Source organism: Schistocerca nitens, chromosome 7, assembly GCF_023898315.1.
Source record: "Schistocerca nitens isolate TAMUIC-IGC-003100 chromosome 7, iqSchNite1.1, whole genome shotgun sequence".
Lineage (NCBI taxonomy): Eukaryota > Metazoa > Arthropoda > Insecta > Orthoptera > Acrididae > Schistocerca > Schistocerca nitens.
Window position 1 is genome coordinate 622,315,232 of NC_064620.1, and position 1,153,433 is coordinate 623,468,664.

Here is a 1,153,433-nt window from a genome sequence, read left to right on the forward strand (position 1 = left end):
TGTAAAAGAGCCCCATCGAGAGAGAAAAATAAATCACATCCCGAGAAGACTGTGTTTAAATACATTCCATTGTACGTCACCACACATCGTCGCCAATATTTGGCGAAATGGTGTGTTACACATAGTTGTCTGCTGAACTATGTGATGAGAGAGAATCTTTTATGAATGAAAACGACTTTCATTTTTCCATAGAAACTTAAGAAACAATCATACAGATGTATAAATGCTGTGATTGTGACATTTGCAAGATGCCAAGACAATTACTGCTGTCCCTATTTCTACTGTGAGTAGCATTCTAGCCCATATGTCAACAAATGTAAAGTAATAAAAGTTCCCGTGTGCGCCTAATAATCCCTTCCTGGAAATTTTCCTTTGCCTTTGCTCTTCATTCCTTTTACGAAAATATTAATAAATACAATGTGTTGAATACTGTTTCGATTTATTTACAATGTGTGTAAGCAAAAATAAAAATTTATGCATACCAGGGACTCGACCTGTCCACTCTAGGATTACATTCTGCACTCCTTCCGCTGCACCAACCGCTGCCTTGCAAGTACACCAAAAATGTTATTTTTTCGATTCCGTACCTCGAAACGAAACACAAACAGGATCGCTTTCTTGTCGTCTGTCTGTCTGTTAAAAACCATTTTTTCTGGGACGGGTAGACATACGGAGTTGAAATTTATGTCACATACTACGATATTTGGTCCCTCGCCCACGTAAAACTCTTCCGCTTCCAAGTCAATGCAATCAAACAATTCGATATTCGTATCACATATTTTGATTCTCGCAAACTCATTCACCAAAACCTATGGTGTGCTTCCCATTGAGCTAGAATCATGAAAGATGGTAGGCTGCAAGGTTTAACAGTACAAGAAAAGGGAAACATCCGAAAATTGATAAATTGTAATTACACTGCCTGGAAAAAAATCACAACACTAAGATGCAGTTGTGTGTCAAACACAAGTCGGTAGGCGTGTTTCTACACCTGAAAGCTGAGTCTATTCAGAGTTCATGCCAGTTGCATAAAAGTGGTGCTAGTAGCACCACTATGGGGATTCAGATGAGGTTTGCTGTAACGGTGGTGAGTTTGAGTTACCTTTGAGACTGGGCAAGGTGAGTGATGTTAATTGTGGTGTCACTTCCAGACAACACACTTGCTTGGTGGTAGCCTTTAAATCGGCCACGGTCCGTTAGTATACTTCGGACCCGCGTGTCGCCACTATCAGTGATTGCAGACCAAGCAAAGCCACACGGCAGGTCTAGTCTAGAGACTCCCTAGCAATCGCCCCAGTTGTACAGCCGACTTTGCTAGCGATGGTTCACTGACTACATACGCTCTCATTTGCAGAGACGACAGTTTAGCATAGCCTTCAGCTACGTCAATTGCTACGACCTAGCAAGGCGCCATATTCAGTTACTACAAACCTCATGTCAGTATAGTTCTTCCCTCCTCACGCCAGCCTGTGTGAGCTAAAATGCGTGAATTTCAGCCTCCACTAGTAACACGGTGTTGGCTTTTCTGCCAACAGAAAAAGCGACAAGGAGTAAAAACGGTGTTCTTCACTGTACCGACATATGTTGTTGAGACTCCCCTGATTTCGTAGTGTAATGGCTTTCAATCTCCAGATGTACTGTCCGAATTTTATCGCTTACAGTATCAGCAGAGGCAGGCATTACTGGATGCCCTTGGACAGCTCGTACAGGGTCAACGTGCAATGCAAAACGATGTGGCAGCCGCCGCTCCACCGCTAACGCAGCCACAACACGCTATTGCACCAACGTTTCGACCTTTTGATGCTGCACTGGAAAGCTGGACGGAGTGGTCACGCCAATTTGGATTCCATCTCGCCGCCTACAGAATTCAAGGTAACGAGCGACAGCCTTTTTTGTTATCATCAGTCGGGGTGAACACGTACCGTGTGACAGTCAAATTATTTCCCCGCCGCGACGTAGCAACTCTGTCCTACAGAGAAATTTTGTCTGCATTACATGCATATTTCAAACAATCAGTCAATATTGTTGCAAAACGGTATACCTTCTTTCGTACAAAACGTATGGCAGGTCAGACTAATCGGGAGTGGGTTGCAACCTTTCAAGGTCTTACTAGGGATTGTGCTTTTGAGTGTCAATATGGACTCCCATATTCAGATACTATGGTACATGATGCAATTACACAGAACGTTTCTGATGTTCGTATAAGGGAACAGATTTTGAAACTAGTCAATCCATCCCTTCAACAAGTGATGGACATATTGGATCGGCAGGACACACTTGACTTTGCTCAGGAAAAATTTGAAACTTCACCAGCCGTGTGTCAGGTTAACTGGCCCACCGGGCGAGCTGCACAGAGCAGTAAACAGCCCTCGTACCCGGCCGCGCCGCTGCCACCAGGCTCTCAGCCACGTGTGCCGTGCAGGCAAGCAAATGCAGCACTCAAATCATGCCCGCGGTGCGCTACTAGACATTAGCATGAGAATTGCCCATCACGCCAAGCTATTTGCTTTTACTGCAGTAAAAAAGGACATGTTCAGAGTGTGTACCAGAAAAAGCTCAGATCGGACACTCAACACCATTCCAGGCCCTTTGCTTTGCGCTGGAATCGGAATCGAACCAAAGATACTCAGGCTCGCAACACTTCGCCCATGGAAATTCATGTCGTTCATTCCACTCTGACCAGTGCCACTCTCTCTAACAGTGACTGTGTTCATCCCACAAATACTGTGCGTCAACATCGCCAGAACTCCCGTCAAGTCGCAAGTGATTTTGTACCAGTGTCAGTTCACGTTGCACAAGACAGTTGCTCTTGTCGTCAGCAGGACAATAAACGTTTTGTAGACTTGGATATTAACGGCAAGGTGATACCATTCCAGCACAATATCAGAGCTGCAGTTTCATTGATCAATAAAGACACGTACAAACAGCTGGGCACACCTCCGTTGCGTGCCGCAAATGTTACGCTAACTACATATTCAGGTCAGAATATCCCTGTGTTAGGACAGTGCAGCCTTCTTGCCACATACAATGGACAAACAAAACTTGTGTCTTTTTACGTACTTCGTTCTTCTTCTGCAGTGAACTTGTTTGGTTTAGATTTATTTCAGTTGTTTAACTTGTCAATAGTCAATCAGGTCCTCTCAGTGAACCAGACTGTGCCTTCAGTGTTTCTCGTCTGTGTGAAGAATTTGTAGACATTTTTGCACCGAGCCTTGGTTGCGCTAAGAACTATGAAGCACATTTGGAACTGAAAGTCAATGCGCAACCGACATTTTGCAGAGCGCGCAATGTTTCCCACACATTGCCTGATAAGGTTACAAAAACATTACACGATTTGGAATCACAAGGTGTAATTGAACGTGTGCAGGCTTCTCTCTGGGCATCACCCTTAGTAATTTTGCCGAAGCCTTCCGGAAAACTGAGACTTTGTGTGGACTTCAAGGCAACAGTGAATCCACAACTAGTGATTGCAACTTTTCCTTTACCCCGCCCAGAAGATCTTTTTGACAAACTGTGCCCGGGCAAATATTTTTCGAAGTTGGACCTAGCAGATGCGTACTTGCAAATAACGTTGGACGAAGAATCCCAGCGTGTTTTGGTGGTTAACACGCATCTTGGTTTGTATCTATTCAAATTACTGCCATTCGGGTGTGCATCCGCCCTTGAATTGTTTCAGCAATATCTACAAACTGTTTGTGCGTCGGTCCCTACTGCAGCAAACTATCTGGACGATATTGTGATCTCCGGAAAGATGGAAGAAGAAGATTTAGCCAATCTCAGAACATTATTTCAGGTCTTGCGACATAATTGTCTTCGCTTACGGAAGGATAAATGTGTGTTTTTTGCTCGTGACTTACCCTATCTGGGACATGTAATCAATGCCCAAGGCATACATCACAGTCCCACGCACCGTGCCATACAAGACTTGCCTTCGGCGCAGAATTTGAAGCAGCTACAGAGTGTGCTGGGAAAAATCAACTATTATCACAGATATGTGCTGCATGCCTCTTCCATTTCAGCTCCGCTTCATCGCTTACGCCGTAAAGGTGTGCCGTTCGTCTGGATGACGGAACGCGAATGCGCTTTTCGCCAGTTGAAATCGGCATTGCTTTCCAATACTTGCCTTACACCATTCGATGCATTGGATTTCGGGATTGGTGCTGTGCTTGCGAACAAAGATGGCTCGCATGATCCCCCTATTGCCTTTGTGTCCACATTGCTCTCGTCTGCACAAAGAAATTATTCACAGATCGAGAAAGAAGCATTGGCTCTCGTATTTGGTGTTACAAAGTTTCATGACTTCTTGTATGGTCGTCACTTTACTATAATCACAGTCCACAAAGCTTTGACATTGCTTTTTCATCCGAAGAAGCCAGTACCTCCACATACAGCGCAGAAATTCATTCGCTGGTCTATTTTCCTCTCGCAGTACCGCTACGATTTCGTGTATCGGTCCACTGCTAAGCACGGAAACGCCGATGCGTTGTCCCGTTTGCCTGTTGCTGACGATAGAGCTTTCGATTCCTCCGAACTTGCTTGCATGTTCACTGATTCGGAAACCGATGGCGTGGTCGAATCGTTTCCGATTGATTTTCGTCGTGTAGCTACGGCCACAGCTGCCGATCCTGTCCTTGCTACCGTTCTGCGTTTTGTTGCTACGCAATGGCCCTTGTCAAAGTCACGGATCGAGGATCCGTTGGTTCGCCGATTTTTTTCTCACAAGGAGAGACTTTTTGTTTGACGTGGTGTTTTGCTGTTGCGTTCTGATAATGATCAGTCCAGGGTCGTGGTACCACGTTCGTTACAGTCCTCTGTCTTCAAGCATCTCCACCAAGGACATTGGGGTATAGTGAGAACGAAACAACTTGCTCATCAGCACTGTACTTGGTTCGGAATCGATGCCGCGACTACGACTATGTGCTCTTCTTGCATGGTGTGTGCCGAACAACAATCAGCACCACCGCCGGAATTCTTTGCATGACCAAAAGCCACTTTCCCTTGGCAACGCTTACACATCGATTTTGCTGGTCCATTCTGGAATGCTCGATGATTGGTTATGATAGATTCATTCAGTAATTTTCCTTTTGTTGTCCAGATGTCTTCCACGACATCTTCTGCCACCATCCAAGCGTTATCTGCTATCTTTTGCATTGAAGGTCTTCCACAGACAATTGCTTCCGACAATGTCCCACAATTCATGTCCGCAGAATTTCAGTCATTCTGCAAGGCCAATGGTATTCAACATCTGACGTCCGCGCCGTTTTCGCCGCAGTCGAACGGTGCCGCTGAACGACTGGTCAGGACTTTCAAGTCACAGATGTTGAGATTGAAAGAGTCGCGTTCTCGGGAGGACACGTTATTGCTCTTTTTGTCCTCGTGTCGCTCTCAGCGCCGAGAGGGTCGCTCGCCAGCTGAGTTGCTCCACGGTCACCAACATCGAACCTTGATGCCTTTGCTACATTCGCCGCATCAGGTTCCTGTGCAGCGGCAGACACCTGCTTTTGCCCCAGGCGACGTTGCCTACTACCGCCACTACCGAGGTTCACGGCGTTGGCTCGTAGGGCGCATTCTTCGCTGCCTCGGACGCGCTATGTATCTGGTTTTGGTGACCTCCGGTGAGGTGCGCCGGCAATTCAATCAGCTGCGCCTCTGTCGTCGCATGGGATCTGCCGCTCGCCGTCTGCTTTCAGCGACAGTGCCGTCCGGCCAGTGCCCCGGGGACCCATCTACTGGCTCACCTAAGCCCCGGGTGTTACTGACGCTGCCTTCCATTTTGCCCCATGGCGACGCGCCGCCGCCGGTTCTCCCGCGGGCGACGCCCGCAGTGGACGCGTCGCTGCAGATGCCGGGCGCCCCCCTGCGTCACGCGCCGCCGATCGCTTCCCGTGACCAGTTGTCCTCCGACATGGAACTCTTGCCTGCTCCGGACCATATGTCGTCTTCGCCCGTCAGGTGCCCCGGCCCGTTGGAGGTCGACCCTTCGGCCCCTCCTGTCTCTCTACGGGTGCATACACCGCATGTTGGCGTGCACCCTGGAGCAGGTTTTCAGGCGTTCCCTAGCTCCCTGTGGTCCGAATGGCAGGGTGCGGGTGGCACAGCCTCGCCTGTTGTTAGGCTCCCCACCTCATCGCATACGTCAACATGGGGTCCTCCCCACGGTGGGCGGAGGCCTTATACCACAACCGTCCGCCGATTTGCGGGGGAGGAATGTGGTGTCACCGCCAGACACCACACTTGCTAGGTGGTAGCCTTTAAATCGGCCGCGGTCCGTTAGTATACGTCGGGCCCGCATGTCGCCACTATCAGTGATTGCAGACCGAGCGCCACCACACGGCAGGTCTAGTCTAGAGACTCTCTAGCACTCGCCCCAGTTGTACAGCCGACTTTGCTAGCGATGGTTCACTGTCTACATACGCTCTCGTTTGCAGAGACGACAGTTTAGCATTGCCTTCAGCTATGTCATTTGCTACGACCTAGCAAGGCGCCATATTGAGTTACTACAAACCTCACATCAGTATTGTTCTTCCCTCCTCACGCCAGCCTGCGTGAGCTAAAACGCGTGCATTTTGGCCTCCACTAGTAACACGGTGTTGGCTCTTCTGCCAACACAAAATTATTTAAGGATGTCTTTAAGGCAATGAGGACACCGTCGTCAACAGCTTACCGAGTGAACGAGGTCGTGTAATTGGGCAACGAGAAGCCGGATGTTCCTTCTGCAAACGACTCGGCACGAATGTAGCCACCATACACGACTGCTCGGAATGGTGCCCAAAACAATGTACGGTTGCAAGAATATCGGGAAGACCACGGTGTTCGGCGAATGACTCTGGCATATTGTACAGCAGCATCTGCTGCAGCAATTTGAGCAGTAGTTGTCAGTACAATGATACAATGAACTGTTACAAATCGGTAACTTCGAGTACAGCTCTATGCCAGATGCCCTGTACCGTGCATTCCACTGACTCCAAGCCGTCGCCATTTGCGACTAGAGTGGTGTCAAGTGAGACCTCACTGGAGGCCAGGGATGAGGTCTGTTACGTTTTCTGTTGGAAGATGATTCTGCCTCGGTGCCAATGATGGCCGTGTGTTGGTTAGGAGGAGGCCAGTTGAAGGTCTGCAACCAACCTGTCTGCATGCCGAACACACTGGGTGTGCACTTGAAGTTATTGCCTGGAGTGCCATTTCATAAGACAGCAGGAGCACTTTTGTGGTAAAAATGTAAGTGTCGTGTGACTAGGGCCTCCCGTCGGGTATACCGTTCGCCAGGTGCGAGTCTTTCGATTTGATGCTATTTCGGTGACATGCGTGTTACTGGGGATGAAATGATGACGATTAGAACAACAGGCCACCAGTACCTGAGCGGAGAAAATCTCCAACCCAGCCGGGAATAGAACCCGGGCCCTTAGGATAGACATTCTGTCGTGCTGACCACTCAGCTACTGGGGGCGGATACTTTTGTGGTTATCCTATGCATCCTGCCTAGAAATTTGTGCGTCACTCTAGTGATTCAACCTGTTGTGCTGCCATTGACGAACAGCATTCCGGAGGGTGATTACCGAGAGGATATCGCTCACCCGCGCAACGCTGCTGCAGCTCTGCACGTCCTACAGTGTGTCGACACGTAGCCTAGGCCTGCTTGATCACTAGATCCGTCTCCAATTGAGCACGTATGGGCTGTCACTGTAGGTGTGATCCGTATACAGCATTAACCGTCCTCATGTCGATCGACCAAATGCGACGAGCGTGAAAATCCGATCCACAAACTGACATTGCTTTGAGCAAATGTACTGCACAAGAATGATAGTAAAACTGAAGCTATTGTATTCAGTCTGAATGCTCCCAGTCGTGATAACAAAACAGTAAAATTCTTAGGATTGCATATAGGCAAAAGGTCAGCTGGGATACCCACAGGGGAAGTTACGTGGCAAATTGGCACGTGTCGTCTATCTGCTGTACAAGTTGAGGAAAAGCGTCAGTAAAGAACGCCTGTTCTATGCATATTTTGCATTCTTCCATTACCACTTGACTTATGGAATACTATTACGGGGCAATTCTGTAGGCTCACAATTAGTGTTTAAATGGCAAAAGAAGGCCATAAGGTGCATAGCAGGACTCCGCCCATATTAATGACGTACAGATTATGTTAAGAAACCAAATATAATGACAGTGCCTGGCCTGTATATTTACAACTGCCTTGTCTCCGTTAAAGAGAATCTGAGTAAATTTGACTTAAGGAGGACGTTTCATGACCATAACATAAGAAGTGGACATACAATTAATATGCCATATGTTGGGCTTGCAAAGACACATAACAGTTAGAAATATCTTGGTTCTGTCTGCTTCAACAAATTATCTGAAAATGCTTACACAGCATCAGTAAATAAATTTAAAACTAGTCTTTTGAGGTGGATGAAACGTAAAGTAATTTACTTTGCTCAAGAGTTCCTCGAGTATGTGACAAATGACATACTTTCCTTATGGGAATTAAGAATAAATTAACTGCAAACTATACATGTAACACTGTGCAACTATCTGATTATGGTATCATGGTGTTATTGTTAATTATCAGTTTGATTTTGTATTTGTCATTCGCTGAACAATGCAGTTCATTTATCTTGTAATTGACCTGTTAGGAAACTTTTTGTTGTTATTGGCATTTGCATAAATATGTATCATATCCATCTTGGATTATTATATTGTAGTTAATGACATTTGTCCAAGTTTATATTATTATTATTATTATTATTATTATTATTATTATTATTGTGTTAACACTGATGACACCAACTGCATGTAAACATTCTCAGAGGTGTAATAAAACATTTGTATTTGTATCTGCCACCCGTACAACACAATGCATGGGAGTTTGCATTATGGCGGTTACAGTGGTTATTAATGTACAAGTGTTTCAAATTTTCAATGGTTTATCTCACACTTACGTTAATCTGTGATCTAGCAATCTTAATCACTTAAATAGGCCTAGACAAATGTATTCCCAAAATTTTATTACTCTACATTGATTACTTTTTGGTGTCGTGATTTGTTTTCCCTTCAGTATATATCACCGTAAATATTTTCTTCCTGCCATTAAAAACTTACATATAATTCATAATCTGTAAAAAATCTCAGGGAACTACTGTAGTGATTTTGATCTCATTTCCAGCAATAGGCAAAATGATTGACAAGGAAAGTTTGCGTGTATCACTTACAAATATTTTGTGTAATTGCCTGAGCTAAGATGAAACGAATCCCCTCACTGCTGTGAAATTGATACCTTTGCCATCTAGCGACAATAGATGTAAGGCCTACTACTGCTCTGACAGTCTACGCCTACGACACATACAGTACCTGTAATGTTTCTGAGCATAGTAGTACTGGTAATTGATGCAGGAATGCACTTCAGTTGTTTGACACAAGTTCCAGTATCTCTAAAAATATTCACAGAACAATTCAATGGTTGTATGACAAACAGCTGTACCATTTTCTGCCCCAGGGACTCCCATCAGATCTTACCAGTAATCGCAATAGGGACAAGAGCAAATGAAGTCATTGCATGTGCAATTGCTAGTTGGCATGGCATGTTAAAATAACTCAAAAAAATTAATAACATAAATTAGAAATTACAATAGCAAATGCAAAATTACAAAAAAAATTTAAATTTAACACAAAAGCATTCTTAAAAGTCTTCAAATTCTCATCTAAATCCATCCATCCATCCAGATATTTTTCCCTAAACAGCTGGCCATCTGGAGCTCCCACTTCTGTCACTCTCAGTTTTAGCAAAACCCAGCAGCAAACATGGGCAAAATCAGTGGTGACGGGTAGGCACAGACCCTCGTGAACTCAGATGACTGGATGACAGCTGCCGGCGCATCATTCTGTTGCTTCAACTCTGGGCCAGAGGTTATCGGTCACTACGTCTGGCAATCTGTGTCACGACAACTCGTGACCGAATGTTTCTAGTGGGTGACGGATAAGGAGAACTTGCTGGCCAGAGTAACAGTCCAGCACCCTCTGTACAGAGGTGTGTTGGTCTGACCTGTGGGAGAGTGTCACAGAGAAGTTAAAAGAACTGAACTGGCAGATGCACGAATACAGATGTAAAGTGGCCCGAGAAAGCCAACTGATGAAGTTTCAAAAATGAGCTTTAGTGACAACTCTAGGAATACACTAGAACCCCCTGTGTACAGCTCTCATTGGGATTATAGGTATGAGGTCAGACTAATTACAGCACATGCACACAGGCATTTGAACAATCATTCTTCCAGCAGACCAAATGCTAATGGAATGGAAAGAAGCACGTGCAGCATAAAATCAAAGTAAGGAGAAAATCAATATTATGAATAAATCATTGTACAAAAGAAACAAAACCACTGTGGTAACAAAATACATGGGGCCCACTATTGAGCCATTTTTCTTTTCTTTTAACTGACAGGACTGTGACAGTAAAACTGGCACCATATTTCCAAAAAAGTATTATATATTCACTGAGCAAAATACCAACCAAAATACACAAAAGTCATGAGCAGTGGCTTTAGGAGTTTGGATATCCCGAAAAATTCAGTGTAATTATTGGGTTCCATCTTCAGCCACTCTTAATTGAAGACACCAAATCATCATCAAGTATTGAACACTGCTGACAATAATTTGCACACATCACATGTGCTAGAGTGTGATATGGTCTACAGCATAACCGAGTGCAATTACATCACTGATAGAACTGTGACTGAACTGTTGAGGTGTGAGAGGGAAATATATTTAACTGTCTCACCTCTTCTGTGTGCTGGTACTTCCAAAATAATACTGGTCAATTCTGCATTTGTGTGTGCACGATATCTGTATGTGTTATGTATGCAATTACTTAAATGAATTTTTTCATTACAATACAGACTTTCATGTCATTCAGTTAAAACATTGTCAACGATAGGCTTTCCTCCACTGTTCCGTGCTTACATCGGGGAATGACGTGTACACATATGGCTGACTAGAATTTTCCCCCTTTTGCACTAGTATGTGAAGAACAAGTAAAAAATTATGAGACCATACAAAGAAACATAACAAGGAAGACAATGATGTTTGGACAAATACACCTGATAATCCAGATCTTGTTCCCACGAATGGAGGACCAGTGGTGATGCCAAAGTGATGCAACCTGCCGAGAGGTGGCAACGCAGAGATCGCAGGGAATGCAAGAACTAGTGGGCTGAGGTACGAGGACTGCAGCCATGCCAGCAGCCTCATTTCCTGGCAAACCGACGTGACCGGAAACCCACATATACGTGATGGTGGCTCCATCAGGAGTGAGCAAGTGACAGCTTTCGTGAATCTGTTGCACTAAAGGATGGACAGTCTGCACCACACAGAGGCTATGAAGGGCACTGAGAGAATCTGAGCAGATGATGCAATTGGAAAGCCTGTGTCGCTGGATGTACTTTGAGGTCTGATACAGGGCGAAGAGCTATGCTGTAGATATTGAGCTGTGATCCAGAAGCTGATACCGAAAAAAGTTGGTGCAAATGACAAAGGCACACCTAACACCACGGTCATTCTGAGAGCGATCAGTGTACACAGAGGTACTATCGCGATGTTCCGTGCAAAGGTCGTGAAACTGAAGGTGATAGAGTGAGACTGGAGTAGTGTCCTTACGAGGCAAATGAAGGCCGAGGTGAACGTCGACTGCCACACAAAACCAAAGTGGTGAAGGGTTAATAGTCATCCAGAAAGTGGCAGGTAGCATGAAGTTAAGTTGCAGGAGCTAGAGCCAAAAGCAAACTCCAGCAGGTAACAGAAAAGAGGGACACGCCCCATACCGGCGATCAAGGGAGGGTGGTCAGGCATGGCAGACAAGCGGCATATGTGTGTACTGAGGAGAAAGACACGGCAGTAGGACAATGGTACTTCACCAGCTTTTGCATTCAGACTCTCAGACAGGCTAGTGTAAAAGATGCCAGAGGCCAAACGGATGCCACAATGGTGGATAGTATTGAGATGGCGTAAGAGGGAAGGATGTGCAGATGCATAAACAAAACACCCATAGTCTAGTTTCTAATGGACAAGGGACTGGTAAAAACAGAGGAGGTGTTCCGAAAGCTCCCCAGGAAGTACCACAGAGGACACGTAGGATATTGAGGGACTGCATACAGTGGGCAGCCAGGTATGACACGTGAAAGGACCAAGAAATTTTTCTATTGAGCACGTGTGCCAGAAATTTCGTAGTTTTGACAAACCGAAGAGCAACAGGTCCAAGATGTAAAGACGATAGAAGAAACCAATTGCAATGGCAGAAATTCGTGCAACCTGTTTTGTCAGTGGAAAAACTAAAGCCATTGTTGATGCTCCACGAGTAAAGACATTGGAGATATCGCTGAAGGTGCCACTTGTGGAGACAAGTCTGTGGAGAATTGCAATAGATGGCAAAATTGTCAACAAATAGGGAGCCAGAGATGCCAGTGTTAATGGCAATAGCAAAGAGGATGACGCTCAGGACAGAACCCTGAGGCACACCGTTTTCCTGGATAAAGTTGTTGGACAAGGCAGAACCCACACGTACCTTGAAAACTAAGTCTTTTAAAAATTCCTGAAGCAAAAGGGGCATGCAACTATGGAAGACCCACATGTAGAGAGTATGGAGGATACCAGTCCTCCAGCAGGTGTAGCAGACTTTATCCAAATCAAAGAAAACACTCACAGTCTGGGATTCCTGCAGGAAAATATTCATGACACAGATGGATAGAGAGACGACACGGTCAACTGTGGAATGGCGTGCTCGATAGCCATAGAATGCAGCGGTTAATAAATTGTGACACTCGAGCCACTATACCGTCACCTTGCAAACCCTTGGTCCCAGAGAGCGATTGGATGTTGGCCCACACAATGGATGAGGAAGTAGAACCGTTAAAAGAACTACCAAAGAAAAACCAGCTAGCTTTTTTGCTATCTTGAAGAACGCAACTACACACTGCACACAACTGTTTATAAGGAATGCAGTTTGTCATCGTAGGATGAGGTTAAAATACGGAGAGCATGTCTCCGTGCACGAATAGTGTCGCAGCACGCCTCAGTCCACCACGGGACTGGGACATGGCGTGGTAAAGAGGAAGTGTGAGGAATGGAATGTTTTGTGGCAGTAATGATAACATTTGTAAGATATTCTACCTGGTCATCACAGCTGAGGAAATGGTGTTCATCAAAGGTAGCCATGGTGGAGTAGAGCCTCCAATCGACCTTAGTACGCTGCCATTTGGGTGTGCATGTAGGTGGAGTAGGAGTCAGCAAACAGAAAATGGTTGCTTGAGGATGTGTCAGATAGAACGGACCACTCTAGACGATGGGCAAGCTGGGCAGTGCAGAAGGAGAGGCACAAATGGGAATTGGTGTGTGTGGAGTCTGAAAAGAATGTGGGTGCTCCCATGTTAAAGGAGATTATGTTAAGTTGATTGAGAAGGTTAACCAAGAGGGCTCCTCTTGGAAAGGTTCTAGGAGAACCCAATGGGGACAATGTGCATTAAAGTCACCGAGCAGCAGAAAGGGGTGAGGCAGCTGCCCAATAACCTGGAGGAAGTCTGTCCTGGTGACATCGAATGTGGAGGGATGTAAACAGTACAAAGGGAGAAGATCAGGTGAGGGAGAAAAATATGGACTGTAACAGCTTGAAAACAGGTAGCAGAGATGGGTTGACTACGAACGTCTTCCTGGATGAGCAGCACGATTCCCCCATGAGATGGAATGCCCTCCTTGGAGGGGAAAGTCAGAGTGGATCGGGAAGAAATGTGAAAGCTCAAAGTGGTTGTGAAGATTCACTTTTGTTCCTGGAGACAGAGAACAAGCTGACACTGCAGTTCTATGAGCAGCCGTAGGTCCTCTTTGTCAGATCGAAGGCTGCGAAAGTTCCATTGGAGGAGTCACTATGGGGAAAGGGGAGGAAGGAGAATGCGAAGTTGGGTGTCTCCTCAGCAACTTCCGAGTGACATCTTCCGATGAGGACAGACACCGGAGGATCCTGCTCCACGAGATAAACAGAGGTGTCCGCATTCTCCTTCTGGCGTTCTACACAGTCCAGGGCAGAAAAATGATCGGTGGTGCACACAGGCAACAAGGAGGCCGACACCGTCTAAGAGGATCTACGAGTTGGCAAAGGAGAAGACCGTTTGCCTCTGTTTTGACTTCAGGGAGGCTTTGTGGTCGGCAGAGGAAGACTTGGACATGTGTCGCCCGGAGGGAAGTAGAAAGTCTTTCCGGGAGTATATCTTCTGTCCTCCTCGTCCTACCGGTCGCCCTGGCTGTCACGCCTTCCTGGGCCTGGTCTGTACCAGGGCGTACGTGCAAACCCTACCTGTCACCCTGGGGCTGGGAATTATGTGTTACCCAGTCACACGTTATGCGTCAGACGTGTGGGTCGGCCTTTAGGAGCGCACAGGGAGGAAGAAGAGAAAGAGGAACCTCAAACGCTGAAGCAGAGGACGGACAGGAGAAGGTGAACAAAGAAAGGAAAAAAGGGACAAAACAGTGGTGAGACAGTTCAGGTGTCAGCTCCTCAAAATGCAGATTACATTCCAAATAACACCCCAGACATGATCCCTAAGGGAGAGGAAAAGGAACAGCAAGAAGGTAGTCATCCAGCATGGAAGGGAGAAGATGTTGCAAAGGCTGGGGCCACGTGATAGCCAAGCACGAACTTGCCAAAGAGCTGTGAGCCCCCTCTGAGGAGGGGGGAGCGAGGGCCATTGTGCGTGAACCACATTTGTATTTGTTGCTGTGATGGCACAGCCTCCAGAAGGCAGGCAATACATTAATGAGAAAGTCCAGATAATGTGCTCCAGTTAACCTTTGTGGTAGCACTTATGACCCCATTAATCTATTGCTGAGCACATCTGCCCATAACTCGATTGAGAATTGGTGCTGATGCCCTCTTTCCTGAATTCCTTAAGGATTCACACCTGCCCATAGATGCTGGTTATGGAATTTCACAACACCATCTATGGTGAACCATGCCTCATCTGTAAATAAAATCTCTGATGTGAACAGTACATCTGCGGCGCACTTCTGCAACAGCCGATGACAGAACCGCCATCTGTCATGATGATCCTGTGGCCATAGGGCCCGAATGTGCTGTAGACGATATGGGTAAAGCAATTGTTCATGAAGTACTCCCCAGATAAGAGAGTGAGACACCCCTTCTTCTGCAGCTAATCATCGCAACTAGTCCCAGCATTTCTTCCACCAAACATAGCACAAGCTCCTTCTTGTCAGGTATTCACACTCTGTGGGGCCTTCCACTGTCAGTCTTCCGAGGCACAAGGGTACCTGTGTTCCTCAGGCACTGGAAAAGTCTGTCAAACAGCTTATCAGAAGCCATTCTGCACTGTGAATGCATTTCAGCATTGAGAGCAGGAGCTCAGAGGCTACGTCCATTTGCTAAATCGTAGCAGAATATCATGTTGGCCATTTCACTTGTTGAGTAGTAGGCTTCCGTTGCTAACAAGTGGTGAAAGTGAGAAAATATAAATGTACTACACCATTTGTACATACAAACAGTGCAATAACAGTAAATACATAAGTGAATCTGCATTTGGAAGAAGATAAAACACCGTGATACATTCCCAGGGTTGATTGTATTGACAATAAGGCACACGAACATTATGAAAACTAATGCAGCCTATAACACAACTCTAACCACACAACTGACTTCAGATCACCTAATGGTGAGACATCACAATTCCCTGCTGACACATTTGACAGGGCACCAAAGCAATGACAGTGCTAATATCCACAACCATGCATCGCGCAGCCATTCCTATAAACACGTGTATCTCAGAAAATATGCGTTAGTGGACCTGTGTTTACTGGACTTATTTTTCTTGTTTTGATGAGTACTACCACCTCTCAAAGCATTTGTAACATTTTTAAACACCCTATATATATTTTGTAACAAACTTTTATCTTTAATTGTCTGCGCAGCTTAGTAGTCCGGGTGTTAATCATTACAGCGTAGTACACCAGAGAACAGAGTTACTTTTTGTTAACTACATGACTGGTACACGAGAGGAAGTTTACCTCAGTGACAGAATTAAGCACCGCAATCTCGTCTTTAAGTATACAAACTAATTGCGAAATTGCTTGGCTAAGATATCCAGATTTACTGATTATGCTTTGTGTATTGTAAAACAACAGTGGTGCACTTCTTTGAATATGTTTTATTTATATTTTTTGCTAGGAAAATATGAGTTGTTAAATCTGCATTTTCATTTGGATGCCTACTCACTAGATTCCAATTCCATTTTGTTTGCAAATACACTCCTGGAAATTGAAATCAGAACACCGTGAATTCATTGTCCCAGGAAGGGGAAACTTTATTGACACATTCCTGGGGTCAGATACATCACATGATCACACTGACAGAACCACAGGCACATAGACACAGGCAACAGAACATGCACAATGTCGGCACTAGTACAGTGTATATCCACCTTTCGCAGCAATGCAGGCTGCTATTCTCCCATGGAGACGATCGTAGAGATGCTGGATGTAGTCCTGTGGAACGGCTTGCCATGCCATTTCCACCTGGCGCCTCAGTTGGACCAGCGTTCGTGCTGGACGTGCAGACCGCGTGAGACGACGCTTCATCCAGTCCCAAACATGCTCAATGGGGGACAGATCTGGAGATCTTGCTGGCCAGGGTAGTTGACTTACACCTTCTAGAGCACGTTGGGTGGCACGGGATACATGCGGACGTGCATTGTCCTGTTGGAACAGCAAGTTCCCTTGCCGGTCTAGGAATGGTAGAATGATGGGTTCGATGACGGTTTGGATGTACCGTGCACTATTCAGTGTCCCCTCGACGATCACCAGTGGTGTACAGCCAGTGTAGGAGATCGCTCCCCACACCATGATGACGGGTGTTGGCCCTGTGTGCCTCGGTCATATGCAGTCCTGATTGTGGCACTCACCTGCACGGCGCCAAACACGCATACGACCATCATTGGCACCAAGGCAGAAGCGACTCTCATCGCTGAAGACGACACGTCTCCATTCGTCCCTCCATTCACGCCTGTCGCGACACCACTGGAGGCGATGTTGGGGCGTGAGCGGAAGACGGCCTAACGGTGTGCGGGACCGTAGCCCAGCTTCATGGAGACGGTTGCGAATGGTCCTCGCCGATACCCCAGGAGCAACAGTGTCCCTAATTTGCTGGGAAGTGGCGGTGCGATCCCCTACGGCACTGCGTAGGATCCTACGGTCTTGGCGTGCATCCGTGCGTCGCTGCGGTCCGGTCCAAGGTCGACGGGCACGTGCACCTTCCGCCGACCACTGGCGACAACATCGATGTACTGTGGAGACCTCACGCCCCACGTGTTGAGCAATTCGGCGGTACATCCACCCGGCCTCCCGCATGCCCACTATATGCCCTCGCTCAAAGTCCGTCAACTGCACATACGGTTCACGTCCACGCTGTCGCGGCATGCTACCAGTGTTAAAGACTGCGATGGAGCTCCGTATGCCACGGCAAACTGGCTGACACTGACGGCGGCGGTGCACAAATGCTGCGCAGCTAGTGCCATTCGACGGCCAACACCGCGGTTCCTGGTGTGTCCGCTGTGCCGTGCGTGTGATCATTGCTTGTACAGCCCTCTCGCAGTGTCCGGAGCAAGTATGGTGGGTCTGACACACCGGTGTCAATGTATTCTTTTTTCCATTTCCAGGAGTGTAAAACTGCCCAGAAAACAGTCAAGTCTTTCTGATTACACCAGAATGGCTAATAGACTGAGGTCTATGCCGTGTAAGGAATCCAATAAAGATCAAGAGGCAGGACTTGCTTCGGATCGAGAACATTAGGTTTTGACTCGCTCTTTCGAAGCTTCTTTCAAGAATGAGGCGCAACACAGCTCCGATCGGGAATGCTGCACATCTTCTCACTCCTCAGACCTCTTCACTCACACAGGCTTTAAGTTACTTCTCTCCAACATAACATCATACAAACAGAAAATTTGGTGGGAATCAGCACAAATGAGGGACTTCTTACACCAAAAATCCCACTTATTCTTATCAGTTTATCACTTCCCTTTAAACGTGTGCAATTGACAGTTATGCAACACAATGCCAGATGATGTGTGTTGCAGGTGTGGATCTTAGAGTCAGTTGCTTTTTGCATGGGCAGCTTTATGTGGCTCTCTCCTGTGTTAGTGAAGCAAACAGTCTCTTTGTGCATGTCACCAATCACACTGCTTTAGACATTGTATACACAAAAGTCTTATAAGTAAAAAATAACATGTGGGCAACACCAAGCTTTTCATCTAGTAAAATAATGAAAACAAACAAAGAAAACAACACATATATAATCAGTAAATAAGATACCTTGATTTCCACAGAGCAGTTATCAGTGTAAATCAAGTACAATACTTACAAGTAATATGTTGAACCTCTTCCTAGATAAACTTCCCATTACATTGACAACATTATGATTTTTCATGTAATATGAAACTATTTTACTGCAGATTTTAAGAGAACAATCAATAAATAGAATCCGAAGAAATACTAAATTGGTAACAACATGGACAGAAGAAAGGAAGAGACTTCATGTGGAGAAAATGAGGGAATACTGGAAAAATAGGAAACAACAACAGAGGAAGAAGAGGAACTGAAGTTGTTAACATGTTCCTAGTTGGTGAATATGATTGTAAAAAATAAAATAAAAAAAAAAAATAGAATCCAGAATGGAATGTAGCAAATATTATGCCAAGAATAGTTGCGACTCACGGTATAGCAGAGATGCTAGGGCGCAGATAGGCACAACAAAAAGACTACCAGAAAGTGAAAAGTGAGCTATGGGCCAACAAGGCGTGCGCGCACACACACATACACACACACACACACACACACACACACACACACACACACACACACACACACACACACACACACACACACACAAAGAAAGAAAGCACACACGCAACTCATACACACATGACCCACATGACCACAGTCTCTGGCTGTGGCCTTGTGCGAGCAAGCTGCATTTGCAATCGCGTGTGTGTGTGTGTGTGTGTGTGTGTGCGTGCATTTTATCTCTGATGAGGGCCTTGTTGGCTGAAAGCTCACTTTCCGATAGTCTTTTTGTTGTGTCTATCGAACCTCAGAATCTCCACTATACGGTGAGTAGCAACTATCCTTTTCATAACATTGTTGCGATCAATAAAGAGGGTGACAGATGATTTCTGCACATCTCAGAACCAATTTCACAACATAAACTAAATTAAATTACTATCAAATTTACCTTCATTAACAGTTTTTCCATCAAAAAATCTGCTGTAAATGGAACTACAGTAACACACCTCCTCTAAATCGTACGCTGCATCTTGACCTCAAATACGCTGCCCGACAACTGAAGTATCCAGAAGACATGGCTGGATGACAGTGTAACATGGACACTTACACGCCACTGGCAGTTTTGTAAATAATTAGAGTCACGGTTCTCTGTGACAGACAGAATAGCCACCAGAGAGCATCAGTCTTCTTTGTATTTTGTGTTATCAGCCTGGAAGGATATGTGAGGGGCGTGAACTGTGTGAGGTGTTAAGTAATCTCTGAGGAGGACACAGATCCTGTGAGGCAGCGATGTCAGCACCTGACAAAGTCTGAAAGAAACCACGTCTGGCTGGCCAGTCGAGTCGTGCAATATCGAGATTTGCTAGTCAGTCACGTGCGATGTCCGAGTGTGTGGGAATGTGGGGCAGACATACTAGACAAGTTCCTGGCCAACCACATCCAAGGTTGCCACAAGTTTCCCCAAGTGAAATTCCCTGGTCTTTTCCTGATTTCTAGACAAATTTTAGCATTTGTCCCTGACAAATTTTGAGATCTCAAGGGTAAGTTAAAATGTAAGTTGACAACCTGTCTTTGCCGCAATGGTACAAGAAACAATAGTGTGAATGAGGAAATTTCTAAAAAAAGCTTGCAAGCAGATGGCATTTCCTGATGTCAGCAAAAATCTTCTATCTATATCCGAATCCCGCTCCAGCTACTGCCGGGTCTGGGTGCTGACGAGTCCTCTCCATCTGGCTCGGTCCTCCCACCACTTTTCTTCCTCCACTTGCTGCCAGGTTACACTTCTCCTTTCTACAGATATTCTCACTCCCATTTTCCACCGTGTTCTTGGGCGCCCTCTAGGTATTTTCCCATCCATCTTTAGTTCTTCCATAATTTTGGGGAGTCACTGCCCATGCATCCTCTTAACATGCCCATACCATCTTAATCTCTTTCTTTCAATTTCTTCTCTCATACTTTCTTGTTTAAGGTCCTTTCTAATCTCTACATTCCTTACTCTTTCCAAAAATCTTAAGTACTAAAATTAACATCTTTTACATGAATTGTTTTTAGATGGAGAAAGCAAGCCACATGGTATGTGTGTTTTATTAAGACCACAAATATTATTTCATTTCAATGAAATGAAACACATTTGGTGACAAAAATATGCATTTCCTTGGTGTTGCAAGTCAGATTTAAAATACCTTCACTGACTTTGGAAATAATCTCAGAAAAAAGTAGGCCTCTTGAAAGAAATGTATAAGAAGAGGAAGAATTTTGTAAATCAGCACTGTAGGTGACCACCAGTAAAATGTCAGTTCTACTAAGTTTGTTATTGTCTATTATTACCCACTGCATACATCTATTATTTTACAGATATTTCAAGAAATATACAAGTACGTGGCGTACAAACCACCAGTGACAGACGCAATTTTTTTCTTCTCCTCATTGTCCGTTTGGAGTTTGTATAGGGGGTCAGACAGTGGAGTGTATAAGATCTGCAGACAGCATGGTGGTGATGGCAGAGATGGCAAGAGGATGGAACAAATGTTAGATGATCTTAACACAAATTCAGAAGAATATGGAATGCAGATTAACAAGAAGAAAACAAAAAGCAAAATTCCGTATGAAAATAGGGGAAGAGGAAATTGAGCAAGTGAATAACTTCAATTATTTGGGAAGTGTAATAATGGATGATATGTATTGCTCAACAGAAATTAGGAATGCTGTGATTTTTATCTTAATTTTATTGTAACTTTATGTGAATGTAATAACACACATACATTGACACAAAGTAAGAAAAAAAGCACTATACACACTTGATATGTTGCTACGTCAACCTACCTTACAGATGTACTTTATTTTTATATAAACTCTGAGATGTTAAGCACTATTTTTAACAAAAAAAAAGACACACAGTAAACATTGTATTTTACTTGCTCCGCACCTTCTTTCAAAATCCCCTCCTTAAAATACAATGTTTCTTTTTAATAACTCTAAATCACAAGCTTCACAAACTTAGTTATCACACAGCCATGGTAATTGTTTCATAATAGCATTTCTAAATTTCTCAAACTTTTATCTTTTTAGAGATTTGGTCAGTATGTCTGCTAATTGTTCTTCTGTATTACAATATTTTATCTCGAACAAACCTTCTCTGTATTGAAACTTCTTGGCAGATTAAAACTGTGTGCCCGACTGAGACTCAAACTCGGGACCTTTGCCTTTCTGCAAGGTTCGCAGGAGAGCTTCTGTAAAGTTCGGAAGGTAGGAGATGAGATACTGGCAGAAGTTAAGCTGTGAGGACCGGGCGTGAGTCGTGCTTCAGTAGCTCAGATGGTAGAGCACTTGCCCGCGAAAGGTAAAGGTCCCGAGTTCGAGTCTCGGTCAGGCACACAGTTTTAATCTGCCAGGAAGTTTCATATCAGCGCACACTCCGCTGCAGAGTGAAAATCTCATTCTGGAATCCTTCTCTGTATTGTTTGCTAACATATTGAAATTTTACATCTGCACTAGTGGCCATTAAAATTGCTGCACCACGAAGATGACGTGCTACAGATGCGAAATTTAGCCGACAGGAAGAAGATGCTGTCATATGCAAATGATTAGCTTTTCAGAGCATTTACACAAGGCTGGTGCCGGTGGTGACACCTACAACGTGCTGGCATGAGGAAAGTTTCCAACCAATTTCTCATACACAAACAGCAGTTGACTGGCGTTGCCTGGTGAAACGTTGTTGTAATGCCTCATGTAAGGAGGAAAAATGCGTACCATCACGGTTCCGACTTTGATAAATGTCGGATTGTAGCCTATTGTGATTGCGGTTTATCATATCATGACATTGCCGCTCGCGTTGGTCGAGATCCAATGACTGTTAGCAGAATATGGAATCGGTGGATTCAGGAGGGTAATATAGATGCCGTGCTGGATCCCAACGGCCTCGTATCACTAGCAGTTGAGATGACAGTTATCTTATCCACATGGCTGTAACGGATTGTGCAGCCACGTCTCGATCCCTGAGTCAACAGATTGGGACATCTGCAAGACAACAACCATCTGCACGAACACTTCAACGATGTTTGCAGTAACATGGACTATCAGCTCGGAGACCATGGCTGCGTTTACCATTGACACTGCATCACAGACAGGAGCGCCTGCGATGGTGTACTCAACGACTAACCTGGGTGCACGAATGGCAAAACGTCATTTTTTCGGGTGAATCCAGGTTCTGGTTACAGCACCATGATGGTCGCATCCGTGTTTGGCGACATCACGGTGAACGCACATTGGAAGCGTGTATTTGTCATTGCCATACTGGCGTATCACCTGGCGTGATGGTATAGGGTGCCATTGGTTACATGTCTTGGTCACCTCTTGTTCGCATTGACGGCACTTTGAACAGTAGATGCTACATTTCAGATGTGTTACGACCCGTGGCTCTACCCTTCATTCGATCCCCACGAAACCCTACATTTCAGCAGAATAATGCACAACCGCATGTTGCAAGTCCTGTACGGACCTTTCTGGATACAGAAAATGTTCGACTGCTGCCCTGGCCAGCACATTCTCCAGATCTCTCACCAATTGAAAACGTCTGGTCAATGGTGGCCGAGCAACTGGCTCGTCACAATACGCCAGTCACTATTCTTGATGAACTGTGGTATCGTGTTGAAGCTGCATGGGCAGCTGTACCTGTACACACCATGAAAGCTCTGTTTGACTCAATGCCCAGGCATATCAAGGCCGTTATTACAGCCAGAGGTGGTTGTTCTGGGTACTGATTTCTCAGGATCTATGCACCCAAATTGCGTGAAAATGTAATGACGTGTCAGTTCTAGTATAATATATTTGTCCAATGAATACCCGTTTGTCATCTGCATTTCTTCTTGGTGTAGCAATTTTAATGGCCAGTAGTGTATATGTTTGCTTCGTCTAACCAACTGTCCTGACTTAGTCATTTGGATAGCACTTTGATTGTCTACATGAAGAATGATTTTCACTTTTCTTCTAGTTAACTCTTGTATTAGGGTATTGATGTGTTTTATTTCTTTGGTGCATTCTGCTGCTGAAATGTATTCTGCTTCAGTTGATGAAGTAGCTGTCACACTTTGCTTCTTTGAACACCAACTAATGTAGTAGTAGTAGTAGTAGTAGTAGTAGTAGTAGTAGTAGTAGTGGAGGGTTTTTTGGGCGCACAACAGCAAGGTCTTCAGCACCCGCTCAATAACATAGTGAGACAGGTGTCAAGAAGAGACTCATAACAGGAAGATAAAACAGAACATAAAACACAGGTAACAAGGTTTGAAAAACACATGCATATCCCCACCGAAGCGTGGGACGAAGAACGTCGTCAGCAGTAAAACATGGACAACATAGGAAGTAAGTGGGAGAGGGAGCTAAAACAATATAGCAGATGGAAGTGGCTGGCTGACCGCAAGGAAAAAAGGGAGGAGTCAGCCACTCTGCAATACACTAAAACCTCCAGCCTAAAAGTTTAGGCCAGAGTCCAGACAGATCACAAAACTTCAAACCCTAGACACACACATCTCATCATTCACTAAAACCCAAGATATATCCCCATCAACTAGTGCTTCTGCCCTTGCATCACGGTATAAAATGCAGTATGTTAAAATGTGGTGGACAGAGATGTGCACACCACAGGCATCACAAAACGGAGGATCCTCCCATCGTAGTAAAAAGCTATGTGTGAGAGGACAGTGCCCAATGTGCCGGACTGAGATGTGCACACCACAAGCATCACAAAACGGGGGATCCTCCCGCCATAATAGAAAGCTATGTGTGTGAGGACAGTGCCCAATCCGAAGACGCGTGAGGGCCACCTCTTCCCGCCTCAGCAACCGGCAGGAGGAACGCCACGGCCGATTTGTTGACTTCATCAGTCGCAGTTTATTGGCCGTCACCGCCAGCCATTCTTCCTCCCACAACTCCATGCACTTCCTGTGGAGTGCAGAGATGACAGACTTCAAGGGAATAGGACACTGAACTACACCCTGTTCTCTGCAGGCCTCCTTGGCAGCCCGATTGACCTGTTCATTGCACCATATTCCCACATGACCAGGCACCCAGCAGAAGGACACCTCCTTACCCCACCGTTGGAGCAAGTATGGTTGGTCATATCAGCTGGACCATCTCTTCAGTTGGGTACAAATTCTGCAGTGATTGTAAGGCACTAAGAGAATTGGAAAAGAGAAGAAATCGATTGCCCCGAACACGATGCATCTGCTCCAGTGCCTTCAGGATTGCATGGAGCTCCGCTGCGAAAATGGTATATTCATCAGGGAGGCGAATCCGAGTAACATGATCAGGGAGCACTACAGAACAACCAAGGGAAGTCTGTTTGGAGCCATCATTGTAAACGACGGTGAAACCGTGATGCACATCTAAAATGTTAAAAAACAGAGATTGGAATGTAAAATCTGGTGTGCTATCTCTCTTAAAATTAGTCAAATCTAAAATAAGTCTGGGTCTCTGGAGGAGCCAAGGTGGAAATCTGCTCCAACTGCGACGTAAAACATGAAGACCAGCTATAGACATCGCAGAGACGCAATCCTGTGTGCGAATCCCATAGGGCTGCGTCGCACATTGCTGGTTATGAAATAGCTGTGCCAGAGGAGGCTGAGCAATGGTATGGTATGCAGGTGTGTATGGTGTGGACAAAGTTTTATAGGCCTGGCGCATAGTAAGTAGCCGTTGCCGCATATGAAGTGGCGGTTCACCAGCCTCTGCACAGAGGCTTGGTATGGGGCTAGTTCTGAATGCCCCAGTGGCCAACCGAAGCCCTTCGTGGTGCACAGCATCCAACATCTTTAAGTAAGAAGGCCTCGCAGACCCATACACCGTGCACCCATAATCGAGCCGAGATCGCACAAATGCCCTGTAAAACTGGAGCAGACAAGTCCTGTCAGCTCCCCATGTACTGTGGCTAAGACATTTTAAAATACTTAAAGCCTTAAGTGACTGTCATTTCAGGTCTTTAACATGAGGTAACCACGTAAGTTTCAAGTCAAAAATGAGCCCCAGAAATCTCACCATGTCTTTAAAAGTAAGGATAGTGTCCCTCATCCGCAACTCAGGAAAGATTAAAATTGAACGAGAACAGTGAAAAAGAACACATACAGACTTCTCGGTGGAAAACTTAAAACCACTCTTCTTTTTCCAGTCATCCAAACGTCTAAGAGTAAGTAGCAACTGACACGTTGTCGTTGCAAGGCTTGAAGAAGAGCAAAACAAAGAGAAACCATCCACAAACAAGGAACACTGGACAGGACTTTTCACTATGGAGGTAATGCTATTAATAGCAATGGCAAAGAGAGTCACACTTAAAACACTACCCTGAGGGACACCGTTCTCCTGTTCAAATTGATCAGACAGGACGTCACCAATTCGGTATCTAAAATATCATGGCGAGAGGAAAGACTGAATAAAAAGAGGAAGACAACCACGAAAACCCCAATTTGTGAAGCTGCTCCAGGTTGAGACACCTACAAGTGGTATCATAGGCCTCCTTGATGTCAAAAAATACACCTAGAAGGTGATGATGGTGTAGGAAAGCTTGTTTTAAAGCCACCTCCAGGAGGGCAAGGTTATCAAAGGTGGAACAAAACCTCCTGAACCCACACTGAAAGTGACTAAGGAGTTGACGGGATTCTAACATCCAGATAAGGGGGCGGTTGACCATCTGCTCCAAGGTCTTTCCCATGCAACTAGTGAGGGCAACACTACGGTAGCTACTCGGGCTCGTGCGGTCTTTCCCAGGTTTTAAAAAATGAATTAAAACTGCCTCACGCCACGAGTCAGGAAAGTGACCTGACGTCCAACTGGCATTAAAAAGTGTGAGGAGGATTTCTCTGTTGTGCCATGTGAGGTGCCATACCATGCTGTAATGGATCCTGTCGCGACCAGGGGATGTGTCACAAGCTGCAGACAATGCAGAATCCAGCTCCCACATAGATAACGGGCAGTTGTAAACTTCATGAGAGGTGGACTGGAAGTCCAGACTACACCTCTCAGCAACCGCTCTATGGTGCTGGAAACCTGGATCCTGACTGGTTGTTGCAGTAACCGTGGCAAAATACACTGCCATAGTCTGGGCAATGTCTCGCGGATCCGTGTAGAGAGTGTGGTTAGCCATTACAGCAGCCATGGGGCACCTCCCTCCTCTGCCAGAAATTCTCCTGATGGTCTCCCACACAATGGAACTTTTGGAGGAATGATTAATGGTGTTCAGAAACTGTTGCCACGACCTCTTCTTGCTCTCTCGAATAATGCGGCAACATCCTGCCCTCGCCACCCGAAAGGCTGCTAGATTCTCAGCAGTCGGCCGACACTCGAACCGACGCAGAGCCGCACGCTTGGTCCTGATTGCAGAGCGGCATTCGGCACTCCACCGAGGGACAGGTTGCCTCTTCTGGTGGCCTGTGGACTGTGGAATGGATGCTGCAGCGGCGTGGTGGACCGTTTTGGTAATATGATCCCCCCACGCCTCAACATCCGCACAGTGTTCAAACTGGGCCAACTGGCTATAAAGTGTCCAGTCGGCTCCACTGAGCACCCATCTTGGTGGTCTCCTTTCGGGGACCATGCCATCTGGCAGGTGAATCCAGATTGGGAAATGATCACTGCCGTGCACCAACTAATGGGAGCACCATTATAAAGAACTATGTATGCACTTCTACTTTTCCTGTCTCAAATCATGTGCATAATCGGCATCGCAATAAACATTTAGATGAATACTGTCATCTTCTTCACTTTCTTTTTTCTTATAGAAAAGACCATAATTCTTGGAACCATGTAGATATCTAAGAGTTCTTTTTACATTTTTTGTAATCCCTTTTCTTGGGGTCTTCTGTAAAGTGGTTCTCATAATTTACTGTTAATCCAAGATCTGGTCTGGTTTTACATGACAAATAAAGAAGGCTTTCAATGGCTTCATTATATGAAAATTCAATGTGTTGATTTTCTTGATTTTCTTCATTTGTCTTTCCCTCTGGAATTAATGGAGTCTTCATGGCTTTACAGTCAGTCATACTGAATTTTTTCTAGTACTTTCTTGCATACTGTTCTTGGTGTAAAAATATTTCATCCTCTGTCGTCATTATTTAAACACAGATTTTTCCAGCTTCTTTGTATCCTTTGAGTATCTTCATAAAAATTTCTTCATCCAGTTTCCCATAGAGAAATGCTGTTCTGACATCAAACACTCTCATATGGAAATTTTTCTCTGCTGCCAGCACAAACAACAGTCTCAATGAACATATATCTATTACTAGGCTGAATAATTCCTTGAAATCTATATCCTTTTCTTGTTGACAACCCCTGATAACTAGTCTGGCCTTATATCATCCATCATCTTTGACTTTAAAGATCCATTTGCTTGTTAAGATTTCTTTCCCTTTTGCTTCCTCTGGACTAACCAACTTCCATGTTTCATTCTGTTGAAGAGATCTCTTTTCTTCTTCACTTGCTTTTAACCAATTTTCTTTGTCTGGACCACTTGTACATTCTTCATAGGTAAGTGACGCTGTTTCATAATCATTATATTTTACAGGTTTTTTCAAACTAGTTCTTTTCCTAAGGTTGTAGTTTCTTGTGCCTTCATTGCATGTTATTACTTCTTGATTTTCTTCTCCTTGATTTTCATGGTCTTCTATTTCATTTTCTTGATTGCTAGTATCATTTGATAGTTCACCAATAACAAGATTTTTCTGTACAGTTTCTTTTGTCACTTTCTGCTCAAATTCAACATCTCCTGACACAACAATATTTCTTCTTTCTGCATCAAACAGTCTGTAGCCATTTGGTGCATAACCAACAAAAAAGTATGCATTACTTCTTACATCTAGTTTCTTCAAATCACTTCTCTGCAGGTGTAGCACTTTGATTGATAGTTGGGCTTCTACTGATTAAGTATGTAGCTGTGAGCACTGCCTCTCCCCATAGCTCTTTCTTTAGTTTGCTATTGAATATCATAGCTCTTGCCTTGTTCATTATTGGCAGATTTAGTCTCTCTGCTTTCCCACTGAGCTGAGGGCTATAAGGAATACTACAGTCTAGCACAATTCTTTTTCCTTCCCAATAATTCTTAAACCCACCATCTTATTTTTGACACTTTTGTATTGAACTTATTTTCACTTTCTAACACATATTTTCTTATGAATCTTTCAGCCTCTGACTTATATATTAACAAGTAGGTTACACAGAAATGAGTGAAATCAACTAACACTGTCATGTAGTACCTACGGTACCATTTGAACAACAAAATGGCCAACAGAGAACTACAAGTCTATCTAGACAAAAAATTACTAAATCACAACAAACACCCAAAGTACCTTGGGGTTACCCTAGATAGGACACTAACATTCAAAGAACACTTGACGAAAAATGCAGCGAAACTTAAAAAACACAACAACATATTGCAGAAGCTCTGTGGCACCACTTGGGGCTTCACAGCATCTACCTTAAGAATATCCGCACTTGGCTTGGTGTATCCAGTGGCAGAATACTGTGCCCCAGTGTGGCTCAACAGCGAACACACACACATGGTAGATAGCCAACTTAATGCAACAATGCGTATTATATCAGGCACAATCAGGCCAACTCCTACAGTGTGGCTGCCTGTTCTCAGTAACATAGCCCCTCCTAACCTGCGCCGTAAACACACTCTGGTTAGAGAATTTCAAAAAATCATGGCCAACCCTCAATTACAAATCCATGAAGATACTCACAACATCCAAGGAAACCGACTCCGGTCTAGGCATCCTCCACTAAAGACCGCACAGGCTCTGCACCAAACCAACTTTAAAATAAATTACCAATGGAAAGAGGAATGGGAGAGCAGAACAGCAGTAAACTGCCACAGTATGCCATGCATCTTTAGTAAACCAAAAGGATTTGATTGCCCTTGCAAAGTTTGGTCAATTCTTAATTGCATCAGAACCAACTGTGGGAGATGCGCCGACTCCTTACACAGATGGGGTAAACTTCCTTCGGCCACTTGCGACTGTGGTGCTGACAGACAGATGGTCAAACACATCGTGCAGGAATGCCCACTAAGGGCATACGAGGGTGACCCACAGGATTTCTTAATGGCGACTCAAGAGGCAATCGACTATTTATTATCTAAGCTGGACGTCTGCTTGTGAATGCTCTTCTGTGAGTGTAAATTTACAATTGGCTGTGTCGTTATATACAAACTGTTATTTATTGCTCTGTTTATACATATGTGACTTTTTTTTTAAATCGTGTTGTTTCTGTAATTTTTACTGTGATGTTATGAGCCATACGCTAAATAAAATAAATAAATAAATGTAGTACCTATATCCATTAAATGTTTGGAGTTCTATCTCTCTACAGATATCAGTATGTACGATTTCAAGAGGTCTTGTTGCTCTTTCTCTCACTGTAGAAAATGGTTTTCTTGTTAATTTAGCTCTCACACATGTTTCACAAAATTGTTCTGCTAAGCATAAACTATTAGCAACACTCTTGTTCTTTGTCCTTCAAAACAGGAATTTCACCTCTATAGATTTGAACAGAATGTTTAGTAAATATAAGTGTATAATCATTTTCAGTGATTGCATTTACAGACATCAGATTTCTGCTCAGTTCAGGAACATACATAACATCTTTTAGAACACAGTTATCTCCTACAAAGTTTCCTGTTGCAACTATGTTCATTGATCCAGCTTGTTTGGCAACTTTTACAATACTATCATAATGTCTCACATTTGTTAACTTACCCACTTCATTACACAAATGTCCTGTACATGCACTATGATTCCTTTGTTACATTCATATGCAATATGTGCAGTGTCTTCCATCTTCTTTTCTTCATCAATGTCTTATTTCTTGTTTTTTTTTGCGTGACTAGATCTTCTTCTATGTTTTCAAAAGTACAAAATGATATTCTTTCGCTGTCTTCATTCTTAAAATAACAATCTTCTTCTTTGTGGTTAGTCTTTTTGCTATGCGGACAGGGCTTGAAAGATCTCAATTTTGGTTCTTGTATTTTATTTTTATTTTTAAAGTAATACTCCTCATCTTTGTGATTATTCCTCTTGCATATAGAATAGCATTTTTTCTGCTTAGGCTTCTTGCATTCTCTTGCAAAATGTCCACGACCACCACAATTTTTACAAATTATATCTTTTATTTTATTTTTGTTAAACCCAACATCAAAGGCAATACTCTCTTCTTGATTATTGTTTTTCAGTTGTTCCTCTTCTCTTATAAGCCTTGCAATTAAATTTTCCATAGTCTTCTCACCACTGGGTGACGAATTCCATACTGGAGAAAAGTGTTTGTATTCTTCTCGAAAAATAGACAATATCTTGGGTATGATCATAATATCTGTCATCTTTTTGGACTGGAGACCATTCAGTTCAAATACTATATTCTGTAGTGCACTTATATTACTACCTATGTCTCTAGTTTTATTGTACTTGAAACAATAAAATTCTTGAAGCAACTGCTGAGTTCTTTGAGACACATCTCTTTTATAAATTGCTTTAAGTTTGTCATACATTGCCTTGGAAGTTTCACAGCACAATACATGTGGCTTTACCATTTTTCAATTGTTCTCATTATAAAATATTTTGCCTTGCTGTCCATTTTCTGCCATTTTTTCTGTTTTTCTAAAGTTTTGCAATTTTCCAGTGTTTCAGTTCCATCCACAATATCACACAGGTCTTGCGTATTAAATAATATTCTAATTTCAACATCCCACAGATTGAATGTACTACTATCTTTAAGCACTTGAATATCATGAAATTCTTCATTTTTTTAAACATCTTTAACTGTTTTTGTTCCTTATTCATACCTCCTATTTTCAGCTTTTCTATTTTCTTATTGCTCTGGGCCCACAACCTGCTGTGATTTTTATCTTAATTTTATTGTAACTTTATGTGAATGTAATAACACACATACATAGACCAAAAAAACGCTATACACACTTGATATGTTGCTATGTCAACCTACCTTACAGATATAAACTCTTAGATGTTAAGCACTCAAAAGAAGCACACACAGTAAACATTGTATTTTACTTGTTCCGCACCTTTCAACAAGGAAAAGAATTGCATTGGCAAAAGAAGGATTCAAGAGGAAACAGAAATTACTTTGCAGACCACTAAACAAAAGAGGAAAAGACTTGCCAAATGTTACATCTGGAGCGTTGCAGTGTATGGTGTGGAGACCTGGACATTGAGGAAGGAAGATTAAAGAAGATTGGAGGCACTAGAGATGTGGATATGGAGAAGAATGGAAAAAGTGAAATGGGAAGATTCAAATGGTTCAAATGGCTCTGAGCACTATGGGACTCAACTGCTGTGGTCATAAGTCCCCTAGAACTTAGAACTACTTAAACCTAACTAACCTAAGGACAGCACACAACACCCAGCCATCACGAGGCAGAGAAAATCCCTGACCCCGCCGGGAATCGAACCCGGGAACCCGGGCGTGGGAAGCGAGAACGCTACCGCACGACCACGAGATGCGGGCAAATGGGAAGACCGAGTAAGGAATGAAGAAGTATTAACAAGAGTTAGAGAAGAAAGAACCATGCTGGAAGTCATCAGAAAGAGAAAAGGAAACTGGACTGGGCATTGTTTGAGGAGGGACTGCTTACTGAAGATAGGAATAGAAGGAATGGTGGAGGAAAAAAGGGGAAGAGGAAAAATAAGATATCAAATGCTGGACAATATCAAAGGAGACAAATATTCAGAAATTAAAAGACTGGCTATGGACAGACAAATGTGGAAGAAACTTAAGCCATGACAAGACCTGCAAGGCAGAATACCATACTACTACTACTACTACAACAACTGCTCCTGCTTCTAACAATAACAGTTTTCACCTCTGGAAATGGGGGTACTCTTTACATGCACTAGTTTAAAATCTTTGATCCAACCAATTTCACTTTACCACTTACTTATCTTCATTCCCGACAGTGGCATAACAGCCGAAAACGAGTTCGTGTAACAGATAAATACTGTACAATATTACACCAGTGCTGTGTGGTTCATTCATAAAGTACAGTTTGTCGTGTATTTTTAATCGCAAGGTGGGTTCCTCCGAGTGAAATTTAATATTTAAAAATGGTAACTAGTAGTATCCTGATAAATATAATTAAAATTTAAAATAACAGGGTATCAGTGCTCTTTATTATTGTTTCACAGGTTCATAATGACACAGAAGTTTTTAAATTTGACTTACAGAAAAAAAAAAAAAAAAAAAAAAAAAAGTCAGTGCTGTTTACGAATTGCTACCTGATCTGTGTTGCCATTTTGTCATTGCAAATCCATTGTTGTTACAACAAGAATCAAACATTACTGTAGATTATTACAGCAGGTATTCGAACAACATTACAGTTTCTTCTATACATTTTCAAAATAATTTGTTATATACCTTCAAAACAGTTTCTGCTTATGTTGACAAGGCATTTAGTCAGTACTGACAATTCCTCATCACTTTTATACACACAGGTACACTGCTCTCACCCCCTCTCACTGTCATTGCCGCCGATGATACTATCACTGTCGCTGTCTTCGTCACTCTCCGAACGTTTGTCTGCGTTGACTGTGTTGTCTTTAGGTGCCTCAAATTGGAAATGCTGTAGCTCAGCATGCACGGTGCCATGAATTACGAGACTGGGCATCTGCTGGGTCAGCCTGTCTCTGGCTCTGGGGTCAACTCGCACCCTTGGACACTCGGCTCCCTGTGACAGGAACAGGAGCACTGCTGTTACTGTGCCAATGTGACCAACAAACTGAGATTCCTCTATGCTGTAAATGTTTGTACAACAGTATTGAAGGCTTTAAGTTATATCTCCACTCCTTGAAACCTCATCAAGTTTTGACACTGTCTTTTTACCGAGCAGCAAGTCTCTCCACGAAATCGGGAGATGCTTGCTGTTTCGTAAAAAGGCAAAGTCAGACCTCGATGAGATTTTAAGTTGTAGAGTTGTAACTTTAGCAACAAAGATATGTACTGTAAGGGCTACAGTCTCTCCAGTTGTGACGTATGGATGTGAGACCTGGAACATTAGAAATGTGGAAAAAACAGCGAAGAATAGTCTCCTTTGAATTGTGGTGTTGGAGGAAACTTCTTAGAGCCCCGTGGACTTCAAAGAGAATGAATAGGTTAATATTAGAGCAAATAAAACCAGAGTGCTCCCTGGAGGGTCTGATGCTAAAACAAAAGCTGACCTTCTTTGGAAACATCATGATATGTTTCACTGGAAAAAAACTCCAATGCTGGGGAAGATCGAAGGCACTAGAAAAAGAGGATGTCAGAGGATGAACTGAAGCAATGGCATCACAGAAATAATGTGCTCCAACCTGGAAAGCCTACAGGAGTAAGTGCAGGACAAAAGAAATTGGCATGCTTTGGTTCATGGGATCACAGAGAGTTGGAACTGACTACACAAATAGAGAGAGAGAGAGAGAGAGAGAGAGAGAGAGAGAGAGAGAGAGATTGCTACAAAATTCTAATAACGTACATGAAAATTCATATTTACTCAGAGAAAAAAAAATCTTGAGGAAAGTGAAAAACGAGGTGTGGCAGGAGCAGCAGTGCACGGAGAGGGAGAGGGGTGGGGGGTGCCAGCATGGTGGGGTGGGGTAGGTAGGGAGAGTGGTGGCATGGGAGGGAAATTGATGGGGGAGGGGGTTAGAGAGGGGCAGTGGCAATGATTTGGAAAGATGTAAAGCCTCTGGAATAAGTTGTTCTTAATTTCAAACCTTGGATTGTATAAATAACATGGAGAAAGTACTTAATTCTAGGAATTTTGGAAAATGTTCTCAAGTTCACACAAATAAAGAAAGTAAGTATGTATTTCACCAGAGAGTGTTCTCAGTTGAGTAAAAGGGTGGGGAACCTTGCTCAACGTGATGAACATTCTCCGATTTCATATGAATAAACACAGCGAAGTTTCTAACGAGCAGAGAAAATTCTCTCCTTTTTGACATGAGCTCTGTAACATACTTAAAGCTGAGTAAATTCTGTACACGTTAAGTCTTACGGCATTTTTTTTAGTAAATTTAATAAATTTATGTTTCTCAGAAGGAAAAAAAAGATATACGTAGCCCGAAGAAATACTGAAGAGTGAAACTGTAAAAGTTTATACAGGTTTAACAGTAAAAACATTATTAAGCTGGTGAACTTTCTTCCCAAAAATCATAAAGCAAAAATGAAAACATTTTTGTACTATTTACCAGACCCAAGGTTTCTGACTGGTGTGTGGGAAGACTAGGTTCACACCAGAGAAATGTGTCACTGACCTTTTCAGATGTTTATCATATTTTCACACAGCACAGACATTCCATTTTTCTATGCTAGAAATAAGTAGGTGACTCAGAAAAATTAACAACTGGTTTATTACAAACCTAGTGAACTGTTCCTCATAGCAGAACCACAAGATGACCACTTAAGTACTTGAAATGCCAACAGAATATTATGAGCCATTTAATTGAGATTATCACGTGTTAGAAAACTCTCGAGTTACAGTCTAGAGTAAATGATAATGTGACGTATCCTTAAAATTTCATTTGCATAATCTGTTCACCTAACATCAATAACAAAAAAGTTCCCTGCATGTTAAAAATTTGTTAAGATTGTCAGAAAACGTATTTTCATAAATGGTTCGTAATCTTCTTAATAATCTGTTGCCACACAGAAAAGTGAAAACAAAATGAAATGTTATGCAACTCTTCCAAAACACAGTGATACTACAGTAGTTCCATATTTGTACATTGAATAGTTTGCATATTTGAGCAAGCTGAATGAAATGCTAGATGAAGAGTACGTTCTGTGCCTGGTGCGGCAGACAACACACGCTGAGAACAGTCTCGAGCAGGATGTGAGATAGCGAGAATGAACTCCCTCATCAGAAAATATGCTCTGAACTATTTGTTCACATGATATAAAGTACTTTCTCAGAGCATGTTCTTTCACTCCGCAAATCTTCTCTTTTTTTTATCTGTACGACCTCTTTTGTGTGCACCCTTATTCACTTTCTACAAAGCCAACAACTTCTTCTCTCCACTTCAGAATCACATGTGCTAAGCATCCTTGAGACTCTCTTCCTCTCACTCCATTAAAGTTGACTCAATAGGCTTCAGTCCACACTGCCATCGACAGGCCGATTGCATCACACAGGCCGAAAGGCTATCGGAATTGGTCCCTCACACTGTGTACGGCAAGAAGATTGGTGATGGGGAATGTGGAACAGGTAAAAAGAAGCAGAAGCCATCCAAAGAGCCCAACACTAATTTGGTGGTCTTGTCCAGGCCAGACTAGTTGCAGGAGGGACTGTGAGAGGAAGAAATACTTGAAGGAACTGCAAAAGAAACCAGCAGAACTACAGCAACAGCACACTTCAGGGAAACAATGACACAAGGGGGAGCACAACTGTGAGGTGCATCAGAACTGATACGGATACTGGGACAGGATCGCACCGTGCGGGGCCTAGCAAGTGATAGGATTCGGACAACTATACAAAGCCAGGGTGAATAAATTAGGTTAGGTGCCACAGCAGAAGAGGCATTGTGAGAGGAAAGTGACCTATTCCCCATGAAAAAAAAGGATCTATTCCCAAGAGTGAAGGAAGTCTAAACTCTAAGTAATACAGAGGGAAGATGATGATATTGTGTGCAGATGGGTCACACGGCTGGAGACTGTCGAAAGCCAAAGAGGAACATGAGGGTAGACGGGTAGCGACACACGTGTAGGCAGAAGAAGCAAAAGGCTCTCAGACATTTTGTTACCACAATTCAATGAGAAATTAGGGGCTGTACCCACAAGTAAACTGGAAAACTAAGCGTGTGCTAGACGAAGAATACACATCTTAGCGTGACAAAATGCCCAAATGTTAAGAGTCACAGATTTTGAAGCAAGAAACGAAATTGCAGTGGAATATTGCTATGAATTAGGAAGGCAGTTACAGTTACCAATAGATATCAGGGCACATTCAAAGTCGGTTTGATAAGTCAAGTAAAAAAGCAAGAAAACATTTTTTTTTCGTAAACAACTCAACTTTCTTCTCAACATATTCTGCTTTGAGGGATATACACTTGGTCCAGTGATCCACCAACTTTTTCATCCCACTGCAAAATACTTGTTGATTGCAACTATCACTTCCTCATTTGATGAAAATTTCTTCCCAGCAAGCCAAAGGGTCAAGTAAGGGAACAAGGTGAAGCCACTTGGGACTAAGTCTGGTGAATAGGGTGGATGAGGAACCAATTCAAAGTCCAATTCATGCATTTTCACCATTGTTATTGCTGATGGGTGGTATGAAAGGACCCTTCTTTGTGTCCAAACTTTGGTCTTTTCTCAGTCAACACAAGTTTCAGATGATGCACCAATGAAGCATTAACAGGTCCAGCTATGGTTCTGCCTTTTTCCGAGTAATCCAGTTAATCCTTGGGAATCCCAAAAAAAAAGTGACCATCACCTCACCCTCTGACAAAATGGTCTACATTCTTCAGTGCACTGTTACCAGCCTTTTGTCAACTGTTTTGTCTGCCATTTTGACTCTGGTGTGTAATGATGGATCCAGCTTTCATCAATAATCGCAAATCTGGGAAAAACTCTTGCAGATTGTAACTAAACATAGCCAGACACTGTATCATAATAATTTGCCAGACGTGCCTTCGGTTGACAGAGCAATCGCGGCACCCACCTCGCACACAGCTTCTTTGTAGCAAATTCTCTGTACAGGATATTACGCATTCACTCAGTTGAGATACTTACAATCTCAGCAATCTCACAAATTTTTATTTGGCCATCTTGCATTACTGTATCATGGATTTTGTCAATGGTTTCCCTTGTGGTTACCACAATCGGATGACTGGAGCACTCTTTGTCTTCAGTGCTTGCCTGACCACATTAAAATTCATAAATCCAAACGTAAGTGGTCTTTAATGATGGTGCAGAGTTATGTGAACTTCATACAATTCTGTTTTGATCTGTGCAGCAGTCCAACTCTTCAAATGAAAATGAAAACTCTGTTTTCTCCATTTTCAATTGCAGTCAAGACACTGACCAATTGAGACAGCTGGCAACATTGAACTGTACACTGTACATTTGCTGAAGCCATGCAGAATGGCTACATGGTTAGAGGTGTAATGTCACTGATTGCGCGGCATCTCCTGCCAGAGCTTCAAGTCCTCCCTCGGGCTTTTGTGTGTGTGTGTGTGTGTGTGTGTGTGTGTGTGTGTGTGTGTGTGTGTGTGTGTGGTGTTGTTAGCATAGGTTAGTTTAAGTAGTGTGTAAGACTAGGGACCGATGACCTCAGCAGTTTGTCCCCTTAGGAATTCACACACATTTGAACATTTGACCATTGCTGAAATTCTTTATTTGATCCTTGGAATAATCAACATGAAGGTGCAACAAAAATATTTCCATGCTGGATATTTACCAGAATTATCAAACCACATTTGTAATGGCCTTACACAACAAGAGATGCTCACAAGGAAAGCAGTAATTAGCAGGGAAGACATCCATATACTGAAGGGAGTAATGCAAGGTACAAGAGGTAAATTGGAAACCATCGATTGCAATTACTAACAGGAAAAATGACAGTGAAGCACGAGTTCCATATCTTAGGAGCAGGAATGGATATTCCTTATGAAGGTCTAGTAGGGAGACACTACCTGAGAAATCAAACAAAAAGTTATTATTAAGTGTGGTGAGATCAACATTGAAATACAGTTTGAAATATTCCAGTACTGACAATAACCAAGACTGAAGCAATGCCACAAGTCAGACTGTAAAGAATGTGGAAATGAACAGGAACAGTAGATGGCAAAAAGGATCTATGAATAGGAGGGTAAGCTCCACATGACAGAGATAAGATGAAAAAGTGTACATCACACGATGGTGAAGGAAAAAGTACAATACGCAAATCAAAGGCAAGCTGTGAGATGAAATGTTATGAGTTACCTATAAGGGAAACTAGTGGGGCATCAGAAAGTGATGTGAAAATAGCTCATAGCAAAGAAAAACTTAAGAATGTGTGTAGAAACAGGGTTGAACCCGAGTAATGAAAAAGAAAGGATTATTCAAAAACAAGAAGAAATGTCAAGTGTGCATATAGCCAAATTTATGGTACTAATAGAACAAGGGAAATACATTCTCAGTGTGCTGATTACAAGTGATGCCAAGTGGAATCTGAGTACAATGAAAGTCTTAGGCGAACTGATAGAGAAAGTGACACCTATATGAGCCACACAGGAAGCAACGAATGACATGAGCACATAAGGAAATAAGTTAGAGAAATGATCATAGTAGTCATTTGGATAAAGAAGACTGATACGAATTGCACAGTATATGGTGAGGTATTTTATCTAAAAGGTGACAATTTGGCATGCACAGAAACAGTATGGCATGCACAAGCTATATTGCCAAAAAAACAAAGGAAAGGTACCTCCATACAGAATACTGCAAGCACAGAAGGTGGTACTACAGTAGCAAATTGAGAAAATGGTTAATGGGTATATAATCGTTCATAGTCCCTGAAAAGTACCCATGGACACCTGTGGGATAGGCATACAACAAAATCTCAGTGGGGGAAGCCTTCCCCATCCCCAACATAAGTGAGATACTGGATAAACTGGGGAAAGCCAAGTATTTCTCCACTTTAAATTTGGCTAGCAGATATTATTAGATTTTAATAAATTCAGCAGACAGTGGAAAACACAGCATTTACTACAAATTATCAGCACTATGAGTCCAAACGGATACCAATGGGGATAAAGAATGCATCAAATATATTTCAGAGACTAATGAACATTGCTTTAGCAAGATTTCAAGGGACAAAGTGTTTGAATTTACTTGGATGACATAATTTGCTAAGGTAGTTCAGTAAATGATGTAATGTGAAAAGGTGGAGAACAATTCTGAAATCCATGACAGGGTTTAAATGATATTTAGGGGTGGCTCGATATTAAAACTGTGAATCCATTATATAAATCACTGAAAGTGCCACACGAACTGAGAGATCTGCCACAAGCAGCATTTGAGGAACTGAGAGATTAGTAAATCCTCCCATACTGAGCTACCCAGATTTCAAGAAGCCATAACACTGGTGCTATGGATACCAGTGCAGAACTGTTTGGAGCAGTTCAGTCACAAGGGAAGATAGGTGCAGATTTGCCAGCCAACTGTACTCCACGGTTGTTGAATAAGACTGAAACTAGAGTGCTTAGCAATTGTATGGACACAAAGCAGTGCAGACCATACATCTAGTACAATTTTACCATAGTAACAGATCACTAGCCACTGACACAGACACAGACTTTCGGTGTTGAAGACCTGTCCTGAGGTTACTGAAATGGTGGTTGGAACTAGAGGAATATTCTTAAGACATTGTGTATAAACCAGAAATCTCAATGCACATGCTGATGCATCAGTGGTGGCTGGTTGTATCTGAAGCTGGCTGTTGCACCAAAGTTTCAATGTTGCATTTTTATATGAGATGGTTACAAGGAAGAAAATTCTTTTATCGGTGCCTCGCCTCCTGACATTCATTATGATTTAAACACTGACAATTCATGCCATATGAAGGCCAGAAAATTCAATTTTTAAAATCCAGGTTATGACCCTGCAAAAAGTGAGAAATATATCTGACAAAATCTGTAGCAAAAAGCATGCTATGATTAATCAAATATCTAGAAAAACTATTGAATGAGCTACATTCCTAGTAGAACTGAAACACATTCATCATTTAAAGGACTTGTCTTACTTGTATTGAAACTTTACCCTTCTGTTTTTCACTGACAAACTTGTCAGTCACACGCTGATTGGAGTCAGTAATCTGCATCGTGAGGGCTCTTTCAGAGGAAAGTCTTTGTCCTCAAGCCTTTGACACATTTTGATGTCAGCACACATTTGTGAGTGCATTGCGTTTTGTTGTAAATGGTGCATTTTATTTGCAGCTTAAGTTTTGTTTTGGTGTTATTCTCTGGTTTATGTTTTATTGCTGCAGTATTATTCTGCAGGAATGGGCTAAAGTAAAATTATTTGTTAGAGTATCAGTTCTTATCAGTCAAAATTACAAAAATTGAACTGAAAAGTTTCCAAAATTCTAAAAAATTGCTGGACTTTTCCCAGATGAAAAAGTTCCCCCATTTTTTCTAGATTTCCTGGGGCTCATATACCAAGTACAAGAATAGCGTCTTGGGAACGAGCACGTAACTCCACAGAATACAGACTGCCACAGAACTGGGATACCCCTTGGGGATACCAAATAAGAGAACAGCAGCAGTTGCAATTCAGAGAAGTAGCAGTAATTCTGACTGATATTCCATAGAATGGTCACTCTGTGTGCAGGAACTGGAGGAGTACGTCATCAACACTTGCCACACTTTGGGATGGTACCGTATCTATCAATATCTACAGCAACATAAATGGTTGCACTAGTGCGTCATGTGCAATTTCCTATGCAGACACAAATGACTTTCTCAGCACCCTTTCAACAAATCTAAGCCTCCCATGCACCTTTCTTAATAATGTTTTTGCCTGATCACCATATTTCATATCACTTATTACTATTACCCATTAATGCATATACAATGTGATACACTAAAGACATTTGCTACTAATCTTGTAATCAGATAGTACACAATTCTCTCTCTCTCTCTCTCTCTCTCTCTCTCTCTCTCACACACACACACACACACACACACACACACACACACACAGTCATTATCTTACATTTATCCATATTTAACATGGGTACAGATCTGCAAGAGAAGTTATTCATTTTCCCCACATGCTATATGAGAACGGCACATAGAGAAAGCATGACTGCTTCTACATTTCTGAACCCTTCGCCAAGCAAATGTGAACTGCAGAAAAAGGATAGATTACTATTCACCATAAATATGACATGTTGGTTTGCAGACAGGCACAACTAGAAGACTGTTACATGTCAAAGCTTTCGGACAAAGCCTTCTTTGGCAAAGTAAAGACACACACACACACACACACACACACACACACACACACACACACACACACACACAGGCTAGCACACCTCATGCACACATGACTACTATCACTGGTAGCTCACGCCTTGAAATGTGGGACATCCTACCCGAGATCCTTCACACTCCTCTTAAAGTGGTGTATGGTGTCCCCCCCACCTCCACAACACCTTAGTCTGTTCTTATGCCACTCCCCATCCCAGGCCCTAGCTACTGGGATTGTATCACTGTGGAGGACCCTGGTGCAAGATCAGCCCAATCCACCACCCAGCACTGCCAATCCCAGTTCTGTCACAGCCTTGTCCTAGCCCATCAGAGGCCAGGGCATCTGAGAAAGCAGCCATGTCATCTACCAGCTCTGCTGCAATCACTGCACAGCTTTCTATACTGGTACGAGTACAAACCAGCTATACACCAGGACGAACGGGCACCGCCAAACTGGGGTCGAGAGAAAAGTAGAGCACCACGTGGTACAACATGCAGCTGAACATAATGTGCTGGGTTCTGAAGGGTGCTTCACTACTCGAGCCATCTGGATCCTACCCTCCACCGCCAGCTTTTCTGAACTGCAAAAATGAGAATTATCCTTACTAGACATTCTCCACTCCCGAAATTATCCCGGCCTGAACATACCGTAACCAATTGTCCCTCCACCCTCCACCCTGCGCAGTTTCCATCCCCTCTGTCCTATCATCCCCTCCCTTTTCATGTCCTCTCACCCTCATTGTGTGCTGCACTCTGCCAATGCACCTGACCATCCTTTCCCCTTGCCTTCTCTTTTTCACTCTTCCCCCCTTCTCCCTCCCCTCCACCTCCCGACACTGGCAGTATTGCTGTACCTCCATCTATGTGTGTGTGTGTGTGTGTGTGTTTTTGCTGAAGAAGGCTTTGGTCCAACACTATAGTCCTTCTGTCGTGCCTGTCTGCAACTCGACAGGTCATCTTTGTCATGAGTAAGAATCTATCCTTTTCCTCATACTATTCATAATCCAACCTGCAGTTTCCAATGCTTGATTCTGCAAAGTAAACATGTAGACACAGATCTTTCCTTACCTGAGACTGACGAGATTCTCTGGAAACTTATCAAAAGGCACTCCAGTAACATTCGAACAATCGAATGTCAGACAGCGCAAACCTGACAATTTGAGAATGCTGCTCACACCTGGATGCAACGCTGTAAAAACTGTGGTACCAAAATACGTGGTACCAAAATACATGTCACCCACTCGTAATGTGTGAAGTCGCGGTAGCCCAACGAGGCGGGGGAATAGGGCTCTGCCGAGTTTGCTGCAACCTGTCACATCTAGTCTGGAACAAAACATGAGTATGCTACCATTTACACGGGAACAAGTTGGCAGATATAAATGTGATGAATTTTACTCCTAGCTGTCACCTTTTAGACAGAGCATTTTTCATGTAAATCAAATGTTACAAGATAAAATTGATGTACAGAATATATAAAACTAGCATTGATGAAAACTTTAAAGGGCACTACAGAAAATATAAAAGAATGTATGCTAAAGTAATGCAAGCAGCCAAACGACTAGAAACAAAAAATTACATAAATGGTGCTGCTAATAAAGGCAAGGCTTGTTGGTTTGTTATAAATACAAATCACAAACCCTCCAACTCACAGGAAAACGGCATACTACAGTTCATGATCATCAAAAAAACTGTAACTGAACAGAATAAAATCATAGATCTCTTCAATGACTATTTTGTCACAGTAGGCCAAATACTAAAAGAAGAAAAAAATAATAAAAAACACAATAACACCTGAAAAACATTTATTAATCCCCAGGGAAAAACAATGGTACTTTTCCCAGTGACAGAGGAAAAAATGCTAAAGATAATAAAAAACCTAAAACAAACAAAGTCATGTAGAACTGATGGAATATCAAGTACAGGAATTAAACACTGTATGCAGGAACTCAAGAAACCTCTTACACAACTAATCAATTCATCATTCCTGGAAGGAACTTTTCCAAAGTGCTTAAAGAAAAGACTGATAAAACCAATACATAAAAAGGGGCATGAAAACGATCCAGAAAATTATAGGTCTATAGCTCTTTTACCAGTCATATCAAAAATATTTGAATGAGCTTATGCACAGAGACTCATTGCTTTTCTGGTGAAATATGAAATAATCAACAAGAATCAGTTTGGCTTCCAGAAAGATAAATTTACCATAGATGCAGTAACAGATCTCATTGAAAATGTCATAACAAACTTGGACTCTAAAAATAAATGTGTAGGTGTATTTATGGATCTAACAAAGGCATTTGACTGTGTAGACCACAAAATTTTAGTAGAAATATTAGGAATATATGGCATAAGAGGAAATGCAGGGGACTGGATTCTCTCATACCTGACAAATAGGAGCCAATATACTGAAATTACAAAAACTACTGGAGAAAAAATAAAATCTAAAGCAAGAATTTTACACTTCTCTGTGCCACAAGGCTCCTTTCTTGGCCCAGTACTCTTCATTATATACACAAATCACATCCCAAATATGATTAGGTATGGTAGTATAGTTACCTATGCAGATGACACAACTCTTCTGTTCATGGATAAAGACATAGAAAAGCTAGAAATAAAAGCCATTATATAAATAGATGAAGTAAATAATGCCACCCAAAGATTTACGGAATTAAGCCTGCACAACAGTATTACTAAAACACTTTGTGTAAACTTCAGACTTCGAAATTTTCACAGTGAAGATATCAATGTATGCATAGATGAGTTCATAGCAGAGAATGCCAAATATACAAAATTCCTTGGGATAATTATTGATGAAAATGTAAACTGGGATAAGCATGTAGAATATATAATGGGGAAACTCTGCGCAAGTCTATATGTGCTGCACAAACTCAGCTACCTAAAAGATACAGGCATTATGAAAACAATTTACTACACATTAATTCATACGACATTAAGTTACGGCATAATTTTGTGGGGAGGTACCTCAAAAACATACATTAATAAAGTATTTAAATTACAAAAAAGAGCTACAAGAATGATAGCCAACCTTAAATGGAAAGACTCCTGTAAACCAGCATTTATAGCTCTCAAAATACTAACATTACCCAGTATATACCTATACGAACTCCTCTGTTGGACAAAATTCAAATATTCTGCCGATACTAGAGATAACAACACACAACACAACCATGACACACGAAAACAGAACCTCTTCCATGAGCTTACACATGACACATCATATGCTGGACCAAAAGCCCTTGAAAAGCTCCATTCATTCTTGAGAGAAATAAACAATAAAATATTTTCAAAAAATGTTTCAAAAATTTTCTAATAGAAAACTGTTATTACAGTGTTAATGAATTTATGTGCACTACAGTTCAAAACAATTGCAATACCATTATTGTATCAAAAGAAAAATTGTAAAAAATCTAATTTAATATGAAATAGTCCTAGAATAATTTTGTAATAAATTATATTTTTGTTAAACAGTAGACAGTAAAAACTATGTACCTGTCGGTGCATGAAATGAAAATATATCTTGATCCATACAATGTACTTTGTCAAAGGATAAATAAATAAATAAAAATAAAACAATGAACATCTTCACTACGAGACGTCTACACCAAATCCTGACGCTAAACCGCCAACCATCAACGAAATAGTAGAAATTATCAAGACTCTGAAAAACAATAGAGCCCCAGGAGAAGATGGAATTATTGCAGAACTATGGAAACTAAATGACGAAAGATTAACAGGAAAAATTCACAAAATCATATTAAACATTTGGGAAACAGAACAGATCCCTTCTGAATGGAAATGCGCACTCATCCATCCACTCCACAAAAAAGGGGACAAAACTGAACCAAATAATTACAGGGGTATCTCACTCGTACCGGTCACATATAAAATCCTATCAAAAGTTCTCATGAATAGATTAGAAGAACAAGCTGACCCACAAATAGGAGAATACCAGGCTGGTTTTCGCAAGGGACGATCATGCATAGAGCAGATCTGGAATCTGAAAATGATTCTCCAGATGAGAAACACCCGAAACACAGTGGTTACTTTTGTAGATTGTAAAAAGGCCTACGACTCAATAGACAGAGTAGCGCTCTGCAAGACGCTGGAAGAATTCAGCATTGACAGAAAGACAAGAGCAATCATTCGGGAAACATTAACTGACACAATCTCCAAGGTTAAATTTATGGGGGATATCTCGGAACCATTTGAAATCCAAACTGGAGTGCGACAGGGTGACGGACTTTCACCATTACTCTTTAATATCATTCTTGAAAAAATTATCAGGACATGGGAAAAAGAAGTCAAAGGAATCCAAATTGGCATTAGAAAAGATAATAGATTCAATGTGAAGTGTTTAGCTTTTGCAGATGACCTTGCAATCCTCACAAATAATAGAAAAGAAGCTACTAACGCCATAGAGAAATTACACGAAATTGCACAAAGAACCGGCCTGCAAATCTCATATGAGAAAACCCAGTACATAGAAAGAGTGCCACAAGACAAATTGCCTATTGTGACAACCCATGGGAAAATTGTACAAGTACCACATTTTAAGTACCTGGGAGAAATCATCCAGCCATCAGGGATCAACCTAAAGGCCAATGAGGAAAGAATAAAAAAACTACAGAAAGCATATAAACTCACGTGGAACTATTATAACAAAAAGTCCATATCCATTAACGCAAAATTGAGGCACTACAACACCGTCGTACTTCCGGAGGCACTGTATGCATCTGAAACAACACAAATAGGTGGGCAAACTAAAATCAAAGAAATAGAGAAACAAGAAAGGAAAATTCTCAGGAAAATTTTTGGCCCGATACAAGAGCAAGGAATCTGGAAGAAGAGACCAACATCAGAATTATATAAATACACAGACAAGATTACAGATACAATAAGGAAAAGAAGAATGCAGTTCTACGGACATATCCACAGGATGAATGAAAACAGAATTTCAAAGCGAATTCTTAAAGTCATCAACTCAGGCAGGGGAAAAACAAAATGGATAAAAGAAGTTGAAGAGGACCTCAGACAAGCACACATAACAGTAAATTATGCAGAAAATAGAACTGAATTCAGGAACATCATCAAAAAACATAAATTTGACACCACAACACAGAAGAGAACAGGATGCAAATGGACAGCGGAGCGAAAGAAACAACACAGTGAACACATGAAGAAAATTTGGGCTCAGAAAAAACATAAACAATCATCATAAAGGAATTCAAGTTCAAACGCTCTCTTAAATGGGAATAATCAAAAATAATAATAATGAACATCTTCAAGTAAAATTGTCACAGAATTAAACTTAAATCTAAGGTGAGGGGGATGACAAAGATACCTACAAAGTGGTACGACTGTCACAAAGGAAAAGTCATGAAAACAATACCTTACACAAGTTCTGAAGCAAAGAATTGCAGCATCGATGATAATATCCTACTCGTTGAGAAAGCCTAAATATCAGGTTTATAATCCGTAAGCCATTGATAACACAGTGGAAAATAGCAAAATATTACATTCACCACTATCTCACAATGATAAATTGTAGGGTTATGTATGGACAAGAAAAAATTTTCTGGATTTCTTTAACAAAAACACACTTTTTCCCAAGAGAAAATACACTATACCCTGGGTGAAAGTACATTTTTTCCATGTTAAGTGACAATATACTTTCCCACTGAGCTATAAAATTTATCAGTCCTGGGAACTACACAGGTTTTATGCTCCAGCGTAGAACCATATGGTATGTGCGGATGGATGTGTGTGTGTGTGTGTGCGCGAGTGTATACCTGTCCTTTTTTCCCCCAAGGTAAGTCTTTCCGCTCCCGGAATTGGAATGACTCCTTACCCTCTCCCTTAAAAACCCACATCCTTTCGTCTTTCCCTCTCCTTCCCTCTTTCCTGATGAAGCAACAGTTTGTTGCGAAAGCTTGAATTTTGTGTGTATGTTTGCGTTTGTTTGTGTGTCTATCGACCTGCCAGCACTTTCGTTCGGTAAGTCACATCATCTAATAGAAGGAAACATTCCACGTGGGAAAAAATATATCTAAAAACAAAGATGATGTGACTTACCAAACGAAAGTGCTGACACGTCGATAGACACACAAACAAACACAAACATACACACAAAATTCTAGCTTTCACAACCAACGGTTGCCTCGTCAGGAAAGAGGGAAGGAGAGGGAAAGACGAAAGGATTTGGGTTTTAAGGGAGAGGGTAAGGAGTCATTCCAATCCCGGGAGCGGAAAGACTTACCTTAGGGGGAAAAAAGGATGGGTATACACTCGCACACACACACACACATATCCATCCGCACATACACAGACACAAGCAGACATTTGTAAAGGTCTGCTTGTGTCTGTGTATGTGCGGATGGATATGTGTGTGTGTGTGTGCGAGTGTATACCTGTCCTTTTTTCCCCCTAAGGTAAGTCTTTCCACTCCCGGGATTGGAATGACTCCTTACCCTCTCCCTTAAAACCCACATCCCTTCGTCTTTCCCTCTCCTTCCCTCTTTCCTGATGAAGCAACCATTGGTTGCAAAAGCTAGAATACACATACACACGAAATTCTAGCTCTAGAAGAGTCACTCACCCAAGCGAGTGCCCTGCCCAGCCACCTCAGACAACAGCTGCCCTTCACTCAGTCACACTGTGTTCAAAGGTAAGAAGTAGCCACTGTTGCACCTGTGGCCATATTTAAAATAAACAACAGAGGAGGAGAATAAAGTTGTCCGGTCACCATGATATTGTCACTAGACTGTACAGGATGTAGAGGAATAAAAGATTTAATACAATGATACATCTGCACATTTAGTGTTTTGCCGGTCAACGGCACTCCGAAGTATTCGAATTCATGAAGCACAAATTTAAAATTTTTTGGTGAACTAGTATGTTAAGCATATTTTTCGAATTTTTTCCTCAAAAAACAAAAGACACCTAATTAATCAGACAAACAAAAGATTACAGATTCCTACGTGGCTGTCTCGAAGTTATGCAGATAGTTGTCTCACACAATAGATTGTCGACACTGCAACTAGTGATCAGCCTAGAAGTACAGTCCACTAGCTAAATAATGCTTAGTATCTACTCTTCTCCCATCTGCAATGCAAACATAACAGTTACAAATTACTCATTTTACTTCATATTCACTTCTCTTATTTTTATGAAGAATCATTCTACCGAATGTTTTTCTTGGAATGAACACTTCCTCTTTGGTGTTTCAATTTCACCTGAAACAAACACTTTCATAACAAATTAACCACAATATGACTTAGACAGAGAAACAGAGAACCACATTTCTGCAAAGCTTAAACTGAACCGAGATAAGGGACAATAATGGAAAATCAACAGTACTATCATGCAATAATGCTCCCTTTGGGTCTCAGTCACTTGCAGTAGCAAAAACATTCATTATTTAGCTTAACAGCTGGAGTTGAAATATAGATCTGTGCCAGATTTTGGAAAAAATAGAGGGTATAAGACTGTCTCACTGAAACTGGAAATCCATAACAAACTGCCATCCCAAAAGTATTTCTCGGGACATTGATTTCTGCAATCTGTAACCAGGACTGTCCTAGAAAACTGAGCCATCTGGCAACCCTACTGATGACACAAATGTTAAGGGACACACTTAATATCACAGACTACTTTTTAAGGTTGTTATACTTCATTATTTCAAAAACTGGTAATGCAAATCTTAGTATAACAAACAAACAATTCAGACCTCCTAAATATGCATATTTGAGAGGTTTCACAGTAATGTTTTGCTAACTCTCCCAGCAAGTAAACAGTGGTAAGTCAACACTAATCCTTATTAAGTGCACTCTGTTTGAAAGCAGACAATGTGAAATACCCACAGACAAATTTTTAAGAATACATTTTGGATAGAATTAACAATTTTGTAAATATGTCATTACTCCAAAAATATTTGGAGACAATGACTTATCTGATAAAGAAATAACAACAATGTATTTGAAATAGCTTATTTATGATCTCAAATTCTCATGTCAACATTATTTTTATGCCAACCTGTAGCTGAGTGTGGGCAAAAGAAAGTAATACTTAAGCCATATGTACATGAAACGGGGTTCTCATAAATTGTTTCTGAAATCAGTTATTCTGTGTCTAACCTACTGGCAGTTGTTTAAATTGTCAGCAATGGAGTGCAAGCAGAAATTATTCATTTTTCTTTTTCATAAGTGAAGTGCTTGGGATGAAATGTATTACAGGCAACCATTTGTGTATACACATTCTGAAAAACATAACATTAGTCCATCTCCTCCTCCCAATCCATCCAAGTTCTCCTTTCCCCCTCTCAGTCCTCCTCCGTTGTCAGTATGTCAATTTTCTCCTCCCCCTGCCTGTCCATCTCCTCCTCTGCCCCCTCTGTTCATCCCCTCCTCCCACCTTCTCTCACCACATTACCACTCACACACCAATAGGAGGCTGGTGGTTCTTACCCTCGCAGTATTTCTTTCCAGAACACAACTAATATTTGTACCAAATTTGGTTGAAATCATTCCAAGCATTTAGGATGAACTTTTTAGCTATGGCCATGCCCGTGTACACACATTCAAATATATTTTACATATATTTACTTGTAACATATTTCACAGATACCTGTATCTCTGGTGAATTTCACTCAGGTCAATGTTTATGACAATGTGTCTTCTAAACTATTTGTCGTACAATGGTATAATTTTGCAGGTATGTCCAGTAGTACATGTGGCTACTGTCTGCATCTACACCTACATCTAACGTCTACATGGTTACTCCGCAATTCACATGTAAGTGCTTGGCAGAGGGTTCATTGAACCATTTGCATACTACTTTTCTACCAATCCACTCTCGAATGGCGTGTGGGAAAAAGCAACACCTAAATCATTCTGTTCAAGCTCTGACTTCTCTTATTGTATTATGATGATCATTTCTTCCTACATAGGTGGGTTTCAACAAAATATTTTCATATTCGGAAGAGAAAGTTGGTGATTGAAATTTTGTAAATCGATCTTACCACAAAGAACACCGCCTTTGTTTCCATGACTGCCACCCCAACTCGCGTATCGTATCAGTGACACTCTCACCCCTATTGCGCAATAACACAAAATGAACCACCCTTCTTTGCACTTTCCATCAATCCTACCAGGTAAGGATCCCACATCATACAGCAGTATTCCAGCAGAGGACGGACAAGTGTAATGTAGGCAGTCTCTTTAGTGGATTTGTCGCATCTTCTAAGTGTTCTGCCAACAAAGCGCAGTCTTTGTTTCACCTTCCCCAATAATATTATCTACGTGGTCTTTCCAATTTAAGTTGCTCATAACTATAATTCCTAGGTATTTAGTTCAAATGGACAGCCCTAAGGTTTGTGCAATTTATTGTATACCCAAAATTTATCAGATTTCTCTTAGAACCCATGTGGATGACCTCACACTTTTCTTTGTTTCATGTCAATTGCCACTTTTTTGCACCATACAGAAATTCTATCTAGATCATTTTGTTATTGGAAGTGATCGTCTGATGATTTTATTAGACAGTAAATTACAGTGTCATCTGAAGACAATCTAAAGGGGCTGCTCAGATTATCACCTAGATTATTTATGTAAATCAGGAACAGCAGCGGGCCTATGACACTACCTTGTGGAATGCTAGATATCACTTCTGTTCTACTCAATGATTTACCATCTATCACTACGAACTGTGACCTCTCTGCGAGGAAATCACGAATCCAGTCACACAACTGAAGTGCGTTGTGAATACAATTAGTAGTAAAGAAGCAGTAAATTAAAATGTCATGCACAATGCAGCACTCATCTCAGTATTTGACTCGATACCTCTTGAAATAACTTCTGTATATCAATATATTTTTGGATATATAAAAAATCTACTCACTGAGTGGTGGCGGAACACACACATAAAAGAGGGTTTTATTTAGGCACGCTTGAGCAACCAATAGCTCCTCCTTTAGGCAGAATGGTTGAAGGGAGATACATTTTGGGAAAGTCACCCAGAACTGCGGTTCAGGGAAGACTTACTGCACAGGATGAGATAGATGGAAAGACAGACTGTTGGGGACTGCACTGGGTGAGATTTGAAAACCGAGAGCTTAAAGATGGAAGATGGGGGTAATATCCAAGACAGAGAACATTGTGCATGAGTTAATAAGAGTGAAAAGATAAGTGCATTGTACGTAACAGAGGTGGGATGGGGCAGTGAAAAGTAGACGGGTAAGAAAATGAAACACGTAGAAAACTAAAACGGACAAGAAAAGAGCAGTTACTGTGAAGAAATGCTGAGATGGAAGACATTAAATTAAGGCCAGGTGGGTGGTGAGAGCTCTCTGGTGCCATGTGAAGGGAAGCTGCAACAGTTGTCGCTGTGCCGACAGCCCTTGATGCTCCCGATGTCGTCAGACGGTCCATGTCGTATACTTGTCTTGCTGCAAACAACCTGTTTCCTGACTATGAATGTAACATGGCTATACAATCCTGCACGGCTGAGGGAACAACATGTCTGTCCACTCAGGTGACAGGCTCTGTTGAGATCCTGCATCGACTCAAGTACAGATCTCCAAAACTGTCTATTTTGTATTCACACTACAGTTGTGGGATCCCAACTGATGTGAGCTGTAATATTGCTGAATGACACACTACAGTCTGTACAAGCCATGAGCCTGCTGCGGTTGTATTGTGACACATCCCAGTTGACATTTCTCCATCTTACTAGAGGCATAATGTGGTCTTTTTGCAAATGACATTTAATGTGATTTGTCAATGAGAAACCCACAGTGTAATATTTCCTTATATAAAGAATGTAGCTAGAGTTATTGCTAAGAATTTTGCATGATCGCACTGAAACACCGATTATCTGCATATACAAACATTTACTGTATTTACTTGATTATAAGATGAGGCTTTTCCTAAACTCATCATTCCTAAACTGCAGCATCATCTCATCTCATATTCGTACATGAAGCTATTGCTGCTGCAGTCAACATTTTCACATTGTTTAGTAGACCATATAAAGGTCATAACACATTTAGAAATGAAGCTTTGTCTCTGAGGTCACATGCAGATCAGTTTTGAAGAATTTGGAAGGGTAAGGGAAAGGGGGAGAGGGGATGACAGATGTGTTCTCAGGTCGCACCAAAACCTTCGAAATTGCAATGTATTCTGAATAAACAGACAAATAATTGTGATGGCAAATATATAAATTTCACAGTTGTACTATTAGGATGATGATTAAAAATGGTGGTACCACAGAAAACAGGGTTAGAGCAGAAGAGGTAGAAAAGAAAATGGTCCACATGTTAATGAAAACCATATCTTTTCGTTTATTTTAACTCCTTATCATAAAACTCTGAGTTACCTCAGTTTTATTAATTCTGACACATACTTAAAATCACTAGTGTACTTGGGCAGCTTCAAAATAGACCTCTGAAAGAATGAAACTCCATTTATGTCTGTTTCAGCACTGATAATTAAGTGTTCAGCCACTACAGGGCACATGGTATTGCGTTTGTACCTGGCCGTCACGTTTTGTTTGAGGTGGTTGCCACTAGGTATTGTCTTTACTGTGTGCAGCTTTAGATGCTCAACAATGAAACATGTGCTTCTCAGCCTTTCTCCTATATTGTTGTTTAGGCAATGCTTCGAAAAAGGATTACTACAGTGATCCTGAGTTTGACAATGAATTTAAGCAGCTTAGAAAGTGAAGAAGAATGTGACGTTACTTCGTTAGAGACTGAAAGTGATGACAGTTCACCAGTCGAGCGACAAGTACTTGCTGGTGGTACGAGATAAATATGTCAAATGTGCTCTGGCCTGCTCCTACAAGATTTCTGCTCACAGGAAACCCTTGTGAAATACGTGCTTAGAATTGACAGCTACACAGAAACTAAAAAATGACTTCAAGTTTAAGATATTTTAGTCAAAGTTTAGTGCACGAGTATGCTCGGGATTGTATTATTGGTGATTTTCAAAATTTTGTTACTTATAGTTTTGAGCTCTAAAAGCCATCTTTATATTTCAGTATGTAATGTCCTTCAATATATAATGTTTTTCATTAATAAAAAATTATTATTTTTTGGAACATAATTTGAAAAAAAAGTTGTATTATCAAAATGTAGACAGTCACAAATGGAATAAGTTTAGAATAGGTACAATGTTAACATTTAGACAGATACATTATGTCAATAAAACAGTTTATTACTCTGATTAGTCAGGGAATGTTAAAATAAATGTTTCTAAAGAAGCCTCACGGGTGGGCAGGGTGCGAGGGGTGGGGAGATCATCTCATGTTCGGCATCGTCTTATACATGGGTAAACACAGTAGTAAACTTTGTGCAGATTTGAAAACAGTTGCACTCCACCTCTGTGATATTGCAGTTTTAATAGCCAGCAGCATTTTATTGGTAATGTCTCGACTTATGATTCTTTTTCAGCTCAATTTCAGTCACGACATTCTCACATGATTCTCAACTACTTCACCAGTTATGGTTTCATTACTCAGACAATTACTCTGTTTGCACTACACTGCAAAGCCAGCAACATCGCTTACATTTCGAGATGTTCCAGACGGTCAGTCTCCGAGAAGGCAGCAGACGACAGCTTCCTAGCATAAGTGATGGAGAGCTGCCGCAAACTGGGACACCCGCGGCTGATGGCAATTACTGTGTTATCTTCCACGCCATATCCATGTGGCAGACCCAGCACTTTCAGTTCTGGCAATCCTCCATTCCTTAAAAACACATTCGAGTACATAGTTTATGTTGGGCCACATTATTTTGTCTTTATAATGAAAATAATAATAATAATAATAATAAGAGACAGAAATCTGACACATTCTGCTTACAATGATGGGACACACCCTGCTTACCAATTTTGATAACTTTAGGATGCTAATCAGGTGCCACAAGAAAGTAACTCTTGCGAAAGGATATAGGTCACAACACTACATTTTTTGGAAATATCCAAGTCAAATGACCCAAGGCGCTATGTGATTTGGAGCAAGTACAATTTTAGAACACTAAAAAATAAGGAAATTGTAACTATATTAATTTTCCAGATATCAAAATCCTGATTTCCATCTGTTTCAGATATGGTCGACTGATCACAAACTGTGGGGACATTCAGATATTGAGGTGATCATTATATAGGGTGGGAAAATAAAACTGGCCAGAACACGAGATCAGAGCAACATAGGCAACCTCGATTTGAGCAAAATTTCCTAGAGAACCACAGGTCAGAAATGCACCGTCAGGAAGCTCCCGCTGTAGAACAGCAGCCGATCAGCTACAAGCACACAGAAGTGTGTCTGATACAAGGATGTGTCTAGTAGTGTAATTTTGTCAGAATACAGTGCTACTGAACTTTTTAGTATAAAAGTTAATTCAGGCTATCTCTACATTAGAAAAAGAACATATAGCCTTTACATTTCAGTATTAACAACACTGAATTTTACAGTACTTCATGTCAACTATCTTAGTGCAGTGCTGTTTCTCCAGTATCAATTAGTATCTTAATGACATTACAGTACTATTAACATAACTGGATTTAATAGTCTACCATTACCCAGTAAACATAACAGAAAATTCACGTGTCAGGTAACTAGCCATGAATATGGAATTCAAGTTTTACCAAGTTTGACAGATCAGCTGAAACTACCATCTGCAGCTAATTTAAACAATATTTGTGCTCTTTAATGTAAAAGGTAATTATGCTGCAGAAAGGTAGTTCAAATGCACACACTTTTCTGTGCCCTCATCACCAATCAGCTGTAGTTCCACAACGATGCAGTTGCGACCTACAGTTATTCAGAAAATTTTTCTCAGTTCTATGTCCTCTTCTGTGCTTCGAATTGATCAGTCAGGTTGTTTTTCTCTGTCTTACATATGACCAAAACTTCTCAGTCATTTATGTCATACAACTGAGATTGTGAAAATAAAAGTTTCTTAAAATGTATACATCTGTGGTATGTGTCAAGCTGAAGTATCACCCATTACCACTGATATGCTTTGTGATGAAAGCCTTGCCGACTGGCACGAGACCTGTGTTCACATTATTAGGTTACTAGTCAACTTATATGTGCACAGTTTATAATTTATATTCTGGCAGTGCTTTGTACTGTTCAGAAAGAGAAAAGTTATCACAAAATTGTTGTTTTAAACTTTCAAAAAATTACTGTTAACAAGGATAAAACTTTATCGATTTAGAGATTACAAACTTCAACAATTCATCTTGGATCCTTGGTCCAGAGTCTGCTTTCGGTACTTTTTCTGCTTTTTACTGGCAACAGAGTGTTTTACAATTCCTATTGCAGTCTTGTAGGACTTGTAGAGGGGACTTAGTATACAAGTTTTTCATAATGAGCTCATGTCTCTTTGGATGTAAAATAAGTCTGAAGGTCAGAAAACTTTCGAATCCTCCACTTCACGGCGCACACAGCTACTGAGAAGAGTGTGCTGTTGTCACATGCTGTTGTAATAATGACATCACGTACCATTTTCCTCTGACTACAACAACGGTTGCAAGAAACTGGTACATTCACAACTATAGCGATCTTCTGTGGTGCTTCACAGACCGGCCAAACTCTCGACTTTGAAGAGAATGTCCTTCACCACATAGAATAGAACCTTAGGATGAGTTCTCTAAATACTGACTGTAATGCGTACTCCTACAGCATACAGTTCAGAGCTCATTACCTCCACTGTGTGCATGCCTGCATATAGTGAAGTGGAAGACACAAAAGTGATCCGACCTTCAAACTTCTGTTGCGTCCAAATGGTAAATTTGCAGCTGTGGGTTCCTTATCAGATTTTATCTGCCAAGTCACTGTCACAACCCTTAGGAACCTGTAACATGAATTGTGAAAATCTATATTTAAGCATTTTTTGGAGACATGAACATAAAAAGCAAAAATGTTACACACTCATACACTATATTCCTCAAAGACTTATGAAGACAGTAGTCCAGGTGACTAATTTTGTCATGTACCCAACCTACATACACAGTGTCAGCTAGATAGACGATGTGTGTCCAGCCTACACAATATAGGCACAGGTGTCTCTCTGTCTCTCTCTCTCTCTCTCTGTGTGTGTGTGTGTGTGTGTGTGTGTGTGTGTGTGTGTGTGTGTGTGTGTGCGTGTGCGCATGCGCATGTGTTTTCTCTAGCTTGCTAAAGGGTTTCTTCTGAAAATTCTACACTTCTGCTAGCTGGTGCAGTGAGAGGCCTCCTTTACTTTATAACATTTACATTATAACTGCCAGATCTTTGGTTCGTTGGTCCATTTGAAGCCACCAAACTTGAGTAGCCATGACGGCTGAGAGACCTAACTCCTGCTGGCTCAGTACATGTTTCTAGTAACAAACAGCCCACCATACTATATTTACGCGAGGGTAAGATGATCCTGATTTTACGATGAGCCCCCTTTTATTCAAGTGGCTTCTTAAGAAAAAAAATTTTTAACGTATTCTTGACCAATCAAAATTACAAACTATTTTATTGACAAAATATCTGCCTAAAATGTTAACATTATACTTGTTCTAAATTTATGCCATTTTAATTGAATTAACTGTGGGTTCTTATTGAAACATTGTAAATTAACTAAACAAACACTGTTTTTAGCCTTGTTTCACAATTTATTATTAATGTTATTGCACAACCTAGGTTTCGGGTTATAAGCCCATTTACACATTCACCAATTATACTACAATAACTGGACTTAAGTTATGATCAGCTAAGACATTTTTAACTACGATGGACTGGGGCCCAAAGTTTTGCTTCCATCCTGGGGTTGTGATCTCAACTATTCACCTCTTTTGGATGAGATCACAACCCCAGGATGGAAGCAAAACTTTGGGCCTCAGTCCATCATCATTAAAAATGTCTTAGCTGATGCATAACATTAGTCTGGTCATTGTAGTATGTAGTGAATGTGTAATAATAGATGTAATTTGTTTTAAAAAATGGTCATTGATGTAGGTGTACATTAAGCTATGGATCGATACCCAGGATGTTGAGATTATCTTTGCCTCATCATCACGTTTATCAATGTATTATCATCTTTGGGAACTAGTAATGTACTGGAAAATGGGTTTATAACCCGAAAACTAAGTTGTGAAATAACATTAATAATAAATTGTGAGACAAGGCTAACAACAGTGTTTGTTTGGTTAATTTATGCATTTATTGATTGACTACATCTTGACAATGCGAGGAGAAATAAGCAAACTAAAAGAAATGGTTTCCATTAACTTGCCGTCTGTTTTCTTTTCTAGATTTTTCACTTACTAATCTGTCATCTGCAGTATCAGTACTTTTAATCATCATCGTGCTAATAACACAAGCACAACGTTTATATCTACGTTCCCACAAATATGTCACTGTTTCCTCCATATATGTTGCAATTTCTGATGTGATTCCCGTGGGATCTCAGAATACAGCTGTTTTCATCCAAATACATGTAGGATTCTGCTTTTGTACAGATGTGAGGTTTTTGCAGTGTCTCTCACTTACAAACACATCATTTGCCCACCACTCTCTCATTGGCTACACAGAACAGACAGCTGACACACATCCTTTCATGCCCGTTATACATCACAGTGAGCATCAATAACCCTACAGCGTGAAACACACAACTACGCCACTGACCCCTACACAGACTTACTATCTGCTGCAGAAATGAATACAACTGTTGTATGTTTGTCCAGTTTTAAAGTCAGTTCAATTCCGAATACAACTGGATTCAGGCAAACTGCATTTTAAACATGCTAGATGTGCATAAAATGACAGAGTACATGGTACAGATTACCACGGTTGGCAACACAACATAACTTCACACCTGGTCACTACTCCACTCCCCACACTCATCCTAGTTCTCCACCAAGCTGTTCCCCCACTGAGCCTCGCGTAAAACTCTGCTTGATATACTATGAAACATGGACTACAATATCTCCCAGAGTGCAAGTCAGATGTAACAACAACAACCACAACCGATACATAAACATAGTTTTCAATCACGATTCGGTCCTATTCTTAAACTATCGCTCATCCCACGACCTATTGATGTCTGTCAGCAGTATCTCCTGATGAGTCTTGCCACTGTAATTTATTCTTACGATAACAATTACAGTGAATATAATATGATTTATTTTGTTAATTAGAAATCTAATTCTCGATTAATTTTCCTCTTTTTTCATCTGAATGTCACCATGTTCTAAAGCTGATTAAAAGCTGGTAATGTTTTTACCCATTCTTCTAATACATGAACAGCAACCAAATTTCTCACTTTCAATGCACTTAATAAATCATTTCAGTCTCTCACAATCAAATAAAATATTGGTCTGGGGTCAGAATCAAGCAATGTTTTTTGAACGACAACATTTCCGCTTACTTATAAATTAGTATTAATGTTTCTATCAGGAAATCTCGAGACTCTTTCGATGCAAATATCATTTGCCCAGCCCTGCTCTTCCGAATTAGTCAAAATAAAACTGCACATGACCTCAGCTGGCAAAGTTTCATCTCTAAATATAAGATGCCCCCTACGTACTCTGTTAAGCAATGTTAAAATGTTAATCTCAGCAGCAACAGTTTAATCTGTGAATATAAGACGATCTTGTATGTTTTGAATGGCAAATTTGGGAAGAAACCTCATCTTACAATCAGGTAAATATAGTAGTTACCTACTCCGTGGGTCACTCTGCGCTTTTTTTTATTTTTTTAAAAAAAAGGTTCATGCCACCTGAATTCTTCCCACCAACATCCACTTTCCTCAGTTCTGCAGGTGGGGATTCTGCTTGCAATATACACTCCTGGAAATGGAAAAAAGAACACATTGACACCGGTGTGTCAGACCCACCATACTTGCTCCGGACACTGCGAGAGGGCTGCACAAGCAATGATCACACGCACGGCACAGCGGACACACCAGGAACCGCGGTGTTGGCCGTCGAATGGCGCTAGCTGCGCAGCATTTGTGCACCGCCGCCGTCAGTGTCAGCCAGTTTGCCGTGGCATACGGAGCTCCATCGCAGTCTTTAACACTGGTAGCATGCCGCGACAGCGTGGACGTGAACCGTATGTGCAGTTGACAGACTTTGAGCGAGGGTGTATAGTGGGCATGCGGGAGGCCGGGTGGACGTACCGCCGAATTGCTCAACATGTGGGGCGTGAGGTCTCCACAGTACATCGATGTTGTCGCCAGTGGTCGGCGGAAGGTGCACGTGCCCGTCGACCTGGGACCGGACCGCAGCGACGCACGGATGCACGCCAAGACCGTAGGATCCTACGCAGTGCCGTAGGGGACTGCACCGCCACTTCCCAGCAAATTAGGGACACTGTTGCTCCTGGGGTATCGGCGAGGACCATTCGCAACCGTCTCCATGAAGCTGAGCTACGGTCCCGCACACCGTTAGGCCGTCTTCCGCTCACGCCCCAACATCGTGCAGCCCGCCTCCAGTGGTGTCGCGACAGGCGTGAATGGAGGGACGAATGGAGACGTGTCGTCTTCAGCGATGAGAGTCGCTTCTGCCTTGGTGCCAATGATGGTCGTATGCGTGTTTGGCGCCGTGCAGGTGAGCGCCACAATCAGGACTGCATACGACCGAGGCACACAGGGCCAACACCCGGCATCATGGTGTGGGGAGCGATCTCCTACACTGGCCGTACACCACTGGTGATCATCGAGGGGACACTGAATAGTGCACGGTACATCCAAACCGTCATCGAACCCATCGTTCTACCATTCCTAGACCGGCAAGGGAACTTGCTGTTCCAACAGGACAATGCACGTCCGCATGTATCCCGTGCCACCCAACGTGCTCTAGAAGGTGTAAGTCAACTACCCTGGCCAGCAAGATCTCTGGATCTGTCCCCCATTGAGCATGTTTGGGACTGGATGAAGCGTCGTCTCACGCGGTCTGCACGTCCAGCACGAACGCTGGTCCAACTGAGGCGCCAGGTGGAAATGGCATGGCAAGCCGTTCCACAGGACTACATCCAGCATCTCTACGATCGTCTCCATGGGAGAATAGCAGCCTGCATTGCTGCGAAAGGTGGATATACACTGTACTAGTGCCGACATTGTGCATGCTCTGTTGCCTGTGTCTATGTGCCTGTGGTTCTGTCAGTGTGATCATGTGATGTATCTGACCCCAGGAATGTGTCAATAAAGTTTCGCCTTCCTGGGACAATGAATTCATGGTGTTCTTATTTCAATTTCCAGGAGTGTATTCTTTGTTCCTGTAAGTCCCCTGGTCCCTCCCTCAGTCAGCCTCTATTCCCTCCAATGCTCTCGCTCCAGCCTCACACGTGCTTCTTATCTGCCCAGAGCACCTGCATAGCCGTTTTCCTTCTCTGCTTCTCTCACCTCCTCTTTAAACTGCATCTCCAACACAATACTGCATACATTCATAAGAACTCAACATGTTCAACACACGACTTACGTAAAAGCCAGAGCAGCTGTTCTGGGAGGTACTCGATCGGGTACGGACATCCAGAGTTCCTGCAAGTTTTTAAGCTTCCGACGGTAGTGAACGGCTCCCTGGCTAAGTCGCGGACTATGTCGTACTCATAAAGTTCCAGACGTTCCAAGCTGTCAGCATATCCTGGCAGCAATGATAAGAGGCACCTGTGTAGCAACAGAAATGGGACTTGTGAGAATTATTCATCCTCTGTCACATTTCAGAAGACCAAACAAACAGTCTACCCTATATTCAATCTCCAAATTAATGGTTCTTATCCTGTATTTGTAACACTTCCATGTTCAACTGTCATATTTACATCACTTGCCTCTGAAATATGACATCATTAATATTATCAGCGCATTAATTTGCATCAAAAGTATACCCGTGAGTGACAAATTGTATTGCTATACATCAGACACAATAATGAGTGTCAGGGTACTAGGTATTAGCAATTCTGTTGGGTACAAAACAGTGTTTTCAGTGGACAGCTTTTAATGCTCCTAAGGCTTCAACATAAATAGAACTTTTTTGACTTTACAAAGTGAGCATTCAATATTTATGACTTATATGCAACACCTGACAAGTTTGTGCTGCCATCTGTTGACTGCTCCTGCAACTCAGTACCAACTTAAATTATTCTCGAAGTATATAGGCAAACGGTCATGAGAATATACTGCCAAAATGAAAATCTTTGTATAAAATATCTTCGTTTACAATACATACAGACCACACAACATAGGTTTTCACAGCCAGTGTTTAGAAGAGAGAACCAATAGAGGTAGTCAAAGTACCCTCCGCCACACACCGTCGGGTGGCTTGTGGAGTATGGATGTAGATGTAGATGTACCTAAGTCGAAACTTCAACTCCGAAAGGCTGTGCCCGACATGTAAAACTATTGTTTGACATTTTGTTTCCAACTGTGGGAGGTATCTTCAGAGGTAAATCTGTCATTGGTAGGTTGTCTTTCACCTCAAAAGTTTTAACTGAAGAAACACATACTTAATTTTTTAAAATCTGCTCCTTATTTTTGAATAACTATTTCTCACAAACTACAAACAGTAAAAGCACAATTTCAATGTTCCTGAGACAGGAAAAGGTTTAGATTTCAATGTTCCAACAGTTATGCACTCATTCTATGTGAGCACCATTTGTTACATCAAAATGAAGGCTCATTTCTGCCCACAGAGCTGGTCTCTATCGAATTCTAACCATCAACAGTTTCACATCTTAGAGAGTAGTAGGCATATCTAGGACGAAAACACTGTCTTGTGTAGACCAATGCATAAAAATTGCAGGGCCATAAGGTCTGGTGACCCAAGAAGGCTGCTGATAAACTGATCATCCACTCATCGTCCTACAACCAGCATCCTAGAGTGGTGCTATTCAGTGACATTGAACACAGTTGGAGAAGAAGCATGTGCCACCTTATGGGAGGACAACTTTACATGAATCACTTTCAAGTTGAGGAAACAGCCAGTTTTCTATTATATCTGGATACAAGATTCCTACAACGGTGTTCAATTTTATTAAAAAAAAGACTTTCACTTTTGGTGAGTCATTTGTGCTGAACAACTACCACAGGATTTTCACACTCCCAAAACCTAAATCTAGCATTATGCCAAATAACTGTACCAGAAAGATGAAAAGTGGATTCATACTAAAAATATAATTGTTCAGATAAAAATGTAATCTTCCATTTCCTCTAGAATTCCTGTGCAAAATTCGTATCTTTTGGTGTGGTCATCAGAATGGAATGTTTGCAACAATTCCAGTGGATACAATTTCTGATGCAGACAGTTTCCAAGCTCATCATATCTCTAGTTGAAGGGTTTTAAGTTTACTGCTCGCTCATCTCACAGATTTACTAGGGTGCCTTTTGTAAGTTGCACAGATACCTTTGACATCTTCACTCTGTGTGCAAGGATGACCCACACTTTTCCATTTGCAGTTGCACCCATTTTCTGTGATTTTCAATGGCACTTGTACATTTGTTTACCAGCAGGCAGCTCTCTGTCAAATTGTTATCAAAATACATGTTTCACACAAACAATGTGTAGTGCTTAAAGTATTTTAGTGTAAATTCTAGAACCACTCGGCCTTCCACCAACTCGAACACAAGATATTTTAGATGTGAGTAGGGAGAAAGGAACCCCATATATTGTGCGTCACCTGTCTGTGTGAGCAGGTCTGAAGTTTATCGTGAGAGGACTGTAGACATGGCTGTCGAATGACACCGGCAAGTACTTGTCGGTCAGTACATTGAAGTCATAATGAAAGCACACGGCAGCCCCAAGGAACTTCTGTGTTATTCTGTGCTGTTTTTAACTGTGACTATTGTTAGTGACGAAAGAACAATTGAGTGGAAAAAGATTTTTAGTAACTTTTAACACAGACTTGCTAGAGGCAAGACAAGTTTATGATTTCTGTGGTTGTTAAACCAACTCTGTAGTACATGTGTCTTAATTGTGTCTAATTTAAGATGACAGGGGTGACTTACAAGAAGTCTAATGTTTATATTGAATGTTTGAATTTGTTCTTGCACGTGGAGTCCAAATATACTGACGGTGTTGCTGAAAGAGCACAGTCTTAGAAGAGAAGGCCTATTAAAAAAGTTGTCACAAAATGTTAGAACATGGCGACCAGTGAAAAAGGACACAAAAAACAGGAATTTTAAGACCAAAAAGGAGAAAAGTGGATGTTGTATGTTGCCATAGCAATAAACCAAACCCGATAAAGGATTTGCTCTGAGACTTTGGGGCATGCTTGAGTATTCAAAAGAGAAAAAATTTGAATTGAGAAATAGTGAAGTTCCAGTGTGTTTCTCTAAGAAGAAATACACTGAGATCACTTTGACTAAGAAGATCTGGTGCAGGGAGTGGATAGCTCTCACACACATCAAGGGCACGCAGATGCGGAAACCAACAACCGACACCACTGGCATCAGTTGCTGTTCACTGGGGCTGATTATACATCCGCTCATTGACGCAGCCCAAATTCTACACCGGGTGAGTGTAAAACAGAACTTTATTGTTTTAATACAATGTGGTATGAACTGTTGAATGAACGTTATTAGTATTAGTATAATGAAAGTTAATTTTTAGATGCTCCAAGCTCATCATATCTCTAGTTGAAGGGTTTTAAGTTTACTGCTCGCTCATCTCACAGATTTACTAGGGTGCCTTTTGTAAGTTGAATGCCAAAGTCAATGCACAGAGCAAAGAATTTAGTAATCTATGCGAAGGCATGGATGTTTTAAAGACTGAATTTGACACCTTGAATAGTAAAGTAGAGGATTTGAAATTAGACCTAAAGAAAGAATTAACCAATTCCTTGGACATTCATGTAAATCAACTGTTCACTGACTTTAGTCAGAAAGAGAATGATCAATGACAAGATTTAGCAAAAAAGTTAGAATTTGATATCGCTCAAAAATGTAATACTGTAGAATCAGAAATCAATGAAAAGTTAGGATAATTTAAAATGTATGCAATGCTAAGTTTAATGCTGTAAAGCAGGGATGGTATACTTTGAAGGAGAGCATTGATAAGCATAGCGAATTAAAGCTTGTCATTCAATCGCAAATTACAGGTGTAGGTACACGAGTAGACAGTGTAGAACGAAGCTTCAAAGAGAAGATAGCAAGCTCTGATATCATAAATGTAAGTAGTCTGGAGGAACAGGTAGAAGAAATTATAGATTGGAAACTCACTGAGAGAATAACATTTGGGAATGCATCGCCTATGGCTTCTTCTGAAATTTCTGATACCAGGAAGGGCATAGACGAACTCTGGAGAGATGACAAAATATTCCTGGGAGAAGTAGAAAAACGAGGAACTTCACCCATTGTTGTGTTGACTAGTGAAGTGGTGACTGATTTGCAGTGGGGAGACTTTCAAAATAAGTTTAAAGAGAAATACTGGTCTGCCAGTGCACAAGAAAAGTTAATGTCAGATTGATGGAACCCGGACGGTGTCATATGTCCCCTAGGGATGTTAACATTCTGAGTTGATGGGCGGAGTGACGACTGTCAGATCCTGAGTTATTTTCGATGTTTCTTCCAAAATTGTTTTCCCACACTGAATTCCCTTCAAATCTAAAAAATATGGTCATCTACCCTTAAAATTTAAAATTATCCTACAATCTTATTACCTAGAAAACTGGATATGACTACAACTTAGGAGAATCACGGGATACAAAAGAAAGTGATCTCTAGACATGAAATGAAGGTGGGAATGTCCGTTCTGTAGGAGACGATTAAACACCAAACCTCCTCTGATGTCTCACTCAAGTACCTGAGGGGTAGGGATCCTGGGGAGGGGAGGTGGTAAGGGTTTCCTGTCTCTGGGGCTTTCTTCTTTCTCTTCTCCAATCTTAGCAACCATTTCTATTTATTTCCTTTCTTACTTCTCATTTGAGGACCTATCTAATTTTTCCATTTCCTTATTCATCTACTTCTATCACAGAAGTCCTTCCTGGTTCCCATGGTTTCCAATAAGCTTATCTGCAGATAAGAAGGCCGAAGAATCAGACTACATGAACACACATCTACATACATGCAAAATTACATTTATACACAAACATTAAAATTACAGACTAGAAACCTGTCGCGATGTGAGAACTGCCATGTGTTGTAGAGGAAAGAATGTGTGTACATAGGGAAACATACACATATAGGTATATAAACACTACTATGATTCCATATCGTGCAATTAACTATGGTGATTCTACATCGAGTGTACATAAGAAGGAGGCATGAGTAATGAAAGAGAACACAAGCAAGATTGGAGTTAATCATGATGCTTATTTAAGAAAAGTCAGTGTCTCAAATACTCTGCTAAATTGATGAATAGTAGGATAATGAGACTTGAATTATAGGTATACACAGTATATAATAAGGATATAGGAGTTGAGAGGTAGAGGAGGAATCCAGGGATTAAATGATGTATTATAAAAGTGAATGTGAAGTGTAAAATAGATTTATAGCTTTACCAGAAAATACTTAATTATAGTATACATAGAAATGTATACTAGGGTAATGAACCATTAGGCCTACTCAGAAAGGATAAGGGGGGCATACCCGGCATTTTCAAAGTATACACGACAGGTGTGCCTATATGGAGATAGGACGACCTGTGGCCTGAAAAATAGGAATGTTTTATAACGGGGCATACCTACCAGAATGGAAAGAGGAAGTGCTCTCGAAGGTCAACCCACATGCAATGTATAGGTACTGATCCTAGGAGAAGGGGACAGTATCATGACAGAAGTCACACATTTTATAGGGATTATTCTGGTAAGTTTGAATTCTATGCACAACTAGCATTATTACATTTTATGGAAGTATATGAGTGTCAAAAGAACACTTTTATTTTGCCCAGAGTTCCTCCAAACTACACAAAAGTATGACAATTAGTACATACTTAGGAAAGGTAGTACAAAAGGTGATAACATAAAGTAGGTTACTCATGTGTCATGAACACCTGGAGTTTACAATTGGAAATACAGTAGAAAAAAAAAAGGAAAAAAAATTTATAGTCCTCATGATTATTAAAAGAAAAAAAAATGGATACTGTTGAAATGTGAATTGTTATTATGTGTGACATTGATGTACATAACGATTGAATAAAATATCACATGTTCGTTCGATCTGAGGGGGGCGATTTGTAGTACATCGAGAATTTTGGCGTATTTTATAGAACCTCTAGTCCTTCCACCAACTAGAACACAAGATATTTTAGATGTGGGTGGAGAGAAAGGAAACCTATCAACTGTGCGCCACCTGTCTGTGTGTGCAAGTCTGAAGTTTATCGTGAGAGGACTGTAGACACGGTGGTCGAACGACACCGGCAAGTACTTGTTGGTCGGTACACGGAAGTCGTAATGAAAGCACACAGCAGCACCAAAGAACTTCTGTGCTGTTTTGTAACCGTAACTATTGTTAGTTACGAAAGAACAATTGAGTGGAAAAAGATTTTTAGTAACTTTTAACACAGACTTGCTATAGGCAAGATATGTTTATGATTTTTGTGGTTGTTAAACCAACTCTGTAGTAAATGTGTCTTAATTGTGTCTAATGAGAGGCATCTCAGGCGACTTACAAGAAGTCAAATATTTATGTGAGAAATGACAATTTGTTCTTTATGAAAGTTGAAATATACCGACAGTGAACTAAAAGCATTCTTCGAGTACCTAATTATTTCGCAAGTAGAGAGAGAGAGTCTTTAAGGTTCCTGTAATCAGCATCATTCTTTGGAGAAGAAGTTTATAGAGATTCCAGAAGCCAGTTGTCCAGAGAAGAAGATCGGCTGTGCATTCCCAAGTAAGTCGACTTGTGTAAGAGAAGTGGGGAGTTTTCACATACACTTCACACACTCTTAGTCATCAAAAACATTAGAAATGGACTCTAATTTTGCTAACTGCAGCACACAAAATGAATGCCCCCATGGTGCCTCCATTTTCCTACAAACGGGCAACAGCAGCACTGCACCTCCACTTGATCTTCTGTGTGAACTGATCAAAAGTTTCCACTTTTCTCTGTCTAGGAACACTGGAGTTGCATTTCTATCCTTTATAGTTTGTGAAAGATTAATCCCAGAAATATGCTACTCCTTTTTGAATAACCCTGTATTTTGGCAAGTGGCAGCTGCCCACTGTAGTCCTCAAAAATGACTGTCCTGTACGAGGCAAGGACTGACACGCCACAGTGGAAGAGATGCTCTGCACTAGCTTTGAATACAAGTGGGTGTGCGATCAAGCACCGGGCACTTGTCGACAGGCGGTACCAAGATGATAACCTGGGCACTTAAAATGCCCACACTAGTACTGGAGAATTTGTAAGACAAAACTGGAAGCATGGGCAGCTTCTCCTGCGACACGGCAACTGTGCTAACGTTTAACTGATTTCTGTAGTTCTGTTAGGGCCTGATGAGCTTGAGAGTTCACCACTATGCAGCTTTACAAATCTTAATCTGAGAATGCAGTGTTTGCAGTAACTTTGTGTTTCAGTGTGAAGCTTGTACCTCTGCCTGATATATGTTCCTCACTGCTGGATAATAGCCAAGACCACGAGTCATTGCTGCTGCTGCTGCTGCTACTATCTAAATAATTTAATTACATTTTTGTGATTTCAATGTGTCATTGCAAGATATAAAACATGCATTTGTGCTGATGTGAATCCGTGAACAAAAGGTGAAAGGTGTATATGGTTTTCTTCTCCTTCTCTCTCTCTCTCTCTCTCTCTCTCTCTCTCTCTCTCTCTCTCTCTCTCTCTCTCTCTCTTTCTCTCTCTCCTGAGTGTAAGGTTTATTTTTGTTAAGATATTGTTGCCCCAAGTGTCAGTGTTATCAACCATCACTGCAAATACATGTGCTCACTGGACACTATCTACAGAAAATTCTTTACTGAATTTATTTTTTTATTCTGTGTGCATATTCTACAGGGAGTTATTTTATATAGTTTTGTGTCTTTTTGTGTGTGCATAACAATGAAACAACGGCAGTCCAGGCCACAGTGATCCTGACAATGCTTAATTGTGGGCAATAGTTAATGTATCAGAGACAAAGAGACTCTGAAGTGTGTAACTCAACTGTAGTAAACTGAATTTTTACACCCAACTGGTGGGGCCAGCTCTTGACATAGAGTTAAACCCCTGCTTACACTTTTCAGTGGAATGACACAAAAAAAGTGTAAGATGCTGGAAAGTGCGAAATACAGGAAAGCACTGCAAAAAAACAACAAATTGTTGTTGTCGTTGTGGTCTTCAGTCCTGAGACTGGTTTGATGTAGCTCTCCATGCTACTCTATCCTGTGCAAGCTTCTTCATCTCCCAGTACCTACTGCAACCTACATCTGTCTAAATCTGCTTAGTGTATTCATCTCTTGGTCTCCCTCTATGTTTTTTAGCCTCTACGCTGCCCTCCAATACCTAAATTGGTGATCCCTTGATGCCTCAGAACATGTCCTACCAACCGATCCCTTCTTCTAGTCAAGTTGTGCCACAAACTTCGTTCTCCCCAATCCTATTCAACACTTCCTTATTAGTTAGGTGACATACCCATCTAATCTTCAGCATTCTTCTGTAGCACCACATTTCGAAAGCTTCTATTCTCTTCTTGTCCAAACTATTTATCGTCCATGTTTCACTTCCATACATGGCTACACTCCATACAAATACTTTCAGAAACGACTTCCTGACACTTAAATCTATACTCGATGTTAACAAATTTCTCTTCATCAGAAATGCTTTCCTTGCCATTGCCAGTCTACATTTCATATCCTCTCTACTTCGACCATCATCAGTTATTTTGCTCCCCAAATAGCAAAACTCCTTTACTACTTTAAGTGTCTCATTTCCTAATCTAATTCCCTCAGCATCACCCGACTTAATTCGACTACATTCCATTATACTTGTTTTGCTTTTGTTGATGTTCATCTTACATCCTCCTTTCAAGACACTATCCATTCCATTCAACTGTTCTTCCAAGTCCTTTGCTGTCTCTGACAGAATTACAATGTCATCGGTGAACCTCAAAGTTTTTATCTCTTCTGCATGGATTTTTACTGACTCTGAATTTTTCTTTTGTTTCCTTCACTGCTTGCTCAATATAGAGATTGAATAACATTGGGGAGAGGCTACAACCCTGTCTCACTCCCTTCCCAACCACTGCTTCCCTTTCATGTCCCTCGATTCTTATAACTGCCATCTGGTTTCTGTACAAATTGTAAATAGCTTTTCTCTCCCTGTATTTTACCCTTGCCACCTTCAGAATTTGAAAGAAAGTATTCCAGTCAACATTGTCAAAAGCTTTCTCTAAGTCTACAAATGCTAGAAACGTAGGTTTGCCTTTCCTTAATCTAGCTTCTAAGATAAGGCGTAGGGTCAGTATTGCCTCACATGTTCCGATATTTCTACGGAATCCAAACTGATCTTCCCCAAGGTCGGCTTCTACCAGTTTTTCCATTCGTCTGTAAAGAATTCGTGTCAGTATTTTGCAGCCATGACGTATTAAACTGATAGTTCTGTAATTTTCACATTTGTCAACACCTGCTTTCTTTGGGATTGGAATTATTATTTTCTTCTTGAAGTCTGAGGGTATTTCGCCTGTCGCATACATCTTGCTCACCAGATGGTAGAGTTTTGTCAGGGCTGGCTCTCCCAAGGCCGTCAGTAGTTCTAATGGAATGTTGTCTACTCCCGGGGCCTTGTTTCAACTCAGGTCTTTCTGTGCTCTGTCAGACTCTTCATGCAGTATCGTATCTACCATTTCATCTTCATCAACATCCTCTTCCATTTCCATAATATTGTCCTCAAGTACATCGCCCTTGTATAGACCCTCTATATACTCCTTCCACCTTTCTGCTTTCCCTTCTTTGCTTAGAACTGAGTATCCATCTGAGCTCTTGATATTCATACAAGTGGTTCTCTTTTCTCCAAAAGTCTCTTTAATTTTCCTGTAGGCAGTATCTATCTTACCCCTCATGAGATAAGCCTCTACATCCTTACATTTGTCCTCTAGCCATCCCTGCTTAGCCATTTTGCACTTCCTGTCGATCTCATTTTTGAGATGTTTGTATTCCTTTGTGCCTGCTTCATTTACTGCATTTTTATATTTTCTCCTTTCATCAATTAAATTCAATATTTCTTCTGTTACCCAAGGATTTCTACTAGCCCTCGTTTTTTTACCTACTTAATCCTCTGCTGCCTTCACTACTTCATCCCTCAGAGTTACCCATTCTTCTTCTACTGTATTTCTTTCCCCCATTCTTGTCAATTCTTCCCTTATGCTCTCCCTGAAACTCTGTACCTGGTTTAGTCAGTTTATCCTGGTCCCATCTCCTTAAATTACCACCTTTTTATAGTTTCTTCAGTTTTAATCTACAGTTCATAACCAATAGATTGTGGTCAGAGTCCACATCTGCCCCTGGAAATGTCATGCAATTTCAAACCTGGTTCCTAAATCTCTGTCTTACCATTATATAATCTGTCTGAAACCTGTCAGTATCTCCAGGCTTCTTCCATGTATACAACCTTCTTTCATGATTCTTGAACCAAGTGTTAGCTATGATTAAGTTGTGCTCTGGGCAAAATTCTACCAGGCGGCTTCCTCTTTCATTTCTTACCCCCAGTCCATATTCACCTACTACGTTTCCTTCTCTCCCTTTTCCTACTGACGAATTCCAGTCTCCCTTCACTACCTGAATAATTTCTTTTATCTCATCATACATTTCATCAATTTCTTCATCATCTCCCTTCACTACCTGAATAATTTCTTTTATTTCTTCATACATTTCTTCAATTTCTTCGTCATCTGCAGAGCTAGTTGGCATATAAACTTGTACTACTGTAGTAGGCATGGGCTTCATGTCTATCTTGGCCACAATAATGCGTTCACTATGGTGTTTGTAGTAGCTTACCCGCATTCCTATTTTCCTATTCATTATTAAACCTACTCCTGCATTACCTCTATTTCATTTTGTATTTATAACCCTGTATTCACCTGACCAGAAGTCTTGTTCCTCCTGCCACCGAACTTCACTAATTCCCACTATATCTAACTTTAACCTATCCATTTCCCTTTTTAAATTTTCTAACCTACCTGCCCGATTAAGGGATCTGACATTCCACGCTCCGATCCATAGAACACTAGTTTTCTTTCTCCTGATAATGACATCCTCTTGAGTACAGAAAAAATGAATAAATGTATCTCACTTTCACTCTCTTTATATTGTTCAAAATAAGAAATTATAACAATTTAAAATTTGCGTATTAAAAAAAAAACTGAAATAATTGTTTTTGTTTCTTTCTAACAGCAATTTGCTGTACTCTTTCATGAAACCACATATAAAAAGCATTCACATTCTAGTGTGAGACTTATTACTGGTAATCATTATACAACTATGGTAAATAAAACTTGTAACACAATATTGGTTGAAACACTAATGTTGGGAGTCTTTCATAAATGGAGAACAACAGACACAAAATCTACAGCTTGTTGTTGACAAGGAGGTCACACGGTTCAGGCACATCCTGGGTGAGGAAGAGGATGGAAATTGTAATGTTATGGAACATCTTGAGGAGGAATATTTATGTCTGATGTGAAGTCGTACTGACATAAGACTGCGTGCCTAGTACGGATTAGTGTATTTTACACTGAAGAAACAACAATTTGTGAAAACTCATTATAGAGTCTTCATAAGTGAAGTTACAGTTAAATCAATAACATTAGCTGCTTACCGGCGTTGATACACAGCAACAGGGACAGTTGAAAATGTGTGCCCCAACCGCGACTCAAACCCGGGATCTCCTGCTTACATGGCAGACGCTCTATCCATCTGAGCCACCGAGGGCACAGAGGGTAGTGCGACTGCAGGAATTTATTGCTGGCATGCTCCCTGTGAGACCCACAGTCTCAACTTAAAGCCCACACACTACATTTGTAGTGCCCCTGCCATTATACCCACTACTCGCGACAGACAGTCCACCGAGTCCCGTAAGAGTTCAGGCAAATTGTGTGCATTCGCACTGAAGGAGGTCATCAACCAGTTAGCCTTAAACGATATGAAGATGGCATTTGTTCTATCAGATATGTCTGAAAGAATTGATTCCATCTTCATATCATCTTCAAAAGTGGTGTCTTGTTTGTATAAATGACTGAAATTAAATCAAAGCTGTAGAAATACAAGACAACGTGCAGAAGCAAGCATGCTATTATTGTCAGATCATGATAACCATCCAGGAAGTGCCTCAGCATACTCTCCCACCCTTCCAAACACGGCGAACCTATAATACAGGTGGCTGTGACCCAACATGATGACAATGAAAATCTTGCTTACTATGCTAACACTGTGTTACATGATTATTAACTTTGTGTATAGTCTGCATTTTCTGCTTTGTTCCAAAGTTGACTTTGAGCAGGAATACAATGCACTTTTTGCAGACATCTGTATGAAAAACAATGTTAAAGGTTGTGATAATGTCAAAGAAAACTTAAAATGTGGGAAATGTTGTAACACAAAATCGTTAACAACAGGAAAGTACTGAATTGAGAGAACATGACTCCTGGTGGTACTGACAAAAATGAACATAAAAAGCATGAAAATGTAAAATGTCAGAATGTGAAAACAAGGTTTTACTGTATTTATTTTCGTGAGTATAGTATCTGAATAAGGGAGTCCACAGTCACATTCAAATGCACAGTCCCTAGTAAGTCCTTGCAAAGTTGCAACCCACTCCCTATTAGTCTGACCGGCCATACGTTTTGTACGAAAAAACGTATACCGTTTTGCAACGACATTGACTGTTTCCTTGAAATAGGCATCTAAAGCTGACAAAATTTCTTCGTAGGACAGAGTTGCAACGTCGCGTCGGGGAAACAATTTCACTATCACACGGTAGGTGGACACACCTACACACGAAAGCAAAAACGGCTGCCGCTCATTACCTTGAATTCTGTAGGCGGCGAGATGAAATCCAAATTGTCGCGACCATTCGGTCCACGTTTCTTGGGTTGAATCAAAATGATGGAAGGACGGTGCAACTGCATTTTGTGGCTGCGGTAGCGATGAAGCGGCAGCGGCCGCATCGGTTTGCAGCGCACGTTGACCCTGGACGAGCTGTCCAAGGGCATCCAATAACGCCTGCGTCTGCTGATTGTGCAAGCGATAAAATTCGGACAGTACATCTGAAGAATGTGGCTAAGCCATGACACAAGCAAATTAGTGCAATACGAACGCTAAAGTCCCTTTTGAGACTCGTCGCCAATGTAGTGGACTGTTAAGGCTATTCTAACTGTCTCTCGGCAAATGAGAGAAAGGCTTCGTCAGTGTAGTCGCTAGCAAAGTCGTCGTACAACTGGGGCGAGTGCTAGTACGTCTCTTGAGACCTGCCGTGTGGTGGCGCTCGGTCTGCGATCACTGCCAGTGGCAACACGCGCGTCCGACATGTACTAATGGACTGCGGCCGATTTAAGCTACCACCTAGCAAGTGTGGTGTCTGGCGGTGACACCACACAATCGACAGTGGCTTTTGTTAAATTATAAGTGCCCATTCTGAAATGAATCATTCTGCCCATTAATTTCACTACAAAACCCCATCTACAGACTAATGTGGGAAAAAGAGAGAGAGAGAGAGAGAGAGAGAGAGAGAGAGAGAGAGAGAGAGATAGAGATAGAGAGTGAGAGAGAGAAACCTAAAATGTGCGAGTGAGACAGTTCTGCCAGGTACTGCTGAATTGCACAGAACTGAATTGGGCACAACCTTTAAATACAATGGCACTATTAGCTATGAGTGGAAGTAATTCCATAAAAAACATGACAGAAGATGTTTGAAGACATAGATATGTTTACTGAACTACACCTATCTTAAAAGCACTGTAGCAATAATTATATGTCTTCTTAACCTTTTGTATCTCGTGTCCCAATGCATATGTGAGGGTGGAATAAGCCAAATGTCTATTATGAAGTGTGAAAATATTGAACATACAATCGTATGAGGAGAAACAATAGCACTCACCTCGTTCCATCCATTGTCCACTTTATTCGTAAGGACTTGAGGGTGTTCTTCTTGGCATTCAGAAAGTACTTCAGATCATCCATATTGACAGACATACGACCAAAGTCAATCTCTACTAGTCGGGGGCACCCATCACCCAAAGACCGCAGAACAAAGGGGCGCACAACATGAGTATTTAACACGTCTCTCTCTTGCAGACACAGCACGCGGAGGTGCTGTAGACAAGACACTGCCACTGAAAATCTCTTGGTATTCAGCAGTCCGTCAGATGCCATCAGCGTCTGTATTCTGGAGCACTGCTCGACCAAATTCTTCACAGTCTGCAACCGCACAGTTCCTGTAGTATAGTAACACTTATGAGCTAAGTAGTGGGATACACTGAAACAAAAGAAGCACTATTAATGGTTGTTTAAACAGATGCTTCCTGTCTCTTCTGAAGCACCTAACCAATTTCCAGCAACAGAAGTTGCACAGCAACAAAATAGACAGCCACAAAGGAAGTCAGTAACCATGATGAATAAAAGGAAAGCACTCCTATCATCCACATTCACCAGACTGACTTCTTGCCAGCTAACAGAAGGCTGCTATTCACTACAAACAGGTTTCCTCCCTTCTGATGACTCCCGAGTTGGTTCGTATTGTCAATGTCACAGCTGCTAGCACCACCGTGTGTCTTTTTGGATCCCAGAAAACACACTGAATGGCCTACATTTCAGAACAACTCAACTCTACTCTTTTTTCCTCATTGTTAATTGACTATGTGCCACCCCAGTAATCATATATACGTTGAGACAAAGTAGTTACTGGGAAAAAGCTCAATGGATTAAAATGGAAATACATTAGTGGAATTTCCTCCATTTAGAAGGAGTCTTTTGTAACGACAGTGATAACTGGAATAAATGCTTACTATCAAAAAGGTTCATTTTGGTCCATTTTGGTTTATTTAATGGTTTTTATTGAGTTGTTTTAAGCTAGGACAGTATGGCGACGCACATAGGTGTGGTAGTAAATCGGTCCATAAATTGCGAGTATTTAGCGTCAATAAGGTGCAAGTTATGCGACAAAATCGTATCGAGTGGCATTAGAATTTGTTCAGTGTTGCATATTTGGTATCATTCGCAGTGCTTCGCAAAAATAAATCATGAAAACATCTCGTGTACGTGTGGAACAAAGTGTAACGGACGTCTGGCAGCGAGTGAAATGTGCCGCGCAAATCGTGAAATCATAGTACTCGAATCACTGCAGAAAGAACTGAAAGCCACAAGAGAACATGCTCTGTTGTTGGAAAATATTATTAAAAGTCTATCCGACCCATCACATAAAGAACTCGGTCAACTTCAAGAGTACAGTGTACCAAAGAAATGTGCAAAACCTAAATTTGTTTCCAGTGCGTTAAAAGTTCCATTAAGAAATCGATTTCAACATCTTATTACAGATTGTGAACGTAAAAATGTTGAAACAAGCAACTCACACCAAGACTATGAATCGGAATCGGCGGACAGGAAATTTATAAAGCGCAATAAGTCAGAAAAACGTAACTGTCTCGATGTTGCAAACAAAGTGCCTCCTAAAAACTTTAGTAGGCCTACAGTTTTGCTTGCTGACAGCCACGGAAGAGGAATTGCAGGAATTCTTTGTTTCCAGCGGGATCTCAATGTGACAAGTGTTGTGAAACATGGAGCAGGCCTAAAAGAAGTTTTGAAAAACTATAAAAACAATAATCACGTGACACAAAGTGAATGCATTGTAATATTGGGCGGTGCAAACGATGTATATAAGAATGAACTAACAGTAGCAAACAGAGTGCTAAGAGATGTGCTACGTACAACAGAGGATCAAAAAGTTATTGTTGTAGGCATTCCACACAGACATGACCTTACTGAATCTTCTTGTGTGAACAGAGAAATCCAAAAAGCAAACAGGATGTATGAAAAGATCTGCAAGACCACTTCAAACGCTTTTTTCCTCAGTATTGACGATCTTGAAAGACAGCACTTCACAACACATGGTATGCATTTAAATAAATGGGGCAAATCGCTGCTCAGTCAAAAGATCAAAATGGTAGTGGATATTGTTTCTCCTAGATGTAAGAAAAGTGATCCTATTCCACTACCACTGGTGAAGGACGCCTGCAAAGTATCTTCCCTACCATGTATTCCAGTTGCAGCAGTAACACAACTTCAGGTATCACTGATTACAAAAGAATGTGCTAGGAGAGACGAAGCTGTAACTACAGTTACAACAGGTAGAACACCTCATTCAGGAACTAAGATAACAGAAACAGCAAAAGTGGCAGCATATTCAGCAACAAGTGTACCAACAGGTGATCCAGCTGTCCATTCTGCAGCAACATTTGAACTACCTACAGTGGGAACCCAGCCACTTAGATCATGCCATGAACAAGAAGACGCGAAGAGACCTCCAAGAGTAGAAGCAGTATCAAGTGTAGTGGGCAAACGGAAAACTGTACCTCCATTACGTCTAAATGATTTTTTAGTAGAAGGCAGCAAGGGGAAGAAGCCCATAAGATAAATAGTGCCAGAGATTTAATAGCCTCTCAGCAAAATAGTGCATCTGTAAAGAAAGACAGGTTTGATTTTATAATCTGTTATCTTAACACTGAAGGAGTAAGGGATAAAGAATTTATTGTCAATGACTTTGGATTAGAAAATAAGTTTGATATCTTTTGTTTAAGTGAACACTGGGCTAGTGAGAGTGAACTTACATTTATTAAATTTGATGATTATATTCTTGCCAGTAGCTACTGCAGAAAATTGCATTTAAGAGGTGGTGTGGCAATATATGTTAACAAGTCATTTAGCGGTACATTCAATAGATTAGATCTAGATTTTCTGTGTGATGAACAGAACTTTGAAGCTGCTGGTATAGTAATAGACAGTTTTAAGTTAGTTGTAATTTCCCTGTACAGGTCACCTAAGGGTATAACCAATGTATTTTTAGAAAAACTGGACCTGCTGTTACATGTACTTACAGATACTAGATGGATACATTATGATATTGTGATAGGTGGAGATGTGAATGCTGAATTCGATGTAACAACACAAAAACGTACTGTCACTGAACTCCAAAACCTACTAAGACAGTGCAACTTACATTCAGTCAATAACAAACCTACAAGAGAACATGCATGTCTTGACAATATATTTGTAAATTTTAAAACAACAGAAGAATCATGTTTTGTGACAGTATTTCCATATTCTGATCATGATTCAGTATCTTTAAATTATACAAGTAGGTTCCCTCTTGATAAGAGTTATGTAAATAAGTTTGTCCCAGAAGTTGTGGTCACTAGACCAGTCACAGATGAGAAAATTGACAGGTTTCGTACGTCCCTTTCTAACAGAGATTGGTTTGGCCTGTGTTATGATGAGACACATTATACTCTAAGCAATTATCTGCCAGCAAAGGTACTATTTGATAGGTTTCTCAAAGCATTTCTGGGACACTTTAATGACTGCATACCAATAAAGAAATGCAAAGTAACTGACAGAGTCCTAAAAGCAAAAGTTCCAAATAGACAAAATACATGGTACACAAAACAGCTGTCTACTATGAAAACTCAAGTTATGTTGTTGTACAATATTTATAAAAATCTGAAAACCAACCATGCTAAACTAGCCTATGTTAGATCTAGGAATGAGTACAAAAAAGCAATTGTGGAAGCCAAACAAGCACACAATCTCAGAAGTATTGAGAAATCCACCAATAAGTGCAAAGCAGCATGGACTCTAATAAATAGTGTCGCCAAAGATAAAAGAAGTGACAAAATTAGTATCTCTCCTCAGGAATTTAATGACTTTTTTATTAAATCAGTTGAGGAAGTAGGAAGTGCTATAATTAAACCTGAAATCAGCTCATCACAGTTACTGTCAAAAAATATTGCTAGGTCATCAACAAACACAAGTACCTTCAATTTTTTTGAGGTCTCACCTGGTTTTGTGTTAAGAATAGTGAAGCAGTTAAAATCATCAGACAGTGTAGACATATATGACCTGTCTTGTAACGTGCTTAAGAAAGTAATAGACTGTATAGTGTACCCCCTAACATATTGTATAAACAAGTGTATACTGGAGGGTTTTTTCCCTGATGAGCTTAAACTGTCTAGGGTAGTTCCAGTACATAAAAAAGGAGAAAAAAATTCTGTCTCAAGTTACAGGCCAATATCCATAGTCCCAGTTTTCTCAAAAGTTCTAGAATGCATAATTTACCAACAATTATCTGTTTACTTTGATAACATAGGATTAATAAGTGGATCACAGTATGGCTTTAGGAAAAACCTGTCAACCATTGATGCCATAGACAATGTTGTTAAATACATCCATCAAGTATTTGAAGATAAATGCTTTGCCCAAGTGACTTTTTGTGACCTAAGCAAAGCCTTTGACTGTGTAGAACATACACTACTACTCGAAAAAATGGACTTTTATGGTGTTAAAGGTAACAGCCTTAAGCTATTAAGATCATATTTACAAAACCGTAAGCAAGCCGTCTGTGTTGGGAAAGAAATGTCCAGTATAGAACAAGTTGAGGTAGGTGTTCCGCAGGGATCTGTGCTGGGCCCTTTCCTTTTCCTAATACTGATAAATGACCTGCCATCATTTATCAAATCCAGAACAGTATTCTATGCTGATGATACAACATTTCTGAACAGCAGTAATGATCTTAATAGCCTTAAAACATGTGTTACAGAGACAATTGAGCAAGCTTCACTCTGGTTTAAAGCAAATGGGTTCTTGCTTAATGAAAGCAAAACCCAGCAGATCGTATTTAGTTTAAAAGACAAGTTTCCATCAGATGATCCTAGTTGTGTTAAATTTTTGGGGGTATATTTGGATGATAAACTTTCTTGGAATCCACATATTAAGTATATTAGCGGTAAATTGTCTAGGGTAATCTATTTGTTAAGGCGATTAATGCACTGTGTACCTAAAAATTATGTTAGAGTATCTTACTACTCATTTTTCCAAAGCATCATATCCTATGGCATTATTTTATGGGGAAACTCCACTTGTGTGCATGATATACTATTGCTGCAAAAGAAAGCTATTAGGATAATTACAGGCTCACCATACAAGGCTCATTGTAAACCTTTGTTTACTCAACAAAAAATCATGACAGTAATAAACCTATATATTTATTATGTTTTAATCTACACAAAAAAGAACTTACCTAAAGTAAAACGCAGGGCAAATATACATTGTTACAGCACTAGGACAAACAGCTCTATCTATACGCCCTACCACAGACTGTCAAAATCAGTTAACAGTTATGAACTTATGGGCCACAAATTATTTAACAAACTTCCACAAGGTATACAAAATTTACCAGAGCAACAATACAAACAAACACTTTATGACTGGTTAGTTGTAAACCCATTCTACAATGTAAAGGATTTCATGACCTGTGATATTAAACTGTAAAGTTCTTAACAATTCTGTCCTTTTATAGCATGTACTGTACTTTATTGTATATATGTATGACTTTGTCTATTGCTGTAATGGCTTAAAGACAATAAAATTATTATTATTATTATTATTATTATTATTGTAATATGACACCAATGCAACACCCGACCTCCACTATTTTAAGAAACAAAGTATCATGTATAAAAACAGCATCAAATGTCTGATCACATATGAGTTAATGTGTTAAATATGTAATGTTCAGCAGGTAAACAAGAAAAAGTTTAGAAAAGGTTTGAAATTATGTTTGAAGTATGCTGAAAGTCACTGACTGTTCTAATTATCAAACACTGGAGGAGTACTGTTTGGACAACTTTTTTCCGTTTTAAGCAAAAGGCAGTTCTTCACATATCTCAGTGCTTATGATTAAATATCTCTCTGGATATCACAAGATACACTCCTGGAAATTGAAATAAGAACACCGTGAATTCATTGTCCCAGGAAGGGGAAACTTTATTGACACATTCCTGGGGTCAGATACATCACATGATCAAACTGACAGAACCACAGGCACATAGACACAGGCAACAGAGCATGCACAATGTCGGCACTAGTACAGTGTATATCCACCTTTCGCAGCAATGCAGGCTGCTATTCTCCCATGGAGACGAGAGACGATCGTAGAGATGCTGGATGTAGTCCTGTGGAACGGCTTGCCATGCCATTTCCACCTGGCGCCTCAGTTGGACCAGCGTTCGTGCTGGACGTGCAGACCGCATGAGACGACGCTTCATCCAGTCCCAAACATGCTCAATGGGGGACAGATCCGGAGATCTTGCTGGCCAGGGTAGTTGACTTACACCTTCTAGAGCACGTTGGGTGGCACGGGATACATGCGGACGTGCATTGTCCTGTTGGAACAGCAAGTTCCCTTGCCGGTCTAGGAATGGTAGAACGATGGGTTCGATGATGGTTTGGATGTACAGTGCACTATTCAGTGTCCCCTCGACGATCACCAGTGGTGTACGGCCAGTATTGGAGATCGCTCCCCACACCATGATGCCGGGTGTTGGCCCTGTGTGCCTCGGTCGTATGCAGTCCTGATTGTGGTGCTCACCTGCACGGCGCCAAACACGCATACGACCATCATTGGCACCAAGGCAGAAGCGACTCTCATCGCTGAAGACGACACGTCTCCATTCGTCCCTCCATTCACGCCTGTCGCGACACCACTGGAGGCGGGCTGCACGATGTTGGGGCGTGAGCGGAAGACGGCCTAACGGTGTGCGGGACCGTAGCCCAGCTTCATGGAGACGGTTGCGAATGGTCCTCGCCGTTACCCCAGGAGCAACAGTGTCCCTAATTTGCTGGGAAGTGGCGGTGCGGTCACCTACGGCACTGCGTAGGATCCTACGGTCTTGGCGTGCATCCGTGCGTCGCTGCGGTCCGGTCCCAGGTCTACGGGCACGTGCACCTTCCGCCGACCACTGGCGACAACATCGATGTACTGTGGAGACCTCACGCCCCACGTGTTGAGCAATTCGGCGGTACGTCCACCCGGCCTCCCGCATGCCCACTATACACCCTCGCTCAAAGTCCGTCAACTGCACATACGGTTCACGTCCACGCTGTCACGGCATGCTACCAGTGTCAAAGACTGCGATGGAGCTCCGTATGCCACGGCAAACTGTCTGACACTGACGGCGGCGGTGCACAAATGCTGCGCAGCTAGCGCCATTCGACGGCCAACACCGCGGTTCCTGGTGTGTCCGCTGTGCCGTGCGTGTGATCATTGCTTGTACAGCCCTCTCGCAGTGTCCGGAGCAAGTATGGTGGGTCTGACACACCGGTGTCAACGTGTCCTTTTTTCCATTTCCAGGAGTGTATGTTTAATTCAGTTGACAAAAGGAGAAAATATAAAAATCCGGCAAATGAAGCAGCTGAAGAGGTAGCACAAACATCTAAAAAATGAGATTAACAGAAAATCCAAAACGGCTAAGCAGGAATTGTTTGAAGACAAATGCAAGGATACAGAAGTATATAAAACTCAGCGAAAGATAGATACCACCTGAAGGAAAGTTAGAAAGACATTTTCAGAAAAGGAAAGCATCTGTACAAATAACAAGAGGTCAGATGGAAAACCAGTCCTAAGCAAAAAGGGAAAGGTGAATGGTGGAAGGAGTATGCAAAAGGTCTACACAAGGGAAATGAACTTGAAGGCGATATTATGGTAAAGCAGAGGATACAGATGAAGATGAGATGGGAGATAACATGTGATACTGTGAGAAGAATTTGACAGAGCATTGAAAGACTTAAGTGGAAACAAGGGCCCTAGAATAGACAACATTCCCTCTGAACTAATGATATCCTAGGGAGAGCCAGCTATAACAAAACTATTCCACCTAGTATGTAAGATATATGTGACAGGTAAAGTACCCTCAGACTCCAAGACAAATATAATAATTTCAATTTGAAAGAAATCAAATGCTGACAAGTCTGAATATTACCAAGCTATCAGTTTCATAAGTTGTGGTTCCAAAATACTAACACGAATTCTTTTCAGATGAATGGAAAAACTGGTAGAACTCAACCTCAGAGAACATATTTTTGGATTCCAGAGAAATGTAGGGATGCCCAATGCAATACTGACCCTATGAATTACCTTAGAAAATAGATTAAGGAAACGCAAGCTTACACTTATAGCTTTTGTAGATTTGCAGACAGCTTTCGACAATGTTAACTGGGATACATTCTTTGAAGTTCTGGAGGTAGCAGGTGTGACATATCAGGAGCAAAAGGTTGTATACAACTTTTACAGACACCAGGTGGCAGTTATGAATTGAGAGGCATGAAAAGGAAGCAGTGGTTGAGAAGAGAGTGAGACAGGGTTTTTGCCTATCCCCGATGTTGTTCAGTCTCTACACTGAACAATCAGTGAAGAAAACCACAGAAAAAATTGGAGTAGGAATTTAAGTTCAGGGAGAAGAAATAAAAACTTTGAGGCTTGTCGATGACACTGTAATTCTTTCAGGTAACAAAGAACTTGGAAGAGTAGTTGAACTGAGTGGATAGTGTCTTATAAAGAGAAGATAGGATAAAAAGTGAAACAAAGGTAATGGAATGTAGTCCAATTAAATCAGGGGATGCCGAGGGAATTAGATTAGGAAATGAGACACTGAAAGTAAAAGATGAATTTTGCTGATGAGGACTTAAGTAGAGGATATAAACTGTAGACTGGTAATTGCATGAACAGAGTTTCTTAAGAAGATACATTTGTTGACATGAAAAATGTATTTAGGTGTCAGGAAGTTGACATGTGGTGCTACAGAAGATTGCTGAAGATTAGATTGATAGATCATATAACTAATGAAAAGGTACTGAACAGAACTAGGGAAAAAAAGAAATGTGCGGCATAACTTGACTAAAAGAGCTCACTGGTTGACAGGACACATTCTGAAAAACCAAGCAATCACCATTTTAGTACTGGAGGGAACTATTGGGGGTAAAATCATAATAAAATAAGAGAAAGCAGATCTCACACAGAAAGATTTATGTATTTGTTATTCCTGCACACTGTTTGAGAGTGGAATGGTAGAGAAGTAGCTTAAGTGTGGTTCTATGACCCCTCTCCCAGGCACTTAATTGTGAATTTTAGAGTAATCGTGTAGATGTAGATGTCAAACTGATGTGCAGGGTGTACATAAAGTCCAGGAACACTTTCAATTATTTATTGCATAAGAACTAAACATTGTACAGATGTCATACATATTGCATTTTGAAGAGAAACTATGAAAGTCTGTTTTTTCTTTTTTTTTTTTTTTTACAAACATTCAATGTGCGAACCATGAGTGGTCCAGCAGACATCAATAGGGTAATCAAATTCTTGCCATACTCGTCCCAACACAGCACCATTTACTGCGGCAGTCCAAAAATGGTTCAAATGGCTCTGAGCACTATGGGACTCAACTACTGAGGTCATTAGTCCCCTAGAACTTAGAACTAGTTAAACCTAACTAACCTAAGGACATCACAAACATCCATGCCCGAGGCAGGATTCGAACCTGCGACCGTAGCGGTCTTGCGCTGTGGCAGTCGCTTCCCATATTCTCTCCCGGAGATCTGCTACATCACGTGGTAGAAGCGGTACATACACCACATCTTTAACGTGTCCCCATACAAAAAAAGTCACACAGAGTGAGATCTGGCGATTGGGGAGGCCATTTCGTGAAACAGCTGTCCCCTTCTATAGCATGGCCGATCCATTGATGCGACAGCTCCGTGTTCAGGTACCCACGAACTTCACAATGAAAATGGGATGGAGCACTATCCTGCTGAAAGATGAATGGAGAGTCCGATTGCATTTGAGGCATCAGCCATTGCTGCAACATGTCCAAGAAGGAATATCCAATGACAGTGCTCTTGCCCAAGAGGAATGCCCCGTACACTTTTTGATGTGACAAGGCACAAAAAACATTTACCTTTGGGGAATCATGCTCAAATTCAATGCATTCGTGTGTATGCTTTGGATCCCAGATTTGACAATCAAGCTTTTTCACTTTCCCATTAATGTGAAAAGTGGCTTTGTCGCTAAAAATTAAGCAATCAACAATGCCATCCCCATCCTCATTCAATTGTTTGCAACTGCAAACAAAACTCAAAACACTTGTTTTTGTCATCGTCATTGAGCTTCTGCACTAGTTCCAATTTGAATGGTTTCATAAACAGCTTCTGTTGTATGACTTTCCACACTGTCATTGGAACCATTTCGAGTTCACAGGATGCACAACATACCAATTTCTTTGGACTCATAACAAATGTCTCTTGTACTCCTTTCGCACACATTCACTTCACTCACACTGGGATGTCCACTTCTCTTCGCCAGGCCAAGTAACCCGCCATAATGAATTGGTTGTGCCAGTGGTAAATGGCCTTCCTTGTTGGTGGTTTCTTACCATACTTAGTTCTATGAACAGCTGTAGCACACTTGTTTCTGTCAAACTTCCACACACAGAAAGCTCACTCTGCACCTGAATTCGCCATGTTTGCGACTAGTGCTGACTATCGGCAAATTACCAAACTATGCTGTGGTAGTGTACATGAAAAGAAACTTTCAGGGTTTCTCTTCAAAATGACATATGTATGATATCTGTACAATGTTTGATTCTTGTACAATAAATAATTGAAACTGTTCCCAGACTTTATGTACACCCTGAATTTTGCAGTTATTTGGAGATGATGAGGCCTGCACAGGATAGAATACCTGTAGTATGAAGAGCTGCATCAAACCAGTCTTCAGTCTGAAGACATCAACAACAATATCTCCTAATATATCTGTGGTAGAATGATATAATTTTGCAGGTAAATTCTGTGTTATATGTGGATACTGTCTGCAAAACGTGTTGAAAATAGAGTTTGTAGTGAAGAAGTAATAAATTAAAAAGCCGTGCCTTATGTGGATGTTTTACTGCAGAACAGTGAAAATGCGATAAGTGATGAACTTTTTTCCTTTTGTTATTTTTTGTGTGTGTGTGTGTGTGTGTGTGTGTGTGTGTGTGTGTGTGTGGGTGTGGGTGTGGGTGTGGGTGCACGCGCGCGCGAGCACACGCATGTATTGGTTGTTCTGTTAAAAATGGAGACGGGGGGGGGGGCAAGGCAGGGGGGACCAAACTGCGAGGTCATTGGTCGCTTGGTCGCTTGTTCCCGAAGGACAACCAACATTACTATGGACAAAACATGAAAAGAAAACTACAGACAGAAGCAGGAAGCAGGTAGAAGGCGTAAAAACAAGAGAGCAGATGACCACGGCTGGCCGATCACGAGAATAAAAAGGAAAAGCCAGCCACTCTGCGACACATTAAAATATCCACCCTAAAAGCATTAGAGTGGAGAACACAAAGTGACAAAGTACATGCACGAAAACATATACAGAATGATAAAACATTAAATGAAATTAGCCGATGACGTGTTGTCAGCTAAAATAAATGGCAACGAGTCTGTTAACTGAAGAGTCCATTGCAGGGCACCCAAAGAAGGACAGCTCACCAAGATATGGGCCACTGTCAGACGGGTGCCGCACCGACACTGAGGTTTGGTCATCACGGTGCAGAAGGTAACCGTGTGTCACCCAAGCGTGGTCAATGGAGAGCAGGTAGAGAACCACAGAGTCCCTGTGAGAGGCCTGTGTGGAGGACTTCCACACATTCTTAGTCTCCTTAATGGCACACAGTTTGTTGTGCATACTGAAGTTATGCCATTCTGTCTCCCAAAGCCACAATACCTTGCGGCACAGCACTGAACGCAGGTCAGTTGCAGAGAAGCCGATCTCCGTAAGCAGTTTCCGCGTAGCCTGTTTGGCCGGCCTGTCGGCAAGTTCATTGCCTGGGATTCCGACTCGACCGGGAGTTCAGACAAACACAACTGAACGACTGGACAAGGGTAGCACTGGTCGACAGCTTGTAGGCTGTTCAAGGAGTCAGTACACAGAAGAAACAACTCCCCGTGGCATGAACGGATGTGCACAAGAGCATGAGATAAAGCCGCCAGCTCACCAGTGAAAACACTGCAACCATCGGGCAAGGAATGATGTTCAATATGTCCTCCACAGACATACGCAAAGTCGACACGATCGTCAGCCATCGAGCCGTCGGTGTAAACCACTTCGTGGCCTCGGTATGTGTCAAGAATCAAGAGGAAGTGGCAGCAGAGAGCCACAGGATTAACTGAGACCTTAGGGCCTAGTGAAAGGTCCAGACAAAGCCACAGCTTAGGTGTACGCCATGGAGGTGTGTGTGAATGGACCTCACGTATAGGTGGTGAAGGCAAGGAATCCAGTTTGGAATGAAGGGCTCGGACACAAACTGCAATTGTAAGCCCTGACCTGAACTGCAAATGCGGGAGATGAACTGCCATGGGTGGGAAAAGGAGATGGTAATTTGGACGTGCAGGAGAAGTACGAATTTGTGCAACATAACTGGCTGGTCACCGGACTCGTCCTAAAACCTCCTGTCACTAGGCAAATGCCACAGTGGTGAACTGGGTCAAGTAAACACAATGCTGATGACACTGCTGAAACATAAACCAGATTCCCATTGTCAAGGCAGGATTGAACAAGGGCTCTGTAGAGCTGCAGCAGTGTAGAGAGATATGCACCCCAGTTGGTGTTGTTCAGGCAGTGGAAGGCATTGAGGTGCTGCCAGCACTTCTGCTTAAGCTGACGAAGACGAGGGAGCCAAGACAATCGAGCATCGAAAACCAGTCCTAAGAATCGATATGCCTCCACTACAGTGAGTGGATTGTCATGAAGGTAAAGTTCTGGACGCCGACAGAAGTGCATAACACACGAGTTTGCGGGTGAAATCTAGAAACCGTGGGCAAGAACCCATCACTGCACCTTGTGGATGGCTCCCTGTAGGAGCTGCTCCACAACAAAAGTACTGGTGGAGCAGTACGATATGCAGAAGTCTTCTGCATGCAGAGGAGGTGAGACGGACAGCCCTACAGCTGCTGCTAGACCATTAACAGCCACTAAAAATAGAGATACACTCAATACAGAGCCCTGTGGGACCCCATTCTCCTGTATATGGGGGGAGGGGGGGGGGGAACTATGGGAGGCACCAACTTGGATATGGAAAGTACAAAATGACAGGAAATTTTGCATAAAAATCGAGAGCGGGGGCACGGAGATCCAATTCGTATAATGTGGCAAGGATATGATGTCACCAGGTCATGTCGTACGTTTTTTGTAAATCAAAAAAGACAGCAACCAGGTGTTGGCATTGGGAAAATGCTGTTCAGATGGCAGACTCAAGGGACACAAGATTATCAGTGGTAGAGTGACCCTGGTGGAAGCTGTCCTGACACAGAGCCAGTAGACCACGTGACTGCAGGACCCAACCCAACCGCTGACACACCTTATGTTCCAGCAGCTTACAAAGAACGTTGGTGAGGCTGATGGGCCGATAGCTATCCACATCAAGCAGGGTTTCACCAGCTTTGAGCATCGGAATGATGATGCTCTCCTGCCATTGTGATGGAAAGACGCCTTTGCACCAGAACTGGTACAAGATGACAAGGAGATGTCACTTGTAGTCAGATGAGAGATGTTTAATCATCTGACTGTGGATCTGATCTGGCCAAGGAGCAGTGTTGGGGCAATGTGCAAAGGTAATGAGGAGCTCCCACTCTGTAAATGGGGCATTACACAATTCACTGTGGCGTGTAGCAAACGAGAGGACTTTCCATTCCAGCCACCACTTGAGAGTGTGAAAGGCTGGCGGGTAATTCTCTGATGGAGAGGCTCGAGCATAGTGCTCAGCAAAGTGCTCGGCAATTGCGATTGCATCAGCAGATAACACGCCATTAATGTTAACACCGGCAACACCTGTTGGGGTCTGGTACCCGTGTGTGTGTATGTGTGTGTGCGTGTGTGTGTGTGTGTGTGTGTGTGTGTGTGTGTGTGTGTGTATGTGGTGTTATGCAGCCTCAAGAAGTGCACAATTTTGAACTGTAATACTTGTTTTATTATCTTTGACTTAGGATTATACCTCTCAATGAGTATATTATGACAGCATTTTGTTTTAAGTTTGGACAGCAATTACATGTAGTACTGAAAATCAAATGTCCTTTGCCCCTGTAAGCTGTTAGGCAGCCAATCTGCAATGGGGACCACTGCCATGTGAGATCTGACAGCAGAGGCCCAACTTTGGCATACATTACTACAAGCTTTGTGGCCATATAACGCACTAACATTTTTGAATTAAAGCAAGAAAAAACAATGCCACAGATATCTGTAATAAGCCAACCATAAATTATGTTTCATCCACAAAACAAAACAGCAACCTATTAATGCATAAGAAAGGCAAAGCTGGCTACTTTGGCTCCTAATATCCAACATCGGTATTTGCAAGTAGAGGAAAAGTGGCAGAAAGGTGAAGAGAAAGCTAACAGTCTCTGCAAACAAGACTTAGTGGCACCCAGTTCACTGACAACACCTCTCGCCCCCTCGACCCCCCCCCCCCCAAAAAAAAAAAAAAAAAAAAAAAAAAAAAAAAAAAAAAAAAAAAAAATGCATCGCTAAACACTGTATGTTTTAAACAGCAGTCTGTTTTACTACTTTCCAACATGATAATGCCCAGGCACATGTGTACAGCAGTCGCTTTCTGTTGAGAGAAAGTCCAATTTCCTAAAGAGCTGATTTGTTGACCCACAATTTCTTCATGCATCCCCGTTCATGTTTTTCTGGACCATGTTTCGATGAAGATGTGAAGTAAGTCATTACTAACTGATTTTATCACAGGTGACAAATTTGTATGTCTGTTTGCAAAACTGTCCCCCACAACATGGGCCTCCAAAGTGGGTCACAAATGTACAAAACTAGCAGAAGCTACTTATTAAGGTGACCTGAAAAATTTTCGGCTTGATCCTTATATCGCAGCACTAGGTGCACAATTCTTGCCCTCTGGAGATTGGCAGAACTTAAGAAATTCTGCGTGAAACTACAAAGCATCTCAGTCCAGTAATTGGCTGTAGACAGCTGTCTGAACTAGTTCTGGTGAGTGAATTCTCAGTAATAAAGAAAGTCAGGTATCGTGAAGTGCTACAGTTATTTTGCTAAAGAAGGCTCGAAACCAACAAAATTCATTTCACCAAAGTGTACAGTGACTCGCCTGCCAAATTTAAATGAGGCCGGGAGAGTCTCCAAGATAATCCAGTAGACGGACACCCAAAATCTGCAAATACACCAGAAACTGTTTAAGAACGACACGATACGATCTCGGTAGATCAGTGTACTGAGAGGTGTAAAATTGCTAAGTTGTAAGTATTGCAGAAGAAAGTGTCAGCTACATTTTTTCAGATGAATTCTGCATGAGAATACTTTGCGTAAGACTGTTGCTCAACCTGTTAACAGTGATTCACAAATGAATTCACATGACAATTTCTGAACATTCATAAAATAATAATAAAGTGACTTTGTATGTTAGTGTGTGAAATGGATGAAACGTATCTTCACCACTGTACACCAGAATCACAATAGTAAACAGAAACAACAGAAGGCAGTTCTTCAGTTCCAAAGAAGGGGAAGATGATGTCATCAACAGAAAGGGCATAGCATCAGTTAATCAACTATTGTTAAAAAGATAAAACAATAACTGTGCAGTAATATTCTAACTTTCAAATGGATCTGGATGCAAACATCTGAGAAAAGGGAGCTGGTTTTCCTTAAGACATTCATGTGTGCAGTAAAGTATCTCTGCAGCAGAAAACAGTCATCTGCACCATGGACTCTTGCAATGCCCACCCTGTTCCCACACTTGGCTCCCTCAGAACTCCATCTCTTCCCATAACATCAAGTTCTCTCCGCTGCTTAGTATATTTTGTCCAACTGAGAAGCAAATGCAGCTGTATTAGTATTTTACATTAGTTCGAGAGGAACACCCACAGATGCCATACTGTCACTGAAACACTACTGGTTAAAGTGTATTAATGTCAAAGGGGATTATGTTGAAATGCAAAAGTTTTTGAAGATATAAATTCTCATTTTCACTATCAGGCTGAGAACTTCTTTTCTTTTTTTGTGGAGGCAATAGTGTAGTGTGGGAGAATTTAGACACAATTTTTGGCATAATGATTTGTATCCAGCTATGTCATACAGTGACTCAGGAACTTAAATTCTCTGCCAATTACCAATTTCAAAAGTGAATACGTTTAAAGCTTCACCAGCAGAAATTCTGAAGTATCCCATACTGAAACCATAACCATTGGAGACAACTGTGTCCACTGCTTGTCTCTTTCTGCAGCTGACACAATTATAAGCAGAAGACTATTGCTCTAATGAAGTCCAGGAAGAAAGTTTTATATCTCCTTAGAAGTCAATGGTTCCACTGTGTAACCATTGGTTGGCTTACTTGCTTGCAGATATTTATAAAACAGAAGGGTAACTAGAGAGATAATCACCAGCACAAAGTGAAGACTTTAATATAAAGAATGACAATATTTTGAAAAGGATAGACTTCTACTCAGCATATACTGGAGATGAGTTGCAGATGGGCACAACAAAAAGGCTGCTAAACAAGTGAGAAACTGTCGGTCAAAAGGCCTCCTTCTGAAGTAGACACCCACTCTCCCACACTCATCCATCCCACCCACCCACAAGCAACTCACTCGCACACGACCGCCGTCTCGAGCTGCTCGGGCCAGGCTGCAAGCTACTGCTGCACGAGATGGGAGAAAATCTGAGTGGTGGGAGCGAGGAGGAAGCTGGGGGCAGGAATGGGAGGGATGGCAGGATAGGAGTGGGGGGACATAAAGTGCTGCTTGTGGGAGCATACAGGGACGAGGTGGGGAGAGGGTAAGGCAGCTAGGTGCAGTCGGGAGAGTAGAGATGGGCCAGGGGATGAGGGAGAGGATGGGGAAGGAGAGTAGAAAAGGAAGAAGTAAAAAGACTGTGGGTGTGTCAGTGGAATAGATGACTGTGTAGTGCTGAGAGATAACGAGCAAGGAGATAGGTGGGTGAAGGACAATGGACAATGGCTAACAAAGCTTGAGGCTGGGATTGTTATTGGTACGTAGGATGTATTGCAGGGAGAGTTACCACCTGCAAAATTCAGAAAAGTTGGTGTTGTTAGGAAGGACCCATGTTAGGGAGTATCCAGATGGCACAAGCAGTGAAACAGTAATTAAAATGAAGAATGTCCTCATGAGCAGCCTGCTCAGCAACTGGGGGGTCCAGCTGTTTCTCTGTCACAGTTTGTCAGTAATCGTTCATGCAGACAGACAGCTTGATAGTTGTCATGCCCACTTAGAAAGCAGCACAGTGGTTGCAGCTTGGCTTGTAAATCACAAGATCAGTTTCACAGGTAGCCCTGCCTTCGATAGGGGAGGTGATGCTTGGGACCAGAATGTAGGTGGTGATGGGAGAATGTATGGAACAGGTCTCGCATCTCGGTTTTTTTTACGCAGATATGGGCTAGAGGCATAGGGTAGGGAGCAGAGGACGTCTAGGAACAGACTAGGATATTGTGTAGGCTCAGTGGACTGTGGGAGGGGTGGAAAGGGTAGTGGGCAGGACATTCCTTATTTCAGGGCAAGGCGAGACATAGCCAAAACCCTGGCAGAGAATGTGATTCAGTTGCTCCAGGCCTGGGTGGTACTAGTCACAAAAGGAATGCTCCTCTGTGTTTGGACAGTGGGACTTTGGAAGATGGTGGGTGACTGGAGAAGTAAGACACGGGATATCTGTTTCTGTGCAAGGTCGGTCCGTGAAGGCGTCAGCGAGACCCTCGGAATATTTTGAGAGGCACTGATTGTCACTACAGATGTGATGGCCAGGAGTGGCTAGGCTGTACAAAAGGGAGTTCTCAGTATGGACTAGGTGGCAGCTGCCTATGTGGAGGTAAGTTTCGTGTGGACAGAGATGCTGATGTAGCTGTGTTTGAGGTGGAGGACAACATCGAGGAAGGTGGCTTGCTGGGTTGAGGAGTACCAGATGAAAGTTGGTCAGGGTGACCAGGAAGGAGGTTGAAGAGGTTGTAGGTCTGGAATCTGTCAAGTGTTGGGAATAGCAGGGTTCACTATTGGCTACACTGTGGACATCAGGAATGTTATTGTAACGGGAGGCGGCACCAATAGTGACGAGTAGGCACCATGCAGTAAACTGTGGAGAGTCGGAGGAGGAAATGGTTGGTGTCTTTAATATAGGAGTGTAGGTTGTAAGTAATAGGCTGAAGGTCTTGGTCTACGAGAGCAGAGATTCTCTCAGTGGGGCCATAGTAACCGACCACAACGGGGTGTCCTGTGTGGTTAGGTTTATGTACTTTAGGAAGCGTGTAGAAGGTAGGAGTGCAGTGACTGGAGAGTGGTGGCGGGGGTGAGGGGTGAGGAGGAAGGGGGGAGGGGGGAGGGAGAGATGATGATGGTGATGATGATGATGATGATGATGATAGGTTTGTGGGGCGCTCAACAGTGCGTTTATCAGTGCCCATACAAATGCCCAACCTTTGCTCAGTCCAAGCTCACCACTTTCATGAATGATGATGAAATGAGGAGGACAACACAAACATCCAGTGATCTTGAGGCAGGTGAACATCCCTGACCCCGCCAGAAATCGAACCCGGGATCCCATGCTCAGGAAGCGAGAACACGACCATGAGACCACGAGCTGTGGACGGGGGAGGGAGGGATGGAGGGAGGGAGGGAGGGGGGTGAGAGAGAGAGGTTCTGCAATGGTCCTGAAGATTTCAGGAGTGTCTGGAGATCCTGCTGGATTTCTAGAATGGGGTCAATGTGGTATAGTTTGTAGGTCGACAAATCAGACAGCTGGTGGAGTCCTTCTGCCTGCTTCAAAGCCACAGTGGTGGAGCCTTTATCAGCAGGTAGGCTTACAAGGTCAGGATCAGTTTTTACATGGCGGATTGTGTTCTTTCTCTGGATGATGAGTTAGTTTACACATTGAGGTATTTGGGGAATGGTGGTGAGGCAAAGTTCGAGCTTAAGGAATTCTGGAAAGTTAACAGAGGGTGATTTGGGGGCAATGGGGGTGGATCACGGTCGAATGAAGGAGTGAACCAAATCAGCCAGGTCTGACATCAATCTTCGGTCGAATCCAGTCAGTAGGGTCGGTGGGAAATGAATTTTTCCACTGTAGGGACCAGGAGGAGAGAAGTTCTTTAAAAAGTCGAGCAAGACTGAATTTGGGAGTCAGGCAAGAGGCAAGGTCTTTAGAAAGGACTGATACTTTCTACGGCTAAGGCTTTCAGAGGAAGATTACGACTGTGTTTCGGGTCTATTTAGGTTCAATTCTGGATGGTGGTGGTAGGGAGTTTTTGAGGGTGGGGTAAAAGAAGCAGGTCAGTACGGTAGGGTTTACCAGCTATGAGGGGATGCGTGGGAGGTTTGGAGGCTTTTGTAGAATCGTTGCCCAACACTACACTCTCCACTTTAATGGCTGCTTCACAGCCTGTGCCACCTGGTTTCTTCCCACCACCACCAGCTTTTCCTGAACTGCACAGCTGGGAACTCTTGCAATATATCCCACGTTCTCGTCTCCTCGCCACAACCCTTGTTAATAATTGTCATTAACTCCAGCGCTACACAGCTTTCTATTCCACCAATACACACAGTCTCTCCTTTTCTGCACCCCGCTCTCCCCAACTCTCCGCTCTCCATCTAACCTCCCAGCTGCATCTAGCTGCCTTACCCTCTCCCCTCCTCATCCCTATATATTCCCACAAGCAGCATTTTACTGTCCCCCACCCCTACCTGCTACCCGTCCCCCTCCCCTCCCAGTCTCACCCTCATCCCCTCTACCCAGATTGTTTCTCCCATTACGTGCAGTTGCCCGCAGTCTGGCCTCGGAAGCCCGAGACAGTGGGCATGTATGTGAGAGTTTTTTTATATATATATAAACAAAGATGCTGTAACTTACCAAATGAGAAAGCGTTGGTACGTTGATAGTGACAATAAAAAACACACAAACACACACACAAATTTCAAGCTTTCGCAACCCAAAGTTGCTTCATCAGGAACGAGGGAAGGAGAGGGAAAGATGAAAGGATGTGGGTAAGGAGTCATTCCAATCCCGGGAGCGGAAAGACTTACCTTAGGGGGAAAGGACAGGTAAACACTCACGTGCACACACACACATATCCAGACGCAGGCAGACATATGTAAATGCAGTGTCTGGATGTGTGTGTGTGTGTGTGTGTGTGTGTGTGTGTTTAATCCAGAAGGAGGCATGTCAGCCATAACTTTACTTGTTTAGCACTCTTCCTGTCCTATCTGACACTCAGCATCATCTCCATTGTACGGTGAGTAGTGATCTATCCCTTGCATAATATTGTCACTACCCCAGCCTGAAGTACCCATTGTTTAATATAAAGAATGTAACACTTAGTGAGTAGCTGAGCTTCTGGGCGGTGTGCAGGCGGAGATCTGTGAGTCTCTGGCATTTGTTGCAGAGCACATAGATGACACGGGGGTCGACAGTGCGCCAAATGTGTACTTTACGCAGGTTTCGGGCCCTGCGAAAGATCCGTATTGCCTCCCACTCAGTCCTGCCACTCTTACAGTTCTTTGAGTTGCAATGCCTCGAGACCCTGTGAAATAGCAATATGTTGACAGTTCACTCCTGAATAGTATATCCAACAGGCAGGAGAGAGAATTTGTCAACTCTGTAGAAGCCTATTTTAGCGCCCACAATTGAAGTACTGTCCCAGGTGAAACCAGAAGTTAACAGATAGGAAAACCAAACAATGACAAACATAGGCACAAAAAGTGAGAGGGGGCGGGGCAGATCAGCACCAATGTTAACTTTCAGAACGATTGGTTCTTATGTTGATCAGAAGGAAGGATGATTGAAAGTAGTAATTTCAACTTTATAGGGCATTTATGAGGTCTGTATCCTTGGCTGAGGATCTCCCTCGGTATTTGTCAGGATTATTGTGGGCATTGGGTCCATGAAGTACAGAAATATGTGAACTACAAATTATTAGCCATCACCACTTTATTTCTATGAAATTTATAATAACATGCTTGCTACACACTCGTACACACACATGGCAGCTGCGTCCAGTCCTGTGACCCTTACACCTTGTTATATTTGTGCTATGGGTCTGTTGTTTTGAAGGTGGTGATGGATACCACTGCAGAGGACTGATGTGTATCCCCACATCATTTTGCAGACAAATGATACTTGCAACTGAAAATTATGTCATCGATGAGAGAACAGATACTGTGTGAGGTTGTTATTTTTATTTGCATACAGTGAACACTATTAAAGGGAGACACACATCTTTGACACCAAATGGTGATCGCAGCAGCTTCACAAGAGGAAATATCTGCTCAGATGTGGGAATAAAAGTTCCTTAGCAATGCGCTGAAATCCAAAGTGTAGGTGGAAACAACTGAAGGTTGTTACAAAAGTAGACATTATTATAATTTCCATCTTTTTTAGAGAGTCATTTTGGATATGACATATTGAAGCAAGTAGGTTTGACTTAACAAGTTTACGAAAGTTTTGTGAAGAAAATATACATTAATGCAACTGATATCTCACAAGTTATCCAGTACAGATTACAAATTTTGTGTAACAATTCTTAATAGCAATGCTAAAACAGATGGATTGGAAGTCCAACAAGCACAAAAAGGCACAACTGTCAAGTATAAAAGGTAAGGAAAAGCTAAATCATATTAAATGTTGATACCACTTAAGATACTAAGCCTTCCAAAATTACACTGTATAATGACAAGCATTATAATGAATAGTAACAATTACTGCTGGAACACTAGTAGTAGTAGTAGTAGTAGTATTCGTAGTCAAACAAAAGAATCAAGGGAGATTACTGTTTCTCCTGTCGACAATGAGGTCACTAGAGATGGAGCTGAAATTCAAATACATGTGGGCACAGTTTTTATTTTCCTTTGTGCATAGCACAAATGTTTGGAGACTGTCCACTAAAGTTTTTTCTTTCATTTTTGTACTTCTTTTACAAGACCCTTCTACAAAGTCAATTATGTGTAACAGGGACGAACAACATCAGCTATAAATTTTATACTTTTAGTTTTAAGCAAAATTCAGTGGGTTTGTTATTGACAATCTCCTGTGATTCATGTGTATGTCAGATGCGGCATCTGCCACTTGTCCACTTTGAACTAATTCCAGAGGTGATACGGTTGTCATGACAAGACAAAGATCACCTGCAGCAATAATTGTTTATGTATCTGCATACTAAGAATGGACCAATTTCACTGTCAATTTAGCCATATGTATCTGCTTTTTTTAACACTGAGAAATTTTACATAGGAGACATGATCTACCCTTCTCATTATTGCTCTTAGAGTTAACATGTATCACTATCTCTTATTAAAAATACATAAATGAATTTTATTTTAAAAATTAGGTATAAAGGAGCCTTTCTACATAATTAATTATTCTGTGACTGTTTAATGAAAACGTGTTGGTCTGTTACTGTGGTTTTATGTAATTTGGTATTTAAGTACTGTTGCTGCTGAGAAAGTTTCAGTGAGACCAAAAATGTGCTTTTAATTTAATGTCATTTGCTATTTTTTTTCTTTTTTCAGTTCATGTGGTTCTGTTACTCTGAATGAATTTTCACCCTCAAGCACAGTGTGCACCAATTTGAAATTCCATGGGAGATTAAAAGCACACGGCTGACCAAGACTCAAACCTGCCAGGAAGCTACTTATCAGTTTACATTCCACAGTAGAGTCAAAATTCATTCTGGAAACTATGTTTTAGGCTGTTTGTATTTAATTTTGAGAGTGAACAATATATTTAGTAAGTTTAATGCTTTGAGTTACAACAGTAAACATGAGAATTGAGGAGGTTATTTGTATAAAAACTGAATTCTCAAGTACATTACAAGCATTTTAGTCACAATGCATACAAGTGGCTAAGAGGTCTGTCGAGATCACAGCACAGGACTGTCGACATTATTGGGCGATTATAACACAAACTGTTAATCTTCTTTACTTTTGTTGTTGCAGTGAAGGCAGTACTATTTGGGTGCAACTGACACTTTGCAAAGTGCACATATGTTTTTCTGATTTCACCGAATGCTGTTTTCTGGGTACTATTGCTGCCGAGTGAGTGTCGTTCGATGTGCAACTAACTGGAAACACTTTAGCACAGAAAAACAGAGTGATACTAAATCTGCTACAGGGAAAGAGTAGATCGCATGAATATTCAAATTTATGCTCGAGTGTTTACATCGTGCGCTGACAATTAATGCTCCACAATGTCACTGTCCACTGCACATAGTACTACCAAATTTATAGAATTCAGGACTACATATTTGTTCTCAGATGTTAGGTTTAATATCTAATATCCTGGCAACTATCAGCTTTTTTGTGATCTTCATTACTTGCATTTGCACAGTTGAAAATGTGGAGAAGTTACAATTACAGAAGCAGGACACCGCAAAAAAACATGTTGGTTGGTCAGTGATGATTGAGGGACTAATGGTGAGGTATCAGACCGGGGTTGCCACAAGTTTCCCCAAGTGAAATTCTCTGATTTTCAGACAAGTTTTAGCATTTTTCCCTGACAAATTTTGAGATTTCAAGGGTGTAAGTTAAGATGTAAGTTGACAATCTCTCTTTGCAGCTTAAGTACAAGAAACAATAGTGTAAACGAGGAAATACCTAAAAAAAAAAAAAAAAAAAAAAAAAAAAAAAAAAAACTTGCAAGCACATGGCGCTTTCTGATGTAAACAAAAATCTTAGGTACTAACATCAACATCTTTTGTAATGAACTGTTTATAGATGGAGAAAGCAAGCCAAATCGTATGTGTGTTTCATTAAAATCACTGATATTATTTTATTAAAATAAAACATTTTTGGTGACAAAAATATGCATTTCCTTGAAGTCGCAAGACACATTTAAAATACCTTCACCGAATTCAGAAATAACCTCAGAAGAAAGTAGTCCTCTTGAAAGAAGTGTATAAGATGTGGACAAATTGTGTAAAACACCACTGCAGGTGACTGTCAATAAAAGGTTGGTTCTACTATATGTGAGTACATAGCACACAAACTGCCAACAACTGACACAATTTTCTTCTTCTTATCATCCGTACTTTCTGATGTATAAATGTACTACAAGGGTAATCCCAAAAGTAAGGTCTCCTATTTTTTATAAGTACATAGACCTGTTTATTTCTGCAATGGTTTACATCAGTTTACAGTTTGAACATTTAGCTATTTTTTGACATAATCACCATTTCTGTTGATGCATTTTTGTTGACACTGTGGCAGTTCTTGTTTGCCCATGTTATACCAGCTCGCTGCCATGCTGTTCAGAAAGTTATGAACCTCTTCTTTCACCTCGTCATTGGAGCAGAGGAGTGGAATTGCATTCTTTTAACTTAGGGAACAGGTGATAGTCACTGGGCGCCACTGAAACTGATGCAAGAGAGCAACGGTTTGCTGAGTGGTGTGTGGGCGAGCATTGTCATGGAGAATGTGTATTCCCTTGCTCAACATTCCTCTTCTCCAGTTCTGAATTGCCTGTTTGAGTTTTTTCAGTCTCACAGTACCTGTCAGCATTAACTGTGGTCCCATTGGGCATAAAGTCAACCAACAACAACTCTTTCTGATCCCAAAAAACGGTTGTCATGACTTTACCGGCAGACTGTGTTTGTCTGAATTTCCCCGGCTTTGGCGAAGAAGGATGCCCCCACTGGTGTGACTGTTGCTTGGTGTCAGGTGTAAAGTTGTATGCCTAGGTTTCGTCACTTGTGACAATTCAATCCAGAAAGTTGTCCTGTTTGGCTGCAAGGTGGTGAAGAAATGCACAGGAAGCATCAACTCGTTGCCATATGTGGTCCTCAGTCAGCATGCGTGGCACCCATCTTGCACACACCTTCCAGTAGTTCAATGTTTCCCTTAAAATTCTGTGAGCGGTGGTTCAGGAAACCTCAGGAACCAATGTGCAGAGATCATCCGCCGATCTTCACACATGCTTTGCTCAATCATCAACACTGTCTCCTCAGAAATTGACAGTCTCCCACTCCTTTGTTCGTCGTGAATTTCGGTCCGACCAGCTGCAAACTCTCTATACCACTTACGAACATTTTTGGCATCCATGCACGACTCACCATACACTTCCATCAATTGGCGATGGATTTCAATCGGCACAGTGCCCTTTGCATTCAAAGACCAAATAACTGCACGCAATTCGCACTCGGCCGTAACATCCAATGGGAGCTCCAATCTCAATGGCTGCCAAGCCAAGACTGAGCGCCTCAGCGCAGCGTGTGCTTGTTTACACACAGCGTGTGAAGCACTCTTCATAACAGTGTGATCAACCACCACACAAACAGAGTTCTGTACCTATAAAAAAATAGAAGACATTACTTTTGGGATTACTCTCATAGGACAAATAAAATGTCTACAAAATGTCACAATGTGGTGAGACAGTCATAATTCCTGAAATCGATCGCCCATGGCCTCTGGCATGCTGAGGAGCACCACAGTCCTGAGTCCATGGATAAACCATGAAAATCCGCTGCATTATGCCTCACAAAAAAAAGATCCAGCCTGCAAGCAGATCAGTGAGACTAGATCCAATGGGCAGGGGCTGCATATTAGTGGAAACTGAAGGACTTCACATTGGCAGGCCTGACACATTTGAGATGCCCACAGAAAAGGCCTGCAGTTTTAGCTTGTTGTGGAAATCCACTCGTGTGGCCAGCTATTCAGAGTCACAGACAGCATGTCAATGCAATGAGACCTCGGTGATCAATCTGTGCAAGAGATAACTTGTGCGAATGCTCTGAGAATCAATAATAATGAGGACAGGTAGCAACTCATCATAAAGATTATCACTGAGCCGCAGACAGGCACGTAGAAAGGACAATCACAACTAAATTTTCAGCCACAGCCAAACAAGAGCACACACACCTTCACACAATCATTCAGACACAACTGATGTAAACATGGCTGCTGTCTCCGGCCACTGCGTCTACAATCTCTGAGAATCAGATCCAAAAAAAAAACCAGTCGTCACGCCTTCCTGCCTCTCCTTGGCAGCTGCTAGGTTAGCAGCAAGAATTGGTGGCAGCACTGACTGCAAGCTGAGGGTAGTGGTAGGAGGGGGAGAAGCAGTGGGAATGACGGAGTAGTGAAGCAGCGCACGTACTCAGCTGCACCCAGCCAGTGACGATGTATGACACCTCAGTAAACAAACCATTTCATCTAATGAGACAAACACAAGATTTTTCCAGTGTTTTCTTCATATTTCCCTGATATTTCGCTGATTTCCCTGACATGTTTGAAATTCCCTGATTTCTAGAACCTGTGGCAACCCTACAGACATTCTGTCACTTAGATGAGAATTAATTTAAAGAGAGGTAAATGACTATAGGTTGGGCTGATACACAAATCTAAGAGCATATGAGGGCTCTCTCAACACCACTCTGTTGAGGCAGATACTTCACACCTATCTGATCCCCACCAACCACATAAAGGGCTGAACAAGTTATAGAGGAAGAAGATGAGCTAGCCAGGACATTCAAAATAGTAAACATCCGAAAGCTAAAAACGTAATGAACATCAGATGGGCTGCCAAAAATAAAATACGGTGAGAGTAACAGTCAGGTCAGCAGGTGGATGGGCACAGGCGAGTGTCGCTCGGGGCTCCACGTGTGATGGAAGTCTCCCCTCCCACAGTTGTCCCACTCCAGAGAGTCAAAGTCTTAAAGAGAGGACCAGCACCCACTATCCTGGAGGAAGCACGAAAACCTATTAAGCAGTTATCCTGTCAACAGCTTGTATGAAGGGTAAGGAATGCTGAAGGTCTTCACTACACTGGAGTGTTACCCCTAAAACATAAAACAGGGTATGGCAGAAAAAAGGGAAAACCACACCTGAAAGTGATTAAAACAGAGTAGCAGAGGTATGATCTTGGCAGCTGGTAGAGAAGGTGGTGATGACAATCCCACAGAACCAGCCAAACCATCCTGCACCACCACAAAAGCAGTTTAAAACCACATGGACTGACCGTACACTGTCCACCAAAAATTAGAGGTGAACAATATGGAAGACCGTGCTTAGCGTGGAGGGCCATATAAACGTAGAATTTTGCCAGGATGTGGGGCTCGGCAGCCACAATGTGGTGGTGGCTCATTACATCAGACAAAACTGCGGATTAATTGCCATGACCGATGGACATGCTATGTGGGATAAGGGATTCATCACAGCAGCAGTCTCCTCGATAGTGCAGAGTTAGTTTGAGGGGACAGTAGCTCGCCAGATGTTCCATTTCTGAGTGAGTAGAGGTCTTATTTGCGCACCTGTACTATCAATGTGAATGTTGGGTGGGTAACAGCTTCTCTAGTCAAACAGGCAGCCAGTTCATTCCCTGGGATACCACCAGGACTTGGGACCCAGAGAAAGACAACTGGGCAGGCAGTGCGACTGAGGTCATGGAGAAGATCATAAATAGTACATACCACACGGTGACAAAAGTAACATCAGCCAGTAGCCTGGAGACTGCTCACTGAGTGACTACAAATTAATACATGGTCAACAAAAGTCTGTTTGACAAAACTTAGAGCTCTGTTAATGACTACCAGCTCTGCAGATGTTCCTGGCAGCATTTTTATTTTTTTTATCTTTTATTTTGAGGTTAGCAGGAGGCGTAAAGCGTATCCTGCCCTACTCACGGTTTTAGAACTGCTAACATCCTGATAATCCTGACAAACTGAGAAAAATGGACACTTAAAGTCAACAGGGGTGACAAACTTTGGGTCTTTGAAGCAGGCCAGTCCTAATTCACGGTATGCGTGCCAACGAAGGGGGGGGGGGGGGGGGGGGGGGAGAACATGATGTGCACATTATATGGAGGTTAGGTGGGGGATCTTGAGGAGCATTCTGACTGGTAATCACTCCCAAGGGTGGGTGGAATGATGCCCCTTGCATCTAAGAAGAATCTGATAAGTTGGACAATTTGAGTGTGATTGCGTAAGTGAGCTGGAGTTTGTACTGTGAGAAATGGAGAGGTAAGGTCTTACTTCAGTGAAGACTTTAAGCAGAACTGACCTGCTTCTTCTAGTTCTTTCCTCAGTAGCATCACTCTTTATCACTGTGAAGTCGAAAGTCTAAATGAGTGAGGGATGGCGTTTACTCAAAAATGTACATGATATCATCTAGATTTCATTAACACACAAACATGCATTCTTCACTAAGTTCAGCTATTAAGAATGGAGACCAGGTTATCAATTACATAAACTTACTAGCCCACAGAACCAGACTGACATCTACAGCGACAGTGGTGAAGTTAATTGTTTGATTGTGGTGCAAAACACAGTCCATATATAGATGAAAAAGTCACAGTTTCTATTTAAGACTGCACTGTAGTAATTTATTACAGAAAACTTTCCACTTTGGTAGTTCAATTCAATCCATAATGAGCTTCAGCATGCAACAATCAGCAGTTTTGATGACAATAAGATTTCACAGCATTTTTTAATCACAACACAGTTTAGTAAAAGACGTTCATTAATTTAGGTTACACAAATCACTCAAAAATTATAAACGATCTAAGTCCTCAGCTTTGCTGCTGTTGGTGCACAAATTTTTGCTTGCTAAGGACTCACAGTAGTGGCACGATTCAACACTGGGAGTGCTCCCGACATAGGTCTTACTCGCAAGCTTTCAAATGACTAACTGCCAATTTCAGGTGACGTCTGACTCTTTATAGATGGGCGTAAGAACAAACTTATTTTGAGAGCTACATAATGGTTTAAAAATGGCTAGATTGGATTTTTCCGATTTTCCTGTATTACAAGAACTAATATGATTTTGGCTCATAGACCATGTTCCTGGACAGAAATTCAGATTCTTCTTAGATGCAAGGGGCATCATTCCACCCACCCTTGGGAGTGATTACCAGTCAGAATGCTCCTCAAGATCCCCCACCTAACCTCCATGGAATGTGCACATCATGTTCTCCCCCCCTTCGTTGGCACGCATACCGTGAATTAGGACTGGCCTGCTTCAAAGACCCATAGTTTGTCACCCCTGTTGACTTTCAGTGTCCATTTTTCTCAGTTTGTCAGGAGTATCAGGATGTTAGCAGTTCTAAAACCGTGAGTAGGGCAGGATACGCGTTACGCCTCCTGCTAACCTAAAAAAAAAAAAAAAAAAAAAAAAAAAAAAAAAAAAAAAAAAAAAAAAAAAAAAAAATTTAAATGCTGCCAGGAACATCTGCAGAGCTGATAGTCATTAACAGAGCTCTAAGTTTTGTCAAACAGACTTTTGTTGACCATGTATTAATTTGTAGTCACCCAGTGAGCAGTCTCCAGGCTACTGGCTGATGTTACTTTTGTCACCGTGTGTTATGTACTATTTATGATCTTCTCCATGACCTCAGTCGCACTGCCTGCCCAGTTGTCTTTCTCTGGGTCCCAAGTCCTGGTGGTATCCCAGGGAATGAACTGGCTGCCTGTTTGGCTAGAGAAGCGGTCACCCACCCAACATTCACATTGACAGTAGCAGGTGCGCAAATAAGACCTCTACTGACTCAGAAATGGAACATCTGGCGAGCTGCTGTCCCCTCAAACTAACTCTGCACTATTGAGGAGACTGCTGCTGTAATGAATCCCTTATCCCACATAGCATGTCCATCGGTCGTGGCAATTAATCCGCAGTTTTGTCTGATGTAATGAGCCACCACCACATTGTGGCTGGCGAGCTCCACATCCTGGCTAAATGCTACGTTTAGAAAAATACATGAGTGCTATTATGCTTACACACTATAAATCCTCTATTTACATGTTTCAGGGCAAATAATATGAAATTATTAGTTATTAAGTTAATTAATCAATACTGCATTTCATTTAACACACAAAACGTAAAGCAACAGAAATAAGTAGTCAAAAGTCAGAATCTAACAGTAGCTACATAGAATTTTGCAATGGAAGATGGGGCTGCTTATGTATTTGAAAGTGAACTCTCTCTTCAGTTAATCAGTTTTTGGTAATTTAGAGTACTTTAGAGGAAAGTCAGAATGCTTAGCATTCTATCAGTGTGGGTCACTAAATGCAATTATGTTAATTAGCTCACCTAATTTTACACATATCGAACAATGACATTAAGCCCAATTGACTGTAATACCTAACACTTTCTATAGCCAAAGCAATGCCATCATTGCAATCAGCATAATGAGAAGAATAAACTGAACAACAAATCTAAATGCAGAAAGCACAATTACACCTCTGAGAAAGCAATACATATGCCATATATCACTTACAAAACAGAAATATGGCAAAAACTTATAGGAAAGAAAAAAAATTAACTATCAGCAGATGTCAAAAACTTAGCAGATGGGAGAGGAGAACCACGCTATATCAGTGACTGTCAAAGAAAGTGGTTCGAATGGCACCAGTGATCGACTTATTCCATGATGATGGATTGGGTGCAGTCATTTCAAGGCGCCACTGAATCATAAACCTGGTAATCACAGTCCAGTTTGGTCGAAACTGGGGCCAGTACGTACGGAGTCAAATAGCACGATCTGCTCCCTGAAAGGTGTGGACGAGGAAGTGAAGAGGGTTAAGCTTAGGCATGCAACTGGTCTTCAGTTGACAAATATGGGACAGCTGTGTCAGCTTTTTATCACAGAGGAGTCCCACAAATTGGGACTGTGTAACAACGTCCAGCACTGAGAACGTAAGTTGATACGGAGTCAAATAGCACGATCTGCTCCCTGAGAGGTGTGGACGAGGAAGTGAAGAGGGTTAAGCTTAGGCATGCAACTGGTCTTCAGTTGACAAATATGGGACAGCTGTGTCAGCTTTTTATCACAGAGGAGTCCCACAAATTGGGACTGTGTAACAACGTCCAGCACTGAGAACGTAAGTTGAGTTCTGCGTCCAGAAGGACTGCAGCATGACAACACAAATGCATGTCTCCAGTTTTTGTCAAAGAGAATTGGAAGTCGTAGGAAAGGGTCCCAGAAGAGGCCTTTCGGATAGCACCTCGAAAGTGGTGTTTAGTCGAGCCTACTGACTGGGAGCTGTTACAGAAGCAAAAGCTGTCACAGCGTGAGTGTGACGTAAGGTACGACAGGTAACTAGCCCGCTTATGGTGGTGGTGATGTGTGAAATCCATGGAGCCCTGCTGTGCTTTTGGACCCATGCAGGGCTAAGCAGTGTACCAACTGTAACACAAAACAATCAGTGCAGGAAAAGCTGAAAAATAAAAACCTGCAGAGCATCTCTAAAGCCTCCGTCATTTAGGGTAAGTAAAATGTGCTCACGCCGAGCAGTGTTGTATGCCTCATGGAGATAAAAAAGGCTTCAATGAGACTTCACCATTTACAAACACCCTATCAGATTGCTGTTTCCAATGTAACCACATCGTCAATTGAGGATTGTTCCTCCTGGAAACAGGGGAACAAAAGGTCCAGTGATTCGAGAAACCACAACAACATTGGGCTACCATCTTTGCGAGCAGTTTTCGGAGCACATTGATGAAGCTAATTGGTCAGTAGCTGTCAATGGATGTCTGGATTTTGTCTGACATAAAGATTGGAATACTATCTCGACACTGTAAAGGGAAAATACTTTCTGGCCAAATAAGATTGCAGCCACTGAGTAGATGAGAGTGTTTGAGTAACATTCAAATGTTGGATCATCTGATGATGAACTGAACCAGGGCCTGGGGCCACACTGTGTGACTAGTCCAGAGCCTGAAGGAGTTCCCCATCAGAGAAAAGTTCATTGTATAATTCATCATGACAAGCAGGAGGAGGAGGAGGAGGAGGAGGATAGAGAGATGTCTTCAACTTGTCTTATGTATTTTTTTAAAGAGAAAGAGAGAGAGAGAGAACTATATTGCTATGTGCTAGGGAATTCATGGCGTAGTATATGAATGGTTCAAATCTTATCTCCCTAACAGGTACCAAATGATAGAGATACATGAAAAATTTACTCATCAGCATACCAAAAAGTTTGATACGGAGTGTCACAGGACACCCTACAGGGACCACTGGTGCTCTTAAAATTTATAAATGGCATGCCATCTATATATCAGCAGCAGATACAGTATTGTTTGCCAATGACACCAGTCTGTCTGTTAAAGCTATGAATGAAGCTGATCTTCAGGAGACAGTCACAGTAGCTGCAGAAGAAGCAAACATATTGTTTAGGGGTAACATTTCAATTGTGAATGACAAAAGGAGAGTTTCGATCATTTATTTTATTTATAATTATGGTTTTAGGGCGCAAAACTGCTATGGTCATAAGCGCCCATTCATTGTCTTACTGAAGGGTAAAAAACCGAATTTTAAATCGGCAGCAATCGGACCAAAACTCTCGAAGGAGGGAAACTAAAAATGAAAGGAAATCCAAGAGAACTGCAATTGAAGGGGGGTTGTTTTCCCCAAAAAAGAGCTTCAAATGACTGACACTGACAAAACTCAAGGACGTGATTGGCCGAGCAGATGTCATCTGCTAAATGGGAAGATAGATCAGATGACGATGATGATGATGAGTTGGGTTGAGGGGGCAGCTCGACGTCACGGTCATCAGCACCCTGACGAAAAGCCAACATGAAATCTCATGGGTGGGGACAAAGGCTGTCCCCACATGCAGAGCAGTTTATAACGTACTTAAGTCTGCCGCCCTTCCCCACCAGTTTAGGGATGAAGCCTGACAGTTCACAAAATTTCACCACTGTTAACACTGGTATCGGTATCTGTGAGGACGTTGGGCAGATCTCCCGTGAGACCAAGGACTGCCCTAGTATCAGTATACAGGATACATGTAGCCACAGTATGCTGAACTGAAAGTGGCACGCCACAAACTTCACAGAAAGGTGGATCCCCCCCAGAGGAGGAAGCCATGTGTGAAAGGGCTACGCCCGATGCACAGTCTGGTAAGCAAAACCTCCTTCCAGCGGCGAGGCTGACATGAAGTCCGCCAAGCTTTAGTGGTTGGTTTGAGCGACCGCAGTTTGTTGTCCGACACCTGCAACCATTCAGTCTCCCACTGACGCATGATGCATCTGTCAGAAAACGAGATAATGGCATGCACAGGATGGGACATTGATGGAAAGCACCATCCCAACATGCTTCCTTGGCAGCTTTATCAGCCATGTCATTGCCCTGTATCCCAATGTGGCCTGGTACCCAGCAGAATATCACCTCTTTGCCACGGCGTTGTGTTCTGGAAGATGTACTTTAAAACCCCTATCAGGGAAAACCACAGAACAACCGAGAGCAATTCCCCTGCTGGGATCCATCTGCATAAATAATGATAAAACTATGACACATACTTAAAATAGACGAAAACAAAGTTGTAAAAACCGTATCTGGAGTACAATTTTTCGGGCACTGCATCAAGCTTAAAATCACTTTGGGCCTCCAAAGACACCAAGGTGGCAGTGCGTTCCATCCCTGGGTGTGTATTTTCGTGCCCAAGAGATCCAAATCCTTGACGCAGTCTGTAGCACATATACCAAATGGCTGGGTCGCTTGGGGCCGATACCTGAACAGTCGTTCCAAGGTGGGTTGGATCACTGAACTAAATGCCAATGACTGGGGTGACACTGAGATTTTCAGCGCCTGTCGAGCCAAAAGGATACGTCACCGAATCCAGAATGGTGGTTCACCAGCCTCTGCACACAGGGCTGGTCCGAAAGGCTCCAGTCAATGTCCGAATGCCTGCACCATGGACCGCATCTAACATCTGGAGGTAGGAAGGACGGGCCGATCCATAGACCACGCTGCCATATTCTAAGCGTGATCGAACAAATACCCTATAAAACTGTAGGAGGCGGGACCTGTCAGCTCCCCATGTTTTTCTACCAAGGAATTTCAAAATGTTCAACAAACGGAAGCCCTTTGTTCGTAGGTCTTTCACGTGTGGGAGCCATGTTAATTTCGAGTCAAATAATAAACTCAAAAAGCGCACCGTGTCTTGAAAAAGTAAAATACGGTCCCCCATTGTAAGCTCTGGTTGGTTAAAACTCCGACGAGCACGATTAAAACTGACACAGTCTTCCAGGTGAGAACTGAAAACAAGTTGTCTGGGCCCAGGTTTCCAGCCTCCTAATGGTCAGTTGTAGCTGTCTCATCGTCGTCGTAAGATCAGAGGATGAGTAAAAGATTGCAAAGTCATCCACAAAGAAAGAGCATTTGACAGGGCTCCTGACTGCGGAGGAAATGCCATTGATAGCGATGGCAAACAATGTGACACTGAGGACACTGACCTGGGGCACACCATTCTCCTTAACATTGCAATCAGACATGGCATCGCCAATGAGATAACGGAAACGCAGGTCCTCGAGAAAGGATTTGATCAGAAGCGGCAGGCGTCCATGTAATTCCCATTCGTGAAATTGGCGAAGGATGTTTTACCTCCAAGTAGTGTCATATGCTTTTTCGAGGTCAAAAAACACATAAACTAAATGGTTTTGGCGTCAGAAGGACTCCTGTATCGCCGTCTCCAGTAGAATTAAGTTGTCAAGAGTGGAACGGTAGCGCCTGAATCCACACTGGGAGCAGCTCAGGTAACCTCGGGACTCGAGCAGCCAGACGAGGCGGCAGTTGACCACACGTTCAAGAGTATACAACTAGTAAGGGCGACACTCTGATAACTGTTAGGGGTGCTACGGTCCTTACCCGGTTTCCAGAATGGAATTAACATTGCCTCCTTCCAAGTCGTGGGGTACTGTCCATCAAACCAAATCGGATTGAAACAAGAGAGGAGCTGACCTTTCGCTTCAGGGCACAGATGATGAAGTATGGTATAATGGATCTCATCAGGTCCTGGGGCAGTGTCTCTGGCTGCAGATAAAGCTAATTCCAGTTCCCACATGGAGAATGGAAGGTTGTAGACTTCTTCATTACGCAAGAAAAAACTGAGCTTTTCATCTCTGCAGTCCGACGGAATACCTGAACAGCAGGAGCTTGTCTGGATGATTTAGTAACAGTAAAGAAGTGTTCAGCTAAAATGTGAGCCATCTCTTCTGGCGTGTCGACTAAGACCCCATTATCTGACAAGGCTGTAAGGGGATGCCTGAAATCCGTCTTATTAAGTCCCAAACGTGTGCAGCGGAAGTAGACGTATTAATGGAAGTCACGAATTCCCTCCAGGAAGCCGTCTTCCGTTCTTTGATCACTCGCCTTGCATGTGCTCTCGCAGACCTTAAGACGTGAAGACTGTCTGTAGTTGGACACCGTTTGAAGTTCCGCAGAGCTGTCCGTCTGACTCCAATTGCCAATCGACAGTCGTCATTCCACCATGGTACAGGCCGTCGTCCAAGGTGGTTACTAGACCTGGGGATGGACTCTGTGGCAGCCCTTTGGATCTCATGATGATATGGACCACCGCCTCCTGTGCACAATCCTTTTGTTCAAAAATAGCCCATCGACTGCACTGTAACCAGTTTGTCCTTTGTATCATCCACCTTCATGGTCTCCTGCTGGTCACTGTCCTAGGCGGCAGACGAATCCACACTGCGAAGTGGTCACTAGAATGTAAATCTGGAGCCACTTCCCACTGAACTGAATCTGCAATAGCCGGGGAACAGAAGCAAAGATCAACAGCTGAAAAAGACCCTGTAGCTGTGGAAAAGTGAGCCTTCTGACCGCATTCAGAAGGCAGTTATCCTCAGAATGGACGAGTCGCTCGATCAGCTGACCCCCGGAGCAAGTAGTAACCGAGCCCCACAGCACATTGTGGGTATTGAAGTCCACCACAAGAAGGAATGGGCACGGGAGTGCCTGGAAGAGGTCTGCCAGTGCGTCCGCATCCAAAGCGTTATGGGGGGGAGGGGGGGGCAGGTACAAAGAACACACTGTGATAGTAAACGGTGAGAGAACTCTCACAGCAATTGCTTGGGTGGTCGTGGTAAGGGGGACAGGAGAGGAGTGGTATCTGTCATCAAGAAAAATAGCCACGCCACCTTTAGTCCTGCCTACAGTAGTACCGTCTATCCTGTATAAGTGGTAGCCCCGTAATGTAGGTGTGTCAGTGACTTTAAGATGCGTTTCTTGTAAGCAGATGCAGAAAGGTTTATCCTGGACCAGCAGCTGCAGAAAGGTTTATCCTGGACCAGCAGCTGCAATTCTTCCAAATGTGAGCGGTATCCATTCAAAATCCACTGCAACACAGAAGTTCCTATGGAAGCCATCGGTTAGCGATGGTGGTTCTTTCCTTTCTTTCTGGGAGGCAGTGATTTACCGGGGCAGTCAGCCGGTTTCGCGTTCTCTGGTTCCTCCAATTGGAATTCCGTATCTTCGAGAGTATAGTCACCATCAGAAAGGGAGAGCGCTCGTCAATCCGAAGGCTTACCTACCGCTTTCTTGGACTCAGAATTACTTTTAGAAGGACGTTTTTCTTTACTGACAGGAGGAGGAGGCTGCCTGGGTTGCTGGGATCGCTTGGGTGGCTTCTGAAGTTGGGGAGTGGTATGTGGACCAGGTGGTAAGTCCACTGCTGACGGCTTCCGAGCGACATCAGTGGCAAGTGGAGCGTTCCCCCCACTGGTGCAGCGGCAAGTGCATGTGCTCGTACTTGAATCTGTGGTCTGAGTTTGTGTGAAGGCATCACACTCAGCTATTGGTGTTTTAAGGGCTGATGCAAAAGAAGTTGCAAAACCCGGTGGTTGCATGGCTTTGTAAGCCTGTTTAGCTTCACCATAGAGTATGCGTCTCTGTACTTTCAACTCTCGAATTTTCTTTTCCTCGTTGTAAACCCCACACTTTCAGCTCCACACTGGGTGATCCCCAGAGCAGTTAACACATTTCGGAGGAGGTGTACAAGAAGTCCCTGACTGTTGAGCAGAGCCTCCACAACTGCCACACGTAGCCTTCCTCTTACATCCCATAGTGGTGTGGCCAAATCTTTGACATTTACAGCATCGCATGGGGTTAGGAACAAACGGGCGAACCTTAAAGCGGATATAGCCGGCAAGGATATGTTCCGGTAATTCGTGAGTACTAATTGTTAGAATAAACGTTGTCGATTTTTCCAATTTGCCATAGACTCTCCTCATATAATTCTGCACCTCTGTGACGCCCACATCCTTCCACTCTTCACGCAACTCTGCGGGGTCCATCTCCATTATATCGGAGCAGGTAACCACGCCCTTACTATAGTTAAGGTTGTTATGCAATTCAGCCTCGATTGGGTAGTCACCTCTAGGATGAGAAAATGTCACGAAAATCAAAAGCGACCATGTAGCACACCTATTTTGTACCAGTCCTAATATGTGATTTAGAAATATGTACCCTATTAAACAGGGACCTCAGTAGAATTCAGGCAACAGAAATGAGACTCATTAGATATATGAATCAAACAACTTACTAGAAAGGACAAGCTCAGGATTGAGGAACAGAAAAGTTGCTGGTATTGAGGTTTCTGTTACCAGCGTCATAAAGTAACGCAGACTTCAGTGGTATGGGCATATAATGAGAATGAACAGCAAAAGATCTGCCAAAAGGTATGTCAACCTGAGCCTCATGGGAAGAAGACCACGGGGAAGACCAGGAAAACACTGAATAGAGACTGTTACATCAGATGAGGAGGAGAACGGACACAAATGGGAAGCTGTCCTGGAACAGAAGAAGTATGAAGACAGAAGGAGACTGCGAGTGCTTGTACACCACACCCAGGAAACTGAAGTTGGAAAATGATGACGACGATGACGATTGTCATTATCATTGTTATTATTATTTTTATTATTATTATTTGACTTACTCAGTACGCTCATGCAGATTGATCGCATAGCAACACAGAGCAGAGAAATATTTCACTGCGTTTTGGAATATATCACATGTTGCGGCACTGCCCTCGGTTTGCTGATGTTTAAAGAGCTTGGACTCAAAAATGGAGCAATTAAATTTATAATCCTCATTTATAGCAATGCTTCACCCTTTCTTCCAATGTGTTACTTCGAAACACGTCGTCTGCCTGCTGCTTTCTCTCTGGATGTGTAACACAAACAGCTGACACACGTTCTCTTGTTCTCATCACACCTCACGCCAAGCGCTAACAACTGTGCCGCACGAAACACGTAAGTACACCAATGGCCATATTCTAGACTTTTACCCTGGGGCACAGCAGGAACTGTAGGTGGGCAGAAACAAATTTAACCAGCAGAGACAGTCACTGATCATTGGAATTTTTTGAAACTCCATCAGGGTAAAAATGAGGGTACATTCTCACATACAGAAATGAAGGGGTATAAAAGAAAGGTAAAAATATGGCATATACCCTGGTTCACAAACAGGTGCAAGACTAACGAAGAAGTAAAAGACTTTTTATTAACAGCGTCTATGCACCAAATGCCACTATCAAATTTACCTAACAGATACACAAATCTCAAAATAGGTCTTAGCTCCTTTACAGGATTCTAGAAGTGGAACACATTTTGAATACAAAACCAGAATACTCCAATGATCTAAGCTGAGCCGACAGTGTGCTCGCATCCAAAGTTTCCCACATCAATGTTATGTATCAGCAGGTTTCTTACCCGACATGGTATTCCTTATAAGCCCACAACTTCGAATCTCGTGACAGCTTTCTCCAACGACGGCACACTTTCCGTACCGCGTCCACTAGCTCACTGAAAGACAAGTGAGAGAAGAAGTTTATCAGCATCTCGTCAGGCAAGTGGTCAATGCTCGTACGCCGCACTGCAGTGTCTTCACCAGCTGCGTGGCATACACCACTGTGCTCAGATTCTGAAGCCGTTACACCGTCGAGCCTGCAGACTGACCACTGTGAGGCGAAAGGTGCTGGGAAAGGAGTCGTCAAGCGGACGTCTGTCAGATATGCTTGCAAGCACTGAAAAGTAGACAAAAAACAGCATTATAAGCCTGCAGTTTCACAGTTACATGGATATTTAGATTTCAGCTAATTCCCACTGTGCTAATGAAATGAATAACAGCAACAGCATGCCAACAGTATCTGACAGCTGTCTTTGAAATAATTTATTATGAATGAAAATATTTCAGAACAAGTTAACAGTGTGATACCGAGCCAACAGACCACTGATGTCATTAATGTGGTAGAGATACATGCCTTAAGAAATAATCGACAGCAGACATAATAAAAACAAAAACATTGCAAAATAAATTCAGATGAAGTCACAGGTCTCCACTGGCACTGAGAGTCAGGAATGCTGTAATTTCTAACGCCATCCGACATACTAAAAGTTTTAAAATGTCACCGCTGTAAGAAAATAGTGCTCTGCATCAGCGACATAAATTTAACTCTGGAATGCACAGTACAGTATATAAAAACAAAGCCATTACATTTATTGGCTTTGCCAACTCCCAATCAGACTACCATCTTCCAGTCTAACCGAGGCCTCCGGTTACACTACTGGTCAGTCTGTCACCACGAATTTCATTTAACAGAAACAGAATTTTCTTGCGGGACATTCAATGGGTTCGCTAACTCAGCCGAACACTTGGCTTCCAACCAAACCCAAAGCTCTGCCACATTGCAGCACAGTTCATCACGGCAACCTCGTCCACGAGATCATTCCTCCCAACGGATTGTCACCTCCACTATTCCTACAACACTTACGAGTCAAAACATTACGACCACTGTCCACCACGACATTGGATGCTGCCTGCGGAGCATACACGTACGGGGGATCACCATAGTGAAGATATGGGCTGCAAGTGGGGAAAACCATTGAGATAAGTGACTCTGTCGAAGGATAGAGTACTATACTGTGAAAGAGTGTCTCAAAAACGGCGGAGCTGATCAAAGGTTCGTGCCACTGTCTTGAGCATAATCAGAAAGCGGTAGGAAGACAGTCAAATTAGCACTAGGCACTAAATGGGTGGACGTCCACGACTCTTCACGGAACATGGGGTTCTGAGGCTGCTACTGTATAAAGTAGGACAGACGGTGACTTGTGCACCAGAAGAGCACAATGCCGGTGCACACACAAGCGTTTCAGAGCACACCGTTCATCGTACATTATCGAACACGAAGTTACGCAGCAGACCACCCCTACGTGTTCACACGTTAACCCGACGACATCATCAATTACATTTGCAGTGGCCACAGAACCGTCGGGATTCGACTGTCGAACGATGAAATGTGTCAGCTCTTCAATCTGTCACCGCAACCAGATTTTTGCTGCCAATTCAGGCTGTGTTCATATGTGCCAGCCTAACAGCAGCACAGGAAATCGCGGGAAATTCGGAAGAACACTGCCAAAAAGAGCTTAGTCATGCTCCTGGAAATCGTGACATATTCGTAGAACAGCCAACTACTTGTAACAACAAAAAATATAAAACTCACAGCTTCACTCCCAGTAATTTAACCCAAGATCACTTAACTCCCCTAGAATTTGTGATTGCAGTTGGCATCACTTTGAGCAGTACGATCGTCAGTATACGGTGGTAAACAGGACATTTTGTACTTATTTTGTATGTGACATACCGTTGGAGACCTTGTAATTGTAATAAATTAGTGCATAAACTATAAATTATGAGCTCCTTTGAATAAAATAAGGGTAGTAAAATTTAAGATGGTCAGTAGTAATGTCAGTGTCGTCGTCATCGTCCGCCCCCCTCCCCCCCCCTCCTTTAATGTCATACGATTAAGTTCTGTTATTACGTCCAAGCTGTAACACACCCTCGGAAATCGCGAAATCGAAATCACGATTACATTTTTGGTGAACTATGTCAACGGTCATCTCAACAAATGCCGTCATCGAGGTGAACGGTGGCTCAAAATGTGCAGCGCATGACAGATGCGGGCTGGCAGGAACAGTGTTATGCTCTCGGAGACATTCTCCTGCATTTGCTTAGGACCTGTGGCAGTAATCAAAGACACGCTGACAAATGCAAACCACCCGCATCCCTTCACGCTCCACGTCTTCCCCACTGACGCTGTTATCTTTCTACAGCATAACTGTCCGTGTCTCGGAACGAGAACCGTGCGACAGTAATTTAAGGAGCATTATAGCTCACGTTAATGTCTGGTGACCAAATTCGCCTCGTGTAAATCTTATGAAACCCATACGGGTCACTATTAGGCACCAGCACCGCGCACACAAGTCGGCAGCCCATTATTTGCGCGAATCACGTGACCTGTGCATAAACATCTAGAGCCACTTACTTCCACAAACCTCCCAATAAACTGTCGGACCCTGGTACGCATAATCAGTGATGCATTACATTCAAAAGACAGACGAACAAGCTGTTAAGCAGGTGGTCATAGTGTTTGGGATCGTCAGTCTAGGTCTACAGCTGCTAAGTGCTCGGCTCAGATGCTTCGCGCATCTACTTCGGGTAGTCACTTAATGCGTTTTGCATAGCTCTCCACGGCAATGACGCCACAGCTCTTTAGTGCATTATTGTCTCATCTGCACCCGTTCGCACTCCACAGCTGAAAGCTGCCGACAGCACTGCCAGCTGTTGGGGATCTTTTGGTGACCCTACCATACCAATCTGGGCCACCACCCACAAGAAATGAACAGCACAAGGAAAGCGGGAGAAGGAACTAAAGCTCCGGAGGCAAGCCGTGATCACGCTCACATAGCTCAGCCAGCTTGCAAAAAGCGAAGGTCCCAGGTTGCAGTCACCGTTTGGCCCACAGTTTAAATCTGCCAGGGAGTATCGGTGACAACATATTATAAACAAAACATGCAACTAACAGCTAGAACTGAAACATACACACAAAAACACCCTAGACAATCTACTGGTTTTAACCATCACTTTGCCAGTCGATTTTTTTCGTTCAGTCGGTTTTTTCAGTCGAGTGCAAGAACAGAATGAAACTAGTCTCAGTGGCTAAGGCCCCCATAAACGATCAAATGTGTTTGACAAAATCGTTATCTGACCACGGATCTGCCAAGCAAGCCCGTATATGTACAAACAAGGTCTGTCATTTTAACCCCATTTTAGAAGCAGGCGCTGTTCGTGAGTATTTTGACGGTTAAATTTTTATATGTCGTTATCGGATTTTGAAGCGTTATCGCACAATAAGCCGAAAAGACAACGATGTCTCTCGGATAGATCTTCAAAGCGCTGCACCACTGAAGCTGCATATTTGCGCGATGAGCAAGTGTAAATACGAAATCCATCAAATATGGCACAATATCTTCGCAAACCGTGACATACAGATTGCGCTGTGCGTTATGGCTTTGTGGACGCAATCTGAGCACAGGACATGTGATCCAGTTGTCCAATCACAGCGAACACAGCAGACGTGATGCGATCAGCCAACGGAAAAGTGACTGTTTCGTCTCGCGCGTACACACAAACTAATATACATACAGTAGCAAAAGAATTAACTCAAGCTGTGGCTTCATATCTAATTTTGGTTCTGCTTTTTTTCCCGTCAGATATGTGGTTAGGCTGAGACGCAAGACGTCATGTTAAACTCATACCAATGAAGCAATCACATTGCTACTCTTGTTTGGAGAAATATAAGGCTTTTTCATCCCGAATATATCGTCATTTCGATTTCGCAATTTCCGAGGGTGTGTTACTGCTTGGACGTAATAACAGAACTTAATCCCAGAACATTAAAGGGGGGGGGGGGGACGACACTGTCATTACTACTAACCATCTTATCCTTATTTTATTCAAAGGAATTCATAATTTATAGTATATGCACTAATTAATTATAATTACAAGGCCTCCAACAGTATGTCACATACAAAATGTCCTGTTTACCACCGTATACTGACGATCGTACTGCTCAAATTGATGCCAACTGCAATTGTAAATTCTAGGAGAGTTAAGTGATCTTTGGTTAAATTACTGAGAGTGAAGCTGTGAGTTTTATAGTTTTTGTTGTTACAAGTACTTGGCTGTTCTCCGAATAGGTCGCGATTTCCAGGAGCGTGACTAAGCTCTTTTTGGCTGTATTGTTCCGAATTTCTCGTGATTTCCTGTGCTGCTATTAGGCTGGCACAGCCTGAATTGGCACCAAAAATCTGGTTGTGGTGACAGACTGATCTGTAGCGTATAGCCAGAGGTGTAGGTACGGTTGGAATACAACAGTTTGGTTGTGAGTTGGCGAAGCGAAATTTCGGAAAAAGAAACTCAACAATGACCGTGAAATCTTACGAAACTGGGTGTTCGGTGGAATTCAGGGAGGGCTGAACTAAAAAACGCTTCCTTGAGCCCACTGAATTTCGAATGAAGGAAGTGTTGTTCAGAATAATAAAAGCAAAGATCCCCTCTGGAACGATGATTGTTTGTACTGCTTCAGTTAATACAACACACTAGTAGGTACTGTAGGTTTTCAGTAGGTTAGAGTGAAACATAGTCTGAACATACGAAAGAGCGTTCCGTCCACACACAAAACGTGGAGAGAATGAAATGTGACGTCAGAGGTGCCATCCCGCAATATGGCAGAAAGGCCAAACATTTCGAGGGCTACCTAGCTGAGTGTATGTTCCGTCGAGTACATAACCAGAAATAAATATTACATCACTCTCTCGCTGAAGCGGGTAAAGTTTACCCTACCAGTGGAATTAAGATACAGCAAGTCTTTTGAAGAATGCTTCAAGCGCGAGTCGCGGTTACAATTCTGCGCCTTTTTGGGGAAACTGACGCCTTCAACTTTCTCGACATTACAGGTTTGTTACAGCAGCATTTTGTTTGGTACTGTACGATTTGTACAGTACATCGAAATATCCACTTAATTTGTGTTTTAACAATTTTTGCGTGGATTGTGTGTTCGCGCATTGGAAATGTGATGATATGTATGGCTGATTACATAACGTGTAATGTTCTCTCATTCTATGTTCTGATTGGCTAAAGATTTACGTGTCCTGTGCCCAAATTGTAGAACAAAAGCACACCTTACAGCGCAATCTCGCTTTCACATTTTCCGAAGTTATCGTGCCGCATACACCAGATATATCATGCTATATTTGGTGGATTTCGTATTCATACATGCTTATCATGCAAATTTGCAGTTTCAGTACTACGGCGCGTTATAGATATATGCTAGATAGCCCTGCTTTTCTCGGTTTGTTGAGCTACAGTACCTGAATGTGCGATACCGATACACGAGGTATGTTCAAAAAGTAAGGTGGCTTTATATTTTAATGAAAAAACATTTATTTATTCATCAATATTCATGGTGTCCCCTTCAAAGTAATCCCTCTCAGATAGAATACACTTGTGCCAACACTTATTCCAATCCTCGAAGCACTTCTCATAAGCACTTTTTGGTATAGTCTTCAGTACTTCCAGCGATGCAGTTTTTATTTCCTCAATCGTTGAAAATCTTGAGGCAATAATTGACGATGCACTACGCAACTGTAATTGAAGAAAAAAAAAAAAAACAGTGAGCAAAACTTTGACATTTGATCGAACTTGGCGTGCTTTCTTCGGTCTTGGCTCTCAGGGATGTTTCCATTGGGACGATTGGGCTTTGGTTTCGACGACATAACCATAAACCTATGTTTCGTCACCAGTTATGACCCATTTGAGCAAATCAGGATCATCACTGACGTAATTCAAGAGCTCCTGAGCGATGCTCATGCGACGGATCTTCTGATCAAAATTGAGAAGTTTTGAAACAAACTTCGCTGACACATGTCTCATGCCTAAAACAAACAAAACAAAAAAAATGCATGACACGAGCCGACCGATATGCCAAGATCCTCAGCAACTTCTCGTACGATAATTCGATTATTTTCCAAAGCAATTTTCTTCACAGCTTCGACGTCATCATCTGTTGTTGATGTGCTGAGGCGTCCAGAGCGAGGTGGGAAGCCTAACACACACATCATTGTGGTCCAGAACCACTCGGAAATGAAGTCAAAATGACGTATACGCAAACGCGCTGCACACTTATCGACTGATCGAGATCTGTGGTCGAATCGAGTGAGCGGGAAAAGCGTCTACTTTGTTCTTCACTGCTATACTGATCGACCTTGTATCTTGGGTGGTTGCGTTTTAGCTATCGAACAAAATGTGTCAGGTGTGTGAAAACATCTTTCGCGACGCTCTGAAAGATTTCAGAGTTTCGGAGGATGGCCTGATTTCAGGCTACTGTAATTCGTTGGAGGAGGTAATAATAATTTCATGTTAGAATTGACTGGCAAAAATATGCACCTGCAGAGACATGAGGAACTCTAGAAAATGACTTTTTTCTGCTGCCAGTTCAGATTTCATTTTCATAAGTTTTATATGTCGCTTTCCGCGATCTGATTCCAATTTTTAAGTGAGTTTTTTTATGTATTATGGAGTTTTTTTTTCATAGTTTTCGATGTGAGGTGCTGCATTGTTCCATTGTTAAGTTACCTTTACTGTAACACACACACGTGGAATATTGTAATTAATGATCGCTGTTTAGGAGGTTAATGACAACTTTGTTTCAAAAATTCGTCGTTTGTGAGTTCGTCATCTATGTATTACAGTAAAAGAAACTGAACATTGCAGCAGCTTACGCGCAAACGTCGTCTCGAGTAAATGGCATAATTTAGAAGACACACGCATGAAAATGGGACTCAGGGTCCGGGAACCGTCGTGCTAAAGGAAAATAAAAAAGCTGTATATTTGCAGTTAATGTCATTGCCATTCAACATAAATGTATCCTGTATTTTCCCAGGAATTTTACGTAGTTCTTTCTAATTGCAGTATCAGCTCCAGTGCATAATTGCACAAATCCATTACTGTTGTTTTCTTTGTGCTAACTTTCATTGGGGTACTGAATTCAGAGATTATCTAGAAAACTGTCTATGCAGGGATATGGAGCTCTGTAATTCAAATGACTGTATGATCCTTAGTTTCTCATCTATAGTTTCAGCAAGGTCAATGACATCAACTATGAAACAACTTACATCACTAGCACTGATAATGAATGCGACTTTCTGCAAATGTTGCAACATGACAACGTTTGGCCTCCGTACTGAATTCTGAGCAAAGATGGTTAATGGATGCTGAGTGAGAGCTTTTTGTTCAGGATACCATTGCACAGTAATAACTGTCCGGTTAATTAATACATGTTATGATGTTTCAATTATTACCACTGCTTAGGAGGCTGCTTAAATGTGTGTGGATGATGTTGGAACTGTATTGGAATTGCTGTATCATGTTGATAGACAAAGTCTGTCAGAATCTAAAATTTTCTCGGAACCACACTGAAATTTTGATGATAATGTAAGTTGTCTTAATCTTTAGAAATGCTCGTTGGTGAATATGGGTCCTCATAGGGTATAGAACCTTAAGACACTTTGAAGCCCTCAAAGTTAAACTTCTCTTACAGGTCTTCTTTCACATCTACACTCTTTTCTTATTGCCCTGCAAGATTTTATTTTAATTTCTTCTATTAATCTGGCTTTTACTTGAGATGATGATGATGGGAGTGTGTAATTAAATTATTGATTTATTTTTCTTAGTTTTTCCTCTCACAACATAGGACTTGGAATGAGGCAAAATGGCTTCTGGAGATATATTATCTCAGTTCTTCTACTGGATGGTGTTGACTTCTCGAGGAGGAGAAATGTTGAGGTCTGCATCTGTAACCTTGTCAGGAACACCAATAGTAGGCCTAGAAATAGATGGCAAATTATCTTTAAGTTTGAAGTGTGTAAGTCAAATAAGCCTTGTTTGTCATTTATCCATTTTCACAGCCATACACTCAGCAATTTTTACACACGTACATTTGATAATAATCTGATTAAAATTATTTGTTGGTTGACATTTCCTGTTGGAGCTGTTTTCCTCCAATCAGAGTGCTCAATGTGTCATGTCCAAACTATCTCTGTTCACCATTTCCAGACTGTCACAACAGCTGATCAATCCACTTCTATTTTCTTGTCTGACTTTCTTTCTTGATGTGTTTGAATGCCATGCAATCATTTGCTGCCAACCGGATCAGCCTTACACAACATTTTAAGACAGTAGGCATAGCTACGTAGCCTTACAATATCTTTATGGTGCTAGAGCTAGCTTTAGCATCGTAACATATTGTGAAAGGCTGATCTGGTTGAAGGCAGCACATGATCATTGAGACCAAATAATCTTACATGAGTGTAAAGTAAAGTGGTGGCATAGTGTAACAGATAAGAAACATTGCTGATGGATATAAAGTTGTGGATTTGAGTCTTGTCAGATATTTTTTATACCAAAATATTTTTATTCAGTTAATAGGTTTCGATGCAGTTTTATTTCTAACACACTGCTGTGTCATTTTCGACATTGTATTTACTTTTTAATTCCTTATATTTCTTCTTCATATCATTCTCATTTCATTTGGAATCAGCTTGTCACGTGTAACCGATTGCAAACCAGGACTGCTCATCAGTTGGTAACTTGGCAGTTCATGCAGCATGTGTGAGGACAGTTCCAGGTGCCATAATTAATGAAAGGAAGAAATTAGCTTGCTTTTAGCACTGAAACAGATTTTTTTTTTCCTTGAGTTTGCTTATAGAGAATAGCTTCAGCTAGTTTCCTGCCGCATGCTTAGTGTTGGATGTTTCACCGTCAAGCCAAGCCAAGCCGGGCCAGGCAACGGCATTAGGTGTGCGAGACTGCTGCGACTGCCCGTGGTCACATGGCATTAAATGTATTAATTGTTGTGAACTAAGTACGATTAACAGTTCTTCTGTAGAATGCTGACAGCCATTTTCTAGGACATATTGCACATCATGCTATGGTTAGGTTATAAAATGAGTTTAAATTCTGGGCTATAAAATGTCATATCTGCCATTGGTCGCTCCAAAACCAGTTGCCAGCAGAGCATGTCATAGTCGTGTCATTTCATAATGGCCACTTCCAACACTGCACGGAGTTACATGTATACGTCTCCCATCCTTTTGTAATCCCAACTTGTGCTCTTGCTCTGCCTCTACTGAGCTAAACCTACTTTTCTTCAACATGAAAATTAAATTGAACAGCATTTGCTGAGTGACCTAACCTGTTTGTTGCCTATAATAAACAGCAGCCGGTGTGCTAACACTGTAGCAACAAGTGACAGATGCCAACTAACAAATAATTTTAATGAAGCTATACCGCTGTGTTCATGTTGGAATGGTTTTCGATAATTGTGGTGTTGATGTGTAAAACAGTAGTCAGCTCATTGAACCTATTGGCAGACACGTTTGGCTTAATTGTCTTCCTAGTTAAGTTTATTTTTTGTAAATCCACATTTACAGCAATTAGATTTTTCTACATAAGTGTTCTTCACATCTCCTTTGTTTACAAAGAATATTAATTCCACATTTATTGGAATCACAATAAACCACTTCACTTGCCCGAAAGCAGTATGGTATCCTCATTGCACATGGCAGACAGTTCCATTTCTTTGCTAGATACAATAGGTGTGACATTCAGTAAAATTTTTCTCCAGCACTATGTAAAGTATACAGACAATCTGCTTCCATCAGTTCAGAACTTTGACAATACCTTTGAAGTGAATGAAATGTTTCCTCACATTGTATTAAGTTAATTAACAATAACATATGTCAATTATTTAACAATAACAATATTTGTGTTTTTGTCTGTGAGAAATATATTAACTGTTTCAGGTAAAACGAAGCATTTCTTTAAGCAAATGCAGGGACATGTCCCTATCCCCTTTTTTGGTTGTGCATTTGCAGTTGAGTGTTTGTGGTCGAGGCACTGTGTTTTGGGGTCAAAATATTATAAAAGTAAAGAGTCTGGTGTACCAGAGCACTTGGTAATATCATGCTGTGTTAAGATAGACTTACTTTCCATAAAACATGTTTGTTACAGGGAAAGTTTATTAAATAAATTTTATAGTAGTTCTTTACCCTCTTTAGGAAGACCATGTGACTCCTTGTAAGAGATTGAGGATCATGGATACAAGAAATCATGGATACAAGAAAATGCAACTGCCCAGCTACTTTAAATATGAAGTGTATAAGGATGTATCCTGACTAAATCTTAAAACATGAGCATATAAGTTGTACAATGTAATAAACTTTTCATATTAATTTCCTCGGCTAGTCAGTTCACTGAAACTACAGTCTTTAAAGCAAGAAATCTTTAGTTATTAATTAAAATCGCGGCCCACACACGCGCGAGAGTATTTTTCTTACCTCCGTTAACCATTGTATTGTAGTCAGAGTCCTGGCTCTGGGTCTCGGCTATGGTACTGAAAATAAGAATCTTAATGCTAAGTATTTTCTGCAACGTCGGGCGGCTGTGGAGAAAAATTAATATTATGTTAATAGCGGGCGAGTATTTCGCTTCCGCTAATTTTTCATAAGTTAATATCGCCATGTAATGGCGTCGTTGGCTGCATCGGCCGCTGCGATTGTTGAACTGTAAATTACCTGAATGCAGGTTAATTCAAGGAAGGCGGACATGAAATCGGGATCACCTCTTACAAATTAAAAGTGCACAATAATATTAAATCAGTATATTATATGCCTCATACAAATATGCTTACATTTGCCAGCACTCGCAAGATGTCCCTCTATACACATTCAAGACAAAAGAGGTAGATAAAACGACTAAAAAATTAACAAAAGAGCGTATCTTGTCGTCTCTTTAGATCATTTTGTCATAAATTATTTCTTTGCATTTGAAACTTGGACAGAGAGATTATTACTTTACGGCTACATGATAAAAATATATTATTCAATTTATAAATACTGTTTTTTAAGTCTTTTCGTAATATAGCACTGGGGACGCTATATTGCCCCCCGAAATGTTTATGTCATAAAAAATGTTCGTGTTTTTTGACATAAATATTTCCTCTTTCATGTCCACAGTGTCCACACGCAGATTTTTCTTTCACAGTTTACATATGTCACATCGTATGTTGTAATTACTGAGGTGTGTTGCACACAAAGTGTAATACAGATGAAGTTATCTACATAACAATATAATATACAATTGTTTACGTATACAGTCATGTACAAAAGGACATACAATAGAATTAATTTCATTTTGGCTGTTTCTTTTTAGGGTTGCAATTTTTGCAGTGTTCAAAGGTATACAAGCACGAGTTAGTCCGGAATATTTGAAGTCCCAGGGGGGGCAACTGTTCGCTCCCCATTTGGCGCGGCCGTAGGGAAACCTGGGGAAAACCTCGGCGAAGCGACAGACTAACTGCTTTGGTTACTTTCACTTAAATGTTTCTGGAATGTCATTGGAGTACAAGCTGTGCCTACATTACAAATAATTTTTTGTTGCACTATGCAAAGAAATGAGGTCATTATAACAATTGATTGCGGTGTCGTTGATGATCTACGCCGCGGCGTTTAGCTCGCGACGGCGTCGGTTGGTGTGTTCGGTGCTCGGCGGTCGCGGCGGCTGCGGAGAGGTCAACGCCCGCTCGACGCCAGCGTGTCTCTCGCCGTCGCGGAACGTCAGAATCAGCTGATCGGCTGCACCGTTGGCGATGCGCTTCTGTCTCGCCCGGGCGTGGCGGCTGTGGGATGATATTCTCTTTGTTGGCAGGAGTCAGCTCTGCTACGCATCTCCGACGTAGTACATGAAACATACACACAACCAACGTAATATTTGTTTCCCGCTGCAGATGGTTACGCTAGTGGGAAAGACGCATTTATTAGTGCGGCAGTTGTTGCTAAGTTTTCGCCAGTTTCCGAGTGTCAAGCTAGCACTGTTTTGCAGAATACATGACATGGATCTTCTCCCGTGAATGCAGTTTTGATGCGCCACTGTTTCCATTACATGTCAGTTTTTGTCTTGATACAATTATTTATGTTTTAGCCGCACTCGCAGGCACTGGTGAGTGTCCCAGTACGAGCTTAGCACAAACATTCGCCGTTTCTGCGGTCGCTGTTTTGCAACAGTCCATGCATCGCATTCCAATCTCGCATTATTGTGCTCACTGAAACTACAGTCTGTCCCAAAAATATTGACTGTGGGTTCACTTCACGTTAACAGTTCACATTTATAAGCAAATTCAGTTTTCCGTGCGTAATATTGGCGTTTGGCGTCCTTACCGCTGTTGAACGTTCAATACTAGCACTTCACTGTCCATCTCACAGTTTCACCTTCACAGTTTTTCACACTGCTTAAAGTAACTGTTTCGATTAGTTCACAAACACTAATGTATTTCATTCAGTCTGAACTGGATTTTGGCTCGTGCTGGATTTTACCAGTCTCTCGCACTAATTATCTCTTTTCATTTTCCACTTAGAGTGGTACTTGCCTTCAGATTTTTTGACTATACAATTGTATTTCCGTCTCATCTGAGGTAAGTCCCCATGTCATGTCTGCCCACTCATTGCGTACTTGCCCTCCAGAGCCAGACTCGACTTTACAAAACTTTGTCTCTCGCATTATTGTAGACATTTTATAATCTAGGCCTAGTGTGCAAGTTCCTAGATTAGTGTTACATTTGTGACTTTTGTTTACACTACAAATTCGTGAAAATCTCTGCCTTAGCAGATGGCAATATATTTTAACAGTGCTTAGCGGTAGTCGCGTTTACTGATTTGCTTTGTACCTTGTCCACAACACATGAGGTACCTTGGGTGATGTACACCCTGCACTCATGTTGTTTAGTAAATTATGATTGAGCATATTTCAAGATCGGTATAGACATAAATACATGGAACAACATATACACTATAATATTGAATTTCATAAGTTTCATTACTACTACAGTTCAAAAATATTCGTGACACACTAATGAAAAATTCTTTCATCATTAAATGCTGTTGAATTTTTTTTAAATATTTTTAAAGCAATTTTAAACATGACATTTGTAAAATATTCTTAAACCTACGTTCATTTTTTTTTCAAAATGCAATTGCTTAAAAATAAATTATTCCTTAACATCTACAAAATTGAATCGCACTAATCTTGTGTGCCTCATTGTCTTTAAATGTTACACTAAAATCTGAACATTTACTCACAAAAAAATACACTATAAACTTAACCTACTACTCATATATGTAAACGTTGCTCTACTGAGCAAACTTCTTTAAGTCTTTGTAAGTATTTTTCTTGTTTCCTTCGTATCTGCCTCCTTCTTTGACCACGGAATGGTGTAGTTTGCGTGACAGAAGGTAACGTGAGGTACCACTTCGATGTTATAGGTGTAGCCCTCGATAACATCGGGTTTTTCCGAAAACACATTTTCATAATCTGTAAGTAGCTGAGTCAATTCGTTTTGTTGTGCTTCAGTCAAATGTTCCGACTCCCTGACTTTCATGGCTATCAGTTTCCTTTTTTCCTCTCTGTCTTCAGTAATAAACTCTTTATAACATGCTTGTCTTGTACTTAAGTCAGAATATAAATTCATTACCTGTATTCCTTCGAATCTAGACTGAAAGCTCCGGCAATATTTACCGTGCACTTCCCGTGTCCTCAACAACGGCAAAATTACACGTCTACCCTCATTCGTAAGGCCTACTTCGCCGCACAAGAGGTCGATTTTTGCGTCCCTCTGGCGTAAAAATTCCATCCCCAGGATGCAAGCAACACCTAATCCTTTAACTACTAGGAACGAGCTTTTTATTGCTTCATTTCTTACCGTAAACTCGACTTGCACCTGGTGCTTTATGATATGAGATTGTGCACCTATTGCACCTGTTACACGACAATTCTTCACTGGCAATACTGGTATTCTATTATTTTGACTCAAATACTTATAAAAATTTGCACTCATGACATTGGTTGAAGCGCCGGTATCGACTATTATCTGTATTGGTGCTCCGTACATATCTGCTTGCAATATAGCCTGCACAACACTTTTGTCGGTTCGGTTACATTTCTGCGGTATGTCTACAAGTTCCTTTTCTATTTTTATTCCCTCATTGTATCTCAACATACAAAGTTTATGGCTGCCATCTGTGAATGTGCCCTCACTACACCATCCTGCAGCCAACAACGGAGAGCGTATTGCGGCTGTCTTTAGTTTAACGGATGAGCATTAGTGGGTTGACAGTTGTCTGTCACTTCCACTAACCTCACATTGTGGTTCTGGTTGTTGTTGTTGCTACTGTTGGGTTGGCCATCCTGCCTCCCCGATGGTGTAATTTGATATTGTGTATGGCTCTGGTTTTGCGGTGGTCGGTTGTAACTCCCTGACATGTTCTGTGACGGACCTGGGTTGGCGTTCCATTGTGGCGCTGTGTTTTGTTGCCACTGTGGTGTTGGTTCATTACAACCACGCCACTGGTTTCGGTTTTTCCGCCATTTCGGATTGTCGTTACCATTATATCCATTACTCATGCGTCCATCATGATGTCTCTTTCGATTTTGACGATTATAACCGTTGCCGTTATGACCATTGTCATTGTTTGTGCCTCGATTCTGTTGCTGGTGCTCTTGCTTATTCCCGTTGTTACTACCGTTACTGTGGCTGCTATTGTAATCGGCTTTTTGTTGATTACAGCCTGCATGGTTCAACTTGTTTTCGGTTTTCATATCTTCGATCAATAAGGCAACAGAATCCACTATTTCCATGAATTGTTCTATATCGTATTCTGGCACATTGATGAAATATCTTTTAATTTCACTGGGCAACTTCATTTTTATCAATCTGATTATGTCACGATCGGACATTGGCTCGTCCCAGAACTTGGTTTGTTTATATACTTTTCGAAATATTTGCGTAACGTTCCCATCTTAGGATTGTACATTTCTGGACTGTACAACTCCTTTCGTAGTCTTTCTTGGACGCTATCGGACCAGAATTTTTGCGAGAAAGCACCTTCAAACTGTTGCATCGTTAGACATTTTTCGGACACGTCGGTGGCCCACAGTGCCGCGTCACCTTGAATAAAGGAGACCACGAACTGTATTCTTTGTCTTTCCGTCCATGTCCTGGGAAACACATTCCTGAAGCTCTTAATAAATACAACAGGGTGGACATTTGGTTTTTCGCTATTGAAGGGTTGGAATGTCCTGTGTTTTATTACATTGTCCTCTTTTTTGCATATCTGATTGCTACATTCTGGGACATTCATTACTTCGTGATGTGCGCTGCACGGTATCGCATGTTGTTCGTGCTCATAATTCGCATTAGGTTGCGGTTGCGCACTCGCACCCTGCATACCGTCAGCGTTATTACAGTAATCAGTACGCGGAGTCGGATTCATGATCTGTCCGTCACTGTTTACATTGCTTTCCAACGCAGACAGTCTCCGCGCGACCTCCTGTTGCCAATTTGGCAACTCCGCTGTCACACGGGATTTGATCTGTGTTAATTCGGCGTGCAGTGCAGCAGCGCTAGCGTCAATATTTACACTCGCGGCCGCAGTCGCTTGTTCTACAGCTGTTTTTACGTCGCTTTCCATCTTTGCAGATATCTCGCGATCCTTTACTTCTAGCCATTCATTTAATTCTTTTTCTAATTTTTGAGCTTGCACTTCCAAATATGCGTCAATACTTTTCCGTGCATCTATCTCCACATTATCCACGCGGTTGGTTAAAGTCCGGACATTGTCTTCAAGCCTAGCCTGCGATATCTGTAATTTTTGCATCTCGACGGCTAAGCTTTGCACAAGATCGGGGATTTCTTTGCAAGCGTCCCGCATCTCGGCAAGTTCGCTTTGGATCCTATCTAGTTTCGCTTCATTGCGCTGCTCTTGCTCACGTAGCATCTGAGCCAGTTTTTCGTCTCTTTCCCTCTCTCTTTCTTCGAGCCTACGCAGAAATTCAGCAAAAGGGTCTGCAATCGGTGAGCATACTGGTGCCCCGCTTAATCTAGCACTCGATTGGCCCCCCTGCCCAGGCAGTGGAGTTGTTACTCTATTCCCATTCTGCTGTGGAGTGTCATTCACCGTCCACAGATCCTCGCCCCCCACTCCGGAAATTATGTTACCCGAGGCGTCGGCTTGGGATTCGTTTGCGTATTGCAAATGACCCTCACTTTCCATATTAACAAAATTTTGTTCGTCTGGTACGGATGCTTTAGCTTGTCCTATCTTACCCATAATAAATTCACTTTAAGCCACTGACGAATCTTTAACACTGATACACACACGATTAATTATCCCCTCCAAAAATAAACATATAAATAAACAAAACGAATAATTATACCCTCCAAAAATAAACACATAAATACACAAAACACCGAAGGTATCTCATGTGCACATGGGTTCGATATTCCGCAGAGAGCTACACAGGATGCTTGCACAATAGGCGTTACCTTACTTATTTTTCTTTCTCGCAATCCTTTTTCTTTTCTACACTGTTTCCTCTCCAGATCTCCTCAGGGTGTGGTTTTGTTGTTGTACATGTAAAAGAATTCATACAAGAATTAACATTTTACAACAATTAGACACATACATAATTACATTCATTACAATAAGAGTCAGATTTCGTAAATTTCGTATTTTCTTTAATCGGGCCCCAAAGTTGCGGCGCCAATCTCGCGTCCGTCGGCCGTCGTAATTTAATATATATATTGTTATGGTTATTATTATTTTTTGATTGTTGCCGACTTACGTGGTGGGCCTTAATAAAAATGATATTTCATTTAATTTTGATTTTACGATTAAATGCTTTCCTGAAGTTCTCCATTTTAGCAATATTAATCTTAAATTATTTGTTACGTTAATGAATGTTAGACTCGCTGAATCTTAAAACATGAGCATATAAGTTGTACAATGTAATAAACTTTTCATATTAATTTCCTCGGCTAGTCAGTTCACTTTAAAGCAAGAAATCTTTAGTTATTAATTAAAATTGCGGCCCACACACGCGCGAGAGTATTTTTCTTACCTCCGTTAACCATTGTATTGTAGTCAGAGTCCTGGCTCTGGGTCTCGGCTATGGTACTGAAAATAAGAATCTTAAAGCTAAGTATTTTCTGCAACGTCGGGCGGCTGTGGAGAAAAATTAATATTATGTTAATAGCGGGCGAGTATTTCGCTTCCGCTAATTTTTCATAAGTTAATATCGCCATGTAATGGCGTCGTTGGCTGCATCGGCCGCTGCGATTGTTGAACTGTAAATTACCTGAATGCAGGTTAATTCAAGGAAGGCGGACATGAAATCGGGATCACCTCTTACAAATTAAAAGTGCACAATAATATTAAATCAGTATATTATATGCCTCATACAAATATGCTTACATTTGCCAGCACTCGCAAGATGTCCCTCTATACACATTCAAGACAAAAGAGGTAGATAAAACGACTAAAAAATTAACAAAAGAGCGTATCTTGTCGTCTCTTTAGATCATTTTGTCATAAATTATTTCTTTGCATTTGAAACTTGGACAGAGAGATTATTACTTTACGGCTACATGATAAAAATATATTATTCAATTTATAAATACTGTTTTTTAAGTCTTTTCGTAATATAGCACTGGGGACGCTATATTGCCCCCCGAAATGTTTATGTCATAAAAAATGTTCGTGTTTTTTGACATAAATATTTCCTCTTTCATGTCCACAGTGTCCACACGCAGATTTTTCTTTCACAGTTTACATATGTCACATCGCATGTTGTAATTACTGAGGTGTGTTGCACACAAAGTGTAATACAGATGAAGTTATCTACATAACAATATAATATACAATTGTTTACGTATACAGTCATGTACAAAAGGACATACAATAGAATTAATTTCATTTTGGCTGTTTCTTTTTAGGGTTGCAATTTTTGCAGTGTTCAAAGGTATACAAGCACGAGTTAGTCCGGAATATTTGAAGTCCCAGGGGGGGCAACTGTTCGCTCCCCATTTGGCGTGGCCGTAGGGAAACCTGGGGAAAACCTCGGCGAAGCGACAGACTAACTGCTTTGGTCACTTTCACTTAAATGTTTCTGGAATGTCATTGGAGTACAAGCTGTGCATACATTACAAATAATTTTCTGTTGCACTATGCAAAGAAATGAGGTCATTATAACAATTGATTGCGGTGTCGTTGATGATCTACGCCGCGGCGTTTAGCTCGCGACGGCGTCGGTTGGTGTGTTCGGTGCTCGGCGGTCGCGGCGGCTGTGTATGTGCTTTCTCGTGCTATGGATTGCTGAAGAAAAAATATAGGAGTTCAATTTAAAAAAACATAAGTTTGTGTTAAAAAACACATATGCTTTCGTTTTAGAATGTTTCCAAATATGTACATTCATGGGCCCCAGCCCTACATTGATATAGGTGAAAGTCGTTTTCCAATAGCTGTTATTGTTCCAGAGATATTTTGGGTGGACAAGATAGCTGGGACACCCTGTATACAGGGCTATTACCAATGATTGAAGCGATTTCATAAATTCACTGTAGCTCCATTCATTGACATATGGTCACGACACACTACAGATACGTAGAAAAACTCATAAAGTTTAGTTCGGCTGAAGCCGCACTTCAGGTTTCTGCCTCCAGAGCGCTCGAGAGCGCAGTGAGACAAAATGGCGACAGGAGTCGAGAAAGTGTATGTCGTGCTTGAAATGCACTCACATCAGTCAGTCATAAGAGTGCAACGACACTTCAGGACGAAGTTCAACAAAGATCCACCAACTGCTAACTCCATTCGGCGATGGTATGCGCAGTTTAAAGCTTCTGGATGCCTCTGTAAGGGGAAATCAACAGGTCGGCCTGCAGTGAGCGAAGAAACGGTTGAACGCGTGCGGGCAAGTTTCACGCGTAGCCCGCGGAAGTCGAACGAATAAAGCAAGCAGGGAGCTAAACATACGACAACCGACAGTTTGGAAAATCTTAAGGAAAAGGCTAAAGCAGAAGCCTTACCGTTTACAATTGCTACAAGCCCTGACACCCGATGACAAAGTCAAACGCTTTGAATTTTCGGCGCGGTTACAACAGCTCATGGAAGAGGATGCGTTCAGTGCAAAACTTGTTTTCAGTGATGAAGCAACGTTTTTTCTTAATGGTGAAGTGAACAGACACAATGTGCGAATCTGGGCGGTAGAGAATCCTCACGCATTCGTGCAGCAAATTCGCAATTCACCAAAAGTTAACGTGGTTTGTGCAGTCTCACGGTTTAAAGTTTACGGCTCCTTTTTCTTCTGCGAAAAAAACGTTACAGGACACGTGTATCTGGACATGCTTGAAAATTGGCTCATGCCACAACTGGAGACCGATAGCGCCGACTTCATCTTTCAACAGGATGTTGCTCCACCGCACTTCCATCATGATGTTCGGCATTTCTTAAACAGGAGATTGGAAAACCGATGGATGGGTCGTGGTGGAGATCATGATCAGCAATTCATGTCATGGCCTCCACGCTCTCCCGACTTAACCCCATGCGATTTCTTTCTGTGGGGTTATGTGAAAGATTCAGTGTTTAAACCCCTTCTACCAAGAAACGTGCCAGAACTGCGAGCTCACATCAACGATGCTTTCGAACTCATTGATGAGGACATGCTGCGCCGAGTGTGGGAGGAACTTGATTATCGGCTTGATGTCTGCCGAATCACTAAAGGGGCACATATCGAACATTTGTGAATGCCTAAAAAAACTTTTTGAGTTTTTGTATGTGTGTGCAAAGCACTGTGAAAATATCTCAAATAATAAAGTTATTGTAGAGCTGTGAAATCGCTTCAGTCATTTGTAATAACCCTGTATACCCGGAGCTGTGTCCGGGGGCGGATCCACCACCCGCAGCATCCGCGATAGGCTTCGCGGGTGGACCAAGCACGCATTACGTCCGGACAAGTATTCTACGCTCGAAGTTTGGTCCACCAGCCGATGGGATCGGGTCCTGGGAGATACGTCAACCTAGTTTCCTTATCTTGAATGAGATATGACGATTGTTACGACCACATCACTGTCGATGACCAAGGACGGGTTTGGCCGCGTCGTGAACGGCCGTCTTTCGGATATAAAGTCCAATAAGTCAAGAACGGAGTGAGGTACCCTTCTGCATTCAATTTTAAACAAAATCTCGATATCTTATCCACAAATTCAGTTCTTTATCGAGTAAAGACATCAGACTGAAATACATGCAAAAATCATTTTTTTCCACCTAATGGTTTTGGAAAATTCGGATGATAAGTATTTCATATCGGCCGGAACAAAATCTCTCAGCACAGGAACCAGCATCTGACGAGCAGTCCAGTCATAACAAAAGCCGCTCCAGTGCGGAATACCAAGAGAACGTCTGTAGCGGCCAAAGGATATAAAAATGACGCCCCTATTTTGTTCGATTTCTTTAATAGAAGTCTTATCCTAGGAGGTGATTTTAACTGTTTGGTAAGTTTTTATCACAAAATTAAAAACACAAACAAAGCCTATAAGCTCGAACATCTTGTCCAAGGCAAAAGCTTCACGGTGATAGTTCGGCTTATTGCTATGCGAATAGATGTTCCGCACATTGAATAGACAGAGTTTAGGTCTCTCAAGGCCTCCACAGGCATGTAATGACCAATGATATGTCTCCGATCTCTGCGTTTCATCACACCTACACAACACTCCAACGTGCAAACTTCTAGCGCAGTGGAGGCCTTTTGAAGCTAAACGGTAGTTGCTAGATCGGGAAATAGCGTGAGCCTGGAATCAGGTTTTGAGATGCAAACGCTGCTACAATAGCGTTCAGCAATGGTGCACATGCATAGCTGAGCCTGAGTAACAAATGCAGTCAAACAATACGCAAAGCAAAAAGCATTCTGACAGAAGGAAGCAACAGTTTTATTGTAAACTTGGATTCACACAGTATCGTCCTGCACGATGTCATCTTTAAGGACACAAAAATGTATAAAGCCAAAACAATGACTCTTCAGTGGCGAAAAGCTGAGGTCAATTTAGTGGCATAGCAGCCAAAACATGTAGCTTTTAAAGAAACCATCTTCTGCGAGCTCTCAGACGCCATAATGCGACTTTTTTGGGCGCGGTCACCAACGAAGGAGGAAACAAGCTGCTAAATCAACGTGGAGTCATAAGCCACGTCCAACAATGCTACAGCAGCCTCTTCAGCAGAGAAGTTGTGGTGTCACCGCCAGACACCTCACTTGCTAGGTGACAGCATTTAAATCGGCCGCGGTCCGTTAGTATACGTCGGACCCGCTATCAGTGATTGCAGACCGAGCGCCGCCACACGGCGGGTCTAGTCTAGAGAGACTCCCTAGCACTCGCCCCGGTTGTACAGCCGACTTTGCTAGCGATGGTTCACTGTCTGCATACGCTCTCATTTGCCGAGACGACAGTTTAGCATAGCCTTCAGCTACGTCATTTGCTACGACCTAGCAAGGCGCCATATTCAGTTACTATTCTGAAGAGATAATATTGTGAATCATGTACAGTCAAGAGCGACGTTCATCATAAACGGATTAAAGTTAAGTATCAAACTAATTACGTCCGCTATCTGAATTCTAATTTCTTGTCATGTTCCAGACCCCACGTCAGTATAGTCCTTCCCTCCTCACGCCAGCCTGCGTGAGCTAAAACGCGGGCATTTCGACCTCCTTTCATAACACGGTGTTTGCTCTTCTGCCAACACGACAGAAGTGTTTAACGAATATCTGGGTGTCAGGGTGAATTACAAGATTGTCGGCCGAATCACATGGTATGAAACAGTGAACTTTGAGATAGCCTGACAGTCCTTGAGATATCCAAGATAATATGTGAACAAAGCCGCAAAAGGGAAATCACAAAGACCGAATGGGCTCCCTGCAAAATTTTGCACACTCAGTTGGGATTGTTTGGGACTCATACCACTGTTCATGCCAAATGAGTAACGAGATGTCGAAAATACACCACCCACTGTTAAAAATATACATTTAGGTTTCGCTTTTTAATAAAATGATCGGAATCTCTCTTTTAAGTGCTGACTACAAGATCATGGGCAGGGCTGTTAATCTGGGGACGCAACTGGTTTTAAATGAGATCTTAGGCGGATATCAGTAGAGTGACATATCCGACCGAAGTGTCATTTCTGCTGCCTGTGACCTCCACGACGTAAACACTGTAGTGCTTTTCCACAGACCGTGGGTTGCGGTACCGATTTATTTTTGGACACTGTGAAGGCATATGATCTCATCGGTCATGAATACCTGCACACAACCATGTAGAAAGCCGACATGTTTCATGAAACTGATTAAATGGCTCTCTGCTGACACATCATCACGGGTCCTGATCATTGGATATATGAGCACACCTCTTAAAATTGAGTTTTCAGTCGGAACAAGGTTTTCCACTCCCGATGGCTCTGTGTGCCATCGTTGCAGAGACCTTCTTCAGTAACATCATGGCCGCACCGTAAACGTCAGGAAATGTTGCACAGCATGCGCCAATGACACATGTACTGCCTTATCATCGCCGGGATATCTCGTTTTGGTGGACCGTACTGATTTTAGTGTTGCAACGGGTGCTCAGCTAAATGTCAGAAAAACCTACCTACTGCACAACGGCAGCACCTTCGGTGCGACGGAACCTTATGACTGGTATCAACCAAGTGCTTGTCACAAACCTCTTCGTACACAACTGGAAGCAATACCGGACGACAATAAGACATGCTAACAACAATTAGAGGCAACATTAAAGTGTACTGTGACAGACAGCTGAACTTGTTACAAACATTAAAAATGTCGGTATTAACCCATTGACTGCTGGGGACGTGTTAACTCGTCATGTCTCGACGTTCCCCTGGCGCACCCGACGTGTTTAAGCTCGGCCCTTGGGTTTTCCCTACAGCGCTAAGAACGTGTTGACACGTCCCGTGTCACCAGCCTTTTCACTGCTTAGGGACGAGTTTAGGCGCACCGAGTGACACTACCTGAGCGCGGCAGACGTGTAAACACGCAGGGCTGTCTTTCCACCCTGCTCTTCCAGTAGCTGTTCAGTGGTCTGACTGTATAATTGATAGTGCGTATATGTTTGTTGCTGTGTTCCCTCTTTGCACAATTCAACTTCGCTTCCCGTGTTTTCCCGGTTCCTGTCAGATCACCAAAGTTAAGCGCTGTCGGGCTGGGCTAACACTTGGATGGGGTGACCATGCGGTCTGCCGAGCGCTGTTGGCAAGCGGGGTACACTCAGCCCTTGTGAGGCAAACTGAAGAGCTACTTGTTTGAGAAGTAGCGGCTCCGGTCTCGGAAACTGACGTACGGCCGGGAGAGCGGTGTGCTGACCACATGCCCCTCCATATCTACATCCGGGGTGACGCCTACGAGCTGACGATGATACGGCGGCCGGTCGGTACCGTTGGGCCTTGATGGCCTGTTCGGGAGGAGTTTAGTTTTAGTTTGTTTTCCCGTGTTTTCGTCAGTTTTCTTGTTTTCTACGGGATAAATGTCTCGTCGCCATGGTTCCACAGATAAAGAGATCCTGGGTATGCTGAGTGAATTATCTGATATTGCTAGCAGTGATGAGTCTTCAACAGAATCTCGAAGCTGTAGTTAAAAAAGGGTTCGAATAGCTCTAAGCACTATGGGACACCTGAGGTCATCAGTTCCTCTGAATCCGAGGAATCAGAACGTGACAGTTAAAAGTTCGGAAAAGAGCGCGCTTAGGTGAGGCGTTTGACTGTAAAGAAACCGACTTCCAGCCGTTAAACTATTACTTTGATGTCTAGAGGTCAGGACACAAATGTCAACTAGATACTGACCCAAGCATTCTTTCATTTTTTGTGATATTTATGTCTGAAGAATTGTTGCAATTTATTGCAGACGAAACAAATCGTTTGTACGGTTACACCAGAGAAATACTGCAGAATCTTTGAATTCTCGACTGTCAAAGTATAAAGACAGTGGATTTGAGGAAATGTATCGTTTTGTTGCTATTTGCCTTCTAGTGGCGCACGTTAAGAAGTTACAAGTAAATGAGTTTTGGTCCAGAGATACACTTCTGAACGCACCAGCTTTCAAGAAGTTATGTCCCAAAACCATTTTTGTATCCTTTTCAGAATGCTACACTTCACCGATAACTTTGTCAGCACTGGAAGCGACAGTGTACTAAAAATCAGGACGATTGTTGGCAAAGTTCGTAAGACTTTTTCTAATTCATTTCGTCCACATCACAAGCTTTCTGTAGATGAGACTCTTGCTGTTGAAGGGACGATTATCTTTTAAGCAATTTATTCCAACCAAGTAAAGTAGATTCGGAATAAAGACATTTGTACTATGTGACTGTCAGAGTGGGTTTATTTTGGATTTTATTGTACATACAGGCTCAACAACAGAGTTTGGGTTCCACAAGTTAGGGAAAAGTGGCAACGTAGAGGCAACTCTTATGGGACCGTATTTGGAACAGGGTCATATTCCCTATGTCGATAACTGGTACTCCAGCCCAGACCTGTTCCTCTGGCTTCACAACCATGGAACAGCCGCATATGGCACTGTTCGTAAGAATAGGCGCAACATGCCAAAACTACAGAAGAAATTAAAACGAGGAGAAACTGAGTTTAAGTCCACTGACAAGATCCATGCTATCAAGTGGTGCAATAAGAGAGAGGTGTGCATGTCGACCACAAGTCACACAAGACAAATGGTTGAAACAGACAAGACTGACAGAAATACTGTCGAAAAACTAAAGAAAACGCAGTGTATCGTAGATTACAAAATAAAAAAAAAATGGCTCTGAGCACTATGGGACTTAACTGCTGAGGTCATCAGTCCCCTACAACTAATCGTAGATTACAGTCCGACTATGGGTGCAGATGACCATTGTGACTTGTTACTGAACTTACAAGGGAACCTCCCCATCGCACCCCCGTCAGGTTTAGTTATAAGTTGGCACAGTGGATAGGCCTTGAAAAACTGAACACAGATCAATCGAGAAAACAGGAAGAAGTTGTGTGGAACAATGAAAAAAATAAGCAAAATATACAAACTGAGCAGTCCGTGCGCAACATAGGCAACATCAAGGATAGGGTGAACTCAGGAGTGCCGTGGTCCCGTGGTTAGCGTGAGGGAGAGGTTCTTTGTTCAAGTCTTACCTCGAGTGACAACTTTAATTTTTATTTTCAGACAATTATTATCTGTCCGTCCGACCGTCCGAAAATTCCAGGACATATTCAGATTTGCTTGGACATATGCAGGATTTGACGGTCTACACACTGAAAAATTTGAAAACGTTAAAAACATATGTTTTGACAGAGCACAGGGAAAACTGTGCGACTGTGAAACTGTTGCATTCATTTGTTGCAGTTTATGTGACAAACTCTTATGTTTTCATCACTTTTTTGGGAGTGAATATCACATCCACAAGAAAACCTAAATCGGGCAAGGTAGAAGAATCTTTTTAACCATTCGCCAAGTGTACAAGTTAGGTGGGTCGACAGCATATTCCTCTCATGTGACGCACATGCCGCCACCAGTGTCGTATAGAATGTATCAGACGCGTTTTCCTGTGGAGGAATCGGTTGACCTATGACTTTGCGATCAAATGTTTTCGGTTCTCATTGCCGAGGCACGTCCTTTCGTCCACTAATCGCACGGTTTTGCGGTGCGGTCGCAAAACACAGACACTAAACTTATTACAGTGAACAGAGACGTCAATGAACGAACGGACAGATCATAACTTTGCGAAAATAAAGAAAGTAAATTTTTCACTCGAGGGAACGCTTGAACCAAGGACCTCGCATTCCGCAGCTGCTCACGCTAACCAAGGGACCACGACGCTCCTGAGTTCACGCTCTCCTTGATGTTGCCTATCTTGCGCATGGACTACTCAGTTTGTATATTTTGCTTATTTTTTTCATAGTTCCACACAACTTCTTCCTGTTTTCTCGATTGATCTGTGTTCAGTTTTTCAAGGCCTATCCACTGTGCCAACTTATAACAAAATCTGAGGGGGGTGCGATGGGGAGGTTCCCTCGTCAGTGGGTTCAATGCATAAGACTGTGAAAGGGTGCAAGAAATATTTTTTTCACATTCTGGATTTGAGCATTCTAAATGCTCATGTCCTCCACCTGTCGGTAACAGTGCGAAAAATGGCACTCGCAGAGTTTCACCTTTCTCTCGTAAGGGAGATTGTAGAAAAATACGCTCCACAACGGAAAAAGCTGGTAGGGCAGGCGGTACGATGATGAGAATCCTTTGCCATTCACAGGGAGACGTTTTCCGGCTGTTATTGTGAGTGAATACCCGCAGAAAAGTACGATAATGCACATATGCGTGGATTGCACCAAACAGAAAGTGCGCTGCGAAACTAGACACCAATGCAAAACTCGCAACGTTCCATTATGTGTTGTACCCTTCTTTGAGACAGAACATACAAAGAATCACAACGAATCATTGGGTCCGTCGGAGGTTCGAGTCCTCCCTCCGGCGAGGGGGTGTGTGTTGTCCTTACCGTAAGTTAGTTTAAGTAGTGTGTAGGCCTAGGGGTACCCGTGGTCTAGGGGTAGCGTCTTTGATTCATAATCAAAAACGTCTTCGGTCCCGGGTTCGATCCCCGCCATTGCCTAAATTTTGATAAATAATAAGCATTGGCGGCCGAAGACTTCCAGGATAAGAAGTCAGCCTCATTCTGCCAACGGCCTTGTCAAAGAGGGCGGAGGAGCGGATAGAGGTTCAGGGCACTCTCTTGTCCTAGGGGTGGGAAATTGCCCCTAAAGGCGGAAGAATCAGCAATGATCAACGACATGAGGATGCAGAAGGCAATGGAAACCACTGCATTAAAGACACGTAACGTGTATCCACAGGACATGTGGCCTGTAATTGAAGAAGTGTCATGATGATCTCTCCATTGGCAAAAGATTCCGGAATAGTCCCCCATTCGGATCTCCGGGAGGGTACTGCCAAGGGGGAGGTTACCATGAGAAAAAGATTGAATAATCAACGAAAGGATAACGTTCTACGAGTCGGGGCGTGGAATGTCAGAAGATTGAACGTGGTAGGGAAACTAGAAAATCTGAAAAGGGAAATGCAAAGGCTCAATCTGGATATAGTAGGGGTAAGTGAAGTGAAGTGGAAAGAAGAGAAGCATTTCTGGTCAGATGAGTATCGGGTAATATCAACAGCAGCAGAAAATGGTATAACAGGTGTAGGATTTGTTATGAATAGGAAGGTGTGTTACTGTGAACAGTTCAGTGACCGGGTTGTTCTAATCAGAATCGACAGCAGACCAACACCGACAACGATAGTTCAGGTATACATGCCGACGTCGCAAGCTGAAGATGAACAGATAGAGAAAGTGTATGAGGATATTGAGAGGTTAACGCAGTATGTAAAGGGGGACGAAAATCTAATAGTTATGGGCGACTGGAATGCAGTTGTAGAGGAAGGGGTAGAAGAAAAGGTTAAAGGAGAATATGGGCTTGGGACAAGGAATGAAAGAGGAGAAAGACTAATTGAGTTCTGTAACAAGTTTCAGCTAGTAATAGCGAATACCCTGTTCAAGAATCACAAGAGGAGGAGGTATACTTGGAAAAGGCTGGTAGATACGGGAAGATTTCAATTAGATTACATCATGGTCAGACAGAGATTCCGAAATCAGATACTGGATTGTAAGGCGTACCCAGGAGCAGATATAGACTCAGATCACAATATAGTAGTGATGAAGAGTAGGCTGAAGTTCAAGACATTAGTCAGGAAGAATCAATACGCAAAGAAGTGGGATACCGAAGTACTAAGGAATGACGAGATACGTTTGAAGTTCTCTAACGCTATAGATGCAGCAATACGGAATAGCGCAGTAGGCAGTACAGTTGAAGAGGAATGGACATCTCTAAAAAGGGCCATCACAGAAGTTGGGAAGGAAAACATAGGTACAAAGAAGGTAGCTGCGAAGAAACCATAGGTAACAGAAGAAATACTTCAGTTGATTGATGAAAGGAGGAAGTACAAACATGTTCCGGGAAAATCAGGAATACAGAAATACAAGTCGCTGAGGAATGAAATAAATAGGAAGTGCAGGGAAGCTAAGACGAAATGGCTGCAGGAAAAATGTGAAGACATCGAAAAAGATATGATTGTCGGAAGGACAGACTCAGCATACAGGAAAGTCAAAACAACCTTTGGTGACATTAAAAGCAACGGTGGTAACATTAAGAGTGCAACGGGAATTCCACTGTTAAATGTAGAGGAGAGAGCAGATAGGTGGAAAGAACACACTGAAAGCCTCTATGAGGGTGAAGATTTGTCTGATGTGATGGAAGAAGAAACAGGAGTCGATTTAGAAGAGATAGGGGATCCAGTATTAGAATTGGAATTTAAAAGAGCTTTGGAGGACTTACGGTCAAATAAGGCAGAAGGGATAGATAACATTCCATCAGAATTTCTAAAATCATTGGGCGAAGTGGCAACAAATCGACTATTCACGTTGGTGTGTAGAATATATGAGTCTGGCGACATACCATCTGACTTTCGGAAAAGCATCATCCACACAATTCCGAAGACGGCAAGAGCTGACAAGTGCGAGAATTATCGCACAATCAGCTTAACAGCTCATGCATCGAAGCTGCTTACAAGAATAATATACAGAAGAATGGAAAAGAAAATTGAGAATGCGCTAGGTGACGATCAGTTTGGCTTTAGGAAAAGTAAAGGGACGAGAGAGGCAATTCTGACGTTACGGCTAGTAATGGAAGCAAGGCTAAAGAAAAATCAAGACACTTTCATAGGATTTGTCGACCTGGAAAAAGCGTTCGACAATATAAAATGGTGCAAACTGTTCGAGATTCTGAAAAAAGTAGGGGTAAACTATAGGGAGAGACGGGTCATATACAATATATACAACAACCAAGAGGGAATAATAAGAGTGGACGATCAAGAAAGAGGTGCTCGTATTAAGAAGGGTGTAAGACAAGGCTGTAGCCTTTCGCCCCTACTCTTCAATCTGTACATCGAGGAAGCAATGATGGAAATAAAAGAAAGGTTCAGGAGTGGAATTAAAATACAAGGTGAAAGAATATCAATGATACGATTCGCTGATGACATTGCTATCCTGAGTGAAAGTGAATCCTACCTGGTAAGGATCCCACACCGCGCAGCAATATTCCAGCGGAGGACGGACAAGTGTAATGTGGGCTGTCTCCTTAGTGGGTTTGTCGCATCTTCTAAGTGTTCTGCCAACAAAGCGCAGTCTTTGTTTCGCCTTCCCCACAATATTATCTATGTGGTCTTTCCAATTTAAGTTGCTCGTAATTGTACTTCCTAGGTATTTAGTCAAATTGAAAGCCCTTAGATTTGTGCGATTTATCGGATACCCAAAATTTATCGGGTTTCTTTTAGTACCCATGTGGATGACCTCACACTTTTCTTTGTTTAGTGCCAATTGCCACTTTTCGCACCATACAGAAATTATCTCTAGATCATTTTGTAATTGGAGGTGATCGTCTGATGATTTTACTAGACTGTAAATTACAGCATCATCTGCAAACAATCTAAGGGGTCTGCTCAGATTATCACCTAGATCACTTATGTAAATCAGGAAAAGCAGAGGGCCAGATATCACTTTTGTTCTACTCGATGATTTACCGTCTATCACTACAAACTGTGACCTCTCTGAGAGGAAATCATGAATCCAGTCCATATGCACGCAATTTGATTAATAGTCGTTTGTGGGGAACGGTATCAAAAGCCTTCCGGAAATCTAGGAATATGGAATCGATCTGAAATCCCTTGTCGACAGCACTCATTACTTCATGGGAATAAAGAGCTAGCTGTGTTGAACAAGAAAGATATTTTCTGAATCCGTGATGGTTACGTATAAATAAGTCATTTTCTTCAAGGTGATTCACAATGTTCGACACAGTATATGCTCCAAAATCCTACTGTAAATTGAGGTCAGTGATATGAATGTTGGTGTGACCTGTCCTACTTTCCAGTCTTTAGGAACAGACCTTTCTTCAAGTGAGCGGTTGTACATGATTGCTAAGAAAGGCATGTTGTGTCTGCATACTCTGAAATGAACCTGACTGATATACCATCTGGACCGGAAGACTTGCCTTTATTAAGTGATCTGAGTTGTTTCGCAACACCTAAGATATTTACTTTTATGTCACTCATGCTAACAGCTGTTCTGGTTTCGAATTCTGGAATATTTACTTCGTCTTCTTTCGTGAAGAAAAAAATGGTTCAAATGGCTCTGAGCACTATGGGACTTAACTTCTGTGGTCATCAGTCCCCTAGAGCTTAGAACTACTTAAACCTAACTAACCTAAGGAGATCACACACATCCATGCCCGAGGCAGGATTCGAACCTGCGACCGTAGCAGTTGCGCTGTTCCTGACTGAGCGCCGAGAACCGCGAGACGACCGCGGCCGGCTTTCGTGAAGAAATTACGGAAAACTGTATTTAGTAACTCCGCTTTAGTGGCACCATCATCGGTAACATTTCCATTGCTATCGCGCAGTGACGGTATTGACTGTTTTTTGCCACTGGTGTACTCTACATACGACTCCAGTGGCACTGTATACGGGCAGTGGTGGTTCTTTTAGAAGCTACTGGATTCCTGAGCGAGGTATTGGTCTCTTGGAGAAAAGTCGGCAAACAGCCTGTAGTAAGAAGTCGCGAAACAATTTCTGCATCGCGTCTTCAGTGTGAGGGTGAGAGGATTCTTGTAAACGGGCAGCGGTGAATCGTTTACAAGGTACTAGAGTCCTGACGGCGCTATTAGTTTCTTGGAGATTCTGTGGGCCGGCAGCCTGTAGTGTACAATGGCAAGGGAATTTTTGTGTCGCATCGTCAGTATTAGGTTGCGAGGACTACAGTAAATGGGCAGTGGTGAATGTTTACAAGCTACTAGAGTCCTGAGGTCAGTATTAAGCTCTTGGAGATACGTCGTCAGGGACCCTGTAGTATGCAATCCTTAAGCAACATCTGTATCAGATCGCAAGTGTGAAACACGTATGTATTCAGTAGCAGCGATGGCGAGGCATGACAGAATCTCTGACCAGAGAGTTATTTATCGTTGCTAGTCTGCGCTTGACCGCGCGAGTGTTCTGTTGGAGAGCAGTAGCGCGTGCGAGATGACACAGTTGCGAGGCAGTTGTTGTACGTAGCGACTCGCGAGAGCATGTGGTCAGTCCGTGCTAGTAGCGCGCGAGAGGCAGTCGGAGTTGTGTGTGAGGAGTCGGCGGACGTCGACATGGGCCTCTGGTCAAGGTTCAGGACGAGGTATATTTTTTAAATAAGGTAATGAAGCAGCATTGCGCACATGAACTGCGCACATGAACTGTAATTAATTTGTTCAAGAAATGCCCCAATAATAATTTTGTTTTCAAAGCTATCATTTTTTTAGGAAAAGAATCATTACAATTGAAACAACATTTCCTTTGCTTTTCCTCCCAGAATCAATTTAGCGGGTTGATCTTAACGTTAATTTTGCAGGGGCTTAACATTATTGCACAGGGCTGAAGGTTAGCGCAGCTACCCTTATAAAACTTAGCAGGTTGATCTTAACGTTAATTTTGTAGCGACTTAACATTTTTCACATTTTTATTATCATTGAGTTTTATTACTGTGGGAAGCTAACATTTGGTTCTATTTGCAATTCTTAATCAATTCTTTTCATTTTCATATTTTTGTGGGAAGGTTACATTTAGCACGATGAATATTCTCATTTAAATTCTTTTCATTTTCTATTTTGTGGGAAGGTTGCACTTAGCTCTATGGCCATTTACATTTAAAATATTTTTCAAAATTCTCCGGGGAGGTTTCAAGTGTAAGGATGCTAGTATTACAGTAACGAGCAGCAGTGCATCGGTTACAAGCTCCTGGAGTACTGAGGGTGGCGTTAGTCTCTTGGAGAGACGTCAGCAGAGAGCCTGCAGTCTGCAAAGGCGAAGCAATTTCTGTGTCGTATCGTCAGTGTGCGGGTGCGACGATTGTAGTGAATGGGGAGCGGTGATTCGGTTACAAGCTACTAGATTTCTGAGGGCAGTAGTAGTCCCTTGGAGTGACCTCGGCAGAGAGCCTGTAGCAAGCAATCACGATGCAATTTCTGTGTCGCATCGTCAATGTGAAGGTGCGAGGATTACAGTAAACATGCAGTGGTGCGTCGGTTACAAGCGAGTAGAGTCCAAAGGGCGGCATTACGCTCTTGGAGATACGTCGCCAGGAAGCCTGTAGTATGGAATCGCAAAGCATTTTCTGCTTTGCATCGTCAGTGCGAGGGTGCGAGGATTACAGTAAAATGGCAGCGGTGCATTGGTTACAAGCTAGTTCACTCCTCCTGAGGGCGGCATTAGTCTCATGGAGCGACGTAGGCAGCGTATATGTACCATGCAATCGCTAAGACATTTCTGTGTCGCATCGTCGGTGTGAGGGTGTGCGGATACAGTAAAAAGGCAGGAGTGCATCAGTTACAAGCTACTAGAGTGCTGAGCTCTTCTAAATACGTCGGAACACAGCTTTAGTATGCAATCGCAAAGAAATTTCTGTGTAGCATCGTTAGTGTGAGGGTGGTAGAATTGCAGTAAATAGGCTGCAGTGCCTCGGTTAGAAGCTGCAAGTGCCCTGATAGCGGTATTAGTCTCATGGAGAGACGTCGGAAGGGAGTCTGTAGTGTGCAATCACGAAGCTATTTCTGTGTCGCATCGTCAGTGTGAGGGTGCGAGAATTACAGTAAACGGGCAGTAATGCATCGGTGGCAAGCTACTAGAGTCCTTAGGGCGGTGATAGTTGGAGATACGTCAGCAGTGAGCGTGTAGTATGCAATTGGGGTACAATTTCTGCGTCGCATCGTCAGTGCGAGGGTGCGAGAATTACCGGAAACAGGCATTTGTGCACCCGTGACAAGCTAGTAGAGTCCTGAGGGCAGCATTAGTCTCTTGGAGAGACGTCGTCAAACTACAGTCACGAAGCAATTTCTGTGTCGCATCGTTAGTGTGACTGTGCGAGGATTAGGGTAAACAGGCAGTGGTGCATCGGTGGCAAGCTACTAGAGTCCTTAGGGGGGTGATAGTTGGAGATACGTCAGCAGGGACTCTGTAGTATGCAATCCCAAAGTCATTTCCGTATCGCATAGCAAGTGTGAGGGTGTGAGGATTACATTAGACAGCTGTGATTCGGTTACAAGCTATTAGAGTCCTGAGGACATTATTAGTCTCTTGGAGATACGTCGATAGGAAGCCTATAGGATGCAATCGCAAAGCAACTTCTGTGACGCATCGTCAGATTGATGGCACGAGGTTTACAGTAAACGGGACACGGTGCGTCAGATACACGTCCTCGGGGCATAGGGGTATTATTCTCTTGGAGATACGTCGACTGGGTGCCTGTAGAATGCAGTCGCAAAGCAATTTCTCTGTCGCATTGTCATTGTGACTGGGCACGGGTTAAAGTAAACACGCAGCTGTGCATCGGTTACAAGTTACTAGAATCCTGAGGTCGGTATTAGTTTCTTGGAGAGATGTCTTCAGGGCGCCTGTATTATGCTACAGCGAACGAACTTCCGTGTCGCATTGTCAGTATGAGGGATGCGAGGATTACAGTAAAGGGGCAGAGGTGCGTCTATTACAAGTGACTAGAGTCCTGATGGTGCTATTAGTCTCTAGGAGATACGTCAGCAGGGAGCATTTAGTTTGCATTCGCGAAGTAACGTCTGCGTGGCATCGTCAGTGTGAGGGTGCGACAGTTACAGTAGATGGACAGCGGTGCATCGGTCGCAAGATACTACCGTTCTGAGGCTGGCGTTAGTTTTTCGGAGAGACGTCGGCAGGGAGCCCATAGTATGCAACCGTGAAGCAATTTCTGGATCGCATCGTCAGTGTGACGGTGCGAGGATCACAGTAAACGGGCACTGTGCATCCGTTGCAAGCTATACACTCCTGAGCGCGGCGTCGGTCTCTTGGAGAGACGTTGGTAGATAGCCAGAAGTGTGCAATCGCGAAGCAATTTCTGTGTCGCATCATCAGTGTGAGAGTGCAAGGAGTATCACAGGCCAACGATGGAAAAACTTTTTTGCTGAAAATACCTTATTCTTATGTTTTTTTAGGGTGGGAAATCCTAATATGATACCTAAAACCAGCATCTCCCACAATTTCTTCACATTTTGCAGTTAAATTTATTAAATTAGGCGATTTTTTAAAGAATTTTATAGCTTTTATATAGTTAAAATAATTTAAAAAGGGGGTGTTATGAATGTAGATGACGTTGGTAGCACTGCTGAAAAAAGGTTCGATTCTGTTTTTGTGTTAACAGATGGTGTTTTGTTTACTATCAACGTAACCTCACATTCCCGTTTTCTATACATCTGCTCAGTACAATGTGTAATCGTGGTTGTAAAAAATCTGACAGTTTTTGTTATATTTTTGGTGAATTTGTGATTTAAAAACACCTAAGAAACATTACAGACTTTGTGAAAAAGGTTTATCATACTTTGTATCTAAACTTTGTGATAAAGATAAATCTTGGGCGTCGCATAAGGTATGATATGTATGTGTTGAAGATCTAAGAAAACGGCCAAAATAGGAAAAGAAAGCCTTTAGATTTTCTGTTCCTATGATGTGGAGGGAGTCAAGAAATCATTCTTATGATAGCTACTTTTGCAGTGTTGATATTACTGATCATAATTCGAAAAACAAGAAGATAATAAGCTGCCCTAACCTTCTGTCCGCCACCCGACCAGTAGGGCATGGTGTAGATTTTCCGGTTCCAGAACCACTAGATGATTTAAATTCTATTCCAACAGAAGTATTTTCTGTTGTACAATCTGATTTAGATGAATCAGATGATGATGAATTCCATTGTAATACAGGAAGTCTAGAGCCCAAATTGTTTACTCAGACCGAGATTAACGATTCGGCTGTGGATCTGGGCTTAACGAAAGAAAAAGTTGAATTGCTTGGCTCTAGATTAAAAGAAAATAGCTTATTGGCACTTGGAACTAGCCTATACATGTATAGAAAGAGAGAGCAGCAATTTTCTAAGTTTTTTGAGCAAGGAGGTGATTTAGTGTGCTGCTCAGACATTACCGGTCTGATGAATGAGTTTGGTACTGAATACAAAAAGAAAGACTGGATGCTGTTTATTGATTCATCCAAATCTAGTTTAAAGGCTGTTTTATCACACAATAGTAACATGTATACATCTATGGACATTCTGCACATATGAAAGAAAGCTATGAAAACCTAGCAATAGTGCTAAATAAAATAGGCTATTCTGCTCATGGTTGGATGATATGTGGTGATAAAAAATTACATTCATGCTTCTTGGTCAGCAAGGTGGCTTCACCAAATTTCCATGTTTCTTGTGTGAATGGGACAGTAGGGTTAGGGATCAACACTGGTGCAGAAAGAACTGGCCTGAGAGGGAGCCTGTGAGGGAGTCTCTGGTGACAAGAACACTGGACAATAAAACCTTGTAGATCCAAAAATACGTACTCCTACCACCTGTACATATAAAGTTAGGCTTAATGAAACAGTCTGTAAAGGCTTTGCCTAAAGATGGACCATGTTTTAAGTATCTCTGCCAAAAGTTTCCACACCTTTCAGAAGCTAAACTAAAAGAAGGCTTCTTTGTCGGACCTGAATTAGAAAATTGGTGTTAGATGTTAATTTTGAATCCACAATGACCTTAAATGAGAAAGAGGCATGGATATCATTCAAGCAAGTCAGCACAAAGTTCTTAGGACCTTAAAAAGACCAGAATATGTTTCTATTATAGCTACAATGTTAAAGAAATTTAAAACATTAGGATGTTAAATGAGCCTGGAAGTTCACTTTTGGAACTGTCACCTTGATCACTTCTCGGACAATATGGGAGTTGTTAGTGAGGAGCAAGGAGAGCGTTTCCACCAGGACATTAAAGTGATGGATAAACGCTACCAAGGCCGCTGGAACACCAACATGATGAGTGGACTACCGTTGGTCTCTTCACCGAGAAGTTAAGCAAGCGACTCTTTGTAGAAAAAGCTACACAAGAAGCTTAAAGACAAAAGAGAAAGGAAATACAAACCATTTCCAGCTGACAAGTGAAACCTCTATTAACACATATCATTGTTTTAAGTAGCTTATTGTAAATACAAACCATGCTTCTGTTCTAACAAAGTGTTTCGTTGATTTCCCCATTTATCGTATAGCATAAGATTTTTATATTATACAGGGTGAAAAGTATTTAAACCGACATACTCTGGGAGGTTGTAGGGGACATAAAAACAAATATTTTACCCTAATGTCATTTTTTCCTATGAGGATTATTTAAACCGGTGGAGGCCTATTACGCTCTTCATTTGTTAGAGGGCGTATTACGCTCTTCAGTTGTAGGCAACTGCTGTCCACCAATGTAGTAGTGCATTGTCTCTGTTTACTAATGGAGCGATACGCATCGGGTGAGTACACTGATATGGTTGGTGCGTACTACGTAGCGCACCACAACGGATGAGCTGCACAGCGGGTTTATCAATTACAATATCATAATCGCCGTATCCCGCATCATACGATCTTTGCTGCTGTGTACCAATGTCTGCGTGAGACCGGGTCATTTAGCAGATTACCTGGACAGGGGCGCCGTCGCACGGTAAGAACGCTGCAATTTGAGGAAGCTGTCTTGCAGCATGTGGAGCGGGATCCTTCAATCAGCACTCGTACAATTGCACGTAACATGGGAACGAATGAGATGAATGTAAGAACAGTCCTTCGAGAGCAGTTGCTACTTCCGTTTCGCTTACAGCGTGTCCACAACCTGGAACCAGTTAATTATACACCCAAAGCACAGTTTTCGCAGTGGTGCCTGGAACAGTGTGAAATGCATCCTACATTTCCATTCTCTGTGTTGTCTACCGATGAAACAATGGTCGGGCGTGATGGAGTCTTCAACATGCACAATTCGCATGTTTGGAGTGAGGATAACCCACATACCACAGTTATTAGCCCTCATCGTGCGGTTCTTCGTTAATGTGTGGGTCGGTGTTTTTGGGGACTGTTTAATTGGGCCGTATCTGCTACCTAGGCCATTAAATGGCAGGTAATTTTACAATTTTCTCGCCAGAGCATTGCCAGAATTGCTGGAAGACGTCCCGCTCCCTACAAGACAACGCATGTGGTTCCAACATGATGGGGTGCCGGCACATTTCAGTCGTCGTGTGCGTCGATTCCTGAACCGACGGTTCCCAGAAACGTGGATTGGCAGAGGTGGTCCTGTACCATGGCCTGCTCGATCCCCAGATATGTCCCCTCTGGACTTTTTTGTGTGTGGAGAGTTGCGCAACCTTGTTTACGCAACACCTGTTGCATCAGAAGAGGATCTTGTTGCCCGGATAGTAGCAGCAGCAGGAATAATTCAGGATACTCCTGGGGTTTTTGAACGTGTCAGACAGAACATGATCCGACAGTGTAACCTTTCATTATGTGTCAATGGAGGCATTTTTGAAAATCTACTGTAATTGAAATTGGGTTGTGTTAATGTTGTCTCTTGGTCATAAAAAAATGGAAAAGTGTTTGTTGGTTTAATTAATTTGCCGCCAGAGAAATCTTCCTCTACTGGTTTAAATACTCCTCATAGTAAAAAATATTAGGGAAAGATACTTGTTTTGATGTCCCCTACAACCTCCCAGAGTTTGTCGGTTTAAATACTTTTCACCCTGTATAGTAAGAAGCATATTGCTCGAAAACTATGAGTGATACAGAAAAACTAAGGCTATATTTGGATTCAGCTCATTAAAATCTGTAAGGATCAGCAATCAAAGTCAAAAACGTTTTTCAAAAACATTTTTCGTTGCCCTGTGTTACAGTACTCGGGCAGCGGTGCATCTGTTTAGAGTCCTGAGGGTGGCATTAGTCTCTTGGAGAGACATCAGCAGGGAGCATGTGGTACAAAGTCGGGAAGCAATTTCTGTGTCGTATCGTCAGTGTGAGGGTGCGAGGATTACAGTATATGGGCTGCGGTGCATCGATTCCTAGCTACTAGAGTCCTCAGGGAGGCATTAGTCTCTTGGGAGATGTCGGCAGGGAGCCTGAAGAATGCATTCGCATAGCAATTTCAGTGTGGCATTATCAGTGTGAGGGTGCGTCGGCTCCTTTAAACCACCAGCGGTGCATCGGTTGCAGGCTACTAGTCCCTCGAGGTCGGTATTAGTCTTTGGAGATAAGTCAGTAGCGAGCCTGTAGTATGCAATCGCAAAGCAACTTCTGTGCTGTATCGTCAGTGTGAGGATGCGAAGTTTACAGTAAACGGGCAGCGGTGTTTCGGTTACAAGCTGCTGAAGTCCTCAGGGCGGCATTAGTCTCTTGGAGAGACGTCAGCAGGGAACGTGTGGTATCCAATGGCAAAGCAATTTTTGTGTCGAATCGTGTGTGTGAGGGGGCGAGGATTACAGTACGTGGGCAGCATTGCATCGGTTACAGGCTACGAAATTTCTAAAGGGGGCATTAGTTTCTTGGAGAGACGTCGGCTGGGAGCCTTCAGTATGCGAACCTGAAGTAGTATGTAACCAAGACACTGTTGCCCGTTTATTGTAATCCCAGCACCCTCACAAAGAGGATGCGACAGAAAATTTTTTGCGATTACATACTACATACTCCCTGTCGACATCTCTCCAAGAAAGCAATGCCGCCATCAGGACTCTAGTAGCTTGTAATCGATCTACCGCAGTCCATTTACTGTAATCCTTGTACCCACTCACTGACGATGCTCCACAGAAATTCCGTAGCGATTACATACTACAGTTCCCTGCTAACGTAAAAGACTAATACCGACTCTGCGGATCCTAGTAGATTGAAACCGAAGTAAAGCTGCCTCTTTATGGTAATCCTCGCACACTCAAATTGCGAAACAGAAATTGCTTCGCGATTGCATACTGCAGTCTCCCTGCCGACGTAACACAAAGAGATTAACACCACACATGTAACTCATGCACTGCTGCCACTTTAGTGTAATAGCCGCATCCTCATACTGACGATGAGGCAACGGCCTTGCCGCAGTGGATACACCGGTTCCCGTGAGATCACCGAAGTTAAACACTGTCGGGCGTGGCCGGCGCTTGGATGGGTGACCATCCAGCCGCCATGCGCTGTTGCCATTTTTCGGGGTGCACTCAGCCTCGTGATGCCAATTGAGGAGCTACTCGACCGAATAGTAGCGGCTCCGGTCAAAGAAAACCATCATAACGACCAGGAGAGCGGTGTGCTGACCAACCGCCCCTCCTACCCGCATCCTCACCTGAGGATGACACGGCGGTCGAATGGTCCCGATGAGCCACTTGTGGCCCGAAGACGGAGTGCAGATTGACGATGCGACACAGAAATTGCTCCGTGATGGCATACTACTGGCTCCCTGCCGACGTATTTCCAACTGACTATTACCAGCCTCAGTTCTATAGTAGCTTGTAACCGATGCACGTCTGAAACTTTGTTGCAGTCCCCGCACCCACCCACTGACTACGCGACACAGAAAGTGCATCGGATTGCATTCAACAGGTTCCCTGCCGAAGAATGGTTCAAATGGCTCTGAGCACTATGGGACTCAACTTCTAAGGTCATCAGTCTCCTAGAACGTAGAACTACTTAAACCTAACTAACCTAAGGACATCACACACATCCATGCCCGAGGCAGGATTCGAACATGCGACCGTAGCGGTCGCGCGGTTACAGACGGTAGCGCGTAGAACCGCTCGGCCACCCCGGCCGGCCCTGTCGAAGAATCTCCGAAAGGCTAATACTGTCCTCAGGTCACAAGAAGCTTGTAACTGATGCACCGCTGCCACTTTACTGTAGTTTCCGCACCCTCACACTGACGACGCGATGCAGAAACTGCTTCGCGGTCTCATGCTACAGGCTCCCTGCCAACGATTATCCAAGAGAATAATACCGTCCTCAGGTCTCTAGTGGCCTGTAAATGATAAACCGCTGCCACTTTTCTGTAGTCCCAGTATTCCCACAGTGATGATGCGACACAGAAAATGCTTCGTGGTTGGATAATACAGGCACGCTACCGACGTATTTCCGAGAAACTAATAGCGACCCCAAGTCTCTGCTAGCTTGTAACAGATGCACCGCTGCCACTTTACGGTAGTCCTCGCACAGAAATTCCTTCGCGATTGCGTACAACAGGCTCCCTGCCGACCAATCTCCAAAAGATTGTTACCACCCTCGGATCTCTAGTAGCTTGTAACTTTTGCACTGCCGCCACTTTAGTGTAGTCTTGGCACCCTCACACTGACGGTGTGACACAGAAATTACTTCTCGATTGTACACTACAGGCTCCCTTCCGAAGTATCTCCGATAGACTGGTTCCACCCTCAAATTTTTAGTAGCTTGTAACTGATGCACCGCTACCACTTTACCGTTGTCCCCGAACCGTCAACCTGACGATGCGACACAGAATTTGGTTCACGATTGCATACAACAGGCTCCCTGCCGACGTATCTCCAAGAGACTGGTTCCACATTCAAGACTCTAGTAGCTTGTAACAAATGTACAGCTGCCACTTTACTATAGTCTCCGCTCCCTCCCACTGACGATGCGACTCAGAAACTGCTTTGCGATTGCAAACTGCAGGCTCCCTGCGGACGTATCTCCAAGAGGATAATATGGCCCTCAGGTCTCTACAGGCTTCAAACTGATTCACTGCTGCCACTTCACTGTAGTCCTCGCACCCTCACACTGACGATGCGACTCAGATATTGCTTCGCGATTGCGTATAATAGGCTCCCTGTCCAGGAAGCTCGAAGAGACTATTACCATCTTCAACTTTTGTAGTCCTATCTTCCTCAGTTGCGTGTAACTTTACGGTATATTGATAATTTTTACGTTATGGACAATCACACAGCAACTGAATGAAACACAATTTTATTGCCATACGCATTTCGCCTTTATTTTCTGCAAGACATCTTCAGTGGCCTGGAATATAGGACTGACAAGAGAACCAGTAAAAGAAGAAATAAAAGGCATAACAAAACAAACACTGCAGCCACACAATAAGAACAACCAAACAGAAGCAACCACTATGAAAAGGATAAAACATAAGCTAATAAATAATAACATATTAATAACAAGAGCAGACAAGTGAAATGTAACAGTACTCATGGATAAAGAGCATTACATCACAAAAAACAAGGAATATTTAAACACCAACGCCATAACAAAACTGAAGTCTGATCCAACTATACGATTCCAGGCTAATGTGAAACGAACACTGGAAAACATTGAAAACACACTCACAGACAAACAGAAATACTACATAACACAGAAAAAACCACAAACATCAACATTCCGCAGTCAACCAAAAGTACATAGAGACGGAATGCCAATGAGAGCGGTTATCAGCTTCAAGAAAGACCCAACATACCACCTAGCCAAACACCTCCAAAAGTTAGTTACAAAACACTCTAAAGCAGAAAACAACAGAACAGTGATAAACACAGGAAACCTAATAGAAGGTATACAGAACATACAGGTAACACACACAGCATCACTGACTTCATTCGACATAGAAAGTATGTATACCTCCATCCCTATCACAGAAACAATAGAAATCATAGAACAAAATCCCTCATCCCACAGCAACCGCACCACAGAAGCAATAAAAAAAATAACAAACATGCTCAGACTGACAACTGAACAAAACTACTTGCAGTCTGAGAATCAATATTATCTACAAAGTGATGGATTGTCCATGGGATCCCCAATGTCAGGAACATTAGCAAACATTTTCATTAGTCATCTAGAAAATCAGATATCTGAAAAGATATCCACTAATGAAAGTTTCAAAATCATATATTGGTACAGATATTTAGATGACATCATTTGTCTGGTAGAAGAGCCAAGTGAAAAAATAGATAAACTCCATTCAGAAATCAACAATGCTCATCAGAACATAATTCACACTTGAAAAAGAAAAATAATACCAAATAAATTTTCTTGACATTGCAATAAAAAAGAAAATGGCAAACATACATTTAACACCTTTAGAAAATCAACAGCCACAGACACAATAATACATTCCACATCTAACCATCCCCAAAGCCAGAAGCTTGCAGCAGTAAGACATATGTTACATAGATTAAACAGAACAACGAGAGAAGCTATGAAAATAAAATGAGTACAATAATACAAATAGCTAGGAACAATGGGTATGACACACATGTAGTACACAGGCTCAATCAAATAATAGAAACACAAATAAAAACAAACAAAACACTTCCAGAATACAAGAGAACTCAAAAGCTGATAACTTGCAAACACACTCAACACACACACACACAATGACAACACCACGAGAAAAGAACCAGATTGTACAAAATGACTTACACACATAAATTAACAAATTGCAAATATCAAAAAGAGAAAGGGCTTCCAATTAGAATATAAGTCTGGGCAAATCCTCCAGTCACACCTAAGCCAACCAGCTACCAAGAGGGACGAATTCCAACAATCATGAATATATAAACTTGAATGTCGAAGTTGTGTTGCAGTACACGTAGGCATGACATGCAGGAATTTTAAAACACGATACAATGGACATATCAGGTGATGGAAGTACGGAACAAACCATTCCACATTTTCGGAATATTTAAAACACCATAACCACCATCATACAAAATTGCAACAAGATATGAACATAACGAGAATAAGCAACCATGACAAACATCTCATACAAATGTAAGAAAACTTCCACATTCAGAAAGCCATTGCTGAAAACAAACATGTGATAAATGAACAAACACACGTCAGCACAGGCGCCCTATTACATTTAATAATGGAAATGATAAGATAAAATATCGTCCCTCTCACAAAAAAAAAAATCTATTCGCTCCCTCGCCTTCGGAACACACACACTCTCTCTCACACACACACACTCTCTCACACACCACTCACCGAATGTATGCTTTCCTTGAAATCAAGAAGCTCATTTCAGTGCACCACAACCCGTTTACTGTAACCCGTGAACTCTCACACTGACGATGCAACAAGAAATTACGACGAAATTGAAAACTACAGGCCCCATACAGACTTCTCTCCAAGAGGCTAGCATGGCTACGTTCATAGCACGTATGCTCTCCTTGGATTCCTGTGGTTTGTTTCCGATGCACTAAAACCTGTTTACTGTAACCCTCAAACTCTCACAGTGACGATGCCACACCGAAATTCCGTCCAGATTGAATACTACAGGCTCCATTCTGACTTCTCTCCGAGAGACTAACGTGACTACGGTCATCGAACGTATACTCTTCTGGGAGTTCAGTAACTTGTTTCTGATGCATCACAAAGCATTCACTGTAAACCTCGCACCCTGACAGTGACGATACAACACAGAAATTCTGTCGTGATTGAATACTACAGGCTCCATACCGGCTTCTCTCCGACAGGCTAACGTGCCTACGGTCGTAGCATGTATGCTCTCCTGGGAGTCCAGTTCCTTGTTTACGATTCATCACAACCCGTTTACTGTAACCCTCGCACCCTCACAGTGACGTTGCAACACAGAAATTGCGTCGCGACTGAATACTTTTGGCTCCATACCGACTTCTGTCTGAGAGACTAACGTGGCTACCGTCATCCAATGTATGCTCTTCTGGGAGTTGAGTACCTTGTTTCCGATGCCGCACAACACATTTTCTGTAACCCAGGCACCCTCACAGTGAAGAAGCAACACAGAAATTGCGCCGCGATTGAATGTTACAGGCTCCATACCGACAACTCTCCGAGAGACCAACATGGTTACGGTCACGAATGTTTTGCTCTACTATGAGTCCAGTAGCTTGTTTCCGTTGCCCCTCAACCCAATTACTGTAACCCTCGCACCCTCACAGTGAGGTTGCAACACAGAAATTGCGTCGGAATTGAATGTTACAGGTTACATACCAACGACTATCTGAGATACTAACATGGCTACGGCCACCGAATGTATCCTCTTCTATGAATCCAGTAGTTTGTTTTTGATGCACCTCAACCCGTTTACTGTAACTCTTGCATCATCACAGTGACGATGTAACAAAGAAATTGCGTTGCGATTGAATACTACAGGCTCCATTTAGACTTCTCTTCGGGAATCTGACGTGGCAACAGTCACGGAATATATCACCGCCTTAGAGTCCAGTAGCTTGTTTCTGATGCACCACACCCCATTTACAGTAACATTGGCACTATCACGATGACGTTGCACATTGTAATTGCATCGTGATTGAATGCTACAGACTCCGTACCGACTTATCTCAGAGAGACTAGCATGGGTACGGTCAACGAATGTATCCTCCCCTGGGAGTCCAGTACCATTTTTCTGGTGCACCACAACCCCTTTTCTGTTACCTCCGCACCCTCACAGTTATGACGCATCATAGAGAGTGCGTCGCGATTCAATAATACAGACTCCATTAGGACTTTTCTCCGAGAAGTTAACGTGGCGACGGTCACCGAATGTATGCTCTTCTGGGAGACCAGTAGCTTGTTCCTGATGAACAACAACCCATTTACTGTAAACGTCCCACCTACACAGTGACGACTTAAACCAGAAATTACGGCCCAGTTCAGTACTTCAGATTCCATACCGACTTCTCTCTAAGACACTAACGTGTCAACCGTCACCGAATGTATGCTCTCCTTCTAGTCCAGTAGTTTGTTTCCAGTGCACCACAACCTGTTTATTGCAACCCTCTCACCCTCACAGTGACGATGCAGCACAGAAATTGCGTCTCGATGGGATTCTAAAGGTCCCATAATGGCTTCTCTCCGGGAGACTAACATTTCTTCGGTCACCAAATGTAAGCTCCCCTGGAATCCAGTAGCTTGTTTCAGATGCACCACAACCCATCCACGGTAAACCTTGCACCCTACCACTGACGACGCAACACAAAAATTGTATTGCGGTTGAGTGCTACAGACTCCATACCGACTTCTGTCAGAGAGAATAACGTGGCTATGGTCACCATATGTGTGCTGCCCTCGGAGTCCAGTAGCTTGCTTCCAATACAACACAACTCATTTACTGTAACCCTCACACTGACTATGCAACACAGAAATAGCGCCACGATTGAATACTGCAGACTCCAGACCGACCTATCTCCAAGAGACTAACGTGGCGATGGTCAGCGAATGTATCCTCTCCAGGGAGTGCAGTAGCTGGTTTACGATGCACCACAACCAATTTACTGTAAACCCCGTACCTTCACAGTTACTGTGCAACACAGAAATTGCGACGCGATTGAATACTACAGACTCAATATAAAGTTATCTCCGAGAGGCTCAAATGGTTCAAATGACTCTGAGCACTATGGGACTTAATTTCTAAGGTCATCAGTCCCCTAGAACTTAAAACCTAACTAACCTAAGGACATCACACACGTCCATGCCCGAGGCAGGATTCGAACCTGCGACCGTAGCGGTCGCGCGGTTCCAGACTGTAGCGCCTAGAACCGCTTGGCCACCCCGGCCGGCTATCTCCAAGAGACTAACGTGGCTACGACCACCGAATATAAGTTCTGCTGGGAATGTAGGAGCTTTTTTCTGATGCACCACACCCCATTTACAGTAACCCTGGCACTCTCACGGTGACGATCCATCTCAGTAATCGCGTCGTGATTGAGTATTACTTTCTCAATACCAACGTCTCCCTGAGAGCCTGATATGGCTTCGGTCACCTAGTGTATGCTCTCCTGGGAGTCCAGCAGCTTGTTTCTGATGCACCACAACCTGTCTACTGTAAACCTCGCACACTCCCATCGACGATGCAACACAGAAATAGCATCGCGCTTGCACGCTACAGACTCATTCCGACTTGTCTCCGAGAGACTAACGTGGCTAAGGTCACAATATGTACTTTGTCCTGGGGGTCGAGTAGAATGTTTGCAATGCACCACAACGCGTTTACTGTAACATTCGCACCCTCGCAATGACTGTGCAACACAGAAATAGGGCCACGATTGAATACTGCAGACTCCATACCAACTTCTCTCCGAGAGACTAACGTGGCTACTGTCATCGAATATACGCTCTTCTGGGAGTCCATTAGCTTTTGCGATGATCACAACCATTTTACTGTAGCCCTCGGACTCTCACAATGTTAATGCAACACAAAAATTGATTCACGAATGAATGTTACAGAATCCGTACCGACTAGTCTCTGAGAGACTAACGTGGCTACGTAACCGAATGTATGGTGTCCTTGGAGTCCTGTAGCTAGTTTCCAATGCATCACAACCCCGTTTACTGTAACTCTTGCACCCTCACACTGACGATGCAACACAGAAATTGTGTCGTCATTGAGCACTACAGGGTCTATACTGACGTCTCTGAGACAATAACGTGGCAACGGTCACTGAATGTGTTCTCTCCTGGGAGTCCAGTAGCTTGTTTTCGAAGCACCACAACCCATTTACTGTAACCCTTGCATCCTCACAGTGACAATGCAACACAGAAATTGCGTCGCGATTGAATACTACTGACTCCATACCGACTTCTCTCCGAGTGGCTAACCTGGCTACGGTCACGAGTGTATGCTCTCCTGGGAGTTCAGTTCCTTGTTTACGACGCATCACAACCAGTTTACTGTAATCCTCGCACCCTCACAGTGACGTTGCAACACAGAAACTGTGTTGCGTCTGAATATTACTGACTCCATACCGACTTCTCTCCAAGAGATGAACGTGGCTATTGTCACCATATGTATGCTTTCCTTGGAGTCCAGGAGCTTGTTTCTGATGCACCATAACCCATTTACTGTAACCCTCGCACCTTCACGGTGATGATGGAGCGAAATGACTGCGTCACGACTGAATACTACAGGCTCCATACCCACCTTTCTACCAGATACTAACGTGGCTACAGTCCCAAATGTATGCTCCCCTGGAATATAGTGGCTTGTTTCTGATGCACCAGAACCCGTTTACTATAACATAAGCGCACTCACTGTGACTATGTAACACAGAAACTGTGTCGCGATTGAATACCACAGACTCCATACCGACTTCTCTCCGAGACATTAACGTTGCAACGATCACCGAATGTATTGCCTCGTGGGAGTCAAGTAGCTTATTTCTGATGCACCACAACCCATTTCCTGCGACCCTCTCACCGTCACAGTGGCGATGCAACACGAAAAGTCGTCGCGATTGAATACTACAGGCTCCCTACCGACTTCTCACAGAGAGACTAACGTGGCTATGGCCACCATATGTATGCTGCCCTGGGAGTCCAGTAACTTGTTTCCAGTGCACCACATCCCGTTTAGTGTAACCCTCGCACCACGATACTGACGATGCGACACAGAAATAGCACCGCGATTGAATACTACAGACTCCACACAGACTTCTCACCGAGAGACTAATGTGGTGACGGTCACCGAATTTGTCCTCTCCTGGGAGTCCATTAGCTTGTTTCTGATGCTCACAATCCTTTTACTGTAGCCCTCGCAACTCTCACATTGATGATGCAATACAGAAATTGCGTCGCGACTGAATGCCAAAGACTCCATACCGACTACTCTCTGAGAGTCTAACGTGGCTACGAGATCGTAGGCTAGAGTCGCCATTGCGAATGGTACCTGTCGTCTTTTACTACTGCAAGATACTGTTAATATCAGCTACGCGAAATATCTCTTTACTGTTTCTCTAACTCCCAAGAATGACTCCGGAAGTAGGGACTTCGTTTGCTTGGTGCAACAAATACGAAATTTCTTATTAGTGCATCAAATATATTTAAATATTGATTAATTAAACTGACAAGATGGCGCCAACTTACAGAGCATTTGATGATGTAATAAAGGATCAATCCATATATTGTATATAAAATAATCAGGATACATTTCATTGAAGCATTACTAAGAGGAGGTGCACACTGATTAACTGTATGGATCCCGATTGTCGAGTGGAATGGCATTCTGAGATGTAATAGCAAAGAATTTATCAATAATTCACATTAATTTCTCGGTAATAGTAACATACACACAGAAGTTAAAATACAGTAACATGGGATGCTAGCGCATGTATCGACACATGGCACATTATGCAGTACAGCATCTGGACCAACACATGTGGCGCAAGACTGTTAAATCACTGGATGCTATTTATCAAGATCACACACACCACGTTCACATTGGTCATTCACACAACGAAAGATAGAAAAAGAAAAAAAAGCTTTCCTAATCCACATTTAAGCTCACTGGTTCATAGTGCGACTGTCTTTAACAGTCAATTTCTGAGAATAAAGTCCACTTCTAAATTCCGTACAACTCAGTAATTTTGTAAATAAGTTTACCAAACAAGAACACATCTTCTCCGTCATGAAGCTAAGGCTTCAGTTCGAACACGGGAGGTGTTTACGTCGAACTGGAGCCTCACGCTGTACAAAGAAACACACGTCGTGCACCAGAGCACGCGCTACTAAGTCTGTGAGAATGAAATAGAAATTGGACGGTAAATTAAATAAAATTTAGCACAAGCATTCCACAAAGCACACAACACACTCATACATGATACGCTAAACTGACTACAGCTGTACAAAATGTGGTGGCACCGCTCATCAACGACAAGTTACATTTGCACGAAGATCACATCGAATAAACGGAATATTACTGAAATTAACACCGTTCCCTGATTGAATTAGTTGGTGCGGTTTGACTATCAACGCCACGCACTGGAGTGAGTACCGGAAACTCAAACAAAGGTCTCACACGTTTCAACTCAGCAGATAGAGATGTTACTCAGAGCGTCCGTACACACAGGCGTCCAAGGGATGAGTAACCTAATCGTCTCTTCTGTCCAGGATCCACACATGGTGGTCGGAAGGGTCCAGAGGGCGTAAGCGGTTTCTACATGCACCAACCTCAAAACGGGTGCTGACCAGTGGCCACTAATGGCTCTCTCACCCAACGTAGCCGTATTCAAAGTCTACACATTGGTTGGCTACACTGCTCTTAACACTCATAGAACCACATGGAGCCATTACAATGTATCAAATGTGCAGAGGAAAAATAAAAAAAAATGTAAGTATAACGACAATGGGAGAAGGTTTTCAGAACTTCGACAACTGATGAAGTAAATAAAGCCATAGAAAAAAAATATAAAATTTTAGATATTTGTGAAGTGTGGAACAGAGAAAAAACAGAACATGTTGTTTAAAAATTATGTGAAAGACTGTATGAAAAAAAATTAGAAACTTGTAACCATAACTTTAAAAAAGATGTGTGTAAAAATTATGTGAAAGAAAAATTGAATGATGAGTTAGAACTTAATAAGATGAAAGGAAATGCTGGAAAACGTGCCACTGCTCAAGTATGACTAATTCATTATGGGGAAAATTTAAACAACGTCAAAATATGAGTAAAACAGAGAATGTTATAGATTTAAAAGAATTTTACGAAATACTGTTGGATTAGATAATATATATATATAAATTTTGTCAATGAAAATATTGTGAAGGTGAAATACTGTTTCAAAGATTATGTGGAAACTAAGACAGCCACAAATTTTTTAGTAACAGTATTCACTGCATCAAATGCAAGATTCAGATTATGTGATATGTTAGACAAACTAGGAGAGACTGTTGTATATTTTTATTCAGACAGTACAGTATATATTGATAATAGCGAAATTACAGTGGAAACCAGTTGTATGTGGGGTGAATGGACTGATTAATTAAGATTATAATAAATGGATTCCAAATTAGACTTAAACTGAACCAAAACGTTATTATTATTAGAAAAATGATTGAAAAACAGATCTGAAGGTAAATGGGTTCACTTTAAACTATAAAAATATTCAAAAATTGAACGATGAATTTATGATACGGTTAATTAATGATAAGTAAAGAATAAAATAGAACTTGAATACAACAAAATAACTAGTGATGTAAATGCTAAAAATTTAGTCAACAAGCAAACTAAAAAGGAATTCTCATTTCAGTATGATATATGATTTATTATAGAAAATCATGATACAATGTTATGCAGTCTTTAAAATTGTTAAAAAAAATTTATTCTGTATAAATGGAAGCCTTTTTGGAGAAGCTCAATAAGATAAGCAATACTAATGTGTTTAAAAAGCCTTGTGAGCTACAAATAAACTTTTTATATAGCATCACTGGCTTTGAATACTTTCATATTAGACATGGAGATAAAATATGTTTAGAAGTCGATAGTGAATTTAAAATTATTTTCTCAGACATGTATTCGAAACTAGTTAGTAATTGGGATTTTCAGTTTTTTGAAGAAGGGAATATTAAACTGAGATATAGAGAAATGGAGAAACTTAAAGGAAATGATAATGAACTTCATGACCTAGAATTTGTACTCTGATGTTTTCACGGTAATCTAATGTTGAATGACCATCCAACACTGAATAAAATGTAAAATATTATTTAATAATCTTGTGGGCGATGACCGTTCTTCACAAGACTTTGATGCACCAAATAAATATTTTAAATTAATTCTAGTGTGCAGCTGCAGTTCTAAGCCAGCTCCAGCTGGCGCTCAAAATGCCCAATATGGATCTATAATGATATAGATTTTTGTCATCATAAAATTTATTGGATTTTATACTAATTCTACTGCGCTCAACGTTCCCAGTAAAAACTGATACAGAGTAGTAAGTGCGTAAGCTGGGCGCAGTCTGAGTGTTTTAAATGCACACACTTTTCACATTTTTCGTGATACAGTTGTATCACGTGGAAAATAATTGTTTCACGAAAAGCGCGTGCATTAAAAACACTCAGACTACACTCAATGTACCCACTTACTACTCATACACATCAATTTGGGCACCCTTAGTGACACGGATAATGTCTAGTATGAATTGCATTTCTCTCCATGTACGATTCGAGATCTCTACAATGACATGTCCAAATGCATTAAGAATGTGAACCTTCGAGTCGTGTAGGTCTCTAAAGTTGTTTCAGTGCACCAGATCCTTGAAAAAGTCTAGTGATGTGAGGTCAGGGGATGGAGGCGGCCATCAAACTGGACCACATCATCCAGTCCATATATCTGGAAACATTTATGTGAGATGTCAACCGCAAAGAATACGGCACAACACTCGTGTATCTGCATCTCTTCAAAAAAGCAAGGTCATTCAGCAGTTTACATCTTTTTAAACGCAGTGCTTCTAACTTCTTGATGTTTCCGTGGATTTCCTGCCCATACAGGTTGATTAAATGTAAGCGTAGGCTTCCGCGGCCGTTGTCTTCTTCAATAAAATTCTTCAGGGTATCAGACCGCATCGTCATAATTTTTTCAAGAAGCCCGCGTCCTGGCGAAACAGCCTCTCATTTTCAAAAGAAAGATTAGAGAGGCGATAGAAATAGCCAAAAGACCCGCCAACATGAATAGAGAGGACGGGTACAAGCTTCCGAGGTCTTGGCTGCCTGCAATAGCAGGGCTACGGAGCGGCAGCAGAGCCGTGACGGCCCATGAAGACACGCGGAGAGCCGCAGTAGTGGTCGCGAGCACACAAAGCAATGGCACGCCGCAGCCGGCTTCTGGACAGCATGGAAACAGTGTGACGTCACAGCCATCACCTGTTTGCTATTCGTCCGTCTCCTCCAATGGGGTGGATTAATATAAAGACCAATAGAAAACAGCTATTTCAGCCAATGACAGATAATAAAGGAAACACCAATAAAGCATACCTTTCACCCCTCCTCCTCCTCCTTTTACAGCCAATCAAGTAACGACACGGTTTTCTCGTGCAGCTATTTAAGGAACCAAGTGTGTTCATTTAGCAGTTAACGTAAGGCCCTGATGAAGGCTAGCTGCAACGCTGGCCGAAACGTTGGCGCATTTTAAATTATGACGATGCGGTCTGATACCCTGAAGAATTTTATTGAAGAAGACAACGGCCGCGGAAGCCTACGCTTACATTTAATCAACCTGTATGGGCAGGAAATCCACAGAAACATCAAGAAGTTAGAAGCACTGCGTTTAAAAAGATGTAAACTGCTGAATGACCTTGCTTTTTTGAAGAGATGCAGAGACACGAGTGTTGTGCCGTATTCTTTGCGGTTGACGTCTCACATAAAAACGAACAAGGCGAGGAATATCTGTGTTAAAGCCAGTAAAGCATTGCTACGGGAAAGGATCCGCCACATCCGCATATGTCTCGATGCTCACAACAGGAATTTGTGTGATCTGCACCTATTTCTGGCCGGAAAACTTCAGATGGAAGACTGGGATAAAGTCGACAGGTTAACCTTTCAGCAAGCATCAAGGACCAGCAATAGTATCACTAACCGTCAGATGAGAAAGTACGACAAACTACAACAGAAAGCCACGGACGAAACATTGACGCTGGACAGGCGAAGGACAGTGGTCAACCTCTCCAGCCACACCTTGAGCGAAGCAACCACAGCAATTCTGGCCAAGGGGATGAATTTCGCAGTCGCACCTAAGCGAGTTCCAAAAGAAGATATCATAGAATCCGTAGAGGCTTCGGTACGTCATCTGCCACAGGCCGAGGCGGAGAAGATCCGGCAGGAAACGGTCAGAGTTCCGAATAAAGCAAAGCCCCCGAAGCAAAACATCAACGCTGAGGAATACCATGCCATCAAGGAACTCAGGGACAACCCCCACTTAGTAGTGGTACAGGCAGATAAGGGCAACGCCACTGTAGTCTTGGACACAACTGATTACAACAAACGAATGGAAGATATTCTCGCAGAACCTATCTACAAGAAACTTCGGGGAGATCCGACGACCAAGGTAATCAAAACGACGCAGGCACTGCTCAAGCACTCTAGAATCAACTTCGACAAGGCCAGAAGATTCATCCCGCAAGTGACACAGGCACCAAGGATATATGGTGTACCGAAGGTACACAAAACCGACTTCCCCTTAAGGCCCATAGTAAACAGTATAAATTCGCCGACCTACTACCTAGCGAAAGAACTGGCACCTAGGCTCCGACACCTAGTGCATCAAACCGAGTCCTACGTTAAGGATTCCACTCACTTCGTGTCTCTCCTAAAGGAAATGCGTGTTACGGACCAAGATCTGATGGTTAGTTTCGACGTCAAATCCCTATTCACGAATGTCCCAGTGTCAGATACTGTGAACATCCTAGAAGAACGCGTGGCACCTGATATATGTGAGCTTGTGCGCCACTGTCTGACGACCACCTATTTCAAGTGGAGAGGTCAATTTTATGAACAAACTGACGGTGTAGCTATGGGCTCACCCCTATCGCCTATCGAAGCAGAAATTTTCATGGAGGCATTTGAGGAAACAGCCCTCCAGTCCGCACCATTACGTCCAAATTGTTGGCTTCGCTATGTCGATGATACTTTCGTCATCTGGCCCCACGGAGAAGAGGAGTTACAGAACTTCCACAAGCACCTTAACCAACAGCATAGGAAAATTCAGTTTACAATGGAAACAGAGAAGAATGGGGTGCTGCCTTTTCTCGACGTGGAAGTTTATCGAAAACCTGATGGTAAACTTGGCCACAAAGTGTACAGGAAACCAACCAATACGGACAGGTACCTTCACGCCTCCTCCCACCATCACCCCATGCAGAAGAAGTCCGCCCTGCACACGCTAACGAAGAGAGCGTACAGGATAAGCGACGAAGAACATCTGAAGACAGAACTTGAACACCTCAGGTCCATCTTCGGAACTAATGGCTATGGGAAGCAGATGATAGACAGCACCATGTCGACAAGGGAGAAGACTAATAGGGAAGAGGAGAAAGAGGCACAGAGCATTGCTGTGTTACCATATGTACAAGGGGTCACCGAACGTATTGGCAAAATTCTACGAAAAGCCGACATCAAACCAATTTTCCGAAGCAGAAACAAAATATCAGACATGCTCGGTTCTACCAAGGATGCAGTTGACAAACTACACACAGCTGGCGTGTATGAAATTGGTTGTGCGTGTGGATTAGTCTACATAGGTGAGACGGGACGTCCGATTAGCACAAGGCTCTCGGAACATGAAAGATATATCCGCCTGAAACAACACACTAAGTCAGCAGTGGCGGAACACCGAGACGAGTGCGGGAAACCAATATTTTTTCAAGAAGCCCGCGTCCTGGCGAAACAGCCTCTCACTTTCAAAAGAAAGATTAGAGAGGCGATAGAAATAGCCAAAAGACCCGCCAACATGAATAGAGAGGACGGGTACAAGCTTCCGAGGTCTTGGCTGCCTGCAATAGCAGGGCTACGGAGCGGCAGCAGAGCCGTGGCGGCCCATGCAGACACGCGGAGAGCCGCAGTAGTGGTCGCGAGCACACAAAGCAATGGCACGCCGCAGCCGGCTTCTGGACAGCATGGAAACAGTGTGACGTCACAGCCATCACCTGTTCGCTATTCGTCCGTCTCCTCCAATGGGGTGGATTAATATAAAGACCAATAGAAAACAGCTATTTCAGCCAATGACAGATAATAAAGGAAACACCAATAAAGCATACCTTTCACCCCTCCTCCTCCTCCTTTTACAGCCAATCAAGTAACGACACGGTTTTCTCGTGCAGCTATTTAAGGAACCAAGTGTGTTCATTTAGCAGTTAACGTAAGGCCCTGATGAAGGCTAGCTGCAACGCTGGCCGAAACGTTGGCGCATTTTAAATTATGACGATGCGGTCTGATACCCTGAAGAATTTTATTGAAAAAGTACTCTATATTTGATGGTCATCTACCTTAAACATTCTGTTCCAGGTATCTTATCACTGTCGCGCGAAAAATGACTGTCTCTCTGGGTCGTGGTGTTTCATGTCAACTTCCTCTCGCTGCCACATACTCGCTACACGGTACAAGGCACGCAAATACTCCCTCACTGCTCTAATTTCCTTGCATTTTGGCGTATTTTCTCTCAATTTATACACGTTTTCCGTCATTTTCATAATTTCATCGAGTTTATGTCACTGCTGCCCATGTGATGATGACATCACGTCTAGCCATGTTTTCTAAAACTCCTTGTAAATGTAGTACAGTTGTCAACACTTTTTCTGGTCGGATGGTGTAGTATAGCACTAGAATGGAGTGCATCCAGTCACTTCCAACCACATATTCTATTGTTGCAATTTAATATGTGGTACACGCAAAACAGTTGAGGGATGGTTTAGCATTGGTACAGAGATTGGGAAGCTTGTTGTCATGTCATTGGTCGGCGTTGAAATTACGAAAAAACTGATAAAATTCCTAAAATTGATCGCACTGTCAACTGTGGTGTTTATTATAGTACACTATGTGATCAAAAGTATCTGGACACCTGGCTGAAAATGACGTACAAGTTCGTGGCGCCCTGCATCGGTAGTGCAGGAATTCAGTATGATGTTGGCCCACCCTTAGCCTTGATGACAGCTTCCACTCTCGCAGGCATACGCTCAATCAGATGCTGGAAGGTTTCTTGGGGAATGGCAGCCCATTCTTCACGGCGTGCTGCACTCAGGAGAGTTATCGATGTCGGTCGGTGAGGCCTGCCACGAAGTCGGCGTTCCGAAACATCCCAAAGATGTTCTGTAGGATTCAGGTCAGGATTATGTGCAGGTCAGTCCATTACAGGGATGTTATTGTAGTGTAACCACTCCGCTACAGGCAGTACATTATGAACAGGTGCTCGATCGTGTTGAATGATGCAATAGTCATCGCCGAATTACCCTTCAGCAGTATGTGGGAAGCAAGAAGGAGCTTAAAACATCAATGTAGGCCAGTGCTGTGATAGTGCCACGCAAAACAACAAGGGATGCCAGCCTCCTCCATGTAAAGCACTACCACCATAACACCACCGCCTCCGAATTTTACTGCTGGCAGATGACGTTCACCGGGCATTCGCCGTACCCACACCCTGCCATCGGATCGCCACATTGTGTACCGTGATTCGTCACTCCACACAACGTTTTTCCACTGTTCAATCGTCCAATGTTTACACTCCTTACACCAAGAAAGGCGTCGTTTTTCGTTTACGGACATGATGTGTAGCTTATGAGCAGCTGCTTGACCATTAAATCCGAGTTTTCTCACCTCTATCCTAACTATCATAGTACTTGCAGTTGATGCTGATGCAGTTTCTAATTCCCGTGTGATGGTCTGGATGGATGTCTACCTATTGTACATTACGACCCTCTTCAACTGTCGGCGGTCTCTGTCAGTCAAGAGACGAGGTCAACCTATACGCTTTTGTGCTGTACGTGTCCCTTCACGTTTCCTCTTCACTATCACTTCGGAAACAGTGGACCTAGGGATATTTACGAGTGTGGAAATCACACGTACAGACGTATGACACAAGTAACACCCAATCCCCTGACCATTTTCAAAGTCCGTGAGTTCCGCGGAGCACCCATTCTGCTCTCTCACGATATCTAATGACTACTGAGGTCGCTGACATAGAGTACCTGGCAGTAGGTGGCAGCACAATGTTCCTAATATGAAAAACGTAGGTTTTTGGGGATGTCTGGATACTTTTGATCACATAGTGTACATTGTCCCACATCCACGGTGTCTTTTCCATCCCATCCATCCACTGGTACAACGTTGATTACCGTATAATAATTGACTGATACCACTTGTATGAGATGGAGACAGTTTTGGTGGAGAAACACTTTCCAGGGTGGCAAGCACTGAAAGAGTGGTCGCCAAGATGGCTGCAGTAAGAGGAATCAATGCTCTTGGTCTCTTCGAAACCGAGCGCCTAGACATCTGCTGCCCTGTCACTGTGGAAATCAGATTGACTGTAGAGGTCATCATCTTTGAGCAGTTGTTGCGATGTCTTCCATATTTTTGTCAATAAGAAACGCCACCTCTGCCTTTTATTTCAGACATCCTTTGTGTTGTGTGAGCAGCATAGTTTACACCATGTGATGTCAAGATTTTTCTCAGAGCCAATGAATCGAAACGTGTTAATGTCGGTTTAGCAGTTTACATGGACCTCGAAGTCGTGGTGGAAAAACAAAATGTGTGGCTGTGTATACACCTTCAGTCATATACTGCTTGGATATGTTATAGCAGGTAAAACAACATATCACACTGATATAAGAACATAGGCTTCCGCGGCCGGTGTCATAGTGATTAAAATTCTTCTGGGTATTATGCCGCGTCATTGCTGAAAACTAACAACTATAATAAACTAAAACCGAAGTTTCGGCCGAATTGCAACGACCTTCCTCAGGGCAGGAGTGACCCGACGGCGAGGATAGGCAGAAATACGAAGGCCCTCGTAAAGGTCTCGAGAATTGAACCTGACACAGACAAGAGACTAATCACCAAGGTGCCTGCTCCTCCTAGAATCTACGGAGTACCTAAGCTCCATAAGGAGGGTTATCCACTGAGGCCCATAGTGAACGGAATACATTTACCTACGTATTATGTTGCGAAACATATGGCACCTAAGTTATGCCGTCTTGTGGGACAAACAGACTCCTACGTGAAAGACTCTTCCCACTTCATATAACTGATTAGGGAACAGCGAGTAAAGCCATCAGACGTTATGGTCAGTTTTGACACCAGGTCTCTCTTCACTAACGAACCTATTGAGGAGACTATGCGCATTCTACAGGGTCGGATCCCGCCAGATATCTGCGATCTGGTGCGCTTATGCCTGTCATCTACGTGCTTCACGTTGCGGGCAAAATATTAGGAATAGTTAGAAGAGCACAACATAATCATAGCTAACACTTGGTTTAAGAATCATGAAAGAAGGTGGTATACATGGAAGAACCCTGGAGATACTAAAAGGTATCAGATAGATTATACACTCCTGGAAATTGAAATAAGAACACCGTGAATTCATTGTCCCAGGAAGGGGAAACTTTATTGACACATTCCTGGGGTCAGATACATCACATGATCACACTGACAGAACCACAGGCACATAGACACAGGCAACAGAGCATGCACAATGTCGGCACTAGTACAGTGTATATCCACCTTTCGCAGCAATGCAGGCTGCTATTCTCCCATGGAGACGATCGTAGAGATGCTGGATGTAGTCCTGTGGAACGGCTTGCCATGCCATTTCCACCTGGCGCCTCAGTTGGACCAGCGTTCGTGCTGGACGTGCAGACCGCGTGAGACGACGCTTCATCCAGTCCCAAACATGCTCAATGGGGGACAGATCCGGAGATCTTGCTGGCCAGGGTAGTTGACTTACACCTTCTAGAGCACGTTGGGTGGCACGGGATACATGCGGACGTGCATTGTCCTGTTGGAACAGCAAGTTCCCTTGCCGGTCTAGGAATGGTAGAACGATGGGTTCGATGACGGTTTGGATGTACCGTGCACTATTCAGTGTCCCCTCGACGATCACCAGTGGTGTACGGCCAGTGTAGGAGATCGCTCCCCACACCATGATGCCGGGTGTTGGCCCTGTGTGCCTCGGTCGTATGCAGTCCTGATTGTGGCGCTCACCTGCACGGCGCCAAACACGCATACGACCATCATTGGCACCAAGGCAGAAGCGACTCTCATCGCTGAAGACGACACGTCTCCATTCGTCCCTCCATTCACGCCTGTCGCGACACCACTGGAGGCGGGCTGCACGATGTTGGGGCGTGAGCGGAAGACGGCCTAACGGTGTGCGGGACCGTAACCCAGCTTCATGGAGACGGTTGCGAATGGTCGTCGCCGATACCCCAGGAGCAACAGTGTCCCTAATTTGCTGGGATGTGGCGGTGCGGTCCCCTACGGCACTGCGTAGGATCCTACGGTCTTGGCGTGCATCCGTGCGTCGCTGCGGTCCGGTCCCAGGTCGACGGGCACGTGCACCTTCCGCCGACCACTGGCGACAACATCGATGTACTGTGGAGACCTCACGCCCCACGTGTTGAGCAATTCGGCGGTACGTCCACCCGGCCTCCCGCATGCCCACTATACGCCCTCACGCAAAGTCCGTCAACTGCACATACGGTTCACGTCCACGCTGTCGCGGCATGCTACCAGTGTTAAAGACTGCGATGGAGCTCCGTATGCCACGGCAAACTGGCTGACACTGACGACGGCGGTGCACAAATGCTGCGCAGCTAGCGCCATTCGACGGCCAACACCGCGGTTCCTGGTGTGTCCGCTGTGCCGTGCGTGTGATCATTGCTTGTACAGCCCTCTCGCAGTGTCCGGAGCAAGTATGGTGGGTCTGACACACCGGTGTCAATGTGTTCTTTTTTCCATTTCCAGGAGTGTATAATGGTACGACAGAGATTTAGGAACCAGGTTTTAAATTGTAAGTCATTTCCAGGGGCAGATGTGGACTCTGACCACAATCTATTGGTTATGACCTGTAGATTAAAACTGAAGAAACTGCAAAAAGGTGGGAATTTAAGAAGATGGGACCTGGATAAACTGCAAGATCCAGAGGTTGTACAGAGTTTCAGGGAGAGCATAAGGGAACAATTGACAGGAATGGGGGAAATAAATACAGTAGAAGAAGAATGGGTAGCTTTGAGGGATGAAGTAGCGAAGGCAGCAGAGGATCAAGTAGGTAAAAAGACGAGGGCTGCTAGAAATCCTTGGGTAACAGAAGAAATATTGAATTTAATTGATGAAAGGAGAAAATATAAAAATGCAGTAAATGAAGCAGGTAAAAAGGAATACAAACATCTCAAAAATGAGATCGACAGGAAGTGCAAAATGGCTAAGCAGGCATGCCTAGAAGACAAATGTAAGGATGTAGAGGCCTATCTCACTAGGGGTAAGATAGATACTGCCTACAGGAAAATTAAAGAGACCTTTGGAGATAAGAGAACGGCTTGTATGAATATCAAGAGCTCAGATGGAAATCCAGTTCTAAGCAAAGAAGGGAAAGCAGAAAGGTGGAAGGAGTATATGGAGGGTCTATACAAGGGCGATGTACTGGAGGACAATATTATGGAAATGGAAGAGGATGTAGATGAAGATGAAATGGGAGATATGATACTGCGTGGTTTGACAAAGCACTGAAAGACCTGAGTCGTAACAAGGCCCCGGGAGTAGACAACTCCCATTGGAACTACTGACGGCCTTGGGAGAGCCAGTCCTGACAAAACTCTACCATCTGGTGAGCAAGATGTATGAAACAGGCGAAATACCCTCAGACTTCAAGAAGAATATAATAATTCCAATCCCAAAGAAAGCAGGTGTTGACAGATGTGAAAATTACCGAACTATCAGTTTAATAAGTCACAGCTGCAAAATACTAACGCGAATTCTTTACAGACGAATGGAAAAACTGGTAGAAGCGGACCTTGGGGAAGATCAGTTTGGATTCCATAGAAATGTTGGAACACGTGAGGCAATACTGACCCTACGACTTATCTTAGAAGCTAGATTAAGGAAAGGCAATCCTACGTTTCTAGCATTTGTAGACTTAGAGAAAGCTTTTGACAATGTTGACTGGAATATTCTCTTTCAAATTGTGAAGGTGGCAGGGGTAAAATAGAGGGAGCGAATGGCTATTTACCTTTTGTACAGAAACCAGATGGGAGTTATAAGAGTCGAGGGGCATGAATGGGAAACAGTGGTTGGGAAGGGAGTGAGACAAGGTTGTAGCCTCTCCCCGATGTTATTCAATCTGTATATTGAGCAAGCAGTGAAGGCAACAAAAGAAAAATTCGGAGTAGGTATTAAAATTCATGGAGAAGAAATAAAAACTTTGAGGTTCGCCGATGACATTGAAATTCTATCAGAGACAGCAAAGGACTTAGAAGAGCAGTTAAATGGATTGGATAGCGTCTTGAAAGGAGGATATAAGATGAACATCAACAAAAGCAAAACAAGGATAATGGAATGTAGTCTAATTAAGTCGGGTGATGCTGAGGGAATTAGATTAGGAAATCAGACACTTAAAGTAGTAAAGGAGTTTTGTTATTTGGGGAGCAAAATAACTGATGATGGTCGAAGTAGAGAGGATATAAAATGTAGACTGACAATGGCAAGGAAAGCGTTTCTGAAGAAGAGAAATTTGTTAACATCGAGTATAGATTTAAGTGTCAGGAAGTCATTTCTGAAAGTATTTGTATGGATTGTAGCCATGTATCGAAGTGAAACATGGACGATAAATAGTTTGGACAAGAAGAGAATAGAAGCTTTAGAAATGTGGTGCTACAGAAGAATGCTGAAGATTAGATGGGTAGATCACATAACTAATGAGGAAGTATTGAATAGGATTGGGGAGAAGAGAAGTTTGTGGCACAACTTGACCAGAAGAAGGGATCGGTTGGTAGGACATGTTCTGAGGCATCAAGGGATCAGCAATTTAGTATTGGAGGGCAGCGTGGAGGGTAAAAATCGTAGAGGGAGACCAAGAGATGAATACACTCAGCAGATTCAGAAGGATGTAGGTTGCAGTAGGTACTGGGAGATGAAAAAGCTTGCACAGGATAGAGTAGCATGGAGAGGTGCATCAAACCAGTCTCAGGACTGAAGACCACAACAACAACAACAACAACAGTTAGAAGAAGTGGCAATGGGTTCCCCGCTCTCCCCTGTGGCTGCGGACATCTTCATGGAAGCCTTCAAGCAAACGGCCCTAGCTTCTGCTCCGTTACGTCCCAGTTGTTGGCTACAATATGTGGACGACACATTCGTTATCTGGCCTCACGGTGAAGCGGAACTGGGAAACTTCCTCCAGCACTTAAACAGCCTGCACAAAAATATCAAGTTCACACATGAGACTGAAAACAACGTTACCTTGCCATTTCTGGATGTGAAAGTATACAGAGCTGCCGAAGGTAAACTGGGACACAAAGTGTACCGGAAACCAACGCACACTAATCGGTACCTGCACGCGGAGAGCCACCACCACCCAGCTCAAAACTCAAAAGTATTCTGTTCTGCATACGTTAACTGCCCGAGCCTAACGGATAAGCGATGAAAATAACATCAAAGAAGAATTAAAGAAGCTACAACACACGTTTCGTGCCAACGGCTATGATGACAACATCATAAGAAAGGTAGCTAAAAGCAAAGGGTGCAGAACACGAGAAGAAGGCAAAGAAGAGAAGCTTCCACTGGTACACTTAACATATGTAAAAGGAGTCAGTGAACGGCTAGGCAACGTCCTCTGCCGACGAGGTTTCAAACCGAATCAGTCACAGGATCTACGAAATGATGGGTTCCACCAAGGATGTAGTCAACAATCTTAACACTGCAGGTGTTTACGAACTACGGTGTGAGTGCGGAGCTGCCTACATAGGAGAAACAGGGAGACCTGTCAGCTTACGAGTAGCAGAACACGAACGCTATGTACGATTACAACAACATAATAAATCGGCCATAGCGGGACACCATCGTGACTGTGGACAACCTGTCAGGATCCAGAGGTTCCAGGAAGCCAGAGTACTGGCGAAAGAGCCGTGGATGCGAGAAGCAAAATACGGGAGGCGATCGAAATTACTAAGCAGCCTGACAACATCAACAGAGAAGATGGCTACAAACTACCGGCGCCCTGGCTGCCGGCCATCCCAGTACAACGAGCCGCGAGCGGTCGCGGGGCCGAAGCTACACGGGACACGGACGTATCTGCACAAACAGCTGTAGACCAACTGTCAGTCCACGCACACCAGGAAAAAACCTTGCCGACCAGAAGCCGAACGCTGATTGGCGGACAGCTACCAATCGTTGCCTACATGGACATCCACGAATAGCCTCTTTCTTTCCATCTTCCCTTACGTCATGACTAGCCAGTCACATTAGAGGGCCAATCAAAGTTTTACAACAGTGACGTCAGACATCGATAGTCTGTAATAAATAGAAGCACCTACCCCCATGCAAAACCAGTCGTGCCCTGAGGAAGGCCGTTGCAGTTCGGCCGAAACGCCAGTTTTAGTTTATTATTATTGTTGTTAGTTTTTAGCAATGACGTGGCATAATACCCAGAAGAATTTTAATCACTACAACATATCACAGTGCTTATGAGAGAACGACACAGGGGCCCTTTCTTGCGAAAAGTTCAGTTTGTAGGATATGATCCCCCTGCAGTACGAGACTTTATACTGGTCTGTGCAAGCGACTTCGATCACTGACCACCTGCTCCACTCGAAGAATACTTGTATATTTAATAGCAGCACCAAATATGCTCATTGTCAACATGTAGACGGTATTTGTTTCCGATATCTCTGAAGAGAGGAACACAGTAATATATTATCGAGTTCTCTTTGGGTGGTGTTAGCGGAGTATTTATTGTTTATAATTTTTTCTTTGTTGGATGGTACATGACAACGAGGATTGAGAGAATGTTTGGGTGACAGAGATAAAAGCACCCTGAAGGCCACAGATCTCCTTCGGTGCAGTACCTGTATGTAGTTCGGAGACGCACCGCAATGCAGTAGCAAAATCCTCGTTTTCCTTCTAGTTCCCATATGATGTGGAGTCCTCCTAATTTTAAAACACCTTTGTAACTGCTCGTACTATCTTTTCTACTACCCCGTGTTTCAGGAGAAAGCTTCGTTTGGCGCTGGCATTTCACAGTGTATATGGTTGGCGGAGCTATCACAACTTGTTCTCATTTCTGCAGAGTGGTCAAAAAACGGTCCTGTCGCATTAGCTCAGCTCACCCTGTTTCTCCATGGGGTGCAGAAGGTAGTAGATATAGCGCTCTCTGACTTCCGATCAGTACCGACTTAAATTGGAACGATCACACGGACAAAGCTGCAGGGAGGGTTGGACAGAGGCTGAAGAACTGTTACAAGATGTCTAAAACGACTCTGGAGTTTTGCTGTATGGGGTCCTTAGCATATAGGTTGGAAAAAGGGGACTCGTTTCGAGATATGAGAGTGCCACAAATATGATTCACCAGTGGCTGTAATCATTAAAAGACATCACACAGGATCCAACGTAAGTATCTGGTTGAATGGAGAGACGTGATTCCAGATCGCAGACAGCATTTCTACCAGAAAGCGTAACACTATCGATCTGAAATGCCAGTGTATTGGTCATAGAATTATGCACATTTGATAGTCGATGTGGTCTTCATCCAGTAAAGACAACAAAACTTTACACAGGTCCGTGGAAGCGAATTCGATGACTGGTCACCTGCTCCAGTGGATATATTCGATGGAATCACAACATGTGGTTCATGCCCACACGCAGTCGGTATTTTTTTCCGGTATATCGGGAGAGAGAACAGCGGTAAAATCTTATTGGGTACTCTATTAGGTGACGTTAGCGAAGTTTCTAAAGTTTGTAGTTTTATTCCGTTGTGTGTTACAAAAATAACGAGGAGAGGGTCACTGTGCTGTCAGCGAAGACTGACGTAATTATGCCGTCGTATTTCTACTTGTTGTAGCCATTCGATATCTATGAATTGGAGGTGTCAAGTTTCTGAGTTTATTTTTGTAGTCCATGTATATTCTGCACGGTTACGAATTTCGTCCCGTACGTTAGTGAGCTATTTTTCTCGTAGTGATAGCTCTCTACCTGTCAGCCTTCTAGCTGATGTAGCAGTGCTGTCTGAATGTGATGGGATTTCAGAGCATTAGGTGGGGCTTGTAACTTGGCTGGACATATCACTTAGTAGTCGAAATCAGGTGGATTCAAATATATCGGAGACTGGAAGATTCTTGAGAATACGGCAGGTAAGCGATATTGTGACGAAACGGGACGTAAAGTGTGAGCTCTATACCATTTCTTCTAAGTATTGTAAGCAAACATATTACAGCTTCTCACATACGTCTTGGAAAGTGGCTGCAGTGAGAAAATTAGGGGCTAATGGGAAGGTTTCTGCAGAGAGACAAACAGCGGTAGAAGTTCCGCCTTTTCTTTTCCAATAAATAAGAGACAACATTCTTCCATAAGTTTTGTGTGCCTGTAAGTGGATGGACCGACATATTAATAGGTTGACTAAATTTACGTCTTTATGCTAACTTCGCAAGCCAGCGTACGATGCGTGGTGGAGGGTACTCTGTACAACAATCAGTCATTCCTTTTCCTGTTCCACTCGCAAATACAGAGAGGGCAAAAGACAAAAATGTCTCCCAATGAGCGCTAATTTCTCCTACCTTATCTTCCTGGTTCTTATGCTAAATGTACGCTGGCGGCATTACAATCCTTCTGCGGTCAGCTTCAAATGTCGGTTCTGAATAGAGTTCCTCAGAAAGAAAATCGTCTTTCCTCCAGGAACTTCGTTCGAGTTCTCGAATCTTCTGCCCACTAATTTGGCGGGAGGCAATAGGAACTATTGTATAGGGCTGTATTCTCGGGGCAACCTAGGTCTGCAGACTCGCACACTTTTGGGATGTAGCAGTCAGTATACAGGTATTTTGTTATTGCTCACGGTGTCGCTTTCCTGTGATCTTTCAAAAACACGTCTCAGAACGTTACGGTTTGCAAGTGGGATGCGGAGGGGAGAGGAAGTGTTTACCTAGCCTCCAGAGACGTCACAGAAGCATCTCTAACGTTCACCTGGCGAGCGTAATCCGACTGCAGGAAGAAAAATTACTCATCATAGAAAGTGTCTCTCACGATGAAATTAATTATTTAACCTAGCAATTTGATATTAGTGACGTGCCGCCAGATGGGTGAGAGCGAGGGTGAGAGTGCGGCGGATATGATTCGAGGTTGGAGCGTTAATCACGCGTTGTTTCGCTACAGTGAGACCTTCCAACGGAAATGTAACACTGTGATATGATCATCATAATGAAATCAGCTATATTATCATATTTATAAGCCACACATAATATAAACCTGATACTTATAACTCCTCTGTGCTGTTGCCTTTGGAGACTTCGTGTGCGACGAGTCATTTGTTTCCTTGAAGAGAGAGTTCGAAAGTGAGGAGGCATCCTGTGTAGAGCATGCTCTTAGCATCCTGTCACGAGTCGAAAATGAGTTTAATATTCTAGTCCTGTGATGGAGAATCTGGAAGATAACATCACATTGTTCTACCTGATGAGAGAATACTTAGAGGAAATATAGCCTAGGCTATAGGATTTTAACAACAAGTCACGATACTTAAACTATGTGAAAATGCGTTAATTGTCCGATTTCTTCTATCTTCGAAAATAACTCGTATCAACGGGAGGAATGTACACTTCACATGAGAAATTAGAGATGTATTGATAAAACGAGATCTCCGTTCCAGATTTTTTCAAACTGGTGAGTCTGCATCAGGGATGAGGCTGCAGTTAGCCAGAGTCGGGTTGGCGGCAGGAGGGCTCGTGTGGCAGGCAGAGGTCGCGCACCAGCCGGCGCTCCGTCAACAAGCAGTAACTGGCTCCTCAGGCACCCGGTAGATGGCGCTCGACCTGACTGGAGGTGGCTGATCAGTTTTCTTCTCTATCTTGAGTCACCGTGTTCAGGTAAGATAATGATCGCTACATTTGTAAAAATTGTTGTACAATATACCGGCTGATCAAAAAGTCAGTATAAATTTGAAAACTTAATAAACCACGGAATAATGTAGATAGAGAGGTAAAAATTGACACACATGCTTGGAATGACATGGCGTTTTAGTAGGACAAAAAAACAAAGTTCACGAAATGTCCGACAGATGGCGCTGGACAGCAAAACGTCAGTGACTGCGCATGTCAATCGTGTATAAAAGGAGCTGTAATGAGAGAGAGAATCAGATGCGCCAGCATTTGCGGTGTGGGCGTTTCAAAAGATGGCGGAAGATGGCGATTGGTTAAGTAACGTGTTGTGGACCGACGAAGCTCATTTCACGCTCCGAGGGTCTGTCAACGCCCACAACTGCAGAATTTTGGCTACCGAAAATCCTAGAACCGTCGTGGAAACTCCATTGTAGGACGAGAAAGTCACGGTGTGGGTTGGATTTACCACATCTACCGTTATCGGGCCTTTTTTCTTCGAGGAAATGCGTGATTCTGGCTTTGCAACTGCTACCGTGACGGGTGAGAGGTACGCCGATACGTTACAGAATCGCATCATCCCCAGCCTGGCTGATAAACACCTGCTGCAACGTACGATGTTTATGCAGGATGGCGCTCCACCCGGTATTGCTAGACGCGTGGAAGATCTCTTGCGCGCGTCGTTTGGTGATGATCGTGTGCTCAGCCGCCACTTTCGTCATGCTTGGCCTCCCAGGTCCGAGACCTCAGTCCGTGCGATTATTGGCTTTGGGGTTACCTGAAGTCGCAAGTGTATCGTGATCGACCGACATCTCTAGGAATGATGAAATACAATATCCGACGCCAATGCCTCACCATAACTCTGGACATGCTTTACAGTCCTGTTCGAAACATTATTCCTCGACTACAGCTATTGTTGAGGAATGATGGTGGACATATTGAGCATTACCTGTAAAGAATATCATCATTGCATTGCCTTACTTTGTTACGCTAATTATTGCTATTCTGATCAGATGAAGCGCCATCTGTCAGACATTTTTTGAACTTTTGTATTTGTTTGGTTCTAATAAAACCCCATGTCATTCCAAGCATGTGTGTCAATTTGTTCCTCTCTATCTACATTATTCCGTGATTTATTCAGTTTTTAAATTTGTACTGACTTTTTGATCACCCGGTATTTCCCATGTTTCTGTTGGCTAGGATGCGACTTGTGACTCGTAAATAGATATAAGTGCATTGAGTTCTCAAAATAATTATGTAGCTACAGGCGTCCTCTATAGGGGGAAGGCTGTTACGGATTTATTGTGTCGCTGTTCTAATATTACTTTTACCCATCCTTACGTTTCTCCTACCAGCAGTTATTCACTTTTAGCTCGTTAGGAGGCTATTCCTCTGTAATTCGGTGATAGACTGGTGTCTTATCATTGTGCTTCCCATATAGGGCTATTGGCTGGAGCAAGTCTCCAGTATTAGACAAATAGCGAAAATATCCACACCACATCTAGCAGTTACTGACGGAAGTTGGTGGAGCTACTGTCTAGTGATGATCAATGGCAACTCAGTTTGTTTAAATAAACACTATACTGACTTACATCTGTCCTGTCCAGCAGTCCAACAGAGACGGAGTCTTTTTCTCGACAACTTCCAGATCGGGGATGGACTGGGTGGGGTGGGAATGGAAGGAGAGGAAGGGGGGGGGGGGGGCGTGAACTACGTCAGCTGGACTCCAAACGTCTAGATGAACACATGAAATTTGATATTTCCGCCAATAAATTAGAATTTCCGTCATTTTTGAGTTTGCGGCCAAAATTTCAATTTCCCACCATTTGCAAGGGTGGGAGGGGAGGGGATAAAGGCGCGTAGGAGAGGGGAGGGTGAAGGGACACTAACTTTCTGGGGAAAACCCATGACTTTTTTGGTGTGGCCGTAGCTAATTAAGCATTTAATTACTTTGGATAATTAATGTGGTATCAGTTTGATATCAAAAGTGTCGCAGGAGCCCTAATACCCCAATATACTCGCACCTCTGACGTCCTGCCGCATTCAGTCCATTTTCTGTGTGTGAGCAGAACGATATTCCGCATCTACTGTAAGACCTATACCGATTAGAAGTAGGTTTATATTATGTAACTTTGCGTGCGCCTGTAGTTATTAAATGTTTATTCCTTCTTAGTTAATGACATTGGTTTGTGACAGAAAATTTAAAGTTTGTAATATATATATGGAAAAAGATAAATAATTGTTTAAAATAATGAAATTTTATAGTATGTGTAAGTTTATAGAATAAACAATGTATATTGGAAGCTGGTTCATGCTTAGGGCATTTGTATTGTAATATGTAAAAGGTGTAGGGAAGTCCCTCCGCAACGGTCTAAGTGGGCAGTTCCTTGGTGGGAACAGTATGCAGTCAGTGGCTAGCCGTTGCACGATAGACATCGACGGTACCAAGGGAGGCAATTGGAAGCCGCATTGCAAGGAATTTTGCCTCGGGTGTGGATTTGGCTGTTGCTTGGTACTGTCGGCAATATGGAATGCCTCTAATACGTTAAAAATCCGTCGCCAAGAAGAAACTTTATTGAGCATTCAAACGTCAAGAGCCGTGAGTACAGTTAGCCACCATGTCGCTTGCCACCACAACTACGCTACTGCTCCATTCATACATACAGATATGTATCAGAGCATGGAACAGTTAATTTGTGTGTGTGTGTGTGTCTTTAATAATAATCCAAATGCTATAAATCAGTGGACAAAGTTCAAAACCATCGTACAATATGCGTTAGATGAGTATGTGCCAAGCAAGATCGTAAGAGATGGAAAAGAGCCACCATGGTACAACAACCGAGTTAGAAAACTGCTGTGGAAGCAAAGGGAACTTCACAGCAAACATAAACATAGCCAAAGCCTTGCAGACAAACAAAAATTACGCGAAGCGAAATGTACTGTGAGGAGGGCTATGCGAGAGGCGTTCAATGAATTCGAAAGTAAAGTTCTATGTACTGACATGGCAGAAAATCCTAAGAAATTTTGGTCTTATGTCAATGCGGTAGGTGGATCAAAACAAAATGTCCAGACACTCTGTGACCAAAATGGTACTGAAACAAAGGATGACAGACTAAAGGCCGAAATACTAAATGTCTTTTCCCAAAGCTGTTTCACAGAGGAAGACTGCACTGTACTTCCTTCTCTAGATTGTCGCACAGATGACAAAATGGTAGATATCGAAATAGACGACAGAGGGATAGAGAAACAATTAAAATCGCTCAAAAGAGGAAAGGCCGCTGGACCTGATGGGATACCAGTTCGATTTTACACAGAGTACGCGAAGGAACTTGCCCACCTTCTTGCAGCGGTGTACCGTAGGTCTCTAGAAGAGCGAAGCGTTCCAAAGGATTAGATGTGCAGAACTATAGACCTATATCTCTAACGTCGATCAGTTGTAGAATTTTGGAACACGTATTATGTTCGAGTATAATGACTTTTCTGGAGACTAGAAATCTACTCTGTAGGAATCAGCATGGATTTAGAAAACGACGGTCGTGTGAAACCCAGCTCACGCTATTCGTCCACGAGACTCAGAGGGCCATAGACACGGGTTCACAGGTAGATGCCGTGTTTCTTGACTTCCGCAAGGCGTTCGATACAGTTCCCCACAGTCGTTTAATGAACAAAGTAAGAGCATATGGACTGTCAGACCAATTGTGTGATTGGATTGAAGAGTTCCTAGATAACAGAACGCTGCATGTCATTCTCAATGGAGAGAAGTCTTCCGAAGTAAGAGTGATTTCAGGTGTGCCGCAGGGGAGTGTCATAGGACCGTTGCTATTCACATTATACATAAATGACCTTGTGGATGACATCAGAAGTTCACTGAGGCTTTTTGCAGATGATGCTGTGGTGTATCGAGAGGTTGTAACAATGGAAAATTGTACTGAAATGCAGGAGGATCTGCAGCGAATTGACGCATGCTGCAGGGAATGGCAATTGAATCTCAATGTAGACAAGTGTAATGTGCTGCGAATACATAGAAAGAAAGATCCCTTATCATTTAACTACAAAATAGCAGGTCAGCAACTGGAAGCACTTAATTCCATAAATTATCTGGGAGTACGCATTAGGAGGGATTTAAAATGAAATGATCATATAAAGTTGATCGTCGGTAAAGCAGATGCCAGACTGAGATTCATTAGAAGAATCCTAAGGAAATGAAATCCGAAAACAAAGGAAGTAGATTACAGTACGCTTGTTCACCCACTGCTTGAATACTGCTGAACAGTGTGGGATCCGTACCAGATAGGGTTGATAAAAGAGATAGAGAAGATCCAACGGAGAGCAGCGCGCTTCGTTACAGGATCATTTAGTAATCGCGAAAGCGTTACGGAGATGATAGATAAACTCCAGTGGAAGACTCTGCAGGAGAGACGCTCAGTAGCTCGGTACGGGCTTTTGTTAAAGTTTCGAGAACATACCTTCACCGAAGAGTCAAGCAGTATATTGCTCCCTCCTACGTATATCTCGCGAAGAGACCACGAGGATAAAATCAGAGAGATTAGAGCCCACGCAGAAGCATACCGACAATCCTTATTTCCACGAACAATACGAGACTGGAATAGAAGGGAGGACCGATAGAGGTACTCAAGGTACCCTCTGCCACACACCTTCAGGTGGCTTGCGGAGTATGGATGTAGATGTAGATCTAGATGTAGAAATCTGTGATTGGAAAGTATATTCTATCCTGATCATGAACCTATGCAGGGTCCCTCCTAAGTGTTTATACAGCCGAGTATCCTGTTTCAAATGAACTAGTGATTTATTTATATATGTGAGATGTGCAAGGATTAGCAAAAGTGAAGTTAGTTAGAATTTTGCTAAAGTACTCTCAGCTTACTGCAAAGTGCTGTGCTACATTGTATATATGTTACTGTCTAAAATACCTGCTTGACAGGTGATGAAAAAGGCAAATAAGTGAAATTCGTTTGAAATATAATTTAGCCTTGATTACTATCATGAATGATTTTGAAGTTAATTGAGCTCAGTGTTGAATAATTTGCCTTGGAAAGTGGAATATTTACTATCCCAAGTGAAGTTAAGATGCAACTTTGTTTAAATTAATTTTTGCTTCTGAAATAATCATAGAGTTGGACAAGTGATACTATACCAGTTCATGGGTCCCCACCACATTCTTCTCTTAGTAGTAAGGTAATGGGCAATTACTACTAAGGGAAACATATTGAAGCAGGGAGACATGAACAGTATAAATATTATATTATTTATCTTTATTGGTGGTTTATACATGCCTCAGGGCCATCTATAATTCTGCGCTTCTTGCATTAACATTTCAGTACTGTTTCAAGTAAAAATCTTGAGTGTAGCCCTTACTAGTGCGATCTCGGTACAGTTTTGCTTTCTATGATTACTGATTTGTGCGTTAGTATTAACTACTGCTACACACAGCTCTGAGTGCCCTGTGTACGTTTGTATCCAGTTTGCTATTCAAAGGGAAATATTGATGAAAGTAACGTCAATAACAAATATGCAAATTTCTTTAACATATATTTCCAAATTAATGTGCCTAATAGTGTCGGCGACCGTCCGATTTTTCATTCGTATATGAATTTTACTACTTTCACTGACCCCAAAGTTAAAGCCTGTTTAGTTTTTTTCTGTTGATTGCACTGTATTGAAAATTACAGTCCGATACCTATACGCATTAGATACACACGCAGTCAAAATTTCCTCTTCACAGATTTCGCTTCGCCAACTCACAACCAAACTGTTGGATTCCAACTTAACCTAGACCTCTGGCTGCGCTGCAGATCAAACTGAGACCACAGTCAGATTTTTTCTGTCGACTGAAGCTGTGCTGTTAAGTCCCAGACTAACAACACCATAGGAAATCGCGAGATATTCGGAAAATACAGCCAAAAGCAGCTTAACCACACTCCTGGCAATCGCAATCTATTCGTAGAACAACAGCCAAGTATTTGTAACAACAAAGAATATAAAAGTCACTGCTTCACTCCCAGCAATATAGCCCTGGATCACTAAACCCTCTTAGAATTTATGAACCAATCAGTGGTTCCCACCAGTATTTTGAGCTGTACAATTGTCGGTATGGGGTATAAAACACAACATTTTGAGCTTACTGTGTATGTGATATAGCACTGGAGACCTCGTGATTGTTATTAACTAGTGCATAAACCGCAAATTTTGACTTCATTTGAATAAAATGTGGAGTAGTAAAATTTATGATGGTTTAGTCACAATGTTACATTGTCCACCTCTTTAATGTCCTAGGGTTAAGTTCTGTTGTTACGTACATGCCGTACCATACTTTCGGAAATCACAATACGGTAACCACAACATATTCGGAATGAAAGAGTGATATATTTCTGGCAAACAATGTGGCAGTGCCACTGCTTCATTCGTATAAACTTAAGATGTCTTACATCCTGGCTTAACCACATTTCTAACCAAAAAACATCAGAACCAAAATTATATATGAAGCCAAAGGCTCTGTTATTTCTATACTGTATGCATGTTAATTTGTGTCTTCGAGCAACGAAACAGTCTGGTTGCCATAGGCTGAATAGATCACGCCTCCTATGCTCACTGTAATTGGCTAACTAAATGACGCGTACTGCGCTCGGATTGCGTAACAAAAGCACATCGTACAGCTCCGTCCCAATTTCACATTTCCTGAAGCTATCGTGCTGCAGGCCTATTTCTACATCTACATCCATACTCCGCAAGCCACCTGACTGTGTGTGGCCGAGGGTACCTTGAGTACCTCTATCGGTTAATTGCACTGTATTCAAAGTTATAGTCCCTTACCTATACCCATTAGATTTCGTATTTATAATTGCTTACTGCCCAAATATGGAGTTTCAGTATGACAGCACATCAAAGCTCTATCCAAGAGATGTCCTATCCTTCTTGGTTTGTTGTGCTACAGTGCGTGAAAGTCCGATATCGATATGTAAAAATGTAACCACTCTTAAGTGTCGAGGTAGAAGGTGTGTTTATGAGGGCACTCATGTTCTCTTCAGATAATATCTAATAATCAGTCATCATTTCTTTACTTCATTACTACTTATTCATTAGTGATTAGCTAGTATTAGTAGGCGTGAATATTAGTTTTTAAGTTCTATACTCAAAAGAATGGTCACTTAACCTTGATTTGATTGAAAATAAGATGAGCCCAAGAACATCAGTAACAGTGAAATGTAAATACACTCCTGGAAATGGAAAAAAGAACACATTGACACCGGTGTGTCAGACCCACCATACTTGCTCCGGACACTGCGAGAGGGCTGTACAAGCAATGATCACACGCACGGCACAGCGGACACACCAGGAACCGCGGTGTTGGCCGTCGAATGGCGCTAGCTGCGCAGCATTTGTGCACCGCCGCCGTCAGTGTCAGCCAGTTTGCCGTGGCATACGGAGCTCCATCGCAGTCTTTAACACTGGTAGCATGCCGCGACAGCGTGGACGTGAACCGTATGTGCAGTTGACGGACTTTGAGCGAGGGCGTATAGTGGGCATGCGGGAGGCCGGGTGGACGTACCGCCGAATTGCTCAACACGTGGGGCGTGAGGTCTCCACAGTACATCGATGTTGTCGCCAGTGGTCGGCGGAAGGTGCACGTGCCCGTCGACCTGGGACCGGACCGCAGCGACGCACGGATGCACGCCAAGACCGTAGGATCCTACGCAGTGCCGTAGGGGACCGCACCGCCACTTCCCAGCAAATTAGGGACACTGTTGCTCCTGGGGTATCGGCGACGACCATTCGCAACCGTCTCCATGAAGCTGGGCTACGGTCCCGCACACCGTTAGGCCGTCTTCCGCTCACGCCCCAACATCGTGCAGCCCGCCTCCAGTGGTGTCGCGACAGGCGTGAATGGAGGGACGAATGGAGACGTGTCGTCTTCAGCGATGAGAGTCGCTTCTGCCTTAGTGCCAATGATGGTCGTATGCGTGTTTGGCGCCGTGCAGGTGAGCGCCACAATCAGGACTGCATACGACCGAGGCACACAGGGCCAACACCCGGCATCACGGTGTGGGGAGCGATCTCCTACACTGGCCGTACACCACTGGTGATCGTCGAGGGGACACTGAATAGTGCACGGTACATCCAAACCGTCATCGAACCCATCGTTCTACCATTCCTAGACCGGCAAGGGAACTTGCTGTTCCAACAGGACAATGCACGTCCGCATGTATCCCGTGCCACCCAACGTGCTCTAGAAGGTGTAAGTCAACTACCCTGGCCAGCAAGATCTCCGGATCTGTCCCCCATTGAGCATGTTTGGGACTGGATGAAGCGTCGTCTCACGCGGTCTGCACGTCCAGCACGAACGCTGGTCCAACTGAGGCGCCAGGTGGAAATGGCATGGCAAGCCGTTCCACAGGACTACATCCAGCATCTCTACGATCGTCTCCATGGGAGAATAGCAGCCTGCATTGCTGCGAAAGGTGGATATACACTGTACTAGTGCCGACATTGTGCATGCTCTGTTGCCTGTGTCTATGTGCCTGTGGTTCTGTCAGTGTGATCATGTGATGTATCTGACCCCAGGAATGTGTCAATAAAGTTTCCCCTTCCTGGGACAATGAATTCACGGTGTTCTTATTTCAATTTCCAGGAGTGTATTTCTGCTGGAATAGATATCTTAAGGGGTAGATGCGCTATTGCCAGAATCTATATTTAAAAAATGAAACCATTGACCTTTGTTTAGGTACTGATTCACTAGCTTTAAAGCCGGCCGAAGTGGCCGTGCGGTTAAAGGCGCTGCAGTCTGGAACCGCAAGACCGCTACGGTCGCAGGTTCGAATCCTGCCTCGGGCATGGATGTTTGTGATGTCTTTAGGCTAGTTAGGTTTAACTAGTTCTAAGTTCTAGGGGACTAATGACCTCAGCAGTTGAGTCCCATAGTGCTCAGAGCCATTTGAACCATTTTTGAACTAGCTTTAAGTGTGAAAGTAGCTGTAAATAATGAGGGATGGACGAATATTTCAATATGAAGTTCTACGTGTGCTAATATGTAATGCTCTTTAGTTTGAGCTGTTCTCTATTTTGCATTTACTTCACGTGCTGTTCCGCACGTATGCGTGTCTTTGTTCTGCTACTTGTAGACGTTTCTAAATCAATGACGTTTCTAAATCATCGTACAGGGATTACCTGTTGCCGAAACCGTAAATGGTCATGAACCCGCGTAGTAGAAAACTTTAAAGTAAAATCGACGTTACCACACCTGAACATTTCCTAATAATAATAATGTCGTGTGACGAGGGCCTCCCGTCGGGTAGACCGCTCGCCTGGTGTGAGTCTTTCTATTTCACGCCACTTCGGCGACTTGCGCGTCGATGGGGATCGCTCATTAATCTGGAAGTCCAATGTAAATATTCTTGTACAAGACAAGGAGAAGACTGAGCAATAATTTAAATACACCGAACAGCCAAAGAAACTGGTACACCTGCCTAACATCGCGTAGGGCGCCCGGGAGTACGCAGAAGTGCAACAACACGTGGCATAGGCTCGAGTAATGTCTGAAGTAGTGCTTGAGGCAACTGACGCCATGAATTTTGCAGGGCTGTCGATAAATCCGTAAGAGTACGAGAGGGTGGAGACCTCTTCTGAACAACACGTTCCATGGCATCCCGGATATGTCAGGGGAGTTTGGTGGCCAGCGGAAGTGTTTAAACTCAGAAGAGTGTTCCTGGAGCCACCCTGTAACAATTCTGGACGTGTGAGTTGTCGCACTGTCCTGCTGAAATTGCCCAAGTACGTCGGAATGCCCATTGACCATGAACGGATGTAGGTGATCAGACGGGATGATTAGTACGCGTCACATGTCACAGTCGTATCTAGACGTATCAGGGGTTCCTTACCACTCCAACCGCACACGTCCCATACCATTACAGAGCCTCCTCCATCTTTAACAGTCCCCTGTTCACACGCAGGGTCCATGAATTCGTGAAGTTGTCTATACACTCGTACACGTCGATCCGCTAAAATTTGAAACGAGACTCGTTCGACCAAGCAACATATTTCCAGTCACCAACAGTCCAACGTCGGTGTTGACGGGCCCAGGCGAGGCTTAAAGCCTTGTGTCGTGCAGTCATGAAGGGTACACAAGTGGGCCTTCGGCTCCGAAAGCCCATATCGATGATGTTTCTCCTAACGGTTGGCACGCTGACACTTGTTGATGGCTCAGCATGGAAATCTGTACCAATTTGTGGAACAGTTGCACTTCTGTCACGTTGAACGAGTCTCTTCAGTCGCCGCTAGTTCTTTTCTTACACGATCTTTTTCCGGTCGCAGAGATGCCGGGGTTTTGATGTTTTACAGGATTCGCGATATTCACGGTACACTCGTGAAATGGTCATACGGGAAAAACCCCACTTCATTGCTACCTCGGAGATGCTGCGTCCCAGCGCTCGTGCGCCGACTAGAAAGCCACCTTCAGACTCACTTCCATCTTTATAATCTGCCATTATAGCAGCAATAACCGACCGAACAGCTGCGTCAGACCCTCGTGTTATATAGGTGCTGCCGACCGCAGCGGCGTATTCTGCCTGTTTACATATCTCTGTATATATGCATGCCTATACCACTTTATCTGGTGCTTCAGTGTGTATCTTATTGTTGTTTCAGAAATGGAAACGTGTATTTCATCACAACAGTCCTGTGTTGTGCAAAAGCATCCATGATTTGTCGAACAATTGTTTAATGATTCCGGCCTATGTGGAAGATTTCCGACTACCAGAACGACCTCGCGGTCGGGTTGCGACATCCATGAAAAGTACGGACCTGAATCCCAATCTCCTAGGAGGGACACTCTGCAACCTCCGTCATCTGACTTCCCTGGGCATGTGGACTACCCCGACACCGATCAGTGAGAAAACAAACTGTCAGTTATACTTAAAATTATACTTAAATACTGAAACGTAATGAGACACGAGAAACTATCTATTCAAAAGAAAGAAAACGACTTCCCATCTATGTGAACAATTTATATACTATGTAAATCTAATAAGTAAAATTGTTGATCCTCTGTGTCACAAAATGTGCTGAGTGTTATATGAGGTCAAGAACGAAGGGGAAGAATAGATATCTATGGTAATTTGTTGAATCGCTTTGTTAAATTCATTGTGAAGTATTGTGCCAACGCCTTTCGAATGGGCTGTGTAACACCAGATTTAAATGTCACAGCTCCCCGAGCTCAGAGATGTTCTGTGATTTACTCACTATATGACTTTGTATTATAAAAAATGCTAGTGTCTCAGTACTCTTGTACTCTTCTTCCGTTGTAGCCTTCTTAGTGGACGGACGTAATGAAAGGTTGTGCCTTACCTCGTTAATTTATATAATCTTAATTGGAACAGTATGAACATTTACTTTTTCGATTTGTTTTATTTAATTTACCCCTTGTCCTCATCTAATAACTTTTAATGTTTTTCAGCAAATACTCGTTGCTGGTCGTCTCAAAACGACAATGCAATGGATCAGCCGCCATTGTAGCAGCCCAAGTGTTCACAGCATGTTCCAGAAAACAAATCTATCTTCATTCAGTTACATGATGATGTCCGATGCCGATGTGTAATCGTCATTTTATTGCGAATTCAAACGCACAAAACATCTTCCCACAGTCAAGCATCTCCTTGTTAAAGATAGGCCTACAACAGAGGGTTGACCGATTTTCGTCATTCATCTCATCGTCGTAATCGCCCTTTCTCCCTTCTGAATTTTAAATTCACTACATTAAATATTAACAGCTTATTAAGGGGAAAGAGCGATTATAAGTCTAGCAATTGCGGACGTAGCTCAATAGAATCAGGAAGTACGGACCCGCTGCCGTGGCCTGGTCGATTTTCCAGTGATCTTATGGAAACCGGTGCGGCGCTTCTGAGTTCTGTGTATCAGTGTCGTATCAGAAAGCTTCTGATGCCTTCAAGTCCGCATGCGGTCCCACGGGAAGACGCGAGAGCGTGTTTGCTTTGCCATACTTGCATGTGGGCATGTACAGTACATTATCTCGTACTGGCACTGCGATAAGATGAGGGCCCCGTGTTGCAATTTCTGCGCAGCGCGATTCGCAACGGGCGTGGCCGGGCGGAAAAGTGACTGCAAAGGCTTGTCATTGGTGACCGAGTACCGCATTTTAGACACTTTAAGACACCTCAGAGTATAAGGCGCACCCTAATTTTTGAATAGTTTTTTTAAAACCCAACATTTTTATTATTGTGAAGTAAGTCCTTGCGGGGTAACAGGAAGCTCTGTACTTCCCTGTCTCAGTTTCTCTTTCACAGAAATTTAAAATGGCTACTAGACTGATCTAGCACAAGAAGAGAACTTTCCTTCAATAAATCATCCTTCTCTCCCATACTCTGTTAATCCATAATTTCATACCCGACTCGTCCATCCAATCCTTGTCATGTATGTGAAGAACAACAGCTGGCGCTATTCCAGAAGGTTTTGGTATTGTTTGGCGCTTGAAAGTGATCCTTGGGTGAAGTTTAGTACCGCAAGCACAACATGAGAGTTATAACAATGTATTTACTTTTGTGCGTTAACATACAGCTATAATTGGCGGTGGAAATATATTTGCAGAGAAAAGCACATAATGATATATATTGTATTTTAGGCCAATACACATAACTAGTTATTGTAGTGGTTTTGAATACCTTTACTGGTCAGGGCTAAATGACTATTGAAAATATAATTGTTTTTGGATAGCTCAACATGAATTTCCTAAGGGACCGAAGTTTATCATGCATTTACCAGTAGAATAAGGTGCGGAGAAACTATTTCGCCGTATGCAACTTCCGTCCGATTTCGACGAAACAATTCGTGAATCTTTTAACATTTCCAGGTACACGTCGCACAATATAGCTTCTTACATGAATCTACTGCTATGCAGTATGGGACTTTCACATTACACTAAAATAATGTTTTTTAAACAATAATAATACGGTGGCAAGTCATGCGTGTCCGACACCAATTACGAGAGACAGAAGAATGAGTAACTGTTCATCGATAATATCTCGTACATCAAAAGAATGAAAAAACTGTTCTTCTTTTGTCCGCCTTTCGCGCAGCGGCTTTCACAGTCAATAGCTCACTGCATCTCTGACGGCGTTTCCACAATAAACACGTCACGTCACACGACGTTATTTGCTAACTGTAGCTGTTGCCGACCGACTGCTCGGTTAGTGAATGATTTAAAATGTTAGGGCAATATCATTATGTTACATTGCCTTCCATGGGAATCTTGGAAGTCAAGGAGATTACCAAGATTCACATGTCGCCGTTAACATTATGGGATTGAGTACCTTACGGATTTACATGGATCAAACATAATATTTCTGTCATTTGACAGTTAGGATTACACAAATAAGGTGGTCTCTCATTCTGAGACAAAAGACAAGTTTTAAGGTAAATATACACAGAAGAAATTTAAAAACTAAAACAGTAAATCTAGAAAGTTTACAATGGAGATTATACATTATGCTCAATATATTCCTTTTACAGAGTTCACAAGGACCATCTTTGTGGCCTCAAGTTATTGTCTAGAGCTCATAGGCTCTTTGCACCTGAAAGAAAACACACAGAAATGGATCTTTCTATACACATATAATTCTCATATATGGTATTTCTGACACGTGTCCATCTTCCATTGCTCACTAGTTGTCATGATTTTTACGCTTTCATTATTTGTGTATTTGGCAGGTAAGTTAAAACTGATTCTTCTCCAGATGAAGCTTATCCCTTGCGAAGTTGGATCTCTACTTTGCGTTCACCAAGAAGAAAACTTTTCATCATCTCTGGTGGGCGAGTCTCGCTCGCACGTTAGGTACACACGTTACATGTAACAAAAAAATATAAATACCTATTAGTCCAAGAACTAAGCTTAAATCTAATTTTAGGGCTTGGGATTCATAGGAATCTGACTTTGTCACTATTCACGTGAGGTTTGGCTGTTCGCATTTCATTCACGGGATTACATTTTTTTATGTTGTGAACCCATGTAAGAGTCTTTTATTTTGCGAGCGGCTTCCAAGAAAAGTCCGTTACGTTGAACTACAGCGGGAGTGCTGTGCTGGTACATCACTTTAAATTTAACGCGTTTGTTGCGTCGATGGGTGTTGGCACAGGCTGATTGTTAGTACTGAATCGTAACTCCAGGCGCTCACTAGCCGCCACGCGGTATTTCAGCTTTCCTGTGCACGGTTCAGTGAACACGCTGCGTCGGTGGCGTTGTGGTATTTTGTCTCTTGCTGAGCTGCTGCGGAGGGACGACGATTACCAGGACAGAGACTCAGTTTTCCATCCCTGCCTTCACATTTTCCAGCCGATTTTGAAGATCTTAAGGTAGGCTAGCGCTCATACTTTCCAAAGCAGCTAACACTTACACTTGGTGTTCGATGCACTGCACTTAATCACATCACCGCCTTCGGTTACACAACCGGAGTATCACCGTCCGTCGGCATATCTGCACGTTTAACACTTATTATTTTCATCGTGAATGAAATTATCACTTATTTATAACACTGCCCTATTGCTTCATGTCTGTGGCAGACTTCCACAGCATTTTAAGCCTTCACTTATACACTACTCTGTACACAAATTTTTTTTACAGTTTATAATCAAATAGTTTGTCTCACTTTGAAGCTTGCTAATTGAGAGCTTCGATTATCGAGTTCATTTCAATTTCTGCTGATTTGTTGGTAACCACCGTAACATTTCGCTTTACATCAATCATCATCTTTCTCTAAGACTTATTACGCTTTCGATTCACAGTCACAATACATTAGTTTCTCCGATTTGTTAGCAATTACTTTTTTTATTCATTGCAATCGTTCTTTCTATTCATTGGATTCATTTAGTTATCACTGTCATTCCGACAAAAATTTCATTTTTACTAGATGTGAGGATCAATCAGTCACACTTGATCGCCCTCTCACATGAGAACAAAACACCATTCAAGAAAATATTCAAATTCCTTATCGCGATCGCAGTTCGCGTCTCGGATTGACTTTAAAAGAAAAAGTAAAGACTTTTCAAAACTAGCTTTTCCCGGTTTCGTACACTCGTTTCCTTTTGAAAATCGTTTGCCAAACCAGTCTTCCACGTCAACCGAATTTCTCAATCTGTGACGTCAAGTCTACTGGGCGGGTTTAGGCGGGTTTGGATATTTACACAAATTCAGAGTAAAGACATAGATATGATAGTACACAGAAGAAGAAATATAGCAAACAAATCCTTGTTCCTTATGACTTAGAAATTAATTTTTCTTTCCGTCGTACGTCTGCTTACGCGCTGTAATTAAGAACTACCTGCTTTGTTTTACTGGCGGTTTCTTTGTCATTTTATTCACGCTTTGACGTCGGCTTGCGTTCCGCTGCATTGATCTCTATATATGACCTTACGTCATCATTGCCTTCTCCTTGTCACTTACGCTCTTACGCTTGGTATTTTATTTCAGTTATGGCTTTAAATGTATCTGACCTGCGTATTGCAATTACAGTTAATGCTTCTCTGTTTATCTAGCTGAAGGGATAGCGCTTTCGTTGTCATATTGATACTTACAAGTAACTCACATGCTTCGTAAGCATTACGTTATTTTAATGCAGAGATGAGCTTGTTCCAGATTTCTATGTACATTAGAACTTAATCTAGACATCGCTGACTTAGAAACTAGTTACTTATTTTCCTTTTCAGTGGCATCATGAACCATTAATTGTCAAGCGACCCTTGTCCTTGACGAAAATAAATTTCCTTTTTCGGTCATTGCTCCTTGAAATTAAAAATTTCTTACTACTACGTTTTACTTTCATTTCTTTACCATTTCATATCGCAGAAGCCGGCTTGTTAGGCACATCCTTCGATTTATATTTCATTTTTCTCTCATAAATATTATATGCTTAAAACTAAATCTTAAAACTAGAGTTCTCGGAGTCGATCACTTTTTTTGTTAAACAAAAATATTTCATCAGCTTGTCTGTACATAAATTATGGCTCAAGATAACATATTTTAAATTCTCTGCTGTATAGCAAGACAGGCTCACTATCGTGTAGTTTATCCTAAGCATTTTTTAACGAAGTTAGACCAGTTTTCACTTAGTTACTAGCGGCTAACCTTCTCTTGTTATTAGGCCTATAAAGCTTTCTCTTGACTTATTTTGTAGTATGATACTTTTTAAGATCAGAGTGATGGTATAATTCTTTTATTTTTCTATTTGCGGGATAAGAAATCAGATAACAACCTGTGTGCGGTATACGAAGGATCTCGTAAGGTCCCTCAAAAAGACTTTGCCATTTTCGATTTTTAAATGAGAGCAATGATGGTTTAAGGTGCGTTTTTAGTAAGACCCTTTCGTCTACTTTATAAGATAGCACCTTATTAATATGTTTGTCATACGCCTTCTTGCGTAAATTGGCTTGGGTGATCAATGTTGTTAGAGCTTGTCTTATTCTGGAGTCTAAACTAGCGCTTGTGTTCTTACACTTAGGGATTGAATTGACCCTTTCATTTTTTTCTTGGTCACAAGACATCAGCTCACTCAGTGTGAAACCAGTAGACAGGTGCGGTAGATTATTCACAATTTCCTAGAAAGGTGACACAAAGTCAACCCAGCGAGTCTGCTGATTTGGTACATACGTACGAATGAAACGATTAAACTCCTTGAAGACTCGTTTAGTCAGGTTCGACTGGGGCCTGAAGTTAGAGATAAGGATTTGCCTAATTTGATGACGAGCAAGGAAAAGACTCTATCTTTTGCAAACAAAGTTAGACCCATTGCCTGAGAGAATAGATTCAGGCCTTCCAAATCTAGGAAAGTAGTCACGTTCTAAACGATTGATGATTGGTTGAGTGTTTGCAGATTTCATAGCGTACAATCTCAAATGTTTGGTAAGTAGATCGATGACAGCTACAAGGTACCTTAGTCCTCCACGACCTCGTGGGAGTGATCCTGCCAAATCTATGACTAGGATTTGTCTGGGTTTCTATGTGATGATTGGATTCAAAGGCAGTATATTCGAAAGATTAAAAGGTTTTGCCTTTTGACAAATGACACAGTGTTTCAAGAGCTTGTGAATTCTGCTATGAAGGTTAGTGATGTAGCACTACTTTGCAATTTTACGCTTACACTTTTCTGGACTAAAGTGTTCGCATGAAATATGTGTATACCAGATTAAGTGTTCTACATATTCCTGCGGAATGCATACTAGCCAATTTTCTGATGACAATGATGCTAGGTGGAAAAGAAATTGATTATGCAATTTATAATATTTGCACATGCAATGGATAGCATTAGTTTCGAGGAACTTCCTCACACCTGTCCATTTTGGATAAGTTTCCTGCAATTGAAGAATCTGCTAACAAAGATCAAGAAAATATTTGCGATGTACTTGATCCTTCATCAAAAGAATTCTGTAATTTGACATTTGTTCCAAAAGTTCAGTACTGTCGGAAGAGCCTTCAGGCATGCGGGATAGAGCATCTGCAATAATGCTATCTTTGCCTTTTATATAGATTATTTCGAAATCATATTCCTGCAAGAAAAGACACCACCTCGTTAAGCGAGGATGTAGAAGTTTACACGTCAGAAGAAAACTAAGAGCCTGATGGTCAGAATAAACTTTGATTTTCTTGCCATTGATGTAGTAGTTGAATCTCTTGAAAGCTCAAATTACTGCAAGAGCTTCCAATTCGGTAATACAGTAGGATCGTTCAGTTTCTGTAAGAACCCTACTAGCAAAAATAATTACTCTGATTTCTGGTTTTCCATTGGCTTCATGGATCTGGAAGAGACATGCGCCTAATGCCTCAAAACTTGCGTCAGATGACACGCAAAATTCCTTTTCCATATCTGGATGATGAAGAATGTTGCTATTTAGCAAAGCTTCTTTGATATCGAGGAATGCCTTTTGACAGTCGTCAGTCCGATTCCACTGAGTATTTTTCTTTAACAATTTCAATAAATGAGGGTTGTTCATCCCTTGCTTTGGTGAGAATCTTCTGAAGAACGAAGTGAATCCCAGATAACCGTTAAGTCGTTGTTTAGAAGGTTGGAAGGCAAATTTTTAATTGCGCTTAGCTTAGCCGCATCAGGACGGACTCCGTCAGATGAAATGACGTGTCCTAACAATTTGATTTCAGCTCGGCCAAAGTGTGACTTTTACAAGTTGGCAGTGACTCCGTATTCCAGGAATCGCTGAAACACTTTCTGTATTAGTTCAACGTGGCTTTCCCAGGCTTTAGTAGCAATTAAAAGATCATCAACGTAGAGAGTGACTTCATCAAGAAGATCTGGACCAAGAACATGCTCTAGGGCAGAGATGAATGCTCTAGAACTAACATTCAATCCAAAAGGCATGACTCGAAATTGATAAGATCTGCCGGCGAAGATAAATGCCGCATACTTTCGTGAGTTAGGGTTAGTCTCACTTGTCAATATGACATCTTCAAATCAATGCTACTCAAATATTTAATTCCATAAAATCTCTGCAGGTGTTCTTCAGTCGCTTCAGGTCTCGTTCGTACAGGTACAGTAATTTTATTTGTGTTTCGCGCGTCAAGTACGAGTCGTACTGTGTTATCCTGTTTCAAAATCGTCAACAAGGGGCTACTATAGGGCGAATTAGAATACTCTTTGACCTTCCAGCTCAGCATCTTCTTAATTTCATTGCGAACTGCTTCCCTTCTTGCATACGGTATGGGATATGTCGTCCGACAGAAAGTTTGGTGCGGCACCACTTCCATAGTATATTCTTAGTCCTTTATAATACCAGGTCTTTTGGAAAACACTTCGATATATTGTGACAACAAATTGAATAATTCCTGTCCCTGAGGTTCGGATAACTCTGTTGATTCTGAGGTCTTATTGGTTATTTCCTGCGGAGCGGGTAAACAATGTTCAAATGTGTGTGAAATCTTATGGGACTTAACTGCTAAGGTCATCAGTCCCTAAGTTTACACACTACTTAACCTAAATTATCCTAAGGACAAATACACACACCCATGCCCGAGGGAGGACTTGAACCTCTGCCGGGACCAGCAGCACAGTCCATGACTGCAGCGCCTAAGACCGCACGGCTAATCCCGCTCGGCGGAGAGGGTAAGTCACTTATTGTATCATTAAATGTATCACAGTTACCATAGAACAAAGTGAAATGATTACGACAAGGAGGCCTTCTGCCTATCCTTTGTAATCTAATGCTATTACAAGTGCCGAAGTTTTTTTACACTTTCTTTCACTCACTTCAGTTCTACTTACGTCTGCTGTACTAACAGTGTGCAAATGCCAGTATAAAGGTCTATTAGGGCTCTATAGCGTCTTATAAAATCCATTTCCAAGAGACATGGCACTGCCAAATTCTTGACAACGAGGAAAATACATTTGATGGGTACTGATTGAATCTCCAGTGATACCCAAGTTCGTATACTGACCTTTTGTGTCTGGGAGCCAATGGCTCCTGTTTTTGAACATCCTTGACGGGTAATGTTGGGGTTTTAATTAATGTACTAATTTGCTTATACACTCCTGGAAATGGAAAAAAGAACACATTGACACCGGTGTGTCAGACCCACCATACTTGCTCCGGACACTGCGAGAGGGCTGTACAAGCAATGATCACACGCACGGCACAGCGGACACACCAGGAACCGCGGTGTTGGCCGTCGAATGGCGCTAGCTGCGCAGCATTTGTGCACCGCCGCCGTCAGTGTCAGCCAGTTTGCCGTGGCATACGGAGCTCCATCGCAGTCTTTAACACTGGTAGCATGCCGCGACAGCGTGGACGTGAACCGTATGTGCAATTGACGGACTTTGAGCGAGGGCGTATAGTGGGCATGCGGGAGGCCGGGTGGACGTACCGCCGAATTGCTCAACACGTGGGGCGTGAGGTCTCCACAGTACATCGATGTTGTCGCCAGTGGTCGGCGGAAGGTGCACGTGCCCGTCGACCTGGGACCGGACCGCAGCGACGCACGGATGCACGCCAAGACCGTAGGATCCTACGCAGTGCCGTAGGGGACCGCACCGCCACTTCCCAGCAAATTAGGGACACTGTTGCTCCTGGGGTATCGGCGAGGACCATTCGCAACCGTCTCCATGAAGCTGGGCTACGGTCCCGCACACCGTTAGGCCGTCTTCCGCTCACGCCCCAACATCGTGCAGCCCGCCTCCAGTGGTGTCGCGACAGGCGTGAATGGAGGGACGAATGGAGACGTGTCGTCTTCAGCGATGAGAGTCGCTTCTGCCTTGGTGCCAATGATGGTCGTATGCGTGTTTGGCGCCGTGCAGGTGAGCGCCACAATCAGGACTGCATACGACCGAGGCACACAGGGCCAACACCCGGCATCATGGTGTGGGGAGCGATCTCCTACACTGGCCGTACACCACTGGTGATCGTCGAGGGGACACTGAATAGTGCACGGTACATCCAAACCGTCATCGAACCCATCGTTCTACCATTCCTAGAGCGGCAAGGGAACTTGCTGTTCCAACAGGACAATGCACGTCCGCATGTATCCCGTGCCACCCAACGTGCTCTAGAAGGTGTAAGTCAACTACCCTGGCCAGCAAGATCTCCGGATCTGTCCCCCATTGAGCATGTTTGGGACTGGATGAAGCGTCGTCTCACGCGGTCTGCACGTCCAGCACGAACGCTGGTCCAACTGAGGCGCCAGGTGGAAATGGCATGGCAAGCCGTTCCACAGGACTACATCCAGCATCTCTACGATCGTCTCCATGGGAGAATAGCAGCCTGCATTGCTGCGAAAGGTGGATATACACTGTACTAGTGCCGACATTGTGCATGCTCTTTTGCCTGTGTCTATGTGCCTGTGGTTCTGTCAGTGTGATCATGTGATGTATCTGACCCCAGGAATGTGTCAATAAAGTTTCCCCTTCCTGGGACAATGAATTCACGGTGTTCTTATTTCAATTTCCAGGAGTGTAGAAACATAAGGACACAGCATTAATATTTGCACCTGTATCTAAGATTACAGTCGTCAAAATTCCTGCTATAATTAGTTTTGTCACAGGTTGCACTTAGTCATGTATCGATTCGTCACATTCAGTCGTGTCTTCCTCTTGTAATAATTCTCCTCTCATGTCAGTTCCGTCATTGTATCTCAATACAAGTACGTCATGGTTAGGCTCTTTGTCGAAGTGGTCGCCCCCATTCTGTCTCACAGCATCCATTAGGGAGCTTTCAGATGCTGAAGTTAGTTTTCCTGTTTGCGTGGTTTTGGTTGGCCTTCACCATTAGGAAGTTCGACCAATCTAACATTACGAGAACATTGAGGAACAAAATTACTGTTATATACAAACCTCGTGTCAAAGTGTTGTTGCGTTTGTTCTGGTGTCCAATATGTGTTACTGTCTTCCGCGTTGGCGAAAAATGCAGGGGGATTGTACTGCCTTCGCGGGGTCTGATGATTTTTATTACCATTATGATTTCCGGAATTGTTACGGTGAAATCCACCTTCACACTGTGGCTTGCCGTTGAACTGTGTGTTTCTATACATTTCCTGCGCTTGATTTTTACTAGGCCGCCGAGTTGTGTTGGTGTGAGTGGTCGTTATGAGCTGTTTGTTGCTGCCCATAATCTGAATGTTGGCCGTGCGAGTACGGTGCATTCCATTGTGATCCGCTCTGCTGTTGCCAACCCTTTTGACTGAAACCATTTCCAAACTTCTGCTTGTACGGTTGATTGCCGTGCTGGTTAGCAGTCGTGTTATACACGGGATTGAATCGGTTGTGTTGATTATGTCTATTCCCTTTGTACGGATACCAATTGCCTTGATTTTCGTTTTGCCAATAGTTACTATTTTTGTAACCGTTCCGTAGCTTTTCATAGCCGTTACTCTCGTAAGGTTGTGGCCAAGAATTGTGTGGAGTGTTCCGCGGTTTGTTAGCTCTTATGTCCACGTAGATCAGGTCTAGGGAATCTAATATCGACAGAAAGGTATCTGGATCATTATCTGGTATGGTTATCAGCTTTTCACGAATTGATATGGGTAATTTAGACGTGAGGATCATAATTACATCTTTATTATTAATAGGGGTATCCCAATACCGGATTTTGCCAAGATATTTTTTGAAGTACTTTCTCAGACTACTATTCCTGGGGTCAAATTGTTCTGCGTTATAAACTTCTTTACGAAGGCGCTTCTGAACACCTTCGCTCCAAAATTTGCTGAGGAAACAATGCTCAAACTCCTCATATGTTCGACACTTATCAACCATTTCGGTTCCCCATATTGCCGATTCGCCACCTATATATCCGGTAATAAATGGATACGCTGTCTATCGGTCCACGAATTTGGAAAAATGCCAGAGAATCCACAAAGAAAACAATTGGGTGTATATTTCGTTTCTCCGGGTTAAAGGTTTGAAAAACACGATGTTTTATCATGCTTTCTTCCTTCATCATTTGTACTACTGAGTCAGATTCTTGGTTTCTGTGACTAACTTGTGACTAACTTAAGTGGTGGCGAAGTGCGCTCATTAGATACAACAGGTATTGGGACCTGCCGAAATAATTATTCTTCTTCCTCTGAGGCTAAAGAGGTAGAATAATTCGGTCTCTGTACTCGGGAACTACTACTCACTTGTGCCTTAAAGTTATTTAGTTGTTCCGTTACCACTTGCTTCCAGTTTGATATTTCTTGCTGAAAGCTACGCCTACTGCTACCGAGTTCAGACATTACAGAATCTCCGGAGCTTCCAGGAGCTGCCAAGATAGAGTGGTTACTTTCACAGTCTCTACTAGGCCTTTGTTAATTTTATTTTCGACAAATTTGTCCTTTCCAGCAATCCAGTTCTCATAATTTTCTCTAAATTCTCTCTCATGACTATCTAGCCTCTCTTTTACTTTTATTTCAGTCTCCTGAGTCAAATCTGACATTCCGTCCGTTAGTTTTTATACCTGCGTAGTTACTCTGTCTAATCACTGATTAACTGTGGTTACAGAGGAGTGAAGATTCTTGGTTAAGTCTCGGATGTCAGCTGTCTCCCTTTGCATGCTAGCGAAAGCGTCATTCAGTCCGAAAATTATTCCACTTCGCATTTGAGAAACTGCATCCTTCGTTGACTACGTCTTCGATAACAGTTTTTATTCCTTCGCTTACGTGGAAAGTTTATCTTCAAGCGAGCCTAACATTTGTCTATTCTCCTCCATCAAATCTTTCATTTGGCGATTTCCTTTCTGCATCATTTGACTTATTTGATTCAGTAGATGTTTGAATACATCGTCTGTCACTACCCCTGGGTTACTTTCACCTGCCTCCCTTGTAACCCGTATATGGCTACGAGTGCTAGTGGCAGAGACTGTGGTGACATTGTGTAGTTCAGTAACATTATGGTGTGAGGCACCAAAGTGCATCATATTTCCTACTTCACTATCTACACAGTTATTTCGATTGGTGTCTCAGCCCTACTAATTATTCTGTGGGACCGTAAGGGTCGCGACACTTCACTCGTTTCATTCACCTCATTTGAATCTAGAGATGACATTTTATCGTCTGCCATAGCTCACTTATTTACAAACAGTAAGTCAATGAAGTTCGTTTGAGTTACACCCGTCAGCTGTCGAAGAGATGTAATTTATTGTTAGCGAGTCGGTTGTCACTGCTACGTCACAAGATCGGAATGTCGGGAGTTGGACGTCACGAGAACTAGTGACTATTATGGGCTGTAAAGGAAGTATCGCTGCACACGGATCAAAATAAATGAAAACTAATATCGGTCAGCCCCGTCAAACGGCAGCGGACATTTAAAAACAACTGATATACAATACAAAACAACGGAATTTAAGCAATCGTTAAAGAAATGCCCAAACTACTGAGCAAATTTTCTACTGCAACTACTAAAGGCCGTCACAAATTGATTAATGGCGGCTGAAACTAAGGAAGCTTGGCTACGGCTGACAAAATTTTAACTTACGTGGCTGATGACTGCCTTCGGCGATGCAACAAGATTTTGGCACAAATTACGTTCCGTAAATTTCTGTGATTGCCTTATCTCGTTTGTTCGCTCGATGGAAAATTTATTGGATGGTGTTTGATGCATGTAACAAATCAAAAGCACAAAATTAGCTACAATTCTTTATGAAAATTTCTACAATGCTTATTTTACTAAAAAAAAATATTTTTTTCCACAGTACACAAGTTTAATTCGTGTCCCTGTTCAGAGGCGCCAATTATAACAATATACACTCCTGGAAATTGAAATAAGAACACCGTGAATTCATTGTCCCAGGAAGGGGAAACTTTATTGACACATTCCTGGGGTCAGATACATCACATGATCACACTGACAGAACCACAGGCACATAGACACAGGCAAAAGAGCATGCACAATGTCGGCACTAGTACAGTGTATATCCACCTTTCGCAGCAATGCAGGCTGCTATTCTCCCATGGAGACGACCGTAGAGATGCTGGATGTAGTCCTGTGGAACGGCTTGCCATGCCATTTCCACCTGGCGCCTCAGTTGGACCAGCGTTCGTGCTGGACGTGCAGACCGCGTGAGACGACGCTTCATCCAGTCCCAAACATGCTCAATGGGGGACAGATCCGGAGATCTTGCTGGCCAGGGTAGTTGACTTACACCTTCTAGAGCACGTTGGGTGGCACGGGATACATGCGGACGTGCATTGTCCTGTTGGAACAGCAAGTTCCCTTGCCGGTCTAGGAATGGTAGAACGATGGGTTCGATGACGGTTTGGATGTACCGTGCACTATTCAGTGTCCCCTCGACGATCACCAGTGGTGTACGGCCAGTGTAGGAGATCGCTCCCCACACCATGATGCCGGGTGTTGGCCCTGTGTGCCTCGGTCGTATGCAGTCCTGATTGTGGCGCTCACCTGCACGGCGCCAAACACGCATACGACCATCATTGGCACCAAGGCAGAAGCGACTCTCATCGCTGAAGACGACACGTCTCCATTCGTCCCTCCATTCACGCCTGTCGCGACACCACTGGAGGCGGGCTGCACGATGTTGGGGCGTGAGCGGAAGACGGCCTAACGGTGTGCGGGACCGTAGCCCAGCTTCATGGAGACGGTTGCGAATGGTCCTCGCCGATACCCCAGGAGCAACAGTGTCCCTAATTTGCTGGGAAGTGGCGGTGCGGTCCCCTACGGCACTGCGTAGGATCCTACGGTCTTGGCGTGCATCCGTGCGTCGCTGCGGTCCGGTCCCAGGTCGACGGGCACGTGCACCTTCCGCCGACCACTGGCGACAACATCGATGTACTGTGGAGACCTCACGCCCCACGTGTTGAGCAATTCGGCGGTACGTCCACCCGGCCTCCCGCATGCCCACTATACGCCCTCGCTCAAAGTCCGTCAACTGCACATACGGTTCACGTCCACGCTGTCGCGGCATGCTACCAGTGTTAAAGACTGCGATGGAGCTCCGTATGCCACGGCAAACTGGCTGACACTGACGGCGGCGGTGCACAAATGCTGCGCAGCTAGCGCCATTCGACGGCCAACACCGCGGTTCCTGGTGTGTCCGCTGTGCCGTGCGTGTGATCATTGCTTGTACAGCCCTCTCGCAGTGTCCGGAGCAAGTATGGTGGGTCTGACACACCGGTGTCAATGTGTTCTTTTTTCCATTTCCAGGAGTGTATTTACTTTTGTGCGTTAACATACAGCTATAATTGGCGGTGGAAATATATTTGCAGAGAAAAGCGCATAATGATATATATAGTATTTTAGGCCAATAGACATAACTAGTTATTATAGTGGTTTTGAATAGCTTTCAAATGGTTCAAATGGCTCTGAGCACTATGGGACTTAACATCTAGGGTCATCAGTCCCCTAGAACTTAGAACTACTTAAACCTAACGAACCTAAGGACAGCACACAACACCCAGCCATCACGAGGCAGAGAAAATCCCTGACCCCGCCGGGAATCGAACCCGGGAACCCGGGCGTGGGAAGCGAGAACGCTACCGCACGACTACGAGATGCGGGCTGAATAGCTTTACTGGTCAGGGCTAAATGACTATTGAAAATATAATTGTTTTTGGTTAGTTCAACATGAATTTCCTAAGGGACCGAAGTTTATCATGCATTTACCGGTAATTTCCAAGAATGATTGCCTATCGAAGTTGCGGTGTCCAAACGATACATATCGCACGTGAGATCGGAAATCGATTATGCGATTGTGGTGGCGGGCATTGTAATCAATTGTGATTGTCATTTTTATCTGTTTTCCGTCGTTCCCTTACATGCTCTAAATTACATACCTCCGCGAATTATTTGTGAGTTGTTAGGGAATCCCAGACAATTTATGTCGTTAGTGAGTGAGATGTCTGCTGTTCTTGAGGATTCTTCGACGGATTCTCTCACATGGTAAAGTCTAATTTCATGTTTATCCAGCGTAGAAAATTGTTCGACTTTTCGTCGCAAATATGGATTATTACTGGATGACGAAAGAAGGGACTGTGTAGACTGTGATGGTGGGAAGTGTGTAAAACTCCGTAAGAACAGTTTCGATGCTGAAATACCGTTTACAATAATTTCATTGCGGACAGTGTGGGAAACGAACGAGTAGCATGAAAAATACATGGTTCTTCCAGCGTATCCATCCAGACCACTGTAATGGACCCTCACATGATGACAACACCGACGACGAGTAAGGTAAGTCGTCTCCTTTTCAATTACAAGTATTTTTTTAACGCTCTTCTTTTGTCGTTGCTGTAGCGACCACCCTAAGCTAACTCATTACGCCTGCCGCCAGAGTCGCATGATCGATTTATTATCGCACGTTCGATATGTATCGTTTGGACACCAGAACTTCGATAGGCAATCATTCTTGGAAATTACCCATTTACCAGTAGAATAAGGTGCGGAGAAACTATTACGCCGTATGCAACTTCCGTCTGATTTCGACGAAACAATTTGTGAATCTTTTAATATTTCCAGATACGCGTCGCACAATATAGCTTCTCACATGAATCTACTGCTATGCAGTGTGGCACTTTCACATTACACTAAAATAATATTTTTTAAACAATAATAATACGGTGGCAAGACATGCGTGTCCGACTCCAATTACGAGAGACAGAAGAATGAGTAACTGTTCATCGATAATATCTCGTACATCAAAAGAGTGAGTAAAAATGTTCTTCTTTTGTCCGCCTTCCGCGCAGCGGCTTTCGAAGACAGTAGCTCACGGCATCTCTAACGCCGCTTCCACAATAAACACGTCACGTCACAGGACGTTATTTGCTAACTGTAGCTGTTGCCGAGCGACTGCTCGGTTAGTGAATGATTTAAAATTGTAGGGCAATCAGATAATGTTACAGAGAACAACAGTGAAGTGCATTTATTCCTTTTACAACCTGTCTTATACAGTTACAGTTTAGCACCTTTCATACCAAAGATTCTGTTACTCGGCCCATCAAATATCAGAGGAGTTTCGTCCATATTTGCTACTTGGCTCAGTTCCACACTAGTTGTCTTTCTATGTCAAACAATAGAGCGATCGAAAGATGATATTCGTTGCACCGAGCACATCTAATGACACTCTTGTCTCTTCATACTCTTGTAGCATTTTCTGAGAGATTTTGGTTTTGCTCCTCATGCTAAGTTCATGACGCCTCATAAACCTGTAGCACCAACCAACTCCAGCTCTACAATCCACTGGGGAACTAGCTTATGAGAGTGTATTTGATTCATTCTTGTACTAATTCCAATGCCATTTTGGCGGTGTCTTTGAATCCATTTGAGAATGTCGTCTTCTAGTTTTGGCCATTTTGCATTCAGTCTATTTGCTCATTTAGTCTTTATCATTTTTCAGCTCTTTTTCACTAATTAGCCAATTGCGAATGATTTCTTTTCTTTTGGTCGATGCCCGAAATGCCGCTCAGCTGCTCTGTCTCCACGTTCTTCTGATGGTACGCTATTAATTCCAATTTATAACCCGCATCATACGAATACCTTTTATTTTCTTCCATTACGAAACTAGCTACTAACAAAAATATTTTCCTGTTACAGATAACAGAAAAGATTTTCAATTCAAGTTCACTGGCACCGTACACTGCCACGACGCATCGCAGGCTAGACAGCGTTCTGGGTTTGTGATGGCGGGCCGATAGCGACACAGTGTTGGCGAGATTGCGATCCCCACAAGTCATGTTCGTCGCATCGGCGCAGTACTGCTGCCAGTCTAATCCAGAGTAGGGAGATAGAGACAGGTTTCCCGCGACACCGAACATACGGCCCTTATTGAGACAGCGCGATTTTTAAATCAAACACTGCAATTTTTTATATTAATTTCGAGTTTAAGACGCACCTAAATTTTGGAGTCAATTTTTCGAGGAAAAAACTGCGTGTTATAGTCCGTAAAATACGGTAGAACTTTCTTCCGTACAAATGCTGATGAAATTTAATCACTCTGTACATGATGGCAAGAGCCTCGTTCTCTGTTTGCGACTACATCAGTTGATCTGAGATTTTTTAAGCAATTTGGAGGCGAAGGCTACTGGTCTGCCAGCAGCATCAATAATGTGCCAGAGCACGGCGCCAATGCCGTACGAAGAGCAATCCACGGCCAAGAGCACAGGTTTAGAAGGATCAAAGCAAACTAGGCAACGGTCACTGCGAAAAGCGTCGCTCGAGTCGTCGAAAATAATGTCACAGACCTGGTACAAAACGGAAGGTACACTTGACAGCAAAAATGTGCGCCACTGCTGAATGCAACCAAAATAACGTTGCTGCGTCGCAGCTACCCTACACACCGAAACCCTCTGAGATACAGTCGTTCGGCTCTACACAACGGTTGCAAAAGGCCACTACAGAACACTGCTCTTCGTGGCAGTCAGTCGGCATGTAAACAAATACCATGTACGGGTGAAAACAAGTTGCTAGAGATGAGACAGTCCCTTACGCTTGTAAATTAAACTTCATTGTAATAAGCGGCACTGCAGAAGTCTTATCACACCCATTGACTTTTGTGGTGCTGTCCATTTTTTCCATGGGGAGAAATGTCGTAGCGGTCCCTTATTGTTAGAGGGACTGCAGAACCAACTCGTAATATGGATTGCCGAGCCCTTTTCAGGAGCGTGGTGAGAAACATCGCCAGCGGACAGAAACAAAACAGACTTTCCAAATAAACACGGAACTACTTCGCTAGACAACATGTGACAGTGTTCCGCCAATCGTAACTCAGATGACTGATGTAGCATGAGGCGCCCTGCTGAACCCCCAGGACAGGACTAGTAGTAGGAATCGTGGAAGGGGGCCCGAATGAGCGGCTGTCAGTTACACTGCACAGATAACACTTCATTTAGTTGTCCAAACATTACAGCGCAACTTCTAAGCTTCACTATCGACAGAAAACGTCATTAACTCTAAAACGGCTGAAGACCCATGAATTAAGTACAACTGCCTCTAGGCTTTAACCTTAAATAATATTTAAGGCCAAGTGATGTAAGGCTTGATTAGTCAGATAGATTAAGTTTTTTTAAAGTGGCTGAAGGCCGATAAATTTAAAACATCACAATAACCTTTCAAGAGCCAGAAGGCCCAAGCTTTATGACCAACAAGAAACCTCACTCCAAAACGGCTGAAGGCCTTTGTTTAAAAAAAAAAAAAAAAAAAAAAACTGCAACCAATTTTCCAAGGCAGAAGGCTCAAAGCTTTTACCTTAAATAGTATTTAAGCCCAACTGATGTAAGACTTGATAAGTAAAAATGCAAAATTTGAAAGCGGCTGAAGGCCCATCATTTTAAGAACAATATAATTACAATAAATTTTCAACAGGCAGAAAGCCCACAGCTATATATTGCAAATGGTATTACTTGGTAAGTAAGATCCTTAAAACTTGAAGCGGCTGAAGTCCGATGCTTTTAAAAAACAATACAATACATTTTGAATAGGCAGAAAGCCTTTGATATTAACAACACAATTACAAGCATACGAATTCCACCCATCAGCTATGAGCCATTAAAACTACGCAAACTCCAACAAGAAATGCAGTATAGGCAATGGCGCTCAGAAGTTTCCAGGGGGTTCGGTCTGCCCTTGAAATCTTAACGTTCGCTTGGGCGAAACAAGAAGTCGGCCCAACTATACTTGACCCGCCGGCAACACAACCAAGAGATACTCAGGGACCCACCGAGAAGACGACTTGCTAACCACCGACCAGTATAGGAGAATTCCAAAGCCAAAACGCTAGTCATAGCCGCTTACAACCAAAAATATATTAATCTGTCAAAAACTACACACCATGTTGGACGGCAACAACAGGTGAGGAAAGGACACTGCGTGAATTTAAGTCAGCGACCAAGGCAGGGCCGGCCGGAGTGGCCGAGCGCTTGTAGGCGCTACGGTCTGGAACCGCGCGACCGCTACGGTCGCAGGTTCGAATCCTGCCTCGGGCATGGATGTGTGTGATGTCCTTGGGTTAGTTAGGTTTGAGTAGTTCTAAGTTCTAGGGGACTGATGACCTCAGAAGTTAAGTCCCATAGTGCTCAGACCCATTTGAACCATTTGAAGACTTGAACGACACTCAGCAGTGGCTGTGCAATGACGAAGACAAATCGGGAGTCGATACACACACACAGCCAACCCATGAGCGATCGGCAAGCCAATTCACGTCATCCAGTAGGACGACCGACCGACTGATGCAAGAAGACCATCCCCGGCTCAAGTTATGAGTGGCGGCAACGGTCGGGCGAGCCATGGACAACCCCACTGAACTAGTGCCGCGTTCGAACTTCACAACTGGCAGGTCTGAACTGCCCTCCTGGCACATTCCAACTCACTCCACGACAGACGACCCACGGAAGTAATAGCTAGGGTGACCAGATGCAGTTGTTTAAAAAGGAGGACAAACAGCACCAAAAAGGAGGAGAAAGGAAGAAAAAAGAGGGAACACATCAAACGGGTCAACTGCAGATTAGGATACCTCCCGTCAGCTTTGGACAAGTCACGTGACTGATGGTCATGTGGTGGCTAACTGAGCAATATAAAAAAAAATTAAAAAACATTGATTGTTGTGACAGTGTGGCGTCAATTGTTTTGTTATGTCAACAACACGGAATTGTTTACAAAGCGATAAACGTAAGATCATTCACCTCCCTTCATTCGACGCACCGCTACCAACATCTACAATTCAAGAAGCAGTTGACGACAAGTAAACTGTACTTTAACCTTCCGAATACTAATAAATTGAATGGCTATGAAACAATGAAATAAAACCATGACAGTTAATCTGTCGAGTTATTTCTTACTTTTATTGGCCATTGAGACGTACGTTCCAGCTCCACATATCTTACATCCCGCTTCAAATTCATTTCTCCCTTCTTGAAAACCGGGTAATTCCTGGAAAGGACATTAGAAAATGTACACTTTCGTTTATACATAGCCAAATATTTTACGTAACTCACTCGATTAGAAATTACACTCACAAATCACACGTGCACTACAGGAAGCCAACCCAATACAAAGCGAAGATACGAAACGAAAATTTTAAATAATCGATATTTGCATTCGCTTATCGGTCGATCAACGATAACATCGACGATCCTAGTGCCACATACTAACACCGCCTTCATGCGTGTTTATCACGAAGGCTGTGCCAATAATTAAAGTATTTAAAAAAAGAGCAATAGAACGGGACGAATTGTAAATTTAACTGTATTACGCTAAACTTTGGGAAAAAGCTGGACACTGTACAAATCCGCTCGGACCCCGGACAAAGAGCTAAAAAGGAGGACATGTCCGGATTAATCCGGACATCTGGTCACCCTAGTAATAGCAGCAGAGCAAAGATAACCGTGAGGGCTATATCGATAGGCGCTGCTGCTGCCGCTGACGGGCAGACAAAGCAGCAACTCATTGACAACAGAAATTGAAACTAACATAACGAGGTGGCAACACGAAAAAACCAGGATGTAAAATAAGAGATGGCAGGAGCGCGAGCCACGCACGGCTCATAGCACCCCGCCGGCGTGGCTTTATAAGCACGCTTAGGCCGTCAGACCGGCAGTTTTTTACCAGCCGCTAGGAACTGCTCCGTCCAGTACTTACGCCGGCCCTAGCCCTGAATTCACTCGCCGTAGTCTTGTAGTAGCACGTTGTATTTTGTAGAGTAGTTTTGGTCAGCATTATCTTCCACTGTCTGATCTCCTTATCTGTTTGCCACCACAGAGTTGTGGATCTTTTTCCTGTTTGTTCTGCGTTTAAAACATTGTGTATGCCAAGAAGGCGTCTTTTCTTTAATTGTAATGAAGTGTGTTCAAATTGACAGTTAGTTCTTTCCTGTCGACCGTAGGACACTACAAAGCTCTGTAGGCTTCGCCGCGCTTTGCTTCCGTGCGAGATTGGTAAACAGGGCATTGGGCAAAAGCGGTCAGCGGCGACGTGGACTCCGTTGCAGTGCTAACACTCAGCACCTCTGGGACGTGGGCTGCCCCGGCACTGCCCTGCCCTGCCAGATCAAATGGAAATGTCCGAGGCAGTTGCGGCGTTGCAAAATTGACAGCACGCACGCTTAAACAGGGCATGGCATACAGCACATGTACGAATTGTAGAAGTATGAAACCGGAAGTTCCCTGTAGGTGCTGCTGGCCGTCAGTTTAGAGCCCCTGAGACCGCATCTGCAGAGCCATCTGCTTCCTGTAACGGCTGACGACGAATGCCAACACACAGCAACCCAAGTTACATACATCGGTATCTGTTTGAAACCTGAGAACTACCATTTGCTGACAGCATTGGTTTTCTGTTATCATTTGAAGATGACTGCTGCTGAATCACATCGAATGCTTTTCGAAGCTTTCGGCGAATATGCTCTTCGGAAAACACAGTATTTCGAGTGGTTAAAAAATTCAAAAGTGGCGACTTTGAGGTGAAGAACGACGAGCGCGGGAAACCACCAGATAAGTTTGAAGATAACGAACTGCAGGCCTTATTGGATAAAGATGATACTCAAACTCAACAGGAACTCCCGGAATAATTGAATGTGACGCACAAAGCCGTTTCTCTTCGGTTGAACACCATGGGAAAAGTGCAGAAAGTGGGAAATGGATTTCACATGAACTGAATGAAAGACAGCAAGCAAATCGCAAGATGACTTGTGAAATGCTGTTGCCATATATAAAAGAAAGTCGTTTCTTCATCGAATAGTGACAGGTGATGAAAAATGGATTAATTTTCAGAATCCTGAGCGTCGTAAATCATGGGTGAATCCAAGCAAACCATCGACATCCACTGCAAGGCCAAATCGCTTTGGCAAGAAGACAATGGTTTGTGTTTGGTAGGATCAGAAAGGTGTCATCTATTAAAGCTGGTAAAACCTGGTGAAACCGTTAACACTGATCGCTACAAACAGCAAATGACCGATTTAAATCGATCGTTACGTGAAAAACGAACGGAATATGCAAAAAGGCAATACAGAGTCATATTGCTCCATGATAACGCCCCATCACACACAGCAAAACGGGTCAGGGAAACGATCGAGGCGTTCAGTTGGGAAACACTAGGGCAGACTTGGCTCCGTCCGATTATCATCTATTTACATCACTGGAACATGCTCTCGCTGAACACCGCTTCAGTTCGCATAAAAATGTACGGAAATGGCTCGCTCTCTGGATCGCTTCAAAAGAAGAACTGTTTTTTCGGCGTGGCATTCATAGCCTGCCTGAGAGGTGGGAGGAAAGTATAAACAGCAATGGAGGTTATTTTGGAAAAAAATATTCTTCATCAGTTTGAAACACAGACGTCTAAATACTGCAACCAAATTACGGTTTAATACTTCTACACTGGGCAAGTTGCTGAGATTTAAATGTTACAACACAGTTCGGCTTGGGGAGCAGCTACTTCCGTCTCTCCATTTTATGTCATTTTCTTTCTGAACCTTCCGAAGTCAGTCACTAAAAATTCCGACTTTATTTCTGCAAGGATAACGCAATATTAACATCACCGAATACTCTCAATCTGTTTGTTAGGAAATCAGGCATGTAAGGCTCCATATTTTTCTGTGGAAAAACATCGAGGAACCGTAACCTATTTGCGGACTGCCCAGTTTTGGTTTCAGTTTTATATTTGTTTCTACGACTAACTGAGATATTAACAGTTTTACGTCTTAAGTGGTTTCTGTAAACAAGATTCTTCCAAGGACCATCGGATGTAACTTTCCTACATTACCATTTTCTCCCTCTACAAAGACGCATAGGTACACTCGTCCGTTGGTTGTAAGATGTTACCTTTACTAGCGTATTTTCTGCTGCTAGTAAACGTGTTACCTCCTGTAGGAGGAACCGCTGTGGTCACTGACTTGTCCACGTGTTTTAGACTAGAAGACATTTTGGACGTAGGCTGCCCATTATCATTCCTTAGTGCATTTACCCTCACGTTACTTTCTGCGCCTATAACCTTTACAGCGTATGCAACGTTATCAGTATGTACAAGATTTTCATCCACTGAGAGACATCTCACAGCGCCTAGTCTTAACACTGGTTGCCAACGATTTGTCGGTTAAGTATCCAGGAGATTCCCTGAGAGCTCTAACCTGACGGCAGTTCGGCGAGACGCCTGCTGGCAACGCCGATCACGGCTGCGTGGCTCAGCTACAAGCGACCAGGCTGACGTTAACCGCCACGGCGAGCCGTTTTCTCACTGCAGCCACACAGTTTCAAAGTCGAACAGTTAATAATGAAGCCGTCTTCCTCAGTATCCTTTGGGGCGATCGGAAAAACAGCGTTATTTCGTTGCTAAGTCAGATAGCAACATATTATGCACAACTGCACACCAGACAACTAGTCAGCGATATTAGTCAATATTCCATTTTATGTGCTACGATTCTGAGTGGATTGTATATATCATTCAACTACAAGAGCGAACTTATGGTACTTTAGAGTATATGTCTAAAACAGTTGAGAAAACGTGTTTCTGAGGTCTGTTTTTTCACCGAGTCGATATTGAAAGCTCTATAAATATCAGTTTCCTCTAGAACGTTCATTTATCTTTCTCTGACCTGTGTAATACCTTTAAAACTTCCTTGATGCTGTTGGTGTTATGATTATAGTTTCGTAGATGTAGACTAAATGAAGATTGACAGTTCTCGATCGTGTTTGTGTATTCTCTGAATCTCGCAGAGAAACGCCTAATTGTTTGCTCTGCACAGGAATTTTAATATTCACGACATTTGATTTTAAAAATCCGCGATTGAATAAATGGTTTTGTTTTGTGCGTTCTGTCTGATTAACATCCATACGTTATTGTTATTGAGGAATCCGATTCGTACATTAGTTTTCGGAAAATCGTCAGCTGTTTTGTCTGATATGACAAGACAGAGCAAGTTACTAGGGGAACTCAAAAAGTAAAAGAGATTCCAGCAGTTTCTCGCCGTAGGGCCTGGTAACACTGCTAGTATCCAGGGCTGCTGAAGTATTGTCGCATGCAACAATTCTGTAGTACGTGTCAGTTCAATTTCAGCGTTGGGCGCTGTATTGTAGCAGACCGTAAAACGTGGCAGCTCTATTGTCGATCTGCACCAAACAGAAGTGAGGTTAGTGAAACGCTTTTTGTTTGCGGACGGAGCTGTTCATCGTCAAGCAAGGCCCACGAATCGACTGATCGCTTCAGACAGGGAAGAACATGTCTATGCGACGAGGAAAGATCGGGAAGGCCACCGACGTCAACAACTGAGGACAATCCGGAAGTCGATAAGCGTATGGTGATGGAAATCAGACGAATTACAGTGGACGAAATCGCAATTACTTTACATATTAGTCGCGGTTCAGCATATTCCGTCTTACACGACAGGCTTAACTTTCGGGAAGTGACTGCAAGGTGGGTACCGAAAGAATTGTCAGCTTAAGGCGCGAAGGAACAAATGCAAGGATGGCTGACATAGTGTTTAGTGTATCTGGGATTGTAAAACGGTTAACATCCTTAGACGCCAGGAGGGCATCTGGGCCGGACGGTATCCCCGTAAGATTTTATGCTGACTATGCTACAAATATAGCACAATTTTTATCCATCATCTATCAGAGATCATTGGAAGGGCGGAAAGTTCCACGGGACTGGAAGAAGGCCCAGGTCATAGCAATTTGTAAAAAGGGGAGAAAATCGGATGCACATAATTACTGTCCAATTTCACTGACATCGATTTGTTGTAGAATCATGGAACATATTTTGTGTTCAGACATAATGACCTTTCTAGACTCTGAGAAGCTCATCTGCAGAAACCAACACGGTTTCAGGAAACAGCGGTCGTGCGAGACACAGCTGGCCCTCTTTGTGCATGATATAAAACAGGCTGTAGATACCGTCTCCCACGTTGATGCCATATTTCTGGATTTTCGAAAGGCGTTCGACTCAGTTCCGCACTGTCGCTTGCTCCAAAAAGTGCGCGCTTACGGTATATCCCATGACATATGCGGTTGGATAGACAATTTTCTAGCAGACGGAGAGCAGTATGTCGTCCTGAATGGGGAGACTTCAACAGAAACAAGAATAACATCAAGTGTGACCCAGGGCAGCGTAATAGATCCGCCGCTTTTTACGATTTACGTAAACGATCCGGTTGATGGTATTTACAGCGGCATTAGACTGTTTTCCGATGATGCTGTAGTCTACAGAAAAGTAGTATCACACGAAACTTGTGAACAAATCAATGATTATTGGCAGAAAATAAATGCGTGGTGTAATGACTGGCAGTTACCTCTCAATATTTGTAAGTGTAACCCACTGCGTATAACAAAGCGAAAATCCCCACTAATGTACGAGTACAAAATAAATGCCCAGTCTTTGAAAGCGATAACGTCCGTCAAGTACCTGGGTGTGACTATTCGTAATGATCTCAAATGGAACTATCAGATTACACAAGTAACGGGTAAGGCGAACTCTAGATTGCGATTTATTGATAGAATCCTGAAGCGATGCAGTCCTTCAACAAAGGAAATAGCTTACAATTGTTTAGTTCGTCCAGTCTTAGAGTATTGTTCGTCTGTATGGGACCATTGCCAGTTAGGTCTGACTCAAGAGATTGAGAAGGTCTAAAGAAGAGCGGCAAGATTCGTGACTGGTACAAATTTCATAGAAAGTTTGAAGTGGGACACACTTGCATATAGACGAGGGACTAAACGGAAAGGGCTGCTTACTAAATTCCAAAACCCGATCTTCCCCGAGGATGTAGAGCATATATTATTACCACCAACTTTCATACCGCGCAATGATGTCCATTCAAAGATAAGGGAATTTAGAGCTCGTACTGAGGCGTTGAGACAGTCGTTTTTATCTCGCGCGATGCGCGAGTGGAACAGTGGGAGGGGAGTGGAGGGAGATATGACTTTGTCGCGAAAAGTGCCCTCCGCCGCACACTTCTTGGTGACTAGCGGAGTATGCCGGCCGGGGTGGCCAAGCGGTTAAAGGCGCGACAGTCTGGAACCGCGCGACCGCTACGGTCGCAGGCTCGACTCCTGCCTCGGGCATGGATGTGTGTGATGTCCTTAGGTTAGTTAGGTTTAAGTAGTTCTAAGTTCTAGGGGACTGATGACCTTAGAAGTTAAGTCCCATAGTGCTCAGAGCCATTTGAACCATTTTGAACTAGCGGAGTATATATGTAGATGGACAACTCTTGTAAACATCTGGCCCATTATCATCGCGAGGAAGATGGACTTTCACAGCAAATCGTTGCTGTAGACGAAACGTGGGTGCATCATCACGAACCGAAAAGTAAGGTTGCGAGCGTGATTTGGAAACATCCATCACCACCAGAGGTTAAGAAACATAAACATCAACCCTCAGTTGGTAAGATTATACCAACACCACCCTGGGGCTTGGCAAGCGTGGTAACCATTCATTTCAGCCCATGAGGCGAAACAGTGGACGGTGAGAACTATTGTGGTGTGTTGCGAACCAAACTGAAACCGGCAATCAGATCCAAATGTCGCGGAAAACTGCGAAAAGGTGTCATCCTGCAGCAAGACAACGTTCGGCCACATTCCGTTAAACGGATGGCTGAAACAATAAAGGAGTTGAGATTCGAATTGCTGGAACAAACGCCGTACCGTGCACACCTGTCTCCAAGCGATTTCCGTATGTTTCGACCGTCGGAGGAAGTACTTCCGGGAAGGAGATTTGCAGCGGATGCAGAAGTCATTGATGAAGTGGAAAATAGGTTACAGGTGCAACCGAAAAGCTTTCTTCCGACGGAATCAAAAAAATTGTGAAACGTTGGACAAAGTGCGTTGAAGCGCAGGGAGATCTTGTACAAACATAATGTATGTTTCAGTATTCTGTCATTAGAATAAGTATCCTGTTTTTCAAAAGTCCCTTTACTTTTTGACTTCCTCTCGTATTTTGTTTTCTTATTGTTCTGTATCTCTTGTTAATGTTATTTCTTTATCTATATAGCTGCTTTTGTTATGTTATTTGGTAATACATGTTTTGTGTATCGTATTAACATTGTAGCCGTTATTTATTGCTACATGTTTTAGTACCGACAGCTCTTCAGTAATTTCCTTCTGTTCTAATGGGAGGTTATGATTCTCTTGGTCACGCAGTGAAAAGATGCTTTATTATGTATTTCTGCATGGCATAAGCTGTTCTGGATTATGCTGTCAGTGCAAGTTGGTTACGAAAATATTCCGAATTTGTGGACACGTAGGTCTCTCGTTCCTGTAGTTTCTTAATAAAAACGACTTCTGGATGTATACTGTTAAGTTGTAACAGCGTACTTTCGATTTTAGCAATGTTTTTATGGTTTCTAGACGCCGAAATTTCAGTTGCTAAATAAAATTCTAGCACCTGAAAGCACGGTGAAATCCTTTAAAAAATTTCTGGAAGCCGTGCACGCATTCTACAAGAAAATAGTCCCAATACAGTAAGTAGCTGAGCTCAAACGTTTCATTAATCAGCAATGTGTTTGTTCCAATTCGATCTCTCGCCGATGCACACACCCAGAAATTTGAAACAATCTGCCTCGGCAACAGACTTCTGTTCAACGTCTAGTCTTATTATTGGTGTTACTGCATTTGCTGTACAGAACTGCGTATACCGTGTTTTATTAAAATTCAGCGATAGTCCATTTGCAGAGAATAGCTTAATAATTTTCTGAAAGACGTCATTTACAATTCCCTCAGATAATTCTTGTTTTTTGAGTGTGATTAATATACCTGTGTCATCAGCAAAAAGAACTAGTTTTGCATGTTCGTGAATATAAAGTGGCAAGTCATTAACGTATATTAAGAACAATATAGGATCCAAGACAGAAACCTGTGGGATCCCATTCTTGATAACTTCCCAGTTTGATGAATCTGCTGATTTTTCCTCATTATGTAAACTTCGACACTCTTTCATTTGGATATGAATTAAACTATTTGTGTACTGTCACACTCATACCATAATACTTAAGCTTATCTAGAAGAATTCTGTGATTTAAACAATCAAAAGCGTTTGTGAGAGCTCAAGAAACCCCAATGGGCGATGTTCAGTTATTCTTATAGAGTCAAGTTTCCTGCATTATGTGTATTAAGTTAGTAGCGGAAGGCAACACTCGGTTTCGTGTAGGCTACACGACACGCGTGGTGGTCAGTGGTTTTTTTTCTCATTATTACAAGGCCCCTGAGACTCCCTAATCTGCTGATTTGGAAGACTTCGTGAAGTACCACCAACTAAAACCTCTGCTCGAGTGGGGGCATTTTGGCGATATTGAATCGAATCAGAGGGATGCGACGGCGATTCTGCCCAGCGTTCCAGTGGAAGTTAGTGCGGTCGTGTTCCAGAGTCTCTACATCGGTACATGTGTCTGAAGAAAAAGAAAGAGTTTGGAAAGCTTGCTCACATCACTTCTTGTTTTATTCCGGAATAGTCTGGCAGTTTATTGAAACTGTTGATTGCATACAGGTAAAAGGACGAAACACGTATTAAACATCTCACATGGGGAAGGCCTCAGACACGGCCAACCGATTTGGCTCAAATTTGGCAGATCGCTTGGGTACAACCTAAAACGAAGGACTCTTAAGATATTTTGGGTCAACACCCCCGCAATTTTGAGAAAATCACCCCTAAAGGTTGTGACGAGCAATCGACTCAAAATTGGCGGGATCGATAGATAATTGTAAATATAGCATTTTTCATCATCAGGTATGGTGTCCGCAAGCGCAAACTTTTCCAGAAATCAAGGAAAGAAACTTTTACAACTGCCGCTTCTGTACCCACATGGTAAACGCTTTTCGCCGATAGCGGCGATAGCGCAACGGCCAAGGTAACTGGCTGGGACTCGGAAAACACGAGTTATAATCTCGAAGAAACCTACCGGGTGTTATTCTATTCGTTTGTATTTTTCCATATCTCAATTTATAGGGATAGGAGGATTAATAAGGTAAGTAAATCAATAAGGAATGATAATAATAAGGTAGGCAAACTAATTTCACAAACGCCGTGAGTTGTAAAGTATTAAACTTTTAAGCCTTGTCACATTAAAACAAGTTCGAGTAAGAGTGCTGCGAATCCTTCACGAGGGATCACAGATAGCCAACCGTGCGACGCTTGTTTACAGCGAGGCACGGGACGGAATGCACGCGGGGAGAGTTATGTTGTTCCGGTAGCCTCTTCGTCATATCATAGTTGTGAACCTGGAAGAGTGAAGGTGTCCAGCACGAGCCTTATAGAAGTCAATCGGAAAGAGTCGTTTTCCGTCATTAGGTTGCCGCAAACCTCGCGGATACATGTTGTGATTCTTCCATCGTTAATGCGCCGAATGAAATACGTTTCGTGAATGAATACAGTGTTCTTCCGTAAGTAACATGTGGTTTGTAGTAATTAGCTCGTCTGCTTATGCCGTAGTAACTAGTTATTGTTTGCTGTGTCATATCTTTCAGGTGCATAATCTGAATAATGGAGGATGTACATCCTTCGACTAGCGCTGTAATATATAGTTGGGAGCCTGTCACAGACGACGGCAAGCGGGAAGTTACCGATGCTCTGTTTTAGTTTGTAAAAGTGTTGCAAGACTGATGCACTATCAATGCACTACCGGAAGCAGGCAGCTCTGTTTCTCGGCGTTCCAGGTTGATAGGAGCGGCTATCGTCGAGCGATTTTTGGAACTGACGAACGAAATGACTTTTGTTGATACTGAAGTACTATACCATAAAGACGAAGCAGAAGGTGATGCAGTGGAAGATATCCCGACTAGTGAATCGCAAAATGGTCATAACACTTTGGAAATCTCCACGTCACTGGGAAAATGTGCTTCACCTGTTCACGATGAGTATTACGAACCGGTTACTAAACGATTGAACTACGGCGCTATACCCCTTGAAGTAAAAGTAAAGGCGGTAACATTAGCCAGGAATCATCAAACACTGCAAAAGAAAGGAGCAACAACAACCCTGAAAAGGAAGAAGGACTTGAAATTGTGGGAAAGTGATATCGTTAAAAGAGAGGCAAGATACGACAAGTACCAGGCGATAAATAAGTGGACATACGACCGATTCGTCGAATCTCGTTGTCGTAACGAGAACGTAACAATGAGAATACTTCAGGAGTGGGCTGCAGGTGCAACGCTTCAATATATGGCCAACAAGGATTTTACGTTTGCAGCATCATTATCCTGGGCAAGAAATTTCAAATCGGAGCATTAAATTGGTCAACGGCACGTCACTAAATACGTCTCATAAGGAGGTACAAAATATAGAAGATATACAGGAAGTGACGGCTCTTTTCAGCACGCAAACGGCATTACTTATGAGGGGTTTTAATCGTGATTAAGTGATCAACACCGATCAAACAGGATCCGAGTATCGGGTGAACATTCGACGCACGTTATCGCATAAGGGAGAAAAACGAACCCTTCTCGCAGTTGGTAGTACGTTGGTTGTAAAAACAAACTAACACATTCGTACACGGCGCAATATGCCATCACAGCCTCTGGAAAAGTGTTGCCTAAGGTTTTCCTGTGTTTACAAGGGCTGTTACATTTGGTCCTCGGGTTATAGAAAAGGTCAATCGTTTAACCGACTCGTTGAAAAATGTTTGCATTACCTGCTCCAAATCCGGGAAACTGACGAATGCGATTTCTTGAGAATGTTTTAAAACCATACGTTTCTGATAACAAGTTTTGTCTAATATTGGATTCCTGGAGTGGAAAAATTAATACTACAATATATGACACAATGTTTATAGATGGCGAGGGCCAGATGACGTGCACAGTAAGAGTAACACCGCCAAACTGCACACCTGTGTGCCAGCCGAGTGATGTTTATTTCTATCGTCAGGTTAAAAACTTTATTTCCAGGCTTCAGAATTGCAGTGTGCTTCTGGGAACCCAGCGGGAATTGCACAACCACACGGGTGCAATAACTATTCACAGCATAATTCATAACCAACTTTCAGCACCGATTTTCCAGGCAATGATATCGTATGCGTGGTACGCATCAGAATTAATTCCCGAAAAAGACATATTTTTAAATGTAAACCAAGTTTGTTTTGCGCAGACTCTTCAGAAGGAACAGTGTAGCTGTCGAAACATTGCATTCATTAGATAGATGTTCTTGGTGCCGTGAATATATTTGTTTCGAATGTTTATATGACAAGTACCATCCATCTAGTTGCTCGAACAAAAGTGAGGACACGTAACAATGACTGGAAGAGACACTGTAAAGTGACCTGGAGTAACATTTTAGTTGTTTACTATTCCAAGAGGTTTGAGAAATTTATTTGCCTACCTTATTATGATTTCTTATTGATTTACCTTGTTAACCCTCCTATACCTATCATTTGAGATGTGGAAAAATACAAACGAAAAGAAGAACATCCGCTAGGTTTCTACGAGATTCGAACCCGGGTTCTCCGATTACCCAGTCAGTTACCTTGACCGTTGCGCTATTTTTTTTCTTCATTAAAACAATCATATAAGCGCATAAGCATAAAAAGAAAGTAATGAAGTACTGGAACTGTTTCAACACGAATTGTATCCTACAATAGACTGAAGAACACATTTCAATATAGTGCCATTTGTGAGCTTACAAAACAGAACAAAAATACACTCCTGGAAATTGAAATAAGAACACCGTGAATTCATTGTCCCACGAAGGGGAAACTTTATTGACACATTCCTGGGGTCAGATACATCACATTATCACACTGACAGAACCACAGGCACATAGACACAGGCAACAGTGCATGCACAATGTCGGCACTAGTACAGTGTATATCCACCTTTCGCAGCAATGCAGGCTGCTATTCTCCCATGGAGACGATCGTAGAGATGCTGGATGTAGTCCTGTGGAACGGCTTGCCATGCCATTTCCACCTGGCGCCTCAGTTGGACCAGCGTTCGTGCTGGACGTGCAGACCGCGTGAGACGACGCTTCATCCAGTCCCAAACATGCTCAATGGGGGACAGATCCGGAGATCTTGCTGGCCAGGGTAGTTGACTTACACCTTCTAGAGCACGTTGGGTGGCACGGGATACATGCGGACGTGCATTGTCCTGTTGGAACAGCAAGTTCCCTTGCCGGTCTAGGAATGGTAGAACGATGGGTTCGATGACGGTTTGGATGTGCCATGCACTATTCAGTGTCCCCTCGACGATCACCAGTGGTGTACGGCCAGTGTAGGAGATCGCTCCCCACACCATGATGCCGGGTGTTGGCCCTGTGTGCCTCGGTCGTATGCAGTCCTGATTGTGGCGCTCACCTGCACGGCGCCAAACACGCATACGACCATCATTGGCACCAAGGCAGAAGCGACTCTCATCGCTGAAGACGACACGTCTCCATTCGTCCCTCCATTCACGCCTGTCGCGACACCACTGGAGGCGGGCTGCACGATGTTGGGGCGTGAGCGGAAGACGGCCTAACGGTGTGCGGGACCGTAGCCCAGCTTCATGGAGACGGTTGCGAATGGTCCTCGCCGATACCCCAGGAGCAACAGTGTCCCTAATTTGCTGGGAAGTGGCGGTGCGGTCCCCTACGGCACTGCGTAGGATCCTACGGTCTTGGCGTGCATCCGTGCGTCGCTGCGGTCCGGTCCCAGGTCGACGGGCACGTGCACCTTCCGCCGACCACTGGCGACAACATCGATGTACTGTGGAGACCTCACGCCCCACGTGTTGAGCAATTCGGCGGTACGTCCACCCGGCCTCCCGCATGCCCACTATACGCCCTCGCTCAAAGTCCGTCAACTGCACGTACGGTTCACGTCCACGCTGTCGCGGCATGCTACCAGTGTTAAAGACTGCGATGGAGCTCCGTATGCCACGGCAAACTGGCTGACACTGACGGCGGCGGTGCACAAATGCTGCGCAGCTAGCGCCATTCGACGGCCAACACCGCGGTTCCTGGTGTGTCCGCTGTGCCGTGCGTGTGATCATTGCTTATACAGTCCTCTCGCAGTGTCCGGAGCAAGTATGGTGGGTCTGACACACCGGTGTCAATGTGTTCTTTTTTCCATTTCCAGGAGTGTATTAAACTGACAATAGCATCTTCAGTCCAGACAGAGACAGAACCAAAACGCAAACGCTATCGGTGCTATCGGCGAAAAGCGTTTACCATGTGGGTAGAGAAGCGGAAGTTATAAAAGTTTCTTACCTCGAATCCTGGAAAAGTATGCGTTTGCGGACGCCATAGCTGATGATGAAAAATGCTCTATTTACAGTTATCTATCGATCCCGCCAATTTTGAGTCGATTGCTCGTCATAATCTTTAGGGGTGATTTCCTCAAAAACGAGGGGGTGTTGACACAAAATACCTTAGATTCCTTCGTTTTAGGTTGTACACAAGCGACCTGCCAAATCTGAGCCGAATCAGTTGGCCGTGTCTGAAGCTCAAAAATGGCTCTGAGTACTATGCGACTTAACTTCTGAGGTCATCAGTCGCCTACAACTTAGAACTAATTAAACCTAACTAACCTAAGGACATCACACACATCCATGCCCGAGGCAGGATTCGAACCTGCGACCGTAGCGGTCGCTCGGCTCCAGACTGTAGCGCCTAGAACCGCGCGGCCACACCGGCCGGCCCGTGTCTGAGGCCTTCCCCTTGTCAGACTCGAAATCCATTATAAGTATTCCCTGGTACATTGACATAAAAATAAACCTAGAGGAAAAGGGAATGCAACCGGAAAGATTGTACACAGAACCGAAGCACCTTAAGAAAACCTGTAATGAAGTCAGGGGCCGTAGAAGCTGAGAAACGGACAAGTAATGACAAACAGTCGACCGAGCACCATAACAGACGCAGTCTACTGATGAGAAACTCCTGGTTAAAACAAAAAAGCCACAAATAAATAGCAAAAATAGTCCAGACAGTTCTTTAACTTTTTCATTTAAAAATGTATTCTCGGAATTTCTTACCACCGCACAGACTCAAAAGCAGACATGTACATATGAGTAGTACCTGTACTGAATAACATTTATGGCTACTTAAAAACAACGAGGTACTACATCGAGTAAACGGCGCAATCAGCTCCTTCCTAGTTCACATTTAAGGAGAATATCTCGCGGCGCTAGTGGTCCCGTGTTTACAAGAAGAGTGTTAGCTGGGAACGTCCATCTGTTGAAGGAGCAGCCGGCCGCGGTGATCGAGCGGTTCTAGGCGCTTCAGTCCGGAACCGCGCGACTGCTACGGTCGCAGGTTCGAATCCTGCCTCGGGCATGGATGTGTGTGATGTCCTTAGTTTAGTTAGATTTAAGTAGTTCTAAGTTCTAGGGGACTGATGACCTCAGATGTTAAGTCCCATAGTGCTCAGAGCCATTTGAACCATTTTGTTGAAGGAGCCTGGAATGTACTATGAGCGACAACGTTGTGGAGTTCCTGCTGGAAAACAAGTTCCTCTCAGACACTCTGCACGGAATGAGGAAAAGCCACGCGTGTGGAACACCACATGTTCCAAATAGCAGGCGCAGCTAAACAAGAAGGTCCCGTCTTCCTAGATTTCCGAAAGCTTGCTGACACTACAATACTTTGTCGACTACTAACCAAGATACAGAAATATTTCACTAAATGAACCCAGATGCAGTAATATGGAGTAACTGGCTCGAGAAATATTTCAGAGACTGAACCGAGTTCGCTATATTGGATGGGGAATGTTCGATAGGAATGATACTAACATAGGGGAATGATACTAACACAGGTTGTGAGTCAAGGCAGCATAGTAGGGTCTGTAATGTTTTCAATTTACTGTTTACAGTTTCAGTTTCGGTTTATCAGACAGTATCAGTAGCACTCTAGGGTTGTTCGCAGACGATGCTCTTTTGTGCGGGAAATTATCGTAATTTGACGATCGTAAGGAACTGCATAACCAGTGTCACTTTCTGTATCGAATTACACATATCTTTCAATGCTGATAAGTGTAAGGTAATGTCGGTACAAATAAGAAAATGTGTAACATTTAATTGTATCTGACTGCAAGATTAGTTGTATGACTCAACATGTGGTATAAGAATTAAGGTTAATACTGAAAAGAGAATTGAAATAGGGCGATTATATAAAATCAGTATCAGCGAAGACGAATCAAAGACACAAATTTGCTGGAAGAGTTTTGAAAAAATGGAACACATCTGTAGAGGAAACGGCATACAAGGCGCTAGTACGATCAATTCCGGAATACTGTTCCTGTTTTCGGAGTCTTTAGGGAGCAAGCGTGATAACAGACTTGGAACGAATTCAAAGGTGCACTGCTAACATCTTATGACGTCGGTATACCTAAAGCAAAAGTGTAACAGAAGTGCTCGATGAACTTAAATGCGAGTCCTTGCAAGAAAGACGACGCAGTTATCGTGAAACACTGTTAGGTAAATTTGTAAAGCATGTATTGGGAAAAGACTGTGCAAGTAATGCGCTGCCACAGACGTGTGTCTGATGTGAGGATCACGAAAATACGACGGTTTGGGGAGCATACAAAGGCCTGTAGACGTAATTTTCCTCTCGTTCAATACGTGACTGAAGTACGAAAGATAATCGATAATACTGGCGCGAAATATTCTACACAGAGTATATGTAGATGTCGAAGTAAACGCTTGTAAGCTTAGACACCGGCAGAATGCGATCGGAATCACTCGCCAGCCTCCATGATACTGATTTTCCGAAGACGCCTGGAGCAAGTGCTGAGATGCTTTTGTTGAATACCGCATGCCCCTTTTCCCTTGCCTACAAGTTGTATCCAGTATCTGGTGACCTCGACGCCATGCGCGAGATAAGCCCCGCACCAGGCTGCTGTTGCAGTCCTGATTGTGGCGCTCACCTGCACGGCGCCAAACACGCATACGACCATCATTGGCACCAAGGCAGAAGCGACTCTCATCGCTGAAGACGACACGTCTCCATTCGTCCCTCCATTCACGCCTGTCGCGACACCACTGGAGGCGGGCTGCACGATGTTGGGGCGTGAGCGGAAGACGGCCTAACGGTGTGCGGGACCGTAGCCCAGCTTCATGGAGACGGTTGCGAATGGTCTTCGCCGATACCCCAGGAGCAACAGTGTCCCTAATTTGCTGGGAAGTGGCGGTGCGGTCCCCTACGGCACTGCGTAGGATCCTACGGTCTTGGCGTGCATCCGTGCGTCGCTGCGGTCCGGTCCCAGGTCGACGGGCACGTGCACCTTCCGCCGACCACTGGCGACAACATCGATGTACTGTGGAGACCTCACGCCCCACGTGTTGAGCAATTCGGCGGTACGTCCACCCGGCCTCCTGCATGCCCACTATACGCCCTCGCTCAGAGTCCGTCAACTGCACATACGGTTCACGTCCACGCTGTCGCGGCATGCTACCAGTGTTAAAGACTGCGATGGAGCTCCGTATGCCACGGCAAACTGGCTGACACTGACGGCGGCGGTGCACAAATGCTGCGCAGCTAGCGCCATTCGACGGCCAACACCGCGGTTCCTGGTGTGTCCGCTGTGCCGTGCGTGTGATCATTGCTTGTACAGCCCTCTCGCAGTGTCCGGAGCAAGTATGGTGGGTCTGACACACCGGTGTCAATGTGTTCTTTTTTCCATTTCCAGGAGTGTAGTTCTGCACATCTGTTCGACGTCCCTTCTTGAAAACGGGATGACCTGTGCCCTTTTCCAATCCTTTGGAACGCTACACTTTTCTAGAGACCTACGGTATACCGCTACAAGAAGGGGGGAAAGTTCCTTCGCGTACTCTGTGTAAAATCGAACTGGTATCCCATCAGGTCCAGCGGCCTTTCCTCTTTTGAGCGATTTTAATTGTTTCTCTATCCCTCTGTCGTCTATTTCGATATCTACCATTTTGTCATCTGTGCGACAGTCTAGAGAAGGATCTGCAGTGGAGTCTTCCTCTGTGAAACAGCTTTGGAAAAAGGCATTTAGTATTTCGGCCTTTAGTCTGTCATCCTCTGTTTCAGTACCATTTTGGTCACAGAGTGTCTGGACATTTTGTTTTGATCCACCTACCGCTTTGACATAAGACCAAACTTTCTTAGGGTTTTCTGCCAAGTCAGTACATAGAACTTTACTTTCGAATTCGTTGAACGCCTCTCGCATAGCCCTCCTCACGCCAAATTTCGCTTCGTGTAATTTTTGTTTGTCTGCAAGGCTTTGGCTATGTTTATGCTTGCTGTGAAGTTCCCTTTGCTTCCGCAGCAGTTTTCTAACTCGGTTTTTGTACCACGGTGGCTCTTTTCCATCTCTTACGATCTTGCTTGGCACATACTCATCTAACGCATATTGTACGATGGTTTTCAACTTTGTCCACTGATCCTCAACACTGTCTGTACCTTTTTTAATGTTTCTATTTACGGCTGAAATCATCGATGCAGTAACTGCTTTATGATCGCTGATTCCTTGTTCTGCGTTAACTGTTTCAAATAGTTCGGGTCTGTTTGTCGCGAGGTCTAATATGTTATCGCCAAGAGTCGGTTCTCTGTTTAACTGCTCAAGGTAGTTTTCAGATAATGCACTTTAAAAAATGTCATTAGGTTCTTTGTCCCTGGCACCCGTTATAAATGTTTCAGTCTCCCAGTCTATATCCGGCAAATTAATATCTCCACCCAGAACTATAACGTGGTCGGGAAATCTACACGAAATATTTTCCAAATTTTCCTTCAGGTGCTCTGCCACAACAGCTGCTCAGCCAGGGGGCCTATAGATACATAAAATTACCATGTTTGAGCCTGCTTTAACCGCGACCTTCACCCAAATTATTTCACATTTCGGATCTCCGTCAATTTCCTTCGATACTATTGCACTTTTTATCGCTATAAACACGCCTCGCCCTTCACTGTCCAGCCTGTCTCTGCGGTATACATTCCAATCTTAGTTCTGAATTTCATTACTGTTTCAACCATCTTTCTGTCCTTAGTACTATGTGGGCATTGTGACCGTTCATTAATGAGAGCAGTTCTTCGACCTCTACTACTACCTTGTCGCGACTCAAGAGGCGTCTTGTCGGGCCTAGGGAGGGAATTCTGTAAAATAAAAAAAAACCCGCATGTCCACTCCACACGTACTCCGCTACCCTTGTAGCCGCTTCCTGCGTGTAGTGCACGCCTGACCTATTCAGGGGGACCCTACATTTCTCCACCCGATAGCGGAGATCGAGTAATTTGCACCCCAGATCTCCGAAGAATCGTCTCAGCCTCTGGTTTAAGGCTTCCATTCGGCTCCAAACCAGAGGACCGCGATCGGTTCTGGGAACGGTACTACAGACAGTTGGCTCAGATTCCACACCGCGAGCGAGGCTTTCCGCCTTCACCAACTCCGCCAACCGCCTGTATGAACTGAGGATGACCTCTGAACCCAGACGGCAGGAGTAATTGGTGCCGACATGAGCAACAATTTTGCAGTCGGGTGCACAAAGTGCTCTCTATCTCCGCCAGCAGGGCCTCCTCCAAATCTCGGATGAGACCCCCCCCCCCCCCCCCCCGGCAAGCAGACTGAGTGAAAACTGGCCTTCTTCCCCCGACATTTGGAGCTCCCAATCACTAATAAACCCCTCCCCCCGTGTGCCTGCTCGGACCTTGCTGAAGGAGCGGCCACATGTCCACTCACAGGCAGAGCGGTCGATGCCATACGGCCAGCTTCCACATTGACCCTCCGCCTCGTGCGCCGCGTACGCCGCTGAACCCGCCACTCCCCTTGGGGAGAGGGTGGCCCAACTGCGACCGGTACCCGCGAAGATGTCTCGACAGCAGGGACTGTGGGTGAAGCATGTAACACCTGGGGTGTACCATGCGACGCACCAGACTCCACACTGCCGCTACACTCCGAGGCAGCAGCCTGAAGACGGCTGACCACCGCCATCAACACGTTCAGCTGTTTGCGAACAGTGGCCAGCTCCTCCTGTGTCCGTACACAGCAATCACACATCCTAATCATCCTAGGAAATCAACAATTTACTGTAGATAGTTAATAAACTTTTAACTAGACTTCTAATTCATTAAAGGCATCTGATAGGTGACTTAACTGTGGTTCTAGACACTTCTTGTTGAAAACAACGAAAATAAGCACTTCCGGTCTCTGGACTGTATTCAAAACAAACAGGAAAGCTATGGAACACTATTACTAGGACTCGAAAATTAAAGCTTCCTAAAAGCAAAAACACACGGAAAAAGAAGTGACAAGTAAGAAAAACACAGTTAATACTTAAATTAGCGTAGCTCGTTGCACAGCAGATGTGAAGCAGGCGGCAGTTACGACGACACTGCTTCTGCTTACTCTATAAAAAATATCGAAAAGTTCCTCATTCGTTCTTGTCAAGTACCTCCATTCTGTCGTAGATTTTCTTCGTCAGCAAATTCATGCACAGGGAAATAATTGGCAAGAATGAATGAGGAATTTTTGAACATTTTCCAACGACAGGATGCAGTATGCAGCAAGCAGCGTGAATCGGAACAAGAGAGACAGCATGACTCACAGGAATATGCAGAACAAACTCGACTGCTGCACTGAGCGACAAAAGAAAAAGTTTGCAAGACGCGGGAAGCGAATTGACAATACGATTCTCGACATGTCACGAACAGTGGTCAGCCTCATGAGCGACAAGTGACCAAAGAGGAACGGTCTGTCCATCAATAAGGGGAGAATTTTACTATCATCCCGAGAGATATACTTATGCACTAGATCATTACTAATACCAAAGCAGCCATTCAGACTCTTCCTTGTTTCCATTTGTGTCGGAAAGTAACCCGATTTTGAGACATATTAAAAGTTTCTAAACAGGAAGGAATTATTTAGTTTCACCTGAGTGATTTAGAAGTTCAGCTTTTAAATCTCTGCGTATTAATTTAATTTATGAGACAAAGTTCTTGCATTTTCCTCCGTGTCTACAGTAGAGTTCCGTAGCACGTGTCAATTGTCGATTTGTTTTTCCGTATAGTGCAGTTTTCCACTCTCTTTAGTATGGATAGAGACTGTGATTGCTGTGTGCGGATGTGGTTACACTTCGCTCTCAGCTCCAGGCTGTGATGGCTTCAGTTACACAGCTTCAATCTGCAGCAGATGGGCATCACTGTTGTGGGCTGGCCATGGGTATTGAATGTACGTCCAGCACGTCTGAGTCGGCCGATCGGTCCTCACCGGTGGCCAGCCCAGTTACTGCTCACACTGAGGTTGACCCCTCACCTGTTGTGGTCAAGTGGGAGGTGACCTTGAGTCGTGGCAGGCGGCGGAAGGCTTCCCCGAGGGCCGCACGTAGTCTCACAAACAGAATCCAGGTGTTCTCTGTGGCTGACACTGTCCCTTATGCAGATGCAGTTGCTTGTCCTGTTTCAGAGGAAAGCTCTCAGATTGCAAGATCCAGGCAATCACAGAGGGTGGGATTATTGGTAGCTGGGAGCTTCAGCATTATAGGTCCCCTTAGGAACATGGCTGCTAAGGAGGGGAAGAAAGTCAATGTGCCCTCTGTGTGCATACTGGATGGAGTCAATCCAGACGTGGAATGGGTCCTTCTGGAAGGCATCAAGAGCGAAGGCTGCAGCCAACCAGAGGTTGAGGCTCATGCTGGTACCAGCGATGTGTGTCGCTTTATATTGGATGAAATCGTCTCTAGTTTCTAGTTGCATCAGAAATTGTAAAGACAGTCAGTCTCGCTTGCGAGATGAAAGCAGAGCTCACCATTTGCAGCATAGTCGACAGGACCGATTGCAGACCTCTGGTACACAGCCGACTGGACGGTCAGAATCAGAGGTTCAGACAGTTCTGCGATCGTGTAGGCTGCAGATTTCTCGACATGCGCCTCAGCGCTGTTGTGTTTCGGGTTCCGTTGAATAGGACTCCACTATACGCAAGCGGCAGCTACACGGGTAGCAGGGGCTGTGTGGCGTGGACTGGTCAGTTTTTTAGGTCAGAGGGTCTCGGGAAAACACAAAAAGGGTTTCAGTCACAAAGGGTGCAGGTTGAACACAGGAAGAACGTAGATTCAGGAACCATCAGTAAAACAGTTGTAAATTGTCGTAGCTGTGTTGGAAAAGTACCAGAGCTCCAAGCGCTAATAGAAAGCACTGATGCTCAAATCGTTATAGGCACTGAAAGCTGGCTGAAGCGCAGCGGAAATTTTTGAGAAGAACCTAACAGTGTTCCGAAAGGATAGGCTAAACACAGTTGGCGGTGGCATGTTTGTTGCTGTTAGAAGTAGTTTAGCTTGCCACGAAACTGAAGTAGATGGTTCCTGTGAGTTAGTATGGGCACCGGTTATTCTTGGCAACCGGAATATAATAATAATTGGATCCTTTTACCTACCTCTCAATGCAGATGATGCAATTGCTGAAGAAGTTGAAGAAAACTTGAATTTGATTTCAAACACGTACCTGACTCATACAATTACAGTTAGTGGTGACTTTAACTTACCCTCGATGTGTTGGCGAAAATTCGAGCAGTTAGTTCACTAGCCCATGAGAATAGTAAACGGTTGTGAAAACGCACTTAACCTCTTATCAACAAGTAATCCTGAGCTAATAACGAACATCACAACGGATAACTGGGATTAGTGAACACAGGGTTGTCGTAGCGGGACTGAATATGGTAACTCCCAAATATTCCAAAAATAAATGGAAAATACACCTATTCAACAAAACAGATAAAAAATCACTTGACGGCTTCCTGAGAGAGAATCTCAACTGCTTCCAAATTAAGAATGTAAGTGTAGACCAGATGTGGCTTAAATTTAAAGAAATAGTATGGGCAGCAATTGAGAGATTTATACCAAATAAATTAACAAACGATCGAGCTGATCCTCCTTGGTACGGGTCAGAACACTGTTGCAGAAACAACTAAAAAAACATGCCAAATTTAAACGAACGCAAAATATCCAAGATAGGCGATCTTTTACAGAAGCTCGAAATTTAGCGCGGACTTCAGTGTGAGATGCTTACAGTAGTTTCTACAACGAAACCATGTCTCCATACCTGGCAGAGAGATTCTCGTCGTATGTAAAGTATGCTAGCGGTAAGACACAATCGATGCCTTCTCTGGCAATGGAAATACTATCGACGACAGTGCTGCTAAAACAGAGTTACTAAACAGAGCCTTCCGAAATCCATTCGTGAAAGAAGACCAAGTAAATATTCCAGAATTAGAATCAATAACAGCTGCAAACATGGCTAACTCGAAGTAGATATCCTCGGAGTAGTTGGGTTGGGTTGTTTGGGGGAGGAGACCAGACAGCGTGGTCATCGGTCTCATCGGATTAGGGAAGGACGGGGAAGGAACTCAGCCGTGCCCTTTGAAAGGAACCACCCCGGAATTTGCCTGGAGCGATTTAGGGAAATCACGGAAAACCTAAATCAGGATGGCCGGACGCGGGATTGAACCGTCGTCCTCCCGAATGCGAGTCCAGTGTCTAACCACTGCGCCACCTCGCTCCGTCCTCGGAGTAGTGAAGCAACTTAAATCACTTAATAAATGCAAATCTTCCAGTCCATACTGTATACCAGTTAGGTTCTTTTCAAAGCATGGTCCATACTCACATATCCCCATCGCACCCCCCTCAGATTTAGTTATAAGTTGGCACAGTGGATAGGCCTTGAAAAACTGAACACAGATCAATTGCGAAAACAGGAAGAAGTTGTGTGGAACTGTGAAAAAATAAGCAAAATATACAAACTGAGTAGTTCAAGGGAAGATAGGCAACATTAAGGACGATGGGAACGCAGGGGCGTCGTGGTCTCGTGGTAAGGTGAGCAACTGCGGAACGAAAGGTCCATGGTTCGAATCTTCCATCGAGTGAAAAGTTTAATTTTTTATTTTTAGTTTACGTGACAAACTCTTATGTTTTCATCACTTTTTTGGGAGTGATTATCACATCCACAAGAAAACCTAAATCGGGCAAGGTAGAAGAATCTTTTTACCCATTCGCCAAGTGTACAAGTTAGGTGGGTCGACAACATATTCCTGTCATGTGACGCACATGCCGTCACCAGTGTCGTATAGAATATATCAGATGTGTTTTCCTGTGGAGGAATCGGTTGACCTATGACCTTGCGATCAAATTTTTTCTGTTCCCATTGGAGAGGCACGTCCTTTCGTCTACTATTCGCACGGTTTTGCGATGCGGTCGCAAAACACAGACACTAAACTTATTATAGTGAACAGAGATGTCAATGAACGAACGGACAGATAATAACTATGCAAAAATAAAGAAAGTAAAATTTTTGAGTCGAGGGAAGACTTGAACGAAGGACCTCTCGTTCAGCAGCTGCTCACGTTACCACGGGACCACGGCGCTCCTAAACAAACATTGTCCGTTATGTTGCTTATGTGACCCATGGACTACTCAGTTTGTATATTTTGCTTATTTTTTCACAGTTCCACACAACTTCTTCCTGTTTTCTCAATTGATCTGTGTTCAGTTTATCAAGGCCTATCCACTGTGCCAACTTACAACTAAATCTGAGGGGGGTGCGATTGGGAGGTTCTCTTGTCAGTAGCTCCATAATTAACAACAGTTCCGTACTTAACAATTACATACAACCGCTCGCTAGACGAAAGATCCGTACCCATGGACTGGAAAGTTGCACAGATCACACCAGTATTAAAAAAAATCAGTAGGAGTAACGCACTATACTACAGGCCCATATCATTAACGTCGATATGCAGCAGAATTTTTGAACATGTATTGTGTTTGACATTACGAATTACCTCGAAGAGAACGGTCTATTAACACACAGTCAACACGGATTTAGAAAACATCGTTCTCGTGAAACACAAAAAGCTCTTACTCACACGATGCATTGAGTGCTATTGGCAAGTGATTTCAAACTGATTCCGTATTTCTAGATTTTCAGTAGGCTTTTGACACTGTGGCACACAAGCAGCTTGTAGTGGAATTGCGTGCTTATGGAATATAGTCTCAGTTATGTGACTGAATTCGTTATTTCCTGTCAGAGACGCCACAGCTCGTAGTAATTGATGGAACGTCATCGAGTAAAACAGAAGTGACTTTTTGGCCCCCAAGGTAGTGTTCTAGGTCTTTGCTGTTCCGAATCTATGTAAACGATTTAGGAGACAATCTGAGCAACTGTCTTAAGTTGTTTGCAGATGAAGCTGTCATTTATCGCCTAGTAAAGTCATCAGAAGATGAAAAGATGTTGCAAATCGATTTAGAAAAATTAGAAATGGTGCGAAAATTGATAATTGACCCTAAATAATGAAAAGTGTCAGGTCATCCCCGGGAGTGTTAAAAGGAATGCGTTAAACTTCAGACATACTATAAATCAATCAGATGTAAATGCCGTAACTTCAACTAGTTAACTAGGAATTAGAATTACTAACAGCTTAAACTAGAAAGAGCACGTAAAAAATGTTGTGGGGAAGGCAAACCAAAGACTGCGTTCTATTGGTAGAACATTTAGAAAATGTAAGATATCTGCTAAAGAGACTGCCCACACTACGCTTGCCCATCCTCTTTTGGATTACTGCTTCGCAGCGTGGGATCCTTACCAGATAGGATAAACGGAGAACATCGAAAAAGTGCAAAGAAGAGCAACACGTTTGGTATTATCCCGAAATAGGGGACGGAGTGTCACGGACATGATAGAGGGTTTGGGGTGGGCATCATTAAAACAAAGACGTTTTCCGTTGCGGAGGAATCTTATCGCGAAATTTCAATCACCAGCTTGATGCGAAAATATTTTGAGACGCCGACATAGATAGGGAGAAAATATCTTCATACTAAAATAAGGGACATCAGAACTCGGACGGAAAGAAATAGGTGTTCGTTTCTTCCACGCTTTTTTCGAGACAGGAATAATAGAGAATTATTGTGAAGGTGGTTCGATGAACCCTCTGCCAGGCACTTAAGTGTGATTTTCCTGAGTATCCATGTCGATGTAGATTTACGTGTAGATGAAAGAGCTGACGAAATGTGCACTAAAATCGTCAGGATACTGCGTCGAGCAAAACCAGATGCTGTCAATGTGAAGAAAGAAGAGTTACAAGATATCAAGAGTATTAACTCTGACAAAACTAATCTCTGTCGATCCATCGAGGAAGTAGGACAGCGGTCAGTCAAACAGGTAAGAAAGAAAACCGCCAGACAGCGGTGTATTTCTTGGCGTTATTTTACTTTACTTTCACAACCAGTTTCGCCAATTCAGTATGCCATTTTCAGGCCCAACTTCGTGTATAGATTTTTAAACGTATCGTTGTTAGCACACTGGAGCCATCAGCATCTGATGTCATGAATTCGTATCCCAAGTACTTGCTCTGTAGAATTGACAACACCTGAGCACACCTGCAATCGTTCTCAGTTGTTGTCAAGTACTTGGAATACGATGGCGCTACATCCAGATACTGATGGCTCTGGCATACCAATGACGACACGTTTTATATCTATACATGAGGTGCATAGGGGGCTTGAAGATGGCATGTTGAATTGTGGAAATTTGTTGTGAAGCTAAAATATAACAAAATAACGTCTCGAATTACACTGCTGTTCGGCGATTTTCCTTGTTAAGTGTCTGGCAAGTGTATGTTGGTGTTGCCTGCCGATAAGTCATACGAGACTGTCGTAGTGAAGACCAAAGATCACGAGCAGAAGATTTGGGACCTGTTAGTTCCGAATGCGTAGCGAAAAGTTAGCGCAGTCCCGACGCAGAGGATCACACCGAATACGAGTCAGTTAATCAAGGTGTGTTTTCCTTTGGCCGTCATACAGAGGAATCTGCGCAACACAGAAGTCCTACCACCTCCGATGTATATATTACCGACGATCCATGAGAACAATATCCCATTAAGAGTGACTGTTAGCGCTTCTGCTTTTAGCTCAGGCTCCTTCACGTATGTCTCACCACGAGCTATTTTACGTGGAATAGCAACTTCCACCAACTTCTACGAATAGCTGGAAGGCGCGTTGCCACAGGTATTCCACATAATCACAGGTGGCCAACTTCTTAGTGAAATACTGTGAAGCCCATGCACTGATTTTGGCACCTTGTGAACATAAGGTGTGGTACAGACATGTCGGTGATATCTTCGTTCTGTGGAGCCGTGATGAGGAAGAGCTCTTCTAAGACACCTATACAGTCCTCATGCCAACATAAAATTTACTGTAGATATAGCAAAGGACCAGCAGCTACTCTTCCTAGATGTACTGGAAGCGAGGGACAGTAAAAACCTGCATCAAAAACAGACAGGCACTTGCCGATACTCACACAAGTAATCAAATCATCACCTGAGCCAGGAAAGAGGCACAAGTAACACGCTCGTAACGCGAGCGAGACGAATATGTGAGCAGCAGAACCTCAGACGCGAGATGCAGCACCTGGAAAGCATTCTGAGAAGTAGTGGGTATTCCAGTCAAACACTCAGTGAAGAGACGCATCAGAAAAACAAATGTCGACTACGATCGTGTATTGTTCAAACACTGCGTAAAGGTTATTTATAAACAGACAAAGATGACAAAAGAGTGTCTCATCTCGGCAAAGCAGAAAAGGGACCCACTTACAGTGTCCTGAATATATCGAAGCCACGCACATGTTGAAAAGTGTTTGTTGGAATGACTGGATGGTCAGTCATCACCAGGAGCGCCGAACATAAGCGTCACTGCAGGCTGGGCCAGGCGGAGTGATCGACCGTGGCATGAGGCCGGCCGTGTAGTGAAAGCCACCAACACCCAAGTTCTTGCGGAGAAAAGAGCTATTACTTCCGCATGTTCAGGGGAGCTATAGAAATAAACAGACATAGCGACATCTTCAAAAACTAAGAAGAAAATTTCAGGTTGAACAAATCCTGGATTCCTGTGCTTTAGAGAACCACAGTTGTAGGTAGCAAGAGGAGAACCACAGCGATAATGACCACAGAAAAGCACTTTGTCTGTGAAGTTTGCATATATTCAGGGACAAACTTGATTGATTTATGACTCCTCCACTTAACGTATTGTTATGCTAATTGATTTATGACCTCCTGGGGATAATTCGCCCTTTGACAGCCCAGCACCAACCACCCATCCCTTTCCAACTCCCCAACCCCTCTGTGAAATCGTACATCCATCCTCCCCTCTCCCTCGCCAATACAAGCAGACTTTTGATACCCAGTTAATTGACTAATTAGTTAAATCGTTCAATTAATAAACCCCTCCCATTCTGAGAAATCCCTTAACCTTCCCCTACCCTACCTTTCCCCCCTCCCAACCCAAAAATTGGTGGTCCAATTTTTGGGTCAGTCTGCTAGAGAGGAAGGATCTCACAACATGAATATCAAATCAATGACAATTACATTACAAAGGATATACTGTTTATTTATAGAATTCATTTTGTGGGAGTTCGATCTCTCTTTTGTTTTACTGCTACGTTTGGAACACAAACACACTCCTCCACAAGTTGCCCATAACCTGTGCAGTCACGAAGGTAGCCAAATGTATCCTCAACAGTAGTACACTACTCACCCAGTGGGCGCCTTGAGAGTCGCCACCTGGACAGTCCAACGACCCAACAGGAGAAGTCGGCGTCCTTTTGATATTTGATAGCTGGGAAACCATCTCTGCTCTCTCTCAACTCTCTCTCAAGTCGCACCTTCCTGTTTGTGCCTGAACCAACGTGTCCAAACATGCAGATGGACGTTTTCATCCATCCTCAGAATACTGCATTTCTGTTGTCTAATGCTGAATCAGTGAAGGAATATAAACCATTCCTCCTCCACACCAGTCCTCATTGTGCTATCGTCCACAGTGGGCCAGCTCTATTGTCTTGTCCTCAGGAGCTGCCTGAGTGGGTGGAGGAGATGGAGAGGGAGCTATGTCCCCATGAGGAGATGCCAGATGACACGAGGGATATGTCACAAGACCAGAGAGATACAGGTAATTTATACATATATTCATTCTGCTTATGAATAACCAGTGGCCACGCGGAGTGGCCGCACGGTTAGAGGCGCCATGTCACTGATTGCGCTGCCTCTCCCGCCGGAGGTTCGAGTCCTCCCTCGGGCATGGGTGTGTGTGTCGTTCTTAGCATAAGTTAGTTTAAGTACTGTGTAAGTCTAGGGACCGATGACCCCAGCAGTTTGCTCCCATAGGAGTTCAGACACATTTGAATTACCAGTGTACTTTCTTTTCTTGCTGCAGCAGGTGATGTCTGGAACAATGTACTTATTTCTCGTTAATTTTTCTCTACCGCACCGCAGTCCGCACAGTTTACAATGGCGGAGGTACCGGGGGCGGTGAAATAACTGTCTACATGAGATCAGGTGCCTCGCGGCCCGCTGTGTAAGATGGACCCCATTGCTGCACAAGAAGCCGCCGCAGTGCAAGCAGTCTCAGCCCTAGCCGCCACCCCCACCCCTGCACCGTTCTGGCTTCCACGGGCCACCCTCCCTCTGGCAACTGGTTCAGCTACGTGGCAGCAACCGTCCCCACAGCCGCAACCGCAGCCAGGTTGCTCACACAGGGGCAACCCACAGTCTCCCGCACTCTAGCCCAAAACACAGGGTACGTTCACCTCCTTGCTGCTCCACACAACAGTCATCAGCAGCAGCGTCGCCGACAACTACTTTTAGTTACAGTAACAGTAGTAGTACCCCTGTGACTAGAGGCAGTTCCATTCTTTTAGTGAAGGACATCGTAATACTAACACCTTAACACAATCAGAATAATCGGTGATAGTGGATGCCTTTGAGGAGTAAATATAGTGTTATTTTGATAGGGGATCCAGCGGGAGGGTACCATGACACTATGGGGTTTCTGAAGGCGTGCCTTCCTATTCTGGAAATGGAGCCCCTCAAGGTTGTTAATAATCGCCGGTATCCTGCCTTTGAATGCAGCACTGTGCTGCCTATCGAACTGTCACAGCCCCACTAATATGCCTCCTGCCTTGAAGAGACGAGTCTTACTGTCTTTGGGGGGGGAAAACGGTGAGATAAAGCGGAGCACATCAATCGCCGAGGGGTTTCGTGAGTCTAGAGTGCTATACTGGACCAATTTTCCGAGATGGAAGCTAGAGGGTCAGCTAAAGCACTCAGCTGTATACTATACCTCGATATCCGTACCTATGTCTATGACCTTGTAAATGGAGGGCCCAGTTATATCAAGCTTCCTAAAGATATAACTGATAAGAAAGTGTGTATTAATGTCGAAATGAACTCAGCAATGCTTGTTTTGCAAGGACAATTCCGGATTGCGAAAGCAATTAGAATAATTGGGATCACTCACAGTGGGCATCTCGATATGGTAAATACCTTGACATTCATGTAGGAAAGTAACGAGAGTTGCTCGGGTTCAGATACCTAGTTTCAACCACTTTTCATGGTCATTCAGCTACACACACCGAGTGGGATGGTGCAGTGGCTAGCACACTGGACTCGCATTCGGACGGGCGATGATTCAAACCCGTGTCTGCCCATCCTTGTTTAGGTTTTCCATGAATTCCCTAAATCGTTTCAGGCAAATGCTGGGATGGTTCCTTTGAAAGGGCATGGCTGACCTCACTGTATGGTCCCGTCTGCCAAAGCAAGCAACCAACCAACGAACTACCCACACGCCCATACACGCAGATCATCACTAGCACTCTTTTTTTGATATTTTTAGCAACTTGGAGACAATCTGGAAACAAATATTCTTGTATAAAATTTTTATTAGAGTCTAACTATAGACAGGAAACAACTTTTTCTTCGTGTTTGCTTGGTGTGATTTTAATGAGATACACCTTAAGTTTTATCTTATAGTTTAAATATACATTGGACTCTTCCATTTCTTTCTCCAGCCACCAATTTGACAGGTGAAAAGAAGGCACGTTTTTCCTATAAACTATAGCTTTTATGGCTTTAACAATTAGCTCTGTTCCTTCCAGCAGTTCTTCTACATGAGAGCATTCGGTAATTTTAATCTTGTCTCTTATTTCTATTGTTATAATACTCGACGTCTTCCTAGACGAACGCTACCAGCTCTTCTGCCGCACATCGTTGTGGAATTTCCGTATATAACTTTATGTCTACAACTTCCGCAAATGAGTGGTCATTAAATGTCGTCATACCATCGGTTTTAAACTCTGCAAACGGTTGTTCTGTTGCTAAATGCACAACATCCAGTCCAGCACACTTACATACAATGTACCCATCCTTTTTATGCAGATGCAGGTTGGAACAGACCTTTATACACTGCTTTTCCGTGTATCCTTTAACTTCGTAGAAATCCTCCAATCCATCCCTTTCGGCTAGGACTCTAACATATAGCCACTTACGATTGCTATTAACAGTAAATGCAGATATTTTAGATTCCTCTGTGGTAGGCAGATTTGGTCGCACACTGTGTTTAAAGCAATATGTGAGCCTTCCCTGTACATTTGCAGTAGCTTCTTACTTTTCCAATTGCAGTTTATAGTCTTCCTTTATGGCGGTTGTCTTCACTGTATACTCCACTTTTGGTTTTTGGGCTTCGAACTCGTCCATTTCCACTTTTGTTTTTCGTACGCACTGCACATTAAATGGTTCAAATGGCTCTGAGCACTATGGGTCTTAACTTCTGAGGTCATCAGTCCCCTAGAACTTAGAACTACTTAAACCTAACTAACCTAAGGACATCACACACATCCATGCCCGAGGCAGCATTCGAACCTGCGACCGTAGCGGTCGACACAGCACGTTAATTGCACCTAAAGACGCAATTTATTTAATGGGAAATAGCTTTGTTCAACACATAGTTTATTCTCCTCAACTCATGTGGCATAACATTGTTTGTGGGTGCCAGTCGTAATTCGGCGATATGTATATTTAACAGTATTGCGGACAACAATGTCCTAGATTGAGAGAAACATGTATCTCCTGCTTTAATATAGTTCTTCTGTCTAATACTTTTATTGCTTTTTGGAGTCAGTGCTAAGAATCTCCAAGTAGTCTACAGACAGGTAATTAAAACTGTATGCAAACAGCGGATAACTTATAAGTTTTCCTCGGTCTTGAAAGTCCGTCAGACTTACTTGCATACGAGTCAATTTTCGGGTATTCTTATTACTCCAGAAGACAAACTGCAGAACGATGTTAGACACCACACAGCAATCTTTCTGTAACTTACTAGTTAACTGAATCCACATGGATGTGACACACAGAGTACCGCTTAGCACATTGCGAACAGTGTTTGTTAGAGTTTAATACTCTTAAACAGCTTTGCACAGAATCAAACACAGTTGTATGGTGTTCGATACAATATCGCCTACACTATTTATTGTGTTCCAGTCATCGGGATTACGTATTATTCTGGTGATGTCATTGTCATTCTGTATAGGTCTCACCTGCGCTAGCGTGTTGCACAGCAGTGTGACATGTTCTGGTGTCCCAGTTTCTCCACATACGCTACTTCATCGTTAGTTAGTCCAATACGGTTTTAATGTACCGGACACAGCCCGTGTCCTGTCAGGAAATGGACCATCCCCTGACTTGTGTCGACATGTTTCAGATGTAGTCTTTTGTGTACATCAGGAAAGAAAGAGTGTACTCGGCGACCCTTATCGAATGCATCCCACTATCTCTGCAATGTTTGAATCCGCCATTGTTTCATTTGTGTTTTCTTCATAATGTTGGTTCCCGTAATTTCGGTCACTCTATCGAATCTGCCCCTCTTATGCCAGTAAAGTGCATCTCTGTAACGTATCGTTATGTCTATAGGGCAGGTCCCCATCACAACGCAAAGTGCCTCTAGTGACGTCGTGTTGGAGGCTCCGCTCATTCTCAGGAGTTCACTACGTTGACCCCGTCTTGCAATTGTCTTGTTAGTCTGTGTGTTCAGTCTGTGAGCCCAAGCACTTGTGGCGAAGCATGCGATGGATTCAAATATCAGAATGTGGTAGGTCCTTATCGTCTTAATAGGTAATTTGTACTGAGTTGTGTTTAGTATTGCTAGTTTGTGCATAATTTTGGAGGCTTTGTCAATTTTCAATTTTGTATGGTGGTTGAAAGTCTGTTTTTCGTCTAGATGCAGTCCGAGATAACGTGTCGCTTGCTTCGTCTATATCCTTGTATTGTCTAATTTTAGGATTCCTCTGTAGTGTCCCTCTGAGCAGTAAATATACAGTTTTGTTGGGAGCTATTTTTAATTTATTTTCTTTTCACCAACTGTTAATTTTCTGAAGCAGTTGTGTGGCTTTTGTCGCTAGTGCTGCTCTGCACACCACTATGAACAGGTCATTTGCGTAAGCCACCACACCTCTTACCCTGTCGTCACTGTCCAGGGTGTTCAGCAGGGGCTCGATTGCGATACCCCAGAATATCGGTCCGCAGATCGAGCCTTGTGGATATCCCTTCGTTATTCTCTTGAAAACCCGCCGCGTACCAGCCCTCCACTCCGCCACTCTGCCTCTGCACTAATCGAGGAGGTTATTATAGAGGCAAGCTGATAGCCTCATTTTCCTTAACCTGGCGAAGAGGGTCGGCCACCACAAGTTGTCAAAAGGCCGGCTATGTCGATTAGAATGGCGGCCGCGTATTTGTCGCTGATGCTATTTGTAACTGTCAGTGCTTGGTTGGCGGCGTCTTCTTTTGATCTACCTTCCCTGAAGCCGAAATGATGGGGCGTTAAGCCGAGGAGACGCCTGTGCGATTGTAAACGGTCACACAGGAGCCTTTCCTGTACCTTGCCGAGAGTGTTTAAGAGACAGATCGGTCGGTACGTTTTGGGGTCTGTTGGCTCTTTGTCTTGTGATTTCCTGATTATTACTACATTAGCAGTTTTCCAGAGGTTTGGAATTCTGCCTGTTAGTAGTGCGTTGTTGAACATGTTAGTAAGAAAAGGTGTGATTTGTGTTTTTGTTTTAATCTTTCTGAAATCATTTTGTCTGGGCCGGGTGCTTTTCGGTTTTCAAGCCTGGTGATTGCCGTCGCGACTTCTTGCGCGAATGCCATGGTTACACTGTCACTGATGTATGGTTGCCTCAGGCTTTCTCTTAGGTCTGCGTGGTGTCCCTCGACTTCTGTGAGGTCGTCATCCGGGGGGAGCCTGTTCAGAAGATATTCTGCTGTGCTTCTCCATCCTCTGATCATTGTGCCGTCAGCTTGTTTTAGTGTTGACAGAACTGTCGGTGTCTTAACTCGTTCTGTTTCTATCTTGAATGGTTGTCCCCAGATGTCATTCTGTTGCTGGGTTTTGACGAAATTGGTCCTGTAGTCTTGCCTTGTTGTCTTCAGTTGTTTCTGGTATTTCTTTTAGCGTCACAATACAGGTCAAGTCTTATCTGTCTTTCAGGAGCTGGTTTTGCTTGTTGGTAATACTTTCTTTTGTCCCGTGAATCGTTCCTTAATCTTGCCAGTTCTGTCGACCACGATTGTTTCTGTCCCCACACAGTTTTTTCCCGTGGTATAGCTGCTTCCTGTGCTCTTTGTAGGACCTCTGTCAGTATATGCGTTTTGTAATCTATACTGACTTGAACTGTGTGTAGTGACGACGCCTCAACAATATCTCTAACTTTTTTCCAGTCGCCTATTCCTGTGAGTAAATGTTGCTGTTCGTGGTCCATGTTACGTGTAATGACATATCTGTGCTTATGGTGATTGCGTTGTGGTCGCTGTGTGTGGCTCTATCCCATACCCTCCATGGAGAGATTTTGCGTTCCCTAGGGAAAAGTCTATGTTACTTACACCACCGGCGTCTCCGCGGTAGCTAGGTGGCTGACCCTCCCTATTCAGAATGAACAGGTTGCATTCATTTACCACGTCAAGCGCTAGTTGTCCTTTGTCGTCAGTTCTATCTGATTTCCACAAGAGGGATTTTGCGTTGATATCAGTTACAATGAGCAGCCTTTTTCTTTCTGAGTGTCGTGCAATGTCTTTATTTTATCTAAGAAAAGTTCTATATCATACGAGTACTGAGCGTAAATAGACGACATGAGTCACTCATACATCCGGTCCGTCTGTTATTTCTGCTGTGGCAATGTGTTCAGAGCAAAATTGGGTGATCTGTGTTACTGTGAGGTTTTTATTAACTACTATTATTACGGCTTTCGCGTTTGGTGTTCCAGCTATTGTGATGTAATGTGAAGGGAGCCCTGAAAATTTTACGCCTCGCAGAAAAAGTTCCTGAACGCTGGCGATGTCTGCTTTTGTTTCTTGTAAGAGCCTACCTAGTTCCATGTTTACTAGAGTACTGCCCTGGCAATTTAGTTGTATTACCTTCAGAAGGGATATCTACTGAAGGAAAAAACTTGGGTGTGGTTTCTTTACCGCGCGGGATTAGCCTAGCGGTCTTAGGCACTGCAGTCATGGACTGTGCGGCTGGTCCTGGCGGAGGTTCGAGTCCTCCCTCGGGCATGGGTGTGTGTGTGTTTGTCCTTAGGATAATTTAGATTAAGTAGTGTGTAAGCTTAGGGACTGATGACCTTAGTAGTTAAGTCCCATAAGATTTCACACACATTTGAACATTTTTTTGTGGTTTCTTTAAAATCCAGAAACACACGTCCATGTGCTCTCACGAAGTCCTTGTATACCTTCTCTAGGTTTAGGCCCTCTCCCTTCGCGCACATGCCTCCACTAGAAGCTTACACAGCTCTTTGGGGTTCGTTGGGAGATTTTCAACTCCCTGATAGTGACTTGTTGTTTCTGATCTCTACCGGGAACTTGTTCGTAAAATGTGACTGTTGTATGTCCGTTTCTGTGTTGTTTGTGTCTGTTGTTGTGCCGGTGCAGGATTTGTCTTTCTGTTCAGCTACGCCGGCCGGAGTGGTCGTGCGGTTCTAGGCGCTACAGTCTGGAACCGAGCGACCGCTACGGTCGCAGGTTCGAATCCTGCCTCGGGCATGGATGTGTGTGATGTCCTTAGGTTAGTTAGGTTCAATTAGTTCTAAGTTGTAGGCGACTGATGACCTCAGAAGTTAAGTCGCATAGTGCTCAGAGCCATTTGAACCATTTGTTCAGCTACATTACTCTTTTGTTTTTCGTAGTGACTGGGTACGCTACCCCGTAGACAAAACGAACTGGTGTAATATAGGGTCTACATTTGACTGTATCATATTCTACTTGTTCCGCGGGTAGTGTGCAATTGTCTTTGCTTGTGTTTGCCTGTAACTCAGAGACATCTTCATTCTCAGGATGTTCAAGGACGTCGTTGTATTTCTCTGTACTATCTCGCAGTATTTCGTCTTCCAGTTCGTCAACTCGTAAAAGGAGACCAGCCGGGAAGATGGCCCAATCAAACATGTGATGTTTCAGGTGCCTGGCAACCTCATATTCTATTGAACCCTGCATGCACAGATCGTCTATATAGTCGGTATGCTAAAGTACCTGCACTGTATTGTCTACCAGCACTGAGGCATTACATTAGTACCGGTATCTGCAATTGGGGGCTGTAATATCCCTATGTGTTGCCGCCAGGCAACGGCTCGCCGCCAGCCTCTCATACTAGGCAACGGCGATTTGTACCTTTGCCTGATTGTGTTATTAGTTACGTCTGCTCCTGCTTGTGTTAGGAGGGTGGGTTTCTGACAGTTACGGTAGCACTCCTTATTAATGGACGTTGTCCAGGACATCGTATTCGGTGCGCTCTATTTGTCTTTCGTAGAGCTGTTTATATGTAGGACAGTCTGCCCCCCCCCCCCCCCTCCCTGCCTTATCGCATGTTCTTTGTTTGCATGGTATACAGCCCACAGGATTCTCCTGCCTGCATTCTGACTTCTTGTGTCCCGGTTTTGCACATCTTCCACATACTGGATCTTTGTTGCAACGCTTCGATGGGTGACCGAAGCCCCAAAAATTAAAACATTTCTGTACAGCAACAAAGTCGTTGATGTACAAAGATTCGAATTGAATAAAAACACTTTCTTTTTGAAGCAGCAGTAATCGTACCCTTGGCGACACTTCTATAATATTGTTTACTGTCCTTTTGCCCTTTGGTCCTGTTTTAAATTTTATTTTAACCTCGTTATCGAACTCGTGTTCACTCAGGTTTATTTCGTAGAGCTCTTCTAAGAATTCCTGGTCAGTTAAATACGCTCCTGGAAATTGAAATAAGAACACCGTGAATTCATTGTCCCAGGAAGGGGAAACTTTATTGACACATTCCTGGGCTCAGATACATCACATGATCACACTGACAGAACCACAGGCACATAGACACAGGCAACAGAGCATGCACAATGTCGGCACTAGTACAGTGTATATCCACCTTTCGCAGCAATGCAGGCTGCTATTCTCCCATGGAGACGATCGTAGAGATGCTGGATGTAGTCCTGTGGAACGGCTTGCCATGCCATTTCCACCTGGCGCCTCAGTTGGACCAGCGTTCGTGCTGGACGTGCAGACCGCGTGAGACGACGCTTCATCCAGTCCCAAACATGCTCAATGGGGGACAGATCCGGAGATCTTGCTGGCCAGGGTAGTTGACTTACACCTTCTAGAGCACGTTGGGTGGCACGGGATACATGCGGACGTGCATTGTCCTGTTGGAACAGCAAGTTCCCTTGCCGGTCTAGGAATGGTAGAACGATGGGTTCGATGACAGTTTGGATGTACCGTGCACTATTCAGTGTCCCCTCGACGATCACCAGTAGTGTACGGCCAGTGTAGGAGATCGCTCCCCACACCATGATGCCGGGTGTTGGCCCTGTGTGCCTCGGTCGTATGCAGTCCTGATTGTGGCGCTCACCTGCACGGCGCCAAACACGCATACGACCATCATTGGCACCAAGGCAGAAGCGACTCTCGTCGCTGAAGACGACACGTCTCCATTCGTCCCTCCATTCACGCCTGTCGCGACACCACTGGAGGCGGGCTGCACGATGTTGGGGCGTGAGCGGAAGACGGCCTAACGGTGTGCGTGACCGTAGCCCAGCTTCATGGAGACGGTTGCGAATGGTCCTCGCCGATACCCCAGGAGCAACAGTGTCCCTAATTTGCTGGGAAGTGGCGGTGCGGTCCCCTACGGCACTGCGTAGGATCCTACGGTCTTGGCGTGCATCCGTGCGTCGCTGCGGTCCGGTCCCAGGTCGACGGGCACGTGCACCTTCCGCCGACCACTGGCGACAACATCGATGTACTGTGGAGACCTCACGCCCCACGTGTTGAGCAATTCGGCGGTACGTCCACCCGGCCTCCCGCATGCCCACTATACGCCCTCGCTCAAAGTCCGTCAACTGCACATACGGTTCACGTCCACGCTGTCGCGGCATGCTACCAGTGTTAAAGACTGCGATGGAGCTCCGTATGCCACGGCAAACTGGCTGACACTGACGGCGGCGGTGCACAAATGCTGCGCAGCTAGCGCCATTCGACGGCCAACACCGCGGTTCCTGGTGTGTCCGCTGTGCCGTGCATGTGATCATTGCTTGTACAGCCCTCTCGCAGTGTCCGGAGCAAGTATGGTGGGTCTGACACACCGGTGTCAATGTGTTCTTTTTTCCATTTCCAGGAGTGTATGTTGAGACATGGTGCACTGGCAGCAGGGGTCTTAACTTCTTGGGTTCTTCACACCTAACGTCCTTAAGCTGTGCTGCTTTTTCTATTATCTTTTTCTTGTCTAGTTGTGAGTCTGTTTGAATTATTACGGTGTTTGCTGTTGTCCTGATTGATTTTATTTTTAATTTGACTTGCTTTGGGTTATTTTAGTGATGGTTTCTCTAATGGTTCTCGCATCTTGGTTGGTTTCTGATTTAAGGAAAAGTGTGCTGGAGTGTTTAGCTTTTGTTTGTCGAATGCGTTCCTGTACTTTGCTTTTAGGTTTTGCAATCGGATCGGCAGCCGCAACCGCTGCAAATGGGAGTGGGAGGAGTTTATTTTCTGACTTTAATATCTGATTTTCGGATTTGAGTTCCGCTATTTCTTGTTCCAGGCCCTGAATGCGTCCCTGAGCATCTGGTGCGTTTGCAACCGCTAATTCTTTTCTGAGTCTGGCGTTTTCAGTTCTGAGCTCTTCATTTTGTCCATAAAGCCTCGCTTGACCTAGTGCGAGTGCCCAAATTTTGTCTCTAACCTGCGACGTAATTGTGGTTGACGCCATTTTTTGTTTTAGTTCATTCTGGAACTCTGCTAGGACCTCATCTACAGCGCTTATCATTTTAGTTTGCATTTTCGTTCTTTTGGGAATTAACTCTTCACTAGGTACCACTCGTCTCATTGCCCCCGTGCTCCTGCCCGTCCGAGTCGCATCACTGTTTCGACGTCCTCCGACTGATGTGTAGCTCACATCGATTCCGGGAGCGCGTTCGCCATTTTCCAAAGTAGCAGCGGCTGCCGCCAGCGTGGGCCAGGTTGTATGCTCCGGTGCCCGCGTATACTCGCGGACGTGGAGCTTAACTTAGTCAAATGCTTCACAGAGTTAGCCAAAGAGAGCGCACACCGGACTAAATTCGCTGTACGGCAGCCGATTCCCAAATTCTGGATCCGTTGCGCATGTAGTTTGTCTCTAAACCCATTGCAACCAGTTCCGTTAAGCGCAGTACGATTTGTGACTTGTTCCACAGTTTGCCGCGCTGTTACCCGGTAACGCCAGGAAATAAGAGCCACACGCCAGTTGACAGTACCTGCGGCCAGTTTTCCGTAGACGGCGTCCTCTGAGTCGGCCGCTGCTGTCTGGCACGCCTGACGCAACCAACAGCCGCGGCTCGCGCAGTCAGCCCGCCGCAACGCGCGCCTCAGCGCCGCCTACGTCCGACGCCACTGCAACCCGCTGCACTCCACGCCGTCAGCAGAAAGCGCAGCGCGTCGGAGCCCACAGACACGACACGCAGGAATACATTCACTATCACGGAAAAGAAAGACCTCTCACGGTCAAACTACCGTCTCCTAACTAGACTTTAACACGTAGGGTGACTAGGATGACCAGATGCAATTGTTTAAAAGGGAGGACAAGCAGCTTCAAAAAGGAGGACAAAGGATGAAAAAAGAGGACACATCAAAGGGGTCAACTGCAGATGAGGATACCACCCGTCAGCTTTGGACAAGTCACGTGACTGCCGTGAATTACCGGTAAAACGAGTAGTTGATTGGTAGTGGTAGTCAGCTGGTGATTCCCAGACCAATATTTTTTATTTTAAATTAAAAAACATTGATTGTGGTGACAGAGTGGCATCAGTTGTTTTTATATTTACGCGTAGTTTTAAGATTTAACGATAAACGCCACTCCTGATTGGCTACTTTCACGTGACTTGTCCAAAGCTGACGGGTGGTATCCTCATTTGCAGTATTCCCCATCAAATATTCCCTATAAAACATACGTTCAATTTTAATAAATGAGTTTATTATTTATAGACATAACATACATACATTCTTTGGCGTACAATCCATTGATCTGTAGCTAAAATGATGCCTAACATTATGGAATGATAATGCTGCTTCTCCAGCAAGAACTCTGTGGCTTATAGCAGAAGTAGATTGTCGTTGCTGAAATAATGTCTCTACCATAGACATTGAACTGAAAGCCTGTAGGTTTTTTTTATGCTTCTGAGTGGCAATGTGATGTTCAAGATCTTGCCCAACTATGCAACAAATTTAACATTTCAGTGACAAAGCAACATGCATTTCGTTTTATAGCGTTCAGGCAGCCAATAAGATTGCGTGTTTCTGCCGGGAATTAAAGCTAGTTGTCAATTGTGTGGTAGTTAACTGAGCAATGTAAAAAAATTAAAAACATTGAGTGTGGTGACGGTGTGGCGTCAATTGTTTTTTTATGTCAGCAACACGGAATTGTTTACAAAGGGAAAAACGTAAGACCATTCACCTCCCTTCATTCGACGCACCGGTACCAACATCTACAATTCAGCAGCAGCTGACAACATGTAAACTGCACTTTAACCTTCCGAATACAAATAAATTTAATGACTATGAAACAATGAAATAAAACGATGACAGTTAATCTGTCGAATTGTTTCTTACCTTTATTGGCCACTGAGACGTACGTTCCAGCTCCAAATATCTTACATTCCGCTTCAAATTCATTTCTCCCTTTCTTGAAAGCCGGATATTTGCAGGAAAGGACATCAGAAAATGCACACTTTCGTTTAGGCATAGCCAAATATTTTACGTAACTCACTCGGTTAAAAATTACACTCACAAATCAAACGTGCACTACAGGAAGCCAAGCCAATACAAAGCGAAGAAACGAAACGAAAATTTTAAATAATCGACATTTGCATTCGCTTATAGGTCGATCAACGATAACATCGACGATCCTGGTGCCACCTACTAACACCGCCTTCGTGCGTGTTTATCACGAAGGCTGTGCCAGTAGTTGAAGTATTTAAGAAAAGAGCAATAGAACGGGACGAATTGTGAATTTAACTGTATTACGCTCAACTTTGCGAAAAAGCCGGACACTGTAAAAATCCGCCCGGACCCCGGACAGAGAGCTAAAAAGGAGGTCATGTCCGGATTAATCCGGACGTCTGGTCACCCTAAACGTGACAGATTACGCCTTTAGCTATCCACGTTGAAACTTGCACTGCACCACCTTTTTCCACCACAAACGCGAAAACAAGCGGAGCGTTCGCCGAACACGTCCGCACGCCACGCCACACCTCAGAGAAATATTTATAGATTATGTTCTTTATATTATTTAAAAAAAAGCGTTAACAACTGTATACCAATAAGACTGTAACAATGAGAAGTCTTTGCTATTAGATTCAGAAGCATACGACCCACCTTACATTTTGAGGGGATGGCTACGCTGTACTGTTAATGAAATAAATAGTGAAATAGTGGTGTAAGAGAAAGAATAACGAGAAATAAATACATTGTTGCAGACGTCACCCGCTGCGCCAAGGAAAGAAAGTAAGCTGGTTATTCATAAGCAGGATGGGTATATGTATAAATTATCTATATCGCTCTGGCCTGTGACGTATCCTCAGGTCATCTGGCATCTCCTCCACCCACTCAGGCATCTCCTCCCCTGTACCAGCGCGGATCAGGTGACTGAGGTCTCCTCAATCACCTACAGCAACAACGTAGCTATCTAATACAAAAAACACATACACACATAAAATAAATACATAACATAAATAAATACATAAAATTATTTGACGAACGAATATGTACTTACATGATAGCTGTGATGTGGTCAGCATAAGAAGCTCTTGCTTCCCTGCTCTTGCTCCTACAGCAACAACAAAAGATATGCAACATATTTTATGTATACGATAAAATTTTTGGCTAACAGCAACATATGACATATACGCACAGTACTATGAAGAAGGAAATATATGCTACTTAAAATGCTACGCTGCTGTTGTTGGCTTTCAGCAGCCAGGTCATCAATGATCCACTGGGCATATACTAAAACATAAGATGACATGTATTCAGTACTATGAATTTCTCAGTGAAAAAGTTACAGTTAACGATTTTGATGTACAAGAGCAAAGACTCGACGACCACTAAATAACAGCAGCATATTATGTACATGAAAAGGAATACATATACTACTTACAATGCTGTCTCCACTGCTGCTGCCAGTGTAATGTCTCTGTTTCCAAGTCATCTGTGGCTTGATGGATGAATGCTGAAAAACAAGAAGAAAAAAAGGTAACGCATAAATGTGAAGACATGCTACAATACTTTCTTCAACTTTCAAATCTTAATACACAAGGATTTGATGCCACAAAACTTTTTAACGTTAATATACATCGCAATCTGAACACACACTGATATGATAGTAGGATATTTTTTTACAAAGATATACCCTATGAAATCCGACCTCATGCTATAAGGTGAAATACGTGCTTACCTTGTGATTCCCATTCCCGCCACAATCTTGGGATTTTGTCGCCACTGGCACTGCCACAGGTGCTGCTTGATAAATGCTTCACATTGCAAGCAATCTAACGATTAATGCATGCACGTTTAAGGACAAGACAACAGAGATGACCCACTGCAGACGACAGCAGAATAAGGCCTGGGGTGGAGGTGGTACGGTGTATATACCTTCATTGATTCATCAGTACCCAATAGGAATGAAGTATTCTCAGGATGGACGATAACCTTGCTATGCATGTTTGGACTTTTTGGTTCACTCAGAATCAGGAAGTAGCCACTTGAAAGAGAGTGGAGGTGATTTCCCAGATATCAAAATGACACCGAATTCTGCTCTGGGGTGTGTGGACTGCCAAGTCGCGACCCTCAAGGTTCCCCCTGGGCGAGTGAGTAGTGATATACTGCTCCTCGGTATGCGCTTGGTTGCCTTCGTGGCCGTGTGGGTTACAGGTTACTTATGGAGGAGTGTGCTTGTGTTCTCAAATGCCGCAGTAAGGGAGCTATGTTTCTAGCACTGTACATTTGCACGGAGCTATTAGCAGGTGCCTGCTTTATAGAGTCTATTTGCAGTATACATGTTATTTGGGGGGGGGGGGGTCGCGATCTTTGTGGAATGTTTACGTCTTTATTAGCAATGTTTTTTGTGATGCGCTATTCCTCGCTGCCAATCTCAAGTACTGTAAACAGAGCAGGACATGATGTACGATGTTTTGGGCAGCGGGAAGCTAGCGCTTCCTACCACCGCTTACCTGTCAGAAGAGGGTAGCCATCACGTGACCCTTTGTTCGTGCAGCTTCCAGTTTGCGTGCCGCATCAGCCGCCCCTGTGTGCCAGCCTCTCTCCTCGCATTTTTACCACTGAGGGGTGTTTATGTTGACGTAGATTTCGTAATGGTATTCCCTGTATGGTCGGAAAAAAATGATCTATTTAATTTCTGCTTTTTGGAGTATTTTACATGATCTTCATCTTCCAAAACAGCAGAGAGGTCCAACCCCCATCAATTAAATTTTACTAACCACACGACTGCTACGGTCACAGGTTCGAATCCTGCCTCAAGCATGGTTGTGTGTGATGTACTTAGGTTTAAGTAGTTCTAAGTGTAGGGCACTGATGACCTGAGATGTTAAGGGGGGTAGGACGTCAAACGGGCCGACTTGGAGCAGGAGAGGCACCACAGGACATTTTAATTTCCACTGTCTATACTTTTACAAATAAATTCATAAAACTTTGTCAGCATGACCAGGAAGGATTCACACTCGTAGCAGCGGAAGTTCAAAAACATAGCAAAATAAGTTTTTTTACATGTGATATTTCATTATTTTTTTCACTTACTATTGGCTGCATTTGTTGCTATAGGTACACTTTTCTTCATAAGTAAAGGAAACTCTTCGATGAATTTTACACAGCATACAAACCATACGTACAGGTGTCTGAAACTCTAGAATCTATTTAATTTATGAAAAAATGAATGAGCTGTTACGTTTTAAACTTTGTGTTTAGAAAAAAATCTAATTTTGTAGTTAATTATCTCAATTTTTACCACAGTTTTTAATAGAGTTGGAAAATTCTAGAGTCTCATACACCTTTAAGTATGGTTCGTGTGCTGTGCAAAATTCATCAAAGAATCTCTCTTACTTGTGAAGAAAAATGTACCTATAGCAACAAATGCAGCCAATAGTAAGCGAAAAATGATGAAATTTCACATGTAACAAAATTATTTTGTTATGTTTTTGAACTTCGACTGCTATGAATGTGAATCCCGAATCCTTCTTGGTTATGCAAAGTTTTATGAATTTATTTGTAAAAGTATAGACCGTAGAAAATAAAATGTCCTGTGGTGCCTCTCTTGCTCCAAGTCAGCCAGTTTGACGTCCTACCCCCTTAAGTCCCATAGTGCTCAGAGCCATTTGAACCAATTAAATTTATTAATAAACAGTATATCCTTTGCTACATATTTGACATGGATGTGAATTTCGTGCCATGAGGTCCTTCCTCTCCGGCGCTGACTGAGTCTTTTTCTTGGCAGTTTCCAAGTGGGGGAGGGGAGGGGAAGAGCAGCGCGATGGGCGAGGGATTTCCCAGAGGAGGAGGGGTTAACGAACCGATCAATGTAATTAATTAATTAATCAATTAATTTCATATTAAAAGTGTGCTTACATTGGCGAGGGAGGAGGAGAGTGTTGGGGGATTGCACAGAGGGGTTGCCATGGTTGGGGTATAGGGGTAGGGGTGACGGAGGTTCTCAGAAGGACAGATTATCTCCAGGGAGTCATAAATCAATTAGCTTAACAATAGGTTCAGGGGCAAGTGAGAGGTCACAAGCCAATCAACTTGGCCTCCAAATGTATGCAGCCTGCACACAGAAAATCGCGTACAACCCGTGTTACACTTCTACTACTGAGGAGCAATCCAACAGAGTAGTAACGGCTCCACTGTCTGGAAAGTCTGCATAACGTCTGGGAGAGCTGCGTGCCGACCGTACTCCCCTCCGTAGAACCTCTGCACGACGCCTCGAGTCAGACGATGACACGGCAGCTGATAGATATCCGTTGGGCCTTTGTGGCCTGGATGAGCAGCTCGCTTTTACGTTCCATTACTCTTGTTTTTGTTTTGCTGATGTTCGTCTTACAATCCCACTTCAAGACACCTCCCATTTCGTTCAGCCACTCTTCCTAGTTCTTGACTGTCTGTGATAGCATTAAAATGTCATCGACAAACCTAAAAGTTTCTATTGCTTCTCCCTGACGTTTAATTCTTTCTTAAAATTTTTCTTCCATTTGCTTTATTACTCCCTGAAGGTACAGAATGAATAACAATGGCGGTAGGTTACAAACTTTCCTGACTCTGTTCTCAGCCACTGCTTCCCTTTCATGTCCTTCGACTTTCACAAGTGCTGTCTGGTGCTGTATATAACATTCTGGCCGGCCGGTGTGGGCGAGCGGTTCTAGGCGCTTCAGTCCGGAACCGCGACACTGCTACGGTTGCAGGTTCAAATCCTGTCTCGGGCACGGAAGTGTGTGATGTCCTTAGGTTAGTTAGGTTTAAGTAGCTCTAAGTCTAAGGGGCTGATGACCTCAGATGTTAAGTCCCATAGTGCTTAGAGCCATTTCAACCATAACATTCTGTTACCAGAATTCTGCAGTTGTTACCTTCAGGATTTCGAAATGTGTGTTTCAGTCTACACTGTCGAAAGCTTTCTCTGAGTCTAAAATGCTTTTCTTTTCTTTAACCTATTCTCTTAGGTAATTTGGAAGATCACTATTTTCTTGAGTGTTCCTACATTCCTCCAGAACGCAAACTGATATTCCCTGACGTCTACTTTTTCCATTATTCTGTAAATAATTCGTCTCAGTATTTTGCAGCCATGACTTATGAAACTGACATTTCGGTGATACGCACAGCTATCGGCACTTACTTGCCTTGAAATTATTTCATTGTTATGGAAGTCTGAGTGTAATTCCTGTGTCTCATACATCTTGCCCGCCAGATGGAATAGTTCTGTTACGATTGGCCTTCACAGTGATATTAGCGGTACGGAGGGAATGTGTTCTACTCCAGATCCCTTGTTTCGATTTTATTCATTCAGTGGCCTGTCAAATTCTTCCTGCAGTATCGTACCCACCGTCTCATCTTCATATACGTCCTCTTCCCATTGTATAATACTGCCTTCAATTTCATTTCGCTTTTATAAGCCTTATGTAACATGTTGACCTGCAGTTGTATCTAAGTAAAAGCAATAAACCTGAAGACAGCTATCTAAAGTCTCAACGCCGACCTGCGTGCGCTGTCAAAATGGGCGCAGGATGTAGACTTAAAACTCATACCATCCAGAACTCAAACGGTACTGGTTGATAATTCGTGGCTAATTATTCGGAAATTTCGGGAGTCAATGCTATCTTTAATGGTAAATGGTACAAATATCAACTTCGCTCCCTCGGAAAAGATCTTGGAAGTAATAATGGATGAAAATCTGAATTGGACTGAGCACGTAACTGCAGTGTGCAAGAAGCCATCAGTGTCTCCTTATGCCCGGCGACAGCATAAAAATCTCTTCCCTCTTGGCCTATACTTGCAGTTATTGATTACAGTGGTGCGAGCCTCCAAGGTCTTTCAAGTGCAGAGCTGTCCATATCCTCTGCCTTTTCTACTATCTCATCAACGTACACCAACCGTCATATCCGTCGCTGACCTTAACGCTCTTGTGTGAACAACAGCAACATCCCTTCCCGTAAGGGCAGAGTCCTTTCTGCGCCGCTCCAACGTTCACCACTTTCTCCAAGTCCTGGCACATTATATTAGAGGACTTAATAACATCCCCAGCTTCACAAGACTGAAGCAACAATAAAGATTACCATTATCTTTGTACGCACTCGTTACCCCTGTACCTCAGTCTTTTGAAGCAGCTCCTCCTCATTTCCCACTATTTTAGCTGGTCTACTCTCTTTAAATTTCCTTTCCCCACAACTCACTACATCGGAAAACATCTATTTTGTACACCTGTAAATCCTTTTATTATTTTCCACTATTATTACTGTTATTATTATTATTATTATTAGTGGCAGCAGCAGTAGCAGTAGAAGTACTTAAGGTATTAACTTTATTAGTTCATCGTCAGTATTATTTACCCACATTGTGACTATAGACACTCAAATAACTTTAATACTAACTGTTATATTACTATTTATTAGGTAACTGTAATGTAAAAAAAAGTAGTGTATGTGTGAAACCCTGGTGCGGTGTAAGAAAGTGCCCGGTGACCCTAACCAGATCTGGTAAAATAAACAAATGAAACAAATAAATACGTTACTTCCAGGTCTGAGCTCCCCTCGTTTGTATAGTGCTGGCGTTCCAACTGAACTCTCGAAATTCATGCGGCTGCTTCTCTCGTCTCCAAAGGTCTCTTTATTTTATTATTGGCGTTGTCTATCTTTCACCGAGTTATGCATGCTGACGACATGCATTTGTCCTGTAGCGAATACTCCTTAGCCACTTTGCACTCTCAGTTAGTTAAATTTTTTAGACGTTTGTATTCCCTCTCGCCTGCCCCATTTGCCGTACTTTCACATTTCGTTCTTTCCTCAACTAAATTCGCTACCTCCTGCGATACCCGAGGATTTCTGCGAGGCCCTGTCTTTTTAAGTAAGCGATCCTCCGCTGCCGTCACTATTCTGTCTCCCTCAAAGCTACCCACTAGTCTTCTACCGTGTTCCATTCACCTTCGCAAAGAAAACGAGAAAAATATTCGACTTTAAAAAGGCCAGGAATAAGCTGATTGTAGAAATGGATACAGGGCAATGGAGCATTAGCAAGTTCCCGAGGTAATTGTGGAGCAAAGGAATGACTGTGAACTAACGTCTTTTTTCTTTGCTTTCATAAATTAGACTCGGTTTCAAGAAAGCCTGCTCTCACTACTGCCGGGGAAGGAGGACTTGACTCAGCCTGCGCCGTGTACCCCGTATTCGAACATATCAGTGCCGCAGTTCGCATTTCATTTCATCAGGACGGTGAGAAACGCAGAGCTAGAAAGCGTAGACATGAGAGGAGAGGGCCACACCGACAGAACTGTAGTCGGCAGCCGTGCTGGAAGCTGTGAGGTCGCTATAATGCGAAGACGAATAAGTAAGTGATGCCTGTAATTGAAACACACTTAAACGACCTGCATTCCGCTTGTCTCCATCGAACTTCAGCAACGAGCGCTAACACTTTTAGAGTAAACTTGAAAGCTGGTCTTGCAGTTGGATATAAATAATGTTTAATGAACAAATCGAAAAGTTTTTAACACTAAACGAAAAATGATATGGTACAACCAGCTTCTACAATGACTTTCGAATTATGGCACTGAGCGACGGAATTTTCATTTGTAACCCGTTTGAAAAAGAATGTTATTCAGGAATCAACGAAGAGATGCAGGTCGGGAAATACTCGGGAAGCCACCAAACCAGACAAATGTATCTGAGAACATGTGCAAGTGGAAGGCGGCACCACATCTGCACTGAGGATGTAATGGAGGTGGAATGAACACGTAGATAAGTGAACAGATGACACACAAGTAAAGGAATACAGGAGGACTATATTACAGAAAGGGGGCTGTATATAGAAAGACAAGAGGAAGTAAGAGAAGACGAGATGGGAGGTCTGATATTGCGAGAAGAACTTGATGCAGCAGTGGAAGACCAAAGTGATCACAAAGTCTGTGGTGTTGGCTATACTCCCTCAGAATTATTGCGATATTTATAAGGGACAGACATGACAAAACTATGCCACATAATGTGCAAGGGGTGTGAGACAGGTGAAATACCGTCAGACTTCAAGAAGACGTAATAATTTTAATTCCAAAGAGGTTGTTGGTGACATTTTAATAAGGCATTTCTCTAACATTCTGACACGAATTACAGTAGAACGAGAAAAAGGGTAGAAGCTGAATCCGGGGGGGGGGGGTCAGTTTAGGGACAGGAACAATGTAACAACGGACGAGGCAATATTGTCCCTATGACGTATCCTTGAAGATAGCTCGTAAAAAGGCTAGACTACATATATTATAACATTTGCACACATCAAAAACATTTTGACAACGTTGAATAATCTACACTTTTTGAAGTTTTGACGGCATCAAGGACAAATTACAGCAATTGCAAGGCTATTTACGATGTGTACAGGAACCAGACGGCACTTGTAAGAGTCGAAGTATGTGAAAGGGAAGCAGCAATTCAGATGGCAGTGTTATTTAATCTGTACATGGAGCAAGCAGTAAACGAAACGATAGAAAAACTTGAAGAAGGAATTAAAATTCGGGGAGAAGAAGCAAATAATTTGATGTTTGCCGATGACATTCTAATAGTGTCACAAACGGCAAAGGGTTCGGAAGAGCAATTGAGCAAAATGGATAGTGCCTTGAAACAAGGCTAAGGTAATTGGAATAGGAAATGAAACACTAAAGGCTCTACATAAGTTTTGCTATTTGGGCAGCTTAGTAAGTAATGATAGCCAAATAAAAAAGATATAAAATACAGAATGGGAGTAACAAGAAAAGCACTCCAGAAAAAGATTTTTTTTAACATCCAATATCAATGTAAGTTTTAGGAAGCCTTGTCTGAAGTTATTTGTGTGGAGTGTAACCTTGTGCGGAAGTGAAACTCAGTGACAAAGTTCATGCGAGAAGAGAGGAGAAGGTTTTCAAACGCAGTGCTAGTGAAGAACGGTGCAGATTAAATGGGTAGGTCGGATAACTAATTAAGACGTCCTGAATCAAGTCGGGCAGCGGCGAAAGTTATGACACAACTAGACTAAAAGAAGAGATCAGCTGACAGGATGAACGATGAGGCATCACATAAGCGTCAGTCTGGTAGTAGAGACCGAAGCCCGACTATTGTTAGCTGGTCCAAATGGATGTAGGCAGCAGGAGTTATTCAGGGGTGAAGAGGCTCGCACAACGTAAACTAGGACGGAGAGTTGCAAGGAACCAAGCTTACGGCTGAACACCGCATCGACGACAATGAACGGAAGCTCTGTGAGGCTTCTAGGATGTAATAAAAGATTGGACGGTAAACTGATGGCCTCCTGGATGACACAGTGGAATTTATGGTCCTCAATTCTCCCCATGCTGATATGTTTGGTACCGTTAGAGAGTGCAGAACGGTTACCGTGCTGCCACGTCTACGTAAGTGATGGTGGTGATATGGTGTGTAGACGAAAGTAGCTTGCATGGAATCAGGGCAGTGAGATAGGTCGACGCGGAGACGTGATAAACTGACAGAAAGGTGTTATCATCTCTGGAAGTGCCGCCGAGCACGCCTCGAAACCAGTCACCCGAAATCTACGTGTGTCAACACTCATTGTCCCGCGTGTCTACAGGGAATGCAGCGACGTGTGGACACTGGTCGTAAAAGGGTCGTAACCGACAGGTACCGAGGACCAGCACTACACCTTGTCGACGACAGTGGGTTTCAAACCCAGCAGGAACTGCTGCTGTCACTCGACACGTAACCATTCCAATAAGTTTACGAGTGAACGCTGGGAAGGGAACAGCATGTAATAGATGCTTGGAGTCGGATACCTCGCAGAATGCCATTTTTCAAAGCAGCGAGCCAAACTAGACAGAAACTGGACGGTAAGCTTGTAGTTTGGTCCAACGAGTCGCAGTTCTCCATCTCCAGGCGTCGAGTATGGCGATGGCGCCACCAGTCATTCTTCTGATTACGTGTTCACGCCGGAGCTGGTTTTGTGACGTTCTCGGCACGTTTTCCGAGGCATTACTTGGGCCTGTTCGTTCGAGGATACCTCGAACACGAACCACGAGGTTTATTTAATCATCCTCGTTGTCCAGATGTTTCCCTTCCTTGTGCATCTTCGTGACCAGTGGACACTCTCGTCTTCCAAGACGAGGACAGCCGCGTTAACAGCACTGCACGGACACCGTCGCGGCTCGACCAGCACTCGAGCACACAGTCGCAATTCGACTGACCCGCTAAATCGATCGACCTGAATCCAACGAGTAACGTCTGGAACTATTTGAGACCATGTGTGAAGGCAGCAATCGAGATCTTCGCAATTTCGTCGCTCTACACTCACCAGTTATATGGCGTACCTCGAGAAACCCGTGGACTGCCTTCGTTGCCGAACCGGGACCACCGCGAAGACTAGAGGCGGTATGTGTGCGACGTCTCGAGAGGGTGCCTAGTTTTTCGTACGGTGTGCGTATCTCAGAGGAGGGGATGGGAAAGGCGACGGAATGAACAGCTCGCGGTGGGCAAGCGCGTGGCCAGCGTAATATCGAGTAGTAGAGGTGGCAAAAAAACAACGTAACTGATAGGAATAACCAGTTACTGAGAAGTAACGGTTACTGTGATAACCACTCGTCTCATACTGGCCCTTATTTCAATAACTGCCAACAGTACCTTGTGCCAACTCATCGGAGATCTGACTACGAAGGAGACGGATATACCATTTGGAGGGCGTTCTATAGGTCGTGGAAATAACTGTGAGTCTGCGCGCCATCTGTTGATAGAACTGTGTACTAGTGCGCCTTCGCTACTTTCAGCACAAACAATTAAATAAAGTTAATGTCATAACGGTGGCTGATAGCAGCTGCAGTACAGGCATTGACACGTACGGTCGTTCCCTTGAGCCACCGCCTTATTTGTCAATTTAGTTTAGGCGGGTAGTACCAAAAGAGTTACCATTAGAAATTCGAGCGACTATGGAAATAACTGTCAGATGGCGGCAGTTATTGTTATTCGGTCACAGTTCACGTACTCCAGCAGATAATGGGCTGTCACTACAGGTAATCTGGAAGTTGGTAAGTGAGTAACTGTGTTCATGAGTCCAGTTCAAGGTTGCAGACTCAGGTGATACTTCCAGAAAGGATAGTTACTGGAGTGAACAAATATTTTCGTACTGCTACGGAAATAGCCGCTGGCTATTGGGAAGGGCGGCGGGGTGACGACGACGACGACGACGACGACAAATAACATGTCAGAAAGTATAACGTAAAACATTTGAATATAATACTTACTATCCTCATCATTTGTCAGGAGATTGTCAAAATATGTGAATATATTACAGTAAACTGGAGCTGCTAATATTTACAGAATGAATACACTATAAGAATAAAACATAGTTATGCACTTTAAATAAATTTATCATACACAGAATACCTCATCTTCACTGTTGTGTCCAAGTGCTGTCAAAACTGAAATATAGCAGAATTTTTACTTAAGCTGATCCAGCTGTCCCTGCTAAGATATTCATCAAAGAAGTAGAAGGAGTTGCCTATGAAGAAGTCTTTCAAAGTCTGTAAACCGAGCTTTATCTGAAACCAAGTTTCTACTGGTTGATGGTAATTTACTGAAAATGTGTGTTACCGAATATTGGACGCCTTTTTGGACCAAGGTAATTGATTTTAGATCGTTACGTATGTTGTTGTTCTTATTCCTAGTATTGATATTATGTATCGAGGGATTGGTTGGAAATACTGGCAACAAATTTCATTAAGGAATAAATATTCTAGGAATCAGTGGTTAGAATGAGAAGTTCTGTGAAGATGTTTCTACATGATCTTGAATTTATACCACAAATGATTATTACACGCTTTTACATGCTAAAAACTTTTGCTCGTGTTGATGGCTTGTCGTGTCCTGACATAGGTGGGAGAGGGAAAAAGGGGTTGCTGGTCAGTCTGCGCTCTGTAGAGCGGAAGGCAGAAGGACAATTCACAGTGAAGGCATTTAACTGTTTTCTTCTATCTGAGCCAACACTAGTACAGGCATTTACTAGAAATGCAGGTGGTGAGACTCGGTAGGGAATTCGTTGTGGAGACTATCGGACAAACAGGGTTTTGAAATAGTTTGAAACGTCCCCTTAGAAACATTAATGAATTACTATGCAGATAAACCTCTTACATTATTTGATTTTCAAACAGCTGAGCGGAACTGGAGGTACTCAGACATTTCGCTCTTTACCTATTCTGATCAACACTAAACTGACACACAATATTTTTAGCGCAACGCAATCTGACTTTCAATAATCCCTACAAATAATGGCCCTGACTAACATTAACCTATACCTTTCACATATCATTTACCTCACAAAAATCTTCCTTACTTAAAGGCGCTGCAGTCTGGAACCGCAAGACCGCTACGGTCGCAGGTTCGAATCCTGCCTCGGGCATGGATGTTTGTGATGTCCTTAGGTTAGTTAGGTTTAACTAGTTCTAAGTTCTAGGGGACTAATGACCTCAGCAGTTGAGTCCCATAGTGCTCAGAGCCATTTGAACCATTTTTTTCTTCCTTACTCGAACTACTGCAATACAGCGAGCGCCACTACTGCCAGCTAAATAAAAGATTCAAACTACTGAAGTCACTAACTACTGATAGGCATAGTTAGGAAATGAAAGATTTTGATAAAGAACAAACAATGTATTTACCTTAATAGTGTTCAAAAGTAATAATATATATAGCAGTTCATGACATCCAGTCTTAAAAATTTACTGTCTCTGATGGACATTGCATGCAACCGGTGGTGGAGTGTTCGTCGCTGTTAGTAGTAGTTTATCCTGTAGTGAAGTAGAAGTGGATAGTTCCTGTGAATTATTATGGGTGGAGGTTACACTCAACAACCGAGGTAGGTTAATAATTGGCTCCTTTTACCGACCTCCCGACTCAGCAGCATTAGTGGCAGAACAAGTGAGAGAAAATTTGGAAAACATTTCACATAAATTATATGTCTTAGGTGGAGATTTCAATTTACCAGATATAGACTAGGACACTCAGATGTTTAGGACGGGTGGTAGGGACAGAGCATCGAGTGACATTATACTGAGTGCACTATCCGAAAATTACCTCGGGCAACTAAACAGAGAACCGACTCGTGGAGATAACATCTTGGACCTACTGATAACAAACAGACCCGAACTTTTCGACTCTGTATGTGCAGAACAGGGAATCAGTGATCATAAGGTCGTTGCAGCATCCCTGAATATGGAAGTTAATAGGAATATAAAAAAGGGAGGAAGGTTTATCTGTTTAGCAAGAGTAATAGAAGGCAGATTTCAGACTACATAACAGATCAAAACGAAAATTTCTGTTCCGACACTTACAATGTTGAGTGTTTATGGAAAAAGTTCAAGGCAATCGTAAAATGCGTTTTAGACAGGTACGTGCCGCGTAAAACTGTGAGGTACGGGAAAAACCCACTGTGGTACAACAACAAAGTTAGGAAACTACTGCGAAAGCAAAGAGAGCTTCACTCCAAGTTTAAACGCAGCCAAAACCTCTCAAACAGAAGCTAAACGATGTCAAAGTTAGCGTAAGGAGGGCTATGCGTGAAGCGTTCAGTGAATTCGAAAGTAAAATTCTATGTACCGACTTGACAGAAAATCCTAGGAAGTTCTGGTCTTACGTTAAATCAGTAAGTGGCTCGAAACAGCATATCCATACACTCCGGGATGATGAAGGCATTGAAACAGAGGATGACACGCATAAAGCTGAAATACTAAACACCTTTTTCCAAAGCTGTTTCACAGAGGAAGACCGCACTGCAGTTCCTTCTCTAAATCCTCGCACAAACGAAAAAATGGCTGACATCGAAATAAGTGTCCAAGGAATAGAAAAGCAACTGGAATCACTCAACAGAGGAAAGTCCACTGGACCTGACGGGATACCAATTCGATTCTACACAGAGTACGCGAAAGAACTTGCCCCCCTTCTAACAGCCGTGTACCGCAAGTCGCTAGAGGAACGGAAGGTTCCAAATGCTTGGAAAAGAGCACAGGTAGTCCCAGTCTTCAAGAAGGGTCGTCGAGCAGATGCGCAAAACTATAGACCTATATCTCTGACGTCGATCTGTTGTAGAATTTTAGAACATGTTTTTCGCTCGAGTATCATGCCGTTTTTGGAAACCCAGAATCTACTATGTAGGAATCAACATGGATTCCGGAAACAGCGATCGTGTGAGACCCAACTCGCTTTATTTGTTCATGTGACCCAGAAAATATTAGATACAGGCTCCCAGGTAGATGCTATTTTTCTTGACTTCCGGAAAGCGTTCGATACAGTTCCGCACTGTCGCCTGATAAACAAAGTAAGAGCCTACGGAATACCAGACCAGCTGTGTGACTGGATTGAAGAGTTTTTAGCAAACAGAACACAGCATGTTGTTATCAATGGAGAGACGTCTACAGACGTTAAAGTAACCTCCGGCGTGCCACAGGGGAGTGTTATGGGACCACTGCTTTTCACAATATATATATAAATGACCTAGTAGATAGTGTCGGAAGTTCCATGCGGCTTTTCGCGGATGATGCTGTAGTATACAGAGAAGTTGCAGCATTAGAAAATTGTAGCGAAATGCAGGAAGATGTGCAGCGGATAGGCACTTGGTGCAGGGAGTGGCAACTGACCCTTAACATAGACAAATGTAATGTATTGCGAATACATAGAAAGAAGGATCCTTTATTGTATGATTATATGATAGCGGAACAAACACTAGTAGCAGTTACTTCTGTAAAATATCTGGGAGTATGCGTACGGAACGATTTGAAGTGGAATGATTGTATAAAATTGTTGGTAAGGCGGGTGCCAGGTTGAGATTCATGGGGAGAGTCCCTAGAAAATGTAGTCTATCAACAAAGGAGGTGGCTTACAAAACACACGTTCGACCTATACTTGAGTATTGCTCATCAGTGTGGGATCCGTATCAGGTCGGGTTGACGGAGGAGAGAGAAGATCCATAGAAGAGCGGCGCTTTTCGTCACAGGGTTATTTGGTAAGCGTGATAGCGTTACGGAGATGTTTAACAAACTCGAGTGGCAGACTCTGCAAGAGAGGCGCTCTGCATCGCGGTGTAGCTTGCTCGCCAGGTTTCGAGAGGGTGCGTTTCTGGATGAGGTATCGAATATATTGCTTCCCCCTACTTATACCTCCCGAGGAGATCACGAATGTAAAATTAGAGAGATTAGAGCGCACACGGAGGCTTTCAGACAGTCAAAAAAAAATGGTTCAAATGGCTCTGAGCACTATGGGACTCAACTTCTGAGGTCATTAGTCCCCTAGAACTTAGAACTAGTTAAACCTAACTAACCTAAGGACATCACAAACATCCATGCCCGAGGCAGGATTCGAACCTGCGACCGTAGCGGTCCTGCGGTTCCAGACTGCAGCGCCTTTAACCGCACGGCCACTTCGGCCGGCTTCAGACAGTCGTTCTTCCCACGAACCATACGCGACTGGAACAGGAAAGGGAGGTAATGACAGTGGCACGTAAAGTGCCCTCCGCCACACACCGTTGGGTGGCTTGCGGAGTATAAATGTAGATGTAGTAGATGTAGACACACGTAGAGATCATCCGCTCTCAAAACTCCGCCATTTCACTCCCCACATCCACCACTGCTGGCGGCTCACCTCCAACTGTGCAACGCTACGCGCTGTTAACAGCCAACTGCTCAACACTACAATAGCAAACAACAATGAAAACCAGCCACAGACTGCACACAGCACAGCCAGTGATTTTCATACAGAGCGCCACCAATAAAAAAAACCTATACAGCCTACTTACAAGTTGTTTATTCCAGACGGGACTAACTAATACACTGGAGGCTAGTTCTAGTGTTAGAATAAGCATCAATAACACCGTCACAACAGAAGCCAGTGCAGATGTCCCAGGAGTGGATGCTAGCCACAGTAGCAAATAATACCAGCATCTTGAGGCAACAACTTAGTGGCAGAGCAAAACATAATGAATGTGACACTGTTCACTGAGGCACTCCAAGTGAGAGAGCAGGCTTACGCGGAGCTGGACCGAGGCTGGAGTCGACGGACGCGGATTCGGCGCCCAGATCGTCTGACTGAGAACTCCGCCAAAATGCGGAATCTTGGGGTTTTAAAGAGTCGCGTTGGGGCACTGTTTTCCCCACTTAAAGCCATCCAGCCAATCCCGTAGGTCTCTTGCAGGCGCCTGCAAATCACGGTTTAGTTAGGTCCCCTCTACTGCTCCTAAGGCGGGGATGTTAATGCAGTTGCACTAACTAAGTCCGTATTTGGTATCAACATTGTTCAGCTGAAAGCTAAACGTAACTGCTCTGCCAAATAAGGCTTTCAACATTATTGTTATACGTCATTTAGGCCCGGCCCTCGGGACCCCCGGAGTAGGGACTGCTGGGTCAACAGTTTTTGGCGTTTTCGCTCTCTTTCTAACCCTTGTGAGTCTACTCACTCAGGGCTGGTATCAAGCTGGCTTTATACACTAGTACGCACCTATTGGTTACAACGTTCTACGGTGACAACCTACTATAGCGTCTAGACGACATATGAAGTTACATGTTAATTCCTTGAAGAGTAACTAACGCCCTTGGACCGCATCTGGGGGCGTCTCCATTTTCGCAAGGCTCTCCCCTTACGGTTTACTTCACGTAACATTATAGCTCCTAGTTTCGTCTGCCCTCAGCATCGTCTCTGCTTCCGAGGCTTTGGAACGCCTGTCCTCCTTCCTCACAGCTGCAAGATAATACTGCAGTAGCAAGAAATAATCAATATATTACACCTCCCCTCGTGGGAGAAATTTGTTGACAATCAATTGACAACAAATTCGTAAACTGGCCTCTGTTGTGCTTAAAATATCTTATCACTAGGAATGATATTAATTATATTCACTTTTTGCTAAATACTTAAGTCTATGAATAGTCCTTTTGTGTCTTGTGACCTAAAACACTTTTCACTGCACACATAGATCATCACTATAAACTGGTTCTCTTTTACATGAAAACATCGTTGTCACATATTGTTTCACAAAATGTTCGTTTTACAAGTACATCACATATACATGTACATCCAAAATTTAATACATTTACTTACTTAATTGCTATCCTTGGTTAATTGTTTTTATTTGTTCCATAACTTTTCTTTTCATCACAGATACACAACAATACAAAAGTTGTATGTTCCATTTAATATAAACAATATCAAAAGAGTATACATGTTTACATTATTCAGTTTATATAGAGTGACATGAATTACAAAATTGGTTTCGTATGTACTAAGGGGGTTTTCTGCAGTGTCTTGTTTTATAGCACATATTCGGCCACAACAGTCATCTCCAATGCCTTTCCACACAATCTCGGAAACATTTGCAGTATCGGTACAAACAACATATAAACAAAATAGTTAGTATTACAACTCATAGGTAAGACCAGAACGAATGATGATACCAAGAGATGTCCGAGAAACTGTGCTGTTCTTGGTATGCTATCTCTTCCTCTGTTTCGGCTAATTTATGACCAGCGACCTTGAGGTCTTCTAAATGCTGTACTACATGCTCTGACGGCATGTCTAACTTCAGCTCCGATATGTTTCTTTGTTCTTTGTTAATTATACAACAATCAATCTGCATGTTTAGAGCGGCCACTATATCCTCACTGGTCACGTTAGTTCTTATGATTTGTTCAGACTATATAAACACTTGTGTTCCTTATCCCTTGCACCTGCAGTAAATGGTCAGTTTTCCTGCACCGTTTACCAGTACACCTGTGGGCTTGTTATCGTTACGCAAAGCTGTCAACCCTTCATCTTTCGGGGCAACTAACAACCATTGATTTTGACTCAAGGGAGTCCATATACTATCATTCAATTTTACAAACTTTTTAATACAATCGCTAGGAATTTCCCTTATGGGTTGTAACATTCTAGCTTTACACGTTTCATGATTGTGCGTGGACATTAAAACAAACTTTTGTTTACAAATTTTTCGAACACGATCTATTTCCTTACACGATAGTTGTTCGCTACTCAGTTTGACATAGTGCCGCTTGATGACGATGATGAGTCCCATACTCCTTGACAGAGCGTAGGGGAACGACGCGGGAGACCCGCACCGCCGTACCAGGCAAGGTCCTAGCGGAGGTGGTTTGCCATTGCCTTCCTCCGACCGTAATGGGGATGAATGATGATGATGAAGACGACACAACAACACCCAGTCATCTCGAGGCAGGAAAAATCCCTGACCCCGCCGGGAATCGAACCCGGGACCCCGTGCTCGGGAAGCGAGAACGCTACCGCGAGACCACGCACTTAGCTTCGTCATTTAACAAATAATATTTCTCGGGCTGTATGTACATGAATACATTATGATTTCCATCAACTTCTGAAGGTAAAGGTAACACTTTTTATAAATTGAACAACTCATTTTCCACTAATGGAACATTTAGTACATAACTTAGTATACTGCCTGACAAGAAAGCACCAACATCAATTATGCGTAGCAGCTGGTACCCACTCTGTTCTGTGAGCGCAATGGGGAACTTCTTATCTTTAATGTCGTCACGAATTAATTGTAAGTATTTAACTATTTGAACTGGATTAATTGTATGAGATTCCAGTATTCCTTTTTGTGCGTTTACGATTGCAGCAATTAACAACTCCTATTCTCGTTCTAATTCCATAAATATTGATACCAACTGTATCAGTTGTTCATTAACAGTAGTAAGAACAACTAAGTGTTGTATTTTTTGATATGTGCTATTAGCATATTCATTCATGTATCTATTAAGTTTCTCCATGTTCTTGACAATAATTTCTTCGTTACGTGCAAGGCTAGACACTGTGTGATTAAAACTTGTCAAAGTGGCTTTGACTACGGTAACTTGCTCTTTTGTCAGCTTAAGCAACTGCCTATGTTCGCTTTCAATTAAATCAATCTTTGACTTGAAAAACGAGGCATCCTGTTCCTCTAAGGTTCCAAACAGAATTTTATTGACTTCTCCTACAAAATTCGAGACACCTCTTTTTCTACGTGTCTCATGCCTTGTTAATTGCCCAATTAGACCTTGTGCAGTTCGTATCTTTCGGACACGCCAGTCTAAAGCCTGTTCCACTGCTGTGCATTCTCGATCACCAATTCCCAGACTGGTAAATTTATGTTTACAATAACTTATAGATAAATGTGCAAATTTCTCTGTTTCATTAGCTTTAGCTTGGAGTTCTCCTAAATGAATGTAACTTACGTTTTTCCACGTCACACTGTAGATCTGTACCTTGCCATTGCTGTCATAATACAAGCCTGGGGAGGAAGGAAATTTTTCCACACTAAAATCTTGATAGTGTCCGAGGGTGTACACAGCAGAGACTGCTCACCAGATACAACACTTCCGTCAGTTTCCTCATCTGTAATTTTACTACATTCGGTCCTTTTGTCGTGACTACAGTGAAGGGAGCACGCCACTGGGTCTCTAGCTTACGACTTGTACCTCTTCGTACAACAGAACCCGATCACCTGTTTTGAAGTCCTTTGGGTTCTTCGTTCTGTCGTAGTATTCCTTATTTTTCTGTTTACACTGTTTGTTATGATCCCTTGCGCACTGGTGCATTTGCCTCATTTTCTCTTTTAATTCAAGAACATAATCATCGCAATTATACGTAACACCGGTGGGATCTCTTTGCAAGGTTCCAGGTATGTTGCATTCTCCCGAAAAACAACTCATGGGATGAGGTGTGGTATTGAACACGAAAACAGCGAATTGAAGCCAGTCGTCCCAGTCTCTTTGCTGTCTGTTGATATGGTGTCTTAGGAATTCCGTTATGGTCCGGTGCGACCTTTCCAATGCGCCGTTCGACTGCGGATGGTAACAAGAAGTTTTTACTCTGTCAATCCCTAACATTTTGCACACTCTCTTTAGCGTGTCACTTAAGAAGTTGCTGCCATTATCACTGAGTATTACCGAAGGCATTCCAAACTTCAAAAATTATTTTCCACGAGGACGCGAGCCACAGTGTCTGCGTCCTGTTTTTCTATGGGTTCGGCCGCAATGAACTTCGTTAGCACGTCTTGAAATGTCAGTATATACCTGTTGTTAATGGGTCGACAATGTCAAAATCACACCGATCAAATACGCCTCGCGGCGTTGGTGTTATAACCAAAGGCATTTTTGTCTTATTCTGTTTTGTTTTTCTGACAACTGGGGCATTTTCTAATATAGCCCTCAATGTCCTTCTTCATACCGGGCCAAGTTCGGTATCTTCGTATACGATCCTAGGTTATCACGATCCCTTGATGGCCACCTATGGGTGCGTCATGGAATTCTCGCAAAATTTTCGCCTTTTCTGCATCAGTTATTTCCTGTCGTTCTTCCACCTGACCTACCGGTGTTTCCTCACCTCCTTGTGAGTCCGGCACCTGCCCTACGGCTGCCTCTTCGGCCTCGCCCTCACCCACGCTACTGTCGCCGTCCGGGCGGTTATCAGACGCCCTGAACTCTCTCACTCTCGAGAGCGCGTCAGCAACCAGATTATTTTTCCCCTTTTTATACACAATTTCGTAATCGTATTCTTCTAATTTCAGTCTCATCTTCATTAAACGTGAGGACGGATCGCTAATATTTCCGATCCACTGTAATGGCTTTTGTTCAGTACAGATGGTGAACTTGCGACCAAACACATACGGTCTGAAATGTTTGACGGTCCAAACCACGGCCAATAATTCCCGTTCAATTGTACTATAATTTCGCTCTGCCTTGTTTAGGGTTCTGGTTGCAAAGGCCACGGGGATGTCTTTGCCTGCTTCTCCTTGTGATAGAACAGATGCTATCGCAAATGAACTCGCGTCAGTTGCAATGATAAACTTTTTTGAAAAATCTAGATACTGTAATATTGGTGGGTTAAGTAGCTTCTCCTTTAGTATTCGGAACGCATTTTCTTGCTCTGCGCCTCATTCATACTTAACACCCTTTTCTAATAACTCATGGAGTGGTTTTGCCACCTTGCTGAAGTCACTCAAGAAACCTATTAATCGAATAAAAGATTTCAATTCTTTTGTTGTATGTGGCTGTGGAAACTCCGCCACTGCTTTCAACTTGTTGGGATGCGGTTTTAACCCATCTGCAGTCAAAACATGCCCCATATATGTTACTTCCTTCCTTAAGAATTTGCATTTATCAACCTGCAACTTCAAATTATGTTGTCTTAGTCTCTCGAATTCTTCACCCAATCGGGTGTTGTGCTCTTCCAGAGAGAGACCAAAAACTACGTCACCTAAACAAATAAATATCTTGTCACCCTGCAACCCAGTTAATACAGCATTCATAAATTTTTGGAAGGTGGAAGGTGCTGAACGAAGTCCCATGGGCATAAAAAAAATCGTTCAAATGGCTCTGAGCACTATGGGACTCAACTGCTGTGGTTATCAGTCCCCTAGAACTTAGAACCACTTAAACCGAACTAACCTACGGACACCACACACATCCATGCCCGAGGCAGGATTCGAACCTGCGACCGCAGCAGTCGCACGGCTCCGGACTGCGCGCCTAGAACCGCGAGACCACCGCGGCCGGCCCATGGGCATCCTTTTATACATATAATGAGAATATGGTGTACTAAAAACTGTAAATTCTCTATCTTTTTCTTCTAATAACACCTGATAATATCCTTTTGCCAAATCAAGTGTTGAAAAATATTTCGCTTTGCCTAAGTCATCCAGAATTTCATCAATTCGCGCAAGTGGAAAGATTGTGTTGAGAATAATGTCATTTAGCTTCCTGAAGTGCGCAACTACTCGCCATTTCTTTTTACTTGATGCATCCATCTTTTTTGGACTCATAATTAAAGGAAAGTTGAAAGGACTGGTGGAAGGAACGATGATATCGTCCTCTAACATTTGATTCACCTCTTGTTGCAACGCTTCTTTCTGCGCTTCCGGGATGTAGTATGGGCCTCAGGAATCAATAGTATCCTATGTCGAAGCGTCTCTGTGTATGTCAACTTGTCTCCAGGCAGATGGAAAATGTCATTATACGCAGAACACACCTCTATTATGGACTGTTTTTCTACATCATTTAAGTGATCCAATTGTAAATTCTCCTTAAGTAAACTGATTCTAGACTTTTTATTGCTCGAGACGTCTACCTTACGCACGGTCTGCTGCGGTCTAGTGCTGAACTGTGGAACTCCCTCCACTTTAATCCGAGGCATCTCGAGAGACATCGCCTCCTCTCGTGTATTTAACACACTAATTAAGCAAGAGCCCTTTCTTATTCTCACCAACGCTTCTGGGAGGTACACACCTTCTTGCAATTCTTGCTTTCCCACAATGCCTTCCTCTAGGCTAGTATCTGCTACATCTATCCTCAAAATCCTCTCCTCGCGAGGACCTAACTCTATTTTTGCCACCTGGCCTATCCTAGGCTCGGTAGCGACTTTTTCTTGTCGGCGACACGACTGTGTACTGCGTTCTCTCTCTGCGGTTTCATATTGCATCGGCGGCCCCGTAAGCCCCGGCTCTTGTGTACGTGGGCTCGGTGTCTCCATCCCCGTACACAGTTAAACGGATCCGCCCTAATCCACAATGTTCCTTTTGCGTAGTCAATCACAACGCCATACTTCGTAAAGAAGTCTCTTCCAATTAAACCAGCATAGGGAATATCCAATTCACCTCCTAACAGATGAAACTTAAGTTTCACGCTCAACTCGCGATTTATTTCAAGATCTAAGACAGCTGTCCCACACGTGTGCGTGGCTGGGTTCGCAATACCTCTAATCTTTATACTGTCGTCAGGTCTATACCCGACCTGGTCTTGCAGATACTTCATATTTAATAAACTAATCTGAGCTCCATTATGTTCAAGCAATTTTAACGGACTTTCTGTACACTGGGGGCACCTCGATTGTACAAACTCATTTTCACTCTCACAGTCGACTTTAAATACCTTCCCTAGTTCAGCATAAGGCGACTGTAATCTTATGCTTTCAGGTCGTTTCCCAGCTTCTTACTTTTCACAGGTGACCCTGAGTTCTCAGTACATTCTCTAGCCATGCGTCCTGGCCTATGACACGCAAAACACACAACTGATTTTGCTTTCTTGCAGGGGCCTCGATGTCCCAATAAGTTGCAACTTTCACATCTAACTGTTTTTGACCTCTCTGATTCTCGACACGCTTGCACCGATTCCACTTTGGGAATCAGTTTCTCAAGTCGGCAGTCTCGCGTTAAGTGGCCTAATTTCCCACAAGTCTTGCACCTGATATTACTCCTGCAGTCCTTTCAGGTGTGTCCTACGCGACCACAGGTAAAACACTTGAGAGTAGTTTTCCCCATTTTGCCCTGCTGACTCATCATCATCATTAAGACTTATTATGCCTTTCAGCGTTCAGTCTGGAGCATAGTCCCCCTTATAAAATTCCTCCATGATCCCCTATTCAGTGCTTTCATTGGTGCCTCTTCTGATGTTAAGCCTATTGCTTCAAAATCATTCTTAACCGATTCCAGGTACCTACTCCTTGGTCTATCCCGACTCCTCCTACCCTCTACTGCTGAACCCATGAGTCTCGTGGGTAACCTTGCTTCTCCCATGCGTGTAACATGACCCCACCATCTAAGCCTGTTCACCCTGACTGCTACATCTATAGAGTTCATTCCCAGTTTTTCTTTGATTTCCTCATTGTGGACACCCTCCTGCCATTGTTCCCATCTACTAGTACCTGCAATCATCCTAGCTACTTTCATATCCGTAACCTCAACCTTATTGATAAGGTAACCTGAATCCACCCAGCTTTCGCTCCCATACAACATAGTTGGTCGAAAGATTGAACGGTGCACAGATAACTTAGTCTTAGTACTGACTTCCTTCTTGCAGAAGAGAGTAGATCGTAGCTGAGCGCTCACTGCATTAGCATTGCTACACCTCGCTTCCAGTTCTTTCACTATGTTGCCATCCTGTGAGAATATGCATCCTAAGTACTTGAAACCGTCCACCTGTTCTAACTTTGTTCCTCCTATTTGGCACTCAATTCGTTTATATCTCTTTCCCACTGACATTACTTTCGTTTTGGAGATCGAATCTGCCAACACAACTAAGTCATCCGCATATGCGAGACTGGTTATTTTGTGTTCACCTATCTTCATTTCACCAAGCCAGTCTATTGTTTTCAACATATGATCCATAAATAATATGAACAACAGTGGAGACAGGTTGCAGCCTTGTCTTACCCCGAAACTACTCTGAACCATGAACTCAATTTACCGTCAACTCTAACTGCTGCCTGCCTATCTATGTAAAGACCTTTAATTGCTCGAAAAAGTTTTCCTCCTATTCCATAATCTCGTAGAACAGACAATAACTTCCTCCTAGGTTCAAAAATGGTTCAAATGGCTGTGAGCTCTATGGGACTTAACTTCTGAGGTCATCAGTTCCCTAGAACTTAGAACTACTTAAACCTAACTAACCTAAGGACATCACACACATCCATGCCCGAGGCAGGATTCGAATCTGCGGCCGAAGCGGTCGCGCGTTTCCAGACTGTAGTGACTAGAACCGTTCGGCGACTCCGGCCGGCTTCCTCCTAGGAACCCGGTCATATGCCTTTTCTAGATCTATAAAGCATAGATACAATTCCCTGTTCCACTCATAACAGTTCTCCATTATTTGCCGTAAGCTAAAGATCTGGTCCTGACAACCTCTAAGAGGCCTAAACCCACACTGATTTTCATCCAATTTGTCCTCAACTAATACTCGTACTTTCCTTTCAACAATACCTGAGAAGATTTTACCCACAACGCTGATTAAAGAGATACCTCTGTAGTTGTTACCACCTTTTCTGTTTCCATGTTTAAAGATTGGTGTGATTACTGCTTTCGTCCAGTCTGATGTAACCTGTACCGACTCCCACGCCATTTCAATTATCCTGTGTAGCCTTTTAAGATCTGACATTCCACTGTATTTGATGAGTTCCGACTTAATTTCATCCACCCAAGCCGCTTTATTGCGCTGCAACTTATTGACAATTTTCTCCACTTCCTCAAATGTGATCCTATTTTCATCATCATTCCTATCCCATTGTACATCGAAATCTGAAATTTCACCTACATTGAGCAACCTTTCAAAATATTCCCTCCATCTGCCCAAGGCATCAACAGGATTCACCAACAGTTTTCCTGACCTGTCCAAAATACTTATCATTTCCTTCTTACCTCCCTTTCGAAGACTGCTAATTACACTCCAGAATGGTTTTCTAGTAGCTTGACCCAAAGTCTCCAACCTGTTTCCAAAGTCTTCCCAAGATTTCTTCTTGGATGCTGCAATTAGCTGTTTGGCTTTGTTTCTTTCTTCAACATAACTTTCTCTGTCTACCTGAGTTCTAGTATGTAGCCCTGCTGACTTCTGTCATCAAATCGTTTTTCCTTGGTGGACATAATTGCTGACTTTTCCGTCAAAGCGACCTCGACCGCTTCAGTCAGAGTAATGTTTTCGCTCCTTGCACGCGCAGTTGTCTGTACACGCTCATCATAGATCCCCTGAATGAATACTGCTCTGCTTATCTTTCCTACTAACGCCACGGATCCCGTCAGTTCTGACGCTGGCATGGCACCGTGTACAGCTTCACGAAATTGATGTTGAAGCGAATCTACTTTCCTAGCCCAATCTGCAGTTCATTCTCCCTTTGACTGCCTACTCGAAAACATAGAACAGGCACAAAAATCTAACGTGCGCTTGGACGCGTAATTTTCTAACAAAATGGCTCTTACTACCGCCTATGTGGAAGGTAGTTCGCGTACGAGCGATTTGCTTCGTGCAGGACCCTAGATTCCTGTTTTGACAAATTTTAAAAGGATAGGATGATCTGTTTCACGTACTAGTTCAAAGGCTATGTCCACATTATTTATAAATTCATTTAATTGATTGGCGACTCCATGGAGTGTTTTGTGCACCACGACCAGATAATGGATATAATTGGAAGGAGAAACAACATTGGTCGTATTTTTTTGTTTTATTATCCGCAAAATCGGTTTTCGGTCACTTAGTGTTAGAAGTTAAAAATTTCACATAACGATTAGAGAGAATAAAACAGAAAAAAACAACAGAAAAGTGACACAAAGTGATGTGAATCGGTTTTCACTTTGACGTAACTATTTTTAATGTATGTTAACAATTCCTTTTCTGTTTGACTAAGTGCTGGATATCGTGCACAGCCTATTTTTAATTTCTCTAAAGTACGATGTATATTTCTGGTAAAAGTGGCACTATTACCTGTCCGTCCTCATGATGGTTTCTCGATGTATGATATATACTACTTGTTCGCACCTTGTATTTTACATTTATTTCAATAACATAATTAGAATTATAGGTACTTCTTAAGTCTGCATTTGTTTCATATGGGTGCCACTGCTACTATAAGTTATGTAAAATCAAATTATTTTTATTAGTATTCAAAAGCGGTTGCTTGGCAGTTTTATTACTGTTTTATGAACCTGTGAATGTATGTATGGGTTGTGACCCAGTACTTATGTGGAAGCGTACAACCAGTGTTAAAAAATAATTAAAAAAAGATAGCCTGTCAAAATGGGACGAACGATATGTACATTATCACGTCGTTAAATATGATAACAAAATTGTTAACCCTCAAACCTTTTTTGTTGTTGTAATCAATATTGTTTAATGACATTTGAATTGTTACTTAGTGGCATTTTCGTACTATTACTATTTTTATATATTTGACTTCTCAGTTTTAACGTAATACACTCCCGGAAATGGAAAAAAGAACACATTGACACCGGTGTGTCAGACCCACCATACTTGCTCCATACACTGCGAGAGAGCTGTACAAGCAATGATCACACGCACGGCACAGCGGACACACCAGGAACCGCGGTGTTGGCCGTCGAATGGCGCTAGCTGCGCAGCATTTGTGCACCGCCGCCGTCAGTGTCAGCCAGTTTGCCGTGGCATACGGAGCTCCATCGCAGTCTTTAACACTGGTAGCATGCCGCGACAGCGTGGACGTGAACCGTATGTGCAGTTGACGGACTTTGAGCGAGGGCGTATAGTGGGCATGCGGGAGGCCGGGTGGACGTACCGCCGAATTGCTCAACACGTGGGGCGTGAGGTCTCCACAGTACATCGATGTTGTCGCCAGTGGTCGGCGGAAGGTGCACGTGCCCGTCGACCTGGGACCGGACCGCAGCGACGCACGGATGCACGCCAAGACCGTAGGATCCTACGCAGTGCCGTAGGGGACCGCACCGCCACTTCCCAGCAAATTAGGGACACTGTTGCTCCTGGGGTATCGGCGAGGACCATTCGCAACCGTCTCCATGAAGCTGGGCTACGGTCCCGCACCCCGTTAGGCCGTCTTCCGCTCACGCCCCAACATCGTGCAGCCCGCCTCCAGTGGTGTCGCGACAGGCGTGAATGGAGGGACGAATGGAGACGTGTCGTCTTCAGCGATGAGAGTCGCTTCTGCCTTGGTGCCAATGATGGTCGTATGCGTGTTTGGCGCCGTGCAGGTGAGCGCCACAATCAGGACTGCATACGACCGAGCACACAGGGCCAACACCCGGCATCATGGTGTGGGGAGCGATCTCCTACACTGGCCGTACACCACTGGTGATCGTCGAGGGGACACTGAATAGTGCACGGTACATCCAAACCGTCATCGAACCCATCGTTCTACCATTCCTAGACCGGCAAGGGAACTTGCTGTTCCAACAGGACAATGCACGTCCGCATGTATCCCGTGCTACCCAACGTGCTCTAGAAGGTGTAAGTCAACTACCCTGGCCAGCAAGATCTCCGGATCTGTCCCCCATTGAGCATGTTTGGGACTGGATGAAGCGTCGTCTCACGCGGTCTGCACGTCCAGCACGAACGCTGGTCCAACTGAGGCGCCAGGTGGAAATGGCATGGCAAGCCGTTCCACAGGACTACATCCAGCATCTCTACGATCGTCTCCATGGGAGAATAGCAGCCTGCATTGCTGCGAAAGGTGGATATACACTGTACTAGTGCCGACATTGTGCATGCTCTGTTGCCTGTGTCTATGTGCCTGTGGTTCTGTCAGTGTGATAATGTGATGTATCTGACCCCAGGAATGTGTCAATAAAGTTTCCCCTTCCTGGGACAATGAATTCACGGTGTTCTTATTTCAATTTCCAGGAGTGTATTTACGTAAATCAAGAACGATATACTTCTGACTTCCTACGCCGAATGGTGGGTGCTATGTTTTACAGTAAGCAACCGTGTATATTTGATGTCATGTATGTATGGGTTCTGACCCAGTGCTTATGGGGAAGTGTATAACCACTGTTACAATAATGCTGGCTTGTCCAAAGGGACAAATGAGATGTATATCATCATGTCGGTTAAATATGATAACAAAATTGTTTATCCACATCTACAAATTTTTTGTGATGAACATTGTGTTTCACGGCATTTTAATTATTACGTAATGGCAGTTTCGTACTATTACTATTTTTATATATTTGACTCTTTAGTCTTAACGTAACATTTTACGTAAATCACTAACGTTGTACTTCTAACTTCCCACCCCAGATGGTGGGTAGTATTTTTTTTCAAAACCTATGTTATACCTCATTTCATGTTATTCATATAATATTCTTTCTCATTGTCTTTTTCTCTTTCACCTGTCCTGCACTCTGACAACTTATTATCGATCTTTTTTATGTTTTGTAAGTTTGTTTTAAACAATACGCCAACGTATTTTAGATGTTTCCTTCCCCTTTGGTCTGCTATGTGTTTTACGTACGTTTTAAATTTGAATTACTTCATGATTCACAAATGCACAAGAGTTATTTTGTGTTAATATCTTGCAAAACCAGTAATATTAAGTCTTCACGTGACACATGTCACATAGAGGGCGTTTCAAGCCCTGTCACACCGAGGTCTGCTGAACAGGTGCAGCCGGCCGGTGTGGCCGTGCGGTTCTAGGCGCTTCAGTTTGGAACCGCGTAACCGCTATGGTCGCAGGTTCGAATCCTGCCTCGGGCATGGATGTTTGTGATGTCCTTAGGTTAGTTAGGTTTAAGTAGTTCTAAGTTCTAGGGGACTGATGACCTCAGAAGTTGAGTCCCATAGTGTTCAGAGCCATTTGAACCATGTTTGAACAGGTGCATGTAAACAGCGGCCTCAGTTTATGTGATCGCTCTAAGCTTGTTGATACCAGTGCCTACCAATTTTAATTGTATATTACAGGTATGTTCCTAACAACTGTTATGTTCATACGCAGGTGTCGTTGTGATTTTCTGTTTTATACTCTCTGATCGTTATGTGAAATTTTTAACTTGTAGCACTGAGGGTGGTCACTAAGTGACCGAAAATCGATTTGCGGATAATAATAATAATAATAAAAAAAAATACGACCAATGCTGTTTCTCCTTCCAATTCATTTAATGTTGACTTAGTACCATCAAAGGCCTGAGGGATCAACTTTAACGCGTCGCTTATTGAAATACTAGCCGTAGCGAGTCCGCTCTCAGTATCGGCAGAGTTAAGGGTCGCCATGACTCACTGTGCTTATGATGCGACTTGTTGATTAGAGATGAGCTGGCGCTGCGCTGTTCTGGTACGTGCAGATGCGTGCCCACGCGCTGTCCTCGGAGCCGAGTTGCTGTCGCCTGTGCGGCGCTCCAGCTATCTCGGGCCGGGAGTGGTGTCGCGTAGCCCCGCAGCCGCCGAAGCCGCTGCCGCTGCTGAAAGCGCCTGCAGACGCCTGGAGGACGGGTCTCCGGGCTGCCCTGGCGCGGTGTCGTGGGTGCGATGCCCTGGCGGTCCTCCCAGGACCACGACAAGGCCCCGTGTCGTTAGCGCTCCGCCGCCCCCGCGACGTCCGCGGTAGTCGTGAAGACAGGCAGCGCTGGCCCCGTCTTCCGGCGTCCGGCTTCGATGCCCGGCCTCTTCTTCTGCCGTCTGCTCTCATTGGAGTGCCAATGCTGCGTGTAACAGAGTCTCAAAGCCATCAGTGCAGTCAAGACCTCGGGCTGAGCAGGAACGAAGTGTCTACGTATCTCAAAATCCGTTCCACCGAAAGCAACCCCACACCTGGCACCAAAATATTGTTCCTATGTCGTGTCCTGACATAGGTGGGAGAGGGAAAAACGGGTTGGTGCTCAGTCTGCGCTCCCGAGCGGTACAGAGCAGAAGGCCAATTCACAGTGAAGGCATTTAATTGTTTTCTTCTATCTGAGCCAACACTAGTACAGGCATTTACTAGAAATGCAAGTGGTGAGACTCGGTAGGGAATTCGTTGTGGAGACTCTCGGACAAACAGGGTTTTGAAATAGTTGTTTATTTCAGGCGGGACTAACTAATACACTGGAGGCTGGTTCTAGGGTTAGAAAAGGCAGGAACAACACCGTCACAACAGAAGCCAGTGCATAAGTCCCTGGAGTGGATGCTAGCCACAGTAGCAAATAATACCAGCATCTTGAGGCAACAACTTAGTTGCAGAGCAAAACCTAATGAATGTGACACTGTTCACTGAGGCACTCCACTTGAGATAGAGCAGGCTTACGCGGAGCTGGACCGAGGCTGGAGTCGACGGACGCGGATTCGGCGCCCAGATCGTCTGACTGAGAACTCTACCAAAATGCGTAATCTTGGGGTTTTAAAGAGTCGCGTGGGGGCACTGTTTTCCCCACTTAAAGCCATCCAGCCAATCCCGTAGGTCTCTTGCAGGCGTCTGCCAATCACGGTTTAGTTAGGTTCCCTCTACTGCTCCTAATGCAGTTGCACTAAGTTCGTATTTGGTACCAACATTGTTCAGCTGAAAGCTAAACATAACTGCTCTGCCAAATAAGGCTTGCAACATTGTTCTACGTCATTTAGCCCTGCCCCTCGGTCTCCCCGGAGTAGGGACTGCTAGGTCAACATTTTTTTGGCGTTTTCGCTCTCTTTCTAACCCTTGTGAGCCTACTGACGTTGTTGTTCTCAGGGCTGGTATGAAGCTGGCTTTATGCGCTAGGACGTACCTGTTGGTTACAAAGTTTGCATGGTGGCTTAATTAAAATAATTGCAAATAATTTTGATTTTTGCTTTAGTAGCTGTTTGTCCGATTACGAAGTCTCGTAAACGGTTGGCCCTGACTAGTATTATTACGCAATCTGACTGCATAGAACAACAACAAAGAATGAAATGGAAGTTTTCATTAATACAATTAATTAATTAAGTCCCCCAGCAACTATAAAACCTACGAAACCAAAGCGCAAGTATAACTGTTCTGTGTGTGGAAGTATGACTCAACGTACGCATCTGGCACGGTTCTTCTTCAATAGCACAAGAAATTTTAAATATCATTTATACTGAATTAATTAAAGAAAATAGAAATACCATAATTACGCAAGAAAACTAGAATTACTCTCTAATACAAGAACACAAGCCAGATGCTTTGTTGACTGAACCTGTAATGACGCATTATTCCGGACATTGAAATAATGAGAAAAAAAAGAAAAAGAATATTTTTACCTTCATTTATATTGACGAAAAGCACTCTGATCACTACAATATTTCTATTCGAATAACATCTGCTGTCTAGCCCATCAAACAACTGCATAAAGCATGGAACAAGCACTCCTTACTACAACATCTAGACAAGCACACTCCACCACGACCTCTCGACAGGAACTGACTACTACGAGTCCTCGACAAGCACTGCCCACTACGACATCTCAATAATCACTGCCAGTGGAGGCGGCTGAACAATACTCTCTAGCGCGATCTCTGGCGCTGTGGCTCAGTGTAGCCACCTTTCAAGTTCTACGGCCGCAATCTACTACAGCGTCTAGACGACATATGAAGTTACATGTTAACTCCCTGAAGAGTCTGGGGGCGTCTGCATTTTCGCAAGGCTTTCTCCTTACGGTTTACTTCGTGTAACAATATCTCTCGTAGTTTCGTCTGCCCTCAGCATCGTCTCTGCTTCCGCGCCTTGGAACGCCTGTGCTCCTTTCTCACAGCTTCAAGATAACACTACAGTAGCAAGGAATAATAAATATATTACAGAGTTACCCCCCAATATCATTCCTTATGACATAATAGAATGTAAGTATGTAAGCTCTTTTATATTTATATCTCCTATGTCTCACATCATTCTCACGACAAATACAGACTTGTTTAGGCGCTTCAGCTGTACTATGGTATGCCCTTCCCAACTGAATTTACTAACGAGTTGTAATCCCAGAAATGTAACACTGTGAACGTTTTAGATATACTTACCTTCAGATGTTACACCCAAGCTGTAGCTTGGGGAATCGAGCAGTTTTCCAAATCTCAAATAAAACTTGGATTAGCGTACTCACACTTTCCCCACTACGACTATCGTGTACAGGAGTAAACGAATCTATCACATTACGTATATATTTGTATTGTATTACAAGGCCGTACACTTATTCTATTACTGTGCGGCTGGTCCCGGCGGAAGTTCGAGTCCTCCCTCGGGCATGGGTGTATGTGTTTGTCCTTAGGATAATTTAAGTTATGTGTAAGCTTAGGGACTCATGACCTTGGCAGTTAAGCCCCATAAGATTTCACACACACTTATTCTATGAAGTGAGAAGCACAAGAAATTAAGCTTCGAATTTAACCTACAGTATACAGCTTACAAATTACTTCATACTTAAAAACGCACGTTGTTAACATTTTACTTAAACAGGGCTGTGGCGAAGTTCCGGTTACTTTCTGTTTCAGCTGCGAGGATAATACACTACTGGCCATTAAAATTGCTACACCACGAACATGACGTTCTACAGACGCGGAATTTAACCGACAAGAAGAAGACGTTGTGATATACAAATGATTAGCTTTTCAGAGCATTCAAACAAGGTTGCCGGGGGTGGCGGCACCTACAACGTGCTGACATGAGGAAAGTTTCCAACCGACTTCTCATACACAAACAGCAGTTGACCGGCGTTGCCTGGTGAAAAGTTGTTGTGATGCCTCGTGTAAGGGGGGAGAAATGCGTACCATCACGTTGATAAAGGTCGGATTGTAGCCTATCGCGATTGCGGTTTGTCGTATCGCGACATTGCTGTTCGCGTCGGTCGAGATGCAATGACTGTTAGCAGAATACGGAATCGGTGGGTTCAGGAGGGTAATACGGGACGCCGTGCTGGATCCCAACGGCCTCGTATCGCTAGCAGTCGAGATGACAGGCATCTTATCCGCATGGCTGTAACGGATCGTGCAGCCACGTCTCGATCCCTGAGTCAGCAGATGGGGACGGTTGCAAGACAACAACCATCTGCACGAACAGTTCGACGAAGTTTGCTGGTTGCTATTGGTTACACGTCTCGGTCACCTCTTGTTCGCATTGACGGCACTTTGAACAGTGGACGTTACATTTCAGATGTGTTACGACCCGTGGCTCTACCCTTCATTCGATCCCTGTGAAACCCTACATTTCAGCAGGATAATGTGCGACCGCATGTTCCAGGTCCTGTAGGGGCCGTTGTGGACAGAGAAAATGTTCGACTGCTGCCCTGGCCAGCACATTCTCCAGATCTGTCACCAGTTGAAAACGTCTGGTCAATGGTGGCCGAGCAATTGGCTCGTCACAATACGCCAGTCACTACTCTTGATGAACTGTGGTATCGTGTTGAAGCTGCATGGGCAGCTGTACCTGTACACGCCATCCAAGCTCTGTTTGAGTGAATGCCCAGGCGTATCAAGGCCGTTATTACGGCCAGAGGTGGGTGTTGTGGGTACTGATTTCTCAGGATCTATGCACCCAAATTACGTGAAAATGTAATCACATGTCAGTTCTAGTATAATATATTTGTGCAATGAATACCCGTTTATCATCTGTATTTCTTCTTGGTGTTGCAATTTTAATGGCCAGTAGTGTATTTGTAATAGCGACCGATAACTTACATATAACATTAAACACTAATAATCGTTCAAACATCAACTGAAAAGTACCGCGGTTAATTAGCTAAGGTTATGGCACGATTCATACTACACTCCTGCCATTTCGCACTACTCGCAGTTATACTGATAACTAAACTGATGGATTCCACCTACGTCGTTATTTAACTGTAACCCCGTCGGAATATTCGGTATTCCGTAGTGAAAAACAACTTGACACTTATTTATAACCGTTAAAAGTAACGGTTATAAATAAACAACTGCAACCGTGATAACGGTTACTCCAGACTAACCGTCCGGCCCATCTGTATCAAGGAGGCAGAGGTCGCGAGCTGGGGAGCGGCAGCAGTTATCGCGTGTCCTCGGCGCCTCTGGTGTGGAGCTGTGGGTCCAGTGCAGATAGCATTCACAGAGGGGGCAGGCTGCGGGGAGCCGGGACTCGCTGGCACTGCACGGGCGACGGCGGCGCCGAGCGCAACCAACCCGACGTCTTTCGTGAGTCTCCTCGTATTTATTTCGTCACCAAGTATCTATTTTCTTTGTTTTTCAACCATGTTCCACGACCCGTAGCGCAAAAACTTTTTCGGTGCATTCCTGAAATCGATACAGTAGTTTCAGTGTCGTCTAATCCAGCTCTCTAAACAATTTTCTATGCATATCTAAAATTACTTGAACCATGCATTTGCAGTGAACTGCTGTGTCCGTTAACTATCTTCTGTTCCATGTATCGTAAAATTGGTTTTCTAAAAAAACAAAAAAAAATCGTCGTATCTCGAGGACCTAAAATAGATATTTCTAGTACTAAATTAGTTTATTTATAAATGATCTTTGTAAGTATTTCAGCTGCGCTGTGCCGTAAAATTGTTATGAGCGTATTCGGTTTTCTCCGTATTATAATAATTGAGTTGCGCACTTCTTTCCTGCTACCTGGATCGTTATTGACTTACTTGATTCTTATACGCTAAGCTGCTGCTTTTTGCCTGCTGCGTTTCAAAGGTGGTCTCATAAAATTTGTTGTCACACACTCCGTATGCATAACATAACATTTACCTCATTAGAGTAAGCGACCTTAATCAATTTTTGTTTACCTACGAGCAATCATTCTGGTCTGAATGATCATTTTAATTTATTTTATTCAAGAGGAGAGAGCTTTGCTATACTTAAAACTAGTAGCAGGTGGCACTTAGCACGTCCCTACTATAATATTTATTTGTCAGCTCTTTCGGCTGTGGCCGTTCATGGCTCAATTAACTTAAAACTAACTTACATCTAAGGCAAATCTTGCTCTCCTACAATGAATGTGTTTTACTTCAGGTGCTCACATAAATTACTTATCTTGTTGTGGCAGGTCGACAGGGTGTTAGTCCTGTGCATTACTCTTACATACGTTGGTACTTCACACATAGTATGACAACTTATAGTGTGTATATTTTATTTTAGCAGCTTAACTTAACAGATATTTTCAATGGTTGACTCGGTATTTCTTCAAGTTTGCGTGATGAAACACTCCTTTTATTCGTCCAGATACAGGGTCAGCTAATAGATAGCAACCAATGTGCGGCTTTCTTAATATAATATATGGTCCTTTATACAAGTGCTGCCACTTGCGATTCTTATGATGAATCAAAGATGGTTTGAAGTGGGTCTTTAATAGCACTCGTTCATTTATACGATACGATAAGACTTTGCTGATGTGATTGTCATGCGCCTTTTTTTCTTAGGTCGGCATGAGTGATTAAAGATATGAAAGCTTGTCTTAACTTGTCGTCTAAGGTTACTTTAGGGTGTTGTAATTTCGTTCCGCAGCTTCCCTGTGGAGTCATAAAGAAGCTGCTAATGGTTTTCCGACTGGGGTGGAGCTGAAATGTCAGTTATTTTTACTTGACTAGTATTTTGCGACCTACCAGGTCGAAAATTTGCGTTCGCATCCCATACGACTTGTGCATCTCTTGATTGCGTGTTATTTTACATCGTGTTTGGTCCTTGGTTCGCCAGTGTGTATAAAATGGTTGGATTTCCTTGGCTATTATGACCGGCGGTGTCAGGAAAAGCATGCGACGAATTGTCCTATTGTTCCTGAACTGTTGGTTGGGTTGGTGAGAAAATGTCGCATTTTTCGGCTGTGAAAAATTCATTTGGTGAGAGGGAGTGAAGTGACTCGGCTGACTGTACTGTTGTGGTCTGTTATAATTGTTCCATTTCTTTCCCTTGTGACGATTTCCATTATTCGTCTTGTTGTTCTGGTACTGGTAATTGCCGTTGTGATTTATCGGTGAATTACCGTACTGTTGCTATGTGTTTTGATAAATCGGATTGTATCTATTCAGGTGTGGATATTTGTTATATTGTTTTCCATTAAGGCGGTTGAAACTGTTATGATTTCCGTAAGGCTGAGCGTTTGGTTGTCCCGTGTTATGTTGGTACGACATTCCATTGACGCAATTTGTTATGTGCTGCTGCCGAGCGGGCGGTCCATTATTATAATTATTCCGCGCGCTCGCACGCACATCCTCATAGATCATATCCAAATTGTCAAGAACAGAAAGAAAGGCTTCTAGGTCTTCTTCACTCACATTAACTAGTTTTTCTCTTATTGACACAGGAAGTTTTAAGATCATGACTACATCTTTGGTTGAAATGGGCGTGTCCCAATACTGAATTTTAAGTAGATATTTTTCAAAATAACGTCTCAAACCTCCTCCTTTGGTGTTGAAAGGTTTGGCCTTGTAAACCTCCTTTCGGAGTCCTTGTTGTATACCTGAACTCCAGAATTTATTCAAAAAATGCTTTTTAAAATTTGCATAGGTGTGACATTTGTCTATTATTTCTGTACTCAAAATTGATCCTTCACCGTGTACATAGCCTAAGATGAACTGTATCCGCTGCCTGTCGTTCCATGATTCTGGAAAAGCACCTGTGAACGGTTTTAGAAATACCATGGGATGTATATTTCGTTTGTCAGGTATAAGAGGCTGAAAAACTCTGTGTTTTAGCACACTCTCGTCTCGCATTAGTTCAACGAGTGTTAGTTGATCGGCATGACTACGTGACGTAGAAGTTTCGTCACGCGTATTTTTTACTGTTGGTGAGAATTGTACCTGACACTCGGGATATTGACGATTATCGTGTTCTGCGGTAGCGAATACTCACTTTGATTGTCACCTTGCAATTCCGTAACTTGTCGTTTCAGTTGATCTATATCATTGCTTAGCTGACGTTTCCATTCCGGAAGATCATTAAAGTGTCACCAGAAGTACCGGGAGCGGTTAAGATTTCTGCTGTAGAAGATTTAACCGTACCCTTTAGTTCAGCGTGTACCTTGCTGACAATGTACTGATCTTTGGATTGCATCCACTCTTCAAATTCCCTATTAAGTGTATTGCTTATACCGGTGTTGACATCTGCGATCTTTTTGTCAATATTGACATCGGATATTTGCTGAGCAAGGTCTTCAACTCGCTCGCCAACGTGGTTGACACCTTCTGACAATTGGCTTACTCTCTTTGAAACATCACTGTAATGTTTCAAAGAGTCACTCGCAATTGATTTACACACATCTATTTGGGCCTGCATATCTGTGAACTTGCTACCAATATTGGTCTCGGCGGATTCCACCATCGAAAGAACACTATCAATTTTTGTGTGTACGCTTGCGTTTAGCTCGCTTGCGTAAGCAGTGGTAATGCCTTTAATTTTTTCCTCCATGCTGTCATTCGAATTTTTGATTTGTGCTTGGATGTCGGTAATAACAGAATTTATATTGTTCGTTCGCACTTGAGTGTCCTCTATCCTTGATTCTAAACTGTTGAACCTGCTGTCACTTTGATTTGCTAACTGACTGATTTGCGTTTCAAGATTGCCCATGTGAGCTTCAATGTTATCAGTCTTGTTTGTAAGCTGTGCCATGTTTGCTTCAAAACTGGTTTTCATATCAGCAAACAATTTTAGTATATCTGACATCGAGCATTCACGTGACTGCGACGCGGTCTGTGGCGCCGACAGCTCACGTGTCGCTTCGTCGTCTGTTGTTCCCTCACTACGAGATTCAGGTTTGTTACACCAGCCCGCGGTCTAAGTTGCCTTGGTTGCTCATCAGCCATCGTAAATTTAAAGTAGTTACACTGATTTCGCATCCTGATTTCTCAGATATTGCTTGCGCGTTATAAACAATTGAAACTCTGACACACGAAAATGCCAATATGGCAACGGGAGTGATAAAATAAATGAAAAACACTTATAGAGCACTGAAACTGGCACAGATAGCGGCCATTGTGATTCACTGAAATGCACAACAATGGAAATTCTTGCTAACTATTTCTAACTATTGTAAGCGAAATGATGAGATAGAGGCGGATCTAATAGCAAAAGGAAACAAATTTGGAAATTAAATTGCTTGAGGAAAAGGAAAAAAGCGTAGAGTGTGAATGTCACGAGCCGACTGAATGCTCGGTACGCAAAGCTTCAAACGTAATGAAAAATTGTACTCACATTAGTTGTCTTGCGCGCTGCTATTTATTGCTGTTGTGGATTCTTACTGCGATTTTCTGCATATGCGTCCTTTTTTTTATCACTGGTTTTGGCTTCCAATTTTCTCCAGATGGTAGCATGAAAATAAAAAGAACAAATTAGTTTTTTAGTCGAGTCCCTGTTCGGGCGCCACATCCAGCGTTAAAAGGTTTTTTTGCTTTTCACATTTAACCAAATATAACATTGATGATGATAATTTATTTCAGTGTTTGCCGACAAGATAAAGAATGCAACCTTTAACACTAGACTGCGTAGTCACGGCAGTTCTCCTTGGCTGTTTTTTTGGTACGACTTGGAAAGAGAGAAAAATTAATGAATGATCGCCGATGCGTCGGTTCTCGATTGTGTTCAGGAGACGTACAGATTGATTGCGCGAAAATAGTTTCTCAAATGACCTCTTAACCCGGATTGCTTTCACGCAATCAGACTCTTCAATGAAATTACCTAAGGGACCTATTTTAATAATGAAAAAAAATTGGAAATGAATGCAAAACAGTGAAATTTTGTAAAAAAAGTTGTCAGATCGGAAATTGAACACATTAATGGTCTCCCAAATACAATCGAGACACCGCGATTTTAAGAGCGAACCTGTAACAAAGTTCATTTAAACATAAACATTATTTGTGGTTAATTTAAAGAGAAGAATAAGCATAGATTTTCTGTACAGTGAAGCATCAATATATTCTCAAAGAACAAAGGCGTTAAACTATAAACATTAACAAATTTACAATGAATACAGAACTTACATTTTTATGTTTTTCTCCTACATGGAGCAGTCCAACAATCGCTGCTTTTGTATGTGTGGTATTTTGTAAAAATTAAATGTCCTGGCGTGCGCGTAAGTATTTTTTATCGTCACAAGGTTTACAAAAGCGTTTCTTTTTTCTTGGTGATAAAGTGGTTTTTCACACTAAATGAAATATAACTTGTAGCGGTGCTACACAACACGTCTTAACAAGTCGGAGACCAAACATCAAAGGTAATGAAGTACATGTTAACATATCGGCGACCAGAAGTACAACTAACTATAAAGACTCTAGAATTTTCCTAACAAATGATAAATTGTTCTTTCTTCTGTTTTGCAGCTTCTTGATATCAAGCGCTGCGGCAATGATTTTAAATATCTGCGCCCAGCAAGTCATAGTGTTTAAAAGTACCTTTTAAACGCTGGCCGCGCGTCTTGGTATAGGCGCACGTTATAAACAGATTTCGTTTCTTTACTCTCGCGTTGTCATGCTTAGTATCATTACAAACTACAGCTCGATGGCTGTCCTTTTCTCATATGCAAAATGTCTGAAATCCAATAATATCACATCTACACTTATATTATTAATTTGGAATGAGTGGAGATTGTCTCTCAGGAAGCGTCAAGTGAATCTTTATCTGTTTTTTTTTGAACAGGTATATTTTTCGCTTATTTTTGGAGGGTTTGGGGATTACAATACACAGTCTCGCTACGACAACCCTGTGTTCACTAATCCCTGTATCGGTTTTGATGCTCGTTATTAACTCAGGATTATTTGTTGCTAAGAGGTCATGCGTGTTTTCACAACCGTTTATTATTCTCATGGGCTCATGAACTAACTGCTCGAAATAATTTTCAGAGAATGCGTTTAGCACAATTTCGGATGATATTTTATGCGTACCTCCGAAATTAAACATGTATTTCCGACAACATATCGAGGGTAAATTAAAGTCACCACCAACTATTATCGTATGAGTCAGGTACGTGTTTGAATTGAAACTCAAGTTTTCTTTGAACCTTTCAGCAACTGTGTCATCTGAATTGGGAGGTCGGTAAATGGATCCAATTATTATTTTATTCCGGTTGCCAACAATGACCTCTGCCCATACTAACTCACAGGAAGTATCGACTTCAATTTCGCGACAAACTGCTTCTGACAGCAACAAACACGCCACCGCCAACCGTGTTTAGCCTGTCATTTCGGAACACCGTTAGGTTTTTCGCAAAAATTTCGACTGAGGTTGTGTCTGGCTTTAGCCAGCTTTCAGTGCCTATAACGATTTGAGCATCAGTGCTTTCTATTAGCACTTGGAGCTCTGGTACTTTCCCAACACAGCTACGACAGTTTACAACTGTTATGCCAATGGTTCCTTTATCTACGTTCTTCCTGCGTTCGGCCTGCACCCTTTGTGACTGAAGCCCATCTGGTATTTTCCCGAGACCCTCTAACCTAAAAAACCGCCCAGTCCACGCCACACAGACCCTGCTACACGTGTAGCCGCTTCCTGTGTGTTGTGGACACCTGACCTACTCAGCGGAACCCGAAACCCAACCACCCTTTGGCGCAAGTCGAGGAGTCTGCAGCCTACACGGTCGCAGAACCATCTGAGCCTCTGATTCAGACCCTCCACTCGGCTCTGTACCAGAGGCCCACAATCGGTCCTGTCGACTATGCTGCAAATGGTCAGATCTGTTTTCATCTTGCAAGCAAGACTGGCAGCCTTTACCACTTCTGTTAGCTGCTCGAAACCAGAGAGAATCTCTTCTGATCCAAAGTGACACACATCATTGGTACCGACGTGAGCCACCACCTGCAGTTGGCTGCACCCTGTGCTCTTCATGGCATCTGGGAGGGCCCTTTCCACATCTGGAATGACTCCACCCAGTATGCACACGGAGTGCACATTGATTTTCTTACCCTTCTTGTCGGCGAAGTCCCTAAGGGGCCCCATAATGCGCCTAACGTTGGAGCTCCCAACTACCAGTAATCCCACCCTCTGCGATTGCCCAGATCTTGCAGGCTGAGTGATTTCCTCTGAAACACGACAGCTGACAGCATCTGGCTCAGCGACAGTGTCAGCCACAGACAGCACCTGGAACCCGTTTGTCAGACAAACCGGGGAGGCCCTATGTGCGGCCGCCTGGGAAGTCTTTCGCTGCCTGCTTCGCCCTGGGACGACCTCCATTACAAAAACACGTGAGGGGTCAGCCTCAGTGCGAGCAGTAACTGGGTTAACCACCGGTGAGGACCGATCGGAGGACTCTGACGTGCTGGACGTCCGTTGGATCCCCACGGCCGACCCACAACAATGGTGCCCATCCACTGCAGCCTCAAGCGGTGTAACCGAAGCCATCGCAGCCTGAAGCTGAGAGCGAAGTGTCACCAACTCGACTCGCATCCGCACACAACAATCGCAGTCCCTGTCCACACTAAAGGCCGTGGAAAACTAAACTATGCAGATAAACGGACTATCGACTAGCGCTACAGAAATCTACCGTAGAACCTGACGAAAACGCACGAACTGTGTCATAGTAGTACGCAGATATTCCAAAACCTAGCTACCGAAGCACACAGGTGAAACTAAATAATTAGCCCCTGATAAGGAACTTGTAATATGTCACAAAATTGGTTTATTTTCTGACGCAGACGAAAACGCGAGAACTGTGGCTATAAGATTTTAAGTTTACACGCAGATACTCAAGAAACTAAACTATTAAAGCACACAGATATAATAAAACTGAACCCGGTTAGGAACTCGTAAATGTCACAAAAGCGGTTTACTTATCTGTAGATGCGTCTGTCGCGGTCGGCTACTACTGCCTGACTTTAACTGCAAAGGGTACTTTTCCGTAGTTCTACCATGTAATTTCTAGCTCGTAGTTCTCTTCCAGAACCCACTACGACTTCAAGGTTCCCGAACTGCCACTGACGACTGTAGTCCACAAGTTTCGACGTATTCCATTTCATCACTTTCAGCTTCGTGATACAATTCTTCAATACTGCCATCATTCTGCAGCTCCAAACACCACTCGAGCATAGCCGCTCGAACCAATTTGAAACGCTGACAACCGGAACAGCCAAGTGTGGGTAGCGCATTGTGATGAGTCTGTCTTGTGATTCCTACAGCGGCAGGCCTTCAAATTCTCGTTTCAGTGCTGGTCGAAGGCATCGCGTCTTCCATTACCACGATTATTTTGCAACTCCTAAATTATGGTAAACACTATGACATTACTACATAATGCAACATGTGACTTACTGCAAATTTCTTACTGTACAAGTCGCATCACGTATATTATTTATGTACGGTCACTGTATTGTTTCACAAAAAATATTGTATTCCGTGGGATGCAACATCAGTTCACTGCAAGAACGTAGGGGCTTGCGACAGACTTACCACGGAAAGCAAATCTTTCCTGGGGGAAATAATCACTCTTTGAAATTTGACTGCTCACAATCAGTGACAAACAGGAAACAAGGGCAGCACATGCGTGTTCTTGTACAAGAGCTGTTTGGAATGTAAGGTCCGATGGATCGCGAAAGGAAAACCACAGTGAAAATAAAAAAAATTTATTCTCCAAGTTACCCACACCTTCCCGCTACCTCTCTAAATAGACGCCACTCTGACTTAGACATTTGTCGTGACGTTGTACAAACCTTCCAGTACACTCGTCACAGAAAGCAGCCGCCTTTGTTGTCCGCCAATTTTCTACGCTGGTCTGCCTTTCATTGTGTGAGCCAAAATGTTGTCTTCGTCGCCAGCAGTTAACGTGAGCAGAGGTGAACAACGAATGGAGCCAGTTAAGGGCTTATTGTGGGTGATCAAACACTTCCCATCGAAAACGCTGCTAGTGTGTCCTCATTGCCCCTGCACAATGTCTCGAAGACAGATATGCATGACACTAGTGCCATGTGGGCTGCATAGCTTCAGGCGAAATCTCTTACAAAATCCACATACTTGGCGGGAGACACTGTTGTTTTAGGCATTTCTATGTGATCACTTAGCTCTCTGAACTGAAACGAGCGACGTGAAGCGATCGACAGTCACACATCCGTGCAAAGTTCCATCGAATTTTCACACTGGTTTCCATTTCGCGCCTACTCGGACCTTACTTTCCGAATACGCCTCTTATCTGTGCACACTCGGTGCCACGCCTCGGTTTAAACAAAACGTCCTGTGGTCAGCTGCTGATGCTCTTCCTGAAGATTCCACAGCAGTTCTTTTTGGACCTGTTTTCGTACAGCAAGGCATAAAAGGTTACTTCTACGCTACTGAAACTGCTTGAGGTAATTGATTCACCTGCCTTGTCATTATTCCCTATTGATTTACATGCTTTATGAGCGGTCCAATTTCAGTCAGTTCCAAAATTGAGAAAGTTACACATAAAAAAAGAAAAATGTTGTATTATCCGTGTAGGAATGGAACACAGAATCTCCGCTCACGAACCAGGTGTCTTGGTCACTCGGCTACTGCCGCTTTCGCTGAAGCATGTTTACCTTTATGCTCATATAAACGACAATGTTGTAAGTTTCTTTTCCAGATTTCTCGGAAAATACGCGATTTTAGATAACATTCACGACGACGAGAAATGCCCAGTTTACAATTATTTATCAATCTATTTAATTTTGAGTCGATTTAGTGTCACGAACTTTAAGGGCGATTTTCTCAGAATCTGGTAGGTAGTGAGTGAAAATATCTTGCAGTCCTTAACTTTTGTTCATACACAAACTATCTGTCACAAATGAACCGACTGGTTGACTGTTATATCGTCTCTCTCCCTCTCTATCTCTATCTCTTCTTTACCAAAGGGTATCTGTCTGTTACGTTTGCAAACGTAGATAAAAATATTTAGAAGCCGTGACGTCGCGTACCTTTCGCACATTAAAATGTACGCTAACGATCATCAGTGATACTACGTAAGCAAATAATTCTGAATAAAGGTAGCCAACACACACGACTAACTCAAAAATACATTCGATTGTTTAAAATTGTAGTAGTTAATGTCCGATAAATAAATATTGTTCCAGAGAGAGACACGATATAATCATCTACGTACCTGGATTATTATTCCCAATGTTATGTAAATTCTTACTTAAACAGTGTCCTTTTGTGCTGTCAATTATGAATCGAATAATATTTACGGCAGTGAAAACAAGATTTATACCAGTCAGCGATTTACTCATAAGCATGTCTGAGCCTCGTACTTTTATTTATTGTCTTTGGGTTCGACGTAGCCTATATATTTAATGAAAACTTTTCTGCGAAAAATATTTTCTTTTCCTGATAGCAAAAATATGTTAGGTATTTTTCCCTGTTATTTTGTGTGTGAAGCCCGAAAATCGTGTGATTAATTACATTTCACGAAATGGGTGCCATTGCGCCATTACGACAAAGAATGTTAAATGGCTAGTGATAAAAGTTGAATTCTAGCGTTAGTGAATTATTTCCACTTAATTATATTCACATGGAGGGAGAGATATGAAATGAGGTTACCAGGACAAATACTAATTATACATGTATTCTGAAGAAACTTATGTACAATTAACGGAATCGTGCGTTCAGAGGCAACATCGTACAAAAGCGGCTAGTTGGTTCGAGAGCCGACACCAGAGTGATCATTTTATTCGTCCAAGTCTTTATCAAAAAATTGTGTAGAAATTCCATGACCGAATATACTCATAGTCTTTCTTATTCTTAGTCTTTGTTACACAGAAATATATTTATTGTTAACGTTTCTATGATCAAAACAAGTAAATGTGGAGAGTTTTACTACTTCAAATATGACATTCAATTATTGATAGGACATTTATACATTTTAGCACGCAGAGTTTTGTTCGTTGATGACACAGTTCACTCGTGGTTATATTAAACTTTCCTACCGTTTCTTAAAGCCTTTCCAGGAGACGGTATGCTGTGTGTGTGTGTGTGTGTGTGTGTGTGTGTGTGTGTTTGTGTGCGTGAGGTCCGCTCCTTCCCTTGTCGGACTAGTTGTACGGATTTATTCAGCGGATGTGATCCGTAGATTCCGTCAGGAAGGAGAACGTTCAGGGATGTGGGATGATTCGTGGCATATAATAATGAACGACAGGGAAAGCACAGAAACCTAATGTGTGCACTGTACTAACGACAGACTGTCACGCTTTTGCTTAATGATCTCACGCTAACCTACTAAATTAGAAAGAAGGCTGTACTTTGAAAAGCCGGCTGCCTCGTCGTTTACACATTCGATTGTTTAAAATTGTAGTAGTTAATGTCCGATAAGTAAATATTGTTCCAGAGAGAGACACGATATAATCATCTACGTAGCTGGATTATTATTCCCAATGTTATGTAAATTCTTACTTAAACAGTGTCCTTTTGTGCTGTCAATTATGATTCGAATAATATTTACGGCAGTGTTTACCTGCTGTTGGTAACTTCATATTTACTGCACTACAATGTCTATTTTCTCGAAGAAAATACTTGCCAGCATGGAAAATACTGAATCCTTTGTACGGCACACACACTTGTGACGTAGCTTTAAAACGCACGCCGCTCCTACTCGTATGGCCAACACAACTACCGATATATGTAGGAAGGGTGTCCTATGAAGAATGTTTCTAATTTAGTTTTAAGCTCGTAGTGGTTCCCAACGTTCTGCTTCGTGTTAGGCGGAAGCTTGTTGAGTACTTTACCACCAGTGTACGTAATCCCATTATCAACCCTGCACAAGGAGCCAAATTCCAGGTGAACACTGCTATTGGGTTTTGCATTGCGATTGCGTTAATCAGACTTCATCTGAGCTGGTTTTTAGTGCCATTAAGAAGTAGGGAAAGTCCGGCTGAAACGACATATCATTTTGTTTTTAGATCATTTTGCTTCATAAATCGTGAGGTTAAATAACATTCATATCAGGACCATTCCTGATTCACTTTTAGCTTTCGTTATCTCGCTGCAATGTTTTTAAATTAATATAAACCATACGTTTTTGACATTCTTTTAAGAAGTGCGTTGTAGCCTATGTCATGTTGGACTGATGTCAGGGTAAAACGACATAGGAATATGAAAAAGTAATAAACTGAGATAAACATTAGATATTTGCTATATTTGATAGATTTGTACTTAAGAACAAATAAAATACAATTTCTGAAACAATTACCGAGCGAGGTGGCGCAGTGGTTAGCACACTGGACTCGCATTCGGGAGGACGACGGTTCAATCCCGCGTCCGGCCATCCAGATTTAGGTTTTCCGTGATATCCCTAAATCGCTTCAGGAAAATGCCGGGATGGTTCCATTGAAAGGGCACGGCCGACTTCCTTCCCCGTCCTTCCCTAATCGGATGAGACCGATGACCACGCTGTTTGGTCTCTTCCCCCCCCCCCCCCCCCCAAACAATCCAATCCAAATCCTGAAACAATTCTTGAACAGTATCATTTAAGGTTTCCCAGTTCATTCGTATGAAAAATGAAGGCTCAAAGTAGAATTACAAACGTTAATTCATGAAACAAGAATATTAGCTCCGTTTTTGTTTAATTTCACCAATCGCATCAATCTGAAGACTTTACAAATAAAGTTTTTTGTTCTGTGGCTTACTCCAGCACATTCAGCGTGTGCCCACAACTTACACTGCTGACACGTTAACCAATGTTCTCCGCGTTTTGAATGCGAGTAAAGTTCCAAGAAGTAAAAGCAGTGAAAACCTTCGGAAACATCATTGTTGTCGCCAAAAAGGTCTTTCTCGTACAATATTCCTTTTCCGAAATTAACTTTCTGTGGTGTCACCGCCAGACACCACCCTTGCTAGGTGGTAGCCTTTAAATCGGCCGCGGACCGTTAGTATATGTCAGTGATTGCAGACCGAGCGCCACCACACGGCAGGTCTAGAGAGACGTACTAGCACTCGCCGCAGCTGTACAGCCGACTTTGCTAGCGATGCTACACTGACGAAGACTCTCTCAGTTGCCGAGACGAAAGTTGGCATTGCCTTCAGCTAAATTGCTACGACCTAGCAAGGCGCCGTATTCAATTGATATTTATTATATGAAGCAAGTATCATCAAGAGCGATGTTCACCAATTGTGGATTAAAGTTAAGTATTCCAGAAGCTACGTACTTTTCTTTATAGCATTCATTACGTATCCTGTTTCAGACCTCACGCCAGCCTGCGTGAGTTTAAGCGCGTGCCTTTCGGCTTCCTCTCATTGTGTCTAGACTGTCTTGTCTAGACAGAACACTTTCATCTTTGCTTCTTTTCCATGCAGCACATTTTTTTTCTCGCGTTTCTCTTCGTGTCTCTGTTGAAGTTGTTTCACGTTTCCTTGGAGATTCACAAACTGGAATATCTATAGTCGCTGCTGGAGCAGAGAGGAGTTCTGGAAACAGTCGCGGTCACGAGGGCGGGGTGCAGTGTGTTGTAGCGGGGGTTGCTGCTTCTCCAGAGGTTTTAGCAAATAGAGGACACATTTCATACTGGGAAACTGTTCTTCCTGGATTACACTCGAGGCACTTTGTTACTTCGTGATGAAAATAAATTTGTAGTGGGCCAAATAAATGACCTTGTGGATGACATTGGAAGTTCACTGAGGCTTTTGCGGATGATGCTGTGGTGTATCGAGAGGTTGTAACAATGGAAAACTGTACTGAAATGCAGGAGGATCTGCAGCGAATTGACGCATGGTGCTGGGAATGGGCCGGCCGAAGTGGCCGTGCGGTTAAAGGCGCTGCAGTCTGGAACCGCAAGACCGCTACGGTCGCAGGTTCGAATCCTGCCTCGGGCATGGGTGTTTGTGATGTCCTTAGGTTAGTTAGGTTTAACTAGTTCTAAGTTCTAGGGGACTAATGACCTCAGCAGTTGAGTGCCATAGTTCTCAGAGCCATTTTTTATTTTGCAGGGAATGGCAATTGAATCTCAATGTAGACAACTGTAATGTGCTGCGAATACATAGAAAGATAGTTCCCTTATCATTTAGCTACAAAATAGCAGGTCAGCAACTGGAAGCAGTTAATTCCATAAATTATCTGGGAGTACGCATTAGGAGTGATTTAAAATGGAATGATCATATAAAGTTGATCGTCGGTAAAGCAGATGCCAGACTGAGATTCATTGGAAGAATCCTAAGGAAATGCAAGCCGAAAACAAACGAAGTAGGTTACAGTACGCTTGTTCGCCCACTGCTTGAATACTGCTCAACAGTGTGGGATCCGTACCAGATAGGGTTGATAAAAGAGATAGAGAAGATCCAACGGACAGCAGCGCTCTTCGTTACAGGGTCATTTAGTAATCGCGAAAGCGTTACGGAGATGATAGATAAACTCCAGTGGAAGACTTTGCTGGAGAGACGCTCAGTAGCTCGCTACGGGCTTTTGTTGAAGTTTCGAGAACATACCTTCACCGAGGAGTCAAGCAGTATATTGATTGCTCCCTCCTATGTATATCTCGCGAGGAGACCATGAGGATAAAATCAGAGAGATTATAGCCCACACAGAAGCATACCGACAATCCTTCTTTCCACGAAAATACGAGACTGGAATGGAAGGGAGAACAGATAGAGGCACTCAAGGTACCCTCCGCCGCACACCGTCAGGTGGCTTGCGGAGTATGGATGTAGATGTAGATGTAGAAACATGACACCTAATGGCTGAGCCGGCTGGGGTGGCCGAGCAGTTCTAAGCGCTATCATTGTGCTCTGTTTTCCTGCTCACCGCACTAATTGGCTCCAGCCATTAGGTTCAAAATGGTTCAAATGGCTCTGAGCACTATGGGACTTGACTTCTGAGGTCATCAGTCCCCTAGAACTTAGAACTACTTAAACCTAACTAACCTAAGGACATCTCAAACATCCATGCCCGAGACAGGATTCGAACCTGCGACCATAGCAGTTGCGCGGTTCTGGACTGAAGCGCCTAGAACCGCTCGGCCACAACGGCCGGCTACTATAGTAACATTAGCACTTCTTTCAGCACTCGTTATCGCGCGTACCTGCTTTTTTCCTCTCGGTCAAATACTTTCAAAGGTTTCTGTATACTACGCAGAGCAGATTTATCAATATTATAAATGTTACATGGCGAAATACCTTCACTGCCCTTTACTTCTTCAAAACTGGAACAGAATTTTAAGACAAGGGGTTTGTTTGAAGCCTAGCCGCGTATGTTGCCTCAGGTACACGTACGATGATGTCTGTATTTCGCTTTAAGAAGCCAGCTATCCAGTCCCACAAAGTGGTTATCGCAAAAAAATTCTATATCTTATAAAACTAATAATTTGTAGAATTAAAATAACTTTGTGGCACTAATTTAATCACTCTACTATATTGCAGTTAGTTAGCAAACAATGGTCACTGTGTCATTATACTGAAACTACAATTATTTATGTGATTGTTACCCTTATGGGGTTCCTCACCATAAATATGCCCCATGCAAAGGCTAATCGATCACAGTCCAATGAGCATGAATAGCTATCTGACTGATAAATGAAGCAATGCCACAGGAATGAATTTACGAAGCAAAATGTCACAAATCTAATACAACACACAAAAACAAACATTGAGAAATAAAACATCTCTGAAAGTACAGTAGTCAACGTCTAAAAAAAAAACAATAAATAAAACACCTGCAAAATACAAGAGTCAGTCTAATAAAAAAACCACCAATAAATCGAACCCCTGCAAAATACACGATCAAAGTTTCTCAGAAAGAACACACGTATATACATTGGACTAAGAACCGTATAATCGCTGTTCACTGGCACACTCAGTAGTTCCACTGTCCGAGGCACAATATAAGAGGGGGGAAGGGGGGGGTGTTCGTCGCCGCAGCTGTCAGTAGGGTTTTTTGTCCATCTGTTGCGTGCAATCCCGCCGTCTCTGCCCTCTCATGAAGTTTCTCTTGGTGGCCCGTGTCATGTACATCTCGATTTGGTTCCATGTTTGTGTTGTCAAATTCATGCGGTATCCTCGTTTGACACGCCAGGTTGATATTCCTGGGCAAGGATGACACTTAATGGCTCTTCTTTGTGTCACCCTTAGCTACCAGAGAACATCGAACTATGATTTGCTGTCGCTTGACAGTGGGCATCCGCCAGGAAATGTTGATAGGCGTCGTTGAAGTCTGCCAGTTTCTCTGGACAGTACGTGTCAAAAGGCTCCACGACCCTTGTGTTGTTACATTCTTGAGTTATCCTCAATTGGCTCGCCGGTTTGATATTCCTGGGCAAGGATGACACTTAGTGCCTCTTCTTTGCGCCACCCTTAGCAACCAGAGAACATCGAACCATGATTTACTGTCGCTTGACAATGGGCTTCCGCCAAGAAATGTTGATAGTCGTCGTTGACGCCTGCAAGTTTCTCTGGACAGTACCTGTCAAAAGGCTCCACGCCCCTTTATCCCCTGTCTTCTGTCGTTTCACCGCGGCCGTCTCGTCATGGTCGCGTGCGTGTGGTGCGTTGCCAGCAGATGGATTTCCGCGCGGTGGGCCGCTCGGCCATCTCAGGTCATCGCCTCCACGCAGGGTCACACTGGTGTGGCCGGCCATTGGCTCCAGGTGCAAGGGAAAGTGTTTGTCCTGTACCCTTCTTTTGTTGTCGACCGCGCTTCCGAAGTGGCCTGGTTGACAGTGTGTCCTGATGGGAAACCCGCCTGTTTACAACTAGTCCTCCTCCTCGCTGCTCCCGCTCTCTCGTAAGAGTTTAGCCGGTTCGCTTTCACGTTCTCAACTGCATTCACAGAAATTGTTCATCATAGTTATGTGATTACAAAATGTCATACATAATACCACTTAGTATTGTCTTTCACGATTTTTAAGAACAAAAGTGAGACTTAATTTTTTTTAATAAAAAAGTTAGATGAATCGACAATATAAAAATAAAAGTTAAATGACGTGACAATATAAAAAATTAAAGTGAAATGACTTGACAGTATAAAAATAAAAATCAAATGAACTGACAATATAATATCTAAACCCACATCACTAATGTGGTTTCAGTTGCGTTTTAATAAATCATATGCTACTTATTAATTCACTAAAATACACTCCTGGAAATGGAAAAAAGAACACATTGACACCGGTGTGTCAGACCCACCATACTTGCTCCGGACACTGCGAGAGGGCTGTACAAGCAATGATCACACGCACGGCACAGCGGACACACTAGGAACCGCGGTGTTGGCCGTCGAATGGCGCTAGCTGCGCAGCATTTGTGCACCGCCGCCGTCAGTGTTAGCCAGTTTGCCGTGGCATACGGAGCTCCATCGCAGTCTTTAACACTGGTAGCATGCCGCGACAGCGTGGACGTGAACCGTATGTGCAGTTGACGGACTTTGAGCGAGGGCGTATAGTGGGCATGCGGGACGCCGGGTGGACGTACCGCCGAATTGCTCAACACGTGGGGCGTGAGGTCTCCACAGTACATCGATGTTGTTGCCAGTGGTCGGCGGAAGGTGCACGTGCCCGTCGACCTGGGACCGGACCGCAGCGACGCACGGATGCACGCCAAGACCGTAGGATCCTACGCAGTGCCGTAGGGGACCGCACCGCCACTTCCCAGCAAATTAGGGACACTGTTGCTCCTGGGGTATCGGCGAGGACCATTCGCAACCGTCTCCATGAAGCTGGGCTACGGTCCCACACACCGTTAGGCCGTCTTCCGCTCACGCCCCAACATCGTGCAGCCCGCCTCCAGTGGTGTCGCGACAGGCGTGAATGGAGGGACGAATGGAGACGTGTCGTCTTCAGCGATGAGAGTCGCTTCTGCCTTGGTGCCAATGATGGTCGTATGCGTGTTTGGCGCCGTGCAGGTGAGCGCCACAATCAGGACTGCATACGACCGAGGCACACAGGGCCAACACCCGGCATCATGGTGTGGGGAGCGATCTCCTACACTGGCCGTACACCACTGGTGATCGTCGAGGGGACACTGAATAGTGCACGGTACATCCAAACCGTCATCGAACCCATCGTTCTACCATTCCTAGACCGGCAAGGGAACTTGCTGTTCCAACAGGACAATGCACGTCCGCATGTATCCCGTGCCACCCAACGTGCTCTAGAAGGTGTAAGTCAACTACCCTGGCCAGCAAGATCTCCGGATCTGTCCCCCATTGAGCATGTTTGGGACTGGATGAAGCGTCGTCTCACGCGGTCTGCACGTCCAGCACGAACGCTGGTCCAACTGAGGCGCCAGGTGGAAATGGCATGGCAAGCCGTTCCACAGGACTACATCCAGCATCTCTACGATCGTCTCCATGGGAGAATAGCAGCCTGCATTGCTGCGAAAGGTGGATATACACTGTACTAGTGCCGACATTGTGCATGCTCTGTTGCCTGTGTCTATGTGTTGTGGTTCTGTCAGTGTGATCATGTGATGTATCTGACCCCAGGAATATGTCAATAAAGTTTCCCCTTCCTGGGACAATGAATTCACGGTGTTCTTATTTCAATTTCCAGGAGTGTAAATAGGATTATGCCTTGTGCAAGTATAGGTCAGGACAGCATAGGGTTCACATGTTATTTACACACACACATGCACACCTGTTGTCTATTCTACAAACTAACTACCCATAAACATGAATTACTCAAAATTTTACTTCAGTCCACTACTAGTTAATCCAACAAGCTACTTCAATGCTACTTCAACACAGTGCTTATACCACTATAACATTGTTCTAATTCGTCCTCTTCCTGGCGCTCGTGGCATATGTCTTGTCACATGATAAATATGGAGAAACTTTCCTTAAACATACACAGTAAATAGAACAATGGTTATTCACACGCCAAAACATTTATACCAGTTGACACACCTGATAAGAGACTGGCAATTATACATTTATCATACTCATATGTTCATTCATAAAACAGTAAGACAATTTCATTTAAGATTACGTTATAACAAGAATTAATCACACAGATGGCTCTGAGAAGGGTAAAATATTTTCATCATAGAGGTTATACTACATTTTCTTACCCATTTTGCTCCAATTTCGTTCCTTCTTTAAGTTACCTTTTGCTTCCAGATCAGTTATTTCGCCTGTGGTGGTTATTCTGGATTCATTTCTCATGAATGGCAAAATTGTGGTCTCCTCTATTCTGTAAAACAGTTTCATCTTAACATCCAATTGAACTTACAACTGACACAAAAGATCCGAATCCTCCTGTAGTTTAAATGACAAATGTTTTGTTTCATCCTTATTACATTAAACCAAGCTTTCCTTTGGTCCCATAATCAAAATTATTTAATCTTCCTCTACCTTCAAGAGGGAAATTTCTTCAGTTCAACTCATATAGGCTGCAGTGCATCCTGCACCAGCGAAAACAGTAAGCTGTAATGCTTACAGCATCAGCAAAACACATAAAGATCGCTTTTCTAGGGCAAGTATTAACGCAGAAGAATTTTTTAGGCTCTGGCTCAACATCAATCAAGACTACAGAAAGGATCCATATTTCTGTTCCATTCTCCATTTGCTGAAAAACTGCACGTATTTGACTACCTCGATAATATTTCAGGGCCACGTAAATTACACAAATCACAATTCTTCTTTCACCTTGGAGGGAATCAATCTACTTACGAACTCCACAGACAGCACTTTACGTACTCAGCTATAAAGAACAAAAAAGATACATCATCAATATTAACATATTAGCGCATATTGGGAAGCCATTGGTTAAACAATCGTGTTATCGCATCCTGTTTTCAAGATTCCAAACTTACTCATTCCTTTCTCAGAGTTCTCCTATCTTAAAATATTCATACAGCACGCATACTATAGTAAGAGATCCTCATTTATACTGACAGATATAGAATAGTAATAGATAGATAGTAGGACTGAAAGCAGAAAATCGGAAACAAGGCTACTAACGGCTGGGGACCTGGGTTTGCCAGACCCATTATACCCACAGATCGGATATTCCCCTGAGTTTTGCATTAATTCAACACAGATCTTGCTTCTCTCAGGAGAGACTCTTTTCAATTTACACAAAAAAAACCATAAACAGCATTTCACTCGTTCACAAAGAAACCTTTTATCCTCACATGTGAACTAACCTAAATCCTAACTGCACAAGGAAAGATAAAAGAAACTAAAAACATCACTTCAGTCAATCACATAGAAACATCTTTATCATTATTTTTACCAAAATGTTATTCAAAATGCATTTATCACAAATGTAAACTAATCAATTGTTTCTCTTCGCCGTCCTCTCTACTCCTCACTGTCCTTTCTACTCAATGTATGGTTTTACGTTTGACACATGGTGTAGCCCTTTTGATTTCTTCGATCGAAGAGTTTCAACTTCTATGGCGTTTTCATGGGGAATCTTCCTTATCCGATACGGGCCGTTAAAGAAATTAAAAAATTTCTTGCAGACACCTGACCGTTTCTGAGACAGCTTGTGTGATCTGATAAGAACTTTTTGTCCTACATGAAACACTGTTTTTCTCACGTTTTTCTTATAAGCCTTGACTCTGGCTTCTGCTGCACGCTTGATGTTGAGTAAAGCTAACAAGGGGAGGCCGCCAATTGTGAAATTCAGATTCTATTCATACTGCGCATAATAAAAGCTCATGACCAGAGGTGTAATGTGGCAAAGCACCAAGATGCACTTCTCTGCCGTTGTCGAGAAAATCGACAGTTAAAAGAAACCGTTGCGGTGAAATAGTCTCTACGATTAATACTTTTCCTCAGCGTCGTGGCGCAGCGGTAAGCGCTCGGGTTCGTAATCCAAAGGTCGCTGGATCGAAACTCGCACCATGCAACTTTTTTTTTTTAGTATTTGTTTTTTGTAATTCAAATGTGTACACACACACACACACACACAAAATTCCCGGCAATCAGTTGCAACAATTATGCATATAATAAGTTGTTGAAAGTCGTTCGTCGTGGAAAAACTGGCGACTTCGATCATCATTATGTTTTCCGCAAACAAAGTTGTATTTCACAAATGTTATTAATCGTCTTCATAATGTTAACCACTTATAGTTAACGGAAGACGTAGAAACGATATTCCGAAACGAATACGTATAGCGTAAGTCAAACGTTCGAATTGGAATAGAGACCCCACGAACACCAATTCGCTGTGGCAGGTATGAAATATGAACTCCGTTACTCGCTCGTTACACTGGAAGGACAGATGTTGCATGGGCCGAAACGAGCCGCCGCATAACAGCGTAGTTGCCTGCTAACTTTGAAAGAAGGTAGATGCGGTCCCTAAGCGCAACTTATAACATCGTCGAAAATCAGTGCGGACGGGAGAGCTTTGGTACACCCTGTTAAAAAAACGGAAAAATGGAGGCGGTACAATAGGAGAGCGATCCGCCTTTACCAACATGCATAAGCAATTCATTAATAGTTTATATATATATATATATATATATATATATATATATATATATATATATTTGAATTACAAAAGATCAATAAAAAAATGCATTGCGCGAGATTCGATCCGGCGACCTTTGGATTACGAACCCGAGAGCTTACCGCTGGGCCACGACGCTGTGGAAAATTATTAATCGTAGAGAGTATTTCACCGCAACGGTTTCTTTTAACTGTCGATTTCCCCGACAACGGCTGGGAAGTGCATCTTGGTGCTTTGCCACATTACACCTCTGGCCATGAGCTTTTATTATGCGCAGTATGAATCGAATCTGAATTTCACAATTGGCGGCCTCCCCTTGTAAGTCAACAATTGCGTTCCGGCGTAGTCTCGGCTCTAGTGGCCGAGGCACCACCTCTTTGACTTTGCTCGGGGGCTCCTTGTTTTTTAGCACAGTGATTGGCGGAATCTTTGTTGACGTATTAGGCAACTCATTAATTATGTCCTGAAATCCTTTTAGGTGTATGTCCCACGATCGGTGATCACGACTGCAGTATAACCTACATAATTTTCCTAATTCACGCATAACAGGGTCACTGGGGCTCGAGCTGGGGTGATTATATATATATATATATATATATATATATATATATATATATATATATATATATATATATATACTCCTGGAAATGGAAAAAAGAACACATTGACACCGGTGTGTCAGACCCACCATACTTGCTCCGGACACTGCGAGAGGGCTGTACAAGCAATGATCACACGCACGGCACAGCGGACACACTAGGAACCGCGGTGTTGGCCGTCGAATGGCGCTAGCTGCACAGCATTGGTGCACCGCCGCCGTCAGTGTTAGCCAGTTTGCCGTGGCATACGGAGCTCCATCGCAGTCTTTAACACTGGTAGCATGCCGCGACAGCGTGGACGTGAACCGTATGTGCAGTTGACGGACTTTGAGCGAGGGCGTATAGTGGGCATGCGGGAGGCCGGGTGGACGTACCGCCGAATTGCTCAACACGTGGGGCGTGAGGTCTCCACAGTACATCGATGTTGTCGCCAGTGGTCGGCGGAAGGTGCACGTGCCCGTCGACCTGGGACCGGACCGCAGCGACGCACGGATGCACGCCAAGACCGTAGGATCCTACGCAGTGCCGTAGGGGACCGCACCGCCACTTCCCAGCAAATTAGGGACACTGTTGCTCCTGGGGTATCGGCGAGGACCATTCGCAACCGTCTCCATGAAGCTGGGCTACGGTCCCGCACACCGTTAGGCCGTCTTCCGCTCACGCCCCAACATCGTGCAGCCCGCCTCCAGTGGTGTCGCGACAGGCGTGAATGGAGGGACGAATGGAGACGTGTCGTCTTCAGCGATGAGAGTCGCTTCTGCCTTGGTGCCAATGATGGTCATATGCGTGTTTGGCGCCGTGCAGGTGAGCGCCACAATCAGGACTGCATACGACCGTGGCACACAGGGCCAACACCCGGCATCATGGTGTGGGGAGCGATCTCCTACACTGGCCGTACACCACTGGTGATCGTCGAGGGGACACTGAATAGTGCACGGTACATCCAAACCGTCATCGAACCCATCGTTCTACCATTCCTAGACCGGCAAGGGAACTTGCTGTTCCAACAGGACAATGCACGTCCGCATGTATCCCGTGCCACCCAACGTGCTCTAGAAGGTGTAAGTCAACTACCCTGGCCAGCAAGATCTCCGGATCTGTCCCCCATTGAGCATGTTTGGGACTGGATGAAGCGTCGTCTCACGCGGTCTGCACGTCCAGCACGAACGCTGGTCCAACTGAGGCGCCAGGTGGAAATGGCATGGCAAGCCGTTCCACAGGACTACATCCAGCATCTCTACGATCGTCTCCATGGGAGAATAGCAGCCTGCATTGCTGCGAAAGGTGGATATACACTGTACTAGTGCCGACATTGTGCATGCTCTGTTGCCTGTGTCTATGTGCCTGTGGTTCTGTCAGTGTGATCATGTGATGTATCTGACCCCAGGAATGTGTCAATAAAGTTTCCCCTTCCTGGGACAATGAATTCACGGTGTTCTTATTTCAATTTCCAGGAGTGTATATTTATATAGGTTTAATTCTTCTCCTTCGAAGCATCCGCTGCCAGTATTGCGATCTAAATTGTGGTCCATTATCCGAGATAACCCTTTTCACACGCCCAACTTCATGCAGGAACTGCTTTGCAAATGCAGTTGCCACTGCCCCTCCTGTGGCTCGCCTCAACGGAGTCAGACACACAAACTTGGAGGTTAGCTCCACCGCTACGAAAACATATGCAAAACCTGCTTTAGATCGTATTAGTGGCCCAAATAGATCCACGGCCGCGAGGTCACAAAGTTTGCTTGGTATTATCGGGTGCAATGATGCGGCATACGTCACTGTGGTCGCCTTTGCTCGCTGACAAGGTCCGTACACTCTAAGTACACAACGAATACGCCGTAGCATGTTATTAAAATAGCATGTCTCCTTCAGTTTTTTACAACATTTCTGTGCTCCGAAGTGACCATAACTCAAATGTATGTACTATATAATTTTGTTTACGAGTTCCTCCGGAATCACCAACACCCATCTGGAGTCGTCCGGGGCTCGTTTCTTGAATAGTATTCTATTGCGCACTAAGTAGTACTGGCGTGTTCCTACATTCTCCTTGTCCTCCCACTTCTTCTTTATATCTTTCAATACTGCGTCCTTGTCCTGTTCGTCCGCTGTACTCCCTAAAAAGGTGGTAACAATGTTCTCGAACGCTACATTCTGTAAGTATAAGATGCTAAAATTATTTTCGCCGAGTTCCCCTTCTTCTGTGTGAACCAAACCTATAGGAATGCGCGATAAAGCGTCAGCAATTACATTTTCTGTCCCGGAATGTATTCTACAGTGAAATTATATTCCTGTAGGTATAGTGCCCAGCGTCCCAGTCTCCCATGCGTGATTTTTGTGCTCATAAGAAATTGGAGTGCACGATGGTCAGTGTACACCCTGGTGGTCCTCCCAAATAAGAAACACCTAAATTTTGAGAATGCCCAAACTATCGCGAGTGCTTCGAGTTCTGTCACGGAATAATTTTTTTTTCACATCGAGAGAGCACCCTGCTCCCAAGCAAGATTGTTTTCCAAGTTGTAATATCATCATTTCCTTCCGTTTGAAACAGTACCGCATCTAATCCTGACAAGGAACTGTCCGTCATTAAACAGAATTCTTGTGTCAGGTCGGGATGCACGAGGATGGGAGCCTCTACCAAAGCCTTTTTCAGTTTATAAAATTCAACCTGTGCCTCTTGATCCCAGACCCACAAAGCGTTCTTCCCTGGTAGTCCACATAGACGGGGTGTACCAAGTACACTAAAATTTATAAATCGCTTATAAAAATTACACAGGCCTAAGAATGCTCGCAACTGTTTTTTATTTGTCGGCATTGCACACTCCGCTATCGCCGCAATTTTCTCCGGGTCAGGTTGTATTCCATCTGCTGAGACAATATGGCCTAAGAATTTTATGTTCTCTCGTCCGAACTGTGACTTATCTAAGTTGACTGTTATACTTGCCTTCTCAAAAACATCCAGTAGACTGTTCAGAACGTCATTATGGTCCTCCCACGACTTTTCCGCAATTAATATGTCATCTACGTAAATTGTCACTCGCTGTTTCAAATCATCAGGCAAAATGCTATTTAATCCCCTTATAAAAGCAGCTGATGAGACTTTTAGTCCGAACGGGAGACGCCGGAATTGGAAACAATTTCCATAACACAGGAACGCTGTATACAATCTGCAAGATGGGTGTAGCACGATTTGCCAAAAACTTGAACGGAGGTCGACAGATGATAGTACCTTTACCCCGTGGGAACGTTGTAAGAGTTCCTCAAGGCTCTCAGGCCTGTCCGTTTCCGACATAATAATTGTGTTTATCTGTCTCGAGTCTAGTTTGTCGCGTTTTGGTACGACAAGCAAGGGTGAGTTGTACGAGCTTACTGCCCGCTCAATTATTCCTTGTTCTAACATCTTGTTTATTTCCTTCTCCACCTGGGCTTTATACGCCACGGGAATAGGGTATGGTCTAACAGAAAACTTCTGATGGTCACGTACCCTGAATTGGTAAGTAAAACCCTTAATCGCCCCCGGAGTCTCAGAAAATACCCGTTCATGATTCCTAAGTAGGCAATACAATTTCTCCTTTTCCCTGTCCGTGGTTCTGACACCCGCGATGCTCTTTCTCAGTGCATCAGCAAAAACAACATCTTTCCCCTGCTCACCAGACGTAGAGCACGACTCACTTACATAGTTCACGAGTAGCTCCAGTCTGGGTTACGACTCGGTTTGAGCTTGAAATTTTAGGCAACTAATTTCTGACTCGGCACGTAATATGCATTCATCAAATACTAAATCAATTGTTTGATCCCTAACTTGAACTGTCATCACTCCTCCACCCATGTCAATTACTGCATGGTGGGCATTCATGAAGTCATTTCCTAAAATCATTGCCACATTCAGCATTGGGAGCACAAAGAAGTTGTACTCAAACTCTCTTCCCTGGCAGGTAAAATTAATCCGAGTCTGCCTTCGGATTTCTACGCTCTTACCGTAGATTGCGTCCTTTCCCTTTATTCCTCGCACTTGAAAACCAGGCCAAGTCCCAGACCCTTCGCATTTTTGAAATGCTGCCTCGCTTACTATGGAGAAAGGGCTTCCAGTGTCAATGACACACTTAAAACATATATCGTCTACCGCATCTGTCACGACTGGATTTATTCCAGAAATTTTAGCACTCGTAGTTTCTTGCATCCCCCCCCCCCCCCCATGAACCATGGACCTTGCCGTTGGTGGGGAGGCTTGCGTGCCTCAGCGATACAGATAGCCGTACCGTAGGTGCAACCACAACGGAGGGGTATCTGTTGAGAGGCCAGACAAACATGTGGTTCCTGAAGAGGGGCAGCAGCCTTTTCAGTAATTGCAAGGGCAACAGTCTGGATGATTGACTGATCTGGCCTTGTAACAATAACCAAAACGGCCTTGCTGTGCTGGTACTGCGAACGGCTGAAAGCAAGGGGAAACTACGGCCGTAATTTTTCTCGAGGGCATGCAGCTTTACTGTATGATTAAATGATGATGGAGTCCTCTTGGGTAAAATATTACGGAGGTAAAATAGTCCCCCATTCGGATCTCCGGGCGGGGACTACTCAAGAGGACGTCGTTGTCAGGAGAAAGAAAACTGGCGTTCTACGGATCGGAGCGTGGAATGTCAGATCCCTTAATCGGACAGGTAGGTTAGAAAATTTAAAAAGGGAAATGGATAGGTTAAAGTTAGATATAGTGGGAATTAGTGAAGTTCGGTGGCAGACGGAACAAGACTTCTGGTCAGGTGACTACAGGGTTGTAAACACAAAGTCAAATAGGGGTAATGCTGGAGTAGGTTTAATAATGAATAGGAAAATAGGAATGCGGGTAAGCTACTACAAACAGCATAGTGAACCCATTAGTGTGGCCAAGATAGATACGAAGCCCATGCCTACTACAGTAGTACAAGTTTATATGCCAACTAGCTCTGCAGATGACGAAGAAATTGAAGAAATGTATGATTAAAATAAAGAAATTATTCAGATAGTGAAGGGAGACGAAAATTTAATAGTCATGGGTGATTGGAATTCGAGAGTAGGAAGAGGGAGAGAAGGAAACATAGTAGGTGAATATGGATTGTGGGGAAGAAATGAAAGAGGAAGCCGCCTGGTAGAATTTTGCACAGAGCACAACTTAATCATAGCTAACACTTGGTTTAAGAATCATGATAGAAGGTTGAATACATGGAAGAACCCTGGAGATACTAAAAGGTATCAGATAGATTATATATTGGTAAGACAGAGATTTAGGAACCACGTTTTAAATTGTAAGACATTTCCAGGGGCAGATGTGGATTCTGACCACAATCTATTGGTTATGATCTGCAGATTGAAACTGAAGAAACTGCAAAAAGGTGGGAATTTAAGGAGATGGGACCTGGATAAACTGAGAGAACCAGAGGTTGTACAGAGTTTCAGGGAGAGCATAATGGAACAATTGACAGGAACGGGGGAAACAAATACAGTAGAAGAAGGGATGAAGTAGTGAAGGCAGCAGAGGATCAAGTAGGTAAAAAGACGAGGGCTAGTAGAAATCCTTGGGTAACAGAAGAAATATTGAATTCAATTGATGAAAGGAGAAAATATAAAAATGCAGTAAATGAAGCAGGCAAAAAGGAATACAAACGTCTCAAAAATGAGATCGACAGGAAGTGCAAAATGGCTAAGCAGGGATGGCTGGAGGACAAATGTAAGGATGTAGAGGCTTTTCTCACTAGGGGTAAGATAGATACTGCCTACAGGAAAATTAAAGAGACCTTTGGAGATAAGAGAACCACTTGTATGAACATCAAGAGTTCAGATGGAAACCCAGTTCTAAGCAAAGAAGGGAAAGTAGAAAGGTGGAAGGAGTATATAGAGGCGATAGGGGCGATGTACTTGAGGACAATATTATGGAAATGGAAGAGGATGTAGATTAAGATGAAATGGGAGATACGATACTGCGAGAAGAGTTTGACAGAGCACTGAAAGACCTGAGTCGAAACAAGGCCCCCGGAGTAGACAACATTCCATTGGAACTACTGACGGCCTTGGGAGAGCCAGTCCTGACAAAACTCTACCATCTGGTGAGCAAGATGTATGAAACAGGCGAAATACCCTCAGACTTCAAGAAAAATATAATAATTCCAATCCCAAAGGAAGCAGGTGTTGACAGATGTGAAAATTAACGAACAATCAGTTTAATAAGCCACAGCTGCAAAATACTAACACGAATTCTTTACAGACGAATGGAAAAACTAGTAGAAGCCGACCTGGGGGAAGATCAGTTTGGATTCCGTAGAAATGTTGGAACACGTGAGGCAATACTGACCTTACGACTTATCTTAGAATAAAGATTAAGGAAAGGCAAACCTACGTTTCCAGCATTTGTAGACTTGGAGAAAGCTTTTGACAATATTGACTGGAATATTCTCTTTCAAATTCTGAAGGTGGCAGGGGTAAAATACAGGGAGCGAAAGGCTATTTACAATTTGTACAGAAACCAGACGGCAGTTATAAGAGTCGAGGGACATGAAAGGGAAGCAGTGGTTGGGAAGGGAGTAAGACAGGGCTGTAGCCACTCCCCGATGTTATTAAATCTGTATATTGAGCAAGCAGTAAAGGAAACAATAGAAAAATTCGGAGTAGGTATTAAAATCCATGGAGAAGAAACAACAACTTTGAGGTTCGCCGATGACATCGTAATTCTGTCAGAGACAGCAAAGGACTTGGAAGAGCAGTTGAGCGGAATGGATGGTGTCTTGAAGGGAGGATGTAAGATGAACATCAACAAAAGCAAATCGAAGATAATGGAATGTAGTCGAATTAAGTCGGGTGATGTTGAGGGTATTAGATTAGGAAATGAGACACTTAAAGTAGTAAAGGAGTTTTGCTATTTGGGGAGCAAAATAACTGATGATGGTCGAAGTAGAGAGGATATAAAATGTAGACTGGCAATGGCAAGGAAAGCGTTTCTGAAGAAGAAAAATTTGTTAACATCGAGTATAGATTTAAGTGTCAGGAAGTCATTTCTGAAAGTATTTGTATGGAGTGTAGCCATGTATGGAAGTGAAACATGGACGGTAAATAGTTTGGACAAGAAGAGAATAGAAGCTTTCGAAATGTGGTGCTACAGAAGAATACTGAAGATTAGATGGGTAGATCACGTAACTAGTGAGGAGGTATTGAATAGGATTGGGGAGAAGAGACGTTTTTGGCACAGCTTGACCAGAAAAAGGGATAGGTTGGTAGGACATGTTCTGAGGCATCAAGGGATCACCAATTTAGTATTGGAGGGCAGCGTGGAGGGTAAAAATCGTAGGGGGAGACCAAGAGATGAATACACTAAGCAGATTCAGATGGATGTAGGTTGCAGTAGGTACTGGGAGATGAAGAAGCTTGCACAGGATAGAGTAGCATGGAGAGCTGCATGAAACCAGTCTCAGGACTGAAGACCACAACAACAACAACAACAACAACAGTTTGTTGCAACAAATCCTCTCTAATATCTTCCCTCTCTATATACCGTATGCACTCATTTGCCATGTCGCTCATTTGTTCCGATTGGGCGCCTTCTGCGCTGATCGTTTGTCATTGCCGATTTTGTTCATTTCCATTTGCTGGATTATGTCTAGGGTTAGCCGGCCAAATTTCAACATCATGAGGTGCTCCGCATACAGTCCTATTTCCACCGTGTTCACCGTAGTATCGATTCTGGTTGCCGTAACTGTTGCGTTCACGATCCTGTCCACGTCCTCGATCATTTCCGTTGTTCCACCTGTGTTCGCGACTGTTACCCCAGTTTCTATACGGCTAGTCCCGATTTTTGTTCCGTTCGCGTCGCGACGACCAGTCACGCCGTTGATTAGTACTACGGCCACGACTGCGGTCGCGCTGCTGTGCCCCGTAATAACTTTGTGCCTGATTAGGCGGGCATTCTGCTGTATTATACTCCAACTCTTGGAGAAGTGTCTTTAACGTTTCCACGTCCTCTTTGCATCGTACCGCAAGAATGACGTGGCGCAAGTGCATCGGCAATTTGGTGATGCATATCCTAATTAGTTCTGCAGGCGAGTATGGGTCGTATAAAAATTGATTTACCTGCAGCATGTGGTCGAATAGGCGTGCTGGGCTGCCGAAACCAGACTGGTTCAAATTTGGCAGCATAATTATGCCATGCTTGACCCTATCTTGTGACGCTTCCGCCCAATGGGCGGACAGAAAGGCTTGTCGAAACTCCCGAGTGGAGTTGCAGTGACACGCTGCCGACCTCATGCGAATCGCCGGTTCGCCTTCCAAATAGCCACACATATATTCTATCTTATGTGAACTTGCCCAGTCGGGGGGAAGACAGAACTCAAATTGCTCGAGCCATGCTCGCGAATGTATTCCTTTTTGCGAATTTCGAAATATCTCAAACTTTATCACCATGGACCTTGCCGTTGGTGGGGAGGCTTGCGTGCCTCAGCGATACAGATGGCCGTACCGTAGGTGCAACCACAACGGAGGGGTATCTGTTGAGAGGCCAGACAAACATGTGGTTCCTGAAGAGGGGCAGCAGCCTTTTCAGTAGTTGCAGGGACAACAGTCTGGATGATTGACTGATCTGGCCTTGTAACAATAACCAAAACGGCCTTGCTGTGCTGGTACTGCGAACGGCTGAAAGCAAGGGGAAACTACAGCCGTAATTTTTCCCGAGGACATGCAGCTTTACTGTATGATTAAATGATGATGGAGTCCTCTTGGGTAAAATATTCCGGAGGTAAAATAGTGCCCCATTCGGATCTCCGGGCGGGGACTACTCAAGAGGACGTCGTTGTCAGGAGAAAGAAAACTGGCGTTCTACGGATCGGAGCGTGGAATGTCAGATCCCTTAATCGGGCAGGTAGGTTAGAAAATTTAAAAAGGGAAATGGATAGGTTAAAGTTAGATATAGTGGGAATTAGTGAAGTTCGGTGGCAGGAGGAACAAGACTTTTGGTCAGGTGATTACAGGGTTATAAATACAAAATCAAGTAGGGGTAATGCAGGAGTAGGTTTAATAATGAATAAAAAAATAGGAGTGCGGGTTAGCTACTACAAACAACACAGTGAACGCATTATTGTGGCCAAGATAGACACAAAGCCCATGCCTACTACAGTAGTACAAGTTTATATGCCAACTAGCTCTGCAGATGACGAAGAAATTGAAGAAATGTATGATAAAAGAAAAGAAATTATTCAGATAGTGAAGGGAGACGAAAATTTAATAGTCATGGGTGATTGGAATTCGAGAGTAGGAAAAGGGAGAGAAGGAAACATAGTAGGTGAATATGGATTGGGGGGAAGAAATGAAAGAGGAAGCCGCCTTGTAGAATTTTGCACAGAGTATAACCTAATCATAGCTAACACTTGGTTCAAGAATCATAAAAGAAGGTTGTATACCTGGAAGAATCCTGGAGATACTAAAAGGTATCAGATAGATTATATAATGGTAAGACAGAGATTTAGGAACCAGGTTTTAAATTGTAAGACATTTCCAGGGGCAGATATGGATTCTGACCACAATCTATTGGTTATGATCTGCAGATTGAAACTGAAGAAACTACAAAAACGTGGAAATTTAAGGATATGGGACCTGGATAAACTGAAAGAACGAGAGGGTGTACAGAGTTTCAGGGAGAGCATAAGAGAACAATTGACAGGAATGGGGGAAAGAAATACAGTAGAAGAAGAATGGGTAGCTCTGAGGGATGAAGTAGTGAAGGCAGCAGACGATCAAGTAGGTAAAAAGACGAGGGCTAATAGAAATCCTTGGGTAACAGAAGAAATATTGCATTTAATTGATGAAAGGAGAAAATATAAAAATGCAGTAAATGAAGCAGGCAAGAAGGAATACAAACGTCTCAAAAATGAAATCGACAGGAAGTGCAAAATGGCTAAGCAGGGATGGCTAGAGGACAAATGTAAGGATGTAGAGGCTTGTCTCACTAGGGGTAAGATAGATACTGCCCACAGGAAAATTAAAGAGACCTTTGGAGATAAGAGAACCACTTGTATGAATATCAAGAGCTCAGATGGCAACCCCGTTCTAAGCAAAGAAGGGAAGGCAGAAAGGTGGAGGAGTACATAGAGGGTTTATACAAGGGCGAAGTACGTGAGGACAATATTATGGAAATGGAAGAGGATGTAGATGAAGACGAAATGGGAGATAAGATACTGCGTGATGAGTTTGACAGAGCACTGAAAGAACTGAGTCGAAACAAGGCCCCGGGAGTAGACAACATTCCATTAGAACTACTGATGGCCTTGGGAGAGCCAGTCATGACAAAACTCTAGCATGTGGTGAGCAAGATGTATGAGACAGGCGAAATACCCTCAGACTTCAAGAAGAATATAATAATTCCAATCCAAAAGAAAGCAGGTGTTGACAGATGTGAAAATTACAGAACTATCAGTTTAATAAGTCGCAGCTGCAAAATACTAACGCGAATTCTTTACAGACGAATGGATAAACTGGTAGAAGCAGACAAGGGGTGGATCAGTTTGGATTCCGTAGAAATGTTGGAACAGGTGAGGCAATACTAACCTTACGACTTATCTTAGAAGAAAGATTAAGAAAAGGCAAACCTACGTTTCTAGCATTTGTAGACTTAGAGAAAGCTTTTGACAATGTTGACTGGAATACTCTCTTTCAAATTCTGAAGGTGGCACGGGTAAAATACAGGGAGCGAAAGGCTATTTACAATTTGTACAGAAACCAGATGGCAGTTGTAAGAGTCGAGGGGCATGAAATGGAAGCAGTGGTTGGGAAAGGAGTGAGACAGGGCTGTAGCCTCTCCCCGATGTTATTCAATCTTTATATTGAGCAAGCAGTAAAGGAAACAAAAGAAAAATTCGGAGTAGGCATTAAAATTCATGGAGAAGAAGTAAAAACTTTGAGGTTCGCCGATGACATTGTAATTCTGTCAGAGACAGCAAAAGACTTGGAAGAGCAGTTGAACGGAATGGACAGTGTCTTGAAAGGAGGATATAAGATGAACATCAACAAAAGCAAAACGAGGATAATGGAATGTAGTCAACTTAAATCGGGTGATGCTGAGGGAATTAGATTAGGAAATGAGACACTTAAATTAGTAAAGGAGTTTTGCTATTTAGGGAGTAAAATAACTGATGATGGTAGAAGTAGAGAGGATATAAAATGTAGACTGGCAATGGCAAGGAAAGCGTTTCTGAAGAAGAGAAATTTGTTAACATCAAGTATAGATTTAAGTGTCAGGAAGTCGTTTCTGAAAGTATTTGTTTGGAGTGTAGCCATGTATGGAAGTGAAACATGGACTATAACTAGTGTGGACAAGAAGAGAATAGAAGCTTTCGAAATGTGGTGCTACAGACGAATGCTGAAGATAAGGTGGGTAGATCACGTAACTAGTGAGGAGGTATTGAATAGGATTGGGGAGAAGAGAAGTTTGTGGCACAACTTGACTAGAAGAAGGGATCGGTTGGTAGGACATGTTTTGAGGCATCAAGGGATCACAAATTTAGCATTGGAGGGCAGCGTGGAGGGTAAAAATCGTAGAGGGAGACCAAGAGATGAATACACTAAGCAGATTCAGAAGGATGTAGGTTGCAGTAGGTACTGGGATATGAAGAAGCTTGCACAGGATAGAGTAGCATGGAGAGCTGCATCAAACCAGTCTCAGGACTGAAGACCACAACAACAACATCACCGAAAGGAAATGTTTGAAATCAAATCCCCGCATTTCCTCCCGGCGAGGCCCTTGAATGTTTCTATTTTTCTCATGTCTGCCCCTCAAAATACATTCTTGTCTGTCGTCAAAATCTCCCTCGTGGCCGGAGTCCCTCTCTGCACTGTTCGTACAGCTATTTTTAGTGCTATTGGCGAGTTCGGAATCACACCCCATGCGGCTTTCCAGATGCGCCACGCGTTCTTGTAATTCTTCTGTTACAGCTTTGTGCCGCCTGTTCACTTCGAACTGTCCCTTCTGAAATCTAAAAAGCGAACGCACTTCTTCGGTCTCTACGACCGCTACCGGTGTAGTATTGTTATCACTCTCCGTCACCTTCATCGTGCCTACGATGACCGCTAATGCCTCAATCTTATCATGTATTTGTCTGTTGTCCTCCGCCCCAGTCTGCTTCAATTGTTCTACTTGCTGTTCGAGTGCATGAATCGCTTGACTGTTGTCCGCTACTGTGTTGCTAATGGACGCGGGACAATGCGTTTCCGCCTCCTGGACCCTGGAGAGTATCTGCTGGTGTTCTCTTTGGCATTCTTCTCTCAGCGCTTGGAAATTCCTAAGTAGCTGTTCCTCGCTCTCTTTCGACTCTGCATCGCGACTCCGCTTGCCCTGTTCTAAAGCTTGCAGACGATCATCTATTTGTTCAAATGTACGGCCTAATTCTTTCATAATATCACTTTTTATTTCTCTTGCCAGATTGGTTATTCTTTGCGATATATCATCGGACACTCTCTGCATCGGCTTGTTGACTTTTTTGTCTGCTGGATTAGTTTTTCGTCTATTTGTTCGCCTAGCTCTCGGATCGATTTTTCAATTTCTCTGCATTTTCTTTATTTCGTTGCAATAAGGCTTTCATGAGTTTTGCCAAATCAAATTGGTTAGTTGGAGTCAAATTAATTTCTGGCTCTGATGTGAGCCCGTTCGTCCTGTTTTGCATTTCCTCTGAAGTATTCCCCAATGCATTTTCGGAACCGTCCGACACGTTAATATTCGAAATCAAATTATCCCCTTGGTCCATGTTGCTTAAGTTGTTGGACCGCCTACTTTTAGCTTGGTTAGTGTCTGCACTAGTTCAATTTATACCCGGTATGCAACACACTAATCAGAATAAATGTATCCCCCAAAAATTACGACAGTCACACGAAAGGTACCCAACCTAGTACACACTTCTTCACACACAAAACAAATTTATATCTTTGATCGAAGTCAGTGCAATTTACAAGCGAGAAAAAAAGAACACATACATATAAAACACACAAATATAGAAAACAAAACAAGACAAACAACACCACGCCGCTCAACAACGCTGTGAATCTTTTGAAAGTCTGCTCAGAAACAATGCAGAAGTTGTTTGAGCGCTGCAGGGGAAAAAATATTAAGATTATACAACGCTCGCAATCTAACGTTTCAGAGATTGCAGAATCTAGCGGAATCACAGAACAAGGTCGCCAAAAAGTTGGTTAAAAGCTGTGAGCTACCTGAGGAAGTTAACCTTGCATTACTGCGCAACTGTTTCACGAGGTATCCAGTCTAGCTTACCAAATTCTTTTAGTACTCATCTTACGATAACCGGGGATATATATATATATATATATATATATATATATATATATAAAGACAATTTAAATAAAAAGAAATAAACCGGTTTATATTTGGACATTTATGTTAACATTGATCATTGTTCCGTTAAAATTTCAGCATATCAAACTTTATTCATAACTAAACTGGTGCCTTATTTAGGATCGTGTAAATGTGAGTTTGTAATCTTACGGAACACATCAAATAGGGAGCCAAGATTGGGAGACTACATAAAACACTGCATTCATAAAATAACACAAAAAACGTTGAAACATATGCAAGAGGAAATTAACCACAACCAACTGATTCAATTTTCACCCAAAGAAGTTACGTTCGTAGCGCAATCCTGTCCGTCATGAAATTACCACACACTGGTATACTAAATTCATACTAACTCTCTGTGAAATCTTCCCGAAAAGAATAGCTGAGAGCTGCTTTGATGGTTACACCACCTGCTTCACGTGGTTAACATGGTTTACACAAAGAGTGTAACTCCACAATAATTTTGATAATTAAAATAAATTACATCGAAACGCAATTTACTAAAGAAAAACCTCGAACTGGTTACTATCGTCTTACTATTAACCTGATGGGTCAAACAATTGTATGAGCACGTGGTACTGCCTCACAAAGTAAACCCCATGTGGGTTGAACATAAAGAAAAGTTGCCATATTGAAAAATATTGTCAAGACGAGACGTTATAATCTCACACACATTCGCATTTAAGATTGATGATCTTAGGTAGAGTTACTGATCAACACGTGGTTCCACTTTACTCACAAAGTAGTGACAAAGCAACTACTGGAAGATATTCTAAACTTCACACTCTAATTACACTGCATTGCAATTTAAGATAACATCACATATTTTAGGGCTAAACCTGAAATAAAGGTGATTAAATTTTCAGTTAGGCTGAACTTAAGAAATCCATTGTCCTATGGACTTAGCAGAAACGCGCTTAGCCGGAGATCTTACCACTTCAGATGCTCGCCACTGACAGACTGACCTAGGCCCCTACCGAGTGTGCTTAACAGATACAAACGGAAGTGACCAGAGAGGCAGCTTCCTATACCAACATGGCAAGGGACGGACAGGACCATACTAAGAATAGAAACCTCTCTGCCTTTAGAAAGCGTAGCTACCTGTTCCGACGTTGGTCCTACTATTCTCTAGCACGCAGGCTTGTCTGCTACCATCAAGCATGCAACTAGAAATACATTTGCTTATTCATCCTCTCACACAGAAGGGAAGGAGGATGACAGTATCTTATCATATACAGTATATAAATGAAATCGGATGTAGGTTCCGTATGAGACTGTGAGACATGAATTACATACAAACTGTGTTTTAAAGTGTAGTAGTGTGACAGATCGTTCTTGTTTATATGTAAAAGTAACACGTTCCACTGCTCAGTCTCCTCCCAGATAGTCAGAAACACCACAGTAAATTTAGAAGAGGAATTTATGCCGTAAATGACAACATATTTAAGAAATTAACATGAAAGAAATCCAACAGAGACCTTTCAACTGAAAAAAAAAATGTCTCCAGCGATCCAGCCTGTTTTCCGGGCAATTCCAACAATTCGTAAAGGAGATCTGTCGATTTATTCTTTTTACAGTTTTTTCCATGGTAAATAAGCACTGGTGGGACAAAGCCAGGTTGTCTCACGGACCATACTACAGTAACAAAGAACAAAAAAAAAAAAAAAACTGGTTCAAATGGCTCTGAGCACTATGGGACTTAACATCTGAGGTCATCAGTCCCCTAGCACTTAGAACTACTTAAACCTAACTAACCTAAGGGCATCTCACACATCCATGCCCGAGATAGGATTCGAACCTGCGACCATAGCAATTGCGCGGTTCTGGACTGAAGCGCCTAGAACCGCTCGGCCACAACGGCCGGCTACTATAGTAACATTAGCACTTCTTTCAGCACTCGTTATCGCGCGTACCTGCTTTTTTCCTCTCGGTCAAATACTTTCAAAGGTTTCTGTATACTACGCAGAGCAGATTTATCTATATTATAAATGTTACATGGCGAAATACCTTCACTGCCCTTTACTTCTTCAAAACTGGAACAGAATTTTAAGACAAGGGGTTTGTTTGAAGCCTAGCCGCGTATGTTGCCTCAGGTACACGTACGATGATGTCTGTATTTCGCTTTCCAGTCCGACCCAGCCATCTTCTTTTCCTTGTCGAACCTGTGCTCAATACAATGTCTTAAGATTATCGGGAATCCAAGTTGTGTCACCTTCGTAGTCATATCAAACACGCGCGCTGTCAGTAGTTTGAGGTGTTGTGCCAGTTCACCCTGGAATGCTGTGCTGAAAGTTGGCTGGAATCTACCCACTTCTTTCTGAACACCACTGAAGATACTGTTCATATTCCTAGCTCAGCTTGTAAGTGTAGCCGGGGGAACGGCGAATGCTTTCGATGCCCACAGACATCCCATGTCGCCTCTGGTAACAGCATGCGTAGCCTGCTGCATCTCCACCGCATCCCAAGGCTGTCTTGACGATTTCCTTCCTTTATTGTCTGCGATCAGAAAGGAAAAATTCCCATATATTTGACCCACGTAAATTCATTTGATTTGTGTATTATTGGACATTTATCAATTCATGTTTAACGTTTTGTTTAATTTATTTTATTGTGGAGTGACCCACTGCTATTGTTGTTAAATTTAAACAGATGCGCAAAATAAACAGATTAATTAATATCAAAGATCACACAGAATATAACGAGAAACCAAATTGGGGTAAAATGACACACTGTTTCGCCTGGTATGTAATTGTAGCCTGAACTGCTTTCTTTGATTCATTCGAAAAACGTTCAGCACTGTGTGCTGTAGCAGAATCTATTACCTTTCAACACATAGCTAAAATTATGGTTTAAAAAATAACTTACACTTTTCTCAAACATGTAATTACGTGCAATACTAATGAATGAATATATATGGAAAAAAGTAGAAAGTTGGAAGCTTAGCTATACGTTTTTTTCGTTCGCAGCACCAAGACGGAAGCCATTCACGTAGGAACAGGTTTGCCAGTCCACCCCCACCCCCCCTCCCCACCCCACCCCCCTACACGGCCCGGTGCAGGTACCACCACTCAGCTGGGTTCGTCCACAGCTCTGCCGCGTGTGTCGTGACGATCTGACTGCCCCTAAGTCTGTCGGGAGCTGAGTGCGAGATCCGGGATCCCACAAGAATATCTGCTTCACACAGTATTCTTAGTGCCCGCTTCTACTGAGCACACAGCGCCGGCTGTGAACCGCTTGTAGCCCTGTCCAGCTGTCACCTGACCTCGTCTTGTGAGGCTGAGTATTCGTGCACTGGCGCCACGGCTGAGCATTAGAGTCTCTAAAGTGACTGCAAGGTCGTGCAAGTTGACTGACAACAAGAGTGTGCCCACCAGCGTCCTTTTTGTATCTCACACGTCATTTTCTCCCCCCCCCCCCCCTCCCCTTCTGAGGTTAGTGTCATGCCTGTGACACACTTCGATTTCTGTTATGAAGACGTATGCAACTAGTGCATCAGTCATTGGTGTTCCGAGCAGAATTTTGTGATCCGCGCCGTCAAAGACATTAACAAGGTCTGTCACAAAACGCTGTATACCAATCGGATAATATATCTCACTTGGCTCCGGTACCGATTACTTTCCGACGACTTTTACTGTTTTTTCCGTGCAGACGTCTACGAAAGCCCGTGAGGCAGTTAACAAGTTCTGCTCAGTTACATGAGTCCGTACTCTATTACAACCAGTTTCTCGTACACTTTCGAAAATACTGAAAGGAGTAAAATAGGTTTCCAATTACAGGCGTTTAGCCTGTCTCCAGTTTCATACATCGCTGTTCCAAAATGAAGTTGAAGTCGGTCAGGAAATTGTCTCAAGACATTAAGTACGTAGATAACTTAAGGGTAATCCTTGAAGCCAGAATAAGATTTAAATATTTTACTACGAATATCCTCGTAGCCCACAAATTTACAGCTTATTGACGGCAACGATGAAAGCTAAAGAAATTATTTAAAATCTGTACCGGAGCTAGGACTCGAACGAGGCTCCCTTTGCTTTCTGAGCAGAAATGCTGACCATTACACTACTGCAGCACTGTGAATAAAGTTGCTGCAGATACTACCCACTTCCAAAGATGAGAGTTAAATGTCTCGGGGAAAATTTAAGACCACTTGAGGTGCAGGACTTCCCCATTACGTCCAATGCTGAGGTGATATTCCAATGGCGGAGAGCCCCAGCATTAGTGACAATGTAGGGGCAAAATAAGCTGACGATACGAACTTTGTGTTAGGGAGGGCACTGGAGTCGGGTAGCCTCTAGTGCTGTGGTGGTGTAACGGTCGGCGTTTCCGCTCAAAAATCAAGGAAACCCCGGTTCGATTCCTCGCTGTGGCATAGATTTTAATTCCTTTCTTAAATTTCTCGGGGAAAATTTAATTATAGGATCTATAAGATCAATTTACAGCTTCTTAGTGAACTGTTGAATATTGTAGTTTTCTTTTCTTCTCGAGTCATCTGTCATCTGACCGGTTTGATGCAGCCTGCCACCCATTCATCTCCTGCGACAACTTCTTCACCTGAGAGCTCTACTAGCGCCTTGAGTCCCCAGTTATTTACTGGATGTATTCCCGTTCCTGTCTTCCCCTACAGTTTTTACCGTCTAGTTCGTGGAAGTCAGATGCTGATACCTTCATACATGTCCTATCATCCTTTCTGTTCTTCTCGTCAGTGTTTCCATATGTTCCTTTTTTCGGTGACTTTGTGGACAATCTCCTCATTCCTTGGCTTATCATCCTACCTGATTTCCAACATTCTTCAGCCGCATCACATCCCAGATGTTTCGAATCTCTTCAGTTACAGTTTTCCCATTGTGTATGATTCATTGCCATGCGATGCTGTGCTCCAAACGCACATTCTCACAAATTTATTCCTAAAATCGAAGCCTTTGTTTGACACAACAGACTTCTCTTTATGTCCTCCTTGCTTCGTCCGTCATGGGATATTTTGCTTCCGAGGAAGCAGAATTTCTTAACTTTGTCTTCTTCTTGACCGCCTTTCGTTGTAAGTTTCTCGCTATTTTCATTTCTGGCGATTCTCATTTGTTTTCGGTTTACTCACGTTTCAGATTCTGTACTCATTACACCGTTCAGCAGATGCCGGTATGCTTCTTCACTTTAACTGTGGACAGCAATGTCATCAACGAATCGTGTCATTGATATACTTTCACCCTACATTTTAATCTCACTCCTGAACCTTTCTTTTATTTCCATCATTGCTCCTTCCTTCGGTACATGGGGTGAACATTAATGAAACTGACAAATCGCAGAGACGGATTCCTGATTGGAAATGGAGGACAAATGGTCCTATGAACATGCGTCCGGTAAGGAATCGTTGCCCCGGTAGATGGCACTATCGAATAACAGTTCCTCTGACCACGTGCCGTGTGTTTTTTGTGCGTCGCAGGCTGTGTGACTGATGCAGCTACTGTAGGCAGCAGAATGGTCCGGGAACAACCCGAGATGATGCTGGTGTACGGCCAAGCAGATGGAAACCGTAGTGGAGAGGCAGTACGGCTGTCCCAAAACAAGTACCCTCACAGACACCAACCACATCACGCAACATTTCGAGCCGTCTTTGGGCGTTTGAGTAATTTTGGATAATTTGCAACATCGAAACGTGCAGGGAAGCGGCGGACTGTACGTACACCAGATTTGGGGACCGGGCTCTACAGGATACCGAGACGAACCCTAATACAAGTTCCAGGCAGGTGGCTCTCCAACATGGCGTAAGCCGAAGTACGACTATGTGTATCCCGTATGACAACCGTCACTATTCCTGTAACGTGCAACTAGTGCAAGGATTATCATCAGCGGATTTGCCTCTACGGGTCGCATGTTGACGGTTTTTGTACCAGATCATCACAAATATGGAATTTTTATCAACAGTCCTCTTAACATGCGAAGCAACCTTAACCGTAACTGGCCTCATCAGTGCGCATACTCATCTGTGGGCTACAGACACGGCACGTGGTCAGAGGAACCTTCATTCGTGAGCGCCATCTACCCTGGCAACGATGCGTTTCCGAACACTTGTTCATAGGACCTGTTTTCCTCCACCTTCAGTCACGTTTTATTAAGGTTTAGCCTGTACAGATGGGACAGTGGTGGCATCCCCTTCTCAATACGAGCACTTTGTTCTTGGCCTTCAATCCTCAACGTTTCCTCTTGGTTACTGTTCATTTTCTATATCACCTGTCTTTCCCTGAAGCTCACTCTCACATTTCTCAGAATTTCTGTCAGCTTGCACCTTTTCGCATCGTCGAAAGCTTTTCTACGTTGAATGAGCGTATTTTGATTTTTCTGTGGTCTTGCTTCCATTATAAAGCGCAGAGTCAGAACTGCCTCTCTGGTGCCTTTGCCTTCCCAAACTGATTGCCACTTAACGGATCCTCAGTTTCCTTTCCCATTCCGCTGTACATTATCTCTGCCAGCAACTTGGATGCATGAGATATGAAGCTGACTGTACGATAGCTTTCCCAACTATCTGCCCTTGCTATTTCCGGAATTGTGTGGCCTATATTTTTCCCAAAGTCTGACTGTACGTCACCAGTCTCAGATTTTACACGCTACGTTGAATAGTAGTTTTGTTGCCGTTTCCCCCAATGATTTTAGAAATTACGGGTGGAATGTTATCCATCGATTTTGCTTTACTTGATCTCTGTCTTCCACATCTCTTTCAAATTCCTTCAGTTTCTTCTGCCATCAAGCCATCACACCCCACCTCGAAGAAACCTTCAGTGTGCTGTTTCCACCTATCCCCTCTTTCCACCAAGCCGCCATTTCCATCTATCCGCTCTTTCCACCTATCCGCTCTTTCCTCTGCGGTTTATAGGGGAATTCCCATTACACTCTTAATGTTATCACACTTACCGTTAATTTCACTGAAAGATGTTTTCATTTTTCCACAGTCCGACTCAGGACTTAAGAAGATCACTTCTTTTCGATTTATTCGCATTTTTCCTGCAGGCATTCCTTCTTGGCTGTCCTGCACTTCCTATTTACTTCATTCCCAAGTGATTCCTATTGCCTCATTGTTATCTTTCCTTGACGATTTTTGTACTTCCTTCATTCATCGATCGATTGAGGTACGTCTTCAGTTACCTTCGTTGTACCTATATCTAACTGTTCAACATCTGTGATTGCTCTTTTCTGGAGGGTGTTTGATATGCACTCCTCTTCAGTATAACTGCCTGCTTGGATATTCCTTACTGCGGTATCCACATTTTTGGCCAAATTTACAAGCTTCTCATCATTCCTCAGTATGCAGTTGTATCCCACTTCCTTCGACACTTATTCCTGCGTACAATTCTCTTAAAGTTCAGTCTACTGTTCATCATTAGTAAATTGCGATCTGAGTCTATATCTGCTCCTAGGTACGCCTCACAATCCAATATCTGATTTCGGAATCTCTGTCCATGATGTAACCCAGCTGGAATTTTCTTGGTTTTCTGGGTCTTTTCCAAGCATACCACTGTTCTTGTGATTCTTCAAAAGCGTGTTCGCTATAAGCATCTGCCATTTATTGAAGAACTAATTAGTCTCATTCCTACTACCAAGTCCATATTCTCCAGTAACCCTTTCTTCTGCTCCCTCCGTCCCCCCCCCCCCCCCCCTTCAACCGTCTCATTCCCCTTTGTATAATGAATTACCCGTTCAGTATCTTTATATGTTTTCTCTATCTCTTCATCTTCTTCTTCAGACGTTGGCATGCATCGCTGAATTATCGTTGTCGGCATTGATCTGTTGTCGAACTTAATGAGAATAACCCCGTCACTGAACTGTTGACAGTAACTCGCTCTCTGCCCTTATTTCCTGTTCATAACGAATCATAATTCCGTTGTACAATTTTGTGCTGCTGTTTATGTTAGCGTATACTCGTCTGACCACAAATCGCTGTCTTCCTTCTATTTTACTTCACTACATCTAGATCGAACAACAGGATTTGCCTTTTCAGGCATTCCTAGCTTTCCTACTTCTGACATTCCATGCTCCGACTTACAGACGGTTATCCTTTCGTAGATTATTCAATCTTTTTCTCATGGTAACCTCCCCCTTGGCAGTCCCCTCCCGGAGATCCGAATGGGGGACTATTCCGGAATCTTTTGCCAATGGAGAGATCATCATGACACTTATTCAATTACAGGCCACATGTATTGTGCATACACGTTACGTGTCTTTAATGGAGTGGTTTCCACTGCCTTCCCATCCTCGTGCCGTAGATCATTGCTGATTCTTCCGGCTTCTTGGGCAGTTTCCCACCCCAAAGCCGAGCGGTTGCCCTAATTTTCTCTTCGCTCCTCCGGAGCCTTTAATAAGGCCTTGGGCAGAACGAGGGTGTCTTCTTACGCGTAATTGCTTAAAAAAAATTTTCAAAGCTTGAGAAGAGTGAGTATTCATCGGACGTGAGGGTATCATCTGGAGTGTCCCAGGGAAGTGTCGTAGGTCCGCTGTTGTTTTCTATCTACATAAATGATCTTTTGGATAGGGTGGATAGCAATGTGCGGCTGTTTTCTGATGACGCTGTGATGTACGGGAAGGTGTCGTCGTTGAGTGACTGTACGAGGATACAAGATGACTTGGACAGGATTTGTGATTGGTGTAAAGAATGGCAGCTAACTCTAAATATAGATAAATGTAAATTAATGTAGATCAATAGGAAAAAAAATCCTGTAATGTTTGAATACTCCATTAGTAGTGTACCGCTTGACACAGTCACGTCCATTAAATATTTGGGCGTAACATTGCAGAGCGATATGAAGCGGGACAAGCATGTAATGGCAGTTGTGAGGAAGGCGGATAGTGGTCTTCGGTTCATTGGTAGAATTTTGGGAAGATACGATCATCTGTAAAGGACACCGCTTATAAAACACTAATACGACCTATTCTTGAGTACTGCTCGAGCGTTTGGGATCGCTATCAGGTCGGATTGAGGGAGGACGTAGAAGCAATTCGGAGGCGGGCTGCTAGATTTGTTACTGGTAGGTTTCATCATCACGCGAGTGTTACGGAAATGCTTCAGGAACTCGTGTGGGAGTCTCTAGAGGAAATGAGGGGTTCTTTTCGTGAATCGCTACTGAGGAAATTTAGAGAACCAGCATTTGAGGCTGACTGCAGTACAATTTTACTGCCGCCAACTTACATTTCGCGGAAAGACCACAAAGAAAAGTTAAGAGAGGCATATAGGCAGTCATTTTTCCTTCGTTCTGTTTGAGAGTGGAACAGGGAGAGAAGATGCTAGTTGTGGTACGAGGTACTCTCCGCGGATTGCGGAGTATGTATGTAGATGTAGATGTAGAAGAGGTTGGGGGTTCGAATCCGGGATCCACGACATTCTGATCACTATGAAGACGCTACCCGTGCACCACGGTTAACCGCCCTACTCAGTATAGTTTTGAAACTAACATCGCTTGGTGTCCCACATATTATCTGCACAGAAAAATGTAATGCAAGGCTTTTGGGTTTGTTGCCAGTGTCAGAATGTAACGAGTGTCCCCATACGGGAAAAGATGGCACGGCAGCAGGGTGGGGTAGCACGGCAAAATCACAGTTATTTGTTTTAGCGTTAACTGAAACAAAAGAGGTGTAGCATGTCCGGAAACTGGTAAAAAGTTTTTAAAATTTTTGAGTTTTACGTTGTAAGCAATTGTCCTTCGTTCTTGCGACACGTTATCCATCCACTACATTAACAGGAGTTGCGTGTTACGGCCGGTGCCCCGGTTCGCCTGGCTCGGATGCTGGGTGTGCCCGGGGTAGCCGGCATGGTGCACGGAGGCGACACAGACTGGCTCGCTATTTACAGGAGACGAGAAGTGAATGCTGACGAACTAAGGCGCTGGTCTGATGCAGCTCACGACGGTAATCCACACCGAGTAAGGCTGCTCATCCCTGCTGAGCTGCTGGTGCTGCAGTCTACGTCGCCTTGAGCTTGCTACCAGTAGTCGAAACCTGGTGGAGACCAAATTTTATACCCCTCGCAGCCGGCTGTTACCAGCCTGACGATTCCTTGATGACCCAGGACTTTTCCTATAAACCAAAATGTCCTTTTACACAAGTTGTGCCACAAATTTCTTTCTCCTGAAGTTCAGTTCAGTACCTCTTCATTATTTGCTAGATTCATATGCCTAATCGTCAACGTTCGTTGTTGTTGTTGTTGTTGTTGTTGTTGTCGTCTTCAGTCCTGAGACTGGTTTGATGCAGCTCTCCATGCATAAAGTAAAGCTGAATGCCCTCGGAAAAAATTACGGCTGTAGTTTCCCCTTGCTTTCAGCCGTTCACAGTACCACAACAGCAAGGCCGTTTTGGTTAGTGTTACAGGGCCAGATCAGTTAATCATCCAGACTGTTGCCCCTGCAACTACGGAAAAGGCTGCTGCCCCTCTTCAGGAACACACGTTTGTCTGGCCTCTCAAGAGATACCCCTTCGTTGTGGTTGCACCTACGGTACGGCTATATGTATCGTTGAGGCACGCAAGCCTCCCCACCAACGGAACTAAACGAGCAGCGATAGAATTACACCGTTTGTTGCAATATGCTTGGGACAACAGTACATTTTCAGGCAGACAAACTTTCGAAATTACAGTAGTTACAATTGTCAACAACAGATGGCGCTGCGGTCTGGGAAACTCTATAGTACGATATTTTCCACATATCCACCATGCGTAGCAATAATATGGCGTAGTCTCTGAATGAAATTACCCGAAACCTTTGACAACGTGTCTGGCGGAATGGCTTCACATGCAGATGAGATGTACTGCTTCAGCTGTTCAATTGTTTCTGGATTCTGGCGGTACAGCTGGTCTTTCAAGTGTCCCCACAGAAAGAAGTCACAGGGGTTCATGTCTGGCGAACAGGGAGGCCAATCCACGCCGCCTCCTGTATGTTTCGGATAGCCCAAAGCAATCACATGATCATCGAAATATTCATTCAGGAAATTAAAGACGTCGGCCGTGCGATGTGGCCGGGCACCATCTTGCATAAACCACGAGGTGTTCGCAGTGTCGTCTAAGGCAGTTTGTACTGCCACAAATTCACGAAAAATGTCCAGATAGCGTGATGCAGTAATCGTTTCGGATCTGAAAAATGGGCCAATGATTCCTTTGGAAGAAATGGCGGCCCAGACCAGTACTTTTTGAGGATGCAGGAACGATGGGACTGCAACATGGGGCTTTTCGGTTCCCCATATGCGCCAGTTCTGTTTATTGACGAAGCCGTCCAGGTAAAAATAAGCTTCGTCAGTAAACCAAATGCTGCCCACATGCATATCGCCATCATCAATCCTGTGCACTATATCGTTAGCGAATGTCTCTCGTGCAGCAATGGTAGCGCGATGAGGGGTTGCCGCGTTTGAATTTTGTATGGATAGAGGTGTAAACTCTGGCGCATGAGACGATACGTGGACGTTGGCGTCATTTGGACCGCAGCTGCAACAACGGCGAACGGAAAGCCGAGGCCGCTGTTGGATCACCTGCTGCACTAGCTGCGCGTTGCCCTCTGTGGTTGCCGTACGCGGTCGCCCTACCTTTCCAGCACGTTCATCTGTCACGTTCCCAGTCCGTTGAAATTTTTCAAACAGATCCTTTATTGTATCGCTTTTCGGTCCTTTGGTTGCATTAAACCTCCGTTGAAAACTTCGTCTTGTTGCAACAACACTGTGTTCTAGGCGGTGGAATTCCAACACCAGAAAAATCCGCTGTTCTAAGGAATAAACCATGTTGTCCACAGCACACTTGCACGTTGTGAACAGCACACGCTTACAGCAGTCAGACGACGTACAGAATGGCGCACCCACAGACTGCGTTGTCGTCTATATCTTTCACATCACCTGCAGCGCCATCTGTTGTTGAAAATTGTAACTACTGTAATTTCGAAAGTTTGTCCGCCTGAAAATATACTGTTGTCCCAAGCATATTGCAACAAACGGTGTATTTCTATCGCTGCTCGTTTAGTTTTTATTGCCGTTTCAAATATACCGGTCATTTTTTAAACACCCTGTATATATACACTCCTGGAAATGGAAAAAAGAACACATTGACACCGGTGTGTCAGACCCACCATACTTGCTCCGGACACTGCGAGAGGGCTGTACAAGCAATGCTCACACGCACGGCACAGCGGACACACCAGGAACCGCGGTGTTGGCCGTCGAATGGCGCTAGCTGCGCAGCATTTGTGCACCGCCGCCGTCAGTGTCAGCCAGTTTGCCGTGGCATACGGAGCTCCATCGCAGTCTTTAACACTGGTAGCACGCCGCGACAGCGTGGACGTGAACCGTATGTGCAGTTGACGGACTTTGAGCGAGGGCGTATAGTGGGCATGCGGGAGGCCGGGTGGACGTACCGCCGAATTGCTCAACTCGTGGGGCGTGAGGTCTCCACAGTACATCGATGTTGTCGCCAGTGGTCGGCGGAAGGTGCACGTGCCCGTTGACCTGGGACCGGACCGCAGCGACGCACGGATGCACGCCAAGACCGTAGGATCCTACGCAGTGCCGTAGGGGACCGCACCGCCACTTCCCAGCAAATTAGCGACACTGTTGCTCCTGGGGTATCGGCGAGGACCATTCTCAACCGTCTCCATGAAGCTGGGCTACGGTCCCGCACACCGTTAGGCTGTCTTCCGCTCACGCCCCAACATCGTGCAGCCCGCCTCCAGTGGTGTCGCGACAGGCGTGAATGGAGGGACGAATGGAGACGTGTCGTCTTCAGCGATGAGAGTCGCTTCTGCCTTGGTGCCAATGATGGTCGTATGCGTGTTTGGCGCCGTGCAGGTGAGCGCCACAATCAGGACTGCAGACGACCGAGGCACACAGGGCCAACACCCGGCATCATGGTGTGGGGAGCGATCTCTTACACTGGCCGTACACCACTGGTGATCGTCGAGGGGACACTGAATAGTGCACGGTACATCCAAACCGTCATCGAACCCATCGTTCTACCATTCCTAGACCGGCAAAGGAACTTGCTGTTCCAACAGGACAATGCACGTCCGCATGTATCCCGTGCCACCCAACGTGCTCTAGAAGGTGTAAGTCAACTACCCTGGCCAGCAAGATCTCCGGATCTGTCCCCCATTGAGCATGTTTGGGACTGGATGAAGCGTCGTCTCACGCGGTCAGCACGTCCAGCACGAACGCTGGTCCAACTGAGGCGCCAGGTGGAAATGGCATGGCAAGCCGTTCCACAGGACTACATCCAGCATCTCTACGATCGTCTCCATTGGAGAATAGCAGCCTGCATTGCTGCGAAAGGTGGATATACACTGTACTAGTGCCGACATTGTGCATGCTCTGTTGCCTGTGTCTATGTGCCTGTGGTTCTGTCAGTGTGATCATGTGATGTATCTGACCCCAGGAATGTGTCAATAAAGTTTCCCCTTCCTGGGACAATGAATTCACGGTTTTCTTATTTCAATTTCCAGGAATATATATATATATATATATATATATATATATATATATATATATATATATATAAAATACTATTCGGTTCTTCTCTGAACTAGTTATCGTCTGCGTTTCACTGCCATACATCGATATCTAGAAATATCTTTAGAAATAGACATCATAAAACATAAATTTACATTCGATATTTAAAAAATTCTCTTTTCCACAGATACTTTGCTTGACACTTGCAGTCTGCTTTTTATGTGCTTCGTCGAGCATCGTCAGTAATTTTGGTGCCCAAATACTGAAATTTTATTTTTTGCGTTTAATGTCTCATTCCCTAACATAACTCTAAGCATCGCTTGATTTAACTCGACTATATTCCGTTATTGTTTTAGTTTTCTTGATGTTCATCTTAGACTGAAGCGACACAGAAAATGGCATAGGCACGCGTATTCAGATACAAAGATATGTAAACAGGCAATATAAAGCGCTGCGGCTGGCAACGCCTCTATAAGACAAAAAATATACGGCACACTTGTTAGATCGATTATTGCTGCTACAATGGCAGGATATAAAGATTTAAGTGGGTTGAACGTGGTGTTATAGTCAACGCACGAGCGATGGGACACAGCATCTCTGAGAAAGCTATGAAGTGGGGATTTTCCCGTACGACCGATTCACTACTGTCCCGTGAATATTAGGGATCTGGTAAAACATCAATTCTCCGACATCACTGTTGCCGGAAAGAGATCCTACAAGATCGGGACCAACGATGACTGAAGGAAATCGTTCAACGTGACAAAAGTGTAAACCTTCGCAGATTGGTGCAGAATTCGATGCTAGGCCATCAACAACTGTCAGCCTGCCAACTATTCGACGAAATATCATTGATATGGTCTTTCGGAGTCGAAGGCCCAATCGTATACCCTTGATGACTCCACGACACGAAGTTTTATGCGTCACCTGGACCCGTCAGCACCGACATTGGACTGCTGATGACTGGAAACATGTTGCCCTTTTCGACGAGTCTCGTTTCAAATTTTATCTAGCGGACGGACGTGTATGGCTATAGAGACAACCTCATGAATCCATGGACTCTGTATGTCAGCAGGGGACTGTTCTAGCTGGTGGAGGCTCTGTATGGTGTGGGTACTGTGTAGTTGGAGTGATATGGGAACCCTGATACGTTTAGATACGACTCTGAGAGGTGATACGAATGTAAGCATCCTGTCTGATCAGCTGCATCCATTCATGCCCATTGGGCATTCCGACGGACTTGGGCTATTCCAGCAGTACAATGCGACAGCCCACACGTCCAGAATTGCTACAGAGTGGCTCCAGGAACACTCCTCTGACTCCGCTGAGTACCAAACTCCCCAGGCATGAATAGTATTGACGGTATGTGAGATGCCTTGCAACGTGCTGTTTAGAAGAGATCTCCACCCCCTCGTGCTCTTACGGATTTGTGGACAGCACTCCATGATTCATGGTCTCAGTTCCCTGCAGCACTAATTCTGACATTAGCCGAGTCCGCGCCATGTCGTGCTGTGGCACTTCTGCGTGCTCCTGGGGCCCTACACGATATTAGGCAGGTGTACCAGTTTCTTTGGCTCTTCAGTGTATTACCTCTTTTGAAGACTGTATCAGTTCCATTAAATTAATCTTCAAAGTCCTTTGCTGTCTCTGACATTATTAAAATATCATCCTCAATCCGCAAACTTTCTACTTTTGTCCGTGGACTCTTATTCCGTTTCCAAATTTTTACTTCTTTCCTTCATAGCTTACTTAACGTATGGATTGAATAACATCTGTTATATGCTTCAGCCCTGTGGCATTTCCGTCTCAACTGGTAGTTCCGTTTCACACCCTTCGACACTTATAACTGCAGTTATACATAACCCTGTGCTTTTTTCAATCTCTAATACTATCATAATTTTAGAAAGCTTGTTCCGATCACTAGGAAAGCTGAGCTGTGCGGATGATCTACGGTAAACCGCTGCTAGAAGAGTTCATTCGAATGATCTATATACTATCGTACCGGTATCATGTCCGGTGTCTGTTGAGAGATTTCAGTTGCTTATCCATCCCCTGGTCACTTACTTCGTTATCTGTCATGTAGACGTTCGTGCGATGATCGTTTTGGCTTTGTCTCTGTAATCCTACATTTCGATACCTTTAAGGTCACAAAGGGTCTGGACGGTTGACTTCGATCTCTTACTGATGTAACGTGAAAACCAAACCCCCTTAGGCTTTCTGCCAGGTCAGAAGATAAAATTTTACTTTTGGATTTGTTGAATTCGTCGAGTCATACACCTCACTCTCTATTGTCCACAGGTCTCTTACAGAACTAGAATATGTGATTTCTTTCGATTAACGAAAGAATTTGTTTTTTCAGACTATTGAACTTTATGCAGACAAAATAGAACATTTCGTTTTTCCTTGTTATCGAATGAAGTAACGGATTTACGAGTAAGAACGCAGCCGGTTGGGTTATCAAAAGAGGCAAATCCTGATCTATCAACATTATCTGCGAAGGAACCGCCGCCCTTCCGCTGGGAATGCTCTCTGGACGTAGCGGGACATCAACATCAGAGAAGTCGTTGCCAAACACACCACCTGCATTGCACTGTCTGGCTCGCCTACGTGTGTCAAGACGTTAGTGGAACACCAGTGCTGTAATGCAGCAAGCAAAATAAATTAAACGTGACTTTGTACGGTGTATAATGACACCTTTAACTTGGCTCACCAGCTATGACATCTCATATTGTCTGTTAATTATCAGTGTTATATTCACCGGTTCCCGTCAGATCACCCTAGTTCAGCACTGTCGGGCTTGGCTAGCACTTGGATGGGTGACCATCCGGTCTTCCGAGCTCTGTTACAAGTGGGGTGCCTTGTGAGGCAAATTGAGGAGCTACTTGATGGAGAAGTAGCGGCTCCGGTCACAAAAACTGAGAACGGCCGGGATAGCGGTGTGCTGACCACATGCCCCTCCTGTTGGCAGATGATGACATGGCGGTCGGTCAGTACCGTTGGGCCTTCCGAGGCCTCTTCGGACGGAGTTTTTATCAATGTTATATTGCCTACTATACGTGAGACGCCCTGCTAAATCCGCAGGACAGGTAGTTTAAGTTGTGGAAAAGGCCAAAATAAGCGGCTGTCAGTTACACTCGAACATACAACCTTTTATTTGATCAAACATTTCAAGAGCCAAGAAAAATTAAAAAAAAAAAAATAACACAGCTTAAGTTCAAAATGTGTGTGAAATCTTAACGGAGTTAACTGCTAAGGTCATCAGTCCCTAAGCTTACACACTAATTAACCTAAATTATCCTAAGAACAAACACACACACCCATCCCCGAGGGAGGACTCGAACCTCAGCCGGGACCAGCCGCTCAGTCCAGGACTGCAGCGCCCTAGACCGCTCGGCTAATCCCGCGCGGCACACAGCTTTAGTTCTGGAACTTAATTAGCAGCTGTGCAATCTCATGCCTTAAGGACAAGACCACTTCAATTTAAAAACGGCTGAAAGCCAATAACTTGAAGCTCAACCAAAATCAGAAATTTAAAAGCCAAAGCCTTTTCTTAAAACAGTCCCTTAATTAAGCTGAAGGCCCAAAGAATCTGACACTTCAAGAGCAAACAACATAAATTCAAAATCGGCTGAAGGCCCAACACTTAAGTCTCGATAACATTAATTTTAAAAATGCGAAAGGCTTTACGTAAAACGGTTCTTAAATTGGGCTGAAGGCCCAAACCATCTGACAGTTTAAGAGCAAAAAACCTTAATCTAAAAATCAGCTAGAAGCCATACAAATACAAACGACAAAAACAAACAAGAAAAGGCAGTACACCCAAGGGCGCTCAGAAGTTCGGAGGGTCGGCCTGGAATCCAAACACTAACGCTCGCTTCGGTGATACAGGCAGTTGGCCCAACCGTTGTCGATCCGACGACAACCCAACCGCCAGACAGTCAACGGACCCACCGACAAGACAACCTCCGCTTCACCCGACCAGAACGCAAGAGGGAGTTGAATGCAACAACGTAGAAGGTATTGGCGCCTACAAGCTTTTATACATTGAGCTGTCAAACTACACACCGTGCTGGACAGCGACAACACGATGAGAAAAATACACTGCCTGAATTTACGTCAACGGCCAGGGCAGGTAACCGGAACGTTAACAGCCACAAGGCAGAAGATTCCGCTGGTGCACTTCAATTCAAATAACCAAGTACAGTTAAACTCCACCGGAGGGTGGCTAAAATTTGCCAACTTGAAAACACACGTTCTTGCTCGCGGGAATATCCCAGCAGCCGACAACGAACTCCAAACGACACAATGTGAACAGTCGTGACTAGCTGGCAGATTAAGTCAAAACTCAACTTTCGTGTCCACGATCGGTGAGCCACGAACCTCGTAGCAATGGGGACAGCCCCACACACTCCGACACCGCACAGAGGCCGCCAGCGGGCCCGGCCAAACTCTGCGCCGTGGAGATTTCCTCGCTGCTCCACGCCAACCGACCATCTACCCAGGCCCGGAAACGGTGAAACGACCAAATATACTTCGGCCGATGAGACGAGCAACCGAACGACCAACCAACGGTCGTCCCTCTCCAATCTCCCTCTGTCGGACGGTTCATGTGAGTCACCAGTGGTCGGCGAGCACTGGCTGTCGGCGCCTCACCGGCGCTCCGTCCCCGACTTCACTGCTGCTGCGTCCCGACTGCACTGCTGGTCCGTCCCGAACTGACTGCCAGACACACGACGACCCGGAAATACTATCGGTCGCTCCAGAGATGGTACGACAGTGCGCTTATCGATACGCGCTGCTGCTGCCGCTCACGGGCAAGTAAGGCAGGAAGTTAGTGACGCCAGTAAATGGAACAAGAAAACAAGGCGGCAGTACCGTAATAGAAGGTGAGAAACAGTAAATGGTGAACCATGATTTATTTTCAAAGAATATTCTTAAATCATCATCATCATCATCATCATCATCATTTAAGACTGATTATGCCTTTCAGCGTTCAGTCTGGAGCATAGTCCCCCTTATAAAATTCCTCCATGATCCCCTATTCAGTGCTAACATTGGTGCCTCTTCTGATGTTAAGCCTGTTACTTCAAAATCATTCTTAACCGAATCCAGGTACCTTCTCCTTGGTCTACCCCGACCCCTCCTACCCTCTACTGCTGAACCCATGAATCTTTTGGGTAACCTTGCTTCTCCCATGCGTGTAACATGACCCTGTCATCTAAGCCTGTTCGCCCTGACTGCTACATCTATAGAGTTCATTCCCAGTTTTTCTTTGATTTCCTCATTGTGGACACCCTCCTGCCATTGTTCCCATCTACTAGTACCTGCAATCATCCTAGCTACTTTCATATCCGTAACCTCAACCTTATTGATAAGGTAACCTGAATCCACCCAGCTTTCCTCCCATACAACATAGTTGGTCGAAAGATTGAACGGTGCACAGATAACTTAGTCTTGGTACTGACTTCCTTCTTGCAGAAGAGAGTAGATCGTAGCTGAGCGCTCACTGCATTAGCTTTGCTAAACCTCGCTTCCAGTTCTTTCACTATGTTGCCATCCTGTGAGAATATGCATCCTAAGTACTTGAAACCGTCCACCTGTTCCAATTTTTTTCCTCCTATTTGGCACTCATTCCGTTTATATCTCTTTCACACTGACATTACTTTTGTTTTGGAGATGCTAATCTTCATACCATAGTCCTTACATTTCTGATCTAGCTCTGAAGTATTACAGGGTGATTCAAAAAGAATACCACAACTTTAAAAATGTGTATTTAATGAAAGAAACATAATATAACCTTCTGTTATACATGATTACAAAGAGTATTTAAAAAGGTTTTTTTTCACTCAAAAACAAGTTCAGAGATGTTCAATATGGCCCCCTCCAGACACTCGAGGAATATCAACCTGATACTCCAACTCGTTCCACACTCTCTGTAGCATATCAGGCGTAACAGTTTGGATAGCTGCTGTTATTTCTCGTTTCAAATCATCAATGGTGGCTGGGAGAGGTGGCCGAAACACCATATCCTTAACATACCCCCATAAGTAAAAATCGCAGGGGGTAAGATCACGGCTTCTTGGAGGCCAGTGATGAAGTGCTCTGTCACAGGCTGCCTGGCGGCCGATCCATCGCCTCGGGTAGTTGACGATAAGGTTTCATAACTAACCTTTTTCGTAGGACTCTCCATACAGTTGATTGTGGAATTTGCAGCTCTCTGCTAGCTCTGCGAGTCGATTTTCCTGGGCTGCGAACAAATGCTTGCTGGATGCGTGCTACATTTTCATCACTCGTTCTCGGCCGTCCAGAACTTTTCCCTTTGCACAAACACCCATTCTCTGTAAACTGTTTATACCAACGTTTAATACACCACCTATCAGGAGGTTTAACACCATACTTCGTTCGAAATGCACGCTGAACAACTGTCGTCGATTCACTTCTGCCGTACTCAATAACACAAAAAGCTATCTGTTGAGCGGTCGCCATCTTAGCATCAACTGACGCTGACGCCTAGTCAACAGCACCTCAAGCGAACAAATGTACAACTAAATGAAACTTTATAGCTCCCTTAATTCGCCGACAGATAGTGCTTGCTCTGCCTTTTGTCGTTGCAGAGTTTTAAATTCCTAAAGTTGTGGTATTCTTTTTGAATCACCCTGTCCTTTGCAAACTTTCAATAGAATCTGCCACCACAACTAAGTCATCCGCATATGCGAGACTGCTTATTTTGTGTTCACCTATCTTCATTTCACCAAGCCAGTCTATTGTTTTCAACATATGATCCATAAATAATATGAACAACAGTGGAGACAGGTTGCAGCCTTGTCTTACCCCTGAAACTACTCTGAACCATGAACTCAATTTACTGTCAACTCTAACTGCTGCCTGACTATCTATGTAAAGACCTTTAACTGCTTGCAAAAGTTTGCCTCCTATTCCATAATCACGTAGAACAGACAATAACTTCCTCCTAGGAACCCGGTCATATGCCTTTTCTAGATCTATAAAACATAGATACAATTCCCTGTTCCACTCGTAACACTTCTCCATTATTTGCTGTAAGCTAAAGATCTGGTCCTAACAACCTCTAAGAGGCCTAAACCCACACTGATTTTCATCCAATTTGTCCTCAACTAATACTCGCACTTTCCTTTCAACAATACCTGAGAAGATTTTACCCACAACGCTGATCAAAGAGATACCTCTGTAGTTGTTACAATCCTTTCTGTTTCCATGTTTAAAGATTGGTGTGATTACTGCTTTCTTCCAGTCTGATGGAACCTGTCCCAACTCCCACGCCATTTCAATTATACTGTGTAGCCATTTAAGACCTGACATTCCACTGCATTTGATGAGTTCCGACTTAATTTCATCCACCCCAGCCGCTTTATTGCACTGCAATCTATTGACCATTTTCTCCACTTCCTCAAATGTGATCCTATTTCCATCATCATTCCTGTCGCATTGTACATCGAAATCTGAAACATTACTGATCGTATTTTCACCTACATTTTCCAGTGACTGCAATTGACTACATTCAACTAACTGGTACCTTTCTGAGATCATTGTTATGTACTTGTGTCTGATTTCCTTATCCTGAAGTTTCTCCACTCTTATCCTCCTACACATGGACCTGACCTTCTGCAAATTCGGCCTCACAATACCAATTTCACTGCAGATTAAATAATGATCAGTGTCATCAAAGAATCCCCTGAATACACGTGTGTCCCTAACAGCCTTCCTGAATTCCTGATCTGTTATTATATAGTCAATGACAAATCTGGTTCCCCTGCATTCCCAAGTATACCGGTGAATGTTCTTATGTTTAAAAAAGGAGTTTGTGATTACTAAGCCCATACTGGCACAGAAACCCAAGAGTTGTTTACCGTTCCTGTTGGCCTCCATATCCTCTCCAAATTTACCCATAACCTTTTCATACCCTTCTTTTCGATTTCCAATCCTGGCATTAAAATCACCCATGAGCAGAACACTGTCCATGTCCTTTACTCTAATAACTATATCACTGAGTGCGTCATAAAAACTATCCATCTTATCTTGATCTGTCCCTTCACAATGCGAATATACTGACACAATCCTAATTTTCTTGCTAGACACTGTCAAATCTATCCACATCAGTCGTTCGTTTACATACCTTACTGCAACTACGCTGGGTTCCATTTCTTTCCTGATGAAAAACCCTACACCTCATTGTGCTATTCCTGCTTTGACTCCTGACAGGTGGACCTTGTATTCTCCCACTTCCTCTTCTTTCTCGCCCCTTACCCGAATGTCACTAACAGTTAAAACGTCTAGCCCCATCTTACTTGCAGCCTCTGCCAGCTCTACCTTCTTCCCAGAGTAGCCCCCATTGATATTAATAGCACCCCATCTCGTTACCATTCGTCTGTCGAGTCGTATCTTAGGAGTCCCTGGTTTGTCAATTAGAGGTGGGACTCCGTCACCTCCAAAGGTCCGAGGCATTTTGCTCTGATTGTTGCCAGCATCATATTTATAGTACCAGGGAACGCTCACAACAACCTCTGAAAGACTACACTGGTGCAAATCTGCAACACACCAGATTAAACTAAAAGTTTTAACAATTCACACAATCACACAACTATGCACCCCGTAGGAGGGATGGAAATGGTACAAAACACTAAAATTAAAAGATTAACTTGCCACCGAAGGTGCAACGATTTTAACTTCTAAGAAAAGTCTTACGGTGGAAGGATGGCAACTTTATATACTAAAATGACCATTTAAATAAAAGCCCATGAAATGCAGTCTTCAGTCTTACATAAAATTATACAAGGTTGGCCAAACGAGTTAACATGCTCTACAGTACACATATACCGCCTCTCAAGATGATAGGCAAGATAAAAACATATTTCAGGAATTAGGCCGTTACACTCCAAGCAATGAATTCGTTAACGCACCGAATCCGACAAACATGACAGAGGCAGCTACTAACGTACGGTAATTTGATAGGGAGATTACCGAACAACTCGAACCGCAGTTTGCTCTAACCCGCCCCTACTCCACAAGGGAAAAACGGACCACCCAATTCATATATAACCGCCTTCCCGCTGGTGGGCAAACGGAGAAGAATAGTGGAACGACGCCAAAACAAAGTGGCTGGTGACCTCACCAAGAAAACAGAATTTAACATGTAAATGGAACATCATATCACCAATCACTTAACCTCTAATAAACTGAGATTTCTGGAGAAGACCTGGCGCAGCACCCCCAAATCGCTCTCCTGAACCGTCCGCTGCCAGCCGCTTCAACGGACGTAGGAAGGCGCGCCTATCTCCCGGCTCACAGCGTCGCAGCTCGCACCAGATAGACCGATGTCGTGTGTTGACTCGTGTTGCTCTCGTGTCGGCCGCGAAGCCACTACCCCTCGCTATACGGCGCGGCCTACTGGACTCACGTGGCGATTTCACATGCGCCGACGCTCAAAGCGGACAAGTGATCTTGTGTCTCAGTGCGCGACCGACCAACCGATCGATCCAACCACCAATGACCATTGCCTGAGCAAACTCGAGCAGACTGGCGGCCTAACGCGCAGACTCAGATGCAGGAACTAAGCTACGACCGGGCGACCACTCGCTGAGTTCTCTTACTGGCGGAGTGGAAAGACTCTCATTTTGCCGGCTTTAAAGTTTGATCCGAACGACAGACATACCAGCACTCCGAACGACAGACAGACACTAACTGATACTAAAATGTAGACTTTCACGATCGGAAATATCATGTCCATTATAATTAACAGCAGAGATAATTACAATGGACAAGACACTAACTGCCTAACAAATGCGGACGAGAGACAGACTAGCAAGCTGGGGACGAGAGACTGACCCAGACTGACCGAATGGCGAGCTCATAGCGCCCCTTAAATTCACGTGAACAGGCAACCTTTCCCCTTTTCCACCAGAGGGAGACACCAAAGCTGCGATTGCCACAGCGGCGACACCACCAAAAACGGAGGGCGACTGCTTCACGCTACGCGCTGCGGCGCGTTCTTCAAAACAGCAATTTGTACCACGGTGCAAATGGCATGAAGACGAGCCTTGCACGGCTCAATAGAATTCTTGAAATCACATTCATAACTGTTGTAATAGTTATCGTAAAATAACGATAGATATTGCTATGAGGACTTCTGATAATTTTGATCTGTGTGGTGTATCTAGTTCATTGAAGCGTGTGCAGGAGACCTGTATTCAAGTCAGCACCCGAAAGCCACCATTATATTCCTAACACCTTCGTTTCTTCTACCACCACACTGGGAAATACCTGTTGGCCTTGTCTTAACAACTACAACAGAACTTTACTGAAGAAATTTCTTTCAACACGTCAATGGCCTGTGAAATGTGAAAAAATGAAAGCGCAACATATTTTTGTTGCTATCCTTTCATTTCGAATACGAATGTCTTAAAATCCATCAAATATCTCGATAATGTGCTTTCATCTTGACGAGTGGTCGGATGGATTCTACAAGTCACAAGTGTGTTCTACGTAATAATACTGTCCCAATGAGAATAACTGTTCTGGACCCATAAACGAGTAGAGTCCTTTCCGGGGAAAAAAAGAGAAAAAAGCGCTAATGCCTGAATCCCTATGAAATAGTGCCGTTGATTATTAAGTGAAGGGAGTAATAGATAAGCATTACATTGCACCACAGTGGTACGCGGGAAGTCGAAACGAATAGACGGGACGCTTGCCATCTGCCATGTTGTTGTGGTCTTGGTCCTGAGACTGGTTTGATGCAGCTCTCCATGCTACTCTATCCTGCGCAAGCTTCTTCATCTCCCAGTACCTACTGCAGCCTACATCCCTCTGAATCTGCTTAGTGTATTCATCTCTTGGTCCCCCTCTACGATTTTTACCTTCCACGCTGCCCTCCAATACTAAATTGGTGATCCCTCGATGTCTCAGAACATGTCCTACCAACCGATCCCTTCTTCTAGTCAAGTTGTGCCACAAGCTCCTCTTCTCCTCAATTCTATCCAATACCTCCTAATTAGTTATGTGATCTACCCATCTAATCTTCAGCATTCTTCTGTAGCACCACATTTCGAAAGCTTCTATTCTCTTCTTGTCCAAACTATACAAATACTTTCAGAAACAACTTCCTAACACTTAAAACTACACTGTATGTTAACAAATTTTTCTTCTTCGGAAATGCTTTCCTTGCCATTGCCAGTCTACATTTTATATCCTCTCTACTTCGACCATCATCAGTTATTTTGCTCCCAAAATAGCAAAACTCCTTTATTACTTTAAGTGTCTCATTTCCTAATCTAATTCCCTCAGCATCACCTGACTTAGTTCTACTAAATTCCATTATCTTCGTTTTGCTTTTGTTGATATTCATCTTATACCCTCCTTTCAAGACACTGTCCATTCCGTTCAACTGCTCTTCCAAGTCCTTTGCTGTCTCTGACAGAATTACAATGTCACCGGCGAACCTCAAAGTTTTTACTTCTTCTCCATGAATTTTAATACCAACTCCGAATTTTTCTTTTCTTTCCTTTATTGCTTGCTAAATATACAGATTGAATAACATCGGGGATAGGCTACAACCCTCTCTCACTCCCTTCCCAACCACTGCTTCCCTTTCATACCCCTCGACTCTCATAACTTCGATCTGCTTTCTGTACAAATTGTAAATAGCCTTTCGCTCCCTGTATTTTACCCCTGCCACCTTCAGAATTTGAAAGAGAGTATTCCAATCAACATTGTCAAAAGCTTTCTCTAAGTCTACAAATGCTAGAAACGTAGGTTTGCCTTTCCTTAATCTTTCTTCTAAGATAAGGCATATGGTCAGTATTGCCTCATGTGTTGCAACATTTCTACCGAATCCAAACTGATCTTCCCCGATGTCGACGTCTACCAGTTTTTCCACTTGTCTATAAAGAATTCGCATTAGTATTTTGCAGCTGTGACTTATTAAACTGATAGTTCGTTAATTTTCAAATCTGTCAACACCTGCTTTCTTTGGGATTGGAATTATTATATTCTTCTTGAAGTCTGAGGGTATTTCACCTGTCTCATACATCTTGCTCACCAAATGGTAGAGTTTTGTCATGACTGGCTCTCCCAAGGCTGTCAGTAGTTCTAATGGTATGTTGTCTACTCCCAGGGCCTTGTTTCAACTCAGGTCTTTCAGCACTCTGTCAAACTCTTCAAGCAGTATCGTATCTCCCATTTCATCTTCACCTACATCCTCTTCCATTTCCATAATATTGTCCTCAAGTACATCGCCCTTGTATAGACCCTCTATATACTCCTTCCACCTTTCTGCTTTCCCTTCATAGCTTAGAACTGGGTTTCCATCAAAGCTCTTGGTATTCATGCAAGTGGTTCTCCTTTCTCCAAAGGTCTCTTTAATTTTCGTGTAGGCACTATCTATCTTACCCCTAGTGAGATAAGCCTCTACATCCTTACATTTGTCCTCTAGCCATCCCTGCTTAGCCATTTTGCACTTCCTCTCGATCTCATTTTTGAGACGTTTATATTCCTTTTTGCTTGCTTCATTTACTGCATTTTTATATTTTCTCCTTTCATCAATTAAATTCAATATTTCTTCTGTTACCCAAGGGTTTCTACTAGCCCTCGTCTTTTTACCTATTTGATCCTCTGCTGCCTTCACTATTTCATCCCTCAAAGTTACCCATTCTTCTTCTACTGTATTTCTTTCCCCCATTCCTGTCAATTGTTCCCTTATGCTCTCCCTGAAACTCTGTACAACCTCTGGTTCTTTCAGTTTATCCAGGTCCCATCTCCTTAAATTCCCACCTTTTTGCAGTTTCTTCAGTTTTAATCTACAGTTCATAACCAGTAGATTGTGGTCAGAGTCCACATCTGCCCCTGGAAATGTATTACAATCTAAAACCTGGTTCCTAAATCTCTGTCGTACCATTATATAATCTGTCTGATACCTTTTAGTATCTCCAGGGTCCTTCCATGTATACAACCTTCTTTCATGATTCTTAAAGCATGTGTTAGCTATGATTAAGTTATGCTCTGCGCAAAATTCTACCAGGCGGCTTCCTCTTTCATTTCTTCCCCCCAGTCCATATTCACCTTCTATGTTTCCTTGTCTCCCTTTTCTTACGCTTGAATTCCAGTCTCCCATGACTATTAAATTTTCGTCTCCCTTCACTACCTGAATAATTTCTTTTATCTCATCATACATTTCATCAATTTCTTCGTCATCTGCAGAGCTAGTTGTCATATAAACTTGTACTTCTGTAGCAGGCGTGGGCTTCGTGTGTATCTTGGCCACAATAATGCGTTCACTATGCTGTTTGTAGTAGCTTACCCGCACTCCTATTTTTGTATTCATTATTAAACCTACTCCTGCGTTACCCTTATTTAATTTTGTATTTATAACCCCGTATTCACCTGACCAAAAGTCCTGTTCCTCCTGCCACCGAACTTCACTAATTCCCACTATATCTAACTTTAACCTATCCATTTCCTTTTTTAAATTTTCTAACCTACCTGCCCGATTAAGGGATCTGACATTCCACGCTCCGATCCGTAGAACGCCAGTTTTATTTCTCCTGATAACAACGTCCTCTTGAATAGTCCCCGCCCGGAGATCCGAATGGGGGACTATTTTACTTCCGGAATCATTATTTAACCATACTGTAAAGCTGCATGCCCTCAGGAAAAATTACGGCTGTAGTTTCCCCTTGCTTTCAGCTGTTCGCAGTACCAGAACAGCAAGGCTATTTTGGTTAGTGATACAAGGCCAGATCAGTCAATCATCCAGACTGTTGCCCCTGCAAGTAGTGAAAAGTCTGCTGCCCCTCTTCAGGAACCACACGTTTGTCTGGCCTCTCAACAGATACCCCTCCGTTGTGGTTGTACCTACGGTACGGCTATCTGTATCGCTGAGGCACGCAAGCCTCCCCACAAACGCCAAGGTCCGTTGTTCATGGGGGGAGACGATCTGCCATACCGGGAGATAACCTCAAACTGGCCTACGAGAGCCACCAGAGAAACATCGCTCGCGCAGTGTAAGTTATTCAGAATCCTCTCACTCTGTCACACCAACAGCCCAGTTGGCTATTTCATTAAGATTAGTAACTTAAACTATCCCGTGAAGGTAATGAGTACTCTAGTGAAAACAAGTAACATCGGACGGCGATGGCGCTTTCGGGTAGGAAGACGACAATAAAATTAGCGGTCCGTGGCTTTGAGCACTAAGGGACTTAACTTCTGTGGTCATCAGTCCCCTAGAACTTAGAACTACTTAAACCTAACTAACCTAAGGACATCACACACACCCATGCCAGAGGTGGGATTCGACCCTGCGATCGTAGTGGTCGCGCGGTTCCAGACTGTAGCGCCTAGAACCGCTCGGCCACCCCGGCCGGCTTAGCGGTCCGCGCCCAGTGCACACGTCCTGTCTGAAGTAATGCACGTCGGTCGACAGGGGGTCCGAGCACGGGGCTCACAACCCGAACCACACGCCACTGTTAAGCAGTAATGAAGGACTGTGTCCCGTACTTCGATTGCACATAATTCATTAAGGCGAATCCAACACATTTATTTCAAATAACATATATGAAGTTACATTTGAATCTGTCTCACATTAAACAGGAATAAAAAAAAACTATTTCAATATCAGCTGATTTAGTGCGTGAAGCGCGAGTTAAGCCAATAACCAGATAAAAGTAAAGAATTCAGCGTAATTCAAAAGAAAGAGAAAAACAAAAATTGAATCAATACACCCCACTGACAAATATCCAAAAAACCTTACAATACTACTCAAAAGAATACACTGAAGTGGGGAGCAGAACACTTCAAAATGAGATCCATAACACAGCTGCGTGCCCCAGAAAACAGCAAGACATTAAATACACTTCATTTAACGAATAACGAATGATTATTAACATTACGCCACTCCTGTTTGAAATCCAGTGAAAAAAAAAAGGCGCTTTTATCTGTTTAAATTACAGCATTAAGGAGTTCCAAACGATGTCCAATACAAATCTTTCCCCTTTCAAGGCGGAGGCTGAGCCAGCTACACAGAATGCCACAAAAACACAGTTTTGCTGTGAAATCTTACAGGACACTCGGAAGCAGTAACAGACGAGGGGTCGGCACCCACATATAACAGAGGCTGAGAGTCAGGCTGGGAGCACATCCTACACTATGCTCACCACAAACTGTAGACATTCCGGCCGAACATCCGCTTGCGGTGGCTGCCAGAAGGACGAAGCAACCGACAGGCCCACGCCGTGCTTCTCACACAGGCACCTCAATTTGTACAAACATCTAGGCCAACACCAACTCCGGACTCCCCTCTCACTGCGAGGCTTTGCACAGTCTATATGAAATGCCTTCCAGGCCACCAGTAACCTCCGCACGAGTTTCACAATCAGCGAACAGCCCCAGCGTAACAGACATCACACGTGTGCTTACGCCCGAGCCACAACTCCGCCAGTCTCACCGGCCGCCCCAAACCGACCGCCTCTCGCCGTCCGGCGCGCCCCAGCCGAAAACGCAAAGATGCTCATGCCCGGGGACGCGCCAAAGATAACAAGCCGATAGCTGATGATCGACCAGCGATCTGGCTCGACATGAACTGCTCGAAATACATCTTTCGATGTTCTGCGACACAGTTTACGTGAAATTTGTCGACGAAGCAGCGTGCGATAGGCATACTCGCCGTTCCACCGACCGACATCGTTCCCGCCACTCGGACGGCAACGTGAGAGAAGTGACTGTCGACGGTGCAGGACTCGGGGTTCGGAACGTACGGATCTTCACGCTGCCCTTTGAAGTTCCTGCCACGCTCCTCGTTGACTCGCTGCGGCCTAGCGGGGAAGTACTAACTGGCACACGCTCGGGACGTATCCTGTTCTGAACGGACTGCTTCAGGTGCGAATAGAACTGTGCAGACACAGCCAGTCGTAAGTGACCGTTGCAGGCTGTCGAGCGATCGTCATTTACGACTGTGAACAGCGGACTTGTTCGGGGTGCGGGCAGGAAGGGCACGTTCTCTCCGAGTGCGTGCAGAGGCGCCTTGTCCAGGTACCTCGTCCAGATAATTCGAGCTGATACGACGCCTACGTCGCAACCGACGACACTGTCTGTTTGCTACCTGTACTGAGACACCGAGGGTGGTGACGGACGCGGCGACCACGACGGCACTCCAGCCGTGTGGGGAAGGAGCGCACCTGAAGAGCGATTCGAGCTCGGACACGCAGACGCGAGAGGACCCTACTTTCTTGCGAACCATGGATGAAGGGTATCCGACGGATGTCATATTCCTAGACTTCCGGAAAGCGTTTGACTCGGTGCCCCACTGCAGACTCCTAACTAATGCAGGAGCATATGTGATTGGTTCGCAAATATATGAGTGACTCGAAGACTTCTTAAGTAATAGAATCCAGTACGTTGTCCTCGATGGTGAGTGTTCATCGGAGGTGAGGGTATCATCTGGATTGCCCCAGGGAAGTGTGGTAGATCCGCTGTTGTTTTCTATCTACATAAATGATCTTTTGGATAGGGTGGATAGCAATGTGCGGCTGTTTGCTGACGATGCTGTGGTGTACGGGAAGGTGTCGTCGTTGAGTGACTGTAGGAGGATACAAGATGACTTGGACAGGATTTGTGATTGGTGTAAAGAATGGCAGCTGACTCTAAATACAGATAAAGGTAAATTAATGTAGATGAATAGGAAAAAGAATCCCGTAATGCTTGGATACTCCATTATTAGTGTAGCGCTTGACACAGTCACGTCGATTAAATATTTGGGAGTAACACTGCAGAGCGATATGAAGTGGGACAAACGTGTAATGGCAATTGTGGGGAAGGCGGATAGTCGTCTTCGGTTCATTGGTAGAATTTTGGAAAGATGTGGTTTATCTGTAAAGGAGACCGCTTATAAAACACTAATACGACTTATTCTTGAGTAGTGCTCGAGCGTTTGGGATCCCTATCATGTCGGATTGAGTGAGCACATAGAAGCAATTCAGGGGCGGGCTGCTAGATTTGTTACTGGTAGGTTTGACCATCACGGGAGTGTCACGGAAATGCTTCAGGAACTCGGGTGTGAGTCTCTAGAAGAAAGCAGGCGTTCTTTTCGTGAGTCACTACTGAGGAAATTTAGAGAACCAGCATCTGAGGCTGCCTGCAGTACAATTTCACAGCTACCAACTTATATTTCGCGGAAAGACCACAAGGATAAGATAAGAGAGATTAGGGCGCGTACAGAGGCATATAGGCAGTCATTTTTCCCTCGTTCTGTTTGGGAGTGGAACAGGGAGAAAAGATGCTAGTTGTGGTACGAGATACTCTCCGCCACGCACCGTATAGAGGATTACGGAGTATGTATGTAGATGTAGATGTACTTTTCGTAGTGATCCACAGGATGCAGACACGGGTTACCGCAAACACAAGTCACCCAAACGGCGAAAGGAGAGGAGGCTATGCGCGGGAAACGCTTTTCGAGACGGTGACACGTTTCACGCTCTTGGGCACAACCCCTCTCCCTCTGTGGACCCCACTCCCACGGTTCACGCTTCGCTGTTGGCAACGTCTGCCCGAGGACACACACAGCTTCACGGTGCCCGACCCACTGACTAGCCTCATAGCGATGTTGCGGCTCCTAACGTACCACGCGTCCAGCCTGGCGACTGGGCGTCCGACAAGGAGACGGAAACAATGATGTCAGACCCGAGCGACCACCTGACGCCCGCGGCCGGCGGATCGTTGCAGGATACGTCATCGTAGTATCCGATTTCCCAGGTGTATGGATAGGTACACTCAACGTCAACGGTATTAGTTCGACGACCAAAACCCGGCTGTTGAACGACGTGATTCGGGTGGCGGACATTTATATGGTGCTTCTGCTCCTGGATGTTTACGGATACCTGCGTTACGTCTGTACAACTACGGAGGTGCCGAGAGTCGAGAGCAAACAGTCTATTACTCTACTGAGATATCTCCAATGTTTCAACGCACTACAGAGCACCTAGTGGTGGGTGGTCTGGTACCGCGCGCCGTGGAATTTGAATCCCCGCCAGACGTCATGGACGTCGAAGACCCCTAGAGGTCTCTGCACCATCGCGCCGTTAGCTGTGGCGGCGCGCGCCACCTGGCCCGCTTGGGCTAGGCGCAAATTGAGACGCGTATAGCGCGTGTGGCGCGACGCAGCGCAGCGCGTGTTTTTGTAACATCACAGGTTCAAATGGGACCGCGCAAATTGCGACGCGACGTGACTGGGACGCGACACGCGCCTGCGTCAGGTCGCGCGGCGTTGTGGTTGAGGCACAGTTTCTCGCGCCGCGCGTAGCGCTTGCCTCGCTAGCACCGTGGGAAATTTGAGGCGGGGAGCGGAAAAGTAGTCCGGCCATATGCTCACATCGGAACGGCGCATATCAGCAGTGGTAGTATTGCCAATACGATAAATTTTTCCTTACTGTCTACTGAATTTTATTGCCTTTTGGCAGTGTTTCGTTTTTCACCATTTATACCTTCCAGCTTTCTTCGTTAGCACGTTATACTTTTCTGTTATTTATATCTGCATAGTTTTGTTTTGTTTTTCTTCTGTCAAGAAAATGTATACTTTAGTAACTGATGAGCCATTGGCCGCTGGAATTGCGCCATAGGCCTCCGCGATGTTTTCAGATCGCAAGAAGGGACAGAGGGTTGAATAAGGAAGCAAGGAATATTATAAAATCATATGATTAAGAATCAAGGCAGGGAAGTAAGGCAACGTTATATTCTCGCTGCCTAGTAAGCTAGCGTATCTGTACGATCTGTTACAAAAATTTAGAAAGGGATTATCTCCACAGGTGTGATCTCTTTGTGCTTGTGGTAAAAAGAGTCCAAGATCAGAAGTATAGAAGTTTCACTGTGATTACTCTGATATGGATGTAATAATGTAATACGACACACTGTACTACATGCATGTGAACAACATATTTCCACTGCAAGCTAGAAACAGTCGAAAAGCAGTCACAAACAACAATGTTTTAATTGGTTCGTCTTGATGAGAAAAAGCATTTCAATTGTTGCATGGACATTATCAGCATTAATAAACTAATTATACAACAGGCTACACAAATGAAGAAAATGGTCGGTATTATTACGAAAGTAGGAATATCCTAAAAGAGTGTTACGATTAGATATATTTAATTTGTTGAAATGTGCTGCTGACAAAGGCAGGTCTACTTTCATGGCAATGTTTTTCGAACTCCATCTCACAAGGCACACATGGCTAGCTTGTGCATTCCTGTTGGGCGCATTATCCTTCGCTGCTGACAATACACTGACCATTGTGTTGTGCGACAGACCAATTGTTTATTTTTCTCAATAACAACTATTTTATTCGCGATCACGCATTGTCAGTTTGGCAAGCCCTAGGTGAGTAAACAGTATCTGGCATGTGCCTATCATTCCGCCTGAAGGAACGCTCGTCATTATTTTAATACTGCTCATATCAAGAGAAGGAATAAAACCCTTTGGTAAATTTCCATTCCAGTCGCTCAGTGTTAAAAACACGATGGGTTACGGGGATTCCACCAAAATTCCAACAGAATTGCCAATCTGTTTTTGTGTGAGTTGTAAACCTTTTCTCATTCCAAGAAGCATTACCATTTACGAGTAAAAGACACATTTCGCTTGGTGACTGGTTTAATTGTACTTCCTTTGTCACAATGTAATATGCCCAACTCATCTCACAGCAGCTATTGAGACAGAATTCCGAAACGAAGGGCCTCATTAAACAAGTAATTGGCAATCACAAAGTTCAATAGCTTACGAAAAACCTCATAGTATCGGTCTGCAGTAACATAAAAGAAGAAATTTCATGTTTATTTTCATACTAGGAAGCTCTTGTTTCGCTAGCTGTCGATAACTCTTAAAAAATTAGTCACTGGAGTGAAATAAATAAAAAAAGAAGTATAAGTAGTGATATATCGCCATAGATAAGAAAGTTCCGTGTGTTTAATAATTGGCAAAACACTCTCCTCCTTGTGTGCTATCATTCGCCAAACTTTCGTTCCGATGTCTCGAGCGGTTTAGGAGATACGAGAGATGTTGCGAGTATTTCATTCTCGCGGGCGTGAGATCGGAAGTGAGCGCGCTACATGGGATCCATTTTCTCGAGATCGGAGGCAGATAGAGATCTCCTCCCAAGTCTAAACAAAAATTCAGAATGTTAGCTAAATTTCATACGCAGCAACATATGGTGTAATACGCACCAAACGCAAAATCATAGCGACCCCTAATTTTCGTTGCAAACTTTTTGAGTTTTGCGTAGTGTCTTACTAAAATGTGTACATCACAATAAGAATGGTCATTAGCGAGGTGATCAGCACTTCGTCACGAAGCTGACATATAACGCTAAAAGTAAGGCAAAATTCATATATTTTCAGAGAATAGTTTCTGTAAAATCGTTTGAGAAAGATAAGAGGTTGCGCGCGCTTCGGTTCAGTCAGCGCAGAGCGTCGCCAGTCGGCGCGTGTGAAGTATGGTGTACGTGTCGCAATATGCGCTGGAACCGCGCGACCCGTGCGGCACGTGGGTGTCGCGCTGTAGTGTCTTGTCATGTCACACGTGCTATACGCTTCTCAATTTGCGCCTAGCCTTAGGTGCAAATTGAGAAGCGTATAGCAAGTGTGACGTGACACGACACTACAGCGCTACACGCACACGCACGTGCCGCACGAGTCGCGCGGGTCCAGCGCATATTGCGACGCGTACACCATACTTCGCACGCGCCGTCTGGCGACGCTCTGCGCTGACAGAACCGAAGCACGTGCAACCTGTTATCTTTCTCAAACGATTTTACAGAAACTATTCACTGAAAATGTATGATTTTTGCCTTACTTGTAGCGTTATATGTCAGCTTCGTGGCGAAGTGCCCATCACCTCGCTAATGACCATTCCTATTGTGATGTACACATTTTAGTAAGACACTACGCAAAATTCAAAAAGTTTGCAACGAAACTTAGGGGTCGCTATGATTTTGCGTTTGGTGCGTATTACACCATATGTTGCTGCGTATGAAATTTAGCTAACATGCTGAATTTATGTTTAGACTTGGGAGGAGGTCTCCATCTGCCTCCGATCTCGAGAAAATGGATCCCATGTAGCGCGCTCACTTCCGATTTCACGCCCGCGTGAACGAAAAACTCGCAACATCTCTCATATCTCCTGAACCGCTCGAGACATCGAAACGAAAGCTTGGCTAATGATAGCGCACAAGGAGGAGAGTGTTTTGCCAATTTTTAAACACACGGAACTTTCGTATCTATGGCGATATTTCAGTACTTCCCTTATTATGTATTTCACTCCAGTGACTGTAATTTTTTAAGAGTTATCGACAGCTAGCGAAACAAGATCTTCCTAGTATGAAAATAAACATGAAATTTCTTCTTTTATGTTACTGCAGACGGACACTGACGTTTTTCCTAAGGTACTGGGCTCTGTGATTACCAATTACTTGTTTAATGAGGCACTCCGTTTCGGAATTCTGTCTCAATAGCTGAGATGAGTTTCCCAAATTACACTGTGACAGTACAATTAAACCAGTCACCAAGAGAAATGTGGCCGTTGCTGACAAACGGTGATGCTTCTCCGAATGAGAAAAGAATAATAACTCACACAAAAATAGATTAGCAATTCTGTTGGAATTTTGGTGGAACCCCATAACCCATCGTATTTTTAGCACTGAGCGACTGGAATGGAAACTTACCAAAGGATTCCTTCTCATGATCTGAGTGACGAGTGTTCCTTCAGGCGGAATGATAGGCACACGCCAGATACTGTTTACTCATACTACGGCTTGCCAAACTGACAATGTGTGATCGCGAATAAAATAGTTGTTATTGAGAAAAATAAACAAGAGATCGGTCGAACAACACAATGGCCAGTGTATTGGCAGCAGCGGAGGATAATGCGCGCGACAGGAATGCACAAGCTAGCCATGTGTGCCTTGTGAGATGGAGTTCGGAAAACATTGTCATGTAAGTAGATCTGCCTTTGTCAGCAGCACATCATAACACTCTTTTAGGATAATTCCTACTTTCCTAATAATACCGACCATTTTCTTCATTTGTGTAGCCTGTTGTTGTATAATTAGTTTATTAATGCTGATAATGTCCATGCAACAATTGAAATGCTTTTTCTCATCATGGTGAACCAATTAAAACATTGTTATTTGTGACTGCTTTTCGACTGTTTCTAACTTGCAGTGGAAATGTGATGTCGATATGCATGTAGTACAGTGTGTCGTATTGCATTATTACATCCATATCAGAGTAATCACAGCGAAACTTCTATACTTCAAATTGTGGACGCTTTTTACCAGGAGCACAAAGGGATCACACCTATGGAGACTATCCCTTTCTAAATTTTTGTAACAGATCGCACAGATACGCTAGCTTACTATGCAGCAAGAAGATAACCTTGCTTTACTTTCCTGCCTTGATTCTTAATCACATGATTTTATAATATTCCTTGCTTCCTTATTCACTACCTTCTGTCCCTTCTTGCGATCTGAAAACATCACGAAGGCATACGATACAATTCCAGTGGGCAACGGTTCATCACTTACCGAAGTATGCATTTTTCTTGACAGAAGAAAAACAAAACAAAACTATGCAGATATAAATAACAGAAAAGTATAACGTGCTAACGAAGAAAGCTGGAGCGTTTAAATGGCGAAAAACGAAACACTACCCAAAGGCAATAAAATTTAGTACACAGTAAGCCAAAATTTATCGTATTGGCAATACTATCACTGCTCATATGCGCCGTTCCGATGTGAGCATATGGCCGGGCTACTTTTCCGCTCCCTCCTCAAATTTCCCACGGTGCTAGCGAGGTAAGCGCGACGCGCGGCGCGAGAAACTCTGCCTCAACCACAACGCCGCGCGACCTGGCGCAGGCGCGTGTCGCGTCCCAGTCGCGTCGCGTCGCAATTTGCGCGGTCCCATTTGAACCTGTAATGTTACAAAAACGCACCTAGGCTAGGCGCAAATTGAGACGCGTATAGCGCGTGTGGCGCGACGCAGCGCAGCGCGTGTTTTTGTAACATCACAGGTTCAAATGGGAGCGCGCAAATTGCGACGCGACGCGACTGGGACGCGACACGCGCCTGCGCCAGGTCGCGTGGCGTTGTGGTTGAGACACAGTTTCTCGCGCCGCGCGTCGCGCTTGCCTCGCTAGCACCGTGGGAAATTTGAGGCGGGGAGCGGAAAAGTAGTCCGGCCATATGCTCACATCGGAACGACGCATATCAGCAGTGGTAGTATTGCCAATACGATAAATTTCGCCTTACTGTGTACTGAATTTTATTGCCTTTGGGTAGTGTTTCTTTTTTCGCCATTTAATCGCTCCAGCTTTCTTCGTTAGCACGATATACTTTTCTGTTATTTATATCTGTATAGTTTTGTTTTGTTTTTCTTCTGTCAAGAAAAATGTATACTTCAGTAACTCATGAGCCATTGGCCGCTGGAATCGCACCATATGCCTCCGCGATGTTTTCAGATCGCAAGAAGGGACAGAGGGTAGTGAATAAGGAAGCAAGGAATATTATATAATCATGTGATTAAGAATCAAGGCAGGAAAGTAAAGCAAGGTTATATTCTCGCTGCCTAGTAAGCTAGCGTATCTGTGCGATCTGTTACAAAAATAAGAAATGGATAATCTCCACAGGTGTGATCCCTTTGTGCTTGTGGTAAAAAGCGTACAAGATCTGAAGTATAGAAGTTTCACTGTGATTACTCTGATATGGATGTAACAATGTAATACGACACACTGCACTACATGCATGTGAACAACATATTTCCACTGCAAGTTAGAAACAGTCGAAAAGCAGTCACAAACAACAATGTTTTAATTGGTTCACCATGATGAGAAAAAGCATTTCAATTGTTGCATGGACATTATCAGCATTAATAAACTAATTATACAACAACAGGCTACACAAATGAAGAAAATGGTCGGTATTATTGGGAAAGTAGTAATTATCCTAAAAGAGTGTTATGATTTGATATAATTAATTTGTTAAAATGTGCTGCTGACAAAGGCAGATCTACTTACATGACAATGTTTTTCGAACTCCATCTCACAAGGCACACATGGCTAGCTTGTGCATTCCTGTCGCGTGCATTATCCTTTGCTGCTGACAATACACTGACCTTTGTGTTGTGCGACAGATCAATTGTTTATTTTTCTCAATAACAGCTATTTTATTCGCGATCACGCATTGTCAGTTTGGCCAGCCCTAGGTGAGTAAACAGTATTTGGCATGTGCCTATCATTCCGCCTAAAGGAACACTTGTCATGATTTTAATACTGCTCAGATCAAGAGAAGGAATAAAATCCTTTGGTAAGTTTCCATTCCAGTCGCTCAGTGTTAAAAATACGATGGGTTACGGGGATTCCACCAAAATTCCAACAGAATTGCCAATCTGTTTTTGTGTGAGTTGTAAACCTTTTCTCATTCCAAGAAGCATTACCATTTACGAGTAAAAGACACATTTCGCTTGGTGACTGGTTTAATTGTACTTCCTTTGTCACAATGTAATTTGCCAAACTCATCTCACAGCAGCTATTAGGACAGAATTCCGAAACGGAGGGCCTCATTAAACAAGTAATTGGCAATCACAGAGCTCAATAGCTTACGAAAAACCACATAGTATCGGTTTGCAGTAACATAAAAGAAGAAATTTCATGTTTATTTTCATACTAGGAAACTGTTGTTTCGCTAGGTGAAGATAACTATTAAAAAATTACAGTCACTGGAATGAAATAAATAAAAAAAGAAATATAAGTAGTGATATATCGCCATAGGTAAGAAAGTTCCGTGTGTTTAATAATTGGCAAAACACTCTCCTCTTTGTGTGCTATCATTCGCCAAATTTTGGTTCGATGTCTCGAGCAGTTTAGGAGATACGAGAGATGATGCCAGTATTTCGTTCTCGCGGGCGTGAAATCGGAAGTGAGCGCGCTACATGGTATCCATTTTCTCGAGATCGGAGGCAGATAGAGTCCTCCCCCCAAGTCTAATCAAAAATTCAGCAAGTTAGCTAAATTTCATACGCAGCAACATATGGTGTAATACGCACCAAACGCAAAATCATAGCGACCCCTAATTTTCGTTGCAAACTTTTTGAGTTTTGCGTAGTGTCTTACTAAAATGTGTACATCACAATAAGAATGGTCATTAGCGAGGTGATCAGCACTTCGTCACGAAGCTGACATATAACGCTAAAAGTAAGGCAAAATTCATATATTTTCAGAGAATAGTTTCTGTAAAATCGTTTGAGAAAGATAAGAGGTTGCGCGCGCTTCGGTTCAGTCAGCGCAGAGCGTCGCCAGTCGGCGCGTGCGAAGTATGGTGTACGCGTCGCAATATGCGCTGGACCCGCGCGACTCGTGCGGCACGTGCGTGTAGCGCTGTAGTGTCGTGTCACGTCACACGTGCTATACACGTCTCAATTGGCGCCTATCCTTTAGTGTGGGGGCGCCACAGTAGATCACGTTGTCCCAGCGGCCAACAGTGGCGCCCCCGAGAGCGTACTTAAGCGCCGGCCATTCGCTCATCCACAGCTCTTTTCTCCGCACTCGCGACCGGGATACACTTACCCGTCACTGGCAATTACAACGACACATCCGCAACCTGCTTACAGTGAGAAACGCCGTGCCTGGCGCCAGACATGTACTCAACTCAACACCACGCTCCCCATAAACTCTTCCAAGTACTGGTCTGCTTTCCACCTTCTTACTGGGACCCGCCCCATCCTCCAGTACCCTCTCCTCCTTAATGACCGTCCCTTTCCTGACAACCTCAGTAAGGCCAACCACTTTGCCTCTCACCTCTCCGATGTTTTTTCCGTTCCAGATGATCCCCACTTTGATTATTCCTTTTTCCCTGACGTCATGGACCGTACGAATACCTCTGTTCCTCCCCTTGCTGCTAGCTTCCAGTACTTGGGTCACACCCCACCATCTGCACTTAACACTCCCATCACTGCACAGGACATCAGCCTCACACTCCGCACTAAACGCAACACTGCTCCCGGCCAAGACTGCATTACCTACCGCCACCTCAAACACTGCCCTCCCTCCTTCCTTTCAATCCTTGCCACCCTCTACAATGTCATCCTTGCCACTGGCTTCTTTCCCGACCTGTGGAAAACCTCCCTTATCCTGATGTTCTCCAAACCCAACAAGCCTCCATCTGGTGCCTCTTCCTATCGTCCTATCTGTCTCACATCGGTGTTCAGCAAGCTCTTGGAATCCATTCTTTCCTGGCGCATCCATCACCACCTCCTCCAACACCACCTCCTCCCCAACACCCAATGTGGCTTTCGACCTTCCTTCTCTGCTGATGACCAACTCCTCCGCCTCACTCATCTCCTCTCCCTCCAGCTTAACTCCCGTCGCTCCGCCATTTTTGTCTCCCTTGAACTCGAAAACGCCTACGACTGTGTCTGGCATCCCGGTCTCCTGTTTAAACTCCAAACCTACGCCCTTCCTATCAACTACATCCGTCTGATGGCCTCCTTCCTTTCCCACCGCCCCTTCTATGTTACCATCCATAATGCCAATTCCCACACCTTCTACCCCTCTGCGGGTGTGCCCCAGGGCTCTGTCCTCTCCCCTCTCCTCTACCTCCTGTACATGGCAGATATGCCCCAATCCCCCCCCCCTCCAGTACACCTCTTGCAATATGCTGATGACACTGCATACCTCGCCCTCGCTCCTACCCTCCAACAGTCCCAACGCCTTCTCCAGAATCACCTTGACCTTTTTGCTGCATGGTGTAACCAGTGGCTCCTGAAAATCAATCCTTCCAAGACCCAGGCAATCATCGTAGGTCATACCACTCGCTCCTTCCGGCTCCTGGATTTCTCCCTTACTGTCTGCGCCCGTCCTGTCTGCCTCACCCCCACCCTCACCTACCTTGGCCTTACCATTAACCGTCACCTCACCTGGATCCCACATCTCCGCTCCATCCAATCCAAAGCCCACAACCGCCTCCGACTCCTCAAACTCCTCTCTGGCCGGACATGGGGGTTGCACCCCTCTACCATCCTCCACACCTATAAATCCTTAATCCGTCCCATCCTCTGTTATGCCAGTCCTGCCTGGATATCTGCCCCCCCCCCCCCCCCCAAATTCTATAAGTCCCTCCAGAACCTTGAGCGTCATGCACTCTGCCTCGCCTTCCGTATACGCCTCCTGTCCCCCACGCGGATCCTCTATGATCTCATTCCTTTCCCCCATCTGCTCCTCTTCCTCGAACATATCCGCATCCTCTACACCTCCCGCCGCCTTGCACCCCCTCACCCCCTGGTTGCTCCTCTCCTCTCCCATCCCTGCCCCCTGCCACGTCTTCACTGTTGTATCCCCCTACCCTCCATCTCTACACCCTACATCTCCTTTCCCAAGGTGGCTTCCATCAACTCCCCCTCCCAGATGGTGCCCTCTCTCCCTCCATTTATCCCTCCTATCAACTCTGATCCTCACCCCCCTCTTTTCCTCCGTCCTTTCCCTGGGCTCCCTCTTCCTCCCCCCTTCCATCCTGTGTTTTCTCCCCACCTACCCTCTCCCTATCTCCTTTCTCCCCCCCCCCCCCCGAGTCCTTTTGTACTCCCCTCCTCTGCCTTTCCCACTCCCTGGCACGTCTGCTCAGCACCCCCCACCCCTCTCCTTCCCCCCTTTTTTTTCCGTCATCTGACCAGTTTCCCCCCACCTGCTCTCGGGTGTGCGTATGTCATATTTGTGCCAACTTTTTAGTGCAGTGTTTAAGTGAGTGTTCAGTGTTGTGCGTCTTTCCACAGTGTTGCGAACAGAAATCATGCTGTCGCTGGGTGTGCTTTTTATATCTCTTGCGAACAGAACCCAGACTGTCGCCATGTTTTTTAATTGTCTGTCTATTATTTTTCTGCTTCCTGTGTATTTTATTAGCATCATCAACCCTGTGTTTTATGTTTTAAACACCAGAATTTTCTGCCATTTTACCTTTAAGTCACCGATTTTATCGCCAACTTATTATTTTTTTTATTATCTTCATCTTTTTAAAACGAATTCTGTAGGCTGAAGAGAGGCGTAGTAAGCTGCTGCCAGCCCGCCCCCTTAGGGGGAATCGAAACTCAATAAAGGAAAAAAAAAGCTCATCCAGTCAGTCTAATCTCGCTTACGTCGGTTTACACCTCGCTTTCGCTATACTGCTTTCTTCCTCGTTCGTATACGAGTTTGTTTCCTTGTGACTCTGTTGCTCGGTCTTGTCGTATTCGTTCCGTCCTACATTGGTCGTGTCCGTCCTTCTCCGTTGTGTTGTTGTTCGCGGGCCCCTCCGCGCCTTCCGTCGGTGCTACCCCGCGACCGTCCTGGTCCAAGTTGCAACAGGTGGGAGCAGCGTCTTACGCCCTGAGGATCGGATCACTCACCACATACCGTGTCCAGCCCTTTGTGCGATGACTACGGAACTCGTTTTGCTAATAATACACTGTGACCGACGCGGACATACACACTTCGCCAGCCACTCGGCCAGCAGGTTCTGCAGGATTTACGTTTCCTAGGTCTTGGGGCAGCGAGTGTCAGTGCCAGGCTGTGGCCCACGGCATTCAGTGAGCGTCAGGCCATCGTCTGCCCCTGACCCTGCCACTGCAACACGTGAGCGGTACTAGAGGACAGTGGACTCTCAATGTAGACATTCTCCAGGAAGAGGCTTGCCGTCTAGCTGTCGCTGATAGGTGCAACAAATGTGAACTAGGACGTCGTACCTAGGATTCCGTGAAAAGGTGGTGGATACACTGCACCAAACCAGCTATTTGCTGCACGTTCGTGGTGGATGGACAGGCAGGGCGCTTTGGCAACGATAGATCTCTGAGTTTTAGTACAAAGTCTTGCAGGAACTAGCGTCGCAGTAACCTCCGCCACAGCGCCAAACGGCCAATCTCCGGACACAGACACAGCTCCTGCAGATCACGGCTACCAGATTGGGAGGCACGCGAGTTCGATCGAGACTGCGAGATTCCATTCCAGAGGTTCGTGCTTCTCTTCATCACGTCGTCATAGAATCGTAACAGGCGACTTATCATTGCAGTTGTTGCGGCGGACGGACAACATTAAGAGACAAACACCCCAATCTCCCGTGTCCTCACAGGTTATTACCGCACTCTCTGTCAGACGAGACATTCTTGGAGGCCGTCACAATGGAAGAAATGGGCATGGCCCCGTCGCGGGGCGCGAGAAACTAATCCCCTGGACTTGATGGTCTTCCGCTTGAATATTATGGCATCTTTTCTGACCTGATGGGGAACGTTCGGCGACAGATGTACTCCGAACCCCTGGATCCAAAATTTCGCCCCCCCCCCCCACGCGAATTTTGGTTCAAAATGGTTCAAATGGCTCTGAGCACTATGAGACTCAACTTCTGAGGTCATCAGTCCCCTATAACTTACAACTATTTAAACCTAACTAACCTAAGGACATGACACACATCCATGATCGAGGCAGGCTTCAAACCTGCGACCGTAGCGGTCGCGAGGTTCCACACTGTAGCGCCTAGAAGCGCTCGGCCACCCCGACCGGCGCGAATTTCGGGAGGATGTGGTAATCCCCGTGACAAAACCCAACAGGGAGGTGTAGACCGCAAGACTTCCACCTGTTGACATGTCAGTTCCGATTGCAAGCTGTTCGCGTGCATACTTCGTGCTCACCTCCTCGCTACTGTCATAGATACCATTCACGTCGACCAAGCCTGCCTGGGAGGTGGCACTAATATATTTACATATGGCGTTAAACTCTTATAGACATGTCGTGGCGCTGATGTCGGCATGTGGCTTAGAAGGCGCCCTCGTGGCTGCTGACCCAGACCACGCGTTTAACCGAGTTGAGCAGGCTTAGAGAAGACGTGTCTGTCCCCAGTATCGGCTGGTGCGGTTCTCTGTCTCAGCCGCGTGGCCCCTTGCAATGGCCTGGTCAACGGCTACCGCGCGCCGCAGTTCAATGTTGACAGCTCAGTGTGACAAGAGTGCTTGCTGTCGGCCTTTCTCCTCGCCGTCGCTCTCGAGCCTGCACTTCAGGGTCCACGTCAGTGTGCGCGGGGCATTCGCCTCCGCAATGCGCGTTTTACATGTGGTGTCTGCGCCGACGATGTAGCTTTCTTGGCGAGGTCGGCAGAAGATCCATGTACGGCCGTCGCGTGGCTTTAGTGCTGCGGCGAGGTGGTCGGGAGCCGTGTCAACCTGCGGAAGTCGCGCTGAGTGGATGTGGGCAAAGAACTAAATATCAGTACGCTGCTGCCCAGTACCGAGATCCTGGTGATGGAATGTTTGGGAGTGACCTTCCGTGGGAACGTGCCCCGCACAGTAGCAGCTATGTATCGCAGAGTACATAATACGATCGACGCGGATGTTCGTTTCCATACATTTCGAACACTTGACTCGATTATGCAGGTGCCTTTTGTCAACATCTACGTCGCCCCGAAACTTAATCATTACACACATAAGTTCTCCCAACGCCTGCTACGGTGGCTGCTAAGTTACAGGTGGCCTTTGGTCATTTCGGCAGCGATGGTAGGGTATTCGAGACTATTCGAGACCCGTTACGAGACACTGACGTTGCCCACACACGCAGACGGCACTTGAATGATAAACGTGCAAAACAGGGCACGCGCTCTCATTTGCGGACGATGCATCGCCTACGTGCTTTGCAAGCACACGCGCACCGTTACACCGATTCAAGAGGTGGCGCCTCAGTCCCTCCGGGCGCCTGTTCTTCTCGGACATATCGCGCCACCACTGTGTCACATCCGCACTTACATAGTCGACACGAGTTATGTGTTGGATGTTCTACGGACTACATGAGTTCCTAGGGCTTCCATCACTACTTTCAGCGGACACTGCCTGCTTACGTGATTGAACATCGACGTCGGGTGATTGGATGGAGGAGGGTATGAGGTAACATACACTCGCCTTTCCTTCTCACCGCGGTGAGTGCGCTGTGGTACGTGCAGACGACTGGACATTTTCCCACCCGACGACGCTTATACACTACACATCTTGCCAGGGGCCGTGTCTGTCCCAGATGAACCGCTGTCGACACGCTCATGCACCGTTTCGTGTATGGTGCGGCTGCCGACTGCTGGCTCCTCACACGGCGCGTGTTGGCATCGTTGCCGCGACGGTCGCCTGAGTCCGTAGAGCCCACCGAAGTGATCCACCGCGAAGTCACTTGCTACCCTGCCACTCGTCATGGCGCCGCGTTGTCATACTCTTTTAGGCAGGGCTTTTCAGAGTTCTTAGATTTTTGCTACTATTTAAGGAGCAACTACACGGTTTTATGGCGCAAGGCGTCGTATGGTTCGCTCTTTGCGAATTACTTGGGATCGTTGTTTACGAACCCTCCAGAGTATTGGATTGTAACGAGAGTGAGAAGAGATTGAAGATATAGCACAGGATGGACTGACGAGATATCAACGATAATTATAGGGTGCTGCACCCTCGCTGAACGAGAAGACGACTAGGACATCCCGCCGTCTGGCTGCTGTGGACAGCCCTAAAAGAAGCTTAAACAAAAATAGGAAATAAAACAAATGAAAGATAATAAAAATATCGTCCCCTTGTTTTATCTGATTATAAAGACAATCAGAGTTGTTCGTGGGCGGAGTCTGAAGTGGAGGCAAACATCCGTCCTAGTTAGCTTAGGGTGAAAGTGGCGGTGGCACTAGATATTGTTCTGTTTGTAGATTAGATAGGTTTTTTGGGGTAGCAGGAGTGTTATGTGCCAATGCCTGAAGTGGAAGAGGTCTAGGGCAACAAAAAAGTAAAAAAAAGAACAAAAAGTACGAAATAAAAGTAAGCAGAAGGCCTACGTTTGAATTGTGATCTGGCGCAGATTTTCAGCTTGCACCAGTGGTATAAATCAATGTCCACTGGTAGACAACGTCTTTAATTCCTCTGTGTCATGTGTTGTGTACATAGTTCCATGTAGTCAGCACGTACACAACTTTCCCACTAGAGCGTGCCCCGCTAAGCACAACAGCGCAGGCGCAGCGCTCGTCCGTCTCCGCACTGCGAGATGGCGCTGCCATAGAGACGGACCAACTTCTGCTTCCGCCGATCCGCGTATTAATATGTAACGCAGCCAATGAGATTGCTGCTAACGTAGAACCTTTTCTCCTCGTGGATCACACTCGTGCAGTGATACATGAACACGCGAGGTATTATAACGAGTGTACAGACCTCCGATTAGTCAGTCTGCATTTGTCTGCACCCGTCTGTACCAGTCTGCATTAGTCTGTACCAGTCTGTACGAGTTCTACATTTTTCTGTACCAGTCTATAGTCAAGTTTCAATCTGCACCTAATAGGATTACCATATTCCTGTACATAGCCATGAAAATAAATGTGTAGACACTTTTGTCAAGTATCAGAGATATATGTGAGAATAACATTAACGTACCAATACTAAAGGAACTTCAGATTGTCAATTGTAAATAGCATCCAGAACAATGTTAAGTAATTTTTATGCTTGTTATTATTTTAATAAATGTGTGTGAAAATTAATCAAGTTCTGTTTAAAGTTGGTCAGTGTCAATCTGCTACTCTAAGCATGCAAGTGGCATTTCTATCATCTGACCTAACGGCAGAAGATAAACATGCCACGACAAGACCACGAGACATATTGCTGACACTCGCCTACTTTGTTAGAGTGACAAGTCAAATAATCTGATAGTCTGTGTACTGAAGGTCTTACAGTATGCACACCACCTCATGCAACACTAATTATATTATACTCGTAAGACAGTAGTTTCTTGCAAAAAGGACAGACAAACAAAACGATTCAATTGTTAATTTTATGCTGTTATGATTTACAATATTTTGATGCAAAATTTGCTCAAGCATTAACTTCCAAATTCTTAAGCACCAGAACAAGGTGTTTAAAAAAAAAATTCGGGGACAGCCTTAGCCAAAATAACTTATGGGATCCTTCCGCTGAGGTTTAGGGGCTCATAGTCCAATCTGAGGCTGTTTCTTGACCAGAAGTGTCTCGTATAAAACTACAAATTTGCTCTTCTCGACTTCACCTACATCACTGTCGTAGGCTGTAAACATCCCCCCCCCCTCTCCATATGGTGCGTGGCGGAGGGTACCTCGTACCACAACTAGCATCTTCTCTCCCAGTTCCACTCCCAAACAGAACGAGGGAAAAATGAGTGCCTATACGCCTCTGTACGAGCCCTAATCTCTCTTATCTTATCTTTGTGGTCATTCTGCGAAATGTAAGTTGGCGGCAGTAAAACTGAACTGCAGTCAGCCTCAAATGCTGGTTCTCTGAATTTCCTCAGTAGCGATTCACGAAAAGAACGCCTCCTTTCCTCCAGAGACTTCCACCCGAGTTCCTGCAGCATTTCCGTAACACTCGCGTGATGATCAAACCTACCAGTAACAAATCTAGCAGCCCGCCTCTGAATTGCTTCTGTGTCCTCCCTCAATCCGACCTGATAGCGATCCCAAACGCTCGAGCAGTACTCAAGAATAGGTCGTATTAGTGTTTTATAAGCGGTCTCCTTTACAGATGAACCACATTTTCCCAAAATTCTACCAATGAACTGAAGACGACTATCCGCCTTCCCCACAACTGCCATTACATGCTTGTCCCACTTCATATCCCTCTGCAGTGTTACGCCCAAATATTTAATCGACGTGACTGCGTCATGCGCTACACTACTAATGGAGTATTCAAACATTACGGGATTCTTTTTCCTATTCATCTGCATCAATTTACATTTATCTATATTTAGAGTTAGCTGCCATTCTTTACACCAATCACAAATCCTGTCGAAGTCATCTTGCATCCTCCTACAGTCACTCAACGACGACACCTTCCCGTAACAATAAAAACGACATACCACGAAGGGTTTATCCGAATGGGACAAAAATCGGTAGCTGTGATGTACATGTACAGACAAACAAATCACTAAAATTTCAGAAAAACTGGACGATTTATTCAAGAGACTGGGTACGTCAATAACGCTTTGGTCCACGTCTGTCCTTGTGGAAGTAGTTATTCGGCTGGGCATTGATTGATAGAGTTGGTGGAGGTCCTCCTGAGTGGTGTCCTGCCAAATTCTATCCAACTGGCGCGTCCGATCGTCAAAATCCCGAACTAACTGGAGGGCCCTGCCGATAGCGTTCCAAACGTTCTCAATTGGAAAGAGATCCGATGGCCGAGGTAGGATTTGGCGAGCACAAAGCAAGCAGTAGAAACGCTCGGCGTGGGCGGGCGGACATTTTCTCGCTGAAATGTAAGGCCAGGAGGACTTGGCACGAAGAAAACCAAAACGAGGCGTAAAATGTCGTCGACGTACCGCTGCGCTCTAAGTGTGTCCTCCTACGGCATCCCAGACCATCACTCCTGACTGTCAGGCCGAATGCAGGCGACAGTCATGTTGGTATCCCACCGCACCACTGTCCGGGACGTCGGGGCTCAGTCTGAAAGGGAACTCATCACTGAAGACAATTCTGCTCCAGCCAATGAGAGGCCAGGCCGAACCTGTCCATCACCACTGCAGAGGGGCTTGTGGTGTACATAGGCCAACGGCAGTCACCGCAAAAGACGCTGTGAGATCAGCCCTCTTCATGTGAACCTCCTACAAATGGTACTTGTGGTCACTGGAGCACCGATCCGTGATAGCAATGATGCCGGGTCTCTGAGTGCCCCTGCGACGATTGCTCGTCCCTCTCTTTCTGTCGCCTCTGCAGATGAACCGCTTCCTTGATGCGCCGTGTTCGGCCACGGTTCACCCAGTCCTGCCGCCATCATCGAATGGTGGCATCGCTCCTATTCAAACGTCGAGCGATTCGCTGATTACTAAAACCGGATTGTGTGAGCCCAACTGCACGTTCTCTCTCAAATGCGGACGTCTTCGTATTCTGTTCACGAGCTTGTCTACGAGGCGTAGTTATTGTCCAGCTGAGTCATGGATTCGGCAAGTTCCTTATTCACCGGACTTGCCAGGCACGTAGTGAAACTTACTGGAACGTCACACATGCATCCATCGGCCGTCAAAGTTTACATTTTTCGATTTCCGTCGATACCTACATGAATATCAAATTGTGACCAATATGTATAACTCCTTCGTTGTTTTTTTTGTGTTAGAATACATATCAGGCGGACACGTTCAGAACTTTACTCTGATGAGGATATGGCCAGAGTCATGGCGTACAGTTCGGCGTGAATTGTTTAATATTCCTAAGATCAGTGATGTGTATAGTGAAAATGCTTTGATAAGTTTTCCTTCAAGGTGTTCTTTTCGAAGAATGAGCTAGGTTACTGGATTCCAGCGAAACAGCAACAGAAGTGATGAACTGTTCTGGTCTGGCGTTTCAACCTTTTTTTCCGAATTTCATTTGTATTTCTGTTGTACCATGTTCAGCTTTGCTCTTTTACCAAAGCACAGTACGTTTTACATGACTTAACTTGTTTAATATGCTAATGTAGTTGTAATTGCGATAGTTTGCTAGTCAGAGTCTATTACTGAACAAAATAAACTAAGGACAAGGCGCGTGAGGAAACTTGTCGCTGGTGACCTCGGTGTTGAGCGCCCGTAAGCTCCTTTCAGGAAACTTGTGGAATATCATAGTTACTGTGAGTATATTACATTTTTTCAGTTTTGTTTTTGCAAGCCCGCACAATTTCTCTTTCATCAGCTGTAACTGGATTGTGGCACTGAAAAAACCTGTAGTCACTTCTGTCAGCTGGCCGGAGTGGCCGTGCGGTTCTTGGCGCTTCAGTCTGGAACCGCGTGACCGCTACGGTCGCACGTTCGAATCCTCCCTCGGGCATGGATGTGTGTGATGTCCTTAGGTTAGTTAGGTTTAATTAGTTCTAAGTTCTAGGCGACTGATGACCTCAGAAGTTAAGTCGCATAGTGCTCATAGCCATTTGAACCATTTGAACTTCTGTCTATATTTAAAACAGTGTTCTATTTGCGTATTATAATTTTCCATACACTCGTTTCGATATTTTGAACTATACATGAAATGTAATAAATTTTTAAAAATAAATCACTTTTACTGTAATGGAGTGCGCCTAGGTGAAAATGTTTGCATTTTCTCTAGATTCGAGATAGATATAGACCTCCTCCGAAATCCAAAGCCAAAGACAGTCTGTACATTTACGTTTATATACATATTCCGAAAGCCACCGTGTGGCGAAATGTACCACCACATCCGACGGCTAGTCGTTTCCTTTCGTGGTCCACTTGCGAATACGTCGAGGGAAGCAGGGCTGTCTACAGCCCCCTCCCTCCCCTCCCCCGTACGACCCTTAATCTCCCTTGTATTATCTCCGCGGTCCGTAGACAAAATGTGCGTTGGGGGCAGTAGAATCGTTCTGCAGTTGGCCTCTAATGCCCGTTGTCTAAATTTCGTCATGGTGCTCCACGAAAACAACGTCCTCTTCCCTCCAGTGATTGTCATTTAACTTGCGCGCTCACTCTGCGCTCCGATATTCGTCAGTGGGACACCGTGTCAAGCGCTTTTCGGAATCTAGGGATAAGAAATCTTTCTGGTGCCCTCCAGTCAGAGTTTGTACGAGGTGTCGTGTGAGAAAGGGGCAAGCAGAGCTTCGCACGAGCGATGCTTTATAAATCCGTGCAGTCTGTGGACAGAAGCTTTTCTGTCTCAAGAAAATTTGTTATATTCAGAGTCAATTACGCAGGTCTGTAATTGGTCTGTAATTACGCAGGTCCATTGTTTTACCCCTCTTATGTGCAGGAGTCACCTGTACTTATTTCCAGACTTTCCAGACGCTATGGGCTTTTCGCTGGGCGGGAGTATCACGATGAATGCGTTTCAAGTAAGGGGCCAGTGACGTAGAGCACTCTCTGTAAAACGTAATTGTTGGACCTTGCCAACTATACGTTTGCAACTCTCCGAGTCGTTTATCTAGGCCACGGATGCCTATTTTTATCTCCTCCATGCGGGAGGTGTACGACAGTCAAACGACGGTGTGTTTGCACGATCCTCCTGCGTGAGTGGTTTCTTAAACGTAAAGTTTAAAACTTCAGCTTTCCTCTTGCGAGTAGACAGAGAGTGACTTTACCTGTGTCCAGAATTTTCTTGGCTTCTCGCCGAGATCTTTCACTGAGGTCTGACGGTGGAAGTTGTATGTACCTGTCATCATCGGCGCGTTATTTTCCGAGACAATAGTGCAACAATCTCTGGTTTCTCAGGATTTTCCAGATCTGACTATTAAGCAACGGAGGGTCATTACCTTTGCTATCCACGTACTTGGCACGAACGTCTCCAGAGTGCGAATTTCAATTTATATTTTTCGCAAAATTGCTCTACGTCAGTCATATTGCAGCTAAATGATGTGCATCCGTTGTCTAAGTGGGATGCTAACGACTGCATCTTTTTCTAGCATGGAATACTCTCCTAACCAACTTGACTGTTTTATTAACTCGATGTGGCCGAGCGGTTCTAGGCGCTTCAGTCCGGAACCACGCTGCTGCTACGATCGCAGGTTCGAATCCTGCCTCAGGCTTGTGTCAAGACCGCCTACCTGTACCAGTTGCAGTTAATCCATAGACGCCCCAGTCCATTCTCGGTAGATTTAAGTCAACACCAACTGCACATTTTTGGTATTTCCGCGCTACTGAGTACAGACTTTTCTTGAATGATTCCACAACGACCTCAACTGAAACAACCTGCCTTTGCGATGTACGTTCCATGTTTACGTACACATGTTTCATACTCAGCAATGTATGAACCGATGTGCAACGAACGCAGTCTCACGGTGTCTTCTATTTTTCATTGCGAATTTCATGCTGCATGTTACTTAATTAGGAACTATTACAGTAATTATAGCCATTAATGATAAGATGGGCAGTTCACAATGAAGCTAACATGTCAGAATCGAAAATATTTTACCGAATACTTCACGTAAAACTGTTTGATAAACAACGCAGAGCACCTGGCGTTCGTGCGACGCCCTGCTGTTGCTGGGACTGCTGGGAACTGCCCGCTGGCCCTCCGCCCCCACACCGACGCTCATCCGGCCCCTGGCGATGTTGTCGCTGCACGCTTTGGCCGCTGCTGCTGTTGACAAGACACCCCCCCCCCCCCCAGCTATCTTTTCCTTTGCACGAAACATCAGCTCCTACTGCCACTACACTTCGTTTCCTGCTTACTTTCTGCAAACTGATCTGATGTATCCAGAATGAGATTTTCACTCTGCAGCGGAGTGTGCGCTGATATGAAACTTCCTGGCAGATTAAAACTGTGTGCCCGACCGAGACTCGAACTCGGGACCTATGCCTTTCGCGGGCAAGTGCTCTACCATCGAGTCTCTGTCGGGCACACAGTTTTAATCTGCCAGGAAGTTTCATGATCTGATGTAAATAGAATTACGAAATCTTAAATGACTTCGGAAATATTTAAGGTAAATAGCGTTGTTGAGTTATTAAGTATGTATTGCGCAGAACTAAGTAATATGAAGCTTATCAAATAACACAGCCCGAGCTATGTTGAAGATAATTTTTTGTACACTTTGTTGAGCATAAAATAGTTTTGTAACTATATTTGAATAAATATGAATTTTATATGAATTTACAGGTTTTTTCGACAGCGTGCAAATGTCATGAAGATATTTTGATGGAATAGATCTTTTCTTGGGCCGACATCTTTGTCTTTGCATAATGTTTCGCAGAAGCGTTATTTTGCTCATCTGCATCTTTGTGGCAGTAATCGCAACTACTGACCACAGTGCTCCAGATTCCATTACAGGTAAAAAATTTACGTTTTTGTCTGGGCATAGTAATATCATGGCAAGCAATGAAATACATGTTCAATTTTCTCATCTATTTGCTTGCCTTTTTTTTTTAGGATCTGATTCTGAAGTTACAATCTATCGTCTAAGAACCGAAAAAACAGGTTAGTATTTGTTTTCGGCATTTCTACTAACGTTTCACGGTTCAGGAAATTAATTTGGTGCTGACTTCGTCTTTTAATAAGTGCTTTGAGTCACAGTGTAATGACTTTTAGTGTAGCATTGCATTTGATATTATAGACTAATGAATTTTAGTGTATCATCGCTTTTGATATTATAGAGTATACTAGTTCGAATGTTAATCACTTATATGTTGCATACATGTTACATAGATCCTTATTAGCAATAGTCGTACCTGACTGTTGGACGTGTCAGTACCATTTACACACGAATATCTGAAAAATGTTTACTAACATTTACGTATATCATTCGACATCCGCTGCTTCCTATGTGTCCGAATAAAATGTGTCGAGAAACATTGGGTATTTTCGTAAGTTGTGCGCCGCAAAAACCGTATTTTGTAGCACAGCATCAGTTGCAATGACTTTGCATTCTTAATTTTTATCTGAGATATCCTCGCTCAAAGAATCATTCTCCTCGAGTTTTATTGTATAACTACGTGCATGAACGCATACTTTCGTAAATTTACGGAAGTTGCAAGTATTGTACGTAACAAATTTCGTAGTAAAAAGGCGTTTGTGTCTTTCTGGCTGTAGTATAAGTGAATTTTATCTTCAACTGGAGTACATGTTATCTGCATTTATCGTAAATTAACACTATTTTCGAGTTTGTTAGAGGCTGTAACCTCCAAAAATGTTTCGGGAAATTACTAGCTCTGAAACGAAATTTTTCTGTTGCTTAAATAAGAGTGGCAGTTTGCGAAATAATTTCTTCAGTCTTCAGTGGAAGGAGTTTCACCTTTTGCGTAACACATCCAGAAATTAAAGGACAAGCAGTAACATTATTTTGAAGTTACACTGAAGCGCCAAAGAAACTAGTATAGGCATGCGTATTCAAATACAGAGATATGTAAACACGGAGAATGGCAGGTTATCAAGATTTAAGTGAGTTTGAAAGTGGTGTTATAGTCAGCACACGAGCGATAGGACACAGTATCTCCGAGGTAGCGATGAAGTGGGGATTTTCGCTTTCGACCTGTTTCACGAGTGTACCACCAATGTCAGTAATCCAGTAAAACATCAAGTCTCCGACATTGCTGTGGTCTTAAAAAGATCTTGCAAGAAAGGCGACTGAAGAGATTCGTTCAACGTGACAGAAGTGCGGCCCCTTCCGCAAATTGCTGCAGATTTCAATGCTGGGCCATCAGCAAGTGTCAGCCTGCGAACCATTCAACTAAACGTCTTCGATATGAGCTTTCGGAGCCGAAGGTCCCATCGTCTACCCTTGATTACTACACGACACAAAGCTTTGCGCCTCGTCTGGGCCCTTCAACACCGACACTGGACTTTTGATGAGTGGAAACATGTTGCCTGGTCGGACGAGTCTCGTTCCACATTATATCGAGTGTATGAACATGTACGTATATGAGGACCACTGGTGGAGGCGCCGTAATGGTGTGGGCGTGTGCATTTGGAGTGATATGGAAACCTGATACGTCTAAATACGACACTGACAGGTGACACGTTCCAAAGCATCCTGTCTGATCACCTGCATCCATTTATGTCCATTGTACATTCCGACGGACTTGGGCAATTCCAGCAGTACAATGCGACACCCCACACGTCCAGAATTACTACAGAGTGGCTCCAGAATCACTCTTCTGAGTTTAAACACTTCCGCTGGCCACCAAACTCCCCAGACATGAAGATGATTGCGCATATCTTGGATGCCTTGCAACGTGCTATTCAGGAGAGATCTCCACCCACTGGTACTGTTGCTGACTGTATAATGGTTAGACAGAGATTTCAGAACCAGATTTTAAATTGTAAGACATTTCAAAGGGTGGATGTAAACTTCGACTGCAATTTTTTGGTTACGAGCTTCAGATTAAAAATGAAGAAATTGCAAAAAGGTAGGAAATTAAGGAAATGGGACCGGGATAAGTTGAAAGAACTAGAGATTGTTGAGAGTTTCAGAGGGAGCATTAGGCAACGGTTGACTAGAACAGCGAAAAGTAATACAACAGAAGAAGAATAGGTAGCTTTAACAAAGAAATTAGTGAAGGCAGCAGTGGATCGAATAGGTAAAAAGAAAAGGCCTAGTAGAAATCCTTCGATAACACCAGAAATATTTAACTTATGGAAGGAGAAAATATAAAAATGCAGCTAATCAAGCAAGTGAAAGGGAATAGAAACGTCTAACAATGAGACTGATAGGAAGAGCAAAACGGCTAAGTTGGAATGGCTACAGGACAAATGTAAGGATTTAAAAGTAAATATCACCAGAGGAAAGATAGATAGTGCCTACGGGATACTTAAAGAAACATTTCGAGAAAAGAGAAGGATCTGTATGAATATCAGGAGAGCTCACGTAGGAAACCAGTCCTAAGCAAAGAAGGGGAAGCAGAAAGGTGGAAGGAGTACAGTGGCGTGGCAAAAGTGGGGGATACGATATGCATGTATACAGATGGCGGTGGTATCGAGTGCACAAGGTACAAAAGGGCAGTTCATTAGTGGATCTAATACTACTCTGGAGTTTCATGTGAAAAGGTTTCCGACTTGATTATAATCACACGACGGAAATGAACATACTTTGAACGCGGAAAACGGTAGTTGGAGCTAGACGCATAGGACGTCCATTTCGGAAATCGTTAGGGAATTCAGTGTTCCGATATCCACAGTGTCAAGTGTGTGCCCCGAAAACCACATTTCAGGCATTACTTCTCACCATAGATTACACAGTGCTTGACGGCCTTCACGTAACGACCAAGAGCAGCGGCGTTTGCGTAGAATCGTCGTTAACAGGCAAGCAACATTACGTGAAGTAACCGCAGAAATCAGTGTCGAACGTACGACGAACGCATTCATTAGGATAGTGCGGCGAAATTTGATGTTTACGGGCCGCGGCAGCAGTTGACCGAAAGAAAATATTCATATGGCTCTAAGCACTACGGGACTTAACATCTGAGGTCATCAGTCCCCTAGAATTAGAACTACTTAAACCTAACTAACCTAAAGACGTCACAGACATCCATGCCCGAGGCAGGATTCGAACCTGCGACCTTAGCAGCAGCGCGGTTCCGGACTGAAGCGCCTAGAACCTGTCGGTCACAGAGGCCGGCAGTCGATCGATGCTAGTGCATTTACTAACTGCACGACGTCGCCTGCAGCGCCTCTCTGGGCTGGTGACCATATCGACTGGACCCTGGACGAATGATGAACCATGGGCTGATGAGATGAGTCCCCATTTCATTTGATTAGACCTGATGGTAGGGTCAGAATGTGGTGCAAACCTCTCGAAGCCATGTATCCAAGTTGTCGACGAAGCACTGTGCAAGCTGGTGGTGGTTCCATAATGGTGTCGGCTGTGTTGACATGGAATGTCTGGAACCTGGTTATGTCCGGCTGCTTGGAGAACTTTTGCAGCTATTCGTGGACTTTATGTTTCCAGACAATAATGGAATATTTATGTATGACAATGTGCCCACGTCATGACGCTACAATTGTTCGCAATTGGTCTGAAGAACATTCTGGACAATTTCAGTGAATTATCTGGCCGCCAAGGTCGCCCGACATGAATCCCATCGAACATTTATGGGAGATAATCAAGAGGTCTGTTTGTGCACAAAATCCTGCACTGGCAACAACTTCGGAAGTATGGACGGCTATTGAGGCACCATGGCTCAGTATTTCTCCAGGAATTTCCAACGACTTGTTGATTCCACGCCATGTCCAGTTACTGCAGTACGCCAGGCAAAAGGAGTTCAGACACTTAGGAGCAGCCCAAGACTTCTGTAACCCCAGTGTGCATGGAGGAGCAGTACAAGGGAGATTAAAGGACTGGGAGGGAACTCAGATGGAAGTAAGATGGCAGATATGATATTGCGAGAAGAGTTGTTCCCAAAGCTGCTATTTCCACATAAATTCCTGACTTCGCTTCAAATGAAATTCTTTTATACCATAGAACTAGTTAAATCTTAGATTTACATAATTCACCGCACATTGAGCACTCACAACAAAATTAGATCCACATATTAATAAATTTAGGCCAATAGTAAAAACATAGGAAAAAATCAAAACTGTACCCTGTTTTCCATAAGTAAAATAAGACTCAGAAAATGTGACATACCGATAAAAAACTGCGCCTGGACAAGAAATCGGAAGAATCTTTTTTTCTCTTTGCAGCTGATGAAGATATAGAAGCCACATGTGTTTCACACACACACAGGGAGGAAAAATTAAAACAAAAGCTTAAAGATATATAAAGATGATTAAGAGTTTACATTATGTAACTTGTTGAAAACCAATATGCATATCGTTTTCAAACTTTTATGTACTAAGTACTGATTAATAATCCAGTTTCAGAGAATACCATATATTTTTTAACTCATAAAATATCTTGTATGATATTGCAGTTTAATTTCAGGGGAAATTTCTCTAATTTCAGGACAAATGTTCCGAGATGATCATGTAGCAAAACTAGCAGCTAATCTTGAAGAAATAATAATGGAACGTGACTATGGTAAGTTAAACATATTGACTTATCAGCAGCTAAGCATGGTACATAGTAGGGAATTACAGCCTAGTAGCTTTCACTCTTTATGTCAGTAACAGTATGCAGATCAAGTGTTATATGAATAAGGAGCAAGAGTTGTGAATTTTGCTTAATTTCAGAAGCCGGGTTTTTGACATTTGGAGTGCTCCATAATGAAATAAAATGTGAGCGTCCTCAGTTAAAAAGAAATGTAATGTGATAGAAATAAAGATGATACATGAATAAGTCTGTGAAACAACGTATAAACACAAAGAAATGAATACAACAACAAAAAAATAAGAATAAAGATAATGGTGGCAATGACAATAGACGATTGCTGTTTTTGGTGTCCTGCAAAATATATATATATATATATAATATATATAAATAAAACAATCAGGAGTAAACAGTTTCCCACTGCATCGCTTAGCTGCTTTCTCAGAGTCCTTTCCAGTAGTTTTGCGTTGACTCTGGAATGACCTCCCTTGTTATATCAGGGAACCGTGTAATGGCTCCAGCTTCAAAAGACAGTTTACGACATATGTGCTCTAGCAACAATAATTTCTGCTTTTGTTCCTGTTCACACTCGCTACTATATAATAACTTAGTATCGGTCTTTCCAACCACATCTTCCTAATTTCTACATCTACATCTACATACATACTCCGCAATCCACCATACGGTGCGTGGCGAAGGGTACCTCGTACCACAACTAGCATCTTCTCTCCCTGTTCCACTCCCAAACAGAACGAGGGAAAAATGACAGCCTATATGTCTCTGTACGAGCCCTAGTCTCTCTTATCTTATCTTTGTGGTCTTTCCGCGAAATATAAGTTGGCGGCAGTGAAATGTACTGCAGTCAGCCTCAAATGCTGGTTCTCTAAATTTCCTCAGTAGCGATTCACGAAAATAACCCCTCCTTTCGCCAGCCGTTGTGGCCACGCGGCTAAAGGCGCTTCAGTCTGGCACCGCGCGACCGCTACGGTCGCAGGTTCGAATCCTGCCTCGGGCATGGATGTGTGTGATGTCCTTAGGTTAGTTAGGTTTAAGTAGGGGACTGATGACCTAAGATGTTAAGTCCCATAGTGCTCAGAGCCATTTGAACCATTTGAACCCCTCCTTTCCTCTAGAGACTCCCACCCGAGTTCCTGAAGCATTTCCGTAACACTCGCGTGATGATCAAACCTACCAGTAACAAATCTAGCAGCCCGCCTCTGAATTGCTTCTGTGTCCTCCCTCAATCCGACCTGATAGCGATCCCAAACGCTCGAGCAGTACTCAAGAATAGGTCGTATTAATGTTTTATAAGCGGTCTCCTTTACAGATGAACCACATCTTCCCAAAATTCTACCAATGAACCGAACACGACTATCCGCCTTCTCCACAACTGCCATTACATGCTTGTCCCACTTCATATCGCTCTGCAATGTTACGCCCAAATATTTAATCGACGTGACTGTGTCAAGCGCTACACTACTAATGGAGTATTAAAACATTACGGGATTCTTTTTCCTATTCATCTGCATTAATTTACATTTATCTATATTTAGAGTTAGCTGCCATTTCTTACACCAATCACAAATCCTGTCCAACTAATTTTGCATCATCCTACAGTCACTCAACGGCGACACCTTCCCATACACCACAGCATCATCAGCAAACTGCTGCTATCCACCCTATCCAAAAGATCATTTATGTAGATAGAAAACAACAGCGGACCTACCACAGTTCCCTGGGGCACTCCAGATGATACCCTCACCTCCGATGAACACTCGCCATCGAGGACAACGTACTGGGTTCTATTACTTAAGAAGTCTTCGAGTCACTCACATATTTGGGAACCAATCCCATATGCTCGTACCTTAGTTAGGAGTCTGCAGTGGGGACCGAGTCAATCGCTGTCCGGAAGTCGTCAAAGGATATGGCATCCGTCTGATACCCTTCATCCATGGTTCCCAAGATATCATGTGAAAAAAGGGCGAGTTGCGTTTCGCAGGAGCGATTCTTTCTAAAGCCGTGCTGATGCATGGACAGTAACTTCTCTGTCTCAAGGAAATTCATTATATTCGAACTGAGAATATGTTCAAGAATCCTGCAACAAATCGATGTTAAGTATATTGGTCTGTAATTTTGAGGATCCGTTCTTCTACGCTTCTTATATACAGGCGTCACCTGCGCTTTTTTCCAGTCGCTCGGGACTTTACGTTGGGCAAGAGATTCACGATAACTGCAAGCTAAGTAAGGAGCCAATGCAGTAGAGTACTCTGTAAAACCGAACAGGAATCCCATCAGGACCTGGCGATTTATTTACTTTCATCCCATTCAGCTGCTTCACAACCCCAGGGATGTCTATCACTATGTCCCCCATACGGGAATCTGTACGAGACTCAAACGGCGGTATGTTTGTACGATCCTCCTGCGTGAAAGATTTCTCAAATGCTAAATTTAAAATTTCAGCTTTCGTTTTGCTGTCTTCCGTTGCCAGGCCAGACTGGTCAGTGAGTGACTAGATGGAAGCCTTCGACCCGTTTACCGATTTTACGTAAGACCAGAATTTCCTTGGGATTTCAGCAAGATCTTTTGCTAAGGTATGACGGTGGTGGTGGTTGTATGCTTCGCGCATCGCTCTTTTTACAACAGCACGAATCTCTACTAACTTTTGCCTGTCCTCATTCTCCCGATCTTTCTTGTACCGCGAGTGCAACTGTCTTTGCTTCCTGAGCATTCTCCGAATTGCGCTGTTAAACCACGGTGGGTCTTTTCCGTCCGTAACCCACTTTTTCGGCACATACTTGTTCAATGCGTGACTTACAATGTGTTTAAAATTTGCCCATAATTCTTCCACGTCCATCGTACCGGAAGTAAATGAAGTCCATTCATTTACTAAGTGGGATGCTAACAACAGCTTATCTGCTCTTTCTAGTAAGAATACTCTCCTAGCCTTCTTGACCGACTTTTTAACTTTCGTAACCATAGTCGTAATGACAACATCATGATCACTAATCCCTGTCTCAACACTGACACCGTCGATGAGGTCTGGTCTGTACGTGGCTACCAGATCTAAAATATTTCCATTACGCGTTGGCTGTCGATTTAGCTGCTCAAGACAGTTTTCGGATAATGTGTTCAAAAGTAATTCACACGACGGCTTGTCTGTATCACCTTTAATGAATCCATAGACATCCCAGTCTATACTAGGTAGGTTGAAGTCGCCTCCAACTAATATAGCATGATCCGGGTACTTCTGCGATACAGAATGTAGACTCCCTTTGAATGATTCTAGAACTGTCACGGTGGAACCTGGTGGCCGGTAATAACACCCCACAATTAACTTTATTTCCCCTAGCCCTGTTAAACGTGTGCAGATAACTTCACAATCACGCTCTACTTCGACCTCAGTAGACACAATATTTTTGTCAACTGCAGTGAAGACACCACCTCCTACGGTGGTCTTTCCGATACATGTTCAAACCCTCACTAAATATTTCAGGACATCCAATCTCAGGGTTCAGCCAGGTCTCAGTCCAGAGAATAATTTGCGCGCCACACGCTTCCTGGAGGGCAGTAAACTCAGGAACTTTATTCCGAACACTGGAAATTTACTGCAAATATCTTGATATCTGAAGTGTCTTTACACTGAGCGCGTCCCGATTTCTCTGCCTCCACGTCGACTGGTGAATGTTCATCAGGGCACCTCGCACTACTGCCTAGCCTAAAAAAACCCCATGTGCACGCCACAAGTACTCTGCTACCCGAGTAGCCGCTTCCTTTGCTCAAAGCTCTTACTCGGTTCGGTCTACCTACATTTGTCTGCCTGAAATATCTGCCACTAACGTTATTATTAATGTTATTAGTATCAGTGGAACTAGAATTAACGTCGTTAATTCCATGTCAGCACTGAACCACATTACAAATACTTCCCACATTACAGTTACTGTCATTTAATAAGTAACTAAAACGTGAAATATATACTGCACATGTTCGATGCAGGAGAGGGCTTGTAGGCCTTCACCTGATCAGATTAAATAAATAAACAAGTTTTCCTGTTATTGACTTTTGCCAAAGAAAACAAAACTGCACGCTCTATATGAACATTTTCTTTGCTTGAGGTACTGCGACTGTGAATTTCAAAGTTCATCTGGGTTTAACTTTTATCGTTAACTGAACATGCCATTAGTGAGCAAACGTTTTGGTGCGTGTGTCTAAGAATCCCGTGGTCACTGATGACGGTTCTGCGAGATGCACCCTTATCAACTATAGATAATTGTTTTATTGTTCGTTTATGTAGCAGAAGGCTTTTTTAATTCAGATGCATTGCTCTAGAAGATTATACGACAGGACAGTATTGAGTGAAAATACGGAAAGGGGGGCACCAATAGTATGTGCAAGGCAAGTATGGAAGAGCGATTCACTCTAGTATACACCTGATCACCTCATCCAGTATATTACCATTAGCCTTTTCTTCGGGCAATTGCAAGTCGTTTCAATTTGAGTGTAACCGCAAAACACCAGTTTCTGTTAGGTCAAATGTTAAGTTGTTTGCCGTAAATCAGTTCCAAACATTTTCCATTATTATCCTGGTCGTCTCTCGAGTGGCTGTGTTTGTGTTGTTCATCAGAGTACATATCTTGAAGAGTGCTACAACGTTCATGTTGAAACATTAAATGAAGGTCAACAAAAGTTCTGCTATAAGTGCAAATTTTGCAGGACACCATATTTCAAGTTACCACTCATAATTTTGTTATATTGTGGTGGCATCATTTGTTAACGTAACCTTCCATTGTCTGTTGCCAACATAATACACAAAAAATTGCAAGTGGATTGCATTTCACGCCAGACCAATTAATTTACCTTGCAGAATTTTATGATCCGTTTAATCTAAGGCGTTGGCAAGAACAGAGAAAATGTAACCTGGAAACTGTTTAGTTGTAACAGATATGTGTTTGTGACTGCATACATTGCTTTCTTTGTAGAGGATCTTTTGTAAAAGTCAAATTAAACTATTGAAAAAAGATTTTTGTTAAAATGGAGGTAAACTTATATGTAAGAAGTTAACATCGCAAAAATATTTGGAATCCTACGAAGACGTAGTTGGATTTATAATAAGGCATTACTTCTTATCTTCAGTTTTATAAATCGATGATACTACTGCATATTTCAGTCTTTCACCTAATATACTTGGATTTATTGACTGATTGCAAAGGTAACATATAGCAGTATGTTCCTCCCTTAGTTTTTAAAAATGTAATAAAATACTGTTTATTAATTTGTAGGATATTACACCCGTAGTGGAACACAATGAGAGAATAAATATTTAATGTTTATTGCTCAGCTGAGAGTATTCTGTGCAGTGACATATCGTTCATCGAAAACATCTGTAAATATTGCTAATTAATAATGATATGACACAGTTTTTATATCAGGGTAGTCAACATAGATGAGAATTTAAGTTCAATTAATCAGACATATCGGCAGAGTGTGGTTAACCGTAGGATCAGATGGGCTTAATAATAAAATTATTTTTTCCTCACACAACATATTTTTCTGACAGAACAAGTAGGGCGTCTTCCTCCTGTTTGTAATTATGGACTCAGAACTGAGGCAGCACTTCCGCTTTCCACATTAATGACGAAATTAATAATATGACTTAAGTGTCATCCAGTTATGATCATAATTTACCTAATGATATAGATATTCACAACTATTCTTACAGCTAGGTCTCTATACTAGTGCATGCTGTTGTATGTAACACACTTTTTATTACATAGATTTTCAGACTTGATTAATAAAATATGGTAATAAGCGATAGCCTCCTGCAAGTGAAAGAAACAGTTGAAAATTTCAAGTGAGTGTCTCTGTAAGTTGGTGTGTCATGACAAATCTGGAAAATTCTCCTTGTCATTTACATCTGCATCTTGAGGGTCTAGGCTTACGAGTGACTTAGTCACTCTTATAAATGACGTCATCAGTCTTATCAGTTATGTCATCATCCTTACCTGTTATAATCAGGACCTCTTTCCCACTCTCCTCCCTACTGCCACTCCCCAACAATTGCTGTCAAGCAATCACAGTGTAGTATTAAAAATGAAACAACCAATCAAAATTATAGTTGGGGGAACTAACACAACAGAGTTATTGGGGAACTAAAAACCTACACTCCCTCGCCTCCCCCTCCCCCTACCCAGTCGAAATCCAAGCTGGTGGAATTAGCTGAATAATATTAGTGGGTCTGTACTCTTGCCAATCATTACCTAGTGTTAAAATAAAATATCCAATCAAAATTTCCAAGGTCGCTGCACTAGGTCATTTGTGCTCTAGCAAAATATTAAAATGGGGCAATGGTGCATGCAATGACGATAGTTTTAACAAATAAATAGAAAAGAAACCCCAAGATGATAGTAGTAGTTCAATTGCTATATATACCCTAACACCCCTGCTCCTGTCCTACAGCCAACAAAGCCTAAAAAAAGACCACCAGCTGCATCTCTTCTGTGGTGTTCATGTAAAATAGTGGAAAAACACACACACACACACACACACACACACACACACACACACACACACACACACACACACACACACACACACACAGACCAGTATTGGAACAAAGCCTTCTCTGGTCCACTGTGCATTGTTGGCAGGTGTATGCAAGATGGCGGCAATGGCGTCATCCAAAATGGTGGCCTATAGACTTGGCAATAGCGCATGACATCATCCAAGATGGTGGCCAAGACGTCATTCAAGATGTCGGATTTTGGCGGGAAGTTTGAATTTTGTTGGGAAAGTACCACGCCCTACTCCCCCTGAAAAATGGCGGTAAGCTCAAATTCCAACAGAATAATGCATTACACCATGGTTATATCTCTTCTAAGCAAAGAAAATCGCAGGAAGATAAGCCACTTGGGCTACCTCCACTAACATAAGTCACCCGACCGCCACCTCTTCCTAGGGATTCGTGGGAAATGGAATCAGCCTGCAATGGGCTGCTGGAGAGAGTAAGGAGTGTACTTTATTTATTTTCGAACAAATTAATTATCAATGGAGTATATTTATCACAGTGATACAGAACACGGGCTCTGACTTTCTACACAGCATACAGACCTGCAAACTACTTCTAAATAACTCATCTACAATGCTCTACACACGTGCCTGCTAATTCTAAAATGTCAAAATAATGCATTGCATAGTCTACCACTCGTAAATAATGCAATACATTTGCTTCAAGAGAGCCATACAACTACTAAATTGTCAAAATAATAATCCATCCAAAACACTCTTCAAATATTCTCGCTAATTGTCAACTATCGAAATCAGGTACCAATCTTTATTTAAACAATTATAGATAGCACCACCATCCAGTGTGTTTGCCAGGAGGTCTGGACTCCAACTGACTTAGTACACACTACCACCAGCAGAGGGTACTTTCGTCTATGATGTCATCTGATGAGGCGACTACCATTATTCAAGATGGCGGCATACATTGTATTCACCACGAAGCCTAGTACATGTTGACACCAACAGAGAGCGCTACTGTGGACTTGGAATGAATTTTCGCCAATGCCACGCCCACATGGACTTGGAAGGAAATAGTTAAAATCTCCGTTACGATCGTCAACCGACCGCCACGTCCCCTTACTAATCCATGTTGTCAGGCTAACGTGCACTAACGTGTACTAACGTGTACTGAAGTGTACTAACATGCACAAACGTTTACTAACAAATGGCTCAAATGGCTCTGAGCACTATGGGACTTAACATCTATGGTCATCAGTCCCCTAGAACTTAGAACTAATTAAACCTAACTAACCTAAGGACATCACACACATCCATGCATGAGGCAGGATTCGAACCTGCGACTGTAGCGGTCACGCGGTTCCAGACTGAAGCGCCTAGAACCGCACGGCTACACCGGCTGGCGTTTACTAACATGCACAGGGCATGATGTAACCCAAAATGGTGGGGGTAAATGGCGGGGAAAGACTCCGCCTGTGCTGATCATGAGTTTTTATTTTGCAGGCAGTGTCTCCATCACCAGATCTAGGCTCCAACTGACCTAGTACCCAGTACCAGCACCAGAGGGCCCTGTCGACCCTGATATCATCTGTTTGACCGCTTTCTCTACATTGCCATTCTAACGGGACACTTCCGATGGGCGCTATTGGCATCACAGTGTCAAGCCCGCGCTCTCATACTGACGTTACAGATCATGCAATAGAAATCCGCCGACGATTCAAATGGAACACGTGGGCGCCGCTGTCCCCTGGTCCTGAACCCACCCCGGCTGCAGCTAGGCACTCCCCGCGAAGTGATGTGGCCGTCAGCTGTGAAACGACACACAGATGTCTGTTTGGAACCGCACGCATGAGGCAGCGGCATTCCCATCATACTTGACACACCTGAGAAATTCCTCTCCAAATATGTGGTCATCTAGGTGCTTTTGATGATGCGATCATACGGGAGCGAAGACCTATTTTCAAAGTGCAGATGCTCTTAGGTGGCATGCTTAATCATAACGCCATTTTCCTTGTTTAGAAATAGATCACTGTCTAAGCACAGACGGGGAGATTGTCCCAAGCACATTTAACAACATTCTCAACCTTATAGTGATGTCACATGACTATGTAAAAATAATAACCAAGTCGACCTCACGGAAATTGTATATTGCCCTTGAAACAGTTAACACCCGCTTTCTTGGTGTCTCAGCTTGTATGCACGGAAATTCTTGCCCTAACAGAATCTGTTTACTGAAACAGCGCAGAATAACGTCGAATGCAGTCTTCCTCGAGGACCTAACGAGGTACCCTCTCCATCAAGTGTTACCCCTCCTGCTTTCAACTCAGACAAACGTCCCCTCCGCTGTGTAGAGATCCCTGTATCCCAGCACCAAGGATATGAATGAATCGAGCATTATGATTGGCTCTTGTCGAATTTACCCGCCGAATTACTGATGCCGCCGGTATCGGAGCACCATCCATCTTTTCTTTCTTTCTGCAAACAGGACTTACAGCAGTAAAGTTATTTTGCACAGATCGCTAAATTGCACTCACATTAAACCCGCAAAGTTGTCTACACATCATCAAATACATACCAGACTCACATGAATATTGCAATCCAAGAACATATTCACCAGTCTAACTACAATTAAATATTATTACTACTTCCGTAACAGTCTGATACTGATCTACGTACACGTAATTTATGCTCTTCATGGTTGTGCTTCTGGAATGAATCACAGTATCTATAGCGCACATAATTTCCCACTTACAAAATCTCTCGCTGGTATCTATGTGCTGAATCTATTCATCCCTCACGATAGGACACACAGTCATCCTCTCTAGTCATGCGACAACATAAAGCATAGTACCTTTACAATGCAATATATACACATTTTACACAAGTCCAATTATCTTTTATATCTGTACAACACCCAAAAAAATTAACTTATGCCTACACTCACACCGACTATATGTCACAATGCTCCTCAGTCCAAGGGAAGCACCATCTGCCTTTTCTTTCTTTCTTCAGACGTGACATTCAGCGGCAAAGAAAACTATTTTACACTGATCGCCATATTGGACTGACAACTAAACCTCGCAAAGTGCCATACATATCAACAAATACTGAAAGACTTTTACTCAGTTACACTGCTCTCCCACTGAGGACAGAAGCTTGAATATTAGAGCATGAAACTGATATCCAACACAGCAATATATCACTGCGGTCCATGTCAAAGTAGTAAACATACAATTCATATCTTGTACCAAACAAAATCATCTCTTTTACATCATTCGTACATATACTGTGAAGATAGGCAATACTGTATATACTCCTCACAGTACTAGATATTTTCCCGCAGCTGACGATCACACTTCATCCCCCCCCCCCCCTCCAACGCATGACAGGCCACACTCAGCCAACCGAAGTCGCTCTCAGAACTGTTCTGCAAATTCGGGATCGTTTCCCCTTGGCACAAATGCGTTACTGTTTCTTCTCTGAACCTGCTTCCTTGCTTGCTCGCTTTTCTATGCACATCTCCAGGCTCAGAGATTACAAGAACACATGTATTTTCGCCATAATATTAGACCATTTTCGCGGTACTTCTCGATATCAAGCACTAGGCAACATCCTACCGATCGCTAGCGCAACATAATTCCCAACATATAGACTGGAAATTATTTCTCTACAAACCCCAAACTTTACCGATACGCAGCGTGCTGTAAACCACTGGGTAACTAGAAACAAATATAGGAAACTGATATTTCCATGCTGGTAATGTAACATGTTCCAAATCATCCCTATAATTTACAAGCCAACTAAGGTCTTTCCCATGTCTAGAGAACCGGTAAACCTGTCTTCCACATGCTAGATGCACACACCACAATCGATCTTCTCTCAACTAAATAAAGGCGCGAATTGTGCAGAAGCAGCCAATCAAACAATTTACATGGGAGGGAATAATGGTCCAGCGCAACCGCATCTGCATATAAAATCTTCTCAAATTTCCACTTGATCACTAAAGCAGTCCTACACATACTAAGTATAAGTTCGCTATTCGGACGTCTGGACGACGGCCAAGTTAACTCAGATACGTTCCTACATTCCAACAGGCCTCTGCATTCGGACGGCTGCTGCCATTAACAGGAAACGTGAATCATTCCCACCACAGGCCATGCATACACGGAATCATTCCAGAAAACTGGTCAAATATTATAATTTTATCATTACACTTACAATTAAATGTTACGATCGTAGTCTCAATTGAAGGGCATTAGACAATGAGCCGAGTATCGGAAATACACCATGCTGTCGGCAATGGCTCTGGAAATAGAAATATCACTACCTTTCTTATGACTTGACATACTCTTCCGTTTGCTATAACAGTACTCCAAGTCAAATCCATACCCTTCTTACAACTGGACATAGTCATGATAAACGATCTTCCTTTGTATGCATTCGCAGCACATTACACTTGATTACATTGAGATTCAGTTGCCATTCCCTGCACCATCGTCAATTCGTTGTAGATCCTCCTGCATTTCAGGACAATTTTTCATTGTTACAACCTCTCGATATACTACAGCATCATCCGCAAAAAGCCTCAGTGAACTTCCGCTGTTATCCCCAAGGTCATTTATGTATATTGTGAATAGCAATGGTCTACGACACTTCCCTGCGGCACACCTGAAATCACTCTTACTTCGGAACACTTCTCTCCATTGAGAATGACATGCTGCGTTCTGTTATCTAGGAACTCTTCAATCCAATCACACAACTGGTCTGATAGTCCATATGCTCTTACTTTGTTCGTCAAACGACTGTGGGGAACTGTATCAAACGCCTTGCGGAAGTCAAGAAACACGGCATCTACCTGGGAACCCGTGTCTATGGCCCTCAGTCTCGCGGACGAATAGCGCGAGCTGGGTTTCACACGATCGTCTTTTTCGAAACCCATGCTGATTCCTACAGAGAAGATTTCTAGTCTCCAGAAAAGTCATTATACTCGAACATAATACGTGTTCCAAAATTCTACAACTGATCGACGTTAGTGATATAGTTCTATAGTTCTGCACTTCTATTCGACGTCCCTTCTTGAAAACAGGGATGACCTGTGCCCTTTTCCAATCCTTTGGAACGCTACGCTCTTCTAGAGACCTACGGTACACCGCTGCAAGAAGGGGGGCAAGTTCCTTCGCGTACTCTGTGTAAAATCGAACTGGTATCCCATCAGGTCCAGCAGCCTTTCCTCTTTTGAGAGATTTTAATTGTTTCTCTATCCCTCTGTCGTCTATTTCGATAGCTGCCATTTTATCATCTGTGCGACGCTCTAGAGAAGGAACTACAGTGCAGTCTGCCTCTGTGAAACCGCTTTGGAAAAAGACATTTAGTATTTCGGCCTTTAGTCTGTCACCCTCTGTTTGAGTACCATTTTGGTCACACAGTATCTGGACATTTTGTTTTGGTCCACCTACCGTTTTGACATAAGACCAAAATTTCTTACGGTTTTCTGCCAAGTCAGTACATAGAACTTTACTTAATTCGTTGAACGCCTCTCGCATAGCGCTCTTCACACTACATTTCGCTTCGTGTAATTTTTGTTTGTCTGCAAGGCTTTGGCTGTGAAGTTCCCTTTGCTTCCGCAGCAGTTTTCTAACTCGGTTGTTGTACCACGGTGGCTCTTTTCCATCTCTTACAATCTTGCTTGGCTCATGCTCATCTAATGCATATTGTACGATGGTTTTTGAACTTTGTCCACTGATCCTCAACACTATCTGTACCTGAGATAATTTTGTGTTGAGCTGACAAGTACTCTGAATGCTTTTTGTCACTTTCGCTAAACAGAAAATTATTCCTACCTTTTTTAATATTTCTATTTAAGGCTGAAATTACCGATGCTGTAACCGCTTTATGATCGCTGACTCCCTGTTCTGCGTTAATTGTTTCAAATAGTTCGGGTCTGCTTGTCACCAGAAGGTCTAATATATTTTCGCCACGAGTCGGTTCTCTGTTTAACTGCTCAATGTAGTTTTCAGATAATGCACCAGACAGCGCTCCACATATATCTAACACCTCTAGCATAGTTATTAATTTACAATCTATCTCTATGCGTATGGGAGTCACAGAGCATTCTCGCTGTCTTAGGGTAAAATACTTTCCCGCATTGTTACTGGCCAGCCCACCCTACAGCACCGCTACCGATTTACTCTGCATCCGAGCAGAAATAGACCGCTGCACTCCACGTCTCGCGAATGAATGGAGCCCACCGAGTCCTCACCTGTCCAAGTGCATGAGATTTCTCGAGCTGCGTCCATATCGAGGAGCTTAGCACTCCTCATTGACGTATAGTGACAGATTTCAAAGTGCCGTGATGTTATAGCAGACAGTTAAGAAGAATAAGAAAAGAATGATTTTTACGAGCAATGGAGCTCCAGGGGTATGGAGTTCGACGCATTTTTACGTAAATCAGGCAAGCTATCAACTCTAAAGTATTGTTCTGGAGTCTAGGATCGGTACCTGGAAGGTATTAGTAAGAGAGAGAACATAAACACACGCACTACTAAGGCTACTACGTTCTGCACTTAAAACGGGCTATAATGTTAGATCGCGTGCGTTTCCGACCTGTCACTGGTATGGAATGTAGCGTTGTTAATATTCCATAGTGAGAAATATATTTCAAGCGCATGACATACATCCTTCTTCCCGGTTTCTCTACGGAAAACTATGTTATCGAACGGTAAAACAAAAAACAAACTACTTCCGTAAAACACTTGCCCTGTGTGATACGAGCACAATATAGCTTTGCGGAGACGTATAGCGTCCACTGTTCACGCCCGATCAAGGTTCAGAAATTATACGACGCCTACATTAGGTCTATATAAAATGATCGTCAGTAGCGGGGGATACATCCTGCAAGGAAACAGATAAACGCATAGCAGCAGCGTCCGACATGTGAAAATTACAAATCATTCCGTCACTATCTCTGTAAACAGCACATCTGACAGGCAAATGTGTACACGGGGATTGCAGCGCCTCACCAGCTCCTATCGCTAACTTAATTATGACGCTGAATTCTCGATTTTACACCCAAGATGCGACAGGGGGATCGCATAAATCAAAGTTCGTTTAGAGGAATGCCTCAAGTTTCATCATACATGAGATGGAAGTCCTCTGATGACCGACAGGTATACCGTTAACGATCGCAAGTAGACAGTGCTTTAAACCACACACAGAACACGTGGCTGTATACGAGTAGAACGCAGACTAAGTCACGCGACTGATGCATCCGGACAGAACACTGGAAAAAAACTGACCTGCAGCAACTTCTCCTTCTCTAGAATGCATCCGTCAACCATTAAATCGTACCTCGTTACAGCTCTGTCTCAATCGATCACCCCGTCCACTTTCTCTGTTATCCCTTAACACAGATGCAAGTAAGTTTAGAGGTGAATGGTTCTCTGTCCTCCTGAAAAGCACCAAATACCAGGTGTACCGGTATGAAATGAGCGTTAAGATACAAATGTGTCGATAGGGAACATTTGTTGTGAACGAGCCTTAATTTTTTTTGTTTGGTTGGTATGACATCTGTCAACGATATTTAGTATACATCAAGTCGTGAAACAAACAACATCATATGTTTTCATCGTGTTAATGGCGAATTTTGTACCAGAACGTGATGATTTGCGGAAAGCATTAATTTTTTGTTTTCATTTGAAAAAAAGAGCTGCAGAGTCGCATTGAATGCTTGAGAGACATATGGTGATCATGCTCTATCAGACGCAACATGCGAAAGATGGTTTCAACGGTTCAGAAATAATGATTTTGATGTACGAAATGAAGAACGTGGAAGACCACCAAAAATGTTCGAAGACGCCGAATTGCAAGCAATATGGGATGAAGATGATACTTTGAGTCAGAAGCAAATGACAGCAATGCTAAATGTTGCACAACAAACAATTTCTGACCGTTTGAAAGCTATGGGAATGATCCAAAAGTGTGGAAAATGGGTGCCACATGAATTGAATGAAAGACAGATGGAAAACCGAAAAACCATTTATCAAATTTTGCTTAAAAGACACGAAAGAAAATCAATTTTACATCGAATTGTTACTGGCGATGAAAACCTGATTTATTTTAAGAATCCTAAACGGGAAAAATCATGGGCTAATCCCGGACAACCATCAACATCGACTGCAAAACCAGATCGATTCGGCAAGAAGACAATGCTCTGTGTTTGGTGGGATCAGAAAGGTGTGGTGTATCATGAGCTTCTAAAACCCGGTGACACTGTGAATACTAATCGCTACAGACAACAAATGATCTATTTTAACGATGCTTTGATCGAAAAAAGACCAGAATGGGCCAGAAGACGTGGAAAAGTAATTTTTTTACACGACAATGCACCTGCACACAAAGCAAAACTGGTTCAGGATACAATCAAAACACTTGGCTGGGAGCTGCTACCTCACCCGCCGTATTCACCAGACTTGGTCCCTTCCGACTACCATTTGTTTTGATCAATGGGACACGCATTGGCTGAGTAACACTTCGATTCCTACGAAGAAGTCGAAAATTGGGTGTCTGATTGGTTTGCTTCAAAAGACGAACATTTCTATTGGCGTGGTGTCCACAAATTTCCAGAAAGGTGGTCAATACGTATAGAAAGCAGTGGTCAGTACTTTGAATAAAATGTTTTTACTTTTCAACTCAAAAATAGTGTTTCATTTTCACAAAAAAAAAAACGCTCATTTCATACCGGTGCACCTAGTACAGTAGTCAACTCACGTGTATCACTGGTACCTCAACAGACATACAGTATAATGCTGTCTCGACGGAACAAAATTGATTGCCTCCCATGTCGACGCTGACGTCACACGTCCGACCCAACTGCACTAGTGCGGCACCACAACCCTCCGACTGGCAGGTCCGGACTGCGCTGCAGACGCGTTCCAACTGACTGGCAGACCCGAACTCACGACCCGGCTGTCTCACGACAGACAACGACTGGGAAGTGAGTATATCGATACGCGGTGCTCGCGCCTCTCACGGTCAGGCGAAGCAGCAACTCAGTGACACCTGTAATTTAAATTAACGAAGTGAGGTGGAAGTACGTTAAAAACCGGGTGTTAAATACATGGTGGCGGGAGCAGGAGCCCCGCATAGCTCACACGTGTTGGCCTACTATTCAAATTCAAGCTCGGATCGTGATTACTGTTCCCTTCTTTCACGATACACCAATTCCCAGAACGTATAGCAATTTCACAAAACATGGAAACACATTGCCGGCCGAAGTGGCCGTGCAGTTCTAGGCGCTGCAGTCTGGAACCGCGAGACCGCTACGGTCGCAGGTTCGAATCCTGCCTCGGGCATGGATTTGTGTGATGTCCTTAGGTTAGTTCGGTTTAACTAGTTCTAAGTTCTAGGGGACTAATGACCTCAGAAGTTGAGTCCCATAGTGCTCAGAGCCATTTGAACCATTTTTTTGGAAACACATTACACACACCTTGTCCTCGCCACTGGGCCCTCGTGCACAATGAATCTGTAAGTCACACATGCTATTCTATTCTATTTCAAAACACGAATGATATCTCACACCCACATCTTAATTTAACATACATCCTGACCTTAAGCTTTACCAGCTGTTCTTAGCATTTCATCGTGCTCTTGTGCAACACGACTCACAGATTTACCATTACAAATCTTCACACGATATCTTAAAATATTAAAAAGATTTTTAAAATTTCACACACCTATCTTAATTTAAAACCTGTCCTGATTTCCTAACGCTGAAATAAAAGAGTATCGTTGTCGCTCACTTAAGGTGAACTCACCAACCATACCACACCTTCTTAGCGGAGCTACCCAACACGTCCACTCACCATGACGTCCGCTGCCAGAGTGCTTTAGAACAGCGCATCACCCAGCATTCTTTGTCCCCCCCCCCCACAAGTCCTCCAAAGTATCTTAAAAGAAGCTCCCCTCATACTGCTAACGTGCGGCTGGTCCCGGCGGAGGTTCGAGTCCTCCCTCGGGCATGGGTGTGTGTGTTTGTCCTTAGGATACTTTAGGTTAAGCAGTGTATAAGCTTAGGGACTGATGACCTTAGCAGTTAACTCCCATAAGATTTCACACACACTTTGTTGTGGATTGGCAAGACAGCCAACCCACTATGAGAGGAAGCCGAAATGCACGCGTTTTAGCTCACGCAGGCTGGCGTGAGGTCTGCAACAGGTCAAGGAAATGAGATTGGCAAAAAACGTACGTAGCTGCTGGAATACTTAACTTTAATCCATGATTGGTGAACATCGCTCTTGGCGGTACATGTTCTACAGCATCAATAGTAACTGGTAATGACGCCTTGCTAGGTCGTAGCAAATGACGTAGCTGAAGGCTATGCTAACTATCCTCTCGGAAAATGAGAGCGTAATTTGTCAGTGAACCATCGCTAGCAAAGTCGGCTGTACAACTGGGGCGAGTGCTAGGAAGTCTCTCTAGACCTGCCGTGTGGCGGCGCTCGGTCTGCAATCACTGATAGTGGCGACACGCGGGTCCGACGTATACTAACGGACCGCGGCCGATTTAAAGGCTACCACCTAGCAAGTGTGGTGTCTGGCAGTGACACCACACATTTGAACATTTTGCTAACGTTACTCATCTCTGCTTGACCAAGACCTGAAGTTTCGACTAGTTGTTGCTCTCTTTGGGGCACTCTTCCATCTGTCCAGCAGACGCTAGCGATTGCTGCAATACTTAAAGTGTACAAATATCTTTCTGTCTCTCTCTCTCTCTCTCTCTCTCTCTCTCTCTCTCACACACACACACACACACACACACACACACACACACACACACACACACACACACACACACACACACACACCACACGCCACACACACCACATGGGATATTGATTAAGGGAACTACACAGGAAATGTTGGCTTTACAAGGTGAAACATTAATAAATGACCATTGGTTTTGGCTTCCTTGAGTTTGCTATTACATTTACTGTTCTGACTGAGTTTACTTTTATGATTGTCATTACATTGTCTACTTAAACTTATTTCTATGAGAGGGTATAAGCAGGGACCTCTCAATGTATTCAGACAGTTCCTCTCAAACGCTTTTCCAACTACCCTGTCAAGCAGACAGTGAAAGGACCCAGCATAATGTTGATCGAGTAAAATGGGAAAAACAAATCGTCACAGCGTAAGCGAGATCTGTCTCATGTCTGCATGAAATCAAAACATTTAAAAGAACGTTTTAATCCACAATACAAGAAAAATTCCTAATAAGGTCTTTATTCCAGCCCTTTACTACTGTGGTGTAGTGCAGTGATGTAGTGTGACACGCCAGAAGTGGTGAAACCTGCTGAAGGTCTGAGGTAACGATGCGCAGTTGCGTAAGATATGTACAGGTGCCGAGACGGAAAAATAATTCCGTCGGAGCACGAAAGAAGCGAATATGCTCCCGTTTATTTAACAGACTCTGACTGAAAAGTGGGGTACCAGTTGCTTCATTCCATCTTTCTCAGCACCTTTGAAAGATTTCCCATTTTGGTATGCGAGCATATTTAACAAGCACGTCACTTCTCACTAACAGAAGCCCATCGCTGTGGGTCGCTCGTACCCACCCACTTCCAGTTGTACATTCCCTCCCACTCATTCGACCCACCTCATTGCCACTGTCTCGCTGTGCCACTGTCTCTGTTTCACAGCCACAGTATCCTCCCTTCCGTCGTACTACTATGTGTCCTCATCTCCCATTGGTCTCTCCTACTGCCTTACCTCGTTCATTCCCGCCCAGTGCTGCTGTGCCTTCTCTCTCCCCCCCCCCCCCCCCGTTGTCATTTTCATAGACTGTGTTCCTCATTGTCACTGGCTCTCACCCACTTCCGCTTTCTCTTTCTCTTTCTCTTTATTCAGTGCCCCGCCGGCACTGTCTGCTTCACAGTCAACTACGTTCCGGTGCCACTGCGTCCCCGTCTTTCTCCCATACTGCCATTGTCTCCCTCTGCCTTTCTATACCACAAACACTGTCTACTATTGTCCACCTTTTAATACTTTTCCGTCTGTTTCCCATTCTCACTGCCTCCTTCTCTCTCAAGATAAAATAGTGCAAATATGTTCACATGTCAAAGTCTTTGGGAACATTTTAAAGGTGCTGGGTAAGGTAGATTGAGGCAACTGGTTCCTCACCTTTCGGTTTACGCCGCGTTCCCTCTCTAATAGGAGCGTTTTTCCTCTGCTTCCGTTCTTTTCCCTTCCACAATGTATCAGAAGAAGTTTGTGAGCCAGTAAAATTTTTATAGGTTATTTATGTGACTTTGAAATAACGCAAAACTAATTTTACACGTCAGACCGCATTTTATGTGCACAAAATTTTTGCATGTGCTTCAATACTGCAATTTCGGGTTTCCAGAACCCTTCCGCTGATGACGGAGACATTTTACAGCATATTTTTTCCGTGCTTCTTCATTTAATAAACCATGTTTTCGCCTGATACCGGATTTTACGTGTAGATGTTGGGTAACTTTCAATCTCTGCATCTCGATAACGGATGAAGACACCGATAATATTTTCAAGGTTGTTCGAGATCGGGATGTTACAAATATGTTGCAAAAATTACACACGTTTGCTGTATATAGCCGTCTTGGAATATGCGACTCGGTTCTGGTATCCAAAAGCCATGATTTTTTTATGTTTTTCTCGCTCACGAATGAAGATTTTTGACAGCTAGAACTTGTTCTTCTAGATAAATGCCTAGACTATATAACATTAAAATTTGGGCAATTTTATGCGATTATTTGTTAGTTAGATTTCGCCTTGCACCGGATTTTACGTGCGTCATTTTTACGTCCGTATGTAGGGCATTTTTGAACCTCTGTTTGCATGACACTTGCTCTCCGAAAAGCCTTGGCAGGAATCCTCAATTTGAAAATGGCGCCTGTCTTTTGTGGAAGACGCCTACGACCGTTTGCGTGAGCAAACATCACTACACGAAATTTCTGCTTATTGATTAATTGGTTCAAATGGTTCAAATGGCTCTGAGCACTATGGGACTTAACATCTATGGTCATCAGTCCCCTAGAACTTAGAACTACTTAAACCTAACTAACCTGAGGACATCCCACAACACCCAGCCATCACGAGGCAGAGAAAATCCCTCACCCCGCCGGGAATCGAACCCGGGAACCCGGGCGTGGGAAGCGAGAACGCTACCGCACGACCACGAGATGCGGGCAATTGATTAATTTTAAGTTGAAAGTTTGAATAACTTAATTCGAATGGTAACGGAAATGTGCGTCGCTGTGAGAAACCAAGTTACAAATTTTCTATAACAACAACATTTATTTCCTAAAATTCATGAAAATACTTCTTAATCACTCACTTTACTTAATAGTACGATTCTATGGAGTTCTGCCCTGTTGTGTCGATTCCCTAAGGTCTCGACACAATGAGTGGCTAGGTGCACGCGAAACTAACGCAGACGGGCGTAAATTCTGAAACAGGAGACTGGATGAAAACTATAAAGAAAAGAAGAGAGATTTTAATATACTTAACTTTAATGTAGTCTTGTTCTTGTTGAAATACATCTCTTGCATAGTAGTAAGCAATTAGCAATGATACACATGGCGCCTTGCTAGGTAGTAGCGATGGACTAGCTGAAGGCTATTTAATCTGTCTCTCGGCAAATGAGAGGAATACTTGGTAGGTCTAGTCGCAAGCTATGTCGTCCGTACAACTGGGGCGAGGTCAAGTCCGTGTCTTGTGACCTGCCATGTGGTGGCGCTAGGATTGCGATTACACAGTGGCGACACGCGGGTCCGACATGTACTACAGGACCGCGGCCGATTTAAGTTACCACCTAGCAAGTGTGGTGTCTAGCAGTGACACCACATGCCCCATCATCAGACAGTGGTTGGCTAAACTTCATCTCCACATTCACACAACCCCCAGCAGACAACCCACGCATACGTCAGCCGATGACCCGCACTCAAACTTGCAGAGTCTCCGTGAGTGATAATATAACACAATTCCGAATGATTAATCTTTATTGATCTTCCCTGAGTGTGGGAAGGGCACCCAGGTGTGTTTTGAGTATGTGACTGTTCTCTCAAGCCATGCAGCGGCTCACGTGGAGCCGTCACGCGTATCGCGGAAACGGATAAAGATATCAAGAAGACTTTCCTGGCTGTTCGAGATCGTCACCTGAGAAATATACCCTAAAAATTTTAGCCAATTACTGTGCGTAGCGGTTTTCGAATCTGCGGTTCGGTTTTGATGCGAAGAAATGAAATAAGAAGTTTTTCTGAGTTTTTAAGCCCCGTAAGGCCTACCGCAGGCTACATCAAATACGAAAAGAATGAAACCGCCTGCTCCAGGAAGTGCGTAATATTCATACTTTGACCTTGTGCTGTAGCATAGCGACACCAAGGCAATCCTCCTGTTGTTTATGAGAATGGTCTCTTGGCCAAGGGCTATCCAAAACAGTTTACCCTACGTATATATCACCAACAGAGCCACATCTATGTGTTGTGTTGGCAGAAGAGCCAACACAGTCTTACTAGAGGAGGTCGAAATGCACGCGTTTTAGCTCACGCAGGCTGGCGTGAGAATGGAAGAACTATACTGACGTGAGCTCTGGAACATGACAAAGAATTAGAATTCAGAAAGCGGACGTAATTAGTTTGATACTTAACTTTAATCCATTAATGATGAACGTCGTTCTTGACGGTACATGATTCACAATATTATCTGTATACATTCTTGAAGATAGTAATTATAGTAACTGAATATAGCGCCTTGCTAGGTCGTAGCAAATGACGTAGCTGAAGGCTCTGCAAATGAAAGCGTATGCAGAGTGAACGAGCGCTAGCAAAGTCAACTGTACAACTGGGGCGAGTGCTAGGGATTCTCTCTCGACTAGACCTGCCGTGTGGTGGCGCTCGGTCTGCAATCACTGATAGTAGCGACACGCGAATCCGACGTATACTAACGGACCGCGGCCGATTTAAAGGCTACCACCTAGCAAGTGTGGTGTCTGGCAGTGACACCACACTATGTACACTCTTTGACATAAAACTTGACCGGCGGCCGGCCGCTGCAGAGGCTAAGTCCGCGCCGATCGCGACATGGGACAAATAAACTGACCAACTCGCTAATTCTCTAAGTCCGCCTATCTGCACAATCTGGCAACACTGTAGACTGCGGCACTTCCTGGAGGAAGTCTTGTGCCATGCTACAGAAATTGTAGACTGTACACGCCCATGGTCTAGTGGTAGCATGCGTTCTTTCCGTCTACACTATCTGTGGATCGAAACCAGCTGGTACAAAAGACTTTTATAGCCTCTTCTGTTTGAATGCTGAAGACGTGATTTTAATGGTAGCGCAGATTCAATCTATTTCACTTTCTGACACACCAATAGTAAAATTTTATCCAGTAACCATTTCTCGCAGACTGTCCTCCTCTGGACGGCGTATGCGGTAAAGCTCCGCGATCCACTTGCCGTGGCGACAGCAGCGGCGCTGCACTCCCCCGTTCTTTATCGAAAGCGCCTGCTACCACTCATCGCCTTTGATAATTTAAAATGCTTTATTATTATTAAATGTTGCTGCACAGAAAATTTCTACTATTTCCATTCACGCTCGAAAGCAACGGAGATTACTGCATTACATTAATCGCTAAGTGCTGAGTATGCCCGAAATTAATTTTATAGACTGGGACGAAATTAAACCACCTCCCTACATTCGATGAATTTATAAATGCTTCATACCTCATTTCTTTTTCTTTCAAAGTCAGTTATTTGTGTAACTTTTGGCCAATATTCGGATGTTTTCGTCAAGGGAGAGTGAGCGTCTGTGGTGTAATGTGTATTACAGTTTTTGTTACATTCCTTGTGGTACGTCTATGCGATAAGTTGTGTGAATACCTTGCAATACATGCTCTGCAGCAGTGCAGGAACACTGCACATTTGGAGTTCCATGTATGGATTCATGTAGTATTTAACGTTGGTCGGAAGTGATAGTTAAGGTCATCAGATTTAAACCAGAAAAAGTTATCGATTTTGAGGCTCCATAGAATGGAAAGGAATTGCTAACGCCGGTGTCAGAAAACCTCTACAGTTGAATGCTATTGCAAAAATTTAGAGGAGAGGAAGTATATTAATCAACATGTTCACTTCATAAACAACCTCAACGACATATTAGACCTATATGACGAACAAAGCTCAAATTCGTATCGTTGACAGTCGGTTTGAATCTTTTCAGAAACTAGTTTACAGGGAAGCACCTTGGCAGTTGGAAAGCAGTCATCCGTGATATTAACGAAAACTTACTAATTCGAAATTGCAAGAAAATTTGTGTGTAAAGGCGTTCTTCAGCTTTCGTATAAGGAATTTTTACTAACAGTTTGAAACTCCATTATTAAAATGTGAAATAAAAGGTTGTGTTCTGCGGCTTTCACCGAGATTGGAACTGCTACCTGATATAGCACTAGCATCGCGACACGTAAGGGAACCAATGAGCTAACGACACACTAGCGGTAAAAGGCGGCCAATAGTCATTGAGATATTGGCTGAGCCTCAAAACGCAAGATTAAAAACACAAAGAGGTGTTACTTATGTGAAAAACGCCGTTCTTGGAGTCCAGAAATGAAATATACTCTCTAAGTGTCTCATCTTACAGTGGATTATATAGTACGAGTCTTCGATGTGAAAAACGAATGCCAAGTGAATTTAGCGAGGTAATGCCGGGCTACACCCGGAAGTAAATGCACTATCACAGTGTTGACAAATACTTGCTACGACGCTGCCAATCTCAGCTCTATTACGAGGTAGCTCTTCAGCGAAATGCTTGTCGTGATTGTCCGATACTTTTCTTCAGACGGGAGACGCCCGCGAACGTTTCGTTTTAATGCGGCGTTCTCCCCTGATAGTTTCTGACGTCGCCTTGTGGGCTATGTATACATGTGACGCATTCAATAATCATTAATCCAGAATGATACAAGTTTCAGCTTCCGGCGGGAAAGAAAACTGTTGACGCCCACATTATATCATTTAAAAGTAGGGAAATCCAAACGGATGATTCAGTGTTTCTCATTCAGCATAAACCATGTGAAATAACTTTCCGTAAAGTTCACAATCATCTCAAAATACAGACGAAGTAAAGATACATCGAAAGCTTATTTGAACTGAATATAATGTAAGGTATCAAACGCTTTGCACCTCGATGTCGAATGTGTCCACGTGCAATCTTTTGCAGCACACATATAGAATGTCACGATTACCACGAGAATGAAGAAATATGTCGGTAGGGATGGAAGCAAGAAGAGACACTGTCAACAAATATTCGATTCCTCATGGCATTCATTTCATTTGAGATTTAAGAAGAGGTAAAGGAGGATATTACTTTCGTTGACACGAAAGATGTGCCGCACATATGGATAACGAGGAAGTCTGCGTCTTCATACGTTTAATCGTTGAAATCTGTATGTTCTATTATATACTAAGTAGCCTGAACATTGTTTCCATAATGTTATCCTCATGTTTGGCCCCTACACGATCAATAGATTCCAAATGCATTTCTCTGAATGAAAGTAGTTGTTCGAATCCTTCCTGCGTTGTTTCTTGTGCTTTTTTGCTTGGAATTCATGAAACAGACACCCCCCCCCCCCCCTCCCTCCCTCTCGTGGGTTAGGTCTCGAAACTAAACCATTTTTTATCCACTGGCATAATTTATTCAGACAGAATCAGCACAAGGCTATCAAACAAAGCCTTCCATTTACAGTGGCAACACACTGACCAGCAGCTGACCCAAGGGTAATTCACGGTCATGGTCCGAAATTAGCAGCTCTCTACTACTGTGGAAAAGTCCGTACTACATTTTCGATCCTGCAGCACCATTTTATTTGGTAACACTGTGTTAAATCAACAGGAGTAGTTTCAGAATTGTGCCCGTGTATCTGTCCTCCCATTGTCAACTTTATGTATCTCATTTCTCCTTTAGCGTTGATCACGAGGTGCTCAAAGGAGTGTATTCTGCATGACGTAACATTCAGTATTCCCTTCTTCCATAGCTACTCTTCATGTGCATCGATACCAAATAGGGATGTGAAAACTCTTGCGAGTGAGAGAATGACAATAATAATCGTAATAAGAACATTGCAAATAATGACTGAAGTTTATTGCAATGCAGAACGAGAATGATTGTGAAAATAAAAATCTATAAAAATAGGTTGACCGTTGAGTTGGTGCAATGCAAATATCTTCTTATCATTTTATTACTGAATTTAGTTCTGGATGTTTGCAGAGAAAAAGGAAAATTCGGTACTTCTCGCTAGTGTAATATAATGTGAACCAGCAACTACCCTTTGCATAGAACACGACTCAAGCAGGTTCCCAAGTACCTACCAAGGCATTGCTGCATTCTGTTCCCTGACATTGCTCTGATGTCGGTTAATGCTGATAGTTCCGATTATGAAATACAAAACGTATTGCAGGTTAGTTCCTAGGATCGTAATATTGAATTTGCTATGTGAAGACTATCCAGATTACTCGTCAATATAAAAATTATGGAAATTTAGCATGGTCCCTCGGCCACTTCGTCTTTTCCACTCGTTATAGCCTATTTGCTGGTATTCTTTCCACAACGTCTAGCTGTTCTTGCCGGTACTCCACAGTTTTCTCCAGCTTCTGATGCCGAGTAGTTGCCATGCTCAATCATTGCAACCACACGCACCCTACTCCCTGGATTCCACTGCGACTGCATTGCGACTGCCGACCTTGTGACGTTACCATGCGTTTTATAAAGAGCGTCATTTACTTGTCAGTGGAGAAACGAAGACTGACAAAATTTTTTCAGGTATCTGACACACAAAAATATAAACTTCGTTAAAGTGCTTTGTCAAGAATCACTATTAAGAAACAAACGACAATCATTAGGCAAGATATTAAACGATGCTGTTGTTCATTTTAGTCAGACCACAAATAAGCAAGAAAATGGAAATTAAGCTTTCTGTCCCACTTACAATATTCATGTAATCCATTTGACTTACTACTTGAGCAGCATGTTGAAAAAACACTGCGCCCTCTTGACACCGCCACTCGCAGCATGTGACGTGACGAGCGGCGTGACCAGTCACGTGGTGTTTGTGTTGACGAAACAGGAATTCTGCGGCAGCCACTGTGATGTAGAAATAGCAGTCGGTCTTGACCATCATCACATCACTCGACTACCCAAAAACTGACTCCCGTTCTCAAATCCAACGAAACGAGTGAAATCTGTGTGTACCCAACTTTTTATCATCACGAAAGCACCCTTCCCATACGCTACCAGACCCGAAAGCATTCGTGAAATGAGTTTTTCGAAAAGCATATAAATCATTTTTGCATCTTGTGACGTAAAACATGGACATTGTTACTCCCCACAGTGTTGTATTCCAGGACTTGCTGCCAGCAGTCCCTTCTTCAGAAGTGGCCTTTTGTATTTTCGAACCACTGCTCAAATGATTTGATGCTCTACATCAAGTCAGAGCTTTATCGTTGTCTAACTTACGGTGTGACTAACACACGATATAACGCTTTAAGAAATCTCTAAGGTAGGAATCAATGGGAAAAGTTCGAAAACATTTCAGTGTGTCATCAAGGAAACGACTGAAATTAAAATTAGTGGTGGCCGCAAGCGAAACGCTACCTAACGTGAGCAGGTATTCTATCAATTACACGTTGGAAGTAGTTCTCATATGAGTACACTGATGCTTTTGTCTCAAGATCGCATTTTGGTCTATCAGGAACTAAGTTCGACGGAAACTGGTCTAACATCACGGCACTACATCAAACCCTCCCCACGCTGCCTATGGTCAACTTGCTCGTCTTAATATTATTTTCTTTCATTCGGTCTGGAGTGTGCTGCAAATTGAAAGGCTCGTTGAGCCGTTCTGAGCGCTTTTATAAGCACCATTTCCTGTTTGCATCACGGTAAACACTGCATGTAGATGTTATTTCTCTTTCCTTGGTGTATACCTTTAATAAAAGGGTAATGAGCAGTAGTAAAATTAAGTAAGGCTATGCAGAGGAAATGAGACGATGGTAGTCGTAGGCGTGGTTTCCCATGTGGACAGCAAAATAACTGCTGCAGCAGAAGTAAGAAGGATATGTAATGTTGTCTGGAAATAGAAACAATAGCTTTATTGAAAAAGAAAACGTACTACATCCGAAAATTAATTCAAATATCAAGGCGTCTACTCCGAAAGTATTTCTCTCCTTTCCTGCTGTTATTTGATGACGTAGGTAACAGTCGGTAAGCGTGAACAGTGGTATAAATGGACTTTAATCATGATACGAGTCACAGACGTGGGAATGTTACTCAAAGGGTTAACAATTAGGTTTTCTGCTCTTTTTAGACATGTAGGCATACAGCCATATCTGTCATTCGGATTGCATTGTATCCCCATCCGTTCGTGAAGAATTCCTGCTACGAAAACGGAATCTTCTTACCACTAACGTAGTCAAGAACTCACAACGTTGTACGCCTTATTTGGCATCTCTGTTGGTATGAGAATGATTTGCGGCTGTGGGACTGTGTTTTATCTGCTACATCCATTTAATATTTTCTTGTCATGTCGATCAAATATTGTGAATAATTACCACAGAAAGAGTGGTTTTGAGTTAGAAAACGTATTTCAGTTCAAAATGGTCGCTTGATGCAAGAGGTGGCCGTACTCTCATGTTTCACGTTGCGAGCTGTATAAGTCAGCTACGATTACGGTAAGGGCAGTATTTACTACTGTGAGAGCGAGGCACTGCTACAATGAAGTGCTCAGTTTACGTAACTGTAGATGTTTTTTTCATTAGTTCCAGTTTCTCTGCAAAAGCAGAGCAATCTTATCAATTCCTTCCGCAACTGCTCTTTTTTTAAGTTCTAATGCGGGAATCGATCGGGTCGGCGCGCACCCTTCCTAAGGTGCACAGTCGTTCCTGCAGTTTGTTGTTGTTGTTGTTGTTGTGTATGAATTCCTAGGGGACCAAACTGCTGAGGTCATCGGTCCCTAGACTTACACACTACTTAAACTAACATTTGATAAGAACAACACACACACCCATGCCCGAGGGAGGACTCGAACCTCCAGCGGGAAGGGCCGCGCAATCCGTGACATGGCGCCTCACACCGCACGGCCATTCCGCGCGGCCACTAACGTTTGTACGTCGGCCTACGCCACGAGCGCTGTTATTGTCGTTCTTATTTTTAGGATGAATATTATGCAAATGATCAATTACTCATTAAATACTGATAATTTGGACAGTGCTAATAAAGGTATTGTTAGAATTACGTGAGAATAAAAAAAAGCACCAGCAGCGAGATTCGATCCAGAGACCTTGCGCTCACGAAACGCAGCATTTAACCGACCACTCGGCTGCGGGTTGCTGGCCAGACACGTTAGTACATATTGTTATAACTTTCAAACTCGATCTTTCTCGAAAACGGTTGAGAGTTGCGCCTTCCTCTTTACATAAGTTGAATTCATAGCCATGCCGTACACACCCTGTCAACATGAAAAATCGGTGACGGCAAGTATGTACGTTCCCCCTGTCAGTGGAGAATATATTCAACAGTTCCTTTCCAGGGTAAGTACACAGAAGGTCTGCTGTGAGAAAGGTCCGGTTATCGGTATGTCAAAAACACAGATTAATTTCCTACCAGAAAATCGCTAGCGTTAGTCTGAATTTCACGTTAATGCAAAATGAATATGTAATGAAAGACAAAGGGGCTTGCGTAGCAGAGTACTATTAAGTACTACACTGCACAACCATTGGTTACTTTTATGATTTAAGGAGCCACTGTCGTAGTGCTTCGTGCAGCACCTCCTCACTTCCAAAGGTGATTGATGTAGTACAGATGTATTACAGTGTAAGCCTTTGTAAAGTACACTATTGGCTGCATAATAGATACAGCTCTACACAGAGGCAATACCAAACGAATTAAGCTGGATGGTGTAAGAGTAAAAGCAAAGGTTTCTCTCTTCATTGAAGCTGCTCTCTCTCCTTTCATAAAATTGTCAGTGTGAGTAAGAGAGCGATAGCTGTAACCGGTCGCTGATATTACTTTACAGACGACGCTGCAGTTCCTGCTGCTGCCAGTTAGTGATTACCTTGACCCATTCAACACTCCCGACTTCTGTCCTTTATAATGGCACTTTCAGATCACGGTGTATTAATGAATGGAGAAATGAATTGGGCATGTGTGTGTGTGTGTTTCTTTCTTCGAGGGAAAGAGGTGAAATGGTTTTGTGTGTAGTGTCACCAAACAAGAAAAAGTCAGAGGAATTCTGGTTACTCTGAAATATGGAGGACAGTTTTGTAATACTACAGACACATTCTTTTATGTACCTGACTTTCAATCAGACATACATGACATCTGATATATCCAATCAAGTTTAGCTCATGATCCACTGTTCCACTTGCTTTTCCCCAGTGTTCAGTAGTTTTACGGTTTGCTCACGCAAATATGGAGGAAAAGCAAAGATGACGTCAATGTAATTGAATATTTCTCTGTTGTTGCAGAGCGGGAATTTCTTAAGAACAAGGAGACGTATAATTTCCAGGAAAAACTTGCCACTGTACCTTACGATGGTAAGTATATACATTTTCCTTCCTTTATCGAGAGATGATGTGCTTTTTGCACTTATCTAATAACCTATTATAATAATGATTATTATTATTATTATTATTATTATTATTATTATTATTATTCTTTCCTTTCTCAGACGTTATGTCTGGTTAAAAATGGAAAGTGACGTGGACCTTGATCAAGCGTGACTTCCTTTTAACAGTACGGTATATGTTACATTGCATTTAGGAACTTTCGGGTAATTGAACATGTATCAATAATTACAGATTTCTGTAGTTGTATATACAGGCTGTTACAAAGAGGTACGGCCAAACTTTCAGGAAACATTCCTCACACACAAATAAAGAAAAGATGTTATGTGGACATGTGTCCGGAAACGCTTAATTTCCATGTTAGAGCTCATTTTAGTTTCGTCAGTATTTACTGTACTTCCTCGATTCACTGCCACTTGGCCAAATTGAAGGAAGGTAATGTTGACTTCGGTGCTTGTGTTGACATGCGGCTCATTGCTCTACAGTACTAGCATCGAGCACATCAGTACGTAGCATAAACAGGTTAGTGTTCATCACGAACGTGGTTTTGCAGTCAGTGCAATGTTTCCAAATGCGGAGTTGGCAGATGCCCATTTGATGTATGGATTAGCACGGGGCAATAGCCGTGGCGCGGTACGTTTGTATCGAGACAGATTTCCAGAACGAAGGTGTCCCGACAGGAAGACGTTCGAAGCAATTGATCGGCGTCTTAGAGAGCACGAAACATTCCAGCCTATGACTCGCGACTGGGGAAGACCTAGAACGACGAGGACACCTGCAATGGACGAGGCAATTCTTCGTGCAGTTGACGATAACCCTAATGTCAGCGTCAGAGAAGTTGCTGCTTTACAAGGTAACGTTGACCACGTCACTGTATGGAGAGTGCTACGGGAGAACCAGTTGTTTCCGTACCATGTACAGCGTGTGCAGGCACTATCAGCAGCTGATTGTCCTCCACGGATACACTTCTGCGAATGGTTCATCCAACAATGTGTCAATCCTCATTTCAGTGCAAATGTTCTCTTTACGGATGAGGCTTCATTCCAACGTGATCAAATTGTAAATTTTCATAATCAACATATGTGGGCTGACGAGAATCGGCATGCAATTGTGCAATCACGTCATCAACACTGATTTTCTGTGAACGTTTGGGCAGGCATTGTTGGCGATGTCTTGACTGGGCCCCATGTTCTTCCACCTACGCTCAATGGAGCACGTTATCAGGATTTCATACGGGATTCTCTACCTGTGCTGCTAGAACATGTGCCTTTACAAGTAGGACACAACATGTGGTTCATGCACGATGGAGCTCCTGCACATTTCAGTCGAAGTGTTCGTACGCTTCTCAACAACCTCTTGCCCACGCAACCACGGTACCAAACGTAGAGACTCTTCGTGCTCGTATTGTGGACGGCTGTGATACAATACGCCATTCTTCAGGGCTGCATCAGCGCATCAGGGATTCCATGCGACGGAGGGTGGATGCACGTATCCTCGCTAACGGAGGACATTTTGAACATTTCCTGTAACAAAGTGTTTGAAGTCACGCTGGCACGTTCTGTTGCTCTGTGTTTCCATTCCATGATTAATGTGATTTGAAGAGAAGTAATGAAATGAGCTAATGTCTGTATTTGTGTCTTTGTATTCTATATATGTCAGCTGAAATTTTTCTTCTATATCTAACATGTGTGTTACTTCGAGTTCTATTTGTGCTTGTTCTGGTGGCTGTCTTAAGATTTCGTTTTCCTCTGATTGTTTAATTGATGCGTGTTGTTCTTTGTTTATTTGCTCTGGGATGTTTGAGTCCATTACTGTATTTTCTTCTTCTTCTGATTCCACATTATTTTGTTCCAGTATTTGTTGTACTTGTTGTTTGATGTTTTCTAATTCTGACTGGGGTATCCTGTTATTTTTGATTATTACACGGATCTGATCAGCTAGTCGTTGTTCTGTTAAAAATTTTAATTCTGCGTATCTGATAATAAATGTTGTGTATACTTGTGATCTGTATCCAGTTGTGTTGGTTCCTAGGTTTGTTGCTTGGTGATAACAGAACATGAGGTGTCGATTAACTTCATCTGACCATCTCATCCTCTGTCTTTGTTTTCTTTCTCGGGTGATTGCAGGAAGCATATCCTGCAAAACACCTCTATTTGGATTTAAATCATTTTCCAGTTGGCTGGCAGTGTCGTTACCATTGTGGGCGGGCATAGGGTTCAAACATCGTCCCCGACCATGACGGCTTCTTTAGTTCTGTCCTGAACCAACTAATCACACAAAAAGGGAGGTTAGCCCTATTAGTGGTTTGTTCTTTTCGTCGCCTTTTACGATTGGCAGAACATACCAGAGGCCTATTCTTTTCCCGGGCCTCCACGGGGTTTATTATTATGCCTCCACGGGGTTTATTATTATTATTATTATTATTATTACTATTATTACAGATAGGGTCATGAACAACTAAAAGTTACCTAACAAATCATGTGAATGATTTGATACGAATAACTTCATTATGGAAGTGTACCATCTGTTCAAGTTTGCGCACATTACTGCTGTTTGAAATGTTATGATTTCTTCATAATTACCTTAATATTTCATTATTAACTAGCCGACTACCCAACATAGCACGCTTATGTATTTATTTCAATTCATCTCTTCCTTCTCCCTCTCTGTCCAACCCCTCCCTCTCTTCTCTCTGTTACTCTAATGCTCTCACTTCTCTTTCTCAATCTATTCCTTCCCACTCTCTCCATCCTCTCCTGCCCATCACTCGTCCCTCTGCTATTCCCTTCTCACTTTGTCCATCTCCTACTTACCCCTCACTCTGACCATCCCCAACCGCCTCTCACTCTTTCCCTGTGCTATCCTCTCTTTCTCCATCTTTTCCTCCCCCCTCTCTATCTGGCCACCCCTCTCGCCTTTTTCTCTGTCCCTCTGCTGTTCCCTCCCATCATTGTCTATCTCTTTCTTCCCCTCTCTCTGTCCATCCCCTCGCACCCCTCTCCCTAGCCCTGTGCTATTCCCTCCTCTATTTGTCCATCTCATCCTTCTCTCACTCTTTTCCATCCCCCATATTCTGCTCTCTCTCTCTCTCTCTCTCTCTCTCTCTCTCTCGCCCTGCTACTTCCTCTTGTCAATGTTCATCTCTAACTTCCCTCTCTCTCCTTCAATCTCCTCCCACCCCTTTCTCTCTCTGTGCCGCTGCTACTCCCTCCTCTCTTTGTTTGCCTCATCTCTCTCTCTGTACATTTCTTCCTTCCTTTCTATGTCCATCGCTTTTCCCCTCTCACCCTTTCTGTCTCCCTAGCCACCCTTTCTCTTTCAGTCTCCTCCTTTCCTCTCCATATGAATAATGTTGTAGATACACTCAGCGGTATAAGTGGATGCTGTCTTGCACATGTGTTGAGAATAGAGTACGTAACAAAGAAGTAATAAATTTAAACATCATGAATTCATGCCTGATGTACCAGTTTCACTGCACGAACAGCGAAAATGTAGTAAGTGATACACAGTTTTCCTTTCATCATTCTGTGGGTTGTCACAGAGGAAAATTTTGTGAAGCTTTGAAATTACGTAAAACGTTTATTGCAAGTTACTAAGTGCTCTCATTGTCAGATACCTGGCAGTGTGCAAAGTAGTAGCTATACACTATGCTACATGCACATTATGCCAGAAATAGTGTGCAAGTATCGACTGAAATACACTGAAGATTCATTACTATGAATTGTACTACGCAGAACATATCGACTAAAAAAAGCATTTTCACAAATATGACAAAGTTGAAAAGTCAAAGAGTAAATAGCTTCTTTAACGAGTAAATGTTTCCTAATTCACGTAAAAGTATTCAAATCACTAAATAACATCTAGTAGAAACTTTCTAAAGTAGCCTGAAATCTTCCTAAGAGCTCGAGCCATTTCGTTACCAAATTTGATCAGAATCGTGCCAGCGGATTTGTAATAACAAATTTAAACGTCACGCACCGTGTGGTCGTTTTTAACGTGTCTCAGTGTTTAGGACGCCATGTCCCCGGCCCTATGTCAGGCAGGCGGTCCTTACCCCCACAGCGATTATTGCCTGATAGTGAAGGATATGTTCCCTAGTTTGGTTGAAATTGGTGCAGTGGTTTATGAGGAGGTGCGGAATACACAAATACACACACATCTATTTTTGTAATGTGTATAGTTTAAATTAGGCAGTCCCTGGTCCACTGTAATTATTGATATCCGTCAATGATCTCCCACTAAATGTGGGACATCATTAAAACTATGAAACTATTTGAAGATAACACAGATATCATTGAAAGAGATGTGGAGTGTGATGTAAATTATATACCGAATAGCATATCGAGCAAAACAACCCTGAAGTTTGTGAAGAACAGCCGCTGTCAACAGCGATGTCACGCAGAGGGTAGACTTCTTTCTGAGGATTTTTATAAGCAAAATATTTTTATCATAAAGGAGTAAGAAGACGACTGAAGAAATTGACGAGTTTTCTTTAATGCTCAACTATCACGATCTTATACAGGAACTGAATACTACTGAATCCCCTACAAGTACATTTTTATTTATACAGAAGTGTGAGAGGTTTAGTGCTTCTCCTGTTTCGTCTCTACTATTTCATATAGAATAGTGTTTTAGGGTTGAGTGCACGTTCACAGAGAAATTCTTATTCCACAAAAATTGATCAGAATTATATGTTGTACGCCTTCACAAATTTATGTAGGCTACTGTTTGCATAACTCGGAACTATAACTAATATATTCCTATATCCTACTTACACTGATGAGCCGAAACACTACGACCACTGCCCACCACGAGGTTGAATGTCGGTGGATGACGTTTGCGGGGACGTGACGCAGTAAGGAAAGTATGTACACTACTGACCATTAAAACTGGTACACTAAGAAGAAATGCAGATGGTAAACGGGTATTCATTGTACAAATATATTATTCTAGAACTGACATGTGATTACATTTTCACGCAATTTGGGTGCATAGATCCTGAGAAATCAGTACCCAGAACAACCACCTCCGGCCGTAATAACGGCCTTGATACGTCAGGGCATTGAGTCAAACAGAGCTTCGATGGCGTTTACAAGTATAGCTGCCCATGCAGCTTCAACACGATAACACAGTTCATCAAGAGTAGTGACTGGCGTATTGTGACGAGCCAGTTGCTCGGCCACCATTGATCAGACGTTTCCAATTGGTGAGAGATCCGGAGCATGTGCTGGCCAGTGCAGCAGTCGAACATCTTTTGTATCCAGAAAGGCTCTTACAGGACCTGCAACATGCGGTCGTCCATTATCCTGCTGAAATGTAGGGTTTCGCAGAGATCGAATGAAGGGTAGAGCCACGGGTCATAACACATCTGAAATGTAACGTCCACTGTTCAAAGTGCCGTCATGCGAACAAGAGGTGACGGAGACGTGTAACCAATGGCACCCCATACCACCACGCTGGGTGATACGCCAGTATGGCGATGACGAATACACGCTTCCAATGTGCGTTCACCGCGATGTCGCCAAACACGGATGCGAGCATCATGATGCTGTAAACAGAACCTGGATTCATCCGAAAAAATGACGTTTTGCCATTCGTGCACCCAGGTTCGTCGTTGAGTACACCATCGCAGGCGCTCCTGTCTGTGATACAGTGTGAAAGGTAACCGCAGCCATGGTCTCCGAGCTGATAGTCCATGCTGCTGCAAACGTTGTCGAACTGTTCGTGCAGATGGTTGTTGTCTTGCAAACGTCCCCATCTGTTGACTCAGGGATCGAGACGTGGCTGCACGATCCGTTACAGCCATGCGGTTAAGATGCCTGTCATCTCGACTGCTAGTGATACGAGGCCGTTGGGATCCAGCACGGCGTTCCGTATTACCCTCCTGAACTTCCTTATTCTGCTAACAGTCATTGGATCTCGAGCAACGCGAGCAGCAATATCGCGCTCGGCTACAATCCGATTTTTATCAAAGTCGGAAAGGTGATGGTACGCGTTTCTCCTCCTTCCACGAGGCATCACAATAACGTTTCACCAGGCAACGCCGGTCAACTGCTGTTTGTGTATGAGAAGTCGGTTGGAAACTTTCCTCATGTCAGCACGTTGTAGGTGTCGCCACTGGCGCCAACCTTGTGTGAATGCTCTGAAAAGGTAATCATTTGCATATCACAGTATCTTCTTCCTGTCGGTTAGATTTCGCGTCTGTAGCACGTGATCTTCGTGGTGTAGCAATTTTAATGGCCAGTAGTGTATATAAGTGGATCAAAGATGGATGGAGTATCATTCTAGCGACGACACGGACCGCAAATGGGGAAATCGACCGACACAAGCGACTTTGACAAAGGTAATACTGCTATTACGCAGATCCTGTGAAATAGTAACTCGAAAACGCCATATCTGATCGAAAGTGCTCGTGCTACTGCCGTGAACAATTATGGAACATCTACAGAACTAGAGTGAAACCACCACTGGGCGCTAAGTGGTTGGCCGCTCACGACTCTTGCCAGGACGTGGTATTTTTAGGCTTGATGCTCCGTAAAGCGGGACAGGTAGCGGTCTGTGGCGTCTCTAGCGAAGGAGCACCACGCTGGTGCAGGCGCGAGTGTTTCGCAGCTCACCGTTCGTCGTACGTTGTTGGACGCGGTTGTTCGCAGCAGGCGACGCCTACGTGATGACATGTCGGTCCAACGACATCGTCAGTTAGGATTGCGGTGGTCATGGGATATTCGAGATTGGGCAGTGGATCAATGGAAATGTGTCGCCTCGTCGGGAGTATCAGGTTTTTGTTACACCAGGTCGACGATCGTGTCCACATAAGCCGTCATCGGTACTGGCAGAGGCTCAAAACGTGCGGCACGCCTATGACGCAGGCTCGTGGGAGCAGTATTGTGCTACGGGAGACGTCCTCCTGCGCTCGCATGGGACCTGTGGCCGTAATCGAAAACACGCTGACAGCTGCGGACCATCTGCACCCTTTCGTGCGTTATGTCCTCACCGGCGACGGCATCATCCAGCAGGACAATTGTCGGTGTCTGGAACCCAGACGGTGCTACAGTTGTTTAAGGAGCGTGATAGTGTACTCACGTCGATGTGTTCACCATGAAATGTGCTTGACGTGAATCCAATGGAACTCGTGGGTCGCTATCGTGCACTGCCACCGAGTACACAGACCAGCGACCCGCTGCTTAAGGACTTGTGTGCGGACACCTGGTGTGACATACGCCGACAAATCTACCCACAAACTGTAGATTCCATGATACGCAGAATTGCTAATGTATTTCGTTCCCAAGATGGACCAACAAGTTATTAACCAGGTGCTCATAATATTTTGGCGAGCCGGTGTAGATGTCTTCATGGTATAAAGCGAGCAATAGTACGGCCTTACGAAACAGGAACTTCACCACTTAGTGAACGGTCGACAATACAGAAATTATCCGTATAGGATATGGAAACGATGTCCTTCTTTATAACAGAAGGTGGGTGTTTCATGATTTGAGCCACAAATGACAAAGAAAATGTTTTATGACTTGTTACAAATAAGAATATAAACTCGTCTTTGGCTCCTCTCGAACGTTGGCTGCTTTGTTCGATTATGAGGAACACCCACTCATATGAAAAGCAAACCTGTGGCAGGAGAAAAAGGTGTTTGGTAATGACAACAAAAATATTTCAGATTTTCGACCGTAACTTGAATGGATGCTGGAAATTACATCTGTTGTTAATGGCGATTCGCGAAGGCCAATTGTATATTTTGAAAAATCTATCCATTGGGGAATTTACAGAGGCTCCAGTGGGGATTCCTTTACCTTGATCCAGTCACTCACAAATTGGTCTTTAAGGCCATCAGCACAACCAGGTCTCTTCTTACCTGCTGCAGATGTCACGCAGCTTTACTTGTTGGTTGGTGACACTCAACACCTGCAGCAATGAATTTTTTGACAGTATTCCAGGTACGACTGTGTACTTCATATTATTCGTGAAGGTCATTAAAATCACGACTATTGGAACTCCTGCCGGCTTCGGCAGTTTGAGTGAGTTCTGATTCATCTCTTCGACTCAGTTTGCTCTTCGTCTATATCCTCCTAGTCGAAGAGAATAATAATGTCTGACTTTGCGGCTTACTCATTTTTGTGAAATTTATAGACTTTTAACTATTTTACTGTCTGTGAATACTGCTTTACGCGTAGTAAGACGTTTGCAACACTAGGAGTTCTAGCTGAAAGATAACTTCTTTTGCCCATAACATTAAAGTATGCGAGAAAACAAGAGTCCTTAAAATGCTAATACGTATACCAAATACTAATAAAACTGTTTTAAAGTTGCTGTTTAAATATGCAACACTTTTAAAACTTACCTAGATTACCTTTTTAATAAACTAAATTGATGTAAGTAGTTTTTGAGACGGTATCAAAATCAAACGACGAACAATTATATACCTTATGCTGCGTTAACAACCGTAGACAGAGATGACTTTAGTATTCCTAATTTTTGTTATCACAACGCCTTATCTACTACCATTGAAAGTCAACACAATCAAAAAATTGACTTGAAGTACAAGTTTTGAAATTTCCTTAGAATTACGTCTAGACTATATTTCTGTTAATAATTTATATCGTGCATTGTGTTACCGCAACAGACAATGGAAGTATAGTATTTAGTTTCGAAATCCTTGAAAACTATTTGAGATACACATATCTAGCATTTACACTTCAGAACAATACAATGATCATAATTAAACGCCTCAGCTTAAGGACGTGGGAAACTATTAGATCCTGTAGTTTAAAGTCCACTGAAATATCTACTTCAGCCAGTCTTGACAACAAGTGCACAATTTACGTAACAGCAAGAAAACCTGATTTGAAGAAATGACACATGATTCTGCGTCTACATCAACACTCGCGAACCAAGGTTAAAGACGTCGCATACGGTTCTTTCGTTTGTACCACGTATTAGCTTTCTTTCCCATTTCAGTCGCATTTGGAGCGGTGGGAGAATGACTGATTAAATTCTTCTGTGTACGCCTTAATTAGTGTAATCTTTCACCCTTTCTTCAGACCTATGCAAGTTAAAATTGTTTGTTGTTTCCGTGATACTCTGCCGTAAATCAATCAATCCTGTGGCCATTTGCCACTTTTGCCCTCGTTAAGACAATAAGTCTGGCCCCGTGTGCTACGTAATCGCCGCCTAACACCAGCTTGTGCAGTGGCGACGGTGAGCTGGGTCACATTATTCAACGGTTTCTCAGGGTGTAGAACATTTTCTAGTTACGTTTCTTGTTGAACTCCGCCAGTTTCGCCGATACTGAAGCACCATTATGTGAATCAAGATTTGCTAAATCTATGACATCTACAAAATCTCTAGGCTTTCAAGCAACATTACCTTATATTATTACGGTCAACATGACGGCTAAAGATCAATACTGAAGGTGACTGCCGGCATGGCCGCTAACTCACAAAAGATAAAAAATCTTACTTGGTTGACCATGTTTAATAATCTCACAAAGCAATATTGTGATTTAACTGTAATGTGTACAAATGGATCTAAGCCGAGGAACATTTTGTAGTGTTCTATACTATTCCAACTGTCTTTATGGTTCAGAGTTAAAAGCGAACTAGAGGTTCGTGGAGAACATTGTCACAATAGAGAGAAGTGATATTTCATATGTAGAACTATATTTAAGATACTGCCATCCTTTCAAGGGAAATTGCAAAATACTTGGATAGAAAAGGCGAATAAGAAGCGGAAGTCAACAACCCAATAATGGGAAACTTCTTTACAGTTAATAAGTAATCACTAAATAGTAAAATGGATAAAACATAATTCAGATGTGTGTTGTTAGTTCCGTAGTGATTACACAGCTGCACTCATTTGGCTTTCTGTTTCCAACTAGATTAAAGAGCATAAAGCATTCAGAAGAGCAATGTGCTTTATAACTTGTGTCAATCTGTATTTCAGATAAAACTGTAACTATTAACATACCATATAGCGGTGTTCTTCTTATGTCTGTTGAATATATCAGGGAACTGTGTACTAAATACAATAAAAAGTAACTGGTATTCAGTGTTACTCTAAATTCTTCCGTTTAGGATGCATGTGTGTTATGAGAGCTGTATGTTTCCATGAATGGTGTCAGTGTCCACAATTATTATATCTAATATGTAATTTGATTCTTCTTCTTATGCCTGTTTTGTTAGTGGCAAGGCTGTGGACACAAGTAAATACCAGGATGGTCGTCTCAAGATGGTGTAAGCAGGAGGAAGGGTTTTTTAATAGTGTGAGGGTTGTGGACAGTAGGAAAATCCAGGATGGTCAACTTAGGTCGGCATGAGGAGGAGGATCTGTTGTGTACTCCCAGCTCTCCGGCAGTTGTGGAATAAGAAGAGCTCAGTTAACAACATTCTCTATGGAGTAAGACAATCATACAGAGATCGATGCCGGCGAGCAGATGGTGTGCGTATGTCCTCCAGGCCGCAGTTGCTACCTCACAAAAGCAGGCGGCGGCATGATGGCTCATGGCAGTGCGAGCATGCTAAGGAGGTCAGCGTTCCTTCAGCGAAGTCCTAGCGCTTGGTGCGGCCTCCCAGATGGAAGACTGACGTCATGTGCTGCCAGGTGAGAGGTGCGTGTGATGGATATCTGGCCATTCCCAGCTGTCGGCCAGGTGTGTGTCGACCTGGTGTGCAGGCACCGAAACCAGGACCCATTGCAGATGGACAGAAGAAAAAAAAATATTAGGATTTAGTGTCCTGTCGATATCGAGGTTACTGGATACAGAACACAAGCTCAGATTGGTTCAGCGATAGTGAAGGGAATCAGTGATGCCCTTCCAAAGGCAACCATACCATAATAGCCCGGTCAGCTTAAGGAAACACAGGAAACCTAAATGTGGATGGACTGATATGGATTTCAATCGACGTCCTCCTGAATGCTAACAACTGTACCATCTCACTCGCTCAAATGCTCAGAGTCACGCTAGAGGTGGTAACCTCTTTGTACACTACTGACCATTAAAACTGCTACACCACAAAGATGACGTGCTACAGACGCGAAATTTAACCGACAGGAAGAAGATGCTGTGATATGCAAATGATTAGCTTTTCATAGCATTCACACAAGGTTGGCGTCGGTGGCGACACCTACAACTGTGCGGCTGGTCCCGGCGGAGGTTCGAGTCCTCCCTCGGGCATGGGTGTGTGTGTGTTTGTCCTTAGGATAATTTAGGTTAAGTAGTGTGTAAGCTTAGGGACTGATGACCTTAGCAGTTGAGTCCCATAAGATTTCACACACATTTGATTTGAACACCTACAACGTGCTGACATGATGAAAGTTTCCAACCGATTTCTCATACACAAACAGCAGTGTGAAACGCTGTTGTGATGCCACCATGCGTACCATCACGTTTCCGACTTTTATAAAGGTCGGATTGTAGCCTATCGCGTTGATCGAGATCCAATGACTGTTAGCAGAATATGGAATCGATGGGTTCAGGAGGGTAATACGGAACGCCGTGTTGGATCCCAACGGCCTCGTATCACTAGCAGTCGAGATGACAGGCATCTTATCTGCATGGCTGTAACGGATCGTGCTGCCACGTCTCGATCCCTGAGTCAACAGATGGGGACGTTTGCAAGACAACAACAATCTGCACGAAGAGTTCGACGACGTTTGCAGCAGCATGGACTATCAGCTCGGAGACCGTGGCTGCGGTTACCCTTGACGCTGGATCACAGACAGAAGCGCCTGCGATGGTGTACTCAACGGCGAACCTGGGTGCACGAATGGCAAAACGTCATTTTTTCGGATGAATCCAGATTCTGTTTACAGCATCATGATGGTCGTATCCGTGTTTGGCGACATCGCGGTGAACGCATATAGGAAGCGTGTATTCGTCATCGCCATACTGCCGTATCACCCGGCGTGATGGTATGGGGTGCCATTGGTTACACGTCTTGGTCACCTCTTGTTCGCATTGACGCCACTTTGAACAGTGGACGTTACATTTCAGATGTGTTACGACCCGTGGCTCTAACCTTCACTCGATGCCTGCGAAACCCTACATTTCAGCAGGATAATGCACGACCGCATGTTGCATGTCCTGTACGGGCCTTTCTGGATACAGAAAATGTTCGACTGCTGCTCTGGCCACCACATTCTCCAGATCTCTCACCAACTGAAAACGCCTGGTTAATGGTGGCCGAGCAACTGGCTCGTCACAATACGCCAGTCACTACTCTTGATGAACTGTGGTATCGTGGTGAAGCTGCATGGGCAGCTGTACCTGTACTCGCCATCCAAGCTCTGTCTGACTCAATGCCCAGGCGTATCAAGGCCGTTATTACGGGCAGAGGTGGTTGTTCTGGGTACTAATTTCTCAGGATCTATGCACCCAAATTGCGTCAAAATGTAATCAGATGTCAGTACTAATATAATGTATTTGGCCAATGAATACCCGTTTATCATCTGCATTTCTTCTTGGTGTAGCAATTTTAATGGCCAGTAGTGTATTTCGAGCTCCACTACCATCCGTTCTAGCACTGGCTTGTAGACCAGCGGCTAGTGGATCAACAGGCTAGGTGTAGTCGAAGCTGACTAATCCACTTGGAACCTATGGCTAGCACAGAGTATGTTTCTTTAGGCATCGGCAGTAGTCAAAAACAGGGCACTGATAGGGCATGAGCAGCATGTACCTATAATTTCCGCAGCCAGCTTTGTTGTGGGAGGTGCCCACATTTGATCACGTATGTGACCAAGGCTGCACATAGTTGGGCCACAGCGTGAGGAAATTCAGTTCGCCACAGTGACAGACTGGGGTCTTGCTCCACGCTGTGCCACCAATATTCGTAGCCATTTCGCTCGTGTGCCTCTCAACAGGTTGTGAAGTGTGGCTGGAGGCACGTTATCACAATACTCCTCTCCAATCAAGAATATTTACTGTACCAAATCCCAGGCTGCCCACTTGTGTAGGGGGTGGCCTGCATAGAAGACTGCAATGCAGAGACCCAGATTCAATCCCCAGCACCACCAGGGAGAAGACTCAGATGGGGTAAACTCAGCCTCAGGAAGCCAGTTGGGGTTGGGGTTGGGTTGTCTGGGGGAAGAGACCAAACAGTGAGGTCCTCAGTCTCATCGGATTAGGGAAGGATGGGGAAGGAAGTCGGCCGTGCCCTTTCAAAGGAACAATCCCGGAATTTGCCTGGAGGTATTTAGGGAAATCACAGAAAACCTAAATCAGGATTGCCGGACGCGGGATTGAACCGTCGTCCTCCCGAATGCGAGTCCAGTGGGAGGCCAGTTGAGAGGCAACATGAAGTGGCCGTGCGGTTAAAGGCGCTGCAGTCTGGAACCGCAAGACCGCTACGGTTGCAGGTTCGAATCCTGCCTCGGGCATGGATGTTGGTGATGTCCTTAGGGTAGTTAGGTTTAACTAGTTCTAAGTTCTAGGGGACTAATGACCTCAGCAGTTGAGTCCCATAGTGCTCAGAGCCATTTGAGAGGCAACATGATTGATAAGTAATGGCTTCAGGCCAAGAAAACAGACAACTGCGGGGAGAGCGGTGTGCTGAACTGTGCCCCTCCATACCACACCCAGTGGCACCACTGGCATCGGATGACATGGCGGCTGGTCGGTACTTGTGGGCCTGCCAGTGTTACTGGATGGAGTTTATGTTTGCTCACCATTGGTTGCTGCTAAACCTGTGAAATACTTGAAGTAAGATAGTATTATTTTCACTCCATTACACCATGCACAATTTACACACTGTCTTTTCTTCGTTTTCACTCCATCACACGGTTCATGTAGACCGGTACACTTACAACTGCTCGGACTTAAGGGGTGGACTGGAAGTACGGGGTGCAGATCGTTCTCTTCTGTTGATAGACATACAATATGCCAGCGTGAATTGGGACTAACATGGCACCCGAAAACGAAATCCGTTTAACATATCCTCCACTGGTACTTGGTGCGGTGCTGCTGAACGCTTTGGACATCTCTTCCGCGCTAATGCACCTCTTCTGCGGGGTTATAAACTCGTCGAGAGAACTGAATATGGTGGGCTACAAGATAATAGTCAGGTATGTCTGGTGCCTACCTAGCAGGATCCATAGAGGATTACTGTGCAAAAACATAAGTACATACATTAGCTTAGAGCTGCAGCGCCTATTACTGTTGCCAGTAGCCGAAAAGGCGGCCCCAATATGTGGCACATTATACCCTTCAGTAAGATCCTGCAGTTCAAAGCGTTCTGTTCCCCTTGAGAGTCCCTGTTCATAGCATCGCGTATAAACTACAATTAGGTCATATACTGAGTGTACCTGGTGAGGCCCTGTCTTCTGTAAACATTGTTGGGCTTCGAAAACGTCCCACGGGCAACCTCCTGCACCAGTCCCCCGAGAAACAGCTCTGCCTCAGACGTCTCCGTGACAGGTTGGGCTGCCCAAGAGGAGGCAGCACGGTCTGTTCTCTTCAGCACTGCCACTGCTCGTCTGCTGGCATGAACGTGTGCTTCTTCCCACCTTTTGTAACCCGCAACACTTTTGTTGTCCCAGTATATACAACTCTTTGCAAGGTCCCCCATCATGCAGAATACAAGTAAATCACGTACCATTCATATCTGCTGGTGGTGCCCATTACTTGTTAATTAGCTGGCACGTGAATTGCTTCTTCCTCCAAAGTTCCATCTGAATCCAAAACATGAAAATACTCATCACCCTCTTTTTTTTGTGCCAGCAGTTTTCTGCTTGTTTTGATGCGGCCCGCCACGAATTCCTTCCCAGTGCCAACTTCATCTCAGTGTAGCACTTGCAACCTACGACTTCAATTATATGCTTGATGTATTCCAATCTCTGTCTTCCTCTACAGTTTGTCCCTCTACAGCCGCCTCTAGTACCACGGAAGTCATTTCCTGATGTCTTAACCGATGTCTTATCATCCTGTTCCTTCTCTTTATCAGTGTTTTCCACATATTCCTCTCGATTCTGCGGAGAACCTTCTCATTCCTCAGCTTATCAGTCCATCTAATTTTCACCATTCGCCTGTAGCACCACATCTTCGAATCTGTTTCCCACCGTCCATGTTTCACAACCATACAATGTTGTACTCCAGATTTACATTCTCAGAAATTTCTTCCTCAAATTAAGGACCATGTTTGATACTAGTAGTCTTCTCTTGGTCAGGAATGCCCCTTTTGCCATTCCTGGTATGATTTTGATGTCCTCCTTGCTCTGTCCGTCATTAGTTATTTTACTGCCTAAGTAGGAGAATTTCTTAGCTTCATCTACTTCGTGGCCATCGATCCTGATGTTAAGTTTCTCGCTGTTCTCAATTCTGCTGCTTCTCATTACTTTCTTCTTTCTTCGATATACTCTCAATCCATATTCTGTACTCATTAGATTGTTCATTCTATTCAGCAGATCATGTGATTCTTCTTCGCTTTCACTCCAGAAAGCAATGTTATCGGCGAATCCCATAATTGACACCCTTTCACCTTGAATTTTAATTCCACTCCTGAACCTTTCTTGTGTTTCCATCATTGCTTCTTCGATGTACAGATTTAACAGTAGGGTCGAAGACTGCATCCCTGTCCTAACCCTTTTTAATCCAAGCACTTCGTGAATTTTATACATAGTGGATGCTGCTGAGCTCCGTGACTGTTCCTTTATACGGAGTAGAAAAATTTCCGCTACCAGTCACAATAAAAGATTATTTATTCGTCACACTACCGGTTTCGGGCTTGTGCCCATGCTCAGGTGTTTATACATTCATGTACATGCACATTGCTGAAGATAAATAAAGGTGAAGCATCATTATTATAATTACGCTATGGAGACAGTTATTCCACATAGTTGCAATTCTGTTATCATTTTCACGTCCATATTTCGGTCTTATAAAGTTTAGCTGCGTATTTCACTATTACGATGTGCACTCGTGAAATACACTGCGTTTATATACAGACATGTAGGCTATACATTTTACATTGTCGAACACTTTTTTCCAGGTCGACAAATCGTATGAGCGTGTGTTGATTTTTCTGTTGTCCTGCTTCCATTATCAACCGGAACGTCAGTAGTGCCTCTCTCGTGCCTTTACTTTTTGTTAAGCCAAACTGATCGTCACCTAGCACATCCTCGTTTTCTTTTCCATTCTTCCGTATGTTATTTTTGTCAGCACCTTGGATGCAAGAGCTGTTAAGCTGTGCGATAATTCTCGCACTTGTCAGCTCTTGCAGTCTTCGGAATTGTGTGGATGATATTTTTCCGAAAGTCAGATGGTATCTCGCCAGATTCATACATTCTACACACCAGCGTGAATAGTCGTTTTATTGCCACTTCCTCCAATGATTTTAGAAACTCAGGTGGAATGTCATCTATCCCTTCTGCCTTATTTGATCTTAAGTCCTCAAAAGCTCTATCACCGAAGATTGCCTTGACTTTCCTGTATACTTTTATTTCTGTATTCCGGAGTTTCCCGGACCATTTTTATACTTGCTCCTTTCATCGATCAACTGAAGTATTTCTTTTGTTATCCATGGTTTCTTCGTAGTTACCTTCTTTGTACCAATGTTTTTCGTTACAACTTCAATGGTGGCCGTTTTTAGAGATGTCCGTTCCTCTTCAGCTGTACCGCCTACTGAGCTATTCCTTATTGCTGTATCTATAACCTTAGAGAACTTTAACGTATCTCGTCATTCCTTAGTAGTACCGCATCACACTTCTTTGCGGATTGATTCTCCCTGACTAAGTCTTAAACTTCAGCCTACTCTTCATAACTATTACATTGTGATCTGAATCTGCTCGTGTATCTGCTCCTCGGTACGACTTACAGTCCAGCACTTGATTTCGAAATCTCTGTCTGACCATGATGTAATCTAACTGAAATCTTCCCGTATCACCCGGTCTTTCTTCCAAGTATACCTCCTCCTCTTGTGATCCTTGAACACAGTATTCGCTATTACTAGCTGAAATTTGTTACAGAACTCAATTAGTCTTACTCCTCTCTAATTCCCGGTCTCAAAGCCAATATTCTCCTGTAACCTTGTACTCCTTCCCCTACCACTGCTTTCCAGTCCCCCGTGACTACTAATTTTTCATATTTCCATTCTGGATGTATGTTCCCATTAACATCACCCACTGTCCTACATAACTTTCAGGTAACTTCGTATTCCAACGGCCTATCCATTCCTGATATTTGAGGTGCTTTGTATTGGCTTTTTGTACCAGACACCATATCTTTCATAAAGTTATTGCAGAATTCTGTACAGTCTCTCCATTGTTCTCCATTATTACCTCTAATAGTGATGGGAGTCTATGGCCATATGCTGTGTATATGGTGATGAGCACAAACTTCCGTGAACTTTACATATGGTAACCATGAATACAAATCGTTACAATGACTATTTACACAATGACGTAACATCTTCCCTATTGTTTAACAACATCTCTCTGTTCTCCTATTCACATATGGATGTAATGCACTTGTCGTTAAAGTATAGAAATGTAACAAAAGACAAAACTATTTCACTTACTCTGACATGAAATTGATGAACTCATCCATAATCAATGTCTCTGGAACTCTGAACTTCAACAACCAATTATTTACCATGGTCTGAGACTCTTTGTCCACTTGCTAATTTGGGATAGCTACCATGACCTCACATAGTGCACAAAATGACTTTGCCAGATTTTGGCCCAAAAAGCCTACGGTATCCACGTCATTAATTTGAAATGGCCTACTAACCTCGTATGTACTTTCAGTAGAATGCGCTGAAGACTTACGTCAGTGACAGTGTGCTTGGTACGCTGTTATTCACATATAATTCCACATGCTGTTTCTGTGTATGCCACCATTACTGTTCAACGACATGTCATTATGTGGTTCACTAATAAGTGGTCGTGTGTCTGTCTCAGTACTTCCACTCGCAGCATGGCTGGAACTACAACATGTGTTCCAAGATTTGTTATCTTGTGTAACACTGAACACTGTCACACATAATGAGCTGTGGCTGTGTTGCAAATAGCTTACAGTGCTTGGCAGCTGCTTGTGCTTTATGGCACTCTACATTGGTGTGAATTTCTCTTCATAAAACACCACCTATTCTACTGGAGTTATCTGCATGCCAATGAATCTTACTAGGTTGATGGATTTCTTTAAAATCGAACTTGCTAAGGTTCTGTACACAACGCGTTAACGTGCTTCATGGATGTGTCAACATAAATAGCCACTGGAAAGCTGTGTGCTCCATTATTACTTTCAGTTTGCTACCACTTAAGTAACACTGGAAGTGTAGTATGCCATATGTGAAACTCAGCATTTCCTTCTCCACAGCGAAATAGCTCCTTTCTGTTTTGTTTTTTTTTTTTTTTTTTTTTTTAGCTGATATGAGGCATAGAGTGTCGTTGTGCTATAAATGCAAGTTTTGGTGGAAACTTTCTGTAACAAATTACTAAACAGAAAAAAATGCTGTAACTCCTCCTCCATACTAGGTGGTGTAAATATTTTTTTGTCTCTACTGATCTAAGCTCTATCCGTAATCCATATTGACCAATGACATAGTATAAATTTCATCCCATCTGCAGTGTGAAATGACATTTCTCCATATTGACAGTGAGTGGTAGGTGTGCTGCAAATAACCTCTGATACACTACCTCTAGCTGTAGAATATGTTATACACTGCCTTGATATTAAACCTGGAAGACGTCTATATAAGGAACAATGAAATGTAGCTAGTTGCATTCTTTAACCCCGTCAGCATAAAACGATATTGGTAATATCGCAAAGGAACCGTAAACGCCAGTGCTGCTTCTAGATGATAATTACAACTCAGCAGATATATGGTGCAAAAGTATTCGTACTGCCCCAAATTGTCCAAAATTTCAATTATATTTTGAATAAGATAAGCGTCTGTAGTCTTACCACTACCAAGATATGTTTAGCCACCGCGAGAAAGATAAGATTTGATTCCATTACTCTTCTGGAACAATCATCACCACAAGGGCTCATACTTTCCTCATTAATACTGTCCCATAACCATTGACTAATAGAGTCCTCCATCACTGATTGTAGGTGATGAGGTATGTGGTGTTGCTTATGATACACAAGCAGCCCATTCCTACTTAGAGTTCTGTACTTTGTCAGCAGTGTTGAGGGCAAAGACCCACGAGTATATGCGATTGCAGTCTTTCTCGGCGTATTCCAATCATGAATTCTTCTCGGGTTATCAGCCGAGTGGTGGCGTCGTATTGTCGCAACGTTCCGATGAGTTTCGTACCCATTATCTTCTGGCGAAGTGTCGGGATAAAGCTGCTGCTCTCATCTTTTACTTCCCCCTATTTGAGGAAGTGTGAGGGGAAGTTTGTAGCCTTTCGGCATTTACTCCCCTGTGTACGTGTGTGAGTGATTATTTCTGTAGTTTTTTGGTGTCTGTGGTATGTGATGACTGTTCTGTTTGTGTCTGGTATTTGCCTGAGGTTGGCGAGATGTTTGGTGTTATATGGGAAGGAGCAGGATTTGGGACTTAATCGTCGAAGATCGTCATGGGGCGCTTGTGTTTGTCGCGAGACACGTCATACCGAACTAGGGAGTGGATGAGGGCGTTTCCTGATCTGGAAGAACCCTCATAGAAGGCCCTTGCCAGATCTTGGAAACACTCTCTCCGGAGTGGGATTTCGGCTGTGGCGTGCAGATCATCTATGGGGAATCCAAGAGGTAAATGCAATGCCCTCCTGAGGGCGCGGTTCTGCAGCCTTTGGAGTTTGTCCAGCTGCTGCTTTGCCACGTATCCCCAGACAGGGCACGCATATTCCATTAGTGGCCGGATCAGGGCCTGGTACACATTAACTGCTACTGGGCATGGAAGGGAGCTGGTTGAGTTCAGGATTGGGTGGACATTCTGGCGCAGACCTTCCTGTGGACCTCGTCTATGTGGGGTTTCCATGTAAGACGAGAGTCCAAGGTTACGCCAAGGTACTTGGCGGTTCTGCGGCAGGGGAGTTGGGTTCTGTTTAGGTGAAGGTGGAGGGGGGGGGGGGACGTTGAGGCGGTTCGCGCCTTCCGAGCCTGCGGGTAATCAGCATAGCCTGCGTCTTTTCAGAGTTGATGGTGATGCGCCAGCGACGGGCCCAGGTTTCTGTGTCGTCTAAAACGCGAAGTGTCGGGATGCTGTGTTCTGCATATCTATATAGATGCTTGGCCGTCGTCCGCTTCCGTAGGCCGGCCAGTCACGTTGCTCCGGAAAGGGGTACCGCGACGGCGGTGGTGGCAGGCCGCGGAGCATCCTGCCGTCCAGACCCGGTGGCTGTCCAATCTAGTCCGCTATCGCTGTTTAGCAAATTGTTGTGCAGATGTATTTCCACTGCCTCTTTGAAGATCGAGTCCCAGAAACCGTTGGCGCTGCACAGCTTCTTCCTTTTTTCGAATTCGAAGGTGCGTCCCTCCTCAGCTACGGCGCACTTGTTTGTATGTCCTAGTCGTAAGTCCTGATGTATTCAGTACAGCTCTGAGACACACACCGCTGTGTCTGTCCGACATATTCCATCCCGCATTCGCACTCAATACTGTAAATGCCCGGCGTCTGCAGCCCCGGCTGGTCTTGGATGACCCAAGTACATCTTTAACTATATCTTTAACTTTTTGCGGTGCGCGAAAGATGGTCGTTATTTCGTGCTTCTTTAGTATTCTTGCAATCTTGGCTGTCGGCGGTCCATCAAACGGCAGAAACGCCACACGTTTTGTTTTGTCTTCCCCTGGTTTCTCCTCGAGCCTCTTGTCTGCACGCAAAGCGCGTCTTATTTGTGTCTCGGTGCAGCCGTTCTTTCAGAAGGCCCCCACAGATGTGGTCGCTCACGCGGCAAACTCTCGCTGTCGCAGATCGACCTGGCTCTTTGCACTAAGGTGTTTAGTACTGCTTGCTCGACGTCGAGCAAGCCATACGTGGACTCCCGCCGAGAGCAGCCGATGAAGTGAGGAGGGAGACCAGCAGGGTACTCGAGAAAGCAAGAATGCCGAGGAACAACGTTATGGCAGAAGAGCGCAAGCACTGTTGAGCCTTCGCGATGAGAAGAATATACTGGTCTTAGCAGCAGACAAAGGGAATGCGACAGTCCCACTGAAGTCAGAAGATTACTGGCAGAAGATCGACACCTTACTACAAGATCCAGCATACAAAGAAGTGGGGAAAGATACGACTGCTTCTGTTACGCACAAGACTATCGACCTTCTCATCAGCTCAGGACTTGACAGAATCACCATCAGGAAGCTTTCCCCTCGGGCACCGGCTCCAGCGCGACTGTATGGCATCGGGAAGATCCATGAGGGACCTCCCCAGACGGCTCTCGGCCCAGGCAGTCAAGACAGACATGGCAGCGCAGGGATTTGTAGTCAAAACAGCAGAGCAGATGGGTAAAAATGGGGCAGAGAGTAAGTGCCCACTATTCCAGGTTACTCTGCCAGACATACCGCAGAACAGGCGAAAGCTGTTCTGGCAGTCCCCGTCACCATGGAGCCGCTCCTCCGCAAGAACAAGGTGGTGCAGTGCTCCAGGTGTCAGGCACTGGATCCACATTGCCGCCCACTGCCAGATGCAAGTGCCCTGTAGAAAATGCGCGAACACCACGACACTAGGACTTGCACAGTAAAACACATGGACCCGCAGTTAAGGTGCGCGCTGTGTGGGAAAAACAACACGGCAGGGTATCGAGGCTGCGAGGTCCACAAAACCCACACAGAAGGCAAAGGATGCGAAGGCCCCCCCCCCCCCCCACACACACACACGAAAACAAGACACAGCCGCCCCATTGGACCACACAGAGAGACAAAACACGAGAACACACACAGACAAAACTTGGGTAAAACCAATGCCTGACACTCCAAGGGCAACACAGGCAGAAGTGGTCTCCCCACCAAAGAGCCACGGAAACGTCGAAAAATCGGCGCAGGCCCTGTCACTGCAACACCAGATACACACACAAGAACCGGCAAAAACACAACAACGACCAGGTCCACCAAGACAGAGGAAGCTCTAGGGAACCCCACACACACTCCAGCCCCTCAGATCAATTGTTAGGCATTATCGTCCAGACCATGAACCTTGTCATGGAAATGATGAAGGAATTCAGGGAGGCCCAGAGCCAGAACACTCAGATCCTCGTTGCCCTTCAAGCAACAGTCCAGCAGTCGCCCCCCTCTGCGACTTCCTCAGCAGACACAATACCCCATCATGGATAGACGACCAAATATCCAAAGCCTGACAATGTCCTTCTGTAATGCAGACGGCATTGTTAATCAAGAGGTCGAGTTCAGAGAACTCATGAAGGAGTTCTTCATCAACATATGCATAATGGGGGAAACCCATCTAAAACAGGGAATAAAAGCGACAGTTTCCAACTATGTTAGCTACTGTAAAGACAGGAAAACCCAAGGTGGAGGAGTAGCCATATACATTAAAACAGGGATCCCCCACTACCAGGTATTCTTACCAGCTACCAATAAAATCGAAGCAGTGGCGGCGGAAGTAACCACTGCTACCTGAACCCTAACAATCGTTGCAATCTACCGAACCCCCCCAGATAGACGAGGGAGACATAGCTGCTCTAGGGCAAATAGAAGGCAAACTAGTAATAGGTGGCGACTTCAATACCAAACACCCAGGATGGAACTCTGGATTAACCTCCAGAGCAGGAGCCAAACTGCAACGACTAACGCGCGACCACCATTTCGAAACATGGGATCCGGTCCAGCCCACACAGTTTCCAAAAAATCGAGGTAGGTGAGACGTGTTAGACATAGTCCTCACTAGGACGATCGTGGGGTTTGTGGCCGCAAGGACAGCCAAATGAATGTCCTCCGACCACAACCCAGTGATTCTAGAGAGAATGAGTAGCACTCCTACGGTACCAGACACCCTACAAACGTACTGACTGGGAGCGATACCGAGAAACTATCGCCTCTGATATCGCTCGCGCTCCGCCACCTACTGCCGAAACAGTAGAACAGGCGCTATAAGACCTAACCATCTTGCAGGCAGCGGAAGGTGCCACTCCCCCACAAACGAATGACCGCCCCCACAAGTACAACTCCCGGAACATCTACTAGCCCAAATCCGTCACAAGAACAGAGTGACAAAAGAGTGAAAGATCAACAAATATCAGGCCACCAGGAGGCTGTTCAACCATCTACAGAGAGAGCTGAAGGTAGCGCTCAATGAGCACCGAAACCAGCAATGGCAAAACCGCCTCACAGCCCTCAGAATAGACTATCACACACTATGGCAAGCAACCAAACAATTTGCCAAAAGACGCGCTAGGCTGCTAGAGGGGTCTGGCCTACAGCCATGCTGAATAGGCCAACGCCCCCACCGACACCTTCGAGAAGCAGTTTCAAGCGGCAGAACCTCAGGATGAAGAACAACGCTGAGGTGGACCCAGAGGACGAACCCCCACTTTTCGCCTCCTCCCCAAAGACGTGGCAAAAGCAATTAGGTCCCTCCCCACAAAAAAGGCGCCAGGACACGACAGTGTCACCAGTCAGCTAGTTAAAAACCTCCCACCCTCAGCTATCGAACACCTTGCGAACGTCTTCAATGAGATTACTCGTACCTGCGAGTTCTCAGCATACTGGAATCACGCGGAAGTGGTCGCGATATACAAACCAGGGAAAGACCCTTTATTCCCGCTGCACTATAGGCCGATTAGCCTCTTGCCAACTCTCAGCAAGATCTATGAGCGCCTCCTGCTTATTCCCATACGAGACCACATCACCAACGAGCTACTATTGCCGGATTTCCAATTCGGGTTCCTACAGAAGCGCTCCGCCCCACAACAGATTATGAGACTAGTGGAAGCAGCCACAGAAGGCTTCAACCACAGAGACTACTGCGGGATAGTGCTACTTGATGTAGCCAGTGCCTTCGACTCAGTATGGCATAAAGGGTTACTATACAAGTTATACACACAAGGGTTCTCCAGGAGCATAGTCAGGTTAATCCGAAGCTACCTCACGAATAGAACCTTCTCTGTCAAGGTAGAAACAGCCACCTCCACCAAAAGGCGTATTCGTGCTGGGATGCCACAGGGATCGGTCCTGGGGCCAATTTTGTACACTTTGTACACTGCAGACACTCCAACGGCCCCCCCTGGTGCACACTGCACAGTTCGTTGATGATACCGCTTTTTACACTCGTAATGCGAATAAGGAGCTGGTCATTCGTAGGTTACAAAGGGTTTTAGATAACACAGAAACCTGGGTCAGTCGCTACCGCATCACCACCAATCCTGAAAAGACACAGTCTATGTTGATCGCCCGGAGACTCGGAGGCACGGACCCCCTCAGCGCCCCCCCCCCCCTTTCACCTGCTCCTACATGGATCCCAACTCCCCTGGCGCAGATCCGCCAAGTATCTCGACGTAACCTTGAAGTCTAGAGTAACATGGAAACCCCATACTGACGAGATCCACTAAGGTTTGCTCCAGAATGTCCATCCTATACCCAATCCTCAACACAACCAGTTCCCTTCCTGCCCTGTAGGACTAAACGTCTATCAGGCCCTCACACGGCCAGTAATTGAGCATGCGTGCCCTGTCTGGGGATACGCGCCAAAGCAGCTACTGGACAAATTCCAGAGGCTGCAGAAGGGCACTGCACCTACCCATGGGATTCCCACTGACGATCAGCACAGAGCTGCTTAAATCCCACTCTTCAAAGAATGATTCCAGGATCTGGCAAGGGCTTTCTATGAGATCTCTTCCAGATCTGGAAATAACCTTATCCAATCCCTAGGTCAGTATGACATGTCCCGTGACAAGCACAAACGCCCCATGACGATCTTCGACGACTAAGTCGAAGAGAAAATCCCAAAAATCCCCAAATCCTGACCCAAGTCCTTAATCCTTAAAACACCAAACATCTCGCCAACCTCAGGCAAGAACTAGAGATCACCAGGACACCAACATAACACACAGACAGCCAAAACAGTCAAAGACAATCACACACTCAAAATGCACACTACACACATTGCGGAGTAAAAGCCAACAGGCTATAAACTCCTCCATACACTTCCCCACGGAGGGGAAAGTAAAACGTGAGAGAGAGAGCAGCATCCCGACACTTCGCCAGAAGATGATGGGTACGAAACTCATCCAAACGTTGCGACTAGACGACGCCACCACTGGGCTGATAACCCGAGAAGAATCCATCAGATGACCCACGAAGGTTAAACTGAAACTCTAGCAACAACACCTATGAAACTTCCTGGCAGAGTAGTACTGCGTGACAGACGAAGACTGGAATTCCGTACCTTTGCCTTTCGCAGGCAAGTCAGTAGAGCACTTGCCCGCAAAAAATAAAGGTCCTGAGTTCGAGTCTCGGTCTGATACACTGTTTTAATCTGCCAGGAAGTTTCATATCAGCGCACACTCTACTGAAGAGTGAAGGTGTTATTCTGTAACATCTCCTACATTGCTAATTTTTCCGTTCCTTCCAAGTTTTTAGCTTTCTCTTGTAATACAGTTAAACTCGTGGCTCGCTTAAGGTTAGGGTCCGAATTTAGCATACCCATACCATTTCCTCCCAAATCTCCAGACTGGTGATCATCAAATCTTTCGACATGTCCATGTCTCTTTCCTCACGTTTATTTATTCCAGTGGGCACTGGCTGCTCACTGTCTACCTCCTCTTCATGTACAACACTCCTCCGTGGATAACACCACGCTTTATCCCATTCATCATACTCTTTCAGTGGCAAAACTACTTATAACATGTGTTACCCAACAAATCAGCCCCTATGCTTTCCCACAATAGTTTTCCAGTATCTTGCAGTACTTCACTACACAAACTAATCCTTAGTTGCCTTCCATACTGCGTAGTTGGTATATCTTTAGCGATGCACGGACCTTCCAGTAGTATGACACTGAAAATTGTTTCCCCTACATGACGTGCTGTCCCTTCAACATTCACTATACGTTGTCCAAGGTCAATTTCAGTACGGTGTTCATTTACGCAACCAAACCCTGCAGTATCGCATTAACCATCGTGTATATGGGTCCAAGCATCCCTGGTAACGCTTTTCCCCTACCTGAAAATCCAATATCGCCAAAGCGAATCCAAGCCTCTATCAACATCTCGACGTAACTTGCATCATGGTGGTTCAAATGGTTCAAATGGCTCTAAGCACGATGGGACTTAACATCTGAGGTCATCAGGTCCCTGGACCTAGAACTACTTAAGCCTAGCTAACCTAAGGACATCACACACATCCATGCCCGAGGCAGGATTCGAACGTGCGACCGTAGCAGCAGCGCGGTTCCGGACTGAAGCGCCTAGAACCACTCGGCCACAGCGGCCGGCCATCATGGTGGACTTAACCGCTTCTTTTCTATGAATTCCAAACTTCCCAGACATATGTTCAATAACTTCTATTTGATCCACTAATTCAGTTAAGGCAGGTTCCAGTTATGCACACGTTTTAGTTGTGCTGAAATGCACTGGAGGCGCTGCTTGGCGGTCCTGGAGTTCCCATTGTCATGTAACAGCAGTTTCCCATTCCATTCCGTGCCTTTGTATCACGCCCCCTACTCTGACTACAAACTCGTCCCCAGTGCCCCAGTCTTCCACATTTCCTACACTGCAGCTGTCGGCAACCACGCTGTACGAGGCTTGACTCTCCGTATTTAGAACATCTGACGTCAGCGGTAATCGCGCACTTAGCTCACTGGAGGAGAAACTGCAGTAACAGTACGGGCAGCTAGGACGGTGCTGGTTCAAATGGTTCAAATGGCTCTGAGCGCTATGGGACTCAACTGCTGTGGTCATCAGTCCCCTAGAACTTAGAACTACTTAAACCTAACTAACCTAAGGACATCACACACATCCATGCCCGAGGCAGGATTCGAACCTGCGACCGTAGCGGTCCCACGGTTCCGGACTGCGCGCCTAGAACTAGGACGGTGCTGCCATAATCCATGAAGACGTCTCCTCTCTTAATGCATCAAACTCATCATGCAAGTCCCTTTTAACTGGCAGCATTTGTGTCATACGCCCTAGCAAAGGCTTAAATGCTTCCATGGTGGTAACCCTCCATATGTCTGGTTTGATAATCGTAAATACGACAGGAAGAGGACGTAACAGCAATAACAATGTTCCATCCTTCATTATAAAACTTCTGGTCCTTACTCCCGAGCGTTAACCACATGCGTGCCTTACATTCCGTGACTTAATGCCCTGGCCTTCAGATTACCACCGAAGATTGGCTTCATGGAGCAATTTAGTCCAACTAGTTACACTTCCCACACCTAACTTGGCAAAAACCAAGGTCAGTTTCTTTATCTTCACCATAAAGTCACCTAAGTCACTGACTGGGTACACCTTCACAAGTAACACCTCACAATCAACGGTCCAATCCATGTTATTAGACAATGTCCACAGAATAGCATGGGAAAAAGTCAAAAATACTTGGTTCTCACAGATCACGTTGAGATGACGATGCTGGTTGCTGTTCAGCAATGGTGCATGTCGTCACTGGCGTTCTTCTGCCACCAAGTGTAAGAAAGTCAGGGATGCAGTTACTGTTTGTCTCAGTGTGGCACTGTGTACTTCCGGCTCCTTTGTGGTCACGAAATCAGGAGGGCTCAGTTAGCAATAACATTCTTCATTTGGTAAGACGCCGATGCAGAGATTGATGGCAGCGACTCACTGGTGTGCGTAGATCTCCGAGCAGCAGTTGCTACCTGGGCAAGGTCGGGCCAGTTGGAAGTGTGAGTATGCGCGGGGGCTGGGTGCTGCCCGAGCGAAGTGGCAGCGGTACAGGACTGACGTCACGTGTACAGCGGACAGCAGCTGCATGTGCTGGGAAGCTGGTCTCTCCCAGTTGTCAGCGAGGCGCGTGACGGAGGAAGAGCAGAGTTTGACCATGGCATAAGGAAATTGATGTGACCACTGTGGTGCACTGGGGTGCTGCACAACGCTGTGCCAGGAAGCCCACTTACCCACCTCTACACAGGCTGTGAAATGGGCGTGGAAGTGTGCTGCTGGAACACTGTCTACAGCCAACGTAGCTTAACTATTATTACGTGGCTATGGAGGACCTCTGTTAGCGTAGACGCGGACTGCAGAATAATGATTTCAGATTTCTGGCTTCCATGTCATGTGACGTCCTTATGATGTCTGGACTGATTACCATGCAGCTCACCTATTGCATGTCCACTCAACAGTGCTCCTTCTTTACTTTTCTATAATCTTATAATTACAATCACCCCTCCAAATGAATCAAATTCTCCTTTGTTATTCAAGGATATTGTAAGACTTCTTCTAATAAGCAAAATACATATATTCTTCCACAACGTTGTAGGATTTTAGATTCCCTGGATTAATGCCCAGCCTTTCTACATTTAAAACATATCACCGCTGAAGATTGAGCTCACAGAGCACTATCGCCCAACCAGTTACACTGCCCACACTTAAATGGGCACATACCCCCATTAGTTGTCCGGCCGGAGTGGCCGTGCGGTTCTAGGCGCTACAGTCTGGAATCGAGCGACCGCTACGGTCGCAGGTTCGAATCCTGCCTCGGACATGGATGTGTGTGATGTCCTTAGGTTAGTTAGGTTTAATTGGTTCTAAGTTCTAGGCGACTGATGACCTCAGAAGTTAAGTCGCATAGTACTCAGAGCCATTTGAACCACCATTAGTTTGTGTTTCCCATAAAGTCACACGATATACTGTCTTATACACAGATTCACTACTGTTGACTATCTGACTGATTATACTAATCTTGCAGATTTGATTAGACCAACATCCTGCCTACTTCATTTCGCTTGCAGTCTTCGACAGTCATCTGCTCAATACAGTAGCCGATGTGTGAATTTCTTTGCTCTTCTCTCTCTCTGTCCCCTTTCTTATTACGCTCCCTGGTATTTCATGCCCCAGGTGAAAGGAAATACAACATTTCAGCCTGTTTTGCTCATAGATACTGCAGAGCAGATGAACTTCAAGCAAAGTTAATACTTTCTAATCCACAAGCGACTTTCTTAATGAAATTACATATATATGCTGACGTAAAAGAAGTCTTGTACTCTTACATATTATACTGGTGGACCTTAGAGAGTTTATCACTTTTCTTGTTTTGGAATTGATTAGCTTTTCTGTACTGGATTTCCTTTTATGAAGCATTTTCTTGCGGTGTTGAAGTAGTTATAAGACTACCCCTGTGTCATTTTATTTATTAAATATTTGAAACGAAGAATTGAACAGAAGAAATATTTGAAACGTTGCGACAAGTGACCTGAAATACGTTTGGAAGGTACCCCGTTTTTTAGGTGTGTCAAAGTTAATTTTAACAATTTGATTTGTAATTGTTTAGAGAAATGTACGTTTCCGCAGGTGATAATTATCATATAGGTTTAGAAATATTGTAATACATTTTAAGAAATATTTTATTAATACTCGCTATTTATAACACTGGTAAATGTTTATAGCTTACATGAAATATTAGGTACAACACTAGTCTCATACAGCATGTTTCCAGTTCAACAACTTCCAGGAAACTGAGTATCCGCTATTCATCTGAGTTTCGTGGCCGAGTATGTCTGTGTTGTTTCAGAATGACTGTCTCCTGTTTCAGAAATACCCCAGGAAGACCGTTGCGTGGTAAATAATGGCAACTGCTCACAGATATGCGAAACTGTTGGATATGAAACTGTCTGCTCCTGTCGTGAAGGATACACACTCACGAGCGCCACTGGCTGCACTGCAGTGTCAGCGTGTGACATTGTTCTGTCCGGTACTTCAGGAGAGTTTACTATTGGTAGTAAGCCTTGCCAGTGGCTCATAAAAGCACCAAGACGTCATATCATAGTCATTGTAAGTAGTAAAATGTACTTGTATCTTTAAAATATTACAATACTAGGATAAAAATTGTCTTCTACATGCTGTAAAGTTTTGTTGAATTATAACAGCTCAGTAATTGTGATGTAAACCAATTAAACGAGTCACTATTGGATTCAAATCTATAAGTGACTCAATAGTTTATTATTCTCTTTGTGTAAAACCAATATTAAGGTTATGTTACAAGTATTCTAAATTCACAAATATAGTCTGTGCTTCTGGGCAATAGATAATCGCATAATTTTTTAAATTTTTAATTTATTACACTCACACTCTGGTCAGTTTTCTCCTTGATAATGCTTGCGCCTCATGATCAAAATTAAGTTCCACATGAACTGTGACCACTTTAACTTAAAGAGAAAAGTAAAAAGTGTTTTATTCGCTGTACGAGCTGAAAGTATGGCTCGATGGCTAAGTAAGTGTCTGACTTGGGCCCCATACGGTGCACGTTGTACCACTGGTAGTCACTCGCTCTCGTGTTTCACTCGCGGATGGAGCGAGGGAAAAACGACTACTGATATGCGTCCAGGCGTCCACTAATTAAGCTTATATTGCCTTCGACGTCTCTAAACTTCCTCAATAGTGTTTCGCGCAAAGAACGTCGTTTTGCCTCTAGGGATACGTATTTTGAGTTCGTGGAGTATTTCTTTAATTCTCGCTTGGTGATCGAACCTACCGGTAATGTTTCCTGAAAGTTTGGCCTTACCTTTTTGTAACACCCTGTATACCCAGACGCTGTTATGGGTGGCTGTGTGTAAACCCTTTTTTAAAATGTCCGAGACTGAAATCTAATTAAAGTAACGACAGGTACGATGATGAGGGTCATCCAGTTAATATCCCCTATTTATAATTTATAGCTGTTGGGTTGGCATAAACTCATATAGTTATTTATGTCGTATTTCAAGCAGGTCTCAATTTCGCAGCTGTTTTGCGCTGCTTGTTTGAAGCACAACTTTCGTTCCTGGCTTGCTACCCGGCACAAGAAACACATCGACCGTGGAAACGTATTCGTTCCCGGTGCGAGGATGTCAGGGACTTGGCAGCATTGCAGAACATGTCTGGAAGCTCTGCCATAGCGCAGTTGCTTCTTGGAGTGGCAGAGGATTGTGCTGATAAGTTCGCTTGATATTTTTTCGGTTTTTGAATTAAATACTCAGAATAATTTTCACTCATGTTTTGTCATGTAAATCTCAAATGTATGTTTTTAGTCTAGGAAGATCATTCCACGCAGAATCGACGAGCAATTTTGCGTTTTTCATCGCAAACTATCTGTTGTACTCATCCCTAGGACAATGAGAGAGCAATACGCGCCGCTGTTCGGCCGCTAACTGTCGAAAGGACGCGTCGCCGTACGGCGAAGGCTGCAGTCCAGCGGGAGAGCAGCGTCTTAACCTGACCCACGAGACAGGTGCAACCGTTGGGGTTCCTGAAAGTGGCGAATTCTTCACATCAAAGCGGTTTCTTTAATAGCGCTCAACCCTTAGGCCGTGTCCTACGTGAGCGACAGAAGCGAACGACTTCTGGATATGCAACACTCCAGCGACAAGCAGCATCTTCGGGCGAAAACCTTGGGTGTCCTGCGTGAGAGCGACCATGGGCGCTACAAGATGGCTGCTTAGAGCCAACCAGATGTTTCTATAAATCGGCGTCTTTAACCTGTAGAATACTGTAGCTCGAGAGTAAGGCTACAGAATTAGGTTTACTTAAGAAAATAAAGCGAAAAGGAAAGCTGGCATGAAATTTACAAAGGGAGGAATCCCCATGGAGAATTTCGTAAGTATCGTCAACTACGAAGATCACCAGACAAGTTCTTCGAATACACGTGAATGAGCAGAGGAGCATTCGACTATCTCATCAATAAATTAAATACAAATGTTTGTTTTTTTACATGATCAAGAACTTTTAACAGCCAATAAATGCGGAGGAGTGACTATTACATGACTAACTACGCTAAATACAAACATAAGGACACAGATTGGTAACACCGAGCAATAGCTAGCTGTGGTGTAGGGGTAGCTTATACAGTTCATGAAGACGTGTGCGTCAAAGTACCTGGGTTCGATACCCCTTTGTTCTTATATTTTTACTGACTCAGTTACGACACTGTATATTAAGTTTCATACATACTGTTTACACTGCATCACTAAGTATATTTTTAAGGTCTTGCCAAAGAACTTGATCTTCACACCTATCCCACTATATCACCCACATTTAATTCCTAATAAAATACAATGGACCATGAAATTTTACAGATATTTGATGTTGCGAACGTAATTCATCAGCAGTCAGTGCTATGGCCAAGCGTTTCAATTAGTCTAAATAGATTGTAAAAGTAAAGCTTACAAAATTTTTGAAAAGAAAGTCTAACGTTTTGTGTAATAATTTGTCTAAAAGTATGAAATAAAAAATATTGGGGAAACGTTTGGTGCACCTCATTTTATGTTCAGGATTTCAACCATCATTCAAAGACAGGTAGAAAGTTTCTCTGATCTACTAATTTCTTTTACACAAATCATTTCATAAAATATTTGACTAATTTCTTCCATTTTTGAATTTCAAGTTTAATTCAGAAAGCATGATCTTACTGACTCCTCGTTTGCCTTCCTAAAGTAATTCATTCGAAGGAAGCCATGAACAGATGAAATTTTTGACACTTTATTTACAGCAGCTTTCCGTCAAATATTCCAATTTTCCTTCAGCTTCTTAATTAAGTTTTCGTTAATTACCTTGATTACTTTTAAGCAGTTAAATATTTTCATGCAAAACTACACCTCATGCTGGTCACTTTGATACCTCGTTTACCTGTTTCCCTCCCTTTGTTTGGTTATGAAAATTTGGACAAAACGTCAGGGTGTAAGTTACAGGAAGTCTTGTTTTCGCTCTGCTCACGTGTTTACAAAAACGTATCGAGTGTTAATCATATGATAAAGTAGTCCTTTCTGCGTCCTGACATTTCCAAAATTCGTCGTTTCGATATCTTGAACCTTTTGTGAGATACGACGATTTTTACGACCACTTGATACCCGAAGCGAAGGAAAGGTTCGGACGCGCCGCGAGCGACCTGTCCGCGGATATAACAACCAATATCTCAAGAATGAAAAGAGACATAATTCCGGTCTCAACTTTAAATACAATTTAGTTATATTGGTTACAGTTGATATGCAATAATGTATGCCCTTAAATGAACTACACGGGAAGTCTAAACAATGCGATTTGCAAATTCTTAAGAATTTCGTGCAGCCACGTACTCAGTTTCGTGCAGCACAGTAACTATGGCGAATAACAAAAATAAATCAGACCTTTATCGTTTAAAGATATGATGCTATAGATTGCGGAACAATCAAATTTTTTCACGGAATAATTTTCTTAAAATCGGATGTTAAGTAATTCATAGCTGCCGTCACGTCCGCTCCACTGCTTTGCCGAGGAGACACGTTGTAAGAGGTCCACGGCTAAGGAATTTGTTGCTAGCGCACTCGAGCAGATGTAATTTCGATGGATTGCTCACGCGCTGCCTGCGACATGTAAACTATAAGAGATTCTCAGACCAGAGAGCAGTGTTGCATGCAGTAGGAGCAGTGTGGCAGTAGTAGTAAGTAGTAGCTAGCAGTCGTGTGTGTGGAGTTGGCTGGGCCGGTCGTGGGGATCGATGGCAGAGCCTGAGCGTTGTAGTATTAGGTTAAAGCAGCCTCGTGCATATTTACTATTGTTATGTCAAGCCCCATGTAAATGTTTTTAAAAAATCTCTTAATAATAATCTTCCTTATAAAAAATTAACTTTTGATAATCATTCATCTCAATTTAACGAACTTACTAATTTCTCCAATCCATGGTCATCCCGATTATTGTAAAGAAAAATCAGTTGTTTCTTTTTATACACGACAAATGGCATGAGCACTATGGTCATCAGTCCCCCTAGAACTTAGAATTACTTAAACCTAACTAACCTAAGGACATCACACAACACCCAGTCATGACGAGGCAGAGAAAATCCCTGACCCCGCCGGGAATCGAACCCGGTAACTCGGGCGTGGGAAGCGAGAACGCTACCCCACGACCACGAGCTGCGGACTACAGGACAAATCTATCGGGGAGCATTGCACAGGGATGTACCAGAAAATTTCTTATGGGAGCAGGTATATATGCGTTATCCGACGACCTTATTGAGGTAAGAATTTTCAATTTATTTAGAATGATCATTCAGGGCTATGACGCAGCACTGCTGACGTCCAAAATTTAGCAGTTTAAATTCACAGTTAATTACTGAATGGTTATAAGTGAAGCACAACTTTATTGAGAGATTAGTCACATTGTATTATTGGTAGGTTACGGAATTTATCTGTTGGGAGCTTATACTGAATGTGAATGATATAAATAATTATATTTGTTACTATTGGGAGGTAACGGAATTTTTCTGTTGGGAGATTACACTAAATGTAAATGCCATATACATATTTTTATCTCTGGGAGGATACGCTGAATGTGAATTATATACCTATATTTTTTTACTGTTGGGAGGTTTCGGAAGTTTTCTGTTGGGAGGTTACAACGTGGCTGTCGGTATGTGTCGCGCGTGCTGCAGCGGCAAGACTCAAATACATTTGAATTCAAACGTCGCCAGTGGCAGCGGGAGACGCGCAGCGACACAGACGTCGCTCACTTAGTGTGGTGTGCATACTGTAAGACCTTCAGTACACACACCATCAGATTATTTGACTTGTCGCTCTAACGAAGTAGGCGAGTGTCAGCAATATGTCTCGTGGTCTTACCGTGTCGTGTTTATCTTCTGACGTTAGGTCAGACGATAGAAATGCCACTTGCTCGCTTAGAGTAGCAGATTGACAGTGACCAACTTTAAACAGAACTTGATTAATTTTCACACACATTTATTAAAATAATAACAAGCATAAAAATTACTTAACTTTGTTCTGGATGCTATTTACAGTTGACAATCTGAAGTTCCTTTGGTATTGGTACGTTAATTTTATTCTCACATATATTTCTGATACTTGACTAAAGTGTCTATACATTTATCTTCATGGCTATGTACAGGAATATGGTAATCTTATTAGGCGCAGACTATAGACTAGTACAGACTAATGCAGACTGGTACCGACTGGTGCAGACAAATGCAAACTGGTACAGACAAATTCAGACTGACTAATCGGAGGTCTGTACACTCGTTATAATACCTCGCGCGTTCATGTATCACTGCGCGAGTGTGATCCGCGAGGAGAAAAGGTTCTACGTTAGCAGAAATCTCATTGGCTGTGTTACATATTAATACGCGGATCGGCGGAAGCAGAATATGGTCCGTCTCTATGGCAGCGCCATCTCGTAGTGCGGAGACGGACGAATGCTGCGCCTGCTGTTGTTGTGCTTAGCGGAGCGCGCTCTAGTGGGAAAGTTGTGTATGCGCTGACTATGCGGAACTATGTACACAACACTTAGGACACTTCCATAACTACGCCTGCGGTTGTGTTTTGTCGCCTGAAGCTGTCGCGCACTGTTGCTCGCTTCTGTCGCTCACATAGGACACGGCCTTAGTCAGTGCAAATGTTCGAACTTCAGCGACTACCTTCACCGCTCCATTAAATCCAAAGAGCACAAAATGGTACAGATTTTCACTTTTTTTCCGTTTAACGCTATGTTTTCTAACTCATAAACAAAGTTGCTCATAACCTTCAGATTGCATAGTTGAAGATGTCGTCATATGCACAATACTAGGAACTCAAATAAAACTGTTATAAATACACTTATAGGAACTTGTGTACCAACGCGCCGAACATAATCGCCACGACTTACACACCAACCTATTTTTCTCTGGTAAATTTTGCCTCCAGTGGTTTATTACATATTTAGCATTCCTCATGTCGTGTGCTGCATGTGCGCTGGTTACTACATTGTTGTTACTGCACGATGTACACTCGTTTTATAGAATATATTTCGCATGAGAAGCCAACTACAATGTTAAACAATCTTATGTTAGCCAGAGAGACTGCAGAAACATCTCCTGTAGATCGCTATTGGCGATAAACTTAAAACCCAATGCATCGAGATCACCTAGGCTGCAGGTGTTTTATCTAAGGAGTTGAGCTATGGCTGTTTTGAAGGAAATTGTTTTGCTACAGCTCTGCACACCAGCCTCCCCTGCGCAAGACTCTTCTTCTCTGAACAACAAACAACCACAACCATTTATGTGTGCTCTAGCGTTGGTCTCACTCTACAGCCCTCCCCCCCCCCCCCCCAATCTCTGGACCATTTTTAAATTAAGTACTACCTGGCGCCTCGGAATGCACGATATTAACATTTTTTATTCAGTTAGTGCCATAAATATTTTCTTTCCCTGACACAGTTCACCACATCTTTATTAGTTGTCTGATCTAGTCATCTAACCTCCATCATCCTTCTATGTCGCCATACTGTGAAACGTCTGTTCTCTTTTTATATCTAATGATGTCTGCTGTCCACATTTCGCTTTCCATATGACAGCACGTGGGGTAAATACTGTCCGACAATGCGTTCCTAAATCATAACACATTAAAAACAATATAAAAATGATTATTATATTTATCAAAGTGAGTAGAATATCAGCAGTTGCAACTAATTTTTAGCATTCTTCACGGACTTAGGAAGCAATCGCAGCTTCTACCTGTTAATGAGTGACTTAGATTGTTACAAAACATTGAGAGCCATTGTTCTTGAGAGAATTTAATGGACACAGTGAGTTAATCAGTTGTTCGTATTTGTGGCAGAATATCCAGGAGAATTACCTATTTAGAAATTGGAATATAGATTATGTTAATCTGTTTGTTGCGTGATTGTTACAATTTGAACCCATAAATGGAAGGATGTGCAGACTCAGACTAAGAGGGAAATTTAAAAATACATCAATAGCGAATGCACATGCACCAACAGAGGAAAAAGTGAATATAATTAAAGAACAGTTCTTCGAAGACTTGGAAAAAGTAGGGCGCGCAGTACCTAAATATGACCTGATGCTAGTAACAGCAGATTTTAATGCAAAGATAGGGGGGAATGAATATCTATATGGAGTTTCTGGAAAATATTAACTACATGAAGAAAACAATGAGAATGGAGACTTACTGCGCCAATTCGCAGCAAGAAATAATATGATTATTAAAAGTACCTGCTTCCCACTCAAAAGGATCCATCTGGGTACTTGGAAGTCTGCAGTCAATGGAGTAGTCGATAAGAATGACCACTATTTTGGTGATTGCGCTCCACTACACGTCAGTTGTTGATCTACGGAGCTGCAGAGGACCAAATTGTGACTCATACCGCTTTGAGATAAAATCGGTCTGTCACTAAAAACGGGAAAGATGATGAAATGGAATACTGACATACTGAAAATCCCTGATGAACTAAAAAAATACCAAGTAACACTAAGCAGAAAGTTGAGCAATGCATAGACTGCTCAAATGGCTCTGAGCACTATGGGACTTAACATCTGTGGTCATCAGTCCCCTAGAACTTAGAACTACTTAAACCTAACTAACCTAAGGACATCACACGCATCCATGCCCGAGGCAGGATTCGAACCTGCGACCGTAGCAGTCGCGCGGTTCCGGACTGAGCGCCTTAACCGCGAGACCACCGCGGCCGGCATAGACTGCAGTAGGAGTAGACGAAAGATGGAGCAGGATTGAAAAAGCCATTAAAGATGCTGCAAAAGAAACAATAGGCTTAAGAAGGAACAGAAGAACCGAGGAATGGTTTCACGAAAATTGCAGGTCAGCAGTAGAGGAAAAGAACAGGGCAAGAAGAAAAGCGCTACAGAGAGAAACCAGAAATAGTGTTTGAACAATATAGAGAATTAAGGAGAAGAGCTAACAGACTGTGGAAGAGAAAGAAAAGAGAGTGGACTAAGAGGAAATTTCAAGAAGTAGAGGAGTTAAACGAAGAGAGTGAAATAAGAAAGTTCTATCATGTTGCAAGCAAAATAAAGAACAGATTCCAGCCAGAGATAATGGTATGTTCCTGTAAAAATGGGAAACTGACAAGGGAGGAAGAAAAGATGGTGGGAAGATGGGCAGAGTATTTCAAAGGTACACTAAGCGTCAGCCTAGAAGATGAAGAGACAGCTGCATGGGAGGAAAGGGTGGAGCTGGAAGTAGACAGTGATACCAATGAGGCAAGAAAGCCAACACTACAAGCGGTCTCCCAGGCTGTGCACAAGTCAAAAAACAATCGAGCCCCTGGGGAAGACAGCATAATCCCTGAAATAATAAAACCTGGCGGTGAGGCTGTAGTAAAGGAATTGCACACATTAATATCAGATATATGGGAAAGAGAAACTATGCCAGATAATTGGAAAACTGGAATAATAATCCTCATTTATAAGAAAGGTGACAGAAGAGCATGTGAAAACTATAAAGGTATAATACTCCGAAGCACAGCTTATAAGATCATCACAATTATATGAAACGAATGGGTAGAGAAGTGTGCCGAAGACATAGTACGGGAACAATAGTATAGCCTTCGACCGGACAAAGGAACAACTGATCAAATATTTGTGATAGGACAAATGATGGAAAAGTTCTATGAATATAATATCCACCTGCATATTCTACTTATCAACTTCAAACAAGCCTTTGGCAGCGAACCGGCAAGAACTGTACAGAGTGCTGTAAGAAGTTGGTATATGAGCTAAACTAATAAGACTAATCAGAATGACAATGACAGAGACAAGAGCAAAAGCATAGGTCCTAAGCAGAACAAGTGGAAGCATAGACTTTAATAAAGAAGTGAAGCAAATTGATAGTCTCTCCACTACCCTATTCAATATAGTGCTACACAGTGTAGTAAATAAAGTCAACAAAGGAGGTACCATGTTCATGAAAACTAGCCAGATATGTGCATAACCTCATGGCATTACTATAGTAGGAAGAAATATCAATACACTCTAAGAAACATACCGGGCAATGGAAACAGAAGCCTTAAAAATTGGCCTCATAGTAAATGAAAAGAAAACAAAGTATGTAGTAATGTCACAATAAGAGGCCAGAAGAACCTCTAAAGACCTAAACAGCAATGGGAAAGGTTTCAAACGACTGTTCTCTTTTAACTTCTTGAGGGCTCTAATAACAAAAGATATCAGTATTGGAAAGGCTATGAAGGAAAGAGTACAAGGAGGAAACAGAGCTTACTTCGCAAATATGAAACTTCTCAGAAATAGCCTTGTTACAAGGAAAACAAAACCGGTAATATATAACTCACTAGTCCGCCCAGTTATCACTTACAGGTCGGAGGTATGGACGTTGACACAACATGAGAAAAATGCACTGAGAACCTTTGAGCGGAAAATACTACACAAAATCTATGTTCCGGTAAGGGAGGAAGAAGACCTGAGAATACGCTACAACGCAGAGTTACAAGTGTTAATACAAGGTAGGGACATAGTAAAATCTGTGAAATCACAGTGAATACGATGGTTAGGGCAAGTAGAGAGAATGGCAGAGGATAGAATTTCAAAGAAAATGATGAAAGGTGTTGAGAGGCACCCACTTGCCTTGCTCATACTGTGGCATCAAGCAGTCAGGCCTGCAAGATGAGTGGTCTGCCAAGCGAGTGGATTCATTCTTATTTATCGAGTAACATGAACTCTCGTACTCACAATTAAGTTACAAATTATCCTCCTGTATGAATAATACGCAACGGAAACACACATCTGACTATCAGTAATGTACAGAACTCTGACTGTTCACTACGCACTGGCAATACCACATTTTCTTTCCTTTTTATTTAACGGCTTTTATCAACACGCGGCCATCGCACTGAATATGAGTGGCGCACACATTATAAATTCTGGATATCATGACAACATACAATTCGAAGGAAAAGGCCACCAATCTTTTTCTTTTCACTATCACATTTATTCCGATAAATTCTATAACCTAAACACACAAATTCTATAACCTACAACAATAACACATGAGAAATTCCGCCCAGTGGGCATGGCTTAACATTGGTGATTCTCTAACTTATGGTCTCGTAATTATTTAACGCTACAGTGCACTTTCTGGATAGGATGGTGGATCTTTTATTATTTCTCACACTTCGACTCTCACAATCATCATCACGAAACTTTCCTCCAGACCGAGCAGTACAAAAGGAACACGCATAACCCACTAATCTTTTGAAACTACCTCGCTACTCTCCCATGCAAACCACACATACCCCAATTACATGACATACACCACACTACAATATGAAATACTACACAGGGAATAGTCACAACGTTATCACTTTCAGCTTTCCCACTTCAATTAATATTTATCCCAGTTTCACACGACACTGCCCCACTTCGTAATTCTACTTTCCTACTATGAACTCTGGAGATATATGCACGTCTTCCTGTGCAATGCAAGCCAAGTGGCGTTGCTGGATAGACGGCCGACTCACCTTACTTCTCTCTCAGAGTTTGAATCTAGCGTCACACGGAATCATATCACGCAAAGTAATATTAAGAACGTATTCATCACACACGCGAGTCCTCAACTGATACCATGGACGAGTACTTCTCTTTATCTTTTGTCACATACACAGTTTGAGACTCACACAGTACTCACCACGTGGAAGTACTCGTCTCTAATTTCAAGTCCTGCACACGCCATTTCTTAAATATTTCAACTTATGGTACACAAGCTATTTCTTAAATATTTCAACTTATTGTACACACGCTAGTAATTCAGCTTAACTTAAGCACACGGAAGTATTTCAACTTATTGCTACACGTGGTTTCATTGTGACCGTTGGTCACTTCCGAAGATTACTACAATCCCATTAATATTACCTGCCTGACATTTAATTCTCACCACAAAAGTTCCTGAAATAGAGAAATTTTTATTTCAAACTACTCTTAAATATTCCACATGCATACCATGTCTCCACTCTTTTGTTTTTACGGAGCACAACTAAGACAGGTCTTAACAGCACAAGATCCAGCGGCAGAGTGCTGAAACATGGCCGGTCTTCGGGTCATCTTGCACCTCTGTCGAGGTGGGGGAAGACCATGCTACCGTATTGGTCAGCCACATTTCAGGCGCTCAAAGCTCCGGTAAGTTTCATCTCTTTGGTTCCACCAAAAGTGGCCAAAGGATCATCTCAAAGATGATCATATATTCACATTCACTATCTGCGGTTAGCAGACAACCATACATTCATTCATTTCACAGATCTCACCAAACTGGATGTAGGGATTTATTTTGTGGGAGTGCACATGTGATCACTTAAATAAATAAATTGTCATTCTTTCCCACACTGGTATCCGGCTTCACTGTATTAATTGAAACTGAGTTATTATTAGAAAAAATATGTTGTTCAGACAAGAATAATGAAGTATGTTGTACCTATTTTCAATGTCGGGCGGTACTGTACCCTTTCACTACCGGCTACCCATGCAGAAAAAAATGGCACGGTACTATCCTTGCAATGCGAGGCTAGTTCCGAACATTTTTTTTAAAGAAAACTGTATTAGAACAAATGTAGCAAGTCATCATAATAACCAGGAGGAGACCTTAGCCCCTGGTGACCTCAAATAGACGACCAAATGATGTTACTTTACCAAATTATTGACACAGTTGTTGCATTATTGTACTCTCCACAATCCGGAGTAACGCACACATACAAATTTACAACAACCCAAATGACAAATAAAACATCACATCATAGAAATAAAAAATAATGGTGAGATAAAAATTGGCTTAGTTACCGGGATCTCCGTTATTTTTAGGAGTAATCCAAACTTCAATAATTCTAAAACAAATAAAAATATAATAATTGTAGTCATGAAATTTTAAATATCTCATCATCCAAACACAGAGCAAGTAATCTGACATTCATAAATTGCGGGGTAAAAACCTTTACACAGCAAAGTATAAATACAAAACAAAATCAACAAAAGAAAAAATTGTGTACACTAGTTACATGTAGAATATCAGGCTCCATACCATTACTCTAAAATGTACATCAAACCTACAGAGAAATTAAACTGAGAAAAAAAAAACAACGAAATATACCACAAGTTACATACTGGTTACGTAATATAGTCAGTCTAAGACATCATGTCATACCTCATTAACTATCATCACTTAAGCAATTGCCACCACTACTCGACTGTGAGTTTAACCTTATCCTTGTCCACCAGTACAAATACCTGCTGCTGAGCTAGTCAGTCCATCAACTTTGATCAATACATGCAGTAAATAGTTAGCAATAAGTGCTTGAATCCACCAGTAGCTCTCGTATCTTACTCTACTGCTCATTTCTCTGTTGTTACACATTTAGACGACAAGAGCTTGCATTTCGACTAGCCTTCATTACAATTTAATGTGAAATATCACCACTGTGATAATGCAAATAAGTGGCTTCAGTCAACACACCAACAAGATCATTATTGTCCACGACCTCAAAATGCATCAGTTAATTCTGATATTTGTTGTGCCATGCAAACTTTTGTCCCCTGTGACAACCTTACTGACCAATGCAACAAGAGCCGCTACGTTAGTATTACGCCACTGGCTAATAATTAAAGCATCGTTGCACCAAATATTCTAATAAACATGTTACGTGAACTGGTAGCCCAGAACAAAAAAAAAAAAAAAAACACTAACTATTCTAAACACAAATGTTAATGAGATACAATTACACTTGCTGTCCCTTCAGGAATGAAACACATAAAAAAAAACATTTACACAATTACAAATACATTATTCCCTGTCTTGCGAGTCACACGGAAACATTTCATTCTGTGATTTTCTTGGGGTCAAAAAGTTGCTGATAGTTTTCCTAGAACCACTGTCTCGGTGTCAAAGCTCTCCCATGGTTACCCGGACGAAAGTCTTTGAGTCACTCAATTCGGCATTTTGAACACGCACTGAACAGTACACTGTATCTCTCATTAAACACAAATGTCATAGTCACTCTCAGAGTAACATCCACACGAATCTGTTCGTCCAAAAAATGGCCCTACAACTACTATTACCCACGGTTCTGTCCTTTCAGTTCATGGTGTAATTAAAAGTCGTAAGTTTCAACAAACAGCACTTATTCCCGCACCAATTCAAGAAATGTCTCCTACTACAGACGCAAATGTCAATGTCCCACTCTAGTTTCTTGCCTTCAAATTTTCAAATGGTTCAAATGGCTCTGAGCACTATGGGACTCAACTGCTGTGGTCATAAGTCCCCTAGAACTTAGAACTACTTAAACCTAACTAACCTAAGGACAGCACACAACACCCAGCCATCACGAGGCAGAGAAAATCCCTGACCCCGCCGGGAATCGAACCCGGGAACCCGGGCGTGGGAAGCGAGAACGCTACCGCACGACCACGAGATGCGGGCTTCTTGCCTTCATACAATAATTGTTCACCAAACGACAACTGTCCTCTAAGTATACCAAGTGTCCCACATGCAATTCACAAAGCACACTTAACAAGTCACTGGCAAAAGTTTATGGATCCCACCGTTCAGTGGTCAAGACAAAACAAAACGATCGTCCTGTCTGCTAAAGACAAAATCTTTTCCACCACTCACAACGTGGAAACACCAGTCCTTCACTTTCCACCTTATGGAGACGCAACGAACAGTCATCTTGTTTCACGGCTCCACAGTCCAGTACTAGTTAATAGTTGCTGGTAACAAATGCCCGCCGGACTCTGCCCCGCGTCGTTCATTCTGCCGTGGCGCCGCCGCGCGCGCCGTTGAGCAGAAGAAACCACCCGCTGTTGCCTCCGCGGGATACTTTCCCCAGTCGTAAGGGTGGCGGAAATTATGAATGGCCAGTGGTACGTGCGTGTCGCTCCAGGCTGTTGACCTGCTGTAGCGGGGGCGTGGAGTGTACCCCGACCAGCAGTGGAGTGGGGAGCGCACCGGCTCTGTTGCCGACGTCTGCTTGGGTATGTGGTACGGGCGCGTTCGGTGTAGCCACTCAGCGCTACGACACCCAATCAGTGAGACCCTTCCGTGCATCTCGCAACATTACAGACAAAAGGATATTCTTACAGTATTTAAATACTCATTGATTACATGTATGACCTATTAGATACATTGGTAATAAAAGAATCTTTGTTCTAGAAAACATAAAATCATACACCCTAGTTTTCTACACACACAACATCAACATTTATCCCTTTTCTATATACAGCCCACACTTGTGCTATTGATTGTACCTGTCGTCCCTCATACAAAACATGAAAGTGTAAAAAAAAAAAAAACAAATGGAATAATAAGCAATCTATACAGCTCATAATTACAATATCAAATAGTAGGCTACTCTAACATCCTATCACAGTGAAAATATTAGAAACTGTTTATTCTAAAACTACAATATTCAGTGAACCTTTGTGCTTGTGACAGACTGAAATTGATTCCCCTTGAAAGTTTCTAACAAAAAAAATAAGAAATAACCTACACAGCTCTCAATTACCTACCACATGATATTAAATAGTAAACTACTTTAACATCCTAACACAATAAACATTTTAGAATCTGATGACTCTAAATCTACAACATACAATGCACCTTTGTGCTTGTGACAGACTGAAATTAGTGTCTCTTTATATATTTTACCTTTTTATTATATATATCAACATTTCTAGGACAAGTATGTACCATCCACATGATGTCAGATCCTGACCTGCCATCGAGGTTCATCCAAATCAAACAATAACACAATACTGTTTTAGTTATGGATCGGTAGCATCCCCTTTACAGGAGTGTGGGCATTGATCACACTACTCTACGACTCTCACTCACCAGACATCACATTTTCCTTCTCATTCAATCCATTAATACACTAACAGAATAGGTCTAGAAGTCAGCTAACGTTAACACCACCACACTCACGACAACATACCATACCTTTGCTCCCTTATACTCAACCACATAACACATGAAGCTGTTTCGTAGATAGCTTTCCAGTCTCCGAATTCGTCCTTTCACTCTGGCACCTCTCTCCATCGGCTTACCTCTGCATTCACTTTAACGATTATTCATCCTCCTAAATATCAACTTAGAATTGCGACATTTCATCTAAGAACAAAAAATACACAAATTATTCATCCTGCAAAATAACTGTACACATTCTTGGTACCGTTTTGTTTAGTTATACTGGTACCAGGCTTCAACAACAACAATAACAAAAATAATTTTTTCATATAGCAAATGTTATGGTAACAATTAGATCTACACTTATATTACATCTTATGTCAGTATTCCACAAAGTTCAGCATCTGGATCTCATACTCCCTTTATGTCCTTTCACGTTGTGCAGTTGTCCTCATTTCTTCATTCGTATTTCGGCTCTCCGTCCGTCGATTACTCCATCATTTCCTGGTCTTCCTTCGCCATTGGCATCAATCTCTATTGCAGCATACACAGGCCTCTCTGTAACATACATCTAAGACATCTTCACATTATTAATTCTACTCACCTTTATTTACCACTGTTTCATCACGTCGAATCTCTGTTTATTAATCACACTGATTCACGTCGCTTCTCTCCTTAAATATCACCTTTATCCACTACTATTTATCACGTCGCTTCTCTATCTACCATCTTTATCCACTCATTAATCATCACGTCGTTTCTGCTTGATCCTTATTCATATGACAAAAAATACGTACATACACCACTCTGTCGACTCCTGTTCGTGACTCATTCTACCAGTCTATTCCATCATACTTCCTGACATCCCCCCTGAAAATTCTTATGTTCGATTTCACCCTGCACAACGTTACACACCGCAAATAAATACATTGAATATCTACCATAAATTGGCTACTTTCGATCTATCCTTAACTTTTCCATAATTTGATGTTAGAAATGTGATGAAGCCCACGAGATTGTTTTCCCTTGATCGTCTCAATCAGTACAGCATTTTCATGGACAATCCGCCTCACTCTGAATGGCCCACTATACACAGTAAAGAATTTGCTAGTTAGGAATCTGTGCTTCTTTGATAATCGATGAGTTTTAATTAGAACCTTGTCTCCTACTGCCAATTCGATCTTACGGATCTTTCCTTTCTGCTTCTCCTGCCTATCCTTAGCTGCTTTCTTAATACGCTCTATCGCAACCTTGACAATTTCTGTGTGCCTCTGCTTTCCTGATCGCGGAAAATCTACCAGCTCCCTGACTCGATCTGGTGGTGGTTCATTCTTTAGTACCGTAGTTGGTGATAAACCAGTTGCTCCATGTGGTAGCTCATTGAGGATGTCCTGAAAATCTTTGAGAAAAATACTCCAATTTCTATGTTGCCTATGGCAATAGATCTTACAAAACTTTCCCAGTTCTTTTACCACTCTTTCACTGGAGTTACTTGCAGCATGGTATCGGGATATGAACACCGGTTTTATCCTTCTTCTCTTCAGTGTGGTTAGCCATTGTCTGGATCTATATTGTGGTCCATTGTCAGCTATGAACTTTTCTACAGTTCCTACTTCTCGCAAAAAGTTTTTAACGATCGCTGCTGCCACTGTCCTTCCCGTCGCACGTTTCAATGCGGTAAAAGTCACATACTTTGACACCAATTCCACTGCTACTAAAACATATCTATATCCCTGCACTGACTTAGGTAGCGGGCCAAACAAATCTGTTGCTCCGAAGTCCCTCAATCTACCTGGCACTATCGGAAAAAGCGGTGCTTTGTAGGAGATAGTTAACGATTTTTCCTTCTGGCACAATTTGCAACTACCAAGCACGTTCTTGATCCTCCTCTCCATGCTAATGAAATAAACTGATTCACTTAACTTCTTACAGCATTTCCTTGCCCCGTAATGCCCGTAACTTAGGTGCGTGTACCAGATCAACTTGTTGACTATTTCATTTGGTATACACAACACCCAGTCCTGTGTGTTCGGATTTCTACGGTAGAAAAGGACCCCGTTCTGAATTGTATAAAAGCGCGCTATATTGGCATCTAAGTTCGCTCTAACTCTGTCCTTCACCATTCTCCATGACGCGTCTTTATCCTGCTCTTTCGCGATATTTGTAAGTACTGCCCCTATGTATTTCTCGAACGGCACGCCCTGCATATCCAATATATCATATCTGTTCTCGTTTACCTCCTCATCAAAGCTTTGACCATGACCTACTGGGTTCCTTGACAACGCATCTGCCACTATATTCTGTGGCCCTGGAATATACGTGACCAAAAACTGAAACTCCTGTAAATAGAGTGCCCACCTAGCGAGTCGTCTATGGTTAAGTTTGGCCGACATCAGAAACTGTAGTGACTTATGGTCAGTATAGATTTTAGTATGCCTCCCATACAAATAGTATCTAAACTTACTAAAACCCCATACTATTGCCAAAGCTTCAAGCTCAGTTACCGTGTAATTTCTCTCAGCTTTGCTAAGCACTCGGCTCGCAAATGCAATAGGTTGTTGTATTACTTCTCCTCCTTGCTCTTGGAACAGTGTTACCCCAAGTCCACTACGGGAACTGTCCGTGGCCATACAAAACTCTTTCCCTAGGTCTGGATGCCCGAGAAGAGGTGCCGATAGCAGTTCCTTCTTTAACGCCTGATATTCTTCCTGCGCGACAGGATCCCAATTCCATACCGTTTTCTTTCCAGTCAGCTGACATAGTCTGGGTGTCGCTGCACCCCCAATCTTAATGAACCTCCTGTAAAAATTGATTAATCCTAAATAACCCCGTAGCTGACGTTTTGTTCTTGGCACCGGAAAATCTCTGATTGCTTCGAGTTTGTCTGGATTTGGTCTTATTCCCTCTGGTGTCACAACGTGTCCTAGAAACTCGATTTCTTTTCGTCCAAATTCTGACTTTCCCAAATTCACGGTTACCCCATGTCTCTCCAGTGCACCGAGCAATATGCTTAACGTTCTATTGTGGTCTTCCTAGTTTCTTTCGGCTATCAGGACATCATCCACGTACTGTGTTACCTTATCTTTTATTTCATTAGGAATGACTGTATTTAGCGCCCTGATAAATGCCGCGGATGATACATTTAACCCAAATGGTATTTTTCCGGAATTGATACGATTTCCCGTAGCACAAGAAAGCAGTGTATTTTCTACACCCCCTATCTAACTCCACCTGCCAGAAACTCATTCTCAAATCAACTGAGCTGAGAACTCTGATCCCGTGGAACTTTTGTAGCAATTCGTCAAGTGTCAGCGGCCGATCTGTCTCTGGCTCTATTATCTTATTAATCCTTCTTGTGTCCGAAACTAATCTAATTCAAATGGTTCAAATGACTCTGAGCACTATGGGACTTAACATCTATGGTCATCAGTCCCCTAGAACTTAGAACTACTTAAACCTAACTAACCTAAGGACAGCACACAACACCCAGTCTTCACGAGGCAGAGAAAATCCCTGACCCCGCCGGGAATCGAACCCGAGAACTCGGGCGTGGGAAGCGAGAACGCTACCGCACGACCACGAGATGTGGACCTAATCTAATTGACCCATCCTTTTTTTCAACACAAACTAAAGGGCTGTTGTACGGACTGGATGCTGGTTCGATAATCCCTTGTTGTAGCGTGCTTTCGATCTCAGCTTCCACTCTTTCTTTGTACACAACAGGTATCGGGTACACTTGGGCCCTAAACTGTTTATGCTACCGTATTGGTCAGCCACATTTCAGGCGCTCAAAGCTCCGGTAAGTTTCATCTCTTTGGTTCCACCAAAGGTGGCCAAAGGATCGTCTCAAAGATGATCATATATTCACATTCACTATCTTCGGTTAGCAGACGACCATACATTCATTCATTTCACAGATCTCACCAAACTGGATGTAGGGATTTATTTTGTGGGAGTGCACATGTGATCAATTAAATAAATAAATTGTCATTCTTTCCCACACTGGTATCCGGCTTCGCTGTATTAATTGAAACTGAGTTACTATTAGAAAAAATATGTTGTTCAGACAAGAAAAATGAAGTATGTTGTACCTATTTTCAATGTCGGGCGGTACTGTACCCTTTCAGTGTGATCCATTCAGGTAGGCGAAAAGGGAGACCTAGAAGGAGACGGATTGACGACGTAGTAGTGGATCTCATCAGTATGGGAGACCGGGGGAGAAGAGAGCATCAAACAACCGGGAAATGTGGACGATGATCTGTGAAGAGACCAAGGCTCACCAATGGCTGTAGCGCTACAGAGGAAGAAGAAGAGGACTGTTTCACAAATTTAAATGAAATTTGCACACAGAGATCCTGTGTGGTGTTATACATAGATCGCGCTGCTACACCAAAGTCGGCAATGTGAATCGATGCGGCGGACATTAGGTCGCTCAGCGCAGCGCCCTCACACCAGAGGTCGGTATAGTGTCGGGCTAGCAAGAGCTCTGCCCCAGTTTGCGATCTCGCCTGGAGGAGTTGACGCGGTAGCATGGGACTGACGTCGTAGCTAGATAAAGTCTCCGATGGACGTGTTCATTTGAATGTCGAACACTGTATTGCATGAGAACAGTTCGATAATCTGTGCACCAAGCGGTGCTTCAACAGTCAGTAACAGTTGCACTTATCAGGCTGACTCAAAGATCTCTGTCAGAGTTACATAAATATTTTGTTCATTTATGTAATAAAGTTGACTGATGTTTCATGTGTTATAGTGTGATGAGGCATTTACCAGAGCAATCAAGGAACTCGCGGTTGTGGCCGAACGGAAGTAATTTCACCTGGTCACAACACCCATTGTCGCCATCTTCACATGACGGGTGCACTGACTGCTTGGTTCTCTGGACGTGCTTGTAGTTACCTCGCGGCGTAAGTGTGCCTCCTGGTAGCGTTACTCGTGTGGCCTACAGTATTTGTCTGCCTCTCATACACTTGTTTACCTGATTCTAATTTACTACCTGTTGGTCGCTTTTATCAGTGTCGGTCGCCATTCCTTTTCGGCTTTTCGATGTTCTGATACCATAGATATTCGTAGCGGACGTCCCGATCCGTTGCATTGCCTCCTGCTCTTCTGCAACTTGGTGCAGATATTTGGCCGGGAATCGGGCTGGGACGTGCAACATCCTCTTGCCGCGTTACTTTGCTTTGTCCGAAGCTTCTTAATAAGTCATGTCGGCGCGTAATTATTACTGGACGTATGAAGTGCCTCTGGATATTAAGACCACTTTCAACGGACAATTCCGAGTTTTGATTAATGAGAGGGTAGAGAGGCACGTTTAAGGCATCCCAGATGTGCTCCAGAACGTTCAAGTCTGGGGAGTTTGGTGGCCAGCTGTAGTGTTTAAACTAAGAAGACTGTTCCTGGAGACACTCTGTAGGAATTATGGACGTGTGGGGTGTCGCATTGTCCTGCTGAAATTCTCGGAGTCCGTCGGAATAGACTGTCGACATGAATGAATGAAGGTGATCAGACAGGATGCTTACGTACGTCTCACCTGTCAGAGTCGTATCTAGACTTATCAGGGCTCCCATATCACTTCACCTCCACACGCCCCACACCATTACAGAGCCTCCACCAGGTTGAACAGTCCCCTGCTCACATGCAGGGTCTGTGGATTCCTGAGGTTGTCTCCATACCCGAACACGTCCATCCGCTCGATACAATTCGAAACGAGACTCGTCACACCAGGCAACATGTGTCCAGTCATCAACAGTCAATTGTCGGTGTCGACTGGCCTTGCTGAGGCGTAAAGCTTTGTGTCGTGCAGTCATCGTGGGTACACCAGTGCGTCTTCGGCTCCGAAAGCCCATATCGATGATGTTTCGTTGAATGGTTCGCACGCTGACACTTGTTGATGGCCCGGCATTGAAACCTCCAGCAATTTGCGGATGGGTTGCACTTCTGTAACACTGAATGATTCTCTTCAGACGTCGTTGGTCCCGTCCTTGCAGGATCTGTTTCCCGCCGCAGCAATGTCGGAGATTTCATGTTTTACCGGATTCCTGATATTCACAGTACACTCGTGAAATGGTCATACGGGAAAATCCCCACTTTATCGCTACCTCGGAGATGCTGTGTTCCAACGCTCGTGCGCCGACTATAACACCACGTTGAACCTCACTTTAATCTTGATAGCCTGCCATTGCAGAAGCAGTAAACGATCTAACAACCGCGCCAGACACTTGTTGATTTATATAAGCGTTGCTGACTGCAGCGCCATATTCTGCCCGTTTCCATTTGTATTTGAATACGCATGCGTATACCAGTTTCTTTGGCGCTACGGTGTATAAGCCAGATTCGTCGTCACAAATTGCTGTGGGGACACACTGTGTTCCCAGGAAGTGAGACGTGTCCACACAGTACAGAATCCGATCCGTGGCAGAATCGTGTGGGAGCCCTGCTTGTTGTCTTCCGGTTGTGGTAGTTGCTTCGTCTGCTGTGGCAACGACGGTGCAATTCTGCAGGTAAGACGCCAAGAGAAGCACATAGGAGCCCTCTGAGTCTAGGTCGGGCACCTGTCACTGACTGTACACAGTCTATAGAATGCGCCGATGACGTGCAGAAAGATGGCACCGCATGATCGTCCTTACCGAACGCCTGCTAATCTGAAGATTAGCGGGGTTGTCACTGCCTAAACCCAAACTGCTAACGGCGAAAAAGTCTTCTTAAGAACTTGTGTAGCAGAGTTTTTTCGAACACTTACTGTGTGTTGCAATGTGACACGCCTGTAATCTACATCTATACATCTACATCTGCATTTTTACTCCGCAAGCCACCCAACGGTGTGTGGCGGAGGGCGCTTTACGTGCCACTGTCATTACCTCCCTTTCCTGTTCCAGTCGCGTATGGTTCGCGGGAAGAACGACTGCCGGAAAGCCTGCGTGCGCGCTCGAATCTCTCTAATTTTACGTTCGTGATCTCCTCGGGAGGTATAAGTAGGGGGAAGCAATATATTCTATCCCTGATCCAGAAACGCACCCTCTCGAAACCTGGACAGCAAGCTACATCGCGATGCAGAGCGCCTCTCTTGCAGAGTCTGCCACTTGAGTTTATTAAACATCTCCGTAACGCTATCACGGTTACCAAATAACCCTGTGACGAAACGCGCCGCTCTTCTTTGCATCTTCTCTGTCTCCTCTGTCAACCCGACCTGGTACGGATCCCACACTGATTAGCAATACTCAAGTATAGGTCGAACGAGTGTTTTGTAAGCCACCTCCTTTGTTGATGGACTACATTTTCTAAGCACTCTCCCAATGAATCTCAACCTGGCACCCGCCTTTCCAACAATTAATTTTATATGATCATTCGACTTCAAATCGTTCCGCACGCATACTCGGAGATATTTTACAGAAGTAACTGCTACCAGTGTTTGTTCCGCTATCATATAATCATACAATAAAGGATCCTTCATTCTATGTATTCGCAATACATTACATTTGTCTATGTTGAGGGCCAGTTGCCACTCCCTGCACCAAGTGCCTATCCGCTGCAAATCTTCCTGCATTTCGCTGCAATTTTCTAATGCTGCAACTTCTCTGTATACTACAGCATCATCCGCGGAAAGCCGCATGGATCTTCCGACACTATCTATTAGGTCATTTATATATATTGTGTACAGCAATGGTCCCATAACACTCCCCTGTGGTACGTCAGAGGTTACTTTAACGCCTGTTGGGAGGCTCGGCTATACAGTCTCCACAGGGATGATAATGCCGCGCTTCCAGATCTCCGGAAAAGTCGGTGTCAGAATGGCTTTGTCGAATTGTGGCCTAAGCGCGTTGTTGGTACTCTCTGTGCAGTTCGTTCAGTGTCCTTCCCTAGATTTAGTGACACCCAGATGCCTCGTCGTGGGGCGGTCCCCGTACTGCGGCTACCACGCGCACGTGTCGTTCTGAGTCGGCGGTGCCTGCTACTGGGAAGGCGGCCGCCGGTCTCGAGCCGCCTGTGTCGCTGTCCGTCCTGTGGATCTTCCGTCGCCCGGCAGTAGTTCTCCGTAACTCGTACCTCGGCGGGCGCCTGTTGTGGGGGCACAGCGTCTCGCCACTTTGTGCTCCGCCTCCACCTGCCGCCATAGCAGCCAGACCGGCCGGTTGCTGCGCGTTCCCCGAGCGAGTGGCCAGTCCCTGCGCAGGCGACTCCTCTCCCTGACGAGCTCAAAATTTAAGGGTGCAACGACAGTGGTGGGTGACGATGTTGTTGCAGATGCTGTCGAAATACACTGATCAGCCAGAACATTATCACCACCGACATACTGTCGATACAAACCCGGCCAGGCGACAGCAGCGTCACCTGGCGAGGAATGCCTGCTACTCAGACACACGCTCGGGGCAGTGGGCGTGCTGTCAGTCTGTGGAATGGGGAAGGCGGCGACCCGTCCTTTTGATCGAGGGCAGTTTCTAATGGCCCCGAGGCTCTGGAAGATCTTGCCGGGTCTTCGAGGAAACCGACGTGAAACCGCGTCCACATGTCGCGGGGTTGGGGGGGCGTTACTCATTACAAATGAGGGACGTCGTACGCTGGGGAGACTGGTAATACAGGACAGGCGGCGGAGTGCGGCATAACCGACATCGGAGTTTAATGCTAGACAGAGTGCGGGTGTGTCTGAACACACATTGCTCCTAACCGTGGGCGTCCACAGCCGACGACCCACTGATGAGCCAATCCTGAAACCGTGACATCGGCAACTGGAATTGAAACGGGCACGTGACGATCGGCACTGGACGTTGGCGCAGTGGGAGAGCGTTGTATGGTCTTGTGAATGCCGATACCTTCTTCGTAATGCCGATAGGAGGGCGCAAATCCACCGTCTGCCAGCCGAACACCTCCTTGACAAGCTGCCGATGGGTGCGATAGTACTTTGGGGCATCCGAGGGTCCAGTGGAGCTCAGGCAAGGTACCATTCTAACATTCTGCGTGGTGTCTGTTTGTTCTAAGTCGTGTACCCTTACCACTTTCGCGCAACGACGCTCTGAGCGTGTTTTTTAGGGAATTGGCTAGTTTGAACCTGGGACCTGTTGCTGGTAAGGAGACGCCAGACCAAACATGACATGTAGAGTTCAGAAGAGTTCAGTGACACTAGGGATGATATAACCAAATACTTAATGATTTCAGGGTCAGCTCCACTGCACTCCCTGTAAAAGAATCTTAATACTAACTAAATTTAGTGGAAGGGGTTCAAGGCTTTCCTATTTTTAGTTAGCTGGTAAAGTAACGTCGAAAAAGCAGTTAAGTTTACCATTGGAATTTTTTATCTACTCACAAAACATTGTTTATAAATTGCGCTATTGATGAAAGGAAATATTTTAATACAGGATGATAAAAACCAACTACGTTCAACAAAAATGTGAACGAATATTCCCTGTTTGGGTTTCCAACTTCTACAATGGATCGAAGGATGACCTATGCATTATCACATCTATAATGTAGTGTTAAATCAAGTTTCATAAAAGAGGAAACTATCAAAAATGGTCTACAGTGAGCCTCAATTATCTTTAACTACTTATTTAACTTGTCGTAAATTACAGTGGCTTATGTGGCTTCTCAATAATTATATAACAGAAAAATCATCGCGTTCAAGATTTTAACTTCTAGTAGCAAATGTGAACACCATGAGATTTAATTGACGATCGAGACTAGTATTACATAAAAAGGGGATGTAACAGATGAGACTTCTGCAGTTCGAAGTGAAGCCTTATGCGCTCAAAGAAGCGGCATCGCGTGCGTTCATTACCTTGTCAGTGTTTAGGCAGCGTCAGGGCGGCACAGCTCCACGCACCTCGCCGTCTCGGAAGCAACTCTCTCCTAACTTCTCCTTACTACAATTTACCGAAGTTGGTTTAAAAAAAAAAACTATCTGGCTGTGTTTTCATCTGACCAGTCAGGGTCTCAATGTTAACCTTAAGCTCCGCCTACAAAAATTCTGTCTATCCAATGAGAAACTTTGTACTTTTCATGGTGTTTGCTACATAACAGAGACGCATATAGTCTCACGCTAAAACTTGCAGCTGATGTGGCCCTTTTAGTGTTATTGTAGGATCTATACTGGTCTTCTGGAGGGCTTTATCTTTTAACATGGGCTGGGGGCTGCTCCTAGAGATCGGCCGGCGATGTGGGTGTCCGACCCTTATCGTAGGGCCTTCTAGCTTACTCGACTCTGCTCTCGGCTTCTGCTCTCGCTTCTCCCCTCGGAACTGCGTCTGTTTCACGGTGGGAAGATATGACATGCATTTAGGCGTTCTTGTGTTAGTCTGTGGGATTCCATTTGCTCCCTCGTTGATCTATTACTTTGCTTAATTTCATGTCCTGATTTATTCGGAGCTATGTGACATACTGCCGGATTTGCTATTATGTCAGGGTTTTCATGGAAGGTGTTGGATTTGCCTGACACCTTACACCATGACGGCCAAGGAGTACCGCACACTAGTTGCAGACCACGTACACCTCTCCGTGACGATCATGTTTCACGACGACAGTGGCATTTTGCGGCAAGATAACACGCTATATCACAAGGTGAGGAGTGTGATGCAGTGGACAGAGGAACACGGTGGCGAGTTCCAGTTGATGTGCTGCCTGCCCACCTCGCGAGACGTGCACCCGATTGAATTACCTCTGCGGTCTGGTGGCAGGGCTCATCTCCACACTCCCCGGACTTTACGGGAATCAGGTGGGTCGTGTCTGCAGATCGGGTGCCAGCTCCCTCCAGCGACCACCGAGGCCTCACTGCTTCCCTGCCATGACGCGTCGCTGGTGTTATCTGTGACGAAGGTGGACACACCGGCTATTAGGTTTGGTGGTCATGATGTTGTGGCTGATCTCTCAATTTGTCTCCTTGGTGTTGAACCGATGAGTGTCATGAACTGTCTCAGTAATTTGTGGAAGACTACGTCCAGGTGATCGTATGTTAAGACGTTCATAACATCTACCGCTGCAAAGTCCTGAAGGCCCTTGGTGATGGCAATGATCGAGGTATCTAGTGATTCGTGAATTCCGTGCAATATGTTTTGCGTTAAGATTGCGTGCCCTGAATTGAAGCCAGCTTCTTACGTCTTGAGTGTCTAGGAGCCCTTTAGGTGCGCGGTAGGCAGCAAGCAACGTCACGACACCCCGAATGGTTTCCACCACCACCGCCTTGGGTTTGATAGTTGGCAGCGCCGGTCTCAGCACTTCTTAGCGGCGGAGTGAGAGTCGGTTCTGTCACGTGTCCAGTTGCATGTCGCCCGTTTCGGTGGCAAACGTAGGTAGCTTCGTTCGCTCAGGTGAGTTTCGTTTACAAGACAGATGTCGATATGAAGACGACGACGTAGATATTTCATACCACGTCCACTTTTACAAGCATGGTTAGTGACAAGCTTGTTGAGGCTTGGGCTGGCTGTTCAGAACTTCCCATTGCTGCTTGGGTTGCTGTTGTTGTTGTTGGCGCTGTTATGTAGCCTCGAACGATGTCTGATGTTAACAGGTCAGAGCTAATTCTTGTAGCGCGTTCGCCATGAGCGGTCGTTTCTGCATTTCCCGTGTTGCGAGACTTGTTTTGCTGTATTCCTCTGTGTTCTACATGCAGAGCATTCCATTTGTCTAATTAAAAGTGTATGACACTAATTCCATTGTTGATAATCAGTTATTCTAATTTTTGCAACATATCTCGACAGTATCAAAGGATGGCACCCAGTTTCTGCACGTCATCTTGGAGACAAATTGCAATGTTAACTATAGGAATTATATCTTGATGATTGTTTAACGCATTCCCGTTCACCATCCCAGAGATACTTCGCATTTCTAACCATAGGCATTATATCTAGATGATTGTTTAATCCATTATACATTGCGAAACTGATTTCTGAAACCATTTCTCTAGTGCAGACATTTCTGGAAGTCAAACTGTAGAGACAAAAATTATGTCTGTTCTACAAATGCATAAGAGCACTTCCATACTTGAGTAAACTAACGAAAACAAGACTCTTACGTGAAATAAAGAGACTGACATTCTTAAACATGCTACGAGTTAATACTTGCATGTCGTATTGTTTTGTTTCATTCTGTATAGAAAAGAAATTGATGATTGAAGATGTCATTAATGCTATAGCATTTGATTGCTCTAGAGACAGACAAAACTGAAATACATCTTTCTAGTACAAAATCATGGTGGAACTTCGGAAAGACGATCACAGTGTTATGACTTATGGACTTCGAAGTCGTTCATTTCTATAAATATAGAATGTTATCCTCAGTGAAAAACAAAACATGTATGTCATGACGAATCATGGATACGCCTGTGAGTCGCCGGCCGCGGTGGTCTCGCGGTTCTAGGCGCTCAGTCCGGAACCGCGTGACTGCTACTGTCGCAGGTTCGAATCCTGCCTCGGGCATGGGTGTGTGTGATGTCCTTAGGTTAGTTGGGTTTAAGTAGTTCTAAGTTCTAGGGGACTGATGACCTTAGAAGTTAAGTCCCATAGTGCTCAGAGCCATTTGAACCATTTGAACCAGCCTGTGAGTCACATTTGTAATTCTGCAATCGCTGAGATTAATTTTTAATAGGAGAAAGTGAATGGGAAAATCAAATATCTTGACCACGCCACTGAACCGAGAATCAGCCATACTCAATCTTCTAAAATAGTACAATGAAGGGTATGGGAGGTAACTAAACAAAACAAGTTGTTGACCTCGTCTCACTGATTTTGCTATTGCTCTATGACCTACGTTTCGGATTATAAGAACATTTTCTAGTACTAAACTGATCCCAAGAATGAGAAAAAAGAGAAGATAAAACGCCAACTTTTTAAATATATCGATTCTTGACTTAAACTGTAAAAGCTATCTCTGCTGACAATTTTGACAAATTACATACGAATTTACAAAATTCTGTAGGACAGCATTTACAAATTCATTAGTAAATTTACAGTAACTATGACTAAACATTCCGTGGAGTACAGCTATATAAAAAATGGTTCAAATGGCTCTAAGCACTACGGGACATAACATCTGAAGTCATCAGTCCACTAGACTTAGAACTACTTAAACCTAACTAATCTAAGGACATCACACACATCCATGCCCGAGGCAGGATTCGATCCTGCGACCGTAGCAGCAGCGTGGTTCCGGACTGAAGAGCCTAGAACAGCTCGGTCACTGCGGTCGGCAGAGCTACACATAGGAATGGAGTTTTTGCTATGTAAATGAAGGCACAAAGATTCTTCTTCTTTGTAATAGTTTCAATATTGTCTGACAGGAGTGAATAACTGAATTGAGTTTGTTCATCCAGCAATAAATGTGGTGATACATACATCTGTTTCTTAATTTATAAAATTTCTAACCGAGAGAACTTTGAACGCTTTCCTTGTATGTTTTGGACTTTTATTTATTATGCAAATGTGGTTTTGATTTATACAATGTTTTGGAAAAGGATGGATCTGGCTTCTTTAATCTCGAACGTCCATGTTGCTGTCTGGGTCTGGTGACGTCTGACCTCCCAATCTGTCAAATATATTATAAATGATGTCTGAAACTGTGCCTCTAACTGGAATGTGTTGTACCACGAAGAACCAGTCAATGTTCGTCAAAATTTGCGGAAATGTTCTCACACCATTAGTATTCAATGATCAAACTTTCATTCCGTTTGGAAGTGATGTCCACTATCAATATTAGTATGAGGTGTGACCCCCAAAGGCTCGAAAAATCCTGTGTTGAATCATAAAGCCCTCAGATGTCATCTTGAGGGATTTACTCCCACACGTCAAGATCATGCTTTGTGATGTCATGAAGACTGCTGAAGAAAGGCCGATTCAAGGATTATTCTTACGTATATATCCTTATCCAGTACTTCAGGGACTGTGGGAAGCAATGAACTGTACCAGTAACTAATACGAGGGCTATCCGCAAAGTACATTACGTTTTCGTTTGTGTCGGTTAGGGGCGGGGCTAGTGCGGCCATCTTGGTGTCGTGGCATTCCGCCGCTCAGTCGGCATCCTGCCGTGCTAGTGAGAGGTTCGTGCTGTACTCCGTCGAGTTACTGTGACAGTTTGAAATGTCAGCGTTAATTGAAAATGCCGCGAAGTGTGAAGTGCGTGCTGTAATAAGGTCTCTGACTGCAAAAAACTGTACACCGATAGAAATCTATCGGCAGCTTTGTGAAGTGTATGGGGACAACTTAATCACTGAAGGTGGAGTGCGTCAATGGATCATAAAATTTAAAAATGGCCAAACTAACGTTCACGACGTAGAGCGAAGTGGAAGATCCAGCATAGTGACGGCCGAAGTTGTCGAAAAAGTCGATGCCGCAGTCTGTGAAAACCGTAATTTCACAATAACGGAACTCTCTATGAGTTTTCCACAAATTTCACGAAGTTTGTTGCATGAAATCATTACCGAAAAGCTTGGTTACCACAAGTTTTGTGCAAGATGGATACCAAAAATCTTGACAGAGATTCACAAAAATCAGTGAATGGCTGCAGCGTTAACGTTTTTGGACGCTTACGAGAAAGATGGCGACTCATTGCTCGATCGCATCGTTACTGGTGACGAAACATGGGTTAAGCATGTAAACTGCGAGACAAAATTGCAGTCAATGCAGTGGGGGCACACAAATTCCCCCCAAAAACCCAAGAAATGCATGCAGACAATGTCGGCAAGGAAGGTGATGGCGACTTTTCGGACAGAAAAGGTGTGATTTTTGTGGATTTCCTGGAAAGAGGCACTACAATAAACTCAAAGGTATTGTCAAACTCTCCACAGCCTCAGAAGAGCAATACAAAACAAGCGCAGGGGAAAGTTGGGCTCAAAGATCTTGCTGATTCACGACAACGCCCGGGCCCACACGGCAAATGCCACTCGTGAAGTTCTCAAATCTTTTAAGTGGGAGTTGTTTCCTCATCCACCGTACAGTCCCGACCTGGCACCGAGCGACTTCCACTTATTCCCAGCAATGCAGAAATGGTTGGCTATGCAGCGTTTTGATGACGACGCACAGCTTCAAGAAGAGGTAACCACATGGTTGAAGGCGCAGGCGGCCGAATTTTACGACGAAGGAATTTCCAAGCTCGTCCATCGCTACGATAAGTGCCTTAATTTAAATGGTAACTATGTAGAAAAGTAGTATATAAGTGTGGCTTTCATCTGTATATAATAAAAAAAATTTCCAATACTTTATTTATTTTTAATTCCAAAACGTAATGTACTTTGTGGATAGCCCTCATAGTAATTTCGAGGTGGCGCAGTGGTTAGACACTGGACTCGCATTCGGGAGGACGACGGTTCAATCCCGCGTCCGGCCGTCCTGATTTAGGTTTTCCCTGATTTCCCTAAATCACTCCAGGCAAATGCCGGGATGGTTCCTCTGAAAGGGCACGGCCGACTTCCTTCCCCAACCTTCCCTAATCCGATGAGACCGATTACCACGCTGTCTGGTCTCCTTCCCCAAAACCAACCAACCAACCATAGTAATTTGGTTTAATGTATGAACTGTAATGGGACCTACGAAATACAGGGTGTTTCAGAAGTGATGGTCAATATCCAAAAGTATGACAGGAATGATCATTCCAAACAAAAAAACTCAAATAAACATGGGCTCTAAAACTCACATCTTAAGAGCTATGAGCAATTTTTGACCTTCGATACTGTGAGACAAATCTCTTCTACTGAAAGCGTTTTGCTTTCCGTATTTTGGGAAGTGGTAGTATGGACAAAAATAAGAAAAAAATATCCAGTAAACATGTGTTCTGAAATGTGTACTTTAAAAGTTATGAGCACTTGTTCATTAGAAGAGTTGTTTCAGAGTAGCAAAGATAAAAAAGTGTTCGTAGCTCTTGAAGCATGCGTTTCAGAACACACGTTGCTTGACCTTTTTGCTTGGAATGATCGTACCTGTCATACTCCTGAATATTAACCATGACATGTGGAGATATAGCGTGTCACTGTCTGAGCTTCGGATCCCTACCGTATTGCAATAAGAAACTGATGTGCATAGAGAAGTTCAAAATACAGGGTGTTACAAAAAGGTATGGCCAAACTTTCAGGAAACATTCCTCACACACAAATAAAGAAAAGATGTTATGTGGACATGTGTCCAGAAACGCTTAATTTCCATGTTAGAGCTCATTTTAGTTTCGTCAGTATGTACTGTACTTCCTCGATTCACCGCCAGTTGGCCCAATTGAAGGAAGGTAATGTTGACTTCGGTGCTTGTGTTGACATGCGACTCATTGCTCTACAGTACTAGCATCAAGCATATCAGTACGTAGCATCAACAGGTTAGTGTTCATCACGAACGTGGTTTTGCAGTCAGTGCAATGTTTCCAAATGCGGAGTTGGCAGATGCCCATTTGATGTATGGATTAGCACGGGGCAATAGCCGTGGCGCGGTACGTTTGTATCGAGACAGATTTCCAGAACGAAGGTGTCCCAACAGGAAGACGTTCGAAGCAATTGATCGGCGTCTTAGGGAGCACGGAACATTCCAGCCTATGACTCGCGACTGGGGAAGACCTAGAACGGCGAGGACACCTGCAATGGACGAGGCAATTCTTCGTGCAGTTGACGATAACCCTAATGTCAGCGTCAGAGAAGTTGCTGCTTTACAAGGTAACGTTGACCACGTCACTGTATGGAGAGTGCTACGGGAGAACCAGTTGTTTCCGTACCATGTACAGCGAGTGCAGGCACTATCAGCAGCTGATTGTCCTCCACGGGTACACTTCTGCGAATGGTTCATCCAACAATGTGTCAATCCTCATTTCAGTGCAAATGTTCTCTTTACGGATGAGGCTTCATTCCACTGTGATTAAATTGTAAATTTTCACACTCAACATATGTGGGCTGACGAGAATCCGCATGCAATTGTGCAATCACGTCATCAACACAGATTTTCTGTGACCGTTTGGGCAGGCATTGTTGGTGATGTCTTGATTGGGCCCCATGTTCTTCCACCTACGCTCAATGGAGCACGTTATCATGATTTCATACGGGATACTCTACCTGTGCTGCTAGAACATGTGCCTTTACAAGTACGACACAACATGTGGTTCATGCACGATGGAGCTCCTGCACATTTCAGTCGAAGTGTTCGTAAGCTTCTCAACAACGGATTCAGTGACCGATGGATTGGTAGAGGCGGACCAATTCCATGGCCACCACGCTCTCCTGACCTCAACCCTCTTGACTTTCATTTATGGGGCATTGGAAAGCTCTTGTCTACGCAACCCCGGTACCAAATGTAGAGACTCTTCGTGCTCGTATTGTGGACGGCTGTGATACAATACGCCATTCTCCAGAGCTGCATCAGCGCATCAGGTATTCCATGCGATGGAGGGTGGATGCATGTATCCTCGCTAACGGAGGACATTTTGAGCATTTACTGTAACAAAGTGTTTGAAGTCACGCTGGTACGTTCTTTTGCTGTGTGTTTCCATTCCATGATTAATGTGATTTGAAGAGAAGTAATAAAATGAGCTATAACATGGTAAGTAAGCGTTTCCGGACACATGTCCACATAACATATTTTCTTTCTTCGTATGTGAGGAATGTTTCCTGAAAGTTTGGCCGTACCTTTTTGTAACACCCTGTATACACTGAAGCGCCAAAGAAATTGGTGTAGGCATGGGTATTCAAATACAGACATACATGAACAGGCATAATGCGCTGGGGTCGGCAACGCCTATTGGAGACACCAAGAGCCTGGCGCAGTTGTCAAATCGGTTACAGCAACTGCAACGGAAGGTTATCAAGATTTAAGTGGGGTTGAAGATTGTGTTGTAGGCTGCGCGCAAGAGGTGGGACACAGCATCTCCGAGGTAGCGATGAAGTGGGGATTTTCCCATACGACCATTTCACGAGTGTTCCATGGATATCAGGAATCCGGTAAAACATCAAATCCTGGACATCGCTGCGGTTGGAAAAAGATCCTGCAAGAACGGGACCAACGAGATCTGAAGAGAATCGTTCAACGTGACAGAAGTGCAACCCAGCGCTGATTGCTGCAGATTTCAATGTTGGGCCATCGACGAATGTCAGCGTGTCAACCATTCGACGAAACATCATCGATATGGGCTTTAGGAGCCGAAGGCCCACTCGTGTATCCTTGATGACTGCACGACAGAAAGCTATATACCTCGCCAGGGCCCGTCAACACCGACATTGGGCTGTTAATGACTGGCAACATTTTGCGTGGTCTGACGAGCCTCGTTTCAAATTGTATCGAGCGGATTGACGTGTACGGGTATGGAGACAACCTCATGAATCCACGTACCCTGCATGTCATCGGGGGACTGTTCAAGCTGATGGAGGCCCTGTAATGGTGTGGGGCGTGCGCAACTGCAGTGATATGGGACCAGTTAGAGGTCTAGGCATAACTCTGGCCGTCTGATCACCTGCATCCATTCGTGTCCATTGTGCAATCCGACGGACTTGGGGGATTCCAGCAGGACAGTGCGACACCCGACACGTCCAGAATTGTACAGAGTGGCTCGAGGAACACTCTTCTGACTTTAAACACTTTCGCTGGCCACTAAACTCCCCAAACATGATTATTTATTGAGCATCTGTGGGATGCATTGCAACGTGCTGTTCAGAAGAGAGCTCCACCCCCTGGTACTCTTACAGATTTATGGACAGCCCTGCAGGATTCACGGTGTCAGTTCCCTCCAGCGCTACTTCAGACGTTAGTCGAGTCCATGCCACATAGTGTTGCAGCATTTCTGCGTGCCCGCATGGGCCCTAAACGATATTAGGCAGGTGTACCAATTTCTTTGGTTCTTCAGTGTATGTTATCAGTATCACCCAAAATTAAAAAACCCACATTACTAATTTTCTTGATGAGAATACATCATCTCGGTATACATTATTTTGACCTTAGCGCTGATACAAAGTCCGTGCATTCATTTGCAGTTGTAGACGCAGAACGAGAACTTCTTTACTGCAAGGACGCAGAAGATTTGCGGCTACTCGTGCACATAAACCCCTGAGACCGGTATGCCGATATCAGGTTAACACTTGGTTCATTCTCAGAGTCAGAGAGCCAGTAACGTGGCGAGCGCTCACGGACTGGGGCACAAGGCCCAGCCTGGCCCCCGCCGCTGGGCAGCGCCCTGTGTGACGGCAGGCGGCCGCTCCTCCAGGCCAGCCGCCTCCCGAGGCTCGGCGCACTCCGGTCCAGTCCCAGGCTGGAGAGGGCATCGAACCCCGGCCCTTCCGCACCAAAGGCAGCGACGTCAGCCGTTCGGCTACGGACACGGCCAGCGCTAATGCCACCCGCCGGTAGAAAAGAATGCTAAATAGCATCGAAAAAGAGATGTCTTGTGCTACGCTATATCATTTATAGGTACATGGAGGCTATAGACCTAAACCTCGGTGTAGGTAAACGCTTCATTAACATTTACTTAGTCATTAAAATGTGGAAGCTTCTTTATTACACTGTTAGTACCTCATCTTTTCCCATCTTCCGTCTTAAAATGAGACATTTCTTCCTTTTACGTCTCTTTGTGCCATTTAAGGTGATGTCTGTGTGTTTTAGCGCGTATTTGTTTTTTTCAGACACTTCATAGAACGATTAATTACTACAACTATTACATTGACGCGAGCAGACGTTTTGGGGAAATCTACGACGGAAATTCTACTGAAGGAAATGTAATTACTCGTATCCGCCCCGATACGACAGAAACTGTTCTGAGAAGCTCTAGTCCATATGTGCTCATCAAAAGCCGTGAGGAATGGGCTCGCTATCCGGGCCTCAAAAAACGTGTTTCATATGTGACAGGTATGTCGACTACCGCATCAACGCGATTGCAGCACGCTTTGGTATAATACCTTCACAGTGAAATATTCACTCACTTTCAGTCTGCTTTTTTGCAAAGTTTAACGAGGAATGTGAATGTATTTAGTGTTAATAATCAAATGTAGGCATATATCTTTAATGAGAGAAAGTAATCTACTAGTTAAAAAAATTATAAAAATGGAATTATGTCTTCATGGTATGGTATGTTTTTATAAATTAAACAGGATGAATTTCTGTTCTAATCGTAAGTTTTCTACCTATCTGTCTTCCTGAATGTTATAAAAAACACATTGTAATATAAAGTTGAGCATTCTTTCACAATAAATGAAGGACTGTCTTTAGCTGAAGCCAAGAGACACCACTTGCAGGAAAAGAAACGTAAGTCAGAGCTATAAAGTTACAACAACAATGGAAAAATACTTGCGCACATTGCTGTAGATAATATGCTTCATCAATCAGGATCAAATACTATTCCAGCAGCAGTAATACAGGACAGTTAGAACTACCCAAACGTAACAGATATCGCTATGCCAATGTGTCGTAGATTAATTTCTTTTCATGTCTAGGAAAAAAAAAATGTTGCGAATATCGTGTGCATCTTGTCCAATTCGTTTAGTTATTTTATGTCCGTAGCTCGTGGTAGCGTTCTCGCTTCCGGCGCACGGGGTCCCGGGTTCGATTCCCGGCGGGGTCAGGGATTTTCTCTGCCTTGTGATGACTGGGTGTTGTGTGTCCTTCATCATCATTGACTCGCAAGTCACCGAAGTGGCGTCAACTAAAAAGGACTTGCAATACGGCGGCCGAACTTCCCCGCATGGGGACTCCCGGCCAACAATGCCATACGGTCATTTCATTTTCAGTTATTTCATCTTCTCAAAATTTAGGTTGCTGCCCTTACGAAAATGCTACTGAATCTTAATTGTATGTAAGTGACAAGTGTGACGACACAACTCACTGCCCTGAATTACTTTTCGGCACTGCTTTGACACACACTTGGTGGCCGGCCTGCGCCATGGCAAGCACGGTACACCGGAGCGGCACACTTCCCAGCTGCCGTGCCGCTCCTCTTCAAACACAGTGCTCTACTGTTCTCACATTTGATGTACAGGTGACAGATAGTTGTCCACTGATTAACATGTATACTGATCGTGGTAGATGACAATATTCCAAGTACAGCTTTCTATCACTCAACTTCAAAAACTATGCTGTATGTTTTACATAATAATTTTGGTTATCCTGCACAGTACACATGTACAGTCGTACTCAGATGTATCCGAACGACCTGAATTGCATTTCACCTGATTCGCATGCAACCCACATAACGCAGCTGTCTAGCAGGTCCTCTAATCGCTCCTTGGTACAGTCGTTTGACTATTGAAACAGGCTCCAGCAAGTCACCACTAGAAAACTCGGCTCTGTACCGCAATAACTCAAGATGTAAAGTAATACCACCATACTACAAATATCAGGGAACACCTATCACAGATGCCGGCCGCGGTGGTCTAGTGGTTCTAGGCAAGCAGTCCGGAACCGCGGGACTGCTACGGTCGCAGGTTCGAATCCTGCCTCGGGCATGGACGTGTGTGATGTCCTTAGCTTAGTTAGGTTTAAGTAGTTCTAAGTTCTAGGGGACTGATGACCACAGAAGTTAAGTCCCATAGTGCTCAGAGCCATTTGAACCATTTGAACCTATCACAGATAAGACTGTCCTTAAAGCTTGTAAGCTCACATTTATTGCAATAAATGACATACCTGAAATGTTACCACTCTCATTATTACGTCAGATAGGTAATGCACGTAGTAAGTTCGTCGTATTCATGATCTTGTCTTCAAAGTAACATACCGTACTTGTTATTTAACTCAAAATGATATTAAAACTTTAATTTGTTCACCAGCAGCTAGTTGAGAATATGAATGAACTTCAAATGACACGACGAACCGTCTCGTTCTGCATTTGGATTCAAACCCAAGTCGTGCACACTAAGATTTCGTGACTAACGGAAACTAACAATCATTCCTGACTAGGCCTACAGAGAGTGATATACCTCGATTTTAGACAGTATCAGTTAGCAAATAACAACTTTAAATTACATAACGTAAACATTTTTAACGGACGCGAATTCCTACCCATAATCTACTGTCCCTGTTAACGAACTACGAGAGATGTTAAATATTGCTTTTTCACATGTGACTTACTTGAAATGCCGTGATTTAAAGCTTTGTGTTGGATAGGGATTCGAACCCAGAACCTAATCTGATTGTTATCGAAGCACAATCAACTGTGACATATCGGATTTTCTCGGCAGTAGCTGGATGTTTTAACTGAAATGACGAGACGAAACATTAATTTTTTCCTTCCAAGGACTCCAATCCGACACCTATCGGTGTTATTTATTAGAGAAAACGAACGTTAAATATGGGTTTGTTACATCACCAGCGACATGTGAGCATGTTTGAACTAGAAATAATATGACGAAGTGTTCAATGCTGACTGGGAATCGAACCCCACAAATACCGTTGTTGACTACACACAAAGAGACGTCAGCTACAGAATTTTTCTCCACCGGCAGCTCGGAATAACATCCTTGAACTTAGAGTTATCTCTCAAATAGTTCTGTGTCTCACTGGGAGTCAAAAACGTCAGATATCGTTAGTGTTGACAACGAATGAAAAGGCATTAAAAATCAAAATTATTATCCATCAGCAGATAGGTGTTCTCATGCTAGAGCTTGATAATACATAATGAAAACTTTAGTGCCGGGCCAGCATTCGAACCCATTCACGCCCAATATGTGGAGATGTTGAGGAATGTGCAGTTTTGAACAAACAATAAGTTGTAGTCAAGCTGTATTGTCACGAAGGGATCAAATTCCGCGTTAAGGGCGGTCTGAGTTGCATTCCAAGTTCAGAACCAATTTTATCGACATACAGAAGCTCAAATAGAAGATGGAATAAGGGTCTTGTGACCCTACATAGCGTTTGTTTCGTCACTATAAATAAATAACTAGTATAAGAAATGTTACTGGTGACAGAGTTCCCACATTTCGCCACTCCTGACTTTATTGTGGTGCAACCTAATGACTACTTGGTAGAAAAGGAATATAATGTTTAATGTGAATTTCAGACCACAATACCATTATACCTTCTTCACTTGGCGTAGCCAAAAGAGAATAGAATCTGTCTCTCCCTATTAAAAATCATGGGCAGAATTTGGAATCGAACCCAGACCATTATCATAGGAACCTATCATGAATCGAACTTTTTTTTTTATCTTTCTCGGCCCGGCTTCTCCGCCTTTAAAGAGAGAATGTAACTTGATGATGTGGAAACGCGCTTCTTCTGAACGACAAACTAAGTATGCCCCTTCTGTTGCCCTTTTTTGCAACATGGCTTGAATAAAAATAAATGTAAATTCCATTAAGAAGGCTTTCACATAATTGTTATGGAAATGTAAGTGCATCTATAACTTTCTTTCTCCGTGCGTGGAAAAACGGAAAGAAGCAAACTCATTATTGGTGATAAGTAAAATTCCCTTCTTCAGAAAGGTAATGAATTAAAGTAGGCTTCTGCTCCTTGATTTTACTCATAAATAACATAAATATGTCTTCCTGTGAAAAGAAGGAATGAAAGAAACTAAATAAAGGGTAGATACCAGTTTCATCACTGTGTCGTATGCTTCTCTCAAAACAAAGTAATATATACATATAGGCTTAACTGGTTTATATTTATGATCTTCTCTGATTACTTGCTGTTAGATATCCTCCTCTTGTTACGTGATGTGCAACCATGTACCACAAAGCATTCGTCTAATATACGAAATGCTTCAATAGATGATGTAAATTACACACTTCTATTGGTTACAGTATTGTTTTATTTAAAAAATTTGCGTAGTTTTCTTTGTACTTTTAGTACACATCAACTTTTGGTGCTCAGTCGTAAGGTGTACCCAGAAGTCCTCCCTATTGCTTGATTCTTTTGTTAGTATGTAATGCATCATTTGGCCTTTCAACCAGTTGATTGCGTTTCGTTTTGTTTTAGGGTAAGGTATGCTGTCAGGGTTTAAAAATTCAGCAGGCGTAACGTCGTTGGGCGTAGTTCTGCTGCCGCTCGCTGTCTTATGTAGAGCCATATGTCTTTTACCTTGTCACACAACAATCTATGCTCTTCGGTATCTGGTATATTACATAATGTACACAGCGGTGACTCGGCCAATCGAATAGAGTGAAGTTTAGAGTTCATTTTAATTTTCCTGTTTGCAGCATAGTACCAACCAGGTCGATCTGACATACGTTGGCAGGTTCCGGCAGTGATTATTTTGCCATATTGTTTCCCAGTTATAACAAGGATACTTTTGTTCTACGTCGTTTCTGGGTTTGTCTTTCATCAAGTTATTGTAAAGTTCTTTCACTTTCATGATGTCTTTTTCAGGGATCCTTGCCTGTGTGTAGCTGTATTCCACTAAAAAGTATTTCAAGTGGTACAGTCCGTTGGGTATGTGTTGGACATTTATAGGTGCACTGACGTCAGCAGGAGCTATTTCATTTAACAAATGTGCAGCAAGGGTGCCACGTGGTTCCTTCCATTGTTTGTATGTGGTCGAAAGGTATAAGGCTTGCGCTTTTTTGCTGATATCGGTGAGATTTAACCCACCACATTTCGTAGGGAGCATCAGAATGTCATATTTGACTTTGAAAATATGTCCGCGGCTGACAAAATGTCGTAGTGCAGATGCGATACTTTTCGACAAAGGCGCAGGTGGTGGCAGAACTTGTGCTACGCAATTAACTTTGGATGTGATATATACATTTGCCACTATTACTTTCTGAAGTTCATCGAGTTTCCTAATACTATGTGCTTGTACAGAGGCGCGTATGCTGTTAAGTAATTTTCGATAATTCGCAGCAATAGTGTGCTTGATATTTCTTTTAAAATCTATGCCGACACATTTCATGGCTACAAGCTCTCGTAACAGACCCGGCGTTTGCGTCCCAATTCCACGGCCGATGTTGAATATCCCCGACTTTGTTCTATTAAGTTTTGCACCAGATGCCTGTCCATATTTTGTTACTATTTGTAGTGCGCTCTCTACTTCAGTGCCATTCACGACTAGGAAGCCAACATCATCAGTGTACGCCTTGCACACGATCTTTCCTCCATGTATTTGTAGCCCTTGTAGATGTTTCATAAGGGAGGCAAGCAGGGGCTCGATGGCGATGGCGACGAGTGCCATTGACATTGGACACCCTTGCCTAATGGAGCTGGTGACGTCAATCGGGCGGCTAATGTGCTCATTGATGACAAATCTGGCTGAGTTGTTTGTTAATGTATTTCTTACTACTGCAATGAATATAGGAGGGAAGCCCATTGCGCCCATGGTCCGAAGGAGAAAACGATGATTTACCCTGTCGAATGCTTTATCAAAGTCGAGTGAGATGAGCGCACATTTTATTTTGCAGACGTCGGCCGTTGCGATTAGGTCCCTGTAATCACAAAGGGTCTGGAGAATTCTCCTTTCTTTGCCCTTATCAATAAGGGCAAGTGACGCTGGTCATTGTGGTTTTCAGCCTGCGAGCGAGGATGCGGCCAAAGATTTCGTAATCGCTGTTTAAAAGCGTAATTGGCCTCAGAGCGCTGACAGTTTTCGAGTTGGCGGTTTTTGGCACTAACACTACGAGTCCCTCACGAAATTCTTTCGGGATGTCATTTTCAGGGTTTAGGAGTTCGTTGCAGATGAGAATTAACTTGGCTTTTACGAGGTCACTAAATTTGCGATAAAATTCTGCCGGAATTAGGTCTGCTCCTGGAGCCTTATTTTTCGTGCTTCCATATATAGCTTCTTCCACATCTTCTTCAGTCACTTCCGAGATGAGAGTTTGTGCTTCCGCGTGGCATACTTTGCCCTGGAGGTTGATCGTTAACTCGTCTTGAAGCTGTCCGTCAACTGGTTGACTGGACATTAAGGATTCAAAATGGTGTACGATTGCCTCTTTAATCTCTCTTTGCTTCGTCAGCTTCCTTCCATCATCAGTTGTTATTTCAGAGAATATCTTGCGAGACGCCCTTTTGCTTTCGCGAATGACATGATAAATGGAAGTGACCTCGTGCTGTGCTATATTCTGGGCACGCGACCGTATTTGGTAGCCTTCCAGTTGTTTACGCCGAAGAGCCAAAATTTTTGCTTTAATTTTGTTAATTCTTTCGTAGTTTTCCACAACTGTTGCATCGGACTTGTACAAATCCCTTAGACACTGAAAGTAGAAGTCTATAGTTGATTTGTACCAAACGTTTTTGTCTTTTGAGTATTTTAGATTTGGCATGTTTCAGCCACCAGTCAGTGCCAGAGTTGTACGAGCTAAATTTGCTTTCACACTCTCTCCATAACTTGTAAAATGCCTCCTGACAAGCTTGGTCTTCCGGATGTGACACGTTGAGCTTCCATGTGCCTCTACCTCGGTAGGTGCCTTGTTTTATCAGATTGATTGTGCATATGTATGCAGCATGATCGGAAAAAACGGTAGGCCATACTTCGGACTGCAAAATGAGGTGTTTCAAATTGTGCGTGACATATATCCTGTCTAGACGGCTCCCCGAGTGACTTGAGTGGGTGAAGCCAGGGGCTGCACCGTGCCTATGCTCCCATGAGTCTATTAGTCTTAGGTCATTAACTATACGTTCCAGTTCAGTACACTTGTTGAAATTGGGAGTTTGGTCTTTAGCATGCAAAACACAGTTAAAATCTCCTCCCAGGATAAGGTATTCATATCGAGTTCCAAAGAGTGGGACAACTTCTTCTTTAAAGAACTCCGCTCTGCGGTGCCTGTTGCTGGATCCTGAAGGGGCATATACGTTAATGACTCGTATTTTGTTTATTGTGGCCGCTATGGCTTTACTGTTTGGTAGTGTTACCACATCTTGGACTACTATGCCCTCCTTTGCGAGCAGAGCTGTGCCCATTTCCGTTCCATGCCCTGGGTTTATAATGGCGTTGAAGCCAGGTACGTTACCGAGCTCAATGTCTGTCACTTCTTGTAAAAGGATATTGTCACTGTCAGAAGCATATATAAAGTCTTTTAAGTTCCGTAATTTAAAGGAACTATGAATCTTATTAAGGTTTACTGTAGCGATCTCGTATGCTTGTATGTCAGACATTGGTCGTTCTACTTGATCAAACTATAAACAACATTCTTCCGTTTTGTCTCGTAAGCGTCAGCTTTAAAACTCATTTTAATAATATTCACCGGTAGCAAATGTTTCAGTGGTGTTTCCTTGTTCTTTAGATAGTTCGTTCACGGAGACGTCTTCGTTGAAGAAATCAGCCATCTTTGGGGCTGGAGTACAGTCCGTTTTAGTCTCTGAAACTTCTGTCATTTCTTCATCCGCATTGTCATGATCGCTTTCGTCTGCCCAGCCGGTTGACGTTGTCGTGAGTGGGACGAGTGAATATTCAGGAGAGTGATTCGCTTCTTGAGGGTGGGTGGATGCTTTCTTTGTTAGTTTTCCTTGGACCTCCCGTTTTTCCAGCGCAGAAGGGGAACGCTCCTCAGAAACTGGTGTCGCTTTCGTGTTGCCAGCCAGCCATCTGTTGGTTTAAGGTACTAAGCACTAGAATTGCCTCTCGACGGACTTTCTTCAGTATCCAAGTTAGTTTAGCTATCCTGCAAGGTGTGTCGGTCTTCAACTTCCGGCGGATCTGCTGCCTTAACAGTTGCAGGTGCCGGTTTCGGTGGTCTCGTAGGTTGGTGGGACTCTTGCAGGTCGTCAGCTATGACGGCACTGACATCCATCGGAATTTCAGTGTCTGGAGAATTTGTATTTGCACACGATTCAGGGGCTGAGGAAGCAGTCGGCCGTTCGCGTGCCACGGCGGCGTAAGTTACCGGCAGTGTTTACAGATGGGGGATCCGCTCCTGAACTGTTTTATAGAGTTGAATCTTTCAAAGGAGTGAACAATCAGCGATTCAGAAAAAAAGAACGGTAGCTCCAAACGTTTCACACAGCAGAGAGAGAGAGAGAGAGAGAGAGAGAGAGAGAGAGAGAGAGAGTCGGAGCAGGTCAGCGGGGCCTCTGCTGGTCAGAGCACACTGCACGCCACACAACACAGCCAGCGCCGGCCTGTGCCCTGCTTCTACCTTGGCTGCCTGCATTGTGCAGTGCCCCATTGGATTTTGTGTTTCACATATGCCGTGCCGTCTCTGTGCTTCCTCTGCCGCGTGCAGTGTCTGGCGCACCTTAGCACCGCACTCCGTCGGCGATCGTTTCAGTCGCACGTCCTGCCCTCTGGGCAGTTGATGAGAGCAACAGGACAGAGAGCCTCCTAGCGGAGAACATAAGAACTACTTGCAACAACCTGTTCGCAAGAGAACGGACGATTTGTCTAGGACGGGTGAGTGGTGGCCGTTCACCGCTCTCCCCACCCTCGGAACTCGCCCGCTCAACGATCACCCCACCGTTCTCGACTCTAGCCAGAGCGTTGAGCAAAGCAACTCATGTGTCACTCTGGTCTCTGCGGTCTTAGCTCACGCAGCAATACAGCTCGCGGCTCGACCAGCTTGACTCAGTGCCTCTGCATTGGAGTTCGTCTATTCTGGATATTGTTCTTCGTACTAATACCGATATGTATATTACATAATTATGTTATGTATACGTAATTTGTTTTTATTTTATTTTTATTTGTTTAAACTGATCAGATGAGGTTCCTGACGACTCCTCTTACTATAGGATTTTTTTTATTATGGACACTCGAATTTACACTTTAATTACGAGCGAACCAATAAACGTATCGCAAAATGTGATACACCAATATTTTCCTTGTTTTCTTCTGCATAAGGCTATATGCAGCACTTTGGTCTTACAGTCAAATTTATATATTTTTTCTAATTATAGTACGGATTTTGCGATTTTGGGCGTCTTCGGAAGGAAATGTTCACTTTAAAAATATATGGCTTGGGACGTATTTGTACGAGATTAATGAAATTTTAATACATTATAGCCAAATACATTGTTAATGTAAATCTCAAGTTACAACATTTTCCGATCACCCAAAAAACCACGATAGTGCAAAATAAATCGATAGTAAAAAACTTTGTCATATCGTGGAAATTTCAATAAACAATACAAAATTCTTACTCATTATCTGTGTTACTTCAAAATAGGATCAAATAAGATCAAAATACAGGTATAGTACTGGAATAAACCAAGTTTAAAGGGCAATGTGCCTTCCATTTATTTTCTATTGTGAATGAGTGGTGAGTCATGAAAAAGACCTAGTTCATTTCAGGGAGTGAAGAGTTCGGATCCGATCGCTGAAAAGAACAGTTTTGCCCATCTCTAGCACTGCTGTCATCGCCGGTGACCGGCGGCCTCGCCGGCCGGCAGCTGTGCAACACGCCGCTGTATACATTCTGCACGAACGTGCCCAGGCTTGTTACAGGCGTCACAGGTTCGCGGTTGATTCTCATAAATTACAATCCCTCTATATCCGCAGACATTGATGTACGACGGGATGCGCTTTTGTAACTCCACTCGAAGCTGTCGTCCTCCATTTAGTACTGGGAATTTATGCGTGCTTGACCATTTCTCGGCAAAGTTGCTGAGCACTTTCCCGAAGCGTGAAATTACGGCATTAATTTGGTCTGTTGTAATCTCAAAAGGCGACTCGAAGATTCGAACTGTGCGAATGCCAAAACCAGCATGTGCAACGGTGACTTCACCAACGTTTCCATCTGAGTGCTTAAATTTCATGACACCTCCGGAGGACTCAACTATTTTCTCGCACAACTCAGAACTACGCATTTTAACAAACACGAGACAAGCTACAATCGACAGGTGGATCCCGATTATATCATTAAAGGAGAGCTTCACATCTTCTAACCAATTCTCTACTTCAAACGACTTGGGTCTGGCATATCGAGGATCAAATGTAAGTTTCAACGTATCTTTTCGACTTGGTTGAGCCATCACTGCATGCTACTCATTACTTCTCGAAGTGTTCGACAAACAGAGCATTAAGCTGCAGCAAGCGCGAGACTTACCATGCAGAAGCACAGACGGCGCAGCGCACACCACATTACGTCCTACCTCCACGCCGTCCGCCGGCCAACTGAGACCAACGGACCACCAAATCATCTGCTGTATCACTCATTTTTCTTTCATAACACCGTTGCGGCACACTCGATGAGAATTCTGACACACAGGCTCGCTGTAGTGGTTTGCAGCATGTTCAGTAGATTCATTTACTTGATTGACCGAATCGCCATGAACTAGCTGCATCGGCTACCCAGTGCATACATTCGACTTTATTTTGTAATCACCGAAATAACATCATGTAACTGCCACGTACACAGAACTGCCAACAGTGTAGGATGCAGAAATTTAAAGAGGAAGTGTTCCTTTCCATTTGAGCTACTCTATTGCGCTATCTGTTTGTTGAAAACGTCGTGCAGTGCAAAAGAAAAGCTGTAACTGTCTGTCCCTCAGAAATCTAGATCCGGCCATATGCATTATCTCACAGCACTGGAGGAACTATTGTTGACTTGTGGAGGTGTTGTAGGTAGATGACAGTTAGCAGGGTCATGGTAAGTGTCGCTCACCGTAGATAACGTGTCGCGAGTTCCATTTCATTCGGTGCTACATTTTTTACAACGCAGTTCTGCTGTCTGCTGAGGTTACCAATTTAATGGAACTTTGAACATAATTACATTCACTTCTCAACACAAAATAGCCGCATGTGGAAAAAGGGCTAACTTCTGCGACGTTATGATCTTTTCAGGTTTAATGGACGGCCAGGCAGCAGATGCACCTCGAACCTTTTGTATTATATATGGGGAGAGCGCATCGTGCCAAAATAGTCAGAAAAGTATTTTCTACATTACCTGTCGTCTGGTAGTGGCATTTTATTCTTCTTCAAACCTTGTTTTACAGCTTTAACTCAGAACAAGTTTTCTACATGCATGTAAGCAATGAACTGCATGTGCAATGTCAGACTGTTATACATCACATAAGAGAATTCGCATATATCGTTGATGGTTAATTTCTCTCTCATGTTTAGTATTGTTTTAACAACACTAAAAGAAACCTTACGAAAATTGTGCACTGTATTAAAAGAAGTGAAATAAAACTACCCACGATAACCTTACGACGAAAGTCTGTTTTGATAAAACTGAGTACCTGTACACTAGCGTGCCACTAACGGCACGAATTATTAAAATACTACTCACTTAGATTTCGATTGGGTCTGTGTTTAATTGGTATGCTGTGTCATACTCAACAGGTATGCAAATGTGGCATTTCATAAATAAAGTTATGTATTCCTAGAGACCCAAAATTTGCTTGTCATCAGCGGAACGAGGCGTTAGCTGTTGTGCAGCATTGTAAGTTTTTCACCATTGCACTATGAGCTGAAAGTATTTTCTTGTGACTTCGTTATCGATGTTTGATCTGACTGCTTGTAGCTCTTTCACAGAAGGGATAAAAACGGTATTGTCAGCGAGACTGGAACCGCGAACCATAACAGACGCATTTTCACAGCTCAGCACGTTACCACAGAGCTGGCGAAGAGGTATGGGTCTGAGCTTCCTCTTACTAGGTTAATAGTGCCTAGAACTCGTAAACCAATATTTAAAGGTCGAGATTAGTTGCGATTTCCACCTGCAACGACTTTCCTGGGCTGAAATCCGTAAATTCACAATCTTTTGTAACACCTCAAGCAATAATAACTCAGATTAATCAATGGAAATGACAGGAAAAATCAAGTGAACTTTGAGGCTTAATTCCGTGCACACCAGGAAGTAACTCGTCGATCACAGAGTTCCCAAATACACCTTCCCTTGTTGCGAAATCTCAGTTACAGTACAAGCAGGAAGAAGACGAAGCGATGTGATCCTACAGAGGGCTGGAAAGTGACCACAGCTGGCCTTTCAAAGACGCGGCTGCGACGGCCTGGAATACGTAATGCGTCTGATTCGCATTTCTGTAACCAGGTTTAGGGACTGGAGCGTAGTTGCTAATAATACTCAGAACTGACTGCAAACTAAGAATCATCAATCAGTAACTCTCATAGTTGTTTTTATATTTCTTTCGTAACTGTACTCAAACCTAAGAAACTCATTCACGGACGTTTTCGTGCCTCGCCGATAGTCGAGCACACCAAACAAATAAAAATAAAAAAAAGAAGTGTGTGTTTGTGTGTGTGAGAGAGAGAGAGAGAGAAAGAGAGAGAGAGAGAGCGAGAGAGAAATAAAGATAAAGAAGAATGAGAGAGAGGGTAAAAAATTGTTGTAAAGAAATTGAATACCATGTAAAGAAATCTAATGTAGCGAAGACTGTTTCCCAGGTCTCTTTCTCATCGGAAAATATGCTATTCACTCATTGGGCTCCATTAGTACACTGTAACAGTAATTTCTGTGTGTATGCAATGCATACGGATTGTAGAGTTCAGTGGTGCTCTCTCTTCCACTTCTGTATACAATATGACTGACCTAAACGTGCCCTTTATCATTACAGGGCCTGGGCGGTGCAACATCATACTGTCGACGGTAATGTGATTATACTGACCACCTCACTGTTCGTTTTACCTGATTTTGTAAACATTTAAATAAAACAACATGACCTTCCAGTGGGAGACATTGCGTCCCCCTTTTGCTCGTGTGAAATTTGTCAGTAAGCTTTTTGCCTTCCAACCAGCGAAATGCGGCAGATTACGGCCGGTAAACACAAACCACGATCTAGTGCCGTTAAGACGATTTCTTTAAACATTGTCGTAGCTGAAGGAATTTAGTTTCTTCTTAAATCATCTTATGCAGCAACGTTCACAGATATCTCAAATAGGAAAAGCTCTTTATCCAGCCACGAAGGTTGTAATACAAACTTCCCACAGCTTGTGTCAGGTTGATCTTTTCGTCTAACAGCAATGCGTAAGTGTTTTGTCTAAGAGGTATCACAAGTAGTGTTCCTGTAGCTGTGGGAATCATTGGCTGAAAACGAGTTTAACACCAATGGCTACAGTACTGCTAAATATTAAAAATGATTATCAACTTAAGTATGAGTTCATCCACAAACTGTGGGGTATTCATAATATTGAAGCTAGACTGTGTATCCTTGTCTTCCTGAGTGTGCATTGCGAGGCGTTTACACACACGTATACAATACAATGATGGCTTGCAGAAAATAAAGTCGAAACGCTTATGACACTAAAATTGTGTTTTATTCAGTTGCTGTCAGACGCTCCATAGGTAAAAATTATCAATATACCGTACTACAACTTACTGTGTCTAGCTACCAAGAGAATTTGATGTGTAAAAGTTTTCTCCTGATTTCGTTACAGAATTTTTCCGGAAATTCGCAGCCCGATAAAATAAATCAGAAAAAAAGCTTGCACACGCTGGCCCGTACCAAAGTTAGAACTGACGACTTATTGAGCCGTTGCGACGCGAGACACGGGCGGTACCAAGGGGCTACTGACACTGCTACCAGCACGCCACTCTCATCATGGTACTGGTCGCTCAGCCTCATAACGCATCGTGAAAGATAATAAAAGTTGTCACTTATGTGAAGAACAGTATTTCTTTAGCGAAAAAATTGAATTTTCTGACTCAGTATCTTAGATTACATGAGGATTATATAGCACGAGTCATTCAAATGGATAGGTGAGTCAATTCAGTACCATACGCGGAAGTGATTGCACTGTCACAGTGTTGCCAAATGTTTGTGATGATGTTTCCAGTTCTCAGCTGTGCTAGGAACAGCTCTGTAGTGTTATGGGGGGAGAATCCCGTGCTCATAATATGGGAGGATACAGAGAGGAGGCGCGGGGTTTGGTTAATCTGCATCGTTTTCTCCTACCAGTTGTGTCAAACATTCAGGTGTGTAATCTTCCATCACGATTACAATTTCCCACAAAATATATACGAATAAAACACTTACCTTGTTACTTTGTGACAAAAGATTATTTCAGTACAATAAAATGTCTTTGGAAATCAACTTTGCCCACCTTTCACGAAAAGTAAGATAACAAACACTTTGCACCTCGAAATTGATTGCATCTATGTGCAGTCCTGTCATCATACAAGTCGAATTTCATTAATTGCACGAGAATGTAGAAAAATGTTGGTGCAAACGGAAGCTGTAAGAAACACAGTTAACTAATTATTTTGGACCACGTAATAACCAATTCATTTGAAAATTCAGAAGAGAATAAACTATGCCCATTAAGACAGAAACTAAAGTGCAGATTCGAGCACTGTGCAGATCTGCACTTTTTCATCTTCAGATCTATACAAATAATGTATACTAACCAGGGTATTCATTGCTTTCGTAATGTTTCCCCCTTGTTTAGTCTTCTAATGACGAACTGGATCCTCACCCATGGGTCTGATAGTTTCTTTGTATCCTTCCATCTACTATCTTTGTGTGTTATTGTTCGGTGTTCAAAAAGCAAAATATTATGCCTGCTCCCACGAGGTATTAAAACGAGGTCGCAAGAAGGCTAACGAAGTATAATCAAAATACAGTGAGACGCCAATTTGTCTGTCGTCATGGTGTTAAGTCGACAGAAAAAGTTGGGTATTATTGCCTGCGTCACCGGCATCCCGTTGTCGTCTTCTCTTACTGAGACTTTCATATTACCCTGAACACAAGACGCCGGGATAAATGTGTATATTCTCCGTGACGAAACATCCCACATTCCATTCATCCTGATCCATTCGTTACGTGCATCGCCAGCAATGAGTGATAGGGAAGCTGTTGTGAGGTGACGAATAACAATAACAATGGTAGTAATAACAAATCAGTAATCAAGGATGTTACTGCATTACAGACGATTAACAAAATAACCATGAAAATCTGAGTGTTTAGTTGGCGCACTGCATAGGAGTTCTTACCACTTTCTTACTAAATTATGTTCTGGTTGTTTGCAGAGAGAAAACAAAGATCCCTGTAGCCATACATATCGCTAGTACAACGAGATATTACCTATCAACTATCCTTGCTCTACATCACGAGACGAACATGGCGTCACCGAGCTGATATTTGAAATACATTTCTGTCTTCTCTCTCTGTCTCTCTTTTCTTATTTTTGTTTTTATTTTTTGAGGAAATCATCGAGAAGCGCGAATAATAAGCAAGTAGGCATATAACCTGTTTACTGTTATTTTCACTGGGATACGTAATGCAAAAATACAACTTTTAAGTGTATTATTGCGTAATTCCAGTTATTGACAGTCTATTCGTGAACTCCTCGCATTCAGTTGGGTGAAACCTATCACAGAAGCAAGCAAAACAAATATATCTTGCACCATGCGCATCACACAAACGAAACCTCGCTGCACTGACGTGTTGTCCGATATATTGCACGGAAACGTATCTGATTCATGTTGATAGACACAGCTCTATTAGATATCAATTTGGATTCGTACCAAGTGTATAAAAGTATATCTTGAAATACGCAGAAAGTCACATGGAGGTATTCGACTGAAACATAGCGATGACCAAGACTGTAACTGGGGTCGACTGCATCGTCGTCTTCCACCTTAACAACTCGAACGGTGACAGTGCTCGGCCGGTTACTTACGTTTGCTGGTATCAAAGCTACAGCATGAAAGCACAAAAATGCCAAGATCATTAACTTTGGAACCCATAGTAAAGTAAAGCAGTCATCAGTCGGAAGAGTGGTTTGAACACCACAGTGCTTTAATACACTCCTGGAAATGGAAATAAGAACACATTGACACCGGTGTGTCAGACCCACCATACTTGCTCCGGACACTGCGAGAGGCTGTACAAGCAATGATCACACGCACGGCACAGCGGACACACCAGGAACCGCGGTGTTGGCCGTCGAATGGCGCTAGCTGCGCAGCATTTGTGCACCGTCGCCGTCAGTGTCAGCCAGTTTGCCGTGGCATACGGAGCTCCATCGCAGTCTTTAACACTGGAAGCATGCCGCGACAGCGTGGACGTGAACCGTATGTGCAGTTGACGGACTTTGAGCGAGGGCGTATAGTGGACATGCGGGAGGCCGGGTGGACGTACCGCCGAATTGCTCAACACGTGGGGTGTGAGGTCTCCACAGTACATCGATGTTGTCGCCAGTGGTCGGCGGAAGGTGCACGTACCCGTCGACCTGGGACCGGACCGCAGCGACGCACGGATGCACGCCAAGACCTAGGATCCTACGCAGTGCCGTAGGGGACCGCACCGCCACTTCCCAGCAAATTAGGGACACTGTTGCTCCTGGGGTATCGGCGAGGACCATTCGCAACCGTCTCCATGAAGCTGGGCTACGGTCCCGCACACCGTTAGGCCGTCTTCCGCTCACGCCCCAACATCGTGCAGCCCGCCTCCAGTGGTGTCGCGACAGGCGTGAATGGAGGGACGAATGGAGACGTGTCGTCTTCAGCGATGAGAGTCGCTTCTGCCTTGGTGCCAATGATGGTCGTATGCGTGGTTGGCGCCGTGCAGGTGAGCGCCACAATCAGGACTGCATACGACCGAGGCACACAGGGCCAACACCCGGCATCATGGTGTGGGGAGCGATCTCCTACACTGGCCGTACACCACTGGTGATCGTCGAGGGGACACTGAATAGTGCACGGTACATCCAAACCGTCATCGAACCCATCGTTCTACCATTCCTAGACCGGCAAGGGAACTTGCTGTTCCAACAGGACAATGCACGTCCGCATGTATCCCGTGCCACCCAACGTGCTCTAGAAGTTGTAAGTCAACTACCCTGGCCAGCAAGATCTCCGGATCTGTCCCCCATTGAGCATGTTTGGGACTGGATGAAGCGTCGTCTCACGCGGTCTGCACGTCCAGCACGAACGCTGGTCCAACTGAGGCGCCAGGTGGAAATGGCATGGCAAGCCGTTCCACAGGACTACATCCAGCATCTCTACGATCGTCTCCATGGGAGAATAGCAGCCTGCATTGCTGCGAAAGGTGGATATACACTGTACTAGTGCCGACATTGTGCATGCTCTGTTGCCTGTGTCTATGTGCCTGTGGTTCTGTCAGTCTGATCATGTGATGTATCTGACCCCAGGAATGTGTCAATAAAGTTTCCCCTTCCTGGGACAATGAATTCACGGTGTTCTTATTTCAATTTCCAGGAGTGTAAGCACGGTCTTGCTGGAGGTGAGTTGACTTACCTAGCCAGTTAGTAAGGGAACCTACAGCTTAACGTGCCTTTCGGACCACAGTGCAACTCGGCATTTTTCACATCAACAAACACTGCCTGTCGGGAAATAAGTGTAAAATGGCACATAAAATTCATGGGCCTAACGACGGATTGAACCTGAGACCTTCGTACCCGTTCTCTTGTTCTTTACCACTTTGTCACTATGCAAGTACTACTGTGGTTTTTGCTTAGCATTAAAATTAAGGATCTCTAGTTAGTGCCTGCGTTGGCACATACGAGTCCCTTAGGAGTCCTTACTTTTGGGATTACCCTCGTATACGTGTGTGTAAACGCCTTCCAATGCCCACTCAAGGAAGACAAGGATACACAGTCTAGCTTCAACATTATAAATACGCCTCAGTTTGTGGATGAACTCATACTTAGGTTACTAATCATTTTGAATATTTAACAGTACTGTAGGCATTGGCGTTAAACTCGTTTTCAACCAATGATTCCCACAGCTACAGGAACACTACTTGTGATGTCTCTTAGACAAAATACTAATGCAGTGCTATCAGACGTAAAGATGAACCTTACACAAACTGTGCGAAGTTTGTTTTACAACCTTTGTACCTGGATAAAGAGCTTTTTCTATTTGAGATATCTGTGGATGTTGCTGCATAAGACGATTTAAGAAATTCAATTCCTTTAGCTGCCACAATGTTTACAGAAATCGTCTAATCGGCACTAAATCGTGGTTTGTGAATCGTTTACCAGCCGTACTGTGCCGCATTTTGCTGGTTGGAAGGCAAAAAACATACTGACAAATTTCACAGAAGGAAAAGGGGGACGAAACGTCTCCCACTGGAAGGTCATGTTGTTTTATTTAAATGTTTACAAAATCAGGTAAAACGAACAGTGAGGTGGTCAGTATAAGCACATTACCGTGGTCAGTATGATGTTGCACCGCCCAGGGCCTGTAATGATAAAGGGCCCGTTTAGGTCAGTCATATTGTATACAGAAGTGGAAGAGAGAGCACCACTGAACTCTACAATCCGTATGCATTGCATACACACAGAAATTACTCTTACAGTGTACTAATGGAGCCCAGTGAGTGAATTGCATATTTTGCGATGAGAAATAGAACTGGGAAACAGTCTTCGCTACATTAGGTTACTTAAACTGGTGTCACTCTGAGCTAGAATTTATGGTCAGCGACTAAGTGTAAGGACAATGAGTCGGATGCGAGTTTTGCAACTGTGAAATACTTTGCTACATTATAGAAGCGAATATTAAATTTGAACTAATGTTCCGAGAATTTTGAACTTGGATAGCTTAGAATGTAAATCTTTCTGTTTATTGCAACGTCGACCAAATCATATGGAAGAACTGACAGTGACGTATTTCGGACGGCAGTAAGATCCCTTGGCTTTTGGTTTGGCAGTATTCGACAGCCATTTCTAGCCGCAAGTAAATGATTGTTATCAAGTAACGTCTTCATCAATTACTTTAGCTTTAATGTAATCTACGAGTAATTGCTGATGTTCGATATTAACATGAAAAGGATTCTGTAGACAGGGAAAGAACCTGTTCTTGGGCAACTACTTCCATAATGACCAAAAGGCATTAAATGATCTTCAAGCACATGTGTTGCAGCAGCAGTATGAAGCAAATGATAGTAATAAGTACGGTAATGATTGAATTATCCGGTAACTTCAAACTTCATAGTGGATTTTCTCGAACTAAGATATTTCCTGAATATTTCAAAATGGCTTCACATCGAGGCTATGATGCCTAGAAGAGTCTTTACATAGTGTTGACGTGAGAATGGCATAATCTCCGCGTCAGAAGCTTCCTTCTACTTAACCATTTAATAGACTCTCATTTTTTCCGCCGTGACTAATTTTGTAAGCTAAGCACATCACCAGTTACAGCACACTCCTGGGGCTGGGAAATGTGGTCTGGTGGAACAAGTGCAATGCGTGGGTACAAGCATTTACTTTTAAGAGGCACAAACAGATTTACTCTACCTCTGGTAACCTCAAGAGAAAGACGTTATAATCCAGAATCCGCATTAAACATCACGTTCCTTCATTACCAACTGGGCAGAACCGGTTTATGTTGGGAAATGACATTGGCGGAGGTCATGGTAAACAGAAATACTGTCGCCAGTAAACTTACTTACATTACAAAATTTTATTTTATTTGATGAACCTATAGCCATTTAAAGGAATAGGGCTCTTATTTTACTTGTACTTGATTGAACTAGAGACGTTGAAAAATTTTGTGCTGGACTATGATTCGAATTCGTATCTCCTCTTTCGAGGATCTGAATCTCTCGGAACAGGATAGTTCAATGATTTCGTTCCTTTTTCCAAGACTGCAGTCTTCTCTAGGTCACCTCCAAAGGTAAGTATGTGGGTCCGATTCCTGATCCAGTACAAAAATATTCATAATTTCATTTCAAGCCCTATCACGTGCACACCGACCTGCTAGTGAAAATTAACGTGTATTTTTAATGTCTGTTCATGTGTTGGCAACAATTTCTGGTCAAACACGCACACGTACTACTGTTGGTGAGTAAGCAATTGATACTTAAGCTATATTCGTGGACTATAAAGAAGAACGATAGGAGTGGAGTTCGATTGTCGCTCAGGCACAAAAATTTGTATCCGTATTTTAGATTCAAACACCTCGCAGCTGGTAAGACAAACCGATACGTAACATTTGATTTTACTTAGTTAACAATCCGATTACGTGTTGGGTTCGTACCTCCGTCACAGAACTTCACATCATGCACTTCATCTTTAAATGCATACACACTTTGTTACTTCTGAATGGAGGTATATCAGACATCTTTCGTGGATAGTTAACAGGGATGAAAGGGTCTTGATAGGAGTCCCGGTTTATTACAAAAACTGTTGTCTTTTATTTTCAAGTTTATATTTGGTTACTGATATTGGCGAAAATTTCGGTAATTCATAACTCTTCACAGCTAGTCAGCAATATGATTGATTAGATTAGATTGGATTAATACTTGTTTCATAGATCATGAATACGACACTTCGTAATGATGTGGAACATGTTATTTTAATGAAATATTTCTTTACATGGTATTCAATTTCTTTACAACAATTTTTTACCCTCTCTCTCATTCTTCTTTATCTTTGTTTCTCTCTCGCTCTCTCTCTCTCTCTCTCTCTTTCTCTCTCTCTCTCTCACACACACACAAACACACACATTCTTTTTTTATTTTTATTTGTTTCGTGTGCTCGACTATCGGCGAGGCACGAAAACGTCCGTGAATGAGTTTCTTAGGTTTGAGTACAGTTACGAAAGAAATATAAAAACAACTATGAGAGTTACTGTTCGATGATTCTTAGTTTGCAGTCAGTTCTGAGATTTATTAGCAACTACGCTCCAGTCCCTAAACCTGGTTACAGAAATGCGAATCAGACGCATTACGTATTCCAGGCCGTCGCAGCCGCGTCTTTGAAAGGCCAGCTGTGGTCACTTTCCAGCCCTCTGTAGGATCACATCGCTTCGTCTTCTTCCTGCTTGTACTGTAACTGAGATTTCGCAACAAGGGAAGGTGTATTTGGGAACTCTGTGATCGACGAGTTACTTCCTGGTGTGCACGGAATTAAGCCTCAAAGTTCACTTGATTTTTCCTGTCATTTCCATTGATTAATCTGAGTTATTATTGCTTGAGGTGTTACAAAAGATTGTGAATTTACGGATTTCAGCCCAGGAAAGTCGTTGCAGGTGGAAATCGCAACTAATCTCGACCTTTAAATATTGGTTTACGAGTTCTAGGCACTATTAACCTAGTAAGAGGAAGCTCAGACCCATACCTCTTCGCCAGCTCTGTGGTAACGTGCTGAGCTGTGAAAATGCGTCTGTTATGGTTCGCGGTTCCAGTCTCGCTGACAATACCGTTTTTATCCCTTCTGTGAAAGAGCTACAAGCAGTCAGATCAAACATCGATAACGAAGTCACAAGAAAATACTTTCAGCTCATAGTGCAATGGTGAAAAACTTACAATGCTGCACAACAGCTAACGCCTCGTTCCGCTGATGACAAGCAAATTTTGGGTCTCTAGGAATACATAACTTTATTTATGAAATGCCACATTTGCATACCTGTTGAGTATGACACAGCATACCAATTAAACACAGACCCAATCGAAATCTAAGTGAGTAGTATTTTAATAATTCGTGCCGTTAGTGGCACGCTAGTGTACAGGTACTCAGTTTTATCAAAACAGACTTTCGTCGTAAGGTTATCGTGGGTAGTTTTATTTCACTTCTTTTAATACAGTGCACAATTTTCGTAAGGTTTCTTTTAGTGTTGTTAAAACAATACTAAACATGAGAGAGAAATTAACCATCAACGATATATGCGAATTCTCTTATGTGATGTATAACAGTCTGACATTGCACATGCAGTTCATTGCTTACATGCATGTAGAAAACTTGTTCTGAGTTAAAGCTGTAAAACAAGGTTTGAAGAAGAATAAAATGCCACTACCAGACGACAGGTAATGTAGAAAATACTTTTCTGACTATTTTGGCACGATGCGCTCTCCCCATATATAATACAAAAGGTTCGAGGTGCATCTGCTGCCTGGCCGTCCATTAAACCTGAAAAGATCATAACGTCGCAGAAGTTAGCCCTTTTTCCACATGCGGCTATTTTGTGTTGAGAAGTGAATGTAATTATGTTCAAAGTTCCATTAAATTGGTAACCTCAGCAGACAGCAGAACTGCGTTGTAAAAAATGTAGCACCGAATGAAATGGAACTCGCGACACGTTATCTACGGTGAGCGACACTTACCATGACCCTGCTAACTGTCATCTACCTACAACACCTCCACAAGTCAACAATAGTTCCTCCAGTGCTGTGAGATAATGCATATGGCCGGATCTAGATTTCTGAGGGACAGACAGTTACAGCTTTTCTTTTGCACTGCACGACGTTTTCAACAAACAGATAGCGCAATAGAGTAGCTCAAATGGAAAGGAACACTTCCTCTTTAAATTTCTGCATCCTACACTGTTGGCAGTTCTGTGTACGTGGCAGTTACATGATGTTATTTCGGTGATTACAAAATAAAGTCGAATGTATGCACTGGGTAGCCGATGCAGCTAGTTCATGGCGATTCGGTCAATCAAGTAAATGAATGTACTGAACATGCTGCAAACCACTACAGCGAGCCTGTGTGTCAGAATTCTCATCGAGTGTGCCGCAACGGTGTTATGAAAGAAAAATGAGTGATACAGCAGATGATTTGGTGGTCCGTTGGTCTCAGTTGGCCGGCGGACGGCGTGGAGGTAGGACGTAATGTGGTGTGCGCTGCGCCGTCTGTGCTTCTGCATGGTAAGTCTCGCGCTTGCTGCAGCTTAATGCTCTGTTTGTCGAACACTTCGAGAAGTAATGAGTAGCATGCAGTGATGGCTCAACCAAGTCGAAAAGATACGTTGAAACTTACATTTGATCCTCGATATGCCAGACCCAAGTCGTTTGAAGTAGAGAATTGGTTAGAAGATGTGAAGCTCTCCTTTAATGATATAATCGGGATCCACCTGTCGATTGTAGCTTGTCTCGTGTTTGTTAAAATGCGTAGTTCTGAGTTGTGCGAGAAAATAGTTGAGTCCTCCGGAGGTGTCATGAAATTTAAGCACTCAGATGGAAACGTTGGTGAAGTCACCGTTGCACATGCTGGTTTTGGCATTCGCACAGTTCGAATCTTCGAGTCGCCTTTTGAGATTACAACAGACCAAATTAATGCCGTAATTTCACGCTTCGGGAAAGTGCTCAGCAACTTTGCCGAGAAATGGTCAAGCACGCATAAATTCCCAGTACTAAATGGAGGACGACAGCTTCGAGTGGAGTTACAAAAGCGCATCCCGTCGTACATCAATGTCTGCGGATATAGAGGGATTGTAATTTATGAGAATCAACCGCGAACCTGTGACGCCTGTAACAAGCCTGGGCACGTTCGTGCAGAATGTATACAGCGGCGTGTTGCACAGCTGCCGGCCGGCGAGGCCGCCGGTCACCGGCGATGACAGCAGTGCTAGAGATGGGCAAAACTGTTCTTTTCAGCGATCGGATCCGAACTCTTCACTCCCTGAAATGAACTAGGTCTTTTTCATGACTCACCACTCATTCACAATAGAAAATAAATGGAAGGCACATTGCCCTTTAAACTTGGTTTATTCCAGTACTATACCTGTATTTTGATCTTATTTGATCCTATTTTGAAGTAACACAGATAATGAGTAAGAATTTTGTATTGTTTATTGAAATTTCCACGATATGACAAAGTTTTTTACTATCGATTTATTTTGCACTATCGTGGTTTTTTGGGTGATCGGAAAATGTTGTAACTTGAGATTTACATTAACAATGTATTTGGCTATAATGTATTAAAATTTCATTAATCTCGTACAAATACGTCCCAAGCCATATATTTTTAAAGTGAACATTTCCTTCCGAAGACGCCCAAAATCGCAAAATCCGTACTATAATTAGAAAAAATATATAAATTTGACTGTAAGACCAAAGTGCTGCATATAGCCTTATGCAGAAGAAAACAAGGAAAATATTGGTGTATCACATTTTGCGATACGTTTATTGGTTCGCTCGTAATTAAAGTGTAAATTCGAGTGTCCATAATAAAAAAAATCCTATAGTAAGAGGAGTCGTCAGGAACCTCATCTGATCAGTTTAAACAAATAAAAATAAAATAAAAACAAATTACGTATACATAACATAATTATGTAATATACATATCGGTATTAGTACGAAGAACAATATCCAGAATAGACGAACTCCAATGCAGAGGCACTGAGTCAAGCTGGTCGAGCCGCGAGCTGTATTGCTGCGTGAGCTAAGACCGCAGAGACCAGAGTGACACATGAGTTGCTTTGCTCAACGCTCTGGCTAGAGTCGAGAACGGTGGGGTGATCGTTGAGCGGGCGAGTTCCGAGGGTGGGGAGAGCGGTGAACGGCCACCACTCACCCGTCCTAGACAAATCGTCCGTTCTCTTGCGAACAGGTTGTTGCAAGTAGTTCTTATGTTCTCCGCTAGGAGGCTCTCTGTCCTGTTGCTCTCATCAACTGCCCAGAGGGCAGGACGTGCGACTGAAACGATCGCCGACGGAGTGCGGTGCTAAGGTGCGCCAGACACTGCACGCGGCAGAGGAAGCACAGAGACGGCACGGCATATGTGAAACACAAAATCCAATGGGGCACTGCACAATGCAGGCAGCCAAGGTAGAAGCAGGGCACAGGCCGGCGCTGGCTGTGTTGTGTGGCGTGCAGTGTGCTCTGACCAGCAGAGGCCCCGCTGACCTGCTCCGACTCTCTCTCTCTCTCTCTCTCTCTCTCTCTCTCTCTCTCTCTGCTGTGTGAAACGTTTGGAGCTACCGTTCTTTTTTTCTGAATCGCTGATTGTTCACTCCTTTGAAAGATTCAACTCTATAAAACAGTTCAGGAGCGGATCCCCCATCTGTAAACACTGCCGGTAACTTACGCCGCCGTGGCACGCGAACGGCCGACTGCTTCCTCAGCCCCTGAATCGTGTGCAAATACAAATTCTCCAGACACTGAAATTCCGATGGATGTCAGCGCCGTCATAGCTGACGACCTGCAAGAGTCCCACCAATCTACGAGACCACCGAAACCGGCACCTGCAACTGTTAAGGCAGCAGATCCGCCGGAAGTTGAAGACCGACACACCTTGCAGGATAGCGAAACTAACTAGGATACTGAAGAAAGTCCGTCGAGAGGCAATTCTAGTGCTTAGTACCTTAAACCAACAGATGGCTGGCAACACGAAAGCGACACCAGTTTCTGAGGAGCGTTCCCCTTCTGCGCTGGAAAACTACAGGGAGCCTGTGTGTCAGAATTCTCATCGAGTGTGCCGCAACGGTGTTATGAAATAAAAATGAGTCATACAGCAGATGATTTGGTGGTCTGTTGGATTGATGACAGGTTCCTATGATGATGGTCTAGGTTCGATTCAAAATTCTGCCCATGATTTTTGATAGGGAAAGACAGATTCTATTCTCTTCCGGCTACGCCAAGTGAGGAAGGTATAATGGTATTGTTGTCTGAAATTCACATTAAACATGATATTCCTTCTCTACCAAGTAGTCATTAGGTTGCACCACAATAAAGTCAGGAGTGGCGAAATGTGGGAACTCTGTCACCAGTAACCTTTCTTATACTAGTTATTTATTTATAGTGACGAAACAAACGCTATGTAGGGTCACAAGACCCTTATTCCATCTTCTATGTGAACTTCTGCATGTCGATAAAATTGGTTCTGAACTTGGAATGCAACTCAGACCGCCCTTAACGCGGAATTTGATCCCTTCGTGACAATACAGCTTGACTACAATTTGTTGTTTGTTCAAAACTGCACATTCCTCAACATCTCCACATATTGGGCGTGAATGGGTTCGAATGCTGGCCCGGCACTAAAGTTTTCATTATGTATTATCAAGCTCTAGCATGAGAACACCTATCTGCTGATGGATAATAATTTTGATTTTTAATGCCTTTTCATTCGTTGTCAACACTAACGATATCTGACGTTTTTGACTCCCAGTGAGACACAGAACTATTTGAGAGATAACTCTAAGTTCAAGGATGTTATTCCGAGCTGCCGGTGGAGAAAAATTCTGTAGCTGACGTCTCTTTGTGTGTAGTCAACAACGGTATTTGTGGGGTTCGATTCCCAGTCAGCATTGAACACTTCGTCATATTATTTCTAGTTCAAACATGCTCACATGTCGCTGCTGATGTAACAAACCCATATTTAACGTTCGTTTTCTCTAATAAATAACAGCGATAGGTTCCGGGTTGGAGTCCTTGGAAGGAAAAAATTAATGTTTCGTCTCGTCATTTCAGTTAAAACATCCAGATACTGCCGAGAAAATCCGATATGTCACAGTTGATTGTGCTTCGATAACAATCAGATTAGGTTCTGGGTTCGAATCCCTATCCAACACAAAGCTTTAAATCACGGCATTTCAAGTAAGTTACTTGTGAAGAAACAATATTTAACATCTCTCGTAGTTCGTTAACAGGGACAGTAGATTATGGGTAGGAATTCGCGTCCGTTAAAAATGTTTACGTTATGTAATTTAAAGTTGTTATTTGCTAACTGATACTGTCTAAAATCGAGGTGTATCACTCTCTGTAGGCCTAGTCAGGAATGATTGTTAGTTTCCGTTAGTCACGAAATCTTAGTCTGCACGACCTGGGTTTGAATCCAAATGCAGAACGAGACGGTTCGTCGTGTCATTTGAAGTTCATTCATATTCTCAACTAAATTAAACTCAATTCAAGTTTTAATGTCATTTTTAGTTAAACAACAAGTACGGTATGTTACTTTGAAGAGGAAATCATGAATACGACGAACTTACTACGTGCATTACCTATCTGACGTAATAATGAGAGTGGTAACATTTCAGGTATGTCATTTATTGCAATAAATGTGAGCTTACAAGCTTTAAGGACAGTATTATCTGTGATAAGGTGTTCCCTGATATTTGTAGTATGGTGGTATTACTTTACATCTTGAGTTATTGCGATACAGAGCCGAGTTGTCTAGTGGTGACTTGTTGGAGCCTGTTTCAATAGTCAAGCGACTGTACCAAGGAGCGATTAGTGGACCTGCTAGACAGCTGCGTTATGTGGGTTGCATGCGAATCAGGCGAAATGCAATTCAGGTCGTTCGGATACTTTTGAGCACGACTGTACATGCCAGTACCTTAAATTGTGCTACACATGCGCACGTATACAAGAATTTTCTTGTGTAATAGTTAACTAACACAAAATCTTAGTAAATGAGATTTGTATGAATATTCGTGTTATGCTATAATTTTTGTTGTAGTGATCTTCGGCCCAGAGACTTGTTTGATGCAGATCTCCATGCTACCCTATCCTGTGCAAGCTTCTTCATCTCCCAGTACCTATTGCAGCCTACATCCTTCTGAATCTGCTTAGTGTATTCATCTCTTGTTATTTTTTTACGGAAATGGGAACTCTCTAACCTTATTGCTTCAGTAGAGGTCTCCTTATCTTGTATGATACGTTCCCCAGAAATGACATAGAAATAAAGTTATTACGCTCACTCTTTATCGCCCTGTTATCTCCTAAGGTTGAACATTTTACAGCTGTTTTTTCCTAACAATTTGGTCATTTAACATAGGGTCATATCCATTGTTAATAGCTACGGATTTTTCTAAAGATATTTGTTTTTCTAAAGAATTCTGTTGTAAAGGTGTGTTCACGGCACGATGAACTGCAGAGTAAAAGAAGGCAATTTTGTGAGATTGTGGATGACAAGAATCTGCTGGGATATTAATATCAGAAAAAGTATTTTTACGAAAAATTCAGATGTTTTAAATGGTTCTGATATGTTCTATTTATTAAGACAGAGGGTCTGAATTAGCACAACCTTTAAAATTTTAATGCGCATGAGTATGTATCCCGGGTTTTAATGTGGACGAGTGTCTCGAGCATACCACAAATGCCCTCTCTCGGTAAAAGTCTGCCTAGTGCTTCCACACCCTCTTCACGCCAGTTCACAGGCTAAGTACCGATAGTATGCCGCGTTCGCATCGACCACCCCTTCATAATTATGCTGTACAGATGGAAGTGATATTTTAATTTTAACCACTGGTGCCACCTTTGGCACGGTTGTTTTATGCATCTCCACTGCAAGATGTGATTTTAGTAAGTGACTAAAAGTTTTTGTGTTGTAATACGTTCGTAATTTTCGTGGGTACTTAAAGCTATAAGCATTTTTTTCTTCTATCTCAGTTACGTTGATAAGTTTTTTGCTAATGACGGTATCTTCCTGCTCAGGTGTATTTTTGCTTCCCATGAAGGTATATTTAGATATACCGAGGCCGTTCTCAAGGATTTCAATAAATCTTTATCTTATAACTATTTGGCTGTTATCTTTTACAGTGAAGTACTTTAAGTGTCTCATTTCCTAATCTAATTCCCTCAGCATCACCCGATTTAATTCGACTACATTCCATTATCCTCGTTTTGCTTTTGTTGATGTTCATCTTACATCCTCCTTTCAGGACACTGTACCTTCCGTTCAACAGCTCTTCCAAGTTCTTTGCCGTCTCTGACAGAATTTTCTGTGAATGTGTGTGTGTGTGTGTGTGTGTGTGTGTGTGTGTGTGTGTGCGTGCGTGTGTTGGGGCGCTCAATGTCGAGGTCATCAGCGCCCTGACACACATTGAAGGAAACAAATGTGGACAAATTTAGTAAAGTGGAAGCATATACGCAAAGAAAACGGGAAAAGATGAGAAACGCTGTACAAGAAAATCAAACGTAAGAATCCGAGAAAGGAGCGTCGAGAATGCCACAGAAAATTGTCCCTGGCTGGCCACTTACGTAAAATATGGGCGAATCAGTTACCCTGTGAACAGATTTAAGACCCTCTCTCTAAAGTTTCGGTAGAAACATTGGACAAGTCACAGAACTTTAAAACTTTAACCACGTTCATTTGAGTATTTCCTAAAAGAGATGGCAGATCCACCGGCAAGTCAGCCGCGGCCCGCTGGTCAGAAAATAAGACGCAATCGAATAAAACGTGGCGCACAGTGACCTGGACGCCCCAAGTACCACACATTGGAGGGTCCTCTCGCCGGAGTGGGAATCCAAGCATCATAGGACTGTGGCCTATCCGAAGTCGAGTGAGGAGAACTTCGTCCCGTCTACTTGGCTGGAAGGAAGTACACCACACACGCGTTGTGGGCTCGACTAAACGGAGGTTATTGTCAATCATTTCCAGCTACTCATCCTCCCACCGACGCATGACTCGTGATTTCAACAGAGAGGTGACTGCATGCAGGGGGATGGCACACTGAGATACTGGCGGATCGAGGCACGCCTCCTTGGCTGCGAGATCCGCTCTTTCGTTCCCAGCAGTGCCGTTGTGCCCTGGAACCCAGCAGGAAGTCACCTCCTTCCCCAGTCATTGTAGTTGGAGGAGGGCATCCTGGATGGTCTGGACTGTTTAATCGGCTGGATACAAACGTTGCAATGAGTGAAGGGCGCTTTGTGAATCAGAACAGACAAGAAATTAAGGCGGGGAAGAGCGTTTCATCTGCTCCAGTGCCTTCAAGATCGCCGACAATTCTGCATCAAAGACAGTAAACGCTTGAGGCAGTCGGACCTTGAGGACAAGTTGCGGAAAAATAGCAGAGCAACCAACGGAATCCCCCTGTTTCGACCCATCCGTAAAAACAGATATAGACGTGGTGCTCAGATAAAATGGCAGAAAATGTTGCATTAAAAACAGATGCAGGAGTGCAATCTCTCTTGTACCGCACCAAATCTAAAACCACTCTGGGCCTCTCCAGCAACGAGGTTTGCTGGCGGTTAAAACCCTGCATTTGGGGCTGAACGGGCTCCACACCGAGGGACTCCATCACACGTTGCACACGGATCCAAAACGGTATCGTGGCTCAGAGATAGTAGGAGAAAAGACGATCTAGAGGCTGATGAGCAACAATATGGTAAGTGGGTGGAGCTACAAGGAGCTGCCGCCGGATGGTAAGTGGCGGTTCCCCGGCCTCATCACGGAGGCTGGGTATGGGACTGGTCCGATAAGCACCCGTGGCCAGTCGAATGCCCGCATGGTGGACAGCATCAAGGATCCGAAAATAAGAGGGCCTCACTGACCCATACACCGCGCACCCGTAGTCCAGCCGCGAGCGCACAAAAGCCCGATAAAACTGGAGGAGACACGCCCTGTCCGCTCCCCAAGACCTGTGGTTGAGGCACTTGAGGATTTTCGGTGCCTTCAGGGTTCTGGCTTTCAGATCTCGCAGGTGTGGCAACCATGACAATCCGGTGTAATCAACGAGGCCCAGAAACCGCACTGTGTCTCTAAAATGTAGGATAGTGTCCCATATATGCAAGACAGGCAAATTAAAAGGATGACGAGAATGATTAAAATGAACACACACACTTATTGGCATAAAACTGAAAACCTATATTTGCAGCCCACTCCTCTAACCACCGCCCTGTAAGTTGCAACTGACGGCTCACCATTGCAACACTGGAGGAGGAACAGAAAACAGCGAAGTCATCCACAAATAAGGGGCACTGTACTGGACTCCTTACTGTAGATGTTACATTGTTGATGGCTATGGCAAAGAGGGTAACACTTAAAATACTGCCCTGGGGCACACCATTCTCCTGCTCAAATCGATCAGACAGTGTGTTACCAACTAGGGTCTGAACAAACCCCCGAGAGAGGAAAGACCGAATGAAAATGGGCAGGTGGCCGCAGTTGTGCAAGAATGCAGTGTCTCCAAGTAGTATCGCACACCTTACTGAGATCAAAGAAGATACCGATACAGTGATGCTGATGGAGGAAAGCCTGCTGAATAACCGCTTCTAGGAGGGTCAGATTGTCGACTGTGGACCGAAATTTTCGGTATCCACACTTAGAGCGGCTAAGGAGTTGCCTGGTGTGTAAAAGCCAGAGCAGACGACAGTTAACCATCTGCTGCAGGGTTTTTACTACGCATCTCGTCAAGGCGATACTCTGATAAGTACTGGGACATGTGCGGTCCTTTCCTGGTTTGAGGAGGGGGATTAGAACTGCCTCCCTCCACGAGTTGGGGAAAACACCTGTCTGCCATATAGATTAAAACATTCGAGGAGGATTTCCTTTGACGCCGTTGCCAGATGTCGAAGCATGCTGTACCGGATGGCCGGCCGCGGTGGTCTCGCGGTTATAGGCGCGCAGTCCGGAACCGCGCGACTGCTACGGTCGCAGGTTCGAATCCTGCCTCGGGCATGGATGTGTGTGATGTCCTTAGGTTAGTTAGGTTTAAGTAGTTCTAAGTTCTAGGGGACTGATGACCACAGAAGTCCCATAGTGCTCAGAGCCATTTGAACCGTTTGTACCGGATGTGGTTGTGACCGGGTGCAGTGTCAGAAGTCCCAGTCAGTGCGTATTCGAGCTCCCACATTGAGAATGGGGAGTTGTAGGCCTGAGAACTGTTCGACATAAAGTACAACTTTTCCCTCTTGACAGTCGCACGGTAGCGACGAAACGCTGGATAATAGCTTGCATTGGCAGTAGCTTGTGCAAAATGCTCGGCCAGCGTCTGAGCAATGCTTCTACGTGTTGTTTGGAGGCACCCCTGGTTCGACACCGTAGCTATCAGTAAACGGCTGTGTTTACAGTAAATCCTCTGGATGGCTTCCCATACTTTTGAGGATCACGTAGAGCGATTGATGGAATTCAGGAACTCAGGCTATGACAGCCTTTTGCTGTTTAATGACACGGCGAGCCCTGGCTCTCGCGATTCGAAAGTTTGAGAGATTGTCCACTGTCGGGTGGCGTTTAAACTATCGAAGAGCTGCACGCGTGTCCCGCATGGCTAAATGGTACTATCCTGTCCACCAAGGGACAGGTCGCCTCTGAAGAGGGCCGAAAGACGTTGGTATGGATAGATTAGCAGCGTGATGGATCACATGTGTGATGTGATCCACCCATTCCTGGACGCTGTTACTGTGTTCAGACACAACCAACTGGCCGAACAGCATCCAGTTAGGCCTGCCAATCATCCACGTTGGTGGCTTCTGTTCCAGCAACACACCATCGAGTAGCTGAAGGCGGATCAGGAAGTGGTCGCTAAAATGAAGATCGTCAATGACCTCCCAGTGAACAGAGTCGGCGAGGGCAGGAGAGCAGAGAAAGAGGTCGACGGCTGAGAATGACCCAGTAGCAGCAGACAAACGAGACGGAGTACCAGCATTTAGGAGGCACAGCTCTCGAGATGTCAGGAGGTTCTCCAAAACTCGACCTCGATGGAAAGTAGACGTTGAGCCCCACAGGACATGGTGCACATTGAAGTCTCCCAGGAGGAGATATGTTTGGGAGAGTTGCGTCATAAGATCAGTGAGAGCGTCAGAGTCTACTGCAGCCAGAGGAGGTAAATAAAGAGAACAAATTGTAAGCTTCTGACGTACAGAAATTCCAACTGCGACTGCTTGCAGGTCGGTATCCAGGGAAGAGCAGAGGAGTGGTGCTCATTATTGACAAACACAGCGACCCCTCCATTGGCTCTTCCCCAGTCAGGTCGTACTTGCGACGCAGGGTATAGCCCCGTAGAGCAGGGGCATCAGATGCTTTGATATGTGTTTCCCGCAAACACAAGCACAGAGGGCGTTACTGCTGTAGAAACGCTTTCCTTGCCATTGTCGGTCTACATTTTATATCCTCTCTACTTCGACCATCATCAGTTATTTTGCTCATTAAATAGCAAACCTCATTTACTACTTTAAGTGTCTCATTTTCTAATCTAATTCCCTCAGCATCACCCGATTTAATTCGACTACATGGCATCATCCTTGTTTTGCTTTTGTTGATGTTCATTTTATATCCTTCTTTCAAGACACTGCCCATTCCTTTCAACTGCTCTTCCAGGTCCCTTACTGTTTCTGAGAGAATTACAATGTCATCGGCAAAACTTAAGTTGTTATTTCTTCTCAATGGCTTTTAATTCCTACTCCGAATTTTTCTTCTGTTTCCTTTATTGCTTGTTCAATGTTCAGATTGAATAACATCGGGGATAGGCTACAAACCTGCCTCACTCCATTCCCAACCACTGCTTCCCTTTCATGTCCCTCGACTCTTATAACTGCCATCTGGTTTCTGTACAAATTTTAAGTAGCCTTTTGCTCCCTGTATTTGACCCCTGCCACCATCACAATTTGAAAGAGAGTATTCCAGTCAATACTGTCAAAAGCTTTCTCTAAGTCTACAAATGCAAGTAACGTAGGTTTGCCTCTCCTTAATCTATCTTCCGAGATAAGTCGTAGGGTCAGTATTGCCTCACGTGTTCAAACATTTCTACGGAGTTCAAACTGATCTTTCCCGAGGTCGGCCGCTACCAGTTTTTCCATTCTTCTGTAAAGAATTCGTGTTAGTGTTTTGCAGCCGTGACTTATTAAACTAATAGTTCGATAATTTTCACATCTGTGAGCACCTGCTTTGTTTGGGTTTCGAATTATTATATTCTTCTTGAAGTCTGAGGGTATTTCAACTGTCTCATACAACTTGCTCACCAGATGGTCGAGTTTTGTCAGGGCTGGCTCTCCCAAGGCTATCAGTAGTTCTAATGGAATGTTGTCTACTCCCGGGGCCTTGTTCTGACTTAGGTCTTTCAGCGATTTGTCAAAGTCTTCACGCAGTATCATATCTCCCATTTCATCTTCATGTACGTCCTCTTCCATTTCCATAATATTGTGCTCAAGTACATCGCCCTTGTATAGGCCCCCTATATACTCCTCCCACCTTCCTGCTTTCTCTTCTTTGCTTAGAACAGGGTTTCCATCTGAGCTCTTGATATTCGTACAAGTGGTTCTCTTTTCTCCAAAGGTCTCTTTAATTTTCCTGTAGGCAGTATCTGTCTTACCCCTAGTGAGATAATCCTCTACATCCTTACATTTGTCCTCTAGCCATCCCTGCTCAGCCATTTTGCACTTGCTGTCGATCTCATTTTTGAGACGTTTGTATTCCTTATTGCCTGCTTCATTTACTGCATTTTTATATTTTCTCCTTTCATCAATTAAATTCAATATCTATTCTGTTACCCAAGGATTTCTACTAGCCCTCGTCTTTTTACCTACTTGAGCCTCTGCTGTCTTCACTATTTCAACTCTCAAAGCTACCCATTCTTCTTCTACTGTATTTCTTTCCCCGTTCTTGGCAATCGTTCCCTAATGCTCTCCCTGAAACTCTACACAACCTCTGGTTCTTTCAGTTTATCCAGGTCCCACTGAAATTCCGATGGATGTCAGTGCCGTCATAGCTGACGACCTGCAAGAGTCCCACCAACCTACGAGACCACCGAAACCGGCACCTGCAACTGTTAAGGCAGGCCACCTTTTTGCAGTTTCTTCAGTTTTAACCTTCATTTCATAAGCAGTAGATTGTGGTCAGAGTCCACATCTGCCCCTGGAAATGTCTTACAATTTAAAACCTGGTTCCTAACTCTTTGTCTGATCATTATATAATCTGTCTGAAACCTTCCAGTATCTCCTGGCCGCTATGATTTAGTTATGCTCTGTGCAAAATTCTACCAGACGGCTTCCTCTTTCGTTCCTCATTCCCACTCAGCTGCAATTTTTCCTTCTCTCCCTTTTCCTACTATCGAATTGCAGTCACCCATGACTATTAAAGTTTCATCTTCCTTCAGTATCTGATTAGTTTCTTTTATCTGATCATACATTTCATCAATCTCCTAGTCATCTGCGGAGCTAGTTGGCATATAAACTTGTACTACTGTGGTAGGCGTGGGCTTCGTGTCTATCTTGGCTACAATAATGCATTCACTATGCTGTTCGTAGTAGCTTACCCACGCTCCTATTTTTTTATTCATTATTAAACCTACTCCTGCGTTACCCCTATTTGATTTTGTATTTATAACCCTGTATTCACCTGACCAGAAGTCTTGTTCCTCCTGCAACCTAACTTCACTAATTCCCGCTATATCTAACTAACCTATCCATTTCCCTTTTTAAATTTTCTAACTTACCTGCCCGATTAAGGTATCTGACATTCCACGCTCCGATACGTAGAACGCCAGTTTTCTTTCTCCTGATAACGACGCCCTCCTGAGTAGTGACCACCCGGAGATCCGAATGGGGGGCTATTTTATGTCCAGAATATTTTACGCAAGTCGACGCCATCATAACTATACTGTAAATCTGCATGCCCTCGGGAAAAATTACGGCTGTAGTTTCCCCTTGCTTTCAGCCGTTCGCAGTAGCAGCACAGCAAGGCCGTTTTGGTTAATGTTACAGCGCCAGATCAGTGAATCATCCAGACTGTTGCCCCTGCAGCTACTGAAAAGGCTGCTGCCCCTCTTGACGAACCGCACGTTCGTCTGGCCTCTCAACAGATACCCTTACGTTGTGGTAGAACAGGAGCTTTTAGAATTTGGTGCTACAGAATAATGCTGAAGATTAGATTGGTAGATCAGGTAACAATTTGGTACCGGAGAGAAGTGTGTGTGTGAGGGGGGGGGGGGGTGCGGATTAAATCGTACAGGGAGACTAAAAGATGAACACAGTGTGCAGCTTCAGGAAGATGCCGGTTGCGGTGGTTATTCGGAGGTGAAGAGGCTCGCACAAGATAGAGTGACATGGAGAGCTGCATCAAACCTGTCTTCGGACTGAAGACCACAACAACAATTTGAGAGAATAGGAGTCCCTTGGTCCCTGGAGAGGCATTTGCAAGTATTTCACACAATGTTGTTATTGCGCACTTCTGTACAAAAAATCAATTGTCTTCCTAACTGCACAGCCCCAGAAGGTTATGCCTTAGGATAGAATTGAGTGAAAGTATGCAAACTGTGTTAGCTGTCTTGTCCACATGCCAACACAGTGAGGGGGATTTCAGAGTGCACGGCGGCAGGACTGAAGCTGTTGGACGACGTACCCACAGGCTGGTGACCCCACAGTTTACTCTCTGTCTGCATACCCAGGGCCGTCTCACGCGGATCCTTGTCCAGTGCATTGCCACCTCCTCTTGTACCTGTAATGATTTTTATTTGTTTGGAATTGGATATCCTAGGATTTTGCAAATTCCTGTTCTTCTTGCTCCATCATACTGATTACCCTAGAGTCATGCTCCTGGTGGTGACTAGTTAGACTCTCGTCAGCTCCCTGGACAACACTTTTCAGGTTCCCCTCCAAGGTATCGTGGCTTTCCTCAGCCTACTGTTGCTGAAATACATTTCTTTCCTAAAAGAACTACTGAGACCAGTAAGCCTTCTTGAACTACTTTCCAATAACACTTTCATTCAGCTTCAAACAGATCCTATGTACTCTCCACTGAATCTATTTTTGGAATCACTTCGTTAGGTTCAGTCTTTTCTGTCTTTGAATTTAATGTCTCCTAATCCAATTCTTTGCATCAGCTTGAACTAGTTAATTCACTGAAACCACTAATTTAATTTGCTTCATTATCTGAGCAAGCAACGTGCTCAAGCCATTGTCGGCATTATAGAGCACGTCCTCTGTCTTCGTTTCCCTGTTTTGATAACTGATTGTCATTGAAAATTTATTTATCTCCAAAACACAGTTAATATCGTAGATAATTTTTTCAACCAATTTTTCATCAATGTGTGAACTTTTCCGTTTTATATCTGCGGGCCAGGTTACGAGCTCGGACTTAATAAGTGCTTTCTGTGTAGACGTCAACTGCTAAAAGTTCACGAGTTCTGCACATGATTATCACAACTGTGCTCCATTACACACTAGCTCTGACTGACTGACGTAAGATGTCAATACTAATACTGTTGAGAGTTACAACAAGTTATGGACACTACAATTACTGGAACTACAAGTTGGCCAGTGGAATCATAATAGTGACTCCCTGGTCAGTAGCTGGTGAGTCCAGCAGCTCACAGTGGGCTGCGGCAGGCACTGGCCCTCCAGTGCGAGCAGACCGCACACGAAGGCCCAGCAGTGAGTGAGGTGCTGTGTGCGCCAACACCCTCCATCAACTGCCTCGTCGATACTGTGACTTCCCAGTGCACTATGCTGTGGCATTTTAAATATGTCTCCTCACCCGTCTACCTTTTCCTTTCAGAAGTAATCCTCAATAACTTACACTGATGAGCCAGAACATTATGACCGCCTAGCTAATAGCCGCTATAACCACCTTTGACACGGATAACAGCGGCGACGCGTCGTAGCACGGAAGCAGTGAGGCCTTTGTAGGTCGCTGGAGGGAGCTGGCACCACATCTGCACACACGGGTCACCTCATTCACGTAAGTTCCGGGCAGGGGGACGACGAGCTCTGCCGCCACGTTCACTCACACCCCAGACGTGCTCGATCGGGTTCCGATCTGGCGAGCTGGGGGAACTCGCCACTGTGTTCCTAGAATCACTCCGTCACACTCCTGGCCTTGTGACACGGCGCATTATCTTGTTGAAAAATGCCACTGCTGTCGGGAAACACGATCGTATGGTCTGCAGTCAGTGTGCGATGCACCTCGGCCTGGTGCCTGGCACGACCTCCGCTGGATCCGTGGATGCCCACGTAATTTTTCCCCAGGGCGTATTGGAGCCGCCGCCAGCTCTTATCCGTCCTGTAGTACAGGTGTCGAGGAAATGCTCCCCTAGGAGACGACGGATTCACGCCCTCCCATCGGCACGATGAAGAAGGTATCGGGATTCATCAGACTGTGCAAAGCTTTGCCACTGTGCCAATGTCCAGTGCCAACGGTCACGTGCCCATTTCAGTCGTATTTACCGACGGTGTGCGGTGTTAATCTTGGCACAGGTGCAGGCCGTCGTCTGCGGAGGCCCACCGTTAGAAGTATTCGTTGTACTGTGTGTTCAGACACACTTCACCCAGCATTACAGTTTGGTGTCACTTGCGTCACAGTTCTCCTCCTGTCCTGTTCCAGCATTCTCCCCAGCCTACGGCGTACGGCATCCGGAAAGGGGGGTGGCCGGCCAGCCCTACGACACCTGGGCGTGGTTTCGCCTCGGTTTCGCCACGTGTTAAGACTCTCGCCACAGCACTCCTCGAAACCCGACAAGTCGTGCAGTTGGCCAAGTGTTCGTGCCAAGCCCCCGGGCCATCACAATCTGCCTTCGATCAAACTGAGATAAATTGCGCGTCTTCCCCATTCTACACGCGGGCAGCACGCTCACTGATGCCCCGTGCGTGTGTCTGACCAGCAGTCATTCCTCGCCAGGTGAAGCTTCTATCACTTACGCAGGTTCATATCGATAGTAGGTCGGCGGTCATAACATTCCGGCTCATCAATGTAGAGTCAACTGAATTGTTATAAATAAGAATAATAAAGCCTAAGTGCCGGCCTGAGTGGCCGAGCGGTTCTAGGCACTACAGTCTGCAATCGCAAGACCGCTACGGTCCAGATTCCAATCCTGCCTCGGGCATGGATCTGTGTGATGTCCTTAGGTTAGTTAGGTTTAAGTAGTTCTAAGTTCTAGGGGACTGATGACCTCAGAAGTTAAGTCCCATAGTGCTCAGAACCATTTTTGAATAAAACCTAAAGTCTTTAGCAGAATTTAATCCAAAAGAACCATGTGACCCTTAAGGTGACATTATGCTATTATTTATTTGAAGACATGTAGTTTTATTAAATTTCAGAACCAGTAATGGCAAAAATGACAGGGACTGCAGCCATGTGCGGAGCATTACGCCGAGAAGGCGGTGAGCCACTTGAATCACAGCGAAGTTACTGCAAATGCCCTTGCACGGGTGTGACCAGCGGATCCACTGCGCGACAAATCCGCTTCTTTCTCGAACTTTAGCATTTTTAGACCTTCCCTCACGCGGGAAACGCTAAGAATCACTCTGTCGTTTGGGAAACCCCGGAAGAGGTCTACTGAGCAACGTATCGAATTTTCACAAAGTGGTTCTATTAATTCGTTAACCCTTCAAGTTACGTAGAACTGTATTAAACACAAACTAATGGAGAAAGTAGAGACTGTAAGAAAATTCTGCGTTAATAGCGAAGATCAACTCATTAGTTTACAAATTTTAGACTTCCACGAAAAGATTAGAGCGGCGGAAGCCAAAGCTGTGGTGCGCGGTGTGCAGGCCAAGAATGACCAGAGGTGTACAAATTTTCCCTGCAGGCTGCCGGGCTGCCTGCCGCTAAGGAATCGTTAGCGCCAGGATTTCACCGGAAACACATCCCGCCCATTCACCGCACTCCATAGTAAGGAACAATTACTGGGACAAGTCCCGCACTCTCACCCCCTTTGCAGCGACTATGCATATTGTTTGGGATCTTCCCATAGAGCGCACAGTCTTTGGTCTTCGTCGCATGTTTCCAGCTGACCCATGGGCTTTACTGCGTTTGTTCGCACATTATTGAACTGAGCAGTGTAATACCGCTTTGCAGTATTTGCAATATTTGCGTCTTTGCAATATTTGTGTATTGCAGTATTTGTGTCTTTTAACGCATTTCCTTGGACGTCTTAGCAGTGTACTTGTCCAATGTAGCACTATTTGCGTTTTTCTCGCCTTTCCTTTGTCAGTTTCACAGCGTTTGCTTCGTCGTTGTAACACCATTTTACCGCTTGTGCTTCTTCGTTGCAACAGTGTTTTTAAATGAATGCCTTTAAATGTGACATTTGAGGAAACGACTACAATTAGCGCAGGCCTCTGAAGCGACATATTACCACAGCGAACCCACAGAACCTGACCGAAATAATGACTTCTGTTAAAAATAACGAACGTTCATCTACCTATCAGTGCTACTTATGCGAAAAGGATTTTTCTTAAAGTAATTTACAACACCACCAAACAAAATATTCCTGGGGAAAAGCAACAGAAACGCTGAAGTGTACGATGTGTGCATTTGGAACTGCTGCATTTGAAAGTGCTGGATGGATCCTTTCCTATTCTTAATAAAAGACAGGGAATAGCTGAAGGCACTGCTATTTTGGTAAGTCGTGTTATTCTAGGCAACAAATAATTTCATAACCGTTTCTTTCTGTTTGTCACCTTCATATGACTGGCATACCACAAGGTGCAAAAATAATTAAACTATTGTGGAAGCTTTTGAAGTATGAGATGTGATTGTGTTCTTGCACGTGAAGTATACTGCTATAAAGAATTAAATATTTGCTTTTCAGATACTTATCCCCATGGTAGTCTCATTAGGTATGAAGAAGTGCAAGTGCTACACAAGACTGTGTTTATATGGTCTAGGTGGTGCTCGATGTAATCTGGGTTACTAAATATTTGGATATTCTCGAAATGTTTTACTAACTGCAAATATACTAATATGTACTACAATATACAAACCTTTCAGTTTGCTACTAACAAGCAACACTTTTTTGACACTTGGAACATCGTGAAAAAGCCCTTTGAGGATAAGTGGCAGTACTTGTGATGTTTGTGTCTGTTAGTTACATTAAATTTCAGACAAATTGTGAAATACATAATCATGACAAGTTACTACATGTGATTCACATACACTTCCCACCCACATTCAGATTCCAGGGTGATGTTTATGTTGTCATAATAAACTTTCACCGAACATAAAACTTAGAATTTTGAACCCACATACATTTAAACCAGAGCTTATGTAATAATTGGTAGCCACCCTTTAAAGTTATCTGTCTGTAGAAGACACTGTTAACCCCATTTGCAATGTATGTTTCAGAGGAAAAGTATACTCTGACCACAATTTATTGATTATGAAATGTAGGTTAAAACTGAACAACCTGCGGAAATGTGGGAGTTAATGGAAATGGGATCTGGATAAATTGAAAGAACTAGAGGTTATAGAGAGTTTCAGGGAGAGCATTAGGGAACGACTGACAAGAACAGTGGAGAGGAGTACAGCGAAGAAGAATGGATAGCTTTGAGGGATGAAGTAGTGAAGGCAGCAGAGCATCGAGTAGGTAAAACGACGAGGGCTAGTAGAAACCCTTGATTACCGCAAGAGAAATTGAATTTGATGAAACGAGAAAATATAAAAATCTAGTAAATGAAGCAGGTGAAAAGGAATACAAATGTCTCAATAATGAGGTCGACAGGAAGTGCAAAATGGCTAAGTGGGAACGGCCAGAGGGCAAATGTAAAGATGTAGAAGCATATATCACTAGGGGTATGATAGTTGCCAACCACATAAAAATTAAACAGACCTTTGAAGAGAAGACAACTACTTGTATGAATAATAAGAGCACAGATGGTAAAGCAATGCTAAGCAAAGAAGGGAAACTCAAAAGGTGGAAGGACTACATAGAGAATCTATACACGGGTGATGTACTTGAAGGCATTATTATGGAAATGGAAGAGGAAATAGATGAAGATGAGATGGGAGATATGACACTGCAGTGAAGAACTTAATAGGGCACTGAAAGATCTAAGGAGAAACAAGGCCCTGGGAGTAGACAACATTCATAATCAAGCTCTCCCATCTGGTGGGCAAGAAGTATGAGACAGGCGAAATACCCTCAAACTTCAAGAAGAATATAATAACTCCAATTCCAAAGAAAGTAAGTGGTGATAGGTATGAGAATTATCGGACTATCAGTTTAATAAGTTACGGCTGCAAAATACTAACACGAGTTCTTTACAGACGAATGGAAAAACTGGTAGAATCCGATCTCAGGGAATATCAGTCTAGATTCTGTAGAAATGTTGGAACTCGTGAGGCAATACTGACCCTACGACTTATCTTACAGGACAGAGTAAGGAAAGGCAAATCTACGTTTCTAGCATTTCTATACTTAGAGAACGTTTTTGACAAATATGACTGGAATACTCTCTTTCAAATTCTGAAGGTGGCGGGGACAAAATACACAAATTAAAGGCTATTTACAATTTGTACAGAAACAAGAAGGCAGTTATAAGAGTCGAGGGGCACAAAAGGGAAGCAATGATTGAGAAGGGAGATAGACAGGGCTGTTGCTTATCCCCGAAGTTATTCAATCTGTACATTGAACAAACAGTAATGGAAAGCAGAGAAAAATTTTAAGTAGGAATTAAAATCCATGGAGAAGAAATAAAAACCTTGAGGTTTGCCGATGATGTTGTAATTCTGTCAGACACAGCAAGGGACCTGGAAGAGCAGTTGAACAGAATGGACAGTTTCTTCAAAAGAAGATATAAGATGAACATCAACAAAATCAAAATGTGGATAATGGAATTCAGTCGAATTGAATCACGTGATGCTGAGTGAATTAGATTAGGAAACGAGATACATAAAGTAGTAGATCAGATTTGGTATTTGGAGAGCAAAATAACTGATGATGTTCGAAATAGAGAGGATATGAAATGTGGACTGGCTATGGCAAGGAAAACGTTTCTGAATAAGAGTTATTTGTTAACATCGAGTATAGATTTAAGTGACAGGAAGTATTTTCGGAAAATATATGTATGGAGTGTAGCCATGTATGGAAGTGAAACATGGATGATAAATAGTTTGCAGAAGAAGGGAATAGAAGTTTGGAACTGTTGTGCTACAGAAGAATGCTGAAGATTAGATGGGTGGATCACATAACTAATGAGGAGGTACTGAACAGAATTGGGAAGAAGAGGAATTTGTGGCACAGATTGAAAGGATCGGTTGGTAAGACACGTTCTGAGGCATCAAGGGATCACCAATATAGTACTAGAGGAAGCGTTGAGGGTAAAAATCGTAGAGGGAAATCAAGAGATGAACGCACTAAGCAGACTCAGAAGGATGTAGGTTGCAGTAGGTACTCCCAAATGAAGAGGCTTATACGGGATAGAGTAGCATGGAGACCTGCATCAAACCTGTCTTTGGATTGAAGAACACAACAAAAAATAATATGAGATTTGGATTCCAGATTAGTTAATTACGGTAGCCAGATAACTACAGAGCAAGACTTAACGATTGTTGGTGACTGAACTGAAAGTGAAACTATATATTAATTACAAATGTATATGTACAAGCACGTGTTTGGATGTAAAGGCCACATATGACAAAATGATTTTAAATAAATTGTAAATGCATAGAAATTACATTCAATTATGGAGAAACCAGTCATTGTTAATTAGTAGCAACACATCACACGAGATATACTGAATGACGTCAGTCAGTGTAATGCTATCTGTCGACGGGTTTTATGACGTAAAGGACACATCACCGTTTCGTTATAAATGTTACCTCAGAAAACCTCGCAATGACTTCATTAACTAATAACAGACCTATGTGCGATGCTAATACAATGTAGTGAACTCGAGAGATTCTTTTGTGGCCGGCCGGAGTGGCCGAGCGGTTAAAGGCGCTACAGTCTGGAACCGCACGACCGCTACGGTTGCAGGTTCGAATCCTGCCTCGGGCATGGATGTGTGTGATGTCCTTAGGTTAGTTAGGTTTCAGTAGTTCTAAGTTCTAGGGGACTTATGACCACAGTAGTTGAGTCCCATAGTGCTCAGAGCCATTTTTTTAAATTCTTTTGTGACTATATACCATGAAAATTATCAATGAGGTCACCCCATGTTGGACGCGAAAAATGTAGTGAACTATGAATTCTTCTCTCTGCTGTCGAATGTGAAATGATGAACAGATGACTAATGAGATGGTCTCACGTTAGGAGCCAACAATTAATTGATATCAATAATTAAATGAAATCAAAGACATTAGGGTGTTCATTTACGAATGTGAAAGATTGCTTATATGATCAAAACGTGAAAGAAATGTATTTATTTTAGTGCTGTTTAGACAAAACAAAACAAAGTTATAAATCTTGAGACTGATTTGACTGGGCGTGGTCACGACTCAGTTATTAACGGGAAGGAGGAAGGGATGAATCGTCTCACGGTTATTGATTATCGTTCGTCGTATTCTGTTGTGGGCGGCAGGCGCTGCGTCGGTGCGGCCGGCGCGTCGCCTCGGAGCTGTGCTGCACGGCTTGGCTGCCCCCATCAACAATCGCGGCTTTGCGGCGGGGCCCAGGTGCGATCTCCGCGTCGTCTGCCCGTTGTCGGTTGCGAGCCGAAGCTGTGATGTCACGGCGTCGCAAGGCGGATGTTGGTGGTGGGTGGAAGAGGGCCCACATCCTCTCAGTTCCGCAGTGTCTGCACGACTCCTCCTCGCTTTTATCTCCATCTCTCAGCTCAACTAGTCTTCGAAATATTCTTCCTTTCGGCGTTGTCATTGGAGGACGAGATTTTCAATACACAAAGCTTCTGTATGACCGCTCTCTATGCGTGAGGCCTGGACAGACTTACGTTTGGGCTCCATCTCAATATCTGCTGGCGTCCGTCATTTACAAGGAATTTCCTCACTGTCGAGAAAAACATCTTCTTAAGAGTGCTGGCCTCTTTCAGACTCGTCCCTGCGCCAATTTCCCGCGCTTTTTGTACGCTCCTCCCTGTGCCTGTGGGGTGCTGGAAATTGTCGGCACATCCCTGCTTTCTAAGGCAGGTAAAATCACTACTACCAGGCCTGAGGAACTCAGATGCTTTCGCGCGTTCGTGCTTGGCGCTCAGTCCTGATGGCTGCAGGTGTCCGTCAGCCTTCGGCACGGCACTCCTCTCACTGTCAGACAGGCCCTTCAAGTCGTGCCCTGCTTGAGCTAGGCGAGGACGTCGGCCTGGCTTCCCGCTGTGTGCTTGCTGAATGGCGGCAGTTGCCGTGTTCTCGGGGGCTCACCCCAGGGAGTCTGGCTCCTTCCTCCTCCACGGCCGCTAGCGGCGACTTTGCGAACGTGGTTGTGGTATTACAATTACGAAAGTTAAAGATAATTGAAATACTTCCAAACACACTAGTAAAATGATAAAAGTCTCTTTAGTGAAACTGGCGGCATAAGCACTTTCCTTTGTCAATAATTTGAAATTACTCTTAGCTTCTGTTGTTGTTGTTGTGGTCTTCAGTCCTGAGACTGGTTTGATGCAGCTCTCCATGCTACTCTATCCTGTGCAAGCTTCATCATCTCCCAGAACCTACTGCAACCTACATCCTTCTGAATCTGCTTCTTGTATTCATCTCTTCGTCTCCTTCTTCAATTTTTACCCTCCACGCTGCCCTCCAATACTAAACTTGTGATCCCCTGATGCCTCACAACATGTCCTACCAACCGATCCCTTCTTCTAGTCAAGTTGTGCCACAAGCTCCTCTTCTCCCCAATCCTATTCAATACCTCATCATTAGTTATGTGATCTACCCATCTAATCTTCAGCATTCTTCTGTAGCACCACATTTCGAAAGCTTCTATTCTCTTCCGGTTTAAACTATTTATCGTCCACGTTTCACTTCTATACTTTCAGAAACGACTTCCAGACATTTAAATCTATACTCGATGTTAACAAATTTCTCTTCTTCAGAAACGATTTCCTTGCCATTGCCAGTCTACATTTTATATCCTCTCTACTTCTACCATCATCGGTTATTTTACTCCCTAAATAGCAAAACTCCTTTACTACTTTAAGTGTCTCATTTCCTAATCTAATTCCCTCAGCATCACCCGACTTAATTCGACTACATTCCATTATCCTCGTTTTGCTTTTGTTGATGTTCATCTTATATCCTCCCTTCAAGACACCATCCATTCCGTTCAACTGCTCTTCCAAGTCCTTTGCTGTCTCTCACAGAATTACAATGTCATCGGCGAACCTCAAAGTTTTTATTTCTTCTCCATGGATTTTAATACCTACTCCGTATGTTTCTTTTGTTTCCTTCACTGCTTGCTCAATATACAGATTGAATAACATCGGGGAGAGGCTACAAACCTGTCTCACTCCCTTCCCAACCACTGCTTCCCTTTCATGCCCCTCGACTCTTCTAACTGCCATTTGGTTTCTGTACAAATTGTAAGTAGCGTTTCGCTCCCTGTATTTTACTCCTGCCACCTTCAGAATTTGAAACAGGGTATTCCAGTTAACATTGTCAAAAGCTTTCTCTAAGTCCACAAATGCTAGAAACGTAGGTTTGCCTTTCCTTAATCTTTCTTCTAAGATAAGTCGTAGGGTCAGTATTGCCTCACGTGGTCCAACTTTTCTACGGAAATGTTTGAGCTTGTACTCCATTTAAATGTAAGCTTTATTGGATGTCATTGTGCATAACAATGTAGAATGAAGTTCGATTACTACTGCATCTAGTTTCACAAACTACTTGATTTATGTTAGCTGCAAATGTAATTGACTTTCTCTTCACAGAATTAACCTTATCTCTTTCAGTTATGACTCTCTCGGTAATAATTATGAAAGGATAGTGCTCTACCGATGATTAATTAATTGGGATAATCAGTAGTGATCACAATATTTACAGTTCAACTAAAAAATACTATCATGTTCAAAATACTGAAACTACTACACCCTGAAGCCGTGTATATGACTAAAAAGGTGGCAGGCTTGATGTTAGTTTGTGACGAGTTGCAAGCCGTGTGACGTAATGCATTTTGTAACGACCATTATTGGCAAGAGGCTATTCTTTAGCAACCTGCAACTTATAGTAATTTTGGCCACATAGTAGTGTTCCACTACAATCTTTCTTACAGGCTTTGTACTGTGCACACATACTGTATTTTGGCTCTGAGCACTATGGGACTTAACTTCTGAGGTCATCAGCCCCGCAGACTTGGAACTGCTTAAACCTAACTAACCTAAGGACATCACACACATCCATGCCCGAGGCAGGATTCGAACCTGCGACCGTAGCAGCAGCGCGGTTCCGGACTGAAGCGCTTAGAACCGCTCAGTCACAAAGGTCGGCTACTGCATTTTCACTTACCGAATCACAATACCTTGCCGAGCTTAAAACGCCATTTCCAGAACAATCTTCAATAGATATTTCAGCTCCTTCACTTTACGTCCATTCTCCGCATGGAACACTTGCAACTTTGTCTGTAACACTGTTTGCAAATGCGGCCAGCGTTAGTCCTGTTAGCGTTCAGTAAGATTCTTCGAGTTCTGTACAAAACCAGTTTCCCTGAATTTGACACCGCTCCTGCTTTAAAGTTTTTACCAAATAATTTTTAATAGTGGTTTCTTAGTCATAATACAGGTCTGAATTAGTGAGTACTGACGAAGTTATTAAAGTACAACGTAGATAACGAAATTACACTGAAGCGCCAAATAAACTTGTATAGGCATGCAAATTCATATACAGAGATATGTAAACAAGCAGAATACGGTGCTGCGGTCGGCAACGCATACGTAAAACAACAAATGTCTGGCGCAGTTGTTAGATCGGTTACTGCTGCTACAACGGCAGTTTATCAACATTTCAGTGAGTTTGAACGTGGTGTTATAGTCAGTGCACGAGCGATGGGACAGCATCTGCGACGCATCGATGAAGTGGGTATTTTCCCGTATGTCCATTACACGAGAGTACCGTGAATATCAGGAATCCGGTAAAATATCAAATCTCCGACATCGCTGCGGCCGGAAAAAAATGCTGCAAGAACGGAACCAACGAGAACTGAAGAGAATCGTTCAACGTGACAAAATTACAACGCTTCCGGAAATTGCCGCAGACTTCAAAGCTGGGCCGTCAACAAAGTGTCAGTGTGCGAACCATTCAACGAAACGTCATCTATATGGGCTTTCGGAGCCAAAGGCCCACTCGTGTACTCTTGATGACTGGACGATATCATGCTTTACGCCTTGCCTGAGCCCGTCAACACCGACATTGTACTGCTAACGACTGGAAACATGTTGCCTGGTCGGACGAGTCTCGTTTCAAATTGTATCGAGTGGATGGACGTGTACGGGTATGGAGACAACCTCATGAACCCAGGGACCCTGCATGTCAGCAGGGGATTGTTCAAGCTGATGGAGGCTCTGTAATGGTGTGAGGTGTGTGCAGTTGGAGTGATATGGAACCCCTTATACATCTAGATAGGAGTCTGACAGGTGACACGTATGTAAGCATCCTATCTGAGCACCTGCATCCATTGATGTTCGTTGTGCATTCCGACGGTCTTGGACAATTCCAGGAGACAATGCGACACCTCACACGTCTAGAATTGCTGCAGAGTGGCTCCAGGAGCACTCTTCTGAGTTTAAACACTTCCTCTGGCCACCAAACTCCCCAGACATAAACATTATTGAGCATATGTGGGATGTGTTGCAACTTGCTGTTCAGAACTCCAATCCCTCGTGAGTACGAGGGTTTATGGATCTGCTGAAAGAGCATCATGCTGGTGCATGGACGAGCGTTTGGAAACAAATTGTTCATCGTACATTGTTGAACTTGTAGCTCGGCAGTAGACCACCGCTACGTGTTCACATGCTGACCCTACCGCATCGACAAATACGATAGCAGTGGACACGGGACCATCGAGGTTCTAGCGTCGATCAATGTAAACGTGTCGACTCTTCGGGTAAATCACATTTTTCCTACACTAGGCCGCTGCTCGTCTCCACAAACGCTGTCATCGAGGTGAACGGTGCAGCGCGCCATGGATGCGGGCTGATGGGAACAGTGTTACACTATGGGAGACATTCTCCTGCTCTTGCGTGGGACCTACGGTAGTAATGGAAGACACGCTGACAGCTGCGAACCACCTGCGTCCCTTCATGCTTGATGTTCTTCCCAATGGCAGTGTCATCTTTCGGCGGTGTATTTCTCCGTTTTTCAGAGCCAGAACCGCGCTACAGTGGTTTGACGAGCAATATAGTGAGCTCACGTTGCCATCTCGGCGACCAAATTCGCCTCATGTAAATCATATGCAATCCATCTGGGTCGCTATTGGGAGCCATCACTGCGTACGCAAATCAGCGAATTACATGACTTGTGCATAGACATCCAGCGGCACGCACCTCCACAAACCTACCAACAAACTGTTGGATGCCTGATACACAGATTCAGTGGTTTATCTCGTTCCAAAGACGGGACAAACACGTTATTAAGCAGGTGGTAATCGTGTTTTGGATCATCTGTGTATATGACGTCTGAAAAGCGATGAAGGATATAAAATGGCCCAGAGTAATGTAGATTTTGCGCACAAATCAATACAGAGTCTTTGGGGTGGTATCGCACCGACCAGTGTTTGGCGCTACGCTGCTCTCGGTTCTACTCCTCAACATCCATGGATAGTATGCGAACATCTTCCCTCCTGGTAATAACGTTTCCACCTAGTCATTGTGTCTATTGTCTGGGATTGTGTATCCATTGTCGTTTGGAAAGCGGGAATGTGTAGCAGAAAGAACAGCGTGAAGGTTGTAGTGTCTTGCTTCGCTGTGCTGCATACGAGTGTGAAGACAGTCAGTAGGGCACGCCATACTCTCCGTTAGACATCAACGCATATCGAGAGCAAATCGGCCAAAGCCCTCCGTGGGTGTCGACGGAACATGAAATTACCTCTGATATTATTCTGGACTTTCCAGGATCAGAGATCATAGTACAGGTTCAGATTGATCTCATCTATAAGGAACTCTGCTGTTTCTGGAGCTTTGGCAGTCGGCACAGTTTTGGGGACAACACTACGGATGAGATAGTCATTGCACATTACTACCCATCTCCCAAACGTCGATCCCATTCGCTGAAAGAGCGCTGATGGAGGCGAGGTGTCCCAGAGGTAGCTGCGGCAGATGCTTCCATCATTGGTGTTCCTTACAGTGGCCCACATAGCTTCTAATGGGCTGGTAGTGACCTGACCAGTGACGACTGCATACGATTCTGTCTACAGTCTCACATGCCCAGGAGGTGTACTAGGATTAAATACTGTAGGATGTCTGAGCATAGGGGAGCTGGACTGACCAGAAACGATTTCCGTCCTGTTGAATTGTAGGTCTTCTGATACAATGTTCCGTTTATTAACCGGAATTCTTATGTGGTCGGTTCCCCCTTCTTCAGAGCTTCTAAGGTTTTCAGCTGTGCGCGGTCTTCCCTCTTTTCAGTGTCAGAGTATTTAACGCAGTGATGACTGAGATTTCTTCCTCGCTGCTGTGTTCCTCCAGGGGACTGCTTGAAAGGCAGCCGGTGTCCTTGAAATTTCGTGCGCTCTTGCACGTCACTTTGATGTCGTACTCCTGATGCCTCAGTGCCCATCTCGCTCCTATCCTATAGATACCCATGGCTAGTGAATCAGCGTACAGCAGTGAATAGTTTGACAAATAGGGGAAGAGGGGGTAAAGTGGTCACTCTGAATGAAACAGAATTTTCTTGAAACCGTGGCTATTAACAGAAGTTTGTAGCTCATACATTCTAGGATTTACATACTGTAAGGTATCACACCAAATAGTTATAGCTAAGGTTAAACTATGTTTTATATTATATATAAAAGTGTTTCTAAGTGCTTACATAGTGGCCACTCTCCCCTGTCTAGGAAGGGAAAGTGGCCTGTCTTTTGCTAACATTCCTAAATAGACTGTTTAGTTTTAAAAAAAAGTTGGTAGGCTTATAGTCTTAGTTTCAGCATTATTTATTATTATGGGGACAATAATACAAACGAGAATGAAACGTGTTGCAATATATTGTTGGCACATAAAGCTCAACAAACAAGAAGTATTGATTATTCCTCATGACGTGAATAGAGAAATTAATGACTAGCTATGGGAAATTATTTCAGCCTAATTAATTTACAATTTACCCACTCAGAAACTATATTAAGTCATGTAAAAAATTCGCATTTGAAGTTCATGAGCCCACCATTCACATCTTATGTATCGTCCACTTTCTCTAGATCTACAAAACCCTTCCTTGCAGTAAAAGCAGTTTGTGTCACTGTCCTCGTCAGTGGAATTTTCTTCTTCCATTTCTTTTTGAAAAAGTTTCTTTTTAGCAGAAACTTTCTTAGCTTCTTACCTTTATTTTCTGTTGCTTTACGTCGTAGAGTGTTTGGTTTTCTTCGAACTTCCTTTTTTTCATTAAAAATTTTTCATCTTTCTTTCTCTCAGTTTCAGCCAATACATTTTTATAAGAGCTTGAAGTGATTATACCAGTGTTTTCTTTTTGACTCCTACTTTGTCTCTGATTCATCACTTTCTTTCTTACGCAAAGGTTTACCATCCTTTGGGCTTATGTGGAACCCACTTGTTGAATACTAAGAGAGATATGTGGTCAGATGCTCAGGGAAAGCTTCTCTTGGAGAAGGTTTGTCTCCTGTAATCTGAAGGTAGCCTACGCTTGAAGGCTGTTCATAAGTGGGTTCCAGAAATGAACCAGTTGGCCTGTTTGAGGAAACCATAGCAGTTTGGCGTTTCCTTGGACTGAACTGCCTGAAGACCGGCTTCATCTGCATTATAAATACTTTGAGCAGGATGAAATCGTTTACCTTCCAGTGTTTTAAGGATATAAAAAAGAACTTGTCTACACTCACCTTGTTAAACGCTTGTTCTCTAGGCATAGAGTTAGATTCTGGCTTCGTAAGACCAATATTAGGATGGCGTTCTCTAAAACAAGCTACCCAGTCAGACCCTTTGTTGAAAGGATGTGGTACTTTGTTACGCTCTGACAACTGGAATAATGAAACTTCCTGGCAGATTAAAACTGTGTGCCCGACCGAGACTCGAACTCGGGACCTTTGACTTTCGCGGGCAAGTGCTCTACCAACAGAGCTACCGAAGCACGACTCACGCCCGGTCTCACAGTTTTACTTCTGCCAGTATCTCGTCTCCTACCTTCCAAACTTTACAGAAGCTCTCCTGCGAACCATGCAGAACTAGCACTCCTGAAAGAAAGGATATTGCGCAGACATGGCTTAGCCACAGCCTGGGGGATGTTTCCAGAATGAGATTTTCACTCTGCAGCGGAGTGTGCGCTGATATGAAACTTCCTGGCAGATTAAAACTGTGTGCCCGACCGAGACTCGAACTTGTGCAGAGTGAAAATCTCATTCTGGAAACTGGAATAATAATCGCCGCTGGCCATTCACTGTAATTCTATAAAATCGCTTTTCCATTTCAAAAACGTAATTAAGAATTTGTTGCCCCTCTCTTCACTGCCCTTAACCTTTTTACTACGAACTGCATCTCTATTTTTTCCTAGAACTCTTCCTTTTAGTGTAATAAGTGGAATATTGAATTGTTTTCGTGCAGTTGAAAGTGGCATGTTATCATTTTTTACTGCTTCAGTTGCCTTTTGCATCGCAACAGCGTCTCATGTTTGTGGCTCTATTTTCAGAAGGTATTTTCTTGGCATCTTTAAGCTCTGGCAAACCCCTGCAGAAGATTAGAATAACGGATATTAGTTTTGTGTATAAAGCGCTTTGTAATTTTTAAATTTCAATTGTTATGCTACGCATTAAGTAAGGAATTAGTTCTCACTGGTATAAACATATTGAAAATAAAATGTCTGGAATTGTGACCATCCGTCGGGAAAAGTGGCCACCATAACCACTTTTCCCAACGTGTAGCGGGGCCATCTTTCCCAGTCGGACTGCGTCTCTGTATCAGTGATTCACACACGAAGCAGTATAACTGAAGGAGAATACAGTGAGTCATATTTTTAAGCCAAAACGCATTGTGTGAACCGTGTATCGCAAAAACCTCTTGCTCCACATAAAAGTGAAACAACTAAAGTAATATGAGTGACTTACCTTACATCAAACTGTGGAAAAACCTAAACGTTATGACAGAAAGATAACGGAGCAAGCTTCCTTTGTCAACGTTACTGACAGCACTAATGGTGTCGGTTTTGGCCACTTCTCGGTAAGAAGTAGCACAGTTGAAGATATCAGACAAGCAGCGGCCACTTTTCGCAAACTGCCCACTTTACCCTTCTTTCCCTTAAACACGGCCACAACTTGTTGATGGCCAAAACAGCTGCAAATCACACTTTTCTGTTCGACTGTAGTTCACCTCGAACTTGGAGAGCGCTCTGGAAGCACCTTTTAAGAACTTTCCTGTATTGACACTAGAAACTGCACTTGGCCCATAACCGCTAGAGTCGGTGTGATGTCTGGTCTCGGCCTATTCGTCATGCAGTTCTAAGACTGGAGAAAACGTTAGCGATTCTTTTGTGCAAGTCGTTCCAAGAAAGTTTGACCTCTCTCTGCATAAGATCTTGCAAGGGACGTGCCTTGGTACAAAACTCCTTTATGAATCTGCGGGAGTATGAGCACGTTCTGAAAAAGCGTCTCAAGTCAAGGATTTGTCGAGGAGTCGCAAGGTGTTTGATTGCGCTGATATGAAACTTCCTGGCAGATTAAAACTGTGTGCCCGACCGAGACTCGAACTCGGGACCTTTACCTTTCGCGGGCAAGTGCTCTACCATCTGAGCTACCGAAGCACGACTCAGAAAGCACTTCTGTAAAGTTTGGAAGGTAAATCTGCCAGGAAGTTTCATATCAGCGCACACTCCGCTGCAGAGTGAAAATCTCATTCTGGAAACATCCCCCAGGCTGTGGCTAAGCCATGTCTCCACAGTATCCTTTCTTTCAGGAGTGCTAGTTCTGCAAGGTTCGCAGGAGAGCTTCTGTAAAGTTTAGAAGGTAGGACACGAGATACTGGCAGAAGTAAAGCTGTGAGTACCGGGCGTGAGTCGTGCTTCGGTAGCTCAGATGGTAGAGCACTTGCCCGCGAAAGGCAAAGGTCCCGAGTTCGAGTCTCGGTCGGGCACACAGTTTTAATCTGCCAGGAAGTTTCAAATGCTGTCCTGTCCTTTATGTGTATTCTTTCTTCGTTAATGTAAGTCAAGTCAATGTATTACTCCACGATCGTAGAGTCTTTGCAGTAATTGCTATTGTTATTTCCGATATGTTTTACATATTCGTAAATGATGTGGTAAAAAGTCCCAATGTTTTGAGGAGATGACCTCGATTGGTTATTTTGGTTATTAATCTTATGGTTCTTTTCTGTCATTTGAGAGCTGTGTTCACATTCTGAACATTTGGCCCCCAGAAAAGATTTCCAAAGCTAAGAAGAATTGGCTTAAATAAGTTACTCGAAGACACTGACTGTCAAACTGAATTCATTCTACATAAATATGAATGAGAATTTCCCAGAAATTTTGTGTTAGTTATTCTGTGTGTAGAGGTACTACTTACATTTATCTTAACTGTGTCATTTCCCTCATCAAACTGAAACTGTTGGCATTTGTTTCCTTTATGTTCAATGTCAGTTTGTTGCATACTGACCAGTTGTAAGCGTCTTTGAGGGTTTCATTTGTTTTCATTCCAAGGATTTCAGATTTTCCTAGAACACTCATGACGAACACTGTTAGGAAAGTCATTTACCTACATCAGGAGCAATATCCTATCTTTAAGAACTTATATATTGATATATTTTCGTTGTGATATGTGTTTCACTAAAAGTGTAGTTGATGATTGAGTTATCTACATTCTTTGTTCCCTATCTGCTAGGTGTGGTGCGAATCAGTCATTAGCTATGTTTCTTATTCCTAATGGTTCGAATTTATTTAGTAGAATCTTATTGGAAACAGTATTAAAAGGATTGGAAAGATCTAAAAAAATGCCTGTGACACATTCATCCACGTCAACAGCATGAAGCACCCCTTTTGTGAACTCTACTTTATGTAGTTCATTCTCCGTTGGAACATCTATTAATAAGGGAGTAAAGTTTAAATGCGGTAATACAACATGCTGTCTCCCGAAAGCGAACAATAATTTTCCAATGAAAACATTCATCACAAACACCACAAGGTTACATGTTGCTACTGCTACGTGGGCGATATCATTTGTTTCACAAATGAAATAGACATCCCAATAAAGCAACTACACAATGACATAAACACATTCCACCTTGAAATAAAAATCACAACTGAGACAGACACAGAAATGAAACAAAATTTCCTATACATCACTGTACACAAAATCAACAACGAACATTACTTTGAATTGTAGAGAAAATCCACAACGTCAGCTACAGCCATTCACAACCAGCCATATCACACAGTGGCATAGAAATATTTATATTTCTGATATGTACTACTCAGACCTACCATAACCATGCTGGACAAACTCAGCTACACAGAAACTAAACAAAATACGTCCACAGAGAGATTAGATGCAACATAAAAACAATAAACAAAATAAAAATAAATAAACAAATTAAGAAAGTACAATCGCGGGATAAACTTCGAGCCACAATGAAGAGCCAGGAACACCAACACAAGACAAACACAGAAAACACAAGGGAACAGGAACGCCTTAAGTAGAATACAGCGTAGCTTGTACTCCGATACAGGGCGAAAATGTCCGCAGTATGGGGGACATACTGGAGAAACAATTTATGATGTTTCTTGAACTTATAGCCGAGTTTGATCCTTTTCTTGCAGAGCACATTGAACGATATGGAAATCCAGGGCAGGGTCATACAAGTTATCTTTCTTCAACAATCTATGATGAAATAATAGAGCTTTTTTCTGAACGAATAAAAAGAATTATCATAAGGGGAATAAAACAGGCGACATATTTCTCTATAATAGTAGATTCTACAGCGGACATTTCACATGTTGATTCATTATCTTTCATATTGAGGTATGTGAACGATAATAGTGAAACTGTTGAATGTTTTCTTCCGTTTTTTCCAAATCCAGGGTACAAGTCCGAAAACTTAGCTGAGCCCGTACTAAAAGTTCTGTCTGCAAATTCCATTGATACTACTGACTCTAGAGGCCAGTCATACGAGAACGCAAGCAATATGTCAGCAACCTAGACTGGTTTTTCAGGCACGCATTAAAGAACGAAATCCGAAAGAGCATCATGTACCTTGTGCAGCACATTCTTTGAATTTAGTCGGCACTAGTGTTGCAAGCTGTTGTCGGGAAGCATGTTCATTTTTCATTGTAGTGCAAAACCTTTAAAATTTTTCCTCTGCTTCTACAGAGCAATGGGATAAACTTCTTTCTTTCACGAAACCAGGAAGCAAAATGGTAAAAAGTTTATCAAAAACACGTTGGTCAGTAAGAGAGGAAGCGTGTGTAAGTATAGATCAATGGCCTGACACATATTGCCAAGAATACGTTTGAAAAACCACTTGTGTGAAATGAGGCTTCAGTTTTATTAATCGACTCAGCAGACTAGAAACAGTATTCAGGAAGACACTTTGGAAGGACATACTCTAGAGATTTAATACAGGGTGTCCGAAAAGTCTTTCACTGATTACATAAATTGATAACTCAGGCTAGAAGTAAGATACAAATACGAAACTGGTGTCTAATTGTTCACAAACTATCAAAGTTTTTTTCACACATCACTAAACTTCCAAATGAGCACCCTTGGTAGCACGTAGTGTAACACTACCGCCCTTAAACGGACGTGCGTTAGCTGTATAAAGCCTGTACTGTAATAAGTTCCCGGGCTTCACCTTATAAACAAGGATTTTAGTACATAAATTGACCGCGTGTACCTAATAGAAGCAAGATCGGACTTGTAATCGGTAAATAACTACAGTGATGCGTCAAACATATGTGAAGCACAATTGCTCGTTCGCATGTACAAGAAGTAATCACAGTAGATGCTACCGTTAATTAATAATTCGGTCGCCAGCCTACTTAGGCAATGAGTGAGTTTTTCCTTGTACGATGGGGTGCATGTACAAGCATAGTAACCTGTAGTAATGATGCGTTATATGGCAAAGTTTGGAACCAGAAAAATCCACTGAACTAAAGCTTTCTCTTTTTTGTACTAATTTGGACGAGCTAAATTCACACAACACCACACTGCAATGATTACTACGAACTGCATTTAGTATATTGATCAGACTGAAATCGGGCATAGATTGCCCTAGGATAAGCAGTTTTGAAACCCACATACAATGTCACTATTAAAATGGAAAAACAACACTAATGCACTTAGGATTAATGTAGAACTTAACTTTACTGGTCAAATCTGATCAACACATTTCAAGGTTTGAAAGAATGAACAAGAAAAGGGGGGGGGGCCCTGAAACTGTTATGGTCGTTATACTGAAACTGTTAATTACTAAAAGTCAAATTAACACTCAAATTTCTCAATCAATGGATAACCAATCTTTTGTTTTACTTCTGAATAATTTAACTGTCATTAGTTCTGTCTCAAGTTAATTAAATAGCATCGCTAACTCAATTCAAAAGACTATCTTTCAGTTTATTTATACTTCTACCAACATTTGCAATAGTTCACAGAATTTTTGCATTTCTTTATAGCAAAAGTTTGATTGCTGATAATTCTCATTTGCACTAATTATAAACTTTCAGTTCAGGATACTCGGGTTGCACAATACGAGGTAAGGATCCTGTCTAGGTCAGTGATCAGGATAAGTCATGGCTAAAGCAATTCTGGTAAAATTCACGTTATTATTACACAATTAGAAACAGTTTCGACACTGGTCCACACATTTACACTTCTAAAGATGAAATAAAGGTTTGACCTGTGCAAGTCGGTGCAGCGGTTGGCGGGCAGCGAGGTTACGGGCAGCACGGCACACATACAAGCGCGGCTAAGGCTCACGCTACATAGGCACTTTCCATCTTCTTAGCGTCGTAATCTTTCCAATATTGTGCCTCAGAATATAGCCATGCCAGGTAGTCGTCGGAATCGGTGTACCCGAGGCTCAATGTAATCCACTTTTCCTAGGTAGCCTCCTCGGTACAGTACTTGTTCCTCGGATCAATTTACCACTCCGACTCTTACTGACTCTCGCCTCCGACTGACTGCTGTGCCCGTTGTGCCGAACCGCGCCCAGTGTGCGTTTTCCCGCGCTCGCCTGCCTCCACCTTTTCCCGCTCCCCTACAGGTAGGGTATTCACCACAGGTTTTCTATTACACATATTCTAATGCATTACCTACGTATGGACCAAGTGTTTAAATTACAATTTCCACATTTTACAATATTTTTAACATTAAGTACACTTTCTTTTGATTATCACATTCTCTGAAATCTAACATAAATAATAATATTCATTACAAAAGTTACTCGCAGTTTCTTTAACATCACTATACGAGCCGAAAAAGAAGTTCAAAACCCTGCCAACATTAACTTATCTAAATTCATAAAGGAAAAAATTATTATAGATACAGTTGTCGTTACACATGCCCCTGTTTCCAGTAATTTTCACAACGTGTAAATTTAATGGGAACACTAAATATTACATTTATACAGTTGTTCTGAATCCTTTTACGTAAATGTCCAAAATTTTATACCACCTACTTCCTTTCACTCACATTATATAGGTCTATATTTTTTAACATTCCAAAAACATTTACTTGTCATTTACTCAAGTGCCTTTTGCACAGTCCAACTTATCATCATAACATTACTAAAATAGTAATTTAATTATTTTTCCTAAATTTATCAAAGAAATAATTTAAAATTATGGAATACAAACATTTAATTACAAAACAATTGCATATTTTGTACACACTATAAAATAATTTGTCGCTGCTTGTTTTGAATAGCAGTCCATTTCCTTACTTACTAAACAAAGTACACACACATATATTGAAAAAAATTTAAATACACCTATTTGCTGCCTATTATGCGGATTTTGGCAGTCCTTTTCACTTCATATTGTCACTTCTTCTGGATCATATTTACAATTTTCCATCGACTATTTATCTGCCCTCATTAGTATTGGGCAGTCCTTCATATCATGGTTCATACACTGCCCATTTTCCTTTTTGACAGGCCCATCTTTTATCTGGCTTATAGCCTTTATCCCTTCTCCATACATTTTTACAGTTACGGTACAAGTGGTAATCTGAAACTTACATAACTACATTAGCACACTTTCAAGGGTATACAGACATTTACAAAGATTAGTTACTTTTAGAATAACTTGGGTTCAGCATAAGATACAGCACATTTATTGCCAGTCGTTTTCTGATTATTCTTATCTCACTCATTTCTAGGAACATACAGTTTCAGGTCCACAATATTTCTTACACCTAAAGGTCTTTTGGATTTTGGGTAGATCAGGTAGTCAGCATTGTCGTGTGGAATATTCTGTATTATATATGGTCCATTATAAATATATTTAAATTTTGAAATTTCATGGTTTAGTTCACTAGACTTTTCGTGGGTTTTTAAAAGAACATAATCTCCAATTTTAAATTTTGAAACTTTTAAATTTTTATTGTGTCTTTTAGATCTAGCTTCAGCTTTTTGCTTTGCCCTTTTTATCACCAATTCTTTCTTTTGATCCAACCCCAAACTTGTACAAGGTGGAAACTCTAGTTTTTCTTCAATTAAACTTTTACTACTTCTGTCTAACAAAATTTCTTCCGGTGGAAATCCTGTAGTTTCATGATGTAATGTATTCATGACATTCTCAAAATCCGATATAAATCTGCCCCAGGCTCTATGATTGTGACTGCAGTATGTTCTACACAATCTCCCGATTTCTCGCATGTACCTTTCAACCGGGTTGCTCGCAGGATGGTAGGCGGCAATATATTTAACCTCCACACCAACTTTCTCCATTCCCTCCTTCCAAATTTTGGATATGAACTGGGGTCCATTGTCAGATAGTACTGCTTTGGGTTTCCCGATGGTCCTGAAGTATTCGACCATCCTACTAAATACAGCTTTTGCTGTCGCTTTTTTCAAGGAATATAATTTCACAAATTTTGAAAATACTTCCAAAATCACCAAAATATTTGCACAATTTCCCGAAGTCTTTGGGAGGGGACCATATAAATCCACCGATAATAAGTCAAGGGTGTCTTCAGGCAACGTACTTTGCATTAGTCCCCTACTAGTTTTGTTCGGCACTTTGGCCTTTTGGCAGACATCACATGACTTAATTCGTTCCTTTACCTTCTTACTCATATTACCAGTAATCACTATTACATTATTCAATTTATCTGAACACTTCTTTGGCCCACTATGCCCCAATGCTAAATGAAAATAATCTATGACCTCCGTATCAAACTGGTGCGGCCAACATACTCTCCATTCCTCAGTGGCTAAATCTTTCCTCCTATATAAAATGCCCTTATAAATTTTATAATACTTCTTAATTTGAGGATACTGCACACTGTCAAATTTTACCTTCACTGATTTCCAGGTTGAATCCTCATTCTGATGGTATCTCATATTTTTACATATCTGCTCAATTTTCCTCTTTCCTGAAACCTCATTCATATACCTTATCTGAAAAGTACCCTCTTCCCCATTTTCATTTGGCACTTCACTCATACCATTAGGCAATCGAGATAAAGCATCTGCCACATAATTCTCAGTACCTTTGACATAATAAATTTCGTAATCAAATTGTTGTAGGTATAACGCCCAACGAGTTAGTCTACCATTTAGTAAACGGCAATCTTTAAGAAAAGTTAAAGCTTTGTGGTCAGTATGTATGACGAGCTTATGGCCCCACAGATAATATCTAAATTTCTTTAGCCCCCATATAATGGCTAAAGCTTCCTTTTCCGAAATTGTGTAGTTTCTCTCGTATTTTGTTAGAGTTCTACTTGCAAACGCGATAGTCCTGTGTTCGATTTCTTCGCCATTACAGATTTCTTGGAAAATTTCTATACCAATTCCATACGCACTGCTGTCAGTACTCATATGGAAAGGTTCCGAGAGTATGGGGTGATGCAAAATATTGTCACTCAAAAGTTCGTATTTTAATTTTTCGAAATCCCTCATACACCCTTCAGTCCACACAAAAGCACTATTTTTCTTAAGTAGATTATTCAAATGAGGACTATTAAAAACTTGCCCTTTGACGAATTTTCTATAGAATCCACATAAACCTAAAAAGGCTTTCAATTGTTTTCTATTTCTAGGAACTGGACACCCTGATATTGCACTTAACTTTTCCGGATCTTTTCCAATGCCGTTTGTAGTAATAATGTGCCCCAGAAACTTTATTTCCGATTTTACAAATTCACATTTCTTCCACTTAAGTGTCATGCCGCCTGCTTGTAGAGCAACAAAAACTTTTCGCAATAACTCGCAATGCTCTTGCCATGTTTCTGTAGCAATCAGTAAATCGTCTACATAAATGGTTAGCCGGGAACTCAGTTCTCTTCCTAACACAAAGTCCAGCGCCCTAATAAATACTGCCACAGATGTGCTAAGTCCGAACGGCACTACTTTATACTGATAGCATTTCCCGGCAAATAGAAAAGCAGTATATTTACGGGATTCCTTACTTAATGGGATTTGCCAATATCCGGCTGTCATATCCAGACTGGTTAAATATTTCACGTTATAAAATTTTTGGAGCATTTCGTCCAGATTTTCAGGTCTGTCAATTTCCTTCTTTACAATTTTGTTTAAAGTCCTGGCGTCGATAACTACTCTCACTCCCCCATCCCTTTTGTTCACTATGATAAGGGGACTATTATACTCGCTGCTACTTCGTTCGATTACCCCCCACTCTATCATTTTATCTATTTCTACTTGAACAGCCTGCCTCTTTGATATGGGTATCGAAAACGGTCTTACGAAAAAAGGTTTATGCTCTATGGTTTCAATCTGGTATTCAAAATCCTTAACTAGGCCAGGTTTGTCCGAAAATACGGGGCTGTTATTATCTAAAATTTCAAGCAATTCTGCTTTCTGTCCGGTAGATATTCCCTCTAAATTTTCCACCATCCCCTTAAATTCATGCCCCTGCTCGTCACTCTCATTTAATATTCTCTGGACATGGTACACCTCGTACTTGTTTGTCAACCCATCATTCCCTTGGTCGATTTCCAACAACAAAGAATCGATCTCAGACTCAAACACTTTCCCACTTTCCTCAAAATTTAATTCCACATTCCTAAATGTACTATTAATTTTGATCACTCCCTGGCTACAATCAATGATAACCTTTTCTTTATCCAACCAATCTATCCCCAAAATCATTTCAGCACTCAAGTCTGGCACAACCAAAAAATCGTGTTCAAATTTTTGTCCTTTTATACTAAATTCAACCAAAATCTGGTTCTTTACCGGCTTACTAGCCTTACCAGTTGCACCAACAATTTTTACACCTGTCACTGACATAATTACTAGCCCAGGCTTATCACAAATGTGTTCGAAAAATGACTGAGAAATTGCACTTATCTGAGACCCAGTATCAAGAAGTACTTGCAATTTCACGTTATAAATTTCAACTGGTATTATAGTTTGTCTAACCGTCGCGTGTTTTTCATTATCGTGGTCTTCCTTGAGCAAATCCGGGTCGACGATAACATCGTCCCAAGATATGCTTTTCACATTCACCTTGCATATATCTGGCGGTTTCTTGGGTTCCGGAAGTTCAAAGTTATTAATAACCTGAACTCTCTGCGAAATAAACCCTGAGTTGTCTGGTGGTTCTTTCTTTCTCTGTTCTGTTTCAGCGTCTGGATTTTGTTTTGATACGTTGTCATCGTTAGGTACAATATCGACATTAATTGCACCTCCTTTACTTTCACTGATTTTCTCATACCCTCTTTCAGTAAAAGTATATTTACTTTCGTCTACACCTAAAAATTCATCTTCACTAGAATCACCACTACTTTCTCCCTCAACATCAGATTCACTTAAGTACGCTACTTTTGCACAATAGTGAGAGTTAGTACATTCATTTTCGTCCGTATTTGCGTACCTTTCATCATCTGAACTATCGTCGGAATCCGACCATTCCGGATCGCTTTCAGGTTCTAACATAAAAGCTTTTCTGAGACAGGCACTAAGTTCCTCCTCTGTATTGTCGTCAGGCTTGGATTTTAGCTCAATCTCCTCTTTTGGCAATACGGCCTCATCCTCAGCTTTATTCACTTCCACTGTGACTTCATATTCGGTGTAATCCTCGTGGACTTTGATTACTTTCAGGTAATCATCTGCCCCTTCTCCGCGGTGCCTATCGGTAGCAGCTTGTACTATTCGCGGACTGTTAGCAGAAGTTATTTCTTCGTCAATGCTGAGGATTTCATCCTCCAAATTCTTCCTACCCTTAATCTGCGTCCTATTGGCGGCACGCGTACTTTGCGCGGCGCTATTTATTCTCTCCTCTTCCAATTCGGGCCACGTCACCTTATCGACGTCCCTACTATCTCCTTTTCCACTAACTAATTTCTTTGCCTCATACTCCTTCTTAAAATCCTCCCACTCACATTGCTTTAGGCCCTTGTACAGATCGTCGATCTGCACCTGCCAATCAGTTACTTCTGCTAATTCATCCTCGCCTTTTCTTTCATTGCAAACACTGCTAACCGCACCTCTCTGTGTATTCACAGTTTCCTTTATCGTTTCCTTTGCCACGGAATTATCACTCGTAAGATTTTCATTAGCCCTGACGGCTATGTTCGTATCTACTGCTGCCGTATTTCTAGCGGCTTCTTTCCTAACAGATGTTCTGCTAGGCTGGGCCGTTGCCCTCTGATGCTCCACTTGCCTGTTAACATGTAGCGTTCTGTGCGGCAGAAATGACTCATTCTGGCTCGCAGCTGACGCTTGTTTCGCCACAACACGTCGCGGCGTTCCGCGCCTGTCCCTAGCCTGTCTCATTACATTACGGTCGGTCCGGTATCTTTTTTCAAATCGGGGCCGGTATGTATTGTCCGCTTCCGTTTGGCCCGCAACGTTCGCGGAAATTAGTTTCCCGCGTCGTTATTATGTTGCGCGGTATACTCTCTACCGCGACCTGAATAATTTCCTCTTCCTCTACCTCTGCCTCTACCTCTTTGTATCATATTGACGCGAAATCCTTCGCCGTCATTTCTTTCATCATTATGTCGGTTATCACGGTTACCAAAATTTCGATAATTAGCACGACTTTCGCGCCAATGGTCTTCGTCTTCGACTCTTTCTAGAAATGCTTGGAAGCTACGATGATTGCTTCCCACATACCTCTTTGAATCCTCCGGAAGCTTTTTATATAGCTCCCAGATAATTTCCGAATCTGATCTTCGGCCTCTTAAATGCGTCAGTTTCCTGTACCAATACTCGCAGAAATCTTTCAAAGAATTCCTGCCCCTATTATCATGCTGTTTGGCCATGATGAACTCCCGCCATAAATGGTCCTGCTTTTGTTCAGACCAATATTCTTCCGTAAATCTCTGCCTAAATTCTTCGAACGTCATTCGTTCGGTATTTAAATTTATTCCCCAGCGCTTAGCATCACCTGCTAAGGCGCTAATTACAACGTTTATCTTTTCCTGATTAGACAAGTGTTCAGGAAATATTCTCTCGCAATTTTTGATGAAATCTAACGGATGCCATCCGTTGTGTTTCTTGGCGGGATCAAAGCGTTCCTCGCCTTCTAACAGCTTCGTAATCGGTGTGCCATTACAGACAACACCAGGCCTATCTTTAATTTTATTCTCAAGGTCAAAAATTTTGCCTTGAATTTTCGAAGAATTTTGTTCACATTTGGTAACCCTCTCGCCTAAATCTTTTTCAGTGTCTGAAACTACCTTTTTCAACTGTGATATTCCGTGTTGACATTCGTTTACGATCTCAGTTTTGAGACCGAAAACTTTTTCGTCTACTTTTGTTTCTACCAGGGGCTCTACTTTCTCTTGGATGTTGAGAATTTCAACATCGAACCTACTGTTAATGTTAACAATTTCCCCCCGCATAGTATCCATATTCTTGTTAATGGTATCAACTTCAAGTTTCAGAGTATTTACCACAGAATTTAAATTACCCATTTTTTGTTCTACCTGTTCTATTTGTTTACTAATTTTAATTCCCTGTCCTTCAACCTGTGCTTTAATTCGATCCACGTGTGTTTTAAGCTGCTCATTCTGTGTTTTGAGTTGCTCGTCAACGTGTGTTTTAAGCTGATTAACCTGATTGCCGACTTGTATTTTGAGTTGCTCACTCTGTCCTGCCATTTGTTTAGTTAATTGTTCAAATAAGTCGTTCATACTTAAAATTTTTATACTGTTTTGTTCTACAGGATCGGTGTGTTCCGATTCTACTTCAGAAGTTTCTCTCGGTTCTTTCTTTATCTGTGGTGAATCAAACATGTCAGTGGATTCGTTCACGTATCCACTATCATCTACCAAGTCACCCTCTACTTCCTGTTTTGTCCCTTGCTGTGTTCGAGACGATCTCGACATTTCAATCTGTTCGTTGACGTGTTCATGGTACTGTATGTATGCTAATTGTCTTCCGCTAACGCCATCTGTTATCTGGCCGCGTAAACTCCTGCTACTGCCAGCCACATTCTCCATTTCGCTTGGCGCATCTACCCTGCCTACGTTTCTATCCATACTAGATACCAACTACACCACACTATTATACCTGACGCTCCTGCAATTTATTTTACTGATCTTTATTGCTATTCGTGCCACTGGACATCCACTGTTCGATCTTTACTTTAATTTGTAATCGACTACAACTGGATGTCCTGTCACCGGGAAGCCACATGTAACACTACCGCCCTTAAACGGACGTGCGTTAGCTGTATAAAGCCTGTACTGTAATAAGTTCCCGGGCTTCACCTTATAAACAAGGATTTTAGTACATAAATTGACCGCGTGTACCTAATAGAAGCAAGATCGGACTTGTAATCAGTAAATAACTACAGTGATGCGTCAAACATATGTGAAGCACAATTGCTCGTTCGCATGTACAAGAAGTAATCACAGTAGATGCTACCGTTAATTAATAATTCGGTCGCCAGCCTACTTAGGCAATGAGTGAGTTTTTCCTTGTACGATGGGGTGCATGTACAAGCATAGTAACCTGTAGTAATGATGCGTTATATGGCAAAGTTTGGAACCAGAAAAATCCACTGAACTAAAGCTTTCTCTTTTTTTGTACTAATTTGGACGAGCTAAATTCACACAACACCACACTGCAATGATTACTATGAACTGCATTTAGTATATTGATCAGACTGAAATCGGGCATAGATTGCCCTAGGATAAGCAGTTTTGAAACCCACATACAATGTCACTATTAAAATGGAAAAACAACACTAATGCACTTAGGATTAATGTAGAACTTAACTTTACTGGTCAAATCTGATCAACACATTTCAAGGTTTGAAAGAATGAACAAGAAAAGGGGGGGGGGGGGCCTGAAACTGTTATGGTCGTTATACTGAAACTGTTAATTACTAAAAGTCAAATTAACACTCAAATTTCTCAATCAATGGATAACCAATCTTTTGTTTTACTTCTGAATAATTTAACTGTCATTAGTTCTGTCTCAAGTTAATTAAATAGCATCGCTAACTCAATTCAAAAGACTATCTTTCAGTTTATTTATACTTCTACCAACATTTGCAATAGTTCACAGAATTTTTGCATTTCTTTATAGCAAAAGTTTGATTGCTGATAATTCTCATTTGCACTAATTATAAACTTTCAGTTCAGGATACTCGGGTTGCACAATACGAGGTAAGGATCCTGTCTAGGTCAGTGATCAGGATAAGTCATGGCTAAAGCAATTCTGGTAAAATTCACGTTATTATTACACAATTAGAAACAGTTTCGACACTGGTCCACACATTTACACTTCTAAAGATGAAATAAAGGTTTGACCTGTGCAAGTCGGTGCAGCGGTTGGCGGGCAGCGAGGTTACGGGCAGCACGGCACACATACAAGCGCGGCTAAGGCTCACGCTACATAGGCACTTTCCATCTTCTTAGCGTCGTAATCTTTCCAATATTGTGCCTCAGAATATAGCCATGCCAGGTAGTCGTCGGAATCGGTGTACCCGAGGCTCAATGTAATCCACTTTTCCTAGGTAGCCTCCTCGGTACAGTACTTGTTCCTCGGATCAATTTACCACTCCGACTCTTACTGACTCTCGCCTCCGACTGACTGCTGTGCCCGTTGTGCCGAACCGCGCCCAGTGTGCGTCTTCCCGCGCTCGCCTGCCTCCACCTTTTCCCGCTCCCCTACAGGTAGGGTATTCACCACAGGCTTTCTATTACACATATTCTAATGCATTACCTACGTATGGACCAAGTGTTTAAATTACAATTTCCACATTTTACAATATTTTTAACATTAAGTACACTTTCTTTTGATTATCACATTCTCTGAAATCTAACATAAATAATAATATTCATTACAAAAGTTACTCGCAGTTTCTTTAACATCACTATACGAGCCGAAAAAGAAGTTCAAAACCCTGCCAACATTAACTTATCTAAATTCATAAAGGAAAAAATTATTATAGATACAGTTGTCGTTACAGTAGCACATCTAGGCGATATTCAATTTCCGTCCACACATTAGCCAACAACACTGGAGGGATCGATTCAACGACTATGGTTGTCCGTTGCCGCAGGGTTTCAAGATCTGGTACACGTGTTCGGTAGACCTCGTCCTTGACAAAACTACATAAAAAGAAGTCTAATGGGGTTATGTCAGGAGAGCGTAGAGGCCAAACCATTGGCCCATCACGACCAATCCATCGCCCAGGAAAGGTCGTACCGAGATAGGCACGGACGTCGAAACCCCAATGAGGCGGTGCACCGTCTTGCTAAAACAAGACATCGGGGTGATACTGAAGCAGCTGAGGAACAGCATACAGTTGCAACATGTCCAGATACACTGCAGATGTGCTGGTAGCCTCAGCGAAGAAGAATAGCCCAATAATTCGATCGTGCAATAGCGCGCACCAAACATTAACCTTTGGACTGCCTCTGGTGCACTCCATGACTTCGCCAGGGGGTTGTGAACCCCAAATGCGCACATTATGGCGATTCACTACTCCACTGACAAAAAAGGTCGCTTCGTCGGAAAAGGCAATTCGTCTGAGATAACCATCTTCGTCCTCAATACGTGATAGCATTTCGACCGCAAACTCATATCGACGTGTACTGTCATTGGGCAACAAGGTCTGAACGATTTGCACTTTGTATGCACGAAACAATAAACGTTTGTGTAAAATGTCATGGAGAGAGCTTTTTGGCATCTGTAATTCACGCAGGCGCGCAGTCCGGAACCGTGCGACTGCTACGGTCGCAGGTTCGAATCCTGCCTCGGGCATGGATGTGTGTGATGTCCTTAGGTTAGTTAGGTTTAAGTAGTTCTAAGTTCTAGGGGACTAATGACCACAGCAGTTGAGTCCCATAGTGCTCAGAGCCATTTTGTAATTCACGTGAGGCCCTGCGCACCGATTTCTTTGGACTTCGCAGAAAAGACTGCCTTACAGCTTCCACCCTGTCTGCTCAGGTTCTTGGTCGACCAGACCTCGGGAGGTCAGCAACCGATCCTGTGTTCTTGAACTTCTGATACCAGGCTTTAATGCTCTTGACGTCAGGTGGGTTCCTTCCAAATGTTGTCTGGAAGTGTCTCTGCACTATGGTTGGTGATCGTGTCTCATGGTACCACAGGACACACTGTGCCTTCACCTGATTGGTTAACATGGCTTCTTGGGCACTGCACCTCATCCACTACTTACGTACTGCGAACCTAAAACAGAAAATAAAACTTTGATAGTTGTAAACAATTCGACACAAGTTTCATATTTGTATCTTACTTCTAGCCTGAGTTATTAATTTATGTAATCAGGGAAAGACTTTTCGGACACCCTGTGGTGTAAATCTGAAATTGCGAAGGGTAAATGTTGATAATCAAATAGTGCATGAATTATATGAGTCACTAGTAGGATTTATTGCATCTGTTCGTGGCATGTTCGACTATTACGAAAATAAATCCCTGGAGATTGTGACGGATATAGACTATGGATGCACGTATAAAAGATCACGAAAACGCAAACTTCATGATGACGAAGAACCGGAATCTGAAGATGCTTTTCTGACTGGAAGGGAAAAATTGAGATTCGAAACATTTCTCCCAGAACTCGACAACGTGTACCCGAATTAATGAGCGGGAAGGAAAGCTATATAACAGTGTTGGACTCCTTCACAGTTTTCAGTAACCTTAAGAACAGTTCACCTGACAATATTGCTGAACGTGCAGGATAACTCCAAGCGTCATATGACAGATTTAGAGCCTTCTTTCCCGAGTGAATGTGTTCATTTCGCTGAACTCTTGAAATCATCTGAGATTAGTGATATACCAGTCGAAATGAGTAAATTTTTACGAAAAGAGAGTTTCCGAATGTTGACATTTCTCTTAGAATATTTCTATGTATGGCACTTACAAATTGTTCAGCAGAACGCTTGGTTTCGGCTCTTAAAAGACTGAAATCGTGCCTACGTTGTACGTTGTCTGAGGAGAGATTGTCCATTCTTTACAGCGAAGCCGATCTCCTAACTGATAACCGTCTGAACTATGAAGATATGATCAATGAGTTTTCTGTCGCCAAAGCCAGATGCAAACTTTGCTAACTGGTGAGTTTGTTTATCTGTTCATATTAGTTTTCAAAATTTAAGATTATAATGCGATTTTTATTATAACTTAGAGCACATTCATTGGATTTACAAACTACGTATTACCTGATTATTTTACAATTGCCGACAGCAGAACGCGCAACTAAACCTCGCTTACTCGCAGACGTGACTGAAGGCGCCCGACAATACTAAACAATACCCGAATGCCTGGCGCTGTATTGTAGTATATTACTACTAATGCGTATTCTAGGCGTCTGCTGAAATGTATAGTTATTGCGAAAATATACGTTATCAGACAGTACGCTCAGATGAAAAGGTGTTAATAAATAACGTAGTTCAGACTTGTCGATAAATACGTAAAATGCTTTGCTAATACCATTAGAAAGAGATTTGGTGAGAGCGGTAGCTGCAGTACAAAACTGTTCAGCCCTTACATGGATTAAAGATATTGTGTACACTTATTATGCAGCATCTGGCTACACAGAGCCTAATTCTTTACACGTTACCTATTATACTGTAAAACAAATTTGATTTTTCCACAGTAGTCTGTAAAATTATGTAATAGCAAATCCAGTTCTGTGTTTGTTCGTCTGTATGTAGTTATTAGTTCGTGCACCGAAATCTGTATTTCATTTTCATTTCTTACGTTTTCCTACAGATTCACGTATTAGTACCGAAAGTGTTTTCTTGTCTGCTACACATTCAAGTTATCAAATTGTAAAACGACATCTCTGTAAAAATGCGCATTAATTTGTAATGTATGACACGTTCACTTCAATTTCTAGATCGTAACACAACTTTTTCATTTTCAACGGTTTCGTGTAAAAGAACATTTTAAAAGTGAATGTATAACAAAAATCCGTTGTCTCCTACACGCTATGCTGTATTTTTAGGCCATGAAAGAAAAGTTATTTTACTTGTGTTCCTTTCTGTTGTCTTTCGAAAAAAAAAAAAAAGTTCAAATGGCTCTGAGAACTATGGGACTTAACTTCTGAGATCATCAGTCCCCTAGAACTTAGAACTACTTAAACCTAACTAACCTAAGGACGTCACACATATCCATGCCCGAGTCAGGATTCAAACCCGCGACCGTTGCGGTCGCGCGGTTCCAGACTGCAGCGTCTAGAAGCGCTCGCCCACCCCTGCCGGCTGTCTTTCGACAGAAGAATGAATTAACACAATGTAATTTTAAGTTTGTTTTATCCGCTGCCGTGCATCAAGTACAGCCAGGAAGCATTATACGTTTTGACTGAGCGCGACTAGACCACTGACGCGACCTTCAGAACAACGCTTAGCACAATACACAAGCAGCTCACAGCGCCTCCACCAAAAACTGCAGTTGTGAAGTGATCGGGTAATAGTTATTACTTGAAACATGTTGTTTGTGAGGGGGAGGGGGCATATACACTCCTGGAAATGGAAAAAAGAACACATTGACACCGGTGTGTCAGACCCACCATACTTGCTCCGGACACTGCGAGAGGGCTGTACAAGCAATGATCACACGCACGGCACAGCGGACACACCAGGAACCGCGGTGTTGGCCGTCGAATGGCGCTAGCTGCGCAGCATTTGTGCACCGCCGCCGTCAGTGTCAGCCAGTTTGCCGTGGCATACGGAGCTCCATCGCAGTCTTTAACACTGGTAGCATGCCGCGACAGCGTGGACGTGAACCGTATGTGCAGTTGACGGACTTTGAGCGAGGGCGTATAGTGGGCATGCGGGAGGCCGGGTGGACGTACCGCCGAATTGCTCAACACGTGGGGCGTGAGGTCTCCACAGTACATCGATGTTGTCGCCAGTGGTCGGCGGAAGGTGCACGTGCCCGTCGACCTGGGACCGGACCGCAGCGACGCACGAATGCACGCCAAGACCGTAGGATCCTACGCAGTGCCGTAGGGGACCGCACCGCCACTTCCCAGCTTATTAGGGACACTGTGGCTCCTGGGGTATCGGCGAGGACCATTCGCAACCGTCTCCATGAAGCTGGGCTACGGTCCCGCACACCGTTAGGCCGTCTTCCGCTCACGCCCCAACATCGTGCAGCCCGCCTCCAGTGGTGTCGCGACAGGCGTGAATGGAGGGACGAATGGAGACGTGTCGTCTTCAGCGATGAGAGTCGCTTCTGCCTCGGTGCCAATGATGGTCGTATGCGTGTTTGGCGCCGTGCAGGTGAGCGCCACAATCAGGACTGCATACGACCGAGGCACACAGGGCCAACACCCGGCATCATGGTGTGGGGAGCGATCTCCTACACTGGCCGTACACCACTGGTGATCGTCGAGAGGACACTGAATAGTGCACGGTACATCCAAACCGTCATCGAACCCATCGTTCTACCATTCCTAGACCGGCAAGGGAACTTGCTGTTCCAAGAGGACAATGCACGTCCGCATGTATCCCGTGCCACCCAACGTGCTCTAGAAGGTGTAAGTCAACTACCCTGGCCAGCAAGATCTCCGGATCTGTCCCCCATTGAGCATGTTTGGGACTGGATGAAGCGTCGTCTCACGCGGTCTGCACGTCCAGCACGAACGCTGGTCCAACTGAGGCGCCAGGTGGAAATGGCATGGCAAGCCGTTCCACAGGACTACATCCAGCATCTCTACGATCGTCTCCATGGGAGAATAGCAGCCTGCATTGCTGCGAAAGGTGGATATACACTGTACTAGTGCCGACATTGTGCATGCTCTGTTGCCTGTGTCTATGTGCCTGTGGTTCTGTCAGTGTGATCATGTGATGTATCTGACCCCAGGAATGTGTCAATAAAGTTTCCCCTTCCTGGGACAATGAATTCACGGTGTTCTTATTTCAATTTCCAGGAGTGTAATATGGTATGACTAGGGGCGCAAAATTTTTAAATCCGCCACTGGTCTGCGTCAGATGTTCACGCACGTTGTGACGAAAGTGTGCTTGTGCGTTATAATGGATGAACCACATTTGTATTCGTTGCTGCAATGGCACAGTCTCCAGCGACGTACACATGCATTAACGAGAAAGTCCATATAATGCTGCCCAGGTAACCTTTGTGGTAGGGGATATGGCCCTATTAATCTATCGCCAAGTACGTCTGCCAATACATCGATTGAGAATCAGTGTTGATTGATTGAGGATTTATATCTGCCCATACGTACTGGCTGTGGACATTGACAACACTATCACTCGTGAACCCTGCCTCATCACCAAATAAAATCTTCGGCGTGAGCAGTGGATGTGCGGCACACTTGTGCATCAGCCGCCGTCTGCCACGGTGACGCTGTGGCCCTGGGTCGTGAACGCGCTGTGCGTGGTGCGGGTGCAGCAGCCGCTCACGAAGACAGTGGGGCACGGCTGCTGCTGCTGCTAACCGTCGTACGCCGGTGCCAGGGGTTCCTCCCACCGAACGCGGCGCACGCTCCTCCGTGTGAGCCGTGCGGGCCGTGCAGGGCCTTCCACCGTCAGTCTTCAGAGGTGCGAGGGTACCCGAGCCCCACGGATACTGGAAAAGTCTGCCGAACAGCATATCAGAGGGCACTCTGTGCTGTGGATATTTTTCAGCGTAGAGGACACGGACTCGAAGGCTACATCCATTTACTCGAGCATCGCAGAGTATCCTATCCACCATTTCACTTACCGAGTAGTAGGGTTCCGTTGGTAACAAGTAATGGAAGACAGAAAACGTAAATGTGCTACACCATTTGTACGTACAAACAGCGCAATAACAGTAAACACATAAGTGAATCCGCGTTTGGGAGGAGGTAAAAGACCACGATACGTACCCAGGGTTGACAGTACTGCACAATAAGTCACACAAACACGACGAAAACTAACGTGGCCCACAACACGACTGTAACGACACGGCTGACCGCAGACCCCTAGTGGCAGGCAGAGTGCTGTTGAGTAACACACCGTAATACGGAGCAGCAATGCAACGACTGCGCGAATATCCGCAACCGAGGGGTGCGCAGCCCTTCCTACAAACACGTGTTTATCTCGACAGGTATGCGTTTCCGTACCCATGTTCATTGGACTTACTTTTCTTGTTTCGCTGCATACTACCAGCTGCCGGCCGTTGTGGCCGTCTGGTTGTACGCGCTTCAGTCCAGAACCGCGCTGCTGCTACGATCGCAGGTTCGAATCCTGCCTCGGGCATGGGTGTGTGTGATGTCATTACGTTAGTTAGGTTTAAGTAGTTCTAAGTCCAGGGGACTGATGACCTCAGATGTTAAGTCCTATAGTGCTCAGAGCCATTTGAACCATACTATCAGCTCCCGTACTCGACACTGTTTTTTGAACACCGTGCATACAAACAATTTAAGGGGTAATATGAGCTTCCCGCCTGGATTGTTTGCAGTTGACGCTATCATTTACTGTCTAGTGAAGTCATCAGAAGATCAAAATCTTTTGCAAAATAATTTAGATATACTCATGGTGCGAAAAGTAACATTCGACTCTAAACAACAGAAAATGTGATATGATTCACAGGGTACTGAGAGGATCCGTTAAATTTCGGTGACACGATAAATCACACAGATCTAAAGGCTGTCAGTGCAACTAAACACCAGGGCTTACGCATACCAACAACTTAAACTGGAACGATCACACACAAAATTTTGTGGCGAAGGCGAACTAAATAATGTGTTACAACGGCATAACACTTAGAGGACGTAATAGGTCTAGTAAATTGATTGTCTACACAACGCTTATCAATCCTGTTCTGGAGTATTTGTGAACGGAATGGGATTATAAGCAGACAGGGACATCGAAATGTTCAAAGGAGGACAGCTCATTTTGTATTATCAATAAATACAAGAGATAGTGTCACAGATAGGATATGCAGCAATCATTAAAACAATGGCGTTTTGCGTTGTGGCGAGAACTTTTCACGAAATTTAAACCACAAACTTTCCTCTCCAAATGCGCAAGTACTTTGTTGACTCCGACCTACTTGGAGAGAAACGATCATCGTAAAAAAGATACGATAAATCATAAACAACACCAAAAATTTAAGTACTCATTTCTCCAAAGCGCTCTAGGGAAACAGCCTAAAAGTGGTTCGATAAATCATTTTCCAAGTGCTTAGGTATGAAATGTAGAGTAGCTGTGAAGATGGAAGTGTTCCATGAAGAATGAAACTATACAATAAATATCGCAAGAAAAGTAAATCGATTATTCAAAATAACCCACTTAAGAAAGGCATCGAAGAAGTACCTACTCAACCTACGCATTCTACACAGGAAACAATTACTTCGATAGCTCGGAGTAAGGGCCTGGAAAAAAATATACATACGTAAATAATAAAAACAAAACACTTTCGTTCCACACAACTCTTTCGCGCTATGTTTTTCTTCTAAGAAAACTTATCTATAATATATACAGGTATGTGAAAACCGTGTGCAGTGACCGGCTCTGAGAGATCAATGGACAGTGTCACAGTAGCCTTGTACGTTATTAAGTGTCGTCCTTTGAAAACAGTGGCATTCGCTAGAGATAGACAAAATGAGGTTTCTTTTGAAATAACTTGCCTTGCAGCTGGAAGGATGGCGAGTCCAGACGTCATACGGTCATCCTGATTTTGCCAAATCACGGGATGGTTCCCATTTTAAGTCCGCGATCAACTATCTGTCCAATTCTGTCAGATTAAACCCGTAAGTTTGTATATGGTTGTAAAAATGAATTATGTTATTTTCATTATTCTATAATTGTAACAGTAAAAGTTAGAGTGACCCACTGTAGCGGTGGTAGTACCGCTAATTCCTGGTATACAACACTTGACAGAGCTATCTGACTGTCTTTCTCTGTGTAAACGACTGAAAGATTTGTTACGTTTCTTTTGTTATGGAATAGAATGTTCTGTCCTGAACACACTGTAATGTAAAAAATCAATTACATTTACACTGATGGACACGCGAAAGGCAACACCCAGAAGGAATAATCAGTCATGTTGTGGTGTTGCAGTTCTTGTTATGACCGCACCTGCTATGTAAACAGCACGAGAAATTTCGCCTTATGCAAGAAACTGAAAAAGCGTCTTGCATAAGGCGGAATTCCTCGTCCTACCCGGAAGCAAGCACGCAAATCAGGATCAGGCGACACCTGCGGCACGCATTTGCGGCGACGAGAGACGCAGGCGGCGGCCGTTACTCTGCAGCGCGCGCCACATCACGGCTACGCGCTGTACACAGGGCGCTGGGAAAGGTTTGCAGTACGACGCAACAATAAGTCGCAGGAGGCCGATTGTTGCTGTGTTCTGAGAACACTTGATACTTGCATTGCAGCCGCTGTGCCAAGTTGGTGGGCGCAGTCGTTCGCTAGCAGAGTTAGTCTGAAGTGTTGGCTACGTCATCGTCGACACGAAGCGAGACTGGGGCAGTTTTGTGATAGAACTTCGCGCCTAGTTTAATCATAGACCAGCGCCTTGAAGAAATGACTTTTATACTCTGGGATGTATGTCCAGAGAATTCCAAAGAGGAAATTTCACTCTGTACGACACTGAGAGGACGGGAAGGCCACGACCATCACTTATGGAGGAAAACATCGATGCTGGGAGGAAAATGCTAGACGAAGACAGGCGAGTGGGCTATAAGCAGATAGTGGATAGCTCATGGCTAAATGCTTCACCGGTTCCTTCGTTCAAATGTGTGTGAAATCTTATGGGACTTAACTGCTAAGGTCATCAGTCCCTAAGCTTACACACTACTTAACCCAAATTATCCTAAGGACAAACACATATGCCCATGCCCGAGGGAGGACTCGAATCTCCGCCGGGGCCAGCCGCGCAGTCCGTGACTGCAGCGCCTTAGACTGCTCGGCTAATATCAGCGGCGCGGTTCGTTCGATTCGGCATGATCAGTTGCAAGTAAAGAAACTTTCTTGTCTCTGGGTGCAGCATAGACTGACGGAAGAGCAAATGGCGCGATGTTTGACTCGGTGCTGGGAGACGTTAAAGAAGTTTCTTAAGGGACAACCATAGTATGTGAATAACATCGTGACAGGTGACGAGACTTGGCTGTACTATTATGACGTGCCAACTAAAACTCAAACAAAGTTTGGGTCTTTGAAGATGACTACACGCACCCGTAGCTGTCAGAAAACCTCGATCAGTAAAAAAGAAAATGATAGCTGTTTTTGCAAATCGAGTGGAATTGTGGAGCGTGTTGTTCTGCACACACAACATGGCTCTGAGCGCTATGGGACTTAACATCAGAGGTCATCAGTCCCCTAGAACTTAGAACTACTTAAACCTAACTAACCTATGGACATCACACACATCCATGCCCGAGGCAGGATTCGAACATGCAACCGTAGTGGTCGCGTTGTTCCAGACTGTAGCGCCTAGAACCGCTCTGCCACACCGGCCGGCTCTGCACACACGGAAGACAATCACAGCTAACTGGTGCACTGAGCAGTGTCTGCCCAGAGTCATCCAATCTGTGAAGAACCTTGCGACCCAGTTCAACAATGGATACTCGGTTCCTCCATCATGACAACGCACCAGCTCACCGCGCCGAAGTATCCACCGAATATGTGCGGGGTACAGGACTGAGACTTCTCGAACACCCTCCTTACAGTCCAGACCCCGCTTTTTGTGACTTTGCACTGTTCCCACATGTGAAAATGAAGCTGAAAGGAATGCAGTCTTCGAGTGATGAGGACCTCCTGAGGGCTTGGGACAACGAGTGTACCTTACTCCGTACATAAACCTGGGAGAACTGGTTTAGGGTGGTTGGAGAGGTGTATTCAGTGTGGCGGAAATTACTTCGAAGAAATTAAATCAATAAAGTTGTATTGCGTAACTTTCCTAGTAGCCTTTGTATAAAGGGGGAACAGACGGCCGTGTGGTCGTAGAGAAATTGCTCATTCATGCGGTGGTTGTGCGTAAGGAGCTACAGCAGACCTCATAGAAGACAGCGAGTGTCTTCTTAGCACGTTTCCGAGTTCGACCGACGTAGAATAGTTGCCTATAGAGATTGAGGACTATCCTCAAGAGAAATCGGTGATCGTGTCGGACGAAACTGAGCAACTGTGGTGCGGATCAGCAGTCGCTGGGTTCAGGAGGGAGTGGTGGAGCGACGGGACTGACTTCACCCGCCCCGCTGCGCCACTGCACGCGGTCGCAGGCGTAGGATCGCTCTGCCACGTCACCAACCGCACCAGAAGAAATTCAGTCTCCCCCGCAACAAGCAGCGCCCGCGCGTGCGATCCGGCGTCGTTTGCAGCAGCGTGGGCTGTCCGCAAGGCATCCACTGGTGCGTCTACCACCGATTCAACGCCACAGGCGTTTGTGCCGCAATGACGGACATGGGCAATCGAACGGAACGACACTGCTTCTACCGACGAATTCCGATTCTGCCTGCACCGCCGCGACAGTCGGATTAGAGTCTGGAGACACCGTGGTGAGAGAACGTTGCCTCGTGCGTCGCTATACTGGTCCTGTCCTCGGTATTTTATGGTTTGCGGTCGAGCTCGATTCCACTCCTGCAACGCACTGCCGCCACACTAAGCAGCCAGTGTTACACCTGTGAAGTGTTGGTACCTGTCAGCCTCCCGTACCTTCAGAGCTTGCAGAACGATAATGTGCGACCAGACGTGACACGCAATGTCTGAGACTTCCTCGTCACCCGCCGGAATGCGCTGCTGCCTTGACCTCCCCTGTCCCCCGATCTTTCGCCTGTCGAAAACGTCTGACCGGTGAGTGCGGAACGACTGTGCCCGGGATACACCACCCGCTGTTGCACCACACCAGCTAATTCTCTGGCCGTGGCCATAGCCCAAGGCTACATGGCACATTAGGTTCGACGCAGCTGTCATTTCCAGGCTTCCCAGTTCTCGACAACTCGGAGCTTTGTGTTTCAAACAGTGCTGCTGTCCAGCGCTTTTAAGTTTTATTTTCACACTCGCGCGGCGGAGATAACCTCAGACAATTTCACATGCTTTTATAACATTTTTCTTAATATTTTGTTTAATTTAGCTTGAACAAGTCATGTCCTCGTAATGATCCTGCAGTAATCACAGAAAAGTGACATTACTTTCTCCTTTTTAAAATGACAAAATTGTTGTAACGCCTGCAAGCAACAAAATATATGTAACGGGAAATACAAACAATATAGTGGTAATGTTGGTGGTCTTAACTGTGTCTAGTGACAAGGTTCAAAATGACAGTGTAACATAAAAAAAGAATATAAAGTAGTTTAATCTTCTACTTGCGTTTAATGTATTATCTTTTTTTGGCATTGTTTTGTGTTATTGCACAGTACTTCTTCATAATTATCAGTAATACACTATTACGATTATTGTGATCATGTGACTTATTTTGAGTGTTCTTTATATATTTTGGTAATAGTTTTCCCTATATTTTACTTACTTGATGTGAAGTCGACTGGTCATACAAAAAACCTAAATATAGTAAGTATTTACTATAATAATTCAATATTCAGGTAATTCATTTAATATTCAGGTAATTAATTTAATATGAAGTAATCATGAATATTACATTTCCATAGTTTCTTCGTCACATTCGCACTGCTTGGAAAAACGCCAGGTTCTGACTTTTTATGCTGCACCATTCACAACGTTTATTCCCCACTGTGCTTGCCTGAACATCTTTTAGTAGTTATTATGCTGAAAATGGTTTACATTATACCAAACAGGTATGCATTTTATGATACCTGTAGGAAAAATAATTATTTGTAACAGCAGTTAACATTCACATTATTGAATATTATCATAGCATTTCCCCATCTTGAGAAAACTTCAACAAATAAAACAACCAAGTTTGTTGTTTGTGTGTATTTGCTAACTTTACTACAACCTGCAGTAAGCATCAGATAGGCAGAGTTGTAAGAGTCAAAGGAACTAAGAAAAAATTTGCCTAGACGAGTATGAACTCAAGTAAATTGGGATTGTACATTGTTTTAACCTGCCAGCAGTCATCAAAAAGTAAATTTTAATACAATTTTAGTTGCAGTCTTGCTGTAGTTAATTTTCAGCTTGCAATGTCACTTCACTTCTGTCATATCAGTTTGGTAAAATAAGCTACTTCCTGAAAAATCCTGTCTTACGAAACCTTCTAAGATTAAACTAAGATCCTCATGTTTATAGTCTCATACACATTCAGTACTATAGACATTCTCTGCACATCATCCTTTTTGTCCTTTCCTATGTAGCGGTAATACTGTATAGCTATAGCTGATGTCAGCAAATCAGCGCTTATCAAGGTAGTAGTGTCTGTCTGTTCGTGTTCAAAATTCATTTTAATACTTCATAGTGTTTTAAAACTGCAAATTTAATGCTGTAATTTATTCATGTATACTTTATATGTCTTTTCTCTGAGCTCATTTTGTCATCATTACACTTGAGTTTTACAATTTAAATACTTCATTAATTTTGAATTTCCAGTCGTTTCAGTTTTATGGTATTTCAGCTCATTTTTACTGTCCAAGTAACTTACATCTTACAGCTCGTTACATATTATAAACTGCCCGTCTTATGTTTCTGCTCTGTGATTAAAAATTGTAAAACATATGGAAGTTATTTAGCAAATTAGTAAACAAGGGCTTTATAATTACAGGTTACCCATATTTAGAAATTACGTCTGATAAGACTACTGGCCACTTAAGTGTACCTGCCCCGTCATTATCTATGGGTGAAGATTGTTTCTCTCTGACATACAGTGCACCACAACATGGTTCCTTGATGGTGAAGCTGACCGACAAAGATAATGAAAATTTACTAGAGCTTACTCCAGAGTTTACTTTTGAGGTATGTCAGTTAATTATTTTTTAGCATATGGCAACTTGTTTTGCATGTACTCAATTTATTTTATTTAAGTGAACAATGATAAATTAATCTTTCGTTTTAAATTGGAGATCCATGTTTTAGACTACGAGATTTGCTCTACGAGTAATAGTATATTTTCTAGATATTCCTGTTGTTGTTGTTGTCCTCAGTCCAAAGACTGGTTTGATGCAGCTCTCCATGCTACTCTGTCCTGAGCAAGCCTCTTCATCTCCCAGTAACTACTATAACCTACATCCATCTGAATCTGCTTAGTCTCCCTCTACGATTTTTACCCTCCACGCTTCCCTCTGGTTCCAAATTGGTGATCCCTTAATGCCTCAGAACGTGTCCCACCAACCGATGCCTTCTTCCAGTCAAATTGTGCTACAAATTCCTCTTCTCGCCAGTTCTGTTCAGTATCTCCTCGTTAGTTACGTGATCTACCCATCTAATCTGCAACATCCTTCCGTAGCACCCTATTTCAAAATCTTTTATTCTCTTCTTGTCTAAACTGTTTATAATCCACGTTTCACATAGTTGCCTATAGAGATTGAGGACTATCCTCCAGAGAAATCGGTGATCGTGTCGGACGGAACTGAGCAACTGTGATGCGGATCAGCAGTCGCTGGCTTCAGGAGGGAGTGGTGGAGCGACAGGACTGACTTCACCCGGCTCGCTGCGCCACTGCACGCGGTCGTCCTACACAGTATACAAATACTTTGAGGAAATCTTCTGATTTAATCCAACTGCACTCCATTACCCTCGTTATACTTTTGTTGAGTTTTATCCAATATCCTCCTTTCAACACACTTTCCATTCAGTTCAACTGTTCTTCGAAGTCCTTTGCTGTCTCTGACAGAATTACAATGTCATCGGCAATCCTCAAGGTTTTTATTTCTTCTCCCTGGATTTTAATTCCTACTCCAAATTTTTCTTTGGTTTCCTTTATCGCTTGTTCAATGTAAAGGTGAATGCATTCGGGATAGGCTACAACCTTGTCTCACTCCCTTCTCAACCGTTGCTTCCCTTTCGTGCCTCTCGATTCTCTTAACTGCCTCCTGGTTTCAGTACAAATTGTAAATAGACCATCGCTTCGGTCTTTCATTGCTGTGTCGAATTCTTCATGCAGTCTCCCATCTCATCTTCATCTACGTCCTCTTCCGTTTCCATAATGTGGCCATCAAGTACATCTACCTTATATATATCCACTATATACTCCTTCCACCTTTCAGCTTTCCCTTCTTTGCTTAGGATTGGTTTACCATCTGAGCTCTAGATATTCATGCAGGTGGTTCTCTTTTCTCCGAACGTCTCTTTAATTTTCCTGTACGCAGTATCTATCTTACCCCTAGTGAAACATGATTCTACATCCTTACATTTCTCCTCTAGCCATTCCTACTTAGCAGTTTAGCACTTCCTGTCGATCTCATTTTTGAGAGGTTTGTATTCCATTTCGCGGCTTCATTTGCTGCATTTTTATATTTCATCCTTTCATCGATTAAATTCAGTATCTGTTGTGTTACCCAAGGATTTCTAGTAGCCCTCGTCTTTTTATCTACTTGATCCTCTGCTGCCTTCATTATTTCATCTCTCAAAGCTACCGATTCATCTCTCCCTGTATTCTTTTCCCCTGTTCTTGTTAGTCGTTCCCTAATGCACCCTCTACAACCTCTGGTTCTTTCAGTTTATCCAGGTCCCATCTCCTTAAATTCCTACATTTCTGGAGTTTCTTCAGTTTTAATCTACAGATCATAACCAACAAATTGTGGTCAGAGTCCACATCTGCCCCTGAAATGTCTTAAATTTAAAACCTGGTTTCTAGATCTCTGTCTTACCATTATACAGGGTGATTCAAAAAGAATACCACAACTTTAGGAATTTAAAACTCTGTAACGACAAAAGGCAGAGCTAAGCACTATCTGTCGGCGAATTAAGGGAGCTATAAAGTTTCATTTAATTGTACATTTGTTCGCTTGAGGTGCTGTTGACTAGGCATCAGCGTCAGTTGATGCTAAGATGGCGACCGCTCAACAGAAAGCTTTTTGTGTTATTGAGTACGGCAGAAGTGAATCGACGACAGTTGTTCAGCGTGCATTTCGAACGAAGTATGGTGTTAAACCTCCTGATAGGTGGTGTATTAAACGTTGGTATAAACAGTTTACAGAGAATGGGTGTTTGTGCAAAGGGAAAAGTTCTGGACGGCCAAGAACGAGTGATGAAAATGTAGCACGCATCCAGCAAGCATTTGTTCGCAGCCCTCAGCTCGAACAAGAAGCACAACAATTCATATTTCAGCAGGATGGAGCGCCACCACATTGGCACTTATGTGTCCGTAACTACCTGAACGTCAACTACCCGAGGCGATGGATCGGCCGCCAGGCAGCCCGTGACAGAGCACTTCATCACTGGCCTCCAAGAAGCCCTGATCTTACCCCCTGCGATTTTTTCTTATGGGGGTATGTTAAGGATATGGTGTTTCGGCCACCTCTCCCAACCACCATTGATGATTTGAAACGAGAAATAACAGCAGCTATCCAAACTGTTACGCCTGATATGCTACAGAGAGTGTGGAACGAGTTGGAGTATCGGGTTGATATTGCTCGTGTGTCTGGAGGGGCCATATTGAACATCTCTGAACTTGTTTTTGAGTGAAAAAAAACCTTTTTATATACTCTTTGTAATGATGTATAACAGAAGGTTATATTATGTTTCTTTCATTAAATACACATTTTTAAAGTTGTGGTATTCTTTTTGAATCACCCTGTATAATCAATCTGAAACCTTCCAGTGTCTCCAGTGCTCTTCCATGTGTATAACTTTCTATCATTATTCTTAAACCAAGTGTTATCGATGATCAGGTTGTGCTGTGTGCAGAATTCTACCAGGCAGCTTTCTCTTTCTTTCCTTATATAAAAATAATAATAATAATAATAAAAAAGGTTCAAATGGCTCTGATCACTATGGGACTCAACTGCTGTGGTCATCAGTCACTTAGAACTACTTAAACCTAATTAACCTAAGGACATCACACACCCATGCCCGAGGCAGGATTCGAACCTGCGACCGTAGCAGCAGCGCGGCTCCGGACTGGAGTGCCTAGAACCGCACGGCCACCGCGGCCGGCTTTCCTTATCCCCAGTCCATATTCACCTACTACTTCTTCTTCTCTTCCTTTTTCTGTTATGGAATTCCGGCCCCCATGAATATTAAATTTTCATCTCCCTTAACTACTTGAATAATTTATCTCATCATACATTTATTCAAACTCTTACAGGCTTTCACAATAACTACGCACCCTAAGACCCAGAGTTGCAATATTAAAAGTTTTCGCTGGTTTCGTTGTCTAAGGGCTGGGATTCGTAGTTGCCGCACTACAAGCCATATACTTCTGAGTCTGCAGTACACAATATGAAGAGACACATGGAACGAATGGTCGAATGTTCCTATCACTCGGCAATTGCGAATTAATCTAGAAATTTATAAATGAAAGAGTGCAGTTAAATAAAATCTCCAGGTAATATCTTAACGACTTTAAATGATGAGTACGATAGTAGAAGTACTTTTGAGAATGTGGTATATTTCTGCAAAACACTTATTGGTGTCGATGGTGCAGTAATTAAATAAAATATAAGTTGAATAACGCGGAAACAATAGGTTCCTGCTGCACGTAATTAGTTACGAACAACAACATAGCCCGCGATCTGTTCACTTGTAAACGTCCAGCACCTCTCGTGTCCTGTCCTGTGCCGTCCTGCCCAGAACTACACTGCCAGAATCCCCCCGTGTCCTCTCCGGAAACGATGCTCCTCCCTAACCTCCATACGTCTCTCTTAGTAACGAGCGCTTGATTGGCTAGAGCGCTCCCGCCATGTCTTACAGCTAATCCACACTCACATATATAAAACACATACGAAATACTGGATTTACATTTAAATACATGAAATTAAATAAATATTCCTACGGCTGGTCCATAAACACGCTCTAACACACATTGTTAAATACATAATCAATTAAATGAACACATATCAAAAGAAAAGAACCAAAAGGTAGGCCAGGAACCTAATGTCTCTGTTGTTTCGAAAACACAGTGAATATTTAACCAATTACTTCATGAATAGTATATATCGGATATATACAAAGACATAGGTGAATAAATATATTTATAAGCATGCTGCTACCGTTTTTTCTTGTAACTGTGGAGTACTTATGGCCCGACGCAATCGATAGTAATCGGCCACTTTGACCTCCAATAACTCACGTATTATTCAAGTTACATGCCTGTAATTTATACCAATTTAGGTTTACACTAACAGCTTTCTAAAGATACGTCGATCGACAAAATCTGAAGAACAGTTTAGATTTTTGAAATTCGTTGCTGGGTGTTACTTGTATAATTTACCGTCACATACTAAACTGTAAACTAATAAAGATATTGAAAATCTGATTACAGATCAGAATCGTCATGGAAATAACAGTAATGTACATGTTTCTTTTTGAGGTATCATGACAAGGTTCATGGTTCAGCAGGTGTAGATATTTACACCTTTCATATTCATGGGTACACAAACTTCTTCCATCGATTTCATTGTTATCATCAATGTAATGTACACATGTTCTTTTAAACATTCTGACCAGTTAGAATTATCCCATTTCTCAAATCTCAATTTCACGATTAGGTTCTTCGTAAAAATTTTGTAATGTAAGACTTTTATTCTTCTACTACACTATAATAATGTACCTTAACCATTATCCAAATTCACTTACAGGTCCCAAGAAATAATCCACACTTTACATAGAACATACAGTTGTACATCATATGTATCATCACCAACACATTAATAAATTACTGAATACTTAACAAAGAGATAGTGCGCATTTTTTGTTATTAGCTACATAAATTCATGTTCAGAATAATTCATATTAATCATAGTAGTCAATTTACATATCCTATATTAACTGAAATTATTTGATAAAATTCATTTTCCTCTTTTGAATATTAACTGCTTTGAGAGTAAAGCTGATTTTATATAAGTTATCTGTAGTGAAACTCTTTTCAGTTAAGAATTCCTACAGAATTAAGATCACACTTACGTAACCCTACTGAATAATGAAATATATTATGCTCTCCACTGAGTAGTGAACATGAAAACGATGGTCACCTCTAACCCCTCTGATAATAAACGTCCCAGCGATTAAGGACCATGTCAGTTGCCAAATGAAGTGGTATCATACTTCAGGTATTCTGAAGAATATAGTACCTGTTTTAAGGTAGATTCAAAAAACGTGAGACATGTCTATGCAAAACAGTGAGACCTGGATAGAATGTTTTGAGAACAACATAAAACCTGCAAGTGCAGAAGAAGATATGAATGAAAATTCAACATATTTCCTAATGAAAAATATATGCAGTTTGAATTAGATCGACATCTAAGTGGTTTCTTACCTCTTTGAATTCAGCAAAGAACTTCCTTGCTACACCTACCATCCATTTGCCATGCTAAACATAACACACAACTCCATTTTCATTACTTTGTAATTCCCTCTTCTATTACTCTTTGAAATCTTATCCTTTTTGTTGCTGTCTTGTTGTTTTATAATTACCAGCATGCCTCTGTCGTCCGCTCACTGAGCGTAGCTCTGTACTTGAATAGCATGAATCGAAACTGGTAAAATACAATAACTACCAGCGTTTACTCTTCATACTCACCCTAATAAACTCCTTAAAACTCTACGCGATATGCCAAAAACAATGTGTGTCACACTACTCTATTTATTTATTTCATTGCTCATTGAATCATTGTTTTCCGCTGCCTGCAGTGGGAAACTCATCAACTAGTGCTATGAGGTCATACTTGATACACCAGCCCTGCATCAATAATATCCACATTAAGCCAGCGAAAAACATAATTTTATTTTAAGTCAGAGAATACCTTAAAAATCACAACAATTGAAAAATTACAGCATATGCTGCAAATAGTCACTGTGAGCAACAAGGATCTTGAAACTGCATTGGAACTTATTTTGCAATGGACCTGTAACTGGATTCCTTGTTTAACCGATTCATGTAACACAATTTAAAAACGCATTTATTTCAGGTTATCTATCAGGTCTTTGAATTATTAATCTGTACTCCTAGTTACCTTGACACTTCCTTGATACTGGATATTCCAAAAAGTAAGCATTAGCGTGAGGTATATTTACGATTTTGTAATCTGTGTTGCAAATTAATTTGAATTTGCTAATCTCATGATTAATATCACTTAATTTTTCATGAGTCCTCATGAGGATCAAATTACCTATTTTGAACTCTGGAAATTTCCTATTCTCATCATGCTGACAAATCATATCTTACCTTGATGAAGGTTCCTCGGGTCTCCAGCCGGGTGGTAGCGTTGATATCTCGCGACGTTTCGGGAAGTGTCATACTACCCATCTTCTGGCGAAGTCTTCGCCAGAAGATGGGTAGTATAACACTTCCCGAAACGTCGCGAGATATCAACGCTACCACCCGGCTGGAGACCCGAGAAACCTTCATCAATAGTTTACGCTCGGAAAGTTTTGCTATCTTTATCTGAAGTAGTTGTTCCTTCTCATCCACAGTAATTTCCTTACAAGGAGAAAGTCTATTAAATCTTCCACTAGACATTTGATTTCTCCATCTTTAATATTTAATATTTCTTCAGGTGTAAAACCTGTGCTTTGTTGCTTTAACGAGATCACTATTTGTTTAAATGCTGTCACATACTTGAACCAAAATCTGTTAATTTCGGGGCAGGAAGTTCTACATAATGGCCCAATCTTTCTCATATATCTCTGGCGGATTACTTGATTGGTGCAAGTAGATATATGCACAAACTGTTTTTAGTTATCTGCTTCACAGTCTTTCCATAGCATTGAGCGGAACTGAGTGCCATGATCAGATAGCACCTGTTTGGTTTACCTATGGTCACAAAATGGTCCAGGACAATTTTGTTATACATTGTTTTCCTAAATGCGAATAGCTTTATAAATTTAGAAAAATGCTCTACAATTATTGAAATGTATCCAGAGTTAGCTGAGATCCCAAGTAATGGCCTCGAAACGTCTAAAATGACTATATCTATTTCCTTTCGAATTTCAGCTGAATGACATAAGGTCCCTGAAACGTTCATAACCTACTACCCTTCCTGGTGTATTTGAAAATAACTGTCCTTTCACCATCAGCATTTTAAGTCACGCCTCTTTTTGTTCTGTTGAAATCCTGTCAGTTAAGTCTAATAGCCGCTTAAAATTCTATTCTTTGTTGTTATTCTCGACCATAGCTCAAACATTATAGTTTTCAACATCATCTCCTAGCCCATAATTCACTCCTAAAGGATTTACCTGCAGTCGAATTGAGTGACATTGCGCTAATCTGTTGGCACGTTCAAAAGAAATCCGCAGAGTTTTCCCTTCTACCCATAACGTAATCATTTCCTGTTCACATTCAATTAAAAGTTGCTATTTAATTAGCCAATTAACGCTCAAAAGTATTTCCATACTCAAGTCCTGCACCACTATGAATATACAGGCTGTTACAAAAAGGTACGGCCAAACTTTCAGGAAACATTCCTCACACACAAATAAAGAAAAGATGTTATGTGGACATGTGTCCGGAAACGCTTAATTTCCATGTTAGAGCTTATATACGTTTCGTCAGTATGTACTGTACTTCCTCGATTCACCGCCAGTTGGCCCAATTGAAGGAAGGTAATGTTGACTTCGGTGCTTCTGTTGACATGCGACTCATTGCTCTACAGTACTAGCATCAAGTACATCAGTACGTAGCATCAACAGGTTAGTGTTCATCACGACCGTGGTTTTGCAGTCAGTGCAATGTTTACAAATGCGGAGTTGGCAGATGCCCATTTGATGTATGGATTAGCACGGGGCAATAGCCGTGGCGCGGTACGTTTGCATCGAGACGGATTTCCAGAACGAAGGTGTCCCGACAGGAAGACGTTCGAAGCAATTGATCGGCGTCTTAGGGAGCACGGAACATTCCAGCCTATGACTCGCGGCTGGGGAAGACCTAGAACGACGAGGACACCTGCAATGGACGAGGCAGTTCTTCGTGCAGTTGACGATAACCCTAATGTCAGCGTCAGAGAAGTTGCTGCTGTACAAGGTAACGTTGACCACGTCACTGTATGGAGAGTGCTACGGGAGAACCAGTACAGCGTGTGCAGGCACTATCAGCGGCTGATTGGCCTCCACAGGTACACTTCTGCGAATGGTTCATCCAACAACGTCCCCCCAGGGGCTCAGCATTCATTTGCTGAGTACGGGCTTGGCGACCCCGGGGTCCTGAGCTGGGGACTGGTCAGCGCCGCCAGTCTCCTGTCACCGTAACCCCCTGACATGCTTCAGCGACCACCGCATGGCGCGGCGATGGAATGTTGTGTGCTGCGGGGAATGGTAATCTTGGCTTGACCGCCTTGATTGCGAGGAAGGTAAACCTCTATAAAAACCCCTCAATCTTACGGTGTGCTGCGCGCCTATAAGATACGTGGCTGTTGGGTTGGAACAGTCGCAAGCGGGCAACCTCTGGGGCACCTGCCGCACCCCAGTTGTATAAGGCTTACTCAGGCACACGGGGCTCTGTCTGAGCGGACCTTTAGTTCCCTAGCTGCTCGTGGGACCACAATGGACCCTTCGACCACTACATTTCCCCCTACCAGTGGATTTGGTGGACCACTGGTAGGAAAACACACCCCATCAAAAAAGCGACTTCGTGCTGCGAGTCCTCCAGCGCCTGGTGTTACTAGAGATTTACCAGACTGTCGTAACAGAGCACATGCTGATAACCAGAATGTGTTTTTGATTGTCAAACGGAAGGAAGGTAGCTTTGAGAGGGTTTCTCCCTTTTACATCCACAAGGGTCTTGAGGGAATTGCAGGAACACCGAAATCTGTGAAGCGACTGCGCAATGGGACTCTGTTAGTTGAAACTTCTAGTTCCCGTCAAGTCACTTCTCTTCGAAAAGCAACCTGTCTTGGAGAGTACGCTATCGAGACCGAGCTCCACTCCACTTTGAACCATAGTAAGGGTGTTGTGACATGTAGGGACTTGGTGGATATCCCCAAGGACGAGTTGAAATCTGAGTGGGCTGACGAAGGTATTGTCGACGTGCAGCATATTATGAAACGAGTCGATGGGGACCTAGTCAAATCCGACTCGTTTATTCTCACATTCAATTGCCCGAGACTCCCAGAGCATGTTAAAGCGGGTTTCTGACGTTTGCCAGTACGGCCATATTTCCCCAACCCAATGCGCTGTTTTAAATGTCAGCGCATTGGGCATATTACGTTGGGATGCAATGGGATAGCCACTTGTGGTAAATGTGGTCAGCCTGCCCATGAAGGAGCCGGTTGTTCATCGCCTGTGAAGTGCGTGAATTGCTCTGGGAGTCACCCTGTCTGGAGCCGGGTCTGCCCCATCTATCTCGAGGAACGGAAGATACAGGAGATCAAAACATCTAAGCGCATCCCCTATGGTGAGGCCAAGAAGCTCTTTAAGGCCATGCAGCCTCCTGTGTTTACAACATCTTTTGCTTCCGCTCTGCAGAAGCCGGTACAGTTGGCCACTGTTGCTACACAAACGGAGGTTGCTAGTGTCAGCACTAATACCTGCGTTTGCCAGTGCACTTGCGCTGCTGCGGTTGTTTTGCAACCTGCGGCTCTCCCCACAACGTCGGACGAGGCCGTGGTTGCTGACATTGGGGTACTTCCTGCCCCTCCCCATATGGCGCCTTCTGCCCAGGCGAGTAAAGCTCCAACTGTTGACAAGATTCTGCATTCTAAGCCCCTCAAGACGAAGACGCCGAAGGTGAAGGTTTTCCCACCTGAGGAGACTAGTCAGGGTCAGTCCGATGACGATGCCATCGTACTGTCTGACATCTCCCTCGGGTCTCCATCGGAGCTGATGGACATTGATGTCGACCGGGGGCGATATTCTCGCCCCAGGAATAAATCTCCAGCCAGTACGGGCTCTCCTCCAAAGCACAGAAGCAGGGTGAAAATTCAGCCATCCTGATCACTGGCTCCCATATTACAGTGGAACCTGAATGGGTTCAGGACGCACGTGGCCGAATTACAACTCCTTGTATGAGAGCGCCCCTTGTGCTTATGTCTCCAAGAAACACATTTTCAGGCCACTGATGCTCCTTCTTTACGGGGCTATACCGTGTATCAAAAAGATGATCTGATGGGGGAAAGGGCAAAGGGCGGTGTTGCGGTTTTTGTCTGTGCCATGCACCACTCATCTGAGCTCCTTCTAGTTACGGACTTGGAAGCAGTTGCAGCTGACCTTCTTGTGGGGCGAAGGCTCACAATCTGTTCCGTTTACTTACCGCCTCAGGATGCAATAGACTCTGAGGCTCTCACCGACCTTATTAGCCAACTCCCCCGCCCATTTCTCCTTCTGGGGGACTTCAGTGCTCATAATGTCTCATGGGGCTCTACGACTACTTGCCCCAGGGGTCGCGTACTGGAAAGCCTCATGGTGTCCGAAGAACTGTGCATCCTCAACTCTGGTGCTCCCACTCATTTCTGTACTGCTTCTGGGTCGTCGTCAGCTAGACCTTTCCTTTTGCTCTCCAGCACTCGCGGATTCTGCTCTGTGGGAGGTTGCCGCTGACCTCCATTCTAGTGACCACTTCCCCATTTGGATTCGCCTCCTGGGTGAGACTGTGGCACTACCAGTGCCGCCCAGGTGGCACCTCTGCAGAGCTGACTGGACACTTTTCAGCCATTTAGCTGTTTTGGAACACCGTGACAGCGTCCACGAATGGGTCGACCATGTTACAGCAGTGATCTCCCATGCTGCTGAATCGTCGATCCCACGGTCCTCAAGTCATCCCAAGAGGCGTCCTGTCCATTGGTGGACCACTGAATGCCACTCAGCCATCCGAGCCCGCCGTGCAGCTCTGCGCCGCTTCAAGTGCCGTCCCTCAACTGACAATCTTGCCTTTCGGGTGGCAAGGGCCAAGGCGCGGCGAGTGATTAAAGAGAGCAAACGACGGTCATGGCAATCGTTCTTGAACTCCATCTCCCGCTCCACTAGTTCTACGAAAGTATGGGAAGCCATCAGGAGGATTTCCGTGAAACGCAGCCAACTACCTGTCACGGCATTGCTGCATCAGGGATGTCTCCTCACGGCGCCGAGAGACATTGCCCAGACACTGGCCATGCATTTTGCAGAATCAACTGCCACTATTAACTGTGATCCAGATTTCTGCCGCTACCGCACTGCCATCGAGAGGGATCACTTGGACTTCCGGTCTCCAAATTCTGAACCCTACAACTGCCCCTTCAGAATGTGGGAACTGGATTCGGCGCTGTCTGTGGCTCATGATACTGCGCCAGGTGATGATAAAATCCTGTACAGCATGCTGCAGCACTTGTTGCTGGCATCCAAGGAAGTTCTCCTGAATTGTTTTAATATGATATGGTCATCCGGCATGTTCCCTGACTCGTGGAGGGAGGCGATTTTGATCCCCCTCCTCAAACCGGGAAAAGACCGAATGCATCCCAGTAGTTATCGGAGTATTGCTTTGACGAGCTGTGTCGGGAAGACATTGGAACGCATGGTCAACCGTCGCCTGGTTTGGCTGCTCGAGACCAGGCAGCTCCTTAGCCACTCTCAATGTGGCTTTCGGAGATGTCGTTCAACTATAGACAACTTGACCCTGCTTGAGGCGGCCATCCAGCAGGCCTTCCTGCGTAAGCAGCATTGTCTGGGTGTATTCTTTGACATTAATAAGGCGTATGACACTACTTGACGCCGCCTTATCCTCAATCAACCCCATCAGTGGGGCTTTCGTGGCCATCTCCCCATCTTCATTCGGTCCTTTCTTTCCCGCCGCCTCTTTCGATATCGGGTTGGTAATGTGCTATCTGATTTGTATATGCAGGAGAATGGTGTTCCTCAGGGAAGCGTTTTAAGTGTCACCCTCTTTGCCATCGCCATTAACAGTATCACGTCCACTATCAGGAGTCCGGCCCAGTGCTCCTTGTTTGTGGACGATTTTGCTGTTTTCTGTTCTTCCTCCAGTCTTGTCACAGCTAGTCGGCAGCTGCAGCTTACGATAAAGCGATTAGAGGCATGGACTGCGAAGACGGGTTTTACCTTTTCTGCAGACAAATGTGTGTGTGTTCATTTTAATAGTTCTCGACGTGCTTTTACCTCCCCTGAATTGCGTCTGAGGTTCCTGGGCCTCACTTTTGATTCCGAGTTGTCGTGGTTGCCGCACCTTAAAGACCTAAAGGTGCGGGCCCTGAATATTTTGAAGTGTCTGAGCCATCGGTCCTGGGGAGCAGATCGGGCGCGTCTGCTGCAGTTTTATAGGGCTTTCGTCCGGTCGCGTCTTGACTATGGATGCACCGTGTATGGGTCAGCGAGGCCTTCGTATCCGAAGATTCTTGACGCAGTACACCATGAGGGTATCAGGCTGGCCACTGGTGCCTTCCGTACCAGTCCCATCCCCAGCCTGTGTGCTGAGGCAGGGGAACCGCCGCTCGCCATCCGGCGGAAACTCCTCATGGTGCGACGGGTGTGTCAATTCCTTGCCCGTCCTACCTCCCCTGTGTACCCTGCTGTTGCCCGACCGCCTATGGAACGTCTCTTTTCCGGTCGTCCCAGGGCAACGAGACCATTTGGGATTCGTGCCAAGCATTTGCTTGAGTCCCTTGGTGTGGAGCGTGTGGCACCCAAACTCCTGGGTTTTACCCGCCTGCCTCCCTGGTTGCTCCAGAGGCCCAGCGTCATTTTAGACTTGTCAGAGTACCGGAGGAGCTGCACTCGTGCGTTTGTTTTTACCTCCTTATTTTACGATATTTTAAACCAGCATCCCGACCATGTACCAGTATTTACGGATGGCTCTAAACAGGGGGACTCTGTTGGTTGTGCTGTTGTTTTCCCTGATCGAGTCGCTAAGTTACGACTTCCTGCGGCGTTTGTCATCTTTGATGCCGAATTGTTTGCGATCTTGCGGGCATTGGAGCAGATGAGATGTGTTCCCAGTCTTAAGTTTCTCATCTGTTCTGACTCTGGCCTTCAGACCATGCAACACTTGTACCCAGCGGTTACGGTCGTCCAGAACATCCATGATGCCCTACTCCACCTGCAACGGCAGGGGAAGGAGGTTTCTTTCTGCTGGGTGCCGGGGCACGTGGGTATTAGGGGAAACGAACTGGCGGATGTGGCTGCCAAAGATGCATGTTCCCTCCCGCACGTTGTTGAATGTGCCATCCCCCTCCATGCTGTTACCTCCCTTTTGCGTTTACGTGTTATGCGTCAATGGGAATAGGAGTGGCTGGCAGTCGGTGAAAATAAGCTGCGTTTGGTCAAGGCCACCACGCGGCCATGGCGTACGTCCTACCAGTCATGCAGGCGGGATGAGGCTCTCGTCACTCGCCTCCGCATCGGGCACAGTCCCTTAACGCGTGGTTTTTTACTCCGGCGGGAGGACCCCCCAATCTGCAGTGCTTGTTGTTGCTGTTCTTGTGGTCTTCAGTTCTGAGACTGGTTTGATGCAGCTCTCCATGCTACTCTATCCTGTGCAAGCTTCTTCATCTCCCAGTACCTACTGCAACCTACATCCTTCTGAATCTGCTTAGTGTATTCATCTCTTGGTCTCCCCCTACGATTTTTATCCTCCACGCTGCCCTGCATGGCCTTAAAGAGCTTCTTGGCCTCACCATAGGGGATGCGCTTAGAGGTGATCCCTTGATGCCTCAGAACATGTCCTACCAACCGATCCCTTCTTCTGGTCAAGTTGTGCTACAAACTTCTCTTCTCCCCAATCCTATTCAATACTTCCTCATTAGTTATGTGATCTACCCATCTAATCTTCAGCATTGCTTGTGACGTCCAAATTACTGTGCACCACATTTTACTTGACTATCCTTTATTCTCTGACCAGAGGGCGGTGGTTTCCTTGCCACCAGATTTGCCCTCTATTTTGCAAGACGACGCAACGACTGTGGTTAAAGTCTTACGGTTTTGTGTCCTGTCCAATTTGTTGCCTCGGATTTTAGGGAGAGGATTTTAATGTGCTGCTGGGTGACTGGCTCACCCAGGTTTTAAGTAAGAGGTCTGCCAGTCACGATTACCTACTTGTTTCACTTCGATTTCTGTTCTCTTTTCCTTGTGTTTCCTATCCTTTTTTAGTGCGTTTCTTCTCCTCTTGTTTTGCCTCTGTATGTGAGGATTAGGAACTGCGTCAGGCCTGTGTCTTTTAGCCGTTCTCCTTGTTCGCTGTCCGTCTTCGTCCCTTCTCCGCATTTGTTCTTGTTTCTATGCGTTTGGGCGCTGATGGCCACGCTGCTTAGCGCCCGAAAACCTCAAACCACACACACACACTCCACCAATGTGTCAATCCTCATTTCAGTGCATATGTTCTCTTTACAGATGAGGTTTCATTCCAACGTGATCAAATTGTAAATTTTCACAATCCACATGTGTGGGCTGACGAGAATCCGCACGCAATTGTGCAATCACGTCATCAACACAGATTTTCTGTGAACATTTGGACAGGCATTGTTGGTGATGTCTTGATTGGGCCCCATGTTCTTCCACCTACGCTCAATGGAGCGCGTTATCATGATTTCATACGGGATACTCTACCTGTGCTGCTAGAACATGTGCCTTTACAAGTACGACACAACATGTGGTTTACGCACGATGGAGCTCCTGCACATTTCAGTCGAAGTGTTCGTACGCTTCTCAACAACAGATTCGGTGACCGATGGATTGGTAGAGGCGGACCAACTCCATGGCCTCCACGCTCTCCTGACCTCAACCCTCTTGACTTTCATTTATGGGGGCATTTGAAAGCTCTTGTCTACGCAACCCCGGTACCAAATGTAGAGACTCTTCGTGCTCGTATTGTGGACGGCTGTGATACAGTACGCCATTCTCCAGGGCTGCATCAGCGCATCAGAGATTCCATGCGACTGAGGGTGTATGCATGTATCATCGCTAACGGAGGACATTTTGAACATTTCCTGTAACAAAGAGTTTGAAGTCACGCTGGTACGTTGTGTTGCTGTGTGTTTCCATTCCATGATTAATATGATTTGAAGATAAGTAATAAAATAAGCTCTAATATGGAAAGTAAGCATTTCTGGACACATGTCCACATAACATATTTTCTTTCTTTGTGTGTGAGGAATGTTTCCTGAAAGTTTGGCCGTACCTTTTTGTAACACCCTGTATGTGTAAAGGATTGCCTTCGTATTTCAAAAGCAAACAATATTTGATATTTAACCAGTTTTCTCACTTTCCCAGTGGCTCATATTGCTTTTACTCCTTGCACATGCACTTATTCCAAGTCTGGTTGTTCGTTGATCATCTCAGAGGCTGCATTGGAAGTAGCACTGATCTGCGCCTCTGTATCTCACGAGACATACACACATCATGACTGTAAATCTCTACTGGTATTTGCGTTTTTGTGTCGTCTTGTCTGTTTTCCTCGCTCTACTGTTGTCTGGGTTCCTCGTTCTTCCATAACAAATCCTTTTCAAGAGCCACGTCTTGCCAATAAATCTGACCTATTCTTACCGCCCATCGTTTATCTGGAGGATTTTTCCTCCTCTTCTCGTATATATCCTTGACTGCTTTCTGCATGTTGCATATCTTCTTGATCCTCTTCACTCTCTTCATTTAGTATTACTTCTGAGTCACGCTGCATTTCAGTAATTTCATTTATTGTTTCTTTTAACAACTCTGTTGCTTTATTATTGGCTACACGCAGGTCAGTAATGTTTCCATTACTTATTTCTTCCAGAGGAAATATAAACAAGTCATCGCTACTGGTTTCAGCTGCATCATTCTCCAGATGTAACTTTTATTTTCTTCACCTCGACATCGTGTTTTTCATCCTCGTTTATGAAGCCTGAATCATGCTGCGTTGACGTTGCATCTTTAAGGTTTTAAACTACTTCAGTCAAAACACTGTCGTTCTCATGTACTATCATTCCATCGGGTAAACATCTTATTATGTCACTACTATTTTCGGTATAGCTTGCATCATGGTGGACTTCTGCTTCCAGTGAATACACATCAAAATCAGAATGAGTTTCTATCATTTTAATTCTCCGATCATCTTCATTTTTCCCTTCGAAAATTACCTTCTTTTTGACAGTCTTCTCTAACTGTTGTTTGCGTTCGGAGAATACAATTATGTCATCAAAATCTATTTCACTTCTGGAAAACCTTCGTTCTGATCTATAATATACATTTCTCTTCCTTTAACTACATCTCATTCCATTTCATTCCATTTGATCATTTTCAGTTTCGTCTATCAGGCTAACGACCTTTTCGTATCTAATGCCATGTGTTTGTATCCCAATGTTACTTTTTTATTGTCTCTATTGTGAAACTTGATTCAGCTCGACGATGCTCAGCCTTTCTGCCCTTATCTACGCGCTTACGGTATTTTCTGTCGTCTTTTCTTGGGTCAGTTTCTAGTTTGCACGCCCGACAGCGCCGAAATGTACGTGGCTGTTTGTTTTTCTCGTCTCTGTGCCCTCTACAATTATTGAAGTTACCTCTACCACGGCTGGCAAACTTCCCTCTCACAAGATTTCTCATCATATTTATTTGGTCCCCATTCCGACCTCCTCTTTCACGTACATTTTGGTTCCTGGAGCTTCCTCACAGTAGGCAACAAAGTAGTCTGTTCGTGATTCTCTGACATTTTTGCGACGGCGAATTCTCGCAACAATCTGTTTGTTTTCACAAACCAAAACTCCTTCAAAACATTCTCTCTTAACTCTGAAAACGTCATATTTGTCGTGTCTAAGTTCGAACCCCATCTTTTTGAGGTACTTGTTATAACATCAACTGCTAAATTATTCATTTTTGTGTGCCTAATTTCCTTTGCTAGCACTCAAGTCTGTATGAAATCCGCCGGATGCGAACCTGCCTGTTTGATTTGAGCATTGCATTTCTCCTCTTTGCTCTACAGCTCTGATTTTCGCTCAACCGCAGTAGTACGAGTTGCTTTATTTTGCAGTTCTATCCGTATTGACTTTATTTCATTACGAATTTGTGTAGGCACATCACCGTCACTGCTTTGTACTTGCATGAAACCGGTTTGTACTTTCGTGACACTGTCTTCGGAGTGACACCAGATTAAATTTCGTTGCGTCCGTTATTTCGGTCTTTATTAACTGACAGAGATCCTGTAATTTATTCCCTACCATCGGTTTCACACTTTCTTCTATCCTTTCAGATCTTTCATTGATACTTGTTACTTATTTCTCGACCTTTGTTAAGTCACCTTTTACTGAAGAAATTTGCCGGCCGGTGTGGACAAGCGGTTAAAGGCGCTACAGTCTGGAACCACGTGGCCGCTACGGTCGCAGGTTCCAATCCTGCATCGGGCATGGATGTGTGTGATGTCCTTAGGTTAGTTAGGTTTAAGTAGTTCTAAATTCTAGGGGACTGATGACCTTAGAAGTTAAGTCTCATAGTGCTCAGAGCCATTTGAACCATTTGAACTGAAGAAATTTAAGAAATGAGTTGGCGATTTATCTGGGTATACATATGCAACGAGTCGCTTTTTTGGATTTTTCGTAAGGTATATTCTACTATTCACTAGTTTTCGAGCCACCGCAAGCTCTTCATGAGATGAAGGTGTTACAGGAACATTATATCGGGGACCAAGTGTAGTTAAACGCTGTGGTGATGGGACTAGCGAAAATGGCGGTGAAATGTCGAGACGACATGTAATTCCACCTTTTACGCAATGACACAAACTCAGCACAATAGGCTGTAGGGTGGTAGGACTGAACCAAAGTAACACATCAGGCAATCACCATCGACAGTTGCACCGAACATTTTATTTGGTACATTTAAACAAGAGAACTTGAGAAATAAAACCATCACATGTTTAAAACTAACACACATCTTTAAAATTAACATTCAGATCAAAATAAATTACTTCAATTCTAAACGTTCATAAAAACGCGGCACTTATGGCCTATTACACATTTATCTTAATGAGTTAAATTTTATGAACTCTAAATTGTAATCAAGCCGAAGAACAGTTAACTAAAATTTAACTAATGTACTCTTTCTTTACGACAGTGATTGTCATTACCAAAATAATTTATAGTCCAGGCAACAGTCAGATACCATGCCACAAAACAGGTTAGTTAAATGGTAGGCACCACATAATTTAGCATACAAAATTTCATGTGAGCAAACAAGCTCGTGAGCTTCAACAACTACGCTCAGAAAACGGACGCCCGCCTGTTCAGCGGTTTCCAATACAGGCTCTACATGGACCCCCAGACGGGAGCAGTAACGGTCACGAATGGGTACCAGGAAATCCCACAACTAGTGGGTATCTACGACAGACTGACATCTGCGTTAAATAACTAGAAACACATCATCAGTAAAATTAATACATGAACTTACTTACAATATCGATCTGCTGTCATTGAAGGAATTCTAGTACCACCATCAATAGAATCCGTTTCCACACAATTACAACTGGCCTCTCAATAACTGGTAAGAATTAAGGAAACTACTGATTTCAAAATTATACACGTGTCTCTCAGTCACGCTATTAGTTCAAACAGAAACGTAACAGTAATGTTATTACAATTCAGAGATAAATATATCCATATAGCGACTGGCCATCTTAACAATAACCAGGTGGAACTTAAACAAAGACCGGCAAACTGCTTTCAATGGCGGTTAAACATTGACAGTACGGATCTACAACGGAATGTCTCAGCACTCCATGCCCTCGTAAATGCCGGCCGCTGTGGCCGAGCGGTTCTAGGCCCTTCAGTCCGGAACCGCGTGACCGCTACAGTCGCAGGTTCGAATCCTGCCTCGGGTATGGATGTGTGTGACGTCCTTAGGTGAGTTAGGTTTAAGTAGTTCTAGGGGACTGATGACCTCAGATGTTAAGTCCCATAGTGCTCAGAGCCATTTGAACCATTGTTGAACCCCAGATACACCTTAAAACACTACGTATTAAACCAATTGAAATCAACACATTGAAGGCCAGACTCAGTAGGAGTTGCGACGGCCGCACAGAAGCCAGCTGTGGGTTCCGACCACAACTTAGAGGACAAGCAAGGCCCTTGCTTGTTCGACGAAGCCAGCCGCCGCAGATCCCTATGCCAGGACAGATGAAGCAAGCGGAAGAAACACGAACGGCTTCCCAGTGACGTCTCTTTCCACGCAGCCGATATGTGCCACGACGGCGTCACCCGGTTAAACAGCCCCTGCTTTCTGGCTGACACCGGACCTTAGCTGTTCGCCACAGTTCCCAAAACGCCGTTACTGCTCGGCGTCCCAAAGCAAAATCACTCCCTCTCCCTCCCAGTCGGCCCGGTAGGTGGCGTCAGCGCGCGCTCTGCGCACACCGCCGGAAGGATGACGCATTCCGGTGGCGGGAATATCGCCGATCGAGTCACACGGCTCAGACGGAAATTTAGTTATCGGTAACGAAATGTTTATCAAGTGAAATGTAGTTAAGTTTTGGGTACTTGCAGTGCGCTCCATCGTGGTATCCATAGCAAATTTGTTCCCGTAATGTGCATTATCATGTGTATACACAAATATACACAGTATTTAACTGCACTTGGAGTCACAATTGTTACTCACAGAATGTAAACAAGGGATGTCAATTCGGAGGATATGTATGCAACAGATATGGCACTTTGCAACATCCCGATCTTTTAGCCTGACACGCGTTGTATTACAACAAAAAAATTGTGAAGTACAGATAACATATTAAATAAAGAGATATAAATTCACAAGCTAAAATCACCAAAAAAAATTCTTAACGGAGAAACTGAGTCAATGCAGAATCTTTTCTTCCAGAATTTCCAAGATATCCTGGCAGCCACACACCGAAAAAGACAATAATAAGACATGTTGATTCTCCAACATAAATAACATTCTCTCAGCCTTGTAACAACTCTCGCATTCTGTAAGTTTATTACATTATGTTTTACTGCTTAGACAGGTAATAACTATGACATGCAGTAACTCATTCACTCTTGACTTACATAGTGAATAGTTCGCTCTATTTGTTTATCTTTTGCCTACCTTTTTAATCCATGTTACTTGCGTATTGGAAATATATGAACACTCCTGTACCTGAATGAAATATTCACACTGCAGCAGAGTGTGCGCTGATATGAAACTTTCTGGCGGATTAAAAGTGTGTGCCGGGCCGAGACTCGAACTCGGGACCTCTGCCTTTCGCGGGCAAGCGCTCTACCAACTATTTTTTTTTTGTAAGATTCACTAATATCATGAAATTATGGGAACACATCGGCGAAAAAGAAAAGAAATATAAATTCTGGTCAAAGAAAAAGAAAGGAAAAAGGAAAAGCAAAAAGAAATAAAATCCGCGCAATCTGCGACGCGCTCTCCCATCCGCGGAGGTCAGAAGTAGAATAGATCGTAGGCGGTTGAAACTCAGACACCGCCGGGGGAGGAGCCAGGCACCCCCCAACTCAGTGGAGGTCTAACAAAGACCGCTCGAAGATAGTTAGCAAATAATGTTCGGTAACGTGGCGAGCGTTCGAGAGCTGCGTGGGCTGTTCGTAAATAGGTCCAAAAGTCGAGGCGGGATTTAGGTCCCTCATGAAAGAGATAAGCGACCGCCCATCCTTTGACCCACGTAATAGCATGACATTTGGCGGCGGGAAAATGTCGGTCCTCCGGGTATAGAAACATTCGAGGTTCGATTGTGTCTGGTGGCACCCGGAGATAGCAGGCAATGATTTGCTGCACGAAGCGCCATACATCTTGCGACGAGGCGCATGTCAGACGGTGTTCATCAGTGTCCAGTTGCTGGCAAAGGAGACAAAGAGGGGATTCTGACAAGCCAATGTTGTGCAGGCGCTGCTTCGTGCCAATTTTCCTGTTGACTATGTGATACCACAGTGCCCGGACGTTCGTAGGGAGGAAGGGCTGGTGGACGGTAGTCCACACTATGGGCCACTGGATGGAGGGATGTTTGGTCTCCATCACATTCCGGGGAACACAGCGCAGCAACAGGCTGTAAAAATCCTTAGTCCTAGGTTGGCGTGTATCTGGGAGACTGGTATGCATGTAACTGTAGTCGACGAAAAAGGTCGAAATATGGGACAAATAAGGCACGATATGGCCGACAGACACTGGTGGTGAGGTGGAAGCAGGTAGGAGGACTTCAAGCAGGCTGCGTGTTAGAGATGTACCCTGGCCCATCCATTGTTTTCTCATGGTACTCATGTACAAGGCTGCAGCTCGCATACGGACATTGACGAGCCCGACGCCACCATACCGTGAGGGCAGGGTAAGTGTATCATAACGGACTTTAAACATTGAACCAGCCGTGAGATAATAGCCAAAAGCCGCCTGAAGGTTGCGCCCAATTGCAGTTGGCAGAGGGAGAACTTGCGCGATGTGAACCAATTTTGATGCCACATAAAGATTAATAAACTCAGCCCGTTGAAGTGTGTCCTGGCGGCGCAAGAGGTTCTGGCGGACGTCGTTGCGGATGACGTGTAACAGGCGCCGGAAATTCGTTGCCGCTGTGCGTGTTACCGTGGGGGTAAAGGTAATGCCCAAGTACCGGAAAGTCCGCACAAGCGGCAGGGGTGCAACTTCACCCTCCTGGAGGCCTCGTCCAATGTGCATTGCAGAAGATTTGGCGACATTCATGGCACTGCCAGTGACAGCCCCATAACGGGTAATCAATTCGAGGACTTCCCGAATCTCAGAGCCGGAGCGAATGAGGAGGAGGAGGTCATCAGCATATGCCCGACAGCGAAAAGTGTGTTGGCGTAGGGTGAGGCCAGAGAGCTTGGTCGTCAAGCCACCAAGAAGGGGCTCAAGGGCAATGGCATACAGGAGGGTAGAGAGGGGGCACCCCTGCCGTATCGAACGGCAGATAGGTACCGGCCCTGCTAAACGTCCATTGACTTGGACACGTGAACTGGCACTGTCGTAAAGACGCCGGATGACGTCGAGAAACGGAGGGGGGATGCCCATTCGGGCTGTCACCGAAAACAGGAAACGATGACGCACTTTATCGAAGGCGCTGTCGAAGTCTATAGCGACGACCGCTGCCCGGAGTCTGCAGGCCGCCGCTATCGCAATTAAGTCGCGGCATTCCCCAGTGGCAGTCTGTATGTTAACCTGTCCGCCAGGCGTCGTTTGCTCTGGCGAGAGGATATGAGGGAGTGTAGTTCGGAGCCGCATTGCCAGTAAGCGCGCGAAAATCTTGTAATCGGCATTGAGTAGGGTGAGCGGTCTGTAACTCGTGACCATCGAACCTCGGGCTGGTTTGTGGACCGGTATAATGATGCCCTCAGCAAAGGCGGGTGGGATTGCTTGGTCAGATGTCATCAGTTCTTGGTACATAGTCGTCCACCGTGGTGCCATGAGGTCCCGAAAGATACGGTAAAACTCAATCGGTAAGCCGTCAAAGCCGGGCGATCTGTTGACTGCACCCTTGGCGATGGCATGGTTGACTTCGTCCAGCGTGACCGGCACTGTCAAAGCATCCGCCTCCGTCTGCGGGAGGGTGCGCGTGACGTAATGCAAAATGGAGTCGTCTGCTGCAGTTCCAGCGTCTTCATCACTATAAGTACGACGGTAGTGCTCGACGAATGCGTGGACGATGTCATTCTGAGTGGTCACCTGCGTTCCATGAGGCGTGGTCAGAGTGCTGATGATCTGCCGACGACTCCGTCGTTTGTCGGACACTATATCATGCATGGATGGAATTTCTAAATCCGCGTGATCGTGGCGCCGCGTCCGTATCACGACCCCTTGCAGTTTCCGGCGTGCCAGCGCAATTATCTTCGCCTTAGTTCTTTGCCGTTCCAACTGGTTGTCCGGAGTTGGCGGTTGAGCATCCAGATCTCGGAGAATTGCGTAATAGAAGTCAACAGTGGTGCGATGCCAGTCGGCCATGTCCTTCCCGTATCTCATCAGTGTCCTCCGGATCGCCAGCTTGGCACAATCCAACCACCATGTCAATGTCGAGTGGTAGCGGGGAAGGCGTCGTTCGCAGGCTGTCCACGTTTCAGTGACTTGTTGGCGACACGCCAGGTCATGCAAGTGTGAGGTATTGAGTTTCCATGGCGCACGGCTGCGCCATACTGATTGCGGCGGAAGGAGGACCGTACAGATGTAAGCGCAATGGTCGGAAAACGCCAGCGGCCATCGTTCGGCACCCCGTATCGCAGATCTAAGAGTTTGTGAGACATATATCCTGTCTAGTCGACTTGCGGAATGACTGGTAAGAAAGGCATGGCCAGAAAGGTCGCCGTGTTGAACTTCCCAGGTATCGTGAAGCAGGAGGTCTCGCACCACTATACGTAGCTCCTGGCATGTAGTATAGTGGGGAATCTGATCTTTAGGATTGAGAACGCAGTTAAAATCACCTCCTAGTAGGCAATGGTCATACCGCCCTAAAAACAGGGGAGCGATTTCCTCGGAATAAAACTGGGCTCTTTCATGCCGTCGGTCGGTGCCTGAGGGAGCGTAGACATTAATGATGCGTGTCCCCATGGCAGTGAGTGCCATGCCCCGAGCTGATGGAAGGAAGGCGACATCGGTCACAGAAATCCCGTGGCGGACGTAGATGGCCACCCCGCGGCCCATAGGATCACTCGCGGAGGCGTGGGCGGTATAGCCATTGATATCCGGGAGACTAGCCAAGTTAACTTCCTGCAGAAGGGCGAAATCAATATCCGAAGCCCAGAACATCTCCTGCATAAGGCGGATTTTCACCCTGGAACGGATGTTGTTGGTGTTGATGGTTGCTATCCGGTAGGCCTGGTGTCGGATTGCTGGAGGCTGGTCCACTCCGCTGTCCGCGCAAGGGTGTGGGCGTCGCAGCGGAACATTATCCCGCTGGCCCGCAGGGGAGTCTGGGGAGAGTATGATTAGTGGTGCGGCCGTGACGGCGCAGGGTCCCGTAACGGGTCCTGCTCCTCGACCTCCTCCTCGTGCCACGCCGTGGAAGCGGAAACTGGTGTATCGTCCATTTTGCCTGCAGAAGATGTTGTAATTGTGCGTGGTGTAGTGTCGCCCGTGTTACGTTCATGATTTAGTTCAGCGTCAGCACGGGGCGCAGGCACACCGATAGATGTCTCATAACGTCTTCGTCAGCAGTAGCGGGTTCTGAGGCCTCGTGCTGGTCGACGGTTACGTCCTCCTCGACTTGTAACGTCTCCTCTTGGCCGGAAACGGTGCGACGTCTTCGCTTCCGACGTTTCGGGGAACGTTGTTTCCTTGTGCGACCCTCCGTGTCAGACGACGCAAGGGAGTCGCGTCGTTCTGGCAGAAAGGCCGCTGTAGGAACGATGAGCGAGTCGATCTCCATCGTGTTTCCGAGGCCAGGGTCAGCGTCTGGTTGCGCCGGCATCTTCGGAGCGGCGTCGATGGCCGGCCGAGGCGGCGGGTCGTCCGAGGCGCTCTCCGTCGGTGTCGGGTCGGGCTCGTTGGTGGCGTCGTTTGTGGTGACCGGGCGACGTTGCAAAGCGGTAGGAGAAGCTAGAGCAGCAGCATAGGTCACCGGTATCACCGTAGGTTGCGACGTGGGTGGTTCTTCGGCAGCTGGAAGTTGCGTAATACGCCGTTGTAGGCATTCGGATCTAAGGTGGCCTTCTTTGCCGCACCCGGAACAGGTCCGAGGCTGGCCCTCGTATATAATTATTCCACGGCATCCGCCAATCTGTAAATAGGACGGGACGTGGCTTCGGAGATCTATGGTGACCTGTCGGACCCCGTTTAGGACAGGATACGTCCGAAACTGTGTCCACTTCTCCGCAGTGTGGCCATGGACTGTGCCGTATGGGCGTAGTGCCGCGACGACTTCCTCAGCAGGAAGTTCGAATGGCAGTTCGAAAATGCGTATCGTTCGCATACCTAAGCCTGCGTGGTTGACGGTTACCTCCCACACATTGCCATCAGCGTGACAGAAGCGGAGCCCCTGTTTGGTCTCACGTAGTATGCGTTCGCACGCCGCGTCGTTAATGATTTTCACATAGACCGTGCTGCTCACGATGGACAAATGTATGCCGATAATATCGGTCGCCGGGATCTTCACTTCCTCTCGCAGAAAACGCTCCACCTCGAGTGCTTTGGGTCGGGCATAATCGTTGCAGAAAGTAAATCGGAGTGTTGATTTATGGTAACGGTTCGCCATGGATCGTACAAGGTAAGCCGGCACTTAAGCAACGGCCGTCAGAAAGTAAACAAGGCGAGCTCGCGCGCCGCACGAAGTCAACACGTACGCGTCCGCTCTGTTGCCCTGCCGAAGGCAGACTGTCAAATCGAGACTACCACCTGAGCTACCCAAGCACGACTCACGCCGTGTCCTCACAGCTTCAATTCCGCCAGTACCTCGTCTCCAAACTTCGCAGAAGCTCTCCTGCATACCTTGGAGAACTAGCACTCCTCGAAGGAAGGATATTGTGGAGAGCAGCGAAGTTCGGAAGGTAGTAGACGAGGTACTGGCGGAATTAAAGCTGTGAGGACGGGATGTGCGTGGTGCTTGGGTAGCTCAGTTGGTAGAGCACTTGCCCGCGAAAGGCAAAGGTCCCGAGTTGGAGTCTCGGCCCGGCACACAGTTTTAATCCGCCAGGAAGTTTCACTCCGGTACCTACTCACATAACTATATTATCTGTACTTGTAAGTATTTATGTTGTAATGCAGTGTATCTGAGGCGAAAGTTCATGATGTTGCAAAGCGTTATGTCTGTTCTATACATATTGGCTGTATTTACATCCACTGTTTACACGCTGTGAATAATTGTGAAAGCAAGTGAAACTAAATGCTGTGCGAATGTGTGTGCATACCTAATAATGTACATTGACGGAATAGGTTTGCTATGGATGGTTAACGCTAAATGTATCGTATCAAAATTGCGAGACAGCGACTGGTTGTATATTTACATCCAGATAAATCGAGAGTTGTAGTATCATTCTCTCACCTGATGCGCTCAATGGTCGCGCCGTTTGCTATTGTTTGCACTCTCCCTGCTCTCGCCTTCACCATTTGCAGACACACAGCGACTGCTGACGCTGTCCGGCTCAGTTTTGTTTTCTACCGGCCCCTCATAATGTTAGGACTTGCCATACTACTTGATTCTTTTTGCTGTCTGACAAGCGTCCTCACAGAATCTAATGATTCCTGCGACTGCTACGGTCTTAGGTTCGAATCCTGCCTCGGGCATGGATGTGTGTGATGTCCTTAGGTTAGTTAGGTTTAAGTAGTTCTTGGGGACTGACCTCAGAAGTTAAGTCCCATAGTGCTCAGAGCCATTTGAATCAAGAAACTGGGGACATACTGTCTGACGTTTGAAAAATGTCATCCACCCAGTTCCGTAGACAGGTGTGAGAACTACTACACTACTACCGAAATAAGTAGTAGGGAGGTGCGAGGACTGTTTTGATATCAAATTGATTTGGAAATTAATTAAATTGATCAATTAATCACCCCCACTCGTGCCCAACCCGGCCCCCGACCATGCCCACCCCTGTGTCACATGTTTGTCTCAGTTGCACATGTGCCCCTGCTTCCTCATCCCCTCCCCTTGTCCCCCCTTTCCGTGGCGGTCTGGAGGGGAAAATGGCGGGAAAAGGACTCAGGCTGTTCTGTGCTACTGGAGAGAGGAAGGAGTGTAGTTTATTTTTGGAACAATTTATTTAGGGACGGGTTTCACGTAGTTTATTTATTATGGTGATACAAAACACGTGCTTGGGCTCACAATATACAGTTAACAGACCTGGAAACTACTCGTAAATCACCGAAATAATGAAGTACAGTGATGTACAGACATAAAAACAACTCGTAAATTACCGAAATAATGCATTGCACACCCTACAGACATGTTCACAAAATAATGCAGTACACTGATGTGCAGACACCTACACTACGCATAAAATTATCAATATAATGTATGTATAACGCACTGCAAACACGCTCACAATGCTTAAACAGCCGAAATAATGCAGTGCACAAACACTCACTGCATGTAGAAATGCTTTCGAATTACCTTTAAGAAATTCAACCATGGTGTCTCAGCGATCTGTTTCCTACAGATGTCCAAGGTGGAATGATGACTGACCGTGTCAGGCACACGCGCCAGCCCTGTCTGTCCCACAGGCGAGACGCGTCTGGGCGGGCACGCCTGGAGAGGGTGCGGGCACGCCTGGAGAGGGTGGTCACGTGTTTACCTGGACACCGCGGCCGGCACGCTGACGCATCGCCTTTGTACCTGTGGGTCCAGCACGGATAAGGGGCAACGCTACAGGCTCTTTTGAGCAGTTACCAGAAAGCGCCAGACAACAGGCTGAGCTGCGCATGCGCAGCCACGATGACGTAGGCAGCCCGTGCTTGGTGCTTGCTCTGTTCATACGCTTTTCGTCGTATTTCTGGTGGGGCATCACGTGACCATGTGTAGCCGTGCGGCATGTTGTTGAGAGGGCATAGTGAGTTGTACTTAGAGCAATTGTTTTATCATATCCCACACGGATAAAGAATGCAAATAAGGAAGCAGTTCTTGGCAAAATATCATTTCAAAATTACACTCCACACTCGAAGTACCATAAAATTTTGTTAAGGGGTGACTTTGACATTTTTTTTTAATTCGTACTCTGCAGTATTGTTATGTAGCATTTCCAACAGGTTTACATCTACACAGCACTGCAAAAAGCTAGTAGGATGGAATACAAATTTCTTGCAACAAAAAAAGAGACATTTTCTTGTGTAGCTTACACCAGAATAAAGGACAATAAATTACATGACTATTTCAAAATGTGAAAAACTTAACATAGTTGTCTGTGAGGCAAAGAAACTGTACAACTGACAGTTTCTATTCTACTCTAGGAATAAATATGAAGCCATGTGGGGAGTTAAAACGATAAAACACGGTATGCTACCAGTCTAAAATTTAGCATAGAATGGCATTCTATATATTTAAGACGTAAAAACAAATTAAGAAATAACTTCAGGCCTAGAGGAAGTACTATAAGAGTGCCTTGTGATCGAAAAACACTTTCACAGAAGGCAGATTTGTAAAATTCTGGTACAGCTGTCATTATATTTGAAACAAAATATTAAGTTCAAAACTACTGACCAAATTTGCCTATTTAGTCAGCTTCAAGTCAATGTTTACGTATCTTCGTACGTATATAGCATTAAGAGATCTTACAGTGTCATAAAGGGAACAGGACATCAGAGACTACTCCAGCAGCATCGGAATTTCATAAACCATACTAAAATGCTTCATTCCGCTCTAATTGCACATTTCTATGTCCAGATGCACTCTCAAGTATCTGATATTCACCTTTCCATGTGGTTTTCGTGATACCAATATTTATTGGAGGTCCAGTACTGTATTCTCATGTTTGGTTCTTTATTATGGTATAACGTCATTCGTCCCAGAAAATGAAAATTTGCACTTTAAATTGAACGAGGTTGAAAGTAGCCAATAGTGCGGAATGAAACACTTCGTTTCAAATAAACTAACTGCCTCAGCGGAAAAAAAAATAAACTGAAGCAAATTTCTCTATGAAACAGACAGAAATAGCTTCATTAAGACATTAATGGTTGATTGCTAATAACGTGGAAATAATATAAAATCAGAAAATTGAAACTACCAGCTTATTTTGGTCTTTCATGGTTACGAGAATGTATATTAATTCACTTGATGGCTCCCGGCCACAGAAATCTGTTTTGATTTCATTTGACGTGGGAGCTGTAAACGAAGACTATAACTCAGCTTGCTCTGCGTATGCACGTATCTGGCAGCTTGGGCGCGCCAGAAACATTTTTCCGGGTAGCTTCTGGCTACTTGCTGCTACTGCTCATACAGCAAACAGCCACGCTTCAGTTAGCCAGAAGCGGGAGGAAGGCCCTGCTCATACGCGAATTCAGCTCTGCGCATGCGCACGAGCCTGCTGGCAACTGCTCATACGAAGCTTAGGAGACACGCTCCTCTAATTGCTACACATGCCAGTCTGTTCCACAGGCGAGACGCATCTGTCTGGCGCCCGTGACGTGAACGACGAATTGTCGAAAGGTTCTGTACGTGACAGCTCTATGACATGGCCTAAATGCCGAGCGAGATGTCTTCCTAGCGACCTACCTTTGCAGGTATAGCTAAAAGGTTGTCAATATTAAGCTGACAGCCAAGTCTTCCTCTGCACACACTATAGAAATCTTTCACACTGCTTTCAGAAACTGTTTACGCCAATATCCCAGAATAACACAGGACGCATTCTTCCTAGCGATTCTAATGAGGCAGCCTGTCCATATCATATCACCCCTTCCTGTAAATCATAAAGTGCTGCAGAAATAGTTAAAGATCGCTTGTCTGCATGGGAATTCCTGCCCTAACAGGAGGGACTGTTCAAAACATGGATCAGCACATGTTATTAACGTCTGTGGCGACGTGCCTTCGAGGAACAAATGCATGGCACAGCTAAAAGGTTGCTAATGTTAAGCTGACAGCCAAATCTCCCTCTGGACAGATGCATGCTATAGAAATCTTTTGAACTGCTTTCAGAAACTGTGTCAGAATGATCAAATAGTGTTTTTCTGAGGCTAGAAGCTGCACCCAATATTCTATCCACTTGCACGCAAACACAGGATGTTTGTCTCAGATCTTTCTCCCCCCCCCCCCCCCCCCAATCCAACAGATGTGATACTTTCCTCAAACAGCTGCACCAAGCCTGCTTAAAGAAAAAAAAATGCAAGTTAGAACTTGCTGGTATGGCACTCTGACTTCCTATTGGTCCTCTAAAAAGTACAGGGTGGAGTCTTAAGCTATATAAAGCCCAACCCCCGCCACAATCATGTCGGTCTTTTGCCAGTGCTTAGTGTGATTTCTACACCGTGAGGTGCTCAGCCAGCAGAGATGCCAGCGGCAGTGGGGGTGGGAAAACAACAAACTTGAGTCAATTGCCATGTAAGTGTTTATAAAAAAATTATGGGTCCAAATTTTGACAGTTACGAAATTTCGTAGCAAAGTATTGAAATTGTACAAAATTGTTAAGGCTTTCGTGGCCACTTGTTGACAAACTGCCTATTGGCTTCTGTCTCGGGTTCTTCGGCCGACGTTCATCTAATGATTTTTCTGACGTTTCGCCAGCACGAGTGGCTGGCATTGTCAAAGCTTCACCCTCCATTGCCGGTGGTGAACTGGAGGCGAGCTCGCGGCTGCAGACTATATGTACCTGGCGCGCGAACGTCCGAGGGCTTCTCCGCGGTCATTTCCGGTGCGGTTCTCCTCTTGCTACCTGCGACGGTCGTTCGCTGCAGTACGGGAAGCCAGGATCCGTTTACCTTAAGGCTTTCCTCTTTCTTGTTGACACTGTTCGCGTGTTTTTGTATTTCTACAGCTTCTCTGAACAAGCGCGTGTGACAGTGCTTCTCTACAGCTAGAACTTCCGTGTCGGCGAATTTTATTACGTGGTCGGTCCCATTCAGTGCGTGCTCCGCCACGGCCGATTTCTCCACCTGCCCCAACCAGCAATGTCGCTTGTGCTCTTTGATCCTGGTGTTAAGTGATCGCCCAGTCATTCCGACATAAACTTTTCAGCATGTGCATGGTATACGGTATATTCCCGACATTGCAAGTGGGTCTCTTTTCTCCTTCGCCGATCTAAGACACTCTTTCATCTTCCTTGTCGGTTTGAAAATCGTCTTTACGCCATGTTTGCGCAATGTACGGCCGATTCTGTCCGTCACTCTGGGAAGTGTAACAGAGACCAACACTCAGCGAAGTAAGGAACCAGAAAAAGAAATGTCGGGTACGGCCTTTCTGCCATACATTCCCAGAGTGACGGACAGAATCGGCCGTATATTGCGCAAACATGGCGTAAAGACGATCTTCAAACCGACAAGGAAGATCAAAGAGTGTCGTAGATCGGCGAAGGAGAAAAGAGACCCACTTGCAATGTCGGGAATATACCGTATACCATGCACATGCTGAAAAGTTTATGTCGGAATGACTGGGCGATCACTTAACACCAGGATCAAAGAGCACAAGCGACATTGCAGGTTGGGGCAGGTGGAGAAATCGGCCGTGGCAGAGCACGCACTGAATGAGACCGACCATGTAATAAAATTCGCCGACACGGAAGTTCTGGCTGTAGAGAAGCACTATCACACGCGCTTGTTCAGAGAAGCTGTAGAAATACTAAAACACGCGAACAGTTTCAACAATAAAGAGGAAAGGCTTACGGTAGACGGATCCTGGCTTCCCGTACTGCAGCGAACGACCGTCGCAGGTAGCAAGAGGAGAACCGCACCGGAAATGACCGCGGACAAGCCCTCGGACGTTAGCGCGCCAGGTACATATAGTCTGCGGCCGCGAGCTCCTCCGCGCGGAGACCAGCGGAGCACCGCGCAGCGCCCACAGTCAACTGGCAGCGGCTGTAGCGTGCGGACCTCGTCCAGCGCGCTCTCCCCAGCACCCAGCGGCGCGGCGCTGAACAACGCAGCGCTCTCAGTCGGCTGGCAGCAGCCGTAGTGTGCGGAGCTACTCCGCGTCGCGGCACCCACCATCTGGCGGAGCGTCGCACGTCCTCACACAACCTACTGAAACTGCGGTGACAGTCGGGGTGTAGCAAAATTGTCGTTTCAAAAAAAAAGCAATGTCGCGTTCACACCCTGGGTGCAGCCTCACGACTGGACTCGCTCTGTCGTAACACAACGACGAGCCGCCACTGTCGAGTGATCACTCACTCGACACCTGGATCTCTGAGTTCTGTCTCAGCCGCAACACAGTGTCGCACCTCCCCCTAAAACAACTAGGGCATTTACCGTGCCAGGGCCCGGTGGCTTGCCCCCTCGAACTAAAGATCCGAGGCGGCCAGCACCCGTCTCCCGCGCACGCGGAGCAAGTATAGAAGACCCTCTCTCCCGTGGAGATCCTCGACCCCTCACGGGTCACAGGAGGTGCTAACGAAGCGGGAGAAGGTCCAACCCACTCTACTGCGACCACTCCCCCAGTCCGTCCTTTCCCCTCCTACCCCTGAGATGGCGAAATACCAACCTCGTCAAACCACGGACAAAGGCAACCCCCCATACACCAACATGGATCCTTCAAACTGCGTAACACCAGCAACCCCAACCGACCCCACTCCTACCACATCCTCAAATCCTCAAAGACTATCCCTCACCCTACATCTTGACCCCGCACTCCAGTTTGACTCCACCCAGGAAAGCCAGCTACCAGAGGAGGAAGGTTGGCAAACAGTTCACCGCAGAAAAAAGTTCTCCAGAAAACATACCTCACTGGAAGACATATCCCTCACCCCCTCCTCCCCCCCCCATCAACCACCCCATGCTGGGAGATCCCAGACTCCGACGCAACAGCCTCCCCATTCCCCCCATCCCCTCTCCTATAGCCCTCCGTCCCTACCACCTACTCAACACAACATCATCCCCCACCCACTCCCCAATCCAGGAACCCTTCAAACCCTCTGCTCCCTCCATATACTTCCTAAAGAACCTCCCAGACAATTCCACCAACAAAACCCTATCCCTCACCCTCAGGGAACACCTCCCCTCGTTCCGGAATTTCAATGGTTCCCTCAATGTTTTTAGAGATGGCAGGACGGCCAAGTTAACGTCCTACAAAGACATGGACCCCAATCAACTGCAACAAGAGCTCAGGAAACTCCTGAACTCTAGGGTGACAGTGGAGAGGAAAACCGCTAGGGAAACCGCGGCCCCCCCTCACCAACCGAAACCCCCCACAGTCAGCGTAGTGATCAAGGATGTCGGCTTCGACATTCTTCCTGAAGATGTCAAAGCCGAACTCCAACGCCAGGGAATCCCAGTCATAAACGCATGGAGAATTAAATCCAGGAAGACAGGCAACTTTGGCCCCATGATTCGAGTCATCTCGAACAATCAGAGGGACATCGACTTCATGCTCGAACATGGAGTCCACATCTTCTTGTCCCACCACAGAGTAGAACCATCGAACCCACCCAGTCCCCTACCAATTCAGTGTTAAAGATGCCAACAATTTAACCACAGAACCGAACAATGCTCTGCTCCTCACAAATGTAGTCGCTGTGGCAAGAACCACCCCCTCTCATCCTGTGAACTAGACCCTACCGTCACTCCCACCTGTGCCAACTGCGGTGGCCCACACTCCTCCCGCTCCTTCCGATGCCAAAACCGCCCCCAACAGGCAGAAAACGACCATCTCCAGGCCCCCCTCCACCTCGCTGACACCCCCGCCACCCAAGGTCCTCACCTTCTCATCGAGGACTTCCTTAAATCCATAACCTTCACCCTTGCTTCCCTCTTCCAAGGCCGGCGGCAAGAGATAATATCTACTCTCCGACAGGTGGCCCAAAAATTCTTCCTCAAAGACCTCAAATACAATCAAGCAGGCAATAACGTCACAACAACAATAATCAAAACACCATATTCGCAAGCACTGAGAAGTTAAACATGCCAACACCCTCATCCCCCCCCTCCCAATCCCATTCATGGCAATACACCCCAATAGAGAACCCACCAACCTCCTTTTTGTCAACATAGAAGGCATCCACAGCCGCAAAGCCCTTCTCAACGACTGCCTCTGCAGAAACGACATAGACATTCTTGGACTAGCAGAGACCTGGACCAAACCTACCGACAATTTGAGACTCAACCGCAACTACGACCACTACGCCAAACACCGACCTGACGGCAGAGGTGGTGTTGCTATATACACCAAGACCACCCTGGCCACCCAAGAAGTCCCACTCCCACCTCAATATCAACATCTAGAGGCAGTCATGATATCCATACCCCGCCCCAGACGTAGACGCCTCATCATAGCCTGCCTATACAACCCACCAAATACACCACTTCCAAGATCCTTCCTCCGCTACCTAACAACCTTTAAAGAATACTTCCTCCTAACTGACCTGAACGCAAGACATGAACTACTAGGAGACACCACACACAACCAAAATGGAACCGACCTACTTGACTTCCTCACCACCGAAAACGCTACAAGACTTCCCATCAATACCTTCACCTTCATAGGACACAACGGCTGCTCCCTCCCCGATCACATCCTATACAGCCCCTCCCTCACTGATACCATCACCCAGTATTCAATAGGTGACACCCTTACCAGCCCCCACCTACCCATCCTTTTCAGCACCACCGCCATCAACCCCCCTCCCCCAGCTCCCACATCCCGAACGATTAAACTCTATAGTAAAGCTGACTGGGCAAAGTACAAAGAGACCATTAATAACAACCTACTGGCCCCACTAACCATTACCGACACCAACGACCTTAACCACATCAATGACAGAATAATAGACACCATCAAGACAGCCATCGACGCAGCCATCCCCACCAAAACCATCGCCTCCTTCAAACCGCACCTTCCCCCCCCAATTCTCAGACTAATCCGAGAAAAAAGAAAACTCTACCGCGAAATCAACAAAGACAGAAACCCCGACCTTAAAACAATCTGGAACAGGCTAAACAACAAAATTAAGCGACTCACCTCTGAACACCGACAAAAACAATGGGACGAAACCTGCTCCAAACTTGACTACAGACAAGGACGCAAATTTTGGAACAAGTTCAAGACACTCACGGGACAAAACACTGACAGGACATTCAAACTAAACGTAGACGACTCCCCCACCACCGACCCCACCCAAGTAGCAGAAACCTTCAAAACCATCCTAGAAGACACCCACAAATTCCCACAGGACCCCCTATTTATCGAACCTTTCCACAATACAGTCACCACAGAACTCCCCCTGCTACTCGTCTCCCCCACCGCCCCCACAGAAGAAGAAATTAAACTGCAGAATGAAATTACCGAGAGAGAAATTAAAAAGGCCATCTTCTCAGGCAGAAACTCAGCCCCTGGCGAGAACGGAATACAGCGTCTTCACCTCCGCAACTGCCCCCTCAACACCATCATCCCCCTCCTGTCCCTCCTTTTCAACTTCTGCCTCTCCCACAACACCATCCCCACAGCGTGGAAATCCGCCAAAGTCGTCATGATCCCCAAACCAGGCAAACCCAAATCAGACCCCAAATCCTATCGCCCCATATCCCTCCTTGACGTCCTCCGCAAGACCTTCGAAAGAATAATTACAGATAGACTCACACACTTTACTGACAAACTCCAACTCATCCCTCACCTCCAGTCCGGCTTCCGAAAACTCCACTCCACCAATGATCCCCTTCTCCGACTCACTTCAGACATAACAAGACACCAGAACCTTGGACAGTGCACGCTCGCTATCTTTCTGGACATCGAGCGAGCATTCGACAAAATCTGGCATGACGGACTTTTATACAAGCTGCTTAAGACAGGCTTCCCACCGCAGACAGTACAACTAATCAAAATCCTATTAAACGACAGACGCTGCCAAATCCTCATCAACCAAACCACCTCATCCCCTTTCCGCCCCGAAGCAGGAGTAGCTCAGGGTGGGATTATCTCCCCCCTGCTCTACTCCCTTTACACCACTGACATCCCCACCCCGACAAGAACCACCGAACAACTCCAATTATACGCAGACGACACCGCATACTGGAACTCAGGACCCTCGATAAACACCATCAACAACCAGACAGCGACCTACCTGACAAAACTAGAAGACTGGATGCGACAATGGCGCATCAAACCCAACCCCACCAAAACCCAACTCATCCTATTCAAACACCGCAACATCCACAAAAAGACAAACCAAAATCCCGACCACATGTCCCTCACGCTGTGGGGCACCCAGCTCCTCCCCTCTTCCAACGCAAAATACCTAGGCGTCCACCTTGACAAGTACCTCAACCTGAGCAACCACGTCAAGGAGACCCTAAGTAAAGCCCGTCAACGACAACACCTCATACGAAGGGTACAAGGCAAATTTACAGGCTGCAATGACAAGACAGCTGTAAACACATACAAAACCTTCATCCGCCCACTTTTTGAATACGCGGCAGCGCCTCTCGCCTGCATCTCCAAGACCCAAGCAGAAAGAACCTTCCGCACCGAAAGACGATTACTTCGCAGCATCCTACGACTCCCACCCTCCACCCCCAGACAAGAGGTCTTTCAGGAAGCAAAAGTCACCCCCGTACAAACAAGATTAGCCATCCTGAGAGCCCGCTATGGGAAAACCACCCTCACCTCCCGACCCGACCTACACACAATATACACCCACAGACCAAGACACAGAAACAAACCCAAATACAAATACACCTACCCACCAAGAACAATCATAAACAACACCCTCCACACCTTCCCTGAAACTATACACCAACACGAACACGCAAGACAATTACACATACAGAACAACGACACTCCTACCCCCCCACACCTCCAGGCGTTGAACCCCGACCGCCCGCCACCATAAACCCCACCTAATCGATAGCAACAAATCGGCACATAAACCCGCCTCCACTGTCGCCCTTACTTTTGTATTATTGTTCTTATTTTCATTTCTATTACTAGCTCCATTTCTAACTCTAATTCCACTTCTACTGCTTCAAAAATTGTAAAAATTGTAATTAGTCTATAAGTTAACAAAACAATTCTATATGGCCAAACACTATTTTAGGAAAAGTGTAATTAGTATGTAAGTTAGCAATAAGTACAAAATAAATAAAGAAAAGAATGAAATACCCTCATCTCTGGCCCCAATAGAGCAACAAGCTCTCCAGCGGCCCATCCGCCTCCCATCAGGAGCGGAAATGAATAGCTTAAAAAAAAAAAAGCTCGCCTCCAGTTCACCACCGGCAATGGAGGGTGAAGCTTTGACAATGCCAGCCACTCGTGCTGGCGAAACGTCAGAAAAATCATTAGATGAACGTCGGCCGAAGAACCCGAGACAGAAGCCAATAGGCAGTTTATTCAAATTGTGCTACATTTTCGTAACAAGTGGTTATAAAAGTTCTTTTTTCCTTACTATTACAGCATCCATTCCCGAAATGCTGTAGCTGGCTCTCATATCAATGGAGGTTAATACTTTCGCTCCATGGAAACGTTGTAATAATTCTTCCATGCTCTCCCGTCTGTCTGTTTCTGCTTTAATAATTGTGTTGATTTGCCGAGAATCCATCACCAACCTCACCCGCTCACCCTTTTTCGGTACCACTAAAAGTGGTGAGTTGTACGGACTCACTGCGAATTCGCCCACACGTCCTGCTCGAGCATCTTCGCGACCTCTGCCTTGACTTTTTCTTTCTGTCCTAACGGAATGGGGTACGGCCTCACGAAAAACTTTTTGTGTTCCCGTACTTGGAACTTGTTTTCGAAGCCTTTTATCGCACCCGGTACGTTCGAAATTATTCTTTCGTGATTCCTCAGAACCTCCAGCGGTCTTAAACGGGCGACCCCTGGCATGCCTCCTACGCCGTTCGTACTTTATTCGACTGTTTTCCTGAAAACGCCATCCCTTCCGTGCACGGATGGCGGTGAGCTCACTCCGCTAATACAGTTCACGAAGGTCTCCGGTTCCTGGTGCACTCCCGGGTAAGTGAGAATTTCTATGCAGCTGGCTTCAGACTCTTCCCTTATGACGCAATTATCGAACTTCAATTCGACGGGGTTCCCCTCTCTGTTTTGAGACGTGATACCTGCATCCAAGTCTACAATTGCCTCGTGAGCGTTCATGACATCTACCCCTAAAATTACTTCAGTGTTATTTAAGGGCACAATGAAGAAGTTCTCCTCGAATTTCAACATGATCCTAGTCTGCAACTTGCCTTCTACAATTTTACCGTATATTGCCCCTCTCACTTTCGTCCCTCGCAACGGCAAAGTCGGCCAAGCTTCCGCCTTCCCGCATTTTCGGAATGTAGCCTCACTAACAATCGAGACCGGACTCCCTGTATCATTTACGCAGCCCAGTGATACCCCTTTCACTGAGATGGCAATCACCAGACTAAGTGCTGAAATCCTGTTATCCGTTTGTTCCTGAAGTAATGTTTCCCTAATATCTTCCTGACCTATGTAACGTACTCTGCAACTTTCCGTCATCGCGTTTGGACTAATACCGTCTACCTCAATATGCATTGGACATAACTGTTATTTTCCCTCCATTCCCGATGGGTTTTTTCGTGGATCAGCCGGTCTGATTTTCACGTCAGCGGGAATAGTCTCCCTTTTCTTATTCGCCGGGACCTGCCCATATTTTTACCGTACTCGACTACCCGTGAGCCTGAAACGTCTCCGTCTCCTTAGAAAAATTATAAATGGCTGTGCTTAAACTGACACACAATATTTTTAGCGCAACGCAATCTGACTTTCAAAAATCCCTACAAAAAATGGTCCTGACTAACAATAACCTATACCTTTCATGAATCGCTTACCTCACAAAAATCTTCGTTACTCGAACTGCTGCAATACAGCGAGCGCCACTACTGCCAGCAAAATAAAAGATTCAAACTACTGAAGGCACTAACTACTGATAGGCATAGTTAGCAAAATGGTTCAAATGGCTCTGAGCACTGTGGGACTCAACTGCTGAGGTCATCAGTCAACTTAGAACTACTTAAACCTAACTAACCTAAGGACATCACACACACTCATGCCCGAGGCAGGATCGAACCTGCGACCGTAGCAGCAGCGCGGCTCCGGACTGGAGCGCCTAGAACCGCACGGCCACAGGGGCCGGCCATAGTTAGCAAATGAAAGATTTTGATAAAGAACAAACAATGTATTTACCTTAATAGTGTTCAAAAGTCATAGTATATATATCAGTTCATGACATCCAGTCTTACAAGTTTACTGTCTCTGATGGACACACGTCCAGATCATTCGCTCTCAAAACTCCGCCATCTCTCTCCCCACATCCACCACTGCTGGTGGCTCACCTACAACTGAGCAACGCTACGCGCTGTTAACAGCCAACTGCCCAACACTACAATAAGGACTATTCCAACAATGCCACCCAGCCACAGACTGCACACAGCACAGCCAGTGATTTTCATATAGAGCGCTACGTGGCGTTACCAATAGAAAACCTGCGCCTTTTCCTGTTCCCAATCGTCGACGTCGTACTCTAACTCCTGTAAGAGTAGTTTAAACGATTCTAAATCGTCCACCTATCACGTTATGGCGCAGCTGAGTTGGAAGTTTCGTTACACACATCCTTATCAGTTCGCCCGGACTGTAAGGGTTGTACAAAAACTGGTTGTTCTGCAGCATGTGTTCGAACAGTCACGCAGGAATCGCAAAACCAGATTGGTTTAAATTTGGCAGCATCATTATATTATTATTTACCCGGTCTTGCGCCACCTCGGACCAATAGGCCGGGAGAAACTCGCGCTGACACACGCGTACCGTCGTGTACGTGCGAGCTGCAGCGGGTTCGGCCTCGAGTTGCCCGACACATAAATTCTATTTTATATTCATCCGGCCAGTTGGGTGGTAGGCGGAACTGGTATTATTTAAGCCAAGCATGTTGGTGTATCCTGTTCACCGAGTTGCGGAAGACTTAGAATTTTCGCACAGAGAGAAAGCGTTTGTAGTCAAACCCTTCCGCTTCCCTCCCGTAAGACCCCACCCACGAGTTTCTGTGTCTTTTCCGACATTTGCCTATATTGCTCGCTAGTTTCTTCCTTGCCCTCTAATATGTCCGGATTCACATCCCTCGCTACTGTCTTGTGCGCCTTTGCGCACTTGGTTTCCCATTTCGGTTCCGCACGCGAGAATATTCTCCACGTGAGCCACGCGTTCGCATACCTCGTTTGTAGCATCGCGTTGTCACCTGTTGATCTCACATTTTCCTTCCTAAAATTTCCTTAATAAATTGATTTCTTCATTATCTGTTGCATTCAGCATCGCAGCATTCTCGCTTCTCCCCGACATTGTAATATCTGCAACCTTTTCCTCGAGTTTCTCTAACTCTTCTTTCATCTTCTTTATTTCCTTCCTATTTTGCACTTTTACGGTTTCTGCTTTTCCCTCAAGGATTGCCCTATTGTTTGGATCTACTTTTTCTTGAGTTGCTTCGAAGGCTTTTAAACGTTTAATCTCCCTTTTATTTTCGCTATTACATCTTTCTGCTAATTTTTGGAGTCCCTTCTCTAATTTTTCTCCACGTGTTCTCATTTCGACCTGAACTCTTTTCTGTTCTTTCTCGACAGCGCTTAATCTATTACCTACTACTTCAAATTTTTCGTTGACCTCGTTCACAACATCCTTTCAAACCTGTTCAAGTAGCGCCTTATTCTCTTCAAATCTCACATTTACACGGGCCATGATACCTTTGAGTTTTGAGTTAAATTTCGTATTATTTTCTTCCTGTTTCGTCATACTTTCTTTCATCACCCTGACCAATTCCGCCACCCATATGTTATTCGGGTCTGTATTTTCCGACGTACTTTGACTGCTCCCTATTGTCTCGGTTTCGTCCTGCTACCAGTCGGGGAGATACCCTGCACATTTTCTAAGTTCAGCATTGCCGTAGCGCAACTAAAATGGGGCATATTCGCGTTGCTTGTCTCACACGCGCCTCTCTCTCTCCGCGGCTATTTGTTTAATGGTAACGCCCTCTGCGCCTGACATGTATATCCTGGCACCGCTCCTCGAGCGACCACATGTCTCCATTTTGGATACTGGGATCTCCCAGGTAACGATGAAGTGGGGATTTTCCCGTTGGACCATTTCACGAGTGTATCGAAGATGTTAGAAATCCGATAAAACATCAAATCTCCGACATCGCTGAAGCCACGAAAACCTCCTGCAAGAACGGAACCAACGACGACTGAAGAGAATCGTTCAACGTGACAGAAATACAACCCTTCCGCAAATTGGCGCAGATTTCGAAGCTGGGCCATCAACAAGTGTCAGCGTGCAAACCATTCAACGAAACATCATCGACATGGGCTTTCGGAGCCGAAGGCCCACTGGTGTATCCTTGATGACTGCACGACACGAAGCTTTACGCCTCGCCTGGTCCCGTCAACACCGACATTGGACTGTTGATGAATGGAAACATGTTATCTGAGCGGACGAGTCTCGTTTCAAATTGTATCGGGCGGATGGACGTGTTAGGGTGTGGAGACAACCTCATGAATCCATGGACCAGGCCTGTCAGTACAGGACTGTTGTGATGCTTCTAGATACGACTCTGACAGGTGACACGTATGTAAGTACCCTGTATGATCACCTAATCCATTGATATCCATAGTGCATTCCGACTGCCTTGGGCAATTCCAGCAGGACAATGCCACAGCGCACACGTCTATAATTGCTACAGCGTGGCTCCAGGAACACTATTCTGAGTTTAAATACTTCCACTGGCCACCAAGCTCCTCAGACACGAACATTATTGAGCATATACGGGATGCCTTGCAACGTTCTGTTGAGAAGAGATTTCCACTGTTACGGATATATGAACAGCCCTGCAGGACTCATGGTGTCAGTTGTCTCCAGCACTACTTCAGACACTAGTCGAGTCCATGGCAGGTCGTGTTGCGGCACTTCTGCGTACTCGCGTGGCCCTACACGATATTAGGCAGATGTGCCAGTTTCTTTGGCTTTCAATGAATACGATACTACTCTATCATACAATTGCCTTGATTGAATACCTTATTCGCGGGCCTCCAGCCGTGTCAGGTGGTGGCATATCCAGTAGTTTAGGACTGGCTGCTCCTCGGCCGTTGTCAAGTACTGCCCGACCGTCGTGTGGCCGCTGGAAGCCATGACACTGGCTGTTACGTCACCGACCTTCAGGCACCAACTACAGTCTCGAACCCGCACTGCTCTAAGGACCTCGGTCCTTCCAGCGGAAGCCGTAAATGTTGCCGAATAAGTGTCACGAGATCTAAAACGTCTACAAAAAGACTTTCGTGACTCTGCAACCAGCAAGCATCATGAGCTATGGTGCACAAGCAGAACCGCACCGTGGGGTAACTCACAGTTTTTTTACGTTCTCTGTCGCAGTGATATGGAAGATTAGCAAGATCCCGATGGGACATAAAAGCGAATCAGTCTTCAGGTAACAAACTAAAATATGGCACCTCGTGAGGCCTGTGAAAGAAAATGTAGATCGCAGGACTACCAATGTTCAGCAAATATCCTGTGGGTGTGGTTAGTACACTACTGGCCATTGAAATTGCAACACCAAGAATAAATGCAGATGATAAACGGCTATTCACTGGACAACTATATTATACTAGAACTGACATGTAATTACATTTTCACGCAATTTGGGTGCATGGATCCTGAGAAATCAGTACCGAGAACAACCACCTCTGGCCGTAATAACGGCCTTGATACGCCTGGGCATTGAGTCAAACAGAGCTTGGATGCCGTGTACAGGTACAGTTGCCCATGCAGCTTCAACACGATACCACAGTTCATCAAGAGTAGTGACTGGCGTATTGTGACGAGCCAGTTGCTCGGCCGCCATTGACCAGACGTTTTCAATTCGTGAGAGATCTGGAGAATGTGTTGGCCAGGGCAGCAGTCGAACATTTTATGTATCCAGAAAGGCCCGTATAGGACCTGCAACATGCAATCGTGCATTATCCTGCTGAAATTTAGGGTTTCGCAGGAATCGAATGAAGGGTAGAGCCACGGGTCGTAACACATCTGAAATGTAACGTCCACTGTTCAAAGTGCTGTCAATGCGAACAAGAGGTGACCGAGACGTGTAGCCAATGGCACCCCATACCATCACGCCGGATGATACGCCAGTATGACGATGACGAATACACGCTTCCAATGTGAGTTCACCGCGATGTCACCAAACACGGATCCGACCATCAGGATGCTGTAAACAGAACCTGACGTTTTGCCATTCGTGCACCGTGGTTCGTCGTCGAGTACACCATTGCAGTCGCCCCTGCCTGCGATGCAGCGTCAAGGGTAACCGCAGCCATGGTCTCTGTGCTGATAGTCCGTGCTGTTGCAAACGTCGTCGAACTGTTCGTTCGGATGGTTGTTGTCTTGCAAACGTCCCCATCTGTTGACTCAGGGATCGAGACGTGGCTGCACGATCCGTTACAGCCATGCGGATAAGATGCCTGTCATCTCGACTGCTAGTGATACGAGGCCATTGGGATCCAGCACGGCCTTCGGCATTACCCTCCTGAACCCAGCGATTCCATATTCTGCTAACAGTCATTCGATCTCGACCAACACGAGCAGCAACGTCGCGATACGATAAACCGCAATCGTGATAGGCTACAATCCGACCTTTATCAAAGTCGGAAAGTCTCCTACATACACAAGGCATCACAACAACGTTTCACCATGCAACGCCGGTCAACTGCTGTTTGTGTATGAGAAATCGGTTGGAAATTTTGCTCATGTCAGCACGTTGTAGGTGTCGCCACCGGCGCCAACCTTGTGTGAATGCTGTGAAAAGTTAATCATTTGCATATCACAGCATCTTCTTCCTGTCGGTTAAATTTCGCGTCATCTTCGTGGTGTAGCAGTTTTAATGGCCAGTAGTGTTGGACAGACTGGACAAATGGTTCAAATGGCTCTAAGCACTATGGGACTTCACATCTGAGGTCATCAGTCCCCTAGATTTGGAACTACTTAAACTTAACTAACCTAAGGACATGACGCACCTCCATGCCTGAGGCAGGATTCAAACCTGCGACTGTAGCAGCAGCGTGGTTCCAGACTGAAGCGCCTAAAACCGCTCGGCCACAGCGGCCGGCCAGACTGGAGACACTGAAGAATAATAGCGAGTTCAACAAAAGTTGACTGTGGTAAATAGGAGGTAGCCGAAAGTGCATTAGAAATGTAGGCGCCCCGCTGGTACCGGTCGCCTACGCTGGACTGGAGGCCGAGCGGTGACCTCTCCAGTTGTCAGGATGCTAGGAAATGACTGTGGACGCGTCAGAAACGCCAAAGAAACTTTATTAATTCATGACATTTCTGCCGAGTACAATGTGGCCCGCGCAACACAGGCTGGCTGAGCTTGGTGATATCAACGACCTTCCCCGAGTCCTCGCTGACTCGGACCGATGACACCAGCTCCGGGCCACACCAGTCTTGCTAGCGCAGCGCCGCGTGCTGTGACGTAGCGTGGAATGCCCTTACTTCGTCCGCCCGTGGACAGCACGCCGCTGCGCTTAGGAGGCCCCGGGTTGGAGTCCCGGCGCTGTCGGCACGAGAAGCGTTCTCGTAGTGCGGAGTGTACTGTATCCCACCCCGTCTTCTTCCCTGCTCCTCCTGGTGGCTCGTCCGCGGTGGACGGGTGGGACGGGCTGCAGTCCCCCAGCGTCGTCGACTCACCCGATTGTGACGGCGGATGCACAGGGCCTAGGCCCCGCACGATCTCGACGACGGCTCTCTGACGTGGTCAGCATTGGCGGCGAGCGAGTCTGCCGCGATGTCTGCTAATCCTGGGTCGACGATTGACAGCGGCAGCAGAGAGGACCAGAGCTGGTACTGTCCCCTCACGTCTGCTGCGGGATGGGCCGCCCTTACTGCAACAATAAAGATTAACGTGTCGATCGCAGAGCTGAGCGCTACGCAGCAGCCCAGTACACATCTAAGTGCAAGTCTAACTGCGAGTGCCTTGTTGCTATCAAAGCTGGCGTATTTAAAGGAAGCACGAGCGACGTCCCGACGTCATGCTCGTTTGTAATGAACGCATTCGTTCCACTTATACTGCTGACTTATCTGTCGTACTCGCCCCTTAGGTGTTCTTGTGACAGAGTTACGTGTTGTTACGGCAGACTTACGCGAAGTTGTGAAATGCAGTACAGCTGACGCTGTACCTCTGTCTTGCACTCTACGAAAGTCTCCGTCTAGCACAAACCTGCGTGCTAAGCAGTTCTGTCTCACCTGTTGTGTGTAACCAGGCCACTGCCCCTGTGTGACGACACATTCCGCTATATGTGCGATCCTCTTACCTCTTGGCTAACCTACTGCCTCTGGCCTTCGGCATAGGCAACGAAAGTTTGACAATATTCCACGTTTCCAACTCTTTACTATTCCGCGACACTACAGAAGATCGACTTAAATTTAAAGTCAACGATAACTCTGTCATGATGAAAGCAAAAGTCTTCTTATGTCATGTAATTAAAGAAGGCATAAAAATTGGGATACGTGCTGAGATCAGCGACGGCGACAGCTGTCCGCGGCTGGAAGCCGGCCGTCACGGGCTTAACGCGGTCTCGGGAGTCTGTCTCAGGATGGCAATACTGCGTTAAGCGGCGGCGGCGGCGGCGGCACAGAGGGTACCGCGGCTGACATGCCAGGCCATCGCCCCCGCCACAGCCAGCCACCACCTGGCGCTGGGCTCAGAGTCCCTGGATCCGAGCCCAACAGGTTCCATCTACCATTATATTTTGCTCGTGGGAAACAAAATTGTAGCTTTACAGTCTGTACCTAGAAAAGCTGCTTTCGTGACGAAACTAGCGTTTCCCGTTTTCGCCGTTTCGTAAAAAATTCGTTCAACGTTTCCCTAAGTGAATTTGAACCCTGGTCAGTTATTTAATATTTCTGACATCCCTCTACCGAACTCTACTCAGAAGCAGCCTGTTTATGATTGGTTCATGTCAGTCCTGCTATTGTACACCGACGAAAAAAAATCGCAACGCCAAAAAGAAGTTATGCATCATAAATGAAAATTGGTAGGCATGTTGAAAGATGTCTCTTCCAATTTCGCGCCACTTGCGTAAGAGTGGTGCTAGCAGCGCCACTGTGAGGATGAAAATCGAGTTCGTTTCAAACACACGCTGTAACGTCCAGGAACGTTAGTTACCTTTGAGGTTCGACATGGTGAGTTGACGTTAGCTAAGAATGCTTTTAAGGCGACAAAGTAGCCATTATTAGCACTTCATTAAGTTTCAATGCAGTCGCGTAATAAGGATAGGAGAAGCTGGATGTTCCTTGTGCGATACTGCAGAAAGAACGTTGCCACTGTACACGATTGCTGGCAGCGCTGATCACGGGAATGTACGGTTGCTAGGAAACCGGGCTGTGGGCGGCCAAGAGGCACTACCGAGAGGAAGACCATCGTGTTTGGCGCCGACCGGCGTGGCCGAGCGGTTCTAGGCGCTACAGTCTGGAACCGCGCGACCGCTACGGTCGCAGGTTCGAATCCTGCCTCGGGTATGCATGTGTGTGACGTCCTTAGGTTAGTTAGGTTTAAGTAAGTCTAAGATCTAGGGGACTCATGACTTCAGCAGTTAAGTCCCATAGTGCTGAGAGCCATTCGAACCATGTGTCTGGCACATGGCTCTGGCGCATCGTCCTGCATCTGCAGCAGCAATCTGAGCAGCAGCTGAAACAGCAACAGAACGAACTGTTACAAGTCGGTTGCTCCGAGGACAGCTTCGAGCCAGACGCCCTGTAACGTGCATCCCAGTAACCCGCTGTTTGCGACTTCAGTGGTGCGAAGAGAGAGCTCATGTAAGGGCAGGGTGGAGATCTGTTGTGTCTTCTGATGAAAGCTGGCTCGGCCTTGGTACCAGTGATAACCGAGTGTTGGTTACGAGGAGGCCAGATGAGGGCTTGCATCTAGCCTACCTGGCTGCCTGACGCACTGGGCCTGCGCACGGAGCCGTGGTCTGGTGCGCGATTTCGTGTGACCGCGGGAGCACTCTCGTGCTCATCCCGCGCACCCTGACCGCAAATTTGTACGTGAGACTGGTGACTCGACCTGTCGTGCTGCCAGTCATGGACAGCATTCCAGGGGGCGTTTCCCAAGAGGAAAAAGTTCGCCCACGTATTGCTGTTCTGACCCTACATGCCCTACAGAGTGTCGACATCTTGCCCTGGTCTGTTCGATCGTCAGATCTGTCTCTTACCGAGCACGTATGGGACGACAGCTCTAGCGTCATCCACAACCAGCATTAACCGTCCATTTACTGACCGACCAGCTGCAACAGGCATGGAACTCCAACCCACAAACGGACATTCAGCGCCTTTACAACACAATGCATGCACATTTGCATGCTTGTAGTCAACATTCTGGCGCTTGAATTAACGTGTGGCCTCGCAATTTCTGTCACTTAAATATCTTACCAAGGAAAATACCTTCCCTTAATCTGATTACTCTACATTATTTATTTTTTGATGTTGTGATTTGTTCCCATCAGTTTATACTCTGCTGTGAGACACTCTATTACTTTCTGGAAAGATGTAATAGACTTATTACAAAATTCTTTGTACACGACTAACATTCCGAAAATTTTTTTTCGTAGTTGACACAAATGAAACTTGTTGTCAAATATCACAGGTATTTTGTCATGTTGGGTCACTTTACTGAAGTACCAGCAACGACATGCCTTTATATATGGCCATGTGTGTAACATGTACAGGAACAGCAGAAGCCATATTGCTTCCAAATTGCGCAAGTGTACAATGAAACAGGCCAACAGCCTCGCCGCAGTGGTAACAGTGTTACCCGTCAGGTCGCCAGAGTCAAGGGCTGTCGGGTGGTGATGGCAAGCGGGGTGCACTCAGCCCTTGTGAGGCTATCTGAGGAGCTACTTGTTTGAGAAGTAGCGGCTCCGGCCTCGCAAACTGACGTACGGCCGGCATATCGGTGTGCTGACCACGTGCATCTCCGTATCCGCATCCAGTGTCGCCTTTCGGCTGAAGGAGACACGACGGTCGCTTGATAACGTTCGGCCTTTAGAGTATTGTCCGGATGGAGATTTATACAAATAAATAGACGATAGTTGTGATTAATAAAATGGTTCAAATGGCTCTAACCACTGTGGGACTTAACATCTGAGGTCATCAGCCCCTAGACTTAGAACTACTTCAACCTAACTAACCTAACGACATCACACACATCCATGACCGAGGCAGGATTCGAACCTGCGACCGTAGCAGCAGCGCGGTTCCGGACTGAAGCGCCCAGAGCCGCTCGGCCACAGCGGCCGGCCTTGTGATTAATACAGCACGGGAAACAGATCATAAAGTCATTTACGTGAGTTTAGTTTCTTCTGTAACTTGCTTTGTTGGTGAAAAGGAATAGAAAAAAATGTTCAAATGTGTGTGAAATCTTATGGGTCTTAACTGCGAAGGTCATCAGTCCCTAAGCTTACTCACTACTTAACCGAAATTATCCTAAGGACAAACACACACATCCATGCCCGAGGAAGGACTCGAACCTCCGCCAGGACCAGCCGCACAGTCCATTACTGCAGCGCCCTAGACCGCTCGGCTAATCCCGCGTGGCGCAGGAATAGGAGGAATAAGTTGTGTCATATTGACCCAGTGTGGGCAGTTAATGGCTATTGACAAGCCTTGGTTTCGGTATTTCCTCTTTGTTTCCGACTTTTATTTCTGTGATGTAGTTTTTTGACGTGCGACTATATTTTTTGTTATAAAGAGGGTCCTACTAATTCCGCAGTACCAAAGGAATTGGGGGAGGAACAGTGCTTTGGGCCCAAGTTCTGAAAAATATTGTAATCCACTCAGATTTTGACAAAAAGATTCTTGTTTTTACTGAGGTCTTCTGCTGAAGTCCGTGAATGTTTTAAAGTTTTCAATTTGGCCTAACCAATAAACCTATAAACTCAAGTCGCAGTACTAGATATAACTTTACACAATGAATGCCGTGTTCAGTATTTTCAGGTTCAAGACCCTATTTATACACCAGTATCTCTTTTAAAAGTTTCTTGTGAGTAAAATTCAACATCAGCTGATGAAATTTATATGTTTTAGCTTTTTGTGGTGGTCGCCAACTATCCCCCTTGGTATTACATGTTATTCTAATTGGGATGATATTTCTAAGGGTGTCCTAAAAGATATTTTAAAGTTATTGATTTTACTTACACATCAGGACATCCTTAAAAAGTGTTGTTAACATACGTCAACAACAAGTAACAATTATTGTTGCTTTCAAATTTCTTTTAGAGGGAAACATAAAGTTCACCTCTTCCGCCTGTACTCACTTCTCCCTTTTGCAAATACACGCTATAGAAAATATTTTGATATTGCTAATGTTAATATCCTTACATTCTAACATCCCAACTTGAATATTCTAGAGAATGCTTTGTAAGACCTTACCAAGCCCCAGAATGCATACACTGATTATGTAGAGCGACATGGCATAATTGTTGAAGACACTGATCTCGTGTTTGGAACACGTCATATGTTCCTAGTAATTAAGATTTACCTTTTCACGTTTTCCCTGAGTTCAGGTGGTATGATTCCCTACTAAAGGACACGGCTACATAAATTCATCCGTTCTTGTCCTATTCAAGCCTATGGTACGTCCCTAGTGGTCTCACCGCAGGCGACGCCTTAAACCCCGTACTCCCTTTCTTACTATGGTACAGACATTCTTGTACAGCCTCTGTCAGAACATTTTTATGTTTGTGATTTTTGGATTTCATTAAAAAAGTAATAAATAATAAAAAATAACCTTATGGTTGCGTAAAATAGTCCATTCAATGAAGTTCAAAGAATTGGTAACTGAAAATTTACTTAATACTCTTTCGTTTGATATTTTCTGAAAACTTATCGGAGAAACTGTAAGGGTGAGTGATTAAATGAACCTGGCTTATTGCTGTAGCTGTATTGGTATTCCATACTTGAGAAAGACACTGAACCGTTGGATGATTACAGTAAAGCGCAAGGTAATTCCAAAGAAGTCAGCGTCAGGTTCTACTACTCTACTAAAAACGCTATTGTAGCAACGTTAGTCTTAGAACACAATAATCGATAGATGTTACGAAGGAGGCTGAAAGAATGGTGTGAGTTGTATCAGATCTGACAATGAGCCCACCTTCCACAAAATTCATTAATTTTATTGTAGAGGTAATGAGTTCGTGCTATCTATTCCTTACTTTGCTTCTGGCCATTCTAATCGACACGTGTTGTAGTGGGACGAAATTGAAGCGTCACCCATCCACCAGTGTCAGCCCAGTTTGCAGGTGAATATAAGTTTAATTTAGTTTTGTTTATGTATTTTTGTAATATTTGTAATGGTTGTGAATTGTCTAAAGTTTTTGTATTTTTTTTATGTTTCATGTACGGAGAGGGCGGCGCAACGAACGGAGACAGCATCTTCGCTGCCGGGACCAGAGAGAAAATTGCTGGCCACTATACGAGGTGTGGCTAGAAAAAAACCGGACTACTACTGGTGGAACAATAAAACGAATGCAATAAGGCTGAAAGTCGCGTGGCCTGTCACGTGACTGTCGCTCCGCCTACTGCTCGAGTTTCATCTGCCTACTGCACGCAGTCTGCCCGTGGCGTCTGTTTTAAGTAGTTGACGTTTTGTCTGTGCGTCGGAAAATGTTGAGTGTACAGAAAGAACAGCGTGTTAACATCAAATTTTGTTTCAAACTAGGAAAATCTGCAAGTGAAACGTTTGTAATGTTACAACAAGTGTACGGCGATGGTTGTTTATCGCGAACACAAGTGTTTGAGTGGTTTAAACGATTTAAAGATGGCCGCGAAGACACCAGTGATGACACTCGCACTGGCAGACCATTGTCAGCAAAAACTGATGCAAACATTGAAAAAATCGGTAAACTTGTTCGACAAGTTTCCTTGTCAACTCCTGTTAACTCAGACACTGCTCTGATTGTTAAACGGCGATCTTGTCGAACAAGTTTACCGATTTTTTCAATGTTTGCATCAGTTTTTGCTGACAATGGTCTGCCAGTGCGAGTGTCATCACTGGTGTCTTCGCGGCCATCTTTAAATCGTTTAAACCACTCAAACACTTGTGTTCGCGAAAAACAATCATCGCCGTACACTTGTTGTAACATTACAAACGTTTCACTTGCAGATTTTCCTAGTTTGAAACAAAATTTGATGTTAACATGCTGTTCTTTCTGTACACTCAACATTTTCCGACGCACAGACAAAACGTCAACTACTTAAAACAGACGCCACGGGCAGACTGAGTGCAGTAGGCAGATGAAACTCGAGCATTAGGCGGAGCGACAGTCACGTGACAGGCCACGCGACTTTCAGCCTTATTGCATTCGTTTTATTGTTTCACCAGTACTAGTCCGGTTTTTTTCTAGCCACACCTCGTACGTCGCGGGTCGACAGCCAAAGAGCAACAGAAGATCCTGAAACCGAGTTGTTGCGTCGTGCTTCTAAAAATAAAATAAATGAGAATTTGTAATGTTTTGTACAACAATGATATCATAGGAAGTTTAATCTTATTGAAAATGTTAGTTTTGTCTCGTCAAGGCTCCGGTTCACGTCTGTATGTAGGAAGATAATAAACTAGTGGATGCTATTAAAGTTGAAATACGTGTTCCGAGGATTTATTTATGAAGAATTATGTGAATGAATTAATAATATATTTGACAAGATTATTGAATTTTGACAGCGTTCATCGCGACTTTGAGTCTCAAAAGTTTATTCAATGTGGTTCTAATATCGATTAAATCAGATAACGTGTATCAATATAATTTCTGAGGAGAAACAAACGACATCTAAAATTGAAAAAGTTTACGCAAACCAATTGGCCCGAGTGACGTAATTCTGCGCATACGACTCAAATGATGTTTTACAGTTTCGTTCAAGAACCATTCTGAGACAATTTAAGAAGAATATAAATAATTTTGAAGTGGATTGTAACCGACGTAGGTGACGAAGTCTACACATGGTCATATGTCGAAAGAAAATCATTTATAACAAATCTATACGTCGTTACACTACAGTGTGTGCAGACCACAATGGAGGAGTGGTATTCTTTGTAATCTCTGAGTGGAGACGAACAGTTACAGGACCTTAATACTAGCAGTACCAACGAATCATCCATAACGTGCGCTACCAAGGGGGTAGGAGGGGGCAACATGGGATGGTATTTCGTGCCTGCCCTAACAAAAGTTAAAAAACAGAGTTCGTTAATTGTTGTTGGCTTATGTTGATAACATAATTTCTATTTTATGGTCTCTAAGTAGGGTCCAGAACCTGGAAAGGTCTTTCGGAACGCTCAGAATGCCTACGCGTTTTAAGTGATGTGTGCTACCAGGCTGGGTTACTTTATGCTTTACGACCATTGCAAAAAAATATAAAAAAATAAAAATAATGCAGATTTCGTTACTTGTTGTCGAATTTTACTCACAACATACTTTTTAAAAAGATAGCCAAGTCTAAGTAAGGTCTGATAGTGAAAGTACTAGGTACGACATTCATTGTGGAAAGTGACATCACTACTAAGATTCAGTTTTTGGGTTACATTTCACTGAAAAATTTAAAATTTATAGAATTTGATAGCAGAATTCATGAAAAACTAAATTCTTTTATGCAAAATAAAAAAAATAAAATAACTGACTGAATTACCACAGTTTCAAAATTTGGGCACTAAGTACCGCCCCTCCTCCCCACTCGGTATTACAAGGGTTAAGGGGCAGGAGGTTTCCTTACGATGTTAAAGTACAGACGGATAGGAATTTCTTACGATTAGAAAATCAAAAGTTTTACTTCTGAGACCAAAACGTCACAACGTAAAAACTAATGCAGACACACTGTAGCTTAATCTGCCTGTCTGCGCTAAGTACAGTATAACAAGCTGTACCGTTATGTCATCGTTTACTGCAGCTAGCGTCACGTTACAAGGCCACTTGTCGATTAGCCCTAGTGCCTGTTCTACGTGGACGACTGCCGCCTACGAGGCAGTACGGGGAGCGATCTAGGATGGTGTGACGTGCGATCACAACGCCGCCAGTCCCTCTGGCGTATGAATGCTAGTGCTTTCGCCGGCGCCGCTTCTTTGTTCCGGCAGCTCCGCATTTGGCCTCGAGCGGCTGAGTAGACCCAGTTCCAGACCTCCCTGGCTTAGAAAAACCCCAGGTGGTACCAGGAATCCAACCCGGCTCGTTTCGCACAGAAGGCAGTGACGCAGACCATTCGTATATGGAGGCCGTTACAAAATGTCTTCCAAGTCAGCTCCATTACGACGAAAAGCAGAATCTGGAAGTAGCAAATCGTGGGAAATGGGAAGTTCAAGTACCTTCACGGTCACTGGAAGAAAATTTGTCAGTGGTAGGATTGCAATGTATGACACGACTGAAATGGCACATGTAGTGTAAAAGATGGATTTCCAGTCGGATGCATCATATATCCACGAGAGGGACAGTCAAGAAAAGTGCGTGTGTGCTTAGGAGGAACCGAATAATAGAACGTACACTTACTTTGCCTGTATCCTTTTCAACTGAGTTCGAACAATAAATGCAGCACACACCATATAAAAATATATGAATAATTATGTGAAACACAGCTATCTCTTTATTCCCACGAATTAATGAGTGCGATCGACAGGGGATGTCAAATTTTTTTCCATATTTGTTAGATTTCCAGAAGGCTTTCGACAGCGGTCTTCACAAGCGTCTTCAAGTCACATTGCTTTCCTATGGAGTATCGCCTCAGTTGTGTGCCCTTGCTTCGTGATTTCCTGTCACAAAGGTAAACAGTCCGTAGTAATAAAAGGAAAGTCATCGAGAAAGATGGAAGCAATATCTGACGTTCCTCAAGAAAGCGTCACAGACCCTATGATGTTCCTGAAATGATTTAGACAAGATATCTGTATGTCGCGAAAAGTGGCAAGTAACACTAAGTAACGAAAAGTGTGACGACACCAGCATTACTAGTAACAGAAATCCGCTAAATTTCCGTTACGCGATAAATCACACAAATCGTACGGCTGTAAATTGAATTAAATATTTAGGGATTACAATTACGAAGAACTTAAAGTGGGACGATCACATGAATAATGTTGTGGGTAAAGCAGACCAAAGGCTGCGAAGTTGAACAGGTTTACTAAAGGGATTCCTTACGCCACGCCTGTCCACCCTCTTCTGAAGTATTGCTGTCCGGTTTGGGACCGGTATGAGATAGGACTGACGGAGGACATTGAAAAAGTTCAAAGAAGGGCAGCTCGTTTTGTATTATCGAGAAATACGGAGAGAGTGCCTCGGATATATTACGTAACCTGGGGTAGAAATCATTAAAACAAAAGTCGTTTTTCGTTGTTGCGAGATCTCCTCGTGAAATCTGAATCAAAAACTTTCTCCTCCCACTGTGAAAATATTTTTTTGACAGCCACCTACATAGGGATACGTGATCATCATGGTAAAGTAAGAGAAATCAGAGCTAGCACAGGGAGATTTAAGAGCTCGTTATCCCCCGCGCCGTTCGAGAGTAGAATGGTAGAAAAATAGCTTGGAGGTGCCTCGATCAACCCTCTTTGCCGGCAATTAATTGTAAACTGCAGATTATTCATGTTGATGGTGATGAGATCCTATTCGTTATGTGTTTTGAGCTGACTGCAATTTCATTAAGGAGAATTACACCAGACGCGTTTCGTTTTTTATTTATAAAGCATCTTCCGTGGTTATTGGTGTTTCTTCACGTATTGTGCTTCTTCCCTCCTTGCTAGCAACGTTTGACGTCGAAAGACTTCGATTCACATACGCACTTGACAGTTTTTGCCATTCTGCAGTATTTCTTGCGCTGCACTCTTGTAAACTGTTTCTCATTCTCGACAGTGCAAAGATGCTTTATAAATAGAAGCGAAACGCGTCTGCTATAGTTCTTCTCAATTAAATTGCAGTCAGCTCAAGACGGATAACCAATAGTAAACGATTTTAACAGCTGCTGCGAAAGATGGTAATGCAAATAAACGTATTACTTGAAAGCCATTTAAATATTTTTAAGTAGCTAGTTACTTCTATGCAAATGTTCGCCTGCAGTAAAGAAATAATTAATAGCGATAAACGACTTAAATATGTATTTGAAAGCACTTTTGCTTTTAGTCAGACATTGCATTTCTGTGAATAAACTTTAAAGCTGAGTGTTTTCCCTCTTCTTTGTGACAAAGTTAAATTTTCTAGAGGTATCTAAGATGTTCCTTATTTACTCTTTCTTTCAATAATTTCTTATACTTTTAAACTCTGTATGTTTAACTTTTTCACAGCGGTTCTTGAGGAGCACTCTGAATGCGTGATCTTAGCAATACTTACCTTGCTTCTTTTTCTTTATTTCAAAAATCCTATGTTTCTATATCAAGAATATTATTTGATCTATGTTAAATTTATTAGGTACTTTCATTTATAGTTATCATTTTCAAATTTTGTGTTATCGATGTTTAAACAAGATCCTGTTTTATATTAATAGCGCCATGATGGGAAATGGAAAAGAGACATTTTTCGAATTCCGTTTCATCAGGAAGCTGAAAGACTAGAGTTCAAGTTCCAAGGAGAAGGTACTAAGGTTTACAATCTTGGGAGATGCACTAACCTAGGTAGGTACTTGGTATGTCATTCCATGATAGAAATATTTGCTTAAAAACATATATTAGTTGTAAGTATCTGTGTCTCAGTTTGGAAAATTGATATGGGGGTACAGAAACTAATAAATATCGTCAGACTCCCAGGTTGGTGGAAGCCTTTTTGTCTGACACCCTTTAGGTTCTTTGCGTGGTCAGTGTGGCTGCCTGTTTGATGAGGTGGCATCTGATGTGATACCACGACGTGGTGTGGGTCTAATCCCAAAGCTTTCCACCTCGAAAACATCTGAGGTGGTCTTTGTGGGTCAAGCACAGGACATGCTCGTCAGTAGCCAGAGATGCTGACCACCGGACTACAGAGGCGGTCTAACGACGCACAAGAGTCAGTATCTGCCTCATTACTCGAATGAGCTTTAATGTTTGATTAATCTGCCGCAGCTACAGTTTCGAATAATTAATAAATTTACTTATCGTTGTTTTAGTTCGTTAAACACAAAATTCGTTGTAAATACTGCATAAATCAAAATAATTATTGGCGTGTAAAATCCTTTGAAGAATGACATTAGAATTTACAGCTTCCAACATTAAACTGTTCAAGAGTTTTAATGTTCCAAAAAAATGAAACCAGCGGAAGAGTGCTGGCCTCGAAGTGCAAAAAAGGTGACCTGCTCCTCTTTAAAAGATTCTGACAGAAGAGAGGGGAACCAGCCAGTTACACCCTCATTCCCTATTCCTCACCAAAACGTAGGCAGCGCGCGCAGACGTATTCTCTTTCACACAGTCTCTCTGTCTCCCTGTGTAGCTAAGCCTTGATGCTCAGCATCTCTGTAACTGCCACTGCCTGCACGTATCCTTCTCCTGCTGTCTCCATTTTCCCTCACTGATTTACTGAACATCCACCCCACTGCCACTCACTACCCCTCTCTCACTTACGCTGCCGACTTTCGTCTTCTTTTCCTAATGCCACTGTCTACACCGTACCTCGGAAGCTCTAAAAAATCCTTGGGGGGGGGGGGGGGTCCAACTTATTTTCATGGTCCAAAATTTCCCCCAATAGCTGTGCATTCAAAGTTGTCGGTCTGGGAGGGCCCAGACCCCCCCCCCCCCCCTCCGCCAACAAAACACAATGACGAGTCTCCACTCATCTGTATTTTTCGTTTCGACTGTCTTCTCTCATTTTCCTCCCACTCCTTCTATCTACAAGCATCTCTCTTTCTCTTTTATTGTCACTGTCTCTCACAGAGGATCAATAACTCTTTCCTCTTGGGCTTCCGCTACCTCTGGTTTCATCCGTTGCTCTTTCGCTGCCACTTTCTCAATCACTGTCTCCTCTGTCCTTCACCCCCAACAGCACTGAATCCTCTCTGTTTCATCGTCACTGCCTCTCCGCTACTGTCTAGAAAACAAAGCGCGAATATGTTCACATGTGAAAATGTTTGACGAGGTAAGCGGAATGAGGATGGAGGCAGCTGGTTCTTCACTCTTCTGTTAGTCTTTTAAAGACGAACACATTCACCTTTTTGTGCTACGACAGGAGCATTTTTCCGTTGTTTCCCTTCTTTTCCCTGCTACAGCAGCGTGTTTTGCTTATATAAAAGGAATTCTCTAGGCCGCTTACTTATGTATTACAACATAATTTATATACCGTCACCCATATAAACGACAAATAAGTAAGGATAATATGAGGTTAAAACAAAACTGTTTACTTCCAATTTTGTCCGAAAGAACAGACACCAAGCACAGTCTGCAGCTGTGAAACACGTTATGCAAACTGAAGGAACAGGGTAGAGAAAGGAAAGGAGAGAAAAGGGAAAGAACTAATTATCTCAACTGCATTGGCGCTTTATGCGGAATCGGCGGGGACGAGTGAAAATTTCTATTGCATCAGGATTTGAACCTTGGATCTCCTGCATAACTAAGCCACTTACGTTAACAGTTGCGCCATCTGAACACGGTGTTTACCACACATGCGCAGAATATCTCTGCATGCTCCCCAGCTAACCCCCACTTACCGCCACCTAACCGCAGTTCCCGCCCGTGTTCTCCGTCATAGCTGATTTTAGGGTCGAAAGTAAATGTGTGTGCACGTGTGTACTTCCGGTTGTGAAAGACGTGGACCCGGACTGCAGGTAGGTGCCTACGGGTGGGAGTGCGACTCGGCCGAGGAGCGAGCCGAGGTAGTCTGGGGATTTGCAATGAACAGTGCGTCCGAGTTGTGCAGTGCTTAACAGACTGCCTAGTAAGCAGGAGCTCTCAGGTTCGAGTCCTGCTCTGGCACACGTTTCCACTCGTCGCCGCTGATTACGCATTAATTGTTGCTGCACCTGATGGCATTAGCTCCTGCTCTTTCCTTTCCTTTCTCCCCCTCCACTTTCAATTTACATAATATTGTCTTGTTGATCTTCCGTCGCGTCATCATGTCACGAAGGTCGATCCGTATAAATTGTTTGGGAAACCTCGCGACATGTATAATAATGACCCTGTTGACGATGTTCGCTGTCTAAATTACAGGAACTATTTTCTTCTAATTCTTCCCCATAGTCAACATGTAGTAATCCATCAAAATCCTGAAACTCTCACGACAGACGCTACTCGGAAGCGTTCCATGGTAAATGCTTCCTTAGGTAATATTAAAATAAAATACTAGCCATTCATAAGGTCATCCAAAAACACATTCATATTCCAATAATGCTGAAGATAATTTTCTCCTCTACCACCATCATGATCGTTATTTATGAGAGCAAACAACTTTCCTAATGATTCCATTATTTTAGGTACAGCAATATTTTCACAAAAATACCGATTCAAATACAGCTTTTTTAGTAATATGATTTCTCTATAAGTGGGTTTGACAACAAACTCAAATGAATCCAGATCCACACTGCTACTTTCGCAACATATCGGAACAACACAACCCAGTGCATAACACAAATACTCGGTTAACTTAAATTACGACAATGTGAACAAACTGTATCCAGCAACATTGTCGACAGAAATTTTGAAATTCGACATCTTATTCATTGCAATCCATGATATATACACTGAAATAATTAAGTGGTGAAGAAAGAAGAGGAAATTTTTATGAACAAGAACTATTAAAAACGAATTATCCAGATGTTTGTCTTGTAAAAGTTTTTAATAAGAAAGGTACTATAGAATATGTTAAATGGTTGTTTTGATAATTCAAACAATAGTTGAATAAATAAAAGTAAAGTACTTTTTTAGAATGTTAATAAAAAGTTTTATATATAAATGGAGATATTTGCTGGAAATTGAAGCATGTCTGGTATTGAATATAACATTCATTATGCTTATTGTTTTATTTTAGAAGATCAAGTATATTTTGATATTCAAATAAAGATCTCAAAAGTGATTCAGTTTCAAAATTATTTGAAAATTTATAATTTGAATTTTGGGAGTCAACTGGTGTTAATTAATTTTGTTTATCAGCTGTATATAAAAACTGTTATAAGACTTATTTAGAATTCAATTATGAAAAAAATACTTAGAAATTTAATTCTATATTTTAAGAAACGTTTGCTACATTAGTTATATCATCATATTCACATGAATAATTAATGGAAGTATTGCAATAATTTCGAAAACTAGTAATTCTTAAAGTTTCTTTCGTTTGTTGGTATCAATATCCTGAATCTGGTACATAATTAACTGTAAAATATTCTTCTCAATTTGGAAGTCTATTTCTGATAATGTTGATTTGTTTTTAACAGTTTTGAATTGTGTTCGAATATCATATTAAAAGTAATAATAATCATATAATATAAAATAATAGTAATAGCTCTTAATTATTCATCAGTTATTTGAGGAAAACATGTGGTAATAAACTATTTATTTGTGCATTTTTATCACATAAAATTTGTACAGTTCTGTCAAATATTTCATCTTATTTTTTAATATAATTAATCTTGATTTTATTTAGCTCTGTTATATAATTTATTTGACATTCATAGACTTGATTTACATTAATCTTTATTTTATATTCGCCATGTTTTCGAACTGAAGGTAAAACTTATTCATAAATCCAGCCCAGAAAAATTTCTGCAAAAGACATTCTTGTTTTTATAATTAATGAATATGAACCATATGTATTTATAAAAATTGTATGTGAATGTAAGTGTAAATGAGAACTACCACTTATTTCTTTATATATTTTATATATTTACTTTAAACAATATCTTTCAAAGCCTCTCTAATTAACATATTCCAAAATATCACAAATATCTTACGCTTTAAACTGTGGATTTTTCATCAATATTTTTAACACTTGTTTATAATTTTAAATAAGATTCTAATTTTTTAGATCTGAAAACGACTCCTTTTATGTATAGTAAAATTTAGATTTTTATTTTTCAAATAGTGTTAAGTTTTTTCTTTAGAAATGAGAAGTAAAAAATAAAGTGATACTCCATATTGCAAACAATGAAAAGAACTTCATAAAGAAATCAAAATTACAAGTAAGAACAGACTTTGAAGAGTGGATTGTATTTACTGTATAGAAAAGAAACAGATAAAATATAGAGAAAATAATTGAGAACATAAAAATAGCTTATTCATAACTGGAATAAAAAACATTTGCTTGTAAAAATTTAAAAAAGAAGTTAAAAAGTCTTCTAAATATATTCATAACTGTAACTACTAATATAATAAAAGAAAGAGAAATTGCTTTAAATCATCAAAACCCTAAGGAGAGGAATGATCAAAAATTTCACTGCTATTGTGGAAACTTTGTTCGTAAAATATATCTGAAAACAGATCACAAATTACCACATCATTGATGAATATTAAAAACTTAGTAATTTTTTATTTCATTATTTGTTTTAGTTAATTTGTATGCAACTGTGTAGTTCACTTAAGAAATCATTATCTTTTGTCTCGTTTTTTGGGTTACCATTAACACAACTGCTTAATTCATGTAGAAACTCATTGTTATCATCTATTGTTTTATTTGTCTTTATTTTATAATCACCATATATTTTCATCTAGTAATATAGTACTGTATCATCCTTAGAACTTAACACAATTTTACTACTTTTAACTGTGTTCAGTTCATGTTTGAATGTCTAAAACTAAGTTACTTTCTTACAACAGATTATTTAACTCCTTTAGATTTTTCATATTCTTTGCCTTCAACTGTGTAAGCTTACATTTTTGCTCTGATACCAACATGCTTTAACATCTTTTTTCCACAATTTTTATATTTAATTGTTGCTAAAATTTTCTTATTTATATCTGGATTCAATAAATATTATCTTTTGAATAATCACTTTTCTCAAATGCTGTTATCATACACTTTTATTTTTGGAATACCTAGAATATTCATTTCAATTTAACTTGGTTTATTGAATTTTATTATTGTTTTTTGATATGGGCTGCAACTAGATTTTCTGAAAAAACAATAGTATATTCATAATTTGGTTTGAAATGCACTTTGTATATTCTTTTGAATCTGTTAGTATATGATTTTTTGTTTATTTCAATATTTTTTCCATATATTGAATTACTTTTCAACTTACAAAATTTTTTTCAAATTCTTTATGTGCATTTTTCCTCATTTCTGTATTAAAATCAATGTATTCTTCAAACAGTCTGATTGTTCAAATGATATGCCACTATGAATTTCCATTAATTTTAATCCAAGTTTTAAACATTGTTTAGGATTTATATAATGTAATACATATTTTTTTGTTATTTAATTTTGTTAATGATTTATATCCTCCATCTGGTGCTATCGGTAAACCTTTGTGTAAATCATGTAATTTTTTTGGACGCTCTAAATCGGCTTTTTAAATATAACCATATTTAATATCATTTGATATTGTAAGTATTTTTTTCGAAATTAAAATATTTTGTTATTAACCATCTGAAATCTGTAAATGGTAAAAATTGAGACATTGCATAACTGTATGAATTATTTGCATCTAAATTCCAATATAATATGATCGTTTTTCTTGCTCAATGATTTTCTTATAGCTATTATTTGATTTAGCATATCTTTTAATACTTTGAGAAATACCACCTCCTCTTCCAAGAAATAAAACCAATTCATAATTGTTTCACATATCTAATTCAACTTTTGTCATTTTTAACATAGAATCATTAGATAAACCAGGTGCTGTAAAATACAAAGATGGATAGAGTTTGTAAGATTTCATTCATTAATACAGTAATTTAATAAGCGTATAAATTTTAGAAATATCTGTAAGTTTTAAACCCTCAGGTTCATTGTATAAGTTTGTAAATTCATCTAAATTATTAATGCAGAATTTTTTCCAATCTGCGTTTGCATGTTTACAGTAGATCACGTTAATTGAATCTGGAATAAAAATATTCTTTTCAGGTAATTTACTTTCTATTAATTTTTCTTCACAATTCATATATTCATTAGGATAAACTCCTTTCTTAATCATTAAATCTAATTGTTTACGTTTAAAATATTTTGCTGTTACTCTAAATTGTTCTAGTGTAAGAATAGAAGGTAATGTATCAAAACTTGACACTATAAACTTAAATGTGTCAAAAAATCTTAATGTTTATCCTTCCTCAACCTTTTTACTAAAAGAGATATATTTTTGTTCATTATTTGGAATAGCGCTCATATCTTGATTCATATCTTGATTATCTATTGCTAATTCTTTGTTAAACTATGTACATCATAATTTGCTTTATTATTAACATAAACTGGAAGAAACTTAGGATTTTGATGAGCACTTTCTCGATATTTTCCTGTTAAATGACTATGATCACTAATTTTTTTTCTCATTTAGTAAATTCCATTCACAAATAAAACAAGTTTTTCTAAAATTCAATTTATCTTTATTTGATATTATCATTAGAATTTTTTGTTCATATATTTCATCAGTTTCTCTAGATATTTATTTTGACAATTCAACGAATTTTTTTGCTGCACCTTTGCCAGTATTCATAACACGATTGTTATAATTACCATTAGAATATGTAACATAATGAGTAAATGAAAATGGAAATTATTTTAGTGATTACTTCTTCTTTAATTTGATTAAAAAATTCTTGTGGTTCAACAATTGTATCATTATTATTAATTTCTCATGTTATTATTCCAATGTAGGAGCAGAAGTTTTTCTATTAATTTGTTTAGGTGTTTTAAAAAAATCGTCATCATCTAGAAAACTGTAACCTGAAAAATTTCTCAGGTGGTTTTTTTTAATTTCTTGATATATGTCCACTAGAAGCTTTTGAAAATAATTCTCAGTATCAATATTAAAAATATTACCTTCAGATCTGTTTATAACATCGAATAATTGTTGTTTATTAAGTTTACTATAATTTTTTAAATTTTTAGTTTTACAGAGTTGACAAAGTTCTTTTAATGGTTTGTTTTTAAATTATTAACATTATTTTTAATATTGTTGTCAGATCTCTCAATAGGAGCTATTAATTGTTGTTTATTAAGTTTGGATTAATTTTTTAACTTTCTTGTTGTAAAGACTTGATGAATTTCTTTTAAAGGTTTTTTTATTCAATTCGTTATTGTTATTATTAATATTGTAAACAGGATTTAGAATAAGAACGATTAATTTTTCTTTATTAAGTTTTTTTAATTTCTTTATTAAGTTGTAGCAGAACTGGAACAGATGATCATTGATATAATAATTATATATGTCACTTTGGGCACTTGGAACTTTAATGATTCAGTGTTTGAACTCATCATCTAATCACATTTACAAAGAATAAATAAAACAATTATCTGTGTCTGTCTGTTCTATTTTCCCCACAAGGCATTTCGAGGGCTCATTGCCTCACCGTAACTATGCCACAATTTTGTTTGCTGGATGTGCTTCATTACATTGCTCCAACAGACAGAATTTTGAGATTGATTATAAATATGTATTTTCATCATACTTAGCATGCTTGTGCTGTTTCGTGTGTGTGCTATTTACTGAAGAAAATGTATATTTATAATGACCCACATGGTTCATTCTGCTGGAAAATCTTCAAAATGAAATTAAAATTAGACACCTGGCAACTTGCACCAAACAAAAAAACAATATAGCCAATAATGTACCTGAAAAAAGGGTGCAAGTTGTCAAAACATGCTGCGGGAGAAAATAATAGCGGCACAGGTAATTGTTTTAATGTATCTGTTATGTCATAAACAATAACAGTTTCCTAGCTGCACTATAAAACGAAAAACATAAGGTGTTATCATTCTTCCAATTCTATTTTCTGAAGTCAAATTTCACCCCATTAACTTTTGCTTTCTTCACCTGAAAACTATCTCTAAATATTGGGCATGTGATCAGTGAATGAAAGTAAAAAACTCCCACAACACTACTCGTAAGCAGATGCGCTATTAGAGATATACGCCTTAATTCCTCAGGAAATAAGTTCTTTAACTTGAAGTAGGTTCTGTTACACATATGTTAATACATTTCAGTTTTCCTTCTTTCCAGAATACCACGCTGTTGGCGCCCAGCTGTATGTTGGTGAGTAGTTTTTCTCCGAAAAATTAATAATACGAGTGTTACTCACTAGGTTATGAAATGACTTGGCTTTTTAAGGAGCTCATGACTGGTCACACTGCTAACACACAGCCAGCACCACACCAGACCGAAATTTGTCTCAGATGTCCCAAATAAGATGCAGAAAACCTCCTGTATGTTGTAAATCCAAAATCTGATGAATATAATGCTTCAGTGATAACGTCATACTGTCAAAGTTTTACATTCAGTAATCTGGTTTTTGAATAATTTGTATGACACGATTCTGTAGGCTGGCTATACACTACCACAACAAATTGTACCCCGGGAAAGATGACATCGATTGTGATCCGATGACGGCATATGTCACCTGGGGTATAGTAGATAAGAACTGATAATAGTTTCAACGACGTCCAGTAAAAGACAGTGTGGTGGCATTGCTACCGGAGCACCATATGTGATTGATTACCCTATAATAGGGAATGCTCATAGTCTTAGGACTCAGTGTGGTGCAAATGTGTAAGCAAGTGGGTAACCGTGTCACGGGCGAACTCGTGCTTCCTACAGCCAACCGAACGAGTTGAAAAGGGGTCAAGTTGTGAGCGTCCGAGTGGCGGAATCGTCCTTTCGGACAATCGACTCACAAGTTGGAAGTACTGCGTCATTGTGCAACAATGCTGGTATCACGTGAACATTCTCACACCCGTAGACGAGGTTCTGGACGTCCACACAGCAAAGACACCTGCCAGGGTCGTCGCATTGTAAGCGCAGCAGTGGCAGATCGTACAGCACAGGTAAGAGGTCTTGTGAGCACAGACGTGTCAGCACTAACTGTCGCGAACTGGTTATAAGCAGTGGGACTAGGCGAGTACAACATACACCTGTTAAGCGCTGTCTCATGCGGTGCATTCTTCTGAGGCATACCTATGTCTTGTGGGCTGGGGTGCGTTAAGCCACAACTCCTGTAAACCTTTGGTGTTTCTGGAGGGAATGCTAACTAGCGCATACTACATGCAGAATGTGGTTAGACCAGTTCTTTTGCAATTCTTGAAACAGTAATGTAACGCGTTGTTTCTATAGACTGACTCGCCTATACACTGCCTGTGAAACTCAACGTGCTCTGCGAGACGTGTAGCATCTTCCCTGGCCAGCAAAGTCTCCATACGAGCACGTGTGGCATATGATGAAACGAGGAGTGGCTCGTACTACTCATCAACCAACAACTCTTAGAGAAATACTTGTACTGGTCGAGCAGGCGTGACATAACGCATCGTAGGACTTCGCCACCTGTACGATCGACTGCATGTCTGAGTCATCGCCTTCATCGACTCCCATGGAGGCTACACAATGTACGGGTGTTGCTGGATGGGTCGATATGTAGTACCTCTGAAGCGCTTGAGCTATACTCCATATGCATTGATGTAACAAGAAATCTTGAGTGAATTAGAAATCTTGGAACGGATGTACTAATTTTTTTCCGGCGATGTACTTAATAACCACGAAAGGAATATGAGAAACAAAGGAAATGATAAATTTGAATTTTTTTTTCCATTTGGTCACTTTAATCTCAGAATGGTTAGAAAATACAAGTTCGTCGAGGGACTGTGTCTCGGTTTTTATGCCTTATAATCATTTTAGATCTAGTTCTTGCTGAAATGGCGGAGCTGCTGTGCAACGACAAAAACCCTCACGATGGAGTTTCGGTTCCTAAATAAATATGGGAAGAAGAAACGAATAGCTGACGAAATTATATGCATAAAAGAATTATCGTTTACCGGACGTGTGAAACTAGTTAGGTAAAAATATTCCGTGAGCAGTTACGGATACAGCGAAGACACCTTCCAGCCGTTTTGCCAGTGATAACCCGCTTTTGATGTCCTTGTTCCGTCCGTCATTGGTTATTTTGCTGCCTAGGTAACAGAATTGTTTAACTTCATCTACTCCGTAACTATCAATCCCGATGATAAGTTTCTCAATGTTTCCCTTTCCGCTACATCTCATTACTTTCGTCTTCCTTCGAAATGGTTCAAATGGCTCTGAGCTCTATGGGACTTAACATCTGAGGTCATGAGTCCCCTAGAACTTAGAACTACTTAAACCTAACTAACCTAAGGACATCACACACATCCATGCCCGAGGGAGGATTCGAACCTGCCGCCGTAGTGGTCGCGCGGTTCCAGACTGAAGCGCCTACAACCGCTCGGCCCCTCGGCCGGCCGTCTTCCTTCGATTTACTGTCAATCCATATTCTGTACCCATTTGATTGTTCATTCCATTCAGCACATCATGTAATTCTTCTTCACTTTCATTCTGGATAACAATGTCATCATATAGGCCTTAATTCGACGAAGAAATTTCTGAGAATATACGTGTAGTGTACAGCATTGTATGGTAGTGGAACGTGGACTATGGGAAAACCGGAACAGAAGAGAATCGAAGCATTTGCGATGTGGTGCTGCAGACGAATTTTTAAAATTAGATGGACTGGTAACATGAGGAAAGAGGAGGTTCTCTGCAGAATCAGAGAGGAAAGGAATATGTCAAAAACACTGACAAGGAGAAGAGACGAGATGATAGGGCATCTGTTAAGACATCAGGGAATGACTTCCATGGTACTGGAGTGAGCTGTAGAGGGCAAAAAATGTAGAAGAAGACAGATACTGGAATACATCCAGCAAATAACAGAGGACGTAGGTTGCTCTGCGACTCTGAGATGAAGAGGTTGACGCAGAAGAGGAATTCGCGACCGGCCGCATCAAACCAGTCAGAAGACCGACGAACCCTCCCCCCCCCCCCCAAAAAAAAAAAAAACGTACATCTCTTCACTATTCAATTATACACCTTTCAGCATCTGCTTTCATTGGATTTGGAATTATTATATTCTTCTTGAAGTCCGAAGGCATTTCGCCTATCTCGTACATTCTACTCACTTCTCCCATACTGCACTTCCTCAGCTTTACGTTTTTTGAAATTAAGATGGAACTGATCTTCCAAGTCTTTAATCACCGCCTATAGAGTTACTAACTTACTGTCAAACCGTAAGGCAGTTACTTCCTCTCTGTCATCTTTCAACCCTTTTCGCAATTTCCCTTTGGTTCTGAGTCCTTTTTGCTTGATATGTAGGCTGATTAACATGTGCTACAAATTTGTCTCATTGGTTCCACAGTTACTGCTCACATTCCATTTTCCTCAGGCCTTATAACTGGTGTCTGGTTACCATACATATCCTAAGCTCCCTGTGTATTTCACATGATGATGCCAGAATTTCAAATAGTGGGTCCCAAATAACATTCTGAAACCGACTTATTGAGTTGAACACACTAGAAATGTGCGTTTGTTTTTCGTCAAACTTTCCTCTAAGGTAGGTGGGAGGGTCGGTATTGCTTCATACTAGCATACATTTCTCTCGAATCAAAACTGTTATTCTCCCAGGTTTGCCCCTATTAGTGGTTCCTTTCTTCTGTAGACCACTCAAGTTAGTACTTTGCAACCATTTCTTATTAAACTGATTTATTGGCAATATGTACCCATGACAAAATCTTCCAAATTCTTTTAAATTGAGGCTACCATAAGTCTGGGGTTATTTCGCCTGCCTCAGGTATCCTGTATCCCACGTGGAACAGTTTTGTCACGGTTGATTCCCCTAAAGATCTCTATAATACTGTTGGAATTCACTGAACTTCAGCTGCCTTCGGTTGACCTAAATCTTCTCAGGGAGAGCCTTGTGCAGCTTAGGTCTTGTAGTGTCCTGTAAAATTCCTCTCGCTTTACCATAGCCCTCAATCCTTACTAAATTTCTTCTCCTTTACTTTCTCTAACATTGTCTTCGAGTTTCTTGAACTATGTAGAATCCTCTAAGTATTAACTCATCATTCAACTTTCCTTTCATTCTTCAGTATGGGCATCCCACCTGCACTCTTTGCGTTCATTTTGCAAGTCTTTTTGTTCAAATGTTTCTGTTACTTTATTACAAGAGCTGCCTACTTTTCGTATTGTCTTGCATTCATCGAGTGGTTCAGTTTCTCCAGAAGTTATTTTGTCTTTAACACATTTTATTATATGTCAGTCTCATTTTTAGCGCCTTTGGTATCTTCTATTATTACTATCTATTACTTTATTATGCCTTCTTATTAGTTAAACTTTTGTATCTTATCTCCTATCCTTGGTCTTCTGTAGATACTTCTCCGTTTGTGTAGTTAGTCTTCCGTGGGATTAATTATTTCATCACTAAGAGCTATCTTCTCTTTTACTGGTTACTAATGTTTCAGTTAGTTGTAGTCAAATTCTCCTTTGTAGCCCTGAACAATCTCGATTTGTTTAACATTGCACAGTATACTTGTGCCTAAGTACCTGTTCTCTTGTAAATTACTTGGTCTTAATCAGCATTTCATAATTAATAAGATATAATCGGAGTCTTCATATGCCACTGAAAATTTTTTGTAGTTACATATCTAGTCTGAAATCTCTGTTGAGGTATAATGTAACATATATCTAGCATTCCACTATCTCTAGATCTCTTCTACGTGTACATATATATATATGCATGTACACGTAGTATGCATTTGTTCATTCACTGTGTTTTATAGATACCTCCACAAGGAAAGACACTTGACGAATGTGAAACCAGTCGGATTACACATTAAGGGGAGCAACTCTATTTAAGGAGGAATGATATTAATTTTCTTTACCTAGGCATTCCCTGTTTCTTACTTTTTGCTGTACTGTGGTACAGCCACCCTTGCTGCATTCACTTCGTCCCAAAGTTCATCCGTGGTGCTCGGCACTGGGTCGCAGCGCTGCACCCGACGTTTCACCGTACCTCTCACATTTGCGATTGGCGACAAGTCTGGCGATCTGGCGGGCCAGGGCAAACGTCTGACAGCCTGTGACACCAAGGAGGCACATGTTGGTACATCGACGTGTGGTCGTGCATTGGCTTGCTGAAAAATGGCGCCTGCGGTGTTGTGCAGAAAGGTATGGCGGCGGGTCGCAGTGTGTCATTCACTTAGGTCACAGTGCCCTGGACACGCACCAACTGTGATTTGTGGCTGTATGCAGTAGCATCCTACACAATAAGGCCTCGAGTCGGAGCTGTATGTGTTATGCTGTCACTGTGATGTCGCTCCCCCTGTCTGCGGCGAACTGTTTCCAAACAAACAGAATACAGATTCATTCGAAAACACTATCTGATGCCATTACTGTCCCAGGTGACGTCGTTCCATACACCGCTGCCGTCTAGCGCGTTTCTGCACATTCGTCAAAGGTAGGTAGAGAAGTGAACGACGCGCACGTAACCCGTAATAAACGGCGGCCGACTGTCACCCCTAATAGTGTAAGATTATGTTCTACCGCTCCACTTTTGCGCCAGAGACGAGGAGGACGCAGATGTGTCCTGCAATGCCATTCGGATGAGGTGTCGATGTTCTCGGGAGGTGGTCTGGTTGGTGCGACCTGACCCATCTCGTCGTGTTCTACGGCCTTCCGTGAACCATTCTGCACACACCCGTTGCCCTGCCAAAACACTTGGTCCTACATGAGCAGCAAATCCACGGATGGGTGCATCACATTCTCTTATACCAATAATTCGCCCTCTTTCAAACTCACTTATTTGACGGTACGGTTCTCCCACATGTCTGCGGGGCATCCAGCACGTCTGCTCCAGTTACACTGATCCACTACCTTCGCTTTATAGCGACAACGAGAGCCGCAGGCACAGTTTACCGGTCAGTGGTGTTGCGCCGCGATATCTATGTTGATCTTGAACCCGCCAACCGACACGGTTCACAAGTCAATCATTTCTGCAGAACATACTAATGCACATGTCCTTTGAATATGAACGTCCTATCTGTAGTCGTTCAAGGTGTCCTGTTTTTTTTCTGAACATGAGTGTACATCATAGTACGTAGGTCCACACTGAGACCCACACAGGGAGGCTGAGTTAGTACTCGTAGTATTCTGCCTCTGGACTGAGCTTCACCATCACTTTATCCATGTGTTGACTCGGTTTTAACTTGTTATCCAGTTGAACATCAAATAAACTTACTCAGCGTGGTTCATTTATTGTATGACTACTGCGGTGCTAGCAGGTTATTTTGGCTTGTTTGAAATTGTAAAATGAGAAATATTGCGGGGTTATAATTTATACTGACATTATGTTCAGCTATTACCTGAGCTATCTTCGTAAGACAGAGTAGTTTGGAATTTTGATGAGTATGCCTTTGCTACCAGCGAACATAACAAACTGCGAACCAGTTTTCGAATTTACTTGAGAATATGTAGTTTAAGAACACTAGCGGGGCCGGTACTGATCGTTGTGGAATTTCTCATAGTATCTACCCCCGCCCCTGTACCAAATACATTCAATACACAGTGAAAGTTGGAAATGAAATACTGTCGAAGAAGGCCGAAAATCGGCTGTCTGGAGTGTGCAGATCGAATAAATACATCTCCAGGATGACACACATGGAGTAACATCAGAATCAGTTACAGAATGAGCTTCATAAGTAAAATAAGCGAAACTCGCACAGCAAAAAACAAACTTTCTTTTGTTTAGTTACAAAGACTGAATGCACTTCCATGGATTAAGATTATTCCTCCAGAAGAAATTATGACCTGTGCGCGATTCTGCCTGTCTGTTTCCTTTTCTTTTTCTTTTCGCTACTCTGCTTCCTTATACTATGCTTCTTTCTGTTCCTTTTATTCTTACGAATCTCCATTCCCTTATGAAAAATAAATCTGCATCTCTTTTAATGTACCAAATATATCTCGACAAGCGGTAGAGAAGTTATTCAAAGTTACTTGTACTATTCTGGCATGTTTCGACTTTGGGTGTTTCTTTGCTGCGATCATCCGTTGACTGTCATGTACATAGTACCTCAGTCGCATGTCTGCTTTTGGTTCATTATTACACACATTTAATTTTACGTCAACACCGTAGGTGCTACTACAACGGAAGAATACCTGTTGAGAGGCCAGAAAAATTTTGCAGACGGGCAGTCGCCTTTTCAGTAGTCGCAAGGGCAATAGTCTGGATCATTGACTTACAAGGCCTTGTAACACAACCAACATGTCCTCCCTACGCTCGTACAGCGGACAGGTGACAGCAAAAGGAAACTACAGCCGTTAGTTTCCGGAGGGGATGACGATATACTGTACGATTAAATGATGATGGCATCCTCTTGGGTAAAAAAAACTCCGGAGATACACTACTGGCCATTAAAATTGCTAAACCACGAAGATGAGGTGCTACAGACGTGAAATTTGACCGACAGGAAGAAGATGCTGTGATATGCAAATGATTAGCTTTTCAGAGCATTCACACAAGATTGGCGCTGGTGGCGACACCTACAACATGCTGACATGAGGAAAGTTTCCAACCGATTGACTGGCGTTGCCTGGTGAAACGTTGTTGTGATGCCTCTTGTAAGGAGGAGAAATGCGTACCATCACGTTTCCGACTTTGATAAAGGTCGGATTGTAGCCTATCGCGATTGCGGTTTATCGTATCACGACGTTGCTGCTCGCGTTTGTCGAGATCCAATGACTGTTAGCAGAATATGGAATCGCTGGGTTCAGGAGAGTAATATGGAACGCCGTGCTGAATCCCAACGGCCTCGTATCACTAGCAGTCGAGATGACAGGCATCTTATCCGCATGGCTGTAACGGATCGTGCAGCCACGTCTCGATCCCTGAGTCAACAGATGGGGACGTTTGCAAGACAACAACCATCCGCACGAACAGTTCGACGACGTTTGCAGCAGCGTGGACTATCAGCTCGGAGGCCATGGGCCATGGCTGCGGTTACCCTTGACGCTGCATCGCAGACAGGAGCGCCTGCTATGATGTACTCAATGACGAATCTGGGTGCACGAATGGCAAAACGTAATTTTTTCGGATGAATCCAGGTTCTGTTTACAGCATCATGATGGTCGCATCCGTGTTTGGCGACATTGCGGTGAACGCACATTGGAAGCGTGTATTCGTCATCGCCATACTGGCGTATCACCAGGCGTGATGGTATAGGGTGCCATTCGTTACACGTCTCGGTCACCTCTTGTTCGCATTGACGCCACTTTGAATAGTGGACGTTGCATTTCAGATGTGGTACGACCCGTGGCTCTACCCTTCATTCGATTCCTGCGAAACCCTACAGTTCAGCAGGATAAAGCACGACCGTATGTTGCAGGTTCTGTACATGCCTTTCTGGATACAGAAAATGTTCGACTGCTGCCCTGGCCAGCACATTCTCCAGATCTTTCACCAACTGAAAACGTCTGGTCAATGGCGGCCGAGCAACTGGCTCGTCACAATACGCCAGTCACTACTCTTGATGAACTGTGGTATCGTGTTCAAACTGCATGGGCAGCTGTACCTGTACACGCCATCCAAGCTGTGTTTGACTCAATGCCCAGGCGTATCAAGGCCGTTATTACGGCCAGAGGTGGTTGTTCTGGGTACTGATTTCTCAGGATCTATGCACCCAAATTGCGTGAAAATGTAATCACATGTCAGTTCTAGTATAATATATTTGTCCAATGAATACCCGTTTATCATCTGCATTTCTTCTTGGTGTAGCCATTTTAATGGCCAGTAGTGTAACTGTTGCCACATTTGAAACTGCACTCACTTTGATTTCCTCCTACTTCCTTACATTACCTGCCTGACGATTCTTTGATGCCTGAAGACGAATCGTGCATATCGAACGCTTCTTTTAGTCAAGTTGTGGCACAGATGTCCTATTTCCTCAGTTCGAGGCAGTGCCTTCTCATTATTTATTCAATCTGGATAACTCCTATTTAGTGTTTTTCTGTAGCACCACCTTACATAAACGTCTTTCTTATCGGCGGCTGGTCCCGGCGGAGGTTCGACTGCTCCCACGGGCATGGGTGTGTGTGTTTGTCCTGAGGATAATTTAGGTTAAGTAGTGTGTAAGCTTAGGGACTGATGACCTTAGCAGTTAAGTCCCATATGATTTCACACTCATTTGAACATTTTCTTCATATCGGAACTGTTGCACTTTTGTGTAAGACAACATTCGATAGAAATCAAACTTACGTAACACTTAAATTTCTGTTTTAAGTTAAGAAATTCATCTTCTCTTGCTATTTTTGTCGTTGTCAATTATTTTGCTACCCAAATAGCAAAACTCATTGACTGATTTTGATGCCTCATATCCTAATCTAACGCAGTTAATATCACCTGATATGATACTAGGATACTCCATTGCCCTTGTTTCACTATACGTGATGCTGATTTTATAACCTCTTTCCAAGAGACTATCCTCTCTATTCAACATTTCTTCCAAGTTCATTGGTGTCAGAGACAACTCCAGTGTCGTCATTTAACCTCTAGATTGTTAATGCTTGTCCGTGAAGTTTAATTACCTTCCAGACTTCTTCACTTGACTTGCTCAATTTACAAACTGGCTTCTACTGTATCTAATAGAGACCACTGTTCCCCTTTCATGTATTTCGACTATTGCAACTGCAGTCTGGTATCTGTACAAACTCTAGAAAAATCTTTCACTCACTATAATTTATCCCTGATACCTTCAAAACAGATTAATTTGAAGAAAGTTTGTACTCGAATTGACGTTGTCAAAAGTTTCCTTAAATCCACAAATGTTAGATTACCTACATTTTTCTGGACCGCAAACTGATCTTCACTGAGGCCAGCTTCTACCAGTTTTCCATTCTTTTGTAAATAATTCTTGTCAGTATCTTTCAGCCTTGACTTTTGAATCTGACAGGCCAGTAATATTCACAGCTGTCACAAACAATTTTCTTTGGAATATGACTTATTACATTATTCTTGTAGTCTGAGGATATACACATTCTCATTGAAGTCTGAGGATGCGTGGCCTTTCTGATGTACATACGCTGTAGAAAGCTCAGAACGACAGCAACTTGGAGTAGCATATTACTGACAAAGGGGGGAACGATATGGATAAAAAAGCTAATGAAAATTTGACCAGTGGATGTGGTTGTATGTGTCGGAGTAGGCGTCGGAGGAGCTAGTCCTGACTGTCTCCATGAAGGACATCGCGCTGGCGCTAAAGCTCTTTCACAAGAATGGTGACTGTGCGCCAGTAGCTCTGCAGAGGTTCCGGACACTCGAGACTATGAAAGAATGCGTCGTTCTGTCTGTCTGCCTGTCTGTCCGACTGTTAAGAATACTTTTCCTTTTCAATGGGAGGAGGAATCAAATTGAAATTTATGTCACACACTAAGGTCTATGGTCCCTTGGTGGTGTCAAAACTTTATGCTTATACTTCAGTGAAATCAAAAGATATTCATTAGAGCCGTGAAAATTGGCAAGAACAGCTACATCTACATCTACTACATTTATACTCCGCACACCAGCCAACCGTGTGTGGTGGAGGGCACTTTACATGCCACTGTCATTACCTCCCTTTCCTGTTCCAGTCGCGTATGGTTCGCTGGAAGAACGACTGCCGGAAAGCCTCCGTGCGCGCTCGAATCTCTCTAATTTTACATTCGTGATCTCCTCGGGAGGTATAAGTAGGGGGAAGCAATATATTCGATACCTCATCCAGAAACGCACCCTCTAGAAACCTGGACAGCAAGCTACACCGCGATGCAGAGCGCCTCTCTTGCAGAGTCTGCCACCTGAGTTTGCTAAACATCTCCGTAACGCTATCGCGCTTACCAAATAACCCTGTGACGAAACGCGCCGCTCTTCTTTGTAGCTTCTCTATCTCCTTCGTCAACCCGATCTAATACGGATCCCACACTGATGAGCAATACTCAAGTATAGGTCGAACGAGTGTTTTGTAAGCCACCTCCTTTGGTGATGGAGTACATTTCCTAAGGACTCTTCCAATGAATCTCAACCTGGCACCAGCCTTACCGACAAGTAACTTTATATGATCATTCCACTTCAAATAATTCCGCACGCATACTCCCAGATATTTTACAGAAGTAACTGCTATCAGTGTTTGTTCCGCTATCATATAATCATACAATAAAGGATCCTTCTTTCTATGTATTCGCAATACCTTACATTTGTCTATGTTAAGGGACAGTTGCCACTCCCTGCACCAAGTGCCTATCCGCTGCAGATCTTCCTGCATTTCGCTGCAATTTTCTAATGCTGCAACTTCTCTGTATACTACAGCATCATCCGCGAAAAGCCGCATGGAACTTCCGACACTATCTACTAGGTTATTTATATGTATTGTGAAAAGCAATGGTCCCATGACACTCCCCTGTGGCACGCCGGAGGTTACTTTAACGTCTATAGACATCTCTCCAATGAGAACAACATGCTGTGTTCTGTTTGCTAAAAACTCTTCAATCCAGCCACACAGCTGGTCTGATATTCCGTAGGCTCTTACTTTGTTTATCAGGCGACAGTGCGGAACTGTATTGAACGCCTTCCGGAAGTCAAGGAAAGTGGCATCTATCTGGGAGCCTGTATCTAGTATTTTCTGGGTCTCATGAACAAATAAAGCGAGTTGGGTCTCACACGATCGCTGTTTCCGGAATCAATGTTGATTCGTATGGAGTAGATTCTGGGTTTCCAGAAATGACATGATACGCGAGCAAAAAACATGCTCTAAAATTCTACAACAGATCGATGTCAAGAGATATAGGCCTATAGTTTTGCGCATCTGCTCGACGACCCTTCTTGAAAACTGGGACTACCTGTGCTCTTTTCCAATCATGTGGAACCTTCCGTTCCTCTAGAGACTTGCGGTACACTGCTGTTCTTTCGCGTACTCTGTGTAGAATCGAATTGGTATCCCGTTAGGTCCAGTGGACTTTCCTCTGTTGAGTGATTTCAGTTGAAGCAAAGTTTCACAGTTGGGGTCAAGGAGAAAATCCGAAAATTGTTAATCTGTAATTATAAACCAAACACACACACACACACACACACACACACACAGACGCACCGTTGTTTTACGACCGCATGTGTGTCAGTTGAGACACCTTTTTCTCAGGAACGGGAAGGCGTTTCAAACTGAAATTTATTGATATACAAAGGCCTATGATCCCTTGTTGGACTGACAATATTAATCTCCAGCGTCAGTGCAATCTAAATATACAGCCATTTATGACATACTTTGATATTCGCATACATTCACACGAAAACCTGTAGCGTATTTCTCGTTGAAATAGAATCATGAAATTTAGCAAGAAATGAGGTTTTACAGCAGCAGTAAAGGAAAGAAAATGAAAACTGTTAATTATTAATAATCGTATCAGACGAAAATAATATTTTTTTTCATGTTATCCGACCGTTTGTCTGTGCGACTGTTGAGACCCTCTTTCCTTTTTCTCAGGAGCGGATTGACGAATTGAGTTGTGTAAGTATCTGTAACATACTAAAGTCTACGTTCCCTTAGTGGTATAAAAAAATTTAAACTTCTGTGTCAATGCAATCAAACGGTACGGCTGTTTGTCTCATATTTTGATGTTTTGCCAATATCGATACTGATAACGGGCAAGAATCGTCCAAATTCTCGGTCTGTGTGACGCACGAACTGTTCGTAGCGAAGCCACGGTGCGCCATCCCATTCGCACTTATCTGTATCTCTTTTCATGGCAATCGTTTGCTAAGTGAGTTTTTAATGTCTATATAGGTGCTTCTCCTTACTCCAAAGGTCTTTTTAATGTTCGTATAATTGGCATCTGTCTTTCGCAAAATCATTCAAGTTCCAATAGCCTTGCATTTTTCGTCGTGCCATTGCTACCTTGCCATTTTGCAGTTCTCACCAATGTAATTTTTTAGACGTCGTTATTCTGTTTTACTTGCATTTTTATGTATTCTTCTTCTCTGAGTTAGGTTCAATATCTCGCATGTTATCCAAATTTCCTACTGGGCCTTCACTATTTCATATCTCAAAGCTACCCATTCGTCTTCTGTTGCATTCTTGCCCTATGTTTCAGCTAGTCGTTACCTATTGCTCCCTTTGAAACTTCAACTCCCTCTAGTTCTTTCTGTTTAATCAGATTCGGTCTCCATAATCTTCAAACTGTGTGCAATTTCTTCAGTTTCAATCGATAGTTACTAACCAATAGATCATGACCCGAGTTAACAATTATCCTTGGAAAAGTTTTGCTGTTTAAAATCTGGTTTCGAATTCTTTGCCTAATAATTATCTAGTCTATCTGAAAACCTTCTGGTGTCTCGAGGTCAGTTGTGCGTACACGGCCTTCTTTCGTGAATCTTGTATCACTTATGTAAAATGACTAAATTGGGCTCCGTGAAAAATTCTGCCAGGTGGTTTCTCATTTGATTCCGCTACCCCAGCCCATGTCGTCTTTCTATATTTCCTTTCCGTCCTTTTCCTACTACCGAATTCCACTCCCTCAGCACAATTAAATTTTAGTTTCCCTTAATTATCTGAATAATTTCTGTTGCTTATCTCAGTAAATTATTCTGTGTCATTGAACATTCTTCAAATTCATCTTCTGCGGAGCATATGGTCCTGTACTATAGTAGCAGGTGTGGGCTTTGTACATGGACAAAATTATTATCGTCACCATCAATGTCAAGTTAGCGGCAAGGAAATTACTGTGGAGTGAAGATGAACGCAACAAAAAGTTGCTTTTCACTGAGGCTGAATATCAGTTAATCCTCCAACATATTACCTCGACTTCAGCTTAATTCCCACTTAATAAATTATTGTACCAGTACTTCTACATTGAAGGAACTAATCCTCATAAGCTTTCTTGTCAGTGCCATATTTCCGAAATGCCCCACCTCCTTTTTCCTTCCAGTATGGCCATATGCAGGATATATCTAATATTATATTAAACGTAACTTTTCAGAACATTTCTCGTGGAGAACAACGGTGAGGCAGAAAGTACTTTAAAAATGGACACAGTTCTCTGACCGCACCAGTCACATTCACCGCCACCGCCTACTATCGTGGTATAAGGGTTTGAGGATGGTCAAAACCTGGACAAAACTGTTTAACGCCAAAGTAAAAGTTTTTGCGGACGATGCTGTTCGAGTCCATTTTTGAAGTTATATTAAACGACTCGGAACTGTAGTCTCTGTAGTCATTTAAAAGTACTTAGTCGTATGGAAGTAGAACTTGTATTCTTTCTGCAGATCCAGACACAGTGTGTCGCAATGGGGGTGTGTGGAGCAGTACAACCCAATCGTGCACCTGCCCACCAGGATTTGTTGGCATGTATTGCGAGGAAGGTAAGAAAATTATTTTTACTTTGTACAGTAGTTGCTAGTGTAACACTTGATCGGTACTGCACCTGTCATACATTTACGTTTACTTTGACCTGTGCATTTTGCAGTATTTGCGACGTTCTGACTGTTGTTGACAAGCTCGCTGCTGAACGCAGCTTCGTCATTGTTTGTGCGGTTTCTACTCTTATGTGTTAGTTTCATTTCAGATGAGGAGGTACGTAGGAGCTTGTTGAGGGGAGGAGATACAGGGACAGGATGTGCCTCCACCCAGGACAGACCACAGTGTCGGGTATTCTTAACGTACGCTTACTATCAGCTTCCTCACAGCCGCACCTATTCCTTTCTTTTCACATACTTTTTTCATCACTCTTCTGAGCGATTTAGTGTGGCACCCCATATTTCCTCCTCTGTGCCTCTCTCTTCAGTCGAGAGTAGCTCTTAAAGAGAACGTCCTCCATTACTTGTTGACTTACAAATTTTTCCTCTGGTACGATCGAACTTACTTCCCGATATCTTAACACACGTTCGTGTACCATCTGCAAGCTCCTTCATCTTTTTAATGTTGTCCACATGTTTCTCTCATCGGCGATTCTGCAGAAACTTCCTATCTCCGTAGACATACTCAACAAGCAATTGTTGAGCGTTTCTGCGGAGAATACTTTGTACCGTTCCTAGACATTGGCTTTCCTGTAACACTAGCAAATTGAGAGAGGAAAAACCACATGCCTATATGCAACTGTACCAATCCCGACAGTACCAATCCTGACCTCGTGTATTTCGCCCTCACCTTCCTGACACGGGAGGAACGGTGTAGGCGGTAGAGCTCTCCACAATCTAATTACTTTTGAATACGTTGTGGGAGTGAACAGTGATCAATGTGTTACAAATATTTACTATAAAAAACAGTCTTGATCACAATTTATTTATTATGGTGACTGGTTTCGACCACCAGTGTGGTCATCTTCAGATCAATGAGTAAGAACCTCCTCCTGGTGGTAAATCACTACTGATAATAAATAAATAAATAGATATTAAATAAATTGTGATCAAGACTGTTTTTGATAGTAAAAATCTCCAAAATCTGCCTCAAATGCCAGTTCTGTAGTCGTTCTCCATGGTCGTCGTACTCTCTCGCTTTTAAGCTCACGGGGCATTTGTGTAGCACTCTGGTACTCTTCGAACCAAATGTTTATAAATCTAGCAACTCGTCACTGATTTTCTGCAGTGTCTTCCTTTAGTACGACCCTGTGGGGATCCTAATTAATTGAACAATACTCAAAATGTGTGTCGAGGGCGTTGCTTACCATATCTTCCTTATAGGTGTGCTAAGCTTTTCTGTTTTCTTCCAGTGCACAGTAGTCGGTCGTTCGCCTTCCTCACCACCGACCTCATGTTCCGTCGTTTTCCAGTGCTGAGCCTGAGTATTTACTCGACGTGACTGAGTCGAGCAGGACAGCGACAATTCTCGAGCGCTGTAGGTTTGCTTCTCCTGACCATTCGCGTTAACTATCATCTTTCCGCGTCTCAAACGAGCTTGTGTGAGATCCTGTCCGAGTCGTCCTGCCTGCCCTCGGTCACCCCCCCCCCCCCCCCCCCCACACACAACAGCCTAACCAGCAGACAGCCTCAGACTGCCGGCCGCATCGCTGTGTGTGTGTGTGTGTGTGTGTGTGTGTGTGCAGTACGGCAGTGCTTCTGCGACGCTTCCTTCACTGGGGTTCTGCTGCCGTTGTTGCCACTGTCTTTGACCAGTATTCGCAGTTCAGGAAAAATGTACTGAATTCTGTCGCTGAAAATGTCTTCCAGCGAGTTTCACATTTGAGTAGCTGCTCCATATGCTTGGACCTATGCAACAGTATACACTGATCAGCCAGAACTTTACGACCACCGACCTACTATCGATGTAAATCCGTCCAGGCGACAGTAGCGTCACGTGGCAAGGAATGACTGCTAGTCGGACACACGCACGGAAGATGTAGTATCAGTGAGCGTGTAATCCCCTGTGTGGAAAGGGGAAGGCGTGTGATCTGTCTGAGCTGACGGAGGGCAGGTTGTCACTGCGCAGAGGCTCGGCACGAGCATTGTGGAAACTGCACGACTTGTCGCGTGTTCGATGAGTGATCTGGTGAGTGTCTTCAACAGCGCCGGAACCGAGGTGAAAAAACCACGTCCAGACGTCGTGGACTTGGGCGGCCACCCCTCACTACAGGCGCCAGACGTGGTAGGCTGGGCAGGCTGGTAAAGCAGGACAGGCGGCTAACTGTGGCGGAACTGGCGTCAGACTTTAATGGTTGGTAGAGTACAAGTGTGTCTCAACACGCAGTGCTCTAAAGGCTCCTAACGATGAACCGCCACAGATAAACGGCTCGTACATGTGAAATGTTAACACCACGACATCGGCAACTACGACCGAAACGGGCACGTGGACGTTGCTGCAGTGTACAGCGTTCACGGCCTGATGAATCCTGATATCTTGTTCATAATACAGAGGGGAGGACGTGAGTCCGTCCTCCTCTAGGGGGACAGCTACTCAACACCTGTACTGCGGGGCGCAGAGATAAGCCAGTGACGGCCCCATTATGCTCTGGGGAACGATAATGTGAGCATCCGGGGTTCGACTGGAACTCTTGCGAGGCACTGTCACGGCCAAGGAGCATCGTTCACTGGTTGCAAACCATGTACCGCCTTTCATGACGATCATGTTTCGCGACAGCAGTGGCGAATAATATGATGGAGTGGTTCGAGGAACACAGTGGCGAGTTCCAGTTGCTGTGCTGGCCCCCATCTTACCATATCTGAACCCGATCGAATACGTCTGGGATGTGACTGAACTGGCGCCAGAGCTCAACATGTGGTGGCAACTCCCTCCAGCGACCTACAAGGACCTCACTGCTTCCATGCCGCTACGCATCGCCGCTGTTATCCGTGCCAAACGTGGACATACCAGCGATTAGGTAGCTGGTCATTATGTTCTAGCTGATCAGTGTAGAGTGTGGCACATTTTCTGTAAGTTCAGGAATGTACAGTCTGCCTATTCAGGTGTATACATGTTCCATCATTAGTCTTCTGACTGGTTACTTGCGCCCCATCTGGAATTCCACTCCTGTGCCAACGTCATCATTTCAGGGTAAAACATGCATCCTATGTCCTGAATTACTTGTTCTGTATGCATTCCAATCTATGTTTTCCCTGTAGGCTCTACCCTTTATATTTCTATCTTAGTTGTGAGCAGCGAAACGTGAAGATCATTTAGATTGGGACAGCTACATTAGGCGAAGCTACACAGCACTTCTACAAACCTATAAGTGCTTTATATTGTACAACCACGCCCCCAACCCTCTACTACAATGACTTACCACATTTCAAGGCACAACATATTTAATGAGGTGGCTCCACTTTAACTATGAGCTGTACCCGGCTACATCAGCATTTTTAATATTTCTGTGCCACATGTATTATTAATGAGGTGCATTACTGAGCTAAAATAATTTGGTTGCTGTCATCGAGAGTTCAACAAGGCCGGGGAATATAACTTTCAAATTTATTTGCAAGTTAATTGATTCAATAACTAATTTACCGCGTACTGTGAGAGACAGCCAGTTTGTATTAAGCAAACATTCCTTTCTTTCTGCAAACAACAGTGTCTGTGGACTACACTTTAATGATATTTCACTTAGGTCTGGATATGTATTAGTTTATGTAATTTGTCCTAGGTTGTGGACCAAACAGATATGGAGAGAACTGCTCAAAACCCTGTTCATTTCTGTCTAGTGCATGCGAAGGACTTATTTTTTGCACTAAAGAGTTGTGTTCATGTGCTCCGGGCCTGCAAGGAGCCTACTGTGGTTCACGTGAGTACCATGTTTTAAAGTGATATTTCACATATTAGCTGTCGTTTTATTTATAAATAAATCAGTCTAAACATCTTCGTGAATTATATCTTTGATTCTGTCTACGCCTACACATTCTGTTGACACAAATTTGGTGATACATATACAGGGTGGTCCCCTGATAGTGACCGGGGGCCAAATATCGCACGAAATAAGCGTCAAACGAAAAAACTACAAAGAACGAAACTTGTCTAGCTTGAAGGGGGAAACCAGATGGCGCCATGGTTGGCCCGCTAGATGGCGTTGCAGTAGGTCAAACGGATATCAACTGCGTATTTTTTAAATAGGAACCCCCATTTTTATTACATATTCGTGCAGAACGTAAAAAATATGAATGTTTTAGTTGCACCACTCTTTTCGCTTTGTGATAGATGACGCTGTAACAGTCACAAACGTGTAAGTACATGGTATCACGTAACATTCCGCCAGTGATACATTACCCGTGTTAAAATGGACTGTTTACCAATTGCGGAAAAGGGCGATATCGTGCTGATGTATGGCTATTATGATCAAAATGCCCAACGGGCGTGTGCAATGTATGCTGCTCGGTATCCTAGACGACATCATCCAAGTGTCCGGACCGTTCGCTGGATGGTTACGTTATTTAAGGAAACAGGAAGTGTTCAGCCACATGTGAAACGTCAACCACGACCTGCACAAATGATGATGCCCAAGTAGGTGTTTTAGCTGCTGTCGCGGCTAATCCGCACATCAGTAGCAGGCAGATTGCGCAATAATCGGGTATCTCAAAAACGTCGGTGTTGAGAATGCTACATCAACGTCGATTGCACCCGTACCATATTTCTATGCACCAGGAATTGCATGGCGACGACTTTGAACGTCGTGTACAGTTCTGCCACTGGGCACAACAGAAATTACGGGACGATGACAGATTTTTTGCACGCGTTCTATTTAGCGACGAAATCATTCACCAACAGCGGTAACGTAAACCGGCATAATATGCACTATTGGGCTACGGAAAATCTACCATGGCCGCGACAAGTGGAACATCAGCGACCTTGGCGAGTTAATGTATGGTGCGGCATTGTGGGAGGAAGGATAATTGGCCTCCATTTTATCGATGGCAATCTAAATGGTGCAATCTATGTTGATTTCCCGTAATGTTCTACCGATGTTACTACAAGATGTTTCACTGCATGACAGAATAGCGATGTACTTCCATGATGGATGTCCAGCATGTACCTCGCGTGCCGTTGAAGCGGTATTGAATAGCATATTTCATGACAGGTGGATTAGTCGTCAAAGCACGTTCAACGGATCTGACGTCCCCGTATTTCTTTCTGTGGGGAAAGTTGAAGGATATTTGCCATCGTGATCCACCGACAACGCCTGACAACATGCGTCAGCGCATTGTCAATGCATGTGCGAACATACGGAAGGCGAACTACTCGCTGTTGAGAGGAATGTCGTTACACGTATTGCCAAGTGCATTGAGGTTGACGGACATCATTTTGAGCATTTATGCATTAATGTGGAATTTACAGGTAATTATGCTGTAACAGCATACGTTCTCAAAAATGATAAGTTCACAAAGGTACATGCATCACATTGGAACAACCGAAATAAAATGTTCAAACGTACCTACGTTCTGTATTTTAACTTAGAAAACCTACCTGTTACCAACTGTTCGTCTAAAATTGTGAGCCATATGTTTGTGACTATTACAGCGCCGTCTATCACAAAGCGAAAAAAGTCGTCCAACTAAAACATTCATATTTCTTTACGTACTACACGAATATGTAATAAAAAATGGGGGTTCCTATTTTTTAAAAAAACGCAGTTGATATCCGAGTGACCTATGGTAGCGCCACCTTCAAGCTAGACAAGTTTCGTTCTTTGTAGTTTTTTCGTTTGACGCTTATTTCGTGAGATATTTGGCCCGGTCACGATCAATGGACCACCCTGTATAGTGATATTATAGCGATATTTCCATTCCACAAGCACATATAAGCAGTTGCAGTTACTGCAATGCATTACTGCTGAATCTCTGTCAGTACTAACACTGCGTGTACTTCAGAGAGAGAGAGGCACCAGAATGTATGATCCAATTCACACACCCAAAATGTGTAAAATTAGCGATGGCATAAATCCCAAAACTACCTTCTTTGTAAAATAAGCACTGTTTGCAAGGTGTTTTCAATTTAACTTGCACACATAAAAGCAGACATGCACTCGCTTGTGCACACACGCACGCACGCACACACACACACACACACACACACACACACACACACACACACACACAGACACGGGTATGGAGATATGGACAGACATAGCCACATTCATTTATTCAGATTACTATTCGAATGGAATTTAGATTTATATCACAAAAGGAGTCTGTAATCACTAATTCGTTAGCCCAACTTGGTAAAGCTCAAGATCAGTGCCCATGCGAAGTACACGAAGTTCATAAGGAAGTTCAGGATTTGCGAACTAGATGAGAGAAGGTGGGAACAACAACAGGCCAATTAGCTGATACAATAGAGGGCTCGTTCTCTGGTTGTGATAAACTCATTGAACATAATTTCATGAACTCCAACAAGAATTTTCATGTCAATTAGACCACTAGGCAAAATATAAAGGGCAGCATGTTATCCATTGTGTAAATAGAAGTATTAAAAAAGCTGCAGAGACTCTTTCAGCTGAAAATTTACCTTCTACAAATCAACTGAAGCAAGAATTGCTTAGACTGAGTGATTAGGCTGTATCATGTTTCCTACAATGGAACAATGTATTATCCAATAGGTCGAAGCATTTTCAAGAGCTGTAGAAGAGGTTGGGGGCTATAAAGGTATTTCGAAAAGAATTTTAAAAGGAGCACAGGCAACAGCCCTCGAGCCCCACATCAGAGTGTGGAATGCCTGTGCTTGTACTAGATGCGGCAACAGATTAGATTCTGCACACTTTGGTATCTCGCCACCTTAACTACATAGAAATATGTTAATGGAAGACAAACTTCTGAAACGACCACAAATACAGACATTCTAGTCGGATAAAAGAACTGTTAATCATGTTGTCTTTATTCGAGGATTTAGGGGTGTTCTACTTAGGCCCTTAGCTGAACAACAAAAAATTAGCCACTTATCGGGAAGATACAAGGGGATACAGCATTGTGGGTGCCTGACATGACGGATCTATATGGAACCTATGAAGAGTGTCAAAGGGCATTCCGTGCCAAATATTGGTCAAAAGGAACTCAAGAATGTCTTAGGAAAGAGGTGTTCAACCTGCAGTCCATCTCCTGCAAAACTGGCAGCTGTAGAAGTTACTTCGAGAAGTACTTGTATAAGGCTAGGTACTGGAATGAACTGATTATACAGAAATTATCCACGGAAGTCCATGAGAAACTAATACATGCACCAGAAGATCAATCCGAGGAGTCTATTTCCATACATTATCCTGTTGGTCTTAAATAGGAGGTTATAAGACCGAGGATGAATACAGGGAACTTTTGTATGTACATAATTAGCCAGCCAAATTGTTGTGCACATAGTCTACATGCACATGAAACAACTGCTAATCAACCGACTTCAAATAATTGCATTAATGACCAATAAAATAAACAAAGGCAGAACAAGACGGCAAAAGCTTCCGACAAAATTAATACAAGCAGAATCGCACAGTACGATGATCATGACTGGGATACAATTCCAGTGTTAACAATAAACAGTTGAATCACAGTCTGACACATCTACAGTTAGTAATAACTGGAGAGAACAAAAACCAGTGATTACGGAAGTCGTGGACGACATTTTCATTCTAGTAACAATGTCAGTTAAACTAGACTCGACTGAAACATGTTCCAGAAGAACGGTCGTGAATTTGCATAGAGGTTATGAGCATGCAGTTCAGTTGTTTCGATATAATGATGAAAGGAACGTGATTGGAGAATTCTGTGTAGATGTCAATGAATGTAAGGAACAATATCAGTTAGTGCCAATCTTAGCAATACATACTACTGAGAAAGATATTCCAGTCATAGTGATACTATGTCCTGGAGCGTTGGTGATTGGTACATGATGCAACTACTTCCTGAGGTATCACAAAGTATTCAGTTATCCACTTTTCCAGTTCATAGTTGTAGATTTATTGGAGCTATGTGCATGTAGTCGCAGAGCATAAGAAAATAATGTCGCAAATTACAGTAGGAAATGCAGTGATTAAATGCACTTTGCGTACTGTAAAGAAACTGCTGGTCGAATGTGTTCCAGGCGTTGAATGTATGTGGGAGAAGGACATAAAATTGATTTATCCTTAGGGCTACGTCGATTTGCAGATTGATGGTGGTGTTGCCCAAGTATATTTTATTAGGGAAGAGAGTAACCGTGGTAGATGCGGCAGAGGGGCAGAAAGAGAATTGATTGTGAAGAAGATCAGACTTACTCGCAAGTCTTAGATAAATGAAATAGGTTTACTTGGATTGTTAGACCAGGTACAGCGGAAGCCGACTGAACCAATACCTTACAAATGAGCGAAGAGGAGAACTGTCTGAACTCTTGAACGAATACTATTAAGTATTCGAGCAGAAGCCAAGAATTGCCTGTAATTTAAATGTTTTCCCTCATTGCACATAGTGCAACAGCTTGTATCCAATCCCTTGGAAAGAAGAAGGTGAAGCCACTGATAAAGAGATACAGGGGATGCTGAAACTCGATCTCATAGAACTTTCTACCAGCCCTTACTGTCTCCACTGATAGCGGTACAAAGCCTGGAGGGAAGATATGTCATGTGCTGGATGGCTGGGTAGTTAATACAATAATTGTGCTAATCAGATATAATCTGGAGAATATAGATGAACAAATTCTGAAAATTTCACACGGTTACGTACCTTACAATCATAGATTGCTGTCCACTGGCTGGTTGGATTTGGAGAAGAATCAAATAAGTATACTGTCTACATTTACGCTAGCTGGAGTCATCATTTTAGGGTTCTTCCTTTTGGCCTAAGTGCTAGTTTGCATTTGTTTATATCTGCATTTAATATGATTCTTGGGATCTGTTAATTGCAACAGCTCTGTGGGATGAATGTATGGAGACACTCCTTGAATATTAGAAGCGTTTAAAACTGCATGCATAATTGCTAACTCCCCCCCCCCCCGCCCCATTAACCATGGACCTTGCTGTTGGTGGGCAGGAATGCATGCCTGAACGATACAGATAGCCGTACCGTAGGTGCAACCACAACGGAGGGGTATCTGTTGAGAGGCCAAACAAACATGTGTTCCTGAAGAGGGGCAGTAGCAACCTTTTCAGTAGTTGCAGGGGCAACAGTCTGGATGATTGACTGACCTGGCCTTGTAAGACTAACCAAAACGGCCTTGCTGTGCTGGTACTGCGAACGGCTGAAAGCAAGGGGAAACTACAGCCGTAATTTTTCGAGAGGGCATGCACCCGTACTGTATGATTAAATGATGATGGCGTCCTCTTGGGTAAAATATTCCGAAGCTAAAATAGTCCCCCATTCGGATCTCCGGGTGGGGACTACTCAAGAGGACGTCGTTATCAGAAACTGGAGTTGTACGGATCAGAGCGTGGAATGTCAGATCCCTTAATCGGCCAGATAGGTTAGAAAATTTAAAAAGGGGAATGGATAGGTTAAAGTTAGATATAATGGGAATTAGTGAAGTTCAGTGGCAGGAGGAACAAGACTTCTGGTCAGGTGAATGCAGGGTTATAAATACAAAATCAAATAGGGATAATGCAGGAGTAGGTTTAATAACGAATAAAAAATAGGAATGCGGGTAAGCTACTACAAACAGCATAGTGAACGCATTATTGTGGCCAAGATAGACACGAAGCCCACGCCTACCACAGTAGTACAAGTTTATATGCCAACAACCTCTACAGATGATGAAGAAATTGATGGAATGTATGGTGAGATAAAAGAAATTATTCAGGTAGTGAAGGGAGACGAAAATTTAATAGTCATGGGTGAGGTGAATATGGATTGGGGGTAAGAAATGAAAGAGGAAGCCGTCTGGTACAATTTTGCACAGAGAATAATTTAATCACAGATAACACTTGGTTCAAGAATCATAAAAGAAGGTTGTATACATGGAAGAATCCTGGAGATACTAGAAGGTACCAGATAGATTATATAATGGTAAGACAGAGATTTAGGAACCAGGTTTTAAATTGTAAGACATTTCCAGGGGCAGATGTGGACTCTCACTACAATCTATTGGTTATGAACTGTACATTAAAACTGAAGAAACTACAAAAAGGTGGGAATTTAAGGAAATGGGACCTGGATAAACTGACTAAACCAGAGGTTGTACAGAGTTTCAGGGAGAGCATAAGGGAACAATTAATAGGAATGGGGGAAAGAAATACAGTAGAAGAAGAATGGGTAGCTCTGAGGGATGAAGTAGTGAAGGCAGCTGAGGATCAACTAGGTAAAAGAACGAGGGCTAGTAGAACTCCTTGGGTAACAGAAGAAATATTGAATTTAATTGACGAATGGAGAAAATATAAAAATGCAGTAAATGAAGCAGGCAAAAAGGATACAGACTTCTCAAAAATGAGATCGACAGGAAGTGCAAAATGGCTAAGCAGGGATGGCTAGAGGACAAATGTAAGGATGTAGAGGCTTATCTCACCAGGGGTAAGATTGATACTGCCTACAGGAAAATTAAAGAGACTTTTGGAGAAAAGAGCTCAGATGGAAACCCAGTTCTAAGCAAAGAAGGGAAAACAGGAAGGTGGAAGGAGTATATAGAGGGTCGATACAAGGGCGATGTACTTGAGGACAATATTATGGAAATGGAAGAGGATGTAGATGAAGATGAAATGTGAGATACGATACTGCGTGAAGAGTTTGACAGAGCACTGAAAGACCTGAGTCGAAACAAGGCCCCGGGAGTAGACAACATTCCATTAGAACTACTGACGGCCTTGGGAGAGCCAGTCCTGACAAAACTCTACCATCAGGCGAAATACCCTCAGACTTCAAGAAGAATATAATAATTCCAACCCTAAGAAAGCAATTGTTGACAGGTGTGAAAATTACCGAACTATCAGTTTAATAATACGCAACTGCCAAATACTAACGCGAATTCTTTACAGAAGAATGGAAAAACTGGTAGAAGCCGACCTGGGGGATGATCAGTTTGGATTCCGTAGAAATGGTGGAACACATGAGGCAAATACTGACCTTACGACTTATCTTAGAAGAAAGATTAAGGAAAGGCAAACCTACGTTTCTAGCATTTGTAGACTTGGAGAAAGCTTTTGACAATATTTACTGGAGTATTCTGTTTCAAATTCTGAAGGTGGCAGAGGTAAAATACAGGGAGCGAAAGGCTATTTACAATTTGTACAGAAACCAGATGGCAGTAATGAAAGTCGAGGGGCATGAAAGGGAAGGAGTGGTTGGGAATGGAGTGAGACAGGGTTGTAGCCTCTCCCCGATGTTATTCAATCTGTATACTGAGCAAGCAGGAAAGGAAACAAAAGAAAAATTTGGAGTAGATATTAAAATCGATGTAGAAGAAATAAAAACTTTGAGTTTCGCCGATGACATTGTAATTCTGTCAGAGACAGCGAAGGACTTGGAAGAACAGTTGAACAGAATGGGCAGTGTCTTGAAAGGAGGATATAAGATGAACATCAACATAAGCAAAATGAGGATAATGGAATGCAGTCGAATTAAGTCGGGTAATGCTGAGGGAATTAGATTAGGAGATGAGACACTTAAAGTAGTATAGGAGTTTTGCTAGTTGGGGAGCAAAATAACTGATGATGGTCGAAGTAGAGAGGATATAAAATGTAGACTGGCAATGGAAGGGAAAGCGTTTCTGAAGAAGAGAAATTTGTTGACATCGAGTACAGATTTAAGTATCAGGAAGTCGTTTCTGAAAGTGTTTGTATGGAGTGTAGCCATGTATGGAAGTGAAACATGGACGATAAATAGTTTGGACAAGAAGAGAATAGAAGCTTTCGAATTGTGGTGCTACAGAAGAACGCTGAAGATTAGATGGGTAGATCATACAACTAATGAGGAGGTATAGAATAGAATTGGGAAGAAGAGGAGTTTGTGGCACAACTTAACAAGAAGAAGAGACAGGTTGGTGGGACATGTTATGAGGCATCAAGGGATCACAAATTTAGCATTGGAAGGCAGCGTGGAGGGTAAAAATCGTAGAGGGACACCAAGAGATGAATACACTAAGCAGATTCAGAAGGATGTAGGTTGCAGTACGTACTGGGAGATGAAGAAGCTTGCACGGGACAGAGTAGCATGGAGAGCTGCATCAAACCAGTCTCAGGACTGAAGACTACAACAACAACAACGATTGCTAATTTGCGGAAATCGCATTTTTTTTTTTTTGAGAAGTTAAGATTTATCAGACATATTTGATAAGTGTCAAGTGTATTTTGCCAGATTCTACAAAGAGAATTGTCAGTACGAACTTCTCAGTCCCTAAAACGAAATGCAACGCAAAGGAAGTCTGGATCAAGCTTTAGCTTTTAGTCGATTTATTGTGGACCAATTTACATACACTGATTCACTCTAAAGCATGCTGCATAAGAATTCAGCCTGGAAATGGACAGTTGAAAGTCAATGGGTATTCAATGACACTAAGCTAGCTATTCTAAATGCAAAGATTTTATATCATCCTGACATAACATTAGATTTTGGCCAATTAATGGATGCTTCAAATGTGGGCTGGGTGCTTGCCTATCTCAGACTGTAATTATCTAAGTGAAATCAACATTGTGTCCCATAGCCATTACAAGTCTAGTTCTTTCCAATTGTGAAAGACCCTATAAGACTGCAAGAATACTTTGTGGTCCTTCGTGCATTTCGAAAGCTCCACTATTATCTGAATGATCAACAAGCAACTATGTACTGGAACCAACAAGCACTCAGTGTTGTGCCAACCTGTAAACAATTGCATGCTAGGCTATCAGTATGAGCCCTAGCACAAATAAAATCATCTGCATAAAGGGAAAAAATAATCAAACACCAGATGTTTTATCATATCTTCTGGAAGGACTAGAACAAGACCTAATTTCGAAAGATCCAGCATATGAATTCCCCGTTATGTTAATCCTAGATCATATACAATTTCAAATTCTGCAAGAGTATATCAAGACTGTAATTATTAGCTCAGAGGTGGTCTTCAATACATCACCAACTGATAAAATTGAATAACTAGAAGATACAACAGTATTACAGAATAGTTAATAATGTTTTATTCCACCAATGAATTGATAATTAGTGCATGTGTGTTCGCCATGGAGATAAGCCTAACTTAGTATGGTACACACATTATGCTTGGTGTCACTTTGGAGTAATCAAGTGTGCTAATAAGATGAGGACATATTCATCTTGAAGTTGAAGCTCTTCTGTGCATAGTTGCTTACAAATAGAATTTTCTTGTTATTCTACAGACATGTTTCTTTGAAGTTTGAGCGTCAGCAATGGGTTTTATGATATATTCTTGTTACCACATGCTGTGAACAGCCTGGATTTTATGTGATTTAATGCATGCTTTGTTTCACAGTTCATCACTTTTGCTGCTTTCCTCATTATCAAGGTTGCACTTGGTGTGTCGCTGTTTACTAATAGCGACATGAAAAGTTACATAGTGCAGGCCTTCACAGTGAACATAGTGGGGAAACTAGCAAAAATGATGAACTGTGAAACAAAACAATTGTAGTAAATTACATAGAAAACAGGCAAGCCACAGCATGTGGTAACAAGAAGATAGCATAAAACCTACTGATGATGCTGAGACATCAATGAAATGCAGTATGTGCGTGGAATAAAAAAAATAAGGACCCTCTCCCCAAAAAAGAACTCTATGATCACGTACTGTTACTTCTCTAGCCTTCATCGGAAAGTTCAGAAAATAATGAAACCATGCAATATTTCATAGAAATGAAACCCAACAGTCGAGGTAGCAGAGAGCTTTAGCATTCGATTACACCGAATAAACCTCTTGCCATCGTATCTATGGACATTTTCGCTCCGTTACCTCGTGCAAGATGTTATTTCAAGCACATACTAGCTGCTCTGGATATCTTCACTAAATATATTAAATTACACCCCATGAAAACTGCCACAGGTACACGAATTATCAAACGTCTGCTAAGTGATCACATTCCGCGAGTAGGCAAACTGTACGTTACTCTATCAGGTAATGCAGCGAACTTTGCCTTGTAGGAGCAAAACCTTGACTTGAGGCGACATCGTGAAGATATTCACTTTGCTTTATCACCGAAAACTGAATCTGGTTGGACGAGTTTCCATGGGCTGATTCGTCTTATGAGGACTTACTGTCATAATTGACAGATATTAAGGATAGAATATCTGAGCAAATTCGAGGAAGTAGATAATAGCTTGCCTCAAACGCCAACAAATTGTATGCCAGCGGAACTGATGTTCAGAAGGAAAGAAAGAAACGAGTGGTCGAAACGATCACAAAGGTACCTAATGAAGAAGTACAATGGGAAGATGAAGTCAGAACTGTACTTCCCAAACTAACCGAGAAAGCAGGGAGAAGGAAGATAGAATACGAACAGGACATAAAGAGATTTCAAAGCTTCAGATAGGAGAAAACATATTGCTATGTACACACTCGCATGCCTCGGTGTTACATAAACGAAATAAAAAGTGGCAACTGTTGTGTGTTGGTCTGTTTGAGGTACTGAGAATACCACATCGATGGTCATATTTGTTAGGACATCCTGAGACACCGGTGAAGGGATTCTACTGACTTTAAGCCAAAGAGTGTTCGCGTGCTGAAAGAGTAGAAATGAATTGTCTGTCGATAAGGTTACAGATTTTTCTTAGCAGTAATAAAATACAGATATGTGTATCAGTTGTAGTATAGTTCAATCATATTTAATTTTTTCAGCCATCGTTATGTGCGTTTTTATCTAGGAAGACGTACAATTCGTGAATCTTATTTGTAGTTTTGTACAGGAATCTGTATTAATGTTATTTTTGTAGAGATAATTTGCAGTTTAGTAAGTAACATGTGACCATATGTTTCAATGATTTTCAATGTTTGATGACATTATCAGTGAATAATGTTAATAGAGATGATAAAATAGAACTCAGGTTATCTAGTTTAATTCAGTCAAGAGATTGCCCACAATTAGTAATTTCCTGCGTGGAAGATATTCTATTGAATTCATTTAACGAAATAATTGTCAAATAGAGACATTTCTCAAGGATACTTTTCGTACCTAATGATGACTGTCGAACTATAGAGCTGTTGACAAAGAGTAGTCTGCTTCTGCTTGAAATATTTGTTGAAGTAGCTTTGAATTATCCTACTTCATTAAAAGTTGTATCAAGCTGATGCAGGTGATAAGTTGGGGGAGTTAATGAATTAAACCAGTCTCTGACCTAAGTCAGATTTTGATGCAGTAGTCATATAGCTTTGCACATAATACATGAGATGTCGAACATCCAACTGAGGAGACATGACAATTGATAACCAACGACAACAAACGTCTGATGAAATGTTGTAAACTGTTGTGTGAACTATACTCACATAATGAAAATATACGTTTGCAATGTCATGAGTGAATCCATTAATATGTACATATGAACAGCGGAAATTTATTGCTGAATAGTGGAACTTCATTTACCCTTCAGACTACACAGTAATTAACATTGTCACTGAGAAGTACACGAGTACATTTATTGTAGTGGCAAAGATTTAGTACTGTCAGTGTACCAAGGGCAGCCAATTGTAATCTCCCCTCTTCTTCCTCATTCCAGCTATTGTCCACAGTAAGCAAAGTCTGTTATGAAACTTTTGAGTGGAGCGAATATTACAGTAAATTTTCTAGTTTACATAGCTTTTCATGTACAGTGGGCTCCAGTTCTCCTTGTCTAGGGGTCTGATTCTTGAAGCTGAAACTATCACGTTTCATGTACTCATGGTTGGATTGATCTAAATAAATTTGAAGATTGTTGTTGCAGAATTTTTGTTTTTACGTTAATATATTTTCTCAAATTTTAGAATATCACACATAATTTTGATTTTTCGCATTAACAAAGCCGAAATTACATTGTTCGCATAAAAATACGTCCGCTGCCCTCAGACGCATTCTTATGACTCTCACATTCTGCGGGCATGACCATATTCCAAAGGGTTTACAATGTTTCTTAAGAAATGAATTTCTACTAGCTCCTCTTACGTTGTTACTTTCGATTATTAAGTCATAAATGAATCAAGAAGTAAATCTAGTAACAGTACAGTATTACATAAATAATAATAGAAGTTTTATGTGTGCCAGTAGTTTGTAATTTCAAGTTTTTCTAAAAAAATAATTTTAACTGTACATTCAGAACTAGCACTTATCGTTTATAACGTCGATACTAAAGCATTTTATAAAGTGATTTATTTTCATGAATTTTTGCTTTAGATTAGATTATTTTTTCGTTCCATAGATCCGTGCTGAGGAGATCCTTGTGGATGTGGAACATGTCAATTTTTTTGTATTTTTTTAAGCTGAAATAACAATACTAATGGTATGAATATATACAATACATCATTTGTTTGTATTGAAAAATTCGTCAATGGAGTAGAAGGAGTTGGCCACTAGTAAGTCTTTCAGGCTCATTTTAAACTGGTCCTTATTTGTAACTAAATTTTTTATGTTTGCTGGCAAATTATTGAAGATGAGTGTTCCTTTTTGAACTAAAGTTAAGTGCTTTCAAGTCTATGTGCAAATCATTTTTGTTCCTTGTATTGTATGTATGAACTGAGCTGTTTGTTGGAAAAAGAGATATATTATTTAGGACAAATTTCATTAAGGAGTAAATATACTGAGAGGCAGTAGTTAGTATACCCAGTCGTTGAAGAGGTTTCTACAGGATGTCAGTGAGTTTACTCCACAAATAATATGTATTATACCCTTTTGGACTCTGAAAACTTTTGTTTTACTTGAAGAATTAACCCAAAATATTATACCATATGCCATTAAGGAATGAAAGCAGGAGAAGTATGCAAGCTTTTTCATTTTTATGTCGCCTATGTCTGCTAACACTCGAATTGCAAATACAGATTTGTTAAGGCGTTTCTGTAGTTCTGTGGTGTGCTCTTCCCAACTGAATTTATTATCAAGTTGTAATCCCAGGAATTTAAGACTGTCAACCTCTTCTATCTGCTCTTCTTCATACTTTATGCATATGCTGGGTGGAAACCTCTTACAGGTTCTGAATTGCATATAGTGAGTCTTTTCGAAGTTTAATGTCAGTGAGTTTGCTTTAAATCATTTATTAATATCCATGAAAATATCATTAGCAGATTTTTCTAGAACTACTCATGACATACTATTTATTGAAATACTTGTGTCATCTGCAAACAAAACGAACTCTGCTTCTGGCAGTGTAACTGATGAGAGATCATTAATGTACACAAGAAAAAGCAATGGCCCTAAGATGGATCCTTGTGGGAGACCACATGTAATTTCTTCCCAGTCTGATGATGACCGATGACTTAATTAACTAGTCCCTTGCACTGACACCCTTTTTTTCCTGTTAGCGAGGTGTGACTTGAACCATTTTGCAGCACTGATTGTGACACCATAGAATTCTAATTTATTTAAAAGGTTGTCATGGTTCACACAATCGAATGCCTTTGACAAATCACAGAAAATACCTGCTGCTTGTAATTTGTTATTTAATGAATTAAGTACATTTGAAATGTAACATACTGTGTATAAAATTACATGAAATGTTTCAGAAAACCAACTGCGACAACACTGACCTGTCCAAATTTCTAAAAAATGATGCTAATGTCGACAACTACTGTTCAGGAAAAGTAATGCTAGAGGAGGATGTCCTGTTACACAGTGACAGTTGCGAAAGTCATCTGCGGGTCTCAAATGACAAATGATAAAATGTCATTGTTCTTTTAGGAGTTACCCGAGTTAGATCCAGACTTGGCTGTTTTTGTAATATACTTATCCCGAATCTCACAATTCAGAGCGGACACGAGATGAGAAAACGTTTGTGCTAACCTCGTTCTCTCCCAGGAATTAGCCGTCAAAGAGTACTGACATGTGTACGACCAGTTTCACGACGACAACACGCCACTGCCGGCTGCGCCGCGCTCCCAGGGTGTGGCGCCGGCTCCCCCACGCCCGGAGACCAGTCGTGCGTCCTGCACTGCCCCGCCAGCCAGCCACGCGTGCTATGCTGCCGACAAGGTCTCCCTCCTCTCAACTCCCCGCCTGGACACCGTCTCCACACCGAGACCACACATACCATTACAACAGATGTCTTAATTTTGCGCGCCGGAGTCGATCATTCTGACTCCACTAATGATATGAACAAACAGTATATAGTAATTAATTAGAGCTCTTTAGTATTGCAATGTGTACAAAATGATTTGCTAACACCACATAACGACATAGCGATTATTTCGTTACTGCAAAGTATCCAAACCAACATATTGCAGTCGCAAAATTTACGTGACTATCACTGTCTAGCTCAGAACATCCTCATTTGTAAATTACTGAATGGGAAAAAGGTGCAAATGGCTATGTTTCACGTTTCCCTTCGAACCTTCACAAGAATGGGAAATCTTCTTTGTTATTAACCCTTTATTTGGAAAATGGTGAAAATAAAAACAAAAAAATTTTTCAGTGCTTATATTTATTTATTATGCTTAAAGAAATACAATTCAGACAGTTTTAGAAATTTTTGACAAAAATTATGAAAATTATGAAATGTTGCTTACATTGCCAGCAGTAGACCACATTTATACATATTATAGAAAAAAAATGTTTGCAAATAACCTCAAGCAAAAAGTTTCCTGTACGTGAATAATTTAATATATAATCACATTTATGCATTCATGCTGTGTAATAGAACTGTTTCATTTTCCCTTCTAGTTCTTCTTGCAATGGATTTTTTGGAAACAGATGGGCAATAACGACAACGACCTTTGGGACCGTATATTAGAATTATCAAATTGGACATCTCGTGTTACAGTTGGAGCTGTTGGCTTCCTCCTCTTCTTTTGTGGTTGTGTTATGTCTATTGAGGGACTTCGCACTTTACTTTTCCCTGAAAACATCAAACCACTGGCAATATCTGCCCTGAATGACTTCAGTGAGGTCTTCTTGTCCAGATATTCTCTTAGAAATACCAACTAGGCATTTACAACACTCAGATCTAGCATAAATCCAAACAATCTTATGTACCATTGGTACTCTGTATAGCTATATAGAGCTCTATTAGCATACCAGTAAGATCAACTCCTCCTATATGCTTCTTCTACTGATGTACAACACTGGGACAGGGCACATCAATTCTTCTTTTTTCATTCTTGTCCCATCATTTTACTGTTGAGAGTGGTTGGACACCACAAAATGAGCTTGCAAGTCTAACGATTTTATTGTTCTGGATATCCACCATAAGCATATGTAATATTCTAATGGCACAATATACTAATGGACAATGTTGCTCACAGGCAACATAAAAGTTTTATACTATTTACGTAATTCAGAACAATATTAGATTGAAATACTTCTGCTGTAAACTCACCTCTGGGTATTTCTTGAAGAAAATCTGCTAAGATTACTGCCAATTTATTGAAATCCACTCTTTCAGAACCAAAATAAGACACTGCAACTGAACTCAGGCTCGTTTACTACCTATTTTTTTTTTTTAAGTGGCTCATCTGTAAAGGGGGTTGGTAGTAAACGGTTGCATTTGCGCCCCTATTATTGAGTCTGATATTGGCTGGCTTTTGAAGAGCAGTGAATTGAACTATACTCGTTCAGATTGAAACTTATTTATTCAAAAGAAACACTTTAACGTTGTGGCCATGCATTTTTAAGTTCACAAATAATAATCTGTGCAATTTGTACACTGTTTGTCTCACACCCACACACTTTCACTTTGTTCCTTCGCATACTCTGCCGTCCATGCTTGCACTCGCGGCACTTTGCCGCTCCCAACTCACCACCACAACGGCCAACGACAAAAGACCCCGATTTTCCCGCTCACATCCACAGTCCTGAGTCGGGTCACATGACACCACAGTAGTCAATATAATTGCTAAACATGGCCACAATTCGTTTACAATATTTTATAATATTTAAATACTTAAATCTAAATACATTATATAATTTTACAAATTATCACCACACTTATATAATTCGTTGCAATTAAAAGAAAACCAAAACACTATCCAACGGAACTACAACGTCCATCAAAACACAAACAAGTATTTTCCGGTCTATTTTGCCCAGCATATTATCTCTGCTGCCGTGCTTTAAATTTTAAATTACTTGAAAGAGTTCCATATTATCCCCTGTTACCTTACATACCCCCACTTCATGGAGACATTACCTTAGTAACGGCAACATGAAGTAGCACCAAGTGGAGTGAACCCATATTACTTTACATATTAAACATTTTAATTATAACTATAATGGCACCAAAACATGTAGAACAGTGTTACAGTGGTGAGTTAATCAGTGTAAGTACTGTCATTAGGAAACATACATATATAATCCAACAATGTATCCAACTCAAATATACAATTAGATAGTATCCAATTGAGTCTGACTGGGCAGGCAAAATAAATGCCTATGTTAGTCTATATGTAGGTTGCCCACTCACTGCACATTAGCACTTCCACATTTTACACAGTTGTTTCTGTAAGTTGCACGAAGTTGTTGTAACTAGATCCTTGTGTTCACAGGTTTATGCATTGGAATACAGTCTTTCCAAACATGTCAGCCAGCAGCACTGTGCTTCCTCTCATTAGCCAAGCCATCCTATCAAAATTTAATCAAATCCTCATAAATCTTGCCTAGACATGCAGACCCACATTTCCCAGGAATCAGGCTATCCAAATCCTCCCTGGAACATGCTGTTTTCACTGATCAGTTCTTATTGAGGTTCGTACAAATGACAAACATGCACACAAATCAAACACAAACATTTCACCCTTCAAATGTTCCCAGATCAGGACCTCTGACACTTCTACCCCCACGCACCAGTATCAACTCCAGGTGCCACAGATACATTAGAAATTTTAATAAAATCTCAACTATTTTTTTTAACAAACTATTTGCAGATTTCCTCCCTCTTATATTCTCCACATATTTATACAGAAATAGACTATATGTACAGTAGGTTTCAGTTCCCGTATGACTTTCAACAAGGCTTCTATCACACCCACACCAGTTGTGCAAATCCATTGGACAACAGATTCCCTTATTGCAAATACATACAGTATAATGAAGTTTGTTGACCACCAACAATGGCATCGCAACATACAAAGTAACACAAATAATACTCCAATTATAAATACACGTATACATAGCCCCCAATAATTTTTTTTTAACTCGATGATAGTGTACATGGGAATCTCACTTCCTTAACCTTTATTCTTTTACCACATATTTTTTCAACTCCGTTACATTTCTCAGTCCAAATGGCTTTTTGGACACTGGATATACCAACCTATATGCATTAGGGTGTGGACAACCCGTTATCTCAAAGGGTCCATGGTATAATTCAAATAACTTTTTGATTTCGCCATCAATGTCACTGGATTTTTTCTTGTTCCTCACCAGCACCTTATCTCCCTCCATGAACTTTGTTGTCTTATACCTTTCTCCATGCCTCCTCTGTCTCTCATGTCCTTTCTTTAACATTTGCTGTCTGGCCATCTGCATCTTCTCTTGACTTGTCAAGTCTTGAGATGGAGGAAAATCTGTGTGTTCTGCTAATAGACTGTCAGGCTTGATATCTTTCATGAGCTCATAGGGTGAGAATCCTGTTGCACAACTCTTCACTGTGTTCATAAGATCCTCAAACACAGTTATATATTCTGCCCAATTACTATGCTTTTTACTGCAATATGTCCTACATAGCCTACCCAGCTCCCTCATATACCTCTCAGCAGGGTTTCTCGCAGGGTGATACACTGAAATCCTTATATGCTTCATCCCAGATCTTTGCATAAACTTCCCCCACACACTAGATACAAATTGTGCTCCATTATCAGACAGAACATTCTCTGGTTTTATAACATTCACAAAGTAATCTTTCTCTAGCTTGTTAATTATATTCTGGCTAGTGGCCTTTTTCAGTGGATACAGCCTTACAAACTTTGAGAATACATCAACAGCTAAAAGAACATACTTTACACCCCCTCGACCTGTTGGCAGCCTCCCAAATAAATCAATAGCCAGCAGTTCACCATTTCTTTCAGGGACAATATTCTGCATCTCTCCTTGTACTGCAATAGTATTATACTTCACTTTTTGACATTTGTCACAAGAAGCCAACTGTCTCTTTACTCTTCTGGCCATGTTGTTAAAACTAACATAGTCCTGCAGTATTTCCAATCATTTTTGAGCCCCATAATGCCCATGGCTAAGGTGGATGTAATTTATTAATTTTTCCACATGCTCATCTGGAAAACATACCTTCCACTCCTCTTTGTCCAAATTTCTTCGTCTAAATAAAATACCTTTATAAATTCTATGATATTTAGCTATTTTTTCATGTTCTTTACTTCCAAAGTTTGTTTTGATAAACTTCAAGGTTTGGTCCCCATTCTGAAGTCTCCTCATGTCCTTACAGATGGATCTGATTTCCTCCTCTCCACCCACTCCTTTCATATACAATATCTGTAGTTCTTTATCGTCTCCATTCGCTTCATGTTCTTCTCCAATGAAAGGTAATCTTGATAAGGCATCAGCCACATTGTTGTCTGTGCCCTTAATATATCTTATCTCATAGTTAAACTGCTGCAAAGACATGGCCCATCTCATGAGTCTATTATTTAACAGCTTACATTCTTCCAAATAGCTCAGAGCCTTATGGTCTGTGTAAACAATCACTTTCCTACCTTCCACATATATCCTGAACTTCTGAAATCCAAAAACTATGGCTAAAAGTTCCTTCTCTGAGATACCATACATCAATTTATGTTTGGACAGCATTCTGCCTGCAAAAGCGATTGCCCTGTGCTCGGTCTTCCCATCTACTACCCTCTCCTGAAATAGCACTGCCCCTATCCCATAATCTGAGCTGTCTGCCCCAATACAGAAAGGCAAAGACAAATCTGGATAGAACAAAATTTTGCTGTTTTTTAAGCTATTCTTGATGGCTTTAAATTCCCGGTCACACTCAGATGTCCAGCACCAGGTTACACTTTTCTTTAATAGTCTACATAAGTTAGGTGAATTCAGGCTATAATCACTTATGTACTTCCTATAGAATGAACATAGTCCTATAAATGATTTCAATTGTTTCCTGTTCGTTGGCACCTTGCAGTCAACAATAGCCTTGATTTCTCTTTATTGGGCAGAATGCCATCAGGAGTTAACTGATGACCGAGAAATAGTAATGTTGCTTGAAAAAATTCACACTTACTTAACTTAAGGGTCATCCCCCCTTTAGATATAGCCTTGAATACATCCTCCAACAGCTGACAAGTGTTCTTGCCAATTGCTACTCGTAATCAAAATGTCATCTACGTACACTGTCAATTTTCTCATTAGTACATCACCCAACACATGACTTAAAGCCCTTACAAAAACTGCTACAGATATTGATAAACCAAATGGCGCCACTGTAAACATATAAGTCCTGCCCTCAAATAAGAAAGCAGTGTACTTTCTGCTCTCTTCAGCCAATTGCACCTGCCAGAACCCTGAAGTCAAATCAACACTTGACAGAATTTTAACATTATAAAATTTTTGCAACAGCTCATCCATGTTCTCTAGCTGATCATTTTCTTTGACTATTATTTTATTTAGCTTTCTTGCATCCAGTACTGTTCTTATAGAACCATCCCTCTTTTTCACCACTACTATTGGATTACAATACTCACTCCTCCCCATTTCCAGTATGCCCCACTTCAACATCATCTGTATCCTTGCCCTTACAGCCTCTCTATTAGCTATTGCTATAGGATAAGGTTTGGCCCTTATCACTTCATGTGGCAATACCCTCACAACATAACTGAAATCTACGACTTTTCCAGGTCTGTCAGAGAACACATGCTTATGCTTACACAATAAACCTGTAAGCTGCACCTTTTGTTCCTCATTTAAATGTTCCATTTCATTTACTTTCTCATGTACCTCTTCTAGCCTTTGTAAATGAGTAATTGTCTCACCTCCTTTTAATTCCCCTTTAAATTTTATTCTTCGTCTATTTCCACCAGCATCAAATTCTACCACTCTGTCCTTTACAAAAATGCTACAGTCATACTTGTACAAGAAGTCCATACCCAAAATTACATTCAATGCCAAACCCTTCACCACAAAGCAATTAATATCAAAACAATACTCATTACTATTAAATTCCAGTAATACTTCCCTGCTGATGGGCTTGCTACATGTCCCAGTTGCTGTCTTAATTTTGACTCCTGTAACTGGTAATTCTATTAATCCTAAACCTTTAATTTGCTGCCAGAAAGATTCAGAGATTGCTGATAAACTTGAGCCAGAGTCTAATAATGCTATATCTGCAACTCCTCCCACACTTATATCAATTATTGGCTGTATCACCTCTATTTCTACTCTTGTTCAGCCCTGATTCCTGTAATAAATCTCTTTCTACTTCATTCCTGCTTTTCTCTTGCATAATGCAAATATCTTTAGGTCTTTCTCCAAAACATACATCAGTATCCCCTTCAAGCAGATCCTTAATAGCAAACTCAACATTCTCTTCTTCACTTAACTCTTCCAATTTTCTGGCAATTTTAAATTTTATTTTACCCCATTCTTCAGGCATCAAAGCTTTATGTAATTTTGCATAGGACACCCAATCACTCAAATCATAATCAGCTTCCTCCTTTCCTAACCATCCACAATTAACATCTTTGAGGCTTGCATCATCAGTTAAGAAAACATGGGTTTCAATTTTATCTTCTGGGCAACCTACAGCAACATTCTCCATATCATTACGCATTTCCATATCCACACTGAAGTCATTATCACTACCACAGTTAACACCTGCACCCACAATCACAGTAACCTTATCAGTAGGTAATTTACCAGCATTTTCCACATTGTCAAATACACCACTCATATTAGCCTTTACATCACACTGAATAACCCTCTCCTCACCTTTTCCACAATTCTCCATACTATTTCCAATAGACATCTCTACCCATTCATCAAACCCATTATTACTGTGAACATTGCCCCTTAATTCCATATCCACTTCTGTTCCCCCTTTTGATGAAACTACCTCTGTCTCTGATCTTTCAATGAATTTTGCTGCACACAAACCAATATTGTCCTCCTCTGCTTGTAATTTCTCTTCCCTTTTAAACATGTCATCAATGTAAAACTCACACTGTTCATTGCTGACATTAGCCTTGTTCCCTTTTTTCCTCTTATACCTTTTATCTGTATTTCTATAATTGTTAAAAACCCCCCATAGATTTTCATTTCCTAAGACAGCATCCATATGACATATCCCAATTTCCCTATTTTCCTTGCTGACTTTATTACTCATCCCATCATGTCCTTGTCTGGCCCTTTTCACATAATTACCAGCCCCCCTGCGGACCTTAAGTGAGGCATCAATTAGTTTTTTGATTGCCTACCCTGTCCATTTGCATCTGGCATCCCTACTCTCATACCTTCTCTATCACTCCTCATCTGATCAAAATTGTCTCTTCTCCCTCAAAAATTTCTGTTATACCTTTGTGGCTTGCTTCTCCAATCTCTATCCTGATTATTCTGATCACTTCTATCTTCTCTCCACCTGTTATGGTTATTACTGTATTCATAATTAATACTGTTTCCCCTTTCATGATACCTTCCACTCTCCCTATGTTCCATGTATTTAGGTCTGTAACACAATGCCCTGTCCATATTATCCACAAAATTAAGAAATTCTTCCACTGAATCTGTTGCACTGTGAATCAAATCCCATTGCAAATGCTCTGGTAATCTTCTCTTTAGTGTAGATATTTCTGTTAATACACCCAGTGGCCTATCCAGATGATTTAATTTATTCAGTTCTCTAACACAGAACTCTCTCATACTTTCCTTTCCACTCTTGTAACTGGATCCATTCAAAAAATCGTTTTGCAATCTTAATTGTTTTGCTTGGCCCCAGTATTTGTTCAAGAACAGGTTTTCGACGGTTTTAAAATCACAAAATTTATCATCATTTTGGTTTGCCCATGTTTGAGCTCCCCCTTCCAACTGCCTCTTAACATATTTAATTTTTGCCTGCTCACTCATCCCTGTCACAAAGTTATCCTTACACGCAGCTAGAAAGTCAACTGCATGGTATTTATTCTCCCCATTAAAAGGTTTTGACTGAAATCCATGCCCCAGAGGATATCCCAACAATAAATTTCCATTCCCTGCTGCCACAGTATTAACTGTTTCCCTCAAGACATTCATTTCCCCTTCTAATTCCTTCTTATTGTCAGTAATTCCCTTATGGCAATCCAGCACTCCTATCTTAATGGATTCAATGTCTGCCTCTGTTTGTCTTTGAAATAATGTGCATTTCTGTTCCTGTACCTGAATCTGCCCCACAAGATTACTTTGCACAGTGTCCACCCTGGCTACTAGGCCACTTTCAACCTCATCAACTCTCTCAATAATTCCCTCAACAATTTTAACTGTGTTTTCAACTTTATCTGTAATTTGAGTGAATTTGAGATCTAGCTGATCAAATTTTTCACTCACTGTCTTTATTTTATCACTAAGCCTTAATTCCATATCCCCTATTTTCGAATCCATTTCTCCAACTATTGCAGTTTTTATATTCCCTATTTTCGAGTCTATTTCTCCTAATTTACTAGTAAGTTTTATAAAAAATGTGCTGAGGTCACTTCCTGGTATCCAGCCTATTTCTTTTGGCATGCTTGGGCTACTACAGGTACTCCTAACATCCACTGATTCGCCTTCACTTTGAGACTCACGCGTCTCATCGGCCATGGATAATGAAAGGACACAATTTTGCAATGTAGCTGCTGGCTGTACTTATCTTTTAAATCCTCGTGTGACGCGACGTCTGCAGTGAGCTCCGCAGCACAGCTATGCAATGAATCTTAATCGGCGGCGTGGACACACAGCAAACTCAATCAGGAGCGAGAACACGTTGCGTAGGCCCCTGGCAGCATGTAGTCGTGTTGGTCGGTGGCACGGACGACGGCGTTGATCGTCGGCAGCACGTGGATACAGCTTCGACTGCTTTACCTGTAACAACACATGGACGTGGCACGGACGACGGTTTCTTCTCGCGGCAGCACGTGTCACGGCACGGACGACTGTTTTACCCGCGGCAACACGTGGATACGGCAAGCACGGCGGTTTTACCCGCGGCAACACGTGGTCGACTCATCAGACTGTGTGACTGACTGCTTCACAATCGTGGTGGCCTTATATCGGCGTAACCACGGGGCAGCGCGTATCTTGTCCAGCACAAACACTCCGGTACTGCTAATGCACCGATTTAGCTCAGAGCCCCCACACTGACTGTTCAAAAGCCTAACATCAGACGGACATTCGATTCCGAAATACTATGGAATATGGAAGAAAGTCCTATCCCGGACGAGCCCCCAATTGCAACTGAACTCGGGCTCGTTTACTACCTATTTTTTTTTACGTGGCTCATCTGTAAAGGGGGTTGGTAGTAAACGGTTGCATTTGCGCCCCTATTATTGAGTCTGATATTGGCTAGCTTTTGAAGAGCAGTGAATTGAACTATACACGTTCAGATTGAAACTTATTTATTCAAAAGAAACACTTTAACGTTGTGGCCATGCATTTTTTTAAGTTCACAAATAATAATCTGTGCAATTCGTACACTGTTTGTCTCACACCCACACACTTTCACTTTGTTCTTTCGCATACACTGGTGTCCATGCTTGCACTCGCGGCACTTTGCCGCTCCCAACTCACCACCACAACGGCCAACGACAAAAGACCCCGATTTTCCCGCTCACATCCACAGTCCTGAGTCGGGTCACATGACACCACAGTAGTCAATATAATTGCTAAACATGGCCACAATTCGTTTACAATATTTTATAATATTTAAATACTTAAATCTAAATACATTATATAATTTTACAAATTATCACCACACTTATATAATTCGTTGCAATTAAAAGAAAACCAAAACACTATCCAACGGAACTACAACGTCCATCAAAACACAAACAAGTATTTTCCGGTCTATTTTGCCCAGAATATTATCTCTGCTGCCGTGCTTTAAATTTTAAATTACTTGAAAGAGTTCCATATTATCCCCTGTTACCTTACAACACCCCTGTTGCTCACATGAGTAGATCTCTGTAACACCACTGCACAAACTGCCATCTCGTGTGGAAAACCTTGAACTATTACAATAACTGGCATTCGCAGTGTGTAAAGCAACTTTGCCTGAAGGCAAAAATGCCAGTAAAAGGCATTGGGGAGTGTTTGTTGTCCCATAAGGCCAACGTAAATTTGATGTTGCTTGAGAGCAAAACTGCAAATAAAGGGTTAAAAAGCCATGACCGTACTTATTGCTTAAAATGTAAATGTAATTTTCAATCATGACCGAAATGTAGCATGATATTGGTAGCTACTTCACAGGCTGCAAAAATTGTCCTAAGCAGCCAATCAGCGACATTCAGTAATAGCTATAAGGTCAAAGCACGAATTTGGAACACGGTACAGTCCTTGGTGGTGGCAAAATGTTCAATAATCAAAATTATGTTACGCACTTTCTCTTTATATTAGTCATTGGCAAATTAAAGCATACTTATCTGTATTTTATTTATTGGCAAATGAAGGCACGCTTGTTGCTACGTACCCACAACGACAACTACCGGTTCTGTAATGTGTTAAAGTTCTGTTCCATTGTGACATAAGAGTATTAAATTGATTGCGAGAGAGGTAGAGGCTTTCTGGTGTGTAGCGCTACTCTGGGCAGATTATCATTGTTTGTCTTGAGCAAGGAGCGAAGAGTGTAAGAAACTCATTGTTGGCTGCAGCAAATGATATGTTTCCCGTTATCGAAAATCAGATTAGTTTCAACCACACAAATGGTGTTAAATATTTTCTTTCCCTCTATGAGAGATCAACTACAGAAAAGCCTGCAAATATTGCCATAAGCAGCCAAAGACATTCAATTTTTCAACATGAAAAGGTACGATTTAGTACTCTTCAACCAGATGCAGATTCATCCTATGGATGTTGACTACATCCATAGACTGTTTGAATCGATAGGTAGATGGATGCATTGAACGGTCGAATCTCTACGCATGACCATTAAATCTTTGTGAATCGTTGTTGACCTGCTTCTGGTACATAATATCTTGCATCCGCCGGAAGCTATCGTCAAAATGTCATCAAACAGGGGTACTTGCACTCGTATAGACTCTGCTCATTCTATGGGGACAGATAAAGCGGACTTTTTAGATTACAGCTGCACAAAGGTTTTCCAGCATCGTCGCTGAGGAACCACGAGGCTCTACTGAAAAGGGTTCAACGACTTACGGCACTTTGAACTATTAGTGAAGCTACTTCCTGATATCGTCGTTTCATTAATTATATCAGTGCTCATTAACTAATATGTAATGAAAGATCTAAATAACTTCCAGTTCTAAATGTAAACCATGAACCAAAAAAAAATCTTTGAATAAGATGTCCTTAAGTATATATTTTCTCTTCATCGTGTTAAAATCCCTACTTCCTTAAAATTTTTATTAAATGCAATAGTAACTTTGTCTGTTAGATTTTTATGACTAATCCACCAAACCGAGTTCGGTAAAATTTGGATTGGAGAGCTTGAAACCTGAGGAAAAACATTCTCAAAGAGGAAACATAAGTCCTGTGTAGGCAAACAGAGAGTTGGTACTGGTCCTCTTGTCCTCACTGGAGGGAGCCTGTAGATAATATACTGATTAAATAAGTGAAATTAAGCTGAGCACTGGTTTTACGTCTTTGAAAGAAGATTTATTTTACTTGTCTTTCTGAAAGTGGAACACGTGCGTATTTTAGACGGTGGCAATCGGATTGAGAATGTTCCCCATAATGAGATACGTTGTAGTGTACCAGTGCTGAATCATGGGCAGTACAGGGAGTACTAATTGATCCATTTTTAGTAAATGGTGGATATTTTCAATGCAGGGATTCCTCAGCCATTAATATTAGCCACTAATAATGGTGCTGGCACCATAGCAGGATGTAGTAACTTGAAGAACTGAAGTTTTTGTTCAAGTAGAAAGCTTCATGTGGTTTGCTGTGAGCTTGCCATGTATTTACGGCATCGAGACCGTAAGTATTAGGTCTCTTAACAGTTTATGTGAAGAAATAAACCTTTTACATAAAGTGTCAGGAAGGTGTACATAATGTTTTGTAAAACTTCTAGAGGCAATTTTATACAACTAAGTATCATCCCTAAGGTATGTAAATTTAATTTACATTATTCTCCATTTCGTTCTATTTACACATGTTTCATATTAAATTTTTCGTGCCTCTTTAGCTTGTTTGTTGATATTTAAGTATAACTGAAAAGTTTATTTGACACTACAATAATGAAGCCGCAGTCACAGTACATATTTTTTTCTTTAAAAAAAAAAGGGTTACATTACCGGTTTCAACAAATTACGTCGTCATTTTCAAATTTAAAACCCTCACTTGGAGAATATATAATGGGAGAAGTGTGTCAGTTCTACATGAACATACATTGCCTGCCTCGACAGCTGAGTGATGCAGGCACGGTAGCTCAGCGTGTTCGGTCAGAGGGTTAGCTACTCTCTGTAATAAAAAACTGAGTGAACGGACCAACAAAGAACCTAACCGGGTGTCATCGGACGTCCGCCCCGAACAAATCCCACGAACAATATAGAACAAAATGAGATCAACAAAAAAAAAAGTGGTCAGCGAGACGGAATGCCATGCTAACGGGCGCGGGTTCATTTCCCGGTTGGGTCGGAGATTTCTCTCCGCTCAGGGACTGGGTGTTGTGTTGCCTTCGTCATCATCATCTCATCCCCATCGACGTGTAAGTCGCCAAAGTGGCGTCAACTCAAAAGACTTGCACAAGGCACCCGTCTACCCGACGGGAGGCCCTAGGCGCAGGGCATTTCATTTTGTGAAAATACATTGTGTTTTGAGATTCTTTTTTCGGAACATAGTAAAATCATGTGCTGCATTCCACATGGAAGCTTGCTCTGCTTGATACGCCAACGAATTGTGAATATATATCAGCCATACGACTGTTGTGTTACAGCAGGCCACATTGCAGGAATTCTTGGCAAATTTCACCTTGGTGTAGTTTTTATCTATTTTACTTTAGGACATGGAATGAACATTTGGCCAAGCATAGGTACAACTTTCAGTGACTGGGTTGTGCCACCGTTGCCTCAGTTGGCTGGTGTCATTATTTCTTGTAATTTTTGTCAGATGTATGGTCATAATTCTCATGATATATTCTCCAACTGATGTTTTTACATTTGAAAATGACGACGTAGTTCGTTGAAACCGGTAATGTAACCCTTTCCTTTTAAAAAATTTATATACTCTGACTATGGCTTCACTATTGTAGTGTCAAATAAGTTTTAAATTATATTTTAGTCACACTCCTTATGACAATCATGTCAGAATATAGAATAACTGAAAATATTCTAATGTCCTTACCCTCTGGCACCTTAAACACCAAATGAATTCATCTATCCATAAATTATGTGCCAATGTGGATGTAATTTGATGCCCTGTAGTGTTCCATTTGTCACGTACATACTACATTTTCGCGACTTCTGATACCTATAACTGAAAATGATGGACTGTAAGCAATTTAATATAATTAATCTACAGTATTATAACATGCTGCCATAATGATTTCCTACTATCGGTTGTTGGTAAAAACAGTTTTCTAACCACAGTCGTCAATTCAAACGATAAGAAGTTTTGTTTTCTGTCTTTTGAGTCATTACATTCATTGTGTCTAAAGTAAAATAAATGTTCCAGCATGTGACTCAAGAAATTACGGAGCATCTTGTCGCCAACGTTGTGGGAAATGCAAATACAATATACCCTGTGACGATTACACAGGGATATGTTACCTTGGATGCTATGACGGATTTTACCCACCATTTTGTCAGCAGAGTAAGTACAAATATCAAAAACCCAAATTTATTTGCAGCTATCAATTGAGCTATTCCGTACAGGATATTTTTGTGTTTCTTTTTATTGTGATGTCTGAACTTCAATCTACTTCAAGGTTTGCTGTTACAGTATGACAGCATTTTTAAAAATTAGTAAGAACTTCACATATTTTACATGAACAGGGGCTGCATTTACTGATAACTGAATGGTTAATTATTGCCCCATTTACATTGCCATTACGTGTGCTCCACAAATTTAAATTACTTCCTGCTGCCTCAAACACTATATTGGCGATCGTGCTTTCTTTTAAACTGCCACATTGATGAATTTAGCAACCACTAAGTGAGTGTAGCAGTGGTCAGTTTATATCAGAACTTGTATAGCATTAAACTGAATAGTATAATTATTAACTTTACATTCTTGTTTGGCTATAAACGGTGTGCTTGTATCTCTCTGACATCATCCCACATCTACACACATATAGATATTCCGCAAGCAACCGTACGGTGCGTGGCGAAGGGTACCCTGTACCCCTATTAGGCATTTCATTTCTTATTTCACTCGCAAACAGAGCGAGGGGGAAAGCGACTGTCTATATGCCTCCGTATGACCCCTAATTTTTCGTGTCTTATCTTCGTGGTCCTTACGCGTAATGTATGTTGGTGGCAGTACCTTCAAATGCCGGTTCTCTAAATTTTCTCAGTAATGTTACTCAAAAAGAACGTCGCCTTCTCTCCGGGGACTCCCAGTTGAGATTTCCGTAACACGTATTGTTCGCACTTTGCGCTAGCAACTCTAACAGACCGCTAACAAACTGCTTCGATATCTTCCTTCCATCCGACCTCGTATGGATCCCAAACACTCGAGCAGTACTCAAGAATAGGTCGCACTAGCGTCCTGTATGCGGTCTCCTTTACAGGTGAACCACGCGTTCCTAAAATTCTCCCAATAAATCGAAGTCGACCATTCGCCTTCTGCACCACAGTTGATATCGCTTAGCAACGTTACGTCCAGAGATTTAAACGACTTGATTGTGTCGTGTAGGATACTAGTAATACTTTTGCCCGAACATTACCGGTTCTTTCTTCCTACTCATCCGCACTAACTTAACGTTTTACCGCATTTAGTGCTAGATGCCATTAATTACATCAACCAGAAATTTTGCCTAAGTCTTCTTGTATCTTTCTACAGTCGTGCAACCACGACACCTAACCGCACAGCACAGCATCATCAGCTAACAGCCACAGTTTGATGCCCGCCCTGTCAGCCGAATCATTTGTGTGTGTAGAGGACAACAGCAGTGCTGTCCCACTTCCCTGGGGCACCCCTGGCGACACTACTGTCTCTGATGAACAGTTGCCATCGAGGACAATTACTACTTAACGAGTGTTCCAGCTACTCAGTTATATCTGCGAATTTTTTCCGTATACTCGTACCTTTGTTAACAGCCTGTAATGGGACACCGTGTCAAATGCTTTCCAGAAATCCAGAGGTATGGAATCTGCCTGTTGCCCTTCATCCATTGTTCCCAGTATACCGTATGAGAAAAGGGCAACCTGGGTTTCGCACGAGCGATGCTTTCTAAAACCTTGCTGATCCGTGGACATACGCTCCTCAGTCTCAAGAAATTTTGTCGTATTCGAATTGAGAATATGTATAGGGTCTCTGCACAGACCGAAGTTACGGATTTGTAATATTGCGGTTCCGTTCTTTTATCCTTCTTATATGCTGGAGTCACCTGTGCTTTTTCCAGACGCTTGGGACTTCGTGTTGGGCGGGAGATTCACAATAAATGCAGGTTAGGTAAGGGACCAATGCCGCAGAATACTCTTAGTAAAACCGAACTGGGTTTCCATCCGGACCCGGCCATTTATTTGCTTTCAGATTTTTAAGTTGTTTCTCTAGGTCAGGGACGCATATTGCTATGCCTCCCATAAGGGAGTCTGTCCTATGATCAAATGACGGTATGTTTGTACGAGTCTCCTGTGTGAAAGATTTCTTGAACATGAGATTTAAAACATCAGCTTTCGTTTTGCGATCTTCAACTACCACACCAGGCTGGTCAACAAGGAACTGAAAGAAGCCTCAGACACTTTCTGCTCCTGACTCTCACTGTTTATGTATTATTCTTTCTTAAATAAACACCGAGTTAGAACTGTGTTTTGCCCGCCCAATAGAACACGAGCATTATTGGGAAGTGTGAAAGATAATCTCGGCTCGCGGAAGGCTGGAATATACCAGATTCTCTGTCAGTGTGGTAAGACTTATATTGGACAGACAGTGAGCACTATCGAAGATCGCTGCTGAGAACATCAAAGCCACACATGACTGAAGTATCCTAACAAGTTGGTGGTCGCAGAGCACTGTCTTTCCGAAGAACATGAGATGGATTACGAGCGTACCAAGATCTTGGCCCAGACTTCTAAATGCTGGGACAGCGTTGTCAGAGAAGCCATCGAAATGAGCAGCAGAGAGGAACTTATCAACTGAGACTACGGTTATAATATTAGCAAGGCATGGGAACCAGGACTGAATATAATTAAGGAGACACGATGTGGCGAGCAGGGCGGATGTAGCAGCTACAGCGACGCAGCCACAGACGCCGACGCCTGCGTCCTCGGACCGCGGCGAGAACGGCCTGTCGGGGGAGGGGATATAAGGCGGCCACCCGCCCTCAGGAGCTGCGTTCGTGAGCGCACCTGACGAAGGCGACGTGTACGAGCGCCGAAATATGTGCCCGTTCGACATTATGAAGTGGCAGTACATCCCTGGACTCTTCGACCAACAAATACGCCGGGAGAAACTGAAGAGTCACAAGTTTCTGATATTTTGTACTGTGCACACGAGTACTAGCTGCTTAGCGTGTTTTTGTGATTACTTAGGGAGTATTTTACGTACGACATACAAAAACATTTAGTAGAATCCCTAGTGAATACGTTACTTTCCTCGCACAAGCTAGCCTTAATATTTGTGGAAATATCAGGCTAAATTTACGATGCTTACTTGCGAAGAACTCAGATATTCTGTGATTCCACAGAAAATATTTTTAAAGGACATGATATTCGCTGTTGACTGTAAAAATTATTTATTTAACAGCTGTGATTTTGGCCTTCAGCTCATTATCAAGTGGTATTGCAAAAGGTAAAAAATGCAACAACAACAATGAAGCACAGAGTGCATGTACAGAATTGGTGCCAAGTATACCGTGACGCATTACAATTACCTTCGTATCATCGGACAATTGAACAGCCTTAGGAATCTCTATGACAGTTATCGGCAAGCCATTAACACACGTTGTGTAAGACGTGTACTTTTTTTTGAGTCATCAGTCTTCAGACTGGTTTCATGCGGCCTGCTGCGAATTCTTCTCTTAAACCAACCTCTTCATCTCAGAGTAGCACTTGCAATCTACGTCCTCAATTATTTGGTGGATGTGTTCCAATCTCTGTCTTGCTCTACAGTTTTTGCATTCTACAGTTCACTCTTCTTATTCCCTCTTCGCTCTTGTACGTATTGTATATTACCCGTCTCTCCCTATAGCTTACCCCTATTTTTCTCGGAATTTCGAACATCTTGCACCATTTTACATTGTTGAACGCCTTTTGTACGTCGAGAAATTCTATGAACGTGTATTGATTTTATCTTTAGTCTTGCTTCCATTGTCAACCGCAGTCCGCCCCCGGTAGCTGAGTGGTCAGCGTGACAGAATGTCAGTCCTAAGGGCCCGGGTTCGATTCCTGGCTGGGTCGGAGATTTTCTCCACTCAGGGACTGGGTGTTGTGTTGTCCTAATCATCATCATTTCATCCCCATCGACCCGCACGTCGCCGAAGTGGCGTCAACTCGAAATACCTGCACCCGGCGAACGGTCTACCCGACGGGAGGCCCTAGCCACACGACATTTCATTTCGTCAACCGCAAGTTCAGAATTGCCTCTCTGGTGCCTTTACCTTTTCGAAAGCCGAACTGGTCGTCTCCTAACACATCCTCAATTTTCTTTTCCAATCTTCTGTATATTATTCTTGTCTGAAACTTGGATGCCTGAGCTGTTAAGCTAGTCGTGCCATAATTCTCGCACATGTCAACTCTTGCAGTATTTGGAATTGTGTGGGTGACATTTTTCCGAATGCCACATGGTGTGTCGTACACTCTACACACTAAATTCTGATGGAATCTTACCCATCACTTCTACCTTCTTCGATCTTAAGTCCTCCAAAGCTCTTTCAAATTCTGATTCTAATACTGGATGTCCTATCTGTCATAATCGAATCCTGTGCTTCTTCTATCACATCAGACAGATCTTCCCCCTCATAGAGGCCTTGAAAGTACTCTTTCTACGCATTCGCTCTGTCCTCTGCAATTAACAGTGGAATTCTCGCTGCACTCTTAATGTTACTACCTTTACTTTTTTTGTTACCGGAGCTTGTTTTGACTTTACTGTATGCTGAATGCCCCCGACAATCATTTCTTTTCCAATTTTCCCCTTTTTTATGCATCCGTTTCGTCTTAGCTTCCCTGCACTTCCTATATATTTCGTTCCGCGGTGACTTGTACGTACTTCCGTATTCCTGAACTTCCGTGAACATTTTTGTACGTCCTTCTTTCATCAATCAACTGAAGCATTTCTTCTGTTACCCATGGTTTCTTCGCAGTTACCTTCTGTGTAACGGTGTTTTTCTCTCCATCTTCTGTGATTTTCGTTTTTGGAGATCTCCATTCCTTTTCAACTGTACTGGCTATTGAGCTGTTCCTTATTGTTGTTTCTATAACCTTAGAGAACTTCAAGCACATCTCGTCATTCCTTACTACTTCTGTATCCCACTTCTTTGCGTATTGATTCTTGCTGACTAACCTCTTTAACCTCATCCTCTTCATCACAACTATATTGTGATCTGAGTTATACCTGCTCCTGTGTACGGCTTACAACCCATTATCTGATTTGGGAATCTCTGCCTGACCATGATGTAATCAACTGAAGTCTTCCCTTATCAGCAAGCCTTTTCCAAGTATACGTTCTCTTCTTGTGGTTCTTGAACAGAGAATTCGCTATTACGCAATTAATCTTTCTCCTCTCTCATTCGTTGTCCTAAGCACATATTCTCCTGTAAACTTTTCTTCTGCTGCTTTCGTACAACAGCATTCCAGTCCTCCATGACAATTAGGTTTTCATCCTCCCTTACGTACTCATAGCCCTAGCAGTATCCTCGTATACTTTCCCTATTTTTTCATATTCAACTTGCGACATCGGCATGTGTACCTGAACAATCGTTGCCGGCGTTGGTTTGCTGTCGATTGTGGTACGAACAAGCCTACCACTGGACTGTTCAAGATAATTCACTCTCTGCCCTACCTTCCCATTCATAACGAATCCTACTCCCATTATACCATTTTGTGCTGCTGTTGATATACCCTATACACATATGGCCAAAACTCCTTGTCATCTTTCCATTTCACTTGACTGACCCCTACTATATCTAGACTGCGCCTTTGCATTTCCCTTTCAGATTTTCTGACTTCCCTACCACGTTGAAGCTTCTGACATTCCACGATCCGACTCGTAGAACGTTATCCTTCCGTTGGCTACTCAATCTTTTCCTCCTGTACCCCCCCCCCCCCCCCCCTGCAGATACGAGTGGGGCACTATTCCGGAATCTTTTGCCAATGAAGAGATCATCATGATGATACTTTTTGAATTACATGCCACATGTCCTGTGGATACACGTGAATTGTTCAAAAATGGTTCAAATGGCTGTGAGAACTATGGGACTTAACTTCTGAGGTTATCAGTCTCCATGAACTTAGAACTGCTTAAACCTAACTAACCTAAGGACATCACACACATCCATGCCCGAGGCGGGATTCGAACCTGCGACCGTAGCAGTCGTGCGGTTCCGGACTGAGGTGCCTAGAACCGCTCGGCCACCGCGGCCGGCCACTTTATAGCATGTCAGTTTTATATTATGAAGTGGTGCTAAAAAGTAATGTGGAAACTATTAACGCGTTTTAAATGAAATAAACTTCACTAACATTCTACCTCTTTATTCTTTAAGTCTACATATTTGTTTCTCAACATAGTCACCTTGGCGGGAACACATTTCTCTCAACGAGAGACGACTTTGTTGATTCCGTCTCTGTGGGATGTTTGGCTTTTCTGACGGAGCCACAACCTCATCTCTGCTTCCGCCATTTCATCACTATCAGAGTGAAGTCGTCGAAGGTGGTCTGTAAGTTTTGGAAACAGATGAAAATCGGATGATGCCAAGTCGGTACTTTATGGAGGATGACAGCTAATACAAGAGTGGATTGTTGCTCGTGTGTGGACAGGTACAGGCATGCTGAAGGAAAACGTGTTTTAAACGAAATAAACTTCACTAACTACATTTAACAGTGGAGTTCTCGTTGCACTCTTAATGTTACTACCTTTACTTTTTTTTTGTCACCGGAGCTTGTTTTGACTTTACTGATTGCTGAGTTCTAGCGGCATACATGTTCCCAAGTATGTGAGTGGCTCGAAGACTTCTTAGGTAATAGAACCCAGTACGTTGTCCTCGATGGTGAGTGTTCATCGGAGGTGAGGGTATCATCTGGAGTGCCCCAGGGAAGTGTGGTAGGTCCGCTGTTGTTTTCTATCTACATAAATGATCTTTTGGATAGGGTGGATAGAAATGTGCGGCTGTTTGCTGATGATGCTGTGGTGTACGGGAAGGTGTCGTCGATTAGTGACTGTAGGGGGATAGAAGATGTCAAGATGACTTGGACAAGATATATGATTGGTGTAAAGAATGGCAGCTAACTCTAAATATAGATAAATGTAAATTAATGCAGATGAATAGGAAAAAGAATCCTGTAATGTTTGAATACTCCATTAGTACTGTAGCGCTTGACACAGTCACGTCGATTAAATATTTGGGCGGAACATTGCAGAGCGATATGAAGTGGGACAAGCATGTAATGGCAGTTGTGGGGAAGGCGGATAGTCGTCTTCGGTTCATTGGTAGAATTTTGGGAAGATGTGGTTCATCTGTAAAGGAGACCGCTTATAAAACACTAATACGACCTATTCTCGAGTACTGCTCGAGCGTTTGGGATCCCTATCATGTAGGATTGAGGGAGGACATAGAAGTAATTCAGGGGCGGGCTGCTAGATTTGTTACTGGTAGGTTTGATCATCACGTGAGTGTTACGGAAATGCTTCAGGAACTCGGGTGGTAGTCTCTAGAGGAAAGGAGGGGTTCTTTTCGTGAATCGCTACTGAGGAAATTTAGAGAACCAGCATTTGAGGCTGACTGCAGTACAATTTTACTGCCGCCAGCTTACATTTCGCGGAAAGACGACAAAGATAAGTTAAGAGAGATTAGCCCTCATACAGAGTCATATAGGCAGTCATTTTTCCCTCGTTCTGTTTGGGAGTGGAACAGGGAGAGAAGATGCTAGTTGTGGTACGAGGTACCCTCCGCCACGCACCGTGTGGTGGATTGCGGAGTATGTATGTAGATGTAGATGTAGATGAGAGGGTGCTTCACGTGTGGATGAAGTCTCCTGCGGTTAGAAACTCGATTACAGCACGGTTTTTCCCCCACATCGCCATGTTGCACGCTACAATTCGGAAGCCCCTAGCGGCAGAACGTTGCAACCTGAGTCAGCGAAGTGGGTAACAGACCTCGTTACACGGTCATGTAATACCTGGGAACGGAATAAAAAAGCGAAGCCGTGACTCTTCAGCACGATCTCGCAGCTCATTTCCCATTATCTCAAAGTGCAGCACCGTGCTGCACTACCTACCATTGTATACAAGGCTTGTTCGAGCAGTTCTATGTATGCACTGTGTGCTTCATTTTTATGTATTTTTCCGCTTTTGCACTAACATTTAAAATATCCTTAAGGCTAAAATTACAGTTGCGAAATAAATGATTTCTACAGTCAATGGCGAATATGACGTCATTTAAAGAAATTATTCGTGACTCGGAACCCAACAATGAGAGTCAAACACAAAAAATAATTTGACTTAAGCGAGTAGAGCGTGGTAAGCATTTCTGTAACATTTTTACGTTCAGTACATCGCTCATAGTAAAGGTATTTCCAGACTTCATTTAAACTGCCTTTATCTTATTTTTAATCGAAGGCTTCCATATGAAACGTGCTAGGAAGTTATTGCTGTACAGATTCTGAGGAATACCTTTTTTGATTAAGCGCTAATCATGTGGATGTACAGATCGTGATAGCAAGTGATCATCAGGCTTTTTGTTTGTTACACTCATATGGACAAATGCAGAATACAGTAAAAAGAAAAAAGTGGGTCTTTCAGATACTGCCATGTACAAAATTTCCCAGTTTTCTACTGAGCGCCGGAAACAACTAACAATACGCTAATATTCAAATATGCGTATGTTTTAACATGCAGGGTATGATTTCAGTGATCTTACAGGGCATCAGCTTCATATGTCATTCTGACTTATGGTAGTCTCACTACCTGAATTTGGTTTAACATCTCAACACGGTTTCACTCACATGAAATGCCCTTACTTCTAGCCTCCCAAGTAAAATGCGACTTCCTTAGTATTGACCTGAATCTCATTGAAGACCAGGTTAACAGTTCAGTACATATAGAGTAAGTGGTGGTAATGTGGCCCGTGCAACAAATATGGCCCCCCTTAATATCTTGCTAACATTTAGTTGAACTCCAGTGGTGATAGCAGAACTAGTCTACCAGTACCCTCAGTGGCCTGTAGGAGCGCTGGAAGCAGGTCCGTACAGTGGCTGAGCGACAGTGAGGTTATATTTTCCATGCTCCTGTTCAAAACTTTGAGAGGTATGTGAATTTCACTATATTAACGTACCATTATTGGTTAATATTTAGATGTAAGCATCATGCGTACAACCTAGAAAGTATTGGCAACAGTTTCAAATATATTAAAAGGTGTGGTATTATTTCGTTTTTAAGTTGTTTACACGAGTTTACAAGGTGTAGGTGACTGTAATATGGCCCCCATTGGTGCTTGTAATGTGGACTCCGGGGTCCATATTATAAGCAGTCCCTAAAATGTTTTTATTTTTGTTTTCAGATGCCTAGGACTAATCTGGCACCTAAACCAACCCCCAAAAGGCAGATGTGGGATAAAAACAAAATGCAAGAGGCAGTGTCTGCTGTCGTAGGCAAAACGATGGGAGTTAAAAAAGCATCGAAACGATTTGCTGCCACAAAAACAACTCTGCGGCGGTATGTGTGTGAGCCTAAGACCTCACAGGTGGCACATGTTGAAACTAAAGAGCTTGGAAGAAAACCAGCTCTACCACCAGCCCTAGAAAGTGAACTAGTGGATTACTTACAGTACTTGGAGGCCAAATTCTATGGTTTCACTGGTATGGATGTTCGAAAAATGGCCTACCAACTTGCAGTTAGGAATGCAATTGCAACAAACTTCAGTTTTCTTCGACGTCATCAAGATAAGCTTTCAATAAGAAAGCCAACTGGAACATCGTATGCTCGAGCAAAAGGATTTACCCGTGAGAGAGTTAACTCGTGCTATGACTTTCTACAAGCTGAATACCAGAAACATAAATATCCAGAAGATCGTGTATGGAACGTCGACGAAACAGGCCTTAGTGTAGTTGATACTAAGATACCACAAGTAACTGCAAGCAGAGATAAACGCCAAATTTGTTCTCTGACTACTGCAGAGTGTGGGTCTCTAGTAACGGTCATCTGTTCGATGAGTGCGGGAGGTTCTTATGTTCCCCCGATGTTCATATTCTCGAGAACTAATATGGCAGACATTCTTATGAAAGATGCTCCTCCTGGATCGATTGGGAGAGCCCACCCATCTGGTTGGGTTCAAGCAAACCTATTCATGGAATGGTTGAAACATTTTGTTGAAAAAACAAAGCCAATAGAGACTTCGCATATCCTACTCATCCTTGATGGCCACTTCTCCCATGTAAGGAATATTGATGTGACAAGAAAAACCTTCATCACCATTTTGTCACTGCCTTCACACAACACACAAACAGGATCGTACTTTTATGGGTGCACTTTTAGACTCACTGCAGAGAGACTATTCGTCAATGGATGCTCCATGAAAGCAAACCTGTTGGACCCTACGATATAACGTCTCTCTTTGGCAAGGCCTACCTCCGCACTATCCTCTGTGTCCTCGGTGGCTCAGATGGATAGAGCGTCTGCCATGTAAGCAGGAGATCCCGGGTTCGTGTCCTGGTTGGGGCATACATTTTCAACTGTCTCCGTCGATGTATATCAACGTCTGTCGACAGCCTATGGTCTTGATTTAATTAACATTTCATTCTAAGAGAGCTTACCATCTTCATATAGTTAAGGCTAACCAGCCATTGACTTTCTTCTGTGCTGAATGCACACGCATTGCCCGAACTCTTATGGGACTCGGTAAGATTGTCTGCCGCGAGTAATGAGTGTAATGGGCAGGGGCACTACGAATGTAGTGTGTGGACATTAAAGTTGGGAATGTGGGTCTCACGAGGTGCGTGCAAGGAATGAATTCCTGCAGTCGAACTATCCTCTGTGCCCTCGGTGCCACAGATGGATAGAGCGTCTGCCATGTAAGCAGAAGATCCAGGGTTCGAGTCCTCATCGGGGCACACATTTTCAACTGTCCCCGTTGATGTATATCAATGCCTGTCGACAGCCTATGGTCTTGATTTAATTATCATTTCAAAAGAATATATCTTCAACCTCGCCAGAGGTCGACATCACACTATATCAAAGTGATCGAGTAATGGTCACTCACATAACGACGAGAGTGGTGAACTGCCAGTTACGGGCAGCGTGCAGACGGCGTATCTTAGCGAAATACGTCATCGTAACCTAAATGTCAACAAGCATGTGGGCAAGTTAGTTTCAGCTGTCAAATCATATTGTTGGTATTATTTAGTAGTTGATTGTGGTAAATACAGACTGTAAACGTTTTGAAGAGCCTTGGCACCTTAGTTTTGTTTTCTAAATAGTGCAGTGTTTCTAGAAAGTTGGTTTTGTACATAACCTTGAGTAGGCGTGCACTATTTGCAATGAAAAACAATAATTGTTAATTTGTATCATAGTTTATATTTTTCTTGTGTAGAATTTGATACATTATCTTCTTCCCCTTTAATATTGTGCTTGCTAAGGTGAAAAAGTACTGAAAAACTTGTAAAAACATTTGATGATGACAGTTCGTTCTATAAACCAGAAATAACATACATCTAATTGAAATGCCAACACCCTTTCCGTATGTTAGATGTACACATATCATTGTAACACTTGAAGAGCGTCATGCAATAATTTTGGTATGGAAATATTTAATTTCGGAATCTATTGTGCCTTAAATCATGTGTAGGTCGAAAAAATTGGAGTTAATTGCAGGCTTCCAGTACCTGGAGTAACTCAGTTGCCTGTTTGTTTGTGCGGTTGTCTGCTTAGCCAACTTGCGTTTCATGCGGTTGTAAGCATATTCAGGTTACGTTTCCTACATTACATCACTGACACCTAAATTTAAGTGTCAACTGCCAGTTTACCATGTTATGTTCCAGCCATATGTATTTTGTAGCTATATATGCATGGAAATAGCATCGCTACACTTAATTTGAGGATTCACAATCATCTTTTAGGCACCAATTTTGTTGGATATGTGTGCATGTTGTAATTAACATTTCGACATTGGATGTAAACATTACATTTTTTGTTTTTTTGTTTTGTGACCTACTGTTCCAGAAATGTTAGATGTTGAGTACACTGTGTGTAACTTGAGAGCAATTTAGATGTAGGAAATACTTAATTTGTCTGACCGTTACTCCTTAGAGCATGTATGGTGCAGACTTCAAACATTAAACACAGGTTTGTGTTGCTAAACCTGTAAGTTCATGGCATACAGATTTGTGCCCTTAAGATTGTATGTGTGTGTGTATGTTTGTATTTATGAGACTGTGTGTATATTTTGTAGACGTATTGTAGATAAAGCTATACTATAAGTTGCTCTTTTAATGTATATTTTTCGACTAATATTTTTAATAAGGTGCAAAAATTTATATTGTTTGGATACTTTTGAACATTGCCAAAACAACTGCTTTGGGGCTGCAGTGAGAACGGCTGTTTCTTTTTAATAACCTCTAAAGTGTGCATTTTAAGTTATTGTACAGTGAATGGCCATTTCATGGTAAAATTCTGCACAGTGACTGGAAGAGAGAGATGTAACTTATTGATATCATGGTTTGTGGAGACAGATAACGGTTACATGATCATATTACATGTTATATGATCATAGATAGAGGTGGACATGGCTTTTATCTCATGAATACTAAATGTGTGAAATTTGTAGCACACCTACAGTTTTCAAGACTATTTAAGTGCAAAGTATTCCGGCCCTGGCATATCCATACTACTGAATTATACTAATTACAGCGTGCACAAAGGCATTAAAGCAATTTTTTTCTGTCAAACACCACACAATTGTTTGAAAGTTATATACATATATGTAGATGTGTTAATTTCATTTCAGAGTCACATTAATGTAACCAGCAATGGTTTCCATATAACCTTTTGATTGAATGTATCAAATAAATATATAACAATTGCCCTAGTTCAGTAAATTAGTGATGACATCCCACCTCAAATCGTTTGCTGTCTACTTTTATGATTGGTGTGACAGCCTTTTCATATAAAAGTTTGATACAAAAGAGGGAACACTGAGTGTCGCTGAGGATTGGCCTCAGTCTAGAAGGGACACCTGGTTAGATACGCTACTTTTAAGGAGACGACTCGTGAAAAGCGAGACACCGAGGCATAAACAGGTCCTGGTCACGGCTTGTAGCTTTAGTTTTCACTTCAGATGCACTGCTTTTAATGTTTCCACCTGTCACTATGCAGGGTGTTACAAAAAGGTACGGCCAAACTTACAGGAAACATTCCTCACACACAAATAAAGAAAAGATGTTATGTGGACATGTGCCCGGAAACGCTTAATTTCCATGTTAGAGCTCATTTTAGTATCGTCCACCTACGCTCAATGGAGCACGTTATCATGATTTCATACGGGATATTCTACCTGTGCTGCTAGAACATGTGCCTTTACAAGTACGACACAACATGTGGTCCATGCGCGATGGAGCTCCTGCACATTTCAGTCGAAGTGTTCGTACACTTCTCAACAACAGATTCGGTGACCGATGGATTGGTAGAGGCGGACCAACTCCATGGCCTCCACGCTCTCCTGACCTCAACCCTCTTGACTTTCATTTATGGGGGCATTTGAAAGCTCTTGTCTACGCAACCCCAGTACCAAATGTAGAGACTCTTCGTGCTCGTATTGTGGACGGCTGTGATACAATACGCCATTCTCCAGGGCTACATCAGCGCATCAGGGATTCCATGCGACGGAGGGTGGATGCATGTATCCTCGGTAACGGAGGACATTTTGAACATTTCCTGTAACAAAGGGTTTGAAGTCACGCTGGTACGTTCTGTTGCTGTGTGTTTCCATTCCCTGATTAATGTGATTTGAAGAGAAGTAATAAAATGAGCTCTAACATGGTAAGTAAGCGTTTCCGGACACATGTACACATAACATATTTTCTTTCTTTGTGTGTGAGGAATGTTTCCTGAAAGTTTGGCCGTACCTTTTTGTAACACCCTGTATATCTCTCTGTTTTGACCAATAAAGAATTGCTGTCAATAATAAACAGAAAAAAAACAATCGCATATGTTTAGATTTCAATGCTTCTTTTAATGACGATAAATTAGTAAAAAATGGATGATACTGAAAATATATCGCATTTCTTGCAAAATATATCTGCTTTCTAAGCTCTCCATAGGAGTATCTTTAGTCACTCATTACATTTCACCATCAGTTTCCATGTTTGTGATTAATGGGCCATTATTTGTTTTCTTTTCAGCCTACAAGGTATTAGGGAATGCGCCAGATGTAATTGAAGATAATTACAATTCTCTAAAGATCAGAATATCGTTCGAAAACGTAACAGGAGAAGGAGAGCCAGTTTTCTATGAAGTGCAATACAAAGTAAGTTTGCTGTGAACTAAGTAGACATAAGAGGCTTTGTGATAATAGAACTGAGCTATTCAAATAACTTGAAGTACTTGGATTACTTACTGTTCATGAGCAGCTGCAGGTCAGCATCACCTCTACATTGATCAGTTTAGGCAGCTTCGACACCATTATCATCATCAATAGTAGCACTCTCATGTCCACTGCTGGATTTAGGACTTGTGTATAATTTTACATTACATTATGATACTTAACTGTTCACATAGATTTAGGTGGGCCCTGCATGTTTGCTGTAGCTGACTACACGCCTCCTACTTGGGCACCATATGTTGGTAAAGCTTACTGCGGTCCAGAGGACTTTCTTGTTCCATTTCCCATCTGTGTGTCTGGCCGACCACTATTACATTTTCATTGCCATCGTAATTCTGTACTCGATGCTCAGTCTCTTCCCACGACCATTTATATGTTGTCCTATTTCTCCTTACTGAAAATCCCCAGTAAGCATTTCACCACTGTTCCTCGAGTAGCTTCCACATTAAAAACTCGTGCCTCACCACCATAAGTCAAAACTGACAACACACACCTATAAGTCGTTCCTCCTTCAATACGACACAACACGTATTTCTGTCTGTCTGAAATAGATACGACAGCTTGGAAGGCGAACTCACAGTCAAGATAACACATGCCGCTACGGGAAAGTTGCCTGTCATGTGCCTGCTGACACGCGGCCTATCTTCAACTCCAATAATTCTGTTCATAATTCGCATCAAAATACTATCGTTAATACTATGAGGCTAAAAGTATTATTTCAAACACCAGCAAGACTGTACCTACAAGCCTAACCACACACTCTGCATTCACATTCACTTACTTAACATCGTCCGAATCGAGTTTGCCATTGCTGGTAGGTTCTTTACGGTTGGATTTAATTTAACAGTCCTTTCTGACTTTGAAAATCCGCAGTTCTATTGATTTATAACTTCTGTACCCGATCTCACAAGATACCCTCACTCACAATCGTCTCTTTATGAGGGCTCTGACAGGGCTCCAAATATGTCGCCATATCTCAGTTAATAAAAAGATTATACACTCCTGGAAATGGAAAAAAGAACACATTGACACCGGTGTGTCAGACCCACCATACTTGCTCCGGACACTGCGAGAGGGCTGTACAAGCAATGATCACACGCACGGCACAGCGGACACACCAGGAACCGCGGTGTTGGCCGTCGAATGGCGCTAGCTGCGCAGCATTTGTGCACCGCCGCCGTCAGTGTCAGCCAGTTTGCCGTGGCATACGGAGCTCCATCGCAGTCTTTAACACTGGTAGCATGCCGCGACAGCGTGGACGTGAACCGTAGGTGCAGTTGACGGACTTTGAGCTAGGGCGTATAGTGGGCATGCGGGAGGCCGGGTGGACGTACCGCCGAATTGCTCAACACGTGGGGCGTGACGTCTCCACAGTACATCGATGTTGTCGCCAGTGGTCGGCGGAAGGTGCACGTGCCCGTCGACCTGGGACCGGACCGCAGCGACGCACGGATGCACGCCAAGACCGTAGGATCCTACTCAGTGCCGTAGGGGACCGCACCGCCACTTCCCAGCAAATTAGGGACACTGTTGCTCCTGGGGTATCGGCGAGGACCATTCGCAACCGTCTCCATGAAGCTGGGCTACGGTCCCGCACACCGTTAGGCCGTCTTCCGCTCACGCCCCAACATCGTGCAGCCCGCCTCCAGTGGTGTCGCGACAGGCGTGAATGGAGGGACGAATGGAGACGTGTCGTCTTCAGCGATGAGAGTCGCTTCTGCCTTGGTGCCAATGATGGTCGTATGCGTGTTTGGCGCCGTGCAGGTGAGCGCCACAATCAGGACTGCATACGACCGAGGCACACAGGGCCAACACCCGGCATCATGGTGTGGGGAGCGATCTCCTACACTGGCCGTACACCACTGGTGATCGTCGAGGGGACACTGAATAGTGCACGGTACATCCAAACCGTCATCGAACCCATCGTTCTACCATTCCTAGACCGGCAAGGGAACTTGCTGTTCCAACAGGACAATGCACGTCCGCATGTATCCCGTGCCACCCAACGTGCTCTAGAAGGTGTAAGTCAACTACCCTGGCCAGCACGATCTCCGGATCTGTCCCCCATTGAGCATGTTTGGGACTGGATGAAGCGTCGTCTCACGCGGTCTGCACGTCCAGCACGAACGCTGGTCCAACTGAGGCGCCAGGTGGAAATGGCATGGCAAGCCGTTCCACAGGACTACATCCAGCATCTCTACGATCGTCTCCATGGGAGAATAGCAGCCTGCATTGCTGCGAAAGGTGGATATACACTGTACTAGTGCCGACATTGTGCATGCTCTGTTGCCTGTGTCTATGTGCCCGTGGTTCTGTCAGTGTGATCATGTGATGTATCTGACCCCAGGAATGTGTCAATAAAGTTTCCCCTTCCTGGGACAATGAATTCACGGTGTTCTTATTTCAATTTCCAGGAGTCTATTATTTCCCAGATATTAATCTTTCCCCAAAACTGTTTCATATTTACACACGACCGCGTGGTGTGCGAGCACCCGAGAAACGAGAACTACCTTGCAGGCTTGCTGAGGCTGAACTCACTAACTGCATCAGCGAAAACCGGCAGGAGCCAGACCACACACTTCTCATACAACGGGGCTTCCCCCGTCAGCGATGCTAGCGCTCTAGAGCAAAGGTGTCTAAGGGTGGAACCAGTCTGTCTGGGAAAGGATCCATGTCTGTAATGGTACGCATCGCGTCACTAAATGTTTCCAGAATATGCATGAATTAAGAAGTTTTGGAAGTGGGATTAAGGAATTTTGGGAGTAGTATGAAATGAAAATGACACAATTCCCCCCCCCCCCCCCCCACTCCGCAAAAGGTAACAGAAATATCTCAGAAATCGAAATCTAACTACAGATCGGAATGTATGGCTCATGGTTCAAGTTAGTAATCTGACTGACAATATTTTAAGTGTCGTCTATCCCCAACAGTCTATAATACTTACGAAGCATGTTTATACACTGAAGAGCCAAGGAAACTGGTACACTTGCCTAATATCATGTAGGGCCCAAGCGGCACGCAGAAGTGCCGCAACACGACGTGGCATGGACTCGACTAATGTCTGAAGTAGTGCTGGAGGGAATTGACGTCGTTTCCATAAATGCGTAAGAGTATTAAGGGGTGGAGATCTCTTCTGAACATCACGTTGCGGGCCATTCCAGACATGCTCAATAACGTTCACGTGTGGAGAGTTTGGTGGCCACCAGAAGTGTGTAAACTCAGAAGAGTATACCTGGAGCAAGTCTGTAGCAATTCTGGACGTGTGGGGTGTCGCATTGTCCTGCTGGAATTTCCCACGTCCGTTCGAATGCACAGTGTACACGAATCGATGCAGGTGATCAGACAGGATGCTTACGTACGTGTCACGGGTCAGATTCGTACCTAGACGTATCATGGGTCCGATATCACTCCAACTGCACACGGCCCACACCAATACAGAGCCTGCACCAGCTTGAACAGTTCCGTGCTGATACGAAGGGTCCATGGATTCATAAGGTTGTCTCCATACCTGTGCACGTCCTTCCACTCGATACAATTTTAAACGAGACTCGTGCGACCAGGGAACATGTTTCATCAACAGTCCAGTGACCGGCCCATACGAGGCGTAATGTCCGTGTTGACGGGTCCAGGCTAGGCGTAAAGCTTTGTGTCGTGCAGTCATCAAGGGTACACGAGTGGTCCCTCGGCTCCGAAAGCCCATATTGGTGATGTTTCGTTGATTGGTTCGCACGCTGACACTTGTTGATGGCATAGCATTGCAATCTGCAGCAATTTGCGGCAGGGTTGCACTTCTGTCACGTTGAACGATTGTCTTCAGTCGTCTTTGGTCCCGTTCTTGCAGGATCTCTACCCGGCCGCAAGGACGTCGGAGATTTGATGTTTTTCCGGATTCAAACTAGCTCTGCAGATGATGAAGAAATTGAAGAAATGTATGATGAGATGAAAGAAATTATTCAGATAGTGAAGGGAGACGAAAATTTAATAGTCATGGGTGACTGGAATTCGATAGTAGGAAAAGGAAGAGAAAGAAACATGGTAGGTGAATATGGATTGGGGGTAAGAAATGAACGAGGAAGCCGCCTAGTAGAATTTTGCACAGAGCACAACTTAATCGTAGCTAACACTTGGTTCAAGAATCATAAAAGAAGGTTGAATACATGGAAGAAGCCTGGAGATACTGATAGGTTTCAGATAGATTATATAATGGTAAGACAGAGATTTAGGAACCAGGTTTTAAATTGTAAGACATTTCCAGGGGCAGATGTGGACTCTGACCACAATCTATTGGTTATGACCTGTAGATTAAAACTGAAGAAACTGCAAAAAGGTGGGAATTTAAGGAGATGGGACCTGGATGAACTGAAAGAACCAGAGGTTGTAGAGAGTTTCAGGGAGAGCATAAGGGAACAATTGACAGGAATGGGGGAAAGAAATACAGTAGAAGAAGAATGGGTAGCTTTGAGGGATGAAGTAGTGAAGGCAGCAGAGGATCAAGTAGGTAAAAAGACGAGGGCTAGTAGAAATCCTTGGGTAACAGAAGAAACATTGAATTTAATTGATGAAAGGAGAAAATATAAAAATGCAGTAAATGAAGCAGGCAAAAAGGAATACAAACGTCTCAAAAATGAGATCGACAGGAAGGGCAAAATGGCTAAGCAGGGATGGCTAGAGGACAAATGTAAGGACGTAGAGGCTTATCTCACTAGGGGTAAGATAGATACTGCCTACAGGAAAATTAAAGAGACCTTTGGAGATAAGAGAACCACTTGTATGAACATCAAGAGCTCAGATGGAAACCCAGTTCTAAGCAAAGAAGGGAAAGCAGAAAGGTGGAAGGAGTATATAGAGGGTCTATACAAGGGCGATGCACTTGAGGACAATATTATGGAAATGGAAGAGGATGTAGATGAAGATGAAATGGGAGATACGATACTGCGTGAAGAGTTTGACGGAGCACTGAAAGACCTGAGTCGAAACAAGGCCCTGGGAGTAGACAACATTCCATTAGAACTACTGACGGCCTTGGGAGAGCCAGTCCTGACAAAACTCTACCATCTGGTGAGCAAGATGTATGAAACAGGCGAAATACCCTCAGACTTCAAGAAGAATATAATAATTCCAATTCCAAAGAAAGCAGGTGTTGACAGATGTGAAAATTACCTAACTATCAGTTTAATAAGTCACAGCTGCAAAATACTAACGCGAATTCTTTACAGACGAATGGAAAAACTGGTAGAAGCCGACCTCGGGGAAGATCAGTTTGGATTCCGTAGAAATGTTGGAACACGTGAGACAATACTGACCCTACGACTTATCTTAGAAGCTAGATTAAGGAAAGGCAAACCTACGTTCTAGCATTTGTACACTTAGAAAACGCTTTTGACAATGTTCACTGGAATACTCTTTTTCGAATTCTGAAGGTGGCAAGGGTAAAATACAGGGAGCCAAAGGCTATTTACAATTTGTACAGAAACCAGGCGGCAGTTATAAGAGTCGAGGGGCATGAAAGGGAAGCAATGGTTGGGAAGAGAGTGAGACAGGGTTGTAGCCTCTCCCCAATGTTATTCAATCTGTATATTGAGCAAGCAGTAAAGGGAACAATAGAAAAATTCGGAGTAGGTATTAAAATCCATGGAGAAGAAATAAAAACTTTAAGGTTCGCCGATGACATTGTAATTCTGTCAGAGACAGCAAAGGGCTTGGAAGAGCAGTTGAACGGAATGGATAGTGTCTCGAAAGGAGGATATAAGATGACCATGAACAAAATCAAAGCGAGGATAATGGAATGTAGTCGAATTAATTTGGTGATGCTGCGGGAATTAGATTAGGAAATGAGACGCTTAAAGTAGTAAACGAGTGTTGCTATTTAGGGAGAAAAAAAACTGATGATGGTCGAAGTAGAGAGGATATAAAATGTAGTCTGGCAATGGAAAGGAAAGAGTTTCTGAAGAAGAGAAATTTGTTAACATCTAGTATAGATTTAAGTATCAAGAAGTCGTTTTTGAAAGTATTTGTATGGAGTGTAGCCATGTATGGAAGTGAAACATGGACGATAAGTATTTTGGACAGGAAGAGACTAGAAGCTTTCCAAATGTGGTGCTTCAGTAAAATGCTTAAGATTATATGGGTAGATCACACAGCTAATGAGGAGGTATTGAATAGGATTGGGGAGAAGAGGAGTTTGTGGCACAACTTGACTAGAAGAAGGGATCGGTTGGTAGGACATGTTCTGAGGCATCATGGGATCACCAATTTAGTATTGGAGGGCAGCGTGGAGGGTGACAATCGTAGAGGGAGACCAAGAGATGAATACACCAAGCAGATTCAGAAGGATGTAGGCTACAGTACGTTCTGGGAGATGAAGAAGCTTGCACAGGACAGAGTAGCATGGAGAACTGCATCAAACCAGTAGCAGCAGTGACCGATCTAACAACTGTACCAGACACTTGTTGTCTGATACACGTGTTGCCGACCGCAGTGCCGTATTTTGCGTTTTACTTATCTCTGTATCTTAATACGCATGCCTATACCAGTTTCTTTGGCGCTTCAGTGTACACGACTTGAATTGTTCAAGAAAAATCGTGACATTTTACAGTCTTATTTAGTTTTAGTCCATATCCAAATCTCTTGGAATGTTATTTTCAGAACTAAAAGAAACAACAGAGCAAACACATACCATTAAATTTCAAAAGCTGGCATCAATTAACTAGCAAAGCTCACATGTAGTTCACATTCATAGTAGATTGTTTTTGTTCGTGCGCCGAGCCTTCGGAAGCAGTCTTATTTAGTGTTACTATTTGAAACATGAGAGGCAAAATCTGACAACAGGAGAATTTGTGAAAAGCTCTGTTTTGCTGGAAGGCCGGTGGCAGCGGCAGGTCCCAGGCCACGTGGCTGGCAGGCGAAGCGGCGTGACGTCATCAGGAATACGGGAAGCGAGGAGCGGAAGGCGGGAGCACTAGACGCGCGTCGTTGAGGCAGGCGAACTCCGAAATGCCTGCGTCGAATGAAGTGGAACGCTGTTCTTCTTGCTGGTCGATTTGCAGTACTATGAGCAAAAAGTGAAAAATCATTGTGCTGTTGCTAAATGCAAAAATGCTTCATATAAAACAGCGGGTGTCATTTACCGTTCATTTCCAAAAGATGAGAGAACTGCACCGAAAATGGGCGCTGTAAAAGCAGTGCTCCTTTTAATGAGCATAATGCACGGATTTGTAGAGATTGTTTCCTTCTCGAAAATTATGAACGGCGCTTAAAAATGAGCTTATGCATTTTCTTTGAAAAGATAAGTAAAGGGTTTTTTTGCCATCACAAAACAATCCAAAATAACGTGGAGTCACATTAGAGGTGATGGCAAGCACCAGTAAGGAGAACGTACGTAAACTGCCAGATATTCATAGGTCTTTAGAAACACGTTCCTGTATATTAGCGGCTTTGGAATTATTCGCGCATTTTTTTTATTTTTTTTTTCTTTGGCTGGTCTAGCAGCTGTATCTACAACGAAAATTCAATTACCTCGGTCGACCAGCAAGAGGTAGTTCCTGACCTAGATATTAATGCTAAACACGAAATAGACACGAAATAGAAAGATGTAAAACTAAGATAGAACTGCCAAGGAGGGGAAACTACGCTTTGAAAAAAAGTAACAGGGTCCAGGAAGCCAAGTATTCGAAATACGCCGTGGAAGTAAACAGATGTGCTTCTGCTACATCCACACGACTACTCCGCATTTCGCAGCTAGGTGCCCGGTAGAGGTTCATCGAACCACCTTCCACCTACTTCTGCGCCATTCCACTCTCAAACAGCGCGCCGGAATAACGGACATTTAAATACTTCCTTGCTAGCTCTGATTTCTTTTATTTGTATTACTACGATCATTTCTCCCTATGTAGGTGCGCACCAAAAAAAGTTTTCGCATTCGGAGGAGAAAAATGGCGATTGAAATTTCATAAGAAGATACTTGCACAACGGAAAATGCCTTTGTTTTTCTTCACTAAGATCCTAATTCCCGTATCGTATCCCCGGCACTCTCTCCCCTATTTCGCGATAACACAGAACGACCTGGCCTCCTTTGAACTTTGTTGATGCTGTCCGTCAATCCTACGAGATTTGAATCCCACACTATACAGCAATTCTCCAAAAAAGGACGGACAGGCATAGTGAAACAGCCCTGTTGCATTTTGTTAGTGTTCTGCTGGCAAAACGCAATCTATAATTTGTTTTATCCACAATAGTTTGCCGGCCGGAGTGGCCGTGCGGTTCTAGGCGCTACAGTCTGGAACCGAGCGACCGCTACGGTCGCAGGTTCGAATCCTGCCTCGGGCATGGATGTGTGTCATGTCCTCAGGTTAGTTAGGTTTAATTAGTTCTAAGTTCTAGGCGACTGATGACCTTAGAAGTTAAGTCGCATAGTGCTCTGAGCCATTTGAAGCACAATAGTTTTACGTGATCGTTGCAACATAAGTCATTCGTTACTGTAATCCCGAAGTATTCAGTCGAATACACAGTCTTCAGAATTGTGTGATTCATCTTGTGTCAGGAATCTAGCGGATTCCTTTTAGTACTCGTGTAGATGACTTCACATTTTCATTATTTACTCTCAATTGGCAGTTTTCTTTTGCAACAAAACAACAAATGAAGCAGCGTTTCACACCGAGCTAGATTAGGTCTTACGTAGACAGTTCGTTGAGTTCACTCTCAGAGAAACGTCTGCTCGATTTAGAATACACCACCGGTGGCTGATAACTGGATCTCCAGACAGAGGCTTACTTCTTCTCCAGTTGTCTGGTTCAATGGAATAAACAAGTCTGAAGTGACTTTTGCAGTTTCCATGGCCGACATGTCGCTTAGTGTGATTGAGCGATGCTAAAATAATTTCTACAATAACGTCAGAGATTCCTGAAATGCACAACGAAATGGTTTCCCTCTATCTTCATTAGAATAAGGCATCTGAACATAAAAGCTAAAACAGCAAACGTAATAAAACAACTTGCCGCGAAGAAAAACCTTCAGTGGGTTACTTTTTGGGTTTTCTGAGCTTCAGTAAGTATTTGGGAACGCAGTAAGGCCGGTATTACACAGTCATATTTCATTGACAAAGAAATATGATCAAATATTCGTAACATTTCATTGACGAAGGCCTTAGACGGGTCGCTAAAAATGGGGGATTACACTGTCGCCATATTTCTCGTCAGATTTCAAGATGGCAGACGACAACTGTAGCGACGCCAGCGGTTACATTTCGCATTTATGATCAAATCTACGGCGAGGGCCTAGATTTGGTCATATTTATTTGACGGCAGGCGAAGTTTGACAAAGCTCCCTATTAAGCCATCAAATTTCTTTGACATAAATATTTGGAATATCAACTTTGACAAAGAAATATGATAGTGTAGTACTGGCCTAACAAGGGAATGGTCCAATAAGACATGCCCAAACCTACCCTGAAATTTTTTACACAGGAAGAAGATAACGAAAGAAATGCTCTGTCAAAATTTTAGCTGCAAAGAGGCACTGCAAGTATTTAAAAAATAGCTGAAAATTGCCAAATTCGTAGCGCTCCAGGCGGCCGTAGAAATGTACACGCCTACTGGCGCTATAGCAAGTGCGCATGCGCAACTAGGCACACACACACACACACACACACACACACACACACACAGCCGGAGGTCGGCGGTACATTTGTAAACAGGAAACACGACACAAACTGATCGCAACTTGTAAAGGACGTTTCAGGTTACTGTTCGTTGATAGTTTCTCTGGCACTACAGTACACAGTTACTACTCTCTCGAATTAGCCACTCAAGTAACATCTGTTACAAAATTATCAGTTGCTTTTTTGCATTAATGGTAAGTAATGACAATACAGACAAAGCTGAATTAATATTTATTGTGTTTCCTTAAGGCATGCCTGCTAATATTACCTTTTTTTCTTCCAGTTTCACAGTAATGTGGAAATCAATTAACGTTCTGAATTTAACAATGATTAAATACGAAGAACGGGGTTTCCAGCCGAAATCATCTACTTCTCCTGAGGACGTACATATGTGTCACTTGTTAGTTGATGTCCTCGACATTCATTCAAATGATATCGACATTTCGTCTGAAAATGTGGATACGTTAAAATAAGTAGGAAATAATTGTGACGATTCGATGAATTGTGGTTTGGACGACGTCAGTTGTGCCAGTAATAGTTCTCAAGAAGAATTCCTTCCAAGCCTAAAAAGAAAAAAACGTACTGCAACAGCTTTCGGAGACAATGAAAAGACAATGAAATGTTGGTTAAACGAAGGAAGGTAAAACGCTTCAAGTTAACGCAGTGTGCAAAGGCGTTTTCCTTTGGTAAAGCCGGATCGTGAACGGTACAAATGGTGGAACAAACTGCATGAAGTAAGAAATATGTGCCAAAGGGAATAAAAAACTGTTCGAAAGGTTTAGAACTGCTCTTGAGAGGTTATGCACCGTTACCGATGGAGATCTACAAGACTGCTCCTCCGAATTGCATCTGACATGAACATTGCTAATTTCCAGGCTTCGTCGACCTGGCTGCGCAGTTCCGAGAAATCGTACAGAATATGAAGTCGCAAAAGTACCACGTTCACGGCACGTAAACGTGTTGAGCAACTGCCAGTGATAGACAGTGCTATAGAGAAATTCATAGCTGACGTAAACACGAAACTTGCTGTTATCTTCGCAACTGCTGTTCAAAACGCCGAACAGTCAGGTTTCGTGTCAGAACTGCGTGCACACCGCACTTTATCATTTCGGGGTGAAAAAAAGAAGGAGAGTCGGTTGCACAATAAATGAATGCAGTGGCACACTCATATACGATAATGCCACTCATACAGTGGTTCACTGCTTCCGCAGCTGTATATCTGTCTTCAAGAACCGCAAGGCAGACTAGGGCCAAAACTAAAATATAGACTGTTTAGTTACAAAAATCGACTATCAAAATCTGGAAAAATAGCAAAAAATAATTGAACACTTCGTTCGAAAGGTATTCCTACCAGCTACAGAAACTACACTACTGCCATTAAAATTGCTACACCACGAAGATGGCGTGCTACAGACGCGAAATTTAACCGACAAGATGAAGATAATGTGATATGCAAATGATTAGTTTTTCAGAGCATTCACACAAGGTTGGCGCCGGTGGCGACACCTACAACGTGCTGACATGAGGAAAGTTTCCAACCGATTTCTCATACACAAACAGCAGTTGACCGGCGTTGCCTGGTGAAACGTTGTTGTGATGCCTCGTGCAAGGAGGAGAAATGCGTACCATCACGTTTTCGACTTTGATAAAGGTCGGATTGTAGCCTATCGCGATTGCGGTTTATCGTATCCCGACATTGCTGCTTGCGTTGGTCGAGAACCAATTACTGTTAGAAGAATATGGAATGGATAGGTTCAGGAGGGTAATACGGAACGTCGTGCTGGATCCCTACGGCCTCGTATCACTAGCAGTCGAGACGACAGGCATCTTATCCGCATGGCTGTAACGGATCGTGCAGCCACGTCTCGATCCCTGAGTTAACAGGTGGGGACGTTTGCAAGACAATAACCATCTGCATGAAAAGTTCGACGATTTTTGCAGCAGCATGGACTATCAGCTCGGAGACCATGGCTGCGGTTACCTTTGACACTGTATCACAGACAGGAGCGCCTGCGATGGTGTACTCAACGACGAACCTGGGTGCACGAATGGCAAACGTCATTTTTTCGGATTAATCCAGGTTCTGTTTACAGCATCATGATGGTCGGATCCGTGTTTGGCGACATCGCGGTGAACGCACATTGGAAGCGTGTATTCGTCATCGCCATACTGGCGTATCACCCGGCGTGATGGTATGGGGTGCCATTAGTTACACGTCTCGGTCACCTCTTGTTCGCACTGACGACACTTTCAACAGTGGACGTTGCATTTCAAATGTGTTACTATCCGTGGCTCTACCCTTCATTCGATCCCAGCAAAACCCTACATTTCAGCAGGATAATGCACGACCGCATGTTGCACTTCCTGTACGGGCCTTTCTGGATACAGAAAATGTTCGACTGCTGCCCTGGCCAGCACATTCTCCAGATCTCTCACCAATTGAAAACGTCTGGTCAATGGTGGCCGAGCAACTGGCTCGTCACAATACGCCAGTCACTACTCTTGATGAACTGTGGTATCGTGATGAAGCTGCATGGGCAGCTGTACATGTACACGACATCCAAGCTCTGTTTGACTCAATGCCCAGGCGTATCAAGGCCGCTATGACGGCCAGAGGTGGTTGTTCTGGTTCCTGATTTCTCAGGATCTATGCACCCTAATTGCGTGAAAATGTAATCACATGTCAGTTCTAGTATAATATATTTGTCCAATGAATACCCGTTTATCATATACATTTCTTCTTGGTGTAGAAATTTCAATGGCCAATAGTGTAGTTCATTGTTTTTGTTGGATTCATGGTCTGGACATAACAACGCCTCTGTTTTGGTGGAGGACAACGAAAAATCTGTAGATGTAGTGTGGATTCCGCCTGGAACTACTAGTGCAATTCAGTCTGTCGATAAAGATTTTTTTCGACCGTGGAAACCATTTTTCAAGAAATTGTCAGATAACATAATTTCCGATATATCTTTCTCTCGTTGCAGGCTTATCAGCGAAACAGTATTCTTAAGCTCCAGTCATTTGTGCCTTACCAGTTTTCTACGCCACACTTTACGAATTTGGTCAAGTATGCCTGGTATGCAGCGCAACATGCAGAACAATGGCCGGAACCGTTTCTGACTCCATCCCAGTTCTGTCTAAAGAAAACTAATGGTTAGTACGAAGTGCCTGAATGCTTGAGTTTCTCGTTTGTCTGGTGTGCGTGGTGCAAGAAAAATGTTTGTTTTTGTCATTCAATAGACACTTTGCATTTTTGTGACGACTACAGACAATAAACAGTTTCACTGATGGCCAAATGTACACTATTCAAACAGTATTATAAGGAACGGCCTACAGGAATTGTTGTGAAATGTAGTACTGTCAGACACATTTCATTTCATTTCAACAAATTAGAAGTCCCCACTGATGGAAGCCGTCTGTGATTTCAAACACTGCCATGATTTTATTCTCCCTACTAGCCACGTTTATCAGAATTACACGTGCAAGAATGTCGATACTATTCAAAAAAGTATTTGTATAGTTTAAGCCAGGTCTTCACCGGAACAAAGAAGGTAATAAGCACGAGCAAAACAGAATTCTGTCTGTTGTGCTTCTTGCAGGCGTTTCAGCTGGTCGCCACTGCATCTACTTACGTGACCCTAGCCTTCCTCAGTTACCTATCAGAAAATGGAGACCTGCAGTTTCACGTGGAATCCGATTCACATGTCTTTCGCGGCCACTCCAACATCTGTGAGAATTGAATCCTCGGTTAGAAATCATAGTGAAAAAGTTTTGGTGTGAACAGGATGTGATCCGATCCTGCGCTCTCTGGATCACAAAGGCGCGTTTTGCCACTAGATCATTTTTGTATTTTTGTTTTGGAAAAAAAAGGAATATGACCATTAGACCTTACGCGCTTCGTGGAAACGCTAGCTGTTTCACCCCATGTGATGATGCTCGTCGTCTGTTTATAAATATCCCCTCAATGGTAATGAGAAGCGAGGGGAAAAAGGCAGCCGACATACAAGAGAAATTTTGGACCAGTGCTAAGGAGAGATGGAGTAGCAATTCCCTGTAAAGTGCACGACTTCCACGCATGTCACGATTCCATAGAAATTGAGACACTTGAATTCTTCCTTCCCTGCGTCATTTTGAATATTATGTCAAGAACAGTCCGCTTGCCGTGCAAAATAATCCTCACTGAATAGCAAAGCTTTGCATTGTGGCTCTAACAAGGTAGAGTTGTATGCAGTATGCTGAATATTAGCTACAAAAATTAAAAACTAATAACACAGCGTTCATAGGCTATGTTCGCTACCTCCGGTTCCCTTTAGTACGAACGATTCTACCCGTATACAGGCGAATGGTAGTGAATTTTTTGCAGATGCTCATTCGCACATGTTCGCTTCCATTCGCTCCATTCTAAACCAGGCTTCAGGTGCTTAACATTGCTGTCTGTGGACTCCGGATAATTCGCTACGCGTCGCTCCGTGAGTGATTCGCCGAATCGCTCTCTAGGCGGGCAGGACTGTACAAACCGCTGTTGTTCGTGCGGCAAAAATGTGTTAAAATTTTGGCAGTGAATCTCTTTCGTTGTGTTCTTCCCGCGTAAAAAATTCCAGAGCAGGTTTCGACTGTCTTATTGGATCATTCCCTTCTTCATCTTGTGCTTCTTCTTCTTCTTCTACTTGCGTTACGGCCTCTGTAGGACCACGGGTAGCCCCTACTTGGATTGCATTTGCCTCTTCTTCTCCCAGAACCCCTTCATTTTTTCTCTTCTTCTCTCCCGCTTTTCTTCCGAGATCTTCAGTTTCTGTTTCTCCTGTCGGCTCCACTGGTGACACACTAATCTTTTCCTGTATTCTTCTCCGTCATTGTTATCCGGCATATTTGTCGGTGTATATTTGTTCCTCCAATTTTCCTTTCCTTCGACCTTGATCCCCAATTCCAACTACTCCTCCCGAAGTTCAACAACCCACTTGGTTCCTGTCTTTCCCCTTGTCCTCCCTCTTGTTTCCGACACTCTCTTCGTCATTCTGTCCGTACTCATCCTAACTACATGTCCAGCAAACCTTGGCCTGCCGGAGTGGCCGAGCGGTTCTAGGCGCTACAGTCTGGAAGCGCACGACCGCTACGGACGCAGGTTCGAATCATACCTCGGGCATGGACGTGTGTGATGTCGTTAGGTTAGTTAGGTTTAAGTAGTTCTAAGTTCTAGGGGACTGATGACCTCAGCAGTTAAGTCCCATAGTGCTCAGAGCCATTTGAACCACTTTCCAACAAACCTTGCCCTTTTGTGTGTGATTTCCCCGGATATTGTTCTCATGTTCCGGTACAATTCTTCCTTAGGTCTTCGCATGCACTTCTCTCCACCTCTTTTGGGACCCAGTATTTTTCTCAGTATTTTTGTCTCTTCTTTCTCTAGTTGTTCTGCCCCATTTCTTCCTAGTGTCATCGTCTCAGCAGCATATAATACTACATTCCTCAGCGTTGCCTTGTAGTGGCTTATCTCTTCTTTATCCTCTCTGTTATTCCCTCCTTGCTCCTGTTCCTTCCTGTTATAAATTCTCCCGGGTATTTAAATTTGTCCACCATTTGGGCAGTGCCTTCCGGTGTTTCCCAGTCTGCAGTGGTATTTAAAGTCTTTGTCTTGGTATAGGCGATGCTCAGTCCCCCCTTTCTGGCCACCTTACTTGTAAGATGTTCTAGCTCTTGACACTTACGAGGGAACCTCCCCATCGCACCCCCCTCAGATTTAGTTATAAGTTGGCACAGTGGATAGGACTTGATAAACTGAACACAGATCAATGGAGAAAAGAGGAAGACGTTGTGTGGAACTATGAAAAAAATAAGCAAAATATACAAACTGAGTAGTCCACGCGCAAGATAGGCAACATCACGGATGGTATGAACTCAGGAGCGCCGTGGTCCGGTGGTTATTGTGAGCAACTGCGGAACGCGAGGTCCTTGGTTCAAGTCTTCCCTCGAGTAGAAAGTTTACTATGTTGATTTTCGCAAAGTTATGATCTGTCTGTTCGTTCACTGTTTAGTGTCTGTGTTTTGCGACCGCACCGCAAAACCGTGCGATTAGTAGACGAAAGGACGTGCCTCTCCAATGGGAACCGAAAACATTTGATCGCAAGGTCATAGGTCAACCGATTCCTCCACAGGAAAACACGTCTGATATATTCTATACGACACTGGTGACGGCATGTGCTTCACATGACAGGAATATGTTGTCGACCCACCTAACTTGTACACTTGGCGAATGGGTAAAAAGATTCTTCTACTTTGCCCGATTTAGGTTTTCTTGTGGATGTGATATTCACTCCCAAAAAAGTGATGAAAACATAAGAGTTTTCACATAAACTGAAAATAAAAAATTAAACTTTTCACTCGGGGGAAGACTTGAACCGAGGACCTCTCGTTCCGTAGTTGCTCTCGCTAACCACGGGACCACGGCGCTCCTTGACTCTCATTGTCCTTCGGATGGAGAACTCAGTTTGTATATTTTACCAATTTTTTTCATAGTTCCACACAACTTCTTCCTGTTTTCTCGATTGATCTGTGTTCAGTTTATCAAGGCCTATCCACTGTGCCAACTTATAACTAAATCAGAGGGGGATGCGATGGCGAGGTTCCCTTGTTAGTCTTTGGAGGTGGATGCTGCTATAAGATACGTAGAAGTGTATATTTAATGATTTTAGATTCTGGCGATGTTTAATAATGTGCATCAGCACTCTACAACAGACAGCTGACGAGGCTGGAGTTAAAACTCCCGCGGACGGCGGTAGAGAGTCGTAAAGCGTGAGCGAGTAGCAGCGCGCGCCCCCGGCGACGGCTGCCTGCATGTCTGTCTGTCTGTGGTTGCTGCCGCAGCTGCGGCCACCGCCGCCCACTGTGGGCCGGGGCGGCTGGACGCGGCCCACTCTGCGGCCGGACCCGGCGTCTCCTCCCGCTGCCGCGCCTCACTGGTGTCGCACGCCTAATTTAAATCACTACACTGTAACGCGGCAGTTTCTGCCTAACTGTACGCATCCCTAGCACGTTAACAAAGAAATAAACATTTAACACGTCTTCATATTGTTTCTTCACAGGTCACGAAAAACTGAAAGCATTCTTGTCCTCATTCCTAAATGCAACTACACACTCTCATCAGCCAGAACATTATAACGACCTATGTTATAGCCGATATGTCCACCTGTGGCACGGCGTCGCGACATGTGAGCAGTCAGCCCTCGGTAGGCCCCTGCAGCGAATTGGCACCACATCTGCGCACACAGGTCACCCAATTCCCGTAAAATTAGGGAGGGGGCGTTGATCTCTGAAGTCACGTCAAAAGACGATCGTGTGAAACGCAGCTCGCGCTGTTCGTCCACGAGACTCAGAGGGTCATAGACACGGGTTCCCAGGTAGATGCCGTGTTTCTTGACTTCCGCAAGGCGTTCGATACAGTTCCCCACAGTCGTTTAATGAACAAAGTAAGAGCATATGGACTATAAGACCAATTGTGTGATTGGATTGAAGAGTTCCTAGATAACAGAATGCAGCATGTCATTCTCAATGGAGAGAAGTCTTCCGAAGTAAGAGTGATTTCAGGTGTGCCGCAGGGGAGTGTCGTACGACAGTTCCTATTCACAATATACATAAATGACCTTGTGGATAACATCGGAAGTTCACTGAGGCTTTTTGCAGATGATGCTGTGTTGTAACAATGGAAAATTGTACTCAAATGCAGGAGGATCTGCAGCGAATTGGTGCATGGTGCAGGAATGGCAATTGAATCTCAATGTAGACAAGTGTAATGTGCTGCGAATACATAGAAAGATAGATCCCTTATCATTTAGCTACAATATAGCAGGTCAGCAACTGGAAGCAGTTAATTCCATAAATTATCTGGGAGTACGCATTAGGCTCGGAGCACTATGGGACTCAACATCTTAGGTCATAAGTCCCCTAGAACTTAGAACTACTTAAACCTAACTAACCTAAGGACATCACACACACCCATGCCCGAGGCAGGATTCGAACCTGCGACCGTAGCAGCCCCGCGGTTCCGGACTGCAGCGCCAGAACCGCACGGCCACCGCGGCCGGCCCTACGCATTAGGAGTGATTTAAAATGGAATGATCATATAAAGGTGATCGTTGGTAAAGCAGATGCCAGACTGAGATTCATTGGAAGAATCCTAAGGAAATGCAATCCGAAAACAAAGGAAGTAGGTTACAGTACGCTTGTTCGCCCACTGCTTGAATACTGCTCAGCGATGTGGGATCCGTACCAGATAGGGTTGATAGAAGAGATAGAGAATATCCAACGGAGGGCAGCGCTCTTCGTTACAGGGTCATTTAGTAATCGCGAAAGCGTTACGGAGATGATAGATAAACTCCAGTGGAAGACATTGCTGGAGAGACGCTCAGTAGCTCGCTACGGGCTTTTGTTGAAGTTTCGAGAACATACCTTCACCGAGGAGTCAAGCAGATTATTGATTGCTCCCTCCTATGTATATCTCGCGAAGAGACCATGAGGATAAAATCAGAGAGATTAGAGCCCACACAGAGGCATACCGACAATCCTTCTTTCCACGAACAATACGAGACTGGAATAGAAAGGAGAACCGATAGAGATACTCGGGGTACCCTCTGCCACACACGGTCAGGTGGCTTGCGGACTATGGATGTAGACGTAGGTGTAGATATCCCAGATGTGTTCGAACGGATTCAGATCTCGAGAGCTGAGTGGCCAGCACTACAATCGGAACTCGCCACTATGTTCTACGAACCACTCCACGACACTCCCGGCCTCGTGCGCACGGTGCATTATCTTGCTGAAAAATGCAACTGCCGCCGGGAAACATGACCGTCATGAAGAGGTGTACGTAGTCTGCAGCCAGTCTACCATAACGCTTGACCGCCAAGGTGCTATGCTCGAGCTCCAGTGGACCGACCGAGGCCCACGTTGGTTTTCCCTGGGGCACAATGGAGCCAGTTTGTCTCCGTCCCACAGTACAGGTGTCGAGGAAGACGACGGATTCGCGCCCTTCCGTCGGCATCGTGATTCATCAGACCGTGCAACACTTTGTCACTACGCCAACACCGAGCGAGGTGGCGCAGTGGTCAGCACACTGGACTCGCATTCGGGAGGACGACGGTTCAATCCCGTCTCCAGACATCCTGATTTAGGTTTTCCGTGATTTCCCTAAATCGTTTCAGGCAAATGCCGGGATGGTTCCTTTGAAAGGGCACGGCCGATTTCCTTCCCAATCCTTCCCTAACCCGAGCTTGCGCTCCGTCTCTAATGACCTCGTTGTCGACGGGACGTTAAACACTAACTAACCACCACCACTACGCCAACACCCAGTGCCATTTCAGTCGTAGTTGCCGATGTCGTGGTGTTAACCTTGCCACACGAACAGGTCATCGCCTCCGGAGGCCCATCTTTACGAGTGTTCGGTGCACTGAGTGTTCACACACACCTGTATTAAAGGCTGATGTTAGTTCTGACGGCTCTCGATCTTCCGCCATAGCCGAATCCATCAACATGAGGTAGCAAATATGAGGTAGCCAATGAGGTGGAAACGTGGGTTCTACTATGCCAAGACTGGTTGCTAGCTACAACAGGAAAACACAATTAACTAGCAGGAGTACAAAATACGGAAGTATTTGTTGTAGTCCATAATCTGTCGATTGACAATTATAGAAGACGCGGCTAGACTAAGCGTCTGTAGAATGACATAATTTACAAATCACATATCTTGCAGTGACGAATTAATCTCTCGTAACCTTGAATGTCGAATTCGGTGACTTTCAAGACTAACCTGGCCGTCGACATGACATAACGTAGAATTGTTTATAACTGCCAACTTAGTACTGTTGACTTTACTGTAGTACTATTACGGAACTTTACAACTGGGCTACAGAGACTTGACGGCAGCAATGACTGGGCTGCAGACGATGACTAGCACCGGCGCTGGCTGACCACTGAGTGCGGATACGAACTGTAGACTGGCACAACTGCACTACTCTCCTGCTGCACACGAAGTGGCCTAGCGGCGAGCATGAGTACTGCGACTGGCTGTGTACTCTTCGGCTAGCACAGCCGTTCTTCTGTTCTGTTTATCGAGAGAATTGCATCCGGCGGATCGGTCTCTCAGGCGGCGGTGTGGTCGTATGACTGGGCCACAGTTCGCCGCCTGTCCTGTTTCACCAGTCTGCCCGGCCTATGATGTCCGAAATCTGTGATGAGGGTTGGTCACGAAACCCCACAAAGTCTGGACGAACACCCGGCCGGGACATCACAAGTTGCTCCCGCTCAAATTCAGATAGATGGCGCGCTTTCCGCATTCTACACACGGACAGCACGCTCGCCGATAGTACGCGGACCGCGCTCGTGTCTGACTAGCAGTCAGGAGACGCCGCCATGGCCTGGACGGGTTTATATCGACAGCAGCTCGTTGGTCACAATGTTCTGGCTGATCAGCGTGCATCGATACAGTCAGCGCTGCCAGTAACTCGTGACACACAGACTTTTCATTTACTACTTCTTCTTCAGAATGAGATTTTCACTCTGCAGCGGAGTGTGCGCTGATATGAAACTTCCTGGCAGATTAAAACTGTGTGCCCGACCGAGACTCGAACTCGGGACCTTTGCCTTTCGCGGGCAAGTGCTCTACCATCTGAGCTACCGAAGCACGACTCACGCCCGGTACTCACAGCTTTACTTCTGCCAGTATCTCGTCTCCAACCTTCCAAACTTTACAGAAGCTCTCCTGCGAACCTTGCAGAACTAGCACTCCTGAAAGAAAGGATATAGCGGAGACATGGCTTAGCCACAGCCTGGGGGATGTTTCCAGAATGAGATTTTCACTCTGCAGCGGAGTGTGCGCTGATATGAAACTTCCTGGCAGATTACGTCTTCTTCCATTATCGTACTTTGGGGCGTGTCTGCTTCGCTATAAATTAACGTTTTCCCCGTTCTCCAATTGCACTTGTCCAGCTAGAGTGCGTCGTTGTTTCTTCCTATTTCCGTATTTCATTGTTTGTTGTAAACAATACGTAGGTAAAAGATAAGCTTACAATGTTTGTCTACATCTACATCTACATGAGTACCTTGCGATTCACAATTAAGTGCCTGGCAGAGGGTTTATCGAACTACCGTCAGGCTATTTCCCTACCGTCTCACTCTCGAACGGCACACGGGTACAGCGAACACTTAAATCTTTCAGTGACAGCTCTAATTTTTCTACTTTATTGTGACGATCATTCCTCCCTACGCAGACGGGCGCCAGAAAAATATTTTCACACTCTGAGCAGAACGCTGACGAGTGAAATTTGATGTGAGTATCCTGTCCCAACTTTAACGACTGCCATCGACATTCTTGTATCATGTCCGTGGCACTATCTCCGCTATTTCACGATTAAACAAAACGAGCTGCTGCTCTTTGAAATTTTTCGGTGTCCTGCGTCAGTTCTGTCTGACGTGGATCCCACACCGTACACCAATATAGTCTACTCCTGGAGACAGCGGACAACTGTAGTCCAGGCAATCTCTTTGGTAGACCTGTTGCCTTTTCTCATTGTTCTGCCAATAAATAGCTGTCTTCGGTCCGCATCACCCGCAACATTATCTATCTGATCTTTCCAATTTACGTTATTTGTCGTTGTAAGCCGTAAATATTTAGTTGAATTTAGAGTCTTTAGATCTGTGCTTTTTATCCTATAACCGAAATCTAGCAGCTTCCTTTTAGTACTCATATGGATGACTTGACAAATTTAATTATTTAGACCCATTGCCACTTTTCGCTCCATACAGGAATCTTCCCTAAATAGTTTTGCAACTCGTTTTGATCATCTGATGACTTTATAACACGGTAAATCACAGCATCATCTGCAAACAATCTGCTCAGATTGTCTCCCATATCGTTTATGTACATAAAGAACAGCAGAGGTCGTGTAACGCTTCCTTGGGGAACACTATATACCACTTGTGTTTTACTTGATTACTTTCCATCAACTACTACGAAGTGTGACCTTTCTGTCAGGAAGTCACAAATCCAGTGGCACATCTGAGGCGATATCCATAGGCACGCAGTTTGATTAGAAGCCACTTGTGAATAACGGTGTCAAAAGCATGCTGGAAATCTAAAAGTATGGAATGATTTTATGTCTCCTGTCGATAGCACTCATTACTTCGTGAGAATAAAGAGCTAGTTGGGTTTCGTGAGAGCGATGTTTTCTGAACCCAGGTTGGCTGTTTGTCAGTAAACCGTTTTCTTCGAAGCAACCCGTAATGTTTGATTTTACTCTCTCCGGGCGACTCCTTTCTAACTTGCTGTTGACTAACTTACACGTAGTGCTCTGGTGCTGACATCTGGCAGAAATCCTAAACTACTTATGGAATCCTTGAAATGAGCGTAAGGAATGTGGGATTCGACTTAGGGGTTCGTTACTGATCATGAACTTCAATGTTACTGATCTGATTATCTCTTTTTTGGCAAATCCGATGGTTACTTGTTCGACTTCTTGGAAAACGAACAAAGAATGGCGAGTTTGGGTACATGGGTCCACAGCCAGTTAGTAACTACCCGCCACGGTAGCCGAGAGCGGTAACGCGCTGCTTCCTGGACTCGGGTAGGCGCGCCGGCCCCGGATCGAATCAGTCTGGCGGATTGACGACGGTGGGCCAGTGTGCTGGCCAGCCTGGATGTGGTTTTTAGGCGGTTTTCCACATGCTTCTAGGTGAATACTGGACTGGGGTCCCCATGTCCCGCCTCAGTTACTCGACTCGCAGGCATTTGAAGCACATTCGCACTATTTCATGATGTACAGTAGATGCAGACAGCTGGGGTACACTATTTCCATCCTGGGGGGTATGGGGTGGCGGCAGCAAGGGCATCCGGCCACTCCTTAAAAATCCACCATGCCAAATCAGTATTTACAAAGCCGACCCCGCCAGTCGGGATTAATGCTTGGAAAGAAAGAGTCTGCTACTGATTGTAACTCAGCTGAGACTGACAAAGGATGCTATGGCATACGAATTTGGTCATGGGGCGTTACGGTGTGCTTAAAATTTCAGGAATGTATGTAATGTTGTGTGTGACTTGTAGTAATGTTTACCGAGAACAGGTGAATTCAGGTTTTCTTTCGCATCGGTGAATAGCAGACGAATTTATAGAAAGAGTTACGAGGTGGAGTATTAATACTTGTTAGTTAGTGAACAGTGGTATTCTAAATTATGTGTCGTGAACAACGTTGAACGCGTTCTTCTAGGACTTACCTGTGACAGACATCCAGAGGCCGCGAACAAGCGCACTACATCCAGCAGTGTACATAGGACGACAGGCAGAACTTTTAGTCGTTATGAAATGGCCAACACTCTGATCTGAATACCTTGCTGCTGCATGTGATAACACCATATAACATCAAAGTTCGTGGAAGAACAGTTTTCACCTCATGAAGTCGTGTATAGGCAAAAAACGTCCGTGAGTTAGAGAAACCATCCTAGGGGCAGACATTTCATGTCTTCACAGTTTCGGGAAAAGACTGAAACCAGTTTGCACCTAAATACAGAGTTGAATTGTGTTTCACGTATCTTAAAAGCCACATGCAACACTATTCTCGCGCTGGCAACAAGTGCCTTGTCCGCTAACTGTAGCAGAGTTGCCGTGCACCTGAGATAGTCATTGGAAATCTGCAAGTCCGCCACACCTCGCAGTTTTCCTGGAAGTCACGAACCTCGCACGTGCAGAGGTGAACCCTCGCTGCAGTGGAAGCGGTCGGTGGCCGTGGGCTCTGGTGCTGACATCTGGCGGAAATCCTTAACTACTCGAGTTACCAGAGACTATGCAGTCATGAACGAAGCTCGTAATGATACTGCCTAACAGCGGACGAGATGCACCAGCGATCCGTCCGCGTCTTCCGCCTGCTGCCTGCCACTACCGAGCTGCTTCCAACAGCGCAGAGCTGCGAGCTGCCAGACGAGAGTGCTCCTGCGTCCCTCACCTCAGCCAACCACAGCCACGGAAGTTTCGTTCCACTAGGCAAGCTTCTGACGCCGTGATGCCGCGCGCCAACCTCCACGTCATAGCGGTGCCGTATTGTCCTTCTGTGCAGACAATAGGCTTGGTGTGGTATTCCGTAACCTATGTAGTCATAGATACCTGTTATGTAACACAAAGTGTGCACATTCTCCCATTTAGTTGTGATCCTCAGAGAGAATCGCATATTTGAAAAAAAAAAAAAAAGATGAAGGAAAAAAAAAAAAAAACATCAGGACTGGAAGCAAAACTCCCTTCCTTAGCTGTCTTCTCACTTGCGTATCTGTCTTCCTTTCTATTCTGGACTGACGTAATATATGTGTAATAGCGCTTGTGTACTACTTTGATTATACTTACTTTTATTATTTCAAGTTCCTCCAACAGTGCGACGGCTTTCTAGTCATTGCTACTCTAAAAACTGAATTTTAATCGTGAGAACGCAATATTCTCAACTCGGTACTTTGCTGTTTCCGTTAACGTTTGTCAATACTTAGCGTTCTGCCATTCGTAACCACTTTATTAATTATAATTTCACATATCAACGTTGCATACATTGCTCGGTGCCTTGCAGTGTTTATGCTTCGCGAAACCGTGTTGACGGAAGTGGAAGCAGTTACTTTTTGTTAATTAGTGAGAAGTAATGCATTCTAAACCTTTAAAGGAAATACACATTCATTAACAATGAAGGAAAAGATACATTACTACTTACCGTAAACAAGGCACTTCAACTAGCAGACGGCACAGTTAAAAAACTCTTACATAAAGCTTTCAGCCACAGCGTTCATCAACAAAAGAGAAACACACAGTTTTCGTGCACACAAGCAAGCACACCTCACGCACACACGACCACCAATTCGGGCACCTCAGGTGGGAATGCAGCTATCACATAGGATGAAAGCAGCAATCGGGAGGGGGTGGGAAGGGGAAGGGATAGTAGTGTATGAGTGGGAGAGACACAAACTCTGTCTGGGGGAGTGTGCAGCGACTAGAATCCCAACAGATGGAGCTTCAGGAGGTTGTTGTGCAGAGAGATGGGAAGGGGGAATGAGTGAAAATGGAGAGGAGTGGGGAGAATGAGCAGGAGATGACAGACGGACAGAGTGGTGGAAACTGTTGGGTGAAGGGTGTGGGGACAGTGTGTTACTGTAGGTTGAGGCTGTGATAATTTTGAGAGTGGAGAATGTGTTGTAAGGATAACTCCCATCTGCACAGCACAGAAAAGATAGTGATGGAGGGGAGGATCCACATGCCTTGAGTACTGAAGCAGCCACTGAAATCGAGCATGTTATGTTCAACTGCATTTGTGCCAGAGGGTGGTCTACTTTACTCTTGGTCACAGTTTGGTGGTGGCCATTCACTCTGATGCACAGATAGTTGGTAGCTGTGCAATGATTGCAGCAGAGCTAATAAATCACATGGCTACGTTTACTGGTGGCCTGACCCCTAATGGGGTGAAATAAACCTGCTGGGTGGGTGGATTGAGCATGTCTAGAAACTGGATCTTTCACAGATATATGATACTTGTGGCATGGGGTTGGTATTGGGAGTGGCATGCCTATGGACTAGCATGTTGAGGATGTTGTGGAAGTTGGCTGGGCGACAGAACACTACTTTAGGAGGGGTTGGAAGTCTCTTGGGTAGGATATCACTCATTTCAAGGCATGATGATAGGCAATCAAAGCACTGTCGAAGGATGTGGTTCAATTGTTCGGCCCTGGCGTGGCAGTGAGTGATGTAGGGGACACTCCTTTGTGGCTGGTTCTTGGGGGTTGTAGGAGGACTGTGGGTGTGACGGGAAATGGCAAAGGAGGTCTGTTTGTGGACTAGAGCTGAAGGATAGTGCCTGTCTGTGAAGGCCTTCGGGTGACCCTCAGCGTACTGGACAAGGGAGTGCTTGTCACCGCAGATATGCCATCCCAGGCATTCCCAGGTTGCCACACTATGTGAGAGGGATTTTTTGGTATGAAAGGGACGCAGTAGAAAATCAGGTACTGTTGGTGGTTGGTGGGTTTAATGTCTACAGAAGTGTGGATGGAGCCTTCAGAGAGGATGAGGTCAATGTCTAGGAAGGTGAACGCTGGATAGAGGAGGACCAGATGAAATGGATGGAAGAGAAGGTCTTGAGGTTTTTAGGAACGAAGATAGGGTGTCTCAGCCCTGAGTCCAGATCATGAAGATATCATCAACGAACCTGAAATAGGCTGAGAGTGCACTTCCACATGGCCCCTAAAGAGGTTGGCATGGAAGGGTGCTATGCAGATGCTCATTGCTGTGCCATGAATTTGTATGTATATCTTCCCTTCACAGAAGAAGTAGCTGTAATTTCGGATAAAGTCAGTAAGGTGTAGTATTGGGTCTGAAGGACATTGGGAAAGGTTGTGTCAATAGCAGTAAGACCATGGGTACGAGGGATGTTAGTTTGTAGGGAGGTGGCGTCAATAGTGATGCTTAGGGATTCAGAAGGTAAAGGTTTGGGGTTGGCGGAGAGCCAGTGAAGGAAGTGGTTTATATCTTTGACGCGGGAGGCTAGATTATGGGCAACTGGTTGGAGGTGCTGGTGAATGAGGGCCGAAATTCTTTCAGTGGGAGCACAACTGACCAGTATATTTTACGCCCCGACCGTGTAGGCTGGGCTAGGATCCACTTAGCTGAAGGTTGTTGGGTGTGCCGCCTGTTAAAGACCAACTTCAAGTATGTTACTTCTTGCAAATTTACATTTACTTGTTTACATATAATATTAACCTCTCTTTTGTTGCACTCGCTGCAACACCATGCATACAATGCATTACTCTTACACTAGCTTATCGCCTGCTGCTTAGCTCGCATAGACTGCATGGTCTGCACATATATTTTTTGTTTTTCTTGAATCTAATTTTTATGTTTTTCACAAATTGTAACACATTCTAAACTTTTCACGCTAATTAAGACCATAGAAGGATGATCTTTTCCGAATGTACTTCTGGCCGAGAAGCGATTATGGTAGCTGGAGTCTAAAGATCGTGCCTTTTGTGTTCTTGTGATATGTCCATAGAAACTTTCACCCCCTAACACACATTTCTTTACATTTAACCGAGAAGTTAAATATGTTATCACAGATTTAACTTCAAAATTTTTTTAATACAACGAAACGTTTTCTTAAAAATTTTCACCCCCTATCTCATCCCCTTGGGGGTTGAATTTCCAAAAACAATGAAACATGTATTATGTATTTCTAACAGAAAGCCTAATTAAACTTTTCATAGATTTAGCTTTGAAAATGCTTCCATAATGAAATAATTTCGTAAAATTTTGCCATCTCCTATGTCACACCCTTAGCGGCAGAATTTCCAAAAACACTGAAACAAGTAGTTTTTTATTTCGAAGTGGAAAACCAAATAACAATCCTCATAGATCTATCTTTAAAAATGCATTAGTAGTTCCCTAACAGCGCTGATTTTTCAAAAAGGTTTTCACAATCTATTTTACCCCGCTAGTGGGAAAACACTGAAACGCGATTGAGAAACCAAAGACCTAATTTCGTAGTTCTAGCTTCAAAACTGTCTTAATAATAACATATGGTAAGACAATCTTTCATCCCCTATTTCACCCCCTCAGAAGTGGGATTTCGCACGATCCTTCCTTAAAGGATGCCTACGATATAAGGTCAACACGCTCTTCAAATTTCAAGATTCCATCCTTAGGTGGTTTGCGCTGGGCGATGTTGAGTCAGTGAATCAATCTTGCCCTATTTCACTCTCTTAAGTGTAGAATTTCCAAAAACAGTGAAACACGTATTTTTTTCATTTCCAACCGAAAAGCCAAATTAAAAATTTTTTCATTTAACTTTCAAATGTTTTCATAATGAAATAGTTTCATAAAACATCTCATCCCCAATTTCACCCCTTAGGGGTCCATTTTCCAAAAATACTGAAACGCGTATTCCTTTATTTGTAAGCGAGAAGTCAAATACAAATTTTCATACGTGTAGCTTTAAAAATACCTTAGTAATTCTTTTAAAAAATTTATTTAAAGAAAACCCTTTGCCCACAATTTCACCCCCATAGGAGTTAAATTTACAAAAATGCTGAAGCAAGTGTTAATTTCTGACCTAACAACCAAATACTAATTTTCGTAGGTCTAGCTTCAACATTGCGATAACAGTAGCGAATAATGAAAAAACCATTCGTTGCTTACATCACCCACTTAGGAGTGGAATTTTGAAAAATCCCTTCCGAAACGAGGCCTACAGTATAAGATCAACATCCACTCCAAATTTCAAGTTTCTGTCCTTACTGGTTTGAGCTGGGCGATTAAAGGTGTGTGAGTCTGTCAATCGGACATTGCCTTTTATATACAGGGTGTCCCATTTATCTTGACCACCCTAAGTTACTGTTTGTCCAGATGCAAATTACAAAATGTTTCAAGCAAATGTTCTTTAGACGTCAGGAGGACATCAATCAGCATGACTGCCTTTGTTGTAGCTTTGTTTTTTTGCAAAGATATAAACAGCGGTATGACTTTTTTAAATTACACCCTGTATTTCATATTCGGTAATTCATTTCCTCTCCTAAAGACCTATTCAAAAATTTATCACAGTGTACCATTCACCGAAGCACAACGTTATTAATTACATAACACAACATTGACGGTCCCAGCGCTTAATGCAGGTACTCGGGGTAATGGAACCCATCCACGTGCTGACGTTGACAGAGGACAAATGTAAACATAAGTTGAATGCACATCCGTCATTCCGTCAACCATCGTTAGTTGAAAAGTTGTATGTACACCGACGAAGGGAAGGTAGAGACGCTACTCATCTACCGGGAATGTATGTTGGCAGAACAGTAATTGCAACTGTTTTCTTAGGTACGGTTCATTTAGCACAGTAGTTTAGTCCTTTTAAATACTGTTGTGTAGAGTAGGCATACAGTAAAGGCTTTTCTTCCTACAAACTGCATCGACATAACGTTTCTTTTATTGTTGTTGTTGTTGTTAAAGCCAGGCGAAATGCTACGCAGGCAGCGGAACTGTACAGAGAGCGATATCCTGACAAGAACCCACCTTCCCGGCGGATGTTTTCTCGTCTTGTTGCGACGCCTCATGAAACGGGAAGTTTCAACCCACGATAACGCAATTGTCGTAGGCACAGACGAAGCTGCCGAAGTTACTGTTCTCGCTTCCGTTGCTGTGAATCTACATGTGAGCACACGACAACTTGAAAACGAGATTGACATTCCTAAAACCAGTGTACTTCGTATTCTTACACGTCACCGGTTCCATCCTTACCATGTACAGCTACATCAAGAATTGCATGGGAATGATTTCCAGAATCGTGTACAGTTCTGTCAGTGGGCACAGCAGCAAATCCTCGCCAACCCGAACTTCTTCTCCAATGTTCTATTAAGCGATGAATGTTCCTTCTCAAACAAAGGACAAGTAAATACAAGGAACATGCGTTATTGGTCCAGCGACAACCCACGATGGCTTGGACAGGTGGAATATCAACGTCAATGGAGAGTTACCGTCTGGTGTGAGATGCTTGGTACTATAATTTTAGCCCTTATTTCATCAATGGTAGTGTGGTGTCACCGCCAGACACCACACTTGCTAGGTGGTAGCCTTTAAATCGGCCGCGGTCCATTAGTATACGTCGGACCCGCGTGTCGCCACTGTCAGTGATCGCAGACCGAGCGCCACCACACGGCAGGTCTAGAGAGACGTACTAGCACTCGCCCCAGTTGTACAGCCGACTTTGCTAGCGATGCTACACTGACGAAGACTCTCTCAGTTGCCGAGACGATAGTTAGCATAGCCTTCAGCTACAATTGCTACGACCTAGCAAGGCGCCATAATCCTTTGCTATATATATTGTGGTTATAACATGTATCATCAAGAGCGATGTTCTACAATTATGGATTAAAGTTAAGTATTCCAGAAGCTACGTACTTTTCTTTATAGCATTCATTACGTATCCTGTTTCAGACCTCACGCCAGCCTGCGTGAGTTTAAGCGCGTGCCTTTCGGCTTCCTCTCATTGTGTCTAGGCTGTCTTGCCTAGACACAACAGGTAGTATAAACGGCACAGCGTAAGCCAACTTCCTCAGACGAATTCTTCCTCCTCTTCTGGATGAAGTCCCGCTAAGAACCAGAATGCTTATGTGGTATTAACACGATGGATGTCCAGTAGATAATGCCTTTCGTGAAAGTCGTGTTCTGAACCGAAGGTATCCTGCCAAATGGCTTGGTCGAGGGGGAAAAGTTACTTGGTCTGCTAGGCCTCACGATTTAAATCCTCTGGACTGTTTTCTTTGGGGGATGCCTTAAAGACGTCTATCGCGATATTCCAACAACTCCTGAGGACATGCAGGAACGTATCGTGCTTGCTTGTACTTCTCTTCAGCAGGCAACACTGGAAGCAGTAAATAATTCTTTCATTCAACGAGTGCACCAGTGTATCGGTGTCCAGGGTCACCACTTTGAGCACCTTCGAATGTTCTACTCCTGGGCAGTGGTACAGGAGAGTCAAAGTCAATTTTGTGTTATGTTTTTACTTGGTTTTCATTTGTTTTCTGACAACTCCAACAAGTGGACGAGTTTGTGATTCCGGGCTCAAAGTCAGTGTTGTGTTATGTAATTAATAACGCTGTGTTTGAGTGAATGGTACACTGTGATACATTTTTGAATAGGTCTTTAGGAGAAGAAATGAATTACCGAATAAAAAATACAGGGTGCCATTTTAAAAAGTCATACTGCTGTTCATATCTTTGTAAAAAAACAGAGCTACAACGAAGGCAATCATGCTGATTGATGTCCCCCTGACGGCTAAAGAACATTTGCTTGATACATTTCGTAATTTGCACCTGGACACACAGTTATTTAGGGTGTCCAAGATAAATGGGACACCGTGTATATGTGAATGTCTGTGGAATGGAGACATCCAGCCTCAAGTCTGAAAGAGTTCGTTTTTTGCACTGCCAACAGTGATTGGTTGGTATTTACTCCTAACCTCTCGTTATTTGCATTCAAATATTTTACTCTTCCTGTTCTTAATACATTACAGTGCTAGTTAAGTGTGTCTCCTTCTACCCTCGTTTCTCGTCACAAAGCTGGCAAATACAATGTGATATTTCATTGGCTCGTTTCACACCATATTTGCACGTCTTTATGTTCTTGTCATTATTACACTGGCTCAAGATAATTAATATTTCAGCTGATATATTGCAGTATACCTGCCGTGAAAAATTCAGTATTATATTCTTACTTCGGTATTAACGAGTTTACCTCTTTGTCATTCCTTATGGTGGAATTGCTTCACCCAACAATCAACCTTTTTGCTAAAGGTGTCACTTCATCTCGACACTTACGCAATAAACTAACGTATTTCAGTACCGGCTACCTACATTCTTAAATCATCTCTACGTTCATAATCTGTTCCCCATTGCTGGTTGGCTGCCGTACTTAATTTTCTCTCAGTATGTCGCACTATAGGTACTGCCAGATTTGTGTCCGACTACTGGCTGCTTACAGTTTTTCCTATTCCGTCACTCTTTCCGTACCGCAAAGGCCTGAGCTGTACGTTCTAGCTGCCTGCCTGGAAAACTTGGCTTGTTAACGCAAGTATCGATTTATACTAGTATTGTTATACTCATATCAGTTCTTAAGCCTCGTAAGTTATAATGATCATGCTGACCATTTTTACTGTGTGTATATTTAATACACTGCCGGAAAAAAATTATTACACCTTTTGGAGAGGTTTCGAGGTCACTCAAGGTTTATTGTTGCAACTGTGCATACGGAGTACATGAAATAATTACATTTACAGATCAATAGCACAAGCGGTTCTGAGATACCAAGATAGATGGGCACAAGAACATTAATCCGTTAATCGTTAATTTCGTTTGACTCTTATTTCGTGAGATATTTTGCCCGGTTACTATCAATGGACCACCTTGTATAGTAAGGCAATATTTATGGTATGGGCAATACTACCACTGCTCATATGCGTCGTTCCGATGTGAGCATATGGCCGGGCTACTTTTCCGCTCCCCGCCTCAAATTTCCCACGGTGCTAGCGAGGCACGCGCGACGCGCAGCGCGAGAAACTGTGCCTCAACCACAACGTCGCGCGACCTGGCGCAGGCGCCGAGAAACTGTGCCTCAACCACAACGTCGCGCGACCTGGCGCAGGCGCCGAGAAACTGTGCCTCAACCACAACGTCGCGCGACCTGGCGCAGGCGCCGAGAAACTGTGCCTCAACCACAACGTCGCGCGACCTGGCGCAGGCGCCGAGAAACTGTGCCTCAACCACAACGTCGCGCGACCTGGCGCAGGCGCCGAGAAACTGTGCCTCAACCACAACGTCGCGCGACCTGGCGCAGGCGCGTGTCGCGTCCCAGTCGCCTCACGTAGCAATTTGCGCGGTCCCATTTGAACCTGTGACGTTACAAGAACGCTCTAACTGCTACTCGCCGTATGCAGGTGCCTGCACTTGTAAGAGTGTAGCCGCCTTGACCGCCGGGTGTGTTGTGGATGCGGTGGGGCAGCGATACGCCACGTAACCTGCCGACCGATAGCAGTTAGCCAGCCATAGCGAGTGCCGGAGTTAATTTCGTACTGTGCGAAGCGAATGTTGTTAGATCTACTTTTTCGAGGAGGTTTCTTGCTTTTTAAAAAAATCTAATGCTCTACTACTAACAACAAGCAAAATGGAAAATCTCCTTTCTTTTTTTATTCTAATTTCGTATCTATTCCTTCAAAGTAATTTTCATTTTGGCGAATGTTGGCATACCATTTAAGTAACGCTTTATTTCTTGACATACTAGTTAAGGTTTTGAGGTCCTTTTCGTGAATCCCTTACCTAAGTCTGTCCTCGTATCATCTCCAAGACCAGAGTCAAGCTGCTCTAAGTGCATTCCTCGCACTGATGTTATTTAAACCATCTGTTAATCATACATGCATGGACCACAATAACCCGTCTATGCCTGACTGTTAGAAGCTAAACAGATTTTTGTAGCATTGTGTAACGACTCATTATAGTGTCAAAAAAAATGTTCAAATGTGTGTGAAATCTTATGGGACTTAACTGCTAAGGTCATCAGTCCCTAAGCTTACACACTACTTAAACTAAATTATCCTAAGGACAAACACACACACCCATGCCCGAGGGAGGACTCGAACCTCCGCCGGGCACCAGCCGCACAGTCCAGACCGCTCGGCTAACCCCGCGCGGCATTATAGTGTCAACTGAAAGTAAAATGAAACTTGCTGGCAGATTAAAACTGTGTGCCGGACCGAGACTCGAACTCGGAATCTTTGCCTTTCGCGGGCAAGTGCTCTACCAACTGAGCTACCCAAGCACAACTCACGACCCGTCCTGACAGCTTTACTTCTGCCAGTACCTCGTCTCCTACTTTCCAAACATTACAGAAGCTCTCCTGCAGACCTTGCAGAACTAGCACTCCTGAAAGAAAGGATATTGCGGAGACATGGCTTAGCCACAGCCTGGGGATGAGTCGTGCTTGGGTAGCTCAGTTGGTAGAGCACTTGTCCGCGAAAGGCAAAGGTCCCGAGTTGCAGTCTCGGTCCGGCACACAGTTTTAATCTGCCAGGAAGTTTCATATCAGCGCACACTCCGCTGCAGAGTGAAAATCTCATTGTGGAAGTAAAATGTTTGTCTTTTATTTCCATGTAATATTGACAAAATATGTTACCATGTGGTGTCTGTTCTTTCAAACGTCCAAAAGACCAGATAACACGCGGAATCCGGAGTTGTGATACGTTGTATGTGATGGAGGGGGATGGAGGAGAAAGGAAGGGAAGGAAATTACTGATAGTTTCATCGGGACATTACGCCGAACCAGCGGCGAGGAGTGAAAATGTGTTGTGGACTGGGATCCAAACCCAGGATCTGCTGCTGAGTGGGCAGGTACGTTACCCACGCTCGCACGCGAGCACGGAGGAAGTGGGCGCGGGCTGCGCTCGGCGAGTGTGTGTGGGTCCGCCGTGAGGCGTGCCGGGGTGGTCTGCGGGGGTATAACGTTGACAAAATAGCCTATAGTGGCCCCTTTCTTATTCATTACAAGAAAGTAAACTTTTTGACGTGGTATCTGTAATTTGGTAGCTAAAATTTTGCTAGAAACGGTGGTAACAATGACTGCCACGCTTGCAAAGGTATGGTGTCAAAGCGTTACATAGTAATGGTGACGATACGGTGTACCACTTGGTGTCACCTATCTTCAGTTACTGGAATGGCATGAGTGGAGGCTTTCAAAATTGAAATTACTCTGTGTAGTCAGTTGTCGCAGTGCATACTGCCAATATTTCCTCGTTTACTGCATTTCACTGTTAAGACTCGTAAGTTCGCAGGTAATTGTGCGTGGTGTCTATTTGCAGCCGTACAGGTCGTGTGAAAAAATATTTGAAATAGTATATTTTGGTGAAAGTTAAAGGTGAAAATAGTGACCTAGAACTTGGAAAAAATTAAAGATGACTCAAAACTACAAAAGGGAGTGGGAAAGTGAATCTAAATCTAAGTGTTGGCTAAACGTAGTAAAAATGGGCATAACTTCAGATACGCTGTTTGTGATACCACTGTAGCAGTAATTTCTTAGATTTATTAATGTATGATAGTGGAATATTAGTATGGAGAACAGGCTGTCTAGTGTCTACCGCTATCTCCTCCTCTTTCGAGTTTCCTTATCCTGGTTTCAAGCCAGTTTGCAACTAGTTTTAGCATTCTACCTGGTAGTCTTTCGGAAGTTATTTGGATTCAGGATGACCACTATGAGTTGCAAACGGAAATCTCACCCACTATTACCCAAGCAAGTGAAAGGAATGGTGTCTGGCGCGCTTCGGTTCTTCATACGGGAGCTGGAAGCGCCGTCCACATCTGTCACAAAGCGTCTCGCGGTGTTGCCGAGTGGTCACGACGGACAGCTGGGGCGTGCGCGGCGGGTTGAGGGCTGTGCGTGCGAGTCGAGCCACCGCTCCTCTGCCGGCCGCTGTGGCCGAGCGGTTCTGGGCGCTTCAGTCCGGAACGACGCGGCTGCTACGGTCGCAGGTTCGAATCCTGCCTCGGGCATGCATGTGTGTGATGTCCTTAGGTTAGTTAGGTTTAAGTAGTTCTAAGTTCTAGGGGACTGATGACCTTAGAAGTTAACACTCTCTGTACCAGGCCTATTTTATGCACCCGTCCCTAGAAACCGGGCAATTTTACCAATATTAAAAAAATTACTGCATCAAATCTACTGTTTGGATTGTGGCAAATTTGGTACCATCTTGAAGCTGCACATTTCTACTTTAATTCTGAGTGAAAGAAACTACTTTACAATGCACAGCTTTAAGGTACAGTTATAGAAATCACTTAGATGTTTTAAGAATTTAGAAAAAGTCATACGAATAAGGGAATACAATTGTAAACACGGAAACTCACACGACCTCGAAATGGGCAAATTCCTTCATCAATTGTCACTTTTTCTGAGGGACGATATGCCTGGATACATCGCTCCTTCAAATTATTATAATATGGCAAAACTTTGTAAAGTGGATGAAATCCATCTTCGCCTGGTTTTTTCTGATTTGAATTGTCAACAAGATGCAAGCATGACAGTATCTGAGTGAAACGCAAACGGCTCATGACATGGGGACAAAAGTTACAACTAAGAACAGGATTAGTGCTCCAATGGTCCGCAATTTTTGGCTTTTTCGAAACACACATGTGGAAAATAATACCCAAGAAACGCCTCATCTCACTTATAGTCACTGGCTTCCACGAACTCAAAACTGAATGGGGCTTCAGATTATTTCCTCTTCTTTTCTTCTGTATTGTCTGTGATGCATACAAATTTGTCTGTCTCTTGAGTTCATTTACGTCACTGTCAGTAAGGAACACTTTACTGCAATCCAGTACAGAACTCGACTCATCAATATCCACTAGTATCTGCCTGGGTGTCGTGTTGACAGGCAGAGGTCGGTAGGTGTCAACTGCAGTCCACTCACTGTCTTTCGGATACGGCACAGCTGCTGGATTTGAAGCAACACCTTCAACATCATTCTCGTCTTCATCTGAAGACAAACTGTCATCAATCTCGTCTTCTAAAAAGAATATCACATTATGTGTAACTACATACATCGTTTACACATGTTCAACAGATATGTGCGTACTGCACAATTACGTGGAAAATTCGGAAATACGTACCTTCAAACACACCATTGCATTCAGAATCGTCTGAATCACTCTCTACATTATCCAGAGTGTCGCTATGATTGATCAAATCCGCAATTTCTGCGTCTGATAAACCGCGCCGAAACATGATGACAAACAACTGAATGATATACAGACTGAGAACGCAAAGATAAGTTTTAACATGAATTACAGCGCTGCCGTGACATCTATGGACGCATTTTGTTAATAAACATCTGAAAAACGTATAGCGCTGGCCAAACCCGTAGAAATAACGTTGCAGTGTTTTGAATGAAATTAAATGTAGCGGCCCGTAAATTTTACGGGCTTGGTGATTTTCGCGCGATCCCAGGCCCGTAAATTTTACGGGCTTGGCGCTTAGAGTGTTAAGTCCCATAGTGCTCAGAGCCCCTTTTGAACCGTGCCTTTGCAGACAACCAGTGGTCTCGCCGCGTGACCGCACCGTGAAATCCAAAGAAATTCTCAACGATCTCACGATTTCAGCAAGACCGTATGTCGGTGGAAAATATTTGAAATGTATAGAAATGGGGAATATCGTACGGCAGATAAAACTACTTTCATACGTGAAAAAAGCCGACAGTTTCAACGGCAGCAAATTCATCGTATTCAAAATATTAAACGAAATGGCATTTCTACATCTAGCTCCATCTACATAGATACTCCGTAATCCACCATACGATGCTTAGTGGACGGTACCCTGTACCACTACTAATCATCTCCTATCCTCATCCACTCGCAAATAGAACGACGGGAAAACGACTGTTTATTCTCTTCCGTATGAGCCCTAATTTCTCGTGGTCCTTACGCGCAGTGTATGTACAGGGTGTTTCAAAAATGACCGGTATATTTGAAACGGCAATAAAAACTAAACGAGCACCGATAGAAATACACCGTTTGTTGCAATATGCTTGGGACAACAGTACATTTTCAGGCGGACAAACTTTCGAAATTACAGTAGTTACAATTTTCAACAACAGATGGCGCTGCAAGTGATGTGAAAGATATAGAAGACAACGCAGTCTGTGGGTGCGCCATTCTGTACGTCGTCTTTCTGCTGTAAGCGTGTGCTGTTCACAACGTGCAAGTGTGCTGTAGACAACATGGTTTATTCCGTAGAACAGAGGATTTTTCTGGTGTTGGAATTCCACCGCCTAGAACACAGTATTGTTGCAACAAGACAAAGTTTTCAACGGAGGTTTAATGTAACCAAAGGACCGAAAAGCGGTACAATAAAGGATCTGTTTGAAAAATTTCGGGTTTCCGTTCTCCGTGTTGCAGCTGCGGTCCAAATGACGCCAACGTCCACGTATCGTCTCATGCGCCATAGTTTACACCTCTATCCATACAAAATTCAAACGCGGCAACCCCTCAGCGCCGCTACCATTGCTGCACGAGAGACATTCGCTAACGATATAGTGCACAGGATTGATGACGGCGATATGCATGTGGGCAGCATTTGGTTTACTGACGAAGCTTATTTTTACCTGGACGGCTTCGTCAATAAACAGAACTGGCGCATATGGGGAACCGAAAAGCCCCATGCTGCAGTCCCATCGTCCCTGCATCCTCAAAAAGTACTGGTCTGGGCCGCCATTTCTTCCAAAGGAACCATTGGCCCATTTTTCAGATCCGAAACGATTACTGCATCACGCTATCTGGACATTCTTCGTGAATTTGTGGCGGTACAAACTGCCTTAGACGACACTGCGAACACCTCGTGGTTTATGCAAGATGGTGCCCGGCCACGACGCACGGCCGACGTCTTTAACTTCCTGAATGAATATTTCGATGATCGTGTGATTGCTTTGGGCTATCCGAAACATACAGGAGGCGGCGTGGATTGGCCTCCCTATTCGCCAGACATGAACCCCTGTGACTTCTTTCTGTGGGGACACTTGAAAGACCAGGTGTACCGCCAGAATCCAGAAACAATTGAACAGCTGAAGCAGTACATGTCATCTGCATGTGAAGCCATTCCGCCAGACACGTTGTCAAAGGTTTCGGGTAATTCCATTCAGAGACTACGCCATATTATTGCTACGCATGGTGGATATGTGGAAAATATCGTACTATAGAGTTTCCCAGACCGCAGCGCCATCTGTTGTTGAAAATTGTAACTACTGTAATTTCGAAAGTTTGTCTGCCTGAAAATGTACTGTTGTCCCAAGCATATTGCAACAAACGGTGTATTTCTATCGCTGCTCGTTTAGTTTTTATTGCCGTTTCAAATATACCGGTCATTTTTGAAACACCCTGTAGGAGCTAACAGAATCGTTCTGCAGTAGCTTCAATTGCCGTTTCTCTAAATTTTCTCAGTAGTGTTTCTCGAAAAGAACGTCGCCTTTCCTCCAGGGATTCTCACCTAGTTCCCGTATCACGTCCGTAACATTTCCGTGTTGTTCAACCTATCAGTAACAGATCTGGCAGGTCGTCCCTGAATTGTTTCGCTGTCTGCCTTTAATCCGACCTGGTACGGCCACCAAACACGCGAACGGTACTCAAAAATAGTTCATACGAACATCCTATATGCGGTCTCCTTTACAGGTGAATCACACTTGCCCAAAATTCTCCCAATAAACCGAAGTCTGTACCACAGTTCTCACATGCTTGTTCCATTTAATATCGCTTTGCAACGACACGCCCAGGTACTTAACCCACGCGGCTGTGTGCTGTATCCCAACATTAGAGGTTTGTTTTCCCACTCATCCGCATTAACTTAGACTTTTCTGAAATTAGAACTAGCTGTCATTCATTCGACCAACCGGAAATTTTGTCTAAGTCTTCCTGTATCTTCCGACAGTCACTCAACTTCGACACCTTACCGTACACCACAGTGTCATCAGCAAACAACCGCAGACTGCTGGCCACGCTGTGCACCAAATCATTCATGTATACAGGGAATGGCGGCAGTGCTGTCACACGTCCCTGATGACACCCTGGTCTGTGATGAACAGTCGCCGTCGCGGACAACACACTCGGTTCTATAACTTAAGAAGTCTTCGAGGAAATATTGAATCTGCCTATTGTCCTTCATCCATAGTTCGCAGTATACCATGTGAGAAAAGCGACGGCTTGTAAAACCATCCCGATTCGTGGACATAACATATTTATCTGTAATTTTGCGAGTCCGTTTTCTTGCGCTTCCTACACACAGGAGTGACCTGCGCTTTTTTCTAGTCGTTTGGAACTTCGCACTGGGTGAAAGATTCTCGACAAATGCAAGCTAGATAAGGGGCCAATGTTGTAGAGTACTCTTTGAATAACTGATGACTTCTTTGTTTCAGTTCCTTCAGTTGTGTAGAGAACCAACCGAAAGAGCTGAAACAAATAAGTTGTTCATTACTATGCCGTCCATACGGAGTCTGTTATATGGTCAAACGACGGTATGTTTGTACGATTCTGCTGCGTGAAAGGTTTCTTGAACGTGTAATTTAAAACTTCGGCTTTCGTTCAAATAGCTCTGAGCACTATGGGACTTAATTGCTGAGCTCAGTCCCGTAGAACTTAGAACTACTTAACTAACCTAAGGACATCACACACATTCATGCCCGAGGCAGGATTCGAACCTGCGACCGTAGCGGTCGCGCGGTTCCAGACTGAAGCGCCTAGAACCGCTCGGCCAAACCGGCTGGCACTCCAGAGACACCCCATTAATTTGTTGCCTAAGGAATCTGGCAATGAACTGTTCAAATGGTTCAAATGGCTCTGAGCACTATGGGACTCAACTGCTGAGGTCATTAGTCCCCTAGAACTTAGAACTAGTTAAACCTAACTAACCTAAGGACATCACAAACATCCATGCCCGAGGCAGGATTCGAACCTGCGACTGTAGCGGTCTTGCGGTTCCAGACTGCAGCGCCTTTAACCGCACGGCCACTTCGGCCGGCAATGAACTGTTCACCTTCGTCTGACAGACACCCTAATTAAGTCACTCAATTGTACAGATGTTATTTAACCCCTCACAATGCATGATGTGTTTCTTTGTGTCGACTATTAATCATAACTTAGCTGCAGTAATAGTGGCACAAAGCAGGCACCATCTCACTCTCCATTGTGTCCAAATTTATTGAAGATGGCGGATCCAAGATGGCGGCGATAGGTATGGCAAGGTCGCAATGACGTCATGGTGGGAAGTTCTTTGGTGGGAAGACAGGTCAATTGGGCTACCTCCACTAACCCAGTCCCCTCCCCTTCCCCACCCCTCCCCTCCTCCAGAAAATGGCGGGAAGCTGAAATTCCATCAGGACAATGCAACACACCATGGCTACCTCTACTAATCTAAGAAAATGGTGGGAAAAAAGGGGCATTTAGGCTACCTCCACTAAGTCACCTGACCTCCACCTCTTCCTAGGAATTGGTGGGAAAAGGACTCGGCCTGTGCTGGATACGATGGACATAAGTCTTTATTTAAACAATTAGAGGCAGTGCCTCCACCCATTGTGTCCATCATGAGGTCTGGAGTCCAACTGACCTAGTACACAGTACTGCCACCAGAGGGCACTGTCGTCCCTCCTGTGACATAATCCAAGATGGTGGTCCTGGGGGAAAATGGCGGGAAAATGACAGCCTGTCCTGGGATGCTGGAGAGAGGAAGGAGTGTACTTTATTTATTTTCAAGCAGTTTACTTAGGGGCGGATTTCACATAGTTTATTTATTACACTGATATGAAACACACGCTCTGACATGCTTGTGGTCACACCACACAGTCTACAGATCTGCAAACTACCTACAAATTACCAAAATAACGGATGTTAAATGCTCTGCAGACACGAAAACAACTCCTAAATTACTAAAATAATGCACTAAACAGCACACAGACATGCTAACTACTCGTAAATAATGCAGTACACTGATGTGCAGACACGAAATCAACTTGTAAATTGTCAGAATAATGCAGTAGACAGCATACGGACCTGAAAGCTACTCATAAATCACCAACTTAATGTGCTACACTGATGTGCATACAGGGAAACAAGTCGTAAATTACCGAAATGATGCAGTACACAGCATACATACCTGCATACTACTCGTAAATCACTGAAATAATGTATATATAACTCTACATCTACATCTACATTCATACTCCGCAAGCCACCCAACGGTGTGTGGCGGAGGGCACTTTACGTGCCACTGTCATTACCTCCCTTTCCTGTTCCAGTCGCGTATGGTTCGCGGGAAGAACGACTGTCTGAAAGCCTCCGTGCGCGCTCTAATCTCTCTAATTTTACATTCGTGATCTCCTCGGGAGGTATAAGTAGGGGGAAGCAATATACTCGATACCTCATCCAGAAACGCACCCTCTCGAAACCTGGCGAGCAAGCTACACCGCGATGCAGAGCGCCTCTCTTGCAGAGTCTGCCACTTGAGTTTATTAAACATCTCCGTAACGCTATCACGGTTACCAAATAACCCTGTGACGAAACGCGCCGCTCTTCTTTGGATCTTCTCTATCTCCTCCGTCAACCCGATCTGGTACGGATCCCACACTGATGAGCAATACTCAAGTATAGGTCGAACGAGTGTTTTGTAAGCCACCTCCTTTGTTGCTGGACTACATTTTCTAAGGACTCTCCCAATGAATCTCAACCTGGCACCCGCCTTACCAACAATTAATTTTATATGATCATTCCACTTCAAATCGTTCCGCACGCATACTCCCAGATATTTTACAGAAGTAACTGCTACCAGCGTTTGTTCCGCTATCATATAATCATACAATAAAGGATCCTTCTTTCTATGTATTCGCAATACATTACATTTGTCTATGTTAAGGGACAGTTGCCACTCCCTGCACCAAGTGCCTATCCGCTGCAGATCTTCCTGCATTTCGCTACAATTTTCTAATGCTGCAACTTCTCTGTATACTACAGCATCATCCGCGAAAAGCCGCATGGAACTTCCGACACTATCTACTAGGTCATTTATATATATTGTGAAAAGCAATGGTCCCATAACACTCCCCTGTGGCACGCCAGAGGTTACCTTAACGTCTGTAGACGTCTCTCCATTGATAACAACATGCTGTGTTCTGTTTGCTAAAAAATCTTCAATCCAGCCACACAGCTGGTCTGATATTCCGTAGGCTCTTACTTTGTTTATCAGGCGACAGTGCGGAACTGTTTCGAACGCCTTCCGGAAGTCAAGAAAAATAGCATCTACCTGGGAGCCTGTATCTAATATTTTCTGGGTCTCATGAACAAATAACGCGAGTTGGGTCTCACACGATCGCTGTTTCCGGAATCCATGTTGATTCCTACATAGTAGATTCTGGGTTTCCAAAAACGACATGATACTCGAGCAAAAAACATGTTCTAAAATTCTACAACAGATCGACGTCAGAGATATAGGTCTATAGTTTTGCGCATCTGCTCGACGACCCTTCTTGAAGACTGGGACTACCTGTGCTCTTTTCCAATCATTTGGAACCCTCCGTTCCTCTAGAGACTTGCGGTACACGGCTGTTAGAAGGGGGGCAAGTTCTTACGCGTACTCTGTGTAGAATCGAATTGGTATCCCGTCAGGTCCAGTGGACTTTCCTCTGTTAATTGATTCCAGTTGCTTTTCTATTCCGTGGACACTTATTTCGATGTCAGCCATTTTTTCGTTTGTGCGAGGATTTAGAGAAGGAACTGCAGTGCGGTCTTCCTCTGTGAAACAGCTTTGGAAAAAGGTGTTTAGTATTTCAGCTTTACGCGTGTCATCCTCTGTTTCAATGCCATCATCATCTCGGAGTGTCTGGATATGCTGTTTCGAGCCACTTACTGATTTAACGTAAGACCAGAACTTCCTAGGATTTTCTGTCAAGTCTGTACATAGAATTTTACTTTCGAATTCACTGAACGCTTCTCGCATAGCCCTCCTTACGCTAACTTTGACATCGCTTAGCTTCTGTTTGTCTGAGAGGTTTTGGCTGCGTTTAAACTTGGAGTGAAGCTCTCTTTGCTTTCGCAGTAGTTTCCTAACTTTGTTGTTGTACCACGGTGGGTTTTTCCCGTCCCTCACAGTTTTACTCGGCACGTACCTGTCTAAAACGCATTTTACGATTGCCTTGAACTTTTTCCATAAACACTCAACATTGTCAGTGTCGGAACAGAAATTTTCGTTTTGATCTGTTAGGTGGTCTGAAATCTGCCTTCTATTACTCTTGCTAAACAGATAAACCTTCCTCCCTTTTTTTATATTCCTATTAACTTCCATATTCAGGGATGCTACAACGGCCTTATGATCACTGATTCCCTGTTCTGCACTTACAGAGTCGAAAAGTTCGGGTCTGTTTGTTATCAGTAGGTCCAAGATGTTATCTCCACGAGTCGGTTCTCTGTTTAATTGCTCGAGGTAATTTTCGGATAGTGCACTCAGTATAATGTCACTCGATGCTCTGTCCCTACCACCCGTCCTAAACATCTGAGTGTCCCAGTCTATAACTGGTAAATTGAAATCTCCACCTAAGACTATAACATGCTGAGGAAATTTATGCGAAATGTATTCCAAATTTTCTCTCAGTTGTTCTGCCACTAACGCTGCTGAGTCGGGAGGTCGGTAAAAGGAGTCAATTATTAACCCAGCTCGGTTGTTGAGTGTAACCTCCACCCATAATAATTCACAGGAACTATCCACTTCTACATCACTACAGGATAAACTACTACTAACAGCGACGAACACTCCACCACCGGTTGCATGCAATCTATCCTTCCTAAACACCGTCTGTACCTCTGTAAAAATTTCGGCAGATTTTATCTCTGGCTTAAGCCAGCTCTCTGTACCTATAACGATTTCAGCTTCGGTGCTTTCTATCAGCGCTTGAAGTTCCGGTACTTTACCAACACAGCTTCGACAGTTTACAATTACAATACCGATTGCTGCTTGGTCCCCGCATGTCCTGACTTTGCTCCGCACCCTTTGAGGCTGTTGCCCTTTCTGTACTTGCCCGAGGCCATCTAACCTAAAACACCTCCCAGTCCACGCCACACAACCCCTGCTACCCGTGTAGCCGCTTGCTGCGTGTAGTGGACTCCTGACCTATCCAGCGGAACCCGAAACCCCACCACCCTATGGCCCAAGTCGAGGAATCTGCAGCCCACATGGTCGCAGAACCGTCTCAGCCTCTGATTCAGACCCTCCACTCGGCTCTGTACCAAAGGTCCGCAGTCAGTCCTGTCGACGATGCTGCAGATGGTGAGCTCTGCTTTCATCCCGCTAGCGAGACTGGCAGTCTTCACCAAATCAGATAGCCGTTGGAAGCCAGAGAGGATTTCCTCCGATCCATAGCGACACACATCATTGGTGCCGACATGAGCGACCACCTGCAGATGGGTGCATCCTGTACCCTTCATGGCATCCGGAAGGATCCTTTCCACATCTGGAATGACTCCCCCCGGTATGCACACGGAGTGCACATTGGTTTTCTTCCCCTCTCTTGCTGCCATTTCTCTAAGGGGCCCCATTACGCGCCTGACGTTGGAGCTCCCAACTACCAGTAAGCCCACCCTCTGCGACCGCCCGGATCTTGCAGACTGAGGGGCAACCTCTGGAACAGGACAAGCAGCCATGTCAGGCCGAAGATCAGTATCAGCCTGAGACAGAACTTGAAACCGGTTCGTCAGACAAACTGGAGAGGCCTTCCGTTCAGCCCTCCGGAATGTCTTTCGCCCCCTGCCACACCTTGAGACTACCTCCCACTCTACCACAGGTGAGGGATCAGCCTCAATGACTCTCTGACAATACGCTCACAATGCTTAAACAGCCAGAAATAATGTCGTGCACAAACACTCATTGCACGTAAAAACACTTTCGAGCTATCGTCAATGTATCGGAGGCTCCAAGGAAGTGCGTACATCGACGCCACCATGAGCCACCACTAGACACAAGCCAACACGAGCCATCGCTCTCACGCTGCTGCCGCCTACAGCAAGCATGTGAAAGTCACGTCTATTTTCGGTTATACAGTTAGAGTTCTTCGAGTGTTATACCGACGTCACTCAAATCCAAGGTGCGCTAATGCCAGTCCCATATGCGAGAGGCCTCTGGGCAGGCAGCACGTGTGTTTACCGTCACTGACGCCATACCTGTGGATACTGACGTCACAGGTCAGGAAGTCAGTTCCAGAGTAGCACAGGGTGCAATTCCTAGCGATCCTAATGGGACAGGCGAGCTGAATCTAGCCATGCACGCATACCCAGCATGGCTGACGAATGGCCGCGAAATGTTCATCCTGCTCTCAACATACATCTCAGAAACGTTAAACGTTCTCACCACTAAAAGCCTTCATAATGTCTCTGCACGCTCGCGGAAACACCATTAATCATAAAAGCATTCTTGTTGTTTGTTAAGAGAGCACTGTCTAAGCACAGATGGGGGAAATCAGAACAATTACGCAAACAGAATTCCATAGTGAGAGAAAATACCGGCGGCCGGCCGCTTCAGAGGCTAAGTCCGCGCCGATCGCGACATGGGACAAAAAAACTGGCCAACTCGCTAATTCTCTAAGTCCGGTTATCTGCACAATCTGGCAACACTGTAGACTGCGGCACTTCCTGGAGGAAAACTTGTCCCATGATAGAGAAACTCTAGGCTGATTACGCCTGTGGTCTAGCGGTAGCGTGCCTTGTTTCTGTTCATAATGTCAGTGGATCGAGAGCAGCTGGCATAAAACATTTTTATAGCCTCTTCTGTCTGAATGCTGAAGACGTGAATGTAATGGTAGCACAGATTCAATCTATTTCGCTTTGTGACACACCGATATCAAAATTTTATCCAGTAACGATTTTGCGGCAGATTTCCTGCAGACTGTCCTCCTCTGAGCGCAGTATGCGGCAAAGCTCCGGGATCCATTTGCTGGCTACTGGCAGCGGCCGTGGCGACAGCAGCGGCGCTGCACTCCCCCGTTCTTTATCGAAAGCGCCTGCTACCGCTCATCGCTTTTGATGATTTAAAACGCTTTATTATTAAATGTTGCTCCACAGAAAATTTCTACAATTTCCATTCACGCTCAAAAGCAACGGAGACAGACGCCCTGATTAGTAGGCGGGTATTATATTACATCAACCGGCAAGAGCTGAGTATGGCCCGAAATTAATTTTATAGACTGGGACGAAATTAAACCACCTCACTACATTCGATGAATTTATAAATGCTTCATACCTCGTTTCTTTTCCTTTCAAACTCAATTATTTGTGCAACTTTTGGTCAATGTTTGGATGTTTTCGTCAAGCCAGAGTGAGCGTCTGTGGTGTAAAGTGTATTACAGTTCTTGTTTCATTCCTTATGGTAAGTCTATGCGATAAACTGTGTGAATACCTTGCAATGCATGCTCTGTAGCAGTGCAGGAACACTGCACATTTGGAGTTCCATGTATGGGTTCATGAAGTATTTATTGTTGATTGGAAGTGATAGTTAAAGTCATCAGATTTAAACCAGAAAAATTTGTCGTTTTGAAGGTTTCAGAGAACGGAAAGGAATTGCTAACTCCAGTGTTAGAAAACGTCTACAGTTAAATGCTATTGCAAAAATTTAGAAGAAGGGAACTATATTAATGAACATGTGCACTTCATAAACAACCTTCTGACATGTTAGACCTATATATCGTTGACAGTCGGTTTGAATCTTTTCAGGGTCTATTTTACAGTGAAGCACCTTGGAATTTGCAAAGCAGAAATCCATGATATTAACTTAATTTACTAAGTCGAAATCGGACGAAGATTGATGTTTAAAGGCATTCTTCAGATTTCGCATAAGACATTTTTACTAGCAGTTTGCAACTCCATTAATTAAAATGGAAAATAAAAGGTTGTAGTCAGCGGCTTCTACCGTGATTCGAACTGCTATGTCTTATAGTATAAGCACTGCAACGCACAAGGGAACCTCTGAGCTAACGACACACTGGCGGCCAGAGGCGGAATATAGTCACTGCGATGTTGCCTGAGCCTCAAAACGCAACCTTAAACACACGAACAGAGGAGGTGGAGATTACTGTTTTAACGTCCCGTCGACAACGATGTCATTAGAGACGGAGCACAAGCTCGGATTAGGGAAGGATGGGGAAGGAAATCGGCCGTGCCCTTCCTAAGGAACCATCCCGGCATTTGCCTGAAGCGATTTAGGGAAATCATTGAAAACCTAAATCAGGATGGCCGGGCGCGGGATTGCACCGTCGTCCTCCCGAATGCACACACAAACAGGTGTTACTTATGTGAAGAACGCCGTTCTTGGAGTCCAGAAATTAAATATACTTTCTAATTGTGTCATCTTGCAGTGGATTATATCGTACGAGTCTTCGATGTGGAAAACGAATGTCAAGTGAATTTAGCGAGGTAACGCCGACCTACACCCGGAAGTAAATGCACTATCAGAGTGTTGACAAATACTTGCTACGACGCTGCCATTTCTAGGCTCTCTGACGAGGCAGCTCTTCAGCGAAATGCTTGCCGTGATGCTCCGATACGGTTCTTCAGAGTGGAGACGCGCGCGCACGTTTGGTTTTTATGCGGCTTTCTCCCCTGATGGTTTCTGACGTCGCCTTGTGGGCTATGTATACATATGAGACATTCAATTATCATTAATCCAGAATGATACAAGTTTCGGCTTCCGGCGTGGAAGAAGGCTGTTGACGCCGACATTATATCATTTCAACGTAGGGAAAGCAAAACGGATCATTCAATGTTTCTCATTCAACATAAAGCATGTGAGATAATTTTCCGTAACGTTCATAATCATCTAAAAATACAAACGAAGTAAAAATACACCGGAAGCTTATTCGAATTGAATATAACGCTTTGCACCTCGATGTCGAATTTGTCCACTTGCAATCTTTTGCAGCATACACATAGAATGATTACCACGAGAATGAAGAAATATGTTGGTAAGGATGGAAGCAAGAAGAGACGCAGTCAACAAATATTCTATTCCTCATGGCATTCATTTCATTTGACACGTAAGAAGAGGTAAAGCGGGAATTTACTTTCGTTAACACGAAAGATATGCCGCACATATTGATAACGAGGAAGTCTGCGTCTTCATACGTTTCCTCCTTGAAATCTGTATGCTCTATTATATACTAAGTAGCCCGATCATTGTTTCAGTAATGTTACCCTCTTGTTTGACCCCGTAACGATGAACAGATTCCAAATGCATGTCTCCCTTCCTGGTTTTTTTTTGTGTTTTATAGCTTGGAATTCCTGAAGCAGACCACTGTGCCTTCCCCCCTCGTGGGTTAGGTCTCAAAACTAAACCGCTTTGTATCCAATGGCATAATTTATTCAGACAGCATCAGCATAAGACTACCAAACAAAGCCTTCCATTTACAGTTGCAGCACTCTAACCAGCACTGACCAAAGTGTAATCCACGGTCATGGTCCTAAATTACCAGCTGTCTGCTACTGTGGCAAAGTCCGTACTACACTGTCGATTCCGCAGCACCATTTTATCTGGTAACACTGTGTAGTTGCACAGTTGTGCTACCAGGTCTGTCCTTACACTGCCAACTTTATGTATCTCACTTCTCCTGTAGTGTAGATCACGAGGAGCCGAAGTAAATGAGTGTATTCTGCATGACGTAACATTCAGTATTCCCTTCTTTCATAGCCACTCTTCATGTGCATCGATACCAAATAGGAATGCGAAAACTCTTGCGAGTGAGAGAATGACAATAACAATCGTAACAAGAACAAGCAAATAATGAATGATGTTTATTCCAACGCAGAACGAGAATGGCTTTAAATATAAAAATCTGTATCTATATCTATATCCATATCTATTGATCTTTGAGTTGGCACAATGCAAATATATTCTTAGCATTTACTTACTGAATTTAGTTCTGGATGTTTGCAGAGAAAAGGAAAAGTCGGTACTTCTCGCTAGTGTAATATAATGTGAACCAGCAACTACCCTTTCCTTAGAACACGACTCAAGCAGGTCCTCAAGTAGGTAGCAAGGCACTGCTGCATTCTGTTCCCTGACATTGCTCTGATGACGGTTAATGCAGATAGTTCCGATTATGAAATACAAAACGTATTGCAGGTTAGTTCCTAGGATAGTAACATTAAATTTGCGTTGTAGATGGCCCATGAACATGACGACTATCCATATTACTCATCAATATAAAAAGACAATATTTTGGGAATTTAGCAGGATTACTCAAAATGAATTCTGAAATTGGGTGACTGACTGCACAGGTGCTAAACGTCGTCAAGAGTATACGATGTCCTAATCGCATTAGGAATATGAAGAACGTCTTCGACAGCTCGCAACTTTCACATTGCTATCTCCACCCTACTCCAGACAGCCCTCGGTGGAGTTGCACTACGTTGCCGATGTTATGGAAGGCCTTCAAACCGACAACAGACCACATATTGAAAAATACAAGCGAATTCTCTTGCAGCGTAAGCTTATTGTAACTAATCTAAAAATTATTGGAGAGGAACATTGTCCTATTCAAAAAAAGTAAAATGTTACACACTGTTGACGTCAAACGGACATTATCTATGTCCTGTCTTGTGTCCTACTCATCTATAATATCAAGTGTACTATGAAAATGATTATATATAATGGATGATAGGGTAATGCATTGATACCAGATGGTGGGGGCCGGCCGGTATGGCCGTGCGGTTCTAGGCGCTTCAGTCTGGAACCGCGTGACCGCTACGGTCGCAGGTTCGAATCCTGCCTCGGGCATGGATGTGAGTGATGTCCTTAGGTTAGTTAGGTTTAAGTACATCTACATCTACATCTACATTCATACTCCGCAAGCCACCCAACGGTGTGTGGCGGAGGGCACTTTACGTGCCACTGTCATTACCTCCCTTTCCTGTTCCAGTCGCGTATGGTTCGCGGGAAGAACGACTGTCTGAAAGCTTCCGTGCGCGCTCTAATCTCTCTAATTTTACATTCGTGATCTCCTCGGGAGGTATAAGTAGGGGGAAGCAATATACTCGATACCTCATCCAGAAACGCACCCTCTCGAAACCTGGCGAGCAAGCTACACCGCAATGCAGAGCGCCTCTCTTGCAGAGTCTGCCACTTGAGTTTATTAAACATCTCCGTAACGCTATCACGGTTACCAAATAACCCTGTGACGAAACGCGCCGCTCTTCTTTGGATCTTCTCTATCTCCTCCGTCAACCCGATCTGGTACGGATCCCACACTGATGAGCAATACTCAAGTATAGGTCGAACGAGTGTTTTGTAAGCCACCTCCTTTGTTGCTGGACTACATTTTCTAAGCACTCTCCCAAGGAATCTCAACCTGGTACCCGCCTTACCAACAATTAATTTTATATGATCATTCCACTTCAAATCGTTCCGCATGCATACTCCCAGATATTTTACAGAAGTAACTGCTACCAGTGTTTGTTCCGCTATCATATAATCATACAATAAAGGATCCTTCTTTCTATGTATTCGCAATACATTACATTTGTCTATGTTAAGGGACAGTTGCCACTCCCTGCACCAAGTGCCTATCCGCTGCAGATCTTCCTGCATTTCGCTACAATTTTCTAATGCTGCAACTTCTCTGTATACTACAGCATCATCCGCGAAAAGCCGCATGGAACTTCCGACACTATCTACTAGGTCATTTATATATATTGTGAAAAGCAATGGTCCCATAACACTCCCCTGTGGCACGCCAGAGGTTACCTTAACGTCTGTAGACGTCTCTCCATTGATAACAACATGCTGTGTTCTGTTTGCTAAAAACTCTTCAATCCAGCCACACAGCTGGTCTGATATTCCGTAGGCTCTTACTTTGTTTATCAGGCGACAGTGCGGAACTGTATCGAACGCCTTCCGGAAGTCAAGAAAAATAGCATCTACCTGGGAGTTCTAAGTTCTATGGGACTGATGACCTTAGAAGTTAAGTCCCATAGTGCTCAGAGCCATTTGAACCATTTGAACTATTTAACACAAAATGACATTAAAAATTAAAGTTATTCACGAGCAGCTAGTTGAGAAAATGTATGAACATTAAATGACACGACGAACTGAAATAATATGACGAAGAGTTCAGCGCTCACTGGGAATAGAGCCCCACACATAATGTTGTTGACTACACACAAAGAGACGTCAGCTACCGAATTTTTCTCCACCAGCTGCTCAGAATAGCATCTTGAACTTACAGTCATCTCGCAAATAGTTCTGTGTCTCACTGGGAGTTAAAAACGTCAGATATCGTTAGTGTTGACAACGAATGAAAATGTATTAAAAATCAAAATTATTATCCACCAGCAGATAGGTGTTCTCATGATAGAGCTTGATAATACATAATTAAATCTTTAGTGCCGGGCCAGGATTCGATCCCATTCACGCGTAATATGTGAAGGTGTTGAGGAACCTGCAGTTTTGAACAAACAACAAATTGTAGCCGAGCTGTATTGCCACGAAGGGATCAAATTCGGCGTTAAGGGCGGTCTGAGTTGCATTCCCAGTTTAGAAACAATTTTATCGACATACAGAAGCTCAAATAAAAGATGGAATAAGTGTCCTGTGACCATACATAGCGTTTGTGACGTCACTTGAAATAAATAACTAGTATAAGAAAGGTTACTGGTGATAGAGTTTCTACATGTCGCCACTCCAGACTTTATTGTGGTTCAACCTACCGTCTACTTGGTAAAGAAGGAATATCATCTTTAATGTGAATTTTCAGACCACGCAGCCATTATATCTCCTTCACTTGGTGTAGCCAGGAGAGAATGGAATCTGTCTCTCCCTATCTAAAATCATTGACGGAAGTGGGAATCGAACCCAGACCATAGGTATAACAACCTACCATCCGTCCAACAGACCACGAAATCCTCTTCTCTGCGAGTCATTTTTCTATCGTAACGCAGTTGCGCCACACTGGATGAGAATTCTGACACACAGGCTCCCTGTAGTAATTTGCAGCATGTTCAGTAAATTCATTTACTTGGTTGACCGAATCACCATGAACTAGCTGCCTCGGCTACCCAGTGCATACATTCGACTATTTTGTAATCACAGAAATAAAATCACGTAACTGCCACCTACACACAACTGCCAACAGTGTAGGATGCAGAAGTTTAAATAGGAAGTGTTCCTTTCCACTTGAGCTATTCTATTGCGCTATCTGTTACTAGAAAACGTCGTTCAGTCCAAAAGAAAAGCTGTAACTGTTTGTCTCTCAGAAGTCAAGACCTGGCCATATGCATAATCTCACAGTGCTGTGGAATCCAAAAGTTCTGGAGGAATAGTTGCCGAGCTCTGGAGCTGCTGTAGCTACGTGTCAGCTTGTAGCATAGATAAGATGTCGCGAGTTCGAATACATTCAGTGCTACATTTTTTAAAACGCAATTCTGCTCTCTGCTGAAGGTATCAATCTAATGGAACTTTGAACATAATTCCCTTCACTTCTCAACCCAAAGTAGTCGCATGTGGAAAAAGGGCTAACTACTGTGACATTTTGTTCTATTCAGGTTTAATAGACAGCAGGCAGCAGATGCATCTCGAAGATGTGCAGGGAGAGCGCATCGTGCCATAATATGTCAGAAAAGTATTTTCTACATTAGCCGTCGTGTATTCTTCTTCAAACTTTGTTTGACAGCTTTAACTCAGAACAAGTTTTCTACATGCATGTAAGCAATAAACTGCATGTGCATTGTCAGACTGTCATAGGTAACATCTGAGAATTCGCATATATCGTTGATGATTAATTTCTCTCTCATGTTTACTATTGTTTTAACAACACTAAAGGAAACCTTACGAAAATTGTGCACTGTATTATAAGAAATGAAATAAAACTAACCATGATAACCTTACGACGAAAGTATCTGTACACAAGTATGCCTCTATCGACACGAATTAGTAAAATACTACTCACTTAGATTTTGATTGGGTCTGTGTTTAATTGGTATGCTGTGTCATACTCAAGAGGTATGCAAATGTGGCATTTCATAAATATAGTTACGTATTCCTAGAAACCAAAAATTCGCTTGTCAGCAGCGGAAAGAGGCCTTACCTGTTGTGCAGCATTGTAAGTTTTTCAACATTGCACTATGAGCTGAAAGCATTTTCTTGCGATTTCCTTATTGATGTTTGATCTGACTGCTTGTAGCTCTTTCACAGAAGGGATAAAAACGTTACAGTCAGTGAGACTGGAACTGCGAACCGTAACAAACGCTTTTTCACAGGTCAGCACGTTACCACAGAGCTGGCGAGGAAGTATGGGTCTTAGCTTCCTATTACGAGGGAAATAGTAACTAGAACTCGTAAACCGCTATTTGAATGTCGAGATTAGTTGCGGTTTCCACCTGCAACGACTTTCCTGGGCTGAAAACCGTAAATTTTCAATCTTTTGTTACCCTTCAAGCGATAATAACTCAGATTATTCAATGGAAATGACAGGTAAAATCAAGTGAACTTTGAGGCTTAATTCCGTGCACACCAGGAAGTAACTCGTCGACCACAGAGTTGCCAAACATACGTTGCCTTGTTGCCAAATCTCAGTTACAGTACCAGCAGGAAGAAGACGAACCGATGTGATCCTACAGCGGTCTGGGAAGTGACCATAGCTGGTGTCTCCATGTCGCGGCTGCTACGGCCTGGAATACGTAATGCGTCTGATTCGCTTTCTGTAACTAGGTTTAGGGACTGGAGCGTAGTTACTAATAATACTCAGAACTGACTGCAAACTGAGCATCATAAATCAGTAACTCTGATTGTTGTTTTTATATTTCTTTCGTAAGTGTACTCAAAACTAAGAAAGTCATTCACAGGCGTTTTCGTGCCTCGCCGATAGTCGAGCACAACATACAAATAAAAATAAAAAAGAATGTGTGAGTGTGTGTGTGTGTGTGTGTGTGTGTTTGTGTGAGAGAGAGAGAGAGATAAATAAAAAGCAATGAGAGAGAGTGTAAAAAATTGTTGTAAAGGAATTGAATCATGGTATTTAAAGAAATCTTTCATTAAAATGACACGTTCCACATCATTACGAAATGTCGTATTCATGATCTATGGAACAAGATTTAATCTAATCTAATCTAATCTAATCACATCATATTGATGATTAGCCATGAAGAGTCATGAATTACCGAAATTTTGGCCAATACCAGTAACCAAATCTAAACTTGAAAATAAAAGACGACAATTTTTGTAATAAACCGTGACTCCTATCAAGACCCTTTCGTCCCTGTTATCTAACCACGAAAGATGTCTGATATACCTCCATTCTGAAGTAACAAAGTGTGCATGCATTTAAAGATGAAGTGCATGATGTGAAGTTCTGTGACGGAGATACGAACCCAACACGTAATCCGATTGTTAACTAAGAAAAATCAAATGTTACGTATCGGTTTTTCTTACGAGCCGCTAGGTGTCTGAATGTAAAATAAGGATACAAACTTTTGTGCCTAAGCGGACGGCGTGGAGGTAGGACGTAGTGTGGTGTGCGCTGCGCCGTCTGTGCTTCCGCGTGGTAAGTCTTGCGCTTGCTGCGGCTTAAAACTCTGTTTATATCACGCTTCGAGAAGTAATGAGTAGCATGCAGTGATGGCTCAACCAAGTCGAAAAGATACGTTGAAACTTACTTTTGATCCTCGATATGCCAGACCCAAGTCGTTTGAAGTGGAAAATTGGTTAGAAGAAGATGTGAAGCTCTCCTTTAATGATGTAATTGGGATCCACCTGTCGATTGTAGCTTGTGTCGTGTTTGTTAAAATGCGTAGTTCCGAGTTGTGCGAGAAAATAGTTGAGTCTTCCGGAGGTGTCATGAAATTTAAGCACTCCGATGGGAACGTTGGTGAAGTCACCGTTGCACATGCCGGTTTTGGCATTCGCACAATTCGAATCTTCGAGTTACCTTTTGAGATTACAACAGACCAAATTAATGCTGTAATTTCACCCTTCGGGAAAGTGCTCAACAACTTTGCCGAGAAATGGTCAAGCGCGCATAAATTCCCAGTACTAAATGGCGTACGGCAGCTTCGTGTAGAGTTACAAAAGCACATCCCGTCGTACATCAATGTCTGCGGATATAGAGGGATTGTAATTTATGACGACCAACCGCGAACCTGTGCCGCCTGTAACAAGCCTGGGCACGTTCGCGCAGAATGTATACAGCGGCGCGTTGCACAGCTGCCGGCCGGCGAGGCCGCCGGGCCACCGGCGATGACAACACTGCCGGGAACTTACGCCGCCGTGGCACGCGAACGGCCGACTGCCTCCTCAGCCCCTGAATCGTGTGCAAATACAAATTCTCCACACACTGAAATTCCGATGGACGTCAGTGCCGTCATAGCTGGCGACCTACAAGAGTCCCGCCAATCTACGGAATCAGTTGAAGTTCCACCGACACAGGCACCTGCAATTGTAAAGGCAGCAGATCCGCCGGAAGCTGAAGACCGACACACCTTGCAGGAAAGCGACACTAACTTGGATACTGCAGAAAGTCCGTCGAGAGGCAATTCTCCGAAGAAAAATAAGAAACGCCGGTTGGCGCGCAAAGGTGCAGAGGAGACAGCTCCCACACTCCGACAAAAAGCGAAGGAAATAGGTAGTACCTTAAACCAACAGATCTGTAGCAACGCGAAAGCGACACCAGTTTCTGTGGAGCGTTCCCCTTCTGCGCTGGAAACACGAGACGTCCAAGGAAAGCCAACAAAGAAAGCATCCAACCACCCTCAAGAAACGATTCACTCTCATGAAGCTTCACTCGTACCACCCACGACGACAACCTCAACCAGCTGGGCAGACGAAAGTGACCATAACAATGCCGACGCTGAAATGACAGAAGTTTCAGAAACTAAGACAGACTGTAAGCTAGCCCCACAGGTGGCTGATTTCTTCAACGACGACGTCTCCGCGAACGAACATTCTAAAGAACAAGGACACACCGCTGAAACATTTGCTACCGGTGAATATTATTAAGATGCGTTTTAAACCTGACGTTTGCGAGACAAAACAGAAGAATGTTTTTTAAAGTTAGCTCAAGTAGAACGAAGAATGTCTGACATACAAGCATACAAAATCGCGACAGTAAACCTTAATAAGATTCATAGCTCCTTTAAACTACAGAACTTAAAAGATTTTATATATGCTTCTGACAGTGACATTATACTTTTACAAGAAGTGACAGACATTGAGCTTGGTAACGTACCTGGCTTCAACGCCATTACAAACCCAGGGCTTGGAGCGGAAATGGGCACGGCTCTGCTCACAAAGGAGGGCATAGTAGTCCAAGATGTAGTACAACTACCAAACAGTAAAGGCATAGCGGCCACAATCAACAACATACGACTCATTAACGTGTATGCCCCTTCAGGATCCAGTAACAGGCACCGCAGAACGGAGTTCTTTAAAGAAGCAATTGTCCCACTATTTGGAACTCGATATGAACACCTTATCCTAGGAGGGGATTTTAATTGTGTTTTGCATGCCAAAGACGAAACTCCCAATTTCAACAAGTGTACTGAACTGGAACGTATAGTTAATGACTTAAGACTAATAGACTCATGGGAACATATGCACGGTGCAGCCCCTGGCTTCACCCACGCCACAAGTCACTCGGCGAGCCGTCTCGACAGGATATATGTCACGCACAATTTGAAACACCTCATTTTGCAGTCAGAAGTATGGCCTACCGTTTTTTCCGATCATGCTGCATACATATGCACAATCAATCTGATAAAACAAGGGACATTCAGAGGTAGAGGCACATGGAAGCTCAATGTGTCACATCTGGAAGACCATGCTTGTCAGGAGGCATTTCACAAGGTATGGAGAGAGTGTGAAAGCAAATTTAGCTCGTACAACTCTGGCACTGACTGGTGGCTGAAACATGCCAAACCTAAAATACGGAGGTTTTTCATAAACTACTCCAAAGACAAAAACTTTTGGTACAAATCAACTATAGAATTTTACTTTCAGTGTCTAAGGGATTTGTACAAGTGCGATGCAACAGTTGTGAACAACTACGAAAGAATTAACAAAATTAAAGCAAAAATTTTAGCACTACGGCGCAAACAACTGGAAGGCTACCAAATAAGGTCGCGTGCCCAGAACATAGCCCAGCACGAGGTTACTTCCATTTATCATGTCATTCGTGAAAGCAAAAGGGCGTCTCGCAAGATATTATCTGAAATAACAACTGATGATGGAAGGAAGCTGACGAAGCAAAGAGAGATTAAAGAGGCAATCGTACAGCATTTTGAATCCTTAATGTCTAGTCAGCCGGTTGACGAACAGCTTCAAGACGAGTTAATGGTTAACCTCCAGGGCAAAGTATGCCACGCGGAAGCACAAACTCTCATCTCGGAAGTGACTGAAGAAGACGTCGAAGAAGCTATATATGGAAGCACGAAAAATAAGTCTCCAGGGGCAGATGGAATTCCAGCAGAATTTTATCGCAGATTCAGTGGCCTCGTAAAAGGCAAGTTTACTCTCATCTGCAACGAACTGCTAAACCCTGAGAATGACATCCCGAAAGAATTTCGTGAGGGACTCGTAGTGCTAGTGCCAAAAACTACCAATACGAAATCTGTAAGCGCTCTGAGGCCAATTACGCTTTTAAACAGCGATTACAAAATCTTTGGCCGCATCCTCGCTCGCAGGCTGAAAAGAACAATGACCAGCGTCACTGGCCCTTATCAAACAAGTGTGGGCAAAGACAGAAGAATTCTCCAGACCCTCTGTGATTACAGGGACCTAATCTCAACGGCCGACGTCTGCAAAATAAAATGTGCTCTCATCTCGCTCGACTTTGACAAAGCCTTCGACAGAGTTAACCATAGTTTTCTCCTTCGCACCATGGGCGCAATGGGCTTCCCACCTCGATTCATTGCGGTAGTAAGCAATACATTAAGAAACAACTCAGCCAGATTTGTCATCAATGGGCACATCAGCCGCCCGATTGACGTCACCAGCTCCATTAGGCAAGGGTGTCCAATGTCAATGGCACTCTTCGCCATCGCCATCGAGCCCCTGCTTGCCTCCCTTATGAAACATCTACAAGGACTACAAATACATGGAGAAAAGATCGTGTGCAAGGCATACGCTGATGATGTTGGCTTCCTAGTCGTGAATGGCGCTGAAGTACAGAGCGCACTACGAATAGTAACAAAATATGAACAGGCATCTGGTGCAAAACTTAATAGAACAAAGTCGGGGATTTTCAACATCGGCCGTGGAATTGGGACGCAAACGCAGGATCTATTACGCGAGCTTGTAACCATGAAATGTCTCGGCATAGATTTTAAAAGAAATATCAAACACACTATTGCTGTGAATTATCGAAAATTACTTAACAGCATACGCGCCTCTGTACAAGCACATAGTATTAGGAAACTCGATGAACTTCAAAAAGTAACAGTGGCAAATGTATACATCACATCCAAAGTTAATTATGTAGCACAAGTTCTGCCACCACCTGCGACTTTGTTGAAAAGCATCGCATCCGCACTAGGACACTTTGTGAGCCGCGGACGTATTTTCAAAGTCAAATATGACATTCTGATGCTCCCTACGAAATGTGGTGGGTTAAATCTTACCGATGTCAGCAAAAAAACACAAGCCTTATACCTTGCTACCACATACAAACAATGGAAAGAGCCAAGTGGTACCCTTGCTGCACATTTGTTGAGCGAAATAGCTCCTGCTGACGTCAGTGCACCTATAAATGTCCAACACATACCCAACGGGCTATACCACTTGAAATACTTTTTCGTAGAATACAGCTATATACAGGCAAGGATTCCTGGAAAAGACATGATGAAAGTAAAAGAACTTTATACTAACTTGATGAAAGACAAACCCAGAAACGACGTAGAACAAAAGTATCCTTGTTATAACTGGGAAACAATATGGGAAAATATTCACTGCCGGAACTTGCAACGTATGTCAAATCGACCTGGTACTTTGCTGTAAACAGAAAAATTACGACGAACTCTAAACTTCACTCTATCCGATTGGCCGAGTCACCGCTGTGTCCATTATGTAAAATACCAGATACGGAAGAGCATAGATTGCTGTGTGACAGGGTAAAAGAAATATGGCTCTACATAAGACAAAAGATAGCGAGCGTCAGCAAAACTACGCCCAATGCCGTTACGACTGCTGAATTTTTAAACCCTGACGGTCTACCTTACCCTAAAACAAAACGAAATGCAATTAACTGGTTGAAAGGCCAAACGATGCATTACGTCCTAACAAAAGAATCAAGCAATAGGGAGGACTTCTGGGTATACCTTACAACTGAGCACCACAAGTTGATGTGTACTAAAAAATACAAAGACAATTACGCAAACTTTTTAACTAAAACAATCCTGTAACCAATAGAAATGCGTAATTTACATTGCGCATCCAAGCATTTCGTATATTAGACGAATGATTTTTGGTTAAAGTTTGTACTTCACGTAGCAGGAGGAGGATTTCCAACAGAAAGTAGTTAGAGGAGATCATCAGTATAGACCAATTAAGCCTCTGTGTATCTATTACTTTGGTTTCGGTGAAACACAGTGATGAAACTGGTATACACCATTTATTTAGTTTCTGTCTTTCTTTCCTTTTCTTTTCACAAGAAGATACATTTATGTTAATCAAGTGTAAACTCAAGCAGAAGAAGCCTATTTTACTTCATTACCTTCTGAAAAAGGACATTATACTTATCAGGAATAATGAGTTTGCTTCTTTCCGTTTTTCCACGCACGGAGAACAAAATTTACAGATGCAGTTACATATCCAAAACTATTATGAGACTGCCTTCTCAATGGAATTTACATTTATTTTTATTCAAGCCATGTTGCAAACAAAGGCAACAGAAGGGGCATACTTCGTTCGTCGTTCAGAAGAAGCGCGTTTCCACATCATCAACTTACACATTCATTCTTAAAGGCGGAGAAGCCAGGCCGAGAAGGCAACACTTGGAGAGCGTAAAGGATGGGTTGAAGGGGAGGAAGGAGACCAAAAAAAAAAAAAAAAAAAAAAAAAAAAAAAAAGTTCCCTTGTGCGTTGCAGTGCTTATACTATAAGACATAGCAGTTCGAATCACGGTAGAAGCCGCTGACTACAACCTTTTATTTTCCATTTTAATTAATGGAGTTGCAAACTGCTAGTAAAAATGTCTTATGCGAAATCTGAAGAATGCCTTTAAACATCAATCTTCGTCCGATTTCGACTTAGTAAATTAAGTTAATATCATGGATTTCTGCTTTGCAAATTCCAAGGTGCTTCACTGTAAAATAGACCCTGAAAAGATTCAAACCGACTGTCAACGATATATAGGTCTAACATGTCAGAAGGTTGTTTATGAAGTGCACATGTTCATTAATATAGTTCCCTTCTTCTAAATTTTTGCAATAGCATTTAATTGTAGACGTTTTCTAACACCGGAGTTAGCAATTCCTTTCCGTTCTCTGAAACCTTCAAAACGACACATTTTTCTGGTTTAAATCTGATGACTTTAACTATCACTTCCAATCAACAATAAATACTTCATGAACCCATACATGGAACTCCAAATGTGCAGTGTTCCTGCACTGCTACAGAGCATGCATTGCAAGGTATTCACACAGTTTATCGCATAGACTTACCATAAGGAATGAAACAAGAACTGTAATACACTTTACACCACAGACGCTCACTCTGGCTTGACGAAAACATCCAAACATTGACCAAAAGTTGCACAAATAATTGAGTTTGAAAGGAAAAGAAACGAGGTATGAAGCATTTATAAATTCATCGAATGTAGTGAGGTGGTTTAATTTCGTCCCAGTCTATAAAATTAATTTCGGGCCATACTCAGCTCTTGCCGGTTGATGTAATATAATACCAGCCTACTAATCAGGGCGTCTGTCTCCGTTGCTTTTGAGCGTGAATGGAAATTGTAGAAATTTTCTGTGGAGCAACATTTAATAATAAAGCGTTTTAAATCATCAAAAGCGATGAGCGGTAGCAGGCGCTTTCGATAAAGAACGGGGGAGTGCAGCGCCGCTGCTGTCGCCACGGCCGCTGCCAGTAGCCAGCAAATGGATCCCGGAGCTTTGCCGCATACTGCGTTCAGAGGAGGACAGTCTGCAGGAAATCTGCCGCAAAATCGTTACTGGATAAAATTTTGATATCGGTGTGTCACAAAGCGAAATAGATTGAATCTGCGCCACCATTACATTCACGTCTTCAGCATTCAGACAGAAGAGGCTATAAAAATGTTTTATGCCAGCTGCTCTCGATCCACTGACATTATGAACAGAAACAAGGCACGCTACCGCTAGACCACAGGCGTAATCAGCCTAGAGTTTCTCTATCATGGGACAAGTTTTCCTCCAGGAAGTGCCGCAGTCTACAGTGTTGCCAGATTGTGCAGATAACCGGACTTAGAGAATTAGCGAGTTGGCCAGTTTTTTTGTCCCATGTCGCGATCGGCGCGGACTTAGCCTCTGAAGCGGCCGGCCGCCGGTCACGTTTTATGTCAAAGAGTGTACATGGGGACAAGTATGCGACAGCAAGAGGAATCCGAGAAAACGTCGACATGGAAGCGAAGGGAAGCAGGGAAACAGTTACTTTTTCCGTCGAGGCAGCATTCTACTGTATGTCTACTGAGGTACCAGTGATACACACGAGTTGACTGCTGTATTTGACGCTTTTCAGGAAAACAGAGAACCATCTGCCTCTAAACTTACATGCATCTGCTTTAAAGGATAACAGAGAGTGGGTGGGGTGATCAATTCAGATGGAGCTGTAACGAGATATTGCAGACAGATGATTCATTCTAGAGAGGGAAGGAGATATTCGCGCAGGTCAGTTGACCATTTTTTCTGCTGTCAGGATGCATCAGTCATGTGACATAGCCTGCATTCGACTCATATACAAACACGTTTTCTGTATTTGACTTAGAGCGCTGTCTACCTGGGATCATTAACAGCAAACCTCTCCATCATCAGAGGACTTCCACCTCATTGTGATGAAACGTGACCATCCTGTTTCGACACATTCCTCTAAACAAATGAAGATTTGTGCGCTGTACTGCATTTCCTTGTTGCATCTTGGTTATAAAATCGAGACTTCAGTTTCATAACTAAGATGATTCTAAGTTAGCAATAGGTGTTCGCGAGACACATCTGCTTGACAGATGTACTGTTTTACAGAGTTAGTGGTGCAATGAAGTGTAATTTCACATGTTGGACGCCACTGTTATGTGTTTATCTGTTTCCTTGTCAGAGGTATTCTCCGTTACTAACGATCATTTTATATAGGGCTGATGCGAGCGTAGTATAATTTCTGAACTGTGATCGGATCTGAACAGTGGATGCTATATATCTCTGGAGAGCTACATTGTGCACATATCACACCGAACCACTGTTTTAAGGAAGTAGCCATTTTCATTTTACAATTTGTTACCATAATTTATCGTAGAGGAACCTGCAAGAAGGATGTGTGTCATCGGATGTAGATATATTTCCTACATTGGAATATTAACAGCGCTGCATTCCACATGACTGATAGGTCGGGAAATCAAGCAATCTCACATTATAGCCTGTTTTAAGTGCAGAACTGTGTAGCCTTAGGAGTGCATGTGTTTATGTTGTCTCTTACCAATACCCTCCTGGTATTGATCCCAGACACTAGAACAGTACTTTAAAATTGATAGCATAGTTGATTTACGTGAAATGCTTCGAACTCCATCCGTCTGGAGCTCCGTCATGCATAAAAATCGCCCCTTTCTTGTTCTTCTTAATCGTCTGCTATTACATCACAACAATTTCAAATCTACTACTATACACCGATAAGAGGTGCCACCCCCTCGACGTGCGCGTCTCTCGAGAAATCTTGTGCACTTCGACAGGTGAGGATTCGGCAAGCTCCATTCATTCATGAGATGCAGAATGTGATGGTCTACTTCTGGTCAGCTGCAGATTTAACCATTGACGGTAGTGCAGGGCGGGCTGGTCAAAGACAGTGCGAGGGGGACTTTCAGTCTCTAATTTTATCCTAAGACTGTGGCAATGCTCTGTGACACCCATCCACCTAGGGATACATCGTGGATTAAGGACTATGCTCGAAGTGTTAGAAATATGTAGAGCGCTGTCTGGTATACTTTGATGATGTATGTGTTCGAGAATTAACAATGAATGGACGTACTGCACAGTCATCTATCTACATTTGCAATGATACTTGCAAAGTAGAGAAGGGGCGGTTTAGCTTTGATACTGAAATTTGGAAACATGCTGTCGCATCATTGGTCGTTGTTGAAATTACTGAATATTTGCCAAAATTGTTGACACTATCAATTGTGATGCTTATTATTACAGTACATCGACGGTGTCTTTTTCATCCCATCTGTCCACTGGTCCACTGTTGGTTACCACATAATGATTGACTGACATCACTTGTTTGTGTTGGAGAAAGAGTTTTGGTGGAGGGGCAACACCTACTGGGGATGGTTAGCACCGAAGCAATGATCGCATACATGACTGAAATGTGAGGAATCAGTCGAAATGGAGTGCAGAGCCATCACCTATTTCGTCACTGTGACACACGAGTTTAAATATAGAGGTCGTCAATCACCTCTGGACTGCAGTTTGGAAACTCTCCACAACGCTGTCAAACTCTTACAGTTGCCTTAAGTTGCAACTGTCTTTTATTTAAAATCGTCCAGTGTGTGGTGTGTTATGGCAGCACCGAGAGGCAATGGATCACAACGTGTTAGTGTCAGTTTAGAACGTGGCGCAGGAAAAAAAATAGTATAGCAGTATACAAAACGTGTTACTGCAGAAAAAAAACAATGTTTTAAACTATGACACAGGGTCACATGGAGTGTCTTTGCAACTTATAGAACAGTCTGTGGGATGCGATCATCCTAGTACAGTACAGGTGATGAAACTTTAAGCTGGTCTGTGCGGTTGATCAATAGCTGTGTCTTTAATAGGATCGTCACATGTGGTCGATGCCGGCACACATGTAGTATTTGTTTTTTATATATGGGAGGAGAGATATGCAGTAAAAATCTTATGGAGTTCTCTATCAGATGAAGTTAGTGGAGCTTTTATAGTTCGTAATTTTTCTCTGTTGGATGGTACAGAATAACGAAGATAGCAAGTTGGAGGTGATAGACGTGAATGGACCCTGAGGGGCGTAGACCTGTAGTACTTGTATGTAGTTTGGGGACACACCAGAGTGCAGTAGCAAAATCCTTCTCCTTCCAATTTCCATCGAATGATCAAAACACAGTCGTGTAGCAGTAACTCAGCTTAGCCTGTTTGTACATGGGTTGCAAAAGGTGGTACATATAGATTTCTCGGACTTCTGTTCAGTTCTGACGTACATAGGAATGATCACTTGTCTAAAGCTGCAAAAATGGCGGCAGTTGCCAGATGCATAGGGACTACCTAAAACCACGTTGGAATTTTACTGCAGCAGATAGGGCCGAGAAAGGTGACCCGTTTCGAGATATGAGACGCTAGAAATATGACTCACTAGTGGCAGTAATCATTAAAGGACTAATCCATAGGATCCAATGCAGGTATGTGGTTGGATGGAAACAGTTGAATCCAAATCATAGACAGCATTTCTACCGAAAGTGTAGCAGTAGAGATATAAAAAGGTAGTGTACATTTCCTATGACCTCATGTAGGTATGAGAAGGGGGTTGCTATACTTTCGACTACCTAGTTTCAACCACTTTTCCAGGTCACCCAGTCACCTATTATTGCTGCTTTCCACTATATGGATTACCGTAAATAGGAGATTATTTACCAATATTTAGCAGGATAAGGTGTTCTTGGGTAATCTGGAAAAGTAGTTGAAACTAGGTAGTCGAAATTATAGGAACCCCATTTTCGTACCAATATGAATATATAAAAGACGCCACTGTGTGTTGGCTGGATTTACAAGTATCGAAAATAACAAAAGATTTCGTGGAAGTGGCGAAATCGACAAACCGAAAAGACACTAGGGCTTTTTTAAATTGTAGTTACATCCTTTATTCATCGAGAAATACGTAATGGCGGGGGGCTTCTTTGCAGTGCGAAAACGACACCCAGCTGGTGCAAGTTGGACATATCATAATTTTTTTTATACATCCATAACTGATAGACAGAAACAAAAAAAAATTATGTGTGTCTAGTCGTAATGGAAGGCTAGGTTGGACATGGTGAATTGTGATTTCCACGCACTGCGGAATATGTCCGAACCTAAGTGGTGATAGATTCATTTCGTAAACAGCTGCACAATATAGCAGTGTAAGTGTTCAACTGGACCTGCTATAGTGTACAAATACGACGGGCAATACGATTGTAACAATATGTCCCCTCATCGGCACCCCTAAGCGTACCCTCGCATTTTCCAAGTTGTTGTATCGATAGTGATTTAGACTACAGTACGCCATCCTTTGTCGGTGATGTCTTTCCAAGCATTACATCCACGGGTGCGGTATTCATTATCACATAGTACCAGACGCCTGTCCTTAATAAAACTTGTTTGAGAGAAACTTGGCAGGATTCAGCACCTTCCAAGAGCGCTGATTCGAAGACTTTGGCAGATAATTTCCTAGGACTGAGGAGAATCGGGACGTATAGCTGGTGTGAGTGTAAGCACACCATAATGTTTTTGGGCACTGTACAGATATAAAAGATAACAGCACTGTTTGTGTAAAATGTGTGTATATTGCAGTGTAAACTTACTGTGGCTTATGTTGTGGCACGACCAGAGAAGATGAGTGTGTGTCCTATCGTGAGGGTCGTATAGATTCAGCACATCGATTACCGCGAGGGTCTGAGAGAGATCTTATATGTGGAAAATTATGTGCGATACAGATACTGAGATTTGTTTCAGAACCACAGTCGTCAAGAGGAGACATTACCTGTACGCGTCAGTGTCAGACTGTAGCAGCAATTGTTATATTTAATTGTAGTTACACTGGTAAATATGTTCCTGGTTCCAAATATTCTTGTAACTCTTGTATGTATTTGATGACCTGTAGACAACTTTTGCAGGGTTTATCTACAGAAAGTTCTGAGATCTTTGTTCATGTGTTCAAAGACAAGTTGTAGCAGACCATCCATCCCATCCTGGTGTGATGCTATCCCTCATCTGACTTTGTGGTATTAGGACATCTCCAGACCAGTAGCTGTAGGACACCGAAAATTCCAGCCACCTTACACACTCATCTTATGGCAATGTGTATTGGAGGGCAGCGTGGAGGGTAAAAATCGAAGAGGGAGACCAAGAGATGTATACACTAAGCCGATTCAGAAGGATGTAGGCTGCAGTAGGTACTGGGAGATGAAGAAGCTTGCACAGGATCGAGTAGCATGGAGAGCTGCATCAAACCAGTCCCAGGACTGAAGACCACAACAACAACAATGATTACTCAGTAAATATAGGGAGAGAACAGGCTTAAACATTACTTTATGAATGGATCTCTTAAATAAGTGTTCCTAAGATCCCCACTATGTGTTTTTGTGTGATATTTAACCCTAATTTACCTTCCACGCTATGAAAAGTCTACATAATACCAAAATTATGCACCAACAAACTTTTATCCAAGTTAAACTCACATCCGAACCTTTGACTAAAGTGAAGTGTTGAACTGTAACTGGTCTGAATACAGCTTGTCTTTATATTAAATGCACAACTGAAGTAAAACAATTATCTGCCCCTAATCAACATTTCCACTTACCTCGCCTCTCGTCAACATTGTTGCAGATTGCTCGAAAGCACAACAGCAATGGCTAAGCTAGATTTCCATTTTTTAAATAAAATTTCCAAACAACATTCAAACTGTTGCACACCGTACAGTGAAATTTGGTAATGCGTAACGAGAAACCTGCTTTAAACTGCGGGTTGGGGATAGCAACAATTCCTATGAAACGATGTTCCAAGACAATTATTTTAGAATAAAGTATATATTCAAAAAGACAGAGTAAAACTTCGCGTGATCGTCACACATAATATTGCTCCGAACAATACTATGGTTAACAAAGTGGACAGTGATTTAAAAGGTACAATGTTAACAGAAAATTTCTACAATAACCAAACAGCTCAATCAGTTGATATGTTAATATGCCACTCAATGAAACTGCGTAACGCTCACTCTCACTTTTTTTTTTTTTTTTGAAAAAAAAAGTCGTTCAAAATTTATATTCTTTTCGCTTTTCAATACATACATCATATTCATACATGCTGACCTTTACAATAATTCTTTCTTCATCTAACAGATACAAAGACAAGTCGACAGAGCACTACTGATTACGTCCGTCATCTACCACATTTCAGCTAAGGAAATATCAGAAACTTCCTGCTGCACTGAAATTGTAGATCGAGTCGAACTAGGGCCCTTTGCCTTTCGCATGCAAGTGGTCTACCTACTGAGCAACCCTATCTGACTCACGCCCCGTCCTCACAGCTCTACTGCCGCAGCACCTCGTCTCCTACCTTTCAAACTTCACAGAAGCTCTCCTGCGAAACTTCCTCAGTAGGAAGAGCTCGGTCCAACACTCACTTTTTATCTGCGAAGAAGTTTCATATCAGCCCACATTCCGCTGCAGAGAGAAAACTCATTCAAATAAGTATCTGACTGTGCTCTCTCTCTCTCTCTCTAACACTTATATCGATGACTTACAAAAGTCAAAATGTCATGCTTACATTACTGTTTCATGCAAAAATATATTGTTGGTAATGATTTTAGCAACGGAGGAGCAGTGGGTTAATCAAATGCTCTGGTTCTGAAAGGAAACCAGAAGAAAATATAACATAATTCCAAATTGGACTAACATTATATGTTGAGCTGAATACGATTAACGAAGCGAAAAACATAGTCATTTACTAAGTGAAGTGTTTGAAGCATTAACGTGAGGAGCTGTTACACTAGAACTGGGACAACTTGCTGAGAGAAGATCTAAAATTTCGGAGGCACTATTCTACACGCGAAAACATGTAACTGCAAGGTAGAAGCTACCAAGTGGTCTCTCTTCAATAAGGATGAAAATGAGTTCTAAGCACATTTCGAGTCGTCTGAGGTTCGCAAGAAATTGCATCAAATCAAACGTTGAGTCATTTTCATTTGTTAAAGTTAAAAAATAAAAATACAACCAGTTATGGAAGTTAGAGGGCCTGCAAAAGCATCTCCAGAGAATTCGTGTGGAGCTTGTTACTAAAGTAGCCGATCTAAATTTATTTACCCGTGTCCAAGATAGACTGAGAACTTTCTCAAGCATGCTAGTGAAAAGAAAAAAATAAAAGAAAGAGACACGTAGTACTGAAAAAAGGGAACATCTCTAAAGAATTTCAGAAAACGAATGATTTAGAGCTCATTTGTGATTTTAAAAAAATGGCTCTGAGCACTATGGGACTTAACATCTATGGTCATCAGTCCCCTAGAACTTAGAACTACTTAAACCTAACTAACCTAAGGACGTCACACAACACCCAGTCATCACGAGGTGATTTTAGGATTTTATGTTTTTCGAATGGTGGTTTTCAAATATAGAGATATGTAAACAGGCAGAATACGGCGTTGCGGTCGGCAGTGCCTATATCAGACAAAAAGTGTTTGGCACCGTTACCAGTTAGTGCTGCCATAATGGCAAGTTATTTAGATTTAACTGAGTCTGAGCGTGGTATTATTGCCGACGTACGAGCAATGGGACACAGCATCTCCGAGGTAGCGATGAAGTGAGGATTTTCCAGTACGACCATTTCACAAGTGCACTATCCATATCAGGAATATGGTAAAACATAAAATCTCCGACATCGCTGCGGTTGGAGAAAGATCCTGCAAGAACCGGAGCAGAGGCCACTGAAGAGAATCGTTCAGCGTGACAGAAATGCAACCCTTCCGTAAATTGCTGCATATTTCAATGCTGGGCCATCAACAAGTGTCAGCGTGCAGACGATTCAACGAAAGATCATCGATATGGGTTTTCGAAGGCGGAAGTCCACTCGTGTACCCTTGATGACTGCACGACACAAAGCTTCACGCCTCGCCTGGACCCGTCAACACGGACATTGGACTATTGATGACTGGACACATGTTGCCTGGTCGAGTCTCTTTCCAAATTTTATCTAGCAGATGGACGTGTACGGGTATGAAGATAACTTCGTGAATCCATGGACCCTGCATGTCAGCAGGGGACTGTTCAAGCTGGTGGAGGTTCTGTAAGGGTGTGGGGCGTGTGCAGTTGAAGTGACATGGAACCCCTGATATGTCTACGTACCACTCTGACAGGTGACACGCAAGTAAGCATCCTGTCTGATCATCTGCATCTATTGATTTCCGTTGTGCATTCCGACGGACTTGGGCAATTCCAGCAGGACAATGCGAGATCCCACACATTCAGCATTGGTACAAAGTGGCTCCAGAACACTCTTCTGAATTTAAACACTTCCGCCGGCTATCAAACTCCCCAGACATGAACATTATTGGGCATATCTGGAATGTCTTGCAACGTGCTATTCAGAAGAGATTTGCACCCCCTCGTACTCTTACGGAATTACGGACAGCCCTGCAGGAGTCATGGTGTCAGTTCTCTCCAGCATGACTTAAGACATTAGTCTAGTCCATGCCACATTAAGTTGTGGTATTTCTGCGTACTCGCGTGGGCCCTGCACGATATTCAGGTACTTACCATAAAGCGGTCTCTTGTATGGATGTGTTTGTATCTCTGTCAGTGCGCTCATATCATCAATAGTCATCTGAGTCCTACCCCATGAGAATCTGGTTGCTCGTTGCATTAACCTCTGTCGGATGCTAAAAGAGCGAAACGATTTGGAGCAACTTAAATTGTCATTATTACTACTCCTCTCAGTTTTATTAAGCTCCATCTTCTATGTACACTTCACTTCACTGTGCGGTGGCTACTATGTCTTCCTGTTTTCAAGAATATATTTTATAAGAAAAAAAAAATGGTTCAAATGGCTCTGAGCACTATGGGACTCAACTGCTGAGGTCATTAGACCCCTAGAACTTAGAACTAGTTAAACCTAACTAACCTAAGGACATCACAAACATCCATGCCCGAGGCAGGATTCGAACCTGCGACCGTAGCGGTCTTGCGGTTCCAGACTGCAGCGCCTTTAACCGCACGGCCACTTCGGCCGGCTATTTTATAAGAAGTTAAATTGTTCATCTGTACTGATTTCTTGACAAATGCTGCCCACAGGTTTTCCTATAAATTTACATAATAGTAATAAGTAACAATTTTGTTAATGTACTAGTTTTTTCTTCTATTATCTCGACACAAATGAGCCTGATTACTGAGCAGCATCATTATACATACCAATAGGGGTATTGCCAAAGAAGCGATAAGCATTACACTATTTTGTTCTGTTCTTTCTGGGATACATTATTTTTGGGAGTACATTAAGTTACATCGTTAACCCTACGTACATACGCTCAGCCATTGGTGATAATTTTTCATGTTTCCTATACGTTCTCGCTGTGTTGCCTCTTTGTTGAATGATTCGATTTTGAGCATGAGTTTCGGTAAGTCGTTAAGTAAGTAAACTTGTTACCCTTCACTGTCACCATGGTCAAAGTATTTAATACTTTTTGATAAACTACACAACGATGGCATGGAGTATGTGTATTAGCCTTCTGAGCCTCTGACTTTGAATTATGTGAAAATCAGATAACATTTCATAATTATTTAGTTACAAATCTTATACGTTTCTTTTTTACAGGAAGAGAAACAAAATGTTTGGTCAAAACTATCTCCAAGAGTAATTCCCAATGAAACAGAACTGGGAATCACGGCAGAATCAGAAATTATGGGGTTACTTCCTGGGAAAAACTATGAAATCCGAGTTATTCTCATTGATAAGGATGGTGGTAGTTACCAAATAGATGTGCCAGAAAGTAAAGCAAGAACTAAATGCATAGGTAAGTTTAAAGATAGCAAATCGCCCTGCCTTCATACACTTTTTGTTGTATCTCAGAAAATCTCAGGTTGAAGTGATGGAAATGCAGAGAGAACGATCATCAGGGTCAGCAAGTCATCTGCTTAATCTGGATCTTCTGAAAAATAGCAAATAAATTTTTGCTTAAGCTATTAAATAGAAACTGCTGGAAATGATCTTCGGTATTTGTGTTACAATGAGAAAGAGCACAGAAATGGTAAACCATATTTATGTTTATAATCCACACATCTCCTTACAACGCGAGGTCCGTTTTGACTGAGCCGGAAATAAAGAAATATATATCCTACTGTCAATAGCAGAGCATTGGTCGCTATTTAAGGCACAAACTTTGCATTAAATCTAATTTGGCAAATGTTAGTCTGATATGTCTATGGTAAAAGATTTCACTATCCTTCAAGTTTGTCCATACAAGCAATAGGTACAATAGGGCGGGATGTGTTTCCCAGCAAAAATGAGTCAGTGCACAGGGAAATTTGACTCCTAACAAGATGTATGACGTAAGTACTCTATGCCTGATGTTGACATAAGATTAGGCCGAGGAATCTGACGGTTGCCATTACTGATATCGTTCCATGTTTTAGGGCAACGTAGCAGCACGGTTCTCCACGTACTGGAGAGCTAATACTACAGTCTGGGATCAGTCAACAGTGAAGTAGAGTGTGGGCGTGATGTACACGTCATACGTTGGAGGAAGAACGCTGGCGGTTGGGCACGCTGTTGCCACCTTCCGGCTGCGAAGTGCAGAACGCTGCTGGCAGTACCGAAGCTACCTGACTGAATGCAGTTGTCGTCTTTTGAACTGCGCCAACACTCACACGTTGCCATAGAGACGTGTACAAATTCACGTCAATCCCACGTTAACTCCCTGGAGTCTTCTTCCACCATCCAGATAAGAGCTCAGACCAGATGCAGTGGGGAGATGCGGCTGTTGGAGCGTATGTGCTATGAATTTCGTGATGGTTGAAATGTTGGAGCTACACAGGTTTCACTTCCAGCAGTGACCTGGTATATGGTATTGGGTTGAAGTGTGCCAAGCCGTTGCAGGATTCTACACAGGACGACTATCCCAGAAGTGGACCAAATGTGTACACAACAAGTGTGAAGCAACAGTCTGAAGATATCTGTAATGAAAGCGCCGGCCGAAGTGGCCGTGCGGTTAAAGGCGCTGCAGTCTGGAACGGCAAGACCGCTACGGTCGCAGGTTCGAATCCTGCCTCGGGCATGGATGTTTGTGATGTCCTTAGGTTAGTTAGGTTTAACTAGTTCTAAGTTCTAGGGGACTAATGACCTCAGCAGTTGAGTCCCATAGTGCTCAGAAGCATTTGAACCATTTTTTTGTAATGAAAGCACGAGTGCAGCTCAGATAGGAAAGGATATTTCAGGAGCGCCATGCAAGGTTTTCAAATCCTGTCATCCTTTTCTGACGGTTCTGTGAATGCCTGGCAAAAATAATCTGCATTCTAGTTTTCCCCATTTTGTGCAAAGCTGGGGTTCTATTCAAATGTCGAAGGGCCTCGGCAATAGTGACAACGTTGAAAGGAAAAAAGGGCTGCAAGTTTGAATTTGTGTTAAGGAGGGTATTGGAGTTAGGTAGTCCGTGCAACTGCGACAGTCAGAACGCTATGCTGGTATAATGGCTAGCACACCTGCCTTGTGTGCGGGAGACCTGAGTTGAAGTCCCGGCTGTGACACAAATTTTAATTCATTGTTTAAGCTTCTGTCCTTATTGAAGGTAGAGCTGAGACTCATACGTCTCTGGAAAAATGTTATCCCATCGTTCTAGTTTCTTTTATCAATTAACTGCAAATTACTGCAGACGCATGTGCTTAGACCACTTTGTTTGCAACAACTAGTGACCAGCCTCTTGTTCTTGCTTTATTGTGGGCACAAAAATTCTGGTGACCCTTCTCACTCAGAGAGTCTCTGTAGGCTTGGTTTCATTGAAGACGAGTAGCATATATTGCGATGCCTCTGATGGCAAATATTAAATAACCAGGCAACAAGTGTCGCCTGTCAAAGTCATGGTACTATACGTTTACTTAAATTCCAGTTGAAGTTCTCATATCTTAATGGAAGTGCACAAGAAGTGACCCGGCACAATGACATACAATGATATTGCTTGCGGTTTATCAGATGGAAGCAAGATTGTGTCCGCAGTCTCTTATCCAATGTGTGAGTGACTCGTACACTGTGAGCAATTTTCCTTTTTGTTTCTAAACTTCATAATTCTCTGCCGTATGACCGTGGCATTACTGTCTACATTCTCGTAGTGATGATCTCTTTAAAGTAATACCTAGAGGGTATTGCAGGCAATTTCTTGTCACGGACTGCTTGTTTCATGGGTGGAGAACAATTTTCAACACTATTGTTGAGGCTGCTTTCGTAATGCGTCCATGAGCAAGTCATGTGCTGTCCACCCAAAAAGATTGAGAGGGGCATTGTTTATTTCCTCTTTTACCCATGCTAAATATAATTTTCTGTCATTTTGATTATATTTCCATTTTTCTAGAGGCAGGTTACGTGGAGCCTGCAGGCAAGCTCGTTGTAAAAGTACTGTATTGCATAGATGATGTGAATGGTGTTTTAAGGCGCGAAACGCGAGGTCATTAGTGCCCGTCAAAGTGACCACAATAGGATACCAATCTCACTCGCAGATTCGTTCAAGTCTTTCCAGCTCAGTAACAGAGCGAAAGGCACAGAAGGTTATATTAACAAGAGAGTATGTGGGATAAAGTGAACCTACATTGTGACCAAAGTTCATTTAGCAATATCGACATTTAGTTTTCGGTTAATGAAACAGTGTCAAAGCTGGACATACATGTCATATCGAGATTTCCACGATCCTTCCTTGTGCAAAAGAGCATTATTTTCTGCCTGTCAGTTGCTGTTTTTTGTTGGAGCGTGGTTCGACTAATGCTTCTACAGGGTGTTACAAAAAGGTACGGCCAAACTTTCAGGAAACATTCCTCACGCACAAATAAAGAAAATATGTTATGTGGACATGTGTCCGGAAACGCTTAATTTCCATGTTAGAGATTTTAGTTTCGTCAGTATTTACTGTACTTCCTCGATTCACCGCTAGTTGGCCCAATTGAAGGAAGGTAATGTTGACTTCGGTGCTTGTGTTGACATGCCACTCATTGCTCTACAGTACTAGCATCAAGCACATCAGTACGTAGCATCAACAGGTTAGTGTTAATCACGAACGTGGTTTTGCAGTCAGTGCAATGTTTACAAATGCGAAGTTGGCAGATGCCCATTTGATGTATGGATTAGCACAGGCCAATAGCCGTGGCGCGGTACGTTTGTATCGAGACAGATTTCCAGAACGAAGGTGTCCCGACAGGAAGACGTTCGAAGCAATTGATCGGCGTCTTAGGGAGCACGACGGAACATTCCAGCCTAAGACTCGCGACTGGGGAAGACCTAGAACGACGAGGACACCTGCAATGGACGAGGCAATTCTTCGTGCAGTTGACGATAACCCTAATGTCAGCGTCAGAGAAGTTGCTGCTGTACAAGGTAACGTTGACCACGTCACTGTATGGAGAGTGCTATGGGAGAACCAGTTGTTTCCGTACCATGTACAACGTGTGCAGGCACTATCAGCAGCTGATTGGCCTCCACGGGTACACTTCCGCGAATTGTTCATCCAACAATGTGTCAATCCTCATTTCAGTGCAAATGTTCTCTTTACGGATGAGGCTTCATTCCAACGTGATCAAATTGTAAATTTTCACAATCAATATGTGTGGGCTGACGAGAATCCGCGCGCAATTGTGCAATCACGTCATCAACACAGATTTTCTGTGACCGTTTAGGCAGGCATTGTTGGTGATGTCTTGATTGGGCCCCATGTTCTTCCACCTACGCTCAATGGAGCACGTTATCATGATTTCATACGGGATACTCTACCTGTGCTGCTAGAACATGTGCCTTTACAAGTATGACACAACATGTGGTTCATGTACGATGGAGCTCCTGCACATTTCAGTCGACGTGTTCGTACGCTTCTCAACAACAGATTCGGTGACCGATGGATTGGTAGAGGCGGACCAATTCCATGGCCTCCACGCTCTCCTGACCTCAACCCTCTTGACTTTCATTTATGGGGGCATTTGAAAGCTCTTGTCTACGCAACCCCGGTACCAAATGTAGAGACTCTTCGTGCTCGTATTGTGGACGGCTGTGATACACTACGGCATTCTCCAGGGCTGCAATCAGCGCATCAGGGATTCCATGCCACGGAGGGTGGATGCATGTATCCTCGCTAACGGAGGACATTTTGAACATTTCCTGTAACAAAGTGTTTGAAGTCACGCTGGTACGTTCTTTTGCTGTGTGTTTCCATTCCATGATTAATGTGATTTGAAGAGAAGTAATAAAATGAGCTCTAATATGGAAAGTAAGCGTTTCCGGACACATGTACACATAACATATTTTCTTTCTTTGTGTGTGAGGAATGTTTCCTGGATGTTTGGCCGTAACTTTTTGTAACACCCTGTAGATTTATCAGTCCGAGTGATAACTTCAGACTGGGAAATCATAAATGCGCTATAAACGAAAGTCGGTAGGCGTGTTTCTATATCTGAAAGATGACGTGTATTCTGATTTCAAGCCAGTCGCATAAGAATGGCACTAATATCGCCACTATGAGGACGTAAATCAGGTTGGTTTAAATACACGCTGTAACGGTCGTAAGCGTTAGTTACCTTTGATATTAGATGTAGTGAGTTGATATTGCTCAAGAATGCGTTTAAGGCGACAAAAACGCCGTTCTCAACACCTCCCTGAGTTTGGAGGAGGTCGCGTAATAGGGCTAGAAGAAGTTGAATGTTCCTTTTGCGACACTGCGGATAGACTTGGCAGCAATGTAGGCCTAGCCGCTGTACGTTATTGCTCGCAGAGGTGGTCAGGAGAATGTACGGTCACAAGAAGATCGGGCCCCACACGGCCAGTTGCGCGACCGAGAGGAAAGACCACCGTTTCCAGCTTACGGATTTGGCACATCGTACTGCATCAGCAGCAGCAATTTGATCAGTAGTGGGATCCACAGTGAGGCAATGAACTGTCACGAATCGGTTACTCCGAGGACAGCTGCAAGCCAAATGTTCTAAAGCTTGCATTCCACTGACCCCAAACCGCCGCCATTTGCTGCTCCACTGGCGTTGAGTGAGAGCTCATTGGAGGGCAGGGTAGAGTTCCGTTGTGTTTTCTGACGAAGGCTGGTTCTCCCTCGTTGTCAGTGATGGCTGTGTGTTTAGGAGTCCAGTTGAGCTCCTGCAGCCAAGCTGTCTGCGTGATAGACACTCTGGACCTACACCTGGAGTCACGGTCTGGGACCCGACTTCGTATGACAGTAGAAGCTTTTTCGAGATTATCCCACGCACCCTGGATGCAAATCTCATGCCGATCTGGTTATTCTAGGTGTTGTGCTGCCATTCATGAACAGAATTCCAGGGGGTGTTTTCCAACAGGCTAACGCTCGTCCACATACTGCTGTTGTAACCCAACATGCCCTGGCCTGCTTGATCACCGGATCTGCCTGCAATCGACCACATACTGGATATCATTGAACTAGAACTCCAGCGTCATCCACAACCGGCATTAACCGTCCCTTTATTGGGCGGCCAGGTGCCACACGCGTGCAACTCCATTTCACAAACTGACATCCAGCACCTGTACAACGAAACCCTTCCACGTTTGCATGCTTGCATTCAATATTCTGGCCGTTACGCCGGTTATTAATGTACCGCCACTTCAGATCTGCAATGGCATATCTCGAGCTTACGTTAATCTGTGGTCTTGCGATGTTAATCACCTAAGTTATGTTATGTAGACATACGTATACCGGGAATTTCGTTACTGTACATTAATTATTTCTTGGTGTTGTAATTTTGTTCCGTGTAGAAGCAACTGACCACCAACGAAAGACATGAAAATGACGCTGCTTTTATTTAAAAATGATCTGTTTCGGACAATATCGCCAATCTACATGCCAAGTTTACTTTCATATAGTATATGACAGTCAACTGATAGTTCCGTTACGCAGGTGACTCTGTAACTACGACGCATGATTTCAAGTCCTCAGCTGCAAGCAGTGGTAAGAGAGGATCCACGAGAAGCAGAGTTATTGCACGTGAAACCTGGTACGTGGTGGGCTTTATTCATATTATTTGAAAATTCCACTGTAAACCGATAAATAGCGCGTTATTTCTAATTTAAAATTCTCGCTAATGACAATTCTGTCGGCATATGTAAGTGTAAACAGTAGTAAGTGCCAAAAACAAAGCGGCCAGTAGCAGTAACGCGTGCAATGTTCGCGGCAGGAAATTGGTTTTCAGGAACGGTTTGCACGGATCTGAGGACAACATTGATAAAGATCCACAATATACTCCTTAACACAAATGTGCTTAAAAAGTTGTTGCTAATGAGGTAAATGAGAACATCTGTTTAGGCAAACAAACGATATTAAATAGAGTCGCTCATCATTGTTTACGTAAATTTGCGCGTCAGGATGTGGAACTAGACACGTTAAGGGCCACCCTTAACATTGTTCATGAGCTGCTGTGATGAGGTTACTAAAATTAGTTTTCTATTATGCTGAATGATGGAATAAGTTTTGAGGTTGTTATAGCTTGTTATTGCTAAAATTGCTAACGCAAATGATAGTGTCAAACAGTGAAACAGTTCGAACCTTTTAAATTTCTGTTTTTGAGAGATATCACAGTAATGTTGCAGTAATTCGTCCAGCAAGTAAGCAGTGGAAAGTTAGTGGTAGCTCATCTCAAGTGCACTCAGTTTGCAAGTAAACAATGTTAAGTACCGACTGATTAATTTTTAAGAATAGAATTGTGGGCAGATTTATGATTTTAAACACATGTCGTTACTGTAAATATGTTTTAACACAATGACTAATCTGAATAATAACTCACATTACTTATACTTGAAATGTCTTATTTATACGATTTTATTGAAACATTACTGCGCGATTTCTCGAAATATCCAACATGTCCCTTGTCGTTCTTTAGCTTGACGACATTGCCCGAAACCAATAATTTTGAAATGAAAACAAAACATCTGAACAAAAGTCATAGAATATTTATTAAAGGAAAACACCGGCATTTGACTGTTTTATTGTTTATTAAAATACATCCCAGGTTTCGACCCATTTATGCCATTTTCAAGTATTTTACATTGCTAGTCCTGCAATATATGTTAAAGACATAAAATTATATACTTCAAAATGGCATAAAAGGCCGAAACTTGGATTCTACATCTACATCTACATCCATACTCCGCAACCCACCCGACGGTGTGTGGCGGAGGCTACCTTGAGTACCTCTACCGGTTCTCCCTTCTATTCCAGTCTCGTATTGTTCGTGGAAAGAAGGATTGTTGGTGTGCTTTTGTGCGGGCTCTAATCTCTCTGATTTTATCCTCATGGTCTCTTCGCGAGATATACGTAGGAGGGAGCAATATACTGCTTGATCTTCGGTGAAGGTATATTCTCGAAACTTTAACAAAACCCCGTACCGAGATTCTGAGCGTCTCTCCTGCAGAGTCTTCCACTGGAGTTTATCTATCATCTCCGTAACGCTTTCGCGATTACTAAATGATCCTGTAACGAAGCGCGCTGCTCTCCGTTGGATCTTCTCTATCTCTTTTATCAACCCTATCTGGTACGGATCCCACACTGGTGAGCAGTATTCAAGCAGTGGGCGAACAAGCGTACTGTAACCTACTTCCTTTGTTTTCGGATTGCATTTCCTTAGGATCCTTCCAATGAATCTCAGTCTGGCATTTTCTTTACCAACGATCAACTTTATATGATCACTCCTAATGCGTACTCCCAGATAATTTATGGAATTAACTGCTTCCAGTTGCTGACCTGCTATTTTGTAGCTAAATGATAAGGGGTCTATCTTTCTATGTATTCGCAGCACATTACACTTGTCTACATTGAGATCCAATTGCCATTCCTGTACCATGCGCCAATTCGCTGCAGATCCTCCTGCATTTCAGTACAATTTTCCATTGTTACAACCTCTCGATACACCACAGCATCATCTCCAAAAAGCCTCAGTGAACTTCCGATGTCGTCTACAAGGTCATTTATGTATATTGTGAATAGCAACGGTCCTATGACACTCCCCTGCGGCACACCTGAAATCACTCTTACTTCGGAAGACTTCTCTCCATTGAGAATGACATGCTGCGTTCTGTTATCTAGGAACTCTTCAATCCAATCACACAATTGGTCTGATAGTCGATATGCTGTTACTTTGTTCATTAAACGACTGTGGGGAACTGTATCGAACGCCTTGCGGAAGTCAAGGAACACGGCATCTACCTGTGAACCCGTGTCTATGGCCCTCTGAGTCTCGTGGACGAATAGCGCGAGCTGGGTTTCACACGACCGTCTTTTTCGAAACCCATGCTGATTCCTACAGAGTAGATTTCGAGTCTCCAGAAAAGTCATTATACTCGAACATAATACGTGTTCCAAAATTCTACAACTGATCGACGTTAGAGATATAGGTCTATAGTTCTGCACATCTGTTCGACGTCCCTTCTTGAAGACGGGAATGAACTGTGCCCTTTTCCAATCCTTTGGAACGCTACGCTCTTCTAGAGACATACGGTACACCGCTGCAAGAAGGGGACCAAGTTCCTTCGCGTAATCTGTGTAAAATCGAACTGGTATCCCATCAGGTCCAGCGGCCTTTCCTCTTTTGAGAGATTTTAATTGTTTCTCTATCCCTCTGTCGTCTATTTCGATAGCTACCATTTTGTCATCTGTGCGACAATCTAGAGAAGGAACTACAGTGCAGTCTTCCTCTGTGAAACAGCTTTGGAAAAAGACATTTAGTATTTCGGCCTTTAGTCTGTCATCCTCTGTTTCAGTACCATTTTGGTCACAGAGTGTCTGGACATTTTGTTTTGATCCACCTACCGGTTTGACATAAGACCAAAATTTCTTAGGATTTTCTGCCAAGTCAGTACATAGAACTTTACTTTCGAATTCATTGAACGCCTCTCGCATAGCCCTCCTCACACTGCATTTCGCTTCGCGTAATTTTTGTTTGTCTGCAAGGCTTTGGCTATGTTTATGTTTGCTGTGAAGTTCCCTTTGCTTCCGCAGCAGTTTTCTAACTCGGTTGTTGTACCACGGTGGCACATACTCATCTAACGCATATTGTACGATGGTTTTGAACTTTGTCCACTGATCATCAACACTATTTGTACTTAACACAAAACTTTTGTGTTAAGCCGTCAGGTACTCTGTAATCTGCTTTTTGTCACTTTTGCTAAACAGATAAATCTTCCTACCTTTTTTAATATTTCTATTTACGGCTGAAATCATCGATGCAGTAACCGCTTTATGATCGCTGATTCCCTGTTCTGCGTTAACTGTTTCAAATAGTTAGGGGCTGTTTGTCACCAGAAGGTCTAATATGTTATCGCCACGAGTCGGTTCTCTTTTTAACTGCTCGAGGTAGTTTTCAGATAAAGCACTTTAAAAAATTTCACTGGATTCTTTGTCCCTGCCACCCGTTATGAACGTTTGAGTCTCCCAGTCTATATCCGGCAAATTGAAATCTCCACCCAGAACTATAACATGGTGGGGAAATCTACTCGAAATATTTTCCAAATTATCCTTCAGGTGCTCAGCCACAACAGCTGCTGAGCCAGGGGGCCTATAGAGACATCCAATTACCATGATTGAGCCTGCTTTAACCGTGACCTTCACCCAAATTATTTCACATTTCGGATTGTAGTCAAATAAACAATGAAACAGTGAATTGGCGGCGTGTTCCTCGGGAAAAAAAACATAAAACAGTGACAGATAGTCACAAAATAGTTAGTGAAGGATTTGTGCCACCATTTCGGTATAGTGGCCAGTACATCACGATGCAGTACGAACATAACTGCCACTGTAAGTGTCGTCGTCGGAAAGCGGCGAGTCTGATGACGGAAAACCGTGTTACTGTTAAATGTAAATGAAAACATTTTTAGCCGGCCGCGGTGGCCGTGCGGTTCTAGGCACTTCAGTCCGGAACCGTGTGACTGCTACGGTCGCAGGTTCGAATCCTGCCTCGGGCATGGATGTGTGTGATTTCCTTAGGTTAGTTAGGTTCAAGTAGTTCTAAGTTCTAGGGGACCGCCGGCCGCGGTGGTCTCGCGGTTCTAGGCGCGCAGTCCGGAACCGTGCGACTGCTACGTCGCAGGTTCGAATCCTGCCTCGGGCATGGATGTGTGTGATGTCCTTAGGTTAGTTAGGTTTAAGTAGTTCTAAGTTCTAGGGGACTGATGACCACAGCAGTTGAGTCCCATAGTGCTCAGAGCCATTTGAACCATCTAGGGGACTGATGACCTCAGATGTTGACTCCCATAGTGCTCAGAGCCGTTTGAACCATTATTTAAAAACATTTTATGGTAATAATAATAATAATACTCGGACTTATTATGAAAAGGATTGTTCCTACTCACCGAATAGCGGAGATGCTGAATCGCAAGGTGGCACAACAAAACGACTGTCAAACAAAACTTTTAGCCAAACACGCATTCAGCTGGCCTTGGCAGCCAGACGCTTTCGTCATGTGTGTGTGTGTGTGTGTGTGTGTGTGTGTGTGTGTGTTGTCTATTCTGATGAAGGCCTGTTTGGCCGAAAGCTTTGTTCGACAGTCTTTTTGTTATGCCTATCTGTCACTCAGCATCTCCACTATATGGTGAGTAGAAATTATTCTTTTCACAATACTGTCGTTATTCCATCCTGGACTTGCTGAAAGACATAGACTGCAGGTTCGACTTACAAGAGTTGAAATGGTAACGCGACATTGTGTTATGAGGCACGATCGTTGCGTCAGCGAACTTACAACTTCTGACCTACTTAGAAGCCAAGAGATAAACAAAATAAGTTTGGCGAAATGGTTCCAATAATATTATTATTCGACTCAAAACCCAAGTTACAGGAATGATACAACGTTAACTTACTGATATTCGAAGAAGAGAAGGAATAAGGAGTATCATTTCTATCATTTTAACAAAATAAAGATCGGCAAGTACATAGATAATTAAGAAACAGGGATGAAGCTAATATTCTTAGAATTTTATCTCTAACATCGCTGAAACTAAACGTTTTGCTACACAGCGCATTCGAATAGCGGAAACGAAGTCATAGTGCAACGAATCATAGTACACATGTGACTTAACCCACTTCACTCGGTGAATGATTAACGTACAAGCATACAACCCAGTAGCTCCTGGAACTGTAATATGGATTAGTTTTGCTAAAGAAGTTCTTATTACAGAATAATAACGGTTTCTTGAAAGCAGTTTAACGTATAAAAACTGTTGGAATAAAAGATTGTGTTATGGCTTAGTCGTCTCTCCGGCCCCTAACCCACTCCCGCCATTGTCAACAAGAAACCTGAGAAAAACTGTGACTGGGACCTTCACACTTTATCAGTTTACTTGATTGAAAAGTCACAGATCATTTCACAATAAATTCAAGTGAAATGAATACCCACAACTGCATACGGGCGTTGATATGAGTCAACGGGGACAGTTGAAAATGTGTACCCCGACCGGGACTTGAACCCGGGATCTCCTACTTACATTGCAGACACTCTTTCCATCTGAGCCACCGAGGGCGCAGAGGATAGTCCGAGTGCAGGGACTTATCTCTAGCACGCCTCCCGCGAGACCCACTCACCCAACTTAGTGTCCCGCATTATATTCATAGTGCCCCTGCCTATTATAGTCTTTACTCGCGCCGTTTTGCCGATTCCCGTAAGAGTTTGGTCACTGTTTCTGCATCCGCACAGAAGAAGATGGTCATATGGGCGGTGTGCCATATACGTATATGAAAATGGTATCTGCTCTTTTGGACATGTCCGAAAGAACAGATACCATCTTCATATGTATAAATTCAAGTAGTTAAATTTCTTCTTATCAACGACTACTCAGTTTCATATATATTCGCAACTGCCTATCACGATCTCAACATGAGCTATTACAGCTGATACGATAAAACATGATGACCACTGCCCACTGCGACTTTGGATGCCGCCTGGTGGCGTTCTGGTCACATGACGCGCTAACAAAAGAATGTAAGCGAAGCAGCCACGGACGGGGTATCACCCTAGCGAAAATATGCGCTGCAAATGGTGAAATCCATTGACATAAGTGACTTTGACAACGTGCAGATGATTATTAAGCAGCGCCTGAGAACGAGTATCCCTAAAACGGCGAAGCTGGTCGAATATCCACGCGCTACTCCCGTGAGCATCTACTGATAGAGGTAGGACGGCAGTGAGACTACCAGTAGGCGCTAAATGGTTGGACGTCCACGACTCTTCACAGAATGTGCGGTTCGGAGGCTTGTCTCCTCTGTACAGTATGATACGGCGATCTGTGACACCTGTGCACAATACTGGTGCACGCACAAGTGTTTCGGAGCACATTGTTAATCGAACATCGTTGAGCGTGGAGCTGCACAGCAGATCATCCGCACGTGTTCACATGTTGACCCAACGGCATCGTCAATTACTACTGCAGTGATTGCGGGACCATCGGGATTCGACCGTCGATCAGTGGAAACGTGTCGGCCGTTCCGGTGAATGACGTTTTTACTAGATCGCTGATCGTCTCCCCGAACTCTGTCATCGAGGTGAACGGCGGCTCGAAAAATGCAGCGCGCCACTGGCGTACCCTGGTGGGAGCAGGATTATACTGCGGGTGATATTCTGCGGCGCCTGCGTGGGACCTGTGGTGGTGATGGAAGACGCGCTGCGAACCACTTCATGCTTGATACCATCCCCCCGACGGCGAGGTCATATTTCGGCTGTATAAAGTCGGTGTCTCGGAACCAGAGGAGCATTATAGTAAACTCACGTTGATGTCTCGGCGACCAAATTCGTCTGATGTAAATCCTGTGGAACCCAGAGGGCTCACTATCGGGCGCCATCACGGTGTACGCAAATCAGTGGCCCGTTATTTATGCGGATTACATTCAATGTCACATACTTCCTCAAACCTACTCACAAAATGTCGGAACCCTGGTATGCAGAATCAGCGATATATTTCGTTCAAAATACGGACGAACAAGATATTAAGCAGGTGGTCATAATATTTTGGTACATCAGAGTATTTTACAATGATAGCCAAAATGTATTTATGATAAATAGTTTGTTCCAGAGAGCGCAGATTTTGACAAGTTTGAATGATAGTGAACTAGACTTATTAGTCATGGTTGCAAAATAACAGCCCGAATACTTCACGGAAGAATGGAAAAATTGGTAGAAGCCGACCTCGCGGAAGATTAGGTTGGATTCCGGAGAAATTTGGAAGCACACAAGGCAGCACTGACCCTAGACGTGTCTTAGAAGATAATTTAGTTGTTGGGTTGTTTGGGGGAAGAGACCAAACTGAGAGGTCATCGGTCTCATCGGATTAGGGAAGGATGGGGAAGGAAGTCGGCCGTGCCCTTTCAAAGGAACCATCCCGGCATTTTGCCTGGAGCGATTTAGGGAAATCACGAAAAACCTAAATCTGGATGGCCGGACGCGGGATTGAACCGTCGTCCTCCCGAATGCGAGTCCAGTGTGCGCCACCTCGCTCGGTTTTTGCTTTATGGATAGCAAAATAACATGATGGCCGAAGTACAGAAAGTATTAAATGGAGATTGGCAGTGACAAGAGTAGAGTCTCTGTTTGTTAACGTCGACTGTAAATTAAAAAGTTTGAAAGTCTTTCAGGTAGGTACTTGCCTGGAGTGTGGCCATATATGGAAGTGAAACATGGACGATAAACAGTTTAGACAAGAAGAGAACAGAGGTTTTTTGAAATGTAGTGCTACAGAAGAACATTGTGTTGTGGTTGGCAGGAGAGCCAACACCGTGTTACTAGTGGAAGCCGAAAGGCACGCGTTTTAGCTCACGCAGGCTGGCGTGAGGTCTGGAGCAGGACCAGGAAATTAGAATTTAGAAAAAACGGACGTAGCTGCTGGAATACGTAACTTTAATCCATACATGGTGAACGTCGCTCTTGACGGTACATTATGCACAGTATCAATAGTAACTGGTAATGGCGCCTTGCTAGGTGGTAGCAAATGACGTAGCTGAAGGCTATGCTAACTATCGTCTCGGCAAATGAGAGCGTATTTTGTCAGTGAACCATCGCTAGCAAAGTCGGTTGTACAACTGGGGCGAGTGCTAGGAAGTCTCGCTAGACCTGCCGTGTGGCAGCGCTCGGTGTGCAATCACTGATAGTGGCGACACGCGGGTCCGACGTATACTAACGGACCGCGGCCGATTTAAAGGCTACCAGCTAGCAAGTGTGGTGTCTGGCGGTGACACCACACATTGTATACTAGATGGGCAGATCGTTTAAGTAATGAGGAGGTACTGAGCAGAATTGCGGAGAAAAGAAATTTGTGGCACAACTTGACCAAAAGAAAGGATCGGTTGATAAGTCTTAAGGTGTCACAAGTTTAATGTTGGAGGATGGTGAGGGTTTAAAAATCTTACAGGAAGATCAAGAGATGAATACAGTAAACATATTCACAAGGATGCAGGGCCTAGCAGTTATTGGGAGAGGAAGAGACTTGCGCAGGATAGAGAATCGTGGACAGACGCATCAAATTCGTACGGTGTCGTAACGCCCTTTACAGCTGTTTTTGCGATACCCTATTCTTTGGTTTCCAATAGATGTTCACTTATTTATATGTGGTGGATTATAATAGCTTTAATTCGAACTATTCTTTCCCTGATGTCGTAATTTCTCGAAGTTAAAACTGTCTGTGCCTCATGTTTCAAAATATGGAAAATGACGTAACGCTATAGTCACCATGTTCCGTCCATCGTGTGTATCATGTTCACTAAGGAACTGGCCAAATTCGGCTTCTAGTACTGCAAGTCCTTCTCCATCCGGAACTTTAATGAGCCTTTCGGAACTGAAATAATTTACTCTCTGCTACATTTCCACAATAAATCTCATATTTAATCCTTCGCTATAGGAGCAATGTCCTATTGGTTCGCAACATTTAATTTGGTGAAACATATTTTTCTGTAAGTTTCCTCAGTTTGCTATTTGTCAGTAGGTGTTTCTGTGTTCTGTTTCGCTGTAGTGGTGTACTAATGAACAATTATCAGTATTAGAATTTCAACATTTTAGTCATGTTTATTTTTCGAAATAAACCAGTTTAATGTTTGTTATCAATTGTGCTAAAAGTGGCTAGTAACAGCAAATTTGATGTTTCATTCAACTTCAGTAATTTTCATGATAAAGACTAAAAGAAGTTCACGTTTTTTATTTTATTATGTATTTTTACTCCTTTGATAGATCCAGTTCAAGGAGACTACAAATTTGCAGTAAGAGGTGTAGATGACACTAGTGTTCTCCTGGAATGGTCTGTGAGTATGCAGCTACAAGCTACTGAATAAGCAATAACTTGTTTAGTAGGTTGTAAGATTTATATTTGAATAAATAACCGTTGCAATTGGAAGTTAAATGTATCTGGAAACTTCTGACAGATTTGTCTATTAGAATTTACTGAAACAAGTGATAATATTTTTCTTTGTTTTATTTCTTTTAGTCTCCTAAAAAGCAATATATAGGCAGGGAGTTTTATCTTGCAAACATATTTAGCTACTTGGAAGATTTATAGTTTTATATTATCCTTAATATTGGCAACTTTTATTTCATAAACAAATACAAAACTGTTTGGAATATTATCCATTGACAGATGCATACGTGCACACACACACACACACACACACACACACACACACACACACACACACCACACAAACAAAATTAATTTGAATGTAATTGAGTGAAATCCAGGTTTTCCCTATTTCTGTGTAGTAATAGAGGTTACAACAATGATTTGATCCATCTGTGGATCAGTTTCACAAGCATAGTCGACAATCATAGCATTACAGTTTAACAAAAAAGAATACACAATTAACTTCATAATAAATTTAGATAATTACATGTCTATGTTGACAAGTATGGCGCTAGTAGCTGTCTATGATTTTATAGTATGATTCATCTCATCATTTACCTGAAGTAATGTTAGGTAAACACAGGAAACTACAGTCAGACTGGACTGATGAGAGTTAATGCTTCCACTCTCCTGAAAACAACATCAGTCCGTTACATATGGCACAATATGAAACCCTTTGTAACTAGGGTATGGTGCTTGCTTGCACATTCTTCCAAAGAAATTATTTGACATGTAAAAAAAAGTTATTATTACAGTACTGTCCATCCATTCCTCAACGTCAATCACATCAACATGACGACCATAATGTTTGGTTTACATTTTCTGTACCACAACTTCCCATTTGCTCGCTGGAAGAACTTCAGTTAAGCTTAGAAAAAGGAGTGAATGATTGTATTACATATTGCTAATTTTTGGTATTACATTTTCCTGAAAAATTAAAACATTACTGTATAAAAGCGTGTTGTGGTAAGACAGTAGTGTTTTATCGTCATTTACTTCCATTACAGTTTTTTGCAAACTCTAACTGTAATTAATTCAAGTATTTCTTGAGTTTGCGAATTATCATACTTTTCCTCCCAATGTAGCTTTCACAGCGTACAGCTTCACCCATTTTCTTTATTTAATGTAGATTTATGATGGTGCATTGAGAAAATCAGACGTCATTTTTTATTCTCATAATTGAAGTGTACTTCTTCTTGGTCTAACATCGTTAGGTCTTCAAATTCTGTTGTCCTTTACAGTATCGTGTTTTTGTGCATGTTATGAGATGTGAGAAACGTTATGAATGCCTGGTATTACATGTTACTGAGAAATGTTATTTCTTTGAACAGTATGAACATGATAAGACTTCACTGACTTGTGAAATATTGGACTTCGAGCTGTCTGTTCTCTGTGGAAGCGAGAATCTTAAATACTTCATAACAGAGAAAAAAGGCCACTTGATAGTGTCAGATATTATGCCTGACATGACCTACAATTTTCAACTCACTGGTAAAACTGTGACTGGCAATAGGACTCTACCTACAGAGACTGAAGTTCACACACTAGCTGCTGGTAAGTATAATGCCACTGTGTTTCATCTGTGTGATTTGGAAAACTAGATGGCTCTGTTATGCCAAACAGTAACAACTGATTATGGTTAGCTAACATATGAATGTTGGAAGGAATGAGAGAAGGGAGGTGTAAAGGTCCAATTTGAGGGCCCCATGAGAAAGAGAACTGCTTATGAAACTCACAGTTCCAGGTTTAACTTCCAGGCCAACATGCTTAGTTAATCATGTGGAGATTTCAAAACAGTGTACAAACTGCATAACAGCGAAAATCTCTTCATACAGATTTTAAATAGTGATTAATAACACCAAAACTTAAATGAAATCATTATGTTCATACAATACCTTAAATAAAACATAAACAAAAAAACATAAGTGCAAGGTAAAAAGAAGTTAAGTGTTGTAACTTCCCACCTGTCGATATGATAATAAAACTAATACATTCTGTGTACATAAGTGGATGTTCTCACTCACAGTACGTATTTAAAATAATTATATAGTTTTCGAGATAGTAAACTTTATATAAATAAATTAATATCAAATCTAAGATAGTGACTATTGTTCTTTTATAGATGAAGTCGTTATGAGCCATTGTTACGACTTCAGTTGTTCTGTCAGTTTTTGTGACTGATACAAATGCTTACTTTGGGAAAAGGTTTTCTTTTCCAACTGAAGTATAGTAAAATACTATCGCATTCAATATTAATGTGTAAATTGACTCAGCTCAACTACAATTGAACAATTCGTGCACTCTGACTGTACTGTCACTGACTTGAACCACTCGTCTACTGGAGTATAAAAATTTAGTGGCTTTTCTATTTTATTTATATTTTTACCCATATTTATTCATTTAGATACAATTGATATCACCGTGAGTAATTCTGAAAACAACTTTTGCTGTGGGGATTGATATTTTAAAAAAATATTTTTTTTATTTTATATAAATATATAAGGAGAAAACAAATTGAAACTTGACAGGCTGAGAGGATATGTGATGTTATTTCAGTGATTATAAGTGCGAGCAAAACTTACACGGAAATTGTTAGTATGAGCCCACTTGCCTTGTTCCCTCAGTGACCTGCATGAATGAACTGATTCAGTTGGGAAGGGTGTCTTACTGCTGTTGTAGCCTTTTCTGAGGCAAGTATCCCGGATACTGGCACTGAGCTGGTGCGACTCGAGTTCCACTTGGGACGTACCAGGGAAACTCGCTGGCCGGGGGCTGTCTCAGCTTCACTCAGACAGTTCACTGAGGCACTATCATGTGCGGTCGACCATTGCGCTACTAGAGAATGAAGTCTGAATACTGTCACATGAGCCGTGACAGGAGGATGTGGGGTGTCAGGACTTTCCTGACTCACTACCTGCCATCACCCGAAGGCACGCCCAATGGCTGCCCAGCCCACTGTGGAGCCAGGAGTGTCGCCGCTGTCCTCTGAGGAACACTGGAGGACTGTGACTCCACCGCTTCCTGTGTTCTCATCCTGCTCTTCAGCGATGGACTCCTTCGACAGTGCTGGCCGTGATTCACCACTGGACGACAGGCGGCACCAGTCGTCGGCAGTCTGTGGTTCTTAGCTGTGGCACCCACCACTCCAGATCAGCCATTTGTGGTAACGGAGGCCTATGTATCTGATGATAGTTCCATAAAATGGGTGCTGCAAGTGTTCCATCAATGGTGCCAAATGACAGACTACTGCAGGGAGTCCATTTCTCGATCTCGTATTGCAGGCTCTGCTGTGACGGGGTTACAATGAGCACGGTACACTTTACGTCCATCATCGCTCGATGTGGTCTGACATGATGGACCAGAACCTTGACAATGTTCCAATGCAGTCCACTGTCACGTCTGGATGCCCAAAAAATCTGTATATTGCATGACTAGAACATCTGCCCGAGAGGAGATCCACAAAGAGACTCCTCTGAAAATCTGGCAGGTTGTGATAACGCTCTCTCACACAAGTATACAGTATCTACGTGTCCTTCACAGTGGTCTCAACATCTGACGCTGTGCAGGCGGCCTATACGCTGCCAGGCATCACAACTATAATAAGCATAAACAGCGCTATTGCAGTCAGATAAGCGTTCTACCTGCCTCAGAGCACTGCAGCTCCAATCATATTCCCATCCCCCGACGTTGTGTACGTGTAGAGACGTAGAGTGACATACGTCAGAGTCTTCGGGGTGCGCCACTTTTGTTCTCAGACAGTCCATGTATGAAACAACTCTCCTCTTTACTGGTCTTGAGTGTTGGCCCTTGTCTTGCAAGTGATGAAGAAGGACGAGATGGAGGAGTAATAACTTCATTACCATAAGCAGGGCTCACCTGCCCTAGGTAACAAAAATTTGTGAGGGCTCTTCCTATTATGACAATGAAGATCTCAGTGGCAGTGAAGATTGAGAGAATGGGTCTCAATATGGCGTCGAACTAGTAGAATTACTATCTCATTCAATAGAAACACCTTTGCGGCTGACTGGGATCACGTGGTAATGTGGTCGGCGTCAGTTCACGAGAGGGACATCTACTTACAGAATAAAAGATTAAAATTTTATAAGTGGAAAAAAAAGGAAATCACTGTAAAACAACATGGAACAAATTAACAAATGGAAAATACGTAAAAAGAAATCCTCAAAACAATATTCCGTCTGGGTGAATTGCATACTCAGTTTCACAGGACAGACAATCTTAATTTCATAATTGAAGTTGAGCCTGTGAACAACAGTGTAACCTTGATATGACAAATAACGTGAATACAGAAATGAACACACATACTTGATTCAACCAAGAAATTGAAATAAACCAACAAAAAGTGGGTAACCCAGTGAATAAGGTAGACAATACAATTATCACAGTGCTGCAAAATCAAGAGAAAATTGTTGTGGGCGATTATAGCACACAGTCAGGTAATGGTACAATATTTTTAAAAAAAGTAAAATAGCATGGCATCCTTGTGCACAAATGGAACCATCTAAATAGAAAGAGAAAGGTAAAACTACGCAGATATTTCAGTCTCAAAAGAATATCAAACTACATCATGAATAAAAAAACTAAACAGCCCAAAAGCCATGGCATTCAGCCAGCAATAAAATACGTGAATTGCTAACTTGTTGTATCATAATCTCATTAGCGTAACACAAAGAAATTTCAATCTTCAAGAATGGAAAGGAGCAGTTATTGACACAGATTGCTGCCTGATGGAAGTGAAGCTAAAGTTAAAGCCCCAAAGGTTCAGAAAATATATGTCACTAATTTCTTGCTTTTATGCTAGTAAAATCAAACCACTGTTATTAGAAAACGAAATTCATAAGAAACTAGCAAAACTGAGGATCAGATCCAACACAAGTTTATGAAAACTGCCCAAAACTAAATTTCCTTATGAGGGTGGAAAATACCTTTGGTGGAATGAAGATTGTGAACAGACAGAAGGCATTTCAAATATGGAATAAAGGCGAATGAGGGAAAGCATTCGACACGATCTGGCTACTAGCAAATAACCATCAAAGTTAATTAGTTAAACCCTATGGTAGACACAAGGAGAAAACTGAACTCCGTTATACTGAAGAATACTTCCAAAACCAGTACACCCAGATATTTTATAAAAAGTTTAAAACATAACAAAATGAGTACCAGATCCTAAATCTCTGCTTCACGAATGAATGTTGATAATTGCCAGTCAACAACTACGAAATCTCAGAGAACACTGCAAATATTTTTAAAAATATTTCCTAAACTGATAAACCATATGATTTCAACCAGAATTTTCTGTGCACAGTAATCCAGATTGACAAGCACCAAACGGAGAGGAAACTGGTAGACAAACTGAAAGATGAAAAAATCTGCTGAGGGTGAATTGTTGCAGAACTGTTGAAATAACCTGATCTGAAACCTTAACAGAAGTTACATTGATATGCAAAACGTGTGGCAAACTGAAGTTTTACTGGAAAACTGAATTGATACATTTACTGCATAGGACAAGAGACAGAACTGATGTTAATAAGTTTTGAAGGGACTGATTTCTTCCTGTTCCATATGGAATTATATTTCAATGTTCCCTAGACAGAGCACAACAAAAGTTTGAATTCAAACAATTTTGAGACCAAAGTGATCTTACATACAACGAATTTTGGTCCCAAATCCAACTCACAAACATCAAGAAAATTTTTAATGAGAAAGAGCTTAGTACGTTTTTGGATTATAGAAAAGCATTTTGTTTGAGGACTGTAAGCCTCCCTTTGAAAGGCTGAAGGAAGAAGTTCCAGGCCTCAAACTCATTGTAATTACACTACTGGCCATTGAAATTGTTACACCAAGAAGAAATGCAGATGATGAACGGGTATTCATTGGACAAACATATTATACTAGACCTGACATGTGATTACATTTTCACGCAATTTGGGTGCATAGATCCTGAGAAACCAGTACCCAGAACAGCCACCTCTGGCCGTAATAACGATCTTGATACGCCTGGGCATTGAGTCAAACAGAGCTTGGATGGCGTGTACAGGTACAGCTGGCCATGCAGTTCAACACGATACCGCAGTTCATCAAGAGTAGTGACTGCCGTATTGTGACGAGCCAGTTGCTCGGCCACCATTGACCAGACGTTTTCAATTAGTGAGAGATCTGGCGAATGTGCTGGTCAGGTCAGCAGTCGAACATTTTCTGTATCCAGAATGGCCTGTACAGGACCTTTAACACGCGCTCGTGCATTATCCAGCTGAAATGTAGGGTTTCGCAGGGATCGAATGAAGGGTAGAGCCACGGGTCGTAACACATCTGAAATGCAACGTCCACTGTTCGAAGTGCCGTCAGTGCGAACATGAGGTGACCGAGAATTGTTAATGGCACCCCATACCATCACGCCGAGTGATACGCCATTATGGCGATGACGAATACACGCTTCCAATGTGCGTTCACCGCGATGTCGCCAAACACGGATGCGACCATAATGATGCTGTACACAGAACCTGGATTCATCCGAAAAAATGACAGATGCCATTCGTGCAGCCAGGTTCGTCGTTTACACCATCGCAGGCGTTCCTGTCTGTGATGCAGCGTCAAGGGTCACCGCAGCCTTGGTCTCCGAGCTGATAGTCCATGCTGCTGCAAATGTCGTCAAACTGTTCGTGCAGATGGTTGTTGTCTTGGAAACATCCGCATCTGTTGACTCTGGGATCGAGACGTGGCTGCACGATCCGTTACAGCCATATGGATAAGATGCCCGTCATCTCGACTGCTAGTGATACGAGGCCGTTGGGATCCAGCACTGCTTTCCGTATTACCCTCCTGAACCCACCGATTCCATATTCTGCTAACAGTCATTGGATCTCGACCAACGCGAACAGCAATGTCGCGATACGATAAACCGCAATCGCAATAGTCTACAATCCGACCTTTATCAAAGTCGGAAACGTGATGGTACGCATGTCTCCTCCTTACACGAGGCATCGCACAACGTTTCAACAGGCAACGCCGGTCAACTGTTGTTTGTGTATGAGAAATCGGTTGGAAACTTTCCTAATATCAGCACGTTGTAGGTGCCGCCACCGGCGCCAACCTTGTGTGAATGCTCTGAAAAACTAATCATTTGCATATCACAGCATCTTCTTGCTGTCGGTTAATTTCGCGTCTGTAGCACGTCGTCTTCGTGGTGTAGCAGTTTTAATGGCCAGTAGTGTATTACTGAAGCACTGAAAGGTACAAAATATAGGGCCGAATTATGGGGAGATATTTTATAATATTTTGAAATTAAAACAGTGCTGGGACAAGATGATGAAGTATCTCCACAACATTCCAACTATTTCTCAAAAAACGAACTCCTAGTGAAGTGAACACTAAAATTGGACTGTAATATAGATGAACTAATGAAATTTGGAAGAACAATAATCGGGATAGACTGCTTAGTTTTTTGAGACGATCCAGCAACTATATGCCAGAGCGTTCAAACAGCACAGAGACAAACAGGTATTCTGAGAGGAATAGCAGAAAGTATCTTTGCAAAAAAAGAAATTACATATTTAGCAAGAGTCTGGCACAAAACTCTAAAAACTACTTACCGGAAAATCGAGAGCGTTCCCCAGATCAGATATTTAGGCGAAATCATCTACAGAACTGCCCTGGGAAGACTTACGAAACACGTTGCCCGTAAATGCAGAGAGCTTTCAAGCTTACTACAAAAGATGTGCATTACAAAGACTGCACATGTAAATACTGGAAAATGAGATATTACGACAGAGTAAGGGCTGAAACCATGATCTTAAACAGAAAGGTCACATTTAAGAAATCAGAATGAGAGAAAGAAACGTAATCAGGAAATTTTTATGTCAACATTAAGTCAGAATTACGTATAAGTCAACATTAAGTATAAGTAAATAAAAAACGATAATTTATATAGATATGAAAATTCTATATCAATATTAAAGGGATAACCAACCAGATTAACTAAACACATTATGGGACCCTACAAAGCTCACAGTAAAGCTAAAATTGAATCAATAAAAAACAAGAAACAAGACAAAATAAAGAGAAAAACTGATGGAAACAGAAATTGATGTACAAGGGTGAAAAGTCTTAAGGCAGAAAATTCAACTGGGCACTTTGGAACGACACGGGTTTTGATCATCATTTGTAACATCCTCATTTACCTCAGTCAGTTTTTTTGAAACCACGAACTGTTCTGAAGCGATGCATAATGCCGCTCAACGTGGGAAAGCTGCTTAAAAGACATATCACACTAACGTGTCAGCAGGGTGCATAAAACATTCTGTTTCCTGTTGTGAAAATAATTGTTTAACAAAGGTTTAACTGAAGTTACTAAAATGAAAAGAGATCTTGACTGAATGTTTTTGCAATATTTTCATTTTAACAGTGAATAGTGTGTTATGAAGTCCACCCTAACATAAAGTTGCTATGTAAAGAACGGAAATTTTTAAGTCACTAACGTTTAGAAGGTTCTTGACAATTATTAGTTTTAATACGTTCGCTCAATACAACACAGCTGAAAAATATTCAGTTAGCTAAGTTAGGAATAAGGTTGCGTAGCACTCCACTCGGAATAGAAAGAAAATCACAAAATTCACTAGTTCGTCGAAACACCTGGAACTGTTGTTTACGCCAGTTGGCGATCGTTTTCTCAACTTCTCTGCTTCTTTGACTAAGCACCAAGAAGAACATGCGAAAATTTCTCTCTCTCTGTGAATGCTCGAATGTTCTCCTTTCTGAAGGTCTGAAATAGCCAAACAGCTACATAATTTTTCATACTTAATCTCGTAACTTCCCTACTTGACCATTCCCAATTTTGAATTTACTTAAATCTGTATCCAGTTTCTGTATTTCCTGAAAAGCACCTGAACTAAAAATCATTTTCCGTTACTTTTCGCAAGAAAAGAAATAACGATTTTGCTTCAACGACCCCTGCATTGGCTGTTTTATATTAAGCACATCATACCACGACTGCAACACACTGTTCGATTACACATGCTCATTCATCTCAAATCATAACAACTTGCAAGATTCATACACTGGATAAGCGCAAGTGACATCTATAACGTTTCTTTACTTTTCATTATGTTCAGGCTTCTATCTGAAATTGCTTGTACATTTTTCATGGCGCCTTTTGTTTGTGTGGCAGCCGTAACACGTTATCTCTTGTTTTATTGACAATCCAGGTTTTTGTTTCTTTACATACTCCTCCCGCGTACACATACAATTTGAGACTAAAATCTGTTACTGTGCTAATATATCTACAACAGATAGTCAAGAAATGAAGACCAAGTTTATTTTAGTCAAGATACCACATCTTCCTTCTTTGAAGTCAGCTTGAAACAGTAACAAACAAAATAAATATTCTTGTTTTAATAAAGACTGGACTTGAGACAGAATGCCTATCAGTGGTGAATTAACAAACATTCTGAACTGAAGTCTTTGCACGCTAGGTGCCACAACTGGGTCCTGAAGGGACCTGTCAGAGTGAGAGCTTCCAACAATAAATGAACAAGTTCAGCGAAGCCACTTGTGAGGACGAACACAGAATTATTAAAAGTGCGCTGCTCAGTAACCACGTCTGTTCCATGTCTTCTTACGTAAAAGCTGTTTCAGAGATTCTGGGATGCAAAGACTGGCATCGGATGCGGTGACGACATAGTGATGGCTCCAGAGTGAGCTACTGAAAAGGTACCGCATTTGGCGTCTGGGTCAGAAAACTGACTAGGAGTGGACTGACGCCTCAGAGCCCTAGGGTTGGCCTAAGTACAGCTGCAGGATCCATCGTACAACATGTCCTACTTTCTGTCATTTGGGTGGTGTAAGAAACAGGCACGAGTGCTGGATAAGCTGGTGTGTCACTGGGTAGCTGCTCAGTGGCTCCACCAGCCACTGGGGCTGACTGGTACATGTGTCATCCACAAGTGGAAGCTGAGAAGGTCCCATCACTGGAACAAAAGAGGGTGTTAAACTCGTGGACATGAAGAGGAGACCATGGCAATGTCACGTTCATTAATATGTGGTACCATCTGGAAGCTTTACTTCCACCCTACAGCGTCCAGAAGTCGGGAAATGAGACAGTTGGGATCTAATACTGATGGCCTTTGGAAAAAAACTAAGGCCCATACAGGGTCAAGGAAGAAAACCTATCTTGTGTGGACCACCATGAGGATGACAGAGAGGAGTAAAATGACGTACAGAGGGTAGCGACCCATGAGAGTTTCTGTGAAGAGTTTTAGTCTGATTTGACCAGTCCTAATTGGTGAAACAGTAGGTGTGAGAACAGGATCAAACTAGCTCTTAGAGACCATGTTGATGAAGTTAGGACACTTGGATTAGCATCATACCAATAAAACGTTCAGCCAACCCATTAGACATGGGGAAGAATGGGGCCGTGTGAATGAGCTTGATACCTCTGAATTCACAGAAGGTTTTAAATGTAGCAGAAGCAAATTTGGTAGCTACTGTCAGTGACTATGGTCTCTGGGACCCCTCAATGACGAAAACACAGGATAGGTGAGGATAGTTTGCCCAGTGGATGTGTAGGTCATTCAGAAGACATAAGGAAAACCACTGTTTGCGTTGGTGACGACCGGCCAGAAGTGTCCCAAGACGGGAGTACTGAAGTTCAAATGTAGCTCGGACTGTTGTGTGGTCCTATCTGGCAATGCAAAGAACCAACATGGCACAACGGTTTGCTTGCGCTGACAGTTTGAGCAAGCCTCAACCATGTGGGTTATGGCATTCCACTCAAACCAATTTTCAGCAGGCTAAGCTCTTCGTTAGGAAAAAGCTTCAGTGTCCAATATGTAGTTTGGCCAACATGCATAGTTCAAGACCAGATGCCATGATGTCCTTGGAGCAGCCGCTGTCCCTCTGTGTCAACAGTACCATGTTGAGTGTTGAAAGCTCAGGAGAGTGATGCCAGCACCATAGACACCCTGATTTTAAAGGCACTAAAGTTCCTGAGGCCAACAATGTCATTCCATGTGGTGAATTTTTGCGAGCAATTGGTCCTTGGCTGAGTGGTATGCTTGAACTTGGTTTCAGAGAGAGTAGGCTAGCTGTCACATCTTTGGCAGCAGTGTCCAGATGGGACCAGTTCTCTGGATCAATGTCAGAGGTTGCGTCCTGTCCCAGCAGCAAACGTGAGAGAACATCTGCATAGCATGATGAGATGTAGAACAGAACTGAATGTCATAGTCATAACTAGACAAAAATGGGACCCAATGCTGAAAGTGGCAAGCCACTCATATTGGAATAGAAGCAGATTCCTGAAAAGGCCTTCTGGTTGGTCAAAAGGATGAAGGGGTGACCTTATACATAGTCATGGATTTTCTGAGACCAGGTATAACCGCCAAAGATTCTTATTCAACTTAACTATCAATGTATTATGTCATAGACAGAGTCTTTGAACAAAGCCAATCGGATGTTTCATCCTGTTGAGGACATAGAATAAATAAACCCCCATTCCATAGTCAGTGGCATCCAGTGCCTGGCGTTTCTCGTCCTGAAATGGGCCTTTTCCGCCTTACCTGTTTGACAACATGTGACACTGGCAAACCTCTCCATCTGCTTTGGCGGGGTAAAACTATGTAAGCGATGTAGGCCAGAAGAGGGTCCATTTCAGATCCCAAAATGCAGCCCCATATTCCAGTGTTCAGTTCCAGCAGATATTTCATTGGAGGAGGAGATAACAAGGGTTTGGCTATAACCACAATGTGCAGAATAATTTTACGATAATAACTGTGGCATTCACTGTCACGTCGAGAGGTTTGGCAAGGTCACATCCTGTCAAACAGGTAAGGTTGAGGAAGGCCCATTTCAGGTCAAGAAACGCCATTTCACACTCTGGGGTTTTGTGGAGGAGGCAATGCAAAGGTTTGGTTATGGTCGAAGTGTGCAGGATAGACTGATGATAGTAGTTGAGTTGTTCCAACACTGATTTAGCTGGGTGGCGTTGGTGGGGGTAGGAAGACGTTGCGTTGTCTCCACTTACTGTGGGGTAGACCAAATGCTCTAGGCGCTGAAAACATTGCCTAAATATCCACCCTGGGAAAAGGAGAAACAACCCTTATCCTTATTGCACCTGAGGTTAGCTCGATGAAGAACTGTGAAAAATGCTGAGAGGAAGTCTGCCAGGTTCTGAGAGTTGTTAATGGAACAATCCCGCTCTTAGGCAATTTTGGGTTTGCAAACAGAAGGGCAACATGTGTCTCAAAGTAACTGACTCCTAAGTCATTATCAGAGGAGAGCAAACTGAAGTTTGATAAGAAAGTTTTCAGATGGGTGATGGAATAACGAAAGTGAAGGTTGAAGGTTCATCACGTGAGAGAGACCCATGCCTAAGAGGATGATAGCGCCTGGTGCATCGATGCCCCAGTATCTTTGCTGGTCACGAAAATGGCGTCCACTCAATTTACCATGTGCAGGAGCTGCTGGGTCAGGTGCTCAACGAACAATGAAAAATCGCTTTTACACTGGCATAGCCAAATAATTCGCTATTGCAATGGTAGGGACTGAAAGGGATGTTGATAATAGAAAAATGTCGGGATTCTGCATCCAGCAGAAGCTAAGCTAGCTAAGTTGATCTCAGCAAACATTCTGCCACCAAGGGTGGATAGGTTCAAATGGTTCAAATGGCTCTGAGCACTATGGGACTTAACATCTGAGGTCATCAGTGCCCTAGAACTTAGAACTACTTAAACCTAACCAACCTAAGGACATCACACACATCCATGCCCGAGGCAGGGTTCGAACCTGCGACCGTAGCGGTCGCGGGGTTCCAGACTGAAGCGCCTAGAACCGCTCGGCCACACGGGCGGCCAGGGGTGGATAGGGAGCTCCCCCAGCCTGAGAATAAGATAAGCATCGATAACCAACAGAACATAGATAGTGGACTTGAAATAGCCACAGATATGCAAGGCCCTCGTGGGATTGGCAGTGATGCATTGGGGGAGGCCCACTGGCTGTTGAGTACTGTGGAGAGAATGCCTTTATCCTGGAGCATCTGGAACACATGTTCAAGATTGTTACAGCGTGTTAATGGAACAGTCCCACCCTTAGGCAGTTTTGGGTTGACAAATAGAAGGGTAACATGTGTCTCAAAGTAACTGACTCCTAAGCCATTGTCAGAGGAGAGCAACCTGAAGTTTGATAAGATAGTTTTCAGATGGGCGATGGAATAACGAAAGTGAAGGTTCAGTACGTGAGAGAGACCCATGCCTAAGAGGATGAGAGCGCCTGGTGCATCCATACCGCAGAATCTTTTTGCAAAGAAAGATCAAACAGTGTCGCGCCTTTGCCATATACAACCGCTAACCCTGATGAGATCGTTACTGCAAATCAACAGAGGGGTTGAAAAAGAGCTACAGGGGGTATGTGACTCTACTGGCAGTACGAGTTACAATCAGTTATGTTGCTAAGGCCCCAGTTGCGATCTGCAGCGAGATAGGGAAGTTGTTGATGTTCGCCGTGATGGGCAACAAATCCCCGGTGAAGCGACGTTCTGTGTGCATACGACACCTGGAAAGCTGTTTGCGTCCTCATGTCCCTCTGTGTCTGGTGGGACTTTGTGGGCAAAGTCCACTGACATCCTTAGTCCTGGGCGGACTTTCTGCAGGGGGACCAGTTAAGTGAAGGGAAGGACACTGGTGCCCTTGATGGCTAAGAAACATTGGCTAAAGGAAGAAAGTTGCTGTGGGCAGCACTGGGTCACAGAGGGTACGCCTCCATCCTGTGCGTTCGTCCAGGGACAGGTGCTTGCCTTGGACAGAGGGTGGCGCATACAATGGTTGGCGCAGCGCATGGGTTCCGCACACATTGCAAAAGCCCTGCAGAGCAGCTTGAATAGCTAAGAAACTGATCGAACGGACTGATAATAGGGAGGCAAGTTTCCAGCTACAGGTCCTTTAGCTCGAGGAGGTCCATGCAGAGGACTTCACTGGAGACATGAACATGAATTATGCCAGTGATTAAGGAGTCTACAGTAAGATTGTTTACACTGTTGGTTGCAACACCGAAAATGTCAGTCACGTGACAGGCACTGAAGGCAGGTTATTGTGGCAGCTTGTGACAGCAAAAGAATCTATGGCGAGCCACCAATATATTTACATGAAAAACAAAATAGTCCAAAAGGCTAGACTTGATGTGACCATAAGGGAGGGCGTGAGTTTCGATTCTGGATGAAATAGTACCAAATTTGGCGTCTGGAAAGGCCACGTCAGAGGTTCCAAGGTGCGAAGACTGGCACAGGCCGCAGTGACAGCGTAGCAGTGGTTCTGGAGGGCGTTCATGACTGACGAAATGCGACCGTATTCGTCGCCTGGCCCAGGAATACCACTGACTCTTCAGGACACAAACGAGTACAGCCGCAACCGCCAGTATACAGCTTGTGCTACTTCCAGTCACATGACCAGCGACACCTGACGGCTCGTAGGGAGCGTGGAACCCCTACCAGAAACTTGAGTGTAATGTGCGCTCCTGCAGAGTAGGCATAATCCAATGATACAACCTATAAAGCAAATATGAGTACATATTTTCCCCCTAAAATTTCATTCTAAAAATTCTAAATTTGAGAATTATGACTGCTACAATGTTTATCTTCAAGGAAAGTGATTAAACAGAGAATTTTATTTACTGTAGCTCCCCAATAGGCTCTCAAAAAATAGTTATTCTCAAAGTGAGAATACAAACAGTTGTTTCAGATATCAGGTTGCTAATGAAAGCAGTTTTAGCCTTATTTACTTCTTCCTGATATTTACATTGACTTTTCATACATATTTCCAGAAAAACTGAATCCAATAAATTCGTCAGTTAATATAAAAAAAACAGAACATAGTTACCATTCGTTACTTGTTTCTTTCCTTAACCTTAAACAGAATCACAAAAATTTTGGATAAAAAGCGTTGCCTCTCAGGTATCTGCAAGTTTGTAATTTTTCAGTTAAGTCAGAGAGAAATTACACATACATTACATAAATATCATTTGCTAAACTTTTCAGTTTTCTTTCTCTGTCTCACTCTGACCCATAGAGTTCATGTCAGTAGATTAAAAGCTTTAATTGACTATCTACTTTCTCCTGTAATCCCCTAAGTCAACATCTTCTAATACAAGTGTAACATTTTTCCGCTATTACTGCAACAACATACTTCCTTCCTAGCCTTCTATTTCCTTTAATCAAAACGTTATCTGTTGCATCAAATAGCTCCACTATCTACTGTGAAAACAGGACACATGCCAACTTCCGACATACTGCTGAAATCATTTTCAAAAAACATACGGTACTTACTTGCTGCTTCTTATATATGTCCACTTACTTCATATGTATTTTCATAAAACATATGGCTTAGCCACAGCCTGGGCGATGTTCCCAGAACGAAATTTTCACTCTGCAGCGGAGTGCACTGATACGAAACTTTCTGGCGGATTGAAACTGTGTCTCGGACCGAGACCCGAACTCGGAACCTTGGCCTTTCGCGGGCAAGTGCTACCCAAACACACTCACAATCCCTCCGCACAGCCATGTATCTGAAATATCCTTTCTTCCAAGAGTGCTAGTTCTGCAAGATATGCACGATAGCTTCTGTGAAGTTTGGAAGGTAGGAGACGAGGTACTGACGGAATTAAAGCTTTGGGGAGGGGTTCTGAGTCGTGCTTTGGTAGCTAAGTCGGCAGAGAGTAATTTCCCGCGAAAAGCAAAGGTCCCGAGTTCGAGTTTCGGTCCGGCATACAGTTTTAATCTGCCAGGAATTTTCGTATCAGCGCACATTCCGCTGCAGAGTAAAAATGTCATTCTGGGACCACTTTGATTGGTAACATTGTTTGTATCACACAGATTTTTTCACAATCCCTATGGTTACTATTATTTATATCAGATACAGGCATAATGACCATTGATTTAGTGTCAGAGAGATCATTCAAAAAATTTTCTGCTACCATACTCAGATTGCTGCTGTGTTTCCTCACTTTGCACAAACATATTTGTTATGTAATATTCTACTTTTCCATCTTCGACTTTTAATCCAGCATCTTCCAACAAGCCATAAACATTGTTATGCCTTTGAAAACTTCCTATATCCCTGGAGATTACACACATATTTATGGGATTATTTTTCACAATTTTTCGCGTGCTATTTAGTTAATCTGTCAACTACTGGTAACTAAAATAATTCACCAAATCTGACTACTCCCTGTACTTCTGAACCCCATATCTAATTCTTCCACTTTTCCCACCACATTACCCTCTTTACTATCTTCGCATAGCAACTGACACCCATCATTTCCATCCTCTTTCACACCTCTCTTAGAAACAAATAATTCATCTTGAGTTTCCTTCAGTACTTCCTTTAGATCCTCATCCTCCAAGATCTCCAGTCTTAAACTATTTATGCTCTGCCTGTTTTCCTTATAAACACTTCACCTGTTTCACTGCATATACTATCGTCTTCATCTGACTTTTTCTTCATTCGCATGTCCCTTGTACTACAGTTAGTGCATTACAATAATTATTTAATTTTTTATATTTATATACTCCCCCAAGTCACCATAAAGCATACATGCTTATCTCTGTTGTGTCACATCTCAATACCGCGGTTCGATCGCGTCCGCATTGCTACTTTGTGCCAACAAGGAAGTGTCCAGGCGTCTCCAACTGAACCAAAGCGATGTTGTTCGGACATGGAAGGGATACAGAGAGACAGGAACTGTCGATCACATGCCTCGCTCATGCCGCCCAAGGGCTATTACTGCAGTGGATGACCGCTACCTACGGATTATGGCTCGGAGGAACCCTGACAGCAACGCCACCATGTTGAATAATGTTTTTCGTGCAGCCACAGGACGTCCTGTTGCGACTCAAACTGTGCACAACAGGCTGCATGATTCGCAACTTCATTCCCGACGTCCATGACGAGATCCATCTTTGCAACCACGACACCATGCAGCGCGGTATAGATGGGCCCAACAATATGCCGAATCGACCGCTCAGGTATGGCATTACGTTACCTTCACCGATGAGTGTCGTATGTGTTTGGAGGCAACTCGGTCAGGCTGAACGCCTTAGACACACTGTCCAGCAAGTGCAACAAGTTGGAGGTTACCTGCTTTTTTGTGGTGGCATTATGTGGGGCCGACGTACGCCGCTGGTGGTCATGGAAGACGCCGTAACGGCTGTACGATACGTGAATTCCATCCTCCGACCAATAGTGCAACCATATCAGCAGCATACTGACGAGGCATTCGTCTTCATGGACGAAAATTCCCGCCCCCATCATGCACATCTTGTGAATGACGTCCTTCAGGATAAGGACATCGGTCGACTAGAGTGGCAAGCATGTTCTCCAGATATGAACCCTATCGACCATGCCTGGGATGGATTGAAAAAGGGTGTTTATGGACGACGTGACCCACCAACCACTCTGAGGGATCTACGCCGAATCGCCGTTGAGGAGTGGAACAATCTGGACCAACAGTGCCTTGATGAAGTTGTGGATAGTGTGCCACGACGAATACAGGCATGCATCAATGCAAGAGGACGTGCTACTGGGTATTAGAGGTACCGGTGTGTACAGAAATCTGGACCACCATCTCTGAAGGCCTCGCTGTATGGTGGTACAACATGCAATGTGTGATTTTCATGAGCAATAAAAAGGGCGGAAATGATGTTTATTTTTGTCTCTATTTCAATTTTCTGTAGAGGTTTCGGAACTCTCAGAACCGGTGTGATGCAAAACTTTTTTTGATGCATGTGTGTATATATGCATTGACATGTACCAGTGTGTTTAGTTTAAAACTAACTGCTTGATCTTCAAAACTTTATCTAAGCGATGGAGCATAGCACCAGTGTCTTGTCACTGTAACACAACTCTTATTCTAATATGCTCCCGTCCGGCTGACATTAATGTTGTTTCTGTATTCCTTCCTGCACAATTCCTGTGCAATGTCTAGGAGCTGCATTAATTTTGTTTCGTGCCTTGATTGGTAACTTCCCATCTGAACATACGTATTATGGTTTGCTCCATTCCCAGTTTATTAATTAAGTAAGACAAATTTGTTATTCTCTTGAGACCCAGTTTGTTTTATTTTCCATCTTCACCTCTCCAATCCACAAATGGTTTTGCTACCTTAAATTCTTACTAAGTACCACATTGCCCCATAACAACAAGTCCACAAGTTTTCGCTTCGTATATAAATTTTGAACAAGTACACATTTATTTTCTTTATTGTCCCACAATCTAGGTAACATGCTTTCAATAACACTGCCACCTGAAGAGAATCTCAGAGCCTTTCCATTTATGACAGAAAGTAATTCTGAAGTCTCAGTTACAAAATTACATTCAACAATGTTAGTGTTAATTCTAAACTTTCTTTCTACATTTGGTAATTTACTATCATGTTTGTGCAAACTACTCTCTACACCATTCATTTAATGAACTGAAATAAAATGACTCTATGGCATAACTGATAGTTAGATCCGTCCGTGGTTGTTTGGCTGTATTGTGCAAGTCTTTCTTTTTGACGACATTTCGAGAACTTAATTCGTAATTAAAATGAAATATTACGGTTAGAATGAGTAGGACAACTCGAATATGCTCTCTAGGAGCAAATTAAAACTTGTCCCAGCAACACTAGGCACTGACACGGGACATTATCTTGGTTAGTCAGCTAATCAAGGTTAGCGCCTATTTCATCAGACATATTTTCTTCAGACTGTACACATTTACTTTTACATAGTGATTCTGCCACTACTTTTTGTGTATCATCATTTAGTTTATCTGTTTTTTGCTTGCTTTCATGAGCTACCCACTCAATTGCCTTTGGTAATTACCTTTCTCGTCCTCTGAGGAGTTTTACTCTTCATCTCAACTTGATAAATTCTTTTTTCAATTTTATTACCAAATAGCTGCAAACGTTGCTTTAAGGCAGGAGCCTGGCTCTCTACATTTTCATTAACTTCAGATTTAAAGATTTTGATATCATTAGTGGAATAACTAATGTTAACACAGTGTTGGAAGATTTTCTGATTTGTGTTAGACTGTTACTCAGATTGCTGATTGAAGTTACTAGATTATTAATTACTTTTATTGTTGAAATAACTAGTCAAATTACTTACGTTTGCAGGCTGATGATTCATTGTGATCATTAGTTTCGAAAACATTTCTGAAACGCTCTCGTGTTATTCTCTTCATGCTTTACATGGAAGGTTCTAAGTCAAGTACAAATGCAGTTAGAGCACACTTCCTCCAGCAATATTTTAAGGTTTACTGAATCAAATGCATTACTCACATCAGCTAGTACAGTTCAGCAGATATCCTAGTTTGAAGTTAGTTTTATATGTTTCACTTATAAAATTATGAAGGCAATAGTGATGTGTTTTGGACAGTTAAAAGATTATGAGGTCTTAACGTTTTATGTTGAAAATTTGTGTGCAGTATTTCATGACTTTGTCATCAGGATGAACGTGTTGTCATGCTGATTGGTTACACTTTTTTCATATTTTACGTATTCATAGAAACATACTGCTAACAAAAGATAAACTTCCAACCTCCTAGGTTCACAAGACAAAAATAGTCTTACTTAGGATCTTGGGATCACTAAGCATCCGTGGGATCAGCTTCAAATTTAGTGATAGTGAAAGTGTATTCTTGAACGTAACAAAAGGCAGTTCTTCACCATTTAACCACGAAAGGGTTAAGTATGCATTGTGATCGAGAAGAGTTATTTCTTCTAGAACAAGTAACACAGACCAACATTTTTTTAGGCAAGAAGGCTGTGTCAAAAAAATTTGACATCGTATAAAATCGAAAATACACGTTAAGATGGTTAGGTTAGGTTAGGTTAGGAAGATGGTTCACCATAATATCCAGCACCAAAAATGGTCTTGATGAAGTAAGCGTATAGAATTGAAAATACACGTTGAAGATGGTTAGGTTAGGTTAGGTTAGGAAGATGGTTCACCATAATATCCAGCACCAAAAATGGTCTTGATGAAGTAAGCGTATTTCTTAACTCCCCCTGGAAAAATATTCAGTTTCTATTCATTAGTAATTCATACTTTAACCTTGCAGCAAACAAGATTTATGGCTTGCAGGCTGCTGTCTGGAGTGGGTTACACGCTAGTAACAATACACGTGGTATCCCAATTAACTATTTTCATAACATCAGAATGAAAAACAAACGACACAACCTAAACTGCGAGTTAGTATCGCTAGCAAAAATAAACAAACCCATTCATAGAATACACCTGATTAAAGACCCCTAAAATTCACCATACACTGTTTTTTCTCTCAGTAATACGTGTGTTGCTTGTGAAGCATAGCTTGTTCCATCTGCTGTGTTACCTTTTTCTTACTATCTCCTGCCCAATTTTTTGAGCCTAGGGCTAGTAATGGCGATAAAGAGCCTGGTGTTCTCTGAAAGATGCAGAATCTGACACTGCATGAAAAATTTCTTCGCCTTTTTTGTGGGGTGTATGTGATCATTAACATCAGCTACCATCATGATTGATAATCAGGGTAGCTTTGCACTCCACCGCTCCATCTCTTTCTGTCTTTCGAGGGCTTTGTATCAGCTTGATGTTCTTGATTCCATATGGTTCTTGTAAAATGTCACATCGATATCCCATTTTTCCATTCTCTAGCCTTCATTGCCTCGAATGGTGATGGCATTTGCCTCCATCTCCTCCTACGGTGACAGACCTATCATTTCGTGGCACTTAGAATTATATGCCGTGACAACGTATGACAAAAAAGTATCCCGGTGGACATGATGGCTAATTACATAATGACTTAACTTCTTCCTTGTTGGATGATGCCCTCGTTCCCGTCTTTCATTTACCAGTGGAAACACTGTACTTATCCCTAACTTTTGAATACTCAATAAATGACAAAACTGATTCATCAGTTCCGGCATAAATTTGTGCCATGATGTATAATTAATGTTTCCACAACACTGAACTTCAGTAGCCAATTAATTACTGTTGCCTGAGACACACTATCAGCTAGCTGATTTGCGATGGCTGCTAGTCACACGTTGTACGAAAAATGTTCTATTATCGTCAGCATAAAGCGATTCTCTACACATATTTATGGGAAAGGGCTCGAAATATGTGTAGCAGTCATTTCAAATGGCCTCTGGTAGCCTTTACCGTGAAATATGCTGATGGATCAACTCAACCTGCTATGCACACATCTTGCTATGCCACATCCTGCTTATGTGTACGCAACCAGTACTGTTTGCCTACATGCCGTTACAAGGATGTCCGACCCCCTGTGCTCTTATAACAGATGATAATCTGTCTGCCTCAACCCCTCATCACTCACTGTAGCTGGAAACACAACACACAGCCTGAGTTTTATCTTATTGCATAATACATTTTATCTTCTTGCATAATAATGTATACGAAATTCTGCCTGCACTGGATTCAGTTTATGGCGCCGTTAGCAGTTGACGTTGCTTTCCATGCTTCAGTGAAGTTACCCAATGTCTGTAACAGACCAACGTCCCAAGTTAGGCTACCTACATTCCTCAGATTGACCGAATTTGCCAAACCACGGTGCCCAACGTGTTAGTCTACTAAGTGGATCTTTGCAAAGGAATCGCCACTTTAAAACAGTGTGATTTGCTATTATGCTGAATTTTATACCATCTAGATATCACTGGAAATATGTTAGGCCATAAATCAAGTTACCCTCGGTCGAATAATTTCTCTCTTCATTATCTGACGGACACAAATCGTAGGGACCTGTATGATCCACATCTTCTACTTCTTCACGTAATATGCAGCCAAGTGCGTGATCACTTGTGTCACAAGACAGTATGAACTCTTACTCCTAACTGGGGCAAATTAACACTGGTCTGTTGGGCAAGCATGCTTTCAATATCTAGAGCGCAAATTCACACACTGTTTCCAACGACATTTTACAAATTTTTCGGTAACTGAGCGGGAGGCCATATTATTTTTTTCAAATTTTGGGCTTAACTTCCCACAGTAATTCACTGAATATAAATGTGGTTATAACTCTTTCCTCATCCACGCGTAGGAAAATCTTGCAATTTTGGAGCTGTCCAAACTCCATCATGACTAACCACATGGCCCAAATAACAGACATCTTGTAGTGAAAAGTAATACTTCTGAATACCTAACGTTAAGTGTGTAACCTCTTAAACATCTCTTACAATCGTAGTTCATGCCACTCAATAATCCTTGCAAGGGCAGTTATGGAATGGGACTTAGATGGAGAGTCACTTCCCACCAGAGATGGATATGGGTGTGGAGAAGAGGACAACCCAGGGATACAAATCAATTTATTGTTTATTATTTGAAATCGTTCAGTCTTCTCGGTCAAAGGTGTTTATGTCTGAAACCTGGGCGATTGTAGCAAATATACTGCCACAGCATCTATCGGCATGTTGTCCTCACAATGTCATCCTCGTCAGCTTTAGTGCCTGCTATGCATCCACTGATGCTGCTTCAAGTAAGTGATGTGGATTTCTCGCGTGAGTGAGTTCGTAACAGGACAAGCCATGACATCTGCTTGTCTCTCGGAGAAGGTGGCCGAATCAGTTCAGGGTGGCAAACTCTGCACCAGAGGGTGGCCGGCTACCATTTGCCTCGTCAGGCCCCAGCAGCACACGGCTGGGAAACCTCAGCTCCAGACCTGGTTCAGCTGAAGATGGCTGGCAGACCTGCAATGTTGGCTGAACACAAGTCTGTTAGGAGCTTGGGCCTTTAGCCAGCAGTCATGGGCTCGAGGTCTGGTGACGGTGCTAACAGATACTTGGTTATCTTGTGGGCGTTAGAACATAGCCGGCATGTCTGATGGTAACAGCCTGGTGCCAAGGGTACAAACGCGTCTGTCTAAAGGCTGATTATTTGGAAGACGTAAGAATGCTACATTCATTCAACACATAGTAGCTTCTCAAAGAATGGTAAGTGTCTGAGGCCTTGGTCGTCACCTTGCCAAAGTAGGCTGTGGTACGGGCATAATTTGCAGCGGAGGGTACTGTGACGGTTTGGGTCGCTGACTGTGGCAACCAGTACCGAGAAAACAATGCTAGGACTATAGGCACTGTTTGGTTCAGTATGTATACAGTATTCCCTCCTGAGTTGAAACTGGCCTCTAAATTCGTGCTTCAAAGTTAACTGCAATAAAATCACTGGAATATTTACGTTAATACACACTTTGCTGACTCCTTCTTGAGCACTGTGTGCAGTCCTAGAGGTAAAGGTCACACTAGCTGTGGTTTCTTCGTTGTTTCACTAATGCTAGGCAGAAACGCAGAGTTTTCAGTTCGTAACTATCACTGTCCTACAGCAATAAACCCTTCGTTGGCTAACAGTTTTTTACAGTCCACCACAAAGGAGGGGATAGATATCAGGACGGCTTCCTATCTCTATGATGGACATCTAATCTTTCCATATCATCTTCTATAAGTTCACTTTAATTATTTACTAGCTATCTGAAAAATATCTATATCGCGGGCTAGACCCTCCATTAACTAGTGGGGAACAAAACTGGGTTACGCGAAATGAGTTGCATGTTCACTGTCCTAGTGTATGGGATTTAATATCTTAGCAACTTGGGAAAATTTATGTACAATAGTAAGAAATGCGAGACAGCCGTACTATAGTCGCTTTCCCAAGCCTTAGTGACAGAGTACCAGAAATTCCATGACCTAGTACTCTTATTACTTTTTATTAATTCGTCTCGCTCTGGAAGATTTATCCAATCTACCACAATTAAAGAACTCTCCGATACCACTGACGCAGCTGGAGGCGCTGTACCAGCTCCACCTGTCCTGTATAAAAAAATCCCTTAGATTCCTTCACTTCCAAATACTGAGACACATTTATGCTACTAGGAAACATCATTTGCTTGATTGGCTGTTGTGTGTACATAATACTGCTTTCATCAACATTTCTTCTCGAGGGACCTGAAGTGTTTCGGTTGACAACATCGTTGTCAGTAAATTGTCCCGCATCCGTGTGGTATCTCAGCGCTTTACTGTTCTGAGGCAATGCTGCATTGTGTGAAGACAGTGAGATCCAACCCAAGTAATGCAGTTCCGCGTCCTTTGTCTCATTCTAATCTATTGGTGCTATATCGTGGCTTCAACTTATCGAACTACGGAGCGCTTCTAAACAACTTCGATCGGGTCACATTACCCATATGTTACAAGCACTAATGTTCCTGTCGTAGACTCAAACACGAACATCTTTAGTCCTACGTGGTATCTATTCACCGAGTGGGACGGCGCGGTAGTTAGCACACCGGTCTCGCATTCCGGAGGATCGCAGGTCAATTCGATGTCCGGCCATCCTGATTTAGGTTTTCCATGATTTCCCTAAATCACTTACGGCAAATACCGGGATAGTTCCTTTGAAAGGGCACGGCCGACATCCTTGTGCGATGGGACCGATGACCTCGCTGTTTGGTCCCCTTCCGCAAATCAACCAACCAACCTGTCTGTTCTTAACTACTCATATACGTGACATTCGTATTATCCTGAACTACCCAAAACGCTCATTCTACTCTATAAAAGTGCTATAAAATATAAACCCTATATGTCGTCCTAAAAATTATCCACAGTGCGTGGTGCCTGGGAAGATTATACTGGGTGCATATTAGAGGTGTTCTCCGTTCAGTTCTTCCGACAATATGGAAAAAATAGGAAGAAACTAAACCAAAGGATGTGCAGAATCTCACGAGTGGTTTTAAACTGAACTCCAAGCTGCAATTGACAGATGTTTCTGTTGTCTACGTCTGCATTTACGCCGCTACTCCACGAGCCATCGTACGGTCGTGGTGAAGGGTACCCTGTACGACTGCTAGTCATTTCCTTTCCTATTCCATTGGCAAATAGAGCGAGGGAAAAAATACCATCTACATGCGTTCGCATGAGCATGAGCACTAATATCTTCGTGGTCCTTACACGCATGTATGATGGCGGCAGTAGAATCATTCGGCAGTCAGCTTCAAATGCCGGTTCCCCACATTTATTTAATAGTGTTCCTCAAAAAGAAAATCGCCTTCCTTCCAGTTATTCCTCTTTGAGTTCCCGAAGCATCTCTGTAACACTTGCCTGTTGTTCGAGCCTATCAGTTCAAATCAAACAGCCCGCATCTTGATTGCTTCGATGTGTTCCTTTAACCGGACCTCGTACTGATCCCAACCACTCGAGCAGTACTCGAGAATAGGTCGCACTAGCGTCCTATATGCAGTCTCCTTTACAGGTGAACCACACTACCCTAGAATTCTCCAAATAAACCAACGTCGACCATTCGCCTTTTCTACCACACTCGTCACATGTTGATTACATTTCACATGACTTTGCACAGTTACAACCAGATTTGTAAACGACAGGACTGTGTCAAGTAGGATACTATTTGCGCAGTGTCGGAATATTATGGGCTTGCTTTTCCTACTCATCCGCATGAACTTGCATTTTTCAATGTTTACAGTTAGAATCCATTCATCATGCCAAATAGAAATTTTGTGTAAATTATCTTGTATCCCCCTACAGTCACCCAAACTTACTGTACACCACAACATTATCAACAAACTACCGCAGACTGCTACATCCGCTGAGTCATTTACGTGTATAGACAAAAACAGCAGTCTTCTCACACTTCCTGACAGTTCTTCAGCGCTCTGTCTATATTTGCCATCTCATTTCTGACAACAGCTTGCAACAGGGGTTGGGATGTCTTGGAGTGGACGAGTGATTGTCTCCTTAAGATGGGTGTGGGGTGCAGTAGAAGAAGGCAGCCCTTGGATGTAAATGCCCTTTGTGTTTGCTACTAACAACCATTCAGTCTTCTTGACCACAGGTGTTGATCGTGGAAACCTGGTGATTGCAGTAAATATGCCGCTACAGCATCTCTGATGGTGTTGTCCTCGCAGTGTTGTCTTCTTCAGTGTTAGCACGTACCAAGAGAATGCTCGTGCTGCTTAAAGCTCTATGGACTTCTCACGTAACTGAACACATAGTACATCAAGCCGTGACATCTGGTGCTGTTCCAGAGAAGGCAGTCAAGTCATAGTAGGGCTACTAAGTTCCCCGAACTGCACATCAGAGGATTGACGGCTACGGCCACCTGTGTCAGGCCCCAGCGGCACACGGAAGTAGGTCGGGGCACAATTTTGACTCATGGTAGTGGGTGCCGTGTCGGCTTGGGTCACTGCCTGTAACATGGTCCTGTGGCTACAGGCACAGTTTAGTTCACAGTATTTGTTTCATCCAAATATAACTGTGCACTGCCTCGGTTTTAACCCTCGCAAAACTCCATCTAACAAAAGCTGACATGTGGATTGTCACTTTCCTCAATCATAAACTCATACGAAGATACTGGTAATGTCCTGAATCGGAAATACCGTTTCTGGATAGTCCTTTAGTGCTATGACCAACTGATGACTGCCGAACTACAGATCCGGGGTGGGAAAGTATCTGTGATTCCTAAGACTGTCCAGATTTCCTTTATATTCGGTATCTGATAGGTCTGCGGAATCATGTGACTATTAAGATACCTATAGTCACAGCAGAAACACCAAGCTTTGTCTCTACATTGACTTTCTTCCGGGACAGTCACCACTGCGGCTCCCTGAGGACAACACTGTTCTCAAGAACGGCGTCCCTTAACTGTTGGTCAATGAACCCCTCCATCGCCGGCTGCAAGTACGGATTGTGGTACCAGGCTGGCTGACTCCCAGTTGGGCTTCTGTGTTATGTTACTGGAGTAGTTGGTTCAGCCCTATGATGATCGAGCAGGTCCTCAAGCTCCAAGAACAACTCCTCCATCGCTAATTTTTCCGTTTCTTCGTTATGTTTTACTTTGTCATATGATGCAGTTATACTGGTCGCTTGGTTTCACTTAGAGTCCGAATTCATCCTATCCAAAACAATTTATTCCCAGAGCTCCAAATTGGTAACCAACAAACATTTCCAGAAGTCCGTGGGTTCTATCCCAAAACTGTCTGTTCTAGTGGCGACCATCTGGTCATCATCAGTCTTCTGTACATGTGTACATGTGCAGCACTACTCCTGCATACAATCACTGTGCTTCATCCGATTCATCATTCTCTGTCAGTGGCTGAACCACATATAGGATATTTTCCAGAAAATAAGCTCCTACGCTCTTCCACAGCAGTTTTGCTGTACCTTGCTCTATTTTATCACGCGAATTAATCCTTAAAGGCTTCCACGCAGTTCTATTGCCCACCTTGCGCCAGCACCTTTGTGGCAGTGTGGCCCTGACAAATTTTTTCCCGTGATGAAAGGATATATTACTGAGTTCCACTATACGTACTTCTAGATCAGTTTCAACGAGGTTCTTATATCGGAATTACAAACCTAATATCGCACAGTAATCATCGCATGCACCATGCAAAACTTCCATACATTCCTGGAAATTCTTTTCCCCCACCCGCAAAACTCAGTGTCACCGATCCCAGCAAAGCACGTCACTACTTCCCACGCAACGTAACTTTACCTCGGTGGTCTTGATCACCTCTTTCCCATGAGAAACTTCGTGCAGATACGTGTACATCTATATGATTTTAAGCTTGTGCTACCTTCCATCCAGTACGTCAGATCAATGAAACTCCGCCTCTGCACCCGTTTCCTTACTGGGAGCGCCACTCGGCGACTCTGTAGCCCACGTTGTTGTTTAGGTTACCGTCTCCACCCCACGTCTTCCTGCCCTACCCTCTGTTCCGTGCACACTCCTCTTCCCGACGCCCCAACTTGCCACACTACCTTCTCAACTACTCACAACAATCTCACCGTACGTGGCCTCATCAATTACATTGGTAAAATTTGATGCTAGCGGGAAAAATCCTATTTCTGTTGCGAACATGGGTCATTTCTAATGCGGTTGGCATTCCTACAGCTCCTGCTAAGTCTTTCGGAAACTCTACTGGCACCTTTCTGGATGTGGAAACTCGTGTAAGAATGTGTTTAATGTCGCTTGCTTTGTTTTCTACAGAAGGACCATATACGTGTGATCACTTCTCATGATCTCATACGCAATTACTTTAAGTTTCCTAATTGTCTCACTGAACATCTCTATGCACTTACTCTGTCTCTGTGACACAGCGTTAACTGCTCCCAGCAATATCTACTTCTAAGCATTTTCCTATAACGCTGCAGTCAGCCTTTCTGGAGAACCTCAGATGTTCGTGATTCCTCAACTGTTCGTGATACAGCACCACATTTTTGCATCTCCTACTAACAGTTACATAGTCATGTGCAAAGCTGTTCGTCTAACCATCAACTAAGCTTTACAGTTGTCAGTGCGTTGTCCAAAAATCCTAGAACAACCTTTCTTGGTATACCTGAAAAAGGAGGAAATAGGGTAGTACCACAAATATCTAGGATGAGTACTGATAGACCAGAGATCACACGTTTTCTTTTAACGCATTTAGTTGCCTGTGCAAGTCTGTTATCCGCCCTCGTTTGAGTTGCTTTGTATAGAAGAGACTGAACGGTAGTAATAGTTTACCACTACTACTGGTAGCCTTGTTTTTTTGATTTGCTTACTGTAAAGTCTGTGTCTACAACGATGGGACGTAAAATACAAACAAGACAGGGAAACATTTACACTACTGGCCATTAAAATTGCTACACCAAGAAGAAATGCAGATGATAAACGAGTATTCGTTGGACAAATATACTAGAACTGACATGTGATTACATTTTCACGCAATTTGAGTTCATAGATCCTGAGAAATCAGTACCCAGAGTCTGTCTATAATAACGGCCTTGATACGCTTGGGAATTGAGTCAAGCAGAGCTTGGATGGCGTGTAGAGGTACAGCTGCCCATGCAGCTTCAACACGATACCACAATTCATCAAGAGTAGTGACTGGCGTATTGTGACGAGCCAGTTGCTCGGCCACCATTGACCAGACGTTTCCAATTGGTGAGAGATCTGGAGAATGTGCTGGCCAGGGCAGCAGTCGAACATTTTCTGTATCCAGAAAGGCCCGTACAGGACCTGCAACATGCGGTCGTGCATTATCCAGCTGAAATGTGGAGTTTCGCAGGGATCGAATGAAGGGTAGAGCCACGGGTCGTAACACATGTGAAATGTAACGTCCACTGTTCAAAGTGGCGTTAGTGCGAACAAGAGGCGACCGAGACGTGTAACCAGTGGCACCCCATACCATCACGCCGGGAGATACGTCAGTATGGCGATGACGAATACACGCTTCCAATGTGCGTTCACCGCGATGTCGCCAAACATTGATGCGACCATCATGATGCTGTAAACGGAACCTGGATTCATCCGAAAAAATGACGTTTTGCCATTCGTGCACCCAGGTTCGTCGTTGAGTACACCATCGCAGGCGCTCCTGTCTGTGATGCAGTGTCAACGGTGCAGCCATGGTCTCCGAGCTGATAGTCCATGCTGCTGCAAACGTCGTCGAACTGTTCGTGCAGATGGTTGTTGTCTTGCAAACGTTGGCTCGGGGATCGAGACGTGGCTGCACGATCCGTTAGAGCCATGCCGATAAGATGCCTGTCATCTCGACTGCTAGTGATACGAGGCCGTTGGGATCCAGCACGGCGTTCCGTATTACCCTCCTGGACCTACCGATTCCATATTCTGCTAAGAGTCATTGGATGTCGACCAACGCGAGCAACAATGTCGCTATACGATAAACCGCAATCGCGATAGGCTACAATCCGACCTTTATCAAAGCCGGAAACGTGATGGTACGCATTTCTCCTCCTTACACGGGGCATCACAACAACGTTTCACCAGGCAACGCCGTCAACTGCTGTTTGTGTATGAGAAGTCGGTGAATGCTCTGGAAAGCTAAACTTTTGCATATCACAGCATCTTCTTCCTGTCGGTTAAATTTCGCGTCTGTTGCACGTCATCTTCGTAGTGTAGCAGTTTTAATGGTCAGTAGTGTAATATTAATAAAATTGCTACACATTTAAATACTAGTTAAGCCCGAGCGCGGGGAGCAGACGTACGACGAATAGAACAGGTCACAGGTGAAGACTTAGAGCACGGAGCATTATGCCCTATCAAATTTTCTGTGTGCGCCTACGTGGGCCCACACCGCTATGCGTTCCTCTAACGTTACTCCTATATTTGATCACATCAGTGCCTGAGACTACATCACAAAAAAAAGAAACAAATCTTTTCACTCATCCCGCTGACGTGATGACGAACGCTGACTCACGATGTCATTTCATGTCATTGAAGACTTCTGCCACGAACGTAATAACAGCAGGGTTTTGGTCACCATTATATCCTATATCCCAGGATTGAGGCGCCCATGCAGGACAAAGGTCGAGTTTCTCACTGGCTGTAAAATGAAAAGTACTTCGTTACCAGTTGCATTCTTTATTCATGGAGGGCCTCGTACAAGGGCTGCAGGCGGCAGGCGCTGAGCCAGAGGAAGCGACCGCCCAGCAGTGACGTAGCAGAGCGTAGGGCGGCGGTGGCGCCGCGTCAAGTGCCTCTTTGGCATCCGGTCTGGCTGCGGACCTAGGCCTGCCAGCGGAGGTAGCTGTTCGATGCGGACGAGGCTGGGCCACCGGCTGGCGAGGAGCGCACCTCGGTGTGGCTGGAACTGCAGCAGGCAGCGAGCTCAGCGGCGGCCGCCTGCCCAGGTCGGTTGCGACAGCGCGAGGCGGTGCAGCGACAGTCAGCTCGCCACAGCGCCAGACACTGGCAACGACATGTCACAGTCAGCTAGCTGGCCCTGTGGCCACGTATTGTGGGGTCTGTCTGGAGGTGTGTTGGCGCAACCGTACTCAGTATACTTTATTAGTTTCGAAGGAGAAGCAGAAATGACTAAATATACAGTGTAATTCACGAAGATATGCAAATATTTTAATATGTTAGTCTACAAGTAAAACTAAAGAAAAAAAATCATATAAACAAAGGTCCACAGATGTTGAGTTACGGCTAATAAAATGTTTTACCTGAAATTTAGCAAATTCGCTAATATGAAGCCATCGCAAAATTGTACGAGGTTAAAGTGAAGCACGATTTCCATTTACCTTGTTGTTATTGGTCTGATGAATCTAAGAAAACATGTCCCAGACGTGTATCTGCAGTAGATTTCCAGAACATCCAGAGAAGCAAAGATTATTATACAAGTAAAGTTGTTTACTTTCCATCAATAATGTAGAAACGTTTATGTCATTGTTGGCAACTGTTAATAAATAGTTTCAATCGTTTCCTAATCTTAAAACGAGTTAGTTCTCTGTATTGTTCAGTGAAAGAACATAATAAACAACATTATGTAACTGTTGTAGTTTGTAGATTATTTATGAAATAGGTATGATCTGGAAAACTACTAAACCTATGTTTATCTGAACTTTTTTCTTTGATTTCACTTGTAGAATAAAATTAAAATATTTGCATGTCTCCGTGAATCACCCTGTATAAAAAATGAAATGCAGCTGAACGTGACATATCTCAGCTGAATGAATGCCAGATACATCGAGGAAGGTCTCTGCTGGATTCCAAGAAACAAGAGAAGACAAAGGCAGTATCGTAATGGAAGAAGAGTGTATAACAGGAAGATCGTAGGTGCAGTATTGATGCGTACGGATGTAAATAGTAATTCGTGGCAAAGTGTGGGGATGCCTGTAGCCATCAGTGGACGTCAGTGCCTAATGATACTGATGATGAAGACAGTTCCCAGCACAGCACAGGGAAAGTAAAGGGAGCCAACTAATATGTTGTTGAACCATCCCATAAAACGACAACTATCAGAAAACTTGTGTAGGAGCTTATCGGATTGAAGGCTGCTCACAAAAATATCGCATTATGTCACGAATGAAAAATAAGTTACTGATATTACAAGATTTGCCTGCAGTTTCAATTTCTATTACATTAAAGTTGTCAGTAAATTAGCGTAGAAGAAATGTAATGTCCTACAGAGCATAAAAACCAAAGTTGTTTCAGGTACTTATGTTAGCTACTTATCCTTGTTTATGACACTCTATTCATCGTAAGAATAAACCTAATATGAACATTACGCCATGTATTGTTCCGTGATTTCTGGAATCTCACTGGATTTCGTTTCACGTGGAACGGAAGTCAAGCTGTGGCCAGTACAGTCAAGTGCGATCATAAGGATACGTTTCATGCTCTGTCTGTCACACGCACACAGACCGCGAGACAATGCGGGACAACAGCTTTACCGGCGCATTAAGCTTGGACAGCACTGGCCAGCCAGCGGTCCAACTAACCTGTAATGATGTGAGCAGTTGCAGTTCAGACGTAAAAAGAGACAAACAAAGAAACACAATAGCTTTCAATGTCATTTAATTTCTAAAGGGAATGAAACTAGATTCGGCAAAACGTCAGCACTGCCGCGCCATATTAGGTGACCAGACGGAAACCATAAAACACTCTCGTTCTTACCTGACATAGTATTCTAATTACAAACAAGAGTGATGAAAATTCCCAACTTAGACACAAGGTAATTTTTCTGAACGAGGTATGTGTGAGGCAAAAGAAAACTGCAGGGATTTCACCGTACTGTTGAATACTGAAGCCACTGAAGGTGTTAATTGCACTAAGTCGTCTGGTAATCTATTAACTCCTGCCTTATCCGAATCCGAGAAATATATTTCAGTTGTGGAACTGCCATCTGCTACGTTGATTACGAATCGATCAACAACTGAATCCATGAGCATTTTATCCTCTTCTTTCATGACTGCCGTTCTATATCCCGCCAGCATTCGGCAGTGACATGTGAAAAAGCGGCGTACTTTAGTTCCAGTACGTCTGGCAGCTAAACACTCTTCTTATTTCTTGGGCCGAATCCCTTTACTTCGCTCCAGATGAATTCTGCTGGGTTCATACTGTAACAGCACGGTTGTTGTTGTTGTGGTCTTCAGTCCTGAGACTGGTTTGATGCTGTTCTCCATGCTACTCTATCCTGTGCAAGCTTCTTCATCTCCCAGTACCTACTGAAGCCTACATCCTTCTGAATCTGCTGAGTGTATTCATCTCTTGGTCTCCCTCTACGACTTCTGCCCTCCACGCTGCCCTCCAGTACTAAACTGGTGATCCCTTGATGCCTCAGAACATGTCCTACCAACCGATCCCTTCTTCTGGTCAAGTTGCGCCACAAACTCCTGTTCTCCCCAATTCTATTCAGTACTTCCTCATTAATTACGTGATCTACCCATCTAATCTTCAGCATTCTTCTGTAGCACCACATTTCGATAGCTTCTATTCTCTTCTTGTCTAAACTATTTATCGTCCATGTTTCACTTCCATACATGGCTACACTCCATACAAATACTTTCAGAAACGACTTCCTGACACTTAAATCTATACTCGTGATGTTAACAAATTTCTCTTCTTCAGACACGCTTTCCTTGCCATTGCCACTCTACATTTTATATCCTCTCTACTTCGACCATCATCAGTTATTTTGCTCCACAAATAGCAAAACTCCTTTACTACTCATTTCCTAATCTAATTCCCTCAGCATCACCAGACTTAATTCCACTACATTCAATTATCCTTGTTTTGCTTTTGTTGATGTTCATCTTATACCCTCCTTTCAAGACGCTGCCCATTGCGTTCAACTGCTCTTCCAAGTCCTTTGCTGTTTCTGTCAGAATTACAATGACAGCGGCGAACCTCAAAGTTTTATTTCTTCTCCACGCATTTGAATACCTACTCCGAACTTTTCTTTTGTTTCCTTTACTCCTTGTTCAATATACAGATTGAGTAGCATCAGGGAAAGGCTACTACCCTGTCTCACTCCCTTCCCAACCACTGCTTCCCTTTCATGTCCCTCTACTCTTATAACTGCCATCTGCTTTCTGTACAAATTGTAAATAGCCTTTCGCTCCCTGTACTTTACCCATGCCACCTTCAGAATTTGAAAGAGAGTATTCCAGTCAACATTGTCAAAAGCTTTCTCTAAGTCTACAAATGCTAGGAACGTAGGTTCACCTTTCCTTAATCTAGCTTCTAAGATAAGTCGCACGGTTAGTATTGCCTCACGTGTTCCAACATTTCTGCGGAATCCAAAATTGATCTTCCCCGAGGTCGGCTTCTACCAGTCTTTCCATTCGTCTGTAAAGAATTCGCGCTAGTATTTTGCAGCTGTGACTTATTAAACTGATAGTTCGGTAATTTTCACATCTGTTAACACCTCCTTTCTTTGGAATTGGAATTATTATATTCTTCTTGAACTCTGAGGGAATTTCGCGTGTCTCATACATCTTGCTCACCAGATGGTAGAATTTTGACAGGACTAGCTCTCCCAAGGCTGTCAGTAGTTGTAATGGAATGTTGTCTACTCCCGGGGCCTTGTTTCGACTCAGGTCTTTGAGTGCTCTGTCAAATTCTTCACACAGTATCATATCTCCCATTTCATCTTCATTTACATCCTCTTCCATTTCCATAATATTGTCCTCAAGAACATCGCCCCTGTATAGACCCTCTATATACTCCTTCCACCTTTCTGCTTTCCCTTCTTTGCTTAGAACTGGGTTTCCATCTGAGCTCTGGACATTCATACAAGTGGTTCTCTTCTCTCCAAAGGCCTCTTTAATTTTCCTGTAGGCAGAATCTATCTTACCCCTAGTGAGACAAGCCTCTACATCCTTACATTTGTCCTCTAGCCATCCCTGCTTAGCCATTTTGCACTTTCTGTCGATCTCATTTTTGAGACGTTTGTATTCCTTTTTGCCTGCTTCATTTACTGCATCTTTATATTTTCTCCTTTCATCAATTAAATTCATTATCTCTTCTGTTACTCAAGGATTTCTACTAGCCCTCGTCTTTTTACCTACTTGATCCTCTACTGCCTTCAATATTTCGTTCCTCAAAGCTACCCATTTTTCTTCTACTGTATTTCTTTCCCCCATTCCTGTCAATTGTTCCCTTATGCTCTCCCTGAAACTCTGTACAACCTCTGGTTCTTTCAGTTTATCCAGGTCCCATCTCCTTAAATTCCCACCTTTTTGCAGTTTCTTCAGTTTTAATCTACAGTTCATAACGAATAGATTATGGTCAGAGTCCACATCTGCTCTTGGAAATGTCTTACAATATAAAATCTGGTTCCTAAATCTCTGTCTTGCCATTATATAATCTATCTGAAACCTTCTAGTATCTCCAGGGTTCTTCCATGTATACAACCTTCTTTCATGATTCTTGAACCAAGTGTTAGCTATGATTAAGTTATGCTCTGTGCAAAATTCTACCAGGCGGCTTCCTCTTGCATTTCCTAGCCCCAATCCATATTCACCTACTACGTTTCCTTCTCCTCCTTTTCCTACTGTCGAATTCCAGTCACCCATGACTATTAAATTGTCGTCTCCCTTCGCTACCCGAATAATTTCTTTTATCTCATCATACATTTCATCAATTTCTTCATCATCTGCAGAGCTAGTATGCATATAAACTTGTACTACTGTAGTAGGCATGGGCTTCGTGTCTATCTTGGCCACAATAATGCGTTCACTATGCTGTTTGTAGTAGCATACCCGCACTCCTATTTTCCTATTCATTATTAAAGCTACTCCTGTATTACCCCTATTTGATTTTGTATTTATAACCCTGTATTCACCTGACCAAAAGTCTTGTTCCTCCTGACACCGAACTTCACTTATTCCCACTATGTCTAACTTTAACCTATCCATTTCCCTTTTTAAATTTTCTAACCCACCTGCCCGATTAAGGGATCTGACATTCCACGCTCCGATCCGTACAACTCCAGTTTTCTTTCTCCTGATAACGACGTCCTCTAGAGTAGTCCCCGCCTGGAGATCCGAATGGGGCACTATTTTACCTCCGGAATATTTTACACAAGAGGTCGCCATCATCATTCAATCATACTGTAAAGGTGCATGCCCTCTGGAAAAATTACGGCTGTAGTTTCCCCTTGCTTTCAGCCGTTCACAGTATCAGCACAGCAAGGCCGTTTTGGTTAGTGTTACAAGGCAAGGTCAGTCAACCATCCAGACTGTTGCCCCTGCAACTACTGAAAAGGCTGCTGCCCCTCTTCAGGAACCACACGTTTGTCTGGCCTCTCAACAGATACCCCTCAGTTGTGTGGTTGCACATACGGTACGGCTATCTGTATCGCTGAGGCACGCAAGCCTCCCCACCAACGGCAAGGTCCTGGGTTTTCGGGGGGGGGGGGGGGGGGGGGGGGGAGCAAGGTAGCAAATGTAAAAATGCAGCATTTGTACGGTGTGCTCGATGCTGTGTAAATGACTGTTTCTGAAGTTTCTACACAACTTATCTACATCTGTGGTATTACACGCAGTCCAATTAAAAAAGAGTATTTGATTATTCATTTTCCCTCAAAAAAATTAATTTGTTATAATTTCTTAATGTAAGTAACCTTTATTAACAGTCTTTCATAAATCATCAGCAAGTAAGAATTTATATTTGAAATGAAAACAGAAATTTTTCGTGCAGTGTGTAATTAGAAACAAGAAGACGTTGATTATTCATAAAGAATGACGATGAGTTTTACGAGAAAGAGAAGAAAAATTACTGATGTGAGACTTGTATCAGCGAACCATGAACTATAGTAAAATGTTACCAGTCTACTACACTACCGATTCCGGAAAACTTCAAAGCCGATTATTTCTGTAATTTTATGAAAAACAGTAAAAACGACCTATTCATCGGGACTTTTTAAACGTTTCATTTAGCGTAAGTTACTAATAACATACACACACCTAAAAAGTTTTGCATCACCCCGGTTCCCAGAACTCCTGAAGCTAGACGTTGACTGTGGGTATCGTATCACAGACACAGTCTCTTTGACTGTTCAGACATGTCACTAAACCCGCCCCAAGGTGTAAACAACCATGCATGAGCAGCGCCTATTAGACGGAGGGGGTCCGACAGCCGATCAGTTCCAGTCATTCCACCAGGAAGGAGGTACACGGCTCGTGTTGTCTGTAGTTCAACCATGCCTAGACGGTCAATACCGCGGTTCGATCGCTTCCGCATTCACAGGAAGGGCTCTCAACAAGGGAAGTGTCCAGGCGTCTCGGAGTGAACCAAAGCGATATCATTCGGACACGGAGGAGATACAGAGAGGCAGAAACTGTCGATGACATGCCTCGCTCATGCCGCCCAAGGACTATTACTGCAGTGGATGACCGCTACCTAAGGGTTATGGCTCGGAGGAACCCTGACAACAACGCCACCATGTTGAGTAATGTTTTTCGCGCAGCCACAGGACGCCCTGTTATGACTCAAACCGTGCCCAATAGGCTGCATGATGCGCAACTTCATTCTCGGCGTTCATGGCGTGGTCCAGCTTTGCAACGACGATATCATGCAGCGCGGTACAGATGGGCCCAACAACATGCCAAATGGACCACTCGGGATTGGCGTCATGTTCTCTTTACCAATGAGTGTCGCGTATGCCTTCAACCAGACAATTGTAGGAGACGTGTTTGGAAGCAACCCGGTCAGGCTGAACGCTGTAGACACAGTGTCCAGCGAGTGCAGCAAACTGGAGGTTCCCTGCTGTTTTGGGGTGGCATTATTTTGGGCCGACGTACGCCGCTGGTGGTCATGGAAGGCGCCATAATGGCTATACGACATGTGAATGCCATCCTGCGATCGATAGTGCAACCATATCCGTAGCATATTGGCGAGGCATTCGTCTTCATGAACTACAATGCGCGCCCCCATAGTGCACATCTCGTGAATGACTTCCTTTAGGATAACGACATCGCTCGACTAGAGCGGCAAGCATGTTATCCAGACATGAACCCCATCGAACATGCCTCAGATGGATTGAAAAGGGCTGTTTATGGACGACGTAGCCCACCAACCACTCTGAGGGATGTACGGCGAATCGCCGTTGTGGAGTGGAACAATCTGGACCAACAGTGCCTTGATGAACTTGTGGATAGTGTGCCACGACGAATACAGGCATGCATCAATGGAAGAGGACGTGCTGTTTTGTATTAGAGGTACCGGTGTGTACAGCAGTCTGGACCATCACCTCTGAAGGTCTCGCTGTATGGTGGTACAAACATGCAATGTGTGGTTTTCATGGGCAATAAAAAGGGCAGAAATCATGTTTATGTTGATCTCTATTCCAATTTGCTGTACAGGTTCCGGAACTCTCGGAACCGAGGTGATGAAAAACTTTATTTCATACGTGTAAAATAGGGCAGTCCCAACTGCATAAAGGTGTGTACTTATTTACTGGTGACCGGTTTCGACTATTGTTTTCGTCATCATCAGACGGCCTTCTATGTGAAGGGCGTTACGTGAATGTACACAGAGGGACGTAAACTACGAACACAAAAATAAGCATAGAGCGTTAACAGTTACGCAAAACGAAGACAGCTGCACCGACGGATTCGAAAACCGGTTCATGGAATAAAACATAGTTACTCAAAAAAGTGAATGATTGCAGTTTTATATAACTTATTTAAATTCAATTAACAGTCGCGGTCTTAAAATATCCGTAATGGATAAGCATAAACCAGCAATAATTTGTGTAAGAAAAGTTTGTTTTAACCTTGTCATCTAGTAGATATCAGCGGTTAAGTGCTAAGTGCGTACTCTTCTCCAACTCTGCACTATAAGGGCGGCACGCAGCAGATGTCACTCAATCATCAGAAACGCCTGAAGATGGGAAGAGGTCGGGATGTCGAAATATCGCGGCTTTTAGATGACGCAACCCGGCAGCATACCCGAGTACTATTCAGGTTTTTCCTATGACGCGAAAACAAAATCACACATCAAGTACAGCCTTATTTGCCGTAACCATGTATATTAATTCATAACATTCGACAGGGATCATTTTTAATTCCACTTTTTGATACATACATAAATAAGTACCTACCTTCCCACGTTGGGAATACATAGCCCAAACTATTTCTATCTGACAGCAGAATATGGATGTTGTCAGTCTACAGGTGTCAGAGTGGTTTGGTAATTGTAAGTATTTGAAAAGCAACGTGCATTCTCTACTGTGGTTTGGCATCATTCACAGGAGAAAGTTGGTGTGGGCGTAACAACATTCTAGAAACAAACAAGAACTACTGGAATACTGAAAAGCGCACGCTGTAGTGACTGGTGCAAACGTTCTTTAAACGGCTAAGAATCTTCACCCCTCCACAGCTATGTAATGAATCAAAAGTACACCGAATAAAGAAATAATTGCTCTGACAGTAAAAGTATGCACTATTACAACTGAAACGTAAATAGTAAACTGTTAACTGCTGTCACCTCATACGAAAAAGTATCTCTCGTGATGGAGCAAACCCATTCAGAAAGTTAGTGTCGAGGTCCGGTGTGCTGGCCATTCTGTGGATGGTTTTTAAGGCGTTTTTCCATCTGCCTTGGCAAATGCGGGCTGGTTCCCCTTGTTCCGCCTCATTTACACTATGTCGGCGATTGCTGCGCAAACCCTGTCCCCAGGTACGCGTGCACCGTAATTACTCTACCACGCAAACATTTGGGGTTACACTCGTCTGATTTGAGACTTTCCCGGGCCGGTCCACTGGGGTCCGAACCGGTCAGTAACCCTGGGTTCGGTGTGGGGCAGCGGTGGGCTGAGTGGACTGCTGTAGCCTGTTGTGGGGTTGTGAACCAGTGAGGGCTACGGCGGGGGCGAAGCCTCCCCGTCGTTTCTAGGTCCCCGGTTCAATACAATACTATACAACACAATACCTAAGTCTACACACTTGTTTCCAAATTACATGTTCTTAAACGGAGTGTGCTTTACGCTTGTTCCAAAAATACTTCCACTTTTTCACACATCATGTATAAACTTGTGTAAATTACTCATTTGTCCATATCTTGACTATCCACCATAGAGCATCAACGACATTCTAAATCATCATTGCAGCCAAGACTATTTTATTTATAATTGCTACTTATGTATATTTATCAAGGAATTTAGGTTGTGGCTTGAAATTGGTGTTACAATCTTTAATTTTATCATCTACATGGAAAAGTATTTGTATTTAACGTCTTACGTAGAACATGTGTATGTAAGTGTACTTGCGTGTGTGTGTGTGTGTGTGTGTGTGTGTGTGTGTGTGTGCAGTTATTGAATCTACCGTAGTCGTAATCACAGCAAAAACCTCGTAGACGATACATAGCTTGAACGATGAATTGTGAGAAAATAAAACGCGTACAGCCGTCCTTATGATTTTATTTATTTATTTTTTGCAACCAGTTTTGGCGCCTCAGTCCGCTATCTTCAGGCTGTTGATGGTTAGAGTGCTGACACCCAAGTTTTCAGATAGTCTGCATAACCAGTTATGCTGGCCACCGTTGAGGTATATGTAGGGATCGTGTCAACCCCTTCGGCACCAACTACAACTTGAAGATGGCGCATTGAGACGCCGAAACTGGTTGCAACAAAATAAATAAAATCTTAGGGACGGCTGTAGGCGTTTTGTTTTCTCACGATAGGAAACGACCTCGCTTCAGAGACCTCCTGTCAAAGGGATGGACGTACAAAAACTGAAGGGTAAATGTACAGCTGTGACAGATATCAAGCAGTATAACAAACGAAAAATACTTGCGAAACTTTGTTGATTCATCTAATTTTATAGTTTTTACATCTCTGGCACTTTTGGGTAACGTATAATTGTATATATTGTCATTATAATCTGTGACGTGTTCATAATGAATCTTTTGCAAACCGTCTTCGTTATATCTTAGGACCTCACAGGCTGCATTTTCTCCTCACGTAAAACTTCACCACCACTGAGTCGTTATTTTTCAATCTTTTCCCTTTTCCTTTTATTGTTTCGTGATCCTTGTCTTTCTTACTGATGGACTGACTTGAAATAATTGTTCTGTTTCAGGACCAGAGAGGGTGAGAGCAGCGAAGGCAGCGCCTTCGCAATCAGGCAGGCAGTTGCGTGTTACATGGCTTCCTCCATGGAATTCACAAGGCCAATCACTGCGGTATAAAGTCAGATATCAGGTACCTGAATAGACTATCAGTAACGTAATACCTATAATCTGAATGAAAAAACAGACACGAGTATACAGTAACTATGGCTAAGAATTCAAATTACCGTTCACTAAATAGCCAGCACACTGTCCTATAGAAGAGGATGATAAACTGTTCCGAAGCTATTCTGCATGCTCGTCAACTAATCAGCAATCTCTCCAATTTCTGAATAGACATCTATTCGCACATACACTCTATCTCATTGTACCGTATGTGAAGTTGCTTTTCTTTCTACTTTTGTCCTTAAACATAAAAATATAATACGTTTCACAGTGTTTTGTGCCCCCTTTTCTTTGACTCGTTATCCTGAGGCTCGTTTCTGCTAAAATCTTTAACATAAATTTGGTTAAGTATAATTCGAGAAGAAATTCAGAGTAACATGGATCGCTTGGATCTTGTCGTATTTCAAATAAACAGGCAATGAAAGGAAGGTAGGCAAGATATAATTGTGTAAGGGGATATCACAACCGGAACTACAGCTCCTGTAGTCACGGTAGTGCAGTGCCTGTATTGTTCAGAAATACAGTACGAAGTTCCTTGGGACGCGGTTGCTTGTCGAATAGAGCTGGCACTGCGGCGACTACAGTCGTTATAAAATACATGAAATGTATTGGCAGTTACGAACATGGAGAACAGTTAGCTGTAGACTGGAATGGCTACACTGAAAATTTGTGCCGGGCTGGACTCGAACCCAGATTTCCCGGTTATCGCGAGCGGTCGCCTCACCATTAGGCTACCCGAGCGCGACTCACGGCCAGAACCAGACTTCCGTAAGTCGTCAGTCATGAATCTACTACCTGCACTCGTACATCCATTACGTACACTATGTGATCAAAAGTATACGGACACCTAGCTGAAGATGACTTACAAGTTCGTGGCGCCCTCGATCGGTAGTGCTGGAGTTCAGTATGGTGTTGGCCCACTCTTAGCCTTGATGGCAGCTTCCGCTCTCGGAGGCGTACGTTCAATCTGGTGCTGGAAGGTTTCTTCGGGAATGGCAGCCCATCCTTCACAGAGTGCTGCATTGAGGAGCGGTATCGATGTCAGTCGGTGAGGCCTGGCACGAAGTCGGCGTTCCAAAACATCCCAAAGGTGTTCTATAGGATTCAGGACTCTGTGCAGGCCAGTCCATAACAGGGATGTTACTCTCGTGTAACCCTTCCGCCACAGGCAGTGCATTATGAACAGGTGCTCGGTCGTGTTGAAAGATGCAACCGCCATTGGCGAATTGCTTTTGAATAGTGGGAAGCAAGAAGGTGCTTAAAACATGTGCTGTGATAGTACCACGCAAAACAACAAGGGGTACAAGCCCCCACCATGAAAAACACGACCAGACAATAACACCACCGCCTCCGAAATTTACTGTTGGCACTACACACGCTGGCGGATGACGTTTACCGGGCATTCGCCATACCCACACCCTGCCACCAGATCGCCACATTGTCTACCGTTATTCGTCACTCCACACAGCATTTTTCCACTGTTCAAATGGTTCAAATGGCTCTAAGAACTATGGGACTTAACATCTGAGGTCATCAGTCCTCTAGACTTAGAACTACTTAAACCTAACTAACGTAAGGCCATCACACACATCCATGCCCGAAGCAGGATTCGAATCTGCGACCGTAGCAGCAGCGCGGTTCCGGACTGAAGCGCCTAGAACCTCTTGGCCACAGCGGCCGGCTTTCCACTGTTAAATCGTCCAATGTTTACCCTCTTACACCAAGCGAGGCGTCGTTTGGCATTTACCAGCGTCATGTGTGGCTTATGAGTAGCCGCCCGACCATGAAATCCCATTTTCCTCACATCCCGCCTAACTATCATAGTACTTACAGTGGATCCTGATGCAATTTGAAATTCCTGTGTAATGGTCTGGATACATGTCCGCCTATTACAAATTACGAGCCTCTTCAACTGTCGGCAGTCTCTGTCAGTCAACAGATGAGGTCGGCCTGTACGCTTTTGTGTGCTGTACGTGTCCCTTCACATCGGAAACAGTGGACTGAGGGGTGTTTAGGAGTGTGGAAATCTCGCGTACAGACGTATGACACCAGAGACACCCAATCACCTGACCACGCTCGAAGTCTGTGAGTCCCGCAGAGCGCTCCATTCTGCTCTAGTGACTACTGAAGTCGCTAATATGAAGTACATGGCAGTAGCTGGCACACCATGAAAAACGTATGTTTTGGGGCCGTCGGATACTTTTGATCACATAGTGTACATTCCTACACAGTTAGGTGCACGTATGTCCGAAGGAACTCTGCATCGTATTTCTGAGCAACACAGGCAGTGCAATTTCGAATATATCCGTCGGCGCCGGACAAGCGACTTTCTATTGAAATATCTCCCCCGTACAGGAATATACATAATAGACGTAGGAATGCAAGTATTAAACACATGTTTGACGCCATATGGAAGTTTGGGTCTGGCCACGAGATGTCCTCACATAGTGTAATAAGCCTCATGGTGAGGCAACCGCTCGCGATAAGTGGGAAATCCTGGTTCGAGTCTCGCTCCAGCAAAACTTTTCCTTGTCGTCATTCCATTATACGGCTGATCTTTATCCATACTCCCAACTGTAAATACATTGATGTAGTCCTACATACGGTTGCGGAGGTGGTTAATTTATTATTATTTCCTTTATTTCATAATTATTGGAGAGAGTTTTTAAGTATCATCACAAATGAACTTAATTTTTTTTTGTTAGTGTAGTTACCACAGCAATTGCCCTTCTTCGCGGTGTTTTAAGTGATTTTAATGTATTGGAAGCCAGTGAATGTATAATGTCTGCGACTATGAAGTCCAAAGCAAAACAGTAAAATTGAGGGAAATCTTAATAATGAAACAAAATGTCAACTTCCATGTCCCCAGCATTCGAAATACGTATGATCATACGGAAATCATACCAAGAAACAGGAAGCTGATGTAGAAGGCTTTTAGAAATGTACAATTCATTAATATGGACTTTTGGGATGCACTGTATACTCGAGTGTGTTAAAAGTAAACACAAAATATGAGGTAGAAATAGCGAGATGGTAATGAAATCCTGTAGCCACTGCAGCCAAAGAAAGGGACAGCGTCATCGAACCAGGTTAGGAATACATTATAGAAAGCAGTAACAGCATCTCCAGATTGTGGACTTGTTGCTCTTGAATTAGCCGTTTTTGCAGATAAATTGATTTTATACAACGTCCGCCTGTTATACAAACCGCTGGTTTTTCATGTGACCCAAACGTCTTTCAGCACATGTGTGCCATCATCATGTGCTTCTATAATCAAGTCTGTGAAATGTGTTTGGCACCGGATTTGAAGTTTGGTTACTTACTATCACTCCTTTGTGTGTGTGTGTGTGTGTGTGTGTGTGTGTGTTTAAGCTGCTGTCTTTCCTGTAGAGTTCCTTTAATGTGATAAATAGTGTGTATGCAGAATACAGTGTATTCATTTATAACCTGTTTTCCTTCTCCTGTTGCCCTCAGTATCTAGAGGTTTCTTGTGACCATTGGGTGGTTTCATAGATTGTGACTGGTGGTGCTCGTGGTGATTAGTTTCATAAATATTGTGAAGTCACGGATGTTGTTTATTTTTGCATGCTGAGATCCATAAAATTATACATGTTGCCTATTTTTGTTTCTGATGTGATGTGGATTTTTGGCTGTACATCACTTATTTCACTGTGCAGCTGGTTTGTGTGTGAGTGCAGTTCATCAGTAACGCGTATTATGATTCAACAAAAAGATGCTGGTATATAAATTTGTATTTGCTTTTTTCGCAATGTGTCTGAAGAACTTGTCCTCCTATTTAGTCATGAATACGTTAGTTAAGAAGCCACTAACCGGGGGTCCCATTGGCAGTCGTTCATGTTGGAATAAAATTCATTGTAGTATCCAAAGTAATTTTGTGCTGTTATGGTCGGTCCTAAGTATAGTTGCTATTTCATCAATGTGTGTGTCTGGTGTGTTTCCACGGTGATTTAGTCACTGTGTGATGATGGTTGTTTCATCTGTTGGAATGCAGGTCTTGTATGTAAATGTCCTTGATTCTGCCTATTAATTCCTGTGAGTTTTTCGGGTCCCTGTTGTTTTCAAACGTGTATGTTTTGTTTACTGATGTGTGTGTATTTTAGGCTAGGTGATGTGATGGAGCATTTCTGAAACCGATTACAGTTTTTAATGGAATATATTGATTGTGCAATTAATTACAACAATTGACCAGTAATCCAACAGCAATGGCCCAGAAAAACACTTTTGAAAACAACAGGAACCTGGAAAACTCAATGGAATTAATAGTCAGAATCAAGAATATAGACTACTAGGCATAGTGAGCTTTATATCATTTGACAGCATATCAATGTACAACTGCATTCCAGTAGACAGAACAACCAACATAATAACAGAGGGACTAAATCAACATAGAAACACAGAAGAAATACACGTTGATGAAATAGCAACCATACTGAGGACAATCACAGCACGAAACTGTGTTGTACAAAGAATTTTATTCCAGCCTCAACGACTACCAATGGGATCACCGATTAGTGGCCTCCTAACAACGTATTCATGATTAACAGCATGACATGTGTGACTGAAGATCCACACACAAACATCAAACAGCTCAACATTAGATACAGAAATGCACAGTATACTAAAGTTTTAGAGATTTCGCCATAAAAAACAGCACCCACGCCTTTACAGTATTCAGGAAACTGACTGCCACAAGCACCACCATTCACAATCTGTCGAACCACTCACTGCAAGCAAGCTTCGGATCCACGCTCTATAGGTTAAACAAAACACCAATAAGCAAGCTGACCTACGCACAGGAGCTAAACACTATAAAACCAAAAGCAGTGGAAAACAGTTTTGATGCCCATCTGATAGACAAAAACAACCAACAAATATGTAAATGGAAAAGGAATGGCGAGGCCACATACATCATAGACAACACAGATGAACACAACACACAAACAATTACCACGTGCAAGACACAACAGAGCAACAACACAAACACAAAATTAAATGATACATACTCAGCTACAGTAACAATATTATTCAGAGAACAGGCACTATACTCAAAAACTAAAAATCGCAGATGGGCTACAGGACAGACAACAGAACAAAGAAAAAGCTCAGAACAAAGGAAACAGCCACAGATAAATTCAGCATGTCAGGCACATAAAAACTCACATGCAATACTTGTCAGTCAGTGTACATAGGACAAACAGACAGCAACTTTATAACGATATATTTAGAGCACCTCAAAGATCTAAAATGTAAGAGTTCCTGTAGCACATTCGTTGAACACCTATTAGCTCAAAACCACTACCTAACTACACTAGAAAGATTAGAAAATACTAAAATCCATCCACATTGTATATCATAAACTAACACAAGGAAACCGCCAGATACAGAGGGCAATAGGCGAAGGAAAACAGACTGTAAATGAATACAATACAGTCTGCAGACACACTGTTTATCACATTGAGTGAAATTTACAGAAAAGACAACACAAACAGCTTAAACAAGCGCGCGCACACACACACACACACACACACACACAAGTACGCGCGCTCACACACACACACACATACGCAGGAAAAGAGAGATAGAAAGTAAACAGAATTTAAATGCTTCGTCAACTTAGTTCAGAAGGAACGCCGACTGGGATGGGGCACAGAATACCAACATTTACGCTGTGTTTTGGTGAAGGGAAAAGTGTTCATTGCGCATAAAATTCTACAGAATATGTGCAGTATTTGTATTTGATTCTCAACAACTCACGCGAACGAAAAACGAAAAGTATCTGCGATCGCAAAATATAAGTGATGGGAAATATAGGGTGTTTCAAAAAGAATATTCATATTTCGAATGAATATATTTATTAAACTTTAAGACATATGAATATGAAACCTTACACACATATTTAGAACCTGTCAAGTTCAGATTACAGATGTTCAATATGTCCTCCATCAGCGAAGCGGTACATAAACGTTGTCTTTTAACGAAACCCCACAAGAAGAAGTCAGAGGGCGTCAAATCCGGTGAAAGTGGAACCCAGCTGAGACCTTCTAAGTTGCCAGCTCCTTGGCGACCAATCCAACGGATCGGTAGATTTTCATTCAGATACTCACTCACTTGGCAACTCCAGTTAGAGGGTGCCCCCTCTTGTTGAAAAATGGAGATGTCTTCGTGCAGAATCGGAAACAACCAGGTTTGTAACATAGCGAGTACTGCCGAGCGTTAATCGTGTTTCCATCGAAGAAGAATGGGCCATAAACAGATAATCGAGATATCGCACAAAACCCACTGACTTTGGGCGAATCTCGTACATGTTAAATGGCTGATAGGTGCTAAATTCGAACATTGTGTATGTTTACCTGACCACTAACATGGAAAGTCGCTTCATCACTGAACACAATGTGTTGTGCGAAAGTGCTATCATTGTCAACAGCATTAAGAATCTCGTTACAAATTGCCACGCGTTTGCGTTTGTCATCAGGACGCAGGGCTTGTAACAGCTGTAACGCCTTCATAACTAACAGACCTCTCAAAACACGCCAAATTGTTGTTGTGGGCAGCTGTAACTCCCGACTGGCACGACGAGTTGATTTTGAAGGACTACGTCGGAAAGCAGTTTGAATTCACGCAACATTTTGTTCAGGAACACGAGGGAGGCCAGGACTCTTTCCTTTACATACACATCCTGCATCTAGAAACTGTCAGTACCATCTGCGAACGTTCCACCCATTCGGAGAATCAATTTGGCACCTCAACCTGAAACATCTTTGCACTGTAATCACGGAATTGCACTCTAGAACACCAAATGATTTCTGCTGCGGAGTAGCCATTTTAAACACATGACTGTTACCAAGCAAAACACAAGACAACTGATATCTAGTCGCTATTAATACAGAATAGACTATGTAATCGTTTCTCCTGTAGCCGAGGCGCAGTGATCGATAGTTTGGACAAAATAATACTTTGTAATACGTATGGACGATAAATAGTTTGGACAAGAAGAGAATAGAAGCTTTCGAAATGTGATGCTACAGAAGAATGCTGAAGATTAGATGGGTAGATCACATAACTAATGAGGAGGTTTTGAATATAATTGGGGAGAAGAGGAGTTTGTGGCACAACTTGACAAGAAGAAGGGACCGGTTGGTAGGACATGTTCTGAGGCATCAAGGGTTCACCAATTTAGCATTGGAGGGCATCGTGGAGGGTAAAAATCATAGAGGGAGACCAAGAGATGAAGCACTAAGCAGATTCAGAAGGATGTAGGTTGTAGTAAGTACTGGGAGATGAAGAAGCTTGCACAGGATAGAGTAGCATGGAGAGCTGCATCAAACCAGTCTCAGGACTGAAGACAACAACAATACGTATATTCTTTCTGAAACACCCTGTATATGCACTAAATAACGTGACACAGCAAATAACGCTTAAAAATAAAATTTGGAAATTTGTGGTAAGTTCCTGTGGGACCAAACTGCAGAGGTCACCGGCCCCTAGGCTTACACACAACTTAATCTAACTTACCCTAAGGACAACACACACCCCCATGCTCGAGGGAGAACTCGAACCTCCGACGGGGGAAGACCACGCGACTACCCCGCGCGGCTCCAAATATAAAGTGGTAGCTCACCAACAAAATCACATCAACAGCGAATGGTTGCAGATGACAAATTACGAGTAAGGGTAATGAACAAATGGTCATGCATAAACATATAATGTAAAGGGTGCGTAAGGACGAAAACAAGCGAAAATTGCCAGTAGGACTAATTTTCGTGGAATAATTATCACTTGAAATATTTCCACCTTTCAGAGATTTGAATGGAGAAAGTTAGCACAGAGCTGCTGAAACCTGTTTGCGTCACAGGAAGAAACAGTGTTTTAGATAAAAGACAGACGTAATATCCAATAATTTGTGTTTATGTACATTCATAACGAAGATTCGTATGTTATGTATGGTTGTCATTAAATCATAATAGGTAGTTTTGTCAGAGGACTCAAACCAAGAGTGAGATAATTGTGTCTCGTGGCGATTTAAATCGGAGTTAACACTGAAGTGAAGCGATTTGTATTCGCTGGCAAACTGGGCAGGAAATTAAGCAGACAGGAGAAAAAAGTGAGCAACATGTAAAGTGATCGGTCAAGAGGGGTAATGAAACACAAACCTCAATATGGTGGAATGTCAGCAGCATCACAGCCAGGGAAACAGCAGATTCCAAGTTGGGCAGTCAAGTGCTACAGAAATTAGAATCTCTGTATGACAAGGTTGGTTTAGAAAATGAAGGTTTGTCAGAGAAAGGCTTTAGTTATAATTACGGTAGAGATATACTAGAAAATCGTGTATTCAAAACAGTATGCAGATTCAGGGATACATGGAACATTTAGAAGCCAAAGATGAAGTTTCGGAAAAGCTCAGTTATGTCACGATTTTTTACAATTTTAGAGTTGAAAATTCATCATTTCTGTTCTGTGTGGGATAGTGTAGCAGTAGCCGACTCAGATATCTGTACGTTATTTTCTGTGTGTGGGCCTGGAAGAAGATAGGTGAAATGGAACAGAACGGTCAACAACGTCACAACATGCTTTCATCTCAAAACAAACATTTCATCTAAGCAAGGTAGCGTAATGACTCTGCTGCTGAAAGTTGTGGATGCAGCAAAAAAAGGATATGTGTAGAAACGATATGACAACAAACCATGTGCCAAACACCGAAACGTATGTGCAATTAAACGAGTTACAACTGTAATAAAAAGGGTCGTTTTGCTACGGAATCTCCTAACGAATCATTTCACAGAAGAGAGATGAGCCATGCACTCCACTGTAAGGATTCGAAATGTTTCAGAATAGAGCGCTCATTGATGCTGGATTATGTACTTTTTGTAAAAATCATCTACATTTACTGTTCGATCAAGAAAATCTGTGGTTCCAAGGATGTACCTCCATGCAACGCATAACATTTAGAAGGATTGGTCGATAAATTGCGTAAAATTGAATCAATATAATAAAGTGTGGATTTGAAATACTGCTGAATTATAAGGAATTGGAGTCGGGAATGTCGCATTACAGGCTTTTGATGGAGCACCGCAGTTTGACGTAGTTCTGAAAAATGGTTTTCATGTATCGAATACAACTTTTGTTTTGTATCACACAATCTTACATGAAGGCTTTGTTAAGGATACAAACGCAAACACACCCATTCTCAAAACTGTATGCTTCAGCAGTGCGTAGATGCAAATGAAATGTGGGAAGTCCAACAAATATACGACAGAAATCCCAATTATATCTTGGCACGATATGTTAGCGCATCAAAATGTCTCCCTAATCAGAGACAAACATGTAAGGGTATTGATTACATTAATGGCTGGAGTGGTTATGTATGTGCTGGAGACAACATGTTCGAAATCAAGAGTGCCTATGCTGCAAGGCTTCTAGATACCACGGACGTTTTTCGCATTAAAACGGTGCTTAGTGTGAATCAGAGTCAGTGCGCTATGTCGATAAATTATAAAGTTTCCACGCAAAATCGGACCAGAATGAATTCAATGAAAGGAAAAGCTCACACAGAATTGTTGTTTGGACTTAATATAGGTCTCAGTAGTTTTAAAAGTTTTGTATGTGGCTTCCATGTTCTGATCGAACATTAACAACGATGGAAGGCTGTGCAAAAGTCCAAGGAGGGTCTTTGTTGGATATGAATAGGATTCATCCAGCTACAGAGTCTGTTTGTCAGAGATGCTGTTTCCTCATGAAAGAATTGAATGCAGAGGAGAACCCACTAAAGTTAAAACTTTGAAAAAGAAAAAGATAACGAAATCATGTTTGCAGAAGAATATGTTTTGTCTCAAGATGTTTATCAAGACTGCACTCTATAATCTGTTTACGGCACTCAAAATACAATCTCATGACCGAAACTATCTCATAATCGAAACTTTGGGCGCCTATGAGATATGCAGGCTATGAACTGTATCTTGTGCAATGCGATAATAATGCAATCTTCAGAGTGATAAGAAAAGCTGAAGCCACATCTGTTTCAGTAGCCTGCAACATGAAAACTGTTGTAAAGCAATGCCTGATGAATACCATTCCATAATAAAGTTGAAAAGTTGAAGACCTGTGCGTCTTCTAAAGAATGTAAGACTTTTAACATGTCACTGGATGTTGCCTCGAAAACAAAGTGGGCCAGGACAAAGGTCTTGACTGTTGAGAGCTGTCAGACAAGTAAAACCAAATTATAACTTTTGATGTTAAAATAACATTTTTATACATTGACCTGCAGGAAGAAATTTACGTGAATCTACGTGGTGGATTCAGCTACAGTACAAAGAAATTTTGTAGTTTAAAGAAGAGTTTATGTAGCGTAAAGAGAGCTCCAAAAAGTGAAATGAGAATTTCTTGTATTTTCTGATGACCTTGCCATATGTAAATCACTATGATCATTACCCTTGTATCTATTACAATGAGAGAGAAGTTTGTTGTAGAATTGTTTGATGATGAACGACTAGTGAGAGCCGGCCAGACGTTATTATCGAAGTTTCGAACAAGCTGAACCAAAACTTTAGCATAGCATTTAACAGCATTCTTTCGAATCAAATGTCATATTTCAAAATGGAAACTTACATAAGTTCATAGAAATTTTTTGTAATCGAATTAAATGGACTACGAGCATCGGAAACTACTGAATCTTGTCAAAAAGATAGAGGCAGCCTATGTCTTGCACTAACATTTCGTCTGATTATCAGTTTTCTGTTAATTACTTATGAAGGTTTTGGAATAAAGCAGTGGCGAGTCACCGGAAAATTTGGAAGCATATTTTTCGCTATCTAAACTGAACTAAAATATTTGATGTACTCTCTGACAGACGCTTCACACTGATTGCCTAAGATGATTCGAATTAAATGCACTAAAAATTCTGGTATATTCCTTGATGAAGACTCAACACAACTTGCCTAAGCCGATTCACTATCCAAGCAGAAACCTTATTCCGATGTAGAAGAGGGCTTAGAGACAATATTATGATAAGGACAATAAGTAATGATATGGTGTCAACGCAGTTATCAACAGGCAATGGGGCCCACGACTCACTGTCTGGTACATGTGAAAGCATAACCTCTTGGGGACTTCGATAAATGTAGCAGCGGATTGCACTGCTACTTCTTTGAGTGATGATATCTGTTGTAGCCGACGCCTTGGAGAAGAGATTCAAATTTCAGGTTCGACCCACCAACAAAAATTCTGTATTGACATCCAAGCTGTCAGACAAATATTGGAGAATACCTGCGAAAGCAAAATAGCGAGAGGCAAGAGGCAAGAAACATAATCAAGTTGTAAGGAAGCTCGATCAGCAACAAACTGGAAAGACTTTCAGATTAAAACATGTTGGTGGTTCAAGTCCGCTTACTGATAAACAATTGAAACCAGTTACCCAAAAATTTTTGAAGAATTAAGTTTATTATTATGTAACATGCATAAAGTTCATATGGTTATTCTAGTTGTCTCACAACACTGTACTAACTAATTTTTGGTTCACTACATTTTCAGTCAGATTAAATATGCTGCATGAAAAAGTACTCAAGTTGTGTTTTCTGTTAAAATTGTGTGAATAGTTACTCATCATTAAAGAATCAAATCCAGTTAAACCCTGCAAGTAATCTTTCGTAGGAACATTAGAATTTTCACTAGGTTATGGATCCTTCATATTTCACTCAATCTTTTTAAATTCTGCAAGTTATCTTTTTGGGACTGTCATAAATTAATACCAAAAATAGGAAGACTTTCTGAATTTGAAATCGGCACACAATACACAAGGAATATGAAACAAATGTCTGCAGTTACAACCACTACACAGTGTAGAGGAAACACTGGAACAATATATACATTAGCTGCTGGTAAAAATGTCAGAAGGATGTCTGCATGTACAACCAACTCACAGTGTAGAAGAGACATGTGAAGAAAACCTGTATTTACCTCCAGAATACATTGTACAAGAAACATTAGACAAAACACGTAGACAAATACCAGAGAAGACTCCTGAATTCAGAGTAATGAAGAAAATACAAGCTTTCATGCTGATTTTATTTGTTGGCTGATCCATGGCATAAGAAATGGAAATAATGGAGTCTTTGGAGGCAACCAGCGCACATCATACATTATGCAGTAATACAATCGATATCTACCGCCGAGAAATAGAGAGAAATCCATTTGGTATATCATCAGAAGTTGTAGTTAGTCACTACGAAGTTTACAGATATTGAACTGCTACATACAACTGACTTGAGTAGCAGAAGTATCGTATGTATTATTGCAAAGTAAAATCAGACCATACTGATTACATGAACATATTGATTACTTGTGTCTACAACGATACATGGTAGCTACAAATTATTGTATAAAGATAATAATGTACATAAAGTGCACCACATTTGTTACACAAACCAGTTAAGTTATTTAAACAAAGACATGGATTTCGAAATAGCTGCTATCGAAATTCTTAACATCGAAATAATTATTACTTGCCTTTATCAATCCCTAAGTGGCAACATCAAAATATTTCTGAATAATCTTAAAATATTGTTAAATGAATTTAATTGAAACTAGAATGTTGTGGTTCTTTGGGGTACTTTAATGTCGGTATTAAAACAAAAAGCAAAGTTTGACAACTAATCAAAAGCCCTGTACCTCAGAATTTTTTTCCATTTAAACTACAACAAGAAATATACAATTGCTGTGAGGGATTACAGCAACAATACAAAAACCTGCTTCTGTTTACTATCAGCACAAAAACTGGGAAGCCTATGAAACAGATGATAATGGCCGAACTATGAGATCTTTTTTAAATACATCCTGCTACTACTTCTATATTACTTTTCTTCTAAAACCGAAACATATTAAACAAAAGAATCTAAAAGCAAATTACAGGTAAGAACAGGTATCAACGTTGCATGTGAAAGGAAAAGATTGCTGATGAAGTACTATACAGGTATTCACCTTACCTCTTTGCAAGAGAGGGACATAAGGAAATATGTCAAACCACAGAGCAATTATCACATAATGTAATTGAATGCCCAGCGACAATGAAGAAGTAACATTAATAAATAAAGAGTATGCAGTGTGGCATGTCAAACGACATGAAATAATTCAACTGTCTCTTGAATATGAGAATACAACACTCATACCCAACAACTACAGAGTCACTTACCCACAAGATGTTGCAAAAGTAATCAGTGGTTGCTGTACATGAAATACGGGCAAGAAGTTGGTACGAAGCACCAGTACACTCGATGCAGTACATAAAGCAATATAAAATCTTCCCCAGTTTGTTTCGTCGACTATAGAAAGGGTTTTAGTGTATGAGACATAAAAAGAAGGTCGAGATTTTGAGGTCAGTTGGTAATGGTCGAAACGATTTACACATCACGTTGCTGTACTAGAAATAAGCTGCCATTACAAAAACTAACCAAGGCACATCAGAAGCAGCTACAGATAGTAATGGCGTTTGTCACGCTTCTGTAATATCCTCTCTCTCTCCTTTTTAACACATTCTCTGAAGTAATTTTCAGCGAAGTGTTGCTGGAAGAAAGCAAAAGGATCATTATAAATGGAAAGAAAATTAACAGCATTAGATACAAGTCTTACCGCATCCCAAAATATGTTCAGGCTACAACTGACAGACAGCAAACAAAAAGTAGCACCAAAACACCTTGAACAAGAGAATTTCATAAGTTTCTACACTGATTATTGCGATATTTCACAAGGTCAGTACTATGACCAACCTTATTTCTTGTATACAAAAAAGGTTTAACATTAACATGTCACACTTCCAGTACACTGTTTGCAGATGGTACAAGTATCCTCCATTGCAGAAAACAAAATCATGAGCTTCAGGAGGCCACAAATGAGAGTTCATTGGAGTTGCATAGAATTAACCTGACAATCAATACGTAAATCTTCTTCCTGAACTTACATTTTGAACCATGATACATGAGCTTCATTACTGATGCGATAGGGAGACTTTTATGTGTTTAAGTGGAATAAATGTTGTAGTTTTGGCAGAAGAGGAATATTATCAGGAAAATTTCTAATGTTGAACATGTATTTCACTGGGAGTCATACCACATCTGAAGACATTCTACTTACCTTTAAGATTCTTTGCACTATGTTGAACAAATTTTTAAATACAATACTTTAAACCATCTTGTTTCTTGTAATAATCACCAAAGCCTGCTTAATTAAAATAATGTGTTCAGAATTCCTCTAGGCTCTTCTTTGTGTGTTGCATTCCTCCCAATATTTTCTTCCATCAAAACATTATCAGCTTCTATAAATTTTAATAAAAATTTCTTCTGTGTTACCTAGTTTCGTTAACAAAGCTGTGGATAAATTGGTTAATCGAAATCTCTCTACTGTAATATTCTAGCAGATCGTATTGTGTAAATGAATATTTAACGAAAATATTATTATGAGATGTGATGTCATTTTCTGCTACATCCACCGAATGTAAATACAGTTATTTCAACGGTGACATACTTTATACCACAAAATTGTTCATGTAATTTCTCAATTTTGTTCTTTGGTATGTATCAATATGATGATGAAAATATTACACTAACAGTGGTAGACTAAAACCATCTTTTTAAGAAAACTGAATAAATAGTATCCATTTTTCTCAAATGATCAGTTTTTCTCTAGATATTTATTCTTTGTAAACATATATACTATATAGCACTACACCACAAGATTAGTGTAATTAAAGTGTAGGGACATAGTTTTTAACATATGCCTCTTGTTTGTTAATGCATATGTTGAGTCATTCCCTGAAGGTGGTCCTTTACGCTAGAAACTATAGAACATGATGAATGAAAGAAAAAAATAATTCTGATAAATTATACAAGTATTACCCATCACACCTAGATAACTTCATATGGCCGTAATAATTCATATTTCGATTTTATGTTTGTATCAACTGCAAATGCGTTTCTTAACTCTGATTGCATTAAGGGAACCACACTGTGGCTCAGGTCGAAAAAAATCGATTTTCGGTTTTCATCAGATTTCGATAGATTAAGGTTTTATTTAAGTATTCTGAAAAGGATTTTGCTGAAAAAAATTTTTTTCGAGCGTTTAAAGAGCTTCCTACCACATTTGTTTATGTACCACGCCCACTTTTCTGCATATATTTTACATCTTTACATCCCCTACATTGCACGTTAGGGATTTTTTTTTTTACTCCTGAGTGTGTTGGCTATCCTTGGAATGCAACGGTCGGTATTCTTTTGCTTATGCTGTTTGTAAACTACACGCTTTCTAACACACGGTTAGTTTTGTTCAAGTGTGATTGCGAGTAGTTGTTACAGAAAACTTGCTGGTATATTATGGGCAGGCAATTAGGAGAAATACAGAAAATATGGAAGCAATGAAGAGAGACGTTTAGGCCATATTCTTCCATAATTCCTCTACTGATGATAAGCCATGTCATGGATTGTGACCATCAGGAGAAAATTCGTGGTGCAAATACAATAGCTCTCAGGCAACTGGAGAATCTTATTCTCACCAGCATTCTCTTCCTGCTGCTGTTATTACAGCAATTAAACATATTTGCAGAGACTTGGCTCATCCTGACCTTCAAAGGAAATGTCTGCATGGGCAGAAACAGAACCCAAATGAATGTTTCAACAGCATAATTTAGAACCGCCTTCCTACAACTGTATTTGTGGTCATGCATACAATATAACTAGGAGTTTATGATGCTGTTATTACACTTAATTGAGGTAATATTGGAAAGTGTTGGGCACTGAAAAAGCTGGTAAATAATCCTGGTGAAAATATCATCAGTGGGCTTCAACATTGTGATAAAATGAGGATAGCCGATGCAGACAGTTCTGCACATAATATGGCCAAGAAACCAAGACAAACATTCAGGAAGGTGAAAAAGAAGCTGGACGACCTGCTAGAGGCCAAAGAAGGGACATCATATGCAGAAGGACGGTTTTAATTGACTGCAAGTAACAAATTTCAAAAGTTTTTTCTTTTAAGTCAATTTCCTGCAAACTAAAATTTTCAGTACATGTTGTTGTTGTGGTCTTCAGGCCTGAGACTGGTTTTATGCAGCTCTCCATGCTACTCTATCCTGTGCAATCTGCTTCATCTCCCAGTATGTCCTGCAGCCTACATCCTTCTGAATCTGCTTAGTGTATTCATCTCTTGGTCTCCCTCTACGATTCTATTCAATACCTCCTCATTAGTTATATGATCTACCCATCTAATCTTCAGCATTCTTCTGTAGCACCACATTTCGAAAGCTTCTATTCTCTTCTTGCCCAATCTACTTACCGTCCATGTTTCACTTCCATACATGGCTACACTCCATATAAATACTTTCAGAAACGACTTCCTGACACTTAAATCTATACTCGTGATGTTAACAAATTTCTCTTTTTCAGTTATTTTGCTCCCCAAATAGCAAAACTACTTTACTACTTTAAGTGTCTCATTTCCTAATCTGATTCCCTCAGCATCACCCAATTTAATCCGACTACATTCCATTATCCTCGTTTTGCTTTTGTTGATGTTCATCTTATACCCTCCTTTCATGACACTGTCCATTCCATTCAATTGCTGTTCCAAGTCCTTTGCTGTCTCTGACAGAATTATAATGTCATCGGCGAACCTCAAAATTTTTATTTCTTCTCCATGGATTTTAATACCTACTCCGAACTTTTCTTTTGTTTCCTTTACCGCTTGCTCAATATACAGATTGAATAACATCGGAGGGAGGCTACAACCCTGTCTCACTCCCTTCCCAACCACTGCTTCCCTTTCATGTCCCTCGACTCTTATAACTGCCATCTGGTTTCTGTACAAGTTGTAATTAGCCTTTCGCTCCCTGTATTTTACCCCTGCCACCCTCAGAATTTGAAAGAGAGTATTCCAGTCAACATTGTCAAAAGCTTTCTCTTAGTATACAAATGCTAGAAACGTAGGTTTGGCCTTTCTTAATCTTTCTTCTAAGATAAGTCGTAGGGTCAGTATTGCCTCAAGAGTTCCAATATTTCTACAGAATCCAAACTGATTTTCCCTGAGGTCGGCTTCTACCACTCTTTCCATTCGTCTGTAAAGAATTCGCGTTGGTATCTTGCAACCGTGACTTATTAAACTGATAGTTCGGTAATTTTCACATCTGTCAACACCTGCTTTCTTTGGGATTGGGATTATTATATTCTTCTTAAGTCGAGGGTATTTCGCCTGTCTCATACATTTTGCTCACCAGATGGTAGAGTTTTGTCAGGACTGGCTCTCCCAAGGCTGTCAGTAGTTCTAATGGAATGTTGTCTACTCCCAGGGCCTTGTTTCGACTCAGGTCTTTCAATGCTCTGTCAAACTCTTCACGTAGTATCGTATCTCCCATTTCATCTTCATCTACATCCTCTTCCATTTCCATAATATTGCCCTGATGTACATTGCCCTTGTATAGACGCTCTATGTACTCCTTCCACCTTTCTGCGTTCCCTTCTTTGCGTAGAACTGGGTTTCCAGCTGAGCTCTTGATTTCAGTACATATGCCCCATTATATCAGAAACTATCATAGATAAATGAATGAAATTTTCAGGCACTCTGCGCAACATAAAAAGCCACCTCTTTTGCTACACTCATTAATATTCCCCCATTTGGAAGCTCACAAAAAATATTTTCTGCAGAAAACGTAATATTACATTTAAAAAAGTATTTCTTAAAAACTGTAAAATGGATATAGTAGATTTGAGTACAGTTGATTCTATTAGCATCATGTAACATACAGTAAAAATATTAAGGTTCTACATCAAACAGTTTTTTTCAGAAATGAGTCAAATATTTGCCTAAATTAACATGTATTAGATAGGCAGGGTGTGGTCCCCTTAAGAGTTGTCACTATCATCTGCAGGTGCAGAATACACTACATCACTTACTCCTGACCAAATTCCGCATTTTTACATGAACTGTGGTTTGAAACCAGATGGGAAACATTGATTTTCTGTTGAAGTATAATATAAATATTGTTAACTTTTAATGTTAACTCAGCATCATGGAATAAAACATTTGTTTAATCTGTATTTAAAGGGTAACAAGTTTTCTTTAATTGTTTTCAGTGTGTTTATTTCCTGGCATGTGAAGATGTCACATGTGACACATCATCTGGTGTTACTGAAGTGTCAACAACTGCAGTGGTACTTGATCACCTACACTCACATGCCCTGTACCAGATAGAAATAACATCAGTGTCTGTTACTGGCCTCACATCAGGAAGTCGTATTATCAATGCTGTAACAGCACATACAGGTATAAAGATATTTGCCTTATAAATATTGTTAAATGTGGGATAAATACAATTAGAGTAGTGTGATTGATATTATATATATTTTTAACAAAAAAATTTTAAATTTTATATTTATTACTTGACATGTTTCATGCATTACAGCTTTGGTATTCACATCTTATAATATTAGAGAACTGCATGCAAATTGTGGTGTCACCGTCAGACACCACACAAATATTTACATTCACAGTATAAAAAGCATGACAGGGGTAACTTTTCATTGTTACACTGTAACAACTACAAACTTTTTGAATAATCAGGTAAACAGAAATGGAAATATAAAAAATCGAAGTAAACACAACTCATAGATGTCTGCACAGCTAGGGCTATGAGTGGACTTGGGTGCAGGGATGGGGGGAGCAGCGAGAGTAGGAGGGGAACAGGGGTGCTGGTGCAGTACTCAATGGGTCAAACCTATTGTTCCCCTTTGATTGACACGTACTCAACCTATTGTACTGCTAGAAGGATCCTTCCTTTTCATTGACAGGCACTTAACCTATTGTCCCCCACCTCTTCCCACTCCCCTCCACCTCAGAAAACCTCCAACCCACCCCCTCCCAGAGGTGCCTCACACAGAGAGCATCCCAGAGTGCCTCTGATGTGCTACAACACCAAGAAGATTCGCTTCTCGGCTTTTGGCAAGATCAATGTGTAGTTTAAAAAAAAATGAAAAAGTTTCAAGGACACACACTTTATTTAATGTTTATAATAGCATCCAAGACTACACAGAGAGCATGCCCCGCTATAGGAGGAGATTTAGGCGTTCGCGCCTTCCTGTTTATAAGGCAATAGATGATGTTGAAATTGCTACAACGTCAGGTCTTGAAGGTCAAGTGATCCTTCAGGGCCCGTCTACGTTTTGTGGAGGTGTTTTGAACTTTACTGTTACCAAAAGTACAGCTGCACAGCATGGTAATGGCTGGATAACTGTTGCTATTGTATCGTACGATGGTAGTACCGTTAAAGGTGTTTCTGGATTGTAGGCTTTCAATAACAGAGATGTTATTGCTTTTCGAACATTTCAAATTTGTGAAGTCTTCAATAGGGACATTGGAACTTCTTATTTTACTAGTAACATGGCTTTTGTTTTGAGGACTCGCAATCATCGGAAAATAAATGAGGAAGAGGGTGTTTGTCTTTCGACCAAAGGATCCGGAGCTTGTTATGAAATAAAAGTTCTTGGTGATATTGTGTATTATTATAAACTGTTAAAAGAAAAGAAAAAATTCCTTGACGTCTATATTTATGTGCTGGTCCATGAGTCTGCAGTCAATATCTTTATTCCTGGCTTGTATGTAACTTCTGTGTTTTCTTTCAGTAAATGTGGTTTTTTTCGTATCCAGGGTGTAATTACAAAGCTAATCAAATGTTTTCTTGCCTTTAAAATAATATTTTTCATCAGGTTATGGGCCCAGTACACGTGTAAAGGCAAACAACATAGTTTAATTAAAACAATATTAGAAATGAGCCTATGTCTGTAAAGAAACATGACTGCTAGCGGCGATTATAAGGTCAGCATTGATAAGCTTGAAGGACCTGACGACTGGACCAAATGGAAATGGTATATTTCTATGGTGCTGCGTTCATATGGACTAGAAGATATTATTAACGGTACACGTGAACGTGTGGAGTTGCCGCAAGATGCGACAAGTGCACAAAAAGAAGCGTATGTGGAATGACACAAGGACGACGCAAAGGCAGCAAGTCTTATAGCAAGTGCACTAAGTAAACCTGTTGCAGAACTCGTCTTAACGTGCAGGAATGCTAAAGAAATCTGGGACAAATTACGCGCCCGATTTGAACGTACAGTACTCAGCGTTTGAATATGTTGATTGAAACATTTTTCCGTGTTAAACGTGATGAAACGGAAGATATTAGTGCACATGTGGCCAAACTGCGAAAGTTATTTGTGGACCTGAACGATGAATTAGCAAAACATGAAGAAAATACGCTGTCTGAAAGAATCTTAAATGGTCGAATTTTGTCTGCACTGGGAAAAGACTACGACAGTTTTAAGGATCTCTGGGATACGATACCGACAGAAAAGCAAAGCTTGAATTTATTGATTGAAAAACTCTGTACTATTGAACTGCGTGAACAACACATTAATGGAAGTGCAGCTTTTGCCGTTTCTAAAACAAGAAACCGGCAAACAAGTAATCAGCAAGTAAAGATGACGAAGTCACAATTAAAACAGAAGTTTCCGTGTAATATATGCAAACAATTAGATCACTGGGCAGCACAGTGTCCACAGAACACTCGTGACAGCAATAAAAGAAAAGAGAAGAAGCGAGAAAGTGAACACGCTGCATTTACTTCATACGCTATGGGTGTGTGTACCAGTAATCAGAGTGACCCAAATAAATGGTATTGCGACAGTGACGCTACAAATCATATCACTCCCAACAAACAGTATTTTGTTTCGTATAGTGAATTTGATGCCCCTCAAGTAATTTCATTGGGAAAGCAAGATGTAAAAATGTGTGCGTACGGTCAAGGAACAGTTTACATCCAAATTCGACGAAACAATAAATGGTACAATGCTAGAATGGACAATGTTTCGTACGTCCCTGATGCAAGTGCTAATCTGTTCTCTGTGAGAGCCACTGCCTGCAGAGGCTACAGTACTAATTTTAGTTATAATAATGTCTGTGTTCGAAAACAAGTCAATGGCAATATTGTTATGACAGGTTATGTGAAAAATGGACTTTATGTGTTGAACATGCGTGTTGTTAGAAATGCAAAAATGAATTGTGTGAACTTGATGACTTCATCAGAAACATTGCAAGTGTACCATGAAAGGTTTCGTCATCAAAATAAACAACATGTGAAGAACATTTTAAAAGGAATGAACATTAATGTGGAAGATGCCAAAGTGAATTTCGTGACGGCTGTGCGGTTGGAAAAATGCATAGGCTGCCATTCAAAACACGAACAATACGCACCACCAGTACTGATGAATTAATCCACGCGGATGTTAATGGACCAATGAGCACGAAATCTTTTGGAGGTAAGCATTATTATGTATGTTTCAAAGACGATTTTAGTAAATTTCGTCGAATTTTCTTTTTAAGACACAAAAGTGAAGTGTGTACTGTGCTTAAGCAGTTTTTAAATGAAGCACGAACTAATGGACATGTTGTCAAACAATTTAGATGTGATTTTGGCAAAGAATTTAACAATAAGAATGTCAGTGAACTGCTTGCAGACAGGGGAATGGAGCTACTGATTCCTCCTCCTTACACTCCTGAACAAAATGGTGTAGCTGAACGGGAAAATGGGACCATTGTTGAAGCTGCCCGGTCAATGCTAAATCCGAGTAAATTACCTAAAGGGTTGTGGGCAGAGGCATGTGACACAGCAGTCTACCTAATAAATCGTACTGGAAAATCTTCAGTTGAAAATAAAACCCCTTATGAACTACGGTTTAATCGACCAGTAGGACGACTTGATCATCTCAGAATTTTTGCACAGGCTGCTATGTTCACATTAACAAACAATTCCGTTCCAAGTTTGATGATAAGGCAGTTTTTGGACGACTTGTTGGATATGTTAATGATAAAGATGGGTTTAGAGTTTGGATTCCATCTAAAAGAAAAGTGGTGTTGAGTCACGATGTGAAATTTAAGCCAGAAATTGTTTGTGATTTACATAGTGATCATGTTGAATATAGTGATCATGTTGAATTTGAAGTCCCTCAGGAAGAATTTAATGATCAGAATTCATCTAAAGATGACCAACGTAAATCTCCTAGACTGTACACTTCTGGAGGAAGTCAAACTCAAGAAAACATTGGCATTCTCGATTCTAGAGAAAGTCAAGAGTCGAGTGAATCTGATGAAAGTAAAGAATTAACAGAATTTCTAAAAGGAGAATCTGCTGAATCTTCTATTGAAGAGAAACTGAAGAATAAAAGACAACGAAGAAAACCAACCTGGATGGAAAGTGGTGAATTTTGTATGGCAACAAAAGTTGATGAACTTGAATACAAAGATCCAAACTGTGTTTCAGAAATATTGCAGTCAAATGAGAAGGAAGAATGGATGCAAGCTATCAGTGAAGAACCTCAATCTCTAAAGAAAAACAATACCTGGGTGCTGGTTGACCATCCGAAGAATGCCAAGTATTGCAAAACCGAAGAAGAATTAAAGATTTATGCTGATGCAGATTTCGCAGGTGATAACTGGACAAGGCGCTCAACAACTGGAATTCTTGCAAAGTACTCAAGTGGTGCAGTGTCGTGGACAAGTCAGTTGCAGGAAGTAGTGGCCACATCCACAACCGAGGCGGAAATAATTGCAGCTAGTGAAGGAGCGAAAGAGTTAGTTTGGTTACGTCGTCTGCTGTCAGAATTAGTGGAAATGTCGGAGCAGCCTCCAGTTCTTTACATTGACAATGCTAGTGCATTGAAGTTGGCAAACAATCCGGAATATCATCGACGTTCTAAACATATAGAGGTCCCAGATTTCTATATTCGTGAAAGATATCTGAATGGTGAGATTTTCTTGGAACACATTGATGGACGCAACCAGTTGGCAGATATTTTGACGAAACCCATTGAACGAGTTCGATTTAATTTTCTATGTTCAGAAATTGGCATGCAAGAGACAAAGCAATAATTTCATGATTTTTTTTCTTTTGGAGGAAGTGTTAAAAGAAAAGAAAAAATTCCTTGACGTCTATATTTATGTGCTGCTCCATGACTCTGCTGTCAATCTCTTTATTCCTGGCTTGTATGTAACTTCTGTGTTTTCTTTCAGTAAATGTGGTTTTTCTTCCGCATCCAGGGTGTAATTACAAAGCTAATAAAATGTTTTCTTGCCTTTAAAATAATATTTTTCATCGAGGACTCGCAATCATCGGAAAATAAATGAACAAGAGGGTGTTTGTCTTTGGGCCAAAGGATCTGGAACTTGTTATGAAATAAAAGTTGTTGGTGATATTGTTTATTATTATAAACATTAAATAAAGTGTGTGTCCTTGAACCTTTTTCCTTTAAAAAAACTGCACATTCATCTTGCCAAAAGCCGAGAAGCGATTCTTCTTGGTGTTGTAGCACTCATAGGCACTCTGGGATGCTCTCTGTGTGAGGCACCTCTGAGTAACTATGTGTGCTACCGCTAGATGGCAGCAGCATACTGCGCATGTGCAGTTTGTGGCGCTAGTCTCTCTCTGCCGTGAGGCGGGTGGTGGGCCGCGCGGCGGCTCTAAAGCTTCACTCTCATGTCTGAGTTATTGGAATAACCCCTCTCACTCATCAGTTTGACTGACTACTTAATTAAATTGATCAATTAATTAACCCCTCCATAACTGGTAAACACCCCTCCCCTCTCACCCTCCCTCCCAGCAATTGGCGGGAAAAAAACACTCAGTTGATTGGTCATTTGGAGGGAAAACATTGCTGTGTATGGAATATTGTTCAAATAATTCAGACAATGTGTCAAATATCGTTTATTTAAACAATTTAACAGATTGAAGGCAGTGTATGGAATATATGGAAATTGGTGCAGAGGAAGGATCTCATAATAGGAAATTCAGTGATATTGGTTATTTATAAAAAAAAATTCAGTTTGTCGGGTTGGAATCCTCTTTGTCATCATTCACTGCTGTTTGGAAACATGTAGGTCTTGCAAGAGGTAATTACATGGGGCAAACATGTTGCATAACCTAATGTTTGGCACTGTACTGTGGGTGTCTTAATACTGTAGAACAAAAGGAAACTGGTGCTTTTCATTTATTATTTTAGTGTTTGGCCCTTTGTCAGCACTTAACCTATTGTTCTGTTAAGTGGTTCTCCCCAGTTGCTTAAACTATTTTACCGCCATGGATACCAAATTAAGTAATTAGTTGTCCTCCCACCATTTTCTGGCACACTTTTCGAATTTCATACGCTTTTCAACGCCATTTCTGGCGCATTCTTCTTTGTCACCCAGCCTCTTAAACTAATGTACTGTGTTTGAGATATAAATTATGCAAATTAACCTATTGTTCTGGAATGAACGTGTTTTCTGCTCCATGTCACCCACTCACACACACCATGCCCTTAGCTATTGGACCGCTAACACCATGTTGATATAAAAAATGCAAATTAATTAAATCGATATTCTTCACATATGCAGGGTACTTTATCTTAATTCGCAGCATCCTATTTGTCAGTGAAATCGCTGGAATATAGTTTAAACAAAAGATCGCTAATAAAAAGCACATCCCACCACCTGATGCCCAACACCAACACAGGAGTCCGTCTGCACTGGCAGCCCCCACAAAGTGACGATGCGCTGTCAACTGCCAAGCGATGCTCAGGTGTCCGTACGGGTCCTGGAAGCATGAGGCGGCAGCATCCCTGTCATACTTGACACCTGAGAAATTCCTGAGACTGTTCATGATGTCATTTAATTCGAATATAATTTGTTGAAACACGTTGAAAATGTTTAAACTTGTCGAAATTTGTTGAAATTTAGCATGTACCTACAGCATTAGTGGTTTAGTCTGGTGTTACCACCACAAGAGGCTGAGATACAGTGTGCTTGTTGAGAAGTCGGTGTTCAGTTAGCGAGATGTTGGTGCCAGACAGGGGGGGGGGGGGGGGGAGTTTTAATAGCTGTATTACAGGCACTCATTAAGACAAGGGGTGCATGCACAACTGACTGCATGAAGATGAAACCGAGCATAATGATTGAACATAAGAAGAGGAAGAATATGGTTCTGCAAATAAATGCTTCGCATTAAAGATGCATAACACAATGAATGGAAACATCTGTCTCTCATGGACTAGTCTGTCATTTCTGAAACCTACATAAAAGTTCCCACCAGACAAGAGACAACTGCCTCCGATCCACCAGAGCAAAGAACTGACGTAGTTTGCAAGTTCACCGCTAGAGGTCATCGCAACAGGTCACGTGATCATGCAGTTGAGTCAGCACCCCCTATAGATGAAAGCCTGCGCGCCCGCTCAGTGACGTCACGCACGTAGTCTGGTGCCGGTGCTCGCAGTCCGTTTGGCCACAGCAATAGACTGTTACGGGAACCGCACGAGGAAAATTCGTAAAGAAATCTGACATACCTCTCTCATGAATTACAAGATTTCCTTTCTCAAATGACTCAGTTCTTTTGTCTGTAACTTATTTCTGCATACCTTTTAGCCCCGACGTAAGAAGTGGCTGTAATAACTTTCATTATCTGAGGCATCAAAACTCCCAAATGAATGGACCCATTTCATTGTAGTTTATTTTAAAGTTGCTTTAATGGGGATTGTCACGACTTGTTTGATGGCAGTCTGGTTAGCCGTTCAAAGATCGTCAGCTACACAAAGTGCAAGTGCTTGCCACCAGTGTGCTCTTTTCCAATACCATTCCTAAACTGTAAGTGCTGTAGTATAAATTGTAAATCTCGAAAAGGCCAATCTAAACGTCTGCAACGGTATACATTTATCTTTTATGGCTGACCACCATTCACCATTCTTCCGTTTTGCAGTTCCTGTGTAAGACGATTTTTAATGACAAAAATTTTGATTGAAAGCCACCCGCGAAAGATTCTTATATGCTCTCGCGGACTTTCTTTTAGGGTTTTTGATCTGTTTCTTAAGTTAAATATTGCATCACTTTGACGCAGGTCTAATAATGTGGACGGCACTTTGCAAAGTAGCACACTGGCAGCTAACATTTTACGGACACTCTTATTGCCGCTGTTTATTACTTATGTAGCAAAATCCATTTTAAAACCTGATTGGATGATATACCTGTGAATTAAAAAAAGAAACACGAAAATTGGGCAAATAGTGTTCGAATTATAACACCCCCTATAGAGAGGCACTGGTAATAAGCAATAGTATGAGTCGTTTCAAAAACTAACACTGCCCTGAAAAACATGTTCTACATATGTTTTAGTCCACCATTTCAGCAACCTTGTATTCATGCTTTTTTTAAAATTTATAGAAATTTCTCCTGTTAATATTTTTTAAGTGAAATGCAGTTCTAATGAATGATATGATATCTCTTCTCAGTTTGTGCACCTTTCCCTAAGAAACTTTCTTTCCATTAAGAAAATCTCACTGACCTGAGATGAGTATGTAATGGTATTGCCATAAAGTTTTGGTATGCCAATACAAATTTCAATGAATTCTCTTTTTTCAGTAAGTTAACTAAATTTCCATTATGTATTGAAATTACATGAGGTCTCAAAATACAGATTACCAGGTTAGAATTTCGCTGCTCTAAACTGAATACCTTTGAAGAAAGAATGTTTCTGTACTAAGAAGTATATACTTTGAAACAAACTGTTTGCATGAATTGCACATAAATAAATTTCAACTACAAAGTAAACTTTCATTTCATCTGTTGAGAAGTTTTATGACGTGATGTGACCTGTGATGAAATAATTGTGAAAAATGAACACTTACCTTCATTTGGCATCACATTTGGGCTGCACTCACCAGTGGCTTAGATACTTCATCCTTCCGTAAGTTTGGGGAAAGGGGTGGGGGTGGTGGTTCAGCTCTATTTAGTTGCAATACTTTAACAGATCATCATTCCAAAATATATATACTGGTAATTGTTTAGAAGTGGAAAACAAGTTTCATCTACTGACCATGCTGATATGAATGAATGCAAATTAAGTAAAAAAATTCTGTGTATGAATGAATTTATTTATTTCTTTTGTTCATCTTCCATACACTCTTTTCAATAATCACTAACACATGGAATGAGAAAAATTTTAGATTATAGTGGTTCACAATAGAAAATTATAGATGTACAGCATGAATACTATGTAGGTACAAAATAATTAAGACTTATGGACACCAAGGCCAAACATTAACAATAACCACATTCTTGAGACTTAAGTTTCATAATTTTAGGAATAATAATGATAAATTTTGAACAACATTAATTATGAAATTGCTATTTTATAATCTCCAGGGTAGTAATGGAAGGTCTTTAAGTGGGACACTAAAAGAATGCAAATAAAACACTGCACCATGAAGTTTTGTGTAGGAAGAATGCATATGAAAGCACTGTAGTAGAAAAATGGCGATGCATATAGACATTATATTAGGTCACCCTGTAAATTGCAAGTAATTACCAACTGTAAGTGTATGTTATGTGGCAAAAATGTGTCAAGTGGTGTTGGAATATGATCTGGTTACATTAATTAGATTAGGTGAGTGAAAAGCAAATGTGACAGGCTTAAGCTTTTTTAATATTCTTTTATAAACAAATATATTCAAAAAGCCAACAGAAGGGCATACCTGAGAGTCCATCTCAGATATTTTTCTCCTCAGCAAAGATGAGCTAACAAGTAGGCACTTTATGGCACAGAGCAAGCATCTATTTAAAGAGCTCAGTAATTAGTCAACCTGAGGATTAGTGGCACTCAATAGTGCTTGTAACAGAAGTGAGAGCTGTTCCACAATTACATTACTATTAGATGAGGAGACCTGCCAATCATTATACACAAAGAAGGCCATGAAAGTACTGCAAAGCCCTCCCCTACCAGCTTCTCCATTTGTATTGGTAGTAAAATATAGGCAAACATGATCTACATAAGAAAATGTTGAGAGAACAACAGTTATAACAGCTGCAGAGAAAGTAGTAAACACAGAAAAAGAGAGGCAATTGTCACAGCATGCACATCTGCACTCACAACAGTGACAGTAGCAGAAGACAGAGGAACACCACAAACACTACGTGAAATCGAAGTCTGTCTACCTAAAGAATGCATAAATACTATAATAGCTTTTTCAACAGTAACAATTAATGAATCATTACAAATTGGCAGATTTCTCACATGTATCACAAGCTAAAGTAATAACTTCAGTATACAAAGAAAAGTGTTGCAGAGAATGTAGAGAACTATAGAGCAATTTTGCTCTTGTCTTCCATTTATCACCAAAACAAACTAACCTTGTTTGCAAAAAAAGTGGAGTCTGCTATAGCACAGTTTGTGTAAGTTTTTCTCAAAATAATAAAGGAAGGTGATCAAAATGGCATTGCCTTGTCTTTGTCAAAGGCATGTGCCATGTTGGGCCACATAACTTTATTACACAAATTAGAAATACTATGAATAAGGCATGCAGCAAAGAAGTGGTTTAAGTCATACTCGGAAAAGCAAGCGAATTGATTTTTAGGTTTCACATACTGTAAAAAGATTACTATTGGTCCTCTCTGCCTGCCACACCCCCTCCCCTCCCTCCTGTATGTATCATTCACCACCCAACTTCAACTGAGAAAGAATTAGTGTAAGATTCTTTATATTAAAGATTAATTTCTTTGATAAAAATTTCACGTTAGGCTATTAGTGTTGATAGCTGTTAGCAGCTGTATATTAAAATATTTATACAAACTCTCAGCCATAAGTTGCAATTTGGTAAGTTTGACTAGTTTCAGATTAACCTGACTAGTTCAGCTTAAGAGGCATTTGTTGATGTGGCAATATTACTGATGACAGGTTTTGTATTAATGATTTAAAAAGAATCTAAGATAAAGATTTCAAAATTATGTTGTAAGAGTTTGCAGTTTTCGCTGAGTGTTTTTTGAAATTTTTTTTCCATTAATCTTTTTACAGTAGTTGTTTAAAAATATATTGACACCAACCCAAACAACACTTTTCATTATTGCCTGGGATGAATGTCCATTGCAGCATACCCCATCAAATAATAAAAAGTCATTTTCGTGAAGAGTAGCAAGTGCTACTGCACAGGCAATAGCACGTTGATTCGTACAGGCAAGAAAATCTCTTTCATGTTCTTTGAGAAGTTTGCTGATGACAATATAAGTGTAGACAATCATATTTAAAATAGTGTCTGATGGGTATTTTAGTCCTCCATGATCAAGTCTCTGTATCAAACTAAAATGTTCGTTTATTGGCAACTTCTTTTCAATCACAATTTCATTAAGGCAACTCTCACATTTCAGCTTCTTAATCACTGCATGAGCACAGTAGCCTGCAATGAAAGTTAAAGACGTTGCAATATCTTTCACTGAAAGAACATCGTCTTGAGTTACACTGACTTCTATGTCTAATGTGTCTGTTTCTTCAACTTCAGAAAACATAAAATTTTTTATGGCCCCTACTGTGATATTGCCATAGGAAGGAGAACATAAAACTAAAGGCATTACACTTTGAATTCGAAGCTTCTTTTCTGCTTCATAGACTTGTGTCACTGAAATATTGTATTGGGAACCTGCAAGCTGTCTATACTTTCCAAAACGCCGCTCAAGCACATCTGTTTGTAGCTTGGCTGTCAGTAAATAGCTCATACCTAGCTCATCAGTACAGTATCGAGCAATCTCTACAACGGCATATGTTGTATGCTGAATAGCAAAAAATGTTTCTTTTGTGAGAAACCCACTTGACAAACCCTTTGCTTTCCACACATCAAGCCAGTCTAGAAAATCTAGCAAAAATTGCATAGAAACGCTATCAGTTGTCAACGGATCCATATAAGGATTCTGTTTGTGTTTCCCTTTAAACACTGATTTCACATTCATGACATCAAACCATTTTGTTATTATTCGAATGTATTCTGCTGTTGATGGTGCATGTCTCAAATCAAATTTATCACTAGCTACCTCAAGGCCCTCTGACACATGTCGATTGAATATCTGCAGCACTAGTTTCATGCTCTGTTTTTCTAATGATGTAGGGCAAAGTGATTTGAGAGACAATGTGTGACAATATTTTACTAAAGAACTGGAATCTATGTCATAAATCTGTTTCAGTGTTTTAAAAGAAGCTACAGAAAACTTATTTTCTTCCACTTCTTTTCTAACTGGAAACTGAGGATAAAACATATCTTTACCATCATTTTTTTGGTTCAGCCACACATTTCTTATGCATTTAACAATGTGTATGGCATCAATTAAAAAGAAAAGTGGGCGATTAGGATCAGAGGGATGTTTAAAAACTATATTAACAGCTTTATCCGGAGAAAACATTGACATGGTTTTGCTATTGATTTTGTTGTTGTCAGTTACCACACAAAAAACCCTATAGCCTATTAGTTCAAGGCCATTTATTATGGCCAGTAGCACATCGTATAATGCATTAGATGAAATGGTTTTCACCGGTAAAATGTGAACAACATCCCTGTACAAAGACTTGACACTCTGCAACATAAATACAAATGCTGAATTTGCAGCACATTCCGAGTTATATGACATGCCCAAAACACTACCTCCTTTATATTCCAAATAAGAATTTAGATGAATTTCATCTACACTCAAAACAACATTGACATCATCGCTGTTCAAGTATTGAAATTTCTGTCTTGCATAGGACAGGAAATTACTTCCCCCAAGCCTTTCGTGAGATGGATTCACATTAAATTTGCTGCAGATCCTACGCAGAGTGCTTGGATGTGGCATTTTCATTAATGAGCTGCTACGTAAGAAATTGTAAGCATGAGATGAAATTGAAAATAGCAAACAACACAGTATCATAAATGTAGAACTAAACCTATGATTAAATTTCTTTACATTTAGGAGACTAACTTGTTCATATATAAAGTCTACCATCTCCTTTTCACTCTCCTGTACACTGTCTTTCAGCACTCCTAGACTGTCTTTCACTATCTCTACAATACTATCTATAGAAGTTTCTGAGTGCCCACAATCTGTGTCTGAAAACTCCTGCAGTACACTGACAATTTCATGGATATTGGTTACAATTACGGGAAAAGATCTTTTTCCTAATGTCTTAATTTGTACATCTTTCTTAAACAATGAAACATTTAAATTACTATCTATAACGACAGAATGTGTGATTAATGGTGCTGGATTTCTTATTATCTTTAAAAAACAAACAAAATCACTGTGTTTTTCAATCACACTCCACTCGTTGGGCAAATCCACTTCCTTCGTACGCAACATCAACTCTTCTAAAGAACTGAAGCTGAAATTGTTTTCATAGTCCTTCTGTGATGCTAAACTATATTGTAACACTGCAGCTAACTGCTCATTTTCAAGCCTTTGTTTTTTCTCCTCTGGCCCTTCACGTCTACTTTCTTCTTTTGAAAGGTAGGAAGGACAGTTTGGGAGTAGTGATGGAACTGCATCTGGTCTCAAACGTGGTTTGAGAAGGGGGGCTCTTAATAACTGACCAGTCCTTTGATCCACAATTTGTGTTTCCCAAATAACATCATCCTTGTGGAAGTGAACATGACATACCTGTAATTAAAAATGAATAAAAAATGAAAAAGGTGCTTACAACTGAATGTGATGACAATATTAATAGTGTGAAAACAATTTATGAATATAAAGTTAGTTTCTAGTTCTAAAATACAAATAGACTCCCAACTAAAATGCAGAAGAATACTCAAGTGACAAATGTGGCCATGGCATAGTAACTCTATAAAAAAATAACACTACAATATCAAAACACATGCAGTTACATGTCATGGCAACAAGCTCTTAAAGAGATGGTGAAATGAAGAAAGTACTTGCCCCATCAAAAATTACAAACATTGACTAATGTTTGTAGCATAATTCAATAACAGTGACAATTTTTTTTTATAATTTAGCCTTGAAGCTCATATATTTACAAGAGGGGTGGGATTTTTGCTTAATGTCTTGCTCTATTCCCCCCCCCCCCCCACACACATCTCGGACACAAGAAAGCATGATGACACCAAACTCACACAGGTGTAATCCATAGAAGCAACTGTGACACAGTAACAGAATAATACAAAGTAATTGTCACACTGTGTAACCTTTAGAACTATGAAATACTTAAAGGTAGTGCTTTTTATCAGATAGACACTGTTTCGCTTTTGATATCAGTTCATAACTTACATAAAAACTGACAGTATGATGAACTAATACATTGCCACTTATGTGCTACCTATTAGGCTAAACATGAGCACACAATTGCTTTCAAGTACTTTAGCTGTGTATCTATAAGACAGCTGTGTAGGCCACTGGCATGTATCTGAAATTCCAGACCCAGAAAGTAAGAATTTGTAAAATCCACAAGTATTTTTAATATGTTTTCACAGTTTCTCCCTTTGCATTTTGTGATGGCCTGTTAATCCATTCATGTACTCATTCATTTTTCCTGTCTATGGTTCACTGTTAAGTCTAAAGCCTACTATATTCCCTAATAGTAACATTCCTTGCAATGACTTCAAATTCCGACCAATAATTTATTAAAAACAAGCGACTGAGACACTGTTTTTACTTCATTTTCAATTTCTGGGTACACCACATTACTTGTTTTTGAACAGGCAACTTCCTAAAGACTTTTACAGCAAAAAGAAACACTAAATACAGAAGCAGAATACATCGAAAGTCGTCTGTATCTTAAGTGCACGTACTTAATTATAAACAGACTTTTATTCCTAACAACAGGCAGCATAAACAGTAAGTATAAAGATATACTGAGATATTTAACTACGTAAGTATGACTGTGCTTAGACTATACTGGTTGAACTTCTAGAATACAGAATTCATATAACCTATACCAGCTAAACTGTAGAATTGCCAGGGCAAGAAAACGAAACGCTATTTTCTTCGGCACTTATTCAGTTAAGATCTGATATATTAGTCAAAATGTCGCTGACCTTCCTTACTGCATAAGTGCCTATTCTTTGTTAGCACACTTAACCTCTTTTAAGAAATAAACAAAACAAATACTTACTCTTGAACTTGAAGAAGGAGTGAAGTTATCTCTGCGAATACTTGACAACCATTTCTTCCTCGTTGCTTCATCCTCCGGAAATTTAAACACGGTTACTTTTGGTCCACCGTCGTAATTTCCTCTACAATTCGGCACACAACAACGATACGGCATTTTGCAGGCAACGAAATTTTCACAGGCAAGAAAAACAGATCACCACTTTACTGCACATAAACTAAACAACCAAATCACGTACACTAACGCAGGAACACCATTCACTATAATAGTAAACTGACGCGAAACTCGCCGAACGACTATTCACAAGCACTGTTCCGTGAAACTGTTGAAGAAGGGACTATGTGTGTAGCCATCTTGTGACGTCACGCACTACGTAGACAGGCTTTCTTTTACAGGGGGTGCTGGTTGAGTCCATAGGAGCACAGCAACATGGTGACGTCACGTGTTTTTCTCAGCTGTGCGTATGCGCCAGCTTCCTCATCTCCAGGGGAAATCATGGAATCTCCCTGTTCTGGGCTGTTGGAGAGAGGATGGAGTGTACTTCATTTATTTTTGGAACAATTTATTTACCGATTGATTTCACCTTGTTTATTTATTAAGCTGAAGCAAAAACACTTAAAATATACACTTTACAGACCTGGAAATTACTCGGAAATATTGCATTACCCTGGTGTACAGAGTTTCAAACAAGTCATAAATTACCGAAATAATCCAGTACACAGCATATAGAAGTGCAAACAAATTGTAGACCACTGAAATAATGGGTGCAAACACGCTCACAACGCTTAAACACCCGAAAATAATTCAGTGCACAAACATTCAGTGCACATAAGAAACGCATCTTGTCAGCAACTCGAACCCTGATACTACAGGATGGAAAGCCTAAGTGCACCCCCCTAACACATGGAAACTGTGGGAGAGGAAATTTAGATTAGTGTACTTTACTTATTTTGCTTGGGAAGCTGACAGAAATATCCATCCTAATTACGTAATTAATCACAAAGATCGGACTTAATTATATAACTATATGCATAGCGCTTCTCAAGGACGGCAATACTCCGCAAAAACTGGCAATACTGTACAACTAGTATTATCCTGCTGGAAAAAAAACTCCCAATACCACGCGAAACCAGTGACAGAAACACTCAAACTCCACCTTACAGCCGGCCGGAGTGGATGAGCGGTTCTAGGCACTACAGTCTGGAACGGCGCAACCGCTACAGTCGCAGGTTCGAATCCTGCCTCGGGCATGGATGTGTGTGATGTCCTTGGGTTAGTTAGGTTAAGTAGTTCTAAGTTCTAGGGGACTGATGACCTCAGAAGTTAAGTCCCATAGTGCTCAGAGACATTTGCACCACATCCACCCTCCACCTACAAGCTAGGGGTAAAACGACTGGGGTCTAAGGTACAACGTTTATTCTTTTTGGTGGGAAATACGTTCAACTGACTAGATGCTGGAGTTGGACAGAAAGGAGTTGAAAAAAAGTGTATTACCTGCAAGCATATAGCATCTTTCGCTGTTTGACGTCATAGTTCACTACACACGCCTACAAAAAACGATCCTACAGCCCAGCTAACCGAAGCCAATACACGCTACCACAGCTGATGGAAAAAATGCTTCACAGTTATAATTTCACTTCGAAATTGTCACAAGAAAAACGAGTACTCGTACTGAACGGGTCACCATGCATCACATGTACTGGGGATAACTGTCGTCCTAAAAGACTGCAGTTGACCGTGCTTTCTCACCCATGTACAGTCTCAAACTACGGGTAAGGAGCTACTCCGCCTACAGCCACGCGGCCCCTGCTGGCCACTGACCACACTGATACAATCGCACTTCGGCAACAGAGCAAAAGCAGGCATAGTTAACTAGGAGATAAAGGGGCGGCTCTCCCCAAATGCATCTTGGTTGTCTAAAGTATAGTGGCGCAGCCGCCCCTAATGGCTAGGAGGCGCCGCCGTCACGGACTAGACAGGTCCGCTCCAGCAGGGACCAGACGAGAGCCACAGTATTGTAGAGAACTCACCCGCCGTTCTGTGAGGGATTATTTAACATCACCTCGACTCGTATAATAAAGACAATATTAACAATAGGGGAAAAAAACCTGCACGACGATAATAAATGTTATCTTTCCAAGAAAAGAGACAGTGTCCAGGTTCATTTTGTTTTATGAGCAAAATCGGTCTAATTTTTTACGTTCGACTGAGAACCATATCATGCCTGCCAAGACATTTACGTGTACACCCGAAAAAGAAAATAGGGGAAACCCATATTTCCACTCATGAATACCGATATCGGTGGTGTAACAGATCCCAAATCGCCTCTATAATTTACAAAGTCAAATAACGTGTTTCTCGTATCTTGAGAACCACAATCGATCTTCTCTCAACTAAGTAAAGCCGTGAAATGCGAAGAAGCAGTCTACGGAACAATTTACATGGGAGGGAATAATGGCCCAGCACAAACACACGTCTGTACTGAACTTTCTAAAATTTCCGCTTGATTACGAAAGCTGTCTAACACATACTAAGTATTAGTTCGCTATTCGGCCGTCTAGAGGAGTACACAGTTAAGTGAACTAAATTCCTGCATTGCAACAGCCCTCTCAATTCAAACGCCCCTGCCGTTAGCCAGAAGTGTGAATCATTCGTGCCACAGGCCACGCATAGAACGAATCATCCTACAAAATCGGCCACATATACACTCCTGGAAATGGAAAAAAGAACACATTGACACCGGTGTGTCAGACCCACCATACTTGCTCCGGACACTGCGAGAGGGCTGTACAAGCAATGATCACACGCACGGCACAGCGGACACACCAGGAACCGCGGTGTTGGCCGTCGAATGGCGCTAGCTGCGCAGCATTTGTGCACCGCCGCCGTCAGTGTCAGCCAGTTTGCCGTGGCATACGGAGCTCCATCGCAGTCTTTAACACTGGTAGCATGCCGCGACAGCGTGGACGTGAACCGTATGTGCAGTTGACGGACTTTGAGCGAGGGCGTATAGTGGGCATGCGGGAGGCCGGGTGGACGTACCGCCGAATTGCTCAACACGTGGGGCGTGAGGTCTCCACAGTACATCGATGTTGTCGCCAGTGGTCGGCGGAAGGTGCACGTGCCCGTTGACCTGGGACCGGACCGTAGCGACGCACGGATGCACGCCAAGACCGTAGGATCCTACGCAGTGCCGTAGGGGACCGCACCGCCACTTCCCAGCAAATTAGGGACACTGTTGCTCCTGGGGTATCGGCGAGCACCATTCGCAACCGTCTCCATGAAGCTGGGCTACGGTCCCGCACACCGTTAGGCCGTCTTCCGCTCACGCCCCAACATCGTGCAGCCCGCCTCCAGTGGTGTCGCGACAGGCGTGAATGGAGGGACGAATGGAGACGTGTCGTCTTCAGCGATGAGAGTCGCTTCTGCCTTGGTGCCAATGATGGTCGTATGCGTGTTTGGCGCCGTGCAGGTGAGCGCCACAATCAGGACTGCATACGACCGAGGCACACAGGGCCAACACCCGGCATAATGGTGTGGGGAGCGATCTCCTACACTGGCCGTACACCACTGGTGATCGTCGAGGGGACACTGAATAGTGCACGGTACATCCAAACCGTCATCGAACCCATCGTTCTACCATTCCTAGACCGGCAAGGGAATTTGCTGTTCCAACAGGACAATGCACGTCCGCATGTATCCCGTGCCACCCAACGTGCTCTAGAAGGTGTAAGTCAACTACCCTGGCCAGCAAGATCTCCGGATCTGTCCCCCATTGAGCATGTTTGGGACTGGATGAAGCGTCGTCTCACGCGGTCTGCACGTCCAGCACGAACGCTGGTCCAACTGAGGCGCCAGGTGGAAATGGCATGGCAAGCCGTTCCACAGGACTACATCCAGCATCTCTACGATCGTGTCCATGGGAGAATAGCAGCCTGCATTGCTGCGAAAGGTGGATATACACTGTACTAGTGCCGACATTGTGCATGCTCTGTTGCCTGTGTCTATGTGCCTGTGGTTCTGTCAGTGTGATCATGTGATGTATCTGACCCCAGGAATGTGTCAATAAAGTTTCCCCTTCCTGGGACAATGAATTCACGGTGTTCTTATTTCAATTTCCAGGAGTGTATATTTGATCGCTGTGCTTAGAATTAAATGTTACGATTGCGGTTTCAGTTGAATGACATTCGACAATGAACGAAGTATCGGAAACACACCCTGCCGATGACTCTGGAAATATAAATATCTCTACCACTCTTATGACTCGACATATTCTTCCCTTTGCTATCGCAGTATTCCACGTCAAATTCATACCTTTCTTACGACTGGACATGTCATCTCCTTTGCACATGTCGGAACACACGCACACATACTTTATAAACCTGATGCTAATGGCAAACCTATCACACATCCCCTACTAGTAAGTATAATACATTTTCGATAAATGATTGCTGGCGATACGAAATAATACTGACCGAACATCAACGGTTGGTGGTCATGTCTGATAAGTTTTTCTTGCGAGTGGTACCACTGTGTCATAGAAAGAGAGGCGTGATCGTCTCACAAACCGTCAGCTGTTAAAAAAGACAACCATATTGTCTTAACAGTTTATGTGAAGAAATAAACTTTTTACATAAAGTGTCAGAAAGGTGTACATAATGTTTTGTAAAACTTCTAGAGGCAATTTTATACAACGAAGTATCACCGCTATGGTATGTAAATTTATTTTACATCTACATCTACATCTACATGTATACTCTGCAAATCACATTTAAGTGCCTGGCAGAGGGTTCATCGAACCAGCTTCACAATCCTCTATTATTCCAATCTCGTATAGCGCGCGAAAGAACACCTATATCTTCCCGTACGAGCTCTGATTTTCCTTATTTTATCATGATGATCGTTTCTCCCTATGTAAGTCGTTTTCGCATTCGGAGGAGAATGTTGGTGATTGGAATTTCGTGGAAAGATTGCGTTGCAACGAAAATCGCCTTTCTTTTAATGACGTCCAGCCCAATTCCTGTATCATTTCTGAGACACTCTCTCCCATATTTCGAGATAATATAAAACGGGCTGCCCTTCTTTGAACTTTTTCGATGTACTCCATCTGTCCTACCTGGTAAGGATCCCACAACGCGCAGCAGTATTCTAAAAGAAGAAGGACAAGGGTAGTGTAGGGAGCCTCCTTAGTAGATCTGTTACGTTTTCTAAGTGTCCTGCAAATAAAACGCAGTCTTTGGTTAGCCTTCCCCACAATATTTTCTAAGTGCTCCTGCCAATTTAAGTTGTTTGTAACTGTAATACCTAGGTATTTTGTTGAATTTACGGCATTTAGCTTAGACTGATTTATCGTAAAGCCGAAGTTTAACGAATTCGTTTTAGCACTCATGTGGATGATCTCACACATTTCGTTATTTAGGTTCAACTGCCAGTTTTCACACCATTCAGATATCGTGTTTAGCCTATCCTTTCGGAACACTGTTAGGTTCTTCTCAAAAATTTCCGCTGAGCTTCAGTCAGCTTTCAGTGCCTATAATGATTTGAGCATCAGTGCTTTCTATTACCGCTTGGAGCTCTGGTAATTTCCCAACACAGCTACGACAATTTACAACCGTTATACCCATGGTATCTACGTTCTTCCTGTGTTCGGCCTGCACCCTTTGTGACTGAAGCCCATCTTGTGTTTTCCCGAGACCCTCTACATCTACATCTACATCTATACTCCGCGAGCCACCTTACGGTGTGTGGCGGAGGGTACTTATTGTACCACTATCTGATCCCCCCTTCCCTGTTCCATTCACGAATTGTGCGTGGGAAGAACGACTGCTTCTAAGTCTCCGTATTTGCTCTAATTTCTCGGATCTTTTCGTTGTGATCATTACGCGAGATATATGTGGGCGGTAGTAATATGTTGCCCATCTCTTCCCGGAATGTGCTCTCTCGTAATTTCGATAATAAACCTCTCCGTATTGCGTAACGCCTTTCTTGAAGTGTCCGCCACTGGAGCTTGTTCAGCATCTCCGTAACGCTCTCGCGCTGACAAAATGTCCCCATGACGAATCGCGCTGCTTTTCGCTGGATCATGTCTATCTCTTCTATTAATCCAACCTGGTAAGGGTCCCATACTGATGAGCAATACTCAAGAATCGGACGAACAAGCGTTTTGTAAGCTACTTCTTTCGTCGATGAGTCACATTTTCTTAGAATTCTTCCTATGAATCTCAACCTGGCGCCTGCTTTTCCCACTATTTGTTTTATGTGATCATTCCACTTCAGATCGCTCCGGATAGTAACTCCTAAGTATTTTACGGTCGTTACCGCTTCCAATGATTTACCACCTATGGCATAATCGTACTGGAATGGATTTCTGCCCCTATGTATGCGCATTATATTACATTTATCTACGTTTAGGGAAAGCTGCCAGCTGTCGCACCATTCATTAATCCTCTGCAGGTCTTCCTGGAGTACGTACGAGTCTTCTGATGTTGCTACTTTCTTGTAGACAACCGTGTCATCTGCAAATAGCCTCACGGAGCTACCGATGTTGTCAACTAAGTCATTTATGTATATTGTAAACAATAAAGGTCCTATCACGCTTCCTTGCGGTACTCCCGAAATTACCTCTACATCTGCAGATTTTGAACCGTTAAGAATGACATGTTGTGTTCTTTCTTCTAGGAAATCCTGAATCCAATCACAAACCTGGTCCGATATTCCGTAAGCTCGTATTTTTTTTTCACTAAACGTAAGTGCGGAACCGTATCAAATGCCTTCCTGAAGTCCAGGAATACGGCATCAATCTGCTCGCCAGTGTCTACGGCACTGTGAATTTCTTGGACAAATAGGGCGAGCTGAGTTTCACATGATCTCTGTTTGCGGAATCCATGTTGGTTATGATGAAGGAGATTTGTATTATCTAAGAACGTCATAATACGAGAACATAAAACATGTTCCATTATTCTACAACAGATTGACGTAAGCGAAATAGGCCTATAATTATTCGCATCTGATTTATGACCTTTCTTGAAAATGGGAACGACCTGCGCTTTCTTCCAGTCGCTAGGTACTTTACGTTCTTCCAGAGATCTACGATAAATTGCTGATAGAAAGGGGGCAAGTTCTTTAGCATAATCACTGTAGAATCTTACGGGTATCTCGTCTGGTCCGGATGCTTTTCCGCTACTAAGTGATAGCAGTTGTTTTTCAATTCCGATATCGTTTATTTCAATATTTTCCATTTTGGCGTCCGTGCGACGGCTGAAGTCAGGGACCGTGTTACGATTTTCCGCAGTGAAACAGTTTCGGAACACTGAATTCAGTATTTCTGCCTTTCTTCGGTCGTCCTCTGTTTCGGTGCCATCGTGGTCAACGAGTGACTGAATAGGGGATTTAGATCCGCTTACCGATTTTACATATGACCAAAACTTTTTAGGGTTCTTGTTTAGATTGTTTGCCAATGTTTTATGTTCGAATTCGTTGAATGCTTCTCTCATTGCTCTCTTTACGCTCTTTTTCGCTTCGTTCAGCTTTTCCTTATCAGCTGTGATTCGACTACTCTTAAACCTATGATGAAGCTTTCTTTGTTTCCGTAGTAACCTAAAAAACCGCCCTGTCCACGCCACACAGCCCCTGCTAACCGTGTAGCCGCCTCCTGCGTATTGCGGACACCTGACCCATTCAACGGAATCCGAAACCCAACCACCCTTTGGCGCAAGTCGAGGAATCTGCAGCCTACACGGTCGCAGAAACCGTCTGAGCCTCTGATTGAGACCCTCCACTCGGCTCTGTACCAGAGGTCCTCAATCGGTCCTGTCGACTATAATGCAAATGGTCAGCTCTGCTTTCATCTTGCAAGCAAGACTGGCAGCCCTTATCGCTTCTGTTAGCCGCTGGAAACCAGAGAGAATATCTTCTGATCCAAAGTGACACACATCATTGGCACCGACGTGAGCAACCACTTGCAGTTGGCTGCACCCTGTGCTCTTCATGGCATCTGGGAGGGCCCTTTCCACATCTGGAATGACTCCACCCGGTATGAACACGGAGTGCACATTGGGTTTCTTTTCCTTCCTGGCAGCCAAGTCCCTAAGGGGCCCCATAACGCGCCTAACGTTGGTGCTACCAGCTACCAACTACCAATAGTCCCACCCTCTGGGATTGCCCGGATCTTGCAGGCTGAGTGGTTTCCTCTGAAACAGGACAGGCGACAGCATCTGGCTCAGCGACAGTGTCAGCCACAGACAGCACCTGGAACCTGTTTGTCAGACAAACAGGGGAGGCCCTACGTGCGGCCCCCTGGGAAGTCTTTCGCTGCCTGCTTCGCCCTGGGGCGACCTCCCACCCTCACCAGGGGTCAGCCTCAGTGCGAGCAGTAACTGGGTTGGCCACTGGTGAGGATCAATCGGATGTTAAAAGCTATACTGGCTTTATAAATCGAGGTACGATATTACCTCAGAATGAGGTGGCTTTTTATCAGGACAAATACCGTAACACTGAATTTAGACGGTGATTGCTGGAGTATATACCACCAGACCATCAGACCATCAGACCATAGCCAACAGTGCACCTCACAATAAAATTACCCAATTTAGAATGTGATTCGGATAAGGAACGTGGATTTCCAACTCCCTCACGCCGCCGCCGCTAGATATTTCTCCAGTACTTGTAACGCACTCTGTGTCGATGTCACGTCAGACGTTTACTGATATATCAATTGGGCTATAGGCGATGGTTGATTGAGAGGGATCATAAAAAGTAGAAGGTGTGCTGATTGAGATCATAAGAAATGAACACTAGCTTTTCAGATCTCTAGTGATACGCTATTCGCTAGAAATGATGCCTGAGATTTTGAATCAAGTCTCCCCAGTCAAGCACAAACCTGTGTTGGGTCCTATGGAGAAGTCCTTTAATGATTACAGCCACTAGTGAACCATATTTCTGGCACTCTCATATCTAGAAACGAATCACCTTTCTCGAACCTATCTGCTACAGTAAAATTCCAACCTCGTCTTAGGTAGTCTTTATGCATCTTGCAACTGCTGCCATTTGTGCAGCTTTACGTTACAATTTAAGTCGGAAATGAGTAGGAGTCGGAGAAAACTATATGTTCCACCTTCTGCAACCCTTGTAGAAACAGGCTAAGCTGCATTACTGTGACAGGACTGTGTTTTGACCATTCGATGCAAACAGGAACTTGGAGAAGGACTAGGATTTTTGCTACTGCACTGTGGTGCGTCCCCAAACTACTTACAAGTACTACAGATCCGCGTCCCTCAGGGCCCATTCATATCTATCACCCCAACACGTTATCTTAGTTGTTATCTACCATCCAACAGAGAAAAATTACGATCTATAAAAGCTCCACTAACTTCATCTGATAGAGATCTCCATAACTATTTTACCGCATCTCTGTTCTGCAATACATAGAAAACAAATGCCGAATGCATGCCAGCATCGATCACATGTGACGATGCTATTAAATATGCAGGTATTGATCAACTTAATAGACCAGTTTAAAGTTTCATCACCAGTACTGTTGGAGGATGATCATATCCCCCAGACTATATTGTAAGTCGCAAGAGACGCTTCCTGTGACCCTGTCTCGTTGTTTGAAACATTCTTTTTTCTGCTGCAGTACACCTTGTACATCGCCATATATTTTGTTTTTCCACCATGACTTCGAGGTCTGTGCAAGGTTCCAAACTTCCATTAACACGTTCTGATCCATGGCCTCTCGCCGAAAACTAGACGCCACGTGGTGTAAATCACTTTGTTATCGCTGCCACCATAACACACCACACACACTGGATGATTTTAAATAAAAATCAGTTACAACATAAGGCAACTGGAAGAGTTTTGCCGCACTGTGGAGAGTTACCAAACTACAGTCCGAAAGTGATTGACTGACTCTACGTTTGAACTCATCTGTCACAGTGACAGAATAGCTGACGGCTCTGCGTCCCATTTCGACTCATTCCCCATATTGCAGTCATGCATGCGATCACTGTTTCCGTGCTAGCCATTCCCAGAAGGTGTTATCCCTCCACCAAAACCCTTTCTCCAACTCAAACAAGCGTTGTCAGTCAATCATTACATGGTAACCAACAGCGTACTAAAGGATGAATGGGACAGAAAAGACACTGTCTATATACTAAAATAATAAGCATCACAGTTGATAGTGCGAACAGTTTTAGCAATTTCACAGTAATTTCAACACCGACGAATGATGCGACAGCACGTTTCCCAATTTCAATATCATAGCTAAACCGCCCCTTCCCCACTTTGCGAGTATCATTGTGAATGTAGATAGATGACTGTGCAGTAAGTCCATTCATTGTTAATTCTCGAACACATACATCGTCGAAGAAAACCAGACAGCACTCTACATATTTCTGACACCTCGACCATACAGCTTAATTTACGATCTACCTCTATACTGATTGGAGCCAGAGAACATTCTCAGGGTCGTAGGGTAAAATTAGAGACAGAAACACCCCCTCACACTGTTTTTGACCAACCCACGTAGCAGCACCACAATTAATTTAATCTGCAACCTCCCAGAAGTAGACCGCTACATTCCACGTCTCGTAAATGCATGGAGCTTGATGGGTCCTCCCCCATCCAAGTGCACAAGATTTCTCAAGATGCGCTCATGTCGAGGAGGTTAGCACTCTTTGTCGATATGTAGTAATAGATTTGAAATTGTTGTAATGTTATAGCAGACAGTTAAGAAGAACTACAAATGGGTGATTTTTATGTGTGGTGGAGCTACAGACGGACGGATTTCGAAACATTTTTTACGTAAATCAACCAAGCTTTCAATTTTAAAGTATTATTCCAGGGTCTAGAATCAGTACCTGGAAGGTATTGATAAGAGAGAACATAAACACATGCACTCCTAAGGCTACAACGTTCTGCACTTAAAACGGGCTATAACGTTAGATCGTTTGAAGTTTATGACCTATCAGTAGTATGGAATGCAACGCTGTTAATATTCCAATGTAAGAAATATATTTCAAGCGCATGACATACATCCTTCTTCCTGGTTTCTCTACGATAAGCTATGTTATCGAACTGTAAAACGAAAAAACTACTTCCTTAAAACATTGGTTCTTTGTGATACGAGCACAATGTAGTTTTCCAGAGATGTTTAGCTCCCACTGTTCACATTCAATCACGGTTCAGAAATTATACTCTGCCCGCATCAGTCCTATATGAAGTGATCGTTAGTAATGGAGAATACCTCTTACAAGGAAACAGATAAATGCATAGCAGCAGCGTCCGACATGTGAAATTGCAAGTCATTCAACTCTGTAAACAGCACACCTGACAGGCAAATGTACACATAGGTTTAGCAGTGCCACACGAACACCTATCGCTAACTTAGAATCATCTTAGTTATGAAACTGAAGTCTCGATTTTACACCGAAGATGCGACAGAGGGATGGAGAGCATCACATAAATCATAGTTTATTTAGAGGACTGTGTCACATTTCATCACACATGAGATGGAATTCCTCTGATGACCGACAGGTTTGCCGTTAACGATCACAAGTAGACAGTGGTCTAAATGACATACAGAACACATGGTTGCATTCGAGTCGAACACAGTCTATGTCATGCGACTGAAGCATCGTGACAAAACAACGGGAAAATTGACCTCTCTAGAATGCACCATTAGTCAACCATTACATCGTACCTCATTACAGCTCCATCTCGATCGATCACCCCATCCACTCTCTGTTATCGTTTATCGCAGATGCATGTAAGTTTAGAGGCGGATGGTTCTCTGTCTTCCTGAAAAGCGTCAAATACAGCAGTCAACTCGTGTGTATCACTGGTACCTCAGTAGACATACAGTAGAATGCTGCCTCAATGGAAAGGAAGTGACTGCTTCCCTGGTTCCCTTCACTTCCATGTCGACATTTTCTCGGATTCCTCTTGCTGTCGCATACTGGCTCCCATGTAGAAATTGTTCTATGCCAACCAGAAAATACGCAACTACGTCCTCAATTTCCCCACATTTTGGTGTGTATTCCCTAATTTAAACATATTCCCTCATCATTATTCATAATTCTATCGATTTTATGTCAGTTCTATCTGTGCGATCATGACGTAACCTCTCGTTCTGTGTTCTAAAATTGCTTGTATGTGTGGTACAGCTGCCACCACCTAGCCTAAACGCACTGATTGGAATGCATAGTGTAGCACTGTACTCAATTGTAATCGGTCGCCTCCACATTTGGAGAACGTCTGCTGTTTTTCAGGGAGGTCTGTGTATATGCAAATGTTGAGGATGGCTCTCTGGACCTGCAGTAGACCCGAGTTAGTGTTCGGGTGTGTATCCACTGCATGTTATATCCGGAGCGATGTTGGGATGCTGATCCACAACATGCCATGCACGGGATAGGGTTTGAAAGCTGATCCCCCATGCGCAATGTATGGAGCAGTGTTGGGATGCAGATCCACAATATACCAAATCCGATTTAGTGTTTGAGTGTGGAACTGCTGCGCACTATGTATTTATATCCAGACAGATGTTCGGAGGCTGACCCACCACACGTTGCATGTGCGATAGGGCTTGCAGGTGCACCAATCCACGTTATGTCCGAACATGGGTTCTATGTTCGAAGTTTGGTCCACCAGCGGGGTGCTGGGTCCTGGGAGTTGTCTGCGACACATGCATATACACAGACATACAGAAAACAGAGCAAACGCTCTCGAAATGTGGAGACGACTGGATACAATTGAGTACAGTGCTATACTTTGCACCCCGATCAGTGCATTTTGGCTCGGTGTTGGCAGCTGTACTACATTTACAAGTAATTTTAGAACACAGAACGACAGGTTATGTCATTTTCGCATGGATAGAAGTGACATAAAATCCATAGAATTGCGAAAAATTACTAGATAATACGTATAAATTGAGCGAATTCACACCGAAATGCAGGGAAAATAAGAAAGTACGAGGGATGGAACTTTAGCAGTGGCAACTACACTCCTGGAAATTGAAATAAGAACACCGTGAATTCATTGTACCAGGAAGGGGAAACTTTATTGACACATTCCTGGGGTCAGATACATCACATGATCACACTGACAGAACCACAGGCACATAGACACAGGCAACAGAGCATGCACAATGTCGGCACTAGTACAGTGTATATCCACCTTTCGCAGCAATGCAGGCTGCTATTCTCCCATGGACACGATCGTAGAGATGCTGGATGTAGTCCTGTGGAACGGCTTGCCATGCCATTTCCACCTGGCGCCTCAGTTGGACCAGCGTTCGTGCTGGACGTGCAGACCGCGTGAGACGACGCTTCATCCAGTCCCAAACATGCTCAATGGGGGACAGATCCGGAGATCTTGCTGGCCAGGGTAGTTGACTTACACCTTCTAGAGCACGTTGGGTGGCACGGGATACATGCGGACGTGCATTGTCCTGTTGGAACAGCAAGTTCCCTTGCCGGTCTAGGAATGGTAGAACGATGGGTTCGATGACGGTTTGGATGTACCGTGCACTATTCAGCGTCCCCTCGACGATCACCAGTGGTGTACGGCCAGTGTAGGAGATCGCTCCCCACACCATGATGCCGGGTGTTGGCCCTGTGTGCCTCGGTCGTATGCAGTCCTGATTGTGGCGCTCACCTGCACGGCGCCAAACACGCATACGACCATCATTGGCACCAAGGCAGAAGCGACTCTCATCGCTGAAGACGACACATCTCCATTCGTCCCTCCATTCACGCCTGTCGCGACACCACTGGAGGCGGGCTGCACGATGTTGGGGCGTGAGCGGAAGACGGCCTAACGGTGTGCGGGACCGTAGCCCAGCTTCATGGAGACGGTTGCGAATGGTGCTCGCCGATACCCCAGGAGCAACAGTGTCCCTAATTTGCTGGGAAGTGGCGGTGCGGTCCCCTACGGCACTGCGTAGGATCCTACGGTCTTGGCGTGCATTCGTGCGTCGCTGCGGTCCGGTCCCAGGTCGACGGGCACGTGCACCTTCCGCCGACCACTGGCGACAACATCGATGTACTGTGGAGACCTCACGCCCCACGTGTTGAGCAATTCGGCGGTACGTTCACCCGGCCTCCCGCGTGCCCACTATACGCCCTCGCTCAAAGTCCGTCAACTGCACATACGGTTCACGTCCACGCTGTCGCGGCATGCTACCAGTGTTAAAGACTGCGATGGAGCTCCGTATGCCACGGCAAACTGGCTGACACTGACGGCGGCGGTGCACAAATGCTGCGCAGCTAGCGCCATTCGACGGCCAACACCGCGGTTCCTGGTGTGTCCGCTGTGCCGTGCGTGTGATCATTGCTTGTACAGCCCTCTCGCAGTGTCCGGAGCAAGTATGGTGGGTCTGACACACCGGTGTCAATGTGTTCTTTTTTCTATTTCCAGGAGTGTAGATATGTGTTTCAAAGTTTTACTGACCTTCAGAGTAGTCACCAGCATTGTATATAACCCATTGCCAGCGATGTGGAAGTCGTAGGATACTCTTAGTAGTGCAAGTTGTGATGTCAGTTCGAATGGCGCAGTCTATTGACCGATGAATTTGTGGCAGTTCTGAAGCAAATCCTGTGAAGTGTTTCCTTCAGTTTAGAAATAGAGTTGAACTGACGAGTGGTTAAGTTAGGGGAGTGCAGTAGGTGGTACAACATTTAGCAACACCATCAGTCATACAAATCAGTAACTGCTTACACTGTACGTGCATGAGCGTTGCCCTGCAAAATGATGGTCAGGTCCTGCAACAAGTGTCGTCACTTCCGTCTCCAAGCTGGTCGTAGGTTGTGTTCCAAAAATGAACAGCATAGAGACTCAAGTGATGACACTATCTGCACGACCTTACCATCAGTTTTAAGGACAATGCTGAAGCATGTACTGTGCAGACTGTTACTGATTTGTCTGACATATGCGGCTGCTAAGTGCTATACCACCTACTGCACTCCCTGACTTAAGCTCTCGTGAGTCCATCTCTATTTCTAAACTGAAGGAAACACTTCACGGCATTCGTTTCATAACTGCTACAGATTCTTCAGGCAATAGACCGTGCCACTTGATCTGTCAACACAACTGGCACTGCTAAGAGTATCCTACATCTCCTACGTCACTGGCAACGGGGTTATAAACAATGATGGTGACTACTTTGAAGGTCACTAAAACTTTCAAACACGTATCTACCTTGTACGAGCTGTAAATCAATAGTTGCCACTATTAAAGTCGCAATCCTTGTTCTTGCGTATCTTCAGGTTGTTGCAGAACAATTTGTACATGGGAGCCAGTATGCCACAGCAAGAGGAATCCGAGAAAACGTCGACATAGAAGCGAAAGGAACTAGGGGAACAGTTACATTTTTCCGTCGAGGCAGCATTCTACTGTATGTCTATTGAGGTGCCAGTGATACACACGAGTTGACTGCTGTATTTGACGCTTTTCAGGCGGATAGAGAACCATCCGCCTCTAAACTTACATGCATCTGCGTTAAAGGATAACAGAAAATGGATAGGGTGATCGATTGAGATGGAGCTGTAATGAGGTATGACTTAATGGTAGAATGATGGTGCATTCTAGAAAGGGAGAAGTTGCTGCAGGTCACTTTTACCGCTGTTTTGTCAGGATACATCAGTCGCGTCACATAGCCTGCAATCGACTCGCATACAACCACGTGTTCTGTATGTGACTTAGAGCACTGTGTACTTGCGATCGTTAATGGCAAACCTGTCGGACATCAGAGGACTTCCATCTCATGTGTGATGAAACGTGACTCAGTCCTCGAAACGACCTGTGTTTTATCGACGTACTCCGTCCCTCTGTCGCATCTTGGGTGTAAAATCGAGACTTCGGCTTCATAACTAAGATGATTCTAAGTTAGCGATAGGTGTTTGTGTGGGACTGCAATCCCCGTGTATTCATTTGCTAGACAGGTGTGCTGTTTACAGACTTAGTGGCGGAATGACTCGTAATTTCACATGTCAGAAACTGCTGCTATGCGTTTATCTGTTTCCTTGTAAGAAGTATTCTCCATTTCTAACGGTCATTTTATATAGGACTGATGTGGGTAGAGTATAATTTCTCAACCGTGATCGGATGTGAACAGTGGAATCTATACATCTCTGGAAAGGTATATTGTGCTCGTATCAAACATAGCAGATATTTTAAGGAAGTAGTTTTTTCGTTTTACGATCTGATCACATAGTTTGTCGTAGAGAAACCGGGAAGAAGGATGTATTTCATGCGCTTGAGATATATTTCTTACATTGGAATATTAACAGGGCTGAATTCCGTATGACTGATAGGTCATAAAATTAAGCGATCTAACATATAGCCCGTTTTAAGTAGCCTTAAGTGTGCGTATGATTATGTTCTCTCTTATCAATACCTTCCAGGTACTGATTCTAGACTCTGGAATAATACTTTAAAATTGATAGCTTCCTTGATTTACAAAAAAATGCTTCGAACTCCGTCCGTCTGTAGCTCAATCACACATCAAAATCACCCGTTTGTAGTTATTCTTAACTGTCTGCTATGACATTACAACAATTTCAAATCTGTTACTACACATCGATAAGAAGTGCTAACCTCCTCGACCTGGGCGTATCTCGAGAAATCTTGTGCACTTGGATGTGGGAGGACTCGGCAAGGTCCATTCATTCACGAGACGTGGAATGTAGCGGTCTACTTCTGGGAGGTTGCAGATTAAATTAATAGTGGTGCTGCTGGGTGGGTTGGTCAAAAACAGTGTGAGAGGGGTCTCACGGTCTCTAAATTTACCTTAAGACCCTGAGAATGCTCTGTGCTCGTATCAAACATAGCAGATATTTTAAGGAAGTAGTTTTTTCGTTTTACGATCTGATCACATAGTGATTGATCGTAAATTAAGCACTATGCTCGAGGTGTCAGAAATATGTAGAGTGCTGTCTGGTATACTTTGACGATGTATGTGTTCGAGAGTTATCAATGAATGGACTTAGTGCACAGTCATCTATCTACATTCACAATGACATTAGCAAAGTGGGGAAGGGGTTACTTGTTTAGCTACGATACTGAAATTAAAAACCGTGCTGTCGCATCATTCATCGGTGTTGAAATTACTGTGAAATTGCTAAAACTGTTCGCACTATCAACTGTGATACTTATTATTTTAGTATATAGACAGTGTCTTTTCTGTCCCATTCATCCTTTAGTACGCTGTTGGTTACCATGTAATGATTGACTGACAACGCTTGTTTGAGTTGGAGAAAGAGTTTTGGTGGAGGGATAACACCTTCTGGGAATGGCTAGCACGGAAACAGTGATCGCATGCATGACTGCAATATGGGGAATGAGTCGAAATGGGACGCAGAGCCGTCAGCTATTCTGTCACTGTGACAGATGAGTTCAAACGTAGAGTCAGTCAATCACTTTCGGACTGTAGTTTGGTAACTCTCCACAGTGCGGCAAAACTCTTCCAGTTGCCTTATGTTGTAACTGATTTTTATTTAAAATCATCCAGTGTGTGTGGTGTGTTATGGTGGCAGCGATAACAAAGTGATTTACACCACGTGGCGTCTAGTTTTCGGCGAGAGGCCATGGATCAGAACGTGTTAATGGAAGTTTGGAACCTTGCACAGACCTCGAAGTCATGGTGGAAAAACAAAATATATGGCGATGTACAAGGTGTACTGCAGCAGAAAAAAGAATGTTTCAAACAACGAGACAGGGTCACAGGAAGCGTCTCTTGCGACTTACAATATAGTCTGGGGGATATGATCATCCTCCTACAGTACTGGTGATGAAACTTTAAACTGGTCTATTAAGTTGATCAATACCTGCATATTTAATAGCATCGTCACATGTGATCGATGCTGGCATGCATTCGGCATTTGTTTTCTATGTATTGCAGAACAGAGATGCGGTAAAATAGTTATGGAGATCTCTATCAGATGAAGTTAGTGGAGCTTTTATAGATCGTAATTTTTCTCTGTTGGATGGTAGATAACAACCAAGATAACGTGTTGGGGTGATAGATATGAATGGGCCCTGAGGGACGCGGATCTGTAGTACTTGTAAGTAGTTTGGGGACGCACCACAGTGCAGTAGCAAAAATCCTAGTCCTTCTCCAAGTTCCTGTTTGCATCGAATGGTCAAAACACAGTCCTGTCACAGAAATGCAGCTTAGCCTGTTTCTACAAGGGTTGCAGAAGGTGGAACATATAGTTTCCTCCGACTCCTACTCATTTCCGACTTAAATTGTAACGTAAAGCTGCACAAATGGCAGCAGTTGCAAGATGCATAAAGACTACCTAAGACGAGGTTGGAATTTTACTGTAGCAGATAGGTTCGAGAAAGGTGATTCGTTTCTAGATATGAGAGTGCCAGAAATATGGTTCACTAGTGGCTGTAATCATTAAAGGACTTCTCCATAGGACCCAACACAGGTTTGTGCTTGACTGGGGAGACTTGATTCAAAATCTCAGGCATCATTTCTAGCGAATAGCGTATCACTAGAGATCTGAAAAGCTAGTGTTCATTTCTTATGATCTCAATCAGCACACCATCTACTGTTTGTGATCCTTCTCAATCGACCATCGCCTATAGCGCAGTGGATATATCATCGAACATAATACGTTACAAATACTGGAGAAATATCTAGCGGATTCGGCGTGAGAAATTTGGAAATACCGGTTTCAAAATGGTTCAAATGGCTCTGAGCACTATGGGACTTAACTTCTGAGGTCATCAGTCCCCTAGAACTTAGAACTGCTTAAACCTAACTAACCTAAGGACATCACACACATCCATGGCCGAGGAAGGATTCGAACCTGCGACTGTAGCGGTCTCGCGGTTCCAGACTGTAGTGCCTAGAACCGCTCATCCACTCCGGCCGGCTGTAAGGTGGAGTCTGAGTGTTTCTGTGACTGGTTTCGCGTGGTATTGGGAGGGGTTTTTTTTTCCCCAGAAGGATAATACTAGTTGTAAAGTATTGCCTGTTTTTGCGGAGTATAGCCGTCCTTGAGAAGCACTATGCATATAGTTATGTAATTAAGTCCGATCTTTGTGATTAATTACGTAATTAGGATCGATATTTGTGTAAGTTTTTAGTGGTATTGCGATTTTTTTTTCCCAGCGGAATAACACCAGATGTATGGTATAGTCAGTTTTTGCGCTGTATTGCGATTTTAGGCCGTTCTTGTGTAGCGCTATGCATGTAGTTATGTAATTAGGACCCACCTTTGTAATTAATTATCTAATTAGGATGGATATTTGTGTCAGTTTCCCAAGCAAAATAAGTAAAGTACACTAACCTAAACTTCCTCTCCCACAAGTTGACAGTTTTCATGTCTTAGGAGGGTGCATTTAGGCTTTGCATCCTGTAGAATCAGAATTCGAGTTGCTGACAAGTTGCGTTTTTTATGTGCACTGAATGTTTGTGCACTGAATCATTTTCGGGTTTTTAAGCGTTGTGAACATGTTCGCATGCATTATTTCAGTGATCTACAAGTAGTTGTCACGTATGTATGCTGTGTACTGGATTATTTCGGTAATTTACGAGTTGTTAGCGACTCTGCACATCAGCGTAATGCAATATTTTACGAGTAGTTTCCAGATCTGTAAACTGTATATTGTGACCCCCAAGCACATCAGGATCAGTGTTTTTGCATCAGCGTAATAAATAAACTGGGTGAATTCCATCGCTAAATAAATTGTTCCAAAAATAAATAAAGTACACTCCTTGCTCTCTCCAGCAGCCCAGAACAGGCTGATTCCTTTTCACATCAATTTTCCCCCTCCAGACCACCGGCAGGTTGAGTGTTTTGTATTACCTTAATAAATAAACTAGGTGAAATCCGTCCCTAAATAAATTGTTCAAGAAATAAATAAAGTACTCTCATTCCTCTCTTCAGCAGCCCAGAACTGGGCTGATTCCATTTCCCACCAGTTTGCCCATTTCCCCTCCACACCGCCGGGGGTGGGGAGGGGGAGGATGAGGAAGCTCGGGCAGACGTGCAGCTGAGAAAAACCTACGACATCATCATGATGCTGTGCTCATATGGACTGAACTGCATGATCACGTGACCTATTGCGATGCCCTTTTAGCGGTGAACTTGCGAACTAGGTCAGTTCTTTGGTCTGGTGGATCGAAGGCAGTAGTCTCTTGTGTGGTGGGAAAATATATGTAGGTTTTAGAAATGACAGACTATTCCAGCTGAGACAGATGTTTCCGTGTGTTGTGTAATGCATCGGCCGGCCGAAGTGGCCGAGCGGTTCTAGGCGCTGCAGTCTGGAACCGCGAGACCGCTACAGTCGCAGGTTTGAATCCTGCCTCGGGCATGGATGTGTGTGATGTCCTTAGGTTAGTTAGGTTTAAGTAGCTCTAAGTCTAGGGGACTAATGACCTCAGAAGTTGAGTTCCATAGAGCTCAGAGCCATTTGAACCATTTTTTGTAATGCATCTTGCATGCAAAGCATTTATTTGCAGGACCATGTTTTTCCTCTTCTTATGTTCAATCATTAATATTCGGTTCCATTCTCCGTGCAGTGAGCTGTGCATGCACCCCTTGGCTGAATGGGTGCTTGTAATATAGCTATTAATCTCTCTCCCCCCCCCCCCCCATCAGGCACCTACATCTCGCAAACTGAAGACCGACTGCTCAACTAGCACACCATATCTCAGCCTCCCGTGGTGCTAACACTGTACTAAACTGCTAATGCCGTAAGTATATAATAAATTTAAACAAATTTCAGCAAGTTTCAACATTTTCAACGAATTTCACCAAATTATATTCGAATTGAATGACATCATGAGCAGTCTCATGAATTTCTCATGTGCCAAGTATGAAAGCGATGCTGCCGCCTCGTGCTTCCATGACCCGTACGGACACCTGTGCATCGCTTGGCAGCTGACAGCCGCATCGTCACTTTGTGGGGGCTGCCAGTGCACACGGTGGTGTTGGGTATCAGGTGGCGGAATGTGCTTTCTACTAGCGATCTTTTGTTTAAACTATATTCCAGCGATTTCACTGATAAATAGCATGCTGCGAATTAAGGTAAACTACCCCACACATGTCAAGAATATCGATTTAATTAATTTGGATACATTATTTATATCAACGTGGTGTTAGAGGTACAATAGTTAAGGGGATGGTGTGTGTGAGTGGGTGACATGGTGCAAAAAACAGGTTCGTTCCAGATCGGTAAGTTAATTTGCATAATTTTTATGTAAAACACAGTACAGTAGTTTAGGGGGGTGGGAGACAAAGAAGAATGCGCCACAAATGGCGTTCAAAAGCAAATGAATTTCGTAAAGTGTACCAGAAAATGGTGGGAGAACGTAACTAATTACTTAATTTGCTATCGAAGGCGGTACAATAGTTTAAGGAACTGGGGGTGAGGTGGAAAACCTCTTAACAGAACAATAGGTTAAGTGCTGACAAAGGGTTGAACATTAAAATTATAAATGAAAAGCACCAGTTTCCTTTTGTTCTACAGTATTAGCTTAAGACACACACAGTACAGTGCTGAACATTAAGTTATGCAACATGTTTCCCCCATGTAATTTCTTCTTACAAGAGCTACATGTTGCCAAACAGCAGAGAATGATGAGCAAGAGAAATCCACCCCAACAAACTGAATTTTTTATAAGTAAACTACATACCCTTGAATTTCCTCTCCACCAATTTCCATGTATCCCATACACTGCCTTGAATCTGTTAAATTGTTTAAATAAACAATATTCGACACATTGTCTAAACTGTTAAAACAATATTCAATACACAGCAATCGCTTTCCCTCCAATTGACTGATCAACTGAGTCTTTTTTCCCGCCAAATGCTGGGAGGGAGGGTGGGAGGGGAGGGGTGTTTACCAGAGGGGGAGATGTTAATTAATTGATCAATTTAATTAAGTAGTCAGTCAAACTGATAAGAGTGAGAGGGGTTATTCCAATAAATCAAACCTGAGAGTGCAGCTTTCGCAGCGAGGGTGAGGGGGTGGGTTGGAGGTTTTCTGTGGTGGAGGGGAGTGGGAGGTGGTGGGGGGACAATAGGTTAAGTGCCTGTCAATCAAAAGGAAAGATCCTTGTAGCAGCACAATAGGTTAAGTTCCTGTCAATCAAAGTAGAACAATAGGTTTGCCCCTGAGTGCATACCTGCACCTGATGTAGGCAACTCGCAGTAACAAATTGCACCAGCACCCCTGTTCGTCTCCTACTGGTGAGGATGTATAAGCCATTACTCGAAGCAGGAACATACTGAGAAGTCTCACGCCTTTGTACAAATTATTGTGATTCTAATGAGCTACAAGATTAGTCTATTCAGGCGATACATTGCCCAATGTGAACTGAAACACCGTGGTCTTGGCAAGCGCTATATAATTTATGAAGTTTATTTGTCACAATATATGTGGTAAGTTTTTGCGATTGTTTCGTCCGGTAGTGGTTTTGATACCATCCTACAATGGAGACAGGAACAAAATCTAGAACTACACTGCCAAAACAGAGTTGATAATACCATTTCTCCCACTTCCTCAAACACAACTCTATACAACTGTAGAAAAGGACCCATGGAATTCCACAGCACACGTTCAATTGCCAGCACAAGACGAACGTGTCACTGAGGTAGTTGATCGACATCTGTCGCAAGGACACAATAAGAATATGCCTCCTCCACCTGTACCTGCAAAAGTGAATCAGCTATATATTACACCTGTTATCCATACAAAGACTGCTTCTGTGAACAACTGTAGCAGAAACTAAAAGCACAGTAGATTAATGCAGGAGATCAGCTTGTCTTTGCGTACACCAATGCAGCGGTCAGAAGTGTAACGTGGAGTTCCCTGCGCTAGAAGAGAGACAAAACAGCATGAAATTTAATCACTTTCAAAAAAATATCATCTGTAGACATTCACACCACCCATTCTTTTTTAAATCGACAGTTTCGCAACATCACGCAGCACCCCAGAGATAAAATTACAAAATTCTTCGGAAGCACCAAAGAAACTGGTATAGGCATGCACATCGAAATACACAGATATGTAAACACACAGGATACAGCGCTGCAGTCGGCAACGCCTATACAAGACAACAAGTGTCTGGCGTATTTGATAGATCGGTTACTGCTGCTAAAGTGGCAAGTTATCAAGATTTAACTGAATGTGTTGTTGTAGTCGGCGCACGAATGATGGGACACAGCATCTCCGACGTAGCGATGAAGTTCAGATTTTCCCTTACGACCAGCATATATTTTCCCTTACGACCATTTCACGGTCATACCATGAATATCAGGAATCTGGTAAAACGCCAAATTACACACATCGCTGCAGCCGGAGAAAGATCCTGCAAGAACGAGACCAACGACGACTGAAGAGAATCGTTCAGTGTGACAGAAGCGCAACCTTCCTCAAATAGCTGCAGATTTCAATGCTGGACCGTCAACAAGTGTCAGCGTGCGAACCATTCAAGGAAACATCATCGATATGGGCTTTCGGAGCTGAAGACCCACTCATGTACTCTTGATGACTGCACGACACAAAGCTTTACGCCTCGCTTGGGTCTGTCGACACCGACATTGGGCTGTTGACTGGAAACATTTTGCCTGGTCGTACGAGTCCCGTTTCGATTTCTATCGAGTGGATGAACGTGTGCGGCTACGGAGAAAACCTCATGAATCCTTGGGACCTGAATGTCAGTAGGGGACTGTTCAAGCTGGTGGAGGCTCTGTAATGGTGTGGGGCATGTGCAGTTGGAGTAATATGAGACCTCTGATAAGCCGGAATACGACTCTGGCAGGTGAAACATACATAATGGTCCTGTCTGGTCACCTGCATCAACTCATGTCCATTGTGCATTCGGACGGACTTGGTCAATTCCAGCAGGACAATGCGGCGACCAACACGTCCAGAATTGCTACAGAGTAGCTCCAGGAACACTTTTCTGATTTTAAGTACTTCCGCTGGCCACCAGACTCCCCAGACATCAACATTATTGAGCATATCTGGGATGCTTTGCAACGTGCTGTTCAGAAGAAATCTCCACCCCCTGGTACTGTTACGGATTTATGTTCAGCAGTGCAGGATTCATGGTGTCAGTTTTCTGCAGCACTACTTCAGACATTAGTCGAGTCCATGCCATGTCATGTTGTGGCACTTCTGCGTGCTTGCATTGGCCCTATGCGATATTAGCCAGGTGTACCATTTTCTTTGGCTCCTCAGTGTATATGTTCATATATAGCAGTTACCTACTATTTTTGTCACTTTTCTTAAGTTTATTCTTTCTAGACTTGAACTGTTTATGGTTATGCAGCTATTAATAATTAGACTCTATCGACCTCATGCTGGGTGTAATATCTGGATCATTCATCCATCTCGCTATTCATTCACTCATTCCTCATAGTCTGTAAATCCCCTCAACGAGGAAAATCTTCAGGGAACAGGAGCCAGTCAAGGCACACGTTTCAGAATCACCATCATTTCTTGTGAACCTCACCCCACTTCAACGTGGGGTCGGCTGTGCTACTATGGATTTGGCAGTGTCAGTTGCAGAGGGTGGCTGGATGCCTTTCCTGTTGCCACCCCAAACCCCCTGGGACAGAATTTGTGTACCCCAGCTGTCTGCATCTAGTGTAAGCCATGAAATAGTGCGAACGTTTTGAAATGTCTGCGAACAATGTAACTGAGGCAGAACGTGGGGAGCAGCCCAGTATTCACCAAGTGGGATGTGGAAAAGCGCCTAAAAACCACATCCAGGCTGGCCGACGTACCGTCCCTCGTAGTTAAGCCGCCGCTCTCGGCTACCCTGGCGGGTGTTATACGTTTCAGAATGTCAGGGATAAAACTGCAGTATTATCGAGATGATGTTCAGTTCAGTCATTCAAGCTGCATTCACTGTATAGCTGAATTATGGATGTGAAGCGATTTGGTATGTGTGTCACCTGCTAAAGTTTTCTGAATCCTGGTTTCGTCCGAATTCTTGCGGAGACTGAACAATTCCAAGAATAAACCAAATATTTCCTATTCTGTAGTTGGTTCGCTTCTTAACTAACTTTTGCATCCTCATCCGATTAAATAGATTTAATAACTATGAATGACCGAATGGGGAATAACAATCGAGAAACAGAGACAGAGAGAAAAGGTGGTGTAATGTAGCACGACCGCTAATTGGAACTACTCCTCACTTTTGACTCCCGCTTTCTTCCTGCCCGTCAACGTCACGTGACTAACAGGGAAAATGGTTTTATATCTGTCTTAAGTTCTAGAGATTTCCATATTTTTCTAAATCTAACAATGCTGAGTGATATTAACAAACTGAAATAAGGGTAAATTTGAATGTCAGTGATGTTTGTTGCAGGATTTTGGTGCGAGTCGTTTACGAGATATCACATTTGAAACGGTCCGACACTGACAATTGTACAATACCTGTGCTAGCACACACTGAAGAACTACAAAAGTGCATACACTAGCTATGTGGATTCAGACCAATAACGAGACAGTTGGCCATCACGGTTTTTGTTCATAATGCCCACCGGCAGCGGCAGTACACGCTTTCAGTCTGCTGCACACGTGCTGCCAGCATTTCAGTGGAGATGTCCGAGCAGGCTGACGCAATACGTCGTTGCATATCATCAGGTGTACTTGGTATGTCATTGGAGACGGCATATTTCAGCTTTCCGCACAGGAAAAGTTAACAGGCATCAAATCCGGGAAACGGGCTGTCAAGGTACAAGCTATCTTCATCCACAATTAATTCGTGAAAGTATGGTGTCGTACGACGTGCACTATAGGCTGGACAGCCATCAAGTTCGTACTCCAGGTTCGTCCTAGTCTGCACAGGAACGTCTTCTAACATCCGTGGAAGATGGTCTGATAGGAGGCTGCGATACTTGAGCACCTTCAGTGTTCCGCCTATGAAACAAGGGCCTATGAGCTGATGGTCCACTATCCCACACCACACGTTTACACTCGATGTACGCTCACATTCCACCTGACGAGGGCAGTGGGAATTTTCAACAGACCAATAGTGCACGTTTCGGCGGTTTACCTGACAATGATGGATAAATCTGGCTTCAGCACTAAATACGATACACGGTACATCTGGAGTAGCCTGTCTTAACGCCCACGCACAGATGTTAGCAGTTTCCTCACAATCGTTTCCGTGCAACTCTTGATGGAGATAGATGTAATGAGGATGGAACACATGTCCCCGGAGAATGCGTAGGCACTTGCCCGACTCATGTCGCTTCCTCGTGCGATTGCACGGGAGCTAACGAGCACACCAACTGCAACACCAGCAAGAACATAAATTTCCCCCTCTCCTGCCGTCACTTGTTACCTTTTCTTTTTGTTGCCTAGGTGTTACACTACCACTTTCACATAACTGGTTGAAGAGTTTGATAAATTACTGCCGAAGTCCTTGACGTATATTGGGAAGTCTTCGGCATGCACAGTACAAGAACGAACTGCCTTCTTCCTGTACTCTCCGTACACCGTAAGCATGTCGCTTTTTTTCTGCATTGGTAAATCGCATCATCCACTCACGACCTACTTCTTGGATTGTCAAACACGAATTGCATAGCAAGTTGCAAGGCACTCACGGAATACACGAGCCCACTGTAACTAAACATAACAAAATCATGCCTTGCAACTAAGCAGGCTGAATGGCACGAACAAGTGTTGGTGTAGGAACTTTTCAAAAGACGAGATCTTGTAAATGACTCGCTCCAGAATCCTGCAACAAATACCACTGACCTCCCGCTTTACGTTATTTGTAGTTTGTTAATGTCAATAGCCATAGTTTCATTTAAAAAAGTGCACGTTTGCACAGTAAGTACAGTTTGTAAGTATTATTAAGGCCGGCCGGAGTGGCCGTGCGGTTCTAGGCGCTACACTCTGGAGCCGAGCGACCGCTCCGGTCGCAGGTTCGAATCCTGCCTCGGGCATGGATGTGTGTGATGTCCTTAGGTTAGTTAGGTTTAATTAGTTCTAAGTTCTAGGGGACTGATGACCTCAGAAGTTAAGTCGCATAGTGCTCAGAGCCATTTGAACCATTTGTAAGTATTATTATGATCTGTTGATTGGCTACCAACCCATTTTACGAAAACCGTTCACCAATAGCACTTTCGATTTCCGCAATATTTGCGGTGCAAGTTTTAGATGACGCACCCCATAAAATACATGTGTATGGGGTACGTCGCAATGCATTTTAGAGCCCTACTGCCTGTTGTGTTGGCCAGTGTTTTGTCGGGCGCAGCACGCCAACACAAGGAAGTTTCATGTGCGCCGTAAATAAGTCGCAAAGGTAAATTCAGCACTTCTGAAACAGTTTTTAATTCATTAATTAATAGTTCAAGGCTTGAAAAACTTGAACTTTCTCCATACACATTTTCATTGTGGATAGCATCCTCATTACAGAGTCGGAAAATCTACCAGTGGTAGCACTGAAAGCCGAAACCTAAATTATGTAGAAATTGTGGTAACCACAACCAACAGCGGGAACGCCTTGAGCTGCGGATCGGAGCCGCCAGGCGGGGAAGCCGCCGGCGGTGGAGCACGCACCACCGGGTAAACACAGGACGAGTCGGGCGACAGACCAACGACAACCGACAACAACCGACCACGACCGACTATGACCGACACAACAAGGCTTGTGGAAACCACAACACCAAACACTAACAGTAAATCCACTGAGAACCAGAGCCAGGCAAATGTCAACAACGAGCAACGTCCAGAACGTAGTACCGCCGAGATAGAAGCGTAGTCCAGAGCGAGTACCAGACTGACTGGACTAGGGTTTTTTTTTCCTGTATTGTTATTTTAATACCTGAACAATCAGGCAGGCTGTCAGCGGCATGCTACGCCGCTCTTCAGCCATAGTGGTAACAATAGCAGTACACAGAACGGAGAATTAGAAAAGAAAAAGTGACGGGCAAAAAGTAGTGGTCACAGATACACAGAAAAACACAGAGCCGTTCACACTCGACGATAACGACACTGAAACACGTTGACACGGCGCACATAACACTGATGAATCCGACGGCACAAGTGAACCTAGAAGCCTGACGGCGGACACTAAAAACACAAAACGACGTCACACACACGAGACACTGATGGCGATGATCTCCGCCAACACCTCCTCCTCCGTGATAGTCGGACTAAGCCCAGTGATCACGGCGGTGAGAGTTGGAGGGCGACGCGGGGGTTGGGGTTGGCGGGGAGGAGACGGGGAAGGAGCAGGGGTGAGGGAGGCGTTGGGGCCAAAACGGGTGATGGGGAGGCGGGAGAGGATGTCAGTATGGAGGGTGGGGCTGGGGGAGGAGATGAGAACGGAATCCCGTCTGGGAGTGAGGAGAGAGATGGGGGCACTAGGGAAGTGGAGGGAGAGATTCCAGGCCTCGAGAAGGGAAGGATCGGAACGGGAGAGGAGGTATTTGTCTAAAGAGGGTTGGGAGGAGGAGGAGTAGGCGGAGGGAGCAGGGCCAGGCAGGGAGACATCCATGGCATCCTCGGGGGGGGGGGGGGAAGGAGGACGGGACGGTGCCTTTTCGGGAGCGGAGGATGTGGTGGTGCCACTAGGGCGTTTAACGGCGGCAGAAGGGTGGGTGGTGATATGAGGGACGGGAGCTATAGGGAGGTGGTGGGAAGGGGCAGGTCCCGCCGTGGACGCAGTAGTCGGCGCCAGAGATGGTGATGGTGAAGGCGACGGCGACGGCGACGGCGACGGTGGTGGCGGTGATGGCGAAGGCGATGGGGAGAGTTGGGCATGGGCAGTGGCCCGACGGGCCACCACCCTAGCTGGAGCTGCAGTGACAGTCTGGGAGAGTGGGGGGAAAGGATCAGAGGGAGAGGAGCGGGAGGAAGAAGCCGGAGAGGGGACGACGAAGAGCGAGGGCGAAGGGAGAGTGAGAAGAGGCGGGATGGAAAGAGGGGGGTGTGACTGGGCACACCATGTTATGGTGGTGGTGGCGGCGGAGGGGGAAGTATAAACTGTGGCTGTGGTGGTAGTGGTGGTGGGGGCTGACATGACAGGGAGAAACAAAAACGCACAGGACGAAAAAGAAAGGACAAAAACTGGGGACAGACGAAGACGGAGACGGAGACGGTGGAAGACGAAGACGGACGAAGATCAGAGTCCCACGCTGCTGGCGCTGGCGCTGACGGCGACGACGGGTGGCAGGAATGCCGCAGCTGCCGCTGCTGCTGCTGCCGCTGCCGTGGACGGGGCCGCTGCTGCTGCTGCCGCTGCTGGGTTGCGCTGGGCTGGGCTGGCTGGCTGGACCGCTGCTGCTGCTGCTGCTGCTGCTGCTGCAGGAGGCTGGCTGGCTGGCTGGCTGGCTGGCTGGCTGGCTGGCTGGCTGCTACCGGCTGGACCGCTGCTGCTGGCCGGGACGACTGCTACTGCTGCTGCTGCTACTGCTACTGCTGCTGCTGCTGCTGCTGGACCGCTCGCTGGCTGGAATGGCACAATCGAAGGGCGGTAACCTTGCGGAGTACCGCCGGAGATGTGGCTTACTGGACTAGGGCAGAGCGGGTCCCTATATACGAAACCGGAGGGAGCGGCTATTGGCCCCTGTCTGCACGTGGCTTAGCGGTGGCGCCCTCGTTGCGCGAGAGCCGCTGCACGGAATAGCCGCCGCGGAGGCGGAGCCCTCTATGGACTGACCACGTCCATTTGTTCTGGCGCGTGTTCGACTTCCGCGGCGGAAGGTACTAGAGAAATCTTTCCGCTGCAGCCTGCAGTTAGAATATTCTTACAGGAAGAAGCGTCATAGTTTCCACCAGCTTATGATCGTCATCGTTATCATCATCATTATTCTCATCATCATAAATGCCGATCAGTTTTGATCCAGGTGTCCGTTTTCATTTTACTGCTGATTTGTTTCGTTTATCACAAAGTCCGTTGTTTCAGTGCAATACTTCTTGACGTCGTCATAAGTCGACTTAGCAGTGTCAAACTCCATCATAACACTCTGGGCAGAGGCACCCACTCGGATATTATCAAGCACTTTGATTTAACTCCTACACTTATCGATTGATATCTACTCCTAACAGTCATTTTCGCTGATTTATAGTATTCTGAGCACTACCATACACTTTTAAAGTAATCACAGACATTGAATTTAATACACCCCGTCACGTGAACTTTGGCTTGATTGCTTTCATGTGTATCAGTGACACAGAAGGTTGTTATACATTGTCGATTAAGGTGAAGCGAATGGGAAGGGAGGAAGTGCGTCCAACATGCCGCGGTGAATGAGCCTGACGCGACTGGTTGTCGAGTCTCAGGTTCTCGGATTCCAAATTAGCCAAGTCCGGGTTACTGAGGCGTTATTCATATTAAAAGCAAAAGATAAAACGTAAAAAATGTTCTGCCTAAATTCCAGGCATTTTTGTTTCTTGTTCGCATCTTTTAGTAGCTCAGATTCGAAGATGCATTAGATTATTACTCGTAGAGTTTTAAAAAAAATGGCCTGCAGGAAAACTGGTTTGATCCATTTCCACGCATTTCTTACCAGTTAAAGTGTACATTCAACTCTTAAGTTGCTCTTTGTGTGCCTCTGAATTGCTGAACTAGTCTTTTTTCTCGAAAATTATGCTTCCAAGCTATTTTGGCCATACGGAGATTTAGGCAAACCGTTGCGCTCAGACTCATCGGTCACTGCCTGGAAACTTTGAAAATTGTAAAAAAAGCATGTCTGCGTTGGAACTTTAGTACAGAAAGGATGCATTAAGTTACTACCATTGAACCGGGCTTTTAGAACTGAATATTTGTCTTCGGTAAGTGTTCTAATCAGCAGCACAGTTTTGTTAATGTTATCAGAAATGTTCCAGCACGGTGCCGTCCTGCCCTATCAGCTGGCAAAAGGAACAAGCGCTCTCGCTGTCGCTACTGGAGAACGTGAATTGCGTTTCTTCTGTGACGGACCCACTTACTGAATGAAGTGCGGTATACTGTTGTGTTATTGTACTTTGACTTTGAGGAATTATTTGTTAGTCATGCAGTAAGGAGAATATTATAATAAAGATGTGTTGAGTATTCTTAGAGAATCTCGCAAATTTTATTTATAAACATGGAACATTTACACAGTGAAATATCGGAATAATCTAAGATGGTCGCAAGAAGGTAATCGACAAGTAAAGACATAATTTCGCGACCGTCGCACTGTGGTATGGACCACTAGTCTCGTCACTCAAGGTACAGGAACCGTCCTAACGAAAACATTGTCTTTTCTGTGGTGGGCAACAATTCCAACAGCCGCATCGTAGGTGCAACTACAACGGAAGAATATCTGTTGAGAGGCCAGAAAAATTTTGCAGGCGGGCAGTCGCCTTTTCAGTAGCTGCAAGGCCAATAGTCTGGATCACTGACTTATAAGGCCTTGTAAAACAACCAACATGTCCTCCCTACGCTCGTACAGCGAACAGCTGACAAAAATGGCTCTGAGCACTATGGGACTCAACATCTTAGGTCATAAGTCCCCTAGAACTTAGAACTACTTAAACCTAACTAACCTAAGGACATCACACACACCCATGCCCGAGGCAGGATTCGAACCTGCGACCGTAGCAGTCCCGCGGTTCCGGACTGCAGCGCCAGAACCGCTAGACCACCGCGGCCGGCAACAGCTGACAGCAAGAGGAAACTACAGCCGTTAGTTTCCGGAGGGAAGGGCGATATACTGTACGGTTAAATGATGATGGCATCTTCTTGGGTAAAAAATTCCGGAGATACACTACTGGCCATTAAAATTGCTGCACCACGAAGATGACGTGCTACAGACGCGAAATTTAACCGACACGAAGAAGATGCTGCGATATGCAAATGATTAGCTTTTCAGAGCATTCACACAAGGTTGGCGCCGGTGGCGACACCTACAACGTGCTGACATGAGGAAAGTTTATCGTACACAAACAGCAGTTGACCGGCGTTGTTTGGTGAAACGTTGTTGTGAAGCCTCGGGTAAGGAGGAGAAATGCGTACCATCTCGTTTCCGACTTTGATAAAGGTTGGATTGTACCCTATCGCGATTGAGGATTATCGTATCGCTACATTGTTGCTCGCGTTCGTCGAGATCCAATGACTGTTAGCATAATATGAAATCGGTGGGTTCAGGAGGGTAATACGGAACGCCGTGCTGGATCCCAACGGCCTCGTATCACTAGCAGTCGAGATGACAGCTATCTTATCCGCATGGCTGTAACGGATCGTGCAGCCACGTCTCGATCCCTGAGTCAACAGATGACGACGTTTGCAAGACAACTATCTGCACGAACAGTTCGACGACGTTTGCAGCAGCATGGACTATCAGCTCGGAGACCAAGGCTGCGGTTACCCTTGACGCTGCATCACAGCGATGGTGTACTCAACGACGAACCTGGTTGCACGAATGGCAAAACGTCATTTTTTCGGACGAATCCAGTTTCTGTTTACAACATCATGATGGCCGCATCCGTGTTTGGCGACATCGCAGTGAACACGCATTGGAAGCGTGTATTCGTCATCGCCATGCTGGCGTAACACTTGGCGTGATGGTATGGGGTGCCATTGGTTACACGTCTCGGTCACCTCTTGTTCGCATTGACGGCACTTTGAACAGTGGACGTTACATTTCTGTGGCTCTACGCTTCATTCGATCCCTGCGAAACCCTACTTTCAGCAGGATAATGCACGACCGCATGTTGCAGGTACTGTACGGGCCTATCTGGATACAGATAATGTTCGACTGCTGCCCTGGCGAGCACATTCTCCAGATCTCTCACCAATTGGAAACGTCTGGTCAATGGTGGCCGAGCAACTGGCTCATCATAATACGCCAGTCACTACTCTTGATGAATTGTGTATCGTGTTGAAGCTGCATGGGCAGCTATACCTGTACACGCCATCGAAGCTCTGTTTGACTCAATGCCCTGACGTATCAAGGCCGTTATTACGGCCAGAGGTGGTTGTTCCGGGTACTGATTTCTCAGGATCTATGCACCCAAATTGCGTGAAAATGGAATCACATATCAGTTGTAGTATATTTGTTCAATGAATAGTCGTTTATCATCTGCATTTCTTCTTGGTGTAGCAATTTTAATGGCCAGTAGTGCAAGATGTGGTGTCACTGCCAGACACCACACTTGCACGACGGTTCAATCCCGCGTCCGGCCATCCTGATTTAGGTTTTCCGTGATTTCCCTAAATCACTCCAGGCAAATGCCGGGATGGTTCCTCTGAAAGGGCACGGCCGACTTCCTTCCGCATCCTTCCCTAATCCGATGAGACCGATGACCATGCTGTCTGGTCTCTTTCCCCAAACCAACCAACCAACCACACTTGCTAGGTGGTAGCTTAAATCGGCCGCGGTCCATTAGTACATGTCGGACCCGCGTGTCGCCACTGTGTGATCGCAGACCGAGCACCACCACACGGCAGGTCTCGAGAGACGTACGAGGACTCGCCCCAGTTGTACGACGACGTTGCTAGCGACTATACGGACGAAGCCTTTGCTCTCATTTGCCGAGAGACAGTTAGAATAGCCTTCAGCTAAGTTAATGGCTACGACTTAGCAAGGCGCCAATTGTATCAGTGCATGTATCTTACGAGTCTCATTTGTATAGTCAAGAGAGATGTACCAAAGGAAGCATTAAAAGTTAAGTATATTCCAAAGCTACGTATTTTCTTTATAGCAGTCATAACGTATCCTGTTCCAGACTTGACGCCAGTCGGCATGTGTGTACGCGTGCCTTTCGGCTTCCTTCTCAGTGTGGCGTAGCGAGCTTGTTACGCCACAACACAAGATAGACCACCTTTTATATCTTTGCGCAGGGTCTGTTCAGAAGGATATCGTCATCCGGAAAAAAACCCGCCAATTTACGGATCAGATCGTAGAATATTAGATCCCTTAATCAGGTATGTAGGTTGGAACATTTAAAACAAAAACAAAAAATAGGTTCAGTTTAGGTATAGTGATGATTAGCGAAGTTCGTTGGCAGGTTGAACAGGACTTCCGGTCAAGCGTGTACAGGATTATAAATACAAAATGGAATAGAGGCAACGCACAAGTAGGCCTAATTATGAATATTTAAACAGGAATGCGAGTACACTACTACGACCAGCGTAGTAGCTAAGACAGACACAAACTCAGTATCCATCAGAGTAACACAGGTTTACATGCCACCTAGCTCCGTAGGTGATGAAGAGGTTAAAAGAATGAATGATAACATAAAACAATTTATTTGGATGGTTAATGTACTAGAAAACTTAATTGTGATGGGCGACTGGAACTCGGTCTTAGGAACAGAAGGAAAAATTGTAGGAGACTGTGGACTGGGGGAAAGGATTAAGACGAAACCACTCGGTTGCATTTTGCGCGAAGCATAATGTAATCATCTCTAACGATTGGTTTAAGAATCATGAATGGAGGTTATATACGTGGAAGAGGCTTGTAGTCGTCGCTGGATTTCAGGTTTATTATATAATGGTACAACAGATACTTCGGAATCAAATTTTAAACCATAAGCCATTTCCAGAGGCAGATAAGGACACTGGCCACAATTTATTGGTTATGAACTGTAGATTAAAACTGAAGAAATTGCAAAAAGGTAGGAAATTGAGGAGACGGGAGCTGGATAAAGAGCCAGAGGTCGTTGAAAGAGGGAGCATCAGGCAACTATTGACTGAAACTGGAGAAAGGAACACCGTAAAACGGAATGGGCTACTTTGAGAGGTGAAGCAGCGAAAGAAACAGAGGATCAAATGCGTAAAACGAAGAGCACTAGCAGGAATCCGTGAATGTCACAGGAGATACTGAATTTAATTTATGAAAGGAGGAAATATAAAAATACAGCAAATGAAGCGGGTGAAATACAAACGAGTAAGGAATTCAACTGACAGAGAGTTCAAAATGGCTAAGCAGCAATGGCTCGAGCACAACTGTAAGGATACAGCAGCGTACATAACTAGGGGAAAGATAGATACTGGCCAGACGAAAGTTAAAGAGGCCTCTGTAGCAAAGAGAAACGGCTATATAAACGTCAAGAGCTCAGTTGGAAAATCAGTACTAAGCAATGAATGGAAAGCTGAAAGGTGGAAGGAGTGTAGGGAAATGCTATGGAAGTGAAACGAACGTGATGGCATTATTATAGGAAGACAAGATGACATAGATGTAAATCAGATAGGAGATGTGATACTGCGAGAAGAATCTGACAGAGCTCTGAAAGACATAATTCCAAACAAGGCTGCTGGAATAGAAAACATCCGTTTGAAATACTCATATACTTGGGAGAACCATCCATGGTAAAATTTTTCCATCTGGTGCTCAACATGTGTCAGACAGGGGAAATACCCTCAGACTTTAAGAAGATTTTAATAATTCCAATTCTAAAGAAAACTGGTGGTGACAGTTATGTATATTACCAAACTACAAGTTTAATAAGCACGTTGCAAAATACTGTCACGACTTATTTAAGGGAGAATGGGAAAATTAGTAGAAACCGACCTCTAGGAAGATCAGTTTGGGTTCCTGAGAAATGTAGGAACACGCGAGGTAGTACTGACCTTACGACTTCTCATAGAATGTAGGTTAAGGAAAGGCAAACTTTCGTTTATACCTTTCGTAGATTTTGAGATATATTTTGACAATGCTGACTGGAATACAGTCTTTGAAATTCCTAAGATAGCAAGAGTGAAATACAGGGAGCGAAAGTTTATATACAACTTGGACAGAAACCAGACGACAGTTAAAAGAGTCGAGGGATGTGAAATGGAAGGGAGTGAGAGCAGGATGTTATTCAGTCTGCGCATTGAGCAAGCAGTAAAGGAAACCGAAGAAAACTCTGAGAAGAAATTAAAGTCCAGAGTGAAGAAATAAAAACTCTAAGGTTTGCCGATGACACTGTAATTCTGTCAGAGACAGCAAATGACTTGGACGAGCAGCTGAAGGAATGGACAGTGTCTTGAAGGGATAAGATGATCATTAACAAAAGCAAATCAAGGATAATGGAATGAAGATCAACTGAAACAGGTGAGACTGAGGGAATTAGATGAGGACATGAGAGACACAAAGTAGGAGATACATTTTGTTATTTGGGCAGTAAAATAACTGATGATAACCGAAGCAGGAATGATATGAAACGTGGACTGGCGAAAAAATCGTTTCTGTAGAAGTGGAATTGGTTAATATTGAATATACGAGGGCGGTTCAGAAAGTAACCTCCGATTGGTCACAGTGCGGGTTGTGGGGGGAGTAGCGACGCCATCTGTGCGTTCACGCATTCAACAGGTCAGTCGACATCAAGCTGTGGTCGAGTGAACGTCGTACCTGCGCTAGTTCAGTTTTTGTGGCAGTTTGAAATGTGTGCTGCAATAGAAAACCCCGCCAAATGTGAAGTGCATGCTGTCATTGTTTTTTACAGCCAAATGATATTCTGCAGCAGCTATTCATCGTGAGCTTTGTGCCGTGTACGGACCAAGAGTTATGAGTGAAGGAGTTGTCCGTGAATGGGTACGTTTATTTAAAAGTGGACGAGAAAACGTTCATGATGAAGAGAGGAGTGGTAGACCATCATTGGTGACTGACGAACTCGTTCAGAGAGTTGATGCAAAAGTTCGTGAAAATCGACGTTTCTCAATGTCGTAGTTGTCTACTGGTTTTCCACAGATTTCTAAGACTCTCTTGTACGAGATAGTGACAGCAAGATTGGGTTACCGTAAGTTCTGTGCACGATGGGTGCCCAAAATTCTTACCGACCACCACAAAACTCAAAGAATGGCCTCTGCATTAGACTTTCTGTCACGTTATGAGGACGAAGGAGAACCATTGTTAAACAGAATCGTGACCGGTGACGAAACCTGGATTAAGTACGTGAACCCTGAGACAAAAGAACAATCAAAGATGTGGGCACATTCAAATTCGCCTACCAAACCAAGAAAAGCCTCGCAAGATTTTTCTGCCAGAAAACTAATGGCAACGGTGTTTTGGGATGCCAAAGGGGTGTTGTTGGTTGAATTCATGGAACGTGGTACGACCATTAATCAAGACGTGTACTGTGAAACAATAAAAAAGTTACGACGGGCTATACAGTACAAACGCCGTGGTATGCTGACTTCCGGTATCGTTTTTTTGCACGATAACGCCCGTCCTCACTCTGCTCGCAGAACAACGGCCCTTCTTGAGTCCTTCAAGTGGGACGTTATCAACCATCCACCTTATGGCCCAGACCTGGCGCCAAGTGATTATCACCTCTTCATGCATTTGAAGAAATGGCTCGGGTCACAGCGGTTTGATGACGACGAAGAGCTCAAAGATGTGGTCACAGGCTGGCTCCTGGCACAAGCGGGTGATTTTTATGCAGAAGGAATTTCAAAGCTTGTGAAGAGATATGATAAGTGCCTCAATCGCTATGGAGACTATGTAGAAAAATAGTGCAAAGATGTAGTTGTAAGATGTATATATTAAAATACTTTTATTTAACTTGGTGTATTTTTTTAAATCAACCGGAGGTTACTTTCTGAACGGCCCTCGTAAATACTATGTGCTAGAAAGCTTTTTCTGGACGTACTTCTCTGTAATGAAGCCTTGTGCAGAAGAGAAACGCGGGCGATTAAAAGTTGATACAAGGCATTCGGAATGCAGAGCTACAGAATAATGAAGAAATCAAATGGATTGATCATGTAACCAATGAGGCGGTTCTGAATGGAACTGCTGAGAAAAGAAGTTTCTGGCATAACCTAATTAAAAGCTATGATTGGTTGTTAGGACACATTCTCGGATGTCAAGGGCTCAAGAATGTACTGGAGGCAAGCGTAGCATGGAAAAGTTTTGAAGAGGGACCAGGAGATGAATACAATAAGGATGTTTAAAAGGATGTAGGTTGCAGTAGTTATTGTGGGATGAAGAGGCTTCCACAGGACAGAGTAGCATGGAGTGCCGCATCAAACCAGTCTCTGGACTGAAGAGCATTATTACAACAACAACTACTGAAAAGAGTAAGTATTGTTACAGCAGTTAATCTTGATCTGCACCTTTCTACACAACGAGTAGCAGAGGTACCATGCCTACAGCTCTACTTGGCCGTGGTTTACATCCATTAAAATCCTTGTTTGTCATCAGGAATCAAGAAAATATGATTTACTGACAAGAAAACTTGTTTTTAAATAAAAATTTGGACTTCATGTTCTTCGTACTGGGAACTGTTGAAAGTACAACGTCAAGTTATATATCCGAAATGTTCATTACTGTTCAGAACAAAAGCTTTATTATTTATGTCAGCAAGACGCAAGCAGCAATTTGGCTACAGTGGTCTACAGACTTAATCCTTTCGTTTACATTGTTTTGGTAGAGGTACTGAAAGATTTGCATGGCTGTGCTTGAAAGAAGTGGAAAACATTTTAAATATTTGTTACAAGTAACTGGATGTATTCTGCAGGATGTAAATTTGTGTGTTAAAATAGCAGACACATGTGTAGACTTAAGACAGTAACTTTTCCTCACTGTTCCATTAAGAAGCCCACCTATTTTCTTTCCTGTCAATTCTTTCCTAATCAGTTTTCCACTCACCATCGCAAAAGATTATGTAATGACATGACTGGATAGTCAGAACGTACTGAAAAATTTTTCGCCAGTAAAAATAATTAGTTTTGTGAATCCTATTAAACAATATTAACACTGAACGTTGCTTCCACTACAGTATGTGTCTTTAAATTTATTCCTCCAACTTATTTCAGATTTCAGGCGTAGAAATGTTTTCCATCTGTTAAAATTTGCCTCAGATACATTTCGTTGAAAATGAATTCCGTTGAAACGAGTTGTGCTTAAGCAGCGCTTCATTTTAAGTTCAATGTACCATTGTGTAATTCAGTAGTAATTTAAAGGCATTTACTGCTACTGGATGGATACTTTTAATCTTCATCTGTTTCAGCACCACACGTGGCACCCTCTGCTGCTGAAAATCCAATACTTGCTGTGTCCAATACAAGTGTTTCCCTAAGTTGGATGCCTCCTGAAGACTGCACTGGTCTTAATGGCTACATTTATGGCTACTATTATTCACTGGTTGAGAATAACACAGATGAGATTATTCAACAGGGAACAGTTGCCGAAAACATTCTGAATGTCAACTTCACAAACCTCACACCCAGCAACTGCTATGATGCTTACATTACAGTTGTCGCCTCAGGTGGAACCAGTGACTCACATCAACTGAACATTCCATTCTGTACCAGTAGCACAGGTAAGTGTACTTTTGCTTTAAGTAGTTGTAAGTAACATGAGGTATCATGAAAATGCAATTTACTTGCCATTATAGCGTAATACATGCTTGTCAGTAATCATTCTGTAGCTACTCTTAATTACAAAGAGTTATAGTGTAAAATGACATGATCCAATGGTTTCATAACTTAAGCTTCTGTGGTAAGAGCTATAAAAATTAATTGTTATGGCGAAAATCATAAATTACATTTTGATCAGTGAAATATTAGGCTACTATCTGAGACGTTCGTGTATGGTGTATTCTCCAGGGAATTGATTGTATTGATGGGATGGAAAGTGCATCATAAACAAGTGGATACTATGACAAAGTGTGCTTATCTTTTAAATTTCTGGTTTACGTAACTCAGTTAAAAAAGTTTTATCTAACTGGAGTCATTGGTTCTGTCAGATCTGGTTTGCTGCATCTGAGTGCCTATTTTCAGTATATGAGTTTGTCTGACTTAGAGTCACTGACTATTATGGCGAGAGTAATTGGCGCTTAGACATTTCTTATACGGAATGAAGATTACAAATATGCTTTATATAGTTTTACCTTCATTCCTCCTTCCATTACATTTACCTAATGAGTTCCTTCTTTCTCATTACAAACACTTCACTTTTCTTAAAATATAGCACAAGGCATGATTGTGTTGTTAATGATAGAAACAATCTCTGGAAAGATTTGAAGGATTAAATGGTTAGCACTGTTATTGAATAAAGATACATACATGGATACAGACGTGTTCCTCAACTTGTCACTTACTATTCTGTTCCCTGAGGGAAATGTAGGAGAGTGTAAAATGGAGTTTAATTACTTTTAGTTGTTCAATTCCTCTGATTCTTCTTATTACCTTGAAAAGTGTTGTCAGAACGATATGTAACGTACTCCACCGAAGTAACGGGTATCTTTTCAGTTTTTCGTGTATCTCAGAGGCATAAAATACATAGTATATAATCTTCAAAATAAGCAATTATAAGTAAAAAAGGGGAAATTTTAAAGTGATTTCTGTCAGGATGAAGTCAAATTTACTTTCAATTTCCTATCAATGACATGAAGATAAAGGATGAAGCTCAAACTGGATGGCTGAAGGAAATCCAATGTATTCGTCATAGCAGCATTTCCGTTATTGATTTTTGTAAACCAAGGCGAACCTATATCTGGATGGCCAGATGTGGATTTTAATCCCGTTGCTCCTAAATGTCAGTCAGTTGAGGCCTAACATTGGAACAAGTTTTTAACACAATGCTATAATACTAATTACTAAAGTTTTACAGGCTATAATTTTCTTTGAGAGTTTCACTTATTTTTGGCGTACCTCTGTAGGTACCTTTAGTCACAGACACTCGGTAGCAGTAGCAATTTATTTCTATGAATATTATTGACTAATGTACAGCATAAAATTTAATCTTATCATGAAAGCGCTAATTTACCCACAGAATTATACAAAACTGACCCAGATCTCTTTTCTCTGTAGTACATGGAATAGCCCAGTAACTCAAAGTTATAACTATTCTCTTTCATTATAAGCACTTCAATTTTTCTCGCTTTTTTCTGCAAGCCTTCTGACAGATTATCTTCACTCTCTCTTCTTTCAAATGGTCTGTTAATTATATATTTTCCTCTATACATTTTCTTACGCACTTCTCCTACAGTTCATTAAATTAAGAATTCATGAGCTTCGCAGCATGTTAAAAATATTGTAAGAATATACATCACATGTCAGAAAAACGTTATCAATTGCTGTGAGGAATTCCTGTACACGGTAGAAGGAATATCCCAATAGGAAATGTCTCAACTTCGATTTGAATATTTGGGGTTTATCTCTCAATTGCTTTCAGCGGTACAAGATGATTGTTGAGAACAGAACCTGCTAAATAGAGCTCAAATATCTGTACAGTTCAGGATGCGTTATCCAAGTCTATATCTTTTTAGTGTTCACTGAATGAAGTTCCACTTTCTTTTGAATGAGTCTATATTGCCAATAAGATATCTCATGATAGGAATTTGTGTACAGGAACTGCAGATTTAGAATTCCGAAACACCTAAAGGACGACCTACACGACGTTTGCGAACTGATATTGCCAATATGTCTTATCACCAAATTCTTTGAAAACAGAGTGAAACTAACTGTTGGAGACAGCGGAGGTCAATCTCATGGTGAAATTTCCATCGTTCAGCTTCTGCGTGAGTTCTTGTACGTGGTACTCGAAAGATATTCTTCCAGCTTTTCTCAGTTTTAAGGATTTAAAATACTTGAGTTTACGAACTGTTCGGTAAAGTTTGCTACTTCGAGAGTTCCGTGTCAGAAACTGTGCACTTTGCAATTTATTATAGTCAACCATTAATCTCTTTGCTGAATGCACATTCTGTTGTTATTGGCTACCCTATTGGCTACATCATTTTTATTATAGTCCACGTCTTTCACAATAACATATGTTACTGTATGCACGTTATCTCTTTCACCCTTTTTATAAAGTGGTTTCAGTAAGGAATATTTCAATATGTCAGGAAACTGACCACATCTGAAAGACCCATTGGACAGGTTTCTGCGTTTACAGAAGCAATGTACGATACATTGATCTTCATAGTCTTACTTGAAATTTCGTTATACCCTTGAAGATTCTTAGTCTTTAATGTTGTAGCAACTGATTCTATTTCTTCCTTGGTTGCATGTGATATAGTGGTCTTGGACTACCAGGTACAGTAAGTCTACATACTTACCTGTAGCATAAAATTTTTAATTTAACATGCCGTCTGTTATTAAAGATTTTACAAAACTCTAGAAAGTCGTTAACAGTTTCATTCTCACAAAAGAGAAGTTTAATACACTGAGCACACATTCTACCCTCATACCTCTATTACAATTGATCACATAGCTTTAATTTTTCTCTGGGAGCTTTTTATTCTCTTGGTCTAACGTCTGATGTCTTTCTTCGTCATTTCTGAAACAGCTGAAGAATTACAGTTGATCAATTACCTTTAATTTTTCTCTGAGAGCTTTTTATTCACTTGGTCTAACGTCTGATACCTTTCTTCAGCATCTCACAGAATTGTCTGTAGGAAGAGTTTGTTATAGGGCCTTGACTATCCATCATATTATAACACAGCTCCTGTTTCCTCCTACATAATATTTTAATTTCATTAGTTATCCAAATCGATTGCGTTTTAGCACTGCTTACGTACCTGTATATTTCTCATGGGAAAAATCTTCATAAAAATGATAAAACTCTGAAGAAATATATGCTATTGCCAAAAAAAGTGGAGAAAACGAATTGGACCTTCACAGGTAGACAGTGTATGTGATTTTTTTTTTTTTTACATTACAATACCGATCAGATTTGCATGTAACCTGGCAGTATGAGCCAATTTACGAGTATGACGTTGCCTCACCTCTAGCTTGGATGCTGGGACTGATTCAGTTAGGAAGGGTGTTACAAAGCCATTCTGTCCTCTATTGTGGTAATCTGGCCCATTCCCATCCTAGACGCTCCTTGACATGCTGCACGCTGGGACTGAGATGGAGTCGAAGACTGAGCTTGTCCCACATATGTTTTATGGGGGACTCGTCTAGGAATCTTGCTGGTCATGGGAGTACCTTGACAACATGCAGGAAGTTTACAGAGAAATGTGCCACATGTGGACGAACACTGTCCTCTAGAAAAATGGAACAACGTCGCACTCACACGAGAGGTAACATGTGAGGGCACAGGTTGTTTGTGACGTACTGTTGTGCCATGAGAGTTCCCTCGATCGCTACGAGCCAAGACGATAAGTCACACCTGATGGTTGCAGCACCTTAACGCCAGGAGTACGGTCACAGTGCCTCTCCAACAGACTGGAAGGATGGTCGCTTTCTGCGCGTCATTACCTCATTCGTCATCTGTGGTATTGCAGAACCCCATGTGACGCCATTCATCTGCAGTCCATGGTTCCTGTCGTGGAATCATTTCAGACGCAGATGTGGTCTTAATGGTAGCCTAATTTTCTAGTCGATCCGCTGCTAGTCTCTGTCCAATGGTGTAGGGCGACACACACAAAGTTGGACGTCAGGTGCAGATGTGAAGAGGTTAAGATGCGTCTGGTACATAACACGGCGACCCTCGGATGAGATGGTCACAGCTGGCCGACTGGGATCCTGACAGCGAGGGCGCCTGCCTTCACATCCCCGCTCACTTCAGATTCGCAACGCTGTCACATCTGACGGCCCCGCAGACCTGCATACTGTATGACACGACAAGCCAGCGCACCCGACCTCCTTTTCCTTGCCCTAGTACGGTGGTGAAATTTTGCCTACGAATTTCTTGCTTTCTCGTTGAAGATGACGAGTCAGCTATCGTATTTTTGGGCACTCTGGTATCCGCATAGTTGGCAGGAAACCTCGACACATGTAGACGCAGCCTGCTTTGTCGTCACTTTTCACTTTGTGTGAAAGGTAAAAAAGATGCTCTAAAATGCGTGCGAATCGTACAAAAAATCACAGTGCACAGCGCTACACAACAAGCTGCAACGATGATTATCTGCGAAGCCTACGTTTTTAGTGGATCACCTTATCTTCAGTTGGATTAATAAGGTTCTGAATTGAATTATCTCTCTCGTGTACCTGCCAATAGGCAAATTAGTGATTATATGAAATGTAATGATGCTTGTCCCAGCTGGCTTCGTTGGGGAAGAAACTAGAGATTCTGACTGAAATTCCCTTCGAGAGTCGCTCAAACAACTGACCACCGGCCAGCGTCAACTGCGGCTGCAGCGTCCACCGCGCTGAAAGTTCAGGGGGCAAACAAGCGCCCAGTGTTGTCACTGCGGTGCTGTTCACTGTGCACATTCTTTACCCGTTAATAATTTCAGTCTCTTCAAATGTCTCCGAAAATAATTCTTTCTGTTTTCTCAACTAATTTATCAGACATGGGAAAAAATGCTGATCTTCGGAATCAGTGCCGGCAGGTCACTTTTTGGAATAAATCGGCTAAAACATAAAAGTAGCCTCCGTCACACACCATTAGGTGGCTTGCGGAGTATGATATACATGATGTCGATGTAGTGGTTAATAATACTGGTATATTCTTTCGACTTCCAAGTCACAATTACACATCACATACGAGCGGCTGGTGCTAAAGGACAAGGTTCGTACATACCAGATCTGAGCACACAGAGTGTGCACAATGGATGTTTCTGGTTTATGTAACATGAAACAAGCTAAGGCGTTGAGCTTTAATTTCTTACAGTATCTTTTCTGTCACTTAATATCCCTCTCTTTTTAAAAACTTTTTATTGAAATATTTTTCAATTATCTTCCCGAAACTTTTTGTTAGAAGAAGGAATGAATTAAAACCATTCCGCTCGGATTGCATACCTACTAGGTTCCATTCAGATTATGCTGATAAAATAACTCCATACATGGCGATAATATACAGCAACTCGCTAGACGGAAGATCCGTACCTAAAGACTGGAAAGTTGCACAGTTTGCACTGATATTCAAGAAAGGAGGTAGGCGTAATTCGCCGAATTACAAATCCATATCGCTGACGTCGATTTGCAAGTAGAAGTTTGAAAAATGTGCTGTTTTTGAACATTATGAATTACCTCAGAGACACCGGTCTATCGACACATTGTCAGCACGGATTCATAAAATATCGTTCTTATGAAACACAGCTAGCACTTTATTCACACGAAGCAATGAGTGCTATCGACAAGGGATCTCAAACTGATTCCATATTTCTACATTTCCAGAATGTTTTTGACACCATTCCTCACAAGAGACCACTAATCAAATTACATGCCCATGGAGTCTGTTATGTGACTCAGTTCCTGATTTCTGATTTCCTCTCAGAAAGGTCACACTTCGTAGTAATCAATGGAAACAAATGAAATATCTAGCGTTTCCCTAGAAAATATGATAGCCCCTCTGCTCTTCCTAATGATATGGGAGAATATGTTAAATGTGAGAGGTCATTCACATGAATACTGAAATCAACCCGTTAAATTTCTGTACATGATAAATCACACAAATATTATAAATGTCAATTCAACTAAATACCGAGGAACTACAATCACAATCAACTTAAATGGGATCGATTACACAGATAAAGCTGTGGGCAAGAGTGCATTTTATTGGCAGAATAGTTACAAGATGCAATAAGTCTACTAAATATATTGTCCACACTACATACGTCCGGCATATGCTACGGTACTGCTGTGCAGAATGCGATTCTCACCAAATAGGATCGACAGAGGAGATCGAAAAACTCCAAATCAGGGCAGCTCTCGAGAAAAATGCGAAAGAGTGTCACGCATATCATATGAGAGTTGGGTGCCAATGATTTATCACAAAGGTGATTTTCGTTGGGACGAGGGCATATCACGACATTTAAATAACCAAATTTCTCCTCTGAATGCAATAATATTTTACTGACGCCAACCTACGTAGGGAGAAACGATCATGGCAATAAAATAATAGAAATCAGAGCTCTTACAGAAATATTTATCTGTTCACTTTTCGGATGTGCTGTTCGAGAGTGGATCTGTACAGAGATAGCCTCAAGTTGGTTCGATGAACCCTCTACCAGAAACTTAGCTGTGAATTGCAGAGTAGTCACGTAGCTGTAGATGTGGCCCCTATGTCTGATAATTTACTACAGTTTAGAAATCTGCAATGTATATGTACAGGTTGTCTGTACTGTGACACGACAGAGCCCTTACAATTGGGGTGTATGGCCGTTAACTTGTAGTGGTCGTGATGTAGAGTGCTCAGAAATAGAAAGAAACTTGTTAGATTCGAAACATTTAGCAGGATTATATTATTTTCACACATTCGCGTTCTTTTTTTATTTTATTCTCCTCTTCCAGCTCCTGAACGAGTGCAGTCACTCAGTGTGTACAAGAGGGGTCGCAGAATGGTTGGCTTGAGGTGGTCTCCACCACTCAACACGTACGGGGATATTGAATACTTCACTATCACGTACAGTATAGAAGACAGTGGCCGTAACAGGAAACTTATAACGGAACCGAAACGTTGTGGTGCTTGGACCGATCTGTATTGTTATACTGTTTCTGGTCTCTCACCAGGAAGGAAATACCACTTTGAGGTAAGAAGAATGTGTACCATTGCCGTATAATTCACCCAAGAGCACGTTTGTCTTTAAGATATTTTGCCAAAACATCTTTATTAAATTGCTCAAAACTACTTTAACGCATGTTTTCTTCTTTCGTCTATGAATTATACCTGTCGCTCTAGGTACAAATAGTGAACTAAATTGCGCCGCTGATAATACAAAATTTATGGCTGGAAATCTATAGCATATTGATCTTGACCCTGTAATACACTTCTAAAATTAGTCTGCAGGTTGAGATCAGCATATGTGAAATTTATAATATACAACAGAGCTTTACAAGCTGTATGCCGGGTAGCAGCATCAACGGTGTCACGATCATTGGAAAGTATTTGAAATCAGATCGGGACAAAAGTTTTAAATTGTAAATTACATTAAGAACGGGGATCTCAAGTCAAGACTTTTCCTTCAGATATGTGACGAGCTAGGAACACAATATTATTACCCCCTTCTTCAAACAGAAGTCCTCTGTGACTCCAGATGGAGAATACTTACTCGTGTCTACTAAATTAAGGGTGCAACACTTCATTTATTTGAGGAAGAAGACAAAACGGAGTTTGCGGATCCATTAAAAGGCGAGCTTCGTAGCACAAACCTAGCTTCCATTTCTGATTTATTTGAAATAATAAACAAGACAAATGCTAGTCCACAAGGCCACCACAGACAAAATTGCAGCCTTACAAGATAAAGTCGAGGTATGGTTGGCTGAAAAAAAAATCCTTTCACGTAGCCGAGTACTTTAGTAGTTTAACTTATTGGAAAAAGAAGGAGTTGACAGATGTGAAGAACAACAGCACTTTAAAATTTGAATTCCAGGAACCTGATTTATACAACTTCTGGATTTCCCTTCAGCAAGATTACCCTCACCTAAGTAAAGGATCATTGGTCATTTTGCTGCTCCTTTATACAGTACGTTCGTGTGAAAGTATATTTTTTGTCATGAGAAATATAAAAACAATGAAATGTGGAAGTCTGGGAAAGTTATTCATGTGAATTTTCCCCACTACCGTGATAATATAAAAGAGATTCGTAATTCTCGTCAAGCTCACGCAAGTCAATAAATTTGTAAAAGTATAGAAAAATTTTATATCTATGAAAAGCTGTTTAATGTATAATTAAACTGTACTTAGAAATGAAATATTTCTTTAAAATATCACTTACTAAAACAGAATATCTTCTATTAATGTTAGTGAAAAGCTTTCCCGTGGTACTGTGTGAGTGAGAAGGATGTCACCATGTGGAGTAGTTTCGAAACGTCTGATCTATAGGACAGACTTTTAAGAGAGTATCATAATGTTCTAGGTGTTTAATGGTGTATGTTTCTCGTTTCACCAGTATGCATTTCAATATAAAGGATCCTGTTTGCAGAAATTAATAATTTGTTAAGGTAATACTAGGTGGGGCAAATAAAAGCGGCCTGGAGAACAAAGTTCCAGGATACAAGGAAACAATGTAGGAGAAAGGAAATAAAGTGCTAACCTGACTGTAGCAGGTGTTGAAAATGACAACCATTCATCTCTTGGCACTTTTGGGCCCTGGGATGCAAGTTGCTGAAGGCGGATGGAAGCTGCACTGCTGGAATTGCTGCGGTCTCATCCCAAATGTTCTGCTGGAGTTCTTGAAGACTGTGGGGGTTGTGGCGGTTCACCCCCCCCCCCCCCCCCCCCCCCACCCACACAGAGTAGTCGCACACTGACAGATGGGGTGACCTGGGTGGCCATCTGGGGCCGCGAACAGACTGACCTCTGCTGACAACTCTGTCAGGCGTGAGGATTGTGTAAACGTGATTCGAGGTCCAGTCGGCTGTATGGGCAGTTGCTCCAACTTGTAGGAAGCTGCTCGCTCTCAACATCTGCTACAGTCAGGTTGCTACTGCATTTCCTTTCCTCTGATGTGTTTCTTTCTACTCTGGAACTCTCTTCTCTGGACCACGCCCTGTATTAGCAAACGAGGCATTTGAGCTGATTGAATATTATGTACAAGTTAGTATTCCTATATTGATTACATATGTTTACCACAATTTTTGAGTATCGACACATTAAAAAACAAGAAATAGACATATCTACAGCACACAAATGATACATATTTGTCAAAATGTAATACAGAATAAAGGTTTCCATACTGGAAGAGATTACAATTCTTTCATAATCAACAGTCCGACAGTACAATGAGTAACTGTGCCATCACGTTTTTCTACTTGTATTACATTGTGGGCTGTGAAGTGACCTTAGAGGGGGGGGATCGCTATCACTTTGCTGCAGCAAATCACTTGGAGGTTCTAGCAAGTAGTTTTATACGTACATTTTGACACTCATAACCCAGCTCTATTGATTTACTGAAATACAAATTCTCAGTCATCCAATATGTGTACTGTTCTAAACACTAATGTCTTTCAATTTGCAAGACTTTGCTAAATGCTATCTTAGTTCCTGTAAACATAACGCTGTACACTGCATCAAGTCAAATGAATTTGCAACATATTACGTTACATTCACCTCAAAACAAAACACAGTTGTGCCACTGGGCCACCGATATTATGAAGACGGTTGAGATTTTCTGACTTTACAATATACCACATCTTCAAACATGCAGACTTGGATTCATCTCCCAACAAAAAAGACTGTTGTCCAAATCATATTTCTGATAGCTATAATAAAATGGTTGAAAAATTACAGCTCCAGTAGAAATAGACTTCTGTAGGAAAAATGACTGTGTTTGTATTTGTATGAAGCCATCGTGAGTTCACATAATGTATATGCTTCATTAAATGAACAGAAACAAATATCGAATATTTTGTTCTTAAGAGAGAAATAGGCAATTCATATCACTTGATGATGGCACGATGTCACTCACGTTATTCATTGAAGATCTCATATAACTCATGTCACTGTTTTCTGTTAGCCAGTTGCATTTCAAATCTGGATTATCACACCAGTTGTAATAGTTTGTTTGTCTGTCATACAGTAAAATTCATTAGAGATGAAGTACTGATATGCTGAGCTCATATGTGTGGAAGCCTTGAGGTTTATACATTGATAGCGACCGGGCCAAATACCTCACGAAAAAGCATCAAACGAAAAAACTACAAAGAACGAAACTCGTCTAGCTTGAAGGGGGAAACCAGATGGCGCTATGGTTGGCCCGCTAGATGGCGCTGCCATGGGTCACACGGATATTAACTGCGTTTTTTTTAAAATAGGAATCCCCATTTTTATTACATATTCGTGTAGTACGTAAAGAAATATGAATGTTTTAGGTGGACCACTTTTTTCGCTTTGTGACAGATGGCGCTGCAATAGTCACAAACGTATAAGTACGTGGTATCACGTAACATTCCGCCAGTGTGAAAGATATTTGCTTCGTGATACATTACCCGTGTTAAAATGGACCGTTGACCAATTGCCGAAAAGGTCTAAATCGTGTTGATGTATGGCTATTGTGATCAAAATGCCCAACGGGCATGTGCTATGTATGCTGCTCGGTATCCTGGACGACATCATCCAAGTGTACGGACCATTCGCCGGATAGTTACGTTATTTAAGGAAACAGGAAGTGTTCAGCCACATGTGAAACGTCAACCACGACCTGCAACAAATGATGATGCTCAAGTAGTTGTTTTAGCTGCTGTCGCGGCTAATCCGAACATCAGTAGCAGACAATTTGCGCGAGAATCGGGAATCTCAAAAACGTCGGTGTTGAGAATGCTACATCGACATCGATTGCGCCCGTACCATATTTCTATGCACCAGGAATTGCATGGCGACGACTTTGAACGTCGTGTACAGTTCTGCCACTGGGCACAACAGAAATTACGGGACGATGACAGATTTTTTGCACGCGTTCTATTTAGCGACGAAATCATTCACCAACAGCGGTAACGTAAACCGGCATAATATGCACTATTGGGCAACGGAAAATCTACCATGGCCGCGACAAGTGGAACATCAGCGACCTTGGCGGGTTAATGTATGGTGCGACATTATGGGAGGAAGGATAATTGGCCCCCATTTTATCGATGGCAATCTAAATGGTGCAATCTATGCTGATTTTGGTTCAAATGGTTCAAATGGCTCTGAGCACTATGGGACTCAACTGCTGAGGTCATTAGTCCCCTAGAACTTAGAACTAGTTAAACCTAACTAACCTAAGGACATCACACACATCCATGCCCGAGGCAGGATTCGAACCTGCGACCGTAGCGGCCTTGCGGTTCCAGACTGCAGCGCCTTTAACCGCACGGCCACTTCGGCCGGCTATGCTGATTTTCTACGTAATGTTCTACTGATGTTACTACAAGATGTTTCACTGCATGACAGAATGGCGATGTACTTCCAACTTGATGGATGTCCAGCACATAGCTCGCGTGCGGTTGAAGTGGTATTGAATAGCATATTTCATGACAGGTGGATTGGTCGTCGAAGCACCATACCATGGCCCGCACTTTCACCGGATCTGACGTCAACGGATTTCTTTCTGTGGGGAAAGTTGAAGGTTATTTGCTATCGTGATCCACCGACAACGACTGACCACATGCGTCAGCGCATTGCCAATGCGTGTGTAACATTATGGAAGGCGAAATACTCGCTGTTGAGAGGAATGTCGTTACACGTATTGCCATATGCATTGAAGTTGACGGACATCATTTAATGCATTTATTGCATTAATGTGGTATTTACAGGTAATCACGCTGTAACAGCATGCGTTCTCAGAAGTGACAAGTTCACAAAGGTAGATGTATCACACTGGAACAACCGAAACAAAATGCTCAAACGTACCTACGTTCTGTATTTTAATTTAAGAAACCTCCCTGTTACCAACTGTTCGTCTAAAATTGTGAGTCATATGTTTGTGACTATTACAGCGACATCTTTCACAAAGCGAAAAAAGTCGTCCAACTAAAACATTCATATTTCTTTACGTACTACACGAATATGTAATAAAAATGGGGGTTCCTATTTTTAAAAAACGCAGTTAATATCCGTGTGACCCATGGCAGCGCCATCTAGCGGGCCAACCATAGCGCCATCTGGTTTCCCCCCATGCAAAGGGCCCTGGTTGGATTCCTGGCCGGGTTGGAGATTTTCCCCGCGCAAGTCGCCCAATGTGGCATTGACTGAAATAAAACGTGGACATGGCGGCCGAACTACCCCGGAAGGGGCCTCCCAGCAATACGCTCATTTCATTTTATTTCAATACGTTAGTGTTCTATGGTACAGAATGGAACTCATATTAAAGCGATTTCGTACTTAAATACACAGTCTGATCAACTTATTACTGTGTGTAATTCTTTTCACTCTCTAATTATTTTGTAGTAATACATAGAACACTTAGAAATCGTTTTCAGATGAGTCTTACAAACTCTATTCTGTATGTCTTTAGTTTCTGTTGGAATTAGTGTAGAAAAACCTCCTTTATAGTGCTGAGTTTGAATGTGTGTGTGTGGGGGGGGGGGGAGGGGGGGGGGGGAATGAGAGAGTGAGAGAGAGAAAAATCGAGAGAGAGAGAGAGACAGACAGAGAGAGAGAGTGAGAAAGGAAGATAGTGAGTGTGTGTGTGTGCCTCCCCCACAACTAACAAATTTCAAATTTTAGAGGTAATATTTACGATGATAAAATTTTCCAACACAACATGAAGTTGAAGCTTTTATTCTATTTAGGTCCAGGCTCGTAACAAAGAAGTAAACATCGATGGAGAACCTGCTGGAGTGGAAGCCGTCACATTAGAAGGGGGTATGACTGTTTATTACTGCAGTACTGCAATACCTTTACTACTAATTATGATAATGTTACTAATCGTAGAAATATGCTAGGACCCTCTACTGTAGAACACATATTTGAAAAGTGGTGAAACATTCTGCTATTGTTTGTATTATGTTTCTTCTATTATATGAAAGCGCCGAGAATAACCTGGTTAACACAGACAATACCTGCATAAGTTATTCAAATCAGCATAATTTTCTGTCCATAATTTGTCTAGTGCTGTTTTGTAAACCAGCATCAGTTTTCGCTTCTGTTCCTGTACATCACAAACGCCTTTATGATATGCCAACAAATTACTTTTTGAACACAGATGAATTGTACCAAAACCCAATTTGAGGTAATCTGTCACTTATTTAAACACTGTTAAGCATCTACATCTCCATCTACATACATATTCTACAGACCAAAGTGATATGCATGATGGAGGGTACTACAGTTGTACCACATAAGAGAGCGTCTTCGTTTTTCATTTGTGTATCGGTTGCAGAGGCAATAATTTTTTATGCAACTGTTCTTCTTCTAAGATGTACATACAGGAAAAAAGCCCTTCATGTCAAACAAATATAAATGCCACGAATTAGTACTGAACACAAAGCTAATGACTTACGAACACTCCTGCACCATTATTACAATATCCATTTCTCACCAATTTCCGTTTAGCAGGTAAAACTTTAATAACAGTTATCTTCATTTTTTATGAAGAAGGAGTAGTAGCTAATGAAAACATTATGTATTAATAAAGCAAAGAATATGAGAGCACGGTATGATCATTAATTTGATTAATAAACAAATTGCACAGTCATCTTCCTCTTATTGCTGAAGATACTACACTATACAGGGTGATTGAAAACTAACTGTACACACTTCGTGGGCGTAATGTATGCATAGAAATAGTAGTAAAATGTTAAACAAAATTTTGTCTGAAATTGCTTTGTTTCCGAGTTATAATGTCATTTGTAGTAGGCGGCACATCATGGCTGAGTACAGGCTTTTGGCATATCGTGTTCACCTGCATATTGAGTGATGTTGGTTTGTACGCCCTTCTACACTGCTCAGTTAATTCTGGCACGTAAAGCATTTATTTACGTGACTTTGGTTTGGTCCGTTGTACTCTATGACACTATTTTACTATTGCAGCACCAGACATGTTATGCACATTCATTCTGTCGGCAGTTTATAGAACGCAATCGTTGCCCACTATGGAGCACTCGAACGGCCAATATACATATGCACCTGTACATATGCACCTGCTTTACGGGTCAGCAGAAGGCAAGGCGTGAGCAGCAGTACGATGGTGCATGGAAATGTTTCCAAACAGCAGAGTACCAAACCAACACACTTTCACGGCTGTGGACAGGCGTTTAAGGGAATATGGAGTTCGTGGTCGGCACGGATGCAGGGGGCGCTGAGAATATCCTGGAAATGTTAGATGAAGATTACACCATAGACACCTGCCGTGTAAGTGCCACTGTACGGGTTCCTCGATCAACTGTTTGACACCTGCTTCGGAGACAGCAATTCCACTCGTTTCACCTGCTGGAGGTACAGTAGCTGACATTTGAGGACCATATAGATGTCGGTATTTCTGTCAGTGGCTACTCGACCGCCGTGCCACTGACCGTCTGTTCGGTGGTCACGTACTGTTTATGGACAAGAGCCTCATTATCTGTGAGGGGAGTGTGAACGCTCATACCATGCACCAGTGGGCATATAAGAATCTTCGCGTAATTACAGTAAGAGGCTATGAACATCATTTTGCGCTGGACGTTTGGTGTGGTATAGTCGACAATCAGCTACTCGTACCACATATCCTTCCGCTGCGTGTGAATGGCAGAGTATATCGGCAGTTTTTTGGAACACGAATTGTTTGGCCTGCTTCACGATGTGGCACTCGTTACACAACAAAGTCATGGTTCATGCACGACTGTGCCCATGCACACTGCAGCTGGAATACAAGAGAGGTTGCTTGTCCTGATAACTGGGTAGTTCGTGCAGGACGAGTTACTTGGCCCACCAGATCTCCGGCCGGCCCTTAGCCCTGTGGAAGTCTATGGGGCTGTCTCAAGAAGTTCTTGTACGGTGTTGCAATTGAGAATGTGGCACAAGTAGAACAGCGAAATGGCAATGGCTGTAGAACCGTGCAGAATGAGATGAACGGAGCCTGCAATATTTCGAGAGCGGTGACACGTCGAGCACGTCACTGCCTTCACCAACATGTAAAATGTTTTGAACATACTCTGGGGTAAACGTACAATACCTAGTTGTGTTGAATTTCTGGTCCCTTCTTCTCGTTGCTTCCTGAGAAGAATTAATTTCGTGTTGTTTGTGTTGCCCTTGTGGTATCTTCTCTACTACATAAAAGTGCAATTTCAGATAAAACTTTATTTAATATTTTACCCTTATTTTGGTGCACACATAACACCCACGAAGTGTGTACAGTTATTTCTGAATCACTGTGTATATTCTGCAATCGATCATATTCAGGCTAAGTGATCATCAAGTTCTGCGCTGATGTTTCTTTCGTGGCAGTACCGCAGTTTCTCGTGTTTTTATATTCATGTTCCTACAGGCTTTGTGTTAAAAGTGTTACCTTACAATCTCTTGAAAAAAATCAAGAAAACGAAAAATGAAAAACGCTTCACACCTCACCATCGCATATGTAGGATCTCTTTGCGCATTTCCTCCATGGTATATTTCTTTGTCCACTGGGGTGGGCTGGGTGCGCAATTGTGTCTGTGCTCCTGGAGCGTGGTGTTTGTTGATCGACATTGCCAGCTGACTCGGCACGAGCGGAATTTGGAGAACACTCAAGCACGAGCCAGCCGCTTTAACTCACACACAAGCAGACATACGCATGATGCTACAGCCCTGCTGGCTGTATTTATCGCAACGGTAGAGAGGGAGCCCACTCGACCCGTGTCGGCAGACTGTTGACGTCTGACCCCCACTGTGGCTTGGGACAGACTGATATTCGTTTTCGATGCCACCGCTTTAGTTTCCTCACATATAATCCAATCTGACCTAGCGCATCTGATGTTTTGAAGACGGCTGATAATCTCTTATCTTGTTCTTCGTTCCCATCTCGTTCTTGTTTAACTCTTCTTTGGGGTAACCATCCATTATTTCTTGTTCACATTCCCTTTGCAGTTTTTTGACCATTTACTAACATCAGCATTATTCATCCGAGCAATATCTTTTTTGAATATCGCCTCAAAATCTATGTAGCTTCCTAATGTTGTACCCATGTGTGTTATCCGCCTGTCTGTTCCTTGATACAACACTGGTCTTTTCCTGTTTCACTCTTCTTTGGGGTAACGATCTATTAATCTATTACCTCCTGTTCACATTCCCTTGGCAGATTTTTTTTTTTTTTTTTTTTTTTTTTTTTTTTTTTTTTGCGATTTACAAACTTCAGCATTCCAGAATGAGATTTTCACTCTGCAGCGGAGTGTGCACTGATATGAAACTTCCTGGGCAGATTAAAACTGCGTGCCGGACCGAGACTGCAACTCTGGACCTTTGCCTTTGGCGGGCAAGTGCTCTACCAACTTTTTTTTTTTATTGTATCGATAACTTCAGCAGACAGCGGTATGGCGTTTTAAAAAATGTAGCAGTGAATGTACCCAAACTCGCGACGTCTTATCAACAGTGCGCGACGCTTAACGTTACGCAACTTTTTTTTTTTTTTTTTATTCATACCGCATGCCGGTAGTTGCCACACGTTTGCACAAAACGCAAGGGCTCGTCCGGGATGAACCCGGGACCTCCTGCACCCGAAGCAGGAATCGTACTCCTAGACCAACTTTTTTTTTTATTTATCATAGATATATGAACCTCTCATCAGCCCAACTTTTTTTTATTTTTTTTGTTTCTTTTTGCTGGGAATCGAACCCAGGCCCCTAAGGACGGCAGTCACTCACGCTGACCAATTCTTTTTTCTTTTTTTTCTATTTTTTTGTTTTTTATGTTTTTTTAACTTGCGAGCGGGGCAGCCAGGTGGCGGCAAGGAGGGCAGGGGTCAATTAGTCCGAGGCCTGGCCACGGTGCCGCCCTCATACCCGTCACCACTCACATTGATTGTAAAGGATCATCGATTTTTTTTATTTTATATTTTTTATTTTTTTTGAGAATCAATAGGGGATTGGAGCCAGTTCATTCGGTTGATACATAAACGGGTGAAGGTTTTAGAGCTTGACCAGTTATCCAATACCTGTTCTATTGAATGCAATATGGAGCATATTACCGTACTTGCGACGGTGATCCGCGTAGTGTCTAATTTTAATATATTCAGAAGAGAAACTCGCTGTAATCGTCGCCCGTCAGCCGATTGACTTGCATAATGGCCCAACAGCCACATGACGGCTTTATTTTTAGTTGGCGGAAAATATTTGACGTCCGGTCTGTGCAGTAAGTTCATGTCTATGTTATTTTCAGAAGTCCCAGTTATAAGGGCGACTTTTTGACGAACCCATTGCAAGTATATCTGTGGGGAACAGTATCCACTTGGTGACAATCTGGACAATGGGCTGTGTCGCTTACCCCAATCGCATGCAGGCGCTCATTTGTGCTGATAATGTTGTTGACCGTTTTGTCCCACGTCGACCTGACCAAGGACGCAAGTACACTGCTGCTGATGTTCGCCCACAGAACATGCCAGTTGACACCAGTATGCTTTTGTTCGATTTTGTTCTTACCCTCATATTGTTTCCTGTGCTCCAGAATGTCCTTGGCAGTTAAGGGTCGATGTTGGGGAAGGACCTCGCTCAAGTAGCTCTTTTCCAGATAATATCTGCGGATGTGGGAGAGCTGGTAGTCGATCGTCTGCACATTGATCGGCGGTTCTACGCTTTTCGGCGCGACTGCCTCAAACAACTTTGCCGTAAGGGTGTCAGAGTAGCTTTGGATTAAGGATGTCATCCGTTTAATGTACAAAGCCATTGCTTTGGCGTTCAGATCGGTCAGACCCATACCGCCATGCAGAGGGTCGAGGGTCACAGTCTTCACGTCAATTCGAAATATTTCCCCCCGCCACAGAAAATTGGTCAATTTGCTCATTATCTGTTAGGCTATGACAGTGGGGATTGGAAAGACCTGTGCCACATAATATGCCCGCGACAGGATACATTTATTTATAAATTTAACCCTCTGAATTTGGTCCATGCTGCGATAGACGTTATCTATTAAAGCACCCTTGACTTTGAGTGAGACATCCCGCCAATTCGCCGTTATCATCCTTTGTGGGGGGACCGTCAGTATAGTCCCAAGAGATTTGTGTTCCATAACATGGTTAGCCCATTCTAGGCCGACATCGTCAAGTCCCCTGATACGTATAAATTTTCTTTTAGTTTAATTCATTTTTGCGCCAGAAGCGGAACAATAGCTTCTGAGGTCTGCCTCCAGTTGAATCACATCTTCCCTGTTCCTCACGACGATGCCGACATCATCAGCATATGCCCCCAACTGCAGTTTTCTTCCCGGCGATCGTTATCCCCGTCATGTGCTCTTGTACTAGCCGCAGCAATTGTTCTAGACAAAGAGCAACATGGAGACGGGGCTTCCTTGGGGTACACCCCTTGCGATGGTAATGGGTCTTGTGAGCTGGCAGTTGGCGGAGATCGTGGCGGCCAGACCAGTGATCATATTGCGCACGACAGCGATGGAGTCATGCCGGAAGCCCATCCTCCGCATCGTTTCGAAGAGGTATTTATGGCTGACACGATCAAATGCTTTATAAAAATTGACAAAAAGGAGGCCGTAATTAATGGTGCTGGCAGACGACAGAGCGACGATATCTCCATATTGTGTTGTAGTCTGAAATATTGATCGTCTATAAGCACAAGTTTGCTGTTGCCCAATTATGGTTGCGGTCAACGGCATCATTCGTTTCTTTAAAGCTCTCCCAATAACCTTATAATCTGAATTAAGAAGAGAAATCGGCCGGAAGTTGTTAATATTTTTACATACCTTATTTTTAGGAATCAACACGATTTTACATTCTTTAAGTTCTGGTGGTACAAAATTTCCCCGCAAGACGTCGTTAACGGCTTGTGTCAACTTATCACCTATGATACTCCAATATCGTTGATAGAATTCGACCGGAAGGCCATCAAGGCCCGGCGATTTCCTTTTAGGGGAGCCGCGAATTATTTCAAAGACGTCATCTGGACTAAAAGCCGAAATTAAGCTGGCTTTGTCGTCGGCCGTTATTGTGGAGGTTGTAAACGCAAATAACTCATTCGAATCGTCCTCTTGCGTTGCTTCTGCCTCATACAGGGCACTGTAATACCTGTGGATTTCTCTGATTGTCTCGGTTTGCGCTGTGCGGACAGTACCGTTTTCTAATCTAAGTTCGTCCATGAATGTCCGTCGTCGGTTCTTGCGGAGTTTTATCAGATGATATAATGCAGCCGTTTCGTCCTCGCTGACAGATCTGGCTTTTGACTTAATTTTAAGACCCTCCAGTTGCTTTCTCTTTAAGCTTAATAACGTCGCTTTAATTTTCTTGATGTCGGACAATCGCCTGTCTGAGCCATCTGCCTGATCGTACAAGTCCCGTAAAACCATGTAGTAAAATTCCATTGTACGGTGAACTGCCCGAGATCTCTCCATACTGTAAGATATAATTACTTTCCGTAATCTGGGCTTCGCCTTGAGGGTCCACCACTCCAAAACACTCGGAAAGTTGTGTACAGAGCGCAAGCAAAATTCCCAAGCTTTTTTTTAGTTCGGCCTCGAGCTCGTCGTCTGTGAAAAGGCCGACATTCGTGCTCCACTGATTCCTAAACCAGTGAGTTGGTTGCCGGTCTAAGTTTATGCAGGCACTCACACTACAGTGATGAGAAAAGCTGACTGAAGTGATTTCCACTTGTAGCAAATTCCTCACCATGTGACTCGACATATATATTCTATCAATCCTGCTGCTGGAATTATGTGAAATGTGCGTGTATTTCACAAGTGTGGGATACTTAACTTCCCACGCGCCCTCAATTTCATTTGGGAGACAAGAAAGATTAATTCAGGGGAGTAATTAAAATTGGGGGATTGATCTTTACGGTGCAATACACAATTAAAATCGCCTGCAATGATCAAGTTTGGAGGATCTCTCCGCAATAAGTAAATGATGTCCTCCAAAAACCGAGCGAGGTGGCGCAGTGGTTAGCACACTGGACTCGCATTCGGGAGGACGACGGTTCAATCCCGTCTCCGGCCATCCTCATTTAGGTTTTCCGTGATTTCCCTAAATCGCTTCAGGCAAATGCCGGGATGGTTCCTTTGAAAGGGCACGGCCGATTTCCTTCCCCATCCTTCCCTCACCCGAGCTTGCGCTCCGTCTCTAATGGCCTCGTTGTCGACGGGACGTAAAACACTAACCTCCTCCTCCTCCCTCCTCCTTCAAAAACTTCGATCTGTCAGCGCGCCGTGCACTTCCTGATGGTGCATACAGATTGGTTACACTGGCGCCCATGATATTCACGGCTATCCCCCGTCCAGTGTCTAACTTTTCAACATCGGTTAGAGGTATTCCTTCCCTGACTAAAATTGCTGTGCCAGCACTCAATTCGGGAGCGAAATTGATTATTGCAACATAGCCGGGAATGTTAATTTGCCATGTTGCGACCTCTTGTAAAAGGGCAATATCCGAACCAGAGTCAAACAAAAACTGTTTTAATAAATCAAGTTTTAACTCTGACGTAATCCTATTGATATTAAGGGAGGTGATAGTGTAGGCCTGTTGCATATAGATAATGAGATGTAAAAGTATAACAAAACGATGGCATGGGTCTCAAGAGTGCCGGCTGCAGGATTAAAAAAGGTATAATGTGAGCAGCCATGAGAGGATATTGGATCAAGAAGCTAAATAAAAACCATAACAAGTGATACACTATGAATCATAGGCCGGTTGAAGCAAAAACGACACAGTGAATGCTGCGAACCATAACCGGATAAGAGGACAGAAAGAAACACGAAGAAGCTTTGCAACCTTAGGCGACAGCACGGAACAAACCTTGTAACAATGGAATTACTACTGTGGGGGATGGGCTTCGCCGAGTTCTTTGCTGTTGTCATCACCGAATCCTTCCCACACAATTTCACAACTAATATTTCGGGGTGCTACATCCGCTTGCGACGTAGTGGAATTGCCCTTGTTGCGAGGAACGGAGAGATTTGGCTGTGGATTGAGCCTTCGTCGTGGGGCGTTTTGAGGTCCCGGAGTTTTCGTGGATTCTTTGAGACGCGGTGGTGTCGTTGTCGCAGTACTGCCACCAGCAGCTGGCAGGTTGGTAAACACTTTCGCTTGTGTACTTCCGCCCGGAACTTGTTGTCGGGCGTCAGCTGAAGCGCGTTGTTGACACAACACTTGCTCACTGTGTGCGCGTTGTAGCGGCTGTTGTCCATCGGGCGCGGCACGCAAGATTGGAGGTTCCTGTTCTTGACCCGGCGTCTCACAATTCGGCATCCCCTCAAGTCCACCCGCACTGGCTTCAAAGTCGACCCGCATAACATCATCGGGTACTAAATCCTCCGCGATTGATGGTTTTGGTTGCCGGGTTGCAGGAGTCGTGTGAGATACTTCCTCGTCTGAATGCTCATCACTAGGTTCCAGCGGCCTTTTCTTTTGCTGAGATTCACTTTCAAGACAAACTGGCGCGGCAGTTTGCCGTCCTACGAGTGGTGGAAACGCATCGGCGGTTATGGGCGGGATCTCGGAGGTAGTTGCCTGGGGAGCATCAACATCAGGGTGTGCAGAAGAACCAGAAGTATCGACTGCCATTAACTCGTTAAGTATTAATCTACGCCGCGGCTGGTGATTATTTTTCAAGACAAAAACTCGGCGGGGGCAGTCCTGGCGAAGATGGCCTAATTCATTGCAAATATGACAGGTGGGGGCTTGACCAGAATATATAATGTGAGCCTTATAACCATCGACCGTGATGTGAGAAGGAATGTTCATTTTTACTTCCATGTCCACAGATCTAATCCCATTGAAACATTGTAATTTATAGCGAGACGACCACTTTTCGTTGACAATTTCTTTAACCTCGCCAAACTTAGAAAGCGCATCTTTAATTTTAGCATTGTCAATCTCTATGGGCAAGTTAAGTCCTCGAACTGTCTGAATCGAGGTATCGGCACGTGTCACAGTAACCATACTAGTGGTTCCGTCGCGATGAACAAAAGGGACTTGTTTGCCGATTTTTTCAAGAAGTCGATCAACTGCTACTGGACTGACAAACTTGACAAACACGCAATAACGACCAGAATCTAGCTGGGTGGTGTGCACAGTGAGCCAGTCATGAATCTCGAGGGCGGTCGGTTGAACTCGGTGGGTATCCTCGTAAAAGCCAAAAACCAGGGTGTTATTCCGGATGGTGGTAGACATGGCGCTGCAGCTGTAGGGAATCCGGTCAAGCCCGAATCCCGTACAAAATCGGCAAGTTGCTGACGAAAAGGACGACCACAAAAAAGTACAATACACGTAAGTCACTCGGAACACAGAAACACACAACGGCAAACAGCAAACACCGGCAACGACACCGACGACGCGGAGCAACCAGCCAGCACGTCCGACGGCGGCGACAGCGAAAGCTGGAATGCTGCCAACTGAGCTACCCAACCACGACTCACGCCCCGTCCTCACTGCTTTACTTCTGCCAGTACCTCGTCTCTTACCTTCCAAACATTACAGAAGCTCTCCTGCGATCCAAGCAGAGCTAGCACTCCTGAAAGAAAGGATATTGCGGAGACATGGGTTAGCCACAGCCTGGGGGATGTTCCCAGAATGAGATTTTCACTCTGCAGCGGAGTGTGCACTGATATGAAACTTCCTGGCAGATGAAAACTGTGTGCCGGACCGAGACTATAGTAATATGCCTTTTACATTGTATACCCGCTCATGTCGTAAAGTTAGTAATGATGATGTATAGATGATATTACTTTGTACTATAATTATTAATAAAGTGTGATCTGTAGTGTCAGCCATCAACCGGGGAGCGTACATCGCGAACCGGGGGCTCAAGGATGCAACAGTTCGAAAAAAATATTCGTGTTGTTTGTGTTGCCCTTGTGATCTCTTCTCTACTACATAAAAGTGCAATTTCAGATAAAACTTTATTTAATATTTTACCCTTATTTTGGTGCACACATAACACCCACGAAGTGTGTACAGTTATTTCTGAATCACTGTGTATATTCTGCAATCGATCGTATTCAGGCTAAGTGATCATCAAGTTCTGTGCTGATGTTTCTTTCGTGGCAGTACCGCAGTTTCTCGTGTTTTTATATTCATGTTCCTACAGGCTTTGTGTTAAAAGTGTTACCTTACAATCTCTTGAAAAAAATCAAGAAAACGAAAAATGAAAAACGCTTCACACCTCACCATCGCATATGTAGGATCTCTTTGCGCATTTCCTCCATGGTATATTTCTTTGTCCACTGGGGTGGGCTGGGTGCGCAATTGTGTCTGTGCTCCTGGAGCGTGGTGTTTGTTGATCGACATTGCCAGCTGACTCGACACGAGCGGGATTTGGAGAACACTCAAGCACGAGCCAGCGGCCTTAACTCACACACAAGCAGACATACGCATGATGCTACAGCTCTGCTGGCTTTATTTATCGCAACGGTAGAGAGGGAGCCCACTCGACCCGTGTCGGCAGACTGTTGACGTCTGACCCCCACTGTGGCTTGGGGCAGACTGATATTCGATTTCGATGCCACCGCTTTAGTTTCCTCACATATAATCCAATCTGACCTAGCGCATCTGATGTTTTGAAGACGGCTGATAATCTCTTGTCTTGTTCTTCGTTCCCATCTCGTTCTTGTTGGCTCAAATGGCTCTGAGCACTATGGGACTCAACTGCTGTGGTCATAAGTCCCCTAGAACTTAGAACTACTTAAACCTAACTAACCTAAGGACATCACACACATCCATGCCCGAGGCAGGATTCGAACCTGCGACCGTAGCAGTCGCACGGTTCCGGACTGCGCGCCTAGAACCGCGAGACCACCGCGGCCGGCTCTCGTTCTTGTTTAACTCTTCTTTGGGGTAACCATCCATTATTTCTTGTTCACATTCCCTTTGCAGTTTTTTGACCGTTTACTAACGTCAGCATTATTCATCAGAGCAATATCTTTTCTGAATATCGCCTCAAAATCTATGTAGCTTCCTAATGTCGTACCCATGTGTGTTCTCCACCTGTCTGTTCCTTGATACAAGACTGGTCTTTTCCTGTTGTGGTCCAGCTGGTAGGCGGAAAGACGACATTTTGCAAAAACAGACATAATAGCAATCAGTGATTTTATAATGTTACTTAAAATCCGTCTTGATTGCAAATTTTTTATTCATATGACCGGTTTCGGTTCATTCAGAACCATCATCAGATCTGTAACAATAATGATACTAATTTACTATTTCACGGAAGCAAATCTTTTTCATACTGTCTAATCAACATCAAATGTACCAGAACGTACCTGATATTTCAGTTACAGGAGTAACTCGTCCAAATCCAGCAACTTTCACATACTGCGTCACATAAAATTGGTTGGCAGAGTGGAAATGGCTCTGAGCACTATGGGACTTAACATCTATGGTCATCAGTCCCCTAGAATTTAGAACTACTTAAACCTAACTAACCTAAGGACATCACACAACACCCAGCCATCACGAGGCAGAGAAAATCCCTGACCCCGCCGGGAATCGAACCCGGGCGTGGGAAGCGAGAACGCTACCGCACGACCACGAGATGCGGGCAATAGCCTAATGCTCTACCGACTGAGCTATCCGGGCTCACACGGTTGGCAGAGTGCACGTCATTTATATTAATTATAACACTATTACCGACAGGTGGCGTCTGGTACATTTGTTACATTCCATTTGCACATACTGTATTCAGTAGATTTTTTTATTATTATTAAAAAATACTTAGTTAAAATATGTAGATGTCAAGGTTAAAATCTGTACTATAGGGCGATTTATATATCTATGGTGCTGGTGTGAACTTGTTTTCCTCTACGGTCTGCTTCCGTGGTTCCCGCCATGTCGGTGTTGTGCCGCGATCCGCTCAGTCGTGTGATGCTCATCGCTCTACTGAATACAGTATGTGCAAATGGAATGTAACAAATGTACCAGACGCCACCTGTCGGTAATAGTGTTATAATTAATATAAATGACGTGCACTCTGCCATCAATTTATGTGACGCAGCAAGTGAAAGTTGCTGGATTTGGACGGGTTACTCCTGTAACTGAAATATCAGGTATGTTCTGGTACATTTGATGTTGATTAGACAGGATGAAAAAGATTTGCTTCCGTGAAATAGTAAATTAGTATCATTATTGTTACAGATCTGAAGATGGTTCTGAATGAACCGAAACCGGTCATATGAATAAAAAATTTGCAATCAAGACGGATTTTAAGTAACATTAGGAAGACGACAGATTGGCTCGAGTCTTTCGGATCAGATCTGTCAAGTTTATGCAAGCCAAAGTCGTGGCTACCAATGACTATGACCAAGACCGTCTCGACAACATTTTTCCTCTCCAGTACACATCATTTGGCGCCCCCTATCCCTTCGTTTTGTCTCACGAGCCACATATCATTTGGCGCCCCGACTCCACGTAACCTACTGCCTCCGTCCATCATGTATCAGTTTCTTTGTTTCTTTTTTTCTTAGAGTTCTCTGTCCTCTGACTGATGGTCTGATGCGGCCTGAAGCGTGTTCCTTGCCTGTGCAAAGTTTCCGGCTCAGAGTAGCATTTGCAACCTGCATCCTCAATCATTTGCTGGATTTGTTTCAATCTCTGTTTACATCCACAGTTTTTACCCTACACAGCTCCCTCTGGTACCATGGAAGCTATTCCCTGATACCTTGACAGATGTCCTACCATCCTGTCATCATACTTCTCATTACATTTGCCTTTCTTCGTTTTACTTTCAATCCATATTCTATTCTCATTCCATAGATCTTTAATTTGTCTTCACTTTCAGTGGGGGCAGCAATGTCATCACCGATACATATCATTGACTTTTAATTCCACCGTTGAACCTTTATTTTAATTCCGTCATTGCTTCTTCGATGTATAGATTGAACAGTAGGGACGAAAGACTACACCCCTGTCTTACACTCTTTTCAGTCCGAGCTCTTCACTCTTCATCTTCCAATCTTATTCTTCCCTCTTGATTCTTGTGTACATTGTGTACTAGCTGAGGTACCCAGCTTCTCTTAGGGAATTGATATGAGATTGTGTGGTACTTGGAATAAAAGGATAAAAAAATTGTTGGGAACATCTTCTAACTATTTGCAATGCTTGTTTACAAACAACATTTTTCATTTTGTTATCCAGGATATATATGTACAAATTTTCCGGTTTCCTACTCGAGAGCAAACTATGTATAGTTTACCATGAGAGAAGCAGGACGCTTTGATGTTGGTGCCGCAATATTTTTAAGCCTGTCCTTGGGCGCTGTTAATTGTAAAACTGTAGGGTAATTTCCTTGGAAATCGCAGTCTTTTAAATTGGAATGGCAATTCAGTAGAGATCAGTGGTATTCTGGGGATTAATAGTGTGTGTCTTTTGTACCTTCCAGTCATTATTTCGGCTTCGATTATGTTATTCGATTGCTGTTTGACGATCATCTTTTGTTGCATTACATAATTTCTGTGAATGGAGACGCCTCAGTAGCATGATTGGAGGTCCAATTTTAAGTCGAAGGTAGAATAATGGCATTCCTGGTATTCGCAAATAGTTTAGAAATTCCGTAGGAAGTTCATTCTTGCTTCGACGTTTACGATGGTTTTGCTCGATTTGCATGCTCTCTCTTTACCGAAAGTTTTCTTTTGAACATTAAAGTCGATATAATCGAAAACATTATTTTTAGTTGTCAGAATTGCCTTTTCAAATGGCCAATCCGGATTGATATAGTTGTGAACAATGTTTCGATAAATTTGGTCGATCATTCCTTTCAGCAGTGGCTATGTTACAGAAATCACGGTTGAGTTTAATGAGGCCGGTCGTCTCGTCATCAGGATACGTGTCTTCGCCTATTTTGTAAAATCTGTTGAGCAATGCGCTGTTGTCTCGCCTTTCGATAGTTAAACTCTGTAAGTTTTGTTAGGCGCAGTATTTATATGTGTGGGCAGAGATGTAACATTCTACGCTTACATTGATCTCGTCTGCTGGTGCTGACCTGGGGATAACTAGAGGTTTGTGTCAAAAATCTCCTGAAAGTATGAGTAGAGCTTCTCTCATCACTGCAAAGTTTTCTCGCAATAGTCGTAATGTTCTGTCGATAGATTCGAATGATTTCTTTTCAGTCACTGTGCATTCATCTCAGAAGATAATTTTAGCTTGCTTTAGAAGTTCACCCCGTCCAGATGCTCTTGAGATTTTCAGGGTGTATACGACCCGGGACAACCGGGAGATCCGGGAAAGACCCGGGAATTTTTTCATCCGGGAGAAAACCGGGAACCATTTAGAATTCCGGTAATTTTTTATTGTTTTAGTTATCAGTTATTTTTTTGTAATTTTGACTGGTAAGAACCGATACTCTAACAAAGGATATTACTGTATCCTGCTACTGCAGAATAATACTACAGCTACAAAACATGAACGAGAGAATAAAACTTAAATTGCAAAGGAAATGCGCCATATAAAAAAAAACATAGAGCTCACACAAGCGTCTGCCAACAGCAAAATGTGTGAAAGGCTTTAGGAAGACTATGTAATGCTTCGTAACAACAAATTATCTCTGATGTGCGTGACGTCACAACTGTTTACATTAATTCATTTGAGCAGTTACGAGCGGGCTCATGCGCATGCGCAGTTGAGTTGCGTATGAGTGGTACCTTCTCCCGCTTCTGGCGACAGAAATGTCGCTGTCGGCTGTGTAAGCGGAAAACCGTGTTGTCTTAACCAGGCTGGAAAGTTCGGCGGTGGGGGAAGAGGGGTGGGAGGGCAAATTCATATTCTTGAGGAAGAATACCTTGTGTCACAAAGCGCCTAGCATCTAGCGCTAGTTGGTCTATCAATTATGATTGATTGAGTATGCGAATGATCAGCGTTGTTATAATTACTAGCGAAGTCCATAGATCCATACTACCAGAGTGGAAATAAGCGACTAACAGGAATAACAGGTAAGAAAGATTACGTCTCGGTGTATCCAAGAAAATTGAAATTTTGACAGATAATTTTTGGCCAGATCACTAAACTAGAAAGGGCAAGATGTACAGTCCCCAGCTAGCAGCCGCTTAAGTTATATTGTGGGAGTAGCGCGGAAAACGCGTTGTACGAACGTGTACTAACATCTAACCGGAGAATAATCGCTGGATAACTGAACAGGTGATTCTGGCAGGGTTAGTAGAGTTAACCGGAGAATGGGTTTTGACAATTGTAGGAATAGTTACAGAATTAGTGATGAGAAGATTGTTTGTTAGAACGAGGAAGGAGAAGAAACGGGGACGTAACACAAATTATGGAAGAATATGACAATTCCACATTTATCCAAAAATTTCGTACTATTGCTTTTCGATCTCATGCTAGAGAAACTGGAGCATGTGAATAAAATGTGAAACTATTACCTAACATAAAGCTTTCTGCTTGTAGTAGGCCAGATAGGCATTAGATATTGGTACTTCGCGAATTATATTCTGCCGTATTATAAAAATGACCATTACTACCAAAACAGTCTCGCTTATTTGGTATGTGTTACAATTCCTGCAATATTAGAAAGGCCTATTTTCTTTTTGTATCAGACAGTGAGAAAATAGACGTAATCAGATCGAGAAACAGCACCAGTCGTTGGTACTATTTCTATTAATAGCTTTTTCAGTATTAGACAACGATATTTCGATTTTTCATTTAACAAAACGTTTGACAAATTTTGATGAAGTAACAGATTCTTTCGCAGAAATGAAAACACGCCATGGAAAGCTGTAGCACGATAGAGAGAAAAAGACGCTAGGACCTAAGGATTGAAGAAATGTGTACTGTCTTGCTTCTCTCTAGTCTACTGGTTTTACGTATCCTATATTTAATTTTATGTCACACAGAACAGCAAGTTATTAGCTAATAGGCAATAAAGAGTCTAAGTTTTTTGAAGAGTTCTTGTTCTTCCGGTTACAAATAATCCCATACAGTATTAATTGCGAGTTTTTTTCTTTTTTTTTTAAAAAAAAAAAAAAAAGAAGGGCAGGATGTCAACCCGACCGACGGAGCGGGAGAGATACCACATGACATTTTAATTTCAGCTGTCCTGCTGGATCCATGGACGATGGCATTCATTACAAAATATGCACATTTGAGTTCCACAATGCGAAATACAGTGACGTGCGGTAGAAGAATGCTGTGTGAAGAGGCATGACACTGTACTTTGGCGGACTTACGACCCAACAGCACGTCTTACATTTCCTCGAAGTTATATGTTTTATGCATCAGACTCTTCGGAAAGATGTGTGCTACAAAATGAACATATTTTTTAAAAGCCTTATTTTTTTTTTACATTTTTGGCGTTCTATGCCAAACGCTCGATGGAGGGGGCGTGGTGGGGTGGGAGGGGGGGCCCGTCACCGTCTACTATTGCCTCGATTCGAAATATCGTAGATCGGGGACTGATGCGTAGAGGAGTCTGAGTTAGGGGGCGGAGGGGGGGGTAGTCTCCACGTGATCCGTGTTTACATTTAGTGATTTTGCTGTTTTCTCTTCGTTTACATCTCTCACGTAGAATGAAAACAAAGTAATTTCTGTGGCTGGGAGCTATCAAGTGAATTAAAATACATTCACTTAATTACGGATGGCTAAAATATGTTATTAGTTTCAGATTTTATTTTGTTTCCACCTTTCTGACAGTAGAGCATTAATCGCTTTGCACAATAATGAACTTACTTTTGTCGCTTTGCTAAAGAAATTCGGATTTTATCTATCTTTTCCGCTGAGACGGCCAATTTATTTGAAACGAAGTGTTTACCACACTACTGGCTAGTTTCAACTGTTCGCTGCATTTCAGGTGCTCGTTTTCATCTTCTAGCCCATATGGCATTATGCCATGATAAAGAACTCAACATGAGATAATACAGTACTAGTACTCCAAGAATATCTACATCCCGAGAATCATACTAAAGAGCTTAATGTCAAGTCGAGGCCTACTTCGTTGGCAATCTGAACATACGAATGTGCACTTTAAGGCGAATTATTCATTTCAGTATGGTTTATGAATTCCGACGCTCTTGGAGAATCCTCTGATGTCTTGTTTCTTTTATGACATAATGTAAGATCTTTTAATGTTTTACACATACGGGCTTCCTGCGTCATCGCAGCTGCGCAAGCGCGGCGACGCCTCTTACCTGCCGCTCTCTAGAAACTGCTGGAATAAATCTGTTTCTGGCAGATCGCGGGCAAATATTGCTACTTGTGGTTTGAAAAGGGTTATTTTCAAATTAAATTTCCATTTTCTAAAGATGAACCACGTGCGAGATTGTACGATGAATTTCTTAAATCACAGAGCGTTTGACTTTCATTTAAAAATCAACTCTTTGATGACAATCCATTTGGAAGAATTTCGAGCTCAGAAGATCGGAGATTTATGACGGTATTAAAAATTTTACTGGCACATTTGTTGATGTATCTTAAAGTGCAAAACGTGCAAAAAAGATCAACATTACATGTGAAACCTTAGCTTCTCTTGTAGCTTACTAATCTTAGAGACCAATACTATATATGAAAGCTTTTCTTTTCTTGTAGCAGCACTATGTATATTAACTTTTACTATTTGTGTGTTCGCGGTACTTAACAATGGTGTTGCTATTGGCTGACTGCATCACGCGTCCTACTCTCTGAATATCCGCTGTCATCGGCTGGCGAGATCAGGTGATATGAGCTATGACTGGCTGACAAAAGCGCATCGCAATTTCGATTTCATTTCTTTGGAGAGTAACATGCGGTGTTTTGTGGAATGCGAATTTATACTTTCGTAATATGAAAATATGCATCGTACATGTTGCCACACATCAAAGAACTTTCCAAAGCGTGTTTTTTCCCCTAAGTTTCGTTTTCTAAAGCGCCGGGATATTCGCTGTATAAAACCATAGCCATTCAAATAAGTCATAAGTTTTACAGTACAGAGGGAAAGTATACTGTCACTTAACACGAAAAAAGTGTATTTTCACCCGGGAGAAACTGTATTTTTAACCGGGAGATCCGGGAAAAATCCGGGACTCTTCCTCCTTGTCCATGTATACACCCTGGATTTTACATACCGGGAATTGCCCCTCGGCTATATTCAACGTTAGTTGTAGGGCTGCAATGTCGGATGATGACAGTGAAAGTGCGATGTACGTATCTCCGCCAGCAACAGATTTATTAGAGACACTTTCCCGGTGCCGGCTGGTGCGTCCAGTACACAATTCCGCCAGTGTTGTTGTCCATCCGGCCCATGACAACGTTGCAACGTTCCTTTTGAGTCTCATTGAGGAGACGTTTGTCAAATGGTTCAAATGGCTCTGAGCACTATGGGACTTAACATCTGAGGTCATCAGTCCCCTATAACTTAGAACTACTTAAACCTAACTAACCTAAGGACATCACACACATCCATGTCCGAGGCAGGATTCAAACCTGCGACCGTAGCGGTCTCGCGGTTCCAGACTGTAGCGCCTAGAACCGCTCGGCCACCCTGGCCGGCAGACGTTTGTCCCGGGCAATGTACTGAAGTGGTTCGTAGATGTTGTAGCTTTTTTCCTTTTTAATTTCGAAGTTTATCATATTGATAGCATCTTTTCGTACTGCTTGCATCCCAAGTTCTTCCACGATCTGGCTGTTTATTGCTAAACATCTATAATGTAGGCGAATCAGTGTTTCACTGATGATGACATCGTTGAAGTCGACGCTCAGTTCACTGTGAGCTTGTCGGATTTGGTACAGTACGTCACCACTCATACTGTCCTTGAAGGAGTCCCATAGCTGCTTTGGATTCAGTGGGTTACGTGTTGTCAGAATTATGGCGAATAAGTCTCTCATTTGATGAGCTGAGCCTGTGAGTGAGCCTTCTGGTAATGTTAATGCCCAATGGTTGTCGTTTTCCGGCAGTCCTAAGTATTGGCTTGCTTCTCTGTACGTGAGGCAATAGTCTTGAGATCTGTAAAACTTGTTGGTCCCTCTATTTCGTGTAGCAACATCCGGAGATTGAAGCGTTCGCCGTCGTACGGTGTATTCTTGGTCTAGTGTGCCAATTTCATGATTCCTAGATGATCTTCTACTGGAATCCATTGTTTTAATCGTTGAAAGGTTTTTCTTGTTGTGTTCCACGTATCATAGTTAGGGACATCGACGAATAGTAATGTTTTCACGAATCAGTCCTTTTGGCACAGTTGGATAAAAAGGTGTTAATGTTGTGTTCTGAGATGGCTCGCTTGCAGTTTTTCTGGCGGTGTCTTTTGTGAGATGTTGCATAGCTGGCTCGCGTTCCTGTATGGGAAACCGGAAATTCACCACATTGCTTCGTTACTGTTGACATATCTTCTCATTTGGTACATGAGGATCTGTTTCGTTGTTCGCTGTCTTTGGCTATTTCAAATACTGCCTTTGGTCACATACTTACAGACATAGTTGAAGGTGTTCACTGAATTGCAGTATTCTACGATCACGTGTGCTTGGAACATTCTGGAAAGTACTGCGCTACCTGGTACTGCCCATTGAGTATCTGTTTCCAGTTCGTCCTGCCTCGTATTCGCAATTTTGCAGTGAAGTCACCATTTTTGGATTTCCATCTTCTGTATTGGGACAACCATCAACTCCAGTTTGTGTGTCGCCCAGATATACTTTTTTTTTTCCCATCAGTTAGACATGGTGAATATGGGTTTAATGTCCTACATGGTTTGTGAATCATGTTTTTCACTACTATGTCGTACAGTTCCGGTTCTTCTTGAAGATTGGGATACTCAACTTGGATGATTTTCTCGACATCCGTTGGATGAATTCTGTCGTGTATCCGTATAAGACTGTGTGAGCGACACAGTCCCAGTTTTTGCCATACGATAGTGTACATCCGGCATCTGACGGTTCCAAAGACGTGGTGTCTTCTGATGACTTCAATAAATCTTATTTGCTGTTGTCGGAAAACTAGGGCTATTATGTCGTGTCGATACATGCTGGCTTGTCCGTATCCTAAATGTTTTTCTAGACACAACGAGTTGCATGTGAATGTTATGAAGAGGTTAGCTCGTCCATATCTTTTTATGTAGGTCATGGCGTCCTGAGTGTTTTCGTGCATGTGTCACGGACTTCCTATATATGATGAGGGTAACATAACCATTCTTCAAATTTCATCAATGTTTCCACCATTTATGATTGTGTCTCGAAGGTCGATGTATTCTTCCGTAGGTAGTTTCTTCTGATTCAGTCTTACGTAAAGCATGCGTTCCGCTTCTACTTTTGCATACATATCTACCAGGAATTGTTGGAATAAACGGCGAGTGATTGAGAATGTGGCTGAATGTTTCATCGTTACTGATCACTAAGCGGTAAGCATAGAACTCTTTGGAAGTGACTTTTTTGTTTGTTTAGACACCTGTTTCAGGTTGGATTTGTTTCACATTAAAATGATATCCCTCCTCTCCGTGCAGAAATATTAATGGCCGTTGAAGGGCATCGTATGAACGGTGTGTCTCTGCAGTGCGTTGTAGTCCTTCGCTTCTTCGTTGTACAATTACGTCACGGCTTGTGTTTTCAGTGTTCGTGCGGTCTTTTGTCGGCTCGAATTATAACTTTACAGTCATCAGAAATCATTCCATCTAGTACTGTTTTAAATATGTGGATCAGTTGACTGAATTTGTGTAAGATCCTCTGTACATCTTGGAATACTTCTAGATTTAGTGCACTGACATATGAGCATCATTGATCAGTTTGTGTTTCTTCACTTCAGATGAAATATACTTGCAGAAATTTGTGGTTTACGTTGCGAAGTGTCAGTAATGATCCCATGTTATGATAGATTTGTCTTGGATGGAAAAAAAAATAATCGTTTTCACCTTTGTTAGTGTTGATCTATGTCACGACAAAAAGGTCATCTGGAAGCAGGCATTGACGCTTTTATGTTTTGGTAAAGTGTTTTGGTTCTATAGTATCCCCGGTCACGTAATGCAATGGTGGTAATCGAATTTTTCCATACATGCAAGAGCATTTTGGGGTTTCTCTATTGAATTTTTTCGCGCTTCAAAATTGGCAGATGTTGTCCATTTTTCTGGTTATGACGTGTATGTGTTTGTTATATTATTTTGTCGGATTGTAGTGGAATGCTTCATTTGTCAGTTTGTATTGTTTACTGGTCCTCGTTCGCGCTTCTCGTAGGGTGATATTTCATGGCTGGTTTGAGTTCGCAGTCTTTTATTATAAGACGTGTCGCAATTCTTTATTCTTCGATCCGTTCATTTCGTCGCTCCTTGGTTTCTCTGCTTCTCACGGTGCTCATTCTTGTTCGGTGTTAAATTAAACGTGCTTCGCGCTCTTCGTCTGTTTCGTTTTTTCGCTGTCTTTTTCGCTATTCGGCTTCAGAACTGATAAGATCTCCCATTTTACGTTTGGACATTGTCTAAAATATAAATAAAGTACCAGATCAACTTTTAACGAACAAATACATTAAATACACACACTCTATTTTCTATTGATATTCAGTCAGTGTATGACGACTCACAAGTCTCTTTTTGTTTTTATTCACACTCTCCAGTGTTTTGGAATGTTCTGGAACATTGTGGACCAATCGATGCTTGTTTGGTGCTTTCTGGAATTCGCCACTGGTGGGGAAACCCACTGGTAAAGACCCGTCGGGGGTTCGAACGCCAGTTTCTTATCAGTGACGAAGGGACGAACCGGAAAAGTAGTCCAGTGAGTGAATGTAAACAAACACTGAGGTGTGAGTAGTCAGAGTGATACAGTGACTGAATGTAAACCGCAAATAAAGTGTGTAAAGCGTACTCAGTGTATTTTTTTAGTAAAAAGTTGATCTGGTTTATGTTTTCCACAAAGCTGAAACATCAAAGAGTAGAAGATACTGCCAGTCCTGAAGCCAAACGCCGAAAACAAAAAGAAGAGCGAAAAAATTGAACAGACGTAGAGTTAACTATCGAAAGGCGAGACAACAGCGCATTTTTCTTAACAGCTTTTACAAAATAGGCGAAGGCACGTACCCTACTGACAAGAAGACCGGCCTCATTAAACTCAACCGTGGTTTCTGCAACACAGCCATTACGGAAAAAGGACTCATCGACCAAATTTATCCAAACATTGTTGACAGCTATACCTGTCTGATTGGTTATGTGAACGGGCAGTTTTAACAAATAAAAATTATATTTTCGATTATATCGACTTTAATGTTCATAAGAAAATTGTCGCTGAAATGAAAACATACAAATCGACCGAAATGATGGTAAACGTCGAAGAAACGCTTTGCAGGTACAAGAAATGCCATTACACTAACTTCGACTTAAAATTGGACCTCCGATCATCCTAGTCAGAAATCTAAACTCACAGAAACTCCGTAACGAAACAAGGATGATCGTCACACAGCTATCGAATAACATAACCGAAGCCGAAATTGTGTTTGGAAAGTACAAAAGACACACACCATTTATGCCTAGAATACCACTGATCTCTACTGAATTTCCATTCCAATTTAAAAGACTGTTATTTCCAAGCAATTTAGCCTACAGTTTTATAATTAACAACGCGCAAGGACAAACTTAAAAATATTGCAGCATCAAACTCAAAGCGTCCTGCTTCTCACACGGTCAACTATAAATAGCTTGCTCTCGAGTAGGAAATTGAAAAAATTTGTACTTATATATCCTGAATATCAAAATGAAAAATGTTGTATATAAAATGTGTGTGTGAATTCCTAAGGGACCAAACTGCTGAGGTCATCGGTATCTAGACTTACACACTACTTAAACTTACTTATGCTAAGAACAACACACACACACACCCGTGTCCGAGGGAGGACTCGAAACTCCGACGGGAGGGGCTATGCAGTCCGTGACATGGCGCCTCAAACCGCGTGGCCACTCCGCGCGGCTGTTGTATATAAACAAGTATCGTAAATAGAATATGTTTTCAATAAATTCTTTTACCTGTTATACTTTAAAGATTATCCTTTTATTCCAACTACCACATACTCTCATATCAACCTTTTCAGCGCAGCCGGGTCCTACAATTATTTCTGGAATATACAAAAGTATGGGCTCTTGGAAATACCTAGAAATCAGCTCTCAAACTAGTGAGCCTGGAAGTGGGTCGTTTCCGCTGCAAATTATGACACATCTGATATATACAAATTTTTCTTCAGTCATCCGCGGAAGGGGGGGGGGGGGGTGTTCTGTACAGTGACAGGAGGGTCTGTTGTCTTGTCGACAGCAGTCTGCCGTAGTGGGGTTTCCGAAGCTTCATCGGCCCCACGTCGGTCGTCACAGTTCGTCACCTCGGTTGGCCTCTCGTTGAGCGACACGGCCGACGGAACCTGCGACTGCTCCACAGCTACGTCTACATGACTCCTCTGTAATTCACACTTCAGTACACGGTAGAGAGTCCATCAAACCATTTACAGACTATTTCGGGCGCTGATGACCGCGCAGTTGAGCGCCCCACAAACCAATCATCATCACAGACTACTTCTGGACTGTTCCAATTGCGAACAGTATTTTAGAAATATGAACACTTAACGCAACTTCTGATTCCACTCGCCGTGTAGGTGGAATTAAAAAAAATTTTAAGAAACTTTCGCGTTCTCGGGATAATGTTGGTGACAGAAATTTCGTCAAAAGATCCTGCTGGCACGAGTAGAGCCCCTTTTTTTATGATAGTCAGCGCAAGGCACGTACAATATCCGTGTCACTACGTCCCCTTTCTCACGGTAATAAAGAAGGCTCTGACCTTCCCTCGACTGCATCGACGTCCCCAGTCAGACAAATCCGATAAGCACTCCATACCGCATAGCTGTGCTCCAGCACAGGAAGCACAAGGCAGTTTTTTTTTTTTTTACATCATTTACGTGTTATGTCAGTAAAACCCTGTTTTCGGTTCGCATATCTCAACAACATGTCGGTTCGGTTACAAATTTAAGTTATTCTTAATTGTAATTCCTAGTTATTTAGCTGAAATGACAGCCTTTAAATTGTGTGATTTATTGAGTGGCCGAAATTTAACGGATAACTGTTCGTACTAATGAAGAGGACCGCAGTATTGTTTAGAGTGAAAAGCTGCTTCTCGCAACCTTCAGATCTCTTTTTCTATACAATTTTGCAATTGGTTTTAACAATTTGGTGAGTTTAGTAGACGGCAAACAGTCTGTGAGAGGTACTGAAATTGTCTCCTAAGCCCGTTCGTATAAACTCAGGAACAGCAGAAGGGCTACAACACGATCTTGGGGACAGACATCTTTTACTCGTAACTTTCCATAAAATACTATGAACAGTTTCTTCTCTCACAGCAAATCACTAACCCAGTGCTACAACAAAGGAGATACTCCATAGGCACGTAATTTGATTAGAAGCTGCTTGTAAGAAATTGTGTCAAAAGTTTTCTAGTAATCTAGAAACATGCAATCAGTTTGAAATCCCCTGTCGATAGAACTCATTACTTCTTGTGAATAACGAATCTCGAGCGAGCTGTGGTATATGGCTGATACCTATAGAGTTATAACATCAGTACAATCTGAAAGGATCCTAACTGGTATAGAACCTCTACTGCTTGTCTTTAATAAGCGATTTTAGTTACTTCGCTACATCGAGGATATATATACTTCCAAGTTAGTCGTGTTGAGAGCTAGTCTTGATTCGAATTCTGGAATGTATACATCGGCTTTGTTGGTGAAGGAATTTCAAAAAAAATGTGTTTAGTAATTCTGTTTCGAGGGAACTGTCATCTGTGTTATCGCACAGTGAAGATCTGCACTGTGTCTTGCCGCTGTCTTGCTGTACATTCTGCCGCACTCTCTTTTGATTTTCTGTTGGGGTTCGAGATATGATTCGGTCGAGGACACTACTTAAAGCATCTCACAATGAAGTCAGTGCTGCATTTAGAGATTCTGTCATACATCGCATTCTTTAGAGTTTCGCATCCTTTCCCATTGATTCTGCAAGTGTTATGACATGTTTTGTGTAGCGAGGGGGGGGGGGGTCTTCTTCCGTTTCTTATAAATTTTTTTCGTACGAGCCCCTCACCTGCTGTTAATACTACTTCTCTGAATCAAAATCACATATATTTTTGGTGTACAATGCTTGGAAAGGATGAATAGTATTTCTTAAGAAGGTCTCAAGCAAATTCTTATCTCATTTTTTATACAGATATATTATACGTTCATTTTTGGTGGGTTTGGATGTTATGGTATTCAGTCTCAGTACAACGACCCTGTGGTTACTAATCCCTGAATCCCTCATCATATTCCCTATTTCGTCAGGATTATCTGTGGCTAAGACGTCAAGAGTATCATCGCAACCATTAACAGTTCACCCGAAGTAATTGCTCAAAACTATTTTAAAGCGTTTAGCACAAGTTTGGCCTTTGTATTGTGGCTATTACGGACGTTACAAGCGTATTCTTGCAAACATTTCCATGGGAAGACTTAAGTAAGCACCAGGTATAATTATATCTGTAGGGTACGTGTGGAAAATGATGCTAATTTCAACATTTCAGCAACAAGGTCGTCTGAGTAATGGGAACCAATTATTAATTTATTCGAACTGTTACGTATAACCTCTTCTCATACTAACTCACAACAACTATCGACTTCATTTTCATTAAAAGGAAACTATTTCTAACGGCAAGAAACACACCACTACCTGCTGAATTTAATGTCCGTTCTGAACACCAATACGTCCTTTGTAAGAGCTTCAGCTGAAATTATTTCTAGCTGTGCCAGCTTCCAGAACTCCTAACGATCTGAGCTCCAGAGCTTTCTATTAGGACCTTAAAGCTCCAGTTCTTTCTGCGACAAAGCCACGACAGTTTACAACTATCACACTATTCGTTCATATATCTGCCGTCATCCTGTGTCTTACCTGCACCAACTGAGACTGAAGCCCCCTTTGTACTTTCCCGATACTCTCTAACTTCAAAATCCATCCTATCTACTCTACACAGCCTCCACTATCCGAGTAGTTGATTTCTGTGCTAATGCACCCCTGTCTTATTAAACTGATCTGGACACCCCTCGACGCAATGGCATAAGTCAAGGAATCAACAGCCTATACGTTCACCAAACCGCCTGAACCTTTATTTCAGACTCTCCTCTCGGCTCTCTACCATAGGTCGACAAACGGTCCTGTCAATGATGCTACCGATGCTGAGCTCCGATTCGTTTTCGTAAGCAAGACTGGCTGCCTTTACCGCATTAGACAGCCACCAGAAACCTGAAGAGAATCTCTTCTCATCCACAGCGACACACATCATTAATATCGCCATGATCTACCGCCTGATTTTGGCTACACCCTGCGCTCTTCATGGGACCCAGAAGGCCGCATTATACATCTGAGATGACTCTGCCGATATGAGCACAGGTGCTCACTAGATTTCTTCTCTTCCTTCGCAGCCATGTCCCTACGTGGTTCAGTCACACATCTAAGACTTGATTTCGAACTCCCAGTAACGCCACCATCTGAAAGCGTCCAGATCTTGCATGCTCAGAGGCTTCAATTGAAACTAGGGAAAGAGCTGTAGCTGTCTCAAAGTCTTTAGCAGCCGCAGAAAGCACCGTAAACCATTTTGGCAGACAAAGTGGGGAGGCCTTTCGACCGATCCTCCAGAAAACTTTTACATACCTGCTACACCTACAAACGACCACCCATTCAATCACAGGTGAGCAGTAACGAGGTCGACCACAGCAGGGGACCAATTTGGTGACACGTCAGATATAACGGCCGTCACTTGAATCCCCCTCCCCAGTGGTGCCCATTTCCAGCAGTAACAACCCGTGTGGCCGACATCAACACTGCCCCGAGCCGTGAGTGAACAGTCACGAACTCAGCTCGCATCCGAACACAGCATTCGCAGTTCCTATACATCCTAAACACACTGTGAAACTACACGACGCAAACATGAGGCAAATTTACTATCTAACTACAAAATTATTATATAAGTAGCTCGCTTCTACTTTCAAGGGAACCTCCCCATCGCACCCCCCTCAGATTTAGTTATGAGTTGGCACAGTGGATAGGTCTTGAAAAACTGAACACAGATCAATCGAGAAAACAGGAAGAAGTTGTGTGGAACTATGAAAAAATAAGCAAAATATACAAACTGAGTAGTCCATGCGCAAGATAGGCAACATCAAGGAGTACGTGAGCCCAGTAGTGCCGTGGTCCCGTGGTTAGCGTGAGCAGCTGCCGAACGAGAGGTCCTTGGTTCAAGTCTTCCCTAGAGTGAAAAGTTTATTTTCGCAATTGTCTCTGATCACTGTAATAAGTTTAGTGTCTGTGTTTTGCGACCGCACCGCAAAACAGTGTGATTAGTAGACGAAACGACGTGCCTCTCCAGTGGGAACCGAAAACATTTGATCGCAAGATCATAGGTCAACCGATTCCTCCACAGGAAATCACGTCTGATATATTCTATACGACACTGGTGACGGCATGTGCTTCACATGCCAGGAATATGTTGTCGACCCACCTAACTTGTACACTTGGCGAATGGGTAAAAAGATTCTTCTACCTTGCCCGATTTAGGTTTTCTTGTGGATGTGATAATCACTCCCAAAAAAGTGATGAAAACATAAGAGTTTGTCACATAAACTGAAAATAAAAAAATTAAACTTTTCACTCAAGGGAAGACTTGAACCTTTTTTTTTGTAACCATATATATTTATTTAATATATTAACAAAGATACATTTAAAAAAAGACATTTTATTCTATTAACCTATTATATTCCTAGTGTTGGTTAATATTACTGTCATTTTATATGTTTTCGTTTTTATATTTTCCTTTTTCGTTTTTCTCTTATTGTTGTTCCTTAAACCCTTTTACATGGCCATTTGTCGTCTTTTTTATGTTTCTGTATGTGATGCACTTGTGATGCCACAGGCACATTGTGTATCCTGGTTTGATCTCTTCCTCTAGTTACACTGTTAAGTGGGACAGTATGAGGGAAACGTCACCATGATACGTGGAGCAGAAGCGGAAGAAACTTTTTTACATATACTACAGAATATACCTAAATTGAAGAAGAGAGAAAATTTTGTCATATTACATAAAAGAAGCAGAAAGGAGAGTGTGAGTAATCAATAGAATTTTATAGGCACAAAATAAAGGAAATCATTTAAAAAATATATAATAATAATAATGAGTAGTTGGCACTTTCCACTAAGTAATGCTTGTTTCCTAGTCAGTATAGTACAAATAATGGAAGAAAAGTTAATTTAAAAAAACTGGTAGTACTACCGTGCATAGTTTTCACACTGTTTTGGCTGCGAGCATGACAGATGTTTGGTGAGAAGCACTTTGTATCACTGATATGAACCTCTCGTTCAGCAGCTGCTCACGCTAACCACGGGACCACGGCGCTCCTCTGCTCAAATTGTCCTTGATGTTGCCTATCTTGCACATGGACTACTCAGTTTGTATATTTTGCTTATTTTTTCATAGTTCCACACAACTTCTTCCTGTTTTATCGGTTGATCTGTGTTCAGTTTTTCAAGGCCTATCCACTGTGCCATTTTATAACTATATTGGACGGGGGTGCGATGGGGAGGTTCCCTTGTTAGGGACTCATAAAATAAACACCCAGACGATCTACTGGGCTCGAACCGCTTGTACTGCGGACTGTCCATCTGCTCTCTTCAGTTGATCGTAGTTGTTGTTAATATAACATACAAATTGCAAAACTCAATGACAGGTTCAAATGGTTCAAATGGCTCTGAACACTATGCGACTTAACTGCTGAGGTTATCAGTCGCCTAGAACTTAGAACTATTTAAACCTAACTAACCTAAGGACATCACACACATCCATGCCCGAGGCAGGATTCGAACCTGCGACCGTAGCGGTCGCTCGGTTCCAGACTGTAGCGCCTAGAACCGCACGGCCACTCCGGCCGGCATGACTGGTTCTTTAGGATACTTGTGTCAATCAAAATGTGCCTTCTATTTAACTATGACGGTATGAATTACAGCCTAGAATTTTTGGACTCTTCGTAATTACTCTTGAATACTCTGTTATAGTCCACTAAATTCTTGTAGGCTATCAAGGTTTTAATGTTCCTTTGGCTGTTTAACCAGTTCAGCGATACATACTGATTTGAACTGTATGATCTTCATTAAATACCTTGAAATGAGATCGCAATGCAACTGCCCTAGATGTCTGAGCATTGCACACAGTTGTCTCAAATTTGTCTCTTGCCAGCCTTCATGAGCGTTGCGTATCCCATTTAAAGAAAATTGTCGGTGCTGCAATCATTAACCTTTTTGGTAACTATATTTAAAGTTAGAATGGTTTTCTGCAACCTGCAGTTGGTAATCTTCAACAGAATTTCCTCTTTTGTAACACTCTGACTTCATTTTGTACAATCTGTTTCTTAATTTTCTACTACATTTCAATTCTTTAGAACAGATATATTCAGTTTGCCATTCTCTGTTATTGAATTTCTGTCAAATATACCCACTAAATCAAATTTTTGTTTTTAATTCTTTCTATTTTTCAGCTTCCACCCCACCAGTAAACCTGAGAATAATTAATGCGACTGACAGCAGCATGTTGGTGGAGTGGGGCATGCCTGATTATATCAATGGGCAGCTCAGGTCTTTTATAATAATTGTTGAACAAATTGATATGCAAGTTAATTCTGGTGAATGTTGTGATGATATCCCATTGCAAGATTATCGTGTGACTTCAGAGGAACCTTTCTACTTATATGAGGTATGTAAAAGTATATTATACACCATTTACATCATTAATATAAGTGTTTCACTCACAAACACTTAAAACATATTCGAAAAATAGTATTTTATAAGGTGCAAAAGGAATTCCCTCTCAGTAGTTAAAGTTAAATTGTCCAAGTAAGAATATAGAAAACTGTGATGAAAAGGACACTGACACTTAATGAATCTGTGAATCGTTAAATAATAGAAAATAACAGTGTAGAGAGGGCAGAGTTCCTCAAAGCCTCAGATCATTAATATTGGACCAGTTCCGTTTTTTATGTGTATCTGAGTTATATTTTCTACAAAGTCATAAAGTTAGGAATTCTGTCGAAAACTATCTGGCCAAAGTCTAAAATTAAATCAGTGCGATTTCTAGAGTAAATCTAATGTTTTATCCAAAGGATCGAATAGTGACCAACGGACATTGTGTATTGTTTGAAGAAGACAAGAGGTGCTAATCCTTTGAAACAGAGACTGAAGCTGCATGTGAGACTGTTTGGACAAAATTCAGTCTTATGAATCGGCATTAACATATATTTGGTACCCAGTACTGACCACCAGACATCCCAATGTGTAGTCAGTGAATTTAAAATAAATTTCAGGTCACTAGAATGTGTGTTCCCCAATCATTCTGTCATCACTGAAGGATACTTCAGCCATCTCAGATGTGATCAGGATGATTACAGTGCAGTAAGTCGACAGTGTGACAGTGGATCCAAGATTATTAAATAATTAACCCTGTCATTACCAAAGGGTTTTGAGTAAGCTGTATTACCAACGACAGGAGTCGGTTTATTTATACTCAATCTGAAAACGAAATTTGTTAATTGTTGTGCACTTATATTAACAATTTTTATTGTTGTTATATTAACAACTTTTTAAAGAGATAGTGATGTGTAAGTATAGTGCTGAACCTGAAAATAGAGAATATGACATTAATTGTGTAAAGTCACTCTGCTACTAAGAATAAATTTTTGGATACGTTTCACTGAAAAATTTAAAATATTTATGGAATCAGGTAGAAGACCACATTGAAAACAAAAATTTTGAAATATAAGCTATCTGAGTGGCTTACAATACATGTAAAGAGATGCATTAGGTACACCCCCTCTCCCTTGGTACTGTTATGGTTAATCTGAAAATTACTTCGAATAGATCATTTAAACACCCACTCATGGTGGATGTATACATTACATCTGATGGTAACAAACAGATCTGGTCACTTCCTGTATGTCCACGATGAATCAGGTATCACAGAGTATGAAGCAGTTGTAGAGACTATTATTCCAAACAGGATAGTGCAACTAAAAGATCTCGAAAATCTTAGGTATGGACAGTAGCATATAGAAGAAATGTGGCTGAATTTCGAAAAAATTGTTGATTATGTACTAGACAGGTACACTGGCTCGACAGAACATTATAACCACCGACCTAACATCGCTATAGACCTGTTCAGGTCATAGCAGATTCATCTGGCAAGCAATGACTGCCAGTCAGACACACACATGGTGCATGTGGTATAAGTGAGCGTGTTGTCCGCGTGTAGAATGGAGAAGGCACACAATCTGAGTTTGACTGGGAGCAGATTTTGATGTCCCAGAGGCTCAGCACGAGCTCTTCAGAAACTGCACGACTTGTTGGCTATTTGAAGAGTGCTCTGGTGAGTGTCTTCAACACTTGTCGAAGCCAAGGTGAAACCTCATCCAGCCTTTGTGGGGTTGGGCGGCCACCCCTCATTAAAAAAAAAAAAAAAAGGCTCTAAGCACTATGGGACTTAACATCTGAGGTCATCAGTCCCCTAGACTTAGAACTACTTAAACCTAACTAACTTAAGGACAGCACACACATCCATGCCCGAGGCAAGATTCTAACCTGCGACCGCAGCAGCAGCGCGGTTCCGGACTGAAGCGCCTAGAACCGCTCGACCACAGCGGGCGGCCACTCATTACAGATATTGGACTTTGTAGGCTAGGCACACTGCTAAAACAGGACAGGGGGAGAACTGTGGCAGCACAAACATTAAACTTCAGTGCCGGACAGAGTACAAGAGTGTCTGAACACACAGTGCACCGAACATTCCTAATGTTGGGTCTCCGCAGCCGACGACCCATTCATGTGTCAATGTGAGCACCACAATATCAGCAGCTACAACCGAAATGGGTATGTGACCATCAGCACTGAACGTTGACCAGTCTGATCAATTCTGATACCTTCTGCATGAGAGGGTGCGAAGTAGTCTTCCAGGAGAACAGCTCTTTAAACTCAGTGGCTCTGTTATGCTCTTAAAAACGTTAAAGTGGCCATCCTTGGATCCAGTGGAGCTCGTTCAAGACACCATGATGGTCAAGGAAAACCGTATACTGGTTGCGGACCATGTACACCCCTTCGTGACGCCCAAGTTTCCCAGTGGCAGTGGTATTTTTCAACAAGATAATGCGTCATGTCTCAAGGGCAGGAGTGTGATTGAATGGTTCGAGGAACACAGTCACTCCCAGAACTAGCCAGAGTGGAAACCTATCGAACGCGTCTAGGATGTGATTGATTGTGGCGTCAGAACTCAACACCCCCCCTCCCTGGAGTTTACGGGAATTTGGTGACTTGTGTGTGCAGATGTGGTGCCAGTTCCCTCCAGCGACCTACCAAGCTCTCATTGGTTCCATGCCACGATGGGACACCTCTGCTATTCGTGCCAAAGATACCGGCTACTGTTAGGTACATGGTCACAAAGTTCTGGCTCATTGATGTGTGTACCTGGTAGAAAAGTTAATAACGGGAGGGACCACCCATGGCATGTAGCCTCTGTAAAGATACTTCTAAACAAACAGCGACCCCCGCACAATAGGTATAATAAGAAGCATAGGATTTGAGACAGAGATTTGTTAAATGAAATGCGTTAGGTTGCATGTTAAGGCTATCAGTGGCACAAAAGTTAGTGTTCAGATACTTGTGAATGATACAGGAACTGAAAGTGAAGGTAACAAACCAAGAAGTTGCCGTAACAATGAAGAAGCGATGGTACGGTCTCATTTTAATTTTCGCACCAATGCAAGGAAGAGAAATATTGATGTAGATGATACTCTCGCCAGAATACGTGAAATCACTAAAATTGAACAAGGTATCAGAGTCCGATGAAAACCCTATTAGATTTCTTAGAGAATTTGTGACTGACTTATCACATAACATACTGTACACTACTGGAACAAAGGACAATTCACCGTTGTCTACAAGAGCAATAGTGGAAGTGATCCACAAAACTGTCGTTCAGTATCACTGACATATATTTGTTGTAGAATCTTAAAGCAAATTCTGAGCTCAATGGCCTCCTCCACGACAACCAACACCGATTTCGAAAACACTCGTCACGAGAAAGTCATCTCGCGCTTTTCTCACACAGCCTTCGGAAAGCCATGGATCAACGGAATCAAGAGGATACAGTACTTTCAGACTTCCCAAAAGCGTTTCACTCAGTACCACAGAAACGACCGCATGTAACGAAATTTGCGGCTGATTTGATCATTTGTTGACAGGGACAATCTCAATGGAGATTTTTATCAACAGATGTGAAAGTGTTTTCCATACATTCCATGGAAGTGTGTAGGATCGTTGGTGTTGTTTTAATGACTAGGCAGGTAATATTGATAATAACCTCAAACTTTCTGCAGATGATGCTGCTATCTCTAACAATGTACTATCGGAAAAAAAGGTTTTTCAAATACTCACTCAGGTCTTGATAATATTTTAAAGCAGCCCAAATATTGGAAACTTGCTCTAAATGTTCAGGAATGTAAAACTGTGCACTTTACGAGATCTGAAGGCTTAGTATCTCTATGCTTACGATATTAATGGGAGCCGGCCGCGGTGGCCGAGCGTTTCTAGGCGCTTCAGTCCGGAGCCGCGCGACTGCTACGGTCTCAGGTTCGAATCCTGCCTCGGGCGTGGATGTCTGTGATCTCCTTAGGTTAGTTAGGTTTAAGTAGTTCTAAGTTCTAGGTCACTGATGACCTCAGATGTTAAGTCCCATAGTGCTCAGAGCCTTTTGCACCATTTGATATTAATGGGTCACAGTTGGAATGGGTCTCTTGATACAGTGATATGGGTGTAACAGTTTGTGGCAGTGTAAGATGGAATGATCACATAGGCGCAGTAGTACGTAGAACAATTATTTGTCTTCGGTTTACAAGTAGGATGCTAGACAGCGCAGTCAGTTTTCAAGTGAGACTTATTATAGTTGTCTGATCCATCCAAATATTGTGCTCAGCTTTGTGGGAGACCTATAATTTTTGTCTAGCGTAAGTAACTGAGGGCGGCACGAATGATCACAACTGTGTTTGAGAAAAACGCTGAAATGTCTAAACTGGTAGATGCTGGTTGACTACCCTGTGTAAACCTTCTGTGGGATGCCAGAACGGAAGAGAATCTAAGCTTTTGAGATGTGGTGCTACAGAAGAATGTTGAAAATTGGGTCGACTAATAAGATAACGAATGAGGAGGTTTTCTGTAGGATTGCCGAGGAAAGGAATATGTGGAAAATACTGACAAGAAGAAGGGATAAGATGATAGGATGTCTCTTAAGACAGCAGGGAATAACGGGGAGATTCTCTGCAGGATTGTCGAGGAAAGAAATGTGTGGAAAACATTGACAAGCAGAGGGGATAAGATGATAGGATGTCTCTTAAGACAACAGAGAATAACTTTCGTGGTACTAGAGGAAGCTATAGAGAGTAAAAACTGTAGAGGAAGATAGAAATTGGATTACATCCGGCAAATAATTGTGGTTGTAGCTTGCAGGTGCCACTCTGAGATGAAAAGATTGGCACAGGGGAGAAATTCATGGTGGGTTGCGTCATATGTATGAGAAGAGTGATGACTGAAAGGAAACTACTTTCGAGAATCAGTATTAGGCATGGTGAGTTTGCGAATGGTATTCCACTTATTGCCAAGACAGTATTGGGTAAATTACCACAATTCCAGAATCATTTAAGCAGGCGTACTTCCTGTGCTCCATGTGTAACTGGAATCCAAAGATATCTTAAAACATGGTCAGGATTAAGTGTCTCATTCCTCTGGTTTGCAGACTATGGAGGAAAACGTTTTTGTGGACGTCAAAACAAATAATATTGTCTTGCTCACAGGCTAGTGAAAGTCATCAAATTCACAGCCATTTAGGCGACGCACGTGTTAATATTTATCCATAAAACAGTCCAAGGATATACTGCTGGATCATAGTGCCTAGTGGACGTAATATTCCGGCGATCACACATGTCGCCTTTATCACGTGTGCCGACAAACGGACTTCACGGGGGTGCAAGACTGTCCTATATCCCTTCCCTCCATGGGCCACACCATACGCGGTTTGCACCTGAGTGTGCACATCAGTAGCCAAAGAGGTGATTGTGTTGGAGTTCTTGAGAAATGCCTAGACTTCATTCTGTACCTTTTGGCGGGGCACTATCGATCTACTTTTATTAATCTACCTCTAGCATGTCCTGCACCTTTTGAGTGTAATGCTTGTGAGTAAGGACATCCATAGTGTTGCCTTTGTCAGCAGATAAGACAACAATTTCAGGGCACCCTCTCACATAAGGAATAGCTGTCCTCTACCTGCTGGTGACGTTTAACCTCTTAGTTGTAGTACTTGTCAGAGGGTGACAAGTTTTGTGACGTTATTGTTCAGTTGCTGCAGGTGCTAGTCTCAGTAGAGTCTCCTTCGAATATGACCAGCATGCAGCTGGGTGGCGTGAGATTTCAGTTTTGGAGAGGGGACCTAACTTTGCTGCCACCTCTAAGTTCAGGTTTGTCAAGATCATAGTCAGTGCACTTGAAAACGTAGTACGCGAATACTGCCAGAAGTAGCTAAAGACTAGTTTCTGACAAATTTAGATGTAAGAATAACATTGTTTTGTTTGGTATAAAGATCAAAGATTCTTTTCGAGGATCGCTCTTTAAGCTGTACGTTAGATCAGAAGTAGTGCCAGTGTGTGTTTCGTAAAATTATAGAACAAATTTTTACATATTTTGGTTTCTTTAATGCATGGTACATAGAGCAAACTAAGCACGTCCATAAACGCTGCATAACCAAGTTCCATCAGTGGTGCTATTGTATGAACTATGTGTATTCTTGTAAGGGAAGGCAATTAAAATTTTGTTGGGATAGGATGTGTTCAGTGTGGAGATGTGGCAGAGTACCAGGATCTGTGAGTAGGGAAGAAATTAGGTGGTGGGTAGTGTCGAGTTTACGAATAATGTAGAACATACATGGAACATGGAAGAGCAGGACTGCTAATTTTAAAAGCTGGTAGAGGATTCAGGTGGGCATTCAATGATGTGGACGGTGTGATAAAAGAAGGTAGTAGCGTCGGTCCAAGTCCCAACAGAGGATGGATCAGATCAAGGAATTATAGGTTCGAGCGCTCCCTCGGGCATGGGTGTGTGTGTTTGTCCTTAGGATCATTTAGGTTAAGTAGTGTGTAAGCTTAGGGACTGATGACCTTAGCAGTTAAGTGTCATAAGATTTCACACACATTTGAACATTTTGAATTATAGGTGTGGAGGACTGTGAGTGGGAGCAGTGTCCCTGTTCAGCCAGTCAGTAGTTCTAGTAATTTTAGTCTATTGTGGGCTATCTGTTGATTAGTTAATGGATGGAGCTTCCATTTTAGTTGGTGATCTCGTGTTAGTCCAAGGTATTTTAGCGTGTTAGTTAGCTGGATAGGACGTTTGTAGATGGTTGGGTAAAAGTTATGGAGGCAGAAGCTGTCAGTGGTTCAGCCTATAATTAATGACCCGGTTTTGGGAGGGTTGACTCTGAAGAGCCGCTGGTTGCACTAGGAAGTGAGCTGATTGAGATGGAGCTTGAGAGATTGTTGTGATTTCTGGAGAGTAGGGTAGGGAGCGAGGAAGGCAGTGTCATCGGTATACTGGAGGAGATGTATGGGAGGAGATGGTGCAGGGAATGTGCAGAGAGGAGAGAGTATGGATCCTTGGGACACACCTGCAGTGGTATGGAAGATACGAGAGTTGGTGGTGTTGATGGTGACATGAGACGGGCAGTTAGGGAGAAAGAATGGGGTTGTTGTTGTTGTTGTTGTTGTGGTCTTCAGTCCTGAGACTGGTTTGATGCAGTTCTCCATGTTACTCTATCCTGTGCAAGCTTCTTCATCTCCCAGTACCTACTGCAACCTACATCCTTCTGAATCTGCTTAGTGTATTGATCTCTTGGTCTCCCTCTACGATTTTTACCCTCCACGCTGCCCTCCAATGCTAAATTTGTGATCCCTTGATGCCTCAAAACATGTCCTACCAACCGATCCCTTCTTCTAGTCAAGTTGTGCCACAAACTTCTCTTCTCCCCAATCCTATTCAATACCTCCTCATTAGTTACGTGATCTACCCACCTTATCTTCAGCATTCTTCTGTAGCACCACATTTCGAAAGCTTCTATTCTCTTCTTGTCCAAACGATAGTCCATGTTTCACTTCCATACATGGCTACACTCCATACAAATACTTTCAGAAACGACTTCCTGACACTTAAATCTATACTCGATGTTAACAAATTTCTCTTCTTCAGAAACGATTTCCTTGCCATTGCCAGTCTACATTTTATATCCTCTCTACTTCGACCATCATCAGTTATTTTACTCCCTAAATAGCAAAACTCCTTTACTACTTTAAGTGTCTCATTTCCTAATCTAATCCCCTCAGCATCACCCGATTTAATCTGACTACATTCCATTATCCTCGTTTTGCTTTTGTTGATGTTCATCTTATATCCTCCTTTCAAGACACTGTCCATTCCGTTCAACTGCTCTTCCAAGTCCTTTGCTGTCTCTGACAGAATTACAATGTCATCGGCGAACCTCAAAGTTTTTACTTCTTTTCCATGAATTTTAATACCTACTCCGAATTTTTCTTTTGTTTCCTTTACTGCTTGCTCAATATACAGATTGAATAACATCGGGGAGAGGCTACAACCCTGTCTCACTCCTTTCCCAACCACTGCTTCCCTTTCATGCCCCTCGACTCTTATAACTGCCATCTGGTTTCTGTACAAAGAATGGGGTAAGGTGGACGTAATTGTTTGGAAGCGCTTAGGAGGACTCCAGGTCATATGCTTTTTCGAGATCAAGGGAGACAAAAATAACTAATTTACGATTGTTGATTTGATGAGATAGGAAATGAGTAAAATACAGGAACCGGTCAGTGTAGGAGGAATTGGGATGGGAAGGCATATTGATAGAAATGGGTGGGTGTTGTTGCAGGTTGGTGTACGGATATGCTAGACTCGAAAACCTTGCTGAACATTGAGGTGAGGCTGAAGGGACGGTAGGAGGAGGCGCCAGAGGGAAGTTTATAAGGATTGAGGGAGAGAAGGATTCGAGAGGTTCAGTACAGAAACCTGCGTGTAGGATTATAAAGGGTGGCTCGGATTTCTAGGAAGGAAAGGGAGCATTATTTCGAGTATCTGTAGGTTATGCAATCATGACTGCAGTGTTGCGTTTGTTACGGGGTATGTGTCGAATGTCTTGTATGGTTACTGGAGTATTGAGTTCTGTCTGTGTGGTGTTGTTGAGGTACTGGAAGCTAGGCACGAGGGGCGAGACGGAGGTACTGTTACGCTTATAGACTGTCGGGAATAAGGAGTAATCGCAGTGGGGGTCATCTGGGATGGTGAAGGTGTCAGAGAGTGCGGAGTGGTTGATTTTACTTACGTTGTTGCAGAGTGAGTGATTGTCGTGCAAGAGGATGTAGAAGGGTTGTTACCAGTCAGACGGTGAAATGCCTCCCAGTACCCGGAAGAGCTTATGGGCAATGTGGCGTTGAGGTTTGCTGCAATATACACACAAACAAAGTAAAATGTAATGTTTCTGTTGAGATATGTTCTGTATGAGTACCGAAGTCTGTGTGAGACTTTTTGAATAGATAACATATGTATATTTACGCTACTCTGTTATAAACCTATCTTATTATCTAGCACCTTACGATTATACATATCATCACATAGAAAACTGTATGTTGTCAAAAGATGTAACAAGATGTTACGAAGCTTAAGATTGTTATCCATGGAAGGTACTAATAAGTGCACAAATAGTTTGACTTGCGAATGTATTTTGGCACCGACAGCCGTAGTACACATGTAAACAGCGCGTCAGAACACTGATTTGTAGCGGTTTATGCGAAGGATGTTACCACTGCTAACACTCCACGGAATTTACATCATTTCACCACGTACAAAGCTTCACAATCGTTAGATGTTATTGTATTTCTGCAGTGACAAAGGCTTAGTTTTAACGATGGCAAGTATATACGTCAGAAAATTGTATAGTCTAACATGTGCTGAAGATGGATTAGTTTCACCGTTTTTGTAATGTGATGCTGCCTGCAAGATATATTTGTGCAGTTGTATATATACGCTCCGTGCTTGATTGTTTTATTATTTTAGCTTTTGCAGTACTACTTGAAAATGTCCCATAGGCCGACAATGCAGTTTTAAAATAAATAATTTCTACGGTGAACATCTCCTTTAAATTAACTCATTCATGTGTTGTGACAAATAATACAGTTCAGTTGGATACTTCCGACCACGAGCGATCTTTAAGTACGTATGGATGTGTGTGTGTGTGTGTGTGTGTGTGTGTGTGTGTGCGCGTCTGTCTCTCTCTCTCTGTGTGTGTGTGTGTGTGTGTGTGTGTGTGTGTGTGTGTATCTGTGAATGAGAAAAATGGTTCAAATGGCTCTGAGCACTATGGGACTTAACATCTGACGTCATCAGTCCCCTACATGTTAGAACTACTTAAACCTAACTAACCCAACGACATCACATATATCCATGCCCGAGGCAGGATTCGAACCTGCGACCGTAGCAGCCGCGCGGTTCCGGACTGAAGCGCCTAGAACCACTCGGCCACCGAGGCCGGCATCTGTGAATGAGTTCTTCTGTGTACCTACATATTTTTGTCACAGAAATATTGTAAATTACATCCATTACACGATGTGTGGTGAATAATCGATCACTTTTGAACATGGCACAAAAGTCAGATCGCACAGGTATTTCTGACTTTAGCTCAGGCGCTACGCTGTGTTTGGCAGTTTCTCTTTAATGGCCGGTAAAGTACTGGGAAATGATTCGCGGTTTCGTTTTAATGAGAATCACAATTCCAAAGAAAGCTCTGTGGCATCTTGAATTGTGAATTACATCATATTTAACGAGGGCATGGTTTCTGATGTCATGATTAATACGTCGTAGTTAAGTGGGAGGGCGGTGCGTTGCTTGTGATGTTATGGGTAGGGCACTGATAGGTGCACACAATGTCACAAATTTAAACAAAAAGCGCTGTAGCCGTACCGCTGCTGGTCATCACCTGGAATGAGTGGGTGGCGGACTCGCTAACTCGTGCTGGTCTCGTAATACCTGTGGCTTGTTGGCGATTTAAAATTGTTGCACACTTGTATGTCTGTAAGAGGGTTGATCGGGTATCATTCACAATATTTCTCTAACGCTTCACTCTGGAACAGCACACGGGAAGAAGGTAAACTTTAATACTCCCGATTTTATGACGATGACAGTTTCTTCGAATGTAGGAGGGCGTGAACAAAATATGTTCCCAGTCGGAGAAGAAAGTCTGCGATCGATATTTTGTCGAAAGATCTACAGTCGGAATCTCTGTCTTATTATTATATAATTAATCTTAAACGATCCGGTGTCTACAAGACTCTTCCACGTACACGGCCTTCTTTCATGTTTCTTAAACCAAATGTTGGCAATAATTAAATTATCCTCTGTCCCACTCTCTACCAGGAGGTTTCCTCTTTCATTCCGTTCCCCTAGTCCATGTTCTCCAACTACTTTTCCTTCTCTTTCTTTTCCTGCTATCGAATTCCAGTGAATAATTTCTTTTATCTCCTCATATGTATTTTCAAGAAGCAGACAAATGCTCCTTTCGATCACAAAAAAGGCGAATGTGCTCCTCCATAAAACACTCTGCCAGGACACTGGGAAACCAGCTGCCCCAACTCTCACTCCACATTCCCCGCCAAAAAATTTCGCACGCGATTACATTCGCACTTTTTTAACGCAAAACATGCTAAATCCTTTTACCCAGTCTCTCTTTGTATTTAATCCTTCGTACTCGGCACCTCCCTCCCACCGCCACATTCTGTGTCGCTCTCTCTCTCTCTCTGTCTCCTTCCTCTCCCATTAATTTACCATATATTCCACTGCCACTGTGTCCTCTCTCACTTACGCTGTCTCATTTCCTCTTTCTTTGCCACTGCCACTATCTCAACCGTATCTCGGCAGCTCAAATATTCTGGGGGCTCTAACTAATTTGTTTGATATATCCACTAGTTTAAAATTTCGGTATAAAATGCGTCCTCGCCATCTGGGCGGGTCAAAACCCTGAAGCCTATGTAAGGTATCTACTCATTTGTATTTTGCATTTCCACTCTCTCCATTCTCTTTTGCTCCCGCTCCTTCTGTCTCCATAAATCTCTCTCTTTTGCTGCCATTGTCTCTACTGACCATTAAAATCTCTTCCCTTTTTGACTCCCATTGCTACTGTCTTTGTCCACCTCTTTCTATTTTAGTGGCGCTTTCTCTCTCTGTCTTTCTTTCTCTCCCACTGGCACTGCCTCCTCGGTCTCTCTGCTATTCTCTTTCTGTACAAAAAAGCGCGAACATGTTCGCATCCAACAATTTCTGGTGAGGAAGGTGGAAATAGGAATAAGACAGCTGCTTCTCCACTTGTCTGTCAGAGCATTTTCAAAAGGAACTTATTCGCCTTTTTGTGTTCTGACAGGAGCATTTTTCTGATTGTTCCCTACTTTTCCTGCTACAGCTTGGTGTGGTGCTTATATGAAACGAATTCTATGGGTCAGTAAGGTTCCGAAAGTTTACTTATAAACTTCGACACGTTTATATACGTTGAAAGATATAGACGTTAAATAATTTGTTCCAGCTGTCTTATCGCTGTCCATGAAAAATGACTGTTTCTATGGTTCCCAGTGCTTACATGTCAACTCATATTCCTCTTGCTGTGACATTCTCATTCCCATGTACAAGAACTTTCCTGCACCAAGCAGAAGACATGTAAGTGTCCTCTCATTCCCGCTCAATTCCCACGCATTGTGGCGTATTTTTGCTAAATTTATACGTGTTTTCTGCCAATTTTTGTAATTTTATCGATTTTATGTCACTCCTGCTCATGCAATCATGTCATCACACTTCACCACGTATTCTAAAATTGCTTGTAAATGTAGTACAGTTGTCAACACACACATACAGGAAAGTGGTGCATTTCCGCTGATTTTATAGCACTAGAGCCGGTCAGTTCTGGCGTTAGGAACTTGCTTATTAATAATAGTGGTGCTGTAACTGTTGGTTGGTAATATTTACTGACAAAATGCAACCTAACGCTAGATTGCGTACTTACGGCTATCCTGTGTGGCCGTTTTTAGTAGGACTTTAAAAGAGAGGGAGATTATTAACTGATCACCGATGCGACGGTTCTCGATTGTGTTCAGGAGACGTACGGATTGATTACGCGAATAATTGACCTTTTGACTCGGATTGCCTTCACGCAATCAGAATCTTCGATGAAAATACGTAAGGGACCTATTTGAATGTAAAAATGGAAATGGAAGCATATTAGTGGAATTTTGTAGGAGAAAGATTAACAGATCGGAAGTTGAACACATTAGTGGTCTCCCAAATACAATCGAGGCACCGCGATAAAGAGCGAACCTGTAACAAAGCTCATATACAATTTGAACATCATTTTTGGTTAGTGAAACAAAAGAATAAGAAGAAAATTACTGCATCGTAAAATATTAATATATTTTGAACAAATTGGCATTAAACTTCTAAACATTGACAAATACACAATAAATGCATGACTTACATCTGATATTTATTTTGTGAATGGCGCAGTCCAATAATCGTTGCTTTGTCAGTCCATTCCTTCTTAAAATTAAATGTCCTTGCATGTGCGTAAGTACGTTGTATCCACACCCGAGTTACCAAAATGTTTGTTCGTTGTTTCACATAGTTTTTACACAAAATAAAAATACAACTTGTAGCAATGCTATGTAGTACGTCTTAACATGTCGGCGACCAAAAGTACAAGGGATAATGAAGTCTCTAGAATACTTCTTAACGAAAGATAGATTGTTCTTTCTTCTGTTTCGCAGCTTCTTGCTATCAAGCGGTGCGGCAATGATTTTAAACATCTGCGCCTAGCGGGTCATAGTGTTTATTTAGAGTATTTAAACACTGGACGCGCGTTTTGGTATAGGCGCACATTAAAAAAAATATTTCATCTCTTTACTCTCGCGCTGTGATGCTTAGCATCTTCACGAACTACAGCTCGTTGCCTGTCCTTTTCTTTAATGACAAATATCTCACATGCAAAGTAGTTGAAATCCAATAATATTACAGAGTACAAGTTTGGAACAGGTGTTATGGTATTTGTGAACGTGGAACTGTGTTCCTTCAGTTCCTTTGTGAGATGTCAAATGTAGCGGGTATAGCACCCTTCTACTCTTGGTCAGTTTCAGATCAATGTTGCAGGGAGGACTGGTTAAAGAAAGAGGAAAAGTTACGAGATGCGTACAGAGAGGCCATATAGAGTTTTTCTCAGGGTCCTTAGCCTATAGGTTGAACAAAGGGATATCTCGTTTCGAAATAGAGGGCTGAGTGTAGAACTTTGAATCACTGACTTTATTTCACGTATGCAAGAATACTTTGTGTCCCCACCCCCATAGTGGGAGATGGCAGATCGTAATAAAATCTTACCGAATTTATAAAGTGTTTCGGCTAAGGAACGTAGTTTCTGCACTTCCTCTAAGCTGACTGCTATTTCTCACACGAAGAAACAGCATCTTTGTCATGTAATGTAGGCTGTGTTCACAATTCGTGCACATGCATATGTGCCTCGCACTGTAATGGAGGGGTGGTTTAGCTATGATACCAAAATAGAGAGCCATGCTGCAAATGTCACTGGCTGATAGCATCACGAGATCGAGGCAATGAGACTTTTTTTGACATGACAACTCATCGAGAGTGGTGGTCCGGACCTCAAGTAATTGGGGTGAGCAAAATGTGTTGAAATCATGAAAAACCAGGTAAAATCATGAAAATTTATGGGAATTACGTAAAACGGATGAAAATACGACAAAAAATCATGTGGAGGGATGAGGGTACTTACATGCTCACCTGGGTGTATGAAAATCATTCTATAACTTCACCAGGGGGGGGGGGGGGGTTGACAACTGATGATGCATACTATCTGTGCTCTATGGGTTTAAGTCCTGCAAAATACCCCCTTGTTCCACATGTAGTTATGCTCTATAAGACATAAAAGTGAAAGACGCAGTGTCCGAGTGCCCAGGGTCTCTTTGGAAAATAGAACGCTGAGACATCTGCTACCCTGTCACTGTGGAAAGTTATATTAAGTGTAGAAATCATCATCTTTGGACAGCTGTTTGGGAATGCACTGCAATGCCACAAACTCTTCCAGTTCAATATTTTGCAATGGCCTCCACATTTTTTTCTATAATAAATACGGCCTCTGTCTTTCATTTCAACCATCCTGTGTGTTGTGGGTGCAACATAGTTCACACTATGGCATATTCAGCTTTCTGTCAGAGCCAATGGATCGAAACATGTTAATGTCGGTTTAGCACCTGACACAGGCCACAAAGGCGTGGTGGAAAACAAAATGTACGGCTGTGTACAAAGCTGTAGTCATACACTGGTTGGATGTGATACAGCAGAAAATCATTATATCAATCTGCTTTTGAAAGACTGACAGTCTGTGGGATATGGTCCTCCTACAGTACAGGTGACGATAATTTACACTGGTCTGTGCTGGTGACTCTGATCACTGGCCACCTGTTCCAACGGACCAGTACCTGTACATTTAATAGGATCGCCACATATGCTCAACGTCAGCATGCAGGCAGTATCTGTTTTCAATATATCAGAAGAGAGGGACACGATGATATCTTATCAAGTTCTCCACTGAGTGAAGTTAACGACATTTGTATTGTCCATAGTTTTTCTGTGTTTGATGGTACAAAATAACGACAGGGAAAGAGTGTTTGGACGACAGACATGATGCACTATGAGAGACACAGATCTCCTTTGGACTACAGTACCTGTATGTGGTTTGACAATGCACTGCAATGCAGTACCAAAATCCTCATATGATGTAAAGTCTTCCTAATTTATCTGTTAAGAAACACAATCATAACTGCTCACACAGTCTCTTCCGCTACCTCGTGTTGCAGGAAAAAGCTTCGTTTGACGCTGCCCTTACACAGTGTAGATATTTGGTGATGCTACTATAACATGTTCCCATTTCCACCCAGTGGTCAAAACACGGAAGTATCATATTAACCCAGTTCACCTATTTCTCCACTGAATCCAGAAAGTGGCAGACAGAGCGCTCTCTGACTTCCACTCAGTTCTGACTGAAATCGAGCCATCAGATGCACAAAACTGCAGGAAGAGCAGGGGAGAGACTGAGAAACAGTTCCAAGATGCAGAGAAACTGACCAAAACCACACTGTAGTTTTGCCGTATGGGATTATGAGCAGATGGATTGGAAAAAGATGACTCGTTTGGAGGGAGTATGATTCATCAGTGGCTGTAATCATTAACGCAAGTGTGTGGTTAAATGGAGAGACTTGATTCCAAATCGCAGACAGAATTTCTACGACAAGCCTAACACTATAGATCAGAAAAGTCAGTGTACTGCTCATAGGACTTGTACATTTCTTAAGAGTTCAGCCTAGCATTCCATTTTTAAGTGATTCCTTACGCAGAACACCATCTACTGGATGGTGATCATTCTCAATCATTCTCAATCAACGAGCATCCTCCCTCTCCTATAACCCAATGAATATATCACAGAACCTCTGTTACACTGTCTGCATGGTTAGCGTGGGAAATATCTAACAGTGGCATCAGCAAGTTGCAAATATCGTCCAATACCACGTTCCTTGGCCAAATTACTTTCTAAATTCGGTGAAAAGGCTGATTTTATTACGAGCGTACACCACTGGCGACCGCCAACATCACTTTCGGTCTGTAAATAAACACCCCAGTGATCACAGTCTATATTCAATGCCACAGTATTTGTGTCGGAAGATCACTTCATTCGGAAGCAAGATATGCTTCGGTTTATGAAGCATGTATAGTTATTACCATGGATATTGTCAGCGATACTTGTGTGTACCTGTAGAACAGAGATCGCCTTTTATGCAGGGTGACAGCAACACAGTTGTTGCGACTGTGCTTTTAATAGCCAGTCACTTTTAAGACGATTCCGTCTCTCTTCCTAATACACGCTGGTACCCCTTGCAAAAAAAAAACAAATTGGAGCACGTCCTTCCATCCCATAATTTTCGCTCAATATTTTTTGGTGCCACCAATATTCAGTTGTTGGGGAAGTATGGGCTGTCCAATAGATTACTTACCTTTGAATAAAGTGTTAGGGTGTAAAGTTACTGTGGTCAGTGTTCTGACATGTGCAAAGAATATGACTATGTCTGGTCATAAGGGAGGTATGGGTTTGACAGGGAAATCTGTGATTTCAGTGCATCGATAGCCTTAATGGGATGAAAAATTTTACGTGGAAAGTTATGTCCAATCATAAGAAGAATTTAGATTTGCGTGGGCGGTTGATATTTCCAGATCCACAGCCATTGGGAGGAGGCATTTTCGATACTTTGCTGATTGTTGAATGTCACCAGACTGGGGTTGTGGTTGTGACTAGAACGAATTGACATTTCCGGCTTAAGGTTCTAGTGAGCAGCGGGTAAAAATAAAAGTTCTGGCTCGCCAGCTAGTCGGTTCCTGCCCTTATCAGCACGCACAGGTCCCAGTGGTGCCCTCGCAGTGCTCTGTGGGCAGCTGAATAGTGAACTGATGCTCAGTATGCATTGGCCTGTCACCGTGATCACGTGTGTTTCATTTATTCTCCATGAAAAATTAAACAATTCAGTATCCATCACTGCCAAGTGTGGGCACTGGACATGTTGATAACATCTGAATTCCTACCACTCCAATCATTCCCTGATACTCTGCATGGCCGGGGTGGTGCACTCCGGCACACACGTGCATCCACAGCTGCGGATGTGGTGATGTCAGCTGTTTTCTCTGACCTCTGAGCGTCGGCACTGGCTATGTATGAAGAGACAGGCGCACTGCTTTTGGGCATCTGGGGTGTGAGTGAGCTGTATGTACGAGTGTTTTCAGTGATCTCAGGCACTTAGGCATGGCAACTACTGGGATTGTGGTTTAGTGCTTCTCAATGAATTGCAGTGCACTTTGTCTTGTAGTAGTATTTGTTCTTCTTACTATCCTATCATGTGGTAGACCCTTTCCTCTTTCTTCTTTGTCCTGGTGTAGCTATGAGAAGAAACGTAGGAAATCTACAGTGCTTTATAAAATACACTTAGCGGACCGGTAGTGGTTAGGAGTTCCACATCCGTTATAGTATAAACTGACACCGAAATCTGAAATTCCGACTATCATTTTAGGTAGCACCACTTCCAAGTGAGATGTCAAATCCCTGATTGTTCAGTATATTATTTGCAGTAATGGTACTGACAGCACATACAGCGAACTCCTCTGCAGATTGTTTAAGGACATAGCTTGCAGTTGAGCTGAAATGTGTAGTTCTCAGATTCATCCAGTGTAATGGACCTCCTGCCAAATAACATATCTGTGCCATTAGCCGCCAACAGGAGGCAATGGGAGAAAAAATCGGAAGGATTTGGAAGCCTGGCAGTTGTGAGATCAAATCCTGCCATATATACCACTCCTACTGTCCACCAATAGTATGCAAGGAAAACTGCCTGCATGCAGAGGGTATTGATTTAATTAATTAATTAATAGTTAATCAGTCTCATAAAGTGAGGGAATATTTCCAAGACATCTCCAGCTGTGGATTCACCAGGTATACACTACTTTGTTAAGGATAAAGGAGTGGTTAGTGTGGCACAGACATATACTTGCCAGGCAGAAAGCAGCCATCAGAGAGAGAGAGAGAGAGAGCAGTTCTTGAGAGGAATTTCCCAGGTATCAGTACCGAAGAGTTGTGGCCACCTGTATCAAAGATTTGCCGCCACCTGATGCTTTGTCAAACTGGAATTAACCAGAGAGGTGAGGGGGAGGAAGGGAGGGAATTGGAGGGAGGAGGGGTGGTGGTCTCTTCTCCCAGTGTCCTCTGCTGGTTCTATTGTGAACTAACTCAGTCAGTATTTGAACTGGACGAGCACATAGAGCACCTGCTTGCATTGATATGGTACAAAAAGTGTGTGTTTGGGAACAGATTGTGCTGGTGCTGCAACCAGAAGTAGGCACTTGAGGAGGCAAAGGACACCGCCACGGACAAAGAGGACTACAGTTACTGGGGTTATCCTGGCTGCTGCACAGTCACAAAAAAAAAATGGTTGCAGTATTCTGAGACAATGTTGTCTGTTGGTTTGGAAAGGTTGGTCGGAATTCTCCCAAGCAATGGCATGCAACAGGAAGTAGCCACTTGAGGTGTGCTAATACTGTGTGACAGCTGGCAGTGCAGCAGCCAGCAGCTGCTGGCAGTGCAGCAGCCAACAGCTGTTGCGGGGCACAATTGGTGTGGCCTCTCAGGCACCGGCACGGCACGTGGAGCAGCCCGGCGAAGCGACTGGCACATGGCACATGAGCTCACAGCGTCCTGGCCAGCACGGCTGCCCTGCAGTCGGTGCAAAGGTGCAATCAGAGGATTTTTTACAGTGTAATTACATGTGGTAGGCTATTTTGACAGCAATTTCTTGATGTTATTCCTTTCACAACTGGAAAGAAGGCGATCTATTTAACTACTGCTTTTCGATGTATTTTACAAGACCTGGAACTTCCGACACAGCAGAGAATGATGAACCTCTCCCACCAAATAAGAGGGACATCCAACCCTGTGAATCGAATTTTATAAATAAGGAGTATAGCCTTTACTGTGCAACTGAACTTTGTGTCTTGAGATCCTTCCCCTCCAGCACAGATTGAATCCTTTTCTCGAAAATTTCCATGTGGCAGGGGAGGGCTGGGGGATTTTCAAAAGGGCAAAGAGTTGATTAATTGACCGATTTAATTAATTACTCAATTAATTTGATATCAAAAGCGTGCTTCTATCGGCCAGGGGAGAATGGAGGGTTTTCCCAGAGGGGGAGTGGGAAGGGTGTGTGTTTCTCAGGAGGACAGATTATCCCCAGAGGGTCACATGTGGGAGGGGGTGTGATAAACCACTTAGCAGAGCAATAGATTGATGTCATAAATCAATCGAGTTTGTCCGTGAATGTACGGTTGGCCATGAATGTATGCCAGGTGCACTAACAAACTGTGCTGATCCTCGCTTTCTTCTACTACTATTGTTACCATGCAACAATGCATAGATTGATCTCATCGTTATAAGTGGTGTTAGTTAACATATAAACTTGTAATATTGTGATGAGTGTTGGCTTCGTGCCTATCTCGGCTACGATCGTGTGTTCATCACGTTTTTCTTAGTAGCTTAGCCTCATTATTATATTTTTATTCATTATTGGAGCTACTCTTGTGTTATTCCTCTTTGACTTTCTATTTATAACCCTGTACTCACCTGACCAGAAGTCCTGTTCCTCCTGCTACCGAATGCCATTTATTCCTACTGCAACTTGCAATGGGAATAATTGAAGTTCAGTGGCAAGAGGTAAAGGACTTTTGGTCAGATGAGTACAGTGTTTGTCAATACAAAATCAAATAGGGGTAATGGAGGAGAAGTGTAATAACTTTATCAGTGTACTGTGAATGGAACCTACTTGCTATACGGTCTGGACAGGAGGCCTTGCCATTACAAAGGGATCTGATGTGGTTCACTACATCGAGAATAACTGTTTCTAAGAATATCGTGTTGCAGGTGTTCTTCATTCGAATTCATGATTATTTACTTTATCTTCTTTGGTGAAAGAATTTCGGAAAACCGTATTTGGTAACTCCGCTTCAGTTTCACGGCTATCTGTAACATTACTGTGGTGTCACCGTCAGACACCACACTTGCTAGGTGGTAGCCTTTAAATCGGCCGCGGTCCGTTAGTATACGTCGGACCCGCGTGTCGCCACTATCAGTGATTGCAGACCGAGCGCCGCCACGCGGCAGGTCTAGAGAGACTCCCTAGCACTCGCCCCAGTTGTACAGCCGACTTTGCTAGCGATGGTTCACTGACTACATACGCTCTCATTTGCCGAGACGACAGTTTAGCATAGCCTTCAGCTACGTCATTTGCTACGACCTAGCAAGGCGCCATATTATTCAAGAATGTATTCTGAACAGATAATATTGTGAATCATGTACCGTCAAGAGCAACGTTCATCATTAATGGATTAAAGTTAAGTATCAAACTAATTACGTCCGCTTTCTGAATTCTCATTCATTGTCATGTTCCAGACCTCACGTCAGTATAGTTCTTCCCTCCTCACGTTAGCCTGCTTGAGCTAAAATGCGTACATTTCGGCCTCTAAAATTACCATTCCTATCATCCAAGGAAGGTATTCATTGTGTCTTGCCGCTGGTGTACTTAAAATACAATCAGAATCTCATCTCATTTTCTGCCAGATTTCGAGACAGAATCCATAGTCGCAACTACTAAAAGTACCTGGCATTCAAGTCATTGTTAAGTTTTTAGCTTTTGTCGAACTCGCGAGTCTTAGCTATGTTGTGTTTTTTCCTTCATTTCTTAATTTGGCATGCCTTTTACGTTGAATCTGCAACAGTGATCTGGCCAGTTTTGTGTATCATGCGGATCAGCTCCGTGTCTTATTAACTTATTTGATGTAAATCGGTCAATTGTCGTCGATACTATTTCTTTCAACTTAGACGTATCTGGTGTATCCTTACACAGTCAGTTTGGACGGAGTGGGGATTTTCTTTTAAAAAAGCGTCTAGTGACTTATTATTTGCTTTTTTGCGTTTATTTGGGATTGATATGGATGTTACGCTAGCCAGACTCGCTACAGTAACCTTGTGCTGACTAATCCCTATATCCGTCATGGTGGTCACTATTTGCTCAGGGTTATTTATTGCTAACAGCAAAGTATGTTTTCGCAATGGACTCCTGAAGTAATTATTCAAAATAATTTTGAGGCACCCATCTATCACAATTCATGATGATGTTTTATACATATCATTGGCTCTGAACATGTATTTGCGCCAGTATATCATGGATAGATGGAAGTCACCGCAGTATACCTATTCGAAATGAGGCCCATATTGTCCTAGGTCTACGCACATCCAATGCCTCACATGCAACCTTTGAGACTGAAGCCCTGTTTGCTCTTTTCTGAGACCCACAAATCTAGAAAACCGCACAGTCCCCTCCACACAGCTGCCACTGCTCCTGCAGCTGCCTCCTGCGTGTAATTGACTTGTGACGTATCAAGTGGAACCCAATACCACAGCATAATAGTTACCATTAAAAACACCTTTAAAGTTCTTAATACTTATCACAGTATTATGCCTAAGTCTTTCACAAGCTCGTTACGAGGTATTTGATTTCATTGTATCGTGTTTATGAGGTTTGTGATGAAGTTCAAATGAAAACTCAATAGTTACTGTAATCACTGTTTTGTCTCCTTCAACCACCACACCATGAACGTGTAGACCCATTAGGGAACACGCCGCGTCTTCTGGTCATTCTGTTTACGACGGACGAGCCGTTCCCGCCCACCACACTGATCTCTGATAGTTACACGCTCTCTCCACCAGCTCACGCTAAACGAACCAACTAATCGCAATGTCACATCATTGAATAAGAAAAGGTTTTCGTGTTTCAGCCTGCCTATTTGACACATTACATGAAATGAACAAAAGTAGTAGCTTACGAGAAAATTTACGCATGAAATACCTAGCCAAGGAGAAAAATTCCTAGTAGATATCAATAACTGCATAAAGTGAGTAAACTAGTAAATTTGTAAAGTCGTTTGGTTTTTATGGAAACGCTGTTTCTTTTTAATATAAAATGACAAATTGGTCGGAAATGTAAAGGAAAACGATTATATTTCAAGGCGGAATGTGCCTAGAGCCAGTCTTATATCTCTGATCATTACTTTTTATCTTCAGTCGTTTTCACACCAAAGGTGGTGCCGCCCATGATACGAGTATAGCCAGCTGTTGTTGCGAGAGCTAGATGCAGTTCAATTTCCTATGTGTATCCCATCATTGCTTTTTCACCTAAAAGTAAATTGTTCTGTTCTTATTTCGATGTTGTTCCAGCTATACATACACAAATAAAATTAAACATGAATGGTTAGTAACTATGATAGACATTTATCTTAATAACAAAGCCGTAAATTTTCTAACCATTTTATTATTTGGGTTATGGTAACAATGTATTGAAATCTGAGGGAAACTGTACCTTAAGCCACTTCACACTTACAGTATGGCAATACTGATTAATGATATAAATGCTATGTAGGCTTAAAACAATAAAAGTATTTTGTTGCTTTTAAACGTTTATTAACATTAATTTTTAGAGCTGGTTCCTTAACTTGAAAAATTATTTATATATGTCTTTGTTTGGATGTTCAGTTTATTAGTCCTGTGTTTATGTTCAATACAATCTATTCATAATATATGACTTGTCCACTAATTTACTTTCCTCCATATTCGCTCACTTTCCTTCTGTTTCTCTCTCAGACCATAGTATACTCATATTTGGCATGAAAAACATGACAGCGATGCCGGCAACTTGTTCTGTGTTCAAATTTACTTTTTCTATGCAGTGTTACTATTTTATCTATTAATATTTTCTGACTTTCTGTGAATTCATAACACAAGTCATGACTATTTGTTTCGATGGTTTATAAGTTTTCCTCTTATGCAAATGTATTCATTCTCAGATTACAGGCTTGTCAGCTGCCAGCACATACTCTGTAACCGTTTCTGCAAAGACAGTGACTCTTGGTGAAGAATCACGGGTGATAGGTCACACATTTCCTCCAAAAGCAATTTTGCCACAGAATGCACTAATGGTTGTTAAAACAGAGAGTAGCAGCCATAATCCTGATGTAGTAACCTTACAGATGCATCCTGCTGAGAGAATCAGTGGTGTCAACAGGTAATGAATATGCAATGATTTATGCAATGCTTGTTGCACAGCCAGATCATATTCAAAATGAGTCTTAGAGCTACTGACATATTTTCATACAACAACTCTCAATTAAACACAAAACAAGTTATAAAACATCGTTTAGACTGTAGTTTCAACATAATACTAAAATTGTAGTGTACATTATGCAAAAAGTTTGGAACTGCAGTATTACTGATGCTATATGAAATATGAATCTTCTGTTTTCCCTAATTCCCTACAGGACATACATCCTCCTGCATCTGATCAATGACTCAAGTACCCAACAGCCATTTTATGACAGCGAGTTAACTACATTACTTAAGTCAAGACTGACTGAAAATTATCATCTCATAGCAGAGTATACACAGGTAGGTGACGTTCCACAAATTTGCTGATATCAGTTAAAGGGACTTAAGCCCATCTTTTATGTACATGCATTAATTTGGATTTTCTACAAATATTTCCCATTAATGCTTATTCCTCATATCGTTCTGGAATATGTGAAAAGGAGGACAAAGAAATAAAGGATGATATTTTTATTTTTTATTTTTTACTATTAATACGCTAGTTTTAAAAATTACTTATGTCAACATGTAGCTCTTGCTATTTAAGATTCATGAAACCATCCTCCACAGATAATGACACTTGTACATGGAACTATTGTGATATTTTGATGAGGATGAGTTAATTCAAATCCTCATAGTTTCTAGACAGAAATTTGTGTACCAAAAGTAGTTGTAAATGTTACAAGCAGTTCCTTTGGATCCACATCCCAGTCTAGTCCTAAACATCTCCACATTGTTTCCTGTGGAAAGACATGTGACAATGAATGCAGTGATTCTCTTGTCACATGGTAATGTTTACCTCAGGACATTGATTGATGTCATCTGATAGGAGTATACAGTGTACCTGAACTTATATCCTTTTCTTGCCTCTCCATGACAACGCTAAAAGAAGTACATACTGTCTAAGCACATATTAAACATCACATCAACACTGTCTTGCATGGAAAAGTACTAGTGCCTACAGATTTCAGAGCACTCCTATCTGAGGATATGCAGGACAGAAAAAATTCAACAATGGAAAATCCAGCATGGAATGTAACAGTATAATGGAAATGATAGTTGCTACTTACCACATAGCAGAGACAGAGTTGTGAATAAGCATCTTCACTATATGATACGTAGCAACTATCATTTTCATAATACTGTTAGGATAGAAAGAAATTATTTTATGTGGGACTGGAAATGAAACAAAGATTCAATCTCAGGCAGTGATTCAAATGTACACAAATCAAAAAAAGTTTTGCAACACCCAGTTCCCAGAACTCCTGAAGGCAGATGTTGACTGTGGATATAGTATCACAGACACAGTCCCTTTGACTGATCAGAGATGTCATTAAACCCGCCCAAAGATGTAAACAACCATGCATTAGCAGCACCTATTAGATGGAGGAGGTCCGACAGCCGATCAGTTCCAGTCATTCCACCAGGAAGGAGGCACACAGCTCGTGTTGTCTGTAGATCAACCATGCCTAGACAGTCAATACGTTCGATCTCGTTCGCAGTGTTACTTTGTACCACGAAGAGCTCTCAGCAAGAGAAGTGTCCAGGCATCTCAGCGAACCAAAGCGATGTTGTTCAGACACAGAGGAGATACAGAGAGACAGGAACTGTCGATTACCTACCTACGGATTATGGCTCTGAGGAACCCTGACAGCAATGCCACCATGTTAAATAATGCTTTTCATTTGGCCACAGGACCTCGTGTGACGACTCAAACTGTGCGCAATAGGCTGCATGATGCGCAACTTCAATCCTGATGTCCATGGCGAGGTCCAGCTTTACTACCATGACACCATGCAGCGCAGTACAGATGGGCCCAACAATATGCCAAATGGGCCACTCAGGATTGGCATCGAATTCTCTTCACCAATGAGTGTCGCATATGCCTTCAACGAGACAGTCATCGGAGATGTGTTTGGAGGCAACCCGGTCAGGCTGAACGCCTTAGTCATACTTTCCAGCGAGTGCAGCATTTTCGCTGCTGTTTTGGGTGGCATTATGTGGGGCCGACATACGCCTCTGGTGGTCATGGAAGACACCATAACGGCTGCACTACACGTGAATGCCATGGACCGATAGTGCAACCATATTGGCAGCATATTGGCGATTCATTCGTCTTCATGGACGACAACTCGCGCCCCATCGTGCACATCTTGTGAATGACTTCCTTCAGGATAACCACATCGCTCTACTAGAGTGGCCAGCATGTTCTGCACACATGAACCCCATCGACATACCTGGGATAGGCTGAAAAGGGCTGTTTATGGACGATACGACCCACCAACCACTCTGAGGGACCTTCAGCGAATCGCCATTGAGGAGTGGGACAATCTGAACCAACAGTGCCTTGATGAACTTGTGGATAGTATGCCATGAAGAATACAAGCAAGCATCAGTGCAAGAGGACATGCTACTGGGTATTAGAAGTACCGATGTGTACAGCAATCTTGGCCACCACCTTTGAAGATCTCGCTGTATGGCGGTACAACATGCAATGTGTGATTTTCATGAGCAATAAAAAGGGCAGAAATGATGTTTATGGGTGGTCTCTATTCCAGTTATCTGTACAGGTTCCAGAACTCTTGGAACCGAGGTGATGCAAAACTTTTTTTGATGCATGTATAATACTTTTATATAGCATCTACACAGAATACTGATAGTTAAAAATTTTCGGTAGTGACTAAAATTTTTTCGAGCAGGTATAATTCAAATAATATAAAACATGAGCTATCATTATTGCATCTGAAAATCTGATCAATGTGTAGTATAATTAAGGAACTATTACCTGCTTTGAGGAATTAGAGTAATGAAATCCTGTTGATGTTGTCTGCTTGTTTGGACACAGATATGTGAAGTTATAATGGATCTTGGTAACCTCTGTAGTGTAGACTTGCAGAAAAGAGTTATTGCAACATCTGTGAAGACTATCTTATATGTTAGAACATTATAACATATGTTGCTGGAAATATGTGAAAAGAAATTAATGATAAATCTTTTGCAACAAAAACTGTATCCCCATCTCATGTAGAAAATTGTAATCGTCCTAAAACACCTTGAAAGTAAAAAGTAGTGGTTACTGATAATTTTAATATATGGTTCTTAAAACGAACTCCTGTAGTACAGCTTCATTGGACTCTTTAATATTACCAGTCACTATTATTATCTCCTAGAGTAAAGTTTTGATATAGGATGAGTAACATCTCAAAAGTAGCCATTTATAATTTCTTTGCAGACAGGCCAATATTTTAAGAAGCTAGTGAAATAATTCTGATGAACTAAATAAAAAGCCATGTTTTAGTAGTACAGTCATCACCTTACATAGAAACTATTTTCTCTCAAAGCTAGCTGAGATTAGACTAAAAACAAGGGAGAGTGGTTATCACGTAAATAAAAAAAATCTTGTATGAGAAGAAGGAAACAGTATTTGTCAACAGGAATTGATCTGATGTTGATTCTGCAGCTCATTGCAACACAAACGACAAAACATTTCAGAAAGTGATTCAAATAGCGACATTGTGACAAGAATGGATAGCTATGAGAAACAAAATAGTGAAGGCAGCAAAGGGTCATATTATTAAAAATACAATTCAAGTAGAAATCTTTTGTTAACACAGGAGTTACTGAATTAATTCATGAAAGGAGAAAATATAAAAATTCAGTAAATGAAGCAAGTGAAAGGATATACAACTTTCCAAAAAATATAACTAACAGGAAGTGTAAAATTTTCTAAGCACGAATGGCTAGAAGACCAGTGTAAGGATTTACAGTCATATATCACTAAGGGAAAGATAGATACCACATACAGCAAAATTAAAGAGTCCTTTCAAGAAAAGAGAACCAGCTGTATGAGCATCATGAGCTCAGATCAAAATCTACTCCCAAGCAAAAATGGGAAAGCTGAAAGGCAGAAGACATATATTCAGGGTCTAAACAAAGGAGATAAAATTTTGCAGGCAATGTTATAGAAACAGAAGAGGACATAGATGAAGATGAAATGGAGACATAATACTTTGAGAACAATTTGACAGAGAACTTGAAGACTTAATCGAAACAAGGCCACAGGAGTAGACGACAGTCTGACTACTCACAGCTGTGGGAGAACCTGCCATCACAAATATCTTACAACTTGAGCAAGATGTATGAGGCAGTCAAAATACCCCCATACTTCAAGAAGAGTACAGTAATTCAAATTCCAAAGAAACCAGGTGCCGACAGGTGTAAATATCACCGAAATTTCAGTTTAATAAGTCATGGTTGCAAAATATTAACACGAATTCTTTACAGAAGAACGGAAAAAATGGTCGAAACCGACCTCAGATAAGATCAGTTTCCATTCCAAAGAAACGTAAGAATTCCTGAGGCAATCCTAGCCCTACAGTTTCTTTTAGAAGATAGGTTAAGAAAAACCAAACTTACGTTCGTCGCATTGTAGACTTAGAGAAAGGTTTTGAGGTTTTGACAGTGTTGACTTGAAAACTCTCTTTGACATTCTTATGGAACAGGAACAAAATATAGGGAATTAGAAGCTATTTACAACTTGTGCAGAAGTCCGACTACAGTTATGAGAGTTGAACAGCATGAGAGGAAAGCAGAGTTTCAGAAGAGAGTGAGGCAGGGTTGCAGACCGTCCCCAATGTTATTCAATCTATACACTGAACAAGCATTAAAGGAATCCAAAGAAAAATTTTGATAGGGAATTAAAATATTGTCAGAAGCAATAAAAAACTTGACATTGTAATTCCGTCAGAGACAGCAAACGACTTGGAAGTGCAATTGAATGGAATGGACAGTGTCTTCAAAGGGGGATATAAGATGAATATCAACCAAAGCAAAACAAGGATAATGAAATGTAGCAGAGTTAAATCAGGTGATGCTGAGGGAATTAGATTTGGAAACGTGATAAAGCAGTAGATCAGTTTCATCATTTGAGCAGCAAAATTAGTAATGATGGCTGAAACAGACAGGATATAAAATGTAGATGACAATGGCAAGAAAAGCATTTCTGAAGAAGGCAAATTTTTAGCGTCGAATATAGATGTAAGCGCAACTAAGACTTTCTGAAACTATTTGTGTAGAGTAAACGCTAAACAGCTGAGACCAGAAGATTATAGAAACTTTTAAATTAGGATGTTAAAGGAGAGTGCTGAAGATTAGATGGGTAGGTTGCACAACTGCTTGTTTGGTAACAAGATTGTTTGTGGCCTACAGCAATGTGATCATTCTGGATTATTGTAGCTGTGTGACAGGCTATTTTAGTGTTTAAAATGATATCTGCAGCGTTATTTTTACTCTATTTTGGGCTGATATTCTTGAAGTCCTTTATTTAGGAAGTTTATTTCTCTCTCACTGGAAATAATGTTTGTTGAATTTACCATGCATTTATGGTAAGTGAAATGCATACTTTGATTTACCTTTGGAACATGTGACTTAAGGTTTTAATTTTTTGGTTATGTCTACATTTAATTTTATGATGTTATTTTCTCAACTACTCACATAATGTAAAGCACACTTGAGCTGTGTATTTATAAACTGACTACTTACTTAGAAACGTAAAGTATGCAACTAAAATATGGTATAGAAATTATTTTTCCTGTGCTTGTTTCTGATTACAGATTGGAGCCATATAATTACATTTCTTTAATGATTTTTGGTGCTTCATTTTGAGTCTGGACCTCCACTTTGATACATTTAGGAGTCGCATTTTCACTTAAACACTTTTTGTTGATGTTGATGCTGATGCTTGATGTTTGAACTTTCGAACAGTATTTAAAGCTCTTAATACCTGGCTATTTTGTACTCAGTACCATACAGTTATAAAGGACATTTAGATTCTTGGTACAGCTAAACTCATCCTTTGCTGACACAAACCTCTACACAAAAATACCTGTCAAGGAAACAATAGAACTAATCAACAATAACATACTTAAGTATAAAAATTTGACTTAACCAGAAACATGAGTTCTTTGATTGGTTGACACTAGTACTTTCATGTACACACGTTTCTTTTAAAAGTGAAATGTATCAGCAGTAAGGTGGCCTATCCATGGCCCACTGCCTCTCCAGTTTACTTGTTGATACTTTCATTAACAACACAGGATGTAAATTATTGAATGAAATCACCTTGATAGTTAACAAAGTTGTTTATTATAAGAGAAGTGTTGTTGACATACAATATTATTAGAAGATGCTACTTAAAAAATTGATGAACTTTGGGAGAAAGTGAACAAAAATCAGATGAATGTCATCATCACTATTGAATAATAGACACTGAAAGATTTAAATGTTCTTGAAATCTCCATAAGTAGCTTCAACAACAGATACAAATATGAAGTACAAAGGAAAGCAACATAAACACATGCAACAATCAATAAAACCCAGGGCCACGTAGATAAGCACAGCATGGCATTATACATAAACAGTGCTCATGAAAGCGCAAAATATTAGTTTTAAAAAAAAGCGAGTAAACTTATGAACTTCACATCATTCAGTCATTTACGATAATGGCTACAAATGAAATAAATAGTAAAATGCATCCCCATCTAACCATCCATAAAATCGAACCAACACTAAATGATACCACATCATAGCTGACAGAACAATATATAAGCATGCCACTTTTAGGACAACTACCATATAATGTAGCAATTCTTTTCTGAGGAACAAATGCCAGAATCAGACTTAATGCAAATACTAAGATGAAGGATAAATCATCAATATTATAAAAAATAGCAACAAGCCATACAATTGATCAGGAATGTTCAAGCTTAAATAAAGCCATATTCAATTATATACATCGACCAAACAAGAAGAAATTTCATTATGTGCTTCTTCATTTGCAAACCTTTCACAAATCATATTTGTCCTACATGTAGCTGAAGATGAACATCAAGTCACAGAGAGTTCACAGCTTACAAATAATTCACCTGGATAACAAAGAAGAAAGAATCAACTTATTAGATAAAACTGAAATACATTACCACAAACATGCATCCCCAAATGACATCCTAAATGACAAAACAGGGATATTCAACAAATTGTTTTTCTAATGAAGTTCTGTAATTTATTTACGCAATGACACACTAAGCACAGAAAAGAAGAAAACATAATCCAATGCATAGAGCAATAATACATCAAGCAATTAAGTTGTCCTGTGTTTATTGTTTGTAAATGTCACTCCAGCTGGGAGTAAAATATGTGACAATAAGTTATTTACATATAACAAACCGCATCATTCTTAAAATAATCAATATCTTTCCATTAACCAGCCAATAATATACCTATCAAATAAACATACTAGCTCTCAGAACATTCATGCAATCCAGTTTAATTTCTAGTCAGGCAGAAGCTTAAATTGGAATTAGTACTTTTTGTGTCTTTAAATAAACTTTAATTTTGAACTTATATTTAATTTTGCATTGTAAATAAAGATGTCAATTGGTAACAAGGTGTAAGCTGTTCAGTTTCTTTGCAGGATACGTGTAAAAAAGTGTTTGTTTCATGAACATAAATGTGAAACTTCACCAAACAAGCAGAGTAGAAAGTAAATACACGTAAACAACAATATATCCTAAATATACAACTCGCATAGTAGTTAAATAAAATTATTGATTCACACAGACAAGCTGCAGCATTCAAACTGCTGTTGATATTTTAACGACCTACATCTGAAGATTGAAATGTGTATTATGCCAACCGAAAATGGGCAAAGACCTGAAAAGATTATTGCTATAAATAAAAAATACATAATAAAATGGTTCATTATCATATCTGTTAAAATAATCTAACTGCAGGAAATTAAAAAAAAAACATTCTTCTAAGAATTTTAACGGAGGAACGATTTTCTACCTAATGAAATACAAGAGTCTGTATAAATATTAATGTGTCTACTCTTCAATAACATTCTTATACACTTTGGCTACTCTTTTCATGCACTTAATATATAAGTAAATACTGAGTATGATTCATGCTAAAGAAAAGCAAACATCTCGCAGAAACGAACAAAATTTGCTATATACTTAACAAATTTCTTCCACTTTTCCTAAACTGTTATGAAAAGTACTCAATCCTCCCCCCACTAGACTACATAAAAATAAATATTAGCTCTTGTTATTGAAAACCATTCTGCTTCAGGCTACTTCACAATAATCCTTCCACACTAAATATAAGATTACACCAAATTTAGCTCACAATTGAAGAAGTACAGTAGTGTTGATAGCAACTGAGAGTTTTACATTCAGTTAACTGTTAGTAAATAGAACAGATTTCCTATGTTACAGAAAACAGGTCAGGATACAGTTGCAGAAGCAACAAGGAAGCCATGCCATACTCTGAGATGGCAGAATCTCTAAGACTGGTGACAGTTTACTGGTTCTCGGAACTCTTTACAGATTTCAATGCAAAAATGCATCCACTTTGTAACTGTGGTGTCACCGCCAGACACCACACTTGCTAGGTGGTAGCCTTTAAATCGGCCGCGGTCCGTTAGTATACGTCGGACCCGCGTGTCGCCACTATCAGTGATTGCAGACCGAGCGCCGCCACACGGCAGGTCTAGTCTAGCGAGACTCCCTAGCACTCGCCCAGTTGTACAGCCGACTTTGCTAGCGATGATTCACTGACTACATACGCTCTCATTTGCAGAGACGACAGTTTAGCACAGCCTTCAGCTACGTCACTTGCTACGACCTAGCAAGGCGCCATATTCAGTTACTATTCTGAACAGATAATATTGTGAATCATGTACCGTCAAGAGCGACGTTCATCATAAATGGATTAAGTTAAGTATCCAACTAACTACGTCCGCTTTCTGAATTCTCATTCCTTGTCATGTTCCAGACCTCACGTCAGTATAGTTCTTCCCTCCTCACGCCAGCCTGTGTGAGCTACAGCGCGTGCATTTCTGCCTCCCTTCGTAACATGGTGTTGGCTCCTCTGCCAACACTACAGTGACAGCAGTGGTAATGTTGGTGATGATAGTGACACTAATACCGTTTTCCGAAATTATTTCGCCAAAGAAGATGCAGTCAGTATTACAGACTTCGAATCAAGAGTAACCACCAACAAGAGTAATTTTCAAGTAGATGCCCTCACTGTAGCAAAGTAACCTCAGTCGACTAGTGAAGGATGGTGTCCTGGTTCAGACTGTGTTCAAAAGAAACTACTTTCGGAGCATACTGATGAAATAGCTCTATTTTTAGTAATCATACGCAACTATCCACCTGTTGTAAAATCCGTGCATGAAAACTGGATACCTTTCGTAACGTATTCTGTCTTCAAACTTCATGCATTACATCAAAGAAAACGATCTATTGACGGAAAGTCATCACGGGTTCAGAAAACATTGTTCTCGTGAAACACAACTGACTCTTTATTCACATGGGTTGTGAGAGGTATCGAAAGGGGATCTCAAATTGATTCGATATTTCTAGATACCTAGGAGGCTTTTTACATTGTTTCTTAGAGGTGTCTTCCAATCAAACTGTGTAACTACGGAATGTCAGCTCTGCTTTGCCACTGGATTCGTAATTTCGTATCAGAAAGATTGCAGTTCAAATTAACTGATGGAAAGTAATCTAGTGAAACAAAAATTACGTCAGAATTCCCCATGAATGAGTTATGTAAGCTTTGCTATTTCCAATCTGTAAAACCGGTTTAGCAAACAACTTGGGCAACGCTCTATGATCGTTTGCAAATGATGCTGTGATTTTCCACCTAGTATCGTAATATTATTGCAAAATAGAGGAAACCATGTCACAGATATGATATGCAAGTTGAGGTGCAATCTCAAAAACAAAGGCGCTATTCGTTACAGTAAAATCTTTTCATAATGTACCAATAATCAAAATTCTCCTTCACTCTTTTGTTGATTTTCACGTGCATAGGCAAAAATGACCTCCATAATAAAACAAGAGAATTCAGACTTCAAGCAGAAAGATTTGCATGTTAATTTTTTCCATGTGCAATCCGAAATTGGTATGGTAGACATAATTTGTAAAAGGATTCTATGAATTCCCAACCAAAAATTAAGTCCAGATTAGAAAGTAATTATGTAAATTTTATACATTCTGCCTCTCTTCTGTAACAATCAACAAACAATTTCTCAATCTAGTCTGCATAGTCCAATTTAATCAATCCTTCCTCTTTAACTCCAACATAATCATTAGGAGAACTATTTACCTCATCTTTCATTTGATCCACATCATATACATTGTGGTCTCCAGTATGAGGTACAACATCATTTACCTCACCATGCTGTACTGTTTTATTGTCCGCCCCCGGTAGCTGAGTGGTCAGTGCGACAGACTGTCAATCCAAAGGGCCCGGGTTCGATTCCCGGCTGGGTCGGAGATATTCTCCGCACAGGGACTGGGTGTTGTGTTGCCCTAATCATCATCATTTCATCCCCATCGACGCGCAAGTCGCCGAAGTGGCGTCAAATCGAAAGACTTGCACCAGGCGAACGGCCTACCCGACGGGAGGCCCTCGTCACACGACAATTCAACTCACTGTTTTATTGTTTGACATATCTGTTCCAGTACATGTTAGATTTCTCTACTCCGTTTAAATCATGATTTCATCTCCACCTCTCTTTCCTCAAAATACTGCCACTTAGTTTCAAAACTGGCTACTCTGTTTCTTACATCAATTATTTTATTTGGTAATTTGTCCATTTTTCATCTAACATTGTCTTTTGTCTGTTTAATTCAGCAGTCTGATTATTTCCCTTGCCCCCTAGTCCATATTTGTCACTCAACTCGTCTCTGAACACTTTGTTTGATTCTCATGATTCGTATTTTAACATTTTGCTTATATTTCATTATGGTTTTAACTAGCGCAAAATTTATTCCTGAATATGAGATTCCTACATATAGAACTAAGCTGAAATTATCTCCAACGCCTAATTTTCCCAAGTCTAGTCCACATTTTACTTAATTTCACAATACCAAAAAAATATCACACAGAATAATTTTCAGTGCCAGCATCATTCAACATCACACAGATGAAATAAGGAAAATAAGTACAATTGTGAATACTGTTTAGGCAGTTCAAATGCTCCTACTCTTCCAACATTCAGACTGAGACAAGAAATCTGTACTACAGTATCTGAGTGCCTGGACAATGTTGGCAATGAAGGGAAAGTTCCTCTATTGAGCATCTTACACACGTTTTTCCTTATTTACAAGCTTATGCAGTTTTACAATATTTGAATTATTGTAAATATTTCCTTTCAATTTCATTATGACTTGGATATTTGGTCTAAAACTCTCTCACATATGTTTTACATTTAGTAATTTCGTTATATTCCATAATAATTATGCATATTTTTACATAATTTATGAACTGCAGGAGAATATATTAAAAAATCACAGTTTTAAAATCTTTTGTTATAAATTATATCACAGGTTACATATCACTTTTGCCATGGCATAAGTAATAATTATAATAATTATGGTTCTTTATACTGTAAATATGAATGTCATTGCTTTTGGTATAACAAAGCTGATATTTCCTTGGCAATTATCTCTCTAAAACTTATCAGCACATTTTAAAATATTTTCCATCCATTTCCAAAATATATGTCAGTGTAACCATTTGGAGTTTTCCTGTCATTACACTACATAACAGAATTGAAATTCATCAGACTAAGAATATCTACTAATAATATAATTTTTTAAATTGGTTATAACTTATCTCACACACAGAAAAAATTCCTGATTTGGTGAATAGTGCCGAAATTCAACTAATTTATAGGACAGGAGTTAAAGAAGTACCATCAAACTCCACCCACATTCATCCTTGGCAGCAATATACAAAAATTTAGGAAATATAATAGATAACCAACTTCCAGCCACAAATAATATATTTTGTCACAGTATGGCCTTCTAAATGGTTTCAGTGCTAAGGCTATTCACATGTATGGTGAAAATGTATGCCATTAATTATACAGTTTACAGTATTTCTGTAATTGGTGTAAGGCATTTTACTATGTAAATTTTAACAGTCTTGTACGTCTACTGGAGCATTATGGCACCATAAAATATAATGGGACAAGTGCTTTCCCTAGCAAGAAGAGAATGGTGTCACTAAGAAAAAGTGCTGTTCGAAGCTATCAGTCTTCACCTTACTGGGAGCTATGTAATATTTTTGTCTGTCAGGTAAATTGCCGCACTTTAAACACAATAATCACAAGAAATAAGAACGCTAACGTGTTTTGGAGTAATATTCGTTAGCTTAATCGGTATTTCAATAATTGTACATGATTTTTCAACTATTTCATGCTGGAGTACCTGTGCATTCTTCATTTCTCATACCAAGTGACATAATTGATTTCCAATTTCTCCAGCAGTAGCAATAAAATTTTCCATACAGCCTTCCAGCAAAATTTGGTTAATTCTTTCGAACCTCCATAACATTTTCGCGTTTCCATTGAGATGAGTCGCCATATGCTCTACATTTCTATACCTATGCATCTTACTTCACAGACCACATAAGAAGACCGTCTGAGATTATCAGTACTATTTCTGCTTGGTATAATTTAATTAAGGACTGAATAAGGCTGATGGAAAAGCAATACGTTCAAAACTGAAGCTATCTGAATTATAGACTTCTTGCTACATATCCACAGTCATAATTTATAAATGTATGTGTAGCAACTGCACACGATTCATTGAAAATCCTTTTGTTTGGCATCTCGTTTTTGCTCTATTAGTTTTTGTACATCACGATCTGAGATATAATGGTGTTGATCTCCAAGTATTATCTAAGGAACTCTAATATAGTAACCCCATATCATTGTTGTTAAAATTACATTTGCTTACAGTAACATTATTTTCCCAGGAAAATCATTGAAATTGTAATATCAACCTCTATACAGAAACCTGAGTTGGATTTTTTTTTTAATAGAGTTCAGCATTCAGTTCGCTTAGGAGATGAAAATCCGGCTTTAAAGCACGTAATTTCTTAATATATGATGATTTTTATGACTAGTAATTTCAGAGAAATTATCAGTTCTCAGAGCAATTATCAGTTAACTTTTAGTCTACTGTTTGTTATTCTCATTCCTTCGATACACGTTAACTGATTTCGTCTGTTATAGCTCCATTACTGTTCCGAATAAGTAATGTTTGAAGATTCGCATGGGTGATGTAGACACCTTTATAATGAAGAACTGACCACTAGATGTTACTAGAGGAGGATCCATCAGGAAGTACAGAGGCGGGAAGTATTGAACTGCTAGCAGAGAAGCAGCAACGGCAAAATAGTTCGGTCAGGAGGGCTCGCGGACATCGAGTGTGCCACCCAGCGAAGAAACCCATCACAGACACTTCAACCCTTCTGAAGTGGCCCACGTCTACTGTAGGTAATATAATTATGAAGTGGAAACTCGAAGGAAGGACCACATCCAAGCCAAATCTAGGGACATCCCGTACAGTGACAGAAAGGGACTGGTGACAAATGTGGAGGGTGGTTGTAAAAAATTGCTTGAAATTAGTTGAAGGAATCACTCGTCAATTCCAAACCTCTACCAGCAGGCTAGCTACCACAATGAGTGTCCGCAAGGAGTTGAGAAGTATGGGATATGTCAGAGTGGCTCCTCATGTGCACACGTAGCTTTAGTCAATCGTAAATAAAGCTCGGCGTGGTGTTAACAGTAAAGCCACTGGACAGTGGACGACTGGGAATGATTCATCTGGAGTGATGTGGCTACCCAATGAAAAGGTTACCGTTGCGGTGACTGCCTGGAGATCATCACCTGCCATAATGCGTGGTGTCGACGGCGGACGTGGGTTACTCTGCGGGGATGTTTTTTGTGGTTAGCAAGTAGTGCCCTTACTGCAGTTAACAAAATGCCTATTCCGGAAGGTTACAAACACATTAAACACCTCTGTGTACTGTGTACAGCAAAGGATCAGTTCAGAGACGATGACTGTATCAGCACAGAAGCGCACTCCGTTATAAAGTGTCAGTCGTATGGCGCTGATGTCTGGACAATAACATTGCTGAAGTGGAGCAGCCTGTTCAGAGTAGCGACATGAACACAACACCTTCGGGATAAGTCGACTTCGTTCCAGACCCCACCGCCCAACAGCACTACTTTCCATATTATATCATCTGCGGAAAAGGTAGTTTACAAAAATCTCGTCAGTGTTGAATGCTTTCCGTAGAGGATTATCTGAAAAGAGAGACAATTGAAAGAAAACTAATGCATTTCATCTCCAGTGCGGTTAATAAGCGCGAGAAGATCATGTAAATGCTCATCAGGATACACTAGCAGACGCAATGAGACAGGTGCCAGCTTCCCCTTCAAGAAGAGTCTGGCAACATATTGCTTCCTCGTACACATGCCTCCCAAAATGACCATGATGAGCAATCAGCGAAATCTGAACTGATGTGGTGGCATACCATTCAGTAATGGATCAGGAGAGGGGAATTAGGATAGTAAAACCCAAAGTTTCGTTCATAATACACCACAAGAAGACTGGTAGGTTGTAGATATGGTAGGAGAACTTCGTGGATTCGAATACTAGTGACAGTTGTTCTGTTCTCACGTACGGAATTTCATGTGACAAAAATATAGCGAAATGAAATAATCTTGACTTTTGTTTATTGAAAACTGTGTTGACAAAATAAACTTGTTCATTTATATAGCGCAGCTACTTATCAAAATTGCCATTAATGTTAGGGTTCAGGTATCATGTAGACTGCATCTTCTCTTGTTATGCAAAAACTATCTCCTTGACCTATATACACAGTTATTTTGTAGCATCTTCCAACAAAATAGGAGAACCATAATATAGTTGGTGAGCCCATGTGACCTGTATAATGTAATCTCATCTTTTCTTAAAATTAAATTAGCATCCCTAAAGCACAAAAGTTTTTGAACAATAGAAGCACACATTTTCAAAATGTCTGGTAACCTGCTCAACTTATATGTTTCTGCATAATGTACACTGATGAGCCAGAACATTTTGAGATCGAATGTTGCCTGTTTGCGTTGCTGGCAGATGATTCCATTAGGGAAGCATATATAAGTGAATCGGAGCCGAATAGCGAATCGTTCTAGCGACTATACAGGCCGCAGACCACGTAATCCACTGACATAAACGACTTTGACAATCGACAGATAGGGCCCAGCACCTGTACCTCGGTAATGATTAGTCTCATTGGCTGCTCGCATGCTACAGTAGTGAGAGGGCAGTGAAACCATTAGTGGGAGTCAGCACATTGTATGTCCACACCTGATCATAGAACATGGAAATTGCCCACTCAACGAATCAGGATAAGCAGCAACCTATGGCATATCTGATGACTCAGATAATGTTGATGCAAGCACAAGTGTTTTGGAGCACACCATTCAGCGCACATGTTAAATATGGGGCTCCAAAGCACATGATCTTCACGTGTTGCCACAGTGATTCAATGACATCCTCCTCAGCTTTCGGGAGAGGCCTCTTCTACCAATGTCAAGTGGTTGACTGTCACGAGGGTATTTTTTTATGTATTGTTATTTTATCCCCCCAGACCCATATGAGTGGGGATGGGCTGTCAGTGGTACAAAATTCCACTCTCCAACCAAGCAAATTAAAAAACTTATTCAAAGAGGAATCAAAATTTATAGTTGTTGTTGTATTTTAAACTAAAAATCAAAGACAGACAGCGAAAAAACTAAATTATATACATTTTAAAACATATCACAGAAAGGTGAAATTTATCTGATAAAAAACATTGAAGCACTGAATTTTCACTTAAAATACAAGGGACCTGCACTGGGTAAGAACTATTGTCAGAGGAGAGAATATGTTCCATAGGGTTGAGGGGTATAGGTAAAGAAGTAGGGGCTGTTAGGGAGGGGAAACTATGGAGAGGGTAGGTAGGACACGAGATAGACAGGGGGAATACATACAAGTGGGAAGACAGACGGTGAGGAGTAATGTAGTGTGTGAGGAGGGTAGTGTTTACAAGAGGAAAGGGACAGGGCTGGATGGAGAAAAAAAAGGAGAGAGGTGCCGTGACGTGGATTCGGATAGGTGGGGAAGTGTTAAAGTTGGTAGGAGGGACAAATATCGGGGGACAGCTCATTATCTGGGAGAAGGTGTTGGTTGAAGCTGCGTTGAGTTAGAGCCTGACCTGTATTAGTTGTAGGGATGGAGGGATGTTTTTGTGAAGACGTGGCAGCATACCACAGTTGATCAGGTGGTGAATAAGGGGTTATTGGAATCTAGTTTACAGATGGTATAGGCGATGTGAAGGCGTCCAATGTGAGCGAGAAGGGGGTTCCTTTGGATGTCGCTGTCATGCCTATACAGCTGCAATGAAGCCCGTGACGTCACTGTGCGTCTATATAAGCATGGCAGCAACAACCAGACAACAGTCAACTACTTGACAATGGCAGACGAGATCTCTACTGAAAGCTCTTGGGCCGTTAACCACTTGATGCAGTTTGAAACCTGAGACTATTTTGTCCATGGGCGGATAATTACACCAACAGTTGACATATGGTGAGACATAAGTGATACCACATACCTCTGAAAACTTACCAGTAACTTGTAGAATCCATGGCATGCAAAAATGCTGCAGTAATATGTTCCAAAGACAGACAAATGCGCTGTGAAGGAAGTGCTCTATAAATTAAACACAGTAAAGAATACATTACATTTGAAAAATCTGAAAATTAAATGAGTCCAAAGTGGATATTTTATAGTTTAAACTTTTGCTTCTTCAATGTCTCATACAATCAAGGAGAACCCTGTCAATCTTAGGTTAACCTGTTTTGCCTCTCAATAATGTCATGAGAGGTAGACATTATATATGAAGGGCGTATTTCAATAGTGGTACAAGTCCATTACCTCCACTTTCTGCCTATACTGCTTCCGACATTAATGATACAAACAAACAGAAAGAAAGGTTCATCTCCAGCAAGAAGCCATATGCTTGAATATTTCTGGTATCCCAACTGCAGATTTTTAGCGTTTATTTAACTTTAGAACTCTGTTTCTCAAACTGAACAAAATTGGACTTGTACCACTATTGAAATAAGCCCTTCATATGTTACAAACCATAGGACAAGGAAATAAGGGATTTTGGATTATTTCAAATTATTAATTTAAACGTTTGTTTCTCTTCTTTCATTTTTGCACCATTGATACATCTTTTGGTGCTCTACAGACAAGAATGGTAAGTGTCTACAAACTATTTCAACTCTGAAATAAAGTGAAATAATCTTATATGAATTTCAGGAGGAGGTGGAGAACCAATCTGTTGTCACATTCCATTTACAGGAAATGGGATTTGTATCAACAGAGATTGAGTCCCAGAAATATGCACTTATCTTGATTCAGGACTACTTGGGAAACCAAAGCATGGACGTTTTTATAACAGAGGAAACAGGTTGATGAATTTGGCATCAGTGTTATAACACAAATACTTACTTGTGCAGTGACTATATAGCTGTAACAATAGAATCTCTAAGCATCTTTCATATGCGAGTTCAAATAAGAGTTAAATAATTATTCAATTATATTGTACGATTATTTCAGTAAAATAAAAATTATAAGGAAGTTATTCTTTTCTCGTTAATTTATCTTTCCCTCCCGATGTCTATATTGCACACAGCACTATCAATGGACATGGCTACTACAAAAACAGACTGCCAACATAATAATGATATTCATAATAGGGCAGATGAATTTATCATCAAGAATGTCAGTTTGTTAAATTCAAAAACTAAAGTTCATACAACAAACAGATTTCATTTCTCAACAACATAGTTAGCATAGTAGCAAAGGAAGGGCTTCTGGCCACCCTCTCCGACTAATATTACTCAATCGATAATAACACACTGACCCTATTGTGATACTCTGCTTGTTATGTGACTAATAATAGAATTAAAATTTAAAGTAGAATTATGAAACTCAAGGGACAAATCACTTTTACAGAAGCACATTACGAAGTTGTAAATTTTAACAAGGCAGAACAAACTTATAAGTTGTAACTATAAGCACTCATCTCTTTTTTCCTCCACTAAAATTTGGGGTGTCTAATCTGTTGTTCGCTGCCTGGAATAATCTTGGTGTAAGATTGGTTCTCAAAATACTGTAGACGACACTAGATTCTTGAGTCACCTTATTCTGTTGTTCACTGCAGTCACTTCTGTTTTCACTGTTTTTAAAATACATTACAAAAACACAAGTTATTCTGATGTGGAGCACAAGCAGATTCTGACCCACGTACGACAACCAGTAGACTATCTGACGGATCCACTCGTTGGCGGTGCCACCATCTATAAATACATACATGACAACAACCACTGTATTTCGTTAAATGTTGATTTTACAGTTCTTAAATAAATATTCATCAACTTGTCGCAAACATATCTGCAATTTTATACAGAGGTTCTGTTTCCTGTTTAATACAGCTTTGCTTACATAAAATCGGCTTTTAGTTCATGATGAACAATATTGATTATAAAGATTTTATTATTTTTTTATTTAATTCATATACTTTATTCCTATCAATGACACGACTTCCAGCAATAAGCTACATAGAAAAATTTGTATCTGGTTTTTAAATAAATAGTTCATTAGCAATGAAAACAGCTATGTTTAGACTTTGTTTATGATCCATCTTCCGAGCTCATGCTTACGAACTGCACATTCTAATGGAATTCTTACTGTTGGCAAACATGTGATTGATGTTTCAAAACTATACAAATTCATCTACTAGAAAGTTTTGTTGCACAGTTTATTACATCCAACCTGGTCTGCCATATTTATGTAAGACATACTGCAAGTGTACAAGGGATAAAACAAGGTGCCATATGAAAATTTATGTGTGTAATAAAGCAACAAGAAAATGATTGTTACAATACATTCTGTAGGACATTTGTGCTTATAAAATATGAAAATATACGTGTGCAGAAAAGTAATAAACAGAATAATTGTCAGAATACATTTTGTAAGAATATATTTTTGTGCTTACATCTCATTATATCTAACAGACTTTGTCTAATGGATATGAAAAATTTTAAACTTCCATTAGCTTTATTAAATAACACACAGGGTGACGAAAGTCGTGGGACAGCGATAAGCACATATACAGGTGGCAGTAGTATGGTGTACACAAAGTATAAAAGTGCACTGCATTGGCCAAGTTGTCATTTGCACTCAGGTGATTAATGTGAAAAGGTTTCCGATATGCTCATGGTCGGATGACGGGAATTAACAGACTTTGAATTCAGTATAGTGGTTTGAGCTAGATGCATGGGACATTTCAGTTCGGAAACCATTTGGAAACTTAATATTCCGAGATTCATAATGTCAAGAGCGTGCCAAGAATACAGTGGCCGACGACCTTCACTTAATGACTGAGAGCAGCGGCGTTTGTGTGGAGTTGTCAGTGCTAACAACACTGCAAGCACCACTGCATGAAATAACCGCAAAAATCAGTGATGAATGTTCGACGAACGTTTTCGTTCGGAGAGTGTGGCGAAATTTGGCGTTAATGGGCTATGGCACTAGACAACCGATGCGAGACCCTTTGTTAACTGCCGACATCGCCTGCTGAGTCTTCCCTGGGCTCGTGACGTATATGTGTTTGAGCCTAGGCGACTATAAAACCGTGCTCTGGTTAGATGAATCCTAGTTTCAGTTGGTAAGGGCTGATGGTAGTGTTCGAGTGTGGTGCAGACCTCACGAAGCCACGGACCCAAGTCGTCAACGCGGCACTGTGCAAGCTGGTGGTGGCTCCATGATGGTGTGGACTGGACTGAGTCCTCTGGATGTTCTGGTACCATCTGCAGCTGTTTATGGACGTCACGCTACCAAGCAACGATGGAATGTTTGTGGATAACGATGCTCCATGTCACTGTGCCACAGCTGTACTTGCATAGTTTTAAGAATATTCCGGACAGTTCGAGTGAATGATTTGGCCACCTGGATGACCTGACATCAATCCCATCAAACATGTATGGAACGTAACTGATAGGTAAAATCACGTACAAAGTCCTACACTGACAACAGTTTCGTAATTATGGATGGCTATAGAAGCTCAGTATTTGTGCTAGGGACTTCCAACCACTTGTTTAGTCCATGGCATGTCAAGCTACTGTACTATAATGGGCAGAAGGACGTCCGACAAGATGTCACGAAGTATCCCATAAGTTTTGTCACCTCAGTGTATAATAGCAAAAATTGAAAATTGTTGGCAAACATCATAACAATTTAAGGAAAGTATTTGTACAACAAATGTATAGCATTTACATCTGAGGCATCAAAAAATTAACTTTATAGAAACCAGTTCAGCAATATTCTAATCATACTTTACATTTTAAGTATTGACCTATGAAGAAATCTATGATAATAAACACAAGATAGTTTGCACAAACACAAATTTAAGACTGTACTCATTACTCACTCCATTCGTGCAATCTTTCACAATTATTAAAGCTGAAAATGTCAGTATTCCAATGTGCCATTTCTTTTCTTTAAAAGCTCTCTGCATTACATTTTTACGAAATTTCTCATTCGGAATATGTGATGTATCACATTACTTTAGTCTTCCTATTCAGTGGGAATTTTTTCTTCTTTTTTCAAAACAATAAACATCAGGTCTGTCATACCTGTCTATTTGGTGTCTTCAGTATTGCGGGAGCAAGTGTGTCTGCCATCTCGTATCAGTCCCTTGGCTGCCCATTTGAATCTGTCAGACCTCCTCAAAAGAACCACAGCCAGACTTCGACTTTTTTTTTCAAAGAAAATTCCACACTGGCTGTATGAATGATTTTTATTAAATCTGTGAGCAGTTTCGCACCACTTATCGATGCATCGTCAGGCAATCTGTACAAAAAATAATATAATAGGAGCTCATATAAACTATTCGATCCCCTAATTCTGAGGTGTAAATTAAACTTTTAAATAGCCAGTTTTTTTTAATGAAACAAGAAAGTACTCACACACCCTATTTATAACATAGTAGCCACTCCCCACCATTCATGCCCAATATACCGTCATCTGGTGAAACTGGTAGTTAAAATTTAAAAATCTATTTAAAAAATGTTTTTAAATGATTGGAGCGGCAATGATCTAGAAAATAAAAATACAATACGATGGCACTGCGTGAGCGCTTTCTGGGTTTCGGCCGGTCAGTCAGGCCGTGTCTCCTGCCGCTTGGCTCATCTCAACTTGCACGATATGTTATGATATGTTTACATGGCCCTAATTCTGCTGTTTGTTCTTGCTAATGTTCCGCTCTTCGTCATTCGTGTTTAGAAGAGTTTTATCAACAACGAATTTTATTTTTATTTTCTAGGTCATTGCTGCTCCCATCATTTAAAAGATTTTTTAAAAAAGGTTTTTAAATTTGAACTACCGCTTTCACCAGATGACGGCATATTGGACGTGAATGGTGGGCAGTGGCTACAGGGCAATGTTCAACGTCACTATGTTATAAATAGCATATGTGAATACTTTCTTGTTTCATTCAAAAAGCTGGCTAGTTAAAAGTCTCTTTACACCTCAGAATTGGGGGATCGAATAGTTTATATCAGCTCTTATTATATTATTTTTTGTACAGATTGCCTGAGGATACACCGATAAGTGGTGCAAAACCGGTCGCAGAAAATCATTCATACAGCAAGTGCGGAATTTTCTTTGAAAAAAAGAACATGTTATACTGAAATAGCAACAAATCAGAATCAGTTACAAAAAAGGTAAAATAAGGCTCAAGTAGAAGAAAGACAATATGTTGCAGACAGGAGGCAATAAATGTCTGTTGTTTATGTGCAACATGCACAGCCTTCACGTAAATAGTCATAATCAGCAGAAATAACTAATTACATGTCATGTCATAAATCCATACAACATCTAAAAAAGACAAATATTTATCTTTTACACTAAGTTGCTAAAATTAAACAGAAAATATTTCTCTGTACGAAGCAGTGTTAGTAGACGGGATTGGTAAGACATATGAGAAAGCAGGAGATTGTGATTATGATTCTCACACATGAGTAAGCAAAATTCAAAGTATTCTGTAAACAAAGATGGGTAATATATAGAGAAAAATCTCGTTTCATATAAGTTATGAACTGTTGTAGAACTTAATGGTACAATCTAGAGTCTAGCATTCAGTGTAAAATCCGAGCCGGCCGGTGTGGCCGTGCGGTTCTACGCGCTTCAGTCTGGAACCGCGTGACCGCTACGGTCGCAGGTTCGGATCCTGCCTCGGGCATCGATGTGTGTGATGTCCTTAGGTTAGTTAGGTTTAAGTAGTTCTAAGTTCTAGGGGACTGATGACCACAGATGTTAAGTCGCATAGTGCTCAGAGCCATTTGAACCATTTGAACAATTCGAACTGATTGCTTAGTCATAACTTTTCTGTTTCTTATCAGTTACCATCGTAGAACGCGTTGCTAATAAACTATCCCCCTTCTAGGATCAGATGTTGCTTTGCTGCTACTTCGAATACTTCCTTATTATAGGTGGTGTTTGACTGAAAGTACAAACAAAACTTGTAACGTAAATGAATACAGTTACTGTGATGACTTCTTTTATTTGAACAAAAGAAACTGACTGTCCAAGTTGCTTTCAACATTACAGTCTCAACACTACACAGTAAATAACTTTTGTCAGCTATCTTGCATGTTTGTAATGCGTATACGAGTATATTTCATTGGTTATCATGGTCATAGTGTTCCTGATCACAGTATCATTACACTATTTCACATTAAATATTATTATTTACTTGTAGAATGTTACAGTCTTTCTCAATACACATGTATCAGTTGCCTCATCTTTGAACACTGCTCCTCACTATCCAGCAGAACGAACTGGCGGATGAGATCAGACAAATATGCGGACGGGCCGCTCACGTAGGAATTCAGTCGGAGGCAACAGCACGTCCCCGTGGGCTCGATGGTCGCCAGGAATGTCAAAGACAAAATAACGAAAGAGAATCAGGAGCCACATCCACGGCTCAGGCCCGTATGCGACGGGAGCGCTCGCTTAACAGGATACGACGCTCGGCCGATAGCGCGTAGTACACAAAGTACGGAGCCGGACCACAATTCCGCGCGATTTAGACGTACGAAAACATTTCTACACGACTCTGATGACACGAGACGAGCGTTACACAGCATTCAGGGATCGGTCGGCCAAGAAATCTCGGAATATATAGAAAGTCAAGGGGCGCAAAGCTATGAATATTTCTACTTAAAACATTTTCTCTCGATACAAAATTTTCAGTTTTACAAAGAGAAACCCAATTCCTAGCATCGCAAGTCATAGATTGCTAGGTATGATAGGGTACTACCCGAGTCGTGGCCACTAGTTTAAAATGTGGACTGTTCATGTAATTGTATATGTAGCCTGTACAGAACTGGTACACGAGGGGCCATATTGGAGGCGACGGAGAACATGGAGAAAGACGGATTGCTAACCGTAAGTGCTGTGTCCAGCGACCTGGCTGTGCGAATCAATCTGTGGATTACATCTCCAGAGGGACTTCGGACCGTCGCACTCCCCCTTCCCACTTAGGGTCAGAGCAGGAGGGTGTGGCTCCGCAAAACATTTTGCCTGGGCCGGGCAACAGACCATTGCTAAGGTAGCCAGTTGGTGGAAAGTGGCAGGAGGAAGCCACTTAAGAGAGACTGCCGCAATCTGAGCTTTCCTCCAAATGGTGGGAACGTCAAAAAACTCCAAGCATTCTCATGGTAGAGCGGTTGGTGCACGTGTGTAGTGGAGTCAGAACTGTAGCTCTCCTGACGCCAGGAAGTGACAGGGTTCTTTTACCGAGCAGCAAAAACATATATTTCACGGGCATGACTATCTGGGCAACTTAAAAGCCTTCTTTCAGAAACTGGAAATGATTGGGTTAGAAACATTAGATCTCTCCGTAAATGAGGGACTGTCGTCCCATCTAGGTAGAAGTTTTTTGCCGAAACATGGCCATGCTTACCTTGAGAACAGCGCCTCCGTAGTCTAAAATCTTCTTTTTTTTTCAAAGAGACGTGGAGTCGCTGATTGGCTCCTCTCAGAATTTGTAAATCTAATTTTCTAATTCGGGTCCCATACTGAGGCTTCGTGGAAAGTGAAATTTTTCTGTGGATACCTGGAAGCCTCAATAGGAGAGCACATGCGTAGCGTTGCTGCAAACTGCCGCAGTTACGGTGAATTCAGAGAGGCTTTCCTAAATACCTACTGGTCACAGGACACCGAAGAAAGGATTAAACAGGAGATTATGCTAGGGAAGGATTACGAAACATCGGGGCGTCGCAGTCCAGTAAATGTTTTCGAGACACTTGTCAACAAGAGGCGTTACCTGGACCAACCACGCAGTAATAAGGAGACAATGCGAGACTGTCACATGGAACTGCCATTGATGTACGAGGAACTGCTCATTGGCAAATGTAACGACGCAACAGAGTCATTCAAGAGCCTCTATAAGAGCTAGACTTGGTCAAGGAAGACAAAACGTGAGGGACCGAATGAAACATAAAGAACGGAATTCGCAAGGTGCATCTGGAGCATGTAATGAAGGGAATATACAAATAGAAATAGGTCAACAAGAAATGAGTATCACGGCAAAAGATTTAATAATGAGCCTCAGTAGCATGACGGAAGCAGTCGGGGACGTATGGCGGTAACAGAAACAGCAGCAGCAGGGAAATGTAAATTCTAACCGATTCTTGCAGCCAGTCTGGAACTCAGCGCAAACAAGGAATAATGGAAAGATTTGTAGGCGAAGTCTGCAACGTGATCACCAGAATGACGTAGTGGAAATCAGACCATCTAACCCATCAGAGACCGCAGCAGAAATTTCTGTAGGAATTGACAGCCAGTCACTGCGCCCACAGCCTAAAGAAAGAATAAAACTTGTATCATTAAGGTAGTGTTACGATCATTATATTCCAGTTCATTTATATACTCGCTTAGTGTATCGTTCTTTATTGGATTGCACTTACACATTTTTGACGATTTATTATTACAAGATAAGATCTTGTGCTGTGACATCTGATCAACGAGTTTGGCGTTCGTAGTTTTCTGTCCAGCATTTTCACTTTGATGATTTACGGCAAATTTATGGCCTGATAGAAATTTGTTTTGTGGATAGGAATGTGCCAATGTGCGAAAACATTTAGGGTTTGTGACAAAACTGGCTGGTGCGACCATCTCTGAGTGATGCTAAATGTTATTATCTTTACATAAAGAAAAATGTTGTCTTTCCAATAACCTCCATATCGTAAGCTACATCCTTAATTTTTTTATTTATGAAATTAGTAAATTTACTCATGGCACTTTTGTTGCCTATGTCTGTGGTCACTTTCAGAGCTCAAATTAATAATCAGATTAACTAAATTAATAAGACTGAGTCTTGAATTGCTGGTGTACCCATGTATCACCACAAAAAAAGGGTGGTTGGTTGGTTGGTTTGGGGAAGGAGACCAGACAGTGAGGTCATCGGTCTCATCGGATTAGGGAAGGACGGAGAAGGAAGTCGGCCGTGCCCTTTGAAAGGAACCATCCCGGCATGGCAAATGGAGCGATTTAGGGATATCACGGAAAACCTAAATCAGGATGGCCGGACGCGGGATTGAACCGTCGTCCTCCCGAATGCGAGTCCAGTGTCTAACCACTGCGCCACCTCGCCCGGTAAAAAAAATGAATGAGAACAGTGCTGTATTTAAGATTACAAAGATAATAACATATTTCTATTCATTCTTTTATATCTACAACGAGCTGACAAATCTTAAAAAGAAGACGACAAACACAAATTAGAAAACGGATGGTACTTGATTGGCCAATCATTCATTGGGGTGGGAAATATAAAAACTATCCCCTGAATTAATTCCTTCTGCAACGCAATCTGATTTTGTTTACATAATTCCACTGTGAGGTCCAGTTCTATTCAAATGGAATTAACTACGACCAAGCACACCACAAACTAAGGTTCACCAGAGGACAGGGATCTATGGATATTATTTAACAACTCTACACAGGTGCAGCAACACTTTCCCCTTTCACCTTGATTCATGATATGTCCGAGATGATATGCAGTTCCACAGTCGGTATGGTTGGAAACTGCCACTGGCTCTTAGTCCAACACAACTTGCAGACCACAAGTGCCACGCACAGGGGAAAGACCTGAATGTCTCCTCCAGGGGAGGACGATAAGACGAAGCAGGTAAAGAATCACCACCACTTTCCACCAAGCCTCAGCATGGGAGCCGAATTAGCAAAAAAACCATCTCCACGTTGTACAACCCAATCCAACTATCCTCTATTCATTGAATCTCTCCTCTGGATTGTTCTGTTGGCCTGGTAGCCAATCGATTCACAGCAATGGGGTTCCCACGCTGGTGGGGGAGCAGATGTCTGCTTTGCATATCCTGAGAGGAGCCAATCGGCGACTCCACGTCGCTTTTGTCTGAAACAAAGAAGATTTTAGACTGCGGAGGCGTCGTTCTCAAGGTAAGAATGGCCATGTTTCGGCAAAAAACTTCTACCTAGATGGGGCCACAGTCCCTCATTTATGGAGAGATCTAATATTTGTAGACCGACGATTTCCAATTTCTGAAAGAAGGCTGTTAAGGTTCTCAGATAGTCGCGACCGTGAAATATATATTTTCTTCTGCTCGCTAAAAGAACCTTGTCACGTCCTGGCGACAGGAGAGTTACAATTTTGACTCCACTACACACGTGCATCAACCCCTCTGTTCATAACATCCCAGCTGAAACGTCTCTGTGGAGTCGTTTCATAAGACGCTTGACGAATTCGGTACAACTTAGCTCAATTCATGAACTCTTCCAGAAAGACTGAGCACTCAAATAAGGCCTATTGAATATTATATGCGTGTTTTAATGTGGGGTTTCGGTTTTGTTTTGTGGGAAACGCTGAGTTGGTCATCGTCTGCTGGGAGCAGACGATGTTTCTTTTCGTTCGAAGGAGAGCACAGGATGACCAACTTAGTTTTCCAATACCTGAACAGAGAGGTTTACCCATCTTAGTCGAAGGCTGTGTCGAAGGCTGTTTTTGTGTGTGAGGTTGGTGACGGAGGGCTACCCCTCTGGTAGCTTCCGCTGCACGGGGAGCTAGGTAATCTGGAAAGAGAAAGCGGCACTCTTCGGTGAACGCTAGGTGAGTACGGATCGTAGGTCTTAAGGGGGGTTTCAGGTGTTAGGAAGCAGGTCGAGTTAGAACTTCGTTACGTTTAACTGTTGAAATACCTAAGAACTTGAGTTTAATTGTATCGTGTGAAGCGAGCTATTTTTCCGAATGTGCCATAATTATATTGTTTTAAATAGGCGATTTTTGGGTATTTGAGTTAAAAGTTGGAAGTTACTTTGTTCATTTTGAACAACTATGAAGCAGAATTTCAAACAGTAAATCTGATTAGGAAAAGCTGGTTAGGATCACTTCAACTGTACGTGAGTGTAAAACTGTGTCGAAGCGAGTATGATTTTTTAACGATTTTTAATCTTATATTTTGTGGAAGTTGCTTTAGTCTTTGTGTGTCTATTTTGTGCCACATGTTTGGTAATCAGTGACCCTTCTGGTCCAACACGGCACCGCAATTGGCTTTATTTCAACAGTTTGCTTGTTAAACTGACGTATAATTTCTGCAAAAATATCTGTTCTTTCATGCGCTTTCTATCAAGCAGCACGACAGTTTGATTCTGAATGCACCACGTGCCCTGCTTCGGCCGTTTGTGGTGCCCTGGTTCGTCCGTTTGCAAACAGGAGACGCAGTTAGTATGTTGAATAATTATCGCACAACCTCGTGCATTGGTTAAACCTCTGTACAGAATAGTGCATGCGTAGAATCGTAATGCGAATCTCAATGAAATATTTTTATGGTATGAATGCAAAGGAGATGATAGTATCATTGTCTCCCACCCCCGTTTTCTGTGTTTCTTCCAGCTGTAGTTAAATTGTGCTCTGTTACATTCTCACGTAATTCTTACTTAAATATTTCTAGTCAGGTAGTTAGGATATGCAACCAAATACTTAGATACAATAAATACTCTACGTGACAGATAAATTCTGTGCTGTTGATCTTACCGACTTTCTCCGATTTCCAATCCTGAATTAATCAAGTTGCTTCACGCACGACATGGAGTGCTATTTATCTGGCTACTTAAAGAAATTTGCATACTTGTAATTAAATTATTAATGTCATTAAACTAATAATTTTCCAGCTCCCTTTTTTTTAAATGGTCAGGAAAGGCTTTGGCTGGTGGCGACCCCGAATTTCTGAATTTTTGTCATTATTTGTGTGAGGGAAGCAGCTAGAAATGCAAGATAACGTATATGGCTCGATGAGGAACGTCGTGAAGATAGTAATACGTTACGCAGATTCTACCATGAGAATGCTTGGAGTTTTCTGACCATCCCACCATTTGGAGGAAAGCTCAGATTGCGGCAGTCTCTCTTAAGTGGCTTCCTCCTCCCACTTTCCACCAACTGGCTACCTTAGCAATGGTCTGTTGCCCGGCCCAGGCAAAATGTTTTGCGGAGCCACACCCTCCTGCTCTGACCCTAAGTGGGAAGGGGGAGTGCGACGGTCCGAAGTCCCTCTGCAGATGTAATCCACAGATTGATTCGCACAGCCAGGTCGCTGGACACAGCGTTTATGGCCAACAATCCATCTTTCTCCCTGTTCTCCGCCGCGCCCACTACGGCCACTCTGGTACAAGTTCTCTACGGGCTACACATGCAGTTATATGAGCAGTCCACCCACAATTTCGTCATGCAAAAGTCATAATCTACACGCACCAAATGTAGCACTGGGGTACACCGAGATAATGACCTAAAACGAGAATTTAATATGACAGTGTCGTTCAAGTGAGAGAGTTGCATACCATCTCTCAATGAGATAACACGAACAATGTTTTTTGGAGACTAAACAACTCACTTCTTTGTTTTGAAGAAAGTGGGAGCTGTTCTGCTCTTAACAGTTGTATCAAGTGTTCTGCATCCCATTGTCTTAAACGTCAGTGCGAATCAAGCAAATGATGTTAAGTATATAGCTTCGAAATATGTTTCACCATGACTCTTTGTGGTCCTACAATCACATAGTTTCAAGTTGAAGTGATGATGCAACTGATGATGAATAGTGATGACCATCGTGTGATCCTCATTTCCTTGGAATATATAAATCTTGTGGCATTGTTACTATATTTACTCTCACTGTAAGTGTGCTGTATAATAAACAACCTTACATTGGTAACTCAGTACTGGTGCATTCTCAATAGTAAACATAGTTTACTGGAGCGAAACAACACAGCTCCAGTAGTTGTGTGAAGAGTCCAGTAACACAACCTTTTGTATCCTGCCTGGAAGGCTGCACGTGGGTCTGTTCTTGTGATATGCAAAATAGGCCGAATGAAGGAAGCGAGTAGGAGCAGAAGAGGTAAAGCACTTCGGTACTGCATGTAAAGCAAAGACACATTTAATACAGAATATTAGTGAATGACATCTACTTAACTTGGGCTTGATGAGCACGTAGGTGTCAAGCTGTTCGTGTATCAAAGCTAACAATTACTATTAGTGGGCAAACTGTCATTGAAGTAACAAAGGCAAAGTCTGTAATGGCTAGTCCCTTATGAAGTAGAAGCCAAGTTGCTCGGTCGTCTGCTCTCGATCGACTGGGGCAGAAAGCAGAGCGGCGCTCGTTGAGTTGCATAGTGTCGGCTAGAGGGCGCTGTGGTCGGCGTAGTTCGTCCACTCTCGCAGTGGCCACCCGTGAGCGTGCACCTACGCTGTGGCATCTGAACTACCGCTACCGCACTCCTCCCCCCTGAAACGACACACCGTCGTGGAATAGGGCTTCCGACGGCGGATGGACGGACTCAGGGGCGGAGCAACTGGCGGGGAGGACAGCGGAACTGCTGGCGTCTGCTGCCCACTCACGTCTCCGAATTTCTCGCGAGGCAGCGGGGAAAACGCCCGCGGAAAACCTGCCCAGGACGCGCTCCGCCACTGGGCATTCTCGGATGAGGAGGTGGAGCAACACCTTCACGGGCGGCGGTGGTGGCGTGACGGCAGCCTCAGCGTCCATCGGCTCCGGCACCGCAGAGGAACACGGCGGCGGCGGCGGCGGCGGCCGTAGGTGGGGCCGTGGTGGTGGCGAGGAGAGGCGGCCGCCCCCGCTGCAGACCGGACTGACAGCGCAGGCAGGGGCCGCCGCGGAGGCGCTCTCGGTAACCTCACCTCCCTCTCAGCAACAGCAGTGCCCGCGGCGGAGGCGGAGGCGGTGTCGGTGGAGACGTGGGCTGAGGCGGCTGAAGCCGCGAAGCCTCCAGTTCCGCCGAAAAAGAGCCAGTGGCAGAAAACCGGGGACGGCACAACCGGATCTGGTTCCGGTGTCGCTTAACAGTGCTGAAAGGACCAGAAATGACAAATAAGGCGCCGCCGAGCTGGCGAAGAATGCTCCCCTGCTCCCACCGCTGGCTGCCAGAGAAAACGCGATAAAACACCAATGCACGTGGCACAAAGCCAGAACGAGTAGAAGCACCGGGAGCGCGCAGCGGCCGCTGGAATGGGTGCGTTAGCGACCCGTGGCCGCGGCCGTGTAGCAGTTCCACTGGGCAACGGGTGCCGTGCAGCTGGGAGCGATAGGAAGCAAGGAAAGTCCGTAGCAGCTTGCTAACCTGCGACTTAAACGTACGCACAACGTGTTCAGCCTCGCCGTTCTACTGTGGGTGCAACTGGACTGAGGTCAGAAGGCGAATGCCGTTAGCAGCACAGAACGCTTCAAACTCTGAGGACACGAATTGGGTGCCTCGATGCAAAAAAAAGACGTCAACATCCGAATAATACTGGCAGATGTAGTAGAAGACATAGGCACAACAAAAGGAAAGTTGCTGTACGCATCAATAGCTATCAACTAGCGGGCGTCCCAGAAAGGACCCACAAAATCAATATGAACGCGCTGCCAAGGCACAGTAGTAGTCGGCCACGAAAAGAAGCGCTGGCGGGGAGCACATTGATGCTCCGCGCAAAAGCGACGGTTAGCAAGCAAGTTCTCAATTTGTTTATCGATGTCGACCCCAGCGCAGCGACCACGCGCTAATTGCTACGTCCACACTATACCCCAATGACCGGCGTGAAGCAATCGGAGGATTTCCGACTGCAACGAACGAGGTACAGTCGTGCTCAAAAGTATCCGAACGACCTGAATGCATTTTGCCTGATTCGCATGCAACCCGCATAACGCAGCTGTCTAGCAGGTCCTCTAATCGCTCTTTGGTATAGTCATTGGACTATTGAAAATCGTTCCAACAAGTCACCACTAGAAAACACTGCACTGTATCGCAGTAACTCAAGATGTAAAGTAATACCACGATACTACAAATATCAGGGAACACCTTAACACAGACAAGACTGTCCTTAAGGCTTGTAAGCTCACATTTATTACAAAAATGACATACCTGAAATGTTACCACTCTCATTATTACGTCAGATACGTAATTCACGTTATAAGTTCGTCGTATTCATGATTTCCTCTTCAAAGTAACATACCGTACTTATTATTTAACACAAAATGACATTAAAAACTTAAGTTATTCACGAGCAGCTAATTGAGAATAGCTATGAACTGCAAATGACACGACGAACCGTCTCGTTCTGCATATCGATTCAAACCCAGGTCATGCAGACTAAGCAAAGATTTCGTGACTGACGGAAACCAACACTCATTCCGGAATGGGCACACAGAGAGTGATATACCCCGATTATAGAAAATATCAGTTAGTAAATATCAACTTTAAATTAAAAAACGTAAACATTTGTAACGTACGCGAATTCCACCCAGCAACTGTTGTCCCCGCTAACGAATTACGACAGATGTTAAATATTGCTTTTTCACATGTGACTTACTTGAAATGCCATGAGGTAAAGCTTTGTGTTGGACAGGGATTCGAACCCAGAACCTATTCGGATTGTTATCGAAGCACAATCAACTGTGACATATTGGATTTTCTCGGCAGTAGCTAGATGTTTTATCTGAAAAGACGAGATCAAACATTAATTTTTTCCTTTCCAGGACACTAAATCGGCACTTATCTCTGTTATATACTAGAGAAAAGGAACGTTAAATACGGGTTTGTTACACTAGCAGTAACATGTGAGCATGTTTGAACTAGAAATAATATGACGAAGAGTTCAGTGCTTACTGGTAAACGAACCCCACACATATCGTTGTTGACTACACACAAAGAGAAAAGAGACGTAGATACCGAATTTTTCTCCACCAGCAGCTCAGAATAACATCCTTGAACTTACAGTGATCTCGCAAAAAGTTATGTGTCTCACTGGGAGTCAAAAACATCAGATATCGTTAGTGTTGACAACGAATAAAAATATATTAAAAATCAAAGTTATTATCCACCAGCAGATAGGTGATCTCATGCTAGAGCTTGATAATACATAATGAAAACTTTAGTGCCGGGCCAGGATTCGAACCCATTCACGCGGAATATGTGGAGATGCTGAAGAATTTGCAGTTCTGAACAAACAACAAATTGTAGTCGACCTGTATTGTCAAGAACAGGTGAAATTCCGGGTTAAGGGCGGTCTGAGTTGCATTCCCAGTTCAGAACCAATTTTATCGACGTACAGAAGCTCAAATAAAAGATGGAATAAGTGTCCTGTGATCCTACATAGCGTCTGTATCTTCACTAGAAATAATTAACTAGTATAAGAAAGGTTACTGGTGATAAGAGTTTCTACAAGTTGCCACTCCTGACTTTATAGTGGTTCAACCTAACATCTACTTGGTAGAGAAGGAATATCATGTTAAATGTGAATTTCATACCACAATGCCATTATACCTCCTTCACTTGGCGTAGCCAGAAGAGAATAGAATCTGTCTCTCCCTGTCAAAAATCATAGGCGGAAGTTGGAATCAAACCCCGACCATAAGTATATGAACCTATCATCAATCCAACAGACCACCAAATTCTCTCCTCGGTGACTCATTTTTCTATCGTAACGCCGTTGCGCGACACTGGATTAGAATTCTGACACACAGGCTCCATGTAGTGGTTTGCAGTATGTTCAGTAAATTCATTTACTTACTTGACTGAATAGCCATGAACTAGCTGTCTCGGCTACCCAGTGCATTCATTCGACTCTATCTTGTACTCGCCATAACAAAATCATGTAACTGCCACCTACACAGAACTGCCAACACTGTAGGTTGCAGACATTTAAATGGGAAGTGTTCCTTTCCACTTGAGCTACTCTATTACGCTATCTGTTTGTTGAAAACGTTGTGCAGTGCAAGAGAAAAGGCGTAACTGTCTGTCTCTCGGAAGTCTAGATCCGTCCATATGCATTATCTCACAACACTGGGGAATGCAGAAGTTCTGGAGGAATTTTTGTTGACTTCTGGAGCTGCTGTAGCTATGTGTCAGCTGGTAGCGTCATGGCAACTGTTGCGAGTTCGAATACATTCACTGCTGCATTTTTTGAAACGCAATTCTGCTTTCTGCTAAAGTTATCAATCTAATGGAACTTTGAACATAATTCCCTTCACTTCTAAACCCAAAATAGCCAGGCAGCAGATGTATCTCCAAACTTTTGTATTATGTATGGGGAGAGCGCATCGTGCCAAAATACGCCAGGAAAGTATTCCCTACATTAGCTGTCGTGTGGTAGTTGCATTGTATTCTTCTTCAAACCTTGTTTGACAGCCATAACTCAGAACAAGTTTTATACATGCATGTAATCAATAAACTGCATTTGCATTGTCAGACTGTTATAGATTACATCAGAGAATTCGCATATATCGTTGATGATTAATTTCTCTCTCATGTTTACTATTGTTTTAACAACACTAGAAGAAACCTTAGGAAAATTGTGCACTGTATTATAAGAAATGAAATAAAACTACCAACGATAACCTTACAACGAAAGTCTGTTTTAATAAATCTGAGTATCTGTACACAAGCGTGCCTCTATTGGCACGAATTAGTAAAATACTACTCACTTAGATTTCGACTGGGTCTATGTTTAATTGGTATGCTGTGTCAAACTGAAGAGGTATGAAAATGTGGCACTTCATAAACAATGTTATGTATTACTAGAAACTCAAAATAGGCTTGTCAGCAGCGGAAAGAGGTGTTACCTGTTGTGCAGCATTGTATGTTTTTCACCATTGCACTATGAGGCGAAAGTATTTTCTTACGCTTTCCTTACCGATGTTTGATCTGCCTGCTTGTTGCTCGTTCACAGAATGGATAAAGTAGTTACAGTCAGGGTGACTGGAACCTCAAACCATAACAGGCGGTTCTTCACAGGTCAGCATGTTGCCACAGAGCTAGCGAAGAGGTATGTGTCTTTGCTTCCTGTTACGAGGCCAATAGTGTCTAGCACTCGTAAACCGCTATTTAAAGGACGTGATTAGTTGCGATTTCCACGTGCAACGGCTTTCGTGGGCTGAAAACCGTAAATTTACAATCTTTTGTTACACCTCAAGCGATAATAACTCAGATTAATCACTGGAAATGGCAGGAAAAAGCAAGTGCACTTTGAGGCTTAATTCCGTGCACACCAGAAAGTAACTCGTCGATTACAGAGTTGCCAAACATACCTTGTCTCAGTTACAGAAAAGCAGGAAGAGGACGAACAGATGTGTGCCTACAGCGGGCTGGGAAGTGACCGCAGCTGGCGTCTCAAAGATGCGGCTGGAATACGTAATGCGTCTGATTCGCAAGCCTGTAACTAGTTTTAGGGACTGGAGCGTAGTTACTAATAATACTCAGAACTGACTGCAAAATAAGCATAAATCAGTAACTCTCATAGTTGTTTTTATATTTCTTTCGTAAGTGTACTCAAAACTAAGAAACTCATTCACAGTCGATCTAATTTAATCATATCATATTGCTGACTAGCCATGAAGAGTCAGGAATTACCGAAACTTTCGCCAATATCAATAACCAATTCTTTTCTTGAAAATAAAACACGACAGTTTTTGTAATAAACCGGGACTCCTATCAAGACTCTTTCGTCCCTGTTAACTAACCACGAAAGATGTCTGATACACTTCCATTCAGAAGTAACAAAGTATGCATGCTTTTTAAGGTGAAGCGCATGATGAGAAGTTCTGTGACGGAGATACGAACCCAACTTATAATCGGATTGTTAATTAAAATGAAATGTTACGTATGTTTTTTTTACCATCTGCTAGGTGTTTGAATCGAAAATAAGGATACAAATTTTTGTGCCTGAGCGACAATCGAACCACACACCCACCGTCCATCTTTATCATCCACGAATATAGCTTAAGTATCAGTTGCTCAGTCATCAACACTAAGATGTGTGCGTGTTTGATCAGAAATAACGACGCCTATTGCGATTGTTGACAACACATGAACAGACATTAAAAATGCTCTTTAATTTTCACTGGCATGCTGGTTTGCACGTGGAAATGAAATTATGAATATTTTTGTACTGGATCAGGATTCGGACCGACATACTTACCTTTGGAGGAGACCTAGAGAAGACTGCAGTCTTAGGGAAAAGGAACGAAATTATATAACTATACTGTTTCGAGAGATTCAGATCCTCAAAAGAGGAGATACGAATTCGAATCACAGTCCAGCACTAAATTTTTCAACGCCTATAGTTCAATCAAGTACAAATAAAATAAGAGCCCTGTTCCTTTAAATGGCTATCGGTTCATCAAATAAAATAAAATTTCCTAATGTAAGTAAGTTTAGTGGCGACAGTATTTCTGTTTACCATTACTTCCGCCTATGTCATTTCCCAACATAAACCGGCTCTGCCCAATTGGTAATGAAGGAACGTGATGTTTAATGCAGATTCTGCATTATAACGTCTTTCTCTTGAGGTTACCAGAGCTAAAGTAAATCTGTTTGTGCGTCTCAAAAGTAAAAGCCTGAACCCACGCGTTGCACCTGTGATAGTTCGATCCACCAGACCACTGTGGCCACATTTCCCAGCCCCAGGAGTGTGCTGTAACGGATGATGTGCTTAGCTTACAAAATTAGTCACGGCGGAAAAAATATGAGTCTATTAAATGGTTAAGAAGAAGCAAGATTCTGACGCGGAGATTATGCTATTATCATGTCAGCAGGATGTAAAGACTCTTCTAGGCATCATAGCCTCGATGTGAAGCCATTTTGAAATTTTCACTAATTCAGCAAATTTCTTAGTTCCAGAAAATCCACTGTGAAGTGTGGAATTACCGGAAAATTCGATTATTACCGTCATTATTACTATCATTTTCTTCATACCGCTGGTGGAACACATGTGCTTTAAGATCATTTAAAGCCTTTTGCTGATTATAGAAGCAGTTGAACAAGAACAGGTTCTTTCCCTGTCCACGGAATCCTTTTCATGTTAATATCAAACATCAGCAATTACTCGTAGATTACATTAAAACTAAAGTAATTCACGAACACGTTGCTCGATAACAAAAACGCGCTGCCCTTCTTCATTTACTTGCGCCTAGAAATGGCTGTCGAATACTGACAAACAAAAAGCCAAGGGATCTTACTGACTTCCGATATACGTCGCTGTCAGTTCTTCCATATGATTTGGTCGACGTGACCTCTTTTAAGTTGTGTATGACAGAGGGTGTTTTAGAAAATCAATTGTTTTTCTTTGCAATAAACAGAAAGATTTTCATTCTAAGCTATGCAATTTCAAACTTTTCGCAATATTAGTTCAAACTTAACATTGGCTTCTATAATGTAGGAAAGTATTTCACAGTGAAACGTCCACTTAGAAAAATTAATTATGACTGTGCTTAACCTGACACACAATATTTTTAGCGCAACGCAATCTGACTTTCAAAAATCCCTACAAAAGAATGGCCCTGACTAACATTAACCTATACCTTTCACAAATCACTTACCTCACCAAAAAATCTTCGTTACTCGAACTACTGCAAAATAGCGAGCGCCACTACTGCCAGCTAAATAAAAGATTCAAACTACGGAAGGCACTAACTACTGATAGGCATAGTCAGGAAATGAAAGATTTTAGTAGAGAACAAACAATGTATTTACCTTAATAGTGTTGAAAAATCATATTATACATAACAGATCATGACATCCAGTCTTAGAAATTTCCAAACTCCGCCATCTCTCTCCCCAAATCCACCACTGCTGGCGGCTCACCTCCAACTGCGCAACGCTACGCGCTGTTCACATCCAGCTGCCGCTGCCCAACACTACAATGGCAGACAACAATGCAAAGTAGCCACAGATTGCAGACAGCACAGCCAGTGATTTTCAGACAGAGCGCTACGTGGCGTTACCAATAAGAAAACCTAAACAGCCTACTTACATAGCTCCCATGTTCCCCACAACAAATTTTACAAATTGTTTTGGGCAGTGGCCAATAATGATTTCATAAAATTTTTCATAATTACAATAACAAAGATATCACATGTACACACTTATTGATACAATGTTGGTCAAAAGCTAAACTTTCTCACATAAAGACAGTCCTAATCGTTCATCACAGTAAAATAGCAGTGTTTTTCTCAAAGTCTGAGCAGTAAAAGAAAATGCACGCGGAAGTAGTGGATTTCCATGCAGTCTTGAAGAAGTAGTGTTGTCCTTCCAACGGAAAGACAGTGCTGACTCTTGACATGCTGACAGATAATGGGCCACAACAGAGCAAACCCACAGCAGAGTCATTCGACGTTTTGAAAAATATTGGTAGGTAGGTCATCACAGAGTAGACCCACTGTAGTCCTGGTAGAGAGTATGGTACTGGTGGGCCACCAGAGGTGCAGACCCACTGCATTCCTTGTAGAAATAATGGTACTGGTGAGTCAGCAAAGGTGTAGACCCACTGTAGTCCTTGTAGAAATAATGGTATTGGTGGATCATCAAAGGTGTAGACGCACTGTAGACCTTGTAGAAATAATGGTACTGGTGAGTCAACAAAGACGCAGACCCACTGTAGTCCTTGTAGAGACGGCCAGCAGCCATCTGTTGCAAATGTGCAGGTGCACAATCACCATCGAAAAGTCTTGCGGACAATATAGCAAGTCCATAAACCACCACTTGTGCACTCACAAAGTTTCTGGAATTGTCCTTAGAACCAGGAATGCTGTTATCCAGTCCCTTGCTGAATCATTAACACACGTGCAAACACTAACAGTCCCAACTTCTCACATACTGTGCATATATTATGGCCAACAGAAACGTGTGCAGTGAAATGATACTTAATTTGAAGAACTGGTAACAATTACAATTTGATAACATAAAAATACAATAACAAAGGTACAAAATACATCATTAAAGAACATAACAATACAGATAACATTTGTAGTAATAGGGGCTTTACAAAAGAATAGAAATAAACATATACATCAGTGTTACAGGAATTATGACATAAGTACATACACAAAAGATCAGAATAACTTTTGAAACATCAACTTCACACATGAGCATTAAAACAAAACAGAATAAACAATGTCTAAACATCTTTACAAAGAAAATAACATAGTATTTGAAAAATTCTACAACATAAATCTTATTAGCTATACCTCCTGCAACGGACACGATATGCTAACATCTATTTGGCGTCACGTATCCCCCATTTTGCACAGGTACTCCCGATACCACCTACCCTGGGTCACCGCATGTTGGCGGTTTTGGGATCCTTTGTTAATACGGGCATGTTATTTAAGATTCGTTACGAGTCCCTAACCTTCCCGAGGAGCAGAGGGGGTTTGGGCTTTTGTCATGTTCAGAACAGAGCGAAGCCCCTGTTCGTCAGGTGTCACCTGTAACTGTGGCGACGAAGTCCGACGTGCCTCACAAGTCTCTTACTGGAGGCCTTACGACCAATCTCACTCGCACCGCCTGTGATGATATCGGACGTCCCAGCACCTTTCTTCTACATTAGCCAACTCATCCTCGAGTTAAGCTACATCTGCACCGCGCTACTACCCACACGCTTGATGATGACGAGGGTGATATATGCTGCACATGCAGATGAATAGGACGCCGAATGTGATTGAAAGCAAACATCCCACTACAAAGAGGCGTGCTGTGTGGCAGGCAGTGAATGCCACCACCCTTGATACTGACGTGCAATCTGCATGGTACGTAACTGTTAATGTGCCAGACCCGCCTACATCACATCCACCTCGCCGATTCACCCTTGTGCGCCACATGCCAAGTGACTGACACGGATGAACATCGTTTCGAATGCGGGTCGGCAAAGGACGTTTGGTATTTGGTGCGTCAGATATTGGCTTTTCTCACACGCAATACTCCCGACAGGATAACTACCCCATCACTTCTTTTCCCCGATGAGATGTATTTCCCAAGAGCAAAAACTAACTCTGTGACGTGGATTAGCGGCCACGCTGCTCACTACCTGTTCGGTAATGGCGAAAAGACAGTACCCGATTGTTGGTATTACGTCAGCGAACGACATTTTGCGATCGTGAAGAACCCTAAATATAGGAAATATTTTTCTAATTGACTTTGGAGCGCATTGGTTCAAATGGCTCTGAGCACTATGGGACTTAACAGCTGTGGTCATCAGTCCCGTAGAACTTAGAACTAGTTAAACCTTACTAACCTAAGGACATCACACACATCCATGCCCGAGGCAGGATTCGAACCTGCGACCGTAGCAGTCGCGCGGTTCCGGACTGCGCGCCTAGAACCGCGAGACCACCGCTGCCGGCTTTGGAGCGCATTCCATAATCCGCCTCGCAGCTGGATTATCGATGACATGAGAAGATAACCATAGAACCTCTTCCCAGTTTCTTTTTTATGAGATGGAACAAACAACGGAAACAACACAGCAACGAGACGACAGTCATCGAAAAATTCGCAGCGGGCGACAGTACGGAGCATCCTTTATCGTAACGGGACGAGTTCCTATTATTCTGTTTATGTAACCGAAGAGGAACGGCCCTCCTTTTATCCATTTGCATAAAAATAAAATAAAATAAAAATAAAAAAGCAGAACAGCAAACCTTCCAAAATCCATTTTCCTTTTTTTCGGAATAAATAAATAAATAAAGTAGGCATTGAAAAAACAAAAAATAAAAAAAGTGGTAAAGAGCAAGACTAGGAATACGAAGTTCTCAGGTTCGATCCCTGATCAACCCCACAATTTTTATGTGCCATTTTACACATATTTCCCCTCGGGCAGTGTTTGTTGATGTGAAAAATGCCGAGTTGCACTGTGGTCTGAAAGCCTCGTTAAACTGTAGGTTCCCCTATTAACTGGCTAGGTAAGTCAACTCAAACGTTGGAGGAAAGCAATGGCATACGCCCTCCAACAAGACCGTCCCTATTAAAGCACTGTGGTGTCCAAACCAATCTTCCGACTGATGACTGCTTTAGTTTACTATGGGTTCCAAAGTTAATGATGTCCGGGTTATTAACGTTTTTGTATTTTCACGCTGTAGTTTTGATACCAGTAAACGTAAGTAACTGTCTGAGTACCGTTGCCATTCGAGTTTTCAAGGTGGTAGACGACGATGCTGTCGACCTCAGTTACAATCTTGGTAATCGCTATGTTTCAGTCGAATGCCTCTATGTGTTGTTCCTAGCACAGCTGAGAATTGGCAAAGTCGCTACAAACTTTCGCAACACTGTGTCAGTGCAATCGCTTCCACATATGGTACTGAATGGACTCTCTAAATTCACTTGAGATTCCCTTTCGATTTGAATGACTCGCGCTATATAATTCTCATGTAAACTAAGACACTGAGAATGAAAATTCAATTTTTTGGCTACAGTAATGCTATTCTTCGCAGAAGTGACAACTTTTAATGTCTTTCACGATCTATTATGAGGCTGAGCGACCAATACCATGATGAGAGTGGCGTGCTGGCAGCAGTGTGTCCGTAGCCCCATGGTACCGCCCATTTCTCGTGTCACAACGCTTCAATTAGTCGTCAGTTCTAACTGTGGTAGGGGCCAGCATGTGCCAGCTTTCTTTTCTGATTTATTTAATGGAGCTGCGAATTTCCAGAAAAAATTCTTTAACGAAATCGGAAGAAAACCTTTACACATCAAGTCCTCTTGGTAGGTCGACTCAGTAAGTTGTGTTAATGGTCATAGATCTCGGCTTTAAGACTGCCAAGCTCCTTCACAAGACTAGCGTCTCTGAAGAAATTTGAATCGACCGTCAACAGTACGAACTTCATTATTGTTCTTCACTTAAGACTCACATGCCAGGGTAATAAGTACGAAGGAAATGAACGTCCCGATTAGTAGAGGACCTCTATGCTAAATTTCCACAGTAGCAATTAGGAACTCTCTGCAGACATTTGCTATCAGAGGCTCTAGCAACTTACTTTTTCTCTGGGTAGCTTCAAATATGTGCAATTTTGTCGCCTTAAATCCAACTGAATTCTTTAAATAACACTTTTGAACAGCATTTACTTCTCCATTAATTAATGTATGAACCTGAAAACAAGCCATTTGCCTGAGTAGCTATAGAACAGGTTCTGAGAGGTATTGACACAATGTTTCGCATCCATTTACCATAGGGAAGCAAAGAAAGAAACCAAACACGTTACATTGCATTTACTCTCTTTGCCTTGACTAACACATATGAATCCATGACAAAACAAAAAATTATTTGAAGAATCTCCTGCGAAAGGAAAAAGAACAGGATGTGATCCTTTAATTATAACGCACTGGATCAGAAACAATGAAATTAATTCTGCGTCACATTGATGTATTGCATACTAGTGTAATAAAATACTCATCAAATAAAAAGGGTTTTGTGCCGCCGTTGCTATCGAGTGTGAAACACAAATCGTAGACAGATTTTATGGATCACCACTCAACAACATTATCCTCTTAACATATGTATTATTTACAATATGATGGTTCTTTTTTCAACTAACTCCTTTATTTCCAAAATGGAATATTCAGTGAAGCACAATAATGACAGTAACAATGAAATTAGTTTTTAGGTGCTTAACAATGGACATTTTCATCTCTAAATAGCCCCTGGTTTAAAATCACGACTATACTCGTGACAGGCTTAACCTATATTTTTTCTACTTAAAATTACAGTAATTCTGTGCATCGAAGCACTAAAAGTGAACTGAAACACTAACCATTAAAATTTAGGGCCATTGTTTACATGGTTGCGGCTGTGTGAAATACCCTGAAGCAAGGATCAATACACAAAGTTACACCACAGTCTTTACACATGTACCTTGATTCCGTCCGTGCCTTATTCCCTCTGACATCACACACACTACTGCACATCCTACACGTTCTTGTTGGATTCTGCTTCTTCTCGGTCGGAGGAATCGTAGATGGAAAATGAAGTCCAACAAGTCGCGTTGGGGTTGATTTTGCTGATGGACGGCCCGCTGCTTTGGGTGAACATTCCTCCCCCTGGTGTTTGGCAATGACCTGTTCAGCGACAGCCACACGAAAGTCAAGGGCAGTGAGCTTTCCTTCATGTTTTTTATATAGGACAAAGGCATTCCATTCTGCTAATTCCAATAGATGAAAAAATATCTTCTTGTAATACTTTTTACCCTCTTGCATGGCAATGGATTGTTTGCGATGTGCTGATCAACTTTATCCACACCCCACATTGTGTCATGATAAGCAAATACAGCCACTGGTTTAGCAATATATTTGTTTCTTTCTTTCCGTGTTTGTATTTCTGCATTGTGGATAGTGGACAGCATGCAGACGTCTCTCTTATCGTTCCATTTCAGTGCAGTCAGTTCACCTCGCTGGAATGCTGCAAAACCTCCCCTTTCTTCAGTTTCTTGGCCCGGAAAGAAGGCGCCATTTCTTTTCTTGTAGGACGCAAGATGCCGTACATATCTGTTCTTTTTGTTAGCAGAAGGTCAGCAAGCTGGGTTGCATTAGTGTCATTATAATTTGTGACGACATTGGCAGATCCTTGTATTCTTCCTCAAATGTAGTGCCCTTGCCAACGTAAATAATTAGAGACAAAACATATCCAGTCTGAGACTCACACAACATGAATGTTTTTATGCCAAACCTAGCTCTCTTGAGCGGCAAGTACTGGATCCATCCCAGTCGCCCTTTATATAACAGCAGGCTTTCATCTACGGTGACATCTCTTTCTGGAACACAGCTGTTTCTAAATTTAGCCGACGGGTAGCTCACAACAGGCCATACTTTATTCAGTTTGGGTTGTGGATGGCTTTCTGCTTTATAGGTTGCATTGTCCAAAAAATGTTAGTTCTTCTCCAAATTGACAAACCTCTTGAATGGTAGAACCTCTCTAAAAATTGGTGTGGCTAATGTAGCTCTTTTTGTCCAATACATCTGATATGTGGGTTTTTTCACAATGCTTTGTAACAATATTACAGCAACAAATATGAACATCTCATCAATTGTTGTTGGCTTCCATGCCGGTACATTTGTTTGTGTTGCGTATTTGTTGGGCTCGGTAACCAAAATTTGCATGTATCTGTGATCAATGAATTGTCTAAAATAATGCAAGACATCTTCAATACAGGCTTCACAATTAATTTGAAGTTTACCTGTAAAAGGAAAATGTGGTGGAGTAGGTGGCAGTGCTTAGATGGATCTATCTCGTACCACACTCTGGCGCTCGCAATGTCACACACACAGAAGAAACTGATTCATCACTTCTTCTTCTGAACTCTCTTCATAGCTATCTTCAGAACTCTCAGACCCACTACATTCAATATCAAACTCACCTTCATTCTCCATTTTCATAAAACGTGAGGAAATAACAAGGAAACTGCAAGAACAGATTGTAGAGTGACCACTAGTACAACTGCCTGATTCAGAGGCATCTCTTGCCAGAAATATACATTTCAGAGTAACAGCCGGCCGGTGTGGCCCAGCGGTTCTAGGCGCTACAGTCTGGAACCGCGCGACCTGTACGGTCGCAGGTTCGAATCCTGCCTCGGGCATGGATGTGTGTGATGTCCTTAGGCTAGTTAGGTTTAAGTAATTCTGAGTTCTAGGGGACTGATGACCTCAGCAGTTAAGTCCCATAGTGCTCAGAGCCATCCCATCAGAGTAACACACCACAGTGCCATCTACCGAAAATATCAAGCAACTGCCAAAACGCGAGATAGAACGAGTAAATTTGGACTTTTAAAACTTGTGCCAGTCAGAAATGATAAGCCCAAGTATTAGCGGCGTTTTATTATTTTGTCAGAATTAAAAAAAAACGAGTATACTGGGGATTTTATGTTACGCGGTTAAAGCATTTTAAACCGTCGAGAGTGAGGAGTGGAGCAGACGTTGTCGGAAGAAGGTGAGGCAGGGCGGTGCCTCAGCCCCCGTCGGTAGGCAGCAAACGGGTCCTGGAGAACTGAGACGCATGCGTTGTTGAGGGAGATGGTCGGCCAAGAAATGTCTCGCTAAAATATTGCTAAACCAAACTGTTATTACCAATGTGACAGAAAGCGAAATATACTGTAGATTCACTTGAATTACATTCATAGCTTCAGCACCGAGATGAAAGGGCGATAAAAATTTTGTCAACGTGTGCCTTCGGTTGCCAGACGTCGTGTTAGCTGCTCCCGCGTTTTACCTCAAGACTATGGTTGTAGTTAAGGGTGAGATACTCAGACTGCAGTCCAGATTTCCTCCGGAAAGTGCCTCAGCCTACAATGTTGCCAGATGGAGCCTACTGCCGAACATAGAATTCTGAGGGGAGCACGACTGTATTGTCCACCTTACGTGAACGACTTGGCGGTCAATGTTTTTGTCTAAAACTGTTTTACAACACATACTGCACACTCAACACCCAGAAGAATTTACAAAAAATCATTTTATGAGAGCAATATTAACTATAGCGTTCGAAGTACTATTACTATTGTATACGTGTGTGTAAACGCCTTGCAATGCACACTCAAGGAAGACAAGGATACACAGTCTAGCTTCAATATTACGAATACGCCTCAGTTTGTGGATGAACTCAGACTTAGGTTAATAATCATTTTGAATATTTAGCAGTACTGTACCCTTTGGCGTTAAACTCGTTTTCAACCCATGATTCCCACAGCTACAGGAACACTACTTGTGATACCTCTTAGACAAAATACTAGTGCAGTGCTATCAGGCGAAAAGATCAACGTGACTCAAACTGTGGGAAGTTTGTTTTACAACCTTCGTACCTGGATAAGGAGCTTTTCCTATTTGATATATCTGTGAACGTTGCTGCATAAGGCGATTTAAGAAGAAACTAAATTCCTTCAGCTACGACAGTGTTTAAAGAAATCGTCTTAACGGCACTAAATCGTGGTTTGTGTTTACCGGCCGTAATCTGCCGCATTTTGCTGGTTGGAAGGCCAAAAGCTTAGTGACAAATTTCACAGAAGGGAAAGGGGGACGAAACGTCTCCCACTGCAAGGTCATGTTGTTTTATTTACATGATTACAAAATCAGGTAAAACGAACAGTGAGGTTGTCACTATAAGCACATTACTGTTGTCAGTATGATGTTGTACTGCCCAGGGCCTGTAATGAGAAATGGCCCGTTTAGGTCAGGCATATTGTATACAGAAGTAGAAGAGAGAGCACCACTAAATTCTACAATCCGTATGCATTGCATACACACAGAAATTGGCTTCACATCGAGGCTATGATGCCTACAAGAGTCTTCACATCCTGCTGACATGATAATAGCATAATATCCGCGTCAGAATCTTGCTTCTACTTAACCATTTAATAGACTCACATTTTTTGCCACCGTGACAAATTTTGTAAGCTAAGCACATCATCCGTTGGGAAATGTGGCCACAATGGTCTTGTGGATCGAACTATCACAGGTGCAACGCGTAGGTTCAGGCTTTTACTTTTGAGACGCACAAACAGATTTACTTTACCTCTGGTAACCTCAAGAGAAAGACGTTATAATCCACAATCTGCATTACCAACTGGGCAGAGCCGGTTTATGTTGGGAGATGATATAGGCGGAAGTCATGGTAAACAGAAATATCGTCGCCACTAAACTTACTTACATTAGAAAATTTTATTTTATTTGGTGAACCGACAGCCATTTAAATGAACAGGGCCCTTATTTTATTTGTACTTGATTGAACTAGAGATGTTGAAAAATTTGAGCTGGACTATGATTCGAATTCGTATCTCCTCTTTTGAGGATCTGAATCTCTCGAAACAGTATAGTTATATAATTTCGTTCCTTTTCCCAAGACTGCAGTCTTCTCTATGTCTCCTCCAAAGGTAAGTATGTCGGTCCGAATCCTGATCCAGTGCAAAAATATTCATAATTTCATTTCCACGTGCAAACCAGCATGCCAGTGAAAATTAAAGAGCATTTTTAGTGTCTGTTCATGTGTTGTCAACAATCGCAATAGGCGTCGTTATTTCTGATCAAACACGCACACATCTTAGTGTTGATGACTGAGCAACTGATACTTAAGCTATATTCGTGGATGATAAAGAAGGACGGTGGGTGTGTGGTTCGATTGTCGCTCAGGCACAAAAATTTGTATCCTTATTTTAGATTCAAACACCTAGCAACTGCTAAGAAAAACCGATACGTAACATTTCATTTTACTTAATTAACAATCCGATTATGAATTGGGTTCTTATCTCTATCACAGAACTTCTCATCATGCACTTCATCTTATAAAGCATGCACTCTTTCTTACTTCTGAATGGAAGTATATGAGACATCTTTCGTGGTTAGTTAACAGGGACGAAAGAGTCTTGATAGGAGTCCCGGTTTATTACAAAAAGTGATGTCTTTTATTTTCAAGCTTAGATTTGGTCACTGATATTGGCGAAAATTTTGGTAATGCCTGACTCTTCATGGCTAGTCAGCAATATGATATGAGTAAATTAGATTAGATCTGAATAGATTAATACTTGTTCTATAGATGATGAATACGACATTTCGTAATGATGTGGAACGTGTCATTTTAATGAAAGGTTTCTTTACATACCATGATTCAATTTCTTTACAACTATTTTTTGCTCTCTCTCTCATTCTTTTTTATATTTATGTCTCACTCTCTGTATCTCTCTCTCTCTCTCTCTCTCTCTCTCTCTCTCTCTCTCTCGCCCCCTTGTCACACGCACGTACACACATTCTCTTTTTGTTTGTTGGGCTCGACCATCGGCCAAACACGAAAACGACCATGAATGAATTTCTTAGTTTTGAGTACACTTATGAAAGGAATATAAAAACAACTGTGAGAGTTCCTGATTTATGATGCTTAGTTTGCAGTCAGTTCTGAGTATTATTAGTAACTCTACTCCAGTCCCTAAAACTAGTTACAGACTTGCGAATCAGACGCATTACGTATTCCAGCCGCATCTTTGAGACGCCAGCTATGGTCACTTCCCAGCCCGCTGTAGGAACACATCTGTTCGTCCTCTTCCTGCTGGTACTGTAACTGAGATTTGGCAACAAGGCAAGGTAATTTTGGCAACTCTGTGATCGACGAGTTACTTCCTGGTGTACACGGAATTAAGCCTCAAAGTCCACATGATTTTTCCTGTCATTTCCGGTGAATAATCTTAGTTATTATTGCTTGAGGTGTTACAAAAGATTGTAAATTTACGGTTTTCAGTCCACGAAAGTCATTGCACTCTGAAATCGCAACTAATCTCGTCTTTTAAACAGCGGTTTACGAGTTCTAGCCACTATTCACCTCGTAAGAGGAAGGTTAGACACATACCTCTTCGCTAGGTCTGTGGTAACATGTTGACCCGTGAGAAACCGCCTGTTTATGGATCGCGGTTCCAGTCACACTGACTGTAACGATTTTATCCATTCTGAGAAAGATCTACAAGCAGGCAGATCAAACATCGATAAGGAAATCGTAAGAAAATACTTTCGCCTCATAGTGCAATGTTGAAAAACATACAATGCTGCACAACATGTAAAGCCTCATTCCGCTGCTGACAATCAAGTTTTGGGTTTCCAGGATTACATAACTTTCTTTATGAAATGCCACAGTTCGCAGTTTTCGTAAGGTTTCTTTTAGTGTTGTTAAAACAATAGTAAACATGAGAGACCAATTAATCATCAACGATAAGTGCGAATTCTCTGATGTTATCTATAACAGTCAGACAATACACATGCAGCTTATTGATTACATGCATGTAGAAAACTTGTTCTGACTTACGGCTGTCAAACAAGGTTTGAAGAAGAATAAAATGCCACTACCACATGACAGCAAATCTAGGAAATACTTTTCTGACGTATTTTGGCACGATGCGCTCTCCCCATACTTGATACAAAAGTTTGGAGATGAATCTGCTGGCTGGCCGACTACTATACGTGAAAAGAACAGAACGTCGCATAAGTTAGACTTTTATTCACATGCAGCTATTTTGGGTTTAGAAGTAAAGTGAATTATGTTCAAAGTTCCATTAGAATGATAACTTCAGCAGAGAGCAGAATTGCGTTTTAAAAAATGCAGCAGTGAATGTACTCGAACTTGCAACACTTACCATGACGCTACCAGCTGACACATAGCTACAGCAGCTCCAGAAGTCAACAACAATTCCTCCAGAACTTCTGCATTCCACAGTGCTGTGAGATAATGCATATGGACGGATCTAGACTTCTGAATGAGAGACAGTTACACCTTTTCTCTTGCATTGCACAACGTTATCAACAAATAGATAGCGTAATAGAGTAGCTCAAGTGGAAAGGAACACTTCCCATTTAAATTTCTGCATCCTACAGTGTTGGCAGTTCTGTGTAGGTGGCACTTACATGATTTTATTTCGGAGATTACAAGATGGAGTCGAATGTATGCACTGGGTAGCCGAGGCAACTAGTTCATGGCGATTTGGACAACCAAATAAATGAATGTACCGAACATGCTGCAAACCACTACAGGGATCCTGTGTGTCAGAATTCTAATCCAGTGTCGCGCAACGGCGTTACGATAGAAAAATGAGTCACCGAGGAGAGAATTTGGTGGTCTGTTGGATTGATGATAGGTTCATATACTTATGGTCGGGGTTTGATTCCATCTTCCGCCTATGATTTTTAACAGGGAGAGACAGATTCTATTCTTTTCTGGCTACGCCAAGTGAAGAAGGTATAATGGCATTGTGGTCTGAAATACACATTAAACATGATATTCCTTCTCTACCAAGTAGATGTTAGGTTGAACCACTATAAGGTCAGGAGTGGCGACTTGTAGAAACTCTTATCACCAATAACCTTTCTTATACTAGTTATTTATTTCTAGTGAAGATACAGACGCTATGTAGGATCACAGGACACTTATTCCATCTTTTATTTGAGCTTCTGTACGTCGATAAAATTGGTTCTGAACTGGGAATGCAACTCAGACCGCCCTTAACGCGGAATTTCACCTCTTCGTGACAATACAGGTCGACTACAATTTGTTGTTTGTTCAGAACTGCAAATTCTTCAGCATCTCCACATATTGCGCGTGAATGGGTTCGAATCCTGGCCCGGCACTGAAGTTTTCATTATGTATTATGAAGCTCTAGCATGAGATCACCTATCTGCTCGTGGATAATAATTTTGATTTTTAATATATTTTCATTCGTTGTCAACACTAACGATATCTGACGTTTTTGACTCCCAGTGAGACACAGAACTATTTGCAAGATCACTGTAAGTTCAAGAATGTGATTCCGAGCTGCTGGTGGAGAAAATTCGGTAGCTGACGTCTCTTTGTTTGTAGTCAACGACGATATGTGTGGGGTTCGATTACCAGTCAGCACTGGCCTCTTCGTCGTATTATTGGTAGTTCAAACATGACCACATGTCGCTGCTGGTGTAACAAACCCGTATTTAACGTTCCTTTGCTCTAGAATATAACAGCGATAGGTGCCGGGTTGGAGTCCTGGGAAGGAAAAAAATTAATGTTTCGTCTCGTCATTTCGGTTAAAACATCTAGCTACTGCCGAGAAAATCCAATATGTCACGGTTGATTGTGCTTCGATAACAATCCGAATAGGTTCTGGGTTCGAGTCCCTGTCCAACACAATGCTTTACCTCACAGCATTTCAAGTAAGTCATTTGTGAAGAAGCAATATTTATCTCTCGTAATTCGTTAACAGGGACAACAGTTGCTGGGTGGAATTAACGTACGTTAAAAATGTTTACCTTTTGTAATTTAAAGTTGATATTTGTTAACTGATACTATCTAAAATCTCTCTGTGTGCCCAGTCAGGAATGACTGTTAGTTTCCGTCGGTCACGAAATCTTTGCTTAGTCTGCATGACCTGCGTTTGAATCCACATGCAGAAGTAGACGGTTCGTGGTGTCATTTGAAGTTCATACATATTCGCAATTAGCTGTTCGTGAATAACTTAAATTTTTAATGTCATTTTGTGTTAAATAATAAATACGGTATGTTACTTTGAAGAGGAAATCATGAATACGACGAACTTACTACGTGCATTACGTATCTGACGTAATAATGAGTGTGGTAACATTTCAGGTATGTCATTTATTGTAATGAATGTGAGCTTACAAGCCTTAAGGACAGTCTTATCTGTGATAAGGTGTTCCCTGGTATTTGTAGTATCGTGGTATTACTTTACATCTTGAGTTTTGCGATACAGAGCAGTGTTTTCTAGTGGTGACTTGTTGGAACGATTTTCAACGACTATACCGAAGAGCGATTAGAGGACCTGCTAGACAGCTGCGTTATGCGGGTTGCATGCTAATCAGGCGGTATGCAATTCAGATCGTTCGGATACTTTTGAGCACGACTGTACATCCTCTACCATTATTAAATTTGGCATTTTAATTGTGTATTTTAAATAATCTTGAATGTTTAAAATTGCTATCCTGAGAAATTTATTAAATGTGACTTAACCTGTTTTCCTGTGGGCTGTTCATCTCTGTGTCATTTTGCTGTGGGCAGTAGCGATCGTTCCAATGCCAGGTACCACACGAGTGTTTTGGACGACTGTTAACTCGCTCAGTAATTCCGGCACTTGAGGCGCTGCGTTGGTAAGGTGAGATGATATAAGTATCTGATGGCTCCCTGGCTGTTTTATTACGAGTGATACTTTATAGACCTGGTAATTGTTTTAAAATCACGTCAGATCAAATGACGGCTAGCGACCTATTTATCTCTCCTACATTGTAATCTGTTTAATATCTGACAGGTTATGATAAACCTTTTGCATTTCATTTATGTTTTCGTCTTCTTTAAAGGCAAAGAGAAAAGATGAAGCGGTAGCCCATCATAGAACCTGTTGTGGATTGGCAGGAGAGCCAACCCAGGAATACTAGAGGAAGCCGAAAGGCACGCGTTTTAGCTCACGCAGGCTGGCGTGAGGTCTGGAACAGGAAAGGGAAATTAGACTTTAGAAAAACGGACGTAGCTGGTGGAATACTTAACTTTAATCCGTTAAAGGTGAACGTCGGTCTGACGGTACATGATTAACAAGATCAATAGCAACTGATAATGGCGCCTTGCTAGGTCGTAGCAAATGACGTAGCTGAAGGCTATGCTAATTATCGTCTCGGCAAATGAGAGCGTATTTTGTCAGTGAACCATCGCTAGCAAAGTCGGTTGTACAACTGGGGCGAGTGCTAGGAAGTCTCTCTAGACCTGCCGTGTGGCGGCGCTCGGTCTGCAATCACTGATAGTGGCGACACGCGGGTCCGACGTCTACTAACGGACCGCGGCCGATTTAAAGGCTACCACCTAGCAAGTGTGGTGTCTGGCGGTGACACCACAGAACCTATGCCTAAAGTCAGGTGTTTTTGATTTTCAGTCGTTAAAAAAGAGAGGAGTTTTTCTTGTACCAGTAGGAGGAAGGAAGGATTCGCGCTCAGCTAGTGAACGAGTGAGAAGCACGCCATTTTAAACGAGTAATTGTAGACCGCCATTTTGGGGCCGCTATGAATAAGTGAGGAGTATGTATTTCATATGTGCTCCGTTTAGAAAATACAGTATTGTTTTATTAACAGAAATGTCGTGTGAGTTGTTATTTCAAATAGTACGATAATTACAAGAATTGAAGCCCCCCTGTGTACTTTGGAATATTACGAAGATCCGATAAGCTCAATGGGAACACGGTCAAGACTTCGAAGGTGAACTCGGCGACCAAACGTAGCATTATAAAGAAGGGTAAGCACAAATCTACAGCGGAGAAAGAAACTGCTTCCCCCTGCAAAATAATATGAACTAATACGAACTTACTTCCAGGCATAGCTCAGCTTATTGTGCTTGTCATTCATGCCAAAAAATTAATCTCATTAATTGAATACATTTTAAAAGGTCAAGCATTTCAATATTTTATCATCATCTATCCCATTATTTGATTATATTATAAAGTGGCGACATGTGGCAGGCACGACACGTAGTAGGCAAAACTGTGAGTACTAGTATTGTTAGGAAAATGAATATACATGTATGTTAACAATTTGTTTGTGTTCCATGTACGCTGATGATGTGACGGAGACGGTGATGTGATACTGAAGAAATAGTATCAAAAGGAAATATTAAATAAATCAGAAGGAAGAAGACCACAATACCAAGAGCGCACAACAAAGCACAATAGAGGAAGTACCATTTACAAGGCAACAATGAGGTAGGACTGCGCAATGCATATAGAGAATGCGTTCCCAGTGGACCTATTAGAAAATCCATCCACCTGTTTCCTAAAATCCAGAACCTAAAGCTTCAGAGATTAACGCTATTGTAGTCAAGTAGGGACCATGACATTTCTTTATTGAACAATAATTGAGACTACAATTACATACAGCTGTGTTGTTGTTGTGTGATGTCCTTAGGTTAGTTAGGTTTAAGTAGTTCTAAGTTCTAGGGGACTGATGACCTTAGCTGTTAAGTCCCATAGTGCTCAGAGCCATTTGAACCATTTTGTTGTTGTTGTGGTCTTCAGTCCTGAGATTGGTTTGATGCAGCTGTCCATGCTACCCTATCCTGTGCAAGTTTCTTCATCTCCCAGTACGTACTGCAACCTACATCCTTCTGATCAGCTTAGTGTATTCATCTCTTGGTCTCCCTCTACAATTTTTACCCTCCACGCTGCCCTCCAATGCTAAATTTGTGATCCCTTGATGACTCAGAACATGTCTTACCAACCGGTCCCTTCTTCTCGTCAAGTTGTGCCACAAACTCCTCTTCTCCCCAATTCTATTCAATACCTCCTGATTAGTTATATGATCTACCCATCTAATCTTCAGCATTCTTCTGTAGCATCACATTTCGAAAGCTTCTATTCTCTTCCTGTCCAAACTATTTATCGTCCATGTTTCACTTCCATACATGGCTACACTCCATACAAATACTTTCAGAAACGACTTCCTGACACTTAAATCTATACTCGATGTTAACAATTTTCTCTTCTTCAGAAACGCTTTCCTTGCCATTGCCAGTCTACATTTTATATCTTCTCTACTTCGACCATCATCAGTTATTTTGCTCCCCAAATAGCAAAACTTCTTTACTACCTCAAGTGTCTCATTTCCTATCTAATTCCCTCAGCATCACCTGACTTAATTCGACTACATTCCATTATCCTCGTTTTGCTTTTGTTGATGTTCATCTTATATCCTCCTTTCAAGACAATGTCCATTCCGTTCAACTGCTCTTCCAAGTCCTTTGCTGTCTCTGACAGAATTACAATGTCATCGGCGAACCTCAAAGTTTTTATTTCTTCTCCATGGATTTTAATACGTACTCCGAATTTTTTTTTTTTGTTTCCTTTTCTGCTTGCTCAATATACAGACTGAATAACATCGGGGAAAGGCTACAACCCTGTCTCACTCCATTCCCAACCACTGCTTCCCTTTCATGTCCTTCGACTCTTATAACTGCCATCTGCTTTCTGTACAAATTGTAAATAGCCTTTCGCTCCCTGTATTTTACCCCTGCCACCTTTAGAATTTGGAAGAGAGCATTCCAGTCAACATTGTCAAAAGCTTTCTCTAAGTCTACAAATGCTAGAAACGTAGGTTTGCCTTTCCTTAATCTTTCTTCTAAGATAAGTCGTAAGGTCAGTATTGCCTCACGTGTTCCAATATTTCTACGGAATCCAAACTGATCTTCCCCGAGGTCCGCTTCTACCAGTTTTTCCATTCGTCTGTAAAGATTTCGTGTTAGTATTTTGGAGCTGTGACTTATTAAACTGATAGTTCGGTAATTTTCACATCGGTCAACACCTGCTTTCTTTGTGATTGTATTATTATATTCTTCTTGAAGTCTGAGGGTACTTCGCCTGTCTCATACATCTTCCTCACCAGATGGTAGAGTTGTGTCAGGACTGGCTCTCCCAAGGGCGTCAGTAGTTCTAATGGAATGTTGTCTACTCCCGAGGCCTTGTTTCGGCTCAGGTCTTTGAGTGCTCTGTAAAACTCTTCACGCAATATCGTATCTCCCATTTCATCTTCATCCACATTCTCTTCCATTTCTATAATATTGTCCTCAAGTACATCGCCCTTATATAGACCCTCTATATACTCCTTCCATCTTTCTGCCTTCCCTTCTTTGGTTAGAACTGGGTTTCCATCTGAGCTCTTGATACTGATACAAGTGGTTCTCTTTTCTCCAAAGGTCTCTTTAATTTTCCTGTAGGCAGTACCTATCTCACCCCTAGTGAGATAAGCCTCTACACCCTTACATTTGTCCTCTAGCCATCCCTGCTTAGCCATTTTGCACTTCCCGTCGATCTCATTTTTCAGACGTTTGTATTCCTTTTTGCCTGCTTCATTTACTGCATTTTTATAGTTTCTCCTTTCATCAATTAAATTCAATATTTCTTCTGTTACCCAAGGATTTCTACTAGCCCTCGTCTTTTTACCTACTTGATCCTCTGCTGCCTTCACTACTTCATCCCTCAGAGATACCCATTCTGCTTCTACTGTACTTCTTTCCCCCACTGCTGTCAATTGTTCCCTTATGCTCTCGCTGAAACTCTGTACAACCTCTGGTTTAGTCAGATTATCTAGGTCCCATCTCCTTAAATTCCCACCTTTTTGCAGTTTCTGCAATTTTAATCTACAGTCCATAACCAATAGATTGTGGTTAGAGTCCACATCTGCCCCTGGAAATGTCTTACAATTTAAAACCTGGTTCCTAAATCTCTGTCTGACCATTATATAATCTATCTTATACCTTTTAGTATCTACAGGATTCTTCCATGTATACAACCTTCTTTTATGATTCTTGAACCAAGTGTTAGTTATGATTAAGTTATGCTCTGAGCAAAATTCTACCAGACGGCTTCCTCTTTCATTTCTTAGCCCCAGTCCATATTCACCCACTATGTTTCCTTCTCTCCCTTTTCCTACACTCGAATTCCAGTCAACCATGACTATTAAATTTTCGTCTCCCTTCACCACCTGAATAATTTCTTTTATCTCAATATACATGTCATCAATTTCTTCATCATCTGCAGAGCTAGTTGGCATATAAACTTGTACTTCTGTAGTAGGCGTGGGCTTCGTGTCTATCTTGGCCACAATAATGCGTTCCCTATGCTGTTTGTAGTAGCTAACCCGCGTTCCTATTTTTTTATTCATTATTAAACCTACTCCTGCATTACCTCTATTTGATTTTGTATTTATAACCCTGTATTCACCTGACCAAAAGTCTTGTTCCTTCTGCCACCGAACTTCACTAATTCCCACTATATCTAACTTTAACCTATCCATTTCCCCTTTTAAATTTTCTAACGTACCTGCTCGATTAAGGGATCTGACATTCCACGCTCCGATCCGTAGAATGCCAATTTCCTTTCTCCTAATAACAACGTCCTCTTGAGTAGTCCCCGCCCTGAGATCCGAATGGGGGACTATTTTACCTCCGGAATATTTTACCCAAGAGGACGCCACCATCATTTAATCATACAGTAAAGCTTCATGCCCTCGGGAAAAATTACGGCTGTAGTTTCCCCTTGCTTACAGCCGTTCGCAGTACCAAAACAGCTATATATGCCTTTTTTTTTCGAGTGGGAAGTAGCGCGGAAGTAAAATCTTAAGAGAGAAAATTTTGATTTTGGTAACTGCAGTGGCATAAGGATTTCTATAATGGAGGGTCAAAACAATAAGGAAATGTCATTCGAAAATCAAAATGACATTGTAGTGGATGTTCATTTGCAAGATGCAGCGATGAGTGTTTTGGAACCGTCAAATGGTGATTATTTGGATGCTGGGCGCGACATGCCATTGTTGCATTCGACGCCCGTGAAGACGGAACATCTCATGACGAGCAATACGTTGATTACAATAGACGTAACTAATGGCAGCTCGAGGCAAGAGAATATTTTAAATGCCGGCCGCGGTGGTCTAGCGGTTCTGGCGCTGCAGTCCGGAACCGCGGGACTGCTACGGTCGCAGGTTCGAATCCTGCCTCGGGCATGGGTGTGTGTGATGTCCTTAGGTTAGTTAGGTTTAAGTAGTTCTAAGTTCTAGGGGACTTATGACCTAAGATGTTGAGTCCCATACTGCTCAGAGCCAATATTTTAAATGAGAGTAGTACGCGTCGTACGGACGCAGATGCTGACAGGCGTAGGCCGGAAGTGAATAGCGACGATAAGAAGCCTTATTTCGAGCCTCAACAGAAACCATACAAACAGGCATGAATGCAATGAAAGCAGACATAGATTCATAAATGTCGGATTTAGAGACTAAAATGTCAAGTTTAGAAACGATACAAGCAGACATGACCACAGTAAAGACCGAGATCGAGAAGGTTAATACAAACATGACACACATTTCAGGCGAGGTAAAAAATTTGCGCACAGAACCCAATAGCCTGGATACGAAGTTCACACAGGTAGGTGGATAGGAAAATTAATGAACAAGTACAAATTTCGGTTCACGATATGGGTGAGAAATTAAAAGGGATAATGGGAGAAAAATTTGAAACAATAACACACACATATCGACAGGAGCTATCCGGAATTAGAGAAACCCAAGAAAATTTACAGGCAATGCAAAAGAATACGCATATCAACTTAGACAATGTACAATCAAAAGCAGCGAAGCTACATTCTTTCTGTGACGACTTGCCAGAAAATGTAGAAGAAATCACATTGGAGATAGGATCACTCAAGTTAGAACACAACAGAATCAACTCAGACATTGTGCAGCTTTATGAACAGGTAAAGAGCAATGCAAAGGACGAAAATACAACGTTCGCAGAAAAATGCCTACGTGAACAGCGTACTTATGTGGAAGCGGTAAAGGAAGTAATGGGGGACAAGGAAGAAGAAATCTTAAAACGCGTAGGACATGATATCAGACAGTTAGAACAAAGGTTAAGAGACGAAATAGTTAGCAAACAAAGAACGGTAATATCGTCGCCGGGGGCGGCAAGCGGAGCGATAAACATCCATCCGCCGGTGGGAGAAATCAGTGGCGCGGACAACGATGCCCAACCCACGCCGCGCGACCGCATGTCGACGCACGACGCGAGCAACGGGCAAAACTTTGGTGAAACAAATATACCATCACCGCAGGGAAATGCTGTTCCGCCGTGCTTGACAGCGTTGTTAATGGACGAGAGCTTAATAAAACATCGACAGTTTCCCGTATTCTCAAATGAGAAAAAGTGAACGCACCCAGTAGTGTTTGTCTGATTCTTTAGAAATGTACTGCCCAGGACTTGGACAGAAACTCAAAAGATCAGATATGTAGTAGGACACACCGAGGATGATGCCCTTTTGTGGGCTACGGAGACGTCAGAACTTTGCGAGACATATGATCAGTTTGAGAATGCATTTTTAGATAAATACTGGTCAACAGCTATCCAGGCAGAGATTAAGACGAGAGTTATTTAACCCAGTACCATATCATTCAAAATTCGGAGGGCTAAGAAGCTATTTTGAAAAATACCTAAAGGAGACTCGTTACTGTAATAATCCAATCTCTCATGTCGATGTACTGAAAATCTTAAAGAACAAGTTACCAGCAAATGTTAGAGAAAAATTAGTAACCGCTCCCGAATACGATCTCGAGTATTTTCTTTCAGTGCTCGACTCAATAGATCTGATTCATGAGGATGAGCAAGCCACGCCTAGTTATCGTAACGGTAATGGGCACAACCCAAACGGGAAGAACAACTACGGTAACGGCAATGGCTTTGGTAATTATAATGGTCGTGCGCGTATGAATGAATGGCATCCGTATGCAACGCCGCGCCACAACGGAAATCCGAACAATCGGTGTACCCATCAGCCACAGGGTGACAGAGGACACGAAAATAAATGTCAGCCCCATAGGTACGGCAATGGCCGAGACATTAGAAATTCGAGGGAAAACTTTGGCAAAAGGCGACAAGGAAATGCAGATTACCAGGATCGGAATTATGCAACACAGGGATCCGAGAGAGAAGAGGCAGCCCGAACAGTCAAATCGAAACAACCGGGACACGAACTGGCGAGCTCGCGGGCATACGGTATACATAGTAGACGTGACGGCAGAAAATGAAACAATACCTTTACCGCCCCCAGGAAATAATAATCGAGCGTGACTAGAGGAAGAAGGTAATGAACTGTCAGTGTGCCACAGTACTAAATATGAGCGACTTAAAACACTAACACGAACAGGAACGGAAAGGAGGAAGTAGACACCGAAACAAACCTACACATACAGCATATCCAGAATCTATTTTTAAGGTGTGATAAGTACGCAGAAATGAAAGAAGACTTGTTTACTGAAGAGAAAGAAACGACACGCCAGGTAAGTGAAATTATTCAAGCAACAATAATGGTAAAGGTGGGAAACATAGATGTACTAGTTGTTTTGGATACTAGCGCGTCGACAAGCCTGATGTTTACTAGCTTGTGCAAAGAGATAGCGATGGAAGTAAATGCACCCACACTACCTCTAGAGAACTGTAAGATCGTAACGGCGATGGGAAGTAAATATAAAGTTATAAAATTACAGGCCAGCATACCCATTAATATATCTGGTGTAAATTTGCAGTGTACTTTCTTGTTGGTAGACAAACTTATAGTGAACTGTATACTTGGTATGGAGGTGTTCAGAAGATATGGGATAAAAATAGATATCGGCAGCGGGGAATGTCAGTTTCATGTAGGAGAGCGCACACTGACTGTGGACTTGATAAGAACTACAATGACAAATCAGAATAGGCCGATACCCGACATTAATGTTAAACTTATCTACCCTCAAGTCTTAATGGCAAAGGAGATGGAACTCGATGGCGCTGGTAGGGAGATCCTCGATGAGCAAATAGTAGACAGTAAAATAAGTAAATCCATTTGTCTTAGCAATGAACAGTGAAGTGAAATGACAAAATAACCCTTCAAATATCATAACATTTTTCGTAAACAACCTAGTGTTATTAAGGGATATGAGTATAAAATGGAAGTGTACCCGCATGAAACATATTGTAGAACGTCATATGGCACCCCTTCGGCAAAGAAAGAGGCAGTAGGACAAGAAATAGAGCGTATGATTAGGTGGAGGGTTATAGAAACATCGCACTCACCTTACTGCAGTCCGATTCTCGCAGTTGATAAAACTGAAGGAACGGTGCGGTTGGTGTCAGACGCGAGGGAAATAAACAAAATAATCGTTCCTGTAAGAACAAGGCCAGAGAATCAAGTAAGAGCAGTTATTAAAGTTTCATGGCGTTAAGTATTTAACATACCTTGATTTTAAAGCTTCGTACTGGCAAATTGTATTACATGAAGAGTGTATAAAGTATACAGCTTTCATAAATGCCGAGAGGAGCTACCAATTTAGGGTGCTGCCTTTCGGATGAAACGTGAGCGCTGGTGTATTTATTGAAGCATTAGACAGGGTACTTGGACCGGAAATGCTTAGCCAGGTTACACTCTACGATGATGATCTATTAATTGAAACTCAAACATGGGATGAACATGTAAGTATTTTGGAAAAGGTTTTTCAAAAATTTGATAAATACAATGTCACAGTTAACTTTAAAAATCTGAACTCGGAAATAAAATTCTTAGGGCATATTATATCACCAGCAGGAATTCTACCTAACCCCAGTAAACTAGATGCGATACAGAATTTCCCAGCACCCTATACTAAGAAACAAAGGGTTTTCTAGGAATGGCATCGTTTTTCAGGAAGTTTCTGCCACAACAATCGTTGAACAGTAGTTCACTATTAAACATACTGCGTAAATACCACAGTTGGTTGTGAACTAAAGAATGTGAAAATGATTTTGAGCAGATTAAGCAGGTGCTGATTAACACACCTATCCTGAAACACCCGAATATGGAATTGGATTTTTGTTTCAGCACCGATGCTAGTTATCAGGGGCTCGGTGCGTGCCTGTTTCAAATAATAACAAAGGATGGTACGGAAGAAGTCAATGTAATCAGTTTTGCCAGTAGAACCTTTACAGAATGTGAAAGATCTTATTCCGTAACTGAGCTACAAGCGGTAGCAGTAGTTTGGGCGTTTCGTAAATTTCAATATTACCTTTGGGGAAAAGATACCAAAGTTTACTGTGATCGTCAAGCCTTGTCCTTTCTTCTTACGTGCAAGTTGTTACATAAGAGAATAGCGAGGTGGTGCATGCATGTCCAAGAGTTTGATTTTGAGATAGTGTACATAAAAGGGGAACAGAATGTTTTGGCAGATGCACTATCACGGTTACCTCAAGGTCTTACCGATTTCCACGAGTTAGAGGAACAAACACCAGCATTCAACGTACTTTTAATAAATGATGGAACTTTTAAACCATATTATATTAAAATGTGCAAAAACATGCAACGGTTACAGGAAGAAGACCCGCGATGGAGCAAGGTAAAAAAAAAAAAAATTGCGAGCTAGAACACACGAACGTTTAGAGCAGTATTATATCATACACAATGGCATCCTCTTTCATAGAAGAGATCGACGAATGGATAAGTGGTGTGTGTGCGTACCTCAGGAATATGTGGACAACTTAATTCAACACACGCACCGCACATGGGGACACTATGGAATACTAAAGTGTGCCGCCAAAATTTCTACGTATTGTTATTTCCTTAATATGGGGCGACGTGTAGAGCAAGTAATCAGACGCTGTGCGGTGTGTCAAAAGGTCAAGCATCAGAATAGGACATGTCTTAATGTACTACACCCAATATTACCAAAGCACCCAAGGGATCTTGTATCTATTGACGCGGCAGGACCTCATCCCCAAGCCCGCGGCGGGGTTAAATACATCGTAGCCCAGTATGATGTTTTTAATAAGTATCTACAGCTGTACGCAGTCAAAACAATTAGGTCAGGGCCAATTATAAGGCGAATTCTGGAAGACTACATACCACGCATTGGGAAACCTCAAGCAGTCCTAACTGAAAACGCCTCATATTTTACATGTGACCAATGGAAATTATTTTTAAAATCACAAAACATACGTCATATTTTAGAATCCAAGTTCACCCGGAAGCAAGTCCCGTCGAACGGTGCTTCCGTGAATTTAATAGGTTTATCCGCACATATATACCACAGAACCAAAGGAAATGGATAGAATACCCACACATATCAACAGGGCACACACCGGCCGAACTTATGTTTGAAAAGGCGGAGCTAGATGAATGGGCAAAACCGATACGGCACAAAGACGGAGCCTTAGATGAGAAAGTACGGCGAGCGCTAATAGCATTGGAAGAGCAAGCTCGAATAAGGAAAGGAATTTACGACAGGAAATTGAAAAACGTAATAGAATTCCAAATTGGACAGGAGGTACTACTAAGAACGCATCCGAAATCATCGAAATTAAAGGCACCGAATAAAAAATGGCAATTGTTATATATTGGTCCGTATATCATTGTTGACAAGCCTCATCCGGGGTGCTACTTGATAGAAAATACAAAAAATTGTAAAATAAAAGGCATGTATCCACATAAAGATTTGCGAAAATTTATTAAATGAAAATTCAAGTCTCATTCTTTCCTTATCTGTTGCATCAATAAAACGCAAGAAGGTAGGAGGTTTGTCGCTCTTTGACGAATAAACCGACTGCCACTCGGTTCCTCTCCAACTAGGGGGGTACAATATTTATATTTCCGGTGCCTTTCTTCTACTATCTAACATGCAGAGAGTGAGATGCAGCCTAGTGAAAAGAAATTTTCCTCGTATTTTGATATTGTACTTTCTTAAGACTTAAATATCTATAGCAGCAAAGGAAACCTTTTAATGTTCCTTAAGGAAACACGGAATATCCAATAAGAACTAAAACAAATATACATAATAGTGAACGAGTGAAAACCATTAGATGACGTAGCTAACACTACATCACACGAAAAAAATTTAAAACAAGAGCGATGGAAAAGAATTCGCAGCGCGCTAGCTTTAAGCGAGAGGCATGAGCGATGAAGTATACAGAGCCGTGCAGCCGCGCTTGATGCAGAGCGTACTTCAACAGTTGTATACGCAGCGGCCAACAGCTGATCGTAGGGGCCAAGTAGGCGAAAAGCAAGGTGGAGTTCAGTGTCCCCCGTAAGATGCGCAAAGACACACTGCGCACCGCGGCGGAAACCATTCTAGAATGAGATTAATTTTTTGGCATGAATGACAAGCACAGTGCAGAAAATCAAAAATACCTGACGGTAGGCATAGGTTCTATGATGAGCTACCGCTTCATCTTTTCTCTTTGCCTTTAAAGAAGACGAAAACATAAAATAAATGCAGAAGGTTTATCACAAATGCCCCCCTACTGTATACTGTCGGAAATAAGTCTCTTTATTTAGGGAGACAGTATACAGTATACAATGAGCTACTGCTGGCTATAAGTGCAGCGCACAATGAGATAGCGTGTACCGAAAGAACAGCTTCTCAGAATGGCTAATGAATCAAAAGCCAGTGAGAAAAACAATTTTTAAAATATAGTGAAAGGACAATTTAAGAAATGTGACATTTTCCCCCTGTTAATACTGCTTAACAAATGTAAGGAGAAATAAGAGACTAAGACGTTAGCACGCCACGGACGTGCGATATGTAATATGAATATATGTGAACGTAATTACGTGATATAAGTATATGTGAATGTATTTATATGTATGAATTTGTGCCGGCCGCGGTGGTCTAGCGGTTCTGGCGCTGCAGTCCGGAACCGCGGGACTGCTACGGTCGCAGGTTCGAATCCTGCCTCGGGCATGGGTGTGTGTGATGTCCTTAGGTTAGTTAGGTTTAAGTAGTTCTAAGTTCTAGGGGACTTATGACCTAAGATGTTGAGTCCCATAGTGCTCAGAGCCATTTGAACCATTTTATGAATTTGTAATGGACAGTTGTTAAAAAAGAGAGGAGTTTTTCTTGTACCAGTAGGAGGAAGGAAGGATTCGCGCTCAGCTAATGAACGAGTGAGAAGCACGCCATTTTAAGCGAGTAATTATAGACCGCCATTTTGGGGTCGCTATGAATAAGTGAGGAGTATGTATTTCATATGTGCACCGTTTAGAAAATACAGTCATCAGTCCCATAGAACTTAGAACTACTTAAACCTAACTAACCGAAGAACATCACACACATCCATTCCAGAGGCAGGATTCGAATCTGCGACCGTAGCGGTCGCGCGGTTCCAGACTGTAGGGCCTAGAACCGCTCGGCCACTCCGGCCGGCCCTCGACTGCAAAACGAACTCCAAAGCTTTAGTTATCACTAATCATATTGGAGGTTTCATAATTGGTATGGTTTCAAATGTGATTGAAACCAATGAATCTGCCACTTCACAGTTCTTAGAAATAAACGTGAACAAGTGCAGGATACAAAGACAGAGGCAGAATGCGGCGCACCAGATACGACAGGCTGGCCTCGCGAGTAACCACAGCACTTCTCCGCCACATCTTGCAGTATAAAACATTTGCCATCCTTTGCTGATAATGCTGACATGTCATCGCATAGTGGAGACTACAAAACATTTCTCACACCATACTTATAGGTGGAACATGTGTATTTGTAGAGCAGTTTGTTACAGTTTGGAGTAGCTTGTTACGATTTGTTATAACAAATAAAATGGTTCAAATGGCTCTGAGCACTATGGGACTTAACATCTATGGTCATCAGTCCCCTAGAACTTAGAACTACGTAAACCCAACTAACGTAAGGACATCGCACAACACCCAGTCATCACGAGACAGAGAAAATCCCTGACCCCGCCGGGAATCAAACCCGGGAACCCGGGCGTGGGAAGCAAGAACGCTACCGCACGACCACGAGCTGCGGACTGTTATAACACGTTGAAGTATAAGGTATTTTCTTATATATTGCGCAATTTGTTACAACTTTGTTGGAATATAATATAGTATAATTTTCTTACAATTTTGCTGTGGCAGAGCGGATTTTATGGTAACGCCCTACAATTTTGCTGTAATGTCATAATTTTTGGAGCACTTTGTAACAACTTTGCTGTGAATAAGGCGATGTAAGGGACAATTTCTTACAGTTTTACTGTAACATGGGGTAATATATTACAAATTTGCTGAAACGTAGTAATACATGAGGTAATTTGTTATAATTGCCCATTGGGTGATACAGTTGATTCCTTTGTTTGGGGCTTACTAACACATTTACTGACTGTGATATTGGTTTTAGTTGATAAGTTTTGGCCAGTAATGCATACGATTTGGCTGTGGGAATAAAATGTTTACTAGCATAGAAACATCACCATATTCCCACTAACAAGTGCACTTTAACCTCTGAGTCAGATCATGTGCCATGTGTGCTTTGTATTCATCTAGGAAACAGTTCTACGTATTTTGATAAATAATATATACAACTCTTCCCTGCTTTAATATGTGGTACAAAAGTCGGCATGAAATCGATGATAAACATGCATGTTATATCACTGATGCCAACATATCAGCCAAAAGTACTGTGAAGAATAATATACGTGGAAATATACACGTGGAAATATACACGTGGAAATATACACGTGGAAATATCGAATTTTGGGGTCCATTGTCCCTTGCAAAAGTGCTTCAGTGATCAAAATGTTCACGTTAAAAATTTTATTTATCCGTAAAGTACATCACCATTTCCTTTCACAATTTCGTTTCTTTACACGTCATAATAGTGCAGTGCAAAGTTACACTTTGGTACTACGCAAATACGTAATTTTAGCGATACAGTGCATTAAAGGTCTTGTCATGAGACGGCAATCTTCTCCCCTAAAATGATGCTTGATCAGTTTGATTTTTGCCCACAGTCTCTTGTATAGCTAACAAAAGCTATGAGCTGTGAGCTTAGCAAGTTATTTTAGTACATCACGTGTTATATCACAGTCATAGATGTAGATGTGTTACTACTGTTTCAGTTAATTTGAGAATAGGCGTTTAGGGTTTTAGGCCTCAGGTGGGAGTTACACGATCTTATCCTTTGGACGTGTTGGGTGTTTGCATACTGTATTGGGAACATGATAAAATTTCCTTTGTATATTAAGATGATATGTAGTGCAAGTGATACAAGGCATTACATATCTCGTCACAAAGTATCATTCCTGTTGTAGCGTGTGTACTTAAGTACCATAAAAATATAACATTGATGGTTAAACACGTTACCGCATGTATGTTAAAGTTCTAAAGTAATACAAACAGTATTAGCGTTCAGTAACATCGATTATATTTAAGCGTAAAACTTCCATCCCCTCCTCCTCTATAAAAGTGCTTAACAATATGTCAGGTGATGAACTTTCGATCTTTGTACAGAGAGTTCATTGCTTCAGGTAGATCTAAAATAGCAATGCCAATATCCTTTCGTAATTTGTTAATTACCACAGACAATTAGGAGATGTGTACAATAACCAATTTTGCTATTTAATCAGCTATAGTGAAATGTGCATTTCGATAGATAATAAATATATTTTAGACACTGAAGTACTGTAAGTTACACCAATATTATCAACATCTTAACACAGTCCATTAAAAAATACAGGTAATACTTAATTTGGAGAATTGTTGGCTATTAGAAGGTACAGAGAACAAGGAGAGCGACTGGCAGTTTCACTTTAAAGGCAAGTTTAATACTGTACCCTGACTGGCTGTTTCAGTTTTCATGGCTGGTAAATTACTTGCGTGAGACTGGAGCGCTGAGACATTATGAAATGACAGAAATAGGCACGGCTTAGGCAGGGACATGACCTCCACCTGCCACAGTCGGAGTCTCTACCTACCATCTTCGGAGGAAGGAATGGTGTGCACATTTGACCCTTAAACCCCTTACATTCCTACTGATGAAGAGTGCAGGTTAGGCGTACGCAGCCAACCTCACTCTAATTTTAAACGATTAGCAAGGCGAGATCAGCACAATTGGTATACTCAACGAATAAATAAGATCTAGCTGAACCATAATATCTCGATACATCAGTCTGTATCGAACTCCGACTCAATTCTGTATTTCGGTAGTAGTGAGTTTGTATACAGTGGATAAAAATCACAATTTGGCCATGATCATGGAAGGAGGAGGTTCATTTAATCAAAACATTAATTAACCCAATCATTTGTGTTCTGTATAAGATGATGGTTACAATATTACATGAATGCTGACAGACTACCATATGTACCGTTACATTACTGCGGCTTTTGGTATTACTTGCATTATACAAGTGCTACTTCATTTTTAATTGTAGCAGTACTACTATATTTTTAATAACTTTACCTATCCAGTGTACCAGTAGACTCTTGAGGAAGATAGTGGATAACAGGTTTAGTTATTAATTAGTGCACATACCCCCTTTTTCCATTGTGTGTCCGCATTTTATTACCATGTAGATAGCGTGCAGTGAGCCAAGAGCATGAATGTTTGCTCATGCATCCATAAATGCATGTGTAATGTCAAGTTGCTGACTACCTATGTTTCTGGGAAAGATTGCAAACAAAATAGGCATGACGTAGATATATAGTAGTCTGAAATGTGTTGTGCCATGACTGGTCACAGAAATGATTAAATTTATTCTGCCGTGGAACAGAAAGTCGATGCAGCCTCATCTGTATGCCACGATGGGCATCGTATCTTCGTCTTTTAAGTGAACGGTCGCTCCGTCAGAGCGTCACCTTCAGGTTGCTATCTAAGGTACGAGAATGAGTTATTTACAAAAGTAACTGATTAATCACTTTTCTTGTAAGTTTGTTAATAGTAGCGAAGTGTTATAATGCACATTAATTTTTATATTTCTGGTAATATGGAAAGCAAAGTCTGATGGAATTTCCATCGTGCAATCATTGAATCATCAGCCTTTAGCCTTTAGCTTTAGGACTGCTGATGTTATCATTATTTAATTACAGGTGCTCCTTTCTTATTTCTCCAGCAATTTGTATAGGATCAACTGATCATTTCTTTGTGTGAAACGTATTAGTCATTGCCTTCCATTGTCTGTCGTTGATGGCCGCAAAGACAATTAGCTTGCACTTTAACTCGGACATTTCATACCGAATAAGTTGCGTGTTTTCGAGTGTACTGTATAAAAATATTATCGTGTGAACGTTCTCCCAATGAACAATGGTCTCACCGTCAGTAAACTGTATGCCACTGTTCTCCATGTACCACGTGGCCATGGCTACACAGACAATGAGCTCTCATCGTTCATCAGTGGCTCTCATTTAAGGCAGCATGCGTGTGAAAACATACATTGAGAAAGAATATTACTGTGTGAATTTTATCGGAATCAAGACCTATTAAATGGTGCGTAATGTGTATACCATCGTCTTAAAAAAGCCATGTGCACATGACTGTACAGACAATGGGAACCGCTCCTTTTACATAGCTTTCGGATCAAGCAGTGTGCGTATGTTAATGTGAATTTGATATAAATCTTTTGTGTGCGTTGTAGTCGATGCGTGGACGATGTAGCTGTGAGTAAGGTATATGAAATATCTCTACTACGCTCGCACGTGGTCACAACTACATAGACGATGAGGTTTCTTCTTTCTTGGCCTGTGAGATGTGAATTTTGTCACGCTGATACATTGATGAGCTCACCTTCTTTTTGTTATTACGCTTACTTGCTCAACTTCTACAATCAGTAGGTAGGTGTGCTCTCTCTGTGTACCGTTTGTAAATATTCAGTCTCCGTTCTGATTGACCACAATTTCTGGTAGGCGTATGGTGCCCCAATTGATTTCCTAAGACTTTTAAAGTGATTGTATTACGGCCCAGCTATAAACCCGACCAGTTAGTTACTGAGGACACTTCCCTTCCATATCCATTGCACTAAATTAAATAATAATGAGACAATTTAGCATACTGAGATGTTACATCACGCCCTGCACCTACTGTATGAACTTACAAAGTTGTATGCTTTGTTTTCCCACCACACACTTGCTTTCAAATAATACACGTTGTTGTAGCATACGGAAAAAATCTATGTTGCTCGCGCACATACTTTCGTAGCCCATTAACCGTAAATAACTGGGTCCTTGTACATACTACTGATGAGTACATAGTGCAAGAATACTCATTGAGGATAGGAGTGAGTGGCATAATCAAGCTGAGTGGCATACGACACATTTCTTTCACGTTACAGCGTATCATATTACCGTGCTACGCAGGTGAGAAGCTGGCCAGAGAATGATACGTGCTCTAATTTGGACTTGTCCCCACAGAACCACTCCTACTCTATTTCTCCTCTCGGGATTTTTCCGAGTTAAAACGAGCGGAAAACTGAAACAACCCAATTTATTGCGCATGTATGATTAGCGCAGAATCGTACCAGAAAATAATGAGGCTCTGGCAGCTCGACTACAGTTTGTATATTCCGGCATGTCATGACAGTATTTTTAAACAAGCTACAAAGAAACTCAGTGGAGAAGCACGGAGGATCACAAACAAACTGTTGCAAATCTGTCAACTCTCAGACTGAATAATGTACGCTTCTATGAAAAAGAAGTTAGCTACATAGGGGAGAACAGATTACAGCAACCTCAGCAATATTCTTTCGGAAATTTTCATCCAACGCACTCCCACACGTGTTGTAGCCATGAAATACACTCACAGAGATTGGTCACAAGTGCGGACAATTGTCCAGGCCATGAACCTACCCAGAGTCATTAGAGACATCGGACCAACGATATTGCGGCTGGTTACCTTACCCCCTCTAACAACTATAAAATCATACTACGTAAATGCCATTATGTGATGTTTGCAATACAGAAGGGAATGTAGCACTTACCGATGACTATTATTGTGTATATATGAGAGACCTTTCAATGTCACTGAAATGAGCTTCATAAATGCCTTAGCCTGAGCCCTGGGTTTAGTCTATTGTTGACTTCATTGTAACGACAGAGAGAGAGAGAGTGACCTATAAAATAAACTGAAAATGAAACGTACTTTCAATTCGGCAACTATTATTGTTGCAGAAGTACACTAAAAAACAAGAGATACAGTTGGTGAAATACGTAAAATTTATTTTTTTGTTTTAAATAAACCAAGGATTGTAATGAAAATTGAAAAATTAATAATCACAAACAACATTAAATGAACACAGCAAAAAACGAAACTCAGAACGACAAACAGAACAAAATCTGAACACAAAAAAGAACTTAAACGAACAAACGAACATTTTTTCAGTGGGTGCAAGCGGCACCCGAGGGTTGGTTATAGGGTCTCTCAGCTGCCCTCGCCACCTCTACATGGACTTCCTCCATCTTGGCAGCACCCATGAGACTCTCAGCTGCCTCCTCCTCTAAGTCTTGATGAGCTTGTTCCATCCCAGCATCATTCACTACACTCTCAGTTGCCCCTTCCTCTTCATCTCCACATGCTGGGTCAATATCAGAAACGTCCACGACACCCTCATTTGACCCTTCCTCGGTGTCACTACATGCTTCACACATCTTGGCAGCACCCATGAGACTTTCAGCTGCCTCCTCCTCTAAATCTTGACGGGCTTCTTCCATCCTAGCAGCATTCACTACACTCTCAGTTGCCCCTTCCTCTTCATCTCCACATGCTGGGTCAATATCAGAAACGTCCATGACACCCTCATTTGACCCTTCCTCAGTGTCACTACATGCTTCACACATCTTGGCAGCACCCATGAGACTTTCAGCTGCCTCCTCCTCTAAATCTTGATGGGCTTGTTCTGCCCTGGCATCATTCACAACACTCTCAGTTGCCCCTTCCTCTTCATCTCCACATGCTGGGTCAATATCAGAAACGTCCACGACACCCTCATTTGCCCCTTCCTCGGTGTCACTACATGCTTCACACAACTTACCAGCACCCATGAGACTTTGAGCTGCCTCCTCCTCTAAATCTTGACGGGCTTCTTCCATCCTAGCAGCATTCACTACACTCTCAGTTGCCCCTTCCTCTTCATCTCCACATGCTGGGTCAATATCAGAAACGTCCACGACACCCTCATTTGACCCTTCCTCAGTGTCACTACATGCTTCACACATCTTGGCAGCACCCATGAGACTTTGAGCTGCCTCCTCCTCTAAATCTTGATGGGCTTGTTCCATCCTAGCAGCATTCACTATACCCTCAGTTGCCCCATCCTCTTCATCTCCACATGCTGGGTCAATATCAGAAACGTCTACGACACCCTCATTTGCCCCTTCCTCAGAGTCACTACATGCTTCACACATCTTGGCAGCACCCATGAGACTTTCAGCTGCCTCCTCCTCTAAATCTTGACGGGCTTCTTCCATCCCAGCAGCATTCACTACACTCTCAGTTGCCCCTTCCTCTTCATCTCCACATGCTGGGTCAATATCAGAAACGTCCACGACACCCTCATTTGACCCTTCCTCAGTGTCACTACATGCTTCACACATCTTGGCAGCACCCATGAGACTTTCAGCTGCCTCCTCCTCTAAATCTTGATGGGCTTGTTCTGCCCTGGCATCATTCACAACACTCTCAGTTGCCCCATCCTCTTCATCTCCACATGCTGGGTCAATATCAGAAACGTCTACGACACCCTCATTTGCCCCTTCCTCAGAGTCACTACATGCTTCACACATCTTGGCAGCACCCATGAGACTTTCAGCTGCCTCCTCCTCTAAATCTTGATGGGCTTCTTCCATCCTAGCAGCATTCACTACACTCTCGGTTTCCCCTTCCTCTTCATCTCCACATGCTGGGTCAATATCAGAAACGTCCACGACACCCTCATTTGACCCTTCCTCGGTGTCACTACATGCTTCACACAACTTACCAGCACCCATGAGACTTTGAGCTGCCTCCTCCTCTAAATCTTGACGGGCTTCTTCCATCCTAGCAGCATTCACTACACTCTCAGTTGCCCCTTCCTCTTCATCTCCACATGCTGGGTCAATATCAGAAACGTCCACGACACCCTCATTTGACCCTTCCTCAGTGTCACTACATGCTTCACACATCTTGGCAGCACCCATGAGACTTTGAGCTGCCTCCTCCTCTAAATCTTGATGGGCTTGTTCCATCCTAGCAGCATTCACTATACCCTCAGTTGCCCCATCCTCTTCATCTCCACATGCTGGGTCAATATCAGAAACGTCTACGACACCCTCATTTGCCCCTTCCTCAGAGTCACTACATGCTTCACACATCTTGGCAGCACCCATGAGACTTTCAGCTGCCTCCTCCTCTAAATCTTGACGGGCTTCTTCCATCCCAGCAGCATTCACTACACTCTCAGTTGCCCCTTCCTCTTCATCTCCACATGCTGGGTCAATATCAGAAACGTCCACGACACCCTCATTTGACCCTTCCTCAGTGTCACTACATGCTTCACACATCTTGGCAGCACCCATGAGACTTTCAGCTGCCTCCTCCTCTAAATCTTGATGGGCTTGTTCTGCCCTGGCATCATTCACAACACTCTCAGTTGCCCCATCCTCTTCATCTCCACATGCTGGGTCAATATCAGAAACGTCTACGACACCCTCATTTGCCCCTTCCTCAGAGTCACTACATGCTTCACACATCTTGGCAGCACCCATGAGACTTTCAGCTGCCTCCTCCTCTAAATCTTGATGGGCTTCTTCCATCCTAGCAGCATTCACTACACTCTCGGTTTCCCCTTCCTCTTCATCTCCACATGCTGGGTCAATATCAGAAACGTCCACGACACCCTCATTTGACCCTTCCTCGGTGTCACTACATGCTTCACACAACTTACCAGCACCCATGAGACTTTGAGCTGCCTCCTCCTCTAAATCTTGACGGGCTTCTTCCATCCTAGCAGCATTCACTACACTCTCAGTTGCCCCTTCCTCTTCATCTCCACATGCTGGGTCAATATCAGAAACGTCCACGACACCCTCATTTGACCCTTCCTCAGTGTCACTACATGCTTCACACATCTTGGCAGCACCCATGAGACTTTGAGCTGCCTCCTCCTCTAAATCTTGATGGGCTTGTTCCATCCTAGCAGCATTCACTATACCCTCAGTTGCCCCATCCTCTTCATCTCCACATGCTGGGTCAATATCAGAAACGTCCACGACACCCTCATTTGACCCTTCCTCAGTGTCACTACATGCTTCACACATCTTGGCAGCACCCATGAGACTTTCAGCTGCCTCCTCCTCTAAATCTTGATGGGCTTGTTCTGCCCTGGCATCATTCACAACACTCTCAGTTGCCCCTTCCTCTTCATCTCCACATGCTGGGTCAATATCAGAAACGTCCACGACACCCTCATTTGCCCCTTCCTCGGTGTCACTACATGCTTCACACAACTTACCAGCACCCATGAGACTTTGAGCTGCCTCCTCCTCTAAATCTTGACGGGCTTCTTCCATCCTAGCAGCATTCACTACACTCTCAGTTGCCCCTTCCTCTTCATCTCCACATGCTGGGTCAATATCAGAAACGTCCACGACACCCTCATTTGCCCCTTCCTCGGTGTCACTACATGCTTCACACAACTTACCAGCACCCATGAGACTTTGAGCTGCCTCCTCCTCTAAATCTTGACGGGCTTCTTCCATCCTAGCAGCATTCACTACACTCTCAGTTGCCCCTTCCTCTTCATCTCCACATGCTGGGTCAATATCAGAAACGTCCACGACACCCTCATTTGACCCTTCCTCAGTGTCACTACATGCTTCACACATCTTGGCAGCACCCATGAGACTTTCAGCTGCCTCCTCCTCTAAATCTGGATGTGCTTCTTCCATCCTAGCAGCATTCACTACACTCTCGGTTGCCCCTTCCTCTTCATCTCCACATGCTGGGTCAATATCAGAAACATCCACGACACCCTCATTTGCCCCTTCCTCAGTGTCACTACATGCTTCACACAACTTACCAGCACCCATGAGACTTTGAGCTGCCTCCTCCTCTAAATCTTGACGGGCTTCTTCCATCCTAGCAGCATTCACTACACTCTCAGTTGCCCCTTCCTCTTCATCTCCACATGCTGGGTCAATATCAGAAACGTCCACGACACCCTCATTTGACCCTTCCTCAGTGTCACTACATGCTTCACACATCTTGGCAGCACCCATGAGACTTTCAGCTGCCTCCTCCTCTAAATCTGGATGTGCTTCTTCCATCCTAGCAGCATTCACTACACTCTCGGTTGCCCCTTCCTCTTCATCTCCACATGCTGGGTCAATATCAGAAACATCCACGACACCCTCATTTGCCCCTTCCTCAGTGTCACTACATGCTTCGCCCATTTTGGCAGCACCCATAAGACTCTCGGGTTCCTCCTCTTCTAAATTTTGACAGTCTTGTTCTATCTTGACAGCATCCACAAGACACTCAGCTACTCTCTCCTCCTCTTGATCCATCTTGGTACCGTCCACCTAGGCAACCAAGATGGTGTTAGGTGCTTGGTTAAACTAGAAACAACATTATAGACTAGAACTTACATTATGAAATAATAATAATTGGTAAGAGTTTTCACCAAAAGGTTTATATGGAGCATCACTGTTTTACTTCAGAGTCAAAAGATATTCACAATTTGAATAGTAGTGATAATGTTTAACAGGTAGGAAGTAAGATATTGGAATATTATTACTGCACAGGCATTACAAGCTGATGACTCAGTGTATGGTATGAGAGAGAGGGTCTTCCATTATCACCGACTGCACAATAATGTAGCGCTAAGATTGTCATACTGGCAGCATGTCTGTAACTAAAAGTCTCGGGCCAACTGAAGAACGGGATACAACCCTTCCGCTCTGACCAATGACGTCAGAATTTTCCAGAGATGATATACTACACAGATTTAATAGCTGCGACAAGTGTTCAGAAACTAAGGAATGCAGGAAAGAGAAACAGGTGGTTGACATACATAACGTCCAGTAATATTTCGACCATAATGTTAAGGATATCGCTTGTTTGAGTCCTGGTACTTGTGTAAAAAATAAAGGAAAAAAAGGACAGAAGTAGTGGTAGCATAGAATACCTCAGTTGACATATATATGAGTTGTATCTCGAAATTCAGTCGATATGTATAGGTTAATTGCAGTGTGGGATACCAATTTAACGTATGTCGATTTCTTCGTTTTCGTTAGCATTGGTATCCTATTCTTCAGTCGTACTGTATAGTGAAGCACGGGATACAAATTTTGAAAGGTGGTGTTTCTTTCGTCTCCGCTACTACTAACATTCTGTTTTTACGCAGATAGTATTACTAGTGAAGGCGGAAATATCTACATACATGATACTTGCATCCCATTCTTCAGTTGACCTATATAGGTCAACTGAAGAAAAAGATACTACTGCTAATGAAAACAAGGAAATCTACGTACGTAAAATTGGCTACCTGTTGACCGATGTAGGTCAAATAAAGTATGGGATACAATTATTTTTGATTTCGATACTAATAGTATCGACAGAAATTTATCACAGTTTTGCTATCGACGTCAAGAAAACCAATAGCAGTCAAAATTGTATCCCATTCTTCAGTTGAGCTATATAGGTCAACTGAAGAATATGATACTAATTAGTATTAGCGAATGGGAAATAACGACAATTATAACATGTGTATTCTGTACTTCAGCTGACCAATATGGGTAAATCTCATCAATGTTACACAAGTCGCTCTGTTCGTCTAGCTAGCACCAGTATCCGGTATTTCAGTTGACCTGTATACGTCAACTGAAGTACGGGATACAAACTTTACGGGTCTTTTCGCCTTCAGTAGTGCTAGTATAGACTCAGAAAATGATACTACCACCCGACGAAGAACTGTCTCAGTTACAAGCGTTATGTGGTTTGGGGATTCGCAAATGACGCAGAATTCCCCACTTGCTCTTATTCCCTATCTTTTCAAAGCCTCTCAGATTGTGCATTAACAAGACAGAGATTTGAAAACCAGATTTTAAACTCGTTTTTCTTTCCATGAGCAGTTATGGACTATATCCATACTGTGTTGTTTATAGACGGCTGACTGAAATTGAAGAAGCTGCAGAAAGATTGAAATCTGGAAAAATGGTCCGAGGTAAGTCCAAAACGCACTGAGAAATGGGAAGCATTGCATTACAAGACGAATGGAAAACTTGAACACATGAAATAGAGAGAGCAGTAGAGAATCAAATGGGCAAAAATATTATTTCCAATAGAATTCTTGCCTAATTCACCAGCTGCTGCTTTTAACTGTTTAAAGAACAAAAGTAAAAAAAGAAAAACAGTAAATGAAGTCTCAAACGTGAATACACACACGTAAAAATAAGTTTTGCAACAATCTGAAAACGGGAAATAACGACAATTATAACATGTGTATTCTGTAGTTCAACTGACCAATATGGGTAAATCCCATCAATGTTACACAAGTCGTTGTGTTCGTCTAGCTAGCACCAGTATCCGCAGAAGAAATGCGAAACGATAGAAGCGTGTGTAACAATCGGAAAGTTAGATACCATATGTGGGAAAATTATGGAAACCGTTAGAGGAGAGAGATTCAGATGCATAAATATCAAACGCTTATCTGACAAGCGAAAGGACGGAGGTCTGAAAGCTGGATTTAACGTACGAATGGGTCCCACAAAATAAACCAACTTAAAAAGGCAAGTGGATGAAGATTCGAAGTGACATATGGTACACTAAAAAGAGTTTCACACAGCAGTAAAGAACCAATTCGAAGAAAGACTCTTGGCGTACACAACAGTGTTTCAAAATTGTTCAGATCACTGGTAGGGAACCTGAAAAAGGTGTTCCACGTGATAAGTAAAACATCCTAAGCTGGTGAAATACACGCAGACTTGTAATAATCCCATTCCCAGACAGACCAAATGCTCACAAGTTTCAGAGTTAAGGGAATAGTCACGAAAAATCTAATACGAATTAATGAAGACATTGGTAGCGGAGGTTTCGCGGAAGTATGGGGACGAGTAAGTCATTTCCGACCTTAGCACTCTGAAGACAGACTGCTGCAAGGCAAAAGTAAATCGGTAGGAATTCCATTTCTGAGGGTCACGGGGATAAAATACAGGGAGTTATGTAGTCTAAAACTTGTGATAAAAACAAAGTGCAATTATAAAGGTCTCAGGATCTCGCAGTCATACAGCAGCTAGGACGGCAGTGAGATAAGATTGTAACCTAGCAATTCAGCGAGCAGTACGGAAAGTAGACAAAAATTAGGTATGGGGATTGAAGCTCAGGGAGAAGAAAATAAAACTCTGAGTTCATGACATTACAGTTCTGTAAGATACACCAATTTCCTTTGATTATCAGTTGAACAAAATGAGTAATGTCTTGAAAAGAAATTACCTATGAATACTAGCAAAAGTAAAAGTAGGATAGTAAAATGCGGTAGAATTGAATTAGGAGTTGAAGGTGGAAAAATATTAACAAATGACACTGAGAGAAGTAAACTGAGCTTTGTTGCTTGGGCAAAAGTAACAGATTATTAGCAAAGTAGAGGACATGTAAACATCAGGACGTCAATAGCAAGAAAGACGTTTCTGAAAAGCAGAAATTAATTAATCTATAATATAAATTTCAGTTTTAGGTAGTCTTCTCGAGGTATTTGTCTATAGTGTAGCCATGTAGCCATGTACATGAGTGGAACGCATGAAGATAGACAATTCAGAAGGAATGGAATATATAGTTTTGATATATTTCTCCAGGAGAATACTGAAGATGAACCGGGTACAGCGTGTAACTTGCGAGGAGGAAATGAATCGAAATGGAGGAAAAAGTCTTTTATCACACAATTCGCTGATAGCTGGGATCAGTTTCTAGTATGCATCGTGCGGCTATATAGGATCTTATGTTGTTAACAGGGTGATGCGAGAGGGTGAGTGGGGAGAGGAGGTGGAAGGGTTGTAAGATTTGTACAGGTAGAGGAAGACTTGAACACAGTAAGTAGATCGAAATGAATGTCGGCTGCTGCACTTATGGAGAAGCAAAGAGCCTCTCACAGGATAGACTACCGCGGGAACCTGCATCTCATCATACTTCAAACGGGAGACCGCATCATCAACAACAACACCACGTGAAGATTTTCTAACTGTTGCTTGGCCCTTACTTACCAAGGGGAAATGGCCGTATTGATGTTATTCATTGAAGAAGAGGGGCCTAGACTCCATGGATATACCCTCACGCGAAAAATATTCTGTCGTGGTGCATTCTGGTAGCAGTTCTTATCTCACTCCAAGTAATAAAACAGCAGTTCTTATAACTCCACATTCAATAGCTTCATTACCCTTCTAACATTCAGCACACTTTCTTTTCCTAATCTTCTGTTATTGATTATTCTAGACTGTTATTGTCATGGCATTTTTTGTTTTATGTTGCGCACGATGTTTGGTGTAACTTCGGGATATTTTCACTCTGCCACTACGTGAACGTGTCATATCTGTTTCAACAAGTGGATTATATTTTCGTAACCCTTTAATGTATTTCAAACTACCTGCTACGCCCTCATCTGCTTCTTGTTCTATGATCATAAAGATGTATTAGAATGGTGGAAATAATGCCTTGAAAAGCCGTATAGTGAAGATAAGGAACTGGAGAACGCTGAGGCAAGCAATCCGGAAGAGGAGGGAGTTTATTCCTCGCGTGATCAATTTTATCTCGTAGTCAAGCAGCTAAAACATGGGAAAGCCGCTGAAGATGGTGATAAACCAGCAAAACTCGTCAAGGCTGCCAGACAACAGCTACATGAAGAACTGTTCCATTTCACACAAATTACATACGAAACCAGGGAACACCGAACAGACTACGAAGAATAGTTACAGCGCCAACACAAAAGAATGTATATGCAAACAGATGTGAACAATTTAATAACACACGCCACCCAGATCTTGACCTCTATCATTGTAACGCGGACTGAAGAAAGGATAGGTGTACAAAATACGGAAAATCAATTTGGCTTTAGAGGAGCTGTAGGCACACGAGAAGCAGTACTCGGGTTACGGCTAATACCTGAGACAAGACTAAGCAGGAGCCAAGAATGCAGCAGAGTGTCGAAGGAGGAATGGTCAGTATTCAGGTGTATGACAGGAACGATCATTCGAAGCTTAACCGTCTACTAAACATGGGTTCTAAAATGCAGCAATGAGCACTTCTTCTTCGATAGTGTAACAAAATCTCGTCTTGGCCTTCTATATTTTGAGGGGCGTAAGTATGGCCCAAATCACGAAAAAAATTTCTTGTAAATATGGGCTGTAAGTTGCTCACCTTCAGACCTCTGGGCACTTGTGCAGCTCCACTGTTGTGAAACACATCTCTTCCACAAAACATGTGCTTACAGATCTTAAGCTACGAATACATTTCATGTTTACTGGTCTCTTTTGCTTCGAATGACCGTTCCTGTCGCATCTCTGAATACTGGTCATACCTCACAGGACACTGTATATTGCCTACGTCGACAAATAGAAAGTATTAGACGGTGTAGTCTAGCGACAGGTTTTCGAGATGCTGAGAGAGGGAATCCCGTAATGTATCAGAACAGAGGAGTACTGCAGTAACTTTACAGAGAAAAGGTGGCTATGATAAAAAGCGGATAACATCAAGAGCAGGCCACTGTTAAATCAGGTGTACGACCGGGCTGTTCACTTTCTGCTATATTATTCAGTGGATACATTCAGAGGACTCTAGATGAATTTAGGGACACACTAGGACTTCTAGTAGGAATCAAAATTGAAGGTAAGATAACAGACATGTTGAGAATTTCTGATGATACTACAGTGTTAAGTGAATGTGCGGAACTACAGAAGCGAGATGCAGACGAAAGTCAGCCCCATTTCTTCCTAATATGCAAATTAATAAAGTTAAGACAAAAATCTTGATGAGCAGACAAAATACCGTTGCCCAGTGCTCACTTAACAATGAAGGACTGGAGAGCGTAGAATCCTTTTGCTTCCTATGGAGTAAAACCACCCTGAGACGGATAAAGGAAGGATATTGCAAGCCAAATAAAGCAAGCAACAGCTGCTTTTAACAAGAGCAGGAACCTTACACATCTCGTTTCATAGCCCAGTACCTGAGGAAAGACCTCATGAAGATTTTGTGTGGAGTGTGCCACTGTACAGATGTGAAATACGGACAATCGAGGAGGCGAAAAAGAGAAACTGATACCCTTCGAGATGTGGTTCTATCGTTGTGTGGAGTGTGCCGCTGTACAGATGTGAAATACGGACAATCGAGGAGGCGAAAAAAAAAAAAAAAAAAAAAAAAAAAACTGACAGCCTTCGAGATGTGGTTCTATCGCAGCAGTCTCAAGATTTTCTGTGAAAAGAACGTATTAAGCGACCTGAAGCACTGCAGGGTAGATAACATGCAGCTACGTCTCCTAAAGCTTATTGAACGCCACATGTGTCAGCCATATGCTGAGATGATATGGTGTCATTAAAGGTGTCGCTGAAAGGACAGCACAAAGGAAGAACACAAGAGACAAACCTAGTCTAGTATACATCAACCGTTTCATGGACGACACAAGTTCCACCACCTATACTGCACTCAAGAAAAAGGCCGGAGACAGAAATTCTTGGCAAGCTGCTGATAGCCAACGTGATAGCTAAAGACCAAAGAAGAAGGACGAGATCATGATAAGTTTTGAAAGTTGAACAATTAATGGCAAGACGCTTTAAATGTTCGGAAATGGGTACATATTTGAGTAATTAGCCTGTGCTACATGCGAGGAGAGAAATGTACCTACACTGTGTGATCAGAAGCATCCGGACACCCCCAAAAACATACGTTTTCCATATTAGGTGTATTGTGCTGCCACCTACTGCCAGGCACTCCATGTCAGCGACCTCAGTAGTCATTAGACGTCGTGAGAGAGTAGAATGGGGCGCTCCGCAGAACTCGCGAATTTCGAACATGGTGATTGGGTGTCACTTGTGTCATACGTCTGTACGAGACGTTTCCACACTCCTAAACATTCTTAGGTCCACTGTTTCCGGTGCGATAGGGAAGTGAAAACGTGAAGAGACACGTACAGCACAAAAGGGTACAGGCTGGCCTCGTCTGTTTGACAGAGACCGCCGACACTTGAAGAGGGTCGTAATGTGTAATACGCTGACACTATCCACACCATCACACAGGAATTCCAAACTGCATCAGGATCCGCTGCCATTACTATGACAGGCGGGAGGTGAGAAAGCATGGATTTCATGGTCGAGCGGCTGCTCATAAGCCACACATCACGCCGGTAAATGCCAAACGACGCCTCGCTTGGTGTAAGGAGAGTAAACAATGGACGATTTAACAATGGAAAAACTTTGTGTGGAGAGAAGAATCTCGGTAGACAATGTGGCCATCCGATGGCAGGGTGTGGGTATTGCGAATGCCCGGTGAACGTCATCTGCCAGCGTAAAATTCGTAGGCGGAGATGTTAGGGTGTGGTCGGTTTTCTCTTGGAGAGGGCTTGCACTCGTTGTTTTGCGTGGCAGTATCACAGCACAGGCCTACAGTGATGTTTTAAGCACCTTCTTGCTTCCCACTGTTGAAGAGCAATTCGAGGATGGTGATTGCATCTTTCAACACGATCAAGCACCTGTTCATAATGCACAGCCTATCGCGGTGTGGTTACACGACAATAACATCCCTGTAATGGACTAGCCTGCACAGAGTCCTGACCTAAATCCCATAGGACAGCTTTGGGATGTTTTGCAACGCCGACTTCGTGGCAGCCCTCACCCAACGACATCGATACCTCTCCACAGTGCAACACTCCGTTAAGATTGGGCTGCCATTCCCCAAGAAACCTACCAGCACCTGATTGAACATATGCCTGCGAGAGTGGAAGCTGCCATCAAGCCACCATATTGAATTTCAGCATTACCGATGGAGGGCGCCATCATTTTCAGCAAGATGTTGGGCTACTTCTGATCACATTGTGTATCTCGCACATGCTGCTCTGTTAACCTCATTCCATGTGTAAATTTTTTGTCAATCCGCGACAGCTGTGTCAAAGTAATTTTTTTTAATACATCAAATTATAATTTGTACGCTTTACCTCAAACTTGTTGCTCAGTCTGGAACAGAGTAAAATCCTCACTATTGTTCTAGCTGTAACTTAATCAGCTTAACTCTAAAGCAGCCTATATCTGTAGAAAACAAAGTAATTCCATTTTATAGACTAACATCCATTAAGGATGTGGTAATACCCTGTTAATTATCGTTTTGGTTCCAAAACCTAAGTATTATGGTGTTGAAAACTAATGTGGGCATAGTATCTCTAGCAGAACCTGCATGGAGACACGTGGGAAACCTATCATTCGCCTCAAAGAGAGACAGTAATACTTTCTCATAACCTGGGCCACTGCACTTCTTATCAAGTTAAATTGATAGTATGGACTGACAATCCTTTTACAAGATCAGAGCAAACCCCACGAAATTGCATCGAACTGTGCTCTCACTGTGTGATCAGTGTTGGAAGAGAGATGACTATGTTCTTTAGGTGAGACGATCATTTATTTACACAAATGGAATGTTTATGAGGTCGAATATAACCTACTTAGTTGTTTCAAGAGCTCATGCCAAAGTACCGTTATCAAGCGAACGTACTAGATGTAGTAATTATACCGTTTCAAACATCCGTGTTATATGGGATATAACAACTTGTGTTGGCAGAAGAGCCAACACCGTGTTACTAGAGGAGGCCGAAGTGCACGCGTTTGGCTCACGCAGGCTGGAGTGAGGAGGGAAGGACTATACTGACGTGAGGTCTGGAACATGACAAGGAATTAGAATTCAGAAAGCGGATGTAGCTAGTTTGATACATAACTTTAATCCATTAATGGTGAACGTCGCTCATCACTGTACATGAGTCACAATTTTATCTGTTCAGATTATAGTAACTGAATATGGCGCCTTGCTAGGTCGTAGCAAATGACGTAGCTGAAGGCTATGCTAAACTGTCGTCTCGGCAAATGAGAGCGTATGTAGACAGTGAACCATCGCTAGCAAACTCTGCTGTACAACTCGGGCGAGTGCTAGGGAGTCTCTCTAGACTAGGCCTACCGTGTGGCGGCGCCCGGTCTGCAATCACTGATAGTGGCGACACGCGGTTCCGACGTATACTAACGGACCGCGGCCGATTTAAAGGCTACCACCTAGCAACTGTGGTGTCTGGCGGTGACACCACAATAACTTTGTTGTAGGCAACAGTCGTTGAAGTGTTGTAACTGTTGTGACTGCATTATCCATCCTCTACCGTTTCACTTGTTCTTTGGTGGTTTTCCTGGCGTCAATTATTCCCAGCTGCTGGTTTCACATCCACTGACTCTTGTGCAGCACGCAGAAGTGCTCTGCTCCACTAAGAGGATTGCCTACTTGTACTTATTTGTATGTAAGTACATAGGAAGTTTTGCTTTTTATTGTGATATCTCTTGGCGCTAATGTGACTGTTGAAGGTGTGACTGACCAGACAAGTGTATGCTACTGTGGTCGAGATTTGCATTACACAGTAGCATCTAAAGAACTCCCGCTATCCTTGACAGCAAATGACAACGGCAGCAATCGCACTGTAGCCAGACGTTCGTACCCTCACTAGCAACCGTATAATTTTTCAGCTATGATTCAGTAGCAAATTTTCCGAAGTCTTACATCTCTGTAAGAGACAAGCCAATCATAAATGGTATTCCACAGAAAATTCCATAAGTTGCACTAACTCGATTTCGACTTTGTCACAAACTGAAATTCAGCTGCTGACCTTACAGCATTGCCTGGTACGTGCAGTACTGCTAAACGGATGTGTCTCCGACTGGTAGCAGCCATCGGACCGTTGAGACCCGTCATGACGGAGTTCTACAGTTGGCGGACTCACAATCGCTGTAGGCTAGCGTCTGTAACACGAGTAATATTTGTCGAGCCCGTGACAGTTTCACAACGGGGTCTTACATTCCCTGAGAAGTACTTTATATTTACATTCGGGTCTTCGAACCAACGGTTGCTATATTATTGGATTCTAATTTCGTGAATCAGTCTGTTAATACTTCATGTAAAGATGAGGGACAACTGCATTTTACAGTCATGGAGATGTGTGCAAATCATGAGATTTTCTCGATTGATATCACCTGTCTAATTTGCTAATTCTGCAGTGCGTACAATCAGAGACACAGCTGTTTGCTCATCGCTCTCACACGCTCACTCTTAATGTTAGTAACAATGTCGACTTACCTCAGTGGGGCCCTCCTGCGGCGCATCGACCAGTGTTATATCTCGTTCCTTGGGGCAATTTCTCTTTGGGTACTCAGGTCGCTGTCTTGATCCTTAAACGGTGGATTATCTTCTGCTACCTTATTCACTTTGAAGCGCCCAATAACGTTGACCTGTGGGTCGTTTGATCTTATAGTTACTTATTCAGCTAGGATGGCATATATCAATCATAGATAAATCTTTGGATACTTCACTTAGCATTCTTAAACAGATATGTTAAATTAGCAGTCCTTAAATGTAGGCTATAAGAAGACGTCAGTTAAAAACTAAGTTATTAAATAAGGTAGAGAACTGTGCGATACAAGAACGAAAGGTCGATGATTAGTGGTAGGTTGACACGACTATTTCTATCTCATCCATGAATAGTTACGCAGACACTTGATAGGAAACGCTGAGACGATGTGCCTAGATTGGAATATAAGAAACAATTGACAACCGAAGCAGTGCATAATGTGCGAGAAGACAAAGAGCCGGCCGCCGTGGTTGAGCGGTTGTAGGCACTTCAGTCTGGAACTGCGCAACCGCTACGGTCGCAGGTTCGAATCCTTCCTCGGGCATGGATGATGTGATGTCCTTAGGTTCGTTAGGTTTAAGTAGTTCTAACTTCTAGGGGACTGATGACCTTAGCTGTTAAGTCCCATAGTGCTCAGAGCCATTTGAACCATTTGACATAATGAGTTTCGCTCCCACAGAAGAATGAAACCAGCCTCTTAAGTGATAGACCTAACCACATGAGACATTTTTCGTGCCGTGTTTTGTAGGTGACATTCGTGAAGGTTTTTTCTTTACTACTTACCACAGTACAGCACAAACTCATGTATGCCAAATACACAGTAAAGTAAGCATGTATCTCAAACCAGGGTGTTGTGCAAACGTTTTCGTAAACCCTATCTGGTGCCATAGTCAAACTCCGTTAACTTCACTAACCCAACGAATCTAAATCAATTCCCAGAAAGAAAGAAATTTTTTTGTTGAAACTGACGTCAGCGATTTTCGTATCTAACACTAGATTTCCATATTATTTCCGGAATCTGGGCGATTGTTTAAATGAGTAGCGGGGAATCGTACAGACTGCGTGTTGAACGCAGGCCACCAGAAGAAGGGAGCGTGTGTCGGTGTCAGGCCACAGTACAGAGCACGTGGCGTGAGCTCCACGGCAGAGGCACTGTCCGTGTCTGCATCCTAAACGATGGAAAGCTGATGTGTACGTTTTGACTTGCCGTGTCCACTGGCGCAGAGGGGCATATTGTGAGTTGGCAGCTACAGGTTGTGTTCCCACGTTATGGGAACTGCTAGGTCCACAACGGTGAAAAGGTAAGCCTGGAGTGGGACGAAAGACCATCTGGATCTTATGTGCTTAACAGTACGGCTGCCTGAGATGACAGGCTGCTGCGAAGCTAACTGAAATTTTGTTGACTGTGCCAAGAAACGTGCCAGCACTGACATAGGATAATGCAAATAAATTCTGAAGTGGAAGAACAGAACTCACATTTGTCTACATGGAGATTGGCTGATTGGCTGAACGCACACTCCGAAAAGTAAATAAAATTTTTGATACTTATTGGGAGCGCTCTGTAGAACAAACTTCCATCACTGACTGACCAGCGGACACATCAGTTGAGAGAGGCACACGCAGTTTCGGCTCTCAGGGAGAGCAGTCTTCAGTGCAGGTCAGATGACTGAGAGTGCTGCAGCCACTACGGCAGCCGCCCGCGGCCACAGGTAACGCTAAGTATGGTGAGTGACAGCGGCGTTCGCTAACTAAGCTGCAGGGTGTATATAAAGATGTCCGACTGACATTACGGCTTCCTCCGTTCAGTTGAGTTTACTGGTAATCTCGAACACAACATGTACTCAGTCAAGACAATGGGTGCAGGCACGAGTATTTCTGTACTTCTTTCATACATGATTAATATTCGGGAAGCACTGTGGAACTACTGCGAACGTGGTTGTTTTCCCAAACTAATTAACCAATCTTTGCGAAGGTGTGGGTATTTTAGTTACAGTATAAAGTAAGCTAATACACTACTGGCCATTAAAATTGCTACACCGAGAAGAAATGCAAATGATAAAACAGGTATTCATTGGACAAATATATTATACTAGAACTGACACGTGATTACATTTTCACGCAGTTTGGGTGCATAGATCGTGAGAAATCAGTACCGAGAACAACCACCTCTGGCCGTAATAACAGCCTTGATACGCCTGGGCATTGAGTCAAACAGAGCTTGGAAGGCGCGTTCAGGTACAACTGCCCATGCAACTTCAACACGATACAACATTTCCCCAAGAGTAGTGACTGGCGTATTGTGACGAGCCAGTTGCTCGGCCACCAATGAACAGACGTTTTCAATTGGTGAGAGATCTGGAGAATGTGCTGGCCAGGGCAGCAGTCGAACATTTTCTGTATCCAGAAAGGCCCGTACAGGACTTGCAACATGCGGTCGTGCATTATTCTGTTGAAATGTAGGGTTTCGCAGGGATCGAATGAAGGGTAGTGCCACGGGTCGTAACACATCTGAAATGTAACGTCCACTGTTCAAAGTGCCGTCAATGCGAACAAGAGGTGACCGAGACGTGTAACCAATGGCACCCCATACCATCACGCCGGGTGATACGCCAGTATGGCGATGACGAATACACGCCTCCAATGTGCGTTCACCGCGATGTCGCCAAACACGGATGCGACCGTCATGATGCTGTAAACAGAACCTGGATACATACGAAAAAATGACGGTTTGCCATTCGTGCACACAGGTTCGTCGTTGAGTACACCATCGCAGGCGCTCCTGTCTGTGATACAGTGTCAAGGGTAACCGCAGCCATGGTCTCCGAGCTGATATCCATGCTGCTGCAAACGTCGTCGAACTGTTCGTGCAGATGGTTGTTGTCTTGCAAACGTCCCCATCTGTTGACTCAAGAATCGAGACGTGGCTGCACGATCCGTTACAGCGAGGCGGATAAGATACCTGTCATCTCGACTGCCAGTGATACGAGGCCGTTGGTATCCAGCACGGCGTTCCGTATTGCCCTTCTGAATCCACCGATTCGATATTCTGCTAACAGTCATTAGATCTCGACCAACGCGAGCAGCAATGTCGCGATACGATAAACCGCAATCGCGATAGGCTACAACCCGATCTTTATCAAAGTCGGAAACGTGATGGTACGCATTTCTCCTGCTTTCACGAGGCATCACAACAACGTTTCACCAGGCAAAGCCGGTCAACTGCTTTTTGTGTATGAGAAATCGGTTGGAAACTTTCCTCATGTCAGCAAGTTGTAGGTGTCGCCACCGGCGGCAACCTTGTGTGAATGCTCTGAAAAGCTAATCATTTGCATATCACAGTATCTTCTTCCTGTCGGTTAAATTTCGCGTCTGTAGCACGTCATCTTTGTGGTGTAGCAATTTTAATGGCCAGTAGTGTACTTAATGAACATAATAGTTTTCTGTTCGTGTGCGCTTATGTTTAACATGACTTCTGTAGCGAAGTTTAATATATACAGGCCTATAGTGACCACTGTTTCATTCATTAGTATCATAAACCCCATATTTATATTCTTATAACGCCGCTAGGATCAAAATTTGTTAAATAAATTCAGTTTATTAATTTTGGCCTTGCCCAGTACCTTTTACTAAACTCCTGTGATCCTATAGGAAGCGATTTGTTAATCGGTAAGGTCACCCGCTACAGATACTTCTGACTTCCACAGAGGTATGTCGATGGCTTCGTCGTAACCTCACAAAGGGAGCTTCCTAACGAAAACGTAATTTATTTTTACATTATTATGCAGAATCTTGTGCCAAAGAAAAGTGTTACTGTCAATTAAAAGTGAATCACGCGGAGTTATTAATTACCTATATGTCAGGTGTGCTGATAAATGCGAGTTGTGCCATTGGCATCGTGTGTGCTCTACCGACTGTTATTACTACTATTTCACACAAATAGTCTGGCTAAGTCAAGTAGTTGCAAACTCACGCTTATCTCATCACGTGAACAATTGTTGATGGAATTATAATAAACCAGAAAAGACTGCACTGATGCTCTTCATGTGTTAGGTCTGTTTTAAGAAATTTAATTTGTTCTCGGTATACCATTTGTGTCTGTCACAGAGGATTTCATTAATACAGTTGGAATGTACTCGAAGTCTGATGAACTTCGACTAATTCTTACCAAGTTTTCTGCTATGTTAAGGTGGTCACTTCGCTTCTACCATGTATGTTAGATGAGTCATCACTTTCTTGCAGGCATAAATCGCCTAACTGTTGTAATTGGCTCCAAGTGCTTTATTGGTTCCCTACTGTCTCATACGTGCCACTGATGGTGTGTGGGGCGTAATTGATATTCAGCTTGTGGTTTCGTACGAGGGTTTCCTACTGTAGTGTTAAGTTCCGTTAACAGTCTGGGCTAATATCACTTATACCTGTATCTTTACGTACATGGCAGTTTTCTCTTTGATGTGATAGGTCCTGGCGCCAGCATTTGTGCTCAGTTAAATTCAAGTCGGCCAATCGGATTGCGGTTCTCCGTGTTTACATAAATCACATAAAACGGTTATCGGCATACTTGCGTTTAAAACGGTTTCATTCCCCGTCATTCCACACTTCGAACTACATCTATAATGAATTCGTCGACAATGGATGCCGTTCGCTAGTCTTACGCCATTACCTCAAATCTGCAATACTGATGGACGGATGTGTCTCCGACTGGCAGTAGTCATTGGCCACTTGTGACTCGCACAGCTGCAAATCTATAATTTGTGCCCATGAAGCTGTTTGAAGCTGCTGTGTTTCAAAAAAAAAATGGTTCAAATGGCTCTGAGCACTATGGGACTCAACTGCTGTGGTCATAAGTCCCCTAGAACTTAGAACTACTTAAACCTAACTAACCTAAGGACAGCACACAACACCCAGCCATCACGAGGCAGAGAAAATCCCTGACCCCGCCGGGAATCGAACCCGGGAACCCGGGCGCGGGAAGCGAGAACGCAACCGCACGACCACGAGATGCGGGCTGCTGTGTTTCACACAAGTGTTATAATCGTAACCCGTGGATATTTTACACCGGGCCTTACTGTCCCACAATAATAACTATCCGTACGACCCAAGATTTTCATCATTATCTTGTAACCAATCTATCATTTGACTGTAATAAAGTTAATCCCTTAAACTATCCTTCCGGAATTTATAGTCTAGGAGGCATGTCTGGAGCATCAGAAATTCTCGATAGACATGATCTGGCAGAGTGGCTGATTCTGCAGTGAGTGCAGTTTAAGAAGTACCTGTTGTTTCTCAGCCCTCAACCTGTCTGTCCGCCTCTCCTTGCCTGCTCTCCACGGCAGTAATGACGCTGACTTACCCCAGCAGGGCCCTCCTGCGGCGCGGCGACCAGTTTATTCTCACGTCTCTTGCGGCGACGGGGACGCTGCTCGGTGTGTTTGCGCTCGCGCTCATCAGACGGTGGTATTTCTTCGGCTGCCTTTCTCTTCTTGACGCGCCCAACAGCATGGCCCTGCACCGATGGTTTGGTTTTACTATCGCTTATTCAGCTAGGATGCCATATGTCTAACAGAAGGAAACTTTAGGCAACTGACTTAGCTTCGTTAAACAGATGGTATATTAAGTTAGCAGACCATAATTGTGTCTAATAACGAATGTGAAATGTTATGCTATAGGCGTTTGTCAAAAAATAATATATCAAATAGAGACAGGGAACTGAGAGGCATGCGAATTAAAAGGGTACAGAATGTTTGAATGGGGCACACTTAACAAAATAAAGGTCGGTTGACACGAAGAATAATAAGGCATGTAGGAATAATGAACCCCGCACCTGAAAGGGGAAGAATGTGAAGGTGTGCAAAGTGTATAAACACCAGATTGTTGTCCGCGCACTGTGTAGTACACAACATATGAAGAAAGCTGAAGCAAGTCAATAGATATATGACTCGAAAAATGTAGACATTGTCTGTGATCCGTTTTGTGTATAACGTTTGTAATGCATCTTTGTTCACTAATTGCGACAGTAGAGCAGAAGTATACGTACAGCAAGAACATAAAATACGCAGGCAATTGTATACAAGAAAATTTGCTAGCGAGAACCTACATTTATTTTTATAATACTCTCTGTTACCACCTTAATTTCTCTCACTTGATTCTCTGATCGTCACGTGAATATACGCGTAAAGCTCTATGACGCCGCCTAGTCTACCCCGAATTCACATTCTGGAAGACTACACAAAGAGATTACGACAACATCGTTACCTTTTGTTTAAGAGCCCCTCACACTATACAACTCTGTTATATCTTCGTGTGGTTTGGTCTGGTTACTTATATTCTTATTAACCGTTCTTCATGTTTCAAAACCTTATTCTGTATGTCGCACTGATGGGGGCCACAAGCACTGGAACGGTGAAGCATATTACGTCGCATTGGTATCGTGTCTGTTTGTCCTGCAGCTACTGAATAGAAGTTGAAGTCGGATTTGTGCCTCTTATTACCGACAGCATATGACCACTGCAGTTCATAGCAGCACTTAGTTTCACGAACAAGTATTGCAGCTAACACTCCGTATGATCGTACATCGTGTACTGAACACTTGGGGTAGCATGTCGAATGCACATGGGAAACCATGTAAGACTGAATCGACTGTTAACATGTGTTTAGCTTCTGTTTCAAACGAGTGGTATATTCCGTATCCTTGTAATTTTACAACGGAAGTTTACTTTCCAGAGCAATATCATTCCGTTGTATGTTACATTCATTTGAGGATATTGCAACCACTGCTATTTTGTATTAATGAATTACAACAAAGTGAGTTCCTTACCTAGTCCCGCTTGTAAAAATGAAAGAGCTGTCTGGGAGAGTGACTGATTCTGCGATGTATACCCGGTATACTGGTTCGCTATCTTCACACGTCGTGGGTCGAGATTTCCACCAGACTATATGATACGTGTGGCCAGGAAAGAGCATATGGTCTAAAACATTTCCTGTCTGTCTCCATTGTTGAATCACACTTCGATCGTTAAGCTCAGATCAAACAGTGAAAAAATAACTACTACTGCAAGCAAAGCCTTCAGCAGATTTCAGGGTCGTCAATGAGGTTTGGTTTAACCTGACACAGAAAGTAATTCACCCAGTGTCCCATTCGTTCATTAAAGAATTCACCCTCGAAAGAGATTACTGCTGTCGTGGGTCGAAAAACAAAATTCCACAATTCTGGTTACAGTTTGCCATCAGACACTGACGTGTTCATATCATGGTGCCTTTACTTAGATTCAGTTTCTGATTACGTGTAATAGGTGTAGTATGCCGTTTGGTCCACACAATATCTTGACGAGAAAATGTACCGGGAAACGTTTGGGAAGTGTGCATGAGGGGGATGGTGACGAAGTGGTCAATTGGAGAGGGAGAGTGTGTGAGTTAGCAGATGGAAGAGAGGAGACAGAAAACTTGTGTATTTCTTCCTTTCTAATAGTAAATTGGGAGAAATAATAACCTGGGCGCCCCCGTGTACTTAGCCAATAAATATATATGACAAATGGAAACTGGCTCTCAAAAGTAAACTAATATCGCACTAAAATAAGCAAATCATAATTCGCACAGGTCAAATATGTTGTTCTTTAAAAGTTAATTTTAAGAGAGCAATGAAAGTAGATAAACTGGTGGACATAGAACGAAAAGGTTATAATAGATTTACGTGGCGCAGAGTGACCATAAATTGTGATGAATTTGTATGACTCCATTCTTGCCAAAAGAAAATTGTGTAGTTCAATCTTTAAAAGGCATATGGAGTGGACAAGTGTGGGTGTATGTAAAGAATACAATAAAATAAGCGTACAATAACCTGTGGTGGGTATAATAGGTTCACAGTCACGAGAATATTACTGAAGGAAGCAATATGAAAAAGCAGCGAGTCTGATGACCTAAAAATATCATGCAGTTATGCTATTGCGTAGGTGACGGTTTTATATTTAGTTCTTAGCACAGCAGAAGTCACATACACTGATCAGACAGAACATTACGACCACAGACCTACTGTACATATAAACACGTCCAGGCAATAGCGGCGTCACACGGCAAGGAATGACTGCTAGTCTGACACACGCTGGTGCATGTACTATCAGTGACAATGTTGTTCGTTTGTAGAATAGGGAAGGCGCGCGATCTGTCTACGTTGGGCTGAGGTCAGAGTGTGATGGCCCAGAGGCTCGGCATGACCGTGCCGGGAGCTGCACGACTTACCGAGTTTTCGAGAAGTGCTGTGGTGAATGACTTCAGGATGGAGCGAAACCAAAGGTAAAACCTTGTCTTCTCGTCGTGAGGTTGGGCGGCAACACCTCATTACAGAAGTCAGACTGCAAAAGCAGGACAGGTGGCGAACTGTGACGAAACTAAGATCAGACTTTAAGGCTGCGCAGAATACAAGTGTATCTGAGTACACAGAGCACCGAACACTCCTAACGAATGGCCTCCACAACCGTCGACGCATGCGTGTGCCAATGTCAGCACCTGACGTCGGCAACTACGACTCAAATGGGCACGTGACCATCGACACAGGAGTCGGCACAGTGGCAGAGCGTTTCATGGTCCGATGGATCCCAGTACCTTCTGCATAATGAACTGTTTGCAGACCAAGTACATCCCATTACGACGATTACGTTTCCTGACAGCTGTGGGATTTTCAGCAAGATAATGCACCATGTCACAAGACCAGGAGTGTGATGGAGTGGTTTGACAAACAACTCAACCCACCAGATCTGTACCCTACCCAACACACGTGGGATGTGACCGAACGTGGCTTCACAGCTCATCGCTCCCCTTCCCGGAATTTACGGGAATCGGGTGACCTGTGTGTGCAGATGTGGTGCCAGCTCCCTCCAGCGACCCATCAAGGTGTCACTGCTTCCATGCCACGACGTGGTGGTGGTGGTGGTTAGTGTTTAACGTCCCGTCGAGAACGAGGTCATTAGAGACGGAGCGCAAGCTCGGGTTAGGGAAGGATTGGGAAGGAAATCGGCCGTGCCCTTTCAAAGGAACCATCCCGGCATTTGCCTGAAACGATTTAGGGAAATCACGGAAAACCTAAATCAGGATGGCCGGAGACGGGATTGAACCGTCGTCCTCCCGAATGCGAGTCCAGTGTGCTAACCACTGCGCCACCTCGCTCGGTACGACGTGACAGCGCTGTTATCCGTGCCAAATGTAGACATACCGGCTATTAGGTAGGTCGTCATATGTTCTGTCTGAGCAGTGTATGTGTAAAGCCTGTATGGAGCAAAGTTCATGGGCAATTGAAGCCAAATATATTCAAAACAAAATCCGTTTAAAACGTATGTTTATGATGATACTGCTGTAGAAATTAATAATGAAAGCGAACAGACATTATATCATTTGCAATTATTAATAATACACCCACTATTTGATTTATACGGATTTATAATTGTTATTATTTGCCCTGTTATAAGACAAATATTTCGACTACATAATACTACGCTTCCCATTTAAATATATGTTCATTAGCTATGAAAATATAGTTGCTTCATAAAGACGTAAAATTATCTTAAGGTGAGATCTGAAACTCTTCATGGGAAGTGATCGTGGATGGCTGAGGGAAAAGAAGTGAACCACCAACGATAAAGGAGAGCGTCTCCTTGAGTGTTCAGATGAACATAACATGATACAACAATCATAATCTTTGAAGTGCATAAAATAAAAAACTGCACCTGGAAAATCAATGTGATAATGACAGCATTCTCGTCGATTTTATATTAACGTTGAGAGCGTAAAGATATCAAATAAAGTCCAACAGTTCTCCAGAATTAGACGTAGACACCGAAAATGAGGGTATGTTTGTAAGGTCTAATTTAAGATTTAATATAAACCAGAAAACTAAAACAAATAGTTGGAATATTGAAAAAAACTGGGAAGTTAAAAGAACAGATTTTGCTACTAGAGTCAGCATTGTTACTAATTTCAGCAATGCTTTAACATCACTGTGCCGTTTTTGATACGTCTTGGAGTTGCTCACCATGTTCAGATCCATTATTCCAGCATCAAGGTCTTTCTTCCACTCTTTTCTACTTGTGTAGCGCTCCACATAAGGTGTCGCTTCCTTCGTTTTCTTCGTTTTCTTCCTGCAGGGAAGGCACGAACAGCACAGTATGCTGCGTAGCACCTGAGAAGCGAAAACAGAGTCACTATATGCGTAAACCAGTGCCTATACATTAAGACAACCATGTTGCCGCCTCAAACGTGGACTAAATAGCGATCAAAAAGGTGAGGCTTTTTTTTTTTTTTGTGGACTGGCTCTGACAAGGATTTGACCCTTGCCTCAGTTTGTTGGAATAATCTCCTGAAACTGTAAAATCTGCGTTAATAGACGTATTTATTCCAAACGTTGAGAAAAAATGAATTGTATACTTCGATCAATGCTTCACGTTCAGTGGGACTGTGGTGAAGTGCAATATCGAACAGTGCGGGTATGCATATGTTTTCGAATTAGTTTTACGTTACATCAAGTGCAGAGTTATGAGATACAATGGAGGCTCACTCAGCATCCTCCTGCTTCACTTATCCCCGGCGAACTGGAATTCCATATTACCAAGCCGTAACACAGTGTGTCAGTGTTCAGGACGTCCACGACGAATGGCAGCTGCAGTTAACTCCGAGATAATATCTGGAGTTTCGTATTAACAAGTGAGGTATATTTCCTTATCCGAGCGGAGTTAGACACGAGAGGCGTAAGAATTTTAACTCTAAGCATTATCTCCAATCAAAATTTTCATGGTCCTTCAGTGGCATATTCGGTCAGTCGTAGACAACAGAGACAGCCTGCTACAAGAAATCCATCTAAAAAATGTGTGTGCTGCTTCGATTTCCGAAACATGATCCAAACTAGATAGGCATATCACCTTCAGAAGGTACTTTGTTATTAGGTCAGGCAGACTCGACTCTAAAGGGGATGACGCTGTCCTGCTGCGGCAGGAATTACTTTCCCGGATATACACATTAGTTCCCCTACCGCAGGACTGCAGATATCGGTAGCACGAATTAAATTACGTTCTGTATTATCCACGCCGTTAGCCGGTTTTTAGTACCCGAGAACTGCGATAGGTGAAGTAAGAGTGGAAAGTACTGTTGCTCCAACTTGAGCAACCGCTGGTGCTCTGCGGGAATTTCAGCGCTCACACCTCTATTTAGGGAAATTCGTGTACAACAGACCCAGGACAGAGCTCACCTAATGTAATGGAAGACAGTCACCACATAGTCCTCGACGACGGCTCTCCTGTTCTGGAGTCTCTTGCGACAATAGTGGCTCACGTAATTCTTGCCACCAAACTGAATATTTGTGTTCGGTCGATATTTCATCAAAAATCAGGATAAGGTAACTTTTCCTGTTATTTGGACGATGGAAGCGACAACAAGAGACGTGGAATTCTTTCCTAAAAGTCATTGGAACATAAATAACAAAAACTGGCACTCTTTCAAAAAGTAATAATAGAGTTGCTGAAGTAAGTTTACCCGAGAACGGCTCAGCGTAAGTATCTTACTACACATTCTTTAGAATATTAAATGCGAAAGACTTCTAGTGTCAAAAGCGACATTTAACTTAGTTATATGTTAAGAACTCCGTGGTACGGTGGAATACAGAATACTCACCAGTGACTGCCGAACGTCGTCTAGAACGAAAGAAGGGTAAAATCTTCTCATCTGTGGAAGATCACCCGTGAAACTGGGATGTAAATGCTCGAACTAACATGTTTTAAAAATTGTGAAAACCTCTTAACTGGATAAATTCCCCCCCCCCCCCCAGCAGTCATCACATATGATCATTTCCTAAGGCCCCAGTCTTAGATGAAATGGATAAATTATATACGGAAGTCCTCTACGAATTCAGTCCTTGGAATGTATTATGCTCACTGTCCTGTTCTCTCTCTCGTGACAAATCGTCCCTTCACGACTTTTCTACGAACCTTATCGACATCTGAATTAGAGTCTGCTATCCCTCTGAATAGTTCAAATTATGGTTCCAGTTCCCTAATCTAAATCGGTGCCTGGAAGTCCAACTTCCTACATACCTATCCCGTTGTCGGCTTGTCGGCGTTTACTAAAAGAGCTCTTGAAAGACTTATTTTGTTTTGTGTTCAGATCTTTCCAAAGTGCAGTACCAAGTGTGTAAGAATAAAAAAAATTACTCGTACAAACTCAAGAGGACTACCTAAACGCTTAGATCAGCGCACTGCTCTGTTTTTAATATACACACGAGATATGAAGAACATCATTACACCAGTGGTTAAATCTCTCCAGTATGCAAATGATTTATCGCTTTTCTTCTACACTTAAAGACCAAATCTCTATGCCTAATGTCAGGCAGAGCCATTTACACCTTCAATGACTGTATGACGGCCAACGACCTAACTGTTTGACTAAGAAATTTTCTACAGTTGTCATCAGCCCACTATGTAACCACGAAAAGAAGCAGCATTAACGCAATGTGACCTGCAGCTGGAACTTGACGGTGTGACCACTGTAAGTCTGTCTTCGTCCGCTGCATCATCGATTAGAATGATCGTTGTACCGTAGCGTTGCGAAAGGTGCACTTCATCAGTTTGACTTAGTAGAATTCGGGTGCAGGCTTGTGGGCCTTGGAGAAATGCGACCATCTTACAATAATATCTTACTAGGAGAAGTTGTTGACGCCCTGCTGCATGTCGATGTTAGTACTTTCAAAGATATTTTAATAGCCAAGTAGGGCAGCAGCCCAATACAGATTAATCATGCTCCTGCGACAAATGAGGGTGTCTTCCACACACAAGGTCTGCATTGGAAATGAGGAGTGTTTGCCCTCTGATAGTGAAAGCATTCGGCTCAGTGCACAGTATCTACAGTTAGGTTCAAACAGATACATCCATAGACCAACTTAGAAATCCATTCCGGTATCAGATGTAAAATCTCACTATTTACAGTACGATGAAAAATTGCTTTGGCACAATGAGTTCCAGTTTCATTGTCTACTTTAAACTTTACTGACGCACTTTGTTCACTTTTATATTGATTGCTTTTAATTTCAAGAGACTTCAGCAGAAAGATGCGTATTACTTCTCCCGCAGCTGAAGTATTCCTAAGAACTTCGTCTGCCGCCACCTTGATCATATTTTACTGCAGAAGCGGCAGCGATTCGAGATGCTCTGACATTACGTATTTATGTGAGGCTCCAGAACCTGCTGTAGTCTAGCAATCAAAAAGCGTGTTCCATTCTGTTCAGATTAGAGTGTAACAGTAAGATGAATATTCAGGTATTTGAAATTTTACGATAAGCATTGAGAAATAAACGAAAAGGCATGAGAATTTCATTCCAATGGGCCACAGATCATGTATGGCTGGCTTAGGGCACTTAGTCGGAAAGCTGGCGAAGAATCCCAATGGTTCTGGATGTGCGACGAACGTCGTTCTACCATCCTCAGATTTCCAGCTGTGAACGACACTGCGATCCAGCCAGTAATTAGGAGGTTCTTCTGTCTTCGAGACTTTCAGTCTAGCAGGAAGGTGAATTTTTTTTCTTATTCGTATGAACCATAAGTTCATCCTAAGTACTTACATTTGGTAGATGTCAGGGATATCCGTTTCTGCGAGTGTCAGAACACAAGAAAGAAGGAGACGCAAGTAACCATATGTTTACCTACAAGTACTTGGAAATACATCAAAACTCTTTAGTGCAAAACCTTGTGAAATTGATGATTCCCATTCCAACAAGTGCTCATGTTTTGTTATATCATAGGGATCCTTAAACATCTTCCCCACTCCTTCTGATGCGTTTACGCTACGTACTAATTTTATTTTCTTCTAGCTCAGAAAAGTAAGTAAATTCGCTGTCCTCGATTGTGGCTTTACTTCACACCACGTGCTTTCTGTCCATCACGTACTTTCGTTTCTGAAAGCTCCCAGTAGGTTGACTGAAGAAACATGTTTATCGCAGCGTTAGCATGGTTTTAAGAAATATAGGTAATTTCTGTACTTTTGGACTGGATTGACTGTAGAAAATGCTTCAGAATGTTAATATACCCTGCGCTATAGAGAAAGAGATCATTTATTTCCTCAAAACAACACAGCGATGCTTTTTATAGGTGTAGCGCTATGTCTCCATTCGGCACATTCACAGCAGAGAATACTAGACGTATAAGAGAGCGAAGAAGAGAAGGTGGAATATGATGACAAAGATTAGGCATTTCCAATGAGGTAACGCACCAGAACACCAAAACCTATGCCAACGGAACATTAAGGATGTTTCATATAGTACATCTACCTGAGATGTTGAATAAAACTTGTAAAAGTTGATTATGATTGCGTTGCCTGGTTTTAAGGACTGTTCTTCATATCACATTTGTGGAGTGCACTAAATGCAAAATAGGTATTCGTTTCAGAGAAAGAGCAAGAAGGAACTGTTTTTTCAGTTCCATAAAAAATAGAGTCAACGATCTTGCCGCAGTGAAGGCACCGGTTCCCGTCAGATCACCGAAGTCAAGCGCTGTCGGGTTGGGCTAGCACTTGGATGGGCGACCATGCGGTCTGCCGTGCGCTGTTGGCAAGCGGGGTGCACTCAGCCCTTGTGAGGCAAACTGAAGAGCTACTTGTCTGAGAAGTAGCGGCTCCGGTCTTGTAAACTGACACACGGCCGGGAGAGCAGTGTGCTGACCCCATGCCCCTCCATATCTACATCCGGGGTGACGCCTGTGGTCTGAGGATGACACGGCGGCCAGTCGGTACCATTGGGCCTTCATAGCCTGTTCGGATGGAGAGAGAGAGAGAGAGAGAGAGAGAGATAGCAAATAGAAGAAACTGTATAAAGGACCATATACATAGGGACTTGCAAAAGTAAGTGACACATGTCGGCCCATGCTTGTGCAACAAGTGTGACGCATTTTCAGAAGACAGTACATGCTCTGGGTATCTTGCAGACACAGTTCTCCAGTGATACAGATAACAAATGAGAGTGAAATCACGCGACAGCTGGACACGTACTCCAAGTTTGAATTACGCGGGACAGTACGATCATTGTGGGCATAACGTCTGACACACAGGTTAGCCGTGAATTCTGACGCTGTATGGACTACATTCAATGTCGCGTTCAGCAACAGTGAAATTCTGCCAACAGTTTGACCAAAGCCGGACAGATGAGGATCATGCTGATCGCCAATGGAGGCCATCGACTTGTACGTCTGCCATAGACGACGATGTGAAGGTACCGAGGAACTGATTCACGCCAGTCACAAATTTTCGGACGATGAAGACATTTACACACTTGTTCTACAATGGCTGCGTGGCCAGGAGCGGGTTTCTAGAGTCGATAAAGTGAGCGACTCTTAAAACATTTCGAGTCTTGCTTACAGAGCTCTGATGATTGTGTTGCAAAACATTGTCATGTATCTGCGTTTGTTTGAAGTTTAATGCAGTAATCAATATAATATACTTGGCGTGACATAACAACGTGCAACGTACTTTCTGAAGGCGCTGGAGTGAACAGTTTTCTGATAGTATTTTATGACATAATAATTAACTAACATTTTGCGCTACGTACGTAAAATGTTTATATATTTCAGTTGTCAGATTACAAATAAAATATCTAAAGATAATCCGTGAAAATATGTCATTATTAGGATGTAAAACGAGTTTGATGAATGATGTAGGATTTATGAGTCTACTTGCCCTAATACTTTTATGATTCATAAGAATTTTTTAAAATTTGTTATTTCAGTCTTATTCGGTCCCAGAACATTTAATTGACAATCAATACAAAATTTTCGTTCGCAAAACCCAAGCTCAGAACCGAGGAGAATAAATAAAGCTCCTGTTTGAAATTTTATGCTTTCCCGGAGTAATCAGAATTGATAGCCTCCTCAGGGGCCTGTATATTACGAAGACCTGCAACCTTGGCATCAGTTTTCAACAGGACTCAGCAACAGGGGTTCTGATAAGGATGGGGAACAGCTGGATCGCCGAAATACTGAATGAAATTGATTTTATAATGGGGCAGCCAACCTGAGGTGTCATTCAAGAAAGCCCTTATTTGCTTTACACGAAATAATAGTGTGGTTGTACGAAATACGGTTTGTTATTTATAAGTGAATACTCTTGTTAATCTCTGTGTGTATGCATTTCATTCTCTCTTGAATACTACTTCGTGTTTTCTGAATACATTTGATATGTGAAGAGTCATTAGCTCTAAGTATTGAACATAGGTGAAACAGCAAATTAATTTAAAACCATTGTATACATTATTTATACAATGTTTTCTCTGCATATATGAGTTGACATTTGTACCACGCAGTTTGCAGTATGGCTCAGTAAACCCAAGCGAAATAATGTAGTAATAATAAAATTAATAAAAATGCAACAAAGTAAAGGCTGTGTGTGTGTGTGTGTGTGTGTGTGTGTGTGTGTGTGTGTTGGCTGTCCTACCTATGCCTTCTCTATATAACTCCATATTTTACTTCCTCTGCTCCCCATTTGATTAAAGTCGACTTGAGGGCTAATATGAGAGGACTAATAAGAATGTCGTTAGATTAACGACCCCAAGAGGGAAACGAAACCGGTGCATCAAATGTATCTAATGCCAAGCAGCCTACATCTGATGTCTTAATGAGATACAAAGTATTCTTTGAGTTTTGGCCGAGAAAGAAGAGAAGGCCGTGTTGGCGAAGCGGTTAACGCGCTGGAGTTTCATACATCTCGAGCTGCTGAGATCCTCATTCAACGTTTTCACCTGAATTTTATTCATTTTCTCAGTCCACTTCAAGCAGGTGCCGGAATGGTTCACCTGAAAAGGTTATGATCCGTTTATTGCTACACCTTTGTGCGATCCGAACGTCGACGAGACGTCAAACGCAAATTTTCGTTCTACTTATCTAGAACATCACAAAGTAGGATAGCCGGCCGAAGTGGCCGTGCGGTTAAAGGCGCTGCAGTCTGGAACCGCAAGACCGCTACGGTCGCAGGTTCGAATCCTGCCTCGGGCATGGATGTTTGTGATGTCCTTAGGTTAGTTAGGTTTAACTAGTTCTAAGTTCTAGGGGACTAATGACCTCAGCAGTTGAGTCCCATAGTGCTCAGAGCCATTTGAACCACAAAGTAGGATAAAGTTTGAGCGCAGTTCTAGAAATCCCTTTAATCAGTTGGCAACTTTTTGGATCCTTAATCGATAGTTTGGATATAGAGTTATCAAGTTTACATCATCTTAATTCCTTCCTTCAGCCTACTAAAAAGTTTCACTATTTTATGTAGCGTTGAAAAGTAAAGAATAAAGTTAATGCCTCATAGGGTAAAACTGCCAAGGTTATCATTGATATCCATCCAATATCCCTGAGTTCATGATGTCTCCCTTAGGTACTAGACGTACCCTAGCAGCAGTAACCCTAATGAGTTTCCTTCACTTAATAATTCAATTATGAATCCATCGTGATCAAACATTTGAGACTCGAAAAATAAGTTATAGTTGCGTTTACTGTATGTCCTTATCCGTGTTACACCAGTTCTCAATTTGCTCCCGTCGCAGAATGAGGAAATTCTGTGGTCTTTCAGCTCCTTTTGTGTAGTCATAGATCTTGCAATTTATATACACATCACACTTAAGCAAGTTAACATAATTATATTTCAGTTACGCCTTTGTTGTTATTGCTGTATCACTACATCCAAATTAGAACACTGAAGATTGTAAACTCGGCAACACGCAAATAAGAGTTAGAAAATTTAATCTGTATCGTTATTGCTCGTACTTACACCCAAACCCCCAGATATCAGACACTCAGATCGGTACCAAACGTTGTGTTTCAATAGAGTACCAACCAAAACACCGATTTAGTTCGCGCTGGGTGCTATCGTCCAATAGAACATTCATAAACGATAATTAAAAGTAACACCAGCACAATGGAGTCTAGGAGAAGCATATCTGTGATAAAACGCCACAGAGAGCTGTGGTAGGTGAGTGGGTAAGGCGTTAGCTCCTCGTCTTAAACTTCCCGAGTTCGAAGCCCACTGATGACGATTTTTGTAAAAACAGTTTACGCGTGATATTGTTATAAGGGATACCATATTCCTGACATGTAAAAGAACGTTTCGGAGTTTGTAACAATGTTATTTTCGCTGGCCACCATATCCCATTACTACACTCCACGAACCAAGGAAAGCGTAGGGGGTGCAACGAACATAGTTTATTTATTTTCCTTTTCTCTCATTAATACCACCGAGAATAGCAGGTTGATACTCTATCGGCACACAACGTTTGGTATTGATCTAACTGTTTCACATCTGGAGGTTTGGATGTTAGTGATAAAATGCTATGAAAGGGGGGAGGATCATCACATAGAGCCGACGACGATGTAGTTCGGCCACACATGTTGCAAGGTCTTGACTTCCAACGCCTAAAAAAACATATGTGACATATTTTCCTGAACCTGTAAAGCACTATAACACGTTAATGATAATGCTAAGCCGAGAATCACAGCCAGTATGAACGTTCTTACTACGGACTATTTCACTTCTATCTCCCACTACGTATGGTCGTAAGTAGTGGAAAACAAACTACTGATACTGTCAGGGAATAGTGATGATGATATAACAAATGTGTTTTTTTTATTTACTTATTCTTAGCATTCTTCTCACATGCATCTGACAACGTATTTGCCTTCCCTTCCACCTTATTGTGGAATGAACCCAATCACTTACGGTAATAAGGCAAGTTGGTTCGTACATCCAGAGAAAACTTTATTTAATTTGGATGCTCGTTTTGCTATTGCAGTTTTACATTTACATTGAAAACGATTCCATAATTACTGGACCTAATTCGGTCAGTTCTGATCCTCAAAAAGAAAAAAAAAGGCATTGGACGTAAGGCGATCTATGTGGATACAACGTAAAGCGAAAAACTTATCTACGATGGCGTTAGGTGGGAGAGTTCCGGATGAGACATTTAACTGACTTATTTGCTTGGGATGTATGTTCAATGCTGTTTGCAGAAACGTGCACACATATGAGATGGAGTTCTAATTTAGCAACGTGCATTCTCGATTACCTATCTGCACTGTGGTTTTGTGGAAAAAGTTTCGCATGAACTAGCACAAACAGTATACGTTGCTCACATTGGCAGTTTGGTAGAACTCAACGAGCTCATACTGTGACTACTGCAAGTTTTACTCCACTGAATATGCGTAAGTTGATTGCAAATCTGCTTAAATAATCGGAATTATCTATCAGTCACTTCGGTGGCCATACTGGCACAGAAATGCAAGACGATAAGAGAAGACCATATTGCTGAATTCAATTTTCCGAAAATCACTACAGATCGTAATTAGGATGCTACTTTCAGCCATTGCACAAACGTGGAAGTGTTAGTTTTGAGACAAGTATTCAGGATATAGGAAATCAACTGAAATCCCTTGCCAGAGAAAACGTGTCAAGGTCGCATGAGAAGCTGGGACATTCTACAGAGGTCACTCAAAGAAGTTGCATCCCTTCGATTACCAGTTTATTATAGGTTGCTGGAGCAACTAGGTAGCTGGAGCAACTGACGGTACCAAGCGATGGGAAAAGAAGCGTAGGTCAATCCAGTTTTCAGGAGAAGTCGCCGGGCAGATTCACATGATAATACAGCGCTACTGACAACGTCCGTCTGTTGCAGATCTGTGGAACAAGTTCTACGCTCACTCATTTGGACGTTTCACCAGAAAGAATATCTGTAAAAGAGTTTTCTACAGACAGAGATCTTGACAGACTTACCAGTTAGTTCGGAATCTGACTCAACCCGTAAGCATATACCACCGGGAATTTTCTCACTATGTAGGCGATAACTGATGCTTGCTACTTTAAAAAGTTTCAGATATTCTTGCAGGATGTAGTATTATTCAGAACTGAATGAAGTGAATAATGACATGTTCGGAAAGAAGAACCTGTTGAGATATGGATCGTTGAATATTCTCAGTTCACAGAGAACAAGGAGTGCATTTGGCAGTTTCGTTTTAAAGGAGAGTTTAATACCGTAGTCTGACTGGCTGTCTTAGTTTTCATGACTTGTAAACTATTTGCGTGAGACTGGAGCGCTGAGACATTACGAAATGACAGAAATAGGCACGGCTTAGGCAGGGACATGACCTTCACCTGCCACAGTTTTAGTCTCTACCTACCATCTTCAGAGGAAGGAATGGTGTGCACACTTGATCCATAAACCCCTTACATTCCTACTGATGAAGAGTGCAGGTTAGACGTACGCAGGCAACCTCACTCTAATTTTAAACGATTAGCAACGTGAGATCAGCACATTTAGTATACTCAACGAATAATTAACATCTAGCAGAACCATAATATTTCGATACATCAGTCTGTATCGAACTCCGACTCAATTATGTGTCTCGGTAACAGTGAGTTTGTATACAGGGAATAAAAATCATCATTTGGTTATGATCATGGAAGAAGGACGTTCATTTAATCAAAACATTGTACGGCTTTTGGTATTACTTGCATTATACAAATGTTAATACATTTTTAGTTGTATCAGTACTACTATGTTTTTAATAACTTTACCTACCCAGTGTACCAGTAGCCTCTTGAGGAAGATTGTGGATAATAGGTTTAGTTATTAATTAGTGCACATACCCCCTTTTTCCATTATGTGTCCGCATTTTATTACCATGTAGATAGCGTGGGGTGAGTCAGGAGCATGGATGTTTGCTGATGCATCCATAATGCATTTGTAATGTCAAGTTGTAAACTAACTGTGTTTCTGGAAAAGAATGCAAACAAAATAGGTATGACGGAGATATACAGTAGTCTGAAATGTGTTGTGCCGTGGTTGGTCACGGGAATGATTCAATTTATTCTACCGTGGAACAGAAAGTCGATGCTGCCTCATCTGTAGGCCACGATGGGCATCGTATCTTCGTCTTTTAAGTGAACGGTCGCTCCGTCAGAGCGTCACCTTCAGGTTGCTGTCTAACGTACAAGAATGAGTTATTTACAAATGTAACTGATTAATCACTTTTTTGTATGTCTGTTAATAGTAGCGAAGTGTTATAATGTACATTAATTTTTATATATCTGGTAAATTCATTAGGGAGAGCAAAGTCTGATGGAATTTCGATGAATCACCAGCCTTTAGCCTTTAGCTTTATAACTGCTGATGTTATCATTATTAAATTACAGGTGCTCCTTTCTTATTTTTCCAGCAAATTGTATAGAATCAACTGACGATTTCTTTGTGTGAAACGCATCAGTCATTGCCTTCCATGGACTGTCGTTGATGGCCACACCTACAATTGGCTCTCACTTTAACTCGGACATTTCATATCGAATAAGAAGAGTGTTTTCGTGTGTACTGTATAAAAATATTATCGTGTGAACGTTCTTCCAATGAAGAATGATATCACGCTCAGTAAACTGTATGCCACGGTTCTCCATGTACCATGTGGCCATGGCTACACAGAAAATGAGCTCTCATCGTTCATCAATGGCTCTCTTTTAAGGCAGAATGCGTGTGCAAACATACACTGAGAAAAGATATTAGTGTGAATTCTATCGGAATCAAGATCTATTAAATGGTGCGTAATGTGTATAACATCGTTTTAAAAAAGCCATGTGTGCATGACTGTACAGACAATGTGCATCCGCTCCTTGTGCATAGCAATCAGATCAGGCAGTGTGCGTGTGTTAATGTGAATTTGATATAAATCTTTCGTGTGCTTTGTAGTCGATGTGTGGACGATGTCTACTACGCTCGCACGTGGTCACAACTATATAGACGATGATGTTCCTTCTTTCTTGGAATGTCGATGTTGTGCATTCTGTTACGCTGATACACCGACGAGCCCACATTCTTTTTGTTATTACGGCTACTTGCTTAACTTCTACAATCAGTGGGTAGGTGTGCACTCTTTGTGTACCGTTTGTAAATATTCTGCCTCCATTATGATTGCCCACAATTACTGGTAGGTGTATGGTGCCATATTTGATTTCTTCAGACTTTTAAGTGACTGTGTTACGGACCAGCTATAAACCCGACCAATTAGTTACTGAGGACACTTCCCTTCCATATCCATTGCACTAAATTAAATAATAATAAGACCATTTAGCATACTGAGATGGTATACCACGCCCTGCACCTACTGTATGTACTTACAAAGTTGTATGCTTTGTTTCCCCACCACACAATTGCTTTCAAATAATACACCTTGTTGTAGCATACGGAAAGAATCTCTGTTGCTCACGAACGTACTTTCGTAGCCCATTAACCGTAAATAACTGGGTCCTTTTACATACTACTGATGAACACATAGTGCAAGAATACTCACAGAGGATAGGAATGAGTGTCATAATTAAGCTGAGTGGCATACGATACATTTTTTTCACGTTAGAGTGTATCATAGTACCGTGCTACGTAGATGAGAAGCTGGTCAGAGAAGGATACGTGCTCGAATTTGACTTCTCCCCACAGCACCACTGCTACTCTATTTCTCCTCTCTACGGAGTTTCCCGAGTTAAAACGAGAGGAAAATTGAAACAACCCAGTTTATTGCGCATGTATGATTAGCGCACAAACATACCAGAAAAAAATGAGACTATGGTAGCTTGACTACAGTTTGTACATTCCGGAATTCCATGACAGTATTTTTAAACAAGCTACAAAGAAACTCAGTGGAGAAGCAGAGAGGATCACAAATAAAATATCCCAAATCTGTCAACTCTCAGATTTAAGTATGTACGCTTCTACTGCAAAGAAGTTAGCTGCATAGGGGAGAACAGATTACAGTAATGTCTGCAATATTCTTTCGTCATTTTTCATCCAAAGCACTTCCACACGTCTTGCAGCCATGAAATACACTCACATAGATAGGTCATAATTCCGGAGAGTGGTGTAGGCCATGACCTTACCCAGAGTCATTAGAGACATCGGACCAAACATATTACGGCTGGTTACATAACCCTCTCTAACAACTATAAAATCATACTACGTAAATCGGCATTATGTGATGTTTGCAATACAGAAGTGAGTCCAGCACTTACTGATGACTATTATCGTGTATATATCACAGACCTTTCAGTGATACTGAAATGAGCTTCATAAATGCCTTAGGCTGAGCCTCGGGTATAGTATATTGTTCATTTAATTGTAACGACAGGGAGAGAGTCACCTACAGAATAAACTGAAAATGAAACGTACATTCAATTCGGCAACTATTATTGCTGCAGATGCAAACTAAAAAAATAAGAGAGCAGTTGGTGAAATACGTAAAATTTATTTATTACTTTAAACAAACCAAGGATTGTAATTGAAAATTGAAAATGAATAAACACAAACAACAATAAATGAACTCAGAAAAAAACGAAACATGGAACAAAAACTAAACAAAAAACACACAGAACAAAATCAAAACTCAAACAAGTACTTTAGGAACAAACGAACATTTTTTTCAGTGGGTGCAAGCGGCACCCGAGGGTTGGCTACATAGACTCATAGCTGCTCCCTCCTCAACATCTACACGAACTTCCTCCATCTTGGAAGAACCCATCAGACTCTCGGCTGTGTCATCCTCTAAATATTGATGAGCTTTTTCCATCTCGGCAGCATTCACGAGACCTTTAGCCGCACCTAGCTCCTCATTTCCACATGCTTTGTCAATCTCAGCATCATCCTCGAGACTCTCATCTGCCCCTTCCTCAATCTCTCCACATGTTTCACCCATCTTGGTAGCACCCATGCGTCTCTCAACTATCTTCTCCTGTAAATCTTGGTGGGCTTGTTCGATCCCAGCAGAATCCATGAGACACTCAGCTGCCCCTTCATCCTCATCTCCACATACTTTGTCACTCTCAGCAGCATCCATAAGACCATCACCTGCCCCTTCATCAATCTCTCCACATGTTTCGCCCATCTTGGCAGAGTCCATGAGACTCTCAGTTGCCTCCTCTTCTAAATCTTGACTCGCTTCTTCCATGTCGGCAGCATTCATGAGACCCTTAGCTGCACCTTCCTCCTCAATTCCACATGCTTTCTCAATCTCAGATTCATCCTCGAGACTCTCACCTGCCCCTCCCACAATCTCTCCACACGCCTCACCCACCTCGGCAGCACCCATGCGACCCTCAACTGTCTTCTCCTGTAATACTTGATGGGCTTGTTCGATCCCAGCAGAATCCATGAGACACTCAGCTGCCCCTTCATCCTCATCTCCACGTACTTTGTCACTCTCAGCAGCATTCATAAGACCATCACCTGCCCCTTCATCAATCTCTCCACATGTTTTGCCCATCTTGGCAGCGTCCATGAGACTCTCAGTTGCCTCCTCTTCTAAATCTTGACTCGCTTCTTCCATGTCGGCAGCATTCATGAGACCCTTAGCCGCACCTTCCTCCTCATTTTCACATGCTTTGTCATTCTCAGCATCATCCTCGAGACTCTCATCTGCCCCTTCCTCAATCTCTCCACATGTTTCACCCATCTTGGTAGCACCCATGCGACTCTCAACTATCTTCTCCTGTAAATCTAGATGGGCTTGTTCCATCCCGGCAGCAATCATGAGACACTCAGCTGCCCCTTCATCCTCATCTCCACATACTTTGTCACTCTCAGCAGCATCCATAAGACCATCACCTGCCCCTTCATCAATCTCTCCACATGTTTCGCCCATCTTGGCAGAGTCCATGAGACTCTCAGTTGCCTCCTCTTCTAAATCTTGACTCGCTTCTTCCATGTCGGCAGCATTCATGAGACCCTTAGCGGCACCTTCCTCCTCAATTCCACATGTTTTCTCAATCTCAGATTCATCCCTGAGACTCTCACCTGCCCCTTCCACAATCCCTCCACACGCTTCACCCAACTCGGCAGCACCCATGCGACCCTCAACTGTCTTCTCCTGTAAATCATGATGGGTTTGTTCGATCACAGCAGCATCCATGAGACACTCAGCTGCCCCTTCATCCTCATCTCCACGTACTTTGTCAATCTCAGCAGCATCCATAAGACCATCACCTGACCCTTCATCAATCTCTCCACATGTTTTGCCCATCTTGGCAGTGTCCATGAGACTCTCAGCTGCCTCCTCTTCTAAATCTTGACTCGCTTCTTCCATGTCGGCAGCATTCATGAGACCCTTAGCTGCAGCTTCCTCCTCAATTCCACATGCTTTCTCAATCTGAGATTCATCCTTGAGACTCTCACCTGCCCCTTCCACAATCTCTCCACACGCTTCACCCACCTCGGCAGCACCCATGCGACCCTCAACTGTCTTCTCTTGTAAATATTGATGGGCTTGTTGCATCTTGGCAGCATCCACGTTACAATTAGCTATTCTCTCCTCCTCTTGATCCATCTTGGAAGCATCCACCTAGGATACCAACATAGTGTTAGGTGCTTGGTTAAACTAGGAACAACATTATACACTAGAGCTTACAGTATGAAATAATAATTGTTAAGAGTTTTCAATCATACGGCGAATTAGAGGTTTACATAGATCATCACTGTTTTATACCAGATTCCAATGAAATTCAAAATTTCAATTGTAGTGGTAATGTTTAACATTTAGCGAGTAAGATATTGGAATATTATTCTGGCATAGGCATTAGAAGTTGATGACTTAGTGTATGGTATGAAAAAGAGGGTCTTCCATTATCACCAACTGCACAATAATGTATCGCTGTGATCCTCATACTAGCAGCATATCTGTAACTTAAATGTTTCGGGCCTACTGAAGAACGGGATACAACCCGTCGGCTCTGACCAATGACGTCAGAATTTGCCAGAGATGATTTACTACACAGATTCAACAGCTGAGACAAGTGTTCGTAAACTAAGGAGTGTGGGAAAGAAAAACAGGTGGTAGACATATATAACGTCCAGTAATATTTCGTTATAATGTTAAGGTTATCGCTTGTTTGAGTCCTAGTGCTGCAGTAAAAAATAATAAAAAAAGGATAAACGTAGTGCTAGCGTAAAATACCTCAGTTGACATATATGAGTTGTATCTCGAAATCCAGTCTATCTGTGTAGGTTAATTGCAGTATGGGATGCGAATTTAACGTGCGTCGATTTCTTCGTTTTCGTTAGCATTGGTATCCTATTCTTCAGTTGACCTGTATACGTCAACTGAAGTACGGGATATAAATTTTACGTATGTCGCTCTTTTCGCCTTGTGTAGTGCTGGTATAGACTCGGAAAGTGACACTACCACCCGACGAAGAACTGTGTCAGTTACAAGCGTTATGCGGTTTGGGGATTCGCAAATGACGCATAATTCCCCATTGGCTCTTATTTCCTATGATTTCAAAGCCGCTGAAATTGTGTATTAACAAGACAGAGATTTTGAAACCAGATTTTAAACACGTTGTCCTTTCCAGTAGCAGTTTGGACTATAGCCATACTTTATTGGATATAACGGCCTAATCGAAACTGAAGAAGCTGCAGAAAGATTGAAATCTGGAAAAATGGTCCGAGGTAAGTCTAAAACCAAGTGACAAAAGGGAATCATTGCATTAGAAGACGAATGGAAAACTTGAACACATGAAGTAAATAGAGCAGTTAAGAATAAAATGGGCAGAAATATTGTTTCCAATAGAATTCTCGTCTAATTCACCACATGCGGATTTCAACTGTTTAAAGAAGAAAAGTAAAAAAGAAAAACAGGAAGTGAAGCCTCAAACGAGAATATACACACGTAAAAATAAGTTTTGCATTAAGCTGAAAACGGGAAAACAAGGCTGGATGCAGAAGACACGCGAAACAATAGAAGCTTGTGTAACAATCGGAATGTTAGATGCCATATACGGGAAAATTATGGAAAAGGGAAGCCATTAAGAACGAAAGGACGGAGATCTGAAAGCTGGGTTTAACGTCAGAATGGGTCCTACAAAGTAAGCCGACTTAAAAAAGGGAATGGATGACGATTCTAAGTGAAATATGGTACACTAAAAAGAGTTTGACACAGCAGTAAAAGACCCAATTCGAAATAAGACTCTTTGCGTACACTACAGTGTTTCAAAATTGTTAAGATCACTGGTAGGGAACCTGAAACAGGTGCCTAAGCAGGCAAAATACACTCATACTTTCTAAAACATGTAATATTCCCATTCCCAGACAGACCAAATGCTAACAAGTTTCAAAGTTAACGCAATGGTCACGAAAATTCTAATACGAATTAATGAAGACATCGGTAGCAGAGAATTTCTGTGGAGATGAATTTAGGTTGCGCGGAGGAATGGGGACGAGTAAGTCATTTCCGACCTCAGGACTCTGAAGACAGACTGCTGCAAGGCAAAAGGAAATCGGCAGGAATTCAATTTCTGAGGGTCACAGGGGTAAAATACAGGGAGTGATGCTATCCTATACTTGTGCATAAAACAAAGTGCAATTATAAAGGTCTCAGGACCTCGCAGGAATACAGTAGCTGAGACGGGAGTGAGATGCGTTTGTAACCTAGCAATTCAGCAAGCAGCACGGAAAGTAGAGAAAAATTACGTATGGTGATAAACCAGCAGAACTCGTCAAAGTTGCTAGACAACATCTGCATTAAGAACAGTTCCATTTCATACAAATTACACACGAAACCAGGGAACACCGAACAGTCTTCGAAGAATAGTTACAGCACCAACACAAAAGGAAGAATCTGCAAACAAATGTCAACAATGCAGCACCCTCAATTTGATAACACACGCCACCCAGATCTTGACCTCTATCATTATAACGCGGACTGAAGAAAGCATAGGTGTACAAAATACGGAAGATCAAGTTGCCTTTAGAGGAGCTGTAGGCACACGAGAAGCAATACTCGGATTACGGCTAATACCTGAGACAAGACTAAGCAAGAGCCAAGAATGCAGCAGTGTTCCATAGGAGGAATGGTCAGTATTCAAGTGTATGGCAGGAACGATCATGCGAAGCTTAACCATCTACTAAATATGGACTCTAAAATGCAGCTATGAGCACTTTATCTTCGATACTGTAACGAAATCTCGTCTTGGTCTTCTATATTTTGAGGGGTGTAAGTATGGCCCAAATCACGAAAAAAATTTCCTGTAAATATGGGCTGTAAAGTGTTCACCTTCAGACCTTTGGGCACTTGTTCAGCTTCACTGGCGTGAAAGGCATCCCTTACACCAAACAAGTGCTTGCAGATCTTAAGCTAATAGTAGAGCCCATGTTTACTAGCCTCTTTTTCTTCGAATGACCGTCTCTGTCCCATCTCTGAAGACTGATCATACCTCCCAGAACGCTGTATATTACCTACGTCGACAAATAGAAAGAATTAGACGGTGTAGTATAGCGACAGATTTTTGAGATGCTGAGAGTGTGAATGGCACAATGTATCAGAACAGAGGAGTACTGCAGTAACTTTACAGAGAAAAGACGGTAGTGATAAGAAGCGGGAAACATCAAGAGCAAGCCACTGTTAAATAAGGTGTACGACCGGGCTGTTCACTTTCTGCTATCTTATTCAGCGGATACATTCGGAGGACTCTAGATGAATTTAGGGACACACTATGACTTGTACGGGGAATTAAAATTGAAGGTAAGATAACAGACATGCTGAGATTTTCTGATGATGCTACAGTGTTAAGTGAATGTGCGGAACTACAGAAGCGAGATGCAGATGAAAGTCAGCCCCATTTCTTCCTAACATGCAAATTAATAAAGTTAAGACAAAAATCTTGATGAGTAGATAAAATACCGTTGCCCAGTGCTCACTTAACAAAGAGGGACTGGAGACCGTAGAATCCTTTTGCTCCCTATGGAGTGAAAGGACCCTCTGACTGAGAAAGGAAGGATACTGCAAGCCAGATAAACCAGGCAACAGCTGCTTTCAACAAGAGCAGGAACCTTACTCATCTCTTTTCATAGCCCAATACCTGAGGAAAGACCCCATAAAGATTTTGTGTGGAGTGTGCCGCTGCACAGATGTGAAACACGGACATACCAGAAGGCGGAAAGAAAAATGATACATGCAGCTACGTCTCCTAAAGCTTATTGAATGCCACATGTGTCAGCCATATGATGAGAAATTATGGTGTCATTAAAAGTGTTGCTGAAAGGACAGCAGAAAGGAAGTACACAAGAGACAAGCATAGTCTAGTATACATCAACCGTATCATGGACGACACAAATTGCACCACCTATACTGCACTCAACAAAAGGGCCGGAGACAGAAATGCTTGCCAAGCTGCTGATAGCCAACCTGATAGTTAAAGACCAAAGAAGAAGAAGGAGATCATGATAAGTTTTGAAAGTGGAACAACTAATGGTAAGAGGCTTTAAATGTTCGGAAATGGTACATGTTTGAGTAAGTAGCCTGTGCTACATGTGAGGACAGAAATGTAGTTACACTGTGTGATCAAAAGTATCCTGACACATCCAAAAACATACGTTTTCCATATTAGGTGCATTGTGCTGCCACCTACTGCCAGTCACACCATGTCATCGACCTCAGTAGTCATTAGACATCGTGAGAGAGTAGAATGGGGCGCTTCGCAGAACTCATGGATTTCGAACATGGTCAGGTGATTGGGTGTCACTTGTGTCATACGTCTGTACGAGACATTTCCACACTCCTAAACATTCCAAGCTCCACTGTTTCTGGTGTGGCAGGGAAGTGGAAACGTGAAGGGACACGTACAGCACGGAAGGGAACAGTCCGGCCTCGTCTGTTTTACAGAGACCGACGACAGTTGAAGAGGGTCGTAATGTGTAATAATCACAGACTACGCACACCATCGCACAGGAATTACAAACTGCATCAGGACCCACTGCCAGTACTACGAGTGGCGGGAGGTTAGAAAACTTGGATTTCATGGTAGAGCGGCTGCTCATAAGCCACACATTACGCCGATAAATTCCAAACGACGCCTCTCTTGATGTAAGGAAAGTAAACATTGGACGATTTAACAGTGGAAAAACGTTGTGCGGAGTGACGAATCACTGTACACAATGTGGTCATCCGATGGCAGTGTGTGGGTATGGCGAATGCCCAGTGAGCGTCATCTGCCAGCGTAAAATTCGGAGGCGGTGGTGTTAGGGTGTGGTCGTTTTTCTCATGGAGAGGGCTTGCACTCCTTGTTGTTTTGCGCTGCACTACCACAGCATAGGCCTACATTGATGTTTTAAGCACCTTCTTGCTTCCAACTTTTGAAGAGCAATTCGGGGATGGCGATTGCATCTTTCAACACGATCAACCACCTGTTCATAATTCACGGCCTGTCGCGGAGTGGTTACACGACAATAACATCCCTGTAATGGACTGGCCTGCACAGAGTCCTGACCTGAATCCTATAGAACACCTTTTGGGATGTTTTGGAACGCCGACTTCGTGTCAGCCCTCACCCAACGACACCGATACTCCTCCTCAGTGAAACACTCCGTTAAGATTGGCTGCCATTCCCAAGAAACCTTCCAGCACCTGATTGAACATATGCCTCCGAGAGTGGAAGCTATCATCAAGTATAAAGGTTGGCCAACACCACATTGAATTCCAGCATTACCGATGGAGGGCATCATTTTCAGCCAGATGTTGGGATACTTTTGATCACATAGTGTATCTCGCACACGCTGCTCTGTTAACCTCCGTCTATGAGTAAATTTTTTGTCAATCCGCAACAGCTGTGTCAAAGTAAATGTTTTTTAATACGTCAAATCATAATTTGTACGCTTTACCTCAAACTTGTTGCTCAGTTTGGAACAGAGTATAATCCTCACTATTGTTGTAGCTGTAACTTAATCAGCTTAATTCTAAAGCAGACTATATCTCTAGAAAACAAAGTAATTCCACATTATAGACTATCATCAATGAAGGATGTTGTAATACACTGTTAATGATCTTTTTCGTTCCAAAACTTAAGTATTATGGTGTTGAAATCTAATATGGGCATAGTATCTCTAGCAGAACCTGCAAGGAGACACGATGGAAACCTATCATTCGCCTCAATGAGAGACAGTAATCGTTTCTCATAACCTGGGCCACTGCACTTCTTCTCAAGTTAAATTGATAGTATGGACGGACAATCCTTTTATCAGACAACGTTTGTTTCAATGTTCGAAGAAGTGTTGTAACAGAGCAATGAAGACCCCACGAAATTGGATCGAACTGTGCTCTCATTGTCTGACCAGTGTTGGAAGAGGGATGACAATGTTCTTTAGGTCAGACGGTCATTTATTTACACAGATGGAATGTTTATGAGGCCGAATATATCCTGCTCAGTTGTTTCAAGAGACGATACCAAAGTACCGTTATCAAGCGGACGTACTAGATGTAGTAATTATACCATTTCAACCATCCGTGTTAGATGGGATATAATAACCTGCTTGTAGGCAACAATCATTGAGGTGTTGTAACTGTTGTGCCTATCTTATCCGCCCTCTACCGTTTCACATGTTCATTAGTGGTATTCATGGCGGCAGTTAATCCCAGCTGCTGGTTTCATATCCACAGACTCCTGTGTAGCACGCAGAAGTGCTCTGCTCGACTAAGAGGTTTGCCTAGTTGTACTTATTTGTATATAAGTGCATAGCAAGTTTTGCCATTTACTGTGATATTTCTTTGCGCTAATGTGACTGTTGAAGATGTGACTGACTAGATGAAATATGCTACTGTGGTCCTAATTTGCATTACACAGCAGCATCTAAAGAACTTCCGTTATCCTTGATAGCAAATGACGACGGCAGCAATCGGACTGTAGCCAGACGTTCTTACCCTCACTAGCAACCGTATAATTTTCCAGCTGTGATTCAGTAGGATATTTTCCGAAGTCTTACATCTCTGTAAGAGACAAGCCAATCATAAATGGTATTACACAGAAAATGCCATAGGTTGCACTAGGTCAATTACGACTTTGTCGCAAACTGAAATTCAGCTGCTGATCTTACAGCATTGCTGGTACGTGCAGTACTGCTAAACGGATGTGTCTCCGACTGGTAGCAGCCTTTGGACCGTTGAGACCCGTCATGACAGAGTTCTACAGTTGGCAGACTCACAATCGTTGTAGGCTAGCGTCTGTAACACGAGTAATATTTGCCGAACCCGTGACAGTTTTACAACATAATCTTACATTCCCTGAGTTGTACTTTATATTTACATTTGGGTCTTCGAACCCAAGGTTGCTATTTTATTGGATTCTAATATCGTGAATCAGTCTGTTAATTCTTCATGTAAAGATGAGAGACAACTGCATTTTACAGGCATGGAGATATGTGCAAATCATGAGATTTTCTCGATTGATATCACCCGTCTAAGTGGCTAATTATGCAGTGTGAACAATCGGAGACCCAGCTGTTTCCTCATCGCACTCACACGCATACTCTTAATGTTAGCAATGATGTCGACTCACCTCACTGGGGCCCTCCTGCGGCGCATCGACCAGCATTATATCTCGTTCCTCGGGACACATCTCTCTTTTTGTAGGCAGGTCCCTGTCTTCATCCTTAAACGGTGGATTATCTTCTGCGACCTGATTGACTTTGAAGCGCCCAATAACGTGGACCTGTGGGTGGTTTGATGTTATAGTTACTTATGAAGCTAGGATGGCATATATCAATAATAGATAAAGCTTTAGATACTTAACTTAGCATTCTTAAACAGATTATATATTAAATTAGCAGCCCCTAAATTTAGGCTATAAGATGTCAGTTGAAAACTATGATATTAAATAAGGTAGAGAACTGTGGGATACAAGAATGAAAGGTCGATGATTAGTGGGAGGTTGACATAAATACACTCCTGGAAATTGAAATAAGAACACCGTGAATTCATTGTCCCAGGAAGGGGAAACTTTATTGACACATTCCTGGGGTCAGATACATCACATGATCACACTGACAGAGCCACAGGCACATAGACACAGGCAACAGAGCATGCACAATGTCGGCGCTAGTACAGTGTATATCCACCTTTCGCAGCAATGCAGGCTGCTATTCTCCCATGGAGACGATCGTAGAGATGCTGGATGTAGTCCTGTGGAACGGCTTGCCATGCCATTTCCACCTGGCGACTCAGTTGGACCAGCGTTCGTGCTGGACGTGCAGACCGCGTGAGACGACGCTTCATCCAGTCCCAAACATGCTCAATGGGGGACAGATCCGGAGATCTTGCTGGCCAGGGTAGTTGACTTACACCTTCTAGAGCACGTTGGGTGGCACGGGATACATGCGGACGTGCATTGTCCTGTTGGAACAGCACGTTCCCTTGCCGGTCTAGGAATGGTAGAACGATGGGTTCGATGACGGTTTGGATGTACCGTGCACTATTCAGTGTCCCCTCGACGATCACCAGTGGTGTACGGCCAGTGTAGGAAATCGCTCCCCACACCATGATGCCGGGTGTTGGCCCAGTGTGCCTCGGTCGTATGCAGTCCTGATTGTGGCGCTCACCTGCACGGCGCCAAACACGCATACGACCATCATTGGCACCAAGGCAGAAGCGACTCTCATCGCTGAAGACGACACGTCTCCATTCGTCCCTCCATTCACGCCTGTCGCGACACCACTGGAGGCGGGCTGGACGATGTTGGGGCGTGAGCGAAAGACGGCCTAACGGTGTGCGGGACCGTAGCCCAGCTTCATGGAGACGGTTGCGAATGGTCCTCGCCGATACTCCAGGAGCAACAGTGTCCCTAATTTGCTGGGAAGTGGCGGTGCGGTCCCCTACGGCACTGCGTAGGATCCTACGGTCTTGGCGTGCATCCGTGCGCCGCTGCGGTCCGGTCCCAGGTCGACGGGCACGTGCACCTTCCGCCGACCACTGGCGACAACATCGATGTACTGTGGAGACCTCACGCCCCAAGTGTTGAGCAATTCGGCGGTACGTCCATCCGGCCTCCCGCATGCCCACTATACGCCCTCGCTCAAAGTCCGTCAACTGCACATACGGTTCACGTCCACGCTGTCGCGGCATGCTACTAGTGTTAAAGACTGCGATGGAGGTCCGTATGCCACGGCAAACTGGCTGACACTGACGGCGGCGGTGCACAAATGCTGCGCAGCTAGCGCCATTCGACGGCCAACACCGCGGTTCCTGGTGTGTCCGCTGTGCCGTGCGTGTGATCATTGCTTGTACAGCCCTCTCGCAGTGTCCGGAGCAAGTATGGTGGGTCTGACACACCGGTGTCAATGTGTTCTTTTTTCCATTTCCAGGAGTGTATTTCTATCTGAATAGTTGCGCAAGCGCTTGATAGGAAAAGCTGAGACGATGTCCCTAGATTGGAATATAAGAAACAGTTTCTTACAGAACAATGCATAATGTGCGAGAAGACATAAAGAGCCGGCCGCCGGGGATGAGCGGTTGTAGGCGCTTCAGTCTGGAGCCGTGCGCCCACTACGGTCACAGGTTCGAATCCTTCCTCGGGCGTGGACGATGTGATGTCCTTAGGTTAGTTAGGTTTAGGTAGTTTTAAGTTGTACTGGACTGATGACTTCAGATGATAAGTCCCATACTGCTCAGAGCCATTTGAACCATTCGACATAATGAGTTTAGCTCACACAGAAGAATGAAACCAGCCTGTTAAGTGATAGATCTAACCACATGAAAAATTTTTCGTGGCCTGTTTTGTAGGTAACTTTCGTGAATGTATTTTCTTTACTACTTAACACAGTACAGCACAAACTTATGTATGCCAAATACACAGTAAAGTAAGCATGTATCTCAAACCAGTGTGTTGTGCAAACGTTTTTGTAAACCCTGTCTGGTGCCATAGTCAGACTCCGTTAACTTCACTAACCCACCGAATCGAAATCAATTCCAAGCAGAAAATAAGAGTTTTTGTTGAAATTGACGTCAGTGATTTTCGTATCTACGAAGCCAATCCCAAAAGTAAGATCTATTTTTTTTTTATAAGTACATAGACCTGTTAGTTTCTACAATGGTTAACATAAGTTTACAGCTTGAACATTTAGCTATTTTTCGACATAATCACCATTTCTGTAGAAGCATTTTTGTAGGTTTTTGAATGCCCATGTCATACCAGCTCGCCGCCATGCTGTTCAGAAGGTTATGAACCTCTTCTCTCACCTTGTCGACGGAGCTAAATCACTTTCCGGCCAAACGTTCTTTTAACCTAATAACAACTGAGTCCAGAAAGTTGTGCTGGTCTTCTGCAAGGCGGAGAAGAAACAGGCGGGAAGCATCAACTCGTTGCCGCATGTGGTCCCAGTCAGCATGCGTGGCACCCATCTTGCGCACACCTTCTGGTAGTTCAATGTTTCCGTTAAAATTCTGTGAGCGGTGCTTCGGGAAACCCCAGGGACCAACGTGCAGAGATCATCCAAGGTGATTCTCCGATCTTCACGCTTTGCTCAACCTTCATCATTGTCTCCTCAGAAATTGACGGTCTCCCGCTCCTTTGTTCGTCGTGAATTACGGTCCGACCATCTGCAAACTCTCTACACCACTTACCAACATTTTTGACATCCATGCAGGACTCACCATACACTTCCGTCAATTGGCGATGTATTTCAATCGACGCAGTGCCCTTTTCGTTCAAAAACTGGATAAATGTGCGCAATTCGCACTTGGCGGTATCATCCAATGAGAGCTCCATTCTCAACGAGTGCCAAGCCAAGACTGAGCGCCTCAGCACAGCACGTGACTCATTCTTCATAACATCGTGACCGATTGCCACACAAACATATAAAAAAATAGGATACCTTACTTTTGGGATTACCTTCGTAACACTAGATTTCCTTATTATTTCCTGAATCTGGGCGACTGTTTAAATGAGTAGAGCGGAATCCTACTGACTACACGTTGAACACAGGCCACCAGAAGAAGGGAGCGTGTGTCGATGTCAGGCCACAGTATACTGCATGTGGGCTGAGCCCGACGGCAGAGGCACTGTTCGTGTCTGCATCCTAAATGATGGAAAGCTGATCTGCACGTTTTAACTTGGCGTGTCCACTGGCGCAGAGGTGGCACGTCGCGAGTTAGCAGCTACAGGTTGTGTTCCCATGTTCTCCGAACTCCTAGTCCCACAACGGTGAACAGGTAAGATTGGCGTGAGACGAAACACCATCTGGATCTTGTGTGCTTAACAGCACAGCTCGCTGAGATGACAGGCTGCAGCGAAATTAACTGAAATTTTGTTGACTCTGCTAAGAAACGTGCGAGCACTGACATAGGATAATGCAAATAAATTCTGGAATGGAAGAACAGAACTCACATGAGTCTACATGGAGAACGCCTGATTGCCTAAACGTGATATAGGAGAGATGGTGGGAGTCATAAGCTGCCGGTTTCTCAGCTCAGCTCCAGCACAATGAACCTATGACTGGTTTATTATGTTAAACTAAATAGGGAATGGAGAATTTTGCACTGTTATAAGGGATCTGATTGGCTGGTACTCAGGAGAGTGGGAAGCGATTTGTTTATCGGTAAGGTCACCCGGTACATATACTTCTGAGTTCCACACAGGTATGTCGATGGCTTTGTCGTAACCTCACTAAGGGAGCTTCCTAACGAAAACGTAATTATTTTTACATTATTATGCAGAATCTTGTGCCAAAGAAAAGTATTACTTTCAATTAAAAGTGAAGCATGTGGACTTATTAACTACCTATACGTCAGTTGCCCCCATAAAACATTACTCGTTATACTGAAAGAATTTAGTGACACGTAGTAGATTTTCGCACTGTTCCTGTATAGTATCAGAGCTCCTATATCTGCTGTAAGGTTATTAACACAGCACAATTTTGTTAGTTCACACCTGTCATATTAGAGCCCTTTAAATCGTGTACATTGTCCGTGCTCTTATTTAGTATCGTTACGTGCTAAAACTTCAGTTATTATGCTGATCGCGGATGAAGTGGACGTACAGATGGGATAACATCTGGTTTCAGCCTGGGAGTAATCCTATCAGAACCTGCACCAAGGCTCCTGGGCCATCTCTGATTCGCTCCAGTGGGAGGCAGTAACACATTTTTCCGACTTGTGCCATTGACGTCGTGTGTGCTCTGCTGGCTGTTATTACTACTATTTCACACAAATAGTCTGGCTAAGTTATGTAATTCCAAACTCATTCTTATCTCATCATGTCAAGAACTGTTGATGGGATTATAATAAACCAGAAAAGACTGCACTGATGCTCTTCATTCGTCACTTCTGTTTTAAAAAACTTAAGTTGTTCTCAGTATGCCATTTGTGTCAGTCACAGATTTCATTAACATAGTTGGAATGTATCCGAAGTCTGATTAACTTCGACTAATTCTTACCAAGTTTCTGCTATGTTAAGGTAGTCACTTCACTTCTACAATGTACGTTAGGTGAGTCATCACTTTCTTGCAAGCATAAATGGCCGAATTGTTGTAATTGATCCCGAGTACTTTACTAGTTCCCTACTGTCTCATGAGTGCAGCTTGTGGTTTCGTACGAGTGTATACTACCGTAGTGTTCAGTTCCGTTAACAGTCTGGGCTAATACCACTTATACCTATATCTTTACGTACATGGTAGTTTTCTCTTTGATGTGATAGCTCCTGGCGCCAGTATTTGTGCTCATTTTGGGACTGGCTGTGCGACCGTATGACACTACGATTTATAGCCACCGTGCAGCTAACTTTCTCTTTCCTTGTTAGCAAATAGCTAAAGACGCAATCAAATTGGAGCTAGAGGTACTTAAGCTCACCCTTTGCTGAGCCAACCAATCGAGCAGTTCAGCTCTCCAGTCTGATACATAGGCGATATTTCATGTCGCTGTAAGAGACAAGCTGAACAAAGAAGGTATTTCCACAAGAAACTTTAAGCAGGTGATGGGTCGAGTTGCATAAGGCTCACTACGCGATATCAGTATGTGCTCAGTTAAATTCACGTCGGTCAATCGGACTGCGGTTCTCCGTGTTTACATAAATCACATAAAACGGTTATCGGCATACTTGCGTTTAAAATGAGTCAAACAGTTTCATTCCCCGTCATTCCACACTTCGATGTGTCCCCGACTGGCAGTAGTCATTGGTCAGTTGTGACTTGCACAACTGCAGATCTATAATTTTCGTATATGAAGCTGTCTGAAGTTGCTGTGTTTCGCACGAGTGTTAAGTTCCGAACCCGTTGATATTTTACATCGGTCCTTACTATCCCACAGTAATAACTATCCGTACGATCAAAGAATTACCTCAGCGAGTTGTAACCAATCTGTTATTTGATTTTAATAGAGCGAATCCCTTAAATCGTCCTTCCTGAATTTGTAGTCGAGGAGGCGTGTCTGGAGCATCAGAAATTCTCGATAGACATGATCTGACAGAGTGGCTGATTCTGCAATGCGTGCAGTTTAAGAAGTAGCTGTTGTTTCGTAGCTCTGAACCTGTTTGTCCGCCCCCTCCTGCTTGCTCTTCGTGGCAGTAATGACGCTGACTTACCCCAGCAGGGCCCTCCTGCGGCGTGGCGACCAGTTTATTATGACGTCTCTTGCGGCGACGGCGACGCTGCTCGGTGTCTTTGCGCTCGCGGTCATCAGAAGGTGGTATTTCTTCGGCTGCCTTTCTCTTCTTGACGCGCCCAACAGCGTGGCCCTGCAGATGGTTTGACTTTACTATCGCTTATTTAGCAAGGATTCCATACGTCTAATTGAAGGAAACTTTAGACAACTGACTTAGCTTTGTTAAAGAGATGGTACATTAAGTACGCAGACCATAATTGTGTATAATAACGAATGTGAAATGTGATGCTATAGGCGTTTGTCAAATAATAATATATCAAAGACACATAGGGAACTGAGAGGCACACGAATGAAATGGGTACAGAATGTTTTAATGGGGACCACTTAACAGAATAAAGGTTAGTTGACACGAATAAGGAATCTAGGAATTATGAACCCCGCACCTGAAAGAGGAAGAATGTGAAGGTGTGCAAAGTGTATAAACACCAGATTGTTGTCCGCGGACTGTGTAATACACACCATATGAAAAAAGCTGAACAAAGTCAATCGATATATGACTCGAAAAACATAGACATTGTCTGTGATCCGTTTTGTATATAACGGTTGTGATGCATCTTTTTTCATAAATGCGACAGTAGAGCAGAAGTATACGTACAGCAAGAACATAGTAAAATACGCAGGCATTTGTAAACAAGAAAATTTGCTGGTGTGAACCTGCATTTATATTTATAATACTCTCTGTTACCACCATAATTTCTCTCACTTGATCCTCTGATCGTCACGTGAATATTCGTGTAAAGCTCAATGGCGCTGCCTAGTCTATCACAAATTCACGTTCTGGAAGACTACACGAAGAGATTACGACCCCATCGTTGCCTTTTGTTTAATAGCCACACACACTATGCAAGTCTTTTTTATATCTTCGTGACGTTTGGTCTGGTTACTTATATTCTTATTAACTATTCTTCATGTTTCAAAACCTTATTCTGCATGTCGCATTGATGGAGGCCACAAGCACTGGAACTGTAAACCATATTATGTCGCATTGGTGTCGTGTGTATTTCTCGTGCAGCTACTGAATAGAAGCTAAAGTCGGATTTGTGCCTCTTATTACCGACAGCATATGCCCACTGCAGTTCATAGCAGCACTTAGTTTCACGAACAGGTATTGAAACTAACACTCCGTATGACCGTACATCGTGTACTGAACACTTGAGATAGCATGTCGAATGCACATGCGAAACCATGTAAGACTGAATCGACTGTTAACATGCGTTTTTAGCTCTTGTTTCAAACTGGTGGTGTACTACGTATCCTTGTAATTTTACAACGGAAGTTTACTTTCCACAGCAATAGCATTCCGTTTTATGTCACATTTACTTTAGGATATTGTAACCACTGCTATTTTGTATTAATGGATTACAACAAAGTGCGTTCCTTACTTAGGCCCACGTGTAAAAATGAGAGAGCTGTCTGGGAGAGTGACTGATTCTGCGATGCAAACCCGGTAGTACTGATGTTCGCTCACCACTGCACGGCCGTCCTTCCCAGTGTCGTCCTTATTATTCTCTTCTTTCTTCATGCGAGGGGCTGGTCCTGGAGTCGGCTGACAGGGAAAGATCTCGAAGATGGACGGATATTCTGGCTCCCTTCTCTCTCTGAAGCGCCCGTACTCCATAAACTGTGGATGTTTTGCTTTTGCCATTACTGACTCAAGTAGTATTGTATATAACTAACACATAAGAATACTCTAGAGATTAGACTTGCCACACTTGAATGGATTTTTGGTCACATACTCAGTCGATAAATGTAAATTCTGAACAATGTGTTTCATTGTGTTATAGGGAGCGGTTATAAAATAATAAATCAAATAAAGTAGGCACAAGAGTGAAAAGGTGAGGTAAGCCTTTAATGGAACGTGCTCAACAGGATTGGACGCAGGTTAATGGGACTGCTGCTAACTGCCGACGCAGTGTGGTAAACATATTGATATAAAAAGATTAGCCCATGAAGAAAAATGAAACCCGTCAACAGACTCATTTTCCATAACCATAATTGACTATCTGTGGCCCAGGGTGTGTATAACGTCTAAGATGATATTTTGCTTAGTAATTACATCAGTACACGTTTATGCATAGATGTGAACTCTAAGTTACATAGTAAATTTTGTATACAAATATAAACATTAAACTTGGAAACGAAAATATAAAATTATGCTAATAATACCACACTAAATCATCTGCTGCAGTAAACTAATTAGTGTAATACCTTGTTAATACATGAATTAGGTGTCCTGATAAATTATTACATGGAATAAATTTAGCCGCATATAATAATTCAGATTCATCGCACGGTGTAACTGTTTCTGAAATTCTATACTTGCTCTAAAGGTACTATATCTTTTTTCTGTAATGGTTCACACCCATAATATTACTCCCTATTATTGTAGGGCAATTGTTTCGTTTAGGTACCTCCCTAAGTAAACATACTTGATCCACCGTTACAGAATATTTCTCAATGGCCTAAATGGTTTCCAGTATTTTGATAACATCTAAGTTTCATTGGCAATTGTTCTTGTATTTATATAGTTCCAGAACCTCGGCTTTGATGCCACAAAGCCAGTACTTCTCCATCGAATAATGTAGCAGTGTTATCAAATGGCAAAACAAGCAAGTATTCGTAAGTGCCAATGCTTTCAGTCAAATTTTCCCTATTAATAAACGCAAGGATAGTTCTAATGCAAACAAAGTGAACAAATTCCGTTTAAAACGTATGTTTATGATAATACTGCTGCAGAAATTAATAATGAAAGCGAACAAACACTATATGGTTTGCAATTATTAATAACACATCCATTACTTTATTTGTACGGATTTATTTAATTGTTAGTATTTGTCCTGTTATAAAACAAATATTTCGACTATATAATACTACGCTTCTTATTTAAATATATGTTTATTAGTTATGAAAATATAGTTGCTTCATAAACACGTAATATTATCTTAAGGTGAGATTTGAACTTCTTAATGGGAAGTGATCGTTGGTGGCTGAGGGCAAAGAGATTTGGATAGTGAACCACAAACAATAAAGGAGAGTGTCTCTTTTGACTGTTCAGATGAACATAACATGATACAACAATTATAATCTTTGAAGTGCATAAAATAAAGAACTGTACTTGGAAATTGAGTGTGATAATTGAAGCCATCTCGTCGAATTTATATTACCGTTGAGAACGTAAAGATATCAAAGAAAGACTAACAACAGTTCTCCAAAATTAGAAGTAGACAACAAAAATTTGTATATGTTTGTAGGGTCTAATTTAAGATTTAATATAAACCAGAAAACTAAAACAAATAGTAGGAATATTGAAAAAAACTGGGAAATTAAAAGAACAGATTTTGCTACAAGAATAAACATCGTTACTAATTTCAGTAATGCTTTAACTTCGCTGTGCCGTTTTTGATACGTCTTGGAGCTGCTCACCATGTTCAGATCCATTATTCCAGCATCAAGGTCTTTCTTCCACTCTTTCCTACTTGTGTAGCGCTCCACATAAGCTGTTTCTGTCTTCGTTTTCTTCGGTTTCTTCGTTTTCTTCCTGCAGGGAAGGCACGAACAGCAGAAAATGCTGCGTAGCACCTGAGAAGCCAAAACAAAATCACTATACGCGTAAACCAGTGCCTACACATTAAGACAACCATGACGCCGCCTCAAACGTGGACTAAATAACAAACGAAAAGGTGAGGTTTTTTTTTGTGGACTGGCTCTGACAAGGATTTGACCCTTGCCTCAGTTTGTTGGAATAATCTCCTGAAACTGTAAAATCTGCGTTAATAGACGTATTTTTTCAAAACGTTGAGAAAAAATGAATTATATGCTTCGATCAATGCTTCAGCTTCAATGGGACTGCGGTGAAGTGCAATATCGAACAGTGCGGGTATGCAGATGTTTTCGAATTAGTTTTATGTTACATCAAGTGAGGAGTTATGAGGCACAATGGAGGCTCACACAATATCTCCTGCTTCTTTTATCCCAGGCGAACTGGAATTAAATGTTACCAAGCCGTAACACAGTGTAATTTCTGTACTTCTGGACTAGTCTCACTATAGATAACGCTTCAAAATGTTACTATACCCTGCGCTATAGAGTAAGAGATCTTTTACTTCCTCAAAACAACACAGTGATGCTTTTTATAGGTGTAGCGCTAAGTCTCCATTCGGCACATACACAGCAGAGAATACTAGACGTAGAATGGAGAGCGAAGAAGAGAAGGCGGAATATGATGACAAACATTACGCTTTTCCAATGAGGAAGCGCACCAGAACACCAAAGCCTATGCCAATGGAACAGTAAGGATGTTTCATACAGTGCATCTACCTGAGATGTTGAATAAAACTTGTAAAAGTTGATTCTGAGTGCTGTGCCTGTCTTACGTCAGGCACAGAGATTTGGCCTTTAAGTGTAGAAAAAAGGCATAAATCATCTGCGTACTGGAGAGCTTTGACCTCTGCTGTAATGATCTTCTCCAAATCACATTTGTATAGGACACTAAATGCAGAATACGTTTAGTTCCAGAGAAAGAGAAAGAAGTTTATTTTTTGCAATTCCATAACAGTTCCCCTGCCGCAGTAATAACACCGATCCCCGTCAGATCACCGAAGTCAAGCGCTGTCGGGCTGGACTAGCACTTGGATGGGCCACCATGCTGTCTGCCGAGCCCGTTTGAGAAGCGGTATTTTCACTCAGCTCTTGTGAGGCAAACTGAAGAGCTACTTGTTTGAGAAGTAGCGGTTCCGGTCTTGTAAACTGACCTATGACCGGGAGAGCGGTTTGCTGACCACTTACCCCTCCATATCCGCATCCAATGATGCCTACGGGCTTAGGATGACACGGTGGCCGGTCGGAACCGTTGGGCCTTCTTGGCCTGTTCGGACGGAGAGACAGAGCGAAAGAGACAGATAGCAAATATAAGAAACAGTTTAAAGTGTCATATACATACGGACTTGGAAAAGTAAGTGACACATGTTGGCCCATGCTTGTGCAACAAGTGTGACGCGTTGTCGGGAGACAGTACATGCTCTGGTTGCCCTCCAGACACCGTTCTGCAGTTTAAATTAAATGGGACAGTACGATCACTGTGGGCATAACGCCTGACACACAGATTAACCGTGAATTTTGACGCTGTATGGACCACATTCAATATCGCGTTCAGCAACAGTGAAATTTTGCCAACAGATTGACCAAACAGGTCAGATGAGGGTCATGCTGATCGCCAATGGAGACCATCGAATTGTACGTCTAGCATAGACGACAATGTGAAGGTATCGAGGAACTGATTCATAACAATCACAGATTTTCCGACGATGAAGATATTTACACAGCTGATCTACAATAGATCCGTGGCCAAGGAGCAGACTTATATAGTCGAGAAAGTGGGAGACTGTTAAAACGTTTCGAGTCTTGCTTACAGAGCTTTGATAAATATGTTACAAAACATTGTCATGTATCTGTGTCAATTTGATGTTTCATGCAGCAATCAATAAAATTTACAACAATGTGCAACGTACTTTCTGAAGGCACTGGAGTGAACAATTTTATGATAGTATTTTATGGCATAATAATTAACTAACATTTTGCGGGACTTACGTAAAAATGCTTATATACTTGAGTTGTTAGATTACAAATGAAATCTCTAAAGATAATCTGTGAAAATTGGTCATTATTAGGATGGAAAACGAGTTTGATGAGTGATGTAGTATATGTGAGTGTGCCTGTCCTAATACTTTTATGATTCACAAGATTTTTTTAAAAAATTTGGTATTTCAATCTTATTCGGTCCCAGAACATTTCATTGAAACCAATACAAAACTTTCATTCGCAAAGCCCAAGCTCAAAACCCAGGAGGATAAATAAAGTTCCTGTATGAAATTTTAGCCTTTCCCGGAGTAATGAGTATAGAAAGTGTCCTCAGAGGCCTGTGTATTACGAGGACCTGCAACCTTGGCATCAATTTTCAACAGGACACAGCAGCAGGTTTCTGATAAAGATGGGGAACAGCTGGATCGCCGAAATATTGAATGAAGTTGATTTTATAATGCGGCAGCCAACCTGAGGTGTCATTCAAGAAAGGCCTTATTTGGTTTACACGAAATAATACTATGTTTATGTGAAATATGATTTGTTATTTGTAAGTGCATACTCTTGTTAATCTCTGTGTGTTTGCCTTTCATTCTTTCTTGAACACTACTTCTTGTTTTCTGGCTACATTTGATACGTGAAGATTCCTTAGCTCTAAGTATTGAACATATATGAAACAGCAAATTAATTTAAAACCATTGTTCACATTATTTATGCTATGTCTTCTCCACATATATGAGTTGACATTTGTACCAAGCAGTTTGCAGTATGGCTCAGTAAACCAAAGCCTAATACTATAGCAATAATAACAAAAATAAAACTGCAACAAAATAAAGGCATGTGTGTGTGTGTGTGTCTGTTGGCTGTCCTACTTATGCCTCCTTCATATTACTCCATACTTTACTTACTCTGCCCATCCCTCCCCCCACCCCCACCCAGCTGATTAAAGCCGATTTGAGAGATGAATATGGGAGGACTAACAGGAATGTCGATAGAGTAACGACACCAAGAGGGAAAGGAAACCGGTGCGTCCAATGTATCAAATGCCTAACAGTTCCTAGCAGCCCACATCTGATGTCTTAATGAGATACAATGTATTCTTTCAGTTATGGCCGAGAAAGAAGAGAGGGCCGTGTTGGCGAAATGGTTAACGCGCTGGAGATTCATACATCTCGAGGTGCTGAGATCCTCACTCAACGTTTTCACACGAATTTTGTTCATTTTCTCTGTCCACTTCAAGCAGGTGCCGGAATTGTTCACCTGAAAAGTTTATGATCCATTTAATGGTACAACTTTGACCGATTCGAACGTCGAGTAGACGTCAAAAGCAAATTTTCGTTTCTACTTATCTAGTGCATCACAAAGTAGGAAGAAGTTTGAGCGCGCCTCTAGAAATTCCTTTAATCAGGTGGCAATTTTTTGGATCCTTAATCCATAGCTTGGATATAGAGTAATCAAGTTTGAAATCATAATTCCTTCCTTCAACCTACTAAAATCATTTACTTTTTATTTGGAGATGAAAAGTGAAGAACAGAGGTAATGCCTCACAGGGTAAACCGGCCAAGGTCAGCAATCATACCCATTCACCATTCCTGAGTTCATGTTGTTTCCCTCAGGTACTAGACGTACCATAGTAGCAATAACCCTAATCAGTTTCTTTCAATGAATAACTCAATGATGAATACATCGTGATCAACTATTTGAGATTCCAAAAATAACTTCTAGATGCGCTTTCCGTGTTACACCGGTGCTCAATTTGGTCCCGTCGCAGAATGAGGAAATTCTTCAGTCTTTCAGCTCTTTTTGTGTAGTCGTAGATCTTGTAATTTATACGCATATCACACTTAAGCACGTTTACACAATTATATTTCAGTTACGCCTTTGTTGTTATTGATATATCACTCCATCCAAATTAGAACACCGATGAACGTGCACTCGGTAGCATGCAAATAAAAGTTAGAAAATCTAAATTGTGTCGTTATTTCTTATACTTACACCCAAGCCTCCACATATCACACACTCAAATCGGTACCAAACGTTGTGTGTCAATAGAATATAAACCAAACCAACACCGATTTAGTTTGTACTGGGTACTGTCACACAGTAGAACATGCATAAACGATAATTAAAAGTAACACCAGCACAATGGAGTATAGGACAAGCGTATAGGTGATGAAAGATCACAGAGAGCTCTGGTAGGTAAGTAGGTAAGGCGTTAGCTCGTCGTCCTAAACGTCCCGAGTTCGAAAACAGTTTACACGTCAACATTGTTATAAGGGAGGAGATATTCCTGACATATAAAATGACGCTTCGGAGTTTGTAGCAATGTTATTGATGACGTTTGCTTTCGCTTCGTTGGTTGAAAGTAGCAAACCTGTAACATTCACTTTCATAGAGAAGAACACACCTGTTTATACAAAGGTACTCTGTAGGTTTGCTACTATTATCAACTAACGAAGCGAAAGCAGACTGCCAAAAAAACACTGCTACAAACTCCGAAAAGACCCTTTACATGTCAGGAAAATGTTCTCCCAATTAACCATGTAACTGTTTCACGTATAAAAAAATGTTATCAGTGATGTTCCAACCGGGACTTGGATCTCAAGCACTGCCAACTTCCTTTCTTTTCTTTTTTTAAGGTGTGGCTGCAAAGTGAGCAGTGATCGCAGCTCGAGGACTGGCCACCATATCTCGTTCCTACACTCCAGGAACCAAGGAACCAAGGAAAGAATAGGGAACGTGGAGTAGAGGTACAATGAATATTATTTATTTCCTTTTTCTCGAGAATAGCAGGTTGATACTCTATCGACGCACAACGTCTGCTATTGATCTAAGTGTTTGACATCTCAAGGTTTGGGTGTTGGTGACAAAATGCTATGAAAGGGAGGGCGATCATCACATACAGTCGACGACGATGTAGGTCGGCCACACATGTTGCAAGGTCCTGACTTCCAACGCCTAAAAACATATGTGACATATTTTAATGAACCTATAAAGCATTATAACACGATCCGAATAATGATAATGCAAAGCCGAGAATCACAGCCAGTACGAACTTACTTACTACGGAATATTTCACTTCTATCTCCCACTACGTATGGTCGTAAGTAGTGGAAAATAAACTACTGACACTGTCAGGGAATAGTGATGATGATACAGTATCTGTGTTTTTTATTTACTTATTCTTAGCAATCTTCTCACATGCATCTGACCTTCTTGTGGATGGAACCAAATCACTTTCGGTAATAAGGCAAGTTGGTTCGTACATTCAGAGAAAACTTTATTTAATTTGAATGTTCGTTTTGCTATTGCAGTTTTACATTTACGTTGAAAACGATTCCATAATTGCTGGACATAATTCGGTCAGTTCTGATTCTCAAAAACATAAACAAAAAACAAAAACTTGACAATGGACATAAGGCGATCTGTTTGAATACACACAAGGTGAAGACCTTTTCTACGATGGCGGTAGGTGGAAGAATTCCGGATGAGACATTTAACTGACCTATTTGCTTTGTACTTATGTTTAATGCTGTTTGCAGAAACGTGCACACACATGACATGGAGTTAAAATTTAGCAACGTACATTCTCGATTACCGTGTATGCACTGTGGACTTGTGGAAAGTTTCATACGAACCAGCAGAAACGGTATACGTAGCTCGTTTTGGCAGGTTGGTGGAAATCAACGAGCTCATTCTGAGACTACTGCCAGTTGTACTCCACTGAAGATGAATAATTTCATTGGAAATCCACTTAAATAACCGGAATTATCTATCAGTCACTTCCTTGGCCATACTGGCACAGAAATGCTAGACGATAAGGGAAGACCACATTGCCATTTTCCGAAAATCACAACAGATCGTAATTCGGATACTACTTTCATTCATTGCACAAACATTGATCTGTTAGTTTTGAGACAAATATTCATGATATAGGAAATCAACTGAAATCCCTAGCCAGAGGAAACGCATCAAGGCCGGATGAGAAGCTGAGCCATTCTACAGAGGTCACTCAAAGAAGTTGCACCCCTTCAATTACCAGTTTATTATAGGTCACTGGAGACACTTGGTAGCTGGAGCAACTGACGGTACCAAGCGATTGGAAAAGAAGCGTAGATCAATCCAGTTTTCAGGAGAAATCGCCGGGCAGCTTCACATGGTAATACGGCGTTACTGACGACGTCCGTCTGTTATAGATCTGTGGAACAAGTTTTATGCTCACTCATTTGGACGTTTCAGCACAAAGAAAATCTGTAAAAGAGTCTTCTGCAGACAGATATCTTGACCGACTTAGCAGATAGTTCGGAAGCTGACTCAGCCTGTAATCATATACCATCGGGATTTTTCTCACTATTTAGCCGTTAACTGATGCATGCTGTTTTAAAAAGTTTCAGATATTCTTGCAGGATGTAGTATTATTCAAAACTGAAAGGAGAAAATAATGAAATGTTCGGAAAGAAGAAGATGTTGAGATATGGATCATTGAACATCCCCAGTTCACAGCCTCCGTTCTATTTACAAGTAAGACGGCATTCTCATGTCATGGCACAGTAAGTTACTGCTGTACCGTCGCGATGTCTGATGCCATTTTTCGTGTAAACGTGAAATTGTGGCGACATGATTGCTTCAGAATCAGTTAATGCGCAGCAGTTGCAGGTGACAGATCACTGAGCCAGACACTTAACCAAACAGGTTAACAAGTGTTTTGTATTACCGATTACCAGTCCTATTGTAGAACTTTGTACAACGGGGCACCATACCGCATCGTTTTTTAGGCCATATCCTCGCCGAGTAGTTCCAGTATCATGTCCCCATCATTCACCGGAGACGAACGTGCTGTGGCTGTGGAGGCACTTAAAGTCATTGGTGTATGCCCATCCAGTCCATCGACAAAGTGCGGACGTAACAGGAGCGTGTGACCAGAGCATGTAACGCAATCCGAACAGCGGCAGGTGTATTTGAAAGAGAGTGTGCTTAACAGAGAAGGATGTCGTGATCCGTACAAATCACATGCCGCCCTACTTATAGAGTCTAGCTCTGTGTATGACTACGGGAAAGTTCCTTGCTGATTTGGACAATACTGTGTCGGTTTAGAATATATGAAACTTGCTTTCGAAGACCTGTTTTTATCCACAGGTAGTGTAGGTGATGATCGTATTTCGCAAAGACTGATCACAAAAAATAAACATAATGATTGCGGTTAAATGGGCGAAAAGTTACAAGGTGCTTTAATCACGTGATTGGTTATCCGTCACTGGAATCAGTCACAATCTTCGAAGCTCTGGAGCTTAAGTTCGGACCGGTTTAAAGTTGAACGACGACACAAAACTGGCTCTGGTTATGGCGCAACAGAAGCAAGCAGCCAAGCGGTCCACTATGTTCCACCTGTTACGCACGACTGAAGTACTTACGTGTATGAAACAAATGCTACTCTAGTATGATGCAGGTCTGTCGCACAATCAGCTTAACAGCTCATGCATCCACATTGGTGATAAGAATAATACACAGAAGAATGAGGAAGAATGTTCTCGATGTGCTTCTCGATTTGGCTTTGATGAAGATGGACACGAGAAAGCAGTTCTGACATAGTTAGCGATGATGGAAGCAAGATTTATGGAAAATTAATACAAAAGACAACAGACTAAGTGTCGCCATTTTACCGGTATCATTATCTCGGTGATTGTGAAAGGTCACCGGATATCGATCAGACAGGCTTTACCCCAGGGAGGCCCCTTATCCATGTCCCTTTTTTTCTTGTTCTTAGAGCCCTTACTTCGCCGCCTCGCCATGCAGTTACGTGGCTGTATTATATTGGAGGAACTTTTTTCGGTCCGTGCATACGCCAATGACTTCATGGTTTTAGTGCGACATGTCGAGGACGTACCGAGGCTTACGGACACCTCGGATTCATTTTGTCGTTTTGCTGGTGCTCGCATTAATGATCGTAAATGCACATTCCTACCGTTGAGAGGCTTCGATCAGGTAGTCATTTCTTAGGCGACGGTCTTCAATCGCCAAGACCTTAGGGATCTTAGTGGATCGCAATCCAGTCAAAATGGCGACACAAAATTGGAGTGAGGTAGCGAGTCGTGTTCATGGGGTGGTCGTTGATCATGAACGCCGTTCGCTTAGCCTCAAATGGTTCAAATGGCTCTGAGCACTATGGGACTCAACTGCTGTGGTCATAAGTCCCCTAGAACTTAGAACTACTTAAACCTAACTAACCTAAGGACAGCACACAACACCCAGCCATCACGAGGCAGAGAGAATCCCTGACCCCGCCGGGCTTAGCCTCCTTCACAATGTACGGGCTTTAGAAACCTACGTCTTCAGTAAAGTATATTAAGTTGCGCACGTCTTCCCGCTTCCCGCGATGATGGCCCGCAGACTGAAACAGGTGTCTGGTCGATTCCTGGGGCGCCGCCGTATCTTTCGTGTCCGGTACGAAGTACTGGCCAGGCCTCGAAAGCTTGGAGGATTCGCTCTTTCCGATATCAAAATAAAAACATCCATCTTATTTCTCTGCCGCAATGTTTTAACCTGTACGCATGCTCTGCATTCAGTTACATCTACATCTACATCTACATCTACATCTACATTCATACTCCGCAAGCCACCTGACGGTGTGTGGCGGAGGGTACCTTGAGTACCTCTATCGGTTCTCCCTTCTATTCCAGTCTCGTATTGTTCGTGGAAAGAAGGATTGTCGGTATGCCTCTGTGTGGGCTCTAATCTCTCTGATTTTATCCTCATGGTCTCTTCGCGAGATATACGTAGGAGGGAGCAATATACTGCTTGACTCCTCGGTGAAGGTATGTTCTCCAAACTTCAACAAAAGCCCGTACCGAGCTACTGAGCGTCTCTCCTGCAGAGTCTTCCACTGGAGTTTATCTATCATTTCCGTAACGCTTTCGCGATTAGTAAATGATCCTGTAACGAAGCGCGCTCCTCTCCGTTGGATCTTTTCTATCTCTTCTATCAACCCTATCTGGTACGGATCCCACACTGCTGAGCAGTATTCAAGCAGTGAGCGAACAAGCGTACTGTAACCTACTTCCTTTGTTTTCCGATTGCATTTCCTTAGGATTCTTCCAATGAATCTCAGTCTGGCATCTGCTTTACCGACGATCAACTTCATATGATCATTCCATTTTAAATCACTCCTAATGCGTGCTCCCAGATAATTTATGGAATTAACTGCTTCCAGTTGCTGACCTGCTATATTGTAGCTACATGATAAGGGATCTTTCTTTCTATGTATTCGCAGCACATTACACTTGCCTACATTGAGATTCAATTGTCATTCCCTGCACCATGCGTCAATTCGCTGCAGCTCCTCCTGCATTTCAGTACAATTTTCCATTGTTACAACCTCTCGAGATACACCACAGCATCATCCGCAAAAAGCCTCAGTGAACTTCCGATGTCATCCACAAGGTCATTTATGTATATTGTGAATAGAAACGGTCCTACGACACTCCCCTGCGACACACCTGAAATCACTCTTACTTCGGAAGACTTCTCTCCATTGAGAATGACATGTTGCGTTCTGTTATCTAGGAACTCTTCAATCCAGTCACACAATTAGTCTGATAGTCCATATGTTCTTACTTTGTTCATCAAACGACTATGGGGAACTGTACCGAACGCCTTGCGGAGTCAAGAAACACGGCATGTACCTGTGAACCCGTGTCTATGGCCCTCTGAGTCTCGTGTACGAATAGCGCGAGCTGGGTTTCACACGATCGTCTTTTTCGAAACCCATGCTGATTCATACAGATAATTGTACCGTTGCCAATATTCCACATCTGCTATTAAACCACTGGATCGGTTTGATTCAAACTTCGCACTGTCTGGAAAGAAGCGCTGTGGTGTGTAGGAACCAGCCACCAATCAGAGAGGTTGGGGTGCAGGTGAAAAAGTAGCATAGCTCATGACTGACAAATATCTGGAATTTATTCATTCAACATTTAAGAGTGAGGGCCCTTAACCATTTGTAACAAACTTTATACGTAATATCAGTGCTTATCCCTTAATACATTTTCAAGTAGTGCAGTAAAACAGCTGCATCAGGAACCACATTTTAATTTATGGATTTTTTTGATAGAAACCTTATTCGTGACACATATCGCATACAATATTCACGTATACCACCGACTGCACTTGCAAAATATACCACTGTACGGCACATAGTTCTGGAAATATTACGTCATATACACTTACATGCGTAAAAAGCTGCTTCAGTATGCGTGACGTTTTAATTTATTGCTACTCCAGAACCAACTCTACTCCCAACATACTTTGCGGACAGTACGCACAAATACCGTTTAATGTATCTGGAACATTACATGTTAGTACGGCACATTGTTCAGAAGATAAGACGTCAAAACATAGAACTTCGTGAAAAGGAGACTGCGGGGTGAAATTCACTAGGGGTACAAGTCACATACGGGTCTCAATTTGTATGAAATACGTTAAATATATTTGAAATGTATGTGACACATGTCTACACAGGTGAAGCTGCAAGTAAAAACTGCTCCTAAATTCAATGTCAACCAAACTTGGTACACATGTTACTAATGTATTTTGAGACGGGGAAACAGTGAGGCGTAATTAGTAGCTGGACACGGTTAAAGGACGAGAATGACAGACAAACGGGGAGAATGAGACTAATGGCGTAGGTGATGGGTGAAAAGAAAAGCAGGAGGAAACGGATGGAGTGAGGGGGTGAATAATGTGGACAGTAGCGGAGATAGGTGCAGGAGAAAGTGGACACAGAAGGAGCGGACGAGTGGACTAATAGAACACTAGAATATATACATAGCCAAGCCATTGGAGGTACTCAGTTTGTATGATTAATATTCGCTATCACTTGCGTATCTTGCTTTGTTTGATTTTCAATATATTAATATTAGACTGCACGCTAAACAGACTACAGACACATATGCACTGCACATGTGATTCCTAAAAGGAATAATATTCACTGATGTAACACTGTTATTTTCCAGGTCAGTAACCTTTCAGTTGGCCTATCCTGCTAACATTAATCATATCACGTAACATAATATCTAATGCTGTCTTACAGTTGGCTTACCATTCCCGGATATTTTAACTAGCAGTTCAATACAAGTGAATAATAATCTCAATGTGTATACTAGAGGAAAAATGATATTTATCAAAAAGGAAGCTCCATTCACTACATGTCTGCCTCATACTGCATAGGAGCGATCAAAGCTGGATAGACTGCTTGAATGAATATGGGAGGTAGAATGTCGCGGGTAAAATGGGAAGACCTGACAGTTTATAAAATTAGCTGTAACAACAAAGGAGATTTGGTACCTAGAAGTGCTTAACATGTAAAGGATACTGGAACATCGGAGAGACAGGGAGTACAAGTTACTTTCAGGTAGCTTACAGGTTGAGTGCGTTGTGAGACGTGGATAGCACGGTCTAAGAAGTTCCGGAGGAAGTCGCTACTGCAGACGCGTGAAACTGCACAGTGGCTTCTGGCAGCCACCTGTTGCCAGCTAATGCCACACGCTAGGAACACATCGCTTCTGCTATTCCTTTGACTCACCCCACAGCTCACTAATTTACAAAACTCGTGCGTCTTTTGTGTAGCCAGCTAGAAAACTGAGTCGACACGTGTAATGTCTCAATACCGTACATTCATAGGCATTCTTTGGAACAGGTAATTTAATACTTTGCTCCAGACGATCCATTAATGGTTTCTAAACTGAAGAAAAACAGGCTGTAACGCTTTCTACGTAACTGGAGACACGGATTCATTGTACGTAGCTCATCTGATGAAATCGTGGCTAGTAACGTGACCTCGCTGGCCATCAGAATTCAACAGATAGATGATTAACGAAGAGGACTGTTTTGTCTTCTTTGTCGCCTTTCTGGACTCACATTTGGGATAACAAGTGTTCACACACTCGTCCGACCACCCACGTTATGCTCTTCTATTTGATACCTTACATCGACTGAGGTCAATGCGTCGCGGGGTTCACTGAAGAGGTTCACAGTTCACTTCGTTAAGCAACATTGTGCAATTCGTGCTTGTTATATTTCTCCGAAGATATGGTCATCTCCTCGACGTTTTAACCTGGTCTTTAATTTTTCAATGAGTAAATGTTGCAGAAATAGTGGTACATGTATAAGTATACTATGAGACAAGTGTATTACGAGAAAAGCGAAATTAAATTCCCACTGGTAAGCGTTCCTCTGACATAAGAAGTTATAGTGTTAAGAACACATAACACGAATGATAAAAGCAACACTTTTAGTCTAGCGGTTACAGAGTTTAGAGATCCCTTTCTAATTACTGCTTCATTGTATCCCTTTAATAGTAAATCAACCATCCAAAAAAGGTGCACTTCTGGCCCTTAAAATCGTAGCACTAGGAAGATTAACCAGTAACGAAGCTGAACTCATTGCGCGTATGTGCAAGACCAGCAAGAATACGCGTTTAAATTCTCATGTAATCTGGGGGTATACAGAGTGTGAAGTACACAGAACTGCCTCCTCACTCAGCGATATTAATTTTAATTCGGTCGTCCATCGGAGTGAACTGAGCCCAGGAGCCCAGAGGGGAGATAGGGACACATCATCCAGAGTTGCTTCAGCTCACTGCCACAATCCACCCATTGTAGTGACTGGCAAGTGCTAGCGTGCTAGCCTTTCGACAACGCACTACCAGACGTTTTCCACCTAGAGAACGCGTTGGCCAAGGCAACAAACTAACACTCTCAATCGCATGTGTTAACTTAGAGGACACCGCATGTCATATCTACTGCTGTATTTTCGTCTCCTTTCAAAGATATAAGTATTACAGAGATGAATCGCAAATAGAGAATTTATTTAATCCTCAACAGCCTCACCACCTGGTGGGTATCAAGTGGGTTGACCCGTTGCACCGGCCGACTAATATTTCTTCCTTCTGGGGTATGAAGCATTAAGGTCCTCACTGTTCCATCTCCCCCTGGCCTACTATCCATAATGCCGGTTCTCTCCATCAAGTGCCTCACCTTCTGTCTTCCTGCAAGGGTACAATCCATTCGACATTTCCCAGTTTTCGGATTACATCGCTGGACTTCATGGAAGTTTCAGAGGTCGAGCAGGTATGCTCCCTTCCATGTCTTCATCAAGTCATTTTGCACTCTTCCTCGTTGCTTGGCCTCTCTTTCAAGATCTTTCTGTATAGTTTGTTCATGGCCTATGGGTATTATAGCCAACCATTCTCCAGTCATGAAACAGCTTAGTGTAAGTACTGCCGAGCCTCCCTCAGCGACTGGTCGCGACTTGATGGCGGACTCTATCTGCAACAATAAAGTCCTAAGTGTTGCTTCATCTACCAGTGATTTTTCTAAACTTTTCTCGGCGAGCGCTCCATTGTTCCAACCATACGCTCCCACCAACCACCCAGCAAGCCGCAAGTGGTGCAATAAGCTTCTAAGTAAAACCTTGCTGAGGGATGTGCTGGTTGGTCTTTGTGTTCTCTATGTCACGAGTGAGGTCTTCTAGATCTTTATTTGCTGCTCAAAAGTTTTCACATCATCGGAATAAATAGTATACAATTTGATGGTGGATGGCGGAGAAACTAATAATCCGGGACAACATCCAAACTTTTAAAACATAACAGTGGAACCAGAAACTCGAAGGGCTGGACACCACGCAACCTGGCGTGTGGCAGTTGGCCCGTCACTTCACCAGGGAGAAACTGTACACACCCACGCTACAAGGGCCCGACGGACCGGCACATCCTGCGGAAGAAAAAGTAGAACTTATGGTCCTCACACTTGCAGCGCCATTCACACCGAACCTGGACCCCTCAAACCCAGCGTTCGCACTTGCAACAGACCAGGAGGTTACAAGCATCTTGGCCCAACCATCGTGCAACGATATACGACAGGCTAGCACAGCTGAATCCAAATGGGCCATCATGCATACCTTAGTTACGAAGGCCCCTGGTCGAGATGGCATTCAAAACCGTGTCCTCCACGAGTTCACGGATAAAGCAGCAGAATACCTCACACACATCACGAATGCAATACTTAAACACCAACACTTCCCCGCCTTTTGGAAGACGCCCATGGCCCTCATGTTCAGGAAGCTGGAGAAAGACCACTCCCTCCCACAAAATTACCTACCCATCAGTCTGCTAAGCGCGCTCAGCAAGATAGTTGAGAAGGTAATACTAAAACGACTCACTAGGCACTGCATTACAAACGATACCCTGACGCTGGAGCAATTCGGCTTCGGGACTCACCACTCCACAACACAGCAACTCTTGCGCGTCGTTGAATACATAACACATGGATACAACACAAACAAAGCAATTGGGGCAGTGTTCCTGGACATTGAAAAGGCCTTAGACCGTCTGTGGCACAACGGCCTCATACGCAAACTGAAACTCAGCGACGGATGGCTCCTCGACGGGCTCATACATCTCATACACTCATATGTCACGGACAGGAGTTTCAACACCGACGTCCAGGGCAAACAATCAACACGACATGGTATCCAGGCTGGAGTAACCCAAGGAAGCATCCTAGGGCCCATACTGTCTAACCTCTACATTAATGGCCTTCCAGCTACACGCAACACGATGGTGGCAATCTACGCGGATGACACTGCCATGCTCGAGCAATATTGGAAACCGTCTAACATTAACTCAAGACTACAGACGACACTCAGAGAGGCAGAGCCTTGGTTGGTGAAATGGCGCGTTAGAGTAAACGTGCGAAGCCGTTCTGTTCACTAGAAGACCGAAACTGGGGGGGGGGGGGGGGGGGGGGACCACATTCAACACATGGCCTACAAAGCAAACGCGAGGCTCAAACAACTCTATCCTATGCTTAACAGGCGTAGTACACTGAATAGGAGGGTGTCCAGGTCCATGTACATCACACTTATTAGACCTCTGATGACGTATGCTGCTCCGGTCTGGGGATACGCTGCGCCCACACGCCTGCGCCGTCTGCAGCTCCGCGGATTTTTATTTATTTATGCATTTATTTTACCTGGCAAGATTAGGGCCTTCAGGCCCTTACACCTAACCATGCATGCTCAGATTGAACGAGTTACAGTTTCTACAGAACATTAAGGACATATAACGTATTATACAGTATTGATGTTAAAGAAAAAAATAGAGATTATAACAGTAGTACAATGATAATTATAACAATCAAAAAAATAATTATAACAGTCAAGAATAATATTGATAATAATAATAATAATAGTAATGACTATGTATATGAAAGTAAACATACTTTTCTTTTCTGAATGTCAGTCTTATTGTTAGTTGGGAATTTTCTCGTTATGTTCTTGCAGCTTGTGAGTTATTCTCATCGAGCAGAGACATAAGACGATAGAATGGGGTGAAAGAGATATAGAAGAGGTAGATAGGTTAGAGGAAGAGAAATAGAATGGTAAAATTGGAAGCTGTGATGGAGAGGAGAAAGAAAGACATGAGAGGGGCACAACAATGGTGGCTATACCGTCCCTAATATGTAAGTTTTGAGTTCCCTCTTGAATGTTGAGTGGTTCTGGATAAGACGCAGATCACAGGGGAGCACGTTGCATAGTCGTATGGCTGAGATGGAGAATGACACGGAGAAAGATTTTGTGTTATGTAAAGGTACAGCCAAGATGCTAGACGTATCCGATCTGGTATTGCGGTTGTGGAATGATGATAGGTGTTTAATGTGAGAAGATAAGTATTGGGGGCACCAGTGGCTAAGAAATCGATGAAGTAAGCACACCGGGAATATCGGCTACATGCCCTCTTGCAGGTATTCCAAAAACTCTCCACTCGACTTTACGGAAACACAAGACACTCGAGTAAACCGTTTATTCTTTCTCTGGGGAACTACGACCACAACCCTAGATGGAAACATAATAGACCAAAGACACTATTATAAGGGAACTAAACATCTATGATCCATAGCACGCTAACACAACAGTACTGGCGAGCCCTTGCAACATAGCTACTACTGGCAACCCCAGATGGTCGCCGAAAAACAGGCAATCGCAGGGAAGCCGTACTGTACACAACACGCAAACCAGCCACACACAAACCTCCTAGACTGTGAGTTGATCTATGGCCGATTGCCCACTATGTGTGACGACACTGAACTGCTACAGGGACGCAGCCGCTGCAGCACGCCCTACAACGAGTACCCGCGACGACAAAGGTAGCAATGCACGATACGTCGCACCAACATAAACACACCTTGCATGCACTGTCGTAGCTAGCAATCCACTACTGCCCTTACTGCCAGTCCTACTGTGGCAGAGGCTTTTTTTCTCTTGGCACTTGCCTTGTCACTTTTTTCCCTCTGCCCTTACAAACCGATACCCTTCGATCGCTTTAGTCCACTTTCTGTCTCCTGATGGACTATTTCAATGAGTAATTCTACCCAGACGCATGGACAACATCACAGCCCGGATCGTGTGACTCCTGATTGGAAAGCTAACATGTTATACGGAAGTGACTGTAGAACTTTTGGTTTGGTCACCACGTCAGTGTGGGCGTGGAGGGGCCCCATCCTATGGAAAAAGGCGGAGAAACTAACTGAAAGGGAAGGAAATATTGATGTCAGCTGCATCCGGGAATTTATGCGGAATCAGCGACAACGAGGGAAAATGCGTGCCGGTCAGGTATTCGAAACCGGTATCTCCTGCTTGCTAGGCAGTTACGTTAACAACTGTGCTACGCGCTGACTATCTTGGCTCTTCTCCCAGCAGTACCATATTCCTGTCTGGCGCCACCTAACTGCAGTCCCCTGCAGGTGGTGCCTGATACTGATTCGAGTGTAGAATGAGTCCGGTATTTATGCTCATGCTTCAGGAACCTCTGATGGGGAAACAGACCGCAGTGCCTTTTGAACATATATAGAAGAGTATTCGGTTTTGTAGAATACAGATTGCAAGTGGTCTATCTCCGTCGCTAAATTATTCGTGTCTGTTCAACCAGTTCTGAGTACACTTATTTTCTATGTCGGATAGTGGCAACTGCTGGCGTGAAGCTACATGTCGGAGTGTGTTTGGGGTACGCACTGTGACAAGATAGCATCTGCCTTACTCTTGAGTAGTACATCTAGGAATTGGATACCCCATCCATCTCCAGTTCGATGATAAATTTAATGTTAGGATGGCGTGAGTTTAGGAGGTCCAAGAAAACATTGAGGTTTTCCCTCGATGCCATATAACAAAGGCGTCTTTCACGTACCTAAAAATGTAAATGCCAAATCTCTGCATAAGGAGATTGACCATCATGGGTGAGAGAAGGCTGCCCATTACCACCCCTTTCATTTACACGTAAAAATGATCCCCATATAGGAGGTACGTGGAGGTAAATATGTCCCTCAATAAGTCTAGCAGAGAACCGTCGAACTTTTCCCTAGCAGATCCAGTGAATCATTCACTGGTACGAGGATGAACAGGGACACCAAGTCGAAACTAACCGTGATGTCAGGTACCTGTTAACTGCCTCAGGCGTTAGAGGAAATCCTCTGAGCTACGAATGTGACGGTCAAACTTTCCCACATATAGCGAGAGCATCTTCTGAGGGTGTTGAGCAGTGAAGTAGGTGGCTGCGCCCGTGTTGCTGACTACTGCATGTAGAATAACGTCTTCGTTTTGCACCTTAGGCAAACCATAAGGTCTTAGCGTCGCTGGTGCTTTTGCTCTTAGCTGCTTAACGATCTTTCCTGGAAGGTCGATTTCCTTTAGAAGAGCCCAGATCTTCTTATCCACTTTGTCTTGTGAAGTCGATGTCTACTGGTCTTTACCGGATCCTCCTGCCTTCTGTAGGACGACGGTAGCATCCCCCTTTATCTGCTGGTAACACCACAACGCTATCATCTTCCCGGAATTATTTAAGGAAAAACATCCCATCACCAGAGATGTTTCGTGAGAGCTCTGCACATCTCACCTCGCGCTTCTTCAGCATCATTGACAGTTAATTTCAGGGTCCCCTGCTCCATTGCACTAACGAAGGCCGCCGCAGGAACATTTATGGGGGCAACAGAGAAATTAAGACCCTTCGTTGAGCACTTTCAATGTGGTTACGTCGACTCCCTTCTCACTCAGGTTGACGACCGTGCGAGCGCCCTCGTTCTGCTGCGCCTTGTTATTAAGACGTTCAGACTTGGCTAGTTGACGCTGATTTCTCCCTTGTGCACTCCGCTAGTGACCAAAAGATGCCATCAAATCGGTCCAAGACTTGTCTGGTTAGAAGGTTTGGTATAAAATAGTGTAGAGACAGCAACACTCTCGATGTCACATCAAGTCGATTACACATGTCACGTACTCTCTCCCTGACCAATGCTAAGCTCGCTCTATGGTTGATTCTGTTGATCGGTCTGGAATTGACGTTGTGTTTGATTTTAGAAAACACTGGAACCACGTGCTCTTCTCGGTGTCTAGGCCGGAAACAGATAGAACTGAGCTTTTTCCCCTTCCCTTGTCAAAACTTATCCAGCGTTCTAATTATGACATAGGGGGAGAAGTACTCACATCCTAAAGTCCTGGTACTGTCGAGCAAGAAGAGATATTCAGAATGCAAGGGCACTCATTCAGTATGCTCATACTGCAGGATGTGACAGACACAGTCTCTAAAAGCCGAGGCTGGGACTCCTTAGCACAGGGTCCGAGCATCAGAAAGCGCTTACCGGATAAGAAAACCAGGACAAATGAAATCGTTAAATATAGGTGCTCCAGCGTCTTATGATTTCTGAGCTGACCTGTTGCTGGAGGGATAACGTTAGTCAGCCTGACACACATATATAACGAACGTTTTAGGGTGAGGGTCTAAATTAGGACCCTCACTTTCAAACTTTCGTTGCATACATCAACATCTACATCTTCATGGATACTCTGCAAATCACACTTAAGTCCCTTGCAGAGGGTTCATCGAACCACCTTTACAATAATCCACTTTTATTTCACTTTCGAGCAATGCGCAGAGAAAACGAACAAATATACCTTTCCGTGCGAACTCTGATTTCCCTTATTTTTTCAACATGATCTTTTCTCCCGAAGTATGTCGGTGTCAACAAAATATTTTTGCATTCGGAGGAGCAAAATGGTGACTGAAATTTCGTGATAAGGTCCCGCCGGAATGAGAGGCGTTTGTGATTTAATGATGGCCACCCCAAATACCGTATCATGTCCGTGAAACTCTGCCCCCTATATAGGGAAGGATGGCGAAAGGAAGCGTCCGTGGCCTTTCAAAGGAAACATCGCGGCATTTGCCTGAAGCGATTGAGGGAAATTACAGAAAGTCTAACTATGGATGGCCAGACGCGAGTTCGAACTGCCGTCCTCCCGAATGTGAGTCCAGTGTGTGCTAACCACTGGGCAGTCTCGCTCGGTCTACTACGAACTGTGACTTCTCTGACAGTAAATCACGTATCCACTTGCATAAGTGAGGCCATACCAAGTAAGCACGCTATTTGATTACAAGCCACTTGTGAAGTATGGTGTCAAAAGCCTTCTGGATCAATATGAAATCCTTTGTAGATTCCACTCATCACATCTTTGAGTATACAGCTACTTGTGTTTCATAAGAACGATGTTTTTAAATCTTCGAAGTAAAAGTTTGATCACAATATATGTTCCAAAATCCGATTGCATATCGACGTTAATGCTAGGATTCCGTAATTTAGTGGATTACTCCTGTTGCGTTTCTTGAGTATTGGTGCGACCTGTGAAATTTCCCTGTCCTTCTGTACGTATCTATCGACAGCGAGTGGTAGTTTATATTGTTAATTGTGAAGCTATTGCATCAGCGTACTCTCATAGGAACTTAATTCGCATACATTCAGGACCGGAAAACTTGATTTATTAAATGATTTGAGTTGCTTCACTACTCCGAAGACATTTAATGCAAAGTTATTCTTGTTGGCAGCTGTTCTTGATTGAAATTATGAAATATTTAATCCGTCTTCTTTGTTGAAGGAATTTCAGAGGGCTTTGTTTAGGAAATCTGCTTTGGTAGAACTGTAATCGATAGAATTTCCTTTGCTATCGCGCAAGAAAGCGATGATTGTGTCTTCCCGCTAGATACTTAACATATGAGCAAAATCACGTTGGATTTTCTACTAGGTTTCGAGTCAAAGGTCCTTTATGGTAGCTAATAAAAGTATTTCATATTGATATCCGCACTAAATTTCGAGCTTTTGTAAAATATGGGCAATTTTGGGTGTTTTGCGTCCGTTTAAGTATGGCATGCTTTTTCGTTATTTCTGCAGCGGTTTTATGACCTGTTTTGTGTAGTCGTTCTTTTTAAATTTTTTTGGTATAAATCTTTCAATTGCTGTCGATAATATTTGTTTGAATTCAAGTTATATCTGGTCTACACATACATTGTTAATTAAGAAGGAATGGAAAATGTCTCTCAGGAAAGCGTGAGGCGAATTTTTATCTGGTTTTTTGAATTGAAGTATTTTTAGTGGGTTTTGGAGTTACGGTACTTAGGCTCACTACGACAACCCTGTGTTCACTAACTGCTGTATCCGTTTTGATGCTCGTTAATGGCTCAGCATTACTTGCTGCTAAGAGATCGACAGTGTTTTTACAATCATTTAGGATTCTAATAGGTTGGTCAACTAATTACTCGAAATAATTTTCAGAGAATGCGTTTAGCACAATTTCGCATGATGTTTCATGGGTACCTTCGGATTTAAACATGTATTTTCACCAACATATCGAGGGCAAGTTGAAATCACCACCAACTATAACGGTATGAGTCAGGTACACGTTTCAAATTAGACTGAAGTTTTGTTTCAACCTTTGAGCAAGTGTATTATTTCAGCTAGGAGGTCGGTACAACGATCCAATTATTATTTGATTCCGGTTGTCAGGAACGACATGTACCCATACTAACTTACATTTCGGTACAAGATGAACTGCTTCGAACACCAACAAACACGCGACTGCCAGCTGTATTCGGCCTATCCTTTCTGAACAGTGTTAGGTTCTACGCAAAAAATGTCGACTGAGCACAGCTTTAAGTGCCTATAACTATTAGAGTATCAGTACATTCTATTACCCACTTGCAGTTGCCTGCACCCTGTGATCTTCATGGCAGCCGGAAGGACCCGCTCCACGTCTGGATTAGCTCCACCTGGTATGCACACGGGCTTTCTTCCCTTCCTTGGCAGCCGTAACCTTAAGGGTTTCTATAACGCGCCTGACATTGCTCCTCCAGCTACCAGTAATCCAACCCTTTGTGAGTGCCCAGATCTTGCAGGACGACAGGTTTCCTTTGAAATAGGGCAAGCGACTGTATCTGACTGAGGGACATTGTCAGCCACAGATAGCACCTGGAATCCGTTTGTTAGCCTACACTGGTTGGCCTCCCCGGGAATTCTTTAGTAGTCTGCCCCCTCTCCCCCCCTCTCCCCCCCTCCCCCCCTTGAGGTGACCGCCCACTTGACCCCAGCTGAGGGTTCAATCTCAGAGCGAGCAGGAACTGGACTGGCCACCAGTACGGACTGATCGGAGGACTCTTTAGTACTTCTGAACGTCCGTTCGAAGCCCACGGCCCGTCCATAACAGTGATGCCCATCCACTGCAGCCTTAAGCTGTGGAATCGAAGCAACTAGATCTGAGAGCCAAGTGTCACCAAGTCAGCTCGCATCCGCGCACAGCAATCACAGCCTCTATCCTTTCTAAAGATGGTGGAGAACTACACTAGACAGACAAACAAACCATTAACGATACGAACTACGAAACTCCGTTATAGACACCGACGTAAAAGCCAGAACTGTGTCTAGTAAAATAAATTAACAAGCTGAGATTCAAAAACTGAACTTACAATGCACACAGGTGAAACTAAATAATTCACTCCTTGTTAGCAACTCGTAAAATCTTACAAAATCAGTTAATATGTTACACAAACGAAATTTCGAGGACTGTGTCTGCTACATATTAAATGTTGAATAAACCAGTAAAAGCCTATTCTGATGCGCATTGCTCAGTTGAAAGGGTTTCACATTTGTGTAATACGCTAAATGCAAAATATGTTTTTGTTGCAGGGAAAAAAATGAACTTTTTTGCAACTCCATAAGTAACAGCAGAAGGAACTACAAAAGACACACATCGTCTTACGCTAAGATCATCGCGTAAGAAGAGTGGGGAATTACTGGAGGACAGTACACGCTGTGGGTCTCCTGCAGTCACAGTTCACCGTGGTGCAGATAACAGGTACCTCACAGTATGAGACTGAATGGGCGCAGCAACTGGCGGCCAACTCCAAAGTTGAATTGCGGGGGACAGTACGAGTCAGTGGGCAAAACGTCTAATTTGTCCACAGATTAACTGTGAATACTGGTGCGATGTGAGCTAAAGGCAATGTAGCGTCCATTACAGTGAGGTGGTTCCGACAGTTTGAGCAAGCCCTTACAGTTGTGGCCGATGCTGAACGGGAAGGAGGGCCATCGACTTCCAAGCCGCCCACGGACGATAGTGTGAAGGCCGTCGTGGAAGTGATTCACAGTGATCAAAGATTTAGCGACGACGAAGCAATTTACACAGCGGTTCTGGAATGGCTCCGTGACCAAAGAGATGATTTTGACATTCGGGCAGCTGAGCGACTGGTAAAACGTCACGAGGGTCGTTTACAGAGTTTTGATGATTATAATGTAGAACTGTCTCATGTACTTATGTCAGTTGGAAGTGTAGTGCAGCATTTAATAAAAGTCACTTGGCCTGGCATAATAATGTGTAACTTACTTTCTGAAGGCCCTGGAATGGACAATTTAGTGACAGTTTTTTCAGATATAATAAGCAAAAAACATTTGGTGGTATATATATATATTTGAGTTGTCAGTTTAATAAATAAAATCTATGAAAGTAATCAGTGGGAATATGTAATTATTAGGATGAAAAATGAGGTTGATTTATGATGTAGCCTACATGCTAGATGCCCCCAATAAAGGGAACCAAGTTGACTCACAAGATTTTCTTTCAGCTTTCAGTTTGGTATTTCGGTCTTGGATGGTCACAGAACAACTAACTGACCACGATTATTTTTATTCACAACATCTAAGCTCTACACAGAGGAGTATCAACAAAGCCGTTTATATTCTGTCTATATTAGATATGTCAAAATTTCTTATATGTATTGAACCTGTGTGACATAGTTAAATAATTTGAAGCCATTGTGAGCACTATTTAGACCCTTTTTTCTCGGCATATATGAGGTTAGATGTGTACCAAGGTGTTTGCATTATCTATAAGTAAACCCAAGCCAAATAATAATACTAAAAGTGCAACAAAATAAACGTCCCATGTGCGTGTTGCCTGTCCTGCTAACGCCTTCTTCACATTACACTTTGCCTACTCTGCATTGATTAACACGACTTGATAGACAAACATACAGGTCGATTCATAAAGAAACAACAGATTTCAGTTGTTTATTACAGACAAACTATGAAGGACAGAACACTTTACGCACGTCACTGGGTAGAGGGAGGTTGAAAGTTTTATCTTCGCACAGACACTACACCATACACTCAACACATGCACCATGCGTTGCTGTTGAAACATCGAAACGGTAGTCAATTTCACTCCACATACGAATCAACAAGTCCCTGTTTATTAAGGCGGTAGCTTCAACAATTTATCAGTTGCTGGCGAATAGCTGCCATAGTTGGGGCGAAGACTGTTTCTTTTATGCACTTCTAGAGAAATAAATATTGAGGTGTGAGGTCTGGTGACCCGGGAAGCCAAAAGGAAAGAACGAGATCTTGTCGTTCACCTCTTCCAGTCCAGCGTTATGGGATGGTGTTCTTAAAAATATTCTATACCTGTTGTGTATATAGTTCCGCGTAGTCAGTGCGTACACAACTTTCCCACTAGAGCGCGCCCCGCTAAGCACAACAGCGCAGGCGCAGCGCTCGTCCATCTCCGCACTACGAGATGGCGCAGCCATAGAGACAGACCAAATTCTGCTTCCGCTGATCCGCGTATTAACATGTAACGCAGCCAATGAGATTGCTGCTAACGTAGAACCTTTTCTCCTTGCGGATCACACTCACGCAGTGATACATGAATGCGCGAGGTATTATAACGATATCCGATTAGTCAGTCTGCATTTGTCTGCATCAGTCTGTACCAGTCTGCATTAGTCTGTACCAGTCTGTACGAGTTCTACATTTGTCTGTACCAGTATATAGTCAAGTTTCAGTCTGCGCCTAATAAGATTGCCATATTCCTGTACATAGCCATGAAGATAAATGTATAGACACTTTTGTCAAGTATCAGAGATATATGTGAGAATAAGATTAACGTACCAATACCACAGGAACTTCAAATTGCAATTGTAAATAGTACCCAGAACCAAGTTAAGTAATTTTTATGCTGTGATATTTGAGTTTCTCCCGGCGTATTTGATAATCAAAATATCCACGGGTGTACTGCCGGTCTACAGTGTCCCACGGGCACAATATTTCGGCGATCATACATGTCGCCATCATCAGGTGAACTGACGGACTGAGCTCCTGTGAACGTGCCGGCACGGAGATCCGTACACTATGGCTGCTCAGGGGAAACTGGGTTCGGTCGCGGCGGCGGCCGATTTAAATACCCTCCGCCCGCGGCGCGCTCACTCCGCCGTCCGCGCCACGGTCGCGCGGTGGAACAGATTGCGACGGCGTCTGAGATGACGTCGGTGTGATGGCTCTGTCCGCCGTGATCGTCACAACTATACATTTGCTCGATTTACTCTTGATTAACCCAATCGCTGGTTCCCAAGCCTTGCTAAGATTATAGCCACAGTCACGGTTTATGAGGTCGTCATTGGTGCGAATTTCGATGGCCTCTCTAACAACGCTGTCCGAGTATCTCGACGTCTGTACCAGAATCCTCGTGCGTTCATACTCCATAGCGTGATTTTCCGACAAACAATGTTCAGCGACCTCCGACTTGCTCGGATACATCAGTCGAGTGTGCCTCTGGTGTTCACGGCATCGATCCTCGACGGTACGCATCGTCTGACCAATATACGACTTGCCACATTGACACGGAATCTGGTACACGTCGGCGCTCCCCACCAGTGCACGAGTTTTATTCGGAGGACAAAACACAGTTCCGACCCGGTGTTTCTTCAAAATGCGGGCGATTTTCCCCGAGAGTGCGCTTGTATATGGGATAAACGCAGTGCCTACCTCCTCCCTCGTGATTTCATCTCTCCACAGGTTGTGCTGTAGTGGGTGGGCGGAGAGCACGTTGAATCTGCCACTCTGAGTACCCACTTTTTCGAAATACAGTTCTCAGATGTTCCAATTCCTGGGGTAGACTCTCTGCGTCAGAGATAGTGCGCGCCCTATGTACTAGAGTTTTAAGCACCCCATTCCTCTGTGAATGGTGGTGGCAGCTGTCTGCGTGCAAATACAGATCAGTGTGCGTTGTCTTCCGATACACCCCATGGCCTAGGGTGCCGTCAGGCCTTCTCTTGACCAAGACGTCAAGGAAAGGTAGTTTACCCTCCGTTTCAGTCTCCATAGTGAATTTGATGTTGGGGTGTATGGAGTTTAGATGTGTAAGGAAGTCAAGGAGTTTATCCATACCATGTGGCCAGATGACGAACGTGTCGTCCACGTAACGGAAAAAGCAAGTAGGTTTCCATTCGGATGACGACAAGGTTTCCTCCTCGAAGTTCTCCATGTACAAATTCGCTACCACCGGTGAGAGTGGGCTACCCATGGCGACTCCCTCCGTTTGTTCGTAGTATTCTCCATTAAAAAAAAAAATACGTGGAAGTCAAGACATGCCTAAAAAGTTCAGTGGTCTTCTCGTCAAACTTCTGACTAATCAATTCGTGAACAAGGAAACGACGTCAAAACTCACCATGATATCTGACTCACCCAACGTGAAGCTATCAAGGCATTTAACAAAATCCACGGAATTACGGATGTGATGAGGGCATTTACCCACATAAGGACTTAATATTCCCGTCAGGTATTTGTGTGTGTACTGAAGGTCTTACAGTATGTACACCACAATACCTTAAAGTGAAAGTGAGGCAGGCACCGTCATTCATAAAAATATGGTCATTCGAATCTTCGTGAAGTTGAGGAAACAACCAATTTTGTGACACGTTCAGGTATGACATTCCTGTCACAGTTTCCTCCGCATTAAGGAAAGGTCTATAAACACTCCATACAGAAACGGCACAAAACACGTTCATTTTCGGTGGCCGAAGACGATGATAGAATTTTGTGATCCCCAAATTGTTACATTACGACAGTTTACTTTACCAGATAGATGAAACTTCGATTCCTCTGAGAAGCTGAGTCGTTCGGGAAGAGTGTCCTCTGTCATACTCTGGAGAAATGAAATGTTAAATTCGTATCTTCTCTAACCGTCGACGGGACGCAATTTCGGCAGCAACTGCAACTTGTAAGGCTTCATATGCAGACGTCGTTTCAGAACACCCACACCGTTGTTTGAGGAACTTTAAATTCCTGTCCTGGCCTTCTTGTGGACTTGCGAGGGCTCTGTGTGAACGCGTCTCGGATATGCTCGACGTTATCATCACATGTGCGTAGCCGACCAATGCCCTTCCCTGTGGGTATGCAACCAACTTTCAAGGATTTTGTATACCACTAATAAATCTGCATGTGCAGAGGTGGCTTCTTGCTGTATCGGCGGCGAGATGCACGTTGGACGTGAACAATGGACTGATCTCTAGCAAATTCCAATACACAAAATGATTTCTCTTGTAAAGTTGTAGCCACCTTGCAGTGTTGGCGGAACGGTTAACGCGCTGGAGTTTCATACGTCTAAAGTTACTCACACCGTCATTCAGCGATCTCACTTGAAATTTTATTCAATTCCTTTAGCCACTTAGGAAACGGGATTGGTTCACCTGAAAAGTCTATGATCCATTTAATGGTACACCTTTGCCCAATCCGAAAGTCGACGAGACGGCAAAACCAAGTTTCTACGTCTGTTAATTTAGAGCTTCACAGCATATGCCGAAGTTCCAACATAGCTCTAGAAAAAAGGTGGTAAATTTTTGGATCCTAGTAATCAACTTTGCATCAACTTCCTTCCTTCCTGAAGCTTACTAAACTCTTTCATTATTTTGTGCACAGATGAAGGGTAAAGAATGTAGCAGTGCTTCATGGAGTAAATCGGCCACGGTTAGCATCAATCCCTCTTTCTGGGTTGTCTCTTAAGTAGTGAACGATTCCTACGACCAACAAAGCTAAACAGTTTCTTTCATTGCATTAGCCATAAATTTCAGTAAATAGTCCGATAGTAAATATATCGTGATGAGACACTTGAGATTCGCAAAATAACTGCCAGTTGCTTTTACTGTAAATAGTTATCAGTGTTACAACATAGCTCAACGTGCAGCCGCAGCAGAATCAGAAAATTCGGTGACTTTGCAGCGTACAGCTTGTGATGAACATGCGCATCAGACTTGACAACATTTAAATAATTATATTCATGGTACACCTTTCTTGTGACTGATATATCTTTGTGCCCGAATAAGATTACTGAAGATTGTCGTTTCAGGAATATGCAAACAAGTTGTTAAAATCAAAATTGTCATCTTGTACTTAGATGCAAAATGCTGCGGAATGGAGGAAGATTAATGCGTACACCCTGTGGCGACATGCATGTTGCAGTGTCTTTACCTTCTAATGCCTAAGAAAACTTATGTAATACATACTTTACTGAACATGTAAACTTCCATAAAAAATTTCGAGAAACTTCAATGGTAATGTTAATGCTAAGCTGATAATGACATTCAGTATGAACGCTGTCCTACGAAACACTTCAATTCAGTACTACATAATGTATGCTTCTAAGTAGTGGAACAGCAAATTCTGATACTGAGAGGCATTAGTGAAAATGACACGGTATCTGGGATTATTATTTTAATTATTTGTTCCTAGAATTCTTCTCAGTTGCATATAACCACATATTTTAGTTCACTTCCATGTTCTTGTGTACTGAACAAAAAGGACTTAATGGTAATTAGACAAATAGGTACGAACGTACTGACAAAACACATTATTTAATTGTTTTACTACTGCAGTTTTACATTCACGCTAAAAACTAAATCGAAATCGGTCTCTCCTGGTTCTCAAAAAAATTTAATCTGATTGACAATGGATATAAGGCGATCAGTTTACTTAGCATATATGGCGAAGAATTTATCTAAAATGGCGATGGGTCGGAGGGTTACAGATGAACCATTTAACAGACCTTTTTCCTTCCGACGTATGTTTACTGCCGTTTGGAGGAACATGCACACACCTGAGATAGAGTTAAAATTTAGCAGCTGCATTCTCGATTACTGCATGACACTGTGAACTGTTCTAACTAGTTTCACTTGAGTTAGCGAAAAAGAATCCGCTACTCGTCTTGTTTGGTGACACTCAAGTGGCTCATGCTGAGTTCACCATAAGTGTCACTCCACTGAAGATGTGTGAGTTCATCGCAATTTCCCTTAAATAATCTAAATCTTCTAATCAGTCACTGAGTTAGCCGTACTGGCCCAGAAATAGAAGGCGATAAAGAGAAAGCCGTACTGCTGTATTTGACCTCCCGAAAATGGTTCGCCACGAAGCTTTACAACTATTGCTCCTTTGAATCATAACACAAATGGCGAAGAGCTAGTTTTGAAACAAGTGACCACAAAGTAGGCAATCAACTGGAATTGTTCATCGGAGGAAACACATTGTTGATGAGTGAGACAGTGCGACATTCTACACAGATTACTCGCATCAAGCGACTGGAAAAGAAGTGCAAGGCATTCCCGTATTCAAGGGGGTTCGTCGGGCACATGCACATAATTGTAGGCCAGTATTACTGACGTCAGTCTGTTGTTGAATTGTGGAATATATTTTACGCACACGCATTACGACGTTTCTAGGGAAAAGAAAATCTGCAAACGGGTCTTCTACAAACAGAGGTAGATAACGTCAGAGGCCCACTGAGACTACACGCAGACGAGCCTGCTGGCTGTAGGAAGGCTGCGACGTCAGAAGACTGTGAGCAGAATGCAGAAATATCTGGGGAGAGTCGATTAGTAGTACAGAGACTGGCAGGACCTTAAAAACTTAATGAATTGTAACACACTGCTTAGAAATAGGGGAAGAAATTCATTACTGTTCGATAAAATAGTATTAGGGGAAAATCTCTGTAAACAGCAATTTCTGTAAAATACCTAGGATTAATGTGGGCTAAAGTGGGCTAAAGTGAAATACTCACATAAAATTAATTGTAGTGAAAGCAGATATCAGGTTGGGATTCACTGGAAGAGACTTAGTGAAACGTAATTCATTCACAACAGAAGCGGCTTGCAAAAATTTTGGGGTTCGACCGATTTTTAAGAATTCCTAATCACTCTGGAGCCTTTGTCTAATTCGACTAACATAAGTGACTAAGAAGATTCAACTAAGGTCGGAAGTTTCATCGAAGGATTCTTGAGTAGGCGCGAGAACGTAACGGTATGCCCAAAGTACGTACTCCAGTAATAGACGTCACAAGATGTCGTTGTACATCACGAAGACGGTACTGTAGAAATTTCAAGAGCATACGTGCCGAAGAGAGATGGGCAACATATCCTCACGAAATGCTAACGACTGGGAAATCAGAACAATTGCAGTAGTTACGATGGTTTGTTTACAGGAGACCTTCCCAGTATCACGTGCGAATACAAGAGGGAGGGCAGGAGTGCTGAAGCACTCTTTGTCACACACCGTAAAGCGGTTTGCGGAGCATATCTGTTGAAGCAGAGTGATGCATGATTCACAGAAGACTCCCACGCCAAAATACTAAGGAAATACCCGTAAAAACTTTGGAAGTGGTTTTGGTGTTGCTCGGATTCACGCTGTATCTTACTGTGATTAGGACACGCAGCATTCAGCAGTAGCAGCTTTTGAAGTTGTTGCCTACAGTATCAGAATTCAGCGTGGACGTCTTATGATGGTCGAATATGGATTGGTCACTTACCTCCATTGTTTACGTCACAAGTCTGCTTCTATTCAACAGTTAACCTTCTTTCAAACTCTTATTTAACTTCTACTTGCAAAGATCGGCTGCAAACTTTTTAATCACTGTATTCCTCTCAGAGAACTCCGACACACACCCGGATAGCTTGAGCTCTCGAAGCAGACAATTGCTAAGCAACGATAGAGTCACGACGCGCGATTTTTTCATTGTTGTGAGCCTGCCCTGGGACCGATGCTAAGGAGCAAAAATATTGGTGATGACTAGCGCCCGCATTATTGGGTTTTTGTAAAACTGATTTTAGCGTTTTTGGAGTCCTTCAATGGAAAGTGTAATGGACTCCAATATTAAAATAGAAACCGTCATTATACTTTTGACAGATCTATTCTAGTTCTTTATGGCAAATGAGCGACTAATTATTCCCTATGTCGAAACTCGGAAAAATTCACAAGTAGTTGAGATACTTACCGGTGCTACAACTATCTTCTCTTTCGATAATATAGTAATGGGACGCGTTTTACGGAAAAAATCCTGTCATATGTCACTCACACAAAAACACAGACTTCCAATGCGTACCTGAGTATGACCACAGTCCGTGGCCTAACGCTACAGTCATTATACATTATGGAACTGCAGCACACAATGAACCTCACTTCTAAGCCGTGTAATATGAAACTTTTTCTACTGTCTCTCAGAAAGTTTTTGCAGGCTGCGAAAGTTTTGCGATTGACGTCACTAGTCTCGTCGACCGAAAGCCAAATGCAGTATTTACAAATTTCTGTTTTAATACCAGCAAGAGCCTTTTCATACATATGTCACAAATAATTTTTGCACTGTCGACTTTTCTGGTATATTGCAGGAAGGTCTTAAAATATTGTGTTGGTTAGAACGTCCCACGGCAGATTAGATGACACAAAATCCTCACACAAGTCTAGATGAAAGCTGTCCACTTTAATATTTGCCATAGAAGACTTTGATGGTTCTTTCTGTGTTTGCTCTACTTACCAGTGGAGCTGTTGAAACTTCGTGCTGAAGAAAATGTGTCTTTTTAGGACGGATTACCTAAACAAACGATTACCAAGAAGATGACAGTATCTAAGAAAAATAAGATCGTAATCATATAAAATGTCAACTTAAGCTCAATCACATATGCCTATCAGTTATCTAATTTTATAAAGGACGATCAGAAAGTTTCTGCTCAAAGGCCGTACAGTCCAGAATCGGTACGCCGATCAGGCAAAATTGCTGTGGACATTCAGGATATCATTCCAGCGACGCATCAGGTTGAAGACAACTGTTAGCTAAAACAACAAGTCCTGCTGATTGACGAAGTCCGTAGCTACCTGATACACATCTTCCGACAGGTATTGCTGATCTGTCAAGGTCTTATTTTAAGAGAGCGATGGCGTGATAATGCAATGGGATGAGATCAGGACTATAGGCCGGGTGTTCGAGTGTATCCCACTTAAGTTGGCGTGACTTGTGCATTACGACAATTTCGATGTGGGGACGTGCGATATCATGAAGCAGCTGCTCCCTTTGTAGCAGTTTTCAGGTACGTTTCGCGTAACATATACGGCATAATTCCTGACGCGTTGCGCAGCACCGTTTTCCAGTGAAAGAGACACCATGCGCCTTAAAATCAATAAGCAATAGCCACTGGTAAGCAAATAACAGGTTAAAGAGTTTGCTGACCCTTGAACTCCTTGGGACGAAGGGACGATGAATGACAACAATGTATTGTCAATGCTTTCGATTCCAATTCTCAGTGGTGGCACCAGATTTTGCCGCCTGAAACAATTCAGTCTCGTCAGGTGCTTCAGGCAAACAGCCATCCGGTTTGCTTTTTGTTGGGGTTTCTACGCTTGTTATGCACTGGCTGTAGACCTTATGGTGGCCTAATTTCTGCCGAAATATGTGTTGCACGCTACAGAAGGTGATGTCGACTTCCCTCGCTAGCGCACGAGCTATGTTCCGGTCCGTCCCAATCGCATCATGAACCGCCCGCTTGTGGTTTTCCGTCGTGGATGCGGGTGGTCTCCCAGATCGACCGACACCTTGTGTCGAATCGCGACCACCACGAAACTTGGGGCACCATTACACAACGGTGGTTTCAGACGGATATGCTAGCCCGCATACATTCTTCATTCTCCGATGGATGTCTGTTGGCGTTTGTCATTCGGCAACCGAGAGAATAGTAACAGTACTTTGGTCCTGTTCGGAGGCATTTGGTAATAATATCACCGTAGTTCACGTTTCCATTTTTACCGTACGTACGTAATATACATACGAATGCCACACTAACAGCACACGTAGATGCTGGTGCCTATAGATACCCGCATTGTAATCGCGGTTACACCTTCCGGTTTCATATACACCTTCCGGTCACCCATCACAAATTCGATCTACAAACCTCAGGCAAGAAGGCCAGCAAGAAAACCGTAAGATAAAGTGAATGACATTAGAGATTTCCCCAATACAAATCTGGGTAAGTCAAATTTTTTATGATGACAAAATTACACTTAAACGATCTACTCAATGTAAGTCAACACAGCACGCGACTTAAATTCGTACATATAAAGATAAATAGACCCATGTGTTGCCCACTTGTTTCTTAGATATAACTCCCTACTGCCGAATTGCATTTTAGTTAAAGCTAAACGGGGCTGTCCTAATGAGGCGAGCGTGTAGTTGTATTCACGCGGCGACAATGCGTCATACACAATGTCGATCTCAGGGCTGTACTCCTCAAACTTTCCGAATTGCGAAAACAAGTAGACACAGCAATCGCCGATTCATCAGCGTTCTGACACTTTATCGAATTATAAAGACAAGCGATTTTGTGCCACACAATTTTCATGATTTCAGGACAGAGTATAAACTGTAATCACGTCTTTTCTTAAAACGTGCGAACTCATGTAAGTTTTTCTGCAGTATTGGATCAGAAATTCTATTTAAAACACATGTTTTGTAGCAACTAGTTTTTTTAGTCCCCACTTTTTGTGTGTAAGTCCAATTTAGCTCCATTTTAGACTATTAAGAAGGATTTAACCGTTTTGAGGTATGTTACAGAGTGGAATAGTAAGTAGTGCAGGGATAATATTTTGTTAAGAACCGAAAGAGACGGCTAAGGTACGTTGTCCAAGACGCGACGCACACTAGCGACTGCGACGGGTCGCTACGTGACGTCAGAAGTTGCCTGCTGGCGCATGCGCAGTTCGAGTTTGGGATGCGACGCGCGACTGTTGCGGCAGCTGCCGCAGCACTGCACCAGTGAGCAGTGTTGCGACGGAAGTCGGACCACACAAAGACGTACGGCTACCAGAAAGATGTCGAGCCAGTCAAGGAAAACTGAAATGAGCCACTCACAGGATGTGATGCTCTGTGAGCTGATCTCGCAACATTCTTGCCTTTACGTTTTCCATCACTGGGACTGATTTCAAAGACAATACGAAAGTTGAATCCATATCAATAAATCTGATAAAAGCCTGAGACTAAAGAAATACAAGCTGCATCAAAGGTTTCAGATGAACAAACAATTGTTCTGATCCCAGCGCCACTTATGTATATAAGATAATAAAACTACACGTACCTTAGCGTCACTGCGAGTTTTTCAGCTGCACTGATAGGTTTCTTGACCCGGTTGCACGATTTTCTCTGTATGTCACTTTCTATAAGTTCCAAAACATGAGCAAACTGGCTGACAATCTGAAATTATGTCTGAATTTCGTATCGTCATTTAAAAGGTGCCTGTTAATCAAAACGATGTAACAGCCTTCATCGCCACGTGTCGCAAAAAGACAATGAACCTTCTTCTTTTTCCTTTTGTTGTGGAGCCACAACAACGTAACTGTGTTATCGTCTTCTTCTTGCTGTAAAATATCTAAGTACTTTAAAGTGAAATGGAATGTGGCTCTACTTCTCTCCATCATGTCAATGACAGACCGCAGCTTGGGAAACACGCGCCGCTTCTGACAAGTGAAGGTCAAATACAGCTGAGCGACAGATGACATTCCCATCCATGTACTGTGAAGCGACAATGCGATACTCACGGGAAGTACACTCAAATCCAGTGTCGCTATGATTTACCTACCACATCATATAAAAAATATAATTGATGGCAAGGCGATACTAAACTAATTTGAACGTTTTTTCGCTCTGTTGAAAAACGTAAATTTTTGACATTTGTTGGTTTTGTTACGCCTACTTCTACCTGGGTATCCTCGTCCAGGTTCAGAAGAAAATAATAGAGGTGAGTAATTTATCCCCTTCCCAAAAATGAGAAGAAAATATATTGAAGGCAGCATGTCTTTACTTTTAAGAAACCTACATTTCGTGGCATTTTAAATGAAATTGTCAAGAGCATATGGAGAAACATTAGTAACTAATACTGGAGAAATATATGACATAAAATGTTTTCATTAGGTCCAAATGTGTCATCAAAACAAAACAAATGCATTCTCTACCGTGTGATGACCACATGATTCACGTTGTGCGTCGACAGAACTGGCGGCTAGTCGCAACGCTCCCGGAGATATATGAGCCTAAATCTCGGAAACGGAGATAGATATCATTCTGATCTTAACTTTAAAAATAATTTCGATATGTTAGCTTCTTTTCATCGGCAACGATGTATGACCTAACATGAACCATACGCAAAGTAGCCAGCGACCACATTTTTCACTGCACACAATTCAAATTTTATGCAGTTGTTTACTTGTAAATTAAGTATCGGGATAACTGTGACGAATATCGGAAAAATAGACACGTCATTATCAAGCTGTGATGTGAAACTGAAAGATACGCAAACATCAATTTTTTGTGCATTTTACTTTCCTCACAATCTATAGAGAAGTAATATACAGCGAAAAAAACACGCAAAACCGGAAGAGATAGTTTTCAATTTTTTAAAGTAAAAGGAGAATAGGTACCGAAAAACTAACTCTCGGAGCCGGTGTAACTTTGTTCCATTAACATACAGTATTTTTTTACAGCAAGAAAATCGGAATTTTTATTTTTTCTTATGTATTTGAATCCGCCGCCGCCGACCAGAGCTTGGGAAACAGCGACGACTCCTGTCGTGTTGCGGCCTTGTCGCCGTCTGCCAGGGTGGGAAAAGTGGAGGGGCAGCGTCGTAGTCGCAGCCAACTGTCGCGTCTTCCACAACGTAGCTTAAAGTGGGCCGCATCTGCTACTGGCTTCATAACGGTGTTGTAATTGCATGTCAGCGTTGGAGGCCAAAAGTACAAACAAGCTACGAGCACATTTCATCAGACTACGCGACTGGGAATCCGAGAACAACCGATTCAGCATTTCTACAACAGTGCGGAACAGACAGAATGTGCTACAGTAATGAGGCTAAATGTAGTAACTTCACTTAGAGGTGTCATAAGGATACCTTCAGGGACGCAAAGTTCACAGAAAGGAACATTCTGAAATCCTGAAGTTAAACAGTAGAGCAGTCGAGAGCACTTACAGGCATAGAAAAGAGAGGACATTCAATCATCTCAGTCACCAGTGTGCACGACCGGTGAGGGGGGGGATCCCCAATTTATAGGATCCTCTGGTGATTTCTACTACCGTTTACAAGCTTCCAGCAACTTGGAGTCTACTGCTGCAAATCTACAGCAGTACGGCCTCACAGGGAACTTCTGATATACGATCCGCATTCCTGCCGACCACAACAGTGGTTGACTGGAGATGGTGGGGGCGGGCCTGTCTTTCGTCGATGAATGACCGATCTACTTCTCTTCAGGCTGTTCAGCTTAGGATGGGCGCCTGTGCTGCCGCTACTGGGGTAGTACAAATACAGCGTTACCGGCTGTGTGTTGTTGTTGACTCTCCTGACTAAACACCACCTCGACAACTGACAACAGGCACAAACAGATTTCTGGGATCGAGCTTAGAGGCAGCTTCATTCTCGACAACTCCCAGGCTCCGACGGACGTCCACAGCCACGCCGGTCTGCGGGGGCGCACGGCCGCCGCAGCCTCCTGCGACGGGGCCGCAGCGCTGACCTGAGCTTCAAGTTCCTTGCCTGCCACTGACGCGCCACCTCTCGCACTTTCAAGCAGCGCGGACTCGGCACGTTCGCTGCTAGACAGCACAGGGAAGAAGACTGAGTGACTGCAAAATTCTTGCCAAGGAATAATTTGAATTTAATGACGTTTCGTTAGCGCCTTGGCGTTCTGCAGTATCACTCAATTTCGCTCTCTGCTCGACCTCCTGATAACAACACGGCAATGGCTCAGATCATAATAGGGGGAATAAGGATAAGGCCTTTAAATACGGGCCCTACTAATGATAATTGAAAATTGATTTTCGTAATTTGATTAACTCGATCGCAGGTGTTCATTATAATAATGGTTATAGAAAGGAAAATAACGTTAACGATTCACAGGGCTATAAAAATTGTAGTTCCAGTTTCCAAACGCTGTAAACAGCTAACCCCTTTTCATAATTACCTCTAACTTCAACGTATCATTTCCGAATAAGGTGGAAACGCTATAGGGAAAAAATTCGAAAGTTGTACCAACAGATGGCGATGTAAGCAGGAGAAAATGCAAAATATAAGACGCAGGCTAAACGGCTGGGCCTCAGCTTCTGTCTGAGATACTCAGAGTCGCTACGTCAACGCAGGGTTGCGCGCTGCTTGTAAAGCTCTTTTACAAGAACTGTGACAGCGCACCAGTAGCTCTTCAGAAGTTCTGGACACTAAGGGATATGAAAAAGGGTGCTAGTCCGACGCCTGCCAAGGGTATGGAGTAAATGATAACGATATTCCTGAAGATGCAATATTTTCTGCATTGTAAGGGGGCGCGAGCAGTGGTGTGTAAACATGGAGTGCACGGGGAATTACCCGAACTTTGGACATGTCTGTGAGATCGGTGTATAAAATTCTAAGAAACATCGTGTATTCATTGTTGTTGTTGTTGTGGTCTTCAGTCCTGAGACTGGTTTGATGCAGCTCTCCATGCTACTCTATCCTGTGCAAGCTTCTTCATCTCTCAGTACCTACTGCAACCTACATCCTTCTGAATCTGTTTGGTGTATTCATCTCTTGGTCTCCCTCTACAATTTTTACCCTCCACGCTGCCCTCCAATACTACATTGGTGATCCCTTGATGCCTCAGAACATGTCCTACCAACCGATCCCATGTATTAATACCTGTACAAAATTACTCAATTTCAGAACTTGCTTCAGGCTGGCGTAGAGTTAGACAAATGTTTGCTCTACATTTCCTTACTCACATGGCAGTGTACAATGAGAGACCATGGAATCTGTAGACGAAGCCCATTTCCATTTCCAAGGATCTCTCAACCGGTGGAACAATTCTCCTATAGGAATACAAAAAATTCGAATAAGTTCCCGTTTATTTAAAGGACTCTGACTGAAAAGCAGAGTATCAACGCCCTCATTTTACCTTTTTGAGTACCTTTATAGGTTTTCCCAAAAATTGTGGCATGCGAACATAATAGGGCTTTTCTTAACATGAAACTCACCTCAGACACACACAAGCTCCCCTAACTGTTACTCATTCACTCCCTTTAGTCCATCGCTGTAAGTCGCTCATACCCATCCATTTCCGCCGAGTGATATTTTTCCCGAAGACACACTGTATATCACTTGTTTCATGTATTCTACATTCTAACGTGACTAGTCGCTTTGTTGCCACTCCCCCGAATAGTTTTAGAAATTCTGCAGAATGATATTCATCCCTTCTCCCTCATGTGACCGCAAGTCATCGAAAACTCTCTTAAATTCTGATTCTAATGCTAGATCTCCTATCCCTTCCCGGTCGACTTCTGTTACTTTTTCCATAATGTCATCAGACTCTTCCACCACCACCCCCCCCCCCCCACCCACCCCCTCACAGAGTCCTTCAATGTACTGTTTCCACGCATCCGTTCTCCCCTATTCATTTGGTAGAGGAATTTCTACTGCACTATTAGTCTTAACGCCCTGTTTTTACTTTTCTATATGCTGAGTCAGTCCTTTCGTCAATAATTTATTTTCCGACTGCTTCATATTTTTCATGTAGTCATTTAGTTTTTGCTTCCCTGAATGTCCTATTTATTTCGTTCCTAAGTGTTTTGCCCTTCTCTATTCCTTAACTTGGCTGAACATTTTTGTACTTTCTTTCATCGGTCAGCTGAAGCATTTCCTCTGTTACACATGGTTTTTCACAGTTGCCTTTCATGAACTTACGTTTTTCTTTCAAACATTTATGACTGACATTTTTAGAAACGCTCATTCGAAAACGTCAGATGTGTGGGAAATCTTATTGAACTCAACTGCCAAGGTCATCAGTCCCTAAGCTTACACACTACTTAACCTAAATTATCCTAAGGACACACACACCTATGCCCGAGGGAGGACTCGAACCTCCGCCAGGACCAGCCGCACAGTCCATGACTGCAGTGCCCTCAGACCGCTCGGCTAATCCCGCGCGGCGGAAACGCTGATTCCTCTTTATCTGAAGTGCCTACTGACTAATATACTTTTCGCAGTATGTATAGCTTCAGAGAACTTAAACCCCATCTTTGCATTCCTTAGTACTTCCGTAATCCACTATGTTACGCACTGATTCTTCCTAAATAGCATCTTGAACTTTAGCCAACTCTCCATCATTACTAAACTGCGCTTTGAATCTATATCTGCTCCTAGGTAAGCCCTACAATTCAGTATCTGATTTCGGAACTTCTACCTTACAAAAATGTAATTCAGCTGGATACGCCCTGTATTTCCTGGCCTGTTATAAGTTTGCCTCTTCCTCTTCCGAGGTTTGAAGGCAATATTCGCTATCAGCACCTAAAAATTTATTGCAAACTTCGTTAGTCTTTCTCCTCTGTTATTCCTACTGCCAAGCTCATATTCTCTCCTAACCCCTTCTTCTACTCCTTCTCCCACAATTCCAATGCAGTCTCTGGCTGTGAAAGATGTGTTCAGGGCTCCCATTACGAACGTAGCTCAGCTGAAAGCACAAATTTCCCAACGCATTCACAACGTGACCCCTGAGATACTCCGATCTGTTGTGGAACATGATGTTTCTCAATCTCAACTTGTGCAGATAACGTTGGGCAGCATGTTCAACATATCTTGGAACAGACTCGCGACAGGTAAAAGTCAATTGTTTGTTGCTTTTTATGCAATTTGTGGTCTCTCAACAATGAAAAACTGATTTTTCCTCTTCTGGCGATGTCCGCAGCTCCTGGTCTAGTGGCTAGCGTTGCTGCCTCTGGATCACGGGATCACGGGTTCGATTACCAGTCACCTAGGTTTACTTCCTCCAGTACCTCTCTCCCACATTCCAAACGTCGCACCAGTTGCCCAGCACTGCCACACCTGGCAGAAAATTCAATGAGATTCCGGACGTATGTAAAGTATGCTAGCGGCTAGAGACTATCACTGCCTTCTCTGCACGATATCAACAGAAATACTATCAATTACAGTGTTGCTAAAGCAGAATTACTAAACACAGCCTTCCTAAATTCCTTCACCAAAGAAAACTAAGCAAGTATTCCAGAATTCGAATCAAGAACAGCTGCCACCATGAGTAACTGAATAGCAGATATACTCGGAGCAGCCTTCCGCTGTGACCCAGTGGTTCTAGGCGCTTCAGTCTGGAACCGCGCTGCAGCTACCGTCGTAGGTTTGAATCCTGCTTCGGGCATGGATGTGAGTGACGTCCTGAAGTTAGTTAGGTTTAAGTCGTTCTAAGTCTAGGGGACTGATGACCTCAGATGTTAAGTCCCATTGTGCTTAGAGCCATTTGAACCATTTTTCCTCGGAGTATGAAGCCACTTAAATCGTTTAATAAAAGCAAGTCTCCGGTTCCAGACTTTATACCAATTATGTTCCTTTCGGAGTATGCTGATGCAACAGCTCCATACTTAACAATCATATAAAGCCTCTCGTTCGACGAAAGATCCGCACCCAAAGACAGGAAAGTTGCACAGATCACACCAATATTCAAGAAAGGTAATAGGAGTAATCTATTAAATTACAGGCACGTATAATTGACGTCGAAATGCAGCACAACTTGGGGCATACGTTGTGTTCGAACATTACGAATTATCTCGAAGAGAACAGTTTGTTGGATGTTCAAATGCGTGTGAATTTCTAAGGGATCAAACTGCTGAGGTCACCGGTCCCTAGACTTACACACTACATAAACTAACACAAACTAACCTACGCTAAGAACAACACACACACCCAAGCCCAAGGGAGGACTCGAAGCTTCGACGGGAGTGACCGAGCAGTCGTTGTCATGGCGCCTCTAACCGCGCTGCCGCTACGCGCGGCTAACGGTTTGTTGACGCATAGTTAATACGGATTTGGAAAACGTTCTTGTGAGACACGGTAGCTCTTCACACACGCGAAGTGGTGAGTGCTGTTCACAAGGGATTTCAAATTTACTTCGTATTTCTACATTTCCAGAGACCTTTTGACACTGTACCTTACAAGCGGCCTGTAGTGAAATTGTGTGCTTATGGAATATCGTGTAAATTATGTGACTGGATGCCTTATCTTTGTAAACGGTCTAGGAGGCAATCTGAACAGCCGACTGAGGTTGTTTGCAGATGACGCTGTCATTTATCCACTGGTAAAGTCATCGGAAGATCAAAACTAATTGCAAAACGATTCGGAAAAGATATCCGTATGTTCCAAAATTGAAAATTGACCCTAAATAATGAAAAGTGTGAGCTCCCCTACACGAGTGCTAAAAGGAATCCATGAAGCTTCGATTACATGATAAATCAGCGTCTTTTCTAAAGGCATTAAATTCAAGTAATTACCTTTTCATTACAATTACGAACAACTTGAATTCGAAATGACACATAGAATATGTTGTGCGGAATGCAAAACCAAAGACTGCCTTTATTGGCAGAACACATAGAAAATCTAACGGATCTACTAAGGAGACGGCCTACACTACACTTGTCCGTCATCTTTCGGAGTAGTGCTGCGCGGTCCGGGACCCTTACCAGATAGGATTAACGGAGAACATCGAGAAAGTTCAAAGAAGCGCAATACGTTTTGTATCATCGCGAAGTAGGGGAGAGAGTGTCACTGCCATGATAAAGAATTTAGGGTGGACATCATTAAAACAAAGGCGTTCTTCGATGCGGCAGAATCTTCTCAAGGAATTTCAATCATCAACTTTCTGCTCCGAATGCAAAATTATTTTGTTGATATTGACCTATATACGGAGGAACGGTCATAAAATAAGGGAAACTAGAGCTCGCACGGAAAAGAATATGTGTTCGTTTCCTCCACGCCCTGTTCGAGATTGGAATAACTGAGAATTATTATGGAGGTGGTTGCATGCACCCTCTGCTAGGCACTTAAGTGTGATATGCAGAGTATCAGTGTAGATGTAGATGTTGTTGCTTTGTTCTAACAAACAATGACAAGAACTTTAAGATAAGACAACTGCAACATGTATGCTTTTCAGTAATTTATTATTTGTTGCTCGAAACATTCAGCGTTCGTATGATTCATTACAAAGTCACTTTTTTCTTGTTGTGATTGAGATGAAACATTTCATTTACAAGATCATTCGGAAATTTTCTAAATTTTGAAACAACACATACGCTTAGCTGACAAGCAGGTTCCATTTGACCACAGATCTGTACGATTCCCATTAAGTTGGGTATATGTTGGTCAGCGTATCCTAGGGCGTGGTTACCTACATGTCATGATACATTATGAAGATACTTTGACATTTTATAGTGGTCGATTGTAACTTTGCCTGTGGACTGTTTCATAACGTGTTTGGTCCCTTGGCTCTTGTTGGCTACTTTGCAGCTACTTTTATGAAGCAAAATGACGTAACGTCTCTTGTTGCTGTTGAAATAGGCGAAAGCCATTTGCCGTTCAGAAAGCCTTTGACAAGTAACCCTTTTCAACAGTAGTATGTGTGAGTGGAGAGATTTACACATTTTGCTAAGCTTCGAAGATGCTACTTCACGTGGACCATGTGCACACGTCATTTTTTGTACAGCCATTGTACGTTTTTGTTCGCATCCTAAGTTTATCTATATGTTATGGTTGAATCTAGGCAGCATAAACTATTTATATCAATATTATCAAAAACTTCGAACAGTATTTAATGTTTTGTGTATATCTTATTTTTGTTTGCTGTTATTTTGTATACTGTGTTGAGCATTTATATTTACAATGCGTAGACAGCCTCATGCGTATATGAATAAGATGTGTAACTACAAAACAAAAAATTAAGAATAAAAAATAAAAAATATGCAGAATGAGAAAACACAAATTATATAACAAAATAGAAAAATAGTAAGAAATAAAACGTATGAAAAAATATAAGCAAAAACCGTCGTACAAGCATGTGACCTTGGAGTGGCAGTCATGCTGGCATGCTCTCAGGACACAGCATGCGAAACTGGACGAGTTCAACCATCCCAGCTTGGTAATCGTAGAGGGTAAAGACTAACGGTGCCCATCTCAAAGAACATGGTAGAAAAGACAATAAAAAATCCTAAACCGGGTCGGTCGTCGTCCGAGTCAACAAAAATATACATCCGTTGCCAAGCTGTGGCGATCTAATGTCAGAATTGTGATACAGTAAAAGTTGGGACACACGAATGAAAAATGCTCTTACTGTAGCATAAAAAAGTGCGTACCTCCTGGGCAGAGTTAGGGATGCAGAAGAAGTAAAATAATGTGCCAGCTTCAAAAACATTTAAGTGAAAACGTCTTGACATATTCCCTCTGTTTTGAGTTAACCCTGCATTCTCAGGGCAGTGAGCTATCTGAGCTGCGAGGTGTTGGTACACCTGATCTTGCAAAAGTTCCTCATCCTCTGCCAAAATCCAGAATATTCGTCAACCATACTAAACAGTATATAGTACCATACGCCTGAAGAGCATCAATGTAATTTCTGAGAAAATTTGTCTCCAGGGACAAAATTTCTGGGATTTGATTTGCTACTGTTCTGATGAAAAAACATTTTATTCTTTATTTTTTTGGGTGGGGGAGTTGATTTTTTTCCTCGAAGGGACAATTTCTCCACAAGCCCACCACTTGTTACATGTACGGTAAGAGACGTAGGAACAACCTTATGAGCTTCTAGGGAGTGAGATGTATCTACAAGAGGAAGTTTCCAAGATGCGTGTTTGCTTGTACGAGTATATAGGATGTATCCCCGAGTGGGGATGCATGCATCCTAAACTTCAATGACCAATTATATCATACCGCACAACAAGACAAATGCCATTCTGGTAGACATGATGACATGTTTCATGTTATATGACATCTTGTACGATGTTACTTAACTTGACATGACACATTATATTACATGGCATGTGTACTAATACCAACAAGTAAAAAATTGCGAGTATGTCAAGATATTTTGATTTAAATGTCTCTGAATGTGCCAGACAAGTAGAAAAGCTAGTTCCCTTCTTTTACATCCTTAAGTCTGCACAGGCATTCCTTGCCTTTTTTGTACTATGAAAGCATTTTTCATTCTGGCATTGTTATGTAAGATATCGTTGAGTCTTCCAGTCTTCCATCATTCGTCCTTGTATAATGTTTACGTAGCCCCTCTCGGATGTAAGCAACTAAAGTCAACATGTAAGAATAACAGGTACACGTATTTTCTTAACCCGTAAACTACTGTTTCATGAGTAATGTATGCTGTTACATCTTAATAGTCTGTTTTGTAATTCACTTCATGGGTTTTGTAGATTTTTAGTTTATAAGTCTACAATCTGGATGACTGAGGGATCTCACTTTATAATATCAACCAAAACGATATTGCAATGCTGGTACTGCTAAAGGCTGAAAGCAAGGGGAAACTAGATACGAAACTTTTCCCGAGTTTATTGAGCTTTACTGTATTGTTTAATGCTGATGACATCCCCTTGGGTAGAAAATTCAGTAAATAAAATAGTCCCCCATTCGGATACCCAGGAGAGGACTACTCAAGAAGATAACGTCATCAGGAAATACAAAACTGACGTTCTACGAATCGGAGCGTGGTATGTTAGAGCTCTTAGTAGGGGGAGGTAGGCTAGAAAACCTAAAAAGGCAAATGGAGCGGCTACAGTTAGATATTGTGAGAATAACTGAAGATTATTGGCAAGTGGATCCGGTCTTTCGGACAATTGAATACATGATTATAGATACAAAATCAAGTATGGGTAATGCAGGAGTAGGCTTAATAATGAATAAGAAAATAGGAATGCTGGTAGGCAACTGTGAATAGTGCAGTAAACGCATTATTGTAACCAAGATACCAAGATAGACGCGAAGCCCCCATCCACCACCGTAGTACAAGTTTATATGCCAACTAGCTCCGCAGATGGTGAAGAAATCGCATAAATATACGATGAGATAAAATAAATTACTCAGACAGATTAGGGAGACGAAAATTTGGCCATTGGAATTCGATAACAGGAAAAGGAAGAGAAGGAAAACTTGTAGGTGAATATGGACTGGGGAAAAGGAACGAAAGAGGAAACCGCCTGGTAGAATTTTGCGCATAGCACAATTCATTTACCACCAAGACCTGGTTTGGGAATCGTTAAGAGACCTGGAGACACCAGGAGGTTTCAGATTTATTATACAATAGCAATACAGAGGTTCAGGAATTAGATATTAAGTTTCAACATATTACCAGGGGCAGGTATTGACTCGGACCACAATTTATTTGTTATTAAATTTTAATTAAAACTGAATAAATTGCAAAAATCTAGGAAATTAAGAAGATGGGATCTGGATAAGGTGAAAGAGCCAAAGAAACTGGTACATCTGCCAAATATCGTGTAGGGCCCCCGCGAGAACGCAGAGGTGCAGAAACACGACGTGGCATGGACTCGAATGATGTCTGAAGTAGTGCTGGAGGGAAATGACACCATCAATCCTGCAGGGCTGTCCATAAATCCGTAAGAATACAAGGGCGTGGAAATCTCTTCTGTACAGCACGTTGCAAGGCATCCGAGCTATGCTCAATAGCGTTCATGTCTGGCGAGTTTGGTGGCCAGCGGAAGTGATTCAACTCAGAACAGTGAAGCAATTCTGGGCGTGTGGCGCGTCACATTGCACTGCTGGAATTTCCCAAGTCCGTCGAAATGCACAATGAACATGAATTAACACAGGATGATTACGTACGTGTCACATGACAGAGTCGTATCTAGACTTATCAGGGGTTCCGTATCATTCCAACTGCACACGTCCACACCATTGCAGAGCCTCCACCAGCTTGAAAAGTAGCCCATGCAGGGTCCATCGATTGATGAGGTTGTTTCCATACCCGTACACGTCCATCCGCTCGATACAATTTGAAACATGTTCCCAGTCATTTACAGTCCAATGTTGGTGTTGATGGGCCCAGGCGAGGCGTAAAGCGTTCTGTTGCGCAGTCATACGGATACACGATTGGCCTTTGGCTCCTGAAAGCCCATATATTTGATGTTTCGTTGAATGGTTCGCACACTGACACTTGTTGATGGCCCAGCATTGAAATCTCCAGCATTTTCGGAAGGATTGCACTTCTGTCACGTTGAACGATTATCTTCAGTCGTCGTGGGTTCCGTTCTTGCAGGATCTTTCCGCGGCTGCGGCGATGTCGGAGATTTGATTTTGTACCGTATTCCTGATATTCACTGTACACTCGTGAAATGGCCGTATGGGATAATCTCCACTTCTTCTCTACCTCGCAGATGCTGTGTCCCATCGCACATGCGTCGACTATAACACTACGTTCAAACTCACTTAAAATCTTGGTAACCTGTCATTGTAACAGCAATAACCGATGCAACAACTGCGCCTGACTCTCTTTGTTTTTATACAGGTTTGTCTGCTGTTTACATATCTCTCAGTAAGCATGCCTATACCAGTTTGTTTGGCGCTTCAGTGTAGAACTTAATTGATGAAAGGAGAAAATATAAAAATGCAGTAAATGTAGTAGGTCGAACCCAATAAAAATGTCTAAAAATGAGACTGATAAGAAGTGCAATATTGTTCTGCAGAAATGGCTAAACGGTAAATGTAAGGTTTCAGAAGCGTATTTCACTATAGGAAAGATAATACCTTCTACTGGAATATTAAAGGGGCCTTTGGAGAGAAGAGAAGCAGTTGTATAAACATCAAGAGCTCAGACTCAAAACTGGTCCTAAGCAAAGAAGAGAAAGCTGAAATGAAGGAGTATACAGAGGGTCCGTACAAGGGAGAAGAACTTGAAGGCAGTATTACTGAAACAGAAGAGTACTTAGATGAAGATGAGATGGGAGAAAGGAATATGAGAGACCACTGAAAGTCCTGAGTCGAAACAAGGCCCCGTGGGTACACGACATTCGGTCAGAACAACTAATAACCTTGGGAGAACAGCCATGACAGAACACCCCCATCTGCTGTGCAAAATATATGAGACAGGTGAAGTACCCTCAGACTTCAAAAAGAATATAATAATTCCAATATCAAAGAAAGCAGTAGCTAACAGATTTGAATATTACCGAACTATCAATTTATTAAGTTATAGTTGCAAAATACAAACATGAATTCGTTATAGAAGGATGGAAAAACTGGTAGAAGCCGACCTCGGGGAGGACAAATTTGGATTTCGGAAAAATGGAAGAACACAGGAAGCAACACTGGATCTACGGATCCTCTGAGAAGACAGAGTAAGGGAAGGCAAACCTATGTTAACAGCGTTTGCAGACTTAGAGAAACCTTTTGGCAACATTGATTGGAATAATGTGTTTGAGATTCTGAAGGTGGCACGGTAAAATACATGAAGCCAAGGGCTACATACAACTTGTACAGAAACCAGACGACTGTTATAAGAGTTGATGGGCAGGAAAAGGAAACAGTGGCTGATAAGGGAGTGGAGTGGTTTGGGCCTACTCTCGATGATATTCAATCTGTACAATGAACAAACGTTGAAGGAAAACAAAGAAAAGTTTTCACTAGGAATTAAAGATCAGAAATGAGAAATAAAAACTTTTAGGTTATCCTATGACGTTGTAACTCTGTCAGAGACAGCAAAACACTTGTAAGAGCACTTGAATGGAATGGACAGTGTCTTGATATAAGAAGAACATCAAGAGAAGCAAAACGAGGGTAATGGAATGAACTCGAACTAAATCAGATGATGCTGAGGGAATTAGGTTAGGAAACGAGACACTTAATGTAATAGATGTATTTTGCTATTTGGGCACCAAAATAACTAATGATGGCCGCAGTAGAGAGGATATAAAATGCAGACTGGCAATGACAAGAAAATAGTTTCAAAGGAAGGGAAATTTGTGAATATGGAATACAGATATAAGTGTCATGAGTATTTTCTGAAAGGATTTGTATGGAGTGTAACTATGTATGGAAGTGAAACATGGAAGATAAACAGTTTAGACAAGAAGACAATAGAAGTTTTTGAAGTTTGGTGCTACAGAAGAATGCTGAATATTACATGGGTAGATGACGTAACTAATGAGGAAGCACTGAACAGAATTGGGGAGAAAAGAAATTTGCGGCACAACCTGACTAATAGAAGGAATCGGTCGATAGGACACATTCTGAGACGTCAAGAGATCGCCAGTTTAGTAGTGGAGGAAAGTGTGGAGGATAAAAATGTTAGAGGGTGGCCAAGAAATGAATACCGTAAGCAGATTCAGATGGATGTAGTTTTCAATGGTTATTCGGAGATAAAGAGCATTGCACACGGTAAAGCACCCTAGAGAGCTGCGTAAGGCCGGTCTTCAGACTGAGGACCACAACAATAACAGCAAACCTACCTTGCATGTTGTACTTGTGTCTAAAGTTAGAATAATTTAATTATCTGACACAATCACATAATTTTTTAACAAATAAGCAGAGAAATCGTTGTTTCGGGCGACATTCGCCACTCTCAGATCATAAAATACAATAGGTGCTTCAGCCCTAGCACTGACAACGTGGTTCACGCAGCGGTGGGATGGAACCACTGGCTGTATTTTATGATCTGAGGATGGTCAATGTCGGCCGAAACAGGTCATTTGGTAGGAATAAATTTAATTGTGCTAGATGGTTAAATTATTCTAAAAGTAAGTAATCACTTTATCCTCGCTCGATAGATATGTCAACCTTCCCTTTGTTCGTTTAAGGACTAAATGAAAAAAATGTAAGACTCATATCGGCTTTCCCAGCTGTTAAATCCAGTTTCCTTTGCTTGCCAACTATCCCATATTTTCATAAGCCTCTAGGTAGATCGAATTGAATGCACCAATTGTCTGTTGTAACTTACACTGAAAACAGAAAATCTAAGCAAGGAAGCAGATAACGTAAACTTGCTCTCCCATGTACGATGTCCTACAAGATCTACCAACAAACAGTCTGAAGTCACTCATGTCACCCCGGTTAATTCAGAAAGTATCAGTTCTTTCGAATTCCACGTGATAACAACACTGCAACGAACATCCGGCCAACAATGCTCACCTGGTTCAAGAACTAGGTTGAAGGATTCCAAATACCATATTAAATATGTCCCAATGTTAGGACAGGTCAAGGGATATTTAGTTTTATCTTCAAGAAGTGATGTCTCCGTTTATCTCTGACTGCGACTTCGTAGCAGAGGAGCAAACTATAGAAAACCTCTTTAAGCAGTGCATTTTAGTGATCTGAGGACCCTACACCAAGTGACTACGAGTGCTCTGGACAAGATGCCAAATGTCATCATTTCCATTTCATTCTATATACAGGGCTTTCGAAAAATCACGTTACAGAGTTCCAGTACTTCTAGTACAGGACAGTGGATAGGTAATATTTTCATCCAGAACGCATGTCTGGGAACGTACTGTTTCGTGCTACAACAATTTGAAAACTTGTTGGTAACGCGAACACTTTTACAAGTGACTGATTAGCCGTGACCCAGCATATTACTTCTTTTACAGCACCACAGTCACGCCTGCTGGCGGTGATAGAACCATTTCTCTAAGCCGTTGCGTAATTGTGGGTAAAAGGGTAAGCGACAGAGTCGGACGTTGTGGAAAAAATCGTGATAAAGGCGAAGGGCATCTCTTCCATTACTATTCAGAGGGATCATGTCAATGAATTCCGCTAACATGTGCTCAAGCATTTGTCTGTACTAAATGATGTCACAGTTAAACACCTCTCGTGGTTGTGAAGGACCCAGTTTATATTTTCAAATGAGAACATCCTTGCCCCTTTTAATTTCCTATTTGGATTCTAAATCAAAAAGTACTTCCTGTTTTTTGAAGTCATTCTTCCCCATTCGTGGTAGACGGCGCTGTAATGGACAACTATCAAGTGTGCCTTTACTGCTATTAAGAACCGATGCATTTGGTCATACATTTAATTTACGGTGTAAATGTAGACCTTTGTGTTCTAACGGTTCCTATTTATGTTCGAAATTTACTATTGTGCTCCAAGTTTGTGTGTACAGTACAATACGGCTAGCCGTTTCACTATCTGCTTAGAAGCTAAGTTTAGCATGATCGCCGAACAACGACGTGGTTCTAATAGTTCTCTGTTCCCATCGGGATGATTGATTTCGGTGAGTCTCCTTGCCTCCTACCATTGGAATGTATTTTACGTTATTGCAGTGGTTGTGGTTCGTATTCCATCGATAGCCGCACAGGTGTCAGCGCGAGAGTTACGAGGATTTGACGGAAACACACACCGGTATCAGTCAACCTGGCGGTGGGGTTCGAATGCTGTATCCTAAATCAAGCATTCCGAATGTATGGAGGCTCACCAAAAGCAACCCTACAGGAACAGAATACTACGTTACCATACATGTAGCTTATCTGCCAGAGCCGACCGCTGTAACCGAGCGGCTGCTGCTACGGTCGCAGTTTCGAATCCTGCCCCGGGCATGTATGTGTATGATGTCCGTAGGTTAGTTAGGTTTAAGTAGTTCTAAGTTCTAGGGGACTTATGATCTCAGATGTTAAGTTCCATAGTGCTCAGGGGCATTTGAACCATTTTTATCTGCCAGAAATGTAAGGGCCTAACCATATTATTTGTGTTGTACAATCACATATGCAACTCTCAAGTAACATTGAACATACGCGTCAACCAATAGAACATACAGGTTTACATTTACATCGTAAACGAAATCTAGAATCAAATACTTCGACTCCTAATTGAAAAAAAAAAACAGGCACACATGATATTTGTGGATTACGGCGCCATCTACTACGAATGGTAAACAATCCCTTCTGTAAACCGTACGGATTTTTTGGCGTAGAATCCGAATGTGCTAAAAAATGTGGTTTCCCATTTGAAAATAAGAAGCTGATTCCGGCCAAGCAGGAAAAGTAGTTAGGCGGTGGCCAGTTGCAGCAGAGATAGATGTCATCTTTACTAACACAAACTTTTAACCTAGAACACTTTTTTCGTGTGATGAGTCACTTACAAGATACTTACTTTTCTCAAGTTAAAACAAAAAGGAAAAAATCACAACACCTAGAAGGAATTTCAGACATAAACGAAAGTTAGTAGGTGTGTTTCTGCACCTGAGAGATGATTATTATTCTAAATTCCGCGCCAGTCGCGTAGGAGTGGCGCTAGTAACGCCAATATAAGTATTCAAATCAGTTTTAGCTGCTGGTAAACCTTTCGGCATGTGAGGTCGTGGTCCAAGAAACTCTCAGGTTTGCTTTAAATACACGTTGTAACGGTCATGACGTTAGTTACCTTTAAGGTTGGACGTGGTGACTCCATTTTTTTTTTTTTTTTTGTGGTTTTAGGGCACACAACTACAGTGGTCATTAGCGCCCAGACTAAATTATGAATGCATTGCGAGGAACAATGGAAAAACAGCAACTAAAAAGGACAACACTATAAAAGGCACATTAACAGGCAAGGGATTAAAAGAAAACAGCATAATCAAATGTCCTTAGACAGGTTTGTCAAGTGGATAAAACGAAGAACGCCAGCAGCTGCTCCTGGGTCATCCGCTAAAATGGCATCCAGAGTACATGGCAGGCCAAGATCAATGCGCAGTGTATTAAAATTCGAACAGGACGTTAAGATGTGGTGACTCGATGTTTGTCAAGAATGCCTATAATTCGACGTAGATGCCATTGTTATTACCTCATCGTGTTTGAAAGAGGGTGTGAAGTAGGGCTACGAGAAGCTGGATGCTCATCGGTGATACAAAGACTTGGCAAGAATGGAGCCACTGCACACGATAGCTGGCTGCGGGGGCGTTATCGAGAGCAAAGACAATCGTGTTCGGCTTGTGGCTCTGGCGCACCTTACTACATCTGCAGCAGAAATTTCAGCAGCAGTTCGCAGCAAAGTGACACAATGAACTGTTACTTATCGGTTCCTTCAAAGACGACTCTGAGCCACTCAGCCTGTATCGTGCATTTCACTGACCCCTAACGACCGCCACCTGCGACTTCAGTTGCGTTAAACGGTAGCTCATTGGAGGACAGGGTGGAGGTCAGGTGTGTTTCCTGATGAAAACTGGTTCTGTCTCGGTGCAACCAACCTGTCTGCGTTCTAGAGAGACTGGATCTACACCTGGAGTTATGATGTGGAGTGCGATTTCGAACGGCAGCGGGAGCACTCTCTTGGTTATCCCACGCACCGTTGTTGTTGTTGTGGTCTTCAGTCCGGAGAATGGTTTGATGCAGCTCTCCATGCTACTCTATCCTGTGCAAGCTTCTTCATCTCCCAGTAACTACTCCAACCTACATCCTTATGAATCTGTAAGGCGTCTGATGATTCGACCTGTTGTGCTGCCATTCATGAGCCCATTCCAACCGCGCTTTTCAACAGGATAACGCTCGCTCACATACCGCTGTTGTTACCGAACACGCTCTAAGGAGTGTGGACGCGTTACCTTGGCCTGATCGATCGACATATCTGTCTCCAGTCGAGCACATATGGGCCCTCATTGGATGACAACTTCAGCGTCATCCAGAACCAGCGGTATCCGTACCTATATTTACGAATCAAGTGCAGCAAACATGGATCGCAACATCGCAAACCAACAACCAGCACCTGTAAAACACACTGCAGGTACTTTTTCATGCTTAAATTCAACATTCTGGAAGATACACCGGTCATTAATGTACCAGCGTTTCACTTTTGCTGTGGCTTATCTCATGCCTACATTAATTTGTTGTTTTGCATTGCACTTACATGTTATCTGGCAAATGTATTCCCGAGAACTTTCAGGTCTCTGCTTTAATTATTTTTCGGTGTTACGGTTTTTTCCCTTCACCATGTATAGTGTGTGAATGTCCCATACATATGATACTAATTTATTGAACATTCCATTCCAGAAATACATTAGAAGAAGAATGGGTAGCTTTGAGGGATGCAGTAGTGAAGGCAGCAGAGGATCAAGTAGGTAAAAAGACGAGGGCTACTAGAAATCCTTGGGTAACAGAAGAAATATTGAATTTAATTGATGAAAGGAGAAAATATAAAAATGCAGTAAATGAAGCAGGCCAAAGGGAATACAAACGTCTCAAAAATGAGATCGACAGAAAGTGCAAATTGGCTAAGCAGGGATGGCTAGAGGACAAATGTAAGGATGTAGAGGCTTGTCTCACTAGGGGTAAGATAGATACTGCCTACAGGAAAATTAAAGAGACCTTTGGAGAGAAGAGAACCACTTGTATGAATATCAAGAGCTCAGATGGCAACCCAGTTCTAAGCAAAGAAGGGAAGGCAGAAAGGTGGAAGGAGTATATAGAGGGTTTATACAAGGGCGATGTACTTGAGGACAGTATTATGGAAGTGGAAGAGGATGTAGATGAAGATGAAATGGGAGATAAGATACTGCGTGAAGAGTTTGACAGAGCACTGAAAGACCTGAGTCGAAACAAGGCCCCGGGAGTAGACAACATTCCATTAGAACTACTGATGGCCTTGGGAGAGCCAGTCATGACAAAACTCTACCGTCTGGTGAGCAAGATGTATGAGACTGGCGAAATACCCACAGACTTCAAGAAGAATATAATAATTCCAATACCAAAGAAAGCAGATGTTGACAGATGTGAAAATTACCGAACTATCAGTTTAATAAGTCACAGCTGCAAAATACTAACGCGAATTCTTTACAGACGAATGGAAAAACTGGTAGAAGCGGACCTCGGGGAAGATCAGTTTGGATTCCGTAGAGATGTTGGAACACGTGAGGCAATACTAACCTTACGACTTATCTTAGAAGAAAGATTAAGAAAAGGCAAACCTACGTTTCTAGCATTTGTAGACTTAGAGAAAGCTTTTGACAACGTTAACTGGAATACTCTCTTTCAAATTCTGAAGGTAGCAGGGGTAAAATACAGGGAGCGAAAGGCTATTTACAATTTGTACAGAAACCAGATGGCAGTTATAAGAGTCGAGGGGCATGAAAGGGAAGCAGTGGTTGGGAAAGGAGTGAGACAGGGTTGTAGCCTCTCCCCGATGTTATTCAATCTGTATATTGAGCAAGCAGAAAAGGAAACAAAAGAAAAATTCGGAGTAGGTATTGAAATTCATGGAGAAGAAGTAAAAACTTTGAGGTTCGCCGATGACATTGTAATTCTGTCAGAGACAGCAAAGGACTTGGAAGAGCAGTTGAACGGAATGGACAGTGTCTTGAAAGGAGGATATAAGATGAACATCAACAAAAGCAAAACGAGGATAATGGAATGTAGTCAGATTAAATCGGGTGATGCTGAGGGGATTAGATTAGGAAATGAGACACTTAAAGTAGTAAAGGAGTTTTGCTATTTAGGGAGTAAAATAACTGATGATGGTCGAAGTAGAGAGGATATAAAATGTAGACTGGCAATGGCAAGGAAATCGTTTCTGAAGAAGAGAAATTTGTTAACATCGAGTATAGATTTAAGTGTCAGGAAGTCGTTTCTGAAAGTATTTGTATGGAGTGTAGCCATGTATGGAAGTGAAACATGGACGATAACCAATTTGGACAAGAAGAGAATAGAAGCTTTCGAAATGTGGTGCTACAGAAGAATGCTGAAGATAAGGTGGGTAGATCACGTAACTAATGAGGAGGTATTGAATAGGATTGGGGAGAAGAGAAGTTTGTGGCACAACTTGACTGGAAGAAGGGATCGGTTGGTAGGACATGTTTTGAGGCATCAAGGGATCACAAATTTAGCATTGGAGGGCAGCGTGGAGGGTAAAAATCGTAGAGGGAGACCAAGAGATGAATACACTAAGCAGATTCAGAAGGATGTAGGTTGCAGTAGGTACTGGGAGATGAAGAAGCTTGCACAGGATAGAGTAGCATGGAGAGCTGCATCAAACCAGTCTCAGGACTGAAGACCACAACAACAACAACATTCCAGATGTCATGCTACGTACTTAAGCTACGTACTTAAGTATTTTAATCACATGTAATTTTGAGCCTCGAGATGTAAGTCGACGTGTAGTGAATCGAGTGACCACACAATGAAATAGCTTCCCTTTACATGCTGAATTAACACGCTTATAACTTCCAGTCATTTGAGTATTCCTTTTTAATTGATTTTCAGTATATTAATGTAGCGTTTCATGCTGTGTACATTACAGACCCATGTGGATTACACGTGTGATTCCTATAAGGAACAAATCAAACAAGTTAACAAACTCAAATTTTGCACTGTTGCAACATTTTAAGATTAATAACCATTCAGTTAGCTTATCCTGCGAGCATTAGTTATTCCACACGACATAAAACCTAATCTTACAATTGGCTTTCCACGCCGGGATACTTAAAATAGCAGTTCAATACAATTAAAACAGTATTCTTTCAGTGTACGTCAGAACGAAAATAATCTATTCTTAAAGTGAAGGCTGTAGAAACACTGCTCCATTTACTACATGTTTGCTTGTTGAAGCAGAGAAAAACAGATCGACGCAGGAAAAAAAGTGATGTAGTCGGCAATGTATGATCTGTAAAAATTAAAAAGGGAAAATTGAGATCGCGGGTAACATGAGAAGGACTGACAGTCTATAGATTGACCTGTTATTATGACAAGGGTAATCTGGTGTATAAACATGGCTAACATTTCATGAGTGTCGGTATAACGGAGCGACAGCGAATGTCATTTACGTCCAGATGACTAGCAGACTGAGGTTCTTGTGAGGATTGGGTCGTACGTAGAAAAAATGGCCACTGCTGTTCCCTGAATTTGTACAGTGGCTTCTGGGAGCCACCTGTTGCCAGCTGATGCCACACATAGATTTTCTTCTTATCGTTTGACTCGCCCCGAGCTCACTAATTTACGAGAACTTGTGCGTCTTCTGTTCAGCCAGCTAGAAAACTGAGGTGACACGTGCGGTGTCTCAGTGTCATATTTTTAGATGCAGTCTTAGGAAGAAGGAATGAAAAATTATATATATATATATATATATATATATATATATATATATATATATATATATATAATGTTGAACTGATGAATATCAAGTGATCAACTTTTCTCCAACGCCAATAAAACCAGTATATAACAAAAATTTAGATTTATTGTGTCGCTTGCCTCTTACTTGACTTTATGTCACACCTCACATCCAAATTTTGTTGTCCCTTTGACACGTTAAGCCCCTTAAGTCAGTGCGTGGCGGGATGTATTGAAGAGGATCACAACTCGTTTCCTTTACTACCCTTCTCCAATCAGAGTTTCTGATGTCATTCCGAAGATATTGTCCTTTACTCTAAATTAAAACCAAATTTTTCACTTTATCTATGAGCAGAGTTGTACAAATGCTGATATATGTATCTAATGAGAACAGAAGAATGAAATGCCCATTTATTAGAACTCCTCTGAAACGACAAAGTATACCCTCAGGAAAATTTAATAACAAAGATAAAATAGTTACATTTCCTCTACTGTTTGGAAATGTAGTCCTTCAGAAATCTTTCTGATCGACTTAGTGTATCCCTCTGGTGTACTCTGTACTATTTTCACTACCGTCTATCCTCATACACATTCCGCAAACCATCGTACGGTGCGTAGCAGGTGGTGCCCTGTACCACGACTTTTCATTTCCTTTCCGGTTCCACTCGCAAACAGAGCGAGGTAAAATTAATATCTACATGCCTCCATATGAGCCCTGATTTCTCATATCTTATGTTCGTGGTCCATAGACGAAATGTATATCGGCGGCAGTAGAACCGTTGTGGAGTCAGATCATATGCCAATTTTCTATTTTTTTCAATAATGTTCCTAGAAACGAATGTCGACTTCACTCCAGGGATTCTGTTTTACATTTCCGAAGTAACTCTTGAGTGTTGTTCGAATCTACTGGTAACAAATATAGGACACCGCCTCTCAATTGCGTGGATGTCTTACTTTAATCCCATATGGTACTGGTCCCAAACACTCGAGCACTACTGAAGAATAGGTTGCACTAGCGTCCTACGTTCGGTCTCCAAGATTCTCCCAATAAACAGCAGGCATCCGATAGCCTTTCCTACCACAATAAACACATGTTCGTTCCGTTTCGTATCGCTTTGTGGCATTACCCGCAGACATTTTAACGACGTGACTGTGTCACCTAGGACACTACCAATGCTGTATCCCAACATTAAGGGTTTGTTTTTCACACTCAACTGCATTGCCTTAGATTTTTCTACGTTTAGAGAACTTAGAAAATTTTTCTAAGCCATCTTGTATTCTCCTACAGTCGCTCAATTCTGACACCTTACGTACACCTCAACATTATCAGCAAACAACCTCAGACTGCTGCTCACTGTCTCGTCAGAACATTTAAATGTATAGAAAATATAGCGAACCTATCACACTTCCCTGGGGCACTTCCGACGATACCCTTGTCTCTGATGAGCACTCGCCGTCGAGGACAACAAAGAAATGATTCAAATGGCTCTAAGCATTATGGGACGTAACATCTGAACTCATCAGTCTCCTAGACTAAGGTCATCAGACACATCCATGCCCGAGGTAGGATTCGAATCTGCGACCGTAGCAGCAGTCTCTTTCCAGACTGAAGCGCCTAGAATCGCTCGGCCACAGCGGCCGGCAAGGACAACATACTGGGTTGTGTTATTTAAGAAAACTTCGAGCCACTCACAATATTTCGCAGTACATCATGTGAGAGCTGAGTTTTGCACGATTGATGATTTCTAAAACCGTGCTGAATCGTGAACATAAGCTTCTTGGTCTCAAGAAAATTTATTATATTCGAAATGAGAATATGTTCGAGGATTCTGCAGCAAGCCAATATTAAGGATATTGGTCTGCAATTTTGCTGGCCCGTTCTCTTCGTTCTCTTACCCTCCTTATACACAGGAGACAGTTTCGCTTTTTCCAGTCGCTTGGGACTTTGCACAGGGTGAGACATTCACGATAAATACAAGCTAAGTAAGTGACCAGTGTCTTAGTGTACTCTTTGTAATACCGAATTGGGATTCCATCCGAGCCCGGTGAGTTTTTCGTTTTCATCTCTTTCAGTTGTTTCTCTACGCCAGGGATTCTTATTACTATGTCGCCCGCATCGGAGTCTGTTCAATAACCGGGCGACGCTATGTTTGTCCGACTCCAATCCGTGAACGATTTCTTAAACGGCTTTAGTTTTGCTGTCTTCAAGTGCGATGCGAGACAGGTCAAAAAGACACTGAATGGTAGCCTTAGCCCCGCTTAGCGATGTTTCTCGGGTTCCCGCCCATATTTTTTGCCAGGGTACGGCGGTGGTAGTTGTTGTGTCCTTCGCGCTTAGAACTTTTCACGGAGGCACGAATGTATGTCAACCTTTCTCTGTCGCCATTTGCGCGTTTTCTTTCGAACCGAAAGTGCAACAGCCTGTGTACTCTTAGCATTTTCTGAATTTCGTTGTTAAACCACGGTTGCTCTTTTCCATACTTAATCCACTTACTAGGACCGTAATTCTCCAGACTACGATTTACAAACTGTTTAAGCTTCGGCCATAATTTTTCTGCGTCTATCTCACGAGAACTAAGTGATTCCAGTTCACTGTCTGAGTGAGATGCTGACAACTTCGTATCTGCTCTTTCTAGAAGAAACACTCTCGTAGCTTTCTTCACTGATTTATCAACTTTTGTAACCATACTTGCTGTAATGACATCATGATTATTAATTACTACCTCTATATTGACGCTTTTGATAGGGTCCAGCCTCTTGCTAACTGCGATGTCTAACATATTTCAACTGCGTGTGGGCTATCAACCTAATTGTTCAAGATTGATTTCAGCATACGTGATCAAAAGTATTTCGCAAGACTGTCTGTCTGTACCCCATGCAATGGACCTATAGACGTTTCAGTCTGCACTCGATGGGTCAAAGTCGGCTCTTACTGTTATTGCGTGATCTGGGTATTTACGTGCAACTGGCCGTAGACATTCTTTGAATGACTCTAGAACTGTCACAGTGGAATTGGATGGCCGGTAAAACATATAAAAATTAACATGGTTTCCCTTCGACCTGTAATACGCGACCAGATAACGTTACTGTCACTCCCAACTTTGACCTCAGTAGAGACAATATTATCGTGAAGTGCATTAAATACTCCCCCTCCTATGGCGTCTGATCCACGTTTCCGATATATGTAACATTATTCGCTAAATATCTCAGAGTTTTCTACAACAGGTTTCAGCCACTCTTAGCTCCAGGAATGATTTGAGTGCGAGAATGTTACAGAAAATAAAACAGACAATCCTTAAATTTGATAATGGCCAATTCACTACTCGAAAGAAATTCACAGCTGTCCATTGAAATTGCAACTCCAGGAAGATCAGAAAATAACTAAGTTTTACTTACCCTGTGTAAACGCAAGAGCATCAAGAAAACGTGATTAAATTTGCTGATGATCAAGGGGTATGCAGAATACGATCTATACAGAGCTCCCATCTCAGTCAGCGATAATAATTCTAACACGATTCGGATTAGAGCTTAACTGAGCTTGGATGGGAGATACTGGTACCTCATCCCGTGCTACCTCAACTCAGTACCAGAGGCCATCGATCATCCCAGCTGTCGACTGGTGGCGTACTTAATCGCTCGTCAGCTAGTGACCAGATATTTTCAATCTAGAGAACTTATTGGCAGGGGAAAATACTAACACTTTTTATTATACATCATGTATTAACTGACAGGAGACTACGTGTAGTGTTTACTGATTTATTTTCGTTTCCATTCAAATATATACATAATACAGAGATAAATAACAAACAGAGAACTTATTCAGTCGTCAACAGCCTCCCCAACCTAGTCACTCTTAAGATGGGTGACCGTCTGCACCGGGCGACCAAAGTTTGAAGAATTAAGGTCCGCCCTATTCTATATTTCCCAGGACTTCTTTCAATAGTGCGGGTTCTTTTCGACATATGCTTCAACTGTCAGCTAAAGAGTACGATATCGCCAACTCGGTATTTATCAGTTTTCCTGTGAGGACGGTGGTATTCATAAACTTTCAACTCCAGGAGATAATGTTTCTTCCATCTCTTCATGAAATTATTTTGCAGTTTTTCTGATAGTTTCGCATCTCTTCCAAGAGTTTTGTGTATATGAGATTCAAGACTAGTGGCTAATGAAATCAACCGTTCTCCAGTTTAGAAATGGCTTCGTGTCAGTATCTCCCAGTCGCACTGTGTGGTCGATCGCGAGCTGATGGCGGCATCCACACTGAAGCGCCATAGAAACTGGTATAGGCATGCGTATTCAAATATAGAGGTATGTTAATAGGCAGAATACGGCCATATGATCGGCAACGCCTGTATAGGACAAAACGTGTCTGCCGCAGTTGTTGGATCGGTTATTGCTGCTGCAATGGCACGTTATAAGACTTAAGTCAGTTTGAACGTGGTGTTACAGTCGGTGCACAATCGGTGGGACACAGCATCTCAGAGGTAGCGATGAAATGTGAATTATCGTGTGCGACCATTTCATGAGTGTACCGTGAATATCAGGAATCGAGTAAAATATCGGGGTGTGCGCAGTTGGAGTGGTATCGGACCCTTGATACGTCTAGCTACAGCTCTGACAGGTAACACGTACGTAAGCATCCTGTCTGATCACCTGCATCCTTTCATATCCACTGTGCCTTCCGACAGACTTGGGCAATTCCAACAGGACAACACGGCCACCACTCGTCCAGAATTGCTACAGAGTGGCACCAGGAACACTCTTCTGAGTTTAAACACTTTATCTAGCTACCAAAGTCCCCAGACATGAACATTATTGAGAATATCTAGTATGCCTTGTGACGTGCTGTGTGGAAGAGATCTCCACCCCCTCATCCTCTTACGTATTTATTGTCTGCCCTACAGGATTGATGGTGTCAGTTCCCTCCAGCACTACCTCAGACATTAATCGAGTCCATGACACGCCGTGTTGCGGCACTTCTGCGTGCTCGCGGTGGCTCTACACGAAATTAGGTAGGTGTACCAATTTGTTTGGATCTTCAGTGCATATCTACCAATAAAGTCCTAAATATTTCTTCCTCTACTATCATACGCTCATGTACCAAGCCGCACGTAGTACAATAAACTTCAAAGAAACACCTTGGTGAGTCAAGTACTGATTGGTCTTCGTGTTCTCTAAGAGGTGAGTGAGGTATTTCAGTTCTGTGCGCGACATGAAATATAGTCCCTGGCAGTCCCCATCTCGCCGGAAATATCGGAACGGCACCATATATTTGCTTGTTTTCATATTTAATATTAGTTCAAATTGGAGAGCTGTTGTTACAGCAAATCTAAAAAGAAGGTTGTAGCACCGAATCAAGGTATCGAGTTTGACGAAAAGTGGACCTGCGAAATCTACGCCTATTACAGAAAACGGCTTGGTGATTTCAATACAGTCAGGTGGTAGAGGACATTCTACCTCGGATACGTGGACACTTCTGTTTAGTTTCCAAGGAGACATGTATGTATGATCATTTTTACCGTTTCTCTTCCCTTCAAGATTCAAAAGTCATTACGTATTTCAGACAGCACTATAACACTTCCTAGGTGGTGTAAATGTACATGCCTCTGTCGAATGAGTAGTTTTGTGAGTGGGTGGAAATACTCTATGAGGGGTGGATGCTTTTCTTGTATCTTAGACTCCGCATGAAGTCGTCTTCCAAGTCGTAAAAGTTCGTTACGCATTAACTTGTTATAACTATCAATTTCATATTCCGTTGGAAGCTGGGTATTTGGCAGGGAAGCTATGATGCTGGACCATCCGCATCCAACTGCGTTTTTCTGATTCAAACTCTTGGAAAGCGAATTTGCTCTTAACATTTTCTGAATGTCGAACATTGTAGATCAAAGGCAATAATCCATGCCGTTATGCGTAATGTTTCCAGTAACTTCTATATTTTGACTCGTCAATGGAACACACCAAAGCATTAATAATGAAAGAATGTTCGATATCTTTCGTATCTCTGGAAGGGAATCGTCAGAGATTTTTTCCAGAGACCACGTGTGAAGTGGCTGACTTTAACACGGAGGTCCATTCCATGATAGTATAGAAGACCGGAACTTTCCCATTGATGTTCCACGTAATACCAGATCTGCAGAATCATATGTGATGGAACAATGTCACCACTGCGATGGCGTCAAACTTCTTAGGTATCAATTACTCTACAGACAAACGTATTCTCGTAATTTCGGTCTCTCCGTATCTAGTCCAGAGTCACCATAGGATCACTCCACATTCTTGCGTTTGCGATGTCAGTTACGGAGAACTGGTGAAAAAAATCTCAGAAGTCGCGAACACAGGAAGGCGTATACTTAGTCAAGGCGCGGAAGTAATAAAGGTACACTGCTTTTACTTACGACCAAAATAACCAATGTGTTTTTAGTCTTGGGGATTCTGATGTACTTCACTGCTCCATGAACCCTCCCCACGGCATCACATACCCTGAAAAACAATTTTTTCTACAATAGATGTTAATGAAAAGATACCAGGAGAATCATAGAATTTCGCAGTCGCGTGCAGTAACTTTCGTTTAATTAGCAGGCTCATACTGCAGTTTATCGGTTACGGGACGGTAATCATAGAAGACTTATTCCGTGTCCCAATCCATGCCTAACACTGCGGTGTGTTCTTCAACTCTTCGCTGATCCTTTTTCCATATGGCCTCTCTTATGTTATAGAAACCATCCCATTTTTTCATTCTAAGTTTTTTCTGTTTCGGCAGACTTGTCAGTTGCTTGTGTAAGGATATCAGATTATTGCCGTCCTCGCAACAGGTGGCAAAGTCGTCCACTAAAGTACTTTCAAGCAGAAGTTCTGCTGCAGTAGGGTATGTGCCCCTATGTCCTGTAGCCAAATCACGCAAAGTTGCGAAAAGTAGAAACTTGGTGTATGTGAGGCCAAACTGTAAACGTGTATTAAACCTGTGAATGATGACGTCATCATAGTCTGACAAATTGCATCTTTTTTCTCGACATGAAACCGGGGGAATCTCGTTGTATCTCTATCCTTTTCGTTCTACGACAGTTGTAAACATACTTTTAATCTTACTATCACTTAACAATCGTAAAATTCCATTAGCTTCCTAACGTGGCTTTCTGCATTCTGTAGTCTTGTAGCATACATAAACCAGTGTTGAACAATATCTGCAGGTAACGCACGCAGAATTTTGGGTCCCATCATGCGACTACAATTGTTCACGTTTTTCCCTTTGGCTCGTAAGGTTTATCGGGATATTTAGAGGATGAACATTACAGCTTAAAATCCTGCTGAACTTTGTTTCATATTGTGTTTGTCGTGTACATTTTGTGAAGAAATTTCGTTCATTTCATGTGTTAGGTGTAAAGAAACTCTATGCTTTAAGAATTTGTTCACAGATTATCATTGATGTAATGATTTTATATAATAATAATGAGTTACTGATTGTTATCAGTTAACAATATACATGTATGTGAAAAGGTAAAATAAAAGGAAAGAAGGACACAAGTGTGAAATGTAAAATAACAATTTAAAATATAATATTTAAATGCTCTGGCAGCACTAGTGACAGCTTATCTTCCAAAAATGGGATTTTAGAAACCACCTGGCCGGCCGCGGTGGTCTCGCGGTTCTAGGCGCTCAGTCCGGAACAGCGCGACCGCTCCGATCGCAAGTTCGAATCCTGCCTCGGGCATGGATGTGTGTGATGTCCTTAGGTTAGTTAGGTTTAGGTAGTTCTAAGTTCTAGGGGACTGATGCCCATAGATGTTAAGTCCCATAGTGCTCAGAGCCATTTGAACCAATTTTTAGAAACCACCTGTAACGTCGCGAGTCAATACACAATAGCATTTTATTGCAGTAAGCTACTTTGAAGTACGGGCTCGTAGCTTTGGAGTCGTTGGCGGTGGCAATATATAGCCGCTGGTGACGCACTCGCACCTGCCACTACAGTTCAATTCTTTTATCTTGGCGGTTCGCGCATGCCCGCCCAGACGCGGGAGATTGCTGTGTTGCCATTTGCACGCGCCAAGCCAACTTACGTTTAGGGGGGAGCGCGCAGTTTATGAAATAAAGCCACCACGACCGCATTAACCCTTTCGCTGCTACAGAGACGTGCTCCCCACAATACGCGCTGTGCGCGATTTTGCCATCACTGCACTGCTCTCCTGTGCAGACACAAGTTGTTCCGACTGCTTTGACGCACTTATCATTCGATTTCACAAAAACTATTTGGCCCGAAAATTTGATTTTTACACATCTTCTTGACTGATACTTTCCCCCCATAAATGACTTAATTTTGTTTCAATGTTCAACGTAGTTATTATGCAGCATTAAATGCAGTAAACCACTGCACGAAATTTTGAAGAGTTCACAGAGGTAAAAGTCCATAGCGTATACTTTCCGCATGGTTGATTTCAGTTCCCACTAGAAATTTCAAAAAATTACATTCAAACGAATAACACTCATGAAGTAAGACACTTCGATATTGTTTTTAAATAAAGAAAATAATAAGCACTGAACAAAGTTTCCAACTCAGAACCTTTCACTTAGCAGCCAAACACTAACCATTACACTAACGCAGCTTGTCATTCAATATCCTTCCTGGAGGACTTGAAACTAGAACGCAAAATACCGACAAACACTGTTGGTATGACTATGAATTACTCACTTTTTGTCGAAGTACAATAGGAAATAAACAATTATAGCTGTTCTTTATTATGAAAAAGCGGTTAGTGAGAATGATACAATCATCTTTCCTTGCTATCGCCTGAATTAGGAGGCTCATTGCTTGTTTGGTTTAATTAATTAATAGAATATGGAGTAATTGGTATAAAGAATTCTATTTCCAAACTTTCTATAAAAGAAATTCTGCTATCAAGACATTGCTTTCGTTCAGTTACTTTATTTATGACTGAACGTTTCTAAAACTGAAGACACTCGTCTGTGCTCTGTACTGCAGTCGAGCTCTGGCAACGTCGTTCTCTGTTCATTGGATGACTGTGTTTTGTGACATCAGATGCGCAAAACGAACCTAAACTCGGCCGCCGTCATATATGACGCGCACTTTAGCCTAACCATGGGAAGCGCAACCTGTGTTAGTTCGAGCGACAGATTGTTCAAGTCCATAAGAATCTAAATAAACAGTATTAAATATTATTCAGTTTTGTTAAAAGTCAATATATAGCTCTTTGTTATTAAAAGGAAGGTTGTATTAAAATCTGAGCTATCTAGCTGAGATACTTTCAGATTTAGAGACAATTACCTAAAACACCAAAAACCGACACTTATATAATTAAAGACAATTAGGATTCATAGCAGTTTGTGTCTTAGTATCATTTAGAGTTATTACTGAAGTTCACTAAATGGCAGAACAATTTATTTAGATTTTTTATAATTAAAAACATCACTATTTTTCATTTTAATAACATAGAATTCAGAAAGGGTTAATATTTATTTAATAACGATTTGTTTTGTTGTGTGAATAAATGAGAGTGAGTAAGAGTGTATATGTGGGACATACGTAAAGATTCAATATTATCTGATGTTAAACATTACGTAACTACGTCATGGGAAAGTGTGAAGCAAGCAGTTGCAATGAAAGCTATAATTTCCCTACCTTGCTGATGACGTACGTCCAAGAGTACTTGCATTTGTAAGAAGGCAGTCGGAATAGCAACTTGCAGAGTAATTAGTTTCTAAAGTCACTTCAAGATTAGTTTTCTTTTCGTTTGGTTTTGTTAAACATTTTATTAAGATTTGCATGATGAAGTGACGTAAATGAATATTGATTGACGTTGCACAGTTTTGGCGCGAGAAAGAACTCGAAGGATTGTTTTGATTGGGTGGTCATTTTGAACATCCAATTAGAGTTAGGCATTTCCCACGCTCTATCAAGCACTTATAGGCCCTGGAAGGAACGGCAGGGAGTCAGTCGTTGGGTAGCTATTGGACATACAAGCCATGTTGGACGTGTAAAATGAAGAAGTTACATACAGGTATTTCGCGTCCGGATGGTATTACCGAAAAGCAGTTTCATTTACAGACAGATTGTGGAAACTTCAGCTTTGTGAAGTGTTTAGTTGGGAAGATAAACGCGTGTGAACTTTCGGCCTCTGTAGAATTCCGCGTGACATGTTTCATATTCATATATGGAATAGTTGGCGAGCAGTTTCTTTATTAGAAATCCACTGAAAAAAAGACCGAAAGTGAAACTCATCTATTGTAGCAGAGCATCGACTGTAGATCACGTAATAATTCGGGTCGGACTTAAGTACGTTTCTGGCTGTCTTGCGTGTATATTGGGTCGTATGAACTGTGAGCTGAGGACATTGATATTAGTCGTTTAAATAAATACGGGCTGATGGCTAATTCTTTAATTTTGAACCTAAAGAAACAAAGAACTTGTTGCTGAATTTTGACACTTTTCCTAAAAGAATGAAGCAATCGCCCTCCACCCGAAAATCGGTATAACATATTACAGGATAGCTTGCTACCAGAGTTTAGGTGGACTTTGCAAACGTGAGTACTGACGATGTTTTTCTTCAAGCTGTTTTTAACAACGTCTGAACAGTATCTACGTATGAAGAGAATCGGGCTGGTGACCAGATACCGTACTGAGGTAGGTGGAACTTTTTGTAGTGCACAGTAAGACGAAAGACAGTGGTCATACAATTACGCAACGCAACGCGACTTTTAACCCGCCTCGCCGCACAGCTTCGTTACGCGTGGATCTACGTGGTTCGAAAGTTTCTCGAATTTATGTTGTAACAAAAGTTATAATTTTTCAAAATTATTAATTGTGGTCCAGTAGTTTGCAAAATTTCAGATTATTACAATAGCTGTATATAATTTTCAAGAACGTTAATTACAAGTCAGCTTTTATACTAAAAACATTATATCATCATTTAGAAGATATTCCCTCTAAATCTAGATTACATTATGGGTTGTGTTCCACTTCTTAATAGAGGAACTAGGTAGAAACAAAGCTATACTCCCAGATTTCATCAACATCGTTTATTTACACTTGGGAACGCTCACGTCTTAGTCTTACCCCATTTATATTGAACAGTTTTTTACCACATTATTGTTGTTTCTCATTGTTAGAACCAATAATAGGGATGTACAATCTACTTTTATTCCATTTATCTTGATTTCAATACTGTTGTTAACAGATTTTCTAGCTCTGTTTGGGGATTTTATTTTCTTTTCGCCTCTCTGCTGTTTAACGACTGCTGCTAATCCCTGTAGCGTCGGCCATAAGACCTCCTTCGTTCCTAAAGATACCCAGCGCTTTCACTTCCTAGAACCTGCACTGCCCCACCTTCGCGTATTCTGTTATAGTCTGGTCATTGCTTACTCAGTGCCGCAAGTGTCCATAGGCAGTATCCTCACACGTGCTGCACCTGAATACACTAAGCTCCATATTGCACGTACAAATATCCAGTTTCTGGCAGCTTCTCTCCAGGAGTTCCGTCATGGATTGGAAGACATAGGTATCCGTACTATACTTCTGTCAGAGATTTGGCTCAAACAAAGCATTGCCACAAGCTCGGTAATTCTGACGACTCCGCGTTTCTTAGACACGATAGATATAACAGATGAGGGGGAGGAGTAGGGATATACATACTCTATGGTTCATAACCTACTATGTTACACACATCTAACAAAAATGAAGATAAATAAGTAGAATATGTGTTTATATTCCTCAGCAGAAAGTGCCTGAAATGTGTTCTTTACAAACTTCCTAAAGTACTTGTGGCTGCATACTTCTGAATTTCTCTTTCAGGTCTCGAAACAATACACGAGCACACGATCATAGCTGGTGCCGTTAACATGAATTTTCTGCACAATAATTCCTTCCAGTACGGAATTTCGGCAGGTGATTTCTTCTTCAAACGTGTCAATGCTGCAGGTTTGTCTTGCCCATCATATGAGCTGTAGTCACACTCTCGTACAAATATTTGCAATTATATCCCAAGCACAGTGTTTTTCACCTCTCAGCTACTTGCACCTGGCATGCCTGCCTGTGACGCAATTTTCATCAAGTATGCAGTAGAATGTCCCAGAAAGAAAACACAGCTGACTACATACCGAGGCTTCAGATGCAGTAATTTATCTGAACTTGCAAGTGAAAAAATGAAATGTCGTGTGGCTAGGGCCTCCCGTCGGGTAGACCGTTCGCCTGGTGCAGGTCTTTCGAGTTGACGCCACTTCGGCGACCTGCGCGTCGATGGGGATGAAATGATGATGATTAGGACAACACAACACCCAGTCCCTGAGCGGAGAAAATCTCCGACTCAACCGGGAATCGAACCCGGGCCCTTAGGATTGACATTCTGTCACGCTGACCACTTTTTTTTCCTTTTTATGAATTTTATTTTTCTTGTTTTTATGTTATTTTATTTTGTTTAGTTTTGTTGTGTAATTGATCAGAGGCCTTCTGCGCCCCGCTGGTAATATGTTGAGTCACGTCTTCTCGAAATTGATGTGTTCCGTTCAATTGTTCAGAAATGTTCATTGGTTCAAACAGGATACCTTCTTCTCTCTTGGCTTAACACATTCCAGCTGCGAGGCGGCTCATGGAAAGCACTCCCAAGGAAGTTCGAGAAAAATTGTCTGTATTTTGGGTGACGGACAACGACATAATGACGGTCATTGAGGTATGTCCAAAAATCGAGTACAGAGTTTACAGTTTGTCCAAATAAGTAGTGAATGGCATGTCCGCGAATCCAATTCACAGCATTGGTCTTTGTCCGAGGAAAATAGTCACGTTCCGGAAATAATAATGAAAGGGGAGTAATCCGATCCGGAATGTCCCGCGTTAGAAAAGCCACAATACGTCGAACCAAGTGCCAAACCTCCGCCACCGGTCCGCAAACAAACCGATGTTCATCATTGTCTGGCACTCCACACGTGGAACAGAGAGGTGATTGGGCGAGGTGGATACGATGAAGGCGAAATTGGTTGATTTGCTTACCATTGACAGTTAGGTACCAGACAGATTGAACATTCGTGTCAAGGTAACAGGCAAACACCGCGCGCCATACATGACGCCAGTCAACCTGGGGCAACTTTTGTTCAATCGGGTTAGGTGGACGACCTAACTGGATGACATTGTATACTGCCCTTGTCTTGAGTAAAAGCTGTCTTGGTAAGGTGAGGCGTAGATAACTGAGTTCCAGAAAGAAGTACCGTATATAATGGAACTGGGCCGGGACGTCCGAGATCATCACTGGGGCTGACAGTGAGACCGGGGAATATGCCGACAGGAGGAGACCAGTGAGGCTCGTTGGGCAACGTGTCCATATCGTCATTTGGGAGCTGACAAATAGGGCGCGAGCTCTATCCAGCACGTGAAACAGACCTATCCCACCTCGTTCACGGGGAAGAGTAAGGGTTGCATAGTTAACTTTGAACAACAGCCCAGAGCTGACGAAAGATGCCATCGCTGACAACATGCGACGTGCCACAGTAAGCGGGAAAGGTAGAACTAGTGCTACATGGGGAACTCGGGATGCGATATATATATTGACATATCGAGCTCGTTGGAGAATATCTAGGGATCGAAGGCGATGGTCCTTAAGACCTGCTCTGATCATTAAAAGGAGGCGTCGGCAGTTGATGGTGGCTGAACGCCGCAGATCAGATGATAAATCTATTCCCAAACAACGAATGGTATCAACGGTGGTGAGAGGTATAACGCACTCCACGGGAAGTCCTGTGCCAATGAACATAACTTGTGACTTACGTACGTTTAAAGAGCTACCCGACGCCTCACCATAAGTCGCTACCCACGTCAAAACAGCTCGAACCTCGTCGGCATTACGTAAACAGATGACTACATCGTCAGCATAGGCCGTGCAACAGAATCGGTAGCGATCTATGGACAACCCTACCAAACGTTGTCTTAGTCCACATAGCAAAGATTCCAAGGAAAAGGCGTACAAAATTGCTGATAGAGGGCAACCTTGACGTACGGATCGACCTATTATTATCAGTGGAGTGAGTCTGCCATTGTACATAATCCTGGATGAGGCACCCCGCAGAAGGCGCATCACTACCGTGATAACAGCGACTGGGAAACCCATATGGTGGAGAACGGCCGTAAGGAACGAATGGTCAACCCCATCAAAAGCTTGACTAAAGTCCAAAGACGCAAGTGCCCCAGAGAGGCGTTGTGCCTGGGTAACGGCGATCATATCCCTGTAGCGGCATTAAGCCGTGCAGATATTATTGTCCCCTCCCAAAGATGCTTGGTCTGGCGACACAACATATCGGGCAACGTTTTGAAGTCGTGCTGCCAAAAGGCGAGTGAAGATTTTCATATCACTGTTAAGGAGGGTGAGGGGCCGATAATCACTGATATTGTTGCCACCATGCGGTTTATGTACAGGAATAATAATTCCTTCCATGAAAGCGTCCGGCACAGGTACTTCCGGAGACATGAGTTCCCGACAGATGGAGGTGAAGGTGGACTCTAACAAATCACGGAAGGTGCGATAAAATTCGAGGGGAAGACCGTCGGGTCCTGGGGAGCGATTGATGGTTCCTGCCCGGATCGCATCGCGGACTTCCTCATCAGTCACCTCTGACATCAAGTCAATCGCCGCATCTCCTGGGATACCACCGAAGTTGAGCTGTGAGACTTCCTCGATCAACTCTGGGGAATGTGGAATTGCGGCGTATAGCTGCTGGTAGTGGGCGTGAAGCACATTCCCTATTGCAGATTGGGTTACGTAGCGACGCCCTTCTTGATCTGTTACGACGTGAAGCAATTTTCGGCGTCGATTTTGGTGTTCTTGGATGATATGGTACATCGACGGATGTTCATGAGGCATGCGATCAGCAGTACGAGATCGTACTATCGCTCCTTCCAAATGCCTTCGCATGAGATTGGAGATTTGGGTCTTAGCATGGTTCATCCTTGTATGGCGCTCAGGGGAGGCTGGCATCGTGGAGCATTCTCGTAGGATCCTGTAGTTAAAGTCCACAGTGCTCTTCCTCCAGGCGACAACATCTTTGCCATACCGGATTAAAGTTTTTCGAAGAGCAGGTTTTGCCCACTGGATCCACCAGGATATGGTAGACGGATACGTGGGTCGGCGTCTATTACATGTGATCCAAGTGTCTTCTATTAGAAGTCGACAGTCAAGTGAATTAAGAAGTGCCGTGTTCAGTTTCCATAAACCACGTTCGTGCCATACTGCCTGTCTTGTGAGAACAACATCGCAGAAGTAAGCCTCATGATCTGAGAAAGCAACAGGCCAGATTTCAGCCTGTCGAGTGTGTTGAATTAGGGATCGCGAGATGTAAATGCGATCCAGTCGGCTAGAGGAGTGTGCAGTGTAGTACGTAAAGCCCAAAAGATCACCGTGAACATGTCTCCACGTGTCGACATATTGTAGCCGCGTCACTACTGTTTCCAGAGCTGCGCATGGTGAGTGACGCGGCAATTGATCCTGAGGTCGCTGGGTGCAGTTGAAGTCTCCACCCATGACCCAGTCATCGTGTGGTCCCATAAAAAGGGGTGTAACTTTGCATGGGGGCTTATTATTTAAAAAAAGAATGCAAATACTTTTTAATTTTTTGATTTAGTAGGTGTCTGTCCGGTTACGAAGTCTCGTAAACGGTAGGCCCTGACTAGTATTATTACGCAATCTGACTGCATAGAACAACAACAAAGAATGAAATGGAAAATTTCGTTAACACAATTAATTAATTAAGTCCCCAGCAACTATAAAACCTACGAAACCAAAGCACAAGTATAACTGTTCTGTGTGTGGAAGTGTGATTCAACGTACGCATCTGGCACGGTTCTTCTTCAATAACACAAGAAATTTTAAATATCATTTATACTGAATTAATTAAAGAAAATAGAAATACCATAATTACTCGAGAAAACCAAAATTACACTCTAATCCAAGAACACAAGCCAGAAGCTTTGTTGACTGAACCTGTAATGACGCATTATTCAGGACATTGAAATAATGAGAAAAAAAAAGAATAAGAGTTTTGTACCCTTCATATATATTGACGAAAAGCACTCTAATCATTACAATATCTCCATTGGAACAACATCTGATCTCGACAAGCACTGCCCACTACGGCTTCTCGACAAGAACTGCCTACTGCCACATCTCGACAAGAACTGCCCACTACGACATCTCAATAATTACTGTCCACTACGACTTCTCAACAAGAACTGACCACTGTCACATCTCGACAAGAACTGACTACTGCCACTTCTCGACAAGAACTTCCAGTGGAGGCGGCGGAACAATACTCTCTAGCGCGATCTCTGGCGCTGTGGCTCAGTGTAGCCACCTTTCAACTTCATTCGCGAAGAAGGCATTGCGTTCACGACGGTAGCTGGAGCCCGACGGCGCATAAATGTTGACGATGCGTACACCAAAAAGAGTAAGGCCATACCTCTGCCGTTGGGGAGGTATTGGACATCTTCGGCAAGAAGACCTCCGCGTAAGATGATGGCAACACCACTACCGGTGTCCGAAGCGGGAGAAAGATGCACCGTGAAGCCATGTGGTGGTGAAAAATCGGCGACATGCTTTCAGCATCATAAATCACATCGCTGAGCAGCGCTAGTTTGTGGGGCGCACGAGTGGTCGCGAGGTTAATCGTTGCGACACGATAATGCTGGTGTTGGAGTCCCACAGGCACAGGTGGGGCTTCTTCTTCAGAAGCGAGAGGTCGTCGATCTTGCCGGTCCATTGAAGAGGCTGCTATTATGGAGAGTTTGCGTGCGCGGGCACGGGCGCAACCGATGGGGGTGCCCCATCATCAGCACCGTCCACCCCAGTCCCTTAGATCTCCACGTCGTCTGCCCAGGAGACTGATGCTGCGGTAGGGCATCGGCTGTGCACATCATCCACGTGGAGAAGAGACGTAGTTTTCGTCCCATCGGATAGGCTCTCTTCAACGTCGACCTGTGGGGGCGACGGCGCCAGTAAGGAGGGGTGTTCGTTGCCAGTGGTCGCCTGTGGCGGGTCTTTCGCATCAGACGTTTGGTCATCAATGAGCGGTTTGTCATCCATCTTCGGGTCTACATCCCTGGTATTCATCCGTAGAATGGATTCATCAGGGGGTGTACGGCTACGTTTCTTTCTCTTTCGTGTCGACCCTTGTTTTCGAACAGGTCGTTCAGAGTCCGATTGCGGGTGGCTTTCGTCTGACTCCGGACCAGTCTGAAGGAAAGCAGAAGTAGGTACCACTCCCAGATCAACGTCCATTTCAGTAGCATTTTCAGTCACAGTGCTGCGATGATTCGGCAGGTCAGGATCTGGCGTCTGTGGCACCTCAGAAGGAATCTCAGGAGCGGTTGCATCTACCTGATCAGACGACATCAACGGAGCAGGAAGACCCTGTGTAGAGGTGCTACCTCCCTGGGCAACCTTGGCAAATGTGACAGGGATCTGAGTGATTACCGCTGGGGACGCTTCCTCGCCGACCGGCGTCTGGATCAGGCGGCGTCGCATGCAGGCGGATCTGACGTGGCCTTCTTGTCCACAACCCGCACATGTTCGGGGATGGCCGTCGTACATAACAATGGCTCGCACCCCGCCAATTGTCAGGTATGATGGTATATGTTCTTTCAGTTCGATTTTGACCTGACGCACACCATTAAGTACATGGTATGTCGTGAAGGTTTGCCATTTTTCCTCTACGTAACCGATGACGTTACCGTATGGTTGTAAGGCAGAGACAACTTCGTCCTTTGGCACTTCAAAAGGTAGTTCAAACACCCTAATCGTGCGTTGACCGTACTCTGCGAGTTCAAGTGTTACAGCTCCGACGTGACCATCAGAGTATTTGAACTTAAGTCCATTGGCATGGCGGCGAATAACATCTTCACACACCTCGGTGTTTGTCATTTTAATATGAACGACACTACTCGTGATCGAAAAATGGATTCCGATAACGTGGTTAGGATCCAAACGACTTCTTCACGTGTGAACGTTTCAACTTCATGTGCACGAGGTCGCGCATGTTCAGCTGGGAAGGAAACGTTAAGGGTCGCAGGACGGTAAGCGCTCGACATGTTGTTCACGGTGGACGGACACAAACCTTAAAGCTACGACGCGGAAGTAACCAACGCCTGCAGCGGAGCACTGGCTGGCGCGCGGGGCCGTCCGCACGCTGTCACGGCTGAGAGCCGACTTACCACTCAGCTACCGGGGGCGGACAATTTGCAAGTAAGACGCAAGAAATAGTTTGAGTGACATCATCCATTCCTTCCTTGGAAACGAAAAACCTCTCGATTTACTAAGAAACTTACGTTTATGACAAAAATGTGCTCCCCTACGGACCAAAAGAATAAGGAGGAAATCTGCACGTTGCCTAACTGAAGAAATAAAACAGCTCATGAGTCTGAGAGATTCGAGACATCCATGATAAAAAACTATGCCCTAAGCCGGAAAATCATGTTGTCTACAAGCAGAACAGTAATAATCAGTCAAGCCGTGAGAAAGGAAAAACTCAGGAATGCCCAGACGTTGACCGACAACAGAAATAAACTATCTGACCTGAGAAAAACTTGCGTTCTCTTAGTATATGGAAAGTTAAAGTTGCAGCTGATTTCATTGTCGCAGCCGAAGAACTCAACTGATACTTCACATTGACAAGAACCACAATCGAACTGCAACGAAACAGAAACCCATTGATTCCTTAATGGTGGTAAACGACTGTAGCTCGAAAAATTCTGTCACGAAAGCTGTCATGCGTATCAGATCAGCGTCTACTGGACACGATGGCACCAAAGTCCAAGTGATGAAGCTTGCTATTGACTCACTGCTGCCACTAAAACAGTTATAGCATCCCCTTGTCTCACGTGATATTCTACAAACCATGATTTTTTCCGACAGATTCCATATTTCTAGGTTTCCGGAAAGCATTTGTCTTGGTGCCCAATTGCAGACTGTTAAAGGTTAGAGCATATGTGTTAGGTTTCGAGATATGTAAGTGGCTTGAAAGCTTTTTAAGTAGTAGAACCCAGCACAGAGTTTTCGACGGCGTGTGTTCAGGGTACCTCCGGGAGTGTGTCTGGGAACTGTGATAGGGACGTTTTTATTCTCCATGCACATAAATGGTCCGGCGAACAGGGTAAGCAGCAATTTACGGTTGTTTGCCGATGACACTGTGGTGTTCGGGTAGGTATCCTAGTTGAATGACTATGGGAACATCCAAGATGATTTAGATAAAATTTCTAATGACAGCTTGCTCTAAACGAAGAAAAGCGTAAGTAAATGCGGATGAATAAGGCAGACAGTCTTGTAACCTTCAAATGCAGCATTAGTAGGGTGCAGCTTCACCCAGACACTTTGACTGAATATTCAGGCATAATGTTGTAAAGTGACATGAAATGTAATGAAAACATTATTTTGGTAATAGGTAAGGTGGATGCTCGGCTTCGATTTATTGGGAGAAGTATGGGAAAGAGTAACTCATCCATGTAGGAGGCGGCGTTTAGAAAGCCAGTGCGACGCATTCTCTAGTGCTGTTCGAGTTTTTGGTATCCCTGCACTGGACAAATTAAAGTAAGGCATCGAAGCAATTGAGAGGCGGACTGCTAGCATTGTTATCGATAGCTTCGATCAGCAGACGAGTATTACGCGGATGCTTCGTGAACTCAAATGTTAATCCCTGGAGGGGATACGATGCACTTTCAGCAAGATACTACTGGACAAGTTTAGAGAACCGACATTTGAGGTTGACTGCAGAACGATTCTACTACCGCCAACGTAAATTTCGAATAAGGACCATGAAGATAAGATGCGAGAAATTAGAGTTCGTACGGGGGCTTCTAGGCAGTCGTTTTCCTCTCGCTCTATTTGCGACAGGGATAGGAGGAGACATGACAAGTAGTGGACAAGGTACCTTCCGCCATGCAGAATACGATGGTTTGCGAAGTATGAGTGTAGGTGAAGATGGAGGTATCCAAGACCACTCTTTAACCATAAGTCTCGGCCTGAAAACATGGACTAGTTAAGGAACTATCTAAAATGGACGCTGCAACAGTACCCTCTGATTACTGACCTATTTGAATTCTTCTTGCGGTGCCGAAGGTCTTAGAATAAACATTATGACGCCAGGTAACAAGTTACCTAACTGCAGACAACCTACTAGAGAAATAACAATCATGCTTCCGTAAACATCGAAGCACATTATCTGCTTTAATAAAGTTAACATACAATAAGACCAGAAGCTTGACATGGATGCACAAGAGGCAACTATCATGTGGTGCTCGGACTTCAGCAAAGCATTTGACATTGCCGACATTTTACTTTCTCAACTTAGCAGACTAAATCTCTCGCCGAATGCAGTGTAATGGTACCGCTGATACATGTCGCATCGCCAGCAATGTATCATGTTGGGTACGATGAAGAGTCAAAGGAGGCAGGCAGTTGAAACGTCCCCTTTCCATAATAGTACACTACTGTGCTTAAACTGACGCACAATATTTTTAGCGCAACGCAATCTGACTTTCAATAATCTCTACAAGAGAATGGCCCTGACTAACATTAACCTGTACTTTTCACAAATCACTTACCTCACAAAAATCTTGGTTACTCCCACTACTGCAATACAGCAAGCTCCACTACTGCCAGCTACATAAAAGATTCAAACTATGGAAGGCAGTAACTACTGATAGGGATAGTTAGCAAATGAAAGATATTAATAGAGAACAAACAATGTATTTAGAGAGAGAGAGAGAGAGAGAGAGAGAGAGAGAGAGCAGTTCATGACAAATTTCAAAACTCCGCCATCTCTCTCCCCACATCCACCACTGCTGGCGGCTCACCTCCAACTGCGCAACGCTACGCGCTGTTCACAGCCAGCTGCCTAACACTACAATGGCGAGTATTACAACAATACAAAGCAGCCACAGACTGCACACAGCACAGCCAGTGATTTTCATACAGAGACAGCACAGCCAGTGATTTTCATACAGAGGTGGCGTTACCAATAAAAAAACCTAAAGAGCCTACTTACACAGTTTTAGACAGGTCCTACAGTTCTGTATTAGTTTCTATAATCTGTTCATTGAATGCCAATGATGTGTGATCAGTCTTGACCTGCTGAAAATACCCAATAGGCGTGAAAACAGCTATCGAAAATGTCAATACCGACCTTTGTGCGATACCAAAATGGGGACAGTCTGTCGGGTTAAAAGGCAACCTACCCAAAATCTCAGCGGTACTGACTGGTTGTTCTAGCCTCATTAGCCAGAATTATAGGGAATCCATAACGCCTTCAATCCTAAACGGGACAAATATCAACTTCTGTACCTCATCATATGTTCTAGAAGAAATAACAGATGAAAATGGAAATTGATCTGAGCACGTAAATGCTCTGTTCAAGACGGCATCTGTCCATATCCTACAAAAATATACCATAAAATGTTCTCTCCTGTTGACCTGGAAAAGAAATTTCTACGAACACATACTGCATACTTCCAATCACTGATAACACTGAAGTTACCCTGCAAGATCTTTCTCAGGAAAACTCCCGGTACCGTTACCTGATTATGAATGTTTGTGTTCCTCGTATCTGTGGTGTCTGACTCTTAGATCATATTTCATCATCATATACATACCTATAACAATTGCGTGCAGACTGGTGCAGATACTTTCCATACCCTTTGGAGTCTCTACTGTCTTACCAAGGTATACTGTCCTTCATGTTTCTCCTGAACTTTAACGTTCTTGTCTCAACAATTTGGCAGATATACCCACACCTATCAGAGAAAAATCCTTTCTACACCACTCCATGGTTGAGCCACTTTCACGAAGTCCTCCTCAGAAGCAGGAACACGACTCTGGCATAACCTCCTGCACTATACTTGATAACTGAATAACATTTACAACTTCAAAATAGAGCTAGTGATATATCTACTGAAGCATAAATAATGGCTACGACTGTCCCTGAACGCACTCGTTGGGGCCAAACATACTTAAATTTCTTTTCCCCATAACTCGCTGTATCGAAAAACCTCTATTGTGTACACCTACACATTCTTTTTATATCTGCCACTATCACCAATGTCAGCGCTGTTATGATTACCGTTTCTTATTGTTATTAACTTTATTAGTGGTGGCAGCAGCAGTGTTAGAAGTACTGCTAGTATTAACTTCTCAGCTCATAGTGTTACTTACGCACATTATTTGTATTGATAGTATGACCATTTTGATACTATTAATCATATTAAAACCTCTATTTTTTAGGTAAATATGACGTAAAAATGTATTTCATATGTGAAACTTTGGTCCGATGCAAGACAGGGCCTGATGACCCTAAGCTGTTCAAGTTGAGAAATAAATAAATATTTCTCCTGCAAGTAGCTTTAAGCTGATGGCTGGTAGTTTAACGGTGTGTGTCACTGCTACAAATGCTGATATCGCGGCTGAAGCTGGAGTAAGCGTCACGTTAACAAACGATTAGCATGCAGTATCTGCTATCGTTCATGTCCCATTCAAAATTGCCCTGTTAGCGATGTCGACTTATTCTTCGCAGTTCTTTATATCAGCGTGTTAGAAAGCAGATCCTGAATTGTGTCATCTCGGGCTCACGAACGATCTAACATCTCTTTCAGTCGCGGTAGAAAGGTCTCATAATCTGTATCTTTGCCTTTACCTTCCTCATCAATAGCTGTACTGAACAGTGTTACTAGCTTTCTTTCAATCATTCGTTTCTTATTGAAATCGCTCAAACGTATTTCTATATCCGTTTTCACATCATACCTTGATTTGATTTCGTATGCGAACAATCAGAGAATATAGTACAAGAAACTGTCCATAGATTGTGCTATCGCGGATTGGTGCTACGATGGAAAATTCAAAGATTATAGCAATATAAACAAACAATAGAAAGCGCTGCCTGCGGTTAAATATTTTATCATTACACGACTTTGTTTAAACCGTTACTATCCAGCCTGTGAATGAACCCCACAATACTTTCAGGATTTACTTAATATACGTTTGCTAGAATAGTAAAGAGTACAACTCAATTGCTGTGCCGAGGCTCTGCGACTACTGATTATTCTGCTATATGCTGTCTCCGATCTTACCTCGATTCGAGGCCGTGAAGCAGGTGGACGACGATTTTCGTCTGGCAGCTGGACTCCCACTCCACTGCCATGCTATCCTAGTCACAGGTTCCCAGGTGTCGGCACCATATTATGCACCGTTCATTAACTGACGTGCAATGTTTACACCTTCATTTTCGTCTCCAATCAGAGATATATATATTTCAGAGATGAATAAAGATCAGAGCACATTCACAATGAAGATCGTGTCAATCTTGTATTCGATGTAGATGGCTAAGGAATCACTTATGACTAAATGTAATGCCAATTATGGAACGTATAAATTTTTGTTGCCTTGACTTTGTGGAACCAGGAACTAGGGCTTAAAGGGCATTTTTGGCTACGTTTGTCCTTAATATTTCCATTTACTGCCCCTTGATGACATATTCGAGTGCCCACTGGAGTCTTCCTCTTATGTATAATGCAATCTTTAGGTGAGATGGCAAATTTTAAAGAGCCATTTATATCAGCGATCCCCACTAACTTATCCACTACTTCATTAAATATAATGTTAGCGCCCACCTTGATCCACACAAATGTTAACTTCTACGCCAGAGTACAGGCCTTTTTTGTGGCATTCTTAGTGTCCGCTACCATTAGATTAGTTTTCCTGAGAAGAGCTCACGTCTGAATGTCTTGGAACAACCTTCCACAGTCCACTAAAAGCGAAATGTTTATATTGTGAGTTTCTACAACTAATTTGAAGCTTCACGCGTAGTTCGTTGGCGCTTCTATGCAAAGCATCCTTGGGAAGTGCAGTCAGATTCTTTGCAACATGTACTTGGCCACAGGAACATGCAACAACCTCTACCATCAGCTGTGGTTTTCGATCCGTCATATACAGTACCGGTCAAAAGCTTTCGATTACCTGTCACAGCTATGTATTTTTAATTAAAACAGGGAATTCATTCTAAATATTTTACCACATCCCCAAATCCGATAATAAAACAAGTATAACCATGTGAAGTTGGAAGCGCCTGTAACGTGTATTCGACTGGTTTATCACCTAGAGGGACACTGATGAGCATCCGGTCCAACATTGTCGTACCTTAACCTAAGCTGGTTTCGTTCTAATAGGCCTCATTCCATCAGTTCGCGTTAGTGTACAGTACAATGGGTGGATCTGGCAGTGTGCTTTTATACCTAGTGAGGTTCATAACGTATTATCTCCTAATGAGACAGAAGCAGAAGACTGGAATTCAAAAACGTGCTGTAATTTCAGCCCTGCATCTAGAAAGACAGTAGCAACAAAAGTTGGCATTACCCTATCTACAGTGATGTATACGTTGTAGCGGTTCAAGTAAACTAGAGACAATGTAAGTGTGTCTGGAAGACACCGAGTAACGTCATACAGGGAAAATCAATTCATATGTGCTCAGACTAATCACCAGAGTACGCGTACTGCACCTTAAATACTTGAGAAAGTAAATACTACGCGAGCAACTCCAGTTGCTCTCCCAACAGTGCAATGCCTTCTCCGTGAACAAGTTTTAAAGTGGTGTATAGCGGCCAGAAAACGGTTATTATGTGAACAAAATAAAGTGGAATTATTACAACGGGTACAGCGAAAGCCAGGTTTTCACGGACGACTCTAAATATGAAGTATTTTAGAAGCCATCGTCGACTTCGTGGAGAACGTATGAGGAAAAATGTTTGGCGGCAACGGCCAATGGTCGGCCATGGTGTGGGGATGTTTTGCGTTTGGTAAAGTCAATGGTCTAATGTGAATTAATAAAAAATTGGAGAAGGAGTAATAGTACAAGGATACTCATCAACAACGCAATTTCGTCTGGCAAGAGACTTACATTTCGTGGATTTGTTCTGGAGCAGGACAACGATCCGAGACACGCATCTACATTGTGCAGAGGGTTTGTCAATAGAAACGAAAAATGTGGGGAACAGGAGAATATGATTTGGCCAGGTTAGACTCCTGCTTTAAATTCCATTGAAGTCTTACGGGATGGACTTGACAGGGAGAATAGATAAATGAGGTAATCTAATGTTGAAGGTCTGTGGAATAATTTACAGAAGTGTTGGACTACAGTATCTGCATAAACACTACAAAATCTTGGCGAAGAGTTCTCGGGCTTCCAGCCGGGTGGCGGTGTCTTCAAACTGCGACGTTTCGACGAGTGACATACTCATCATCTTCTGGCGAAGTGCCGAGACTTTGCGGATGCCGGTCCCTTTATACCTGCGGTGTGCCCCCCACCACCTGGCCGCGGGAGGCTGGGTCCAGAGGAGCCGGAGGGCGAGGTGGAGGGGGAAGCGGGTGCGCCGTTCGTGTCTCCGTCAGAGCATTGTGATCGCGTCTCGTGAGCTGGACGGTTCTTGTTGCGTTCCTGGCGTATTGCGGCTAATGCTGGATTCCAGGCCGCGCTCAGTTGATAGCCTTCGTCCCAGTTCACAAGATTCTCGTGGACCCGTATTTCTATTGATTCTTTAATGACGCTATCCCAATAGCTCCCGGCTCGGCACAGCACCCTGGTGTTTTCGAAGTCAAAGGTGTGGTTTTCTTTGATGCTATGTTCAGCTATAGCAGATTTCTCTATCTGTCCAAGTCGAACATGCCTTCTGGGTCGACTGAGCTCCAGAGAGTCTGCCGAATTTGTTGATCTGTTTTGCGGCAACATGTCGTTTCTGCACCTCACTGTCGGCGTGAGAGCTGCAGTCAACCCACTCCCAAGTGTGTGCCGGTAATGCTTCTGCCATTTTCAGGTGACATGCGATCAGGATGCGTGCATTCTTGTCCAGTGCAGAAACGACATGTTGCCGCAAAACAGATCAACAAATTTGGCAGACTCTCTGGAGCTCAGTCGACCCAGAAGGTGACAAACAGCACCAGAGCTATTGTAAATTTGACAGATAAGGTGCTAGATGCAGCCACAACTTCTGTCCTCACGAAAGGGTTGAACTTTGCACCTGTACCAAGGACCATACCGAAACGGGACATCATCAGCAGCGTAGAGGAAGCAATCCGGGGCCTACCCAAGGAGGAAGCTGAGCAGATCCGAATGGAGACCTGCAGGATCATCGACAAGTCACGACTCCCTAAAGCTAACATTACTGCGCCGGAGCGAGAGGCTATCCGCGCACTGAGGGATGATGCTGACATCATGGTCCTCCCAGCAGACAAGGGAAATGCGACTGTGCTGATTCGCACAGTCGACTACCAACAGAAAATCTGCTCTCTGCTGCAAGACCCAGTCTACAGGAAACTCAACAAAGACCCTACATCGACGATGACCAGGAAAACCGTGGCGCTACTGAAGGACTCAGATCTACCAGAGGCAGTGCAGAAAAGGCTGTATCCCAGAGCGCCAAAGACACCGCGCCTGTATGGATTACCCAAGATTCACAAAGATGGGGTGCCTCTACGGCCGATTCTGGACACCATCAACTCGCACAGTTATGGACTGGCCAAATACCTGGCGACACTATTGAAACCACTGGTGGGACACTGCAGTCATCACGTGAAAAACTCCGCGTATTTCGTTAGAATACTGAAGGACATCCGAATACAGAGTGATGACCTACTCGTGAGCTTCGACGTCACCTCCTTGTTCACGAGAGTACCGCTACAAGACGCCTTGGCGCTCCTTAATCAGCACTTCGAGCCTGAAACAGTGAAGCTCTTTCAATATGCACTTACGACCACCTACTTTAAGTACAATGGAGAGCATTATGAACAAGTAGATGGAGTGGCCATGGGATCTCCCCTTGCTCCAGGGATCGCGAATCTTTATATGGAACACTTTGAGGAGGTGGCACTACAAACTGCTCACCGTAAACCCAGGCACTTCTTCCGCTATGTGGACGACACTTTCGTGATTTGGCAGTATGGCAGGCAGGTACTGGAGGAGTTTATGGACCACCTAAACGGCATACATGAAAATATCACCTTCACGATGGAAGTAGAAGAGAATGGCTGTATTCCATTCCTGGGCATACTGATCAGGAAGAAAGCGGATGGCACGCTGGGCCATTCAGTATATAGAAAAAAGACGCACACAGACCTGTACCTCCATGCAACCAGCTGCCACCATCCGGCGCAACGCCAGTCAGTACTGACCACCTTGGTACATAGGGCGCACGTCATTTGTGACAAAGAAAGCCTCTGAGACGAATTACACCACCTAAGAGAGGTATTTCGGAAAAACGGGTACAGTGAAACACAGATTGACAGGGCCTTCAAGAGAAGACAGGCTGACAAATTTCAGGAAGAGGAAGTTAACAAGAGACTCGCCTTTCTTCCATATTTGGGGCCCACATCAGCCAAAATCTGGAGGCTATTAAGAAAATCTGACATAAATACCGTCTTCCGACCACCGCCGAAGACGAAAGAGCTGCTGGGCTCAGCTAAAGACCCACTCAAACTAAACACACCTGGTATATACAACATTGCCTGCGAATGTGGTGTGCAGTACATTGGTCAAACGCAGCGCTGCATCTCTAAAAGGTGCGAGGAACACATCAGGCATGTTCGACTTGGACAGATAGAGAAATCTGCTATAGCTGAACATAGCATCAAAGAAAACCACACCTTTGACTTCGAAAACACCAGGGTGCTGTGCCGAGCCGGGAGCTATTGGGATAGCGTCATTAAAGAATCAATAGAAATACGGGTCCACGAGAATCTTGTGAACAGGGACGAAGGCTATCAACTGAGCGCGGCCTGGAATCCAGCATTAGCCGCAATACGCCAGGAACGCAACAAGAACCGTCCAGCTCACGAGACGCGATCACAATGCTCTGACGGAGACACGAACGGCGCACCCGCTTCCCCCTCCACCTCGCCCTCCGGCTCCTCTGGACCCAGCCTCCCGCGGCCAGGTGGTGGGGGGCACACCGCAGGTATAAAGGGACCGGCATCCGCAAAGTCTCGGCACTTCGCCAGAAGATGATGAGTATGTCACTCGTCGAAACGTCGCAGTTTGAAGACACCGCCACCCGGCTGGAAGCCCGAGAACTCTTCGCCAGCTGTATACGCCGGGAAAGCATACATTCACATTTACTACAAAATCTTATCTCCAGAATGACTAGAGTTTGTGTAATTGTACTGAGGGCACAGTGTTGATACTCTGAAGAGGCTAAAATCTAAACCATGTTGAACTGTACTTAATCACAAAGAGAGAAAATATTTATTTTGTTGGTGAATTAAGTTTGTATATTGTGTTTGAACACTGAAACAAAGTATATAGCCTTTTTCGTAAGGGGTCGAAAACTTCTGACCGGTAGTGTATCTCGAAATACTACAGGAAATTATCAGCAATGCTGTTTTTTGCGAAGTGCGCTGCTCCGACGAAAGTTTTTGTTGACAAGTAGAAAAGGTCTGCTGCTAAACTCTATTTGTTGTAATGGTAACCGGCATTATAAAATGCACATATTCTCACGGGGTTTCCAATGTAGTTGTTGCACACTCAGTTACGACTTGGTATATCATACAGACCATCCTACCCACGGTAATTTGTAACCGCTGCCTCTCCAGCTGCAATTTTCGACTGTTTATGCCGTGCAACCAACAAATATTGTTTAACAATAATGGACGCCTTTGAAATAGTTACGTCAGTTCTGTTAGTGAACGTTGAAGATAAGCGGATAAAATAGCGAAGAATATTGTGGACAATTCGGTGGAATTAACAACGAATTGTAACGCATATTTAGAGAATTGCTTTGGCATTCCTTTGGAGTCATTAACTCCGGCCTAACGCATTTTACTTCTTCACATGCGCAAGGAAACGTCTCGGATTCGCATTGTTTATTGTTCTAATTGGTAGTTTCCACATTGAAATAACACTGCCCCCCTTTCAAAGTGTATATTAAAGCGAATACATGCTCCTTTATCAAGATGAAGGTCATGTCGTTGCGTCTGTAGGACACACTGTGCTGAATTGTGAGGTAGTCACCCAGTGACGCCGACAGAGATCTTTCAATGAAATGGTCGATGTTCCGTACGACGTTCCAAACTGGAACGAATAAAGCCCCGAACTTATATATATATATATATATATATATATATATATATATGTATGTATATATATATATATATATACAAAACATCGAATATTCCAGAATATTCTTCTACTAAATGTAGAAGGAAGTCACAGATACCGAAAGAAATTACACAAACGCCTAAAAAATGACTCGCTGAAAAGAGATCCTAGCCAGAAACCGCTTCGTTCTCAGCCCGTGACTATATGCGTAAAACTTTTTTAAAGACGTAATGTATGTCCATTTGCCGGCCGAGGTGGTCTAGCGGTTCTAGGCGCTCAGTCCGGAACCGCGCGACTGCTACGGTCGCAGGTTCGAATCCTGCCTCGCGCATGGATGTGTGTGATGTCCTTAGGTTAGTTAGGTTTAAGTAGTTCTATGTTCTAGGGGACTGATGACCACAGAAGTTTAGTCCCATAGTGCTCAGAGCCATTTGAACCAATTTTTGTATGTCCATTTATTTGATTTTACGATGTTGTCAAAGCATTATCTATCGAGATGTCGTTAACTGACACTTAATTACGATAAATTATACAAAGAAGGCGCGATTTTGACAAACTTCTAATGCGCTGGTGTCTTGGAACGGGATCCAGCAAATAACAATACGAAAAACACCAAGCACGAAAAACACCAAACACGAATATTTTTAACCAACAATACTTCGCTACCTACATTTTATTACAAAGAATCTTACCATAAGCGGCTCTTTTTTCCAGAGATACTCAATATGATAGCATTACATCAGATCATATTCAAAGTATTTAAGCAATAATACAGAAACACCATCAATAAGGGCCAAAACTACAAATATGGTGGCTCCTAATGTGCGTTTGTTAGGCAGAGTCCTTACGCATCTGATCAGTCACATTTCTCTCCATGAAGCAAAAATCTGCGGCATCTGATTCTACCTGCCACTGTCGATATGCTGCTCGTTGTGAAATTCCCCGTTGTGACGCCATATAATGGACCAGCTTCTCGTCCAAGTTCGCTTTCCCCCCTTGAGTGAGGACTGCTTGACCCTTTGTTTAGTACCAATGAAATCTATGTACAGTGAAATACAAAGGCTAACTAATAAAAGCCGCGCGGGATTAGCCGAGCGGTCTAGGGCACTGCAGTCATGGACTGTGCGGCTGATCCCGGAGGAAGTTCGAGTCCTCCCGCGGGCATGGGTGTGTGTGTTTGCCCTCAGGATAATTTAGGTTAAGTAGTGTGTAAGCTTAGGGACTGATGACCTTAGCAGTTAAGTCCCATAAGATTGCACACACATTAGATTTTTTTTTTACTAATAAAAGGGCCAGAATATTCAAAAAACTGTTTTACACTGCTTTTTTTGTATGTCGTTTCGGAGCAAAATGATTAGAAAAACCTATGTTAAGTGTTTGGGAAACTCTGCAAACAGTTATTATTAGTCATGCAGAGCGCCGTGTTTCACTGTGCTGCACAATACACCATCTTGATGTTCCCTCTGTAGGCGTATGTTGCCGCTACATTTAGCCGTTCGGCGTGTGGAACGCGAGCGTTAAAATAGCTAATCCTTCGTGATTATTGCTGTTATTGTTGACGAGAGCGTTGAATGTCCCACGACCCGTAGAAGTATAGAAGCTCTAACGTTTATCAAACTCAATCTTTTTTGTGAATTAATTACGCACAATATTGTGGTACACTGACTATAGCCACGTGAAGAACAATCCACGCTATACGTTGTCAGTGTTTCACTTTGATTGTCGTTGAGATTACTGACTTATGATAGCTTAACAGAGGCCAGATTGGTGGCGCACAGATTCCATTGTTCCGTGAGTCTATGGCTGAGCAGACGAGACGTCTCAACCCTTATCTGACAATGATTACACACTGAAGCCATGCATGACTATCTTGCTTAGGACGAAAGGTGACTTATAGTAATGACTTACGGCACACAAAATGAAAATTAAAGACGCCTCAGCAAAACCTGAAGTACTTCGAACTGTGTAACCACAAACGAGATACAGACAGTATACTGTGGCCGCTGTTAAAGGTCAAATGTAATTCACCCTTGAAACGTCCCCTTTGAACAATTTTACACGACTGTGCTTAACCTGACACACAGTATTTTTAGCGCAACGCAGTCTGACTTTAAATAACCCTACAAAAGAATGGCCCTGACTAACATTAAACTATACCTTTCACAAATCACTAAATCACTTACCTCACAAAAATCTTCGCTACTCAAGCTACTGCAATACAGCGAGCGCCACAACTGCCAGCTAAATAAAAGATTCAAACTATGGAAGGCACTAACTACTGATAGGGATAGTTAGCAAATGAAAGATTTTGATAGAGAACAACCAATGTATTTACCTTGATATCATCATATATATAGCAGTTCATGACAAATTACAAAACTCCGCCATCTCTCTCCCCACATCCACCACTGCTGGCGGCTCACCTCCAACTGCCCAACGCTACGCGCTGTTCACAGCCAGCTGCCTAACACTACAATGGCGAGTATTACAACAATGCAAAGCAGCCACAGACTGCACACAGCACAGCCAGTGATTTTCATACAGAGGTGGCGTTACTAATAAAAAAACCTAAACAGCCTACTTACATAGCCCCCATGCTCCCCACAAAAATTTTACAAATTTTGTTGGGCACTGGCCAATGCATATTTGTTAAAATTTTTTCACAATTACAATAACAAAGAAATCAAATGCACACATTTATTGATACAATGTTGGTCAAAAGCTAAAATTTTCTCACAGTCCATAAAGACAGTCCTAATCGTTCATCGTAAAACTGCCGTTTCTTTTCTCAAAGTCTGAGCAGTAAAAGACAATGCACACAGACGTAGTGGATTTCCATGCAGTCTTGAAGAAGTAGTGTTGTCCTTTCAACGGAAAGACAGTGCTGACTCGACATGCAGACAGGTAATGGGCCACAACAGAGTAAACCCACAGCAGAGTCAGTCGACGTTTTGAAGAACATTGGTATGTAGGTCATCACAGAGTAGACCCACTGTAGTCCTGGTAGAGATTACGGTATTGGTGGGCCACCAGAGGTGCAGACCCGCTGCAGTCCTTGTAGAAATAATGGTCCTGGTGAGTCAGCAAAGACGCAGACCCACTGTAGTCCTTGTAGAGATAATGGTACTGGTGGGTCATCAAAGATGCAGACCCACTGTAGTCCTTGTAGAGATGGCCAGCAGCCATCTGCTGCGACTGTGCAGGTGCACAATCACCATCGAAGAGTCTTGCGGATAATGTAGCAAGTCCATAACCACCACTTGTGCACTCACAAAGTTTTTGGAATTGTCCTCAGAACCAGCAATGCTGTTATCCAGTCCCTTGCTGAATTATTAACACACGTGCAAACACTAACAGTCCCTACTTCTCACATATTGTCCATATACTATGACCAACAGAAACGTGTGCAGTGAAATGTAACTTACAAGTTGCTTAATTTGATCATTAAAGAACATAACAATACAGAGAACATTTGTAATACAGGCTTTACAAAAGAATCGAAATAACATATACAACAGTGTTACAGGAATTATGACATAAGTAAATATATAAAATAATGAGAATAGTTTTCGAAACATTAATTTCACACATGAGCATTAAAACAAAACAGGATAAATAATATTTAAGCATATTTACAAGTTAAATAACATATTATTAATACCAATTATATTTGAGGATAACAGTATTCCTCATCATAGTGAATGTAGCTTAGTATTAGAAGAAGAAAAAATTCTATGAAACTACACAGAGACAGGAAGAAAACAAATACACAAGGTTACACAAACACATAGGGGGATAACACAATGGAAAGGACAGGGTTCGTTTTCAGCGTAACTTTTGGTACTGCAGTCCAACCCAAAACTTCATTCCATAGATCTTTCGTCTTATTTCCACATTTGTTTCCACCAAAAAAATCCTATTCAAGCATGCTTTCTGTATATATATGTTCACATATTTCTTACCTCATTATTTATTTTCCATTATCTTACTTCATCATTTATTTCCAAGAAAATCCTACCTAAACCTGTTGTCCCGAAACCCTACTTTTTTTGTTCATATCCTCTTTCAAAATACTGTTTTGGCCAAACCATTTTCTTATAGATTTTCAATGTATTTCTTCCAATTCATCACAACTTGTTCTCTTATATAGTCTACCCCCTCTTAAGCTAACTTAAATCTACTGAGCTGAGATATATATACCAAGGGACGAGGCAATGCAGCATCACATAAAACAATTAATATAAACAGCAATGAAAAAAAACGCAGATTTGCGAAGCAAGCAGCATTAAGAAATTAGCAAAGCAATTGTAATATTACAACTAATCTAAGGCAATGTGCAGCAAACAATAAAAATAAATCATTAGTAAAACTGGCTTAACAGAATAATACAAAGTCAAATT

At 42.9% G+C, this 1,153,433-nt stretch overlaps 2 protein-coding genes across 3 annotated transcripts; one reads left to right on the top strand and one right to left on the bottom strand.

Annotated features, from left to right (window-relative positions):
* The first annotated feature begins 284,619 nt into the window (after positions 1 to 284,619).
* Positions 284,620 to 956,740, top strand: LOC126195831 (uncharacterized). Of its 2 annotated transcripts, XM_049934505.1 has the most exons (26): positions 284,620 to 284,751; positions 371,869 to 372,039; positions 372,139 to 372,186; positions 376,649 to 376,723; positions 405,786 to 405,854; positions 435,487 to 435,725; positions 470,160 to 470,382; positions 549,685 to 549,875; positions 604,957 to 605,083; positions 613,519 to 613,551; positions 627,629 to 627,724; positions 631,435 to 631,572; positions 659,575 to 659,712; positions 673,608 to 673,732; positions 744,279 to 744,477; positions 759,863 to 759,933; positions 761,360 to 761,582; positions 800,871 to 800,992; positions 819,150 to 819,339; positions 872,885 to 873,196; positions 880,062 to 880,300; positions 885,981 to 886,053; positions 915,750 to 915,964; positions 938,884 to 939,101; positions 939,355 to 939,481; positions 956,416 to 956,740. In XM_049934505.1, exons 2-26 carry the CDS (start codon positions 371,952 to 371,954, stop codon positions 956,569 to 956,571), a joined length of 3,735 nt encoding a protein of 1,244 aa, XP_049790462.1. In that variant the 5' UTR covers positions 284,620 to 284,751; positions 371,869 to 371,951; the 3' UTR covers positions 956,572 to 956,740. The 2 variants fall into 2 exon arrangements, with proteins under 2 accessions (XP_049790462.1, XP_049790463.1); XM_049934506.1 differs by lacking the exons at positions 880,062 to 880,300; positions 885,981 to 886,053.
* LOC126195832 (uncharacterized) lies at positions 828,095 to 834,357 on the bottom strand. Its single transcript, XM_049934507.1, has 2 exons — positions 834,008 to 834,357; positions 828,095 to 832,539 (listed from the first exon to the last, which is right to left on the bottom strand). Exons 1-2 carry the CDS (start codon positions 834,158 to 834,160, stop codon positions 829,867 to 829,869), a joined length of 2,826 nt encoding a protein of 941 aa, XP_049790464.1. The 5' UTR covers positions 834,161 to 834,357; the 3' UTR covers positions 828,095 to 829,866.
* Positions 956,741 to 1,153,433: the final 196,693 nt, after the last annotated feature.

Coding starts and splice junctions, on each gene's coding strand:
- LOC126195831 (XM_049934505.1), top strand. CDS start 371,952: ATGTTTCGCAGAAGCGTTATTTTGCTCATCTGCATCTTTGTGGCAGTA. Junction 549,876..604,956: donor CTCCAGAGTTTACTTTTGAG/GTATGTCAGTTA, acceptor TTATATTAATAG/CGCCATGATGGGAAATGGAA. Junction 800,993..819,149: donor GGTATAAAGTCAGATATCAG/GTACCTGAATAG, acceptor AATTGTTTTCAG/TGTGTTTATTTCCTGGCATG.
- LOC126195832 (XM_049934507.1), bottom strand. CDS start 834,160: ATGCCGTATCGTTGTTGTGTGCCGAATTGTAGAGGAAATTACGACGGT. Junction 832,540..834,007: donor CTCCTTCTTCAAGTTCAAGA/GTAAGTATTTGT, acceptor TTTTAATTACAG/GTATGTCATGTTCACTTCCA.